The sequence below is a fragment of the Spodoptera frugiperda genome, chromosome 16 (assembly GCF_023101765.2).
Source record: "Spodoptera frugiperda isolate SF20-4 chromosome 16, AGI-APGP_CSIRO_Sfru_2.0, whole genome shotgun sequence".
NCBI classification, from domain to species: Eukaryota; Metazoa; Arthropoda; class Insecta; order Lepidoptera; family Noctuidae; genus Spodoptera; species Spodoptera frugiperda.
Genome location: NC_064227.1, coordinates 6087796 through 7211718, shown reverse-complemented (window position 1 = coordinate 7211718; position 1123923 = coordinate 6087796). Strand labels below are relative to the sequence as shown.

At 36.1% G+C, this 1123923-nt stretch overlaps 21 protein-coding genes, 2 long non-coding RNA genes, 1 other non-coding gene and 1 pseudogene across 63 annotated transcripts; 11 read left to right on the top strand and 14 right to left on the bottom strand.

Annotated features, from left to right (window-relative positions):
* Positions 1-12015: 12015 nt before the first annotated feature.
* LOC126911558 (uncharacterized) lies at positions 12016-12947 on the bottom strand. Its single transcript, XR_007706104.1, has 2 exons — positions 12700-12947; positions 12016-12436 (listed from the first exon to the last, which is right to left on the bottom strand). It is a non-coding gene; the product is annotated as an uncharacterized LOC126911558 (long non-coding RNA).
* Positions 12948-14380: 1433 nt separating this feature from the next.
* LOC118280630 (forkhead box protein P3) lies at positions 14381-82707 on the bottom strand. 10 transcript variants are annotated; one of them, XM_050699617.1, is made up of 19 exons: positions 82559-82707; positions 59908-60093; positions 49458-49484; positions 27298-27386; positions 26331-26439; positions 25630-25839; positions 25328-25439; positions 24855-24971; positions 24395-24503; positions 23755-23933; positions 23140-23217; positions 22860-22904; positions 22518-22594; positions 22174-22275; positions 19499-19671; positions 17988-18063; positions 17784-17875; positions 17314-17471; positions 14381-16783 (listed from the first exon to the last, which is right to left on the bottom strand). In XM_050699617.1, exons 2-19 carry the CDS (start codon positions 59953-59955, stop codon positions 16623-16625), a joined length of 1962 nt encoding a protein of 653 aa, XP_050555574.1. In that variant the 5' UTR covers positions 59956-60093; positions 82559-82707; the 3' UTR covers positions 14381-16622. The 10 variants fall into 10 exon arrangements, with proteins under 10 accessions (XP_050555574.1, XP_050555573.1, XP_050555577.1 ...); XM_050699616.1 differs by lacking the exon at positions 82559-82707 and adding an exon at positions 80944-81726; XM_050699620.1 differs by lacking the exon at positions 82559-82707 and adding an exon at positions 80944-81725 and having other exon boundaries at positions 17314-17459.
* A 9530-nt stretch (positions 82708-92237) lies between these two features.
* On the top strand, positions 92238-111019 carry LOC118280601 (lysine-specific demethylase RSBN1L). The gene is made up of 12 exons (XM_035600782.2): positions 92238-92653; positions 96817-97498; positions 98216-98410; positions 98843-98960; positions 99402-99590; positions 102260-102400; positions 102820-102956; positions 103395-103534; positions 104013-104163; positions 104991-105127; positions 105509-105613; positions 105898-111019. Exons 1-12 carry the CDS (start codon positions 92440-92442, stop codon positions 106794-106796), a joined length of 3108 nt encoding a protein of 1035 aa, XP_035456675.2. The 5' UTR covers positions 92238-92439; the 3' UTR covers positions 106797-111019.
* A 3013-nt stretch (positions 111020-114032) lies between these two features.
* LOC118280635 (LIM domain and actin-binding protein 1) lies at positions 114033-152107 on the bottom strand. Of its 3 annotated transcripts, none has more exons than XM_050699615.1 (17): positions 151945-152107; positions 131408-131583; positions 130724-130896; positions 128824-128924; positions 127912-127986; positions 127303-127465; positions 124495-124592; positions 123850-124025; positions 122785-122842; positions 120362-120517; positions 119543-119649; positions 119013-119168; positions 117290-117455; positions 116660-116829; positions 115771-115919; positions 115256-115337; positions 114033-114783 (listed from the first exon to the last, which is right to left on the bottom strand). In XM_050699615.1, the coding sequence occupies exons 2-17, from the start codon at positions 131570-131572 to the stop codon at positions 114781-114783; spliced, it is 1998 nt and encodes a 665-aa protein (XP_050555572.1). In that variant the 5' UTR covers positions 131573-131583; positions 151945-152107; the 3' UTR covers positions 114033-114780. The 3 variants fall into 3 exon arrangements, with proteins under 3 accessions (XP_050555572.1, XP_050555571.1, XP_050555570.1); XM_050699614.1 differs by lacking the exon at positions 151945-152107 and adding an exon at positions 134296-134452; XM_050699613.1 differs by lacking the exon at positions 151945-152107 and adding an exon at positions 134296-134449 and having other exon boundaries at positions 127912-127983.
* A 1884-nt stretch (positions 152108-153991) lies between these two features.
* On the bottom strand, positions 153992-221674 carry LOC118280637 (calcium-dependent secretion activator). Of its 16 annotated transcripts, none has more exons than XM_050699596.1 (35): positions 221393-221674; positions 190424-190503; positions 189839-189931; positions 186985-187078; positions 185450-185567; positions 184779-184946; positions 183816-183991; positions 183322-183407; positions 180856-180864; positions 179975-180132; positions 178080-178160; positions 177829-177998; positions 175162-175318; positions 174428-174549; positions 173780-173924; positions 173404-173510; positions 172914-173089; positions 172476-172520; positions 171714-171890; positions 170548-170684; positions 170090-170280; positions 168607-168799; positions 168038-168185; positions 167615-167727; positions 166929-166967; positions 165333-165489; positions 164312-164474; positions 163793-163967; positions 163185-163310; positions 160468-160598; positions 159899-160007; positions 159340-159474; positions 158901-159034; positions 157912-158020; positions 153992-156472 (listed from the first exon to the last, which is right to left on the bottom strand). In XM_050699596.1, the coding sequence occupies exons 2-35, from the start codon at positions 190491-190493 to the stop codon at positions 156401-156403; spliced, it is 4284 nt and encodes a 1427-aa protein (XP_050555553.1). In that variant the 5' UTR covers positions 190494-190503; positions 221393-221674; the 3' UTR covers positions 153992-156400. The 16 variants fall into 16 exon arrangements, with proteins under 16 accessions (XP_050555553.1, XP_050555562.1, XP_050555550.1 ...); XM_050699605.1 differs by having other exon boundaries at positions 163176-163310; positions 175162-175264; positions 177841-177998; positions 221393-221673; XM_050699593.1 differs by having other exon boundaries at positions 163176-163310; positions 221393-221672.
* An 889-nt stretch (positions 221675-222563) lies between these two features.
* Positions 222564-232666, bottom strand: LOC118280749 (uncharacterized). The gene is made up of 10 exons (XM_035601108.2): positions 232472-232666; positions 229912-230088; positions 229542-229706; positions 229096-229266; positions 228076-228202; positions 226063-226231; positions 225397-225523; positions 224395-224523; positions 223381-223929; positions 222564-222762 (listed from the first exon to the last, which is right to left on the bottom strand). Exons 1-10 carry the CDS (start codon positions 232521-232523, stop codon positions 222581-222583), a joined length of 1848 nt encoding a protein of 615 aa, XP_035457001.2. The 5' UTR covers positions 232524-232666; the 3' UTR covers positions 222564-222580.
* A 1961-nt stretch (positions 232667-234627) lies between these two features.
* On the top strand, positions 234628-248858 carry LOC118280695 (gastrula zinc finger protein XlCGF26.1-like). Its single transcript, XM_050699626.1, has 8 exons — positions 234628-234814; positions 235188-235920; positions 236322-236470; positions 236917-237041; positions 237810-237927; positions 238292-238413; positions 238778-238915; positions 248748-248858. Exons 1-8 carry the CDS (start codon positions 234710-234712, stop codon positions 248782-248784), a joined length of 1527 nt encoding a protein of 508 aa, XP_050555583.1. The 5' UTR covers positions 234628-234709; the 3' UTR covers positions 248785-248858.
* A 634-nt stretch (positions 248859-249492) lies between these two features.
* Positions 249493-251902, top strand: LOC118280704 (beta-1,3-galactosyltransferase 5-like). The gene is made up of 2 exons (XM_035601010.2): positions 249493-250390; positions 250721-251902. The coding sequence occupies exons 1-2, from the start codon at positions 249670-249672 to the stop codon at positions 250993-250995; spliced, it is 996 nt and encodes a 331-aa protein (XP_035456903.2). The 5' UTR covers positions 249493-249669; the 3' UTR covers positions 250996-251902.
* Positions 251903-252585: 683 nt separating this feature from the next.
* On the bottom strand, positions 252586-279050 carry LOC118280705 (facilitated trehalose transporter Tret1-like). 3 transcript variants are annotated; one of them, XM_035601013.2, is made up of 4 exons: positions 278775-279050; positions 258338-258388; positions 257743-257878; positions 252586-254757 (listed from the first exon to the last, which is right to left on the bottom strand). In XM_035601013.2, exons 2-4 carry the CDS (start codon positions 258356-258358, stop codon positions 253403-253405), a joined length of 1512 nt encoding a protein of 503 aa, XP_035456906.2. In that variant the 5' UTR covers positions 258359-258388; positions 278775-279050; the 3' UTR covers positions 252586-253402. The 3 variants fall into 3 exon arrangements, with proteins under 3 accessions (XP_035456906.2, XP_035456905.2, XP_050555585.1); XM_035601012.2 differs by lacking the exon at positions 278775-279050 and adding an exon at positions 271389-271502; XM_050699628.1 differs by lacking the exon at positions 278775-279050 and adding an exon at positions 271191-271224.
* Positions 279051-291578: 12528 nt separating this feature from the next.
* LOC118280722 (histone lysine demethylase PHF8) lies at positions 291579-317844 on the top strand. 2 transcript variants are annotated; one of them, XM_050699610.1, is made up of 23 exons: positions 291590-291718; positions 294591-294676; positions 295088-295270; positions 295995-296107; positions 296488-296624; positions 297097-297322; positions 297893-298134; positions 298519-298645; positions 299340-299462; positions 299888-300010; positions 300581-300754; positions 301190-301398; positions 301997-302229; positions 302644-302804; positions 304109-304228; positions 304658-304862; positions 305352-305375; positions 306117-306231; positions 306826-307010; positions 307388-307493; positions 308038-308179; positions 314437-314515; positions 315654-317844. In XM_050699610.1, the coding sequence occupies exons 1-23, from the start codon at positions 291618-291620 to the stop codon at positions 315731-315733; spliced, it is 3294 nt and encodes a 1097-aa protein (XP_050555567.1). In that variant the 5' UTR covers positions 291590-291617; the 3' UTR covers positions 315734-317844. The 2 variants fall into 2 exon arrangements, with proteins under 2 accessions (XP_050555568.1, XP_050555567.1); XM_050699611.1 differs by lacking the exon at positions 305352-305375 and having other exon boundaries at positions 291579-291718.
* Positions 304858-304972, bottom strand: LOC118280815 (U2 spliceosomal RNA; annotated as a pseudogene).
* A 4675-nt stretch (positions 317845-322519) lies between the features above and the next one.
* On the top strand, positions 322520-328744 carry LOC118280773 (procathepsin L-like). The gene is made up of 8 exons (XM_050699641.1): positions 322520-322858; positions 323349-323501; positions 324896-325018; positions 325877-326010; positions 326551-326683; positions 327408-327568; positions 327997-328131; positions 328661-328744. Exons 1-8 carry the CDS (start codon positions 322562-322564, stop codon positions 328719-328721), a joined length of 1197 nt encoding a protein of 398 aa, XP_050555598.1. The 5' UTR covers positions 322520-322561; the 3' UTR covers positions 328722-328744.
* Positions 328745-335049: 6305 nt separating this feature from the next.
* On the bottom strand, positions 335050-336488 carry LOC118280670 (acetylcholine receptor subunit beta). The gene has a single exon (XM_035600960.2). It carries the CDS (start codon positions 336270-336272, stop codon positions 335073-335075), a length of 1200 nt encoding a protein of 399 aa, XP_035456853.2. The 5' UTR covers positions 336273-336488; the 3' UTR covers positions 335050-335072.
* A 9425-nt stretch (positions 336489-345913) lies between these two features.
* On the top strand, positions 345914-348598 carry LOC118273695 (uncharacterized). The gene is made up of 3 exons (XM_035590791.2): positions 345914-346825; positions 346985-347237; positions 347329-348598. The coding sequence occupies exons 1-3, from the start codon at positions 346631-346633 to the stop codon at positions 348582-348584; spliced, it is 1704 nt and encodes a 567-aa protein (XP_035446684.2). The 5' UTR covers positions 345914-346630; the 3' UTR covers positions 348585-348598.
* LOC118273697 (uncharacterized) lies at positions 348592-350648 on the bottom strand. Its single transcript, XM_050699639.1, has 2 exons — positions 350221-350648; positions 348592-350043 (listed from the first exon to the last, which is right to left on the bottom strand). Exons 1-2 carry the CDS (start codon positions 350346-350348, stop codon positions 348885-348887), a joined length of 1287 nt encoding a protein of 428 aa, XP_050555596.1. The 5' UTR covers positions 350349-350648; the 3' UTR covers positions 348592-348884.
* A 5449-nt stretch (positions 350649-356097) lies between these two features.
* On the bottom strand, positions 356098-357278 carry LOC126911615 (uncharacterized). Its single transcript, XM_050699642.1, has one exon. The coding sequence runs from the start codon at positions 357148-357150 to the stop codon at positions 356281-356283; it is 870 nt and encodes a 289-aa protein (XP_050555599.1). The 5' UTR covers positions 357151-357278; the 3' UTR covers positions 356098-356280.
* A 2063-nt stretch (positions 357279-359341) lies between these two features.
* Positions 359342-375318, bottom strand: LOC126911602 (uncharacterized). Its single transcript, XM_050699535.1, has 2 exons — positions 375091-375318; positions 359342-362085 (listed from the first exon to the last, which is right to left on the bottom strand). The coding sequence occupies exons 1-2, from the start codon at positions 375316-375318 to the stop codon at positions 361009-361011; spliced, it is 1305 nt and encodes a 434-aa protein (XP_050555492.1). The 3' UTR covers positions 359342-361008.
* Positions 375319-379032: 3714 nt separating this feature from the next.
* On the top strand, positions 379033-380537 carry LOC126911617 (uncharacterized). Its single transcript, XR_007706137.1, has 2 exons — positions 379033-379329; positions 379471-380537. It is a non-coding gene; the product is annotated as an uncharacterized LOC126911617 (long non-coding RNA).
* A 14685-nt stretch (positions 380538-395222) lies between these two features.
* LOC118280755 (uncharacterized) lies at positions 395223-992245 on the top strand. 3 transcript variants are annotated; one of them, XM_035601126.2, is made up of 7 exons: positions 395223-395546; positions 574283-574534; positions 970309-970444; positions 985272-985420; positions 986120-986220; positions 987046-987150; positions 987487-992245. In XM_035601126.2, exons 2-7 carry the CDS (start codon positions 574318-574320, stop codon positions 990028-990030), a joined length of 3252 nt encoding a protein of 1083 aa, XP_035457019.2. In that variant the 5' UTR covers positions 395223-395546; positions 574283-574317; the 3' UTR covers positions 990031-992245. The 3 variants fall into 3 exon arrangements, with proteins under 3 accessions (XP_035457019.2, XP_050555569.1, XP_035457020.1); XM_050699612.1 differs by lacking the exon at positions 395223-395546 and adding an exon at positions 570608-570803; XM_035601127.2 differs by lacking the exons at positions 395223-395546; positions 574283-574534 and adding an exon at positions 949294-949823.
* LOC126911614 (uncharacterized) lies at positions 751619-753065 on the top strand. Its single transcript, XM_050699640.1, has one exon. It carries the CDS (start codon positions 751679-751681, stop codon positions 752957-752959), a length of 1281 nt encoding a protein of 426 aa, XP_050555597.1. The 5' UTR covers positions 751619-751678; the 3' UTR covers positions 752960-753065.
* Positions 755455-757566, top strand: LOC118280756 (uncharacterized). The gene is made up of 2 exons (XM_035601128.2): positions 755455-755503; positions 756261-757566. Exon 2 carries the CDS (start codon positions 756270-756272, stop codon positions 757551-757553), a length of 1284 nt encoding a protein of 427 aa, XP_035457021.2. The 5' UTR covers positions 755455-755503; positions 756261-756269; the 3' UTR covers positions 757554-757566.
* LOC118280757 (serine protease snake-like) lies at positions 824225-825748 on the bottom strand. The gene has a single exon (XM_035601129.2). The coding sequence runs from the start codon at positions 825541-825543 to the stop codon at positions 824626-824628; it is 918 nt and encodes a 305-aa protein (XP_035457022.2). The 5' UTR covers positions 825544-825748; the 3' UTR covers positions 824225-824625.
* A 7320-nt stretch (positions 992246-999565) lies between the features above and the next one.
* Positions 999566-1006814, bottom strand: LOC118280799 (germ cell nuclear acidic protein-like). The gene is made up of 8 exons (XM_050699625.1): positions 1006661-1006814; positions 1006436-1006566; positions 1005752-1005871; positions 1004264-1004927; positions 1003619-1003796; positions 1002921-1003112; positions 1000811-1000918; positions 999566-999830 (listed from the first exon to the last, which is right to left on the bottom strand). Exons 1-8 carry the CDS (start codon positions 1006695-1006697, stop codon positions 999593-999595), a joined length of 1668 nt encoding a protein of 555 aa, XP_050555582.1. The 5' UTR covers positions 1006698-1006814; the 3' UTR covers positions 999566-999592.
* A 3784-nt stretch (positions 1006815-1010598) lies between these two features.
* LOC118280596 (solute carrier family 41 member 1) lies at positions 1010599-1122827 on the top strand. 9 transcript variants are annotated; one of them, XM_050699630.1, is made up of 13 exons: positions 1010599-1010849; positions 1075426-1075518; positions 1096872-1096993; positions 1102221-1102325; positions 1103918-1103984; positions 1110401-1110513; positions 1112465-1112609; positions 1114053-1114199; positions 1114790-1114816; positions 1116222-1116369; positions 1117394-1117599; positions 1118057-1118205; positions 1118468-1122827. In XM_050699630.1, exons 2-13 carry the CDS (start codon positions 1075428-1075430, stop codon positions 1118651-1118653), a joined length of 1506 nt encoding a protein of 501 aa, XP_050555587.1. In that variant the 5' UTR covers positions 1010599-1010849; positions 1075426-1075427; the 3' UTR covers positions 1118654-1122827. The 9 variants fall into 9 exon arrangements, with proteins under 9 accessions (XP_050555587.1, XP_050555591.1, XP_050555588.1 ...); XM_050699631.1 differs by lacking the exon at positions 1010599-1010849 and adding an exon at positions 1050090-1050392 and having other exon boundaries at positions 1102224-1102325; XM_050699629.1 differs by lacking the exon at positions 1010599-1010849 and adding an exon at positions 1050090-1050392.
* On the bottom strand, positions 1013105-1013186 carry Trnal-aag (transfer RNA leucine (anticodon AAG)). Its single transcript has one exon. It is a non-coding gene; the product is annotated as a tRNA-Leu (tRNA).
* Positions 1122828-1123923: the final 1096 nt, after the last annotated feature.

Below are 1123923 nucleotides of genomic sequence, written 5' to 3'. Positions count from 1 at the left end.
GTAAATCACTAACTTAATCTAACTAAAATACAAAATCATCTTCGCTCATGCACCATTTAGTTCCTCTAAATCAATGTAACAACATGTGCTCTCAAAGTACCAACTTTACCTTCCATCTAATCTTTTAAAACTAATCGAGTTATATTCTTATTCCCAAAGACATAAGGTTCATTATCATTTAGTGGTAGACAGGTTCTAAGTAAACATTTAAAGTTGTGCTTTACTGTCTTTTGGCGCCAAGAATATTTTTATTGATTCAGTTGTCAATAAAAAAATATTAATTGACAAAAACTACGACCAATATTGTGTTAAGTTAATTTATTTTATTTGTTTTCAACTTTTTGGTTCACAAAATGAAATATTAATGGTAGATACGGCGGGCTTTATGTCATAATGTTATTGTCTGCCTGTAAAGATGACTGTCTCGTTGGCTGAGTGGTCGCAAGTATGACTGCCAGGCAAGGCGTCTCGGGTTCGATTCCTGAATCGGGCGAAGTATTGTTGAGCTTTATTAGATTTTTCGAAAAACTTTCAGTAGTAGCACGGAGTCTGGAAATGTGCCCAGTATATGGCATTAGGCTCACAACCTATTACATGGCACTTACAACATAAATTGTGAAAAGTGGGTGTACATTGTATTACGTGCTATAATGTGCACCTCTTCCTACCCTTTCGTAGATAAAAGGATTCTTTTTTAAAGGGGGAAAATTATCCAACGACTTCTCACGCCTTTGTAATTAAAAACCACCCCGTTCCTACTCCTGCTTTTGTTGTTTGTTGCTGCACCTGCTTAAAGTTGTCTACCATCTTCGTGGTTAAAATTGTTTTTCCCAGAAACTAAACCAAAATATGAGAACATACCACAGTCATTTTGTTTTCAAAGGTTGTGGAAAAATACGAAAGAAATTATCAGGTACTCGTAATTAAAGAAATTAGAATATACAAAGTGTTGTGAGGCTATCAGCAGAGTTTATCAAACAGACCGTAGGAGACAACAGATAAGAATACTATGTAGTATACACATACTGTCGGATAAAAGTAAACTGCCAACTTAAATGACTATTTACCAATACACGCGAATACAGTTTAAGTGTTGGAGAGCCATGCTTCGGTACGAATGTACCGGCTAAAACGAAGGGCGAAAACCGTCGTGAAAAAAATTGTGTTGTGTGAGTGAGGTTACCAGAGGCCCGATCTTCTCAATCCCCGATTCCCCAACAACACTTAAATTCCTAACCCCTAAAAGGCCGGCAACGCACTTGTAACGCCTCTAGTGTTTCAGGTGTCCATGGGCGGCGGCGATTGTTTACCATCAGGTGATCCGTCTGCTTGTTTACCAATCAGTATCGTATGTTTTAAAAAGAGCTGCATGCTTCCTATAGGGTTTGGGAAAATTAGTGCTACCCTGTCTCTTCACCAAACCAATTTAATATTAGCCTCCTAAGATGTTGATCGAGGCAAGTAGTGATAATTCATTATGTTATCAATATTATGCAAGTAGATTAAAGTACTTTTGCGGTGCCCAAAAGAGCCCATAGTTGGAACATATTACTGTATAAAATTGTAGATCACACTGTACACTATGGATGCATTAAAGTGGTTTGATTTAAACATTATTGATTATTTAGCTGCCACCCATTTCTATTTGTCATCATCAGAACTAACTACAGAAGTCCCATTTCAAAAGCCTATTGCCAAACTCCGGATATTTTCCGTAACTCGTCGTCAAAGAAAAACAAAAGAGATAACTTATTCTGTTTCTAGGCCCACAAAGTGTAACAAGATTACAGACGCAAAATTTGATAAAGCACGCTCAAATAAGTGTCCTTGGCAACAGAAACTTTGGATAATTTTGAAAAAATATATGTTTAGTAAGAGTACAATGTCAAAAAAACGTACGTATCAGGTCGAAACGATAACTCCTAGGGGTAGGTCAATCGATACGATTGGTCAACTAACGCGAGATACAGACATTTTGGTTTTTAACGAAGTAAAGGTCATATGTTACTCAAAACTGTATCGCAGAAAACGAAATAATACACAGTTAGGTGTATATAAGTACTAGTTATTTACTAACTTATCTATTTACTTACTATAAGTACTACAGTATTTACAGGAGTAGGAGAATTGGTTCTTTAGTATCCAAAAACCATTTCCTACACTAAAATCATATGACATAATAATTTAAAATATTTCACTTTAGTTGTAAATAATATTATGTTGTAGAATTGATTTACACCTTCTACCAAAATAATTAAACAACAGACAGTGAATTAATTTTGAATGAAAGTTTGTTTGTTTGGATGTTTAGATATTTTTATGAGCTGAATTGAGTGATAGGATACTTTGTATCCCATGGGAACGCGGACAAAGCCGCTGGCAAAAGCTAGTTTATAACATTTCAACCACAACTCGCTTCATTAAAATATCACAATATCTTGTCGAAATTGCTCATAAAGCCCTAAACCCTCACGTGCTTCTTAATTTTAATCCTCAACCTCGTAAAAGGCTGGGCCAGAAAAAATGAGACTCCTGTAAAATTAACACAAATGGATCGTGAAAGCTGCCGAAGACATAATGACGGCCCTCGTCAACTTTTTTTCGTGTTGTCGTATCTTGTTTGCGTTTTTACAGGTTTTTGTCATAAATACGAATGTAAGAAAAACATGTAAATATGCATTTTTCACATGGAAACAAGAGTTCTTCGTTAGTCGAGTGATAGGTTAGACAACTGTGACAGTTTTATACAAATATTTTTTCGTTTCGGTCACCTTGATATGGGTCCATTTTGTTGGAATTTTTACCTTTTAAAATTGTAAATTCTTCTTTTAAACAAACATAGCATGAAGTAATTTTTTTTACGGGTAAGATAGAGTTAGAGTAAGCTAACATTTGGCGGAAAATGTTGCATTATGTATTTTCACATCACACACACCATCAGCCCATAAGTGGCCACTGCTGACCAAAGGCTCTTCTCGCACGGTGAAGGTTTGAGCATTATTTTACCAAATAATAAAGAAATAGAGTTAAGGTACCAATTCCAAAATGATGTCATAATAATTTTAGTTGCTGTTTCATTTTCACATTATGAAAGTTACGTTCAAAATAATGTCTACTCTCTGAGCTAGCATACATAATAAATACATTTCGTTTTATTAGCCAGCATACGAGTGTATGTACAACTGTACTGAGATAAAATACGTACCTACATTATTTATATTTACTGTAATATAAACAACAACTGATTAAAATATTTCAAAATAAATATTGTTGTGAAATAATACACGGGAGGCATCTTGTTGATTTATCTCTGTGAACATACACAAAAAAAAATTAAACGGGAGTTAAACCCGTGAGGTATGGCACTTGTCTTTTTTATAGAATAGGAGGTAAACGAGCAGACTGGTCACCTGATGGTAAGCGATCAGCGCCGCCCATGAACACCCGCAACACCAGAGGAGTCACAGGTGCGTTACCCATACTCTTAAACACACATCTAAAACGTTTCTTTAAACCAGGAGCCGAATACTCAAAGCCGCCATGTCATTATCAAACCTGCATGCAACGTCCCGCCTTTCATCCCCGAAGGGGTAGGCAGAGGTGCACATTACGGCACGTAATGCCGCTATACCCACTTTCCACCATTTGTGTTATAAGTCCCATGTAATAGGCGGTGCCTGGAATACTTTGCCTGACCCAGGAATCGAACCCAAAACCCCTTATCCGGCAGTCGCACTTGCGACCACTCGACTAACGAGGCAGTCTTTAAACCTTCAAGCATAAATGAACCATCAAAGAAATAATAACCATTAGAACTTCAAAAACCGTTGACATACACAACATCAACACATAGAACCTAACTATCTTACTGTTGTCATCAAAAACCCACTCACACAGCCAAAACAACTAAAAAGTCAACAAAACTCTTCATTTCATTTGAAAAAAGTAACGGTTTTATCATCAATTCGAACACTACCGTTTAAAAAAAGAAGTGTAGCGTGTAAGTGCGTGTGCGCAGCGGTGCTTCGTTTTATTGTCGATGCAGTTGTTGCACACGTGTGCTCGACGCCATTTGTTACAATAATCACTAGCATTTCATATTTATTATATTATCTGTTGGAGAAAGACCTTTTTACAAAGTTGTTTTGTTTTTTTTAATATTATGTATGAAAATGTTTTCATGTTATTTAAACTGATTTGGATTTTTCACACTTAGATTTTTTTCCTGTACGATACAGGTTCACAAACATAACATCCAGATCCGAAACAACAATTTGTAAATCACATAAAGAATGTGCGGGAATCAAATCCGCTACACGCTCCGTGGCAGCCGGTTGCCTAGCCGCCGCGCCAACCGTGCGTAGCTCCGTAGGTTGAAGAGGTATCTGTTCTTTACCCAAAGGTTCATTGTAATTTTTTAAATAGTTCACAGTTGAAACAATGTATTGATTTTTACTTAATATGAGTTTGACACTAATATGGTAGACTCTCTTATTGTAATGTTTTCATGCGTCGTATGAAAGTATCTATGTATGGACCGCAACGCCAAAGTGCAGCGTCTATCAATTTAAAAGAATAAATCTACTATCCAGACTGAACTTAAACGCAAAATACAATATACTAACAGCACTATCGACTAACTTCTCAATACTATCTAACTTCAAGACAAGTGATACCTACTCATCATTCGTTTTCATAGTTATGCCTATGTAAATACAGATCCTTTCAGTAATTTTGCTTTAAAAAAATAAAAATAACAATTAATTAGACACACTCCCTAAATTTCAAAATTTCAAATTCCTGATTCCCCAACACATTTAAATTCCTAACTCCCAAAAGGCTGGCAATGCACTTATAACGCCTCTGGTGTTTTAGATGTCCATAGGAGGCGGCGATTGCTTACCATCAGGCGATCCGTCTACACTTTTACCAGCTTATACCATAAAACAAATTACTATATGATTCTTTTGTATTCTATAAAACTCAATTAGACACGTCATAGAAAATAAAATTTTCTACATATAAGTCCGTGACCCATATAATAAATTGGCACCACTAATTACAATGAAGTAACGACTGTAATAAGAAGTGAATACAAGCAAATGTGTGATTAATTATAATATGTTTATACAGTACCGCTACGGCCGGGCTAACTAGGACAACAGATCTACTAGAAATGCTTACACTTGTTGCAGTACTAGGGATCTCAAAGTTTTCGATGACTATTTCTATTTTTGTACATTTATATTAAAGTTAATTCATAATTTCGTTATATTATAACTTTCGTGAAATATACTAAATTAATTATTATGTTAGCGACATACACGCGTAACTGTTTGACGAGGAACTCGACTAGTTTCAAGCCATGCTATAGGCTCATACTCATGAGCAGCATATGAGCAGAATATGAGCCTTTATTAAATATAATAATTAAGTTAATAGATAATTCATGTTTAAAAATATTTTATTGTCCTTAAGGTTATTATCTTTTTCGATATCTTTGACTGAATATTGGTGTTACATTGTTCTCACATAATTGAACCAACGAAACAATGTAACCAAAAATTGTATTGTGAACCTGATTGAAAAAGAGTAGCCTATGAAATTTCTTGCTCGGTCTTCTCTGGAGGACTGACCAACAGACAGACATTATTTTTAATATTATAATATTTTCTTTGACGTTCAAAAGTGCCTTCCTAGCCTATTGGAAATAAATAATTTTGACTTTGACTTAAGCATTCTCTACCAGTCTACATGGAGTCGTTGCAAGTTGCAATCTTTAGATTTTGATGCCTTTATTCGGCAGTGGTCAATATCAGTTTATGATATTATTCGTATGTAATACATATGTATATGTATCTATAGTCTTAAGAAGATAAGGGGGCGATTGAACTCAAGACCTTGTACTCGGTAACATAATTTATTTTATTACATAACAAACGTTAAATATTTACATTATCACGACTTGGAAAAATAACTAAATTTTTGTGTTGTACCTATATGGTCTAAAAATAAAAGAGGCAATAAAATTAACCCATAAACTTATTTTAATAATAACTATCGTAAGACATACTAAATTAAGTAACTAAAAATCAGTAAGTTGCGTGATGTCGCCGCGTCTCTCTATGGATTCGAAACTAGGTAGCTTTTCTCCATTAATGTACGTGAGTAAACTGTGATTTTTAGTTTAGATTTAAGGTAAAATTTTATTGTTAATGGAAAAGGTTGATCCATGCAAAGACACGCGTACCTGAGTACCTATTTTTACATAATATCATTCAAGTTGTATTCTGTCATGTAGTTGCACATATTATTAGAAAACAATTACTTTTTAATATAAATCCTTTTTATGTTAGTTACTGGTATAAGTTATTTTTAGTGAAAGTCGAATAGATAATGTTGAGATCCATTGATCATCGCGGTGGTACACGAAATTAACACACTCGTGCGCATCTGGGGAGATCAACCGCGGGCCGCATTGCAATGTGCTTTACTTAGAAGAATATTACAAGTAATTAGTTTTTATATTTCTGTATACAAAGATACTTACATAGGTATTATGATAATGGAGATTTGGACATAGTATTTCTCTCACTGACGTAGGTAGAGGTAATGGAACGCCAAATAACTTGATTTTGGCTTAATTCTTACAACGTGATCGTCAGGTACACTTTACATCAATATTTTCTTGTGAATTAATACAGTTTTAAAGTATAAACACCGAGCAGCATTACAGAATAGCCTTAAATTAAAAACAGCAATGCCACTTTGCGTGACCCAGTAATCAGCTTGACTTTGTGCTCCAGTAGTCTCACTTGCTATCACTTCTCAGATCCTAACGAGAATTTTAGAATGAGCAAAATATAACGACTGTAGATGGCCAATACATTTTTCCTTTTATAATGCCAACAATACGCTTACTTCTCATGTGTTGCTGATAATCATGAATAACGCGGATCGCTTGCTATTAAGTAATCTTTCGATTTATGTGTCTTATAACATAACACATTTTTTATGAATAAAATATCAATGCTTGTAAAGGCTAATTGATCGAAGCGACATTAATTTTTATACATATTCGAAATCACCGATTTTATCCTTTACCCCTTAAGAGGTAGACAGAGGTGCACGATATCTGCATTTCTGCCTATCCCTTCAGGGATAAAAGGTGTGACGTTGCAATAAAATATACTACTAAGAAAATATACTTTAAATTAATTGCGACCCTTGCTTGGCTTCCCTGGAAATAGGTATAAAAGTAAGCACGCGCACATGTGGCATTACAGAAATAAACACAATACTCTTACTCTTGGTAATTGTGCCACACGCCTGTTTCGGTGTGGACAAAAAGACAACACCATATTTTTTTATATAAATAATCTCTCTTTGAAAACTCCGTAGATAAGTCCGCCTGTGTTTATTTAACTTTTGTTTTAGATAAATTATAATTAATGGTTAAAGGGTTGCGTTTACAGCGCAGGTGCTATCGATAGCTTATTGCTTTGGTTTTCATCAAATTGATAAAGATGATTTGTTTGTTGTATACGTCTTTACGAGTACCTACTTCAGTCTTCAACTGGGACCCCACACACTTTGGTGGTTATACTTTAAAACCTATGGTATTCGAAATATCACTCGGTTAATGTCACCCCTTTTTAAGAGGGTAAAATCATTCAATTACTTCTCCTGGAATTTATAACACAAATGGTGAAAAATGGGTGTACATTGTATAGCAGCATTATGTACCGTAACGTGCACCTCTGCCTACTCCTTCGGGGATAAAAGGCGTAACGTTACTTCTCCTGCCTTGGGCGAGGCGAGGCGAGAGGGAGGGTCAGACTCTGACTGACTAAAAACCACCCCGTTCCTACTCCTGCTATACGAGCCGGAGCCCTGGTAAACCCGCTAGTTTAACTTTTATTAAACCTGCATTTGACAAGTATTTAGGCTCAAAACTCAAAACTTTAGATACGTCTATTGAATTAAAAATTCGTGCGAATAGGGTAGGTTCTAAAATGCAACGCAAGCGCTTTAGACCAATTTTATTGACAGGGTTCCCCTTCTACACCTTTCTCCTGAATGAAGTTATATGTTTATGCAAATGAATTTATATGTTTAAAATAATGTTTTTAGTTTTAATGTAAATAATTCGTCATTAGACCTTAAGTTGCGTACCCGACCCACAAATTATTTAAGACCTTATACCACATTTAGAAAAGTAAATAAAGATTTTGAATTTGAATCTCTGATACATTACGTAGCAGTAGGTTACCCGGCTACTGTGCCAATCAAGATCTAGGTAAGTCAAATTACAAAAATGAATACAAAACGAAATACAACTTCTTAGAAACATATCAACAAAACGCCGCTTTAAAATAGTACAGACTCACGCTTCAAACATTTTACTCTAGGAAATCTATAAACAACAACTGACGCAACGTAAAAAAAAAATATTTCTCACGTGTTTCGTGTGACAACACCAAATCATAGCCACATGCACCATCATTACTCATCCCTTTAACGAAAAAAAAACCTCTAAATAACACTAAAACCCGAAAAATACTAAATTAACCCCTAACTTTCCATTTCGAATTGAAATGACATTTTTTTGTACCTAAATGAAATGTAAGAAAAAACGCGCCCGCTCATCATAATTTTAACCCATTCGTAGTAGACTTCGTAGACATGTGCACAAAAAAGGATTTCTTTTCGTTTAGTTTTTTTTTTTCACAAAGTTCAGTAACCAGATAGGGATTAAAAACTACAGTTATTTTCGTGTTTTTTTGTCGGTTCACTAGTTTTTAGGCGCGTACAACTCCAGTTATAATTAAGAGCCACATGTCACACTAGTGCTGCTCACGTGTCACACGTTGAATAAAAACGTCGATGTTTTTTTTTATATCGCTGTATAATTTTCTTGTACAATTATTTTGACTATGTGTTCTGAATAGTTAATTCTATATTAGTAAAGTGTTTCTTTTATTGTATTTTGGCGTTGCTCCGACTTATATATTTTTTCATATTCGTTTAAGGACCTGTTTCACAATGTCTGGATAGCTGATATGTACCGGTAAATGTTGAATTAAGCCGAATTTGTATGCACTATCTGTCACATAATAATCTTGGACTTATATGAAGGTGGTGAAACAGGCGCTAAGTTTCTTATTTACTTACAATAAATTAGTAAGTACAATATTACTCACCTAAAAATCATGACAATAATAACAAATAAATACTCCGTAAATTGTTAGAATTTCTAAAAGCTAATAAGTACGCACGCAACATATTCCACTTACCATCTTATCAACAACAAGTATAATAAATCCCAAAAATACATTTCATCGATATCTTAGCCCGAGCGACATCCCTAGTGCACTTGTTTCGTGTCATAAATCAAGCGAGCTCGCGCTTGTGACGTATCGATTATATTACACACCACATTTCAGTAATAGTTTTATTCTGTTTATCTGTTCAACCTGCACTGAATGGTTCTTTGATGTTGAAAAAAATATTGAATGCTTTCCATAAGGTACGCGTACAACAGGGAAATATTATATGGAATTCAATAAGAAAAATAATAATGTATTAGAACAACAGGTTGTTCCAGCTTGGTTGGTTCGGGGCTCCGGCTTGAAAGACAGAACTAGGAACGGGGTGGTTTTTAGTCAATAAGAGTCTGACACTCGCTCTCGCCTCGCTCAAGGCGGGAGAAGTCATTGGATGATTTTCACCATAAAAAAAGGATTCGTTGGTTTTGTTTCCTTATATAGACACCTCAGTAAGAAACTGGAATCATATTAGGCTATCAGTGTCCCATGAAATTTACAATTAAGCTACTGTGATCCTCAGGCCACCTGCCAAGCGTGGTAGTTATGGCAAACGCATATAGTGTTCGGTTCAATTCAAACTTTAGATTACACTTATAACGAACTGACGATAAGTGCTCATATACTTCGACAAAAGGCAACAGGGTGAATAACTAATTTTTATTTTGATGTCCGTTTTGGAGATTTCTTTTAAGATATTAGACACGTATTTTTATTTTGTTACTGAAACAAATATTTTCGAAGATATATTGATTTGAAATATCGCGTAACGTCACTTCTAGGTAAGTTTTTCCTAAACCTAAGTATTGTTACCTTATATGACAAAATAAAAAATACGTGTCCAATATTTTTTCATTACCTAACTGACGAACTAAATAGATCTTTCACAAATTACAACAACGATGTCACATGTAACATATTATTAAACCACTTCAGTAATTAAGTATTCCCGCCTGAAGTCCGGAACTCCAAATTTGCCATAATGATCCTGAATGGGTACATTAAAGGGTAATGACCTGAGCTAGGTAATTAACACAGTTTTTGTAACAAGATGTGCTTCAGCGAGATCTAATAGGCTGTTATACAGGCTGAACAAACAAGTCAACTTGAATATCAGTAGCCAATGTTCAGAGGTTGTATTAAAAAATATATGGTGTAATCGTTAAATGATAAATTATATTTATTTCTGTAAATAGGTTATAAAATAACACTTTTACATGTCAATATTTCAAATAACTAGATGAGGCCGGCATTTCCTATCCGACTACTCTGAGAAGAAATGCCGAAACAAATTCAGAGGTCATAGTCTCTTTTAAAGTCCAGACAATGAAATAGAGAGTAATGTGTGTTGTTATGTCCAAGCGATCTTTAAGCTTTGGGTTTATGGCATATTGATATCAATAGTACTCACCCCCTATTACATGGGACTTAAAACACAAATGGTGAAAAGAGGGTGTACATTGTATAGCGGCATTATGTGCCGTAATGTGCACCTCTGCCTACCCCTTCGGGGATAAAAGGCGTGAAGTTGAAGTTGATATCAATAGTACATATTGGAAAAAAACTTTCAAATTATCAAAACTATACCTTAGTCATTTTAATTTAAAGAATAGTTTTCATATTCCATACGACATAAATGCTGCCTGGTCTCTGTTAAATGTGACGGCACCCGTGGCGAGAATAATGGTGACAAAATAATATATCATTCTATTCTGTTTTCTGTCACCACACCGTGTAATGTCTTATTTACTACAATCTCACTAATATTATAAATGTGACAGTTTGTTGTTTGGATGTTTGTCCGTCAATCACACTGAAACTACTGCACGGATTTTGATGAAATTTGGCACAGACAAGGTATGACCTGACTTATAAATGTGATAGGATTTTTATCCTTCCACCCCGTTTGTTCTTTATGACTCTTGCCTCTTCTGTCCTTATTTATTTAATCTTTAATGTACACAATACAATTAAATAATGGTACATAAGGCGAACTTATCACCTTGAGAACGCGTGCGAAGCCGCAGGCAGAAACTATTACCTAATATTACTTTTTTGGCAGACAAAAGCGTTGTTCAGCAAAAGTAATTAATTCTTTAACAAGTTCCTCTTAGCAAGTCATCTATCAAATCCCGCTATCAAGTATCAATATATTATTACTACGGTTGAAACGACAGCGGATACGTCGGTCGACGGATATCGCCACTTCTTTATTTTTACATAATATTAATTATAGCGAGCTCTGACACGCATGCGCAGCAAATGTGATCGTTACTGACTCACGACAGGGCTAGTTACTGCTGTTATGACATAAATACATAACGATGCAATTTACTTCCAAGAATGGTTCGATAGCAAAGGGAATATGTGTGAGATAGAATAGGGATGATGACGGGGTATAAAAATTTTATATGTATTTAGTTCGTCAGTTAGGTAATGATAAAATGTTAGACTCTATTGTTTTTATTTCGTGGTATATTTAGTTTCACGAATTGGGGATTAAATGGGAAAATTGGGCCTCCAGTAACAACTAACACAAAATACAAGGTAAACCCTGTTCACGCCGGTTTTTCGGAAGGCTGTGGTATCACTTCGGACGAGCCGGTTGAAAATCATCATTTCAGAATAAAGTAAGGGAGGTAGGGGAGGGATGGGCACTTTTTCACAATTTAATGCATAAAAAGTCAGATTTTGTAGATAATCTACATTTATTGCCACTTTCTATTGCTCCATACTTTTGGCTAGATATCTTATAAAGAACTTTCTTATAATAATAATCAGTCTCCTAATTAGAAGGTAATTAAAAAATTAAGTCAAAAGTGCCCAAGGCTCCCTATGGTAGGGAGCATTGGGCACACCCGGTGGGAGGCTTGGGCATGGCCTGTAAAACACTTAACATCTATAATAGACTCCAAAAATATACGTAATAACAACAAAAAAAACATCTTAAATATATCACGACTTATCTTAAATTAGTTATAACCCATAAAGGCTTATATTTATATTTATCAGCTGTTGTTTTTATTTTTGATCCTTTTGATACCTCTTCTATGGCTCGTAATATCAAATCTTTGGGAATTTCTCGTCGTAAACCTTTCTTTTGAATCTTTCTGTAATTAAAAATATTTCAAATAGTTTAATTAAAGCAGGTAATTATAATTTTCAAAAGACCTCCTATACGTACGCAATATAAAGAAGAGAGCATTGGACATGCCCAAACCTCCCTCACATCCGAATGCCCATTGCTCCCTCTGTACACATTTTCAACACAATTATGGGCATTTTTTTTTTGTTTAGATATTGAAACGTGAATTTTAGTTTAATTTATTAGTTAGTAAATATACAATAAAAATATAATAAAAAATACACATACCTTTCGTTACTTTTCTCTGTATTACAATCCGAATCCACAACAAAATATTTACTTTTACGAGCGCATAATCTTCAAATGTGTTTGTGTTTGACAACTGACGGTAATAACAGATAGTCTATGGATGAATAGTTTTGCCAGACGGTAAAGTAAACTACCAAATTAAGAAAAAAGAAAAACCTATGACAGGATCAGAATAAAAGGGGGGTGCCCATGTCTCCCGACTGCCCATCCCTCCCCTACCTCCCCTACTTCTACACCAGTATGACTTATGCGTGTCGTGGTGGCTCTGACGTTTGAGACGCACACTCATCATGCTTGAGGGTGTAGGCTCAAAACCTACTACATAATAGCAAGTAGAAATGTGACATTTGCCGAGTTATATGTAATTTCTAAGATTTAGACAGCACTGGCAAATGGCGAAGGAAAACATCGTGATGGAACCTGGGCTTACAATTTCTGATTATAAGTTTAAATAGCCAACCTGCCAAGCGTGTTAATTGATATCACCACGCTTGCTCAATCTTTCTCCGTACGCGAAGAAGCTTTGGTCAGCAGTGACTATTTATAAGTGGCTGTAGAAATTATGATTTATCCACTCTAACGTCCATGGATAGCACGGTATCCAAAAAAAGGAGCGTCATACGTCCATGGATACTATAGTATCCAAAGTGACGAGTTCTGTTTAACTCCCTCTAGTTTAAAATACGGTCTTGTTTGGTGAGTTTTGACTGATTATCTATACAGCTGAATAAATTGTTCGACGAAAAAATAAGACATGGCGTTGTAATATGCTTTGACAAACAAAATATAAATTTTTAAAGGTTGACTCGTTTTTGAAATGTTTTTGTGAGTTCCAACAATTATGTCGTAAATACTACAGTTTTGTTTAATTTATCTTGCAAGTGTTATACATCAAAATAAACTAGAAGATTTGTGCTTTACGATGATGTATAAATATCACAGTTTTAGCTGATAAATCTAGTCTAATTTTAACTTCAAACGATTGTTGTTTCGAAAAAAATGGCCGGTCTGGTGTTGGCCACTTTTAGTTTTGTTTATACATATTTTACATACTTTGCATTACAATAGTATATAAAATATCGAAATACATTTCGTAATAAGCAAGATAATACATTTTTCAAAGAGAAATATACTAAATTCATTGAAGATTCCATAATAATGTCAATGTGTTCCTCAGGTTTTTTGATGTGTAAAATTACGAGTAGTGTTTTCTTTCATTTAATTACAATACTTAGAGTTAACCGAATATAATCATATAGCATCAAAAGTAATGAGTTAGTTTGTTGTAAAAATATTTTATTGATAAAATATGCACCACTTGCCGTATGGTCTAAAAAGGTAGAAATAATTCTGTTTTTTTTTCTGTGTTTCATGTTTAACCTGTTTTATTGTATTTTAAAGATTAACTAAAGCGTTAAGATTGATCAGTATTCTTCAATGGTATTCTTTTCTTTATTCTAGGCATTACGGTTCAGTAGCTATATAGGTTTTTTGTCGACGAATTGCGAGTCGCGCGCGGTTCGGATGTGGCTGTAGAAATTATGATTTATGCTAAAGCCTTAAAATAGTCAGGTAAAGTCACAATGAACATGTTTCTGGACTGATTTTAGGACAAAAAGGGAAACAAACATGAAAAATGAACGCAATAAAACACGTGAAATAATTGTAATGATTTCGTTTAATACAACACTAAGTAAGTATAATTTACAATGATCAATAAGTATTCGTGTTGGCTCGAGCACAGCAGGTCCACTGAACATAAGCACTCCTTCTGCCGACCATCTACTAAACGGAACGCGAACAAGAATCGAATCGCACTACACCGGTTCGAATCCACGACCCCGTACGTAAAATCACAAAGACATCGATGCGAACTTAAACAACTCTACAAATAGCAAAAATAATTAAAAAAAAAAAACAAATCCGAAAACGGTGTAGTGCGAAACTTTCTTTATTTAACCATACATACTATGTAAGTACGCGATCGCTAAACAATATAATAATAATTAATAAAAAAAATAATGTCATCATCTATCAATCAATCAATCAATAATCAATAATATAAAATAAAAATTTTCTCAATTCCAAAAATCAGAATCCTTGTTTCGTGCAACGGGAGATACGTAACTATTGTACTTAACTGTTACGGGGCTGTTCACACGTATACAATGTGCATCTATTAAAAACAAATATCAGTCAGCTAAGTAAAGGATCTTGCCAACAGCCTCACAATATGGCAGTTACTTGAAGTACGAAGAACTTGTATAATCTACCGGCTACGTGTTTGTGAAAATTCTGTTAGGCCACGGTAAAGCTAAGGTTTGGAATATAACAGGCGGCGGCGGGACTCTGCATTATAGGCGGATGGGAAACAGCTAACAATCAAATATTTTATTCTATTTCTACATTGAAAAGATTGAAAAGCGGTTTACCGTAACCCAACTGACAGCATTTGCACTTTCACATAGTATTATTTAAAAAAGTGACACACCTACATAGCTATCAATGTATACATTTTTTAATCCCAAAGTTATTGCGTATTCGAATATACATTTAACATACTCATTATACAGTTGTCTACGTTATAAGTATACATATAATGTGTGATATGGTTATTTTCACCCTTTTCGATAATTTACACCGAAAAAGTCACCAAAAAATGTATAAACCAACCGAAAAATGTATAAACTAACGCCCTTATTATTATTTTTATAGTATAAATGCAATAATCGAAAAATGCACGAAAATAATAGTAGTTTTTCTTTTTAAAACAAAACAAGAAACGATTATCAGAATACAGTGATTTTTTTACTACTAAGTATTATTTTACTTTTTCTAAGTTTTTTTTTTCTACAACATGAACGATTTTATAATATGCAATAGTTAAGTGAACGTTTACACTCGTCTAAGTATTTATCATTATTTTAATTTTATTTTTTCAAAAAAGATTTATTTTACAATCCATGATAAATATTTACAGCCTAAACTTACGCTAGAAACAATTCCTTGGAATCAATTAAGTAATAGAAAAAATAAACGGTACCAAAAATATCATGGCCGCCATTCCAAAATAAACATACTATAACTTTACATCAGATCAATAATCACAAAAATATATGTAAAAAATAAATCGGTCTCTGTATTTTTTGACAAATAAATGTATATGTTCTGAGATCTTATTTATTTCTCTGGAGCACAAATTGAAAAAACAACTGAAACGCTTGGCGTATAATTAAGCTTATGTTTATCATACCAATAGTTGCTACTTATTGTTCTTAATACTTGTATATTACAAATAATGATTAAATATTTTATTTAAATATTGATATGGACCTTTTAAGGTTATTTAATCGTTGAATTCAATGATTATTTGCGCAATCCGTCTCATCTAAAAACTTCCTAACACTTACAAGCTAAACATACTTCTAACAAGTTACACTACCTCAGCTACCAAACCTAAGGGGAAACTAAAATAATAAAAAAAAAACGTAAAACCTATAATACTTCAAAACCCCGTTAAAACCGGGTCAATTAAAAAATAAAGAAAAAAAATATTTGGTTAACTCTAACTTACAATTCCTCATTTCGAGATCGTCCATTTTGTTTATTATAAAAACTTCCAACAGTGAACACATTACACTTTCTAGTACACCATTTCTAATAACTTGAAATAGATCTACACCCGTAATTAATATAGTATTATATACTGTGATAATAAACGCCAAACACTGGAGTGTTACTGTAAACGATTTACACTTAGTTCACGTCGTGTGTACTTACACACTTGTGTACAGACACACTTTCGCTTTGGTTACACGTACACAAGCTGTGTACGAGTAAAAGCCACATAATCTTGATACTTGATCGCGCGGCACTAGCGTGCTTGCGAAGTCGTGGGTACTTTATTTGTCAGATCTCTGTTCGTTGAGGGACAAGTTTTCAGCCTCGTCCTTGATGTGAGACATGGAAGGCCGATACCGATCCTCGGCCCTCGGGTAGTCATCATAAGGACTAGTTTCGCCCGAACGGTTGCTGGATGACTCTTTGTTTGAGTTTGAATAGTCTGAAAAGAAGAAGGTTTTCGAATTAAGTAGAATATTTTGATTTCAATAAGTACGTATGTTAAAATTGTTGTCATAGTAGTAGAAGCAATATATCAATTGTCCAAAGTAGATATTCCATTCAAACCCACTAGCCGTGTGGGAGAGCTATGCTTCGGCTCGAATGGGCCGGATCGACCGGAGTGATACCACAGAAAACCGACGTGAAACAACGCTTGCGTTGTGTGAGTGAGGCTACTAGAGGCACAATTACACCCCTTCCCAATCTTCCTAATTCCCGATACCCCAAGAATCCTTAAATTCCTAACCCCAAAACCACTTGTAACGCCTCTGGTGTTTCAAGTGTCCATGGGCGGCGGCTATTGCTTACCATCAGGTGATCCGTCTATTCGTTTACCAGCTTATACCATTAAAAATGCCGTATTCCAACCTAACCACATCTAACAGAATATCAAGAATTTGACACGAAAATAGAAAGCAACATATTATCATTTATCCCAATCATCTAAGAAGAATAAGATTCAAAACGCACCTTTGTTAGAATAATCAGAAGCCTGCATCTCGTTCTTGAGTGCGTAGATGTTGGGTTTGACATCTTGAGGGTCGCTGGTCAGGTCCTCAGCCTTCACATCATGAGAAGAACTGCTGCTACCGTATCCATTTAGCATCGGGGGCCGGCTGTAGACCATACTTATTGTTAAAAGGGAAACAAAGTAGAGCAGTTTAACTATTTTAGACTTAAAAAAAAATACTGTCTTATTTTCATTTGTTTAATAGGTCTTGGCTTGGAATGATTAGACACTTACTGTCGCACTCAGAGATATTTAATGATTACTTAAACTATTCCTTAGTAACGATTTTGTTTCGAAAATAATTACTAAGGACTAGGTTAAGAAACATTAAATTAATCTGAGTACGGCGGTTAGACCTTTCCAATAGCACGACATGGAGTTCCTTTAATCAATTTGTGAACTAAGTCCTTTCATATTAAATAATATATACCTGTAATCATCATGGGAGGACGGGTAGTCTTCAGACTGCATCATGTGATCCTCACCAGACATGTACGACAGGTTGCAATCTTCCATCATTCCCTGCGAAAGACCAACAAATGTTTAGGAAATATTCTTTATTGTTACTTAATAAGGTGTTAGTAAAGATTTGTTAGTACCCATCTTTTATTAGGTCACATACATTGTACCATACCTGCAGGTTTCGTTTCAACGCTTCGCTATATCCATGAGGACTGGTCATCATTGGAGGGCTCTGAGCTCCCATGAACCTGTGGGAACATCAGCCAATTATAGAACTTGCAAACAAAAACTATACTCAGCTTTCAAAATCAAATTAAATTGCAATTTCTTTTCTCTCAAAAAACTTTAACACTAATGAATTCATAATATTTAATGGAACTGATCATTTTTAATAAAACAAAATAAATAAAAAATTCATACCCCGGCCATTTCAGACCTCTTCCAAATAAACTCATAACCATTTATACTATTTATAGTGAATTTTGTATTGTGTATATTTTGTGGAGTGTATAATTTTGAATTAAAGTCCAATTTATATGAGAAGTGTAACAGTAAGTGTGTGAATGTGTATGATAGAGAAAGATAAATAGAATATAAAATAGAAAATGGGAAAAAAGGCAAGCATATTGGAAAAAAATGTTAGAAAAACCTTAACTAACATGCGACAAAAATGCACAGGCAAAGCGTAAGAAGCGATACACTTACCTGAGGGATTACATGCAACAATTTAAAGATTGGGAATAGTAAAAGATTAAAATATAATATTTAATCTTACTTGGATATCCAACGACGATCCTTTACAATAATTTGCATTAGATGCATACATGCAAGTCTTTGTAAAAATAAACATTGTTTATAATCATCGATATAGCTCCGGAGTTTCATCGAATGTAAATTGAAAATATACCATGTAATTACATTAGCAAAATATGATATATAAGCTAATTTTAAACAAGTTATTTGTTTTAATGTGATGTTAAAAACTATTGCAAAACAATTGGCTATAGCTTCGCACTCTAGGAGTCTATAATACTTGTGTGTGTTTATATTAACCATTCAGAGGACTTAACAAATTCTCATTTTGTTGCCAACTGCAATTTATCTTCTAATTGTCTCACGTCTTTGTGAAAAGAAATATAAGCACACACAGTGTTCATAATCCGCTATTATAAACACGTGCCTAGTTACGGACTAACATGACATGTTGAATTAATCTAAGCTTACACGGTGAAACACTTTACAATAATGGTCAGAAACATCAAATCTAGTGTGTCTACCGAGGATTATCTCTCTCACACTAATACTTTGATAATTCTCGGTGTCTGTATTCACATACATTAACGCTATGTGGACGCGATCGTCCAACGACTCACGGCTTTATATAGAAAGACCTCATTCAATCACATTTCTCGTTTTAGGCAATCAAAAGTTTGAGTCGACATTTTGTCAAAATTTTGCCGAATTAAAGTATAAATCTTATGACATCTAAGTATATAGTATTCTTAGTTAGCTTTTTTGTTTTGGTGCTTATAATTTTTTCATTTCTAAATTCAGGGTCTTATTAATTTTTCAACATTTCTATGGAAGTTTGTATGGGCTTTACTGCGGTTAATTATAAACACCATGAAAAGCGTAACTAAGGTCGATCGTTGGACGGTCGCAAGTGTATCGCGGCGCCCTTACTGTGGCGGGTTGTGGCCCGGGGGCCCGGCGGCCGGCTCATACTTCCGCGGCCTGCCTCGACTCAGGTGTCGTCTCTTCACAAATTCCGCGTCGTCCACCATCCAGAAAGAGCCGAAGTCGTCCTCGTAGCGCACAAAACATTTGTGCAGTGACAGGTTCGTCCGGATAGCGTTCTATAATTGCATCGCCGTTTAATAACTATCACAGTTATTCAAAATCTCCAATCATCTTACATTAATGCTTGTGCTTTCATTGTTAATAATTTAAATAGTAAATCACGATAACTGACAATGAAAGCACAATCAGATCGTCGTGGAATGGAACACCGTACCATGCAGGATATCATAGCCCCAGAAACCCTGAAGGATGGACAGGAAAGGAGGTTAATAGGCAAGCGAGAAAACGTTATTCACCGTTGTGCCGAAACCCACGTACACACACATAAAAACCTAAATACAGAAAAATTACAAGACTTGACAAGTTGGTGACTTTATAACTGGTCAGTTATAATGCCACTCACAATAATCAAGAGCCCACTACACAAATAATTACAGATTCAAATCTGAAACGAGATGAAAACGTTTATTTACACAATAAGAGTTAGATACATCGCTAGGTTAGATAGAAAATATTTAAGAGAAGATCAAAATGTACCGAAAACTGTGTAGTGTATAAAGTGTACAGTGTTTAGTGGATTTTGTTAAAAGTACATTTAAAGAAACATTGTTGATCGAGAAATGTATTTCTATGCATTCCACGAATATCAACTGTAATTCAAAAGATATTTTGATCAAATATACCATTAATTTAATGGTTTGTTTTAAGTCGATGACACCAATTTTCTTGTAATGTACTTCAATTTTGTTGTAATCAATTTTCCAAAATGATTTAATTTGTTTTTTCAAATATTTTAGTGTCATTGTCATTGTTGACGATATTCCTGTTAATTGTTTTTCATTAGGTTCAGTAGATTTGTGATTCTTCATAAAAGAAATATGGATATTATTGTATCAGTGTACGTGTAAGTTAATATGTATAAGCGTTTTTTGGGCTTTCAAAAAATAGTATTGTATATTGTTCTTGTTCAGTGTCTATTTATGTAGATATTCGTATATAAAGTGAGTAATTAAGTAGTAAGTGTGTGTGTGTGTGTGTGTGTGTATGTAATATAATTCAGATTTTTAGAGGTTGAGTTATAAATGTGTTTTTGTGTAGATTTTGGTTTGTGTTTTTTGAACAGTATTATTTTAGTGCAGTGTAATTTGATAGTAAACAGTTTAGTGTACTTGGCATGTTTAGATTGTTAGTGTGATGCTGTATAAATGTTAGTATGTATGAGTTTAACGTGTTTTAATAAAAAGTAAAGCCAAATATTGTGTAATTAGTAAAGTATGCAGTGTAAAATTGTAAATTCTGTTTTAGTAAAAGTGTGTAATGAGTAATAATTGTTCAGAATAATAAAATTGTTTGTGTACAATGTAAAGTATAATGTGTAAAGAGTTGATTTTGTGTTTTTCTATTTAGGAGTAGGTCTGCATGGCTAGAGTAGATTGTAAAATGTAAAAAGTATTCTATGTAAAGTGTAAAGTGTCTCCTGTGTAATGTAATGTACTGCTAAATAATTAGAAGATCATCATGCTAAGTCAATACTTGTACAGTGTTAATGTTAAAGTGTAAAAAAGTGCATTGCATATTTTGTTAAAAGTCAAAGTAATTTTTGTATAAGTGTAACTGTCAAGAAATCCAGATAACAGTGTAAGAGTAAAAGTCAAAGTGAAGTGTATTTTGTGTAGTGTAATGTAATGTGATGCGAGTAGCAGTAGAACAGGTCTGCATGGCTGGAGCGAGGAGTACCCGGCGTGCATCGGCGGCGGGTGCGCGTGCGCGGCGCGCTGCGGCCGGCGCTTGTAGAACTCCACCTCGTCCACGGTCCAGACTGCACCCTTCACGTTCTCCACCCGCATGAAGCATTTGTGCAGCGACAGGTTGTGACGCACCGCGTTCTGTGTCGCCACGCAACGCGTCTTTATTCACTCCTCTACTTATAGGACGATATGCTATGTTTTGTCTTTCATTTACACTAAAAATCTCATCTATACCAGTATCTTGTTTTACATTTACATTAAAAATTCTATCTATGCCAGTTTGCTCATCTGATTGGTTATGTCTGTTTTATTTTGCTTGATCATAGCACATCGTCGTAACACATTTATGTTGTTGTCATATACACACATAGGATCTTATGTAGAGTTATAGAATACATATAAAAGCTTCTTATGGTCTTAATCATTTATTGAACAGCAATCGTCAACTAAAGTTATTTAATTTTTTTATTATCTTTTATTTTTTCATTAGCAATGAGATGCAATGTGTAATTTTAGTTGAAGATTGCTGTTACGAATAGGACTATAGGTATATAGTGATATAAAAACGTACACATAAATCAAATAACTACATTTACCTTGTCTCTTTGCATTGCAAACAGTATTTCGTTCAAAAAGAAATTATTAGTTTTCTTATCTAAAATCTAAACAGTATTTTCTTTAAAATTTCGAAATGTTTCAATATGTTCAATAACAATATTAATTTTACTTTATCATTAAAATAATATTTTAGATTTAATTTTGCCAATTGGTTTATATATCTAGCAGTATTTTTAAACTTCTAGGACATACCTTCCATGTAGCAGCGTTGCGCCTAAAATAGCAGAAGGTAGACTGGAACCAGTTGTATATCTCGTTGAGAGTCAGCTGCTTGTCTGGAGATTCTATGATAGCCTGGAAAGTACGTAAAACTTATTAATATTACACTTTTACTTCAGTGAAATAGTGGTCCCAATATCGACCCTTGAGGAACTCTTAGTATTAGTCCAGTATTTACTAAAGAAATCACTATCGTTTTTCTTTTTTTATTATAAAACGATTTATACAGACTGTGACAGTGTTTAAAACATAAAATTCAATCAGTATTTGTAAGTTACATCAGTGAATTATTTAGATAGCTTAAGAAAGATACTAACCTGTCGGATGAGTGAGGCATATGTAAATGGCGGCCGCACATCAGCCGATTTGTAAAACTCGCGGTTGCGTTGGATCTCTGAAAATATTACACATGGACTTAAGTTTAAATGCACACGATTATAAAACACCGCTTCAACAACACACAAAAACTATAGTTTAGGTAAAAATATAGCCTCCGAGACTAACTGCCGTACTCAGAGTCATTTAATGGTTACTTAACCCAGTCCTTTGTAGTGGTTTTCGATACAAAATCGTTACTAAGGAATAGTTTAAGTAATCATTAAATGTCTCTGAGTGCTCCAGTAAGATCTACTAAAAACATATTTTTTTTACATCTTTACCTTGTTGCACATCTAATCCAGCTCTTTCGAGCATATACGGAAGACCTTAAGGACAGAAATAGTATTTAAAGAAAACATATAGATATAAAATCTACATGGATACATTTTAATATAAGATTTTTTAACAGTCATGTCAAAGTCAAAGTCAAAGTCAAAATCATTTATTTCAAATAGACCAGGAAGGCACTTTTGAACGTCAAAGCATGTCGTCGGACGTAACCTATAGAGGTATAAACCTGGTAGAAGATATCTTGTTCAAAGGTGAGAATGACTGAATTACCTCCAGCTATAGCGACACCAGATTTGTCGGAGACACGGCGCCGAACTGGGCCAGGAGATGCACCTTCGGAAGCAGCACCTGCAAGTTATAGATAAATAGTTTACTATCACAGAGCAATAGCAAAGAGAGATAAAGGTAGACAGTGATTTTAAATAAACGAAAGAGCAGTTTCCAGTAATGGAAATTATAGTATCTAAATTAGCATCACGTCTTTCTTTTATCCCCGGAGGGTTAGGTAGAGGTGAGGTTATGGCACTTAATGCTACTGTACAATGTACACCTACTTTACACCACTTGTGTTACATGTCCCATGTAACAGAGGGTGAGCCTTTTGCCATATATTATTATTGGGCACAATGCCAAACTCCGAGCTACTACTGAGAAAATTTCGAAAATCCGAATAATACCCAGCAATCCTTTGCCCCGGGAATGGAATGTGAGACCCCTTGCCCGGCAGTCGACTCGCACTTGTAAACCTCTCGAACAACGAGGCAATATAGTATCTAAAGTTTACAAATTCGAAATCAAAGTAGAATAAAGTCTGTAAAAGACTTGCTTGTTTGTAAAAAACGTGATGATGTGCAACCTGTAGTCAAAAATAGTAACAGTACATACCATGTGGATGCTTAGCCTGATGGTGCGTGGTATCCCGTGCAGCGTGCAGGTGGCGCATCATGGCGGCGAGGCGGTCGCGCTCGCGCCGCAACTGCAGCTCCAGCTGCGCCACCACCTGCATCTGCACGCGCGCCTGCGCCGCTGACCGGTCGTCCAGGGTATGCGCCGCTTCCAAGTGCCTGAGACCATACGATATTGGACTTGTAATGATAAGAATCTTACATACATACTACATCACGCCTTTACCCCCGAAGGGGTGCTCATTACGACACGTAATGCCGCTATACGCCCACTTTTCACCATTTGTATATGCATATAAGTCCAATATGTAATTGGGGGTGAGCCTATTGGCATATACTAGTTCCAGACTCCGTGCTACTACTGAGAAATTTTAGAAAATCCGAAAACATCCCAGTAATACTTTGCCCGACCCGGGAATCGAACCCAAGAGTCCTTGTACGGCAGTCGCAGTTGCGACCTATAGACCAACGAAGAAGTCTCTAATCTAAGAATCTTTCGCTGGGTGTTTAAAAATGTTTGAAAGTTCCACATTTCTAATATTGACATACTCAAAGTCTAAAATTAAGTGTAAATCATTATAGTAGTCTCTATTTTAAACTCTGGTTAAAACACAGCTTACTTAAGGAAGGCCTGGTAATCTTCTGCGAGAGCATCACAGCCGGGCCACTTGCAGACGCCGCGGCCGAATAGAGGATGCTCCTCCATCTCACTGCCCCACAGCATTAAGCCTGGTGGAAATAATTAAATTGTTAGCCATGAGTAAAAATATTAACTTGTAGAGGAAAATAATGAAGGTGCCTCTTTGTTCTTTAAGTAAGGAAGGAACATAAAACTTGGTATGGTTATGAAATATAATATACAAAATACAAACGCATTAGGTTAATTAAAAAAAAAAAAAAACAAGAGATTAATTGATAAGCTAACTAGCTAGATATTTCAAATGATAGATAATTATCCTATTTCTTTTTCTCTCTAAGTGAGAAAGACAGTTGAATTTATACTTATTTGTTGTTAGCGTTTGCTACCTCTGTTTTATTCACTTACAGAAATCAACATTGAGACAAAATCAGTGAACGTACCTGGAGGAGCATTGGGTGGCACGGAGAGCGGTCCATGCATCAGGTACTGACGCTGTACTGCTTGCAGCTGTTGCACCAGCTGCTGCTGCTGGGCGCCTAGTTGCTGCTGAAGAGAACCTGAACAGAAGATCAATTATTATTGTCAGAAGAGAAAGTTGTGGAGTGCCATGTTTAAGTGTGGGAGAGCTATGCTCGACTGGAGTAATACCACGGTCTCACAGAAAACCGACGAGAAACAACGCTTGCATTGTGTGAATGAGGTTACCGGAGGCCCAATTACCTTCTATTCCACAATTCCCCAACAACCCTTAAATTTCTAACCTTCAAAAAGCCAGCAACACACTTGTAACGCCTCTAGTGATTCTGTTTTCTTTTAAACAAATGAAAAGTCACATTCGTTTGTAGGGTGTGACAAATATTTCTTTGTCTTCAGAGAATTAAGTTTCGATGGAAGTAGTGACTATTTGACTAACCTGGCGACGTGTCTGGTGGCGGCAGGTGAGATTGTGACAGCAAATTTAGATTAATCTGGTCCTGCAGCCGCGATTGTTCCAGCTGACGCTTCGCAGCCTCCGATGTCATATGCTGGTGGAAGAATACCATCATAAAATACCATATTAAATAATATTACAATATTACTTTTAAATCACACCAATTCAGGACAATTATTATCGATTCGTAGGAGCAATAAAGAATTTTATTATGATCCGTTCAGTAGCTTTTGAGCAGATATATTTTACAGAAAGAAAGAACAACTATTCTATTTCCTCTATACCTGTTTCTGCATATGATGCTGGTGGAAGAGCCGCTGCTTCATGAGCGCCTGCAGCTGGGTGTGCTGGTCAAGGAGCTGCATGGCCAGCAGATCAGGTGCTACGAGGGGCAGTGGCGAGCGAGCCCCGCCTGCAGCGCCAGCGCTCCCGGCAGGAGACACCGGTGCCGGGCTCGAATGGGCCGAGCCTTGGGGGGATGTTGGGGCTGAAGCCTGGACATGGGAGATAGAAGCTCAGAAACTATTGGTACTTTTCCTCTTTAAATATGATAAATGATTTTTATTTTGCAAATAAGTTACAATGTAACTCTTTTACACGTCAATCTCTTAAATAACTAGATGAGGCCGGCATTTCCTATCGGACTACTCTGAGAAGAAATGCCAAAACAAACTCAGAGGTTATAGTCTCTTTTAAAGTCCAGACAAAATCAATTAAAGATGTCGGAGAACCGTGCAAGTTGGTTCTGTAGTGGTCTTTTGAGGAAAGAACCACAACAGTTTAGATTACATGATTACCGTAGTGACTGGATTACTGCGTAATATTTGAGTCTGGATGTACAAGTGAGTCTTTGAAAGTAGAGAACACAAATTTTTAAATAGCCCAATTAAAAGTCATCAGAACCGAGAAACACGCAGAAATTTGGATCGATTGTTGTGTGTGAAGTAAAAACAGTGTCCCTGAGAGAAATTCCAAGTTGACTCACCCGTGCAAGTGCGAGGGGCTCATGGTCGCGAGGGGGCGAGGCGCGGCGCGGGGGCGAGCTGCGCCGGCGTCGCCGCGCCGCCTCGCCGCCCCACCTGCCGGACTCCTCCCTGGAGACAAAGGTTTCTTTAATACTTTGACTGCCAACAAAAATCTGTTGAAGGCAAATCCTCCGCTAGCGCCGGTCATTTTTGCCCCCCATGGCGTTTAATGTGTTAATCAACCGCCCAATTACCTTTACACATCTTTACTGAGCAACAACTTGAAAAAATTAGGGCGTAGGTTTTCAAGAAAATTGTACTCAGCCCATTGTTTACTGACTGAAAGTCAAAGTAAAATCAATTTTAGTGACGCTATAGAGGCCCTTTTGAACGTCAAACAATAAAAAATATATGTCAGTTAAGTGGCCTGTTTGCTTAATTCAAACAAAAAATGCCTATAAAGAAAAATAAGTATGAAACTCAATGATTTTGGCCATTTTCTTAATATCAGCTTCAAGATCAGTTGATTTAGGAACTGGTGAATAGGACCAATCTTTAAGACTTTGACTGCCAACAAAAATCTGTTGAAGGCAAATCCTCCGCTAGCGCCGGTCAGTTTTGGCTCCTATGACGTTTAATGTTTTAAATATTAGCTATTCATGTATAACTAGCACTCTGACGCACCCACGATACAGGAGAAAATCCTAGTGTGGGGCAACGTCTTTTACGTCATCAAGCCGGCCAGTTCTAATCCCCATGGCGTTTAATGTTTTAAATATTAGCCATAATGTATAACTAGCACTTTGACGCACCCACGATATAGGAGAAAATTCTAGTATGAGGCAACGTCTTTTACGTCATCAAGCCGGCCAGTTCTAATCCCCATGGCGTTTGTTTTAAATATTAGCTATAATGTATAACTAGCACTCTGACGCACCCACGCGATACAGGAGAAAATCCTTAACGACTTTAAAAAAAAACACTTACCGGTCCAAACACCGGTCCAGCTCGAATGAGTTGATGAGCGGCGGCTTCGCGGCGCCACCCGGGTTTGAGTTCAGTGCCGACTCCGGACCCTGAGGACAACAACAACACCAATTAAGAACAATATCCCATACAAGACAGTTTGATTACCTACACACACAGATGGAAATGTAATGTTGATGATGGGATGAATAAATTTGATTACAGATGAAAATGAAATGATAATGATGGGAGGAATAAAACTAACTACGATAAAAGGCTAAATAATAAAAAAAAAAAACAACTAAAATAGCTGAACCAAAGAACGCTAAAGAAGGTAATAGAAAGATAAACAAAACAATACAGTCAAATTAAGAACCTCTTTCTTTTTTAAGTCGGCCAAAAATACAAAGCAAGCGTTTACCTATCTATGGTGATACAAGTCATTATTTAGAGAGCTAAAAAGCACAATGTATGATCGGTACAATATGAACGATGACGTCATGCAATTAAAATGTTAGTGCACGTGATCATGCAGTTGTATTTAAACAATAGTAACTTCTAAGTACATAATAATTCTCCTATAAATCACGTGTTGACAGAACTGCTATACTTATGTAGATCTAAATAAGAAAAAACAAAGTATTACTGGTATTTATTGCTTTTTTAAAGGGACAAGCCCGCCACAACCTCCCATACCGCTGCTACTCCTGTAAGCCAGGATCCACAGTAGATACAACCATGAAAACACCGGAACTTTGAAGGCCGGCGCGTCCCAGGGACATGAATGACTGTCTTGAATCCCGCAACGAAATATATCAAAAGATAGAAGATGGTTTTTATTGATCAAAATGTAAAACAAAAATAAATAAGAACTGGCAAAATTAACCTTAAGTCTTAATCAATTCTGAACATGTATTCCATTGGCTATGATTGTAAAATAACACAAGAAAGTAGCAGAATACAAAATAAAACACAAGGCTTAGCTATCAAAACTAATGAAAGACAATAAGGCGATACTCTTACCACACAAAGATCTCGAGAATCCATTACAATTTCCGCTCATTATCAAAGAGATTAAACGATAAATAGTTGCTATTACAATTCACTATACATTACTACAACATAATATATAGTATAAACCGACACTGACAAAATAGTAAGACAATAGTACAGTATAATAGACTAAGGACAGTTTTCACCAAACCATCTACCGTCATACTTAGCATAATGTTATTGTTTCTAGCTGTTAGACTACCGTTGAAGAACAAACATATTTACAATATGAGGTCACCACAGCCCGTGGGGAGATTTGTTTTCATAAATAACTAACCATATTATAAACATGAAACCTCACATAGTGTAAACTAAGATACATTTTTTCATAAACATCCTCCACGTAGAAAAAAAAATAAGGTCTAGGATGGTCGCTAATTTTGCTATTGTAAATTATCGATTGAACAATGAGGGGTATCTAAATATAAAAAGTACCTAAATGAATGCCTGCCCTGGCGCTGTTCTATTAGTTTTATATACTGGTGAAAGTATTAGGTAGAATTATTGCAATCATATCATAAAGAGTAAAGTTAAGGTTTATTTTCTCCGGAGCTGCGGAAAACGTAACAGGTTACCGGGGCTCCGGCTCAAAGCAGGAGTAAGAACAGGGTGAATTTTAGTCAGTAAGAGTCTGACACTTCCTCTCGGTTCACCTAAGGCAGGAGAAGTCATTGGATGTCAAAGGAGTTTATTTTGTAAATTGTATCATTACTGTGATTTTAAATCTCAACAAAATATTGAAAATAATGTAATACGAGTATTAACAATAGACAACCTAGCACATCAAAATCAATTAATTAGTATTAACGTAGGATTTGCTTTTCCATAAATGAAAATTGGAATTCTCATTCAATGCACCAGTAACACAGAATTTTTACTCTTGAGCATAGTTCTCATCGAATTAAATCAAAGAGATCTTTAAATCCAACTTATGAGCTGATATGTCTCATCAATTTCCACTCGTAACTTCTTAATGACTGCTTGAAAGTTGGCTGGCAACTCTTGGGCTTGTAACTTATCCCTATTCTACACATACTGACAGATTTAACCGACTAATGGGGAACTATACCTTCTTTTTTTAAGGAGAAAAATCATCTTATCTATCTATCTATCTTCACCCGCCATGGGCGAGGCGAGAGGGAGTGTCAGACTCATACTGACTAAAAACCATCGCGTTCCTACTTCTTTTCGAACTGGAGCACTGGTAACCCGCTGGGCAGTCCATAGCACCGAATTATGAGTTGTATTTTTTAGCTTAATTTTGCAACAACACTTCTAATAAAATTTACTATGCCGCAAACTATATATTTAGATATAATTAGGTTTCTATTCAACCTTTCTTTGCATTCATCCTGTCTTATTCTCTGTCCTGGTCATCGTCCTTTTACTATCCAATATCCTATCTCATAGTATATGATACAGCTCGCTTTTTTATGGAATAGGGGGCAAACGAACAGACGGGTCACCTGATGGTAAGCGATCAGCGCCGCCCATGGACATGGACACAAGACCGAAGTGCACAGGTGCGTCGGCCTTCTAAGAAGCATCCTTTTACTCTCGACAAAGCAAACTGTATCATAGTTTCCATCATTCATTTTCATAACCACATAATTCAAAGCTTTTGTTTTAGTTATCATTAGTTGCGAATCATGAGGGCTTCCCATTTCTCTGACATACACAAAGTAGGTGCTGGTAGTGAGATGTACTTATACATAAGTATATGATAGTTGGTAACGAAATGTGTAAGTATGTTATGTATCTGTATGTGTGTGTGACAGACTAAATTTAATAGTCTTAGCAAATATTTGAGGTCTATGTTTCTTAATGTTTTGTTATAAAAACAGCAAAGCAAAGTAACATCCTTTTTTATTTTAGATTTCTTTATTGAGGGTGTAAAATCATCCCCTTTATTTTCCTGCCTTGGGTGAGGCGAGAGGAAGTGTGCGATTATTACTGACTAAAAACCTCCCCGTTCCTACTTCTGCCATCAGAGCCTAGTAGGGCTGATGCTTGATCCGGAGCTGCGGACTACCTAGTGGGTTTACTAGGCTCCGGCTCGATAAGCATATGTAGGTACAAGGTGCCTAATAGTCAGTAAGAGTCTGACACGCCCTCTCGCCTCGCCCAATGCGGGAGAAGTCATAGAATGATTGTCCCCACTCAAAAAATAAAGTTTATCAAAAACATAAGCATTATGCAATTCAAAATAAATGCTATATCTATCCCTCCCACCTCCATTATCAGACATAAGGTGACATTCAGGTTCTTTCACATCAGATCAAGATAGACGTGTTTATATTATTATAAAATACGTGCAATAAACAATAACAGCACTAACACAACAAAATATGCTGCGTAATATAATATTATATGTTATGTTATGTTATAAATCACGTTCTTAGTTACATACGCTGCTTATCTAAACGAATGATACAAATAGACAAACAGAACTTTAATAAAATTGTACATGATTATGTAATTACAATGTAAGCTGATAGATTTGATGAATAAACTGTTTTTATTTGCACGTGTGTTGCAGAAAATATTTTTTTTTATAATGACTCAAGTTTTATATTGCAAATAAAATGATTGTTAGAGTTTCAGTGGTTGAGCCACACCCTAATTTTGTAATGCTAATAACTATTTTTTTATGTAGGAAAAATTATGAAACAGATAGATATAACTCACATTAACATCCCATACACATCTTTCGCACTCACACTTCACATTTTTTAACTTTCTTGATTGGGTTACTACTCCCAGGCTTATAAGGAATGAGCAAGCGAGCTAAATGAAATGAGCAAACTGATCATCTGATAGTAAGCGATCAGCGCCGCACAAGGATACCCGCAACACCAAAGATGTCACAATTGCGTTCTAAATAGGTGAACATTCTTTTCTTGAAACTAACTCTTTACATTACCTACCTACTAACTACTTCCACGCAGTTTCACTGGCTCTGCTCGGCTCCTTTTCATCATATCGTGTCCAAGACAAAAAATATTTTACAAATCGGACCAATAGTTTCGGAGATAACCGCATTTGAACAAACTCTTCAGCTTTATAATAATTATAATAATAGATAAGATTCCACGATTTAAGTTTAAAACTTTCTTCATGAACAAACATACACCCGTACAGACTTCACGACATATACCTACATTTCTTCAGCTATTGAAACAATAATGATATCATGAGTAGAGATTTTACAAAACCTACCAATACATACTCGTATGTACGTCTTGTGAAAGATATTTTCAATATTGACAATTCTATTGTATTATGGCTATACTTAAGTTAGGTACTGAATAGTTTTGCTATATTCTGCCATTACGTGAGTATTAATTTATGGAAAGAGGAGACATTTCTTTTCTAGCGTACCTAAATGATAATGTTGGGTATGAAAAGACGTTTGACAAAACGGTGAATGAATTGTATGAGAAATTATATTTTTAACCGAGAAATTATATTTCGTGAAACATGTTTTCTTTTTTTGTGACACAGATTGTATAAACCTCCAAAAACTTATATTGAGGGCAGGGCATAGAACAAGAAGAGATATCCTCTTTTAAGCTAAACTTTTGAATTATAAACCGTTATAAATCAGGAGAAAGAAGTTGTAGCTGTTGTAGCTGCTGTTGCTAACGATTTTAAGACTGATTAAGAAGGTAATCTTGTGTTTTTCGGAAAGAAAGAAATGGAACTCGAAAGTAGGTTGTAAATTAGGCTGAACTCAACACAATACGAGTAACCGAAGCATACACCTAGGAACAAGAGTTAGCGATATTAGTGTTGGCGAAAATAAGTAAAAAACTAAAACATCCGGTGCTGCATAATTTCTCCTAGGCGCACGTTGCGTAGGTACATTATTTGCTTAGTTTATCAACGAACAGCGGCCATGTTATTGTTTTCCTACGGGCTCGCATTCAACCGAGTCGCACTGTGTTTTCCCTAAAAAAACAAAACAAAGTAACTCGATAAGTAAACAATCGGAGCTGAGTCAAACGTAGCGTTCATTTTAAACAAACACGTATGTGCATTTCTTTATGTGTGCGTGCGGTGTGGGGAAAGTGCTCGATCTTAACGCGCTGGTTATAATGCTCGAGATTCATTTCAATAATGTTTTTTTAAGTTGAGAATGGTTAAGAGGATTCTTTGGTTGGTTCAGCTGCAAACAGGAGTAGCTTGTAGAAGAACATGTTTTAACGAGAGGGAGTGTCAGACTCTTACTGACTAAAACCACCCCGTTCCTACATACTACTACATACTTTGAGCCTGAACCACAGAAGATACTCCACCGCTTATGAGTGATTGAAGTGATTCAACGAAAAAGCTTTCAAAATGTTTTAAAATGAATTACAGTTCTTAAGAATGGTCAATATTTTTCTTCAATATCTGCCTATTGTCAAGTAACCTGAGTTTAACAAATTAGCACATTCCCGTTGGATAAAAATCCCCTGCTTTTGGAACCGGAGTCCCAAAGTCCGCAGCTCTTACATATAGGGTAGGAGGAAAACATAGTAGCAGTATAACAGTACATCCATTTTACGAAACAAATTCATCGAAATCTATAAAGAAACTCGATTCTTAACAGTTTATCTAAATATAACATCAAACAAAAAAATATGACATTCAAAACAACGACCAAAATACCGCAAAACATTATTATAATATTATGTTGTTTCCTAATAAACACTAGAATGAAAACAAAAGTTCTACCTACTATAATAAAATCTGCATTCCACAAACAAAAAAACTAGACAAGCATCAGATTTATTATATCTACTTTTGAATAAGAAGCCAAAGATCAACTTGTATATAAAATTGCAACAAAACCCGTTTGTTTTTTATAACACAAACAAATGACTATACTACAAACTCATTTAAATAAATAAATAAACAAAAACAATTTTTTTCATTATATACGAGGTGTAAACAGAACGCTTCCGAAAACTGCGAACAGGTGTCGATCAAAAAAAAAATTCAATGTTTATTTTATGTAATTATAATTGTAATCAACTGCTTAAGGCTGATGTTGCATGAATAACACGAAAACTAAAACGATTATTTTTTATATCGTCACGCCTTTTATCCCCGAAGTGGTAGGCAGAGGTGCACATTATGACACGTAATGCCACTGTACAATGTAAACCAATTTTTCACATTTTTTGTTTTAAGTTCCATGTAATAGGTGGTGAGCCTATTGCCATATACAGGGCACATTTCCAGACTCCGTGTTGCTACTGAGAAATTTTCGAAAAACCGAAAAAGGCCCAGTAATACTTCGCCCGACCTGGGATTACAGACCGATTAAAAATTATCAAAACAAAAAAAATATAGCGTTTTTCGGAAGCGTTCCTCTATAATATATATTTTTTCAACTCACCTGACGTACAGCATACAACATATTGATTTCTTCTTCTTTTTTTTTCTTTTTTAATTCACAATTACTTTTTTTTTAATTGATTTTTATACACTTTTAGAACTACAATTCTATGATTAACGAACACGTTTTAATTATACTAACTATCAGTCATATTATTTAGCTTGTGTTTAATGTATAATTCACTATTTATTATTTTCTCTCTCATGTTATAATACGGACGCTCGTATAAGAAATATCATCTGAAAAAAATGGCGTAATTTATTTTTCGGTGTCTAGTTTAAGATTATGGTATAAAATTAAATAAAATCAAGAAAATATACCGTGAGTGAAAAGGTTTAATATTAATTTTCGTAAAATCATAAGTAATGTGTAATTTATTTTTACAAATTAATTTAAAATTGTATTCCAATATTCATTTGAAATGTTCAGAGAACGCCTACAAATATGAACGTCGATTGTCAATACAATTTGTCTGAATTACTATAAAATAACCTAGGTTTAAAGAATTTATTCTCATAAAACAATGACCTATAGATATTCCCTATCTTCCTTTAAAATCTGCTTTTAAAATAAAAACTGTCTCCTATATTTCACACATACAAAAAATAATCCCTACACAAAGCTCCTCGAGACAGCAAAGCCTACAAAAAAATATATACTCGCTAAAATTCCCGAAAATGTGACTGAAAATCTCATCGGGCATAACAATTCCGAGAAATCCTTTAATAAAACATTTGAATAAATAACATAAAGCCTTTATTGCCTGAAATTTCAGTTTTGCCTCTGAAAAGCGACCGCCCGCCCCACTGTACAGTGACGGCGGCGACTTCAAAGAGCGACCGACCAATGGGGACGCGCCACTGAAAAGAGACACGCCCACCCTCTATAAAGAGACCGCGCCGGCTTTGATGTACGCCGAAATTTATATAATACAGGCTTATATTAAGGGAACGAGAGACAATATTATAAGTACCTAATGTTTTAAACAGTCCTCGGGCGGTTTATATTTCTTGAAAATGATAGCTGAAGTCGGTAAAAAGGTCAACTTTCACATTCCTGTTCAGTAACGCCGATATATTTAGCTAGAGTTACTGAAAATGTGATTAGGAAAACAGTTTTTTTTATGTTTTTAATTATATGGGACTGTTTTTGGCACAAAATAATATAATTATGTAGTATCTTTAGTTATTTTCATTTTCTGAATATTATGTAGGCAATTAAGAATCAAATGAAATGGAATAACTTCAAAAATGAAAATTGGGCTACAATTAGCGGAGTAATCGGAAAACAAATAAAAACTAAAATCCAAACGTAATAACTCCTTTTGTTGAAGTCGGTAAAAAACAACAATATATAGAAAAGAAACGCTTTAAGAAAGTGACTATCGTATAATATGTATTTATTTTAAAATACCTCAATAATAAAATATATCAATTTCATCATAAACACACCATGACCTTTACAAAATCCTTTGTATTCCTAAAAAACTGCAATATCAATAAAAATACAACAAACATGTATTTATTTATTTATTGTATTTCCTACTTCCTAATTATTTGCGTCACAGCAAACCTTAACAGTATTTATTAAATAGAATTATAGATAGATTAGATATTTAGATTATTTTATTGACAATCATATTATGATAGGATTGTCAAATTTACATAACACCAATGAATTATTATATTTTTAGCTTTTCTCTTACGTAAATGACTGCATAGATTTGCAACTTGATATGTATGTAAAATAGAACAACAGTGGTAATGGTTTATTCATGCATCTGTCATCACGGTCATCAGCCGTTGAACAAAGCATTTTGAAGAGATGCTTCTCTTTTAGGAGTGGATTTGAATCTCTAAACGACTTTTTTTAAGGGGGAAAATCATTTCATGACTTCGAGAGGGAGTGTCAGACTCTTACCGACTAAAAACTACCCCTTTTTAGAGCCAGAGCCCTGGTAAACCCGCAAGGTAGTCCGCAGCTCCATATCAGGCTGGTAGGAGACTTAAAGTTTATTGCCATGTCTGTATTTATAGTAATTTCTCATTTTACTCATTTTCAAACTAATTCTTTGTTAATTTCATGTAAAAATTGTTAAATATACTTGCTTATACCTTTTTAATTCATCCAATTGAATAGGTTTCTTGCTCGTAACAAAATGGAAAATTTTATATAAAAAACGGACAAGAATGCCAAAAAAATATTATGTATGTTACATACGCAAGTCTGAGAATCGAATTATACCTAAGCACTAAATTCTTATCCAATTAAAACAAGAATCAAAAAATTTTGGGTATTTACCACATTTCTGATACAAAAGCAATTTAAGTAGTTCCCACGTACGGTAAAGTCCATTTTTATTATTTTGTATTAAGTAGAAATGTATTTTATGTACAACAGAACAAGATTAAGAAATTCAAATTCTTATTTTTGATCTTGCCACCGCCATGTAAAAAAATAATTTATGCGTGACTTATTAAACACGCATAGGTATCTAATTAAAAATGTTAATTAAAAAGAAAATAAAAAAATATTTTTGGCACTAGTTTTTTTGTATGTGATATGTTAAAAACAACCTTTAATTTTAAGTTTAAGTATAATTTAATAATAGATCACAGGCTGATATAAATCGTATGGCGTTTAGACGTATTTATTTATACTATTAAAATTAATTTGACGGCTTTAGATATAAGTACTGAGATATACATTATAAAAGTGTTAAATAGGCAATGTATATTCATTACATAAAATTAATCGGGATCAAATGTTACTTTTATTACCTATATGTGAAAAATTTGCAAAAATTTGGAGTTGAAATGTACTAAAAAACCTCTAATAGGCAAATAGGTTAATTATCGTTGATTTTTAAATTAAAAACAAAACTATTATAGCATGCGCAGATATATAAATAAGTCGCCGTACTCTAGCAATCGTTTCTAGTAGAGCCTCTCTCTGCTAATTTACGTGAGTAAACCGTCATTTTTAGATAATTTGTCAGGAACGTATTTGTAAACGTCTTCTTTATTATATTATGGCGACCTTTTTCGTAATAAATATAGAGTAGAATCTTGTTATACAACTTGAGAAGGACAAACACATATTAAAATTCGAAATCTAAAGATCGATTCCTTTAAAGAAGAACAAGCAAGAAACAAAGTCGTAATAAGTATTTTTAGTGTATCTACTATATACACGTGTTGTGATTTAAGTAATAAGACCACTACATAAGAATAAACTCTGCATAATTAATATTTAAAAATATACATAATCCAATTCAATAAGGCGCCAGTCGCCTGACGCAGGCAATATCAAATTGTTCTCTAAATAGACTGAATAATAAAAATAACCAAATTTTGATTACTTTATAATCAAAATACTTAGAAACCACTTAAATTATTATGAACATTAAGCCTTTGGCTGCATAAATATATGCCTGCATAAATATATCTATAAATATATTGCCTGCATAAATATATCTAAGATACTAGCTCTATACCTGTGACTTCACTTGCGTTGAATTCAAAAATATTCTTACCAAAAAGGTATGAGCCATTACTGGACTTTGAGCTTCCTCTACATACGAAGACTTTACCATATTCTCAACGCTTCGGTGGTGGGTTGGAGATCGCAGTGTAATATGTGCCTGGTCTATATCACTTGAGGATCCCATGTGTGCTTTTCCACCAGAAATGTGCTTTGCTACCTTGTTGTGGATGCGTTTGACTTCCACCAATCATATATCATTGAAACACATAGCTTAGCACTGGTGGTAAAGGACTCGGCTAAGCTATGTTTTTTATGTGGAAAACATGCTATGGATGGCTTCCCTAATATCGATACATCGCATATTCGCGATGCGCATCTTTGCACAGCTACTTAGCTTAGTATCAGTGGAAACGGTCCCATAGTTTCGCAGCTTAGCTACATAATCTTGTCTTTCATGTCTCTGGTGGAAGTCTTAGTATATTTTTAAGATATCCGCGTGAAGAGAAGAGATAAAAAAGGTTATTTTACTTCATGAAAAGTATGATACCTATGTACCTAATGACGAATGAATTTTACAAATTAATCCAGTAATTTTGAAGCCTATTCAATGCAAACAAATTATACTTATTACTTCTTTTATAAAATTATCGATGAATGAGAGAACTATTCTTATAACATATAGATTAGTCCATTCACTAAGTTAATTATGTAATAATAGCAGTTACATTGAGGTTATCTGCCTAGTCAATATTCTAGTCTACTGTCTAGCTGAAGATGAAAAAAAAATATCGCCTTGAACATAATATTGATGACAATTCTAAGCTTACTAATTTATATATTTATAATTTTTACACGCGTAAAACAATACCATTCCTACAATCAAGTAAAACATTAATAAGTAAACCTCTCGATGCATTTGCCATTTCTATAACCTAAGTTTAATTGAACTTTTGATAATAGAAAACTAAGAAAATGTAGTTGCTCTCTTCTAACTAAAATGGCAAAATTACTAATGTAGATGCAGAATCAAGGTTCAGCATTAAACTATCACGAGCTTTGGTATTTTGTTAAATAGAATATTTTGTATAATTATACGTGATAGGTAATATATACGTATTATAGGTCGGATCGGAGGTTAAATAGCCTAGAGGGCTAAGTTTCCAAGATGGTCTAAGTTGGTGTTCACTCAGAAATACATACCCCTTTAGGGCCGGTAACGAGCTATTTCTCAGCAGTTGAACAAATTCTCAGACTGAATTATCTTACTATAGGTAATTAGGTAACTCCACATATTGAATTTGTACTCTAATGACTTTGTAATCCAAGTTTCCTATCTGGAAATCATTGGGGAAGGCCTATGCTTAGCAGTGGACGTCTTTTGGCTGATATGATGTTAATGATGATGTTTTGAATGTCTGATAGATATTTAATCATCATACAAATTTTAGCTGGCATTTCAAAAGTAAAATGATACTTAAATTCCCGCTGGTTGTTTAACATATCTACAGTATGTTGACTTAGATACAAATCTGAGAATTATGCAAACTAGGCGCATCAGTTAAATGCAATAAATTTACATACTGACACCGTATTTAAATAAAAAAATCATTATTAATAAAATCGATAAGAAGTTTATCAATTTTACAAAATTTGCAAATGATAAGACTTTTTAAGGAATAATAATAAATTATTGCGTGAGAAAATTCGCGTGAGATGAAAGTTGACGTAAATTATCTAGATCCTTTTAATTTTATATTTATTTTACGGTTATTAACACCTGATTAAATCAATACAGGTGATATAAAGTGGAATACATTAGTCATTATTATTATTATTTAAAAACCTATCAAGAACCTATTTACCCTGCACAGACAGGAATGGAAGGAGGGTATGAGGCCTTTGCCCTGCCTGCCTGACTAAAAATAAAGTAAAATAAATAAATTAAAGCTATCTTCCAATATGCCATAATGTATCGTAAGATGTGACAGCAGCATTCTCTGATAAAACAGCCTACAATTAAAACTCTAAACTCCGATCTCCAATCTACGTATAAAGCGTGAAGATTATGAAAAAGCCTCTTCTATAGAGAATGCCCATGTCCAGCTGTGGACTTTCAATAATAATTGTAGTAAGCGTCCTGCTTACTACCCTTTAACCTGGAGGCCTTAGTTGAACAGTATAATTATGTCTCAGTCCCTTGGTTGATATTGATATTATACCAACTGCTTTACAAGTAAGTAAAGCCTAAATAATTAAGGTATTGTCTAACTTATTGGCTGCCTAACTAAATTATTGGGTGGTTTAAGATTTGGGCTAAAAACACGTCTCTTACTATGCTTCATAATAGACAATATTAAAACATAAAGAAGATGATGAAATAGTTTTGATTATACATGGTAAGCATCGCCAGAGAAGACGTCTATTGCTGATAAAAAGCTTTCCCTAATTTTGCATTCGTTATAATAAGGACCCAACGCCTTTTATTTAGGTTTAGCCCTAATAACATAAACCAGCCAAAATTTTAAGAATATAAGAGAAAAATAGTTATTTTCTCACTCACCGATTAGGTAATTAAATTATTCATTGTTATGTATATTTTGTAAATATAATTTAGAAATTCTTATCAGGAGAATTAACAATACGTTTCACAGTTTATCAAAACATTTATCAAATAGATTAAAAATACACAAAAAAAAATGTAAATATATTAAAATTTTCAAAACAGTAGCATTTTTTCGTATCAAACTGTTGTATTTTAATACGTAGATAATATCGTTTAAAAAATACAAAATATAGATTAAAAAATACAAAATATAGATTAACTATCTAGGAATTTAACCTTTTCTGTAGATTTTTTTATATTGTCTACCACCTACGCTTTTGTTTTGCATTATTTTAATTTGAAAATGATACGAATTCGTGTTTTGAAACCGCGTATTATAAATAATTCTAAATCAGTAATTAATTTCTGTCTGGGGCATAGAAAAATACATTTTTTTATTCTAGGTTGTACTAGTTTTTTAATCATATTTAGTAGCTAAATAATAAAAAATCATAGATACTAAACAGACGCGGTGTGGCTTTTAGCAGAAATAATAATAATTAAATATGTTTTATATGCTTTTAATCTGATTTACAACTGAAAAAGAAGTAAAGCAGTATTTTTTTAGGAATTACGACACTCAAATTAATTTTATTTAGATGAATGACCTACTTGCGAAAATTTTACGAACAAACATATTTTTTTACAAAAAACATTATTTTTATGACATACACATGTCTACACAAATATAAAATGTCATAAAAAAGTTCATAAAAATATTTTCATTACGAAAATTGTTTCGCGATTTTCCGCCCATCCCTTATCAGCTGTCAAAATGGGCGCTGAAAAGCGGGCGCTTGTGATTGGTCGAGCCGCTGATGAGCGACGCTGTGATTGGTCGCCAGCCGGCGCACATGAGCGACACACCACGTGCTTATAAGTTCCGTCGACTAAATACAAACTTTTCGCGGTATTTGAAGTTTTCTGTTCGAGTAATATGGAATTATATTTAGTTATTACTCGTTTTTTCAATGAAATATTCACTTTAAGCATGTGTATGCGTGTAAAATTTAAGGAAAATCGTTATTTGAATTTGTATAGTCGTCGCAGATTTTATTTTATTCACGTAAAAAAAAAAAATTTTTTAATAGTTACACTTTTTAAATTAAATTCCACGGAAAATAATTGTAGTTATTTTAAAATATTATTTTGGAATCTATTTATTTTTTTCTTATTTCGAAAAAATTACGAAACCGCCACAAAATGATGAAATAAAATTCGAAATTGTTAGTAAAATTATTTCAAACCGCGACACCTGCCCAGTAAACACTATTCTAATAACTTACGCGCTCTCCAGATCTTCTATAAAACTCATTTCACTCACGGCAACAACAAAAATATTAACAGAAAATAACAAACAAATAACAAACAATAAAAAACTGACACTGAACAGCGACCGAAGGTACCACTGATAAGCACCGGTGCACTGCAGCCTCGGATGCAAATTATTTACACTGCTGCAGCACAATGCATCCTACACAAAATTTCCAAAAATCAACCACTGAACACCATTTAACCAGTATTCAAACCCTACGCGCCGTCACTGTTTATATTTAAAATATATTTGCTTGGAAAAGCGCGTCTAAACAATACACAACAGCCTGCGACGCCGCAGCATCAACAATGCAAGGGCGAAATAAGCAAGAAATATTTAACTACCGAAGAGGGGTGGGGCGGGCACTGGCCCACAGTATTGGAGCTACGCCTGTGGTAGTTATAGTTTACGTGATACACAGCTCAAATACAAATAATATAAACATTACAGCGGAGCATGCGCCGTAGCAGCAGACAGGGACGAAGCGACAATCGCCGTCAAAACTAAACGCTAACTAATAACATTTTTCAACGGTTCGAGAACGTCACAAGTAAATTTATTACTTTCCAACTAACATTCGTATCATAATAGTGTTGTACAATCACATTTTTATAGATTAATTTGCATATTTTTGACAGGAACGCGCCGTTTTGAGACAGCGTCGCACGCATGCGCGCCACCGAGGCGCAAGAATGTTATTGACGATGCAAAATGTTTATTTTTTGACGCAACACCATCCTGCCTGTTCTGCGTGGAACGGAACGGGTGCAGCCATTTTGGAAAATGGCTTCCCAGCATTTCTAGAGAAAAAATTTTTGGTAGCGTAAATAAATTTGAATAAATTGTAGGTTACATTTCGTTGATGAAAGTCCAAGTAATCCTAGTAAAGTAAAAGATAAGACTGTAATCAGTTTTCAGCGAGGTACTTGAGAGTTTGAGCTGGATTTATTTCAATTATAATCCGATATGAAAGTTGGGCGCATGCGTGTGGCATAATTCACACCGAAGCGTATTTGCGACAGATTAAGAACGTGGCAAAAGTGTACAAATATTATTAAATAGGATCCTTTAACGACTATTCAAAAACTGTAATATATTTTTTATTACTTTTTTATACATTTAAAACACTATAAGGCAGTAATTTTTCTTGAATATGTTTAGCATATATTTTTGAAAATTTAGGTGCCTTCAAAAGTCTAACACGTTTCCTAAATAGAATACCTATAGTCTATGTCCATTAATAACTACAGTAATAATAATTTTGAACTCTAATTTCCATAAAAAACATGAGCCAGACAAATAAAACAAAAACTTTAAGATTATTTTTCTAGTCAAAACTTCCTGTGAATACTTAATTATAAATATGTATAGGCGTTCCATTTATCTGAGTTGAAAGTTTGTTTTGTAAAAATATTAAAACTTTTGTTTAAACAAACGATTAAAATGTTCTTAAATGTAATGTTCTGGAACTTTTATTGAACGAGTTTAATATTATGTTATGTTCTAATTGTTAAAATTGTTCAACCGGTTTTTAAATGACAAGTATTTTTCTTCTAATTATTTTAATTATTGATCATAAGCAGCGTGGGCTACTCGCCGTGTTCGCCGCGCACGCTGCTCATAATGAAGAATCCCTCTGTGACTCGAAACTAGTAGAGCTTTTCTCCATTAATGTACGAGATTATACCGTAATGTTTTTCAGTTAATTTAGTATGTCTCACCATGGTTATTATAAAAATATATTTTAATTATATTAAAACTAGACTTCTACTAAATTAATGTCAACGAAACAGTTATTTTTTAGGTGTTAACGTTTATTACCTAGGCTTTGTTAATTAATAAAACTCGTTTAACGATGCCCCATGTCCAAAAAAGTCCAAAAAAGTATTTCTAATAAATATTTTTATCACAAGAAAAGACAACGACTATTAATCATTAATTTTATTGCCCATTTTTAAGCCTAACCTTTCCATTCGAAAATTTACAAAAATAGAAAATGACAATATCAAACTCACTCTATTAATACAACACACACGTGTAACTCTTTCAGTACAAGTACCTACAGAACATGTTTCTAACTTTTTTTAAGGAGGGAAAATCATCTATTGACTTCTCTCGCCATCTCAGAAACGGCTGATCCGGTTGGATGCGGTTTTCACGAATATATTGTGGGATGCTTAAATTTACATTTAGAGGCGAGGATAGATTAGATTTAAATTATTTAGTTTAAGCTTGGTTATTATAGCATAGAGGATAGGTTGTAATATAATTTGTTTTTTAATTGTTATAAATTCGTAATTCGTAGCTTTCTTTAGTTTTAAGTTAGTTTTCATCTTAAGGAGTTATCAGACTCTTACTGACTAAAAACCACTCCCCTGTACCTACTCCTGCTTTTCGAGCCGAACCGGTAAACCCGCTAAGTAGTCCGCAGCTCCAGATCAGGTAACAGCCTTACTAGGCCCCATCTATGGTGGTCTGATGCTCTTTGAATACGCACGGGTATATTTTTAACCTATGCTCGAATAACTTGAACTTCTAGCAACTACCGACCAACATATTTTATCGCAGAAATATTTAAACCACATAGTTCCCGATCTCGCGGGATCTCTTCAAAAATGAGACGTGGAAGATATTCCAGGGAACTCTTCAAAAATCAACATAATGAGCTCTGCGTTTGAATTTAATAGATGTATACTCACTTAGGGCGTGACTATCAAAATTAGCTCAACTAGTCGTCCCAAGGCCAACAGGTTAACATTTGTATATGGTTATTATTAAACAAACAAAAGCCTCCTTTGAATGTCCTATACGTTGTACCGAAACTTGTTCCTTTATCTTTTTATTATTTGTTTACTTGTTTCATCAGAAATAAGGGAACCCCGTGCTGTACATACTAATGTTGACGTAATATTTGAGCCGATTGCGATACGATTTCATTTGGAAGTCTGACACGTTGTATTTCAAACTAAGAATAGTATTTATCACCACGCCTTTTATCCCCGAAGGGGTAGGTATAGGGGCACATTTGGCAGGTAATGCCACTGCACAATGTACAGACAGCTATTTTTCCCCGAATAGTCGGGAAATATGGTTATTATTAAACAAAAAAAGCCGAGACCTCTTGCCCGTGTAGTCGCCATTGCGATCACTCGAGCAACGAGGCAAAGAATAGTTAATCACGTTTTATCTCAGAATAGCAATATACTTTCCCCGACCGGGAAATCAATCTTGCCCGTTACTTATAAATTATAAAATAAAAGTTTTCCATCCACACGTTTTTAGTAAAGCACAAAAATACAAACAAAAGATGTTCTAAACCTGCTTTCCTACTAAAATTATTACAATCAATAACAATTTACTTATTTAATAATGTGTTTCGTCAGAATCGTCCACTTCCTGATTTATTGCCATTGCGGAATACATTACTTTATAAATAATATAACGGTCATAATATTATCAATAATAGCGTATCAGTGTTGACGTATTTATTTATTTCAATGCTGTGTGACGCATGTCGCATTATTTTTAAACTTGGGGAAATGACATAAGTTAGAAGTAGTGTCTTAAAGATTTTTAATACGATAATGATTTAACATAGATTTCCATTTACGTAGTCTTTTATTTAAATGTGTATGTGGAAGTATCTTACGTTTTTGACGTAAAAATTGTCAATGAGTTGTTATTGATACGGTGCGGTGTAAATGCGTCCGCTTTACCGATGGGCCAGTGACATTTTTATTGGCCAATGATTTAGTAGCTATCGATTGTGGCTCTACTATTCATTCGAAGGGAAAAATATTATTTAAGAACCCTTATTTATAAGGCCCTGCCAGAACCTGCTAATGACTTTAGGGAAAAATTCATAATTTCGCAGAAATTTATTTGTACAAAAAATTGGTATAAAAACTCAATACTATACTAGATGATTCAAATGAATAAAATTTGCGTCCGAAATCTGTTTATTTATTCATTCGGAAATGGAATAAATTATAAGATATAAACAAATTAACGGCTTTAGAAAAAAATATAAACATCACAAACAAGTCGGACAACAGATGTTTATTCATTATTTCGCCTAGACTTTTTTTTTGAGTTCTATTTTCGAACAAGATAATGTATTTCATAGCATAGAGTAAAAACTCATTGAAATTAAAAACAAAATTCGACGTTTAAAAATCGAACGCCAATAATAAATTAAAAAAAATCAATTAGGTACACAAAGAGACTACAATAGCCGATATTCTCGACACGCAGAACTTAAAAAAAAGGTTTCAAGTAAAAAAAAATAATTAATTAAAAGTTTTCAGCGTTGGATTTTCAGCACGGGGTCTGATGAGCGGGTGGGCGTTCGCCCCGCCTACTGAAAAGCGACGCCCAGCCGCACTGTAAAGCGACCTCCTACTCTACTAAGCCCAGGAGCTTGGTATAACAAAAAAATATTCACTTTTCTGTACAAAAATATATCTGTGTTGAGATAAAACTTTTATTATCATTTAAAGTTAGGAATTTTGTATGTTTTTTGCTTTCGAAATGTGTAAAATATGGGAAAATCGCGTTTAAGTTTTGAAAAAACACTCCCTTTTGTCATATTATTTTCCTATTGATAAATATTTTATTTTAATGTAGTATTACCAAACATTTTTCGTATTTATTTGTCTACAATATATCAAAGCTGATATTTTTTTCAGAATCGTTCTGAAAAAAATTACATTATTCTCTCTAGTCTTAAAATTCTATACTAAATTTTAATTTATTATTTTTTTAATTTAATACTAAATTTTTATAGAAATATTTTAAAACTAGAGAGAGTAGAGCTTTTATCCGTTGATTTACGAGAGTAAACCGTAATTTTTAGTTAATAAAAATATTATTATTTATTTCTTAAAAAGATTTCAAATCTATATTCTATCTTTTTGGAACGTAATGACGATATTGACTTAATAATAAGTGGTAGTGTTTAAATTTTACGACCACTTTAGAGATATGTAATCTTTGAAACTGATCCGATATCTTTTAGTTTAAAACAGTATATTAAAACTCATTGACATATTTTAATAAAATTAACAAAATATATTCTTCATATAGGCCATTAGAACCCACTGCGTAATAAATCTTTTATTAAATAATTACAGAAATATACCACGGCTTTGCATACCTATAATTACTTTTCTCATTTTACACAGTTTAGAATTAAATTTAATAGTTATTTTATTATTCATACATATCATTTGCTATTTCTATAGAAATCTGAGATATTTTAGGATGGTTATAAAAAGTAATGTTTTAAAATGTTAATTACAGGCGTTCAATCAATCTATAGATTTATTTTATACCTACCTAATATGTGTCGGTATTTTCAAAAATTAAAATGGACAACCTCCAAAACAATTGTCCTGAGAAAAAAAACTTGAGAGATTCAAAAGCCAGCCACCTCTTTAAAGTATATATAAAATTCACACTTTTGATATTTTTATTTCTCTAGCTCCATGGGAAAATCTCCCGAGTTCCCAGGCTAAATATTACTCAATGTGCTATTACAATCTATAATCTATCTCTGTACAAAATTTCGTCCAAATCCTTTCAGTAGTTTTTTCGTGTAAGAGTAAGAAACATCCATACATCATCACAAACTTTCGCATATATAATATTTTTATATTCAGTTTCCTATGGGCATTTTAAGTCAGTACCTATACAAAGGGCCCGGCTTTCACTTTTTGCCTAAACTCTTTATATAGAATAGGTTGCAAACGAGCAGACGAGTCACCTGATGGTAAGCGATTAGCGCCGCCCATGGACACCCGCAACACCAGAGGAGTCACAGGTGTATTACCGGCCTTTTTAAGTCTTTGACTGCCAATAGAAAACTGTTGAAGGCAAATCCTCCGCTAACGTCGGTCACCGGTGACCACCATGGCGTTCAATGTGTTAAAAAGGAGTAATTTCTTAAAGATTTGAAGACTAACAAAAAATAAGATGGTATCTAACTTTCCTACCCTAGCTCTCGAGCTAGCCTTTAATGGCGCAGAAATCGTGATATAACCGAGCTCCTCTGGTCCAGACAATAAACTCTATACTTACGTATTATATGAGTTCCAACTATCGCGGTATTACCTCCCCAGTGGGGGGAGCAGTTTTTGTACCTTTCAGCACGGTACTATAGTATGCTTTATCGTTCAGTTTCAGTTTTGTGGCGAGAATTGTTCAGCGGGAACTTTTATTAGAATATACGTACTGAAAATGGAATTGTTTCAGGCGTTTTTTTTTTTTTTTTTGTTGAAGGTTTAGTTAGGTTTTTGGTTTGTGTATGTTTGTTGAGCTTCAATCTGTATATGAAGTTTGAAATGTTGTTATTTTGGTTTGAATTGGTTTAAATGTCGATCTGTGTTAGGACATAGATGATGAGTGGTGTGAAATAAAAAAATGCAATACAAAGTTGAAAAGGAAACTTGAAGCTAAGCGTTTCGTGCGAGTGGGTGGGATATTTACTATTATATGATAAATTGTGTCAAAATAATTACTAAAAACTAAGTAAATTTATAAACAGGTTACTCTTAGTTAAAGTATTGCAATAAAAGACGTATAGAGCTGATCATAAGTACCAAATAATATACTTCGATTAACAAAAAAATATTGACATAGTAAGAAAAATACAAAAACAACTGACCATGCAAAAAAGCACCCTAAAACCGGTACTAAAGGGGTTAAAACAAATGCAACTAATGAAGAACGAGTTTCAACCAATAAAAGTGATTTTATTGCAATTGTTAACGGCAATGGACGATTCAGAATAGTCCTGATGGAAGCAGTTTTTTAACGATTCCGTAGATTAGATGGAAAACACGTTTATTGGACAATTAATTTTTATTCCTATTGCCTTCTCTGTTTACCTGGCTTTACTATCATAGCTGTGTCGTGGTGGTCTAGAGATTTAAGACACCCGCTTCTTATACATGAGGGAACGCCTTAAAAACCTTTTCAAGTAATATGTACTTTCTAAAATGCCTTAATCCAACGTTTGTCAGTAGTGACTGACAAACGTTGACTGAAAAACATCGTGGAAAAACCTGGGCTTATAATTTCTTATTATTAGTTGGAAATTGGCAACACGCATTGAGCAAGCGTAGTGATTAATGCTCAAACCTTCTCTGTGTGAGTAGAGGCCTTTAAAAAAAGTGATAATACAACTAATATCCTACAAAATTAGCCTTGATCTGAAAGTGGTTACACAAACTTTTACATTAAAATATTACTGTAATCTTTTAGGATCAATGACATGACTATTTTATGATTATTTTGTATATTTTATATTAATATATTACTGTAAATACATGCTAAGCCACTTGCAAAGACTGCAAAAAAATTAAACACAAATCCATAAGCTACTTTCTTACATTCACTGTGTACAAGAGAGATTACAAGAGGTTTTAAATATGGAGTGATCTGACATACAAATAAGGGCTGCTCAGCCCCCAGACGGTATTAGCGTGAAGGTTTCAATGTCAACACATCAAGGGGATCGTCTCAATTGAAACATTAACCCTTAGACTTAGGAGGTACTTTGTATCTAAGAGGTATTTTAAGTTTTTTAATCGTTACGCTTTTTATCCCTGAAGGGGTAAGCAAAGGTGCACATTACGGCAAGTAATGCCACTGTACACCCACTTTTCACCATTTGTGTTATAAGTCCCACGTAATAGGGGGTGAGCCTATTGTCATATACTGGACACAATTCCAGACCACTGAGAAATTTTCGAAACACCGAAAAAGCCCAGTAATACTTTGTCCTACCCGGGAATCGAACTCGAAACCTCTTACCTGGCATTCGCATTTGTAACCACTCGACTAGCGAGGCAGTCAGTATTTTTAATTAAGAGTTAATATTTGGTGAAATGTTTAAGCGAAGAAGATTAGTTTAAAATGCATCTACGATAATATAGAACGAATGTAGTTACAGAAAAAAATAAATAGGGTAAACGTGTTCTAGAGTGGAGACCGCGTCTAGGCAAGCGTAGTGTAGGGCGCCCTCCAGCTAGGTGGAGTGACGATATCCACAAGGTGGCTGGTAGTGGTTGGATGCGTAGAGCTGAAGATCGAGCTCAGTGGCGTGCCATTGGAGAAGCCTATGTCCAGCAGTGGATGAGAACAGGCTGATGATGATGATGATGATGATGATATTATTATGAACTTAAAACAGGATATTTATCATGTTTATTAGTTTTTGTGAGTTTCCGATATTTCGGCACTATCCCGTTTTAAATATCCCGTTTTAAGTTCTAATGATATTAGTAGTGACTGGGTGAGTTTTAAAAAAAGAATAAAGTATTTTTACTTTAACTTACCACTGGAGGTAGTTGCACCATTGGTGTCTGTAACAAATAGAAAAGTTTTGTAAAAAACAAAAATGCTAATCTTTCAGCAACATGGAGTCAGGATCTTTAATATAATGTATGTACTAGACAATTCTATTCCAATAAGATAATAAGGAAACAAATAAAATACGGTAAGTTTACTGAAATCAAAATACAATTTTATAAAAAACAAAAACAATAAAATACGTCATTATTTGAGTTATTTCGTAGCCCGTAGCCAAATCGTAGCGGGGACCGTTCGTAGCAATTCGTAGTAGTTTCGTAGCGGATAGTATTTCTAACATTAGACTGCTTACAACCTTACATAAGATATTGCCGCTATAGTTACATTGTAATTTAATTGATTATAACATAAGATCACGCCTCTTAAAGCTTGAAGGGGTAGGCAGAAGTGCACATCTGCACACACAAAAAATGTAACCATTTTTCGCCCATTGTGTTATCAAGTCTCCTCTATTAGAAAGCGTACCTATTACTTAGATTGCTAGCCAAAACTGACGATTCAGAAATTAAATTTTTCAAGCTTCTACTTGCAATTGGCGGTCCATTGTCTCTGCCTACCCCCATGGGAGACAGGCGTGAAGTTATGTGTGTGTGTATGTTCTATTGAAGAAGTAGACTTATACATTTTTATGTCTGTCCTCTAGTCCTTAGACAATTTGTAAAGCCTATAACCTAAAATCTCGAAACACATTTGTCAGTCAGATTGTACCTATACCTAGGTATAAATCTGTCAAATTCTTTATCTTCTAGGCTCAGGCAGTCTAGTTATAAGGAACGCGGAGAAAGTGACGGTGAAATAGTAATAGATTTATACTTTTACATAACATTTACGTCGAATATTTCTTCTCCGAAACGGTAATTATAGTTTTATGCAAAGGGTTATTTTTGACGATTATACAATTTTAAACCATGACATTGTCATATTACGTTCATTTTGTTATGGAATAGGTTACGAGCAGATGAGTCACCTGATGGTAAGCGCCCATGGACACCAAACACCACCATGTGCAATAGTTACATAATATCTTTTATTTCAGGTAATATTTCTGTAAACTTCTAATCTATTAATTTTATATTGTAATTATCTAACTGCATGCATGTTCAGAGCCAGTGAGGCCAGGACAGCCAGGACTAAGATGAGGCCTTTATCCAGCAGTGGATGTCTTTGGGCTGTTGATAATGGTGATGATGATGATGATGCGTGATTAATAAGCACTGTACAAATATTCAAATACATACATACTTATACGTCCCTAAATCTTTCATATACATCATATATGTGGTAATATTCCATTAAAATACCAATAAAAGGTACTTAACACCGAAGGCCGCTGAAATGTGTCACATTTGTTTACAGGAACTAAAGTTATCAACAATATTCAATAACCTACAGGCCAGATTAGATTATCTAACCTTTATCAGTGCTATTTAAAATTGACATAATATCTCGCTTGTTACCAAAAGGTACTGAGTAGAATCACTGTTGTTAGGTCATCAACAGCATATACTGGAAGTACAAGCGCTGTCTACATAAGAGGGTTTGCAAAATCATCTCAAAATCTCACAGAAAACCGACGTGAAACAACGCTTGCGTTGTATAAGTAAGGTTACCGGAGGCCCAATTCCTCTCCCAAATCTTTCCAAACCCCGATTCCCCACCAACCCTTACATTCCTAGCTCACAAAAGGCCAGCAACGCACTTGTAACGCCTCTGGTGTTTCGAGTGTCCATGGGCGGTGGCGATTGCTTACCATCAGGTGATACGTCTGCTCGTTTACCGGCTTATACCATTAAAAATCACCAAAGGAGTTACAAAAGTTTTACTGGCCCTTTTAAAAAGAATGTGTACACAATCAAAACTCAAAAATATATAAAAAATACAACTTATATAGGTCGAAATATGTTTCTAAAGCTGCAAGTTTTAGTCCACACGAACTAATAAATCCTTGACCCTACAATATATTGATAACATTAAATGCTTACATACAAACATACCTACAGTTTTTTCTCTACAAAGACCTCTTTGAGCTGGTACATTAATAAATAAATGCGTCATTAATGTACTTTGTGATAGTTAGGTTTATACTCTGGATTTACTTGGAATATACAAGAAAGTTTATTACTAGCTCACTCTTGTAACTATTCGAGCGTGCTCGATTAATTTCAATCGTGCGGAGGACTCATAATCATGGGCAGAATGCAGTTTAGAAAAATAATTTATCTTATCTTTTTCTTAAAATTAAGTTATGACTAGAATTTGAACAAATTTTTGAAAATAATGCAGTTATGCAGAAGAAAAATAGGCGCTAGGCGTTAAAATTAAGTTCAGAAAGGTTTGTATTTATAGAGAAGTTTAATAAATACCTAAAATACCTGTCAAACGTACTAAGAATGATAAAGGTTTTTTATGGGATGGGTGATAAACCAGTAGTTAGATCACCTTTGGGCAAATGAAAGAAAGAGACTAGCGCCGCCTATACATATATTAAGCATTGTTCATCAGGTGATCCGTGTGCTCGTTTAAATAAATCAATATCTTCAATCAAAGTCCATTGTCTGTAGATTATAATAATATATCAACATACACATCCATCTTAGAAGACTGGCGTTGGGTGGATGGATTAAGGGCCTGATGCAGAAGGCAGTACTCCTCGAAACGGCACGTATTGTGAGGAGGTTCCTGTCTCTGGAGCCCTAACCACCAGTAGCTTGGACCATGCTCCCGCTACTGGTCGGCTCCTATTTTTATATTTTTAAATGTTATTTTGTTTTTTATTTTTATAAGTAATGTTTAAAAATATAATTTTAGAGTATTTTAAATAAATATATGAAATAAATTGAAACGAATAATTTGTTCCATACAAGAAGACAAAATAATTAGCAAGTATATGTAGTTGTAGATAATAAATATGTAGTTTATAGATAGTTCTGTTGTTTTTGTTTGCCTGTGTTATCGCGGCCTGTGATAGGCTCTTCTGTAAATAGAGATAACCACGACTCGCAATGATAACGGTTGGAACCATGTACACTAGTACTGGCATACTGGTTTACTTGCGAATTGAAAATTAGCAAGTTTTGGAGTACTTTTTTACACAGTTTTTTTCAATAAATCACAAACACCAAAGGATTTTTTTCAGGTGGAAAAATCACCCTAATTTCAATTCTGTTCAACACACGTCACACTTTTTCACCCGCCTTAGGCGAGAGGGAGTTTCAGACTCTTACTGACTAAAAACCATCGCGGTCTTAGTTCTGCCCTTCGAGTCGGGGCCCCGGTCGAAGGGCAGAAATAAGAACTTTAGAAATAAGAACCTTAGCTCCGGATCACACATCAGCCCTACTGGGCATGCAAGTCGCACACGCCACACACACACACCGATCTCTTATAAAAGACTACGCTGTATTCTTGTTGTCTCAAAATAAATGACTTATTTTTATTAATAGTGTCCATGGGCGGCGCTGATCGCTTACCATCAGGTTTGCCTCCTATTCCATAAAAAAATTGTTTTCGTGATTATTATAGATTATAGCGATTGTCCTTTTTGTATGGTAATGTACCATCTATATTATAAAGCTGAATAGTTTGTTTGTTTGCGTGTTTGTTTGTTTGTTTAAACGCGGTAATCTCCGGAACTGCTAGTTCGAATTGAATAATTCTTCTTATGTTAGATAGTCCATTTATCCAGGAAAGCTATAATCAATAGGAGAGGGTGAAACTGCTCGGAAATAACTACGTTCTAATAACAATAAATAAAAAACATAAATAAAAGTGACTATACTATAAATAAACATCTATATACATATATGCCTACCACATTAAGGAAAAATATGCAACGTCATGCCTTTTATTCCCGAAGGGGTAGGCAGAGGTGCACATATCGACACGTAATGCCGCTATACAATGTACACCCACTTTTCACCATTTGTGTTTTAAGTCCCATGTATTAAGGGGTGACCCTATTGCCATATACTGGACACAATTCCAGACCCCGTGCTACCACTGAGAAATTTTCGAAAAACCGAAAAAAGCTCAGTCAGAATCGAGACCCCTAGTCCGGCAGTCGGACTTGCGACCACTCGACCAACGAGGCAGTCATAAGGAAAAACAGGCATTAATTTATACTTATTATTATTTTGCAATTTGGATAACAGATAAACTCGTAATAATTTTATGTATTAACCAGACACTTTTATCCTGTCAATCAAGCCAACTAAAACACTGATATTTTTAAATATATTTTGTCCCAAATAGATAAAGGAAAAGTGTACCGTGCCAAAAACCAACACATACACAAGAATACCTACTTCTCGTAATCAGTTGTTTACACACAAAATTATTACAATAAAAATATTTTGATAACCTATCTCTTCAAGCACTCAAAATATAAATAACGCTTTAACTACATGTATATTGAATAAAATTAAAATATAAAAAAAAACAAGATTAGTTTTTTATGGTATAAGCCGGTAAATAAGCAGACGGATCACCTGATGGTAAGCAATCGCCGCTGCCCATGGACACCTGAAACACCAGAGGCGTTATAAGTATCTTATCGACCTTTTGGGTGTTAGGAATTGAAGGGTTGTTAAGGAATCGGGGATTGGGAAGATTGGGAAAGGGGGAATTGGGTCTCCGGTAACCTCACTCACACAACGCAAGCGTGGTTTCACGTCAATTTTCTCTGAGGTTGTGGTATCGCTCAGTCAAATTACTAAAGTTTGTTAATAACGACTTACTCACTGAGCAATGATTCTCCTTGCTATAAGCCCCTAACATGGCTTGAAATTAGTCGGGTTACCTCGTCAAGCAGCTACGAGAGTAAGCCGTTTTAAACACATTTAATGTAATAGGTATTTAGAATGTTAATAACACAAATGGTGAAAAGTAATTGTACATTGTATAACGGCATTACGTGCTGTAATATACACATCTGCCTACCCCTTCGGGGATAATAGGCATAACGTTGCAAAAAATAATGCAAAAATTCTAGTAAAGTTTGCATATAAAACGAACATACGACCATGCCCGATGTTGATATCATTACTCTCAATTTTAAAAACAAGAAGATGCAATATAATCTCAATAAAGCGTAATGTCACGATATTTATAAAATAACATTCGCCTGTATCGATTATCGATATATGTGTATGTTACCAATCGATTTTCTTGTTTATAGTAATCGTTGAAAGCTATCGATAATCGATACGGACTCGTTTTGTTTAGATTTTTCTCTTCTCGCCTTTATCGGCGTTTACTTTCGTTAAAATTGTTTTTTATAAACACAGTGGGTGGTAGGCGGATTTTTTTTAATTGTTATTGTTAATCGATAAAATTGGTTTAGCCACGGTGGTAGGTGTTAAATTAAAAATATATTGTTTTGGTTACTATATGGAGTATGTGTTGTTTATGAGACTTAATGTCGAGATAAAGTGAACTGTTACTATACTTATGTTCCCTGTAATAGGTATATAACAGGGAACATAAGTTACATAAAGTGAAAATCTTCATTGAATTTGGCATCATTCTCTGTTCCTAATTTACGATTCCACAATAGCTGCCGCACTTAGAAACTTAAACTAATCCTTGGTAAAGATTTTGTTCCGAAAACAATTGCTAAGTGGGTTAAGTGATCATTAAATGAGTCTTAGTACGGTGGTGAGGTAGACAATTTTTACCTGATTCAAACATTTCCTTTGGGAAATAAAACTTAGAAATAAACTAACATACAACTCAAGATCTTGCGAAAAAGTACTACCTATAATAAAAGTCCCTACAAAACAGCCTTAATGATATAAATTATTTTTATATGTAGATATTATTATCAATTCATTTGTTAATATTACATATAACGTACACAACACATGTAGTTTTACATTAAGCCTTTGTTTGTAGAGACATTAAGAAACAATGGGCAAATCTCAAATTTCTTTAAAGTCAAAACATAACAATATCGAACGTACGTAGTACCTAACTACATACAATCAGATATCTGTATTTTTGATTATGCCGTATAGCGACGGCAAATCATTTCGCTAACCATGCTCTTCCCATGGGTAATTTAAGTGCCGATTAAGGGACTACACCTTTCGCAAATACGGTACAACAACTGCTCTCTGTTAGTCGTGAACTTTTATACTGTGATCTTTCAAAACAATGACAAGCCCTAAAATATCTACTTATGAATTTTAGGCGCGAGGAGACTATGAGAGTCTCATAGTCTACACGTAACAAATTCGTTGCCGACCTTCTGGGTTTTAGAAATTTAAGAGTTGTTGGGAAATCGAGGATTTGGAAGATTGGGAAGGGAGGTAATTGGACCTCACACGACGAAACACAACGCATGCGTTGTTTCACGTCGGTTTTCTGTGAGGTCGTGGTATCACTCCGGTTGAGCCGGCCCATTCGTGCCGAAGCATGATTCTCCCACACTTAAAACAAAGGGGTATGCAGATGACGACAAATACACACCCACTTTTCACCAATCATGTTATGAGTGCGATTTAACAGGGAGTGACCTTACAGCCATATATGCAATAACTATATGACATATGAGTAATTTAAATGTTTATCTATATTTTCCTTATTTGTCTAAACTGTTTTAAATAGCTCAGAGTTTGTCTGCCTACCTAAATAATCCGTTATATCCTCGGCATTATGTTTATTGATGGTAAATATTGATTTTGTATGTAATGAGCTTGTCTGGGAATCCCAGAATTCTTGTTTAATATGTTGGTCATGTGAAATTCTTTAAAACTATAAGTAAATATCACATAGAATTTTAGAGGCTGTGAAATAAAAATAAAAAAACAGTGTGAAATCTATTTTTACAACTTACAACTTATAATGTTAGGATTATAAAGGATTAAAGGATCTATAACCCAAAGAAACTGTCAGTGAAAACAATTTTGATTAAGACTGTGATTACTAGTAGATAAATGATGAAAGCAAGTTTGCTAATGATGCACAATTTCCAAATTGCGCATAAGACACTTAGGGGGGAAATCATCCAATGACTTCTCCAGCCTTGAGTGTGGAGTGTCAGACTCTTACTGACCAAAAACCACCCCGTTCTTACTCCTGCTTTTCGAGCCGAGGCTTCGGTAACCCGCTAGGTAGTCTGCAGACAACCTAGCGGGTTACCGAAGCTTCGGCTCGGGGTTAGCATCAGTCCTTTTGGGCATCATCTGTGGTGGCCAGAGGGCTCTTTGTACATAAGACACTTAAATGGTTAATTATTTTTCCTTCTTTGTAACAGCAGAGGATTTGCTCAGCAGTGGGACAGTTTATAGGCTGGATATCATCGTCATCATTCATCAGAGTAAAGTGACAATGACTGGAGAGTGGCTATAGATTACAAAAAGGGTTTTTGTACTGGTTTTTACTGGTAATTATTTTGTTTTCTTTTTCCTTTTGTTTTGGTTATTTTTGTATTTTACTGATTTTACTGGCTATGTAAAAAGATATCAGTTGTCTGTGGTGGTGGTATCTCACATTTATCTCTGAAAGGAGAGTCTGAGGCTTGATCTTAAATAATAATATATTTTCATTAATTCAGTCAAAACAAAGGTTATATTAAAAATTCTAGTCGCTCTTCTGTTTAAAAAGCTTTAAGCAGATTCAAAAAGGGGCCGGATGGATACGGTAATAAAAAAAATATTTAAAATAAAATAATGTGTCTAAAATATATTTAAATAATATGCCTATAAGACCTGTTATTCTCAAAATACTCAAAACCATTAAAACGTCACCAGTAGACCACCGATTTATCTTTCCAAAAAATCTACATTTTTAATATTGAACTCCAAATTAATAATACTTAACTTGCCCATTTATATATATGTAGTTCTTTATGTAAAAATGACCTCAAAGGTACCTACGTCAGCAACAGAGATTTTTGAATGTGTTAACAATTAATAGTTTTAAATATAAACCAATACATATGGATAATCCCGTTTGCATTGACAAAGTGATAAATGATACTATTAAATACGTATGGAGGTAGTTATTTTACTAATAAGGAGCGTAAGGGTGATTTTCCACGAGAGATGTGCTATGCTAAGTTGCTGTGAATGCGTTTGGCTTCCATATACCTTGGCACTGGTGGAAACAGACTCAACTAAACTATGTTTTTTTTATATGGAAAGATGCGTGCAATGGATGCTGTCTGTGTTTTTGTTCTGACAGGACAAAAATTTAAAAAATATATTTTGGCGTAAGTTTCGTATGCACATAGGTAATATATTATGAATATTCATATGCTTGCAAGTAGTAACTCTTAAGTTAAGATAGGTGATATTAAGCGATAGTTTCATTTTCAGTATAAGTTAGGTGACACCGCACAAACGAAATCAGACAAAAGATAAGTTTATTTGCTCTCTTACGTTACGAAACTCTTAGGAAATGCTTTAGGGGTTGATGATAATGAGCATTAGTAAACCACACTCACGATTGTATCTCATGGCTGAGGGCGCCATCTAGTGTGAATCTTACACATAATTATCTTAAAATTTTGTTGCACTTTTACTTAATATATTACAAAAAAATGTCACGCCTTTTATCCACAAAGGGGTAGGCAGTAACGCACCTAGACGTTACAGCACTTAATATCACTGTACAATGTATACCCACTTTTTGCCGTTTGTATTATAAGTCGCATGTAATAGGGCGTGAGCTTGTTGCCATATACTGGGCACAATTTCAGACTCTGTGCTACTACTGAATTTACAAAAAAAAACGATAAAAGCTCAGTAATACTTTGCCCGACACGGTAGAGCTCAAGACCCTTTGCCCGGCAAACTGACTTGCAACCACTCTGCCAGCGATACAAAAAAATCTCTACAAATATTTTACTCTCCTGTCTACTCCTGAGAAAAACAAGGGTGAAGTCATATTAGAAATGTACCCCTAAAGAGGGTAGGAACATCAAAATATGTTTTGCATCTGAAAATGCATCGTCATCTAATGAAAAGGCCTTTCAGGGAACGCTGAAAAGAGGCTATTATAAAAAGCTGAACATTAAATTATTATTTTCAAAAAATACATTTTTTATTAAAATCGACGCCTTTGTCGAAGTGAGGTAATGATTGCTTTAAAAACAAGCTTTTTTTAAATCCTCTTTTTGAATCTTTTGGTGTTTTCAAGACGCAGAACGAAACAATGTAACCAAGAATTGTATTGTGAATGTGATTGAAAAAGAGTAACCTATGTAGTTTCTTGCTCGTTCTTCTTTATAGGAATCTATCACTTTGGAACGAGCAAATAGCTTCACTAGAGGACTGACCGACAGACAGACATTTTTAATATTATTATATTTGCATTGACGTTCAAAAGTGCCTTCAAACTCAAACTCAAAATATTTATTTGCATGTTAAGGTATTACACAGGTCTTAATTTAAATATTATGTACCTTCCTGGTCTATTTGAAATAAATAATTTGGCTTTGACTTTGACAGTTAAATATTAATCTTACTACTTAATTAACACCATTTATAATTAAACTAGATTAGTTTAGAAATATTAAGATATAGATAAAGAGTACCGACAGATGAAATAATAAACTGATATAATATTGAAACGGTATTAAAGAAGAGAAAAGGATGATCGACTTTCCCTTATTCTATACTAACTTCTACCAGCGGCTTCGCCCGCGTTTCCGTGAGATAAAAAGTATCCTATCACCCAAGTCAATTTCATCAAAATCCGTTCAGTAGTTTCAGCGTGATTGACAGGCAAACTTCCAGGCATCCAAATAAACAAACTTTCTCATTTATAATATTCTAGTGTGATATTGTGATTAGTGTCACCTAAGACTATCTTAACATTGCCTTTTTATTAACAATCTTTCTTAAATGATTAGCATCAAAACTAATACACACACAATAAGTTAAAAAGATACTCTATAAATTAGAATTCAATCAATTGATTTGATTCTAAATTCTGTTAATTTTAAGTAGATAACCAAAGCTTATGACTAAAACCAAATTACACTTCAAAATTCCAGCTAATTCGAAGGTATGTTGTGAAATGGATTCTCCAAATTGTAGACAAATATGGTCACAATTTCGACTTCTTATTTAGATAAGGTCCCGTTATTTTTCAAGTCACACCCTATCGCTAACTATCAAGTTAGACAAAGGTGCCAAAATAACTAGTTACAAAGCACATACACTAAAACAGTTTCACATTTTTTATATTTATATTAGTTTTAAAGAATAAAAACTCAGGTATTTAATGTAGATTCTAATACTGTTTTATTTAATTGATATACTATTTAGAAGAGTAATAAAATATCCGCCTAAAAATATTAGTAAAATTATTTTCACTCACATATTCTAGATATTTCTACACAAAAATCTATAATCAATTACTATCACAAATAATTATGATATCTAAAAAGTAAATATAAATCTAACTCACCGCTTCATCTAAGTTGTCACCATAGTCTTCATCCCTTTGGAGACACATCCAGATAACACTAATCCAGTTCACTGCACTTCATAAAACAATTAAAGTATATTGGACCTAACACGATGCCTTGCGGCACGCCACCTCAGTACTCTCGACAAGACTGACGCACACCAGCTTCGATGTTTTGAATACAATCTGTAACAGAAAAAAAAAACAATAATAAACTTCACTTGCATACAGAAGCATGTTTGTATATTTTTGTGAGAGTATTTGTTATTGAGCACAAATCAAAGGCTTGGGACCACTTTCATATCCAACAGGACAAACTCAAACTTACACTTTCAAACAATAATACCTAGATTACTAAAATTTCCACGAAATCTGCACTTGTGCTGTGCTAAAGTCAACCTTTGTATGTCAGGTTTAGGAACCAGTTATTTCAATGAAAACTAGAATTCAATGTTTGATAGATGACGCTTTTCTAAATAATACCGGCTATCTACTCGGAACAATGGGTGTGCCTTGAGGTACTACTACGTCAACTATAACATCTTCTACAGATAGATATTGACGTCAAAATGTTTCATTTTAATTACTATATTAATAGAACACAGAAAAGCTAATCAAAGCGTGCAAAACATATATAACATTGAGATTATTTTTAAAGACAAGAAAAAATCTTTCGGCAAATTCCAGTTTCAAGTTATACGTGGTTAATAATATTTTTATCTGAAAAATTTACAGCTAATATGAATTATTAAATTGCCAAAATAATATTAAAAGAAAAAATAATACCAACAGCAACGCAGCTGTAGTTCGCCACTTCCAACATTCACCTACAATAGTTTAACACAAACAATAAGTAGTATTTTTAAATATTGCCCGGCAATCTTTGCCTATGACTAATTTCTAGACAGGCCTTAACATAACACATACAAATCTTTTGGAGCAACCGGAAATCAAGCCCTATTTAGAAGGCAATAAAGTTTAATTTGACGACGAAAGTGGTAGTGATATAGGCTGTTGTATGATTGGGGCAACAATCGGTTGTAAAATGACACCTGAAGGCGACACTAGTCTGAAAGAAAATATTTTGTTTCTATGGTCAGTCTAGCTAAGCAAAACATTTTTGTTAATATCCTATTTCATAAACATAGGGGGCCAGTAGCCGGTTATAGAAAAATTCAAACGAAACATTGAACATGAATTTATTTTAAAATATTTCTTGGTTGCCATACTCGTACTGGTAGTTATTCTATACTGAATATGAGATTTTTTATGGTGGACGCCGACAATTGAGTATACGTTTCACCTGACTATAAACTTAAGTACATGGTACCATCTTCTATGGACTATGGACACCCGCAACACCAGAGGTCTTACAAGAGTGTATGAGTTTTTTCGAATTAGACTTAGTTCTGTTTTACTTCATAAACCTTATTTGTGTATTTAGTTATTGCACTAACTGCTATCATAATATAATCAGCGTATACTATCTTTCTTAATTTATTTTGATAATCAAACCGAAAGGACTTAAAAAAGGCTCAATTGAAATATCTAAAGTTCATTAGATGACCTAATCATCTTTCATAATCAGATATCCTTATCCCTTATCTGTTATTAGTGTGAAGGTAAATCATTATTTCCTTTTTCTTCGTCTCTCCGTTCATGGAAGCCATGTTTTAAAACACACCAATATATTAAAATTTTTCCTCATCTAGTCATGCCTGCTTTACGTGAAAGTACAAAGTAAGCTCTTGAAAATCAATATACTATGAACATAGCATCAAAAAATCCAAGAATTCAAAAGAAATATTTGCAAATAATGTTCCGGATGATTGTAAATCTAATGACTGTACAATGTTCATATTTTTTGTTATTTGCCGCACACTTTGCCAATAAAAAGTAGCTCAAAGTAGATTTTGACAAATAAAGTACTGCTAGACATCAAGTGGTACTCACTCAGCGACAGGTCAAGCCTAGTTCCAGTTTTGATACATAGATGTCGCTATTATTGAATAATTTCGAAATAAATTTGAGGAAACAACTAAAATAAGTTAATCAATAAAAAAATATATTATTTACGGTTGACTTAAAAAACATTGAATTCACAAGTACTAACACACGCTGTTCCGAGAAAGTCAAGATATTCTAACTTTAATCACTTTAAAGAAAACTACGACAGCTGAAAGCACAAATACTTTATCTGTTTGCTATATGAGAAGCTAAAAAACTAAAGATAAATCTTGAAAAATATTCTCACAAGTAAAAATGGACATTGGACATCTCGTCTATTTAACCCTCAAAAGATCTTTATAATGACCATGTAAACAACTTTTATATTATATTCAACCCTACCGCAGCATCTCCATAATATCTACTTGTAGACAAGTTTTTGAATGGGTATAAAGAGACCCCTCATACGAACACAGACACGGAATTCAGGGATTGTCAATTTGATACCCACAATTGGCGAATAGGAGGGTCGATTTGACCTTGAATCTTGTAAGAATATCCCGTTTGTATTTGAAGACGTGTTTTGACGGGACTTCAAAGTTTAAGTTACCTTTTATACTGCAATTTAACCCGTTTAAATCACTACAAAGATGAATTTGTTATCGAAAAATGCATTTGTATTGCAAAAACAGTTATAGGTACTTAAAACTTAATCTGGTTGCCTACTTATTACTCATACATTGATGATATAAAGACAGAACTCACATACGCATAAGTTAAATACATATAGCTAACATTTTATTTATGTTTCATCTTTATAAACATCTCATTTATCATCAAGTTTTGATTCATTTTACATGTAAACAAGTGCCCATAAAACTTATCTAAATCTATTAATAAAACTTAACTAAACGCCATCTCGTTAACCGGTACTGAACTTAATGGCTTACTAGCCGACTAAAACAAGTTGGTAACAACGCCATCTAGAGTAGATAACCTGTAACGTTTTTTTTCGAAGCGACGTCACGCCTGTTGCATACGATCAACCAATTGTTTACACAATACAAAAGACCCCTTGTTTGTTTTTCGCTAGACGTTTCCTGGTTTGTTTTGTGTGTGAATATGTGTTTGTGTGTGTGTTCGTATGTTTTCACAGCCGGCTCTGTGTGTTCGAGGACGGTACACAAAATGTTGTTGTTTGCACGGCCCGAGTAGGTAATAAATTCTCTGTCTGACTTACGTACAGATATTTTTATGCTTTAAATATTACTATGGATGTGCTCATTGGTGTAAGATCGAGCTATAGATAGTAGTTATTAAGATTGTTAGCCGTTGTGAAAGGTAACGTGTAACAGCTACATGTCCCAACATAATGCGTTATTGTTAACTTATTTGGTCTAGTTAGTTGTTAGTACGTAGTTATAACTAAGTGCCTGTAACTGAATGCCTAGCCACATTAACTATTGGTTTGAGTAGGTAACTATGTAATTTATTCGTTTGTGAATTAATTGTGTAATTCATTGATAAATTTTGTTTTACTTGTAGTATTATGAATAGGTACCTAATTGGGTTCCTACGTGCAATTAGCAAATTCTTCTCCTACGTAAATAAATATTTACGGATAATTTCATTTCACAGTCATCAGTTGATAGATAGTTAAAATCATCATGTCCAAAAGATTTCTTTAACGGGCGCAACATCGTTTATGGAATAAAGTAAAAATTACAAAATGAAATAAAGCCTCCGAAGGAATTGACAGAGATGTTTTTGCGATAGTTACCTCTACTTTTTATGAGTTAGGATTAAGTCCAGAAAGTAAATCATAATCTCTTTGTTTGTTACGCCAAACGTATTACCGAACATAAGTTTTTAAACTGACATTGTCTAACAACATCATTAGAACTTGAAACGGGATGTTTACCATGTTTATTAATTTCTATGAGTTTCCGATATTTTGACACTGTTGTAACCGCCATGATCACGGATGAACCAGTTCAGTAACAGACAGATTAACGAACAACTTCAAAACTATCAAATAATATCTGCTTTTAGAAAGGACAAAGAGAAACTCCAAAATAAAGCACCTACCTAACTATTTACAAAATCCTAATTGTGCATATTGCATATCCCAAAACTAGCATTCAGTTTATAAACACATGCGTTCTTCTCACTCTGTATTCAAAATATTTTACATGCATTGGAAATTTTAATTTTACGATTAGACACCAATAGGGATATATACAATGGAAAATAATCTACAAGACGGGCATTATTATAAAATAAAAATTAGTCATCTTCCTAAATAATACCCACAGAGTTAATTTTTGATATAGACGCAATATAGGTCCCAAAACGAAGCCCTGAGGAACTCCAAAAGCATACATTTTCACCACATAAGTAACCACCATTCAGAATCTAAACTATTTCTCTAATTACCACCACACATCCTGAACAATAATATTCCTGACTAGATCACACAAAAACCAGTTAATATGTAACCAAGATTATGCAACTTGCAGACAGTATGTCGAGGGAAACTGCAAACAATACGTCCATGGGAACATGGCCGCCTTTCCTACATTGTTCTTGTATTTATTATGTGCATGTACTAACAAACAAACCAATTAAATTGTTTATAGCTTATTTAGTTGCGTGGGTAAACTGAACTAGCTTAAAGCAGGCTTTTATTGCCGTCTTCTCTAATTCTTCTTCCTTGGTTTATTTCTTGTTGCTAGTCTCCTTCCATTCTCCCTTCTCAATCTTTTTCACATCACACTCTCTTTTCTTTTATATCATTCCTCTCACAATCATTTCCATCTGTTTTTTAATCAACCTCTTACTTTTCATACATCCTTATACATTCTAATCGTATTAAATAATATTCTTCTACATAAGTATACTAAAGAAACACTAGAACATAAAGTTAATTTAAACTGCAATAACTAATAAAATTAATTAATTAATCAAGAAACCAAATTATAATACCGAATCTGATAAACGCTTAGAAAGATTCAAAGAAGGGATGACCACACCATTTATTTAGAAGCATTGTGTATAAGCAGATATTGTGGATGCGTTGACAGTATCGAATTTTGGAGCAACTGAAACAACAAAGGGTCCCAAAGGTACATGAACTGTAGGGGACATTTTGTACCCGTAGCGTTACACTGCATCAACGAGATTCTTTGATAACCATTCAAAAATTTTTTTTTTAACTAACTACTAAGACAGTTCTGAGATTGATAAGGGTTAGGAACTCCAGAAAAATTATCATGTGAATATGATACTAGTTAATTGTCGCTTAAAAATTGGACCATAGAGATATGAAGATGAGTGTAATAAGACTTCAATCAATCAGTCAATTCAGTTCCTCCGATTTACACATTTTGAGAGCAAAGTCGGTCTGACACGTTGTATACGTGTAAAACTCATTGAACAAAGAGATAGAAACAAAAATCTGAGAAATTATTGTATATATATATTGCTGCTTTTCTACCAGAGATGTGCTATGCTACGTTGCTGTGGATGCATTTGGCTTCCACTAATCATATTAATTGGTACATATAGCTTAGCACTGGTAGAAACGGACTCAGATATATGAAAAAATGCGTGCTATGGATTTTTATGGCTTTTCTATTATCAATACATCGTATACTCGAGCTGCGCATCTTCCTCGCACAGCTACATAGCTTACTATCACTGGAAACGGACACGGACAGGTATAATTTATAGATAGCATTTACAATTGTGCCAAAACTGATCAAAACAATAACTGATAAACAATTTTACCTTGTCCTGCAAAATCAGGCCGATAATATTCACATATTTTGAGTCCATCATAAATAAAAATAAAATAAATAACAAACGTATCTATGTACAAGTTATAAAATGTATTTAGATTTGTATCTAGCTCAGAGATAAGATAGTGAAATGCTTATACATATGAGCTAAATTGGCATAATAATGTAAAGATGTGGCTTTTTCTATTCAATTTATGTCATAGTGTATCCAGGAGAATCCTTAAATCACTAACCGCCATACTCAGAGTCATTTAATGGTTACTTAACACAGTTATTAGCAAATGTTTTCGGTACAGTATCATTACTAAGAAATAGTTTAAGTCACCGAATGCGGCAGTTAGCATTTGTAATAGACTAGCTTCTACCAGTTTCTTCGTTCGCATTCTCGTGGAATAAAAAGTCCTATCACCCAAGTTAGCTCATACCCTGTCTGTATACCAAATTTTACCAAAATCCGTTCAGTAGTTTCAGCGTGATTGACAGACGTTTGTCCATCATTGATATTTATCAATTGGGTAATTTACAGTGAATTTGAATTTGAGTATGACAATAACCTAGTCCCTTGGTGCAAAGTCCCAAACAAGTCTCAACGAAAATAACTACATTTTCAGAAGAAAACACTGCAGAGTTTTCGTATTCTCGTCATCTAAGTTCATTGGCTTTTGTCAGTGTTTTATACTTGGTCATTAGTGTCAACACCAGATTTGCTACTGATATTTTCAATCCATATCCTAAATTACTTAAATTCGGTAATATCCAAACCAAATTCATAATATCACATCACTCATCATCAGCCTATAAGAGGCCACTGCTGACCAAAAGCCTTTTCTCGCACGGAGAAGGTTTGAGCATTAAAGTAAGCGTCCACAGGCCCGCATCATACGCATCGCACGCATCGTACATTCCGTATGACGTCATCAGCATGCATCGATGATGATGATGACGCGATGCGTACGATGCGGATCAGTGGACGCAGTTGTATGAGTTTCTATACAAGACAAACTAAAATCTGTTGCGAACGGACGAACCTTTAATCACCACGCTTGCTCAATACGGGTTGGCATAATTCATAATACATATCAGTGAAAATAAAAAACAAAACAAAATCAATAATTTTTTTATCAAAGAATCAACATTTTGGGGTCTTCACAAAACGTGCACTAAATAGATAATATCAAACAACAAACAAATCTACTGACATACAAATCGATCGCTATATATATATATATATGTGGAGGTATCAACATACATAATATTAGCAAAAATATAATATTTATTTACTGACAAACCACTTACTGATAGAGATAAGGTGGAAAATGAAATAAACATTTTTACGTATCACTTTGAACGGAGATATTGAATAGACGTCATAGCTATAGAGACTATATACTCTACAATAACATAATATATCGCCTTTTATTCCCCTAAAGAGGTAGGCAGAGGCCTTTTTTGAGGGAGGAAAATCATCCAATGACTTCTCCCACCTTGGGCGAGGTGAGAGGGAGTGTCAGACTTTTACTGACTAAAAACCACCCCGTTCCTACTCCTGCTTTTCGAGCCGGATCCCCGGTAAACCCGCTAGGTAGTCTGCAGCTCTACCAGTTTCGAGTCACAGAGGGACTCTTCATCATGAGAAACATGCGCAGACGCTGCGACCATTAATTTACGTGAGTTAATCATGATTTTTAAGTAGTTAATTTAGTATGTCTCACGATAGTTATAAAAAAAATATATATTATATGATTTGTCTAACCTAAGAAGATAGAATCAGATTTTAAAACAGAGATCAACATTAGATCCTGTTTGGACCACAGTAAAAAAAGTCTTACTTAGATAATAACTTTAGGCATTGTCTTACGCTGACCTTAAATTAATATTATTTATAATTACCTATTATGAGACACTAAACTAAACATGTCCTTGATTTTTTTGCAATGTTTATAACACTAAATAATTAACTATGTATGTACTAATAAAATGCCTCGTTGGTCGAGCGGTCGCAAATAGCAAAAGACCTGGGTTGGGCTTTTGACGGTTTTTCGAAACTTTCTCAGTAGTATCACGGAGTCTGGAATTGTGTCCAGTATATGGCAATAGGCTCACCCCTATTCCATGGGACTTATAACACAAATGGTGAAAATTGGATTATACAGTGGTACAACGTACCGTAATGTGCACCTCTGCCTACCCTTTCGGGGATAAAAAGACGCGAATAAAAACTGTACAAAGTATTTATTTCTGTACGGTAAAACAAATGATATACCAATAATAAGCACTTACTATTCAATTAACATGTACCCATTTGAATATTTTTACAATGTTAATTCTAACTCTACACTATTAGGTATTACCTGTTTAGCTATTTATCAGAAAAAAACAATCCCACCCAAAACATAAATGTGAAAGGCTGCCAAGTTCGATAATATTGGAATGCTTCGCCTATAAAAGAAGTGAGATCTAAATAAGTACCAAGTTCCATACACAGACCTCAGTTAAAAATGATATAACAAATTGGCAAGTTTTCACACACTTTGTTATAATAGGTTTATTTATTTTTGTAAGGTTTATTTTCTTTTTTTCTTATTTTACTTTACTTTGACTAAATACAAACCTTCGTAACGAATTTTAGGTCGGTACGACCATTGGAAGATATAGATAATTTTTTTGTTTTAGTTCCTTAGGGGTATGAATTTACACCTTCATTATTTTTAAAACCGACTCACACTTGGCCATTTTCAGATTTTTTCCTTTACCTTGACTTAAAAACCTACCTCCATGCCAAATTTCAAGTCAATACGACCATTGGAAGTGGTCTAGGTTTTTGATGAGTGAGTCAGTCAGTGAGTGTATAGTAAAAATAGCGATTTTCTGAAGTCAATATCTCAAGACCTACAATAGGTACATTAATGAAATTTTGTATTTTAGATAAGTAAGTAGATCTCGACAGATACTAGAAATTTCATATGCGTAGATAAAATAGATTTTGAGTTATAGGTGGGTCGAACTTGGCCCGAAATGGTTCGTGTAATATAACCCACGGCCGGTGTGTCGGTTTTTTTGCTCGAACTTGGCGGACACACTGCCGTGTGTCTAGATAAAGAAAACATGTAACACAATTGGTAAATAAAAATGTCATGTGAAAGTGGTTTGATGACAATGTTTCAAAAAAATTATGTATTTGGGGACCTACTTTCAAATATACATATAATATAATTTAAGCTAAGTTTTTTCACATTTTCAATGAGTAAATACAAGAACAAATATAAATACAAGAAAACTGAAGTAAATAGGATTCTGTTTTTTTTTTTTTGAGGGATAAGTCATTCAATGACTTGAGTATGGCGAGAGAGACAGTGTCAGACTATTACTGACTAAAAACCACCCCGTTCCTACTGCTGCTCTTCGAGCCGGAACCCCGGTAACCCACTAGATAGATCCCTCCGAATAAGTAAATAGGATAAGATCGCATGTTTGATAACATCATGATATGAGATGGATCAAAATTTGATTTGCTTTGGAAACTTTAAATCATCTTTAGGGAATGTGCAGTCCGGTATAGGATAACAAATTGAAACCGTTGTTTCTTTTCTTTCGAAAATAAAAATAATATAAAAAACCGCAACCTACCTACTAAAATTTTAATATCAGAAAGTAAAACTAAATAGTTAAATAATAGAAACAGAGTATATACGTCTTATCTGTAAACAATATGGCGCCTCTGTACCATAGACAATGACTAGTGTTGTTGTGTATACACAAGTGATTGAGCGGTTCAAAAAGATCAATTTTATGAAATAAGTGAATTTATTGAACTCATTCAACGATCGTATCGAGTTATTCTGATGTAATTTTGTTTTGTTTATATATACAGAGTTGTATATTACGTATATTAAGTGATAATTTAGATAGAGGAGTAAATACGCACTATTTTCGTCTATTATGTTAATTTTGTTATGTACATAGGTACCTTGAAGCCGCATTCCCAGTAAGGCTGAAGCCTGATCCAGAGCTGCGAACTACCTAGCAGATTTACCGGGGCTCCGGCTCGAAAATCAGGAGTAGGAACGGGGTGATTTTAAGTCAGTAAGAGTCTGACACTTACTGACTAAAACTCCCTTTCGCTTCGACCAAGACGTGCATAGCGAGGCTTATGGGAGACGCACATCTCCCTAGGGATGTGCCGTAACAGGCGTTGCACCCATAGGGGCTCCGGAGCAGGTCTAATAAGAGGACTTGGTGCCCCTTATCTGTGCTGAGGGTGGCCACCGGGGTAAAAATCTCACACCTTTAGTCTTTCTCTCCAAAAAGGATTGAAGGATTCCCCCCTTTAAAACATATGTAGGTAATATTTAGGTTATCTATGTAGAATTACAAAGTAATTTTATATACTTACCTACTACGAAATATTACGAATTTTATTTCCAATTCGGCCATTGTCCTATAGTATAATGTATACAGTAGTATTTTTTTAGTGGATTAAATGTGTATTTACATAATTTTATAGTACTTACCTACCTAGGTATAATAAAAAAAATACTAAAATTCCTCCAATTATACTCGTATATCTAGTTATTTAGATAAAATCTTTAGGTATACAGATTGTAATTAGAGATTATTTTATATACATAATATAGGAAGATAATAATTACGTATTTTTACCTAACTTTAATTTGTATATAAACCCACAAGGTGGACAGACGACGAGGTGGACAGAGAATGTAGTATGAGGGTGATTCTTTAAAAAAACACATAAAAAGTAAACGGCGTCATTATCCCCGACCAAAAGTTAACAATTCTGCAGATTGAAAGTTAAAGTTTTTTGAAGAAACACCCACGAACGAATTCTCTTTTCGATTAGGGTACAGGTTGTTTCTAACCACTGGATCTAGAAAAATGATATATTGGAAACCACATCTAAATCGGTTCAGCCAAACGCGAAAAGATCGCGCACAAACGTACAGACAGGTTAAATTAGGTTCTTACCTAATTATTTTTAAGTCTGTTAAAAAATAACAAATATTTTATTACTTATTCTTTAAACAGATAAAAATTGAGTTTCGTTTTTTTTTATTAACACACAAAAACTAGGTATATGTATAAAGTGTTAATTAAAAAAATTGATATAGACAAGGCGTATATACATATATATCTACAACATTATTGTCATAAAATTCTTCTAATATTTTATCTAAATGCAAAATATTGCGAGTATCTTTGTTAGTATTTTACGCGCAAAAACGAGTCAACGGATATGAATGAAATTTTGAAAATAGGATAGGTACTTAATAGTCTAGAGTTCTATGATAACTGAAACTACTGAATGGATTTTGATGAAATTTGGTATACAGACAGGGTATGAGCTAACTTTTTTGATATGACGTTTTATCCTGCGGGAACGAAAGCGAAGCCGCTGGCAGAAGCTAGTGGCATATGTACAAAATATCAGAGAAATAGACAACATTAAAAAAAGAAACATCACAAAAACACTTCATAGTATAAAATAAAATAACCCTCCTTCTGGCGCAGTCGGGTAACAAAAACAGTCACTTCGTCTGTCCCTATGTCCCTTTGCATGCTTAAATCTTTAAAACTACGCAACGGATTTTTATGCATTTTAATAATATATCACCATTGCACCCATGCGAAGCTGGGACGTTTAGTTAACAATAATGTATGAATAAAAAAAAACTTAGTATTTAATAAATCGTGCAGTATGAAGGCACGCGCCAATTTCAGAATGTTTAGGAAGCAAAAGGAGGTCGGAAGCGTAGCTGATAGTAATTTATTTAGATTTCGAGGCCGCAACATTATTTAGGTTGTTTTTGTTTTATCAATAGGAAGGCGCATTTTGTGCTAAAATTCGCGTACATGTAAACTTTTTAGATTAAACACGTGGAACGCTATTTTAGTCTGTGGCTCGTCATACGCGGGTTTCTGATTCGAATTTTTTGAATTATTGTTGCTTCGTTGTAATTTGAATTTTGAATTCTATTTTGTCTTTTGTTATTTATTAAAATAGTGTAATAGGGTAGATGACTATTTTTATTATTTTAATGTCCTTCTTGAAGATAATTTTAAAAAATTAGACAGGTGTTTTTTATTTTTTTTACGAAAACAGATTCTTTCGAAGATTATATATCGATTTGAAATATCGGGTAACGTCACTTCTAAGTACATATTATTAATTATTAAAGTCAAAGTCAAAGCATTTATTTCAGTTAATCCTAAATTAGGCACTTTTGAAACGTCAAATTGAATTGTTCGTTAGTCTGTCATACATAGAAATTAGGTATTTCCCCCCACTCCTAAACTTTGATTAGTTTTATCTAAGTATTGTTATCTTATAAGGCAAAATAAAAAAACACGTGTCTAATATTTTTTCATTACCTAACTGACGGACTAATTAGAATTTTAATTTTCATACCCCATCATCATCCTTTTTATTGCATTCTGTTTCGTCGTTAGATATAATTTAATTGTTAGGTAATTGATAAAAATAGTGTTATAGTGTAATGAATGTCAATGAAAATAGATATAAATAGACTACGAATAAACATAAAAGGTAATTATCAGAACAAACCTAGCTTTACTGAATTTCAAACAGTAAAACAGTGTCTCATAATAGCAAAAAAACATAAATAATTCAATTTCAATTTACATCTCAATAATGAGGTCGCGTTTTGTTTTAAACATTCTTTAAATAACCCAAAATTTATTTAACCATTGTATTATAATTATTATGCAAAAAAAAATGGCAGACCACCTCCAAGTAGCCCCAATACGGAACCTGAGCAGTTATTATTTATTTTTGGCTACATAATTATCAAGAAATAAACCACACCTGTACTATATGTACATACATTACCAACATAATACATACTATATGTGTTTGTTGTATATTTTTGCAAGGCTCGGTCCGATAACACTATCGGCCCGTCACGCCTACACGCACACACGCACACAAACGTAAACAAAGCATACGTATGTGTGAGTGTGTGCGTTGAAAAAAAAAACACTTTACGATCATCGTTTGGTTGCTAAGTTGGCCAAAAAGCTTTATTTGTTTAACATACGACTGTGGCTGTATAGAAAACCATTTGTTTTAACATTTCGCATAATTTTGATTCAATTATCGTGTTCTGTGTGCTGTGGCCTGTCGGCTGACTGTACGTTGACTGAAACGCAGTAACTGATGATAATTGACCAGTCTACTATTGATTTTTTACCTTATTTACTTATTGACTGGATTTATTTTTGGAATTTATTAGTTACAATTACTTAGCAATTGCACGGAGTCTGCAATTGTGCCCAGTATATGGCAATAGCATCACCCTCTATTACATGGGACTTGTAACACAAATGGTGAAAAGTACATTGTATAGCGGCATTACGTGCCGTAATGTGCACCTCTGCCTACCCTTTCGGGGATAAAAGGCGTGATGTTGCATTCATTTATTACATATTTTCTTGTAATTGCCATGTAATTCGATCTACATAGTGTAATTGTAATTACATATCTTTGCCTTGAAAAGGTCGTTGACACTAAGTTAGTCCCATTGTCGCTCTTGTATGACCGACATGGACATTTGTCCACAAATATTTGTTTGTACATATGACGAATAGGGAATCTCTATCGAAATGTTCAGAGCTCACCCCCTATTACATGGGACTATCCTAGCGGGTTTACCGGGGCTCCGGCTCGACAAACAGGAGTAGGAACGGGGTGGTTTTTAGTCAGTAAGAGTCTGACACTCCCTCTCGCCTCACCCAGGGCAGAAGTCATTGGATGATTTTACCCAATCAATAAAAAAACCCCCTATTACATAGAACATAACATAACATAATTACCATAGCAATAAATAAAATCACATACCAACTAACTATTAAAAATAAGCAAAAATCAATTCAGGTTACTATTTTTAGAAGTTAAGGAGTCAAAAAATATCTCTTCAGTTCCTTATAAGTAGGCATTTTAGACAAATCCCTTCAAAATATTAATTTATTCATGCTATTACATATTATCCAATTAATTATGCACATTATTCATTAAAAAAATTAAGCGCCATAGAGTGCGCATGCGCAAATCTATTTTCATCCTTCCTTAAAACCTACGTAGATAGTTGTCAAAAATATTGTATAATAAGTATTTAGTACTTTATAATTAAGGTTATAAATAAACTCATTAATAAATTGGCGACGTCACGCCTTTTTATCCTTGAAGGGGTAGGCAGAGGTGCACATTACGGCACGTAATGCCGCTATAAGTACATTGTACACCAACTTCACACCATTTGTGTTATAAGTCCCATGTAATTTACTATTGCCATGTACTGGACACAATCCCAGAGTCTGTGCTACTACTGAGTAATTTTCGAAAATCCTAGTAGTACTTTGCCCGACCCGGGAATTGAACCCCTTGTCCCACAGTTGCACTGGCACAATCGACCAACGAGGCAAAATTGTGGAAATCGGTTAATGTATTCTGGAGTTATAGCTTCAGGAAGGCAAATCTGACCAATTTTTATATAATAGATAGTGATTTATAATTTCAGGTATTTTCACGTACAATTTAAAATAACTGAATCATGTGAAGATGAAATTAATTAACCGAACTCGAAACTAAAATCTTCATATCAATGATAACTAGATAAAAATAGTCTGATAACACAAATCAAATCACTTTAAATCATCCATATTGTAGTATAGTCTACAATTTTAATGAAATAATACGTTGCAACTATGGACCCTACTTACACCTCTACCTTCCCTGTTTTCCGGAGCTGCGGACAACCTAGCGGGTTTACCGGGGCTCCGGCTCGAAAGGCAGGAGTAGGAACGGGGTGGTTTTTAGTCAGTAAGAGTCTGACACTCCATCTCGCCTCGCCCGAGGCGAGAAGAGAAGTCATTGGATGATTTTCCAACCTAAAAAAAAAAAAAAAAAAAAAACCTACCCTGTTTGTGATATAAAGAGCTAAATATTTCGTTCTTCAATTAATTCGTACTATAATGCTATAGTAAAGCTAAAGGGGTAGGCGTGACTATTCGTTTTTTCTTCACTTTAAAAAATGTCGACACCTTCTAATTTGAATTTATAATTTTTATTTTGAATATTTGATTCCGATTTTGTTTTCTAGTAGCTAATAGCTATATCTCTGAGTCTGTATATTGTGTGGTGTGTGCAGCTGTCAAAAAAAAATTCAAAAATACTCATCTACTTATTACCTAACGAGTTCCAGATGTTTTTTTTTTCGATTGGGGGAAATCATCCAATGACTTCTCCCGCCTTGGGTGAGGCGGGATCCTCCCGCCTCACCCAGTGTCAGACTCTTACTGACAAATAACCACTACTCAATTTAAACGTTTAGATTGAGGAGCCACTTTTGCATTAATATATCTATGTAGTTATACATGTTGCTGCTAAGTCTAGAATTCGTGCTGCAAAATCAGCTACGTTGCTGCTAAATAATAAAATCAGATTTTAAAAATTTCATGTTGCTCCTCAATCCTTACAGACATGGTACATACATACATACAGGTTTTAGGCTAGATTTTCTGGTGGTAGCTAGATTAGTGTTCAAAGTCATTTATCATAATGCAACGTCACGCCTTTTATCCCCGAAGAAGTAGGTAGAGGTGCACATTACGGCACGTAATGCCGCTATAAAATGTACACCCACTTTTCACCATTTACGTAATAAGTCCCATGTAATAGGGGGTGAGCCTATTGCCATAAGACTCCGTGCTACTACTGCGAAATGTTCGAAAAACCGATAAAATCCCAGTATTACTTTGCCCCGATTTAACCCGGGAATCGAACGAGGCTTTTTTTGAGGGGGGAAAATCATCTAATGACTTCTCCCCCGCCTTGGGCGAGGCGAGAGAGTCAGACTCTTACTGACTAAAAACCACCCCGTTCCTACTCCTGCTTTTCAAGCCGGAGCCCCGGTAACCTGCTAAGCAGTCCGCAGCATCGAACGAGACTAGACAAGTAATTGATTAGTTTAATAATACCAGTTGTTATTTTAAACTCAAGTTTAAAAAGTACGGATTCGCAAAGTCGAGGTTATATTATTCAAATGTTATTTTTAAGTTATTTATTACGGAGTATCAATGACACCGATGACGTAGTACCAAATTAGAGATTAATGCAATATGCTAATTTAATCTAAATAGGAAATTGTTTTACATCTAGTAATATTTCACCTTGTACCCTACATACGCACATAGGTCATAATTATGCAATATAAATAAGCCATTAAGGGCCAATACTATCGCGCGTGCCTCATAGAGCCATTAGACCACCACAGATGGGGCCCAGTAGGATTGATGTCTGATCCGGAGCTGCGGACTACCTAGCGGGTTTACCGGTGCTCCGGCTCGAAAAGTAGGAGTAGGAACGGAGTGGTTTTATAGTCAGTAAGAGTCTGACACTCCCTCTCGCCTCGCCCAAAGCGGGATAAGTCATTGGATGATTTTCCACCCTTTAAAAAAAGGGCCAATACTATATAAATTACTAATGAATATAAACCTACATACCAATATATAATTTGGCCATCAATTTAATTACGTCATTAGTAGCCTTTTGTAACCATTTTATGTCCCCGCCTCTATTATGTCTGTCTGAATGTGATTTATAAACTCAGAAACTGTAGCACCAATTTTAATACGGTTTTAACGAGTGGGTAGAGTATACATAGATCGGTTCTATTAATTAGGTCGTACGGTTTACTCATGTAACGGTTCGGCATTCGCCGCGTTGGTTGTCGCGCATACTGCTTATGATTATGAGCCCCGTCGTGGCTTGAAACTAATTGAGTAACGTCTTCGAACAGTTACGTGAGTAAACCGTACGATTTAATGGATTTAATACTTATCACGATAATTATAACCTACGGGTAGATTGTTTGATAATTGTGATTTGATAAAATTGAGGTTGGGCTTTATGTAAAATACAAAAGGCGGTATTGGTTAACTATTTCTTTTTTAGACATCACATCATACATCAATAATATGCCTCACCAAGCATTGTTATAAATGCTTATTCTTCTCCGTGTAAGAAGAGACCTTTGCTGCTTAAAAAATAATGTTTTATTATCTATTCTTTTAAGGAACTTTACGTTCAAGAACATGTTAAACCCTTATTTATTTAAGGGGGAAAATCATCCAATAACTTCTCCTGCCTTGGGCGAGGCGACAGGGAGTATCAGACTCTTACTGACTAAAAACCACCCCGTTCCTTCTTCTGCTTTGAGCTGGAGCCCCGCTAACCATTTACGTTGTCCGCAGCTCCAGAAACATGTCAACACAAGCTTAGAAATCAATGAGTTTGGTCAAAATAGGTACCTAATGTTTAAACTTAAATAGGTAAAGTAAATAATGGTGGCCATTTATCCCCATTATAAAATTGTTGGTAACAGAATAAAAGCGAATGTTACATAATAATAGGTATTTGGTGTAATTCAATAATTTTCCTCACATTGTTACATATTAGGTTAATTACATAATCAAGGTGGTAAATTCATTTACCTAATTTTAAATCTTGTTGCTATTTAAATGCTTTTATTGGTTAAATATTTATTACATTGCTATTTACTGTCATGCATACAAATACCTATTTATTAAGTAGGTAGTTATTTAGTCTTATAGGTACTACATGTACTTTTATATAAAACTGAAGAGTTTGTGGTTGTTTGATCGCGCTAATCTCTGGAAGTATTGGTTAGAATTGAATAACTCTTTTTGTGTTGGATAGACTATTTACCGAGGAAGGTTATAAGCTATATATCATCATGCTACGATCAATAGGAACCGAACAGAGTGGGTGAAACACACCTGATGGTAAGTAATCGACGCCGCCCATGGACACCAGAGGCATTACAAGTGTGTTGCCGGCCGGCCTTCTGGGGAAGGTTAGGAATTTAAGGGTTGTTGGGGAATCGGGGTTTTGTAAAGGCCCAATTGTTATAATTATTTACAATCATCGTCCATCACCCGTTAACACTGCCTGTACTAACCTTTTTGGTAAAATTCGTTAACTTATTTTTTTAATCATAACTACGGTAAATGAACCATGTCAGTTACTATATATTTTTTTTGTAAGTAAACCTTCTTTTATAAGTACCTACACGGTACTTACAGGGTGAATCATGCATTGTCGGCCACTGATAGAAATTAGGTTACCGTCTTACATACGTATTACACCATATTTTGAGTAAATCGATAATAAATGGTATAAAATTATGAGTAGGTTTGTAAGTATAAAGTTTTATATAATGAAAACTATTTATTTGAGTCTTTATCTTTGAAAAAGCTTACCGTCGCACTCAGAGTCATTTAATGACAACTTAACCCAGTCCTTAGCAATTGTTTTCGGAACAAAATCGTTACTAAGGAATTGCTTGAGTAATCATTAAATGTCTCTGAGTGCAGCAGTTACTCTCAAAAAGCGCAGGTACTTAAAAAATCAAATAGATCATAATATTATTTAATTAAATTCTGATTCTTTTTTGCAAAATTATATTTTCGAGTAGTTTAGAGGAGAATCGGGATCTTTCTCTTGATCAAAATTAGTTTGAATTTAATACAGTTTATCTACATACAGGTATATAATAATGTATAAATGATACGCTTTTTATTTCAGACTTTTTAAAAATATACAGTCCTTAGTTGTGTTAGTAGAGCGGTGTTAGTAACGATATTAATTAAATGAAATGAATTTATTTTCTGTAAATATATACATATTATATTATATACTCAAGTAATATTGTTACTAAATACATATAAACCGCTATACTGATAAATAGGTATTATCTAATTTAAAACTTATTCTTATTAACCGACTTAAAAAAAGGAAGAGGTTCTCAATTCGACCGTATTTTTTTATGTATGTTAATTTTATACAATGTTAGCTAACAAACAACTAATATCTACACTGAGTAAAATAAATATATTTAGGTATTTGTTTTTGAGACTGAATTTTTTTACCTAGGTATATGCTAATTAAATTACTTAATACCTTAAAGACAAGAGATAGTTTTACAATTTAAATTACTTGATATTTTTACCGAGCCTATATTATCTGAAAAAACATGTTCAATCGGCACTTAAATAGGCATATACAGATACCTTTTTGTTTGTAACCATTTTATTTAATTCCACTGTATCGTCACGCCTTTATTCCCGAAGAGGTAGGCAGAGGTGCAGATTACGGCACGTAATGCCGCTGTACAATGTACCAACTTTTTATCATTTGTGTGATAAGTCCCATGTAAAGGGGTGAGGCTATTGCAATATACTGCGCACAATTCCAGACTCCGTGCTACTACTGAGATTTTTTAAATCCGAAAAAAGCCTTAGTAAAGTAATTCTTTGTCTGACCTGGGAATCGAACCCGAGACCCCTTGTCCGGCAGAATCCAAAACTGGCCAAGAAGGTCTAAATATTTATAGAGCTAACAGACAAAATCAAAATTAAATAAAGAGCAACACCTAATCTTATTCATATTCTAATTTTATTCGATCACATTAAGCCTACATTTTGTAAAATATTGTAACACATTCACACACACTTCAAAAATACAGTTTCAAATTTTAAAATAGGAGAAAAAAGGTCTCCAACATAAGGGTTTGCTTTCGAACCCTTGTTTTTAAATTTCGAACCCCCTTATTTGTCTTTCCCAGTCGTCGTGACGTGGCTGTTAACTACTTTTTTTTAAGAAAAAAACTTTTAATGTCTGTGATAAACTGAGTTTCTATTTGTGTGAGATCTTTTGCTAATAGTTAATGTTTACTTATAAGAAAGACAAGGAAAGAATTTATTGTTGAAAGGTTATTATTAGTATCTAGATAAATTAATAATTTAAATATTAAAATTATAAATTTAAGGGTGGAATGGGGTAACTTGTATCAAGTGGTTTTTTGATAGGTATCTCCTGAATGTTAGATGTAGAGTTAATTACTAATAATACCAGTTAGCAGTTAGTAACACTAGTTAAATATTAATGTTAACTCATTTAAATTAAAAAGCAATTAAAAAATCTATAAAAACAATATTTAACAGCTGGTTTCCTGCTAACTCAAAAATAGGAAATAGAGCAGCCTAGCAAAAAACTTAAACTCAAAAACAAAATATGTTTTTAATTTTTAACTATTGTGCTATTTTGTTAAATACAACCAGTTATTTTATCACTAGCCAATTTGTTTTCTGAGAGTTAGGTATCATTCTAACATTCCATTTTTGAATATTAAAAAAAAAACTTTTTACAAAAAAAAAATAACCGACTTTACTGAAGAAAATCGGTTAAAAAGAACACGAATTCAAAAATGGAACTAATGGAACTGGTTGGTGATAAAAAAGTCAGGCTGTATATTTTTTAGAATATATTTTTGACTATTAGGCTGTATATTTTCTAGACTATATTTTTAACTATTCAGTAAATTGAATTTAATAGTGTTTATGAATACTTTACTCATTCAAACCACTGCTGTTTAAATACTAATTATACTAAATCTGCATATTTATAGATACCATTTGATAGATTTGATCACCGGTTACCTATTCTTTGAAGTATTATTTATTGCTTAGGTTTTTGATTAAGTTTAACACTGAATAAACACATTATAAAAACAGTTATTTACTGCTTAATTTCATTGAATAAAAATCAATATTCACAATAGTCAATATATTGTATCGTGTAGTAAAATATATTATGTATTTCTGACTCGTAGTTTTTCTTTAGCCAACTGACAATAGTTATTGAAAGATAAGGAAAAATCTATGAAGAATTATTATCTGTTCTTATTTGTATTTCCATATTTGAAATACCAACAAGGAGGCCACAACACTTCCAAAGAGGACAACGCTCTTAAAGAAAATAATGTTTAATTACATTTCGCGTTTGCATAAAACTTTTGGTAGTGTGATGCCAAAAATCAATATTCAATATACCTAAATAAATGTGGAGACGTTCGATACGTGAGCAAATATAATATAATGACGCCTCTTGTCTCAACATTTTTTCCTATTGCCATAAAAGGTGCACATAAATTAAAAAGTCAACTCATCAAAGTTCGTCTTCGCCTAAATACATGACAAGTAACCTCTCCCTCCCTGTCTCCCCTCTTACACAAAGTGACAATAAGTCGCGCACGCACACATGCGTATTGTTTGTACACTCACACATGTACAGAACCGGCTAGGTATTTGGTTTCCCGCCACCGGCGCGAACACGCACACAAAACACGAAGAGCAAACAATACAAACACCAACACACAAGTAAATTTAAACTCACCTCAAAATAAATCCATTAGAAAACACACTTGTTCAAACAACTAGCGCTTAGCCTCGAAAACGCGTTGAAAAAACACTCGCCAGTATCCGATGTGTACTCAACACTTTTCCAAACTTTCTGTGCAGCGTGCCTACTTCTTCGTTAGCACTTGGACTTCCCGCCAAAAGTTCATTCAAATTGTCAAAACTTCCGAAAGCGCGCCGAACACATTTAATTCGAAAACTGTCAAAACAGGCCACCTACATCGATCATAATATACCGAAGTAGTTAATCAAAACCATATCTTGTTATCTTTATAATTGGGTCTTCATGCCAACTGTTTTCATAGCGCGCTGCAAATTCGCGAACATTATTTTCACGGCCGAAATCGCTTCCGCAATTCAATTGCGAGTTTTAATCAAACACTATGGCGAAATAAAAGAAACGGCGACAAGTGGCCCCACTTATTAACACACGTTGCGCGGTAAAAATAAACTATGATTAACTACCATTAAGATTCGCGGAGACAACCGAAGCACCGGCGAGCGTGCGAATAGGTTATGAAAAATAAATTAAATGTAAATATTGCAGAAAAAGAACCCTCGTTACAATGAGGGCCTGCCAATAAAATCGCGAATTTGTTTACCGCGTCGCTATTTCGGTCGCTAGAGACGGTTCCGATATGAATAATTATTATCGCCGGCGAGCGAACATCGACGCATAGTTGTCGTTTCATAAAACGTGCGCGTTAAAACTGAGTCGAAGGCTCGGCCCGTGTCGGAGCATAGCGCCGAATAAAATAAACAACAATATACCTAAATAAGCGGGCGACGGGCGCGGCCGAGTGTGCGTGCGCGCCGCTGTGTGCGTGTGTAAACAAGGGGCAGCGCGGCTTCAATGACATCCTCGCCGGCAGCCACCGACTCTGCTCATTAATAATATTTTGCGATATGTCTAAATTATGATTTCGTCTTATCCTACGTGCAATATCTGTTTAAGATTCAATTATACAGATTCTATTTGTACTAGTTTTTTTTTAAAGACTTTAACAATGATAGCCTAATTATTCGTCGAATAATAACAGTGAATTAACATTGTAAATTATTCTACAAACACTTTCAGGTTTATATCAGGTTGGTCCAATAAGAATAGGTATAAGAATAGTTTTTAAAAAGAAACTTATTATACAACAATACGTAATGATGAGACTTATGAACACTGTGTAAAAGTAGATATAAGTACCTGAAAACTATCTAATATGTAGTGTAAAAAACTCTGGCAGAATAGTCTACAACTTTGTATTGAAGACTCGGTTGCCATCACAAAGAAAAAAAATGTAATGTTTATTGACATTACAGTTAATAGACTAAACTAATTATTTATAGTGAAATAACTAAGATAATTTGTGTTCCTGAAAGTAGATCATAGTTTTTGGTATGCAATAGAAAACATTGAATTCTATGAATAACTTAATTTTTTCAACATCTATGCACACTTTTTCATGTTCATAACAATAATGCATTAGCACATTCAGTCTAATAAATGATCAGTGAATTAACTACAAAGCTTTACTGAAAACTTAATCATTAAAGAAAATGTACTAAAACGGTTAATCAACATAGTATGTAATACTTACTTAGAATTACTATTTCACAAAAACCAAAACACTAAACCACACCACATCACACCACATCGACAATAATTCACAACACAACACAACACGAACGAAACAAAGAATTTTTTAAATAAATAAAAAAAATAAAACTACACACGTCCGTATGCCCCCAACCTCCCCGCGAGAATAAACATATGACGTCACCGGCGGGTAAACAAACAAACAAACACATGCGCGCCGCTCATGTTTCCTTAATACAATTATTATTTCGAATGTGGAACGCGAACGAGGCGGACGCTGTTCGCGATTTATTTTTAAAACTAGAATAGCTGACCGCTTACAATTATTTAAAACCTTTATTTTTTAATAGCCATAATTTTTATAGTTTGTTTTTGACATTACATTACAAACCTCCTTTGATTTGAGAGAAAGAGAACACATGTTTCTGCTTGTTTCTTTTATCTTTTATTTCACTCTGGTTTGTATTGTGTCGTAGGTAGCCTAGGTATACCTATTTGTATGTTTTTATTTACTTTTTAAAAGGCTATTGAGTCACGGCGGTAGTTCATTCGATATTATAGAGCTATGAGCTATTCACATTGTTGTTTGAGCTATGGAATTGAATTACTCACATTTACTCCTAAATAAAGTTAGTTAGGACTTAGGTAACCTATATTATGAGCTACCTTTGTGTGTTATTCCTTCAGTAAATTGTACTGAGGATAATTAATGTCTAATTAGTGAATCAATTGTCAGTAAGCGATTGATGGTTTCCTAATGTTGTTTGGTATGAAATATCCGTAACTTCACGCCTGTTTCTCGTAGAATGGGTGCGGTAGAGCTGTACTTACAGCGCTCTCACTTATAACCAGTAATTAAGTTTACGAAGAGGAGCTTAACTGACAAATAAGTATTTGTAGTTCTACACAAATATGTCCAACAATCCCCAATCTCGAAATCGATTCCCCAGCCACCCTCAAATTCCTAACTCCCAAAAGGTCGACAATGTAACGCCTCTGGTGTTTCGGGTGTCCATGGGCGGTGGCGAAATTGCTTACCATCAGGTGATGCGTCTGCTTGTTTACCGGCTTATACCATAAAAAAGTATGGATAGTAATGATGTAAAATTATCCGTTTCTTAATTGAAACAAGTCTGCCTTCTGTGCCATTGTCATCATTAGTAGGATCTGGAGAATCGAACCCGTGACCTTGCGCTCGACTGCCGCACTTATCGTCACTCGACTAACGGAACATACAGCCAATTTATTATCATTTACACATTACAATTTACAGGTAAAATTAGTCTAAAATAAATAAACACCGTTTATCCGTAAATTGGAACTAAAATATATTAATTTTCATTTAGTTAGTCATACATTAAAATAACTTATCAATAATATTGATAAATATTAATATTATATTTATTTAATAAAGACACACATACATATAAACAGCCTATAAGTGGCCACTGCTGACTAAAGGCCTCTTCTCACGCGGAGAAGGTTTGAGCATTAATCACCACGCTTGCTCAATGCGGGTTGGCGATTTCAAACTTATAATTAGACATTTTAAGCCCAGGTTTCCGGAGCCGACCAGTAGTGGGAGCATGGTCCAAACTACCGGTGGTTAGGGCTCTACAGACATAAACCTCCACGTACCTCCTCGAAATGCGCCGTTTCCCGCAGAACTGCCTTCTGCATCAGAGTCGAGATCTGCCTATTGGGACCAGTAGAATACCAGCACAAAACCCTGTCTTGCACATGCTGAAGTAGCCCCATTTCACATTTCACAAAATGAATGCATTTTTTTATGGGACAAGCCCGCCACAACCTACCATACCGCTGCAACTCCTGTAAGCCAGGATCTACAGTAGATACAACCATGAAAACATCGGAACACTGAAGTCCGGCGCGTCCCAGGGAAATGAATGACTGTCTTGGATCCCGCAACGAAACAAATCAGAAGATGTTATTAGAGGAGAAGAAAAAGAAAACGATAGTTTCCACTTCCCTCGGTGAATTTAATGCAGGAGACAGAATGACTTAAGCCTAAAGGCACAAAAGAGACTGTACAACTGGGAGAAGCCCAGTCGCCAAGCCTTGTCAAATGCATCTATTGTCAAATTTTTGTTGTACCTACTTGTCATAGCTTTTGTTTTTTCGTATCTTTGCGTGTAAAATAAATTATTTTTCTTTCTTTCTTTGTTTCTTTGTATCACCAGATACCTTTTTATTAACTGTCTACGCATCACAGCCATTTACAATAAAGAAGGTTTACTTGCAAATAATTATGCGAAATGTCTAATATTAAACAAAAACATAAACTTGAGTACCTAAGTGGCTATATTTTTAACATTTTTGTCAAATGCTCAAGGTTGCACGTGCCTTACTTATTTAAGTTATTTATATACTTTATAATAGTTGTAGTAATTTTGGCTTACTACGTACGTCTCTAGTAGGTAGCCAAATTTAGCCATAAGTAGACAGGCCTCGATTTTATGAGTATGATAATTAATTTTGAGCCATTTTTGCGATTAATATATTGAATTAAGACACTTTAGTCGTTAGTTTGACTGTAGAGCAAGGGGGTTCGGATTAAAATGACGTTAGGGATATTTTCAATTTTTTAAAATAGGCTAGTTTCCTACTAGTCCAATTCAATACTTTTTTCGAAACGTCAAAAACGATATTTTCTATGAACTTTGTATGAAATATTCTATTATGACGTCATCAGATTTTTACGTCAAATAGCAGACTTATTTCTAGAAATTTAGCTAGAAAAAATCGAAAATTAAGTAGTTCATCAAATTTATGAATGAGAGTGTGATTATTTTTAAATATTTTATTGTATTGAAAAGTTGTAATAATTTATTTTTGACCCAGTCATCATCCCTATTACGCCATAATAGGAATCTAGAAACAAGTCAACCTATCAGAAACCACCTTCTCTTTTCAAATCATACTTTATACAATCTATCCATCTTTCCACCAATTTTTTTTTTGAGGGTGGATAATCATCCAATGTCTTCTCTCGCATTGGGCGAGGTGAGAGGAAGTGTTAGGCTCTTACTGACTAAAAACCACCCCGTTCCTACTCCTGCTTGTCGTGGCGAAGCCCCAGTAAACCCGCTAGGTAGTCCGCAGCTCCGGATACCTTTCCACACATGCCCATTTAAATTCAGCACTATTCGCCTAGTTACATAATTTTCATCTCACCACAAGTATTACTTACTATGTATGATAAATAAATAATTGATAAACAATATCCATTTTACATCAACCCGAGTAAAACCACAAGCAACAATTAGTTTTAACATAAATAACAAATTATTTCGATATGAAACTAAACGGATAATAATAAATAGGTAGGTAAGCAATATTGTTATTGTTAAAATAATTACAACGGGTAAATAAATACGTGATATTATTACAATAATTTAGTTTACGATAAACATTTTAATTACATTTACATCGGCCAGTAATAGTTGTTACCTGCTGAAAGATATTTTAATAAATCCTAAACGTTTAGGCTGAGTAATGATGGCTGCGTTGAATTATTTTTTGTCACCAACCTATCTCTTCCTGCAAGGGCCATAAGGATGTCATGATGATAAGGATGATATCGCCTCAGTAGGCAGGTATACCGGAGCTGCGGACTACCTAGCGGGTTACCGGGGCTCCGACTCAAAAAGCAGGAGTAGGAACGGGATAGTTTTAGTCAGTAGCAGTATGATACTTCCTCTCGCCTCGCCCAAGGCGGGAGAAGACATTCGATGATTTAGTCCCCTTAAAAAAGGGGTCATAAAAGACTGCACCACTGCCACATTTAATGAAGAACCGAGTAGAAGTGCTGCCTGATATAAATCTGAATCGCAGTTTATTATTGCAAACCCTCTTATAGAGGAGATCCATAGTCCACCATCCACATCAGGTAAATAAAATTTTAAGACAAATTTTAACTTTGTTGTGAATCTTACTACATTTATTCTTGGTAGCTATTAGTCGGTAGACTGACCTTTACAAACCTAACTTAACCAGAAAACTCTGATTGGCTATAAGTTAACCACAAGAGTGATGTCAAAACGTCGGGATCGGGACCTATTTAAGCAACTATACCCTGGTGAATTAGGAACACTTTTCCGGTGTTTTTTGTCAAAGTAGTTAGGAATTACCAAAGTCTTATAGAGAGTCTATAAGACCATTGATGTAAAGGTTTCTTGTGATTCTTCGGAACTAATTAAGTACGTTCAATTCTTTGTTGATTCGCCTAATGTGGAAGTTACTCGTACGCAGATAAATTGCAAAAGTTGTTTAGTAGTGGAAATTGAAGATAGAGAGGATATCGCCTAAGTAGGCACGACTTAGGCGATATCATCCTCATCATCATAATATATCACTGAAGAAAGCATACATAATTATGACTCTATGATATACTCGTATGTTTTTTTTAATGGTATAAACCGGTAAACGAGCAGACAGATCACCTGATGGTAATGCCATGCCCATGAACACCAGATGGTTGTTGGGGAATCGGGAATTGGGAAGATTGGAAAGGGAGGTAATTAGGCCTCCAGTAACCTCACTCACACAACGAAATACAACGCAAGCGTTGTTTCACGTCGGTTTTCTGTGAGACCGTAGTATCACTCCGGTTGAGCTGCTATTCGTACCGAAGCATGGCTCTCCCACACTTAGAGACATGTTCAGCACAAAGGAGAAATTGAAGATAAGAAGCTATACTTCTACCAGATTCGGGTCTGCAGATGGCGAGCAAGGATACCTTGCCGCCCGACCAGAACCAGACGCATCACCCAAAGAGCCATCAGACCACCACAGATGGGGCCCAGTAGGGTTGATGCCTGATCCGCAGCTACCTAGCGGGTAATCCGGCAAGGAGGTTCGCCGCCTCCCCGGAGATCGTGCAATATCCTCGGATCACCCGGATGGCCATGACCCTCTGAGACGTGAGCAGTGCCCGAGCTGGCCGCCGCATTAGGTTCGGCGCCCACACAGGGGCGTCATAGAGGGCTAAGAACCGCACGATCCCCACGTACAACCTCCGGCAGGAGGCATTTGGCCCCCGAGGTTTGGCAGGAGCCGCTTAAGCGCAGCCCCCGTCCATAAGAGTCTGACACTCCCTCTCGCTTCGCCCAAGGCGGGAGAAGTCACTGGATGATTTTCCCGCCTCAAAAAAAAAAAATAAAAAAAACCTAGCGGGTGGTTTTTAGTCAGTAAGAGGCTGACACTTCCTCTCGCCTCACCTAAGGCGAGAGAAGTCATTGGATGATATTTCTCCCTCAAAAAAAAAAACTTCTACCAGATCCCCCTTTTCAGGTAATCTGCTGTCCCTAACCACCATAGAAGCCGAAGGTCATAAGCCTCGTGACCAGAACCCGATAAGCCACATTATGTACAGGCAAACAATAAAGATATATTAAGGAAACCACATTATGGACCATTTCCTTATTGTTATTTGAGGTTTTATTAATTTTGCCTAATACGAGTACTACCAAATATGTATGTTACAATAAATACTTTACTAATTAACTTATATAACATATAATATGTACGCTTATATAAGATAAATAGTAAATCATCTTTTAACTTTCAAGAGTTCAGATTCCAGGGACATCGCTGCGGACTGCGTAGCGGGTTACCGGGGCTCTGGCTCGAAAAACAGGAGTAGGAACGGGGTGGTTTTTAGTCAGTAAGAGTCTTTTTTTATTCGATAGAAATTAATGCTTGACTACAATCTCACCTGATGGTAAGTAGTGATGTAATCGTTGATAGTCTGACACACCCTCTCGCCTCACCCAAGGCGGAAGAAGATATTGGATGACTTTTCCTCTTTAAAAAAATGACTAGTACAATATTTGTTAAGTTAGTCAACTGTTGCTAGGTTGATTGGACTTATAGGACCTTAAATCTCACTGGCGTCATCTCGTGACTGCAAAATTGGAAACCCTCATTAAGGTTTTATACCAAACCTGTTTGTTTGTTTGTCTTATTGGATATTACTTTAGGTGCAGAGTGCAGGTAGATGCAATTAATATTGATATGACCATAATTATTTGTGATTTATTTATCTAATTAAGCAGATATGTTTGACAAATATTTTAAAACGTTACGTTTAGTCACATTTGTTTATTTTCTTCATTGTAGCTTTACCATTTTTGCAGTTTCAAAAGAATCCAGTTCTTATTTACCGATGCCAACTACATATATTATGTATTATATAGTTTTAATGCCACACAAAATCCTCGAAAACGTTATTGAACCCGGGATTTCACCTATGTACAATATTTATATAAGCGATGCAATATTTTGTTTGACACGGCACATAAAATATATTTAATCAAAGCCAATAATGTTTTATGGAGGTAAACAGATAGACAAGTGACCATGTAGATAGCACGTATTCTAGATTTTAAAAAGAATATATTTAGGTAACCCACTACGATTGGGCATAGAACAAAGAGTGCCGCTTTGACTCTGTCTGCGCGCAATCAACTGCAAAACTACTGAATGGATTTTCATACAGTTATTTTGTAAAGAAGATTAATTATGTATGTAGGTAATCATCCATCCACAGATGGGGCCCAGTAGGGCTGACGCCCGATCGGCAGCTGCGGATAACGTAACAGGCTATCAGGGTTCCAGCTCAAAACAGGTGAAGGAACGGGGTGGTTTTTAGTCAGTGAGAGTCTGCAACCCCCTTTTGCCTCACCCAAGATGATTTTTCCCACTCAATAAAAGATAATCATCCATGGACTTATCCCGTATTGGGTGAAACGAGAGTTTTAGTCAGTATCTCACTGACTAAAACACCCCGTTTCTACTTCTAGCTGAAGCCGGAGTCGGTAACCCGCTTAAGTTATCCACAAGATGAGTTGGAGATCTCAGGTACTTTAAAAGGTTCAGCTGCTTAGTCTCTGCGTAGTCCCTTAGTCGTTGCGGGATTCACGACAGTCATTCATGTCCTTGAGACGCGACGGACTTCAGTGTTTCGGTGTTTTCATGGTTGTATCTGCTGTAAATTCTGTATTATAGGAGTTGCAGTGGTTATAGGTGGCGAAATTGTCCCATTTAAAAAAAAGTCCCTTAGTCGACTCTAACTACGCTTGTGAGAAGCGGAAGGTGAGTGCGAAATCATCCAATGACTTCTCCCGCTTTGGGCGAGGCGAGAGAGTGTCAGACTCTTACTGACTAAAAACCACCCCGTTCCTACTCCTGCTTTTCGAGCCGAAACTCCGGTAACCCGATACGTAGTCCATAGCTCCAGATATGAAGATGGCTAAGAGAACTATTATATCACTATACTTTACTTTTAAACTGTGCAAAATACTTGTATACATTATTATACAGTCCCACATTCATTCAACGTTACAAAAAAAAAACAAATTCGCGTATTGTACAATTCATGGCCATATAGCTGTGTTTACGGCATACAAATTTTAACAGGCGGGCATCGAATCTCGACCCGTCTACTGACTGCTAATGAACTCAAATTTTACGAGCAGTGTCGCTTACATAATATGACGTAACGTCTTTGTGTATGTATGTATGTACATGATAATATAGTCATCCATCCATTGGTATGTTCTGGTCGATCATAAATCTTCTGGTTTGTCTATAAATCTTAATTCGATACGTACTAATGAATATACAAAGAAATAATTTGATTGTGTGTGTTTGTTGGCATGCGTTGGAACTTCTAGACTAGACTAGACTAATTAACTAAAAAACCATGATTTACTCACGTATATTAATGGAGAAAAACTCCACTAGTTAGAAAGGACCTCTTCATAATGAGCAGCCTGCACAGACGCGCAGCCTATTCGGTGAAAAGACGTGTTTTTTTTATAAATATCATCCACCACTTTTCAGAAAGTAAGATAGATTACACAAACTACGGCTAAGAAAATATGGAAGTAGTTACCGGATTTCGGAACATGATATAAAATAACACTTTAACTAGTCGTAAGAATGGTAGTAACTTCGTAAGCAGATATTATCCTTAACCAACCATAATGAGACTATTCCCATATTAGAATGAATGGATATTCAAATAAATAATGTACGAGTGTGTATTTGTACAATGCCATAATTGTCAATAGGTAGGTACCTTAACTCATGGGCAATAAAAACGTACCTAATATAATTATTATAACATCATGTTTAACTAATTAAGTTACAATGAAATTCGTAGATTTATGACAACTACGGTCTATAATCCACTTGATTATTCTATGCCAGTAGCTGGGCACCTATCACACAATAAAATAAATTGCAAAGGCTTAAGCTCATTTCATCAAAACGCCACTACGTGTAGCTATGTACATTTGTCATGTAAAACATAGCCTCGCTCTGCTACGTCGGTTAAATAATTGTTTCTAATAAGTGTTATTTGGCAGTTCGACACGTTTGCACGTGCCTATAAGTAGATTCCCGCCAATCGCCATCTTGTTTTTAATGTCAAAATCAAATCAATGTTTCTTTTTTTTATTGTTGTTTCCATGGAAACTGTATGTGCAGCTTCTGTGAGTTTATAGTACAGACTGCTTCGCGATTTACCTGGGATATCCGTTAGGCAAAACTTGACTAGAGTTTGTGCCTAAAGGAAACTTATCTAATAAAACATTGAAAAAAAAGATCCTAAATTATGATTGTGTGGTGAAAATGGGCATAATTTTTTTTTAATCAAATATTTAAGTCAAAATTATCAACTAGACCGGGAAGGCATTTTTGAACGTCAAAGCAAATATTACAATATTAAAATAAAATAAATGACCTTAGTGGCGTGCCATCGGAGAGGGATATGTCCAGCAGCGGACGAAAACAGGCTGATGATGATGATGAAAATAAAATGTCAGTCTGTCGGTCAGTCCTCTAGTGAAGCTATTTGCTCGTTCCAAAGTGTAGATTCCTATGGAACAGAACGAGCAAACAACTCTATAGTAATCCGTATTTAACTTAACGCTAACTTGTCCACCTTAATGGAGTAGGTAATACTACTTTTCTTATAAAAGACTGAATGAAATGAATGTTTTAGGTACCTATGATTAATACATAAACAGCTAGTTACTTATAAATAGGTAGGTAGTAGGTATATTTATTTTCATTCGATTTGTCCTTGACATTACGCTTCCATACCAACTTGTTAGTAGGTAGGTAGTAATTCTAATACCTACCAATGTACCTAAATCTACTTAGGGAATTATTCAAGTTAAAATTATATGGTAAGTAAGTAGCGGTTAAAAGCGGCCGTTCACGTTTTTATGAGTTTATTGATATTTAACTCAATTCGAAAAATTGATTACTCAACATGATTAGAACATGAACAATGAATAAAATGAATCATAGTTTACTGGTAGCATGATGACTCATTATTGTGCTACTGCTGCCATCTAGCGCCGCAATGTTTAAACATTTAACCTCTTTCGTGGAGAATGTGACATGAGTCACGTTGCCAATAGTTTTGCAATAAACGACGATAGATGGTGTATGCATCGAAAATATTGTTTAATTAATAATTATAAAATAAAGATAACATAAATTTTATCTTTATTATATCTTATGATATATCAATAATATGTATTTTTTAATTAACAAAAATGTTTATAATAAAATTTTTAGTCAATTGAAACAAACTTGGCTGTTTGCAACGTTGGCCTTTGCTTGAGTTTAGGTACGAATTTCTATTGCACAAAAAATAAAAAAAAGTGCGAGGTAGCGAGAAATGGCGTCGCAAGTTGTTTTTTATTCGTAATCAATGTGTTTCTAATCATTATAGATGATTGTAAAAGCTATATGTATTGTTAAGATAATACTGATCAGTTCCGTCGATGTTTAATTGAAGAACTGTGGTTATTTTGACGTGATTACATCTTTGACCGTCGGACAATGGCGTCGTCGAACGAAGCGAGAGTTACCAATGTAAAAGTTAGTGAAAATCGCGATTTCGTTGACGATTACTGTGGCTCCAATAGCTTGGAAGATGCCGGCGAAGGTGCTAAGCGTCGTCGTACAGCATACGACTGTAAAACTGTGTCTCAACAGGGATGCGGGACAAGTGTGTCAACTGATCTAAAACATACACCATCATCTGAATCCAAAGGTACTATTTCGTTCTATATGTACTTACTAATCTAGCACACATCGATTTAGAATATTCAATAAGGTTGCTATACCAGTTTATTGTATTTCCTCTGTTAATATTTTGGTGGGAAAGATGTTAACCTCTCGTATTGTGAATTACATCATTAGCACTGAGGTCGTAGGTGTTTATAAACACAACACACGCTTTCCATACGGCATTATTATCATTTTAGCTACTCAGCATAGTTATTTTCTTTCTTCGAAGCTACTTTAAGGTGAATAGACATGGTTTTGTATGGTTGTAAGGCACTTGCATCATATCGACCTTGAGATTGTTAAACTAGTACTTTCTATTTGATAATATAACTGTACATTGCAACTACTCCATTATAAACTTAAGGTTATAGATATTGGCAGCAAACCTTGGTGGTGGTTTGTGAAAATATTGCCTATTGTGTCCAAAAATCATTTGTTACCGTTAACAATACATAGTCCATGATTTGCCAGTTATTTTGTGTTAGAACTCCATTTTTATTGTTAAATAAGTTTTTATATCAGAAAAAACATGTTACTATATCTTATTCAAATGTTTTTTCAGAGATTCTGATTAGTTTAGTACAATATTTAATTTGTTTCAAGTTTTTTATCTAACTTACAGTTTCTACTGCAGAATCTGCCGCTTATCTTGAATAAGACAGTTAATAAATTATAAATCAATCTTCTTTAAGTTAGGTACAGTCTTCTATAGCTGTAGGTGGTCTTATACAAGACATACATCAGTTTGCTGTTTTATTTTATATACCTAGTTGTGTACTAAATATCTTCAAATGCACAACTAACTACACCTGCGGTGGACTTCTCTCTGACACTCTGTCATATTTGGCAATTTTGCAGATAATTATTATTAAACTTCATTCAGGCAGGCATTTGATATAACTCACAGAAACAGTATGTTCAAATTGTAGCAATCACTGAAATTGTAAGTTAGTTCAACATTGATTGCTAATTATTTTGCTAACTTCAAAATGGTATGCATGGGCACACAGCAAAAGGGAAAAAATACTTAGGTATTGTATAGGTCTATTTGATACTTGAAATTGATAATGTTGAGTCTTTATTCTATTATTTTTCTTTAAACTAAACTTAGGTTAATTCATTCTTTCAATAGAATGTCAATAACTTACATTCGCCAAAAAATAAAACTAATGTAGGATGAAAATAATTTATTAAAAAAAAACTATTTTAAAATCCAGTTCCATCTTTTACTCTCCTTTAAAAATAGGACAATTGAATGATAAAGTTTAGTTGTTTATTGTTTACTGTTAATAGTTAAACATGGCTATTTATTGATAAAACAGCACTTCCTTATTCTTAGTGATATAAAATGGTAATCAAATACACCAATTCAGTTATTTATGCAATTCATTTGAATTGAATTAAATTCGCAAACAAATTCAGCATTTTTAGCTTTCCTTGCTATCAACACCATATTTTGTATGTAAATTAGGTATCTAAGTCACATTCACACACTAAATGACCCATATCAGACTCCTATTTTAGCTTTATTCAAAGGTTGTCTGTAAGAAATTGCCTTGTATCATGATAAGACTGCCCCTTGTACACTATGCTTATTTATATTGTCCTGTGTGTATATGTGGTGTACAATAAAGTATTAAGAAATAAATATATAATATAAAAAACATTAATTTACATGGTTGGGTTTGTCCAATTTGTCTCTGAAATGAACTAAGTAACTAATAAAACAAACAAAAAATAGTAACATGTAAACTTTTATGATTTGCATACGTATTCTGTTTACATCCTGTCATTGATTGATTATATTTATTACCAGAAAGGATAGTGTAATTTTATTAATTAATCATATTTTGTTGATAAGCAAGTATAATCTATTATACAACAACTTTTAAGAATAAACTTAAAAGAATTTCACATTTTAAGAGAAATAGTTCTATTTGCAATTTATGTGTTAACACTGTTGATCAAATCATAAAATATTATTTCATACATTATATATAGTAGGACTACATGGTTGGCGCGGTGGCTGGGTAACTGGCTGCTGTGCAAAATGTATTGGGTTAGTTTCCCGCACAGAGCAACTCTTTCTGTGATCCACAAATTGTTGTTTCGAGTCTGGGTGTCATGTACATGTGAATTTGTATGTTTGTAAGCACACCCATAGGAGAAAATCCTGGTGTAGAGCAATATTTAAAAAACACAGGATGTTTACTTATTGTACCATCATATTAATATCTATTTGCTGTTTACATTAATCAGATCAAAATAGAACATTACACATAAAAAAGTAGGAATTTTGGAATAATTTTTTCCTGCCGGAGCAGGAGTCACATGGAAAATCCCATGATTCATTAAAATTCCTTACAACTGACTTATAATTTGCAAAATCAAAAGAAAATTAAAAATAACTTGATTTCCTTCTCATTACTTTCAAAGAGGAAAACAATACAATTTTCCTTGTAAGTATTGTCAATTCAAGATTTATACTAAGTTTCTTTTATTTATAGGAATTATAAATAAAACATGATTGAATTACTAACTCATCACAAGTTTTCTATTCATACTTAAATATAAGTAGATATAAATTTACATAACCTTTTTATTTAGTTGTTGTTTATAATATAGTCTGAATATATAACAATGGATCAGCTCCCATTTGCATAATTAATAAACTACCTAATAATAGGGATGATGACAGGGTATGAAAATTAAAAATGTATTTAGTCCGTCAGTTAGATAATGTAAAAATATCAAACATATTTATTTTGCCATATAAGACAACAATACTTAGATAAAACAAATCAAAGTTAGGAGTAGGAGCTAACTACGTCATTTCGAATTCTAAAACATACACACAAAATTCAAATCATTATATCATCGAAAGTATTTGTTTCCATAACAAAATAAAAATACTTTGCTAATGTTATAATAAAATCTTCAAGACAGACATTAAAACAAAAATTTGTTATCTATTCCACCCTCCCATTTGTAGATTAGTGATAAATAACTTTTTGGATTCTTGAAGTAGAAAATATATGTTTTCTTAACTGTTTTCAGCAAAATAGATTTTACAAAAATAATAGGGAAGTAGTTTGTAGTAAATTTGAGACTACTAATATCTTTATTATCAATTAATAGTAAGTCAAAATACAGCAATACTTGTTCTACACAGAACATAAGTTTAACCTCTATAAAACTAGATTTAATAATCCCAACCATATGGTGTATTTGCAATTAATATTATTACATTACATCAATGTACCTAATTGCTCTTAGTCTGTATGTATTATAAGTCATCAAAATGCAACTCACATTCATACAACTACCATGTTGTTTGTTTTTTATATCCAGTTGTAATTAAGTCCTGTTTACAAGGCAAGTTATTGCTCATTAAATGTATACTTCGCCTATTTTGGATACTAGACTAGGATTCTTTTATAAAGACTCCATATTTTGCTGTTCTATGAATATTATTTTTATTACATACATATATACATAACCTCACGCCTGTCTCCCATAGGGCGTAGGCAGGGTAATTGGATTGCCAATTGCTACCATTCTTACATCTTTTCATGCATGTTGGTTAGTTAAGGGTACGTTTAAGTTGGCCCTTTAATATATCGCCAATCTGATCGTTTAAGGCGCCGTCTACCAACGATATTATTTTTATTTTCAAAGGCAAATCATTTATTCCAATTAAACCATAAATAGGTACTTTTTAAATGTCAAGAAATAAATAATAATCTGTCAGTCTGTCCATCAGTGAAGCTAGGTGTTTGCAAAGTGTAGCTTCGATTGGAATTTATCTTTTTGTATCCAACTTTGATGTGTGGTGAAGTACTTAAGTAAAAGATTAGTTATTTTAAGAATATAACTAGCTCTACTTTAATTTACATATCAGTAGATATGAAACCACTTAATATTGATCGAAGTAGTACTCAGTAGCTAATAAGAACGAAAAAAAAAACCAAAATGATGTAGTCTTGAATAAAGAGTGCCTTAGTCTTTGAAAAATACTTCTCTGTTTTTGGTACATTTCCTGATATAATACATGTAAATAAAACATCAATTCTTATCTCAGTTGTGTCTACAGAATATTTTCTATAACTTGAACCAATAAAACTTATCCCATTCATTATTTTACAGGCAAAAAGCGCAAGCTCAGCGAATCATCAAAGGAGCTATGTGTGTGGGGCGAAAACGCTCGACCTTCGAAGCAGAGCAAGATATGGCCAGTGTTCGACTCCGGAGGGTACGGCAACGGAGCCGTGCTGAAGCTCAATGTCCTCAAGAAGACACCCCCCATCAAGAACCCCCTGCTCTTCCACACCACTTGCAATCAGGACATTGAACTCTCAGAAATCAACCGTGACCCCTTCAAAGCAGACTGGTTCGGTGGTCTCCACGCCTGGTGGAAGCAAACCCAGATGTCCAACAAAATGGCTGATGATGACGTCACAAAGAAGATATTCTCTTCAGTCTCCCGTCAACTGAGGATCATCAACACCCATTTTCAAAGGTCCATGTTCAAATACAAGTATCCCAGGGTTACGAGACAGAATGTCCTTTTAGAGAACTCCTCGGGGATTCGGAGACCAGCTACTCATTTTAACCTGACGTTGAAAGCTATCAGGTTCCAGTGCAATCCTCGGAGGGAGTTGCCCTGCTATGGCAATCTGGAACTGCCCCTGAAGATGAAGCAAGAGAATGTGAATTCTCAAGTGTTTCCTGCGATAAGAAATGTGAAGAGTGAGACAGTGAGTGACGTGAAGGTTAAAGTAGAGAAAGAGAGGGACAGGGAGAAGGAGAAGGAGCGAGAGAGGGATAGGTGAGATATTTTATGTATTATTCTTCATTTAGATTTACCTACTTTGACTGCCTAGTTAGCCGAATGGCTGCAAGTGTTGAGAGACCTGGGTTTCGATCCCATAAACCTAACTCAGCAACACGCAACTAGGGATGAATCCACCTTATTTTACACCACACCATTATCGAATTAGGAACATCGATGGTTGTACCATTGTCGTACGAAAAAACTATACTTTTTTCATTTTGGAATCTCTCACTTAAGTGCTCTAAATACCTCGGTTCCGTGGCTGGTCGCATAGCCATGGTGTCTAATGAAATACAGCTTAAATATTAATCCTAAACAGTCAGTATAATTTTCGACCCCTCAATCTTAATCTACCAACCAAGTGTAGTGTGTGTGACATCTCCCTTATAAGTAGCGTAAGTTAGTTGCATAAGACACTTATTAAAAGCTAGCTACTTCCGCACGGTTTCACCCGCTCTGCTTGGCTCCTATTGGTCATAGCGTGATGTTTTATAGCCCATAACCTTCCTCGATAAATGCGCTATCCAACACAAAAAGAATTATTCAAATCGGACCAGGAGTTCCGGAGATTAGCGCGTTTAAACAAACAAACTCTTTAGCTTTATAATATTAAGTATAGATAGTCCTAAGAACAACACCAGCCGCCGAACAGCCAACAGCTCCCGAAGTATCCACACTGTAAAGTACTAAACCACCTCCTTGTGTCTCCAGGTCATCCCACCGTCATTCCTCGTCATCTTCATCGTCATCGTCCTCGTGCCACCACTGCCGGCGCCGCGCCCGCATCAAGCGGTGCTCCATCGGTGTCCAGTGCCGCAGGGACCGGGCGGCCGGAGCACCCCTACCCAATGATAGCTGGGGACCTCTCGCTGAGACACCCACCGTCAAGGAACTTAAATATCATCGGTGAGTGGATTTTTAAATAAGATTATAGTTTTAGTATACCCTTTACAGCATAACGTTCGATAAATCGGATGCTAGAAAATGTATCATAGTAATTAATTGAATTAAAATATAAAAACATTAAGTGCTATAATAAACTTTATGTTGTAATTGGTTGATTTGATTCAGTGATATATCAAGAGATATCTTTTATGAAATCTGCTGAAAATCACATTTTCAGTGTTGAAGCTATAGCTAAAATATTGACGATAAAAGTTTTGAACTTTACAAGTAGGTATTTATTTTGTTCTATTTTTAGTACCTTAGTTTCATACAACGTCAATAGAGGCTCTGTCATCGATTTGTATCCTTTAGATTCTTCTATTTTGTAAAACGAAACAAACATAACGGCAACATCATGAAATAATTTTTAACGAAATGGTGTTTTCCTGACAGGCTGATGCGAGTGGAGACGCACCCCAACGGCGGAGCGAGCGTGGTGTACCTGCACCAACGCGACGTGGACATGCTCAGCGCGCCGCAGCAGGAAGCACTCGCCAAGGAGTTCTTGAAGGTATGTCAAACATAAGTCCTTTTAATATGTGAGCTAAAAGCTATAAATTCAGAGTAAATAAAGTAACTATGTTAAAACTGATTTTTTTAAAGACAGAGCTCCATTAAAGTTTATCCTTGAAAAATTCTAGACTTAAACATAGTGTCTTCTATAAAAGTTTTGGATATAACTAAAAAAATGCACAACTAAATCAATGGTGTATTATTAAAAAAGAGTTACATTTGGTGGACGAGTATGACAAGAATAATTTGATTATACATATTAATGAAATCCATCTGTGTCCACAAAAAATGTGACTACCAACCAGAAATTAAATGAAGATATGTTGGGATGTTCTCTAATTACTCGTGAGAAAGACCTGTCTTTGTTAAAGGAGAAAATATAGATATAGTAACAATGCTCTTAATCGTTCTCTTGACTAAAATACAACTTGTTTCCCAGCTGGTGTTCTCGGAAGACAGTGCAGGCTGGGCGCACTTCGTGTGCGGCGTGGTCCGCGGCGCGGCCGGGGCCTTCCCCTGTCTGCTGCAGTACCTCGCCTCCGCGCATCCCACGCTCACCGTGAAGGCTGGAGTCCTCGCCCGGGCCTCCGATATCGAGACTACCACCGTCAGCCGATATTATCAACAGGTAAACTCATTTTAAGAAAGTACTGATATCATGGATGAACATAAATATACTGTAAATAAATAAAGTAAAAAAGATGAAGTAAATGTCCAGCTGTGGACGAGAACAGGCTGATGATGATGATGACTGATACCATGGCCACATAGAAAACGGGCGTGTTACAACGTTTGCGTTATTGCTCGCCGTATGAGTGAGGCTTTAAGGTTAAACACATGCCTATTTTCTTTATAAGTCTCCCAATATCTCGATTAGTATCATTAGGGTTAACTAGGACCACCCAAAACATAAATGTGAAAGGCTGCCAAGTTCGATAATATTGGAATGCTTCGCCTATAAAAGAAGTGAGATCTAAATAAGTACCAAGTTCCATACACAGACCTCAGTTAAAAATGATATAACAAGTTGGCAAGTTTTCACACACTTTGTTATAAACCTACTAAACGCAATGAGTCAAGTATATAATTTTCTATTAAAACTTGCCAAGTTATATCATTTTTAACTGAGGTCTGTGTATGGAACTTGGTACTTATTTAGATCTCACTTCTTTTATAGGCGAAGCATTCCAATATTATCGAACTTGGCAGCCTTTCACATTTATGTTTTGGGTGGGATTTCATTTATTTTTGTAAGGTTTATTTTCTTTTTTTCTTATTTTACTTTACTTTGACTAAATACAAACCTTCGTAACGAATTTTAGGTCGGTACGACCATTGGAAGATATAGATAATTTTTTTGTTTTAGTTCCTTAGGGGTATGAATTTACACCTTCATTATTTTTAAAACCGACTCACACTTGGCCATTTTCAGATTTTTTCCTTTACCTTGACCTAAAGACCTACCTCCATGCCAAATTTCAAGTCATACGACCATTGGAAGTGGTCTAGGTTTTTGATGAGTGAGTGAGTCAGTCAGTGAGTGTATAGTAAAAATAGCGATTTTCTGACGTCAATATCTCAAGACCTACAATAGGTACATTAATGAAATTTTGTATTTTAGATAAGTAAGTAGATCTCGACAGATACTAGAAATTTCATATGCGTAGATAAAATAGATTTTGAGTTATAGGTGGGTCGAACTTGGCCCGAAATGGTTCGTGTAATATAACCCACGGCCGGTGTGTCGCTTTTTTGCTCGAACTTGGCGGACACACTGCCGTGTGTCTAGATTGAGGTATTTACAATTACAAATTGTGGAGTCTATAATGATAATATGATGGCATAAATATTATGTGCTCACATTTCTCTAATAAAACGGGTTTGCTGATTTATTGTTTTGCGGCCCTATTACATTTAACGATTGATTTATGTCTAGTCCAGAGTTGACACCGCGGACACCCGTACATATACTCGCGGACCACAGGTTGGGAAACGCCTAACTAATCTAAAGGCCAAGAAAAAGAAACATATTGTATGTGCTGCTAACCTAATCCTGGCCTATGTATAACAAAAAACTTTTGTACATCCTAAATCTAATTTTTGACTGCTAATGAAATGATATCTCACCCCTTAGGTGCAACAATCGTACGCGGCGTCATGATAATCGCTCCATATTGATATTCAACTAATTTAAAGGCCAAGAAAAAGACATGTATTTAATGTGCTGCTAACATAATCCTGGCGTATTTCTAACTAAAAAAACTTGTACATTCTAAATCTACTTTTTAATTGCTAATTGTTAGTAAATAGGAACGCAACCATATTAGTATTTTGTGTCTGTGGCGCTGTCTACAGGTAATGTCATTGTCATGTTAACTTTCTTTTGTTTTGCCGCGTTTTTTTCACAATAGAAATAAACTTCCATTTAAAAGTTAAATACGTTTTAATTATTTACCACAAACACGATTCATATTCCTTTACTATACCCTTTGCGCTATAACAAGGTGCGGCTGACAGATGCTAGTATGACGTTGACGTCTCTCTTTAGGGATGGACATTAGAAAAATCTTTTTTTATCGCTATCGATACTCGCAGCATACATTTAATTCTCTTTAATTTTTTTATTAAATGTGTGTGTTATTTAGTTGTGCAGTGTAACTACGTGTATATACTTGTCAAAATAAATATTTTATGACCGAGCCCTGAGGTGTTTCAGAGTTTCAGTTTTACAGAACCGTGAAGAATATAAGTGTATATTAGTTTGTATATGTTACTAAAGCAACCACGATCTTTCAGATTAAGTACCACCACGCATTATCAAAGGCGCCGGAAATGTCTACTATATATTTGTGCTCTTATAAAGTCACTGTGGTTCGGGCAGAGAGAGCCGCGTCTACAGTAGATTTACCCACATAATTAAAGGTTTTTTAAGAGTGATAATTGAACGACGCATGATTTTCGTTTTATATTCTAAAAAAACATCGACTACCTATCCATCGTAGCAGTACATCCCATCACTAAACACGACTATGGATTTACGTTATACGCATAACACTTTACTTTATTTTTGATTTCATTAGATTTTATTTAAAGACTAGAACATTCCGGTTGGATTTAATTTAAATAACTACACTTCCGAATGATATAACATAATACGAATGTGATACAGTTAAAATACTAAGGCATAATTTTTAAATCGCAGCAACTTTCAAGAGTGGTACGAAACGTTACTGAATCTGTCAGCCGCACCTTGTTACGGCGCATAGGGTATAATGTAATGATATCTTTCGCCCGTAGGTGCAACAATCGTACGCGGCGGGCACGTTCCGGTGCGGGCCGCTGCACCAGATCTCGCTGGTGGGCACCGTGCACGAGGAGGTGGGCGGCTACTTCCCCGACATGCTCGACATGCTCGCCACCTGCCCCTTCCTCAATATGGTCAGTATTACAACAATATTCTTACACTCACTCTTCAAACTCCATAGCTTTCGTCGATCCGGAGCTGCGGACTACCTAGCGAGTTTACCGGGACTCCGGCTCGAAAAGCAGGAGTAGGACCGGGGTGGTTTTTAGTTAGTAAGAGTCTGACACTCCCTCTGTCCTTGACCAAAGCAAGAGAAGACACTGGATGATTTTCCCCCCTAACCTTCCCCCTTTGTTGATTACTATCCAACACAAAAATATTTTTTAGATTCGAGTAAATAGCTTATGTCCGAATACTCAAACGCTACTCAATTTTAAGACGCTCTCAAAACTAGTTCTGTCCCTATAATTTTTTTATAAAATGACAGAGATAGCACGTATTCGGGCGTTAGGCTGGTTTTCTCAAATACGTAACAATATATTTCCTTCCGCAGACAATGCCGTGGGGTCCAATGTCGGCAGTGGAGATGGAGCCGCAGGAGTCCAACGACGGACCCATCCTGTGGATCCGTCCCGGGGAACAACTTGTACCCACTGCTGAGCTTGGCAAGAGTCCTATTAAGAAGAGGAGGTATGTCTATTGTATATCTATAATGTAATATCAATTGATATATAATTCAAGTTGTTTAAAGGGGAAATTAGACTTTACGATTGTGCTTTTAAAGACGAATTTATGTCACACGAAAATAAATATTTATATTTGACTAGCTTACATTGACCCTAATAATGTTTTTCTCAGTTTTTAAACCTTCCCTGGACTTCTACAAATAATTCAAGTCCAAAATATGCCAAATTGGTTCAGCTGGTCTCAAGTTTTAGCAAGACATTTGATTACATTCCTTAAACAATTATCTCATATAGGTATCAGCTTCTGTACTTCGGTAGATATATTTTAATCGACTTTTTTAGGATCGCAAAAAAGAATGAAGTTCTTAAAATGTATAGACCAACAGGCTGATATTAGATTCCAATAACTAATTAACTGTAACTAACACCCTCTTCCCTCCAGGACGGGTATCAACGAGCTCCGCAACCTGCAGTACCTGCCGCGCTGGAGCGAGGCGCGGGAGTTCCTGTTCGAGGACCGAACCCGCGCACACGCGGACCACGTCGGCCACGGACTCGACAGGATCACTACTGCTGCAGTCGGTATGTATACCACATATGTCCGAAGTTTATAATTTATTTATTTAAAGATAAATCAACAACTACATTATACAAATTTAACAGAAAATATAGTTACATTAAGCCACTTACAGATTCACATGAATAGTGATCGAATAGTTGACAGCTAAGATAATAATACAAATTTTTTGCACATACAAAATAATATTTTATTAAGAACTGGCCTTTCCTAGACTTGTACATATCGATAATTATCTTGCTTGTTACTGATGTCGTTATATGTGTAATAACCCATCATATTCCAAAATCTCGGATCACACACGTTTTAAGCAGAAACTCCATTCAACTAATGTCAAAAATCTATCGTAATTCACAGGTTTCATTCTAAAATCAGTTATTAATTCCGGCCGTTACATGAGAGACATATCCGGGTATCAACACGCCCCGAGTGTTTTAGAACATGTTAACTGTATTTGTTTTAAATATTGTTTCTTGTACACAGGTGTTCTAAAAGCGATCCACTGCGGCGACGAGTCGGACCGCGGCCGCATCACGAAGGACGTGGTGGCGTTCCACGCCGCGGACTTCAACAAACTGGTGCAGCTACTGCAGCTAGACCTCTACGAGCCTCCCATCTCCCAGTGTGTCACTTGGTCAGTATTTTTTTTTTTTTAAACGTTAGGATTTTCTCCTATGTCGTGGGTGCGTTTACAAACATACAAGTTCACATACACATGACACCCAGACCCGAAACAACAATTTGTGGATCACACAAAGTGTTGCTCCTTGCGGGAATCGAACCCGCTACCCGTTGCTCGGCAGCCAGTTGCCCAGCCACCGCACCAACCGTGCAGTCAAAATACCGAAGGGAATCGATAAATAATTGATAGAATACTTTTTATTATGTGAATTAGTCATTTTTGGGGTAAATGAGCAGATGGATTTGATGTTTTTATAATAACTATTGTGTGACATACTAAATTAACTAAAAATCAATGATTGATGAAATGATTTACGCGATATCGCCGCGTCTGCTCATGATGACGAGTCCCTCTGTAACTTGAAACTAATAGAGCTTTTCTCTATTAATTTACGTGAGTAAACGGTGATTAGATAGTATATCTGTTGGTAAGCAATTGGCACATCCATCACATATGCATTACCAACATTTGCACCAGTGGTAACCTCAATCACAGCGAAAATACACACTTCCTTTGTTCTACATTCTGGCTTTCTGCAAGGCTGTGGTATCACTCCCATCGAGCTAACCATAAGAATATTTGTGTATTTTTCATCCAAATTTCCTTACAACTAATTTTTCCAGGCTAAATATGTGTCAAATTTTGCTTATTATTACACCTACTGTTGTCGGAGGATTTGTCTCTTTGCATCACCCTAAGGTTGACTGTTTAAGAATTCCGTAGCGTAAAATAAAAAATCAAAATAAAATACCTAAATTATTACCTATTACTCCCCTCAGGTTGGATAAGCGATTGAACCAGCTCCGCCGCGAGGGAGTCCGCTACTCGCGCCTCCCGCTGTGCTCCGACGACATCTACTTCCTGCCGCGGAACATCATACACCAGTTCCGGACTGTGTCCGCTGTCACCTCTGTCGGTTAGTATATTATACGGCATTATTGATGATATATGACCTGGTAGAATGAAATTAGAGGTATATTATTGTTGAGGTACTGTATGGTGCGAGTATGATTCCTCTAAGAATGAAATAAACTTTTGTTTTATATCCAGAAATAATTTTACTGAAAGACAGTCTTTGTTCCTCACTACATGAGCCAAGCATACACTAAATAAAGACCAGACCGGATTAACACATTAAAAACAGATTTTTGTTAGCGGTCAAATACTTAAGTTAAGATACATAAGAATAACAAAATTGAAAACCTATATCGATTGTGGATTAAACCAACCTCTTTTGCTTTATTTACAATATTTTACGTTATATGTAAACACACTAATCCTAACATTATTCCTTCAGCATGGCACTTACGCCTGAAGCAGTACTACCCAACATCGGAGGCTTCGTCCCCGGCCGACGAGCGACCCGCAGACCCTGTGCCCGTCACCATCAACCATACTACTGGTGAGCTAGACATACATATATCATAGAATTATCTTGAGCTATAAAACATATAAAGCAACATAAAGACTAAATATACCAAAGCCAGAGCTGTAGTACATAATATTATGTGATGTAAGTTTGAAATGTCAGGAGAAAAATTAAATTATTGCTATAAAACTTTCTACTGGTTGCCATAAATTTATGTCTTATGAAATGACAAAACGATGGTAGTTACATCTGTCCTTTAAGTACGCCATAATATAATATTACACGTTACAATAATGCCAATTATTTCTTATTTCCAGAGCCCAAAAAGTCAGCTAAACACAAAGCCGGTGTTATTGAAATGAGGGCGCTGAGCGCGAAGTTCCACCAAAAGTTAAATCAGAAGACTGCGCTGAAAGTCGCACCCAACAGGAAGAGCGTCGAGACACAAGTCAAGAGCGCAGACAAGAAGACGGAAACAAAGTCCGACAAACAAGACACAAACAAATTGGACAAAATTGAAGCCAAATCTGACAAATCAGAGCCGAAAGTCGAAAAAACAGAATCCAAAGTTGATAAATCAGAACCCAAGTCTGACAAATTAGATGGTAAGCCTGACAAAAACGATTTGAAAGCTGAAAAGACTGATTTAAAGACACCCGAGAAGGTAGAGCCCAAAGCTGAGAAAACTGAAATCAAAGAAAAATCTGACAAAGTGGATCAGAAGCCTGACAAGTTAGACAAACCAGACAAAATTGAGCAGAGGATAGAGAAATCTGAAATCAAGCATGAAACCCCAGATAAGGACAAAACTAGACCGGAGAAAACAGAAATCAAAACTGAGAAACCAGAATCAAAATCTGACAAAATCGACACAAAGTCAGATAGGACAGATAAACCTGACAAGAACCACAGGCACAAGGATTCTGACAAGCATCGTTCAGACCGTTCAGAGAGGTCAGACAAGACAGATATAAGGCACGAGCGGTCTGACAAGGACAGGTCAGACCACCACCGCCGTCGCTCATCGTCGTCCCGTCACAAATCCTCTCATCACAAGTCGGACCGACCGAGGGAACATAAGAAAGAGCACAGGAGTTCGGACGAGAGGAGAAATGAGAAACATAGAGACAGGTCTGACAGCAGTAGAGATAAGTCAGACAAGATGGCCGACAGCGGGAAGTTACCAGTGGACGTGGTCCAACGACCACCAGATTAATGGACTAGAGTGATACAGTGAAGTGAGTGTTTCGTGAAGGATTTTGATCAGTAAGTGTGTTGTTATAAGTTTCATCATAAGATCTTGATCACTTTTGAATTGGTTTCGGAGCGGATCTCATATTTTATACGTCTGATTTGTGTGACTGATCGATTTGGGAAATTATTAACTAATTTATTGTACTATCCTTTAGTATAATTGTTATTTTATTGACATTTCGCTGTCTATTCAACGCTATTCTCTTTACTACACTATAAAACGGTGGGACGCTTTGTATAATGCCGTCTTTTTGACCGGCGGAGAGACTGTTTGTCTGCGGATTTTGAATTTGGACGTTTTCAAGTACAAACTCTTTATTCCTGCCGTTCTATAGTGTAGCTAATGTTTTTGAACTGCCTGTTACATGAAACATATATTTGAAGGGGCCAAACGACACGATTTTGCGGAAAAAAATGAAATCATTGACACTGCACTTCAATATATAATTAGGTGAATGTAGAAAGTTGTTCAATAACTCGGGGTCCTTCATGAAATAACACCAACTTCTTAGCACTAGGGTACACTGTAAATAATATTTATAAGCAGCCTCTTAGAGGCTAAGCAGAAATGGTTCTTGAATGAACGCGCAGTTTTAGATTTCTTTCCGATTGTCGAATATGCGCGGTTAATTCCAGTGTTGCTATATTATAATGGTGTTGCCAACCCGTGTGTGAAATAAATACCAATGTTGGATCATTCCTTTATATGTTGAAATTCTGAAACTAATCATACATATTCTTCAATTAGATTTTTAACAATCTTCAACTGTTTTGATTTGTTTTATTATAATGACAGATTTACAGAAATAATTCTGTGTCAATTACGAAAAAGTTTGATATATTTAGGTTGTTATCAAATGGAAATTATTTATTTTATTTATCTATTATACCAAACTTCATGAATCCCAGTGATTTAAATAAGAAATCTTAAAGAGCAGCTATCCATGATGAATCAAATGATAAGTTTATTTATAATTAATACTGAAGAATTCAGTTAATCTATTTTAAAATAATTTTCTTAACAAAATCATAAAAAGTGGAATAAAATCAGTATTTCTGATCCCAGTCTTCAATTTTAGTGTAAATGTAAATTAATTAAATACATATTATTTTTTACAGCATTTCAGTCCATTTCATATTATGTAAATTTTATTTGATTCCTATAAATCAATTTCATATTACAAAATCTAAAACTGCGTCGCGTATGTGATTTGAGAGAGTTTTAAACGAAACGTAAATGAAAGAATAATATTAATAAAAAATAAATAAATTTTAAGTAAATATAAATTTATTCACACATATTTCTAAAAATTGCACTAGAAGAGTAAATTATTATATATTATTATTATTCTGAATAGATTACACTGTCTACTGTCGGTGACTAATCCATTAAAATGCGAAATAAATCTAAAAATAATCTATATTTTACCACTAAAATCATAAAATAATTATGGTAGAAATTTTTAAAACCTACTGTTCAGTTTAATTTTTTGCTCTGGCTACACTAAACAAGTGTTGCCATACAGACGCTCCGGCAGTAGACATTATATTTGAGGTTATTTCTCGAGTTTTATGGATTCATATATTTTGGTACTTACATATTGTTTTGTGACCACGCATTGTGCAAATATGGCTCCAATTTTTAGTATTCATTCCTCTCTTTCGGGGATGACCTACTTTATATTGATTTTGTAACATATTTGAAATTTCTTAATTTACCCTAATACAAAGAAATAGGTTATGAAACAAAGACGTTTATGCATGTCTAAAAAATAATCCTAATGTGGGATAACATTTGTCTTTTTTTAAAATATCAATAGTGTTATTTGGTGTGTGTAGTTTGTTTACAAACATTTTACATCGGTATTCGCCTTAAATACCTGGACAAAGACCATTAAAATATTAAACAGCTATAACACATATTATACTTATATGTATAAAATTTCGAAAACCAATGCGGTGGTCACAAAAACAATGAAAGAAAACCTTTTTAAAAGTCATTGAATGTAAAAGAAATAGTGTTGAGATTGTGTTGAAGTGTTTAGCCGCTCCATAGCTTCTTATTTTGTAATACAAATTATACAATCTAACTTTATCATAGGATCTTTGAATATGTGGTGCGAACTAAGCCATAAATTCTTTGTCTGATACATTTATGCATAAAAACTTTGTTTGTCTGTCAGTTTTTTAAATGTTTTGAGAGATCCCTAGATGGTGTTTGTGTTTGTCTAAAATGCGTATAGTTGTGAGATAATCAGTTAATTTGACGCCTGTTTCAACACCTTCATATAAGTACCGGATAAACTTATGTGACAGATAGTTCATACATATTACGTTTTTAATTCAAAGTTATCTAAACCATAGCGGTTATCCAGACATTTTGAAATAGGCCCTTAGTCCATTTTTTCGTACCTGATGTCAAAATTATACATACCTAATGTATTTATTGCAGACGGTTTTACTAATTCTTGTGTGTATGGTAATGGTAAAATGTGAAAATGTTATTTACATTAATTTTTTATTTCTTGAATGGCAACCGAGTCTCCAAAGCAGTGTTGTCGATTATACTGCCAGTGTCGAGACGGCAGATTAATACACCGTCGAACTTTAACTTTCTGATTGGGTTTTGTATGTGTGTCATCCAAACTACCAGGCAATTATTTTACCCATAATTCTGAAGATTTCCAACTAAATATACACAAAGTTAAACCATCTAGGGATCGTAAAATTGTACTGTGTATTAAATATAACTACTACAGTAATGTTAGAAATGGTATACATAAAAACTTAGCTCGCACCACCTCCCAAAATACTAAATGCAGCAATAATATAGTGACTTGTCCGTTAAATGCCCTATCTGTTACTTAGATGAAGACAGTATTATTAATGTTTATAGACAATTCTAGTGACGAACTTAGCACTCTGCTTATCCTAAGGAAAGCAACCAGCATCTTATGTGACTTATGACCTGATTTTACTATTTTATAAAAGCGACATCTGTTGGTGTCCCTTTGGAACGAAAGTTGGAAGTGTATGTCGATAGATGGCGCTGCAGTCAGCAAGCGTATTTTATTTTCTCTTGGATTACAAGTTGTCGTGATTCTTTCTCAGTGTTTAGGTAAGATTGCAGGCTTGTGTTGATGGAAAATGCATTATTGATCTCACCCTTTATCAAGGTACTTTAATGTAAAAGTTTTCAAAATGCAAGTTTTCATCAACTCGAGACTTTAAAATACCTAAGTACCAAATGTATATATAAATGTCAATCGAAACTAATCACAGATTTTTTTCAAAGAAATAATTTATATTTTGCGCAAAACATTTTTTTTCGTAGCTGTAACGTTGATTTTTTTATTTTAAAATGTAAGAAAATTTGTGAGTTTAAGTTAGCCCAGATTATTTGCGATCGAATGTACATTTTGTATATTTTATACTGCATAGGTTAAGTGTTATGGAATAATAGATGTCTAGATTTACTTATGGGACGTTCAAATTTTATTGTTAAAAATTATATAAGTCAATATTTTTGCATAATAAATAATTTTCGGGGTAGGCGCTGAGTTTGAAAAAAAAAGACTATTTTGTCTAAAAGTTTATTTATTAGAATTGGATGTGGAATTTTAATGATGCTTCCATAAGTAAACCTAATCATGTGAATGGTATGAAAACTCGAAGGGCTGGTAGGTAATCCAAAAGACATTTGAAATGTTGTAAAGTAATTGTAATTTACAATCTAGCAACATACTACGATCGCCTTGAGAGGACAATACCCTCTGAAATTGTTTTAATAATTTAAGAGTTTTCATTTATCACATAAGTATGTGTTAACTTCGATCATAAATATGAGAGAGTGAATATTTTTGAGTCAAATGTCGTCGTGCGCTAGTCAAAGCCAAAAACAAAATGAAAATCATTCAAAAACATAATTTCTTGCCTTAATTTTACTCTATAATTGAATTGATGTCAATTCTACTAACTTCGATGTCTACCACGCTAGATGGCGCTGTACTATAGTTTTGAATGTTTCGTTTGTTTTGGTACATTTGACTGGCTGACGAGTCTCAAGTCTGAAATACAGACATTTTTGTGATTGATAAATATTTAACATATTTATGTTTAGGTGGTTAATTTATTGTTTCACGTTCCCTATATTTTTTTGAAAATAATAATTAGATTATAAATAGATTTTGTTGTTTTATTTTTTATAGCTTATACCCTTTCGCAGGCCCTGATATTATATTTGATATTTAACCTTTTAAGCGCCGTGCGAAATATCAATTTCCGTACCCCTAGCGCCAAGCTACAAATCGACAAAATAATACTTACAATAAGATGGGAGGAGCAATCGTATCGACATAAAAAACGTCAAGAAGCTTTTATTCTAAATCAGCCGTATGGCTACTACGCAAACAGGCGTGAAACAAAGTCACTCATTACTTCGCGTCACATCCATCGTAACGTGTGGAGCGACGGCGACAGCGATTTGTGAGTGAAGTACTCACTGGTAAATAATGGACGAATCCACAACACTGCGTAGCGGCGACGCATTGCAAAAATCTATGCCGATGCGACGGCGCGTCGTAAGAGTATGCATGAGAGCATGTCATTATTCATAATTGTCAGAAATGGGTGCACCCAGTACTTTCTTTTCTGTTTCTTTTTCTTAATACGTCAGAAATAAGACACGCGTAGTGCGGTCCATGTCTCACTAGAAACTGAACCGATAGTTAGCGTCTTGTCGTACGATGTCGTATCCGATGAATTTTTAGCGATGCGACGCCGCAACACAATGTTGTGGATTCGCCCTTTCGTAATGGATATTGATACAGAGTTGTTTTAATTTGCAACGTCCATACCTTTTATCCCCGAAGGAGTAGGCAGAGGTGCACATTACGATACGTAATGCCGCTATATAATGTACACCCACTTTTCACCGTTTGTGTCATAAGTCCCATGTAATAGGGGGTGAGCCAGCTGTTTATTACAGAAATTTCAAAAGTACCACAGTGATAGTATCTACCTACCAAGCGAAGCTACTAACAGGTATCTATATGTAGGTATATTAGCACCTACTAAGATAAACTACTTAGGTAGATATTTCAATAATATCGATGATAAACAAGTTTATAGTTTTTTCTCTTTGTTTTCTGTACCTATGTACCTACCTACTTAATACTGACTTCTCGAAACACTTGGAAAAATGTTCCGAAGGTATGTATTAGGATAGTTAACTAGGTATCAACAAACGAAACCACGTAACGTGGCTTACGTTACGTAATGTACCTAGGTAGGTAGTAGTTTAACTCAGTAAGAACATTCGTACCGTATGTAGGTACTATCTAGGTACCTCACCTAGGTATACAACTTAGATTTTTTGATAAAGTCATTTTAGGAAACCAATTACGTTTATCGCACTCGTTCTAAAAATTGTTACTGAGTGCCTGGCATGGCCATCGCATCGTCCGCCACACCCTCACTTCGTCTAGACTGAAGTCATGAACGACGGTAATCAGATAAGTAGGTAATAGGTACAATAACAGAATTGTATCACAGTATTTAAATACTATTTCAATTCATCAAGGAGTTACTAGATCTAAGGGAAGTCTTATTTATACCAATACCCACTGAATAATAGGTAACCAACGAAGATAGTAAGTCTTCTCTCCATCACTACTAAATTCTTTTAAATATTCAAACGACTCCATATCGTCGGCGTCACCTTCTAGTATTCAAAAAAGTCTTCAGCAGTGATCATTTTTAAATATCAATAATGCACAAATACTCATTTCATTGTAACCCATCTCTATGGTCTGGGGGCACGGCAGTGCCCCCGCCAAGTCGAGCAAAAAAAAAGCGGCACGGCCGTACCATCCTTTTCTCGAAGCAATTCGGGCCTTTTTCGACCCCTATAATTCGGTTGTGGATAAAGCAAGAAACCTGAATCTTCAGTAACTAATCCGGCATTGTATAAACACGGAATATTTAAAATTTCAGTCAATTTGAACCAGTAGTTTAAGAATGACAACTTGTTAAAGTTTCTAAATTTTGTCACTCACTGACTCACCGATCATCAAAAGTCCAAGGCACTTCTAGCAGACTTAGAAGCTTCATATTTGGAATACATATAGAGTTTAGTGTCTTAAGCATGGGAAAACTTAAATATTTTGTAATTTCGGTCCAGTTTTCCAAATACACCAACTGCATCAATAACTTTGTAATCCCATATAAATATATGGGATTACAAAGTTATTTATGCAGTTGGTGGTTGGTGGTGGTTATAAATTTAATTTAACAAAATTCGTTAGAAGTAGATGGTATCAAAAAGAAAGGCTCTACAAAAAGAAGTGAGATCCCATCAAAAACATCCTGTAAAAAACCCAAGTCTCGCAGCTCAGTCTTTCTACCGTCAAAAGTTGTGAGATCCATGTAATAAAGTCGGTTAATCTATTTAGTGTCTACTTGAAGGACCTGGTCTTAAGTTATTACATAAGTTATTATCATGCCAATATTAAAAATATTTAACGTTTTAAACAAATAGATCGACTTGGACATCGCTTGATTTGATTATTAGTATGTATCACACTACACAGCACGACGGGCCAGCGACCAACAGGAACGAGATTTCAATCGCGTGAGGCGCGAGAGACTAAAGAATCTAATATAATATTGTAATATTCATTTTGTTTTCATGCGATGTCCAAGTCGATCTATTTGTTTAAAACGTTATATATTTTTAATATTGGCATGATAATAACTTATGTAATAACTTAAGACAGAAGGTCCTTCAAGTAGACACTAAATAGATTAACCGACTTGGTATTACATGGATCTCACAACTTTTGACGGTAGAAAGACTGAGCTGCGAGACTTGGGTTTTTTACAGGATGTTTTTGATGGGATCATATTTACATAATATGTGATGCGGGCGATAGACACCGAAGAAAAGATTGCCAATTATGTACTTGTGTTTAAGTTTTTTAAATGCAAAGCTATGAAACATAATTTTAAGTAATCGTTGTAGATACTAGCTCTATTTAATAATAGATTTAGCTGTACTGCGTAGGTGTCAAATAAGACGAAAAAATCGTGTGTGTTGTCTATCATAGAAATATGACACGAGCGCTAGGGACACGGAAAAGTGTGTCGTTTATATGCGACACCAGCGGTTTAAAGGAGAAGGAAAATAAAACCAAATATATAAAATTTTGTTATTTATTCATTTCTTACTCTCGAATAATATAAAAAATCGGCAAAACTTTTAAGTACAAACAGAGAATCCAATATTCAGTCACATAGTCAAAATTAACTAAAATACATTTCAAAATGTATCTATTAATAACAAACATGCGATATTACAGACAATAGTTATATTAATTATTAAATTAAATAATAAATGAGATTATTAGAACATTGAGATGGCACAGAGAGATATTTATAACTATATCGTGGCAGGACAGTGTTGCCAGTTTAAAAAATCACAAGTGAAGGGCAAGTTCGAGTTCACTTACAAATAGACTTGTGAAATAAGATAACACATAGAAATACTCATACATAAGATATATCAACATATACCTTGTCGAGTACTCTGATCATTCTCTCTTTACGTGTGACTAAGCTTAACAATATAACTATATAATTTGATTAACTATTATTATAATATAAAAACGATACATTTTTTGTAGAATTTTTCTAAAAACACTTTTCTTTGAATAAATTGCACGTTCTAAGGCACTTTTCGTTATAAAATGCAATCTCTATCAGTCGCGTTACCGAATGTAAATAAATATGTCTATCCTATATAATATTCGTCAATTGATAGGCTACAACCGTTACTTACGTGCTAAAATACAATAGTTGGCAAGTGGTATATAATATAAAAAAGACTTTACAACGAACGATAAAAGGTTAAAATTGCTTTGGTTGGTGTGGTAGGACTCGCGCGGCGGTCACTGTAACATAGAAAATATGTAAATTAATATTAGATTAATAATATTATATTTTTATATGGGATTGAGCGACCACCTGATGGTAAGCAATCAGCGTTGCCACTAGTGCCGCTTGTGAATGGACACTCACAAGCGGCACTAGTGGCACAGTAGTCATATGCTGCCGTGCAACTTGCACAGCGAGGCTTATGGGCACCGCAAGTCTCATCTCAACAGGAGTCCCAGAGCAGATCTACTAAGAGGATGTGGTGCCCCTTAACAACTGCTAAGGGTGGCCACCGGGGTGCTTTTAGTGAAGTAAAATTCTTACAATCTCTAGTCTTTTATCCAAAAACCTAGCCTTTCGAAGGTTTCCCCCGTCATAAAAATAGGCGTATTAAAAGACACACTCTTTTAGATGCCGGTCTTTTGGGGTGTTAAGTTTTCGAAAAGTATTGTTTGGAATTTCTTTTTTAATTGTTCTATATTTACTCACCACAAATCTGTTGACTTTGGGTACAAAGGTTTTTGTAACACTCGACTGCGTCACGTTCATGCTCTCGAACTTCTGACGCAAGCTGCAAACAATATTGTAAGGTTAAGTACACATATTGACACATGAGCGTAAGGGGCCATTTTCAGACTATCCATCGATTAGGAAATATCATGTTTTTAGGGAGTGTTAGGGCCTAAAGGCCGATAATTTCGTTATGTTTGGTTCGTTATATTTTGTTTAGAGGTCTAAACAAAATATCTTAGTTTGATGATGATGATGAATATAGTTTCATACGCAATGAAAAGATGACTATAGAATCATCTTGCACGGTTCTCTTAAATCATTATTTATTTGATTTGTCTGGACTTTAAAAGAAATTATGACCTATAGTTTGTATCGGCATTTCTTCTCAGAGTAGTCCGATAGAAAATAGCCGACCTCATCTAGTTATTTTAGATATTGATGTGTAAAAATGTTACATTGTAACCTATTTGTAAAAATAAATATCAAATTACCTCTTAGCGGTTTCGAGCTGGCTCTCCCCTTCCTCGTCGTTCTCGGGCTGCCGCTGTATGACGACGGCGGAGGGCGAGCGCTGCGGTTCCGACTCCGACCAGTTCTCGAAGCGGTCGCGGAAACTCTTCGTGCGGGCTAATTGCTGAGCCTGTAAGACGTGAAGATTTTATTTCAATAAAATAGGAATTCTCACATAGTTGAAGTAATCGAAACAATGTAACCAAGAATTGTATTGTGAATCTGATTGAGAAAGAGTAACCTTTGGAGATTCTTGCTCGTTCTTCTCCATAGGAATCTACACTTTGGAACGAGCAAATAGCTTCACTAGAGGACTGACCGACAGACAGACGTTATTAATATTATTATATTTGATTTGACGTTCAAAAGTGCCTTCCTGGTCTATTTGAAATAAATGATTTTGACTTTGCCTTTGAGGAAATATGCGCCAGTTTTACAGAAATAATAAGTTTTTTAAAATGTATTTCTTAATGACTGCCTCGTTGGTCGAGTGGTCGCAACTGCCGGTCAACAACAAGAGGTCTCGGATTCGATTACCGAGTCGGGCAAAGTATTGCTAGGCTTTTTTCAGTGTTTCGAAAATTTCTCAGTAGTAGCATGGAGTCTGGAATGGTACCCAATATACGGCAATAGGGTGAGTCTATACATGGCACTTACAACACAAATGGTGAAAAGTGGGTGTACATTGTACCTCTACCAACCCCTTAGGGGATAAAAGGCGTGACGTTGTTGTTGTTGTTGTATTTCTTAATTTCTCCAACCAATCACAATCGATGACGATGCACAAAGAGATTGATAAATATAATGACAGACAAACATGAATATAATATTATGAATATGGATATTTTCTGATTTATCAATTGTACTAACCTGCTTAAGAGCTTCGTCCCTCTGTCTGGCTTCAAGGTACAACCTACGACGCTCGTCCTCACTGTCCTCTTCCTCATATTCCTCAGAGGAGTACTCCTCGGAGGAGGTGTCTCCGTGGTGGTTGTTCTCGCCGGGAGGGGGAGGGGTAAACCTCTTCAGGGGTTTGGGACCTGTGGCGAGAAATAGTATCATCTTTATCGGATTTGAAATAGGTATATGGGTGAAATGTTGAATTTTGGTAAGCGCGCCATCTGTTGTGACATCAAAATAAAACTAAGTTATTTCTTCTATTACTACTTAGAAACTATCAGTAGTTACTTCATTAATATCGTGCTATATCTTGGACGCCCGTTGTTATGGTGAAGATATGGATTACGTCATTGGTATCGTGCTGTGCCTTGCATATCCGATGTTATGGCGGTGAAGACATGGATTATATGGCAAGTATCAATATAATTATTATTATTCCTATACATTCCTTCTAAGAATATGCCTAAGTTTATTTACATAAACATCGCTATGACCCTGTATTTCTATTTCACGATGAGTCTCATATTGCCAATCAGTTTTCATAACATGTGATGATTAAAACATCGATAGATGTCGCTATCAACAAAATGGAGCACATACCTTGCGCGTCATCAGGTTTGTTCTGTTGATGCTCTAACTGCCTGAAGACGGAGATCATGCGCTGCGCAGTATGCCTGGCGGCGGCGACGCCCGTGTCGGCCGCCGGCTCGTCGCTGCGGACCACGCTCGGCTCGTGGTAGATCTCGGGGGACGGGGACTTGGCGCGCTGGAAGGCATGTTTAAACATCTTTTACTATGGCGACTAGAGACAGTATCACAGAAAATCCATCGTATAAATCGAACTCGAATAAATAAGTCAAAGGTCGACCCATCAAATGAAAAAAAAAATAACTATTCACTTTTCTTTACTACTTCTTTAAAGGGAATGATATTCAACAGAAAAACCATCGTATAAATCGAACTCGAATAAATAAGTCAAACGTCGACCCATCAAATGTAAAAAAATAACTATTAAGTTTTCTTCACTATTTCTTCAAAGGGAATGATATTCAACAGAAAAACCATCGTATAAATCGAACTCGAATAAATAAGTCAAACGTCGACCCATCAAATGTAAAAAAATAACTATTAAGTTTTCTTCACTATTTCTTCAAAGGGAATGATATTCAACAGAAAAACCATCGTATAAATCGAACTCGAATAAATAAGTCAAACGTCGACCCATCAAATGTAAAAAAATAACTATTAAGTTTTCTTCACTATTTCTTCAAAGGGAATGATATTCAACAGAAAAACCATCGTATAAATCGAACTCGAATAAATAAGTCAAACGTCGACCCATCAAATGTAAAAAAATAACTATTAAGTTTTCTTCACTATTTCTTCAAAGGGAATGATATTCAACAGAAAAACCATCGTATAAATCGAACTCGAATAAATAAGTCAAACGTCGACCCATCAAATGTAAAAAAATAACTATTAAGTTTTCTTCACTATTTCTTCAAAGGGAATGATATTCAACAGAAAAACCATCGTATAAATCGAACTCGAATAAATAAGTCAAACGTCGACCCATCAAATGTAAAAAAATAACTATTAAGTTTTCTTCACTATTTCTTCAAAGGGAATGATATTCAACAGAAAAACCATCGTATAAATCGAACTCGAATAAATAAGTCAAACGTCGACCCATCAAATGTAAAAAAATAACTATTAAGTTTTCTTCACTATTTCTTCAAAGGGAATGATATTCAACAGAAAAACCATCGTATAAATCGAACTCGAATAAATAAGTCAAACGTCGACCCATCAAATGTAAAAAAATACCTATTAAGTTTTCTTCACTATTTCTTCAAAGGGAATGATATTCAACAGAAAAACCATCGTATAAATCGAACTCGAATAAATAAGTCAAACGTCGACCCATCAAATGTAAAAAAAGAACTATTCACTTTTCTTCACTATTTCTTCAAAGGGAATGACGAAACAGTATTATTTTTATTTATTTTTATGGAATAAGCCGGTAAACGAGTAAACGGATCACCTGATGGTGAAGGCAATCACCGCCACCCATGGACACTTGAAACACCAGAGGCGTTACAAATGCGTTGTCAGCATTTGGTGGTTATGAATTTAAGGGTTGTTGGGTTGAATTGGAGATCGGAAAGATTGGAAGGGGGGTAATTGGGCCTCTGGTAACCTCACTCACACAACGAAACACAACGCAAGTGTTGTTTCATGTCGATTTTCTGTAAGACCATGGTATCACTCCGGTCGAGCCGGCCCATTCGTACCCACTTATATTCCGTTTCGTAAATATTACCTGTGTCTGCCTAGGCGGCGTCATGCGGAACTCCTTGCGCTCGCTCTTGGGCTTGTATGTCTCGAAGAACTTGAACCGGTCCGAGATGTCGGACGTCTCGATCTTCACGTCCTCCATCTTGTCCGCCGCGCGCACCACGTCTTTGGGGATGAACGGCTGGAAGCGAAATTGGATAATTTTAATTACAAATTATTTTTAGACTGACCATGTGAAATAGGCATTAAATATTTTTCGGTTTGTCCCAAAACATTAATTTCTCTACTGACTCTTACTAGCTGCAAATTACCCCGGTCCTACTCCTGCTTTTCGAACTGGAGCCCCGGTAAACCCGCTAGGTAGTCCGCAGCTCCGGATCAGTGCATTTTAAACCATACTGCCGTACTCAGAGTAATTTAATGGTTACTTATCCCAATCCTTTGTGATTATTTTTAGAACAAAATCGTTACTAAGACATAGTTTAAGTAATCATTAAATGTCTCTGAGTACGGCAGTTAGAAATTTATAAAAAGACAGTAAGCTAGTATACTCACAATCTCCTTCCGCTTGGGCACCTCCCCGGGTGGTGGGGAGGTGGGGGGCATGTTCTTGGCGTTCGCGTCCAGTTCCAAGAAGATCGAGCGGGACTTCTTGCCGATACCTGTAACATACAGAAGTGATTTCATTTTAATATCGACGTAAAAATAAACAACCGCTTAAGTTAGTAAAAAATTGAATGACAACTTTTACTTCTACAGTGATTTTGTCGATGTGACCAAAAATCGTCGTCGATACGTAGTGGGGCAAATATAAAAAAAAAACTTTTTCAACCCAGAATATATTACTGATATATTACGTAGTACATAACTTATTGGCTGCCAAAGGAAACCAGTAAATAAGTTTTCTGTTTAAATACTTAACAATGTGCTCTTTATATAAAATAGATTCGAGCTGCGGGAACCGACGAGATATAGATACGTCCTGAATATACTCCGTGGAGGAGCGAAACATATGTCAAATGGTACATTGCATGTTATGTGTGGTTCTATGTTGCACCTCTGCTGCATGAGCATTTAATTGCTACACACCGCAAGCTTAAAAATACATCTGTAAGCGAAATTAAAGCTCACCAACTTTTTATTACAAGTTCGCTTTTTTAAATAGGTGAGATACGACGAGTACCTACTTGTCATCACTTATACAACCTATAGAGTAAAAGTACTAACCTTCGTTAAACAACGCTCTATCATCAATCTCCCGGTTCTTGGGCGGCTGGTTCTCATCGTTGAACACCTCTCCGTTCTCGAACCGCTGCTTGATGGCGCGCGCCTTCTCGCTTATATAACTTATAGAATATAGAATAATGTACTAACCTTCGTTAAACAACGCTCTATCATCAATCTCCCGGTTCTTGGGCGGCTGGTTCTCATCGTTGAACACCTCTCCGTTCTCGAACCGCTGCTTGATGGCGCGCGCCTTCTCCGCGTTCAGTTCCAGCTCGCGAGCTATCTTGTCTGCTGATGTCACACCTGGATGTGGAAATGATGAGGAGATTTTTTAAGAAAAAATAAATAATGTTGCGCTGCACTGGATTTTTTTGCAATTGATGACCGAAATCACGACATGATTCTATATGATTTGTTCACGATACAGGCACACCCAACTAACAATTTTGCCCTATAACCAAACCTTATATCTCAAAAAAGCTGGGTAAATGATGTATAAAGGTTTTAGTGGTGACTGATTGTTGTGTAAAAGCGTTTGACAACACAGTTTGGCTCTATAAGTTTATATAGCAAAAACGACCTATTAATAGTTGATGTAAAGGTTTACTTCACGACTTTATATAGCTGTTATAGTCAGGCGTTATAGCAACCTCCATTGTTACTAGTATACAACAATTGAACTTCATAACAGTTTTGACTGTCACCCTAATGCGCCTAATTTGCGCAATAAAGGTTCGAAACGAACTCCTATGTGTCGTTTGTTAAAGTAGAGATGACAACTCAGGAATAGGACGATATTACGATATTGAGGGTTTTACGATCATCGTTACAGTACACAGTAATATAGTGGGCACAAAAAGTCTACATCGGAGTGATTTGGTGATACAGCTGAGTTTCAAATTATATTTATATAGCTTAATTGTCTTATAAAGGGTTGTTAATGCCCATTATAGCTGTAGTGATAAACTTATATCACTAATACACTTTTTAAGAAGCAGATTGTTTTTTTATAACTATTATAGTTCCTCTATTACACAACAGTACTATAACGGAGATCTGATGTGTTTTAAAACATTATTATTGTGTATAAAGGTAGGCTAGCAATGCTTTTAAATGATAATTCCGTTTTGTAAAAGCACTTCTATCGCTCTTCTACAACAATATTGACATTTTGATTCAGTGTAATTAATGCGACAATATTTTTATCTATACTAATATTATAAAGCTGAAGAGTTTGTTTGTTTGTTTGTTTGTTTGTTTGTTTGAACGCGCTAATCTCCGGAACTACTGGTCCGATTTGAATAATTCTTTTTGAAGACCCAATTATAAAAAATGGTTCCGTACAAAATACAGTTCACGTCAGTGATGAAATGGAGAATAATTCATTTGTGGACAGCGATTCCAGGTGTGACAGTTTTTCAGATTGTTTGATTGATTCAACTGAAAAAAAAAAACCAGCAACTACGAGATAGTTTGAAGCATTGGGCTATTAATTATAATATTTCACACGAAGCAATAAAAAGTCTGCCTCGTTGGTCGTCGTCTGCCTACCCCTTCGGGGATTAAAGGTGTGACGATATGTATGTATGTAGTTATACTTCTCTGACGTCATACGTAGTACCTACACAGATTTATAAACCATAACATTTATTCATTAACAAAAGTATTCATCATATTTATGGAATAAGGACAAAAAATAAAACAAAAATAACAAACAAGCTCAAAAGGAACCCTAATTTCATGTAATGGTGGATGTAATCTATCATAATGAGTACTATAGTAGAGTTAAGGAAGCTGGAACTATGTTTATAACTTAAAATAAGAAATTATTTTAGTAAAAGCTCATTAATTCGAAGGGGGCATTCAAATATGTCGTAAATCCATACATAGTTTATCAGTAAAATTACAGTCGCACAACATTTTCCTCGTAAGAGACGAATAATTCGATTAAGTACAAAATAATATCTTAGTCACCACGATACCCCGTCACTTTTCTTATTTTTTTATTTCTCTTCTAAAACACTGAGACACTGCAGCGACGTGAACGAATGTAAAATGAATGAATGATGAATTTTAGTGATGTAATGGAATCATGAACTCTTTGACAGTACCCAAAAACACTTTAGTAGTGCTGCGGTGGCTTATATATCACAAAATTGTCATGCCTGATACCCTTATAGTTCTACTTTAACACTGAATGGAGATATAATTGCGCCACTTTCTTTGTAGATGCACCTTCTTTGGCCTTTTATTTGACCACCGTTTAGTTTTTACAAAACGTTCTATGGCCTTCTATAAAACTAACTTTTGTTGGTTGGGCAGTACCTACTGGAAGATATCATATTCATATTTTAGGGCTTGTTTTATGTTTAACGAGATAGAAACGAGAGTGCGTTCGGGGTTCTGAGTTGGTTCATTCGCACCGGGTTCACCGCAATTAGGGTGCCGTACGCACTTTCGTTTGGTTTTCGTTCAACATAAAGCAAACTCGTACTAAGGTACTAAGGAAAGAAAGTGAGTAAAGTCTGAAAATATTGACATATAATTGGTAAAGTAGCATTGTAACTTACCTTGTTCGCTCTGCAGTACGGACTGTTCATACATCTCCTTGATCTTAGCTTGCTTGCCCTGAAACAAAATATTACATAAATTATTACATTTTCAAAAAAAAAAAATTAGTTATCTGAAGTAATTATGTAGATATAGTCTTTGTTGGATGTTATCTTTCCAAAGTGAAATCAGATAGTTGCTATGGAGTGAGAGTTAAATAAGATTGGTTGCTGTTTATGACCGATTCCCAATAAGCCATATCGAGTAGAAATAGTTAGAGTTTGAATCACTGGATTAGAAAATATAAACAATATCTTAAGAACTTCCGATATTGTGTGAGACTGCGTAGAGCATTTACGAATCAATGACGTCAAGATATAAAAGTTTTTGAAAGATCCACACCATTATACGAAAGAATATAAAATTGAATTGATGTTTGTTAGACTCGTTAAAACTCGGGAACGGCTGGACCGATTTCGCGTTCGCCTTCAGCCCTCTGAATGGTTGGTTTATTCGACCCAGCCAATCAGAGCGCCGTACGCGCTCTCACAGTCCCCTCACCATAAACAGCCGGCTCCTGATGTTCTGTATCTCCTGCTTCCTCTCGCGATGTCTGTCGGACGAGGAGTGCTGCCCGGTCTCGAACTTGCCCACGTATGCCTAGGACACTATATAAACAACAGTCCCCTCACCATAAACAGCCGGCTCCTGATGTTCTGTATCTCCTGCTTCCTCTCGCGGTGTCTGTCGGACGAGGAGTGCTGCCCGGTCTCGAACTTGCCCACGTATGCCTAGGACACTATATAAACAACAGTCCCCTCACCATAAACAGCCGGCTCCTGATGTTCTGTATCTCCTGCTTCCTCTCGCGGTGTCTGTCGGACGAGGAGTGCTGCCCGGTCTCGAACTTGCCCACGTATGCCTAGGACACTATATAAACAACAGTCCCCTCACCATAAACAGCCGGCTCCTGATGTTCTGTATCTCCTGCTTCCTCTCGCGGTGTCTGTCGGACGAGGAGTGCTGCCCGGTCTCGAACTTGCCCACGTATGCCTAGGACACTATATAAACAACAGTCCCCTCACCATAAACAGCCGGCTCCTGATGTTCTGTATCTCCTGCTTCCTCTCGCGGTGTCTGTCGGACGAGGAGTGCTGCCCGGTCTCGAACTTGCCGACGATCTCGCTCATGTTGCAGAACGAGACGGGCTGCTCGCGGCTCGCAGTGTGCTTGTAGGACTTCTTTAGCACCGAGTCTTCGTCTGAAATTATTTTGTTAGGATTATTATTGGTAAGTCGTGACAAAAGGTTTCGGGTTCGATTTTCGGGTGGGGCAAAGTATTACTGGGCATTTTTCGGTTTTTCGAATAATCTCAGTAGTAGCACGGAGTCTGGAATTGTGCCCAGTAAATGGCACTAGGCTTACCCCCCATTACATGGGACATCCCCTATCATAAACGATTGGTATGGGAGCTAAGGGTAGCTGAGTGGTATGCAACCCTTTTTAACAATACTAAACACAATCACTTTAAATGAACTTAATTTTCAAATACAAAAATCATTTCAAAAGTGAAAAGAAGAACTATAAGTTTATATATTTTTTATAGTTTGACTTTATACATTTTATTTTATTTTATAAGTATCAGAAATTCCATGTTTCATTTTAGACATTCTATACATGTTCATTTCAACAAGGTATCATTAACAATGGTTACTAATGAAACAACTGACCTTCCTCATCTTCCTCGGGCTCGCTGGAGCTCTGTTCCACCGGCACGCCGTTCAGGTACTCGTCAGACACGCCGACGTCCATGCCCTTCGCTTTGAACCTGAGAACACAAAGAGAAAATATAGTTAAACCTAGGTAGCTAAAACATACATGCTTTATACATAATGTTCAAGGAAAATTAAATAACAATGTTTATTTTTATAGCAAAATATGAGAATAGAGAATCGAAAAAATATAGTCAGTTTTAACTGTAAGTAGTCCTAAAACTTAAATAAAAATGTAAAACTTACTATAATTTAAAACAAAGAATATAAGTACAAAATCCCTCAATTAGGCGTCAAAGTACGTTAGTAATAGTTTTTCTATGAATATAAATAAAACATGAATAAAAAAGATGTGATACTTAGTGGTTCAATGAAAATGAAACAATTTTATCTTTTTCGCAAAATATGAGAATAGAGGCTGAGCTAACCTTTGAGAGTATGAAATATTTCTTCTAATCCTTATTTCATAGTTAAAATAATAAATGTTATAATCTATACATATGAAAATCAATTGCTGTTCGTTAGTCTAGCTAAAACTCGAGAACGGCTGGACCGATTTGACAAATTTTGGTCTTGAATTATTTGTGGAAGTCCAGGGAAGGTTTAAAAGTTGAGAAAAAAATGTTAGAGACATTACGAAGTTTGCTGGGCCAGCTAGTCATAAATAAACAGCCGTAGTTCATAATCACAAAAACTTAACTTTTTTCATAAAAAATAATATTTCTACACCGACAACGGTAGTGTATGTGAAACTATTTTATATTATATTAAGATCTCGATGTATACCATATACTCAGAAATAAATATCTAGCCTATTCTATTCTATTCCAAACTGCAAGTCCCACAAAATATAGTGACATACAAATCCACTTGACATCATTACAAAAAAATGCACTACTAAGTACTATAAATAAACAGATAAATATTCAATTCTACACCACTTTCACTTGTAGAGAGCTTTTTATAACACCCATACATCTAAGACAACCATTTTACTAACATAACTTAAAGGAAAAACTAATAAAATACCTGTACATAGCTCGCAAAAATATAATATATTTTGAACACGAGAAAACCGCACGGGACGACACTCACTTACTAAATTCACAAGACATATATTTTAAAAAAGAAACTACACGCATCTTTCTCGAACACTACGTACGAAATGATACCCATCAGTTAATTTATAATAACCAAGTTACTGAAATCATTATAATATAGCATTTTCACCTTTATTGTTAAGAAAATAAGGGTTGTATAGAATGTATAGAGGTTTGTCGGTATAAAAAAGTATGGAACATGTTGTCTGGGTGAAAAAAATATGGCTGGAGTTTGGGTTATATTTATTTGGACGGTGTACATTGCGTGGTAAGTATGTTGAGTTGATTTAGATGCAAATGTTTTATTTGTGTTGGATTTTAATAAATATACAAAGATTTTAATTTTCTGTAAATAGGCTACAAAAGAGCACTTTTACACGTCACAAATTATAAAAATAAATCTAGATGAAACAATGTTGATTTAAGGTGCATCGTATAATTTTTAATCTCAATAAGATACGAAGTAAATTTTACTATTATCTCACTTTCAATGAGAATGTTGGAGTCTAAAATCACAATAATATTTTGCTCACATCCGACTTTATGCTCCTTAGTCATTGCTAAAGTCTCGAAACTGTGTCGTTAGTAGAATAAAACGTTTAACAAGACATCCATTATCACCACAAAAATAAAAACTTATGCGATAGTTTTGAACTAGTCAAATTCAACTAAAAGTCAACTTTGTTTAATTCAACTTTAAGTCAACAAAGTTGTTGTAGTTTGTTTTTATAAATTTTGTAGGAGATCGCTACTTATGAGGTCATAAATTTTTACGTCATATAGCGTAATCATTCCTCAAAAATTTGCTACAAAATTTTAAAAATAGGTATAATCGTCAAATTATTGAATGAAAGGACGATTATTTCGGTTTAGTTTATCGTATTGAAATGTCAAAATAATTTATTTTTGACCTAGTAAACTACCTAATTAACTAAAAGTACAATCCCATATTTGTCGACAAACAAACAGTCAAAACTTTACTCAATATTCTGATAACTCCAAAACAGCAAGCAATGTACAGCACCTTTATCCAAATCTTCACTCACTAAGTACTTGCGGCCGGCGGTTCTCATGCGTACAGAAATAGACCTGCTGAAACGATGCGCTTACGCAAGTCCCAGCACGCCGGCTGAATCATTTTGATACTTTTAATGTTTAGGAATATTGTGTACTGTACTGTGATCTTGGAAATTGATACTTTAGTATTGTAGTAGAGCTTTTTGACGTAATATTAGGGATTAAGAATTTATTTATTTGGTTTTTTTTTGGATCATTATTATTATTGTGTAATTTAATGTGATTTAATTTAATTTAATTCAATTTAATTTGATTTCAGACATTGTTATTTGTTTAAGTTGATTATTTTTCTGATATTATTTTGACTGTGATTGCATTTGTCCGATTATGTATTTTTTTGATGTACCATATTTCACATTATTTTTGTTCTATGAAAGTACTTTTCTATGTTGTATTTTTTTTAGTTTTCGATATTGTGTTTGTTTTTATACATATTTTTGCATGATTTAATTAATAATAAAATAATTAATATTGATTGTATTGTTATTCGTGTTTTCAATGTGTATTCCTTGTTGGAGACCCTTAAATAAATAATAGATGATGATTCCGAATTATGAGGAGGGTTGCACAAAGTCTTTTTCTGACTTACTTGGCAAGCTTGGAGAGTATGGCGGCGGTCTTCTCGCGCGGCACCCGGGGCTCCTGCGGCACCGGCTCCTCAGGCTGCCTGGCTTTGCGCTCGAACACCTCGAACTTGGACTTCACGTCCAGTTGGGAGAGCTCCTCCAGGCCAAGGTCTGGTTTGTCTGATGCTGCATAGGAAACAGGTGTTTGGTTTTATAATAAGCTATGACATAGGTAAATAATGATTATTGTGCTAACATTGAAAGGTGCCTAATTGAAATGAATGATTATTTGACCTTAATGTATCTTTTTAGTAGCCGGCACATAATTGATAGCATATTATTACCAATTTTCAGTAGGTATTTATTTTCGGTTTTTCAAAAATTTCTCAGTAGTAGCACGGAGTCTGAAATTGTGTCCAGTATTATGGCAATAGGTACACCTCCTATTACTGGGACTTATAAAACAATTGGTGAAAAGTGAGTGAACATTGCCTACCCTTTGAGGGTGAAAGGCGTGAGGTTGCAAAAAAAAAGTATCTAACAAAACTTATATTATTTTTATTTCTGGAACAACTCTGTTAAATTTTGTTTACAGCGCCATCTATGTATTATACATGACAACTGCTACAAACCTCTAACGACATCTGGCGGCAGCTCGACTGGATTACTCTCGCAGATTATCATCTGGTGCTTCTTTGGGGGGGCTGCTGGGGAAAATACAAATTATTTAATCAAAAATAGTTTTTAGAATTAATGAAATATGTTTTTCAGGAAATAAATAATTCTCGTGTTTTCCCTAATATTGTTGTACGTGATGAATCTCTAACTAATTGACACCACAATTCCCCAAATTATTAGTTAAGGAAAATGGATGTAATGGTATAGACAGTGTCGTTTGTTTCCTATACATCCATACATATTTTATTTTAACAAGTAGGTAACTAGATTAAAGGTGATTAATGATTAAAAATATCAAGCTATCCTCCTCCTCATTGCTATCCATAAGATTTATTGTACTTAAAAACCTATATTTATTTAGAAACTCAGAGACTCAGCGACCCCACAGTCAAACCATTACAAAGGTTTTGTGGGGCTTAGTCTATAAGAATTTTACCTGTGTGGAAGTGAAATACATAAAAAAATGGGAACTTATGCATATGGGACCCGTAAACTAAGTATGATCAAACGTAGGACTGTTCGGTTGGCACAGTGACTAGTGTAAAATTTTATGTTTAAAAAAAAAAGAAATTGACTGCCTCGTTGGCCGAATGGTTGCAAGTGCGACTGCCGAGCAAGGGATCTCGGGTTCGATAACCGGGTCGGACGAAGTATTGCTGGGCTTTTTCCGGGTTTTCGAAAAAAATCTCAGAAGTAGCACGGAGTGCCCGGTATATGGCAATAGGCTCACCATCATCATATGGGACTTACAATATAAATTGTGAAATGTGACTGTACATTGTACAGTAGCATTACGTGCCGTAACGTGCACCTATGCTTATCCCTTAGGGGATTAAAGGCTTGACAAAATAAAAAAAAATATATACCATCAGTGACGTCATCGTCGTCCACTGGTTTGGGCTCGAACAGCTGCTTGAAGTGGGGCTTGCAGTACAGCGTCGTGTGATCGCTCTGGTACGTCTCCACTCTGTAAGGGATACAGCAGACATCAATATAATACGTATTACACTTTTGTTATTGCTCCTTGATATAGATAGAGGTGTAGACATACATAATTATGTATGAGTAGTAGGATAATAAGGGAGCTTTTCCACGAGAGATGTGCTATGTAGCTATACTACGAAGATTTAATAGCTAAGCTGAGAAACTTTGTGACCGTTTCCACCGATACTTAGCTAAGTAGGTGTGCTAGGAAGATGCGCAGCTCGAGTATGCGATGTATCGATAGTAGGGAAGCCATCGATAGCACGCATCTTTTCACATAAAAAAAAAAACATAGCTTAGCTGAGTCCGTTGCCAACAGTGCTAAGCTATGTGTACCAATGAATATTATTAGTGGAAGCCATACGCATCCACAGCAACGTAGCATTTCACATCTCTGATGGAATACCACCCTAACAACACCAAATATTATGAAGAAAATTGACAATTCTAATTTTTATGCCCAACGCAAGCATCGAACTCGCAGCTCGACGCCCATAAGATCGGTGCTTGCCGGAAAGTCTTAGGTTAATTTCCCAGGTCGTTTAAAGTATTATAGGGGTTTTTCGGACATAGAGTCTGGCATTTTAGCAATGGAGTCAGTTCTATTACATGAGATCGCATAACTAGTGGAAACACTTTAGATTAGAAGAGAGTAAACATAGGACGTACGACCTTTTCTTCCCATTAGTAGTATTTATAAGACAAGCGACAGTACAACGGACAAGAACACCCTGTTCAAAGAAAAATAAACCTTAAATGAATACTAACGTGAGTTGCTTGTTGCACTGTACGCATCTGAAGCACTCCTTGTATTCAAAGAAAAATAAACCTTAAATGAATACTAACGTGAGTTGCTTGTTGCACTGTACGCATCTGAAGCACTCCTTGTATTCAAAGAAAAATAAACCTTAAATGAATACTAACGTGATTTGCTTGTTGCACTGTACGCATCTGAAGCACTCCTTGTATTCAAAGAAAAATAAACCTTAAATGAATACTAACGTGAGTTGCTTGTTGCACTGGACGCATCTGAAGCACTCCTTGTGTTCAAAGAAAAATAATCCTTATAACAATACTAACGTGAGTTGCTTGTTGCACTGTACGCATCTGAAGCACTCCTTGTGTTCAAAGAAAAATAATCCTTATAACAATACTAACGTGAGTTGCTTGTTGCACTGTACGCATCTGAAGCACTCCTTGTGTTCAAAGAAAAACAATCCTTAAACCAATACTAACGTGAGTTGCTTGTTGTACTGTACGCATCTGAAGCACTCCTTGTATTCAAAGAAAAACAATCCTTATAACAATACTAACGTGAGTTGCTTGTTGCACTGTACGCATCTGAAGCACTCCTTGTATTCAAAGAAAAACAATCCTTATAACAATACTAACGTGAGTTGCTTGTTGCACTGTACGCATCTGAAGCACTCCTTGTATTCAAAGAAAAACAACCCTTAAATGAATACTAACGTGAGTTGCTTGTTGCACTGTACGCATCTGAAGCACTCCTTGTGTTCAAAGAAAAATAACCCTTAAATTAATACTAACGTGAGTTGCTTGTTGCACTGTACGCATCTGAAGCACTCCTTGTGTTCAAAGAAAAACAATCCTTAAAACAATACTAACGTGAGTTGCTTGTTGCACTGTACGCATCTGAAGCACTCCTTGTGTTCAAAGAAAAATAAACCTTAAATGAATACTAACGTGAGTTGCTTGTTGCACTGTACGCATCTGAAGCACTCCTTGTGTTCAAAGAAAAATAAACCTTAAATTAATACTAACGTGAGTTGCTTGTTGCACTGTACGCATCTGAAGCACTCCTTGTGCCAGACCCTCTTCTCTGCCTTGATGCGCTCCATGGCATACACGGGGCGCGAGCACTTCTCGCACTGCGGTATTGCGTCCGTGTCAGTCGCCGCTTTCATCTTTTTGAACAACTTCTCTGAACTTTTCGACTGGAAATATAAAAATGTAATTTAAAGATACAAGATATTATAATGACTGCCTCGTTGGTCGAGTGGTCGAAACACAGGAATCGAACCCGAGACCCCTTGCCCGGCAGTCGCACGGTTTGATTTCTGTGTCTGGCAAAGTATTACTGGGCTTTTTCGGTTTTTTGAAAATTTCTCTGTAGTAAGCACGGAGTCTGGAAATGCGTCCGGTATATGGCAATAGGCTAACCCCCTATTACATGGGACTTATAAAACAATTGGTGGAAAGTGGGTGTACATTGTAAAGTGGCATTACGTGCCTTAATGTGCACCTCTGCCTACCCTTCGAGGATAAAAGGCGTGAAGATAATTGCCCCTGTTATTTAATGTAAAGAAGGCCCATAGTATTTACGGAATATAGTTGACAAATCATGTTTAATGTTCTATACTTAAGTCGTACAATTATTATTTGATAGCATGAAATCATATTAATCATCGAAAGATTTGCAATATAAAGCCCTCAATGTCTACTCACCACCGATATATTCCCTTCATCCTTATGCCGTCTGGACTTGGTCTTCTTCTTGATAGTCCTCTGTTCTGAGACCTGGACCTCCTGGTAACTCCTCTGGACCCTCGTCTCTGATTGGATGAGGGACTGGGAGGACTCCATCGTCGCCGATGCCGTAGCTAGAGCCATTCTTTTGTGCTCTGAAATCAATGAGAGTAGTTTGAGATTTTGTGTTGCTTTTTTTATGTTTGCCTACACAATAATATGTTTATTTTTTAAGTATTGAAATTCGTTATTTTGAAGTGACGTAGAACATACGTAATCAATTGAGTTCGGAAATGCAATAAAAAAGGTACTATGTGACGTAATATCATTGTGCTTATTCCTTGAAAAATAAATGTAATTGAAACATATTTTTAATGGATAAAACAACATAGGACGTAATCTTCAATTAAATCAAAAAACTTCGTGAATATAAAAAAAATCAGCCTGACAAAAAAGAAATACTGGATTTTGTAGCTTAACATCAAGTACCAAAGTTAAAAATCCCCAACATATTTGGTTAAAACAAAAAATAAATTACCTAAAAGTAAATGATTAATATTCAAATTGACAATGAGTAACGTGGGTAGAGAAAGCGGTGGTACTCGTACCCACTGTTTATTTTAGCGAACAAAATTAGCATTTTTAAACAATTATATTTAGGAAATAGACCTTAACTAATGGCACTTTTAACCTTAACTTTGACTAGATTCTCGTAAAGCGGACACTAGGTCTTTTTTCACGGAATAGGAGGCAAACGGAGCAGACGGATCACGGAGCATGGAGACCCGCAACACCAGAGGAGTCACAGATTAATTTAGCACAGATTTTGGACATTCTAACTGTAGGAAATAGTAGAAAAGAATATATTTTCGTCATGACTCTTTCCGATGGTATTCTAATCGTAAAAGTAGATAAGGGACTACATATTTGACATAGACCGACCAGTAAAGTTGCCTAATAAACCTAAATGTATTGGCTTTTGAGGGGGGAAAATCATCCAATGACTTCTCTCGCCTTGGGCGAGGCGAGAGGGAGTGTCAGACTCTTACTGACTAAAAACCACCTCGTTCCTTCTCCTGCTTTTTGAGCCGGAGCCCCAGTAAACCCGCTAGGAAGTCCGCAGCTCCGGATAAATGTATTGGCTGAAACTGCGATCAGTCAACCACGCGTGGAGATTATAGCATACCCTCTTATGAGGAGGGCTTTAGTGGATGATTAAAGCATTAACTGCCGAAAGAAAAAGGCTATTGATGATGATGACGATCTACACTTAACCCCTCATGAGTTTTTGGATTAGCGTGTGATCTAAAACATTTCTATGCTACAAGTGGTTTTGGAGCACCATGTGAGCCAAAACATACACGTTTAAAAATCCCACTATTTCTTATTGGAAAGTTTAACCCTTGATATGCCAGAACGCAGATCCACACAAGACACAATGTGTTTTCTCTTGTGTCTTATATACATATACGAGGGGCATACAAGGGGTTAATTGCCTATTCATACTTTCATGATGATCCAAACCTAAAACTAGTTTTAGTAGCAGTATTTTGCAATGTCAGCAAGCTGACTTTAGCGGTGTCATTCTTAAAAACTCGACTAGTAAACCACTTTAAAATGGTTGTATGAGCAGCGAAACAAGGAAATGTGTCAAGGATTCCCACACACATTGCGAACTTGGCACGTTTTGCCGAAAACACTTGACGAATGACAGATCTGACTCTGCCATGTTTGCGATGAGTCTATTGCAATGATTTGCTAGTTTTACTATTAGATAGCCATGTAAAGATATGGTTTAACTGTCCGCTGTCCTATTCATTGATGATGGTCTTATTTGAAGTTCATACCTAACTACCCAGTAACGAAAGGTGTATTTAAAACTCTTGAGTCTTCTAGAACCTTTAAAAAGCAAATTAGAATAACCTTTAAAAACAATATGAAAATGATGAATCTTTGAACTGGTATAACTTCTATATCTTGGATCCTACACCTTTAACGCCATAGTATCTATTGCTCCAAATGGCTAGTTCTATCGATACATAGCATTTTTTTGTTAGCCGGCACTTTCAGAAGTGGCCCAAAAATGTATAGAGCCGTAGTGATCTCCTTTGCTGTACTGACAAGACAAAATCCGTTACCATAAAATTAGCATATCTACATCAGCAAAACTATAACGGACATGCAAAATTCGCACGTCACTTATCGTGATCACACACGGAAATAAATACATATGAATCTAAGAATCAAATTAATTCATTAACAGGTAGGTAGAGAGGTCTGCGATGCGCAACGTACGTTTTCTAATGCCCCATCGTGTAGACACGCAAACGTCTTCTGTCCATCAACGAATAGGCAACTGAATTTATTATATACACTAGAAACTGTTGTTTGGAGGATTTTGAAACTAGTACATATAAATAAAAGAATCTTGCGTTGCAATTCGATGAGCATTGAGAAACTGATAGACACATGGTTGAAACCGCTGACTGGAGAAAGCTGAATTTCGGCATATACATTCATCATGTATTGAGCAGCATTTCTCTATATCAAAAGTCTCAAATTAAAGTTTGCTTGATAATATTTGGAGCTGCGGACAACGTAACAGGTTACCGGGCCTGCGGCTCAAAGTAGCAGAAGGATCGGGGTGGTTTTTGGTGACTAAGTCTCTCCCTCTCGCCTCACCCACGGCGGGAGAAGTTATTAAATGATTTTCCCTCCTCAAAAAAGGATTTGCTTGATAATAAAACCCGACACATCATTCAAATAAAACCAAGTCTTCTTTAACCCATTTTCTCATATTTTGAGGTCCCCCAAAAATGTCTCTTTGATAAAGGGCATTGTAAAAACACTATTAAAAGATTCATTACCAAAAGACACTGGAGCCATGATGAGCATTTTCGTTACTTTTTTAATAACAACACGTCACTAAAACACAGCACACAGTTTAAAATAATAACTGTAGAATAAGCACTAATCACTTTCAGACAGATTCCTTTCCGACTGACCGTCGCGGATGCTTTCGAGTAACTGAGAGTAATTTAGCTAAACATATGATATTTATACAGTAAGATTTTTTGACTAGACATTGATTCATTACATTAGTTATAGGAATAAAATTGGGCTATTACAAATAATGTGATGTGTTCGTGTGTCGTCACAGGACTGTGGGACGTAGAACTGATGCATCAGTGAAGGTCGAGGGTGTGGAATGACGAGGCTAATTGTGACGATGACGCGTAATATTGGGTCGACTTAAAAAGACATCATCCATCCATTTTTTTAAAGTGGGAATATGATCAGATGACTCCAGTGATATCATCCGGTGAGGCAAGAAGGAATGTCAGGCTCTTACTGACTAAAAACCACCCCGTTCCTACTCCTGGCTTTTGGGCCGGAGCCCCGGTAACCCGTTAGGTAGTCCGCATCTCCGGGTCGAGCATCAGCCCTACTGGGCTCCATCTGTGGTATTCTGATGAATCTTTGACCGGAATTCGACCAAATCAACCAATACGGACGCAACAAACAATAAGGACTAGGATAAACGGCAATGAAGACATGCATAGCAGTGTAGCGCTGCAGAATTTTATTCTAATTAGTTTCATTACATTTGATATGGCTACAAACTGTTTCAAATAAAAAAAAAAAATATTAGGTACGTCTTGAAAACTTCACAAGTCCTCATAAACATATTCCAGAAACAAGTCTGCTTACATTTACAGTAATATAGTAAAACACCCAAACAGCGACACGAATCACCGAAATTGTTTCACGTGGGTAGTCTCATAAATGTTTGTTTATGTAGGGATTTTTGGCGCCATTCCATGGACCGTTCCGTTTTTCATGTTTATTTGGTCTCCGCTGCTTATTCCGCATTATGCAAAATTTCCAACGACGAAATGCATTTTCTAGAGTATATTTGGACTGTATTTGTCACACATTTATATTTAAGTACCGAAATACTTCATTAGATCACTTTTCTGAGTCGTAATGTGATACAACATAAAGTGTGAAGTCGATTATGAGCTTCTAAAATGTATGCTACCGTGTTGTACTTCGAAAATTGATACGTGTAGTGATATTTCAAATATTTTGCAAGTCATTAAGCTGTAGATGGTATTTATAAACAGGTAAAGGTGCAAATAATATTACAGGTTGGTACAAACTTTCTAAAAACACTCAATCTTACGTATTGGTGGCATTCAAACAAGCAGTTTTATCGCCAACCAAGCCCAAAGAAACGTTTCTAAATATTTGCTCAAAAACGCCATTAAAATAAACCTTTAAATCCTGTTTCTCGTAAAAATTCCGACAGACTTCCACGCCATATATTAACGTGAAAGAAACAAGCTTACAAAACGTTCACAATATATTTCTTCTCATCGTTTATAGGTTAAAACTCCCGCGCCGGCCGGTGAATCAGAATAAGAGTATGGCAACACTAAAAAGTCAATTTTCTAAATTTGGAACACCGCCCCAATTAAACATGGCGCTTAGAAATACGACACCTGTTTTTCTTCAATTAGATTTTGGTTAAAGACAGGATAAAGGGAAATTGTTTTCAGTAGAAAATGTATCATGGATAGTTATTTATAGAAAATATGGCGACAGTGATATGTCGTAAGCTACGAGAATATATTTAGGTTCGTTTAATTGTCATTGTTTGTCTTGGGGCTAGGAATTTGCGTTTGGTAATATAATCTGAACCAGATCTAGGAAATGACTGAAACAGTTATGTTTTGAACGTGTTGTACCAAAGATGACATTTAATTTTAGTTTCTAGATTTTCTTGTTCTGTTTCTTCTCATATTTTTTGCGTAAATACAAAGTGATGACAGGCAAAAAGCCTCTGAATTATTAGTTTTTACTCAATAGTATATAATCAACAACCAGAGCCAGACACAGCTATATTTGCAAATACCTAATTTCTTGTTAAAATTCCTTTAAAATAATGTTAAAGTTTGATGTTTAACAGAGTTTCATTTTCCCGCAGACACTTTACAAATAACATTAAACCATATTAACTAAATAATAATAATAACTATGACTAAAATATTTACATACTAAAAAGAAATAAAAACAAATTTAAAGCGTCGAAAAACAATCCTCATCAGAGTCATGAGGTACCTACCCAAAAGACTGGCAACATTACCACGTTGAATGGCAAAGTTTGATTGACTAACATAAAACACAGAAAGAATTGCCATCAACAAAATATCTTCTCGTAAATACGTCGTTAAATAAAGATATGCTTGAGAAACTTCTACGGTACGAAGATTCCCTTAATAATGCTATTAAAACAATTACTATTCGCAGAAATTTTGATTGGATCTTCAAATACTTTGTGAATGAATCATAACTAGAGCAAGTTAATGAAACGATTTAAAACATAATTTGGGTATTATTAATACGTGTTTATTACTTGTGTGTCTGTTTATGATTTATAGTTACTTTAGCTGTTTGAGTAGTCGGTTTATTTAGATTTGAACAGGTGATAATGAAAGTCTGATTCAATACTGCATCCTTTATTAAAATTGAGATTTTAATAATGATTTTCAAGATTAGTTTTTAGTGAATAGACGCTGAAAAGAATTAAGAATCATTCCATCTTTTAAAATCAGTTGATAATATCTATACTTCGTTTTTGAAATTAGTTACAAATCTCCAGTCTCTAATTAACTTCTCTCAAAAACCGTTCCGTAGCGTTAGTGAAAGAGAATAAAATAATTAAAACATTAAACAAATTGTGTGGGGCAAAATGTAAGACGGCGGTTTCTGAGAACACAGAGTTCGGTTAATTCATAAAGATTACGGTTAAACAGATCTCGGTCAAACGGCTATTATGAACACCAGACGAAATTTTAACATCGCACCGTGAACGAAATCGCTTCTTTTCTTCCAGTTGCGTTGCTAAATCAATCGTTTCCGTCTATATTTTCCCGTGAAACTGCAATTTGATCAGATTGATTTTTAGCATCATTTTAGTGCCTAATTAATCATGAAGTTTCCTGTTCTTTTTGGATATTTGTCTACTTTTTATAGTACGGTACTATATCTTGTAGATGTAAAAAGCGAAATTGTACTTTTGGAAAATGCGTTCACTAACACTTATTTTTATTACAATCATTGATCGGGTCTGTGTCATTGACTTCGTATTTCGCTTTTTGCGCATTCCGGCAATCACAATACTCAATACAAGTTCAATACAATACAATAGTCTTGTTATAAACAAACAATCTTCATATTAGTAAACCTACATCTTATAGACACAAGCTTAATAAATAGAAGCATCTAGAAACAATTTAAATTGCAAATGCAAGAAAGTGTTTTGATATAAAAAACCGTAGAGTCAAGAACTTAAACTGGGCAGAAAAATCAATTTACACCATTCTGATCACTAACTGGTAAAGGAAAATTGTTTAGAAATGTGTCCATCTTAGGCTTCGTCGCCTTGACCAGGTTTGGTACTAGTTTTTCCAAGTATATTCAATCGTAGATTTCCCTGATAGATCTCAAACGTATCACTAACAGATAGAGCTCGTACAAATCAAGATTTTTCTCTTCGAAAGCTTCTAGAAAGAATAACATTTTCCCTTAAATCCTTGGGCTATCAAAGAACTTTTATTTCATTTTTTATAGTACTTATAAACCGGTAAACGAGCAGACGAATAGTTGATTGAGACGAGCAATCGCTGCAGCCCATGGACACCCGAAACATCAGGCCTTTTGGGGGTTAGGAATTTGAGCATTGTTGGGGAATGGGATTAGGAAGATTGAGGACTACAGAGGTCGTGGTATCACTCCGATCGAGCCGGCCATTCGTGTCAAAGCATGGCTCTCCCAAAATTACAACTCACTCACTGCAATTGCATCAGATACAGAAAATATTTATGATTCAATCTTAGGTTCCTAACAAATATAATGCAATATTAACTTATGTATGTTGATAATTTCATCTTCACTTCAACAGTTCCCGATTGCTTACATCAACACAAATTGGAATGGAAATGGATAAGTGTGGCACATAAAAATGTTGTTTATTTATTTTAAATAGTAAAATGCTATCTGCAGATCATCATTCAACACTTAACCCTTTTTTACTTAATCCTACAACAGTGGTTGGAAGGTACTATTACGAAGTTCAAATGACCTTTGAAACAGAGGCAAACATTTGCTATTTATATGTCTACTTCTCGATAAAACAGAAGTATCTACCGTCGAAAGACTCTAGGCGGACATATATCAACCCGATTGGAGATATATTAAAGAGGGGTCAAATTAAAAGTACCTTTAATCGACGAGCATGCTTGAAAACACTGACGACTTTTGATGAAGCAAAAGAAGTACATATATAAGAAACGTAGCTATTTGCGGTCCATAGTCTGCCTACGCTCATGGAAGACAGGCGTGAGGTTATGTATGTATGTACCCACCGAAGTAATGCAATGTTATCAATCCTTTCAATAACCAATTATAAATACTCTCTCGCCATCTCTCAGCCCACAAAATTCACAATGGCCAAGTGAAAGCACGCTGATATCTGAAATCGGTTGCAAGTCATTCCCTCCTCATACATTTTGAGCATATCTCTCCGTTTATAAGTATATTTGGATTTTGAGTGGGTGTAATGCACTGACGCGCCCGTACCAAACACTGGATTCACACGGATTTTATGTGAAACTGTCTGATACCTTCCACGCGCGAATTTATATTTGTCGAGGAATCTTGGATGAAATTGAATTGTGGCGTAAAGGATGGTTGAGCTTTAATGTGTTGTTACATGAATTTAAAGATGTTTGTTTGCTTTTTGGTATTTGTTATGAAGAAAATATGTCACTGAGAAGAGTAACGATGTATTTCATTCTCGTTCTTCTCCTTAAATTCTGGAACTAGTACTTTAGCACCAAGGTTTACTGATCAATCAACTGATGGACATAAAACTTTTGACGTTTCAAAAGTGCCTGTATATGGATGAATTAAAACAAATGCTTTGACTTTAAATAATAAAGATCGTGTACAGACAAAACAACAGAATGGTGTAACTAATAAAGAAAGGAAACAGCTAGTAACAGCAGATTTATAGGATTTTTACAACGTCTTTGTATAAGAAGAAAGAAAGGGTAATGAATCTTTAGGCTTGGTGGTTTTAGTTTTTGTTTCAAGTAATCAATCAAGATTGTATAGCTTCATTAAAATCGTTGTTCGTCTTTAATGTGCGGTACGGGAAAAAGATCCGAACAGTACCCTTAGTACGAGTTTGCTTTACGTTGAGAGATCGAAACGAGAACACATTCGGCGCTCTGATTGGTTGGTTCATTCGCACCGGCCAATCAGAATAGGGAAGTAGGTATTTGTATGATCTGTAAATATTTATCGTAGTTTTTGGTGCATAAACTCTTGGCGAAAAGTGTACCGAAAAAAAAAAAAACCATTAGCTTGTGGCACCGAAAATTCATATATTGCAAAAAGGGATAAATACCTAATCGCCAAAATTAAATCGAATGACTTTATGGGATACTTGGATATACCAATAAGTTTATTCTATTCCACTTATGGACTTAAGCCTTGAACCACCTGTCTTGTGAAGATTATTTTCAAAATATTGTAACGGCTAGAATTATAACAATGTCTATAGGTACATTTAGAATTCAATATTATGAAGTAAGTATTCAATCAGTCATGAATAGCTGCTGAGTTTAGCCCGCATTTAGACATTTTAGCGTGACTGATTCTTTTTTAAAAGTGAACAATCCAAATTTATTTTTTATAGTAACTATCGTGAGACATACTAAATTAACTAAAAAACCGAGTGGGCTGCGCGACGTCTAGTAAAACTAGTAAAGCTTTTTTCTATTAATATATGTGAGTAAACCGTGATTTCTTATGTTAATTTTATATGTCTCACGACCTTCATTCCGAAAAAATCAAATGAAACGTAATTACTATTGAATTAATTAACTCTATTTCATTACTAGATACGAGTATTAAGTACCATCAAACTATTCCTTGTATTTCTTCACTATCATACTATCTTGTATTGTTTATTTTTTCGCTTTAACTCACAGACATCGTCCATATGTCTTATGCACTAAGAATGACCGTGTTTGACTTAGCTTTCGTCCTCATAAATTATGGTTGAAATAGTGCAGTGCTCAGAACTTGGCAGTCTTAAAACATCGCTCTTGCAGCACTTTATGACATTTCATTATAATTAACGACTAAGATTTATTATATTCACAACAAATTGATTTGAATTTGCCAACTGGAGAAATTGATATTGAAATTGAAATTAATGCTAGGTCTTTTAGGTATCTGTTAATAAAAATGTAAAATAAATAGACTACTATACAACTAATTGAATAGACCTAATAAAAGTAAAAAAATACAAAATCTTTAGTAGCTTCCTTCAGTATTTGTGCAGATATATTTTTAAATAAACTTTGCCCCACTTCAGGTTTTTCTCCTGTGTCATGGGTGCGTTTACAAACACACAATTTCACATACACATGATACCCAGACCCGGAACAACAATTTGTGGGTCACACAAAAACTTGTTCCGTGCGGGAATCGAAACCGCGACACGTTGCACGGCAGCCAGTTGCCCAGCCACCGCGCCAACTGTGCAGTCATAAACAAGATATGTCCTAATTAAAAATATAACTTTTGGAGAGTGTTTCTTGAATTCTCAATCAACGTCACAGAATAAGCAAATAAAACGCTGTGTTTGGAAACAGGAAGCGCATTCGGTCAGAAGTATCATTTACCGCGACATTTACAAGGGAACGAGCATTTAAAAGCTTTCGAATATGTGACGTAATTAAAACTTGCAGCATTTCTAGAAGACGAGGTATTCGAGGCATTTCCCTCTGCGGACAGCGAACAAACGGCCATATGGAATATTTCTTCCTTTGCAGTTCATTTTATTTTTCTCTTCCAGAACTTTGTATGGCTGTTCATTTGGTTTATAAAATTCAAGTTTGCATTAGGTATTTTTTTTAATGGTTAATAATCATCTAACGACTTCTCCCGTTTTGGTTGAGGCGAGAGGGAACGTCAGACTCTTACTAACTAAAAACCACCCCGTTCCTACCCCTGCTCTTTAAGCCGGAGCACTGAAAGCCCTAGCGGGGTTAGTCTAGGGCTAGTCTGTAGCTCCAGGTACAATAGGTATTAGATTTATATGAACCCATTTGTCCGAGAGAAGATCATCGGGAAAGACAAACTGCATAGCAGTATACAGAGCGCGCCAGAAGTTTAGAACACGTATAACAATCACGCTGCGCTGGATTCTTTCATTCACTGGTACAATTTTATTCGATACTCACTAAGTTTACATACATTGCTAGTTTACTAACTACTTTGACAGACATTCACACACAATCAAAGCAATGGACGTGTAAATAACCTTGACGTACGTCTAACAGTTGCTACAATTGCAACATTGTTAAAAATAGCCCATTATACCCGTTTGATTGAATATTACAGTAATGCAAATATCTGCACGACTGTAGAAGGTACTTTTACAATGGAAACTACGTAAGGCAAGTTATAGGAATCTACAGCCCTTTTTAAGGGGGGATAATCATGCAATGACTTCTCTCGCCTTAGGCGAGGCCAGAGGGACTGTCAGACTCTTACTGACTAAGAACCACCCTGTTCCAACTCCTGCTTTTCAAGCCGGAGCCTCAGTAAACCCGCTAGGTAGTCAGCAGCTCCGGAACAGGCATCAGCCCCACTAATCTACAGCCCTAACAAGTTTCTTCCAAAAAGCAGCAAAAGTAACAAGTAACTTCCAAAAAGCAAAATAGAACTGTTGACATTTTCAACGCAAAAGCAATAATTTAAATGAAAACCAGTGCCGGAATGGTATTCAGTAATTGATAACACAGTTCGCAGTTCGCACCTGAGAGTTTGGCACTAAACCCTTGCGGGCTAAATTAAGCCGCATACCACGGTATAGTTAATTAGGAGTTCAGTAGCCTAATGCCCATCCATTCGGTAGCTGATGGCTAAGGAAGACATCATATGATACCGCTGTCACCAGAGCATTCCTAGATAATAACTACTATACTAACTCCTTAAGTAATTGCACCACTTTATGGTTGTTTTGAGCTTCCAACAAAGTTGCTTCTCAACTCTACATCCTTTGATTTGCTGTCATGTTGTAACTATGTCTAATATTGTAGTGATAAACTCTACATTACTATCTCTAGATACATTTTAGAAATGATTTGTTGAAACACTTCGATGTTACCAGTCAACGAGTTGCATTTTCGCATGCGGCAACACTGAGCGCACCTGCAGCGATGCGCGGGCGCACGCAAGATTCGATTGGCTAATTTTAGCCGCACGAAGCGGTTATGTCACAGCAGACAATGCTTCAGCACTTCATCTAGTTGTGTTAAAATATATCACAGATTCAGTTTTATACTTCCTCGTAGTCTTAAAATTTTAGAGGATAATTAGATAAATGCTGGAATGAACTACGTAATTATTTTGTTCATTTTCCTCTTTCCGTATACTTTGGTAGGTATTTATTTTGTTGTCACAGATTAATTGACTTTAAAAAACTACTTTCATTATTTTAAATTCATTCAAAGCGAAATTAATTGGCCGTTGAACGATCATCCGGGAAGCATCAATAAATTAGTTATCGGAGTCTTAAATTAAATTAGACATGCGTAGTTCAGAAAGAGCGAAGACAAATGGGCGAGTTTTATCATAAACCTATCGGTTGGCAGACGCCAGATGAGATCTCCGTCATAGTAAATGGGCACTAACTTCTTATTAAGGACGCCACGGGCCATCAATCCTTGTCTCGGGAGTCGGGCAGAGCTACTCACGTTTTGGTCTAAAATCCATCCAGACTCTAACATATATCACCGTCCGTTACGTAATATCTCGCCAACTAATTTAGGAAACACATAATTCGCTTATTTTCATTCTGCCAAAGTTAAATTTAATCCTTTTGATATTTGATCCGGACATTCTGTGAGGAAACTGCAAACGTTTTAGAGCTGTGTTCAACTGTGATATCAATGTCATTACTGAGATAATCCATTAAGAGAAAGGTAGGCAGGAAAGGAAGATATATACCAGTGTCACCTTTGTCCTATTTTCATTACTAATGCTTCAATGTCATAAGCTAGATCCGATTTCATATTGAGACACTTCCATCAGCGCAGCTAAAGACACAAAATTCACTGTCCACAATACAGTTTTGAAATCACAAATCTGTTTACTTTGTCCACCAAAAATACCACAAACACAGTTCACACACGTTTAAACAAGCCCGTGTGACTTAAATTATAAAGAAGGAGAACGGCATCGAGTATTAGTTTATTGTGTTATGTACATAGGTGCACAGTGCTATCCGACACCCGTAGCATTGTACTTAGACCACACACCGATTATAGAATGTATATAGTTCCGTTTGGACAAAGATGCAATAGTGAATCATCATAACTGTAGAAGATAGCACTGTTTGGCAGTACTTTTAGAAATTACGGAGCAAAAAATTGCCGCTGTAATTTGGGAGCAAAGAATTGTGAAGTAAAAGTTTGATATTTATTTTTGTAACGCGACAGTTGGAATAACATCATGTTGTGCTGGAATTCCATTATTTTGCCCACAGACAGGTTACGTAAGCACGGTGCTATTTCACTTTCAATGTTTCTTTTTACAATATTGTGAGCCTTGCAAAAGTTTGCAATAAATTTGGTCATGACTTTCAGCTTTTAGAAACATATTACTTTACAAATTAATTTATCAAGCCGTGTATTTTTGGATTTAAAAGCTGAACCGATACCAAAATATCTATTCTGGGAATTTATATCAAATGCCCCTGCACATTTTAACCAAAAAATAACACTAAACATATTAGGGCCATCATAAAACAGCTTTGTTTATCCGCTGTCAAACAGCTACTACTTATTTTTAAAATCGTAAATGTCAAGAAGCGGCGCCGGCACCCACAAGTGGGTCATGTAAGCGGATATTAAATTCTTCAAACCTCGAGATGAACGAAGAATGGGCATTAAGAATGGTAAAGGAAGTTCTATAGTCCTTTGTTCGTTGAACCCTTATTGATGGAATTACAAAAGACTGGTATGAAGCATCGTAACGTCGCTTCGTCAGATGCCTTAATCTCCGGAATATTGTAGGAAGAAAGGAACTGCGGTCAAATTACTGCGGTACTATGTCCATCAAACGGACTATGACGCAGATATGTCTTACCGAGGACGTTGACCGACTCCTGACGCGGCAGAATCTCAAACCTATTGACTTGTATTCCATGCCGTAAAAATGGCACGTTCCGCTGATGTTATGATTTTCAGAGCATGAAAAAGGCTGTTTCAATGACTCCTTTGTCTAAAAAGAGGACATCTCATATGACCGTTGAAGTTTATTCATACTTTTTCCGCACCTAAAGCAAATTGTTTCCTCTAACCTTTAGTGGTGATTAAGCACTTTACATTACATTACCTACCCATTATTTTGTACAAATACAATTGTTTTTCTGACCTAAATACCAAAGCTATTCGCAATGGCCATGACATTCCCAATATTGATGGATTTTTGCTAAATACTTTCAAAAAGTATGTCACCTATATTTTTTGGTACGAAATAATTAAAATTTTAGACATTTCTCTGTTGTAGACAACGAGTACTTTTCAGAAGCTGTCAACGCTAATATGAGGAGTTCCAAGTGGGTAAGAAAATACGTAGGTTATAGTAAATGTTGGCAAAGCGAATGATTTCCAGAGACACTTTAAACGAATGAAGGTGACACAGCAGACAAAATGGCAACCCAACCCAATGTTGGCTAATGTTTTCATTTTGTTCTATTTTGATAGATGATGGCTCTATCTCTACGTTGAATTGAATTTGCGATTGACGAGAGTACATTGAGATTTAATACTTTTCAAGTGGACACGTAATTTCAGTAATACTTTTCTTATAAGTATTTTAAAATCAGATTTCACTAGTCGTAAAACATTTTAATGAATTATCTTAGATGATCTAATTGATGCTGTCGATTTAAAAGAATGTGACCGTTAAAAACTTGCGTGAAGATAAGTGCAAACATATGTTACTGCGTCAACAAATTTTTTACACACGCATTTTACGAGGGAAAGTAAAGCAATTAACACACTCAACAAAAACACCTTATGTAGCCCGTATTGACATGGAAACTACACAATGTTGAAGTATTGACGTTTTTAATTTATCCATTACTTCCACTACATAAATCACTTTAAATATTTGTCACGTACCAAGCTTGTTTAGTTTTTTATAAGGTTAGTTTAGGCACAGTTCGATTAGCTTGAATCCCAAGTGATTCATTTAAGCATAGTAGCAAAAAGTGATTCATGATGGGACAAAGTAATTTATTTCTTGTTTAAAACAGAAGAATGGCTGGCAAAAGAATATCAATTGTTTGTTTATTTAAAAGCAGAGTTCTAAAGAAATACGAAAGAAAACACTACTCGTAATTTTACACATCAAAAAACCTGAGGAACACATTGACATTATTATGGAATCTTCAATGAATTTAGTATATTTCTCTTTGAAAAATGTATTATTTTGCTTATTACGAAATGTATTTCGATATTTTATATACTATTGTAATGCAAAGTATGTAAAATATGTATAAACAAAACTAAAAGTGGCCAACACCAGACCGGCCATTTTTTTCGAAACAACAATCGTTTGAAGTTAAAATTAGACTAGATTTATCAGCTAAAACTGTGATATTTGTACATCATCGTAAAGCACAAATCTTCTAGTTTATTTTGATGTATAACACTTGCAAGATAAATTAAACAAAACTGTAGTATTTACGACATAATTGTTGGAACTCACAAAATTAAAGATATTACAACGCCATGTCTTATTGCACAAGATTTTTGATTTAAAACTTACGTAACTGATTCACGGAAAATAACTTTCATTGAGCACGGAAAATAACTTTCGTTGAGTCTTTGATAACCAAAATTTATTTTAAAGAGCATAACGTTTATATGATACTAAATATAAAAGACAATAAACAGGAAACAAATTGACGCGACGGCAAAAAAGAACCGAATCAGTTAGTCTGGTAGGTAGATGGGTATAAAAAACTCCACGCGAAACCAATCACGCGAAAAATTTTCACTACAACGCCTGACCAATTGTGACAAAATGATATTGCCAGAAAAGTGGACGTTTAATGTAAATTTCGGTAAATAAATATACGTTCATTAGTTAAAAAGAATTTTGCAAATGAGACCGAAACATGAGATTTACATCATAGCATGAAATAACAAACTGTTTATCGTTTGGACTAATTTCAACTTCTTGTGTATTCAGATATAAACAGGATTTCTTAAAATAAATCAAAGAATAAACGATACAAATTGAAAGATTACATCGTTTTGTACAGACGACATCTTGCCAAAAAAAACCGTATAAAAACGTTAATGAGAAAGTGATCCACATTACCCATGAGATTTTGTCCAAAAACGGTAAAAAACTTAACAAAATTGGAACAGAATGAAAGCAACCACTTTTACAATTAAAGAGTAAATCTAATTAAACTGAATTATTCTAAAACTAATTCGATTGATAGCTATTATAGCCACACAACGAATGCTCTGTCATTTATCACATTGTTTATAGAGGGAAGAGCATACAATATTGATTATAATGAATGTTTGCAGACCTAATTTAATCACAGTTACCAATCGAGCCAATTGTGAGTCTTAAGCATGAATCGACACGACCATTAACTTAGCGTGACCTAAAAACGTTTCTCAAAACTTTGGGATAGATACAAAATATAGATGAAGAATAATCTAGTTTAAGTAATTAGTCACAGTTTCCGGAGCTGCGGACTACCTAGCGGGTTTACCGGGGCTCCGGCTCAAAAAACAGGAGTAGGAACGGGATAGTTTTTACTCATTAAGAGTCTGACACTCCCTCTCGCCTAGCCCAAGGCGAGAGAAGTCATTAGATGATAATTCCCCCTTAAAAAAAGATTAATCACAGTTCCTAAAACAGCTTCTAAAGATCCAAAAACTTTGACATATGCAAAATTGTAAGTCATATTCTTAGAACCGTCTCATCTTGATCCAAGAAGACTAGCTATAGATGCGGCTGCAACATTTTTAGGTTACTTTAACCATCTATTTCGCACCTGTGAAAATATTTGGCGTTATAATTAAACCAGGTGGCTCGGATCTAGCGTTCACTACTTTTATTTGTTTTGTTACTCTTAAAACAGGCCAGGTATACTTTACCTGGAATTATTTCAGTCTATTTCCTTGTAAACTAATATTTCATTGATCCTAGCTGCTTCGTGAGTTCTGGCTAGTAAACTCAAGAATTTGTTTTGTTAGTTTTAAAGTATAATTGTTTACCTACGCAAATTGTGTGGTTCGTTGTTCTTGCTCACTTTCTCATTATTCTTTATAGGTAGGTAAGAAGTCATTATTGAAGTGCGTACGAGTACCTAATGGGACTTTGTTCCGACGGATGCCTGGAAGCTGACGTCATCGTAACTTTAATGTTTTACTTTTGACTTGCACACAACGCAGGCCGTATGTCAATATGGGTTTATGTGAGGCAATTATTTGTAAAACATATTTGTTCTCTCTTCCAAAATGTAAATTGCGTTCCAGAATGGTGTTTACGAGAAGTTTTTGCTTCATTCAATCTCGTCCAATACATTTTGGGAGTATTATAGAAATTCTCATTAGTAAGTGTTCTTAATTTTAAATAATCATCAGTTATTTCTGTTTGTCTATCATCATCAATCATAATTACGTTTACGACTTAAAACATAACTCACAACGATCTCCACATCACAGTTGATAGCATTAATTTCTCATAATAATCTCTTTTAATGAGCACTTTTTTACGCTTGCAAATTCTTCGACATGAAGAAAAAAGCGTTGATTGACTTTAGACGCATCGAAACGACTCACGGAAAATTGAATTACGTGCTCCTTTCAAATCATAAACCCAATCTTGGTAAAATTGCCGAGAAATTCGACGAAAATATCGTTCACTTCAAAGCAAAGATCGCGCTGTTTCCTACACCTAATTTTTAAGACAATGTACATTATTTTTCTTCATTTTTGTCTGGATCCAAGACCATAATGTTTACCAATGCCACTAGCGTCAATTAAAACAATAAATCATTCTAATACTTATTGGTTGGAATGAATGAATCGATTCTCACTTCTCGTTTTCATATCGTGAGTTTCGCAAGCACGATGTCGTGCAATATCAACAACAAGGCCTTATTGTCTTTCTTCCTGTTAATCGTTTTGTTGGGTTCACACAGTATTGAAGCCGAATTATCAATTCTGATTAGTGCAGTGATGTCATTCACCTGTGATGTGAATGACTGCAAGTTATTTAGGGCAATTTCTACATCATCATTTGTGAAGCCCTTCTCAAGTTTACTAATGTGATAGTCTTCGGCTGCAATTTCTTTTTTTTAATTGACTTCAAAAATAGGAGGTTCTGTGTTTGGTTTATGTTTGACCGCGATTATCTCCGATTTTAATGGGGCTTTCAGCAAAAGTGCTATTTTTCAGATTAGGTAGGTAGGTTTTAGGCATATTATCTGCCTTAAAAACATGGGAGACAGTAAAGAAAATTAAAGGCGGTTCCCTTTTTTTAAGTTATTCATTAACTATTCATTTCCCTCAATATAATTCAAGTGTCGAGATTAGATAGTCTGTTAATCTTGTCCGTATAAGACGGTTATGTTCATTTTAAACGGAGATGGATGCTTTATTAGAATGCTAACTGCGCTTAAATGCCTAGGATATCTACTTGGCATGAGCGATAAATAGGTACGAGTACCTACTAAACGTCTTGCCAGTTAATTCGTAAGTCCGCATAAGTCCACAATATAGGTACATTTTTTTTAAGTATTCTTAGGTTGAGAGCCTGATTTGGAGAGAATTTCATCACTTATATACAAGCGGTTTTGTTCGTAGAAATTAGTTTTGAAATTGTTATTTACACAGAAGAAGTCAATATGATTTGGTTCACACATTAGTTTCTATAGGGTTACGTAAAACTAGAGATGGTCGACAGAATTAGGTTACCAAAGGGTACGCAAGTGGGTTAGGAATTTGTCGCCATGATTTAATGGGTTTTGCGTCGAAAGGCGACATGATGGCGCCTTAGATAAGACCGTCACTATTTTTAGGCAAATTCCTGGTGGAAATTTAAACAGTGCTTTACGTTTGGATTCGAAATTGTAGTACCTACGTAGGTAAGTAGTTACAGAAAGAGAGAAGCATGAAAGTCTTTGACAGCCAATAGAAAACTGTTGAAGGCAAATCCTCCGCTAACGTCGGTCACCGGTGACCCCCGTGGCGTTTAAAGTGTCAATAGCAATGGTTAATAAATTAGGCAGATCTGTGGCACATACCTAAAATACAGTATACCGTAAAACGGGGTAAGTAGAATTCGAGGGGTGAATAGATACAGAAAAGAGGTGAATAAATATTGGGAAAATATTCTAACATCTATTCACGACATTCTTATGTCTATTCACCCTTTGAATTCTATTCACCCCGTTTTACCCTTACTTATTACATGTGGATATTCAATAGTCATGGTTTTTTCAAATTTAGTGGTTATCTCTGAAAGTTTTTACTGAAAACGATAGATACAAAAATACTACTGTAAGGGAAAATAATGAACCGTAACCGTAATAATGAACCGTACTGTAAGGGAAAAATAAGATGGAACATTGACAAATTTTGTCAAGTTGGTTGGGTAAGTGCAATTTTAGTAGTTAACCAACAAATTGTTAAAGATTTTACAGTTGCAACAATATGTTTTGTAATGTGAAATTTGAATGGCAAACCTAACAATAAGTTCACAGTAGTAGGTAACTGTAGTAATACACAAATAATTATTTGCAAGTTACATTTTTGATTGACAAATAAAGGAAAAGTTTTTAATTTGACGGTAACTAACTACGGTACTGACGGTACAGGTATATTTTGTGCAGCATTTTTTTTATTATTTTTATCTTGACCTTCCTAAAATCGTTGCAACTCCTGTAAGCCAGGATCTACAGTAGATACCACCATGAAAATACCCAGAATCCTACTGGTTATAGAATTTCGGTCAAAGATACCCCAGCGGGCTATAGTAACCCAAACTTTTTGGTAACTTTTATCAGGTATAGTAACCTCAACTTTTAGGTAACTGCACGACAGGAACATGCTTGACAGAATTCTAAATTCCATGTGAACAAACCCTCAGATAGAAACCTAGTACTTTTAAAATTACAGAAAGAAGATTCAAAGATTTATTTTAATTTATTAAATTAATACTGACCTAACAAAAAAGTAAGTCAATTAGTAAGTTTAATTTTAGTTTAACCTCTTTACTTAACAATGAGACATGTATCGGTTAAGTCTGCATCTTATCAGTCACCGTAAGCCAGAGAATGCACCTATCCTAATGGCTCCGTTTATCTCTCAAATAACTACTGTTTGTCAAGTAAAATATTATTATCTATGACTGGTAGAATAGTATTATCTGTGACTGCAAGCTTAGCTATGACATATTCTGATTATGTGTTTTTAAGAGAATAGGTGGATATTTTTTCTTTGCAGATTTTTTTATTTAGTTAAAAATGCTGTTTAATCATATACCTACTTAAGTCTGTTTTGTACTATTTAGGTATTTATTTTAAGTTTATTGAATTTGATTATTTTATTAATACATATTAAATAACTTGTGGCAGTCTTTTCTTATTAGAATATTAATATTTTTATAACTAAAATCAATACTTTTTTTCTAATTTCTTATAGCCAGAAAAGGTTTTATTTAGGTATTTTTATTAAAATATATTGGATTAACCAAGTACCTACCTAAAAATAATATTCTTATTATTTTAAAGAAACATTAATTTTGTTTTAAAAGATAAATTTGTTACAATTTATTATTAAACTTGCACATTGATCACATGTATACTTACATAATGGTAACTATTAAAAAAAAAGAGTAAACAAAACAAACTAGAATGAACATCCAACAATAGAAAAAAAGTGGGACATGTACTTGAAAAAAAAAAGTATTTTAAAAGTATTGTGTAACAATCAGGGTATTTAGGCTAAGGTAGAACTAAAATATTATTTTCAGATACCTGACCATCACCTACTAACACATTTTACTATCGACTCCTGTACTTTGCCAATCATTTTGTCTATTTTAAGAATCGTAATACTCGCGCGCATATTTCACTAAAATTCAAGAGTTCGCGGGAAATGCCATCGTCCGTAGTTCCCTGACCCCGCCCCACGTAATAACATCGGAATGCACAGATGATACAACCCACAAAGGTCTTATTTTCACTTTTTTTCTTTTTTAAAAATAAAACAGTAAGGCATTTCCGGGAATATTGTGCTAGTAAGCCTTTTCATAACAGATACACCATTTACACGATCATAACTAAACTAAATAACAAAAATAATATAATGTTTAATTCAAAAACTTACGGTTTCTTTAAAATCACTACATAAAAATAAATATTTTTGTTGTAAATTTACACACACGTTCACTGCGTTCACAACTTCACTTCGAAATGTCAAACTTTTTTCTGGTCCGGTGTTGCTACTTTGCGTTTTGAATTTACCTTTAATAATTTATTTTGTATTTATTTACCACTTTAAATATTTCCTAGTAATGATTAATAAAATTATATTTCTTTAACTACACTTTATAACATAATTGTTTTCTGAATATCATGAATAAAATTAACCCGGCGGTATTATGAGCGATGTTGCCACAAGAATAAATTTAATCTCCCCGAGCGACACTCACGGAATTCTCTGCCAGCTGAGAGGTTCACGTTACCTTTTCTAATTATTATTAGCGGTGCCTAAAAATAGGTCATATATTTAAAAATGCCTGTTGGCACGCATTGCCGCTGAGAGCGGTCGTAATCGCATTCGCGAAGTGTTGTGTTGAATCAATGTTTATGTGAATTGATATAACCGACTGTGGTTAAAAATAAAAGTATGTTGTGTTTCACTAATTTTAACGACCAAAATACAAATTGACAGCAATTGTGATCACTAGTTATTGTAAATTACATTAAACCGTTCATAGTATCGATATTTCTTTCAAAACTAATAAAAAAACTTTATTATTTTGTTCGAAACAACAGATTATGTTCCCATTAACTCATTTTACAGCAATAAAGTCACTGTTGCGTTTTCATGGAACATGAACCAGGACAAAGAAATAAAATGGAGATATTTTATTACGGATAATAAGAATAACTTGATATTTATAGATGTCTCGTGCGTTTATTAGTTACTTCACACCGGTCGGCGTATTTTTACGAGCCCATGGCCCGTTCCGGGTTTTATTTGCTATAAGACAAATAATATGACGAATATCGTATGCACTTTTACTTTCAGTGAGTACTTTTAGGTAATACCTAATTAATAAATGTAACGTCATATCTTTTATCCCCGAAGGGGTAGGCAGAGGTGCACGTTATGACACGTAATGCCACTATACAATGTATTCCCACTTTTCACTATTTGTATTATAAGACCCATGTAATGGGGGATGAGCCTATTGTCATGTACTGGTCTCAATTCCATAAGTATTTAGTAATAATACGTTGACTCCCAGACATAATATATCCCTACCAAAGAGTAACAATGATGAAACTTTGTATAATAACTAGGAGCGGTTAATTTAAAGTGTGTAGAGGTACTAACGTATTTAATTATCTACATTAGTGTTAATTAAAGGGAATGGGAGTTACTATTAGAATAATGCTTGCTGGCCATACGCGTTAGTTTTTACAAGATGGTTTTGCCCTTACATGTAAAACTGTGCCTGCAAATCCTAGCGTGTATAGGGGAAAATTGTACAGTTGACAGAACAATATAAGTCGGTTATACCTGCACAGTTTTGCATGTAGGGGCAAAACCTAACGTGTGCCACTGTAATTCATACTGTTTATTTTACGTTTGTTCGAAGACAATAAAGTAACTAAAGACTAGTAAAAAAGAGGCGCCTCAAACAAACTGTTTTAAGATTTTGTCTCATATAAATTACGAAAGCGTATTGTTCAGTAGTTTATAGTTCGTACATAAGGTGCCCGTTATATAATAATATTAAAAACTGGAGTTTGTTTATTTGTCTGGATGAGCGTTCTGGTATTAGATACAGTTGGATTTAAAATAATATTTTAACATCCGGCTGCCCAGTTATTCAAAGAGATTATCTGGTTGTCGTGTGAAGAATTTCGTTAAATATTCTTGTAAGTTGAAACAGTTTTAACAAGTTTGGTATGATTAAAAGTGTTATAAGTTCAATACATTGTATAACATTAATTTTATAAGCCAATGGCAGCTTTTATAAGAGACTCAAGACGAACAATTACATTTAAAATGAATTGTACTAAGTGTGTAAATAAATAAATAATAAATTTTTAGTTTTTTTCTTCTTCTAAATTCTGAGGTTACCAAAATTGTCTCATTTTATCCACAAAAACAATTGACACAGAGGAATAAAAGAGCAAAGGAACAGTAAACATTTTTATTGTAAATATTTTTTATTGTTATCCCCTTACACACGCGATGCACTCAATGGCTTTTCAAAGCTTTTGAAAACTCGCAATGGTGTCCTTACGAAGCTATCGGCTGTTTATATGTAAGTAGGTAGTTTGAAATAGGCACGTTTTATAGTGATACACGGATTCATTGCGAGTTTCCAACATGGCAAAATAATACAAGCTTGTTACTACGCAGTTACATCTTCAGTCGGCTCTTATAATGCACTTAGACACTACAAAACTGACATTTTCATTCTATTGAGCTCTTTACCAACATAATACACAATAACTCAAAAACAGAAAGAATTTAACGTATCCAGTACACTTAAATACATTTTTAATTCATGTTTTTCATCTTTTTGGTTGTGTAAACTCGTGTAGTTTGTGGATGGTAGGTCTACAAGGTACTGGCTTTCAATTAAAAGGTATAACAAATATAGGATTGTTTTCACAAATCAATAAACTGGGATTAACAAATTAAAATACAGATGTAACATTGGTTAATATATCAATTTGATTATTCCTTACATTCGATATATGAGCACTACTATCGTTACAAGATTACTGTGCCGATATAGTTCTATTTAAAGTGTTTATATAATTTCGTGTTATGATAAAATATTGGGAATAACTACATTCACCTCTATACCAAGTCGTTCGGTGCTGGACTTTAGGATTCACAGTCAATATCTCAATATTTCATTACAGATACTGCGATTTTTATCATTCTCTAATATACTTTCAATAACTTGACGAGCCTACTAATCTGTTTAAGAACACGCATTTTGTTATTTTATCCTTATCCATATAATTTTCGAAGCTTCCAAGCTTAATTTTGAACCAACAAATGAACGATAGAAAGGACAAACCAAGTGAGAATAAATAGGTACTTAGAATAAAGTAAGACAAGTATTCTATTTTCCAAGCCGTTCCGAACAAGACATTAGTAAGGCGAATCAGCATAGCGACTAACCGCTATATTAATCATTAAACTTTCATCTAAGTACTTTAAATTTTCTCCTAGTTCAAAAATTTGTAAGGTGTTTAGCGTAGAAGAATATTATTTTGTTAACAAATATAACTATTAATAGTATTTTTTAGTAAATAGTTATGTATTATTTTGACGACTAATCAAGGTAAAGTGTCGCTAGATTTTTCATTAGATCTAGAGAGCTTTTAAAATATAGATAAATATACTATAGCGAAAAGTGGCTAACTTGTAAATTTAAAGATGCATTCTTATAAAAAACAAGTTTTACCCAAAAAGCGGGGAGGTTTATTTTTACTTGCAATATTTGAATTCGAAAAATAAATAAGCTGTATCGCGCCTATTTTGTATTTTATAAAAATGCATTGTAGATTTAATAAAGAGATCAAACCGATGTTTTAAAAAGTGGATTTGTTAATTAGAAAAATACTGTTTCTTAGGTATAGAAAGAGTTGCATTGAAAACGTTGTTTTGCTGTTAATGTTAACGTGCTTGTCACTCGTAAATAGAATGAAATATGTGAATAAAATATATAAGACTTTGCAGGAAACTATGTAGTAAAGTCACTTTGAAGATTTATAACAAGTTCTAAAAGATATATAAAACGTAACTTTGATAAATCGAGAAAGGATTCCTTACTTTCACACACTCACAACCCACCCCCCCATTCTTTTAATATTTTTTTAAGTACATATAATTTTGTAAATAATTACAATACATCGCGTTAAATATAACAGAATATAACTTTTGCCAAAGCGATATGTTTTCTTATTGTAGCATTTTGTGTATGTATGCGTTCGTAATAATTTAATATACTATTATATTTTTTTCGAATCGTGTTTATCAAATACTACTCTTAATATACACACGTACGTAATACATTTTTTATTTGCTTCCAATAAACGAATAATGATCCCCTAACTGTACATAAAGCCTTTTTTATATAAAACAAAACCTAATCCTCGTTTACACTATAATCACACTAAGCTATGATTAACTGGCCACTTATGATTAACACCTAGCGCATTAAACGCCATCTTGGAGTGATTTATATAATTCAAAATGGCGAACATTCTATTTATCGAATGCAAACGATTGTTTTATCATCATCACAGAATAGGTGAGGCTTTTTGTTAATCCATGAATCATAGAACTATTTTTAATTTAAGCAATATATTTTACTAAAATATTTTAGCTAAAAATCTTGATTGATTCTTTTTGTAAGTTACTGTTGAACCTTAGACTGTAATATGATAAAAATTATGTATTAATATTATTATAGGCACCTATTTTCTTGTATTCTAATCTCAATGCATTAACAAAAAGCTTTGTAATTTCATCTCACATCGACGTAGGCAAAGAAATGTTATTTATGACATATTTATTGTATTTAAAACCAGGACGATGCGCCGCCAAGCTTCGTTGACAGTTCTCCAATACCACGACCGAAGATGTTGCCAACCTAAAATATAAAAGAGAACAATGGGTAAATAAGCTCATCGGAATCCAGATGGTTATGGTGATAGTTTATGAAGGTCGGTTGGAGAATTATTAGTGACGTTTAGAAAAACCATACTAATAATTCAAAACTGCATTACAAAAAAAAATGATATCAATAAAGAGTTTAACATTTTGCCCAACCTAGGAATCGAACCTGCACGATATCTCTACAGACAGTCACACTAGTGGCTTAACTATGGTTGTAATTAAAGAAAATGTATTTATAACTGTGTGAAATAGTTATAAATATATATTCGAAAGGAATCCAATAGGTCTCACTCAGTCTTGCGTGAGTCAATCGTAACCTTTGTAAACTGAGGTGTAAAAGGTCGCCATAGCACTTTGACAGCAGAATTCACATGCATTCTACTCAGAATTGGAACTGTTCCAATGTACCTGATCTAGTATATAGTAAATAATTAACGTAATATAGTTTGTCTTGTCCTAACACATTCTGCTAATTAAAATAATAACGAATGAACGGATAATTTCTCGAATAGACGTTCCAAATAATGCTTGCTTTAATCAAATCTGAGAGCTATTTCGAAGTTAGAGCAAAACACTACATTGTGTTATTTTGAGTGGCAAAAGCACTAAGAATCGTATTATTGCCTTTCTCAAAGCAGCAGGCGCATACAATTTACTCAATATGAAAATGGTTTCTGACCATGTTAGTACATTAGTATAGCTATATGAATGTGGAAAGATCTAAACACGGTAAGAATAGAATTACCGAATTAAGGAGAATGTATAATAGCTTCTATTCATAGAACAAAGTGAGAAGAATTTCTCTTTCTATATTTGACCGAAAATAAATAAAATTAATGTTGACAAATATAATTATGTTTTATGTATTGGCCGAGGTGTCATACATATCTTGTCATGATTTTCATGTGACTCATATAGAAACATTTATTTATATCTTGATCAAACGTGATAGCCAACAATAAATGTCTCGTGAGAGAGGTGTAAATAATATTATTTTTACACTTTCAGGTGGCAATGAACTTTCTGGCTATAGAATCTGAAGGAGTGGGATCGTTTGTTTCAAAATCTGAATAATACTGCGAATAATAATAAGATACCTACTTTGATCTGGGGATGGAACTACGGTACCTATAATTATTATACAGTTTGATATACAGAATGATTCCAGTTGTCGCTAGTGCGACTATACGAGGCAGCTGATTTTGTCATAATGGACATAATTATTTGGTAATCGAAACTAAGACCTCATATTTAGGAGTATTACAATAGATATTGAACTCCTAGTCAGTACATGGGACTTATAACACAAATGGTGAATAGTGAGTGTACATTGTACAGTGGCATTACGTGCCGTAATGTGCACCTTTGCCTACTCATTCAGGGATGATGATACGATAGATATAATTTTTATACCTTTCCGACAACAGCGGTAACATTTCCAAGCTTGGCTTCCTCCGTGAGTGCCTCGAGTTTTGACTTGCCACTCCTGGAACCCTCCTCTGAACCTCCATCATCACCGCCCCTGTAATTGGACAGATTTTAAAGTTACAACATGAAAATATCACGAAAAATTGATATGAATTGTCATCATCATCATCACCAGTCGAAAAGCGTCCACTGTTGAACAGAGGCCAGTTGAAGAAACTCTTAGTCCTATTGATATGTATTGTAATCGCTATCAACTTATTTGTTTGCGTGAATCTATCCACAACACCCGTCTTTCTATCATCAACACTCAAATAATAGATCTTTGACCTTATTTACGACTGAAGTATTGTTGCAAGACAAACGTGGCATTTGCTGATCGCTTTGTAAGTAATAAATTTTGTTAAATGCAAAACAACATTCAGGACCATTGCCAAAATGTTAAATCATCTCTTACATTTAAGAGCATTCAAAGATTTACAACTTTGGTATTCGAGATTCTACTAGAGTATTAAATTTACAGCATATTAAAATACATTTTGACACCACCGCACCTCTTACGGATGGCGCAAGAGCAGACTATAGGATTATACTTGTAATAGAAAACAGGCAGAACTGCTCTCTGATAAACCAGAATCTTTTATACTGCGATATATAATATGATATTTGCTAAGCGTTTAGGCAAAGCATTTAGTATAGAGGCGGTTCACAAATTCACAATCCATAAGTTGACTGTCACGGACTATTAATGACGCAGTTTAAGATTTTTTCTTTTTTAAAATCGACTAGATTTTCTCCTATGTCGTGCGTGTTTTTACAAACATTCACATATACAACACACCCAAACAACAATTTGTGTATCACACAAAAAGTTGCTTTATGCACACTGCACGGCACACGCTTGCCTAGCCAACTGAGCAGTCTATTTATTACCTATAGATTACTGAGTATTATGTCACTATTAGGCTTTTTCTTACCCAGCGTCTTGTTGGGTGAGTAGCAAGCTGCATGTGGCCTCTTCCGTGTGCATCCTCGCTGCTACATTCTGGTATATCTTCGAGTTCAACTTGTCATCGATCACGCCTTGCAGTTCGAAATCGCTGTACATTTTCTAAAAATAAAACATTGACATTAATTATACATTAGTAAATAATTATTTTTTCTCGTAACAACTTTTAAAACTAAATAAACAAATAATTTACTAAAACTTTGGTGTAGATCATTCATTCTAATATTTTCCCCGATTTTGGGCAAATTTTTTATACGTGGTAACATTGACAATGAAGGGAAATTCCATTAGTGTTGCTAGGTTCTTCCCCAAAAAATGATTATTATTTAACAAAAAACTTATACCTACATAATATTTTTAGGTGCTTATTTTTATTAATGGATTTAATTACAAATAAAATTACTTACTTTCAAAATGATAGATAGGCAGGCGACCTGCTGTGGATGTAGCGCGGGCCTCTCAGCCAACCACGTGTTGATCAGCCCCACCTGAATCCCGTACCATTGCTCAAACAGCTGCAGGATCCACAACTCATCTGTGACCTGGAAACAAATGTATTAAAGGTGAAGTTAATAACCTACTTTATTAACTTTGTGCCATAGGTACATACATATTAATTATGTCGAGAGACTTGGCTACCAGATATTTATAATAACATATTTTTAACTTAATTGAGCTTACGTCAATATGCTATCTCCAGTAGAGAAATCTATCGATAGATAGATGATATAAAGGTTAAAACACGACTCTAAAACTTTTTTTTATCTGATGGTTCATAATACCGCAGATTGTTATAAAAAATACTTTTTTAGTGTCAATTGAATTGGCCTGCGTAAAATTATGTATCTGAATATTTCCAGTTACCTACCGTGGTTACCTACATACTTCTTTTTTGTTCTGCATTTATTAAAATCATCTAAAATTTTAGAAACTCATCTTAAATATAGAAACTAAGTAAAAACATACCTTCGATCTGATCTGGTCCATGGAGTTCCGCATGAAGTTGACGTAACCCTGGCCGATGTCCTTGCCCGATCCTGACACGTTGGCTATCGTCAGGATGGACCCGATCAAACTGAAAGCAATTAACAATGATGAGCTTAAGTCAGTTTTAAATAGGCATTTCTATTTCTGTTGATATGGGCAAGGGAATAATTAATTATTAACAATAGGTACACTAAAACATCACGGTTTACTCACGTACATTAATGGAAAAAAGTTCTGAAAAGGACACATTAATCCTACCAGCGGCAGCGCAGGATAATTTGATTTAAGAACGAAGACTGAAGCAAATAATCTCTTTTTCAATAGACCTTAAATCACATAAGACCCTTTAGGGGCGTGATAACCCTCAAAATATTAATGTAATTGTAAAAATTATTACAGTCATTAACACATTAAACGCCATGGGGTTTAAAAGTGACCGGCTCTAGCTCAGGATTAGCTTTCAACTGATTTTTGTTAGCAATCAGTCTTAAATTAGGATCATTGAGGGCTAATTCCAAATGTAAAAAACAATCTTTCAATCAACTCACCTTCCTTCATCGAACCTTGCGATCTTAGCGAGCGTCGCTTCCAGCACTGCAGACAACCTCGTGGTCATCCCGGACGCCATACCCTGGAGACAGGCTTCAATCTGCGCATCCATTTTGGTGTGATACTGGTACTAGAGGGGAGAGAAAGGAATATAATGAATTCTTGCATAAACAGGTCTATCAGTCCAAAACTGGACTTGATGCCTTCATGGCTTCTCTAGATAATGGTATGAACTGTTTTCTTCTCCGGAACTTCTTCCATAAAACATTAATTATTACATTGTTCCTAGAATCCGCTAGCAAGTCCAAACAAGTTGCTTAAAAGAAGATTTAGTTGGTTTCTGGTTTCAAGGACTTGCTAACGAATTCAGAATAATTCTAGTTCTCGAAAAGAGACAAAGCTGTAGTTCTGGACGTGCTTATAATGCGTGTTTTTGTTTTGGATAAAATCACAGCCAATCGGACAAGCGCACGTCGCTCCAGTCAATCCAGGGACCACAATAAGCTCATGTCTCCAAACGAGCACCGAATGACAACCAATTTCTCTGCACATGCAGTAGAAGATCACATCCAAAGAAGTTCGTAAACTTCTTTAACATTCATTCCATAACATTTAGATAAGCTGGGAGACGTACAAAAGCGTGGAATCTAATCCGCACAGCCATTTTCTTAGGACATCTTAAAATATGTCAAGTATTCGCTCCGTAAAGGTTGCTTTTCGCAGTAATTTTTAGTGCTATCGTATCGCCAATCTTGGGGTCGTCTTAGAAGATTTTAATCACATCATTGTTCCTTTTTAAACGAACAATGATGATTTTTATCCCGTACAGTTACTTCTCAAGCTCTTTGGAAGCTTTTTCAATGTTGTTTTAAAGATGACAGAGACCCCTAAATGCCAAAATTTTGAATTTTGAAAACAATTGCAATGCATTCCCTTAGGCGCGTATCGTATGGCTTATCTACTAAATTCGAGAGCATTTATGTTACAATTGCAACGTCAAACATACGGCAACATCTAATTTGCCTCGTGCTTGCAATTTTCAGCCATGACAGTGGAGGGGGGAGATGCAGCGAACTTTAGCGAATTGGGGATATGAAACTCGAGATTTATAAAAAAATCAAACCAAATAGTACAAGAGAAGACGTAAAGAAAACATTTAATTTATAATAAAAAAATAAATAATTTTATAATATCTTTTAAATTAATTTTTTAAATTAATTAAAAAAAAAATAGTATTTGAAAGCTGCTATCTCTCATTCTCATGTAATTTTTTAAAATCATTTTCTTCTGTAACTCGTAGTTCATTTATTAACATTTAAGATGCGTGCACATGCATTCATACCACTCCCTAAGGAGACAGTGTTATGGTGTGGATCCAATACGTTCGTTTGTTTAGATAATGTATCTGAAACTGCCTTTAATCTTAAAAATCCAATCCTCATATATGCTTGAACGTAGTGGAGGCATCTTTAGTAGCCATGCCAAATTCGCGGCTGGCTCAAAGGTAAGGAAAAATGGGGAAGGTTTAATACTTGTTTGAATGGGTAAATTAGATCCCAGATGAAAAGATTTGGAGGAAAGACTTCTAAGTGCAGATTGAATGGGTTTATTAGATCCCAAATGAAGAGATTTGGAATAAATATTTCCAGAAGCTTTTGGTATGATATTTAGAATTATTATTGGTTTGACAAACGTCTTCTCAAGGTCTTGGACAGGTTCTTTTTTTTCTGGACACTTAATGTTAAGAAACTTAAAACATTATTGATGTTAAGAGCCAGACTAGCGAACGTGAATTTTGATTGTACATGCAATCCAATTGTTTGAAGCTGATTTGGGAACAGCATGCAAGAACTTGTTAGTTTACATACATCAGCTGCTTCGTAATTCGGGTGGGTCCGTGGTATGGGATGTAGTTCTAGAGTGGCGATGGTAGTGGTTTCGTGGTGCGGCTGATTGTCGAAGTCAGATGTTTCGGTTAAAAATTTTCGCCCTGTCTGAGAAGCGTAGCTATTTCGTTCCTATTTTTTTATAAGCGTTGCCAAGCTTTTTTCTGGATTGTCTGTCCATTCTCCATCTCTTTGAACTCACCAGAAGAATTGTGGTTAGATCAGACATCTCGATCTTCCATGGTCTAAATGCTCCTTTGTCTAAAAAATTCTGAAGTCTAGAGTATGGTGAAGCATTTATTCAATGTTCTGCATGATACAAAAGCCGATGTTTAATCCTCAAGAGTTTCCCTTTCAAATAAATAAAGGTTTAAAAGCATTGTACCCTTATCGAGTTATATTTGAAAAGGAGTCTTGCAGGAGGCTGTTCGATGATCTGAATACTTAATGAAAGCTGAAGGCTCGCTCTGGCCGTTATGCTTGGTTTTAATTTTCCATGGTTTATGATCTAGCATGTGTTTGGCATTGGCATTCATGATTCGTGATCTTTTATGATTCTTGATCTTCATTTATTGGCTGGCTCTATTTTAAACTCCACCATGATTAATGCTATTGTATGCTCTATATCGTTTGCTGTGATCGTATCATAATTACGTCGCTTAGCTCTCAACCTATTTCTGTTTCTCATATACAGTTCTAAATCTTCTTTCTAATTGGCTGAAATGTTTAGATTCTATTTCTTTAGCATTGCCATAATCCATATAATTTTGTTCGCTATTCCCATCACCAGTACCTGTGTAAAGAGAGATGTAAGTACTCACAATATCTACCCCTTCAACTGCGCATAACTTCAGTGCCTGGTTCTTAGCGTCGAGGGCCACGTTGACCATGGCGCAGGTCTCCGCCGGCAGGATGTAGTCCGTCGACATGAAGGTGACACTCTTCTTCAGCCAGGACTAGAAGAAAGATAGTGTCGACTGTCTAATAAAAGATTTTAGCACTTCACTTTACTAAATTTAACTAGACACAAAGGTCTAAAGGAGACGCTACTTTTAAATAAGTTTAGACCATTAAGAATTTTTGCTCGTATACTAATTTTGAATTGAACAGTGCCGAAATATCGGAAACTCATAAACATTGAAAGACATGGTAAATATCCCGTTTTAAGTTCCAATTCTAGTGTTAGTGACCATGTCAGTTTGAAAACTTATAATTTTGGCTTTTTAAATTCTCTCACCATTTTTTTTTTTTTAAGGTTGGAAAATCATCCAATGACTTCTCTCGCCTTGGGCGAGGCGAGAGGGAGTGTCAGACTCTAAAAACCACCCCGTTCCTTCTCCTGCTTTTCGAGCCGGAGCCCCGGTAAACCCGCTAGGTAGTCCGCAGCTCCGGATCAGGCATCAGCCCTACTGGGCCCCATCTGTGGAAATTCTCTCACCTGGAACGACGCCTCCGTCCTTTGTATGCATGTCTCCATCATGTCACATGCCATCAGCTTCAGCCTCTGCTCCAGGTGCGAGCGGAACTCCGGCTCCGGCCAGTGCAGGTCCCTGATGAAGCACTGCAACGCATCCAGCTTCCAGAACAACTCCTCGCTCGTGGAACAGCCGTTACTATGGGAACATTTTAAAGAGATTATTATCTTAGACAAATGTGTTTGTTTGCTTGTATGCTCGTCTGTCGGTTCGTGTCTGTCAGATGTGTTAACACAAGCAACGGTTTCATATATGTATGTATTTATGCAACAAAGCTGTGATTTGTGATTCCATGCTATGGTAGTGATTTCATTCATGAGATTTCAAGTCACATTTTGATTTCGAAACAGATAAAATGGACGGTTGTGAATCTAGTTTATTAATTTCATGAATTGCAAAGGCGTTGACTTATTGAATGGTGTATTGAAAAAGGTAAAAACTTACGGTACGTGTTATAGTTATAAAAAAAGATTAATCCTTACCCTTTGATCTCCCACCTTTCCTTCTCGAAACCTTTGTGAAGGGACTGTGCTATAGAGGACTCCATCAAGTCCACATATCTCACAACAAGAGGAGCAAATGTATCCCGTAGGTGCTCATGAAACCTGCCACCTTTTAGATTTTCTGGCGATGAGACAAAAGGAGCTTTTACGGAAAATAGAAAGGAAAAGTTTGAAGTATAAAAATACATTAAAGTCCAAATTCAATATTTGAAAAAGCATCAGAAAACATCAATCTACGTTAACTTTACGATTTACACAACATTTAAAAGTATTAGAAGAAGAATAGTCTAGTCCACAAGTGCCCTTTTGCTCTACAGTTTTGATAACAGTATTGGCATTGTAAGTAAAATGTCATTCCATTCGGCATTGAAAATTTTTAGTAGAAAAAGTTTACCACCACCACGGTCCCAGTTGTCACATTGATTAAGTTTTAATATTTGGATTCCGTCTACTGAGACCGTTCCTTTAATTCTATTATATTCTGCCAGTTCTCTTCTCGTTTAATCAAAACGGTATGTTTTGGTATTTTCTTTTCCAACTACCGTTTTGGCCCGGTCGCCAGATTCTTCAGGTTTATATGCTTTGTCAGCTGAATTGTGATGATACCATTATCATTGTTAATTTATACAATTAAATTATTTATTAGTAACCTCATAAGACTTTCTTTTAAAAACCTCCTCGTCATTTCCAATCTTTTTAGATTCCAGAAATCTCGATAACTTTTTCAGATATTTTGCAAAAAACCAAGCACTGCTTTTGAAGTTTTCATTTATTGGTTAGTTTGCCGTCTTTTTCATTACTTTGCAAGTGGTGCATATTTTATACTAAACATTCAATTCAAAATCAAAAGCCACCCCACTCCACTCGATACTGCTAAGAAAATTTGAACAAAAGACCAAAAGTTGACTAGATAAGAAAGTGAAAAAGTGAAAAAAGACGTCGTTAGACGAATCAAAAATTCCAAAGATTGGATTTGGATATTGATTCTTTTGAGACTCACCATCACTTCTTAAATAATCATTAAGGATTTGGAATAAAGGAAAGGAATCCCAGGTGTCTGGGGGTTGTTCAGCTAATACTCTATCCATGTCTACTCCGAATAACGCCCAGAAGATTTCAGCATGCTCGACCAACAGCTCCGAAAACCACGCGAAGGCCTGTACACAGATGTGAATGACACTATTAGTAATAAACTTACATTATCATATGAAAAAGATTCTAAAAATATTTAACCAAAAAACAATGATGTTGATTATCAAAGAGAATTAAGTATTTACACCGTTTAATCATGATTTGTTTACCATTTAGAAATAAATCGGTATTATTTAACAATTTTTTTAACAACACAATCTCGAATCTTTGCATTTAAGAAAGACTTTACTGGCAAAAAGGTATAGTGCCATTGGCTGCCACAAATTAGAAAACCAAAATACCAAAGGCATTAGATAGCATGCCTTTTAAATGAAAAAACACGGTCATGAAGACTAAAATGTCTTCCTTGAAATGGAGAAAACCTAGCCGTACACGACTAGTAGGACTTAGGAATAATTTTACTACAAAAATATACCCTAGAGGTGGATTCAGAGGCGGATTATGCCTAGCGAGCGCCCTAGGCAAGCACGTCCTAGGAACTTCTTTTTTTTTGGCGTTAACGCCCTCTATGGCCCGTCACATGTAACCTGGTGCCCAAGACACTTGCCCAGTTTGCCTTAGGGATAATACAGCTCTGGGTGGGTTCAAAACATTTGTCAAACCGTCAAACGTATTTGACAAATATTTTGATTTTGACAACACACTACAAGACAGGGACGACATGCAAGATACAACATAAGATAGGACAAGTCTAGTTCACACACTAGAAGCTGGACAGAATAGAGTATAGAAACTAGTAGAGTATAATATGGTATGTGCAATGCCTAATGTACTGAAGTTATCTAAATGTGTAGGTACTGTAGTGGACACAGGAGAAAGTGTTCAAACGAAAATAGCTTTAAAATGTAAAGTTGTTAGAGTTTAGATTTGAAATATTAGATCTTTTGTTTTAAGCTATTTTCGATTCAAACACGAATAGCAAGCAGAATGTAAGCTTGGAAATTGTATAAATAATAATAAAATATAGCGCACTACGGAAAAGAAAATTTGTTGTATTTGTGCTCAATGTGTCGTATGTCCTAGTTTGTATGTAGAAGCATTTGTTCCTGTAACTAATGTATGTTTCGTGAGTCGAAGTTCGGAGTAGACTGTAGAAAAAAATATACAAAATTCACTTTTCATTGCAGACATATACGACTAAAAACCCTGCCAATTGGTTTTGGTAAAAATTCTAAAGAAAATAACTTTTTGATTTGAGCCCATAATGAAAAGTCCGATCTTAGTCAATTAAAATCTTTCTAAATCATTCGTAATTCATGCAATGCTTTCGACTATCGAAGTAATATTAAAGCATTTGCCCAAGCGAGTTAAACTATCGTTTATCAAGTCTACTCCTTTTATATTGTGATCAAACCAATTAATGTGAAGTATGACCAAGATCAAGTGAACAAACAATTGACAAGTGATTCGTTCAGCCGAGCAAATCAAATTCATGAGTAGTTACATTTTGTTGACCGCTAGAGTCCGGTTTTGTGTTATAAACCTGCGGAGAAATAAAATATAAGATAGAAGTGGATAATAAAAGACATAGTTTAATACTTAGCGAACATCAAATGTCGGGAAGTGAACCATTGAAACATTCACTCGACGACTAAGCGACATAAAATATATAATTTAGAAAAACAAAAATACTTTTCAATACTAATAAAGTACACGATGATGATAATTTGTTTAATATTGTTAACAATAACTTTGGTGTAAATACGAAAACATCGTGTACCGTTGATTGAAATGAAAATACAGAATTTTCTTTCCAACCTTTTTAAATAAATAATAATATACTGCCTGACATTCCCCACACTAATAGCGACAGGAGAATAGGATGCTATCCAGTCAACATTGATATTTTGGCAAAACATTTTAAAACATTCCATAATTATTCCACTTAAAATGACAAAAATATCATCAGTTTTAATCCAGTAAGACATTAACGCAATAGAGCTTGTATTAAAAAGTTTCGCCAAAACAGAAACCACGACATTCAGGATAGACATAAACATATTTAGGCAAACATTAAGGAGCATAACTTTGACATTGTTTAGCTGTTTTTCCAAAAACTCCACCGACATCAATGTTAAGCTCAAACCTGTATTTTTGTACTCGTTGAAATATACCGTGCATTCACATTACCTCTGCATAATGCTCTTCATTTTGTTGAAGCAGATCTACGCACAGTTCTGCTAAGTGTATGAGATCTTCTAGTTTCTTCGCCGGCGTAACCATTGTTTCTCCTCTTAGATCCTCTGTAAGGGAAATGTTATATCTTGACCTAAAGGACACAAATGTATCAAGAGCTATTTCTTCGTCCATATCTTCTATGTTTTCTAAAGGACTATCAAAGGAATATCCAATATAGACTCTTTTATGATTGATTAAAATTTCCTTACGCCTTATGAAAATAAATTTTTCTTCACACACCCATACAGTTGCTATCAAAAGATTAGATTCTTTATAATTCCATTCATCTAGAAACTACTCTTTATCAATTCTTGACACAAAAATTTTAATCAACAATTTCAGTTTCACCATATAAAAAGAAATTATGTCCCTTACCTTCGATGTTCGCCTTCTGACTAAGCTGTGTGTAGTTCAACAAGGCTGCGTTCTCCAAGCTGGTCTGTATCATCGCTCTGACCTCCTCTGGCGCTACCGGAGTTACCACGTCCTTCATCAATACTCTTTCCAGGAGGGACAGTGTGGCCTGCAATTTATATTGTTGCTACATCTCTTTGGTTTGGTTTCTTTATCTTCAAACTAACTACATTAATATTGTAATATGTTGTTGTTTTGAAAACTTTACATGTCCAAAAACAGTTTCTGATATTTTGTCCATATAATATACCCACTGCACTTTTCATTTTTGCTGTGTAATCTTTTCTGAACCATGATAAAAAGTTCTCTTCTTCAATCATCTTAACCATATTGACAAATAGGCAAATCATATATTATTTTGACTTTAAGATTTTGAATGCATGATAGGTTTCTCTCTCTTATTTATTTCTCTCTATCTTTATATCTTATATATCTTAGATTTTTATCTAAGATATCATATCATAAATAAAATCCCCTAAAATAAGATGGAAAAAAAGATGAGAGAGAAGAAGTTCTTCTACCCAACTCACCTTAAGCGCTCCCTCGGGCCGTCCAAATGGGAACGCATATCTAAAGTTAGTGATCTGATGCTGGAGTAACGCCTTCAATCTTTCCTTTATCTCCGCAAACTTTTCTTTCTCTTGCACAGTGATGCTGCCTACCCCGTCCGGCCTGCCAGTCAACGTCGCTGTACTGTGAACCACTTCCGGCGTAGGGCTTACTCTAGTTGGGCACAAGCGGGATATAGGGTAGGCTGTGAAATCAGCAGCTTAACTACGAACTAAATAAATCTATTTACATTAAATAATACTATTTTATCTTAAGGGAGAGTGTTGGTTTCATTTTGTTGGTCCTCTGCCTTGTTTTATGGGTTGGTTTGTATTGTTTCTTCGTTTAGTTGCTTTATTTTATCTTTGTTTGTATTTTTAGGAAGAGTGTGCTTTTGGTTTTAGTTGTTTCTCTGCCTTTTATGAAAAATGTAACATTTCTTTTTAGTTGGTTCCAGTACGATCTTTTTTAGATTTTTGAACCACGAATTCATTGAAGATTCTTACTTCAAGAAATCAACGGGCTGTAATTTTACATTTGATTTAAATATTTTGGAATCTTTTTGTCTTTCAGTTCCATCTCTAAAACCTTTTGCTTTATAGAAATTCAATATTTTCAAACCATGCATTTCAAAAATATTTCACACAACTTGTTTGCTTGTATTTGTGTTTATCTCAACTGCTGACTCCAAAAGCCCGAAAATACATTAGTAAGGTGAAGCAGGCATAGTTAGTAAGCACATTTAGTACGGTTGCATAGTCAGTTAGTAAAGGTAAGTACTAATAGAAGCGACATCACACTTAGGTGAGGCATAGGTCAGATAGGTCGTGGTTTAGAACTAATTCTGGTACACGAAGCTGTTTTTGACATGTTATATCCTATATTTATGAAGGTTGAAGCAATCGAACGCTTTACTAAAGCATATATGTTGCATGATTTGAAATTTTGAAGAAATTTTTAGTTAAAAATATTATATTATTTATGTTGATAATTTTGTTTGTTTAATAAATAAGTCAAATACAGCTTCTTTTTCTATCCATAGATCACTGCTAAATCACATTCACATCGCCTTGTGGGACACCAAATCTAACACATATACCATTCCATACCATCCTGTTATATATTTACAAATATTTAACTACGAATGCATTTTTACATCAAATATATTAAGATACTGGCTACGTTTCTCGAATTTTTACCAATTTCATTATATTATTTCGTTTACTATTTACATTAATATCCAATTTTGTTTTATTTGCACCAAATGTTTTGATTTCAGAAATTCGAATTTCATCATCGATATCGATAGTACTGTTTACAGCAGAATTTTGATGACTATTATTTACATTATGATCCAATTTCGTATTATCAGAACCAAATTTTTTTAATTTGAAATTTTGAATTCCAGTATTATTACTTTTATTAACTACTTTTACTTTTATAAAAGTCTAGCTATCTACCTACCTGTTACCATGGACATGACTGGCACAGAACGCGAAGGAGTAGTGCATTAGAGTGGGATCCACAGTTTGAGACCCACTCTCAGCCACATCAAGAAGGTCTGATAGGTAGCAAAGATGTCTGAAGCAGCCTCTCACGCCATATCTTGCGCAGTACTCGTCGAGGACAAATACTTGACCCGGGGAAAACCAGCCCTGTAAACATATTATGAAGAAAATTGTGTGAAATAACATATATTTTTTTTAATACAATATTTGGTCACAATAACTATGTCTTCAAATAACATTAAACAATTCTATGACCGATCTATAAATTATTGTTCGGTGTCTGGTTGTAAAGTGCATATGAAATTAAGTAGTAGGTTAGAAAACCATAGTATAGGGCAACGTTTATTTATATACAAAGAAATTTTTCATCAACTAATTACTGAGTTCTAACAGAGGCTTTAGTTGATTTCTTACCAGAGAACAATATGGATCTTGTAGACGATACTTCAGCGTCAAAGACTGCAGCACACAGAACAGCTGATGGTGATCGTACTGGCATGGATCAGCCTGAATGTAGTCTTCCATGCCATGTTTACGCGCTTTGTCGGCATCTGGAAGTCATAATTCAATGTTTAGTTGACAATTTTAAGTAACGATGATCTCTCCTAATCACAAGCTACAACCGGTATATAAATTCTTGATGATGAGCACTTTGAAAGTCTATTAAAGTAGGTAATGTCTACAGCAGCAGTTTCAAACTACTTTTAATTACTACTACAGTGTTTTTGGAAACAAAATACAATACCGTGTTCATAATTCAAGCTTTAGACTAAAATATTCTGAGACACGTGATAACAGTGATCGAACATAGTACAAGTATTAATTAGTGAAACTATCAAAAAGTTCCACAGATAAAAGAGATAGTAAACCTCAAATTAATTAATAACGTTTACCATAACGATGACGTCAGACACGGCAGTTATAGAGATACATACAGATAAGATATCAGATCAATTTATTAATTCAATAGATACTACTGCTGATGATAATACTGATAGTGATAAAAAGCTCAAGTAACCAGAAGTATATGTTTAGGATATAAAACGTGGGGCTCAAAGCCTTCTATTTACTGAAAAATTGGATGAATCTGTACCCACAGTAGGTATTTCCAAACACTGAGCTGTTATTGTACATGTTACTGGAGACTGAAGACTTAGTCTAACCTTCGACAAAATTCACTTACACATTACATAGAATACAAAAATATCCACCAGAAGTTAAATCTGAGTGATACCACGGCCTCACAGAAAACCGACGTGAAACAACACATGCAATGTGTTTCGTTGTGTAAGTGAGGTTACCGGAGGCCCAATTGTCCCTCCTTCCAAATCTCCGATTCCCCAATTACCCTTAAATTCCTAACCCTCAAAAGAGGGTACGGGTACCTATAGGCAGTTTCGATTGCTTAGCATCAGATGATCCGTCTGCTCGTTTGCCGGCTAAAGAAATCTGTCACTAGTCAATCTAATCCAATCCACATAACCGTTCGTCATGCCAAAACGCTCTGATTTATTAAAATATTGACTGACTCATCAACTTTTCTCTTTCATCCCCTAAATTCAAGTGACCATCGAACTAACCTCCCATAATTTTATGGTGCGTATCTGAAGTTGTAGGCGGCGTCGGTTTATGACTCTGTCCCGTAGCTCTATACAACGCCATGACCCATAGATGGCATTCATTTTCATCAGTAACTCCCATAAGAACTGACTCTCCATCCCGAACAGCATTCATGAAGTATTTAGCACCTTCCAATTCTGTAATATAATTAATGATAGTGGTCCCATCAAGTTTTCAACTAATAACGACTCTATATAGGAAAGAAAGTTGACTGAAACTGGAAATAAGGTTCTTTTTAAAGATAGGTTCTATAATTTTAATTGTTTCGAAGAAAACGAGGGACTTTTCATTGTTGTTCTATAAATAGTATGAAACATGAGTATTTAAATCTAAATTGGGTTTCGAACCCAAAACTTTATGACCTCTGTCTATAATTACAATTGAACAATTAATTAATATCTATTTTGGTTCAAGTTCATTAAGTTGTCTTTCCATTAATTGATGTTAAAATTGAATATTATTTATTTTTAGGTCGGCCTAACATTTCGTGAACTAGGCTGTTATAGAAATAATCCGATTACGTCAAATTTGTAACAAAATAACCCGATAATTTTTGTCTGATCAGGGAATCGAACCCAGATTCTCAAATCTAAGAGTCAAGATGTTTGAAACTACTAACCCAAGTGAACGTTTTCATGAAAAGACAACTTGATCATAAAGAAAAAGATAGAGAAAGGAAAATGGTAAATGGAAAGAATAATAATCACAAAAATGTTCATTACCTATTGTTTTCTTGTTTGCCTTACCTTGTCCGACGATCAGCTGAGCTGTAAAACAAACATAAACATTTTAGTACACATACAATAATATGAACCAAACAAATAAAATACCAAAAGAGTATAATGCTAATTTGAAACTAGTTGGAGCAAAGAAATTAATAACTAATAGTGTTAAAAAGGAACATGTTGAAACTAAAAATCACGGTTTACTAACATACATTAATGGAGAAAAGCTCCACTATTTTTGAGTCACAAGAGGACTCTTTATCATGAAAAGCGTGTGCATACGCGGCGACCTCGCGCAACTAAGAATCCCTTGGTGACTCGAAACTCATACGAGCTTTTCTCCATTAATGTACGCGAGTAAACTGTGATTTTTAGTAAATTTTGTATGTCCCACGATAGTAATTAAAAAACTAATGATAGAAATGAGTACTGTACCGCTTGCAAGCTCAATGTAGTCCACAGTAAATCCATCTAGCTGCATCATTTCAGCTGGCTCTGACTTCTTATCTTTGTACGAACATAAGGCAAACGTGTACTGGCTGACTTGGACGAGCACCATGTATCTTCGCTTCCATTTACGCCAAACATTTTTGCCGATAACGTGGAGGTAGCTGGAAAGGAGAGAATTGAAAATTATTAATTAATTTATTATATGTTTTGGACTTTTTTAAGGCTTTCGAACTTATAGACATTCTTCAATATTGTTAAATGACTAGAAAGTATTATAATATAATAAATGTAATTGTAAATTACTATATATTAAATCAAATTAAAATGCAATTATTTCAGACAACTTACATATATGAGTTTCATAAAAATTTAAGGTGTTCCACAAGGTAACATTCTTGGCCCTCTACAGATTTTTTATTAATATTGGTGTAACCGATTAATTATTTTATAAGACTTGTTTTGCATCTTTACTCACCCACAATGCTTCATATTGAGAGGTTTGTCCATTCTGCAAGCGATTTTGATTCTTAAGTCTTGGTCAGGTAGATTCTTTGGTACTGTCATACGATGCCATTCGGGTACCTAAAAAGTACAAAACAGTTACTGCTATAGTATTTAATTTTAATGGTATTATTGTAGTTAATCATTTAAAATACAGTAAATCATTTAGTGTGTTAACACATTAAACGCCATACGTAAAACTGACAGGCGCTAGCGGAGGATTTGCCTTCAATAGATTTTTGTTGACAGTCAGTCTTAAGGTATTTCTGATATTTGTTATCTTTTCAAAATGGCATTAGATTTCTTCATAAGCATCGTTTTTTATATTTATTTGTTAATAAATTACTCACTTTACTAGATAAAGGTGTCGGCCTCAGCACAACTTTGCCGAGCTCCTTATCTTCCAGCGCCAGAACTCCTGGGTTTTCTGTGTAAAGCTTCACTTTCACTGCAGGCAACGGCTGTGTCGTACTAAAGTCACCTTGTGTGTCCCACCTAGATCAAACAGGAATACGTTTAAAAGGGATCTATGGGAGTTTCATCGTACTTTCGTGGTAGGTTTTCGTTTTCTGTGTTCTAAAAGAAGACCAAATCCAAAGTCTAATTTGGGAATGACAAATACGAAACTGGTTTTATATCTGCTACTCTTCTGCTGATTGCAACTAAACTACTATTTATTGAAACTGAAACTGCTATCTTTCAGGATATCATGTTTGAAAAGCAGATTTGAAAATATAATTAATTTAGGAATCAAGCTAAGAAGTTTTGAAATTGAATTAGGTATATATAACACTTCTAATAAAGGAGCAAATACACGATACTTTCGAATTCAAATTTAAATTCAAGTCCTTTATTTGCAGCCTATGGGTGAGTATGAGATGTTCTTAAAATAAAACTTTGGAACTTCAAGTTCAAAATGAAAAATTAAAGAAATAAACGTCTGGCATTCCAGATCTTAATGATGGGAAATTATTAATCACATTGTCAAGTTCACTTACATTGGCTTAGAGGCTTCTGCTTGATCAGTCTGAAGTTTGTCTCCGCCTTCAACCTCCATAGTGCAATAAACTATTCTATTTGGTGCTAAAGACTTGAGACCCTTCACCTCCATCACAACCACCTAGAATTTATTTTCAATGATAACAAACGTGAGAAAAATACAGCCATTTTTATATCCCTTGGTAAAAGTGGTAATAGAACATGTGTATTATCTAATATACATACCGAATCTACTTACATAGATACACAGGGTGCTATAAGGACTTATTCCAATAAGGCAAATCATAAAGGTGCAGTATAATAGGCTGTTGTTAATAAAATAGTCGTAGAATTACTTTTGATATTACCTACTGTATTGTGCATAAATAATAATTATAGGTAAAGAGTATAAACACACATAATAACTAACTAACTGTAATTTTTATGAATACTTTTGGCTAAATTATGTTTCATCAACGAATTTTGTTTCAATAAGGAAGACATACATGCTTTAACTAAAATAGTATTCTATTTTAAGATCATATATCAATTTTTCAGGAATTTATATACATTAAAGTATAGGTACATATTTCACTATTCAATAGACAAACTAGTATAATAATCTAACATCAAATACAATACAATTTTGGACTAAAGAATTTCCATTGAGATACATAAAATATGATTGGAAGTGTAAAAGATCCATCAATATTTTACTAAATACATTTCTCTTTTCGTCATCCTTAAACGTTACCTCTATTTGAAATGTTAGGACTACATCCATTTTCGTGAGCTGAGTGTCGACGTCACCGCCATCAGCCTCGCCCGTCAACTTGTTGGCAAGCGAGCCTTGCGATCTGAAACACAGCTGCTTACTCAACCTTGGACTCGGATCTGGTCCGGCATTCGACCTAATCACCATCAACAATACATTTCAAAATACCACCACCAAAAAATTCCACCAACAATTTAATCACCCAAAATATTTACATATCAATAATCCAGTGAATGAAAAACATTTAGAAGTTAGTCATATTGTTAATAAGTTACATGAATTAGAAGTTAGTAATGATATATTCACAGTTATTAGGATAAGGGAAGCGACATTTCATTCACAAGCCCGTGGGAATGATTGGTGGCATACATTTTGTGAACCCATCACCGATACCAAGAATGATTAAGCATACAAAAGGGTAACATTACAAATACGTCGGAACACATATCATCTATATCTAAAGTACTGATAAAATGGCATATAAGTTAATGTGAAAGCGATATATGAATTAGAGAGTTCAGTGTTGTAGAAGCGAAAGAAGTCAGACAAATAAAGCTAGAGGCGAAGAAATAAATCCGATAGTGCACTTTCATGTTGACTGAATTCCACTCGATTTAACTTTGACGGTTAAAGTTTCTCTTACGAGTATAATATTGGACAAAATGGAACCGCTTGGAACGATATTATTGGTATAAAGTTTCACTGAACTCTCGTCATTGGCGTTATGAAATGGTCGGTACAAATGTAAAGAAAGCGAAGCCCTATCGAAGCTTGAAGCATTATAGTTCGAGTATAGTTTTAGACGAAAATATACAAATAAGATTAAATAATAATAAAAGGATAACCATGTGTAACAAAAATTTAAAGCAGTGGGATTAGTCAAAAGCCTACAAGTCTATTTCAATTTACATTTGGGTATTGTATCTACGTTTTAAGTATTAAGCTGACGCTTAGGTGTTACTGTAGCTATAAGGACTATAATTATAAAATCTTTATCTACTTTTTTAGTTACTATAAGCATATTAAAGACTTCTGGCGGTGTTGTGGAAGCTTTAACTCTATTGTTGTCATTTTTGATAAGTTTTGTAACATTTTGAATTGGACCACGGGTTTTGTCGTCTAATTTGTCAGTATTAGCAGTAAGCTCTACTAGTCTAGTATACTTTTACTTAGCTACAGTGGTCCCTTTGACAACATTAGGATTGCAAACTGTATCATTCATGTAGGGAATGTGTTGGGGTCCTGCTACACAAGACACGTGCTTATAATTATCAATTCTGTACTCATTACTTGTACTTCCTTTAATATTACCGTCCAGTTATGTGCCAGGGACAGAAAAAACCAAATAGAAATCAACAAGTAGAAACAATGAATCTGGATTGACGTCTAGAGAATTTGAAAGGTTAAACGAGATAGATTTGAAGATAGTTTTTAGTGTTTAAAATCACGAATAATATTGGCTGTATAATAAAGAATAATATTTAAACTATATCGGAGTTTAAACACCAAAACTAAGGGTGGAAATAAATGATTTTTATCGTATTATTAACGTGGCATCCAGATGATATAGTCAGTTAGAACCAAATATTACAAACAGCGAAGGAGATGAAGTATAACTTAGTATTAAAACAGACATTCGATTAGTATTTGAAAATGTTAGTTCACGAATGAATTTTAAATCTGCCATACATTTAGAAATAAAATTTTAGGACAATTGTTTTCATTTTTATGTAAAGACAATACGTTAAATATGGATGAATATTATAAAATGTATGACAGACAATGTTTCGATATATTAGACACATATTTTATTAGTAAACCTTCCAATTCAGGATTTGTTTTTAACCTTCCAATTGAAGATAAGATTGTGAAGTTAATAAAAAGAATTGGAACGATTACTATGTAACTTTGGTTAACAGACACATAAACTAAATACACACATAAAGTAACTATGCAAAGAAAATACATTGTTAAAACTTCACAATAAAAGAAACAAATCAATTGGGAGACAATAATAATATGATATTTTCTTTGCATCGTTTTAGCAATTTTGGATTCCATAAACCATTATGGATTTTATGAAAAGTGTCAAATTGTATAGATATTGAATTTTGGAACATCCATTCAAGACCAAATGAATTCATATGACCGAATGACTATACTCAGTAGTGAAATAATTAACTTTGTTGAAATAATAATGACTATCTAGAAATAAGACTTGACAATGTTCAGAAAATTGTAATAGATTCCCAAAAAAACTCTGAGTATAAGTCATTGGTAATTGAAAATAATTATTATAGAGCAAACATCGATCACATTCAGTACAGCATTAACTTTATATATAGACATCGATTCGACGCATGACAGACATACTAATATCAATGAAAATTTGTTTAGGATACAACAGATGTGCAAATACCCTGCCCATAAAAGTAACTATTATCACCAATCAGATATAAATTAAAAAATATTTTCGGGAAAAGATCATGTTTATTTGTCAGAAATCTTCAATTTTTTTCAAAATAAAACGCAAAGAAAATAAGACCATATAAACAAATAAACATAATCTTTTGTCCTTTAGTGTTGTAGTCTTAAATATTCCGTAATATTATGTGTCGTTCGTAATTCGTATCCTAAAACACTGACCTGTGATTATACCGCTTGATTTTATGGAGGCCATATTTGGAGTCTGCGCCGCCTTTAGAGACAGGCAACGACTCCAAGTTGGCCATCAGTAAGTTGATTGAAGACTTCAATTCTTCGATGTACAGTGATTCCATCTCTTTCAGCACGAACTTCGGCATTAGCTTGCGATTCTACAAGATTATTTACATTAGAATCATCTGCTATCTCTATTTTTGTTCTATAAAAATGTTTTTTGTCTCTTTCGTTATTACCTTTTCCATTTCGTTAACTTTTTGCATTCTTCCATCCAGTTCTCTTCTGATGGCTGCAGCCTGTTCATCAGCTGAATCCAACTGTGAAACATTAAACAATTTGAGATTTGTTAAAACCTTTTATTTAAACTACCCTTCATCTATTTAATAGTAAACAGGGGCGTAGATAGAAATTAGAAATGTCCAAATAATCAATTCCTTTCTTTATCGCGTAAAGTATACGTTCAAAAGTTGGCAGCAACTTTCGGAAAATTAATAAGGGGCCATTTGGGGGCCCGTAATACCCTTCTTTGAGGCTTGAGAGACAGGGCGGAAAAAGTCATGGAATTATTTTCCTCCCTCAAAAAAAAGGCCCAAACAATTTTTATACGTGGCCTCGCCAAGGCACGCCCCGCCACTCATAGTAAATAACCCTTTCATAAGGACAGATAACAAAAATTGTAGACGACTATAATAGGTATCATGTATTGTATAAAAACTAACACAACGTTCATCATTCAAATTGAAACGCTGAAACCTCTCAAAGGACGAGCATGTCGTATCGAACAAATTGTTCAAATTAAACTAACATTTGGTTTTAGCCAATTTAATTAACCACTCGAGGTCAGAGAAGCTTAATTAATCCAACTAATTGATTACAAAGGTAGGCTTACAACTTTGAACGGAATTTGTAAAAGAATAATAATTCCATAACAGAATAGGGCAAGGACGCGGAAGGCGTTGAACCTGTCCAAAGGGCTGATGTAGGTGAAGCATAAATAATTAATTTTGTTATAAAAATTGCCCCGTCTTTGTTCGGGGCCTGTTCTGTTGTTGACACATCTGTTGTATCATGTGGACAGCAAAAAACGATGACAAACTTTGTCTTACACTTTGTTATATTAAATTTTGTTTTTGCTTCGTTAGCTTGCTTTTTCCACCAGAGATGTGCTATGTACCTATACAAAGATGTAATGGCTAAGCTGTGAAACTATGTGACTTCCACTGATACTAAGTTATGTAGCTGTGCGAGTAAGATGTGCTATGAAGATGCGCCGCCGCAAAGTAACTGCCGTAGGTAATCTGCTCTGTACATAGCGCCACCGCAGTGGCATACACCACTCGCGACCATCCATAGCAAGCATCCATATCATGCATCTTTCAGCTATGTTTTTCATATGGAAAGATGTGTGCTATGGATGGCTTTTCTTTCTTCTATCGATGCATCGTATACTTGAACTGCGCATCTTCCTCGCACAGCTACATAACTAAGTATAAGTGGAAACAGTTACATAGTTTCACAGTTTGGCTATTACATCTTCGCAGCATAGCAGCATATTACGTCTCTGGTGGAAAGCACCTTTAGAATGGCTTTAATGTTAATGTTCTAATTTAGAATTTAATAGAGAACGAAATTGTGAATAGGATTTAGCTATAGATACTATCTAAGTGTTAATTGATATCTTTATGTCTTTCTGTAACGAGGTATCAAATTATATAATTTTACCTTGTCAAAGACAAGTTTGCTTTTGAGATTGCCAAGCCGGTTGATAAGATCTACCTTTAAATCTATAAAGGCGATTGGTCCTTGTAATTTCTGCCTTTAATTTGGTTAAGAGATCTTTAGTAATATTAATAACTCATTTGCTACAACAATATTAGCAAACCCCGCGAACTCCGTTTCGTCACCAATGATTTCCTTTTCTCTTGAATTTTTCCTGATTTTTTTTTGCCGTAAACTTCTCGGAGCCCAAGACCTGTCCAATGAATGCAATACCGTGGAAATCGGTTCGTGCGTTCTAAAGTTATCGTCAGGAAGGAAAACCCTACTTATTTTTATTTTATAGATTATTAGCATCGATGGATACAAATTTTATCTTCTAAAGACTTCTTCAGCAGAAACAGAAGATACTCACAAGAAGAGCGTTGAAAAGCAGTTGGTGTTCAAACTTCTTGACTCCAAGGATTTGCTGGAACATGTCGTAGAGCTGTTCTTTGCTGAGGATGCATTCAGCATTGAGGCTTTGCTGCTGAGCTCGAGATGGTCTTTTGGACTCATCATCTCCCGGTATGCCTGAAGGTAAACAGATCTTTCGATACTGAACAAAAATTATAGAACAAAGGAATTTCTTTTACACGATATCTGATTAAAACGAGGCTTTTGAAAATTGAGAGAAAAAGATACCCATTGTATTATTTTTGATCCTTAGTCTCAATGAGTATTGAAAATTCTTATTCTAGTTTACAAACGCTGCTTTTAACAAACAGTTATTAGTGTGAATAGTGTTAGTAACACGGAAAGCAAAAATTGTGATTTTGAACACAGAAACATGCAGTGCACTTAGTATTAAACTTACCTCAGCAATCCGTAAACCTTTATGTAATAAAACACAAGTTAAACCTACTTATTGGTGTAGGTATACATAAAGTGTTGCTGTAAAGTTTATTAGTGTTATAACTGCAGATGGTATAAACGAAATATATGACCCTGATTTTATTAAAACTGATGATACAAGTCACAGTGTTAATGACAACTTTAAAATTATTATTAATAAGTCAATTGTAGACGATACAGAAGAAATACGAAATATTAATGTTACCGTAAAAACGTCAAAATATATAAAATTTGGAAAAGAATCCAATGATAATAATAAAGAGGTAAATTTTGAAAAAGAATTTGTAAACTTTATAACCATAAAATGCCTCGGTGTATTCTAAGATCAAGCAACGGCACAAGACGTAAGCGAAAATATGGATAAAAAGGAAGGAAATAAATGAAAATCTTGTCGAGTGATACCTGTTATTCCTGTTCAGGATGTGTGAGAGAGACATGTTGTGAGAGAAAGGGAAAGAAACACAGACAGTGAGACAGACACAGGCACACACATTATCAAGTACATTTATCCTTAGGGTTGGTGTTGCAAATTCGTAATTTTATATTCAGTTTACGAATTTGGTAAGCAAACCTCTGTTCGTGGTTATTTGTAGAATTTTGATCCGTGAATTTGAAATGTGTCTTTTACATTATAAGACAGAGATTTGCTTACACCTATTTTTTTAATGTAAGACATTTACATTCTACTATACCTATTCTAAGTTTTGGTTGCATTAGTTCTAGCGAAGTTTATTTGTCGTTGATTTTGATATCACGAACATCATTATCGTCATCATTATCATGATCATCAGAATCATCATTAAATGTTACATCGAAATAATTTTTAAAGTATTTATTGAGAACAACGAATAAACTTCATAAAATTGTAGCATTTTGATCTTGACCATCTAAAAATGTATGTTCTTTACTGGAATCATTAGAGTTTAATTTAAAACCTATTATTTACAGAAAAGATAAGATAAAGATAGAAATGGTTATGATATATTGCTAAAAATGTCCAAGTTAAACAAAATGCTACAATCATTATAAATCTTAATTTAGGAATGGTTGATAAAATACATACACAGGACTCATGATTTACACAGAATCTGGATAATATGGATTTTATGGTTATCTATACAATATATTTAACATTGTTTATCAAAATAAATATACTTTTAAATCCAATCAGAAACAAAATGAAAATAATTTATTAGAAAAATGATCCCTGATCGCGCAGATTTTTTGTCAATGAAAATTAAGATACACATCCAGTTGAAAACGTTATAACTGAAATAACTAATTTAACGTAAATACTACCGCACACAAATCATTCTTGTGCCTACAGAGCCATAGAAATACAAAACCATAATTTTGAAAGTCTCTTTATAATCCTTTTAGATACAGATGTTGAAGCACTTGAAGCAAATTAGTACACAATTTACATTTACACTGTGTAAACGTATTAAAATGAAGTACTTTAATGAAATACACTCAAAGAACGTGCTGATAACGTTTTAAATAAATACAGCAAAGCATAAAGCTCTCTCGCCGGGTTTTGATGAAATAAATTGGCTAAAATTTCCACGAATTACCTCGCACACTGTAGGTTTGTTAATGTATTTATTATATTTCTGAGAATCTCCACCGTTTTTGGAATACAAAATCGTTTTCACGTCGCTTTTATTCTCTATAGCGCTTTCTTTAACACAATTGTATGGTTTATTGGTGCCAAACTTTTGTATAGAGTCAAAGGCACTCAGATGTCAACTGAACATTAATAATGTTGAAGGATCTTACAATATATATAAAGGTGATGACTTAGTTAATGTAGAACCAATTGAAGATCATGTTGATGATCTTGATTGTAAGGCTCGCGTAGACACAAGCGCTACACAAACATTCAAAGGCACATTGCAAACTCAAGCACATCAATACTGATGCGTCATACACTGCACATGCTCCTCCCTTACTCCAAACTTAGCTGCCGTCAACGAGAAGAAATTTCTTCAGTAAATTCATTAGCAACATCAATAATAATCAAAGTCAAAGCATTCATTTCAAGGCATTATTAAAATATCACCATACACAGAATAAAATTGTCAAACATAAATAGTTCAGTACGGAAAAACACGAGCAGAAAGGTCCGTAGGTAGATGAACTTAGACGTAACAAGGTAAAAATGAGAGCAATACTTATTGACAAGTGTGTGGGTGACGATAAAATTGAAGTAGTAAATATTTAATTAATTGCTATAAATAGAGAATCTGGAGAAATAATAGGAGTTGCCGAAAATGCTTAGGTAAACTACTTTGTACTTTCTTAAGTAGGCGTCATCAAAGTATCTGTTGACATTTGCATTCGCGTCTTCAATAAAATATCAAATTTCTTGGCGCCTACGTGCTCTTGCTCCATTAGCAAACCCATTTTGCCCTTAGAACGTTTTGTTGGTTACTTTTTCTATTGCTTTTTCGGGATTTGTTTTTATGTTACACTTCAATGAATAGTAAGGACTGTGATTAATATTTAGACTGAAAATCGTTTTGGTTCTCTTTTAAATAAGTTTCTATGTTGCAGTAGATAAGGTTTTTTTTTAATATATAAAAATATTTGAAGAAATTCTTTTTCGTTTTCGTCAACATCAGCTTTTGTCTTTGAGAAAAGCGAACTTCCAACATTAGTTACTTTATCTGACTATTGATCTTAAACCATTTCTTACTGTCTTATTCTAGTGAAACAAAATAATAATCTTTCAAGCATAATACATGTCTTGGCTATATCAAAGGCTATAGGGCTCATAATCGCATAAATATTATTCACCAAGGAATATTGGGTTCGCTCTTCCCAATTATTTTTATTTTAATAATTCAAATAAGTTAAGACACTTACCTGTGCCCTTCATGATACAATCAAACTTTGCCAACCATGATGATAAAACAGTTTCTTTACTTAATCCATCTATTTCTGGGAGAGACCTGTAAAAAATTTAGTTTAGAAAAAAATATTTAAAAGACGAGGAAACACAATAGTAATAGTTTTTTTCAGATTAACAGACATAATCAAATGAATGAATCATTTGTAGATCAGAATTAAATATCTTGTAATAGACCTTAAGGTAAGGTCAATCGCAATTTTGAGAATCTTCTAGATTAAGTTAGACAAGTTAGAACTTTAACTTCAATAAATGTAGTAGTGGCCACAATTCCAAACTCCGTGCTTCTACAGAGACCCCGTGTCCAGCAGTCGCACTTGCGACCACTCGACCAACGAGTCATTTTAAAAAAGACACTTGACAAAACAAGACTTAAAAGTAAAAGTAATAAAAAACATAGATATCACATGGCATGCAATGCCAAAATGAGATCCACGCTAACATTCCAAACCTGACTCTCTTCTCTATGTTGTTTCTGAAGACTTCGCGAAAATCGTGATGAGAACACGCTCCAGACTTCACCATCTGTTCCACTCTCTCTGACTTTAGGAAAACGTCGTGGTATGATTGAACTGCGTTTTGGAATGCCTCGTCTGCCAGGATCTGTGTCTCACCCTTGAGGAAGGCCTGAACGGATTTTGGAAATAGAAGGGTTAGATTCATTGATTTAACATTTCAAATTCAATTACTTACAACTAAATTTGATAATCTAATATCACAAAGTACTGTAATTCGTTTTTAAATTAAAGATTCCATTCTTTCTATATCTATGAAAATCACGATAACAATATCTATGAAGCACTTAATCTTTCAAATAAAACCTTACTTACAATAAAATGTCGGCTGAAACGTAGAATTCAAGCAAATAGATGTACGAAATCTCATATCCTATAAAGGATTCATTGCAAACGATAGCACATGAAACGTACAAACCATTTCTCTGTCGCGGCATATTACGAATGGCTATTGTCAGAGTTTTCCTCCTATTCTAAATATGTCTATTTTATGTTCCAATTTTTTACGAAAAGAATACAATTATAATTTGTATTGTAGCTTCATTATTTGTTAAGATATTCTCAGAAGGAACAACGTTTCAACAAGGTCTTTCGGCTATATTTTTTAAATAAACTCCATTATTGTTCTTGTACCCAATTACGTTTATTTCTAGAAATTAGATATGTTTTTTGGAACTACATATAATAAGCTAAGTTTAAAATGTTATACCTAATTTATTTTCAACGAGTTTGATCTAAATAATATAGACATAAATCCATTAGAGAAATGTGAAGCACAAACGACCGTAAAATTGTTAATATACGATTCTGAAACTATAGCCAAACGAGGTCAAATGTTAGTCTAGACCGAAGAAGGTAGGAAAAAAGGAAGAGAATAAAAAAGTGATTGAAATTCTTACCTGAAACCGTGCCTGAATGGTTTCCAGTTGATGAGGAGTAAGCTTCGTATGTCTTCTGGTCATATCAGTTGGCTGTTTCGCGTTAAACGGATGAGCAATACACCGAGATACAAAAACGTAAAGTTGGATACGCTTTTTTTTGTCTTCCTCTAGTTTTTCGATTTTCTCCTATGAAAGAATGAAAGATTGAAATATGTACTAAATGAGCTTGTAAGTGGTGATAAAATTACGTTAATCTAAATTTAACTCCATCAAAATTAGGATGATCTAAAATTAACACAAGTTTAATGATCCAATGATTGAACCGACGAATCAATGTTCTTCATACGCTTCAGTAGATCTCTTTGTAAAATAACAAACTTGCTTGCTTCTCCCTATACTTATTTAATGTTAAAGTCTGTTTCGATGTTTCTTCTCACAATAGTCACATACCATTTAGTTCTTGTTTAACATTGAAATAAAGGAGCTATTATAAAAAATCATGACCAACATCACTAATGCTAGCCCCTCAATTCATGATCAGTACCCTTAGTACGGCGCTCATTGGCCGGCTCGTATAAACCCACCAATCAGAGTGCCGAACGCGCTCTCGTTTCGGTCACTTTAAAGGTAAAGCAAAGTCATACTAAGGGCACTGTATTACGTAAAACAATGAAGATAGGGTACTATACCTGAGGATCCTGGTCCTTATCAGAATGACTGGCACCAGAGGGACTTGGTGAGGGAGCTGGAGCCTCCCCCGAACTTGCACTCCCAGTCGACGTCCTGCGCAAGAATGATCTACTCGATCTATAGCATTAAGTCGTCAATGTAAGTGAAATTTGTCTTTACACACCGACACTTAAGGATGAGGTTCCTGTGTCTATACTTTTTGAATTTGTTCGATTTTGATCTTTATTGCCATAATGATACAGTTCAGTGTATATAGACTTATGGTTATGCTTGACGCTACTTTTACTCTAATATCTAATAATTAGTAGCTGGTTTTAAAAATCATAAGCAAAACTTAATAACTAGAAAATTACTTAACTATCATATTAAAAATCAAATTAATGGAGAAAAGCTTTACTAGTTTCGAGTCACAGAGGGACTCTTCATCATGAGCAGCGTGCGCAGACGCGGCGACGTCGCTCTACCTATTATGTAATCTATTACATAAAAGCTCTAGCTTTTCTCCATTAATGTACGTGAATAAACCATGAATTTAGTAGATCTCACGATGGTTATCATAAACATAGAACTTTAATCTGAATATTAGGGTAAACGAAGGAGGTATTAAAGTAGGATATTCAGTATTCCATTCTCGTTCCATGTAAGAGACGAGATCTTTTTTGAGATCCTTCATTAAAAGCATTAATTTGGATCATTATTTGCCAACTTCTATCAATATCTATTCACTTGTTTTATTCTAGTTATAGGTAAGCAATATAAACTATTATAACATGCATTGTTCATACTTCCAAAATAATCTAAAGCTAAATCTATATTCTAAGGGGGTCAGGGAAAAGATCAAGGACAGACTAGTTCAAAAATAGCTTCTAGATTGATTCTAGAATGTCTCGTGAATGGAAATGGAAGTGAGTTAGAAGGTATATCGTACCCAGAGCCGTATTCATCCCTAGGGCAAAGTATACAAGTGCCTAGGACGTCAGGTGGTGCTGCGAGACACGTGTGCCCAACTGCCCATAGAGTTTTTAAACTGACATGGTCACTAACACTAGTATTAGAACTCGAAACGGGATATTTTTATTTTTTATTTTATTTTTATTTATTTTCCTATATTTATTTAAAACAATCTAAAATTATATTTTTAAACATTACTTATAAAAATAAAAAACAAAATAACATTTAAAAATATAAAAATATGAGCCGACCAGTAGCGGGAGCATGGGCCAAGTTACCGGTGGTTAGGGCTCCAGAGACAGGAACCTCCTCACAATACGTTATTTATTTTTTTATTAGTATATTTATTTTAGTACCATGTTTTTCTATTTCTATGAGTTTCCGATATTTCGGCACTGTTGCAAGCGCCATGATCACGGATGCAATATTTGAAACCCATAGAATAACATGGTTAAATATCCCGTTTCGAGTTCTAATACTAGTGCCTATAGTGTTGGTGGCGCCAAAGATAAGGGCGCCTATGAAGAGCTTGCCTAGGGTCCAATCCGTCTCTGTTCGTACTTATGATAGTAAAGATACTTACGCATGAGGAGGTGGTGCCAACGCTGCAGCTTCTCTCTGTCTGGTGGCTGGATGAAGGGGAGCTGCTAGCGGTGCTGTTGTTAGTGGACTTGGACCTTGGGTGGTAGAATTTAAAGTTAAAATTAGATTGATTTAAACTGACTGCATGATTGGCGCAGTAGCTAGGCTAGCGGTTGCCGCGAAAGATGTGGCGAACGATTCCCGCACGGAGCAACTCTTTGTGTGATCTACAAATTGTTGTTTCGTGTCTGGGTGGAATGTGTATGTGAACTTATATATTTGTAAACGTAAGAAAGACACAGGAGGAATTCTTAGTGTGGGGAAATAGCCATAGCATGGCATCTGGAAGAGTGCATAAACGAGAACCCTGGACATGAAGGAGTATGTCTTCGATTTTTTAATGGATAAAAAGTTTATCCACTACCTATTAAATGACTGTCTAATTATAAAACTTTACAGCATCATGCTCCAATAAACTGACCTAACATTTCAATAACAATTTCACCATCTTTATTAGCTTGTATGTCTGTCAGGTTTTCTAAAGGTTAAAAAAAAGAATATCTGTATTTCTTCTGCAGTGAAATCTAGGGCTTCATTCATGATAAATGATAAATGATAAATGATATTTATTTCTGTAAATAGATTATAAAATAACACTTTTACACGTCAATATTTCAAATAGCTAGATGAGGCCGGCATTTCCTATCCGACTACTCTGAGAAGAAATGCCGAAACAAACTCAGAGGTCATAGTCTCTTTTAAAGTCCAGACAAAATCAATTAAAGATGTCGGAGAACCGTGCAAGTTTATTCTGTAGTGGTCTTTTGAGGAAAGAACCACAGCAGTTTGAGCGGACCTGTTCAGATGGCAGCACGCATGTGTCAGTTTACAATGAGCTCAGCTGACGGCTGTTGCTGAATGATCCGACGAACAATACCTACCAAAAGAACATTTGGGTAGGCCACACAAATGCTCACACTGTCAGAATATAATTAACTACAAGTGAAATGACTAGGCAAACTCTCGCACGGTCCTCAAACTAACAATTTTAAAAATAATATGTGAAAACAAAAAAATATCGAATGATATTAATGTATATCATGTCAAATTGTATAAAAATGTAACTTGTGTTACAAACATGTCAACATGACCTGTGTGGACATTATAGCGGCTCACTCCCAAGCCTGACTATCATCTAAGTAGTCTTTAATTTTATAAAAAGCTTTACTATACAGTTTTTCTTTAATAACATTTTTAAATTTATTCAGGCTCAAACTTTGAATATCGCTGGGAATTTTATTGTAAAAGCGTATGCATTGACATCTGAACGAACCACTTATTTTCTTAAGTCTAGTAGTGGGAACAATATATTTGTTTTTACTTCTAGTGTTTATATTATGTATATCACAATACTTTTTGAATAAATTAATGTTTTTGTGAGCATACACTACATTTTCATAAATGTATTGAGAAGGAACAGTCAATATATTAATTTCTTTAAATAGTTCCCTAAGAGAGTGCCTCGGACTAAGATTATAAATTGATCGAATGGCTCTTTTCTGCAGCACAAAGACAGACTGAATGTCAGCAGCATTTCCCCACAGGAGGATACCATATGACATGATACTATGAAAATAACTAAAGTATACTAATCGCGCTGTATTTACATCGGTCAAATTTCTAATTTTTTTAACGGCATATGCTGCAGAGCTGAGTCTTTTCGACAACTTATCTACGTGTGGAGCCCACTGTAGCTTAGCGTCCAGAGTTATACCTAAAAAGACAGTTGAATCTACAGGGTCCAACTCCTCGCCCTTGATTAGCACGCTGGTTTTCACATGTCTAACATTTGGTGTTGTGAATTTAATGCATTTAGTTTTTGATTCATTAAGTAATAAATTATTGGCACTAAACCAGCGTACTATTTTTGAGAGAGCACTATTTACATGATCACTGACTAATTGTCCACGTTTGAGTTTAAACAATAAAGATGTATCATCAGCAAACAGTACTATCCCATGGTTATCCTTCACAAGGTAAGGTAAATCATTAATATAAATAAGAAAGAGAAACGGGCCGAGAATTGACCCCTGCGGAACACCCATCCTAACAATAGACCCGGAGGAAACTTTTCCGTTAATGTCGACTCTCTGAATCCTATCACTCAAGTATGAAATAAGAAGATCCAGAGAATTCAACAATAGATCTATCTATATAATAGGTCTTACAGTCGAAATGACTGGGAACTTTTGTGCATGAATTATTTAGTTGAATACTGAACCAGACTTCATAATGGATGCTATTTTTGACAATGAGAAGAATGCTATTCTAGTTTTGATAGATTTCCTCGTTTGTCAATTGAATGCGAGTTCCATTCTTATGATCATAATAATATAATTTTACATTACTCCGTCTAATATAATATTATTATGAGCTTTGATAACTTGCGAAAAATTAGTTTTTTTATGGTATAAGCCGGTAAACGAGCAGACGGATGACTTGATGGTAAGCAATCGGCGCTGCCCATGGACATCCGAAACACAAGAGGTGTTACATGCGCGTTGCATTCGGGGTTTGGGGAGACTGGGGAGGTAATTGCCCCTCCGGCTTTTAGCTCAGTATTTTAAACCCGGCTTGGAATCACTGTTGCTTGTATGACGCTTAAAATGAAACTAAGAAGTAAAAAGCTTTGTAATTTCTACTTACACCCATCATCATCATTATCATCATAAATTATCCACAAGACGTCCACGGTGAACATAGACGTCCTCGAATGACTTTCAAATGAACCGACTGGAAAGCAATTTACATCGATTTCGTTGTATAAAATTAATAAAAGTCAAACATGTACTCACCTTTACCTGGTAGACCGGCTGTGGACCCTCGGGGTAGTTCTGGTTTCCCTCGCACTGATGGTCTACCACCCGCCAGGGTCCCGGGTGGTAAAACTGATGTAGAGAGAAGCAGAGTTTGACAAATTAAGTAACTGCTCCAGAAGTAATAACTAGTGCTAATATTTTTTTGTTACTCAAGTGTTTTGAGAGACCTGCTCTGTAATAGATGTCTAAAAATATTGCAGTCATTATTTGATAGAAGACTTTTAGAATATAAAACTCTTGAGAAGACAACACTGCAAATTCGTATGTAAAAGACCCCATCAGTCATAGAACAGTTACCAAGAATTGTATTGTGAACCTGATTGAAAAAGGGATAATAACCTATGGAGTTTCTTGCTCGTTCTTCTCCATAGAAATCTACACTTTGGAACGATCAAATAGCTTCTCTAGAGAACTGACCGACAGACAGACGTTTTGCTTTAACGTTCAAAAGTGCCTTCCCGATCTATTTGAAATAAATAATTTTGATTCATATTATATGTTCTAAAATTTTCTTGGCTTTTATGGCATTGTAGTGTTTTTAAAGCTCCTTTAACACAGTACCTGGTAATTTAGTGGGCTGCTTCTTGTGTTCATCTTCACTGTCTTCTTCCGATGAGCTTGGGTCGATCATGTTGTTGCCTCTGTAACAAGCAAACACACTTTATCAGTCATAATGGATTTAGTTAGAGGACTGCTAAACTCTACTATTTATTCTTTCGAATTTCTTTCTTGCATCTTGTAGACTATTAAATACTTGTAGCTTTAATAGTTTACTAAAGTTTTTTTAACGCCCGGCGCGAGGCGAGAGAGATTGTCAGAATCTTACAGACTAAAAATCACCCCGTTTTTACTCCTATTTTTCGAGCCGGAGCCCCAGAAAACGCGCTAGGTAGTCCGCAGCTACGGATCAAGTTTACTAAAGATAGAAATTTGATATAAGTAAGCTCCGTAGGACATTTTTTTTAACTAGTAAGTCCAGAAAACCTTTATATGCTTCATTATTTGACACTAAACATGAAGAATCATAGCAGCATTCAAATGAGGTAGCATTTTCCTTCATAAAAATAAATCATTTGCCCACATTTGAAAACAGCTTCATTTAATTAAACAAATGCAAGCTCGTATAATGACCCTGTCTATTTATTTATTCAGGATTTTGTGGGTAAATTCAAGCGGTGGGTTATACAAAATATACCCTTCTGTAGGATCCTACACAAACATCTTTGAACTCCCGTTGAACATGGGATCCCAATTCCGTATGGGGGTAAATAACTAATAAATGCTCTCCTGTATTTATAATGAGGCATCATTCAAATGCTTGGGGTGGAAATCACGGGATTTTTCTTAAACGACCTTAAGGAGCTTTCCGCAAGAGATGTGCTATGCTACGTGGTTGTGGACGCGTTTGGCTTCTACCAATCATATTCATTGGTACACATAGCTTAACATTGGTGGAAACGTTTTCAACTAAGATATGTTTTTTATATGGAAAGATGTGTGCTATGGATCATTTCCCTACTATCGATACATCTTCATAACACATGTTACTCGCACAGCTACATAGCTTAACACATTGAACGCCGTGGTGGTCACCGGTGACCGACGTTAGCGGAGAATTTGCCTTCAACAGTTTTCTTATACTCGTAGCATTCAAAGATTTAATGTCTAATCTAATGGTCTTTATCAAATGTATCCCTTAATCGACTCACACGAATAGTAAGGTAGAAGTATTTGATACAACTCTCTCAAATGTCAATAAAAATTAAAAGTCTAACTACATTCAACCCATAACACACAAGGATTGAACACCGAAACACATCAATGCCTAACCAAGACTGTATAGAACATAAAATAAAATGGCAGAATAGGTACCAGCTACGTCATATAAGCCAGCCAGGGTTGTGATCCTCATGAATAATTCACCGAGCCTGCACTACCATTACGCCCGGGTATGCTCGAATTGCTTTCCATATCTACATATATTGGAGTTGAGAAAACACAACGAGTTTCTAGACCGTATAAAGGAACTTATTCTTGGGTGAAATAAATATTATTGGCCCACTTACTAATGTAGTTTATCTAGTAAAAAGGTTGAATTATTATGTTCCTAGAATTCTATGTCATATCCTTCATAATAATATCTAGGATTATTCTCAATTTGGTTAGTGTTACAATCGGGATTCTTTTTTTTTTTGAGGGGGAAAATCTTCTAATGACTTCTCCTTGGGCCTTGGGTGAGGTGAGAGGGAGTGTCAGACTCTTCAGTAAGAAGGAACTTCAGTACTCTTGCTTTTCGAGCCGGAGACGCGGTATACCCGCTAGGCAGTCTGCAACCTCGGGTTGGCATCAGCCCTCCTGGGCCCCATCTGTGGTGGTCTGATAGCTCTTTGAGGCGCGCGCGGAACGCAACGCGCTAGCAATCGAGACTCTACAAACAGCCAATGATTATTGGGCTTCTAGCAAATTGAAACGACCGTATTAAGACTAAATTAAAATACGTATGTAAATTCTAAACAGTTGCTGATTACTAACATTCTAAAAACATATCTCTTAGTTAAATAAAGAAAATCAAATGCCAATTCATAAACCCATGTAAATGTAAAACTATCTAGGTACAAATAAACCAGTAAAATCTATCTAGAAATTCAGTCTATTTCCTTAACGAACCGAGAAGGAATACTAATACCATTCAATTTACTTCTCTCTGGGGAACAACAATCCGATTACGACATCTGCAAAATAGGGCAAACGAACTAAAAAACAAAACAATATTGAGTACATAAGACAAAAAACAAAAACATTGGACGTAATAGAAAATATTTGTTAAAGCCTCATCCCCACTAGGAACATTTTATTCTACACTTTTCTTGGGCACTCACAAATAATTTACTTATACTTTTTTTCAATGACTTTTCGCGCCTTGGACGAGGCGAGGAGTGTCAGACTCTTACTGACTAAAAAACACCCCGTTTCTACTCCTGTTTTTCGAGCCGGAGCCCCGGTAAACCCGCTTGGCAATCCGTAGCTCCAGATCTTACTTATTTTTAATAGAACAATTTTGATTGGAACTACACACTAAAACACGTCGCACATTTTACACCAATAAGTTAACTTCAGCAATATAAAACACTAAAATATTTCTAGACCTACATTTTGGTTAGGAGCTGAATCAGATAGATAGAATAAACGACCTCCACCTAGTTGGAAGACGGCCAGGAAATCGAACAAAGATCGCTTAAGTTTAGTGGTCGTACAGTCAAGGTCCTTATTTAGGCAGACAGTTTTTTGGAGCAAATAATTTTAAAATAACTTAGTAATTACGGTATCGTTTGTAACGGGATATTTACCATGTTTATTTATTTCTATGTTTGTTTTTTTTTCAATGTTTCCGATATTTTCAAGTTCTAATATTTTATTTAAGTTCCGTTTCAAGTTCTAATATTAGTGTTAGTGACCATGTCAGTTTAAAAACTTATATCGTGTACTTAGTCATTAGACAAGAACTAATGTGTATGTATGTGATGTATTCTCTATTGACCAGTTATAAGTCAGTTTGAAATTGATAATTATGTGAGAAGAACCTATAGAAAAAACAAAGAAATAGGTATAATGTCCAATTTAACCGATGAGTCAATATATTGGGTTTATTTGTCGTTCAAATGGTCGTCCACTGAAATATCTGGTGGAACTCAGTAAGCATCATTATAATCGAAAGCCTAAACACAAGCACAGAAGTGAAAAATTTTGGGAAACCTAAAGATAACTTACACTATCGACAATCAAATGACCTTACCAGCACCTAGCTTCACTGACGGACAGACTGACAGCCTATTACTTATTTCTTTATTAGTTCACATTTCAAAAGTACCTATTTATGGTTGAATAAGAATATATGATTTGACTTTGACCAGCCTCGCTTACCCTAAATACATAATATATTCCCCTAAAATAAATTATAGAAAGAGCTTTTCAAAACACATCTCCCTAAAAGTAGGTCCTAGATATTACATTACTATTTCAATCTCACATGATCATTAATCCCCGTCCTACTTATCATACCATCCAACTACACAGGGAATGTATCGTGGCTAAATTATTCATCGTTGCGACACTCCATTAATGGGACGTTCGTACCATCTCCCCTACATAATGCATGCTACCCTTATTTCATATTCAATATCAGTTTCCAAACCTTTTACCCCAAATTGATAGGATCCTCAATTTTCCTTCTTTTCAATCATATGAGTGTGAGTTTATTTCTACCTCAATATACTTATCTATAGATAATGCCAGTTTTTTTTTTCGGAATATATTAATATATGATAGATACGTAATTATAAAAGGGTGGACTGCTAAAAAAATAAGTATCTTTTTAAGTATACCATAAAAAAGACACTTTTCTTTGCGCGAGCCATCATTCGGCACGAATGGGCCGGCTCGATCGGAGTGAAACAACGCTTGCGTTGTGTTTCGTTGAGTGAGTGAGGTTACCGTATGCCCAATTATCGTCCTTTCCAATCTTCCCCATCCTCGATTCCCCAACAACCCTTAAATTTCTAATCTCGTATTTCATGTATCCATGGGCGGCGGCGTTTCCTTACCATCAAGTGATCCGTCTGCTCATTTACACGCTTATACCATAAAAAAAACAGTAGTCAGTTTCAAACATCATGAAGTTTACTAAGAATTTTACAACTGAAGGGCTCTATCGCTCTAAATACACTTTACTACACCCAAATACCTATCTATTGAACATAAAACCCCAAATACAGAACTTGATCTGATAACTACTTTCCCGAGAACTGAATAAATAAACCTCACATTTCCTAGTCACGTGTGTAGCTCCATTTCAAAAACAAAATACGGTGAACTACCTGTATACTACAAGTATTTGACTTTGAACTCTAGTATAAAGGTATATAGAGTAATTTTGTCTTACCATGAGAGCTTATCAAATAGATAATGTTCCCATTGCTTTCAAAATCCCCACATTAAACACCCTTGTGTTCCTATCTTCTATAATATTTTACATTTTAATTAGTTATTTGGTTTAATCATATTGTTATTATACAGGGGGAACTGGTAAAGGTAGATATATGGAGAAGTGTTTTTTGCCAGTGTTTTGTTATTGGTCCCATGATATAAAGGACCCCATGTATCTATGTTGGGGTATTTTAAATAGGTTATTGCAATATTTGACACGCTTCTATTGAAGCTTTGAATTTTCACGTTAATTTTTAATGAATAAAAATGTGAAGATTTCAAGGGAAACTCAAACATATTCAATCAAAAATCAGACAGCACGGTTGACGCGTAGGCTGGCCAATCGGCTGCCACGGAGCAACTCTTTGTGTGATTCAGAAATTGCCGTTTCTGGTCTGGGTAATATATGTATGTAAACTTGTATGTTTGTAAATGCACCCAAGACAAAAATCATAGTGTGGGGCAACGCTTTTAAAACGAAAATCATTTTTTTTTACTACCAACAACCAGGTTCTTTAGTGTCAGATACAATATAATAATCAAGTCAACTCTTGGTTTATAACCAATAATCCGATACACTTTACCTAACCTGAAATTCAAAACACGACACCTAAAACCCGTAAAAAATCGCCTCTTAAAGCCTCAAAGGGGTCAATTATTTGGGAAATTTCCGATTGCTTTCCAACCCCCAGTTAGGGTGCCGAGCTTCCCTTTAATAATGCGTTGTCCATTTCCATAAAATGTCGATCCAATATCGCAGGGATTCAATAAATAGAACCCGGGACTATTGGAGTTATCCATTCAATTGCACAGAAAGAAATGCAAAATAAAATAAATTGCAGCCGTTAGCTCCCATTGAAGTGTTTACAATAAAATTTAAATAAGATATTGGGATGGGGAGTTTGTTTTAATTGGATTGTTACAAAGGTAAGTATTTTATTTCTAAGATTAATCTGTAAACCATTCTTAGTAATGTTGAAATGCTTATAAAATTGCAGGTGTGTTTTAATCAGGCTTATTTTCGCCATTTTTTGTACCATTCATCGTGTCTTTTTAAGGGGGAAAATCACCCAATGATTTCGCCCGCCTTGGGCGAGGTGAGAGGGTGTATCAGATTCATACTGACTAAAAACTACCCCGCTCCTACTCCTGCTTTTCGAGCCGGAGCTCCGATAACCCCGCTAAGTAGTCCGCAGCTCCGGATCAGACATCAGCCCTACTGGGCCCCATCTGTGGTGGTCTGATTTTGTTATATCACAAATAAAAAGTAAATTATTACTGCTACATCGAAGTAAATAAAAGTAAATTATTAATTACCTATCTTCTCTTATTTAAATCATCAACTAATTAATTATGTGTAAGCACGATAAATAAATGGAAGTATATTAAATTCATTGCTTTCAGGCTTCGTTAAATAAATAAATACGAAAGATATCAGCAGCAGCAGTGGACTCTTAAGGGGGTTGATAGAAAGGAACAAGAAGACTATTAGACACAGTCAAGTACCTAATACTCTAGAACCAAACCCGTTACCCCTTATGTCATTATTCCCAGCACTAATTACCCAACACTAATGACACAACTTGCAAACACTATTTATAGACCTCTGTCTACCCCTCAGAGAAGAACAAACGCCATGTTTAATTACACTACCCATATGAAAAGTTTACACAATGCTTTTGTACTGAGAGTCCGTTCGGACCTTAGGAGGTCATTTATAATGCACTATTTGGAAAGCTAGTTTCAATGTTTGTAATGGAAATCCACGTTGCTATTTTAGTTTTATTTCAAGACTATTTTTAGACGTTGAAATAAAAATAAGAAAGTTGATTTAGAGTATTCTACTTCCTGCTCATATAAGTGTGGGAGAGCCATGCTTCGGCACGAATGGGTCGGCTCGATCGGAGTGACACGGCCTCACAGAAAACCGACGTGAAACTACGTTGCGTTGTGTAATTGAGGTTACCGGGGTAACAATTACCTCCCTACCCAATAGCCAATTCCCCAACAACCGTTAAATTCCAAACCACCAAAATGCTGGCAACGCACTTGTAACGCCTCTGGTGTCCATGGGGGCGCATGGCATCCGTAAATTCGATTACCGGCTTAAAAATTATTATAAGTGCGAAAGTTTGGGTTTGTATGTATGGATGTTTGTTACTCTTTCGCGCAAAAACAATTGAAGGGATCGAGATGAAATTTGGAGGAGGAATACATTATGGTCTGGAAATTCAAAGGTATATTGATTTAGTTCTTAATATAAAGACATTTCTTAGGAACTCATGATTATAAATTACGAAGAGGTTCGAATTATTGAAGGTTTCATAATATAAAATATTGAGAGTCGCCTGTACAGGCCTACATCATTTTAAAAACATTACAAGAGTCTTAGCTTCAGGCCAAAAAACAACATCTTCTTTCTACATTTTCTTCCCTCTTGTTTATATATTTACTTTAAATAATAAACTTCCTTGTTTACTGTTCATTCTAATTTATTTTTTCTATGTAAATGAGGAGAAGTATTTAAGGGATGTGTGTTTTTGTTTATTTATTTCAACAATGGGCTCTTGGTGTTGCTAGTAGGGTGTTTGTTTTTGTGTCAATTATCATGTATATCGTGGTGAATGTCGTTTTTCTACGTTACTCGAAAATTAGGTTAAATGAGATAATTACTTAAGAATGACGTAACCGTGAGGTATCGTTAGAGTAGAAGACATTGTAAACTCAATTGTGTCACTACCCGAATCCTTTCGCACGAGTGTCGTAATAGCTGACTAAGACACTACACCTTTAGCTGAAACCTAAACTGCAGTCTTCAACCTACTTGCAAAGAGATTATGACAAACCCTCTTATGTCAATAACTCCAAAATCAGATTATAAAGAAACCCCATGTTATGAATATGTGTCACCAAATGTAAACTTTAGTTTTTTTTTATGAAATAGGGGGCAAACGAGCAGACAGGTCACCTGATGACAACACCAGAGGAGTAACAGGTGCGTTGTCGGCCTTTTTAAAAGGAATACGCTCTTTTCTTGAAGGTCGTATCGGTATACTTCTTATTTCCACATCCAATATGAAGTTGTATAACTACAATAGTCGGTAATATAATAAGTCAGTCACTCATAAATATATTTCCGTTGTGTCCGTAACATATATGAGGTTTCTTTCTTTATAAGCTGATATTCTTATTCTTACGAAGGCTATTTGTACTTCACCTTGACTTAACTTTCTTTTCACATTTGGTTATTTTTAGTTTCTTGTCTACTATTGGGCAGTCGACCTCCGCTACAAAAGAAAAAAACGCGACGCGTTCCGTGAGCGCCTCAAAGAGCCATCAGACCACCATAGATGGGGCCCAGTAGAGCTGATGCCTGATCCGGAGCTGCGGACTACCTAGCGGGCTTACCGGGGCTCCGGTTCGAAAAGCAAGAGTAGGAATGGGGTGGTTTTTAGTCCGTAAGTGTCTGACATTCCCTCTCGTGTCGCCCAGGGCGTGAGAAGTAATTAGATGATTTTCCCCCTTAAAAACCGTCACCACATGGCTAAATATTTTAGTTTTATGATATTTAATAAATCAGCAACCGTATTTATTTATAGACATAACAAGACAGTAACAAAGAAATACCAAAAAACCACAATATTAAGCGTTTTACTCAAAACATCCTTCTAAAAAGTATAATACGGTGTAAATTACACCTTGTAACTTTTGAAATACGGTACGTTTCTAATTAACTCAAGTAAGCTCTGTAAACAGGGTCCCGACACTGTTGTTTCAAACTTCTATAGACAGGTACACAAGTTATACAAACCAGTATAAACTGACCGTCGAATGTGTGCAAAGATCATATTATATATTATAAGAGAGATTTTTTCAACCCTTTTAGCCAATATAAAAAGGATCAAATTGACTTTGACTTCGAAAATCGGTATTTCTCATCATTATTTGTTTTTTATTTAACTCCGACCTCCGAAATAGAAGTTTATTTTCACATTTTTAGTGTTCTTTTCAACCGATTTTTCTTCGGTGAAGTCGGTTATTTCTTTATATTAAAAAGTTTTTTTATATTTATAAATTGAATGTTTGAATGATACCTAACTCTCAGAAAAAAAATAGCTGGTAATAATAAAATCAGGCTGTATGAAGCGAGACTATGATAAACTGGTTATAAGCAAACCAGCGTAAACTGACCGTCGAATATGCGGAAGGATCATACAAAGCGAGACCTGAATAAATTGGATATGTAAACACATCAAACTAAGCATAACCAGTATAAGCTGACCGTCGAATATATGAAAAGGTCATACAAAGTAAGACCAGAATAAACTGGATATTTACATATCCAGTTTATTCTTTACACATCAAGTTAAAAAACTAGCATAAACTGACCGTCGAATGTACGGAAAGGTCGAACAAAGCGGGGCCAGGATATACTGGTTACCTAACCACATCAAATTAAGCAAAACCAGCGTAAACTGACCGTCGAATATATAGAAAGGTCGTACAAAGCCAGATCAAGATAAACTGGTTATGTATAGGTCGATGAGTAACTGTGTATATAATAATACACGGACCTGACTCCCGGGAGAGGCCCTACTTTTTAACTCCGGTTGGTACTCGTGACTATCCGGAGTGGCCTCTCCTACCTCACTCTTGCCTTAATCGGCTGGTTTGAGTGGAGATTCGCAAGAGTGGAGTTGCCTTCAGCTCCACTTGGGGGAAGGACGTATCCCAGTAAGATGCTGGTAGGGGTCTTGACCGTACTTCCGGGATTGCTCTGATAGCCGTGGGATGCCCCCCCTTCCTCAAGCAGCTCAACGGATGTTGCTTCCCTTGTCGCTACATGCTAGCGGCCGTTTCCGGGGGCCTACTATTGAGTTTGCGAGTCACCCCCTGCCTGTTTATCCGTATTTTTCAATATTGGTCAGGGGCAGGGGCCATAGTCCCCATAGTTAACCGGTTAACTATTCCACAGCCACCCACACCCATATCCCTATCATTTCCTTTTTACCATATCTCGCAATAGTCCTGCATCAACCGGGGATTGTCCTTTGGTGTACTTCCATAGTGCATACAGGGATAATCGCCGGCTGATGTCCCATTACATTTAGATCAAAATTGTTCAACGGGCCTCTGCGAGTTGGCTTCGGCCCCTCGTACGCCTTCCAAAGGTCCGGGACCCTGTGGTCCCGAGATTATGTACAGAACAGACATAATAATAATAAATATTCATTTATTTTCTCATTATCATATTACAGTGCAAACAATTTGGATATAATAACTAGAGACTGGTGTCTGTTGTAGGTAGAACCTGTCTTACAGATCACCAGGCCAACCCATCGACGCAACCATTGTTTATAAAGTAAAATTATATGACAAATTCTAAGATCTTATACTAAGATATTTAATTGATATAAACATAACACTATGGCTTAGGTGAGAGACTGATGCAGCAATTTAATTGTTTCTCTGGCTGTATGACATGTGGCGCTATCTTGTTGAAACCACATGTCCTCCAAATCCATTTTTTTAATTCGAGGTACGAAACAACTGGTTATCATTTTACGATACCGAACACCATGATTGACTGTTTGCGCTTGACCTGCCTAATTTTCAATCGTGTAACGCTTTATTTTTACTAACCTCGTACCTTATACTAACAAACAATAACACTTGTTCAAATGTCAAACAATGACCCTTCGAATGCCGCCAAATTTAAATCTTGCGTTCTTGTTGGGACACCCGTTATATTGTGTTGAGTGTAGAGGGTGGATGCGTGGATGTGTGTGTTGAGTGTAGAGAGTGTATGTGTGTGTAGAGTGTTTGATGACTATGGATGCGTTATGATTAAGATAGGTGTAAATAATAATGTGTGTAAAATATAGTTGTGACCTACTTCGTTCTTCGTTTAAAGCGAACTCCTGCGTCACAAACCACAAATGGCATTGCGCAGTGACAGAGTTTCTGAAATTACTTCTCTAACAGTTGGCTAGTTATGAGTTTTGCTAGTCAACTCGGATCTTTGTTTAATTGTGTTGTTTGTTTTAACTGTTTAGTTTAACTTGTTAACCCGCTACGCTGTTTGTTAAACCACCGCTTATTGGTAGATACCTATTCCACCCACTCGCACGAAGCGGTTCGCTTCAAGCTTCCTTGTGCGAAGTGCTAAATGGAATTCCTTGCCAGAGTCTGTGTTTTATGACAGGAATAGGTTGCTTATGGACAGACGTACTCCATCGCAGGCCGTATCATCATCGTTTAGCACTTGACGAGATAGTAGCTAAAGGTCGACCCATAAAATATAAAAAAAAAACCTAAAAAGACATATCTCCAAAGCCCTTGCGGCCTTACATTTTTTATAAGATAATTTTGTGCGTGGATCTGGTTCATAGATAGATGCGAATATGCTTAACCTACATCGGTACGTTGCAATGATTCGGGAATAATCTTAATGATCACTGATGGTATAAAAAACAATCTTTGAAAGGCTTCGAGGGCGTCATTTCTAAATACATTTTTAACGTAGAAATGACATATTTGCTCTAACTCCTAAACAGTGATGCGTTTTATCTAAGTATTGTTACCTATATTTTTTCATTACCTAACTGACGGACTAAATACATTTCTAATTTTCATACCCCGTCATCATCCCTAATATGATATTTCCGTCATAAACGACAGCTCAACTTCAATTTGTGAAACAGTTTCCCCTTATAGTTCGGTTGTTCTAAGTTTAGCACTGATATCGATCGGCCTGGCATTCAGTAGCTGTGCTATATACGAAGTCTTGCACGACTTCACAGTGAACGCCTTAGAAATACTTTAAACGAAAGTTATTTTTCAAACACTCTTGATATAAATGTCTTTGAATAAAAAGAAAGGTTTTATTTTTAAGTTTGTGGAATTTTACTTTAATGATTCGTTAGTTGAGTGGCAATTAACAAACTGTGCCAAACTAAGAAAAATATTAAGTTTTCTTGTTTGGACGATAATAGCCCAGTAAAGAGGAACGTCAACGTCACACCTTTTATATCAGACAGAGGCCTTTTATCCTAGGCAGAGGTTAAGACACATTAGGGCACGTAATGCCACTGTACAATGTAGGTCTCCACCAAATAACTGTGTTATAATGCACTCATGTAAAAGAGACCCGCATCCAGCAGCTCCCTACAACCTTTACTAGATCGTCTATCCCCTTTGTGAGTGACCGTCCTTACTTTCCTACTGAATGAATTTCGTCTGTGTAAATGTTCTCGTAAATGTGTAAGCTGAGGTTTACCATAAGATCCATTATTTTTTAAGATTCCCAAGTGACTTCCCAAGGTCATTGATTGGTCACAACTCACACACTTAAATTCCTAACCCCCAAAACCTGGCAACACACTTGTAACGCTTTTGGTGTTTCGTACCGAAGTCCATGGGCCGCCGCCATCGCTCACCATTAGGTAATCCGTCTGCTCGTTTACCGACTTATACCATAATATAAAGACAATATAACCATCGCCTCAACATAACTAAAGCTAAACACGACTCGTCTAATCTTACATAAGTCCCCAAGGACCAAAGTTTCACCACAAGCATGTCACACCAGCTACGGCGAAGAAGAATACGTGTCTCCTTGCTACCCTGGGGAGAAGTAAACTTATACTCCCGGAAATATGACGGTAAATTACATTAATTTACCCTTCTGAACATTGTTATGTATTTTATTAAGTAAAGTAGTAAACAGGAATTCTAAGCATAAAGTCTCTGGACGAAAGTATATTTATACATACTAGCAGCTACCCGCGACTTCGTCCGCGTAAAATAATGTCTTGTGGCAGAAATTGGGCTTTTGAATTATTAGAATTTCCTTTACTATAAACCTCACGGAGCTCGAGACCTTTCCAACGAATGCAAAACCGTGGAAATCGGTTCATGCATTCTGGAGTTATAGCGTCAGGAAGGAAAACCCGATTTATTTTTATATTACAGAGATGAATTAATATACAAATTAATGTTAGACACTGGACGCAGATCGCTATCAATCCCTGATCTTGGGCCTTAGTACGAGCTTGCCTTACGTTTAACGAGATCGAAACGAAAGCTCGTTCAAGCGGTCTGATTGGTAGGCTCATTAGAGCCGACTAATCACAGCGCCGAACGCGCTCTTGTTTTGATCTCGTTATACGTAAAACTAATTCATACTAAACCCTCTATTCGCGATCAGGAGGTCACAAAAGTGCTCATAACATAGATAGCGAATTGTGAATTCGATTTAGGATCTATACAACTGCCGTTTTTGCCAATTAGAGAAAAATTATTTACAAAAATAATATTTTGAAGATAGAAATTCATCTCCTGCCTATCCTCATACAATAAAAGGGATGATATAACATAATAATAAATCAACAATAAACTAGAGCATGAAAGTGGCTGCTCACTCATTCCTTTTATAACCCAGTGAAGTAAATAAAAGCATAAAATAAAAATTATGTGACACATGAACATTGAACAGCGGTTGCAATAAATTTCTTACAGGCGTCTACATAAGTGGGTAACTAGAACGGGATTACGTAACAAAGCAATATGGTTTCTATGCCCTAAAGGGGAAAGTAGATATTCACTTTGCCAAATGACTGCACGGTTAGCGCGGTGGCTGGGCAATCGGCTGCCACTCAACGTATAGCGGCTTCACTCGCAGCGCAACTCTATGTGTGATCCACAAATTGTTGTTTCGGGTCTGGGTGTCATTTGTATTTGAACTTGTATGTTTGTAGACGCACACACGATACAGGAGAAAATCATAGTGTGGAGTAACATAAAAAAAAGAGCCATCTGATAACCACATATGGAGCTCAGGAGAGCTGATACCGACCCGGAGCTGCTGCTGCTGATTTTTAAGGGGGTTCGCCATTCAATGACTTCTTCCGCGTTGGACAAGACGAGAGGGTTTGTTAGACTCTTGCTGACTAAAAACTGTCCTGTCCCTACTCTTGCTTTTCGATCCGGAGCCTCGGTAAACCCGCTAGGTAGTTCGTAGCTCCGGTTCCCAATACCTTAGGCTCAACGTCAATACCAAAATTATTTATTTCAAATAGACCGGGAAGGCACTTTTGACCGTCAACCAGCCTGGCAAATATTACAATATAAAGAAAACAAAATGTCTGTCCGTCGTTCAATCCTCTAGTGAAGCTATTTGCTCGTTCCAAATTGTAGATTCCTATGGAGAAGAACGAGCAAGAAACTTCATAATCCGCTCTTATGTTTAAGTCATTGATACCACTTAAACTACGAGACAAGTTTAAAGTAGGACACCATTTTTCATAGTTAATTCCATGTGTTAACAAGTTTCCAAGTATGGTCGTTATTAATATTTTAAACTGCGGTCGGTCGATAATACGAGTGGCTACTTCTGTTGCCTTTCCAAAGAGTGTGATGTGTGAAAATATACTCTGTGAGGTCTTTGTAGAATTTAGTTTTGAATGAAGTTTCTATGGGTTTTGTGGCTATTTAAAAGTTGGTTTTAATTAATGTTATGTTATGTGAACAAAAATCAACAATTTGAATAAAAATCAAGAGAGAAAAAATATGTAACAGGACAGGAAAGAAGAGAATGATCAAAGAAAATATGAATCGATTGTGAAAAGGATAAAAACCAATTTTTATTATTATATTTTTTAATCAATTGTCCCGCACTAGGATTTTTCCTGTATCATGGGTGCGTTTACAAATATACAAGATCGCATACACATGGCGCCCAGACCCCAAGCAACAATTTGTGGATCACATAAAGAGTTGCTCTGGGCACGTTGCCCAACAGATGCAACAATCGTGCAGTCGAAATCAATGGAAAAACATCAGAAAAAAAAATGATACACAAACGGGATTTCTATATTACAAAATATTCTAAAAAAAAGCTATAAATAAATGCAACGTAAACTTTAATTACAAAACATATAAAAACACATCCCCACAATAAATTAACTGTGGAGTATGTTCCCCTCGACTCATGCGGAGTAAAAAAGTTAATTTGTGTCGCGGTTTGAAGGGATGTTCCGCTAAAAGGCTTATTTTGTTCGTCCCTTTTTTGATTATGTAATCTGTTGTTTTCCACCCATGACGCTTTTTGGCTCATGGTGCTGACAAGGTTGAATTTTCATGTGTTTTTTTTTGCTGTCATGGCGGATTGGGTGATTTCATTGGCTGTTACAGTTAGACGATGTTGTTTGTTGATTTTTTATGGTTTGGTGATGGCTAGAGACTTTTACTTTAATTAAGGTAAACGTTTTACCTAATTTATGATTATTAACTTATACGAGTATTATCTTTTAAATCTCAAAGGGTAGGTAGATGTGCTATTTAGTTATGGTACGAAGATGTACTAGCTAAGCTGTGAAGCTATGTGACCGTTTCCACTAATTACTTAACTATGTAGCGGTGCGAGTAAGATGAGTTATGATATGAATATGCGCCGCCACAAAGTAGCTGTGCGAGGAAGATTCGCAGCGCGAGTAGAGAAGCCACCCATAGCATGCATCTTTCCATATAAAAAAACATAGCTTAGTTGACACCGTTTCCACTAGTGCTAAGCTATATGTACCAATGAATATGTTTAGTATACGCCAAACGTAACCACAGCAATGTAGCATAGCACATCTCTGCTGGAAAAGTAGTAAGTAAAATCTGTACAGTTAATGTTTTGATAATTATTTAGAAAATACGATATAATACACAGGGGACAAATATCTAAGGTTTCATCGTCACATGTGAGAATCATCAACCAAAACGATAGTGAATAAAATAATCTCTTTCTCTTAAAATAGGTCACATTAAATTTCAAGTGGGAACAAAAAAATGTCCTTGATTCTAGGTCCGTCTAAAAGAAAATAATATCTCATACCCTAAAATGGCGATCATTAATTTCCCGTTTTAATATCCACGACAAGTATGAAAGCAATTAAGGGAACAAGGGTCCTGGAGTTTCAAGCGAAAATTAGCAGTTCTCCGTGCTATCGCGTGCCCTGAGGGACCCCTACAGATATCAGTTTTATTGACCCTCCAATCGTTCTGTTACTAACAATTGAATTAAAAAAAAATACCAAGACGCCTCTTCGCATTTACTTATTTTTCTTTTTTAGGAAATTAGAAGACAGAAAGTCTTTAAGCTGATATTTATTTGGAAATGGAACGTGGTTATTTAAAAATGTTGAAGAATATTTTTGTTGCTTAGCAACGCAGCATGTCTCTCATGGTGGTAGGCAGATACAATGGAACGCCAATTGCTACGAATCTTACGTACCTCTTTCGCTTCATCAAGTCTTTTCATGCATGCTCGTCGGTTAAGGGTGTTTTTAACTAGTACGTATTGAGCTGAGTGATAAATTGTAATATTATGGAAAGAATTTTTGAATCCCTACTTATGGGTATAAGTAGAAATTAAATAAGTGTGGTAGCATTTTATATGACCGCTCTCCATCTGTGACCATAAAATATTGAACGAAAAAATTATCTGAAGTCTCCCAACCTTTAGAAGTCACTGCCAAAATTGGGTCTATAAATTATCTTCTTTCTGGCCTTCTCCCAACTAGGTTAAGTCAAGGTGAAGTTACTGGTTTGGACTATTATGGCCAAAGCAAGCGGTATATAAAAAGAAGATCGACTTGGCGGGGGTACTACCGTGCCCCCAGATAATAAGTTAGTTTTTATTTTAATGTCCGTCTTGTTGATCATTTAGAAACATTAGACAAGATTTTTCTTTTCTCAGGGAAACAAATACTTTCGAAGATAAGTATACTGATTTGAATATCACGTGACATCACTTCTAGGTACATTTTACACGTAGAAAAAACGTATTTCCCGTTATGCTCCCACGCCTAAAGATTCGTTTTAAGTATTGTTATCTTATATGACAAAATAAAATACATGTCTAATATTTTTTCATTACCAAATTAACGGACTAAATATATTTTTAATTTTCGTACCCCGTCATCATCCCTATTGCAATATTGATCTCCAATATCCAATCCACTTTCCCAAACTTCGATTTTAGTAAAAAAAAGCCTTCAAAAATCACTTTGTTTATCTGGAAAGCATCAGAAATCCCGTAGAGATGGAAATACAAGATTCCATTACTGGAAAATCCTTACTAGATAATGGAAAGCCTGGATGTGCTAGCCGAGACATTTCCTTCAGACGACAATGCTATAAACTTACTTAGTTTATTGTATCTATGATTGGAAGAAAGTCCAGTCTAGTCAATATGGCGCCTATATTATTATCAGTATAGGTTATTTACTCCCTAAAGAATGAGACCTAGGTATCTAGCTGTTTGTTATTATATCACACTAATATTATAAATATTCGACGGCACGTTTGAATTAGCTGCCGTGCAATGGGTAGCGGGGTTTATTCCCGTACGGAGCAACTCTGTGTCCAATCCATGATTTATTGCTTCGGGTCTAAGTGCCATGTGTATATGTATGAATGTAAAGGCACTCACGACACAGGAGAAAATCTGTATGTCAGTTTATTTGCTGCTAATAAACTTGCATAGCTTCTAAATTCGATCTAAACCGCATGTTTTAGTAGATAACCACACATTACACACTATATCTATCTAATATAGCTAGGTATGTATGTATCTATCTATCATATAATATGAACATTATAATTTCCGCGAATCAGACAAACAGTAGGTAGCTAAGCCAACCCCACACATGAATCAATCATGAGTCAATGAATTTCGTATGAAATTTGATATCTGTTACAATTTACACATTAGCCTTATTCCGCGTAAATACATATTATTCCATTGATTAAACAAATATTTACATAAAGACCTCGTTAGTCGATTGGGTGGGAGTACGTAGTCAGAGGTTTTGAGAACGATTCCGGATTGCGCAAAGTATAACCTATTAGGCTATTGATATTTTCCTTTCATAGTGTATATTGTGAGATATAATACTAACTAACGTCACTCGTTTTAACCCCGAAGAGATAGGCAGACGTACGGTTTGTAATACCGCTGTACAATGTGCATCCACTTTTACCATTTGTGTTATAAGTCCCATGTAATAGGGGGTGAGCCTATTGCCATATACTGAGATATATAAATGAATTAAAAACTATGATAATTAAATAGGCCGCGAGACGTCGCTATGACTGCGCACGCTGTTCACGAAGAAGAGTCCCTCTGGAACTCGAAACTAGAAGAACTTAAACTCATTATTTCACGTAAACAAACCGATGCACGATGTTGCTATGGCAATAAGCTTGCCCCATTATTACAAAATATAAAAAAAACCTCCAATTTATTGAACAAACTCCAATATCCAAACAAAACACTCGATAAAATAAACCAACCAATTAAAAATACCATGCAATGCACACCATAGCTATTTAACTTCAACACTTTTACAAAATAAAAAAAAAGTATTATTCACATTTGTCGTGTTAAGGGGGAATTAATTCTCCCCTTCGTGTGCACCATAAGCCACACGTTAACGTTTCCAACTCATTAAAAAGTATTTAAAAAAAAAACGTCATTATGAAACTTCACACTTTAACTGAACAAAGCTTGTTTATTTTCATAACTATTATATTATAGAAAATAGAATTTTTTTTTTATGAAACACGTAAACGAGCAGTCGTATCACCCGATGGTAAGCAATCGCCGCCGCCCATGGACACTTGAAACACCAGAGGCGTTACAAGTGCGTTGCCGGTTTTTTGGGGGTTAGGGATTTAAGGGTTGTTGTTCGGGAATCGGGGATTGGGAAGATTGGGAAGGAGGAAATTGGACCTCCGGTAACCTCACTCACAGAACGAAACACAACGCAAGCGTTGTTTCACGTCGGCTTTCGGAGTCCGTGGTATCACTCCGGTCGAGCCGGCCCATTCGTGCCGAAGCATGGCTCTCCCACACTTAATAAAGTAATATAAATTACATGTTTACTACTTCATTTTCGTATAATTTCGGTTATTTTGTTACTTACTTACTTAAATTAAGGGTTGTTCTTAAGTGAATTGGTTAATTCATTTATAATTTGAGGTTATTTTGTTTAATCATTTCCTTGCGCACTTATGGAAGGAAAGAAAATTAACATATTATATTATTGACCTAAATTAATTTGTTTTGTTTTATATAATTGTCCCTACCTAATAATGTATTCATTATTATAGGATCCGGAGCTGCGGACTATGTAACTGGTTATCCGCTCAAAGCATTAATAGGAATGGGGTGGTTTTTGCTAAGTAAAAATCTGACACTCCCTCTCGCCTTACACAGGGTGGGAGAAGTCATTGGATGATTTTCCCTTGCAAAAAGGATGGTAAGTATTCGGCGCCACCCATAGAAACCCGAAACACCAGAGGAGTTTGCTGGGCCTTCGAGACTCCTCTCGCTTCTCCAAGCATGAATCTTCCACGTGATAAAAATCTAGAGCTGAAGTATGGTTATTATTTTTGCTTGCCAACAACTGCCGATTGTAACCTATTGATAAAATAAATTAAAAATGTACCTACAATATACCCTATTGCACTCCTCTTTACACTTTAACTGATACTACAAAAACAGTAATAAACGGACTATAACAAAAGCCTATACTTAAAAAAATGAGACACGCGACGTAAACCAATTATCTACAACCTACATAGGAACCCATCTAGCTAATTGTTTCATAGTTTGTTTTGTAATGGAACTTTAACTGTTTCTAACTGCAGTTAACGTGAAGGGCTTGCATTATTAATTGTGTTTTCCCTGTAATAAGTACTATAAAACTATTGTTAGGTAAAGGTACCTATTTATAAGCTATCGCTCTTAAAGTTCATTGGCCTTTACGTAAGGGAAACTTGTATATTTTCTTCAAGTTTTTCGCAACTGTTTTCTGACTTGAATTGTTGGTTTTTTTATTGGTTTTCGCTTGTTTTAGTTTATGTAATGTAATATAGAGTGTTTGTAGTAAAACATGACTGTCGAAAATGTTTTGTAGTTGGGTATTAAGTCGTAATGGTGGATTTTATAAACACTTTGAGATTTCTTTGAATGTTAATATACTCGTATATACGTTACAAGTCGTTTAGATATATTTTCCAACTTTTTTATGCTATAAGCCGTTAAACAATCTAACGGATCTCCTGATGGTACAAGTGCGTTGCCAGCCTTTTGGGAAATCGAGGATGGAAGATTGGGAAGGGGGTAATTAACTCTAAACTCCAGTAACCTCACTCACACAACGCAAGCGTTATTCCATGCCAGTTTTTTGTGAGGCCGTGGTATAACTCATGTCGAGCCGACCCATTTGTGCCGAAACATGGCTATCCCACACTAAGATACAATTCCTCCTATCATTTATTGTAGATTATCATATCCAATGCACAGTTTAAAGAAGTTAAATATTTGGAAGAGAACAGTTGAAAGGACCCGATCAAATCTATTACACAACATAAAAATAAACTCAGGCCATCTTTATCAATAAGATATTGATAAAACAGACAGTTTGGTCGATAGACTGAACCTAGATAGTACTTAACATAAATAATCCGTTGCTAGGCAACCGATGCTTTGAATATGTTGTTATAGGACTTGTTATGTTACAAGTTTGTATATAAAATAATAAATATGTATAGTTATGTTTGTACATAATACAATGTTTATTTTGCTTAGCGAGGCCCACTTTAGTTTAACTTAATTGGTTACGCATTTGGTATACTTAGTTTATTATTGTTATGTATTATCTTTGCCAACCCGCATTGAGCAAGCGTGGTGATTATTGCTCGAATCTTCTCCGTGTGTGAGGCCTTTGCTTAACAGTGGCCACTTACAGGCTGTTGTTGTTGTGATGTATTATCTAAAGTCAAAGTCAAAGTATTTATTAGTGTGATTTTTGATGTTACAATAGATCTTAGAGTTATTATTTATTAAAAGTAACGCGTTATTATTAATAGATGCTATTCATTAGCCATACACTATTTAAAAATGCAGGGAAATGTAGAGATCCGGAACTGCGTACAACGCAACGAAAAGAGCCTATTGCCACAAAGTAGGCTCAATTTAATCACGTATTCAAGAATTTATTAAAACTTTGACTAAAGAAAGTGTTTTTAAAAGTACACCTCTGTAACTCCTCAAAAAATAACAAGCATTATGTATCACCTGTCCTTTACAGCAAAACTCAAGAGCCATTAAACCAAGAACCCTCCGCGTCCCTCCCTTACAACGTCGCAAATCCTTCCCTCTTCCCTCTGAACATCAATTCTAATCAAAGTTACGATATAAAAGATTTTGTTCCAAAGAATGTTTCTTTTATTCAACACAAATCGAAGTTATTGCTGTTAAATGGTCGGTTTCCAAAAGTTTTTGGGAAACTTCGGGAGATATTTTTGGAATATTGGCAGGAAGGCAGGAGTTTTAAGTATCCGGACTATTATTTTCGCTGGTATCTAAATCGAGGCGAGTAATAAATGATTCTGAAACATTATTTATAATTTTGGTAGGTACTGTTCATATTTTTTACTTTAAGATACAGAATTGGTTGTAGTCGTCGTCGTATCGTCGAAGGTATAGGCAGAGTTGCACATTACGGCACGTGCCGCTGTACAATGTACACCCACTTTTTACCAGTTTGGTCCCCTGTAATAGGGCCTATTTCCATGTGCTGGACAAAATTCAAGGCTTTCCTCCCAATCTCGCCAATCTCCCCAATTACCAAATTACCTAATCCCCATTTGAAGCTACCAAAGTATATGATGACATTTCAAAAGGCCGTCAAAACACTACTAACTTCTCTGGTGTTGCGGGCATCCGTGGGCAACACCAATTGCTTCCTACCAGGCGATCTGTCTACTCATTTACCGGCTTGACCCACCCACAACACAGACAATCGAATACCGACCACAATCTATTCACAAAAGGTAAAAGAACGAAGAAATTTCAAAGAAACATTCTTTAATTCAGGACAAATCGAAGTTTGTATTGTTAAATCGGTTTCTCAAGTTTTCGAAACTCCATAAAATATTCCTCGTTACCAACTCGATCGCTTCGCAAACAATTACTTTGCCTTGGACCGGTGGAGATTGTGGAAATGTCAAATTTTGGTTCCCTTTGTTACTGTGGGCTTGTATTGAATGTATTGTAGTGATGCGTGGGAGGATACATTACATGGAACATGTATGTTGTATGTTGTATACGTTGTATACATGTTGTGTGTCTAAAGTTAAATATAGTTATGTTTTGGATGGACATTTCACCAACATTCTGTCTAATATCTATGAGCATGTTAAAGTTGAATCAATGAAAAGAAATTATTTTTCAAATAAAGGTTATATTTAAATACTTAATCATAAGGTACATTATGTTACCTACAAGACCCATGTACTTAAACAATAGTATTATATTAATTCTGTTTGGACTTCTAAAATAACTTTTATAGTCTTTTTTTGAGAAGAGAAAATTATCCAAAGACTTCATCCGCCTTGGGTGAGGCGAGAGGGAGTATCAGACACTTATTGACTAAAAACCACCCCGTTCCTACTCCTGCTTTTTCAGTCGGAGCCCCGGTAATCCGCTAGTCGCCGCCTAGTCTAGTTTAAAATCTAATTGAAATGAATATAATAGAATGTTAACAGACACCTACATCTCTGCCTTCCATAACATACATAATGAAAGTAAAACTGTATGCTAAATGAGAGAATTCAACAAACATACAGTTCATACAAACGTCAGTTTTTAATGATGGCGCCCAACTATTTTTACTTTTTATTTTGCCTCGCATTTTAAGGCATCATTTAGTTTTAAAACAATACGACTCATTTCGGTGTCGGCTGAATAAAACATAATCATTTGCGTGGTTGTTCGTAATGTAAATATAGCACTATAAAATGTTTATTTTCTGGAAAGTATGTTATGTTTAGTGATATTAATACGACATCTACTACATCACATTCTTGGATCCTCAAGAGTGTAAGTAAGGCCTACTGTGCACGGTACGTCATTTGCCAAATGGCGGATTTAATAAATTATGAGATAAATGTACGTAAAAAAGGAGGGTATATTGCCATATAGTCATAATGCCAAACTATTACTCACTTGAAAACATAGATGAGTAAACCTAAAATGGATACTTTACGCAAATCAGGAATGGTAATGAAAATCCAAGACCAGCCTTATTTAAGAACTTTGATTACACATACATACGTAACCTCACGCCTGTCTTCTGTGAAGGTAGGCAGAAACTATAGAACGCCAATAGGCTAGATTCCTACTAGTCAAATTCAATGCTTTTTTCGAAACGTCAAAAACGATATTTTCTATGAACTTTGTATGAAATAGTGCGTTATGACGTCATAAGTTTTTGACGTCAAATAGCAGACTTATTTCTAGAAATTTAGCTAGAAAAAATCAAAAATTAAATAGTTCATCAAATTTATGAATGAGAGTATGATTATTTTTTAATATTTTATTGTATTGAAAAGTTGTAATAATTTATTTTTGACCGAGGATACTACCCAATTGCTACGAAGCAACTTTGACCACAGATTTTAGATTTAGATTTCAGCCATGATCGTCCCATTGCAGGGCAAAGGCCTCCCTACCCTCATTCCACTCCTCTCTGTTGCGGTAAAAAATATAGAAGAAACCAATTACAACTGAACGTAATCTCATATCTGAATACACACTCAATTATAAACCTAATATCTAGATAATAATAAAACCTCAATTCGCTCATCAGCCTTCCATTATCACTGAGAAGATTAGTCACAATTTCTTTCATCAAACCCTTAGTCAATGATTACTTTAAATTAGTTCTCTCAGCGAGACACTATGCCAATTTAGACCTTAATTGTATGTAGTTAAATGCCTTTTATGGTTGGCTGTGACACATGAGGGATATCATATTGGAGCTTTTAGTTTAAGTAGTGTAGTAATGTTATTTATCTTGTCGTTGAGGTAAATATTCGATGCTCGGTTCGAGTAAAGTTTTATAAGGTAAAGTGATTAAGTTTGATGGTGTTACGGCAAATAATGCCACTGTATAATGTACACCTACTTTTCACCATTTGTGTTATAAGTCCCATGTAATAAATAGGTGGTTAGTCTATTGCCATATACTGGGCACAATTCCAGACTCCGTGCTACTACTGAGCAATTTTAGAAAAACCGAAAAAAGCCCACCAATACTTTGTCTGCCCGGCAGTCGAACTCGCAACCACTCGAACAACGAGACAGTCTTACATAAAATTTCATATTATAACACAAACACAAAACTCAAAAGAGCCCAATTTAGTCTTACCAAATAATCCAGATTACGTAAACAAATACCATCTTAATCATCCATATTTACAAAACAAAATATAATATTCCCTAGTACGTTTGTACATCAAAGAAATCGCTTTATTTCGACTTGATAAGATTATTATACGTACCTCGGTACCTCTCCCCTTATTATTATATTCTACTTGATCAAAATAAGGGCAAGATTCAGTCAGATAAGAATCATTATGAATTAATAGCAGTATTAAGGAATCTTTTGTGGAAGATCTCATGGAAGATTCCACTTCAAGTTATTTGAGAGAGAGTGGTCGTGGTTTCTTGCTGTCATGGAAACTTAAGTGCCTACTTAAGTACTTATATGGAGATAATGCCTTTATTTTTGAAGTCTAGTATGAAACCACGAATGTTGGGAGCTTATCCATCAAAGAGTTAGAGTTAGTCAGAGCTATGCTACGAAGATGTAGCATAGCTAAGCTGTGAAACAATGTAACCGTTTTCACTGATACGAAGCTATATAGCTGTGCAAGGAAGATGCGCAGCTCGAGTATGCGATAATCGATAGTATAGCACACATCCATAGCACACATCTTTCCATATATAAAACATAGCTTAGCTGTGTCCGTACCCACTAATGCTAAACTATGTGTACTAGTAAATATATTTGGTGGAAACCAAACGCATCCAAAGCAACGTAGCATAGCACATCTCTGGTAGAAAAGTACCCTTAGGCTCAATGTCGACTCCTACTCACTAATAATAACGGAGGCAAATCCTTTTTTCATGTTCAAAATACGTCCTGATAATAAATTTTCACTAACGAACATAATATTAACTAAAAATAATTATTACACAATGTCGCCTACTCAATCGAATAAAATCCTTTAGCCACTGGAGTTAAACACAAAAAACAATAGTATTAAGGTATTACGTACCTAATCTTTCACCATTGCGTGAAAGATTACCATCAGAAAAGCGTAACTGCCACAGAAATAACACGTATAGTTTTTTACATATTAAAAATACATTCCCCACGTTTGAAATTACATTTTTATAGCCAGGAATTTGCTGAGCATTTTGCGTGTAAAATAAACTCATGCCAAACTTTTAGAGCAAGCATTTTAATTAAAATACTAAAAAGCGTGTGAGAGCCGTTGAAAATCTGTAGCACTACGACAACTCGGGTTTGTAGTAATATTTTTATAGAAACGAATTCTACTAAAACATGTAGGTTTCATAAAGTAAAAGTTTATGATGCATATTTCATTTCTATAAAAAGCAAATCTGTGGATAGTAAAACTGAAAAAAATACACACATCCTAAGAAAGTTTAGCTTGTAAACGGAGTAAATATGTTAACAAAACGTACAATAAACGCTACGTCGGAATTACCATAAAATAAAAAACAACGAACTCATTTCCACGCCCCAACAAAACGGAATTGCTTCATTTCTTTAGCAAAATGCGAAAAACTCATAACATTAGAGAAACGTGAGCAAACAAACTAAAAATGTCAGAACAATCTGGGCGTATTCGCCCGAAATGTCGTAGTACGCGGGTCTGTGACCTTTTGGCGTTTTATCTAAAAATACGCCAGACTGAAGCTGCAGTTTCTCCGGCCGACTGCTTAGAGAAGTTACGAAGAATCGTATTTTAATGCTCTTTACTGAAGTCGGCTCTTAACCAACCACTTGAGGACCGAGACCACTACGCAGTTTCGGGTTCTCATTTCAGACAGGATTTTCTTTTCGTATAATGGAACCATGAAGCTTGAATATCAAAAATAATTATAGTATTGCGTACAAAGTTAGTTTTATTCTTTGTATTTTAATTTAAAGAAATACAATTAATTGCTTAAAAATGTTAATGTTGTCCCAATAAAAGAGCGTCTTCTTAGGAAATTAAACTACGTAAAAGCAATATTTACAAAAGGAAATTAGCCAGTATCCAGTTAACTGCGATACGAAAATTAATGAGGATGTTGTTCTTATAGTAATTACGTACTAATTGGTAACGTTTTCCCTTTATATAGGGAAGCTTTACTGTATATAAAAACATAATAAAAATCTCCTACATTTTTTCAGTTAGTTAAAAGATTTTTTGAGCGTAACATGACGTCATTCTAATGACATTCTTGTCATTCTTGTGCAAAAAAACATACATACATAACCTCACGTCTGTCTCCCATGTAGGTAGAAAGAAACAATGGAACGCCAATTGCTACGATTCTTGCATACCTCTTTCGCTTCATCAACAGTAATCAGTCTCGTCCTACGTGCTCGTCGATTAAGGGTTATTTAGAAAAAAAAACACAAGGAGAACTAATATTAAAAAGAGTCAACATTTTTTTATTTTATTTTGTCGACTATTCTTTAACAATATTAATATTCTTAGATTGTCTTATGAAAATGCTTTCTGCCTAATGAAAAATTAATTTAGTTCTATCATATCTCTGCCGCCTACCAGCCAATGAAACAGTTATTGGGAGAAGGCCTATCTTCGGCAGTGGAAGTTTTACTTGATGTGATAATAATTATAACAAATTTAGAGGGTCGTTCACGACAAAGTAGAAAATAATTATATACCAAAACGACCTGTTAATTTATATTAAATTATGACTTATGGAGTTTCTTACTCGTTCTCTTCGAACTGAATCTACATTTATAACGAGCATCTAGCCTCAACATCCACAGCCTATAAGTGGCCACTGCTAACCAAAGGCCTCTTCCAATACGGAGAAGGTTTGAGCATTAATCACCATGCTTGCTCAATGCGGGTTGTCATCTACCCTCTCTGACAGACAATTAAATATTTTGGTCGATGCAAAAGTGCTATAACCCGTGGAACGCAGGTTTACACAAGATCTGTTTTTTTTTCTATTGTGTCTAAAATACCAGCAAAGGTTAACAGAAATAAATGTTTTGACTTTGGCCATGAAAAAGTCATAATCAAGTAGGACCATAAACGAGCCACCAGCTCCTTTTACAATATGTATTATATACCTAATATACATATATGTATGTGTGTGTGTATATGTATATCATTCTTCCCAAAAAAACATATGAGATACATTACTCAGATAACAAATACGTGCTAAGCGATATGATATTCAAGATTCGTAGAGCTTGCTACGCGTGCTACGAATGCCTACGGAAATCTTTGTAATGAAATCGTAGACGTTTCGCGTAGACGATTGCTACGTCTTATTTATAAGATCGTAGCGTGATTTGAGAAAATAATGATGAAATTTTTTTTTAATAAACATTTACGGGGAAGTACTAATGTAAAAACTATCTAGTCGCCACGGTTGATTGTGTAGTTGCAAGTAAAAGTAAGAAGCAAAAAATAGGGTTCGATTTCCGAGCCGGGAATCTTGATTATTGTTGATTTTTTATGATATAAGCTGGTAGACGAGCATACGGATCACCTGATGATAAGCAATCGCCGCCGCCCATGGACACCCGAAACACCAAAGGTTTTACAAGTGCATTGCCGGCCTTTTGGGGGTTAAGAATTTAATGGTTGTTTCGGAATCGGGGATTGAGGAAGAGATAATTGGGCCTCCGAATGTACTTAGTCTTGGAATTATACATATAGTAGTTGTAACTGTATAGTAAGTACGGAACAACAAATATATTTACATATTATATAGGTATAATGTATGCCAAAAGGAAATGAGATAACATAGTTCGCATGTAAACGTCGTCACGTTGTTTCATATTGAAAACTATTTATTTACTAGCTTTTGCCCGCGACTTCGTTCGCGTGGAATAGTGACTTCCGGCAAATTTTTGGTTTTAACCACATAGTTCCCCATCTCGCGGGATCTCTTCAAAAATGAGATGTGGAAGATATTCCAGGGAACTCTTCAAAAATCAACATAATGAGCTCTGCGTTTGAATTTAATAGATGTATACTCACTTAGGGCATTGAAAAAATAGTTTAAAAACGGACTTAAACTAACTTAAAACTAAAGAAAACTACGAATTACGAATTTATAACAATTAAAAAAGAAACTATATTACAACCTATCCTCTATGCTATAATACCCAAGCTTAAACTAAATAATTTAAAAGAAACGACTTAAATCTAATCTAATTTAAAAAAAAATTAGACTTACAATTTTATTAAAAAAACTAACTACAGTAACTACTAATAATCGATATCAAACTAAACCTACGTTAAATAGTTTAACCAAAAAACCAGGAAAACCCAACAAATAAACTTATTAATTGACAAATACAACGAAACCAATTTAGAATATACGAAACAGCAGGACTACCACTACAGACAAATAATCATACGACTGATAATACACTTTTTCTACGATAGTACCGAAGCGCTCGGCCGATACCCAACCAAATGAATGTAACGAAACCATAGCGCGATCTATTTCGATCCCAACGCCATCTATCGAGGATAAAGACAACTTGGATTATTTATTTATACTCCGTTCGGGCATTTTCTTTGTACTAAAAGTTTAATTATATTGATATTATTTTTTTCATACCTTTTTACTATTTATTTACTTTTTTTCGATGAATTAAAACAATAACATGAACCGAAGTCGTGTAACGATCGACATAGAATTATCTATACTCCGTTAGAGCATTTTCTTTGTACTAAATGTTTTATTATATTGATATTATTTTTTTCATACCTTTTTACTATTTATTTACTTTTTTCGATAAATTAAAACAATAACATGAACCGAAGTCGTGTAACGATCGACATAGAATTATTTATAAATAATTTATTTCTTATTTTTATTTTTTAATTTTTGAAATAAAAATAATCTATGTCCTTTCTAAGGTTCTCAACTATATCTGTACCAAATTTCAACCAAATCCGTCAAATAGTTGCGGAGATTAATGGTATAAGCATAGAATGTTCGACGTGATTCTTTAATTTGACATAACTTTTTTATTTATGAACCGATTGACATGAAACAAACACTAAATGTAAATTTAAGCATCCCACAATATATTCGTGAAAACCGCATCCAACTCGGATCAGCCGTTTCTGAGATTAGCGCGCACAGACGAACAGACAAACAGACAAACAGACAAACAGACAAACAGACAAAAAAAAGTTAATTACATTTTTGGGTTCGACATCGACATAACAATAACCCCTGCTATTTTTTTTATTTTTATTTTCAATGTACAGACAGCACTTTTCTACGATTTTATTATATGTATAGATTATCTATGTCAGTTATAAAACCGGATTACATAAACGTGTGGGTTTGATACATAATATATTGTTAATTGATAAACAAAAATTGGGATTGAATTAGCAATAAATCCACACTCTGTATAACCTATTGAGTGTTGTTTATGGCATAAGAATCACCTGATGGTAAGCAATCGCCACCGCCCATGGACACCCAAAACACCAGAGGCGTTACAAGTGCGTTGCCGACCGATGGATAGGAATTTAAATGTTGTTGAAGAATCGGGAATTGGGAAGGGGGTAATTGGACCACCGGTTTTTCGAAAATTTCTCGGTGGTAGCACGGAGTCTGGAATTGTACCCAATACATGGCAATAAGCTAACCCCCTATAACACGGGACTTATAACACAAATAATAAAAAATAGGTGTACATTGTATAGCAGCATGCCATAATGAGCACCTCTGCTTACCCCATCGGGGATAAAAGGCGTGACGATGCATTTGTATAATTATTCTCATCACAGATATGACTGCGCGATTTTATATATTTCAAGGACAGCGCCCATACTCCGCACGAAATCGGCCTTGAGCTCGTCAGGCGGCTACCGCAATGACGCTGATGACGTTTTGTTTAAAAAAATATGAAAAACATTAGAATAAATAATATACAGACATTTAATATATTTTTTATAACGTCACGCCTTTAATTCCCGAAGGAGTAGGCAGAGGTGCACGTTATAGCACATAATGCCAATGTACACCAACATTTCACAGTTTATGTTGTAAGTCCCATGTAATAGGTGGTGAGTCTTAATAATATAGAGAGATAATTAAATATAGAGAGTTAGCTGTTAGTTTGTGAAAAAAGAGGTAGAGATAAGTGCCTAATGTAAGACAACACATTTTCAGTAATTTATAATATTACTAGCTGACCTAGAAAACCTTCCCTAGATTTCCACAAATAATGCAATACCAAAATTAGCCAAATCGGTCCAGCCATTTTCGACTTTTAACGAGACTAATGAATAGCAATACATTTTTATATATAAGTTTATGTAGATAGTTAGCTTCATTGCTGGAAAAAAAGGTTAAAAAAGAAAAAAACTGTTAATAGAAGTAGTTAGATAGTTTAAAATTCTTTCGAAACAAAAGTTGTAGTAGGTATTACATACAGCTAAATGCTAAATCAACTCGTAGATACCGAGAACTGAAGGAAAAAGTAATAAATTTTAAAATAATTTACACATTGAATACCTATTCATGTATTGTTTTAAATAAATTCACGCGAAATAAGTATCGTAAGTAATTCAAGCTATAACACATTACTTTCAATTTCAAATTCATATATCGTTCACAGTTTTCCGGAAAATCCCAAATAAAAAATGTAATTTTTCCAATAAAATGTTTTATTTAATTCCATAATGTAGGTTAGGTGTCCTGCCATAGATAATAAAACTTCCTAAGGCTGTGTAAGTAATTGCCTTGAGTACAAAGATTTCACAAAGGAAATGTAAGAAAAATATATGTCACTATACCCTATTGTTACAATAACGCGTCTTAGTCATACAAAAAACCTTCCTTCTCAAAACTTAAGAAAATCTTGAAGAAAATACGAAATAAGAGCTAGAAAAGAATTTACATAGATAAATGTTAAAGTAACAAAACTAAAATACGTATACGATACGTAGAAAATAGACGCTCATACGTTTTCTTACAGATAAGTAGGCGCCTACTTCGTTTCGTAAAAAGAAACGACACTGTCTTTGACCTAAAAATTTGGCAAGACATAAAACTACGTTACTGTACTTAGATTGTACATAAAACCTTATTAATTTTTACTGTAATCATGTATTTTTAATATTTAAGCGCTAGTATTGCTAAGAACAATGTTTTTCGGGGTTTTTATCAAAATTCACGCAACGATACGATGTACCGCACTTCCTATATACATAACTACATATATTATACACATTTATAGCACACGCTCTTACATAAAACAAAAGAAAAGACGACCTACAACGTCTTTATAACAAAACTACGCTCTAAGAAATTGAAAATCCAATTTGAACGGACGAATAATTCGATTTAAAAATAGTTTTTTATATAAGAAAAATTGAACTTACCTTCAAACAGTTGCAGCGGGAACTTTTTAAAGTTTATCCACTCACTGGCATGCCTTTAAAAGTTACGTTTTTAAATAAAAAATATCACGTTTCTTGTCTTAATTCTATTTACAATTTTATTTACAGTTATCCGTAAATTTCGGAATGATACTGGGGTTTGTTGAAACGTCAGTGGTGTCGCATATGTTTTACGCATGCGCGGCACAAGATGGCGGCCGCGAGGCGGGTCGATAGCTCGCGATAAGGCGGCCGAAGGCTGCGCCACCATTGCCGGGTGACATTGTGCTAACGGGGTAACATAAAAACGAGGTCACCGATTCGTATTAGCCCGCGCTTCCGCGGTACGGTGATACCAGGATATTTATTTTGTTGCCATACGTAATAAAAGTGTTTAATGTTTTTCAGTGTGGCTGGCTAAGTTGGTTACTTGCTTTGTAGATACCCAATTTTGGTAATATTTGGGTTATTTTAATATATTTACTGTCCTATACTAATAATTCTTAGAATATTAAAATACCTAAATAGAAAAATAAACAAAAATTTTTAGGAGTTCCTCAGGGTTCGGTCTTAGGGTCATTCACTAGTTTGAAAAGGTAAAACTGACATACTTATTCATCACATCAATTTTCAGTCTTAGAATGAGGGTGCCTATTTCATCAGTAATTTAAAATTTCTAATAAAATACGAATAGAAACAAAAAGCATAAAAATACTAGCTCGTAGACCATTATTACAGGTTGCAAGCACTGCAATGGCCAAGCAAAGGCCTCGGCGCAGTTGATTCGATGGTTGAGCGAAGAAATTATTATTCGTTTTTAACACTGTCATTTCTACAGTGTATTTTCAGAGAAATTCATAATATGAGAGGTAGAAAATTAATGTTAGGTAAGATAGACCTACATTTAATAACAGCATTATGAATCTTATCCTCCAGTAAATTGTGAACTTCATTGAAAAAGACTAACCTTTAGAGCTTCTTGCTCGTTCTTCTGCATAGGAAATTACACCTTGGTGTAAGCAAATAGCTTCACTTAAGTTTTTGGTTTGCCGTTAAAAAGTGCCTTCCTGCTCTAATTTAAGTAAATGATTTTGACTTTGACTTAGCACGAAATAGCAGTGTGACTAGTGTAAGGGATGGCCTTAAGAGATGTAGAAAAATACACAATAAAAAATATAAAAAAATAATAATTTATTCATCATCAACATCGGACTTTAGATAATGGACTTCAGGGTCGGAGGTGGCGCGTCCGCGGATGCGAGCCAGGGCTGCCATACCTCGCGATCTAGTCAGGACAATGGCGAGCCATACTAGACCGAACGTTGCTGCGATTGCTATTATAACTGTTACTGCTATTGTAGCTCCACTCAGACCTGCAATAAAGCCCAAATGTTTATATGAAATATTATAAGTAGGTAAGTCTCCTCCCCAATCCAATCTCCAAATTTCCAATTATAGTTTACAGTAGCAACGCGACGATAGCCGCATCGTGTTTCGCGGAATGCTGCTCATGAATATGAGTCTCTAGCATGGCTTGAATCTAGTCAAGTTCCTCGTCAAACAGTCATGTGAGTAAGCCAATAACATAATAAATGCTCAAATCCGCTCGCACTTCTAACTCTTTTGGTGTTGCGGGTGTCCATGGGCGGTGCAGATTGCTTACCATCAGGTGATTCAACTGCTTCCTTTCCGCCTTATCCCATTAAAAATGAACAACATAGTACTTTACTCCTAGTAAAACATTAAACAATGAAGATAATTAAATTAGAATGACATAAGTAGAACGATTTTTTACAGTAAGTCCAGTTTTTTGGTAGATTTAATCCAAAACAGAGATTGTTTATCGTTTCAATAGTAAACTAATGGTTACTATATCTGTGACGAAACGATATATTATATGATAATATGCGACCAAAGCTAAAACCAATTCAAACATTTAATTAGATTACCATAAAAAATTGGTAGATACACTTTGATCAAAAATATCTTACCTCCAGATTTCTTCGCAAGATATTCATGTGTACCTTGCTTTGTAGTCATCGAAGTGCCTTCAGTTGCTACAGACACTTCAATGGGCATTGTCAAAGGTTTGGATGATACAGTTACAGTACTAGTCGTCACTGTTGTAGGTTTACGTGAAGTTGTAGTGGGCTTAGGGGTAGTTTTAGGTGTAGGTTTAGGAGTAGGCTTAGGTGTAAGTTTAGGAGTAGGCTTAGGAGTTGAAGTAGTAGTACGTGGAGGTACGGTAGTAGTACGAGGTGATGGAGTAGTAGTAGGTTTAGTAACCGTAGTTGCTTTCGTTGTCGTAGTCGGTCTTTTGATGATAATAGGTGGTCTTTTAGTAGTGGTTGATGTTGTTGGAGGTCTGGTAGTTATCGGTCTTTTCGTAGAAGTTATTGTTGGTACGGTAACTTTAGTTGTTGCTGTGGTAGCATCGGATAATTCTGTTTCGTTTCCGTCTGGTGTCGTTGCTATTAGTTTCTGTGTTTGTGGCAATGCTGCTGTAGAACTGCCTCGTGCATCTGAATCTAATGAGATTCCTATGGAAGATAAATAAAAACGAATTATAATTATGGTTGTCAATTTTTTTTTAAGTAATTCCGGACTATTGATAAAATGTCTAATTATTAAACCAAAATGTTAGGATCAAAACTAAAGGAAGAATAAAGATAAGCGTCCATAAGCCCGCATCGTACGCATCACACGCAACGGATTTTAATTTACCTTGTATAGAAACTCATACAACAGCATCCACTGATCCGCACCGTACGGATCGCTCATCGGTTATGCCTACATGCGATGCGTGACATCATACGGAGTGCCGATGTCAAAAATTCGAGTGAAAATGGTATCGGCAATCCGATCGCTGTCGATACAGTGGACGTAGTCTGAAAAATTTATCCGTTAGATGCGATCCGTCCAATGCGTACGATGCGGGTCTGTGGATGCTTAGCTTAACACTGTATGACATTTTTAACGAAAAAAAATATTGTAGAAGAAATTACCATCCAAATCACAGACGTCCAGGAAGTCTGGACAGCAGTTCTGGGTGACGACACAGACGATGCTACAACTGCACCCTCTGTAGCCCGTCGCCTCAGCATAGAGGTCGCAGCGACCCACACATGACTCCTCTGGAAAAAATAAAACATTCTGTTACAGTAAACTGAATGCTTTCTTCAGACCCGTGCGTGCAGTGCGTCGCGTTCGAAGACCCATCAGATCACCACAGATGGGGCCCAGATGCCTAATCCGGAGCTACGGACTACCTACGATCTACTTTCACGAGTAAACAATTTGAATTTGAACCTAGCGAGTTTACCGGGGGTTATCCGGCTCAAAAAAAAAAGAGTAGGAACTGGGTTTTTTGTCGGTCTGACACACCTTCTCGCCTCGCCTAATGCGGGAGACGTGACTGAATGATTTTCCTCACCTTAAAAAAAGGTGAATGCTCCAAGATAGCTAACTAAATTTAAATTTTCTTATGTTTTTTACCTTCTGCAGTTCAATATCGGATAATATGGTGTCAAATAGACCACTTTAGCAAAATCTGGACGTTCTGGAAATTCTCTAAGTTACATATCATGATGATGATTGTTATTATTTTGTACTTATTGAACTAGTTACTCATTATCCTTTTTTAGGGAGTTTCTTATTAGTTCTCCATAGGAGAAGGTCTCTCTCTCTATCAGGCAAAGTATTAAGGGAGTTTTTTCGGTTTTTAAAATAATTTCTCTGTATTAGCACGGAGTCTGGAATTGTCCCTCACCCCCTATTATATGGGACTTATAACACAAGTGGTGAAAAGTGGATGTACATTATAGTGGAATACGTGCCGTAATGTGTACCCTTTCGTGGATAAAAGGCGTCACGATACGATATATGTAATTTTCTGCCTATCTGGAGGTCTTAGGCTTATGTTCAGCAGTGGATGTCTTGTGACTAATAAAATGATTATGATGATGAATCGGAAAATTCTTTCTCGACTCTTCGACTTTTTGACTTACGTAAAACAGCTGGTGGCGTGGTGGCTTCGAGCATGGCTTTGGTGCAGTTCTCCCCTCGTTGTATGGAAACGTCATCAATGGCAATGTCGCTCATGAAACTATTTCCTCTGATGCCTTCGATAACAATCTGTTGATTTAACACGCATTTTTTTACAAGGTGAAACAGACTGAACGTAGTATAAAATAAAGGCTATGAAACTGATTAACTTTTTGTTTTTTTTAAGTGTGGGAGAGCCATGCTTTGTTACGAATGGGCCGGTTCCATCGGAGTGATACCAAGGCCTCACAGAAAAACGACGTGATCCAACGCTTGCGTTGTGTTTGGTTGTGTAAGGTTACCGGAGCCTCATTTCTCCCCTTCCCGATCTTCCCAATCCCCGATTCCCTAACAACCCTTAAATTCCAATCTCCCAAAATACCGGCAACGCACTTGTAACGCCTCTGGTGCTTCGGGTGTCCATGAACGTTTACCGGTTTATACCATTAAAAAAAGTCACTCAGTTATTAATTTGAAAACTTTAAACCACAAATCTCAATGCCCAAAAGGTCGGTAAAGCACTTTTGGCTTCTCTGTTGTTGCACTTCCATAGACACCCATGCTTGCTTACCATCAGGTGATCCGTCTACTCGTTTGGCAGCCTATACCATAAAAATATCCACACTAACCTGGAAATTATCATCGACATCGGTCAGCATTGAGGCACTGCTGTACCACTCGTTGCCCTGATCCCCCCACTGCTCAAACAGGAGGTAATTGTTCCTCTTTGAAGAACTGAGCAGCTGATACATTGGTACTCTGTCTGGTTTCTGGTAAACCCGGAGGCCACCCATACCTCTGCGAAAACAATTAGAAGCTTAAGTGTTGCTCACGGAACTGTTCGAGAGTGCTCGACTAATCTCAAGTCACAATGAGAGCTCATAAAAAGTAATTTTGTCAGTAGAGAGAGCAAGTACTGCCTCGTTGGTAGGGTGGTCGCAAGTGCGACTGCCGAACAAGGGATCTCGGGTTCGATTCCCGGGTCGGGCAAAGCATTATTGGGATTTTTCGGTTTTTCGAAAATTTCTCATTAGTGAACGAAATCTAGAATTGAGCAATGGGCTCATCCCCTATTACATGGGACTTATATATAACACAAATGATGAAAAGTGGGTATACATTGTGTAGCGGCATTACGTGCCGTATTGTGCACCTCTGCCTACCCTTTCGGGGATAAAAGGCGTGACGTTGCTTGTTAGAGAGCAAGTACTGGATCGAGGATCTTCCTCGAAAAATCCAGTTTGGATTTTATTCATACTCTTGAGTTGCAACTCTAGCCCTGATTAATCTTGACAAATAGGTAGTTCGATGCTGTCAAAAAAATGATAAACAACAAGATTGGAAGATGTTCTCTATCAACCAAAAATATAATTAATTGCTGCATTGCGTGTGTATACCTACAATATCTCCTAGACCTAGTAAAATTACCTAAGGGTGCTTTTCCACCAAAGACGATCACATTTTGCTAGTAGCTGTAGCTAACATTAGAACTTAAGTCGGGATATTTACCATGTTTATTTATGTATGTACTATTCTACGAAGATGTAATATCTAAGCTGTGAAACTATGTAACCGTTTCCACTGAGATACTAAGTTATTTAGCTGTGCAAGGAAGATGCGCAGCTCGAGTATGCGATGTTTGGATAACAGCGAAGCCATCCATAGCACACATACATCGCACGCATCTTTCCATATAAAAAAGTTTAGCTAAGTCCGTTTCCACCAGTGCTAAGCTATGTGTACCAATAAATATGATTGGTTTGAAGCCAAACGCATCCACAGCAACATAGCATTGCACATCTCTGGCGGAAAAGCACTCAAGTAATTTACTTGATAATTGCCTTTGTTTAGAATACACAAAATAAACAATACGAAAATAGCCATTATATGTGAACTATAATACATAATTACGTGTATTGTGTTGTATTTGATTAATTTTCCTTAACTATAATAATTATCCTGTATACCTACTGGCAGTAATTTGATATGTATACAGTAGGCTACCGCATACATATCAAATTATAGTAGGCGTATAACATGATGTGTGGGAGAGTTATGCTTCGGTACGTATGGGCCGGCTCGACCGGAGTGATACCACGGTCTCACAGAAAACCGACGTGAAACAATGCTTGCGTTGTGTTTCATTGTGTGACTAAGGTTACCGGAGACCCAATTCCCCCCTTCCCAATCATCCCAATCTCCGATTCCCCAACAACCCTTAAATTCCTAACTTCCAAAAAGCTGGCAACGCACCTCTGGTATTTCAAGTGTCCATGGGCGGCGGCGATTGCTTACCATCAAGTGACACGTCTGCTCGTTTACCGGGTGTTTCATAAGAAAAAAAAGTTGGGCCTTTTAATCCCCGGAAGGGGTAAGCAGAGGTGCACATGTAATGTAACACTCAGCTTTTTTTAATGGGCCTTGAATGTTACCCGTTGTAGCGTACAAAGCCTTTTAGAGAACAGAAAGTAAACATTCCCTAAGAAAAGGAGGCGAGGTGATCGTGCCTGGCGGGCTTTCTACCCGACAGCTGAACGCGACGCGCCGTACGCACGGGCCTGGTTCTAGTCGGGCGGCGAGCTACCCTTGTCCACCGTCCGCAGGCCCGCACGTAATTAAATAGTTTGAAGTACGATCCTTACCTTCCATACATGTGGTAGTAAAAGATGAAGCATCCATTCTTCGCCAGTTCAGCATCATATACTGGAGACAGGAGACGCGCTGTCTCGTTCTCCGTTCTGCCTGTAGTTTCTATGTACATGTAGTAACCTGAGACCAAGAGATTACTAATTACCTTTTGCTTACTTTTAGTTCTGTTCTATATTCTGGCCTGCCTAAGGTGGCTATAGACAGGCCACATTATTCGAAGGATTGATGGCTGCCGGGCCAGGAAAGTGACCGAATGGCGACTGTGGAACAGAAGACGCAACGTGGGCAACCTCCCACCGTCGTCAGAGTCCCGGGGAGCCAATGGATGCAGGTGGCAGCTTGTCGTTCTACGTGGACAACTAAGAGGAAGACCTTTGTTTAACAGTGGACGTCTTTCGGGTGATGATGATGATTATAACAGTTTGAGGATTTGCGCGGCCTAGCCAAATGTTCTTTTGGTTAGTATTATTCGTCGGATCATTCAGCATCAGCCGGCAGCTGAGCTGATTGTAAACTGACATAATGCGTGCTGCCATCTGAACAGTACCCTTAGTACGAGTTTGCTTCAAGTTTAAATTAATCGAAACGAGAGCACGTTCGGCGTTCTGATTGGCCGGCTCCAATAAACAAACCAATCACAGCGCCGAACGCGCTCTCGTTGAGATTACTTTTAACGTTAAACAAACTTGAATTAAAGGTACCGGTCCGATCAATCTGTTGTGGTTATTGCCTCAAAATACCAGTTCAGAATCAACTTGCACGATTGTCTTGTCTCACATTATTTTTTTGTTACGTGAGAAAACGTAACTTTACTTCGTTGCTTCATGTGGATAAGCTATTATTTTCACCTCATTTAATAGAATCTATTAAAGTAATATACTATACTACCTTAAAATAGAACCTTATTTTGACTAATACCTCTAACATCCATCTTATACATACACTTATACGTACATAGGTACCTACAACACCGGTAGAAACTACATTCAATTCCATGCAAGTAGCTTTCTTACCTGACCCATTCTTTCCATAAGTATGATCGTAACTTGGTCCAGTTTGCAGAAAGGAACTCGGTGTCTTTTTATTTAGCCTCCTCCAATCAAAATCGTGCAATTCATCAGGTTTCCACCCGCATAAATCCGGCAGCTCGAAGTCACATTCCGTTGACACTTTTGCTGAACTATCTGTAGGTAAAATTTATTTCGATATTAACGTTGAGTATCTTCTACGGTTTAAGAATACTGGGCACTAAACAATGTTTTAGTTTTAGATAGATGTTTTACGCAAGTCCGTTAAAAAAGTTTTGAAGTTCAGAATTTGCGCCGAAAATCTTGTGTTGTCAGTGCAACAAAGATTACCCCGATTTCGGGTTAATTTTAAATTTTTACAAAACAAAAACATGCTGTCAAAAGTAAAAATATAAAAAAAGCTTGTTAGAAATATAAAATGGTTACTTTACCACGACATCCAGGCACAGTTGAGTTCCAATTGGATCCATCACAGTACACGACTGGGGAACCAATGAGCTGATGGCCGGGCAAACAGAAAAACACTACCCACGCATTATTGTGATATGTCATATTCACTGAATTCTTCACTTCTTGTAACTGTGAGCAGCCCGATTCTTAAAAAGATGATTAAAAAATAGACGTAAATCTCTTACTGCCGTACTCAGAGTAATTAAATGGTTACCTAAACCAGTCCTAAGCAATTTTTTTCGGTTACTAAGAAATAGTTCAAGTAATCATTAAAAGACTCTGAATACGATAGTAAATCTGTTATAAATAAATTGAGTAATATGTTTATTGGCGGCTTTATAAAATACTTACTGACACAAACGGGTGCTGGGACATCCCATTGGCCAAATCTGCACGTGGCATATTTGTTACCAACCAGGGTATAACGAGGAGAACACGAGAACTTAATAAAAGTCCCCCTTTGCCGTGGCCGTGCTCGACCATTTTTTATTCGACGCATCGGACATGTTGAAGCCGGGTAATAAAAATCTAAAAATAAAAGATTGCAATGAAAAACACGTTTAGTAATAAACAGATTTAAATTCCTAAATAAAACAAATCACAAATTAAGGAAAATAATAGACGTATTTAAAATGTTTATATTTTGAAATGTTGCTCTGCAATGCTATTTTACCAAATGGTAAAGGAGGATGCATATCCTGGTCTCAAATTCCAATAGCTATGTGTTACATCATTGGATAGATAATTTTAAGCTGAATAAAAGTTACTATGGCGCCAAGTTCAAAATCCGTTCAGAGTTATTCTTTATTAAACATGGTAGTTTTATCAGTAACCAAGTATTGCTATGTTTTCGCCATAATTGCATTTAAAACATTTGTGTGTTAAATTTGTGTTTTAAACGAGCTTAGTTCAAATAATTTCGAATTTTATACGAGATCATCTCAATTTCAGTTTTTCATACTTAGGGACTCAACCACCTACGCTTTTATTTCGATGAGGGCGGAAGTTTGATGTCACGCATACCACCAAGAGTATGCGTCCGGCTGATAAAATGTATAAACCATGTTTTTAATGTACAGATAAATGAATATTATTGTTTATTTATAAAATACACCTATGAATTATGCCCTAGTACAATAGAAATATTTATAGAAAAACTACAATTATTATAGCACATTGTTTGAATAACTGCCTCGTTGGTCGAGTGGTCGCAAGAGCGACTGCCGGGTAAGGAGTTTAGGGTTCAATTCCAGGGTCGGGCAAAGGCTGACTGGGCTTTTTTCTGATTTTTGAAAAAAAAAATCAGTAGTAGTGCCACTACAGAGTCTGGAATTGTGCCCAATATATAGTAATAGGCTCACCGGTGAAAAATGGGTGTCTATTGTACAGTGGCATTACATGCATACGATTGTTTGAATAATTTTGTCGAATTGTCCTTTTGTTGGCGATTTGTGGTTAGCAATGTGGTATTTATTATCATTGTTATTGCAAAGTGGAGAATAAAACATTGGAATTTTATTTCAGGGTTTTCACCGATAATTCCGCGCAAAAATGTTGTATAATTTCTGACTTATGTACAATCTAATAAAAAAAAACATGTTTATACTACAATTTGTTAATCTATTAAGCAATTATTTCCATTGAATTTCTCTTAACTGTAGATAAATTAATCAGTTTAAAATTAAAATACATGAGGAAACTGCACTGTTTATTTATTTATTACAGTTTGAACATTAATGAATTCATAGAAATCAAAAGGTGTTATCGAAAAATAAATAATTGGTTACTTTAATTAATTAGATATTCTTATTTATGATTCTAAACCTAGTTTTTTTCTATTCAGTTAAATGAGTTAAAGAGCTTGATCATAATTATTAGAATTAATACATAGTTAGTCGTATCGCTTCTAACCTGCTGATATAGATATAAGTCAATGGGAGAGGCCTATATTCAGTAAGTGTACATCTTGTGGCTAATTACGATGATGATGATTTATAAAAACTAACAGAACGATTTTTACGTCGTTTTTTGTCAAATAATCGAATGTATAAACAAAGATTGTTTATATTTAAGATTGCCTTTAAATGTACCTCAACCAATGACCAATGGGCATCAATTATAATAGATTGATAAAAAATTAAGATTTCGAGTCATCAGTTTTAGCAGTTACTTTTAAAAATCATAAAAAATTATCGAAATCCTAAACTTACTGCATTTACACCTACTACATGAGAGATAATCAGATTGTTTCGGACCTAACTCAAATTTTTTATCAAATATTTGCCCTTTTTGACACGTGATACACCCACACCACGACTGTGGACGGACATGAATGAGATAGCAACGGATGTGAACAGCTACCAAAAATCAGTCACTGTGTTATCAAATACTGAAAATGGTACTTCAGTTTTATATAATTACTTGTTATACATATTGTAAAATGCCGGTTATTATTATAAGTAGGCAAGTTTTGTATAACAGAGAAAAATTACAGTATTATCCATGGCTGTCATTATAAAATGCAGTTTGGATGTTAAAAACACCATCTTACTAGGCAATTATTTTACTACCCTTGTGAAATTTTAACAACGCGATCAGACGTGTTAAATGATCATCTGCCCTTCAATCTAATCATTAAAAAAATACGAAAATGGACTACAGTAAATACTACTATGTAAGTAAACCGAATTCAAGTTACTAATAATTAATTTAAACTTTAATTTATAAATCTATATGTAACACATACAGGAAAACGTATTAAGCCATGGTATGCTAAAATGCAGATATACGCGAGACACAATATGTTTTCTAAAGGTCTCATACACTTATATCCATAACGACAAATATCAATAATTTGATAAAAATAAATAATAAATCAAAAAAAAAAATTAAAATAAAAACTTAAACTTACCGGCTTCAATAAAACTCAGTACAAATAAAAATAATAAACACTTAATAAACATTTTGCACTTAAAAACTATTACAATACAACACAAATATAGTATTTAATTTTTTTTACTTTAAATTAATCAAAAATAAATAATTTTCATGTTACTTCATATTTCTGGACTAGACTGCATGTTATTGTGTACACATTTTAAATGTGAGTTTCATTTATATTGTTCATGTTATTCATATCGTTTCTGACAAAGATTAAAAAGTATGCGTGCTGTTTAATGCCTACCACAGTCGTTCCTAAAATATGCTTGTGCGTTGGTTGAGCAGGTGCTTAAAAAGCCAGCAAAAACCTATATAAAAAAAAAACAATAAAAAATATAAAGATTTTGTTTTGTATAGAATATAAATTTTGAACTGATTTTGGTAACAAACACAATTTAGGAATGTAAAATCTAGTACTAAGTAAATCAAATACCAATATGAAAAACACACCATACAAAAAAATAAAAATCATAAGCAAACATAAAGTAGGCACAAAACCACAACATTATTATATGACTACAACAGTTCTGTTATTTTTATAATCTTTGCTCTGCACGGGATGTACATTTATCAGGGGCGCTTCCTTTAGACTTTCCACCGATATTCCATTGAATACTATCTGACCATGGTATTTTGTAAAAACAGATTAGTTTATGCTAAAGCCATTCATGTCTTATCATATCATTCTACTGGTTTATTGACAAAACGTAGTGAATCATTTCGGTTTTTTTGGAGATTCCCGATAAATGTGTCAGTCAGTTCAGTTATAATAATACTTACAACTCCGGTAGGATTTTTACGTAGGATCTAGTGCCTATTAAATTGAAATCAATAGTTCATGAATAGCTAAATTCAAATGAGTAAAACACGCAAAAGCTTTGGTCTACTACTATTACTAGTTAGTCATGTAATCTACTAACTACCCAAAAAAATCTGAATAGTATACTAATTGTATTAATAAATTGTAATCAATTGCATATTATTATTGTCCTGTGAAGGTTAAGGTGAAATACATTACTGAAGCATGAGTCATCATTGTTAGCGGGTGAGCCGCTTGTAACTGTCCTTTCTTTTATTACAGGGGGAAACCTACAAAATCTTTTTGAGGAGAAAGACTAGGGAGTGTGGTGTTTTTACCTTACTAAAACCACCGCGGTGGCACCTATAAACGGGCACCGAGTCCTCTAATAAGACCTGCTCCGGAGCCCCCATGGTGCAACGCCTGTTACGGCATCTCTAGGGAGACAATTATGTCTTCCATGAACCTAACTGTGCAAGTTGCACGGCATCACGTGACCACTATACTACTTTCTTCCCTGAGGAACTGTCCTACAGCTAAAAAGGTATTTTCTAATACGAAGAAGAAATAAGAATTTAGTACCACGCAAGCGAATAAGCGACATAAACGTTATAATTTAAAATAAAATTAAGTTCAGGCGCTAGGCTGCTACTTTAACAACATTCACCATTCCAACCCTTTGTCCTGATATTTTTTGCTTATTTTAATGAATTAAATTAAGGTTATAAAGTAAGTTAGTGATTCATTTATTTGTAATTTCATTATGTACGATAGTTCCATTACAATACTATGTCATTTCCTTCAATGGCGTATCACTGAAAAGTTATAGTGACGCTATTATAATAGTAATTACCAAACATCAACCGATGATTCATCAATCGGTTGATTCCTGAAAATCAACAGTATTAAAATCAATATTACCAATAGGAAAATCAAAATTATTTTTATTTGTTAACACGAGTATAAAGATAAAGGTGTTAATCTCAAGTCAAAGCATTTATTTAAAATAATTCTAAATTAGACAATTTTGAAACGAATAACAGTGCGTCGTGTATGCTTGGAAGCGTACAAATATTTTGGGCATCTGAATCCCGATTAATAAAAATAATATTTTATAAAATAATGGGGTAGTTTAATTTAACTGATGGTAACATTTGTGTAATGTCAAATCCTTTGCGTTCCAGTATTCCATTTGTCCAGTATACACATTACTCTTCTTCTATCTCACCTGAACTTAGTAAGGAAAAAAGAGACAACAAATATTTCAAATGCTGAATTTTAATTTATTGAAATTCTTTAATTGGAATTACACTGTTTACGATTGTTTGAAAACAGTGTGAGATGAAACTCGATCTTTACGTTGTATTTAATTTTATTTTGTCATAAATTTATATAAAATATCTGTTAAATATGAACAATTTGTGCAGAATTTGTTTAAAAGTTTCTGATCAAAATATGCAAAACGTCCAAGAAAATGAAATACTTTTTAAAATTCGAACATTCCTAACGATTGAAGTAAGTTTGTTTTGTTAACAAGCATTTAACTTTTTTAATATATTTTTTTAATTAACTTTAGATCCCGTAAGAATACTCCTGACTGATAACTTTAATTTCTATTCTCATCATCATCATATCAAACACAAGACGTCCACTGTGCTAAGCATAAGCCGCCAATTACGTCTAGGTCGGCTGATTGGAAGCATTATATACATCCGGCGGCTCCCTACGACTTTTATAGGTCTTCCATCCGTCTTGCGAGTGGGGATCCATATTATTGTGCTGCACTTGCTAATACTTCCTATTTAAACAAGCTGAATAAAGTTTTTGGTACTAAATTATTCACTAATAAAGTTATTGAATTTCAAATGTATTGTTTCTTCTATTTCAGATATCAACAGACAGTTCTTTGCCAAAACAAATATGTAAAGAATGTTCAATTAAAACTACAGAATTGTATGAATTTTGTTTAAGTATTCAAGAAAGTGAGGCCAAATTAAAATCTTATTTAAAAAATGGATGTTTACAAGAATTTTATTCTAATTTACAAACTAATATAGATTCTAAAGATGAAAAGACTGATATTGTATTTTGTGAGAATAATTATGTTAAAACTGAGGACACTACCTATTGTGAGGTAGCGGGAACAAACATAAAAGAAATTGAAAACATAGATAAATGTGAAAATTTAAAACAAGAGGATTCCATAGATGACATTCAAGATTGCCATTACAGTTCTAACGATGAATTAACACTGGCAACTTTAAAAAAAGAAGAAGACAGTCAAGAACCCAATAAAAAAATAAAAACAAAAAAGAAGTTAAAACAAAAGACTAATGAAGAACTGTCAAATAATTCAAATAGTTCCACAGATAATATAAAACAATTTACTTGTTTATCATGTTTGAGTATTTTTGAATCCCAGAACAGCCTTATACAGCATTACCATAATGAGCATTTGAAAAAGGTTAAAAATACAGCTGTGAATTATTCTGAATGTAATTTAGATGGAAATATTACATACAGTTGTAAAACATGTGAGCATACATGTAATATTAAGAAAGATATAATAAAACATGTTGCTATTCATGTTGATGAGAGACCTTTGATTTGTAAACTTTGTGGTGAGTACAACAGTTTTATTTTAACATAGCTGGCCCCATACTAGCTATTTATCCTAAATCATAATTTGTATGACTAAAACAAAGTCTTCCACCTAGACCCAAAACCATCTGTGCATCACACAAATAATTGTTACAGACCAGAAACTAACCCATATCACATAGCGCAGCAGGCAGTACAATTTTTTATAAAAAGTCAAAATTTTATTGCTGACATTTGTCTCAAAATACGGCAACCAGCCAATGAGACAAGTAGCAAGATAGCTAAAGTATTCTATGACTCCCATAATCCCCAAATCTTCTGCCAAGTGTGGGGATTATAGCCTATCAGTACTCTTAATCTTAATAATGCTTCCTTGTAGCCATTGAAATGCAGACTAATGATAAAACTAATTATTCAACAGGTAGAACCTATAAAACGGTTCCAGAGATCATCCGACACTCCAGGGTACATAATGGTGTAAGACTTCAGTGTTCCTACAAGTGTGGGTACAGTACTGTGTACCAAGGAGCTTTGAAGGAACATGAGAATAGACATCTGAATGTCTATAAGGTATGTATTGCTGTATACAGATCAAATGCATGGTTGTGGTGGTGTCATGTATTACTGTTCAACAGGGTAAATAATGACTACATGGTTGCTACGGTGGCTGGGCAACCAGCAACTCTTTATGGGATCCACAAATTATGTTTTCGGGTCTGAGTGTGATGTGTACCAAAATGTGAGGGGTGAGGTGTTGGGAAATTTTTCATAGAGTCGCTCGACGTCTCTCTAGATTATATTCTATTACTGAGATATTTTCGAAAATACTGAAAAAAACCCAGTTGATCGTGAGGAAACCAGCAATTATAAGTGTCAAGTTGGTATCTACCTTAAGCAAGTATGGTGATTTATCCTTCTCCATGTGAGAAGAGGCCTTTTCTCAGCAGTGGGCTTACTACAGCCTAACTTTGCAGCTGATGATGAAGATTAATAATTCCCAATTTTCTAATTTCCAGTACACTTGTGACAAATGTGGCGTGGGTTTCCACGTGAAGACTTGGTATGAACAGCATCAGAACATCCACACTGGACTGAAACCCTATGTCTGTGATATTTGTGGACATGCCTTCCATATGGCCAGGTAAATAGCATGTTTTAAACTAAATAAGAGGCGAATGACATAGGGTCTCGGGAGCGATTCCCGGGTCTTGCAAAGTATTATTGGGCTTTTTTCGGTATTTCGAAAATTTCTCAGTAGTAGCACGGAGTCTGAAATTATGCCCAGTATATGGGAATAGTCTTACCCCCTATTACATGAGACTTATAACACGAATGGTGAAAAATCTCATTAAACATTGTATATTAATATGCACCTCTGCCTACCCCTTCGGGGATAAAAGGCATGATGTTACTGAGATAAATGAGCAGACGGATAACCTGATGGTAAGCGATCAACGCCACTCATCACCATGCCACACAGCAACACCAATGTAGTAGTTATAAAAGTGATTGCTGCCTTTCTATGTAGTTAGGAATTGGAAATCAGAGGGCAGCAGGGGTTATTTGGTCAGTGCCGGCGTGAGAGCCACTGACACCTCGGGCGAAAATATTGTGGCGCCCACTTGAGGGAAGCATTATCAAGTGTTAGTAGTAGTTTTTAATTTTTTTGGCGCCCCTCAGAATTTGTCGCCCTGGGCCATCGCCCCCCTTACGCCGGCACTGGATTTGGTCTCCAGTAACTTCACTCACACGACTAAACATATGCAAGCATTGTTTCACGCCAATTTTCATTGAAGGTACCACTGCAGACGAGCCAGCCTATTCGTGCCAAAACATGAGTCTCTGACACTTATAATGATTTCAACAGAATAAATAAAAAAAATATTTCTCGATATTTAAAAAATTGCAGATATCTGTCAGCCCACAAGAGTTTGAAACACCCACAGTCGTCAAGCGTGAAGCGTTATATTTGTGTACATTGTGAACACAAGTGCGATAGTGCCAACAGCCTCGCTCTGCATTTGGAGGTGATTTCATAAATCTTATTTTTCTAATAAAATATTATGGTGTTTCTGCACATAGCTACATCACTGCCGAGCGTCTCTGGGGCACATTCATAGCAACCATCCATAGGACACATCCATAGTACGCATCTATAGCACGCATCCATAGCACGCATCCAAAGTACGCATCCAAAGAACGAATCCATAGTACGCATCCATAGCACGCATCTTTGCATATAACAAACGTATCTTAGTTGAATCCGTTTCCACCAGTGCTAAGCCAAGTGTACCAATAAATATGATTGGTGGAACCCAAACGCATTTACAGTAACGTAGCATAGCACGTCTCTGGTGGAAAATCATCCTAAATAAAATTATCTTATTTCAGGAGCATGGCATAAACAAAGAAAAAGAGTTTCTGTGCGACTTCTGCGGTAAAATACTCGCTAGTGCTGATCAACTGAAGTACCACCATCGGATGCATTCTGGAGTCAAACCTTATTCTTGCAGGTAACTATGATATACGAGCTTTTCATCAAGTGTACTACTAGTACTATCGTTAGGTTAAAATTCGGCGTTGGTATATAATATGCAATGCAATTTAGTCTTTAACACCAAAATAATTTGCCTTGCGTTGAAAATGGGACCCGGCAAGATGAATAAAGTTAGTTCTGTTTGAATGCTTATTTAACGCGGCTTTAGATAGAAGCTAGTTAGAAGAATTATTAGAGGATAATTATCGAAAGAAATAAAAAAAAGTCTGTTTACTTTAAAAAGTCTGTCCTATGTTTTTTGGCTTGTTTACACGACTATGGCGGTCAAAATATACCATAATATATATTTACCTACCTATAATAATTATCTTTATCTACAGTATATGCAACAAAACGTTTGCAAAGAAGTTTAATGTAAAGATCCATATGAGTTCCCATAGCGGTGAGAAGAGCCACGCTTGTACTCGATGCGGCAAGAGATATATACAGAGAAGCACGCTGCTACGACATTTAAAAAGGTATAAATAAATAAAAAAATACTGTTTTGGTAAAAATAATTCTGAACTGGTTATAAAAACATCAAGTGAGCAGTCGCTGTGTCTGAGCGGTCGCTGAGTTTGAACAGTCACTGCGTTTGAACAGTCGCTGCGTTTGAACAGTCGCTGCGTCTGAGCGGTCGCGGCGTTTGAACAGTCGCTGCGTTTGAACAGTCACTGCGTTGAGCGGTCGCGGCGTTTGAACAGTCACTGCGTTTGAACAGTCACGGCGTTTGAACAGTCACTGCGTTTGAACAGTTGCTGCGTCTGAGCGGTCGCGGCGTTTGAACAGTCGCTGCGTTTGAACAGTCACTGCTTCTGAGCGGTCGCAGCGTTTGAACAGTCGCTGCGTTTGAACAGTCACGGCGTTTGAACAGTCACTGCGTTTGAACAGTTGCTGCGTCTGAGCGGTCGCGGCGTTTGAACAGTCGCTGCGTTTGAACAGTCGCTGCGTTTGAACAGTCACTGCTTCTGAGCGGTCGCAGCGTTTGAACAGTCGCTGCGTTTGAACAGTCACGGCGTTTGAACAGTCACTGCGTTTGAACAGTTGCTGCGTCTGAGCGGTCGCGGCGTTTGAACAGTCGCTGCGTTTGAACAGTCACTGCGTTTGAACAGTCGCTGCGTCTAAGCGGTCGCGGTGTTTGAACAGTCGCTGCGTTTGAACAGTCACTGCGTCTGAGCGGTCGCTGCGTTTGAACAGTCACTGCGTTTCAACAGTCGCTGCGTTTGAACAGTCACTGCGTCTGAGCGGTTGCTGTGTTTAAACAGTCTCTGCGTTTGAACAGTCGCTGCGTTTGTGCGGTCGCTGCGTTTGAACAGTCGCTGCATTTGAACAGTCGCTGCGTTTGAACAGTCGCTGCGTTTGAACAGTCGCTGCGTTTGAACAGTCGCTGCGTTTGAACAGTCGCTGCGTTTAAACAGTCGCTGCGTCTAAGCGGTCTCAGCGTTTAAACAATCACTGCGTTTGAACAGTCGCTGCGTTTGAACAGTCGCTGCGTTTGAGCGGTCGCTGCGTTTGAACAGTCACTGCGTTTGAGCGGTCGCCGTGTTTGAACAGGCGCTGCGTTTGAGTGGTCACTGCGTTTGAACAGTCACTGCGTTTGAACAGTCGCTGCGTCTGAGCGGTCGCTCTGTTTGAACAGTCGCTGCGTCTAAGCGGTCGCAGCGTTTGAACAGTCACTGCGTTTGAACAGTCGCTGCGTTTGAGTCGCCGTGTTTGAGCAGTCGCTGCGTCAAAGCGGTCGCAGCGTTTGAACAATCACTGCGTTTGAACAGTCTCTGCGTTTGAGCGGTCGCGGCGTGTGAACAGTCACTGCGTTTGAACAGTCACTGCGTTTGAACAGTCGCTGCGTTTGAACAGTCACTGCGTTTGAACAGTCGCTGCGTTTGAACAGTCGCTGCGTTTGAACAGTCGCTGCGTTTGAACAGTCACTGCGTTTGAACAGTCACTGCGTTTGAGCGGTCGCGGCGTGTGAACAGTCACTGCGTTTGAACAGTCACTGCGTTTGAACAGTCGCTGCGTTTGAACAGTCACTGCGTTTGAACAGTCACTGCGTTTGAACAGTCGCTGCGTTTGAACAGTCTCTGCGTTTGAACAGTCACTGCGTTTGAACAGTCGCTGCGTTTGAACAGTCGCTGCGTCTGAGCGGTCGCGGCGTTTGAACAGTCACTGCGTTTGAACAGTCGCTGCGTTTGAACAGTCTCTGCGTTTGAACAGTCGCTGCGTTTGAGCGGTCGCTGCGTTTGAACAGTCGCTGCGTTTGAACAGTCGCTGCGTTTGAACAGTCGCTGCGTTTGAACAGTCGCTGCGTTTGAACAGTCACTGCGTTTGAACAGTCGCTGCGTCTAAGCGGTCGCAGCGTTTAAGCGGTCGCAGCGTTTAAACAATCACTGCGTTTGAACAGTCGCTGCGTTTGAGCGGTCGCTGCGTTTGAGCGGTCGCTGCGTTTGAGCGGTCGCTGCGTTTGAACAGTCACTGCGTTTGAGCGGTCGCCGTGTTTGAACAGGCGCTGCGTTTGAGCGGTCGCTGCGTTTGAGCGGTCGCTGCGTTTGAACAGTCACTGCGTTTGAGCGGTCGCCGTGTTTGAACAGGCGCTGCGTTTGAGTGGTCACTGCGTTTGAACAGTCGCTGCGTTTGAACAGTCACTGCGTTTGAGCGGTCGCTGCGTTTGAACAGTCACTGCGTTTGAACAGTCGCTGCTTTTGAACAGTCACTGCGTTTGAACAGTCGCTGCGTTTGAGCGGTCGCTGCGTTTGAACAGTCGCTGCGTCTGAGCGGTCGCTGCGTTTGAACAGTCGCTGCGTTTGAACAGTCGCTGCGTTTGTGCGGTCGCTGCGTTTGAACAGTCGCTGCGTTTGAACAGTCGCTGCGTCTAAGCGGTCGCAGCGTTTAAGCGGTCGCAGCGTTTAAACAATCACTGCGTTTGAACAGTCGCTGCGTTTGAACAGTCGCTGCGTTTGAGCGGTCGCCGTGTTTGAACAGGCGCTGCGTTTGAGTGGTCACTGCGTTTGAACAGTCACTGCGTTTGAACAGTCGCTGCGTCTGAGCGGTCGCTCTGTTTGAACAGTCGCGGCGTCTGAGCGGTCGCTGCGTTTGAACAGTCACTGCGTTTGAGCGGTTGCTGCGTTTGAACAGTCGCTGCGTTTGAACAGTCGCTGCGTCTAAGCGGTCGCAGCGTTTAAGCGGTCGCAGCGTTTAAACAATCACTGCGTTTGAACAGTCGCTGCGTTTGAACAGTCGCTGCGTTTGAGCGGTCGCTGCGTTTAAGCGGTCGCAGCGTTTAAACAATCACTGCGTTTGAACAGTCGCTGCGTTTGAGCGGTCGCTGCGTTTGAGCGGTCGCTGCGTTTGAACAGTCACTGCGTTTGAGCGGTCGCCGTGTTTGAACAGGCACTGCGTTTGAGTGGTCACTGCGTTTGAACAGTCACTGCGTTTGAACAGTCGCTGCGTTTGAGCGGTCGCTGCGTTTGAACAGTCGCTGCGTTTGAACAGTCGCTGCGTTTGAACAGTCGCTGCGTTTGAACAGTCGCTGCGTCTGAGCGGTCGCAGCGTTTAAGCGGTCGCAGCGTTTAAACAATCACTGCGTTTGAACAGGCGCTGCGTTTGAGTGGTCACTGCGTTTGAACAGTCACTGCGTTTGAACAGTCGCTGCGTCTGAGCGGTCGCTCTGTTTGAACAGTCGCGGCGTCTGAGCGGTCGCTGCGTTTGAACAGTCACTGCGTTTGAGCGGTTGCTGCGTTTGAACAGTCACTGCGTCTGAGCGGTCGCTGCGTTTGAACAGTCACTGCGTTTGAACAGTCGCTGCGTTTGAGCGGTCGCTGCGTTTGAACAGTCACTGCGTTTGAACAGTCGCTGCTTTTGAACAGTCGCTGCGTTTGAACAGTCGCTGCGTCTGAGCGGTCGCTCTGTTTGAACAGTCGCGGCGTCTGAGCGGTCGCTGCGTTTGAACAGTCACTGCGTTTGAGCGGTTGCTGCGTTTGAACAGTCGCTGCGTTTGAACAGTCGCTGCGTCTAAGCGGTCGCAGCGGTCGCAGCGTTTAAACAATAACTGCGTTTGAACAGTCGCTGCGTTTGAACAGTCGCTGCGTTTGAGCGGTCGCTGCGTTTGAGCGGTCGCTGCGTTTGAACAGTCACTGCGTTTGAACAGTCGCTGCGTTTGAGCGGTCGCTGCGTTTGAACAGTCGCTGCGTTTGAGCGGTCGCTGCGTTTGAGCGGTCGCTGCGTTTGAACAGTCACTGCGTTTGAACAGTCGCTGCGTTTGAACAGTCGCTGCGTTTGAGCGGTCGCTGCGTTTGAACAGTCACTGCGTTTGAGCGGTTGCTGCGTTTGAACAGTCACTGCGTTTGAGCGGTTGCTGCGTTTGAACAGTCCCTCTGTTTAAACAGTCTCTGCGTTTGAACAGTCGCTGCGTCTGAGCGGTTGCTGCGTTTGAACAGTCGCTGCGTCTGAGCGGTTGCTGCGTTTGAACAGTCACTGCGTTTGAGCGGTCGCTGCGTCTGAACAGTCACTGCGTTTGAACAGTCACTGCGTCTGAGCGGTTGCTGCGTTTGAACAGTCGCTGCGTCTGAGCGGTTGCTGCGTTTGAACAGTCACTGCGTTTGAGCGGTCGCGGCGTTTGCACAGTCTCTGCGTTTGAACGGTTACTGTGTTTAAACAGCCTCTGCGTTTGAACGGTCGCGGCGTGTTAACAGTCGCGGCGTCTGAGCGGTCGCTGCGTTTGAACAGTCGCTGCGTCTGAGCGGTCGCTGCGTTTGAACAGTCACTGTGTTTGAGCGGTCGCTGCGTTTGAACAGTCACTGCGTTTGAGCGGTCGCTGCGTCTGAGCGGTCGCTGCGTTTGAACAGTCGCTGCGTCTGAGCGGTTGCTGCGTTTGAACAGTCGCTGCGTCTGAGCGGTCGCTGCGTTTGAACAGTCACTGCGTTTGAGCGGTTGCTGCGTCTGAGCGGTTGCTGCGTTTGAACAGTCGCCGCGTCTGAGCGGTTGCTGCGTTTGAACAGTCACTGCCTTTGAGCGGTCCCTCTGTTTAACAGTCTCTGGGTTTGAACAGTCATTGCGTCTGAGCGGTTGCTGCGTTTGAACAGTCGCTGCGTCTGAGCGGTCGCTGCGTTTGAACAGTCGCGGCGTTTGAACGGTTACTGTGTTTAAACAGCCTCTGCGTTTGAACAGTCGCGGCGTCTGAGCGGTTGCTGCGTTTGAACAGTCACTGCGTTTGAGCGGTCGCGGCGTTTGAACAGTCGCTGCGTCTGAGCGGTCGCTGCGTTTGAACAGTCACTGCGTCTGAGCGGTTGCTGCGTTTGAACAGTCACTACGTTTGAACAGTCGCTGCGTCTAAGCGGTCGCTGCGTTTGAACAGTCTCTGCGTTTGAACCGTCACTGCCTTTGAGCGGTCGCTCTGTTTGAACAGTCACGGTGTCTGAGCGGTCGCTGCGTTTGAACAGTCGCTGCATCTGAGCGGTCGCTGCCTTTGAGCGGTCCCTCTGTTTAAACAGTCTCTGCGTTTAAACGGTTACTGTGTTTAAACAGCCTCTGCGTTTGAGCGGTCGCGGCGTGTGAACAATCTCTGCGTTTGAACAGTCACTGCGTCTGAGCGGTTGCTGCGTTTGAACAGTCTCTGCGTTTGAACAGTCGCTGCGTCTGAGCGGTCGCTGCGTTTGAACAGTCACTGCGTTTGAGCGGTTGCTGCGTTTGAACAGTCCCTCTGTTTAAACAGTCTCTGCGTTTGAACAGTCGCTGCGTCTGAGCGGTTGCTGCGTTTGAACAGTCGCTGCGTCTGAGCGGTTGCTGCGTTTGAACAGTCACTGCGTCTGAGCGGTTGCTGCGTTTGAACAGTCGCTGCGTTTGAGCGGTCGCTGCGTTTGAACGGTTACTGTGTTTAAACAGCCTCTGCGTTTGAGCGGTCGCGGCGTGTGAACAGTCACTGCGTCTGAGCGGTCGCTCTGTTTAACAGTCTCTGCGTTTGAACAGTCGTTGCGTTTGACCAGTCGTTGCGTCTGAGCGGTTGCTGCGTTTGAACAGTCGCTGCGTCTGAGCGGTTGCTGCGTGTGAATAGTCGCGGCGTCTGAGCGGTCGCTGCGTTTGAACAGTCGCGGCGTTTAAACGGTTACTGTGTTTGAACAGCCTCTGCGTTTGAGCGGTCGCGGCGTGTGAACAGTCGCGGCGTCTGAGCGGTCGCTGCGTTTGAACAGTCGCTGCGTTTGAACAGTCACTGCGTTTGAGCGGTTGCTGCGTTTGAACAGTCGCGGCGTCTGAGCGGTCGCTGCGTTTGAACAGTCACTGCGTTTGAACAGTCACTGCGTCTGAGCGGTCGCAGCGTTTGAACAGTCGCTGCGTTTGAACAGTTGCTGCGTTTGAACAGTCACGGCGTTTGAACAGTCACTGCGTTTGAACAGTTGCTGCGTCTGAGCGGTCGCTGCGTTTGAACAGTCACTGCGTTTGAGCGGTCGCTGCGTTTGAACAGTCGCTGCGTTTGAACATTCACTGCGTCTGAGCGGTCGCTGCGTTTGAACAGTCCCTCTGTTTAAACAGTCTCTGCGTTTGAACAGTCGCTGCGTCTGAGCGGTCGCTGCGTTTGAACAGTCGCTGCGTCTGAGCGGTTGCTGCGTTTGAACAGTCACTGCGTTTGAACAGTCACTGCGTTTGAACAGTCGCTGCGTCTGAGCGGTCGCTGCGTTTGAACAGTCACTGCGTTTGAGCGGTCGCTGCGTTTGAACAGTCGCTGCGTTTGAACAGTCACTGCGTTGAGCGGTCGCGGCGTTTGAACAGTCCCTCTGTTTAAACAGTCTCTGCGTTTGAACAGTCGCGGCGTCTGAGCGGTCGCTGCGTTTGAACAGTCGCTGCGTCTGAGCGGTTGCTGCGTTTGAACAGTCACTGCGTCTGAGCGGTTGCTGCGTTTGAACAGTCCCTCTGTTTAAACAGTCTCTGCGTTTGAACAGTCGTTGCGTCTGAGCGGTTGCTGCGTTTGAACAGTCGCTGCGTCTGAGCGGTTGCTGCGTTTGAACAGTCACTGCGTTTGAGCGGTCGCGGCGTCTGAACAGTCACTGCGTTTGAACAGTCACTGCGTCTGAGCGGTTGCTGCGTTTGAACAGTCACTGCGTTTGAGCGGTCGCTGCGTTTGAACGGTTACTGTGTTTAAACAGCCTCTGCGTTTGAGCGGTCGCGGCGTGTGAACAGTCGCGGCGTCTGAGCGGTCGCTGCGTTTGAGCGGTCGCTCTGTTTAACAGTCTCTGCGTTTGAACAGTCGTTGCGTTTGACCAGTCGTTGCGTCTGAGCGGTTGCTGCGTTTGAACAGTCGCTGCGTCTGAGCGGTTGCTGCGTTTGAACAGTCACTGCGTTTGAGCGGTCGCGGCGTCTGAGCGGTTGCTGCGTTTGAACAGTCGCTGCGTTTGAGCGGTCGCGGCGTCTGAGCGGTTGCTGCGTTTGAACCGTCACTGCGTTTGAGCGGTCGCGGCGTCTGAGCGGTTGCTGCGTTTGAACAGTCACTGCGTTTGACCAGTCGTTGCGTCTGAGCGGTTGCTGCGTTTGAACAGTCGCTGCGTCTGAGCGGTTGCTGCGTTTGAACAGTCGCTGCGTCTGAGCGGTCGCTGCGTTTGAACAGTCGCGGCGTTTGAACGGTCGCTGCGTTTGAACAGTCTCTGCGTTTGAGCGGTCGCTGCGTTTGAACAGTCGCTGCGTTTGAACAGTCGCTGCGTCTGAGCGGTCGCTGCGTTTGAACAGTCGCTGCGTCTGAGCGGTTGCTGCGTTTGAACAGTCGCTGCGTTTGAGCGGTTGCTGCGTTTGAACAGTCTCTGCGTTTGAACAGTCGCTGCGTCTGAGCGGTCGCTGCGTTTGAACAGTCGCTGCGTCTGAGCGGTTGCTGCGTTTGAACAGTCACTGCGTTTGAGCGGTCGCGGCGTCTGAACAGTCACTGCGTTTGAACAGTCACTGCGTCTGAGCGGTTGCTGCGTTTGAACAGTCGCTGCGTCTGAGCGGTTGCTGCGTTTGAACAGTCACTGCGTTTGAGCGGTCGCTGCGTTTGAACAGTCACTGCGTTTGAGCGGTCGCTGCGTTTGAACAGTCGCTGCGTTTGAGCGGTCGCTGCGTTTGAACAGTCACTGCGTTTGAACAGTCACTGCGTTTGAGCGGTCGCTGCGTTTGAACAGTCGCTGCGTCTGAGCGGTTGCTGCGTTTGAACAGTCACTGCGTTTGAGCGGCCGCTGCGTTTGAACGGTTACTGTGTTTAAACAGCCTCTGCGTTTGAGCGGTCGCGGCGTGTGAACAGTCGCGGCGTCTGAGCGGTCGCTGCGTTTGCACAGTCACTGCGTCTGAGCGGTCGCTCTGTTTAACAGTCTCTGCGTTTGAACAGTCGTTGCGTTTGACCAGTCGTTGCGTCTGAGCGGTTGCTGCGTTTGAACAGTCGCTGCGTCTGAGCGGTTGCTGCGTTTGAACAGTCACTGCGTTTGAGCGGTCGCTGCGTTTGAACAGTCACTGCGTTTGAACAGTCGCTGCGTCTGAGCGGTTGCTGCGTTTGAACAGTCGCTGCGTCTGAGCGGTTGCTGCGTTTGAACAGTCGCTGCGTTTGAGCGGTCGCTGCGTTTGAACAGTCGCTGCGTTTGAACGGTCGCTGCGTTTGAACAGTCTCTGCGTTTGAGCGGTCGCTGCGTTTGAACAGTCGCTGCGTTTGAACAGTCGCTGCGTTTGAACAGTCGCTGCGTTTGAACAGTCACTGCGTCTGAGCGGTCGCTGCGTTTGAACAGTCACTGCGTCTGAGCGGTCGCTGCGTTTGAACAGTCGCTGCGTTTGAACAGTCGCTGCGTTTGAACAGTCGCTGCGTTTGAGCGGTCGCTGCGTTTGAACAGTCGCTGCGTCTGAGCGGTCGCTGCGTTTGAACAGTCTGCGTTTGAGCGGTCGCGGCGTGTGAACAGTCGCGGCGTCTGAGCGGTCGCTGCGTTTGAACAGTCGCTGCGTTTGAACATTCACTGCGTCTGAGCGGTCGCTGCGTTTGAACAGTCACTGCGTCTGAGCGGTCGCTGCGTTTGAACAGTCGCTGCGTTTGAACGGTTACTGTGTTTAAACAGCCTCTGCGTTTGAGCGGTCGCTGCGTTTGAACAGTCGCTGCGTCTGAGCGGTCGCTGCGTTTGAACAGTCGCTGCGTTTGAACAGTCGCTGCGTCTGAGCGGTCGCTGCGTTTGAACAGTCTCTGCGATTGAACAGTCACTGTGTTTGAGCGGTCGCTGCGATTGAACAGTCACTGTGTTTGAGCGGTCGCTGCGTCTGAACAGTCGCTGCGTCTGAGCGGTCGCTGCGTTTGAGCGGTCCCTCTGTTTAAACAGTCTCTGCGTTTAAACGGTTACTGTGTTTAAACAGCCTCTGCGTTTGAGCGGTCGCGGCGTGTAAACAGTCTCTGCGTTTGAACAGTCACTGCGTCTGAGCGGTTGCTGCGTTTGAACAGTCACTGCGTCTGAGCGGTTGCTGCGTTTGAACAGTCACTGCGTTTGAGCGGTCGCTGCGTTTGAACAGTCACTGCCTTTGAGCGGTTGCTGCGTTTGAACAGTCACTGCGTTTGAGCGGTTGCTGCGTTTGAACAGTCGCTGCGTTTGAACAGTCGCTGCGTTTGAACAGTCGCTGCGTCTGAGCGGTTGCTGCGTTTGAACAGTCGCTGCGTCTGAGCGGTTGCTGCGTTTGAACAGTCACTGCGTTTGAACAGTCACTGCGTTTGAGCGGTCGCGGCGTCTGAACAGTCACTGCGTTTGAACAGTCACTGCGTCTGAGCGGTTGCTGCGTTTGAACAGCCTCTGCGTTTGAACAGCCTCTGCGTTTGAGCGGTCGCGGCGTGTGAACAGTCGCGGCGTCTGAGCGGTTGCTGCGTTTGAACAGTCACTGCGTCTGAGCGGTTGCTGCGTTTGAACAGTCCCTCTGTTTAAACAGTCGCTGCGTTTGAACAGTCACTGCGTCTAAGCAGTCGCTGCGTCTGAACAGTCGATGCGTCTGAGCGGTCGCTGCGTTTGAACAGTCACTGCGTCTGAGCAGTCGCCATGTCTCAACAGTCGCCATGTCTCAACAGTCGCCATGTCTGAGCAGTCACTGCGTCTGCAATGATCAGACATGGCGACTGCCCTAATGTAGTCTATACTTAGGATTGTAGTTACGAGTTTACGAGAATAGGTAGGTACTGTTCGTCTTTCAATGGCTGCTCGCTTTGTATGTTCTTAAACATTCAATATTACTTTGTCTAACTTGCAGGGTTGAATCAACCCAAAACTTGGTAGCTAGTACCTAACAGAAAAAAGAGCAGATATTAAGTATGTGTATTTATATGTTTTATTTTTTTTGTTTCAGACACCATGGTGGTGCATCTCCAAAACGCTCCGAATAATGATGTTTCACCATTTCATTATAAGTACCATAAACTAAATGAAGTGTTAATATATAAATAAATTAATACCTTCCTAAGTATTGTTTTTATTTCTATTAACAGTTACTTGTTAAGTCATGTTTTTCATATTTAAATTAGAAGATTTTTTTTCTGGGCCTCCGCGCCATACCGGGACCAAGGTCTTTTCTCCTACGAAAACGGTAAAGGAATCGGCGTTTAGTATTGATGTATCAAATGGCTTCCAACTATTATAAAGCGCGCAAGCGGGTGCTTGCACGCTTTATTTTACTACCGCTTTACTTTATTACTGTCTGTCCCGGCAGCCCGAACAGTCGCGCATGCAAATTCTCCACTCGTTCGAGCATTGACGATGATCAATGTTCTCTTGACGTTTGCACCAGAGTGTGATTGTTCGCAGCGAGATGGAAGGATGTATGTATGTCGTGAATGTTTAAGGTTTTGTGAGAAGATGATGATGAAGATAAATTAGTTTTCAGTAATTAAAAATATTGTATTTCTTTTTTTTGTGTTGTCAATTTTCAACACTTTAACTATATAATATATTGGCTGTAAAGTTATGCAATTTTTGCTAATTGCAAATAAATAAAATTCGTTTCTTTGATCAATTCAAGTAACAGCATTTTGTGTCTTATATAATTATTACAAAGAAAATCCAGTTACTAAACGCAATCTGTCAAAAACTAAAACGTCAATAATCTTGAAAGTATTGTTTGTTGTTGTCTTGTTGAGTTGTTGAGTGATAATTTATTTGTTGTTTCGTTTTAGTTGGTGAAATAAAAATTATATTGTGCTAGTTTAAATGAATTGCTACTATTTATCACTTCCTACACGTTCGTATAAATCTATTAAACTTAGGTTACTAGTATGGCGGAAGGAGCTGAAACAGTAATTCTTCACAAGATATTTTTTACTTTTTGTGTTGTATCTTTAGTGTATAATATTTACACGCAATATGGATCTATAATAATAGAGATTGAAAACCCAACATTTAGACTTCTAGGGCCGTATAACACGACACAAATTGTTGCGGACGACAACTACTCCCAATTGATAGATATTAACCATTTTACCTTTAAAATAAACCCACAACCGTGTGAAAACTACACAGCGGGGTTTCTGCTAATGATTATAGTAACTTCAAACCCAAGTAATTATGAAAACCGAGAGGTTATACGTAAAACCTGGGGTAAAAACCATGACTCCACTAAAGTGGTGTTCCTAGTCGGGGAATCTGAGAATATTAGTATTTCAAACCAAATAATCAATGAAAGTAAGTCGTATGGGGATATAGTTCAAGGGAATTTCATTGATGCGTATAGAAATATGACTTATAAACATGTAATGGGCCTTAAATGGATAGTGCACCATTGTCCAAAAGTCAAATATGTTTTGAAAGCTGATGATGATATTTTGGTGAATTCACCACAAATGCTGCGGTTTCTGGCAAGGGAGTTCTCTCCGTGGGGTGCTAAGGATCTGATTGCTTGTCGAGTTCGTGAACATACCAAAGCTTTGCGACACAAGTCTAAATGGCAGGTGACTGAGAAAGAATATGCGCCGGAATATTATCCTACCTATTGTCCAGGTCTGTCAATTTATTTATGTTACAATTTTCCTCTATAATTTAGATTAATTGTGCAAAACATGATATTATCCTGTTGGTATAATACTAATTAGTAATTTGTTTTATTGTTCTATGTACATTAAAGTTGAAATAAATGTATTATGATATGGTATAAGACATTTGTTTCTCATAAACAATAATTTTATATTGGCTTGACTGAGAAATACAAAATATACATAAGTAGGTACAGACTGCGAACCAGTGCCAGAACGATGAATATGATGATGTTTCTCAATCCCTATGCTTTTGGAAATATAATGTAATATTAAAATTCAATTACTCTAATTCCAGGTTGGGCTATCATATACTCACAAGACGTAGTCCCTCGGTTGCTGAAAGTGGCTCAGACCCTACCCTACTTCTGGATTGACGATGTACACATAACGGGAGTGATCGCTGAAATAATTGGTGTACCTCGCACACAACTAGTCAGTTTTATATTATCAACTATAAGTATCCAAAAGCTGAAAACTTTAGGGCCTAAATATATCCAGCAATTTATGTTTAGTCCCCCAGATATGAGTTTAAATCAAATAACTGATCTTTGGAACTTGATCTCGGAATAATTACTTTGATATACTGTTAGAAGCTTGGGGTGATTTTAAGAGTTTAAGGGTGATTCACTCTTTATTAACATCATGCTTTAAAAGTAGGAAAAGAATGATGATGAAGACCACTTGTATGGTACTTCATAAATGCTGCATAATTACATATGCTTGTCATAACAAATTTAATATAAATATTTAGTTCGTAAGGACACAGTGATTTACGTATAGTATATTTACAAAGTATTTTAATGTTAAATAGTCACCAATAAGGGCTAATAACAAGTGATAAGGCGGTATTGCACATGATTATATGTAAGCTTGTGTTTGTTAGGTGTGGGTTGATAAAATAAAACTAATTATTTATCAGACAAGGATATATTCAAGAGCGAACATCTCCAGAGTGATGGATAGCTAACCACTTTAGGGCACTGTTTATATTATAATAGTTGCCTAAGGAACTAATTAATTTTTGCTATTCTAACACTGTTGTGCCTTGAAACTAGTTGAGCAACGACTTTGGACAATAAGTAATTATGTCCCATCTGAAATAAGTGGACGCCATAGCCTAACTACTCCTGCAATACAAGAGATATTACGATTTTTTTAATTCATATACGGGGAGAAGGTCTCTGAAAATATATGTATACAAAAATATTTAAACGAACCAAAGCTTAAAGATTGTGAAAAGTTAAATACAATTGTTATATTATTTAAGAATTAGAAAATGACTTGTTTTAAATTTCTTAGACTTATTCACACAGTATTATTAGATAATTGAAATAAAATTAATACCAAACACGTATTAAATTAAAATCAAAGATATACCGTCGTACTCAGAGTCATTTAATTACTACTCCTTCATTTAATTAAAAAAAAACGGCCACCAAAAGCTTTAAACAACAGAGAGGAATGGAAGGAGGGTGGAGGCCTTTGCCCTGCAGTGAGACGACACAAATCTAAATCTAATCCTATTTAATTATTATTACCTATACCTTAAATTGTTTGTGGAACAAAATTGTTACTAAGGAATAGTTTAAGCTATCTTAATCATGAAATGTCTCTGAGTACGGCGGTTAGGTACTTAAAATATTTTTTTATTATATGTATTATGTGGAAATAGTTTTGGTGGGAATACAATTTAGATGCTAAGTTTTAATGTGAATATTATTTTACAAAATTAAGCTAAATGTGATTCTATATTATTTTGCTATTTTTGTTAATATTTTTTTTAAACATACATAATACGCAATAAAATGTGCCTTGATTAAAAATAGTTTTTGATTTCTTATCCCTTTAAATTTAAAATATTTTTAAATTATTAAAACAAATTAATAATAGATATTATAATTATATTTTAGACTGCACGGTTGGCGTGGTGGCTGGGCAACCGGCTGCCACGTAACGTGTAGCGGGTTCGATTCCCGCACGGAGCAACGCCTTGTGTGATCCACAAATTGTTGTTTCGGTCTGGGTTCAGTTACCTATGTGTATGTGAACTTGTGTTTCTAAACGTACAGGAGAACTTCCTAGTGTGGGACGACTTTAAAAAAAATGTTAGGTATATTTGTCTGTTATAGAAGCAATTACATAAAAATAAAACTGCAAAGGTTATGTCATACGAAACTTATATTTATTTGTACAATATTTTCTTAAAATTATTTGGTCTTAGTACCTACATACATAGTAATTATTATTGCTTATTATCAAAAGTATACTGGATAGGTAAACACATAAACTTCCTATATTTAAATCTCACTAAAAAGTACCATACGTAATGTTTAGGTATACCTTAGTTATTGTATTGAGGGTGTCCATGTAGCTTATAGTCTTTTGACCATTAAAATTTTTGCGAAAGGCAAATCATTAGTCAGTCAACTTGTGATTGGACTAATATGACTCTTTTTTGAGGGGATAAAAAATATCCCCTGCATTTTTCCATGCAGCAAACGTACAAAGTTTTCTCACCCTAAGTGAGGCGAGAGATAGTGTGAGACTCTTGCTGAATAAAAACCACCCTGTTCCTACTCCTGCTTTGAGCCGGAGCCCCGGTAACCCGCTAGGTTGTCCGTAGCTCCGGAATCTTACGCCTCTAGTAGGTACGCGTTGTATCAAAAACCCTTATTACTTCGAGCAAAATTCGATTTGTCGTATTCGATTTAATCGATAATACATCAGACAAATGATTCTATCACATAATTATTCTTTTAAAATGCATAATTAAAAACCTAATTAATTGTAGTCGTGGAATTTGTCTGTCGTTCGTCACATTTTTAATTCTTTTAACAAGAAATCAGAATGCAATTGCAACATAATCATTATTATTATATTGTTTAATCCTATATTCACTTGGATACAAAATATACCCTGTATTTAAATCTATTTTAATACCTACCTATTCGTATATTTCATTTGGTACTTTCAAAGCTCAATACGTTTCAGTAGCGTCTTTACTCACTACTACTCCTTCCTCTTTTATTATTAGTTTCATTTGCGCTTCAGGATCATTACTCTTCTTACCTTTAAAACTATCCTCAATATCCTGCAACGTCCTATCTTTAGTTTCAGGCAATAAAACATACATTACACTTAGGAACACAGTCAAAATTGCAGAATAAACTAAGTATGCACCCTCTACCCCAACAGAGGAATACAAATGTGGTGCAGTTTTCATTGAAATCACAAATGAAGGAGTCAAAAATGACGTGGAAAGTGTAGAACCTAAACTTCTATAAGCTAAAGGAAATACTTCACCACATATCACCCAATTCAATGCAGCTAGTCCTAAACAGAACGATAAAGTGTACAAGACCATCAACGCCATTGGTAAAATATCCAACATCCATGGCGCAGTAAAAACACCAGCTCTTCTCATATATACGAAGGCTGAAATAGATGACATCGACAGAACGGTCATGACACCACTTGAGAACAAAATAGTTCTTCGTTTGCAGCATTTGAGTAGGAATATAGCTAAGAATGCACACACTGTCCTTAGTAAATCGATCACTGTGAACTGCCACGCTACATCTTGAGGGTCCTTCTTGTCCAAAACCACTTGAAGGATGATATTTCCGTACGCCGCTACCATATGCGCTCCCCCAAATTCGAACACAATCAGCATGCTAATAGCAATTATGGCAGGCTTATAAAACTCTTTCTTCTTAAATATCTTGACAACAGCACTGATCGACTCCACAATCTTCTTGAATATGTTGTTACAGACGTGAGTTTCTGTGTAGTCTGGCCTGTTTTCTGCTTTCTCCAATTTTTGTGCGTTTATCATCGCTTCTAATTCTTCTTGCTGAGCAGCACCTTCGCCTCTGACCCATTTGAAAGCTTTACGAGCTTCAACATACTTGGCTTTAGAAACCAACCAGCATGGTGATTCTGGAGACAGGCTTATTATAGCCATAGCAACGATTGGGAATAGGGCGCAGACAGCTGCAGTTACCTTCCAGGTTAAATGGGCTCCCCATAAATGAGAGAGGAAGATTCCCATTCCGAGAGAGATGGCAAATGTTCCCAAAAAGGCGCCTCGATACTTTGGGTCAGTGTATTCTGCGACTAAAATGGCTGCTAATGGTGTTCTAAGTCCTAAGGCAAGTCCGTGTAGGAGTCTGGCGAGTATGAAGAGTGGCACGGTGTTCCCGAAGATGAAGACAAGCCAGCCAAGAAGGGCAGGCAGTGTGGAGATGAGATGTGCGCGCTGACGTCCGAACTTGGTCATTAGGACGGGGGATATGAAGTTGCCCACAATGCCCATCGCGCCGACTGCAGACGCTGTAATGAGAAAAGAGTAGTAGGTGAGTAACTGGTTATTTGATAATCGAGTGAGTAGAATTTTTATCCGTTCACTAAAACTTAACCGTCTGTAACCAATTAAGATGATAAACAAGAGTTATCCATATAGAATTGAATCAGGCGTTACTTTTCGGAAATCCTTGCTACACTAACAATACATTAGATTTTTAGTTTTAATTTAAAAAACTTATACAGTTTGGTGTAGTTGTTCGAGACTCGTGAAGATATTACAAAGAATCATGTTATGTTTTACTTATACATAATTATCTAGAAAACAAAATAAATGTAAAGACGATTTAAAAATTAAAACTTGTCTGTACCTACGTACTACAGAATTTTTATTGCCATTCATATTCTGATTCTTCATACCTATACCTATAGGTTTATTTTACTACGACACTGACGTCAGAAACACGACTAGTGAACATCCAGATTCTTTACTTTTTAATTCTTTTTTGACATTACTGCCTACCGGCTCAACAAGCCGACAGTATAGCTTTACCGAACTCATAATATTAACGCAAAATTCCAGGTCACTTCAGTCTGTCCATTTTTATGTTCCATTTTTTACCCGACTGCCAAGGAAGGGTTATGTTTTTCGCGCGTATCTTGTATGTATGAGCCTAATATTCTTTTTACCCGACTGCCAAGGAAGGGTTATGTTTTTCGCGCGTATCTTGTATGTATGAGCCTAATATTCTTTATTACCTCATTTCTTCGAAACGGCTTGATGGATTTCGACAATCAGGGCATCGTTGGATTCGTCTTAATTACACCAAGAAGTTCGGTAGATATGTGACGTAAAACAAAAACCAACATGGCGGCTTTTGGGGCGCCCTAGATAGAATTAAAAAAAAATAAAGAAAAATATTTGCTACAATATGGGTATCAATTTAAAGAGCTCATCATGAGGATTCCAAAATGGTATATCACTGACATATAGAAAAAAATACTATGTGCAATTAGGTTCTTTATTATCCAAACTAAATACTCGTATAGGTACTACGCGACGCGATTGACTAGCGGTTTCTGAACTATCGTTTCGTGTCGCGGGTGAAATCTTGAGAAACACATAGCCGTATTATAACTAACTAAAAAGTGTTAAATAAAAATAAATAAATTAGTGTAACAGTCGGGACCCATTAAATAAACTAGACTAAAATCATTCAATATGGGTCCCGACTGTTGCACTCAATTATGTTTCGCATAAGATTATTATTTTTTGTGTATTGATTATGAAATTATTTAATTTTGTGGTAATAGCATTCAGTTTTTATTTAAAGTGTTTTTTATGCAGTCGGGTTTTTTAATTTTTTTAATTTATTATATGATATACTTAAGCCGGTAAACGAGCTAACGGATCACCTGAAGGTAAGCAATCGACGCCGCCCATGGACACCCCAAACACCAGAAGCGTTACAACTGCATTGTCGGACCTTTGGGAGTTAGGAATTTAAAGATTGTTGGGGAATAGAGGATTGGGAAGGGTTGTAATTGGGCCTCCGGTAACCTCACTTACATAATGAAACACAACACAAGCGTTGTTTCACATCGGTTTTCTGTGAGGCCGTAGTATCATTTCAGTCTAGTCAGCCTATCCGTGCCGTAACATGGCTATCCTTAAAAATCCAAATACCCAGTATCCACCCCGTTTAATGTCTCGTCAGACATGGGAATCCCCTTGTCTTATAGCTTATTTTCCACTTATTACTAATCAGACAGTGATACAATTACCTAAAAACTCGTTTTTCATTAAAACCTTGACAATCAAGGGCCTTGAATAAGTTCACGGTTAGGTATTGATTGTAAATATTGTAATCACAAGTTCTACTATACAGGTTGACTTGTACCTCAATCGACGTATTCCTCTCGGGAGGTGATAGAACAATAAACTTACAAAATTAGTTCTGAGGTCTTTGATCCGAAAGTGGCAGTTTCTGAGATATTCAAAATTTTTTGTTTTGGTCAAAAAATCCCGAACAAACTAGGACAAAAACATGTTTTTGTTTGTAAATAAAACAATGCTAGTTGATTTATGTTTTTTTAGTTTTCTACGTTTAATTACAAGTCACCTTGTATATATTGGCGCTGTCATACTGGTTTCAATCCAAATCCTACCGCATAGGTAGATAGTCATTGTTTTCTTTTTAAAAAAATTAAAACTACTTATTTAAAGTTTCTTTTTTTTCATTTGTAGCTCAGGTAGCTACTTAACCAGTGCTTATTTTAGTTTTTTTTATTGTGCAAATAAATACAAGTTCAGACCTAGGCCTATAAATATGTAGCTATGTGGTACAGTTTGCCAAGGTCTTTCAATAATTATTATCTCTTTCGTCCGTCACAAGTTTACAAGTGTCCTATCCTACCTACTTAAATTTAACTAGTACCTACCTAGATCAGGAGTTGGGTATTTTTCATTATTTAAAAACTTTTCCCCTCACTATTTTCTCCTGTGTCATGAGTATGTTTAGAAACATACCATTTCACATGCACATGACACCCACAGCCAGACAATTTGTGGATCACACAAAGAGTTGCTCTGTGCGGGAATAGAACCCGCTACACATTCCACGACAGCCAGTTGCCCAGCCATTGTGGCAACCATGCAGTCAATTTATGGAGATCTTATAGAATATAGGTTTATGGAGGCCCAAACCAAAGGCTAACAACGCACTCGTATCTCCTCTAGTGTTCATTGCAAGTGTCTAAAAGTACTCAATCATGATTGCTTACTACCAGGTGGTCCTGAGCTGCGGACTGCCTATCAGGATACCAGGGCTCCGGCTCGAAAAGCAGGAGTAGGAACAGGGCGGATTTTTAATCAGTAAGAGTCTGACACTCTCGCCCCGCTCAAGGCTAACAATGGATGAAACATTGGATGATTATCTAATAAAAAAACTAGCCGGTCCTTTTACTCATTAGCCTTCATATATCCCATTAAAAGAAGGTTTTATCAAAACCTACCAATCCATGATGTGTCATGATCTGTCAGCGTGACGGGCCCTCCGTCCCTCTTCAACTGCGCGAACAACACAGCAGGGAAACCGTGTGCGCATCCATGCCCGGCTATGTTCAACGCCGCACCGCTTACCACGAATGCCTGGAACGCAATGTATAGTAAATTAAGTCTTGGTTATTCTTAAAAAAGAGTTAGTATGAGTTAGTGATCGAAACGGGTGCGTGTTGGTCGCTCTGATTGGCCGGCTCGAATAAACCAACCAATCAATCTCGTTTCGATCACTTTAAACGTCAAGCACACTCGTACTAAGGGTACAGATACAGGAATTTTATCTGTCAGTCAACTAGAAGTTAAGACGAGGTTGAGTGGTAGATCCACTAAACCATGTCTTAACTAAGAGTTACTTAGTGTAAGCAACCCTTAATTTTGCCGTTAGGTTAGTTAAGGGACCCCTTAAAATTTAAGAGAGTTGGTCTAAACGGGCACAATGCCCATTTCGTTCTTTTTGTTATGATCATTATGTAACTAGGTATCTAAATGTCGTTAAAAAATCAAAGTAGCTAGGAATACGATTGTAAAATGATTTAAATAGGTATTTACCTGCTTTATAAAAGGCTTCATCGCACTGTGGCTTCATGCAGGAGTTAATATCTGGAAAAATATAAACGTTAAGATAAGTAAGACATTACATGTGTCTAGGGCAGTGGTTCCCAACTGGCCCGAAGGATACAAAAAATGGATAAAAAAATAATACACAAGATTGTCTCTGTCCAATAAATACTACGGTTAAAGCTCGAATTAAACTTATAGAAAAGAAGACAATTAAGAAGAGTGACTGTAACTATTTTTATTTGTCATCATGGGTGCCTCACCCATGATAATTATAAGTGAACTAGCAAACCCGGCGAACTTCGTTTCGCCACCAATGATTTTTCCTGTTTTCCTGCTTTCTCTTAAATTTTTCCTTAATTTTAAAGAGGAAGGTTTCCTTTCCAATGAATGCAAAACCGTAGAAAGCGGTTCGTGCGTTCTGGAGCTATAGCGTCATGAAAGAAAACCCGACTTATTTTTAAATTATAGATGATGTCCCTAACATAAAAATAATTATGAAGATGGTGCTTAACCAAAAAAGGTTGGGAGCCCGAGATCTAGGATATATGTAACGTCTATGCATGTACCTATTTTCTTACAGTGTATTAATAATAGCTACTTCCGCGCTGTTTCACCCGCTCTGCTCGGCTCCTATTAGTCATAGCGTGATGTTTTATAGCCTATAGCCTTCCTCGATAAATGCACTATCCAACACAAAAATAATTATTCAATTCAGACCAGTAGTTCCGGAGATTAGCGCGTTCAAACAAACAAACTCTTCAGCTTTATAATATCAGTATCAGTATAGATTTATATTTTTGTTAGTAATTATATTTTTCATTTAACTATGCTAGTGTGAGATCATAAAGCTTTTAAAAAACAGTAATTAGCTATGGAACAACAACTACGTTTAACTAAAACTACTAAAACTTAGTTTATAATAGTTGGTATTTTTAATAATATTTATTTGTAAACAACATGTTATCTTAGAGTAAATTGTAAACTATAATTTTATTATAACTTCCGTGAGACATACTAAATTAATTATTATGTTATCGGCTTACTCACGTAATGTTTTGACGAGGAACTCGACTAGTTTCAAGCCATGCTAGAGGCTCATATTCATGAGCAGCATTTCGGGATACACGACACGGCGATTGTCGCGCTGCTAGGTACTAGCCAATATGAGCCTCTAACAGAGTGAGAAAGCCGATAATATACTAATTAAATTGTAAACGACGGCTAAACCAGTAACCCTCAAGCTATTTGTCTGTCTAGACGAGAAAGACCCGGTCTCTCTTTGTCTCCAAAAATCTACAAATACTTTAAAGGCCTTGCCAATATATTTGACGACCTAACTGACGTTGCCTCACCTTATAGACTCTATCAACAGAGTCAAAACCTATTATTTAAAACCAGAGTCTGCGGTATCACCCGTGTTCTTGTTAAAAATCTACACCTGGCTGGGGACTACCTAGCCTACCGGGACTCCGGCTCGAAAAGCAGGAGTAGGAATGACGTGGTTTTTAGTCAGTAAAAGTCTGATAATCCCTCTCGCCTCACCCAAGGCGGGAGAAGTCGTAAGATGATTATCCTCCATTAAAAAAATCAACCAGATCCCTTTAGTAATTTTGACGTGATTGGATAACAAGACGTATTTCCCGTGGGATAAAAAGTATTAACCCTTCGTATGTTTGGAACGTGGATCCACGCGAGACACAATGTGTTTTCTATTGTTGTCTTATATACGGCACACGAAAGGTTAAGCTATTTCAGACCATAATCTATCCCTGTTCCAACTTCCATCCCGATCCCTTTAGCAGTTCTACCGTGATTGAGTTACAAACATACACACAAGCTTTCGAATTTATAAAACTAGCTTCTGCCAGCAATTTCGCCAGCTTTCCCGTGGGAAAAAAAGTATTTTACATGCTAATCCAGACTATAATCTATCCCTGTTCCAAATTTCATCCCGATCCCTTTAGCCATTTTGACGTGATTGAGTAACAAACGCAAACTTTCGAATTTTTTATTCTAGTTTCCGCTTGCGGCATTAGGGAAATTTGGAGTAGGGGTAGATAAATCTGGAATAGCCTATGTGCTATTCCAGATTATTTTTTTTTTTTTTTTTTTTTTTTTATTTATATTCATTTATTTCAGGCTTCATAGGCCCATATCAAATACTATAAACTAATACATTAGAATTTATAAATACTATACATAGATTACAAAAAATATTACAATTATTTAGTACAACTTAATAACTAGGTCACACGAAGAGACGGCGTCGTGTGTCGCGCAGTGTCCGGTAGCCGACCTCGGAACCGTCGGTAGACTACCCCTCGCGGCCAAAACTCCTCTTTCATTAAGGTCGATAGATGTTCAGTCGGCACCCTGACCACAAAGGACTTGAAGTCCACTCTGTGTTGAGAGTGCAGCTGCTCGACCTTCAGATGAAGTTTTGCCTTGATCTTGATGAACTCCACAATCTCCTCGACCTTTGTGGAGTCATGCAGACGGGACACGTAGAGCAGCGTCGCTGGTACAGCAGGACGCAGCAGATAATTGTGTCCTGTCAGTGCGGTACCGCACTGATTGCGGCAAGTAGGCTTCCTCTTCTTCTTTCTTTCTACAAGGGTAAAGCCTTCCTTGACATTCTGGTTCTTTTTAGGAACCTCCTGATGCAGATCCGTTTGAGGCTTTTCGCCCTGTTGAACCTGCTTACCCCCTTTTGCAGCGATGTCAGCGTAAGCACGTTTGGGGGTCGACGTACTCACACGTGTCGTAGCCTGCGCCGGAGACGCTAGCCGTTCGGCGGAGTGACTCACTGCAGCGCCCGCACGTGGCGATGCCTGCGCCTTCGCCGACTCAAAACTGCTGACCGATGCACTAGCTGCACCGCGGCATGTGTTTGCGTCGTCGGTGCACAGTGTTGGTGACCCACTTACAACGACAGCGTTGCGTAATGCCAATAATTCCGCACGGAGTTCTCCGATGGTATTTTCTGATGACATCAGCTTCGACTGTACCTCAGCCAGGCTTGTCTTCAAGGATATGATGTCCTTGAGCAGCCTGGTAACGTCGACGTGATCAAAGGTGACAGGGGGCAGCTTGTGCAGGTCCTTTGCCACGAATGCAGGCACGTCGTCGGGATCTGTCACCTTCAGCAAGGTGATAATGTCTTGCACACTTTTCTCCGTTCCGTCTCTTCGGCGAGCTGGCATCTCGTCCAGCTTTCCAAGACATTGGAATAGCAACTTTTTGCCGCTACTGATGTCTTCCTCCTTGAAGTTAGATTTGCAGATTTGCAAGATGCTAACCTCATCCATCGTGTCGATGGCATGCTGAATAAATGCCAGCAACTCATTGGCTATGAGTGGTTGGGTACTCATAGTAAGGCAGGCAGCGGCTAGTGCCGCGCGATTCGCGAGTTTTGTAAACACGACCGTATACGAGCGCGCTTCGCACTTCACAGATTAATCTACCCCTACTCCAAATTTCATCCCGATCCCTTTAGCAGTTTTGACGTTATTGAGTAACAAAACATACAACCAAAAAATAATAGTAAGCTTTAAACTATAAATAGGTTGGTTACCTACAAAAATAACAATAGGCCACGTGCAGTCTGTCTATCGTAGGTACCTAAACAACTAATTTATTGTTTCATATATCCACAGGTATTTACTATTTCTTTACCTATAACACTACTCAAGACCTTGATAGTTTCCCAGAGCATTTCCGTAGTTTTTTTCTGTGAATATATTTAATCATTTTACATGATCATGATCGTGATTTTGATTGGTCACTGGCGCTCTATTTTTTATTTCGTCGGTAAAACTTTATGTCACGTTTTCCTTTGAAACGTGTTCATTGTTTTCGTTTTTTTCCCCCTTTTTTATGTAAGATTATTGTAAACTTATAAAGTTGTAAGTTATGAGGTATCTTGACGATTCACTGTAGGTATACGACCAAAACGCTTAACGCCTATTAGGTCTGTCTTCACAAGTTATAAGCAATTAATTTGAGAAACCACCTTTGTTTACAAAAAATCACGTGCATGGCCACTATAGATGTAGTCAATGTCAAAGTCAAAGTCAAAATTATTTATTTCAAATAGACCAGGAAAGCATTTTTGAACGTCAAAGCAAATATTATAATAATATTAATAACGTCTGTCGGTCAGTCCTCTATTGAAGCTATTTGCTTGTTCCAAAGGGTAGATTCCTAAGGAGAAGAACGAGATAAGAAACTCCATAGGCTCTTTTTCAATCAGATTCGCAATACAATTCTTGGTTACATTGTTTCTATTGCTTCTACTATGTGAGAACAATGTAAAACTAATATTCAGTCAAAGCGATAGAAAAAGAAATTAACCTCGAGGACAACAAAATTAATGCAGTCTGGAGCTGACCAGTCCCAGTTAAAAGCGCAGGTTACAGAATAAACACTAGATGTATGTAGATACCTAAGTCGAAAGTCCTATTAGTATCAAGCCCTTTATCCACGGAACCCCAAACGTGACAAAGACAATAGCTAGCCAGGTAAAGAGTTAAGAATCAGTAATTATTTAATTGTTTATGTATGCGTCTGCTCAGCGGCAAAACGCAGATCGTGACAGACTAAAAATATATTCGTCGTTAAGATACCTTTACCTATGTATAGGTAGGTAGCTATGTAGGTTTCTGCCTAGGTATAACGAAGAAATCTTTGTTACTAAGCCTTTAGCTACGGACCGCCTAGCGTGTTACCGGGGTTCCGGCTCGAAAAGCGGGAGTAGGAACGGGGTGATTTTTAGTCAGTAGGTAAGACTCTGACACTCGTCTCACCCAAGGCGGGAGAAGAGATTGGATGATTATTCCCCCCCCCCCCTCCTACAAAAAAGCCATTTGTTGTTATTTAATAGTAGGTTTTTTTTCTAAAGGAGGAAAATCATCCAATAACTTCTTTCGCCAAGTCGAAGCGAGAGGGAGTGTCAAACTCTTACTGACTAAAAACTACCCTGTTCCTTCTCCTGCTTTGAGCCGGAGCCCCGGTAACCTTTTATGTTGTCCGCAGCTCCGGATCACCCATGCATGTTGCCATAGAGAGTGACTTTAATTGTACGTGCAGGTGGAAGTTTATCAGTTTTAAATACCTAATAAAGTAAAGAAAGAAAAAAGAAGAAAGAAAAACAGTTTATTTGCACCGATTATAAAAACAATAAACATAAATAATTGATAATATAAAAGGAAAAGTATTCATGGCGCAAAAGTCGGAATGGTATGTTGACACCTCTATAGGTATTAACATAATATCAGTAGGTACCTATGTACCTATCTAACTTATTTTGACGCTATTTGTAAGCATTTAGCATACATAATTAAATATACATAGATACTACAGGGGTACAAGCAATTGTCATGTTTTGCAAGTTCACTTGTATAGACAAACTATAATATCAATTATTATATCACTAAGGAACAGTCTTCCTGCTATTGATGGTGATGACGAAGAAAACAATGGGTAAACAAAGTAGAATTAATTATAGTATTACGAAATCGTAGCAATTATGTACAATTATGTTGGTTTTGTTATTGTAAGTCGAGCTATTTATGTCTAGCAGGGGATGGAAAATATTTCTAAATGATTTATACTAAATCTCAAGTGTGGGAGAGCCATGCTTCGGCACAAATTTTCCGGCTCGACCGAAATGATACCACGGCATCACAGAAAACCGGCGTGAAACAACGCTTTCGTTGTGTGAGTGAGGTTACCGGAAGCCCAATTAGACCCCTTCCCAATCCATGATTCCCCAACAACCCTTAAATTCCTTACCCCCAAAAGGGTGGCTACGCACATGTAACACCTCTGGTGTTTCGGGTGTCCATGGGCGGCGGCGATTGCTTACCATCAGGGGATCCATCTGTCCATCTATATACATATAATAAAATCGTAGAAAAGTGCTGTCTGTACATTGAAAATAAAAATAAAAAAAATAGCCGGGGTTATTGTTATATCGATGTCGAACCCAAAAATGTAATTAACTTTTTTTTTGTCTGTTTGTCTGTTTATCTGTTTGTCTGTTTGTCTATGCGCGCTAATCTCAGAAACGGCTGATCCGAGTTGGATGCGGTTTTCACGAATATATTGTGGTATGCTTTAATTTACATTTAGTGTTTGTTTCATGTCAATCGGTTCATAAATAAAAAAGTTATGTCAAATTAAAGAATCACGTCGAACACTATTCTATGCTTATACCAATAATCTCCGCAACTATTTGACGGATTTGGTTGAAATTTGGTACAGATATAGTTTAGAACCTTAGAAAGGACATAAGATTTTTATTTCAAAAATCAAAAAATAAATTTATTCCGGACATACAGCGCATGTTCAATTCCGTACTATAAGTACGAAATTGAACAATAGTGGTCCTGCTGTTTCGTATATTCTAAATTGGTTTCGTTGTATTTGTCAATTAATAATTTTATTAGTTGGGTTTTCCTGGTTTTCTGGTTAAACTATTTAACGTAGGTTTAGTTTGATATCGATTATTAGTAGTTACTGTAGTTAGTTTGTTTAATAAAATTGTAAGTCTAATTTATAAATTAATTAGATTAGATTTCGTCGTTTCTTTTAAATTATTTAGTTTAAGCTTGGTTATTATAGCATAGAGGATAGGTTGTAATATAATTTCTTTTTTAATTGTTATAAATTCGTAATTCGTAGCTTTCTTTAGTTTTAAGTTAGTTTTCATCTTAAGTTCGGAAAGATTATAATATTTCTTTAGTTTAAGTCCGTTTTTAAACTATTTTTTCAATGCCCTAAGTGAGTATACATCTATTAAATTCAAACGCAGAGCTCATTATGTTGATTTTTGAAGAGTTCCCTGGAATATCTTCCACATCTCATTTTTGAAGAGATCCCGCGAGATCGGGAACTATGTGGTTAAAACCAAAAATTTGCCGGAAGTCACTATTCCACGCGAACGAAGTCGCGGGCAAAAGCTAGTTTATTTACCATAAAAAAGAGTAGTTCGAATCTTAGAACTAGTCCCATATATCTTTAAATATGTATCGTTAACGCTCCAGCCGTCGCGAGAGACGCTCCGGGCGTCGGGGATCGCGTGACGATCTCCAGCCACCGTTGTGCGGATTACCTAGCGGGTTTACCGGGGCTCCAGCTTGATAAGCAGGAGTAAGAACGGGGTGGTTTTTAGTCAGTAAGAGTGACACTCCCTCTCACCTTTCTCTGGCGATAGAAGTCATTGGATGATTTTCCCCCTTAAAAAAATCTACTACGATAGAATAGTAAGTAGATACCTACTATAGAATTGTTAACCTTAACACTTAGCATGTATTACCTATGTACTATACTATATATGCATGTACTACCTACCAACACAATCGTGCAGCCATCCATTAGGTATTTAATTAACAAACGCATAATTATACATCTTTTGTTGTCAATTATGAATCACTGATTAGCGAGAACTCCGCTCAAGTTAATCTGAAGATTTTTCTTATAAACGTATATGTGCAACGTTTTATCCTCAAAGGGGTAGGCAGAGGTACACATTATGGCACATAATGCCGCTATACACTATACACCCATATTTCACCACATATGTTATAAGTCCAATGTAATAGGTGGTGAGCCTATTGCCATATACTGGGCACAATTCCAGACTCCGTGCTACTACTGAAAATTTTTCGAATATCCGAAAAAGCCCAGCAATACTTTGTCTGGCAGTCACAATTGCGACCACTCGACCAACGACCGACCAATAAACGCATAATAGGGTATTATTTTAACTCTCGATAGAGTCGGATAAATAAAGGTAACAATGTTTTATCCCTTTCTGGATTAATTGGGTTTATTCTCAGTAATATCAATAGGAATGATGACGGTGTATGAAAATTTAAAATCTATTTAGTCCATCAGTTGGGTAATGAAAAAATATTGGACAAGTATATTTTTATTTTTGTCATATAAGATATACAATACTTAGATAAAACGAATCAAAGTTTAGGAGTGGAAGCAAATACGTAATTTCTACTTATTTAACGTAGGTACGAAAATTTCTAGGTACTTCTAGATAGAAAAACTTCTAGGTAAAAGTGGCGTCACCGACGTTTCAAATCAATTTATCATCAAAAGTATTTGTTTCCGTAAGAAAATAAAAATACGTGATTAATGTTTTAAAAAACGAAACAAAAGGATGGATGAAAGCAGATTTACGAAAGAAATATACAAGGTGAATATGAGAGTTGGACCGTCGCGTCGGTAGAGAGCGTTTCAGACGGACATAAACTTAGCGACCAGAGTGGCGATATATTAAAAAAGGGCCAAATTAAAAGTACATTTAACCGACGAGCATGCATGAAAAGACCGATGACTGTTGATGAAGATGAAAGAGGTGTGTACGAATCGTAGCAATTGACGTTCCATTGTCTCTGCTTACCATGGGAGACAGGCGTGAGGTTATATATGTATGTATGTAATGTTTTAAATAAATGTACGAGGCCAACATTAAAATAAAAAATTGTCATCTACCCTATTGCATGGAGTCTGGTACAGTGCTTGATACACGGTACTTACATACATTAATTCAATTTAACATCGTTTAGCTTCATCAATTTATGAAACTATCCAAATTAATATTTTGAACAAAAGTCCCTTGATGTCATCCAGTTATAAAAATGAACTCGTTGTGGGTTCAAAATAGTTCAAAAAGTATGTTAAACAAGACCACTTTACATTGTGTTAATGAACTCACTATGCTTACTCAGTGCGAGTTTTTTTACGTTAACGCAATCGAAACGTTCCTGCGTTGAGCCCTCTGATTGGTTGGTTAATTAGAGCCGGCCAATCAGAGCGCCGAACGTCATAAACGTGTCAACCGCGGTAACGTAAACTAAACTCGCACTAGGCACTCTGTACCCTTAGTATGAGTTTGCTTTACGTTGAACGAAAACGAAACGAGAACACGTTCGGCACTCTAATTGGCCGGTGCGATGAAACCAACCAATCAAAGCGCTCAGGTTTTGTTTTCGTTCAACGTAAAACAAACTCGTACTAAGGGTACTGGTAGACATAGGAACGCGGTTTTGACATTCACCTTACAACGCGCAGTCAAGGTTTCCTTAAAGAAGTATAATATTTTATGAACGCGCCACAAATACAAGACAATTACAAATGTACTACAAGATTCTTTATTACAGTTTATGTTTTATTTCATTAATTAATAATTACTTCCTCGTTAAATTTTGTGGTTTATAACTGTTAAGGTATGTTGAGTCAGACTTTAAGAGCCGTTTTTACGCGATCGGGGGCAAACGAGCTGATGTATCTGATGGTAAAACTAAACAGATTTCGGCCGCCTATAGACACACAAAAGAAATTGCCTTCCCATTGGCAGCCTAAGAGCTAAAAAAGTCTAATTCGTGCGTTGCCGGCGTTTTGGGGGTTAGGAATTTAAGGGTTGTTGAGAAATCGGGAATTGGGAAGGGGGGTAATTGGATCTCTGGTAACCTGAAAAAAAATCTCTGGTACGCTCGCGTTGTTTCACGTTGGTTTTCTGTGAGGCCGTGGTATCTCGTACTCGGGTCAAGCTGGCCCATTCGTACCGAAGCATGACTCTCCCACACTTAGAGGCTATTAGAAAGGAATAATTTGAGTAGGTATTATATAAAAAAACACGGACTAGGTTGTCTAAAAGGAGGTTATAATAGGTACCTACTTCAGAGCATAATGGCGTCTCACCAATTACACCTAGTTAGCGCATCATCGAAGGTCTATTTGAATACAATTATCTTACAAGTTTTTGCATTATGTAATTTAAAGGGGAAATCGACTTACATAGTTAACAAACTATTCTGCAGACACCAAGAAAGGGGTCCCATCAGGCTTGACTTGACTTAATTTCTTACCAATCCGGAGCTGCGGACAACGTAAAAGGTTACCGGGGCTCCGGCTCAAAGTAGCAGTAGAAACGGGGTAGTTTTTAGTCAGTCAAGAGTCTGACACTCCCTCTCGCCTCACCCAAGTCATTAGATAATATTCCCCTCAAAAGTCCTATGTCCCCTAGATGGGGCAGAGGGCGTCCATAAAGGTTCTCCATCCCATTAGGACGGACGATCTAATTCGCAGGATCAAAAGGTCAGCTCAGACTGTATGCAAGTCGCTTCTAACCGGCCTATCGACATGACTTCTAGTAAGCTAGATATGTTGCTACTGGGGCTGTAGAGAACCGCAAAGATTACCTTAGGCTTCAGCTCGAAGCAGAATTTGGAATGGGGTGGTTTTTAGTCAATAAGACTTGGACACTCACGCAGGATATGGCATGTATTGAAAAAGAACTATATACTTGAAATCTGGATGAAGAACCGTGCAACCAAAAGCTAAAGATCTCTAAAAATAATGAGTAACTAATTAAGAATCTTCAATTTACATTAATTCACGTTTTAATTGGACAGAAATCGAACTTGTAACTTACTGGCGTGCCAATGGAAGCAATGATAATGACTAATTCATTGACTGTTGATTGATGTGAATGATCATTCATTCAGATAGGGGTTCCCAACCTTTTAGGGGTCAAGGACCACTTTTATAATTCTTGTTAAGTTAGGGACCACTTTTTGCGTGCGGCGCGTCATAGCCCGGTCATAGCCCGGCTGATGATAGCCGCATTGATTTGATTTGATGGCCGACCTGAAGCTACGGACTGCCTAGCGGGTTACTAGAGCTCCGGTTAGAAAAACAAGAGTAGGAACGAAATGGTTTTTAGTCAGTAAAGAAATCCTAGGTTAATTGTTTTGACCCCTCAAGAAAGAAAAGAGGGACCATTATTCTTACTACATTTTCATGTAGGTAGTGTTCCACTCTAATTTTCTCATCCACTCATATAAATAGTGTCTTTTGGATTATTGAACTCAACTTCCTCTCTCTTAGTTATTTCCTTTAGACAGAGGTGTAGTCTGGTGTATTTATTTTTTCATTACGCGGACATTTTTTTGTCTTTTGCAGACCATTAGTGATCTACGATCCACCGGTTGGAAACCACTGTAGGCACTAGTTGGTATGTATTATGCAACAGTGGTTTGATTTTATAATGGCTCAAATAACTGTTACTAATGAATGGAACGAAAAAAACCTAGATAAACTAATGAAACAGCGTGAATTACTAATTATTAATTTACTTAACCCAGAAATTAAACCCGAAGGTTCGTTTTTACCATAACTTAGGTAAGTACGGAAGCGGAAGAAACCCTTTACTCCAAGATACTTCCGACATTTTTGTCTCATAGAAAAAGTCAAATGACCAAATACCGAATCAAGGATGATGCTGCAATTTTTGGTGACAACAAAAGAAAAAAAAATGTCATTATTTATTAGGAAATGTGGTCTGTCATTATAAATCGTGGCACGTGGGAGAATGGCGCGGGCGCATGGGTAAGCATCTAATGACCGGGTTGCGTGTGACTTGGAGTTATTTCAAAAGTGCATCTGTATTACCTATGTTCCTGTTCCTATCTGCTCTTATTGTAGTCCAAAAATAAAATAAGTTTCAAAATGCCGTTCATTTTGATTTTTTTATTCTCCGGAATTACTAGTTTGAATTGAATAGTTATTTTTGTGTTGGATAGTCAATTTATCGAGGAAGGCTATAGATTATAAAATATACTACGATCAATAAGAGTCGAGCAGAGCGGGTGAAACCGCATGGGAGTGCCTAGTCCATGATATAAAGTAATACGTATGAGAATCGAGTTCATTAAAATCGGTTTATTCGTTTCCATGAATACAGATTTGTACGTAAAGTTGTATTTACGCTGCACTTCTTGTCAGAATTAGACACAGAAAACGTTTGCCTATTATTTTTTTAATTGCAACGACTACTTGAAAACTGACCTGTAAACGAACAGTGGTTCATAAATTAATGCAAATAAGTAACTATGATTCAAATCACATTCAATTAGAGACGGTCTAAGTTTTTACTCCAATTCATTATGATAGGCACCTATTGTTTTGTTTAGGTTTCTATTCACTACTGAATTAAATTGGTTAATTAAAAAAATAGTACAAGAGAAGATGGAATAACCAATAAAATGCATTAATAGTCAAATAACACTAAATGGGCATTTTTATTAACCCAACAACTTTGTAATGAAGGCTCGTTGCCATCACAAAAAAAAAAATAGAAAAGGATGGTGAAATCAGGGCTTATTTTTCAATTTCACACAATAATAATATAATGATGTCTGTGATTTCATAAGATTAAATTAACACTAAAGATCGAATTCAACTTATGTCAAAGAAGACAATATGACACAAGAAAAAAGTAACTACAATACTGATTTGAATCCGGGTCCCTAGCCCACCCAATTAGAATAAAATAAAGGCGGTCCTATACCCAGAAAAGGTTGGGAACCCCTGTCCGATTCAGAAATGATAATATATTTTCAATGTAGCACATTTGTAACACAGCTCGTTGCATAGCCCTGTAGGGCCTGTAGGGCTGATGCCTGATCCGAAACTCCGGGTTTACCGAGGCTCCGGCTCGAAAAACAGGAGTAGGAACGGGGTGGTTATAAATCAGTAAGAGTCTGACACTTCCTCTCGCCTCCCCCAAGGCGACACATTAAATGATTATCCCCCCTTAAAAAAAAACACATTTGTAACACTCACTTTTTACCAATTAAGGATTTTATGCAAACAATATTTACCTTGTCTTTGAACCATTTTACTAGCTTAATAGTCGTTTTTTTTATTGAAATGGGCTAGTTACTAATTCCATTTATGAAAAATATCTCAACGATTTTTTTAATTATCTTTCATCCAAGTTTTTCTGTCTTAATCACAAAAAAAAGAATAAATAACTTACCTATAAAGACTAGATATCACTTTTATTTATTAGTCTTTTATCCATTTATTTTAAAAGGGCTACGTATAAATACCTAACTAATTACATTTATGACAAATACCAAATTACATTTATGAAAAATATCTCAACGCTTTTTTTCAATCAACTTTCATCAATCTTTTCCATCTTAATCACAAAAAAAAAGAACAAATAACTCACCTATAAAGACTAGATATCACTTTTATTTATTAGTTTTTTATTAATTTATTATAATTTATTTATAGAACGCATCCACAGCACAGATAGCCATTGACTAAACCAATGCAGACTTGTTACCGTGCTTATAAAGATCATGAACTTTTTTTTTTAATATTGAGTGGCCGTGACATTGGCAGTCGATCACAATACTGTTGAGAAACTGAGTTTACGCATACTGCTTTTTCAGATCTCATTCAATTTCAGGTTTGATAGTAAGTTGATGCTTTTAGTGGCCTTCGGTTTTGTTTTCAGATATTGTCTTTTTTTTAAGTGGTATTTTTTTTATGGGACATGCCGGTAATCGTGCAGACGTTAATACGTCTGCACGATTAGCGGCGGCGGCGATTTATCAGGTAATTTGGTAATCCTATGGTAAATAATCGCCGCCGCCCATGGACTTACTTGAAACACCAGAGGCTTTACAAGTGCGTTACCGGCTTTTTGGGAGTTAGGAATTTAAGGGTTGTTTTTCGGGAATAAACATGGGGAAGATATCTCAAGGGGGGAATTGGGCCTCCGGTAACCTCACTCACACAACGAAGACACAACGCAAGCGTTGTTTCACGTCGGTTTTCTGTGAGGCCGTGGTATTACTTTAAAAGGTACGAGCCGGCCCAATTCCAAGCATGAAAAATCTCCCAACACTTGGTATTCCCCGAAGGGTTGAGTGGTTTATTTATTTACGGTATTATAGAGAAAACTAGCTGTTGCCCGTGACTACGTCTACGAATAATGACTTTTTTTTGGGACAAGCCTACCACAACCGATCATACGGCTGCAACTCCTGTAAGTCATGATCTACAGTAGATACAACCATGAAAACACCGGAACAATGATGTCTGCGCGATCGCGTTCCGGTCTTGGATCCCACAACGAAATAAATCAGAAGAAATAATTAGAGGAGAAGAAAAAAAAAACAATAGGTTCAACTTCTCTCGGTGAAATGTAGCGCAGGAGCATAAGAACTTAACTAACTTGAACTAACCGACAGTACTCAGATTATTTTTTCTAAAATAAAAATAGCCTAAGTTACTCCCTAGTACATCAGCTACCTGCCAATAAAAGTCCCGTCAAAATCGGTCGAGTTATTTCAGAGATAAGCCGGAACAAACAGACAGACAGAAAAACAATTGTTTTGGTGTGTGTATCGTATACTACTTACTTTTTACTACATACAAAAAAGGGGTTTTTTTTCAATATTAAAAAAGCCACACCAATTTTATTTAGTACATAGTTTATAAGATTTTTCGTCAGTTGTGTTTCGAGTTCCTTTGCAATAGGTTGAACCTATCGCCAAATGTAAGAACACTTTAACTAATCTTAAGAAATAGATAGGTAGGTCGAGAAGCATAATGATTCTTGGTCCTGAGCTACCTAATTCACCAGAGCTGGGAATCAAAATTTAAAGTATGCAGTTTCCACGGAACAAAGAATGATATTTCTCTATTCTGTAGTAGTTTCATTGTGTAAGCTGTCGACCAATAAGACAAAGACTGACAATGTCTACAAATGACACTTTGACTTTCGACAAAAACTGCTTTTTGCTACAACTCCCATAACGCAAAAGATGACTAATAGTAACTTAAAAGACCTTCAGAATGAAAAAAAAACTAATCTGGACACAACAGTACAACACCAACATAATTAGAACTGTGACAGGAAACAAAATGCAAGCAAACAGAGACCAGCATATACTGGTTACCTCGCACATGCTTGCACGTTTCGCAGCGAATAAAATTGTATAGGAAGTCTGCTACTAATTTATTGGCATAAAGAACTTTGCTATAGTTTTGTATGCAAACTTTATTAATTAAATAGGGAAACATTTAGGCACGTATCGGTGTAATTGAAAATGGAGCGGTTTTAAGAATCATTGCTTCGATAGATACCTATTTACGTATAGGTAGGTAGTTGTAGTAACTGCCGGGTTGTGATTGGGTTAGTTGAGAATAAAAACTGCTAGGTACAGTTAATTTAGGAGCAAATTGTCTTCATCATCGTCTTGTGTGGTATGGGTGCTATTGCCATAGTTGCCTTCATCAGCCCTTGACAGTCAACGGTCCAGTTTTGACGGGACTTAGGACTTGGGATTAGGAGTAACTTAGGCCACTTTTATTAGTATATTAGGCTCAAACTAGCCTCACCCAAGACGGGAGAAATCATCGGATGATTTTCCTCAGTTATTTGTACTTTCTAAGATTATTTAGATATCACTGACAAACGGTGAAGGAAAACATCGTGAGGTAACCTGGGGAGTCGTCAGGCCGTCAGCAGTGGCTACTGGTAGTAGGTATAGACAGCAAAATCCAATTCAATTTTTTTGAGGAAGGAAAATTATCCAATGACTTCTGTCGCCTTACGCGAGGCCAGAGGGAGGGTCAGATTCTTACTGACTAAAAACCACCCCGTTCCTACTCCTGCTTTTCAAGCTGGAGCCCCGGTAAACTCGCTAGGTAGTGACAACTCCGGATCAGGCATTAGCCCTACTGGGCCCCATCTGTGGTGGTCTGATGGCTCTTTGAGGCGCGCACGGAACGCGTCTGGTTCTGGTCGGGCGGCGAGCTACCCTTACTCGCCGTCCGCAGGCCCGCACTTACGGTGGCCGGAGATCGTCGCGCGATTCCCGACGCCCGGAGTGTCTCTCGCGACGGCTGGGGCGTGAGGAGGTTCGTTCCCTCATGTGTCCCGCCTCCCCCTTAGCTATAAGGAGGTCTGATGACTCTTTAAGGCTCTGGTTCTGGTTGGGCGGCAAGCTACCCTTGCTCGCCGTCCGCAGACCCACACTTACGGTGGCCGGAAATCGTCGCGCGATCTCCGACGCGAATTGTTTTTGCAATCTGCAATATTTATCTAGTGAAGTCTAGTCACTAGTCTAGTAAACAAAATATGAAATTAATGTAATTCGCAGTAAACCGTTATGTGTGTTGTTTATAACTATTTTATAATGATTTAATTTTAATATAAACCGTCATAAATGTTTATGTAATATGTCGTCATCACTCTGTTATGATTGCCAATATCACAACAAGAAATTTCTGTCGGCTTGGTTGTCGTGGTTTTACGGTACCTTTGGGACGTCAACCGAGCAGATGCATGATTTGATTGTAAGGTACAAGCGTCCATGAACACCAGGTGCGTTTATTTTTCTTGTTTTTTTTTTAATGGGGAATATCATCTAGTGATTTCTTCTGCCTTGGACGGCAAGAGGAAGTATCAAACTCTTATTGACCAAAAACCACCCCGTTCCTACTCCTGCTTTTCGAGTCGGAGCCCCGGTAACCCGCTAGGCAGTCCGCAGCTCCGAACACCAAGAGCGTTACGTATGCGTAACGCATCATTAGATGGGGGTTATTGTATGGACCTCCTCGCAAATAAATCACACACGTTGATTCACGCCGTCGGTTTACTATGAAACTGTGGTATCAATCTGATCGAGACAACCCATTCGTGCTGAAGCATGGCTCTCCCATGTTAGCATGTTACTTTCTACAGTAATAGCTTAGTCTATTTGTTTGTTTGTCTGTCTGCCTGCCTGTCTGGTCATTGGCATAGAAACACTTCCTGTTATAAATGGTAGTTAGTTATAACAAAATTTGCAAACATTACACAATACGACTACGTGTGATGACTGGGTTGAGCATACAGTTTTGTTTTGTATTGCTTTCTTTCCTTTCTCGTTGCCTTTCCTTTCCCACGTGCGTATAATATACACTCGAGAGGTAAGCAGAAGTCTATGCTATAAATATTACAACCAATTTAAGTGTGGGAGGCACGAATGGGCCGGCTCGACCGGAGTGATACCACGGCCTCACCGACGTGAAACAACGCTTGCGTTGTGGTTCGTTGTGTAAGTGAGGTTACTGGAGACCCAATTCCCCTCTTCCCAATCTTCCCAATCCCCGATTCTCCAACAACCCTTAAATTTCTAACCCTCAAAAGGCCGGCAATGCACTTGTAACGCCTCTGGTGTTTCGAGTGTCCATGGGCGGCGGCGATTGCTTACCATCAGGTGATACGTGTGTTCGTTTGCCGGCGTGTTCCATAAAAAAACCAAAACCCACTTTTCGGCAGTTACTTCAGATATTAACTAAAAATTACGGTTTACTCAAGTACATTAATAGAGAAAAGCTCTACTAGTTTCGAGTCACAGAGGGACTCTTCGTGAGCAGCGTGCGCAGACGCGGCGACGTCGCGGAACTTACTGAGTAAATCGTGATTTTTTAAAAACGTACCTAGAAGTCTAAAGTCTAAAATCTAAGAAAGTATTTGTTTCGTAAGAAAATAAAAATACGTGTCTAATGTTTTAAAATAATCTACCAGACGGACATTAAAATAAAAATTAGTCATCTACCCTATTACCTAGCTGACTGCAGCTACCGGCTCATCTTCACACGACCACACGGGTGTTTTTTTTTTTTTTATCACCAACTATTTTTTCTGAGAGTTAGGTATCATTTATACAGTTAAAAAAAGCGATTCAAAAATGTTACTCAGACGATATAAGTTTTTAAACTGACATGGTCACTAACACTATTATTAGAACTTATAACGGGATATTTACCATGTTTATTCATTTTATCGAGTTTCCGATATTTCGGCACTGTTGCAAGCGCCATGTTCACGGATTAACTGGACTTTACTCAGACGGTTAATAATAAAAGGATTAATAAAAGGATCAAAATGACTTTAATTTTGAAAGTCGGTGTTTCTCATTATTGTTTGTTTCTTATTTTAACATCGACCTCCGAAATAAAAATTAATTTTGACCATTTTAGTGTTCTTTTTAACTGAATTTCTTCAGTAAAGTCAGTTATTTATTTTTGTAAAAAGTTTTTTTTAATGATTATTTTACGGCTTACTCACATAACTGTTTGACGAGGAACTCGACTAGTTTCAGCAGCGTTCTGCGACATAAGACGCGGAATTTTTTTTTATTCCTTTGAAAATGGAATGCCTAACATTAAAAAATAATTGGAAAGCGTTAAATAAACAAGCTGTATTTTTCTTCAATACAAATTTGGTTTTGACTATAATAAACACTACCATACAATTATTAATTAATTCTGTCTTATTAAGCGCAGTCGTGAGAAAATCGTTATTTAGCAAACTAGCCAGTCATATTTTGTTGTTTCTAAGATATATTTAGCAGATGTTTTTCTATTAAAATTAAAAATTCGTTTATTTCAGTCATTAATACATGCATATACGAAATTATGTAGTAATAATTTTTAATTTAAATTCAAAATTACATAAGATAAAGATGAAACTAACTAACAAACAAAATATTAAGTAATAACTTAGTGTTACAAAGTTAGACAGTCAGGTTTAATATTAAGTAATAACTTAGTGTTACAAAGTTAGACAGTCAGGTTTTACAGATTTAGGTACGTTTTACAAACATGTAATAAAATTGTAGAAGTTTTAATTCTGTTATTATTAAGAAAATATGAGGTGCGAGTTGGGCTTTTTACAGGATATTTTTGATGGTACCTATATGTACTTTCTAAGATTATTAATTTCATGTTTCAAATATTCCACTGACTAACGGTGAAGGAAAACATTGTTAGGAAACCTAGGCCTATAATTTCTAATTATTAATTTGAAATCGCCAACCCGCATTGAGCAAGCGTGGCGATAAATGCTCAAACCTTCTCCGTTGGAGAAGAGGCCTTTGATCAGCAGTGGCCACTTATAGGCTGTTGACGTGTGTGTAAGTAATACATTCATTGAATGTCCCATAAACATAAATTGCAAAACATAATATATTATCTAACATCACGCTTGGTATCCCCCAAGGGCATAAGCAGACAGCGTAGCCATAGTGAATAGGTAGGTGTAAATCATACATAATCAAATTTTCGCTAGACGTGTCATCATCATTCATGTATATGTACCTAATTCATATTTTACTGTTAAACTTTTATTGCTGACTATAACTGAGAGATAGACCTTCTCTAAGATCGGTCGGCTGAAAGCGACTTGCATCCCGCGACAACCAATCGTTTTATAATTACCCAATTGTAAAACTATAAAACAATAGGTTAATTTTAACATAAAATTCTAAAACTGAGAACCAGATCTTTTTAAGTACCATGCCTGACTATTCCTGTCTGATGTCTATCAGTCAGTCAGATCCCAAGATCGGCCGACTGGAAGCGACGAATTGCATCGAGCGACCAGGGTAATTAAATATTATTAGACGATTGGTAATTTTAATTCCAATCCGGTTGCTATGACTCTAAGGGTAATTTTGACAAAAATTTTAGACCAATGAAAAACGAATATACCAACGCTTTATTCTACATTCCTATTGGTTATAGGTAATAGGATCTGGATCAAAGTTACTTCAGTGGATCAAAATAACCGGGAAAACCCGGTACTCAATCAAATCTATTATACTTAAGCACCGATTTTGTTAGACAACAATGTTTAATTTGAACAATAACTTACTAAGACAATGACCTTAGCCTACTAAGGTCCTAATAAGCTATCTATTGTTTTTAAAGACTAAGTACTATTCAAATCAGATCGATTCATAGCTTTTTCCTTATTTTTTTTTCTAGAAATATTATATACCTACGCAAAAAGGTACCAACTTATATAAAAGATTTTTAAAGTAACTTAATGTACAATTAACAACGTCATGCCATTTTATCCCCGGAGGGGTAAGACTTTGCCCGACCCGAGAATCAAATCCGAGACCCATTGTCCAGTAGTCGCACTTATTGCCACTCGACCAATAAGACAGTCAGTACCTTAATGTAATAAAAACATTATTCTTTATTTGATTTGTCTGGACTTTAAAAGAGACTATGACTTCTGAGTTTGTTTCGGCATTTCTTCTCAGAGTAGTCCGATAGGAAATGCCGGTCTCATCTAGTTATTTAAAAGATTGACGTGTAAAAGTGTTACATTGTAACCTATTCGCAAAAATAAATATAAATTATCATATAATAAGAACTGTAAGAGGAAAATAAAATACTAAGACACTACCTAGATAAAAGAAAAAGTGAAAGCATTTCTTACTTTCTTTTCCCAAATAGGTAAATATAAGTACCCTAGATATAATAGGTAATGTCAATTACTATCTAAAGTCAAAGCATTTATTTTAATTAATCCTTAATTAGGCATTTTTGAAACGTCAAATTAATAATAAAATATCAATATTAATTCATGACACAACCTTGACATAGAATATAAATAATATTTATGTAATGATAAAAATTAAATCGTTAATTAAAAGGCGCGGCGAAAAAAAACACAGCTAAACACCATAAAAATTAAATGGACAACCATAAAACTAAGTTGTAATAATACAATTAAATATAAAATAATCAAACGACTTACATATTATAGTCAATCAACAAATTGTTTCCACATTTTTCATTTTATAATCTTGTCACCATAGATAAATTAAAAAGTTAAAATCTTCACTTTAAAAAAAATCGAAAAGCTAATATGACAAACACATTTTTTAAAACACAATACTTATATTTTGAAAATCGAACGAAATATTTTCGCATTCGATAATAAAATTAAAATGTTCAATTGTTTTTTTTTAAACTCGCGCCAGTAGGGAAGGGAAAGCGGACGCGTCGATTTCTCCGTAGCCTTAACATCGACTGACTACACCAAGCTGTTACGAAACCCCGTCTTTCATCTAGTGATGCTAACTTGCGTATTATTATTGTTTCTACACTATACGGCATTTTTCCCTAATTACTGTTTTACTTGTGCAAGTCGTACTACGCTTTAGTACTTAATGCGCAAGAAGTACATTTTGAAAGTACTTTTACATAACTGACCCACTTCATAAGTTATTCATTAAGCAACAGCATTTATGATGGTATTCATTTGTGACACTTTTATCGAGTTATGCTGTATCGATTTAAAGATTATCGATAGTCGATAGGTTTAGTGGGATGCTTGGACATCACTAGAGTTAGTTAAACAGCTAGGATGGTTTGTTTGTCGCCGCGTCACGTAAATCGTTGTGCAAAAGTCAGGCCTCATAATTTTGCACAACAAGAGAGTTTGTGACATAACTATGAATAACGGTTTTATAAAACTTGTAGATAAGTACGGTCAGGTTAAAAGTGTCTGATTTTGGTAATGGGATTTGGTGCAAGCGCATTGCGTACAGCGATTGCTCAGTTCGACTGCGCTAGTCTACGTGACACGCATTCCGCCGCATCCGATTTATACGCGGAATTAATTCCAGTAGGTAGGTACAGCTAGACTTTTTGTAATTGTCAATTCGAAACGTTCGAAGTGAGGTCGATCGCGGTTCGTCATACCATTAATTGTGAGAATAATCTTGACGAGTACGAGAACGAGTTAGTTTTACGTTTAACGAGATCGAAACAAGAGTGCATTCGGCGCTTTGTATCCTTTGTATGAGTTTCCTTTACGTTTGAAGTAATCGAAACGAGAGCGCGTTCGGCCGGCGCTCTGATTTGCCGGCTCGAATAAACCAACCAATCAGAAAGCCGAACGCACTCTCGTTTTGATTACTTTTAAGATAAAGCAAACTCGTACTAAGGTAGTGATTGGTTGGTTAATTCGCACTGGCCAATCAGAGCGCCGAACGCGCTCTCGTTTCGTTTTCGTTCAACGTAAAGCAAACTCATCGTCCTACAGCAATGGTTAGGGTATTTTTTTATGGAATAGGAGGCAAACGAGCAAACGAGTCACCTGGTGGTATGCGATCAGCGCCGTCCATGGGCACCCGCAACACCAGAGGAGTCACAGGTGCGTTGCCGGCCTTATTAAAAAGGAGTATGCTCTTTTCTTGGAGGTTTGAAGGTCGTATCGGTTCGGTAATACCGCCTAATTAGGTAATTTAAAATAATTATTATAATATCTTTAAAGTATTCCAAAAAATGTGATAGCGAAATCTAAATAAAATTTTATACTTTTGATACATTCAAAGAAAAGAACAAAACAAATATTATCAATAAAATTATGTATCTCGTGGCTTGTAATCAATTTGTTGTAATTTATTGCAGAGCAAAGTGATTACATGTACTTTGAATTTTAAATTCTAATATAGTAGCATTAGATAGTGATAGAAAAATATAAAGTTTCTTCTACATAGGGATCAGTGAACTATAGAAGCAGTAAATTTAATGATAAGAATTTTGTATACTTAATATAATTTTATTTCGTTATCTAAAGATGGTAATTCGTTGCTTATGTTCTGAGTTTTTGTTGCCAACTGTACTTACTTTTAGGGTCTGTTCACACAGCCCGGCTCGGAAAGAGCAGATTTTTGTTGAAAACAGAGTTTAAGTGTCGGAGATCCATGCTTCGGCACGAATGGGCCGGCTCAACCGGAGTGAAACCACGGTTTCACAGAAAACTGACGTGAAACAACGCTTGCGTTGTTTTTCGTTTTGTGAGTAAAGTTACCGGTTCCCAATCTTACCAATCCTCGATTCCCCAACAACCTTAAATTCCTAACCCAATGGCAACGCAATTGTAACGCCTCTGGTGTTTCAAATGTCAATGTCATGGGCGGTGGCGATTGCTTTCCATCAGGTGATCTGTCTGCTCGTTTACTAACTTATTCCATAAAAAAGGGTTTTTAGTATCGGGTGCACTGCTATTGTCATTAAGAAAACTTAATGGCTTTTGGTATGAAATCATAACAGTTTATATGAAATAGTTGGTGACTCCGCTGCGACCGAATCCAAGCGTTTATGATACAGTATATGTGAAAAGAAAAATGCGCGCGCTCTCCGAGCCGGTCTGTGTGAACGGACCCTCAACTTGCGTTGAAGCTTCAATCACTGTCCTTAACCAAGAAAGAAACGGGTTATGGATAAATAACTAGGCAACTACTTACTAGTAACCATTCGTGATTTGTAACTTCGTAAAAACCCTTGCATAGGCTAGGTACAAGCACCTTGATGCTGCAACGGGTAAAATAAGTTCAAAAAATATACTTTTGCGTCTCAATTTCAAGTTCCGTACATACGTAGATATGTATAAAGGTAGTAGCTAGTAAAGTAGGTAATATCAGAGGGCTTAGTGCGAATACGTTTTAAGTTCAACGATATCGAAACGAGACCGCGTTCGGCGCTCTGATTGGTTGGTTAATTCGAGCCGGCCAATCAGTAGTACCCTTACTACATGTTTGCTTTTAGTTTAAAGTAATTGAAACGCTCTCACTGGTTGGTATATTTGAGCCTGCCAATCGTTGCTTCTGTTTCGATTCCGTTTAACATAAATCAAACTCGTACTAAGGGTACAAAAATTGTGATATGGACCCTGATGCAGTCCGAACAAACCAATCCTTCTGGTTGAACTGATCAATAAAAAACTAAAGTTCTTGATATCGGAACCCTAAAAACTGGATTTTAAACACTATTTTTAAGTTAAAGTACTTTGTTACCCACTGAAATGAGATCTGTGATCCGGTTTGCGTATTAAAACTACATAATTATACATACATATTTATATCTCTTTTATTTTTAGGGGGAAATTTATCCAATTACCTATTTCTCCTGCCTTGGGTTAGGCGGGAGGGAGTGTCAGACTCTTACTGACTAAAACCCACCCCGTTCCTAGCTCCGTTCCTAGCTAGCTCCTGCTTTGAGCCGGTGCCACGGTAACGTGTTACGTTGTCCGCAACTCCGGATCGGGCACCAGCCCTGCTGACACCCGCTTCCCGTGCATGAGATCGAATTGACAACATTTCATATTTTTAACATGCATGTATTATTATGTTATATAAAAGTAAATCGAAAACTAGGGCACCCATATTTTTTCATTTTTCGAAATTATGTACTTTTCATTCATGATTTCGAGTTTGAAATTCAGTGTATTCTAAAAAGACGTAAGTGCCAAATTACGGTAGAATGGCGATAATACCTTTGCCTCACTTTGATACGTAAAAAAACCTAGTAGATGTCCATTGTACTGTCACTGACAGCTTGTCCAGTGTTGCCAACTTAGTGGAATTTCCACTAGATCTGGTGGTTTAGATATGTGGTTCAGCGGGAAAATATTGGTTTTAGTGGCTAGTGGATATTTTAGTGGACTAGATTGTTTCAGTTAGTGGTAAGTTACAAATTAACCACTAACACAACTCGTAAAATGCTGTATGATTTCTAGTTAAAATACTTAATTGATACACTTGTTGAAAAGATAATATTGCCTACTTAGAAGGTAAATATTTTTACGCACAATATTAAAGATTTTATAGGTATGAAATGCTATTTGGGGTACCGATTTGAAATTCACTTAACATCTATGAAACAAAAAGTACCACCGCCTGATCAGGAAACTTGAAACTCATGAAAACCAGAGTTCAGTATTTTAATTGCCCATCATACATACAGAACCCAATTTTTGGCTTCTGCGCAGGCAATAACAGAATCAAAACTTTTTGAAGCAGTCTGTCTAAAAAGTCAGTTAATATGTATAAAGAATATTTTAAAATATATTATATGTAGATTATAAATATATTATATGCACAAAAATCTAATAATACAATTAAAATAAAACCCTTTTAAATAATGTGCGTAGTTATTGAAAGAGTAAAGGGGGCCATAAAAATATTATTCATAATCCCTTTTTTTAGATTCTGTGATGATCTTGAGGCATTCTGGTGGTTTGAGAGGCCGCTAAGATTTAGTGGTATCTGGTGGTTTTCACGGCCTCATTTGGTGGGCTGGTAAAAATAAAGTTGGCAACACTAAGCTTGTCAAACTCGTTGGTGCGCTTGTTTGTGTGATTTCAGATTTTGTTATTTGTGTTGTTATAATTATATGATTCCTAGTTGCCGATTGCAGAAACTTGCCGAAAGTTGACTATTTAATGCTATTGCAATATATGCAATAGCATTAAATAGTCATAGTAGTTTCATAGTCACGAAAATGAATGCTACAATTTTGCAGAAATACGTATTGGCAGTGTTGTTTTTGCAGGCTGGTACAAAACAATATTTTGGATCCTTCATTTGCGTATATGTTTCATTTAAATCCATTTTATTGACGAAATAATGTCAATCAACAGTTGTGAGTAATAACAATAAGCAGTGTGTCGATTCGATAGGAAAATATTGTGTAAAATCAATTTCGATTTCGAATGTAAATAAAAGTTACAGCTTCAATTGACATTTGACACTTGATGTTTTCATCTGAAACCATGATTGCTAAGGCAAAGGTAACGACTGCATTCTGCCGTACCTATGACGTCATCACATGTTTTGTGGTTTTAATTATTTTTCTCAGAAATAAAAAATAAAAAAAATATGACATAAATATATTATTTGAACTCAGGATACGAAAATAAAGAAATGGTATTTTTGTTTCCATGTCGTATCAGTTTTGAAATGTTGTCAATTCGATCGGGTTCGAAACCTACCTGCGGCTAGTATTAATGTGACTTTTACTGAGTTATCCATACTTTGTAAGACTATTTACTTACCTTTTTTTTTTTTTTTTTGAGGGGGGAAAATCATCCAATGACTTCTCCCGCCTTGGGTGAGGCGGGAGGGAGTGTCAGACTCTTACTGACTAAAAACCACCCCGTTCCTTCTCCTGCTTTGAGCCGGAGCCCCGGTAACCTTTTACGTTGTCCGCAGCTCCGGATCAGGCATCAGCCCTACTGGGCCCCATCTGTGGTGGTCTGGCTCTTTGAGGCGCGCGCGGAACGCGACGCGCCGTACGCACGGGTCTGGTTCTGGTCGGGCGGCGAGCTACCCTTGCTCGCCGTCCGCAGACCCGCACTTACGGTGGCCGGAGATCGTCACGCGATCCCCGACGCCCGGAGTGTCTTCTGCGGCGGCTGGGGCGTGAGGAGGATCGTTCCCTCACGCGCTCCGGACAATACTGACAAATGGCGAAGGAAACCATCGAGATAAGTTTGAAATCGCCGCTTCATGGTAGATATGGTAGTGTCGCTTCAGCCTTGTGCGAACTGCTAAAGAGTGAAATTCTTTGCAGGAGTCTGCTTCTTGATGGGAATAACCTGGGTGTCTTCAAAGCCCGAGTGAATAGGTTTGCTTATGGGCAGACGTACTGCATCGTAGGCCGCATCATCGCTTTTAAATATATAAAAAATATAAATACAACCAGCCTGCTACCGGATACTTAGTTTGGTACTCAAGCTAGCTAGTGTTTTTATTTATATTTTTATTACGAAACTGATTGAGGAACTTGCATTGACGTTTAAGTGATTCCGAGAACATTGGAACGTTGAAAAAAATATGAGTAAAGTACGTATCTACTTATTGTACCTATTGATTCAAGTCAGAAAAAAAAGTTTGCGTTTACGCATGGCTGCGCAAAGTGGTGCAGTTATAGAGAATACAGTTTGTATCTTGTATTGTTGTTTTATTGTTTACAAAAATGAAAAATAAACAGACATTATTTTAAAATTAAATTACTTATCGCTTTTGTTATGTATGCATAATTTTTGACGTATCTAGACGAGCCTTTCCCTTTCGAAAGAAGTAGACCGAGGTCTAGGTGTTCTTTCTTTTTAACGCGGCAACCATCATCCAATGACTTCTCCCGCCTTGGCTGAGTCGAGAGGGAGTGTCAGACTCTTACTGACTAAAAACCACCACGTTCCTACTCCTGCTTTTCGAGCCGGAGTCCGGTAAACCGCTAAGCAGTCCGCAGCTCCGAAGGTCTCTCTATTTCACTATAATGCGTGCGGAACTAGTTGTCCGCTTCTTAGTTGGCAAACAGGGGTAAGTGGATTATTGATGATCAATTTCGAGATATCGTGAATAATAACTATTGTTAAATTATTGAAACAAAAGACAAATGTGTTTTTAGAAGTTTAATGCACGCAGCCAACTAGTTCCGCATGCACTATATATAATTATGCTGCACTTAGTGTTATTAGGTCCTACTTATACTTATTAGTCCTATTATCAAACACTAAAATATAAAATAAGTACCTAAGTAAGTGATTTGACTGCATGGTTGACGCGGTGGCTGGGCATTTGGCTACCGTGCAACGTATTGCACGATCCCCGTACGGAGCAACTCTTTGTGTGATCCACAAATTGTTGCTTCGGGTCTGGGTGTCATGTGTATGTGAATTTGTATGTTTGTAAACGCAATCACGACATAGGAGAAAATCCTAGTGTGGGACTGAAAAATAGATTGTTTCACCCAGAAACTAAACCTCTTGCTTTGTAACCGGATTTGCGATTGCGATCACTCGACTAATAAGCCATATAAACGATATTTATCGGCATAATATACAACAAAAAAAGAAATAACGTTTTTAACCTATTTCATGCACGAAACAACTTAGTTTTGGAGATCTTTACAATTAGAGAATGACTCTGTACTTTGAGTCTGAGTGTTTTCAACATCGTTGTGATAAAAAATGGTCAATACTGAACTGGAAAATGTAATAGATGTTCTTTACGATGTTTATTAACCGACTTCCCAAATAAGGAGGTTCTCAATTTTGGACCGATTTGCTGATCCATAAATCTCGAAAGTTTAAATATTTCTCTAAGTTTGGAACAAGCAAAGAGCTCACTGAAGGACCGACATACATACATAGGTTCTTATTATTTTATCCGACTCCTCATTGTTGAAGAAACAAGAGACAATGACCTCTGAGTTTATTTCAGCATATCTTCTCAGAAAAAATTGTGTTTCCTAACGGACTACCCATTAGGAAACACTATTTTTTAAGAAATATCTCATCTAGATTTTTTGAAATAAATATAATAATTTTGACGTCTCAAAGTGCTCTTTTGTAGAATTGCTCATTGTTAGAAGTTTAAACAAATGTAGTTTCTAGAAAGGAGTATTAGAATTATATATTTTTTTTATTTTCATTTTTTATTCTTAAAAAAATAACTAAAAAACTATGAGACAATGAATTTATCTTTGTATCTAAATACTTAGGCTGCAAAAGGCCACATTTAGATTTAGACGTCAAAATTATTAAATAAAAGAAAAATTTAGATGAGGAATAATGATTCATGGTCCTCTACCCAACAACAATTAAGTAGACATACACTGAGGCGACAAAGAATGTCAGACTCTTACTGACTAGAAACCACCCCGTTCCTTCTCCTGTTTAGAGCCTGAGTCCCAATAATCTGTTACGGTTGTCCGCAGCTCCGAATCGGGCATCAGCCCTACTAGACCCTATCTGTGTTACCGAATACACTGCCACCCTTTTTTTGATCGGGGAAAATCATCCAATGATTCCCACCATGGGTGGGGTGATAGGGAGCATCAGACTCTTAAGTACTGACTTACAAACCTCTCCGTTCCTACTTCTGTTTCGAGCTAAAGCCCCGGTGACCCGTTAGGAAATTAGTGTCAGGCACACACTATCTCCTTTGCCCAGTTGCCCTACGTAAGCGGAAACAAGAAGGTAATACTTGTGGGTAATACCACGTAATACCTATTCTACGTAACTCGAATGCAAGGAATTCATAAAAATATTATTTTTGTTAAACGGTTTTAATGGACTTGTAGGTATGGCTATCAAGATTAAGAGTACGCACCAAATATTAAATCGACCGTTCTATGTGAGTTACATCATTGGATATAATATTTGGTTATATTGGAAGGTGGGAGCAGACCTCATAGAAACTCTGGCACCCTTCTTTGACCCAAACAAATAAACATGTCATGCTAAATAAAACTATTTAAATAAAAAGGTTTCCTCGTAGAACAATCATCATTGACCAACACAAATAAGTTCTTTGTCTATTTTATTTTATTTTTTATTTTCAGCCATGGTCGTCCCACTGCAGGGCAAAGGCCTCCCTACCCTCCTTCCACTCGTCTCTATCCAGAGCTTTCTGTGGCCAATCCTTTTCATAGGCGTCGAGTTCATCCCGCCATCTCCTTCTGGGCCTGCCGCGACGTCTATTGACGTTTAGTGGGCTCCACTCAGTGGTGAGTTTTGCCCACTGCTCGTCGGACATGCGGCAGACATGTCCAGCCCAGTTCCATTTCAAACTTGCGGCTTTCTGACCAACGTCAGCGATTTGAGTTTTGGAGCGCAGTGTAGAGTTCCTTATTCTATCCGATAATCGGACTCCTAATATACTGCGCTCCATGGCTCGCTGGCAAACCTTGAGTGTGGACTTCTGATGTTTTGTCAAAGACCAGGTCTGTGCACCATAGGTGAGGATGGGTAGAATACATACGTCCATGAGCTTCCTTTTTAATGTTAATGGGAGGTTGCCTTTCATTAGGTCTCCCATGGACCAATAGCTTTTCCAGGCGTTCTCGGTGCGTCGAGCAACCTCTTTTTCTTGTCTCGCCTGGAAAGAGACTAATTGGCCCAGGTAGATGTATTCCTGGACGTATGCAATTTCTACTCCATCTACTTCTAGCCTATGTTTTGAGCTGTTGGTCATTACCTTGGTCTTCGACATGTTCATCTTCAGTCCAACCTCAAGGCTCGCTCTGCTGAGTTCGTTGATCATACTGCCTAGTTCTGATGCTGAAGAGGAAAAGAGCACTATGTCGTCAGCGAATCGAAGGTTTGTTAATCTCTTCTCCCCGACGACCACGCCTCTCGTGCTCCAGCATGGCGCAAGCTTTTTAAATACCTCTTCCAGAGTCGCTGTGAAGAGTTTAGGAGATAGCGGGTCACCCTGTTTGACTCCCTTGTGGATAGGAAAGGATTGGCCTAACCTGTGTAGCTTGATGGCTGCGGTGCTTTTGTGATATATATTTTTTAGCAGGTCAATATATGTGAGGTCAATGTCTTGGTTCTGTAGGGCTGTGAATATGGAGGAATGAGTGAGACTGTCGAAGGCTTTGGAGTAATCAATGAACGCAATGTATAATGGAAGCTTAAATTCACAGTATTTTTCTATAATTTGGTTGAGGGTATGTAAATGGTCTGTGGTAGAGAGGCCGCGTCGGAAACCTGCTTGCTCGGCTGGCTGGTGTTGGTCCAGTTGGTCGGATATTCTGTTTTCTATTACTTTGATGAATGTTTTGTACAAATGAGATACTAGGCTAATCGGGCGATAATTTGTGAGGTTTGACTTGTCCCCTTTCTTATGCAGTATTATAATATTGGAGTGGCAGAACTTCTCGGGTAGTGTACCAGTTTTTAATATGCAGTTGAATAGATTTGTGATGTGGGGCAACAGAATTGGTTCTCCTATCTTTAGAGCTTCGGTGGTAATGCCATCCTCACCAGGTGTTTTGCTGTATTTCATACTGGTTAGCGCTCGATGGACTTCATAACCACTTATTGGTGGGATGCTTTCTGAATATGAGTATGTATTTAGATGGATTTGGAAGCTGTCATCGGTTGCGTAAAGGGATTTATAGTATTCTGTACAAATGTCTAAAATTTTTTCTTTATCGGTCTGTTTTGTTCCGTTATTATCTGTGAGGTTGCTGATTGTTATTTTTCCTTTTTCGATGCCCCTAATTGCAATTCTGAGTGACTGATTTTGTTCTAGAGTCTTTGTCTATATACAAGTTTATTCTATTTCTATTAAGTAGTCATAAAAAAGATGAAACTATCCTCATATTTTTTTTTTAAACGGAAATCCGTACCAGCCTCGCGGCTCTACAGTACCGATCAGTTTAACAGATCTACCACGGAATCCTAAACATGGATGCGTCAACGTCAATAAGAATCAATTTGTTCCGATATTAAAAAAACTGATTCAACGAAAAGGTAAAGAAATCGAAAAAAATAACGATTCTGTATCTAGGAAGTGTTTTCTGAATCGACTTACATACTTCTTTCAAGGTTACACGAGTTATTTTATTTTATAAGTAACAATAATAATTGGTTTTTGTCAAAAGAATGGGTCATTCACTCAAATTAAATTCTAGAGTTTAATTGTTTGAGCACTGTTAGTCTTTAAATAGATAAAGTTATTTTGATATTTAATATTTTTATTATTGAATGTTAGCTTTTTTATCATGTTAATATCTGTTTGTTTGGTTACGATACAGATCTTATCTAATAGGTACTATTCTATCAATACAAAAAGCGAATATGAGTGTCTGACTCTGTTATGCTTTTTGGGCAAAGTTATTTTGATGTAGGTAAGTATTTCGACGAATTTATAATACTTGGACGGTTGTCATATTAAACATTTGTTATTTGTGTCGTTAAAGATCTGACAGTGAATGAATGTGGATCAATGGCATCTCACGCCTTGGGTGAGGCGAGAGGGAGTGTCAGACCACCCCATTCCCACTCCTGCCTTTCGAGCGGGAGCCCGGGAATACGGCTCCGAGGTACACTGCAGCTCCAGGCATTATATGCCCTTGACCCTATGCAGATAAAATCTGAACTTGTAAAACACTGACAGTTAGATTTGCAGACATTTAAATCACATTGGTAGGTAGGTCGCAAAACGTAACGGATTACCGGGGCTCCGACTCTAAAAAACAGGAGTAGGAACGGGGTATTTTTAGTCAGTAAGAGTCTGACACTCCCTCACGCATCACCCAGGACGGGAAAAGTGTCATTGGATGACTTTTACTTTCAATAAAAAAAAAACCGTAGGTACTTGCCAGATTTGGGAACCCGCACCTTTTTAGTAGTCTAGTTAGAGTCTAGCTAGACTATCCAGCAGAAGTAGGAACGGGGTGGTTTTTAGTCAGTAAGAGTCTGACATGCCCTCTCGCCTCGCCCATGGCGAAAGAAGTCATAGGATGATGTTCCGCTTTAAAAAAAAATAAACTACTAGAGACCATACATATTATATTCATTACTGTGAACTAGACGTACAGATGCTTGTACCTATTATTCTGTGGTACAGACAAGACCACGCTGCGACTCGGGTGTGCTCGGGTCGCCATAATGGAATCACTGCAACCCAGTGAGCAGCGGAACTAAATAATCACGTTTATTCAAGTCAACGTAACAACCAGTTATTATTTGTAATAAATCTAAGTTATCAGTTCATAACATCGCGTTTTATTATTTATCAATTAACATGCAATTTAATTTATCACGCTTTGTTCCATTGTATACCTTTATACCTATATTTATGTTTTATTGATTTGATATTTCAATTGAATTCTGAGTAGGTAAGTACATTCAGAAGTGCCTAATTAATTACCTACTTAACTCATCTATTTATTACAGGATAATCTAAAATCGAATAAGTTATACTTAGATAAAAATTATAGGAACAATTATTCACAATGTCTTATTTACTTACGAGAAAGCTCGACCAATTTCGAGTCCAATCAGAACTCGTAGATGTCGTGTAACATTGGTAGGTAAGCTCGAAACTAGCCAGGCGACCCTATAACGCATTCATGAATACTAATAAAATTAAATTTTATTTTATTATCAATGCAATGATTTGTTGTCTTTGGTGGAATACAGACGCGACGTCATTTCTGTAGGTAGGTACTTGCGCAGGTTTTACAAATTGTATTAACAAAATTAGGTAACTCCGTTTGTAGCGTTTGGTACGTATTTTTATTTTATTGCTTCGTATTAATTCTATTGAAAAAAAAGTATCCTCTCCTTACTACATACATTTATGGCACGTATTGTGAGGAGGTTTCTGTCTCTGGAGCCCTAACCACCGGTGGCTTGGACCATGCTCCCGCTACTGGTCGGCTCCTATTTTTATATTTTTAAATATTATTTTATTTTATATGTGTAGTATTTAAAAATGTAAATCTAGAGAATGTTAAACAAATAAACGAGGTATTATCATAGGCTTGTACTCGTTAGGAGTTATAGGTATTCTGTGGTTACAACATTTAATGTAAAGTTCTATAGCAAATACATATTCAATAACCAGTTCTCTATTTTATGACAATGTGGATAATAATAACTGCTACATGTCTCAATTTTATTATAGGTACGGTCCTTCCAAACGGGATACACCTACGTTTATGCAGTTATTTGATGCTATTGTGGCAATAGAGAGTCCATTGTATAAAAATCATCGCTTTGTGCAACAATCTTCCACTTGTTGCTATTAATAAACTAACAGGCGTGACGTCATTTATTTGTCGAGGTGTCTATGGTTCACGTAAAAATATATTGTGAGATGATTTTGTTATTTAACAATTTTATAGAGTTGAAATATATTTTATTTATTACAAAAAATATATTAAAATTTTTCTGCGCATGATTCTATATAAAGCAAATCATATCATCGTAATTCATTATTTTCACATGGCCACCCTAAATCTACGTGGAGAGAAAAAAGAAGCAAATTGTCTATTCGCCATTAAAATGGCGTCATCTAAGGAAACCTATTGTTTGTGTGGTCAACCTTATAATATTGGACAATTTATGATAGAATGTGATTGCTGTCGTGAGTGGTTTCATGGCAGGTAATGTGAAAAATATATAAATTTCCCAGTGAAAGTTACGTTGTGTGTTAAAAAAAATGCATCGAAGTTTGACAGTGTATGCGCGTTCGGCCATCACTTGTATGAGAATGTTTTACTCAATATTTCGTATTATTACGTTCAATTTTGTGATTTTCAGCTTTCTGTAACTATTATGCGGTGTATATTTAATTATCTGAGCTTAATTCGGCAGTTTGAGATAGTTCTTGTTTGTTTACATCGCTGGTCGTCATGGGTTTATCAGGATGCGCTTTGCTTCCGTACATTCTTTGTGTTTATTTATATTATTTTATGCCTGATAACGTGTTGTTGAAAGCCGACGTGTGTAATTTTATATTATTTTAATTTTGTATATAATTTTGTGCTAATAAGAAAATCTTATTAGAATTCGACAATCCTTTACAACTGTTGTGAAATCTCTTTAATTTTATGCTGTTGAAGGCATGGCTCAAGAAATGTTGCTAAGAAGGATTTAACCACCTTTTCCAGTAGTCTTTAGTGTACTAAACACATAACAATCAGATTTGATGAACTTTATACAAATTAATTAACATTTTATGGCCACTTTGAACAATTATTATGAGCTGTATAGCAATCAATTTACTTTGTATTTTTATAATTATGTTCTTGCTACAAATTGTCATAAACTACATTATGTGTTACATACTTTACAACATTCTTAAAATACTAGCTATTTGTAATGTTTATCGCTAATATTATTACTTATGTTTTATTTTGTAGTGATTTGTAGGGCTTACGTCTTGACCTTGAGTATAGACATGATAATTAATTCATCAAATATCTTTAATACAAAAATATGTTGTGTATAATGAATATATCTACAAAGGGAATTTTCAAAATAGTCCAAAAACTAATATATTTCCATTTACATAATTTGTGATATAGGTACTGTGTTTGTTTTACACAAAAATCTCAATGTGACATCAGACAGTATTCCACGGATGCCACTTTATCTGTCAAGAAAAAAGTATTATGTTATAGTCTGTGAACAACTGAACATTTTTATTTTCCCGCCAAATTCTTGCAAACCAGAAGTGTTTTTAGTTATTTTTTCTATAATCAAGATATTTATTTATAGAAGTTCATATTGCCATTCAAATAAAACCAATTAACATTTATTCTATAAACTAGCTGTTGTTCACAACTTCATCCGCACACAATAATGACATCAGATAGATATTAGGATTCCAACTTTTATATAAATAAAAATATTTTGTTAAATGTAGCCTAATTTACTCCTTAGTACATCAGCTACCAATAGAAGGCCTGTCAAAATCGGTGTAACCATTTCAGAAATTAGCTGCAACAGACAAACAAAAATATTATTTTGTATGTATATATGTAGTAAAAAGTGGTTATTTCAATATTACAAACAGACTATAATTTTATTTATTAGTCTACACTAATAAGACATTCTTGTAATACTATTAAGATGTGAGCTGAGAATATTAAATTAATAAAAATGCATACACTTTGAATAACTTGTTTTGTTCAGTAATGTAAGCTTTGCATACAAAAATGACTATTAATATATTATTTCTGATGGTCATTGGTACTATTGATTGTAATATTCTAAGTTGATTCTTATGATTGCCTTATTAGTTATTTTGATTTACACAAAGTATTATTGTATTTTTTTTATACAAAATGTATTGTGGACAACATATGCTGTTGTGGACTCTACAGTAACTTAATCAGTAAAATAGATCTGTCCCATTTTATTTTATTTATTCAGATTCTATTGATTATTTTCTTTTGTTAATTGTAATACATACTTAATGTATAGTTGTGTACATTAGGTAGGACGGAGTAGGTAGGACATCGTTATACCAAGTGAAAATTAAAAAAAAGTGTGATGTTATGTAACAAAAAATAGCACAGGCTAAAAGGTTTTAAGTTACATACATTAACCAATAATATTTAGTCGAATATTAATTATTTTGGCTTTCCAAAACAATAAAATATTCAAAAAGTAATCATTCATAGAATTGGTAAACTGCAATTTTTTTAGAAATAATCTAGTCTGCTATTTGACATAAAAAACTGATGGCGTCATAAAGTAGTCATAACGCACTATTTTATCGAAAATTCATAGAAAATATAGTTTTTGATGTTTCGAAAAAAGTATTGAATTTGAATGTTTGGACTGAATGATTTTCTTTTCTTTACTAGTACGTAAGCAGACTATGATATCCCATGTATTGTATATAAAAAAAGACATAATTTCACATACACACTAGTTATCCCAAATGTTAATTCATACAATAACAATAAACCTTTGCGCAATAATATAATTTTCCAAATGACAATATGGACAGTCAAAATATTGATTGTTACCACAACAAGAGTACAAATGAGTATATTGATTATTTTATTTCTGATCAAGGTTGAATAACAACATTGTAAATAATGAAAAAGTTACCCTACTAATCTACAAATACATTAACTATGTTAAGTTAGTCAATTTATAATACAGAAAGTATTTATTCAAATCCTAATACAAGTACTTTGAAACATCAAAACAGAAGTCTGTCCTTCAGTGAAGCTAGGTGCTTATTCGAAAATGTAAATTCATATGGACAAGCTAGAATTAAAAAAAAAGCACACACAGTTTACTCACATACATTAATGGAGAAAAGCTCTACTAGTTTCGAGTCACAGAGGGACTCTTCATCATGACCAGCTTTAGCAGCAATTTAGTATATTATTATAAAAAAATATATATAAAAATAAGTAAAAATACGATAATTATTATAAAAATAGGGCTAGAAACTCCATTGTTACTGTTTTGAGAAATTGGCTGTTAACAATAATATTTATGTTTTTGTTTCAGTTGCGTTGATGTCAAAATATATCATTCGGACGACATAGACAAGTATCACTGCCCAAAATGTGCACAGACATACGGACCGTCAGTATGTAAGTAGTACACATTAAACTTATTGCCTATTTGTAGATAGTTTAGATTTAACATTTTGAATATTTATATTATTTTTACCATGGTTCTATAAGATTTAGGTTAAGGCAGGTAGACAAATTATTTTCCCCTCAAAGTATAAAGATCCCTTAACAGGTCTGATTTAATTTAAAATGTAGACTCTACATCTTACTACTATACATTGTTAGTTTATTTAATTGTATAAATACTTATTGTTCTACTAAATAGGGTCTTAACCCGCGTTTCCGTGAGATAAAAAATGGTCTAAATTATATCACGATCCATGTTGTCGTTTTGACGTGATTGAGTACCAAATTAACACATACATATTCACATTTATATTATCTAATGTGAACCCCAAACTATTTTATTAATTTTCCGTTTAATTGCAGTAAAAATACCAACAAACAATCATCGGGCGGATCGCTACGAGCTGGGAGCGGAGACTCGGCCCTCACAGGTCGGGACTCCGGCGTGGGTGCGGGCGCTGGCCGCTCGGCCTCTCCGGCCGGCCCCTGCAGCCCTACAGCGCATGAGCCCACATCAGTTCACTGAGGAGTTCATCAGAGATAATGGTAAGTCTTCAGCTGATACAAATTACCTTCTATTCTATACGCCCTGCTACGAAACATGGTACAGGTTCGAACAGTTTTTTTAATATTTTGGTAGGAACCATTTCATTCTGAGCTTTCTTAATTATAATTAATTAACTTGTGGTTTCCATAGTTGTATGGACTACGACCCATGTAAATCAAGTTCCCAAACTCACCTTTAGGGAATTAAACTGACACCAATATGAAAAATAAAATACAGACCCACCAATGGGTCGCGACCTATAGTTTGGAAAACCCTGAAATACATGTATTATGTTGTAATATTACATTTTACCAAGCCTAACTTAAAGTGCCTGCCTAGACTGCCTCGTTGGCCGAGTGGTTGCAAGTGCGACTGCCGGGCAAAGGGTCTCGGGTTAGATTCCCGGGTCGGGCGAAGTATTGCTGGGCTTTTTCCGGGTTTTCGAAAATTTCTCAGTAGTAGCACGGAGTCTGGAAATTCTGCCCAGTATACGGCAATAGACTCATCTCATATTACATGGGACTTATAACACAATTGGTAAAAAGTGGGTGTAGGTACATTGTACAGTATCATTACATGCCGTAATGTGCACCTCTACCTACCTCTTCAAGGATAAAAGGCGTAAAGATATATACTAATGTAAAGTAACAAAAATCATTCAAGTTCAAGACCAAAGTTTTACTGAAAACTTGTTCATATTTAGTATTGTATCTATTTGTACAGGTTTCACGCGACCGGTAACGTTTACCACGTCAGACGGCTTGGACATGAAGACGCCCAACCCTGGCACCTTCACAGTCAGATCCGTGCTCAGGTACTGTGGAGCACAGCTTGAGGTATGTCGTGTAAATGATACGTAAATCACACTTTCTTTAATTGATTTCACGTTATACATTCGCATTTTCGTATTATTTTTTATGGTATAACCTGATGGTAAGCAATAGTAGCACATGGACCCCGAAATACTAGAGGCGTTATAGGTGCGTTGCCGGCCTTTTGGGGATTAGGAATTTAAGGGTTGTTAGGGAATCGGGGATTGGGAAGATTTGGGGTAATTGGTATACGCAATATTTGTATTTTCCTAATAACTTTTAAGACATAAGTATGCTATTTGACGTTTGAATATTATTACGTAACACAATAGTATTCATCCATTATCCAGCCATTAATCAGTTTGTCTAGTTGGAAACTCCATATTAATGAACCTTTGTTATAGGTGGAAGTGATAGACGTACGGAAGCAGTCGACGCTTCGCATGCCGCTGGGTGACTTCGTGGACTACTTCGAGACCCCGCCTGAGCACAGAGATGAGAAGGTGCTCAATGTCCTCAGCCTGGAGTTCAGTGAGACTAAGTGAGTTGATAGTTTATTTCTATTAGTTTGAACCCTGTTAGACTTATCTATCAAGACTGGTCGCGATTGAGGGCTTCTGTGAACGCTCTCTGCCCCAACTGGGGAACATAGGAAATTAAGTCAAGTTAGTCAAGACTTGTCTATCAGTAAACTGTAGACACCTATAACATATAGACATACATAAGAAAAAAATTGTAGAAAGCCAATAGCTCCTAATTCTGCTTATAATAAGCGAAAACACCTCCTCTTTTCAAAATTTATTAGATTTTTGTCAGATGACACATTTTAACATACATTGTAGAATGAAAGTTTTTGTGTACGATGATAGTAATACCGTTTTGCGTTGTAGTCGCTACTTAGTTACAAATGACTCTGTTGTTAGATTTGCGTCATCTGGCGCCCATTGTCATGGCTGTCATTTAGCAAGATTTATTATATTGATTGCAAATGATAGCTAACACGTTGTGCGCAGCATGTCCCGCGTGGTGGAGCCGCCGGGCGTGGCGGTGTGCCTGGACTGGGCGGAGCGCGTGTGGGGCGGCGCCCGCGAGGGGCCCGCGGGTGGGCAGCCCGCCGCCGGCCCGCCCGCGCCGCACGTGCGCAAGTACTGCCTCATGTCGGCCGCCGGCGCATACACCGACTTCCACGTCGACTTCGGCGGCACCACCGTCTGGTACCACGTGCTGCACGGACGGAAGGTAAACACCATACTCGGTTTAATTACTTTTGCTCAGTAAACTTGAAAATTTTACTATACCGTTTAGTCTGGCAAACGAGCAGTTGAGTCACCTGATTATAATCAATCGGTGCCTTCTATGGACACCCGCAACACTATAGGAATTACAAGTGTGTTGCCGGCCTTTTGAAGTTAGAACGTTGAGGATTTGAAAATTAGAGATTAAAAAAGCGGGTCACCAGTAACCTCAATCATGGGACAAAACAACATAAACATTGTTTCAATCTGGTTTTCTGTGAGGCTGTGGTATCACTCCAGTGAAGTCGAGAGAAGCACGACTGCCATGCTTAAATTACTTTGCAATATTACAATGCAGTTATTAAACTTTAATACCACAATCAAATCTTGAATTAATATTGCAGTATTTTTACTTATTTAGTGGCTTATAATGATTAAATAACAATGTCAGCCCCATCGTAGCTCATATATAGAGATACAGACTATACTGAGACACCTTGTAAGCTAAGAAAGCTGCAGTTAACTAGTTATATGCATAAACATAAACTGTAATAACTCTTATATTCAATTACAGATATTCTACCTAATCCCGCCGACAGCGACCAACCTCGCGTTGTACCAGCAATGGAGTGCGGCCAACAATCAGAACGAGAGGTTCTTCGGAGACATGGTGGAATGGTACGGGACGGCTGAAGTATCTGCGGGGCAGACCCTCTTCATACCCAGCGGGTGGATCCATGCAGTGCTAACTCCGTGTGACTCTCTGGTCTTCGGAGGCAACTTCCTCCACTCCTACGCCATTGAAATGCAATTACAGTGAGTATTTTGATGTGTTTTTGGCATTGGAATCTTATTTGTGGGGGTGATACTAGAAACTTTTGAGTTGTTGACAAAATTTGCTTGCTTAACATAAAAAATCTTATTACATCTCTATAATTTTTACGCCTAGCGAGATTAGAATTCGCAACTTTTATAAGGTATAGCGAATTCTAATCTTTCTATTTTCTATAAAAAGTATTGCTGTAACCATAATTTATTGTGTAATCCATTAGTCGGTTCCTATTAAACTTGTGGCCGGAGTAGAGGCGGTTATAAATGTATTTTCTCAATCTTCCTTTACTTATTTACTACTGAACTACATATTTAATAGAAATACTCATAAAGAAGATGAACCTAACTCACAATCGTTCCACATTACAGGATCTATGAAATAGAGCGTCGCGTGGAGACGCCGACAATGTTCCGGTACCCGTTGTTCGAGGCGATGCACTGGTACGCCGGCGCACATCTACTCACCATGCTGCGCCGCCATAATGAGGAGATACAAGTAAAATAAAATATATTTACACCAAAAACTTTGTATAAATAATTACTACTTAAAATAGAATGAGGTTCAGAACTACATTTGAGAGCGTCTTAAAATTGAGTAGCGTTTGAGTATTCGGGCATAAGTGTAACACTTAGGAGCAGGTTTTAGTATACACATCTGAAAACCACAGCAAAATCGGTTCGGTCAATCGAGATATACGCAACGCGGCAACGTCGCGCCTTTTATCTCCGAAGGGCTAGACAGAGGTGTACATTACGGCACGTTATGCGGCTATACTATGAACACCCACTTTTCACCATTTGTATTATATTCACCATTTGTCAATCGAGAAATAATCGCGGAAAAACATACATACACACAGGCTAAACTGAGAACCTCCTTCTTTTTGTTAAGTCAGTTATAAAATAATGAAGTCCAAGGTTCCTTACTGCTTCTTTAGTATTAAAGTTAGATTATAGGGAACCGCTGGACGTAGGACTCCTCCAACCGGCCGATGTGGAAGTCATTGGGGGAGGCCTATGTTCAGCTGTGGACGTCTTGTGCTGATATAATGATAATGATGATGATGATGATGAAAGTATCGTATTTGACTAGTTGTTGTCAACCACCCGAAGGTTTTCTATCATTTTTAATAAGGTAGCTATGTGTATAATTAATTGAATTAATAATTTAAATGATTTTTCTTTGTTAGGATGAGGAGTTCACGCTGAGTGAGAGTAGCACCCGTCCGACGCCGGTTGCAATTCCCCCCCTCCTACTGCGCGGGATCAAAATACTCGCCAACGCGCTCAAGGAGTGGCATGCACTTAAAAGCGTAAGTTATTTATTTACTATACAGTTATACACTTTGTTGTACATTGTAAACTACATAAACACAAAAAAAAAATTAATTTTCGCTTTCATAGAGCTTCTTTACAAAAAATGATATAGCATGAAAATTGTAACTTTGTTTTTTAAACCGGTGTTTGTGTGTGGTGAGTAATCTATCTATAAAAATAGTGTAGGTATATAATGCCTAGAAAATATTAGACTGGTGATAAATTCTTTCAGTACGCTTAGTACGAATTCCCTTTACGATCGGCGATTGGCGCTGTGATTGGTTGGTTTATCCGATTCGACCAATCAAAGCGCCGAACGTGCTTTCGTTACGATTACTTTAAACGCAAAGCTAACTCGTACTAAGGGTGCTTACTGTATTGAATATGAAATTTATCTTAATTGTTTATTCTATGTTTACAGACAGACACAGCGAAACGCGACAACGTGCCTAAATGCCTCAACTCCGGCCAGCTGGTGAGGGAGCTCTGCAAGGAACTCAGGACGCTGGAGAAACGGACCACTACCACCGCCAGTAAAGATAAGGTGAATAAAACAACCCAGTATTTCATATATCTTATTACAATTTATAGAATTTTTACTTGTTTAAGGGCCTGTTTCACATTGTCTGAATAGGCGCTATTACGATCCCTTCAGCTATTTTGACGTGATAAAGTAACAAACATACAGATAAACTCACACTGTCATGTTTGTGTTTATGGAGTCTAACCATTAACACTTAGAGCGCCTCGTCCTTCACCAAGGCCTGATGCTAGTGGAGGTTTGACCTTCACAATTCTAAACTTGGCAGTTAAAGTGTTAATGGGACTTGACATATATTTTAAAAAAACGTGCTTGAGAAATCGCAATATATGGCTTTCATTGCTATGAGTTATTATTGAAGTTGGAAGTAATTTTTTATTGTTGTCCACACCTGACACCTGTCATACTACAAAATTAAATATAAAAATATAATAGACAGCCCTGCAAGATAAATGTCAAACAGATCCATACAAAATATTTACGTTGTCGCTAGCGACTATCGAGACTTCAAACTCATGGTAGAGGTAATGTTCATTGATTAAATGGGTCTAACACAAATAAACCCCTTTTCAGGACTTCAAAGTGAAGAACCACTCGTCTCCAACCAAATCTCATTCAAAGAAATCACAGAGCAGTTCGAAGAAATCTCTAAAGTTGACGTTACCAAAGCCAATAATGCACATGGGACAAAATGGAGAGTTTGTCGAGGAGAAGAATTACAATGATAAGTTTTATATTGATAATAAGGTAAGTTTGTCCGTATTTATATCTCACTTCAGGACTTTATGTCAAATGCTCCAATGCCACTCAATCTTAAAACACTTTCAAAAGTAGTTCTGTTACTATAAATCTTTTGTAAATTGACACAATGTCATCTTCCATAAAAGTTTCAGTATTCGGGCGTTAATTTAGTTTTATTATTTTATGTGGTATAAGCCGGTAAACGAGCAGACGGATCACCTGATGGTAAGCAATCGCCGCCGCCCATGGACACCCGAAACACCAGAAGTGTTACAAGTGCGTAGCCTTTTGGGGGTTAGGAATTTAAGGGTTGTTGGGCAATCGGGATTGGGAAGGGGCTTTTACCGTAATTAACGAAAAACAAAATACATGTTTACAAATATTATCCCTAGTACAGATCGAAGTATAATAATTGTTCATCATTCATATCATCTTTTTCAGGAGGTAGTATACCAAGAGCGTTACGTGACAACACAAGACGGCAAGTACGGCAACGGGGTCCCGGACACCAAGTACGTGGTGGAAGGCAAGGAGATGGTGATCGCGGACAAAGGGTACGCCTACCAGACGTACGAGGAGGTCTCATATCCAGATGGTAATGGGTACGTCGACCGGCCCGACAAGAAGACCACTTTAAAGATTAAGATGAAGTGAGTTTTATTAGTTTGAATTGTTTGAATTAGTTGTTTGTTAGTATAGAAAAGTTGTTTAGGTTTAATTATCTAATATAATTAGTTTTGATGTAGGCCTCTAGATACAGCAATTAGTCATTTTGATTATTACTTACCTGCTAAATGTGGAGAAACAATTGACAGAATCATTCAATGACAATGGTTTTTGTACCAGGCTACCTAAAAAATAATATTAAAAAAAAAACTACCTATATGTATATACCTGTCTCGTTATAGTCAAGTGGTCGCAAGTGCGATTGCCGGACAATGGGTCTCGGGTTCGATTCCCGTGTCGAGTAAAGAATAACTGGGTTTTTCGGATTTTCGAAAATTTCTCATTAGTAGCACGGAGTGTACCCATTATATTATGGTAATAGGGTCACCCCTTATTACATGGGACTTATAACACAAATGGAAAGTGGGTGTACATTGTATACCAGCATAATGTGCCGTAATGTGCCCCTCTGCCTACCTCTTTGCGGATAAAGGCGTGACGTTGCATCATATATCCCTATAATTGCTTAAATAATCAACAAAACTAAGACACATACTTATTAAATTCACAATCTCTCCACAGCAATTCGCCATCATCATCACGCGACGACGCACCACCTCCATATTCTTTACCGGAGCATTCCATTCTGAAGTCCCACCTCATCCGATCAGACCGACCCACCCTGAAGCCTATACATCAATGGACCATCTCCAAGAAGGACATCGGAGACTACCAAGAGGAACAGATCCTATTTACCAATGAAAATCTGCAAACTAACGTCAGAATTGATGGACAGGAAATGAATTATGGACCTGGTGAGTTAATTGCATTATATTTTATTAATTTTGGTGATACTTGTTTTTATATGTGACTTCGCACGCAATAATAACGTAAAACTTTCCATTGTACGTTTCTATTTATTAGAAAAAACGGTTGCCTATTTAAGGTTTGACTGCCCGGTTGGCGCGACTGCCGCGGCTGCCGCGTAACGTATAGCCGGTTCGATTACCGCACGGAGTAACTCTTTGTTTGTATGTGAACTTGTAGGTTTGTAAACGTACCCACGACACAGGAGAATAATCCTAGTGTTGAGCGACGTTTGAAAAACAAAGACTGATAAGCTAAATCTGTACTCTTCTCTTAGGGGACAAAGCGCCAAACATCATAAACGCATACTTAACTGACAAAGTTAAGTTTACTATATCTAAACCATACCTTCATCTCTCCAGGCATGTATTCAGCAGAGGACATACAGCAAGACTACCAGTACTCCGAGTCTGCGAAGCCTGGATCATATCAGCCCGTGTACAACTACCAACAACCTCAGCACATAGCGTACACTACCGTCGATAACTACCAGAGATACGAAGAAGTGCCCAGTGTTCATCAGGTATGGCAATGAAAATATTTGATTACTATACCTAATGCGCTCTAACAAGGTGCGGCTGACAGATGCCAGTATGACGTTGACGTCTCTCTTTAGGGATGGACATTAGAAAAATCTTTTTTTATCGCTATCGATACTCGCAGCATACATTTAATTATCTTGAATTTTTTTTATTAAATGTGTGTGTTATTTAGTTGTGCAGTCTAACTACGTGTATATACTTGTCAAAATAAATATTTTATGACCGAGCCCTGAGGTGTTTCAGAGTTACAGTTTTACAACCGTGAAGAAAACAAGGATATATTAGTTTGTATATGTTGGAATAGTACCACCACGCATTATCAATGGCGCCGGAAATGTCTAGAAAAATGCCTACTACATATTTCTGCTCAGATAATGTCACTGTGGTTTGGGCAGAGAGAGCCGCGTCTACAGTGGATTTACCCACATAATTAAAGGTTTTTTAAGAATGATAATTGAACGACGCACGATTTTCGTTTTTTATTCTAAAAAACATCGACTACCTATCCATCGTAGCCGTACATCCCATCACTAAACACGACTATGGATTTACGTTATACGCATAACACTTTACTTTATTTTTCATTTCATTAGATTTTAATTGAATACTAGAACATTCCGGTTGGTTTTAATTTAATTAACTACGCATCCGAATGATTTAACATAATACGAATGTGATACAGCTAAAATATTAAGGCATAATTTTTAAATCGCAGCAACTTTCAAGAGTGATACGAAACGTTACTGAATCTGTCAGCCGTACCTTGTTAGAGCGCATTAGGTATAGTTAACCCGGCAGACTTTGTGCCGTCTCTAACATTTTGTTCTTACCTTTTAAACCTTCCGGACTATCGCAAATAATTCAAGTCAATATTAGCCAAATTGGTCCAGCCGATTTCGAGTTTTAGCGGGACTAATGAACAGCAATTGATTTGTGTTAAATAGAGAGTAGCTTCTGCCAGCGTTTCTGTGAAATAAAATGTAGTCAGATCATCATCTGCTCTTGTTCTAAATGCCATCACTACAAACATACACACAAACTGTCGCATTTATAATGTTAGTAAGATTTATAAGTATTTGACTGCATGGTTGCCAAAGTGGCTGGGTAACCGGCTGCTTCCGGGTTTAGGTGTCATTGTCTATGTGGAATTGTATGCTTGTAAACGCACACACGACCCAGGAGAAAATTCTAGTGTGAGGCAGCATATTTTCAAAAATTCATTTGGATTCTTTAATATTAAATGTTTGTTTTAAACGTTTAATAACACTAAAAACATTGTTTTCAGCAAACGGCAAGTTATAACAACGTGGCGGTGGAAGAGACGGTGAATGGAGACTACCATCAGAACCAGCTCCCCTCGTACGATGCGGCCATAGCTCACCAGTATACCGCTACTACTAACTATGTAAGTTGTTTAAATATTGCATCATTTTCTATATGGTATAGGCAATAGGCCGCTAAATGGTCACACGCACTACTTGATGGCCACCAATCGGCACCGTCAATGCACATTCCACATCCACATCCAAGAGACTTATAAAATTTGTTACTGGCCTTTTGGGGATGGTGTCTCCGTGATTCATAGTTGCAGTAGTTTTTTCGAAAGAGCAATAATCATCCCTACATCTTTACAAATTGTCTCCATTATTATATTAGTATTAAGTAGAATAAACGACTGAATCTGGCAATATTTAATCATACGTCTCCATTGGAATCTGCATTTTGGAACAAACAAATAGCTTCACTAGAGGACTGACCGACAGACAGACACTTTTTATTTTGTTTGACATCCAAAAGTGCCTTGGAATATAATATTGACTTAACTTTGCCCCAGGTGGTAGAAGAATCAAAGCCAGGCGCATCGTCCGCCCGGTCCCCCCCGGCGGCGCCGGCCCCGCGGCGGTCGGAGCGTCCGGTCCGGCGGCGCGTGTCCAACACGTACGACTACGAGGACTCCGACCTGTACATCGACGACACGCCCGCGCCGCGCCCGCGCAAGACCAAGCACAACAAGCACTACCGACGCACCGAACCTAATGGTGAGGCTTCTTTTTTAATTTTTTGCACTAGTAGATGGCGCTTCGGTCGATTTAAAGGTGAAAAGAACAGATACTACACTTTGATCTTAGCCAAAAGGTCGAAAAGCGATGATTTAAAGGTAGTCTGGAGATAATTGTTGCTCATTGACTTTTGAAAAGAGACAAAATAAATAATTTCGTTTTGTGATACTAAAAGTGTCTTGCTTATAATATTAACACTTTAACCGCCACGTAGGTCACCGGTGATAGGTCACCGGTGACCTACGTTTTCTAATGGCAGTTAAAGGTTTAATTTCAACCGATTAATGTCGCTTCGTGCTGTTGAAAAAGGAATATTTTCGACATTTCCTTTAAAAAAATTGCTTTAAGTGATGCTATCGATGTATTTTCATTTAAAACTGCAAACTAGCTGTATGGATTTAGATAACTGTCTAAATTGTATTCGTGGTAACTAATTATTTCTTCTTTTAATGCTTGACGGGACAAAAGATTGTGGATCCAGTTACATTATGAGTAAGCTAATCAAACATACTATTTTTACTGTTGATTTTGTATTACACACTTAAACAGATCATGAGTTATAATATCTTATTAGTTTTTTTAACCAATATTACCAAACGCTAGGATTTTCTCCTGTGTCGTGGGTACGTTTACAAATACAGTAGAAGCTCCTTATTCGCGGTTCCTTCATTCGCGTTTTCACTATTCGCGGATTGAAAAAATGCGACCCAATTCTAAAAAAATACATTCGCTATTCTTTGTTAACGCGTCTGTAGAAGGATAAAAAAATAAAATAGACCTCATTACAACTACGTCTAGATTGTGACTTCTGCCTTAACCTAGTGTGACCTAAACCTGATGATAATAATATTATCATCAGGCAATCTGTATGTCGTGTATCAGAAAGTTCAATTAAACATTTTTTTATCTACTATTTGCTTCTTGATTTTGTCATCTAGGAACGTATCCCCTATAACCCCATACAAATCACCATTCCATATTCACGGTTTCTGTATTCGCGGCATATTTACGGAACGCATACCCCGCGAATAAAGAGCTTCTACTGTATACAAATTCACTTCACATACACATCACACTCAGACCCGAAACAACAATTTATTTGTGGGACACAGAGTTGCTCCGTGCGGGAATCGCACCCGCAACATGTTGTGCGGCAGGCATTTGCCCAGCCACCGCACCAACCGTACAGTCAGCCAAGTTATGTACATAATTATATGGGATACAATGTTCCAGCAACATCGAACGTGTCGAGCTACAAGCAGGGCTCTCGGCCGGCGCCCGCCAACGGCATCGAGTCCCTCATACAGGCCTCCGTCTTGGCCGAGGAAGAACAGCCTGCCAATGAGACGTATGTATTTTTATTTTACTTATTTCAAAACTTTATGCACATTAATACAGCGCTAGACATTATGGCGTTGGCATTTTCTGCCTGTCTGACCCTTGGGTGGTGCAGAGAACATAACAAGTGGGTGCATGGAGCATGATAGATCACCACTTGAGTTATCTGTGTAATACATATTTCAAAAAAATCGTTGTCCCAAGCTAGTATTTTCCTTTGTGTCTTATTTATTTTCAATTTTCCTATTGATTTCATAAACGATGCCACAGTGAAAAAAATAATAGCATAGATATAGATGCATTATTCGCATAGATAAACAATAGCGCTAAATATAACTTACAACAGCCCTATTGCAAGATTAGGTTATGTAAATTGGTTTCAAGAAATAGAGAAGTCTCATATCGGAAGCCAAGATCCACTTTGTTATTGTTGAGTCAATGGAATAAGTAAGTTGATATACCTTCTTGATGAAGCGAAAGAGGTGTATAAGAATCGTAGGTATTGGCGTTCCATTGCCTCTGCATATCCCCAAAGGACGTGAGGTTATGTATGTCTGTATGCATGTAAATTCTGTATGCATGTAAATTCCTTCTTGTTTCCCAGTGAGCCAGAAGACGCGGCGGTAGCAGGGATGCTGAGCATCAGCTCCAGGTTCACGGCGCCGCAGCGTACGTTCGGTCTGGCCAGTGACTCCCCCGTACCGCGCCGCGCCAGGAAACCACCGCCTGAAGAGGACCTGGCTGATGAGGAGGACGTCATCAAGGAAGTACATCGAGATGAGGAGTATGGTAAGTCCTTGACACTCAGAGTATGAGTGAGGCCGCATTGCTTCCTTTCTCAAGCCTCAAAAAGCCGGTAACGCACTTGTAACTCCTCTGATAGAGCCGGTTAAAACCGGCTAACCCGTTTGTAAAAAGACGAATCTCCTAAATGACTGTGCGATGTTGCGCTAAATGATGTGCGAGTTTGTATTACGTTAACGTGATCAAAATGTTACTGTTTAGCCAATCTACCAAGTTAAGGCTTTAATTAGATTGGTTAGTTGAACATCATAAACGTGTCGATCTTGTTAACGTAAAACAAACTTCATCTAACATCCCTGTTTTATATAGGTATGTAAGAATGTTTGTATTTGTTCTAATGTGAATGTTTGTATTTGTTTCAGTTTATCCATCGTTAGAAATGAGTTCGGATGAGGACGAGGAGTGGACGGCCTCGAAGCGACGGAGAAATGCGAGGAACAGGGTAGATTCCAGGTCCAAAGGAGAAAAGTGAGTGAATATTCAAATAAAATTTTAATATATTTTTTCCAAACTTCCCAATATGCACTCGTTGATTTAGGGGAGTTTATTAAACTTTTTTCAAAAATCCATGGATGTATTTAGACCACAGTATTGCGTTAGGGTCAGCTCACAACAAGGTACGACGTATCGCTGCGCGCACACTTTCATAGGGCGACTCAAAAATTATTTTATTTTTACACTATAAGATACACATTTCAATGATGATGCAGCGTGCCGCAGTGTGACGTCTTATGCCTCTTTTAGTATCGTCGCATTGCGTTGTGCCACGTTTCGGTGATAGTTGACCGACGTGAAAGGACTTTGCGTAGCAGTAGAAACGCGTTGTACTGTGTTAGAGGTTTTTAGTGTGTTGAGATGTAGTGTTGTAATCTAACCATTCAATAGTTTATAGAGAGATTGCTAAAACTCTTTGATGGATTATAAAGTTTTATAGTGATAGTGTTAAGCGTTTTTCAGAGTTTAGGGCCACGTGTATATTGTGATCGTGTTACCAAAGTGAGTGTCCCCCCAGAGACGAGGCGTGGTCCCCCCGCGCGCGGCTGGGCCGGCTGGTGCCGCGGCTGCGCACGGCGGCGCGCGCCGGCGTCCGCCGCGAGTGTGTGCGCGCCGCGCTGCACGCCGCCGCGCACAGGCACGACGCGCCGCACCAACAGGTACCTGACAAACCACACTCACAGGTACATCCTACACGGCGGCGCGCGCCGGCGTCCGCCGCGAGTGTGTGCGCGCCGCGCTGCACGCCGCCGCGCACAGGCACGACGCGCCGCACCAACAGGTACCTGACAAACCACACTCACAGGTACATCCTACACGGCGGCGCGCGCCGGCGTCCGCCGCGAGTGTGTGCGCGCCGCGCTGCACGCCGCCGCGCACAGGCACGACGCGCCGCACCAACAGGTACCTGACAAACCACACTCACAGGTACATCCTACACGGCGGCGCGCGCCGGCGTCCGCCGCGAGTGTGTGCGCGCCGCGCTGCACGCCGCCGCGCACAGGCACGACGCGCCGCACCAACAGGTACCTGACAAACCACACTCACAGGTACATCCTACACGGCGGCGCGCGCCGGCGTCCGCCGCGAGTGTGTGCGCGCCGCGCTGCACGCCGCCGCGCACAGGCACGACGCGCCGCACCAACAGGTACCTGACAAACCACACTCACAGGTACATCCTACACGGCGGCGCGCGCCGGCGTCCGCCGCGAGTGTGTGCGCGCCGCGCTGCACGCCGCCGCGCACAGGCACGACGCGCCGCACCAACAGGTACCTGACAAACCACACTCACAGGTACATCCTACACGGCGGCGCGCGCCGGCGTCCGCCGCGAGTGTGTGCGCGCCGCGCTGCACGCCGCCGCGCACAGGCACGACGCGCCGCACCAACAGGTACCTGACAAACCACACTCACAGGTACATCCTACACGGCGGCGCGCGCCGGCGTCCGCCGCGAGTGTGTGCGCGCCGCGCTGCACGCCGCCGCGCACAGGCACGACGCGCCGCACCAACAGGTACCTGACAAACCACACTCACAGGTACATCCTACACGGCGGCGCGCGCCGGCGTCCGCCGCGAGTGTGTGCGCGCCGCGCTGCACGCCGCCGCGCACAGGCACGACGCGCCGCACCAACAGGTACCTGACAAACCACACTCACAGGTACATCCTACACGGCGGCGCGCGCCGGCGTCCGCCGCGAGTGTGTGCGCGCCGCGCTGCACGCCGCCGCGCACAGGCACGACGCGCCGCACCAACAGGTACCTGACAAACCACACTCACAGGTACATCCTACACGGCGGCGCGCGCCGGCGTCCGCCGCGAGTGTGTGCGCGCCGCGCTGCACGCCGCCGCGCACAGGCACGACGCGCCGCACCAACAGGTACCTGACAAACCACACTCACAGGTACATCCTACACGGCGGCGCGCGCCGGCGTCCGCCGCGAGTGTGTGCGCGCCGCGCTGCACGCCGCCGCGCACAGGCACGACGCGCCGCACCAACAGGTACCTGACAAACCACACTCACAGGTACATCCTACACGGCGGCGCGCGCCGGCGTCCGCCGCGAGTGTGTGCGCGCCGCGCTGCACGCCGCCGCGCACAGGCACGACGCGCCGCACCAACAGGTACCTGACAAACCACACTCACAGGTACATCCTACACGGCGGCGCGCGCCGGCGTCCGCCGCGAGTGTGTGCGCGCCGCGCTGCACGCCGCCGCGCACAGGCACGACGCGCCGCACCAACAGGTACCTGACAAACCACACTCACAGGTACATCCTACACGGCGGCGCGCGCCGGCGTCCGCCGCGAGTGTGTGCGCGCCGCGCTGCACGCCGCCGCGCACAGGCACGACGCGCCGCACCAACAGGTACCTGACAAACCACACTCACAGGTACATCCTACACGGCGGCGCGCGCCGGCGTCCGCCGCGAGTGTGTGCGCGCCGCGCTGCACGCCGCCGCGCACAGGCACGACGCGCCGCACCAACAGGTACCTGACAAACCACACTCACAGGTACATCCTACACGGCGGCGCGCGCCGGCGTCCGCCGCGAGTGTGTGCGCGCCGCGCTGCACGCCGCCGCGCACAGGCACGACGCGCCGCACCAACAGGTACCTGACAAACCACACTCACAGGTACATCCTACACGGCGGCGCGCGCCGGCGTCCGCCGCGAGTGTGTGCGCGCCGCGCTGCACGCCGCCGCGCACAGGCACGACGCGCCGCACCAACAGGTACCTGACAAACCACACTCACAGGTACATCCTACACGGCGGCGCGCGCCGGCGTCCGCCGCGAGTGTGTGCGCGCCGCGCTGCACGCCGCCGCGCACAGGCACGACGCGCCGCACCAACAGGTACCTGACAAACCACACTCACAGGTACATCCTACACGGCGGCGCGCGCCGGCGTCCGCCGCGAGTGTGCGCGCCGCGCTGCACGCCGCCGCGCACAGGCACGACGCGCCGCACCAACAGGTACCTGACAAACCACACTCACAGGTACATCCTACACGGCGGCGCGCGCCGGCGTCCGCCGCGAGTGTGTGCGCGCCGCGCTGCACGCCGCCGCGCACAGGCACGACGCGCCGCACCAACAGGTACCTGACAAACCACACTCACAGGTACATCCTACACGGCGGCGCGCGCCGGCGTCCGCCGCGAGTGTGTGCGCGCCGCGCTGCACGCCGCCGCGCACAGGCACGACGCGCCGCACCAACAGGTACCTGACAAACCACACTCACAGGTACATCCTACACGGCGGCGCGCGCCGGCGTCCGCCGCGAGTGTGTGCGCGCCGCGCTGCACGCCGCCGCGCACAGGCACGACGCGCCGCACCAACAGGTACCTGACAAACCACACTCACAGGTACATCCTACACGGCGGCGCGCGCCGGCGTCCGCCGCGAGTGTGTGCGCGCCGCGCTGCACGCCGCCGCGCACAGGCACGACGCGCCGCACCAACAGGTACCTGACAAACCACACTCACAGGTACATCCTACACGGCGGCGCGCGCCGGCGTCCGCCGCGAGTGTGTGCGCGCCGCGCTGCACGCCGCCGCGCACAGGCACGACGCGCCGCACCAACAGGTACCTGACAAACCACACTCACAGGTACATCCTACACGGCGGCGCGCGCCGGCGTCCGCCGCGAGTGTGTGCGCGCCGCGCTGCACGCCGCCGCGCACAGGCACGACGCGCCGCACCAACAGGTACCTGACAAACCACACTCACAGGTACATCCTACACGGCGGCGCGCGCCGGCGTCCGCCGCGAGTGTGTGCGCGCCGCGCTGCACGCCGCCGCGCACAGGCACGACGCGCCGCACCAACAGGTACCTGACAAACCACACTCACAGGTACATCCTACACGGCGGCGCGCGCCGGCGTCCGCCGCGAGTGTGTGCGCGCCGCGCTGCACGCCGCCGCGCACAGGCACGACGCGCCGCACCAACAGGTACCTGACAAACCACACTCACAGGTACATCCTACACGGCGGCGCGCGCCGGCGTCCGCCGCGAGTGTGCGCGCCGCGCTGCACGCCGCCGCGCACAGGCACGACGCGCCGCACCAACAGGTACCTGACAAACCACACTCACAGGTACATCCTACACGGCGGCGCGCGCCGGCGTCCGCCGCGAGTGTGTGCGCGCCGCGCTGCACGCCGCCGCGCACAGGCACGACGCGCCGCACCAACAGGTACCTGACAAACCACACTCACAGGTACATCCTACACGGCGGCGCGCGCCGGCGTCCGCCGCGAGTGTGTGCGCGCCGCGCTGCACGCCGCCGCGCACAGGCACGACGCGCCGCACCAACAGGTACCTGACAAACCACACTCACAGGTACATCCTACACGGCGGCGCGCGCCGGCGTCCGCCGCGAGTGTGTGCGCGCCGCGCTGCACGCCGCCGCGCACAGGCACGACGCGCCGCACCAACAGGTACCTGACAAACCACACTCACAGGTACATCCTACACGGCGGCGCGCGCCGGCGTCCGCCGCGAGTGTGTGCGCGCCGCGCTGCACGCCGCCGCGCACAGGCACGACGCGCCGCACCAACAGGTACCTGACAAACCACACTCACAGGTACATCCTACACGGCGGCGCGCGCCGGCGTCCGCCGCGAGTGTGTGCGCGCCGCGCTGCACGCCGCCGCGCACAGGCACGACGCGCCGCACCAACAGGTACCTGACAAACCACACTCACAGGTACATCCTACACGGCGGCGCGCGCCGGCGTCCGCCGCGAGTGTGTGCGCGCCGCGCTGCACGCCGCCGCGCACAGGCACGACGCGCCGCACCAACAGGTACCTGACAAACCACACTCACAGGTACATCCTACACGGCGGCGCGCGCCGGCGTCCGCCGCGAGTGTGTGCGCGCCGCGCTGCACGCCGCCGCGCACAGGCACGACGCGCCGCACCAACAGGTACCTGACAAACCACACTCACAGGTACATCCTACACGGCGGCGCGCGCCGGCGTCCGCCGCGAGTGTGTGCGCGCCGCGCTGCACGCCGCCGCGCACAGGCACGACGCGCCGCACCAACAGGTACCTGACAAACCACACTCACAGGTACATCCTACACGGCGGCGCGCGCCGGCGTCCGCCGCGAGTGTGCGCGCCGCGCTGCACGCCGCCGCGCACAGGCACGACGCGCCGCACCAACAGGTACCTGACAAACCACACTCACAGGTACATCCTACACGGCGGCGCGCGCCGGCGTCCGCCGCGAGTGTGTGCGCGCCGCGCTGCACGCCGCCGCGCACAGGCACGACGCGCCGCACCAACAGGTACCTGACAAACCACACTCACAGGTACATCCTACACGGCGGCGCGCGCCGGCGTCCGCCGCGAGTGTGTGCGCGCCGCGCTGCACGCCGCCGCGCACAGGCACGACGCGCCGCACCAACAGGTACCTGACAAACCACACTCACAGGTACATCCTACACGGCGGCGCGCGCCGGCGTCCGCCGCGAGTGTGTGCGCGCCGCGCTGCACGCCGCCGCGCACAGGCACGACGCGCCGCACCAACAGGTACCTGACAAACCACACTCACAGGTACATCCTACACGGCGGCGCGCGCCGGCGTCCGCCGCGAGTGTGTGCGCGCCGCGCTGCACGCCGCCGCGCACAGGCACGACGCGCCGCACCAACAGGTACCTGACAAACCACACTCACAGGTACATCCTACACGGCGGCGCGCGCCGGCGTCCGCCGCGAGTGTGTGCGCGCCGCGCTGCACGCCGCCGCGCACAGGCACGACGCGCCGCACCAACAGGTACCTGACAAACCACACTCACAGGTACATCCTACACGGCGGCGCGCGCCGGCGTCCGCCGCGAGTGTGTGCGCGCCGCGCTGCACGCCGCCGCGCACAGGCACGACGCGCCGCACCAACAGGTACCTGACAAACCACACTCACAGGTACATCCTACACGGCGGCGCGCGCCGGCGTCCGCCGCGAGTGTGCGCGCCGCGCTGCACGCCGCCGCGCACAGGCACGACGCGCCGCACCAACAGGTACCTGACAAACCACACTCACAGGTACATCCTACACGGCGGCGCGCGCCGGCGTCCGCCGCGAGTGTGTGCGCGCCGCGCTGCACGCCGCCGCGCACAGGCACGACGCGCCGCACCAACAGGTACCTGACAAACCACACTCACAGGTACATCCTACACGGCGGCGCGCGCCGGCGTCCGCCGCGAGTGTGTGCGCGCCGCGCTGCACGCCGCCGCGCACAGGCACGACGCGCCGCACCAACAGGTACCTGACAAACCACACTCACAGGTACATCCTACACGGCGGCGCGCGCCGGCGTCCGCCGCGAGTGTGCGCGCCGCGCTGCACGCCGCCGCGCACAGGCACGACGCGCCGCACCAACAGGTACCTGACAAACCACACTCACAGGTACATCCTACACGGCGGCGCGCGCCGGCGTCCGCCGCGAGTGTGTGCGCGCCGCGCTGCACGCCGCCGCGCACCGACACGACGCGCCGCACCAACAGGTACCTGACAAACCACACTCGCAGGTACATCCTACTCCCAAACAACCTACCATTAAACATCCCAATTAAAGCTACTTGAGCGAATGCCTTTTTTTGAGGGGGGAAAATCATCCAATGACTTCTCCCGCCTTGGGCAAGGCGAGACGGAGTGTCAGACTAAAAACCACCCTGTTCCTTCTCCTGCTTTTCGACCCGGAGCTCCGGTAAACCCGCTAGGTAGTCCGCAGCTCCAGATCAGGAGCGGATTACCGCGGCTTCGGCTCAAAACAAGAACAAAGTGGTTTTTAATCAATAAATGTCTGGCAACCCGATTCAACTTCACCGATTGTGGGAGAATATAGTAAAATAAAACCCAAGTTTAACTCAATATTTAACACACAACTGTTATAATATGATGTGTTATTGTTACAGCCAAATGCAAAGCGAGCAGTGATAGCGACAAAAAGCAAACGGCCTCCCCCGCCTGTACACAATACGCCAAATAATAAGAGTGAGTACACACGTCCATTTAACCAAATAATAACAAATGATTAATAATAAATTATATTTATTTTGCAAATAGGTTACAATGTAACTCTCTTACACGTCAATCTCTTAAATAACTAGATGAGGCCGGCATTTCCTATCGGACTACTCTGAGAAGAAATGCCGAAACAAACTCAGAGGTCATAGTCTCTTTTAAAGTTCAGACAAAATCAATTAAAGATGTCAGAGAACCGTGCAAGTTGATTCTGTAGTGGTCTTTTGAGGAAAGAACCACAACGGTGTTAGCAGACCTGTTCAGATGGAATATTATCCACTTGCATAATACGTACTCGATCGCTTTTGACCCAAATTGGGACTCATAATCATGAGCCACGTCTGCAAGTCATCATGAACACTTACCTTTAACCAGGGTTGGAAAAAAAACATGTTTTTTTTATAAAGAAAAAAACATCATGTTTTAATTGAAAAACAAAAAAAACATGTTTTTTATTAATGTTTCACTGCTGTTTTAATTGACTTGTTTTAAACATGTTTTAATCTTGTTTTAAACACGTAAATATGTATAAAATGAAAAAAAGGCTGGAATTTCTATAAAGTTCCGCCAAAGCGGGTCTTTCTTCCGCCCTGTTATCATATTTTTTTCCCAAATAACACATCACACATACACGCACTGTAATAGTTTATTAATAACACGGAACAAAAACAATTACGTAAAAAAATACGTGTCCACCACATTACACATGCAAAACATGAATTGATCGATTTCGTTTGGCTTTCTTTCTATCTAACTGAACAAAAGCGAACCGGGAAATCCCCGCGTTTTATGAACATTCATTCACCGCATTACCGCTTGTCAGTCAGGGGAATCCCATCTAGTAATATCCATGTTGCCAACTCTTTAGTAAAAAAATATACCATTAGGTTTTTAATTCCTTGAGTGTAAAAGTATAGAGTTTTTTTTTGTGTTTTCAACATGTTTAAAACAAATTAGTTTTAATCATGTTTTAAACGTGATACATACTTTTGTAGTGTTTTAATCAGTGTTTTAAACGTATGTTTAAAACAAATGTTTTAAACATTGCCAACCCTGCCTTTAACCCATTTTTTAGTTCAAGTATAATAAAACAAAACAATATTTTCAGATGCAAGACTGAAGAAAGGTATGAAGACAGCGAAGCAGCGTCTCGGTAAAATCCTTAAAATACACAAAATGATATATTAATTATAACTAATTAGTTTATTAGATTACGCGTGACAGACGGACGTAAGTAGATGTATATTTTATATATGTATTGTATATAAGCACGGACCAATGCGTGTCGAGGTCGAATGATGACTATGGATCTTATTAAGCGATTTTAAAAAAGAAAAATATTGCATTATTTATATACTTATGTATTATATTTAGCTAATAAATTAATCAAAGAAAGTTTCCATTTTGTTGTCTGTGCTTTGAGAAACAAGATCTTTATTTAAAATGCATAATACAACTAATTTCAATATGTAATTGACATAATATGCAATCTACACAAAAAAGCTAGAAAATTCGTGAGACATATTAAATTAACTAAAAATCACGATTTACTCGCGTACGTTAATGGTGAAAATCTCTACTAGTTTCGATTACAGAGGGACTCTTCATCATAAGTAGTGCGCAGATGCGGCGACATCGCGCAGCCTACAGTACGCTTAGTATGAGTTTGCTTTACTAAACGAAACGAGAGCGCATTCGGCACTCTGATTGGTTGGTTCATTCGCGCCGGCCAATCAGAACGCCGAAAGCGCGTTCATTTCGTTTTTCTTGAACGTAAAGTAAACGATACTAAGGGTTCAGTAGGCTGCAGTAACCCGTGATTTTTCATAAAACTAGAAGATATATAAATGGTGCAATGTTTTTGTTAATTATTATAGTTATATACCAGGTGGAAATAAATTAAATACTTTGATTTCAACGTAGGTAGCTCTGTGCAGTTCGGTTTCTAAAACTGAACTGTTTGCCTAGAATCCTAGAATGTCCATTTTTATACCTAAGGTAATTCGATAGAGTAGTTTATTCCCATTAAAATCAAATCTAGGAACATATACCTAAGCTTTTTATTTAAAAGTGTTGAAGATACGAATAGACTACGACGCAAATTGGCATAAATGTCAGAGGGCTAAATACGAGTGTTTTACGTTTAATGAGATTGGAAAGAGAACGCGTTCGGCTCTGATTGGCCGGCACGAAACCACCCAATCAGTACCTTTAGAGTTCGAGTTACGAGTTTGCTTTAACGTTCGGCGCTCTGATTGGTTGATTTTTTCACATCGACAAATCAGAGGGCCAACGCGCTGTCGTTTCGTTTTTATTTAACGTAAAGCAAACTGGTACTAAAGGTAAGTACTGTACTATTGACACTTATACGGTAAGATGGCGGACGATTCTGCACTACTTAGTATTGTGTCCCAATAAAATTATCCAAATACAGACACGCCTGTTCACATAGAAACATTAGATTTATATATGGAATGTATAATGTCGTAGTCTATTCGTTAAATTATTAAAAAATAGGTCCCAAGAAAACTGAACGCACAAAACACATCAAAACTTTGTACTAATCATCGATTTTTATAATCGTAACTCTATTAATATGATCATTGTGTGGCTATACATACAAATGTATGGCTTACAAATTACGGTAAAGACGCTTTGGTAATCGCACCAGGCGATATGATACGAGTATTAAAAGGTGACGAATTGATTCTATTCGGCTATCACCGTGTAAAGCCTTGTATTCATGGTAAACATTTTGTTTAGCAACATGGTTGCATAAACATGTTGCGGGCAACACTTGTGTTGCGGAGTTGATCGCGCCATGCTGCAGAGTTGACGCCCGGCGAGCGAAAACATCACTTTATATATTATTAGTTTAAACAAAGTTTCCAGCAGCATTCTCGCTATTCATCAACAACGTTGATCAACTGTTGCTAAGAAAATGTTTGAGTGAATACGAGGCTTTAGGGTGAGTTCACATTTGACGGAACATACGTCGCGTAACGCCAGAACAGACAAATGTATAGAAAAACAATTGACCATTCACTCTCAATGTACTGACGTATCATCGGTCGAGTGTGAACGGTCAAGTGTTTTTTTAATCCCCGCATATCTACAGTGTTTGAAAAGTATGTAAAGCGAAAATTAAATTAGATATAATGACTTTTTTATTTTTAATTAGTATTTTTCCACCTGATATATTAACAAATATTATCTTGATTCAGAATAACCAGTGATGAGCTACTCTCATATTTGAGTCGTGAACATACTGATAAACAATTTGCTACACCATATTTGTTACTATGCAAAAAGCTATACAACCTATAGCTTCTCTCGTGCTCTGATCGTACACAATTGTAATAGCCTAAGGCCCCTGTTTAAAAAAATGTTATATTCTGTGCCTATGTAGCCATGTTGACAGACTGACTGACATTTTCTATGTTGACATTTTATAACTAAAATAATTTGACTTTTTATTTGATTATTTTCTTGTCTCACTTTATAACATATGTTTCTTTTAAAATTAAGTAGACAAATGGTGTTACATTTTTTTATTTGTGAAAGAAATAAAAATGTGTAAGTATGTAATGTTTATCAGTATGTACACGGCTCACGTGCACACAGGTTAAAAATGTGATTTTATATTTTATAACAATAGAGTTAAAGCGTATTTTTCTCAATCAATAGGCTTGGGATTGATATCACACTGTATTTTTAGATAGATGGAAAGTATCTCTTATGGTAATTTTAATACGGTTGTGTTTAGCTCGTCACGGGATTTGTAATTAGGATTATTTGACTCGAATGTTTAATTATGTAGCTATGCTTAGCTTGCTGACGACCATGACTCGTTATTCGTCGAAGAGTACTACGCCTCGGTTAATATGTGCACCTCTGCCTACCCCACACACATACGTAATGATTCGAGCAAAGAAAAACGTATTAAAATTGTCAAAAGAGGCTCCATCTATCTAACATTTGTGTAAGATCTGATTTTGAAGTTGTTTGTCTATTTCTTTTTGTCTATAAATTATTAATTATCTGACTTTTCGAAGCATTCTAGTAATTGTTTATTGTTTTCTAAAATATTCTATTAATACTCGACATTTTCGACTTTTCTTTTTAAAATAATAACACAACTTGAAAATTATCGAATTATAAAAAATGCATTAGAAAAATTTATTATTAAAAAAGACATTATTTTTCATTAAAAAATATTTATGTAAAAACAACCACCGAATATTAAATGTGTATATAAAAATGAATTGAAAAAATGAAAAAAAAAAAAATTATAAAAAAGAAAAAATATTGCTTTAGCTACTTATGGACATTTTTGTTATTGTTTTTTTAGTGATAATAGTACATAAGATCGTGTTTTCCATGTTATTTTGTTGTATCAGAAATTAATAAGGCGCAAAATTATAATTATATTTCTATTTAAAAAAAAGTGCAATAAAATTATACTGAAGTAAAACTTTCATTCATGTTATAATTTCTTGTAAACAAATGCAATATAAACTGTAATGTTTCTAAAACAAACGTAATATTTCGAATATGTTTTTTCAAAAACTATTAATATTTTTTTTATTTAGGCTAAACAAACTGATCGCATTCTTTATTATATAAGTAATTGGGTAGTTACCTCGGTCAAAAATACATTATTTTGACCTTTCAATACAGTAAAATATTAAAAAATAAACAGTTCTCATTCATAGATTTGATGATTTCTCATAAATATAATGTATTTATGAGTGAAGTTAGTGAGAAAAGTTTAATAGTAATGGTCCCTAACTTAGGTTCTTTATCAGGCAAAACTTGGAAACCCCTGTACTACATATACATAATATATGTAATGAAGCATTATTTCCAAAATTGTGTAGGATAATATTATGGATCAATAAGGACCTCTTAAATCTCTTTAGGTAACAAAGTCTCATATTATATTTTAAAAGGACACATAATTTTATTGCACACAAAAATAAATTTTGCGTCTGTATTATAAAAACGCTTCGTTCTCATTTGCAAAAAAAAAACAGGGTGTGTTTTTCATATAATATTTTATATTTCATAGAAGTGCCGCGTTTGTGTGAGACGTCCATATATTTTCAATGTGCATCGTTTTTATGTAACATATAATAATAATTATTTAAATATGTATTTACCTCTAGTTTGCTGGTATATGAAACACAAGAGCGCTCCTGGCATACTAAGGATTAACTATGATAGAATTCAAATTAAAAACGTACATTGTACTTTTTTACATACAATTGTCTCAGTAGATCTGAATGCAAGTCCCTTCCAACCGGCCTATCTGAAAGTCATTAGGGGAGGCCTATGTTCAGCAGTGGATGTCTTATGACTGATATGATGATGATAACTTGTTAACTATAAATCCTAAGTACAGTCACTTGCAGATCATCCTACTCTTAATCTGTCAATTTTATTCATTGGATTTACGATTTTATTACAATGTAATAAGGTTGCAAATGTAATAGAGAGACAGAAATGGATAGCTTGACCTGCTGTTGACCGTTAAGCAATAAAGACTCATAGCATAAATGTCGAAATGTAAGGCAGTTTGCACACATCAACACATGAACAGTCTATTAATGGCCACTGCTGACCAAAGGCCTCTTCTCACATGGAGAAGGTTTGAGCATTAATCACCATGCTTGCTCAATGCTCAAATTGGATATTTGCATTCAGTACCTAATAGTTATGTTGAAGAACATCTCTGCGGATTTAGTTTTTTTTTTTATGAATGCATTCCCATTATTTATTATATGTTACATAAAAGCTTGTTTTTCTCTCTCTCTGTACCAATGACCGGGTTTATAGGCTATGAGTGTGTAATGTCAGTGTTGCCCGGTTATTCTACTTTATAGTTCTACTCGTACACAGCACTATGGTCTTTTAAAACATACACCACGGATGACATCCATTTTTTTATGGAATATTATTTTTAAAAGGTCCAATGTGCACGTTTCTACAATTTTTTACGTATAATGCACTCTACAGTTGTGGTGATAAGGTTCATTGTAAGCAAATATCTTTTTTTGTCGCGTAAATTATCTGTTTAAGTAAATGGTTCGGTTTGGGTTGGTTCAGGAAACGATATATAAGTACCCTTAGTACGAGTTTGCTTTACATTTAATGAAATCGAAACATGCGCTCTGATTGGTTGGTTAATTCGAGCCGGCCAATCAGAGGGCTGAACGCACGCAGAGTGCTAACGTTAGACGTAAAACAAATTCGCACTAAGCCCTTAGTTCATTCATACATCATTCACCTGACTACTTATTTTTTTCATCATTCATTATTTTTTCATTATCCTGCCAATCCAATATCGTTCTTATTTGCTTTGTATTAAGTTCTTTATTTTCTTACCAAAGTTTTTAGTTAATTAGGTAAATATGTTTTTCAAAAGTCGAGTTTATTTTCATACATCACATTCAATTCGAAGTCGGTTTTTGAAAAATGTATTCTATTTTCTTGGTAATAAGATTGAATTTCAACCATCTGTATTACTATTGTTTTTAAAAAAAAGTATTTGTTTATAATGAACAAAGGTACAAGCCATTATAATTTACTATAACTTGACGTTTATTAACTTATTAAGATGTTTTTTCTGTAGGAGCACGTTAGATGTAAACAGAAGCGCCTTTACGGTTTAACATAGTGTCTATTGTATATTGGTGGATTGGAACATATAGCTTGGTTTCCTATATATCATACAAAATATAGGGTCTTATATAAAATAATAACATTATCACAGATTTGACTTATTTTCAGTAAACCAAAGTTTTAGAATAAGCAAAATATTCAAATTAAACGGTTATATTATCGTTGACCAATCACAGCATTTGGAATTCGTTGACGGTTACATTCAAATTTGTACTATGTATGTGGTGTTGTGATTGGTAAATTTATCAACCAATTGGATCGCTTCTTTCTACATGTATATTTTTTTATTAAATATTTTTGTATTTATATAGGGAACCAAGTTATGTAGCGTATGAGCGATTGATATATACATATAGTATAAAAGATATATTGTAAATTATGAATAACAGTGAATGTATATTGTTGTGGCAGAGGAAACAGTTCTCTAGACGAAACAAATTTTGTTTTGTTTTTGCTTTTTTGTGTAGTAGATATGTTGCTTTATTATTTATACCAACTGAGTCGTACTTGTTTTATTTTTATCCCATAAAAACCTATTTACTTTAGCTAATTAATAAACATTTGAATATCTCACCCCCTATTACATGGGACTTAAACACAAATGGTGATAAGTAAGTGTACATTGTACTGGGGCGTTACGTGCACCTCTGCCTACCCCTTCGGGGATAAAAGGCGTGACAAAAGGCGAGACTATAGTCTCGCCTATAGGACGATGACGATATAGTTTAGGGGTGGTTGGAAAGTGGCTAAAAGAGATTTTACGTCGACGCACTTAGCGATTTAAATTAAAACATATCAATTACAGTTTCATTAGGTATAACAAGTGCGATATAAAAATAAAACGCTTTATTAATAAATAATTAGTTGTACGAGTGAGGTTACTAGAGACCCAAATACCACCCTCCCTAATCCCCGATTCCTCAACAACCCTTAAATTCCGGCAACACCTTTCGCGTTTGGGTATCCATGGGCGGCGTTGATTGCTTACCATCTGGTGATCAGTCTGCTCATATACAGGCGGTAAACCATAAAAAAAGATTTGGGTCAAAAGTACAATATATTCTAAGTATGTACAATCGTACATTGGTACCAAATTAGCCCTAACTAATCAATTATTTTGTTGATACATACATATTTGGTAAATAAGCTAACTCAACTGTTATATAGCTATAACGTTTTGTTTGGTCAGCAATATATAATATTCAATTCATTATATTGTGTAATCTTTAGTGTAAAGAACATAAGATTACAAGTAGGTGTTATAAAGTTATTAAAAAGTGAAATATAACTGAATGAAGTGTTTCAACAAATTCAGTGAAATTTAACACGAAAATGAATTTAACTAAAATCATTTTAATACTACAACTTTATACTCTAAGTTATTGTAGAAATAACACTTTAAATAAAATAAAATTTAACAATAATGTAAGGCCAAGGTGTATAGATTTTTCTAAACAAAGTTTTTTTGAAAGAACAGTGAAGAATATTGACAATAATAGTGGTAGAATGAAAGAACTGAATGGTACTAAGTGTTCTATTAAAAAAAGTGACGAATATGTTCGAAGGCATATACTAAATGGATTAATCGTTCATCCCGATTTACCTGATTGGCATTGGCACCAGTATAAGGTAAGTGGTTTAATTTTTTATTTAATTTTCTTCCACTCCACTATTTTTTAACACGTTTTAAAAAACGCACATACGCATCATGTGCACTGAACGTGTTAAGGAATAGGTCGGAAACGGGCACACCTGATGGTAAGCAAGCGGCGCCGCTCATGGAAACCCGCAATACCAAAGGAGTTACACGTGCGTTGCCGGCCTTTTGGGGTTTAGGGAATTGGGAATTGGGGCGATTGGGGAGGGCATGAAATGGGCCTTCGATATCGATAAGAGGTTTTTTGTCATTTCTACGTGTAAAATGTACCTAGAAGTGACGTCACGCGATATTTCAAATCGATATAACTTCGAAAGTTTGTTTATGTATAAAAAAAAATAGGTGCATGTGTAATGTTTTAAAATAATAATCTTTTAGACGGACTTTAACATCTACCCTATTTTACAGCTTAAGGCCAGTTGTTGCTACCAATCTAAAATTAATTCCAAATGTAATTTTCAGTCGATTCATCAAAAGACGTATGCGACGCTTCACCATGAATTAGAGGCTCTCACAAAATGGCGTGACAATCTCTACCTAGTGGCTCAACACAACCGAGACTTCCTGTTGGGGAAACAGTCATATTCTCTGCATCTTAACTTATTTGGAGATTTGGTAATTTGCATTTTATTAGTATCTTTGATCCAAAAGGCTGAGCGGGATCGCGAGAAGGCCGATCCTGTACGTAGAAGGCGTCGAGGAGTACACTTCCCAGGGGGCACTGCCTGGGTGGACCGTTTACATCCCCCATTCTCGTGGGATTTTTTCAATTTCTTTCCCCTCTTACCATTGACGCGCCGGTTGTCAGCGCCGTGAGGCGGCAGCCAATCTACGACCTCCATAAGAGAGGCCTGCGGGAGACGGACTGACTGTGGGGGAGTCAGACGCCTGCTGTGTAGGCGTTTCCGTAGTGTTCCACACGGGCCACTCGAGGTAGGGATGCAGCCTCGCAGGGCCGCTTCCATCCTACTGCTAACGTGGCGGGACCTGTCGCAAACATAGCGGTAGGTTGAAGCTTGCCGAGTGTGGTGATCCCGTAAGGGATAACCAGGGTCACGGTTACAGGCAGTAGAGAACCACTGCGGTGGTTTTGCCAGTAAGAGGCACGCCTTACCCCCGTCGTCTCCACGACGTAGGAAGGATAATCCAAAAGGTCCATAAGGATTACTATCGCGATAAAAAAATGGGATAACGTAAAGGCGGCAAATATTGTTTTGCCCGAAGCGTCGAAACAGCCGGATCGGGCCTGGTGTCATGCAATCATGTATATATAATCCACAGAAATATAAATAATATATCTATGATTTAATCCGTTTGCAAATGAACGTGTATATACGATATATAGGTATGTACCTACCTTCATAATGTAACGATTAGTAGACTACTTCGCTTAATAATCTCGAATTTAACTGGTACATACACATCTTCAGTTAAACGCCTATTTACGTACCTACACCACAAGTAATTATAACCGTGACACTCTGTATTAATGAGGCTAATACTCACATTAAAGGGGTAATTACTATGGTATAACACTATGAATTTTATAACAGATATGTTCTCAGTTAATCAATGTTTGATGCTGTGATGGTGTATCAGAGTGTGACATACATCGCATCACATCTTCAGCCTATAAGTGGCCACTGCTAACCAAAGCGTCTTCTCACACGGAGAAGGTTTGAGCATTACGTAATCACTATGCTTGCTCAATGCGGATTTCAAACTTATAATTATAAATTATAAGCCCAGGTTTCATCACAATGAGCTGCGGACTACCTAGCGGGTTTACCGGGGCTTCGGGTCGACAAGCAGAAATAGGAACGGGTTGGTTTTTAGTCAGAAAGAGTGACACTAGAGAGTGTCACTCTTCACAGAAGGCGTGACAAGCAATTGCACGATTATCTCCATTAAAAAAAAATGGCTTAAAACTAGTCGAGTTCCTCGTCAAACAGTTACGTGAGTAAGCCGATAACATAATAAGTAGTACAAAGGTATTATCAATGTTTTAGGATGTGAAAGAGTACTTCGATAAATTCTTGAAGTTGTTTCGCACGATCCCTCTCTTCGACCCTGCAGAAGACACTCACAAGACTGCGTACCGCAACAGTTTGCATAATGCTGTACCTAAATCTGTAAGTACATACTCGGCTATTTATTCAAACTCTAGCTTGGTCAAAGCCCCATTAAATTATACACCTAAACTTTTCTCAAGGATCAAACTGTCTTGATAAAAGCTATACCTACAAAATCCGTCCAGTCATACAAGCAGACGCGAAAGGGGAGTTCTTTATTTAATATTCACACGTAAGAAGGATAATTAATCAATGTACTTATCTGGTTCCAAGTGAATGCTTTTCCACCAGATATGTGCTATGTAGCTTTGCTTTGAAGATGTGATAGCTAAGCTATCAAACTATATGACTGTTTCTACTGATACTAAGCTATGAAGCTGTGCGAGGAAGATGCGCAGCTCGAGTATGCAATGTATCGATAGTTGGGAAGCCATTCAAAGCACGAATCTTTCTATATAAAAATAGATTAGCTGAGTCCGTTTCCACCAGTGTTAAGCTATGTGTACCAATTAATATGATTAGAGGAAGCCAAACGCATCCCCAGCAACTTATCAGAGCCTTATCAGTCTTAAGGAATATTTAGATTATAAGTTTAAGTTTTTTTAATTAGGCAGTATTTTGCATGTTGTATTACTGTAGATACAAACTCACATTTCTGTGATAATTTGAAATATTTGCATGCTTATAAGTTAAGCAAAACATGTGAATCCCATTTAAATTGTAAGACCTTTATATACCATGTTTTGGAGCAAATAAATATATTTCTATTTCTATTTCACATCTCTGGTGGAAAAACACGCTCAATCTGCAAGGTATTACGAAATTTATGACGACTCTTTCCAATGACAATCTCCAATTTTTTCAATGCAGAACTCTCCGATTTCTTTTTCTAAGATCTTTAATGATTGGTGTTCACAGTTTGACTGGCGCAGTAAAGGCTTCAAGCCTAAATTGGAACAGCAGCATGACTGCGGCGCATGTTACGCGTTCGCTGTTGCGCACGCGTTGCAAGCCCAGCTGTATAGACGGCACGGTTTCTGGGGAGAACTTAGGTAAAATATAAAACACATACTTATTACTTTCGACGACGGGTCTTTTTTATGGATTAGGTGGCAAACGACCAAATGAGTCACCTGATGGTAAGCGATCAGCGCCGCCCATGGATGCCCGCAACACCAGAGGAGTCACAGGTGCGTTGCCGGCCCTTAAAAAGGAGTATGCTCTTTTCTTGAAGGTTTGAAGGGTCTATTGAATGAAGGCACATTACGTAGGGTTCCTAAGATATACATTTTAAAGCGTTCAATGAAAATATATGTTTGACTTGCGGCGGCTTGTCGTTCTACGTGGACGACTAAGGGGGAGGTCTTTGTTCAACAGTGGACGTCTATCGATGATGATGATGATGATGATGATGTTTGACTTGAAATCTGACGAAATTCGAAAGCTTGTAGCACAAAAATTGTTATAATATAATATTAACAACGATGTTAGTAATATTATTATGGTCCTGCGAAGTTGCTACTGAGTTACAAATAAATAACCCTATAAAACAAAAACACAATACACCTACTGACAATGAAACTCTTCGCCAGTCCTCAGCAGATAATAGACTGTAGCTCGAAGGATGGTAACGCCGGTTGCGACGGGGGCTCCCTGCGTGGTGCGCTGCGGTACGCCGCTAGAGAAGGTCTCATCACGGAGTCACAGTATCCGTACGTTGGTAAGGTAAGAAGCAAAACCTTACTATGACTGCCAATAGAAAACTGTTAAAAGCAAAACCTTCGCTAACATCGGTCACCGGTGACTCCCCTCCCATGGTATTTAACGTGATGAGTGGTTTCGCATAATGAGACTTGTTTCTTTTATGGAACACGGTAATCAAACAAACGTATCACCTGATGGTAAGCTATCGCCGCCGCCCATGGACACTTGGAGCACCAGAGAAAAAGCACCTTGAAGCGTTACAAGTGCGTTGCCGGCCTTTTGGGGGTTAGGAATTTAAGGTTTGTTGGGTAATCGGGGATTGGGAAGATTGATTAGTGGACGAATGATTTCTCACTAATACATTGTAGCAATGGACAATCCCAAATATTTTACAGAGACCGAGCTTTATCGCTCTGATGAATCTGAACTTTTAAAATTTCGATCTCCAAACCTCCTGCCAAGCGCTGATATTATGTCAAACCCCTCCTATATATTATGTTAATAATCCTGCAGTAGACTCACAAACATGATGGAGTTTTTTCTCGTTCTTCTCCATTCGAAGCTACACTTTGGAACAAGCGCCTAGCTTCACTGACACAGACAAACTGACGGACAATTCAATTTGAAGTTTCAAAAGTGTCTTATTTAGGATTAATTGAAATAAATGCTTTAACTTTGACTTTATATTTTACCTGATATAAAGGATTGCAGTGAAGAATAATCAAATAATTTTAATATATTTTAGGATAGTACGTGCAAATACAATAAGTTCCTCGTAAGAGTGCGTGCTCGGAGATGGGCAACACTCCCCTTTGGGGATGAGGAGGCAGTGGAACGGACCCTGGCCACTATCGGACCTGTAGCCGTGGCTGTCAACGCTGCTCCTTTCACCTTCCAACTATACAGGTTAGTAGCAGTTTTGGAGACAAAAATATGTGAACTTATTATATCTATTAAGTGCCCAGGACACAGCATAAAGCTGAGTGCTAGCCATTTTACGCTTTGGTGAACAATATTCTCTAATTTTTATGCGTATTTGCACAACTGTACAGGGAAATCAATATATATTATCATATTGCGTCACGCCTTTTATCCCCGAAGGGGTAGGCAGAGGTGCACATTACGGCACGTAATTCTAGTGCACATTAATAGAAAATTGGGTGTACATTACACCCAATTTTCACCATTTCTGTTATAAGTCCCATGTAATAGGGGGTGAGCCTATTGCCATATACTGAGCACAAATCCAGACTCCGTGCTACTACTGATAAATTTTTGTAACGCCAAAAAAAGCCCAGTAATACTTTGCAAATTAAAATACTTCCTTTATCCAGGAGTGGTATCTACGACGATCTGTTCTGCACATCCTGGCAACTGAACCATGCGATGTTGCTGGTGGGGTATACCCCGGACTACTGGATCCTGCTCAACTGGTGGGGCAAGAACTGGGGGGAGAATGGATATATGAGGTAAGAGAGAGAGGAGAGTTTTGAGAATTCTACAACTTGATTCCCCTTGAGTCCTTTCCATCATCGAACCACTAGACAATCAACAAAGTGTCACCGCTTTATGGTAGATATCTCACCCACTCGCACGAAGCGCTTAGCTTCAAGCTTTCTTGTGCAAACTGCTAGGGAGTGGAACTCTTTGCCGAAGTCTGTGTTTCCTGATGGGTATAACCTGGGTGTTTTCAAATCCTGAGTGAATAGGTTGCTTATGGGCAGACGTGCTCCACCGTAGGCCGTATCATCACTTATCATTAGGCGAGATAGCGGCCAAACGTCGACATCAAATGTAAAAAAAATGTTTTATCCTCTAATAGCTTCCAGTGACCAAAAGACCGACAACGTACTTGTGTTCTAGTGCACGTAACGCACTTCTAGCACTGAGGCTATGTTGTTCTATGAGCAAATGTACTTTGAGTTCACCTGATCTATTGAAGTTGCATTCAGATAGAGTTTATAGCCATTCATGATTTATTTAATTGTTTAATTTCAGGATCCGAAGAGGCTTAAACAGATGTGGTGTCACAAACCTGGCGACATATGTGGAGTTATGATAGTTTATGAAATAATAAACAATCTTTATAATTATAATAAACCTTTAGAAGTGTTTATTCTGTAAGATATTAGAAAAATAAATAGTACTATATAGAAAGTGTGTTGTATGTTTTTTTTCTCTTTTCAAAAATGTTGCTCCACATTAGGATTATCTCCTTTGTCGTGGGTATGTTGTCTGTGGTTACAAACATACAATTTCACATACACATGACTCCCACCTGCGAAACAACAATTTGTGGATCACACAAAGTGTTGCTCTGCGGGAATCGAACCCGCTACACGTTGCGCGACGCAGGGAAGAAGATTAAAAAGGTGAGAAAAAATGATTAAGGCGGTACGAAGTTTGCCGGGCCAGCCAGTTTTTATAATAAAAATCTAGTTCTTAGACCGTAATCAATAATTTCATTGTAGTCTACTTCCTACCTAGCATTTAAATTCATCTTTCAAAGCAAGATCCCAACAAAAACCTTTCATTATTCCGAATAATAATTTTTAACTAACAACTAAAACAGAATTTGAACGTAAACTGAATTTTAACTAAAAATAAACTATTTCGTGAGTCCGTACTGAATAAGGCTAATTCAGCTGGTCGCGGGCCGAGTTAAAATCTTAATTCATTTATACCAGTTTTCTCTTTTCGCCCGCAATGGATGGCGAACTATTTGCCGCCTTCGTTTGAGCGTGGTGTTTGGTGCAAGTCATAAGATGTAGCTTTTTTATATAAGCATCGGTACGTGGTTTTAGATTGGAATGGAGTCGTGAACAACAGCCGGCTTATTCGGTCGGGTAAAGTATTATTTAAGGTTTTCGGTCTTCAATCATTTTCGTTTAAACCCCACACCAGGATTTCCAGTGTCGTGAGTTCACATACACATCACGCCCAGACCCAGTATAACAATTTGTGGATCACACAAATAGTGGGTACATTGTACACTCTAAAAACTCGCGTGTTATTTTTGTTTATTCAATAAATTATTATTTACTCGTTTATTATTACATTTACTTTATTTATATAATAATTTAACCTAACCACGCCTATTGCATTTAACCTTAAAACTATTTCATTATCTACCTACCTAATAGCCTAATTAATAAACATTACATACTTACTACATATGTATCTATGTATGTACAATATACCTTTAAGGAAGGAGCAAATAATTTAAATCTGACTTAAGACACGCGCCACAGGCCCGCATCGTACGCACCGTACGCACCGCACGCAACGGATTTTAGTTTGTCTTGTATAGAAACTCATACAACTGCGTCCGTAGATCCGCATCGTACGGACCGCATCATCTCATCAGCAATACCTACATACGACGCGTACAGATGACGTCATACGGAATGCTTACGATGCGTGCGATGCGTATGCGTACGATGCGGGCCTGTGAACGCTTACCTTTAATATACCAGCTCTTGTTTTACCCGCTACAGCTTATGACTAAAACCGCCGTCTAACCTAATTGAGTGTAGTTGAGGAAGCGGTCAGAGAGGCACAAATGCGATTTATCTGTTCGCGAGTCACTCACTGCGGACCACTAACGTTCTCGCTGTGCATTAGATATCTTTGCATTCGCAAACAGGGTGAAACACTCTGGTTCTGTTATATTCTATGGTTTATTTTAATATATTAGGTATATAACGATAAAAAGGGGGTGAATAGGTACAAGGAAATTCTTCATAGTATTTATTCACTCTTATTCTGTCTCTATTGACCTCTCGATCCCTATTCACCCCGTTTTACCGTATTAAGAGTAATTTGCCTTTGTATTTGATGGGGTAAAATCATCCAATGCCTTCTCCCGCCTTGTGAGTGTCGAGATGGAGTGTCAGACTCTTATGTCCGATTACACAAACGCTACTCAATTTTAAGACGCCCTCAAGTCTAGTTCTGTGCCTATCAATTCTTTATAAAATGACAGAGATAGCAAGATATTTAGGTACAACTTAAAATTGAATAGCGTTTCAGTATTCAGGCGTTACTGTCATAAAACCACCCCGTTTCTACCCCTGAGAATGTTTGTCTGCTGTGTCACCATCGGGTATCGTATGTGCCGACTAAGGGCTTATGTAATTGCAGTAGGTAGATATTAGGAGTTTTGAAAAGCTGCACTATCCAACACAAAAATAATTAATCAATTGCAACCAAATTAAAAGTACCCTTAACCGACGAGCATGCATAAAAAGATGACTGTTGATGAAGCAAAACAGGTGTGTAAGATTCGTAGCAATTGACGGTCCATGGTCTCTGTTTACCTTCATGGGAGACAGGCGTGTAGTTATTAATGTATGTCAAATGGGACCAGTAGTTCCGGAAATTAGGGCACTCAAACAAACAAACTCTTCAGTGTTATACATTAGTGTAGATTTAAAATAATACATAGTTAATTTGGATTCTAGAAAACTTTTTCTATTCTCCTTTTTTTTAATATACCTAGTGGTCTAAATAACATTGACACAATTCCGTCCGTCAGATCCTGTACATTGAGTGTTGTCTAAGCGTTTTGGAGGAAAAAAGGTTATGTTTTTGAACCGGCCTGCCGCCCGCAGTCGCGGTGCAAACTGACATATTTCATACACGTACCGACGGAAAATATCCGGACATATCGAATTCTGAAGCGAAAAACCGGTCAAGCGTGAATATGTTGAAGTGATAAGGATTCTGGATAATATTGTACCTGTTTGAAGATTGGGTGGGTTAATAAAAGTACAAATATTGGTTGTCACTAGGATTTTTCTGTTGCCGGCTTAGATGTACGCTTCTGGTAATTCGTATCAGATGATCAGTCTACTTGTTTGCCCAAAATATTTTATAAAAAATATCGTACCCACACCATCTTCTGCGGTTATTTTAGAATATTTTTAAATTCTATCGGCTTTCTAAAAGCCTTTGTTTATAGGGGCAAAATCATCCAATGATTTCTCCCGCCTTGGACGAGGCGAGAACGAATGTCAAACTCTTACTTACTAAAAACCACCCCGTTCCTACTCCTGCTTTTCGAGCCGAAGCTGCAGTAACCCGCTAGGCAGCCCGCAGATCTCTAAAAGCCAACAACTACATACAAACTCCAGTTTTTAATAAAAACGTGCAACGAGAGTAAAAAGACCGCATCAAAGCTTTCAATCTGGGTACAACTTTACTATTTTTGGGGAAGAATTTCTAAAACCTTTATCTGCTTTTAAAGCCATACACTGGGCTTGTGAGGGCAGTGTGCCGCTGTTATTTTATTATCCACTCGTTTCTTCACGCCTGTACTTCTTTATATATGTAGATAAAAGATATGTAGGTATAATATAAAAAATATGCTCCTTAGTCGAATGGTCTATTCCCGGGTCGGACAAAGTATTACTAAAGATTTTTTCGGTTTATCGAAAATTTCTCAGTAATAGCACGGAGTCTGGAATTGTGCCCAGTTTATGGTAATCGGCTCACCCCCGACTACATGGGACTTATAACACTAATGGTGAAATGTAGAAGTACATTGTATAACGGCATTACGTGCCGTAATGTACACCTCTGCCTACAACTTCGGGGATAAAAGGCGTGACGTTTCATTGCGTTGCATATGCTTGTAGTGAAAAGCGGCTATATTACAAAGAAACACTCCAATTTTATTGATTAGTCTAACTTGTGGACGTATTTGCATATATCTGTATAACATAACATTTTATCTTATCATAACGGCTAAATTATCTAATGTTAAGTACTCAAGATATAATATTATGTGTATAATTGTGTTTAAGGACATCAGTACTAGATGTACTTAACATTTTAAGTGTGCAAAACCAAGCTTCGGTACGAATGGGCCGGCTCGACCGGAGTGATACCACGGCCTCAAAGTACTGTTGTGTTGTGTTTCGTTATGTGAGTGAGATTACCGGAGGCCCAATTACCCAATCCTATCCCAATCCCTGATCCTCATTCAACCCTTAAATTCCTAACCCCCAAAAGGCCGGCAACGCACTAGTAACGCCTCTAATGTTTGGGGTGTCCACGGACGGTGCGGATTGCTTACCATCGGGTGATCCGTCTGCCTGCCATGCCGTAATGCACTTGTAACTCCTCTGGGTTTTCATGGACGGTACCGATTGATTCGTGCCGATGGCCCGAACCAAGTGATTCGCCTGATGGGTTTTCTTATGGTTTGCCTCCCTTTCTCATAAAAACATATATGGTCTTATATGTTCAAAAAATATGGTAGCTTAAAGCAATTTTTCAGCCAACTAACTTCATAGAATCCTGAAATTCGTCGCTGAAATAATAAATACGTTTTCAAAACCATCAGCCGAGCAGAGAGGCTATCGAGAGCCGGTCAAAATTTTATGGCAGGAAGTTGCGTCAATTTCCCGTTGCACTTCCGGTGTCCGGGCATCGAGAACGGTTTTCAATTATTCCGTTATGCTAGCCTCCGTTTACAGGGTTCTACTGAAACGGATTCATTTAAACCACTGAAATATATAGGGTTATGATATTTATAAATAGTTTCTGCCAGTAGCTTCGCCCGCATTCCCGTGTAATACCTACCAAGTAGCCTATATTTTAATTGCTATGTTATCGGCTTTCTCACGTCACTGTTTGACGAGGAACTTGACTAGTTTCAAGCCATGCTAGAGGCTCATATTCATGAGCAGCATTCCGTGACACAGAACGCGGCGACTGTCGCGCTGCTAAACGTGAGTAAGTCGATAATATAATAATTACTTTAGTATGTCTCACGAAAGTTGTAATATAATTATAGCCTATATCTGTTATTCTATACCATAATCTACCCTTGTTCCGAATTTCATCCCGATTCCTTCAGCCATTTTGACGTGATTGGTTAACAAACACACACACAAACTAACAAACTTTCGCATTTACAATACTAGTAAGATGTAAGATATACTGATTGTTTCTAAAATAGTATATTCTTATGTGCACCTTCTGAGATTATACTACACGAAATATAAAGAAAATATTGTAAATTGTAACATTTTAAAAATAACTTAAACTCACTGACTTTGCCTGCACGGTGGGCGCAGTAGCTGGGCAACTGGCTGCCGTGCAACGTGTAACGGGTTTGATTCCTGTACGGAGCAACTCTGTGTAATCCACAAATTATTGTTTCGGGTCTGGGTGCCACGTTCATGTAAAATTGTAAATTGCTCCTATGACACAAGAAAAAATCCTAGTATGGGGCTATGTTTTTTATAAAAAAATGTGTTTGTCATTAAAACGATGATTTAGTAATTTTAAGTATGTACTACCGACTACCTAGGTAGATATTTATAAAAACGTGTTTTCTCCTCATCAAAACATCCGCGGGACCTTGCAGGTGTTTTCAAGGGGTGTCAAGCCAAACGAAGGTATAACAAATGTTATTTTTTTCCCCGTTCAGGCCATTTATCAGTGTGTCCGTATAAACGCTGACGTTTCTACGTAGGGCTGCTACACACTCATGTTTCTTGATCCATCTAAGCACTATTTTTTTTTTAATAAGAGGGGAATATCATCCAATTACTTCTCTCGCCTTGGACGAGAGGAAGTGTCAGAGTCTTACTGACTAAAAACTACTCCGTTGCTACTCCTGCTTTTCGAGCTGGAGCCCCGGTAAACCCACTAGGTTCGGATCAGAAAGACTAACGTCATGCGATATTCCCAGGCGGTCACCCATCCTAGTATAAACCTCGCACGATGTTGCTTAACTTCGGTGATCGGACTAAAACGTGCTTTCAACATGGTATGGACGTACACCTAAAACGATGAATTTGGGAATTCAGTTACTATTCATTTGCCTATGATGCCTTACATTGAAAATCAACAATGCTTAACGCTTTATCCTATTTATTTATACCTGCGTCAATCTCCAAAACGGGCGTATTCGTGTGATCACTCTAAACATCACTTAATGAACATCATTTAATGGTAATTATGTATCTCATTGAAAATAATGATATTCAAATAGTAAGTTTTTGTTTTGGAGATTGGCTCACCTACATTGTAATGGCAGCCCTACTCACATGGTGCGTAGAAAAATACCTCTCCAACGCTGACTACTTTCAGAAAATTCTTGTCCATTTTATTGGTGACACATGCTATGTGTAATGTTATACTTATTTGTCTACAAAACACTATTAAATTAATTAAAAATCATGGTTTACTCATGTAAATCAATGGAGAAAAGCTCTACTAGTGTCGAGTCACAGAGGGACTCTTCATCATATATTCATACTGTAATATTACCATTAATTTATGAGAGTTAACATTGATTTTTAGTTTAATTTACTAGGTCTTACGACAGTTATTGTAAAAAATCTTTATAACTATTAATTTAAAAAAAACACTTTAATTACAAACCAATGTGTAATCAATATGTAATAGGTATAGGTTGCGGCATCAAAATAAAATACAAACAAACATACGTGATAATTACCACTATGATAAAAGCAGTATTAATAATATTCGCAAACTTTGTCCAATCTTGACTAAACGGCTTACCATCGGAGTCACACTCGAGCTCCCATTGAGGAAATATCAAATATCTCCCAAAACTTTCGAACACAAAATTGTTGAAAGATATAATGTAATTCTGAGGAGCAGACTTGAGTCCACATATTTTGCCCAACACACACGTGAGTAGCATTGATACCAACGATAGCACCACCGAGGCGCGGTAGTACAACAGCAAATTTGGAGGTTTTGTATTCTTCGTCGGTATATTCCCTGCTAACTCACACAAGAAGTAGTGATGACACAGGAGACAGAAACTGGCCAGACCCAACCGCACAGCACGCCTCACATCCATAAAAAGAACCGTCACACTCATAACTGTCAATATCATCGCTGGATACACCACAATCGCTGCTAAACCTCGCGCCTCCCGCTCCACTACAAACGTCAACTTCAACTGTTTATTACTACTGTAGTTTGTCTCTTGCTTGTAATCTGTTATGATCCACTCAGCGCCATATTCAGCCCCCCACATGCTGAAAACACGTGAAGACGCGTTAATGTGTATCTTCATCGATCTGACATCCGCAGCCTCGAAGATGAGACTGCACTCTTGCTGATCATAAGGCCAATCTGTAAGGTTGACGTCACAGGCAGCATCGTGGGTCACCCTGCGCACACAACGCACGTCGCCATCACTATAAATGTTGCAGCGAGCAAAGTAGAACCTGTCATCGAAGTCATCAGAAGATACGGAGTTGACCAGAGTCAGCGTAGGAGCCCAAATGTTCAGCACTGTCATTTCTGTTGCATCAATCCCGTAGTATTTCTCCGGGTTCCATTGGAGGCGGGGGTCGTTCCAAGAGACAAACATTCTCGTCTGAACAGAGAAAGTGTCTTCTTCGCTGTTGAAGTTGAATCTCTTCATCACGAACTTGACGTTGACTGGGAAGCTGGAGCCGTTATGTGGTGGGGGATCGAAGATTTTGTAATTGCATTTTAGGTCTTTCCGTAGTTGTTTCTCGAATGCCATGCGTTCTGGTATGTTGTTGATGATGCAGTCCTCGGCAAGGGTTGCGTGTAGGGTTGCCAGGAGGAGATATGTAAACAGGGCCATGGTTTGTGCAGCACTGCTCGTCAGTGTTGACAATTGTTTGGCTCACAGAGTAATACGATCGGTGTCCGCCCACTGCGATAGCTTTCATTGAGGCTATGGTTATCTACGTGTGTTGTATCGTGTCAAGTGATAGTGTCTAAATGATAGTTGTTATTGTTGAGTGATGGGTTTAGTTGATTTATATGATTTCGATATTAGTTTATACCGATATATGATATGGTTGCAAATGTGACTGCCGTGCAATTGGTCTTGGGTTAAATTCCTGGGCCGGGCAAACTACAGCTGAGCTTTTTTCCGGCTTTTCGAAAAGTTCACAGTTGTAGCACGCAGTCTGGAACAGAGTCCAGTATATAGCAATAAGCTAGCCCCCTATTACATGGGACTTATCACACATATGGTGAAAAGTTGGTGTACATTGTACAGCATTACGTGCCGTAATGTGCATCTCTGCCTACCCCTTCAGGGACAAAAGGCGTGAAGATCTCACGATCTCACCTCTGGGTACGAAAGCTTAAAAATAAAAACACGTTTTTTAAATAAACAATTTATTTTCTTACACATTTACGCAATAAATGCTACAAAGAGAATATACATGTACATTATTTTAATTAATATTTTTCCTATAAATATTTATAAATATGACGCGGTATGTATAATATGTGGAGATAAATAATAGGGAATTATGTTCTTACATAATACATATCAATACTTTTTCACTATATATTTTATATACATAAAATCATAACTATGTCCGATCCATTTTGAAAGTCCATAGACTTTTTTAAAGTTTTTGATATTTCTGTAGTAAAGCTATTTGGAATCTACCTACTTTGACTTGAACTTAAATAACTTATTACGACAAACCTTAAAATTAGCACATATCGTGTCTAGATTCACCCTTAACATGATATTTATAATACTTTACCCAGACCTCACGATTTAATCTTACCACAAAGAAATAAACATCCATCGCAATGATTGGCAAATATACCAGTATACAAGTTATGAATGGTGAAAATTCAATCAATAATCTAAACGGCAATATAAGAAATAAGATACCACTCACTAAAAATATGGCAGACGCAACTCGAACACGGCGCCATCTATCGCTCGAATCCGCTGCATTATTGAATAAAGCGTACAAAACTCTCAAATATATCAAAATGTTGACTAGCAAAGGAAGAAAAAGAGTTGAATTGTACAAGATATTAGCGACGTAACCAGTTTCTTCAATATGGGGCATAACAAACGTATTGAACACAGTGATCACTATTGGCACTCCCCAAGCAAAGAGGGATATTTTAAGATATTTCTTAGACAGTTCACTAAAAACTTTCACTAGATCAATATAGAAGAGCCAGCACAAGATTGACAGCCAAAAATATGCACTCATTCTGAAATACAGGAACAAAAAAAGACCAGTCATGTTTATTTCTAAACTGTCACTTTTCCTTATAACTTGAAGCAAATCCGTCATCACAAGGTTGATGATGTTGTTGAATATGATGCTCAGGAATATGTAGTTCCTGAAGTGCCTGAACTTCTTGATTAAGGTCCAGGAGACGAGGCCAATGATGAAGGTAATGGAACAGATGGTGACCACTGCGTAGAGTATACATCTCTTTGCAGAAACTCCACTGGTACTTGTAGAGTTTGTTCCCGTAAAGTTGACAATGTGTGTGTCGTTGTCGATCATGGCGGTCCAGTCGCTAGCGCACGTATCGCGCTCCCTCCGCCGTACGCTGCGCACGAGTGATCAACTTTACGGATTTTACTCATTATATGACAATATTTTAATGTATGTAATTACCTGTTTACGTGATTAATAAATTCTTTTCAATGAATCGTTTGTTTTGCTTGAATATTTATAGTATTGTTTATAACGTTTTCTTGCCTATGTTTATGGATTTTTCCTTATTAGTTGAGGTTCGAAGTACCTATCTAGATTTGTGTTGTGAATATTAATAGTTACATACTTAATTTTGTATGTCTTAAACCTGTTTACACTACAGATCAGTACATCGGCCCACCTTGTAGGTTGGAGTCCGGTAACCTCACTCCACAATGAAATACAACACAAGCGTTGTTTCACGTCGGATTTCTGCGAGGCCGTGGTTTCACTCCGATCGAGTCGGTTCAATCCAGTGGCGTAGCGTGAGTGTCGGCCGCCCGGGGCGGAAGACAATTTTGCCGCCCCCTTATTCAGGTATTTTAATTTAATGTATACTATACATTCATCATCATCAGCCGAGAGACGTCCACTGCTGAACGAAGGCCTCCCCTTAGTCCTCCACGTAGAACGACAAGCCGCCACCTGCATCCACTGGCTCCCCGCCACTCTGACGATGTCGTCGGTCCACCTAGTGGGAGGTCTGCCCACGCTGCGTCTTCCGGTCCGCGGTCGCCACTCAGTCACCTTCCTGGCCCAGCGGCCATCAGTCCTCTGAACGACGTGGCCTGCCCATTGCCACTTCAGCCTGCATATTTTGAGAGCTATGTCTGAAACTCTTGTTCTTTGGCGAATTTCCATATTTCGGATTTTGTCGCGCAAAGATACTCCATCGCACGCTGGGCGACTCTGAGCCATTCTAAAAGTCCAGCAGTTAGGGACCATGTCTCGATACCGTACGTCATCACTGGTAACACACACTGGTTGTACATCCTGGTCTTCAGACACTGCGGGATTTTTAATGAGAAGACTTCATGTAACTTCCCAAACGCTGCCCATCCGAGTTGGATTCTTCGGGCGACTTCTTTCTCGAAGTTGGACCTACCTAGCTGGATGATCTGACCCAGGTATGTATAGTGGTCTACAACTTCGAGTATATCGTTCCCAACGATAACCGGACAGGTGTTGACATGATTTTTGTCTTGTCTATGTTCATTTTAAGGCCCACCTGTTGGGAAACGGTATTGAGGTCGCTGAGCATGGTGGTCTTCCAGCGACTCTGCCATTACGACTATGTCATCGGCGAAACGGAGATGAGTGATGTATTCGCCATTAATGTTGATGCCGCGTCCGCTCCAGTCCAAGAGCTTAAAAACGTCCTCCAGTGCGTTCGTGAACAGTTTCGGAGAGAGCAACTGGATTGGCCTCGTAGTCTCTTCCTGGAGTCGGATACGGATTCATAATAGAGACCATTTCGGCAAGAACAGTCATAAATCAGAGCACTCCCCGTGGTATAGGTGATAGAAAATGCACAACGAAGCTACAGATCTACGCATTGCCAAGGTGTTAAGTCGGTTTTAAATTTCCTGACACTCAACAATCCGATTTGCACGCCGCTGAACGCGGTCCAGAGGATGAACCTGGTACTGGGGTGCCCACGCCCACAGATAAGAGTAGTATTCCATATGGGGCCGAACCTGCGCCTTATATAGAAGCAGGCGATGGGTTGGAGTGAAATACTGCCTTGATCTGTTGAGCACACCAAGCTTTTTCGAGGCTAATTTAACCTTATCCGCTAGATGGCCACGGAACTGGACGTCGCGTCGCTCTAAATGTTGATGCCAAGTATCCCAAATATCCGGCTCGAAAAGCAGGAGTAGAAACGGGGTGGTTTTTAGTCAGTAGGTAAGAGTCTGACACTCCCTCTCGCCTCGCCAAAGGCGGGAAAAATCATAGGACGATTTCCAATACCGGCTTAGGCAGTCAGGGGGGTACTTTGAAACTGACGTGAGACGACCAACGGCAGTCTTAACGGTAAACACGCAGACCTGTTTCTTAGTAGTTTACCCCAATCTGAGATTCTCCGCAAAGAAGTCTCGATTTCAGACACAAGTCTGTTTCGGTTCTCGTTGACTTTTTCTCAAGAAATGTTAGCGCGGCCGGTATAATAGGCATCACCTGTACTGTCATCCGCATAACAATGAATGCCGCTGATTTGCAACATATCATTGATATGGAGGAGGAACAACGTAGGTGATAGCACGCAGCCTTGAGGGACACCTGCGTTTACAGACAGAGAGTCGGAGCAGTCCCCGTCGACAACGACCTAAATGCTTCTGTTTGCTAGGAAGCAGTAGACCCATTCGCACAATTTCTCGGTAAGCCCATAGGAAGAAAGCTTCGAAAGAAACGCTTTATGCCAAACCCGGGCGAAGGCTTTCGCCACGTCCAAGCTAACTACCAACGCTTCCCCCTTAGATTCGATCGCCTGTGCCCAACGGTGTGTCAGGTAAACCAGAAGATCCCCAGCCCACCGACCTTTACGAAAACCGTGTTGTTGGTCACTGAGTAGCTGGTGATCCTCTAGGTACCGCAAGAGCTGGCAGTTGATAATGGACTCCATTATTTTCGAGAAGAGGGAAGTTATGGCTATCGGATTTGTTCGATCGCCTTTTTAGGAACCAAGGCTCGACTCTGTCTAGAAGTTCTCGGGGCAGGACCACTCGTTTAAGGTTCCATCCCCACTATCACTACTTTCTCCGATCTCTAGTTGCGAAAAAAATATAAAATGGTTGAAATATTTACAAAAAAAAATATTATTTATTGTTTAATTTTGCCGCCCCTAAAAAGTGCCGCCCGGGGCGGGCCGCCCCTGCCGCCCCCACTACGCTACGCCACTGGTTCAATCGTGCCGAAACATGGCTCTCCCACACTTAAATTACTGAATAAATAGTGTGACGTTTGTCTTGTGAGGAACGTTTCAGGCTTCTAACATTCACACCAATGGTGTTGTAGGCGGAGGTGTCCATGGCTGGTGTTCATCAATGACCATTCCTTAATCTGTCGGCACGTCTATCCCTATGATATAGAAAATTATTTAAGTATTTTTATTGTAAAACGTTGCCCTACACTTGGATTTTCTCCTGTGTCGTAGGTACGTTTACAAACATACAAGTTCACGTGCACATGACACCCAGACCCGAAACAACAATTTGTGGATCACACAAAGAATTGCTCCGGGAATAGAAACTGCTACACGTCGCGCGGCAGCCAGTTGCCCAACCACCGCGCCAACCGTACAGTCAAACATACATACACAACATATATACACCTCGGTATAGTTCTCCAGGAAAGATAAAGTATAATGATGGTTCAGATATTACCTACAAATATGGACCTGTTAAAAATAATTGAAAACAACTTTCACATAACCTTGACTTTCAGAGAATCTTGGTACATTCATGGTCAAATAATGTCGGCACGGCAACAGCACGTATTGTGAGGAGGTTTCTGTCTCTGAAGCCCTAACCACCGGTAGCTTGGACCATGCTCCCGCTACCGGTCGGCTCCTATTTTTATATTTTAGAGAATTTTAAATAAATATGGGTATATGAACATACAATACAATGTAAGTGTTTGTATAGAATTATATGTTCTATTAGTTTCATTATTACATTTATAATGCAAGTATATGTTAGCTAAGTAGCTATTGGTATTTAGTTTCAATGCACTTCGAGCCTGCGTCTGCATAAACTGACTTTATTATTATTTTGTTATCAGCTTACTCATGTAACTGTTTGACGAGGAACTCAACTAGTTACAAGCCAAGCTAGAGGCTCATATTCATGAGCAGCATTCCGCGACATACGACGCAGTTACGTGAGTAAGCCGATAACATAATAATTAATTAAGTATATCTCACGATAATTATAATAAAATTATAAACTGACTCTTACGTTTTTGTAATTGACTGTACGTAGGAGGCAAAACCGGGTTTTAAATAATTATGATTGTTTATTGAATTTATCAATATGACGTCACATTTTCTTACCGCAATGACGTACTACACGTATTGTTGAGGTATACAGAGCTGCCTAGTCAATTTTCACACCATTATGACGTAGGTAGGACATTTTGATGTTCCGGGATGTGTTATGTATGTGTACCTACGTATGTAAATGTACATACATACATATCGTCACGCCTTTAATCCCCGAAGGGGTAGGCAGAGGTGCACATTATGGCACGTAATGCCACTGTGTACACCCACTTTTCACAATGTATGTTGTAAGTCCCATGTAATAGGTGGTGAGCCTATTGCCATATACCGAGCACATTTCTAGACTTCGTGCTACCACTGAGAAATTTTCGAAACCCGAAAAAAGTCCAGTAATACTTCGCCCGACCCGGGAATCGAACCCGAGACCCCTTGCCCGGCAGTCGCACTTGCAACCACTCTGCCAACGAGGCAGTCTAATATATGTAAATGTATGTTATTATTTATTTTTTATTTTAGTCATGGTCGTCCCACTGCAGGGCAAATGCCTCGCTACCCTCCTTCCATTCCTCTCTGCGCAGAACTTTCTGTTTTATTTCTTTCTTTACAATGTAGAAAATAATCGGTTAAAAAATAATCACCGAGTTGCAAGTCCATTAAACTTAACACTGCAGGAATAACAAACTGTAGACCCGTTTCGACACTGATCTACGCCGATTGAATTAATCGCATATATTTCTCTGTTCCATTTACGCTTTACTAGCCTACATTAAAATTTCTCCATCAAATCCCATTAACAAATGCCTGCAAAAACCTTCCATATATCTTACCAAGACCGGCAAACATCATATATTATACGTATTACTCATATTTGTGAGTACATATTTCTATATTCTTCATATATACATAATAATCTTAAATTAAACCTATAACTCTTTAAATACCTACAAATACCTGCACATTCATTTTATAAATAATGCAAATACAAAAGGTCTTTGACCCCAACAACTACATCTCTGTATGTGTCTGTGTGTGTGTGTTTGACCTTACTCAACAAGAATCCGGTCCTACGTAAACAGTAAATACGGAGAATGCATAAAATGCTCTTTTAAATGCAAAACCAGTATAAATAAATCACAGTGTTGTGTGGTTGCTAAATGTCTTAAAAATACAAAATTACTCATCAATGCCTTTGACCTTAACTTAAGTAACGATGACCAAATAATACACAAAATTTATTTGCGTATTCCTTTATTATACCTTTCCAAAGCCTTTGGTAGGTACTACCTCTATTCTACTAAACCCTACCTGTAGACTACCTAGCGGCTTTAACGGGATGGTTTACATTAATTAAGAGTCTGACACACCCTCCCGCTTCGCCCAAGATGGGAGAAGTCAATGGATGAGTTTAAAAAAATTAAATAAAAGATGTCCCGAGGATTCATGTTACGGTCAATATTTATTCCCTGGTTATTAGACAACGCACAAGAAAGTTCTTCAGATGGAAAACTGTATTAGCAGTCAAGAATTGCTCTCTTGTGGAGTACCACAAGGCAATGTTTTAGGACCAACGCCATTTTTATATACGCGCTGTGTCGTTGACGTTAGTTGAAGCTCCCAAAATCTGAGTCCAGTCTATTAACAGAGTTAGCGCGGTTGGCTGAGCAACTGGCTGGCGAGCAACCTGTCGCGGGTTCGATTCCCGCTCGGAACTACTCTTCAATTACAGATTGTTGTTCCGGGTCTGAGTGCCATGTGTATGCAAAATTGATGATGATGATGATGTGGCCAACGGTAGCACAAGACTAACTAAAAACAGTCTGTTCATTCAGAACTTACCCAAAAGCTACCTTTTCTTTAAGGAAGTACTCTTAGTAATGAGCTGCAAGCGTGGCAACTAATAGATGAAGAACCATTAAGTGTCAGACTTAACTGCGCGTGCAATCGATACGTGTGTCATCAATTCGTATTATATGTTATTAATAAAGTACATATATCGCAGATAAATTATTATTAATAATAAACGCAAATGAAGTTACAAATAACGTATATATTGAACATGACAGATACATTTACTTGGTATATTATTAAAAGGACATGGCTAAACCAAAGTATGGACGTCGTAACCCGTACAAATAAATATTGTATAAATATGGTACCTAGCAATAAATAAAGCCGCATAATTAAAAATTGATATTTTGTAATTAAGAAGGTCCAGAAACTTGGCATATCTGCGCAATCCTGAAAATAAAGTAGCGCTCCTACGTCAAACAACGTTACAAAAACTTCAAACTGTCACATTGCTGTGAACTTTTACCAAAGCGTTTTGATGTACCTGAGCCGAAAGTTATTTATATATGAGGTAGATAGGTAAACAATTCTGCTTATACTAGATAATGAACACAAAGTAACCAAGGACAGACACAAAATATATAGTAAGATTGTGCAATCTTATACAAAATATATCTTTTGTGTCGATCAAAACATTTACAATTATTTGGTTTCAGAAAAAAGTCATTATATTACCGTTATTAAAAATTGATGTTCGTTTAATTATTTCGATTTGATGGGATGGGAAAGGGAAACTAATGTCCTAATAATAGCTTGCAGTACCTACTTCCGTGTTGTCATGTCAAACAACAACAGAAAAAAATCAATTATGAAACTTATTTTTTGTTAATTTTTGTTCACCAAGTTATAAGAATTAGTTAAACACAAAATAATTCATAAGTGAATATTTAAATGATACGGGTTAGCGTGAAATTCGTATTCTTGTTATTATGCCTGGGTCAGTCATTTAGCCATCTCCTTTACTGATCATATAATTCTAAAAGTACGTTTAAAAATATCGACCTTAAACGCGAACTAATCGCTGATAGTACGTAAAACATGTGTTAAACTGCGAACCTCCATTTTTTAAGTCAGAATAAATAAATCCTTCTCCTAAGTCTGAAAAATACTATACAGAAAACCGCATCAAAATCGGTTCACTCAATCTTGAGATAATCGTGCAAAAACATACACAGTATGTATACACAATACACATATAAGTCAAACCTCCTATTTTCGGTTGCTGGTAAAAAATTAACATAGTACTTGTGTAGAACCACCTAAGGTGGTACTACGTTTATAATATTTTTTCCAGGTATCACGATTTATTCTTACAACGAAGAAATAAACATCCAGGGCGATGTGAGGCAAGTAAATCAGTATAGGAGTCATAAACGAACGGAATTGACCCAATAAGCTAAATGGTAGCAAAAGAAACAAATTCCCACTCACTAAAAATATGGCCGTCGCTACTCGAACACGGCGCCATCTATCGTTTGAACAGCGAACGTTAAATAAAGTGTACAACACTTTTAAATAAATCAAAAGGTTGACAAACAGAGAAAAGAAAGTAGCTGTAGAATATAAGATGATTATTGTATCACCAGGTTCATCAAGGATAGTCATGACCACAACGTTGCATACAATGATTACTATTGGCACTCCCCAAGCAAAGAGAGATATTTTAAGATACTTCTTAGACACTGCACTGTTAAAAACTTTCACTAAATCCACATAGAAGAGCCAACACAATATCGTTAACCAACAATGAGCACACATTCTGAAATACAGAAACGATAGACCACCAGTCACTCTTAATATAGCACTATCACTTTTCTTCAAAACTTTGATCAAATCTGTCATCACAAGGTTGATGATGTTGTTGAATATGATGCTCAGGAATATGTAGTTCCTGAAGTGCCTGAACTTCTTGATTAAGATCCAGGAGACGAGGCCAATGATGAAGGTGATTAAAGAGACGGTGACCACTGTGTAGAGTATACATCTTTTTGGTGAAACTCCACTGGTACTAGTGAAGTTTGTTCTCGTAAAGTTGAGAATCTGTATGCTGTCGGACATGGCAAAAGAATCGCGCACACTTCTCCGTTCCTTGGAGTCAAGTGGTCGAATTTCCTGATTTTCCTCGTTTTGTGTGTAGGTGACGTAATATTAATACGGGTAAGTTAATTGTTTATTGGATTTCAATTAGTTTTTCCAAAAATAACCTTTTTGATGACGTAATGATGATGAGTATGAAGGGGAAGGCCCAACAGTGGGTGAACTATGGTGATATGACAATTGTAACGACACATCTAAGTAATATAACCGTCTGGTGGTTTTATAAAGATATCTACAATTAATTTCTACTTTCCTAGTAACTGATGTTGAAGTAGACTAAGTCGAAGGATTAGATGTTTCAATGGAAAATGAAGAGATAAAATAATTTCAAACGGTTTGTGGTTTTGCATGAATACTAGTTCCAAAGGAAGGTAAGTAGAAGCCTTACAATATAATACAAAATTATGTGTTTTTCCAACCACAACTTTAAGGTAAAACCAAACTGCTACTTGTTGAAACAGGTTAATTCACTTCTTCGTAGGTTTACTTATCTATAATAGGCTAATTAACTAAATTTGAAAAATTGGTTTAAAATATACTTTGATGTTTATTTTACCCCAAAAACCCTATATTTTTGAAAAATAGCGTTATTCACAATAAGTATTTTGCATTTAAAAAAACCAATTCAAATTATCCTCTAAAACGCTTAAGACTGTCATGGCGTCTTGGATGACGTCACGCCTTGGCAAACAAGTGTGTTTGTATACAGAGAACGGAGAGTATCAGTGTTTTATTTATTGAAAAATGAATCCCTCGTATTACAAGAACTGTGTAGTGCCCCAGTGTACAAGCACAAGCATAAATACGCCAAACAAATTATTTATATATGTTCCAAACGATGTAAAAATACGAAGAAAGTGGCTAACTCTAGCAAGAAGGGATGATGCTCATTCTTTATCAACAAAATCGAGAATGTATTTTTGTGAAGATCATTTCGATGTAAGTATTATTCACAACATAATGTAAGCAATATAAATGTAAAAGAAAACAAATGAATTTACTCAATAGTGGTTGGGGTTAGTTCTTTTGTTTTGATTTTATGATCTAGAATCTGTTATTTATATTCATTGTTTTAACATACACGTTTTATTGTTCTAGTTGCCGAATGATATGCTTAATTATACCGAGTATCGTGTTATGGGAAGAGTATCACAAGTGCGCATGAAACCAGGTTGTACTCCAAGTAAATTTGAATGTCAAGAAGATAGAAGAAAACGAACATGTAGCAGCACAGAACGACCATACATAGTAAAAAAACAAAGAATTACGACAATAGCAGAGTGTCTTAATGAATTAGATAAAAGTTGTATTCCAAGTTCGTCTCTCGAAGATACTCCTCAAACAAGTTCAGGTGTGTATGAGTAATAAACAAAACAAATAATTTTATTCAATAAGTAAGTAGTTAATCATCATTATGAAATTAATTACTTTACTTTTTGCAGATTTCCAAACAGTTGAACAAAATGAGCCAGAAGTTACATGTGAGCATAAAGTAGAAAAATCAGTTCAAGCATGTATAACGCAGAAATTCAGAAGTAAAGCTGTCCAGATCAATATCAAAACAAAAGACCAGGCATCATCACCCTTGAAGCCATCAATAATATCTAGTTCCACATCCCCGTTTAAAGCTGAGATCATCAAAAAAACATATCCTTCTGTCTCCAATCTAAACAAAGTTACAAGAACTGTATTGAATAAAGAAGAGCACTCTGATAGTGATATATCTTTATATACACCATCTGTTGCCATCCACAGTTGTTCGTCATCTGTGCAATCATTACAAGTTCAATCATCTTCTGACTGTAGTGAATTAATTGCAGAAGACAGAAGACTAGAAGTTGATAAGACACTGTTGCACACAATTGGAAAAATTGAAAAGAAACCTCGAATATACATTGGTGTTCCGAGCAGTTGTTACTACTTAATTGACATACTAAAAGCTGAATTAAATATTCCTAAACATCATATATTGCTATGTTTAAATAAGATACGTTTGGATGTTAAATTTAATCAGCTCACAGATGATTATGGAATGACTCCAGCAGGTTTAAGCAAGATATTTTTAAAAAATATACCTCTGATAGCTAGCTTTATGCGTCCTTTTATTGTGGAGCTAGACAGGGATATAATTAAAAGGACCTTACCTATGGCATTCAGGCACAAATATTATAATGTAAGTTGCATTATCGACTGCCTTGAAATTGAGATCCAAAAGCCATCTAAGGCAATAAACCAAGCTCTGACATGGTCTGAATATAAAAAAACAAATACCATAAAATATTTAATATCATGCACACCAAATGGATTGGTTAATTATATTTCTCCTGGATTTGGAGGCAGGACAACTGACACATGTGTAGTGGAATCATGTGACTTTGTGAAATCATTAAAAAGTGGTATGGTTGTTATGGCAGACAGGGGCTTTAAGCATGTAGAGCAGTATCTCAAAAAATCAAATATTACATTAGTAAGGCCTCCAAGCGTTGAAACAGGAGTGAAAATGAGCAAAAGTCAAGCAAAGCTAACCAAACAGATAGCCAGCTTGAGAATACATGTAGAAAGAGTTATTCGGCGCTTACGTGAATTTTATATGCTTAAACCACATGCATGTGTTAATTTAAAACATGTAAAAATACTCGATGACATAGTAATCATAGCCTGTGCTTTAATTAATTTGCAAGATTCTTTAGTAAAATAAAACAAAATTTCAAAATTATTTCTTTTTTATTCAAAACATATATTATGAACCTACATACACACACTTAGTCTAAGTCTACACTATGATGAATAAAGTGTAAGATTATTTTATAAAATACTAGCGGACATACATAAAAATACAAGAAATATATTGTCGGTGATACTCATAGACTCACTCATAAATTTGAATCTTTCTGTTCAGTCTAAATTTGAATCACTGTTAGTTATGCAGTTTATGAGTATCATCAACTATATATATAACTAATTTAAAATGTAACTTTTCTTTAAAACCCAAACATACTCACTCTACACTCTGATATAATAAAGGATATATATTAATTTTCCAAAAGTTTAATAACTTATTGATAAAATTCTCAACATATTGAGGATCAAATTCTATATTTATTATATCCACTTTTTTATTTTGACTAAAGTCTGGGTCAGCTATACAAAAGCAACAGTTTTTCTTTTGTGATAAATACATCTGAAGCTGCATTTGGGCATAATATTTTTCTGTAGCCAGTGCATTTTTTATATAATTTTTATATGTTATTTTACTAATAGGACACTTAATTTCAACTATCCCATCTTCGAAAATTCCGTCTGGTGAACCAGCAATCATTGGGTACTTAGAATTTAACAAGAGGCCACACTTACTAACTTTTTTTTTTATTTTGCTCTCAACTGTTTTTCTCACTTCATTTTCTAGAACACGGCCACGTTTCATGGCCGGAGTATCAGGAATTTTACCACCTAGTATGAGGGAAATGAGTGTGCCGTCACTTGTTTTGCATCGGCTTACTTCAAATGCTTTGGAAGCAGTTATTCGACCATATCTCAGTTCAAACCACAGAGCGCTATTAGACTGTTCTCTTGTTTCCTCTTCCACTTTCTTGATTAAAGATGCTGTTATTTCAATTTTCTTCAAAAAATCTTCAACGCATCTTTCTTTAAACTTATAAGTAAGTTGATGCATTGAGATAGCCCATGTTTCACTTTCACTATAAGTAGGTTGGTATTTTAAAAGTTGACAGTCCTCAACTTTTCTCTTTCTTGCCTCTTCTAAAAAATTATTAAAAACAGATGGATTTGCTGGTAATATGGGATTTCCTTTGGACAATTCCTTCGCTGTCATATATTTAATTGTAGTACCAACTTGAGACAGTTTGGATTTCTTCCAATAGCACTCCACAGAAGTGCATGATGGTTCCTCACTTCGACGATGAACCCACATAAGGAACGCTATAGCGTGCTTACAGCCACCCTGTGATGCTACACAGTCTTGACACTGGACAGACAGAATAATGTCATCTTCTTCATCAACCACCAATGTACATCCATATAATTTGGCATGAACTTTGTGTTCTGGACATATTTTGCACTTTACAGTACAAAATTTGTTTTCTCGCTTAAGCTGCACATAGCTAACGGCGTCATCTCCGTAAGAAGCTCGTGATGACCTGAAATTAAATTATTTCACATTAATTTATCACTTGTTTACACCTCGTAATTCTAACCTCAAAATTAACAAAAATTGGTCTACTAAATAAATTTACATAATAGATATGTTAGTTTATACTGAAACTGTATATTGCTTTAATTTAAGCTTTAATATTTTTACACTTGGGTATACTTACATCGAAGTTTTGACATTGCGAAATTCCGATGAGCAAAAGTCATTGTTTGACGCGAAAAATCGGCCAAGCATAATTGCGTCGATTCTAGGCAAGTTATTACTGTCTGCTTTAACAAAACCTGGTTCCATGATAACTATCAACTTGAGAATAATGCTAAAAACGAATAAAATGTGAAGTAGTCAACGCGTCCTTTTCAATGAAAACGTCAACAACAACCATGTTTGACACGGCGTGACGTAACATTCTCTGATTGGCGTTTACTGTCACGTGACTAAATGCCTATTTTTTTCGATTTTCTTTTCTAAAAATATTATCAATCTTTATTTATTTTTCTAAATAGTTCTATTTTTTTGTAGCTATATATCATAAACATTAATTGTAAACGCTAATCCATCCGATTTATTCATAGTGGATACTAGCCTATTGATGGTTTATAAAAAAATGAGAGATTTTGGTGCCATCCCTGTACCCTTAGTATAAGTTAGCTTTAGGTTTAAAGTAATCGAAACGACAGTGCGACAAACGACATTCATCGCTCTGAATGGTTGGTTTATTCAAGCCGGCTAATTATCTCTCGTCTCGATTACTTTAAACGTAAAACAAACTCAAAAGGTACTGGTTGCGTGCGGCGCGTAAAGTCAAAGAGCCATCAGACCACCACAGATGGGGCCCAGTAGGGCTGATGCCGGAGCTGCGGACTAACAAGCGGGTTTACCGGGGCTTCGGCTCGATAAATAGGAGAAGGAACGGGGTGGTTTTTAGTCAGTAAGAGTCTGACACTCCAACTCGCTTTGACCTGGTGAGAAAAGTCATTGATTGATTTCCCCCCCTTAAAAAAAGGGTACTGGTCTAGGTAAGAATTACTATTAAGTTTTTCAATTCGTAGCTCTCATGAACAGGTCGCATAAACACCTGATTACTACTACACCAAAAAAGTGGATCATCCTAGTGCGCAATACACTAATCATTACATATTTGTGCTCATATTCTCAGAAGCAGTCTAAATTATTTCGAAGAAACTCCTTAATATAATTTTATTTTCTAACATACTTGTTTTATTTTACTCGAGCTCCTAAAGCCGGTCTAGGTAAAACTCAAACTCAAACTCGAATCATTTATTACATGCATGTGTAGGTACCTATATAGATATTACATTAGCAGATTAGTTTCAACATGAAACCCGGTTAAGGCACAGCAACATACATAATTACCAATGACACAATGAGCTTCAAGTCAGTTGGTATTAGCTTAACAAAAGTAACATAAAAGACAGAAATTACAATACAACTACTGTAAAAAATCGACCCTAATCCAAAGATTCTGGATTGAAATTGTTTTTTTATGGTATGAGGCGGTAAACGAGCCGATGATTCGGGTAAAAAAATAACAATCTATGGTCGACGAGCACAGAGTTCTTGAATATTGTATAAAATAACTAATAAAAGTCGTTGATTGGCGGTTTCAAGCGGAAAATTTCATTTTGCGATGTCATACATCGACAAGATACTATTTTTAAAGGTTTAACCTTATTTGCTCATAGACAGCGCTACGTGTATCAGATTATCGATATCTTATTATCGATAGTTTCAGTTAGCATCCCCTCTCTAGTCGAAAATAAAACATAGGTGCGCTTCGAGGAAATAAAAATTAATATTTTTAATAGTTCCTTGAAGCGCAACTAACGGGTGCGCTTCGAGGAATAAAATAGGTGCGCTTGGAGAGGTGCGCTTCAAAACAGTTGCGCTTCGAGGAATACCTCGATGATTCACCTGATGGTAAGCAATCGCCGCCGCCCATGGGATGGGGAGTAATTAGACCTCCGGTAACCTAACTCACACAACGAAACACATCGCAAACGTTGTTTTACGTCGGTTTTCTGTGAGGCCGTGGTATTACTCCGGTCGATTCGTACCGAAGCATGGCTCTCCCACACTTAGTCCTTTGTTCTTTGGTTCTTAACTTCAACCTTTAAAAATTATGTTTTTTAAAGAGAGATGACTTCATTAAGTAGGTAGTAATGCATTTCGTAGAGAGAAGATAATGATACGCGGAAACAGAACCTTTGGAGCCAAATGTCACTTGTTTACTAAGAAAACAGGTTTGTAACTTAATTATTCATTAGTTTTATGTGACGTCATTTTAACGACGACTTAATCCTGAATTAATTATATAAAATACGTATGTATTGTAGCAAGACTGGCTTACTACAATGGGAATTCCACGCTGCTTCTGAATTCAATTATGCATCATAATAACAATTATGATATCTTATACAAATACAAATCATTTATTTGTGTAAAACAGGTTCATAAGGTATAATGCAACGACGCGTCGCCTTCTAAAGCTATCAGACCACTACAGATGGGGACCAGTAGGGCTGATGCCGACCCGGAGCTGCGGACTGCCTAGCGGGTTACCGGGACTCCGGCTCGAAAAGCAGGGGTAAGAACGGGGTGGCTTTTAGTCAGTAAGAACAAAAGGTATTACAAAAAAAACATAATTACAATAACAATTGTGATAGTTTATGATGATCAAAACCGCTACCCTTTTGCCCTTATTTTATCTTCTCGTTTAACATTTAAGTTCAAGGCTATTTCAGCATCAGTTACTGACTAAGTAGAAATTAATTGTGGAAAACTTTCAAGACTAACAATGCATAACTTGAGTTGTGAGTCTGTGAGTAAAAAGGCGTCATAATATTATTATGATTGTATCATTCAGTTGAGTCAACGGCCTCATTTGACGCCTTTAGACACACCTCTTTTGAATTATCAAGAACATGTCACAACACAACAGGGCGCAAAAGTTCGTTGACATACTTAATCAGGTCTCGGTTAAGGACAATCTTCATGCCTCCATTCAATTCGTCGTTTTGAAATCAAAATATAACTCGTAAAGGTATTAAGAGAAAAATACACTTACATTTAGTAAAAATGTGTGACAAATATTTTAGTATTTGAACACACTTCTGCCATCAAGTGTACGGTACAAATAAAATATGTTAAAAATGATAAATGAGTAAACGAGTACCAATAATTTCAAAATAAATAAATGGATAAATTGAAATCTAGGGTAATCAAATTGAAATAGAAAGTTATTGCAGAATTGGCCCCAATAATGTACCTTGGGGAACTCCCTTTTCAAAAGCAATTCTTAAGATGATTGTTGTGATTTCACAATACTTTGTTGTTGTTAATATTTCTTACTACTGAGCAATGTTATGAAATTCGTACAAGATGAAGGAAAAACCTGTTTAGTTTAGGTACGACTAAAACAATCTATTTTATAAAAATAAGTTGGGTTTTCCTTCCTGACGCTATAACTCCAGAACGCACTAACCGATTTCCACGTTTTTGCATTCGTTGGAAAGGTCTTAGGCTCCGTGAGGTTTATAGCAAATAAAATTCAGGAAAAAATCTAAAGAAAAGGAATACAGTTAAAATCATTGGTGGCGAAACGGAGTTCGCCGGGGTTTGCTAGTAACATATAATTACGTGTCCAACCCTGTTGATGAAGCCAGAAAGGGTTAAGTGCAAACGTTGAGGTTAAAAAAACCATTATTGAATTAAAAGTTCATGAACATTTAACGAAATATTGACAAGCATTTTATAATACATTATTTACTTCCTATAATAATGGGACTGATTATATAAATGATGAAGTACTTAAACACTTAAGAAAACACGTCAGCCTACTACACTTTCTGTTGAAACCAAACTTTGTTATGTTAAAATCTTGGATATTTTTATTTTATTTATTTAGGATCACCAACAAAGATGCATTGAACACAAAGATATTTTTTTTTACTTGAAGTATGTAACATAATGCAACTTCAATATATATCTTCGATATTTACCACGTCCAGTTTCAATATTTCGGCATATACATATATATAAACATGGTAAATATTCCGTCTTAAGTTCTAATGTAAGTGTTGTTTTTTAAGCCAGATTTTTTAATAGGCCTACCACAGCCTACCTAGGGATACCACATCCCGCTGACTACATGTGCCGAAGTATGGCTCTCGAAGCAAGATAAGTATCATCATGCTTTTCCAAATATGACTAAATATTTCCCAAGATCAAATAAGTAAACAAACATTTTAGTTTTATTAGATGCTATGCTTCACTAAGATTATCAGATAAACCGGTTTTTCAAATGTTTTTCCTTATTAAGTAGTTTATTAGTTTCTATTTTTTCCTCAGTAACAACTAGTTTGAATGTATAGATACTGTTACGTTTAAAAACTAAAGTCAATATTTTATCTGGACTAGTCGTGAATAAAACTAATTAGGATCGGTTTATATCTGACGTAAAACACCACGTCGAGCGTATCATCGGTCGTACTGACGTATCATCGGTTGAGTGTGAACAGTCAACTGTTTTTCTATACATTTGTCTGTTCTGGCGTTACGATAAATTATACGCGACGCATGTTGCGTCAGATATGAACAGATCCTTAAGGATCTGTTAACATTGGATTAAAAAGGCTTTTTTTAAGGGAGGAAAATCATCCAATGTCTTCTCCCGTCCTGGGCGAGCGAGGCGAGAGGGAGACTCTTACTGACTAAAAATCACCCCGTTCCTACTCCTGCTTTTCGAGCCGGAGCCCCGGTAAACCCGCTAGTTAGTCCGCAGCTCCGGAAAGGATTTAAAAGGCTATACACAAACAAACTACAACGTTATAAAATTAGAGGAGATTGAATATTATTCTGCCAACGGCTTTGCCCGCGTTCTTGTGGGATAAAAAGTGGTCTATGTCTTATTGCAGACCATAATCGACCTGTTCCAAATTTCAACTCGATCCCTTCAGCCGTTTCGACGTGAAGGAGTAAAAAAGAAACAAATATACAAGCTTTTGCATTTATAATTATGTAGTAGGATTTCGCTGGCACCTAGTTGTGTACCTACTGGACAGGATTTTCAGTCCCAGTGCATTCGCATACTTCCTTAATTTAATAGCCAGACTTAATGAGTACTAGACTTAATGAATACTAGACTTGATACCTAAGTAAGGTACACTCGTACTTATGCAGTAATCGACCTGACCCCTAGTACGAGTCTGCTTTCCGTTTAACGTAATCGAAACGATAGCGCATTCGGCGCTCTGATTGGCTAGCTCGGATCAACTACTTTGAACGTAAAGTAAATTCATACTAAGGGTACTGTAATTGGTACAGCGACCAGCATCAGCAGGTCAACTTACTTAATCCTTTCCGTCTTTACTTGTATCTATTAGATTGTCAATTTTATAATTTTGCATATAAAGTCGTAAATCCAATAAACAAAATTTAACAGATTGGATTAGCCCTTTCCAACCAATTTAAAATGATTGTGAGTTTGTCTTTTTGATTATTTTTTTCTAGGACCTCTTTTTTAGTCTCGGTTGCAAAGGGTTAGACTTGTGAACATACACAGCTGCACATCGAGCTATACAAAACTACTTCATCATGATCTTGCTTTGTATGACCTTAAAGCACATTCGACGGTCAGTTTATACTGGTTTGCATAGCTTGATCTGTATCTTGTGAACCTACCTGTTTCGAATGCCAATTTCCAATCGCGGTTTTACCCGTGTTGGCTATTTTTAGATTTGATATTACCAGTACTTAGGTTGCTAGGGCTGTGAAGACGTCATTGGCTTAAGCCTTTCATTTTTATATTCATGTCTTTTATTTCCTTATTCATCACGTTTTGGGTAATATGTCTGTCCACTCCACGATCATTAATTTTTTTATCGTCAATATCATCGGTCGTCTGTTAATGTCCCACTGATTCGACCGGTATATCGAATATATTACTTTGTTGAGTTAACATTAAATCATTATTATATTCTATTTTGCCCCTTGTCTGGTACCAGACCTTGACACAGTCAAATGAAACACAAGATCAAGGTCACACAACAAACAGTTTTGCAACATTTTTAATTTCACTCTTATTTTTATATCATACACTTTCAATTCAACTCATAGTTACATTCAGATCACTTTGAATAATTTAAAATTTTGTGACAAAATCCTCTCAAGACGAATGTGGCTTCAATGTTCACTCTTAAGATTCTCAAGGTATGTTTTTATTGGACAGTTTCTTTGCAAAATACTTTTGCCACAAATCCCTGTTACTCCTTAATAACGGCAGAAATAAAGCTATCGCAAACTGCTGCAATTTTGACATAACTGCTCGCAAAACGAAAGTGACACTCATCACATCCCAAATGAACGACGACAGCACTATAACATCACTCAGGAGGAACAACAACGTGGCGATATAGAAACGACGCCAATTTTCTGTAGCTGTCGGAGCTTTCGGCTTAAAACAATGACACAGAGCAATCAACACAGCGGCGTACAACCCACAATTAATCATCAAAGGCGACACAATAATAAACACTTCAACAGAATCAGCAAAATAATCTAACGTGGAACGGCTCGCATAAAACTTGGCCTTCCTATTGACATATAGAAACACATAATAAGTTAGAAATGTCACAAACGGTATGCCCCACGCAAACAGACAACACTTCAAGTATTTTCTCTTCACATGTCCACGAAACACTTTCACAATGTCCACGTAGAATATGTAACAGATCACCAGCATCCAATAGTTCTGCACGGCGGAGAAGTAGGTGCAGATGTAGCGGCAGATGTCCAGGATGTCTTTGTCGTCGATCACAATGACTTGCATCACGCACGGTATGATGATGGACACTGTCAAGAGCCGCAACAAACTGGAAACGACAGCGTTGATGTAGACAAAGTTTCTGAAGTGCCGGAATTTCTCGATGAGACACCATGAGATGACGCCGTAGATGAACGCTGTTAGAGTCATCGCAAGGACGAGGTATTCCACCACCACTGACACGAGTGGAGGTTTGAAGGCCGTGGTGTTTGGTATGGGGATGCGACTGTAATGAACATCACTGTCAGACATTTTGATGATGATGATGAAGACGCGAATCACACGACCTCACCGTCTGAGCGATCCAGACGAATTGAGTTTTATGAATGAGCAAAATATTAAGTGTACCTATTTAGAGTCGCGGGAAAAACCACTCGTATAACTGGCTAAGCAGGAATACAACCAATGAGGGTGCGGGCTACAGAACAAGTCTCTAATATCTAAGTAACCGAACCCTAACAGGTTTGTTATACGCGTATGTAACTGTACTGGAATAGATATACTTTATCACTATAGTAAACACGATTATAAATAAAAACATTTTGTGTGTCCTTGTGCTCTCTAGAGGACGTTCACAAAATTATAGATGTTTTATTAAAACTGTCTCAGTTCGAGGTTCGATTGACCGAAGTGATAGCAGCGTGAGACAACGCTAACGTTGTTTCGTTGAGTGAGGTTGCTTATATCATATCCTAAGGACTTATTCGTCAACTCGGCCGCAATAAACTCGTCCTCGAGGTCGAGTTGGGAAGATTTATATCTACCTATTATTTCATTGTGCATCTCGACCGTAGGAACATTCACTATGCGGTCGAGTTGACCCGGCTAATTTTTGTGTTTTTTTTTATTTGTCATCTCGACCGAGTACAAAATCTACATTCGGGTAGAAAATGTTTAAGGCATAAATGTTTAAGTCATCCGAAGTGAGCAATGTACACGCTTTCAATGACACCTCATTTGCCGATTTGTAATTAAAGGCAAAAGCAGAATAAACTAGAGAGCGCCCTAGGCAAGCACCTCATAGGCGCCCCTAATTTGGGCGCCGGTGTCACTCTATGGGAAGATAGGCGAACCATTGTCACACGTGACACGTGCCATGGATGGCACGCAGCTTAATATTTTGTGCGTCATTCATTGATCACCAAATCTACGCCTGTTGTTATTTTCAGATCTGAATAAAGCTCCGTACTCACATTTGGTATTACTCGATAGTTTTACTCGAAGACGAGTAAAAATCAACGTGAATAATACTCATGGTTCGAAGGCTCGCACCGAGCCTGCTCGATGGAATTAAATGAAAGTATTTTTTTTTGTTTTTTTTTTATGAAACACGCCGGTAATCGAGCAGACGTATTACCTGATGGTAAGCAATCGCCGCCGCCCATGGGCACTTGAAACACCAGCGGCCTTACAAGTGCGTAATTAATTTAAGTTGTTGTTCGGGATGGGAAAGATTGGAAAATTGGGCCTCTCCGGTAACCTCACTCACACAACGAAACACAACGCAAGCGTTGTGACCCATTCGTGCCGAAGCATGGCTCTCCCACACTTCCAATTTCCTTCGAGCCTACTCGAAGAGCCGTCATCCTTTGGCTCAAATTGTTCGGCGAATACTGAACGGTGGAACTCACTCGATAGATCAATGCTGAATGTGTGGACGAAAGCCCAAGCCATGGGTTTTACTCGACAGCTTAGCTCCATCGAGTAATACCGTATGTGAGAACGGAGCTTAACATAGCTTAATGATACCTTATGGCTTAACGAACTACCAATAAAATTATGTTTTGATGGCACATGTAGCACCTCAAAAAATATTTCTTTAAAATAACATACATACATACATATCGTCACGCTTTTAATCCCCGAAGGGGTACGCAGAGGTGCTCATTATGGCACGTAATGCCACTGTGTACGTACTTTCACAATTTATGTTGTAAGTCCCATGTAATAGGTGGTGAGCCTATTTCCATATACCGGGCACATTTCCAGACTCCGTGCTACCACTGAGAAATTTTCTAAAAACCGAAAAAGCCTAGTAATGCTTCGCCCGACCCGGGAATCGAACCCGAGACCCCTTGCCCGGCAGTTGCACTTACAACCACTCGGCCAACGAGGCAGTTCTTTAAATAAAAATGGCGCATTAGTACGTACAGGGGCCTTAGTCTGCTATTACAATTGTGTCAGAATGGTCGACCTCAGTGCGAAAATACACCTTAGTTCTTTGCACTGCTCATAAAATGGTGACACAATTGTAATAGCAAACTAAGGCCCCAGGTTCGCCACCTCTGCTGTATGAGTGTGAGCGTCTCATGAGCATTTCATTGGAGAGGCCTTCGTCCAGTCCAGTTGTAGACAGCAGTTTGCTGGTGATGGTAATGATGATGATGATGACGATGATGATGGTGATGGTAGTGGTGTTGATGATAAATAAACAAAAACAATATTTTAGACATAACATATTTATTTTAAAATGAAACAACAAGAGTAAGAACGAGAAGACATGAAAGTATTTTTCTTTAATAAGCTTACAAAGATTTGATCTCGTTAAAAAAGTATAATAATTGGATAGTTGCCTGTGTTACAAATAAATTATTCAATACAATAAAAATCGTATTCAGAAATGGACTAAATGTTCTCATTTGTCTAGCTTATATTTGTAAGAAAAAACGTTTTGCACATTTCTATAAAAGTATTGAATTTGACTAGTTGAAATACTAACCTAGGTATTATCTGTATTAGACAAGTTGCTGTCTCTATACTGAATCAAACTTTATTACTAAGTAACTTGGTTGATTCTACATTAAATTATATCTTCTTTGCCCTCGTCTTAGATAATAATAATAATAAAAAATCTTTATTTTCTCAAGTTTTTTACCATTTAACATTTATATAGTTCTACAGCTATGAGACTGGTGTCTGTTAAAGGTTGAACCTGTGTTACAGAACACCAGGCCCGGGTGACCCCCGGAGACGTTGAACTGCGTATTATAACATCACATATAGTATGATAGATGCAGTTGGTTAAAAAGTAGTTACGTATTATTTACCTTAAGCTCAAGATCAGAGTCACAATACAGAGTTTTAATATATTATACATTTATGTAACAATTCCATGAATATTTTATACATAATATGTAAATCAGTCTCACTAAGTGTGGTCATGCTTCGCCGCGAATGGGCCGGCTCGACCGGAGTGATACCACGGCCTCACAGAAAACCGACGTGAAACAACGCTGGCGTTGTGTAAGTGAGGTTACCGAACACCCAGAAATTCCCCTTTTTCCCAAACCCCGATTCCCTAACAACCTTAAAATTCCTAACCCCCAATAAGCCGGCAACGCACTTGTAACGCCTCTGGTGTTTCGAGTGTCCATGGGCGATTGCTTACCATCAGGTGATCCGTCTGCTCGTTTACCGGCTTTTACCATAAAAAAACTATTATTCAGTCCATTAGTAAATAAATCAATGCTTAAGACTATTTGACAATACTAGTATCACAATTTACAATAAGAATTCATAATTTCAGAAAATTGAGAGACACAGAATAATACTTTTAAATAAGCTCACATTTACAATATTGCATTAATATGGATGCAGTTTTTATAATAAAATTAATTTTGACTAGTAGCCAATCACAGATGAGTTACATCAATATAATACTAAATAAGAATTTAATTCCATATAGGTAAAGTGTAGAGGTGTATTGATAAAACAAAATTGACATTCAGGCCATATAAAGATTAACACATAGATACAAACACAGATCGTATGTTTCATCACATAATGTAAATATATGTTAATTAAGTATTTTATAGGGTTTTACCTGCTAGTGATTCAGAGCTAAAGTCTATAGCTACACAGTTGTATTTATAACAATAAACAAACGTGTCTTCATATACCTACTTCCTCATTCATTCATCTTGGTTCTTAAACCCACAACACGAATAAAACCTCCCGTCAGATTCAGAATTATTGGCACAAAAATAATGGTATCATGCCAATCATTCGTTCACGGAATCAATTCATTCGTTCATTCAAAATTATACAGATTATAATTTTGAATTTTGTAACTAAATCCCTTCAAGTCGAATGAGACTTTATAGTTCACTCTCAAGGTATGTTCTTACTCGCCACTTTCTTTGCAAAATACTGTTGCCACAATTCCCGATTATTTCTTAGCAACGGAAAAAATATAGCTATAGCAACCTGCTGTAATTTAGACATTACTGCTCTTAACACAAAAGTAACACTCATTGCGTCCCAAATTAAAGAAGACAGCACTAAAACATCACTCAGGAGAAACAACAACGTGGCGATATAGAAACGACGCCAATTGTCTGTAGCTGTTGGAGCTTTCGGCTTAAAACAATGACACAGAGCAATCAACACAGCGGCGTACAACCCACAATTAATCATCAAAGGTGACACAATAATAAATACTTCAACGGAATTAGCAAAATAATCCAACGTGGAACCACTCGAGTAAAACTGGGCCTTCTCATTGAAATATAGAAACACATAATAAGTTAGAAATGTCACAAACGGTATGCCCCACGCAAACAGATAACACTTCAAGTATTTTCTCTTCACATGTCCACGAAACACTTTCACAATGTCCACGTAGAATATGTAACAGATCACCAGCATCCAATAGTTCTGCACGGCGGAGAAGTAGGTGCAGATGTAGCGGCAGATGTCCAGGATGTCTTTGTCGTCGATCACAATGACTTGCATCACGCACGGTATGATGATGGACACTGTCAAGAGCCGCAGCAAGCTGGAGACGACAGCGTTGATGTAGACAAAGTTTCTGAAGTGCCGGAATTTCTCGATGAGACACCATGAGATGACGCCGTAGATGAACGCTGTTAGAGTCATCGCAAGGACGAGGTATTCCACCACCACTGACACCAGTGTAGGTTTGAAGGCCGTGGTGTTTGGTATGGGGATGCGACTGTAATGAACATCACTGTCAGACATTGTTGTTATTAAAACGCAAGACAACAGAACAACACGACCGCATCGACTTAGCGACGCCGGCAAATGGAGGTTTGTGAATACATTTTTGTATATATATATACAAACGCAGGAAAAACCACACTCGCTTGACTTGTTAAGCAGGGGAATAACCAATGTGGGTTCAGTATGTTCTTCGCTGCCGAACCCTAACTGGTTAACATACAGCAGTTAAATAATATCGACCTAATTCGATGAGTTTAGTCACGTGTAGAAAAAGTTAGAGGCCAAATAAAAAGAGGTAAATTATAAAACAGGTATATGTGTCATGTAGCAAAAATGTAGATTTTATGTGTAAATATACGTATGTTACAGAACCAGTTTTTAAACCAGTTTTTTGAGCAGACAATTTGATATTTTATTGCGCATCCAATCTTTTTGCCTTTGCATTAAAAATGCAGTCAACTGCCTTCATTTCCCGTATAGAGCAACTCTTTGTGTGATCCACGAATTGTTATTCCGGGTATATTGTGATATGTGTTTTTTTAATGTTGTTTGTAGTAAATGCACTCACGATACAAAAGAAAATCTTCGTATGTGACAAGATAATTTTTAATATGTTTAATTATTTGCTCGACACATATATCACATAATAGATTTCTTAACCGAGAATTTACTTTATTGTGCCTATTGGCCGACACGACTAACGGCACAAAGACGAAACGAAACCCATTGACTGATCCCTAAAAGTCTTCATAACACCCATCTTATCAGGAGGCTGGCATTAGACGGATGGATCAAGAACCTGATGCAGAAGGCAGTTCTAGAAACGGCACGTATTGTGAAGAGGTTTCTGTCTCTGAAGCCCTAACCACCGGTAGCTTGAACCATGCTCCCGCTACTGGTCGGCTCCTATTTTTGTTTTTTGTGAATGTATAAGTAAAAAATATTTTTAAGTTAAAGTTTTAAGTTAAAAATTTAGATGCTTTCAAAGAAATATATGAAATAAATAAATGTGTAGTTGATTACTTACGGCAGCAGTGAATATTATAACCGCCACTAAAGTACTGGTTTCTAAATGGACAAGTTGGAACAAGTAAGGAGGTAAATGATCAAACTGCGCAATAGCGGTGCCAACAGATTTTATAACGACAGTAAAAACTTTAAAGATGCCGTATATAAATATACTTGTAAATAGTATAGATGTTATGAATATTAAGTGATTGAGAGTTATGCTTCGGCACGAATGGACCGGCTCGAACGGACTGATACAGAAAACCGACGTGAAACAAAGCTTGCGTTGTGTGAGTGAGGTTGCCAGAGGCCCAATTATTGTCTGATCTCCGACTCCCCAACAACCCTTAAATTCCTAACCCCCAAAATGCCAGCAACGCACTTGTAACACCTCTGGTGTTTCGGGTGTCTACGGTGGACATTGCTTACCATTAGGTAATCCGTCTGTTCGTTCGCTGTGAGGTTAGGAATTTAAGGGTTGTTGGGGAATCAAGAATTGGAAAGAGGAATAATTGGGCCATCAGTAACCTCACTCACAACCCAAGCGTCGTTTCAGGTCGATTTTCTGTGAGGCTGTGGTATTAACTCCGGAGTAATAATAACTCCGGTTCAGGAGTTGGATGACAGAGTGATGAGGTTGGTTGAGTTTACGGTAACGTTATGGCAGTGCGACAATGAAATTATGGAGTTGAATCATCATTCGACGAATTTGAACTACGCAACAATATAACCAAGAATTGTATTGTGAATCTGATTGAAAAAGAGTAACCTATGGAGTTTCTTGCTCGTTCTTCTCCATAGGAATCTACACTTTGGAACGAGCAAATAGAGCAACTAGAGGACTGACCGTTATTAATAACGACCGTTAATAATATTATTATATTTGCTTTGACGTTCAAAAGTGCCTTCCTGGTCTGTTTGAAATAAATAATTTTGACTTTTGCAACTATTGTCAGTATTTAGATATTAGAAGTAACTAGAGTCAATTTCAATGTGCTCCATCATTGACATATTTTTGTTTCTGCCCACGGCTTCATAGTTAGTCAGGGAGAATTTTTCAATGGAATCATCCAATGATACTTTGACCGACACAGGGATTGCACTTGACACCTCACGATCGGTACTCAACCACACGATTATGTCTCATAACAAAACCGCAAGAATAATCATTACGTTCGTGATTCATTTTAATTATTCACTAACAATCAGGCTCGGTATTTAGTTTATTTAGTTAAAATACTAGAGATGGTGATTAAAAATTCTATTTAGTCCGTCAGTTACCCCCTTTCCCAATCTTCCAAATCCCCGATTCTCCAACTACCCTTGAATTCCTAACCCCCAAAAGGCCGGCAACGCACTTGTAACGCCTCTGGTGTTTCGGTGTCCATGGGCGGCGGTGATTGCTTACCATCAGATAAACCGTCTGCTCGTTTACCGGCTTATACCATAAAAAGGTTAGATAATGAAAATCGCGCAATTGACCATTGGTGACACAGCGGAAAAAATGCACAAGTGCTGCCTACGTTGGTACGGGCACGTTTTACGGAAACCGGCAATGTATGTGCGAAGCAGAAGCCTGGCTATGCCGCTACCGACAGGCAAGACAAGAGAGGATAGCTTAAGAAGTCTTGATATCCTGGCCAATGACATTCGTATACAATGTGATAGGGGTGGGACTTCTAACCCGTTAAGGCTGAGTACTACATCTAATTTTATCGACAAAAAAAATATGGGGGTTGAACCTCCAATTGAAAATAAGTCACAAATGATTTTTTTTCTCCCCAAAACATTATTAAACATATGAAAAAAGTAATGAATTAGTTAGCCAAGGTTATTAGCAACCGTTTGTCGTTTTTTTTTTTGTTTCTACGACGCATACAACTTTTGATATCACATAAAGTAAAAAAAATATTAAAATAGACATAATTTTTAGGGGGAGGGGGTTCAGCCCCCATGTTATTTTTTTAGTCGATAAAATTAGATGTACTTAGTACTCAGCCTTAACGGGTTTAGAAGTCCCACCCCTATCACATTGTATATATGGCAGTTATGCTAATTATGTGAAAACCCGCGCATAGTAGAAAGAAAGAAGCAGGGAAGTAGACCCTGGTCCTCGAAAGGAATCAACCGGGATAGCGCTGAAATGATGATGATGATGAATTTAGATAATGAAAAAATATTAGACACGTTTAATAATAATGTGCGGGCCACCAAAATAAGGATGATGACGGGGTATGAAATTTAAAAATCTATTGAGTCCGTCAGTTAGGGTATGAAAAAATGTTACATTGTAGTATAAGAAAACAATGCTTAGATAAAACTAATGAAAGTTTAGAAGTGGCAGCAAATTTGTCGTTTCTACGTATAAAATGTACCTTTTTTTTTGAGGGGGAAAATCATCCAATGACTTCTCCCGCCTTGGGCGAGGCGAGAGGGAGTGTCAGACTCTTAGTGACTAAAAACCACCCCGTTCCTTCTCCTGTTTTTCGAGCCGGAGCCCCGGTAAACCCGCGAGGTAGTCCGCAGCTCCGGATCAGGCATCAGCCCTGCTGGGCCCCATCTGATAAAATGTACCTAGAAGTAACATCTATCTTCGAAAGTATTTGTAGCCGTAAGAAAATAAAAAATATCGTGTTTAATATTTGAAAATAATCTACAAGACGGACTATAAAATAAAAATTAGTCATCTACCCTATTATATTATGACGCGTATCATGTAAATCAATGACTAAACCTCCATAAAATTGGTGTTATCATAAGGATTATGATAAAAAAGGTAAACACCATCGATTAATGCAAAAGCCGCTATGAATACTATTTAACACCCATTAGTTGACCGATATCAATGGACCAGTGGTGTTTGATACAAAACTTTCTGATCTACTAATTACGTAGCAGAATTTTTATTTTCTTGTTTTTTAAAATATATATTGTGAACAGTTGTTTTGAATACGATATGATTAAACAATTCAATGTTTTGTTAAACTACGACTATGTCGATGTAACGGCTACCCCGTTTTATGTGATTGCTCATTATTGCCAAGTCATCCTGTGCATTTCAACCTTCATCTACGGACTAGCATCATGGTACGTCCTGAAGAAGTTCCGAACATTCAACAATTACGTTTACCTCAGTGCTATATTTGTCAACATACTCAGACTATCAGTGGTGTCAATAACTCTAATACATTGCGATGAGAGATATCTAAAAGGAACTTGTATGGACAAATATTCTCTGTATTCATTAATTTTTTTAACCACAGTTTATAACTATTGGCTGTTAATCATGACTTACATGTTTTATGTTGATATTGTAAAAGTGTTTGAGAATAATGTGGAGAGGAAGTTTCTGAAGAGTACCCTCTTCGCATGGGGTGTGCCAATCATTGTAGGAATTGTATGTTTATTGATATCCTTGATTATTAAATATTCTGTGGAAGGAGACAAAGAAAGATTGTTGCTAGTTTTCGTTGCGGCTTCAGCTGCTGTTGCTTGCAACTATTTACCTTCAGTAATTAACTTAATATTGTTTATAAAGTTAATTTACGTTTTGTTTTTTAGTAAACAATCTGATGCTTCTGTTATTTCGGATAGGGAAAGGAGAATAGATAACTTTCGGCGTTTTTTGACAGCGTCCGCCATTTTTATTTTAAGTAATGTTGTCGTTTTGACGTTTATTTTGTGGGATTTGCTGGACTTTTCGATCCTAGCTCGAGCTGTCACGTTAAGTGTTCAAATAATTGCGATCGCTGTATTTGTTCCCTTGCTGAAAATCAATAGAAATGTTTGGTACGAATATTTTCAGAAACGAAAACTGAGAACTATTTCTTGAAGTATCTTGTAACCATTGTTAAAAATATTGTAAGCATTATTTTATTAAGATATATATTATGTAAGATTCTTCATGTAATACAACTTTGTTATTACTTTAGGAATGAACATGTATATAATCATATAATCTTTTATTTATATGGGTGGGGATATCCTGATGCATACCTCTGATGTATGCAACGTCATTTATTTTATAATGCATTCTTTTCCCACAATTTTCGTCTTTTTCTTCTACAATCTAGTCTACAAGTAAGTATTGTATACATAGGTATAATGTGAAGAGGAATTGTATATTGTATTGTATATTATAATATTTTTATTTTACCTGATATTAATATAATTAAAATAACCAATTGTACTATTTTAATAAACGATTTTTAATATGTTGTTTATGTTTTTTTTTAATTGCACCACACTATGATTTTTAGGGTTTTCACCTGTGTCGTGAGTGTGTTTACAAGCATGCAATTTCACATACACATATGAATTATATGAATTTAGTTTATGTGTTTTCTAATTGTAATAGCACCACGAAACTGTCGGAAAAAGTTAAGTCTACTTACAAAACTTTAACTGTTTTTGTTTAACACATAAGAAGTAGGGACGCAGGGAAGTATTTGTACTATTGTGTATTAATGCTTCGAAAAACAATCAAAATAATAAAGGGAGTCCCAAATTAATAGAGAAATTAAGTTTATGTGTGGGAGAGCTATGCTTCGCCACGAATGAGCCGGCTCGACTGGAGTGATACCACGGCCTCATTGAAAATCGACGTGAAACTACGCTTGCGTTGTGTTTCGTTGTGTGAGTGAGGTTACCGAAGGCCTAATTCCCCCCTTCCCAGTCCCCAATTACCCAACAACCCTTAAATTCCAACCCTCAAAAGGCCGGCAACGCACTTGTAACGCCTCTGGTGTTCCAAGTGTCCATGGGCGGCGGCGATTGCTTACCATCAGGTAATACGTCTGCTCGATTACCGGCAAGTCCCATAAAAAAAAAAACAAATAACATTAGTTAAGTAAGTCGTGACGTGGAGACGAAGACGAGTGAGGAGCGAGATGACGGATGAAGTGGAGCTGAAGCGTGAAGCTTAAGACAGATCGCGATGGAGAATTTCAGTAGATGCTCTCTGCCCCACCTAGGAGACACAGGACATTAACTCACGTAAATCAACGTGGAAATGTGAACAGGCTAAACATTTGTAAAGATATTTGTAGATTTATAACGTGTGATATTTTTTTATAATAATTATCGTCAGATATACTCAATTAACTAAAAGCACGGTTTACTTATGCGCACGCTACTCATGATGCAGAGTCCCTCTGTGACTCGAAATTAGTAGAGGTTTTCTCCATTAATAATACGTGAGTAAAGCGTGATTTTTAGTTTATTGCCCTAAAATTATCTGCCACGGTTTTAATGGAAGGTAGTCTTGTGTTTGAAGATAACAATAGTGAAGAAATTTCGTACCCTGGACCAGTGTTCATAAAGAAGTCAAATAAACATTGGCCCTACTCTGCATAAAGTGGTTCACAAATACGCACGATGCACAATTGCTATCAATTATTTTAGGCGTGGCAGATATACTTTTAAAGCTCCTTATATTATTATATGGATAGATGGAAATACACTTGTAAATACACACATACACACATTAGGCCACAGGTTAGGTATCTTCGTCATTCTTTTACACACAAATTACTGAATATATTTAAACTAAACTGGTCACAAAGTACTAAGAGCTAGTTAAGTTAAAAAAATAACTATTTCAGTTAAAACATAAAGTAGTTTTACATTTTGGTTCTTGCGTTTCAATGCTTCGAATAACAATCAGGCGCTAGTATTGGAATAAATAAGAATAGGAATATTTTATTGTTAAAATCCACAGACAAAATACATTTTAAAACTAAATCACAAGTATTAATTCCAGTTTGATCTTGACTGAAAATTTTGAAAATCAAATTGGATAATCATTACCCGATCGAACCGATAATCGAACGATGTTTGCACTTGACCAAAGATATCTGATATTAGGTGCAAAGAATTAACTAATTGAATGAATAGTAATTAATAGACTGCTTCGTTGGCCGAGTGGTTGCAAGTGCAACTGTTGGGCAAGTGGTCTGGGGCCCGATTTCCAGGTCGGGTGAAGTGTTGCTGGGCTTTCTTCGGTATTTCATAAATATCTCAGTAGTAGCACGGAATCTGGAAATGTACCCGTTATATGGCAATAGGCATACCACCACCACATGGGACTTATAACACAATTGGTGAAAAGTGGGTGTACATTGTAGAGCGGCATTACGTGCCTTAATGTGTACCTCTGACTACCCCTTCGGGGATAAAAGACGTGACGATATAATAATAAAAAAATCCTAATTAATAAATAAACTTTATTTCTTAAATAGTTTAGTTTAAAACAGAATAGTCAGATTTATCGTTTTAACATACAATGTTTGGATTTTAACAAAGCGTTGGACATCGTGAATTGTTATGACTCCATTGTGTAAAGAGAAGAATATATACAAATGAGGAAATGCAATTATTATTTCCTTTACATAAGGATGTAATTAATCGTTATCTATTGCAAAAGTACATTTACTACTTCTATACAAAACATTTCCTGTTTTATTGCTATGGGTGTACCTCAAGGTAGTATATTAGGCTCACCTCAAATATTTCTGCATATCCATCAATATTTAATTTATCTTGAATTGTACTTATTTTTCTTTCTGTGTTCTTAGTACCCTTATTCAAATTCTAATTAATTTATTTGAAAGAAATACATATTCGACAAAAGAAGAACTATGTATTTTTATGAGAATAAAGTTCTTTTAACACAAGAATATTTTATAAAGTAATTTTTAACTACTAACGTACTACTAAGAACGTACCACTGATCTTTTCCAAGTGAGTAAAGACATGCCTATTGTTATGTTTCTTATATTACATCACTATTAAGCTTAGACCAGGAAAAACTCATTGAAATTAAATAATTTACTGTGTGGAAATCTAAACTGTGACAGGTATTAGTGTTTCCTGTTTTATGTTCTTAGAAGGATAAGAAAAAAACAGAGGGTTTTTTTTTTAATGTATTGGTATCACTTTATTGACAGTATAACATTTATTTCTTGTTATAATTACTTTTATTTCTTTAAGTTCTTTCAATAATTTGGACTTAAATTAATCAGTCATCTGAGTAGACTAATTGTGAGAAGATCATTTAAAATTCATTCGCCGATCTCCTACGGAAATATTCTCGCCACAATTCTCGATTAGACCGAAGTAACGGTAGGAATACGTCCAATATAATTATTTGGCTACAAGATAACAACGCGTCTACAATATATAAAGTATTCACAACTTCTGTCAATGCTATACCGAAAAATATAATCAAATCACTGAAAATAAATATCAGAGTAGCGATATAGAACCGTCGACAATTCCCAGTAGTACTAGCGTTACCTCTTGAACAACAACACAGTGAACCAATTATAAAAAAGTACAAGACAACATTTATAATCAAAGGTAAAGCTACAATGATGATGCTTAAACTGAATAAGAACACACTATCCCAGAAATAAAGCAATTGAACTGTTACATACGCGGTTGTAAATAAAGCCAAGACCCAAGTTACAATCGTACTCTTTAAAAATTTCCTTCGTATCTCCATATTAAAAACTTTCACAATTTCCATGTAAAATATGTAACATATCACGACTAGCCAGGACCACTGCACGGTCATTAAATAACCGAATATGAAGTCAAAAATAGTGTTATTGAAGGCATTTTCTTTTGAAAACTGGGAGAGTTTGTCAACGGTCGTAACCAGGATTCGCAGCCAGGCAGCCAGTATTGCGTTGATGTACGCATAGTTTTTGAAGGTCCTGAACTTCTTGATAAGGCACCAGGATGTCACTCCGTAGATGAGGATCAGAAGAGACACTACGATTAAACTCCAATTGAAGATTGAGGTTACGAGTAAATCTGTTTTGTAACTCAACATGTTGACATGCTGACGAGTGTGTTACTGAGATCGTGCAGTTTCTATTACTTAGTTATGGTATAGATACAAGGAAAATATGACAGCTGACGGCCGTTTTTATGGAAACTATTATAGTTGTATTATAAATATATGAATGTCAGTTCGTGTGGTTGTTTGTTTGTTAGTTTGAATGCTGATCCATTCCAATTTTTTCCAATGTGAATTTTGCTGATAATTTAACTATAAAAAGTTCCCAATCTTCCCAATCCCCGATTAGCCAACAACCCTTAAATTCCTAACCCCGAAAAGGCCGGCAAAGCACTTGTAAAGCCCCTGGTGTTTCAAGGGCGGCGGCGATTGCTTACCATCAGGCAATCCGTCTACTCGTTTACCGGGTTATTGCACAATAATAAAAACAAGTTTACTCCACATTTTTTTTTGGGTAATTCTACTCAAACGTTGTAAATTAATGAAAAGTCGTAATACGATTTACTTTTATGGAAGGGAAAGCAAGGGAAGGGGCTAGTTTCGGGTATCAATGGATGGGGGAGACCAGGCCAGGGGGCTTACCATCAGGTGATCCGTCTACTACTCGTATCCCAAAAAAAAAGGGAAGTTTTAACAACTTTCACTCTAGCCAGCCCACGTTTCAATGGATAAAGAACTTTTTGTAAAAGGATCAAAAGATCAATTTTCATTAACATCATTTTTATTGCCTTTACAAATGTGGTGAGAATTAATGTATTTGAAAACCATATATATATATACATCAGTCTGTTCTATTTCCCAAGGATCTTAAACATACTATTTTCTGGTTTACTGTACATATTTTTATAAAAACTATCGTGAGACATACTAAATTAACTAAAAGTCACGGTTCAGTTACGTCTACGCATACTACTTATGATGTAAAGTCCCGATGTGACTCGAAACTAGTAGAGCATTTCTCCATTAATGTAAGAGAGTAATGCCCAGTTTCTGAGTTACTTTTATCGACAGTTTATCTATTCGTTTGCACTATTGATTTGATAACCTACGAATGTGCGTTTCTGAACAACGTAATGTCAGTTAAACTCCGAATAAGGCCCATAGCACATGGCGTATTTTAAACGCGCAGGCGACGCGCGTATTAGGAACGCGCGTCTTCGGCGCCGTAGACGCCGATTCTTGCGTTTGCATTGATGATACAAGCGCGCGCATGAAGCGCGTATACGCGCAGTAGAAGCGCGTACAAATGAGCGGGGTAGAGAATAGAGAGATGATCTCATTACTGTATTTTGATGAGTTAAGTCCGATTTTACAATTAAAAGAAGTTCTTGGAATGACGAATATGACATTCGATAACATTTATAAAATTTCTTCCATCTTCTATGTATTACCAATTTTTTAAACGTTGTATGATAATGACCACTCAATCTTCTTTCACTCGTAAATGGGTCTATCCAAAAGATTCGTTTATTTTTGTGTTTTTTTCTTTTTAAAAGAAGTACTAAAGCCAGTGTACCCAGTGTTATATCAACGGACGCCATTGTACAAGTGGAGAGAGGAGTCTCTGATCAAAACGCAAAGGCTACGAGCGACTACAGCACGTATACACGCAGTAGAAGTGCGTATACGCGCAGTAGAAGCGCGTTTCACGGCCGCATTGTGTGCTTAAGATACAAGGTTGCGTTCAAATCTCGTATGAAGCGCGTATACGCGCGTCATCTGCGCGTCGCCTGTGCGTATAAAATACGCCGTGTGCTATGGGCCTAAACTTCGATTAACTTAACTGGCCAATGCTCGCCGTTTATCGGTTCCATAACTATTTGACGTTTCATTCTGTGACATAAGCTACATAAACTTTTTGTTTATACGTATTATTTAAAACTATTATCAGTGAAAACTAAATATTTTAACAATATATTAGCATCATGAATACCGGCAGTTCATCAAAATCTGATGTGGAAGTACTGGAGTTAATTTCGAATATATCAGTACCCCGAAACTTACGAAGTAGGAGAAATCCTTTCGAAATATTTTTTAATGAAGAATTTAAATTGAGATATCGTTTTGAGAAGAACACTGTAATACACCTCAGTGAAATCATCAGCCCTGCTCTAACTCTAACCCAATGATATTATATACTAGCTTCCGCCCGCGACTCCGTCCGCGCGGATGTCGGTCTCGCGTGGAAGTTTTATTTCTCCATTTTGAGTAACTCTGACAATGACATCTTATAACTATCTATTGATTGGAACCAAATACGTCGAGGCCCATAATAATTAAGGAGATCCCTCTATTAGAGGTACTGCTGTTGAGCTCGCGTTCTGTAGAATAAAACTGAAAAATAAAGATTTTTTTCTACGTATTTTTCAAGGATAAAAAGTATCCAATTTTATGCCCAAGATAGTAAGGTATATGATATAGATAGGTATACCAAGTTTCATCGAAATCGAACCGTTAGTTTTCACGTGATGCCTGAACATACAGACAGACAGACAAAAAAAAACACATATTTGGGTTTGGTATCGATCCAGTAACACCCCCTGCTATTTATTTTTTCAATATTTTCAATGTACAGAATTGACCCTTCTACAGATTTATTATATGTAAAGATAATTGGTAAAACCTCATTGCTCTAACTCCTAATGAGTTTGATAGTATATTTTTTAAAGAACTGTCAGTGATGTTGTTCATGCAGCCGCTGTATATATAATTATTGTAAATAATAAATAAAACTATTTGTGGCCACACATCTAATATTAATTAAATTATTATAAAATATTTAATAATAATGTACAACTAATTTAATTGATAAAATTAATTTTAGTTGATACTTTTTTATGAGACCCACCTAGTGGCGTAATAAGGAACTAACTATCGGTTTCATAGTTATAGAACGGCTCTTCGCGCATTCAGAAACGCAAGAATAGTTAACCGAGGTTTATCTTTTCCATAACTTTATTGAATCGATAGTTAGTGACAGTATAACTGATACCTTCAGAAACCGGGCATAAACCGTGATTTTTGGTTAATTTACTGTCCATTCTTATCATTTAGTACAATTACAATAATTAAACTAGGATACTTATTCACTAATGTATCACAGTCGGTTCAATCTTGATGCTACTGATTAACAACTTAATGAACTTGGTAAGTTAAAATTACAAAAAATACCTAATTATAATTTACCATTTACAATCTACATATACACCTCAGTTTAATAAAACTGAATGAATACATAAACACAATTTTTCCTCACTTTATACTATATTCTAAAATCTAATGTAAATAAAATAGTGGAATGAGCTGTCATCGGCGGTATTTCCGAACCGATACGACCTTCAAACCTTCAAGAAAAGAACATACTTCTTTTTAAAAGGCCGGCAACGCACCTGTGACTCCTCTGGTGTTGTGGGTGTCCATGGGCAGCGCTGATCGCTTACCATCAGGTGACTCGTTTGCTCGTTTGCCACCTATTCCATAAAAAAATGATCATCATAATGATTATGGTCAAACTTTTTCCCTCAACCATATAATAAGTTTAAATTGTATAACCTGTTTAATTTTTCTTAACCTTGACGCACATGTTTATATGATTGCCTACGTCATCATTTTAAACCACGTCATAACAAATTATATATGCTCTTATTGTTACGTCATACGCATGTTTTATAGTTCAGTAACATTAGGTATAATAGAGATAAGGAAAAAACCAGAGGATAAAATCGTAAAAACCCAAAATCTTAACTTAAATTGACTTTGCCTCAAACCCCTTTCATTCCTAAAGTATTTTTATTTCTCTTCGATCTCTTATCGAAATATTCCCTCCACAAATCACGGTTGCTCTTCACTATAATAATATAAACATTTACTGCCAACAAATTGATGTAATCTCCCATTTCTCCCATCAAACTAATATAATACAAATTTATTTCAAGCAATTGCACCAATGTCGGCAGCATCATGACACCACTCAATACAAAAATCAAAGCTGATATGTAGAATCGACGCCATTTGTTTGTTGATGTACCTGCACTGGTGTCTTTACTACGAAACAGGGAAACCAACACTAAAATATAAATAACTAAATTTGAAAAGATGGGTATCGAAAATACCATTAAGGATATAGTTAACATCATATCAAGAGTCACAACGGTTCTATCATAAAAATAATAGTAACCCGCACCATAATACAAAAGGGATACAACAATGGGTAGTCCCCACGCAAACAGACTACTCTTGAGGTAGCGTCGCCTTATCTCCGTACGGAACACTTTCACAAAATCCATATAAAATATGTAACACAGCACCAGTAACCAACAGTTAAATATTAAGGAGCAGTAAGCTACCACCGTCAGAAGGAAAGCGCGCACTGAGGTCAAATTCACCGCTATTCCATTAAACGCGATCGCCATTGATACCTCAAACAATCCCAGACGAAGTAAATTCGCGGTGATAGCACTGATAATGACGTAGTTTCTGAAGTGCCTGAACTTCTTGAGGAGGCACCAGGATATCACTCCGTAGCTGAACGCGATCATAGTTGGCACGAAGATCACCCAGCCGATGATGACCATGGCGTATAAACCCACAAAGTCCACCAGAGAACGTGGATCGTCGGTGCTGTACTCTATAGTATGGTTCCCCATGATTTTATTACTAAAGAAGATCACAAACTTGTATCCACACAATCACTCCGACAGAACTTGTAAAGGCCTTTGAAATATTATATGAGGATACCGAGATTTAAATAAAGCCTCAAGGAATGAAAGCCGTCCGTTCAGTATTATAACAAGATTGTGTGTTTCCTACGTCACTAACGATGATAAGTACTGTAGCTATAAGGATAAAACACACATTTTTATAAACTAGTTTTTCTAATACTTACGTATCTGTTCTAAATGATTTAATGTTTTTGTGAAAATTGTGGTTACGTCGCTAGAGGGGCATGAAGTGTGGGAGAGTCATGCTTCAGCACGAATGGGCCGGCTCGACCGGAGTGTTACCACGGCTTCACAGAAAACCGACGTGACACAACGGTTGCGTTGTGTTTCGTTGTGTGAGTGAGGTTACCGGAGGCCCAATTACTCCTCAATCTTCCCTATCCCCGATTTCCCAACAACCCTAACTCCCAAAAGGCCGGCAACGCACTTGTAACGCTTCTGGTGTTTCGGGTGCCCATTGCGGCGGCGATTGCTTATTGATCAAGCTATGTTTAGCTAGTAGCAACTAGTAGATATTATAGTATGATTGACGCTTCTTAAGCTTTTTATCTTTTTTTACTTTTGCAAGGGTAATACAATCTTTACTCATATGTTTGTTTTCGGTATTTTGATAGACATTATCAATTTGACCTTTTTTATATGTTGTCATAATATGCTCGAACTCACTCCCATAACGATAATAATTGCATTAGCTCACCCGTTTGTTTTGTCTAGTAATTAAAATTTAGTCCTCTTCCCGACGCTACACCTATCTTATACTCGTACACAATCATATAATCTTGATGACAATACAATATAATTTTTTTAGATTAGTTATTTCAATATTACCAATAGACATCCTCGTTGGTCGAGTAGTCGCAAATGCGACTGCCGAACAAGGGGTCTCGGGTTCGATTCCCGGGTCGGGCAAAGTATTACTGGAGTGTTTTCGGTTTTTCGAAAATTTCTCAGTAGTAGCACGGAGTCTGGAATTGTGTCCAGTATATGGCAATAGGCTCACCCTCTATTACATGGGACTTATAACACAAATGGTGAAAAGTAGGTGTACATTGTATAGCAGCATTACGTGTCGTAATGTCCACCTCTGCCTACCCCTTAGGGGATAAAAGGCGTGACGTTGCATTACAAACAGACATCCCAATATTATTTATTAGTCTAGATATTATTTTACAGAATTTATCACTACGCTTTACGTATTTCATCATATGTGTCAAAACATAATCTGTACTCAGTTTATTTGTCTTAATAAAACAGTGTATTGAGACGTACATTAACAATTTTATTGCGAGAAACAGTTAAAGTTACGTGCAACAGTTTAAAAAAAAGGATAGTAATACTAGAAGACGCAATGATGTCTCTAGCATTCATAAGTGGCATTCTACGGATAATTGCCTTGATACTAGGTTTGTTGACCTTCGTCACGTTCATATACGGCCTGGTATCATGGTGCCTCATCAAGGAGTTCCGGAGCTTCAGAAACCACGTCCTCCTCAGCGCAGTCCTGGCATCTCTTCTCCGGTTTTTGGCAATACATCTTCAGCCTTTTGCAATGGTCTACATGCAGGAGTATATGGACATGTTTGGTGTTGTCATCAGTCATGCAGCGATACTATTCTTCGCTTTAGCATTCCATTGCTGGATTGCTGTGTTCTGCTACATATTATACGTTGATTACGTCAAAGTTTTCCATCTTGATTTCAACGGGAAGTATCTTATAACAAATTTATTTGCGTGGTGTATATCGTTAGTGGAAATTTCTGGATTTGTAATAACTTATCTTCTTCTAGGTTCAGATGGATTTTTCAAACTGTCTGTTTTATATGTTTTTTTGATACCAACTCTGGTAGGTATAGTTAATTATTTAGCGGCGGTATATTCTGTGTTTTTTGGTAGAAAAACTGAGGTGTGGACGTCTGGAAAGAAGTGGGGTCACTTCGGTTTATCCACACTAATATTCTTAGTCAGTAATTTATTTGTATTAGTCCATTTATGTAAAGAAATTACTTTGGGTGAGTCTCTTATATATTTTGTGGTTGGAGTCGTCGTAGAATTCTTGATAGCGTTATTGGTATTGATATATTTTATTTGTGTAAAGAGTAACAGAACTTTGTGGAGGGAGTACCTGAATAAGAGTCCGGTAGAGAGCCCGAGAGCAATTTGAACAATCAACTGGATTGTTCAAATTGTATTGATTAATGGTGACACTATAATAAGTGTGTTTTATAGCAAATAAGAGATTGTTATAATGATCATAATAAAGTCAATCCATAATTCTGATTTGGTTTTCATTAACGTGGGTATAAACCAGAACAAGTCAATACATATAATAAGACTGTAAAAATCGAATGTCTGTACATTAAATACTTTTCGAAAAACCGATAGGAGACAACTAAAGAAGAAACCAAAAAAACATTTTTTGGAATGTTTGTCTGTCTGTCTGTCTTTCTGTCTGGCCCATTATAACTTCGAAACTACTCAACGGATTTAAACGCGGCTTTCACAGTTGGATTATATATAATTAGGAGCATTGTCTAAACTTTGTTTGTGTTTCATCAAATTCGGTTAAAGGAAAACATGGGATTGATGCTCAAATCTTATCCGCGTGAGAAGAGGCTTTTGGTCAGCAGCGGCCACTTATAGGCTATTGATATGTGTTGATGTGGTTTTACAACATAATAAACATTATCGTTATTGTGTTATTTCTTTACATAAACGGCTTGCTTTTGATTCATTGTATTTAGTATTTTATTGAAAATTATTATGTTATCTAGACAAATAGAAGCAGACAAATCATGGTGTAAAACAGCAGTGCGGATTTAAAGTAAAGGAGAAATAAATAATTCTGAGAAGCCATTCATTCATATTATAAACAAAACTGATAAAATTACAAGTTATCATTTTTGTTTTGATTAAATAATGAATGAATAATTAGCTACAAGATGCGCCCGAGGCTTCACTCGCGCAAAATCACCACATAGTATAAAACAAAGTTTATAGGCTTAAATCTTTAAAACTACAAAACGGATTTTGATGCGGTTTTTTTAATAAAAAGAGTGATTCAAGAGGAAGGTTTATGTGTGTTTTTTATTTATTTCTAGTATTGTGACCTATCAAATGTTTACCACCTAAGCCCACATTGTGGAATGCAATAAAGAATTGAGTATTGAGGAGATGTATAATACATGAATAATATATCACCATTGCATCTATGCGAACCTAGGGTGGGTCGCTAGTACAATATAAATACCTCACTTTCTATCTAAATTACTTACTACATAAAGACATCATTACAGTCTTCTGTTTCATCATCCAATGGCTTCTCTCGTCACGTCCGTTATTCCTCCTAAATTTGTTACAACTCCTATAAGCCAGGATCTACAGTAGATACAACCATGACTACACCGGAACACTAAAAAACAGCGCGTCCCAAGGACTATCTTAGATGTTATCCTGTAACAAAATAAATTAAAAGATATTATTAGAGGAGAAGAAAAAAGTTAAAATACCTAGGCGGAAAGAATCGGATGGCTTTTGGCCGCCATTTCGCCTGGTGGTAAGCGATGATATGGCAGACCATGTAGCACGCCTTTGAAACCTATAAACCTTCAAGAAAAGAGCGTACTTACTCCTTTTTAAAAGGCCGGCAACGCACCTGTAACTCCTCTGGTGTTGCAGGTGTCCATGGGCGGCGCTGATCGCTTACAATCAGGTGACACGTCTGCTCGTTTGCCACCTATTCCATAAAAAAAATATGAGCAAAATGTTCACTCTGGAATTGAAGACACCCAAGTTGCTCCATATCTTACGTCTTAATATCAACAATATGATAATATGTATCAAAAATAAAACCGAATAAACAATGCCTACACTCGCATTGGGTAAACACTCATACAAATTCGATTAATTAAATCTATCTCGCAGTTTTAGGCAATACAGGTACGTATTTAGACTTCTAGACATAGGAACAGACATAAGACATAAATTGCACATGTTATATTCTAGGAACCGTATCATTCCTAGAACACTTTATGTACATATACGAATTTATTACATATGTATTTGAATAGATGTATACAGATATCACAACATCGTCCCGACTGAGATCATTTGTGTTAATTGATCAGAACATTCAGACGTGTTTGATAATAATTATTCTACATCACAGTCGAATTTAAAGTACGAGAAGTATAAAATAAAATGGAGATGAAGATTGTTGAAGAAGATCCAACCATGTCGACAATGGATATTTGTATGTATATTTTAAAAATAACGCTGTGGGTCGGAACTGTATCATCAGTGATTACGTTCATCTACGGAGTGGTGTCATGGTGTCTCATCAAGAAGTTCAGGAACTTTAGAAACTATGTGCTTCTCGGGCCTATCTTGGCGATCACGATGTGCTGTTTGGCTGCACATGTACAAGTCTTCATACTTGCCTCGAAGCCACACCTTGCAGAAACTATTATCTTTACCGCCATATACGCCTTCCTTTTATACTTCGCCTTAGTCTTCTATTGTTTTTTGATTGTGCTTTGTTACATCTTCTATGTTGATTACGTTAAAGTTTTACATTTGAAAATCAATAACAAATATCTTATTTGTAGCCTATTTGTCTGGTGTTTCCCGTTCGTTGAAATTTTTGTATTTTTCCTAACACGTTTTTTGACAAATACTTATCTGTTTCCCCAATTGTTTTTAAGTTTTGATGTTTTATATATCTGGGTTTTACCGTTGTTATTGAGTGTGATTTGTTATTTCCTAGTTGTGTATTCTGTATTCTGTGGTCACAAATCAGAGTCGTGGACATCAATTAAAAGATTGGGCCACTTTGGTATAGCCACGTTTATATTTGCATTCAGTAATTTCTCTATAATAGTACATTTATCTAGAGTGTTGGATAGAGATGATTTTATACTTTTAATGGTTGGACAAATACAGCATTACATGGTAGCTTTATTTATATGTATTTATTTAATAGTTGTGAGGAGGAATAGAATGTTGTGGGGGGAGTTTCTGAATAAGAAACCGATACAGACCTCAACAGATATGAGTTGATTGTTTACTATTTTAGGACTGATATGTATTGTAATATTTAATATGTATACCAAATTTATATTATACGATTAATATATTTTACTCTTTGATGTTTATTTTTTATTCTCCATACCTTATTTTCGCAGACTTTCTCTTTAAACCCAAAGATTGACTTGTAGAGAATGTCATATGGCATAAAAATCGCCTTATGTACCACTTCACTATTTAATTGTATTGTGGATATTAAAAATTTAGTAAATAAATAAATAAAATACATGTTTTTATGGTATAAGCACGTAAACGAGCAGACGGATTACCTGATGATAAGCAATCGCCGCCGCCCATGGACACTTGAAACACCAGAGGTGATGCGAGTCCGTTGCCGGCCTTTTGGGGGTAAGGAATTTAAGGGTTGTTGGGGAATCGGGGATTGGGAAGATTGGGAAGGAGGGTAATTGGGCCTTCAGTAACCTCACTCACACAACGAAACACAACGCAAGCGTTGTTTCACGTCGGTTTTCTGTGAGGCAGTAGTAACACTCCGGTCGAGCCGGCCCAGCAGTGCATGCGTTGATGAACATTAAATTGATTTTTCCCCTTTTTTATTCTTAGTCTTAAATATCAATGTCGCAATAATAAGAACCTAAGTTTGTCAGAAGGTCACCACGGCTGATAAAACATAATTATTATGTATTTTAATGTATAAATACGTAGATAAGTAGTGGGAGGAACCCGTGACTAACAATTTTAACGCGAACTTATACTTGTTAATTAACATAACATAATAATACATTATAACACGACGCTGCTTAATATCCAAAGGCGTAGGCAGAAGTTTAAGGATCCTTAGGTACTGTTGGGGTTTGGATCCACGGGTGTGTAGAGTGGGCAATCTTGGTTGCTCATCTAACGGCTTACTTTTTACCGACTTCACAAAAAGGAGGAGGTACTAGGTTCGGCTGTTTGTATGTTTTTTTTTTTTGTATGTTTATTCATCGAATACTCCGTCAATTGTCGACGGATTTTCAACATTCTTATTTGGTTCAAAAGTAGATAAGCTGAGTGGTGCCATTGTCACCCGTTAGGATCTGAACAATCTTAGAGAAATCGAGGAACTTCAACTTATAGGGAACTATATAGTAATATATTACTAGAATAATACATACATAATATCAAACTCAAACTTTCATCCCCATTAAGATGATACATAATTAGGAGCATTTGAAGAGGTGGAATTGATGAAGAAGACCAGAAATGGCCAATGGAACTACATATAAAGTTAATTAAGTGACTGTGACAATACAAATAAATAAAGTAGTTATTGAGAGAATTTTAACCGACTTTTTTAGTTGCGATACTCAGTATCGCAAACGTCATCAGTATCGTGTGAAATAAAATACTTTTTACAAAAAAATAAACCGACTTCACTAAAAAAGTTAAAAATAACTGTGTAACAAACAAATAATACCGAGAAACACCGACTTCCGAAATTAAAGTAATTTTTAACTTTTTTAGTGAAGTCGGTTTATTTTTTTGTAATTACCAGCTGTATTATGAATCTCACTTAAGAGGGTAGTAAGCCAATAGGCATATACACTGCATGCTATTAAAAAGTTAAGAATTTAAGAAAAAAAAATTGTAATGATTTTTTTCGACCTACAGCAATAGTACAGTACAGATACCTACTATTAATTATGATGAGTTTCTTAGAAGGTGGATTTAGATAGAAGGGAACAAAAAACAATATACATTGGGCCAACTTTAATCTAAGTGTTTATAGGAAAGTCGCACATGGCATCGCACACTCGCGACTGCTGGAACCTCGATGGAGTTATAGAATAAGTATTTTATATTCTATAAGTAATTATTAAAATAAATAAAAAAATCTTGCCTACAAAATAGCACTCAGCCATTCAGTCTATTAGACGTAAAGGTGATACAAACCTTGTGGTATTGGGTCAAAAAAATACAAGAAAAATAATAGAAATAATTTATTTATTTATTTACATAATTATAAAAACTTTATGCACGTAAAGAACATTGTGAAACCATATTGATAAGATTTATTGTAAAAAGAAAAACAATTTGTATGACAAGGGCACGGACCAAGAGTACGTGGAGAACAAATATAAATAAACATATAAAAAAGAACAATGTGAAAGGACATAATGCCGTAGGTATTTTCTACCAGACTGACCATTGGCTGATGCAGAGAAGAGCTACCAGCGGGCGCAAGGAGCATTATGCAATGTATACTTACAACAAAAACAAATGATTGTGAACTTTATTTAACCATCTTATGATATCTCTGCAGATGGACACACAACTCTTTTATGTATATTTATAATAACTTTCGTAAGACATACTACTTAAACTAAAAAAAGTCACGGTTTACTTGCGTATATTAGTGGAGAAAAGGTCTATTAGTCTCGAGTCACAGAGGGACTCTTCATCATGAGCAGCGTGCGTCATAACATATTTGAGTACTCGTAATCCGTGTTTTTTTAGTTAATGTCTTACATGTGTTTTAATGGCATTATTTAATTAAGTGCATAGATACAGCTTAAACAAATCACATCAAATCTAGCGAGTTCTGTGCCGATCTCTTAATCACAAACTCCCCCCACAAAATCCTATTACTCTTCACAAACACAATATAAATACATACGAATACAGACAGTAAATATTCTTCCATTTCTCCCACCATATATAGTACAAAAAGATCCGCCCTGCTTGCTTTAAACAAATTCGTTATCACATACAAACTACCGACTAAAAATATTAATGTGGATACAGCAAAACGACCCCATTTCTTCTTTGATGTCCACAACTCGCTTTTCCTACCACGAAACACAGAATATACAACTATTAAATAATTAATCAAACTTATAATTAAAGGTGTCAACATGAAACACAAGATAGTTATAGTTAAAAACAAATCGGGATTAACAACAGACTTAATCAAAAAGAATGCTACCGTTTCCAATAATGGTAAACACCACCCAAACAAATTACTTTTGAGATACTTCTTACTGAAATCTAGATCGAATACTTTAACATAATCAACGTAATATATGTAAGTTAATACTATTAACCAACAATTGAATGCTAGTGAAAAGAATAACAGGAGTCCGTAAATTAAATCGAAGGCTATTGCTTCTTGAATGTGTTCAGCTAAGGCAAATGCGAAGATCTGTGTGTGTAACGCTAGGAAACGCAGCATAGATGCTGAGATCACACTGGAGAGTACATAGTTTCTCAAGTTCCTGAACTTCTTGATGAGACACCATGATATCACGGCGTAGATGAACGCGATAACTGATGTCACAGTAGCACTCCAAACGATCGTCTGTGATATTATTCTGGATATTGGCACTGTGGACATTGTTTCTTCTTTACTGCCCGCTTTATACACAACTCGTTCAGCTTTAGCTAATTTACGTACTATTAAAAGATACCGGCCGTATTAAGAATATCTTCTTTGGTAAGTCGATTAAAAACACGTCTCAACTCACTGATTAATTAGCACAAATAAATTCAGTGCAAACAATATTTTGGAATTATATAAATATGTAAGTAAATTGGTAATACAGTTATGTGCTAAACTAAAACAATAATGATAACTTACATGATAAGCTTCGGTTATATATTCTCTATGTATGTGTTCTAAGAATTATTAACTATAGTTTACTTACTGCTTTGTCCGTGACCAATCTATAAAAATAATTCGGGTTTTCCTTCCTGACGATATAACTCCAGAACGCACGAACCGATTTCCATCGCATTCGTTGGAAAGGTCTCGGGCTCCGCGAGGTTTATAGCAAAGAAAATTCAGGAAAAATTTCAGAAAAGCAGAAAAACTACAGTAATATTATCTATAAATATTACCGTGGCCTAGCGGGTTACCGGCGCTCCGGCTCAAAAAGCAGGAGTAGGAACAGACTACTTTTAGTCAGTAAGAGTCTGACACTCACTCTCGCCGCGCCCACGGCGGGAGAAGTCATTGGATTATTTTCCCCCATCAAAAAAGTGTGAAGCCAACGTATTTCAAAAACATTTAAGTCTCATATGTTCCATGCCCTGCTTTTAAAAAAACAACGAACAAACTCTTTAGGTTTCTAATTAGGTATCTAAATATATATTATCGCTAAGAGTCCGCCTATATCATGACTACGTAAAGAGGTTAAAATGTCAATTGCTTTGTTAACACAGGTTGTCCCTGAAGTCAATGTCTAAGTGGTACCAGGTCATCAGTGCGGTTCCAACTGTTATCAGAAAAATATAAAAAAAATCTAAGTCCAACAGTTTTTAAATTACAGTGACTTTTGTTACGAAACGGTTCGAATCCACGTTCCTAAGCCGTGCAGCCAGGGCATGGAACAACCACCATAGATGGGGCCCAGTAGGGCTGATGCCTGATCCGGAGCTGCGGACTACCTAATGGGTATACCGGGGCTTCGATTAGAAAAGCAGGAGTAGGAACGGGGTGGTTTTTAGTCAGTAAGAATCTGACACTCCCTCTCACCTCGTCCAGGACGAGGGACGTCATTGGATCATTTTCTCCCAAACAACAATCTGCACAATCTGCATCTAAATAGAAGATTTACCTGAGAAATACAACCCGAGTCTTTTCAATGTCAGAGTGAATAGGTACTTTCTAAATCTCCATCTTCAGCCACATCTTCGCTTCGCCGTCCTGGCAGTAAGCGGGTTGGTAGCCAAACGCAGACTTATCAATGTGAAATAAAATCCACGATAAACTACACCCCATGCCAGTCTTTTGACTCTTGTTGTTACAAATCTTTATTTTTTCGTTTGTATTTTTGCTTACGTTATCTTCAATAGTGCTTCAGTAATATGGAATAATAAATTTTGAGCCAACTGCTTTGGTTTCAAAAAAATATGTAATTTTTAGACGTACGAACGAAATAAGTAGAAAATCATCCAATGACTTCTCTCACCTTAGGCGAGGCGAAAAAGAGTGTCAGACTATTGAGTTACTGACTAAAAACCACCCCGTTCCTACTCCTGCTTTTCAAGCCGGAGCCCCGATAACCCCGCTAGGTAGGTAATTCTGCGGACTACCTAACTAGCCTAGCCTAGCCTAGATCCTCCGAACCTTCTGCGAACCTCCGGATCGCAATGTTGTGTTACAAAAATGTTACCTTTCTGTTCCCAATTTGTTGTCTTTTAGCTGTGAGTCCTCCACGTAACTTAAATAAAAAATAATTATCCACATCAGTTATCCAATAAAAAAACAAGTCTCATTATGCGAAACCACTCATCACGTTAAATACCATGGTAGGGGGGAGTCACCGGTGACCGATGTTAGCGGAGGTTTTACTCTTAACAGTTTTCTATTGGCAGTCAAAGGCTTAAGTCGAATAGCCTACTAAATGTGATTAGTACACCGCAAGACACGCGTGGAGGCTGTTGTGTTACATGCTACGGCTGTGTTCCGCGCGTGCGACGGCAATATGGCGGACAATGAGACAGAGGAAAACACAGAAAAGTTCACTTATATCGTTGGGGAAACAGCAATGGATATCATTTGTGGAATGTTATTCATATTGTCCTTGATCGCGTTCTTCTACGGCGTTACCTCGTGGTGCCTCATCAAGAAGTTCCGACACTTCAGGAACTATGTGATGCTCAGTGCTATCACTGTGAACACCTTACGCTTGTCCTGTTACTTAATCTTCAGACTAGCGTTCACTCACTTCCCCCTCCCTGTCGAAGTGTACATATTTATATTCGCAGATTTTGTGTATTTCTCTCTATCCTTCCATTGCTGGTTATTAGTGTTGTGCTACATATTTTACGTTGATTTCGTCAAAGTTTTCCGTCTCGACATTCACAGGAGATATCTCAAAAGTAGCCTCTTTGCTTGGGGTATTCCGTTCGTTACAACGTTTCTATACTTCCTCATTAAAAGCCTACTTAATCCTGATAACTACTTAGCGTTATTACGTATTGAAATTATTGAGTTCTTGTTTTTAATACCTGTTTCTATGAGTTTGGTAATTTATGTGACTGTTGTATACTACCTTTTCAATGAAGGAGATTCTGGCTCCTGGACCTCGAGGAAGAAATGGGGTCGGCTCTATGTATCAACGTTAATATTTATACTGAGTAACTTAATAGTGTTAGCTGCTATAATAGATATATTGAGTGTGAGAATTTTGATAGTTGATGTGATCGGGGAAATAGGGGAATATTTAAATACTATTGTGATAAGTATTTATATAATCATTGTGAAGAGTAATAGAACGCTTTGGAGAGAATATGTGAAGGCGAAATAGACTTCGCGTATTATAAACGTGGCAATGCGGCCAGTCTTCTGGGAACGTTCCCCAGTGACAGCGATGCGGACGAGTACTTCGACGCCTAACGAGATTTTTTTGTTCTTTATTTTAGTTTTAAGTTAGTTTTTATTCCTTTTTAGATATTTTTAAGTTGTAAATAAAGTGTAATCATGTTATAAATTGATTAATCTTGTTGAACTACAAACGGATTCTCTTAAAGTACGGTTAAATGTTACAAACCGGTTTTGTTAGAATGAATAAATATTTGTTATTATAAAAAAACCTGCTGTGGCTTTTTCTAAGCAACTATACCCCGCATTTTGATTTCCTTGTGTGTCATGGGTGCGTTTAACATAAATAACGACCTTAACACTTTAAACGCCACCCGTGCGTACGGCGCGTCGCGTTAAGGTCTCAGCACACATATGGGATCGGAAAGGGATCGTAACCGTAACACCTTTCGCCTCGCTGTCAACCAGGCGTCAACCTACCGTATGCACGTAACGAAAGCGTATCAGCAGCGCCTGTACGTCAACTCGGCTACGGCTAGGCGACACCGACTAGACTAACACGATAGTTAGTCGGTACGGCGAGACGTAAGCGCGGGGACGGAGAAACGTAAGCGCGGGGACGATGAGCCGTAAGCGCGGGAATTCAAGTTCGGAGCCTGTTCCGAGGCGAGGCGATTACGTTATTATTCCGATTAGTTTGCGTTGCAGTAGGGAGTTTAATACAAACCATTCTGAACGGCTCGAGGCGATACGGTGACGATCCCTTTCCGATCCCATATGTGTGCTGAGACCCTTACGCGTGCGCCTCAAAGTGCCAGACTACCACAGATGGGGCCTAGAAGGGCTGATGCCCGATTAGGAGCTGCGGACAACGTAAAAGGTTACCGGGGCTCCGGCTCAAAGCAGGAGAAGGAACGGGGTGGTTTTTAGTCAGTAAGAGTCTGACACTCCCTTCCGCCTCACCCAAGGCGGGAGATGTGATTGGACGATTTTCACCCCTAAAAAAAAACACTTTAAACGCAGCTGGAGTCACCGGTGACCGACATTAGTGGAGGATTTACCATCAACAGTTACCATTGGCAGTAAATGACTTGAGGGTGCATTTTCACCAGAAATGTGCTATGCTACGTTGCGTTGCTGTTCCGCTAATTATAGGTAGGTATTCATTGGTACACATAGCTTAGCACTTGTTGACACGGTCTCAGCTAAGCTGTTTTTTATATGGAAAGATGCGTGATACGGATGGCTTCCCTTCTATCGATACATCGCATACTCGATCTAAATTTTCCTCGCACAGCTACATAGCTTATCAGTGGAAACGGTCACATAATTTCACAGCTTAACTTTTATATCGCAGCATGGCTACATAGCACATCTCTGGTGGAAAAGCAAACTAAACCCGAACTTTCTGAACAAACTATTTCGAAGTCCTTCCAAATTAAATAATTGTGTATCTTTGAGAGCTCTTCATTAAAAACCTCTTAAATAATAGCTCAGAATTTCTCATTCAGTTTCATAGTAAGTATCTAGAAAATTCATTAATTAAGTGCCGAAATAATCCTAAAACTTTAAGGTCTAAGGTTTAATAGCTATTTTCTAAACGTCTGTATAGTTTTGAGTACTTTTCGAAAATGCTGTTGTACGAAACTTTACATTAAACGTAAACCGCTGTCCGTAATTTAATTTGTTAAACTAGGTTATGTAATTAATTAATTCTTGTACCCCTAGAACTAGTACTAGAAGTGTAAAGTAATAGTTTTATAACACTTTCAAAACTTGCGGTTATTTTAACGCCTAGAAACAAAGAGTCCAACATAAGTGAGTCATCAATGACATTGCTATACGTTTCTTGGCAGGCGCAAATTGAAATCCAAAAGAGATAATTATAGTCATCAGTATAACGTTCAACTGGTCATCAGTAGCCAATTATTAATACCTATAGTATTCAATAACTGTAAGATTCTAATAAACGACACTCTAATATTAATTATAAAATCTTTTTCAAGACCACTTCAACAAAGTTACTTACTTAAATGTAAATAACAACTGAAATATTTTTCTCTAAGGTACCTATAACAACAATGCAACCAGACATCACAACACATAGCAAAAGTTAACCAAATTTCCATAAAAAGCAACCCTCAGCCAATTAGGAAAGAGGAAAATATACAAAAAAAAATGGCGACAAAGTGAAATTAAATTTGGTCGCTCGCTAGAAAATTAAATCAACTGGTTGGCTGTACACTGCATTTTTCTATAGTCCTAATTTTACGTACGTTGCACGAATTTTAATTAAACGTTGAGTGTTTCGTACTGTTTCCCTTGATATACAGGTACCTTCAATTTGAGTGTGGGAGAGCCATGCTTCGGCACGAACGGGTCGGCTCGACCGGAGATGTGTCGCAGAAAACCGACGTGAAACAACGCTTGCGTTGGGTTTCGTTGTGTGGGTGAAGTTACCAGAGGCTTAATAACCCCCCCCCCTTTCCAATCCCCGAATCCTTAAATTCCTATCTCCCAAAAGGCTCTCTGGTGTTTCGGGTGTCTATGGGCGGCGGCGATTGCTTGCTAATCTTTTATTGTCTTGAACTAAACTTACCTATGTTCCTACGATGAAAACCCATAAAACAAGTTTTAAACTGACGAAAACTATTATATATTGTTGGAATAATAAAATTTAAGTATTATATATGTCAGAAGCACACTCAATAAATTTCATAAAACAAAATAAGATCATGAAATACTTTTCACTCTTATAAGTGTCCAGCTTGCCACAGATAATTGCCATAAATAATAATCATCTGCGAAAGTGTCAACCACCCCAAAACATTCAAAATCAATACACAATTTAAACAATAATAACTTCCAGCCGAGCCGTCAAAAACTCTAGAAAAAAAAGAAAAAGTCGCGACGGCCGACGCGTATTCTGTGCCGACGCGCCGCCCCGTCGGAAAAGTTAGTTCGCTAAATACAAATTTATTCAAAACGCTTTGCGTGGCTTTGCTCCGAGTCGGAACGCAGGAGTTAGTAAAAAATTCAGATCTGCCCACAGTCCCGCCGTCCCGCGACTACACAGCCTGCCGCATTCCAATTAGACACATTTTTAAACTTCCACCTTTCGATAAAACTTGACATACCTAGGTATAGGTTCCTATTAGGTTACCGTCTGCAGTCTGAATTGATTTTCGTTTTGCTATTAATTATTTTTAAGTCAATTATTAAGTACCTTTTAGTCGCTTTATTGAGGGTCTATGTTATGTCTATTTTCAACTATACTTTTCTTTATTGCGAATCAGTTCACCGATTTTTGTTGAAAATGAAGTTTTCCATTGATGAGAAATTCTTGACATTACTAAATGATTAAATGAATTATTAGAATAATCTATCCAATTAATAAAACTGCTTTACAAAAAAAAAAAAAAAATCTGCAACAGGGATTTTGTTAATGGTTTTTGTTACTACTCATATTAGACGTTCACGCTGCATGCTTATTTATTTTTGATTCACTCTGGTTATTGAGATAAACGGAACTAAGAAATAATTGAAAATTTTAAACATTATGGTTCATTGATTTGTTTTCACTTACGTTTGTTATCTTTTCACGGATTTATTTGCAACAACTTACTTTATAACTATCAGACCCTAAAGTTATCAGTTATAAATTGGTTGTTTTGTGTTATAGTGAATTTTTCGTTTCAAAAACATTCCACGTAAACCTTGTTTAAACGATCCTAACAGTTTTTGCTTTATTTGTGGCAAGTTTAGTTTACAAAAGCAAAAAAAAAATTTTTTTTTTTTAGTTTAAAAATAAGTTTTTCATGATCTTAATTTATTTTTCTAGTTAAAGGTACCCCAAACTATTATTTTTTGTGTATTTTTGTAAAGATAAACAACAAAAATAGAATTTAAATACATCTTTTGGCTCATTTATTGAAGCATTTTATGGAAAATGTTAGAAGCATTTATCTCAAAAACTGGAGTCAATTTGAACATTCTGGTATTTTTCCCGTTATCAGCACACTCGTCTTATACAAAATCGACTTCAAGTATGCCTTCCGCAAAATGACTGTATAGCAGTGTAATTTGTAAGGTATTTTTTTCCTAAGTTAACGCCAAAGCCTTCGTTTTACAACGTAATTCGTACATAAATATATAGATGTCGCTTTACCACAAATGTTCGCTGTTTTCATTACAGTATCGAGGATAAGTTTTAACAACAACTTGTTAAAAATTATTCACTTATTTTAATTTAATAACCTAATAATAATAAGCAACAACTAACTATTATTTGGTAACAAAATCACATACAATTGAATATTACCTGTATTTTATTCAGTAAACTATAATAATTATAATAGTCGCGTTATGGACATCCGGGTAGGTACAATTAACAAATTTAAATCATGACCCAATGATTATTAATTTTATACACTAGCGGACACCGCGATCTTTGTTTCGACGTGGAAATTTTACTGAGCATCATTTATTTATTTTTTTCTTATAAGTATTCTTATTTTCAATAAGTATAAAAATAATATGCGAAATCGGTAGTGTTGAGATTTGCGCTAAGCAACACATTTAATTTAATTGAATTATATGTATTTATGTAGCAGGTAACAAATCTGAGTAAATAAATTCACCCAGAACGTTAGACTATAAAATGGATCAACCCAAATTACCCTAAAAATTACCTGCTGACGTTACACATTAGTCTTGAATAAATGTTTTAAAAATACCGCAGAGTCACCTAATGGCCGATTCTGGAGGTAATCTCTTGTTTTATCCGTCGACCCTTCCGCGAAATTCATCATTTCAGCATGCCGAGGGAAAAATTACTTACAAAAAGAGTAATTCAATGTGATAAAAGTTGGTAGTTACACATTTGGTTTTTTTTATTTTTATACCTACAGTTTTTAGAAGCTTTTATTTACCCAACTTACAATTTACCTAGATAATAAGTACCTACGTGTGTGAAGTGAAAAATGGCAATCTTCAAGCGAGTAGGCACTCGCTTGCCTCGTTGGTCGAGTGGTCGCAAGTGCGACTACCGAACAAGGGGTCTCGGGTTCGATTCCCGGGTCGGGCAAAGTATTACTGGGCTTTTTTCGGATTTTCGCAAAAAAATCTCGGTAGTAGCACGGAGTCTGGAATTGTGTCCAGGATATGGCAATAAGCTCACTCCCTATTACATGGGACTCTAACACAAAATGGGTGTACATTGTATAGCGGCATTACGTGCCGTAATGTGCACCTCTGCCTACCCCTTCGGGGATAAAAGGCGTGAAGTTGTGTATATGTCAAGCGATCGAACTGAAATTGTATTTGGGTAGGTACACGTACACGTTTAGTTAGCGCAACAATAAAAGTTAGCTTTTAATTAATTTTTTGAAGTGTAACGTGGCCACTGTTCGCACCAAAATGACACAGTGTAAAAACAAAAGTGCAACTACCATACTACCGTGTGCATGGGCGGCGGCGATTGCTTACGTGAAATTTATCCTCGTTCACCGGTTTATACAATAAAAAAGGCGGTTAAGGCTTTATTACAATAAAACCCAGTCCTTCAGATATTAAAAGGCGTGACAAAATACAATGTCTTAGTACTTATCAAAAGTGTGAAACTTAATACTAACAAAGCCGAACTCTTCAGCAGGCCCCAATAACAACCCCCAAGGGGTTTAACACTCGGAAAGTGGTTTCAAAGTCCATTTCAGTTTTAATACTATTTTCCAATTGCAGTAGCCACTGGATACAACTTTAGATATTGCTTTTTAGAAGTTTAGTTTGCCAATGAGTTATGGGTGATATACTGTGATTGTACTTTTTGCTACAATAATATTTATAAGAAAAATTGTTTGATTGTAAATCTATATAAGTAACTAACTAAGTTATTTGGTATTCTGGCAAGGTAAGAAGGTGTCATTTGAAATTATGAATCAAGTATTTGAACTCTCTAGGTCTCCTCAAGGACTTGGGCAAAGAGCAGCAAATCCTTTAAAATAGCTACCTTCTAACCTCGGCAAGGCAAGTTAACGGCATATTCTCTTATGGTACTCATTATGGAACACTTAGGCCTCACGACACAGGGTATCCTAGTGTGGGACCATGTTAAAATATAGTGTGAACTTCTTGCCATTATTTTTATTCATGTGGTCTACCTAGGACTGTTGATGATGACAATAAAATTACACATACTAGTCTTATAGACCAACATACAGTCTTAAAAATCAACATGATAATTTACATGATTATTAACTGTGAATTTTTACTTAACATACATACATGACATTTAAGTTATGGTTGGCGTGTTTGATGATTATCAATTGTATTAAATCTGACTATACAAGTAACCAGTGTTGGGTAATTTGCAATCTAACTACTGATAACTAAGACTACTTTAAGTAGTTATATATTACTATATAATTATGATTACAGATTACAATAAATAATTGTAAAAAGTAGTTAAACATTTTGATTACTAACTAATAATTGTAGTTGTAGTCATAATTATGAGATTTCTTTTCAAAACTACATTTGTTGGACTCTTACTGACTGCTTTTCGAGCTGGAGCCCCGGTAACCCGCTCAGCAGTCAACAGCATAATGACCCTAGTAAACTAGTGTTTGCTTATAGTTATCACGTATAGTTATACAATTTTTTCTGTCACTATCTGTTTTTGTCAGTGTGAACCTATAGTTGGTTTTGTATTGCTATACTTGTAGTTTTATCTTATTTGAATTAGCTATAGCTTGTCCTTAATATTCGACCAATCAGAGTGCCAAATATGCTACCATTTTGATTACTTTAAACGTAAAACAAAGTCATCCTAAGGGTACAGACAGACTACAGTCAATACCTGAGCAAATGATGAAATAAATAAAGTTAAAACGTTCATTTGTTTGTTTGTTTAAATGTCCTATTCTCCAGAGCTATAGGTTTGAATAAGAAAATTATTCTATGTTGGGTAGTACAATTAATGAAGGGCTATCAAAGATGACCCTATGATAAATCGGGGCCGAGCAACGGGTAAATCCGAGGGAGAGTATTAGATTAACTAGATACAAGTGCTTGATTACAAATACGTGGTGCTCAGCAGATTCAATTAAGAAATAAAAGCTACTTTCATATAGAGAAGGCACCCAGCTATTCTTATTTTGTCACTAAACTAGTCAAAACGAACACTTTAACGTAAATGCTAAAAATAAACAAAAGAACTAAACATTTTAACGTTGCACGCTGTTTATTGCAGCTAAACAGGTCCCATATTAACCTGACTTTATGTTACTGCAAACAGGACTTACGTAGATAGTTTTCATACTATTTTTGTGTTTTCTATACAACAGAAATTATTTTAATATCTGCAAAGTACAAGAAATTGACGAAAATACGTACGAAATAAATAGTGCTTTGTTTGTTTTCAATTTGGTTGACATTGTTTATTTGGTGTTACCAGCAGTTGTTAAGAAAGCTACTATTTCTGTAAATAAATTAATACAAAATAAAAATCATATACAAACAATAATACTTTTCCTATTTGTTTTTATGAAACTTCGTTTATTTCAATTAAGATGTACGTACACTACTTAATTTTATTATTATCAGTTTCTTATAGTGGTAACTATTAAAATATAACTTCACGAATAAGTTTTATTTAATAATATCAGTGTAACGCATTGTACGTATTCATTAAATAGCCAGTACTTATTCAGCAAAATTGCATTGAAGTTTAAGTTTCAAGTCGGATTGCTGGGTAAAGTAATTTAATTTCGGATTCAATGTTGAAGTCAAAACAAATATGGTTAAATTATTATAGTTTTCGGATTTTTACATTTTCCTAGTAAGATAAAATAATATAGCTTTTTATTTAGTAGGGAAAACATGAGTAGAGTAGGTACAACCAATGTGATGGTAATAACATGATATTTAATCTAATTGGTGAAAAGATATTACATTAAATAATAACTACATTTTCATGCTCTGAGGTAATAGAATTCTAGAATAAACACTAGAAATAAAATCTATTCTATTTGTTTAAACTGTCAGTAATAAAAACTGCATAATCTTCCGAACTCGGTTTGTGCATGAAAATATCATCACCTAGATATCTATAAAAATACTCTGTTTAACTATCAACTCAGTGAAATACATTTCGTGAGCCGAAATGTACAATTTACTATAATTTTCTGATGTGACATCACCGCCGCGAACAGTGTTCAACAGTGTTGTAACAAGATAAAATCACGAAACTTGAAGCTTATTGTACTAGAATGCTAACCGGCAAAACAAAACAAAAGGTTACTCATAATACAATAATCTCAAATATTACCCATCTTAAGTTCAGGATTAAAGACTAGATTGCATAGTTTCTATTTGTAGCATTTTCTTCGTATTATTTTAATATTTTCAAACTCACAGAAGTACTGTTTAAAACTTTTTGAAGTTGATGAATCATACCTGTAGCTCCCTCTAGTGAAATTAACCTTAAACTTCGCGTTGGCGGAAGATGGCCGTCGCGTGCCGAGTGTTGCTCCGATTGTTTATTACGATTTTTTAAGTTTTTATATTACGAATACTTTCAATTGACCCTAGAATAAGTGAAAAAGTTGTATAATTGACCTTATAAGTGTTATTTAAAGTGGTTTTACAGTGTTTTATGATAAATTTCTGTTAAAAAGTGCGGCATCAGTAGTGTGAGTGAAGCAACTAGTTTTGAGCCAGTGTTTTTAGGAATGTTGTGAATCCAAGTGGATTGTGTCTATATTATTGGAGTTTGGACTTGTTACAGCCGCATTTAGCCCTAAAGGTGGGTAATGTCAAGTTTTGAAAACTTTTAGAAAGTTTAGGTTTGTTTACATCGGAAAGCGCTACCGCGCATGTTCAGTTCAATGCCAAAGTTTCTTCGGAATAGTTCACGATTTTCGAAGAACAAACTTTTTCTTGGTTTAATTCTATCACAACCTCTTATTTTATTTCTGTTAATGAAACAATCGAGCTCGTTTTGCTTGAGTTTATTAATATCTACATTGTTCATCATTTCATTTACGACCGTTGACTAAGCTTCCTTGAACTTATTATAGTTTTACCTATTAGGCATTCCAATCCGGTTTTTTGTCTCTGTACCAGACTTAATAACCTTCCTTTGTGATAAGTTTATCAAATTGAAACCCAGTTTCTAAGCGTCCTAGCTATAGAACCTTCATGCACAAGCTTAACATTTTTTCTTACTGGTCATTGAACCGATGTTCGTGTTACCGACAATAAAGCCTCTATGGTTTAGAAATACATAGGTAGTTCTTTTTATGATTTGAATCTGACCTATAGAATGCCATGCTATTTTTTTTATAACACCAAAGAGGTTGGTACTTATTAGTTATTCACTATTCTTGTTAGAAGTTTATTAGTTAGGTCTTATTTATGCGTAAGTTTGTATTATTCACTGTTGTTTCTTTTATAAGTTACCTATTTATTTAATTAATACAACTTATGATGGAAATTACAGTAATTAAGCTCGATACGGTGTAAATATTCTAGACTAGGTAACTATCTTATACTGATGTCGTAATCGTCTACAAAATCACTGTTTAAATGTGTTAAGAGCCGGATTTATGGCGAGGTTGATACATAATTAGACCATTAAAATTGTTAACTAGCTTTTACTGCACATAAACTTTACGTAGCTGCTTACCTTACTATCTATCTACCTAACTCCATACCTAAAACAGATTATGAACTTAATTATCAATACCTGCCTTCTTTCTAGTAGGTACATTATTATTTGTGTATGAGTTGATAGGTTATTTCCTAACTTCGCACATCGTTTTGTTCTTCTTTTGTTTGTTAGGTACCTAAGATAAAGATAGATTTTTATTTGTTTTAACATGAGTGATATTATACGTAAGAACTTACCTACTTATGTCTTTCTGTCTTTTCTAGCTATCGAAATTATTGCTTGCTTATTTATTTTTCTATATTGCAATAGGCTCACCCCCTATTAAATGGCACTTATGTTATAACACAAGTGGTTAAAAGTGGATGTACATTCAACATTGTATAGCGGCATTACGTGCCGTAATGTGCACCTCTGCCTACGCCATCGGGGATAAAAGGCGTGACGTTGCAGTATTTATTTTTCTTTTCAACGTAATACATATTTCACTTATCAAACATTCCCGCGTCAAATAGGTACCTACTTACCTTGGTATTTGTGTTTACGATTATGTACCTTCGGATTGATCTAACAAGAAGATTCTGTGTATATTAACCTATATAGGTGCTGATAGTGATGGCCACTGGGGTGTATTTAGTCAGTTAAGAATGCCTGGTCATTCTGTGCCATCACTCCCTAGTTTTTTTCCCCAAAAAGCTAAGCGCGTTTCTAGATGTGAGTAATCAAAACTTTTTACGTCATCATGAACCTTATTTTAAGACAAAAAGTAACCAATTTATATAAAGTATCGATTTACCAACGTTTTACATTTAAAAACATCGCCAATTAACGAATAAAACAAGATTCACGCTCAAACAGAGATAATGTTTGCGAAACCATTCATTTAAAACGACCATTTTAACTATTAAATGTTTAATTTGAACCCACTTTTATTTAAAGGATACTTTGTGTTCATTAATTAATACAATTTACGGTTGGACGATCTCCTTTATTAAAAATAACTATTAAAAAATATATGGCTATCTTTTACTCAGAAACTGACCGTTTTTACCGACCACTCCTTATCCATCTCTTAACTAAGAGATGCTTTGCCAAGCATATGTACCTACTCAAGTTACGAGAAGAATTAGTAATTTTTAATTCAATAACTAGGTACCGAATCCTGGATTTTTTTGAGATGGGCATGCAATGACTTCTCCCGTCTTGGGAGAGGCGAGAGGTAACTAGTATCAGACTCTTACTGACTAAAAACCACCCCGTTCTTACTCCTGCTTTTCGAGCCGGAGCTCCGGTAAACCCGCTAGGTAGACCGCAGCTCCGGACCGAATACTGTGCATAATATAAAAAAAGAAAATTTCGAAAGATTTAATTCGGTGTGATCGAGTCTACCATATTATATAGACCACCAAAGTAATTTATTAACATACAATAATAAACAAAGACCATAATTAAAACTAAATAATATAAAATCATCAATACATTCGTGTTATTTAATACAAAATATCGAAGTACCCACTCATGCGTGATAGTTGCGTTGGTCATCAGTATTCGTTGGCGTATTTCATAATAATTCACCATGCATGCATGCATTCATTGATTGGTTAATTTTTATGCAAAACTGCACCATGACAATTGTCTTTGTTGTGTAAAAATGGTCGTGGGACAAGAGGAGAATTTTAAATAGGCTTTTTATTGCATTTAAATTTGATTAAAAAGATATTTGCTCATTTTATTCTGTTTGTGTGTCGAATTCTAATTGTGTACGTGGTTTCGTATAACTAACTAGTTGGTTTAAATAATACATAGTTACAAAGAAAAGTCCATCTTACTTAATGATAAAATTCTTACTTTCATTAAAGATCTTTGAGATCTTTGTGGTGTTAAGATTTCTTGTTAATTTTTTTAAGAATTCTTACTGAAAGATTAATAGAACAGATAGAACACACATTTCAGACTTACTATTTCGCTAAATTAAACATAAGCTGTATCAAAATAACTAAGTAGGTATAAACTACATAACGGGTGTCCCAACAAGAACGCAAGATTTAAATTTGGCGGCATTCGGAGTGTCATTGTTTGACATTTGAACAAGTGTTATTGTGTGTTAGTATAAGGTACGAGGTTAGTAAAAATGGTGCGCTACACGATGGAAAATGAGGCAGGTCAAGCGCAAACAGTCAATCATGGTGTTCGGTATCGTAAAATGATAACCAGTTTTTTCGTACCTCGAATTGAAGAAATGAATTTTGAGGACATGTGGTTTCAACAAGATGGCGCCACATGTCATACAGCCAGAGAAACAATAGAATTGCTGCATCAGTCATGTCCCGGTCGTGTTATTTCACGTTTTGGAGGCCAGAATTGGCCGCCTAGATCATGTGATTTATCACCATTAGACTTTTTTCTTTGGGGTTTCTTAAAGTCGATGGTTTATGCGAATAAGCCGACGACGACTCAAGCCTTTAAAAGGAAATTGGACGCTGTATTAATGAAATACCGCAGCATTTATGCAAAACGGTCATTGAAAATTTCATTAAAAGATCGCGTATGTTTCAGCAAACCAGCGGCAGCCATCTGCCCGATGTATTGTTCCATAGATAACCTCATCCTCTCTACTTTACGATATTATAAAGCTTTCACGATTTTTTTTAAAATATCTGCGTTTTATTTAAAATTTAAATCTTGCGTTCTTGTTGGGACACCCTTTATTTCCGCGAATTTGGGGAAGCATTGAGCGAAAAATTGGACATTGTTTCTCGTGCCAACGACACATATGAACATCTATGGCAGTCGACACGGGTAGTTAGACGTTAGAAGCCTTTAGATCGACAATCAGCCGCTCTGGTTAGCAATATAGATAATCATAGAACTACTCACACCTCATATTAGCTAAGTTGTATACTTAACTGTCGTACTCAGACACATTGAATGATAACTTAAACTAGTCCTTAGTAACGATTTTGTTCCGACAACAATTGCTAAGGACTGGGTTAAGTATCCATTAAATGACTCTGAGAACGGCGCTTAAACATCTAATGAAAAAATTAAGCCTTGTTTGCATATTCTGAGTTGGATGTGAGTGTATGATATTAGGTAGCATATTATTACCTGTTTACCTAGAAAATGAATAGCAATGGTGATTGAAACCTTAAAAAAAACAAACTTAGGTTAATTGCAACCGTCCGTTACAGTCATTAACCACGGCTATCCTAAAGTCCACATCACGGTTCGCTTTTTGTGATCAAAGCTATCAGGATTGCGTTACTAATGGTAGTTAGGCGGCAATTAAACAATTAGTAGTAATGAATATTATGCATACCTGTTAGTGAAGTCGGTTTCTCACGCGTTACCTGTGGTTCAATGGTGAAAGCCGTAAGGGAGGGTCCTAAGTAGTTAATATTATTTAATAAACTAGCTAGTTACTGCTACTCCTATCCATCGTAGCTAGTCTGATGTTTTAGCCTATATATAGCCTTCCTCGATGAATAGACTAACATACAAATATTTTTTCAAATCAAACCTAAAATGTAGAAAAACAAAAATAAGTTTACTCAAAAGTAATTTTCGATGCCTATAACCTAATACTCCTTTCCGGATTCTTGTTTAAATGTTTATAGGTACCGAAATCATTCATTCGATCCTATAAAGGGGACAATACAAAACAGCAATAAGGATTCAAATGACGAGCTAAAACGTTTACACCCATCATCATAGCTTTATTATCCACTTGATTGCGCACTTATTTCCAATGGAAGACAAAATACCGACTGTTGACAGCGATACCAATGTTCTTCAGGAGATAATTTCTCTAAAACTAGCTATTACCGCGCGTTCACTCACTGCTCAATTCCTATGGATCGTAGTTAGCGTGTTTTTATATAGCCTTCATCGATAAATAGACAGCACTATCCAGCACAGAAATAAATGATTAGGTATTCAATACAAAAACCAGTAGTTCCGGAGATTAGCGTAACGTAACTAGTTAATATCGCCGGCGTAATCAAAAAATTACTAGTTAAATACATTTTTAACTAACTAACTACAGTGGACTTATTTTGACACATTCTACAAAATATACCAGATAGAAATAAGTGAGTTTTTGCATTTTAAGTTTAACTAGTTAAAAACGTATTGAGTGATTTTTTTGCAGTTAATGATTTCTTGCAATAAGCTGACGATATACTTATTAGGTACTAATATAAGGTAATATATATCTGGATTGTCGTTTTACATGGTTTCTGTCTGTACTTTTATGTTTGTTCGCATGTTTGTTGACTGTCTGGAGAGTGTTTAACAATATTTTCCATAAATTCTTCGATAAAGCTCCTTGTTTGCTCTCGGCTCACTTTTCCGGCGTATGCAAATGTGCGGTCTCGTAATGTCACTCACTTCTGAAGCTGGTTGGGTTCCGTATTACATGTAGATGGTGTGTTAAGTACCTCTAGTCAATATTATGTTAAACACACCACTTCCATTAATGTGACTTAGTTGGTTGGTTAACTGTTATTATGAGCCTTCAATCGCAGAATCGCGATTGCAATTAATGGATGGAAGAAAAAATAAGACCATCTGAGAATATTTACTACGTAATAACTAGTTATTAACTAATTATTAATAAATTCTACAGCTTGAAATCGTAAAAATGGAAAGAATTCCAATTTATCCATAACTACTGCCTCGCCATTTCCCTTTATATTTAAATTATATAGGTATATTTACCTCTTCCTAAAAGCCAAAAATAGATACGCTTCTTCCTATTAATGTTTATTTCTGGTAGAAATAGGATATTGGAGAATTTGATTGCTTGTCGAATTCTTAATGAAGTGTTTTCCAAACAAAATTCTGAATAAATATTAAGATCAATGTACACTTTGTAGGAAAATATTTTCAGTATCAATACTTGTCCTATTTTGAGGCGATAGTCCCAAATTGAAATACGTGCAAGTTATGAACTGAATAACTAATAAGTCGCGTTGTCTTTAGGTAACTAGTTATACCCTTTTTAAAAGCAGAATTCTTGTCACTAAGGTAACTAATAATAGTGTTGGTAAATATTTGCGTGTTAAATAAGATCTAGTTAAATATATCTCTATATAAATACTTGCAATCTTAATCTATCTCTAGTAACAGGTTACCGGGTTCCGGCTTAAAGCAGGGCAAGGAACGGGGTGGTTTTTGGTTACTAAGAGTCTGACACTCCCTCACGCCTAACCCAAGGCGGGAGGAGAAGACATTGGATAATTTTCGCCCTCGAAAAAAACCTATATGTTGCAGTAGAGTTAGAATAGAATTAAGGATTGAAAACCTACTAACTATAAATGAAGTGATCTTCCCAATAGCACGTCACTGAGCTTCATCTTTGGAACTTGTATCCAATCATTGTCAGCCACTTTTAGAGTACCTAACTATTATCACTCTGCAGCATACATAGATAGTTGGAGAGAGTCTTTTATGCTTGTTAGTTACATTCATTTTAAATTGTTTCCTTTCCACTTAAATTTATCATAGTTACTCATAACTTGAAGAAGGGATCGCTTTTACGAAACGTAAACATTAAAACCCTTTTAATGCTGACCCCATTTTTGTTTGTAAGGGTCAAGTTCAAGATTGTAAGAAGGGGTTGTATGCACTCTAGGGATGCAGGGGCGCGTTGAACTGCTGACAGATAAAACTTATGACTTTCCGGACTTTTAAATGCATTTGGTTAGAATTTTAAGGTTCATACAGTTATTGTACTACTCATATATATGTTTTTGAGTATTTCTCATGCTGATCTACATGTCTATGTATAAATAATGTTTTGTTTATATCATATGGCGTTAAGTCTTCATGATGATTTTCCCCCCACAAAAAAAGTCTATCCCAGGGCCTAAAAAAGAGATAAACCTCCTCCAGTTTTTGCTAATTTAAGAGAGAGAAAAAATGGAGTCCGTAAGCAAACACAGATAAGAACGCTAATAAAGCAAAGAAAGTGGGTAGTATAAATAATTAATTCAAGTGTCGATCCGTTCCACCTAATATTGCTTTTCCAACTCTTACCTCAGATTTACTTGTAAGTCTAAGTACCAACGATATATTAGTCTAGAATTGTTTTTGCGAATTCTCTTGCCTTTCAAGACAGTGTGGGTGGAAAAAACTAATTCAGTGACATCTGAATGTACTGAGACGAGGAATATGATCGGAATGATAATATTATACCACTTGAGAAAAGGGCAAATGTTATCGGAACTGCTTGACTATGAATGTGGGGGAACGTAGGGATAATAACTATTGAAATGTATTAAAGAGTATTTTTAGAGCGACTTGATTTCGTAAAGTAAATGCTATTTATTTTTATTTATAAATGTATGTAACTACAACACACAAACAGTATACATAACACACAAACAGTTATGCATAATACATAAACAGTATACGGGAGAACACATACCTACTACCTACTTATACAGCTAGGAGGTACATAGATACTGCATATTCTTATTATTCTCAGAATCGTACTAGGTATATTATCCATCGAAACACTGTGCTTTGAAGGCGTACTTTTGTCTATAAGACCAACGTAGATTCTATAGATTTTCATAGTTATTAACTTAATTAGTTACCTCAATTACATCTACAGTTTCAGACAATTCGTCACTAATAAAAAATGGATAAATGAGTCATTATTTGAACCTCTTACAGGTTTTTAGACTTAATACAATGAAATTAGAATAAAACAAACACCCAATTATACTTCACCAAAACATTCAAATCCAATTCCCATTCTTCGTAGCAAACGTATCAAGCTCATATTTGCAGTAACAAAGTAGCTTGAACCAGAGAACTTTAAATAAAACAGTGTAAAGACAGACTGAACTGCATTCATTCCATGTTTGCGCGCCTCGTCAACATTTACTCTGGCCAGACATTTAGTCTTGTTTGCGCAGAGTAGTTAGTAAATGGAGTGGTTATTATCATTGTTTCTACAGATTTTGCCTCAAATTTCCATAATTATTACCACACATTGCATTAATTTAGTATTGATAAGTTTATGTTAGGTAGTTATGTAAACAAGAGTAGGCAAGTCGATATTGTTTTAAAATAGCGCTCATTTATGGAGTAACGTGACGTTATAACAGTTGTTTAAGTTAAGTATTGATAGAAAGAATGTTAATCGAATTAATTATCTGTGAAAAAAGAACGATAAGATAGAAAGAAAGAAAAAACATTTATTTCAACACAAAAAATAAAAAAAATAAAAAGCGATTACAAGTAGGTACAGCAAAATTATGGCAATGTACGTATTTTGTCTGCAATACAAATACTTATCAATGAATCAAAACAATTCATTGTTTTCTGGACATCACAAAAATCTCCAAATCCCATCTCAAATGTGAATGCCAAGAGCACTCCGTTTGTTCACTCCTCTGTGTTTGCATCAGCTATGTCATTAGAACCACTCTTTATGTCCAACACACTAACATCACGTCATTTGTGTTTGAAAACTGATTTGTTACAAGATAAACTTTGCTTTGCTCGGACTTTGTACTGATTTGGTAACTAGTTAGGTTCTGTTTGTTGCTCTGTTAAAGTTGTGAGTAGGGTCATAAAATGGACTGGTGATAATGTATTCGTTAATAACAAGGTAACTTGGGAGGTAGTTGAAATGTTCTGAGGTTTTTTTTTATGTGGGTAAAATCATCGAATGACTTCTCTCGCCTTGGGCGAGGCGAGAGGGAGTGTCAGACTCGTACTGACTAAAACCTACCCGTTCCTACTCCCGCTTTTCGAGCTGGACCCACAGTGAACCCGCTAGGTAGTCCGCAGCTCCGGATCAGGCATCAGCCCTACTGGGCCCCATCTGTGGAGGTCTTATGGCTCTTTGAGGCGCGTGCGGAACACGACGCGCCGTCCGCACGGGAACTTTTAAAGTCTATGATATATTTATATAACTATTTGTCTTTAGTTTGTATAAGATATCGTGGTTTATTATCATGCTCTGCTCACTAAGTATTTCCTTTTCCCACGATTCAACTAACTATAGATAGTTAGGTAGGTACTTAGTTATTATGAATTTGTTGACTGTTATGAGATTGTTTACAGTACTACAATAGCAGTAACTATCATTGATTAAATATAAATGCTAAAATAACACTGTTATTTCCAACCTATGCTGCACTAAACCAGTTTTCATTTCACGGTAAAATCTTAATCTCCCAAAAGTTTACTACTCAACATTTCGGAAATGCCAGTAGGTACTAAAAGATCCTCAAAATCGAAACTCCAATAAATGTTTACTCTTAAACTTTTAGATAACCCATATAAAAGTCAATGGCACTATATGTAGCGTTTGTCTGGAAGTCTTGAACGGTGCCACATCATGAAAAATCCAATACAGAAGCGAATCGTGACCTGACAGTATAATGGCACTGAATAACTGAAAGTTATTCTTCTGGCGACACTCAAGACGTTTGACGACATCAAACCAAGACTTTTGATCAAAAATTGATGAGGTCTATCGGAATTGAGAGTTGGTTTTTCTTTTTGATTTTTTGACACGTTTTTATTAGGTCGACCTGGAACGAAATATGTGATAAAATCTGAGGATAGAACCTCCTTTTTGCTAGCCTTATATGTGGATCTTTCTATTGGCTACATTTTTGATAGACGAATGCTGAACTTGTATGGTCTTGGGCATGGGTTATACATTTTATATCTGCTTGCTGGAAGAATTAAGAGTTTTACCTACAGATTTATTTCATTAAAATTGTATGTAACTAATGGCACTTCTAGATTAGTTTTACACGACTACCTACGTGTTTCCTAAGCTGCACCTAACACAATTCTCTTTGACAGTGATGTTCTGCTGTCACACCGTATATCCTGCGCAAGGATTAGTAGTTACTACTCCTCCAGGTACTAGGTACGAGGTACTGTCTGCATATATCAAAGACGTGTCACTTAGTCCAGATTCCACACCGCAATTAGAGAAGCTACGGTGGTTTCCAGTAGCGGTGGCATTTAATAGCATTAATTACTTATAGTGAACCTCTTGAGGATCTAATTACTTTAACACATCGTGCAAGCTTTGCTACTAAAACGTTTTCTCTAACATAATATTCAAATGGGTCGACAAAGTGAAACTTATTGTTGATGATTTTCTTTCTTTAAGTGTGTCTACTTACTAGAATTACGTAACTATAATAAATATGCTTCCGTATACATTAAGGGAAAATCTTTAAAAAATAGGTAAGTAACTACTATTGATTCTTATGCTGCAAATCCCTAGAAAGATCCTAAGAGAAAAGATAGCACATTCTCATTGGTAAACCATATTCTAAAAAATAAAACAAAATGGGAACAATACGAACATTGTCTTTTAAACACCAATCACGATCAAAATTACATGAACAGTTTTTTCAACATAAATCAGGCCACGCAAATCACTTACGAATGATGAGTCATGTTCTAGAAAGAATACAATACACTGAGCGAATCTAACATGGCCTGGGAAAGACTAGCATGACAAGCATCAACTACTTAGGTACCTAACACTCATATTGTGATCATTAAACTCAATTGGACCATGCTTACATATAACAAGTGGATGCAATGAATCTTGTGTTTGTCTTCTAAACTCTCCCGTCAGTGTTCAATAAAAATCATCGTCACAATGATCTTTGTACTATATTTGAAGATAATTAAAAAATGTGCGTGGTAACGGTAGATCGGTATTTCTTAAACATTGAACAGAAATAGGTTAAAGATGATTAGAGTTTATCTTGGGTTGTTTTGTTACTTCTTTCAGGAAAAAACTCAAAAGCTACTGACAGTTTAGTAAACAATAAATAATGTTTTATGACTAAATAATTCGTATTCATACCTTATTTTATAAATACAATACCCTTCCTACAGTCGGGTAAAACAAGTTAAGTATAAGGATGGTTTGTGCGGGCAACCGTCTGCCGTGCAACGTGTAGCGGGTTCGATTCCCACACGATTCTCTTTGTGTGATCCACAAATTTATGTTTCGGGTCTGGGCGTCATGTGTATGTGAACTTGTATGTTTGTAAACGCACCCACGACACAGGAGAAAATCCTAGTGTGCGACAACATTTATAAAAAAAAAAAGAAATTAAGTAGTTACGATTACGATACGTTACGATTTTTTAGAGTGCCTCGCCCACTTTCTTACATTTTTTTTCCATTTATAAGTCCATCTCTATAGATAGAAGAGCACGTATTAAAAAGTTCCATCAATAACGTCTACTAAGTTCTTTGATAAGAATTCTGCAAGGTCTCCTCAGACAATAATAAATTGCAGAAGTTATAGTATTTTACCAGTCACTGTTGGAACTTGTTGAAAAATAAGTTTTGCTACATCCTTCTTATCTCCTTTGAAGTCTGGATTATTAACTTCATTAGCTGAACAAGCATGCTTGAGTTTTAATTGAGCATTATTCATGATGTTTTCCTAACTTCTTAATTACGCATGCTTTCTCCTGGGAATATATTAAAATCTTCCGAATCTGGAGGTCGAATTTGTAATCCAAAATTTATAACTCCGAATTCTGTATCCATATATCTAAAATTTTCATAATCTCCTATCCCCAATGTTCGGCGTAAGTGTGCAATAAATATTGTATGCAATGGGGCTACAACATGTTATTTGCTAACTCACAATCCCCTGCTCCTGTGCAGGGGTCGTTTCTATTCATAATATGGCCAGAAATTGCGAACAAATATATCATAGTAAAACAAACTTTACGCCACTGGTTTTTGGGCCGGGAATTGTTTCCACAATTTCTTAAGTTTCAACGTCGTAGATTTATGTTGCTTATTACATTTTACACGCGTGAAATGAACACGTATCAAATGAAAAATGCAATTTGCAACTTTATTACTATAGTCGCAGGAACTATTCGAGAAAAAAATCCAATGTGTGTAATAGTGCTTTGTTGGACCCCTGTTGAACCCTTTTGTCGTTGAGGCCGTAAATTATCTATTTGGGTTTGCATTTGGCGATAAATTGCTTTTTATTCAACGAATCGTAAAAAGAAACATGTCAACACAGTATTATTAAACCGACACGTATTCAGACAAGAGCGTCACATTCAGAACAGATGTGACTTCAATCAAAAGCGGGTCTAGGTACGGTTGTTTCTACGTTAGTTCTAAAGCAACTTTAATAACATTTTCGAACTGACATACCGATGTTATCCATAAAGTTATTAGAACACGAAGCCCTTTATCTAAGCCATCGGATGTACTGAGAGCCGTTCTGAGTACTTACCTAATCTGTACAGTTGCTATCTCGGGTCATAGGCCAGCAGATACCGTAAGTCGTACGCCAAATGCCTTCCAGCGATAGTGCGACGTAAAAGTATCAAACTAAGGTTAATTTTCCAATGAGAGGCTTGGAAATCCACGTCAGAGTTTCCAACATGCCGCATTTCGTTGAGTCGTACTTTTTAAAGAACTTCAATACAGAGTTCGACCTATTTCTGAATGTGATTGATGATTTCAACCCCTCATTTTATCAGATTGAGCAACCATTTTGAATCTTATCGCGCTTGAAATACAGCTTAACAGAATGTTTTGTATTGAGCTATTTGGTATTGTTATGTATAGCTGCAGCTGCATACTGGTAGCATATTTTGGAAGAAAATTAAATGTAGCTCTACACATTAAGACAAGAACCAGGAAATTCTCAAGAGATAAGTAAATTCTGACCTAGTTAGCTCAATTGCTAGAGTTTGCCTCTAAAACGTGGAGTTCTGGGCTTGAATAGTAAGTGGAGTAGGTATTTCCGAGCATTTCTTATCACCGTCTTAAGGATATTAACTACTAGACATGTAATCTTTTTAGCCACTAACAAAATAAATTGTGCCATCATTCACTTCAAAAGTAAGTACATACATACGTATATAAAACCTCACGACTGTCTGCCATGGGTGTAGGCAGAGACAATGGAACGCCAATTGCTACGAATCTTACATACATACCTCTTTCGTTTCATCAACAGTCATCAGTCTTTTCGCCGAAATCTCGTTCCAAACTCCTCACATATTAATCTAGTAGGTAGTCAGTTATGACGTGCTGTGACTGGCAAGCTTGATTTAGATTCAGTAATTTTAGGAAACTAATACTTGACATAACAATAGCTTCAGCTGTAACGTCGAGTATTTCCTTACCGTTTTTTTCGCCTGTCACATCCGTTTGTTCGGACAATTAGCTTGTTCCTCTCCCCCGGCTTTTGTCCTCGTTTGCATAATATCCTCAAGAACACGACTTAATTTCTTTAAAGACAAATATTGCTTTTTTTCTTCGGCCAGAAATTAAGGACGCGACGTTCCCTTTGTTGCTCAAAATCTGAACGTGAAAACGAGCACTGGGGCGCTTTACCGAGTTAAAAAATGCTTCTTAGACTGTGGAAATTAAAAATGAATTTACTCTGAAACTCGTCTAAAAGCACAATGGACAGAGATAAAAGGAGGAAACTTTGTAACCCGACTGTTCATTATACGAGCCATTAAGTCCATTTTCACTCGACTAAGACGAGGAGTTAATCTTCGTGATACAAGGTATGTTTTTGGTTTTTTAAGCCTACCATTTGACACATCCGTCTTGCATCGTTGAATAATGGCTCTCATCCATTAAAATATCTACTTTGGACGCCCCTAAGCTTCTAAATATAACGTAACTGTGTCCCTTGACAGCTAAATGTTTATTTGTGGGATTTTTTTTTGTCGTGGAATGACGTTTTTTTGTATGTAAACCGGCGTAATACGGGATTTTACTTGTTTTACTTCTGTCGTGTTGAGCTCTCGTAATGTGTTTATTTCCTTAGTTTTTACACTGTTTACATTTTATTTGTGTTTTAGACATTGAGTACGTATAAAAGGATTTCCTAGAAAGCTTTTTATATTCTTGCTCTGAAGTTTATATGTGCTGTGGATTTTATAAAACTGCTTTCTTTGAGAAATTATTTATGTTGCATAACTTTAAAATGTTTGTTTTTATACAAATTATACTAAACTTACCTTTTTATCCATAAGTATATTTTTCAGGTTAAGGGCATTAGTTACTAAGCAAAATATTGTTAAATAAAACAAGCTTTATAAACTTCTAGAGCCAAATTCTTTCGTAAATTGAAAAGCATTTGAACAAGTTTAAAATCATGTTGCTCAAAATCAAAACAAAGATTTTCTAAAAGAATTCATTTGACTTCACACAAGCCTATTCGAAACAACGATCACTTAAAACATTTTCAAAACAAAGAGTTATTTCCCAGAGTCAATACCAAACAGCATTAGTCATAAGTTTTATTGATATTTTAAATGGCTGCCGCGGTATTTTTATCTTGCCAACTTATCTTGTATTTACTTCAAGAAATTCTTCCATTCCATTGAGTAGGACATTGTTATTTGTAGTACACAAACATTCCAATATTTTAGTCTCTTTGACTTTAAAGATGGGTCTCATTTTCACTCAGTTTTATTGAATCTTTGTTTTAATATGTTTCTTCAGTTTTTTATGGGATTTCGTTTAGTTTACTTCAAGAAAGAAGATTTGCTAAGTAGATGAAAAGCTCTACAAATTAAAAAGTTAAATGTGCTTAGATATATATTTTTTTTGAGGGGGAAAATCATCCAATGACTTCCTTAGGCGAAGCGAGAGAGAGTGTCAGACTCTTACTAACTAAAAACCACCCCGTTCCTACTCCTGGGAACCCACTCTAGGCATTCAGCAGCTCCGGAAATGTACTTAGACATGCGAATACACACATTTAAAATATTTCATTTTTAATCTAGCCTTTTGCACCCCAAAAGTAATAATCTGAAAAGGATATTAATAATTCCAGGAAAGGCTACTTTAATGAAATTTCAAACTAGTTAGCTCTTATAGTAACTATTTAGTAATTATATTCAGTCTAGCTTTTGCGGTGTAACCTAGTTTAAGCTGTAAATTAATTAAGAATTTAATTTCGGGTACCTAGTTTATAAAGTGCTGTCAGGCGTGTTTACTTCTATCTGCAATTAAGTAACTACTGACGATCATATAGGGTACTTTAATAAAATATACGCCTGTTAGTCCAGTCATTTGGTAAATAAAAGGGGGTTATAACAGGTAAAACTACCAAATGACTGGACTATGTTTTTTAAACAGAGTAACAGTATAGTTATCGTGACTTCTTTCTTTTTCCGTCTTTTTCGAATAACTATTGGGCAAACGACCAGATGGGTCACCTGATGGATGGATCAGCGGCGTCCATGGATACCCGCAACACCAGATGAGTCACAGGTGCGTTTCTGACCTTTTAGGAAGGAATACTCTCCGTCGTATTGGTTTGAAAATACCGTCGCCTTCCACAGTTTTGCTGTGCGAGGCAGAAAGTTTCATGAGAAGCCCTCAGTTTTCTACAATAGTGTTCCATAGTTACAGTTCCTAAGGAATTTCAGTATTTTTCAACTGCTCCGCTAACCAGTAAATTCGGCTGTTCGTTGTCCGTTGTCATTCAGTCTCCAAAAAGTGTTTTATATGTAGATACAAAACTATTTTTATATCTTCTGACCTACAATTAGGTAACTTAAGGTCTTATCGTATCTAGGTCTAAGATTTTAAACATTCATAGGGGTGTAACAGACGAGCTTTGACGTTCATTCTAGCGTGTCAACATGTGTGTCGGACCTTTTACATTTCAAGCCTTGAACCTTGATATTCGTATCTAATATTATTTAATGTCTAAAAGATTTTGTTCTTCAATTTAAGTCGTAGGTTATTTGTTTTTATTCGTTAAGTGTATTGTTGAAAAATTTACATTCTCATTGAATGTTTCTTCCAAGTGCATGATTTTAATTGTTCTTGTTTTTTATTTTACAGAGCTCGAACTTACTACCGACGTTTAATGCATGATTTGAAGCTCAATGGACACGGAATAACTTGATTGTAGTTTTTTAGTAGTTAGTAGTTTGTACAGCAAAAATATCGATGGTAGAAAGGCTTATTGTTTTAAGCGACATTATTTTGCGATATTAATTTGTATACATATTCGGAATCACGGAATTTTTCTCCATCATTCTCCACAAAAAATGTCTCTTAACTTGATCAATTGGCCTCTCAATCGTCGATGTGTAAAATGTAGAACTTGATAGAAGTAGAAGTCAAATTCCAATGTTTTTCATAAAACAAATACCAACTTAATTGTCTCAAACTGATTCATCTTAATGCACCTAATCACCCCTTTCTGCCACAATGTCATTGTCACCTCATTGTTACATCGACATCATTTCAAAGATATTAGAATCGTTTAGTTTTATAGCCAAAGTAGTTAGACAATATTGAGATAAGAACTCCTATCTTAGGCACTAATCTCCTCATTCCTCATAAAGCTTTCCCATTATTTCTTAAGCTTCATTTTGATGGCAAACTATGTAGAATATTATAAAGTTGATGCTATAACGTTTTCACTATTTTTTGAATTATCCATAGTTATCGTCTCCGTATCACTACCCCTATCTGTTTTAGCTTTAATATCATCATCATCATCAGCCTATAAGTGGCTACTGCATAAATCAACAGCTTATAAATGGCCACTGTTGACCAAATGCCTATTCTCACACGGAGAAGGTTTGAGCATTAATCACCACGCTTGTTTAATGCGGGTTGGCGATTTCAAACTCATAATTAGAAATTATAAGCCCAGATTTTCTCACAATGTTTTCCTTCACCATTTATCAGGTGTCTAAATAATCTTAGAAAAAGTCACATTGGTACTTGCCGTTGGTAGGATTCTAACCCGCACTCCATCGGGCCACCACGACATTACCTTTAACGCTTTCTTGTATCAGTCTTCTAATGTTTTTATGACCATAAGTACCATAACGTCACCTGCTGAGCAGTGTTTTTGATAAACTAGTTTGACTACTTTCCAAAATTGTTGCTTAAGTAGTTATTGTCTTATCTACTGGCTCCAAAAATCATGCTGCCTTTATCTTTTGAACCGGAATAATTTCCTTTAATCACCTAATGCCCACTTCCTTTTGTTGTTTAAAATTCGTTGAGAATTTTTTGGTCCCTATTCGGATATTCAACAATATTTTAAGAGACTGTTGCAGTTTTAGTACTTATTTATTACTCACACTTATACTAATCATATTAATCTCTCAGTTGATATCTCTTGGAGTTGATCAGAAAGTATGAATGCCGATTTTATCCCTGACATTAAGATCGATTACGGACTTATCAGTATCGGTTTGACTAAAACCTCTGTCGTAAATCTCAAGTTTTGGGACCCTTCGTCCGATGGATTTGTTGTCAGACAAGTTTGACAGCTGTTCAGAATTTATAAACTCTTGCCCATGCATCATACTCGAGTCGTCACATTCATCATTAGTTTTCATCTCACTAGAATTTTGGATGAAATATTATTATCCTCTTTGCCTGTTAGTCTTGTTTGCAGGTTAGTGACATAGCCTTGTAGTGTTTGAAGTATCTAGTCGTTGTTTTGCTTTTCGGAAACGATTAATTACACTAGATTTGTATGAAGTAGTAGATAAATTTAGGAGTAACTAATGTTTTTTACTTCATTAGCAGAATTATCAGCGTGTGACGTAATAGTTATGTGAAATTTCATTAACATACAAAAATATATTCGTTATTCAGAATTTACTTAGCTCCAGATGTTCCAAGCACTTCAGAACTGCAAACATTCAACCGAAATCGTTCAGATTTAATAAAACTTCATTCCAAATTACGAATTCAACTCCCCAAGGTGAAATTTCAATAACTGCGGCCCAGACTGTAGAGTATTTAAACTAATTTACCAATAGAAATGTTCAAAAGACGAAGCTCATAAAGTAAGCTTATGTCTAATATTAGTTTCTGGGTACTTGAGTGACTTTATGCTATGAAACCCACTATCAACTTTATTCATTCATTGGAATAGTGTTGTGCAGTAACAGTCCCGTTTCGCGGGACGTTTAGATTTTATTGGCCGTGATAAAGTGCCACAACAACGGTATACCGCCTGATTCACGTTGCGTGTGGCGGGAACGTTCAATTTTGTGGCGAAGCGTAAACTTTTTTATGCACATTCTTGATTCTTTTCACTTAAAACTTTGAAATCGAATTAAATTACTGGCACACGAGCACATCAAACGCTAATACCATATTTGCTGTAGCAAATCGGGACAAAATAGCGTATTACTGTCTTGACCTAACCTTAAAAGAAAGTTGAGAGTCCCTAAGAATTCTTTAATATATTCAAGCCCTCGAGGTTTAACGCACCTTCATCCCAAAAATATTTATTCGTCTTCAAGTCCCGCAAAGAACAACTCCACTTCAAAAACTAAAACTAAAATCTACGGACTACACTATTCATGAAGACTTAAGCGCCCGCTGTGTGTAAGTCACGCAGTTATTACACTAAAACTACTCGCTTATTTTCATAAGTTTTGTCAAAGGAGTAATGGTTTCCTTTGAATAAGAATCATTTTAGATTTTACTATTCATAACACCTTTAGACTAGAGGTTAATTTGTTTTTCAAATATAACTTTTACAGGATTAATGGCTGCTGGATTAAGTTCTTATAGTTTCTTCTGTAGTTAGATGCTCTACTTAACATTCACATTGTTACTTACTTGATTAAAGTTGTATTGCAAAAAGAAGTAACACAATTGAAGAGGATCGCTACAAGATTTGCCGCCTACATTTACATACACATACATCAGAAAGAACCTAAATTAATAAATGCTTAACCTAAATGCTCGAACCTAAATTAATGCCGACATTAAACTGTTAATCAAAAAATTCCCTCCATGGGAACATAAAAATCTTACCACAAATAAATGTCTCAAAAGTGGTATCAATACGTGCCCCTACAAAGGCGTAAAATGAACCGAATAATGAAGAGTATCGGGCAGAAAATTACAAGGCTTGTGGAACATGTGTTTCCTAATAATAGGGAGGCGAGAAAGGTGAGGGTCTTTCAAGGTATAAGGTGCTCCTTTTTTATACAGTGAATCGCTTATCGACCGTTTTGAAGAATGGCCATCGAGAATGAAGTTTTTTCTGTGGACCAGAATGAAATGTTGGGCGCCAAATCGTTTTAAATGAGTCTCCGTTGTACTCTAAATGTACAAAAATGGTAAGTAGAGGCAATAAAGCAGTGTAACAGACGGTTTTCTGCCGAAGATTTTAACGTTAAGTGTTAAAACATTGGTATCCTATCCTCCTATTATTGATTCCTCTAGCTTTTGAAGTGAACTTTCTTCCTTGGCGTTTGTAAAAACGTCGGTCATTAAACAAGTATTTAATACCGCACACAGTATTTATAATCAAGTTAATAAAACTGTTCTGAAACTAACAACTCGATTAACATATCAAAGGCATAGTTTTTCCCCATTAAATTTATATTGGACACCACCTCATAGCTTAACATAAAACAGTCTTTAAACGTTTTAAACCCTATAATTACTCGATAACGTATTCATTACCTAGTTAAAAATGTAAGCGGAAATAAGGATTTTCCAACACGTGTATATTCCCATAGAAAAATAACTCGGTTGAGTATAAACCGACATAATATGATGTATTTTTAATGTTTCAAGAAAATTTGCATGTCAAAGCTTTGTGATATGAATATTTTACTGGTTCGTGTGGTTGCGGGTAGTCGCGTTTTTGAAGTAGATTTCGTGGCTCGACGCTCTCAGTTTCTTTTTGTAAGACAGATATCGATACATTATTTATTTTTTAAGATTTCCAGGAAGTAATGTCAAGTAGCTGGCTTATTATGGATAGGTGTCATTGATAAATTGTTTGTATTTGTTGTTACTCGTAATTTTGACTTGTTATGAATGAGTGAATGAGTGTTTTATAAAAATAGGCTCATGTTGTCATTGTCTTCGGTTTTGTAGTGAATTTAGCTATCTTGATATGAAATCATCCATACTTTTTGTACGGTTATTTTTCATTACGTGCAGTATGGGTGTCTCATATAACAGTAGAACTGTATTTTTATACTGATCCCATACCCAAAATAGAACAGTTATAATTATAAATGCTACGCAATCTGTTTTTTTTTTTATAATTCTGACGACACAGCAAATTAATTTAATTCGAGTAAGTACCTACCGCTTCATTCCTTTTATGTCATCGGACGCTCACTTCTAAGACTTGATAATGTAATTATAGCCTTACTAGAGCTATAATTAACGACGTGTTTGACATTCCACGCTCATTAATATTCGTAATTATTGGAGTGTAATTTGGAATACATAAAATATTCTACTTGAATGTTAAGTATAGCGTGATTCGATACGTATTTATTTGGAATGCAACGTTAAAAGCAGGGCTGAGAAAGGGGCAATGGATTTAATTAATTATTTACGAAAACCATTAAAAGTTATTGAATTGAAAAGACTTTTCTTTATGACAAGGATTAAAAGAATCGCAGACGGATAATAGAGGATCAAGCAGTCTGAGTCAAACACCAAATATCAATTTAGTTTTTTCTTTAATTCTTCAAAAAGATGAGTTAGCAAACTAATATTTCTGGCAATTTGATCGGTTATTCACTTTCATCAAGTGGAAATTGCCTCATCATTCTCTATCACGCAAGAGCAATGAACGTTGATAGTTTCGAATTGAAAAAATTGCAATGATAATTCAAAGTTTCGGTTTTAGAAGTCTTTTTTATGGGATAGGCCGGTATACAGACGGATTACGGACTGATGGTAAGTAATCTGCGCCGCCCATAGACACTCGCAACACCAGATAAGTTAAAAGTGCGTTGCCGTCCTTTTGGGGGTTAAATATTGGGGTTAGAGGAGGAAAAGAATTGGGCATCCGGTGACATCACGCTGTAAAACGTAAAAGCAAGCGATTTTCTGTGAGGCCGTGGTATCACTTCGATCGAGCATGGCCCTCTACAAAAATCTTCTTCACCGACAATAAAAAATAGTATAATGGTTCCTTAACTAGTATTGCAATAACTTTACATCAGTAAGTATTCTGCAGGTATTTTTTATCCTATTTACTACAGGGTCCATAAAAATAGCGATCCCCAGATAACTATTCATTCAATACACGGGACAGATCCTTTTAACGGTTATGCGTATTTTGATATTTTTTTCCAAAAGGTCGTAGATTCTTGGTAAGCTGAGAACGTAAACAAAATATTCTGGAATAAATAACTATTAAGGATTCTTGCTGGAAACTTTTAGTCTTTTGCTGATCTTGACCCGAAAAGTAACTTTAAATTTGTATAATATTTGCATCTAAAATGCTATTTGGACTTGGAAACAAATAGAGTATAAAGAGATCATAGTTTGAAAGTTTTCCGATATATGTGGTACATGATAGGTGTTAGGATTTTCGTGTGTAATTTTAGATAATACGCAGTTAATTTATAAAATATTATCTTATTTTCATATAAAGTATTTTAGGCCATAGTTAATTTGAATTTTTTGTTATTATCTTTATTACATAATTCAGGGTGTTTTGGTAACTCTTAATTTGGTTGTAGTGGTTTACTAATATTAGGTCACAACTTTATACATCATAATTAAATAAGTACGTAAAAAATACTGCTAAACATATTTAATAATAAGTTCACATTAAAAATAGATCCTCAATAAAGCGCTTAACAACGCATTTCTTCCTATTATATTCTATTATTATCATCCGTTTGCTAAAAAAAGTCGGCACTCCCCCGCTGTGTCTTACATCGCCATAATAATATACGAGTATCATTTGTCCGTTGATCCATATCAACTGCCCATCTCCTACAACAATAAACCAACGCTATAACAGTAATACTAAGAATAACTGTTATAAAGTTAAGCAATGCTGACAACTTACGTAATTATCTGATTTCAGAACCTGTTGGTTTTGTTATACGTGACTCTAAAATAAGGAAGCTACGTTTTTATTAGTTATTTTGTCACGACTAAGATGTCTGCGACCAAAAATTTTATCCAGGATTTATTACTTAAGTAGGTAGGTACTGCAAAAGTTTCGTTGTCTTAATAAAGACATTAATAAGAATAACAGACATCAACTTAGGTAAGTCAAATTCTTGCGACAACATTTCAAGCAACAATAATGGTCATGCAAAAAAATCCATCGAAGGTATCTCGTTCAAAACTTAGTTGCAAGAATTGACTCTTGCACACACACAAATACATTCATTCATACATACGTAGGTACAGTAAACAAGGTTTAAATAAGAGCCTGTTAAAAGTTAAAGGTAAGAATAGTTGCCACTAAATTTAAAATAACGTCCCATACTTACACATTTAGAACTATTTTGCAAAACGATCGATTGACAATACATGAACTGAATTCAAACTACAAAGTGCCCGCACTTTTATAGTCAGCAACTTAGTTTTACTGCTCAATAAAAGCTCACCACACTTCCTTAACTCAACGGTTAGCTGGCAGTTAAAAAATAAAACTATTTTTACTTTAAACAGACCATTTTGGACCACCGTGCTCGGTGAGTGATATTTTAGCTTAAAACTAAGTTTTGAAGTTCTGTAGAATTTACCTATATAATAATAGGTAAGCATCCGTATAAGCTAACCTAACCTAACTGCTAAATCTAATATAAAGGGTGCTGTGTTTAATCTCTTTGTTCTTTAATGACTAAACAAAACAATCATCAGCGCATACTGGTCAATTTCCTTGTGTTACCCTTTAATTACCTCTCATATTATTATGCCGTATATAAGATAACAATAAAAAACACGTTGTGTTTCGCGTGGAACCACGTTCTGGCACACGAAGGGTTAAAACTTGTAAAATTTACCTATTACACAAGTGGGAAAATGAGTTTTCCATTCCCAGCCCCCCCCCCCCCCTAAAAGCATCCCTTGAGCAAATATAACAAAGTCAAAGTCAAAATCATTTATTTCAAATAGACCAGGAAGGCACTTTTGAACGTCAAAGCAAATATAATAATATTAATAACGTCTGTCCGTCGGTCAGTCCTCTAGTGAAGCTATTTGCTCGTTCCAAAGTGTAGATTCCTATGGAGAAGAACGAGCAAGAAACTCCATAGGTTAACATTTCAACGTCTCAACAATTAAATGTTCAAGCCCTGTAGTTAACTATGACACAATTTGTTTAATTGCTCTCTTCTTATTCTGATACCTTTGCAGACAAAAGTTAATATTTTAATGAGTTCAGAAACCTTGGGACAGACTTTCAAACATTGTAACTTGAAAGTCGTGACGGTGTGAATAAAAAGGGTCCCTGTTTTGTGGCATGTGGGCGCAGGTTGAAAACCTGGTAAGTGCCAGTGAAGTGATGGTCCGAAGTTTTTATTCAAAATATCCATGTGTAGATTGGAGAGATATGGTAACATAATTGTCAGTAAGATACTAAATACCTACCTGATTATTGTTCGTATTGCAGTATTGCACATTCCTGCCGAAAAGATATTTGGCCTTTGCTCAGCAGTAACAGGAGCCAGAGACTTCTAAATTAAAAGTCATGGTTCTTTACTATATTATGTAACTTGCTTGTTTGTACTTAAAAGTTGGCATAACTAGTTAATGTGTTAACACATTAAACGCCATGGGGGCAAAAGTGACCGGCGCTAGCGGAGGATTTGCCTTCAACAGATTTTTGTTGGCAGTCAAAGTCTTAATTATGAAATAAGTGATGAGAATGTGAAAAGCCACCTACAATTATATCAGATATAACTATTTAGCTTTCCTACGGCAAAGAAAAAATATACTTGTAAGACAAAAGCAATCACAATACAAACAACAATGTTCCAATACTGTTACAATTTCATAATACCCTCACTTAGTAAGAAGACATAAACAGACATTTTAGACGATTCCACCCACGGCCTCTTCAAATATCGTCAATTTTGTTGCTGACGCGGCAAAATTGGACTGCTAACGGTACTTAAGACGGTTCTTAAAGTCGTTTTAACAAAAAACCGAAGACTCCTATACAATAAGTACTACTTACCTACGTTTAATAAGTGTTTTTCTTCATCTTTTTCTTTGTTATTTTCATATTACTAAGGTACGCCTACGCGGCACAGTTAGGCACAGATATTGCTAGATTCTTAATTAATTTTTGGCCTATATGAGTAGTCTCGAGTTTAATTAAAGACTCGGTAATTTCTTTGATAATAATTTTGTCTGCTTATGAACACTTGATGAGATCTCGTTTTAATTTAATATTTGCCTTTTAAATGTGTGTGTGATGTTATTTTTATACTTTGTGTGATGTGTGTGACGTTTTTTGGACTTGTCTATCTATTTGAGAATTAAACTACGTTCTATTTCCCAGAAATATCAACCGTAATATCTCCCACCACTAAGACCAAAGACAAACTTATTGTACTCATCAAACACAAATCCAGACCCTATGCTCTTATACCGAAGATTCCAAAATAATAATACTTCAACTACTAATAGTAGGTCGTCCTAAGTGGTATCTAATATCCCAAACGACAGATGCTGTAATAAGTACTGAGAGGAATATCGTACCTCAGAACCAATTCTCTGATGTGTTTGGATCTAATTAAGTTTATTTACGAAGTGCCCCCGAAGTAATAATGCCGCCTACGTATTTCTGCTTGTAAGTTTCATAAAGGCTTTGTTACAGAAACTTAGTTCTCCTAAATATCCGGACAAAAGGAGAATAATAATGTACAGTTTGTCTCACGGTATTAAATAAGTCTATTATTCATTATGTAATTTACTTGTTTATCTCTGTAGCTGTTACATTTCACTCGCTGCTTAGTAAGAAACTGCATGCATATTCATTTTAACTCTAAATGCAGACTTGTGACTTCGTTCGAGTATGTTATTTAGTCAGTACTTAGGTACTTAGGTAAGGTACTTGTCCCGTTGAAGTTTTCAAACGGGACAAGTACCTTACATTTATTTAAGCAAGTACATACTACCTTATGTACCTAAGTAAGTAGCCTTTGAGCTGACGATAAGTCCTATGACTTTCCAATAAATAGAGCTTAACTAACTCTAGATTTTAGTTAGACTAGTTAGATAGAATTAATTCTATAACGAACTTCCGAAGCTTGTTATTACGGTGATCCTTTTACCTTCAAACCTACAAGAAAAGGTCGGCAACGTACCTGTGACTCCTCTGGTGTTGCGGGTGTCCATGGGCGGCGCTGATCGCATGGCGTCAGGAGATCCGTCTGCTCGTTTCCCCCCTATTCCATAAAAAAGCCTGAGATCTTCTCCATAAGCACAAAAGTTCAATAAAAAGCCAACTTTCAGCTATATCGAGGAAATGTGATTTTGCTGAAGCTACTTTTTCGACATTATGCTAATGCTTCCTGCCCCACATTTCTAGGGAGTGGCCCTCTCGCATTAATATTATTATGTGTTCGACTTGAGTATGATTTCAATCCTTATTATCACTTCGGAACACATATTAAGATGAAATTTAGGGTGTTAATGAAAGGGATAAAAGTTGTTCTCTGTAGTTCTTGTCAGCGTAGTCGTAATAACCAGTTGTCTTCTTGTCTTAATTTAGTTTGCTCATCTACAGGATAGATTCTCTAAAATAGAATTTAGTTCAATATAATCTTTTTGGTATGCGTTGATTACATGCGTGGGTGCAAAACAAGACACAGAACTACAAGTAAGTCCCCAAATCAATTCTCAAGTATATAAAACCATAAACTACCGCCCTGACGTGACTTTCAAACATAACCGAATTTAGAATGTCGTGCGCCATAAACTAATTGAATTGTAGCGCAATAAAATAATTTAATTATTCGTCAAACACATTTTGAGCTGGTAATGGCCGCGCTGGCGTCTCTTAACGCAATTAAAACTGCTTTGCATAATCACGAAATATGCGTCGCGTGGATGTTAGACAGTACTTTCATCTGAATAGCCGGCAAATGAGGAAAGAGAATAAGAGGGTTTAATGTCAAGGTGTTTTAATATCGCTTTTTGTTTTCATTTTGTCTCTCTCCAAAAAGGTCACAAGGCTGTTGTAATTAGAACCAGGGGCAGCTGATTAACAGAGAAATTATATACAAACATTTATTTTCACATTTCTGTAATTACATTTTTGAATAGGAAATGTATGATTAGTTTGTATGGGAACAAGCAGAAAATGATTAGATAGCATTTATGAATAATTGGTATTTGATCACGGAATGTGTGTGGGGTGTAATAAGTAGGTGTTTCTTAAGTATTTATTCTCTTCTTGCATCAGTATCGATGTCTAAGATAAATCAATGGATAGTTAGTCCTGCTCATTAATTTAAGTCTCTAGGGACATTATACTAAACTAGCGCCGCTCACGACGTTAAAATCTTCATTCTACGCGAATGTTTAATTCCTAATTGTAAATCGCTGCGCGTGCTCCAATTCCGTTTGGCACAGAGGGGATTAAATGTTCGACTAAGAGACGCAGGTGATCGAGGGAAGCTTTGGGAATAAGAATTTAATAGCACAATTTAGAAATAATTAATGTATCTCGAAGAGCGAACTCTTTACTACGTACCTACTACAATAAAAAAGCCTGTTGGTACCCAAAGCTTGACACATTATTTAATACTAAAGATAGCTCTGCATTATTATAAGTAACAGTAAAAAGCAATCCACAGGTTATCGATTCTTAAAGGATATTAAAGTTTTAATCTAACAAAAGGTTTCTGAATGCATCAAAGCACTCATTTACATCAAATGAGGTAGGCAGCCTCCCGAACACAAGTTCCTGGTGCCGGAAATAATCCAGACGCCGCTCCTCTCCTGCAAAGCGTGTGTTGTGACAATACTTTCTTTTGTTTACGAAGCTAATCACGAATGGAATATTTAACGCGTCGGTGCTTAAGCGCGTAAGTCGAAAACGCACTCGAAACACAAACATTCTGTACAAAATTGTTTATCGTTTTGTTTGAGTTACAATTTCGATTTCCGTTTTGAAGTGTGGGTAATTTTTGAAGTTATTTTGAGTGTTTTGTTTGTTTAATTTACGAAGTGAAAAGTTGTTGGTGTTTGTTTTGACAATTTAAGGTGAAGTTTAGAGTGATGCTCATGTGTTGATGCTTCAATATTTTGTATCAAGTTATTCTTACGATGTTATTATGATAATGCGATGTTTGGGAATGTAATTTTGATTGCTTAGCGTGTGTTGGTATGTAACGTCATTGAATTCAAATGGATAAATATTACCTAGAATCTTTTAGCGCCTAACTCTGTACATTTCTACCTATAGTGTCAGCATGAATAGCCATTCCAAGAATTCAGGTTATTGAAGGAAGCAGTTCATCTGAAACGTGCCAAGTTAATGCCTGACGAAAAGTCGTATAAACTTTTTCTTTTTCCGCTCGAAAAACAGAAACCAGAAACTCCCTAAATTCTTATAAGCCAACTTTAGGTAAATTTTAGTAGCAAGCTGGGCACGTTCTGTCAACTTGTCACGACATAAGTGACTCCGGCGTGCTCCAATTATGCTGGCAGACATGTCCACAGTCCTCCAGTGGCTTGAGGGGTTTACGGGAACATAGCACGTATGATTTAGTTAGCTTTGGGACCAATTTGCGATGGTTTTGAGGTCAAGATGGTGTACCGAGTCGACTGTTTATGTTTAGTTGAAGTTTTAGCCTGATTAAATGTTACATGGTGTGTTGTTATGAGTGTCGGGCACTAGGCTAGCAGATATTGTTATGCAAAACGTGCTCGGAATTCACCTGTGTACTTCAATTTTACGATGTAATTTTAACGTGCTTTCTATGATATACATAGTTAGTTTTGATTTACAAATTGAAGCTAATGGCGAACATATCTTTTGTGAATCCTGCTTACAATTGGTAATATGTCACATCGTCAAGTCTTTAAAAAGTTTAGTAACTGTAAAGATCCTAGATATCATGCAATATCATAATTGACTCTAATATCTAACGCAATTTCTATATAAAGCGATAAGTGTATCTTCTCGCCGTAAATTTTAATTTTAATGTAGATATGTACATGCATGTATACACTACATATTACATAATATTTCCTGTTACCGAAGCTCGCTTGGCTAATTTCGTGATTCAGTCTACAAATTGAATTAATTTTCACAATTTCGTATTCGCAACACGATACGCTTTACATTCATATGTTAAGTGTTATACGATTATTTGGATCATCAAATTGCTGTGTTGAAATACAAAATATGAACGGTTTTAACACTACATGATTTCGCTTGTATCAGGAGAATTCACTTCAGGGCAATTTGCTAACAATATTGTTGAATTAAGGTAGTTACATTACATAGTTCAGATATTTTGTGGTTCGTTCGATGATACAATTAAAGACAGTTCGGTTTGATCCACTTTTCAAGTACATCACATCACTTCATCATCAGCCTATAAGTAGCCACTGCTGACCAAAGGCCTCTTCTCACACGGAGAAGGAATGAGCTTCACCGTTTGTCAACGCGGGTTGGTGATTTCAAATAATAATTGACACTATACGCTATTACTAACGATGTTTTCCTACTTTTGTCAGTGGTGTTTAAATAATCTGTTGAAAGTTTCTACTTTTTCAAAAACTTCGGTTGGAAGTTTAATTTCAGATTCGTACTGGATCTTACTATTGCAGTAGTTAATCTTGATAACATCTTAAAAATTTTTCTTCTCTTGAGATGTCGTGATGACACATACAAAAGGACATATCTTCTGCCCTACCTAGATGTCCAAAATTTCTATAAGGCCTTTTATCGCCCCAAGATCAAATAGAACCGTTAGGTAACAATTCTGAAAGCTATTTTATTTCAAATATGTCACTTGGTGTTATGAAGCGTAAGATACAGCCTCAAATAAGATGTCACGATACGACGAAGGTATGAGATACGAAATATTATATCAGACACATATCCTTATTTTTATATCTAGACGTTATTCGTATTTTTGTGAATGATGGATTGGTAGCAGTCTAGGCTGGGGGGAAAGCTAAGTATAGGAACTGTGTTTGTATGACTTAAAAGGACTAACACTAATGAATTTAGTATGGGATAAATGAGTACCTATAACTGAATCGGATATGTGTGTTATGGTTGGTCCACTTTAAGACGCCCGCTTCTTATGCCCGCACGGGTTCGACGGTTTCGAAACCAAGCAAGCAAATGGCAAGGACCAAAGTGATTATTATGATGCGTGTGGCTGATATGATGATGAAAATCATAAAAATAACATGTGTTTAAACGATTTGTCTTAAAGTTTTTCTTATGGATGAATAATTTTGCATATGGTTTGAAGTTTAAGCAATGAATTTAACAACAAAATGGCTGCAGGAGTTGTTATAGCGTGTAATGCGTTGAGCGCTCACGCACGCGCGATCGCGTGTGTGTTTCTGAAGTTACCTTTAAATATATTTCTGTGTAATGGAGACTTTAATTTTTAGAAGTCTGATTTAAGAGCTTTTGTTGTGAATTGAATGTAGGCTTTATTTGTTTTGTTTGCCTAATTGAAATTGTGAACTTCATCGGCTTTCTGCGTGTTTTATTTTCTGGTGACGAGTTTTTCATCAAATTGGGATATGTTATAGGTACTTAGTATGCAGAAAGTTCCTAACTTATGTTGTAGTTCTTATTCTTCACCTTACATTACTTATTAGCTTATTTTGTATAGGCTACTTAGTACTAATGCTGGTAGCTTCTGCAGACTTTTTTGTCCTCAAAATCGTCGAAATGGTCAATTTATCGACTAAAATTGCCACAATTGTCCCTAATAATTCATCTGACAACTGACTTACCAACTGTCAATGCAGTAACAGATACGCCGCGTGTATTTGCCCGCTCAAATAGATTCATTGGGCATGCACCTGTGACGTACGTCTGTCATGGCGCGTCCGCCGTGATCTGATACGGTTAATTAGGTATCTTTTGGCCTGTTGTCATCGGCTAAATCAGGTGGAACGTGTTATGTGGTCGAATATGTTAGTTACTGTATAGTTAGGAGATATTAGTTATTTACTTAGGTAGGTATTTGTAGAATTATTTTAAATTGGTTATTGGTTATTGATTTGAGTAGGTACCTAGGTAATTTCCGAAGCAGCGGACTACCTAGCGGGTAGCGGAGCCCTGCGGAGCCGAATCCCTAGTAGATAGGTAGTAGCTTCGGCTCAAAAAGCAGGAGTAGATTTTTGGGCACTAAGAGTCTGATACTCCCTCTCGCCTCGTCCAAGGCGGGAGAAGTCATTGGATGATTTTCCCCCTCTAAAAATCATAGGTACCTAATATATCTTTTCTCAGATAAGACATGAAAAAAAAAATCTTCGAAGATTCTTGTAAAAATAAGCTGTTTTTAAAAAAAAGTGATTGTCTTATATTCGGTACATTATCTAAACAAAACTATCTGGAAAATAGGTAATAACAAAATTTCATGTAATAATAAAAAGATTTAAAAAGTCAAAAGAATTTACCCTGTAATGAACAATATTATTTCCCTTTCCTAACCCTGAATTTAATCTTCCTTTGGACAAATCCAGCTAATCCTTAGGCGAGGATTATACATTTCAAAACTGATGAGAAACACGCCGAGTACTCTGTATGAGGCATATTATCACAGAAAATGGCGAAATAAATAATAAATTATAAGATCATACGAGTGGGTTCATTAAAAATGTAAGGTGTGGAGGAACAATCCAAAATTATGCCTTTATTATGTAATTATGTACTAGTACTGCTGATACAATTTTCCAAGAAATATTTTAGCGTGAATTTGTTGTTCTTACTTGTTTTAAAGTCGTTTTAAAGACAACTTCTGCTCTTTATCTGCAACGACATTACACTAGCAATTATATTAAAATGTGTCTATAATAGTAGATACCTAAGCTACTTACCACACACTAGATACAAATAAACACTTAAGACCTAGGTAATGAAGCCGCCATTGGACTTATTACTAAACTAGGTATGTAGTAGTTCATTAGACCTACAAAATAAGACATAAAATACTTACATTTTGTCGCCATAATTGAGATGTTCTAAAGCTCAACAATTTGCCTCTAAACTGTCCTACACAAACATGTCATTACACGGAACAATTCCAAATGATTGCCACCGTTTAAACTTCAAAAACACAAAAGTTGTATCTAAAAGCGACTGCGAGGCGATCATTAGGCGACCGCTATTCCTTCCTTTTGTATAAATATGTACTCACTAATCAAGCTACACAAAACCAGTATAAACTGACCTTCGAATATTTCAAAAGATCATACAAAGCAAGACTATGATAAACTGGTTATGTGTAGGTTAATGTACAGTCATGTATACTCACAATGTATCGCTTGGGTGCCTCAAACAAAGTGGTCAGATGCATGCTGGAGATAGGAATAATTATTATGTAATTTCCATGGTGTTTCGTTGAGAATGGCGTTTGTTGAAAGATTATTGCTATGGCTAGCTATGGATACTGGTTTTAGCTATCAGCTAATTATGTTTTGTTGATTGAGTTTCGTGGAAATTGGTTCAACGGTTTACTATTTAATCTACTCGTGTTTCATACTACCTTCTGTAGGTACTTTGAAAATTAGAAGCTTTTTTTTTGAGGGGGAAAAACAGAGGCGAGAGGGAGTGTCAGACTCTTACTGACTAAAAACCACCCCATTCCTACTCCTGCCTGTCGAGCTGGAGCCCCGGTAAACTCGCTAGGTAGTCCGCAGCTCCGGAAAATTAGCTGGTTTATAAACTTTTTTTCGGACTGGTCATCATTTGCATGTGTTTTATTTAATGTTTTTCTGAACATTATTTTGCTTATCGTGTGCCACAAACCTTAGGTACTGTTTTGACAGAATCTACTCCGCACTCCAGTGAATACGTATATTAATAAAGCCTTTGGTTCCTTCTGATAAACAAATGTCCACACTAGTTCACAGTAATCCTTATGTGCAGTCTGAAGCTTGAAATGTTGTGAATATACTGTGAGTCTAATCCTAGTTGATTTTATTACAGAATTATAGCTGCGGGTGTTTCTACCGTAGTCTTTAAATCTAGAGGTGAAGAGTTTGTTTCTTGTTTTAGGTTTATTACTTGGAAATCTTTGTATATTCCCGTTAAAATTTGCACAATAACTAAAACATTTGTTAGTCAATTCGTCACCAAATCAACTTGATTTTTGCAGAAGACTTACATAGCATAAAAAAGTAAAAATATCCGTCGGTATTTACCTCTGTCTACGTTAAGAGTGCAAAAAAATGTTCTAAAAACGTTTCAAGGATGACATTCAAGAATGAAAGGGCAATTTGGGAGGCTATTGGAACAGCTTCAGCTTTTACAATGAAGTAATCAGTTTACCTGAAAACCCTGGCTTCAAAGTGATGGAATGAAAGAAGACGCGTCTCGGAATTTATTTTAGGAATCTTCGTTTCATAACTTTGGAAATATGGTGTGAAAAATCATAGAATTTTTATTCTGTGGTTTTTGTATTTTCTCACCTTAAGATGGCGGATATTTTAACTTTCCCGCTTAAAATGCTGTCAAAAGAAAATACGTGTGTTGCACTTTTTAAGTGCAGTATTGCTACTGTTGTTTATTTAGGAAATAGATTCAACAAACATTCTGTTTTGGGCAAAATACGTTTACATAAATAAATATGTGATTATTTAAGATTTTGAGTACCTACAAGTGATTATTAGACTCTAAAGTGAACAAATGAACTAGCATTGCTTTGTTAGTCAAGTAATCTAAACCTGCTGAATAGTATGATATCTTAAGGCTTCTATCATACAGATTTTTAAAGTTTAAAAATTTATAACTTTTGCACGAAGTCAAAGATCAATTCTCTCAACTCAAAAGCCTTAAAAATTACCATAAAAAATTCAGCCCAATAAACTACGATACTTAACACGAGTTAAAGTCATCAAAAAGTACTTTGAAAGAGTTTCAACCCTAAAATGCTCACCGTCTCACCGTCGTGTCACATGTGGCGTGACCTCGTAAAACGGAACGTTTTTATGTGACTAAATGATTGCGTGACGTTGTTTGCGTTTTTCATGTGACGTCACGTTAATTTGGTGACTTGTGACTTTAAAATAAGTACTCAGGCTTAACATGTTAATTAATGTTGGGAGGTTTTAGCTGTTTGTTCTCAAAAGAGTAAATATGGGGTAGTTATTGTATGCTTTGCTGAGTAGACTGTATAGGTATGCTTTTACCAAGTATCTACATAGATATCTATCATTATGATTAGTACCGTAAGATCAGATTTCTTTGACCCAAACTTTTAGACCAATGAAAAACTAATATAGGTACGATTCGTTCTAGATTTCTCTTAAGCCGGGTCCAGACGAGTGTAACGTGTAATGTAATCCACCATGTAATGTAACACGAATTCTACGTGTGGACGGCAGTACGAGCATTACATGTAACGCTCGCGCGGCGCTCGGGGTTGATCCATCGGCTGTCGGTTTTTCGCGCGAACACAAAGACGCAACTGAGTGGCACACAGCTTTTGAAATATTTTCGCGTTCACAATTCGCTTTGAGTTCGTGTGCCGTCCACAATGTTGATGCTAAATTACACGTAATGTTACATTACACGTTACACTCGTCTGGACCCGGCTTTAGTTCTGGAATTTGGGTCAAAGTGACTCCCTAGGGTCAAAGAACCCTGTTGTTACCGATACGAGATTAATCCCAAAACTAGGTATTTCAACATCGCGTTGTACTAGGTAGGCATAGACCTAGGTACGTACGGATAATTTCTTTAATAAAAACTAATTTGTTGCCTAATTAGTGTAGTGAATGAGCTACTTACTTAGATATTTAACATAATACGGATTAAATAGAGTAACCGTCGTTTATCTTAGACAGTTCTCGGATAAAATGAAACCGTGTTAAGTAATGTTGCTATAAATTACGCACAATTACTTACTCAAGTCCGTCCATAATTGCCAGACATAAAAAAGGACAATAAACAAAAAATATAATCCACTTAATAACGTAGGAAAATAAGATGATACCTGTATTATTTCAAACTAGACAAACCTAATTATCTTTTATTTATACCTTTGTTAGAAGGAAGATTATCCTGACATCACTAAATCCTAATTTCCCGTTTGGAACAAACAACGTCGAAGTATTTTAGGCGATTTTACACCCAAAGTTTACTGTGGGTAAGTAAATTTGCACGGGACGTATTGACGTGAGCTCAGGGTTGCCAGATGAATTATTGCGAGTTCTGGCAGAAAACGTAATTTCCTCAGCTTTGTTTGTTTATTAGTAAATCATAGAAAGTGGTATTGATTTTTGTGTATTTTTCGTTTAGAGGTTAGATATAGTGTCTTAATTATCTGGTTACCTAACTTTATTTTTTTCAGTTACATGTTTTAATGCTAATCATAGGTATTTTACATACATAATCGCATGCCTGTCTCCTATGGGGGTAGGCTAAGACAATAGAACGCCAATGGCTAGGAATCTTACATACGTCTCGTCGTCGCTTTATCGATCGTTTTTATGTATGCGTCAGTTCACGAAAAAGGATCGTTTTTACATTTTTCACTAAAATAATTAAATTTGACCAGTTATCAAATACCGTATTCTCTATGCAAGTATTTATAGGTATTCATTCCAATAAAAAACATCAATCATCACTTCAGAATGAATTTCAAAACAAATATTAGCAGTGGTAACCCTGTACGCGTTAGTTTGTGATACCGTCGGTCTGTGGGTTGCCAGTGTTTATTTTACATGCTTTTTATATCAACGTTTAATTTTATTACGGTTTCGAGAGCAGTTCTATTGATTGCGTTTTGTTGAGTATTGAAGTTTTTCTTTTTGTTTTATACGATTTGTTTATTTAGACGCCATGTGTGTTATGAAAGACTTGTCTTCACTTCTTTAGCTCAATTGCCTGTTTGTGTTATTTTTTAATCTGGGTAAAAAATACCTATTCCTCACTCGTTTCGCGGTTTAAGACCGTTTTTAATAAGCCTGGGCAACTCATTTTCTTTGAAGGGTGTAAAATCACCCAATGACTTCCTCGCCAGGGCGAGGCGAGATGGAGTGTCAGACTCTTACTGACTAAAAACCCAACCCGGTCCTACTCGGTAAGCCCGCTAGGTAATCCGCAGCTCCGTGCTGGACATCAGCCCTACTGGGCCCCATCTGTGGTGATCTGATGGCTCTTTGAGGCGTACGCGGAACGCGACGCGCCACACGCATGGGCTGAGCAACACATAGGGTTTTTGTTTTGGAAATTAAGTAGAACAAAAATGTTGCCTGTAATCAATATTATACGTGACCGAAGTTGCGGTCAGAAGCTAGTACCTAGTAAATAACTAAATACTAATCAAGTCGATGCGATCGTAAATTATTTGATAGTCAATCTTCTTATACGATCTTAATTTTATTCCTTACCTTAATAAGAACAATTTTGGAATAACCATTCCGACAAAATAAATTTATTGTCCTACAAGATACTGAATGATAGATTTTTATGAGTTGTAAAATTTTTTTGACGTTATATAATTTTATGACTGCTCTCGTTAACTGTACCCTTAGTATGAGTTTGTTTTACGTTTAACGAAAGCGCGTTCGGCGTTCTGATTGGTTGGTTTATTCGAGCCGGCCAATCAGAGCGCCGAACGCGCTCCCGTTTCGATTACTTTAAACGTAAAGCAAATTCATACTAAGGGTAGTGGTTTAGCTTCGTTTATCCGAAAACTCCCCGTAGATTTGTAACAATTTTTTTATAAAGCTTTATCAACACTGGTTTCCTTCTGTTACTGTTGATATTATACCTACGCGTCTATGTATGTTTAGTGATAATCTTCGAATTCTAAATTTTCTTGATCTAACAAAGGTACCTACAACTAATTAATACTTGTCTAAATAGACTACCCCTTTTAATTTAATACGGTCATTCACTACCAAGTAGACTACATACTAAACACGAATCAATTCATTTTCCTACCTCACACATTTAACCGAGCAGTAAACTATAAAATTACATCAATAGCTTGTAAAATAACACAAATAATCGGATTAAACTTCGATTATATCAAATTACACCCCAGCGTAATAAGATACGCCATTTTGAAACGAAATCGATGCGACATACGGTTGAATCGTAAACTTGGAAACTATAAAAACTAAGAAAAACCATTTCCATATTTGCAGAAGTAGTAAAAATCACGAAAATACTGTCATTCCATTTGTTTGTGATTTTATAATAACTTAGCTGGTTAGGAATGATTACGGGGTATGAAGATTAAAAATCTATTATTTAATCCGTCAGTTAGGCAATGAAAAAATATCAGATACGTATTTTTTTATTTGACAATTGTTACTTAGACACAACCAACCAAAGTTTAGAAGCGGGAGCAAATACGTCACTACTACGTATAAAACTTACCTAGAAGTGACGTCACACGATATTTCAAATCAATATATCTTCGAAAGTATTTGTTTTTATAAGAAATTACACCAAAAATAAAACCCTTTAAATAACTTTGAGTGTGAATGAAATAGTATTATTTTCCATTAACATTGATGTCAATTAAAAACTGAACATTGACAGACATGTTTTGATAATATTTGCAAAAGCACTTTATGTTTTCTAATGAGACGAAAAAGCTTAATGTAGGTACCTAATTACTAAAATTAACTAAGACGGAAACATAACAAACGCTGCGCTAACCAAATAATATAATTACCGCCAAGACGAACAAATAGTGCGAAAATAATAATAGCTTAGTCTAAAATGAAAATGGAGGCGACTGCAGAATTTGATTTAACTAATTAGCATTATGGCTTACTCTCTGTTCCCAAAAATATCTATCTTGGACAAAGAAGAGCTATTTACTCTTACCAAATTTGCACATTAAAGAAAAACACGTTTGAAGTTTGCCATTTTAACACTCGGACGATGTTTGATGGAACGAAAATAATTGAACAAGTTTTGGTGTTAGAAATAATTGTTATTGCCATTCCTTGTAGGATTATTTGAGGAATACTTAGGCTATCAAATAAAATATGATGTTCTTCTGGTTTTCGTCTTTAATTTCGTTATTTTGAGGACAAGGAGGAGGCCCATTTCTTCCATTTCACAATCCCCAATCCCTAATCCCAAACCTTCAATCCTAAAATCCCTAAGCTCTTTTTTCAGGGCGGGGAAATCATCCAATGACTACTCCCGCCTTGGGTGAGGCGAGAGGGAAACTTAGTCTCTTTCTGACTAAAATCACCCCGTTAATACTCCTGCTCTCCGAGCCGAAGCCCGCTAGGTAGTCCGCAGCTCCGTTTAAGACTACCTAGGTATTTCTCATTAATATCACTTAGGATGATGTATTACAAAAACACGCTAGATTACCATAATACCATCCTAATGTACACTCATTAGTCTTAGATTGACTAACATTGATTTTAAACAAAAAAACTTACGTTAAATACAAATAGTTCCGTACACACCAATTAACTAAGTGCGTTCAAACACTTATCCGCTTTATGTATTAGTATAGGTCAGAAGAAATTGCAGCAATAGTTATTGTGCTTTACAATAACTTTAGCAAGGTTTAGTCACGTACATTAATGGAGAAAGGCTCTACTAGTTTGGAGTAACAGTCGGGACTCTTCATCTTGAGCAGCTTGTGCAGGCGCGATGACATCGCGCAGAAGCCTCAATAGGCTTTTCTCCATTAATGTACGTGAGTAAACCGTGATTTTTACCTAATTTAGTATGTCTCACGATAGTTATTAGCTACGTATAACCTATCGATATTTAATTTCAATTGAAACAGGATCAATGCAACAGAAATACTGAACAAAAACACGGAACTACTGAACGTAGGACCCAAATGTGAGTTCTGACATTCTATTTCAACTTTCTGACGGATTCCGGCCACCATTTGAAACTGTACGACACGAGTTTATTCGTTAGAATATCAAACCATTTCCCCTCTACTCTCACAAAGGTCCAACATTTCCTATTATTAGAACTAACTCAGTAAAATACAGTATGGAGATCACTCATATGATTTAAATGAAACTATAAGTAGTACTCGTCCACAGAAGTATAATACAACTAAATATTTCAACGAAAACCGAAAAAAAATTGAAATTTTCTAACAAAATAAATAATGAAATTAATCAATTATAACATTCTGTGAAATCAGCTTCATGTTCCTTGATCACAGAAGGGCTGTAATGTTATAGGTTGTCTAAGAATGTTACAGACATGTGGCGCGGCTATCATAATGCCGTATTTGTGAAGAGTGATCAAATGTGCTCAAAGAGACTGGGCCTATTTCGCAAATTTTTCGTATATATCGTCAGCCAAGATGACGACAAATATGTGGTTTAAATTAAGTCATAAGAGGTCTTCCTATACGGTATGTGAAGTTCATACATCTACCTAACGCAACCCTAAAAGGAAACAAAGAACCAAGCATATCTATCATTGTCATTCAAAAGATACAGTTTTTGCTCTCAAATAAACAACGTGGCAATCAAAAAGCATTCTTAACACATTGTCTCAAAACCTATTATTAAGTAAATAAAAACGTAAGTAGATATTACTTAAATAGGGTACAAATTGTGGGAAAAACACATGAGGTGTCCAAATAATAACTTGGTACGAACAAATTACTCATTCACGGTGACGGATACCGTGAAAAATGTATAAGTACGTTTTGGACGGCGTTATGCATAAGCCAGCTAGTTGCATCTTTGTTTCGAATGGGGAATAAAAATCCGACGTCCGTTATTCTGGTTGAAATGTGTCAAAAGCGGACGCTCTGCGATAGTTTTTTAGTATTTGCAGCGGCAGGGCTTTTCTTTTTTTCGAGAAAACAGCATAGAGGGTCCTTTTCTGTCTATTTAAAACTGACGCAGAAAGGACTGGACGTGTTGCAGATTTGTTTTGTTTGACAAACGCTGTTTTCTACAGTACAGTTTTTGCGTAATGATTGGTGTTTATTCATTATGATTTAGTCAACGTACGTGGGCACTAATTGTGTATTTTTTCTATTCATTTACCCATTTTTTCGCAATAGGCTCACCCCCTATTACACGGGACTTATAACACTAATGGTGAAAAGTGGGTGTACATTGTATAGCGGCATTACGTGCCTTAATGTGCACCTCTGCCTACTCCTTCGGTGTTATTTACTCGTAGTTACTATAACTTAGTTCATATTCCATAAACAGATCCCCTTAATATATTCCTTCAAATCCAAATGTACGTTAATAACTCGATGCGGTCTCCGAGACTAATTCAAAAGCCTGACGATGCCATTAGACCGGGAGCTAGCCACTTTTTTCAAACCATAATCATAATGTTTTTGTTTATCCATACATTTTGTGTAGCGGAAGTCATATGTATCTAAAATTATAATTAGTATAAAACAAAAAATCCAAATAGGTTAGTTTTCGATTAATTTTTTTTGTTCTATCTAAATAAAGATGTTAGACATGGTGGTGTAATAAAAAAATGTAATTATCTAATAACATTTTTGACCTTTGTAGCTTTAGGTATGTTGTGTGCTAATTTTGACACGTGAGATGTGGGTAGACCTAATTTTGTTGGTAGGTGTTTTTGATATTATCTGTGGTACGATCACATAAGTTGTTTTTTGTCGTTCTAGAAATTTCTTACGTTTTTTTTTCTTGAAACGATGGATTGTTGCTCTAAATATTGATAACTTATATTAACTTTAGCAGTTGGTCACTTTTATGCAAAAAAAAAAACGAATGGATGGTTAATGAAATGAAATATTGATAACAGTATTGACATCAGTAGTTTAACACTTTTATGCAAAAAAAAATATTGGTATATATTCTTTAGTGCTAGTTTTTACTGAATTTTGGTTTATCAGGGTGATTTTTTGAGGGAGGGGAAATAATCCAATGATTTCTCCCGCCTTGGGTGAGGCGAAAGGGAGTGTCAGACTCTTACTGACTAAAATCCTACTGCTGCTGGGTCTCTGTTCCTGACTTATTCAAGTCTTAAGACAATAACGGTAACCACACAGCTGACGCCATTTTAACTTTTAACCTTTTACAAATGTACGTATGTATTTCAAAACCTGTATGTTTTAATGGCTTAATGTCCCACTGGGCTTCTGGTCATCAAAGTGAGTTAATAATGGGAAACACAGCTATTACGCCATGCTCGCGTGTGGGTATTGAGCATTTTACTGTCTCTATTATGTATCCTGGTATGACAGGCAGCATAGTCTTACACAAGATTTGGGTTTTAAAGCAAAAATTTGGCTAGAAATGCAAACTATGACTGGTTCCGTAGATTAGATTTTTTGTTTATCTTGAACTTGCTTCTGTCAGCGGTTTTGCTTGCGCTCCCGTAGTGATACAAAGTAGCCTATAGGTTATTCCAGACCATAATCTACCCGTGTTAAAAGTTTCACTTCGATCCCTTAAGCCGTTTTGACGTGATTGAGTAACAAACATACAGACAAACACAAACTTTAGCATTTTTAATATTAGTAAGATGTCTCACAGGACATTTAATTAGCCATAAACAAACTGTAATTATATTCCGCATGCGACAGACGATGTACAGACAACGAAGTCCTTGTTTCCAAACAAGTGACAGTTGTTTTCAATAGCATGCGCAAAATAGAGGGTTTAGTATGAGTTTGTTTTACGTAATGCGTTCGGCGCTCTGATTGGCCTGTTCCAATGTACCAGCCAATTAAAGCGTGCTTTTCGATGTCGTTAAAACAAATTCGTACTAAGGCACCAGAGGATACTGCACTATGACGTCACTAGTTTGCGATGTAAAAAGGGACTTCTTTTATATCGATCCTTTATTTATTTTTTCAAAGTTATTGGTTTCCATTGGACAAATATAAACTTTTAAATAAAAAATAAAACAAATGTATGCCTACATGTCTTTCACCTAAATGTAGATATTGTATGGAAAAACGAGCAACATATTATATGGTTTTGAATGCCTCCTAAATTACTGAACATGTTATAATGCAATTTTGGCAGTAAACAAAATAATTATGAGTTAAATAGAGCAGTTGAATTGGGAAGCTACAAAATGGTTATTGATTAACTTAGAAAAGAAAATGTTAGTAAAATAGAAAAATAATATTCAAAACTAAATCTGTTGGAATCAGGTCATAATTCCTAACTCCCAAAAGACCGGCAGCGTACCTACCTACTTAACCATAACACCAGTGGTGTTTCAGGTGTCCATGGGCGGCGCCGATCGCTTACCGGTGATCCGTCTGCACTTTTACTGGCTTATAGTTACCTTAAAAAATGTGTTAATTTCTTGTAGTTAATCCCTTTTTTTACAAAGGTGTCAGCATTAATATCATGTTTATCTAAAGAAACAATCTTTTTGTATACAGAATAAACTTTAATCTATATATAATGGTTCACATATCTTGTAATTGCCAGGGGTAGAGTTTTTCGTTCATATTTTATGCTAGAGTAAATTCTGTTTGCCTTAAGTTGTGAGGTTTGGCGTTTAATTTCTTTGGTTGTTTGTAGGTTTTTTTTATTGGAAATGTGCATCCTGTCTAATAAAAACTAATCTTTAAAAACAGTAGGTTTTGTTTTGTGTAGGATAGGACGGTAATCGAACAGACGGATCACTTGATGGTAAGCAATCGGTTCCGCGCATTGGGCACCTTGAGGATTAGGAATTTAGGCACTTCAGGAGTTTGGGGAGGATGTAATTAGGTCATACATAACGCAAGCGTTGTTTCACGTCGTCGGTTTTATGTGAGGTCATGGTATCACTCCGGTCGAACCAGCCATTACCTAGCACGAAGCGTAGCTCCTCTACGTTCTTCATGTCTAGTTTACTATGTTATTATTTATTTAAATTAGAGACTCGTGATTCAATTTTAAAACTAGTCTATAAATAAATTACAAAATAAATTGTGAAAAGTGGGTGTACATTGTATAGTGGCATTACGTGCCATAATCTGCACCTCTGCCTACCCCTTCGGGGATTAAAGGCGTGACGATATGTATGTATATATGTCTATTATAGCACCTGTGAAAACTGACCACAGTAGCAGTTCAAAATATGACGTGTACATATTTATAAAAACGCTATCGCTTATATTTTGTGGCACAATGGGCGGGTTTTATCCCATGTCCGTTAGAGGGCGTGCCGTAATGCCAGTTTTGATTAGATTTCTACAAATTAGTTTCTTTAAATTGTGTTTTTGTTATTAAATTCCTTTTTTGTGTTACTGGCGCCGTTTTTCTTTAAGTTTTTGTCTTAGATTGAATCTAGCTATAACGATAATTGTAATGGCATGGTAATTTTATGGTATTAATTAATTTGATTTTTATTTATATTGTAATTTAGAGTTGGTAGTTTAGTAGGTTGTCGAGTTTTCTTGGTTTTTTCGATTAATTTGACTTAATTTTATGTATGGCTATTTCTTTTTATGAGACAGTTAGTTATATGTGCAATTGAGGACAATGTTTAAATAAATAAATAGAAGTAGGTAGTTTATTTATGTGAAGAAATATTTTAAGATTTTCGTATTATTTATTAGTTAAACTATTCAATATTATTATACCTACGTTCCTATTATTAATATTCCTTTTCCTTATTTCAGGTGAGAGCAGCTTCGAAACCCACGTTGTAAAGCTTACAATTAAGACTTAAGCCTTAGCTGTAGTATTACTAAGTTAGTCAGGTAAGTATTTGATCGTGGCTGATCTGGAAATAATTGGGGCAGACTTATGTTCAGCAATGGAAGTCTCGTAGTTGATAATGATGAAGAAGGATTTATTCATTATCATCCTTCAGTTTTCTTTGTCTTCATCTCTATTGAAGATAATCACATCACACACCAACTGCCTATAGGTGGCCACTGCTGACCAAAGGCCTCTTTTCGCACGGAGGTTTGAGCATTAATCACCATGCTTGCTTAATGCGGGTTGGTGATTTCAAACTTATAATTGATGTTTTCCTTCACCGTTCGTCAGTAGTGTTTTTTGACTGCATGGTTGGCGTGGTGACTGGGCTGCTGGCAGCCGCGTAACGTGTAGCGGGTTAGATTCCCGCACGATGTTTGAACTCTTCGTCCACAAATTATTGTCTCGGGTCTGGGTGTCGTGTGTATGTTTGTATTATGTTTTGTTTTGTTGTATGTTTTAAACGCACTCACGACACTGGAGAAACACTTTTTGTTTTTTGTTTTTCTAAAAAGTACATATACCCCCGAATAAGTCACATTGTACCTTTGCCGTTGCTAGGTTTCGAACCCGCTTCCTCATTACTGAGAAGCAGGCGTCTTAACCCTCCGGTAATCACATCATGTTATGCATTGGAAGCTCCCGGCAGCCACTAATTGTGATATCGCGATTACGAAACCCAACTCCGTATTAATTGCATTTCTGATTGATTGCATTGCTAATTATTATAATAATTAGTTTATTATTAGTTAATTATACCTAGTAATTAGGTATACAGTATTCTCGTATGCTAATACTATAGTGTACTTTTTAAAGATTATTTAGACAATGACGTACGGTGAATGAAAACATCGTGAGGAAGGCAACATGAACTTATAATTTCAAATTACGTAAAATAAACTTGAGAAAACTTGGACTTATAATTTCCTTGAGCAAGTGTGGTGATTAATACTCATGCCTTCTCCGTGTGAGAAGAGGCCTTTGCTCAGCAGTGGGCACTTGCATAATGATGTGTAGAATAATATTCATCATAGCATATAGTTAAGTTAAGCATATAACGAACAGCAAAAGAGAACAAATCCCACCATTTCAACCCTCAACATGAAACGAGCATTCATTTACAAATAACTAAACGAACAAAAGGTTAGGAAAACTACAAATTTTAGCACGTTCCTACCCCACATCAAGTGGTCTGGAAAACCGATAGAATTACTTGCCTAATACCGTATGTAAGCCGGTCCCGACACGGTAATAAACCGGCTGACCGCCGTCCGGCGGACAACCACGCCTATGTTATTGAGAAAAAGGGTTTGATTGCTAAGGAAAAAATAAACTGAGTGATTTGTGTGTAATCCTATGTAAAAACTTTGTTTACCGCTACTAGCATATGGTGAGAAAACTTAAACTTAAAATTACTTAGTATAGCTAAGTTTGAAATCACCCTTAGACAACAGCCTTTAATTTTATTTTAAAAAGTAATATTTGTCGTCTTATTCGACTGTGGCACTTAAAATGTAGGTATGAATATGAACTATTAGAAAATTATTATCTGTTATTTTAATTTTAGAGAACATAGAAATAATACTAGAGAATAACTAAAAACATCCAGCGCAATGTAGGGTACGGGTAAACGTTTTTATTTAGACAAAGTTTCCTTGAAATTTGAACGTTAGTTAGTTTGTAAAGTAGGGTAGTTAGGTAATTAGATCATAAAAGTTTGTCCAATATTATCATTGCTTTGTGAAATTTAATTACTGAACTCTTGCTTTTCAAATATTTTTTAAAATAGGACGCCTTTGTTCGTTATTGTATATATTCAGGATGATTAGGTATGTTCTATTAAATTCTTAATGTATGTATAATATTTTGCGTTGCCCCACACTAGGATATTCTTCGGTATCGTGGTTTACAAACATACAAGTTCACATACATGTCACACCAAGACCCGAAACAACAAATTGTGGGTTTTTTTATGGAATAGGTGGCAAATGAGCAGACGAGTCACCTGATGGTCACACTAAAGGAGTCACAGGTGCGTTGCCAGCCTTTTAAAAAGGACTATGCTCTTTTCTTGTCACACAAATAGTCTCTCTGTGCGTGAATCGAACTCGCTACACGTTGCGCGGCAGCTGGCTGCGCAGCATTTTACAATGGAGGAAACTTAAAGAACCAAGTGAGGAAACCCCATGAGAAAATAAAATTGTGCAATGAAAATGAATAACCAAAAACTCATACGTTACTTGTAGGTAGTAACATAAAATTGAAGAGACAACAGCGGCTCTTGTTATTGCGACAAAACAATATAATAGGGGGGCCCTCGTAAAAATAACATAAAAATAAATGATTTCCCTTATTCAATAGAGTTTCACCTTACGGCCTGAGAAGGATTTTATGTTAAAAATAACAGAATCCGATACTTCGATTTGTATTCCTCTTACCGTTGGGGGCTTCCGTTTTTTTTTTTTATATACCATCTCCCCCCCTTTTCTAATACAATGGCAGGTTCAGTTAAGTTAGAGGAGTAAGCGGGGATATATTTCTTGTTAGTCTTTTGATGTATGTTGGTATCAGCACTGGGAAATCTTGTCAATGTTTACACAATGTTACACATTATTTTTTGACTACTTTTTTGATGGGGAAAATCTTCAAATGACTCTTTCAGCCTTGGGTGAGGCTTCAGGAAGTGTTAGATACTTACTGCTTGAAAACCAACCCGTTCTTACTCCTGCTTCGAGTTGGAATTCCAATAATCTGCAAGGTTGTTTTTACCACATTGTATCAATTTATAATACCCATACCAAAGTATTACTGGACTTTTGATACGACGACGTAATACTCATATAATATGCAAAGACCTCTATTTTAATGCACCAATATTTTTATCAAATCCTGTGAATAGTCACGGGATTTGATAAAAATTTCCCATCACATGTAAAGTTTCTATTTTTCCCATCACACCTATGAACCTGCTTCTCGCTTGTACCTTGAACCGCACCCTACGAAGACCCGGTCAATGTTTATAGAGGAAAAACCTCCGCACAACGGCTATCCTCCCGGTAAATACACCGAACTGCTCTAGAATTGCACTTTCATGTCCAAAGAGTGGACGTCAGACGTTTTAAGACCATATAAACGTGTTTTGCATCAGAAATAATGGCTTTCTATTGATTGATTTATTTGGTTTTGTGTTTATACCGCCTTTGAGGGGGGAAAATTATCCAAAGACTTCTCCCGCCTTGGTTGAGGCGGGAGGGTGTGTCAAACTCTTACTGACTAAAAACCACCCCGTTCCTTTTCCTGCTTTGAAGCGGAGCCCCGGTAACCTTTTGTGTTGTCCGCGGCTCCGGATCGGGGTGTTTATACCGCCTATTTTTTGTATCACCTGCCATGTTTTTTTCTGAGAGTTAAGTGTCATTCAAACATTATATTTTTAAATAAAAATTACAAAAAGAAATAACTCTTTTCACTGAAGAAAATCGGTTTAAAAAACACTTAGGTAAATGTTCAAAATCATTATTATAATAAAAAATATGAGAAATACCGTCTTTCTTCAGTAAAGTCGTTTGTAACTTTGTATAGTTGTACTGGAAAAACATGAACACGGGATACGTACTATGCCGATGGGCAGCAGTATTGCCTAAAATATATCGTGACCAAACAGCGATCCCCAAGCCGCCTTCCAAGCGTGGGGATTATGGCAATACCAATAATAACAAATCGTGCTTCTAATGAACCTCTATCCATTTAGTAAGCATGATGAAGAGTCCTTCATTTAAGACAAAGTTTTAAAAGTAAGGCCTCAGAAACAAACAAATAAAATTACAACCAAGCTTAAATCTCTAGAGAATTCTTACACTTTACTTTAATCTAAGATCACACGTTTTTTTAAACTGTCAGGAGCAATTCTAATTCAGAGTGTGGCGTTGTGATGTTAGATACGGAGCGTTCTAGGTTCGTGTCCTTGTCAAGATCTTGCTATACGTGTGAGAGGTACAATTGTAGGACAATGTTGGTTTTTTAAATTGAAGTTAAAGGTGTGAGGATTTTTTTGGAGATTGGAGTTGTGTTTTTGGAAGCTGCGAATTGCATTAAAATTATTTGACATTTCGATTAACTGAGAAACATATTTGACATTTTGAGAGAAAGACTGAGATTGAAAGACATTTATTTGAAGAATTTTCCTTTGTAGATGCCTGGTCTAAATAACTTACAAAAATTTTAACCTGCCATTACACTACATGACCCAGAATCGAACAAAGACCCTCTCTAGTTTCTAGTTTCAACCCACAAACGCAACGAAGCAATCATTCGCTACATATTTTAACATACAACTTCAAAAAGCCACACAGTCAACAGAAGTAAATTACGAAACAAAACTAAAACTACCCACAGTCCGGGGTTAATTAAAATTAGTTAACTTTAAACTAAACCATGGCGGACTAAACACGTGGAAACGCAGTAACCACTTGCCGAAGATATAATGAAAATAGCTTCACAAGTGTTGCTCCAAACACCGCTGGGTTTTGGTACAAGTAACAGGATGTGGACTTGAAAAAAAAACTAACTTTCTGACTAAGACAGAACATGGGGAATAAGATAGGTTCTAGAGGAGTAAGGGGACTTAAAAAGACTAAAAGAAATGGGCCATCTGTCTAGATAAAAATTGTGAATTAGAAGAGGTTCTGCTGCATATTTTCACAACTACCTCCAATATTGGATATCTAACGATCAAAGTTTAACGGTCATTAACCGTTAAACTTTAAAAATATTTGTTATTCATTATTTGTTCTTCTTCGTTCATAAATTTCTTGGTAAAGTGGTATGCTTCGCTACGAATTAGCTAATAAAAGAGGAATGCGATTGGGTTTAACACCGAAGCCAACATAAATGCTGGCAACGCCAATGTCTTCACCCCCTGATCGTCGAAAACCAAACGATAGGCACAGAATATAATTAGACTGTGATAAAAGGTATTATAAAATAATAATTACCTATCCAAATCTACCCGCTAATTTCTCATAACCCACGCACCGCTTAGCCCGAGGGTGCACGACCGTCCTACCGTATAATTCGATTTAGATAGATGTTACAAAGACCCCCGACTAACTTAGCTACGGGTCGCAAAGGCTTCCTAACTAGTTTACTATTGCAGAAGTGAAAAATGAATACCTAAGTTTTACTCAAGCTGAAAGTGTGGATTTTGGTTCTTTTGTTCGTCGTTTTATCTTGGTCGGTGTCAGTTTTTGCATTCTGCTGCAGATGAGCTTGTGATTTGTGTGTTTTAAAGTGCTAGGGTTTTCCTGACATGTTGAAATAGGTAGATTTTGTCTCGTTTGTCCAATGGTCCTGAATGCAACTGCCGAGTAATGGTTCTCGGGTTCTATAAATAGCTGATGAAAAGCAGGTGATAGAGGCATTGCATTGGTGTACCTCTACCCTCTTAAAGGCGTTACTTTATGCAATGTTATTGAAGAAATTAACAGCTGATTCTTTATTCAGTTTGCAAGTAAGAACTCACATGATAGACCGTCTTTTGAATAGGGACTACAAAAAATTAAGAGACCTTTTAGATTTTTTTTGTTTTACTACTAAAAGGGAGGTCGTTGCCCTGCAGTGGGGCGACCACGACTAAAAAGAAAGAAATAAATAAAAATACTACTAAAAGTCTTAATATCCCTTTTTAAAGTAAGAAAATCTGCAGGTTTTTCTCAAATGGGATTGTGATGAAAGTACGGCTGCAAGTAAGTTAGACTCCATCTTAGTTTTTGCAGTCTGCAGTGGTTTTGCCGTTATGATTTGTGGTTTAGAAGTGCCAGGAATTCATGATATGCTTTCAGCATGTAAGAATAATCCTTAGGAGTAGTGTATAAAATAGTTGTATCATATTAAAGGTTTTTATTTCGAATTTGAGTGTGATTATGTTTAAAATTTTGTGTGTAGGAGTAAAGGACATGCATTGCTCCAATCTAGTAATTGAATTATCATTTCAATTTAAACTTTAATTAGTATGTCGTAAGATATATTTTATAACGATAACAAAAAACGTCTGGAACCGAGCGCCGTGCTTTTTAAGTGTGTTATGATGACCTTTTAAGGCATTTACTATTGATGGGTAAGTAATGATACCTACATAATCACACCTGTGCCTACCCCTTTCAGTAGCAAAGTTAAGTGACTTTTTTAAAAGCAAAACTCCAAAAATCTTTTACCAATTTCAATCATCGTACTCTTATAATAAAATCTAAAATCGTTTCGAACCGAAATTGATTAGATTTGTGATCTCTTTCACCGTTCTAACCCGGTTCCAGTCAAATGGATCCATTCCCGGTTGATTGATGAACTCCAAACTAACTTAGTTAGGGTCGCCAAAGTCAGTAACAGGGTTATCATTACCGCAACAGGCTATATGCGTTGGTATTGAACACGGTTCGGTTTGTGGCAGCCCTATTGATTTTGGTGTCTATTGTTGGGTTATTATAATGGGTAGGCTTTGGTTTTTAATGGATGTTGAGATTTAGTTTAAGAGTTTCGAGGTAGTTTTTACAAATAACTCCTGAATCATCTTTTAAAGAAAAGTTATTTAGTGTACTTGTACTGTTAGGTGTCACTCATAAGGTGGCGAAAACAAAAATGATGTGACCACCACCACACCCAGAAAAAACCCAGTAATACTTGTACTGTTAGGTGTCACTTGGGATATCTACCATGAAGGCCGATTGTCTTGTAAACAAAAATGGTGTTAAGTGTCACCTATTTTAGTTCAGGGGTTCTTTAAAATTAGTGGAATTTGATGAAAATGGACATATAAGACTTCTAAAGGTGTTTCGTCTTATTGCCCTTTTTAGGTTTTTGCATTTAATCGCTGAATTAAGAAAAGTTAAAGGTTGACTTAAAACAACGGTTTACTCACGTGATAAATATATTGAGAAAATCTTTACAAGTTAAGAATTACAGACGTCCTCTTCATCATGAGCAGCATGTGCAAACGCGACGATGTCGCGTACCTACTACCTATTTTTAAGGGCGGAATATCATCCAATGACTTCTCCTACATTTGGCGAGGCGAGAGGAAGTGTGAATCTGTTACTGACTAAAAACAACTTCGTTCCTACTCCTGCTTTTCGATCCGGAGCCCCGGTAAACCCGCTAGGCAAACCTAGACGATACGTTGCGACCTTATAAAAAGTTACAAGGTTTTTAAAAACTCATTATTTTATACGAGTACCCAAAAACAATTACAAATACTCGTAATACAGCCTTTTTGCCCGCTTATATGAAAGGAAGGCACCATTATTTATTCTCAAAGAATAAAGTAAAAAAAATATTGTTTTGTTTTCCAAAGCAATGTTGCTGGATTTTCCATCAAAGTGTCATTTTTGTTCAGTATCCCGTGTCTTCCCGAATTTTCTCGAAACAATCAAACTACGATCCGTCTTCAGCTGTAAACTGATATGAAACTTTCAGTTTTTTTCATATATTTTGACCTCCATTTGTTGGTGTATTCTTTTTCAAGTAAACTGGGAGTTTGGTAAAGTTTTGGAATATAATTTGTGTACGAAAAAGAAGGAAATTCCGTCAATAGATGGACAAACAGCGATACTTCTTACTAAAATTATGAATGTTTAAGTTTGTGTGTATGTTTGTCACTCAATCACGTCAAAATAAGTAAAGAATATTGACTATTTTTTATCCCACGGGGACGCGAGCAAAGCCTCTGACCGAAGCTAGTATACCATAATAACTGACATACATACCTTAACCTCACGCCTGTCTTCCATGGGGGTAGGCAGAGACATGATGACATAATATAAACGTTGTCCTAACCACATTGGTGCTCCTAACTTGAGCAGTTAAATTTAACTCTCAAATTGTCAACAGAACGTCTTTCTTAAGTAAGCGAATGTCGCATAGATACGTACTACAAGATAAAAGTTCCTTTTAAACTTTGCTTTGCGATACTTTTGCTGTTTTCACATGCCAAGCGAATAATGCTTGGATTTTCTGAGGGCTTAGTATGTATTTGTTCGTTTTCCTTCAACATAAAGCAAACCCGTACTAAGGGTACTGTTAGCGAAACTAATCAGAGCACTTACACAATAGTTGCCGTCAATTAAATTTATGATTTAATCCTCAATTTGTAATAAATCAAAAAATATTAACAATTAAGCACTCATTTTTTTTCTTCTAACAAAAATACACCAGATGCAGCATTAAAAAATGCACACAAAAGTGGGACATCTGTTAAAGCATACTTCCAAACAATTGAACAGATTTTTTATTACCATCATATTAACCCCATCAGTGCCAGCCCATGGTACATTTGACCCTAACTAGATAGAACACCACTAGCGACACCCTTTACAAACTAAATGCGATCTTAAAACGTTGAGGATTAGATTTGAAATTGTAAAATAACAGTTTAAGTACCTATTTATTAGAAGAAATTAATTATTATTCAACGCTGATGCGGTACGTTTAACGATTCTGATTAACATAAAGAGTTACAAGTTTTTAAAATTGTTTGTCATTCAAAAAAACATGTTGAAAATAATTTGTAATAATGCCTAAGTAATATATTTTGTGTGTTTCTTGAACGTGTTTTGAATATTTTAATGTGAGAGTGTAATTTGATTTTTGTGTTCATTGGTTTGTTTGTGCGTTTGTTAATGCCACTGCATACTGCCATTGCTTGTTTTTGATCAATATGTTGTTAAGATTATGGAATAAAAAATAAATGATTATGCATGTTATTAAACATTTTAAGTGCTCACACTTGTAGTTTATTAATGAAGTATAAAAATTGTGTAAGAAATGTGTAAATGTTATGTTGAATCATTAAAATTTAAATCTTAATAACTTATGTGTACTTAATACATGTAGGTAATTTCTTTTTTATTTTCATTTAAACATGTTGTTCGCTCTTTGCACCCTCGGAATATCTCTCTGCATCACGCAAAGGTCAGACTGGAAGATAATGCCAATAGCATTTAGCCTAATGTACGATTGTGCGTAAAGCTTTAATAATATAAATAAAACCTGAACCCAAATATATCATTCTCTCACAAATTTATTTATATGTTTCTAATCTGTATTATCTCTTGTTTTGTTTTTGTAATAAGAATTATTATAATTGGAAAAATGTTGATGTGACACTTATCCTCTCAGGGAATACGTAAAAGGTATTGCAATGTCATCGAAGTATTAAAAAAATTACGAAAACTATCTGCGCAACAACATTTATTTTTTAATTTCTCAGTAGAGCAACAGAAAAACTCATTCAGTTCGTTAAAATTTCTGCGAATAATTCCCTTTTCACAAATCCCCAGGAATAAAACATTCATTCCCTCTTATTTCGTTATTCTTTTGAAATATATAACTCCGTCTACCATTCCTCAGGTGACCACTTACAACCAAAAATTACTTTTGTTTACTTAAAACGTCAAGCCGTTGAATTATTTAAGTTAGCACTTTGGAATCCAATGCATTAATAATATCAAAATCCACAAAAACTCATTAAAAATAACACTTCAAAGTTATAATCGTTCAAACTCGACCGCGGGCCTATCCGACCCGCGAAGTTTAAATTAAACTTGTCACCCTACACGGCGGTTGAGGGTTACTCGGAAATTCTTTTGAAAAAAATCGAAGTGGAAAGCTGCCGTGGTCCTGCAGGTTATAGTTGGTTATTTAAAATAACTTTTGTATTCATTCTGAAGTTACTTACATTCCGTATTTTATGTTGAAAATGGTGAATAATATTTTTCATTTAACTTTACTTATGTTTTTAAATCGTTGCTCCACACTAAGATTTTCTTCTGTGTCGTGGCAAACATACAATTTGAGCATTAATCACCACGCTTGCTTATAAGCCCAGGTTTCCTCACGATATTTTCCTTCACCATTTATTAGTGGTGTCTAAATAATATTAGAAAGTACATATAACTCGGCAAAAGTCACATTGGTACTTGCCGTTGGTACATTTTAAGCATTTGAAATCAAATAAAAGGATTGTTTAAAATACTCTTGTACGATAAGATTATCTTAAGAGGTATAAGAAAACTCAGAAATTTCCTCATAATATTTTCCTGGTCTTAGTAAAGCATTACCTGTGGTTGTCTGCTAGATATCCCTGTCAGCGGTAAAACCACCTTTGTATCCATTATATGTATTTTTAGTATCTTTTCAGTTTAATTCCTTTTTCCTTTTGTGACACTAGGATTTTCTCCCTCCTGAGTGCATATAAACTTATTAATATACCTAATTTCAATTTGAAGCATCCCATCCAGGCTCGATATTTTTTTGAATTCCAAATAATTATGATCTACGTTTTCATGTTTTTTTTTTTTTTTTGAGAAGGTAAAACTATCAATGTCTTCTCTAGCCTTGGGTGAGGCGAAAGGGAATGTCAGACTCTTACTGACTAAAAACTATCACGTTAAAACTACTGCTTTTTGAGCCGGTGCCCCGGTAATCCGCTAAGCAGCCTGCAGCTCTGGGATAGTATAGGGCGGCAAATGAGCAGACGGTAAGCCAATAGTGCCGCCAATGGATACTTGAAACACCTGATCAGTTGTTGATCAGAAATGTGTTCGGCCTTCTGAAGGTTAGGGATTTCGGTATTGAGGAATGTGGAGGATGAGGCTCTTTTAGTAGACTAGATAGTACTCAAAGCAATGTTGATCAATGCGTATTGTGTTAGTGTTAGAAGTAGCCTCAATAATCTGGGTGTCTTCACGTCTGGAGTGAATAGGTTGTTTGTGATGGGTAGGCTCCTTTATAAGCCACATCATTGCTTACTACCATGCGATATAGTGATCAAACGCCTTTCAAAAATTTCTAATACAAAGATTTTTAACAATGACTGCTATTATTAATACCTCATCAACACTATTTGTGAACGACAAAAAGTGCCAAATAAAAAATTAATCCAATTTTCCCTTATTCCCTACTCAGTATTCTAAAAAGCAAAAAACACCTCATTATGTATTAAAATTTTCATTGCAAAAATAACAGGAGGATTGTCACATCTTTGGGCCAAATTTTTGCGGGACCCAATTTTTTTGGTTGAATCTTGAACGCTTGTGGTCCCTGATGCATACCAAAGTAGGAGGTACGACCCTCTAGTAATTCGTTTTTAAAATGCCGATGGGTCCTTCGGAATAAGGTTTTAATTGTAACAGGAAAATCGAGATTTGATTGATGTCGATCTCACTTTTAAATTGTCTGTAAGTTTTGTTTGTAATTTTTATAAACGTTTAGCACTGGTGGAAATGGACTCAACTAAGCTATGTTTTTATATGGAAAGATGCGTGCTATTTATCATTTCTTGATAAATATTATTTTCTGATACAAGTATTTTCTTAATTGGTAACGTATGTCGTAAGTAAGGTTCTTAAAAAGAAAAGTGGCTTAGTTTCTTTGCTCTCAAGTGCAATAGTATTATATAAGAATCCTAGGTCCCGTGCCTATTTAAATACAAAGGAATCTATGTAGTGGGATGGGATGAATACATAATTTCATTTTCAAGAATTTAGCACCAAATTTTGGCTACTACATTATTAGTCTAATTATGTTAGGAGGTGATCTCAATTCTTAACTCCAACCCAACAATTTTCTTGGAAATCTAATAAGATGGTTTCTAATCCATCATACTCAACACTTGTATTAATGACTACTAAATCATCTATTGAACCATTAAATATTAATCGAATCAATCCAATACCTTGACCGACATAGATAACAGTTCAATTTAACCCCAAAAGTACACCTTACCTCATAATTGATGAACAAATCAAATCTAAACCAAATTCTGATCGCGTTGGGCCAATTAGACCAATTCGGCGGCAGGAGTGATCGATTGGATCCGTATCCAGTATAATTAGAGCCGCATCGTGCTGATTAAATTATATGAAGTTTGAACGCGTGTGGGGGTTAAGATAAAATGGGTGGTAGTAATAGAATTGATTAATATTTGAAATGGTGGTAATTTGTCCCTAATTGTCACGTATAGGCGCGTGACGGGTTGAATTGTGGTTCCAACTAATTTTCTCGTGTAAGTTCGTATGGTTATGGGATTTGCTTTGATAATTTGGATATTAGTTTGGTGTAATTATAATTAGTTTGTTCATTTTGTTGATTAGATGTTGGTCTTGATATGGTCAGAATTTGGTTTTAATCTCATAGCCGCATTTAAGGTTCATATACATATTATACTGCCCGGTATATTGAGGACATAACTCTAAGCTCGAAAAGCAGGGGCACGAACGGGGTAGTTTTTAGTCAGTAAGAGTCTGACATTCCCTCTCGCCTCGCCCAAAGCGGGAGAAGTCATTAGATGATTTTCCCCACACAGCAAAAAAGGTCCATAATATTTGCTCCTCTAAAAATAAGACCTTTGTGTTGTACCATAGAACCATCAAGGAATGAAACATCTGCACATTTCTGTCAAGACCAAATTGTAAGACAGTTATACCAAATCCTTTGTACACACACACTATACAGAACTTCAGAGTTATCGTACATAGAAGACATCAAAACAGGAAATATGAACAATAGCACTCACCCATCCAAATATTGACCTCGATAAGTCCCTTACCGGGAATGATGAAGCAATAATGAATCTATTTTAATTACACAATGTAATAACCTCACTCCCTATTATAATGACAACATAATGGATAATAGACTTGTCCCCTATAACAATGGGAGTAAAAATATGTGAATGTGTCGTGGGTGTACACACGACACGTTTATCGTGGTACATGAAGCTATACGGAACCAGTTTATCATGGTCTCGCTTTGTATGATCTTTCCACACATTCTAAGGTCAGTTTATACTGGTTTGTGTCGCTTGATGTGTATAATACGCACCTCTGTCTATTCCTTCGAGGATATTAACCCTGTCATGCTAAAAGCTATTTATTATTAATATTTTTTTTATGGAATAGTACAAATAAGGAACAGTCGGTTCACATGATGGTAAGATAATCGGCACCTATGGACACCCGTAACACCAGAGGAGGACAAGTGCGCTACCTACTTTCCGGAGGTTGGGTATTCGAGTATAACTGATTTAGGGATCTGGAGATTAAGGAGGGCAGGCAATTGAGCCTCCAAATAATAATATTGAACAAAGTCGAAGTATGACGCTTATACTTAGGTACCACTATAAGTTGCTGTTGTGGTGACACAAGACAGAAGTTGCACATAGACAATCGATGAGCAAATCATCGGATGATATTATAAATCCTACATAGCTCATATAAAGTTTACATGTGAATAAACATAGATAGAAAATCCCAACGAACAACAGTTGGGCAGAAAGCCCGCCAGGCATCACCTCGCCTGGTCGGAGGATCCTCCTTTTCTTAGGGAACTTTACACACTGTTCCCTAAATCGTAATACTTATAATTAAAATACAATTATAACACTCTTACAGTTTAGATAACCATCTTCAATTAGAATTAACGTTATTGTTAATTAATTAACAAAACTGTTATCTTTTAATCTTAGTTATTTTAGGGGGTTACAAAAATGAGGGGTTAACGTTTTACATCGTGACGATGATAGAAATAAATCCATCTTTTTGAAATAACAGATAGGTAGAGTCTATCTTTTATCTCTGTCGTTGATTACCATTAGTTATGAAATTAAATGTAAAAGTTAGGTACTTTTAATAAAATTGCTACACATGAAATAAAATACTTTCAAGAAAATAGTGTATTTACGCATTTTACGCACCTGTGACTCACGCACTCTGGTGTTGCGGGTGTCCATTGGCGGCGCTGATCGCTTACCATCATGTGACACATACCTATCTGCTCGTTTGCCTCGTTTCTCATAAAAATTAATTACATAAGATTTTTGATGATAAATTGATAATAGATTTGATTAGACCGAAATGGTACACACTAATATTATAAAAGTGAAAGTTTGTTCGTTTGGATGTATGACCGTCAACCACACTGAAACTACTGAACGGATTTTGATGAAATTGTGTATATAGGCAGTACTTACCGATACTTTTCATCCAACGGGAACGCGGGCGAAGCCGTTGGCAGAAATTAGTGGTAAAAAATCTTACCTTCTTGGTAGGTATGCCTTCCAATTGTTATATTTTTGCCAAACGTCTCATTTTTTACTTACATTGAAATAATTGAAACCTATACTCCCCACGGCATTATCAATGGGAGTCACACGCTTTTCAAGTCCCCCCTTACACATACAAATACAATTCAGAAACAGTTGCATTAACAACAATACTTCAAAAACAACAATCATTAATTTCGCCACAAGGGTCGAGAATTTTACTACAAGAGGGGGTGATAGTACACCCCCTTATCTATTTCGTCATCTTGTTCCGATCCCCGCGAACTGATACCGTGTTATTTCTATTAATGACTTATTTCCCCTTATATGTTATATCCCCCCTTATCGTTAAGGCGATCGCATTCGCCCCCGAAAATAAAATATTTTTTTATTCTCTCGATCAAGATAAGGTGGATTGACAGTTTTTATTAGTGGCAATTGTTCGATAATGCTTAGAGTACTGTCAATTATTAATGTAATTCGTTTTTATTGAAATTTGATGCTGATTTCCAGATATATTCATAAGTTATGAAAGTAAACTTGTCTATAATGATTTGTATCAGATAAAATGTAAGATTTTTGCGTATTATTAAGTAAGTATTTATAGTAATATGTCAATAAGGATTTTTTTATTGACTGAAAAAATCAAAGCTTAATTTTTCAGTAGAAATGTAAATTGGCTTTCCTATTACTTCCAGCATTTTATATTTTATAAAGCTTCAACACACAATCAGTCAAATATCTAAACATTACTGACAAATGCCATCTCATTAAGCTACGAATCCCCATAGGTGTTACAAATGACTATCTTTTAAAAGACAAGACAACTAATTTCCATAATGAATTAATTTATCACTATTTTTACACCATAAATAACTCAAAAACCCATTGAATTGAATTCATTTGTCATTTGTATTTAACCAATTAAACGTAAAAACTTGCTCCACCCACTGGATGACAGTAAAATAATTCAATTTAAAACTTATGACATTAATAAACGCCTACAGATTAAACGAGGCATAATTTTCGATGGTGTGAATGCTACTTCAATTTCGGGAGAGCGACCATTTTGATTTCTAACTGTTTTGTGATTGGTCGAAATTGTTTTTTGATGTTGCCGCTCAAAGGGCTATTGGGTAATACAGTGGGCTGCCGTAACGGAAGTCTGTAAGTGTTTTTTTTTTTTTCAGTGCCTGAATAATGTTTTACGTCAATGAGTCTTGTTTCCTGTCGATTTAGTTTTGAGTGGTTTTACAGTGTAATCAAACGTGGTGTGTTTTTGAAGTGTGTTTTTGGTATTTTATTGCGTAAAATACATCATAGTTCCTAGTCATCAGTCTTGTTTTATGGTATAAGCCGGTAAACGAGCAGAAGGAATCACCTGATGGTTGAATCGCTACCACTTGTGAACACCCGAAACATCAGGGGCGTTACAAGTGCGTAGCCAACCTTTTTGGAGGTGAGGAATTATAGTTGTTGGGGAATCGGGGATTGGAAAGATTGGGAAGGTGAGTATTCGGGCTTCCGGCACCCTCAGTCATACAAAGTTTTCTTTGAGGCTGTGGTATTTCTACGCTCGTTCATTTGTGCCAAAGCATAGGTCTCCCACACTAAAGTCTAGGCATATATAGGTATCAATAGATCCCTAATAGACCAGTAACTCAACTTACCTATCCTTTTAATTTGAATGAGTGTGAACGACATTTTAATAAACAATTTTGATAAATTAAGCCTTCACCACTGCTTACCCATTTAGAGGCAAAAATATATTTTTTTTTAATAATACTCCCGAGGACAGACGTGGCAACGTGAGTCGTGACTGACGTGTCCCAGTTTGAAGGTAGCGGAGACGAAACTACAAAGAAATCTAGGGCTTAATGCACATGTAGGCTAGTCTGAATAGGTTACCTAACTAGGTTTCTTTAGGCTTTGTTCTTTGACTAGATTATTACGAGTTAATGTAGGTACAATACCACTCAGGTAATTCAATATTTCATAGTAAGTGACTTGAATAAGGTAAACGACGAATATGCATGAAAAGACTGATGATTGTTGATGAAGCGAAAGAAGTATGTAAGATTCGTAGGAATTGGTGTTCCATTGTCGATGCCAACCCCTTGGTAGATAGGCGTGAGGGTGAGGTTATCTATGTATGAATAAGGTAACTTGGAAAAAAATTAAAATATGTAGTTACTTTAGTTTTGTTCTGATTTTTTAAATTAATTAAGCGACCCGCCCCAGCTTCGCATGGGTGCAAGGGTGATATATTATGCATGTATTATACATATAAACCTTCCTCTTGAATCACTCTATCTATTAAAAGAAACGCATCAAAATCCGTTACATAGGGACAGATAAAGCGACCTTGCTTTATACTACGTAGTGATTATGCTTCATGCAGATACATAGTTGCACATTAGGTGGACTTTAATGTTCTAAGCATCAATATTCTTTATCAACACCAACACACCAAGGCACATACTAGTCATAGAAATATGTAAATCATATCACTTTCCCTTTTTCCAGCACTCAACATATTCAAATACTAATATTTACTCACGAATTATGTGCAAACGTCTCAACTCACGTCATATTTTAAGTGCTGGCAACTTGGCAACGGAATGCCGTTAAAAACCCTGCCTAGGCTGGCAACCCCAGGCATTAAGAGCCGATTGCCACGTGGAAACGTATGCCAACATCAAGTGAATATTTTATAAAGTATTTTTTACAGTCGAGGACACAATTATTGGCCCATCACAAGTTTTTTATGGTATCAGTGTCATTTTAGTAAAGTATCCATATATTTTTTGACGCAAAAATCTATAATATAAAAATTAGTCAGGTTTTCCTTCCTAACGCTATAACTCCAGAACGCAGGAACCGATTTTCAAGGTTTTGTATTTGTTGGAAAGGTCTTGGGCTCCGTGAGGTTTATAGCAGGAAAAAGAGCAAAAGCAAAGCAGGGAATCCGGGAAATTCATTGGTGGTGAAACGGAGTTCGCCGGGTTTGCTAGTAATTATAAAAATGGTATATTTATGTAAATAAAACAATACTGCGTACATAAGTATATAAAGGTTTGCATTGCTTTTTTATTCACTATAAAAACGCAATATTTTACTTCTTAAAACAACACAAATGGCGTATAACGTTGTTATTTTTATTAAATAAATAAAAAAAATACTCTCTCTACTGTTACAAACTACTTTAACTTTTTAGTGTTTACTTCTAAGAATACTTAATTAAGTATTTAATATTCTTTCTTTTTCAATTTACATTTAATTACTTAGCTTTAAGATCTTTCTAAAAGTATTTGAAAATGTTCAAATATTTTACGAAATAATCAAAGAAAATGAACAATGTAAATAGTTTTTGGCAGGCTTTAAGAAAAAAACATGAATTTCTTTTGAGTCCTTTCAGACTTTTAGAAAAGCCTTTATGTAATCAGCTCTAGCTTCTAGACACCAGATAATGTACCTATACATTCATATACTAGATATAATAGATTGTCAGCATTATTAGGCACATCAGTTTTTATCCGCAGCTTAGCAAACTTCCCCGTGCTCCTAATTATATTTTGTACTAAAATTCCCCTTCTCAATCCCCGATTCCCCAACAACACTTAAATTCCTAACCCCCAAAAGGCTGGCAACGCACTTGTAACAACATCTGGTGTTTCAAGTGTCCATGCGATGCGAGCGATTGCTTACCATCAGGTCATCCGACAGCTCGTTTACCGGCTTATTCCATAAAAATAAACTTATTTCCACATTAATAATATCAGTTGGATTAAAGTCAAAACCTAAACAAGGCAAATAGAATCTTAAGTTACAACTTGTACAGCAATATTATTGGATAACTGTGTTTACCCCACATTTTGGCCGCCAATGTACCCATTTACGACCCGAGGCGCTACACACCGATAAGTCGACTCGATGACGTGCCAGCTTTGGTAATCGATTACTTGATAACTCGATATCGGTATCGAGTGAACATGTTTTTATTCGCATAATGTAACAGTGTTTTACCGATCTTATCTCGGCTGTCAATGTTCGGGAAATGGAAATGTTTGGAAAGCCATCGAGTTTACGAATTAAGTATCGATTTAGGATGTTGTATTTGAATCGAGTTTATGATATATTTTTTAGCTGTATTGTTTTGGTAATTGGGTTTTCTTTTGATTGTTTTTTTTGGAAATATTTTGGTTCAAATCCTCAGCTTGATTTCAAACATAGTAAAATAGCTTAATCCGTTGTGGGATTGTGTCAATTTTTTGGGGTCCCTATGTTGCTCCAATTTTATAGGTTACATGGTACGCAAAACATTTGTCGTACCCTATATCTGGCACCATCAGGTATAGTAAGGCTACTGTGACCGCTGACAAAGTTTTGTAGCTACCAATCGTCATATAAAAAATAAATGACATTTCGAAATGACGTTATTTCAAATTGATCATAGTGAACATTACCATCCCACGTAGCGGTTGAGTGTAAAATAAAATAGTATGTAGCTGTGGACGTTACGACTTCAAATATCGTAAGCCGTAAACGTTTGATTCACTGCTTTCTTATTCATACGTAGTTTTAGTACTCGTGCTTAAATGTGGCACGTTTTGTCGTAGCTCCATACAAAATACAAACATGAATAAAACAATATATTTCGTTACAAACTAAGAGTTGTCTTATGCAAACTATTTGAGCAGTTACTCAGTTTTTCTTATGATTTTTTTTCAAAACGTTGCCCCATACTCTCCTGTATCGTGGGGGCGTTTACAAACATACAATTTCACACATACATGAGGCCCAGACACGAAACAACAATTTCGACGGCCCCTACGTAAACTATCGAAACTACAAAACCTCTACTTTACAGGAGAGCGATTCTAAGTTTCGATTTAGATTTTTGTTAAACATGAAATTCGTATATTCAATATTACCAGTATATCTAACGTGGAAAATATTAGAGTTTTATACTATCTACTGTAGTTTTTCATAATTATCATACTTTTTCTAATATTACACAATCGATACTTTTCTTGGTTACTTCAGGTTACTTTTTTATCGAATGTGCCAGTTTCGATAGTGTTCTATGACAAAAAATTTTAATCTACTATCGAATGTGCCCGTTTCGATACTTTTCCACGACAAGTATCTCTAGTAAACTATTGAATGTGGTACTTTCGATTGTATTCATTGTTACATTGCTCAAGTCAAGGTAACATAAGACTAGTTTCGATATGAGATACCTTCCAACTATTTATTTATGTCAAGCTTTTACTGCTATTTTTTTCTGGGGAATTAGTGACAAATGAAGAAAATCAATCAAATATTGTTAATCAAGCAATTTGTATTAAAAAATAAAGAACTTAAAATCGTAGTAATTGCACGGTTTTGCACTAAAGTTGAATCGAACTTCTGCCGCCCTTCACTCCCACCTCTCCTGGGGCCTAACGGGACGCTGGCACACACCGCGGTAGAGAAAACAAACCTGTTTGCTTCTCTATTTGCGGAATCTTCACGTCTTGATACTGGTGGCGCTTTGCCTCCTTCTCTCCATAGAGTTTGCGAGACGAATATGTCAAAAATTCGCATCCGATAGAAGGAGGTATATAAGACGTTGCGTAATCTTGACGTGAACAAGGCCAGTGGACCCGACGGAATCTCAGCCGTGGTTTTAAAAACCTGTGCGCCTGAGACTGGTCAAGTGCCGGTTGCATGGAAGTAGGCCAACGTGCAGCCTGTGCCCAAAAAAGGTAGTCGTGCCGACCCTAAGAATTACCGACCAATCTCAGTCACGTCGGAACGTGTACTTAACAACAGGCTCCTGGCATACCTTGAAGGGTTTCGCCGCAACCGATCCACAGAAGGTCCCCTTCTTGCGTATGCCACCCACAGTTGGAGCGAGGCCATCGAGAAGCACGGGGAGGCATTAGCGGTGTCACTCGATATATCGAAGGCTTTTGACAGGGTTTGGCACGACAGCCTTATCGGCAAGCTTCCTGCATATGGACTTCCCGCTGATCTGTGCAGATGGATTGCTGACTTCCTTAGGGGTCGGTCAATCCGAGTAGTCATTGATGGCTGCTCGTCTGACCAATTTAGCATCAACGCCGGAGTCCTCAGGGGACAGTACTTTCAGCAACGCTCTTTTTGCTGCATATCAACGATGAATTTGGGTATGCAGATGACAGCACAGTTGTTGAAAGGTATGTGTCCGATGCGCGCACTAGCGGAACACAGATCCAGTCTCTAAGAGAATCCATGGTCGAATGGTTGAACTCCTCCTTGAAGGCGGTCTCCGATCGGGGTGACGCCAACTTGGTCAAGTTCAATGCTACCAAAACCCAGGCGTGTCTATTCTCTGCCAAACGGAGCCAATTTCCGCTGACTCCTACTTTCCGAGATGTATCCGTTCCAATATCGGATCATCTTGAGCTTCTGGGCGTAACTCTATCGCCTACCCTAAACTTCGGCTCGTATACATAAAGTCGAAGGCGCATCTGGCTGGTAGGAAGTTGGGCATCCTCTGGAGGGTGAGACGGTATTTCACATCGGAACAGCTACTGAGCCTGTACCAAGCGCAGGTTCGGTCTTGTATGGAGTACTGTTCTCACCTTTGGGACGGCTCGGCTAAATACCAGCTCGATGCGCCAGAACAAATCGAAAGGCGTGCCAAGAAGCTCATCAACAATGATGCGCTTGTGGAGGCCCGGCTTCAAAGCCTCGAACACAGGCGTTAGGTTGCCAGCCTTTCCGTTTATTACCGGATACATTTCGGAGAGTGTGCGGGGGAATTGCACAACTTGATTCCCCCTAGTCCTTTTCATCATCGAACCACAAAACAATCGGCGAGGCGTCACCGCTTCATGGTAGATATCCCACCCACTCGCACGAAGCGCTTCGCTTCAAGCTTCCTTGTGCGAACTGCCAGGGAGTGGAACTCCTTGCCGGAGTCTGTGTTTCCTGATGGGTATAACCTGGGTGTCTTCAAGGCCCGAGTGAATAGGTTGCTTATGGGCAGACGTGCTCCACCGTAGGCCGCATCATCACTTACCATCAGGTGAGATAGCGGCCAAACGTCTACCCATCAAATGTAAAAAAAAAGGTTTGGTTTGTTGGACATTAAAAATCTTGGACAGATTTAGGAGATGGAACGATTTCAGAATCGTTATACAGAAAATCCCCGTCAACCGCATCAGTTTCTTTGTAAATATCATTTAAATATTTCCACTATTCGTCGGTGAATTGACATCGCACAGGAGATGCTGAAAATCCAAGACAAACATATTATATCTATCGAAATTGTAGGACAATCTATTACTTTGCCGTAGTAAAGTATCGAAAGTGGTACATTCGATGTGTTCATAGCAGAGAAAAGTATCGAATGTGTCACTTTCGATAAATTGCTCAGTACAAATACCAAGGAATACTATCGAATGTGGTAGATTCGACAGTACAAATTTGCTCTTTGTACTAGAACAGTATCGAATCTACCACTTTCGATAGTATATTATATTTACCATGTGTATACCTCTCCTATTCATTTTGAATTAAAAGTAAAAAAAAACACTAACGTAATCCTAACCTCAAAATACACGTGCGTCCTCACTCACATTTCGGGGAACACTGACGAAACAGGCAGTTTCGTGTCTCGCTCGCGCTGCGCTGACCGCGTATATCATCGAAAACGGCAGGTTCGATGTTTTAATGTGTTCATTTTATGCAGTTACGATTCTGTTGTAGGTATACAATTGGAACATAATTTATATATATAATAATAGATCTTTATCTCCACATACTATTAGTGCAATAAAATGAAAATGGCTTTTTTGTAGTTTCGATAGTTTACGTAGGGGCCGTCGATTTGTGGATCACACAAAGAGTTGTTCGGTGCAGGAATCGAACACGCTACCCAGTCACCGCACCAACCGCGCAGTCAAATATTTCGTTACAAACTAAAAGTCGTCTTACACAAACTATTTGAGCTGCTACTCAGTGATTCACATACACGGACCGCTCTTGCAGTTAAAGTCAACAGCTTCTAGCTGCCATTGATAACTGCACGAGCAGGAATTCGTAGAAGTTCGAATTCGCAGTAGCAGGTTCAATATGCAGTCGCAATTTAAAACAGATCGACGATCCTGGCTGCTTTAAGCGATCCCCGTGTGACGGCCCTAAGTGTGGGAGAGCCATGCTTCGGCATGAATAGGCCGGCTCGACCAGAGTGATACCAAGGCCTCACAGAAAACTGGAGTGAAACAACGCTTGCGTTGTGTAACTAAGGTGACCGGAGGCCCAATTTACCTCTTCCTCAATCTCCAATCATCAAATTCCTAACCCTAAAAAGACCGGCAACGCAACGCATTTGTAACTGCTCTGGTGATTCGGGTATATATGGGTGGCGTTAACTACTATAACCAAGTTAACATACAAAATATTTTTGTATGGAGTACACCTCACGTAGCAAGTATGTCTGAAGTAGAATACATTTAGCATAAAATCTTGGAACGACAGTATAAATATCAGCCGTGCTATCATTACACCGTTTAGTACAACATTTAATGTATCTACTTTTTTATTGCAGGCTCTTAGACTCAGTGGAATTTTACTACACCCTTTTCGTAACATTCATTTCTTTTTTTAACACCATGTAGGTAGGTGGGTGTTGTGAATATTTTAAACTTATTTTTGTTGCAATTGTACATGGTACTAATATTATTGATGCGAAATTTAAAATTTTTGTTGGTCTACAGAAAAACTACTAGATTGATTTGGATAAAATTTGGTACAGGTATAGATAATAATCTGGAATAACACATGGCTTTTTTTCCGTGAGTGAAAGTCATCCAATGACTTCTCCCGCCTTAGGTGAGGCTGGAGGGAGTTTCAGCCTCTTACTGACTAAATACCACCACGTTCCTTCTCCGGCTTTCCGAGTCGGAGCCCCGGTAAACCCGCTAGGTAGTAGTTATTCATGGGCTAGACGATAATTATGCTAACAAATCAGCAGCCACTGATCTGATGATCAAATTTTGAGACAAGATTTCAGTTTATTGATACTGATTGTTCACTCGGTCGAATTTAGGTCAATACGAAACTAACTTGTGAAGTCATTGATTAAAACAGGCCAATTATTTGTTTGAGAAAAGTTTTTCCAAATCAAGGATATGACTTTTTGATCAAACTTTCAGACCGAGTAGCTAAATTAATTTCTATTAAGAAGTTTTCTTGAAAAATAGAAGGATTTGAAAAGAGTTAGTAAATATTATAAATGTGATTGTTTGGATGTTTGTCCGTCAATCACGGCTACAAAATCCCAAATAGGTAAGTGTGGGAGAACCCATGCTTTGGCACGAATCCGGTTCGACCGGAGTGATACCAACGCCTCACAGAAAACCGACGTGAAACAACGCTTGCTTTGTGTAAGTGAGGTTACCGGAGGCCGGAGGCCCTATTAGCGTCAATTCTTCCCAATCTCCGATTTCCCAACAACCTTTAATGCTCAAACCTTCTTGAACCTTGTGAGAACAGGGTTGTGGTCAGCAGGGGTGATTCTTCAACTCGTCCCACATACCTACGGCCCATTTGAGACGACTTGCAGAAAATCTAAATAAATATTATTTGCAGTGGCCACTTCTAGGCTTTTGATGTGTGACGTGTGTAAAAGATTTAACCAATAAGGAAGCATGACTTAATATGTATTACAAACAGAATTACTTAAACACAAATTATTATGGTAATTTTCAATTTTCATAATAATAAAGATTATTATTAGTAATTTTCAAGATTCAGTTTGATAGAGAAAGATATATATTCTCATTGATTATAACATAACAATGTTTGAGTAGAAATGTATTGTGTTGACAATAATTGTTGTATTTCTATTGTATTGTAAATTACAATAAGGTAATTATTATGTTCCTGTTTATGTAAGATCGTAAGGTTTCGGATACATAATGTAGGAGTATAAGAGAATTGTTGGTGAGATTTCCTAATACATAATATATTATGTGTTTGAGGTAATTTTGAGTTAATGGATATACGTGTAAACACTGGTATTGTTTAGTATTTCGACGTACATAACTGTGTAGAAATGATTGACACCCTTACAAATACACTTCCTAACCCGAAAATAAACCTCAGAAACACTCATAATTACTCACTTCACTACTTTTTTAAAGTTAATATAGACATTAAACACCGCAGATATCTCGTCTGTGCCTTTTTAAAAGCAAAAAACAAATATGTAGTTACTTATGCTAAAATATCACTCAACAATTTACATGCTACATAAATCAGTACCAAACCATCACTTTACTACGGTACCTACTTAAGTAGGTACATTTTCAAATAACCTATTCAATTCACTCACCACGAAATCGACACGCGATTCCATAAACCAAAAACTACTACCAAAGGAAAAACAATATATTAAAACTTTCAACCAACATTTAATACTTGGGACGTCAAACTCAACCCTCAAACGCGCGCCCACGACGCACCATTACCCAATGGTCATTAAGACCCCCGATTTATAGCCTCATTTTTAATGGACAGTCACACTTGAGTGCGCTCTTATTGTTCTACTCGGTATTGTTTACTAGTTTTCGAAAGAAATTCGGGGGTTGAGTTTAGAAATTAGAAAGTTTATGAGTGGCTGCGAATTACTTAGAAGATAGCACTCACATTCATGTGGTGTATGCATTTTAAGATTATTGGCATAATTGACACAAGGAAAAACATCGAGTGGACTTTCTTATTAAAGGTTTGAAATCGCTTACTCGCCTTGAGCAGGCGTCCTCTTTTGAGAAGAGGCCTTTGCTTAGCAGTTGGCACTTATAGGCAGATGATGTGATGCATGCTGTGGGTTGTTTAGTACTTTGTAGTTAAAGTGGTAGATATATAATTAATTAAACTTAATATATCATAACTTAAATAATGACAACAAAATTAACGGCTTATAGGTAACAAAAGAAATTTGAATACAATAATGTAAGTATTTAAACCAGGTATATGTATGGATGTAAACTTAATGGCTGCATGTATATCACAGTATCTAAAACTTTATGTTAAGAAATAATTAGGTAAATACATTAACCAAAAGTAATTACAATATTATTTAAAAACAATGAATAGAACATCTAGAATATTCTAGTCTCGCAATAATCGTTTCTAGAATACATTTCAACGACTTAGTAAATTAATTCCTATTTTAATCAAGAAATGCTTAAATTTCTCGCTCTCGTTACGTATTCAATCCACCGTCTAAACGTTTATAATAAAATAATTAGAATCATATTAATTTTAGGTGTCTACATTCTTGACACGTGGCGTCTTGAGGGTTAATTGTTCGATGTTTGAATTTTTTTTTGTGACGCTTTTGAATCTTTTTCTTATGAATTCTTCGACAAACAGTTTACGCGAGTAACCGCCGTACGCAGTCATTTAATGGTTACTTAATCCGAACCTTAGCAATTGTGTTTGAAACAAAATCGTTACTAAGGAATAGATTCAGGTATCATGAAATGTCTCAATAGTTTAAGTAATCATTAATTAAACCGGAAAGTTCAGTGGTCGTGTCTTTTTATGGTTGAATCTATTGTAAATCTTGGCTTACAGGAGTTGCTGCGGTTAGGGAGGTAGCAGCGGGCTTTTCCCAAAAAATAACACATTAAATGTCTGTTTGTCAAGTGCGGCAGTAAGCCGATAACATATTTATTAATTGAAAGAATTCATCTAACTGCCGGACTATTTTCGATGTTATTTTATTCTGTACTCCTTATAATTAAGATAAGTTACTTGAAAAAATGTAAGAAAGCATTTACTAAATCAACGAATCGAATTTCAAACTCGAAAGTAGGCGTTTTACAGAAGAGTATAATAATATACCTATCAGAAAACTTGGAATAGAACCTATAACAATACAAGTACAGCTACAAATAATTGCCAATTATCACCAACAAGCCTTGTTATAAAAAAAAAGAAATACAGAAAAAAGAAGATAAAATGTCATTCGCTCTTTGATAGTTGGTAAAAGGACCCTATAACAGTTTTGTAACATTACTTTACATTCGTTAACGAAAAGACAGGGAATATAATAAAAGTTTACGGATCATTGAACCGTGGGGTAGGCAGAATTTACGGTAAATATAATAATATTACGTTTGCACGAAGGTATTTTCGTTAATAAGTCCTGGGGTGGCTATTGTTTCATAATAGATTTGGTTGTGGTGACAGCGGGAGCGATAAGCGATCTTTTTACTATGTTTTGGAAGTGTAATAAATTTTATTTTGTTCTAGTTACAATAAGTATTATAAAGTATCTATATATTTGTGATTGGAAACTATATTTAAATCATTGTTGCTTTCATATTTTTATGAATGGTTTGAGAAATATTTGTTTGTACGAGAATGCTGAACTAAATGAATCTAAAGAAATTTGCCTATGTAACAAAAGACGACATATAAAAATCAGATTTTTTTAGAGTACAAACAATTTTGATGTGGTTTTTCCACATCAAAATTGATTCAGCTAATGGCGAGATTATCACGGACAAAACATGCAGGTCAAACTGAGATCTATTTCCATTTTTGCAGTTGACTATTGATTTAACTAATGACGCGATAATTACGGACAAAAATACATACAAGACAAACTGAGACTACTTTCTTTTTTGAAGATGGTTAAAAAAAAGACTTCTGCAAATCGCTCTTCCGCCCTCACTGGGACCACACCCCTGATTTCGTATTTAATGTTCTAAAGACCACATTAAGGTGGGGTTCCTCCGCCAAGTCGAGAGCTTAGGCTTACCGCCGCATACATTATACCTTTATTCTTGTTAAAAACTTTTTTAACCAACCTTGTTCTGTCTTCTAACATTACGCTGTTGTCGTGTCTGTTCTGTTAAATTAAAACGGTTCATTAGCCTCTATTTTATTTTAATTAATGGAAGAAATTCAACCTTTGTTTGTTGTTAGGCTAGATGTTGACAATTGTAAGAATATTAGCCTGAAATGCCATATATAGACAAACATAAGAAAGTCATAGTTTACTATTATACATTTGAGTAGTGTATTTAAATGTTTGGATTTTGTATACTAATTATTTTTAGTTGTTGCAAAGAGTTTGGCGCTTATTAGAATCTGTATGGTGCTCTTAACGTAGTTACTGTCTTAAAGCCACTCATCACATATACTAGTATTGTATATTTTATTCTTTTATTGATATAGACCTAGTATTTTATTTATCTTCAAATACTAATAGACACTACACGTTAGTTGTTCCGTGCGGTTATCGAACCCGCTTGCCCAGCCACCGCGCCAGTGCTTGCAATCAATTCACAATACAATCCCAGAATTAGTATTTTTAACAATAGACTAGTCTTGACAAAACATAAAAAGTAAGTTCTTAATAAACGTCTAGGTACACCATCTTTGAAATAACCGTAATTATATTGTGTTCCTTTAGAAGAAAGCTTTAGAAAAAAAGACAATGTCTATCTAATATTGTAGTAAGAAGAACAGCACAACTAATATAACTTGACCCTTGTGAAGTTAGTAACAAGCATACAAACATACTGCTGTCTCTATCGCACGCTCTATTTAAACATATTGCCATCCCGCTCATGCAGTGTAACGCCTAACTTCAAAGAGGTCAAGATACGTTGGTGGACTACAATTACGAAACATTCATTGTTTTTAATGTTAATTGACAAAGTAAGTTTAATACTAATTGAATTTCTAAGCTTCGAAACGTATTGAAATTAAAGTAATGAACAAGGCGTTCAATTGTCTTATGTAGAGAGGGTCTAATAAAATTTTATTTTTCTTTGGAATTACACACTAAGTCGTGTTGGTCTGGAGGTTTCAGATGCCCACTTCTCATACATGAGAATGCGGGTTCGAAACCCACCAACGGCCAAGTACCAATGAGACTTTTTCCGGGTTATACGTACTTTCTAAAGATTATTTAGACACCACTGACAAACGGCGAAGGAAAACATCTTGAGGAATCCTGGGCTTATTATTTCTAATTATAAGTTTGAAATCGCCACTTAATAGGCTGTGTGTGATATGACGTGCTTAAAAGGCGTAGTAGACGTAACATTAACATTACATTACATTATATCATGATCAGTTTTTAAATAAGACAGTATTTAACAAAAATATACTAAGATCAGGAAAATTAAAACAAATAACATTGGTATTTTGGCGATTTGTCACGAGTTCACGCGTTCAAGTACGTAGTATTTGTCATTTGTTTTATTCCAAATGTATTCAGTTGTTTCACACCTACATACAAAACGTTGTCTCAAACTGAAATTGACTATGTATCCCAATTGCACTTTCAAAACACATCAAATATCATAGCGGAAAAACTTTTCGAACTAAACCAATTTGGTCTCATCCAACAAGCTCATCAGATACTTGGCCTTACACCAAATGCACAGAAATATTCTTTCTAATATCATTTTATTATGAGCGAGGAGAGCTTGAACCTTTTTTTTTACGTTCACTAAAAAGATAATATACTCAAGATGTCTGTTCAAAGAGCTCAAAACTTTTTAAGTGTTATATTAAAGTGAAGTGGGACAAATTTCTAGCGATTTGTTATCGTAAGAAAGTTGTTCTATGAACGGGCCTGTAGTTATTACATTATGTTCTTGAAAAGGCCAAGTTTAGAATAGGGAATTTTGGACGAAGAAATTTGTATTTGTAGTTGGAAAAATTGCTACGTGAAGTGCTGGTTTATGGTTAAGTTAGGTCATGGTTTGTATTTGCATCTGGTTTATACGACACATCTCCATTTCTATTGAGATATGCAGAGTTCATCCGTTAAAATTATTTGATCATTTTAATGTGCAGATTTGTAAATTAGAGCTTAGTGGCCAGTGCTAAGTTGCAAACGCAAAAAATATTAGTTTATTTATTGGATAGGACGAGAAATTGGGTGACGGATCACCTGATGGCAAACAGCTGCCCATGGACATCCGCAACACCAGATGAATAAAATTACAAGTGCGTTGCCGAACCTTTTGGGGTATCCTCAAATCCTTGAGGATTTGAGGATAGTGTACAAATATCTACATATGCGCTCCTAAAACTTATCAACATATGTTTTCTAAACAACTCCCTACTCAACACATTACTTCTTTTCGTGTAAAACTTTAAACTAGTACATCAATGTTATAGGAAAATCAGGTTAAACACACAAACTGAAACGCAACAAACAACATTATATACCACGACAACAGCAGAGAACACTCCAATTCAACGAAACGCCTACTCTAATTCAACGAAAAACGTAACTTCGCAGATTGCATACTACAATTCCATTTATTGCGAACAAAATGCGAACAAAAATGAAATGAAGATAAATAAATAGATTTTGATATGGAATTAAAAATAAAACGTTATTTTAAGTAATTTTATTAGTAAATCAATAAAACCTACGGCCGAAGATTAAACGAAACTTCGCATTCGAGAACCGGAGTAGGCCCCCAGGATCGGATAGTATTACATTTACAGCAGGCAGAGTCGTGACAAAACACAATTGTTACTACATTTCGCGGAGAACAATACAGCTTTGCTAATTAAGTGCCAATCACGGTTTAACACGTGCCTACATGTATTGTATTTATGTTGTTTTAACATAGGCACATAGCTGTTTATGTAACTTGATTGGTTTCGGTATCGAGTTGATCCGATCGGAGTAAATATTAGATGTTGGGATTAGTCGCGCCTTAGTTTTGGATTTGGCGGTTGATGTTTAAATAAGTTGAGGTGTGTGTTAAATGTTAAAGTGGTTCGGAGGTTTAAGACGCTCGCTTTTTTTGTATGAAGGTGCGGATTCGAAACCTACCAACGGCTAGTGCTGATGTGACTTTTTCCGAGTTGTATGTACTTTCTAAAGTTATTTAGACACCACGGACAAACGGTGAAAAAATTGTGGAAAATATTGTGAGTAAACCTGGGCTTATACTTCCTGATTATAAGTTTGAAATCGCCATTGACCCGCATTGGGCAAGAGTGGTGATTTAATATAAATAATGTTTATTACAATTGAATAGTCTTTAAAAGAATAATTACATTTTCGCCAGCCGATCACCTAACTACTGAGCCAACCCTTACCCCTCCACATATAGAGTTTACGTTAAATTAAATCATCGAAGAGTTAATTAACATCAGAACGAGTCCCAATTTTAGAATGAAACGGTTCAAAATGTTCCAAAAACAAATCTTAAACGGGAGGAGTTTGCGTGTCAATCGTCATTTAAGAGCGTTACATAAATAACGTGCGTGCTCGACGGAGGTCGGCGGGCGACTGAATGTGATTTGTTTGTTTTGACTAGCAACGCCATCTAGTGTGATCTACGGGCTTTTAGCGACATTACGTAGCTGCGTGCCGAATGACGTATAGCTATGTCTAACGTTGTAAATTGAGGGGTCGAGAATGAGTTAATTAAATTAAAATGGATTTAAAAGGTTGAGTTTAGATTTAGTGAATCGTTTTCGAGCTTACATTGGATGAAATGTTATTTTCTTGTCGTTCTTTATGTGTAGTGAAATCGGTTAAGATTTCGTCACGTTTCTGAGTATTTGGCTCGTCTCTGAGTCGATCCGGCCCATTCGTGACGAAGCATGGCTCTACCACACTTTACCATATTCGTATAAATAACACTTATTATATTAATATGGCCAGAGAGTTTGTTTGAACGCGCTAATCTCTGAAAGAATTGGATCGCTATTCTAGAACTAGTAAAGAGTGTTATTTCCCTTTAGATTTATTCTAGAACCGTGATTAGTGTCCTTAGAGGCACAGAGAATGAAGCTACAAAAAGTGCTCACTCATCCACATATTAACCTTCTGCGGACTACCTAGCGGGTTTACCGGAGCTCCGGCTCTAAAAGCAGGAGTAGGAACGGAGTGGTTTTTAGTCAGTAAGAGTCTGACACTCCCTCTCGCCTCGCTCAAGGCGAGAGAAGTCATTGGATGATTATCCCCTTTGAAAAAAAGAGCTATCCGTCTTTTCTAATGAGCAAAGTAAAGTTAAATACTAACTAATTGCTGATCTAGGTTACCTAGATAATTACTTAAGAAAAATCGATATTTACCCCACATTTAGTTGTTTAAAAATTCACGAAACTTAGTCTTGTATAACCTTGGTTATTCTCAAATATACTCAGTTGATATACAAACGTAATAATGAATTATTTTAGCCAATTAGCCGCATGTTTTAGAGTTCTAGTAATTTTGTTAATTGCCTTCTTAGATGGTGGTATTCGGGGGTAGATATTTTGACCGACTTTTGGTATAGCTTTTTTTGTGTGTAGTATTTTGATACTTAATATATTCTTGTTGGGGTCTCGCGTCCGATTGGTGGATTGGGCTATTATTACTGGAATTTGTACGGTTTGTCGTTAAGCTTCTTTAAATAGTACTCAAATTAAAACATAACTTAGGTTTTAAGTTATAGTAAGTTGTAGGTATATTACTTATTTAAGTTTTTATTTCTTGTGAATACTTAATAAACGTAACTAGTTTTGAAGATTAAAAAGACGTGATGTTACGTTTTAGTATAAAAAAGAGCATATAATAATATCAAAAACAGACCAGTTGTTTCAAAGATTAATACTCTCAAACAAACAAACAGTTTAGAGTGAAAACACTCTCATCACATTACATCATATTAATTAACAAAAACACCTTATTAACAAGTTCAATGATATTAATTACATTTTTTTTCTTTTTTCAGGTAAGATGGAGCTCTGAACAAAATTCCGAGGTCAAGAGGACTTTTAATGAGGTTTCAGGATTAAAGGGAACAGGATAATTTTCAGGAAAACTTTAATAAGTTGTCCGAGAACAGAGAAAGTCACGGAATGGTCTTACTTAACTTTTTTTTATTGTTTTATTGAATAGGGCGGTAAACGAGTAGACGGATCGCCTGATGGTAAGCAATCGGTGTCGCCCGTAGAAATCCACTATACCATAGGAGTTAGGAGCAATTGTAAGTGCGTTACCGGTCTTTAGAGGGTTAGGTATTTTGCGATTGGTAGATGTAATGTTTGGGCATGGAAACAAGAGAGGATCGGGCCTCCGGAAACCTCAATGGTATCTAATTGTTAGCTAATTCATTCGTTACTGAAACCAAAGATTTTTCGTTTGCTAATTCTTTCGATTCCACAAATCAGGGGCCTTAGTACGAGTTTGTTCTACGTTTGACGAAATTTAGCACGATCGGCGCTCAGATTGGTTCGTTCATTGAAGCCGGCCAATCAGAGCGAACGCGCTCTTGTTTCGATGTCGTTAAATGTAAAGCGAACTCGTACTAAGAGTACAGTGTAACTTCGAGTTATATATATATTTTCAAAACGTCTGAAAATTATAAGTATACATAACTCATACCCAACTAACCTGTTTTTTTCTTTTTTTTAATATTCCATATCTTACTAGAACAATGACCCTGTCCAATTGTCTATGAACTTATATGTTACATAATAATATTCTTATAATATCAATATTTTTTGCTAAGACATTTATCTTATATGTGTCTGTCATATCATATTAATTTACAAACCAATAAACACGAAACCACATACATACAAACATACATTTATTTATTTATTAAGTGGGTGAACTAATCCATATTATGTATTATAGGTATCTATTTATCTAGACTAATAAATATAAAATTGGAGTGTCTGTTTGTAATTTAGAATAACTGCTTTTTACTAGATGGTTATGAGTAGTATACACTCACCAAAACGTCTGCCTGTCTCTTTGTTCCTGATTGCTAATCTCTGAAATAGCTGGACAAATTTTGACGGGACTTTTATTGGTATTTACTAAGGAGTAAGTTAAGCTACGTTTATTTTCAAAGAGGAGACTTACTGATGCAATGACAGCGTGATTTACTGGTATAAAAGCGGTCTATATGTTCAAACTATGATTTGTTTTTATGCGCAAGTCAAATTCGTTTAATAGTTTTTGAGTGAAAGAATTCCATATGTTTACAATATAATTTTAGTCTGAAACCGATTTCTATGTGTTTGCGCATACACCACAAAAACAACTGTACCAATTTTGATAATGTTTATCATGCAGAAACCTTACAACAGACTCGCAAAGGGCAAAGGGTAGTTTTTTTTACATTTTTTTTTATTATTAAAGCTAATAGCGGGAACTAGCCCATTAAAATTTTATGGTCACTGCACCCAAATTCAAAATGGCAACTAGACATATTACAGACTATAAAAAAAAACAAAAAAAATGACACGTGTTCAAGGCTTCATAGAATGACAGTTGACAGTTTTGATAGATTAAAAAAAAAGTAACAATGACTTGTATTTTTTTGTGGTAGGATAATAATGTTAATGCGTTGTCAGTATGTATGTCATGAATGTAATTTAAATTATTTAGTTTTGTTGAGTGGGTGAAAAATTTGTGTTTGTTTCTTTCTTGTATAAGTAATGTGTCTTAAATCGTGGTATGCCGTGAGCGCAGATATACGCATTTTATCCCCGAAAAGGTGGGCAGAGGTGCACATTACGGCGCTCAGTGCCACTTTCCACCGTTTAATAAGTCCCATATAAAAGGGGGTGAGCCTATTCCCATATAATCAGCACAATACTAAATTCTGTGAAAAAAAAACCTCAGAAATCCGACAAAAGCCCATTAGGTAATACTTTGCCCGACCGAGGATACCTGAGACCCGTTACCTGGCTGTCGCATTTACAACCACTTGGCCTACGAGGCAATAACCCTTTAAACACCAACTTCAAAACAAATCAATCAAACTCATAGAATATACTGCTAGTAATTACAAGGACTGTTTTCATACAATTAAGTGTAGATACTGTGTGTAAGGGTGCTTTTCCATCAGAGACGAGCTATGGCTACGTTGCTGTGGATGCGTTTGGCTTCCACCAATCATACTCATTGGTACACATAGCTTAGCGTTAGCACTCGTGGAAACGGGTTCAACTTAGCAATTTTTTTTTTTTTATGAAAAGATAATAGCGTGCTATGAATGGTTTCCCTACTCTCGATATATCGCATTCTCGTGCTTCGCATCTTCCTAGCACAGCTACTTTGCGGTGGCGTATCTTCATTACGCATTTTTAGAGAAAACGATCGCATAGTGTTACAGCTTAGCTAGAATATCTACATAGCACATCTCTGCAGGTGGAAGAGCATCCTAAGCCTAGCAAATCGAATGTCAACACAGTCACCTTAATAGATTCGCCTGTTTGGTAGGTACTAGGTAGGTATCTAATGTCCAAGTGTCTTAGGTAAGTTGTTGAAGCCAAGCTAAATAGTACAACTAATAGTCTAATAGAGATGAAGACTAATTTATATTTTAGTTTTAAAATATTAGACATTTTTCATTACCTAACTGACGGACTAAATAGATTTTTAATTTCCATACCCTGTCATTATTCCTATTGTGTTTAGGGTATGTTCTTAATTCATTTTCATAATAAAAAAAACACGTAAAATAATATCTAATTATAAGAATTACGTCATATTTGTGCATACAATAATATCAATTTTACCAAAAGCGTTTAATGAAAATTAATCTTAAGCTGAAATAAATCCGCCCAGTGCTTCATCGTGGAATTTCTGTGGGCAAAATTGTACAAAGTCCGTTTTTCGCATTTGGTTCGGAATTTATCTTTTAAGTTTATATTAGTTAATTGCATTCGTAATGGCTTAAAAGGAATTCCCTAATTTGCATAGAATATAAATGCAAACTGAGGTAGAAATTTACATAGGGAGTTGTACTAAACTAAGACTTCTTGTTTCTCTTGTTTTTTAAATCTATTTTATAACGGGTGAGTTATCTTCAAGTTGTCTTCTGGCTTATTCTGTGTATTATATACGGTTTAAGTTTAATTTGAGAAAGTTCTTGGTAATAATAGAATGAAGGTTTTGTTATTAACAAATATGTTTTATCTGTATTTGATGAAACATGCTTAAAAAGGAATAATAAAGGTCTAATAATAATAGTCTTAAATTCTTGTCCAATAGTTGAAAGTGCGATATCTACCTTTTATATTTGTACCGGCTTCGAAGCAAATAAAAAATCCTAAACTTACCTCACTTACTGAGGTAAGTTGAGCCTTGTTTTTGAGGGGAAAAATCATTCAATGTCTATTCCCGTCTTGGGAAAGGCGAGTGTCAGACTCTTACTTACTAAAAACCACCCCGCTCCTACTCCTGTTTTTTAAGCCGGAGCCCCGGTAACCTCTCCTAAAACTTGACATTTTAATTTCGCATCTATTTTCAGTGTAAACACTTCCACAACAAAAACACAAAAGGAATGTGTTTTCTTCCCGTAATGAAATGCATCGCTAATTTGTATGCGATCACATTATTTAAATGTCAAGGGGGGAGGGATTTATGTAATAACTCAAGAGGGATTCCGAGGGCTTTAATTAACGATTATAACTCGAAAAGTTTTGAGCAACCATGTTTTTTTCCCTGTAATTTATATTTCCTCAAAAATAGGGGAAGTATGCAAATGTGCTGTTTTGTACGTCGCGTCGCATTGTTAAAGTTTTTTTTTGTTACTAATAAATTATAGAGGATCAATATTCGATTTGGTTTCGGGGAGTTTAGTGTACGGCGAATTATTGAGGAAGTTTTTAGAACGAAGTGTTTGTTAGGAAAACGGATTTTTTGACTAGAAGAGAATTTTCAGATGGAAAAACTTTTTAATTCAGGCTCATATACATGTCTGTCTCTTTCTTTTTCTTGTTCTACTTTCAATTGCAAAACATAAAAACTTAGAATCCAACATATTACTTGTAGTCATTATTCCCCCACCACCAGAAAAATAAGCTTTCAAGTACTTTTTCCTAGGTAATAAAATGTAGGAGATAGCTACATAGAAATTTAATATTTCTTCTTAATAATAACTTCAGGCGGGAATTACATCCTACCTTACCTAATTTCTATAAATCGTGCTGCACAATTTCTTGGTATTTTCATGGTAAACCTGAAATTTATTTTTATTGCCACTTGATAGTTGATATTCCTGCAAATTGCAAGTTATTGAGGAATAAACATTTAATTTTATTGTAATGTTTTGTGTCCAGTATTTATAGCTACCGTCTCACTGTGCAGTATAACTTCGTATTTAGTTTTATTAAAATAGTTTTGATAGAAAAGCATTTGACACTTGGATTTAGTTGTTTCCAATGAATTTTAATTAATAAGTTTTTACCTTCATTTGTTTTTATTATGTTTTGTTTGTCGTTAGGTAGGGTTTAGGTACGTATTATTTATATCCTCACATAATACGTACCTAAACCCTACCCTGTGGCAGGGCAACCCGCTGCCGCGCAACGTGTAGCGGGTTCGAATCACGAAGCAACTCTTTGTGTGATCTACAAATTGTTGTTACGGGTCTGGGTCTCATTTGTATGTGAACTTGTATGTTTGTATATGCACCCACGATACAGGAAAAAACACATTCGAGGTATCACGGTTACTTATACAAAAAAAAAACAATAGCTCGAAAATGACCAACAAACTCACAAGCGCCTCCCATAACTTAAGTAGCCCTTAATAATATTCTTAGAACATAATTCCCCCATATTATAAGGGAAACAAAGTGCTTATTTGGGGCTGCCCCCATCTACTTAATGGGGGATGCCCACTCCCCTAGTTGTCACATAACTTATGGTGTTAATATAAAGCTTGCTATTGAAGGTACTGGCTAGAAGTGGCTTTGATTAAATTTATTGGAAGTGGCTACAATAGGATTATTCGATGTTAAATTGTAATAATTTATTTCATTATAGGAATTTTTAACATTTTTGTAAAAAATCACTTTTTTTATTAGTTTTGGAGGCTAGCTCTAAATTCTTCTTAGTAACGATTTATTTTGTAGTGTCAGTTACATTGATTTCTTTCGCCATGTCTCGCTTTTGTGTTAATTCTCCGGATTTATTTTGTTTTATTTTCACCGAAGAGTAAAAAAAGCCCATAACACCGTTAAGTAATTACGAAGTGTTATCGTGCATATTTTGGTTTAGACGTTCCAACCAAGATAAATATTGGGTGCCACACATGTGTTGCTTCTCATGCCACAAGAATTTGACAAACTGGTTTAATGGAAAACCAACAAAGATGCCTTTTGGTCAACCTATGATTTGGCGAGAACCTAAGGATCATGTGACTGTTATTTTTGTCTCACAGAATGATGTCAAAGGATTTTCTAAGAAATCTAAGCACACAGTAAAGTACGCAGAGGTGTCTTCCGTAACAAAACCAATACCACATTCAGAAGATCTTCCAGTACCTACGTTGAATCCTCAAGTAACACTTCTAGTTCTGATGATGAATGTGAAGACTTTCAAGTGGCAAGTACATCTAAAGCACCACATTTGATCAGCCAATCTGAGCTTGACGATCTTTTTAGAGACTTAGAAGACTAAGGAAAAATGCAATGGATTTGTTCAAGTCACGGAAATTTTTTGGGAAAAAACGATCGCCTCAATATGAAAGCCTGGAAACCAATTGTTACATGCTTATAAACAACTGGGGTGCAATATGTCATAAAAATACATTTTCTGCATTCGTACCTTAATTTTTTTAAAGAAAATCTAGGCAAGTGAGTGATGAGCACGGTGAGCGCTTTCACCAAGAAATTGCCTGAATGGAAAAGCGTTATCAGGGAAAATGGACCACTTCAATGCTTGCAGACTACTGCTGGTTTTTAATTAGAGAGACACCAACCTCGTCTTATAACAGGCAGGCCAAAAGAACAAAAACTAGTTTATTTTTCAAGTCTAAATAATATTTTACTTTAAAATAATAACAAAAAATTGTTAAAACTAAAAATAAATTTCTCTTAAAAGCTATACGTGACTGAGATGTTTTATTTACTGTTCTAAGTTCTCTATACCATGGCCTTTCCGAATCACACAATCAGATCTCTGGGAAAAAAAAAATTATTTTTTTTGTTGCCTAGTGTTATTTGATGTTAAATAATTTGTTGTGTAATTGTCCTTTCTTTGTTTTAATTCAAAATTTATGTTATTATGTCTTTTGCTAGCTTTAAAATGTTTAAAAATCTAGATTTATTAAAATTATATAAAGTGTAGTTTACCAAAATGAACTGTTCGAGAAACACTCGACTAATTTCAAGCAACATCGGGACTAATAAATCTTGAGTTTCGCGGCTAATGCAGTTGAACTAACTTAGCCGAGCGAATGTCTCACAGGACGAAATAAAAAGTACATGTCTAATATTTTTTCATTATCTAACCGACGGACTAAATAGATTTATAATGATCATCCCTCTTGTTAAAAATGGGCGTCTTGTTTAAAAACTGTTCAAGATATATGTAATGTAATTGCAATATAAATATTATAAATAACTTGTCTTGCCTCTAGTTGTCTTGCAAAAAGTATTTATGATAATTGCATAACTGTCTACGCCTTCAAAGAATGATTATGATAAAGTTATAAGTTATCGCGGCTTAATCCCAACTTAAACCATCTCATTTTAAACTTGAAAACTTTCTTATTACATTACTTGTTATTATTTCGTGTCTCAGCCCAAATATATTTGTATTAAAGTTATGTTATCTTACTATAATATTATAAATGCAAAAGTTTGTGTGTTTGTAGGTATGTTTGTTACTCAATCACGTCAAAATTACTGAAGGGATTGGGATTAAATTTGAAACAGGGGTAGATTATTGTCTTGAATAATACATTGAACACATTTCATCCTAGAAGTTAGTCTATACATAGAAATAATCAGTCTGTCTGTACTTGAATAAAAAGTATTTTAAGCAAACCATCCCACGTAGCATTTTTTTCCTAGAAACACCTGGCACTTTTATCAGTTATTTTAAGAATTTCATTTAATTCTTCTGATGGAAACAGCTATAGTTTTCAATTCTGAAAACTGAAAACCTTGTAATATTTGTACTCTACTTGATCCGTGAACTCCTTTCATAGAAATTACACTTTTGGCTCACTTTAGAGGCAAAACGAAAATATTTTTTAACAAACTTCAAAGGAGGAAGGTACTTACTTAATTCGTCGAAATATTTTATTATTTTAATTTGGACTAGCTTTTGTCCGCGACTTCGCCCGCGTGTAAGTCCTTCGGTTACACAAAAATAATCTGCGCTTATTAGTACCAATTGTCCCGACATTTCCCTTCACTACTCTGCTCCTATTAATCGTAGCGTGATGAAAAGTATACTATAACCTGCCCAGGAGTATGAAGAATAATTGTACCAAGTTTCGTTAAAATCTGTCAAGTAGTTTTTGTTTCTATAAAAAACATACAGACAGACAGAAATTTTATCGATTACTTTTTTGGCATCAGTATCGATCACTAATCACGCCCTGATAGTTATTTTTTTTTTTAAATATATTTCATGTACAGAATTGAGCTCTCTATAGATTTATAAGTATAGATTTTGCCGTCCAAAGTCACGGGTAAATACTACTATATATTTTTTAATAAATATGAAGATGTCAGCGTGTATTTGACAGTGGTAAAAAAATTAGTTGCACAATGATCAAAACTTTTCCCATTTCGTGAAATGACTTGCTCCATAGAGATTCGTATTAAAGATAAAAAATTGCGTTTTTTGACCCGTAGACGAAGTTTATTCTTATTACCATTAATTAAGGTTGTTTTTAGTTTAATTAACTTTTCTCTTGTATGTTTAGTTTCTTTTTTTTTGTAATTGAATGATTATGAATAACTGTGGTTAATCGTAGAAAATATTTTTATTTCAGTAATGATTAGGTACATACACACATATCGTCACGCCTTTAATCCCCAAAGGGGTTGGCAGTGGTGCACATTATGGCACGTAATGCCACTGTGTACACCCACTTTTCACAATTTATGTTGTAAGTCCCATGTAATAGGCGGTGAGCCTATTGCCATTTACCGGGCACATTTCCAGACTCCGTTCTACCCCTGAGTAATTTTCGAAAAACGGAAAAAAACCCAGTAATACTTCGCCCCACCCGGGAATCGAACCCGAGACCCCTTGCCGCAGTCGCACTTGTAACCACTCGGCGAGGCAGTAATGATTAGGTATATTTGTTTATATTCACAAAAAAAAAATTGAATTATAACAAATCAACATGATGTCCATACATAAATCTTGTATTTCAATATAACTATTAGGTACAATTTACAATCAATTACCAAACCAAACCCTAAAACGCGATGGGTCCTAGCGACCTAATAAAACACTTTCTCCGATCAATAAATAACTTTTGTCACACTTTGCTCCCTTCTCCTATTTACCTTTCAAATAGTAGATCCTCTAACGAATTTATCGCCATAATTTTACTTGTATTTACAAGTAAATTTCTTTTTTATGAGTTTCCAAAGTCCCTATAGGGGAGAAGCCGTTGTTTATACGTTATTTTTTACACTGGCAACCCTCCCGTACTGTTGACAACAATTTTAATTTTGTGTGCTGTAAACATTTTGTTTTGTAATTGTGTGGAATATTTTTTAATTTCGCTTTGAAGATAGGACTTTGTTTATGAATATTTTTGGGGTTTTCTCGTTTCAGTCTAGATTTTGTTGGTATTTTGAGCGGGGTATTTTGTTCCGCTGTTGAATAGTTTAGGCTTTTTAAACTTTCCTCGGCAGTGTAGGGTTATCTGTTACGTGGTATTTGTGGTACAAAAGTAAGCGTATATTATCTTGTTTTATTTGCATCCGGGTAACGGCAAAGTAATGTTTTTATTTGCTAGTTATGTTGTTGTATTGTCACGCCTTTTATTCTCGCAGGAGTAGGTGCATATTATGATACAATATGACACTACTCAGTAGTGTACATAGTGCAAGTGTAGTAAGTACTTTTACACTTTGTGTTACATTTGGATGATATTTGCTAGTAAACATACCTAGTTACTTTTGTAACAACCCATCGAAAGAGGAATTTAAAGTAAATACACATATAATTATATACCTTAAAATAACGTTCACAGACTACAACTCATAATTACTAATTACCTACTCAAAAACATCTTTAAAATAAAAACTTCGTAATGAATTAACGTAACCACGCCTTCATCGCGTTAAACAATTAATAATACACATTATATACATCACATAACTAATTACCTAAGCTTGTAAACTGTTCCGAATTAATATCGAACCCGGGATTACATGTTTCTTGCTTACAAATTGATCCCTTGCGTCTGATGTACATTCTTGTACTTGTACCTACTTAGATAATTAGCTATGTTGAATTTTAGTTAGCAATTGCTACTCTCGAGCGGTTTACTAACCACTGCTTGTCTCCTATTAATTGTAGCGTGATGATTTTAGCATAAAACCTTTTTCAATAAATGAACTATCTAATTCAATAAGAGTTTTTAGAAGAGTGGTATAAGCCGGATAGTAAACAATCGCCGCGGCCCATGGACACTCAAAACACCAAAGGCGTTACAAGTGCGTTGCCGGCCTTTTGGGGGTTAGGAATTTAAGGGTTGTTGGGGAATCGGGGATTGGGAACAGGTAATTAGACCTCCTGTAACCTCATTCACACAACGAAACCCAACGCAAGCGGTCGAGCTGGCCAATTTGTGCCGAAGCATGACTCTTCCACACTTAATTTTTTTTAGTTATTATATGCGAACTAGTAATTCCAGAGATTAGTGCGTTCCAACACACTTAAGCTTTATAATATAAAAAATATAAAAGTATAAATAGTTACCTACCTAGGTGGTAAGATCACAATGAGAACTGCATCTAACACAGAGTAAACTAACATAATACATATAGTATGTATGTTTCTACCAACAGATATGTACCCGGTAACCACTAATTGTGTCTCTTACTAAACTAAGCGAACATGTAGAGATTTGCATGAACATTGAACATGTCTGACGTAGCTACCTACTACCTGGTAATACTTAGTGCAATGTGATTTGTATACATTTATACGGGAACTAGGTACCTACTTAAGTACTTGAATTAGTAGCATATTATGTTTAGTCTAGCAAAATTTACAAGTATATAACATTATGTAGCTCTCTTAGTTTAAAAGGTGTCTCAGTATAGTTAAGGATGTATGTATCTCTATGTACGAGCTACGATGGGGCTGACATTGTTATTTAATAATCATAAGCCTCTAAATAAATAAAGATATATAAAAAAATATTTACACTTTATTACTAGTTTTTGTCAACGGCGTCGCTCGCGTTCCCGGGATGAAAAGCATCCTATCACCCAAATCAACTCATACCCACCCTGTCTGTTGTTGTCAATTTTTGCACGACTTTTAATTTAAGAGCACCAATTTCACCTTTTTAAAACTACAAATAGACCTAGCATCTAGACTTAAAGCGATATAATTATTCTATCGGCGTGTGTCTGTACACACAAATGCTTTTAGCTAGCCGTGTACCTCTGGTTCGCTAGTTTAAGAAAATAGAAGCAAATACACACACTTTTAAACACTCCAAGCCGAGTGCAAAAAGGTCTAAGCTAGAGTAAAAGGCCTTATGGTAAAAAAAAAACACGTACATGACTTTTAAAATGGCCGCTTGATATGGGATGAAAAATGTTTTCTTGTGTTTTTTTTTTTTGTTTTCTGGAAAATGGTGATGTTGTTTATTTGAGTTAGTTATAAAGCCTAGTGTGGTGGAACGATTTACTTATTTAAATAAAAATATTTATTGTTTGTTTGTAGATATTGTAAAATGTGACCTGTCGAGTGGTTGCAATTTTAACTGCCGGGCAAAGGGTCTCGGCTTCGATTCGGTCGGGCAAAGTATTACTGGAATTTATTAACTTTTCAAAAATTTCTCAGTACGGAGTTTGGAATTGTGTTCAGTATATAGCAATAGATACACTCACCTCCTATTACATGAGACTAATAACATACATGGTGAAAAGTGGGTGTACATTGTACAGCGCCATTGCGTGCCGTAATATGCATATCTACCTACCCCTTCGCGGATTAAAGGCGTGACGATACGATATTCTGTTCATTCATAATTCTATTAAGTCTTTAAATCTTTTTTTATTGAAAAATATCTTCACACCAATTTCCATCGACCTATCAATCAAAGAGGCAGTATGCATAATGTCTCTGCATTCACTATAAGATTCTAACTCTGATAAGAGATATTTAAAAACTTTGCAAGCAAATTTCACCCTTAGTACACACTTTTTCATGAATCATTTTTGTAAACTACTAAAAATATTCGGACCATTAATTTTGCAAGTTCAAAAAAGTCACATTTTAAAAGTAATGTGACATTAAGCCCTTTATTCTGCAAAGGAATAGGCAGAGAAGAATCTCTTTAAGTATAATGCTAGTTTTAGCAGTTATGTTAAAAAATAAATTGTCGACTTGACTGCACGTTTAGTCCGGTGGCTAGGCAACTAGCTGTCACGCAACGTGTGGCAAGTTCGATTCCTACATGGTGCAACTCTTTGTGTGGTCCACAAATTGTTTTTGCGAGTCTAGGTGTCATGTGTATGTGTATGTTTGTAAACGCACCTACAAATACAGGTGAAGATCCCAACTTATTAAAAAACAACTAAATAAATGTCTTACAATAAGACTTTAATCTTTACTACTCTAGGCTACAACGTATTACTACAGATTTGTTTTTATTCTCAGTAGGTTCTCAAACACTTTAGTAATCCGAGTATCGAATTCGGAACTCTCAGCTCAGTAGTCACACTTGCGACCACTGTTTACTCAAGCAAGACAACTAAATTAAAACTTTAAGTTAAATTCACATTCGAATCAAATGTCAAATATTTTTTTCTTATCAACATTTCAACATCTCAAGCTGTCAGCAGGCACGCGCTTGTCAAAGAAAAAAAGAACTTAATTTTATATTCATAAACAATTTATTTGAATACCATTCCGCTCAATCAACCCTTCAACGACCGGCGGGGTCACAGCGACCAACTAAAAAACATTTTCACAATAATTAACATATCAACATTTAAATTTTAATTTCGGATACGACACCGCTCGGTGGTCAGATGTTGCTGCCACGATTTACAGATAATTTACCCTGGCCCGGTCGAAAGCGCCCAACGATGATATATTTAAAAACGTGTCGAATGCAGTTGATTGATTAATTTCGTGCGGTTTCGTTGTTTGGTTTAATTTATTATCTCGTTGGAACATGAAAGAATAGGCTGATGTTTTGTGTCGGCTATGTTAACTTCACACTGCATTATCTGATGCCATTTTGGCATCAATGAAAAGTTAATCGTTTTTGTATTGTTTGTGCACAAAGACTTAATTGTCGCTTTGAAAATTAAAATGCGGTATATGAAACCACGATTGTTTTGGTTTCTTGCTAATACTATACAAATATATGATATAAATACTATATAAATAGAGATGATGACGGTGTATCTATGTAGTCCGTTAAGTAATGAAAAAATATTAGACACGTATTTTTTTGTCATATAGACACGTATTAGTTTAGGATTGGGAGCAAATACGTCATTTCTACATATAAAACGTAAAATTAAAAATACGTTTATACTGTATTAAAAAGGTTTACAAGACGGATATTTTTGAGTCAAATTTAGTCATCTACCCTAATTCTCTTAGCATTCTATGAGTAAAACAAAATATCTCTTAAAATATTACAAGCAAAATATTCTGAGAGCGAGTGCATTAACCAAATTCGCCGGCAATATCTCGCTAAGTGGCCTATCTATCCGAATATCCGCATAGAGGCTGGCCGTACTGCGCTTATAATAACCTTTAGTTGGGATAACCGCCCGCTCCCTCTACGGTCCACGCGATGAATGAGAGTCTACGGATATTTGAAATTTCTCCTGATCATAGTACTGAATAAAGTTTACACGTTAAAAGACGTATTTTTGAAATATATATTGAGAAGTCACTGAGCTTGATGTAGGTTTGTAGGTATTTCTAATTCATACGTTTAACAAGAATCAAAACTGGTTGGAACTTTTATTGGTAACGTATGAACTACAATAAAAAAAGAAAATTGCCCAATACTTGGATTTTCATCTTTAGGTGCGTTTAGAAACATACAGGTTCACATATACATCGCACTCAGACCCGAAACATACATTTATGGATCACACAGAGTTTTTCGGCTTCGTGCTGGTATCGAACTCGCTACACGTTCCGCGGCAGCCAATTGCCTTTGCAGCACATTCCACTTTATAGCATTCACGAGAATCCATTTAATTAATGTCTCCACAAAAAACCCTATTTGCATAAAGAAATAATATTCTCAAATTCAATCTAAAGCCTCAATTTATAAACCCCTTATCCGCTCTTTTCAAGACCAAACACCTATTTTTACCGAACAGCAGTCTCGTCGGACCACCGCGGCATGTTTCACGCCCGCACGCTTTCAATTTGCATTAAGGGTTTATCAGTTTTAATGTGAACACTAAAAGTTGTGCGCCGTCACCGCTAGGGGGCCGCTTCGACCGCTGTTCGCGTTTACGGGTTGAAATTTTAAGTTGCTTTGGAAATGCCTTTTAAAGAAGATGGATTGCTCTTGGCATTAAGATTTTTATGTAAATAGTTTGTTGCTGGGAATTTGTGGTTGTGTGCCTTTAATGGCTTAGCATTTTAGTTGGAACTTTCTTAAAGCTATTTTTAGTTGAGAATTAATAATACCTATTTATGTCGGTTTCTTTGTAATCTAATTTCTTTTTTGTTGTGTGTCTTAAAAGGTTATTTTACTAAATAACCTTTTTTTTAGAATCCAAATACTTTTGGATTCTGAAGGTAAACTAAGGACCATCGGAGCTTACTTAGAGATAACATAAAATTATATTATGTCATCATCAATGCTGACCAAAGGCCTCTTCTGGCAGGGAAAAGGTTTGAGCATTAATCACCATGCTTGCTCTATGTGGCTTGGAAATATTATATGGATAATAATGATTATTAATGTGTGGTGTAGCTAATTAAACTATTTAAATGAAACAAACAAAAGCATATAAGAATCTTAACTAACTAGCACCCAGTTACCACTACACTGACCACATTGGCCACCGAAACTTTATTATCTAACATCGTAATTAAGCGCCACGAACTAAACTACAAAGCGGTAAAATATGATTATATCTTCAAAATTGTGAATAAGCAAAACTTCCACGAATTTCCAGGAAACAGCAGGCTTTCCGCGAAAATTATATTGCGTTACAATTGCATTACAGTGTTCTGTTGGCGGGCGAACCAACCAAGTGGCGCCCAACATGGGACCATTTTAATTGCACTTTTTGCCCGACCCGGGTAATTACCCACCTCGGAAACTCCGGGAAGTGTATGACGATGTTAATGTGCCGCCCGGTAACCCGACTACACTGAACAATAAACATAACACCGTTTTGTGACTTTTATACCCACAGTTGCAGTTGGTGGGTTAAGTTTAAATTCGTAAGTGCTGTTTCGAATGTGGCGTTCGTTATTTGAAAAGTTTCGAGTTATGATTGTTGCTGGCCAAATTGAAATTTTATTTTTAATTTGTGCGGTTTGATTTTCGATTTTTGTTTTTGATGTTTGTTCTTAATTTAAATTTTTGAATGCGAAAATGAATTTGTTCGTTTGTTTCGTTTTCACGTTCTTAATTTCTAGTTTATATGATAGTGACTTTCATGTATTTTAGTAAGACATTTTTAAGGGGGAAAAATAATACAGTGACTTCTCCCGTCTTGGACGAGGCGAGAGGGAGTGTCAGAATGTTACTGACTAAGTTGTAGGTCTTTACTCGTATTTAAAATGTAACTAAATACCAAAAAATCGAAAAAAATACATTTTACGTGAAAACAACCAACGAAGAATTTTCGTAAATAATCTTGTTTATTCTGAGTATTAGGTACTAACAGAAAGAACAAGTACCTAATAACTGAAACCTAAAGACTATAGGTCTAACTATTTCTGTGTTTCCAAAATAATGGCGACTAGTATTTACCAAAAAATACACGGTACATACATAATTCCAAATTATTGTACCTAATAGAGACATTCATAATATGTTTTCGGTACAAATAAATAAGTATTTCTGATAATATACGACATGTTTCATAACCAATTACTATTCGGAAGGTATCTTGTATATAATGTACCTTCTTATTTATTTTTCTCGTTAAAAAAGGAATATCGTATGTATATTATGGGCCCATTCATTGTTATTCGTTAGAAATAGGTTCCAAACGTATGTACGATGGAATTTATAGCTACTACAATACATTGTTTCGTTATTTGTTAAAAGACCATTTAAGGGTAGGTATTATTAGTTATAGATTTCTTTCATGTCTGTCTTTGAATGCCAATAGAAAATTGTTGCAGGCTTTTCCTCTAACGTCGGTCACCGAGGACCCGAAGCGATTAACGTGTTAAAATAGACAACATATTTTACATTTCTCTAGCTTCTACCACCGGCGTTCCCATGAAATAAAAAGCCTTTATCGTTTTCCAGACCATAATATACCTCTATTCAAAATTTCATCCCGTTGTCTTCAGGAGTTTTGACGTGATTGAGTAACAAACAAACACACAACAAACTCACAAAATTTCCCATTTATTATATTAGTGAGATATTTAGTTACTCCGCAAGCATAAGTAGGAACGGGGTGACACTCTCTAACAGTCTCACCCAGGGCGGGAGAAGTCATTGGATGACTTTTACCCCTTAAAAAAACCACTTCGGGGATAAAAAGGCGTGATGTTGCGTTGTTGTAAGATACACTACTTTATTTCAAAATGCCTATGAGTTAAGACAAAACAAGAGACGCATATCCAGCATCCCTAATTCCATACGAGAATGCCGGTATTAGGTTTGGGTGTTCAACGGTTTCGCGTTATTGTGAGAGCAAATCCGCCTCTGTGTCCTCCCTAAGCTTCAACGCACAGTAGATACTTTAATGCCTAAGACTCTTTGTACACTTTACGACTATACCGTGATGTGACGGAATTTTGTCGTTTATGATAGGTACATATTTGGGTTTTTTATACTAGTAGAGAAACAGTGAGTTTATTGAGGCCATAAAAACTCTGTCGGATAATATTTAAAGACTTATTATCAAATATTTCACGTCAAATAATTATTATTTACTTATCTGTGAACAAATTGGTTATACTTTCGAAGATTTTATTAAAATGTCGCGAGACGTCACTTCTAGGTACATTTTATACATATAAATGATGTATTTGCTCCCACTCCTAAACTTTGATTCATTTTATTCAAGTAGTGTTAACTTATATGACAAAACAAAAAAATACATATCTAATATTTGTTCATTACCTAACTGACGGACTAAATAGATTTGTAATTTTCTCATACCCCGTCATCATATCTATTAACCAGGCATATAAAGTATTCTAAAGTAAGTACAACTGTAACAAAAATACACATCCTTCATCGACTTTTAGTCACGATTACGATCGAATCGCAATATCGCGAATTTGCGCCCAACGTTACAGGTTGGTAAAACATGGGTTATGATTTAGGGTAGTTGAAAGCTATGTCTGTCAGGACACGGTGTTCTCCTGTTTCGGGATTCGGGATTAACTGACTGTGGTTTTACTATGTGGTTACTGGTTGTCTTTGTACTGTTAAATGGGGGGTAAATACGGGAGATTAACTTATACCTTCCTGATTTTTCTTTTGGCATTTGAATGAATGACATCGTGAGGAAACCTAAAATTATAATTTCTAATTATTAGTTTGAAATTATCAGCTTGCAGTGAGCAAGCGTGGTGATTAATGCTTAAACATTTTCCGTGTGAGAGGAGACCTTTGGCTTTGTCTAAGGCCCTATTTCAAATGGGTGACTGATAAACTTAGGTGTATATAGCTGTCACGGTTAATGTACAACCCGGTGATAGACAGATAGACGGATAGGACAGTGAAGTCTTAGTAATAGCGCTCAAATTGTTACCCTTTGGGTACGGAATCCTAAAAAAGATGAGATAGAAGTAAGAAGAGGGTTTGATAATACGAAATACTTTATATTATAAACTAGCTTCTTCCAGCGGGTTCGCTCGCGTTGCTGTAAGAATAAAAGTACACATACATTATTCCAGATCATAATCTACCCCTGTTCCGCATCTCGATGCCTACAGTCGTTTTGACGTGATTGAGTGACAAACATACACACAAACTCATACATTTTCCCATTTATTTATGAAAATATGTGTTTCAGTAACCACAACAGCAATTAACGGGTATTGTATACATAGTTAATGTGCATCAATATCGTCATTACCTCGCGCTCTTTAGCTTAACCTGGTTAAACTTGGTAAGGGTGAGGTTATAGTGCTTGAATCAGCGAGAAGCGTAGCTGTACTAATGAATGGATTTGAATGAAACGTTTTTTGTTGTATTGTTAACAAGGGGAAAAAGAACATTATAAATTGTTAAAATTGTGTGTCTCGTTTGTTTGTCCGTCTTTCACGGTAAAACAGAGCGACGAATTGACGTGATTTTTTAAGTAAAGATAGTTGAAGGAACGGAGGGGGAAGTCATGCTACGAACAATATGAGCGAGCGGATCAGCGGGTGAAACCGCGTAGGAGTAGCTAGTAGGATATAAGTTGTTTAGTAACCAAAGCAAAATAAAAAAAATGTCCCATGTTATCATTCTAAGCGGACGCGGATGAAGTTGTAGTCTAGTATATAAATAAAATCGCTACCGCCCCCGCTCAGCTTATCACCATAACCACTAATCGCCAATCCCCACGTGCTAGCAATAAATAATCCTTCGTTCGCCCATTACACACGGCTGTACATCGCTTCCCGATAATTTATACTCCTTCAGTTACCTTAATGTGGTGCCCAGGTCTCTCCTGCAGCCATATCACTGGATCAGGTACCAACACTGATAGTCCTTATTTACAAGGCATTAGAGACCATTTTCTAATGATAGTTTGTATAGAGTGTGGAAGAAGCGAAAATATTGTGTCTGGGAGTTTTATTGTTAGGTCCTATGTTACTGGGATTGAGTGTGATATGATACTACGTTGGTATTTACTAGGATAGGTTTAGACCTTGCCATTACTGAGAAATTTACTACTAAACTGATTGTAAGCAATCGCCGCCGCCTATGGACAACCGAAACACTAGGGGCATTACGATGTGCGTTACGGCCCTTTTGGGGGTTATGATTTAAGAGTTGTAGTGGAATCTGAAATTTGGACAATTGGGGAGGGGAATGATTGGACCTCCGGTAACCTCACTCACAACGAAACAAAACGCAAGCGTTGTTTCACTCCGGAACTGCGAACTACCTAGCGGGTATACCGGGGCTCCGGCTCGAAAAGCAGATGTAGGAACGGGGTGGTTTTTAGTCAGTAAGAGTCTGACACTCTCTCTCGCCTCGCCCAAGGCGGGAGAAGTCATTGGATGACTTTTCACCCTTTAACACAACGCAAGCCTTGTTTCAAGTCAGTTTTCTGTGAGGCCATGGTATCACTCCAGTCGAGCCGGCCCATTCGTGCCGAAGCATGGCTCTCCGACACTTACATGGCTATAATTGAATTGTATAATGGCATATTCTTAGTTATAAATCATGTATTGTCTTTATATATTCTATGTCTATCATATCCCAAGTTGTCTAAACAACGTCAGAGTCGTCAGATGTAGGCTATATGAGTTGCTAAGCGAGAAGTGCATTAGGAATAGATGTGGCAACTTTAGACAGCTTGCAATCATCTGTTCTGCAGTTAGATCTAAATTCTAGTTTCAACTTGTACTTGTACACTATATTTAGATGCTTTCTGTGATTAAGTAAAGACTGGGTTGCTGTTTTTAGTTAACTTACTAATATTATACATGAAAATGTTTGCGAGGATGTGTTATATGCATTTTAGAAGTCTTTCACGATAAAACTACTAGACGGATTTGGATAAAATATGCTACATAGATGGATTATTAGTCTAGATTAATGCATCGGTTATCCCATTAACAGGCGAAATATGTTTTTTTTCGCTAATAGGAGTGAGGATATTGTTAAATATTAGGCACAAATCCCTAAATGAAACTACTAAGACCTCCAATTAAGACCTTTTAACACCTAAGCGTGTCACATCATCACAAGAACAGTCTATAAGTAGCCACTGCTGATCAAAGTCGTCTTCTCGCACGAAGAAGGTTTGAGCATTAATCACCACGCTTGTTCAATAGTGGTTGGCACTTTCAAATTTACACATAATTAGAAATTATAAGCCCAGCTTTCCTCCCGATGTGTTCCTTCACCATTTGCCAGTGGTGTCTAAATAATCTTAGAAAGTACATATAACTCGGAAAAAATTAAATATTTGCACTTGCTGTTGGTTTCGAACACGCATTCTCATGCATGAGGAGCGGGTGTCTTAAACCTCCGGGTCACCACGGCATTTCACCTAAGCGTGTACATATAATATATAATACATTTATTTACCCAAACACCTGAACCCACACAATTTTGAAAAATAAAATATTCTTCTTTCGCTCTGAACCGTTTATCGTCCGTTGCCATGGTGATAAGCTGACAAGAGGATTTGTGTACTTTGTTGTTCACATTTCTATACACGTAAACTAAGAATATTTTTCCTTGTGTAACAAACAATATGATGGTTGCCATGGCAACGGTGAGAGATAGGGTTGTGGAATGTTCTCGTTTTTAAAATTGTGTATAGTGATGTCTGGTGGTTGGATGTTCAAGCATCGATGTTTAGGTTGGGGAAATTAGTATTGTGTTTTTAAATATAATTTTGTTAGGATTTGTGCGACGTATGTATTATAATTGTGATCCTGATTGAAAAAGAGTAACCTATGGAGTTTCTTGCTCGTGCTTCTCCATAGGAATCTACACTTTGGAACGAGCAAATAGCCCAACTAGAGGACTGACCGACATACTGACATTTGTTTTTTTTAAATATTTTAATGTTTTCTTTGAAGTTCAAAAGTGCCTTTATTATCTATTTGAAATAAATAATTTTGACATATCGTCACGCCTTTAATCCTCGAAGGGGTAAGCAGAGGTGCACATTATGGCAAGTAATGCCACTGTGTACAAGCCACTTTTCACAATTTATCTTGTAAGTCCCATGTAATAGGTGGTGAGCCTGTGAGATTGCTCACATACATAAAACACATTACATTGTAATAGTAATTGAAGTACAATGGGCAGTCTTATCACACACGGTGATTTCTTCCAGACAACCTTTGGATGGAATTTTTAAAATGATCTAGGAATGGGTAGTGCTTTATTTATCTTATAACGCCATTTGTTACATAAATCCTGTAAAAAATTTTGCGAAAATATCCTTTCGGAGTAAATAAGGATTACTTATCTCTACATAATCTCTAAACACCAAGACCAAATCTAGTTCTCAAAACCAGGTCACAGGTCACACACCCTCATTTATGACTTAGCGGAAATTTTCTAAAAGAGCTATTAGCCAAAATTGGGCCGGCCCTAGCGAGGCCGACTATAAAATCCGACATCAAAGCCATTAGCCGCTTTGTGCAAACTTAATATCCTGTATTTCATCCTAGATGCTTGTTTTCAGGACATCGTTTTGGGACGAAACTATTTTTAGGACAAATTTGGAGATAGGAGTTTTAGTGTGCTTTTCCACTAGAGATGTGCTATGCTACGTTGCTGTGGATGCGTTTGGCTTCTACCAATCATATTTATTAGGACACATAGCATAGCGCTGATGCAAACGGATTCACGTAAGCTATGTTTTTATATGGAAAAATGCGTGCTTTGGATGGCTTCTACTATCGATACATCGCATATTCGAGCTGAGCATTTTTCTCGCACAGCTACATAGCTTAGTATCAGTGGAAACGGTCATATAGTTTCACAGCTTAACTATTACATCTTTGTAGCGAGCTATTCATAGCACATCAATCTCGAGGATTTTACATAGCTTGTTTCTTATAGTTTGTTTTAAATCAACTGATCAAACACACACAGGGATGGTATAAAAATGTATTATACCAGAGATATTTTTAAGGGAATCATAGCTTTTACTCTTAAGTAGTTATCCAGGCAAAACTCTTGCTTATCTGTATATACATATAAAAACAAACTAAATAACTTTCCGATTTCCAAAAAACCTCAAGAAAATAAAATGTCAGAAAATTCTTCTTTTAAAACGAATCTTCAATCAGTAACGTATTAGTCGGTGCGCGCGCGCAACCTCGCCGCATTCCCGATGGCAGCGAGATTATCTGATTGTTCATATAGATATCGTAACGGTACAATAAATTGTATTATGGCGGACGGACAGACTTACAGACCATTGTGGTTACATTGTACGAAGAATTTTATATTTATTTTTAATACTTATTCATGTATGTCAGTAGCAGTGGAATAAGGATTGAAAGAGTTTCATTTCAAAGTCTAGATTGTAATCACTAGTGAACATTTTAAATATTAAGTTTAAATAATTATCTTCAGCCTATAAGTTTCCACTGCTGAGGAAATGCCTATTCTCACACGGAGAAGAAATGAGCTTTAATCACCACACCTGTTCAAAACGGATTGACGATTTAGGTTATTGGGCCCTCCGGTAACCCCATTCACACCAAGAAACACAACGCAAGCGGTTGTTTCACATCAGTTTTCTATGACGCGCCGTGGTATCACTCCTGTCAAACCGGCCCATTCGTCAAGCATGGCTCTTCCACACTCAAACCACTACTTTATCCACTACATTTGTTCTAAAAATTGTGCTTTGACTTCAATTAGAACTCTTGGAAAGTCCTAAATAAAACCTAGAAAAATGCAGTAAAAATATTTACATTTCAAAAATAACTCTCACAAACATAAAACAGAATATATTCAGATTTAATACGACACTTACCCTTGGGTGTATCAGACCTCACGACTCAGGGTTCGAGCCCCGTTTGATGCTCGAGGCGCTTTGATAATCGAGTAGCGGTATCTTGGTAAACTGGTTTGATTCTTGTGTTGGTCTGGTCTGGAAGACAATGGGTAAGAGGATTGTTTCTTAGAGGTTATTGTTATATGTTTTTAATTTTATATGGATGCCTTATAAAACTTGGTTACTTAATGAAAATGTGATAAATCCGAATGAATTTGAAATATATATACGGCTACCGACAGTCGGTAGTAATATTTCCAAGTTACGCTTTTAGGTCAATTCCCGAGTCAAGCAAAGTATTATGGCGGACAACGTAATAACGTTTTGTCGCTTGTTAATATGTGGCAATAGACTCATCTATCCCCGGAGCTGTGGATTGCCTAGCGGGTTACCGGGGCTCCGGCTCAAAAAGCAGTAGTAGGAACGGGGTGGTTTTTAGTCAGTATGAGCCTGACTACCTCTCGCCTCGCCCAAGGCAAAGGGAGAAGTCATTGGATGATTTTCCCCCCTCAAAAAGACTCATCTATCCACATAGTATACGTCTTGTTTTGCTTTACCTACTCGCACTTTTAAAATAATGACGCTATGTATAACAATATTTTCTTTAAAAGGTGGCCATATTTTATGTTATTATTTGATTTTATAACATTACAATGTTAAGTAATATAATCCATGATCTAGTAAGAGCTTGTATCTGAAGCATGGATGGACGAAGGCTGCGCGCGCGCCGTGTCACTGACACCGCCCGGCTTAAGGTACCGGGCATGCTCATAAGCGGCAGCGGGTAATTGTTATCAAAGTGATTTGATTAAGTAATATAAAAGACATTCATGCCGATTTTCACCAACCATTCATACATTTAAAGAAACCCCTAATGACGGCATTTAATGCCATTTATGTATTTTTTTCAAACTATTAGCTATAAGTGACATCTTACAGGAGAAGTAAGGGGTTAGTTTAGGCGTTATATCACGGTAAGCCACATTTTAGACAGTCCAGGAGACATCTTTTAAACGGCCGTAAGTATGTTACATTAGAAAACTGTATTATCCAGATATTTACATTCCTTAGAATTTGTCGACAGGTTCTACGTACCTACAACGTAATCAAATCATAGAATCTATACCACTACATTATGAAGCTGAATTTTTTGTTTGATTGAAATTAATTTCGGAAACGACTGGCGCGAATTGTATAATTATTTTTGTATCTAGAATAGGGTCAGACGTTAGTTTGCGGAAATCCAAGCTACTAAATACAATAGGTAAATCTTTAGTTTTTATTCCGCTTGTAGATGTATTTTCAGCAGTGTGCATGCAGTGTGCACTCGTGCAGTACATATTGTATTATTTTTTTATATCATAATGTAATTATTTTTGTGTTCGTTACTCCATTTACCGAAAAAGACTATGATGAACTATAACTCATAACGCTACAATCAATAGGAGCCACCGACATAAACCGCACGCTAGTAGCCAGTCTCACCATAAAAAAATAATATTAAAATCTCTCCGCTCATCACTTTGTCCTGAGCCTTAGTATCCCAGCAGACGTCTCCCAAGCAAGTTCCCTCAAACCGGTTCGAGCACACCTTTAGCTTATTTGTTGTGCTATGATTTATGTTAATCATCCATGTTGACTGTACTGTCATTTTATAACGTCCGTGATGATATGGATGGAAAAAATATTCTAGTTCTTTAATTGTGTATGAGTTTTGTTAGTTCGTTGTGTAAAAAAACCGTTTGTAAAGGTAATGAAAAAATATTAGACACATATCGTTATATTTTGTCGTATAAGAAAATAATACCTAAATAAAAAGAATAAACTTTCGGAATGGGAGCTAATTACGTAATTTTTACGTAACTAAAATGTACTTAGAGGTGACGTCAATATTTCAAATCAATATATTGTAGAAAGTATTTGTTTCCGTCAGAAAAAAAAAAATACGTCTCTAGTGTTTTAAAATAATAACAAGACTAACATTTTTATTTAGATTAAAATAAAAATTAGTCATCTTCCCCATTAGGCATCGAATTCTGAACCGATATTGATTGCATAATTATTATACGAGTTCGATTCCCGGCTTAAAAATAAACTCGAAACAATATCCTGTAGGTAGCTAATCCTCAACAAAAAGGGGTCTTAAGTTAATGAATGCCGGTTTAAGCATTCCCCCCTATGTTGGAGTGCCTACAACCGGTTTAGGATCGGACTTAAGTGCAGCACCTATGGCAGGGGTGGCCAACAGGTCGATCGCGATCGACCGGTCGAGCCCGAGAGCATTTTTGACCGATTGCGGACCAGAAATTAAGAAAAAACTTAAATTTTTTTTTGTACTAAAGTATGTGTAATAAATAATATTTAGTGTATATATTTAGTGTATAAATATTTTGTGTAAAAGGTCGATCGCAAGAAACTTTTAGAAAAAAGTCGATCGAGAGTACATATAAGTTGGCCACCCCTGACTTATGGTATGGCAGTGATTGTTGGGTTTGATTACGTGTGGGTGTAGATTTAGAGAATATTTTTATATTAGAGTGGTAGAGATAGGCTTTGTTTGGTACTAGTGGTTAGAAAGTATGGCAGCCGAATAATGTGGCGCGGGTTCGTTTTCCAGATGAAATAAGAAAAATTATTTGGAAATACTGAACAGAGCGTTACTCTTGAAACCAATCTCAATGTCAATGCAATTTCAATTGAATAAAATCTCAATAATTATTCAATGTCAAAACTATACAACCCCAATCGCAGCTGTTAAAATAGCATTCGAGTACGAAATACAAAACTAAACTCAATACCATTTATTTTAGTTTATTCAATATCCATGCAATACGGATGTAAACGGCGCTAGAGTAGCTACTGAAGAGTACGAAATGTTACAATGTTAATCGATCTGAATTGGATATAAGAGGATAGTTGGACAATTCGAATGTTTTTCCTTAAGTCTTTGACTGCCAATAGAAAACTGTTGGCAAATCCTCCGCTAACGTCGGTCACCGGTGACCACCACGGCGTTCAATGTATTAATATACCTTTCTTGCAAATAAGTATCTAAGAAGCTATGCGATGAAATATCAAATAAGGCCATAAAAATATGCCTCTAACCATATCTGTTTGTTTGACTTAAAAAGCTAAAACCTCCTTTTGTGTGCCTCTCATCAATTGCTTAACATATGTCAAGAGGTCACAACTGATTCAAGTCATCAATATGTATTGTGTCATTCGTCACTTTTAAACTAGTCAAGTGTGAGTTAAACTGATGTTATGTTGGGTTCTGTTGTTCAAAAACGATGTGACGTGAGATACCGCCTTTTCTACTTAGGTGTATGTCTTTATCAGTTTATAAGTGCCACTGCTGAGGAATTACCTCTTCTCCCACGGAGAAGAAATGAACAAATGAACACTAATCACCACGCTTGCTCAAGACAGATTGTCAATTCTACAAAGAAGTAATCAGTAAAAATTATAAGTTCAGGTTTTTATGGGATGGGATAGGACAGAAAATGAGCAAACGAATTACATGATAGTAATAGGTTACCACTTACATCACTTACCATCAGGTGAGATAGCGATCTATGCGCTAATTGGCGCAACGTCGCCCATGGATACTTGCAACACTAGACGACATAAGAGTGCGTTGCTGGCCTCCCTTTGGGGGTTAGGGATTTGAGAGTGGGAGGATTTAGAAGGAGATGATTTGGGCTTCCGGTAACTTCACTTACACAACGCAAGCGTTTCACGTCAGTTTTCTGTGAGGCCGTGGTCACTCCGGTCGAGCCGGCCCATTCGTCTCGCATGGCTCTCCCACACTTGAAATGTAACCTACATTAATATGTTAATGCTAATTTCCTATACAATAGAGCTTGTATGTAGTTGATGCAATGACAGGAGGCGTGGTGGTTACCATCATCGGTTGTGATGATTGACAGCTTCGAACCTTGACATTATATGTATTGGCATTGATTGGGAGATTCTGTTACTTCATGTTTAGTGGTTTTGCTAACTTTTAACTCTTGGTTAGGTCATGTATTTTGTGACTTTTTTGTGAATCAGTCCAATTAAGTCCAATAGCATCCTCTTTCTCAACCTATATTTAATTGATACCTTATTTTATTTTTCTCCATTTATTCCTCTGCATACCTATTTCGGAATTTGGAAAAATAATCTCACCTTTAACTGATAGCTTTCTAGAATAGTTTTCTTGCCGACTGCCTAACGGGTTATCAGGCCTCCGGCTCAAAAAGCAGGAGTAAGAACGAAGTTGTCTTTAGTCAGTAAGAGTCTGACACTCCTTCTCGCCTCGCCCACGGCGGTAGACAGTGGATATTATTCCCTTCTGAAAAAAGAGTGGTTTTCGCATATGTAGATATCATTCAATTTTTACGACGTTTAACTGACATCAAATAATAATGATATAGATATTACATCTAAATAAACTTTCAAATAAAATAAAACTTGACATAGGTACATTTATTAAATTGAACAAGGCACTTTAACTTAAAACAAAATGTTCAATACATATAAATGTATCAAACAGAATCATCTTTTGATATCAAACAAATGAATATCAACAGTTATACCATTGAGCAATAAATATTATTGAAATATATAAAAAGTAATAAAAATGAAACTAAGTGAGACATAAAAATGAAAATATTAGGAATAGATATTTGATGTAGGCCGTAGTTATTGAAAATAGCTTGAAAACTATGTTAAGGTATTGTTAGGCGTGCTGCATGCATTATTTGGACGCATAGAAAGGATGAATGACGAATTAAAGCAGATTTACAAAACATGATTGGAATCATCGGTAGAGGGCGTTACAGACGGACATATAGCGACTAGATTGGCGATATATTAAAGAAAGGCCAAATTAAAAGTATCCTTAATCGATGATATTGCATGAAAAGACTGATGACTGTTGATAAAGCAAAAGGTACCTATGTAAGATTCGTAGCAACTGGCGGCGCATTGTCTCTGCCTACCCCCATGGGAGACAGGTGTGAGGTTATGTACGTATGTGTATTTTTAGGCATCCTAAATACTGCTATCAGATCTGAATAAAAAAAATAAAAAGAAAGTAATTTCTATGATTATGAAACAATTAATCATCGAAATTGCACGCATAATACATACTTTACCCCTATTAAAAAGGTGACTCACTACAAATAACTCTAGACGATACATCAAAAACTACTTCAAAAAATATGATCAAACTTACAATATTTGTTTGAAACACTATTCCTAAAGCACTCCTCAGGGGTAGGAAGTTTCAACCCTCTTTATATCGGACAAACATCTTAATTTAATTGTAAAAGGCTCTCTCATAATTGACTTTTCCCCTTATATAGTTTGACTTGAATTGTTGGGTGTCACGTGTCAGTATTTTGGAATTAATGTATATTTGCGCTGTATGAGTAGTATTTGTGTGTGGGAAGGAAAGATGCATTGTGTGCAAAGTGATATAGTATCCCTAGGTAGGAGTTTCAGACTGTCTTTATAATCTATCTCTGAACTAAATTACATCCAAATCCGTCCAGTATTTTTCGTGAAAGAGTGACAAACATACGTAGTACCAAATGTCCTATCACAGACATACTTTCGCATTTATAATATTAGTAGATTTTTTCTGAAGGTAGAAAGTTATCCAATGGCTTCTCCCGCCTTGGGCGAGGCGAGAGGTAGTGTCAGACTCTTACTGGCTAAAAACCAACCCGTTCCTACTCCTGATTTTCGAGCAGGAGTCCGGGTAACCCGCTAGGCAGTCTACAACTCCAGGTCATATAATATTAGTAGGATAGGATAATGTCAACGTGGAACAATTGAGATAGATTACTATTTCCGTTAGTACGGAGACTGCTGACAAATCCATGGCGTCTACTTTGATATGGGACAAATGATCGTATATGTATAATATCATCAATAGCCTATAAGTGGCCACTGCTGACCAAAGACCTCTTTTAACACGGATAATGTTTGAGTATTAATTACCACGCTTGCTCAATGCGGGTTGGCGATTTTAAACTTATAATTTGAAATTATAAGCCCAGGTTTTCTTACGATGATTTCCTTCGCCATTTGTCGCATAGTCTTAGAAAGTAGGTACATATAATTGGCAAAAAGCCACATTAGTACTTGTCGTTGGTAGGTTTCGAACTCGCACTCTCATGCATGAGAAGTGGGGGTCTTAAACCTCCGGGCCACCACGACATTAGTATATGTATTTCTTTATTTTTATACAGATCCAGAAATAGTACACTTTATTATAAATCGCCAAAATTGCAACGTATATCGTTGAAACTGCTCATACGACATTATTCCATCGGGCTGTAGTAAGTGTTAATGGGATCCCACGGGAGTCGAACCCCGTTACATCGTTAATGACATATTCACTGGGTACGGGGATGCATAGCAATTTAGATTACGGCGGTAGAACATGCAACCGTTATGCAGGTAAATGACAGAAATACCATTCAGTTGAGGTATTTTATTTGTTGTACAAATACTTGCTGTTGCTAACCTATTTCAATCAGCCGTGTAATATTGTTTTAGGGAATAGGATGATAAACGAGCATGGGGTTTACTTATAGGTCTGCTATTGTTCAGAATGTACAGATACGAAATTAAAAATTGATTCAGTACAAACAACTTTTAATGAAGCCATCTTTTGCAACCATTGTTTCAGCAAGCCAACCAACCAACCAACCAAAATACAATTTAGCTACTTTCTCTGTACTGAGTAAATTTAAATTTTCTTACCTATATACCAAATTACTGTGCAGACTGTACCACCAGATGATATTTCTACCTACTCGTTTGCCAGCTTATTACATAAAAATAATTCTTTTCTGACAGAGAATAACTATTTCAAATTAATTTCTTTGCCTTATTGTGTAAATATAGCAATATTTGTCATTTTAAATACATTTGGCACAACTTAACCTTCTGCCTCGTCTAGCAACTGGTATTACGTGCAAGCTGAGTGATTTCACTGATGTTATTGATGCAAACGTATCGCCTGGAAGCGGCGCATTCATGTTTTAGTTATTGTGCCCAAGTGTCGAGTGGAGGGGATGTTTAGTGATTCACTCCGACATGTAATATGTAAGGGAATATAACTCGTATGACGTGTAGTTTCTAAAGATTCGACTGATTTATTCAGTTTTAATAGAATAGTGACTGATTGAGTTCTTTGTATTTTAAATCATTTGCAGTTCTTTTTTTATCAGTCATGGTCGTCCCACTGCAGGGCAAAGGCTTTCCTACCTTCCTTCCACTAGTCTCTTCATAGAGTTTTCTGTGCTTCAAGTTATTGTATTTGGATTTTTTATTCTGTAAGCAGTGATTGTTTAGGCTACTATGGAACGTGTCACAGTTTTGCATTCCAAACAGTACCATCTTTTGATGTGATTAAAAAATTGTTGTTGTCTTAGTATGTATGTGAAATTATGCTTATAAATTGCACCCACAAACACTAGAAAATTCTAGTGTGGGGTTTACTTTTTTTAAATCTCTGGGTTTTTATAATACAACTGTGTTGATGCCTCTACTGTATATGTTGTATTCAAAACTCAGATTTCAATTGATTTGACTCCTTTCTCATACCTACATCTTTAAATATCCTAACGCAAAATTTCAATAAACACACTCATTGCAACACACAAATCAAATTCAATTCAAAATACTCAGACGATAAACCCATCTATTTACGTCAGATCCCCTTTCCACCCCTCTTAATCCCCAGCTACTGGTGTTCACGATAATATAATCCCCGGGGATGCAAGGCGCCGTCCTTGATATTTGCACCTGAGTTAAAATATTTTGTTGGAAATATTTCTATGTCGTGTTGCTTTGAAATTTGATATACTTGCTGTTATTTTTGTATAGTACTAGCGATCTGCCTTCGTATGGGTGATATATTATGCATGTATTACACACATAAACCTTCCTTTTGAATCACTCTATCTATTAAAAATCGCTTCAAAATCCGTTGCGTTCTTTTAAAGATGTAAGCATACAAAGGGACGGAGAAAGCAATTTTATTTTATACTATAGTGCTTTCATGTGTTGTACTGAAACAATTATTACTTTGGTGTGCCCCTGCCCAGTGCCGAATAAATTATTTTTCTTTCTTTCTATTTTCTTGCTTTTTTACGTACAACTGGACCTTTTTACGAAGTACAAGTCGTGATATTGTTATATAAGTCCTATTTATTAAGTAAAAGTATAGAATTTAAATTATCGATGTGTATTGTACAGGTACTAATCTTTTTTTTTTATCATTACAGGTATGTATTGCGTAAAAACGTGGAGAAATTTGTAAGTTTGAAATTAAAATTTGCCCTAGTTTATGTAATTAATTAGTAGTCGTCACCTTATCAAACTGAAGATTTTATTGTCTAAATATATAAATACAGCTGTCTTTCGCAATTTAGGTAACTATAATGATTATCTGTGCACACATGGCTGTCTACAGCCAGATTTTAAAGCTATCTTGAATGTGGCCGGCCATAAAGTCGGGGTCATCACGATAAATCTAGGACAGTAGACAGGACAGGTACGGAGTTGTGTATAAACTCTTTTGGGTGCAATCTGATCCGGATAATTATGGGCCCTGTTGACAGTAGAATTAATGAATAGTTTTAATTTGTCATTACAATGATGCGAAGTCTGTTACTCGGAAAAGAAATGCATAGTAACGTTACATAGTTTACAATTTGCCATTGAACGTTTAAATGCTTTGTGAGTATTAAGAGGTTATTTATTTATGCGGACGTTAAATTCAAGAATCAATCAAATCTCTTTGACTGTTTCTTTCCTGAAAATGAAAATTTTTCTGTCATTAATGTAATAAGGTTACCAAAATAGCAATACTTTGATTAATTACTCAGGGGCCCAATTAAGGTCAACTTTGGGCCCAACGGTATCCAAGTGCGGTCCTGTGTTGAAGTGCATTTAAGTGACCTACGAGGAAGCTGTCCAATCAACACGGGGCATTAATTTTACCACCAAAACAGACCCCAAGGATTCTGTGTCATTCCATTTGTTTGTATTTTGGTTTTATCATAGAACACGGATGGTCGTGTTCTTTGATTTTAGCGAAGGCCGTGTTATTTAGAGCTGTATCAAATGGATGTAAAAATATTTAAATATTGGAGATGTTCTAAAAACTCAGCTTTGGTTTATTTTTTGGATGAATAGTTATGATTTGTATATTGGTTTAATGCCAGGTGTCAATGTAGAAAATCAATTATGAATATTTATTACGATATTGTTGCTTAACGAAAGAAATCACAAAGTCATGCCTTTTATGATCATTACAAACCCAGGGCTGCGAACAGCCTTGCGATTACAATCTCTCAGTTCAAAACTTGAAACAGGGTGGTTTTTATTCAGCAAGAGTTTGACACTCCCTCTCGCCTGATCCATTACGGGATAAGTCAATGGATGATTTTCTCTCCTAAAAAAGTGTAATAAAGGATATTATCATACAACAAACGCTTGTCGTTTCGAGGCTTAATGATATTATCAAATACTGAATACTTTCCTCACACCACCACTCATGGGGCCCAGTAGGACTGATACTTAATCAAGAGCTGTGGGCTACCTAGGGGTTACCGGGGCTCCGGCGCAAAAAGTATGAGTAGGAACTGGGTTGCTTCTCCGCCCCTTAAAAAAACCGGTTATATGTAGAACCGAGCTATTTCTTTACCCGGTAGTCGAATCGATACTTCTAATGTAGTAATGTCAAAGCTACATCTCCCGGAGCCCCGGCCCACTGACCCCGCTAGGTCACAATAGAGCATGTGTTACCATCCATCAGCATTAGTTCTGCCTACCCTCTGCAGCTAGGATTATCGACACTGACACTGATCTCCGACACTCGGGACGTCGGCACGCGATTTATGATTGTGTGTTATCAAGTGCTCTAGTATGTAAGTTTTTTAATGTGTAAGTTATTTTACATACATGCATACATATCGTCACGCCTTTAATCCCCAAAGGGGTAGGCAGAGTATGTGATGTTACTTTGAAATTCGATATACTAGCTGTTATTTTTGTATACTAGCGACCTGCCTTCGCATGGGTCCAATGGTGATATACTATGCATGTGTTTTACATTTTAACCTTCCTCTTGAATCACTCTATCTATTAAAAACCGCATCAAAATCCGTTGCGTAGTTTTAATGATTTAAGCATACAAAGTTTTACAGGGACAGAAAGCGACTTTGTTATACTATAGTGATTTCATGTGTTGTACTGTAACAATTATTACGGTACTTTGGTGTGCCCAGTGCCAAATAAATTATTTTACATTATTTCTATTTTCTTGCTTTTTATTTATGATTGTATGTTCAAGTGCTCTAGTGATTTTTAATGTGTAAGTTATTTTACATACATACATACATATCGTCACGCCTTTAATCCCCAGAGTAGGTGCACATTATGGCATGGAATGTCGCTGTACAATGTACACCCACTTTTCACATATTATATTGTAAGTCCCATGTAATAAGTGGTGAGCCTATTGCCATATACTGGACACAATTCCAGACTCCGTGCTACCACTGACTTTTACGTAAGCAAAGCAAGTTATTTTACGTAAGCAAATTATTGTGTTTAAGGTCTCCTATGAAGGTGACATGTTCACAATGTGATCAAACTCTGGGAAGATTGGGAAAGGTAAAAAGGTAAAAAAAAAAGTATTTGGGCCTCCGGTAACTTTATTTTCAGAATGATTTTATTTTGTTCTTATTAAAATTGGAATACCTAATTCTTCAACCATAAGACGTATCACGCAAAAACCACTTTCGTAAAATTATCCTTTATGACCAGTTGGGAATAGAATCTGACTCTTCAGTGTTAAAGAAAATTGTGGTGTGTTTTGACAAATATATGTAGTTTTTGCCTCATCCGGGAACGCTACAAGTATTATGTAACATCACATATCATATTTCATAAGCTTGTTTATTCCCTATAGGGTTGGTAGAAATGTGTAGTTCTACGTCTCCATAAGATTTGTTTTTTTTTTTATACGGTGATGCCATAAGGGGTTCGATTTCCGGATGGATCGGAATGTTATGGAGTTTTTTACATGCGTAGTCATGTTTGAATTGTTTTGTGTGATGACATGTGGATCACAAAAAGTTGCTCCGTTCGGGAATCGAACCCAATACACACTGAGCCAGTTGCTAAGCCACCGCGCCATCCATGCATTCATTTACACCCACTTTTGTCTAGATATATCCAGTTTGTAATAGGGAGTGAGACTATTGCCATATACATAAATATACAGGGCTGACTATTCACATACCCATCAAAACAGCATCCTTCCAAATATAAATCCAAAGAAATAACCACAAAATATCAACAACGAAAACTTAGCAATCCTTTGGAAGCTGCGTGGACCTGTCATAGCGACCTTTGTTGTGGTCTGCCCTTTACACCGCTGTATCCTTGGATTAACTGGATCAGCCGAAACTTGTGGACGACTGGACTGTGTTGGGGCACTTCTAGTTATACCTGTGTTTTAGATCTGTGGTTTGTGATAAGTACTGTTTTGATCATGAAATACAAAGAGGAGATATAAGATTAAACTAACATGGTCACTAACACTATTATTAGAACTTATGAAGGGATATTTACCATGTTTATTTATTTCGTTTTGTTTCGTAAATTATTTATGGCGCTTGCAACAGTGCCGAAATATCGGAAACTCATCGAAATAAATAAACATGGTAAATATTCGGTCATAAGTTCTAATAATAGACAAATAGGAAATGTCATAACTGGATTTCTCTTTAACATTTTACCTCTCTATTTTCCATCGAGCGGTCCCATGTGTCATATTTTGAAGTCAATGTCAAACTCAAATCATTTATTCCAATTAAACTATTTACTTAGGTATTTTTTAAACGTCAACAAAGAAATAAATAAATAATAGTCTGTTTGTCTGTCCGCTAGTGAAGCATGCTGCTTTGAGCGCCAATAACCTATCTAAGTACAGATTTTTACTTATAGTTAATTTTTTTTATCACATAATGATGGTATACTACATTGATACCTATGTATATTACAATACCATTTTCCATTGTAGAAATATCCAGTAACAAAGAATCTTTACAGCAACAGCCCTCAAAATTTCCAAATTAACATAACTGGTGACAAGTGTGGAGCAAAGCTAATATAACACGAAAATACAATTTCAACAAAATGTCGTTTGCATCAAACAATTTAAAAAAACAAACAAAAAACAGACACAAATTAGCGAAAAATATAACGAAACAAGAAAGAGATGAGATGTCGCGTAATAATTCCGAAAACTTTGCTAATTTTATGACAAAACAAATGTCATCCCGACTAATTTGATTGCATATTAAGTCTGATATATCTTGTCTGCCAAATTACATGGCTCCTTGTCTAGTGAAATAAAAATGAACAAGTGTATGATGTTAAATGCAGACAAAATTGGTCCTTAGAGGCTAGATGGGGGATTCTCATTGTTGTTGCGAGTATATTTTTAGAATGAGGTTTAGGCTTTAAAGCCTGTTTTTGTGTCTAGTATTTAGCTTGATTCTCGTTTTGAATGGATGATAAGTATAGGGAATTCATAAATAGGTAATTAATTTGATAGTTCGATTCTAAGATTTCTAAGTATCTACTTCTGATTTTTGGTCAACGCTTGTAGCTTTTCATTAGAACTTTCGGCAGACATACTAAATTAATTAATATACTATACTCACGTAACTGTTTGACGAGGAACTCGACTAGTTTCAATTGGTATTATTTGCTGATGACACATCACTAGTTTTTAAATGAACAGACGACAAATAATGTATGTGCGTAAATGATGCTCATAATAAGGTTCAGAATTGGTTTACTTTCAATAACTTAGTCTTAAACCAAAAAAGACATAATATTAGATTTGTTTTGCCAAATAAAAGTAATAAATGTGACATATTATTGAATCATGAAAAATTAGAATTTGAAAAGAGACTAATTTCCTGGGACTCACCGTAGACGACAAATTGCAATGGGGTCTCACATTACATCTCTAGCGGGACGATATCTGCAGCTTATTGTCTGGAAAATCCGACAGTTAACCGACATAGACACGGCAAGACTAGTGTACTTCACTTCCATAGCATCCGTACGTTTTACTGTGGGGACAGGCTGCTGACATTGAGTCTATTTTTATCAAAAGCGCGCCGTCAAAGGACAATCTTGGTCGTAATCTCTCAGAAAAGTTTAAGGAGAATATTATGACCGTTCGTCAATTTATCTATGAAAACATTATGTATGTTGGAAAAATCTAAACTTTTTGACAAAGTGTCCAGATACAATTATGAAACTCAACATAAGGATAGATTGAGCCAGCCATTCTTTAGATTGTCAAAAATAAGTAAGTCGTTCATGGGATTTTCATAAATGTTATAACAAAATTCAGAGGAAATAAAACACCCAAATGAAAGACATTTAAATTATGTATAAAAAAACGATGTGTGATTAATACTACAAATTGAATGATTGTATAGAGGATAAAAATGCTTGGAGGCAGGCTGGTCCAGCTCCACAGGGTAACGAAAAAATAAAGTAATTCCAATAATGTAATAATAAAACCATGTTATTTCAATTTGTTCTGTTAAATTAGATACAATCATTGTAAATGTGAGAGCCCTGTAATTAGCTAAAACTGTATTAGACTAGTAGAATGCACTTGTGTCAGCTTGGAGTTGTCATGCTCACTCAAAGGTCTCATTGGCGGTGGCACGGGCATTGGATCGCTCGATTCCCTGCAACATGGTTGAGTTGGGCGGTGCTGGTGTACGTGTCATGTTCGTGAACGGGCGCTGTCAACTGGGACTGGTCAGCTCCAGACTGCATTAAGATTGTTGTCCTCAGGGTTATTTTCTTTTTCTATCACTTTGACTAAATATTAGTTTTACATTGTTCTCACATAGTTGAAGCAATCGAAACAATGTAACCATGAATTGTATTGTGAATCTGATTGGAAAAGAGTAACCTATGGAGTTTCTTGCTCGTTCTTCTCCATAGGAATCTACACTTTAGAACGAGCAAATAGCTTCATTAGAGGACTGACCGACAGACAGACGTTATTAATATTATTATATTTGCTTTGACGTTCAAAAGTGCCTTCCTGGTCTAATTGAAATAAATAATTTTGACTTTGACTTTGACTTTGACTTTGACTTCAAGCCTTGCTAGAGGCTCATATTGATGAGCAGCATTCCGCGACATACGCCACGGCGTGTGTAGTGCTCTTCATTAACTCGGTCATTTTTTCTTTTAATATTTAATAACCCAAATCGTGCGTAAACTCCTGAACCTAGCTAAATAATGAAGCTGTTAATGTCTTAAGTGAAGAAAATACTACTTTTCATAACATTTGCAACTATTTTTACACAAAAAATATACACCAAAATCCAGTGGTCCTTACCTAATCCTAAAGGACCAACTTAATATAATCCCGAAGGCGAATATTTTCGTCAACCACGATAATCTTGGAAGATTTAAATTTGAAAGTGTCCAATATTAAAGGAATGGCTCAATAAGGAGTGGAGAGGCTCTTTATTGCGCCGGTTTTCATAAAACTTATGCAAACAACGAACTGAAATAATAAGAAGGTATAGTTGTTGAAACACTTGGATTGGAGGAGGGATGGAGGGAAAAGAGGGACAAGAGGGTAGAAATGAGCGATGGTAATTGTGTATGGTAATGTGACAGCGATGATGTGGATTGTAATTTACTTTGCTAAAGTTAGGATAAAAAAATTGCGTGTATTTTGAGTTGTAATTCTTTAGGAGTGAGTTTTTCTTTATTTTTGTAATTGGTCTGTGATTTTTTGTGTGATGAATGTGATACTTGAGGCTTGATAGGTGCAAATTGTAATTTAAAAGGTTCAGAGAGGCCGCTACAGAGCACTGCTGTTCTCGTTAAATAAAAGCAGGGATGACCCGCTCTTTATTTATTTTTTATTATTACTATTACTCTGCTGTAAATACAGGTAAACCTGTATTTTGTTAATACAGGTAAACCTATATTTACAATAGCAAAAAAGTTAAAATCTCTATCAAACACATTACTAAAATTGGTATTTAAATACTCTAAACCTAAAGAGTCTGCTTAAATAAATAAATCTGCATAATCCAACCTTCAATCTAAGAAAATAACAAAATGGCATTTTCCATTCGTCATTAACGTACTCGGAGTTAAAGACAATGGAAGCAAAGCGTTTACACTGTCGAGAGAAATTCATTTTGCAGTACAATACTGAGAATACTTGTCTTAATGAGGGTAGTTCGAGTTCCCTTTTGTCCGACCCTTTTTAGTTCTACCCTCAAATCGATTGCTTTTCAAATCGATTTTCGTTTCAAGGTTTTTGAATATATTTTTTTGTTTTGTGTATTAAAATTTTGTTGGTTGTAGTTTGGATTTTGTTGGTTTTACCCTAAATATACCTGCTTTATTTTTGGTGTTAGGTGTGTATGGTTGATATTTTCTGGTCAAATAGATTTTAATGTTTTGAAATTTGCAAAGTTCAATAGTTGGTTTATAGTCTGTGTAAATTATATGTCTTAATTTTTTTACGTTCATACCTCCAGTTGTCAATTTTTTCGGAGCTGCGGCCTACCTAGCGGGTTTATCAGGGCTCTGAAAGCAGAAGTAGGAACGGGCTGGTTTTTAGTCAGTACTAGGCTTAGGCTGACACTCCCTCTAGCCTCGCTCAGGGCGAAACAAGCCATTGGATGATTTTACTCCCTTAAAAAAAGCCGTCCATTTTTCTTATACGTTATATGTAATGTTAACCGCATTTATCGTTTTTTTTTTCAAGATTAAAGTTAACCCCTTTTATTATTGTGTTCAACCTAATAAAAAAATAAATGTTTGTAACCCCAAGTAAAACACAAATAACTTTAGAAATTCGAAACTTCACAAGCAAATGTGAAAACTAAAAAGAAATTTCGTTTTATATACCAATACTTATTGTAGTTTCACCAAAATTGAGAGGTACCCTCGTAAATGCCATTCATCCGTCGACTACTAATTTATTTTTTAGACAAAACTAAGTAAACGCCACAGATAACATATTGTTCAATTTGCTTTTGTGACGTTTACAACGTTTGACGTTAGCTGTCAAACAATTTTCTTTTTTTATTATATTTCGTTAGACTTGGCACGTAGTATTTTTGGTCGGGTAATTTTATTTTTGTTTTTGAATTTCGAATTTAGTTGGGTTTTGTTTTAAATGTGAAATTTTATTGTTTAACTTATGTTACGTAGAATCAAAAGTTTTATTTGAAAAGGTCGGGAGATAGATGGATACATATAATAATCCTTTCGTTGTTTTTGCTATCGACAGCATAAAAAAGAAAATATATTATAATCTATTGTATATTTTGTAAGATTCGTAGCAATTGGCGTTCCATTGTCTCTGCCTACCCCCATAGGAGACAGGCGTGAGGTTATGTATGTATGTGAATTTTGATGCCAATAAATTCTACCTGAATTTGCTTTCTTTTCGTTCATTTTTTTACTCTAAAACTTATTCAGTCTAACTTAAAACAAATAATGACGATAAATGATAAATCCACACAAAAATCAAAGAAAAAATTAGATTTATCGAGAAATAAAATGAAATCACGACCCAATTTCGCTGTGAACATTACAATTTGATTCTTAAGTAAACAAACATAAGCTCGTTTGTTCTGAAACAAAGGGATGAAAGCAATAGTTCTGTTTGCAGTGTTGTTGGTGTAATCAAATTGTTTGTGACGGATACTTGTAATCAAAAAGGCCAAGCGAATCAGTAACTGTTACTAAGTTGCTGTATTGGGGGTTATATTTGTTTTTTTTTTTTGTATGGTTTAAGCTATAAGAGTGACAGTATTCTTATGGGTCCAAGGGCTGATGTCTGATCCGGAGCTGCGGACTACCTAGCGGGTTTACCGGGACTCTGGCTCGAAAAGCAGGAGTAGGAACGGGGTGGTTTTTAGTCAGTAAGACTGACACTCCCTCTCGTCTCACCCAAGGCGAGAGAAGACGTTGGATGTTTTCCCCCTTAAGAAAAATGGGGTTAAGGGTTAGCTAGCTTCACTGACGGACAAAGTGACAGATTATTATTTATTTGTTGAGGTTTCAAAAATACCTACATAAGTATTTAAGACTTTGACTTTGATTAAATGAGTCCTTGCAAACAAATCGCTCAACACTCATCACTTACAAAGATCAAATTGAACATCATCTTAACCTTGTTTTCGGACACCCGTTCCGAAATTGACAACAACCCTAAAACGTATCGGAGGGGCCTTCCGGACCCACGCCCTTGTACCATGGCCATCTTTACTCCAAAATATAATTGTTACACAGTAAATATTGGATTTAAACTGTTCTATTGGATTTCGCTTATTAATATCCGTATTTATTTGATTCAGTGATTCCTTGAGTTATAAAGGAATTATTTGTGTACTTTATGAGCATTATATTTGGTAAGATTTAAGGAAGTTTACGTTTTCGTTTCGTTATTATTAATATTCGTGAATGCGTAATGTCTTCGGGAAGGTACTCGTATTTTAGAATAACTTATTTAGGTATTAAATTAGACGTTGTTTTCAGTTGTAAGTTATTTATTGTAGTTTAGTTATTTTTAGTCATGAATCTTAAAAAATTCAATATACTTTTTTTCGCTTGTTCTTTTTTTGTATGTGGGGAAAACCATCCAATGACTTCTCCTGCCTTGGGTGAGGCAAAAGGGATGACTTAGTAGCCTAGATGTCTCAAAACTCCTTACTTAATACAGCCCAGTGTATAAGATAAATACTGAAAAATTGGGAATTGTATAATTATGTCCTTCTATAATCTCCTATTCAAAAGTTAAACTAACTCAACAACTAGGCGTTCTCCATTGACGACGAAAAAATAATTTCGTCAATGAAACTAAGTCTCATCTATCAAACAATTAGTGTTTATACCTAAGTAAACGTAGTAAATGGACAAGCAAAGAAAACAAGCAAAAATCTGCCAGTAACAGGTGCCGATACGGGGTTAATCGCCGACCATCGAGCTTGTACCGAAAATAAACTCAAATAGGGTTGTAAGGATTGAAGACTATTATTTTTATTTATTAGTTTTTGTTAGTTTTTAAAAAGAGTAGTGTGCTATACTGAAATGCAACGATTGTAAATTGTACTTAATTATCGTATTATCTCTGTTATTTTACAAAGAAATTGTAGTGATAAAACTATTCTTGAGAGTGACTTAAAATTCATCGTGTAGATCGATAGTAGTAAATAATTTGTAATTGCGTAAGTACCTACTTACAAAAACGACTGCACGGTTGGCGCGGTAGCTAGGCAACTGGCTGTCGTGCAACGTATAGCGGGTTCGATTCCCGCACGGAGCTTTGTGTGATGAATTCTTGGCGTGATCCACAAATTGGTGGCCTGAGTGTCATGTGTATGTAAAGTTGTATGTTTGTAAACACACCCAGGACACTAGAGAAAATTCTAGTGTGCGGCTACGTTTTTCGAAAGAAAAAAGAAAAGATAGACTTAGGCTAGCTACTTATTTCTAATATCATATAAAAGACTAGCGACAAATATGTACTCCGTAACATGTATCCACACCTTTATAACCCTTAGGGAAATAAAAGACAATGTATGTAGTAGAGATAATATACAAGAATAGGTTAAGTATACAGTGAATATAATATACAAGATGTAACCTAGGTTACAACCCTATAAAAGGATGTCTGATGTCATCCGTAAAACAAATCCCACGTATAAAAGGCCCAGTAAAAAGGCAAAGAAGAAATAATTAAAGCCAACGCAGGCGGTCCAATGGGTACATTCGACCGACGCCGCAGCCGCGCAGGGTTAAATTTTTTTAATTAGGACTTTTAATGATTACGGCAAAATGTGAAGTAGAATTTTTGATGTGATGTTATGAAATATTTTCGACTGTGATATTAAATTTCTGTGACGTAACTCGTTATTCGTGGCGTTTTTTGAATTTGTTTTTGTTATAATTTTGTTTATGATTCACATGAACATGAACTCAGTTTTAAAGTTCAGAATTATAGATATAGCTGGTGAAAAAAATTGTCTTGTAATGTGTCTATGTACACTTCTGCCGATCACCTTGTGGACTTACGAGTAGACTTAACTGGGCTGTTAAACTATGTGACCGTTTCCACCGATACTAAGATATGTAGCCGTGAGAGGAAGATGCACGAGTATGCGATGTATCGATAGTAGTAGGAAGTCATCTATATCACACATTGATAGCACGCATCTATGACTACCTAGCGGGTTTACCGGGGTTCCGGCTCGACAAGCAGGAGTAGGAACGGGGTGGTTTTTAGTCAGTAAGAGTCTGACACTCCCTCTCGCTTTGCCCTGGCGAGAGAAGTCATTGGATGATTTTCCCCCTTAAAAAAAAAGCACGCATCTATCCATATAAGATCATAGCTCAGCTGAGTCCGTTTCCACCAGTGCTAAGCTATGTGTACCAATGATTATGGTTGGTGTAAGCCAAACGCATCCACAGCAACGTAGCATAGCACATCTCTGTTAGAAAAGCACTCTAATGCCCAAGTCATTCTCCGCCAGTCAACTTTATGATATAGCTGAGATAAAATGATGAAAATAGAAGATAAAAAACAAAATGATCCGTAAAACCTAATCAAAAACTACATCAGCAAAACGTAAATATGTGAGACAGCAATAAAAACAAATAACCAAAAACATGCACCCAAACACATTAAATCACCAAAGACTATAATTGAAACATAAAATAAATCACAACATTTTTATTGCCCCAAAGAAAATATAATTAAAAATAAAATCATCACGATTGTTTCTACACTAGATACTGTGGCCACTTATGCCATTTATATCTTTTATGAGCAATAACTTTTGTTGGTACAAGCCGTAAAGTGTAAGTAATTGACCATAATTGGTACAATCATGGCGCGGGCATGCGACCCGCTATTATTTTCACGTTAAACTAGATTCTTCTGCGTCAGTATAAGTCTAGTTGTAATCTTCTCTTGTGTCACCAGACCAGAGATGTATTAAAAGGTATCTTACGATGATTTCCTAGATTAAACTTTTCTCTTTAGTTAGTAAATAATTCAGTTGTTAGATACTCGCTTCTGTCAACGGCTTCTCTTGCGTTCCCGTGGCATAAAAATCTGTCCACTGTTAATTCAGACTATAATCTACCCTCGTTCCAAGTTTCATCCCGATTCCTTCTGCCGGTTTGACGTGATTCGCATTTATAATATTAGTAAGATTTTACGTCTTCAAGAATTTGACACTCTCGCTCCATAATCAAATAGCGATAAATTACCGCAAATTAAGACACTAAATTAGTCCTAAGACTCCCATCCGAAACTCTAAAGAACTCCAAAATCCTCTCAAAATTAATAAACTAGACAAACAGTTCATAAATCGCGAAGGTTCGAGAACATCCCACGCGCAGCACTTTGGATCCAACGTCAGTATTTCTAGTCGACAGTGATTCGAATTTATTCCAGCTTGAATTAAATTTATGAATCATTCCGAAACTGGATTGGATGCAAAAAGTCTCCGGTGAACTTTAAGCACGAATCGAAACTAGGGACGCAACAGAATAACAATTGGAGGAATTTGTTCCCGAGTTATTTCTGTAGCTGTTACTCGAATTCCATGCCCATTTGTCCCTACTATGTCAGATATTTGTTATGGTATTGGTTGGAGACAGAACTGGTATCGTCACGCCTTTATTCACGTAGGTAGAAGTGTAACATTACGGCACGTAATGCCACTACAATGTATTACAGTTCACCATTTGTGTTATAAGTCCCATTTAATACGCCTATTGTCATATATTGGGCACAGTTCCGGACTCCGTGCTACTACCGAGAAATTTTCGCTGACTTATGCACATATTTTGATAAAAGGTTTAATCAGAAATTTGAGTCATTATTTTTGCTTAATGCTCGACCTTCTATTCTATTATATTATACAGGACCAAAACACAACGTTGTTAGTTGCGTTTTTGAAGCAAAATAATGTAAGATTTTCTCCTCTATAAAACTGCAAACGCTTGCCATTTTATAACCCAATCACAGTCAACATGGAATCCTAATCAAATTCAATTGATTGTGACTGTACTTTTACCCTCCACGATTCACTGGAGACGAATGAACATTCTAGATTAGACCCAGGTTAAGTCAATATATAAAACTATAAACTTTTTCCAAAGACCCTTAGAATTACTACTCAGCGGACCGTCCTCTGAATAGGAGCATGTAACAGGTCCGTTATATGTTGTAAAATTTATCACATGTAATAAATGGTAAGGAGTCCCACTAAAAAAAGAAATTTGGGAAAGGTCGAGAGAACTGATTTATGAAGATAAGATTAAATATATGCTCGTTCATGGATGATGTTCTTACTCAAGAATATGAGCATTAGGAACTGTGTTGCGGGAATAAAAGGTTTGGTGGAAAATAAGAAATTTTGGAGTTTGAAGCAACGCTCTTTGGACTGTTAACCTTTTACCGCACTAGATTTTCAAAACTATTAAGTTGTATTTTACAATTCGCGGTGCTGGGGAGTAGCTTGGAACAGTATTTGATATTAACACCACCACCTATAGCTTTAGTAATGAAAATGGTCATCAACCATTGAGCAAGCGTGGTAGGTAATTAATTCTCAAACCTCTATGCGTGAAGCCTTTGGTCAGCCATGGCCACTTATAGGCTGTTGATGATAATGACGATGATAAAATGATGTATCAAAAAAACACATAATAATATCCAAATAAACAAACCCTTAAGTTGAGCTCTTAAATTTTACAGAGCAACATCTTATAATAAGTACATGTAAATACCACTATTTTAAAGCCCCAACAGCATTGGAAAGTGCCTGAACCTCTTACTTCGAAACGTTTGGAACATCAAAAGATAATGTTCAAATACTGAGTGCAAGCAATTTGGGCAATCGATTTCTTCAAAACTTTGAGTTTCTGATACCCTTTGCATAGTATTTGGTCGTGCTAAACGGTTGCGGTCGCTAGGTAGGGGCTGAAGCGGTTGATAATATTTTGGAAGTAATTGGTCTTGTACAAAGGCTATGAACTCCTTACTTTTAAATTTTTAAATCAGTAGGTATATTGATTTATGATCGATTTATTTTATTAAAAGTATTGTCTTACTAGCTTCTGCTAGCCTTCTGCGGCTTCGCCCGCGGTTCCATGGGACAAACAGTGTCCTATGTGTTATTCCAAACCATAATCTACCCTTGTTTTAAATTTTATCTCGATTCCTTTAGCCATTTTGACGTGAATTAGTAACAAACACACACAAACATTTATAATATTGGTAACATAGTAAGATGAGCATAGACTGGGTAAAATTCCAGATCCGTACAGTACGAAGTTTTTACCATTAAAGAAGAAAAGTATGACAAAATTGAAAAGATTTGCTAAAAAAATTATTATTATTTCTAAGGTAAACTTCGATATTCATGGATGGAAAGGTGAAAACAATGGGCTTTTAAAGTAAATAAAAAAGAAAGAAAAAGGGGAGGTTGGTTTAATCTAGAATTTTCCGCTAGAATTTAGCCGAAAAAAAAATGAAACCCCAACAGGTTAATTTCGACTCGCTGCATTTCGCCCCTCGACCCGTCCGTTCTTTCAAAAGTTCACTAAAGTGGCTTTGTGAAATGGTCGGTGCGGTACACCCTGTATATTTTTATACAGCTCCGTTTCGGTGTCTCTTGAGCACATCTTCGCAAAATGCTTTATAAAACCATTGAGATTTTATAGTGAAGACGCCATTTTTGAAACGGATCTTGAATATTAATTCTGTCCTAAGTATTATTGGGGGGTGAAAGGTCGGGAATTTATACGTTTTTGACATTTTCTTTTTGCTAAACAAAATGAATGAAGACCGTATAGTTTCTTAGGGAGTTGTCGGGATCAAATTTAAAGACGTTTTGGAGGATTTTGACCTTGAATTTTGATGTTCCTTTGGGGACTTGAAGCAGTGTGCTTGGAGATGGTAATACTAATGTTTCTGCTTCGTTGATACTGTGAAAGTGCATTTCTACGGACGATTTGGTTGTGGAGCTCGGACGAATAGTGCTTCTGATTTTGTCTTTTTCTTTGTATTTTAAGTAAAATAAATATACATAAAAAGACTTTAAAGGTTTTTTCAAACGTTGCCCCATTTAAGATTCTAGATTGTTATCTTATCGGGACACATAACTTTAATTATATTAAAAGTAATGAAGTTGGTGCAGTTAACATGTCGCACTGATCTAATTTCAATGTTGCAGAAAACTTAAACATCGTTGTATTTGTATTTTGAACCTTATGTCCTAAGTTTTCTTTTTGTTTGAACCGTTGCACCACACTAGGATTATCTCCTGTGTCGTGGCCCGTGTGTGTTTACAAACATACAAGTTCACATACACATGACATCCAGACCCAAAACAACACTTTGTGGATCACACTCTAGCTGCTCAGCAATCTTTAGGTTAACGTTACGACATAAACTAATGAAAGTAGCATATTTTTCATATAAAAGAGAACATATTTTGTATAGGTACTTTAGGCTGCTTTTCTGAGAGATATGCTATGTAGGTATGCTACGAAGATGTAATAGCTAAGCTGTGAAAGTATGTGACCGTTTCCTGCTAATGCTAAGATATTTAGCTGTGCCAGTAAAATGTGCTATGAAGATGCGCAGCTACAAAGTAGCTGTGGGAGGAAAATGCGATATATCGATAGTAGGAAAGCCATCCATAGCACGCATCTTTATATTAAATAACATATCTTAGCTGAGTCCGTTTCCACCAGTGCTAAGCTATGTGTAAGCCAAACGCATCCACAGCAACGTAGCATAGCACATCTGCTAGAAAAGCTCCCTTATACTGCATACTTTAGTTACTTAACTAAATATTTCTAGTTTTACTTTTCCAGTCTTACTTGTATCTCTATAAAAACATTTCAAAGCATGTTCCAGAACTTTAAATACATATTCTTCTTTTCTAACATTTTTATAATCCTCTTTGCAGTTTTATATTCTAAAGGACGATGATATAAGTTCCCGGTATTGCTTGCATTACTTGTTTGTACGGCTTTACTTTAAAACTTAGATTATTTACTCCAGTACGACTTTAATATGCTTCGATGTATGTTTGTTTAGATAGTTTTCTGCTTATGTTTGTAATAGTTGTATTTAATAATTTCTGTTATTTTAGTAAACACCTTTTTTGAGTTGGGTAAATCATCCTATTACTTCTCCTGCCTTGGGCGAGAGGAAGTGACTCGTACTGATTAAAAACAACCCCTGCCGTTCGAGCCGGAGCCTCGGTAACCCGCTAAATATTCCACAGTTCCGGATCAGGCATCAGCCCTACTGGGCGCCATCTGTGGTGGCCTAATCCCCAAAAGGCCGGCAACGCACTTGTAACGCCTCTGGTGTTTCGGGTGTCCATGGGCGACGACGATTGCTTACCATCAGGCGATCCGTCTGCTCGTTTACCGGCTTATAACAAAAAGAAAGTAGATTTTGCACCACTAAAAGGGTGTTATACTTAAACATGTTAGCTTTTAAACTAACAACACTATTGTCACAAAATGAGTGTTCCCAAGCTCACTTCTACCTAACCCCTCTTGAAATAAAAGGGATGAATATTAAACTGTGCACAATCTTGAGATAAACACACGAATAATAATTATGACACTATACAGGATGTTCCTGTCATATCATTCTGTTTGTAGCGCGGGATAAAGAGAATAAAGTAGGGAGCTATTAAGTCTACCCCCTGTATCTGAATGATAAACCCCTACTATTGGTGCGAGTTGGGTTTGTAGTTTTTTTCTAGAATTTTCTAGAAGTGGTGGGATTTTGTATTCATTTTTTTTGTTTTATAGAGATTCTATATTTTTGTTTTTAATGAATTGAATTCATTGATTTAGCTACGATATTGTATAATTATAATTTGCCATGACGAGTGGTAAACATTTTATCTATGTATTTTTATGATCCGTTATACATGCACCTGTGTATGTGTGTGTATATACCCATGTTTTTGCGAATAAATGTATTGATTTGATTTAAATAACTTTGCTTCACAGTCACACTAGTTTTTCTCTGTTTGTATTTTCTTTTACGGACCATTGAGTGATCGAGATTTTTTCGACACTAAGGATTTACTATATTTTTTATCGATCTTAAAAAGCAGTAAATGTTAAATCTGAGGAAGAAGATTCCATGTCAAGAAAAGTCTTCATGGGTTTTCAGTATCTACCACGTTATTTTATGTTAGTAAACTTTGTCACCATACCAATCACATTTACTTATAACAAAAGTAAATGTATGAAAAATAGTCTGTATGACAAATAATCCTCATTCATCCAATAGTAGGGGTTCAGAGTGAAATAATTATGATCTCGCTCCACAGCAAGAAGTATATACTTAATGGGATTGGCTGAATCTTACGTAACTATCTTATTTTCTGTTCAAAATACGATACTTGCTTTCTTGTTTGTCGTTGGGAACAACTTTACAATTCTTGCTATTTATTTTCTCTTATTTAGTTTCGCTTGTGCAGTGGTGTGCAGCTTGAGAGGTGGTTTGGTTAATTATTGGGGGTTTTTTGATTGGTAATTTAGGGGTTATGGAATAGTATAGGGGGTAAACGACCAGATGGATGGTAAGCGATCAGCGCCATCCATGGATGTCTGAAACATCTGAAGGTCTCTGTGGAAGAGTCTAGAGCAACAGTCCTGATTTGGGTATTACTGTTTCTTTTTCGCTGCGGACTACTTAGCTGGTTTACAGGGGCTCGAAAAAGAAACGAGTAGGAACGGGGTGGTTTTTAGTCAGTAAGAGTGACACTCCCTCTCGCCTCGCCCAAGGCGGGAGAAGTCATTGGTTGATTATACCGCTTAAAGAAACTGTTTCATTGCCGGTTAAAAGTGAACCCCTTTTTTTGAGGGCGGAAAATCATCCAATAACTTCTTCCACCCTGTTCCTTCTCCTGCTTTGAGCCGGACCGAGGCCCGGTATCCTGTTACGTTGTCCACAGCTCCGGTTCTGTCTACCCCTTCCGCGATGTTATATAATTAGAACAGAATTTGACAAACAAATAAATCTTCCGGATGACTTTATTGACAAATGCTCAGGGTGAGTCCTGTCACCCTTTCGACTGTAAATCGGTTTGATTTATTCGAGACTCAGGTGTCTGAAACATTGACAGTTTTCAGGAAATCATTTCAGTGGTAATTATAAGTTTTAATACCTTTTCAAGGTTGATTTGAAAGCAGATTTAGATTTACAGTGATTATGTTTTTGGTCTATGAAATACCAGCTTTTACTTTTGCCTTCGTTCGGGTCATGTAGGAAAAACCACGGGCTTGTAACAAAAATTTATACAAAAAGAACATGATAAAAGACGAATTCCTCTTTACATGGGATGACGCTATTTTTTTTTTAAGACGTTGCCCTACACTACTTTTCTCCTGTATCGTGGGTGCGTTTACAAACATACAAGTTCACATATTATACGTAACCCCAGACCCGAAACAACAATTTGTGGCCTACTCCAAGAGATACTCCGTGCCAGAATCTAACCTGCTACCCGTTTTTATGCATGCACTCTAAATTATATTGTTGTTCTTAATTATATTATAGATTCTAACCAAGCCACATTTTTTGTAACCATATGTCGGTTCAGTTAGCAAACTCAGGAACTGTAAGAGTCTTGACACTTCCTCTCGCCTCACGCAAAACGGGAGAAGTCATAGGATGAATTTCCCCCTCAAGAAAAAGGCACTGTCTCTGTAATGAATCAATCTTTATTTTTTTGTTTGTACATCAAATAGCTGACTGTAAACTTCTTTCCCCTCCATAGGATAAAATACTTGACATTATTTATGCCACTATATTTAACTCGATTAGCATACTAAAGCCAAGTTACCATAATATATAAGTGACATAACTTATCCCCGTTACATTACGGCTACTTTAAGTTAAACGTCAAATAAATACTAAGTTTACGCACACAATGACACATAAAGTGCACACAACCATGTTTCATAAATATATGTTATTTTGAATGAGTGCAGGGATGGAGTTTAACGTGGTACTAACCACGTTAAAAATCTATTTCTTTTAGCGGGTTGGTTAAAAGGTATTATGGGGAATCGAATTTAATCTTCCAGTTAGATTACCTACCTGGATATTGTATCAGAAGTGGAATAACAAAGTCAAACGAGTGAATACAAGAGTCACTAGGATCTACGCTGAAGACCAAAAATATGAATGTGTTTTGTTGACTGTAGTTGTGGTCCGGAGGTTTAAGACGCTTCTCATGCATGAGGGTGCGGGTTCGAAACTTACCAACAGCAAAATACCTATGTGAGATTTCCGAGTTATATGTACTTTCCAAAATTATTTAGTCACCACTGAAACACTATAATTTCTGATTATGAGTTTGAAATCGCCAACCCGCATTGAGCAAGCGTGGTGATTAATGCTGAAACCTTCTCTGTGTGAGAAGAGACCTTTGGTCAGCAGTGGCCACATACAGGCTGTTGATGTGTATGTTTTGTAAAGGCACGCACGACAAAGTAGAAAATGCAATTGCAGGTGTATTCATAAAAATACGAATAATAACAGTGAACGTTACTTTCAATTTGTAGATAGATACTTATCGCAATACAACCAAAAACCAATAAATTCAACACTTATTCCTAAATCATACACTCACCAAAAAAAGGACCCGAATACCCCCAAATCCGGCCCTTAAATACATAAGATACGCAATCGGCCGATATAAATAAAGTTAGGACGAAACAAAAGGGACACTCGATGGGATTAATGTTGCCGATTCGAGTCCGGGCTGCGTTTAAATACAATATACCGTATATTATTGTCGGTAGTTTTCGTATAAAAATATGTGCAGATTTATTTTATTGGACTGTTTTATTTCCGTGGTAGAAAATGGTACACGAAGTCTGTTTGGTATGTGTTTTCGTTAAATATAACTTTGATTTTTTATGCCGTACATACAGTAGTCTCCACCCTTACTCTTCCGGCGGGTATCCCAAGAGCCGACTAAGGGACTACACGTTAACAGACTGGGAAGCAGCACTTTCTAGTAATCCTGTACCTTTTAAACGTCGATCATCGAACCGCCTGCCAAGCGTGAATGACTCCTCTTTTATGCAGAGGGTCCAGCAATAGAGTTTTAGAGGCTGTTTCTGATTAGTCCAAAAATAAAAACCGCGACATACATAGATTTCTTATTCTTTAAGGATCAAGTAGCAGTGATTCACCAGAATGTGCAAGGAACAATAAAAAAAATAAATTATTTAAAAATCGCACTCATTAAGGTCTAAAATTCAATGACAGAGGCACTGTAACTTAACCACCATTTTCATTTAAAAACCTAACCATCTTTTATGAGAAATGCACCTTAAAGATTTTAAACTTCACGTCGTATCTTCGTAATTATAATAACCAATCACTGACGCATCGGTGTAACCAATTACGTAGATGTGATCTTACCACACAACGTATTATTAAAGGGACGGCCATTTTGTAAGAATCGATATGAATTTTGCACTGCCGTTAATCGATTCTGGATACGATGGACGGAATCGAGATTAAGAATCGAGAAAGGATGCCGTCATCGCGGGTTTTGTTACACCGTACGAGTATTGTGATTGTTGTAGTTATTTAATTAATGGTTAAATTTTTGAGCTTAATTTTTTAGCTGGACAGGAGGCAAATTATTTCGTCTTAGTAATTTTATGTACATACTACATACATAACCTTAATCCTGTATTCCATGGGGCTAGGCAGAGATAATGGAACGCCAAGTGCTACAATTCTTACATACTTCTTTCGCTTCTTCAACAGTCATCAGTCTTTTCATGCATTTATAGTTTTACCGTTATGAATAAATAATTTTATAATCCTCGCCGATTAAAGTTACTTTTAATTTGGCCCTTCTATAATATATCGCCGATCTGGTTGTAATTTTATGTCTTAACATCATATGTAAAAGTTCTTAGTTAGAATATTATAATCTACAAATCATCAATACCACAAAACAGAATTGCCTTCACGTAATTTTTGGTCCAAAACTAAAACCTTCATATTCCATAGTGCGTAGAACATATATTATATTTTACGACCGACATAGTAAAATCTAGAATTCTTAAGTTACTGCGTAATAAAACGTATTTATATAAGTTATGAGAGCTATTGTATAATTGGCATGATAATGAAAACATTTCTAGAAATAGCTGAAATTACTGACTCAATTATACGAGTAGTAGAGAGACCGTACCGTATGACTACTGAGCTCGAGACGTCTTTCTTTCCCTGGGTTAAGAAAAATAATATGTAGTGGTGTTTATGATTTCTATAATTATTTAGACGTAGCTCGGACATATAAAAAAGTAGTTATTATAGAATTGTTAAAATCGGACCTGCAAGCGATTTATGTGTCACAGTAGCACTTTGACATAACTTGGCAAAATTACACCTATTCTCTGAGAAACTCTCACTACCTTACTATTATAAAAGCAAAAGTTTGTGAGATGTGTTTGTGTGTATGTTTGTTACTCAATCACGTTAAAACGGCTGAAGGGATCGGGATGAAATTTGGAACAAGGGTAGATTATAGTCTGTAATCACACATAGGATAACTCTTATCCTACAGCAATGCGGGCAAAGCCGCTGACAGAAGCTAGTAGAATAATTAATGTAATACTATAAGGCCTACAATTATACAAAAATAACAATAACCATAAAACGTTATTACTCACAACAGAATATCACGAAATTGTCAAGATTTACGTCCAAAGTAATTGTTAATGTGAAGCGTTCCAGACAAACTTACAGCGCATTTATTTTTAATGATTATGTGCTGAGGGAATTTACTATTAATAGTCTCTGTCGAAACTTTTGTAAAACCCTTTAATTAGCTAAAGCAGTTAAGGTTTAATTTTCTATGAGAATGTTCGGTTAAAAGTTTTAAAGTGTACATTTTAATTTAGTGTTCGTGTCTACTCTTTCTTGCTACATATTGGGACTGACTATTGCTTATCGCCCCGACTTCGTTCGCATGGTTGAAGCCTAAATTGTACATCTAAACCTTACTCAAAACCCGTTTGATATGGAAGATTGGTAAAGGTAATTGGGCCTCCGGTAACTTCAGTCACACAACGCAAGCGTTGTTTCACGTAGTTTTTCTGTGAGGCCGTGGTATCACTCCGGTCGAGCCGGCCCATTCGTGCCGAAGCATGACTCTCCCACACTTAAAACTGCGTGGTTATATTTAAACTTATAGCGTTCATTGTACAGAGAGATTCTTAAGATTCTTCTTCAGAAGAGATTGGGTGTCTTCAAAGCCCGAGTGAATATGCAATGCTTATGGGCAGACATGCTCCATAGTAGGCCGCATCATCGCTTAATATCAGGCAAGATAGTGGCCAAACGTCGACCCATCTAACGTAAAAAAGTGATGCGATAGGAGAATCCTTCTTCAATAATTTCACCAGCTTCTCGCCACCTATTGGTCATAGTATAACGTTTCTCGTCTCACCTAGATAAAATAGACTATCAACAACACAAAAATATTTTTTCAATTTATTCATTCACTGTTTGTGTTTTGACCGATTTTGATTTTACCAGTCACAAAGTGGACTAGCACACACGGGAGGTATTAGGTACCTACATTGGCCAGGTTTGTGCAGAAACACAGTTGCATTGTCTATTCCCTCAGTCTAGTAATCCGATGGTACGGCAATCCAACACGAGCACAGAGAGACGTCAGGCTCAGACTAACGGCTTTACCTGTTTTTGAGGGACGGGTGTTAAAGAGCAAATGCTACCGAATTTTTAGACTACGGCTATTTATTGTTAGAAAAATTTACTTAGTGCTGTATTGGGAATCAAATCCAAGATTTTTAGTGTTAGAAAAAATTACCTAAGATTATTGTATCGCTGTTACTGCGTTAACGAAGTTAATGTGGGTCATTTCTATCTATTTCATGGAGTGTATAACTGATTTCAACAAGAAGGTTCTCAGTGTGTCCTATCCTATATGTATGTATGTTTGTACGCGATTATCTCGCGTTTGGCTGAACGTATTTTGATTCAAATCTAAATATTTAATTTATAACGGTGCGGTGTAACAGTCAGCTTATAGGTATGTAATATATAACTAAGGTAAGATATTTCACTTATTTTTTTCGCAAATTTGACTCAAAAGGCGTTTCTTTTTAATTCGCGATGGTCGTTACCGATGCAAAGTTATCGATGGAATTTCATTCGTCTCTCGATATTTTGCCAAGCTGTTTGCATATCTATCGAGTATCGATATTCGATTACTCGGTACTCTGCAATTACGGGCGATCTTGGTCTGGAATCGGTTGGAATTTTTCGGGTGAATTATCGAGATTTCGATGTGGTGATTATGTGAGTATGGGGAAAAAAATTGACCGGTTTTTTTAAGAAACCCTAAGTTGTAACTTTGTATACATAAGTTTTGATTGTTAACTTTATTTTTTTACTTTTGTTTCAGGTAATCTTCAAATCTTCAGTCAGACATCGACTCTTAGAGTAACTTTTAAACTGCGATCTCCAACCCTGTAAATGCAATGCAAAGGTTTGAGATTCTGACAAACGCTAAATTCTCTTATGTAGAAGAAGTTGAGACTGCCTCGTTGGTCGAGTGGTCGCAAGTGCGACTGCCGGGCAAAGCGTTCGATTCCCGGGTCGAGTACAGCTAGACGTTTTTCGGTTTTTGGAAAAAAATCTCAGTAGTACGAAGTCTGGAAATGTGTCCGGTATATGCCAATAGGCTAACCCTCTATTATATGGGAGATAAAAACACAAATGGTGAAAAGTGTGTGTAAGTACACTGTACAGTGGCATTAAGTGCTGTAATTCACACCTCTGCCTACCATTTCGGGGATAAAAAGGCGTGTCGATACAGAAATAGTCTACAGTCCAGCAGTGGACTATCTTATTAAATTATTGTATTGTTATAACAGTTGGTTTCAAAGCTTCCTTTGAAGTAAATGTTCAATGAATATTATCCATTAACGTATAAAGTTCTGCTTTCAAAGCGGACTGGATGTGAAAAGTACGGGAATGCAACTTAGGAATGCTTTGCAACTTGGTTTGACCGCTTCTCGTTGGAAACGTACGGATTTTTATACCTAACTTACTATTCTCGCGCGACTTCACTCGCTGCCCGGCTTGGATCGAAGCGTGATGTTTTATTGCCCATGTTTTTTAGCCTTTTTCGAAAAATGGATAATCCAACTCAAAATTAATTTGAATTCGAAACAGTAGTTCTTGAGATTAGCATGTTCTAAAAAATAAGTATAAGCATATAAAGTATAGACATAGAAGGTATGTATTAGACTAGCTTCTAGAGCCGTCTGTGTTTCCGGTGGGATAAAAAGTATCCTATCCCCAAGTCAGCTCACACCCTATCTGTATACAAAATTTCATCAAAATGACTTTGACATGACCATATTATATTTATTAGTAAGTATTACGGATTATATTTAGTAGTAAGTAAAAGTAAGTAGGTTTTAATGTGTGTAGTCACCAAGAATAAGATGTGTACCAAAAATCTAATTGATCTGTCGTCGGGAAGGGGGAGCAATTTCAATTACTAAATTAGACCCACACAAACAAACAGGTTCAAGCTAAATAAACCCGTTTAAAAATGAAATATCGTCTGAAAATGTTATCCGTATGTTTCCATTCTAGATAGAATACTAATTATGAATTTCAGTGTTTGTCGAGTAAATAATTATGCAGTGAAAAGTTTGAAGTATTCTGCTTACCGGTGGTTGGTTGCTATGGTAACTGACTGGAGTTAATTTAAACCTTGAATTTATTTGTTTTACAAAGAAGTATAGTTGGCGTTTAGGAGTTATTACTTGGAACTTTCTAGAATTTGTAGTAAGGTTGGCGCAGTGGCTGCCGTGCAACGTGTAGCGGGTTCTCGCACGGAGCAACTCTTTGTGTGATCCACAAATTGTTGTTTCGTGTCTGAGTGTCATGTGTATGTGAAATTGTATGTTTGTAAATGCACCTACGGAACAGGAGGAGAATCTTAGTATGGGGCGACGATTTAAAAAATTAAAATATAAGGGAATGGAATTACCTTATATTTTTTTATAATGTAATATCACGTTTTTTTTGAAAGATTAATTAATACGTTTATGTGTATTTAATCCACAATATTACTAAATGTCTCATTCATAGATGGGCCGCAAACGCGACTATCAAACATCAAACAAATAGTTTTGAGTTCCATTCCTGAGATGGGTAAAGTATTGTTGCGCATTTGGAATATTTTGCATGAAATCTGGAACTGTGCCCATTATGCACCAATAATCTTAACCCTTTTTCCCCCTCACACCCCTAATAACAAGGGACTCATAACATAACAAGTGGAAATTTAGGTCTACCCTTTTGAGGACTAAAAGGATACCTATATATTTTCTAGGTTCCATAAATATCTGCACTGTAGACACATAGTATATCAAGAAGAGAGCTTATATCATGTGTTTCTAGCTTAGTCCTCTAAGGAGACCTAAGTGTGTGTGGTCTAGGTTTTAAATCCATTAATGTATTATGTCATAAATCTTTAGCTTTTTCTTGGCCTGAAAAGAATTGCAGGAAGGTCCTGGTTCGATGTCTGCGTTAACCAGTCTCATTGATGTTTTACTATGAGACATTTCAGTAGTTAAATATTAAGAAAGTGTCGCATGCCTGGCAAGGTGTCTCGAGTTCGATTCCCGTGTTGGTTAAAGTATTACTGAACTTTTTTCGATATTTTCTCATTATTAGCATGGAGTAGATTTTTTGCGACAAATTCAAAAACACCAAAAAACTATTTCATATAACTACAATATTTCGCCACAGATTAAGCTATATCATAGGGGTGGGAAACGTTAAGAAAAATATCCCGGTGTCGCATAGAGAGGTCCGGCTTATCCCGGGATCACGGGACTTGATCGTGCGGGCCTCAGTTATTAAAGCTATCCCGTATACTTTTGAGTCCGGTCTGAATTTCTGATACTACTGGCCTTTGTGCCCTAGTTTTGAGTCTAGAAATTCAGGCAATATAACTAATTTAATTCAGATATGAAATTGGTAGCGGTTTCCTTTTCTTTGTATGATGTCGGGCGTGTCCTATTTTGCATGAGCGAGTGGAAGTGAATTTCTAGAGTGCAAGTTTAGAATACATTTAGGAAATGTAATTGTTATTTCGTTGCGGCCTCATTTTTAAGGAGTAATTTAGGTCAGTGTGTTTTGGATGGGCTTAAACTATGAATGGACAGGGTTATGTATCATTTTGGATCATTTTATTATCATCATTGATACATAATGTGTCTAATAATTGATGTGGCCTTAAAAACAGCTGGGGACGGTCTTGTTTCATCAAGTAAAATACAACTTGGGTATCTTCAAGTCTGATGAACAGGTTACTCATAGGTAGGCGTGCTCCATTGTCGGTCACATCATTACTGGTGAGTAATGAACGCTATCGCCTGGTGGTAGTCAACCAGGCGAGATGGTAGTCAAACGCCATACTATACATTAAAAGAGTATAGGAAATTTCGTAGAAGAGTCTCTCTGTAGAACAAAGATATGATCGTCAACCTGTCCTGTCTTAAATTAAGGTGAATTAATAACAAGATATTCTCAAAATGAGAAGAGGACTTAGATCCTCTGTAAACCGACAAAGAAATTCCGTAAACAGAGGGACACTAGCAAACTGGTATTATTATGATCATACACAAAACCCCAAAAAAACTAAATGTAATATTTATTCAAATATAATCCCGGGAATCGATAAACAAGACTTGACGCACAACCCTAAAAAGATCGAATTGAACAAAACCCGTACAACGCCAGCGAATAATAAAAATATCAATATGGTTAAATGTGTATACAAAACTCCTGTAATACTGCGATTACCATCTGTCGGACGAAAAATGCCGAAAATACCCGAAGTAACCCGAAACAATAATCCTGTCCGATTGAATTGCTCATAAGTTGGTAATACTTTATTCGGGAGATCGCGGCGGCTTACATTATGCGAATATTGGTAGTACCAACGGTTCTCGATTTTGTTTCGAGTTTTTTATGAGTTGCTATCGAGATTTTATGTTTGTTTTGTTATGGGTGTAGGTTTTGTTCGTTGAGGATTAAATAAATATCTGCGTTAGGTTAGTTGCCATTTTAGTTTTAACCTTTTAACTAGCTTAATAGCTATGTGGTGTATTAATAACCGTAACACATATATGGGATTGCTTATAAAAAAAATCTACGTCTACTGGCATCCAATATGTTAGTTTTGTGAAGCATTTTTTATCTTGTACAACAGAAAATACAATTGATTTAAACGGAATAAATCATAAATTAAAAGAATATAGAAACAGACTAGCGAAACACTAGCACTTGTTTTGTATAAAATTAGTTCGCGTCGACTTACAATTCGAGTTGCAATAGTAAGGGTCCGTAATCTAATAGTTCCATGCCTCAGTTTCGGTGAAATTTGATATTTTTACCGGAATATCGTCGCTGATCAGTTATTTTATACTTATTGTGTAAAACCACTGTGTTGTATAAGATAACAACTCTGCATTATGTACGGGGAACAAGGAAAAATACGTCAAAACCATGTTTTTGTGAGCTAAGGATAAGATTCTGAGGTATATTCAAGTGAATATCAATCTTAATATATTCATTGGTTTGTGGAAGATATGTTGACGGCAACATAACTATCCATATTGGTTTTGCTGCTTGTCGGATATAGTATTTTTTATGGAACAGATGTGTCATCTGATGGTAAGCAATTGCTGCCGCTCATGGACACTTGAAACACCAGAGGCGTTACAAGTGCGTTGCCGGCCTTTTGGGGGTTAGGAATTTAAAGGTTTTTGGGAAATCGGGGATTGGGGAGATTGGGAAGGGGGGAATTGGGCCTCCGGAATTAGAACAGTAAGACGTCGTGGACTAAACACCTCCTCTAGTGTAACTGCGGATGACATAGCGGCTAGGTCATTTGCAGCTACAGTCAATTCCAGGCCCTATTACTAAGAATTTAATGACTATAATCATATATACTAAAATCAATAATTAAAACTTAAGTTTGTAATTAATTTTAACCTACGTTCAACCGTTTGACCCTCGCAATTACTAGCCAAAAGGTACACTCACAAAGAAATTAACTTTTGTTGTAATTAAATAAAATTACTAAATTAAACTTTAAAGGTTTTGTGTTAGAAATTGTAATTATTTTTATATTTTACGTGTAATTGTTTTGTAGCAGGTAATTGAACAGGCCTTTTGGTGTGTTATTTTAAATTATAGCTGAAATAAGTGGTTATTGTTTTGTTAATTATTTCAAATCACTTAGAGCGTACTTACTTCTTTTAAAAGGCCGGCAACGCACTGTGTCTCCTCTGGTGTTGACACCCGTCCATGGGCGGCGCTGATAGCTTCCAATCAGGTGGCCTGTCTGCTCGTTTGCCCCCTATTTCATAAAAAAGAATAGATGGGTTTAGTCTCCAATGTGATTGCTTTAATGACCCGGTTCGAATCTCGGAGCGAAAAATATATTGGAAATTGGACGAATGTGCAAAGTTAATGTATAAACTAGATGGATTGAAAAAAGTTAACAAGCAAGTCCTTAATATCATCAAAGTCAAAATCAAATCATTTATTCTAATTTAACCATGAATAGACACTTTTTAAATGTCAATAAATAAAGAAATATATAAAAAGTCTGTCAGTTTGTCTGTCAGTGAAGCTAGATGCATATCAGTTTTTTGAAAACTTATTAGCAAACCAGAACTCCATTAGTTATTTAAATAACTGCATAATACAACAACTTTAGTGACCAAAGAACGATAAAACGACTTTAAGATTAAAATTAAAAACAAAAATAAATAAAATCCAATAAGAATCCCGTCAATTAGTCTCTGCCCTAAGTTTTAATGTTAATCCCGATCAAGAAACAATAAGACGAACAATGCACCCAATATTTTATCAGATTTAACGATCCTCCGTTAAATTCCTCTCATTATTTATTTGACGTGTAACATAACACCACGGCAAGCTTACAAGGCGCTTTCCAAATGAATAAAACGAAAAAAAAAAACAATAAATGAAATGGTGTACACTTTTGTGCAGGACTGTACGTACTTTATTTTATTTTATTTCTTGAAATTAAATTAATGTTGTATACTTTTGTGTGTAACTGTACATTTTTGAGATTCCTGTTGCTTTTTGTTTTACCGTTTTGTATTCCCGAGGTGGTTTTTAGTCAGTAAGAGTCTAATACTGCCTCTCGCCTCACCCAAAGCGGGAGAACTCATTAGATGATTTTTCTCCTCAAAAAAGCTTTTCGTTTTTAGTAGTTCGCCTATTAGAAAAGATGTAGTTTTTTTTAGCTGATCTTATAGTTGTAAGTTTAAATAATATTTAACCTTGGGTATTTTCGTCGTGGCATTGGCGCTTTCTATTTCGAAATTTTCAGTGATTAACACAATTTGTAGAGAGTTTTTTCTATAACCTTATAAGGCTGCTAGTGCTGAGGTATATCATCTACTATCTACTATTAAAAGTCTTAAAAAAACTCCCGATCTTAAGAAGTCCATCTTACTTAACCGACTGTCTAAATAGTGCAAGTTTGGCATCGACGCGAGATCGCTTAGTATTCCGCGCCCGTTCACCGCCCAATCCTGAGCAATCATCCGTATAGGGCCACAAATGAACAAATATTACCCAACTCTAAGGGCCGGCTGATGTATCAAGCCATAAATATCAATTTACTAAACTTTGTAGGTCCGTCTGTCTGTTTGTTTGTTTGTTTGTACTCTTGTCTTATTATGAGAAGGACGGTGTACTAGTTTTGGTAATGGGATTGGTGCTCCAATTTTATTGGTTGTTAAAAGTATCTTTAGAATAAATCTATAAGATAACCTTCTTAATGACAGGGATGAAATCATCAAATGGTTTTTCCTTTAGGTGAAGCGAGAGGGAGTATCACACTCTCATACTGACTAAAACCACCCTGTACTTAGTTTCGAGTTGGAGCAACGGTAGCCTGCAAATTTACACCGCAGCTCTTGAGATCTTCCAGAGCTGCGGACTATCTAGCTATCTGGCTTCAAAAGCGGGAGTAGGATCAGGGTGAATTTTAGTCAGCAAGAGTCTGACACTCCCTCTCGCTTTATCCAAGGCGAGAGAAGTCATTGGATGACTTTCCCTTCGTATAAAAAGCTTAAGATCTGACAACCTACGTCCTTTAAAATAAGTTCAAGTTCTTTCCCTACTTCTAAACTTAGCTAGCAGCCATTTTAAGCCTTTTGCTTTAAATAAACTGGTATTTTTGTACCATAATTTAGAATTCCCAAGTAGCAGACGTGTTCTGGCCCAGTCCCCTTGCGCTAGGGTTGTCACAAACCTCACTTGCAAATCGCGTGTGGAGTAATAAGGTTCTCGCTTAGTGGCGCGCGTGCTTCGTGTTCTAATGCGCAACGCCCTAGCTGCTGTTTAGGGTAGGATTTGGTGATGAGCGGAGCGGAGCGGAGAGGAGAGGTTTTTGGTCTAAGTAAGACTAACAACTGCTGTTGGAACGCCACTCATCATCAAATTAAAACCCAGTTTGAATGAATGAATTAATGATCTGTCAATATGATTTAGTTTTGGGTTACTACCAAACAAATTATATCGTTAATGATCAAACGATCGCGTACATTTTAAGGTTTACTGAAAAAGTGCCATAACTCACTCAAGTTGTCGATCAGAAGTTCTTAAAGTACAGCACCCTTAGTATGTAACGAGAGTGCGTTTGGCGCTCTGATTGGTTGGTTTATTGGAGCCGGTCAATCAGTTCTCTCTTTCTCTTTCTCACTCATTTCGATTAAGTACCTAAAGCGTAAAGCAAACTCGTACTAAGGACACTGACCTCAATGAAAGCAACAGTACATAGATCGATATGATGTGATGTGAAGATCTTCACTCATAAGTTTAAATCGCTGCCGCTCACACCACAATATCCTAACCCGGTCTCTAGCAAATTTACTCCACGCATTGAACGTATGTCATCACACCGCCGCTGATACCGGCTCTGCGTGGTCCTACACTCTTTATGTATGTGAAGTGTTAAACTTGCATTATGTGTACAGTCGGCGCTCAAATGTAGTTGACAACTGCTGTATAAAGATGTTAAGGAAATGTCATGTTGACTTGTAGTTAGTCCGTCTTGTAGATTATTTTAAAACTTAAGACACGTCTTTTATAATTTCTTAGGGAAACAAAAATATTTTCGAATATATATTGATTTGATATATCTTGTGATCACTTCTAGGTACGTTTTATACGTGGAAATGACGTATTTGCTCCTATTGCTCCTCGTAGAAATGAATAAATGATTTGACCGTGACTTTAATTATGTTGTTGACTGTACAAGGTGTACATGTAACTGCAATAACAACATTTGGACTAAAACTACTTAACAGTGGTTCCTGTTTGGATTTGAGCTCATGCAGTTTACGAGAACTGTGTTCTTGATCTTGAATTAACTTGGAAATAAGACTGCCTTAATGGACGACTGATTGCAAATGTTGCTGGTGAAGAAGGGGCTTCATGTTCGATATCCAGATTGGATAGTGTTGTACTCTCGATGTTCTTGCTGCCTATTGGCAGCTAACCCATCATTCAATTCGTTTTAAATTTGGCCCCATGATTTTTTTCTACCAATAGCTTCTGCCGTCTTGGGCAAGGCGAGTCGAGTGTCAGACTTAAAAGCCACCCCGTTTCGCAACTCCCATGACAAGATTTTGTCATCCGTCGTGGGTACAAACATAAAATTGCACATGTACATGACTGCTCTTCATTGCAACAACTGTGCAGTTATTAGATGGTTAGTTAGTTAATTAGTTTAATTCAGAGGTTTAAAATTCGAGTCTCCTCTTGGCTTTTTTCTACAAGCACAAACACCTATAATAGTAAAGGAAAGGGCAATGTTTGATAAAAGACTACGAAATATAAACTACTAACGTTGCAAATGGCTATAAATGTATCCAATAATCGCCTCGTATTACTCATATTGTTTTCTTGCCCAACTTTCTACGTACTTTTGTACCATACAGACTTTATACATAGGATGTTTCCTTATTGCAATTATGTATTTAGTACTCTCATCTTTGTTTTTGTGTATTGGTTTAGGAAAATGTTGTAAATAGTGTCTTTAAAAGTTAATGTCATAAAAACAAAAAAAAAAATCTGTTTGTGGGAAAATTTTTATTTATTATTTGCTAAACGTTTGGAGAGACCATCCATAGCAGAACATGTAGTGTGTTGTGGTGCTTTTCCATCAGAGATGTTCTATGCTATGTTGCTGTGGATGCGTTTGGCTTCCACCAATCATAGGTATTCTTTGGTACGTTTAGGACTGGAAAGGGACTCAGCTAAGCTATGTTTTTTTTATACAGAAAATGCGTGCTATGGATGCGTGCTTTGGATGTGTGCTATGGAAGGCTTCCCTACTATCGATACATCGCATACTCGCACAGTTACATAGCTTAGTATCAGTGAAAACGGTCACATAGTTTCACAGCTTAGCTATTCCATCTTCGTCCTTGTCCGCGGCAATTTTAAACCGCTATTCTCAATTTTGATGTTTAGAATTTTCTCACAGAAAAACACACAGCCTGTACAAATAGTATTACGTAGATGCGTGTCGATAAGCGAAACACGTGCGGCACTTATACTTCTTTCTTTCCTCACAATATCTTTTACAAAGTTAGTATAACTGGGTCACTCCAGTGTGATCTTTGTTAAGTTAGGGTTCGACTTATCTATACTTACTTAAGTTAGGTTCTTGTCTATTTGTCATCCGATTATATTAATGTGCTAATAGAGAAGTAATTTCAGGTCTGTTATTGTTTTTTTTATGGTATAAGCCGATAAATAAACAGACGGATTACCTAATGGTTAGCAATCGCAGTCGCCCATAGACAATTAGACACCCGAACCACCAGAGGCGTTAGAGGAATCGGGGATTGAGAAGATTGGGAAAGAGAGTAATTGGGCCTCCGGTAACCTCACTCACACAACGAAGGACAACGCTAGCGTTGTTTCACGTCGGTTTTCTGTAAGGTCGTGGTATCACACTGGTCGAGCCGGACCATTCGTGCCGAAGCATGGCTCTCCCACACTTATTCTTGGTCTTATTAGTTGCTATTCTGGGCGAATAGTTTTATGACCAGAAGGTTCAGGATTATCAGATTCAGAGTGCTGTTTAATATCAAATGTATTGTCCTTTAGCCGGCTTGTGACACCCCCTCGAAGAGTATGGTCTATGTATTATATTCTATATGTATTATACAATTATTATTCATAACAGTAAAACTATAATAAAAATAAAAATATCAGTAATATTATATTATTTGAAGTTCTAAGTAAATAGAAGGGCTGACGCCATTGATCGACAGTCCTCACAATAGTACAATAGGGGCCTATCGGCAAATTCTATAGGATATCATATTTTTATGATGCGCCCTTATTAATCAGGGGCGGCCCATGAGGGTTTGAAATTACCAACTTAATTATCCACAAACACAAATGAATTTCAATCTTATTTCAATAGTAATAAAGGTCATAGTAAATGCAAATATAAGTTAGTCAAAAAGTATTTGTCTAATAGCTTATTTTTGGTGATTAAACAAATGGATTTCAATCTTATGACTTAAGTTATAAAGGTTGTTATGCATGCAAAACTATGTTGGTAGTGATTTTATTTGTCTAAAAGCTCATTTTCGGTAGCTAAATACCCTTTATTAGTTTTTTGGTTTTTATCAAAAGAATTTAATGCAGATGGTTTCATTGGGAAGAGGGTCTCTGATGTGGTTCCGTTTAGTTTGCTCTACCCTGCCCCATTGTGTGGTAGCGTAATAATATCGATTATTATTTAATAATAATTTTAATGCAGGATACATGGTCGTATTTGCTTCGTTATGTTGGAAGCAAATAAAGTCAATCGACGAATATTTCAATTTCTTAATAGAATATGAGGCAAATGAGCAATCGGATCACCTGATGGTAAGCGATCACACCCGCACCACCAGAGGCGTTATAAGTGCGTTGCCATCCTTTTGGGGGTTAGGGATTTAAGGGTTATTGGGGTATTAGATTGGGACGATTGGTAATTGGGCCTCCGGTAACCTCACTCACACAACGCAAGCGTTGTTTCACGTCGGTTTTCTGTAAGGCAATGCTTCGGCACGAATGGGCCGGTGTATCACCGACCCATTTATGCCGGAGCATGGCTCTCCGACACTTAAATGGGATTCAACTCCCATTTTAACTTCATATTTGGCTTAGAAATAAAATACCAACATTACGTTAATGATAGTACCACACATTTTGTAATTAAAGTACAATTTACCAAAATTCATTTAATTAAACTAATTACTATGAGTGTCACTCCCACAAAGTCATTTGTAATATTTTTTCTAAACACGCAAATATACACACGAGCCAGTGTTCAAATGCTTGCCTTTTTAAATGACTAATTTAAAACTTGTAGGTATTGAGAATTTTACTGAGAATAGCTCCCTTGGTATTTATTTCAATTAACTTTCATTTGTTTACACAAGTACTGGTACTTTTCGCGATGTCCCTAACCCTCAAAAAGCCGGTTACTCATGTAACGTCTCTTGTGTTGCGGGTGTCCATTGGTGGCGCCAATTGCTTACCATCAGATGATCTGTCTCTCATTTGCCTGAATTTATTTGTGAGGCAAAAATCATTCAATGTCTTCTCCCGCTAGCGTAACAGTTTACCGGTGTTCCAACTCAAAGTAGAAGAAGGAACGGGATGGTTTTTAGTCAGTAAGAGTCTGACACTCCCTCTCGCCTCACCCAAAGTGGGAGAAGTCATTGGATGGTTTTCCCCCTCAAAAACAGAGATCCTTTAAACAGAAACAGTTAATTGATACTGCACCCATTCTAAACATCTGTCGTATACTCAATCTAAGTAAAGACTAGTTCACACGAAGCATGCGTGCGCAAAAGTACTAGGTCATTGACTTCATTAGTCTTGTGGAGGAAAATGCAGCTGTTCATGTTGAGGTCATTAGCCTGGTCAGGCTAAGTGGTGGTGGAGATTTCTAGACCATAGCAGAAGATATAATATGTTGTGTACGATATAAAATATGCATGTAGTAGTGTTATGTAAAACTTATTATTTTGGTATCCTTATTATGTTACGTGGTAAAATAAAAACCACTCTTTGTAAAGATACAATAAGTGGTACTCAGCCACTCACGACAGAGACAATCACGAGATTGTAATGATCGGTATCAATAACTCTATAGATTCAACTGTGTTTTGCATAAAATGCACTGTTAAATCTGGCGGCCTTTCAATAATTATTTTAAGTCATATTTGACATATGTATTATGATAGTAGTAATATCTTTTCTCTCTTACTAAAACCAGCAGTGTTCAAAATATCATGTATGAAAGATGATATCAATTCTGAACCTAATTTAGTGCCTAATAATCTAGACTTCGTTTTAATCTAGACGGAGCACGCACTAAGCACCCGGATACTCCAATTAAAAACAGTTGATCCTTTTGTCCCTAGTACCATTTGCACTAATTGTAGTGTACACACGAATGGGATATACTAAACTTTCACTGTCAGTCTTGATACTATATTCGTTTTAATAATTTGTATATTTGGCTGGAAGACATTGAAGGATTTTTAAGTGGGTTATTCGTAAGTCAATATCGTCCTCAGATTATCAGAATAATGACTGATAGAGGTTTTCAAACATATACCTCGAATTTCTGTATGACTCAGTCGATTAGTAGCGTTTTCTTTCAGTTTCAATCATACCGTTTATCCAATCTTTTTTAAAGGTGGAAAATCATCCTAAGACTTCTTCTGCTTTGGGTGAGGCGAAAGGAAGTGTCAGACCCTTCTGACTAAAAACCACTCTTTTCCTACTCTTACTTTTCGAGCCGGAGTCCCTGTAAATTCACTAGGTAGTCCGCAGCTTTGGGGTCGTTTCAACCCTAAGATGGTGATGAATACTTTTAAAGTCCAACAGAATTGAAACTAATCAGATTCCTTTTAGCTGGGGTATTCAAATTGATTCTCAATTCCGTAATATATCCAACAAAATATTGCAAGTTCTATGACTCATGATCATCATTATACAAAAATGCATTCCTTGCATGTCGCTGTACAAAAACTGAACTGACTCAAGACTTTCTAGAACTCGGAGTGTTTGAAGGAAATCTTGACATTTCTTCAACATGTCAAGTCGTATAAGTCATTGGCTGTCAACTGATTCATCATTAAGGAGAATGCCATTCATCGGCTACATATGCAGTGGTTGCATTATGTCTTATTGTTAATGTGTCTAGGTATGTTTTTGTGTGTCAATGAATCAGAGATAACTGTTCTGTGAAACTGATGGATGCATCATATATTTTTTCTTTAATAAAACGTTGCACTGCTTTAGGATTTTCTCCTGTATTGTGGGTGCGTTTACAAACATACAAGTTCCCATGTACATGACACTCAGACCCGAAACGACAGTTTGTAAACCACACAAAGAGTTGTTCCGTGCGGTAATCGAACCCGCTTCACGTTGCGTGGCAGCCGGCTGCCCTGACACCGCGCCAACCGCACGGTTGTCGAAAGAGTGAGTCAGAGTTCTGCTTTAATTTAACTACATCGACCTATCATGTTAATCATTTGAAATTCCTGAAAGGTAGCTTCATAGATCAAGTGGTTGAAGCGGGGCACAGGGTTCGAATTCCAAGTATTACTTATTGGGACTTTCTCAGTTTTTGCTACCGATAGTACTGCAAAGGTAATTAAAGTAGATTCGACAGGTTATACACCTTAGTTATTTTCCAAAAACAACAAGTGTGTTTTAATATTTTTACGAGTAACAGTAAAAGTGTATGTATGAAGAGTTGATGGGCGCACATTACAGTCGCCTGAGCTAGACACTGCCACGGATAAGCTTTGTACATGAATATTAAAGTGAGGCGTTATTGTGCGCCCGCTCACACCGAACTGTAATGCAACATACATAAATACACAACCTCACGCTTTCCATTGGGGGTAGGCAGAGACAATGTAACGCTAATTGCTACGAAACTTACATACCTCTTACGCTTTATCAACAGTCATCACAGATAGACTGTAATGCAACTATTTACTATTATCTTCTGAATATAATAACTAATCTTTCGGAAGAATGTCGTGGTGACCCGTAGGACTAAGACTCCTGCTTCTTGTACATGAGAGTGCTTGAATTGGAACTAGAAATGGGATATTTACCATATTTTTCTATTTCTACGAGTTTCCGATATTTCAGCACTGTTGCAAGCGCCATGATCACGGATAAACTGTTATCCTAGTGTTATCGACCATGTCAGTTTAAAAACTTATATGAGAGTGTTTGTTCGAAACCATCCAACATTGAGCAAGCGTGGTGATTACTACTCAAACCTTCTCCGTGTGAGAAGAGGCCTTTGATTAGCCGTGGCCACTTACAGGCTGTTGATGTGTGTGTGTGTGTGTGTGTGTGTGTGATGTGAACATACGTTTTGAAAGAAATTAATAATAATCAGAAATCTAAAGATTATCTCTGTCTACCCCTCTGGTAGACAGGCATGAGGTTATGTATGTATGTATGTCTGGTTTCTGTTCAATATAGTAGCAGTCCCTCAGTTGGCTCTTACAACACGCGATGATAAATTTGCTTTCACAATACTACACTAAAACCTAAAAAAAATATCGTATTAAAAAAAATATCTTCTCCGTTACGTTACGGTGTAATTGAGTCCGTTTTAAAGCACCACGAGCATGCATCAAATGCAGAACTGCGCTTTGCATACGCTCGCCCTATGTTTGACTAACGCGCCTTCCAAATGGACCACATACCAACATTTATTTACTTAAATATACATATATGATACACAATACAAAAATGTATAAATATATTATATTTATTTAATTCTTTTGTTCAAAGTAAATTATTACAATTACTTATACATTATTTACAACTTAAAAATACCTAAAAAAAGGAATAAAAACTAACTTAAAACTAAAATACGCGCGTTACGCGTCGAAGTACTCGTCCGCATCGCTAGGGAACGCATGTGTCACTGGGGAACGTTCCCAGAAGACTGGCCGCATTGCCACGTTGAATGACAATGCTTATCTTCTGACCGAAGAAATAGCCAGCCTTCTGGCCACGCGTAGAATCGAATAACTTAGGTGCAATCTCTTTAAAACATAATATCGCATAAGACGGGCTTAACCCCTCTTAAGTATTATGTAAAAGGTCTAGAATCCGGCAGTAGAATGTTACGACCTGCCAAAATTTACGGGTGTTTATTAAACAACTATAGTATCTGTTAATAGTGTTAACTTGAATTTGGAAATCTCATTTTTTTTTTAATTTAGAACACACGCAACGCACTTGTAACGCCTCTGGTGTTTCGTGTGTCCATGGGCGGTGGCAATTGCTTACCTTACTCGTTTACCATAAAAAAATCCAGGAAACATTCCGACGCGCAAACATTCTGAAATCATATTACATAACACACACATACGTTTCACAAAACTATTGGAACAGCAATATTAAAACAATTACATCCGATTCACATATCAAAGTAACAATAAAACAGTTGAACACAAAAACATGCTAACCAATGAATTTTACGCCCAATAATTATATTATTAACGTTGAGTATTGAATGTCGTATTTAATAGACCATTGCCCATACCGACCACTTATGGTTCAGTTCCATTAATTATTAAATTCTGCTCACCCCACTCGTATTATTGGCGTTTACCGTGATTTTCGGTTCATATTTAACAGAGGTGCATTGTTAATTAATTTAATTTGACTCTATTTATTATTTATTATGTTTTGTCTGTTATACTGCGGTGTTGGACCGCATCGGTCTCCGGTCAGACCGCTGGTAGCCACCGCAATGGTGATGTGACAAAAATTCGATTTTTCAAACAAAAGTCAAATAGCTAGATTTTTAGCAATAAAGCTTTTTAACCCTTCGTGTGCCTAAACCATGCCGCCATCACCGTGCCATAATGTGCACCTCTGTCTACCCCTACCGGGATAAAAGCCATGACGATACGATTCGACGGTTATCATAGAATTTCTTTAATGAAATTAATTAGCAGCCGAAACCTTCATTTTGTTATTAGCTTCTCTTGAGAAACGGATTGTGAAGTTAGCACCACAAAAATAAAAAATCTCTTTAGAAAATAAGTTAAAATCTAACGTAAAATGCTTGTGATAGTGAATTTATTTAAGTTTAATACCTACACAGGTTTTTGAACAGAAAACCATTTGAATACACATTGCCTAAGCTGGTGGATCGTGCTTAGTTTGCTTGCTCTAAGAAAAAGAAACAAAAATGGCTGACCGCCTGTTGCAGCTCTGTTATTCTTATTTTAGTCGTGTGCTGACGGGCTAGGGTTGGGCAGGGTAAATATCGATATCGATAAATTAATTAATAAACCTGCAGAAATATAATACAATGTAATTTTGTATGTGTGCAATATAAATAAATAGTTAAATGATACGAGTGTACCGTACTGAATACTCGGACTATACCTATAGTAGCTGGATGGCTTTAGCAGAAATGCATTACTAGTGTGCCTTAACTATAATATGCGTCTTAAGTAAATTTATGAAGGCAGGCCTTCTTATGCCAGACCCTATCAAAAGCCTTCGAATGGAGGGAAACGGCAAGCGCCTCCCCGTGCCTCTCAGGCCTCATCCAGATGTGTGTGTTATATTAATGAGGTCTTTTAATTTTTTCAGGTAAGGCGTAAAGCTCGGTGAAATTACAGAAGAAATAATAATGGATTGATAGCATAATACAATTCATAAGAGCGTGAGTTTTTTTTTACAATCATTCAGTGTATATGTCAGATAAATGATCTATCTACTTCAAAAATACACAATACATCATTATAATTGAATTTAGACCGCGACACACTTTGACAGCTTACTCATTACTAAAAAAATATATTTTAATTTCCAAAAAAGTCCCCAAAAATTTATCGATAACAGCCACATCACTAAAAAATGCATCTACCATCGTACACTACATGACACGGGGATATCGTTCAAGATTCTTCAGAGACTGCTCGCTTTGTCTACCTCCTATACCTCTATAATCGATAATTTAAATGCACGTCACTATAAAATGCGACGAGCGAGCGTGTTCCCGACGTTCGCCGATTTTATATTATCGACTATTATAGTGTAAGCTCTAATTTTACTTTGTTCGATGCTTGTATTAATAGATTATCTCAGCTTTGTATTTGTTTTTGTTGTTTTCAAGCAACTGTTGCTATTTTGATGTTGTTTATTAACATATCTGATTGTTTCGTTGGTTGGGTGATTTTGAAAGGTAATGTAGATTTAGTATAGGTTCAAAAATTGTTATGTTTTAGAGATTTACTAGTAGGTAGGTTCTATTTCATATTTTGAAACCAAAGAGTAGTTATGAAGTTGATAGCTCTTTATGTTTGTTGAGCAATTTTCCATAATACAGTGTAACGTTGTAGTAGTAGCGTATGGGCTTGAAGTTTTTTTGAAGTCTTGTTTATTTGTGGAAACATGCAGAAAGTTTTGTAGGTATTTTCATTCATATTAAAATACTATTAGACTGAAACTATGTCCAAAGTCATTTTCACTACCTGCCATGTTTCTATAAAAGTTTAATTTCATTGGAACCCACAAGACACTTGGCTTGTAAATATTTTCCATATTTATCTCTAAAATTATTAGTCAGCATTTTAAATGCCATATTCATTCCTGTATCAATTAATCATTTTATCGACATTAAACTTATCGACATTTTCACATCCCTACGTCAGCTCCGCGTGTACGCGACACTAGCAGCGTGGCACCTTATTGTTTAACTTCACTAATTAGTCGTTCGCGTGCAAACAGAACTGATAAAACAATCCTGTATTTGCTTTCTCTACTGTCAATACTATTTACTTTAGGCGTATGTGGGCATGTGTTACTTTTGGTTTTAATACCCATCCCTATTTAAAACTCTATAAATAAAATTGAATAATAGCTAACTACACGTTAGCTAAATCTACACAGTATAAATTCAGATTAGCATTTTAATATTTATCTTTTCTCGATCCTCACAACTTCTATATTTCGTGTGTTGATTTGATCAAGTTTGTATTATGATATGATGACGGAAACTGCAATAAGAACTCTCAGCAAACTTAACTACAAGAATGTAAAACTTATGTTGAAAGTTCTCTTCAACTAAGCATTGACTTAACTTACTTACAAATATCATTAAATTATGTGTGATGTGATAATCAAAAAGTTTAAATCATATTTATGCTTAGTTCATTGAGAAACAAAACCCGTTGTCAAACTTAATCTTGAAAAAACAAAATGTTACCTCAACAAAATCGATAACACCAATTTCATCGATATCTCGATCACGGTACACCACTATTCGTGTTCACGACACTACGTGTACGAAGGCGTATTGTTTGACTCCAGTAATTAGTTCGCTCGCTCACCGCTTCTGGTAAATCAATCGCATTTCCGTGAATCAAACGCAGGTACCTACTTAATATGTAGGTTACTTCTAAGCTGTGTATGTTTTAGGTAAAAGTATAAGAAGTAATATCTTTCCAGTTAGTTTCGGGTTCGGTTACACTTTCCTTTAGTCTACTAAAGGAAAGTGTTATTGGGCTTTTTTAAAGGAATCTCAATATTTTGCTAATTCTATGACACCACCATTTAAAACATAGGTGGTACTCAAAATATACAAGACTGGTGAAAAGTGTGGGAAACTCATGCTTCGGCACGAATGAGCCGGCTCGACCGGAGTGATACCACGGCCTCACAGAAAACCGGCGTGAAACAACGCTTGCGTTTTGTGACTGAGGTTACCGGAGGTAATTACTTTCCTTGCCAATCCCCGATTCCCTTAAATTCCAAACCCCCAAAAGGCCGGCAACGCACTTGTAACGCCTCTGGTGTTTCGGCATTCCATGAGCGGCGGCGATTACTTATCATCAGGTGATCCTTCTCCTCATTTAACCTTTTTTTATACTTGTATCATGTCAACATTACAAAACTAAAATTCTAAATTCAACGCCAAACGTCGTCATCGTTTTTTCGTATTTCTGTGTACATTCTGTAATGTAGGTTAATCGATATGCGTTCAGCGATAGTGTTGAAACCTAGTACATTCTAGTAGACGGATATCTGATACATTTGATGTTCACAAATTGAGCCATTTGCCTGTTCGTTTATATTGACAAAGTTCATCTTAAATTGACTGTGTCGAAGCGTGCTCTTAATAACTTTGTTGTATGATTGCTGTGATGTATGATTTGGTTCTTATGTCTTGAAACTGGATGTGGTTCGATAGGATTATGTATTGTTATTAATGAAGCTTTAAACGGTTATGTAGTAGATATTTCTTTGGGTATTGGTATCACATCTTCGTATTAATATCAGCGCCCCAATTTTTCGTACTTGTTAGCTTTGAATTGTTTTTTTTACAAATATTTGATGGGCAGACGTTTGGCCTTTATCTCGCCTGGAGCACGTCTGCCCATAAGCAACCTAATCACTTGGGCCTTGAAAACACCTATATTATACTTATCAGGAAATACAGCTCAGGTATCATAGCTCCGGAGCTGCGGACTACTTAACGGGTTTACCGGGGCTCTGGTTCGAAAAGCAAGAGTAAGAGTGGGGTGGTTTTTAGTCCCTCTCGCGTCGCCCTGGGCAGGAGAAGTCATTAATTGGATGATTTCCTTAAATAAAATGAATAAAAACAAGGAATACCATCAATTAAAAATCAAACTTAACGTTGTCATAGCTTCATAATTTAACCCAACAACACGTTCAACTATAACTATGACAAAATATATTCGAACCACGTCACAATACAACATAAATTAACCAATGAAAGACGTTTATCTACAATATATCATTATTACACGGCGTATCGGCTCGGCTGTAGCTAACGGAGCGTGTGTCATTCCGCTCAAGAGTTGAGAAGCCATGTGTCATATTTGTGGCGTGTGCGTTAAATGTCAGCTGAGATGGTGGTGGTTTTGTAATGGTCATTTGGGTTGTGATGTGGTTTTAGCTAAAGTTTTTTATGAAAGCACCCGGATCACCTGATGGTAAGCAATCATCGCCCATGGATACCCTAAACACTATAAGCGTTACAAGTGTGTTGGCTTTTTGGAGGGTTAGGAATTTGAGGATTATTTTGGATTTGAAGATTGGGGAGGGGGTAATTGAGCCTCCGGTAACCTCCAGTAGCCTACATCACGAAACACATCGCAATCGTTGTTTCACGTCGGTTTTCAGTGAGGTCGTGGTATCACTCCGGTCGAGTCAGATTCGTGCCGAATCATGACTCTACCATCGAAGTTAGCTACCTCTATACCACTTCAAATATAAGCTACCAGTTATTTTTGAGGTAGTATAGAGTTCGCTTGGCTAGCCAGTTATCAATAAAAAGATCGAAGGCAATAGAACACACTGCACAGCACTGGATCCAGCTAATGAAGTTCAAATAACAAAAACTTGCATCCATTTTGAACCAAAACATTTCAACTCAACAAACATTTATAACATACTTTAAGCAATACGCGTCCTCACGTCGCCTTATTACCCGCGATGAATGATTTATAGTAATTCAAGACTTATGGCGTATGAAATAAGGACGCACCAGTAATTTAGTTAAAAGGGTTATTTTAGCGTGTCAATTAAGTACTGAAAGTCGTGTTCTATATTTGAACGGGCGACGCCATATTGGAAATGTTCTCGAAATAAATTTAAATGTGGAATAAATAATTTTGTGGTATGTTTATTTAGTGGTATTTATGTTGTTTATTTTTTTTTATTAACTTTTTTATGTGAGTATAGGAAAGTATAGAGAGGATGTCAGCAGAGTGAAATACGTTTGTACACTTCCTCTATTCTTCCTGCGGGTGTAGTATTAGTTTTTTTAAGATAATACGCATATGGCAGAGGTCGGACAAAGCTCTTTGAGGTAACTGACTTTTACTGCGTGCTTGCCAACCGTGGTGATTAAGTATGACTATCTCTCTTGAGAGTAGGCTTCATAGACTTTAGTTCAGCCATGGACCGTCACGAGCTGTTGATGGCATCGATGCCTTTAATAAGCCATGTCATTGGTGAAATAAAAATTTCAAATGCCTACAAAAAAACTACAAACAACATGTTTGATTAATGTGTTTACACATACTGATATAGCCGTATTTTTACAATATGTATCAACTCATATAAATGCAAATTAATATGAAACAACTTGTAAGGATTTCTTAGTAAGTATTAAACTCCATGTTTATTGTTTATTTTATATTAATAAACAATAATTACTGTCTAAATAACTTACCGACCAATAAAAATAAATTTAATTACAAAATAAATGTTAAATAAACAATGATCGTGCGCTTACGCATTTCAAAGTTAATTATTTTCATTCCGAACCGGTTTGAAGCGGTTCATAAGCAGTTTGAACTGGTTATAACTAGTTTGTTTCTTATTCTTTATACGGGATGTGGTTTTTAAATAAATTTTAAAGTAAATATGACAAGAATGTATCGTGTTTTAAATGTGTGGGTTCAGTATGTTTTGCGTTAATTGGTTTTCCGTGTGTTTTGTTCGTGTTTATACATATTGATGTAAAAGCATTTGCATAGGTATTGGAGATACGCGTATGAGTGTAATGATTCATTCTGTTTTAAATAAATGCCGAAATGTATCTTTATAATTAATACTAAATACAGATTGTGATTGTTTTGTATTCCAAATGTACATATACATACAAACATTGGGATTTTTATCCCTTTCTTACAGTTTCAACTTTAATATCATTACTAAGTGAGTAATTTTACACAACTTTAAGACAAATTATATACTTTAAAGTACTTCGTAAGTTCATAGGTACCTATCATCATTTTAATTGACCCTTAACGCGAACAACCATTTCGTGTCCAATAAAAAAAGGGTTTTATTCACATCATTTTCTTAAACGGGCCCCTAAAAATTGGAATGACCACTAAACGGATGGATGTGGACGTTATGTGCCGTCGTAAAGTCCGCCCAGTCGGTCAAGCGAAGTAATGACGTTCGATTCTCGGGTATGGCTCGTCTGTATTCTCCAAAGGAGATGGTAGAGGTGCAGACGTTAAATGCTGCACCTATTTTTCACCAGTTGTGTTGTGTTATGAGTGTAATGTAATTGTGGAATGCTTTTTTACAATTTACAGAATGCGACTCTGTGTTTCGTCTGCGAATTTTCGATTTATTCTCTTTTTATGGTATTAGCCGGTAAACGAGCAGGCGGATTACCTGATAGTAAGCAATCACCGCTGCACATGGACACCCGAAACACCAGAGGCCTCGCCAGTGCGTTGCCGGCCTTTCGGGACTAGGAATGTTAGGGATGTGGTTTTTACTTAGTAATAGTCTGATACTCCCTCTCGCCTCATTCAAGGCGATGATTTAGTCTGTCCAGTGCATAGGGCTTCTGCCTCTGGATCTCTTTCCGTCCACTTTACCAGTCAACAACAGCTTTCCTAGGTTAACATCATGTTAACATAATGGATGGAAAAATAATCTTAGTTAAGGAGTCTACAACTGAATTCATTAAGTACAACAAAACGTTTGATACAAGACTAATAAGTACGAATGCAATACGTATATATACATATAATGCAATACGCAGTCGACTTGAAACTACCTAGTACCTATTTAGTTACTTAACACTTTAAACGCCACGGTGGTCACCGGTGACCGACGTTAGCGGGGGATTTGCCTTTAACAGTTTTCAAATGGCAGTCAAAGACTTAAAAAAACATCTTATACTTGTAACTGCTGTTATTGCTATCAGTTATCGATTGTTTACTTAATTACACCACCAATACCCGATGCCGGGACGACGGAAATTCATTGTGTGACGTCACAGCCGGTGCGCCATCATGGCTAATAACGTTCAACAAACAGATCGTAATGCCACTGTCTAGAAACATTAGAAAAGGTCCACTCAGTTATAGGAACTGCATTAGGTAAATTAAAAAGGTTGAAAAGGGTACATGTGATTCCTCTGGTGTTGTGGGATCCATCGAACGGGTCAGAGCCCATTCGTCCCCTAAAATTCGTCCCCCAGCATAAAAGTTGTAGATTCGGCCCCTATATAGGTGCCCATTGGTCTCCTAGTAGGGGACCAATTAATATTTTAATTAAAAATATTATTTTTAAGGTACCCATTCGTCCCCTCTAATATATATACAATATAAGTTAAAGATTCGGCTCCTATTCAGGTGCCTATTGGTACCCTGAGATAAAATTAGCTATATTTTACATAAGAAACGGTTAACATAGTACACTTGTGAACAGTTTATTAACGGAATTAATTTAATAAATCATAACAGATTATTAAAAAACATTACAGTCTCACAAAAGGAAGCCACTTCCCTCCAATTTTCTGGCTCTGCCAACATAGCCTTAACTACTGCTGACAGAGACAAATTTCGCCCGAAATAATATATAACCTGTCGATAGGCTTACGATGTAAAATTGTCTCATTATGAATGGCTTGTTAAAATAACGGGTTACGAATAGATAAGGTGTTTAAAATTGGTAAGTACTTGCTCTCCAGAAAAAATAAATATTCTTCAGGGGACGAATGGGCCCCTCAAAAGTTGCAGGGGACAAGTGGGCACAGGGTGCGAATCTTAGGGGACGAATGGGCTCTGACCCCATCGAACCACCTCATGATGATCGAATTAATAGGTTACTAGTCAACACAAATGTCGTAAGCATTAAATTACTATGTCTTGTGGCGGCACATGACAAATGACAGATGAAAAAAGTCGTACATAGACGATCGACCCCATCGAACAATAGTTGGGCAGAAATCCCGCCAGACACGATCACCTGGTCGAATCCTCCTTTGCTTAGGGGGACTTTTCTCTGTTCCCTAAATCTTAATGTCTGTTTCAGGACAGGCAGCGTTGTAGATTGTTCAATCCAAATATCATACCTAACTATATCTGCTGTTCCAAATAAAATAAAGAAAGAAAAGAGCGTACTCCTTTTTAAAAGACCGGCAACGCACCTGTGACTCCTCTGGTGTTGCGGGTGTCCATGATCGCTTACCATCAGGTGACCCGTCTGCTCGTTTGCCACCTATTCCATAAAAAAAAGAAAAACACCGCCTTCTATCTATGAGAACCTTCTGCAACATGTCTTTAATATGATAATTTAATGCTGAGCGAAAACAGGCTGTATGTTTTTATGCTCGCATGCTGATTTGGATACAATATTGAATGTATGTACTTCAGTTTTACGGGTCCCCCCAAGGCCTTCGATATTTCAGCTGAATTCAGACAGGATCAACTTGGGTATTGATTTACATAACATAACTTCATGAAAGGGTGTGTAAAATCTATCTCTCGATATGTTTGGGTGTAAAAATCTTCAGTTGCTTATGGCTGATTGATAGATAGATCGGCAGAGTAGAATAGTTTTAACGTTTTAATTTTTCCCGCGGGTGTAAGGCTGTTTAAATTAGTAGCAGTGTTTATTGATAAATCTAAACTCGCTTGTCAATAGTGGCTGGCAAGAGAGTCTCAAAATGTTCTATGACTTTTATTTTTAAGGCGGATAAATGATCTAATGGCTTCTCCCGCCTTAGGCCAGGAGAGAGTGTCAGACTCTTACTGACTAAAAACCACCCCGTTCCTACTCCTGCTTTTCAAGTCGGTAAACCCGCTAGGTAGTCCGCAGCTAAACGTTCTATGGCTATTTTTTTAATAATTTAATGTCTGTCTAATATTGCAAAAAGTGAATAACTATCCCTACTTCTGCCGATACTTTTAGCTAATTAAAACCCTTATGCTATGTCATATTCAAGGTAAATACAGTAGTAAATACATAACAAGTCAATTTGCAAGATAATGACTGATTTCAACCAGTTCGATGCCCGAGGCGAGCACGGTCGAGTCACCGAGTTACTCGCCTGCTCGTCATTTATCAATTACTGATAATCAGTGTTCAGTGGACGTGGTTTGTGGCTGACTGACTGTGTTATTATGTAGGTTAAGCTGCACTTGCTAAGGCTAGTTTTTGGATGGGTGGGTGATGATCTCTAGAATAGGCTGGTTTCTTATATTTTGATTATTATTCAATTTTTTATCTGTTTTATTCAAAAAAATGTTTTCTCTTACCAAGATTTCCTCCCAGACCCGAAACAATAATTTGTGGATCATACAAAGTGTTGCTCCGTGCGGGAATCGGACCCGCTACACGTTATACGACATCCAGTTGCCCAGCCACCGCGCCAATCGTGCCGTCTTATTATTAGTCAAAATTAATACGTACTTTTTCGAAATGTTTAATAACTATATATTTTCTACGAATTTTTGTGATTCGTGGGTTATGACGTCATCAGATTTTTACATCAAATAGCAGACTTATTTCTAGAAAATTAACCAGAAAAAATCTATGAATGAAAGTGTGATTCATTTTATATTTTATTGTATTGAAAGGTCAAAATAATTTATTTTTGACTCAGGAAACTACCCAATTGCGATAATGTTCTGTGATATTTTTATTGCCCTTTCGGTTTCTCGTGAAACGATTTGGGAGGGTCGAACATCAACAGAATCGAAGCTTCATGAAGAAGTGAGAATTAGATGCCTAGTTTTCAAGAAAATAAATGTTTCTTGGAAGTTTATCTTTTTGACTTTCCCTGTTTTCCTGCTTTTCTCCTGGTATTTTTTCTGCATGTCCTTTGCTATAAACCTCACGGAGCCCGAGACCTTTCCAGCGAATGCAAAACCGTGGAAATCGGTTCATGCGTTCTGGAGTTATAGCGTCAGGAAGGAAAACCCGACTTATTTATATATATATAATTATATATATATATATATATATATATATAATTATATAATTATATATATATATATATATTTAAACGTTGCCCCAAATTAGGATTTTCTCCTGTGTCATGGGTGACACCCAGACCCGGAACAACAATCTGTGAATCACATATAACAGTTGTTCCGTGCGGGAATCGAACCTGCGACACGTTGCACAGCAGCCAGTTGTCTAGCCACCGGGCCAACTGTGCAGTCATATTATAGATTTTGCATACATACACAACCTCACGCCTATCTCCCATGGGGGTAGGCAGAGACAATGGAATGCTACGAATCTTATATACCTCATTCGCTTCATCAATTGTCAGTCTTTTCATGCATGCTCGTCGGTTAACTCAATTTTAGTATTTTAATTTAGAATTTGAGTTCAACTCGTCTTAACACGTTCTATCTTTTTCACTCCTGCCTACCCCCTAGGGATAAGGTCGTGTTTTTATGTTTGTAAGCCATGTTTTATTCATGAGCTATAAAAAGGAGTGCCTAGGTTACAAGCCCTAAACCTATTCCTAAGGGATCAGTCACAAAAACGAAAGTCTAGAAAAATTGTATTCAAATGAAGTTTGGATTTGTGCCTGGAGTTTGGCAATAGGGGCAAGGTATAATACTATTTGAGCCGTGTGGAGATGACAGAGAAGAATACATAAGACACCAACTTTACTCTTCCAGCGGGTGTCATTAGAGCATAAAGGGACTTTATCTTTGCTTTTTATTCCACTTTGAGCTTTGGGAAGGGTTATTTCCTACTAATGTTTAGAAGTGCAAAATTTTGTATGATTATTTGTTACTCATTCATGACAAAACGTCTGAAGGGATCGCGATGATATTTAAATCAGGGATAGATTATATTATTGATAGATTATGCCGTAGTATATTTTAGAATCCCGGGAAATTGGGCGGCGGTGCGGGAAGCTTATTATATTATATTTAAAATAAATCAAGAAAATAAGAAGCAATAACTGTCGCCTTCACAACCAATAGAATAGGATTGTAGACAAAAAAAAAAACAAAATATGTACCTACGCCATCCACATTCACCACAACATGTCACCACTCGAATTGAAACTTGGTTTGGAAATTGGGTTCAACAGCGGCTGCACTCCCTCTCCCTCAAAGTGCACCTCTCTAACATCCGAGGCTTGCACTCCAATCTCAATGCGGTCCATCATCATCTGGAGACCGAGAACCCCACGCTCTTGTTTCTCTCGGAGACCCAGATCAGATGTCCGTCGGACGTATCATACCTGAACTACCCAGGCTTTTAGGAGCACAATTTCGTTCCCCGCGCAGGCGTATGCCTATACGTCCAAGACGGCATCTGTTACCGGCGTCTCCGAAACTTTGAAGACCCCAGTTTTTCAACCTTGTGGATACTGGTGGACACAGGCATGGAGAAAATTCTCTATGCCTGTGTCTATCGGTCGCACAGCGGAGATTTGGAGACGACCAGATTAGCTCAACACCTTGTGGAGACGGCGGATGCGGCTCGGCAGAGGTACCCTTCGGCCCAGTTGGTGTTACTGGGGGACTTTAACGCCCATCACCAGGAGTGGCTGTTCCCATACCAGTGCACTGACCATGCTGGGAGGGAAATGCGTAAGCTTGCGCTAACGCTTGGCCTGACCCAGCTGGTCCATGAGGCCACAAGGGTGCCTAGATGTCGACTCGCACACTGCCAACTGCTTAGACCTTCTGCTGACAACAGATCCAGACAGCTACTCGGTGTCAGTTTCAAAACCCTTGGGTAGCTCTGACCACTGTCTGGTGAAATCTTATCCACGTACTCCCCACCGGATCCTTGTCCCAGAGGATCTCGGCGGATGTGGCGGTACAAGTCAGCAGATTGGGATGGGATGCGATCTTTTTTTGCATCCTATCCTTGGCGGCCTGTCTGCTTCTCTACTGAAGACCCGTCAGCTTGTGCGGATGCCATAACGGGGGTGTTGCGTCAGGGCATGGAATACTACATTCCATTCTCGGACGCGACATCTTTCGGTGGGACTCGTCCATGGTTTCGATGCCGACTGCGACGTGCTGAGCGCGAAAGCATGCGGCATACTTGGCATGGGCGGATGCCAGGCGTCGTAGGGCTGACGACATTCTTCAGAGGAAGAGAGCCTTAACCGGGCTGCCAAGTCATGCAAAAAGGCATTGGGATGGCTCGGTTCAACCACATTGACCGAATAGGGAACAAACTGGCTTCTTACCCAGCGGGTAGTAAAGCGTTTTGGTCCCTGGCCAAGGCGGTTGAATCGAACTTCTGCCGCCCTTCACTCCCACCTCTCCTGGGGCCTAACGGGACACTGGCACACACCGCGGTAGAGAAAGCGAACCTGTTTGCTTCTCTATTTGCGGAATCTTCACGTCTAGATACTGGTGGCGCTTTGCCTCCTTCTCTCCATAGAGTTTGCGAGACGAATATGTCAAAAATTCGCATACGACAGAAGGAGGTATATAAGACGTTGCGTAATCTCGACGTGAACAAGGCCAGTGGCCCCGACGGAATCCCAGCCGTGGTTTTAAAAACCTGTGCGCCTGAGTTGTCTCCAATCCTGACACGCCTGTTTCGACTTTCTTTGGAGACTGGTCAAGTGCCGGTTGCATGGAAGCTGGCCAACGTGCAGCCTGTGCCCAAAAAAGGTAGTCGTGCCGACCCTAATAATTACCGGCCAATCTCAGTCACGTCCATACTCTGCAAGAGTATGGAACGTGTACTTAACAACAGGCTCCTGGCATACCTTGAAGGTAACGACCTCCTCAGCGATCAGCAGTATGGGTTTCGCCGCAACCGATCCACTGGGGACCTTCTTGCGTATGCCACTGTCACATTTGGAGCGAGGCCATCGAGAAGCACGGGGAGGCAATAGCGGTCTCTCTCGATATATCGAAGGCCTTTGACAGGGTAGGCACGACAGCCTTATCGGCAAGCTTCCTGCATATGGACTTCCCGCTGATCTGTGCAGATGGATTGCAGACATTCCTGAGGGATCGGTCAATTCGAGTAGTCATTGATGGCTGCTCGTCTGACCAATTTGGCATCAACGCCGGAGTCCCTCAGGGGTCAGTACTTTCAGCAACGCTCTTTTTGCTGCACATCAACGACCTGCTTAAGCCCGGTATCTTTGGGTATGCGATGACAGCACAGTTGTTGAAAGGTATGTGTCCGATGCGCGGACTAGCGGAACACAGATCCGATCTCTAAGAGAATCAATGGTCGAACGGTTGAACTCGTCCTTGAAGGCGGTCTCCGATTGGGGTGACGCCAACTTGGTCAAGTTCAACGCTACCAAAACCCAGGCGTGTCTATTCTCTGCCAAACGGAGTCAATTTCCGCTGGCTCCGACTTTCCGAAATGTGTCCGTTCCGGTAGCGGATCATCTTGAGCTTCTGGGCGTAACTCTATCGCCAACGCTTAACTTCGGCTCATATATAGAATCGAAGGCGCATCTGGCTGGTAGGAAGTTGGGTATCCTCTCGAAGGTGGGACGGTACTTCACACCGAAACAACTGCTGAGCCTGTACCAAGCGCAGGTTCGGTCATGTATGGAGTAATGTTCTCACCTTTGGGACGGCTCGGCCAAATACCAGCTGGATGCGCTCGAACACATTGAAAGCCGTGCCAAGAACTCATCAATGATGATGCGCTTGTGGAGGCCCGGCTTCAAAGCCTTGAACACAGGCGCAAGGTCGCAAGCCTTTCCGTTTTTTACCGGATACATTTCGGAGAGTGTGCAGGGGAATTGCACAACTTGATTCCCCCTAGTCCTTTTCATCATCGAACCACAAGACAATCGGCGAGGCGTCACCGTTCATGGTGGACATCCCACCCACTCGCACGAAGCGCTTCGCTTCAAGCTTCCTTGTGCGAACTGCTAGGGAGTGGAACTCCTTGCCGGAGTCTGTGTTTCCTGATGGGTATAACTTGGGTGTCTTCAAGGCCCGAGTGAATAGGTTGCTTATGGGCAGACGTGCTCCACCGTAGGCCGCATCATCACTTACCATCAGGTGAGATAGCGGCCAAACGTCGACCCATTAAATATAAAAAAAAAAAAAAAAAAAAAACATTACTAAGAAGTAATAAAGTTTATTTTTGTCTGTGTCCGCGGTTTTGCAGCACCTGCTCAGATGCGTCAGTGCTAATTTGTTCTTAAATGTAATTTCCTTCGTCAGTTTGTATCGTATCGAGTTACTAGCTTGTAAAGGGGTAGGCAGAAATACACAAGCATAGTTAAAAATAACACAAAAGCAAAGGAGATGGGTCAAAATTGCTCCACTACCTAAAACAACATGACATATCTTAAAAAAAAAATTAAGTAGAATCCTAATAAATAGCTTTTTTACACATACGAAGGGTTTCCCAATTTCATCCAAAACACCATCTACATAAACTAAAAAAAAAAACATCTTTAAACCAAAACCCACACTTTCCCTTACTCAACACAGCAAAAACAACAGAAATTTCAATACATTTGCAATTTAAAAATAAAACATTAACATATTGCCTTCGTCGGGCATTGAATAAGAGTCGAGCATTGAAATAATAAGTTGACTGTCAGTTTAATTGACAAGCTTGATGTCAGTTGACTGACAGGACACTGACTCGTCAGTCAGTCAGTTATGTATGGTCCCCATTGTGCTTAAGAATGGGGTTTGAAGATAGGCAAGATTATGTTTTGTTTTAATTAGTTATATATAATATTGAGATTAGAATTAATTTTGTCTGTCGTTTAGAAGTGCGATTTTTTCCAAGAACTTTGTCCTATATCGTGGGTGCGTTTACAAACATACAAGTTAACATACACATGACACCTAGACTCGAAACAACAATTTGTTAATCACACAAAGAGTTGCACCGTGTTGGAATCGAACCCGTCACACATTGCGCGGCAGCCGGCTGCCCAGCCACCACGCCAACTGTGCAGTCATATATTTGTACTGTGTAGTATATTATTCGGTTATTAAATCGAATAAAAAGTACAGTTAAAGAATAATAATAATTAATGTTAACATAATTTACAAAAACAAACATCATACATTAATCCCTCTCAATTTATGACTCAAAAACAACGTGTTAACTCTTTCCCTGTAATACAAATTACAGAAATAAGAAGAATATAATGTTGACTTATAAATTTTGTAGGAGGTACAGTTCGCAATGTTAATTGATGATCGTGTTTTTAATTTTGTATATTGCTTTAAAGTTTAAGGCTGCACTGAGCAACCGGCTGCCGCACAACGTGTTGCGGGTTCGATTATAGAATAACTCTTTGTGTAATGCACAAATTAATTGCTCTTTCGGGTCTGGGTGTCATGAGTATGTAAAATTGTATGTTTGTAAACACACCCATTATCCTAGTGTTGGCCATGGTTTGCTTAAAAAGACAGCTCGAACTTTGTGAACGTTCAAGGCATTCAATATAAAGACTAATGTAATTTTACCAGTAATTTAAAATCTTCATAATCATCAGTATAAATGACACCTAATGCAACCCATCATAAAAAAACAAAAACATATGACATGACAGTCTGGACAAATTAATTAAATACTTTACCAAAAAAAAAAAATGTACATCTCAAAAAACAAAATAAAAGACATGTCTAAAGGACCAGAAATAATTCAGTACCAGAATTCACTGACAAGAAACATTTGAAAACCAAATATTCATCAGCTTTTCTCATTAACTGTACACAAGGCTGCACCATAAACTACACAAACCAGTATAAACAGACCTTTGAAAGTTTACCAAGCTCATACAATGCGAGACCAAAATAAACTGGTTTTGTATAACATGATCTGTAGCTGTCCATACGTCATGTGGCTAATATGAAAAATTGCCTTGTCCGTTTGTTTGTTTTTAAACAATTTGTGAGCGTACCAAAGTATTTAATGATTATATATTATGATTTCATGTGTAAAATATATTTGTAAGAGCATAAATTATGCTGATGTAGTGAAATACTGTTACGTATGATTAGTTTTTAAGGGGAACCGTTAAATTTATTTCTTGTTTGCATTAATTGGTTAAGAATTTGTTGGGAATGGGAATGAGAGGTAATGGAAGATTTTCTGCGCTTTAGTAAATACTAAGAACGTATAAGAACCATGGCAATTGGCGTTCCATTGTCTCTGCCTACCCCCATGGGAGACAGGCGTGAGGTTATGTATGTATGTATGTAGAGTAAATACTAGGGACTCGGTCGCGGTTTCACCCGCTCTGCTCAGCACCTATTGATGTAGCGTGATGTTTTATAGCCTATAACCTTCCTCGATAAATGGACTTTACAACAACAAAAGTACTTTTTCAAATCTAACCAGTAGTTCTAGATAATAGAGCTTTCAAACTAACAAACTCTTCAGCTTTATACATATATATAAAATATAGTAAGATGTAATGATGTGGTCGCCTTTTAATCTCCTAACGAGTATAAGAGATATAACACCTACTCTTCATTTATGTAATAAGTCCTATGTTGAAAGCAACATGGCAGTCGATTAATTATGATCTAAAAGAAAGAAATTAGCCCGAAAATATGCTGGTATACATATATGTGGAGGATTGCTATTGTTCCTGAATATGATACACTGCCCTTCTATTGAATTGGCTGTAGTTGTAAATAATTATGACAACGTTATAGTAGAACTCAACAGCTATGACAAGGATTGGCCGCAAAAAGCTTTAAACAGAGAGGAGTGGAAGGAAGGTAGAGAGGCCTTTGCCCTGCCGTGGGACGATCATGGCTGAAATCTAATCTAATCTATAGTATCCTTGGGTTAATAGTTCGGTTTGGTAGCTGAAGGGGGCGTAGTTCAGCCCGTTGTGTTGACACGTTTGCTGAGATGATGTGTCATGGACATGGTGCGACGGCCGACAGCAAAAAATCGTGCATTGATTCTAATTCATAATCAAAACTTAATTCGCGTCACGACATAGTTCCATAACACAATATAATGGTTTGGTTCACAAACCAAAATTCACAAAAACCCTTTCACAAAAAAAAACAACTTTGATTTCAAGGTTTTCCTCATGTCCTCCCCTAAATATATATCCCATTGGATTCCCATCGAAATATCAGCCGCAGACTTCCTTAAACCGTTACATTAGGATCTTTCCATTTGGCTGATGTCCAGCCCAGCCTTGCAACGTCGACCTATTTAGATTTTATCGCGCCATGGATGGAATTAAAATGCTACAGATTAAATTCTATGGTGTATGTGGTTTTTGGAGGTTATGTGGAATGGAAAGCTGTCGATAATTCGTTTGAGATCTATCATTTTCATAGTGTTACCAGTACTCTTAGTACGAGTTTACTTTACGTTAAAAGTAATCGAAACGTTCGGCGCTCTGATTGGTTGGTTTTCGAGGCGGTCAATCAGCCCGCGAAATCGTTTCGGTTACTTTAAACGTAAATCAAACTATATTACACTTCATATATCATTACATATTATATAATATAAAATAATGTCGCTTTCCGCTGTCCGTCCCTACGTATGTATAGATCTTTAAAACTACGTGACGGATTTTGATCCTCGGAATTGATTATTTACTAATACAAAATCATAAGAAACCCCAGAAATTCCCTAACCCAACCCCTTTCCAAATATAACTGACCTCGAAACATCATACTCAACTACCCAAAATCATCAAAATCTTTGGTATCGAATTCCTAAATTTAGCAATAATCAATCATGATATCCCATTCACCGTCCAATGAAATCCGATAGCTAGCTGTTGAACCAACACGGAAGGTCGGCATAAATTGGTTTACCAGCCATTTCGGTGACCCCTTTACACTGGATTTTAGCTTAAAAGTTATATTAGTCATCCATCATATGTTAAGATGCTTTATGGCAAGCTTTACGAAGAGAAATCGGTTGATTTAGTTCGTTTTCTTATTGTAAGGAGTATGTGTATTAAGAATATTTTACTTTGTATTACAAATGTAATAAAACAATAATCTTAGTTCCTCAAATATAAGCCATAGTTGTATATTGATTTTAAGTTTTTTACATGAAATCACTATATCAGCGTCCTTTTTCACCAGATATGTGCTATGCTACGTTGCTGTGGATGCGTTTGGCTTCTATCAATCATATTCATTGGTACATACAGCTTAACACTGGTGGAAACGGACTCAGCTAAGTTATGTTTTTTATATGGAAAGATGCTATGGATGGCTTCCCTACTATCGATATATCGCATATTCGAACTGCGTATCTTTCTCACACAGCTTAGAATCAGTGAAAACGCAACATAATTCCACAGCTTTGCTATTACGTCTTCGTACAATAGCTACATAGCACATCTCAGGTGGAAAAGCACCTTTAATTTATTACAAACTTTGTTAGATTACTTTTAGCAAATGCAAGATGGATAAATTCACCTCTAGTAACCAAATGAATCGACAGATTAGAATAGGACCAATCGACACCCGATCATACGACCTGGTGACTCAAAGGACCAACAAATACGAGGTACCGAAGAGTATCGACTCAGAACAATAAGGGATCTGGTCACAATAGCTATAATTGTGATCTGGAGATCTGGAGATCTGGACAGTTTTGGCGGTGTTCCAGCCGTTGACAGCCACTCTTGGGTCACCCATTAAGATGTTATCGGCACCCTGTGAGCATATACAGAATACAGAAGGTTCGGTTAAGATTTCGCGTTACTGTGTTTGTTTTTTTCCTTAAAGGGGGAGAGGCATTACTTGTTATAGGTGAATGTGGTTAGGTTTATTGGTTAGTAACTGCTTCGTTCGTCTTGTGGCTGTATGTGAGATTATCATTAGAACTTGAGACGGGATAATATAATATCATTGCAACTTGAGATGAAATAATCCCGTCTCAAGTTCTAATGTTAGTGTTAGTGCCCGTGTAATTTTAAATACGTGTGTGTGATTGCCTTGAGATGGCTTTGAGTTCAATTCCTATCAAATCGAAATCGAAATTACAGCAATAAAGTACACAAATCAGGCTGTTAAACAATTGATAGTGATATCCTATTATATTTAACCTTAAACCATTACTTGACAAAGAAATATTGGATTCTTGTATAAGTTAGTTTCCAAATTGCTCAACTATTTTCGGAACAACGAGTAACGTTTACATGGAGTACACTATCTGTTGTTTTTTGTTCATTTTCTTACCATGTCAGAGTCAAAAACTATGCGGGCGAAACAAAAGTAAAAGGAAAAATGGATTCTAGAAAAAGTAAAATCAAAAACGATTTATGTTGGTAGGTATTTATATTGTTTCAGAGAGTGTTTTAAATTGGATTTTTACATAATTATGTAATATTTCACTATTATCATTCTAGCTTCGTGGTTACAGAGAATAGGTTATATTTATTGTCACCACCCTATCTCTTCCAGCGGGTGTCGTAAGACCCGACGAAAAACTATTTCACAGAGAGGGGGCAGCGGCGTTCTCTCATTAACCTGACACCTTTTAAAAGGCTGGCAACGCACTTGTGACTTCCCTGGTGTTGCAGATATGTATGAGCGGCGCAGAGGCGCGCTGCTCATTTGCCTCCTATCCCATAAAGTTACATTCATCCATCACACGTATTTTTTTATTTTTTCATATTAGGCATATTTAGTAAATCTATTTTTTTTATTATTTAAATACATACAATATACATTTACATAAAACGGAACTAAGTTTAAGAGCTACGCTACGGTAAAAATGAATACTTTCTTACTTAAATACCTTACCACCTTCACGGAAACCTTTAAAATCATGTATCCTAATTAAAAAACAAAGTGCAGTGTCGAATTTCCTCCAAAATTCTTTAGTTCATTGACTCAAGATCTTGTAGTATAGATACCATGAGTCATTCTGATCAATGGCTGGTATCAGCCCTTGCGCCTCAAAGGACCGGAACCGGTCCTTTTGAGAACATTGTTGCTGATGGAATTTTTACTTTATTTATAACGTTATAAAGTGGAAATTGTATTGATGTAATGTGACTTTTTTGGGTATCTTGATGTGATTTCGTCGGTTTATGTATGGAATTGATTTTCAATCTTATTGGTTTAGTGATAAGGTTTGTAGTTCTTTAATGCTTTGGGGGTAAGTTGATGTGCGGGTTTTGGAAGTATGTGTGTGGAATTATTTTAATTTTAATTTCATTGATCGTATAGTTATTTCAATTTCTTTGTAACAGTTCCGTTTCTTCCTTTTATAGGATTGAGTTTAAATAATGACGTTGTTAAGTTTGAGTGTAAATTGCTCGGTTTTGGGTTCGATTGCTGGGTTGTTAAATGTACTTACTGTCGGTTTCATGGTTTGATAAAAGTATGAATTTTGTAATTATCTTTTGTTGCATTCTTGTTAAGTTTTGTGTAATTACAGACGGATTAGTGTTGCTTTCTACCTCATCATCATATCAATATAAGCAGTGCCTACTGTTGGCCATAAAATAAACAATCCTGATCTACCATCACAGCTCAGGCCCACTGTTTGCCAAATGACACTTCGGAGCTGCGGACTACCTAGCGGGTTTACCGGGGCTCCGGCTCGAAAAACAGAAGTAGGAACGGGGTGGTTTTTAGTCAGTAAGAGTCTGACACTCTCTCTCACCTCGCCCAAGGTGGGAGAAGTCATTGAATAATTTTCACACCTTAAAAGAAGGCCAAATGACACCACACATGCGACCGTAATCAGAGTCATTTAATAGTTACTTAAACCAGTCCTATTGGCAGTCAATTATTTTCGATACAAAATTCATCACTGACACGAATGGTTTAAGTAATCATTAAATGTCTCACCTATTACCTATGACCGTTAACTAAACACAAAAAGTGAACTAATATCTCAATAAAATAGTTAAAATTGATCACCACATCCCACATTGCAATATCGAGCATCATACCCACATACAGCTTGATGTAAACAGTAATTTGCGTACGCCACTCCTGCCAAATGTATTTGGCTGACTGCCAACTAGGTTTCCCTGGTTGGCGTTCAAGCGGTTTCAGCTTAGCCGGACAAACGCTAATAAGCGAAAAATTTTACATTTTTTCGCTCATAATGGTTTTGTTTTTGTTTGTTGGTAAATACTGGTGACGTACTAGTAACTCTTCTGGTGTTGTGGGTGTCTATGGAGTAAGCTGATTGCTTACCATCAGCTGATCTGTCTCGATCATTTTTGCTGGCTTATGTCGTAAATTTGTAATGCTAGCTGTTTAATTAAAAAAGAACTGGCTTCCTTTCTGAATCGGACAAAGTATTATTATGAATATTTTTCCAGTTTTTAAGTTCCTTCGTTAGTTAACACGCAGTATTTCATAATGTGGACCTCTATTTACACTTTCGAGGAATAAGTCTTTGCAACACCTGAGCATCGAACCCAGTATCACTTGAGAAACAAAGCGAGCAGTACCAACTATAAAGTTAGTTTAATATAAACGCATCTTAATACAAACAATTAATAATATAAGTACGATCTAACATTTTGATCGAACGGAGAACCGAACCCGTGTGACGTTGATCGATCATCGCTTTTGACTTCGCCGTATGGCGCTGCCAAGATAAAAACGATTGAGAAAAATATTCACCGCAAAATTCAACCTTATTTTCTAAGACATAAAGATCATAATTATATCTCTTTTTAGTAGTTTTTGTTATAGGAATTTGAGTCTTATGCCACTAAAGATAAGATTCAAATAATAATTGTATGGGAATGTGGAAGAAAATAAAAGATTGTAGATATAAGTATGTGATCATTATTGTTTTTTTTTAAGTTATGCTTGTGTGAATAACTTATTAAGTTACGCTTCAATACTTAAACGTTACTTAATTTTAAGTTGAGTGTTGCTTTCTCTTTCGGTCTTAAGTGAAATGGAGAGAGATAGAGATATATACTTAGTATAAAGTTGATTGTATTTGTTGTACATAGAAATGTTCAGAACACGACTCTTCAAGAATATTGGTCAAGTAGATTAAGCTTAGAGAGATAACAAACAAATTTACTTTCGCATCTATACGACTATTAGCTTCTGCCATCGCCTTCGCCTGCGTTTCCGTGGAATAAAAACTATCCTATATGGTATTTCAGACTCCAATCTACCCCTGTTCCAAATTTTATCCGAACCCTTGAGCGGTTTTGACGTGATTGAGTAACAAACATACACAGAAACAATAACAATATCAAGGCTTTTTATGGTATAAGCCGGTAAAAGAGCAGACGGATCACCTGATGGTAAGCAATCGCCCCCGCCCATGGACACCCGAAACACCAGTGGCGTTACAAGTGCGTTGCCGGCCTTTTGGGGTTAGGAATTTAAAGGTTGTTTTCTGTGAAGATTATGAAGGTGAAGTGTTGGTTTGAACGTTATTTCTGTATAAGATACTCCTCCTGAGGAACGCTATAGGCTGTTAAACATCACGCTTCAATTAGTAGGAGTCGAACAGCGGGTGAAACAGTGTGGGAGTAGCTAACTTGTAATATTAATTTACATAATATAGGTATGTAAGTATGTATGTATGTATATAATTTTACATAACACACAAACCCGGTTAATCGAAATAACTTTTTAACAAAGTATCGAGTAATTTGTACAATCGATCACCGTACAGTTTGACCCACAGTCGATCGGGTGCACAACACTAATCATTTGATTAATTACACAAAGCGTGTTTTCGTATGGAGTTATAGATTCTAGATGTGACATTGTTTTATTAGAATTATTTTGTTCTTGAGACTCAAATTGTTTTAAATTTATAACATTTGCTATGTTGCATGGTGGTGATAGTTGTGTAAATTGTGCCCAGAAAAGTTTTTATGATTTTCTACTTAACCCTAGGTAATTCTACTTGACTGAGAGAAAATGCCATAAGGCATTAAGTTGTTCGTTGTTTGTTTACATTAAAGCAGATTGACTGTACGTTTGACGTGATGGCCGGGTGGTAATCGGCTGACGTGCAGCGTGTAGCGGGTTCAATTCTCGCACGTGTGTGATCTACAAATTGTTGTTTTAGGTCTAGGTGTCACATGTATGTAAACTTGTATGTTTGTAAACGCACCCTCGACACATGAGAAAAAAGTATAACCCTCCTTCTGGCGCAGTCGGGTAAATACTAGTGCGGAGCAAAGTTTCTTTTTTTGAATAAAAATAAAATGAAAAAATATTAAGTATTGACAGATAGGAACTTATCTTGAAAAAAGCCAGAAGAGACCAGTTACTACTCTAGTAATGATTTTCTTTTGATACATATTGCACTCTGCTAACAAAACAATCAGGTATTTATCCCTCCTCTTCCAGTCCTCTACATCCTCGTTCCACCCAAGTTGTGTGGTTAGAACTCCGGTAAGTTAATGTCGGTGAACGTGAACTTGCAACTTGCAACTTGCAACGTGCAACTAGCAACCTCCCGCTCGCCACTTTTGTTGTGCTCCGTTCAAATTAACTTCTCCCGAGTTCATTTTAAGATTAAGAAGCGTTTCCCAAGTTTTGGGCGAGTTTAAAGTATGGTAGTTGCTCTTGTTTAGACTTTTATATGAGTTTTTGGAAGTTGAATTCATCTTGAACCTGCAAAATAGGATTATATAGTTACAGATTTGTTTGTGGACGTGTAAAGATTTATAGCTGTTTTTATTATGATTTACTAGACTGTGTCTAGTTCAGATTTGAGCCTACTATATAGTTCTCTGGTTCTGCCGACTTAGCGGGTTTACTGCGGCTCCGGCTCGAAAAGCAGGAGTAGGAACGGGGTGGTTTTTAGTCAGAGTCTGACACTCCCACTCCAGAGAAGTCATGTATGCTACGACGCTACAGTCATGCTTATATATATCATATGCATACATATATAGTTCTAGCCTCAGTCCCTACCGATTTCACGACACAATTGGCAAAACCAAACACAACCACAGCAAAAAATAACAGAAACCTTGTCATATTTATGAAAACATACTCCTCAAAAATTCACCACGAAAATATACAAACATGCACGTACGGAAAAAAATGTCGCACAATCGCAGATGTCCCAACACAACACCGAAACGCTTGCGAAACAGGAAACTTGTCTAAAATTCAGTTAATATCATTTCATATACATAATGCAGGGTCTAGCCTTACCGTCACCAAATCAAAATTCGGACCGGGCCGTATCCGAACCGTATCCGATACCGGACGTGTCGCCTGAATATTTATCAGGGTGTTGGACGCAGCTGTGCACGGACAATTGAAACCGTGACGGATTTTGTTATTTTGATACTTAATATTTGGTGATAAGATGGGGGGTGATGGAATGCAAATACTTGGGAGACAAAATGAAGAAGGCTTCACGTCTCTTGTTAGAGTGATTTTCTACCAGAGTTGTGCTATGTAGCTATGCTACGAAGATGTAATAGCTAAGCTGTGAAACTGTGTAACCGTTTCCACTGATACTAAGCTATGTAGCTGTGCGAGAAGGATGCGCAGCGCGAGTATGCACACATCTTTCCATATAAAAACATAGCTAAGTTGACTCCGTTTTTACCAGCTATGTGTACCAATGAATATGATTAGTGGTAGCCTAACGCATCCACAGTAACGTAGCATAGCATATATCTGGTGGAAAAAGTTTCTTTAAATTAGGTAAGAGTCGTTTTAACCGACTTAAGGCAGTTGTCCCACCAACGGCGAGTGAACGACTAACTATCGGCTATTTTCTCGCTCAAGAAACGTACAATAGATATACTTTCCGTGTAAACAAAAGAGATGCATATACAAATTTGATCGCTGACTGTTCACACTGCCGGCGAGTGCTCGCTTCACTTGTTTGTTTTTGTTTTCACTCGTTTTCACTCGTTTCTAGTTCTAGCTCTACTCGTTACTCGTTCATCGTTGCCGGTGGGACAACTGCCTAAGTTGCCATTATAGGAACAATAGGCTACTTTCCTACTAGTCAAATTCAATACTTTTTTCGAAACGTCAAAAACGATATTTTCTATGAACTTTGTATGAAATAGTGCGTTATGACGTCATAAGTTTTTGACGTCAAATAGCAGACTTATTTCTAGAAATAGTTCATCTATGAATGAGAGTGTGATTATTTTTTAATATTTTATTGTATTGAAAAGTTGTAATAATTTATTTTTGACCGAGGATAATACCCAATTATGTTTACTTCCAATCATGTTTCACTAAATACGTCTTTAATATTTGTCTAGAACCCTAGATTTTCCTTCAAAAGTTAGCAAAAACCTCGTCCCAGCTCTTAAAATGCGCTCTGACACTGGACAAATTCTGTATTCGACTTAGCAAGTACAATCTCATTAGTACGGCTGCAGGGTATTTAGCCAAAACGATGATATTGGAATTATGGAGGTGCCCAATTAATTTAAAGTTGATACTAGGTATACTATATACTATACTATTTTTGAGCTCTAAATAATAACTAAACCATCGATAATCACGTGCAAGGTACTTTTGTCCAAAAAATATTGAAAAGTTTATTAGTCTGTCCGTCAGTGAACCTAAAGCAACCTCTTTACATAAACAATGGGTGAATATTACGTGAGTAAGCCCAAAAACACAATAAATAATTTAGCATGTCTCACAAAAGTTATAATATAAACAATATTCATATTCGTTTTTACTTTAAACCACGAAAATCTAGCCACTTCTAGCAACCATACTTCCACGCCCAACATCTAATTTTCCAGGCGCCTAGTGTACCTAGGCAACCTAAAGTTTAGGTGACAAATTAGTCATGTTTTCCGGCTTTGTGTACTAACTAATCTATAGGAGAAAATTAGTGGTTTCGTCGCCGGCTCCAGACATGGTTTAACGATATGTTCGGTTTGTCTGTTTGCGTGTTAGTGTGTTTAATCGAATTATGTTTGAAGACGAGTTTGTGTTAGATCGTGTAGGGATTAACGTTTTTAGATTAGGGATTTGTATAGTTGGTTGTGATAAAGGGTTGCGAAGGAAGGTTGAGTATGAGCACATCTCTGGTAGAAAAGCACCTAGAAAAGGTTTAGATTTGATTGGTTCAGAAGTGATATTGTCTTTTAGGAATATCTAATCATTGAGAATTATTTACACCCTATCATAATTAAATACTGCAGTACAGTGCAGTACTTGTATTGATCTCATTATCTATGTGAATATGACAAATGACTTAACTGGCTAAATAAAACACTAACTTTCCTTTCAATATTTAAGAACAAGAATTGAAGAGGAATTGGGAGCAATTGAGCCTCCGGAGTGAGGACTCACACAACGAAAGCGTTGTTTCACATCGGTTTTCTGTGTGGCCGTGGTATCACTCCGGTCGAGCCGGCCTATTCATGTCGAAGCATGGCTCTCCAACACTTACATCACACACATGTTCATTACAAATTATAAGTACTATAAACACCCGTATTTACTTAAAAAAACGGCTTCATTTTCAACTAAACGTAATGTTTTCAGTTACCTTTCGTCTGTATATATGTCAAGAGCTCGTCTATACTGCGAGCGAACATGTTAAAGTGGCCTGCCGTATTCTCACACAGCACTGTGTAGCATTTTGTTAGTGTAACGTTTTAAACGTACGTAGGTTATTTCCTGCTGGGTGCCTGTTACACCGTGGCGTAACGAAAATGAACAAAGAAGATTGTTTTCATTGAAAGATGGGATTAGCTTTTCAACAGTAGAATGTTTTATATTAGGGGTTGTTTTAGAAATAAATAGGAGAATGAAAAACAAAAGACAGTGCTAAAAACGCTTAATGTTTTATTAATTAGTAGTTAATATGTAACTTATTTTGGGGCCCTGATAATATAAAAGTCCATTTATTTAATTATTTATTGGCAGAAAAACAGCATAAGCCAATAGTTACAGTTAAAGTGATATAAAGTACTCTATATCGTTATAGTCTTCTGATATTTGTTTTGGCAGTCTTCAACTAAAAAGTATGCAAAGATTATTAAGCACATTAATCCTACTCTTTCTCAAGAACCCACATCCTGTCATGTAGGTACAAATCCTTAGACAAAGATCTAGATGTAGGACATTCACCAATGTCTATTAATTACCGAATCAAATTACCAGCGGCCACGTGAACACGAATTCAATAAATTATCATTACCATGTTCACTAAACAGCTCGCCTCGAGGGATACGGAATTACATAACAGCATATTTCCCTTAAGGGGTAGACAGAATTGTACACAGAGCGACTAATTTTCACTAGTTAGGGTAGTAAGTTTCTTAAAATTTGCCATGTTTGTGCGTCGCTGCAATGTGTGCAATTTTTGACACTTTCTACAATCAAGACACACGGCAGTGTGTCCGCCAAGTTCGAGCAAAAAACCGACACACCGGCCGTGGGTTATATTACACGAACCATTTCGGGCCAAGTTCGACCCACCTATAACTCAAAATCTATTTTATCTAATATGAAATTTCTAGTATCTGTCGAGATCTACTTACTTATCTAAAATACAAAATTTCATTAATGTACCTATTGTAGGTCTTGAGATATTGACGTCAGAAAATCGCTATTTTTACTATACACTCACTGACTGACTCACTCATCAAAAACCTAGACCACTTCCAATGGTCGTAGTGACTTGAAATTTGGCATGGAGGTAGGTCTTTAGGTCAAGGTAAAGGAAAAAATCTGAAAATGGCCAAGTGTGAGTCGGTTTTAAAAATAATGAAGGTGTAAATTCATACCCCTAAGGAACTAAAACAAAAAAAATCTATATCTTCCAATGGTCGTACCGACCTAAAATTCGTTACCAAGGTTTGTATTTAGTCAAAGTAAAGTAAAATAAGAAAAAAAGAAAATAAACCTTACAAAAATAAATGAAATCCCACCCAAAACATAAATGTGAAAGGCTGCCAAGTTCGATAATATTGGAATGCTTCGCCTATAAAAGAAGTGAGATCTAAATAAGTACCAAGTTCCATACACAGACCTCAGTTAAAAATGATATAACTTGGCAAGTTTTAATAGAAAATTATATACTTGACTCATTGCGTTTAGTAGGTTTATAACAAAATGTGTGAAAACTTGCCAACTTGTTATATCATTTTTAACTGAGGTCTGTGTATGGAACTTGGTACTTATTTAGATCTCACTTCTTTTATAGGCGCAGCATTCCAATATTATCGAACTTGGCAGCCTTTCACATTTATGTTTTGGGTGGGATCAAATTTACATCATTAACACATTGAACGCCGTGGTAGTCAACGGTGACCGACGGTAGCGGAGGATTTGCCTTCAACAGAATTCTATTGACAGTCAAAGACTTACAAAAATATATTTTCCTTACTTGAGCTTCGTTTTGTGTAAGTAAAGAAACTTGCCCTTGAGTGACGTCATATTTTTAAGTAAACATATTTTTATAACCTTTTCTTTTTAACATTCGATTTTTTTATTCAAAATTAAATTTTTATATTAGCAAATTACGATACGGTGTAACAAGCACCCTTGTTTATAGTACACAGCGTAATATAAGATTTAGAAGTAGCTTTTTCGAGGACCTAGCAAACAGGGCCACTGCCATGCAAATGTACCACGGGGCTCTGAATTTGACAGTCAAATAGGGTAAGTGCTACTTTAATGGAAATCCAGTGTATTTGCTTGTCATAAGTGGTTGATTAGATTTGAAGAGTATTGTAGTTACAAAGTTTTAATGGTCGGCTGCATTGAAGGCGTCTTGTAGAGTTGTTGAGCTCTTGTAAGTTTGTGACAGTTTTCGTCCGTCATTGGGTGTATTGAGGGGGGGGGGGGATTTCAATTTGGTTTTGTAATGCATTTTTTGCTAGTGTTCCTTTGTGTATATGTTAATGGTGTTGGGCAAAGAAGCCGGTGTTTCTAGTTCGAGATTATTGGATAAGTTATTGAGGCACTAAGTTTAGTGTTGTTTCTAAAGGAAACTTAGTTATTTAAGCTATGTACTTACTTTGCATTGTTTGTGGACTTATGAAGTAACTGCCAAAGTAGTAGAGACTATCCAAAGCCAATTCTTACGAATCTTACCTCTTTCGCTTTATCAACAGGCTTCAATCTTATTATTCATAGTAACAAGACCACATATACAAAAGTATAACAATCAGATACTACTAACTATGGACACCGATCTATCCCTTTCAGTTGATACAACCCTAATATCGTTTCAAACTGTAGTTAAGCCAGGTAACTAGGAAATTTGCAACACGTACAAAATTGCAATATTATCATGACATGGTTACCGCAGTAGAGATTACTGGTACTCTATTAAAGTTCGCCATTCGACCCCCGTGCCGATAACTTAGGGGTGGTTGCTGCCGGCGAATTTTGGAAGAGGCTTGGTTTTTTTTTGGAAAATGTGGTTTTTGAGGTTAAAATCGAGGGATGTAGTTAATTTGGATTGAATTGTATGTTGAAAGTTTTCAAATACGACTCCTGAGCAAGAGGTCTTTTTTAAGATATAAACCTTCAAAAGGCGTCTAGCATTTTTGAGGAGAAAAATCTAGGCAGTGAGTCATCCATTATGCCTTGTATATGACCATAGGCCCATTTCTTATTTCTTAGAACTCATAACATAACTGTTTTTTTACTTTTTTTACCCGTTACAACTTTAAATATTTAACCTGATTAATCCCTAGTTTTAAGTGGGGGGGGGGGGAATCCCACCACCCCGTTTCTACTCCAGTTTTTATCCCACAGGGATGCAAGCGAAGTCGCTGGTTTAAGCTAGTAGTAAAGATAATACCATTAATTCCTCGTGCCATCCCTACTAACATTACCTATACATAGTTAAACTACAATGTAACTAGTGACGTCACTTTTTGTCCAATTTCGGTTAGTTTTGAACCAACAGTTAGTTTAACTTGTACTCACATTGTGTTGGTTAACCAATCAGTTTCAATTTAGTAGGAAAAGAGTGGTTTGTCAATGGGTTGCGTGTCAAATGTTTTTGTGTGAGAATATTGTTTGATATAATATTTGATTTTGAGGATTAGTTTTTAGATTTTTGTTATTTTGTTTTTAAATCGGTGCCCCTTCAACCCAACTATGATTTTTCTCCTGTGTCGTAGGTGCGTTTAAAAACATATAAGTTCACATGCTGGTGAGCCTATTGCCATATACACGGGCACATTTCCAGGCTCCGTGCTCCGGAGCTGCAGACTACCTACCGGGTTTACCGGGACTCCGGCTCGAAAAGCAGGAGAAGGAACGGGCTGGTTTTTAGTCATTGCACGGCAGCCACTTGCCTCACCCAAGGTGGGAAAAGTCCTAGGATGATTTCCAAAAAAAGGCTCCGTGCTATTACTGAGAAATTTTCGAAAAACCGAAGAAAGCCCAACAATCCTTTTATCCGACTCGGGAATCGCACTTGCAACCACTCGGCCAACGAAGCAGTCAGTGCTGTTCCTGCAGCTATGCCAACCATTAAGATAAACAATACCCTAAAAGGCCATAAAATATAAATATATCTATAAATATACTTTTAATATCATTGTTGAAGACTTGCCAATGTCATAAACATTCGCCCCCTATGGTTTAAAGCCTTATTACAGATTTTAATCGCTGCATCGATCCAAATAAATTTGAATCTTCATTCTTTCATATAAATGTTAATTTTAATTGCAGTTGTTTATTGTTAGTAGGTTTGAGGAACAATTTTGGGAGCTGAGTTAAAAGTTTTTGGTTTCGGGTTTAATTTTTGGGATGGAAAGAAGTATTGGAGTTTGTAATTTATTTTTTTAAACTTCTTAGTAAATATCACGAAGCTATGCATGGTATATGGCAATAGGTTTGTCCCATATTACATAGGGTTTAGCAAAAACTTCAGAAAAGTCTGTAATATTTTTATTCTAGGTTATGTGCTTATATCTTTTTCTTTATGGTATAAGCCGGTAAACGAGGAGATGGTTTATCTGATGGTAAGCAATCGCCGCCGCCCAAAGACACCCGAAACACCAGAGGCGTTACAAGTGCGTTTATAGGTATTGCCTTTGGGGGGGGGATTATACTTAACGTGGTATCACTCCGGTCGAGCTGCTTCATTCGTGTCGAAGCATGGCTCTCCCACTCTCTTAACTCTGTCTACCCTTCAAAGAATGGAAGATGTTATCTTTTGTATATTATATTAATTAGTTCCCTTCAATAGCAGAACTTTTAGTCATCGATAAAGTGAATCATTGGAATTTCGCCCCCAACTGTATTTTATTGATTGATATCCTAAAAACTGCATACTGCAAGTCCTTGCAATATCATCACATAGAATTATCAACCTTAATATCATATTTTTAAAGTGCATTATAGCATTAATACTCTCATTATGAAGTTCCCACATATGGACAACAAAAAAAGGGTCTGATCGCAGGTAGAAATGAATACAAAAGATAGTCCTCCATGCTCCTTTTACAAACACTCCGTTCACAAGACATTTTAAACTATATTTTGTAAGCTATAAGGTTGGTTATTCATTGACTGTAGTTCTCTGTTTGTGTAATTGTTCCGAAGTCCGAGTTTCCTTTGAAATCGTTATTGGCGGTCAAATTTTTATGTTTCGATGAGCGAAGCGGGATTTTAGGTTAGTTCGTCGTAGTTTCGCGGGGACGCCTTGCGTTCTAGTAGCGTTATTTAATTAAAATAATAGTTTTTAAGTGTTTTTATTAACATTAAGTTATCTAATAAGTGTTTTTGTTGTGTTTTCTATGTGTTGTGTTAAGTTTTGTGTGTTTTAAAACGTGTTTGCTCACGATATTTGGATTGCTCGCTCGGATTCTGTGTTCACGTGTCGAGGTTTGTGTTCTATTTTCGAATTTGATAATTTGAATTTAGAGTTTCTTTACGGAGACGTTGATATTCTTTTTTAATGTTGTCATAGACTATATAGATATTTAGTTGTCAAACTGTAAAGAGGTTAGAATTGTAATGTTTTGTGTGTGCGTTGAAACAAATTACTCTTATATCTTTATAATTATTACTAGTGCATTATTATGCATGTATTACACATATAAACCTTCCTCTTGAATCATTATATCTACCAAAAACAACCACATCAAAATCCGTGGCATAGTTTAAAAGATTTTAAGCATATAAAGGGACATAGGGATAGAGAAAGCGAAAGAAAACTTTGTTTTATGCTATGTAGTGATGTTAAAAGTTTGTAGATTAAGTTCCCATCTTAAGTTATTAAGTTATAACCTAAAACATAATGAAAACAAGCGTTGATGTGTTCTTAGTTCCAAAATAAACTTCTTGCTAACTTCCTAAGTACCTAAGTGTTTAGGTTTAGGTTTGTGAGTTAGGTAACTAGACGCTAAGTACGGTAAAACCTAACATACGAAGTTTTAAAGTCGGTAGCTTTAATAATAACAATTAGGATGAGTAGAATTACTTGTTGAAATTATGTTATAAAGAGTAACACAAATTAAAATAGATAGATGTTATCTGTGGCTTTATTAAAGCGATTAAAGGGAAAGTAGTGGTCTATCTATATCACTCTCCAGCCTTTTAAATACATTGCAACGTCACGCCTTTATCCCCGAAGGAGTAGGCAGAGGTGCACATTACGGCAGGTAATGCCGCTATACAATGTACATCCACGAATATTGAACGTAGGCACTATTGTCAAAATGTCGATATGTTAGTATGTTTGGTTTTAATAAAATTACTTACAGACATTGTTTCGGCTAATCTCTGAAATGGCTGGACCGATTTTAACGGGACTTATATTGGCAGGTAGCTGATGTAATAAGGAGTAATTTAGGCTACTTTTATTTTTAAAACAAAAATCTAATCAAAATCTTAAATTCTGCCAGAAATCATTATTCTACGCAGACGAAGTCACAGGCAACAGCTAGTTTCCATCATAATTTATAAATTCACAACATTCTTCCACTTTCGAACTTAAAGTCGAGTTACCTACTCGGGAATTCAAAAAAGTTACAAAAAAAGTATAGCTTTAAAGAAAAACTCGATAAAGCCACAACAAACGTCTTCGCGTGAGAAGTTGGCAGAAGTTGGGACTTCGGGACTTCCGAAGTATAGAAGTCTGTGCATCCATTCGTTGGAGTTCGTACATTTATAATGCTGTTCTGTTCTTTATATCTTAAGTGTAGAGATTTTTTTTCTTGGTTATGTTGGTGTTTGGCTTCCAGAAGGTGATCCTAAAATTGGAATCCCATCTTTAAACATAATGTATCCTAAATTTAGCTAATGCAATTCAAAAAACCCACTAAAAGTTTGCCCTACCCAGGATGTAAAACTGAAATTCACGTCCAATCCATATAAAGAAATCCACGGACAGTTAGTACGCCTTTTATCCCCGAAGTGGTAGGCAGAGGCGCACCTCATACCACGTAAAGCCACTGTACAATGTACACCCACTCTTCATCATTTGTGTTATAAGTCCCATGTTATAGGGGGTGAGTCTATTGCCATATACTGGACTCAATTCCAGACTCCGTACTACTACTGAGAAATTTTCGAAAAACCGAAAATAGCCCAGTAATTCTTTGCCCGACCCGGGAATCGAACCCGAGACAGTCGCTCTTCTGACCACTCGACCAACAAGACAGTCTAGTCGAAGCATTTTAACTATAACACTAAACTAGACTTAAGTTAAACTTACACCCACTTACATAAGGCTAACACAAATTCTTCCTAAGTTACATTTGAACGAGTTAAACCTCTTATTGATATCGGTTAAAGTTGAACCTTATGCACAAGTACTCGTATCATGTTATTTAAAGTCTAGTTGAGTTACTTGAGTTTTGTAGTAACTTGAAAGTATTTACCTAGGTTCAGTTATGGGATTGTTACATAAAATTACAGTAAACTAGCTTCTACCAGCGGCTTTAACCGCGTTACCGTGGAATAAAAAATATCACCCAAGTCAGCTCATACCCTGTCTGTATACCAATTGTCATCGAAATCCGTTCTGCATTTTCAGTGTGATTGGCAGACAAATTACCAAACAAACAAATTTTCACATTTATATTTATATATGTCCTATTGAATTTTATATTGTTATCTTCTCAACATGTATCTATATTCTGTCAGTGCTCAGAAACAAAAAGTACTATAGGTATAAACATCATAAAAGTCGTGACAAAACTATTAAGAGAATAGTTTTGTTACGTTTATTAATAACTAGCTTATACTTTCGGCTTTGTTCGTATAAAGGGAAGCCTTCTCTGTACTGCTAACTACATGAATCCCAAATTTCAATAAAATTCGCCGAGTAGATAAGACCTGAAGATGTTAGAAACAAAATGTTTGCGTTTTCATAATTAGTTGGCATTCTAATTTGAGTAAGAAACCTTTTAAACTACAAAAAAATCATATAAAATGCCAAAGGACCACAAAATTCGGTCCTTTTGGTCCTACGGTTCGAAAGAAATTAAATTAGAACTGAAAATTTTGGAAACAATAATTAAATAAAGACGGAAAGCGATATGAAAGCAAAATCTGTTTACTTTAATTAGTTATGTTTAGCCGTTTGCTAAATATTTTCATATTAATTGGCTAGACTAATTAATTATTTTGCCAGGTTATTGTGATATTTTATGTGGAAATGGATATTGTTATTATATTGCGTGTTTTTGATAAAGGATTTAGAAGTAATGTAATACAGTTTTTGATAGTTGTAATTCTTATGGAGTACTTTTAGTCACTCAGCTGATTTTTTTGCGAAATATAGACATCGATCTTATTGGAACATTTCTTAATTTAAATGAACTCCAAAAGCATAATTATCTTTGTATTATAATTTGTGTTACATAAAGTTACCGGAGACTGTAGTAAGAGCTGCTGTCTACCTAGCGGGTTATCGGGCTCCAACTCGAAGAGCAGGAGTAGGAACGGGATGGTTTTTAATCAGCAAGAGTCTAACAATGTCTGATTATGAGTTTCCCCCTTAAAAATGGACATTGTTCTTAAACATTAGATCTCCAACCAATAACCGGTGCTAGCGGAGGATTCGCCTTGTAAGAGATTTTTGTTGGCAAAGTCTTAAGCAAATAATGGCAAACCGTCTTTTGCAGCGGCTCCTAATCTACCATATGGGCTGTTGATGATATTTTTTTTTATTTTATTTTATTGATTAGGGACAAAAAAAAACAGTTACATGCATATTCTCTTATTGTAATTAGTACCTTATACTAATTACAATAAGAGAATAAAGATAAATAATGGTTGATAATGAAATAATGGTTGATAATTGTTGATATTATACTTTTTCTGTATACTAAAACATACTTTTTCCATTGTTACAGATGTCTCGAAACATGTAGCAGAATCCAATCCACCGATGGGATCAATGCGCTTCGAGATGGGCAAACACGATTCCAGCTGGCGCAGAGTACAGGGGTTCAGTTCCAGTGTAGTGCGGTGTTTAGTTATAGTGACAGTGTTTGGGCAGTGTGCCGGTGGGAAGCCCATTAGTGAAACGTTGCAGAGGGCGCTGTCGGCGGTTAGGGGACCCAGCCCTGGTGCGAAGAAGCTGCTTAATATTCCTGAGGATGGAGGTGAGTGTTCTTGTTATCAGTTTTGTTCTTGATAGCTTAAAGCGACTGTAATACTATTGATAGTGTTTGTTAACATGTAGGTACATTTTTATGATAAAAAATAAGTTGTGCATCTTTCATCAGGTGTTATCTTAATTAAATTAAATTAGCAAATGTTTCGATATTGTCGCAAAGGGATAATTAATCTAAGCTAACTAAGTCTTTATTTTGAATACTCTAAGGTATGGTAGGACCAGTCTAATAAAAAAAACACAGTTATTTTTGTCCAATTTCTAAAGTCGTAATAATAGAGCACTACAATAATATATCTATCTCAATACAATTAATATAATAATTTGAATTAAAATAAACATATATCATAATACAAGTTAAATTAATTGATATGCAAGCCTGACAGGTCTGGTCTATCCATTAGCTAAAATAAACTTAACCTAACCAAATAATCATATAGGTGTTATTATAACGATATTATTACTGTTTGCTTAGGTACCAAGGTTCAATTATATAAATGGTTGTGGAATTAATTAATATTACGGTTATTATATTTCTTTGAGGTGGGCAGATGATATCTAGTCTTTATCTACCTAAAAATAGATTTTACAGCAGACTAAAACTTTCGCTTGTGTCGTGGGTGCGTTTACAAATACGTAACTATGCATACAGTTTACATCTAGACCCAAATTAATAGTTTGTGGATTACACAGTGATTGTTTCATGCTGGAATCGAATATACAAAGCGCTGTACAACAACTGGGCGCCCAACCTCTGCGCTAATAGTGCTGAATTCTTACCCATTTTTCAAATCATTATGGAGTTTCTTGCTCGTTCTTTTCCATTCGAAGCTACACTTTGGAACGAGTACCTGGCTTCACTGACTGACAGACTAACGGACAATTCAGTTTGACCTTTCAAAAGTGCCTAATTTAGGATTAATTGAAACAAGTGCTTCGACTTTGATTATTCACGCAATTTACCCAGTCTTGGTCCTTCCATCCATACACATTGAACAAGCAATTTGGAGTAAGTAGTCAACTCGGACCACATACCTACGGCCCATTTGGGACGAGTTGGGGAAAATAAAATAAAATAATATTTTTAGTGGTCAACTCGTCCCACGTCACAACCATAATGAGATAAGGTACAGTCAGTAGCAAAAGGGTTACTGTGGAAATAATAAAGTTCTATTACTTTGTTGAAAACAAAAGATTTTCTAGGAACTTCATTCTATCTATGTTATCATTTACTTCATAAGTGACCATAGTTTAAGCCACACATGTTTACTATTCTTAGTAATTTTGGTTAACACATGAATTTGTGCGATTGCTAAAAAAATTTAGGTAGTAAATTATTTAACCGACACTAAAAAAAGAGGTTCTTACTTCGTCAGGATTTTTTAATATGAAATAATCTATGAACAAAACGAAAGTAAAGAAAAAAACTATAAAAAAATATTTTTAATCTTGTGTTGCTAACTGTACCAAACATTGATTAAGTTTAAAAATCCATACAAAAAAAAATAGTGGGACGAGTTGACCACTAAAAACTTAATTTATTTTTAATTTCCCCAACTCGTCCCAAATGGGCCGTAGGCATGTGGTCCGAGTTGACTACTTACTCGCAATTTGTATAAAATTATAACTTTTTTCTATTTTCCTTAACATGGAAACAACCCTTTTTTGGACTTCATCATTGTTCCTTAAACAATAACTAGTATAATTGTCATTTCAAAATTCAAAATGGCGAATATAAAAGGATAATTACTCAAAAACTTTTGACTTGTGTCGTTACTGAGAGATTCCTTGTGTTGTACGTCCAAGGTTCTTAACTTCTTGAGAAATTAGGGATGTCAGGAAGAGATTTAAAAGAGATATTCTTATATAGAAGACATGAGATAACATAACACCTTTTCTATCCTGGATAGGTGTTTAGTTTTTCTCAACAGCCTATAAGTGGCTACTGCGCTGACCAAAGTCCACTTCACGCACGGAGAAGGTTTGACCATTAATCACCACGCTTGCTCAATGCGGGCTGGCGATTTCAAACTTGGCAGAAATTATAAGCGCAGGTTTCCTCACGATGTTTTTTCTTTTACCGTTAGTCGGTGGTGTCTAAATAATCGTAGAAAGTCCCATTCGGAAAAGGTCACGTTGGTACTTTGCCGCTGGTAGGTTTCAAACCGGCACCCTCATGCATGAGAAACGAGCGTCTTAAAGCCCCTGTTCACCACGACGTTTTAATTGAGAATTTGGATTTTTTCCGGTGCATTTCAATAAGGTCACTTTCGAAAATTGGGTGATATGAAAAGTGGGTGTTATTTTTGTATCTACATCTTACTCCTAAAAGCATTTCAAGTTAAGACACTGTTATTTTCTTTCTGTTTTATAACAAGTGACAGCCCTACACAAATCTTTGAAGTTTTAAAAAAGTATGAAGGTCCTTATTAATTAACGGACGCTGCAATTACAGTTTTCAGGTCTTTGAAAGCGCAAAGGATACAAAGTTTTCCGTCGGTCGGTGTCAAATTCTTTCCTTACGGTTTTTTGATGTATTTTCATTAAAAAGGAAAGAAAACAAAGAATTTTTGAGGGGTTTTTGTTAATGATGGGGGTATTAACTTGACCCCTTTTTGGGGTTTAATGAGAGGAGGGGGCTTAATGCGTTTTTTGTTGGTAGGAGCAGATCTTTGCTGTTATAGTGTTGAATTTTGGTGTCTCAAGATGGAGAGCAAAGTACACCAGACTCCTTATGAAAGTGTGGTCTTTTAATGCTTAAAAGAATGGTGTGGTATCCTCTTCCGATCAGTTATGTTATACAACCCATATAACTGGTGGTAAAGCAATCGCACTACACCAAGCACAATTCCAAAATTCGTGCATTTACAAAAAAATCATTCCAAAATCTCCATTAATACTTTGACTAACTCAAGAATCAAAACCGTGGCGTTGTGTTCGGTTTCAACGAGGCATCAAAAAAACCTGAACCCACTATTAATTAACTGACAGTCCATTTAAACTCTAATCTGTTCAAAGTTCAAAATTAACAGCACTGTAATAACTTTCAGTTGAACCCCTGAATTTCAGGAGCATCAATCCTTTTATCTGAAACACAAACTAATGCTGCATAGTCAATCTTTCAGGACGAGGAAGGAAAAAAACTGTCTTGAGTAATTTTCAGTAATCAGTCTTCAGGCGATAAAAACGACTTTCATGCCGACTTTCAGTAACACGTACCCTAATTAGTCCTGAAAATGGCTGAGACAAAATCAGGATGTTTCCTCGTTATTCCGAGTTAGAAGCGTTCAGTTTTGTCCGCGTTGTCAAAGAAGATTAATGACCCTTTCCACCAATCTCTCCTAGATTTTAAGGGAACCCCTAAGCTAAGATAGGTGAGCCATTTTGATTATATTATAACTTGTGCTTACACACGTAACTGTTTGACAAGGAACTCGACTACTTTCGAGCCGTGCTAGAGGCTCATATTGTAGTAGCGCGACATTCGGTTAGGTGTCGCGGAATGCTGCTCATGAGTATGAGCCTCTAGCGTGGCTCGAAACTAGTCGAGTTCTTTTACTTTTTATCTCACAAGATCGCGGGCAAAGCCACTGGCTTAAGCTAGTAGGTTCAAATTTGTTTGTAGTAAATAGTTACGTTGATTAAGCCGACAGGTCACCGTCTGAATATACCAAGACTGCATAAAATTAAGCTACATAGAAACCAGTTTATCATGACCTCGCTCTGTATTATCTTTCAACACATTCGACGGTCAAGTTTATACTGGTTTTGCTCAACTTGATGTGTTGATGTACTAGGACTGCATAACATTGCAGTTAGTTGATTTAAGGAGGGCCCGTTATGACGTTACCCGAATTTGCATATCTCGTCGAGTTCTCTCAAGCAAACTGCCTGAATATCTGACAAGACGTTACCAGTTACACGCTTTTGTCTTGTGTTCATTATTTATTGTTATTTTAGTGTGTATGTGTGTGTGTGGTACGCTTCGGTGGTTTTATGTGTATATTTGCTGGTAGTGTAAATAAGTTATAATAATATAATACCATCAAAAGATTTTTATTGTATAAGCCGGTAAACGAACTGATGGATCACCTGATGATAAGTATTTGGCGTCGCCCATGAACACCCGAAACACCAAAGCATTTCTAGTGCACTGCCAGAGTTTTGGGTGTTCGGTATTTGAGGATTGTTAGGGAATCGAGGATTGGAGAGATCGAGGAGGGCTGTAATTGGGGCTCCAATAACCTCACTCACACGACGAAACACAATACAAGTCAAACTATGACAATTTTTTGTAGAAAATGTTTAAGGAAATGAAATATAAAATATACCTTATACTTTTATACAATCACGAAACAGCCTACAAGTAAACTTCACGTGACCATTCTCAAATAACTGTAAAATAAGTGCGACATTTGCTAAGAGGTGCTTAAACAATGGCTGCCAGCGAGAAGCGCCCGCGCAGAATAATTTGCAAGTTATTTAAATGTGCGCGACGCTAACTATGCTGGGAGTTCGGCGGTGCACCGATTTTCATTGTCACATACGGGTGGGGAGGATGGTGGACATTTTGGTTACGTGTATAAAGTACATTTGAGGGGACATACTATATTAATTATTATGTTATCGGCTTACTCTCGTAACTGTTTGATGAGGAACTCGACTAGTTTCAAGCCATGCTAGTTGTGGGTTGCGAAATGCTGCTCATTAATGTGAGCCTCTAGTATAGTTTGATACCTACTAGTCGAGTTCCTCGTCAAACAGTTACGTGAGTAAGGGTAATTGGGCCTCCTGTAACCTCTCTTAAACAAGGAAACATAACGCAAACGTTGTTTCACGTCGGTTTGCTGTAAAACCATGGTATTACTCCGGTCGAGCCGGCAATTAAACTTATCTACAATTATTGTAGATAAGTTGTACATAAATGCAATTATATGAAGTAATTATTACTTACTTACTTATTTATATACAATATTACAATCCACTCAATCAATGTTATAAAATGTCACTGAAAATACCAGTTACACTTTACACATGTACCATAATGCCACAAAGCCAGGTCGCCCTAAGTCTTCAAATCTAAGACCTAAGCTCTTAGTCCTTTGTACAAACCCTAGGCATCAACCTCTTTGGACAAACGGACTGTTTGGATTATGTTTTATGATGTAGGATTTTGGTAGCACTTTGTTAACCTTTTGAACGCCAGAGCGTAAACACATCGGCGCCCCTTCTACGCCAAGCCACAAATTCAGTACAAAAACCTACAAAAAAAATAGTGATTCCAACATCTTAACGAAAAGTTATCGATAACCAATGAATCCGTGCTTTTCGTTCTATATTTTTTAAATAAATATTATTCGTTGCATTGGTCTTTTATTTAACTTGACCCTATTTGGTATCATACTATCATTAAACAGCAGTTACTAAGTTCTAAGCAACCTAAAAGCATTAGAACTACAAACGAATAAATCAATAATATAATAAGGTACATCACTAATCTGGTTCGTGACGTCATCCGCCGACGTGAAGACACGTCTACCGGCGTGGCTGGCACGACTTTGACAACTTGGCTCGCATGCGATAGGGATGTGATCATGTGATATTGTGGTACATAAAAAATAATAATATTTTATTATTTAAAACAATTTAATAATTTTACATATAATTATTAGTCGGATTCTTCGAAACTTGGCAAACTTATGTCATCCAAGTCCTTTTGCTACACTTACTTTTCTTATTACGTTCAGTATATTGACATATGTGACTGACCGTTTTTCTTCTGGCACTCGATCCAATTCAAAAGCGACCAGTCTTGCGAACACCGCATTTCGTGGGTCGCTAGGTCCTGGTCCTCGTATAGAGATATTGCTTCGGAAAATTCGTCATCCTCTTCTACATTTCCTAACACACGAAGGAGTTCTTCAGTAATCATTTGACTGTCAGCCATTTTTAATATAGCCTCGCACAATAATAATGCTTCATAATATTACCACCGATCATAATTTAATAAATGTAGTAAAGCACTAGCAGACTCCCGTAGCGCTAATGACGTCACCGCTTGACGTCTATTCCCGTCTGTGGCGTACAGGTAACTGTCTATGAGCTCTTACATAGGGATGCGCGAGAGTGGACAGTAAACTATCGATTTAAGTATATCAAATAAGTTCTTTCCCACATTTTTTTAAATATTATACATTAGGAATATTCAGATACGAATATTTGTCAGTAAAAAGTAATTGTCAAAGTAATGTAAGCTACTTTCAATAAAATATTTCATAAATTTGGAATATAAGTTACCTTACCTACCCATCACTAGCTGACGTGTCTTGAGTCTGTGGCGTGGGGAAATACACAATTTTACGGATTTCGATTAGCAATATTTGACGATTGTTTTTTCTTGTACCAAATAATGAATATATCTTTGTGTCAATTTACGAATATTTCACTAAAGTAGTTTGAAATAATAGGAAAAAGAAACACAGAAAACTTAATTTAGTGATATTTAATTTTGTATTTAAAAAATGTCGTTTTCTTGACGTCTATAGACGTCGGTGGCGTGTTTGGCACGATTTCGTTAGACGTCTATAAACGTCCGTGGCGTTCAAAAGGTTAATGAAATACCCCGGTGTTTGGGGACAGGACCCCTATTCCTATAGGACGGAATGCTATGTTGCTATTGTTTGTTAATTATTTGATGTGACGTCACTGGATATAGGTCGTTTCTAATTGGCTGTACCCTTAGTACGAGTTTTGCTTTACGTTTGATGAGAACGCGTTCGGCGCTCTGATTGACCGGCTCAAATGAACCAACCAATCAACAAAAAGCGCCATCTTTTCGATGTTGTTAAACGTAAAGCAAACTAGTACTAATGGTACTGATCTGGTAATGACTAGTGAAGGGTCAATGCTCGGCACTGGTACCTGATATGATAATGATGTTGAGATAATCCATGGATCTTTAATTCTCAATACTACTACTGTCTTGTTTCTTGTATGATTACTTCATGTACACTGTACAAGTGTACACTGTGTTATAAAATTCATTGCTTCCTATTCTTAACAACCGTATGTCATACACTTAAACTACACGAAACACCTGGATTAAACAGCGACATTTAAGCCCCTACGTTTTACATTGCGCGCTCTCTTCACCTAACCAAACCTACACCGCTAACAAAAACAGCAATGTAACGACAAATGCATGTTTAATCGAAATCCACGTACCGCTTTCAAAGTTATGTAGATTCGTAGGAAACCCATGGAAATGAAATCGTCTAAGTTACTAGGAAATGCTAGAAATATTTTCCCTGCCTGGATTGTTAGAGCGTCTGGCTAGTTTTGAGTCTAGACTGGCAAATTTATGCTGGATAGGCTTTTGTTGTGTGCCATTTAAATTATAAACTTTAGTCTGGTTGTTAGACTTTAAGTTTAAAAGTTTTAAGTTGGGATTTGGATGTGAGTTGTGTTATTATCATGCTAAGGTAGGACCTTAAGAATGGGAATTTAGTTTTTTGAGCTATGTAGAACTAATGAATATACATTGCTGATTTTTTTGTGATAATTGAAATGACCATGTTAAATTTTGGATACAAATTTAATGAAATAATACATTATTTATGATACATACACCAAACATTTGAATTTGCAATACTTTTTTCTGATCTGTTGACTTTGTTGCGGCTAATATACTACTCATCGTTCAACGTACTTTCTTCTGGGCTATTGTCAGTTACCCTATTGACATCAATGCGGTTTTTTGATGCATTGTAAATACCTAGTAAGTAATTTTTAGTTTTATTATATTTTTTTTGTTTTTAGGTTCTGTTTCCTTGTATAACTGTAAATACATATTGATTGAAGTCTTTGCCTACCAATATAAGACTGAAATGTATACTAAGCAACTATTTCATGATAAAACATCATACAATTTTCCTCATACTACAAGAGCCATCACCACTCATGAGAATAGTCAGAGAGCCAGACCACAAACAGCTACATTATCCCATCAAATGATATACACTGCATCAGTCGTCAGTCTGCATTGCGGGCGCGTAGCTGCCAAGTATTCGCCGCAATCAATCCAGGACTCTCTCGTGATGGAGGCGAGGAGTTGTCAGGAAATACTGGGTCTTTTACAACGAATGTATTTCTGTTTTTGGGAATATTGTAAATAATTTTACCATAGTGTTTTAGTAATTGTTATATGTAGAAAGTATAGATGATGTAACTAAAATCCAACCAGTATTTTTTTATTTATTGATGTTTTTGTAATCAATTCGGGATATTTTTACCAAAACCAAAAATGTTGAATATCTCAGAAACTAGCCACTTTCCGCCCAAGGACCTCAGGGCTATTTTTGTAGGAAATTAGTTGTATTATCACCTCCCGAGAGGAATACGTCGAATTCAAAGTCACCCTGTATAAGCAGAAATCCCAGAAACTCGGTGCTAAACCGAAAAAAAATACAACGATATTTTGCCTGGCTCAGTCGTTTCCTTGGTAGCAGCATTTTCGAAATCGATACAATCTAATAATACTTTGCCGGACCAGAGAATAAACTTACGACCTTTCAACCAACGACATAGTTTAAAAAAATCGAACTTCTAATTTCATACGAGTAGATAGAGATAGTAGATAGTAGATAATATCACCCCAAAAAGGTAGCCAGTACTAAAGGTAGATAAAAAATTTAATCTGGAAATCCTATCTTAACCATCCCAACGCCCTTGACTCCATAAAACCCTATAAATCATCAGCAGAACAGACAGTGATGTTATCTAAACATTTACACAAACTCACAAACAAACTCACTCACTTCACTCACTTGATGTAAGGATGTAAACACACTCGCGATTTGGACGCGTGTCCGTCACGCGGTCTGTTTACTACCTTAGTTTCCCGGGAAGTGATGTAATGCAGTATTTATAGATGGTTGAATGGTGTCAAAAGAGGAAGAGTAATCTGTAGTTAGATCTATAGCATTGTAAGTTTTTGGTGTATACAAAATTGGGAAACAGGCGCAAGTTCTTGCAGGTGTCATAACAGTAGACCCAGAGGCGGCAGACGCGATTTGGTTTAAGACCGATATTTTGACTTTAGTTTTATGGAGTCTCTGTCAAAAACTTAGATATATCCAGAGATTTTGAATTTAGATTAATTGTCGGATCTCCGACCACCTGATTATGGTAGAAGCCCGTCACAATCTTCCAAACTGTTGCAACTCCTAGAAGCCAGGATCCACAGTAGATACGACAATGAAAACACCGAAATATTGAAGTCCGGCGCGTCTCAGGAACATGAATAACTGTCTTGGATCCCGCAATAAAATAAATCAGAAGATATTATAAAAGGAGAAGAAAAGAAATGGACATTATGGAAAATCTTTCTGGTCTTTCACGGGCTGTTGCTGATGAGGATACCTACTAAATAACCAATTAAACATGATCATTTAAACCACAAAATCATTCTTCCATGTTACACATCAACAGAATCTTTCCAATTTAAAAACAAATCTTCAGATTTCAAACACTATTATCACAGCTGCGTTGTCACACACTATAAAACGATCCATCTGTCTGTCTGTATGTCATCGTGAACTAGTATCGTGCCCTACTTGTTCTAACAATAGTATTTTTATTGGTATCCCGTGATTTGGCTCAGGGTTTGATGACTGAGTTGGGTAAAAATAGATTGTGGTTATAGGGTTTTGTAATGGTGTGTTAAAAGTCCATTGATTATGTTGTTTAGTTTAGTAGTTATAATACTGACAGTTGATTGTGTGATCTTGGGTTCGATTAGTAGATGGTATTAGGTGTAGGTTTTCGATTATAACATAACCCTTAGTGTTTAAGTATCAAGTAACCTGGGGAATAGGAAACCAAGAAATCATGTACTTGATTGTTCCTTTAAAAAAAATATAGAAATGCAAGAGAAATGGTCTTCAATAATAAATATCGGGATAATAACTACCTCTTATAAATATTTTTCATTAATATTAAACTTGCTTGTTCCTCTCTTAGAGTCAACTACTATTAATAGCTCTTCAATACAAAACAAAACACTCAAATAAAAATAAAATAAATAAGCTTCTATATGAAAATTTACTGAAATATATCACGTTAGAAGTTTGCAAAGTTAAATTCATACATTACGGCTCACTTGTTCAGTGTTCAGCCCTGAAATTCATGAAAACATTGTTTTGAAACGCGGTTTATTCCAAAAATACAAACGGTCTCGCTTCTCAAGTGGAAACAAACAAGTTTTCAAAGCTAAGCTCTTTGTGTTTATGGGCGCGAGTTTGGTGATAGGCGGAGCGATGAGCGGGGCGGGGAATAGTAAAGAAAGTGGTTAATATGAAGGTCTTATTAACCTACTATGTCTAAATTCGTTTTTGAGTTTAAAAAGTGTAGTTTTGTAGCTATTGAGTGGAATATTACGTCATAGTAACATTACTGAAGTTATTTTTCTGCTTACCTTGTTCATTCGTACAATTTACGTCCATAGTATCTGTTATTCAAACCTACCAAACATTAAAGTCTACTTTAAACCTTTATCTACCTAGAGAGAATAACTCTACTACTACTTTAAACAACTACATACAAACTTACTTGTTATTAAAAACACCAAGTAGGTAACTATCTACAACATTCTTCAAAATAAATCGCAAATACCGAACTCTCCCGCTCCCGCGTCCCGCGCCCACCGTATCCTCACCCTCTCAATAAGTTGAGCACTGCCGTCATTTGTCTCATTTAAATAGGAGTTTGCGACACCTAATGTGGCACTACATCACTTCTGAAACATTTTTCAGTAGTCCGTCACGATCCCGTTTTGATGGGCCCCGAGAAATTGCTTTACTTACACCGGCTCAATGTTATTTGGACGTTTTCAGGATTATTTGCTGTAAAATGTGTGTAGAAAATTACGTAAAGTTTAAGTCGGGAATAATTTTGTATTAAGGACAGTTTTGTAGTTGTATTTCTTTAATTTCTGTGATCTTTTTTTTTTTTTTTTGAGCGTGGGAAATCATCAAATTACTTCTCCCACCTGAGCTCCAGAAATCTAGGTCTTCTCTCTCCTCTGGTGTTTATTATACTTATGAGCAATTCTTACTAGTTATGTTATTAGTTCGATGAGTTCTTGAGAGAGTCAAGCTACTTCATTCGGGCGGTGTGATGGACTGAAATAATGACGATGATTAGTGTCTGCAATATAAGTGTTGTTTTTATAAATCTATATATATATTGCAAAATATTTTATTAAAACTTGAAGATGGCTGAATAGATTCTGAATAATCCTTGAAATCCAGATTTTAACATTTAGCAGACTCAGCGGGAACTTCATAGTTCATAATACATATTTATATCATCTTCTACATACATTTCAATAGCTCCAAAATGCTGTACCATAAACTTCGCGATTGTACGATAAAATAAAATACATAAAACAAAAACCGAACAACTGCTATACTTGTTTTTTTTTTAACAAACAAAAAGATAGCACGTTTCAACTCCGTTCTAACTTGGAGAGAACATTTTAATTCGGTTTGGAACAAAAAATAATTTGAAACTACTCGAAATGCGAGAATAAACGCTTTTGGCTTGTTTCATGAGAAAGAACATACATAATAATACATACATATACATATAACATCCCACGAATTATTCACAGATGAGTTTGGGAGTATTGCAAATTGAATAAAAACTATTTAGGTACCTACTGCACACAATTACACATCTTCTTTTCGCCATACAATTCAATTCTCAAATTCAATTCTCAACTTGATTCATTAAAAACAACGATTTACTCACGTAAATATTCTAAGAAAAGCCCTACTGATTTCGAGCCACAGAGGGACTCTTCATTATGAGCAACGTGCGCAGATGTGGTGACGTCGCATAGCCTACTAGTTAGTGCTTGCGTTGTGCGCCTCTCCTGGCAAATACGCACGCTGACTTCAACTTCAATGGCGGCGGCGTTGATGTTATCACTATATTTATTATAAAAATAGTTTTCAACTGGGTAATCGAAACCTTTACACTTTCAAAAGGGACTTACAATACCAAAGTTTTTAAAATCAAAAAGGCCCAACAGTATTTTCCAGTCAGGGTCAATTAAACCCATAGTAGAATCCTCTGCCAGTCATCAGTCTATCGACGCTACACTACAAAATAAAGCATCGCGGATTAATCTATGTCGGTCTACCATTCGTCGATATATGAGGTTAGGAGGCATTTCTTTCAATACAATCGCTATTATTTTGGCAACTATTACGTGTTGGGTGTAAAATGGCAATAAGAATTGTATGTGTCATAATATTGCACTAGCCATATTGTATATGAAGGTATTTGGTTATTGTTGTACGGCAGTCCTAACCTAACCTAGGCTTTACTGTCGTCTGCGGACTACCTAGCGAGTTACCGGGGCTCCGGTTCGAAAAGCAGGAGTAGGAACGGGGTGATTTTTAGTCAGTAAGAGTCTGATATTCCCTCTCGCCTCGACCAAGATGGGAGAAGTCATTGGATGAATTTCCCCCCCTCAAAAAAGCCTTACTTTCGTTGCCAATGTGTTTTGAGCAAGCGTGGTGATTAATGCTCCTTCCTTCTCCGTTGTAGAAGATGGATTGGTGATGATTTTTCTATTTTACTCGACTCAAGAATCGATTAAATATTGAGTATATGATTTTGAAAATCTTCTGTAGTGGCACGGAGTTCATAATTGTGCCCAGAATATGGCAATATAGTAAATCTTATTTAAAACGAAAACCCTTACAATTTCTTTGCTTTTATTTTTTATTTTGTTCTTGTAAGTCTTATTTACAACTGTAATTAAGGTCGAGTTTCCCTTAAAAGTAATGCTTCAGGGTGTACCACAAATTAAGGGATAGCGAATGCTTAATTTATGCGTGGCCGGTCTTAACATCACCCCTTTTATAGGTACATAACAAGATTGATTGAAGTAAATGGTTTTCATATATTTACTTGTTCTTTGTAGTATTATTGAGCGTAGTTTATTATAGTTTGCAAAAGTAGTATGGTATGTAAGGATGAACTTTCAGCTGTTTGTAATTCCCTTCTACGAGCGGAACCTTATATAATTTTTCTTTCTCGAATCTTAAAGGTTTGGCTTACGAAATTTAACTGGGTTTTACATAAAATTTTTAATTAATAGTAATGAGACTTTTTGACCTATCGACTATAGCAAAATAAACACAAAATCTTTGGCTTATTAGTCGCGGTACCACTGTTAAAATAAGATAAGATGGTTAAAGATTGATTCTTGTTGTGAAAGCAAATTGTCAAAGTCAAAGTCAAAGCATTTATTTCAATTAGTCCTAAATAAGGCACTTTTGAAACGTCAAATTGAATTGTCCGTCAGTCTGTCTGTCAGTGAAGCTAGGCGCTCGTTCCAAAGTGTAGCTTCGAATGGAGAAGAACGAGCAAGAAACTCCATCGTTACTCTTTAAGAAGGTTTTTTACAATATCTCTAATACACTATTTATCTATTGTATATATATGTCTACTCAAAATGTCAATTCCCTTCTTCATAGCAATAGCAATGACCACACGTAATACAACCACTAGTTCTGTCCCATTTCCCCTCTTACGTGACAAGGAAGCATGGTACCGATTAATTCTTTCTGTAAGTGCACTCTGGGCTTGATTCCTGATTACCCCGATAGAACTAAGCTGCGTGATATTAATTTAGCACCGACTTCTACTTATTTCCTTTTTATAGGTTCGATATCAAAGCGGATTGGATTGGTTAGGAAAGAAAATAGAGGGTTTTAACTGGATTTATGAATGAGAGGTTATTTAGGATGCAACGTTACGCCTTTCATTCTCGAAGGGGTTTTTTTTTTTTTTTTTTTTTTTTCAGGGGGGAAAATCATCCAATGACTTCTCTCGCCAGGGCAAAGCGAGAGGGAGTGTCAGACTCTTACTGACTAAAAACCACCCCGTTCCTACTCCTGCTTGTCGAGCCGGAGCCCCGGTAAACCCGCTAGGTTGTCCGCAGCTCCGGATTAAGCATCAGCCCTACTGGGCCCCATCTGTGGTGGTCTGATGGCTCTTTGAGGCGCGCGCGGAACGCATTTGTGTTTTAAGTCGCATGTTATAGGAGGAGAGCCTATTGTCATATACTGGACACAATTACAAAGCTGCGCGAGAGGTCGCCGTGCCTAGAGGGTTACCGGGACTCCGTGTCTCCGGGCGGTCTTCGCAAAAGCATTCTCGAGTAGGAACGGGTGTTTTAGTCGCATGTTAGTATTGAGAGTCTGGCACTCCCTCTCGCATCGCCCAAGGCGGGAGAAGTCATTGGATGATTCTCTCCTCCTAAAAATGACTGCGTGGTTATTCTTTCAGGTTATTTAGGACATTGTCACAATTAGCTTGTTTCTCTCTACTGCTGGACACATGTTTATGCTTCAGTAGTACATGACTGAGCTCAATTTTCAGCTAAGATGAGTCTAAAATGTAAATCTCCACCAATTAATGTATCAAACATCAAAAAACACCAAAATTAATGAGTGTCACGCACAAACACTAATTGCGTGATACAAATCTAAAGTGCCAATTTAAAATTACAAAACAAATATCGAGTTTTTACGAGTATTATCGTAGCGATCTCGGGGCCTTTATATTACTCGTACAGTTCGCAACTTATAATGATTGGTGGGAGAACAATGGCTGCCATACGCATAGAGTTATGGGTTAAGTTATGAACCCTTTTCAATTCTTAGCTCATTTACAATTGCTAATGTTTTTTATTGGTGGCCTTTTGTTTCTTTTTTGGTTTTTTGACGTGTTTTGCTGTTGGTTCTGTATGAGTTTTTGGGATATGAGGATATGATGAATTAAAACCATATGGTTTTAATTAGTTTTAGGTTGGAGACCTATGTTTGGTAGTGGACGTCTAAAGATAGATGCATTTTGACTGCACAGTTGGCGCGGTGGCTGGGCAACTGGCTACCATGCAACGTATAGCGGGTCCGGTTGACTCATAAAACTACTCTTTGTGTGATTCACAGATGAGTATGTTAAATTGTATGTTTGTAAACGCACTCAGGAAACAGGAGAAAATCATAGTGATAGAAAATCATATTAAAAAAAGATGTTGTTTGTTTATAGTACATTGTTATAAAATTTTCAATGTAACATTTCCCTGAGTAATGATTCATCATCTAGATAACAAATATAAGATTATATGCTCTGTTTTTTTGCTCCCTCCAAAGACCAGGGAGCGGCCAGAATCAGCCTTTTGTCTGTCGGTATATGAGGCACAATAGAAAACACATTGTATCTCACGTAATGCAGATCATTCCTGCCTACAACTGTTTAAAGACATACTTACTTTAAAGATGCTCCTATTATGTAGGCTCAATAAAATACTAGTCACAGCTAATAGGATTTCAACAACGGCAGTAAAACCGCAATAATATAAGCTCAAAAATAAACAGAAACACTTAAAGGTAGCTCCATAAAATTAACTGCTAATTTAATACAAATTGATTTCAATTAACACTTTTGATTAAAACTCCAAGACTAATATTACAAATGCCGTTTCTCATTGTGAATTACCTTCCCCAAGTTTCAAAAACAACATTAAATCTTCCTCAGTAGAAATGACGGCTTATAAATTGTAAAACGGACCTCTAAAATCTAATTAAGCTCGTATTGCAAGTGTTTATTGCCGTACAATTATCGCGGGCCATAAATCCAACTCAGAGGACCAATAAAAATGGCGGAAGAAAAGAGCGCGAAACGCACGCTTCGGTCGCCATTACGAAAAACATTGGAATTGGCGCGAATTCAATTTGAAATAACTATTTGGTGTTTTTTTTTTTGTATTTTAATTAATTGTTCAAGGTGTATTTTGTTTTTTTGGCTTGTGTTGGTCGTTTAATTAAAATTATTGTCTGTTTATTTTTTATTGTATCGCTTGTGCTTGTGATTCATTAAGAGTGTCTGCCAGGAACAAGGTATTATTTATTCAATGACTTCTCCCGCCTTGGGCGAGACAAGAGCTAGTGTCAGACTCTTACTGACTAAAAGCCACCCCGTTCCTACTCTTGCTTTTCGAGCCGGAGCCCGGTAAACCCGCTAGGTAGTCCGCAGCTCCGCTCTATATCGGATATGAACATTAGTCAAATTGTTATTAGGTTTTAAATAGTTAATTTATGTATATGAGGGATTCGTCTTTAGTTTAGGTTTTATAGACTCAGTCTGAGACTGGAAACGTGACCGAACAATGGATGCTGCGAGTAATTTAGGTACTTCTTTAGAGATTAATATGCCTGAAACATACTATGTTAAACAGTTTTATTCTCGTCACTTGTATTAAGTAAAATTATTCATAAAGATGTCTCAACTAATTCATCATGTTGATGAATGAGATATCAAATGGCAGACCATGCAATTTATCAAAATATTTTAGTGCTAAGCAAATTAGTTGTTTTAGTATTTCAGCGCTTTAAGTAAATTGTTTTCTTGCTAAATACAGATATACTATTACAATGTACTGTTATGTTCCATAATTTAATTCTGGAATAATACCTCTACTGACACAAACTTTCAATTCTCTCGCAACCCAAATCGATTATTCGAACATCTGTCACGGGTAATCGATACTCGGGAAATGTGTTCCGTATCATTCATCTATTGGAAGGACTCGAGTCACGATTCTCGGGTGATTTATATCGATACATGTCGTGTGTTCCCGTCCTTATAAAATTCTCCATTTTGTATATGTAGTGGATGATTTTACGGTCCAATGCACTCGTTGCTGTCTGTCTGTCTGTTAAAAGTTGAATGCCTTTTTGGATTGTGTTTGGTGTTTTATTGTTTTTTGTGGTCGGCAAAAGTGTGATTACATACATAGTTTTAGCGTTACATCTATTGCAAGCTTCTTCCCAAGACGTCATGTTTTGCATCTTTATGGTTAGCAGTGGGTTCAATATTACAGTTTTCTCTTTTGTTCTCTTTGCTTTCTCTTATGACAACCGTAAGAGGAGAGATGGTAGACTAATGTAGATACTCTGCTTTACTGATTCCACGTGGCGTGATAAATAGAAAAATAGAATCCAAAAGGACCTTTTCTTCAACAAAAAAACAAAGTCTCCTCTAACACAAATCAACATTGACAGCACAAAAAACTTGAGTCCGAATCAAACCGCCTACCTAAATAGAGATGTCGAAAAACTCATTCCTAACTTCGGTTGACAGTGAGACCGAAGTTTAAGTGTTGGCGTACATTTAATTATCTCACGGAATTGGAAACGAGACATGTCTACCGCAGGATGCTTCAAAGTCCCTTTATAAATGACTCTAAAGGGGAGTTTTGAGGACTGACGTATATATAGTTGTTTAATTAATGCTAGATGTTAGATGTTTTCAAGGGTAACCTACTGTTTTTTTAAGAGAAATGGGGGGACATCAATAGCTTCTTCCACTCTTGATGTGACGAGAAGGAGTGTTAGATTTTTCCTGGCTAAATACCACCTCGTTCCTAATCGAATGTCTGGGATGTTAACTGTCAAAGTTGTGTGGATATACTTATTTTTTATGAATCACATGTAGTTTTTTTTAAGAGGGAAAGTCATCCAATTACTTCTCGCGCCTTGGGTGAGGCGAGAGGACTCTTACTGACTAAAAACCAACCCGTTCCTACTCCTACTTTTCGAGCCGGAGCCCCGGTAACCCGCTAGGCAGTCCGCAACACCGGATCACATGTAGTTATTATATTTTCATAAACGTACGCAGCAGCTAACTAGACATTGTGAAACGGGCTTTTAATGGGTTTAAAAATAACACCTAACCTAAGCTGGAATACGTGGAATAAGTAGAAGTAGTTGTAGAAATACTACATTATAATATTTATTGTAGTGTAATCTCTACAGCTACACCATTGTCTAATCGAAACATTGAATAGTGTCAACCCTCAACACGCCACGCTTCTAAAACTTCGACAGGAATTAATCCGACAACTCATTTTGTCGTAGTTGTCGTTTTATTTTGTCGCAGTTGTCGGATTTTCGTCGTATTGTCCCCTGTACCAAAGGGTTGACAAATTAGTCTCACTTGATTTTGATTTCGTTAAAAGTTTTTGTAGTTAGTTTAAATGTTTAATTAGTCTGTCTGTTGTTTGGTACAGAACAAAAGGATAGCTTTGAATAAAACTGTTTCTTTGTTGTAGGAAAATATTTTTTACGTTGTTTTGGAAGTTATACGGCCTTGTTAGTGAATGCTTCTGATGTCCAATCAGCCAGCAGTGCTCTCTGATAAACTTGAACCTTTAAAATTGCGATCTCTACCAGTCTGCCAAACATGATGATTATATGTTTCATGTAGAATAAAGAAACCCCATAGTCCAGCAGTGGACTGTCATGCATCATATAGTCATGCCTCAGGAACTCCTCTGGTGTTGCGAGTGTCCATGGGCGGTGCTGATTGCTTAAAATCAGGTGATTCGGCTACTCGTTTGCCCCCTATTCCATAAAAAAATAGTCATATAAGGTATCTATTTGATGGTTATGCTATTAATAAACACCCATACAAGTTAAACGATAATGGCTTTGCCGAAAATCTTAAAGGACTTAATTACAAATTTCAACTTCGTACACTTTTCAAACAATATACAAGGTTTCCTTATTGGAACAAATTCTCTAAACAAAGCTTAACCCTTACAATTTAGTATTAATTAATCATCCAATTACAAGTTACGAGATTGATACAGCCCGATTATTGGCAATAAGCGATTTTAAGTCTTTTGTCTATTGGAATAAGTATTTGAATTATTTATCAGATCTGTTGTAGTGTTATGATCTTATGAATGGAATAACTATTCTTGTAGGTTTATTGGTTGCAAGTGCGACTCGAGCGAACGAAGTATTATTAAGTGCATTATAGTTCAACAAAAAAAAAAAAAATACATTAACACTTTGAACGCCGTGGTGGTCACCGGTGACCGACGTTAGCGGAGGATTTGCCTTCAACAGTTTTCTATTGGCATTCAAAGACTTAATATCACTGAGTTTGGAATTGTCAAAGTGAATAACATTTAAAAAGCCATTATCATGTCCAGTCACAGCTGAAAATAGGCATCTCCCCCTGACAGTGGTATGGAAAAAAAATGTGTAATAACAGCTACAGAAAATCGAATGGCTTCTTGTGTTTAGTTTAAAACCTACGTATACAGTGTACACATAAAAAATCAGTTCATATACATAATATAATCAGACTAATCACTCACCTTCACACACGTCAACCACCTAATCTACCTACCCCTTTAACAAATAACAAGCGCAATTATGTCACCACGTACCCTCAGGTCAATCGGTCAAACACCGGTTTGCCGGTAAAAAAATCGACGTGCAAAATTGCCGTGAGGGGTGCAAAATGGACGCCCGGGGTGCATTTTAACCCCAGTGATTAATTAAAACGATTTATAGTCCAAATGCGTGTTAAAGAGAGGGGTCATTTTAAAAGGACATGTTGTTACCCAGTAATGGTGTATAAGGACAGGTGTGTTGAAGTAGGAATGGATTAAAATGGAAAGAGTTGTAAGTGGGTTTGGAAAATTAGCCATGTTTTGTTGGTGTGGGATTTTTGGGTGTTTTTTTTAATAGGATGTTATGGTTGTTTTGTTGTAATATTATATTAGGCTTGCTATTCAGGCAAAGGTTCTGAGTCATTTCTTAAACTATTTAAGTTGAAACTATTTAAGTTGAAACTATTTAAGTTTAAGAAATGACAAAACAATGTTATCAATGACATGTAAGTAGATTAAGTACTTTTGCGGTTCCCAAAAATAAGACCTATAGTTGGAACATATTACTTTATTAGAATTGTTGACTACACTGTACACTATGGATGCATTAAAGTAATTTGATTTGAAAAATCTACCTATCAGAGTTTTGGAAATTTTAGATTTCATTTCAAGTTACACCTCCCCTTTTCCCCTTTTCATTACACCACGCCAATTATAAATTGAATTACCAAAATTGAACCTCGGAATCCATAAACAAGCCACTTGTAAAACTCGAAAGTTAGACTAGACATAATCAAATTATGTGATTATATTATAAGAATTACCAATTACATCTTTCGAGAAACTTCCACGTTAGAAATCGGTTGAAATAGCCGAATTCCATTTTTGGAATTATTAGAATTGGATAGTTTATGGAATCGGTTTTAGAAATGGGTAAGACATTTTTAAGTCACTTGTTAAAATGACTGAAATTTACTTAGCAACTAGCTATCAACCCGGCTTTGCTTGCGTGAAAGGCCATTTCTTAAGTCTGTTCCCAATTTTTAAGAAAACGGTTTAATTCAATAATTTTTGTTTAGTTCGATAAAAGCACATTTTCGCATTATTTTCGTTTGTCTTTATACAACAATTTGTGGATCAGTAAAACCAACCCTATAAAGAAGTAAACCCGTAATATTTTGTTTATTTCATTCCCATGTACTTACAAAAACACCATTAATTATTCCGTTTTCATTATTAAAGTTGATTATATTTCTGCTGACCCCATAAATATCAGGTGTTCGTTAAAATGGTAAGCTTATATTTGGATGTTTCTTATTTTATAACTGATCTGTAATTACTGGTGCAGGTGTGTCGGTTTATAATGTAATAAAGGGTTAGAATTGCCATTTACAGGATCGAGAAGTCTCGGGTTTGGTGCTCCACTCGAACTAGGTATATTATGAAATCTTTCGTTGACTTGCGTAAAAATTGTTACGAGTCTAGATTTTTTGTATAAGCTGCTCTTTGAACTCATATGAGATAGACGTGATAGTAAAGATAATGTAGCAACTAGCAACTGTCGAGTAAGGGATTTGATATCTAGGTCTGAAAAAAGAAGTATTGTTTCGGTTTTTTCTTTTTTTAGCTATGAACACGGGGTTTGGGTTCGTGTCTAGTGTAAAAAAATTGGCTAATCGTACAAGACTAACATATCTGATATTAGCTAGCCAAATAATATTTATAACATAGCTGGTAGACATGGATATAAGATTTAATATCTTTAACACTTCGGGATTTGACAAATTATCTTTGGCAATATGGTGGAAAGCACCCTAAACCTAATACCAGCCAATAGTTTTTACAACATATTGTGCAAGTTACGAGTTAGAAACTTGTATCGCATCACAATAGCCGATAGCCGATGGCCGATGGCCGATAGCCGATAGCCTATAAGTTTGGCGACATGTGTTGTCCCAGTTTCAATTCTGAGACAGTACAGCGCACATCTGTGCCTGACTTGGCAACTTGGCCCTGTCTCTGAAAAACTTGTCGCGTCTTAAGAGTTCGCGAGTTTGCTGGAATTTGAGACTTTTCTTTCATATAGTTACTTATATATGATTTTGGGACGTTTTGTTTTTGTTTTTTTTTTACAGTGCCATGTGTTGTAAGAGTGTGTGCGCTCGGGTACATTGGAAGGTCAACCAAAGTATTACGTAAAAAGCAACAATGACAACATTTTTTTCAATAAATCTAAACCTGTATGAGTATCAGTTTTGAGTTTAGTTTAAAACTTCGTAACTAGCGTGAAAGGAGTAGATACATTAAATCAGTGCAATTATTTTCAAAGACACGTTTATTTAACCCATATTAACGTCTTTAAACTGACATGGTCACTAACACTGTCGTTAGAACTTGAGACAGGATATTTAACATTTTTTTTGATGTCTATCAATTCATACGTGATCAGTGCCGAAGTATCGGAAACTCATATACATTAATAAACATGATAAAAATCCCGTCTCAAGTTCTAATGATAACCAATAACCATATTACAAAAACCTAAACCCAAAATAATCTACAAGACATTACTACAAAAGGCTTGTATTACCACCAACAAGAAAGTAACAATACGAAGTCCCCTAATACCGGCAGGAAATAATCCGGAGATTTCGGAACACCGGCGTATTCCGAATAAATTAGACACATTTGATATATAGCGCATTGTTCCGAGTTCTGTCTCGCCATGGGTTGGAGATTACCCACAATGAGATATTATGGGATGAAGATGTGATTATGTAATTTGTGGTATATTTTTTTTTTGGAAAATTGTGAATGTTTTTTGGGGTTTTGACCTTGAGTAAAGTAAGATAGGTTGTTATGTATTAAATACAGTTAGTTTAAACTTAATTTCAACATTGTGTTTGAACTGAAATCTCAGAATCTGTGCAAATATCTAAAAATTAACCAAACATAAACCAAATAAACCTTTTTTAATCTCCGAAAGGGATGTCCATAGATATTGATGCAATGTCACCAGTTATGTTTTAAATATCGTGCAGGAGCTGAGCCTATGACAATACACCGATTGTAATCCCCGACTTCATGCTGGTATGCTATACTATTACTAATAAAATGTTTTCAAAAACCTGTAAAAACCCTGCATAATCCGCGAATAAAACCCGAGACCACCTGCTCGGTAGTCCCACACCGTCTTACTAAGCATTAAACACTAAATTACCTACCACAAGACGACATTATCAAAACATTCCCCTCATTATAACTGTAAAAGCACCCTCTATAATATATCCGAGAAAATTGTCAACACCCTATATATCACGCAGAACTCGAGCCCAATATTTCATTCGCCGACGGAATTATCTTTCGTGTAATTTACTACGAGTAAACTATGAAATTGTTTTGTTAGTGTAGATAGTGGGGGTTATACTATGTATTTTCGTGTTTTAGTAAAAAAAAAACATAGTAAGTAACTATATTTGTTACATATTCATACTAGCGACCCACCCCACTTCGCATGGGTGCAATGGTGATATACTAGTAAATACAGTTACTTAGTACAAATATTATACTAGTGATCCGCCCCAGCTTCGCATGGGTGCAATGGTGATATATTGGCATGTGTCATACATATAAAACTACCTTCCTCTTGAATCTCTATCTATTAAAAAAACGCATCAAAATCTGTTGTGTAGTATTAAAGATTTGAGCTTACAAAGGGACATAGGGACAGAGAAAGTGACTTTGTTTTGTACTATGAAGTGATGTAGGTACTATTTCTTTTCACCCACTTCTTTCTTCTGTCCACTTATCACTCACTCCTCTTAAGAATCCCATGTTAGTGATGGCCCGGAGGTTTAAAAGCGCCAGCTTCTCATGCATGAGACTGCGGGTTTGAGACTTACCAACCAATGTGATATTTTCCGAGTTATATGTACTTTAAAGATTATTTAGTCACGACTGACAAACGGCGAAGAAAATCTGGGTTTATAGTTGGAAATTATAAGTTTGAAATCGTCAACACGCATTGAGCAAGCGTGGTGATTAATGCTCAAAACTTTTCCGTGCGAGAAGAGGCCTTTGGTCAGTAATTAGTAGTTATAGATTGTTGATGTGATTTCTGAAACAAACACTTTTCTCTGCAACCCTTTACAAGTAACCTACTTGTTCTTATACAAATAGGTACAACCACCAACAAAATCGCACGCACTCAATAAAAATGACAGAACGAGTAATTTTTGAACATTCAAAGCACTTAACACTTAGCCCTTTTTACTCCGACAAAGGATCCTCGGTCCAGGGCCGAACAGAAAATTATTTCTCCAATAGAATTTTCTCGCATTCAATGGAATAAGTACTGAGCGATTCATAGCCAATGGTTTCTCTGAAAAAGCAACTCAAACGGTGGTATTCAACCCTAGACACGCTCCGGTGAACATCTTCTGTACTTATGTGACATATTTGCATTAAATTTGTAAAACGAATTTCGTATTCAAATATTTTTGACGTTTTGTGGCGGCCATATTTGTTGTGCGAATAAAGTTAAGATGGCGGCGTGCTTTTGGCGCCAATTCTTTTTGCTACTATAAATATTAGTTTCTTTTTTATTTATGTAATGTTTCGGTTATTAAGTAGCATACGATTTTGTGTGGGATCATAATAATTTTAATATTTTTTACAAATATCTTTGTTGAATCTTCTCCAACAACCCTTCAATGCCCAAAAGGCCGGTTACTCACTTGTAACGCCTCTTGTGTTTCGGAAGTCCATACGCGGCGGTTACTTACCATCAGGTGATTCATCTACTCGTTTACCGGCTTATACCAACACTAAACTCAGTTGTCAGAGAATGAACAAACCTAGTCATTCTAGTTCCTATCTTAAGTTGAAACCTAATATAAATGAATTTAACACCACTAAAATGTAGCTTTATTTTACAACCCTCTACTAAAGACGGCAATAGTTGGAATTAAGTTACTTTCCAAGAGTATTGCTTTTCCGAATCGAGTCCGTAAAGTCTAAATATACATTGTAAACTGAATATATAGTAATAATGTTGCTATGTTGCTGGAATAATTCCTTTATATACAACGTACTGAATTGTGCTTCTTCCTAGAATGAAATGTATTCGATGGACGAGAAAGAACATGTTTTGTGTTCTTTTAAAGTCTTTTTATTTCGAGAACTTCTGGATGCTCTTGTTTATAAACGATTTTATTTAGCTTGTTACCTGTTTGTTTGTTTGTGTCATATTTAGTAAGTAATTGGCATTTAACCACCTTCTTGGCGTTCGATCGATCTTAAATTTTGGTAAACACTCTTAATCTTGATAACCATACAATATTCTTCCATTAAAACCGGCGGAGGCGGTAAAGAAAATTAAAGGCGAATCCTTTTTTTTGTTCAAAAAATGTTCATTTACTATATTTTCTTTGATTGTATCAATCTTGAATTGTAAATGTTCTTTATTTTGTTGACAAACTCAGTATCTATCATCATTGTCAGTCGGAAGACGTCCACTGCTGAACAAAGACCTCCCCCTTATTACACCCACATCTAAGACAAAATTTCAATAACAATAAATGCATAACCCTCTAACGCTTGGTCGAAACGTCCTTTAAATTCACCCCTGGTCATCCTTATAACCTCTGTGTCACCAAAAAGGTTTAAGATATCCTTTTTTGTCGAAATTAGATTGCACCCCCATATCCAACCCTTCACTTTTATACCGTTTCATCCCCATTCAACCCTAAATAGTGTCACTGGAGTTATTATGAAAATAGAATTAACGAAACTGCTGAGACAATGCCGATGACAGTAATATATGTACATAACTGCCTACCTCTTTGTTAAAGAACCGTGAAGAAACAATACTATTTGTAATATACATATTCTTTATTCATTATCATGTTATCGGCTTACTCACGTAACTGTTTGACGAGGAACTCGACTAGTTTCAAGCCATGCTAGAGGCTCATATACTATACACATAAGACTGTTCGGTTGGCGCAGTGGCTGGACAACTGGCTGCCGTGGAACGTGTAACGGGTCTATAACCCGCACGGAGCAACTCTTTGTGTGATCCATAAAATGTTGTTTCGGGTCTAGGAAATGTGCATGTGAAATTGTAGATTTGTAAACGCACCAACGACAAAGGAGAAAATACAAGAAAATACAAGAGTAAGGGAAAGTTTTTATTAAAAAAAAATATGAACAGCATACCGTGACACACGACGCGTCAACAGTCCAATTGCTACTAAGTAAGCAGATAACATAATAATTAATTTAGTATGTCTCATGAAAGTTATAATAAAATTACAATATTCTTTGGTATCGCTTAAAACTCAAGTATTCCCCATAATTCGCAGAAACCCTTGTTTTCAATAACACATACTTTTTGCAACGAATATGCTGTTTCGGGGAAAATAACATAAACTCAGGAATTTAATTAATTAGAGCTTTCGTGGAAGAGTCTTTTATTTTATTAATTAACACCATTATTAACGTGATATGAGAAACAGTAAACAATATTAAAATACAACTTTTGAACTGTATTTTCTGATGATATTTATGTTTCTTTTTCTTTACCTTTGAAGGTTCAAATAAACCAAAGATTGTATGTTTGTAAACGCACCCACGACACAGGAGAAAATCCTAGTGTGTCACATTTTTGTTTATAATGTCGGAAACAGAAACAAAAGGAACCAATCACATATATTCAATCGAAGCTGCGGGCATCAATCAGCTAGTATTCTAATAATTTAGTACCTATCGCCGGAATACTGAAATGCCACTCAATTTTAAATTGCACTTAAATATCGAGCTATCTCTGTCATTTTATATAGAGTTGATAGAGACAGAACTAGTCTTGAGAACGTCCTAAAATTGAGTAGCGTTTGAGTATTTGTACCTATGTCTCACAATAGTTATTACTTATACAAAGATAGCATCAGAATCTATCCAGGACTCTCTACATCACTGTAAAGCTATGTCGTTTGTATCACAAAGGACTGCCGGAGATATGATACACCCTAAAATGATTCTTATTCACAAAACGTGCTGCAAATCCAATATATCCGGAGTTAGGTTCGCTAGACTTTGGGGGACGGAAATCAGGACAATTTTAAATTTTTATATGTATATTTTTATGTTTTACGATTTTTAGTAAAATGTGGTAGTTCTAATGTTGAAGTTTTAAGTAAAGCCAAACTTGGTAGATGAATAATTTTTATTTCAATACCCGTCATGTACATTATTTTGAAACAGATGCGTATATTTTATTTTCTTAGAGAAACAAATTCTTTTGAAGATTTATTGATTTGAAATATCACGCAATTTTCTTCTATTTTTCTGTTTTGTTTCATCTGTGCAAAATCCTCTCTCCTCACCCAAGGTGGGAGAAGACATTGGATGATTTTCCCCCTTCAAAAACAAAAACACCCTCGTACTGGTCTATATTAAAAAACCAAATTTTACCATATCTGTGCCCCCGTTTTCGAGAAACACACATTTAAACATGAATTTTCACCTAAAATCTTAACAAGCCCTATACAAACCGAGTCAATTCCCAAAAAGTCCTCAAAATAGTCTGATCCTAAGATCTTCGGGGAGGAGGCTATAGCAGTGTCAGGTTATTCATTGAAAATTCAAGTCTTATTCCGGTATAAGGGGCATCCCTTTGGGACGCCCTCTGTCGGCCCATTTCTGTGAATACTTCGCTATGTGATACTCTTGTAGTCTGTAGGTTGATCGGTTACAAGTATTGCCTGCTTCTTTAGTAAAGTGGTTGCAATTGTGTCTGTCAAGCACTAGGTATTTGTTTTCTATTCCTAGGGTAGGATAGGTGTTATTGGGATTGTCTATATTCTTAGTGTGTTGATTTGTGAAAGTGTACTTTTAATTTTTGTTCCTTTATTTGTATTACATTGAAAATAGACGAAAACTAGGCGTAACAAAAGTTTTTTGTACGTTTAACCCATTTACATTTAAAGGTAGATACTCCTCAATTTATACGTTGGTATCCTACTAATATCATAAATGTGAAATTTTATATGTTTGTAACTCCTTCACATCAAAACGGCTAAAAGGATCGAGATGAAATTGAGAAACGGGTAGATTATGGTCTGGAGTAACTGGAGGCCACTTTCTATCCCACGGGAACGCGGGCAAAGCTGCAGACAGAAGCTAGTATGGAATAAAATTGGTCAACAGTTTATTTATTTTTAAGGGATCTATCAAAATTTAATGGCATTAAAATGCAAATTTTTGTTTACTTCTACTGAATTATCTAGAGTGATCAAAAGAAACAACTTTTCTGGAGACCACTACTGTAACTACTTATTTAAAAATACTTGACCTTTACCTATATATAACAACTAATTTATTCTTTTCTTGTTCCAGGTAACAAACATACATACACATATATTTTCAACTTACCGTCTGTATGCTGGAAGTTAGTGAGTAAATATAATTATTTTATTCCTCAGTCGTTTGTAGGAATTGTGCTTCTAACTGTTTACTTTTAATAACTTTGTAACTGTATTTGTTGTTGTATTTAATTTAATTTTTCAATGGAAGTTATTAAATCTATATATTATACCATGTTATAAACTGTCGTGGTGGCCTGGAGGTTTAAGATGTCCGCTTCTCATGCAATGGGATCGAAGCTAACCAACGGCAAGTATCAATGTGACTTTTTCCGAGTTATATGTACTTTCTAAGATTATTTAGACATCACTGACAAACGGTGACGGAAAACATCGTGAGGTAACTTGGGCTTACGTCTAATATAATTTCTAATTGTAAGTTTGAAATCGCCAACCCGTAAGCGTGGTGATTAATGCTCAAATCTTCTCACCGACCAACCAATCAGAACGTCGAACGCGCTCTTATTTCGATTTTGTCAAACATAAAACTAATTCGTAGTAGGTAATATCTCTGATCGCAGTTTAAGGACATACTCAGATTCGATTCTATAACGTAATCTTCATATAAGTAATACTTCTATTTACCCCTTGGCAGTATAGCAGCCATAATGTTATGTTACTGTATACAATCGAGTCGTATATTCTAATTCTGTATAATATACAGTACCTTATACATGGTGCTCGTTGTATGCCGCGATGCGCTACATAAACTATGCAACTGCAACTACAGGATGTTGTTTTATGAAGGAATTCTGGTTATTTGAACAACTATTTCTGTGTTACTGAGATTTCGTTCAAAAAGCTCTTGTTTTGATGTTTTGGTTCGTAAACCATTTGGGTTAAACTATGAATGTTATACGGTATCTATTTATTTATATTGTAAGATATTTTATGTACCTTTATGATCTTTACGAAGATTATTGTAATTTGAAGGATACTTAGATGACGCAGTGAGACCAATAGGACAGATGCCCAACCAAACGACCTTGACGAGTTTCCTGGGTTCCAATTTGAAGCAAGAGTAGAAACATGGTGGTTTTTAGTCTGTAATTGTCTGACACTCCTTCATGTCATTAGATGATTTTTTCCCTCAACTCAAAAGGTGATCGAAAGGCTTTGGGCTCTTGGGCAAAAGATAAGCTTCTATTTTTTGCTTACATTACCTTATAGCATTTCTTTTGGCGCAAATATGAATAATATTCTTTTGAGAAATATACTAAATTAATTAAAGGTTGTTTAGTTCTGTTTTAAGCACGCTGCTCATGAGGAAGAGTCCCACTGTGATATGAAACTAGTACAGCGTTTCTCAATATTTACGTGAGTAAACCGATACTTTAAATATTGTTTACACAAGTATTTTATTACAATAAGAGTCTTACCTGCCTACATATACAGTGTAATTTGCATATTTTTATGATTCGTGGAAGTACAGAAATAATCTTAATCTATATAAAATATATCTTATCCAGAAACACATTACACGTATTTACTGAGAAAATCCGTGCTTCTTAGAATTTTGTTATGGAAATAACAACCTTAAGTGAAGTGTTTCTAGGAAAGATAATTGCTTGTACACAAATTTTTTTAGGCTAAAATTTACTAAATAAAACATGATATTTAAAATCAGGTGGATCTATCCTCCTCTGTACATAGTTTATAAATACTTACAAACCGAACTAATTCACAAAAAAATATTTTTTCATGATACACCGAACTTTCTGACCCACTTCCTAACCCTAGGGAACCATGCATCATGAAACGAAATGCATTCCATAAATCGATCTGAAAAAAAAAGGTTTATTTCAATGAAGTCTTATGTTATAACGAAGCCGCCTGAAGAACGCCTTTGGGGGTCAATAGAAGTGTGAAGAAAAGTAACATTCACTTTACTACTAGTAATTAATATAAGGCAAGACTATTATATTATATCATATACTATATCATATACCACAATTTATTCCAGGCAGATGTCCCATTTCTAAGAAAATTTCTAAAATTTCCAATAACACCATCCGACCCAGGAATCGAACCTGAGGCTTGCATCCACTCAACTACGAGATAGAGAAAGTTTTATACTTTCTGGTGAAAACCTTTCAGGAGTCCTCGATAAGGTATCAGGGTTCAATTAAACCTGTCAACGGGCCTGAAAGAGGCTTTCAGGAGGGCGATACCTCAGAGGGAATTGGGAGGAAAGTTCTGGAGTTACGTTTAAGAGTTTCGGAGGTTGGTGATAATATAAATTGGTACTCTTAATTGATTGTTTCGATATAATTAAGTTAGCTTTTTGTTTTGCTAAGTTGTTTTCGTAACTTGATTTGTGTTTTAAGTTCGGAGTTTGTGAGTGACTTAAAGATGGCTATTTATTTATAGATGTAAATGTCAAGTCTATAATTCATAGGGTAGACAGAAATGTATTTTAAAGCTACTTAAGCACATTTTTGTACAGCGAGTTCTTTATTTATTTCAGAATCTATCACATGGTAAAAATTAAAATGCATTGCACTGGCCACTTATTGACTGTCGATGTGTGTGATGAGACTAACATTTTTTATATAGGTATATGTTGTATGTATATGGGTTTATAAAAAAATCTCATCATAGTGTAAACAAGATTTTTGTAATTCAGCTTTAAAACCAAGCTGTTTAGCTCGATAGTACCTCTTACAAGTTGTTATCATCATCATCATCATATCAGCTAGTTATAAGACGTCCACTGCTGAACATAGGCCTCCAATGACTTCCAGATAGGCCGGTTGGAAGCGACCTGCATCCAGCAGCTCCCTGCGACCATAATCAGGGGCCTTAGTCTGCTATTACAATTGTGTCAGAATGGTCGATCATTGAGCAGTGCAAGAGGGACGGAGCTATACAACCTACATAGCTCCGTCCCTCCCGCACCAAACAATGGTCGACCATTCTGACACAATTGTAATAGCAGACTAAGGCCCCAGGTCGTCTGTCCACCTTGTGGGTGGATGTCCTATACTGCGCTTGCCAGTACGCGGTCTTCGCTTGCAAGTACTCAACCAAGCTAAATTACTATACCTATTAGCTGTCATCTCAGTAGCTATTGATAAGCGGAATAATGGACGCGAGCGTCATCTGATTTGCTATCTAATCTCAAGCTATGTTTGTGATTGGCTGTGTACATACTAGTAATTTGGTGCATTGGTTAATAGATTAAATTGAATAGTATGTGCTTTTGTGATCGTTCTAAGAGAGTAGATAGTAATATAGTTTTTTTTTTGTGTTATTAGGTTAATTTATCTTTAGTAGTTAGTTTCTTTTTCTCTCACAAGACGGGAGAAGTCTTTGGATGATTTTCCCCTCTCAAAAAGAAAGGTCTTCAATATAACCTATCAGAAATTCTAAAATATTTTCATTCAGAATATCCGCAAATGTTAAAACACGCCCAACCTAACCTAACCCAACAAAATGGAAACACAAAACCTCAACGATGGAACTTCACAAAAATTTCAATAAAGAATGCCTCGAAAAAATAGGCCTCGCACACACTAGTCGTCGTTTTGGTTCGACAAACCGTTCGTTGGTGCCCGGCCTTATTGCAAACAAATATAGGGATGGGACAGTTAGTTATTTCTGTACCGCAAACACAGACGGGTTGATTGCAAAACTTTTCATATGAGATAAAAAATATTCTTCGCGTTTATTGAAGATGTGTTGTGGTTCCGTATTTGTATGTATGTTTTTTTCATGTGGTATGATTTTTGTTTGATTTGTAGTTTGTTTAAACAGTTCTATGTATAGGTAGGTACTATAGGGTATAGGTACTATGTCTATTATTAAATCTATCGAAATAGGTTTGGCAGTGGTTAGGTTTAGACTTAAAAACTTTATAAATGTGCCTATGATTTTGAGACTTACGTTTCACCAGATACTAATTTATTCTTAATAGATTGTACGAAACCAAGCATTCATCAAATCTTTGCAGAAACCTAAACTTAATCAATAGATAATTTTTAAATCAAATTAAAGTCAAATCAAAAGTCAAAATTATTTATTTCAGATAGCAAATATTATACCTAATATAAGTGTTTACTTATATAAGTGTATATCCCTACGGAGAAGAACAAGCAAGAAACTCCATAAGTCACCCTTTTTCGTGCGTATTATGCGTAAACAATATAAAATCAAAACCCAGGTCTCATACATTAACTGTAACCTCAAGATCAACAAAGCAAGTACTTGGAAATGTAAAATAAAAATACATTTTGCAATCTGTTGGTCCCTAAACCGAGGCGACCACATTTTTGCCGCCAAAAGTGAGTTTCATTTGTGGTGACTACACACAACTGCGTCTTTTTAGCTCAGTCGCTTGTGTCGACTTGGGTTGTAATAAGTTAAACTTGATACCTGTTATTTCTGTTACTGTGATGGAAATATAACAGTTCTTATTCACAGCCAATAATATTCTACTATTTCTTCTGTTTTATGCTTTTAAGATGCTTTTAATTAATCGGGAGTCAAATTAGCTGTGCCCGAAATCATTTAGGGTTCAGAGTTGATTGAATATCGAGTGTTTCCAGTAACAGACAATAATATAACAGGGCTGTTATTTATGTTGTGGTTTTACCAACGAGGAGAATTCTGTTTAATTCTTGTTAATAATTATACCCGTTATGTTGGCAATGTTGATTACACAGATATGAGAATAACGGTTATCTAATATCTGTGTAATCCACATTACCAACAGCCTATAAGATACTGTTAACCAAAGGCCACTTTTCACACGGAGAAGGTTTGAGTATTAATCACCACGTTGTGTTATTTGTGTACCTAATACCTGTTATGTATTTATACCTGTTAAGATAAATACGTCTCACGTCTAGTGTAGTTTAACAAATACGAATGTGGGATCAAAATGAAGAAAATTCTTAGTGTTACCCCTCTAATTAGTCATGTGGTCTGTTTTATTACAATCTTTTGTGCGTTTCGAAGAAAATTCTGGTGTTTTTATAGAGTTTTCTTTTTTTTGTAGATTGAGCGTTTTACAATGTTTACTTATTTGTTTTTGAATATTTCTCTTTTTAATTATCTGAGATAATAAGTCAATCACATCATCAGCCTATAACTGGCCATTTCTGACCAAAGGCTTCTTCTCACACTGAGAAGGCTTGAGCATTAATCACCACACTTGCTCAATGCGTGTTGGCGATAATTAGTGTCTCATGCATGAGACGCGGGCTTCTTAAACCACCGGGTCACCACGACATTCGACGTAAGTCAATAATAATATTGATTTGTGTATTGCTACTACAAGAAATCATTGCTTTGTGTGGGAGGGGGGTTAAAACACCATCAACTTTCGATTTATGCGACACTTGATTTAAACCCCTTTAAAACAACCATAATTTCACTTCAAAAACATCTTAACAGGCTCAACTAACCCTTCCTAACTACTCAATCTCAACCCAAAGACAATCAATAAAAATAAACCAAATACTTCCTGAGATTAATCTCACAAATGTCGAGCACAGGTTTCATCTCATCCTGCGGGGTGTAGTACAACCCCTGTTTCTGACAGAAGCTTTGACTAAACTCTAACAATAGTTGTTGTGGGGGCTAATGCCACGTCAAATTCAACCCTATTTCGTCCCTGTTTCGTAGATCCTTGTTTATATAATGACAGATGTTTGTTTGGTTATCGATAGAGAGATAATTAAGTTATCAACATCAGACATTAAAATAATAATCAGGAATCTGGGTGGTTTTCCAAAAACACATAAAGTAAACGGCGTCATTATCCTCAACCAAAAGTTTACATTTCTGCCGATTAGAACACGAAATTTGGTTTCAATAAATTAAGCTGTGACACTGCTCTCAACTAATTCATTAAAAATAAGGATGATAATAAGCTACCACGATGCTGAATAACGCGGGAGAATAATGATTTGTTGAATAAAAGTTAAAAAATAATCAATCTATTGTGAAGTTACTCATAAACTCTAAAACTCTAGATAACAAAACCTCTATACTAGTTCTAAGTAGCATAATCTGATAAGCACGTAATATAAGCTTAAAACGAATACTAAAAAATGATTATTCAGAAATTTGCAAATTATATCACTATTTTTGAATGATATCAATTGATAAGTTCCACTACAAGTAATTGCTTAGCCAATATTTGCACACAACGATTACTTCCCTTGCCCAATTCAAGTCTAGCTATCTACCCATACCCTATATATACATATATATATCAAATAATATAATCATATACCAGTCCATACCCACTTATCTACACACAAACATTGACTGAACGATAACTGTCCGTCAGTCCGTCAGTCTGTCACTCTCCACCCACACCGTTCTTCGAAACGATTTTGTTAGCTATGCAAATAACGACTGCTGTCAAACATAGTTATCGAAATTGTAAATATTGATTTTTGAAAGTTACATATTACTTATCTGTCTGTGGTCTATATTTTTATCGGTTTACATGTCATGATGGGTCTTTAAGTGTGAAATTTTTGGGTCTGTATGTGTGTATTTATGAGTCATCATACTTGGTAGAGATAAAAATAAGTAGCTAAATGTGTTGCTTTGTGCAATACTCAGGAACGGCTGTGTCAATTCGGATATTTTTTACAATAAAGCCTCTATCTAATTCTTATAAGTGTTAACTCGTATAAGTGTTATGAGTATACCTATAGGTAAAGCTAACTATGCGTTATCTAGTGATTTCTTTATCAATCAAGCGTAGAATACCAACCATTTTTCTTTCTTTTAGATTCCAGTGTCTTCTGTCTCTTAATTTTTATGTTTATTGTTTTTTAAATGGTGCAAATAAACTGTTTTTCTTTCTTTCTGTTTGCTTTCTTGAGAAGCTACAGTAATTTGAGCTCACTTTATAATTAAGATACATCATATATTTATGTATAACTAGCTGTTTCCGTGCGGTTTTACCCGCACTGCTCAGCTCTTATTGGTCGTAGCGTGATGTTATATAGCCTATAGTCTTCCTAGATAAATGCTCTATCCAATAAAAAAATTTTCTGAAATCGAACCAGTAATTCCGTAGTAGTTTCAGTTTTATATTATACTAGCTGACCCGCGCAACTTCGTTTGCGTGTATCCCGCTACTTCGACAAATACAGTCAACGCACCAACACATATTGGATACTAATTTTCAATTCACAATAACTTCTCTTTCCCTTAACCGCGTTTAAAATATTAAAATGTTTTTTGGTTTCTGTGACTCTTCTTTGATCGCCCCCCCTATCAGTTTTTGGAAAAAATATTTAAGTAATGTACAGATTTTTTTTTGTCTTATATGTATAGATCAAAGTCGTAGTACCTACTTTTTAATATTATTTATAGGGACGCTGCCCCCGCCGCCGCGGCCGGCCCGTACCGTGCCGCAATACTAATATCGTGATATCTCCTAAACTATATGTCTAAATAACACACTGTAAACTGCAAAAATAATCTAAATTAAATGCTCGTGATGATGAACTTACTTATTATGATAAGGATATATGTATTATTGGTTATATCACCAGTTAAACATCACCCAACGAATTAAATTAATAACCCACAAATTACACGCAACAAAAAAGTATGAACCGAAAGTCACCATACCACTCTTCTACGAAAACGTGCAACACTTTCGCCCCCCTCCCCCCATAACGCGACGTGATCTATACATAATGAAGTCGGCCTGTCTGTCTGCTCGTCACAATAGGCCCTTCAGGGAGGGGCCCAGTCACTTCCAGGTGGAAAGATGGCTGAATACTTAAACGACCCTCACATTGAGTGGATTGTGGTACAAGTGAAGGGTTGATGGGAATTTGTGTTGTGAATTTATTTTAGTGTATGTTGGATTTAGGGGTTTTTTGGGAGGTAAGAGGTTTTGTGTAGTTATGAATTTTAATGTCAGATTAGGTTTTTAAAGCCTTTACAATTACGTCCAAGCGTGTGGTTTACCGGGGCTCCGGCTCGAAAAGCAAGAGAAGGAACGGGGTGGTTTTTAGTCAGTAAGTGTCTGACACTCCCTCTCGCCTCGCCCAAGGCAAGAGAAGTCATAGGATGATTTTCTCCCCTCAAAAAAAGCGTGTGAAACTTCACTAGTCTTAAATTAGTTTGTTTCTATATTCCATTGCAAGAACTCTATTATAATAGACGCCACATAAAAAGTTATTAGTATATGTCGTATTGAAATAATTCATGCAGAAGAGCCATGCTTTGGCGCAAAAGTACCAGCTTCTGGCCTCACAAAAAAAAAATAGTGATACCATGGTGAATCAACTTGTGCATTGTATTTCGTCGTGTGAAAATGTCGTCCTCGAAAAAATTTGCAAAATTATTGAACTCCTCTAGCGGCTAACGTTTCGGATGTCCATGAGTCGCAGTGATCACTTACCATCAGGTATTTCTACAGCTCAATAGCCACCTAACCCATAAAATACTCACCAGCCGCTCTCTGAATAATTATAATGTACGGCTTAATGCAACTTCACCAGCCATCATCCTTTCCCTTGCACCATACCCCATGCAACCCCCATCCTGGCACATGTAGGGTGAAAGGAGCTGTTGACGTCCTGAAAGATTAATCTTACATTGAAATTGTTTTCTATATTTTTTTTTCACTTACCCGACTACTGCCGGTGGCTTAAAGCAAGATTTGAATATTTAATCGGTTTTTTGTGATAACTTTGTATGCATTTTTTTACATACATATTTGAGTTTGTAACATGGTTTGTGTTTCTTGTCATTAAGGGTAAGACTAGAGATCCGAATATGTTTTAAAATGTAATATCACAATTTTACTGGTTATGTTATGAGTACTCGCTGGTCGAGTGGTCGCAAGTGCCGGGCAAGGGGTTCGATTCCCGGGTCGGGCAAAGTATTACTGTTTTTTTTTTTTGTTTTTTGATAATTTATCAGTAGTAGCACGGTGTCTAGAATTGTGCCCAGTAGGTATATGGCACTCTCTAATACATGGGATTTATAACAGATAAGCGGGTGTACAGTGGCATTACGTGCCGTAATGTGCGCCTCTGTCTACCCCTTTCAGGGATAAAAGGCGTGTCGATATTGCTGTCGGGTTTCTGTTAAATTTGTAGTTATTAGATCGACTATGATGCCCACGGAAAGACTGAAGTCAATGTATTCTAGTGTGCTTATCACAAGCATGTTAAAAATAAATAACATTGAGTGATTGAATAATGAACCAGCACCTAAACTATAAATTATAATGCTATTATGACAATTATAAACTCCATTCAACCACCATTTTAAGTGTTTCAATAATTAATTTAGACATTCTCACAAAGAGAGAGAGAGGTCTAATATTTTCAAAAATGATTAAGTGCTAATTCTTAGCTATGAATTATGTTAGTGCTTAGCACTTAGGATATTAGGACATTAATTTTGAGTCTAATATCTGTCTAGATCGCATTAAGGATGAATTTAGGTGAGGTGCACAAGTGTAGCTAATGTCATTCTGCTTTTAGGTATATGGGGGTAGGCAGATGTGCATCTATAAACGGTGTTTTCGATAGTTATGATTCTTATTAGTTTAATATAATAGAGAATGAAACTGTAGTAATTTTTAACTTCGATACTCTAAGCTTAATGCAAGTGACTGTATAGTTAAAGGGTCGGATAAAGTATTATTCACATACACATCTGATAAAAATCATAACCCTCCCTGTTGCTTCGGTCTTGTCGGTTAAAAGGGTGACGAACTTGCAGTAGGTACTAGTATAGGCACTAGTAGATGTTATCGAAAATGTTAGTTGCCTATATTATTTATGCTAAAATAGAAATTGAACCTAGAATTCTGTGAATAGTCCAACTTGTGCCGCTTAAAAATAATGCTTATTTCAAGTAAATATTGTTTATTGTATTATTTAAATTGTTTATCTTATTGGCAGCTGTCAATTTATAACGATCATTCATAATTTTATTGTTATTGAAATTTTTGTTTTCGTGTAAAAATATTTTTGTCGTCCTTTAAGGGCGATTAGTATATTTTATTTATCTTTTCAGTAGGTATTATATCTTTTGTACATAAATAAGTCGAAATGCTTGTCGTTCTTTGCGGTACGGTACTTATTTTATTAGTCCCAAAGTACCTATAATCTATATCTATTTGTATATCTCTATGTATAAACATCAATAGGTGTTCGTTAGTGTCGCTAAAACTTGTGAACAGCTGGATCGATTTGGCTAATTTTGGTGTTTAATTATTAAAAAACAAATGTCGAAGTCCAGGGCACCTAAAAGGTGTGAAAAAAATGTTTGAGGCGGTATAATGTTTGCCGGGTCTGCTAGTATTTGATTAAAAATATATTATACCTTAAATAGGTAAAAAAATACAGAAATATTTCACTCCAGCCCGACCTGCGTCTGTAACTCTATAGTATACAGCCCACTATTATTCCGCAAGGGAATATAACGGAACCGATTCAAACAATTTATTGATGGCACGGCAATTAACCTAAATACTACCGCAACTTTTGTATGTGAATGCCATATTTTTAGGGTTCTACAGTATATTTTTTGTTATGGGATAAGCAGGTAAACGAGCCGACGAATCACCTGATGGTAAGCAATTGTCGCCGCCCAAGGACACTCGAAACACCAGAGGTTACTGTGTGTCTATCTATCATAGAAGAATACAGGTATCTTCATCAGCTTCCTCAAACGATCAAACTCCTAAATTTTCTATATTTTTAAAAACGTTGCCTAGCACTAGGATTTTCTCCTGTATCGTTTGTGCGTCACACAGCTAGTTGCTCTGTGCGGGAATCAAACCTGCTACACATTGCACGGCATCCAGTTGCCCAGCCACCACTTCAACCGTGCAGTCATTAATTAAAACTGGTAATTAAATTACAAAACCAAATTAAATTAATTTTACGGAACCCTGTCTCGTATAATCAGGCTCGATACTGCCCAATGTTTTTAAAACTCAATTTTCCGCGATATTTTCGTGGCGATATCGTAAATTTTTGTTGTTACTCATCACTGGAACCGAAGCTGTATCCGACGGCCGTTTGCAACTGCCCTTATAGTTGTGAACGGATTTATTTAATGGTTTACACTTTTTATTAACACCTTTGAAGCATAATTCAGTTGTTATATAGTGGTTATTAGTTCTCGCAGGTAATAGATGTCCGGAGCTGCGGACTACCTAGCGAGTTTACCGGGACTCCGGGTTGAAAAACAGGAGTAGGAACGGTGTGGTTTTTTAGTTAGTAAGTGTGTGACAGGGAGAGTCTCGCCTCGCCCAAGGCGGGAGAAGTCATGACTTCGCTAGATTCGATAGAGCACTTAATTGATTTTTTAGGGTCATACAGAACGAATGGTCTTGTAATTTATCAAATAAAACAAACGGGAGTATTCGGGTGTTGAGTAGTCTTTCCCATTGGAAATACGAAAGATATACATTTTTACCTAACATCGAAATCAAACCTAGAATCTAAACATTACCATCTCCTCTACTATAACTGGACTAAAAAAACACCCCCTTACTTATTTGCAAAACAATGTTACGTACAGTCAGCAACTATTTAATTATACCTCCAAAACATCCCTTCAAAACTACACTTTATTTTTGGGCAGCCAAGGATCAAGATCGCTCAATCGCACTACATATCGGTGCCCAAAAGATAGGGTTGGCACGCGTCCAAATTTAGGGAGTGAGTTTTAATTGATTCTGTCTATGTTCGGAAAATATTCCAAATAGGTGCCTATTATACTGTTGGGACTATTTGAGAAAGATGTGTTGAGACTAGAAGTTGGGTACTTATTTAGTCATGTGTGTTCAATTAAAGGGTACATAGTGGTTTGCTTTTACTTAAGTCAATGGCAAAGATATGAAGATTTGTTTGTACATATGTCTGCGGGAGTTGTTTAAATTGTATTTGATTCTGTTTGATAATATATCATAACGTCATTAAAAAAATATATATAATACTTTATTATTCTTGTCCTAATGTTTACAATGGCGATGGCTTTCAAATAAATAAGACGTTTCTTGCTCATCAATCGCTTTCAAGGCAACAAAACACGAGCCAATTAATGTTCATACCACAAACTTACTTACTCCCACAAAGGAAAGATATTAGCAAAAAAACCTCTATAAATATCACAACTTCACAAGGCTAACCCACGCAAGATCAAGGCTTCCTTCGTATCCGTACAAAAGACTTTTAATTTTTCCCGAACAATGACTTATAATAAGAACAGTGATCACAATGGGTCCCATCTATAAACTCCGTTAGACCTTCGAATAGGAAATTTCCCAACAATAAAGCTAGGAAATTGCATTTTATTATGGGAAGGCCCCGTGGGCTGGTTGGTAATTCATTTAAGTGTTTTGTTGCTTGAACATTATAATATTTTGATACTGTTTGTTTTGGACTAGGACTTGTTTGTGAGGTGACATTTTGTATGTTTTGTGTTGATATTATTAATGTTAATTGAATTGGTTAGTTTGTAACAAGTAACTTGATATCACGGGAGTCGCGGGGAGCCAGTGGATGCACGTGGCGAGATATCGTTGAACATGGAGATCTTTATCCAGTCAAAGTCAAAGCATCTATTCCAATTAATCCTAAATAAGGCACTATTGAAACGTCAAATTGAATTGTCAGTCAGTCTGTCTGTCAGTGAAGCTAGGCGCTCGTTCCAAAGTGTTGCTTCGAATGGAGAAGAACGAGCAAGAAACTCCATCGTTAATTCAGTAATGGACTTCTAAGGGCTGATATTAATGATGATGATGAACTTATTAATAAATAAGTTATTGCAATAAAATACCGCAATGGCATTTAAGAAGATCAATAGTCAGTTTTATTGGGATAAAATATAGCTTTCAAATTATATCAAACCATTAATTATTATTATTGCATTAGCTTGAATTGCTCAGGAATTTACAAGAACTTGTTTAGTTGTTGTTAGCATACGGTAGCTTATATCAAGTTAGTTTTCCAAGAAAATCAGTGTTGCTTTTAGCTATAATGACTTTATTGTATTATTGCCTTGAATTAATTCTACTTGTGTAATCTAAGCTAAGCTTGACCTATTTATCATAGCTGTAGGATTCTGGAGAATTCAATTATATTTATATAGAGTAAATAGCTAAACGTTCACAAAATCTCTGAACTGAATAAACACGTCAACCCGCATTGAAGCAAGCGTGGTGATTAATGACCAATCCTTCTCCGTGTGAGAAGAGGCATTTGGTCAGTGGCCACTCATAGGCTGTTTATGATGATGATAATTATGGTGAATAAAGACGAGAGTAGAGAATCTATACAGTAATATTAACCATCAAACGTCCTTTGAGCTTTAGTATATACCATATTAAACAGATTTCTAATAGACTCGAACTGGCCACTCTAAATAACAATTCGATGTGCTCCAAACTTAGCAGGTACCTCCAACCTACCCATTACATGCAATTTTACAAACACCTTTCGCCTTGAACACCCCGCATTTAAAATTTTAAAAACATTTTTTTTCTGACACATTCTAAATATATCTAAAAAGTCCCGAATCCGCCCCTCACACCCATGTATCCTGCGGCCGTACAACGCCGGTGATGCGTGGCGGCCGGGTGCGGTCGCAAATCATTCCATGTGCACCCGCCCGATAAATTAGATACGCCTAAGTACTGAAAATGCTGGATCCGCAAAACAATATCTTGTTTTCTCTGACAGTCATTGAGTTCAGTACGCCTGTGACTAAGTTTTCACAATTTTTAGGATTGATTTTTATTTTTTAGTTGTCATAGCACGAAATGTAACTTTATTATAACTTTCGTGAGACACACTAAAAATAATTATTATGTTATCGGCTTACTCAAGTAACTGTTTAACGAGGAACTCGACTAGTTTCAAGCCATGCTCTAGGCTCATATTTATTCTGCTGCTATACAGTAGCAAGTAGTACTATTGATACCAATAGCAGCGCGTCAATCGCCGCATTGTGTATCGTGGAATGCTGCTCATGAATATGAGCCTCTAGCATGGCTTGAAACTAGTCGAGTTCCTCGTCAAACAGTTACGTGAATAAGCTGACAGTATAACATAATAATGAATTTATTTAAACTTATTCTCAAGTCTAGACAAAAAGCAAAGAAATCGCTGTTCTCGTCCATCTTTAAAAATATTACTTGTTTATAGCCAATTTACTAAGTAATTTGTTTTTATAATACCACAAAATACACAAACCCAATAAATAAATAAATCATAGTAAAAATCTTCCATCAACTTTATACGGCCTACGTTACACACGAGACCCAGTCTATAAGCCGATGATAAAAAAAGTTTCACCTGTACTTATTTATACCGCGACCTTACATTTATCACTGCTCACCCTCAATTTCTTACGGTGGCTGTAGGTGCTCAAGATATACTAGCTTTACCGACACTTTTTTTATTTGGAAAAATATTTTCGACTACTTTTTGCAAAGTGACATCCCTAGTGGTAATTTCAGAATTATAGTGCGATTTATGATTATGATCCTTGTTAATTAGTATTTAGTATAGTATAGTATTTGACTGCACGGTAGGCGCGGTGACTGGGCAACCAGCTGCCACGCAACGTGTAGCGGGTTCGATTTCCGACGTGTGATCCACAAATTTTGTTTCGGGTCTGGGTGTGCGATGTATGTGTACTTGTATGTTTGTAAGCGCACCTACGCTACAGGAGAAAATCCTAAAGGGTTTTTTAAAAAAATAAAAATAGAAAATGTATGGATACTAGATGTGATTTAATATAGATGACACGAGTAATATATACATAGATACAATTATTATCGGTTCTAACATTATCCTAAACTTAAACGACTAATACCATATAGATACAAAATCAAATAACTTACAGAAAAACATAAACACAAATTTCCAAAATGGCTGACGTGTTAACAGAACATTTCATTCAACAAAAACAATCTAAAACATCCTTTTAACATAACCAACAAACTCGAAAGAACTAGATTAATAAAAAAAAATATTAAAACTTATTTACCATGTTTATTCACTTCGATGAGTTTCCGATATTTCGGCACTGTTGCAAGCGCCATGATCACGGATAGCGCTAAGTTCCAATAATAGATTTAGTGACCACGTCAGTTTAAAAACTTTATAAAAATTACCATAAAAATAAGGGATTTGCGTCTAAAAGATCAAAATTCTGTTACAAACGCAATTGACGTTAGGATTGCCTATTAGGAATGCGTAGTAAATCAGACGAAGCTTCGACGGAACCCATCTAACCGTTTAAGGCGACGTTGCACGCAAGTCTAGTATCAAATTTTCGTTCACACGTCATAATAAAACGAATTAAGGAGGCGGTCTATTACACCGAAGCGTTGCAAATTGATTTCGAATGGTGCGGGTGGTATTTTTTGTGATTTGATTTTTTTTTGTTCGCTATTTTTCTGTGGTTTGGTGAGCGATTTTTTTTTGTTAATTTTAATGAAATTGGAATTGAGTTTTCATAGATTTTTGCACTTTTTTCTGTAATCTATTTTTATACTCATGAAATGGATTTGTGATTTCGAATAGGTATCATTACATATAGTTGGTTGGCAGGCCACTAGGCGCTTCTCACGAAACTTTCTGCCTCGCACAGCAAAACTGTGGAATGAGATGTCGTCGGCTGTATTTCTGAACCGATACGACCTTCAAACCTTCAAGAAAAGAGCGTATTCTTTCTTGAAAGGCCGGTAACGCATCTCTGTCTCCACTGGCGTTGCGGGTGTCCATGGGCGGCGCTAATCGCTTACCATCTGGTGACACGTCTGGTCGTTTGCCCTATATTCCTTAAAAAAAAAAAAACGTTCGTTTTTATGTGATCGTTTAACATGTATTTAACACACAACGGTGTGAGAGCATCCCATCTCACAAACCGCGATACACACAAATACACACACACGTATCAGTCTTTCAAAGCAATCTCTCTTCAATTTTACACGCGTTTGCACGTAATACGATCGCTTGATGGAATCTTGCGAAACCTTGCATTACAAACTTATACATTGCTCGTTTACTACTGACAATTTTACGACCGATTCACAGGTACGACGCAATGGATTAGGTGATTCGGTTAGGTGTTGAATTTCGCAAGGTAAATGTTGTTTGTTGTTGAAATTAGGGTTCGATTTCGATATTATGTTTTCTTTGGAATTGTTTACTGGGTTACTTTGGTTATCGATTACTAGTGATGGTTATTGGATTTAAATTGGGTTAGTTTTTGTATTCGTACAGTGGTTAGGAGTGTCCCTGCCCACTGAATGGTTTCTAGTTCGATTCTTAAGATTTTACGAGGAAGTCTGGAAAAAAGAATTTCCAATTTTCACTGTAAACTAAGTAAACGAGTAGACTGATCACCTGATGGTAAGCACTCGCCATGGACACCTGAAACATCGGAAGCATTACAAGTGTATTGCCGACCTTTTTAGGAGTTAGGAGTGTCAGACTCTTACTGAGTAAAAACCACCCTGTTCCTTCTTCTACTTTGAACCGGAGCCCTGGTAACCTGTAAGGTTGTCCGCAGTTACGGATAATGTCCTTTGCTTTCCATCATGAAATATAAGGTCGTAACAGTACCCATATGTTAGAGCATTTGTCTCTTTGTTTGACTAGTTTTAATTATCTAAAACCACCATTATCAGCTTCTATCATTTATCTGGTGGCCAGTCAAAATGGCACCGTTAGCACTGATGTTATCCCACAAATTATTATAATTGACTTGCGTATAATTTAATTATTGAATTCAACCGGGCATGTTATCCAGTGTTAGCTAATAGATATGTTATTTTATTCTGCTAAAAGTAGTAAAAGGATCACTGTCTGTGTTTCCTAATGGGTATAACCTGGGTGTCTTCAAGGCCGAGTGAATAGGTTGCTCATGGGCAGACGCGCTTCATCGTAGGCCGCATCGTTACTTACCATCAGGCGATGTAGTGGCCAAACGTCGACCCATCAAATGTAATGTATGATGTACGTATTTATACTTATAAGATGGCGGCTTGAAATGCGGCTACTGACGATGAGGTTTTAGGTTTGAAATCGGGTTGTTGTCACTATGAACATGTTTAATTAATTAAATCAATGCATCTTTTGAAAATATGAGTTCTAGTTTTTAGTTTAACTATGAGAAGGCTATCTTACTAATTTTATGAATACGAAAGTTTGTGAGTAGATGTGAGTATGTGTGTATCAATCATGTCAAAATGGCTACTTTTTATCCCATGGGAATGCGGGTGAAGCCCCTGGCAGAAACTAGTAAATAATAAAAGATGTAGCTTAGCTTAGACCGTATCTTAATTTTCTTTGTAGTATACCTAAAATCACAGAAAAATATGAACATACAATGTTTTTCTACGTTGTATATACATATGTATAAGCTTGCTTTAGACGATAAAATATTCAAAAGAATATGAAACCAACTGTGCTGACGGCATCGTACACAAACCGATGGACCGGATAGCTACCGGCCGGCAACGGAAACAGAAAACCCAAATACAAACAAAAAAATCATAAAAAAAATATTTTTAAATCCCTAAAAAAGTATTTCGATGAAAAATCCTAAACTATGAAAGTTATATTTTATTTATAACGAATATGTAGTGGCAGCTCCATTTCACACGTTTGTGTTTTGTGTGTGTGTGTGTGTGTGAATTGTGATAGTTTTTGGAAAAACACATATATATCTTTATGTACTTACTTTTTTTGAGGGGGGAGTGGGGAATCAGCCAATGCCTTCAGAAAATTATGACTTTGACCGTGTTCTACCTTTGAAGCTGCGGACTATCTTGCGGGGGCTCCGGCTCAAAGCAGGAGTAGGAACGCGGTGGTTTTAAGTCAGTAAGAGTCTGACACTCTCGCTCGCCTCATTCAAAACGGGACTCCTGTCATTAGATCATTTTCTCCCCTACAAAGTGCATGAACAGACACAGTTTGTAGGTACCATTACTGCAAAATTTTTGTAAAATCTTAAAATAGTGTCAGAAAAGTCTGAATCGAAACTTTAACCCCTTGAACGGCAGTCGCACTTTCAACCCCTTGGCCAACGGGACAATTTTAATATAAATAAGAATATTTTATAACATTCTTCTGTATGATAGCATTCAATACACAGCTTACCTAATCAAAACAATAATCCCAATAAATTTTAGAATGCCATCTATTCATTAATTAATTTTCGCATGATAATCATTGCATTGTTGATTAATTAAATTAGTTTGGCCATATTTTGCGGTCAATTCTATTGTTTTGGTTTTATTGAAACTTCGTTGTTGCTCATGTGAATTGAATTGAAGAATATTTTCAAACTAAGATGGATATTCCAGGCACATGAGATAATAGTTATTTAAGAAAAGGTGGCCCAGTAAGGGTGATGCCTAATCCCGAGCTGCGGACTAACGGGTTTACCGGGGTTCCGGCTCGAAAAGCAGGAGTAGGAACGGGGTGGTTTTTAGTCAATAAGAGTTTGACACTTCCTCTCGCCTCGCCAATGGCAAGAGAAGTTATTGGATGATTTTCCCCCCTCAAAAAAAGACTTCTTGATCCGGGTATCGAAATCATGTTTACATTTAGCATTGCACACAATTCTAGACATCTATTACAGAATTTTCGAAAGGACGAAAGTATAAATTAGTGCTGTGTCTTATTGGGAATCGAATTTAAAACCTCTTGCTTTGCAATTCTGCTTGAAATCACTCGACATTTGAGTGAGAAAAAAGTAAAAATAAAACAAATTCACGATTATGACCTGGTAAATTGTTAAAACGTACACTTAACACCAAAAGTGTTGTGAAACATTTGGACTAAAGTTGTGAAATAATTTAATTTTAAAGTGTACTTGTTTATGCTGACTGTACTTTACGACTGCGGTCCGCAACGAACCCCGATCGTAAAATGTGGGGTTTTTTCGTAAATCCGGCCTTTTGTCACACCGTTGAATATTGTATTTATTATATTTTTTTAAGTTAAGGTACAAGTTCTATGCTGTAGAGATCTACAGTGGTTGAAAACAGTATTGCTTATTAGGATCCTATGTTCAATTCCTGAGAAGGGCAAAAATCACTTATAAGTGTACACTAGATAACGAAATCAAAAAAATATAGAGTTGTATTTTAATTTTACTAAGTTAATTTTATTAGTCTCTACTACTACAACTCTATACATATTCAAGAAAAGGTATCATCAGCTTGACATTGAAAATGTGACAATGTGACGATATGACATAAACAATAACTATGTTTAACACCACACTTAAAACTTAAACTCAAAAATATTCCACACATCTTTCGCAAACTAACCCATACAAAAATTAACAAAAGCAAATAGCAAATGTCGACACTCATACAAATTACCATAGTGCTAACTAAGACATAAATCATAACTAACATAGAGTTGTCACGGCTCCTTGTCTATGTGACAGCTGTCAACCTGCCTAGCTGTCACGGTGACAGTTGTGACGGTTAATCAACGTACTTTCATTATCTGTAATGTTTCGGTGACGTTTCGGTATGTTATCCCAAATCATTCGCTAAGAGGTGTGTTGGATTAGGTAGGAAATAGTGGAATAGTTTTTGCTTGTATTTATATAATTTGGAATAAAATTTGTCTATTAATGGACTCTCCCTTAGATATTATAATTGATGGCACAAAATATGATATGTTATTCCACAAAAAGGAGATGGCAGAGCCACGATAGGTTCTGCCATCTCCTGTTTTGTGATGTATTTTTATTGTGATGATTATTTTTCTTCAGTCACAATAATCGCTTTCTGCCATTCGTGCAATTCGATGAAATTCAAGTTACACTTTCATTACATGTTATAAGTTTACAGAAATTATTTAAAAACGCAGATCCAATCGCATAGAATTGAAAAATTCTCGTTACGCTACGGTGTAACTAACAGTTATTTTAATCGCCATTGCAGTAATTCAAGTTTTATATTTTTATAATTAGGTTTATTAGCGCAGTTGACTCGGTTTTAAACGAAACTTTACGTGCGGTTTCTATTTTTTCTAAACGATTAACGTTTTTTTTTACGAAACGCTGTAAAAATAAATGTTTTAGCAAATGGCGTAATAAAAAACGGTCATCTGGTTTATGTTGTGTAGTAAGCGACCACCCTCAACGACGTTTGCAAGTGAAATGAGTTTTTTTTTCACACTACACTTGTTTTGACGATGACGTTCACCATTCAGCCTTGTCTTGAAAGTTTATTGTTTTGGATAGAGCCCGTATCTTATAAAGCCACAATAGTTAAGCTGTCGAATGGCGCAGGTAATATTTCTTACCGCACCTGAATGTACTGAATGTTTTATTTGTTGAAATTTATGAATGGACGCACAGCGCATATGGTTTTGGCAGATCCAAGATGGCGCCTTTTGAGTTTGAATTGAACAATTAAACTATTGCTGTCCTTGTCTGTCTTGTTGTTCCTGTTGCAAGTGTGAGTATGAGGATGTGTATTAAATCCTGGGACCAAACATATTATTACTGAGATTTTTTTTTCAATTCAATAGGTTTTTTGCATGGCGTTACGTGCCCTGTGTATGGCAAATAGTCTGTATCAAAAGTAGCCAAAAGTGGGTGTATAATAAACACTTCTTCAAAGACTGTAAGCTTCATGTTAATGGAAAAATCGGTTCTCTCAATTTTTTTTTCTGGCAAAGAAAGAGATGGACATAGATATTAGCTTTTACTTTTTTCACATCAATCTTGAATACTAGTTTGTATGTGGCCTTCTTCGTGGTTTTAGTGGACATTTTTATTGCCAGTAGCTACTGTAGCTAGCCGAAATTGTTTTAATTGACCACCTGTATGAATTTTTAGTCTCCATAACTGTTAGGTGGCTGGCTGACTGCTGTGAAACTTGTAGCGGGTCCAATTCCTGCGCGGTACTTTTGTGTGATCCATAAATTGTTGTTTCGGGTCTAGGTTGTCATGTGCATGTGAAATTGTATGTTTGTAAACACACCCATGACACCGGAGAAAATCCTAGTGTGGGGCAACGTTTATAAAAAAAAAAACAAACTGTTTTAATTTTATTTGTTCAAAACGTTACGAAAATATGCCTTTTAGATTTGTATGTTTAGTTGTCATAAGATTCTGTGATAAGCGATACGTATTTTTTTTTTTTTTTAAACGTTGCCCCACATTGGGATTTTCTCCTGTGTCGTGGGTGCGTTTACAAACATACAAGTTCACATAAATGACACCCAGACCGAAACCAATTTGTGGATCACAAAAGTTGCTGCGAAAATCGAACCCTAGATTGCGCGGCAGCCAGTTGCCCAGCCACCGCACCAACCGTGCAGTCAAAGATTAGTTCATCTGTTACTTTTACAACACATGCACAACTTTCCTTACCATCGATAAAACCGCCGTAAATAAACAACAGATGATCCAATTAAAAAACCAACAAAAAGGCCGGATGCCACTATTTCTTAACCGTCGTTTACCGCACGTTCGGCGTTTAAGCGCGACCCGTTTAATTTTTAATTCCCCCGATATTTAGTGAAGGCCGAACTGAGCTAATAAATAAAGTTTTATTACTTTGCTGACAGAATTCGTACGTTCAGCCGCCGAATGTTGACATCAGCGATGATATCGAGCCATTTCGATAATGGCGGTTTTGTTTTTCTTTTGTTGAATGGCCGTTTTATTTTATGGGTGATCTAGCGTTTGTGAAATTGTGCCCGTTAATGGTTGGTGCATTCTGACCTAATTTTTATATGGATTGTCAAGTTAGGCGAAAACTTATGTACCATTCCGATAGTTCAAGAGTTATACGGCGAAAAGCTAAGTGTGCCTCAATGACTATCGGTAGTTCAAAGATTATACAGCTATACAATGTATATCACACTAATATTATAAATAGGAAAGTTTGTTTGTTTGGATATTTATCCTTAAAACACGCTGAAGCTACGGAACGGATTTTTGTATACAGACAGGGTATGAGCTTACTTGGGTGAAACTATAATTTTGGCAGAGACTATAGTAAAACAATACACTAACCTGGATAACCTGGAATTTGTAACATGGCTGATGAAAGGTCCGTCAAAAAATACTGACCAAAAACATAATATATGTGATCTCTATAACCCTTTGTAGAGAGTAAAGTTTGAATGTGAGAAGATTTATTATAAATGTATATGTAATAGAAAAATTCTAGTTTTAGTATTTCGTGTATGACTAATATAAATTCCAATTTTTGTTACAGGTATGTTACCTAACTGGTTAAAAATCAAGACAAATCATCACGCTATGGTCGTTGCAGTGAGTAATCGAATAGATATGTATTCTCGACTGATTTTGAAGAATTCTATTGTCATCGATTTAAATTGATGATCATTATATTGATGACTCCACTGTGAGTCATTGTAATGGGGTCTATGAATGAGGTTTTTCGTGTTAAAAGGTCATGTCAAATTGTAATATTTTTTGGAATTACTGGTATACTGTTTTTCACTGAATTTGTTTTTATAGTCGTGATAAGTAGGTACGTATTTCTTTTGTAATTGTATAGTGTATTATTTGTTGTGGTATAAGCCGGTAAATGAGCTGTCGGATCACCTGATGGTAAGCAATCGCCGACACCCATGGACACCCGAAACACCAGAGGCGTTACAAGTGTGTTGTCGGCCTTTTGGGGTTAGGAATTTAAGGGTTGTTGGAGAATCAGGGATTGGAAAGATTGGGGTATAATTTTGTTACGTACTATGTATGTTTGTAACATAGAAATTCAAATCGATTATGTAATAAAAACACAGTTTCGGGTTTGATATCCTCTCTGAACAAGATATTTTATAGCTTTTATTTTCAAAATTATCATTAATCATAGATTAAAATTACGCTTGTTGTATAACACTAACCTTGACATCTGCCTATCCTTTCATAACAACCACGCGTAAAGAAAAACATCCATAGTTAAAAACATTAAAACATTTTCTTAATAAAACAATCAACGGCTCATAAATAACCCATAAATGCATCTCATTCAACGACATTATTCATAATAATAAATAATAAAGTTGAGTTAAAAATGAGTTGGCCATAAAATGCCGTGGCCTGGGGACTGTACGGTCCAGTTTTAAAAATTCCAAACTTGGCCTCAACAGCGCCGTATTGCATGTCATCATTTGTCCTGGGACATGAAATTTATTTTGTGGTGCAAGTTGTAAGGGATGGGCGGTTTGCTGTTTTGTTTTTTTGTGGTTAGGAATGTGTCTCGAAAGATCACACATAACATTAGGCATTTTATTTGCTGAAGGCTTAAATATTAAGTGTACTTATTAAATGTAACCGTAATGTTACGCCGCGTGCAATTACTGAGAATTATCAAAAGCAGTTGAAAAGCTTAATAGTATTATACCTAACACAATATTCCAACTTGTTTTCGCCTACTTGACTCACGAGGTATTTTATGGAATAAGGCGGCAAACGTGAAGTCGACGGACATTTGCAATATTAAAGGAGTTAGAAGTGCATCGCTAACGTTTTGAGGATTAGGAAATTGAGGCTTCCGACAGCCACACTCACGTATTTAAATAAAACGCAAGCGTCTGATTTTTTGTATGACGGTTGTATTACTCTGGTCGAGCACACCTATTCTTGCTCTCCACACATACAAATTTTTTTTTTCTTTTGCTTTTGCAAGAAAAGCAAAGTTTCCGTTGTTATAATTATTATTAATCACATCACACACAAAGTATAAAACAAAGTCGCTTTCTCGATCCCTATGTCCCTTTGTATGCCTAAATCTTTGAAACTACGCAACGGATTTTGATGTGGTTTCTTTTAATAGATAGAGTCATTCAAGGGAAAGATTTGTATGTATAATTCATGCATAATATATTACCGGGTCGCTAGTGATACATAATTCAGTTATAACCCGCTGTTCTCTCCTCCCTTACACCACACCCGCCGGCTAGATGTTGATTAATGAGCGCACCGGCTCTCGGTAACTCAACTAATGCGATTATCTTGTTACTAAAACAATGAATGGCAGCTTCAACGATTTTTATTCATGACACATCATGAGCGAGGTGTCAAACCTCGATTGTACAATTTTAGAAAGTTTCCTCTGTATAGGAAATGAATGGAATTATTGATATTGTTTGCTAATATAGAAACTGGAAATGAAAAATCATCATCATTAGTCTGTAAGTGGCCACTGCTGGCCGAAGGCTTCTTCTCACAAGGATAAAGTTTGCTCAATGCGGGTTAGCGATTTCACACTTATAAATTAGAAATTATAAGCCCAGGTTTCCTCTCTATGTTTTTCTTTACCATTTGTCAGCGGTGTTTAAGATTATTTATCTTAGAAAGCACATATTATTATAACGTGCAAAACATCACATTGGTACTTTGCCGTTGATAGATTTGTGGAGCCTTCGCCCTTTTGCATGAGAAGCTGGCGTCTTAAACCTCCGGACCACCACGAAATTTTTACGACGACCAGCCTATAAATTATTCATAATTTTAACTAGTTATTAGCACAGTATAGTTATATAATACATGTCATCTCTTTGAATCCTATCTCAATAGATAGTCTAAAACCTAACCTAACACATTCTAATCTCCTTGAAGCTAATTCCGATTACATGTAGTAATCAAAATTCGATCTAGTGTACATTTAATTTTAATCGATTTTCCAACACCAGTGCAATTTGGCTGTCAACATATAGACTTTTTGCTTTGCAATAGTGAACGGGAAAGCGTGACCAATGTATAAACATACTATATGTTACTTATATGTTGAAATCGGTATGTTTGTTCGTGTTACCTTTTGATGAGTTGTAGACGTATGTAGGTGATTATTATGGGTAGGTATGTTAGCTTGAAATAAATTTATGAAAAGATCTTTAACCCGATATAGATATTTAAGCTGGGCTTGCTTTGTTTCTTAATATATGTATTATTGACATACTGAGAAACTATTAATAACAGATAATGAAAATAAGACGCGTGGGACAAGAAAGAGGCCTATACCTGGTAGTGAGTGAACCTGGATCTTTGTTATCAAAAGCAAAAAACTATGGTCTTTATTTTACAGCTACTTACTAAAATAGTTTTATGGTATAAGTCGGAAAACAAGTAAACGTATCACCTGGTGGTAAGCAATTGCCGCCGCCCATGGTCACACCAGAGGCATTACAAGTGTGTTGCGTTTTGGGTGTTAGGAATTTAAAGGTTGTTGGGAAATTGGTAATTGGGCCTCCGGTAACCTCACTCCTCAACACAAACACAACGCAAGCATTGTTTCACGTCGGTTTTTCTGAGAGGCTGTGCTAAACATTAACATCATTGAGGTATTGCTTATCATCAGATCCATGACACTATCCATCAGCTTAAATCAGAACCTACTTACTTAAACCACAAACTTTATTTTTTTTAATAAATATCACAACACAAATGTCACAACACTTCGCCCCCATTATTTGTAGTCACGACACTACACAAAATTGACGTTGACGTTTCTAGCTGTCACTTTGACAGCTGAGAACCTGTTGGCCTTATCTGTCCATCTGTGTGTTGTGATCTTAGGAACGGAGTCGTTAATCAGTCGTGTTGTCTGGTCTTGTCCACGGACCATGGGACGAAAAGTCATTAGTCATATGGGTTTTGTAAGTCTATGTGATTTTTTTGAATAAGTGTTATCTTTGCCGGGTCGGTTGAGTTGCAAAGCTTGTGTTACATGGAAATTAAAGGATTCCTTTTGATTTTGCGCTTTCCTTGACGTTTGGAGTAGATTGCAGTGTTTGTGGTCGGAAGCGGGGCTTTTTTGGAATTTAGAAGATTAATTAACTTTGCTCTTTTGGTTTAGATTTCTTTGCCATGTCATCGTTTGAGTTTGGTGTAGTAGCGCACCCTATATTACATGGGACTTACATTGTTTATGTGCAATTAAATCTGCTTATCTCTTTTAGGTGAAAAGGCGCGATGTTATGCTTAGTATTTTAATGTTTAGGCATTTTTGTCACATATCAGACTGACATCTATGACACAATTAATAAAACTTTTTTCTTTACAGGGAACCGACTTCAATTTTTTTTGACCGTCTTCTAAAACCCTGAAAAAGTCTGACACAAGCAAACATGCAGGTCCAAACTAAGAACCTCCTTTTTTGAAGTCGGTTAAAAATAAGTAATCTACACTATTTTTAAAGTAACATATGACTGAGTCAAAGACTATTACACCACTTTCGATGTAAAACTATACCGATAGGTCTATCTTCCTCACACGCATATAAAACTGTTCTAAATAAAGAACATCAAATGTTTTATGATATAGTAAGTGTAGAAACTTCCTGTCAAATGTCCGATTGACATTTCACCGACAGCCGACGACTTCAAACGGTGCAGTTTTAGTGTTTGTAAATATTATTACTTGTGTCTTACATCTTAGCGTCCATCGGTCCTTTTAGTAAAGGTGCTATTAAAGTAGAAGGGGGAAGTTGTCTGTATGTTTGGTAGTGTTGTTTCTTGAGAAGTGCTGTAGTGATTTTGGTTTTTGTAGGTATCCCTACTGGTTTTTGTAGGTAGGTTTTGAAATTGGATTTTGTTATTACTATAATCAGATTCAGGGCGTTTACTGCTGAGCCTAAGCTTTATGATTTTAACTGCTTGGGTTTTTTTATGGAATAGGGGGCAAACGAGCAGCCTGTTCATCTGATGGTAAGCGATTAGTGCCGCCCATGAACAACCGCTACAGCAGAGGAGTCACATGTTCATGATCTTTAGATTTTATCAAACTAGTTATATTTATAACATTTGTATTCATTTGAATACGATTTAGGGATCTAAACCTTAAAAAATCTTTAGATAATTGTTTTTTATCAAATAATCTTGAATTGGTTGCCAATCAAAGTAAACGTAATATAAAAGGACCAAAATCACTCCTTAGGTACTGCAAAAGAATTCAAACAAGCGTCGATCGTTGATCTATACCTACGTATATTACTTACTAGTGAAAGGGGTTATTTGGGCTCCGTACACATCATCGGCAAATAACTATAAAACCTCACATGACCGCCCTTAGGTCACGTCGCGACCATTTTTTCCCTGCATAACCGACTATATGGGCCCAATTAATTAAAGTTTGAGTGTACTCCGTGCCTTATCTTTAGTACGTCCTATACATACTAGTGTTGGGACTGCAATAAAAATTTATTCATATTTTACCGGGAATTTATTACCATCCCGCAGTTTATCGATATTTCAACGCTTTATTGAATATTGTTTAATGTTTTCTATTCGATTTAAATTGCTGATTGCAATCGAATAAACAATTTTCGTGAAACGAAATCTGCATTAAGTGTCGAGATAAAATTTTCATTTCAAATATGTATAGTGGAAAGTGTCAGAGATTTTCTTTGTTTATTTTATCGATGACTGTGAATAGCACCTGTATCTTAAAATATTCATAAGGCACAATAACAATAGTTCTGTAAGAAACTCATTGCTTTTATTGCTCAGCATTTATCATTGCTATGTTTCTATTAAAATCTTTGAAACGGCACTTAAAATCTTGATTTAACGACTCTCTAGTTTCGAAATGCTAAAAATAAATAAAGTCTTCTCATTTTTTAATATTAAGTGCTTAAAGAACAATATTGAATGAAAATGTTCTGGAAAGTGAGTAAAACGGGATGGTAAAAAGTTTATTGCGTTTTCGAAGGCAAACTAAATTTGTTTCTTCATAAATACATTTGGGTAGTTTGCGAGACACGATCGCAACTCCGACGGGACGTGTGGATGCACTCTGTAGTCTAGGAGGCGGGGTACAAGGGATTTACTTCATCGAATAATTAGCTACAACTATTTTGCATTGATATTGAACTTAATTGGTCTTTATTATATAGAATGTAACATAATCACTGTATGGTTGGCGTAGTGGCTGAGCTACTGGCTGCCGCGTAACGTGTAGCGGATTCGATTCCCGCACGGAGTAACTCCTTGTGTGATCCACAAATTGTTGTTTCAGGTCTGAGTGTTTTAGGTATGTGAACTTGTACGTTTGTAAACGCACCTACGACACAGGAGAAAATCCTAGTGTAGGGCAACATTTTGTCAAAAAAAATTGATTTGTATCGAATGCTGTCGAAATACAAACAAATGTTGAAGTGTTTGTTTTTGTGTACATCATTATAAAAACACTCCTAAATGTTTTTCATTTATTATGTCTTAACAACAGTAGCTATTTAAGTTCGTAAGATCAAATCGTGCGAAATAATCCGCCTTCTGTCTACTTGTAATATTAATATTTGTTTAAATTTAAATTATCTAATTCTACATGACTAATTTTTGCTCACGACTACTTGCGCGTATTAAAAATCAGTATTTTGCTATTGCTGTAATAGTTTTTTGTATTTTGTAATTGATGGGTAGACGTTTGACTACTATCTTGCCTGGCGATAAGCAAGAATGTGGCGTAAGATGAAGCACGAATGTCTATAAGCAACCTATTCACTCTGGTGTTGAAGATATCCAGGTTATACTCATCTGGAAACACAAATTCTAGTTTTAAGATTTCCGCTGTGAATATTGCAAAATAATTATTATGTAATGTATAAAAATTATAATAAAAAACTTTACATCTCCACTGTAGTTGTTTAAAATCACTTGACCTAACAAGACATTACTAAGGGATTTAATAAAATGAAAACTTTTAAATTTTATTTCATAAACTTAAATAACACAAATTGGTCGCCGCCTCCCAGCCTATACGCTAGGGATGTTTGTCAGATTGTCAGCGCTCGTGTAAGCGCCACTTGCTCCCACCTGCAAGTTGGCGAACTTTGCTGTCGATCCGATAGTTCCCGTGACGTCATTCGACACATCTGAGACCCGGGAACAATTGTTTCGGCAGTAATGATCGCTTGTTCGTTAATTGTAGTTAGTTTCGTTATTGCTTCGTTAATGTTGCTAGTGGACGGGACTTGCAAGTTTCCGTGTTATGTTTTAGGTGTTAAGTTTGGCGTGTTGCTATTGGTTGGCTGGGTTTTCTACGTGTTAGGTAGTGATGGCGTTCTATGGCTTTGTGTTGTGTATTCTGGATGAGGATTTTTAAGACTTTGACTGTCAACAAAAATCTGTTGAAGACAAATCCTCAGCTAGTGCCGGTCATTTTGCCCCCCATAGCGTTTAATGTGTTAAAGATCACCTAGACTTTGTATACTTAGGTATTGTAGTATGAAGTTCTCAGATTTTTATTACCTACTTAGTATTTCTCTAAATACTTTTATTATCGTGACTTATATCATCGTTATAAATAGTAGAGGCAGTATTGTAGGTACTTTTGTTTAATCGTATTTTATTTAGACAAGCACTGGTTGGTACATTGAAAAATTACTTTCAAAATACCGATACAAAAATTAACAACTAGTTTCACTATTACAATAAAATTCTTCGTGTGTGTATTCTACTGTAGTGAATATAATAAAAAAATAACTATTTCAACTGTCAAATTGTCGCCTAAAAATAAACACACCATTCTACTACGATCCAACACTAGCCTAACAGTTAAATATTTTTAAACCACACTAAAAGTACTGGCAGACAATTTTAAATGCATTTTTTAACTTGCAGCTTAAAATTTATTATATTATTCAACGCGTCGGATAACTAAATTTAGTTTCGAATATTCCGGAACTTTGAATAAATCATTGCACCTCACTATTTAGAGTGACGGCACATTAGGCTGTCGACACACCGCCCTCTAGCGGGCTTTAGTGGCACTGTGATAGATTTATTTAATTAATTTTTAAATGGTGCGCCGTTTGGGCTTGTCTCGTGGGCATTATTGTCTGTCTCTTTTGGTTAGTGTTTTTTTTTTATGTATTATTGTGATGGTATTAGTTATGGTGATTTAATGTTTTCGTCTGTTTGATTATATTTCCAATTCAATGAAACGAATGATAAACGTAGAAATTTGGAGATCGTCTGCGTCAGAACTCCAATTTTTATTTTCACGATTAATTACCTCTGTTAGACCATACGATTAAGCCACTTTTGTTGTGCACTGAGGTTTCAACTTTAATGTTATTACATTTTACGACAAACTAACGGTACCTAATAAATGGTAAATGAATTTATCTAAGGCAAAACTCTTAAAAACAAACCTAAACTAGTAACTAGACATCAAAATCCCAGCTCAGAATACTTGGAAACGTCAAAACAGCGTAGCTTTCGCGTCTATTCACCATTTATAACCTCAAATGCTACAAACTAATTCAATTTAGTCACGTTTACGAAAATAGCGACATTGCGATTCATGTGCACTACCCTTTAATGCATTTTGTACTCGTGTACACTCGCGCATGAAAGCGTCAAATGCGTATTTAGCGGTAAAACGTGAAACCTTTTTGTTTTCAACTGTACACCGTAATGAGTTGTAACAGTATCGGTTTTGGTTAAATTTTACCGGAATTAATAGGAGAGGTGTAATTTTAACTCTCGGTTTACACTGGGTACAAATAACTAGGGTAATTAAATAAAATATCAGAACCTGGTATCAACAATGATGTTATTTTTTAAATTAATTAATACATTTTTAGTGTCTGTTGTCAAAAGAACTAAGTTCATTATTCTCTGTTTTCCAGTTTAGCTTTATGATAGCATCAAGCTCAAATGCAATAAGTCGTTGCTTTCAGTTCTAAACAGTTTATAGCTCTAATCTAATTAAAAACCAACTCTGGCTATATTATGATTTATTTATTTTTAGCTGTGATCGTTTCACTGCAGGGCAAAGGCCTCTCTACCCTCCTTCCACTCCTCTCTGTGCAGAGCTGTCTCAAGTTCATCCCACCATATATGTATTATATAACACAGAAAAAATCATAATGTGGTTGTTTTTTTCTTAGTTAACAATGTACCTAGTAATATATCAACTACCTATAATGAAACCGAACAAAAATTGACAAAAATAATGGTATTTTTATCCACTAACACTTTTGCACGCGATTGTACTGTATAGAATTATTTACGCGTTTTATTATGAAGTAATTTGTGAATGATTGTACTATACATGGTGTGTGATGTTTACATTATGTGGGTATCTGCACATTATTATTTACCGTATGTAATTTAATATGGCCGTCCTGTAGTATTGCAAATTTTATTAGTGTTTTGTCAATTGAATCTTTAGTGGACATTTATTATTAAACCTTGTGGTGATAGTAGAGGAAATAACACGCCCTACTCTTGACGTGGGTGTCGTGGCGCCGATCACGCCCATGACAGTCCCTTGCTGGACTTAGGAGGACCTATCTTTCTGCCAGCGGTCCCCATGGGATAAAAAGTATCTCATCACCCAAGTCAGCCATTTTTTTTTTGCTTTTATAGTATAATTTGCAATTGCATTGAGCGACGTTGGTGATTAATGCTCAAAGCTTCTCCATGTGATGAAAGGCTTTGGTCAGCAGTGGCCACTTATAGGCTGATGATATATACTCATGTATTACCTACAGACTATTTGTTTTAACACTCATTTTAGAAAGTTTTAGTGCTTCTTGCGAATTCTACATTACTCATTCTGTCAACAGTATTATTTAAGGAAAAACTATTATTTTATACCGAAACAATGATTCATAAACTCAATGTTTACTTACAATTCAAAGATTTAAAGTTTTTTTCTCTAAATACTTGAAAAGTCAGTTTTTGTAAGATCATTAGTCATTCTGTTAACACGATGAGTAGGGTGACTATGTGGTTGGGATATTTTAGGATAATGTCTGGACTTTTCAAGAAAATAAGAGTTTCACTACTTATTTTTATTATAACTTTCGTGAGGCATACTAAATTGCTATTCTAGAGGCTCATATTAATGAATATATTTTTTAAACTAATCGAGTTCCTCGTCGAACAGTTACGTGAGTAAACTGATAACAAAATAATTAATTAAGCACTCTGGTACTTAGTTTGCAACGTACTTGTTATACCTCTGTTGCTGTAGTAAACTTAATTGTTACCAACAATGTTGTAGATTTATTTATGTTTATATTTTTTGCCAACGACTGCCAACCACAGGAATCGATCCCCAGGTAACTCCAATACAAGAGCTTTACTAAAATTAAATTGACAAATACAGACAGACCATTTTATCTTCGCGGCAATAAACTTTTTATTTGACATTTAGTCTAAAAGGTACTAAACTTATATTTTATACTGCACACAATATGGACGAAACTTAATAAGACCATTCTTATGTCTTCCTTTGTTTTCCTTTTAAGCAATTCAGCTTCAGTTTATAGATTGACCAATCACTAACGATGGTAGACTGTCCAGGGTACATCAGACGTCCTCAAATACTATAAATTTAAACTCGTAACATACAATAATAAAATCTTTAACCTCTACAACTGAGTTCAATGTACTAGAGTCGTCAAAATGTCTAAGACTTCTTAGACTCTCTCTCTAAGTAGAAGTATATTAAATTATTGTTTGTGGTCTGGCGATAGCAGTGTATAATACATTATCACCACCCTTAATCTTCCGTCGGGTGATTAAAAGCCGACTAAGGAACTATGCACATTTGATAAAGACTGGACAGCAGCGTCTTCTGGTACATTTGAGAAAAATATTAGTCGACGGTTTCGTTACATAATTGTGTTTGTAATTAAAGTCGTCAAAATGTCCAAATAGAAATAAATAAAATGATTAGTAATATCTGGTGGCAGTAGAGATATTTGTTATCACCTTAATCAAACCACGCCATGCGTTTTGAAAGAGACTGAGACTCTGCACATTTGATAAAGATCAGGCAGCAACACTGATAAACCGGATAAGTTCGGGTCATTTTGACCCACTGGGGTAACTTTGATCCAAATCTTATAACCAATAAAAATCTAGAACAAAGCGCATATTAGTTTTTCGTTGGTCTCATAGTTTGGGTCCAACAAACCCGATTTTATGAAATTTATTTATAGTAGGTTTGTAAATAGTGAAAAAAATGTGTGAGTTATATACCGCGTAATTTACGTTTCAGAGAAAAAACCACACAGATTGACGCCATGTTTAACATTTGTCCCAAAAAATCCACTCAACATATCCCCCCTATTCTGCGGTCAACAGTTTACAGCAAACGTTTTACGGGGAATTATGTAAAAATATGCATTGTAGTCAATTCTTGCATAAAACATCGCTCGAATCGTACTTCATAGTAATGCTATGATATCACCAGTGAGCACTGAGATTATTCATAGTACTCAGTGGAGTACATAGTACATGGAGGACTCATTTGCAAGAACGCGTGCGCTGATTTGGAATTTTCTCTTTTGTTTCTCATTGTATCACGTTTGTTTTGCCAAATAACTTGACACAAGACATTTTTTGGAGGTCGGTAATCATCATCTGTCTTCTACCCCGTCTTTGGTAAAGTGAGAGGGGTTTTGATTCGCTCCCACTGACTGAAAACCATCTCGTTCGTACTACGCATATATACAATGTCGCACCCATCATATACCAATTATGTTGTGAGTCCCATATAGATATAGTTCCATGCCAATCCAATCCAAACGTATCTCCTATTAAGTGAGCTTATTGTAATACTCCAGGTACAATTCAATACTCTGTATTGATAATGAGGAAGCATTTGTATCAATAAGTGGTTATTCCAGCATGAAGCTTTTAAAAACCAACTAAATTGTCGACAGCTCGAAATTGAGTCCTCCATTAATTACCTAATCCCTGCCACATCGTGACCATAAATTAACATGCCTAAGTTTTGGGTTAAAACTGTTTATTTACGATGCGTAAGCGCATCATGAGTCGTGATTGAGCTGCGCGTGATTGTACCAAGACTTTCGTTTTTGTTTTATGTAATACTGAGTTTTTTGAGACAAAATTACTTTAATAATTTTATGAATGAAAATACGTGTTTTAAAGAGGCTTAAGAACTTTGTTAAAATTGTTTTTTCACTGCCGTACTCAGAGTCATTTAATGGTTACTTAACCCAGTCCTTAGCAATTGTTTTCGATACAGAATCGTTACTAAGGAATACTTTAAATTATCATTAAATGTCTCTGAGAACGGCAGTTAGAGGGCTAAGTTAAACATTTATTTAATATCCAACTTTACAATATGTTTCCCATTATCCAATCCTACCCTGTAAACAAACATTGCTAATCAACGCTCGCTTCGTTCGTGGACACGTTTACTCATTTCCAACAGCGCCAATATTTATTTAGGCATCTCCCTTAACACAATAAATACCAGCGATCACCCACAAACTGCAAACAAGACAAAATACAGAGAAACCAATTGAAAAAACCGAATCAAATCACTTCAATAATTTTTCAAATCAGGAACCATAAAATTGGATACGTCGCGCGAACTAGGGGCAAAGGCGCAACACCGTACGGCCAGATTTTTATTACGAACACAGTATTCGGAACACGTTCCGTACCCGAGTGGTTCCGAAGTCAGCCGAAGTAGTACGTCCAATGTAGGGTTGCTATTGCCGAGATTTTTGAAGCACAGATTTTTATAACCGCTCCGTAGAATTTTGATCGAAATTTGAAATGTTTGCTGCTTTTAGTTTGCTGTTAAAGTTCAGTTAGGAAAACGGTTTATTATAGTGGTTTGCGGATAATGGGTTTGTCTGTTTGAGAACTTGGAGATTAGACGTTTAAACTTAATGGTTTGTTTTGTGTGTCGGTCGTGCATCACTCCAAGGTTTCCTAGTTTCCTTTCTGTTTCTTAACGACTTACTTACATACGTTCCAACTTAAGTGCCAATTTACGTTTGTTTCTAAACGAATTTCCAGACCAAAAGTTTCAAGTCAGTGTTCAAATTACTGTTTAAAAGGATACCGTATAGACAGACAGACATATTATAATTCACTAAATCTTAATAAACTACTCATACAGTTTGCAACTTATATTCAACAAATTAATCTTAAACCTCAGGAAACAATAAAAATCACGCATCAAAAGTAACCGAACAATAAATTCAAACGTGCTAACCCTATAGTAGACGCATCACATATTTTTTTCTAAATTCAAAATTTGAACAGCGATTCCTTTCGGCCATGATTTATTCGCGGCGCTCATTTGAGCGGGAATTTTGAATCTTATTTAAAATTCGATTCGATATGTTTGTCGCCTGAAGCTTGCTGTTATGATGTTTTAAAATGTTGTCTATGTCATAAAATGGCGGATTTGTTATTTTAAAGCTGTCTTTAAGTAAGTTTGCGCCTGGGACTTCAGTGTTGCGGTGTTTTCATGGTTGTATCTACTGCAGCTTCTGGCTTACAGGAGTTGCAGCGATATGGGAGGCTGTGGCGGGCTTGTCCCATAAAAAAATGTATATTATCCAATTTATCCGAATTGTTCTTGCTGTTAAATATCCGTATTCTCGCTTGTTAAACTACACCAGTCTAGTTCACGTAGTTTTTATAGTTCTCATCTAAAAAAATGGTCTACATAGATAAGAAAAACCAGAATAGTTATAGCGGTGCATACAAAAGAAGAAGTTTTCGAGAAATTTCAACACGTACATGTACTGACGAGCATACAGTTAACTGTGCAGTATTAGATTTGTCCCACATTTTTATAAACTGGATATACTTCCCAGTTTCTTTTTTATTTCTTGATTCTGATGTTGACTATTTTTTGCTTTATAGTGAGAAAAGTTCTTTAAGAAAAGGAGAATCCTCTGACTAGGCGACGTGATCGTGCCTGGTAGGGTTTCTGACCAACTATTGTTCGTTGGTATTTTCTATCCACATTTTTTTGCATCTAAACTTCATATGTGCGATGTTGGATTTATGAAGTACAACATCCGTTGATTTGCTCGTCGATCGTCAATACATTCTTGTTTTCACTTTGGAATGAGCACATAGCTTCACTTAGGGACAAACTGACCAACGATTCTATTTGATGTTAAGTTTCAACAGTAACCTTATTATGAATTAGTTGAAATAATTTCTTTAACTATAACCACTTAAAAGCTATGGCCGCTCCTACCAACAAAACAAAAATACAATTAAAATACCAACACAACAACAAGATTATGTTTCTTAATTCTCTCCCACATAGCTGTGTCCTTAAGAAGTAATCATTGTATGAGAGATGTTATCGTGAGGCCTTAAACTATGAAGCTTAGTTGCGATATTAAAAGGTCGGGTGCATTAACAAATTGATTGCAATAAGTTTGGAGTTGGGACATTTTAAAATATTTTTGAAAGTACATTTTTTTATTGGTTTTCTGGTATTTGTTTTTTGTGTTTCTTTGGTAAAAGAGTCTCTTAGGGTTCGGTACCCAGGTTAGGTTGAAGCAAATCACGGTTGGACCGTGAAATTTTTGGGAAAACGGAAATCTGTTTTTCCAAAAAAATCATCAAATTGTTGTAATAGATAGTCTGTAATTGTGCCACATGTATACTAAAAGATTCATGTGAAACTGCTAAGAGAGAAACCTTAGTGTACCTAAAACATTATTTTTTTATAAAATATAAATAATACAAAAAAAACTATGACAAACCGACGCAAAAAAAAAAAATCAGCAGAAACTAACAAAAAACGAAGCAATTTTTACAGCGTGACAACTAAAAGAATTCCACTTTAAAATACAAGGCGGGATATGTTGAAAAACATAATAATTTACAACCTATAAGTATAATAAAAACTCCTAGAAACTAGGTCACGATTTCCGTCGCGACACCAAACGATATTTTTCAGCAGATTCCTTTGTTTTAAAATAATAGCACTACATGTATTGTTATGACCTAAATATCTATGTGTTACGTCATCGTTTTGGTACCTATAACAGTATTCTAGATGCTATAAAATTGAGAAAGGATATTGCGTTTGGTTGTCTGTGAGAGATTGACTGTTTTGAACAGTACCATTAGTACGAGAGCGCGGTCGACGCTTTGATTGGTCGGCTCGAATAAATCAGCCAATCAGAGTGCCGAATACGCTGTCGTGTCGCTTATTTTAAACGCAAAGAAAACTCGTATTTATTGTACTGATCTCCTATTTCTTCGGCTGCAGAAGGGAACCTCGTGAAGATTTTTCGCTCTATCTGTGAACAAAAAGAACACAATGTAAATTGTATTTCTGTATGACATTGATTCTATTCTAATCCACTAGGACTAGGAAGTCAGTTCAGCTGTCATAAACCAACTCTCGTTTCGATTATTTTCACAAAAAAAATATAAACATAAAAATAAATTCACCAAAATTTTACCCAACTCCAAACTTTACTGACACACCAACTAATATTCATAGTACAAAACAATGTGCGATTGATTGTGCGCAAGCGCAAGTTACTCGTACAAGGTCCACGCCCAGGTATATCTAGAGAGCTTACATCATACATGTACTCACTTTCAATAGGTTAACTGTTCACTTATCTGATGGATATGTTTAACTTGTAGTTTTGATGAGTAAGTAACTTATGTATGCAACGTTATATAAAGATACACTTGTTCATTGTTTCGATAGGTTTTGTGGAATAGTCAACTTTTAATATAATGGAAATTTATTTATCTAGTAATGAATGTTACCTGAGAAACAGGAATTACAAACATTTGGGAGCAAAGAAACGGAGCTACTGAAGATTTTTCTTTTTTATTTCTTGACAAATATTTTCTGATGCACGTATTTTACTAAGCATTTGTGGTTAGGAGAAGGGTTGTTGGGAAATCGGGGATTGGAAAGGGAGTAATTGGGCCTCCGTTAACCTCACTCACACAACAAAACACAACGCAAGCGTTGTTTCACGTCGGTTTTCTGTGAGGCCGTGGCATCACTTCGGTCCAGCCGGCCCTGCAGGGCCGAAGCATGGCTCTCCCACACTTGTATTGTTGAACATGATCTTCCCCAATGACTTCCAAATCGGTCGGTTGGAAGCGACCTGCATACAACGGCTCTCTTCATGAATTTAATTATACAGGACTAACAAGACTGCCCAATATTAATACAGTACGGTATGTCATCCTTATATAGGCAACTTGGTTTGGGTATAGGCAGTGATCAGTTACTATCGATACTATGGATATGACGAATGGCAATATGTGGATTTCATTTACAAATCTGCGTTTTATGTCGTATGGTGGTGACATATCTTCTCATTACTCCTACTCTTTTTGTCATGAGACTAAGAGACTACAAATTGGGGACAGAAATCGGATAGCACCGTCAACATCTCTGAGAAACTTAACCCTTTAACTTAACCCTTTAAAAATGCAATATTCAACTACAACTAATTTTTGTCAGTAAGAGCCTGACACTTCCTCTTGCTTCAACTTAGGCGGGAGAAGTCATTGGATGATTTATCCCTCTCAAAAAACAGTGGTAGATTGTTACGCGTTTTTAATGATGATGATGATGATCGCATAGGACTTTCGAAATCGAAAAATGATCGAAAAACTATTAATATGAACAGTTTATCCGTAATCGGCAGCGATCGGATGGCGCTTGCAACAGTACCGTAATATCGGAAACCCACAAAAACTAATAAACATGGTAAATATTCGTTTTTAAGTTCTAATGATATTACCAGCGACCAAGTCTGTTTAAAGACTTCGAAACTAACCAAAAGCTATTCAAAATCAATGCCAGATCCACACAAATCCATCACGATGCACTACCGGCGTCGTCTGCTGTCATATGCCATGCATCCTACCTTTGTTACGGCGCAGATATTAAATTTCTTACCCTACCTATTGGTAGGTATTGGCGCTCGTTTTGTGCAGCATAATGGAAGTATTATCAAATATCTCTTCACAATGATGTAAAGTGAATGAGTTTACTATAAACGCATAGGTATGTATGGTAGTCTAGGTTTTGTATGGTTTTTGAGAAGTTTGATTGAAAAGGAAACTATGTATCTTTACTTTATATAAAATTCATGAGATTTCACGCAAGGATGTGCTGAGCTACCCTTAAATATTGTTGTCCACAATGGTTGTAGTGTATCCAAGAATATCCGGAGCTGCGGACTACCTAGCGGGTTTACCGGAGCTCCGGCTCGAAAAGCAGGAGTAGGAACGGGGTGGTTTTTAGACAGTAAGAGTCTGACACACACTCTCGCCCCATCCAAGGCGGGAGAAGATATTGGATGATCCACCCTCAAAAAAATAGTGATCCAAGAATGTTTGTATCCAGAACCATTCACTTGCTGATTTTGTTCTACCTATGCTTAATTCTATGCACCGGGCTAATTTCCACCGGCCTTTAACAACTTAATAATTCTAAGAATTCATAAAAGGAAAAGCCTCAATAATCCTTTTGCCAATCAGAATTAGAGGATGCCACTCGACAGTTTGATTTGTAGCATTCAAATGAGGCTATTCTTTAGCATACAGAGAGACAAATAAATTTCAAAAGTATACACAATAACGTAATCTTTGCGGTCAGAAAACGTGAATCTGTATACATATATGTTACATGAGAACAATAACTACTCATCCCATCAAAAAAGCGTGATGTTATGTTTTGGAAAGTATAATTACAATATCAATTTGTACCTACATGAGGTGGTCGTGATGGTATTAAGAAAGTAATTCTTACTTATGGATTGTTATGTGAAAGTGTGGTATTGTGTTTATGCAATTATTTGTATATTCATATACATATACCTAGGTACTATGTAACATCATAACGCTAAAAGCCATAGCTTTTATCCTCGACTGGCGATTCGGATACAATTAGATTAATATAGCAATCATAGCACGCGCCCATAGCACGCATCTTTACATATCCATATCGTTCCATATATATAACCAATGTTTTCCAAAAAACATAGTTTAACTGAGTCCGTTTCCATCATTACTAAGCTATGTGTAGCAATGAATATGGATGGAAACCAAACGCATCCACAAAAACGTAACATAGCCCATCTCTGGTAGAAAAACACCTTTAGTTGCTTGATCCTTGAAGTTAGAAATTGCAATGCCATTAATATATTTGGCAAACAACAAATCAGGTGCAATAATAACAAAACTACATTACAGCTACCTCCAAAAAAATAAAAGCCAAGATATAAATCTCCAACGATCAGATACACAAACGGATAAGAGACTAACATTCATACTTAATTTCAATAAAACGTTCCTTTCTTTTGACTCCCAAATAAATCTATCGATCAATCTCTTTAACCTTTGATTAAAACTCTTAATACAGTTTTAAATAATTCATTCGTATAATAGTTATAAGTTAAGAACATTGTATTGCGTTATCGTTGCGTGTGCGCGTGTTGCGGTTTGAGTGGGGATTCGGAGGTTTTGTTAAGTGACTAGATAATGGCAAGTTGAGTCCATGTAACTTAGTTCACCGACAACAGTCGGTGAACTAAGTTTGTTTATTGATGTATAAGGATGCTTTCCACAAGAAATGTGCTATGCTACCTTGCTGTGGATGCGTTGGGCTTCCACTAATCATATTTATTGGTACACATAGCTTAGTACTGGGGAAAACGAACTACCAATAATAAGTATTTTTACCGATAGCTCTACAGTTGCACTAGCGATCATTCAACCAATAACGTGATCACTAGTAAATATTAACTTGTGTCTAACTGCCAGAGGCTTTTTAAAAGTTCCTATAAAAATAGCCATATTAATATCGACTATGATAATTATTTTATTAGTTACTAGCTGTTACCCGCGACTTCGTCCGCGTAGTATAGTACTTTTCTTTCACTTTTCCAAAGTGTATTAATTACCTAAGTTATATTTATTGTGTAATTAGAATACTACGTTGTTTACTTCCTAATTAAATACAGTAACATCACAATTCTCCTTAATCCCCACTTTACCAGCAACAAATCGCCAGCTTTCATTGCGAAGTATTGACCCTCTGAACCCGATGTATCGGTTTCGACACAAATCGTGAGAAGTATGACCGGCTGGCTATTGCAGACATCTTGTGAGGATATTAGTGTCATATATTATATATACTTTGTATTTATACATATATGTGATATGTCATAGTTCGTAGTTTCGTACATCCATAATTTACAATAGGGTAGATGACTAATTTTTATTTTAATGTCCGTCTTGTAGATTATTTTATTTTAAAATATAGACGCGTATTTTTTTTATTTTCTTCCAGAAATAAATACTTTCGAAAATATATTTATTTGATATTATAAATGTGAGTTTGTTTGTTCGGATCTTTGACCGTCCATCACACCAAAACTACTGAACGGATTTTAATGAAATTTAGTATACAACTAGGGTATGAGCCGACTAAAGTGTTAGGATACTTTTTTCCCACACGGGTGAAACCACTGGCAGAAACTAGTGCTATATAAACTTTTGCTATGATACTTAAGTCATAAAATATTTATTTCACAATCCACTTAGTATGTCTTCGTAGTGGTCTCAGTTAATTAAGAAAGTTATATAAAGAGTAACAGTTAAATTAAGTTTATGTGCCTAGTATCAAAAAGTAATGAGATTTAAAAAAATACATAGTATATTATTTAATTTAAAATGATAGTAACTTCATCAAAGGAGTGTCCACATTATTTCTAATAGAATTTTTGAAGTTTTCTGAAAATTATCTTTGTGAAGTGAAATTTTCGTGCAAACAAACGCGAATGAGTGAATTTCAAAGTGTGTTTGCTTTAAAAAATTGTTATGGTATTGCCTTGGTATAATATAATTTAAAATTTGTGAAATCATAATCGTATTTTTATAATGAAAACTAACTTTTTGACAGTCATGGGAGTAAATCTTTTGCGATACACTAGACACTATTTCACACTACATAATTAACTCTGATTGCTGAGAACTTTACGAAAATCGGAAAAATCTATACTAATATTATAAAGCTGAAGAGTTTGTTTTGTTTGGACGCGCTAACCTCCAGAACTACTGGTTCAAATTGAATAATTCTTTTTGTGTTGGCTAATGGCTATAGGCTATAAAACACCACACTATGACCAATAGGAGCCAAGCAGAGCGTGTGAAACCGCGCGGAAATAGCTAGTACATTATACAATTATACATACGTTGTCCGACTCTGGATTTAGGGTGCTTTTCCAGAGATGTGCTATGTAGCTATGCTATGAATACTCGAAATACTCTATTACTCGTAGTTTTGAGCCACAGAAGGACTCTTGATCATGAGCAGCGTGCGCAGACACACAGTCTACTGCAAAGGAGAAAAAAAAAACAATAATGTAACTAGAAAAACAAACTGTATGTCATGTCATACTTACAAATAAACTTAAACAATTTCACAATAACATATTCTCGTGAAATAAACCAACGGACAGACTGACATATTATTATGTATTATAACATATAGACATTGATTATACATAGTTCGGACAACCGTAAAGAATGCCCTGTCCATTATACTTACGGTATAATTATACACATTGTTCCACTAATACGCTTTGATAGACTGTTATTTTGATACATTTGTTATTAATGTAATGTTATGTTATTATTGGGTGTTATATAATGCTTTTTGTTCTTTAGTGGTGGTTTGTGATGCTGGTTTTAATGTGTATGTGTATGTCCGGAGCTGCGGACAACGTAAGAGGTTACCGGGGCTCCGGCTCAAAGTAAGAGAAGGAACGGGGTGGTTTTTAGTCAGTAAGAGTCTGACACTCCCTCCCGCCTCACCCAAGGCGGGAGAAGACGTTGGATGATTTTCCCCCCTCAAAAAAAAAATTGCTTGTTTTGTTTGATTTTGAGTGTGTTTATATTATAGGCTTTATATAATAAGTAAATAAGCTTTTATTTTATTTCCTTTTCTGCCTAGATGACGACAGCCTCGTTAGTCGAATCAGAGTCGCAAGTGCGATTGCTGGACAAGGGGTCTCGGGTTCGATATTCGGGTCAGGCAAAATATTAGTGGTATTTTCGGTTTTTCGAAAATTTCTCAGTAGTAGCATGAAGTCTGGAATTGTGCCCGGTATATGGCAATAGGCTCACCCCCTATTACATGGGACTTATAAAACAAATGGTGAAAAGTGCGTGTAGATTGTATTGCTGCATTACGTGCCATAATGTGCAACTCTGCCTACCCTTATTTCCTTTTTTCAAACAATCTTTTAACATTTAAAATGCAATTGTTCTTTCGCGTTCATATTTTTATCTATATCGATAAGATAAATGCAAATTGAACAATGCAAACTAAATTAGAATTACTTAGTACTTTCGTTGTTTCGAAGAACGAACCTTGGATACTCAGATACCCTTGTAGTCATTTTGTTAAAAGCAGCAACCAAGGTTAAATTCACTTCTTGAATGCTTAAAGAAATTTATACTTATTTTTTTATATATACCTATACTAGCTACTTCCGCGCGGTTTCACCCGCTCTGCTTGGTTCCTATTGTCATATATCATAGCGTGATGATTTATAGCCTATAACCTTCCTCGATAAATGCGCTATCCAACACAAAAAGAATGGTAAATCGGACTAGTAGTTCCGGAGATTAACGCGTTCAAACCAACAAACAATCAAACAAACTCTTCAGCTTTATAATATTAGTATAGATTTAATGGGTCACCGTCACCGTACGGCCACTGTCTCTGTTGGAGGTAAGTGATGATGCGACCTACAATGGACCTTGAAGACTCCCAGTTTATACCCATCAGGAAACACAGACTCTGGCAAAGAATTCCACTCCTTAGAAGTGGAATGAGCTGTCGTCGGTGGTATTTCCGAACCGATACGACCTTCAAACCTTCAAGAAAAGAGCGTATTCCTTTTTAAAATGCCGGCAACGCACCTGTGACTCCTCTGGTGTTGCGGGTGTCCATGGGCGGCGTTGATCGTTTACCATCAGGTGATGCGTCTGCTCGTTTGCCACCTATACCATAAAGAAAAATGTTCACATGAGGAACCTTTTTTACTTAGAATGTGAAATAAATATCTAGTCAATAATATTATGTATAAGTACTTGTTTGAACTTAAAGTCAACTTTCACTTGAGGCGGCGCAGGCGCAAGTCTTTCTATTACATTATTGCATTATGAAGATAGATCGCCCATGATCATAAAACAATGGGATCGAATGTAAATCATTTTAGAAATTCTCACTAGTAGCAAGTGAGTTTGGAATTATGTTGATTTTTTTAACTAATATCAGTTGGAAAATGTTTGAAAACCGACGCTCGTTGCGTCGGTTGTCGCGCAATGCTACTCACAATCGTAAGCCCCTAACGTAGCTTGAAGTTAGTCGAGTTACCTTGTAAAGGAGTAACAAGGGTGAGTTTGAAAAATAATGAATTTAATGTACCATCTCATGATAGTTATAATACAAAAATAAATTAACAAGCATAATTTATATAGATCTGCGACATAATTCTTTGTTTAGTAACCACATGTACCTATCAACTGCCTATTGAATTTGACAGTAGATAAAATATTTATATTTTTTGTTAGACTACTATAATATTAAATACCAATACATAACCACATACAAAGTTATTACAAATCAACCATCGCCACATCCATTCTTCTCGAATCTGTAAGTGTTGAGTACCGAGTGATGAAGTGCGCGGGGTCGCGGGGTCGAGTCCCGACCCGTTCCTTTCACTTCTTATGTAATGCTGCCCATGTTACAATGGCAATGTTGTATGTTTGTTTGTAAGGAGTTTGTTAATAAGTAGCTTCTGCTGTTAAAACTATATAAAGACGCCTTCATTCCTCGATAGGGTAGCCAAAAATTATGAAATTCAGGAAAAAAGAAAAAATGTAAAATAGACTAAGGCACAACAGTTTCATTGTGGATTATGCATAACAGGTGTGTAGTTAGCGTGACTGGGCAACTCACTGCTGTGCAACGTGTCGTGGTTCAGTTTTGGCACTAATCACCGCATTTAGAGTCATTTAATGCTTACTTAATTCCATCCTTTTTTTTAGGGGGAAAATCATCCAGTTACTTCTATCGCCTTGGGCTATGCGAGGGCTATGGAGTGTCAGACTTTTACTGACTAAAAACCTCCCTGTTCCTACTCCTGCTATTCGAGTCGGAACCCCGGTAAAATGCTAGACAGTCTCCAGCTACTTAACTCCAACCTAAGTAATCGTTTTCATCATTATCACACGAGAAAATTGAAGTACCAAATCCCATGCAAGCAAAGCTTACCTTTCCTTGCACAGGTATGCAGTTATCACACTTGGAAGTCCACAGAAGGCTAGTTCAATATGTCCACAGACTACTAATGCAATGTGTTTCGCAATCGACTCGTACTTTAATGCAGATTTACTCTGCAAGTTAAATATTAAGGAAGCCGCTCCTACTGATGTCATTGAGGTGAATAATCGCTATTTATGGTAAACTCGCTTTTCTATGCGTTTAATGATACCTGACTTACATACATACAATACTTAGTTATAACTTTGCTTTAACCTTAGTAAGAAACGTTTGCTTTAATTGACGTAGAGTCAACCAATTATGAAACATGAGCGTGGTCGGTGTTCTAATTGGTCGGTGCGAATGAACCAGGCAATCAGAGCGCCGAATGCGCTCTCGTTTCGATCTAGTTAAACATGAAATAAACTCGCAGTAAGCCCTCAGAGTTAGCCAAAGTAATATTTTTTGGAAACTCGAAAATTTAACCGATATGTATTTGCTTGACACCAACCACGTGTTAAAAAGCGAGCGGAAAAGTTTTAGTATTAGGCTTCGGAGCAAGTCAATCAGAGGACTCGGTGCACCTTATCGGTGCTGAAGGTGGCCACCGGAGTCGTTTTTGTGAGGTAAAAATCCACACTCTCTTGTTTTTCTTTCCAAAAAGCTAGGCGACTTTTGAAGGTATACCCGTCACCAAAATAAAAAAACATATGTATTAGACTTTACTGCACATGCGATAAGCATAGTCAACTCAACTATAATTTGTATCTAAAGACTTCTAGCTCGATAGGTGTACTAAAAAGTACTACTACATCAGTCAGAGACACTCTTTCGCTAATGTCGGTACCTAATAGGTAAACAAGTTTTGCAATACGAAATACCTTATTGCACATAAAACCGTGTCTAATATATAACCACTCTAAACACATAAATAAATATAATACATAATATATTTCTCACGATATCTGTGAGTACGAACATCATTATACAGAACCAATTTATCATGGCCTCGCTTTGTAAGATCTGTCCGCACATTCCACGGTCTGTTTATACTGGTTTTGTATAGTTTGATGTGTCATCGTACTTTAATATAAAGTAACTTAACTTGCCACGCCCTATGGGCTCGGTTTGACCATCTGCCATTTAATTGTAGTTGCATAATAAGAATATTATTATTTATTCATAAACACTTCTTTATCTCTTCTTCAGTTTTGTTTTGTAAGTCTATTTGGCTTGTTTTTGGATAATCCTAAATAGGCATAATACAAAAGTAATCCTATATTTTAACATGAACATGTGCATTTGAATGCAGCATGCATAATTCATTAATTTTGGGAGGATGGTGCTGCACATCACATGCTGAAAATACATCAAACTTAAAAAAATGTGTATTGTTAGTGTAGCATGAATTTCTGGAAAATGACTGAAAAACGACCATTGCTATATTTTAATAATAATTCTGAAAACTGGGAATACTATTACGAAATACTCCTTTGACCTGAAACCTGTAACCCTATACCTATAAAAATGTCATTTTTCAGTTCTTTTTATATTTGCTTTGTAAAATACACACACTGAAAATATTTCGATGTGATGAAAACGAGTTTTCATATGAAAACTTCCTGAAAAAGGCTTTAAAGGAATAATTTTAATGGAATCAAGTAATATTTATATAAGTTTTATTATTACAAAGTCAAAATAATCGACGGTTCCAAAAATATTTTGCTGAGTAAAAATATTCTAGGCAGCAATATCGGTAGAATTAATCCAGAGTGAAAATGATAAGTATCTTAATATTAACATATTTCGATAAAAGTACATAATGTGTTTGGTTATTTTAAAAATACCTCTTTTTCTTATTATATGCAATTGTTTGGAAAATGAGTAGACCCATCACCTGATGGTAAGCAACCAGTGCCGCCTAGGAGTTACAATAGAAGTGCGTTGCTGACCTTTTGGGGAGTTAAGAATTTGAGGATTTTTGGGGAATGCGAATCCAGTATTAGGAAGATTGGAGAAGGGGGAATTGGGCCTCCGGTAACATCACTCACACAAAGCAAGCGTTGTTTCACGTCGGTTTTCTGTGAGGCCGTAGTATAACTCCGGTCGAGCCGGCCCATTCGTGCTGAAACATGGCTCTCCTGCATTTGAATGTTTTTTATACTAATACAAATCTTTTAACATTTCTCTCATAGTCCTAAATACTAGAATTTGCTTTCCTTGTTAAGTAATTTACACTGATTTCGTTAATGCAAAAGGATATTGACTTTGTTTCTATTAATTTAAAGTGTATTTTGCTTTGTATTTAACGAATCCCCATTGATGGATTCTTGGCCCCATCTGTGTCGTGCAATTAACAATGCTAAGTCGCTGGGTGTTATTCTGGTGATCGGTAGACATTTTCATATTTTTCCAATAAAAACCTACTCGATTTTAACGAAAGACTGTTAAAATATTTCAGGAAGGTTTATTGAATTATTATTTCTTTTGATGATTTTTGTCTATAAACTTTTATAGATATAATTTATTATTTTTCATATTGTATGATACAGTCTTTTACGATAGCATATGTTAAGGTTTTTAATTTTCTGTCAATAGATCTCGAATTCCTTTCAGATAATAACGAATTATAGGTATTATTACTTCTCGATGCCTTCTCATACATATTGCACAAGTAAATTAATAGTTTAAAGTTAAAAATACTCTTACCACTTGAAACAAAATCGATTATAATATCACAGGAAACATTATCGACTGCCTTTAATAATAAGTCCCCTTGAGAAGTCGCGCCTGTACAATAGTGTGTAATTTTTCGAGCCATTTGCTTTGCTATCCATTGTTGTTTCGAACTGCAATTAGTAAGGCGAGGGGAAGAGAACACGCCTTCGATCAAATATTAATAATTATTGTCGTTATTACTTACGGCTTACGGTTTGTTACTGGGCCTTTGTGTCTTGTGAAAGCAATGGCTTTTTTGTGGGGTGAATATCATCTCGTCTTTGGCGAGGCGAGAAGAAGTATCAGACTCTTACTGACTTAAAGTCACCCCTTTGAGAGGGGAATTATATCATTCAATGACTTCTCCCGCCTTGGGTGAGGCGAGAGTGTTAGGCTTTAACTGACTAAAAACTACCCAGTTCCTACTCCTGTTTTTCGAGCGGGAACCCCGGTAAACCCATTAGGTAGTCAGTAGTTCCAGATCAGGCGTCAGCTCTACTGATGGCTATATGAGGCTCGCATGGAACGCGACGCGGCATAAGCACGAGGAACAGACATAAGTATATGTTGGTCCACGACCTTTTAATAGTCTTCCAAAAAAAGCAATCACTTAGGCATTGGTGTGGCCTCTTCCAGATGTTATGTGAACCTATTTTACCTTGCACAGAAGAAAATCATAGTATAGGGCAAGTAAAAAAAGGAAGTGTCTGAATTACCAATGTAGTAAATGAACAGTTTATATTTTAAAACATCAGGTAAAATAATTCACGACACTGTAAAGATGAGGCGATTACTGTTTTTCAGAAAATCAAAAGCCCTAAAAGTACTCTTTGCTCCCCCCAGCTCCGAAGAACTTTAGCTAGAAACTGTTATTACTACCATTGAACCTAAAAGGCTTGTCTAAAGCAATTATAAAATCACATCTAATGTTACATCTAATATTTATGCTCTGTGCTAATGTTCTACGCCTAATGAACTCAAACAATTTCACGGTACATCAAATTGTCGAGTGGTTCTCAGAATCGGATCAGTTATTTTTGAAGCAATAATGGGTTCGTGTTTGTTAGTATTTTTTTAGGAAAGGGTTTCCAAAATATAGCTATTTATTTTTTAAGTGAAAGTTAAGTGCTACTTAGAACGGAAAGGAAAATGGTCAAAAAAGCTGTCAAAAGTATTTGTCCGAAAGCTTTTCGGTGTTGTCAACTTAATGTGAACTTGTGATAAAGTGTTTGAGAATTTTAATTTCTACAAGATTTTTTTCGGAAAATAGGTGAAGTTTTTTCTTCCTCAAAAGTAGTTGTTGATTAGCGTGTTTCAAATAATCGTGGAAAATGGAAAGATTTTGATAATGTTTCATTTAATAAAATAAAAGAAACATGGTTACATAACAGTATGAGAAACTATACATAAACTTATACCTCAGATGGTTGCAAGAACCATTTTTTTATTGTTTTATGTCAACCCCATTTTGCCTTATACTCTATTTTCACAAAATTAGAAAATAATTATTAGTACTTTATATGAGAAAAAAATACTACGACGTTAAGAACCTACGAGTAATTAAGTACCTAATACACTACACATAAAAAAAAACAAATACCTACATAAAACACAATCCCTCCTCTTACATGCGTAATTACACAAATCCTACGCTGAAACATATTTCCAAAATACTTTAAAAACTTTCATAAAGTCTATAAAACAAATTCTGACAAATATTACGACCGATCCGATGCGGTACCTCGGTATGAATAAAGATAGACCCCATATCTCATTCCTTAAGACGTTTTACTTATGAGGGTAGTTGTAAATTTGCTATTCAACGACCATGCTTTCGCAACACGATTTTAAACTTTATACCCTTATGTTTAAAGTTCATTTTTGAGTGCTATGTTTGAGTAATAAATTGGAATTAGTACGTAAGGGTATATCGGTAATATCTGAGGTTTTGAAAAGTGGTTTAATGATTTCCAATGTTTTAGTGTGATTGTGGAACCTGTTGAGACCTGATAAGGAATTATTGTTGCGTTCAGATTTATTGTTATGACTTAGAGTTCTAATTTATTGGATTTTGTGATAACTTTGCATAGTTTTGGTCTTGTCGATGGAAATGGCTTACAATGAGCTGATCCCACGGCGGTCCATAGGGATAAAAAGGGTTTTTGAATAAAAAACACGTACCAGCAACCGCAGTATAGTACATCTCAGTATAGGACCCGGAGCTGCGGTCTACTTAGAATACCGGGGCACCTACTCTAATAGCAAGAGTAGGAACAGGATGTTCAGTCAGTAAGAGTCTGACACTCCCTCTTACCGTTGCCCAAGCAGGGATGGGTTGCTTCTAATCACCTTCTTATGTTCAGCAGTGGACGTTTTGTGGCTGACATGATGATGAAGAGGAACTGGAAGCCACTCAAATACATATACACTCATACGATCATAAATACGGATATCTTTATAAGTTTTTAAACTGACATGGTCACTAACACTAGAATTGAAACTTAAACCGGGATATTTACCATGTTTATCCGTGATCATGGCGCTTGCAACAGTGCCGAAATATCGGAAACTCATAAATATTAAAAAACATGGTAAATATCCCGGTTTAAGTCTCAATTCTACGGATATCTTTATTCACGAGATTCGCTAAAGAAACAAGAAACATTCCATTAACCTGCTTATCTATACCAATTAATTAAGATTATATCGATTAACGTTTTAATCGAGATTAATGACTTACTGAAGGTGTAACAACAATACGCTTTTAAATCCCCAAAAGGGTAGGCAGAGGTGCATAAATTAAAATCTAAGGGTGCTTCCACAGTGTTGTGCCTTTTCTTTGAATAAAGTCATTTTGTTCGTTAATATTTTTAACCGACTAAAAAGTAAGGAGGTTCTCAATTCGCTTGTATATATGTTTTTTAACAATACGAAACAGCATAATTTCAATTTAAAATAGGCGTCATCAATAAGTATGGTGCGTTTTATGAATTAGACATTCGGATACATCTCCAGTCTCTGGGATTTTATTGAGAATTTGAGATATGGCAAACCTAACCTAATTTAAATATAATATGTCTACGATCTATATGTAAACGGCCATTTTTTTTTTTTTTGAGGAGTAAAATCATCCAATTATTTCTCCCGCCTTACTGACTAAAAACCACCACAATTCCTACTTTTCCAGCCAGAGCTCTGGTAACCCACTAGGCAGTCCGTAGCTCCGGGCATCAGTTACTGGGCCCCATCTGTGGTGCTGTGTATAGCTTGCTCTTAGTTTATGCTAAGACCAATGGGAGCCGAATAGCATGTCTAAATATAAATATTGCTTACAAAAGTTAATATAAAATAAGAAATATTAATACATTTGTAAGACAAACAAAATAAAGTTAATTATCCTTCATATCGAATCATCAAGTTCGGCCCTAGTTGTCTATTTGTGTTGTAATTCCGTTCGGATCCCGGATGATGTTGGTTCCTTTATTAAATCAGTAATATGATCTATCATAGGCCTCTATTTGTTTGTTTTGGCTTAAATTGTAGTTTTGTTGTGTCTGTTTGCTGTTATTTTGGACTATCCGAAAGAAGTTTAACTAGTTTTGGCTACTACTAGACGTAGCGACGTCATACAGCCTACTCCGACGTCGCCGCGTTTGCGTATGCTGCTCGTGATGGAGAGTCCCTCTGTGACTCGAAACTAGTAGAGCTTTTCTCTATTAATGTATGTGAGTAAATCGTTATTTTTAGTTAATCTAGTATGTCTCACGATAGTTATTATACTTCTGTAGTTGTTATTATGCTCGCTATCACACCTTATGATTAACTGTGCAGTTTTACCTGTACAGTCGAACAGCACAGGTTAAATCGTAAGGTGTGTAGAACAAACAGTTGAACTGTAGTTATAACTGAAGATGTATATGCTGTACCTACTGTGTGTAGCCTGCATTAGGTATATTTTATTTAACTCCACCCGAGCTGCGGACTGCATAGCGGGTTACCGGGGCTCCGGCTCGAAAAGCAGGAGTAGGAACGGGGTGGTTTTTAGTCAGTAAGTGTCTGACACTTCCTCTCGCCTCGCCCAAGGCTAAAGCAGACACTAGCTGATTATAAAAAAATCCAGTTTGGAAAACGGAGCACAAGGGTCTACGTGTAAACAAAAAACTTGTATCAAAACCACAGAAATAAATAACAAACGAGGAACCTAATCAAATATAAGAAAAGTTGTTTTGAGAAAACAAATAAAAAATCCTCACCTTTCGAATATACTATCTAATATATTATTCGCAACTTCATAACGTTAGGTACAGAAGTAGGAAAAACTGTTTCGAAAAAAAAAATTGAGGAATTCGTATGCGGACTTCGTACGCATTCGGGAACGCTCGGCTCTTGGGAACGGAGGGAGTAGGGGGGAAGGGTGTTGTCTAGCAATAATATTGTTTCTTACTTTTCTTATCAGATAGGCATTGAATGCGTGATGTTTAAAATTGTATGAAGGTTATAGCGCTTTACTTATCAAGCAATTTTTTTTTGAGGCGGGAGAATGTCAGACTTTTCTGACTTGGGCGAGGCACCCCGTTCTGACTTTACTTTCTTCGAGCCGGATCCCGGTAACTCGCTAGGTATTTCGCAACCCTGGATCGGCATCAGCCCTGCTGAGCCCCATCTGTGGTGTTCTGATGGCTGTTTGAGGAACTTCTCAAACAAGGGTTTGCGAGACTTGGCTAGTTGGTACCAATATGACTATCATCATGAGGTATACTATACAATACGGTGAATATCGGGAGGAAATCTGGATTTATAATTTCATCTCATTCCTTTTGCGTATCAGAAGAAGTGTTTGCTCGGCACTGGGACATTCACATACTGATGCTGACTTATGAATGTCCTCCTACATTAACATAACAAGATTGTGACTTTTTAAAACAACCCAAACTAATTGTAAGCAACTATTCTAATCAGACATATCCAGTCAACGTGGGCGTACCTTGAAGTTTAAAGCGCAAGACAACAGCAGGTAAACCTACACCATTCAACCAGATTCAGATTTTCAACTCTATCGTTCAGATAGAAAGTCCAATATCAATTGGCGGATTGGGAGTACTTTTAAACATGGTTCAAGTTTTCTCCCGATCTTGATTTCCCTAAGACTAAAACTGGATGTCAACACGTCGCCTAGTTATCGCTAGCTCGCACAAATTGTACAGAATGTTGCTTGTAATTGTAAGTAACTTATCTTTCCGAGTTTCTTAACGAGTTATTTGACGGTAATCGGGTGGATTTATTTGTTTGTAAGCAGTTTTAGTTTTAAATGTTTTAATAGTTTTTGGTGCAGTTATTGATTCCTATTTTTGATAGCAAATACTAAATAGTCCTCTTTTGTGTTTATAATAATCATTGTGATGTATAAGTTAAATTATTTTGGATATATTTCTGTCGTAACTGCTCGACCAGTTTGCAAGACACGACAAGGCCCTCAACTAATTATTAAAGTCACGCTGAGATATTAAAATAATCGATACAGCAAATGCGCTAGATCATTAATTAGAATTCCCATTTCCGATTTCACAATCCTTCATCAAAAAAGGCCGACAACACACTTAATCGGCCCTGTCGAATCAGAAAATGAATCCATGGATACCAGCAAATACGCTAATCATAACCGATCAAATTCGCAAATTTTACAAAATAAGTATGTTGATAAAATACCGATTTTAATACGTATTAGAGTACCGATTATAACCGATAAATAGGCAACGCCTAATATCGGCTTATACGGGGAGTTTGTGATAATAACGTAATTAAAATATCGATATTAAGCCCATGGCTATCGACTGTTTTTGCCAATATATTATATCGATGATTTAATTATTAAAATCACGCCAAAATCCGCGGTAATAGGTAGGTGGGGATTAATTAGAAACCGTGTGTTAATGATTATAGGGTTTATTTTGGCAAGCTATTAAATTACGGTTAAAAATGAAGACTCTAGAAAGTTATTTTTAGTCAATTTAATATTATTATGATAATACCAAATGTGTGTATACCATAGTCTAACTCACTTTTTATTTTATGAGTCCTTTGTAATCCTCGATAGTGAAAAATCCCCATGAATCGACCCTCTGTTCTTATTATTGTACTTAAGATTTCCTAAATAATCCGGAGCTGTGGACAACGTAACAGGTTACCAGGGCACCGTGCACCGGCTCAAAGTAGTAAGAGTCTGACACTCCCTCCCGCCTCATCCAAGGTTTTTAAGGAAGGACAATCATCCAATGACTTTTCCCAGTTATTTGATGATTGTCCTTCCGTAAAAAATAGTTCATAAATATATGCTTACTGCATAGTATGATACCTATTTCTACCTACGTTTTATTTCTTTGACAAAAATAATATGATAGGTGCGCTGTTACGCTTCGTTCAATCAAACATTTACACCACATACCTACATACATATATCTATACACTATATATGTATGAATCCAATTTAATATATCCGATCTTTTACTCTTCCCACCTTGACCTTAAACGCATTTACCCAAAAATCTACCTTATTTCTTCAGTTACAAGGGTAATTTTAGATTGGATTGAAAAAGATCGAGGTTCGAATACCAAAAAGTTATTGAAGAACTGACATGTATTCGATTCAATTTGATTTTTTTTTTTCATCAATACGCAAAGGAAATGTGGTATAATTCCTTGGAGATTATTTTTGTATAAATGTACGTAAATTCGAACCTAGTACCTACCGATATGCTATAATTGAACAGAATTTATTTTTAAGTATGTTGTATTGCCTTTCTTGAGTCTGGTATTTTTTTTTTAATTATGTTCATCGGCTTACTCACGTAACTGTTCGAGATGAACTGACTAGTTTCAAGCTTCGCTCGGGGCTCATATTCATGACCATGAGCAGCAATATGTGACACACGACGTGTGAACGTCGCACAGCTGACTTTTTTCGCATACTCGAGCTGCGCATCTTCCTCGCACAGCTAGTTTGCGGCGGCGCATCTTCATAGCACGACTATGTACATAACTTCATAACAGAGGAAACGGTCACATGGTTTCACAGCTTAGCTTTAATAATTACCTACATCTTCGTAGTATAGTTACGTAGCCCATCTCTGGTGGAAAAGCACCCTAAATCTGCCATATTTACTTAAGAAAAAGACAAAAAGTAAAATAAATAACAAGAATCATAAAACTTATTACTCTTTTTCACGAACCTTGTATTTAGTTTAAAAAAATAACTTAATTATCGCCTTATAACTCGCACTTTTTATAGCCACTCTTTAACCTTCCCACGCGATGTCTGCCATTTTATTACTCGTTCTCATTCACACCAATCTGCTCACTCATTCGTTCCAAATAGTTCACTCATTCGGTCTCTATCATGAGACGAATGGTTTAGTACACACGATTGCAAATGAAGGTATACAAAACCAGTATAAACTGACCGTTCTATGTGTGGAAAGGTCATTAAAGCGAGACCATGGTAAACTGGTTTTGTGTAGGTTGATGTGTAACCTTGTGTAGGTTGATATATTTTTTTGGTTCTTGGAAAGTATTTAGACTTTAATAGAATACTTAATTAATGATAGTAGGTGTAACTAGTCTAGAATTTAAAGATAGGTATATCTTATTTTATGTGATATACGTAGTTCATAGGAGTATGCAACTATCGGATGACCTGTGCCTTCGCTTGCATGGATTTTGACTTTGTGGCTAATAAAAGTAGCCTAAGTTACTCCTTAGTACGTCAGCTACCTGCCATCAAAATCGGTCCAGCCATTTCATAGATTTTACAGTACAAACAGACAGTCAGACAAAAAAAAATAAAACATTTTACAGTAAACTTAGAGCAACTTAAACTTTAATTACCGCATAATAAAGCAACAAATCGCTAATTTACTAGCCACAACTAACCCTCGCACGCCGGGGGCAGTTCATTCTTCCCCGTTGCTCACTTTCTTGCCCCATATAACTGTTTGCTGAACACACATGGGAGTTTTTGCACCTTTTTTGTCAAGTTCACTGGCGACACCAGTTTTTGTCCCTTAGAGCTGTGATACGGGTAAATTGAGACGGTGGCGTTTGAGGGTTAATGCTGTAATAAGGGTTATTGTGGATTTGTTATGTGTTTGTTTTTTTGTAAATTGGGAATTGTGTTTCTGTGGTCAAGTGGATGGGAGGATTGTTTCTTGGTTTTTTTTTATGATGAAGAATATTTTTTTATAATTGTTACGAATACAATTTCTAGTTCTGTATTGTTAAAATCAAAACAATTAAATTACTTATCGAAAAATTATATGTAAATCGTTCTAGAGGAAGAAGGGCGTTTTTAGCACACACCCATAACGTCTTAACTGTATATGAGAAAAATATTTGTGCAACTCTTTGGAATTTGGAGTCATAACTGAAAACCAAGGGCAGCATCAAATAAAATATTCCCATCAAATTTTTTTATGGAATAGTGGGCAGTCGAGTATACTTGCGGATCACATGCATGATGGTAAGCGATCAGCCCCAATAACCAACTGATTCATTTAACGCAACCCAGAAATCGAACTCAAGAACCCAAGCTTGGCAAAACGAGTAGACGGATCACATGCATGATGGTGAGCAATCAGCGCCAATAATCAACTGATTCATTTAACGCGACCCGGGATTCAAACTTGAGACTCCCAGCTTGGCACTCTCAACAATAGACCAACGAAGCAATCAAAATTAATAACTACTAAACAAAACCAACTTAACTCCAGTTTAAACACTTAACAAAGACAGCATAAACCAAATGTTAAAAGTTAACTGAAAACTTAGTTCTAAGTTAGCGTGGACTAACCACGTTAACTTAACATAGTTAACTTAAACTTGGATTTTACTTTTATTGTTTTGTTGTATGAACATTGAACATCTTGCTTGCAAGTTAAAGTTTTGCACTTGGGAATATACTGGTTTGGTATTTTACCTTGAAAAATGTAAATTGTTATATTAAGTTTTCACTTTATTTATGGAGTAATTATTAGGATAATTAATAACTATTATTCGATTATGGTAAAGAGGATGGTTGACACTTCAGGTGATATTTTAGTCTTAGTTATTATTATTATTTAGTTTATATAACTTAAGAATCGAACCCACACAGTAATTGCTATTGCTACTCTATTTACCTAAATGTGTATTTTTTTTATGTTTATGATACTAATTTACTTTTTTCTATTTGTTTCAGGTAAATAAAGTTATTGATTCCCGTTTATATTTCGTGTTCCTACTGCGTTATTCATAATTTTGGTATGTATTGCATGTTAATTTAATATAATTTGTTGGTAATATCTTATAGACCACTGTCAAACGTTGGAGGAAAACAACTCCCTTGGTAGGTTTTGAATCCGCACCTTCGTGCATGAGAAACGGGCGTCTTAAACCTCCGGACCACCACGACGAATTTATCATTATTTATCTTAATTATTATAAGGACCTATGACACCATGCCATCATATCGTAGTCAAACTACATATGAAGTGTAACAACTTAATGGAAACAACTCTATATTATATCAAAATGTATTCTCAAAGTACACTTTACTACTCTCGGTCACACATAAAACTACAATAAACAAAAAAAAAAAAATAGAAAGAAAAACGGTAGCATTCATACATACATCACTAAACAAAATTTAGGGGAAACTGGGCCAATATAGGACACACTGCTCTCTCGGATACAGTAATAAATCAATAATACGATATTAAATAAAATTCTCTGCCGTATATCATAGGGCGTTCGCATTGTATACAAAAACGACCATTTCCCTGAGACACCTCAATTCTGATTAGGCTGCAACATTTCCAACCAATTCTTATAGGCCTTAGAGCTCTACGTTTATTGGTCGGACGATCTGTCAAAGACTAACGCTTATTTCATGCGGGAACTTATTGGTCTTATTAGGCGTCGATTGTAAACGATTTAGCACGGTTATTTATTGGTTCGATAGTTAATTTTATGTTTTATTATTATGGGGTACTATTGCTTGAGTTTGAAATATGTTTTCGTGCTTTGCTTATGTTAGGAAGGATAGTTTAATATGGTTTAATTCAGAACGATGTATGTTTCCTGAGAAATACAACCCGGATCTTTTCAAGGTCAGAGTGAATAGGTTTTTTCTTAGTCTGTGTGCTCCATCTTCGGCCACATCTTCGCTTCGCCGTCCTGGCAGTAAGCGGGTTGGTAGCCAAACGCAGACTTATCAACGTAAATTTAAAAAAATTAAGTACAATTGGTTTATTTTTATATTTCAATTTTTAGCTATAAGCGTGAAGCCTGCTATTGTGAAAATCCCGCGTCTTATATGGGATTTATAACAACGTTACGTTTAATATAATTATGTTCACCTCCCCATCACGCACATACATCAAAGACGTGATATTAAATCATGATGAAAACGTTTTATACCTCTTTACCGTGCACTTTATTAGCAATACACATACTGTTTAAAAGAAAGTAAACATTTTACGAACGAAATGCTAAAATATTTTAACATTACCTCAGCAATATCGCAGACGACATGAGCAAACAGTTTGACGAATCGACAAACGCTCGCCAACCATTTTGAGTCAACAAACAAAATTGGCTCCCGATTTTAAGTAATAGAAGCAATATATGTAATCTCGATCTTTCGAGAAAAGGTGAGAAAATTTAGCTCTATTGAGAACTTCCCGCCCTAATACGGCGACAAAGGGTCGCGTTTGTAACCCAATATTGTTGTAAAGGCGTGCTATTTATCAAGTGTCCCGTTTTGACCCAACCTCCCCTATATATTTGTAAGATATACAACTCTCATTTGGCTTATTGGTAGTTCTTTTCACTATTTTTATGGCGTGTCCTATTTTTAGAAAAGTCGTGAGTCCCGGAAATTTGTTTTCGAATTGGGTTCTTTGGGGTTTTGTATTGATTCGTTTGGCATTAATTTTGAAGTTAAATTGTAAAAGGTTTCATAGAAATTATCGACTTTCTTGTAGCTACACTTATTTTGGAACAATACTCATTTATTTTGGGGATCCCAAAGACAAAATATAGTAACAACGTCACGCCTTTTATCCCCGAAGGGATAGGCAGAGGTGCACATTACGGCACGTAATGCCGCTATACTATGTTCACCCACTTTTCACCATTTGTGTTATAAGTCCATTACCATATACTGATCATACATAGACAAAATATCTGCAACCCTTATTCATTATATCTCCTAAGAAAGTGTAGATCCCAGTCGTGCAAACAAGAACGGCTGATTAGGGCCTATGTATCTTAAAACAACGCCCTTGACCCAACGAAGCGCAATGAATGGCAAAAGGAGACGCCCAACTGTGCTATGAATGACCGATATTAGGGAGATATGATATTAGGTCGATATTTTATGTTGTTGGCCGGGCTTATGTGCTGTGCTTGGTGAAACATTTTGTTTTAGGAATTTGGAAGCATCTTGAGTGATCTTCCCTTTATTTTTCTATGTTGATATGTGCAAGATGATGATGGAAAAGGCTTAACTTGGTTTAATAATATATGTGAAAGCAAGTATTTTTTTATGGTATAAGCCGGTAAACGAGCACATGGATCACCTGATGGTAAGCGATCGCCGCCACCCATGAACACCCGAAACACCAGAGGCGTTACAAGTGCGTTGCCGGCCTTTTGGGAGTTAGGAAGTTATTGGGAATTTGGGATTAGGAAGGGGAGTAATTGGGCCTCCGGTAACCTCACTCACACAACGCAAGCGTTGTTTCACGTCGGTATTCTGTGAGGCCGTGGTATCATTCCGGTCGAGCCAGCCCATTCGTGCCGAAGCATGGCTCTCCCACACTCATAGTATAGTAGCTAGCTCTAATAGTTTTACCCATTAATATTCTCACAACACAATTTTAAAACCAAGACAACGCCCTATCTGGAAAGCCTATTCTACAACAATGAAACCTAATCATTATTTTTAATGACTAACTCACAGATGCAACACTTTAGTGCCAACTTTTCTCATTCCAGTCTTTCTTTTCCATTAATCTGGAGTTTCCCTGGACGGGTGCCAGGTCCGCATTCTCCAAGAAGTTGTCATGTCATCCTTTGGCAAGATCAGATAGAAATATCTTGTGTACCAGTAATTATACTTGGTATTTAAACTTTTTAATGGATTCTTTTGTGAATGTCTAGTTTTTTTTTTATAGAGATGAATATGTTTTTTTTTATGTTATTATGTAATAGGTATAATATGATGTCGCTCTTGTTTGTTTCTCAGGCAGTAGGCAGAGAGGTAGCAGCTATTAGTTATTAGTTTGACTATTTTTATAGTTGATCAGCCCGGCCATTAAAGTTCCGTCAAAATCGGTTCAGCCATTTCGGGGATTAGCCAGAACAAATATACAGATAAAAATTGTACCGAAGTCACATCTTTTTATCCTCGATGTTATAGGCAGAGGTGCACATTACGGAACACAGAAAAATAAATCCAGCACGCCTAGAAATACTTTAACCAACCCGGGAATCGAACCCGAGACCCCTTTCCCGTCAGTCGCACTTGCGACCACTCGACGAACGAGGCAGTATTTATTTCATCTTCTTAATTAAAACAACCATTATCATCTGCATAAACCATAAAAATAAACTAACACTTAATAAAATTATTTTTTCTCAACATCATTTCGCTTTAACAGTTAGTTGATTATCCTTAATCCCCATTTCTCCCCCAAAGGGACCCGTAATCACCAATTAAAGCAATTAATTTAACAATTACTCAATTATACAGACAATTCTCATTGTATTTAGAATTGTAAATGGTCTATAATTTTTCGTCTTCACTTTGCTACAGACGGGAGACTGCAAGGCGATTAGTCGCAACGACTTTCTATTAGTCGACATTTGTACATGTACCACCTATGTGATATGTTAATTTTAGCTCTAAATGAGTGCAAAAGTGTATAATTTTATTGGTAAAGAGTTAAATGAATTCGTCGATCGATATTATCAATATTATATACTGAATTTCATCATTCACCAACGCAACGATCTGATCCGGAGCTGCGGACTACCTAGCGGGTTTACCGGGGCTCCGGCTCGAAAAGCAGGCGTAGGAACGGGGTGGTTTTTATTCAGTAAGAGTCTGACACTCCCACTCGCCTCGCCCAAGGTGGGAGAAGTCATTGGATGAGTTTACCCCATTAAAAAAAACAATGCAACGATGTAACACGTAATTTTGAGAAATAATATTAATCTACGCTACCAGTCGCTCGTCTACACACCCCTTTAGCAGCGAAGGTCTAAATTAAATTTACAAACCCAATGGAAACCTGAAAGTCTATTAAAATAAAACGTCAACAGGCTATATAGGCCAGCAGTGGGACCGTGGGCCTGTGGACAGTGGGACCGCTATGTCAGAGATAGCCCAATTATATTTAGTGAACTAAATTCTCAAATAAATTGGGTTTCTTTTCCTTTTCTTTCGAATTATTTACGGGAAAAGGGAACAAGTTTTAATGGGTCTGTGTTTTGTGTTATTAAAGTAGGACTTGTTAGGTGTTTTATTGGTGTAACAGTATGGTTACTATTGCTTAACTTAGAGAGACATACAGGATGTAAACGGAACGGTCCTAAACTCGTAAACAGGCAATGGCAAAAAAAAACGAGATTTATTTTTAAATAATTAAGGAATTTAATGTTTCTTTTATTATGTAATAATATTTGTTAGCAGCTGCTTAAATCACGCCTATACTTTACGAAGACAATCACAGAATTTTTATTTATTCTGAAGGCGATCGTCTTAACTCTAATTTCTATATCATACAACAAGTTATCGCTGATAATGTCCTGTAACTGAAAATTACAATAGCGCTTTACCTAATCCGGGAATACGGACTTTTTACTCAAATACATTTCATCATCAACAGCCTATAAGTGGCTACTGCTGACCAAAGGCCTCTTCTCGCTCGGAGAAGATTTAAGCATTAATCGCCTCTCTTGCTTAATGCGAGGTGCCGATTTCAAACTTATAACATGAAATTATAAGCCCAGGTTTCCTCAAAATATTTTCCTTTAGCGTTTGTCAGTGGTCTCTAAATAATTCAGTCTATAGCAATTGCAAACAAAGGAACTAGTACTCAACTACATATCTAACTCCAATTATACACACATACACAGTGTGTACGATAGTACACAGATAATACACAGACACAATAAAAGAACTGTCTTGCAAAGATGTAAGACACCCGCTGGTCTGTTACAAGATTTATTAGAAATTCTGTTACAATGTGAACTGTGAAGTGTAGAGCTGGGAAATCAGCGATTTTCTCTCTTTAGATTAGTTGCTTTTTTTTATGGAACGGGTAGATAGATCACCTGATGGTAAGTAATCTCCGCCGCCCATGGACACCCGAAACACCAAAACCGTTACAAGTGCGTAGCCGGTCTTTTGGGAGTTAATAATTTAAAGGTTGTTGGGATATCAGGGATTAGGAAGATTTGGAAGGGAGGTAATATGACACACTTATATGACCAAAAAAAATACGAATCTTGTACCTTTTCATTACCTAGAAAGCGGACTAAAAAGATTTTTTATTTTCATACCCCGTCTTCGTCCCTATTGGAGTTTCATTGTCTCTGCCTTCCCCCATGGGAAACAGGCGTGAGGATAGGTATATAAGTAGAAAGCCATGACAAACTCGGCGACAGAACAGTGAGACAGATATTCTCATATAATTCTTAGGATGCAAGTGATTTATTACTTGTTACAAATGCGTCTAAACTACTGAACCGATTTTGATAAAAGTCAGAGATGCAGATAGGGCTTTCTTTTCAAATAAATTGATCGTTATAATTATTAGTAATTACTGGGATTTAGTTAAGTCTGGAATTGTGACAAGTATACGCCAATAGGCACACCCCCTCCCTGTTACATGGGACTTATAACACAAATGGTGAAAAGTGAGTGCATCCCTGCCTACCCCTTCGGGGATAAAAAGGCGTGACGTTGACGTTGATCGTAATATACTAAAGTAAAGCTACAAGGAAATACCGATACAAACATAAATACAAACCTCCCGGTGAAGTATTTAAGCTTGTAATAACTCAGCAGTGTCGATGTAGGAAACATTTAGTAATTTAATGTCATTCGAATTTATGTTCACTTCGTTCATTCGTTCTCGTTCATTCATTCATCAGTCGGTCTTTGCTTAGTTCATTTATCCTTGTGTGGTCTTGGTAGGTAAAGGTTTTGGATGGATTTAATGTTATAATAGTTATAGGTATAATAAATACGTTTATATGGTATTTAAGTGTGGGAGAGCCATGCTTCGGCACGAATGGGCCGGCTCGACCGGAGTGATACCACGTTTGCTTGCGTTGTCCTTCGTTGTGTATGTTAGGTTACCGGAGGCCCAATTTTCCCCTTCCGAACCCCCAATTCCCCAATAACCCTTAAATTCCTAATTCCCAAAAGACCGACAACGTCTCTGGTGTTTTAGGTTTACATGGGCAGCGACATAGCTTACCATCAGGTGATCCGTCTGCTAGTTTACCGGCTTATACCATAAAACGGTCATTAATGATTAGATTTGATTTTGCGAAGAAATTTACTCAATTTAGCCTACCTACCCCTCAACCAAACAACACACGGTAACATTTATAAACTCAATTTCCCCCCACACATGTATATTCATAGATTCACGTCACTTTCACAAACATAACTAATTGTAAGCCAATTATAATTAATTCTACGATTTATACGGTTCAAAGGGACCTGCTATTGTTGGGCCTGGAATACCATTTTGGGGCCTTAAGATCCATTTTGGGGGCTTGTGCCTGAAGGTTGGCCTGAAAACAATTGGAACCGTTTACGTATGGAAGTGAGGTGTAATGTTTGTGTTCAAAGTAATTAAGTATTTCATAGATAGTTGTGTATTAATTAATTAGGTTAATTTTGAGTGTTTTATGTAAAGGATAAAAAGCATTTATAATCTATACTCGCATATCTACACAGTGGCCACTGCTGATCAAAGGCCTCTTCTCGCACGGAAAAAGGTTTGAGCATTAATCACGACGCCTGCTCAATTCGCGTTGGAGATTTCAAACTGTAATTGGAAATTACAATGTGGGTGTCTTCAAGTCTAGAGTGAATAGGCTCTTAAGAAACTAGTGCGCCTCACCATCAACGATTACATCACTACTTACCATCAGGTGGGATTGTAGTCAAGCATTAGTTTTTATCGAATTAAAAAAAAAATAAAAAAAAATATAAACATAGGTTTCCTCACGATGTTTTCGTTGGCCGTTTGTCAGTGGTGTCTAAATAATCTTAGAAAGTACATATACATATAACTCGGAAAAAGTCACATTGATACTTGCCGTTGGTAGGTTTGCGTACCCATACCCTCATGCATGAGAAGCGGGCGGCTTAAACCGGGCCACCACTACAATTAGTTAATACCTAATATTTAAAACCTAAATAGAACTCAAAACCTTAAAGATCACAAAGCTTTAGCATCAAAATAAATAAATAAATGCAAGTAAAGTAAGTACCATATACTTGATCAATTTAATGCTAAAATCTTGTTTCCCATCTGAACCGATAAGATACTGATAACACCCTCTTAAAACCCTGTAAATCGTTTGCGATTATCTCAATATATTGTTCTCTTATCTCAAAAGAAAATAAACTTAAATAATAACGCTTATCTTTGAGATCAAAAGAAAAAAACATAGTATAAGTAATGAGGTTTCTTTGTTTGAGCTAAATATAGCTCGTAAATTGTTCTGAGAATCTTAAACATACGAGTTGTACATAACCAGTTTATCTTGGTCTTGCTTTGTTTAATCTTTTCGCACGTTCATAGGTCAGTTTATACTGGATTTGTGTAGGTTGATGTGGAGCTGTGTGTTCTATGTTTATTTTTTTATGTTGTAGGAAAGATTTTTCGTTTAAATGTATTTTTAGTTTTATGTTTAAGGCTATTGTTTGTAGAAATTGGAAATTAAGTGGTACTCAAAAATAGACGTTTGAAGCGTGATTGTTTAACGTTCGGTTCTAAATCCATAAAAATCCCAATTTGCGCAAAGTATTATTAAGTATGTTATAGGTTATCTCGTTGCTGATTGCCTCGTTGGTCGAATGGTCTAAAAGCAACTGTTAAGCAAATTAAATTCCTCGGTCGTATCTATCATTAGATCTATCAAACCTATCTATCGTATACGTTTTAAATAATAATAAGAAACTGAAATGTGAAATGGCTCAGTTACATACTCAACACACTGAAGCCATTGAGGCTCGGGATAGGCTCCAATTTGTTGTGGACGGATTCAGCCAGTGTAGCGTTGAGTACGAACAAACATTACATAGTAAAGCTCTTCTAGAACATCAGCTACATGAGGCCAATAATCAAATTAGCCACCTTGAAATGATTAACCACAACATCACGGCCAGTCTGAATAACAGTCTCTTCAGCGAATTGGTGTCAGCCCGTGCTTCTCAATCACAACAAATAGACTTGAATCCATTGACTATAGATTTAACAGGTGAAAGTGATTCATGTCATTCTAAAAAAATCCTTGTTTTAGTAATAATAAACTAAAAAAATATATTAAGATCAATAAATTTATAACAAAAACCAACAGATTGATCAAAAGACAAAAGTTTTTTATAAAAAATGTTAAACTAAATAAAGAACGTTTCCGGCTTCTAAACCAACTAAATATTTACTCTTCAAGATTAAATAAAAATAACAGGAAGTATGAAACTGACACCAACAACCTACAGTTAGAACTAGACCATTTAACTGCAAAGTTGCACACCATGACCAACAAATATAGTGCATCTGAAAAACAAATGAGAGAATACATGTTGGCGATGGATGAGTTAGTGCGGTCACAATCACAGGAGAACCAATGTGAGAAATGTGATTCCAGCAATGTACTGCCTGCTTGTACTTTGCCACCATGTGATACCACCTTGTCTCATGGTGCCAGTTTATTACTTCCTAGCCAATGTAATAATAATTTTAGCTGTAATAACAATAATGTTGTGATCTTCAGTGATGAGATTGGTAAAAACTTAGGTTCCTTATTGACAAGTAAATACCCTGGACAATCAATAATAAATCACTGTATGCCCGGCTGTACTTTTGGTAATATTTTGGAGAGAATTATTAATTATAATTTTAATCATGATGCTACCCTCATAATTATTTGTGCAAATAGAGGTAGTTTGAATAAAAATAATTTTCTTAAATATCATAATTCACTTGTAGCACTTAAACTAAAGCAAATAATTTTGTTTACATTACCTTACAGCAATAGCTTGCCACAGGAAGAAAATAACCATAGATATAAATTAAATGTTGCAATGTGTAATTGCATAAATTATAATTTATGCAATTACACAAATGTACATATTATTGACACCAACAATTATGTTGGTAAACATGTATATTTGACGAAAGATAGGTACTATCTTTCCAGGTATTATTTAAGACAGATAGCTGTGTCGCTATCATATTTTATTAATATAACAGCCAAAAACTTGGCTAAACAGGTTGCTCCTATTGAGCAACATTCAAATATTGACATAGCTCAAAATAATTCTATTAGTATTGACATTCCCCATAATTTAAATTAAAAAATAAGACAAGAGAGTCCACCTCTTGCAAATATAACAGTAATGTTATCAATCTGGTTCACCAAAACATTCAAGGTTTTTTGAGTAAGGAATTAGAAATAGAACTATTTTTAAATTGTAATAGTATTGATATTCTGTGCATTACTGAGCATTGGTTGAAATCTCATCAACTAATGTTCAACTTTGGTAATCATCAGATTGGTAGCTCGTTCAGCAGGGAGAACGCTATACATGGTGGTTCACTAATTCTACTAAATAACAAACTTAAATTTAAAGAACGCAAGGATATAGTTAGTTACTCTGTTGAACGTACTGTTGAAATAGCCTGTGTGGAATTAGAGCGGTTTATTGTTTTAAGTGTGTATAGACCACCTACTGGTTTGTATGACTGTTTTGAAACAGTATTAGATGAAGTACTAAATAAACTCAGTAGTTCAAATAAATTCATCATTACTTGTGGCGATTTTAATGTAAATTTGTTAGAAAATTCTAGTTTAAGTACAAAAATTGTAAGTTTATTTGCCTCATTTAACCTCACGAACCTGTTTCTGGAGCCCACTAGGATAACTCCTACTAGTGCCACTTGCCTAGATAATATTTATACTGACATTGTACCAACTAATAAACAAATAATATCATTGCTTGATTCAGATCATTGTGGACAATTAATTTCAATAACAAATAAAGTAAATAAAGTGTCGAAACCACATATTATTGTTAACCCAAAGACTGAAAGACGCATTGAAACTTTCAAATCTAAACTCACTGACAAAATACCTTTATTATTAAGGAATAAAAATTCTAATAACTTGTGTGATGAATTTTTTAACATTTACCATACTGAGTTTAAGTCCACCTTCACACCTAAAACCATACCAGCTCATGGCAATACGTCTTTCAATCAATGGGCAACTACTGGCATCTATAAGAGTAGGAAACGCCTATATGAACTTTATAACGAGAGAACATATATTAATACAACTGAATTTAGTGAATATGTAAAGAAATATTCTAAATTATTTAAAAAAGTTTGCTCAATTGCAAAATCGTTATACTTGAGCTCTAAAATAAAAAATAGTGACAATGTAATTAAAGCGACCTGGAGTATTATTAACAGTGAAACAGGGAGGTCTAAAGAGAAGAGTAGTGAATTTAGTCTTATAATTGATAATAATGTAATTAAATCGGATGCAGAAGTCGCAGCTGCATTTGAAAACTTCTTTTCGGACGTTCCTGTATCCACTACTAAGTCTTTGAACTCATCTCCCACAGTTGCAGAATCTTTACTAAAAGAAAATGTTGCAGCTTGCAATTTAGGCTTCTCTTTCGAACACATAGATTATACAGATATTGTCAAAACGTTCCATACCTTGAACAAGAAAAAGACTGCAGATCTGTGGGGTAATTCTGTGTACATTACCGGCTCTGTAATAGATATTGTAGCACCCGTATTAGCTCTAATCTTTAATAACTGTGTCGATCGTGGTGTGTTTCCTGATCTCATGAAGAATAGTAAAATAACTCCGTTATTTAAATCGGGTAGTACTTCTGACCCCACTAACTTTAGACCTATTTCAGTACTACCTACATTCAGTAAAATTTTTGAAAAAATTATTCTATATCAGTTGCAAAGATTCTTTAATAGAAATAAATTATTACATGGAAACCAGTTTGGTTTTACAAGGGGTCGTTCAACAACTGATGCCGGTGTTGAACTTCTTAATAACATTTATGATGCATGGGAGGACTCGGCCGACGCATTGGGTATTTTTTGTGACTTATCCAAGGCGTTCGATTGTGTCTCTCATGAAACACTGATCAGGAAGCTATCCCATTATGGAATGCGGGGCAGCTCTCTGGATCTTCTTATTTCATACTTGAGTGATAGGATTCAGAGAGTCGACATTAACGGAAAAGTTTCCTCCGGGTCTATTGTTAGGATGGGTGTTCCGCAGGGGTCAATTCTCGGCCCGTTTCTCTTTCTTATTTATATTAATGATTTACCTTACCTTGTGAAGGATAACCATGGGATAGTACTGTTTGCTGATGATACATCTTTATTGTTTAAACTCAAACGTGGACAATTAGTCAGTGATCATGTAAATAGTGCTCTCTCAAAAATAGTACGCTGGTTTAGTGCCAATAATTTATTACTTAATGAATCAAAAACTAAATGCATTAAATTCACAACACCAAATGTTAGACATGTGAAAACCAGCGTGCTAATCAAGGGCGAGGAGTTGGACCCTGTAGATTCAACTGTCTTTTTAGGTATAACTCTGGACGCTAAGCTACAGTGGGCTCCACACGTAGATAAGTTGTCGAAAAGACTCAGCTCTGCAGCATATGCCGTTAAAAAAATTAGAAATTTGACCGATGTAAATACAGCGCGATTAGTATACTTTAGTTATTTTCATAGTATCATGTCATATGGTATCCTCCTGTGGGGAAATGCTGCTGACATTCAGTCTGTCTTTGTGCTGCAGAAAAGAGCCATTCGATCAATTTATAATCTTAGTCCGAGGCACTCTCTTAGGGAACTATTTAAAGAAATTAATATATTGACTGTTCCTTCTCAATACATTTATGAAAATGTAGTGTATGCTCACAAAAACATTAATTTATTCAAAAAGTATTGTGATATACATAATATAAACACTAGAAGTAAAAACAAATATATTGTTCCCACTACTAGACTTAAGAAAATAAGTGGTTCGTTCAGATGTCAATGCATACGCTTTTACAATAAAATTCCCAGCGATATTCAAAGTTTGAGCCTGAATAAATTTAAAAATGTTATTAAAGAAAAACTGTATAGTAAAGCTTTTTATAAAATTAAAGACTACTTAGATGATAGTCAGGCTTGGGAGTGAGCCGCTATAATGTCCACACAGGTCATGTTGACATGTTTGTAACACAAGTTACATTTTTATACAATTTGACATGATATACATTAATATCATTCGATATTTTTTTGTTTTCACATATTATTTTTAAAATTGTTAGTTTGAGGACCGTGCGAGAGTTTGCCTAGTCATTTCACTTTTAGTTAATTATATTCTGACAGTGTGAGCATTTGTGTGGCCTACCCAAATGTTCTTTTGGTAGGTATTGTTCGTCGGATCATTCAGCAACAGCCGTCAGCTGAGCTCATTGTAAACTGACACATGCGTGCTGCCATCTGAACAGGTCCGCTCAAACTGCTGTGGTTCTTTCCTCAAAAGACCACTACAGAATAAACTTGCACGGTTCTCCGACATCTTTAATTGATTTTGTCTGGACTTTAAAAGAGACTATGACCTCTGAGTTTGTTTCGGCATTTCTTCTCAGAGTAGTCGGATAGGAAATGCCGGCCCCATCTAGCTATTTGAAATTTTGACGTGTAAAAGTGTTATTTTATAATCTATTTACAGAAATAAATATCATTTATCATTTATCATTTATCATTAGATTTTCTCAGTTATTCATAAATCAGAAGTAGCATTAAGTTTTAAATCCTCAATCCTTAACGCTGCACTCTTTGGTGGTCTTTGTAACTTCTTTGGTGTTTCGAGAGTTCATGAACGACGCGGATTGCTTACAATTATTGGTACCTTTAGTATGAGTTTGCATTACGTTAAACGAAAACCAAACGAGAGCGCGATCGGCGATCTGACACAGGTGATCCATCTGCTCGTGTACCGCCCTATGCCACAAAAAATGTCAAGTCTCATTTAATTCTACCAAGTAATAAAAACCGTGATGTCATTATGTATTAAAAAATTACATTTAAATGACAAATCCTTAGAGCGGGGACCTCACGCGAAGTGATTTATTTTAATTAATGTACAATAACAATAATTGGCTGACAGTAGATTTGTTTCATGCAAATCAATCGGTTCTGATTAGCATAGCCTCTCGGGGCTAGTGTTGGGACGATGTCGATAGTTTACATATCGATAAAATATATTTATAATTATAGAATATGTAAGGTATGAATGCGTTAAATATTATAATTGTGTATGTTAAATGGTAAAGAAATTCTATTCGAGCGATTTTTTTACCCTTTGGTGGTATTAATTTTTTTTTAGTTTCACAATTTTTTTTATTTTAAATTTTTAAGTCGGTTATCGGATTACTAAGATTTTTTCAGGCGTTTCAAAAATTTCTCAGTTTTATATAACTATATTCTTATTAAGATATATTGAAAAATATGCATGTCAAGAGAACCATTTCATGAATAGCTATATACTATGTATTAATGAAGCTATCTCACTGCAATATCAATTAGCTACATCGATATAATTAATTAACAATACCCCAATTAAATCAACCGTGGCCAGTTGATACGTGTAATTAACTAAATTAATTTGTTATTAAAATTAATATATCTTATCATATTAATTGAGTGTGTCATATTCATAATAAGGGTCGCGATGACCTTGCAATTTTGAGTAGTTAGTAGACAGATATTCCCTTTTGTGCTGATTTGCAGTTTTCGTCAGTAGCCTCTTTAGTTCAGATAAAATTCTAGACTCAGTTGGAAAAATGGAGCATAGGTCCTTTGGCAAATAGATTGTTACTCGTATAGATGCGATACTATCGGTTTTTCTAAAATTTACGGTTATCTGGTTTTCTGATTCATTTTAAATTGGTAACATTTGAAATTAAATAAAAATAAGCACGTAAACTTAGCACTGAATTGATATAGATACATAACATACACCACATAAGTGAGCTATGGGGTTAGGCAGAGACAATGAAACACCATTTGCTACGACTTACTTCTTACGCTTCATCAACAGTCATATCAGTCTTTTAATTCATACTGGATAGAATTTCTCTTAAAATTAAATATCATTACAAATTCTAACAGAAAAACTTTAAATTCCATTTTGTTATCCTATTTTCAGACAAAACGTATAAAAGGAGAGTATCACCCAACATTGAAAAAACGAAAAAAGTTTCTTCCAACCTTTTTAGTACTAAATTTTTAATTTCACTTTTGAATAGACGAATAATAATGTTTACGGGACCCAAAACCGTTCGCATGTTGACACTCCACTTAAATTTGAATGTCAAATTTTCGTATAATTTTAAAAACTGCTTGAAACATAATTTTTTTGCATATTTTCGTATGCGTAACGTGTATCCCGAAACTGATTTTTTTTTGTTCCGCATTCGCAAAACCTTTTCGGTTTTAATTGAATAAAATATACAGGACCTCTCGACTTAACATGCTTTCCCACTTTGTTTTTTTTTTATTTTATTTTCGTAGGTACCTACAATTTTAATTAAAAAGTGCTTGTAAGCGGTTTGAAATATGGGAGGTATAATGGAGACCCAGATTTTGAATTAATTTCTTTGGGGTCAAGCTGAACAGCTGATTAGTCAAAAACGAATGGAAAACATTTTACATAGGTTTTCTAGCTGTATAAAATTTTGCTTGCACATTAAGTTTTGAATTAAACCTATTTTCGATTGTAAATATTGAAAAAAAAACCAATTAGTATTTTTTTTTATTTATGAATTTTATGTGAAAATTCATACTTAAAAATATCAAACAAATTCTGTGTGTATTTTGTACGAATATTATTATAGGTTTTCGTATAAAAATAAAATATCGATATCGATAAAACATGTCTTGTGAGGTTATAAAAAAACATGCAAATTTTTATCGATTTTCTCGAAGACATATTATTTATTTATTTATCAATTTACATTATACATAAGCATTTAAATAATCGATAATATGCGTGAATCCCAACTCTTTTAAAAAGTAGCCTTCAAAACTATCATATTTCATCGCCTTTTTTATTTTATTAGAAAATTGTTTTTTGAAGCGAAAAAATATGGTATTTTCGTTATATTGTGATATTCTTGAATATAATTAGATGTCTGTTATAAAACATATTTTTAATTTTAGACTGATCGAAAATTGTATTTTCTATAAATTGAATTAAAGACGTCAACGTCACGCTTTTTACGCCCGAAAGAGTAGGCAGAGGTGCCACATTACGGCACGTAATGCCGCTATACAATGTACACCCACTTTTTTTTGTTTTATAAATCCCATGTGTGGTGGTGAGCCTATTGCCATATACTGTGCACAAATCCAGACTTCATGATACTATTGAGAAAATTTCGAAAAGCCGAAAATTAAGCCCAGTAATACTTTTGCCCGACCCGGGAATCAAACCCCTTGGTCGGCAGTTGCGATCGCTCTACAAAATATGAGGCAGTCAAATCAAAACTAAAACATCACAATTCCCTTCCAAAACAATCTATTGTCATAAAAAAACAATAAAGTAAATATTTCAAGAAAAATACATTAACAAAGGCGAAATAGTGAGCGCCTTTATTAGTGTGCTGTAATGGCGGCAAGGTCACTGACCTGCTCCTACGCGTAGAAAGCTATAGACTCTTAATATCCCATAAAGTATGTCTTTTATTAATTATAGTACTCCGAATTAATGGTATGTCATTAGGTAAATAACAATGTTTATTTTTTTTGTTCTTATATGGTTAATTGACATGGCTTTCTAAGTGGTTCCGATTTTTTAAAACTTGGTCAAGCTTATTGATATATGAGGTGGCCTGGAAGTTAAAGTGCTGCTGCTGCATAAGGATATGTATTCGAAATCTGGCGTCTACTAATGTGACTTTCTCTGATATATAGTGAAAGAAAACATCGTTAGGAAACCTGAACTTTCTTACGTATTTTGCAATTATAAGTTTGAAGATGTTAACCTCCCTTGATGATTAATGCTCACTCTTTCTCTGTGCGAGAACAAGTGGGCTTAGTATCATTATAAGGTGGGTCTACACTAAATAAGTACTTTGTAAATATTAACACATAAAGAAATAAATAATAGTCTGTTAGTCAGTGAAGCTAGGTGCTCAATTGGCTCGTGCTCCGCTTGTGTAGACCCACCTTTACGCTATAGACCGTCGCGACAGTTGATTCTTTAATAATAATGGGTTTTAAATCACATTCTTACTACCCATAGGAGGCCTTAAAACAGAACTAGTTTCTTTTTTATTATGTAATCTGTTTTTAAATCATAGTTCTTAGACTAGTTTGCGCCCACATCTTATGGATATTGAAACATTTTTTATTGAAGAAACAATGGCTTCTACCATATACGATTTAGGAAAGTGACTCAATATATCACTTGGCATTCCCCGAATAGATAGGCAGAGGTTTTATTTTAAGAAACTAAACTCTTCTACTTCACATATATATGTCTATAATGAATATGGCAAATTAAATATATTTCTTTTTTCCGAGGATTTAATGCAAAATCTTTATATACAATCCGCGCCTAGCTTCACTGACAGACAGACTGACGGACAATTCAATTTGATGTTTTAAAAGTGCCTAATTTAGGATTAATTGAAATAAATGCTTTGACTTTGACAATCCACCCTGGTTTTATTAAAACTAATATAAACTACATATTATGTATGTCAAAACACCGCTAATTAAAATACATTCATTGTAATTACATCTAAACATGTGTTTTTATGAATGTAATATTAGTACCACATGTCACAAACCGCAAATGCAAATACAATACCATATTTCTAACATAAATCATATTTATATTTGGTATTTTGTTTTACATCATATAAGTATAAAAAATACACGTATACGACAATAATTGCTAAGGTTTTGGTTTATTTTTTTGTATGCCGAACATTCAGATCCGTTCAGTAGTTTTTGCGTGAATAAGTAGATTTATAATCTTAAATGGACAGGCTTACCTACTCTGCTTTCCATTTGGACAAGGAACAACTATGAGGTTACCGGAGGCCCAATTACATTTACATTATTACACAATTCTAACCAATATTTTCAACAGTTATTTCTTATACTACAATAAGTTAACAAGCAATAATAGCTTGCACCTTCGAGTATGAATAAAATGTATAACTACACCTATGACATACAATATAAATAAGTGTCTATATGAGCAGCATCCACAAAAGGCAGAAGATGTTGTCGATTAGTTGTGACGGGACGACGTCTCGTCAATTTTGTTCAATCACGACGTTTATACGTTTGAGGTCTCGACTGTGGTGCTCAAACATTTCAAATAAAAATGATAAACAGAAAAATATTTTGTTTATGAAAAGTACTTTAATGAAGTGAAGGGTTTAACTTTTGATATTTAAGTGTAATGGATAGTTCTGTGATTAGGAATATAGAAGGAAGTACACATACTAAAAGTTAGTACCTTTTTGACAGCCATGTGGTGTGATCAATATTATCAATATACAGTTCCTAACTCCTGCTCAGGTAGTCGTATTTCAATTTCTCAAAAGTACTGTACACTTAAAACGAGATTGGTTTTACGCTTAACGAAACCGAATCGTTTAGTGATTTCATTGGCCGGCTCGAATGAACCAACCAATCAGAGCGCCGAACGCACTCTCGTTTCAATCTCGTTAAACGTAAAACAAACTCATACTAAGTCCTCGGTATTATAAAAGTTTGAGAACCAACGATAGACAATCAATTGTGAGTCGCATTGTCGCATCAGTCCAACAATTGTCACTTACATCTCTCATTGGCTGCTCGTTCTCTTATCAACTGCCGATTGATCTGAATCGATGTTGGTATTCTTGGGTAGTCTAACTTGATTGATGCATGTTCATTTTTAAATTATGATGTTGTATATTTTATCTGGTCCTTACTATGAATTTGTTTCAATTTAAATGTATTGTGAAATGTGAAACGGTTCTAAACTAGCTGAGAATTGGCTGATAGCTTTGACTGGAAAAATGCATTTTGCAAATTACAGACGAAAATAATCTTTATGTTGAAAATTATTGACTACTAAAAATATTTATACTGACTGCCTCGTTGGACGAGTGGTTGCAAGAGTGACTGCCGGGCGAAGGTTCTCGGATTCGATCCTCGGGTTGGGCAAAGAATTGCTGAGCTTTTTTTATAGTTTTTCGAAAATTTTGCAAAAAATTGTGCCCTGTATAATATGGCAATAGGCTCAACCTCTATGACATTGGACTTATTACACAAGTGGGTGTAGGTACATTATAATAATAAGTCACCGAAATGTAATATCATAATAATACTTAATCAGCAGATCAATATTTGACTTCAAAATTTTCAGAAAATATTCAGATTTTAGCTCTTCAAAGATTATTCTTTTAAAAAATCTAAGTTCCTTCATAACTTTAAACTATAGCTACTTAGACATAACTTGTCTCTTACTTCAAACTTAAAACACTTAACCTAAAGTTTTCTTCAACTTAAAGTGTCAACATCCTTAGAAGGGTTTTAACCGTTAAGTTATTAACTTAAACTTAGTGTAAGTAATAACTTAACCTAAGTTAGTGTTATCGAGAGTTGTCAGAACCGATTATTTTATGGTTAAGCTTTTAACTCACGGTTTAGGGGTTAGGTTATAAAGATGGGATTAGGCATTTGTGATTACTTGGTCTATAAAGTATCTGTGAATCTTAACATGTAAGGGGCAATCCGATTATTAATCACTGGGCATAATTTTAGATAGGTTTCTATCTAGTGAAAATTGGTTAAATACACAATTTAGTGTAGGGGTAGGTTACTGGTTGCTGCGTGTGATCACAGGTTCGATTGCCATATGGGACAATGCTTTGTTTGATCCACATTTTTTTCAAGGTGGTGAAAATCGTCTATTGTCTTTTCTCGCCTTGGGCGAGGCGAGAGTCAGTATCAGACTCTTATTGACTAAAAACCACCCCGTTCCTTCTCCTGCTTTACGAGCCGGAGCCCCGGTAAACCCGCTAGGTAGTCCGCAGCTCTAGTTGAAATACCCATAGCTTGAATATCCCTCTCACGATTACTAGACCGATAAAGCAGACGCATTATCAATTCATTGAACACAATTTCAGTTACCAATGAATTTAACATACTACTGTAATTAACAATTAATAATTATTGTTATTAACTCGACCAGAATGAAACAAATATTATATTGACGGTGTACAAATTAAAAATTCCTTTCATTTAAACATTAAAACAATATGATTTTCATATGAATGTTGAATGGGTGCAATGTGTTTGTGACATTTATTACTATGCTAGCTACTTCCATGCGGTTTCACCCGCTCTGCTTAGCTCCTATTGATCGTAAGGTGATGATTTACAGCCTTCCATCTTCCTCGATAAATGGTCTATTCAACACAAAAATATTTTTTCAAATCGGACCGTAAGTTCCGGAGATAAGCGCGTTCAAACAAACAAATTAAATCTTCGGCTTTAAGTTATAAGTATTAGAAGTGTAAGATTAAATTAAAAGTAATATTAAAATTGTTTTTGAAAATTGCATTTAGTTTTGCCTATTACAAAGATTGGATTAGCGATCAGACCCAAAATCATACCATAAATTCCCTTAGTTTCATCATGGAATAAGGACAAACAAACACTCTTTTGCATTCTTATTATTAATAAAGATTATAAATTATTGCAGAATACCGTATCAATACCGTTTATGAATTGGTTTTAATCGCGGTTTTATTTATTAAGTAATTCAATTGTTTTTATCCTACTTACGAGTCCATCAACACCTCAATATCAAAACTTTAATCATGACGTTTAAATGCTACAATTCAAAAGTCAAGTTACTTTGGCCCTAGCTCGGAACTCAAGAAATCCATTAATAAGTTTCGTTGAAAAACGAACGGAACCGGGGCGTAACCCTAGCCAGAATAAGGGGGTCAGTCAGGCCCCGGGACCTTCAAACAAAGTTCTGAAGCAAATTTACGAGTCTACCAACTCCGTAGATAAATTGGATTATTGTCTACTAAATGTAGAATGTCGCTAAGTTTTTGTTGTCCAATGCTTAAGCGGTAGCGGTGTCTAGTTAACAATCGTGATATTTTATTTATTTATTTTATTTTATTTATTATTTATTAAAGATAAATACACCAACAGTACAACCACCTAATAATATACACACCAGAAAAACAAATAGATTTTTAGTCTCATGAGAAGCAAACCATTATTAATTATCCAATATGAGTAATTAGCAATAAGCAGTATGCTTAGGTACAGACAAGAGGTGATCTGACTTAGGCTTTTTCTCCCACGGGAACGCGGACGAAGCCTGGCAGAAGCTAGTATACCTTAAAAGGACTACCCCTTCAATTTAATAAGCAGCCCTTGCCCCACTTAAAAGTTGTTTGGTTGATATCGCTTTTAATATACTGCACGGTTGGTGCAGTGGCTGGGTAACTGGCTGCCGCGCAACGTGTAGCGGGTTCAATACCCGCACGGAGCAAACGCACTCAGCCCTTAGAGAAATGTGTATGGGGCATTTGTTAAAAAAATGATACAGATTTTTCATTGTTCTTATATTACTAAAGTAAATATAAAACTACTTATTCTATTCAATAAAGCTTAGAATCTATGTACTCTTCGTCAATCTATTGACTATAGCATCCTTATTATTAAACCCGCCACTCTCATCACTTAGACCAAATCAACAAGGGATTTTGATCCGTAGCCATCTCAAGCAATCTTTATAGGGTTTGGGGCTAATCTCCTTTAGATGTACCTACCGTTACCGACTCCACGATCAACTGTTATTGTCTATGTGTGATTGTTTAAATTTAACCACGACTTAACCATGGTTCCACTTGACGGAGTTTCCTGGTTAAATTAACTGGTGATTTTGGTTGTGAAGGGATTATAACTGTTTTGAATATTATGGTAGTATGGGTTATTTATTAGTTGTAGGATAGTTTGCTTCTCATGCCTAAGGGTGCGGGTTTGAAACCTACCAACGACAAATACCAATCATTTTCCGTGTGATATGTACTTCCTAAGATAATTTAGACACCACTGATTTTATTTTATATGATATTTTTGTTGTACTTATACATATGTGACTGCTAATAATTATGAAGCCATTCCGAACTCAAAACCTTAAAACATTCAAACAACGAAACAACAATAAAAATCAGATAAAACTAATAACCCTCTAGCGAGTTTTGGGTATAAAATAACCCTACTGTCCAATTCTTCCGTGTCTCATTAATCAAATAATTTCAAAAGAAAATAAATCATAATTTAACATTCCACAATTAAACTAATACAATGTATAAAAAAATACAAAGAAAAGCATAAAAAAAACGTATAAAATGCAAATCATTCCATGTTCATTCGTTTAAAGCTCGCACTCAGTAATTAGATTAAGTGAGTGAGTGAATGAAAGAACGGATCGAAGCGGCAAGTCATTCATTTGTTGGAACGACTTATTAATAAAAACGACTCTTTGTTCCCATTTTTTTATAGTTGCGTGATTTTATAGGGTTCCCAGAGGAAAGGTTAAGTTTTTCTTTTTATTATACCTGACTTGATATATTATATTTATTCAAAGTCAAAGTCAAAATTATTTATTTCAAATAGACCGGGAAGGCACTTTTGAACGTCAAAGCAAATATTACAATATAAAGAAAATAAAATGTCTGTCTGTCGGTCAGTCCTCTAATGAAGCTATTTGCTCGTTCCAAAGTGTAGATTCCTATGGAGAAGAACGAGCAAGAAACTCCATAGGTTAGTCTTTTTCAATCAGGTTCACAATACAATTCTTGGTTACATTGTTTATTATAGACCTTATGCCAGTTGCAATAAGAAATAGAAATTCTTAAATCCGTAAACAATTCTAGAATCTTCTTGTCAATATGTTGACTTTGATTTGAAAACAGAACCAAAAAGGTTTAATGAAAACAAACAGGAATTCGTGCCTAAAAATACTGGCATCCAATAAAATTCCTCTCGCAACGTTTTTAAAAAATTCAAATAAATCGAACCGATTTTAGAATTTCGAACGCAATCAAATTCACGCTTCTAACCCTTTAACTGCTATCGGTCGTCATCAACATTCCGTAGCACATTACTGCAAGCCACAATCGGCCACATTTTGGGACTATTTAGATATCATAATAACATTCATTTTGCTTCATTTCCACGCGTATACTTTAAAAAAGCTTAGTCATACCATGATACGAGGTTCTGGAAACGAAGTTTTGAACAGAAATTGTACGCAGCCGCGTATAGCTGAGTTTTTAAAGCTATATGTATATTAATTAGGTTATAATTACAAAACTCGTTGTGTTTTGCTTTCAACGATGATATTGATACGTTTTAATTACATTTCTGATCAATTTACGCAATGATTTTGGTGTAATTTGTCGGTGTGTTGCTTCATTTGACAGACTAATTAACGAATGTGGCGGAAGATTAGTCGTTACATCCATATTAGTGTGGATTTTGGCACTAATCATATACATTTTAATGTGAGGTGACAGAAATAGTGTTGTAAGATCTGTTTTCTCATTTATACTTCTCACATCATTGTGTCCCTTCCCTAAATTGGTTATCTGAGAACTACAAGTAACTCCCAACTAACTCCGATTTACTACCAACAAATTCCAAAAGAAAAAGTCCTTACATTTTGATTCCCAAAAGAATTAATGCTAGGCAACCTTATTTGTGTACTCTAGAACAATGTGTGAGAAACAAGACCTTGGACTCATGTAAATAAGGTCTATTTATAAAAATAATTTTATTATTAAGATCTTTAAAGGTATCACCAAATTTCTTTGTTGGACAAAAAGTATTATATAAGGCTTCATGCCTCAAAACCTATTGTATTTTATTTGCGATTGTGTAAAAGGTATTCTGAGGTCTATTTTATTTCAATAGACTGGGTCCATTTGTTGGGTAAGGTATGAAATATGTCTAGACTCGCCGAGGATGTCTGGTTACCCGTCATTGTCCGGTCCACTGATGGTCTAGTCCACAAAGAGAACAAAAGATTTTACTAGAATAGACATGAAATATCTGTTGTAACGAAACACCGAAAATGATGCCTCAAATTTGCTCAAAATTCGGTCAAGGCCTCCGTCGAATTTGTATATCAAAAGTTTCCTATTTAAATAAATCTGCCAGTGGGACTTAATGAGCCAACAGTCATTAATGTTGTTGGCAAAAAGCAACAAGAAAACAGAGCAATACGTAAACTCGGAACTCGAAAACTTAATTAAACCGTTATCGTTACTCAAGTTTCGGTACTGAAGACCCCCGGTGGGGTTAAAAGCCGGATGGCCGAAATAACCGGGCTATTTAACACTGTCTCCTACAGTCGCAATCTTCAGTGAAAAAGCTTCAGTTTAATTTGTGCTAATATTGTATGTCAGTGTAAATGACGGGGTCGGTAGTACCCCGGTTTGTGTTTCGATGTGATTTATTTTTTGCGTAGCGTTTTGGGGTTGTGTGTTTATGCTGAGTAAGCCACGTTGTGTTTAGATTTTTTAAATAACTGGATTCGATATTTTTTGAGTAAAATTGAGCTAAAATATGATTCAAAGTAACAGTTTAACTTTTTCTCCACTTAAGAATATGTTTGAAAATACTAACTTTACTAAATCGTGCCACGTATTAATTTATCATGATCAATAATGGTTAGATTTTTTAAGTAGGTCTACTACAAAAATAATAGTTAGACCCATCGTCATACTTAAAAATACATACCTAATTTAAGTACAAAACCAACTCAGATATCTTTCCAAAACAAACAATTAAAACACCTCTGCTTATCCCTAAAAAGTCTCAATCGGAAAAGCATACTTGAAATAATTATGAACTTTAAACAATTTTACTGCGAGTGCTTTGGTAAATAAAGCAAAGTTAGCGCTGCGTAACACAAAGCGAAACTGGAATGCCATTGAAATCATTTGAAGCACTCAGGTGAGTACGCTTCAAGCGGCTTTTTGCGCTTTAGTACAAATTACACAAACCAACAAACGGGGTTTTTATAAAAGTAAGATTTTTTTGAAAGAAGGTTTTTTTATTATTAGATTTCCAATTAGAGTAAAAAACTAGAGCCAGAAAGAGCCATCAGACCACAGTTGGGACCCAGTAGGGCTGATGCCTGAAGCTGCGGCCTACCTAGCGGGTTATCGGGGCTCCGGCTTGAAGAGCAGGAGTAGGAACGAGGTGGTTTTTAGTCAGTAGAGTCCGACACTCCCTGTTGTCTCACCCAAGATGGGAGAAACCTTTGAATGTATACGCCCCTCAAAAAAAATTCAAGTAAAAAATACTTAAAGAAAGAAGGTTGTAACTCAAAATTGTCCTTCTTTAACAAGGGCATGGACTCAAGTCCGTGGAAAACAAACTATACTAATATAGAAATAAGTCAAAATTGTCTTGGTCGATATCTGGCTATAAGCTCCATCCATACCCAATTAAATCGAACTTACTAACAAGACAACTATCAAAATAATCGTATTCTATTACCTATATATAGCTTTCTTCTATTTATTTATAGATACTTACACTGATTCTCCTAAATATATACAGCGTGTAACAAAATACCCATATACATCAAGAAGAATACAGGTTGAATAGAATCTCTACACAAAGTTTCAGCTTAAAATACGATAAAAAAAATGTTACCAAATACATAGTGTCGCATGGTTCTTGATTTTAAATCATACAAATGTGTTACAACATTACAGGGGTCACTCGCTAATTACGAAACATTTCTTCTGTAAATCTGATCGCCTAGTCTACCTAATTTTAATTCGCATGAAAAATTAAAAAAATATACATTGGAAAAACTCATAACTTGGTACCATGAAAACATGAGTTTAAAAAACCGTTCCCGTATCGTTTGTTATGTTATCTAGAAACCGTGCACTTGATATGTATACCCCGTTTTTGTTACACCGTGTACAAGTAAATCTTCAAAACAGTTCACCAAAATATCAAGCTTACTTCTCTACATTTGAAGTGGGTATCGATCCCCAAATAATTATCTCCAAAACTTAACCTCTGGCAACATTCTCAAATATTCCCCTAAGTACCCCAATTCCCCCAGTGGGGGGTGTGCTCCCCCAAATTTCAGATAATTCGTCTAATGAAGTAATTCTAGCTTCGTTTCTGAGAAATCTTATAATTGTGTTGGTATTTGCTACCTATGTATGTGTGGAGTAATTTACCGATGATTTATACATATGTATAATAATATCACTACTTATTATGTATCAATATTAATTGGTAGTATTACAATATATAAAATGATGGTTGTCTTATCTAGATATAGTTTTCGTTCATGGACTGAGAGAAAGACTACTATTTCTATTTGTCTATGAAATACTACCTGATTGGCTTTTAAACGTGTTATTACTTTCGGGTTCCGAATAACCGCAAGAGTTATCGGCTTACTGGAGATCCAGCTTGAAGCAGGAGTTTAAACGAGGTAATTTAAAAAATGTCTCAAAATGAAAATGTACTTGTACTTTTACTTTTGATTTTGAAAACTATAGCAGTAGTGCTTTTAATCAGCGTTCCTCATCAAAGTAGATAGCTAACCAAGAGTTGATATAGATAAAATATTAGATCCATCGTATCAAATAGAATTTGAGTAAATAAATATTTTATGCACAAAGTTTAACAAAATTTTAACCTATGACAAATTCTAAGCAAGAGAAAATTAGCTCATGAAACTTAACATTTAACACAAAAAATAAACGTCATGTAAATTCCAGTGCCTTTGTTAAACCATTCCATCTTGGTAAGTATAATTTTTTCGCACATTTGCGTGGCCCTAATTTGATACAATCTGTAGCTTCTTACCGTAATGATTATTGTGAAAACGGCTGAAAACTTGGAACATGACTCCTGTTTTCTGGAGAATAAGGTTCAGAATTGATAAATGGTGATGTAAGATATGTTATTTCTTAGTTTGCTAGCTCATTGTGATATGAGGAGATATGGAATCATTAGTCGTTGTCATAATGTTAACAAACATTAGAACAGTGGCGTTTGTCGAGTTACATTTGGGCTGCCTGCTCCGGTAACCTCACCTACACAACGAAACACAACGCATGCGTTGTTTCACGTCAGTTTTCTGTGAGGCCGTGGTATCACTTCGGTCAAGCCGGGCCCATTCGTGCCGAAGCATGGCTCTCCCACACTTACGCTTATGAACAATCTATAGATGAGGCATTCTTGTATTTTAAAGCAAATAATCATTGTACTTTTTTGTTAGGAGCTACCAAAATTTTTCCAGGGACATTTTTACGGAACAAAACAACGATTTTTCCTCATCATCCCTTTTATATATTTAAGTGTACCAAATCGAGATATCGTCAACCTTTTAAAGAACTTCGGGACCGGATAAAAGACTAATCAGTTCTTTTAGACCACTTCTGTCGTGGTCCCAAGGATATAAAGTGGCTTGAAGTGCCATTTACGTGGACGTAAGTAAAGGCGTTTTTCACGGAAATTATTTTTTATGGGTCCCTATTGTTTGACCGTTTTTGTGTTATTTTGCTTTTGGTATTTTTAGAAGGTCATTAGATGACATTTTTGTGTTTTGAAAAAAATATTGATTTTAATCTGCTTTTCTGAATTGGATAACTATGAATTATGAACTTTATCTCATCTCCTAATGCTAATTTCAGATAAATATTCAGTCACTCCTTTGAAAGACTTGCGTATTTAGGTTTTTAGGTGCCTTCTCCACCACACTACCATTATACACTATTATATTTTTACTCTCAAACACCTTAAGAATACATAGATAAATATCATCTAGCCTTGGCACATCCAGTATCACCTAAATCCTGGCATCTTTAAACCAGGGGTTAGCAGACGGGCCACATAAAAATCTTTGCAAAAAATCCTCCGCAAATAAATCACGTTGCCTTCCCAAGTTGTGATGAGGGAAAGAGAGGGAAGATTAATGATGTTTTGTCTCAAGCTTTTTAGATTTTTCTCGTAATTAATTTTAGATATCGTCCGTGTAAGGTCAATGGCCGACTAAGTAGTTTTCTGAGGGATTTCCTTACTTAAGTGTTTTCTTTTTGTTGATCATTTGTTATAGTTTTTTTTTTTGAGTGATCGTCTGACTTTTCTCAGTTTTAGGACGTAATGTGTTATGTAAAAGTTTTGTGTAATGTCTGTGTAGTAAAGCTGATATTAAAGAGATGTTATTTACGTGTTAAGATAGACTATGTATATTTCTGTCTAATGTTTTTATTAATAAGTGTCTCTGCTTTGTTTAAAATTAATATTAATAATTAATATCAAATATTGTCTGGTCTTGAAAAGAGACAATGACCTCTTAATTTGTTTCAGCCTGCCGACCTCGTCTATATTTTTTTTATACCAATTTTGACGTGTAACAGTGCTATTGTAGTTTATTTGCAAAATAAATTAAATTCATTTCAGTTCATTTCATTGCAATAGAAAGATTGAATCACCATCCCCAGTTACAATGTCAAACAAATATAATTTTAAAACTTTAAACAAACATTCTAGATAGACTATTTCAAAATGCTACATCTGCTCTAGGATCGATTTCCATCTTGGTAGATGTTGAGAATAAACACTAAAAATGTACTGCACGGTTGTTGCGGTGGGTGGGCAACGGGCTGCCGTGCATCATGTTGCGGGTTCGATTCCCGCACAAAGCAACTCTTTGTGTGATTCACAAATTGTCGTTTTCGAAATTGTATGTTTGTCAACGATACAGGAGAAAATCCTAATGTGGTGCAACGTTGTAAAAAAAAACTTATAAATTACCCATAAATTATAACGTTACATAGTATGCAGGTAGGTTACTTACCAAAAATAAAAATTGTCAATTTTACATTTCCACCGAAAAAAAAACATCGCAAGTTATTTCCTTTAATAAAAAACGCGAGTTCCACAATTTCCGACGACTTCCTGGCTGAAAAGTTTCCTGTGAAGAAAAAAAAATATAAATTAATATGTTCAGATTGGACTGTCAAGGAGTTTTGGTACTCTGGCTTCTAATTTCGAGAAGTTTTTTTCATGAGCTTGTTATTAATAAAATAGAAATTTACATTAATTTAATATACATTTGTTTTGATGAAGTTAAAATTAAAATTATATTATGCTTTATCATTTTTTCTTTTCGAGGTGAAGTTAATTAGGTTTTGTTTTCAGAAAATGTATTATTAATTAATACATACTACTGGCTACTATTGCATTGTCACGCCTTTTATCGTCGAAGGGGTAGGCAGAGGTGCACATTATGACACGTAATGCCGCTGTATAATGTACATACATTTGCACCATTTATGTTATAAGTCCCATGTAATAGGGGTGAGCCTATTGCCATATACCAAGCACAATTTTATTCTAGACTCCGTGCTACTACGATGGCAACCCTTTGGAAAGCTGAAAAATGCCCAGTAACTCTGCCCGATCCGGGAATTGAACCCGAAACTGCTTGTCCAGCCGTCGCACTAGACCAACGAAGCAGTTAAAGATGTATGTTAAAGATGTGTTAATAATAAATGTTATTATAACTGATTATTATATATCACATTATAATGCTGCTCTCCTAACCCTTTACAAATTGAAAATCACAATGTTTATGAAACCATGCAACTTTTCAAAAACGCTGACATACAAACTAAACAAAACCCAAAAACCTTAGTTACTCCATACAACTAGCATCGCTTGCTAAACCCGAAACCAAAATGGAGGTCCAATTCTACCGATAGGTAACCCTAAATTACGGTACAAAATCTATTATCATGTTCCATTTGTACCACCGATTGATATTGAAGGGTTAAGGGCATTTTGTGTTCACTAACATGCCTAGTAAAGTGTGTTTATGGTAAATTTGGGTCTGGTTTGTCCAGATAGAAGTTACACCTCCTAAAGGGGGTGAAAAGGGTTGATTTAAGATGCTATGGGGTTGTTGCCCTTTGTGTTTTAGTGTTTTACTTAAATAGTGTTGAATTCTGTACTCTGTTTTGGCTTAAGAGACCCTTTATAAGCAATATATAAGTTGAAGATACCGGCAATATTGAGAACCTCCTCTTTTCTGGAATGTCGGTTAAAAATAGATCCTATCATCAGTTATACATGTTTATGGGTATTTTAAATTATAAAAGGAAATTCAGTAAAATATTAACCAACAAGTTCCTAAATTAAGAACCTGGGCATACAAAGGAACATAGGGACAGAGAAAGCCACTTTTATACTATGTAGTGGTAATATGAAAATATAATAAACATACGGATATATCAACATATACTATCTATTTACATATAATTTACTAGCAACTGACTAACATAGAACATAGCATGTAAAAACTTATATCATAATAATATTTTATTGCTTATATATTATACCTTATATATTTTGTTACTTAATTGCTTTTATTCTTTTGTTTCAGGTATGTACTCAAGTTTAATTGCTGTCAACATGTCAATCGTGACCGCTCATGAGTAAAATCTAAATGTAAGTTTATTTTTCGAGACATGTATATTGTATATCTATTGACCTTTAATATAGATATATTCAACCATCACGCCTGTTACCCACAATGAGGTCAACAGAAATATTATAAGTATGCAACTTCACGCCTTTTTATCCCCGAAGGGGTAGGCAGAGGTGCACATTACGGCACGTAATACCGTCAAACAATGTACACCCACTTTTCACCATTTGTGTTATGAGTCCCATGTAATAGGGTAAGCTTATTGCCATATACTGGGCACAATTCCAGACTCCGTGCTACTAATGAGATTTTTTTAAAAACCGAAAAAAGCGTTGACGTGTACAAGTGTTATCTTATAAACAATTGCACAAAAATAAATATGATTTCTCATTTATTTATTTATCATGCTTTCACCCCAAAGTTTGAATTTTACCCGAGCTAGGATATAAACCTCACATATTTCGCAGCCTTAATAAACTATTAATCTAATTATCTCCACTACACTTAAACTATCCTTGAGATTTACTAACAAGCATACATATATATAAATCATAAATGATTTGTCTGTCTGACCCTACAGTGCTGCTCGTTAATTAATAATACTCAGACCATTTATCATCGAATGTATTTAATTACATTATTCTCAATTAATAACACATTGAGATATGAGACAATACTGATCTTATCATTTAATCAATAACTATGTATGTATGTAATTGTAGATATATGCTATTGTTACATACAATTATGTAGATAATACATACAATCAATATTATTCCATTATACCAATGTTTTACTCGTTTAGGGATGATGACGGGGTATGTAAATTAAAAATCTATTTAGTCCGTCATTTGGGTAATGAAAGAATATTAGACACGTATTTTCTCATTCTGTCGTATAGGAACACAATGCTTAGATTTAAAGTTTAGGAGTGAGAGCTAATTACGTCATTTCTACCTATAAAACATACCTAAAGGTGATATCACGTAATATTTCAAATTAATTTATCGTCGAATGTTCTTGTTTCTGTATGAAAATAAAAAAATACGGGTCTAATGTTTTAAAGTAATCTAACAGTGGTAGTTTTTAGCCAGTAAGAGTCTGACAGTCCGTTTCAGCCACCCGAGGCAGGCGAAATCGACGATGTCCCCTTCTTAAAAAAACATTGCCCACTAAATTAATTTTATATGCATAATGTCCTTAACATTCAACGAGGTAGGTAGAGATGTTCGCTTTTAAACAGACAGTTCCAACAATACGAACGGATAGTTGTTTTTTTTTTCTATAGACGTTTTTTTCGAAACGCAACACAAGATACAGGTACAGTAAGTAGGGCCCGTCAAAGCCTTTCAAATCATGCTACGGTACCGTACGTGGCCCTTACGCACGAATTGCTCAAGAGCCTCCAGCTAGGGATGTGCACTGTCCCGGGATTTCACTCCGGACTCCGGACTCCGGACTTAATGGGTTAATTTGGGAAAAAGATGACGCAGGAATAGCTTTGGTCAGATTGTTATGCTTATTTGTGTTGAATTAATGTAATTGGATGTGAAAAGGTTTGTTAGGATCATAGCGTATTCATTCTTGGATGTTTATTGCGATAGGTTCTATTTTTAGCTGTATTAAGACGTTAACAGTTTCATTAACACGTTAACCGCCACACAGTGTTCTTTTGGCAGTTAATGCTTTTAACCTACATCATTACATCCACTTTTGTCAAAGATAGACAGGTCAGAAATGTTTTTGCGTTTCTTGGTCATACAAGTTTAGTTTTTTATGCAAAAAATGATTTCAAATACGCATTTTATGTACACTCACACCATCCTCATTTACGTAAGTTTAACATTATGTTTAAGAATTAGTGCATCATTTTTCTTTCAAAAAATCCCGGACACCTCCCATCACTAGCCCACCTTTCCCCATCGAATATAGCAGCACTATTCCTCTGATCGGGAGGGTCTGGAGGACCCTCAGCACGTCTGAGGAGGGGTCGTATTGTGTCAAATGAAACACATGTAACATCTCCAGGGGCAAATGGGCACTTTTGGCTATATTGTTCACGACTGACGGATTTTTGGGGGTTTTTTTCTTGATAATAGTAACGTGTGTTGCTGATTTCTTGTTTTGGGTAGTGTCAGTAAGTTGTTTGTATGTATAGGCGCCTCTATGTACAAATAACATTTCTTTATAGTACCGTAGTCAGCAGGTATTGTTTTCTGTATACGGGACACAGTTCTCACAGGTCCCAATTTACGCATAGCTATTTCTATGGCAATCCAACAAAAAACAAAAACATAATCGAAGCTACTTATAAGTCGGTAAACGAGCAGACTGATCACCTGATGGTAAGCAATCACCGCCGCCCATGGACACCCGAAACACTAGAGGCGCTACAAGTGCGTTGCCGACCTTTTGGAGATTAGGCATTTAAGGTTTATTAGGGAATTGGGAAGGGGAGTAATAATGTCTCCAGTAACCTAACTTACGCCACGAAACACAACGAAAGCGTTGTTGTTTCACTTCGGTTTTCTGTGAGGCCGTAATATCACTCCGATCGAGTCGGCTCATTCGTGCCAAAGCATGGCTCTCCCACACTTAATTTAATCAATTCAATCAAAACTCATGGAAATTTTTTAACATCATTGATTCTACGATTGACAGGTCGGTGTTGCCATCCGAGAAATGGTGCCAGTTATCCGCCCTCGTCAATTTCCTCATTATATTGTGTTGCCATGTTGATTTGTTGATTTCCTTATTAAAAACATTTTTATTTTGAAGGTTACTGACTTTTTTGTTAAAGGAAAATTACAATGTAATGTCACGTGTATGTCTTTTTGTTTCGTAAATATATTGTCACGCTTTTTAGTACGTGAAATGGGTAAGCAGAGAAGCACATATCCAATATAACACTCCATTTCTACCAGTGGTATTTGAGTCCTGTTTAACAAAGGGTGACCCTATTGCGCAGTTTGCAATTGTACAAGTCTAACGGTTCCGACTCAAAAAATAAAAGGCACATATCATATCTTTAAGTCCGGAGCTGCGGATTACCTAGTGGGTTTACCGGGGCTCCGGCTCGATAAGCAGGAGAAGGAACGGGGTGGTTTTTAGTCAGTAAGCGTCTGCCACTGCCTCTTGCCTCGCCCAAGGCAGGAGATGTCATTGAATGAGTTTCCTCTTTAAAAAAATCTTCAAGTACCTTCCCATATTACTGTTATCTTCAAATTGTGTATACTATATAGTGTTTACCTATCTATATCTGCTCTATATAAAACACTACATCCTACATATATATATGTCTCTCTCTCTCTCTCTAAAACATCATCCCAATCAAAACAAATCTCGTGAGTCCTGAGTCACACGAAACAAAACTTGACGATCACTATTTGCCACTATTCCAAGTGCTCGAACATTGTCTATTAACACTATATAAATCACCCTGCCCCGCCTATTCTAACGACCATTAAACTTAACTAAACTATTGGATTAAATTCTAGTTTTACAAAGAAGCCATTTTGAGAAAGACGCACGCGATCCTAGCATTACTCTGGGCTATAGATTAGCTTAAAGATTGTGTTCGGAGAATCTTTGTGTTTTTCTAGAAGTTGGTTATTGTTGGTTTTTGGAAGAATATTAGGAGTTAATCTGTTGTTTTTTGTTCTTAATTGATAAGAAGAAGTTGTAGGTCTACTTTTTATCTCGAAGATGTAAAAACAATAGCGTGCCTATTAGGTATCTTCAAACACTTTTGGCTCTCCCAAAAAGACCTCCAGGCACAAACTACTCGTTTATCGGCTTATACCTTAAACAAATGATGGTTGTCAAGTTAACCAGATTAAATTTTAGTTCGTGGATTGAGAAAAAGACACAACTTTGAAATGGATGCACTGCGAATAACAAAAAAAAAATACTTTATAGGCAAAAAATAATACTTTGTAAATCTAGACCCGGAACAATAATCTGTTAATCGACACAATCATAGACTAACAAAACAAACTCATCTAAACCGTCTCCAGAAATCTATCACAATGCTTACTCTATGCTCGGGGTATGTTCGACCGAAATAGGCGGTTGACGTGTTGCGACCGCGACATTTGCGACTATAAATCGCAGTCGCGCTCCGTCGTTCATTATTTATACGATTCTGTCGTTTTATTTATCGCCTGGTCGTGTTGTTTTATTTCTAAGATCGGTTTATGTATTAGTAATCATTTAGTGATAGATTTCTTACAAGACTCGTTGTTCTGTTGGTGGCATGGTTACTGAGACTGTCTGAGTTCGATTCCGAAGTCAAGGAAGTCGATTAAAATGGGGTGAATTAATTTCAACGTTATTTAGTAAATATATTATTATATATTGGTGAAGCGAAAGAGGTATGTAAGATTCGTAGCAATTGGCGTTCCAATGTCTCTGTCCCTATCCTGATGGGAGTCAGGCTTATGAGGAGGTTATGTATGTATGTACATTATAAAATCACCCAAATATCATTCATTTGACGATAGATACACTTTTGCTATGTAACACCTAATTTTACCTGTTATGTTATGAGACCCAAGTGATAGGGAGTTAACCTGTTGCCAAATGTCTAGGCAAATCTTTAAAACTTCATGCTGTTACGAATATCTTTATATCGCTCTACCTAGAATAAATACTCTGGGACTCGGAAATTGAACCGAAGACCTCTTGCTCGGTGGTCTTGCGACGATGCAATCAACCCGTTGTCAGACTGTTAATTGAACCCAGAACTGTCTGTCTAGTCACTGTTCTATCACCACTTAGACATACGATCCTGAATCACACCAATTGAACCCTACTTGTCTTAAACGAACCACGATCTATCTACTACACGGAACTCTGTTCGCACTCCATTGGGTTCCGTACACTTCAAATTAATAGTATCTAATTATATTTAGTCTTGGTTTCTAAGATATGTGTGTGTTGATGTACCTATTGTGTTGATTCGTGTATGGAGCTTGCATAAAGAAAGACATTAAGATATAGAGGTAAGTTTATATAAGGACTGCCTCGTTGGCCGAGTGGTTGCAAGTGCGACTGCCGGGCAAGGGGTCTCGGGTCGGGCGAAGTATTACTGCGCTTCTTTCGGTTTTTCGAAAATTTCTCAGTAGTAGCACGGAGTCTGGAAATGTGTCCAGTATATGGCAATAGGCTCACCACCTATTACATGGGACTTACAACGTAAATTGTGAAAAGTGGGTGTACATTGTACAATGGCATTACGTGCCATAATGTGCACCTCTGACCCAACCTACCCCTTCGGGGATAAAAAGGCTTGACGATATAAGAAAAATGTATAAGTAAATTATGATTAGACTTGTTACAATAAATCGTCAGACAAATGGCTGCAAGCTTGTCTACTGAGCTACATGTTCTGTGAATTTTAATAGATTATCGAAAATTCTCAGTGGATTTGAATGACGAAACCTCCTGGGTTCACCCCGAGCAGAGAAATTATATTTATATTCTAGTTTTAGTGTTAATTTTCATTATATTAGGCACAAGACGTCTATTGCAGAACATAGGCATCTCCCAATGGTGTCCAGATCAGACTCTTGAAAGCCTAGATATTACTTAGGTCGTCTGTCCACCTTATTTTGATTTTAAATTATTAATCTCTTATGCCGTCTTAAACGTAAACACAAAAACACTGCAAGCGTAAAATATATTATGTAAAACCATTAGTATCAATAAATTTATTTTTATATATTTTCACAGCTGTAAAGCTGGTGTTTTCGTAACAAATGTTCTCTATAAGTTAAATCGCAATAACAAGTGGAGTTTACTTCTTTATTTACGAGGAAACCCGCGCGTGATACATAGTATGTAGTGTACGGATATTTTTATTTATTTTAAACAAGTGAATAATGCGCTCTGTATCAGCACGTGGAGTGGTTTAGGGATGGGGAAACGTCGATGGTTTTGGAATTAAATGTCGATATCTAAATTAACTAAAAATTACGGTTTACTCACGTAAATTATAATGGAGAAAATAATTAAAATAAAATAAAAAATTACAATTAAATTATTACTATTATATTAAGAGAAAATCTCTACTAGTTACTAGCTCACGATAGTTATTATAAAAATGTCGATATCTAATTGGGTTAGTAAAACGGTGATATGCAGTGTATTAGTTAAAGCAGTTGTTAGATACGAACGTATGTTTTTTTATTGCGCTCTTAATTTTTTCTTTTGTAGGATTTTCTCTTTACCCGCAACGAAGTAAATGCGAATGCTTTGAGAAAAATGCTAGTTTGCATAATCTCAATTACCTTATTTAGTCTCGATCATATTTATGCGTCTTGTGAGCAAAAGTTTGTTTTTACCTAAACTAAGAGTACTTTACACAAGGCAAAAAAAAAATCAAACGAATAAGAAAATTAAATCGTTTCTTAAAACATCGATACTATCACATCTCTAGTTGTAAATTGCTTACCGATGTTCCGCAATGTACCGATATTTGTTACGACTGTTGAAACGCTCCTCAGGTCTGCGGCGGTGTCGCGGGTTTCAGGCTGAAGCCTTCATAATTAGAGGTTATTTAACAAAGTGTCGTTTGTATTACAGACTACAGTCAGCTGAAGATGTTTTGTCGAGTTTTAAAGAAGATTATATATTTAGTTTTTGACGAAAATTACGTTGGGTGTTATATTTAATATTCATTTGTCTGCTTAGTTATAACACAGTGATATCTCTATCTCTATCACAACCTCGAGTATGCGATGTATCGCTAGTAGGGATGCCATCCATAGCTGACATCCATCGCACACATCTTTCCATATAACAAAACATAGCTTAGCTGAGTCCGTTTCCACCAGTACCTACTAAACTATGTGTACCAATGAATATGATTGGTGAAGTCCAAACGCATTCACAGCAACGTAGAAAAAGCACTCTAAGACTATTGAGGTAAACGTCTAAGAATCGATAGGTACCTCGGGATGGCAAAGTATTATTTTGCTTTTTTAATTTTAGTAGATAGGAAAGGAGGTACACGACGGCCTTTGAAATTGTCCTGTACAAGTGACAACTGAAAAGCGAGAGTTATATACTCCTTACTTTTATTCCATTGGGTCATTGACCCAAAATGAAAATCGGCCTCTGACCTCTGAGAATAGATCTCACAATTTAGAACTTATCTAGGTAGCCTCCATTCAAAACTAGGGATGCGCAAACAACTTAAAAGTAGCCAATTTAAACAAATTACCTTGTTGTAAGAATCTCAAAGAATTTCTATCGAAACTATTTCACTAGTTATTGACAGAGCGAACGATAAAGCTTGCTATACACGCTGCCAACTTTCCAAAGTGGAATTGTCGCATCACGCTCTTGTTTATGGTATCATTGTCGTGTGAATTATTGTTATGTTGCCTCGTTAATGTTGGTATTACTGGGGAATTGATGGGAGCGTGCAGATTTTGAAATGTGTTCGATTTTTAATGGTTTTGACTTTTGTTTGTAGGTATGTATTTTCGATGGTGTTGTTGTCGTTTTACTTGGTGTTGTTGTTTTTACTTAAAGAAAAGTCCTCAGGGATGTGGTTTTTAGTCAGTAAGAGTCTGATAGTCCCTGTCGTCTCGGCCAAGGCGGGGAAGACATTTAATGATTTACCCCCTCAAAAAAAAGTACATAGTGACGTACTTCCTAAAGATTATCAGTATTAATAGTTATTATTGTAAAGATCGAGTTTTTAATTATCTGTTATATGTATATTGGCAACCCAAAAACAAAATATCTCAATAAGTAACTTAAATATTTTCTTTCATCTCGATACAAACTCACCAATTACAAAAGTACGACTAATCGCAACCAAAAACAACAAAATCGCAGCGACTAATCGTCTCTTAACAGGAAGCCTTACTTGAAAAGTCTTCTAAGTTTCAGGTAGATACTCCAGAGTAAGTCTTCAGCTATAATCCGATCTTTGAAGCACACACCCACTGGACCGTGTAAGTTTCAGGCACTGAAATACTGAAATACTCGATACTATAGTTCTTTGTCTATTTTCAGTAACGATTGCGAGTTGATTTTTAATGAAGATGTAGTGTTCTTTGTTGTGTAATGTGCTGAAGTTTTTATGTTTTTTTTTTTTGTAAAGTCGTGTAATGTGTGTGGGGCACTAAGGGGGAGGCCTTTGTTCAGCAGTGGACATCTCTCGGCTGATGATGATGATGTGTGCTGAAAGGATTTGTGGTGCTTTGTTTTTTTTTTAATTTCTATCAAATAGTAAACATTTACTGATTGTCTCGTTACTCGAGTGGTCACAAGCATCCTATAAGGTTTCTGGTACAATTACGGGTTTGGCAAAATGCTATTTTCAGTGTTTCGAAAAATCTTCTCAGAAGTAGCACGTCGCCTGAAAATGTCCGTGTATACTTCGAAAAGATATCTGCAGAATATTCCGTTTATGGGTGTCATATTGAGTAAATATGTGATTATATTTCATATATTATATTTTTAAATTCTCAAATAATACTTAATTTGCCCGAGTAGATCCATGCAGTCTTTAAATTGAACAAACAAAACCATTCTAAAACATAACGATAGCTTGTCTAAAATACTAAATTCTAGTATTCTAACCTAACCCTAAACTCATTCCAGTATAAAATAATTAACAATTTCAACAATACAGTAGCATTTTCATTTACCTTACAATGCACATTTTATGAAAAGACTAGTTATTTACAAAGGTGAACGAACACAGTTAAATACTTTAACTAACCGTAGTTACTTGCATAATTCACGGTTAAATACACATTTTATAATAGACGATAACTTCTAACTACTCCAGGGAAAAGTTAGATAAGAATTTATAGTTAGTAGCGGATTTTACAGACGTTCGCAATCGCAGTGTGCTGTAAACCGATTGTAGTGCCATCTACTGGGTCCAATTGTAAGCGTGAGTTGTTTAGAAATTCTTCAGGCAATGAAAGTTTCATAAATATGGGTATTTTTTTAAGGGGGAAAATCATCTAATCACTTTTCCCGCTTTGGGCGAGGCGACAGTGAGTCTCAGATCTCTTATTCCTGCTTTTTGAGCCAGAGCCCCGGTAAACCCGCTAGGTAGTCCGTAGTTTCGGTGTTGGCATCGTCGGCATAAGTTTGAAATTGCCAAACCACAGTAAGTAAGCGTGGTGATTACTGCTCAAACCTTCTCTGTGTGAGAAGAAGCCTTTGGTCAGTAGTGGCAACTTATAGGCTGTTGATGTGTGTAGGTATGTTGATGACCGATGATATAAAAATAAACTCATAAATTCCTATTTTCTATGACCTGATACTCATTCCTTCGAGAAAAAGCAACCGTAATACCGCTTTCTAGGACACTGAATTAATAAACACCGTCTCAGAACCATACTCACAAACTCTTCTTTTAAGAACAAGCCAAAATGCAGCTCTTATGACGTCACAGCTATGCAAATACCTGCTTAGCTAAGTACCTACGTAGATATAGGTGCAGACTTATATGAACACTAGCTGGAGACTGTTCCAAGAAGACTTGCAAGCAATTGTCGAATTTTATGCCTAATTTAACACGAACCATACTTCACACGGAGGCTGGTTTGAAAAATGTCTGCTGCATTCGAGAGTAAGGATACCACATTATAGAAAAGAGGATAAAAGGTTCATAAATTCATATTTATTCGTCTGTTGGTATACACTAGATTTTTCTATCACGTGTTTCAAAACTACCTCTGAATTGAAGCTACCTGTAAATGAGTCCAGGTTAGCATGAGTGCATTCAGCTCGTGAAAGTCCTCTGCTGGACTATGTCCTTCTGCATAAGAGGAGTTTGTTAGTCTCCTCATCGATCTCAATTTAAAAGGTTCAAGTTTAACTTTTTAAAAGAAAGAAAGAAAAATAAATTATTCGACACCGGGCACGATGCTCCAAAAATACAGACAAACAAAAGTAATAATTGTTTCAGTATAAACAAATATAAATAGCAAAAGCAAGGTGGCAACATGCCCATGCCGAAAGGGTTGTCACCTCAGTATGAGCTGGCCACAAACAGTACCCAGCACTGGTTTTCAGAGGATAGAAGAGGATGATGCTCCACGCCTGTTGGCTAAAGCTAAGCATCTAATAGTTTTTATAAAAGTACAAAATTCACACTTTAATCTCTTAAGTTTTGTGCACAGTGATCCTTCTTTCTCCTCTACATTGTGACAAAGATACACTTGTCTTACTGGGAGGTGAGTTTTGAATATTTTACGTCCATAAACTGGTGTTTGTTAGAACGTCCTGTCTGCATACATAACATGCAAATATTATACAAAAAAAGAAGTAGTAAGAATAAAACTTTAAGACCAAACTAGAGAGGAATATTTTCAAGTCTCTCGTATTCATTGCTGTCGTTATAAGTTGCATACTCTCTAGCCAGGATCGGAATGAATACCACCTATAGTCCAGATAAGTTATGAGTCCCATGTAGTGGAGGAAACCATACACTGATAATCAAAAGAACACTCACCGATAACCGCATTTTTGTAGAGGGAAAATCATCTAATGTCTTCTTCCGCCTTGGCTGAGGCGAGAGGGAGTGCCAGACTGTTACTGCCAAAAACCACCCCATTCCTACTCTTGATTTCGAGTAAACCCGCTAAGGTAGACTTGCATCAAAAGATTTTCGTGACTGATTAACACTAACCCATTGATGACCGCAGTTAGACGTTAGTTTAACAGTTTTCTATGTCAGTTAAAGCCTTAACTGATGTCTGTCAGTCCGCAGAGCTTTACCACAGTTCCTAAAGTAATCTAAAATCCGTGCTATCACTTTTAACCAAAAATCCCGACATCTCTTCCTGGGGCATTGTACCAACGAAGCAATCAACGTCACCGTACTAAATAACTTATTATGGGGGGAACAACATAACATAATTTCGCCGGCAAACGCTCGAAACATTTCGCTTAGCCAACGATTTCAATTCAGCCGGCCATAATTTATGTATGCACACGCTCAAGTCAAACACTTGGACGGAAACTAGGAAATTCCATGTCTCTAAGTCCCTTCCTCAAATATTCATGGAATTTCACTCACCACTGTCTCTGTTTTACCACGTTTCCTCACTGTTTCACGTTTATTAAAGTTAATAGTGCTTTTGTTATTAATTTTCTGTGGGTTTGAAAAGGTAGTGATACTCTAACTTATAAAATTAAACTATTTTAAGTGTGGGAGCCATGCTTCGGCACCGGACCGGCTCGACCGGAGTGATACCACGGCCTCAGAGAAAACCGACGTGAAACAACGCTTGTTTTATTGTGTGAGTGGTTACCGGAGGCCTAATTACCCCGCTTCTCAATCTTACCAATCCCCAATTCCCTAACAACACTTAAATCCCTAACCCCCAAAAGGCCGGCAACGCAGTTGTAACGCCTCTGGTGTTTAGGTAATCTGTTAAATAAGTTATCTTATCGATTGACTGACTCCATAAATCAGCACAAATAGAAATAAAACTTTCAAAACCCTAACTATACAAAAGGATAACACAGAACTGTGCAAAGGACGAACAATAGGAAATTTTGTAAATGTATGGGAAATCAGTGCCAAGTTGAATTGCTATTATTTGCCTAACCGCACCAGTCGATCGGTGGGCAAAATATGAATGGCAAATTGTTATCGGTAGTTTAAGCGTAGGCAGAATACCTACAGGTTCTTTTTAAAGTTAATGCATAATGCATTTCTTTATTCTTTCGTCTCAATGTAGTCGTTTGTTACCATATATTTTTTTATAAGGCGTAATGGTTGACTGACCGATTCAATCGTTTGTCCAATAACGATTGGATTATTTCTTGATTGCGCCTACATATATTTACGATCCCGCAGATGGGGCCCAGTAAGGTTCATGCCGACCCGGAGCTGCGAACTCCCTAGTGTGTTACCGGAGCTCCGGCTCGAAAAGCAGGAGTAGGAACGGGGTGGTTTTTAGTCATTAAGAGCCTGACACTCTCTCTCGCCTCGCCCAAGGCTAGAGAAGTCATTGGATGATTTTCCCCCTCAAAAAGAAAAGTGTAGGACAAAACTTTAAAAACACTCCAGAGAGCTTGTCAGTTGTTTATTCACCGTGGTCAATGTTCTCATAAGTCCTTGAATCGTACTTTCCCCTTTACCTCATAATAACTCGAAAATTCTTACAAAACCTCACCTAACCATAAACCATAGTATCAAATATCTTACAAATACAATTCTTTTATAAAATCGCCATTGTACGGGCGTATAATGTGCGTCGATCTCAGTTGTTATCTTTTGAAATCTAATGAGTAATCCACAATGAACTTGTATAGTGTTGCAACGTCCATTACTGATCGTGTCGAATTCCACTTCTTAGGCCATGAGCTATGAAGCTGTGTGGAGAAGGCGGTTTGGGCTTTGAGATGCAATTTTTGTGTGTCATGAACCTTCGTAGGGTCATCATACTAAGGTATTGTTTGAGTTGTTCTTATATTGGAGTCTGCATTATTTGCTTATCAAATTATAGAAAAGACAATCATATTTTATTGTACCTGTTTTCTTATTTCTTTTTTCATTTATTTTGTTTAATGTTTAATTGAATAGAACGGTACAAACCAATTACAAGACTCAAATATCGTTACTTTGTAATTTTTCGGTCGGTAAAAGGTCTTTAAAATAATATTATTAGGCTATAACTGTCCACTGCACTGGTAGATAACGACGGCTTTAATGGCACCCCTTGCTTTGCAATCTTGGAATAATCGATTTCGAGCAATCGCATAAGCTAAAACAAAACAAAACGCTTGTTATCTATTGCTTCATATACAATCATCATGACTTCTTTCATAGCAACTTAGAAGTTTATGAATGCACTGATAGATCTCTAAATATTCTAAAAAAAATCTGCACAATTTAATGCCATATCCAACCCACCTATATCTTTCTTAACTCCGCAACAATACCCATTAAGGTGCACCTATTGATATACTTAAGCCATTGAATGAGATCATGATAAGCAGAGATTGGACACGATACAATACATTGTTCTTTTAAATAATTAGTTTTTGTATCAATGGGAAAAAATATATTAAATTATAGAAGCTACGTAACGCTATAGATTTTGTAGCTAAAAGAGGTAAAAGTAAGATAAATCTTTTTGCCATAACTTTTGCTCAATAAAAGCTTTTTTCATATACACCAGGTACAAATTCATTCTAGCCAAGCCAATCATCGAACTTGGTACTTAGTGCTTCACAGCTACGTTTATGACTATTTTAATTCATAATTTCGTTGTAGTTTATTACATGGATCGTTCGCAGATGATGTTCTATGCTATAGTGTCTGCCTACCATCATGAGAGAAAGGCGTGATTTTATCTAGATTGATGTTCATACCTAGTCTCGATCTTAATTTTTATCTGATTAAGCCTTCAATCAATCAAAAATCTTCATTCTCGCCTAGGAATCACGCTAAAACCATACTTTTTTTTTAAATAAAAACGTTGCCCCACATTAGGATTTTCTCCTGTTTTGTGGGTACGTTTACAAACATACAAGTTCAAATGCACATGACACCCAGATCCGAAACAACAATTTGTGGATCACACAAAGAATTGTTCGGTGCGGGAATCGAACCCGTTACATGTTGCACAGCAGCCAGTAATTACTAAAGACAAATCAATACTAAAAGACAGTCAACTAAATCCAGATTCCAGACCAAACAACTGACACTAAAACCTAGATTTTCCAATACGCAAATAGCCTAACAATTGTAGTCTAATTATATTTTATATGATGGACTGAATCCCAGCGGCTCGTCACAGTATACTCTATTTTCTGATAGTTATTACCTAGTGGGGAGCGGGAGATTGGACCGGCCAATTGCCTGTGTAGGTTGGCTATGAGTTTGCATGTGTTTGCGGGATATACGGTTTAAAATTTGCTGGGTTTTTGTGTAAGGAAAGTATAGGAGTCGGAATGTAAATGTATGATGTTTAGACCTTAGAAGACACATAGGTATTACTTATTTAGTTCTCAATAAAGTGATTAGAATTATCTGACACTATTTTCAAACTAAATCCCTAGTACTCTTACGAGAAAAAATGGCTTTTATGTTGTTATTAATAATTTTGAAAGATACAACAATACTTTCTTTAACCTACCAGGAAATTGCCCTTTCAGTTTGTTTGGAAGTTGAACTTTTGACCATTACCACCCCAGATTATGGAAACCTAGTCGGTATTCAGTTATTGAATTATAATAGATACCCTTTAAAAGCTTAAACTAATAATAAATATTATTTAGCTGGCTATCTAATACCTTTCAAGATATTGATGATCGCTATCTGTCTTCGAATAATAATTACGATTTTAATCATATTAGAACTTAAAGCGGGATATTTACCATGTTTATTAGTTTCTGTATGGTTAAAAAGTAATATTTTCAACAATTTCCTCTCCCAAAAAATCCCTAGAAGGAAATATCCCATTGAAACCCCTCAACCGATAGTCACCGTCGCGTACAGTCACGCGCGGCGCGGTCACGGCTTCGCTTCATTACCGCGGTGTTATTTTCAATCATAACTATAAACAGGTATTGTTCACCTAACTGTACTTCGAGTTCGGACGCACTTGCGACTGCGATCCTTTGTCGGGTCTATTTTAATGCATGGTTTAGTTTTGAAACTACTCGTATGTAGTTTATTTGATGCGTCGTGGTACCGAGTAAGGGGTTTCGAGTTTGGTGTGTGGTGGGTCTACAATATCAACACGAACACTTATGACAGTCCAGTGCATTCTATGCGTTTTCTTTGATTTTCCCATAATATCTATGCTTTTCCATAGATCAAAACATCAAAAGGTAAAGATGAGGTGTTCGTTTAGATGATCTCTTTTTTTAAGGAATGAAAATCATCCAATTACTTCTCCTGCGTTTGACGAGGCGAGAGGGAGTGTCAGACTCTTACTGCCTAAAAACTACCCCGTTCCTTCTTCTGCTTTTTGAGCCAGAGTCCCGGTAAACCCGCTAGGTAGTCCGAGTTGCAACGGCATAGGAGGATGCGCCGGTCTTGTCCCTAAAAACTTGCAATAAGACCTACAGACATAAAGCATGATACTATAGATATATTTTTTCAATACGACTACTCTTCACGCACCAACCGCGGTCGAACAAAAAGTCGTGAGTGTACGCCATGCCTAGTAATGGTAGCAAATAACGGTGTTTTTTGATTAGACATACTGACATTGATCTATTTTGCCGACCGTACGCAAAATGAACATGATTCGATAGTCGCGGTCGTATTTCTTGTGGATTGTATTGTAATGTAATATTGAATCATATAAAATTGTGTTACGGTATTTTTTTGTTTGAAAATTTGTGACGGTATGTCGGTTTTGTTGTATGTAAGTATAGAGTGAGGAAAAAATATCGGACTCTGTGCTGCTACTGTTTTCATTCTACTAAGGCATTGGTTGAAACGTTTTCCTTATATCGACATCAAACTTAGGACCTATTTCGTGTTCTACTAGTAATACTAGACCCATCGAAAATAATGCATAAGAAATCATGGGAGCTGTGGACTACCTAGCGGGTTTACCGGGGCTCCGGCTCGAGAAGCAAGAGTAGGAACAGGGTGGTTTTTAGTCAGTAAGAGTCTGACAGTCCCTGTCGCCTCGCCTAAGGAGAAGCCATTGGATCATATTCCCACCCTAAAAAAAAAAAACAAAAAAACATCAAAGTCCCACCTATCTCTCTACCTAAATCACATCAAAATCGCCCCAGTAGTTAAGAGACATTTTATCATAAACAAAACCAAACAATTTTAAAAACAAACATCCAACACTACAACCCAGTATTTTCACTTCATTTCTTTAAAACCTTTAAAAAAGAAAACGCTAAGGAGTTGTAGAACAAGGAATACTACAATTTATTCTGTAAAACGTAATTCAACGTGTTTTATGGCTAAATACCTGAGACCTAGGAATTGTAGAGCTCTGAGCTTAGCTCGGAAGAAATCACAATTTACCTACGTGCTTTACCGGTGTTCCAGTTGAACGTGGTGCTTAGTGATAGGCGGAGCGGGAAACTGTGTATTGAAATTAATATCGTGTGTTGTAAAGTGGTCAAAAATTGAGATATTTAATCAATTAATTATCATTTTGTTTTTAGAATAAGGTTACAATATGATTAAGAGTTTATTTAGTTTTTAGTTTTACTTACTTATTACCAACCGTTTTAATTTTGTTGTAACCGGTTTAAGTTTGTGATATCAAAATCACAAACTATTTGAAATCTTCTTAGTTTATGAATAGTTTCTTGAAACTGGATTCTACACGATGCACGACCGAATTCAAACATCGTGAATTACTGATTGGCAAATGTTGTGTGTTAGTCACTATTTTTAGGACTAATATCAGAAATCTTCTAAAGCTTTTAATAAACTATTACAAGTAAAACACACTCTTAAAGTTATTTTTTATTTGATACATACTGAACACCTAATTCTATCTACTAGAAACTTGTCGCTAATCCGCTCCTCCCCTCCAAGCGCGTCCCACCACAATATCTTGCAAACTTAAAGTTCAGTTTGTTTGTTTGTCTGTTACAAACAACTCAACGTTGCTCTAGTTTTAACTCAAAACCTAATTTTGACATTCACTGTCTTGTTATCTAACTTGTACCTAAGTTTAGGTCTTAAAATTTTCGGAAGACTCAAGGAAATGGGGTCGGTAGAGCTGTTTAAAAGTAAAGCTATGTTTTACCAAATATTTGTTGTGTCTCAGTTAAGTGGTAGAGAATGAAAGTAATGGGTCTCGGTTTCAATCCCAAGTTGAGCAAAGTATTGTTCGGATTATCAAAATAACTAGTGTAAGATAAATAATAGGTATTATAATTTAATATATCTTGTTAAGTTTTTTAAGGAATTAAATAAGAAGTAAACTTGCATCCACTTATACAATTTCGAAATCTCTTAAAAAATACTGACTTGGGTATTAAACCACTTTTAAACTAAAATCACCCCGTTTCTCCTCTTACTTTTGGAGCTAGAGCTCCGGTAAACCAGCTAGGTAGTCCGCTTGAATCAAGCATCTGCTCTATTGAGCCCCATCTGTAGGAATGATATTTATTTTTGCAAGTAGGTTACAATGTAACTCTTAATTAAAATTTCGAATACTCTTCAAATACTGTCTCGTAGACTTCAGGCCTAACACGTGGTTATCCAATCCTACCTTCCACATTCCAATCCAAACCTACTGATATTATTCGGTATAGTCATAATTACAATTGTATTAAATTATCTAATTAGTTTATGGACACCGACAATTTCTTCGCCATTTTCTTTAAAAAAATATATTCGTCTAACGAGACTATGGCGTTCAATTAAGTTATATTTTAATGAACAAAGACCTGAGGCTAGTTTAGTTTTGTGGGAGGAAAAAAATGCTTTGATATTTTTAGATTTATTAGAATAGTAACCATGGAAGTTTCTTGTGTTCATTTCTCTGGTTAGTACGACGAACTTAAATACTTCCACTGCATACTTCCACTACACTAAGTTCTAATGATAACACGAGATTTACTAGAGTTTTAAATTTATTAAACTTCTGATTTTTTGTATCTGTGAAACTACTGTGACCATTTCCACTGACACTAGTGCGAGGAAGATGCACAACTCGACTATGCGATGTATCCATAGTAGGGAAGCCATCCGCATCCGAAGGCAAGCTTGCGTCTTTTCATATAAAAAACATAGTTTAGCTGAGTCCGTTTCCACTAGCGCTAAGCTATGTATACCAATGAATATGATTGGTGGAATCCAAACGCATCACCAGGGACGTAGCATAGCACATATCTAGTGGAAAAACACCATTTTAATTGAATAACCAAAAACTAGGTAACTATTATTATCTAGAATCTTATATCATCCTGGGACTTATCAGTTCCTAGGAATACAAACGCAGTTAAAACCATGGTATACCATGGCATGGTATACCTACTAACACAACAAACAAAATGACCCTCAAACATCCGCTCTCACATAAAAAAAAAAAACAATATTTCATATCACCAGGAAAGTTGTAGAAAACAAACAAAAAGTTGGTAATCTCCAGCCAACACGTTTGACGCGGGGCGTGGTTATAACTCAGCTGCCCCCGCCTCGGACACGTGCTTGAAGATATATGACACAATATGGTATAAATATCTAAGTTGCAAAGAATATGACAGGATTATGACTCGGTTATAGTATGTGGTAGGTGGGGGTTATTTGTAGTGACTCGTTAGTGGGGTAAGTGGGATCTTTGGGTATTTTTTTAAACAATGAATTTATTTTTGTTAATAGGTTACAAAAGAGCACTTTTACTTTTATTATATAAATAAAATCTAGATGAGATCGGTGCTATTGGTCGGTCGGTATTGATTCGATGTTTTATGTCTGGTAAAGTTTTGTCAACTCTAAAATTAGTTAACAGATTTTCATAGGACTTTAACAGAAAATGAAATTTCCAGAGTGCTATATAATACATGTAGATTTTGTTTACAATTTCTACGAATTGACACTTAAAAGGAACCTGATTAGTATGAATATGGTTAAAAATACTAAACTGCTTTTGATATTGTACACCTACCCCTTCAAGCATAAAAAGCGTGACGTTGCATTGCACGTTGTATTACTTTCGATATTGTATTTTGCCAATTTCACATAAAAAAAGTATAATATACCCCTGTCCAGCTATAAATACTTCCTTACTCCCATTTAAAACCCCTCGAAAACGTAATTAGTTGGAAACGAACTATTCTTTCGACAAAATCCACCCCCCCTTGAGTGCAGAGTGTGATAAACGCGGCAGAATGGGGGTGAAAAATTTTTCTATCCTCCTTTTTTTATTTTCTTCATAAATATTGGTTTGGTTGGGGATTTTTTAAAAGTATAACAGTAAAGTATTGCTTGCAGCCGGCTGGGCAGCGAGATTGGGAGTATTTGGGGGTGCCCGTGTAGTATTAGAAAGTATAATGTCAGTTTGAAAGGATTTTTGGTGGTAAAATTCTCTTTTTGGCGCCTTTGTTTCATGTTTTGGGAAATATTTTTGTGTTAAAAGCGTATTTTATTCTATTTTTGGTGTTTATTAAATTGATAAAAATTAATTTTGCAATTCGGAAGTGGAGGGAAATTAGGACATTACTAAGAATAGTGTAATTTTAGACAATAACAAGTTTGATTAATTTGAAAGACAAAACAACTTAATGATACTTGTGCATCGCATATACTTATATTCTGTAATTGATCCCTGAGCTCTTTTGTTTAGTAATGGCATCCTCCTATTTTGCCAGACTTAAAATAGTATACTAAAATTTTCACACGGCTTCACGCCTGTCTCCCATGGCTTGGCAGACACAATTGCTAGGAATTTAAAATACCTTTTTCGCTTCATCAACAGTCATCAGTCTTTTCATGCATGCTTGTCGGTTAAGGGTACTTTTAATTTGGGCCTTCTTTAATATATCGCCAATCTGGTCTATATAATTATGTCCGTCTAGGGCGCAACTTTAATTTTAATAACAAATTTTCACACATTGCAACACTAAGCACCAACTAATACGTACTACCAACATTCAAGAAATAAAATATTGAACTACCAACTTGACGACACACATTCATCACAGGAGACGGCGAACATTTTTCATTACATACAAGTTTGCCGCCCGGATTCATTCGTTTCGTTATTGCAAAAGTAGTGGAAACGTGATCGCTGTACTTTTGTGTTCGTGTAATAAAATGGGGGGAGGGGGGAGTGCTTTTGTAAGTTTGTGTGTGTTTTGAGCTGTCAAATAGGCAATATTCGTCTTTGGTATTGAATGGTGTTAAAGGTGATATTTGCTTGGAAGTTATTGCTACATATAAGTATCTACTAGTTTTTTTTATGGAATAAGTCGGTAAACGAGCAGACGGATCACCGGATGGTAAGCAATCGCCACCGCCCATGGACACTTGAAACACCAGAGGCGTTACAAGTGCATTGCCGGCCTTTTGGGGTTAGGAATTTAAGGGTTGTTGGGGAATCGGGGATTGTGAAGATTGAGAAGGGGAGTAATTGGGCCTCCGGTAACCTCACTCACGCAAGCGTTGTTTCACGTCGATTTTCTGTGAGGCCGTGGTATCACTCCGGTCGAGCTGGCCCATTCGTGCCGAAGCATGGCTCTCCCACACTTAAATTTAGTGGTACCAATCAATTCACCTGTGTTACTAGGATAAAAAATTGCCTATTTTTATAAAATAAAGCATTATAAATATTTTGTAAACCAGTGTTACATACATTTCTTTTTTCAATTTCAACCTTTGCGTAGTATTGGAAAATAAATGCAATAGTCATGAAAATAGAGTTTAAAATTGAATGGTAAACTATTCATGTAGACTTCCTGATGTTCAATCATAGTGACACTATCTGATGCTGTGATCTGACACTGTGACATTAGTGTCGTGTGTGTTGACACAGGGTGCATGAGATCAGTCATTTATTGTATGACTTGGACAGTCCCCTAAGGGGTAGGCAGAGATTTACTTGATATACAACTGCGTAATATTTTTAACACACTATACAGAACATTTGGGCAAATAAATAGCACATTACCAAAATTCAAGACTCAGATCCGAGATTTTTATAGGTACAAAAAAATATTTTTTAATAAATGGATTCGGCTTTAATTTGCTTTTTCTCCACCTCCATTTTTTTTTAAGACAGGTAATATCCCTAAACTCTTTTTCTAAGTCCAAAAACTAATATTTTGAAAACCGCAACAAAATCGCGAGATAATCGTGCACACAAACATACATTCATACATATCTACTGGCCAAACTGAGAACCTTTCTTGAAGTCAGTTAACTGAGAACTGCTTCCTTTTTGAAGTCAGTTAAAAAAAGCCAACAGCATTTTATCCAACCCAAATACTACATAGTTTGCCATCAGACAAAACAACACCAATAATATCATAGCTTGTACAAACTTAACTATCTTAAAAAAAACTTCTTCAACAACATTTTACATTTCAATTTGCATATCTAATAAACGATGGAGGCATCTTGTTATATCATCACGCTTCGACGAACAGGGGTAGGTAGGTTCCAATAACATAGTGTAGTATGAGTAACATTTCTCAATATATTTGCTAGTTTATTTTTAAAGATGCCAGGTATCTTGTGTAGTGTAGTGTGAATTTTTCAAAAATGAAGTGATAAAAATGTGATTTTTGATGTAGTTTTTTTAGGTTGAATGATTTAGAAGCAAAATTATGTATTTTTTGGGTTGTGATAGCAATGTCGTAATGGTTTATGACGCCCGCTTCTCATGTATGAGAATGCGAGTTCGAAACCTACCAACGGCAAGTACCAATGTGACTTTTTCCGAGCTATATGTACTTTCTAAGATTATTTAAATACCACTGACTAACGGTGAAGGAAAACATCGTGAGGAAACCTGAGCTTATAATTTCTAATTACAAGTTTGAAATCGCCAACCAGCGTGCTAATTAAAGCTTAAACCATCTCCATGTGAGAAGAGGCTTTTGGTCAGCAGTGGCCACTTATAGGCTATTGATGTGATGTGACTGTCTGTATCCTTAAAAACAAAAGCCGTAAAGTTACAAAATTCAAGTTGTTAGCATTAACCGTTTGTTACTTAAGCAAACAATTGGATGCTCTGCAAATAATTCGCTTTTAAATTACGATCGTGAGGGAATTCTAACAGTTACTTCATTTTAATGGAATGCCGAGTCTTGTTTGAATACAAACTAAATAACATCACGCCTTTACTTTACAAGGGGAGGCGTATGGACTGTGTTCTTCGATACATAAATAATAAAAGCAAAAGAAAAAGAGTGATCAAAGTATAGTAGGTATGTATATTTAGAAAATTCCATTAAGGTAATTAAAATGAATCAATCTGGCACTGTGAAAATGCTAAAGTCTTAATACCCTTTTTGAGGAGGGAAAATCATCCATAGAATTCTCTCCCGCCCCGTAAAAACCACCCCGTACCTTCTCCTGATTTTCAAGGTGGAGCACCGGTAACCCGCTAGGCAGTCTATAGCTCCGAGTCGAAAGTTTTAAACCTCCCCAATTGCATAAGTCTTAACTTAATGGAAAGTCCTTTTGAGAAACGAACTTGCGACTTATCAACACTGCAAACAAAAAAACTCCGTCAAAACACCAAATTGTAAAAACAAAAGCAAAAAAAAATGTTTTATGAAAATTTCCACTCTCTCCAAAACAGAGTACTGCTTACCCCAAAACAGCTAAAGCCGTGAACATAAAGCAGTAATATTAACCGTTGAAATCAGTGAGTGTGTACGTCTGTTGCTCGCGTTATCTCGTAACAAATGATTATGGAATTTATGGAAGATGAACGACTGAGGTGCGGCTTAGCACGGGGAGCGGGGAGCGGGTAGCGGGTAGCGGGTACGGATGGGAAAATAAATGCGAGGGTGTACTTTGTGTTCTTAGTTGTGTAGAGTTTTGGAATGGAAATGAGTGGAAAATTTGACAAATACGTAAAATTAATTTGTATAAGTTCTTCTGTTTTTATTTTAATTTATTTATTTTTAGATTTGATCGTCCCACTGCAGAGCAAAGGCCTATACTTCTCCTTCTACTATTCTTTTTGCAAAGCTTTCTGCGACCAATCCTTAACGTAGGTGTCAATTTTGTACCCCGTCAATTATGTGGATATACAATCAAATATTTTCTGTTTTCGCTTTCTGGAAATGTTTTTAATTGCTTTCCTATACTCTTTTAAGATGCTTATTTATTAAGTTTCAGTACTATATGTTAGTAGCTCTAACTGTGCATCATTTGTTAATCACTCAACCATTAACTTTGACACCAATAATTTTTTTTTCTTATTTATAAACTAATCTATTTATCCGAATGTCCGAAACATCTCTAGCAATTTTTCTACTAACCCTCCGACTAGCATAGCACGCGGAAATCCGTTGAAAACCCGGCTTGAACTCGCCGCGTCTGATACTGAAAGAAAAAAAGATATTTTTATGCGACGCCTCTTCCCTTCGCCTTTGAAATGGCTTTAAACCTATTTATCATTAGTCATCACAACCTTTCCTTCGTGGGGGTAAAAAATTGACTGAATGATACCCGCAAGTCGGAATAATTTTGAAATTTTTCCTACTTTTTTCGCGTCGCGTTCATAGGGTTAAGTTGTTTGGGCATTTTTGGGAAGGTACTTTGTTTTTTTTTAGGTTAAGAATCTGATAACAGTAGTTTTGATTAAGTTAGGTTTATTCGGGTTTTAGGGCTAGATAAATGATGTAAATATATAATGTATTTCTTGGGTTCTATTTTTTTATACCTGTTTTATTTTTTAATTATTTATTTACGTAGATACTAAGTTATACTAATATGTGTAAAAAATTGTATTCTTTTTCTGAGATTTATTGTTCAATTTGAAGTATTTTTTGTTATGATTTCATTTGTAATAATTATTTTTTTATTTTGTTTCAGGTAAGGCATTTGGCAGACAAAATATGAGATGAATTGAGTTGAAACCTTCAAGAAAAGAGCGTATTCTCTTTTAAAAGACCGGCAACGCACCTGTGTCTGGTGTCCATGGGCGGCGGTGATTGCCTACCATCAGTTGACCCGTCTGCTCGTTTGCTCCCCTATTCCAACGTGCATCGAACGAGTAGGTTCTGAAATAATTAGCCAATTTAAACAAGTATACAAACTTCATATGTCTGGTAAAACAGCAAAGGTACAAAGTTTTGAGCTCCGTTTAAAATAAAACATAGTTCACATATCTTTGAACGAAACCGAATCAAAACAATTTTCGAACAGTAAGCAGCAATTTTAACGACCCTAATTAAAAACATTATTTTATTCCACAAATTAGTAACACCACAAACTTAACAATGCGTTTCTTCAAAACTCTAATACCTCTTATAACAACTGCAATAAGATTGAAAATTCATTAATTTTACCATTTATAAAGTGTACAAAATAATATTGTCATCTCTTTAATGTCAAACACAACGTGCTCCACGACAATATCTGGTTTTGATGTCTTAATATAACCCTTAGAATGCTATCGGGGGTATAAAATACCCCAAATGGTTTCAACTCGGTTGCGTAAGGGTTAATTAGTGGTATTGTCGGTCATATTCAATGAATCGGATTAGACTGAACCCATAGAGATTAAAATTACTTGATGATAGTTAACAAGACGGTTATTTTGGGAATTGGTCAAAGGTTTCCTTAGAAATTGGGAGGTAGAAATGGGGATTTTGATCTTAAAGGTCATTGAATCTTCATTAATTTTAAGTCCACTAGTTATAAAAGTCACTAGGAGAGGACTATGTCCAGCAGTGGACATAGTGGCTTACATGATAAGGATGATGATGAGACAAAAAGAAAGAGAAAAGGAAAGAGCGTACTCCTTTTTAAAAGACCGGCAACGCACCTGTGACTCCTCTGGTGTTGCGGGTGTCCATGAGCGGCGTTGATCGCTAACCCGTGAGTGTGCCAGTCTTTTTACTCTTGGTGTTACAAATCACTGTATATTACCGTCAAATGTTAAACTTAAAATTAAGTTTTTAAAGAACGCTTCCACTGTGTTCGTTTACAAAGCATTCTAACATTTACCACAAGAAAACCAATACATTTCTCTACCACAAAATACACTTTGTATATTATGTACACAGAAATGTATTATGTGTAAAATATAATTCAATCTAAAAGCGATTTTTGGACAAAAAGCGTTCCCCTTCTCACTCAGTGTGTTAGACAGATATTATCGGCGACAATGATAAGAGTTTTCTCTGGATTGTTTATTTGTCGGCATTGGGAAATAGAACTAGGAGGCGGTGTCACACCGTAGCGAGCGGTTTCGAGAATAAACTTGCGGGGGATGACATTTTATTTTTGTAAACGGTTTAGTGAGATATTCTTAATTTCTTATAATATTGATTAATTTATTTATTTTTGAGTATAATAATTATGACTCGTAGTTTTCATTAGTAACAATTCCACTTTTACATATACTGTTAGTAAGATAATGAAATATAAACGAGACAGATGGATGCTGATATAAATGAGACAAACATGAATATAATAAAGTTAGTCGAACTATCTATTTGTAATGTGAAATCATTACCATTACCGCATACTCAGAAAGAATATAAACTAAAAAACAATGACACATACCGGTCGAATTGAGAACCTCTCCTTTTTGGGAAGTCGATTAAAAAACAAAAATCATTCTCAAATAGGTACAAAATTATGGTATAAATTGGCATTAACTAAGTTTTAAACCAATACAAAGCTTATCATCAAGTCAAGTTACCACTTATATGGTGTATCTTGAACTAAAGTTTACCGCATCGGTGTGATACGCGGTCGAGATGAATCGGACAGAAGTGGCCATGACAAAAGGGAATAAAAACTTTGTTTTTCCACAAACGAATATCTAGGAGTCTATTGATTTATTTTTCAAGCATTTCGCCCTACATTTCTATCTGAAGATTCTACTTTATACACCGGACTGGGAATGTTTTTGTCATAAAAGTAGTTACACTGTTTTACGAGGATTTTCTTAAGGAAGTTTGAAATTATCATGTCTTCTGATTTTATACTTTAATGCTATGAGATGTGGGTTTAATTTCCTTTTAAGCACTGGATACAGACCGTTTTCAAATAGTTTGTTTGATACATACCTATTAAAGATGATAGAAAGATATATGTAAAACTGTCAGGGTTCCAAAAAAAGCCTTACTATCTATCCAAATCGGGTGAGGAGAGCTGGTGATAATGAATCATGTATTTGGGCATAAATTGACGCATTTCATTCACGTAGAAGAAGGGGTACCTAATCTGAGAATAGTTAAGTTGAAATTTTTACCTAATTTAGTAGTCTTTTTTTATGAGGGGTAAAATTATACAATGACTTCTCTCCCCTGAGGTGAGGCGAGAGGTGTCAGACTCTTACTGACTAAAAAGTCACCCCGTTCCTACTGCTTTTCGAACCGGACCTTCAGTAAACCCGCTAGGTAATATAGTACTCTGACTGACCATTAAAGTCCTCAAAGTGATTTTGGAAAATTTTAAATTGAATTATCAGTTCTGATGGGTACCAACTTCATTGAAATATTCCTTCTCTGTCTACTCTCCCAAATTAGATAGGCGTGAATCAAACAAGGTGCACAATGGGTCCATTATCGCAGCATCCCTTTGAATTCTCTGTAATTACTAATCCGACATTTTTTTGTCTTTAATTTCGGGGTCCGAAAGGCCCCCATTCAGTGTCCGGTGTCCCGTGAAATTCAGATTTCAGTTTCGCTCAGTTACCTTCGCGTGTGAAGGGTTAAAAACCGGCAGCTTAGCTGAATATTACACAACGTCACGCTTTTTAAGCCCCGAAGGGGTAGGCAGACTTGTATACATTCGATATAACACACAGTTTTTACCAGTTTCGAGTGCTATATCATAATATCAGCAAGTTTCTGTTAATTTTGGAAAAATTTAACACAAGACACCCTGATTTACTGTTGCGGTTGACCACTAAACTAACAAGGCAGTCTGAAAATTAATTAATATTTTTTATGATGGCCTAAATGACCCCCAGCGTTGAAAGGGTTAATGATATAGCCATTACACTAAAAGCACTTTTGAGATTTAAAAATCGTTTTTTAAACTGTACGTGAGGGATAGGGGTTGAATTTTTAAAATTATGTGTTAAGTTGCTGTGGTTTTGCTAAAATGCTAGATTGTATGAAAATCATGTATTTATTTTTTAATTTTAACATCGTAATGCTGTTAAGTTGGCTGTACATTAATGCATTCACGATACAAGAGAAAATTTCAGTTAAGGCCCACGTTTATAAAGTATGAATTCTAGAATTATTTCAGCTCTCATATTAACGTAATGATATGTATGATTCTAATAATTCGACTGCACGGTTGACGCAGTGGCTTGGCAACCGGCTGCCACGTAACGTGTAGCGGGTTCGATTCCCGCACGGAGCAACTCTTTATGTGATTCACAAATTGTTGTTTCGGGTCTGAGTGTCATATGTATGTGAACTTGTATGTTTGTAAACACACCCACGATATGGGAGAAAATCTAGTGTAACGTAAAAAAAACAATGCTTAAACTATCTATTATAATTTGTTACATGCCCATCAAACATTGGCTGAACCGGAGCTACGACTACATACTTATCAACCAGTTATAAAATAATTTGTTCTATTATACTGCTATGAAAACAAACAGTATAAGCAGTTAATTCTTACCGCTACGCTACCGTATACGAACTAAAACTATTTTAAAGATACCTCATTGGGGAATATTCTACAATTTATCACCCCGATATAAATTACTATTAAGTACTGTAAAAACCGGGTTTTCCGTTGAGTTTTTAACGCGTTCAAACAAAACGATTCTACGTTCGAGCGAAAAACGGGTTTCTCGGTGTATTCTCGGGAATTCTCGGGATTTTCTCGGCAGATTAACTATGTCTTTCTTGGTAGTTGAATGTGTATTAGTGTTTTGATGTTTTGTTTTTGTTTAGTTTGTACTGAACTACATAGTATTAGGTATAGTGGTTGGAAGTAAGACTTTTGAGAGTGCGGTCCAGAGTTTCATTTTGGGGAAACTTTTTTTAATTGTGAAACCTTTTGTAAACTAAACCTTCAAGAAAAGAGCGTATCCCTTTTTAAAAGGCCGGCAACGCACCTGTGACTCCTTTGGTGTTGCGGGTGTCTATGGGCGGCGCTGATCACTTACCATCAAGTGACCCGTCTTATGGTTTGCTTATTCCATAAGTCCATTTCGATAGACCAAGTTTGTTTTCTATTCTGAAGCCATTATCCTCCTTTATTATGTCTCCCCGTGGTAGGCAGTAGTAGGTATACGTGTAAACTCACTTTTTGCCAGTTTTTTTTTTATTAGTCCCACAGTAGTCTAACCTTTTTGAAGTTTTCTTACAATAATCTAAGCCATTCATATTTTCAATTTACCATTATAAATAAATTGTTGCAGTCGTGCATCGTGACTATAACGAAATGGTTTTAGAAATCGATTTTCGTGACCATTGGTTTTATTGGTTCAGTTTAAATTGACGGTTCAATTTTGAACACATATTTATGATCTCATTTCAATATAGGAATACTAAATAAAAAAATGTTCTTGTTAACCTAAAAATGTAGCTTTAAGTAGGTAAGGATGCTTTTCCACCAGAATAGCTATGTATGCTACGAAGATATAATAGGTAAGCTGTGAAACTATGTGACGTTTCCTCTGATACTAAGCTATGTAGCTGTGCGAGTAAGATGTGCTATGAAGATGCGTCGCCGCAAAGTAGCTGTGCGAGGAAGATGCGCAGCTCGAGTATGCGATGTATCGATAGTAGGAAAGCTATTATAGCACACATCCATAGCACGCATCTTGCCATATAAAAAATATAGCTTAATTGAACCCATTTCCACCAGTGTTAAGATATCCAATGAATATGATTGGTGGAGTCCAAACGCATCCACAGCAACGTAGCATAGCACATCTCTGGTGTATAAACAGCCTAGTATCAATAATTTTTCAAGTACATACCCACATCAATCTTTTTAAAAGATGTGTCTGTTTTGCGTCTTAAAAATAATTCGACCTCATCACGATAAGAAATCTTCATTTTTTAGTTTTATGTCTATTTATTTTTAGTGTTAAATAAAAATATTTTCGTAAATAATGAGAAATGTTTACATATTTGTTTGGCTCTAAAGAAAGATAAAGTGGATCGTTTTGTTAGATAAAATGTATACCTACTTAAGAAAAACATAAACATTATGTATATAAACTATAATTTAGATCTGAGATTATCAGAGGTGCGTGAGGTTCAATCCTTGGCCCTTCTTTTCTTTTTAAGGGGGAAAGTCTTTTAATGACTTCTCACGCTTTTGTCGAGGTGTCAGACACTTTCTGACTAAAAACCACCCCGTTCCTACTCCTGCTTATCGAGCTGGATCCCCGGTAAACCCGCTCGGTAGTCCACAGCTCCGGATCAGGCATCAGCCCTACTGGGCCTCATCTGTGGTGGTCTGATGGCTCTTTGAGTCGCGCGCGGAATCCTTGGTCCTATTGACATATTATTGGACTTTTCAATTTGGAATTCGATATTGTTATATACTTGTTCTATAATTGTTCAAAGTTTTTTCGATGTTTCTAGTTCCTAATGACTTTTACAATACGTAGAACTAAATAGTACTTAACTCTAATGTACCATTCCATTCAATCAAGCGATTTAAAGCGCAAATACAAAAGTACGTATGGTTTTGATTTATGTGAACCGAACTTACGATGAAAAACAGCGTTAGCAGCAACAGCACCAGCTAAATCGTTATTGCTTTTTGCTGAATTAGCGGAAAAGCGCTTTCCGCTGGTCGGTTTCACATTTCACATGGCCCCATTTTCGTACACAAATACAAACCGGCGATGTGTTTAAACCTTTTACAAACTTTAACGCGATTGTTTTAAAGATGACAATCGCTTGTTTCTAGTATTATTTAGGCTTCAATAAATCTCGTTTTGAGACAATTTCGGATCGGAAACTTGGACATATTTGGGAAGTGCTAAGTGTTAGTCACGGAGCCTGTTATCGATGCTGACGGAATAACCAATAATATTGGTTATTCGGGAATTGACAACGCTATTTGGATTTGCGAATAACTGTATCATTTTCGCATTGGAAGAGCTTGTTGCTTAGTATCTATTCTGTTTGAGAGTATTAGTGTCTGTGGTTGTTTAGGTTGGATTGTATTCTAAATGGTTTTGAGGAGTGTTGTTGTGTGTCAATTCGTTATTTAGACTCTTTATGCGATTTGATATATTTATCACAGAATATAGTGAGGAAGTGTAAAGTTAATAAGCTGTTAATAAGATGAATGCGTACGTTTAGTGCTTAAACATGAGTCAACATGAACCATGTCTATATTAAAAGAAACAATAATTAAAGTGCCTAATATGGCACCATAGGCCCAATTACCCCCCTTCCCAATCTTCTCAATCCCTGATTCCCCAACAACCCTTAAAAGGCCGGCAATACATTTTTAACGTGTTTGGTGTTTCGAGTATCCATGGGCGGCGACGATTGTTTCCAATCAGGTGATCCGTCTGATCGATTACCGGCTTATACCATAAAAAACCAAGATAACAGTTTGAAAGTTCATTTGACGATTGATTTTGTTAAGTGCTAAATATGAAATGTATCTATACATCTACAACAAAGAACGAATCAATTCAAAATCTCAGCAACCGTACACTTGCAATATCGCCTCTAGCAACAACAAAAAAATAAATAAAATAAAAAGAATCTCCTTAACCAAAACAACACAATAACACCTAAAAATAAAGCCTAGAACACAAGTGACGTACAAATATTGTTTGGAAGATAGATTGGCGATACAATAAGAGGTGGATTTCCCCTGGGAGACCGCGATACTGTATCGCAGCTCGAAATAAATGAATTTCACCGATCGTGTGAACGTGGCCTTTTATTTATAAAACCTCGCGTCAGGTGCGATGGTTGTGACAGTTTTTTTTAATACGAAATTGAAGTATTTTTCAATATAATGTCAATTTTAGCTCAAGACAGTGAGGAACTGTGAGTCTTCTCTGCAAAAGAGGGTTTGCTATAATTTCTATGCTTTGCAGGGAGACTCCAAGTTTAAAAGGTTAAGGTTTATCAGAGAGCTTTACTGTCCGGTCTTTATCAATTGTCTCTAAGTCAGTTCTTATATAATCATCATCTATCTATAATCATAATCTTCTGACGGGTATACCGTCAGAAGATTATAGGTAGTGATATAATTTATTCTTCTCTGCCGTATGATCGCACGGAAGCTTTTCGAAAGAATTTCTGGTTCTGTACTAAGCCGTTCAGCTCCTATAAAACTTTACCCGACTGAGAAGTCTAATACAAAAACCCTTTGCTTAGCAATCGTAAAGACGGTGACGCGCACCGCAGCGACAAGCGAAGCGACATTAAACCGCGCATCGCTGCGTCGTGCGACAAAAACAGGTAAACGACCTCAAGTACTGTATCTTCTAACAAATCCAAGTTATTCACGGTTCGATAGTACACAATAGTACATTTATACACAAGTATGTGTTGTGTATCAAGTAAGTGTGCTTGTAAAACCTTTTCCTCAACGAATTTCATGGTTGACAGCTCACAAATTAACTTTGATGTAAGTAGCAGTTTGGTGTGTACTGAGTGTAGTCTCAGGATTTTTATATGCATTCTGTTTTTTGATAAAGCTGTTATGATAGAGATTTTTGGGGAGTCGAATACGTTTGTCACCATTAGCATCTCTACTATTACAGTGGGTGTCATAGGTGCTGACTAAGAAACTCTTACTCTCGGATATCTCTGTATCTTTTAATCTGCAGTGTTGAGATTATGGCAGTTCCTCTTAGAGGACTTAGAAGAGGTTTATAGTCTAGCTGTGAACACTCTCCAAATGTTGTTTTTGTACCAGTGTTTGGTTGGTTCATTTGCGCCGGCAAATTAAAGCGCCGAATGCGCTCTCGTTTCGATCTCGTTTACACGTAAAAACCTTTTTCGTTAAAACGTGTATTATTGAAAATAGTAAGTTTTTATTACTCTCTAAACACATTACTATCCCTCCCAATTACTCCATTTCAAAAAATAACACCACAGTAAAACATCCCTAAACACTGCCAAAAACGCAAAACTCCTCAAACAAACTTTCAAAATTTGACCTCATAAAATCGTTAAGGCCCTATTACTGAGCAATTCCCCCCCCCATCTTCTATATCGAGTCCAATCAGAGATATGTCAAAATGTCGCAATAATATGTCAAATTGACACGGAATTGGGCGCTTCGTTCGAAATGTCGGCGATGTACGGTATAAGGACGTCCCCTCAAAGGGCTGGGGAAATGGAAGGATATCCGTCAGTATGCTTTTATGATGGTTATGGGATGAAAAGTGGGTTTCGGGTGTGAAAATTCGCGCATTTTTACTTGGAGCAGGATCGTGGAGGTGTTATTTTCTAGATTCCTAAGATATTGTACGAGGTTAAAGAAAAAGTGTGTTGTTTTGTAAATAATCTTTAACCAGTTGTGGTTTGGTCTCATATTAGTATAGTATTTAAATCAAATGTCGACTGCCGCAATCGGAGATTGGGAAAAGGGGATAATTAGGGCTTCCGGTAACCTCACTCTCACAACGAAACAAAACGTAAGCGTTGTTTCACGTCGGTTTTCTGTGAGGCCTTGGTATCATGTGGCATGGCTCTCCCACACTTAGAATAAAATTCAATATAGAAAAACCCCCAAAAAATCATTGTACAACCCAAGTATCGAACCTTGCAACCCAACAAAGCCACCAGTAACCCAATATCGCAAGGTGACACCAACCCAATTGATTCCCATTTTCTTTGATTACGGTATTCAAGTCAATGTATCCCCTTTATTGCCGTCTCGTTGGTCCAATGCGCGACCGCAGAGCAAGGGGTTTTGGGTTATATTCCCGAGCTAAGCTCAATAACTGAGTCAATTCGGCTTTTTAGTATTCGAAAATGTTTAGCTTTTTGTTTTTTTAAGGGGTGAAAATTATCCAATGACTTCTCCCGCCTTGAGCGAGGCGAGAGAGGGAATCGGACTCTTACTGACTAAAAACCACCCCGTTCCTTCTCCCGCTTTTCAAGTCGAAGCCCCGGTAAACCCGCTAGCATAAATCCGCAGCTAAAATGTTCAGCTAGCTTGGAGTTTATAATAGTGCCTAGTGTTTGTTTACAAATTCTTTTGCAACACTACCGATAAAAAGTAAGTGCCATACTCGGAGACATTTAATGATTACTTAAAGTATTCCTTGAGTTAAGTAACCATTAAATGACTGAGTACGGCGCTAAGTGTTACAAATATTATTTGCATCTCTGCCTACCCCTTCTTGCATGTCATAGTCACGCGTATCCCTTTCCATAATACCTACGGAACTACGGTACAGTCGGCAGAGATATCACACGCCTAACTCAGGTACAGTCGTAGAGTCGTGCTCGTAACCCACTTAGCTGAGAGCGGCCTATTTCGCGTCGTACAGTCGCGTGCATAAATGTGTATGCTACGTTAAGTTCAGCTTTAAAGAGATTTGGCCTGAATTGTTTGTTTTGGTTAAGGGGGATATGTTTGTTTGTACTATGTATGTTATGGGTTGTAATGCGTTGTTTTTGCCTAAAGAAGTAATAAAGTAGCTAGTGTTTTTGTTTCTGTGTATTAAAATTTGTTGTAAATCTAAAAATGAAAGTAGCATTCATTTGTCTAGTGTGTAGCACTGCAAGATGTTTCGGATTTAAGTTGAGAAAAATAAATAATTAATTGTAAAAAATTGTTTTGTAATGTTGAATGACTACCTCGTTGGTCAAGTGGTCGCAAGTGTGACTGCTTAACAAGGGGTCTCGGGTTCGATTCGAGGGTCGGGCAAAGTGTTACTGGATTTTTTTCGGTTTTTGGAAAATTTTATCAGTAAAATTTGAAATTTTGACCTGTATATGGCAGCATGGTAAACGCTCACCCCCTATTACATGGGACTTGTAAGACAAATGGTGAAGAGTAGGTGTATATTACCGGTGGCATTTCGTGCTGTAATGACCTATGTCTGTTGAGATTTTTATAGTTATGTAAATATAAAAAAAAACAAATGACCACATCTTTATGCCACTAACTGTACCAGCCACTGACACTATCGTACGCTTCCACAGATAAGTTATTGTGTAGGATTTTTTTTTTTTATAAAAATAAAGCGGCCATGTTTTTTTTCTAGTCGGAATGTTGACTGTCCAGATTTTTATCCTTTCGCGAATTTTGGCCTAGTTTTTTGGGTGCTGTGAAAATGTTTGATAGCACCTTTGGCTTTGTTGTCCAATTTTCACTTTTTGATAGCTATGTGTGGTATTCACGTGATTGGTTCATCTGTTTTTGGCGTTTATGTCATGTATGAGGTAAGACTTTTTTGGTAGATTTACTACGTATTCTATATAATTTATTTTTTAGTTTTCCAAAAAGAAAAAATCTGTTTTGTTAAAGTCAAAGTAAAAAAAATATTTCAAATAGACCAGAAAGGCACTATTGGACGTCAAAGCAAATATAATAATATTAATAACGTCTGTCTGTCGGTCAGTCTTCTAGTGAAGCTATTTGCTCGTTGCAAAGTGTAGATTCCTATGGAGAAGAACAAGCAGAAACTCCATAGGTTACTCTTTTTCAATTAGATTCACAATACAATTCTTGGTTACATTGTTTCGATTATATTTTTTTTTGTAGAGTAAACATTTTAAAGGCTTTTTCTAAACGGATAGTTTATGTGAACTTTTTAAACATTAGACGATATAACAAAAACTTTTAGCCCATAAGAAAACCCAGATATATTCACGGCGTAACCGTTGGAAACATGTCCAGTAACAGCATAATACTTATCCAAAAACCCGGTTTGCATGCCAGGAACTCGAGTTTGAAACGTACTCGTTCACGACACTAGTTTCTGGCAAAATGCCAGACTTTCTGAGATATGACCACACGTACAAAATTTTGTGGGAATTGTCGCCCGCCGCACTATTCTCTTTTTTTTCCCGACTAACCTGGATTTATCTTCACGCTTCACGTTTAAATGGATGTCCGAAATGGGACGCTGTAAATTGACCTGCTTTTTAAATTCCTTTTTTGGAATTAGTGGTTTAATTTTTTTTAAATGGTTGATTGAATGTGTAGTTGTGGTTGTCCAGAGGTTTAAGACGCCCGCTTCTCATGTGTGAGGGCGCGGGTTTGAAACTTACCAATGTAAATTTTAAGACTCGACAAACGGTTCGTCATCGTTTTTATGGTTTCTCAGAAAAAAAGAAAGTTCATAATAAAGGCAATATTTCAGCTATGCTAGCTAGTTTAGGTATATTTTAAAGTTTTAATATCAAAACAAGACTAGAACACAGCGTAGGTGCCTACATATTCTGAATCTGAACAATTTCGAAAAAAAATTACTAAACCCGTTACTCTGGAGAAATCAAATATTTTTAAGAGAATTCGGGTCAGAAAATGAAATATTTTTCGCACACTTCTTTGTAAATCAACCCATATACAACCAGCACATCAATGTATACTGAACTGACAGATTTCCTCAATCAGTTTTAGACTCTATGTCCAGTACGTTAAAGTTGATTTTCTATTGAAGAATTTTGAAATGTTGGTGTAACTTCATGTGCGGTTCTGTAGCAAAAGTTTCGAACAATGTGAAAACAAATATCTATGCATACTGAAAACAATGTTTTATGTATTAAAGACAAACAAAATCAAACAAACTAGAAGTATTGAGGAATTTATTGAATAAACTTCAATTGATTGAATATTGAAATGTAACTTTTGAATAAAGGGTTTGGTAGCTGTCATTGATTTGTTTTGATTAAATTTTGATATCGAAAGCCGCAAATTGGAGAGATTTAAGTTTTTTATTTGATTCCCGAATGGGTAGGCAGATTTAGACATCTACAATGTACCTAATATATTCTTTTACGGTATAAGCCAGTAAACGAGCGGACGAATCATCGGATGATAAGCAATCGCCGCCGCCCATGGACACCTGAATCACCACAGACGTGTTACAAGTGCATTGCCGGCCTTTAGGTTAGGAATTTAAGACCGAAAATACTAGTCTCCTTTCTACTACAGAGATTTGTTTGTAAACAAAAATGCAGAAAAAATATTACGTATCCAAAAATAACCATCGTTGCAAAAATATGATCATCCCTTACAAATCTTTATCAAAACGAAGGTAATTAAAAACAAACAAACAGGCAATTTATAGCAGATTTATTTACAAGCAAAACGTGTAAGCAAATCATTAATATAAGCAAGTGAAGGATTAATTCTCAAATATATTACATACATAACATAGAAAATGAACCTTAGAATTCGTAATCCAACATGACTTGCATAAATGACAATAAACATGAACACTTCTGCCCACCCTCTCAACGCAAAACATCCACAATATTACGATTTTATGAGAAAAAGAAAAAATGTAGCACCATGTGTAACCGGCATTCTCATACGGATCTTTTTTAACCCGCGCGCCGCCACCGGGTGTTTTTGACAAGCACACGAGCCGAACGTACCCGCTAACCTATATTTGTCATAGCCCATGTAGCTATTGCGTTCTTTTTTTAAATTTTTCGTCCGGCTTAGCGGTCAAAGAGACCGATTCGTCCGATCGCGTTTCGCGTTTTTGTTCAACGTAATTGGACAATTTTGGCGCGTTATATAAGGTTTTTTGTCGGAATTCCGATTTGAATTTTGTCGTGTCGTTTTTGGTGTTTAAATGATATAATATATGTTATTTTGAATACGCTTATCGTTATTTGATAGGAAAATCAATTAGGGTTTTGTTTTACTAACGAAAAAGCTTGGGAACCTGTTGATAAATGTTAAGCGTTTATTTAATACATTGGTTACAAAGTAGCAATGTCACATGTCAAAAAAGAAACATGGAATCGGCATTTTCCTTATTTTTTGTGGGTGAAAAGCCATCAAATGACTTCTCCCGCCTTTGCGGAAGAGTGTCAGACTCTTACTGACTAAAAATTACCCTGTTTCTTCTCCTGCTTTAAGCTGGAGCCACGGTAACCCGCTACCTTGTCTGCAGCACTGGATTATTAACCTCGTTATCAACAGCCTATAAGTCCTCTTCTCACATGGAGAAGATTTGAACACTAATCACCACGCAAAGTATCTATCTATTTATGGTTTAATTGGAATAAATGGTTTGACTTTAACTTTACCTACACAGTTCAGTATTTCACAAAGAAAAAATTCGTTATTCTGTCTGTTTATTTTACGATCCCTGTTATTATCTGCCATATTTTATATTCACGTTGATGATGCATAAAAATTTCAACAAAAAAACATAATAACATTTTTAATGTGTGCTTTAATTAAACCGACGTCGACTGTGAAGTTTCATACCATAATTTATTAATTATGCAAACATACCGTTATAAAAAAAATTACGACCAAGGCAAATATGTAAATAAATATATTAACCCCTAAACGCCTGGTGGGAATTTTTGTGACAGTTTTATTTTTTAGATTTTTTTTTTGTATATTTTTAGCAGCTCTATTTATTTTGCTTTTCGCAAATAAAAAGAGTAATAAAGAATCAATTTTGCTTCATCCCCGAGTACGCGGACGCGTGTTATATTTTTAATAGTCCGTGTAATGTTCGAGATAGAAGTCATGAGGTTTTAGCGGGTGAAATGGTATTATTTTATAGAACATTCGGGATAAAAAATTAAAGAATTAGAGAATATGCTAATGTATTTACTAATAAACAGAGAGTCTAATTGTAAAGTTACTAACCAAGTAGAAAAAATAATTTGAAATGTTATTTTTATTAGTCAGAACGCAGATCTAAGTTAATTCTAAAACAATTAATGCACATCTAGTTTATCATGGTACAAGAAAAAATACCATTGGTGTATTCTATTCGTAAGATACTACACAATGAAAGAAAGGTGACACCAAAAGCAATCTTAAGAACGTAATAAATAAAATGTTTGCCATATGTAAACGTCATAGAAATATTTATAGTTATATCTATGGTAATCAACATACAACTCACTGATGCTTACCTATCTCTTCATAACCTCAAATTCTCATCACCAACTGACATTTGACAAATTCACAATAAACCACAAAATACCAACTTTTACTTTTGAAATAAAGTAACCTTAATAAAAAAATCCCATCAAACAAATAGCTTGTCAAGGGAAAATACGCTATATTCTTATGACTTGTACGGTTTTTAATAGCGTATAAAATAAATCGGTCTATTTGTCTCGCTCGGACAATCTGTGTCGGCTTATTAATACAGCTTCTGGCTCCAGGCTATGCCTGTTATACTGGTACATTGTATCGTTATAAATTTCTTTAAGAGTTGTATTGAGGATTTGTAGCTGATAGCTTTCGTTTGAGGGTTAAAATTGCAACTGTTTGGTAAAGGGTGTTGTTAAATGGTTAAAGTTGGAAATGACGAACTCAACATCTTCTATGACAATGATTGGCCGCAAAAAGTATAACAACAAGAATGGAAAGGCTTTGTCCTGCAATGGAACGATCATGGCTGAAATCTAATCTAGTCTAATAACAACCACCCATCATCTTTTCATTAATCCCATAGTCAAATTATTATGTTTCTGGATTTATAGGGATGGACCTTGATAATTATGATTAAGCAATTTCAAATTCAACACTATTAATATTTCGAATATGTATATTGTAAATGTTTTGTCAAGGTTTGGAATTACCGAAGCTGCGGAATACCTAGTAGGTACCGGGACTTCGGCGCGAAAAGCATGAGTAGGAACGGGGTGGTTTCTAGTCAATATAATCTGACACTCTCTGTTTCGCCTCGCCCAAGGCGGGAGAACGCATTGGATGATTTTTCCCGAATAGGTTCACGAACGAATAGGTTCACGAGACCCTGTATCATTTAGTACAAGTTCTCACCTAAGTCAAGACGAACGCGGCACTTAACTGGCGAAACACATTCCTGCTTTAACCAGCACCTTTGCAAATCTCTTCAGTATGTTAATGACGCATTTTTATGTTAGTTTTTCTTAAAAGTATTAAAAGCAAATACGTATTGTTGGTACAATTAAACTAGTAGGTAAGTACTTATTTCTACCAAATTACTTTTTTCTTTTGCGGACAAAGAGTTATGGCTGCGTTTGATTGGGATAGTTACTGGCGCTAGTAAAAGTCGGTTGAGTACTTACCAGGTTTTATTAGCGGTCACTTGTGAATTGAAGATCAGATTTTTTCTTGTAATCAGTTGTTCGTGTGTTTTTATTATACTGGGAAAGTTTTGTTATTTATTTGATTACAGATGTGTGAGATGATGTTAAGATTTGTAATAAGAAAGATCTTTGATTACACTAAAATCTTCAATTTATATCCCCTGATTTAATCAAACGCGTAAAACTGTCGTATCGTATAAGCTAAAACTCTTTACATAATACCTTACACACATTTTACAACACACACACAAAATAAACACAAAACTACGCATATCCCTTCCCTTTTTAAAGAGAAAATTAGTCTCATTCCGTAATAAATCAACACACAAACCCGACTTTCGTTATCAGAGACGAATTGGCACGTACCGCCACAATTTAGCGCCAACAACAATCACCATCTATTACTCGTGAGCCATATATTACAGTCGAAGTAGCGGCCGGGCGAGTAGCTGGCGCGAGTACACACGTCCGCCTGAACGAAGCTTATGTTTTGTTCTCTATTTAAATTAGTGAAGGATAATGAAGAATGTGTTTATTAAGTAGTTTATCCTGCAGTCATATAAGAAATATTTGATTTGTAGAAAATGACAATAAAATTATAAATTATATGAGAAGATTTTTTATGTTAGAAGCCGGTAAACGAGCAGCCCGATCACCTGATGGTAAGCAATCACCACCGCCCATGAACACCCGAAACACCAGAGGCGTTACACATTGCCGGTCTTTGGAGGATTAGGAATTTAAGGATTGTTGGGGAATCGGGGATTGGGAAGGGAGGTTAATTGGGCCTCCGGTAACCTCACTCACACAATGAAACACAACGCAAGCGTTATTTCACGTCGGTTTTCTATGAGGCCGTGGTATCATTTCGGTCGAATTTCCTAGTCGACGCGACCAAGAGAAAAGTTAAGGTGTTCACAAATGTAATTCAGTCTACCACCATTGATACCCTTCTCTAACAAGCTACATTCATACAGTTTCCTTTTTAAATCACTCATGTAAACACTGCAACGCTGAAACAAAACCGGCCCTGCCAAAAACCTGCCTCCTAATTTCATCTAACTCCAGCTAGCCTATTTAACGCCAACAATGCCCATTCATCGCTTCCCCATTAGCTCTAAACCACTGTCGGGCGAGTCACTGGCGCGAGTACGTCAGTCCAGTGAGACTGCACGCTCCGTTGTCTACTAAAATTACTATGTTATGCTCGACTCGACCGTAAATACTGGTTGCAAGTAACTGGCTTTACCAGTGATTCTTTTTATGCATCATGCAAGCTTTGGGCATAGAAATTAGGGCTCACTGTAATAGCGTAAACGGTGCATAGTCGTAATTAGCCATAATTAGTTATGGTATTTTGCTAAAGAATGTGGGGATTAATTTTAGCTCTGAGGCTTTTAGAAGTAATTTTTATGTTTTCTAGGTTATTTTTTTTATTATTTTTTTGAGCCGCAGTCGTGGTTAGTTGTTTTACAGTGTTTATGGTTATAATTGTGGTATATTACCTCTGGAATGTCTGTAAAAGAAGTGTGAGCTTCACCTATTTATATGCACAAATTAATCAGAATGTGTTCAGCTGTTTCTGAGATAAACGTTATTAAAGCATCTTACATTATTTTATTAACTTGCCTGATTAGTTTAACGGTGTGGATTCATAGTTTGCGATTCTGAGTTCAATCCCTACGTCAAGTATTAGTTGGGCGAGGTGAGAGGGAGTGTCAGACTCTTACTGACTAAAAACCACCCCGTTCCTACTTCTGCTTTTCGAGCCGGAGCCCCGGTAACTCGCTAGACAGTCCGCAGCAAACTACCTGGATAAATATATAGAATAGTATCAGGCGTTACTTTGCGGATATCCATGCTACGTGTGTATTGTTAGTATACCTGGATATATCCAAATTTGCTGAAAGCCCAACTTTTATAAAAATTCATTCAATTCATTCAATAAAAGACATTCCTTTATAAAAATCTCCTGCGGGTAGAATGACATACCAAATATATTCGTACTTAGACAGTTTTTATCGGTCATTGACCTTTCCATAATGTAACCCGCATTGGACTCGCACTGATTGATTGAAACGTCCTTCAAGTTAGCAGAATGAAGAATCATATGTTAGGTTATTCTTAATCGGAATAGGGATGATGACGGGGTATGAAAATTAAAATTCTGTCAGCTTGTCAGTTTGTCAAGACAAGTCAATTAGGTACGGTAATGGAAAAATATGAACACGTATTTTTATTTTGTCATATAAGATAACAATACATAGACATAACAGATCAAAGTTTAGAAGTGGAAGCAGATACGTCATTTCTACCTATAAAATGTCCTAGAAATGACGTCACGCGATATTTCAAATAGATATATCTTTGAAAGTATTAATTTCCGTTTCCTCACGATGTTTTCCTTCACCGTTTGTCAGTGGTGTCTAAATATTCTTAGAAAGTACATATAACTCGGAAAAAGTCACATTGGTACTTGCCGTTTGTAGGTTTCGAACCCGCACCCTCATGCATGAGAAGCGGTCTTAAGCCTCCGGGCCACACCGACCTCGCACATTAAACAATATCACTTAGAAAAAACATACAAAAGTACTTTCAGCTACAAATACATCTTGCAAAGAATAATTTCTCCGCGCAACCAGCTAAGGCTAATTTATGTTTATGACATGTTCAGAAAATAAAAATAACCTAAGCAATTTGTTTTACCAAGTAAAATTACTTCTCCTATATAAACATGCATTGAAATCCTATTGTATTATAAATCTAATTACTATACGAAATTGAGTTTCATTTCCTTTGTGTTGTGTTCTTAGATTTTTGGATGGTAAGTGGTTGAATGTATTAAGTATGTTTTTGTTGTATGTTTATCTCATTTTGTAGTAATAGAGTTCTTTTGCAAAGGGTTAGGTTTAACCTGTGGTCAGGAAAAGTGTTATTATGTTTTTTTGTATCAGCTATTGTATATTCGTTAACATAAAGTCTTTATAACTTTCGTGACATATACTATATTAACCACGTCGTCGTGTATCGCGGAATGCTGCATATGAATATGAGCCTTTTTCTTATTCAAGTATAGTTTGTAAACTAGTCGAGTTCTTCGTTAAACAGTTACGTAACTGTTTTACGTTTAAGTTTTTGTGTTGACGGATAGTGTTACTCACGTTAGTAAGCTGATAAGGTAATAATTAACAAAGTGCGTGTGAGTTGATATACACAGTACCTATTAATGGTTAATTTAAACAAACAAGACTTTATTCCTTCATGACAGTTTATGCCTAGTCTATTCTGATTTACAATTATAAAATTGTCTAAAACTAAACCGAGATTATCAATAAACTAAATAAAACAATACAAAACTAACTTATCCTCAGTTACAAACCTTGAAACTATCACCTAAAGTTAACATCACAAACTCCTAGGTTAAAAATAAAACCTAACAGTTACCGCGGAACGAAATTATTAGCTGTCCGGCTTTTCATCCGGCAATATTGCCGTTCTAGTGTTACTAGTACACCCGGGCCGGTCATTTTAGCTCAGCTTACGGCTCGTAACTTAGCCGTAATTCACCGGTTGTACGCCTTCGGTACATTGTACCCCCATCGGCGTTGTGAAGGTTGATTGTTTAGTGTGTGTATGTCTTATGTTTGATTTTTGTGTTGGTGGATAGTTATTTGGTAAGTATTATTAATCGTATTTTGTAAAACAAGGAATTTTAAATAGGGTAAATGACTAATGTTAATTTTAATGTCTGTCTTGTAAATTAAATTAAAATATTATATTCTGTTTAATCGTACGCGTTGTCAGTATCTTACATTAAAGGCGATCCGTAAAATTGACGCGCACTGGTAGGTGGACGAAAACAGGCGCACTTACCTGGATAAAACATTACATATTTGTTGAAGAATAAGTATCTCATAAAGACCTCTGCCTACCCCTTTTTATCATAACTTTTCATAGTTACAAGAGACACGTACAGACAATATTCTAATACATAAAAAGACAGACATGCATACACATAGTATCATTAAGGTATATGTCTTAGGGGATGGGTAGTAAAAGATGCACAGCGACCAACGATATAAGAGACAGCATTTTTATCCTTGCTAGTACAATTTGTTGTAGGATAGTGATGTCATGGGTTAAAGGTTTGGAAAATGACTGAGTAAAAGGTTTGGAAAATGATGGGTCAAGGTTAATTTGGTGCCCGCTTCTAAAGCATAGGGGTGCGGGTTGCAAACCATTGGGATTCATCAGAAATAATGTTATAATTTAAAATTATTTATTTAATATAGCCAATTTATGCATAATACTTATCTTAACATGAGAAGACGTCTTTGGCCAGCAATGGGACACTTACCTGATGATTATTGGTTTATGAAGAATGATTACACGGTAAATAGTAATACGCTTGTAACAATAGCTATAACTAATTGTAATATTCCATTATCTATTCACGTAATTATTTAACAGAATTTTCTTCAGGAACCATTAACTTAATGTTTCATTTTAAGTATTTAACCTTCGCTTTAACTAATCAGGGATAGCGCAATAACTTGTAAAGTTTATTGCAATCTTATTGTGTAAACTTACCGGTAAAGGTTCGTTCGTATTGGATCTATATTTTGTTACTTTAAGCCTATTGTTTTATGCGGGTCTAAGAGTACATCGCCGCCCGACCTGAACGTATGCATACGGCGCGTTCCGCGTAGTTCAAAGTGTCACCAGACTACCACAGATGAGGCCCAAAAGGGGTGATGTCCGTCCTGGTGCTGCAGACTACCTAGTGGGCTACCGGAGTTCTGGCTCGAAGAGTGTAGTACGGATAGGAACGGGATGATTTTTAGTCAGTAAGAGTCTGATTCTCTCTGAAGCTCTCGTTTCACCCAAGGCTAGAGAAGTTATTGGGTGATTTCCCCTTTCAAACAGAAGGCTATTGTTATCTTTTCATCCAGGCAAAAGAATAGATGACTATAGCCTCTTCTACATATTTTAACTAACATCAATTTACGTGAGTAAACCAAAAACTTTAGTTAACTTGACCATCGTTGACAATTAGCTATAATACCTATACCTACACAACACAATCCCAGATTTGCCTATCTATACAAATTTTGTCATAACTGAGACCACAGAAGGACAGTCCGGTAGACAACATCGAAACCACAGATGACCACACTAGGACAGTACTATACTACCACAAGCTGCAGACAATGCCATTCTATGTGGTTAGTCGTATGCAACTAGGTTTTGACGTCGGTTTAGCTTGTGTTGGTAAATATTTTGTGTTTAATCAACTGCCATTTGTCGATATCGTAGGAATGGAAATGGACCGGTCGATTGTGACTGAAAAGCTTTGGGGAAGGCCTATGTTTAGCAGTGGACGTCTTGTGGCTGAAATGATTATAAAATGTAACTACATTTTAAAATCAATTTAGTAGTTTTTGAGTTTATAAGTGTGTTGCCGGCCTTTTGTAGGTTAGGAATTTAAGGATTGTTAGGGAAGATTGGGAAGGAAGGTTATTGGACCTCCAGTAACCTAACTCACACAACATAAGCGTTGTTTCACGTCAGTTTTCTGTGACGCCGTGGTATCACTCCGGTCGAGCCGCCCCATTCGTGCCGAAGCATGGCTCTCCCATAATCTCCCTCGTAAGATTAATTTAAATTTCGTGAAATTAAAACGTAATACTTTCTGAACAAAGCCTTACCTTGTTTCAGTACATTTTCAGGCAATCTCTTACAGCAAGACTGTAGTATCAAAATTTCAGAGCCCCTGCACTGAAAGCACGCTGCAGTAATTTCCCAACTGACTTTCGTTTTCAGTAAATTTTAATATTTTAATGATTAAATAATGTTCTTTGAATATATTTTTTTTATATCTATGTTCTGTATTAATGTTTGTTAGTAAGATTGTTTGTTGAGTTTGTAAATGATTTTGTTTTATGCTAAAACCTTATTCTTAACTACAATGTGATGTTTTTTTTTTGAGTGGGTATGTCATCCAATGACTTCTCCCGCCTTGGGCAAAGCGAGAGGGAGTATCAGACTCTTACTGACTAAAAACCACCCCGTTCCTACTCCTGCTTTTCGAGCCGGAGCCCCGGTAAACCTGCTAGGTAGTCCGCAGCTCCGGATCAGGCATCAGCCCTACTGGGCCCCATCTGTGGTGGTCTGATGGCTCTAATTGAGGCGCGCGGAACGCAACGCGCCGCAATCTGGTTCTGGTAGGGCGGCGAGCTACAAGTATGGAATAATGATGATGATATGTATTGATACGGGTAAGTTACCCGACGACATAAAATATTGTGATAATATAAACACATTTAATTGGAAACTTAAAAATTATGTTTACAAATTATACATATTATGTATTGATGTATTGATAGGTATTCATAACAAGAATGTTAGCAACAACAGCGTAACATTTAATTTTATGTACTTCAACAGCGCACTAGATATGACTTATTTACTTAGATATAAGCAATTCTGTGTATCTCATTATAAGTGAACTTATGTTATGTATGAGATTGAAATTATTTAACCTATATGTATGGAATCTATAATTACATTCAGTGTTTCATAACAGGTTTGTCCTTTTTTACCTACGTCTAAATGTAAGGACATTATGTAAAGTTTTTTGTTTATTATAACTCATTATCATTTGTTAAGTTCAATTAGGCTCCATATATTCATGAGAGCTCTCGATCCAATTTATCAATGAATCTTATTTTTTGTCCAATCGCTAAGGTTTAACGAACAATGAAACAATAGTAATTAATATTAATTAATTACTGATTATCGCGTCTGTTGTATCTATTATTGGTTTATACGACATTTTGGGAACATTTTGTTGAAGATATTGTTCGTCACTTTAGCTGTGTGTAATTCATTTTTCAAAGTAGGTATAGAGCAGTGGTGTTCTGTAGTTTTTGCTTTCGCGTATGATACAAAATGTATCTCTATTTTTTATAATAACTATCGTGAGACATACTAAATTAACTAAAAATCACGGTTTACTCACGTAAATTAATGAAGAAAAGCTCTACAAGTTTCGAGTCACAGAGGGACTCTTCATCATGAGCAGCCTGCGCAGCCTACTGAAACTACTTAGTTAAAAATTATCTCTGTATTCTATCTATTTATTATTTTCCCAACACTTTGTTAAAAGAAACCACAAATTTATAATGTTGCTAGCCATTAAAGAATTCGGTGACGGTTAACCAGACGATCTGTTAGCTTAAACTGAAAATAAACTGTTCACCAAATACTTATTCACCTTAGTTTTATAACATTTGTTTTAAAAGAGACAATATATCGTTTTATGCCTCTCGGTATCCAATCGACTATTTTGGGAAGCTCAAATGTTAGTCTAGGTTCACAAAAAAAACAGGATCGGTAATGTGTGCGTCGTGATGGCTGGAACAAGTGTAGAAATATGTAGGAGCGTTTCTCTTTTATTTCGAATAAAAGAGAGGTCTATTGTCGTAAATATTTTAAATAGCAAATTGTTTATAGTTCCAATTTCCTAATGAAACCTATACTAATCTTTATTTTTTGCAATTGAAAAAATCTACATTATTTGATTAACACTAAGGGTGGTTGGTGGGTGATTCTAGCTTGGATATCAGTGAATTTAACTCGATATTTATGCAATTATAATACCTGTCTAATTAGATTGTATAAATAGAACTATTGTACGATATTTATTTTTGTAAATTGCAAATTTAGAAATAGAGAGTTATTAAGACTGTCTAAATCTATCTTCTAACTGATTAATACCGTAGTTTTGTTTTTATTCTCTAGATTAGCGTAATCTTAACGCTATCATTATTTATCGTATATAAAAAAAACTCCTACCAAAAAAATATATACAAGCCTATACCCGCCATCCTAACACACAAAACAGAAGTCTGCTCAGAAAAACGTTTGGATCACAGTCTGAATTATTCATCATGAGCTCAAGAGGCGATGAGGGGGACGAAAGAAATGGTAATAAAGACTTACTACCTCTGCCCAAGGTTCAGTCCTACAAAACAACTTAAGAGGGAATCTCCAAGGTGTTTATACTTCCTTTATGAGGTATCTTATGAATATATTTGCCTGGATTTTCGCTTCAGATGGCCTTTTGAAGCGGTGTAATTGGAATGTTGAGTTCGGCTTGTCCGAAGCTTGAGATGAGATTAATTTTTTGCGTCTTTTTAGGAATTGTTGAGTTTTTTTTTATGCACAATTGTTAAAGCATTTTCGATTAATCAGGAGTAAGAATTGGGTGCTTGTGAACTCAAAAAATGCTGAGAAGGATGGTTTTTTTTTGTGGACATTTCTTAGCATTGATACTTATATGCTCCTTCTACCTTAGTGTCCAGTTTTGTCCTAAATAAATTCGTTACGAATTAGTCTGGAGTATCAATATTTTGAAGGACCACCAATTCAAACTTTATAATCGTTTATTTTTGACACGACTGCTTTAATATGATAAGAACTAGAGACTGGATATTTACCATGTTTGCAACAGTGCCGAAATATCGGAAAGGTATTTATTGAAATTAATAAACATGGTAATGATCCCGTCTCAAGTTCTAATAACATTGTTAGTGCCCATGCCAGTTTAAAAATGCTTGCTTTCTACAAGTAAATGAAGAGGTTGGATTAATTGTGATCATTTGTCCAGAAAATACCAAGATAATCCACAGCAAATTTCCATTTCATTAACCCAGTAAAGCGGAAAGCTTACTAGGTTATTACAGATACCCTAACAATCTATTCCACTGACCATAAACAGGCTAACCTAACAAATTAAATCACGCACTTCACTGGAAGCCAATTCTAGAAGTGCCCAATCATTCCTTATTTATATAATATTGACCAAGATTACTAAAATGGGTACTCATAGGGCTGTAGATTAGTATTTCCGATTATTTTCCTAAGTCACACATTTTGTCGAAATCATTTTTTCTTTTTTATGGAATAAGCCGGTAAACGAGATGGATCACCTGATGGTAAGCATTCGCCGTTGCCCGGCCTTTTGGAGGTTAGAAATTTAAGAGTTGTTGGTGAATCGGGTTAGGTAGCTTGGCAAGCGGGGTAATAGTCTGTTATCCTCGAAAGGGTAGACAGAGGTGCACATTATGGCACGTAATGCCACTGTACAGTGTACACCTACTTTTCACAATTTATAAGTCTCATGTAGTAGGTTAGCCTGTTGCCATATACCAGACCAGTCTCAGTAAAAGTACTGATTTTATTTTTGAAAACCGAAAAACAACCTACTAATACTTTATCAACGAGACAGTCACAGGCAATCAGAGGCTGAAAGAATCTTGTAGTGTAAATCTTATTTAGACATCATTAACATAGCTCACTGTATTACCAGTTATCATTAGATAAATAAACATACTTTTTCATAACCCTAATGAACATCATAGTCAACCACCCCTTCTAAATAGCTCCTAGATATCTACCCAAGTCTTAAGGAGCAATATTGTGTCTATTTCTCAATCGCTTTGATATTCTCGCGATTCATTGATCAAGTAATCGGTAAAGGGAAGAAAATTGGATACCTGTAGCTCGCGTCAAATGTATTTGTTTGTTTTTCAATACACTCAAAGGTATCTGATATTAAGTGCAAATAGATTTTTGTGTTGAGGTTTCTGTTAGTGAAATCTTTACTTTTGTAATGTTACATACATACATAACCTCACGTCTGTCTCTCATGGGGGTAGGCAGAGACAATGGAACGTCAATTGCTACGAATCTTACATACCTCTTTCGTTTCATCAACAGTCATCTTTTCATGGATGTTTTGTAATGTTGTTATCTAATAATTCAAGGCTACAAGGAAAAAATGTTTACTAATGGACATAGGGTTTTGTCCTATAGACTTCCAGATAGGCATATTGAAAAATCTACCAAAATAAATCAAAATTGGGTCAGTGGTTTTAGGTGTCGCAGCAACACAAATGTACATACCCTTTTTAGCATTTTTGTGAGAACTGGCTCGTTTATCAAGTAAAGCAGGCGTGAATTCCAAAAGATCAAAATAAATTAAAATATTAAACAAAATGACCGATGTTAGAAGTGCCTACAATACTAGGCGTAATTATACCAGACCAAACACCATAATCATCCCCTAAAAATATCCACCTCCATACATCAACATACATCGTTATCTGACATTTAAATACCCAAAATGGCGGCTGTCAGATCCGTTACCTAACAGATAAAGCTAGATGCACACAGCAAGACAAGTTATAACAATCCAGTATAAGCTGACCTTTGAATCTATGGAAACATCATTAAAGGTGAGACCAAGATAAACTGGTTCTGTTAGGCTTGATTTGTTACTCCTGTTGTGAATGTAGGTGTGTATAGAGGGTGTTCCGAAATGGCGCGCCGACCTATTAGGCACCTTGCGCCCCTGACACGGGGATATTAAAAAAGGGTAGTAATGCTATGGAAGTGGCAAATGTTTGGATTGATTTTGATGTGGTATTGTTTGTTTTTGGTGGTATTAATATATAGGTATGTGTGTTATTTGTTGAATGAGATTGGTTTCGTGTATCAATGGAATTTATTGTGAGTTCTTATTGTACTTCAAATGAAACTTAATCTATTTTATCTAGGAAAAATACTTCGAAGATTTATTTATTTACTTATTTATTTAATCCTTAATGTACACAATACAATAAAATAGTGGTTCTTAAGGCGAACTTAATGCCATATGGCATTATCTACCAATCAACCTTAGAACATTCGATTAGGGAAATATATGGGCAAAAGTAAAACATTGATTTCCAAAAATACGTCAGTTTCCACAACTGGCTCAAAATACTAATAAACCACGTCCATATAATACGGCATAATGCATATTACCTTACCTACATTACAAATATATAAACTAAAAATTATAAAATTTTCAGCAAAAATTATGAATGAAAAGCCACATCCATATTTTCATAAATCCCCGTTCCAAAAAGCACCCTACCCTAGTCGCGAGTATTAAACCGTTGTGACGTTAAAAAAACAAACTTAACTATCAAACATTCAAACCTCCCCCTTTTAGGCACTCCCCAAAAATTCCCCCGAAATGAGCGAAAAGCGGAAATTTTCTCATTTTCCCACTAGCGTTTGTCTCATTTCAGACGATAGAGTAATCCATCTATTTTAAATTTTTTGCTTTGTTCGGCGAGTGATCTCAAATCTATGTACTAATATATAAAGCTGAAGAGTCTCTTATGTAAGAAGCTCTTATGTATATAAGACCCATCGTCCAGTGTAGGTTGTTTAGTTTCCATATAACACTTTTTTTCATAAAAAAACGTTGCCCCACTTTAGGAGTTTCTCCTGTGTCGTGAGTGAGTTTACAAACGTACAAGTTCACATACACATGACACCCAGATCCGAAACAACAATTTGTGGATCACACAAAGACTTACTCCGTGCGGGAATCGAACACGCTACACGTTGCGCGGCAGCCGGTTACCCAACCACCGCGCCAACCGTGCAGTCGTTGCACAACACTGACATTGCCCATCAAAAAACTCATAGTCCGACCCAAAAATCGAATCCAAGACGCATGGTTACCGGGGCTCCGGCAGCAGGAGAAGGAACGGGGTGGTTTTTAGTCAGTAAGTCTGACACTCCCTCTCGCCTCACCCAAGGCGGGAGAAGTCATTGGATGATTTCCCCCTCAAAAAAAGACGCATAGTCCGACTGCCAATGGCCAAAACCTCATTCACAGGACATTAATTGAAGATATCTCTCCCCCACTAAATGTTGGACGCGTAAATTGAAAGAAAAACGTTTCCGACATTAACGGGCGAAGCGCAAGCACGTGTGATGTATGATATGGGTAGGTAGTTGTGTAGATGTAGGATTTTTATTGTTGTTCTCTTGTTTGTTTTGGGGAGGTATGGGATAGATATCAGCTGTTGTGGAGTCATAGGTTGGATTTTTAAATTGGCCATTTGGTCATTTGGTAAAAGTGTTTTAAGTTAGTAGTGTAAGTGTAATGTAAATTAAAAAAAAACGCATTATGCCATATAATGTATGTGTGATTTTAGTTGTAAGAGTTAAAATTTATAAATAATATTTCTTTTATTATTCAGAGTAACAATTCTCATTTATAGGAGCTGTGTCTGGTGATGATGCTTCAGAATGTCAACTTGATTTAAAATCACGACGTTTGTTTTTACTCTGACATATGCCTTTACCTACGTCTTAAAAACTGCCTAGCCTTTAGCATAACCAAATTCTCCTAACACCCAGTCTTCTCATGCCAACGACCCCAAACAGCCCCATTACCTGTTTCCTGCGTATAAATTAATGACTAAAGACCCCCTAAATATAATATTGAAATAAACAATCCGTAAAACGTTTCCGCAATTTAGAGGACAATACTGGGCTAATCCTCCACTTCATTTGTCAAAAGACTTATTATGTACAGGTGCAACTCATAACCTAAGGAGGAACCCTCAAGATCCTTAGAAACGAGGTTTATTAACGGACATTATCTCCCATCTCTTTCACACCTTCAATAAAAATGTTCGTCGCACTCTAGCTGTCTCTTTTACACTGTGAAGGGTACGGTGTCATTAGACACTAAGCTCTCAATATGGTACTTAAGCACCCCCTCCTAATTGGGGGTGCATTAAACGCTTATGCTCATATAAAATGATTTATGGGTAGTCCGGTGTCGACTTGTAATGAGAACCCCTGGGTTTTTGATGTGGAAATAGATATCTCGTGTCTTAGGGTTTATGATTTGGTACGGGTTTTAAAGTTAAGGCACTGCTTTAAGATAATATCACAAAACCCCTGGAGTACTGAATTTGTGTCCTAATGATAGATAAAGATCGTATTCTATCTTCTACGATAATGACTAAATAAAGACTACCTTGTTTTATACTATAACTTTCTTGTACGTTTAACTTACTAAATTAATTTTATGTTTTTCGGCTTACTCACGTATCACGCATGTAACAACGCGACTGTCGCTACGATGTGTGTCGCGGACTACTCATATTATGAGCCTCTAGCACGGCTTGAAACTAGTAGTACTAATAACTACAAAACCATACATAAAAATAACAAATATTAGCCCAAACAAATATAAGAGTTCAGGTTTTCTAAAAATAAATCTTAACTCAATCTTTCACAACCTTTAAACAATCAAGAAGCCCTAGAAAAACAATAGACAATAGGCCCCTAAAACACTTCACCAAAAATGTACTAAACATCTAAATTAATCAACAGAAGTGAAAAAAGGTTCTTATGACTAACGACCCCCAATAAAGACCGGTGTCTAGTGACCCCTAGTTATTTTTAGACCCCTAATAGCTTATAATGATGTTAATTAATCGTTTTAAACGTCGCGTGACGTTTACTAATACGAACAGGTTTTAGAAATGAGAGTGAAAAATGAAGCTGTTTTTTTTCGGGATATTTTTTCTTTTTTTGGGATAAGAGGAAATGAGTGCGATTATCAGTTGTGGGGTGTTGTGTCAGGGAAATCAATTTAGTTTGTGGAAGTTTTTGATGTGCCCGGTATATGGCAATAGGCTCACCCCCTATTACATGGGACTTACAACATAAACTGTGAAAAGTGGGTGTACGTCGTACAGTGGTGTTACGTGCCAAAATGTGTACTTCTGCCTACGCCATCGGGGATAAAAGGCGAGACGTCATTTATTTCTTTAATTTGTTTAGGATTATTATAAAATTAGTTATTTTGTATGTAGGCAGATTTGATTTTATGCTACTAATAGGCTTATTCTCTAAAAAAAACAAAATTTATGTTACATTTTATTTTGTGATGTTTAGACTTTTTAAGCTATTCTTTGTGCTATCAGAAAACTAATACAATTTCTGTTTCTTTTGTTTCAGGTAAGCGAACGTTAAACTTAAACTTAAAAGTCACCAAAAATAAAACCAAATTAGGTAATATACACTTCAGTGCAAAAGAAATGGCGCAGCAAAAAAATACTCAAAAAAATAAAATAAAAAATAGGTATCTTTAATCAGTATGGAAATTAAAGTACATTTTTGTACATACATACGAGCGGCGAGGCTTATCTAAGATCGACGTTGTACGCCCCGCGGCTTCGCTCGCTGTATTCCTGTTAAACGGTGTCATTTGACTCAACACCTTGGCTTGAATTTTTATTGGTTACATTGTTGCTTTGAACCAGAATTTTTTTTGGATGAGGTATTTTTAAAGGTAAGTACATTTTTTTTACTACAGTCAGCAGTTTTATTGCAAATTTAATAATGTCCTTAAGAAAGGGAGAGCTATAGTGATTGTAGGTTTGGGCATAATTCATTAGGGTTTTGACGCTCATTAGCAAAATATCATGAGATGATTTTGGAAAATTCTACCTACAGTAATGTCTTTTTATTATTATAGGCTTATAAGACTATTATAATATTAATTGGAGTGGCATAACCAATCGCCCTTGCTTTCTAAGAAAACTCCCAATAAGTCCTAAGGCTATAACCATTTAACACCCACTTATTTTACATCTACCATCGCAACACCAAAAAAACAAAAAGTCACCTTCAAACCCACAGGTAACGTAGCACATCCAGGCACAATACTAACGCCTCCCACAAGAAGGGGGTGTGTGCGCAATTTAACCGATAAGATCAACCTCGTACGAGACGATGCCTCTTAAATTATTCAAATAAAATCCCACTACGATATCTGTGATTGTAAATTTTCGTGTGCAGATGTGTACGTACATTTCTGGCAAAGAAAAGTGTACTATATTATTCTGGTTAAGGTGTAAATGGAGCAGGCTTTTGAATTTTCGCTTTTCGGAACGTTCGTTCGTTGTTGGTTACGTAAGGCCCTTGTTATTGAACATGAAAAAGCAAATTTGTACCCGCTAGGTGCTTTAATATCTTGGGAGATTTAGCTGAAATGTTGTTGTTGACACAAATAATATAATGGTTAAATTTCCTAGAGGTGGGTCTTGCGTAATGGAGGGCTAGGCTAATCTCTGTGATCTGGACACATTTAGATTTTAGGGCTGTTGTTAAATTCTAAATTATTATATCTGAACAAAGGAACAGCTCTGAAGCTTTTGTTTGATGCTGTATGTGTAATAAAACTATTGATATCTGCCTCAATATTTAAGGTGTTTAGGAAAACTTTAACTTTAACATTTCCATCAAAACAATATCCTTTCTAAGAAAGGATGGATGAAAACAGATAGATTTACGAAAGAAATATATAAGGCGGATATGAATGGGGTCGTCAGTAGAGTCGCCCTAGACGAACATATAGCGACCAAATTGGCGATAAATTAAAAGGGTTCACATTAAAAGTACCTTTAACCGACGAGTATGCATGAAAAGACTGATGAGTCAGTGATGACTATTGATGAAGCGAAAGACGTGTATAAGAATCGTAGCAATTGGCGTTCCATTGTCTCTGCCTACCCCTATGGGAGACAGGCGTGAGGCTATGTATGTCAAAACAACATTTGCAAATCATTTCATAAATGACTCTAGATCAAAATAAACGTGCCAACAATTAATCGAAAGCCTATCTCCAAATATATAAAATTAAAACATAAAATTGGATTCGCGGAACGACCACTTAAAAACATATTTATTTTCACCGAAATTTTTTCAAGCGAAAATACGAACAAGTTTATTCTTGTGATAGCAATATAGCTGAATAAATTTTCATTAATGACCCATCACTTCGATTTCCGTATGGAGCAATGTTATTGAGTTTTTCGGTTCCAAAATTCTCAACTACGTAAACTGAAAATATGGGCTGGAATTTGGCTTAAGGCTCGGTCTGTATAACAATATTGAACTTAATTATATAATCGGAATTTACAGGAATACCCATTTTTTTATGAGATAAGGAGCAAACGAGCAATCGTATCACCTCACGGCAAGCGATTAGCGTCGCTTGTGGAGGTCCATAACACCAGGAGAGTTACAAAACTGCGTATATAACTTACGCCATATTACAAATATTGGATGCATGATGCAACGTCACGCTTTTTTATTCCCAAAGGGGAGGCAGAGGTGCATATTACGGCACATAATGTCTCTACACAATTTAAACTAACTTTTCACCATTTGTGTTATCAAGTCTCATGTAATAGGTGGTGAGCCAATGCCATTTAATATACTGGGCACAATTCCAGACTCCGCGCTACTACTGAGATTTTTTTTTTTTTGATAAATCTGAAAAAAGCCCGGTATTTGACTTATAACTGGCGAAAAGCACTCCAAACACACTTCTACTTACCCCTCCGCGGAATAAAAGTCTCGAAGTCATGTTATACTGAATAAATTATCATTAAATGAGCCTTCCAAGCGGAACGATAGTTACAAGACCAAAGTTGCTTTATTCGAGCTTTATACTAATGTCGTAAAATACGCATTTTTATGTTCGTGTATCTTTACACAGTTTTCTACGGAACATGAGCTGATGTTAAAGCAACGATGAATATTTTATGCGGTGCTGAGATTGCGTATCTGATAAGTATCTGTTTGTAGGCATGTTTTATTTTACTATGCTTATGGTGGTAGATTTTAATTGAAGGTCGTTATTGGACACTGGTATCTGGCGTGGTAATCAATGTTAGAGTGCTAAGTAAGTAATGGTTTAGATAGGAAAGTGAGTTTGGTTGTTTCTTAAGGTTTTAAGCCTAAACTGTTTGACCGATTTTTTATAATAAGTATCGTGAGACATATTACATTAACTCAAAATTACGGGTTACTCACGTAAATGTAATGAAGAAAAGGTCTACTAGTTTCGAGTCACAGCGGGACTCTTCATTATGAGCAGCGTGCGCAAACGCGGTGACGTTGCACAGCATACTACAGTTTCAGGTCTGGCTGCAATTTGTTCAGTATTAACGCCGATTTTGATGAAATTTGGTCCTATTGATGGAACACCGAATCTTTCAGGATAAACATACGATCCCTAAAAGTTCAATAATACTCTTAAATTATTTCTTGATAAAGTATTGATTAATAGTTGAAGGAGGCTGGTGAGTTCACTAACTCAAATTAGGCTTAAAAACAATACTAATGAAATCATAAATACGCAAATCCAAATATTTACAAATAGCAAACAAAAACGACCATCGTATAAATTCATAAACCACACAAATTCCATCATAAACATGACGGAACAAAATGTGGATATTTTTTTAACATAAATTACATTTTTAACATAATATGTAGGTGCGTTCGTTTTTATGTCCACCAGTGTAAGTGGGGTTGCAAGACAATGTATGCGCTTGACATCGCCAGCTTTTTTGTGCCTACAGTGTAAAGTTATAACGGAGTGTGGGTACTTTGTTACTTAGGTTGTGTAGCTCTATGCATATTATGCATTCATCTTGTAATATTATAAAAATGTGAATGTTTGAGAGCATGATGAAAATGACTGATAGTGATGACTGTTGATGCAGCGAAAGAGGTATTGGTCGAAGCAATTGGCGGTCCATTGTCTCTGCCATGGGAGAGGCGTGTAGTTATGTATGTACATATGTGAATGTTTGTTGGTTTATCCTTTTGTTTCTAGTTATTGTGAAGTAATAGATGCCTCAGTTTTTGTTTGACGATATTTTCATTTAACTTAAGTCGTGGTAAATGAAATAAATATTATTTTGATCGCGAAGAAATTATTTAGTTATTACCAAAATGCAAAACATTTCTTTAATTTAATTGATTAACAATCTTATCTCCGTTCGGTTGAGAATCTTTTAAAGAGACTAGCATTTTTTTAAATGGCATCAGTATCTATCTATTATTCCTTTAGTTCCCCATAACGATAACAGATGGCACTATTACATATAAAACGTCTTGCATATCTATGTCCTTGCCCAACGGGCGAAACCACGTGTAACAACTACCTACCTATATGTAAATATAGTTATTTTCCCCCCACAAGCGAAACCGCGAGCAAATAGCTAGGCTCTACTACCTATATCACTTTGAAGAACCTCAGGTAAAAATGTGTTCGTATTTTTTCAGGTAAAATTATGCGCATGTAGTGGTGTAGTAATGGTGTTCAATTTTTTTTTTGTTTACTTGTATGTGTGCGGTTGCTTGTCGAGTTATACATGACCAGTTTATTAAGGTCTCGCTTTGTTAGACCTTTCTACGTAGTCAACGGTCAGTTTATACTGGTTTTTATAACTTGAAGTGTATGTTCATGTAGGTAGGTATGTATAGTTGTGTAGGTAGGGTTGTTTTTTTCCTGTTAGAGGTATATAAGTATAATGTTATGGTGAAAGAATTCCTTTGATCAGGTAAATACACAGTTTGTCTTGAATGTGGTATTCTAGGAAATAATTAGATATGTAATCTGATCTAAGTAGTAAACTCTGTTAGTTGCCATGTAATGAGAGGTAAATAAGATTGGTTGCTGTTTGTAACCGATTCCTAAGTCATATATCGAGGAAATATAATTAGATTTTGTAATCATTGAATTAGAAAATATAATATCTCAAGAACTTCCGAAATAGTGTGAGGCTGTGTAATGCATTGACAAATCAAATGACATCAAGACAAAAAGGTTTTTGAAATGAACTAAGTATGTGGTGGTTCAATCCGTCGCGAGTCTGACAGGTTTTAGGTTCGATTTACTGGCTTGCCAAATCAGATTGTTGAATTTTTCGGTACCTATTGAAAACCTCAATTTTATTTTTGACTGCACGAGTGGTATGGTGTCTGGAGTCCCTCTAGCCTCAGACAAGGCGCGAGAAGTCATTTAAAAAAAATGTGACTATTTCAAAAAAATGGTATGTCAAACTTCTAAAATCGTAATCTAACTCTTATAGGTCATACATCATAGGGACATTCACCCTTACCTAGGTACTAGCAGTAGCCGTCTATGATTTATTACCCTAACTTCAGATTTCTATTTCAGGCAAACATCGGACGTAGGTTAGGATTTGTATTTACCTAGGCATTTCACTCGAGATCCGCATCCGACACTTCGGTGAGAACCTGTCCAAACAAGTCTATTTTGAGACTAGCCTCCGTCACTTAGTGTAGTAGGTACCTACTCAATAACGGAGAGATTTGAGTCTGATAGGTATTGGGATATTTATTGATCATCAACATCAACAGATTATAAACCTTGGTTTTCTTACGATGTTTTCCTTCACCGTTTGTCAGTGGTGTCTAAATATGCTTAGAAAGTACATATGTATAAGTCGAAAAAAAAACATAGATTTAATTTAAATCATACATGGACATAAGCAAGAGGTCAGAAATACATTAGTTTTGGTCAAAACAATAATCGATTCTAGGTTTATGCTCTTTACATTTTGAGCATTGTCCTTTTCACAATTGAATCTAGAAATGCGAAAAGTACTTTGTACTTATAACCCCATGATTTCAGCATAAGCAAGCTTTGTAAAGTTGTAATCGAATATCGAAATTTTCGACAAAAAATACCAAATACATAAGTTCGACCACGTGTTAATGTCAAACGCCTAACGACCAGTTCTCACTAGGGACCGAGGCTGATGTTAGGGCTCTAATTTGTAACTTAATCACGGCCGGAGATAGGCTTCGGGGACCGTGTGTTGACTGGCCGTATCTTCAAGTTAGAGTATAACTTATTTATTTGCACATTAATTACGTTACGTGTAAGATCTGGGAATATGGTTTTTGGTTGGTTTTCTGAGATTTTCTTTACTTTTTGATATAGAATTAACAACTTATTGTGTAGTATGTTTTACTGACGGTACTCATTTATGCGGCTTTGCCCAAGTTATCGAAATAAAAACTGACTTATTAAAGATTATTTAATACTAGCTTCTGCAAGCGGCTTTGCCCGCATTCCCGTGGGATAAAAAGATATCCTATCACCCAAGTCAGCTTATGAGCTGAGCTGTGCTAAGCTAGCTGTGCCCTGTCTGTATACCCGATTTCATCAAAATCCGTTCAATATTTTCAGCGTGATTGACGGACAAACATCCAAACATACAAACTTTAACATTTATAATATTAGTGTCGTTATAATCTATCATTGTACTTAGGTTATTTAATTTAGATTTTTTCATAATATTGTTATACTAATGCTTAGTACCATTGACCGTCTATTACCAAAAACTTTACGCCGAAAAAAATTTTTGCGCCATAGAAATTCCACCCTACACCCCATCACTCGTTAAGTTGTAGAAACCAAGGCATTTTTATCCACATAAAACTTTTTCTCCCATTTTTTATCAAACTTTTTAACCCTTAACCCTTAACCATACTTTTTAACGACATCACTGTACCACGTAAAACCCAGTTACCTTTAACGATGTCATTTCACTAAGATAATCTCAGTTCCTGAACTCCAGACATTGACACATCCAATTGTGGTGGGTGACGTCACGGGCCAGTCTTCTCCAAGTTACAGGGAGTTTACTAAATGTGTTAGACGCAGTTAGAAAAGTTAGACTTTCAGGTTTGTTGACAGGATGCTGGTAATGGGATTGTGAAGGGTTTCGGATGGTTATAGAACTGGTTTCTTCATCATAGACTGTGATAGTCCACTGGTGAATTAGGAACCTCCTCTATAAAAGAGTAAGAGGGAGGGTTTACCTCATAGATAGGTTAAAATCGCAATCGTTTGAGTTTATCATAAAGCGCTGCGATTGGTTTGGAACTTACCAACGAAAATTACTCGTACCAATGTGACTTTTTCCAACTTATATGTACTTTCTATGATTATTTAGACACCACTGATTAACGGTTAAAGTAAAGCTGGGCTTATAATTTCAAATTACTTATAAGTTTGAAATCGCCAACCCGCATTGAGCAAGCGTGGTGATTAATGCTCAAACCTCCGTGCGAGAATAGGTCTTTGGTCAGCAGTGGCCACTTATAGGCTGTTGATGTGATATGAACTGAATTTATCCGTATTATTCAAAATGGCGTCTAATGGTTACTTCTCATTTAATGGTTACTTAACCCAGTCCTAAGCAATTGTTTCCAATACAAAATCGTTACTAAGGAATAGTTTAAGTAATCATTAAATGTCTGTGAGTGCGGCAGTAAGTCATGTGGAATGGTTTTATCATGGTAATATTAAGTCAAATCCACATTCGTAAAGCAAATGAGACCAGTCTCCCCCTTGCAAAAATATCCTTATGACTATTGTGACCATGGATTCGTCAATTGGTCGGATAATTTGATCGGATTTAGGATAAATGATAAATGGTTTCGTTTCGTAAATTAAACATGAATATGTTTTTATTATTCTCTATGCTATAGTTGGAAGATGTGTCTTATTATGTACCAGCGAAATATTTTAAAAATGTTTATTATACTTATAGTATTAACCCTAACTTGACTGTCGCTCACTGAGAACCTGGCATCACTGACGTACAGACTGACATACTATTATTTATTTCCTTATTTATGGACATTTCAAAAGTAACTAAGTATATGGTTTAATAGTAATAAATGATTTCAGGTGACATTACACTTATTAAACCTAACAAACCAACAATAGTTTCAATATTTCTTAATCATAGTTCAATGAACTTCAAATCACACTCTATACAAACATTATCCAATCGTGAACTTCGACAAAAATTAACCTAATCAGGAACATCCACAGTACTCCCAAATATTTGGTCACAGTATTCATAACCCACCCTCACCATTTAATAACGGCTGGCTAACCGAGATTTATTTAGTCAAATATAACCAATGTGGCATATTTAATGTAATATTGACACGTGCCACGATATAATATATCTACTTAAGGTTTTTTTATCATATATTATTTACAATTGTAATGTAGGAAGGAAAAATATGGGAAATGGAACCGACTTCCCAAATTCTCATTTTTGTTAGTTAACTTGTTGTTCTAAGTTAAAAATTGAAAACTTTAATGAACTTTTCTGTTATTTACTCGGGGAAGAATAAATAATATTACCGTTTTTTATGGTATAAGTTGGTAAACGAGCGGACGGATCACCTGATGGTAAGCAATCGCCGCCGCGCCGTCCATGGACACTTGAAACACCAAAGGCGTTACAAGTGCGTTACCAGCCTTTTGGGGGTAGGCCGTAGGGGTAAACGGAACCCTAATATTGACTTAGTAGGTACAGCTTTTTTTCAATTCGAAAATTGAACTTGAAACCTTTCTTACTATCCATTGCAGGCATGCAATGTGCCTAAATGCTTAATACCTATCTAGTACTAATGCTACTTACTGCTTACCTATTATAAAGCAAGGATGCGCATACGCAAATCGTAAAATCTCATCCTTAGAAACATTATTCCATTATTCCAGTACTAATTAAAACAACGCAACGTTAGTACGATCGATTGTGCTTTACATTACTCGGGAATCGAACCGATATACAATCTCCTGCCGTCCGGTTAATTAAAAACTACGAACTGCGAGTCTGGACCGCAATCAAGGTACATTCATCAGATTTTTTGTAACAAAGGAAATTGGACTTTATGTTTGAGTGTTAAGGTTCAAAATTCTATGGCCATGTTAATGTTTCGTTTCGGTATTCCATTGGTTAATTTTAAGCTTAAAATAAAATTGTTTTGTGTCCGATTCTAGTACTGATATTTGAGGTTAGAAAGGAAATGCATTGTTCTGTTAATTATTTTTACTATTTACCTATTTACTTACCTAAAAACAAGTAAATACCTAATAAAATTATATAATAGGTAAATAAAAAACATACTTTATTAGAAATTACGAATTTATGATCAAGCGCATTCTTCAACCCGTTTCGTTTCGACGCTAATCGCTCGGACGGGCCGAAGTTTGCCGAGCGCTCCCGATGATTCACGAAGCTACCCGAACGAACTAAAGCCCCGCCCCTCTGCTCGTCGGGTCATGGCCATTCTCTATACGCAAAATTATTGTACAATATTTAGTAGATAAGATGACAAAATGTGTTAACATATTGTAATAGAACGATTTTTATTAACTTCGTCGTTTGTCGATTTGTTAGTGTGGCTGCCTAGTAAAGGGTCTCGGGTTCGATTCCCGTGTCAAGGAAGGGAAGTGAATACGTCATTTCTACGTATAGAATGTACTTAGAAGTGACGCGATAGTTCAAATCAATATATCTTCGAAAGTATTTGTTTCCGTAAGGAAATAAAAAATCTACAAGATATTTTAAGATATTCGGACATTAAATTAACAATTTGTCGTATTTTTTTAAATAACTAAACTCGCGTCAAAACATTTAGGTATTTATAAATCAATCTAAAACGAAACAATTTCATTAACCACAGATAATAAATGGCAGTTTTTTACGAACTGCCAAATAATAATGACTTATGTAGGTATTTATAGTAAAAAAAAGTATTATATATTTATTATACGAATAATAGATGAGTAGTAAATTAAATATTTTATCAGTAAGTAAGTAATAAATATAGATCTTAATCGAAATCAGTTTGTAAACAGTAACTTTAATAATTACTATGATTAGGTATCTTCCTTATTTTTACTTCACTGAATCTCGCTTCAAGGCACTGCAATTATTAATTGAAGTAATCTATAATCTATTATCCGAGGGCCCTTATTACATTTAACAAATGCGAACCATTTGCTCGTTGCCCCAAGCGGAGTCAGTTAGAACAATATTACAACAAAACAAACAGGAAATCGTTATTTTGTGTAGGCTTAGTCAAATTTGTATTGGTATTTATTACTTTATAATATAGGTACTTACTACTTATTTAATTTCATTGGGGTTCAACGTATTATTATACTTACAGGTGCAAAATAAAATCGCACACTAATTTGTTCATGTTCATTTAACGAAATATCGCGCATCGTTCTGTCTCTTTCACTCGCGCATCGCTCTGTCTCTTTCACCCGCGCACGACGCCGCGTCGTTCGCTCGGCTCGGGTCGGCTTCGACTCGACCAGTTGCGCCGCGCATACAGTTGTTGCTACACGTGTGTTATTGTCTGTGCTCCCGTGAACAAAATGGCGGACAACCCTACACCTGGCTCAAGCAAGCACACTTCGAATAAACAAGAAATAATACCAAGAAGTGCTCCAGAAAAGCTACGTATTATAAGACGTCTCGCCAAACAAATAAGACACAAGCCGAAAAAGTTTACATTTACGAAAAATACTATCTATGAAGTTACTGGTTTACACCCAGAAAACTTACGTCAATTATATTTGTTTGATTCCGATTTAATAGAACCAATTTCATTAGATCGATCAATAGTTTACAAAACCTGGGCTGAAAATTGCATAAAATTCAAATTACTTACAACTGAGCAACTGTTTTGGGCGTTAAACGCGAAGAATATACCTGTTTATATGGACATAGGTGATTTTAGAAAATGGTTATATAAGAATGATTTTATGTGGATACCAGGTTTCGGTGGCGATTTGGTGGTTATAGAATGTACTGAAGCACGTTTTGAGAGGTACTTGTACCTGCAGAATATGGCGCGTTACAGGGCAGAAAATAAACAAATATTCTTCATAGATCACGCTACTTTTAATTCTAAGGGAAGACTAGTAACTTTAAAAGAAAGCAACGCAGTATTGAAGAATGACGAACGTTTGGAAACTTATCAACGAATTCTTTTTGCTGTCTCCGAGGCTGGTTCTGACTGTTTGCAGTATGTTGAAGGTTTCACAGAGAAAGTGTTCCTCGATTGGATAAACCAAGTATTTCTGATTGCTGTAGGGAGACCCAGCGTTGTTGTACTGAGCTACGATAAGCATCATAGTGAAGAGATTATAAAAGTACCAACTTCGGAGAGCACGAAACGAGATTTGTGCAAATGGCTTGATTATTTCAACGTGCCTTACGATGCAGAGATGACCAAATTGACGCTGCATGAGCTGATTCAAAAGTATACTGATTTAACAGAGAAGATGTATGCAGTAGATGCTGTACTCAAGGCGAATGGTCACACTGTATTGAGGATACCGAATTGTATTAGAAAATTGACTCCAGCAACGTATTATTCAGATATGGTGGATTTGAATATGAAAGTCAATTTTGTTAATGAAACGAGTTTGGACAAAGAGGTTGTAATAGAAAACATTGGTAATATATTTGAGACTTGTTCTCCACATGAAGCTTGGGCAGCCATAATTAAAGAAGAACAATCTATTTTGGCAATGGATTCATCAGTCGATGAATTCATAAATGAAATTAAAGGTGCACGGATTAAATCTATATTAACTCCAGAACGAATAGCGAATATTGATTCTCCGTCGGATGACTCTGATTCGGAATAGTTGTTATTTAGTATTATTTTATTAAGTATCTTGATTTTGTCTTCCTCAATTCCTTGTTTGTTAACTACCTACTTATATTGTCAATAAAAGTTATTTTTTTAATGGATTTCGTTTGTTTTTATGCTTACATATAATCCCTGGATTTACTTAGTATGAATCAGTAAGTTCTGCACATAATTTAATTATAACTTTCGTGAGACATACTAAATTAATGATTATGCTATCGGCTTACTCATGTAACTGTTTGACGAGGAACTCGACTAGTTTCAAGTCATGCTAGAGGCTCATATTCATGAGTAGCATTCCGACAGAACGCGGCGATTGTGAGAGCGCTGACTAGTCGAGTTCCTCGTCAAACAGTTAGGTAGTAGTACGCCGATAACATAATAATATTAGTTCTGCACATGTTTACATTGTTATAAACAGTTGTCTCTGTTATAGGCGGGTCATTTTGATACTTAGCTATCCAGAAAAATATATTTAATTACTTACTAGAACTAAATAATTAGTGGTCTCTTCCTAAAAGTTACCTGCCAAGGGTTTCAATTAGCCACTAACTTAGTTCGCTCGAAATTTCCTGCCCACTCTATATTTGATGAGGGTCTACCGATTCGGTCCTCCAGGACTACCCTTGACCTCTTTAACCTCTATGATTAAAGAGAAAAATAAATGGACAATGTGCCTCTTTAATAAGGAATGGGATCGGTAATGGTTTTTGGATTAAACGTCTATTTTTGGGTAGTTTTTTTTTCGTGTTAAGCAAAGAGGGTTATTGTCATAATAATAGGATATTAGGGTGCTTATGCAGCTATGCTACGAAGATGTAATAGCTAAGCTGTGAAACCGTGTGGCTGTTTCAACTGAAACTAAGCTGTGAATTAAGTATGCGATGTATCGATAGTCGGAAAGCCATCGCACGATAAAGATCAATTTTAGATTAAGTATGTTGGACTGTAGGTATTATTATAAACTATGTAGATGCAAAAGTTAGAATAGAAGACCGGTTATGCACCCTTCTTAAGAAAAACAACTTATTAACTGAATAGAAACAAATATTTTTTTAACCTTTTCGCCGCCAACAACTTCTATAGAAGTTCAGGATTTTCGTGCCGTCCACGCCACTACTTCTATAGAAGTTCATTGTATCTACCTACTATAAGAAATACATTTACGATACATAAAACATTTGTTTCTTTGTAATTTTGTAATATGGACACGACGAACTATTTTTTCTCATGCAAAACAGACTATTTTCTGTTTTAAAAAGGTAAAACAAAAAAGGTTTCAAATAATTTTATGTCCCGCACGCCAACGACTTCATATCAAGTAGGCCAGTGATGTGACGCGAAAGTTGCATTCATTAGAATCTTTATTTACTATAATATTTGTTTTCTTTTCCATCGAATCGTTTTTTGAATTCTATGAATAAAAAGAAATTCCGGTCAGTATAAATAACGTATTACAATGCGTTTCAAAATTAATGTACATCTACCTATCAAATCATTTCATTGAAATTAATTATTATGTACTGAGGGTTTTCGATATTGCTAGACCCATCTCTACGTAATGGCATGATGTCGAGTGACACTAGCGCCGTCAACTTCAATAGAAGTAAACCTGTGACGTCGTAAGCGCATAGGCGTCAAGGTCATTGTGTCATAGTGCCGGGCGACGCGTGCACGCACATTTTTCTTTCCCAGTGCAGTGCAAAATGACCGAATATGATTCGGATGAGTTGTTGCGGCTGTTAGAAGGTGTGGAACCTGATTCTGACCTTGATGTTGAATAGGAAAGCACATCAGAAGAGGACGATAATATATTAAAATAGTTACCATCCATTTCCAAAACTACACATATGTTGCCACTTTTAATCACTACAAACAATGTTCCTAATTTTAAATGTAAACTAAAACCAAAAGCAAACCAAACTCTATAGAAAGAAAGAAAAGCATAGACAACTCTATTCCTTACGAAATTTATCGTGCTATGAACGCCAATGACTTGATATGAAGTAAACAGACTACGTTATGAAATGAATAGTGAAGTGGCTAATGTTACGAATTATTATTATTATCTCTAGCAACTCTATGCATGTATCTTCATCTCCGATAACGCATACCCATTTTTCTTAGTATAAATTTTCATAAAATAAAACAAATTACCATTATAATTTAACAGTTTGTATTTTTAATAGTAAATTTGAGTACCAATTTAAATTTACACATATTTTTTTTCATTATCGACATGATGTTACCGCCATCCCTACTTTCGTACTATACATTTGTTATACATTTATACGTTGGCGTACGGCGACACATCGTGTTTAGTATAGCTGGGCGGCGAAAAGGTTAAATAAAACAAAACTAAATAATAATTTAAAAATGCATGCACGATCCCTCTCTTCCCGCTCTTTGCAACCGTCAACCGTGCGAACACAGTACACCCCTCCCCGCACCCCGCACCGCAAGCGCTCGCGTCGCGTCTTCATTCAGTACGCAAAGTGATCAGGATTGGACCGCACGTCGATGTACCAAAGAATATTAGGTAATTATTCACTAATTTAACATGAATTTCATTACAATTTCATCCGTTTATTCACTTTAAGTTGCAGTATTGTCGATATTAACAGTTTTATAATGTTATTTTAGCTGCTAAAGCAATATCTTAGTTTGTGTGTTTTTTCCGCTTTGAAACCGGTTTTATCCGGCTTGCACTAGTTCATTGTTGTCGGATTATGTTGAACGAATGGAGTTTTCTAGTGAAATAAAGTGTTTCTGGACAATACTAGACTTAAAGGAATACAACCCTCCTCTTTCTCGTGCATTTGTCCCCCCTTTTTCTATATATGTATGTACTTAGTAGTTCATGATGACGTACTTTATACATGTAGATACCTACTCATGTTGAGAAAGCCCACAATTCCAGTTATTGGTACCTATAGTAGTCGTATGCGCGATAGGTAAACTTTAGGTTTCGGTTTCGATTCCTGAGTCACTCATATTTTATTTTTGGAATTTGTTTTTGTTTTAAATCAGATTCATTCATGTACTCTATGTATGGGAATAGTAATAATGGGAAAGTGAGTGTCATAATATTATTAAATGCTTGCATTATACAACTTATAGGTACTTAAATAATTATATCGTATGTATCCAATTGAATTGAATTGAATATCTTATTATGTATATATCAGTTACTTACAGTAAAGTACAGTATTAGTAGTATTTTACTTTAAAATAACTAGATTTTCTCTGGATTGTACATACTTAACTCGTGGTAATCAGTACTCCCTCTTTTGCAGAACTTGAAAATGAATAAGAAGATTAGTCAAAAGCGTCACGATGAAATATGCGACCGATTGGCAATAACCAAGCATTTGGTTGATAAAGTAAAATCATACGGCAATGTCACCGTGTCGGGTACACATAGACTGAAAAGTATTATTAGCCAATACACAGGCGTGAAAGAAGATATAGTAGAAGAAGCTTTAAACTATAAGAAAAAGAAGACATTCAGTGATTTGTACTTATTATCAGATCAAGTTTCATCTCATAAATATGACCCATCGGCATTTTCTCTGCGCTTCGAAGATGTAAGACGAATCATCTTTGATCTTTATGTAAACGAACTACAAATACCTAACAAGCATTCCATAATACAAGCCTTACTAAAGTTACCACGGTACAAAGACTACTCTGTATCGAATCTAGAAACCGACCTGTACTACATCGGGTTCATATGGAAACGACTTCCAAACTCTAAGAAATATATCGTAGTAGAAAAATCTGAACAATTCATGGAAAGGATGAAGTATTTGCAACGTATGCTGCAATATAGGAGTGATAATCGAGTGCTCATCCATGTTGAAAGAACTATAATCAAATACCAAGCGCCCCTTGAAATCACTATGGCAGCGTGCCCTCAAACAGGCCTTATCGACATCTCCTTACCTTTCCAAACACTATCCATGGAAAATTGGCTCCAAACTATAATTCATGGGATACCTTCGAACTCAGTGTTTGTCGTGCAACTCCCATCGAATACAGAAGAAAAAATGAACTGGATTCCGAACATTCATAGTGGAAAAGATGAAATGATTAAGTGGTTGGAAGCACATGGAATACCTCACGATCCCAAACAACATAGTGCTGAACTGTATACCTTAGTACAGAAATACAAATGCCACTACCCGTCTACTTATAAATTTGTTGCGTCTTTGGAAGCTGCTGGTCATGAGGTGATTATACGTCCTCCTGTACTGAATGGGTACTTCGATCTGTCCTTTCTCTCAGACAAGTTAAGCAGTTCATCCAGCATACATGCTAAACCTTTAATTACAAAGACCACTTTTCAAGAAATGATTTATGAGAAGTTCTCTGGGTATAGTTTATTGAAATGGTTAATGGACGATAGAAAGATGGCAGACAGAGAAATGCAGATGTTTGATGAGGATCAGAAACTGGAATTGGTTCTGGATAATCTTTTGGACAAAATAAATGATGGGTGTATTAGTGAGGCTGATTTAGATGCATGCGATGGAAAAGAGTGTGATCTTAAATTTTGTGATCGTATTTTAGTGCCACAGAACAAATGAGTAACTGTGAATATCTTTATCATATTTGATTGTACCATTTGATTCTGATTACTTAAAATAAAAGTTTTTTTTTACATCTATCACTGTTTTATTTATTTGTTAACATTGCTGTCTGATTATATTATAAATGGTAATGAATTTCAGTTTTTATGGATTTTGGAATCCATTAATAATGGTTGATATACCTACTAGGCTCACGAAAATGTATAAATTAGATTTTCTTCCTACTATGCATTGGCGGCGCTGATCGCTTATTATCAGGTGATCCGTCTGCCCATTTGACCTGTATTCTAAAACAAAATAAATAACATGTAGCTAGGAAAATGGTGATGGACTTAAACCATCTTCTACTAGTCAACAATTAACTGAAAATCCTAGCACACTATAAAACTGATAGCTCCAACAATTGTTTTACTGAAGCGAGACAGTGATACACATAATATAGCTCGGTCTCTTTCACACTTCGATACGTGGAAACCCAGGTGTCTGACTGGGTCCAAACGAGCGGAACTGTCGTTATGGTTGAGATGGCCTATCTACTGATGTAGCTTGCAATTTTCTTGAAAATAGGGGAAGTGGCATAATAATCTAAGTTCCTGCAACGTATTGCAACGTTACACCTTTTATCCCCGAAGGGGTAGATAGAAGTGCACATTACGGCAAGCCGCTGTACAATGTACACCCACTTTTCACCATTTGTGTTATGAGTCCCATGTAATAGAGGATGAGCCTACTGCCATATACTGGGCACAATTCTAGACCCCGTGCCACCACTGAGAAATTTTCGAAATACCGAAAAAAAAACCAGTAATTCTTTTCTCGATGCGGGAATCGAACCCGAGTTGCCTTGTCCTGAAGCCGCACTTGCGGCCAACAAGGTGTCTCAGGTTCTAATCCCTAGTCGAGCAAAGTGGTATTGAGTAGCTATTTTTTTATTTTCTTTTTGGATAAGTACATGAAGTCAAAATATAGTTGATGGATAAGTTCGTGTTAACATTCATTGTTTATTATGCACTGCTAATCTTTAAAAAAATAAATGGCTTAATGTTAAGTTTAGTCAAAAATCTTTTCATAAAGTAACTGAAATCTGAAATTGAATACGACAACACGTCGGCTCGTGTAAATTTATGAAAAGTTATGTAACCGGGATACGAACAGGCGTGTCACATGCAAATACCCTCATGTTATACGGTATTAACATCAGGGGTTTTTTAAAACACAACACTGAGTTGGTATTACGTTAAGTGAATTCGATTTCTGGGTGTTATAATGGCTCCATGTAATTTTGAAGCTAAAAAACCATAATAAGAGTTACTATTTAGGTACTGGTCAGATTTTTTTTCGATTAGAATTGCGTTGTGTGGGAATTGAACCCGCTTCAGATTGCACGGCAACCAGTTGCCCAGCCAGTGCGCCGGCCGTGCAGTCAATTTGAGGCTCGCAAGATCGAAAAATATCAACGGTGGGTATTTTGCTTAACTCGGAAATAGATCCTGAGACTACTTGCTCGGAAGATGTAGGTAGTTACAAATACTAGACCTATGACACTTTTACGTATTAAACGAAAAGAAAATATTTTGAAAACTATTCATTGCATTATCTATCCTTTAGTAGGTACTAGGTACCCATGCAAAAGTGTTTAGTTTATAAAATAACAAGAACTTACTTTAATATACTTACCCCTGTACTCAGTCATTTAATGGTTACTTACCCAAGTCCTTAGCAATTGTTTTCAGAACAAAATCTCTGAGTGCGGCAGTTAGAAATGTTTGCTTTTAATTATAATAATATGTTTTAAATTCCTTTTTTTTTTTGTTTACAGGTAAGAACTATTTCTATGGAAGCCATCACTAACTCAAGTTTTGTAAGTAGGTACATGAATAATGCTATGGTAAAGAAGACAACTAAAACTATACTCTATTCTTGCCGTGGTTGCAATAAGAGCCAAAGAAAGGCTTACATATTTTGACTGAGAAACTATCAGCAGTGCTTTTAGACCAGACCCAATCTTCCCAATCCCCGATTCCCCAACAACCCTTAAATTCTTAACCCCCAAAAGGCCGGCAACGCACTTAACGCCTCTGGTGTTTCAGGTGTCCATGGGCGGCGGCGATTGCTTACCATCATGCGATTCGTATACCATAAATGAACTATCTTTTGCATAAACAATACTGCACGGTTGGCGCGGTGGCTGGGTAACCGGCTGCCGCGTAACGTGTAACGGGTTCGATTCCCGCATGGAGCAACTCTGTGTGATCCACAAATTGTTGTTTCGGGTCTGGGTGTCATGTGTATGTGAACTTGTATGTTTGTAAACGCATCCATGACACAGGAGAAAATCCTAGTGCGTGCGTAACATTTTAATTAATTTTTTTTATTAAAAATGCTATTTTAATAACAGAACCAACAAAAAACTAGTCTTCCAATAAACGGTTCGTAGCTTTTATTGTTTTATAGAAACAGAGAAATGAACAAATAACTACACTTTTATTGCTAGAGATCGGACGACAAACAGACAAACACTCTTATTTGGTTTTTAATACATTTTTAATTGGAAAACGTGGTTCTATGGAAGTCAGTGGAAATTGCTGTTGTTATTGCGATACTACTAGTTATGTTTTGAATTGATTCGATTATGAGATGCTCGAAGTTAGACTCGTAGATGATTGAAACAGTTAAGCTGTAGTTACCGAGGTTGTTTTCTTGATGGGTGATCATTTTAAACTTTGTATAACGTCTCTGTGACTAAAATAACTTAGTAAATAACTTTGTACTTTATTTTCGTGGTTGTAAATTCTATTTTCCTCTGTAGTAGGCACTTTAGTATAAAAGGTGAACTAAATCATAGATACTCTATTTTGGTAGGTAGCTTTTTTGTGTATTAGGAGGCAAACGAGCTGACGGTTCACCTGATGGTAAGCGATCAGTGCCGCCATGGATACTCACAACACCAGAAGAGCCACAGCCTTTTAAAATGGAATATGTTTTCTTCTTGTTTGAATGTCGTATCAGTTCAAGTTAAAACCTGCTATGAGGTAATTAAATAAATGTTGATAAAGTGAGAGAGGTAGATGTATATAAGGACAAAATTAAAAGGAAATTGTTTGAAAACACGACATGTCACATCAGAATTTCTTACTACATAAAAAGCACTGCTTCAGCAAAAACATATTCAGAAATCAAACTAAGAAATTAGAGTTCCTTAAGCAACCAAAACAAATCCGTACAACGATCAATCACGTAAGGAACAAAAATGGCGGCGCTGCAAAAAACTTTCGGACACGATTACACATGTAACTATACAAATCCAGTTTACCTTGATCTCTCTTCATAACACCTTTCTAGGCAGTCAGGGGTCAGTGTATACTGGTATCGCACAGCCGTCAAAAGTTCGAATATCGAACGCACACACCGAACCGACCAATCCCGTGGGATCATTTCATTAGTGGAATATTTAAATATCAAAAGAATACATTTCGGCTTGATTCACCTCCGCATTCATTATGTATGTATACTGGTTTTTATTATTTTTTTTATTACTATCTCTTTCAATGGTTCTGTATATTTTTTGTTTTTTAGTGTCTTTTTTTGTCTTATCTTAGTTGTGTCATTTTTGTTTACGGATTCTTCGAAGGGGTAGGCAGAGGTACACATTACGACACTGCATTTGTGTTATAAGTCCTATGTAATAGGGGGTGAGCTTACTGCTATATACCTACTGCGCACAATTCTAGGCTCCGTACTACTACTGAGAAATTTTCAAAAAACCGAAAAAAGCCCAGTAATACTTTGCCCGACCCGGGAATCGAACCCAAGCCTCCTTGTCCGGCAATCGCACTTGCGACCACTCGACCAACGAGAATTGTTGTGTTGTACTGATTACTTGGTTAAATGCGAAGTAATTGGCATCAATTACATCAAAGCTGACAGCTGATTTGTAACGATCGTAGAACGCAAAGGGTTAGCAACCCTGCCCATACCTACGAATACGAATGTAACCGTCTTTGTTTTGAAAAATAACACGATTTAAAGATTTTTTGGATACCATCATATCAAAATTTTCGAGCCGGAGCTCCGGTAACTCGCTAGGTAGTCCGCAGAAATGATTCTTAACTAAGGTTTAATTTATTTCGTGAAGATTTAACTACCTACCAATGTTGCTAGATATAATTATGAATAGTATTTTAGTCTCAGTGTTGCCAGTAAATAATAAACATTCCATAGCAATAGTGTTAGACAATCCCACGATCATTATTACTTCGTGATTTGACTACGCAACATATCCTATTAATCCATACAAAGTTATAACAACATAAAACACTTGAAATTCAACCTTATTACCTTAACATAAGAGCTATAACGACGGCAAACTAACTTTGTATTTAGTTGAAGGATATCCTGGAATATTGTAAAGGATTTTCAATCGTATGGCTTTAAGGATAGGGTTGAGGTTGAAATGTGTATGTGAAAGCTACAAAAGTTTTTATGAGACGCTGTAAATATGGTTGGTTTAAGTGTAATTCTGATTGTGTTTGTAATAATTGTAATATGTAGTGTGACGTCACTGATAGGAGTTGTCTTAATGGTGGTGTGGTCGTCAGTGCGGTTGTTAAACTAAGAAAGATCGATTCCGTCGATGCAATGACAAATTTTAATTTAATATGGATTCTTGGTTGAAACAAAATTCGCTGAGTAAAGTCCTCTATTGCAATAGAATTGATGAAGATCAGCTGACCTAGGGCTCACGAGTTCGATTCTTGTGGTAGACAAAAATATAAAAATGTTTAAACGATTCATGTCCAGTGTTGAGGAATAGGCGAGGAAATAATCATAAAAGCACAGACGTGAGTGGGAGGCAAAGCATTTGTAACGCCTTTGGTGTTTCGGGTGTCCATGGGCGACGGCGATTGCTTACCATCACCTCGTTTACCGGCTTTTACCATAAAAAAACATAATAAAAACCGTAACATTATTTATTAAACTCCCGAGTAAATAACAGAAAAGTTCATTAAAGTTTTCAATTTTTAACTTAGAACAACAAGTTAAGTAACTTCGTCCAAGCCAGCGGAAGGGTTAAACTTTAACTTAAACTTACTTCTTTGGGTTTTGTTAACATATACATTATTAAGGTATGTACGTAAAAATGTGGGTTTAAGGTTTGAAGATAATGAGTGTGGTCTGAAAGTTCCGTAGTGTGATACACTACGCAACTTTCAAATTATGAGACAAACTGCCACCCTCACAGACATTTAATGATTATTGAAACTATTCTTTAGTAACAATTTGGTTCTGAAAACAATTGCTAAGGACTGGGTTAAGTATCGATTAAACGAATCTGAGTACGTCTATTAACTAGGTTTCTGAAAGATTGATCAACGCAAAAGTTAGTGTCTTGAATAAGTCCCATGTAATGGGGAATGAGCCTATTGCAATATACTGGGCAAAATTCCAGAAAAAATTGAAAAACCGAATAATGCCCAGCTGTGCTTTGCTCGACCCGGGAATCGAACCCGAGACTCCTTGTCCGGCAGTTGCACTTACGAATACTCGACCTACGAGGCAGTTCTACCCTATACCTAATATAGTACTTTTTCTAATTACCATTTCTGCCTTCAAAATTCGGAATATGAGCTCCACACATTATGTCAATATCACAAACTCCTATAGGCGAGAGAAAATCATTTACATGCACATTGGAGTTTAGAACGTATTAACGTTACTTAGGATGTATATTAGAACGACAATTAACACCCTTACACGATGCCTTTGTTCTGCCAAAGGAAATTAACACTAATTAACACATTTCATTCGCAATCTTCACAAGTTTAGATATCTTGCCTTAAAATCTGACCTAGTTTTTAAGAAAATTTGCCATTTAGACCTAAATTAGGTAATTAAGTGGTATTTTCTCTTTTAATTTAATTTTCTAGCTGCGGTTTTGCTTCTGAAAAATCAGCCTTATGTTCATATTGCCATTGTATCTAAATTCTTTGAAATCAGATCTGTTTTAAGGCCTAAAATCTAAAACATCATCATCATTATCCTCCTTATCAATGACATTCAAATGAATGACTTTATTTAAACAACTGAAGATTTTATAAGCAAAATATCTGTGGTGGCTTTGATTGCTTGTCATCAGGAGATCCGTCTTCTCGTGACGGCCTGTAAAAATATAAAAACAGAAGATTAGCGTTTAAAATGCCAGGCAAACTAATATCTTGATATGTTACAAGTATACAAAAGTCCATAATAGGAAACCTATTAGTACTTTTTGTGCCTTTACATACTCCTATGTACCTTTTAAAACCGGTCACGTCTACCGTCCCCTTCGATACACGTCCATTAGTGAGTGACTGTGCTAAACGCTTTTGCCAAATCAACTGGAAAGAGGGGTACCCCAAGGAAGTATCTTGGGTCCTGAGGCTATAAGGTCCATGATTTTTATGGTGTCACATGTCTTTGAAATGTTGTGCGATATATGTAGGGGGTCTCTTAATGGAGTGAATGTGTGTATGTGTTCACTGGGCACGATAGACAGCTGAAGTAAATTTGTAGCGAGATATAAACGTATTTGGTATTGTGATGGGCGTTTGTGTTATAGCCATGTTGAATTGCTTTGCTTGGGTGCTATTCTCTGACTTCTTGGATGAATTTGACATTGGTTATTTTGCATAAACCTTGGTCCTTTCAATCATAGATAGAAATAAAAACTGTTATTTTTGTCAGTCTTTCGAGAATTAGGTACCTATCCAATTCACACGAAACACATTTTAAAATAAAGCGTATTATTCCAAAATATTTTTGCAAAATAAATAATACTAAAGTGACAAGATTATCAGCTTAATAGACGGGGCCGGGAGGCGAGTAATTATCTTATAGGACCCTTAAAACATCTTGCTTGGATCCTCATTAAGTGAGAAATCAGAATGCTAGGTGTCAAGGTCTGATGGACAGGGTACGAAATGAGGTGGTGGAAACATACGGGTTTGGGTTTTGAGTGTACACGTTAATGAAGAATATCAGCTAGTCTTTTGGAAATATTTGGTGTTTCTGTAAGCTTGGTTATCATTAAAATATTAGCCCTTTTTTTGAAGAGGGAAAATTATCCAATGGCTTCTCCCCGCCTTTGCTGAGGTAAGAGGGAGTGTCAGACTCTTGATAAACTAAAAACCATCCCGTTCCTACTCCTGCTCGTTGAGCGGGAGCTCCGGTAGACCCAGTAGGTAGACCGCAGCTCCGGGTCGGGCATCAGCTGTAGGTATTGAGACTAATACTTTGCTCGATTTATCTATTCAACGAAGAAGGGAGGAAGTAATCTTTTAACTGTTAAAAAATACATGTTTTACGTAAAAAGTTACGGGCTGCATAGAAAATTACTTTTTGATGTATTTGTTTTTGATTACCCATCACACCGTACGTGATTTAAAACGGTATATTTAATGCAGTGTTTTGATACTCTCGACTACATTATATAAGTTAAATACTTACATAAAGTAAGTACGACTGTCAAGCGCGAGGTTGCAGATTCGAATTCCTGGTCGGATAAAGCTCTCACTAGTATAGATAATCCTTCAACAAAATGCAATTGTTATCATATCAAAAGCGAATAAAACTAACACAATAATAATTAAGAGAATAAAACTGTTTTCTGTGATATTTAACAAATGTGTTGATAGAATAATTTCGGTATTGAAATAATAATGAAAAGCAGCCTTAGTAAAATATGAATGTAATTAGATCCTGTGGGAATCCTTTTAACTGATGCTGGCCAGGATGTTTTGTAAACTGATATTTGGATGTAGAAGCGAAATTTTGATCAGTATCAAGTGTAGGCAAACTCGTGTTAAGGTCAGGCTTGTTATTGTGTAAGGGGTGGGTAGAGTGAAACTATCTGCCGCACTCAGAGATATTTAATGATTACTTAAACTATTCCTTAGTAGCGATTTTGTATCGAAAACAATTGCTAAGGACTAGGTTAAGTAACCATTAAATGACTAAGTACGGTAGTTAGTGACCATTTCCACTGATACTAACCTATGTAGCTGTATGAGGAAGATGCGCAGCTCGAGTGTGCGATGTATCTATAGTAGGTACGCCATTCTCAGCACGCATCTTCCATACCAAAAAAAAATAACATAGATTTCCACTAGTGTTAAGCTATGTGTACCAATGAATATAATAGATGGAAGCCAAACGCATTTACAGCAACGAAATATAGCACATCTCTGATGGAAAAGTATCCTAAGACAATAAAACAGTCGCAAATGCCCAAGAAATCAATTCAACACAAAATCACGTTTCAATAGCTCAAGACCACCATCAAACTGAAGTATCAGTTCCACAAAGAAATGTTCTAGATTTATTCTAGAATTTATGCCGTAACAGCGATATCGTGGCCACGAGCTGTCGATGAAACGTTTCATCCACACGATTTTAGTGCAAGTTAAATTATGTGGTCGTGTCGGTCTGTTGTTGTGCTCAAAGTGCAATTAATCGTTTTATTTTGAAATTATTTTGGTGTTTGTTGTCGTTTTGTTCTAAATTTTCTGTGTTATTGTGTGTTTTTAATATTGATTTATTTGAATTATACTTTCAATCAAGTGATTTATGTATGTTGTACTTAATTCTTAAAATCAAGCGAGACTTACTCGTATTTCTAATGCCCGAATACTCGAACGTCAGTCAAATATAGCCGTTAGTTAAGTCTAACTTAAAGATAAGCATTGCTCAAATATAACTGGAATACTGAAACGCCAGTTAATTCAAATTAAGTTGTAGTTAGCTGAGCAGCCGTTAAATGTTTGCTTTATGGCAACATTCTGTACAATAAGCATGTTCTCGATTACAGAATAAATTATATATTCGTTTCACGCAGCGTGATTTGATCAAAAAACTAATTCGATAATAATTGATGTACTAAAATTGAAATAATTTGGCCGTAATAAATTTTATTACATTCATGTACATATTTTACTAATATATATCATAATAAAAATTATATTTTTAAGTACCTACACCCAATTATAATATTAAGTTAAAACATAAATTATTACGACTAGATTATCGTGTGGTGAAACGTAAAAGTCAATTGACTTTGACATAATTGAATGACACGATGCGCGCATTGGATGCGCGAAATTGTCTCCTGCTTAAAATTGTTCATTATTATAATTCGATTTATGTTATGGAAGAATAAAAGAAGCGTGGCCAATTATACAATCGCTGAAAATGATATCCTTTTAGAGCTGATCAAGAAGTAATTATGCAATCAAACAAACTTAATACTTGTAGGTATAACTGTAATCTGATTTATTGCAAAATAATGTGCTTTTTGCTATAATTATAGTATAGGGAGCACGGTGACCAACGATACAAGACACTGCCATCCCATCGCCGCCTATAGTGTTATAGTTATAATAATAAAACTATTTTAATATGATTGAATATGTGTATTTATTGCCATAACCAGTTGTATCTACCAGATTTTGATTGCTATCCAGACTGGGTTGAGCAATTTGGGTCTCCTCCACCTCAGTATAGGAAAGAAAGCATCTTAAATAAGATCGTCTTGCCTTGATCATCATCATCATCACTATGCCAGTACGGTATTGAACAATGGCACGCTATTGTGCTCGATCTTCATCTCTCCATCACTACCAGCCACCTTGCGGATATCGTCAATCCACCTAGCTGGATGGCGCCATACACAACGTTTGCCTGAACGCGGTCTCCACTCCAGAACAACGGTCATCAGTTCTTCGACAAAAGTAACCGACCCACCGCTAATCCTTTGGGCTACATCAATAGCTTTGGTTCTCTGCCGGATCATCTCGTTACCTTCAAAAAGACTCCGAGCATAGCACAACAAACATAAAAGCGTGCACGAAATTCCACATCATTATATTGTTTGAATGCATTTCAATTTCACTTCATAGTGTCATGGTGGACAACTTTCATCGTCCGAAATATAAGAAAACCACGATAGAAACATTTTAAACAGGAATTCACACGTAATTTATAATTTTTCAAAGCTAGATGATAGGATGACAAGCCGTCAAAGCGTTTAGGAGGAGGTCAGACCACCCTTACATTTGAGTGGACTTTGACATAAGTTTGAGACATGCTCAACTTTAATAATCGTTTCAGTATTCCGTTTTTTCATTTAACTGGGGTTTGAGCAATGCTTAACTTTAAGTAGATCTTAAATAGTTAACTGACGTTTGAGCATACCAAACTAGAATTTAACGGCGTGCTCAATGATTTGAGCAGCCGTTAAATATTTGAGAGACGATTGAGTATTCGGGCATAAGTCTTTCAATTGTTATAATTTTTATAAACGTTACCCTATACTAGAATTTTCTATACAACACAGATGTGCATTACATTCCTATTTCAGTAATTAAAGTTAGCAAGGCAAACTGATATGTATTGCAGTGTTATTCTGTTGTGTTTATTTTCATTCCGAACACATAGAAATATTTTTAAGGAGTGGTGTAAACTGTGTCAAGTAGATGCGATAATAGATTTGATATCTTTTCCTTAAAAACACAAAAAAAACCATTCAAATTAATCACCACCAAAACCAAAGCCTTTCCACGTCTTCAAACGAAGCTCATCATCGTGTATTTTCACCAAGAGCATGAACCTCAATCCATACACGCGCCCAATGTATCTAGACCCCTCTCATCACTCTCTCCCAGTCTTTAAACACGAGTGTCTAAGCTCTGCCAGGTCATGTTACACTGGTTCTGAAATCTCCTGAAAGATATTACCTGGATGCTGGGAAAACGCCCTTAATGTCCTCCTAATGTAAGCGAACATGCTCAAGGACTGTTATGTACACAGGGTGCTCTACTTGATTATTTGTTGTGTGAATTATTGATGGCTAATCCTGGCTATTTGTTTTTTTATGATTATGACTTAGCCTGTGTAGAGTTACTTTCGTGTAGTTTTCTTTAGACTTTTTTTGGTAGGTTTTTCTTTATTATATGCTCATTTCTGTCAGTATCATGATTTTTTCTTTGTTTTATTACGATTTTGTCAATCAATTTGAGTTACTACAGATGTTTATCTATATATTAATACGTGATGCAAAAACTTTGGACCGCTTTTTACGAAAATTGCGCGGACGTAGGAGCATAAAATTTGGTACACTTATAGTTTATGTGTAGGAGAAGTACAGAACGCTAATATTTTTCAAAAATAATGCTTATAAAGTACATTAAATCAATAAATAAAACATTACACACACATGCATAGTATCTGATCGTATTTGACAAAACGTCAAAATCAATAGACATTGCGATGATATTCTGACGTCTCATATGAATAGAGTTTTATAAAAGAGTTTGTTTGAGTTTGAGTTAAATAAAAATTATCCTTGAAGGTATGTTAAGTGGTATTGTAAATTAAATCGTATATGGTCGAATTTCGACCACTAGGCGACCACTAGTTTATAATATTATATTGACTATAATAATAAATATCGATCAGTTTTTTAGGCTATCTAATAATCTAGGTTTCCCAATAGGATACAATATGGGGTTCTTCAAGAAGGAAGTAGATAGGTTTCTTAAGGGTCAGCAAAGCGCATCTAATGCCCCAAGTGTTGCAAGCGTTCATAGGCCACGGTAACCACGGAATTGTTATAACATCGCCGTCTTCTATAGATCTTACAAGCTTTTATTAAGTTTTTTTTCAGCATTGTCTTTGAAAACAGTTTCGCATTTCTGGGCTAGGCAATATTAAATTCTGTACTATGTTAAGGAATGTATATTGATATTTATGAACATATCTTAGTGTAATTCTGCGATAGACGAATATTGAAAATATCAAATATCTAGATATGTGGCTAATATCAAAACTTGTAGACGTACTTCTAAGAATTATGTAGTTGATGAAACATTTTCATTTTGATAGTATTTCCCAGAATACTAAGAAATCAACACCTGCTTGAAATGAAATCAAAAACCACATTCATTGGCAATTCAGCTCGCAAGTTTGATTAAATGAAGAGACATTACAAGGAGACATATCTAGGGTAATATTAATCAATCCTTCTGAATTTAAAATGATATTAATGTCTAAGATAGACAATTACCAAATACTTTGGATCAATTTCGACCCTAAAATAACATACGTACATAACTTCACATCGTAGGCAGAGACAATGGAACGCTAATTGCTACGAATCTTACATACCTCTTTCGCTTCATCAACAGTCATCAGTCTTTTCATACATGCTCGTCGGTTAAGGGTACTTTTAAATGAGATGAGGTTAAACGTTGTCACGTAAATCGTTAGCAAAACGTAAAGGTCAAAAATCCTGTCTAAGAACTACTACTTACTGAAATAAATAATTAGTGCCTCACTAACGCATTGAATATATAATATATCTGTAATTTTAGTTTTAATAGTTGAAATAAATAAAGAAATGCAGTCGTTTTGCACATCAACCTGTATATTTGAGAATGTGATATAAACAGTCGTAGGGTTGGCAATGCAACGTTATCTTAACGTTAGTATGTTGTTATTGTTATATTGCAGCCCTATATTGTCAGCGTTGAACATAATTTTAGACGATTTCTTGCTCTTATAAAAGTAGGTCAAACGATTTATTTGTCTTGTCGTAGTTAGAGTTATTTTGTGATTGAGTTTTTAAAATAAAATAAGACTTATGTACATTATATTTTATAAGACGCATGTAAATTGTAAATTCATGTTATAATAATGATTTTTCGGTGAGAATACAATTTCTTTTCTTTTTCTTTTAAAAAGCATTGGGTGTGATTACAAACATTTGTTGAAGGAACATGAACTTGTACACATACATATGATACCCAGACCTGAATCAACAATTTGTGGATCATACAAAGAGTTACTTAGTGCGGGAACCGAATTCGCAACACGTTGAGTGGCAGCAGGTTATCCAGTCACCCTACCAACCGCGTAGTCAAACAATAAAAAATATTATAACATTTTCACAAATCCTATGCAATTTTATCTAAATCATCGCAGTAAAATGTACATCGCTATGTTTTTCTAACATAAAATCCGCACACACAATTTAAACGCCACAACAATCTTTTCTACATTAATTTTCGATGCAAAATCAAAACAGAACGTTGTTATATAGCCCGATATACATAGTACAAACAGACCGGCTGTCGGTGAACAACAGGGCAATGGTTTAGCAATTTTTAACTGTGTTGCCAACGGTAACTTGTTGGTAGCTATCGGAGTGACGTGTCGCGAAATGTAAACAAGGGACCGTGCGCGAGGAATTTTTTTTTTTGGCAACCCTATTTGTTTTTCGTGGCTTCATGCTGTATACAGGTTGGTTTAGCTTTTTGTTTTGTGAGTTTTAAATGCCTGTAGGTACTTTAATTGAAATTGATTATTTTATTTCTTAATTATTCTTTATATGATGCAAAGGCACGCCTTTTATCCCCAACGGGGTAGACATAGGTGCATATTATGGCACGGTATGCCGCTACACAATGTACACCCACTTTTCACCATTTGTGTTATAAGTTTCATGTAATAGGGGGTGAGCCTATTCCCATATACTGGGCACAATTTCAGAACCCTACTGAGAAATTTTCGAAAAACAGAAAAATAGCTCAGTAATGTTTGCCCCACCCGGGAATCGAAACCGAGACCCGACCAACGAGGCAGTCTAATTAATTCTTATATGATCTTTATATTATTATCTTTTCGATAGCGACAGCAATCTCGCATTACACATCGAACTAATAAACATAAAATTACGAAAAACAGATAAACAAAAACCTTAAGAAAAAACTAACATAGGAAACCTAACAAAAACTGAAAGTGCCTATCATCCGACACGAAACCCATTTCTCCATTGATAACAGAAACAACAAAACTGTACTCTAGACAATAAATGACCGACATATGTACAGTCGAAACTAAAATATAATAACTGATACAAAAGTGCTAAACAAGAAAGGCTGTCTATAGGCACTCGTGGGCAATAAAGGGCACGATGGGCCGCGGCGCTGTTATTATGAAATTCTGTCTCCTGGAAGCGTTCTGAGCGTAGTCGCTTTTTAACCGACTTCTCAAAAAGGGTACTTATGGCTTCTAAACTAGCAGTGAGTAGACACAGACAGTACAATGAATAATAGTTATTAAAAATCTATTCCCGTCACTTAAGGAAATGAAAAATTATATTAGACACATAAGATAACATCAAAATTTGGGAGTGGCGGTCAAATGCGTCATTTTTTAAATGTACTTATAAGCGACAAGACGGTCATTAAAATTAAAATTAGTCATCTGCCCCATTAGACAAGTTGTAGGAGCAGAATTATTAAAAAAATAGTGACATATAGATAAACACTTTTTAACGGTACGTACGCCTCATACAATTTTCGTCTGAGAAAAACCGAGTCACGGCAAACGCAAACAAAACACGATCGCAGTACCACATCCAGCAACATAGTTCCTCGCCTCTCAGAGCGCGGTTGTTATTAAAAAAGCCCAGAACAATCAGTGAGTGGCCCAGTACGCTCATTTTATCCACGTATCCAATTATGTGGCGCGAACTGTACAGTATACTGTACACTGTACTGTACATATAGCGCCCTCTAGTGTTTGTGTTCGGTAAGCAGGTGCACGTTTGTATGTGGATTGAGTAAGAAAATGGCGGTTTTGTTTAAAGAAATGTGTTTTAATTTAAAGGTTTGAGGATTGGGTTTTTTGTGTTTGCGCATTTGAAGTAGGTTTGTGTTTTAGGTATTCAGAGAGCGTAAGAGTGTATTTCTTTTTAAAAGGCCGGTAACGAACCTGTGACTTCTCTGGTGTGCCGGGTGTCATTACGCGGCGCTGATCGGTTACTATCAGGTGATCCGTCAACTCGTATGCCCCTATTTCATAAAAAACCTATGTATTTTTATCACGGTTGAAGTTGTCAGCTTTGTAACTAATTTAAAATGTACCCTGAAGTTTTGGATGTCCATGAACGGCACCGATTGCTTACCATCAACTGTTCCATGTCCACCATTGAAAAAAAAAGCTATTCCTCGTTCCAATCCCACAAATTACTTGCACGATATACATACCTACACTAAAAACTCTCATCATATTTGAAATACCACCGTCTAAAATAAAATCCTATCCAATTCGAATTCCATATAAAGATATTCTTTCAGCAATCAACAGAATATGTTTCTCACAAAATTCAGATCAAATCACATTGGTATACAAGATAAACCTGCGTAAATAAACTAAATAAATAGGCACATCTTAGTTACATAGGCTTCGTATCAAATATCTTATATTTTAGCTCCAAGTACAGTTAGACGCAAAATAATTAGGAACTGTGTGTGTAACTTTATCATATTATTTTAAAATGGTTTCCTTCTTTCATTGAACAATAGCTTCTGTCACCGGTTGCGTTTATGTTCCCGTGTGATAAAAAACAGCTTATGTGTTATTCCAGATTAGAATCTATTCCTGTTCTAAATTTCATCCGGATCCCTTGATCAGATTTTGCGTGAAGCAGTAACAAACCAACATACAATCTTTCGAATTTTTATTAGTAGGATTTGTAAAGGAAAACGGTTCGGTATAAATGTTTTTTGTTCAGAAAAAAGAAACGTTTTAAAACTTATATGTAGGTCTTCGGTTTCTATTGACAATTTCAAAAAGCTCTGCGATGTTCTTGATCATAATACAAAAAAAAATATATTAACATAGTAACAGTGAAGCCAATAAAAGTGTATCTCCATTTAATGATGCTGACTGTACAAGAATACACATCTCCAGAGATATCAAATCCAAAGTAAAAGAAATATACTATCGCAAATATCTTAATTTACGATCTATTTAGTTCTTATAAGATAATATTATTATATTATGAAACCTATCCATGTTAACTTACACACGAAATGAGAGCCATTTTGATTTTCATATAGGTAGATACATAATTTTGGTATATAATTTTCTGATTTCTCATATCATTATTTATCAACCCACTCGTTCGATATACATAGGAAAAATAAAATGGAGTTTCTGTACATCAGGTTAATTCTTTTTGACTTCAAAGTGGAATATCTCCTCTCATAGTTTTCTCTCTCATAGTTAGTAAATAGTTTAATAGTTAGTAACGATGGAGTTTCTTGCTCATTCTTCTCCATTCGAAGCTACACTTTGGAACGAGCACCTAGGTTCACTAATGTATGTATGTATGTATGTATGATTACTACAATTTGAGGTTTCAAAAGTGCCTAATTTACGATTAATTAAAATAAATGCTGTAACTTTCGTGAGACATACTAAATTAATTATTATGTTATCGGCTTACTCACGTATCTGTTTGACGAGGAACTCGACTAGTTTCACACGACGCGGCGATTGTCGCGGAATGCTGCTCATGAATATGAGCCTCTAGCATGGCTTGAAACTAGTCGAGTTCCTCGTCAAACAAATACGTGAGTAAGCCGATAACATAATAATTAAAATAAATGCTTTGACTTTTACTTTGACTTCTACGTATTTTTAATAAGCGAAGTTGGGCGAAAAACTAGTTATTCAGTTATACGAATCGATTTTATTTGCAACCAGATCGTTATTATCTGATAACGTTCGATGTCTGTTGTTTATTATAATGACGCCACAGTTTTGTGTTCCAAGTAAACTGATGCCATTACACGAGTTTTTTATTGCCATGTTTAGTTTTATTTGTTTTATTGGAAGGTTGTAAGGATATCACAGGATGTTGAGGTTGTTTGTCCACAAAGACATGCGTAGAGGTGTGTGGACAATACTTACTTGTAGCTAAGGCAGTAATGTAGTCACTAGAATGTTTCGTTGGTCGTCGCGTATAGAACTCATGTTTATGAGTCCCGGTGTGACTTGAAAGTGGTTGAAGCGGTGTGGAATAACACTGAAGCTATTTTTGCTATACCTGGACATGGTATGGTGGTATTGATACCACCATACCATGTCCTGTAGGGATAGTGCCTGATCCGGAGTTGCGACCTACCTAGCGGGTTTACCGTTACCGTTTAATGGCTAGGTTTTTATTCAGTAAGAGAAGTAATTGGATGATGATGATTTCCTCTCAAAAAACGCGTCACCCAACATACTAATCACACTTAACCAACTCTAAACAAATTAATGTCTATAAATATCTTCGTTAACTTAAACTAACAGTGTAATACTTAACTAAGTTAACGCGGGAGTACATCAAAAACGGTTAAAATGATTGGACAATTACTGAGCAGTAAATAACTTGGGTTCCTACACTGTGGTGTACTCGTATTAAGATGAAGTTTACATGGATTTAGGATGAGGCGGAAGCTGTGTGGATGTGTTGTATGATTATGTTGAACAGTTGAGATAAGTTATTATTGGGTTCGGTAGGTAGGTTAAGTTCACTTTTGTAGTAATGCGTCACGTAAAAACGTCACGCTTTTTGTCACCAGGGGTAGGCAAAGGTGCACATTATGGCACGTAATGCCGTTATAGAAAGTACACCCACTTTTTACCATTTACTTATGTTGTAATTCCCTTATAGTAAGGAGTGAGCCTATTGCCATATACTGCTGAGACATTTTCCAAAAACCGAACAAAAAGCGTAGTAATACTTTGCCGGGCCCGGGAATAGAACCTTGTCCGGTAGATTGGGACATTGATACGATATTGACGAGACGAAATATTTTTTGTGGTTTAAGCGATAGTTATTTAGACAAGCTATTTCATACATATGGAGCAGGCAGAAACATAAAACACACAAACTTATTTCAAACCTTAAAGTGGTTTCAACCATTTTCCAAAAATGTCACCTATCCACCTTCGAACCTCCGAACCCGCTGTATTTAATTAAATCCTCGTATAGTTTACAAGAGACCCTATAAAACTATATAGCTTCCCCCTAAAGGTGTTCACGAATACCTTGTACCCGCAAGTAGTGGGAATAGAACCCCGGGCCATTTTCGAACATTAAGATTTTGACACCCTTCCCTATAGGTGTTTTTGGTACCTAGATATAGCTGAGTGTAATTATGTAGCTTATGAAAAAGAGGATAAGGTATATTTTGTAATGAATTTTGAGAATTTTATATAAAATTGTTTTTCTGTGTTTATCTTAAAAATAAGAAAATCTTTGTAACTAGTACCTATGTTATTAATAAGGGTTACGTTTTGGATCTTTAATCTAAATTAGGGAAGCCGAAAAATATTAAAGATTATTGCCCATTTGATTACAATGTAGTTAAGAAGATGCAATAGCTAAGGTGTGAAACTATGTGACCGTGTCCACTAATACTAAACTATGTAGCTGTGCGAGAAAGATGCGTACCTCGAATATGCGATGTATCGATAGTAGCGAAGCCATTCATAGCACGCATCTTAAGTTAAGCTATTAGTACACATAGCATAAATATGATTGGTGGAAGCCAAACGCATCCACAGCAACGTAGTATAGCACATCTCTGATGGAAAAGCTCTCTTAATCGTTAAGTTTTCGTGTCTACACTAAGACGTAAGCCACTATCTACCCTTTTAGCATATACGCGGTATTATAAGGTACACGCCACATTACCTAAACTCCTAAATCTCCCGCCTAATGATTGTGCTCATATATTTCACACGAGAATAATTAATGTTTACGACACAAGAATGCATGGGCACAGCGAAATTCCACTCTATTCCATTCCAGGGATTCCATTCTTTGTACCCAGAGTCACGTAGAATGGGTGAAATAATTTAAGAAAAAAATCTCAGTAACAAGACGTGCTTTTAATGGTGCATTGTTCTTAATGTTAGTTCTGTAGTAAAACATCATGTTTATTTTCACTGTTCTCTGCGTCATTTACCATGGAACGTTGTCATGTAAATAAGAATTTGATTTGACTAATATTTTTTTATTTGATTGCCTTGTTGGTCGAGTTGTCGCAAGTGCGACTGCCGAATAAGCGGTCTCGAGTTCGATTCCCGAGTCGGGAAAACGAAGTTTTCTCAGTAATAGCACGAAGTCTGGAATTGTGTCCAGTATATGGCAATAAACTCAGGTGAAAAGTAGGTTTATACTGTATAACTGCATTTATACGTGCCGTAATGTGCACCTCTGCCTACCCCTTCGGGGAGAAAAGGCGTGACGTTGCGTTGCGTTTTTTTTATTTCTCATTATCTACCGAATTAAATCGAAACTCCGTTAATATATATTTTATATCAAAAATAATTTTTATTTTATGTGATAAACACTAGCCTTAACTTGACATGACAATTCACCAAAGCACTCCATTCAAAAATCTATCCTATTTTGTTCTCTGCACAGTCTAAAATCAATGCACACTACTTCACATTCTATCAATTAGGTATACTATCACATAATAGTTCTATATATCGTTATCAAGCAGGCATCTGCGCTGGTATTTGAGGAATTAAGCATATTGCGCCATGAGGGGAAGCGTTCGAAGTGATTGCTTATAGCGCATGGCTTAGAGAAGTTAAATATCATACTGATTGAGTTTCTTGCTCGTTCTTCTCCATTAGAAGCTGCACTTTGGAACGAGGATCTAGCTTCACTGACGGATAATACAGTTTGACGTTTCAAAAGTGCCTAATTAAGGATTAATTGAAATAAATTCTTCGTCCCTTTTTACCTTTTAGTTAAAACAGGAGGTATAGAATAGATATAGGTCTTGCCAGTTATTGTTATCAGTCCATTTAAAAAACGTTTATCAAGTCATATCAGTAGCCTATAAGTGGCTATTGCTGATCAAAGACCTCTTTTCGCATGAAAACGGCTTGAGCATTATTCACCTCGCTTGCTCAATGCGGGTTAGCGATTTCAGACTCATAATTAGAAATTTATAAGCCTAGGTTTCCTCACGATGTTTTTCTTCACCGTTTCTCAAGTTCCTAGGTAGGTAGTATTTCTAATTGTTTTTTCAAGAAATTCAATATTACTTTTCCCTATCTGGATTCTGCGTATTGACTAATGGTTCATTGGTAAACAAAAAAATATCAACTTTTTTGAAATTCTTCGGAATACCTGTAGTCTTTCTAGATTCAACTATTTCTGAGAAATATAATATCGAAAGAAATTGATGGTACTTCCATTATTCAATGGCCGAATTCAACTACAAAGGCTTTTGCAATCATAGTCATAAACTACATAGGTACCTATATATTTAGTTATAGTACATAAACTAAATTAAGGTGTCACAGTGACAACATTACAAATTTTCAGCTTGGGGAAAGGTCTTGTAATTTTATAGGATATTTTACTTAACTACCTGAGGGAAATTAACATGGAATTTCAGGCTGTTGGCTGGTGTTTAGGATTGATAATGGTTTCATCGTCTATTGAAGGTGATGTGAGATTGGAAAGAGGAACTTGCTCCAGTGTTTGGTAATAGCTTCGTTCCTAATTACTATACTCTGTCAATAGTCTGTTGTAAATGCTCTATACATAGTGGAAAGTGGTTTTACCTAAGTTTATCCCCCCCCTTTATCTCTTCTTCTTCTTTTACTCTATAAATAGATAGATAGATGTGCTCCATTTCACCTTTAATGTCTCCACGTATTAAAAATATACATCGCCGACAAATCCAAAGCACCTTTACTCAGAAAACCAACATGTCCCGTAGTTACAAATCTCAAAATTTACAAAACTCTGACAATTTCCTCCTTAAATACCGTCACATATCTCACATTAACAAGGTCAAATTAACAAATCCATGGCGTGCCGTTACCAAGGGCCCTGTGAAACAAAGCGACGCCATATAAAGGGGGTGTAAACATACACGGACGCCTTAATTCCTTCACAGGTTAATGGGAAAACGTTTTAATGTGGCCGTCTCTTACACTGTTGTATAACTTTAATTTTATACGTAATGCTACGAGCTCCCTTGAGTCGTTGACTTTTTTTTTAAACGTTGCCCCACATTAGGATTTCCTCCTGTGTCATGGGTGCGTTTACAAACATACAAGTTCACATACACATTACACCCAGACCCGAAACAACAATTTGTGGATCACACAAATAGTTGCTCCGTGCGGGAATCGAACCTGCTACACGTTGCACGGCAGCCCAGCCACCGCGCCAACCGTGCAGTCGCATTGGCAGTCGTTGACTGCCAATAGAAAACTGTTAAAAGGCAAATCCTCTGCTAACGTCGACCACCACGGCGTTCAATGTGTAAAGGGATGTCATTTGGTACATCATCTTTTGTCCAGGTGTGTTTCTGGAGAATTGAATACGAGAATTTGAAGTTTTGTGTAATCGATTCTTTATACCTGTTTTACCGTTCAAGTGTATCTAGTAAAACTCACTAGTACCTACTTCTAAAAGAAGAACGATTTCTTCCTCTAAAAACTGTAGATAGCAGCGTATTTAAAAGCGGAATCAAAAAATCTAAACTGTGATCAGAAATGAAAATTCAATCTGTTTAAGTATTAAATAGAAGATTCACTATCATCAACAGAGTCCCTCTATTTTTGAAAAACACTCGATAAAATTTCATATTCGCTTCTTTTCTAAACTTTTTTCGTATAATAACTATTAAACACAAAATATTAGCACGACAAATGAAATCCCCAACATGTAATTACTAACACCTTTTTTTACATTAAATGCCACACTACGGTGTAACATCCACCTTCATAGAATCGTTTCACCTAGTGTTTTATTCGGTGTCCATTAAATACCTCTTAATAGCCGAACGATCCCTGGCCGGTTTAAACATAGGTGGGCGATATAGCCTGTATATACAATATACATATATTCTAGTGGTCTGTATACAATGTGATAGGGGTGGGACTTCTAACCCGTTAAGGCTGAATACTACATCTAATTTTATCGACAAAAAAAATAATATGGGGCCTTGAATCCCCTCCCCCCCTAAAAATTATGGCTATTTTAATATTTTTTTTACTTTATGTGATATCAAAGGTTGTATGCTTCGTAGAAACAAAAAAAATACAAACGGTAGCTAATAACCTTGGCTAACTAATTCATTACTTTTTTCATATGTTTGATAATGTTTTGGTGAGAAAAAAAATCATTTGTGAATTATTTTTACCGAAAAAATCGCTATTTTTCAATATTTTCAATTGGGGGTTTAACCCCCCATATTATTTTTTTTGTCGATAAAATTAGATGTAGTACTCAGCCTTAACGGGTTAGAAGTCTCACCCCTATCACATTGTATACCGCCCATATCGGAAAATTGATTTTTAATTTCCAACAATTGTGGCTATTTGCCGTTTTGTGATGGTTATAGCTTAGATAGAGTTTATGCTTTGGAAGTTAGAAGCTTTTAGCCGAGTTTATAATCCTCTTTATTTAAAGTTTAATGTATGGATCAGCTTAGGTAAATAGATGTTGTGGAGTTGGTAATGTGTGGATTAAAACATATCTATAAGTATGTTTTTAATTTATTACTTATGAAAATAATTTGCTCAAACTGTTGTGGTTGTTTTCTGAAAAGACCACTACAGAATCAGCCTGCACGATTATCTGGAAAAAAGACTCACATTATTCTTTTCGCGGCACGCACTTGCAACCACTTGACCAACGAGAGTCATAATTTATCATTTAGCTATAGTTCAAAAAGTGATACAAAGGTTTTTTATTAATATATAAATAGCAACACTAATCGCCCCTTTGAATAAAAAACAAACAAATACATCTGTATACAGTAACAAACCCCTTATTTTTCAGTTAACAATTTTTCAGTTTCCACTCAATGCTTTTTACGGGTGTTAGTTCGAAGCACTCGATAGTTTTTCATGAAAGTCATTTATTATATTGGAAAGGGAAAAATATCTCATTAAAACTGAAGCTGAAAGGAATGGGATGAAAACACTAAGCTAAGTGAGATTTCCTGATGCGAATGGAAAACTTAAGTTGGTGCATTAAGGCGTTTTAGTGTTGTACGATTTGTCTGTGCGATTATTTTGTCGTAGTTTTAAGAGTGATATATCTACCCGGTGCTGCGGACTACCTAGTGTGTTACCGGGGCTCCGGCTCGAAAAGCAGGAGAAGGAATTGGGTGGTTTTTAGTCAGTTAGAATCTGTTACTCCCTTCGTCTGACTCACGGCGGGAGAAGCGATGATTTATTCCCTCAAAAAAAAGCCATCCAGTTCTTTGGAAGCCTTGACCATTCCCCACTTTGGGTTTAAAAGTAGTATCACACCTTGGATTTTTAGCTAAACACAATCTGTTACTCAAATACAAATCTGAAAATAAAACTATAATCTTTTTGTCGTGTCTTATCATCATTAGGTAACTGAGGCTCTGCGTACTATTAGTACACACACACACACACAAACAAACCAACAAAAACCTTAATATATTGATCCAGTACTTAAGAAAAGATTAACAGTGTATCACACACATACATGACTTCAAAACCGACCCTAACTCGAAACGTCCCTTTACCCATTCTGACTAAGTTAGGCCGAAAACTAGGCACAAACGCAGGCTTATTTCTGATTGATTGATGAATGTGGTTTGCTGTTGACACGTTAAACATTTACCGGCTTTGTCATAAATCATGTTCTAGTTTCGAGCCGAATGAAAAATGGATAGTTTTGCATACATTAAGGTGAGAAATATGTTAGTTGTAGTTTACTCTAGTGGATTTGTCTTGAGGGCTTATTAAAAGGTGATTTTGTTGAAAGTAGGTACTTGTAGGGTTGTAGTATCGTTACGGCCAATAGTGCGACGATCTCCGGCCACCGTAAGTGCTGGTCTGCGGACGGTGAGCAAGGGTAGCTCGCTAGAACATGACTCGAGCGTACGGAGCGTCGAGTTTCGCACGTGCCTAAAAGAGCCACCAGATAGGGGTCTGTAGGGCTGATCCGGAGCTGCGGGCTATCTAGCGATTACCCATTATTTAACTGGGGCTCTAGCTCGAAAAGCAGGAGTAGGAACGGGGTGGTTTTTAGTCAGTGAGAGGCTGACACTCCCTATTGCCTTGCTCATGGCGAGAGAAATCATTGGATGATTTCTTCCCACAAAAAAAGGTTGGTAGTATCGAAGGACTTAGTGGTAAAGCACTGACATTTTGGATTCAATCATCTGTCTTTAGACCAATGCTATTTAGCGCTTGTCTACAAAAAGAGTAGAAAATTAAAATATTATACGGGATTGACATAAGTTTTATTTTATCATTTGTCAGTGACTCAATTGAGTTTTCTACTTTCTCTGTAGACAATCGCTAAAATTCCATTTGGCTAGAGGTAAATTATGTGTTATTAAGGTGTCAATTCGAATTGAAGTATTTTACCAATTCACAAGCTTATTGGAAAATACATTTTTAAAATGCTCATTGGAAAACCGACAAATAATTGTAATTTTATTTTTAATTCCAACCCTTTTATTAAATGAATTTTGAGTACGTACAATGATAGACATTTTAATGTCTGCCTGTCATAAAAATAGGATTATGATTGTCAAACTCAACCTTGTTTTTGTTAAAGGAAAAATATGTTTTTATTTTAAAAAAGGGTTAATATTTTACGACTGATTTCCTGCTTCAAAGGTACATTGTGAAATTATTATAATGAATTCATAGGTTCGATTGAGTTCAAGATAATCATGAGTATCATTTTAGCTAGCTAGGAAACTAAATAATCATTTAGAATCAACTAACACACATCGAACTCAACTCCAAAATACACAACCGACAATAGAAAAGGAAATCTCACTATAAAATAAAGAAAATCCGTACCAAAGGACCACACCTTTCAATTCCGTGGTCCTTTATATCGCCGCCGGTGTCCTAAAATCCAATGGAGAAGCAGCGAGCTTGCAAGCCGCTTTATAGTTCTATAATGGTATTATGTTGCTACAATATCATTTGTTGCACTCAAACTGTGCCGGATAATAATGTCTGATACACGGATATAAGGATAGTGGAAGGGATTATTGGATAAATGAAATAAAAGAACGTCATTATATACCTTTTATTTTCCGTTCTTGGTATGTTTTAGAGATAGTAGAACGATTGAGCGTGATCAGTATTAGTATTTGTGATGAAATGGTCAGTAGCAGGAGTATTTATTACGGTGTCATCATAATCATTATCAATCTGTTTGCATTCACTATGTAGCTATGATAGTTATGAATCTTTTCATTAATACATGACGATCTTTTAACATTACGTATCCAACCTTTGCCAACCGGCAAAGGTATACCTATTACATACGTTTATACAACCTTTGCCATCTACACTGTTTCGTAAATTGGCAGAATTTGCAATTAAATAAATTTATCTTCTCCTTTTGAAATAAACAAGCGCTGTTACATTTAGTGTTAATATTTATGAAGAGGAATTTCCAGAGTCCCAACAAGTGAGAATAACACAAAAGCAATACGAACCGAAAGACTCCGCAAATCTTTCAATTATAAAATCTATTGTTATTTTCATTCAAGCTTAAAAAGTATTCACTCGTAAAAGGCTATTTTAATGTCTCGTTGAAAAAACGAAATCCGAATCTCGGTTTTAAGTTCGTCTTAAGTAATCCTTAATGGAATGAATTCTTTTATAAACTTTTCGAAAATCTTTAGCGAAATTTGATCTATATTGGCGTTCTTTACAAATTTGGATTATGGGTTTTACTGTTTAATAAGTTGAAGGTCAAGTTGTTATAGGAACTGGTTTTAATGCGGTTTTAAGGTTTCGACTTTACCACATGGCAGGAAGGAATTACACGCTTATGCTTGTATTAGTTCGTTATGAATGGGTTCGACAAAATATGTATGGAGTATGTATGTATGTATGTTTATTTAAAGAACTAAGTGATGTTGTTAAGGTAAGAATTTTATCATTGCCATTAATTATGATTAAATAAAATTTATTCGCGGGTTCGTCTTCTGCTCTGTTTTTAAGTATCAAAGGACCATAATATACTTAACAAATTATCTCAATAAAATATCAAATGCAAAAATAGGATTTCTAATCAGATTGATGGATCTAAAGCCGGAATTTTCAATATACAATCATATTAAGGGTTATCATTACATTTCATTAAAGTTAACCCAAGGGGTTTCAACCCACGCTTGTTCCCCAAAGGCCCACGACTTTAATCTCTGCTATGTTCTTCCTATGTTATTTCTTATAGAATAACATCAACATTAAGTTTATTTTATAGGCAAAATAAAGAAATATTTACTGTTTTTTCAAGCTTTTAGTTTAAGCCTCTGTATTCCCAAATGTACCAATTATGAACCCATTAGTAAATCGGCTTAACGTTGTTAATCGAACAGCAAGCCAGTCGCTTCATTAATTTCAAGGACTATCATTTTACTTGGGTATCTCTAATATACTCAGGAGTACTAGTAATTTAGTGTTCCATTGTTATTGGGAAATAAGAAATTGAAGGCGACGAGACAGTTGAACTTAGAAATATTTAGCAACGTTGTACAATTTTTGCTAGTAACTTTGTCTGAAGTTGGTAAAAACCTTCTACATTACTCGATACGTTTTGAAGACAGCCAGGCAGCGTAGTGTAAGACGCCCTTCAAGGAGGTGGAGTGATGATATGTACAAGGATACGTAGAGCTGAAGATCGTAGCTCGATCTTCAGCTAAGTGGCGTGCCATTGGAGAGGTCTATGTCCATCAGTGGACGAGAACAGGCTGATGATGATGATGATTGATGTAGTCAGCCAACGGGTTAATGCATGATCTTGTCTAAAGCAAAACGAGAAGAAAATGTCATTGCAATAAGTCTTGCTTTGACTCGTAATATTTTGGAAAGACTTAAATCTTTAAATTCGGGATTTGGGTTTCAGGACCTGGCGTATAGTTGCGCATACGATCATTTACTAAACGAGACAGTTCAATCATTTATGTTAACAGTAATATCGTCAAACATTACTGCAGTGTTATTATGCACTGGCACAATGCCGAACGGTCTGCCATTTTGTGTCGCATTTCCATATTCCATTTAAACTGTTTTCTGTTCTGTTAATAGATAATTACTTTTTAAAAAGCAGCCAAAAATCTTTAGGTAAATCGCCTTATAAATAATGGCTGTTGCCATGTTTTTTTTCATTTTTGAGAAGCAGGTAACAGTAAACCATATTTCTAGACTGCATTTATTTATTAAAGTTGTTCTAAAAAGTGTCCAGCAAAGCACATTGTGATACTTTTGGAAAATCTAGTAAAAACAAGAAAAACTTCCTAGTTTTTGCTATGCTAGTCACTTTTACAAAGTATACATTTCAGATATACCGTTCAGAATTTGTCCTCGTTTTTTACTGTATTAAAATAGTTCTTGCAAGAGAAAGTAAACACTGTGAACGTTTCATTCTATCTCTAAAACAGTGACCGTCCGCTGTCGCTTCCAGTCAAACAAAGTTTTACATCCCTACACTTTGTTGTTTTTAGAGAAACCAGCTCAGGGTTCCGTATTCGCTTCTTATACAATCCAGTCTCACTGTTCCATTGCAAAATTTTGAATGAAAATTAAGATATTTTGCCTGGCAACATTTATCATAGAGCTTATCTGTTGTAGTTTTTGTTCCGAGGGCTATGGTAGCAATTTATATCTTTTCTAGGGCTGTCAGTGTTGTTAGTTTTTGTATGAGGTGCGGCAGGGGCGGGTGCGAGGGGCGTGACGTCAGCTATGAACTTTGAGGCTCGGATTTCCGTGTCCTACTTTTTGGCATTTGTGTCACCTGTCGTGTTTGATGCGACTTTGTTTTTAAGTTTCCACCGCGACAAAGATTTTCGCGTCGCCCGCTTAGCTCAGCTCGACGAATAACCTGAAATCTCCTTCTAGTTTTTATTAAAAATCTTCCTGCTGTTTGCTCAAGTGATTTATTGTAGTGAAAATGTAATTTCCCGCTTGCTCGCATCCGGTGTACATGCATGAAAATATGCATGAATAATATGCTGCGAAACGATTGTAGTGTCTACAGACTACAGAATAGTGTTTTCAGGGAAAATTGAATAATTTAATTTCTAAAATGTTTTCGTGTATGGATTTTACGTGACACTGTGGGTCCGGGAACGAGCAAGAAATTCGTAATGAGTTTATGATCCTACTAATAAAATCAGTGCCTCAACACGAGAACAATTCGACTAACTAACTTAGTGTGGGAGCTCATATAAGTAAATTAATCTTACGCGCTGGCGAGCCGAAAACCAATTTTTGGGGCACATCCTGGGCCTTGCGGTCTTCGGCTGACACGTGACGAGGGGTGAACGTTACTTAGTTTAGTTTCGAGACATAAGGACCAAAAGTTCAGCCGATGTTCTCTACAAGTTTCTTAAGGATGTCTTCTAAAGTTCATCCGCAATTTGCATTTAAATTAATAAGACTCCACGACCGTTATTCAATTTCTTATCGAACTTAGTTGAGTTAGTTTCAACTTGTACACAGTTTACTGCTAAATACTTCTTTGATTTAGTTTGAAGAAATTTGTAAATAGGGACTTTATCTTTGTATTTAGATTAAGTTGTGTTCATGCTTATTTTTAGTCCCTTTTAGTTTCAAGTTTGCGGAACAAAAGACCAAGGATATTTACTAGTACTATTTATTATTAAAGGATAGAAAATTAAAGGAAAGAAAAGTTAGATAGTAGTACATTGACTGTACAGTGTACAACTGTACTTCGATTTGTCAAATTAATTGTCTTAGTGAGCTAGGTTTGCTTTTCCATACATTTCCTTCCTCACCATTGCTGGTCACTCCTTCGTCCGTATGTCAGCGTGTTAGTTGAACTCCTAACCGCAGCTCCCAGTTTTTGCGAGCGATATAATAAATTATGTGAGGTTGTTATTGTCCTGCGATGGTATCTTAACTTCGTGGTTCCATTTGCTCAAGTTGGTCCTTGTATTCTTATTTATAAATGGTCCTTTGGCTTTGGTCCTTTTGTTCCGAGTGTCAGTTCTGCCCTAATAGCGTGAATTACACCACCGTTTAGATGTTTTAATTACTTGTCTGGTGGAGTTAATGAAAATTTCCCTTTGTTTGATCTTGTTCAAGTGGATTTTGTTGTTGTTTAAGATGTTTTTTGATAAGATCACGGAGTGGATGTATAATGGTAGTCCATATTTTACAAGGAAATGTAGTGAAACAATCCTAAATTATAACATAGTTGTTAAATACAGATATATTAAGATTCATCATCTCTTTTGACTTAGTGACTCACAATAAACTATACCCTTCGCTTTTCGTCCTTGAAATTTACTGCTAATTTTGACAATGTATTACCTATCTGTTCTTTGATAGAAACATTTCGCATTACTATGTTGCTATCTATGGGAAAACTATCACTAAGTAGTTGTATGAGATTCCATTGTAACTCGAGTACAAACGGAATGCGACACTAACTTTTCGATTCAACTTTTCCCATTGTCACTCCTTTGAGTTGGTATACCTTCAATCTATTATCCTTTTGTCACGATACCAAGGTATTTCATACTTTCTCTCATACTTCATGTTCTTTTTTGAACATTAATTGATAAGAACTTTTGTTTACACAAGGGATATTGTTGTAGAGTGTATTGGGTTTTAAAAAGTTTTAGGTTACAAAACATTTCATAGGTGCTCTTTCATATTGTTTTCTGCAATACACACATTTGTTGAGAGTTTCATTAAACTGGACGCTATTGTTGGGACTAAACATAATTGTTACTTAAATACTTAGTCCTCTGTTCAAAATTGAACTCTAACTATTCTTTCTACTACCAGAATAGTAGTCTAGCCTATATTTTCAATAAAAACAAAGAGCCTGTAGAACCTTATGTGACTTCCTTCATTTCGTACCTAAGGACCAAAGAAACTTTAAACACTTGGAATTCGTAACGTGATGCGTGAATGTGTATTATGTTGAGGAACTCGTCTGGAATCAACTTCATTGTAGTGCGCTCAACTGAAATGAAGAGGATCTCAGCAATACGAGGCTTTATCATACAGTCTTTGATGTTCAGAGTGGGAAATGTATACCTCTTCGATGCACGTGACGTTTCTCTGAATACGTACTATGTTGATATTAAATTCACAGTCTTATTTGTAAGCATTGAAAATTTCGTGCTTTGCATGGTAATTTGTTTTAGAGTTCGTATAATGATATTGCGTTTGTTTTTCCCTGTAGGCCCCTGCTTGCTCTGACATAAAGTGAGTGAACGTCACTATACATACATATGTATATACATACAGTTAGTTCACTTGCTTTTTGTATGTTGGTCCATTAGTCATTTGTCTTGCTAGTCCCATGTGATATAGAAGGACATTTCACACACTTGTATTTCGGGTATAAGTTCTATATTGAAAAAGCTAATAGTATTTTATTTCATTTCCTAAATTGCGGTTGGAACTTACAGTTTGGCATAGTAAAACACATTTCGTTTTGGATATCATATCAGTCGTGTACCGATTTATTTATTTTTTAATAGGTTGGTTAAAAGTTACAGTGCGTTAAAATACAGTAAAGTATTTTATTTAACAGCGTTTTTATGGTAGTTATTTCAAGTTTATTGGTGACTCTACATATGTACTTGGAAATCCAGTCAGACGGCAATAACTTAGGTCTCTGTTCACTTTATTTACATAGTCTCAAATTATCACATGGGACAGGAAACTGTGTTCTCGGTTGGGGCAATTATCAGTACAATTTAGGGCTATACGACGCATAGTCGACCCGTCCTACCCGGGCGCATAAACCGGCGACTTTATCGCATCTTACGACTTTACGATTATTCGCTGCTCTAAAAATAACGACAGTCGCGCGATCCACGCAGAATTTTAATTATTTCGAGTGTCAGGTATTGCCTGTCGCTTATTCAGTTATGCGGATTTTTTTCGTATTTTCATTTCCATATACGTTTTTGCGTTTTATTGAGCCCGTTGTGGGCTTTGATTTTATTTATGGAGTGTTCGGTTTGTTATTGTGAATTGAAATCTTTTTGCGCGATTAGAATGTAGATTGGTTCGATGAAGTCTTTGGTGTAAAAACTATGTTTATTTGTACCTATAGTTGTACTGTACTAGTACTATTTTACAAAATTCTGTTGCATTTTTTTCGTTCTACTGACCAGGAATTCAGTATTCTTTAAAAGTACACCGATTTTCATGAAGTTTCTCTTCAATTGCTGGAACATTCCGCGTCTATTTCAACGCCTCTGGAGAATCTTCGTAACAAGCAGTTCAGAAACATTCTCGAGAATTTCGTTCATTTCAGAAACATTTTATTGCCTTTTGAAACTTTTATTAAAGTTTTTGATGCAGTTGGTTAAAAAAGTCGTTCGTCTGGTCGTCAGAAGTGCGATAACGAGTCGGAGACGCTTCGTCATCTGCGGCTACTCGCGGCTTGGAGCCACGCCAGGGCACGAAGTGCTCCGATTTTAAAGTCCAGTCTCACTAATGCGATCAAGCGATTCTTTTTCTCTAGACTCGATTTTTAAAATCTTGAGATGTTCCGACGTGATATGTGGGCTTTAGAGGCGGGTTTTAGAGCGGCGATTTTTAAGACTTTTTTTAAAGGAAAGAATAAGTGCACACATTCGTTCTGCTATATTTTTTTGTAAATAAAAGTGACATTGCTTTCCTAAAAATGTTTGCAAGTATTGCATTGGAATAGGATTGTATGCTTTAGCAGATATACAATAGAATAGTTTAAAACTTAAGACAATTTCAAAACAAAAAGAATCTCACTTGTTCTGAAACAAAGCCAAAATTATACTCAAAATGCTCATTTCAATTAAACCACATAAAACCACAAACACAAACATTGTATCGCCAAAATTCGCAGCAGCAGAACCACCCTTTAACCAGTGTCAACGTGTAATGGATACATTTAACAGGAACTTGCAATTTATGCAAGAGTTTCAGCATAAATTTCAGTGAACGCCACTGAATACGGACTCGGCAGCCGTTTCTCTAATTTTAATGTCCAACAGATTTTCTTGATGCGCCAATTTTTAAATGAACGGTATAGATTCGATTTTGCGAATAACAGTTTTAGTTTTTGTCTGGTTGCGATTTTTTAATTGGTGCTGTAGTTTTTTGGATGTGTTTTATAGTAACTATCGTGAGACATGCTATACTGTGCTGCATTTTTATCTGGCGCTGCTCACGATGAAGAACTGCCTGTATCTCGAAACTAGTAGATATTTTCTTCAAGTCGATAATAACTAGTTTAGTGTTTACATACTAAATTGAATAAAAACGTTGCCCTACAGTAGGATTTTCTCACGTACTTTAACGGACAAAAGCTCTACACTTTTTAGCTAATGTATGTGTTCCGTAATGTTATTATAATATTGTCAGTCATTATTATTCGTGGATGAAATAAGGTTGTGAAAATATTGTCTACATCTTTTGTTTCATATTCCAGTTGTAGCTTGGATTATTGTCTATGTTGCGGCAAAAGATGACGTTAAAATAAAAAAGCAGGAATGTTTCATACGTAGTAGAACAAACAGTAAAAAATATTATTATAGAACTTAGAATTGACGTTCCCAGAATAACTGTGAGTAACAAGCTATCTAATTAAAACTAATAAAACATGACTCCTAAGATTGAATATCACAAAGTTTTAACCCTAAAAATAAACACTTACAAGTTTAAGATCCTTCACTAAGGAATGCTGTTAAAAATGTACACTGCAGTTTGGTCTCCAAGTTTTTAATTAGCTCCAAAGTTCGCACATTCCCGAGGTTTCAACTTAACTTGCTTGGAAGAAATGGTGGTGACGGTACCATCTTTATTGTAGTTTTTACCCTTTAAAAATACAGAGAAGAATGGCTAAGTTTTATCTAATTATTCTAGCTTAATGAAGTCTTTATGGTCAGAGAAAAACACTTGTTAGAAAAGTTAGTGCTAAGATCTTAGGACCAAATTGAATTGGTCCTTTGTTCCGCGGATCTTATTAGGTAAGTGGGAGATGGTTGTTACACGTTTTTTGGCTTAGAAAATTATTTGGTTTGTGCTTCCGAATTTTCATTTGTACCACTCGTCAATTTTTGATAAGTACCTTTACGTACCCAGTTTTGAACCTCAAAAGCAATACTTGATTAAAACTTTCTCAAGCATTGAACTGGATATTTGCTACTTTTATTCATCTTTGAGTCTAGTCTCCTTATACTCAACATAAGATGTTATCAAGAACACTAAAAAAAGAACTTTTACAACGGCCCATATACGTATAAATTTTTCCAACATTTTTCCTTTCTGATAACACAAATATAATATAAAGAGATTGACCAATGCCGTGGAAAATTAAATGATGTCCATTCGCAAATAGCCAGAAAGATATCGTGATAGGGTAACGTAGGGTCATCACGGTTAAGAGCGTTTTCTATGGAATTTCTTAGAAATTTATCATCTCTATCGGATTATGTATCGCCGGGTATATGTTGTCGAATGTCGGAATGGTTTTGGTACCCGTTTGAGGATTTAGCTTTGTAGTTTTCGGGATCATAGGATTGCGGTTATGTTTCGAGATCATTTCTGGATCGTTTAATAGTGATCGTTGCTATGCTATGATATGGCTGGTGGGTATAAATAAGCGCGAATTAGATTTTTGTTCTTTTGTGTCAGAAATGTGGTTACTATAAATGATATTAACAACAGATGAATGATTATGAATTCTAATAAAGGTAGTTCCTTTTTCCTATGATTGTTCAAAATTTCTTTCTCAAAAGACTCACTACTACAAAACAAAGTCGGAATTTGAACCAAAAACGAAGCAGAAAATGCATACACAGCTTTCCGTGTTAAATTTTACAGTCCGTAATTTACCCTCATCGAAATATCGTAGCATTAAATTCGCTCCCATCGTAAATCGTCCTAAAAAGGGCCTAGCAAGACCAGAAAATAATAAAAACAGTTTAACTTAAAAAACGTAAGCCCAGTAGGGCGTGAAAAAGGGAAAAAAGATATGTACAGTCAAAGACAATACTATGCAAATTTTCGCTCCCGATTGGTCGACCGGGCCGAGTTTTGCAAAGTATTATGCTTGTATTGGTCCTAAGGGCTTATTTACACGAAACCTTTGATACTAAGATCATAAATACCAATGCTTGGCTACTACTAAATCCATGTATTGAATTCGAAAGTTCAAGTTCGACAGTTAATCTCGTAACAATCAGACCATGAAGACATTTCAATTTTCTCTTAACATTTTGGGAAGAACCAACAAAGACAACTTTTGGAGTTTGAGTTGGTTGGTTGGTTTAACATACAATAACATGTCTGGAAAACATAACGGAGAAAATACTACTTAACTCTTTAATAAAAGTATTAAGAAAGATGTAACTCTAGTTCATTCATAACACGAAACAATTTTAGGTACATAGTAACCGAAAAACTCCCATTTTCGGTACAAAACTTTAAAACAAAATAAGTTATTTGTGCGTGTGAACAAATCCTAGTAGCGTGAACCCGAAACATTTTACAAGTGCGAGATATAAACAGCGCGCAATTGATCGGCGTCGACAAAACGACTTATTTATGCACCATACCACGCCCGTAAAGTATCGGCCCGTTTTGTCGCTACGTTTTGCGATTTTAAAGTATTATTGGAAGTTTTTTTCTTTGTAGTTTTCTTGCTAGTTGGGTGTGACAAGTTTTAAACACGCTAAATTTTATACAACTTATGTTACTAATCTTGATGCCTGAGTTAGATAGTGGACGGCTTGTGGTTGGTATCGTGATGATGATAAATGATATTTATTTCTGCAAGTTGGTTAGAAAATTACATGACGTGTAATCTTTGAAATAACTAGATGAGGCCATTTACTATCAGACTAATCTGAGAAGAAATGCCGAAACAAACTCAGAGATGATACTAAGAACCTACTGATTACTGACACTCATCATTGGTTTCATCAATAGTTCTAAATTATAAACGCGGATACTAGTAGTTTAAAAAATATGATGTTTACTCAAAGACAACATAAACAAGCTAAAAATATGACAACTTCCACGAAACCTTATGTTCGAGGAAAATCTCTTTTCTCAAACACTTCGAATAAAAATCCCCTCAATATGAGCGAAGAACATAATTCTATTTTAAGATACAGGCTGATCCAGAAAATAAATAACCTGGCCATGCGTGTGGGCAGTATTTATTGTCGGCACTTCGTCCTGAGACGAGCTATGAATCATCCTGTGTAAGGCACGCGATGCCTTGCGTTTGGCTGTTGATGGATCTCTTGCTACCGTCGAACTGAGATACTTGGTTTTGATTTATATAAGATAAAGTGTATTTAAAGCTACATTCATTTAATACTGTATAGCTGATCTCCCCAGCTTCAGTACAATGTTTCCGTTGATTAATTTTTTCATATGAACCATGTCGAAATTATCCAATTTGGTGGATTTGTCCTTATGACCAAGGAAATAATAATAAAATAAGGGTCATCGTTCCCTGAAGTGTAGGCAAAGGGCAGTGATCTTAGATATCTAATACGCTTTAGATATATTTCTTCATTCTGTCTTCGGTTTCGAGCTAGAGACCTCCTGCATGTTAAGACAGTCATATTCCAGACAATGAAATAGCATGAAACACACTTTTGCCTGACCGAGCAACTGTAGCAGAGGTCTCCTTGCAACTGCTGCACCGACCAAACCAATCTATACCAAAAACAAAATATCAGATCCATTTCATTCCCAATCAGTGACACGTAGGTACTTGTTTGAGCCAGTGAAGCATAATTTTTTCCGTCCCAACAGTGACAGTTTCATTAAAGTCAGCCAACCATACTCAACATTTACAAGTAAAATACGTCTGAAACTCTGCCAGGGACCAGATCTATGTTTCACGAAAATGTAGTAGAAAACTGTTGTTTTTTGGCTTGTTTAGTCTTGAGGTGGTTGATCTTCGTGGCAGGTACAATTTCATGACTTAAGCAAGTGATTGTCGATGTTTTGTATTGGGATTTGTTTATGTATGGTGTCATTTTATTTTGTTTTAAGTCTAAAATTGTATCTGGTGTTTATAGGCTCAGCTTTAAGTACTTAAGAATTATTGTAACCTTTTCAATATTTCTGACTGCAGTTTTATATTTTCAATTGACATCCGTAAATTTTTGAGTCTCCAAAAATGTTTGTGATAGTGGACAGCGTACTCTGTACATTATTTATGGGGAAAACAACTGCAGTTGAGTCAACTGGACTATATTCCAGCCATTTTAAACATTCAACAAACTGTTGCATGTGATAGTAATGGACTTATATCCATTTCGTAGTTTTGTGACTGTATTTTTTGGTCCTTTGATCCATCTGTCTTTTGGTCCTATCACTTTTTTAATGGACTGATTTACATATGAGGAGAAATGTTATATTTTTTTTGTTTTTGTAAATAAGCATCTCTTTAATAAAATAATGAGATCGTTTTCGATTCAGTGTAAAACGTTTTCTAATCTTGTGCAATTAGGCAATGGAAACATGTCTACCTACATATTCAGGTAAAGGTTGATTATAGGCTTTCATAAAAGACAAATTTCTATAAAAATAATTATGCTGTTTGTCGCAAAATAATAGGTCTATACTTAGCCCAATGTCAGTTGCGGTTGAATGAACTGAAACTATGAATAAAAAGTACATTAACTTTTTCTTAGAAAGCGTAGGATGTTTTTGGTGCGCACTTTTCGTCAATTATCTTGATAGTTCCACGTAGTTTAGTTTGAAAGCTGTTAAATTTAAAATCTTTGCTATTAATAGAATAACTAACAAAATTAACCGATTGTCTTCAATAACTTGACGATTATTCTTCATAGTTTCATGCCTCAAAGTTAGCCAAAGTAAAATAGGATTAGAATATTCTAAAAAATTCAGGTCATTCTAACTTTTTTCTAACAAACAAGTTTTATATTCAGTACCTATTTGCCTTTTAGAATATCAAAGAAAAACTACTTTATTTACCCACCTAAGAATAGAGGAACTCTTTTATATAAAAACAACTCCAAGAAGAAAAAAGATCTGTGGAATTTTTGGTATCCTTAACGAAAGTTGTTTTGAAATTCTGAATAATTGTGTATAAAAAATAAGAAAGAGAATATTTTGACTTGGTTTAGGTCGTTCTTGTTTTAGCTTTTTGTTTTTGATATAAAATTTAATATGATTAGGAGCTTGAGGTATTTTTAATGATATCACTATATACAAATATATCACATCATATCAGCCACAAGACGTCCACTGCTGATCATCGGCGTGGCCCAATCACTTCCTAGATTAATTTATGTTTTAATCGTCGTATCGTATCACGCCTTATATCCCCAAAGAAGTAGGCAGACGTGCGAGTTACGTCACCGAATGCCCCTGTACAATGTAAAGCCGCTTTAGGTAATAAGGGGTGATTCCAGATTCTAAGGGTCAGTAATACTTTACCCCACCCGGGAATTGAACTTGAGACTCCATGCCTTTGCAGTCTCACTTGCGACCACTCGACCAACAAGGCAGTTGCATGTTTTAAATTAAGATTATTTTACTAACTGATTTCTTTCTTTTGTTTCAGGTGAGTTCGGCTTTTGATGTGATTGGGAAATAGCTGGCGTTTGTCATTTAACTCGTAAGTATATTATAATCTTAAACAAGTATTTCGGAAACTCTATATTTGATATCATCTTATTACTAACTTAACAAGTAACTTTGAACGAACTCTAGAATCATTCTCTCATACTCTTTTGCGTCATAAAAAGACAGATATTCGTCCCAAAAATCTACATACCAACCTAAAGATTCCTTTATCTTTCTTACATTATATGAGCCTTAAATGATACCATATTTTTAACACATACTAAACCATATCTTTATCAACCTACTAAAACATAATTTGCACTCTATATTACTTACATTTCGGTCCAAATTCGTATGCCAAAGAGCGCTCAATAAAACGCTCATAAGGACCACTATTACGTATTCAAGTTTCGTCATGAGAACAATAATATTCCATAAACATAACATTTTTATTATATACTACATGTTCTTATGTGAAATAAGCTATCGTTTGTGTAAGGAAAAGTCTTTATTTATATACTTTTTATATACACAATATTGTTTTATGGACTGTTTGTTTTTATATTGGTCCTAAAGGTCATAGGCGCGGTAAAGGACCAGTTTGGGATTCGGATTTGTGCTTGGTATATGGTGAAATATTCATCATATAGGTTCGAATTCCGGTTAAATTATTATTTGGTTTTATACTTGTTACTAGGAATAGTTCATTACATTTGATGACCAAAAATAAATACTGAGAAAAACATATTATTATTTACATATTATTTGTTGACTTTAACAGAGATAAACAAGGGGTATATTATTTGTTACATTTATACATTAAAACAGTAACTGGTTCCAATAACTTTCCCGTATACACTACAAGTAATCAATTAAGCTACATTATTCCCAACTTGTTCGTCAAAACTCTGAACTTTCTCGCGATATAATCTTTTCCTTGTTCTGTTAGTTTCTTTTGTAATATTTGATTGAGTTTATTAATAGGAGTACACGGCTCACAAACTATGGAATATCGGAAACATAATTATTAAAAGACTTGTTAGCTGGTAAACCAAAAAACTCTTCAATGAAACACCGTTTATGTCTGGTCCTTACACCCGCAAAAGGACCAATTCTGCTAAATTGGTATAAACATACTACCGTTAACACTACTTTATTTCTTTAGGAAATAAGCAGTAAATTCAGCAGTAAATAGAAGTCAAACATACCTGAACACAGTCTAAAAGCGCGGACCAAACAATTCGGTGCTGAAGCAAGAATTCAAGAAAGCCAATCACGTTCCATTTATCATGTTACTTCACATCGCAGTTCGCTTTAAAACTGCGAACGACACTGCACCGACACTTAGAATTCTCACACATTGCCCCCACCTTCACTTATCAAAGGCATTCTTTATCGAACTACATTTTCTCCACCCTAACGTCGACGTACATTGCCGGTTTTGTTCGGATCTTGAGAAGAGTTTTCGTTGTCATCGCGCAATGTATAGTGAGTTACCGGTCTAGGGTTGTCCGTTGTTAGGAAGTTTGGTATTCTGGTACGTGGGCATCCTTCCTCCGTTGATTGTATTTGCACAGTACAGTCAATAGGACTTAATTTTCTCGGAGCTACGTTCTTCTGACATTTTATTTGTAGTTTGTCGCAGTATTGAATCGTATAGGGATGTATTGCGATTCCTATGTACGGTTTTAGTGTCTATTTGTCTTGGTCGGATTGTGTTTTAGTTGCTTGTGAAATTTTGCTTTTAGTTTTGTTTGATGTGATGTGATGTAGTGATATCGTTTTGGGAGTTTGTAGTTCTAAGAAATGGGTGGTTTGGGTAAGTTTATTTCTAATGTTCTGTGCCTAAGGGAGCGAGAACGGAACTACAGTTGTAATTATCCTTAAATGAAGTAAAGACATGATATTTTAGTTATTCTGACCTGAAGTACCATGAACACTAATTAATGCGAAGGACTGAACACGGATACGATACCCTTTTAATTAAACCAATACAATCTACCATTCAAATCCATTTTGTCACTTAGTACGCACGAACGTCAATAAAATGCACTGAATAAAATAAAAATGGCGGCCATTCCACATCAATTCCGGTTGCCGTCGCACACTGACAGCAGAAAACAACGTCAATACATCAACCTTTAAACGTAAACTCTTGATGTATTTATAGTCCAAACAAAAGCCAATTGATACCAGCCAGAGACGATCCCAAGAAATCCCCGATACGGCAAAGCCTGAATCTTGGACGCACGTCTAGTTTCACAAAACCAATACACCAAGACCCCCAAAACCATTCAATTCTTACCAACAACAAGATCAACACACACTAGACCATTCACGTGTCTTGTTGCTTTAACCGACCCAACTTGATCCCTTTGTACTTTCCAAAGCATGGTCCTTACAGGTCAATCGATCCTGGTCATCAATAGGGTTGGTCCAACTAGATTCCCAACAACATTCGAAGGTAATTGTGATCATGAATCAATCCTATCTCGAAATCCTTTCAAGGCGCACTATTCAAACGACATCTCCTTACTGTTCGGTATACATTGCTGGTTATGTTGTGCATTATTTTCTTTGAACGAATACGGGAGACGTAATGGATGTCAGAATTTTAGATTTTTCATGAATTGTTCATGGTTTTGGAGAGGGGAATAAAGTCGAATGTATGTGCATGGGAAAATGGTAGTTTAAGGCCTTTAAGGGAGCTAATATGGGGGTGTTTCTGTGATATTGTTAGAGCTTTTATTGGTTGCAAATGGGTTTGATGGAAGGCTGGGATTTATAGCTAGGCCTAACTCGGTGACGGCCCGTTATCACGTAACTGAAATTTATTAAGGGTTCATAACCAAGCTACGTGGTAGGTCGACTAATTAAAACAGATTTTTCGTGATTCCCTCCCAGTTTAGGCTACAGCTTTTATTTTGAGATGAGTTATAACCTTGTAATACGTGAGTTATTGCAATATGCTCATAGCGTTCAGATGGTAAAATGTCTGATCTTTTTATCAGCATCAGCTGAATGATTTAGTAGTTATAATGAGATAATTGTGAATGCAGAAATTAACTAAGATTATTTTGTTTTGTGTAATATCACTACTGAATTTTTCTGTTTGTCTACCAATTTGTTTATTTTATCGTCCTTACAAAATGCTAATTGTGCTCGAAACCTACCTATGAATGCAATATATTTTGGACCCCAAACATAACAATAATATTGGGGTGTCCTCACCAAATAAAATAAGAAGAAAGCAAACAAATATAGGAAAGAGAATGCGACAGGAACGGAACAGAATGACGATAAGTATTTTTAGTATAATTTTCCTGGTAGTATACCGACCGACCAATGATATAATATTTCCTTATAGCGACATCAGTTTTTTGATGTAATAAAATTATATTTGGGCAAATGTTAGAGGACAACAATTGATTAGGGAATGTTTCAGAGTCGTATTATAAATTCATACGTAAAGATTAATTTTTAATGCAAGAAGCATTCCAGAATAACTGAACAGTAAATATTATGGACTACTGCTAATAGAATACTGTTGAAGGCATATTCTCCGCTGATGTTGGTCACTGGTGACTCCCATGGCATTCAGCATGGTAAAACATTAGACAAATTAAAGTGAATAAATGATTGGTCTTAGGGACTGATACTGACATATGAGAAATATGTCAAAGCTTCTGTCAATTTTATCAATTTCATTTACTTCGAAACTTTTAGCGTTTATGGTTTTTGGCTCTAGGTCTGTATGAAATTCTGCATAGAAGCTTATAGCCTGGAATAACATAGGTTACCTTTATTTTCAATATTTCATTCTGTATGTATGTACAAAATAGAAATGCGATATTCAGTTTGTTACGTATTTCAGAGTTGTTGAACGAAATTGTGATACACAGAGTGTAGGAGAATATGGTAACGGTTTTATATTTTATAAACATAAATTGACAAGCGTGAACATTTTTACAAACGAGAACGAAACTAGTTGTTTTTAATTATTTTAGTTAACAAACGTTAAATCTAATTTAACTCGAGTACACACACTAAACGTTGTTAACAAAAGACAGCGATAGTTTTAATTAACAAGTTCTACTATAAACAACATACAAGAGCACTCACTATTGTCCCCAACAACATATTACCGTCACTCAAAAAGGACCAAGTTCAACAAAGGTCATAATTGAGTGCAACTCCCCTTCGTGGCGGCGAGAAAATTGCAAAACATAGCACCGTTGATTGCCAGAGGATTTTAGCTCTCAACCCAACCCGAACTTTAGTTTTGAAACTGACCGCTGAAAAAACATTTCGCCTTTCATTTTATTTAGTCCCAACCCGGAGTTTTTTAGTCATTAACACAATATATAGGTATTTTCGACTGGTCAGCCTTTCACTGAAAATATCCGAACGAAAATAGCTCGATATAAAATTTAAAATTGCGTGGGGTCGGCCATATTTTTCGTTCCTTAGACAACGCGCTCGAAATTCAAATCTCCTGTGGCGCGTAATTTTGCGAAGCGAAGGACCAAAAACCGTTAGCGTTGCTACTATAGATTATAAAAGGTGATTTTCTTTTTTTATCGGAAATACGATACGATAGCAATTACCGTGAAACGTTGTCTTGAAAATGGACGTCAAATTGTTGAAAAGCGTTCGTGATTAACATGCATAGCGTCCTCCATATTTTCGGAGTCAAACAATGCATCCTTTCGTGTGAAATGCGAATTTCGAATCCCGTTTGGCGCTTTTTTGTTTTTTTCTTTTCGCACGAAGGCAGAGGCAGAGATAACACAATAAAGTGTTCTCGGGAAGGTTCTTTTTAGTGCACAGTTGCGAGTTCAAACATTCGGTACATTCGTTACAAGTTGGTGGGCGTAAATCTAATTTCGTCTGATGCACTGCGGACAGGCAGAGTTCTGTTTTACTGCTTTCTTTGTTATTAGTTTGGTGAAATTCTAGTGTCTATTGTGCATTATTTCTATGGGAAAATTTATGGATAGATAGATAGAAAATTGATTTTATGAATCGTTAGTAAAGTAGCCTATGATGCAACGACCAAACTGTTCTATTCACGATTCAAACAAAGTATTATTAAGTTTTTCGGCTAGTGATACACTTAGTACGTAGTTTGTACTGGATTCTGATTTCAGGCTAATTGGTAACTGGCAGGCCCTTTATGACAAATATTAAGTAATTAAAATTATTGTACTTTTTTAAAATAGGTAATTACATAATGTGAAGTATTTTATATCATTTTAACTGTATAATGTATTGGCTTAAGCTGTAAAATTATGTATGTTTTTCTACTAATAGATAAATAAGTAAATTACTCTCATACATAACTGGTGAAAAATGAAACTTAGTTCTTTAGAGAGAGCTTGTTAATATTTCTACGTTTATAGTTCTTCATTTTAATTTTCTTTTTAACATCCAATCAAATGGAAATAAGTACTACAACTTGATACACTTACTTACACTGTTCTCAGAACAATCTTTCTTGTCTTTCCAACTTTGGACTTTATTTAACAACCACTAAGTTATGTATTTGTTTACACAAACACTTCAAGTTTAACTATAACTTAAGTTGAAGAACTAAGTGAAGTGTTCAAGTGTTCTAAGTACGTTTTAAGTTATAGATATGAAATGTTGAGTTTAAAATCGATGGGGTTTTTGAAGTGTTTATTTTGATGGTGATTGGAACATTAGAGATGGTTTATTTAAGTATGGGCAGTATGAACTGTTATAATTGTTATTGAGTCAAAATTCTCGGTAAAATTTCGCCATTGTTTTACTCCACGAATCAGATTGGAAACATAATTAGTTTAAAAACATTGTATCAGCGTAGACAAGCGCAGCGTTAGACGCCCACCGACAAGGTGGACAAACGACCTCATGAAGGTCTCAGGGTGGATGCAGGTCGAACCGGCCTATCTAGAAGACATTGGGGAGGATTATGTTCAGCAGTGGACGTCTTATGGCTGGTGATGATCGTAGTCACAAAAGGCTTATTGCTAAAAATAAGCCTCGCCCATTTACTTAAAAATATAATTATTATGTAAACCTGATTCAACATTATTTGAATACGTCCCTAAACTTCTGCAATTTAAACATATCAACGACAAACTAGAATATTTTACTTACAATTTTTGTTTCACAAAGTGACCCACATCTCTGTCGCCCCCAAAAACCGCATTCACCGTAAAGATACGGCAACAAACACGTCATTATTCTTCGCAAACTGTCAGGGTGGCGTTCGGAAACTTACAAAGATGCATGGTTAGCTGAATTCTTATGTTTACCTCTAGTTTACTCGAACAGGTGTGAGTTTCTGAACGAACCTAATATGGGCTATTTTGAGAAACATGTTACTTTTTAGAAATACGGAGATGGCTTACTTATACTTATAGCGCACTTTAATGATGGTTTAGACTAATCAAACTAATATTATAAATGTGTTTAGATGTTTGCTCGATAATCACGCTGAAACTACTGAATGGATTTTGATGAAACTTGGTGTATAGACAGGGTATGAGCAGATTTAGGTGACAGGATACTTTTTATCCCTCGAGAATGCGGACGAAGCGGCTGGCAGAAGGTAGTTTAGAAAATTTTCAAGACTATCATAATAACTGGATGAGTTACAAGTGCGTTGCCGGCCTTTTGAGGGATAGGTTTTTAGGTATTGTTGAGGAATCGGGGATTGCAAGATTAGAACAGGGGGTAATAGGGCCTCTGGTAACCTCACTCACACAACAAAACACAACGCAAGCATTGTTTCACGTCGGTTTGTGTGAGACCGTAGTATCACTGGTCGACCCGGCCCTTTCGTGTAGAAATATGGTTCTCCCACACTTAAACTAATATTAATTGTATAAGATAAGAATGTCCCTGGTTAAAACTAGTGGTCTTTCGAAAGTTTGTAAAACCTGCAGGTGTTATAATTACTCAAAGTCTTTGTGCAATTAATCTCAAAATCTGATCTACAATAGGGAAAGTTTTTCTTTAAAAATTGTCAACCGGGGCCCCTTTTTTACACTCTAGTATTTTGTTTGATCAAGACAACTTTTTGTTTCTTGATACTTTACTTACAAAAATTTAATTTACTTAGGAAAATGAGTATGATTTTTTGTTCCTTTACCTTTAATTTTTTATTAATAAATACATACATAAGTTTAGGTATTTATAGTAGGTAATGACCAATTGTAAGTATTTTGGGGGCAAAGAAAAGTAGCCACATTTTCATTTAAAAGAACCCTTTATATCTTAAAAAAAATGATTCGTTTTACAACTAAATACTCTCATTTTAAAGATAATTAAATTACCTTTCATACGACATACGTAACCAATTTAGAAAATACTCGTATCAAAAAATATTAACAAGAGATGAAAAAGAAAAATTGGCTCCGTTACTTTGCTCCCAAGTGTATTTAGGCCGATTTGACGAACGAACCCAATACCGCGTGATCTACAGCCGTATCATCAAATCACTAGACCCATAAGCTATTCGAAACTTGATATATTACATAAGTTATCAGAACCTTAGTTGGTCGGGGATCAAATATTTTTTCTATTATCAGACCTTCTGACCAATTTTTTATAGTAATTTCGTTTCAGATACCGATCTTTTTGACAAAAATGTATGTAATTCTCTTTTACGGTTAGGCTCAAGTATTTTTGTGACCTTTCGAAGAAGGGCTCTTTGCCAACTTTTAAAGGTAGGGTCCAAGATTAAATTAGGATTTATATGTATTGATAAAAAGTAATAGTTATAGGTACCCAGATGTTTGGTTGTCTCCTATTTGGTTCGATAGATAATGGTATGACCTATACTTTGATCTTGGTATGGATTTTGGTATGAGGGTGTTCGTTAAAGTAAAATAAAGTGAGTGCATTTGGTACCCAGTTGCTTAGCATAATTGGAGGGTCGAATTCGTTTTAGGCAACGTCTCAGAATTTCTTAATTTTGGGGATTCTCGATAATAGCAGACACAGTGCAATATGCATATTGTGGTGTTTGGCATAAAGCTCAGTCATAATTGCAAAGGGGTTAAACTACCAAAAACCTTTATGCAAGCACCTATAGTCAGAAAATAATTGGCGTTCCGTGCAACACGTTGTTAGTGAGAATTTTGAAATTAAATCCTAATATTTATGAACAATAAAGGCCAAAATTAAACAAATCAATCCACATGTTAGCTTGTTACCGATGTTTGTGTGGGTTCGATTCGGAATTGCAATTCAGTTAGTTAATAAATTCCGCGAGTGACGAGTGTACGATTTTATTCCTCGTATTACACCGTAGCGTAATTAATTATCGGGTTTACCGAGGCTCCGGCTCGAAAAGCAGGAGTAGGAACGGGGTGGTTTTTAGTCAGTAAGAATATGACACTTCCTCTAGCCTCGCTCAAGGCAGGAGAAGTCATTGGATGACTTTCCACGCTCAAAAAAAAGCATAATAAAACCTAATTTAAAGTGTAAAAATGTGAAATTGTTGTCCAAGACAAGGATATTTTTTTTTACTGCAAAAGTTCTTGCTAAGTGATAATGGAAAGTATAAAAAAAGATCCGAAATTCAGTCATGGCGATGTAATGAGGTTTAATACTATTATAATAATAGAATAATCGTTATTCCTCTGATCCGGAATATTTCATATTGAATAAATACATGGAAATCACATAAATAAGCGAGTTAAGTGATTTACCAAATAGGTATAATTCCATAACAACCACTAAATTGAAATAAAACCTTGTTCGAGCACGAAACTAAATCTCATGAACAATTTTCCCCACAATTTCTTTCTACAAAAACATGATCGCGATAAAAATTCAGAACCATATTACACAGTACGGTGTAAATAAAACCTAATACGTCGATTTGGTATTAGTCCCATTTGCCTAATTTCGATTTCGGTTAATCCATGCCGCGGCAATTTGTTAGTCCATACCTAAATTCTATGGGAAGTATATTCAATGCGATCAACGGACTGTTTGAGCGTGAAATAAATTGTTTTGGACAGAAAATTTTATTTTGTAACACGCTTTTAATCGTTTGATACTGATTTTGATATCGTGTAATGGATCTCTGGGTTTATAATTGATTTATAATTAGCAAAAGCGTGTACTTCTGTCTTGAACAAGAATTATGTGTGTTCAATCGGTGTCAGTCTCAGTCTCAGCATTGGTTTGCCCTGTTTAGGAATGGAACCTGTGACTCCTCTGGTGTTGCGGGTATCCATGGACGGCGCTGATCGCTTACCATCAGGTAACCCGCCTGTCGTCTGACTCCTATTCCATAAAAAAGCCCAGAACCTCGTGCTCGATATAGTTGCTTTTAAAAACATAGCTAGCGAAATAAATCCATTGGGAAATACTAGGTTTCATCACACACTACACGAATATATTTGCAACTAACCCATTTCGCGTTTTACGCTTCTCAATTCGCAAGCTGCGAAAATCTCCTACTAAAATAAATGTTCCTTAGAAAATTTACGCAGATACACTGAATTTAAAACAAACATAGTGACAGGTTCGCCGACTGTAAAACTTGGGTTGTACTGTATTGTAAATAAAAACGGTATGTGTAAGTATCTAGCTAGCCTCTGGGACGGTCCCGGGGTTTGCTTGAAAAACTGCTAACTCGAAGAAATACTGGAATAGGGATGTTACATGTTAGTTATTTTACAAAGACTAGCTGACCCGGCAAACTTCGTACCGCCTCAATAATATTTTTCTCGCCTTTTAAACCTTCCCTGGACTTTCACAAATAATTCAAGACCAAAATTAGCCAAATTGGTCCAGCCGTTTTCGAGTTTTTGCAAGACTAACGAACAGAAATTCATTTTTATATTATACATATAAGAAGATACTATAGGGTGGAAACAGAACGCTCAAAAAAGGCCGCAATCAGATGATGGTAAAACGAGCTTTATTTTCCAAAAATTGCTTTATGTAGCTGAAAAACTATATTGAAAAGATCATACTGCGTGGTCTCTGTCAATTATACGCTCATTAGATATAGTCGTGAAATTATACATGTGCATGTATACCTTTTGCCTTTTCGTATGTCACACATAGCCCCATGCTGGTTAAACCCCATCAATATGATGTCATTTGATTAATATCGCCGTGTTCAATGCTAGAGGCGCTCTTCTATGTTCACGTCGAAACGCTTTAGGCTGAATAGTTACAGCGCTGTCCCGGTTTGTCACAATAGATCCTGGCTTGTAGTGGCTGTAAATGTGTAGTTTCTAGAATGGGTTTATTTTAACCGACTTCCCAAAAAGGAGGAGGTTCTCAATTCGGCTGGTATGTTTTTTTTATATTATATGTAAAGTGGGTCGTGCATTGTAAGGTGAGTATTTGGTATGGCTGCTAAAACTGGTAAAAACTGAAGAGGCTTGTGGATCAGAGGCGAAACCTTATGTCTAGTATTAATTTTCAAAGTAATTTGATCATTGAAGCACTAAAAACTAGTCAAAGTCTAGACCAAAATCACATAAATCAACCACATTAACAATACTTAGCAAAAATCTTTTGTTGAATTTAAACTTTATAAACTATATGTCTGCTCCCTGTTTCATTGTTAAGTTCTTAATATATTTTGCAAAAGACGAAACTCCAAGTCGGCATGGTTCCAAGAAGAAAACTTCAATTTTCAATTGTTTGTCCAGGGCAGATGAAAGTCGTTCTGTGATTAACCTTTTCAACTGGAAATTTGATGTATTGAAGCACTAAGAACAAGAGAAAATTACATTATGAAGCTTATTATGAAGTCTAGTTATTTTTCAAAGGGTAGACTGGACTTTGCTTACTTAGCACTGAGCTGAGCACCCATTTTCTGTTTGGTTATGGGAACTACCAAAGAGAACTAATCAGATCAATGGTAGATAGTAAAACCCAAGCGCGCCTCAGAGAGCTATCATACTACCACAGATGGTGCCCAGTAGGGCTGATTCCGAGCTGACTGGACTGAGGATCGGAGTGGTCTTTAGTCAGTAAAAGTCTGACATTTCCTCCCGCCTCGCCCAAAGCGGGAGAAATCATTAGATGATTTTGCTCTCCATAAAAATCAGGGTAAGCTTATTGTTTTAATATCTGACTCACAAATTGAATGACTGATTTGCGATGATATACTGCCAGATCTAAATATAAAACTTAGGTACAGAGAGTACCTATACATAAATCGTTTCAAAAGCATACCAGAATGAACAAAAACATCACAGTTGTGAATTTTAACGACCATATTTTTAAGTTATCAAACGCGCCCACATAGCAGACAGCCCTAACAAAATACAAATACGAATGTGTGGTGACTGTCAGTATTTGCAATGGTCGTATGTATTTCATCGTACGACAAATCCGACAACGGGGGCAACCCTAGTTTTTAATATCAAATAGATGGTAGCTAGAGGCGATCCGCGTTTCCGTGCAGGCTAAATAAAAACTATTCAAATGATCGTGCTCTATGCAAGTATGTTTTGGAAACTATTCCAGAATATTCTGGTTGGAAACGCTGTTAAAGTTATTGTATTTGAAGTATTTATTTTGGGAATCGGGTCGCTGGGCTTTTGTGTGATGTAGTTTTTGGTCGTCCATTACTAAGTTTAAAATTATTGTATCCTGCTTATGCATATAAGCAAAGCATTTTAAAGATTTTCGATTTTAGAAATTATCAGAATAACTGGCATACCTACCTGATAAAAATTTACTCGTACCGGGGTCTGAGCCAAAACATCACGCACAGCAGTCTTCTTGCTTCAATAACTGAAATAAATCAACCAGCCAAAAAGGACAAATCCAGCACCCCTTAAAATCAATCCAAAGAATCACAGCGCACACAAAAATTCAATAATTTTCTCCTATAACAAAAATATATTTTTAAAATCTTCCATTTTCCTTACTCAAAAGCAGTTCACTTTAACTTTATATTCCCATTTACTTCATAAACAAAAATATAACGAAGTGAAGCCACGTTTGTGTCGTAACAAAAGCTGGGGAAACGATAAAAATCAACGAAGCTAAAACAGCCAAATTATATTTTGGCAAACGTTCGACTCTGCTTCTCAAATAGAAGAAGATTCAATAAGAATTGGCAAAAGCATTGGAAGTACTGTCCGTAGCATATATTGGGGCCAAGTGTTAGCTCGAGAAATTGTTTGGGGCTTTTTTCCTTACAATAGCGACTTAAATTGATATCTATTGGGGGATACATAAGGAAGAAAATGCATTGATTTGATGTAAACTATCAGATAATTTTGGGTCCCTTTTTGTGTTGACTGCTGGCTTAATTTAAGCAAGCAATATAAAAATCCCGGATGATTTACAATATTAATAGTTTTTAGCTATAATATATTAGTTCCTTTAAGATTTAAAAGTAATTCAACCTTCGTCCATGCTGATAAGCAATGTAAGTGTAATAAGTAAGGCTCGACTTGAGTGATACCACGGCCTTACAGAAAACCGACGTGAAACAATGCTTGCAATATGTTTCGTTGTGTGAGTGAGGTTACCAGAGGCTAATTACCCCTTCCCAATCCCCGATTCCTCAACAACCCTTAAATTCCTAACTCCAAAAAGCCGGCAACGCACTTGTAACGCCTCTAGTGTTTCGGGTGTCGATGGGCGGCGGCGATTGCTTACTATCAGGTGATCTGTCTGCTCGTTTACTGGCTTATACCATAAAAATGGTGATGTAATGTTACTTATGAGACGACACAATTTATTAACAACCTGACACTTCCGTTATTTGATACGTCTTCCATAGAAATTTCTTCTTATCTTCAGAGTACCAGGAAATTCCCTTTATAAACAACAATTCAGCAATTTCTTGGAAATTAGAATGTGATATATCTATCAAGGACTGTATATAGAACCACGTGCATGATAGCTTCCAAATATTGATGCTATTAGCATCGTTATCAAGGAATTTACACATAATGTATTACTTATAATACTTCGACTGCCTCGTTGGTCGAGTGGTCGCGAATACGACGTCTTGCAAAGTATTACTGGGCATGTTTTGGTGTTTCGAAAATTTCTACTGAAAAAAATTCTCTAACTTATTGTCTTAAAGGTATTGTTCATTCACCTTAAAACATTTTTTTTATAAATGAACATGATCGTCATCAACTGCCCATAAGTGGCTATTGCTGACCATAGGCCTCTTTTCATACGGAACTTAATGAATAATCTTACTTATTGATTGCTAAAAACTGAATGACCGAATAGAGGTATACTATTTATTTATAATAAAATATTTGTATGTAAAACTTAAAAATTACCAAAGAAAATAAATTAAAAGAAGACTAAAATTACTATTTACGTAGCAAAGCTTATTCAGCTTGTTAAGTACGAGTAACTTGTTATCACAAGATGTATATCGTATTGTACAGACGTGCGTTAGCCAATTTTATCCCCAATTTTTTCTAACGGTTCCTACATCGATAGTTTCCAATTTTTTTGCTCCCATTTCCAATCGAATACTGGAAACGATAGGGGCTCAATCAATACTTGAAATTGGAGAAGGTGCTTCTAGTTTTTTTTCTTTATGCATTCTGGGTAGCGAGAATATTTTATGGGTAGTTGGTACCTACTTGGATTTAAATATTTTATGTGTTTAAGTCTTTCAAAATAGGGCAATAATCGTCATTGGTCTCTTTAAGCTCCTAAAACCAAAAGACTAAGTAATAGTTTTAGTACGTCGTCAATAAAATCGCTGATATCACTATTGGACTTTCATTTATTATAACTGCAGCTGTCCAGTCGAGGTTATTGCAAATATCGAACCCATAAAAGATGGATATGTGTTAAATTCAGCACTATTTCAGACATTAATGGCATTCCGTATTTTGATGGTGTATTCCAGAAATTTCTGCAATTGCAAACATTGGATTTCAATTTGGAGGAGACGTCTTGTTGAAGTCTGTTGGGGATTACCTAGTCAGACTATTTAGATTGGTGGAAGACTAAATAGTAGTGTTCTATTTAAGGATGGAGACGTCTTGAACTACCCAATTACTGATTTGATTTCGTGTTGAAATTGAAGTAAGTCCGCCGTCCTGGCGGTAAGCGGGTTTGTGGCCAAAGGCAGACTAATCAAAAAAAAAATTGGAAGAAAGATAATCATCATCATATTAGTTATAGGCCACGCTACTGAACATAGGTCTTTTTCCCCCAAGGTGGGAAGACGAAAGAGACTGTCAGACTCTTACTGACTAAAACCCACCCCGGTTTTCCCGTCTCACACTAACCAAAAATAACAAGTACCTAATACATACAAATATATGTTTAGTTACACGGTTTTAATGGGTTTTTATTGTATAGTCATCAAAATTAAGAGTGTGTACCAAATGTTATGGAGGACGCCAGGAAGGTGGTTAAATACCAATTACAAAATTTCACCCAAACAAACAAACAAGTCAAGCTAAATAAAACCATTTAATAAAAATCCTAACATTCAGACAGAACTGCTTGAAACTCAACACTTGTTTCAGTCATATCAATAAAACTACATTTTCCAAGCACGTTTCAAATAAAAAGAAACATTACTTTTACTAAAAAACTACGTAAATTACCAACTACCCACATTTTCCTTGGAATTCAAATCGGCATGTACTCTTGACTTCAAATCAAGCTATACAAACCAGTATAAACTGACCTTCGGTTATACAAAAGGGTCATATAAAGCGAGACCATGATAAACTGGTTTTGTGTATATCTATGTGTGTACTCGCGCTCCGTGCCTACGATAAATCAAACACACGTGTGACTGATGACCGAGGTTCGTTCCCGATCGATGTAACTCCCATCTGTATTATGACTCTGATAATCTAAATACGCCTTATTTTGTGGGTAGTTTTAGAATAAGTTGTTGTAGATTTGTTTGTTCAAGTACCGTCATAAAGTGTGTAAAATGACTTTGTGTTTGTTTATGTTTTATGGTCATTAAGATTGTTATCATAATTGTGATTGGTAAGTTCAAGGTTTTGTTTTCTATTCATGATTAGGGTATGGTAGTCGTATGCTCTTTTAAGGCTTAGAGTGGAATCTCCAGGGGAAAAGGATCCTCGGCAAACCTGGAGACGTACTGTAGAGCGAGGTGAAGCGGAAAGCTCAAGACCGATCGAAATGGAGGACTTCTGTGGACGCTCTCTGCCCCATCGGTGACAGGACCTTAAATCTGTGCTTAAGTCAAGTCAAATTACTGGTATGCTCTTTAAACATGGTCCCATACTGCAGAGAAAACCTTATAAATATGTATAATAAAATGTGTCATTTTAGATGCAGTATTTTTGAAGATTTTTATTATTTTGTATACATAACTAACTAGCTAACCTCGCACTCAACAGTAACACAACCGGTAGATCATTCAGCAATTTTGTTGCAAACTCACAAGCACGATAAATTGCATACAACAATATAAAACACAGAAGTTTGTCCCAGCACATGGTCTCGCTGTAGGTGAATAAAACAGTGTGACGAGTTGATCACCCGTCGAGTGCAAGCATAACTTCTAACACAATATACCACAGCATTAAAATTCAACGTCATTCATTTTAAAACTGTTCTCAAAGAGAAATTCAAACGGTGTTGCCGGGATCCCGGGGTAATTTCCCGGGATCCCGGTAAAAATAACATCGAACCAAAAAATACCAAAGTGTTTTTCTTCAATCTGTTCTGATCGTTCAATTTTCGTTGGATTCAGTTTCGAATGGGAACTAATATGAAGCATTACTACCGTCTAAATCCCGGGATCCGGGATTTGTCGAGCATTTTTATTTTTATAACCTCAAAATGCATTCTGGTTCGTGCTTTCGTAATAAAATTTTCGTGTTCGAACGTTTTTGATTCGATTGCAGTTCGATGCAATCCTGTTTCTGATATTTATCCTAAATATCTCGATATTCGTTTTTATGTTATTTTTAATCGAAGCGTTGTTTAAAAAGAAAATGGGTTACTCTACGAAATTTTTAAACGTACATGAATGTAATGTCCACATCTGGGGAAGGCGACGTTCATGTAAATGATAAATGCAGGTCGCAAGATGGCCACGGGCTTGAGAGTTGAAGGAAGGATCAGAGTGGGTAGTGTTGTGTATTTAGGACATATGCGTTTATGTATGAACATATAACTGAGCAAATAAGTATTTACCAAACTTAAACAGTGTCACAATTATAACTTTCGTGAGACATACTAAATTCATCATTATGTTCTCGGCTTACTCAATAGCAGCGACAATCACCGCGTCGTGTGTCGCGGAATGCTGCTCATTAATATGAGCCTCTAGCATGGCTTGAAACTAGTCGCGTTCCTCGTCAAACAGTTACGTGTGCAATTAGTGCAATTTATTTTACTTCTGCTTCGTTCCAAAAAAAACATAAAAATAAGTAATTCATCCACATCAATAAAACAATTTTTCAAGAGTGAGAGTAAAGCGATACCTCACATTATCAGAGTGTAGTAAGAGTATAAAACAAAAAAATCATGGCTGTCGCCCTCTTGACGCGTTGGTAATCGTTTGAGTAGCTTTCGTTGTATCCTTAACATGAATAAATCGGTCGGCAGGGACTAAGGCAGTGTTTACACACACTTCGCTTTTTATATTTATGCCATTTTACCCCTATTGGCCTATAGTTTGTATTTTATCTTGTGTAGTTTGCAATTTTGGGCTGCTTTTTCTAGCATCTTTTGCGTTATTTTATTTATTGTCTTCTCTGTCTTGTCTTTTGGTATTCTATATCTCTCTCTCTTCTTAATTTGATCTGGTCTTGGATTTAATATCTGAATTCACTGTGATCCATTTATCTTATTTTTTGGATTCCGTCTCCCCTTCAATCTATCAACATTTAAGTTATTTATTGTCTTATGCACGTCACCTTCATCCCTTCTTATTAAAGGGTCCCTTCTGAAAATGTTAAGGTCGAGAATCGCGCCAGGTATATTGGAAATCGAAAGCCTGCTCTCATCTGACTCCCGCAGATGCAGTTAAAAGCGTTCATTATTTATTTCATTAACATACACATCAATTAAAGTTTTAAGTGTCTATAGGCGGCGCTGATCGCTTACCATCAGGTGATCCGTCTGCTCGCTTGCCTACCCCATAAAAAGGCCTTGTTTTGTCCACAATAAAACAATACTTACGATGAAAAATATAATTATGATTTTAATTAAATAGTGACTTTTACTACCATTTAATCCGCCTGTAAAAACCGAAAGATAATTCTTCATATAAAATTCTCGTGTCTCTGTCCTTTGGTAACATTTGTGATGACTATAAATGGAATTGAAAGAGCTATTTTTATTGAAAAAGCAATATGAAAGCCAAGTATTAATCCCCTTATTGATTGGTGGATTACGGCTAGTTAGTTTTAATGCTACGGCGTCGCTTGCAAACTCGAATTCTTTTTGAAATTTTCATCTGATTGTTTTGGACGTTTTTGGCGTCTATGTTAAAAACTGTGTTAGAAGGAAGATTCTAATATTTGGATTGAGAATTCGAATGTTGGGATTCTTAGTATTTACTCTATGTTTTTTCGATGTAAGTAATATTGTTTTGTTTATAGCCTAAGGGCGTTGACTAAATTCTAAGTTCTTGGGAACAGTTAGTAGATAGTGAGTGGTCCATTAGCCAATGTAGGTGTTTTATTTATGTTTTTTTCCGAAGAATAAGAGACAGACAAATTGACAAACAAATTTTTTTCACATTATACCATTACATAGGATTATTAAAGGCCCCTTAAGCCTGATAATTGAATCTTTTTAGTGATATAATAAAACCGTGTGTTGGTAAAAATTAAAATGCTAATACAGTTTTGAACCTATTCACCTAGTTATTTCGGTTTCTTTTCAATTTACGAGTATTTACTCCTTTCTATCGAGTCAGCTGAATGACGCTTTTTGTAGGATTTGAAAAGGTCCTTTTCAAAGTATAGATTAAAATGTTTTTTCATATATTTTTTTTTTATAAATGATTGAATACTAAACTAGACTCCGAAGTAGGTTTTTTAATTATTGTTAGGATGAGGTGATCAGAAGGTTACAGTAGGTATAGGTTATCAAACTTCATAATATGGCCATTGCCAAATAGAGCACTAAGCCTAAAGAGGCTGTCTAGGGTTTGTTTACTCGGATCGTTTACGGCGCACTGAAAACCGCCCAATAATACTTATACTGGGTTGTTTTAGTATTGCAAATTTCTCACTAGTAGTCTGAAAATGTGTTTGTTATATGGCAATAGGCTCACCCTCTATTACATTTGACTTAAAAACAATTGATGAAACGTAACTTGTACACCGTTAATCTAGTCTAGAATCATATATCTAAAATCCAGTATACTGCCTATCTACGCAATAGAAGAGCTCCTATTACCATACAACCTACACTATCCAAATCCATTTCCCAGCAATTTACATAAAATCCTGCAGCTTAAATATAGGTATCGGTATCACGGAATATTTCAATGAAAGTGTTAAAATAAAAATATAATGTATGCGCGTACGCCTCTCGGTATAAATTGAGTCGATTGTTATCCGAACGATCGGTTCGTTTCGTGCTATTATCGACATATGCGTTTTGCGTGAGGTTAGGGTTGTGCTGTATAAGGAATAATTTTTTGATTTTATTGTACCTTTCGTGAGACATACTAAATTAATTATTATGATCGGCTTACTCACGTAAATGTTTGATGAGGAACTCGACTAGTTTCAAGCCATGCTAGAGGCTCATATTCATGAGCAGCATTTCGCGACACACGACGCGGCGATTGTCGCGCTGCTACTGAAATTAGTTTTTGTTTGAGTTTTTTATAGAAGTATTATAATATAGGCGCCACCTATGGATATGTGAAACTAGAGAATGTATATATATTGTCGTGAACTACTAGACTATCCACCAAGATTAATAATCTATTTGTACAAAAGACTGATAACACATCCGTGAATACTTTAGTGTTGCGAGTTTCCTTCTGCGTTTTTGCTATTCTCATTTGCCATTAAATAATTCTAAAGAATTTTGATTAACATTAACATTTTTGTCATATTATTATATAGTTTTGATTTTTAATCATTGGATTAGAACCGACTTTACTGATTTTGACTGATAATTTATTATTACCTACTTTTTTTTACACTTATCACAACCCTAACCCAGGCTTACAGTTACGCTGCATTTGAATGCACTGGAAGAGCGCCACGTTTGATAGACATTAAACATTTTCACATATACAACACGTATACTGCGCGTATACAACATACAACTCGTATACTGAGCTTATACTGTGCATCCGCGAATATCCATTTACGTTAAGCGTTAAGCACGGTTCATGGTAATTATTTCAACCATAAATTCTGATGTTAGTGCTTCGTTTGTGGTCATTTTGAGAATATAGGCCATTGGGCTGATTGGTTTTAGGTCAAGTGCTCGTTGATGAGGTCTGTGAATTGATGGGTGGCTTTTCGCTGTCGATATTATTAATTTTGGTTTGGTTTTTCAGTGAGACTCATGTTAGATCTATTATTGTCGTTGTCTAATCTAATTAAGGTATTACGTGATTTAGCTTAATTATTCTATGAGTCAAAGATTAAGTATACTAGATGAGCCTCTATAATATCTTAGCCTTTACTTTAGAGATTTGGCATTTCCTTTAGTTGGTCCTTTGGTACGGATAAAATACAGTATCATTTCTACTTCAAAATTGATTTTGTAATATTATAAGTACTGATATTAGAGCTTTTGGATAGTTGACAACCCATAGGATAACTTATTCATTAGTTCGCCCAGTTCAAAAATTAAGATTAGGATATATAAAAAAATATTTTCAAAAGTACTAGAAATTACCACGACCAATTAAAAAATTAAAGGACAAACTTTCCAGATTCATTCAATATAATATAATATAAAGAAAGTAAAGATAGTTAACTAAATAAAATAGTAACAGCTCCACAAACTAACTCGATCTATGGACAAAATCACTAACCGTGTTTCAGTATTTAGTCGAATTTGCATATTTTACCCGACTCCCGCTGTTGTCTTAGGGTTGTTGACCTTTTGACAGTTAAGCCACTGGGGTGATAGTCAAGTTCTGTTGGACTTGCCGTGTTTGTTTAGTAAATCACTAAGTATAAGTGGATTTGGTTAGGAATCTAGTTACTCTTGTCTTCTTAGTTTAGTTATTTTTGCATTTGTTAGTAAGTTTGTCATTGAGTTTATAATACTTATCCTTGGTCTTTTTGATTAGGGAAAATTTTGGCAATCAGTGATCATAACTGTTCTGTCTGACCAATGATAGAAGGACTATAAGAAACTAACTTGATACCTTCTGGATTCAAAGCATTATCGGCCCTTGCACAATTAGCAGTAGTCTAAACTGCGGACTAGTGGGTTTACCGGGCTCTGGCTCGAAAAGCAAACTGTAGGAACGGGTGGTTTTTAGTCAGTAAGAATCTGACACTCCCTCTCGCCTCGCCCAAGGCGAGAGAAGTCATTGGATGATTTTCCCCCTTCAAAAAAAAAAAGCAGTAGTATAATAGTCATATCAATATGATTGCACCTTATGAAACAGAGTTGTTGAAATATGTACCATATATCTTTGTATCATAAGGTACATATCTCATCATCATCTCTACCAATCTCTTCAAGAAATACCTTCAACATTGCTCCTGCAGATTTTATCTCTACATCCTTTTGTTACACCCACCTAAAATATACAGAGAAGTTAAAACTTAACCGTTTACAGTCATATTACCAACTTGTTAAGTCCACCCACGAGAAACTCAGTCAAGCGGCAAAGATTTTGGTTTTGTAAAAAAAAAGTTGAAATATTTTCTTTTTGTTTCCTCTGTTTTGTTGTTTCACTTTTGAATAATGTCTTTAGTTGTATTTGGGTTTTGAAAAAATGAGCCAAATTATTTACTCACCCTTTTAATATGATCATCAGGCAGACTACGGCTACTGGCTTAATCTATAAGCCAGTGCCTTTATCAGTTCTCTATGAAAAATTAAGATATTTAATTGTTTTTAAGACACTGTTTCCAATATCAGTAGGATTAGAAAAATACTGTTTAGTTCTAAAGACTCTCATTTAACAGACAGATATATATACCAAACCCCTTATAAAACCCTGTCCGCACTCAAAAAATAACATAAAAGTATTCAAAGTCCATAAAATAATGGAGTTTCGAAGCAAAATGTCTGGCGCATAGCAAAATGCGGGGGATGATTGAAAAAGTTTAATTTGACACCTTAATATATTTCATTTGATGAGTAAATTGTATGGCGCCTCTAAAAGTACTTGGGAACGCTAAAATTGCGGGCCTGAGGACCAATTGTCGTTTCAAACTTGACAGACAGACGATTTATATGTACTTGTCAGTTTCTCGCTGAATTTTGTGGTGGGTAATGTGGATAGATAGTTGTACCTGGGAATTTGGGTCGTTATTCTATTAGTGTGGATATGCTTGGGTGTTTCTGGGTTTGGTAGTTTGGTTAAACTAAGATTATTCTTACATTTTAAGCCTAATCAAAGAAGATTTCTGTCCTGAAGTGAATCTAGAAATACGATTGACATTGACGAACATTTTATCTTTATCAAAAATTAGTGTCATTGTAAAAGTCAAACATTACATATACCCAAAAAAAAACTTTCTTTCAATCCAAATTCGTAATAGAAAACAATATAAAAAACCAATAAGCATTATTCCAGAGAAAATTTCGAAGAATGGACAAAGTTTGCGATTCGAGCCATCTTCAATTAATTTTGTTGTGTCCAAGAGACTCATATGGTTGGCCAAAGTTGTGGGCAACAGCTTGGGTCCTTGGGTACGATGTAACTTTGACCCATGACCTTAAAGAAACAATGATAGTAAAGACAAAATGGCCAGTTACGTGAATTGAAACGCAGATGTTAGAAAAAGAATATGTTTTAAGTAAACGAATGCTAATTTTTTAGATGTTTAATGCGAATCACAATTATCAGCACTGAATTATCACTTTGGAGTTTTAAACGTTTCTTTTTTTGTATTATGTAATGCGTAATATGCTTGTAGTTTAAAGATTTCTATATTGTTTAAGTAGTATTCCTTGCCTTGTTCATAAATCTCTTCCTACCTCTTAAGAAAGATAAATAAACTAGGTAGTTAACCACAACACAACTCGTTAAATACAGCACCGAAAGTAAAAGAATGGGAAGAACAACCCCAAATTAAAAGACAGATTCCCCAACCGTTGGGCCTAAATCGTCGGTGAAACGGACAATAGCGCGTCGATTAAACCCAGTTATTTCATTAGCACTCGATCTACGGAATTCTATTAGGCCCGAGGTGTCACCGCGAAATTTAGGATCCCATATTTATACATTATTTCAACCTTTTACCTAAAAACCAACCCTATAACCCAAAACATAGAGTATAATGTCGATTAGCAGTTGAATATTTTTATTACCTTCTCTATTAAATGGGTTGTTCTAAAATAAACTTAATTTGCTCAGTGTTACTGTTGGTATTTGCTTGATAGTAATATATGCAGTGGACATAGATTTGGTGTTGGATTAACGAAATGTTTTTGTTTAGTTAAAAGTTAATTAACTTGGCTTATTAAATGAGTTTATTGTTATTTTAATAAAGTGTCCTAAAGTCCGAATTTAAGGTCTCTAAATTTGGTCCTTTCTACAACCGTAGGACCAAGTAAGTTGTTCTGGAAAGGCTGTAAAGGCTCCTCTCAAATAGGTCGTAAAGGTTTCATTTGATGTCCTGTAAAATTGGTCCTTGGAGCTGTAATCAAATAGGAATATAAACTTGTATTTATTAATATGATGTCTCGATGTTATGACATTATAAGCAAACACTATAATGTAGAACTTTTACGTCTAGGCAGGTGATGTTTCTTGCTTTATTAAAGTATCGGTTGCTTTATACTATAATTTTATCTTCTATTATTGTTGTTAATACAAATACAAATAATCACATAGGCATTACTTCCAGAGTATAGACTACTTACCTATATTTAACATTAATTTTGGGCGATCTCAGAAATCGATAACTTGTTGTGTTTATTCCAAGCGAGAATAGAGCTCGTGAAATGTTGCGTATCAGTCAATCCCACAGCCATTGCGCTATCTACTGACTCTTCAGCTGATATAATAACTTATTTTTGTACATAATCTTATACAAAAACCAATTTTTACGTTACTATACTTATTATTTAGTCCTCTAAAGCCAACACATGGCTTTTACAAAGACGCCTATGAGATGCAATTTCAAAGAGACCACTTAGGTAATCCTCAAAGCTCCTCAAAGCAAAATCTGTCTTCATGATCATAATTATAATAAAGATACTCCAGCCATCTCATAACCATTTTCCTTGTACAGTTAAAAAAAGGGTAGTCAGCTTACGTTGTGAGTACTTTTATAAGTCCCTCTTATCAGATGATGTTCAGTGCTTAAGACTAAAGTTAATTGATAAGGAACTCACTGAGTGTACCCGTTACAGCAAAAAGAATTTGTTTACCACAAAAGATAAGCTTTGAGTTGAATTCTTTGAGTTGAAATATCTTTTTGAGTTGAAGAAAAGTATTATTTTTAAGTTGGAGGTTTTTGAATTTCTGACTGGTTTTTTTAAGGAAAATATCGTCCAGTTACTTCTCCCGCCTGGGTGAGGCGAGAGGGAGTGTTAGACTCTTCGTTGCTAAAGACTACCTACTTCCTACTCCTGCTTTTTGAGCCGAAACTCCGGTAAACTACCAGGTAGACCGCTCCGGCTCATCTTAATGGGCCCCATCTGTGGTGGTCTTGAATTTCTGACTGTAATAAAATTCTTAAAAAAATATATTAAGTGCCTCACATAACAAGAACATAACCAACATACCGAAACCCTTAAAAAGAAAACTTTTTAAACAAAAATAATTGAATTCTCTAAATTCTTAATCGTTTCATTTCAAACCTTGGAATTTCTAAAGATATCGTTCGAGCAAGATTGGCAATTATAAAAAATGGTCTCGAAATTGGGGGCCGATAAAAGGGGACGGGTGTCCCTAAGGACCATGCACGTTCACCTTAGGCAAACTTTCGTGTGAAAGCAGCATGAAATTGACAATGTTTCAGTTCACATGAGTTAGATTAAACTTTTTGTCATTTTGTCGCTGAAATTAACTTGTTTTGGTAGTTAATTTGTTTTGTAAGGTTTAAGGAAAGATTTTTGTATAAAGTAAACAGCTGTTTTGTCGTCGATTGTTTTAAGCTAAATACAATGATTTTCTGTTCAGTCACAGAAGGAAAGATCGATCGATAACTTATGTTAGTGCCGTTTATCGGTACCAGAGCTAATCGTTAGGTCATTGACCAGCTGTCTATTGTTTTGCATGAATAACCATTTTCTTATTGTTCTTGTTGACATGTTATTGTCTTCATAAGTTAGGAAGATACTATAGATTTTGGAAGTTTAGTTCGTTTCAATTTAATGTAAAATATTGCGACTCTAAGGACCACATATTGAATTATATAGTGAAACAGGAAAATAAAGCTAGTATTTCAAAGTAATAAGTATATAGGTGAAATAAGGAAACAAAGCGAGTATTTTAAAAGTAACTTGGACTGTACAAGCACCCTACGCAAAGAAAATCCGTCTCCCAAGCGGGCCAATGTAAAAGTTTAAATGAATATTAGACATTTTCATGTAAGTTGTAGATTGTGTTCCTGTTTAAAAAGATGACTTTTAAACCTAATTCCAACTTTAATAGGGTACATTTTTAAATGTTAATGCGACAAGGGGAATGTGGTTTTGGCAGGATGATTTTTGAGGAACTTTCTCTACTTTTGTTGGTCTTGTGAAAAAAAAATTTTTCGTGCGGTCTTTGAAATGAGTTTTATAGTTGTGGTTCTTTATAAAACGAGTTTCTAAGTTTTTTTATAGAAGTACTAACTACAGTATTGTAGTAAATAGTAAGTACAGCTATTACTAACAAAACGTTTATTATTTTATTAAAGTTTGGTCCTTCGGTCATCAAAAGGACCAAATACCAAATCGTCATTTCATAACAATGATAGTATTATTGAGCTTTATAAGTAATAGCACTAAACCTGTATCGAATACAACAAAAATAAAACATTTAGTCTTTGTGAGAAGACTAGATTAGCAACTAATGACACAAAGAATATCTAGTTCCTAACAATACACTATCCTCTGTAATCAACGCCTGTGATGTTTTCCGCAAAACAATTAAAAAATATTTACTATCTACAAAAAACAAGCAAAAATAACCTCTAATGCCTTAGTAAAAATTCACCAATTTGTCGTCCAATAGGTCTTAAGTCAATCTAGACCCCAATCAGTATTAAAAACAAAAAACAACCATGAAATTGTAACCATGGGAATGTACTGTCACCAGCTAATCAACCTACTTCAGTCTATCAATTGTTTTATCGAATTTCCAACTTAATATCAAAACAATAGAGTTGAAAATCTGATAAAGGATTTAGACAGAAAGGTGTAGCTTGACCAGCTGTTTTATACCATAAAACTATTATTGTCCTGTAACGACCAAAGATAACTGTTTTTAATTTAACTTAACAGTTAGGAAATAACTATAGAATGCTGCCAAATTTAATTTCATCGTATTTAACGTTAATTTGTTCTGGTATTGTTAACTTTAGTTTTTTACAAAATAGTTACGGATGGTCGACCGCCATATGGTTAGTCGACCGTGATGTTATTTTATATAGGAATGGTACTCAGTACTCAGTGTGTAATAAAGTTGATTGTAATATTTAAATAAAAAACGTTTAAAAGAAACTAGATTGCTTTATCTGTTGATAGTATTAAGACGTGGTTGGTAAATTGAGAAGTTTTTACGTTAAAGTATATTACATAGTACCTGCTAGACATTTTGTAAAGGAATAAAGAAATCACATTTAGCACCAACCGTGATGCAGCATAAAGACAAAAATTGGCATAAATAAGCAGCAAATCATGCTAATAACATACCTACGCTAAACGGTACACAAGTTACCTTTATTTAGGGCTGAAAATCATCCAATCCATGGGCGAGGCGAGAGGGAGTGACAGACTTTTACTAAATAAAAACCACCCCGTTCCTACTCCTGCTTTTTGAAACAGAGCCTCGATAACCCGCTTGGTAGTCCACAGCTCCGGGTTGGTATCATAGCCCTACTGGGCCCATCTGATGATACATACTTTAATGCGCGTCGCCGTCTACAGGCCTGTGTATCAATTGACGCCTAGGATTAAAGTTTAGTTTTACTCAAGATCCATACTCTGAACCTTACACTTACTAAGAAATTAATCTCAATTCCAAAAATACATTTAACAGAACGAATTTAGGAATATTATTTTCAGTTTCAAAACAATAACATCGTCGAAACACGATACTAATAGAACAAAATTGGCAGCCATGTTTAATCTAAAAATAAATATCAAAACTCGAAAATATTTCCCAATTTAAAAGGCAGGAGGTACAATAAAAATCTATTGGCAAATGGAAATGCTATGTCTGTCAGTTTTAATTCCAACTTTCTATATTGAAAATCGATATTTTTGCACGTTCAGGAATAGTTGCTAACTAATATGAAAATGGAAAAGCATTATAGTGCGTTTTGATTCTCAGAATTTTTAATGGAGTTTCGTGATGAACACCATATTCACTTGAATCGCTTCCTGGACTATAGGCCTCCTCTACATAATAGAGGTTTGCTGAAGTCCCCACGCTTGACAGGCGGGCTGGAGACGGCAATCAATAACTTAACATTACCTGCCCAGTTTCTCGTAGATCGACCCGGAGCTGCGGACTGCCTAGCGGGTTACTGGGGCTCCGGCTCGAAAAGCAGGAGTAGGAACGGGGTGGTTTTTAGTCAGTAAGAGTCTGACACTCCCTTTCACCACGCTCAAGGTGGGACAAATCATTGGATGATCTGCCCCCTTAAAAAAGGTCTCTGGTAAACGCATACTAAAGCTGGAATGCAACAGGATTTTCGAACATTGAAAGGCCTAATAATATTATTTTTTGTATACCCGAGAATCGAATTCGAGATCTAGCGTGCACATGCAACCATGTAATGAAAATACTATATTGACTTGTCAATACTAATTCTAATATTGTCAATATATACATATATAGAAAATCGATATTTCTATCCGTTCATAAATACTACCGGTAGTAATAACGAATAATGAACAGTAACAATAACTCACAACGGATACCGATCGATAGGTCGCGGGTTCAAATCTGACTGCGGTAAATTATTGCTGAGAAATGTATTTATAATTTGTGTTTATTGCTGACTGGATACGGAAGGCGGAACCTGACTGTAATTAGGCAGGTTCCTATGGCCAGCATTTAAGTGAAGCATGATTAATGCTGTGGTTGAAAAATGTATTTTGTGCTGTGTAGGGGATTTGAAAAAAAAAACATTGTTTGTTGTTTAATTACTTTGATGGTTTCGTGTGTGTTTGATAGATTACTGAGTAAAAATTCTCTAATTTGAATAACATTTTTGTTTAATTAACAAAACTAGTGGTCGCCTAGTGGTTGAAATTCAACCATATACAATTCCACTTAACATACGTTCAAGGAAATTTTTATTTAACTCAAACTCAGACAAACTCTTTTATAAAACTCTAATTCATATGATACGTCAATATCACCGCAATCGTCTATCGTTTTGACGTTTTGTCAAATACGATCAAATACTATGCATGTGTGTGTAATGTTTTATTTACTGATTAAATGTACTTTATAAGCATTATTTTTGAAAAATATTAGCGTTCCGCTCTTCTCCTACACATAAACTATAAGTGTACCAAATTTTATGCTCCTACGTCCGCGCAATTTTCGTAAAAAGCGGTCCAAAGTTTTTGCATCACGTATTAATATATAGATATAAAAAAACCGATGAATTTTATCTGTAATGTATCGGTGGACAGGAATAGGTAGTGCTTATTCAAAAAATATAGTACTACTAGGCTAATGATTTACTACCTATGTCCTATCTCTGGTAATTATAAAAAATAACCCTGTTTACAATATGTCAATCTAAAAATGCGCATCACACCTCAGAAACCATTTTGCGAAGTTCACTTTTTGACACTAATTTCCACCAAGAAATCGAACACCAAACGTTATTATCCAAAGCGTTCACACAACAACTTAACTAGCAAACTTCTCGATGAAAAAATAACTTCAAACAGCTGTGTGTTGTTCCAAAAAACAATACTTTTCAAATTCACATCAGACCCGTAAAGTTTCGGAATACCTCGAAACGTGCAATTTACATATTTTCCTTACAAAACAAAATGACTGTACACTGTATAGGCAAAAATGTGACACATGTGTTTTTCAGACTGAGAGCCCTGAACAAATTGTTATGTAGGACAGAGAATGTGTTTCAAATTGTTCTTAATTTTGCACCGGTTTGGTCGCACACGTATAAGGATCATTATTTTTGGTGTGGTAACATTTTTCATATTATCTTCTTCTGTTACGGCAGTAGAGCACGTTTTCACTAGATTAAATCTATGTTTTTTTAAATACCCGGTAAGCGCAACATATTAGCAAGGTGCCGCGCTCGCTGAGGGCCGAAGCTGCTGGATGCAGGTCGCTTCCAACCGCCTATCTGGAAGTCATTGGGGGAGGCTCATCTTCAGCAGTGGACGTCTTATAGTTGATATGATGATGATGATGATGAATAATTTTTCTGTCTTAGAAGCGTTCGACCGTAAAAAATGTTTTGCATTGGATATCTTTCATCGGTCATAACTTGAGATTTTTGTACTGAACGTAACAAAAACGACTTTTCTAGAACATCATATTAAAATTTTGCCACACCTAAAAAATATTTTCCTATATATTCTAGTACTAGCTTCTGCCAGCAGCTTTATTGCGTTCCCGTGGGATAAAAAAGTAGCTTATTTGTTATTCCACACCATATTCTACCGTGACGACGTAACGTCAGTTTTGACGTGATGTAGTAACAAACATACCTACAAACACAAATTCACAAAGTAAAATATCTATACAAAATCAAATCGAAGTGGTCGTTTCACTCCATTAAAATTAATAAATAATCCACACACATACACATTACACTAAAACTCGGAAAAACAAAACGAAAAAGATATGTTTTTAATCACACCGCTATCAACTAGCTTATCATTCCAAAAGATTTCTTGTACACATTATTAATGAAAAAAATGTATTTTTTTGTTTCAGGTATGTTCGTGTTCAGTAAATAATATAGTGGTAAGGTTTCTGTCGTGAGCAGAAGAAGATGATTTGAAGTTTTTTATGGCACTGGATCAGTTTTTGTAAGATGCGGTTGACTGACTATCGGGTCGTGAGTTCAAAGTTTTGTATCGAATGTGCATTGTATTTTATTCCATCTCTTGTCTTGCATCACTAAGTTGAAAATATTTTATAAAATAGAAAATGTTACTTTCTTAAACCAGATAATCTCGGTCTTATATTTTTATACGATATAAATTCTTACTGTAAAATCAGATTATGTTAGGAGAAATAAAAGCAAATAGAACGATATTTAACATAAATAGTGTAATAAATTCTACAGATAACATCAAATACGTATACCTGAATTTTCTCAAACAGCACACATCACTAACCAGGCCACACAATGCCTTCAATCCATTCCAAATACTTTGAAACCCTGGTATACACGCCAGGGCTCATCTTCCTCCCACAATCCCTCCCAAACGAGGTCACTCCCACAATAGTATGCAAAGGAAAGTTATTGAAACAGTCCACCCTTTCTTCCATCACTTGCATGGGGCCTCCGGAGTCTCCTTGACACGTATCTCTTCCTCCGTGGGTATAATCACCAGCACAAATCTGATCCTCAGTTATCCCTTCAGCCAAGATCTTCTTCTTGATCAGAAACTTCATTGAACGGTTGCAAACTTCCCTGTCTATGAGATCAACGTCGACTTTCATCAATGTTTGACTGCCATAGGTAGCACTGGATGCGGTCTTCCCAAATCCTATGACGGTTAGATTCAATTTGCTTATGTCTTCCCCTCGGTGTAGACAAGCAATCCTTATGTCCCGATTAAGAGTAAATGGAGGCCCAGCTCTCATCAATGCTATGTCATGGTACTTAGAAGGAGGTTTGTATTCTGGATGGGATACTATCTCCGTCACATTTCTTTCTTGAACTAGGTCATCGACTTCGTCAAATTCGAAGGTTGCTGTTCCAATTCTCATGGTGCTAGCTGGTCCTGCGTCTCTGTCTTCGGTGCAGTGGGCTGCTGTTAGCACCCATTGATCGCTGATCAAACTTCCACCGCACTTCCATGCTGGTGGCTCTGACGGTGATTGGCGAAAGCCTATTAAAACCATGTGAGGGTATAATAGGTAGTCTACTGGGACTCTTACTCTTAACGTTGGGAAGAGTACGTTGTGGCACTCCAGCATATATTGTCCGTAGCCTCTGCAGGCATTGTACGCTTTCTCACCGACTCCAGAACATTCGAGAAATACTTCAAGAAGAATTACTACCATAATTTGGTACCGGAACATTTTCACCTACGTAAAGTCTACCTAGTTTCTTCTTGTAATAGCACATATCTTAATGCGTTTCATACTAGTTTTATTCACTTACGTATTTAGTTTTTCGACTCAAAAGACCAGATATGCAATTTTGGTCCTTCTATTCCTCTACTTTTTAACAAATTTATGTCCTCTTTTACTAAGCGCGTGCGCACGACCGTTATCAATGATTTACCACGGCGACTGAATGGTGCCGCTTAAGGCCGTAATTGTAATCTAGCCGTGGTTAATCGATATTCATTCTTAATTGCAATAAAAGTGTGCTAAGTTCTGTATTTTTTGCGGTAATTTCAGTTTTTGTAGATGTATCTAGCAAATTATTTTAGGGGTTTTTTCTCAAGAGTATCTATTGGAGGTATTTTACTAAAAGTTTTTTAAAATAAGTGATAGACATTCAATTACGTGGAGTGAATACCTATTTTTTTTATTTATTGCTTATAAAATGGTCGGTTACATAGCTGATTTTTTATGGTTATAATCTATATATTAATACGTGATGCAAAAAATTTGGACCGCTTTTTACGAAAATTGCGCGGACGTTGGAGCATAAAATTTGGTACACTTATAGTTTATGTGTAGGAGAATTGCGGAACGTTAATATTTTTCAAAAATAATGCTTATAAAGTACATTAAATCAATAAATAAAACATTACACACACATGCATAGTATCTGATCGTACTTGACAAAACGTCAAAATCGATAGACATTGCGATGATATTCTCACGTGTCATATGAATAGAGTTTAAATAAAAGAGTATGTTTGAGTTTGAGTTAAATAAAAATTATCCTTGCACGTATGTTAAGTTGTATTGTAAATTAAATCGTATATGGTCGAATTTCGACCACTAGGCGACCACTAGTAAAATAAATGAGATGTAGTACAGGTACAAATAATATTTTGCAGTAAAATTATAAGAAATAGTTTAAAATGTCTAAGTGTAGTTTGTGTACTTTAGAAAACACTTAAAGCCTTTGTTTTGAAATTATCAGGACCCTGAAATTCTGATTGTAGTATAGAGGCCATTTTTCTCACAAAAGGATCAAAGTTCTTTGAGTAAAAGAGAAAGAATTTGACCTTAATTTGAAACCAAGTTTAATTTTGTTTCTAAAATAATATAATTTACCTTTCCTAGAATCAGAATTGTATAAAGTACGCAAGATATCACAAAGAGAATAATATAAAAGAAAATAAATTGTTTTTAGTTACACACATACATACAGCATTCCTGAAATTTAACCAGCATCGGTTTTGTACTGAAAATCGGTTTTTTAATAAGTCATTTACTTTTTCTTTCGAAGATCGTTTGCTTGTTTTTATGTTTTTGATCGAAAAAATATTAAGATAATGTTTTTGGCTGTAATTTTGTTTTTGTTTTTTCGTCGGTCTAAAATGCGTCTGTTGCCAAAATTATAACAGAGTCGATAGATTTTTGACATTACTTTTATTGAGTTTCTGTCAAAAACTAACATCGATTCGGAGACTTTCGATTGAAGATCAGTTATTCATTTCGGCTGTTACAACCACTATGGAAAATTAAGCCTACTCTGCCGACACCAAACGACTTATAAGCTAATGAGTTACAATAATTAAATACTACACAAACATAGCACAATAGTCATGCTTTTACACCAGAACCAACTGATTTATTATTATTGAATGTACGTTTCAACAAATATTATATTTATGATATTTATGCCCTTGACCAATTCTGAAGTAAAATCCATGCATTTCAGCCTCACGTGTTTACACTATTTTAATCTTTAGTCGAACAAAATTATCTGTAACTAGCGACTCGCATGGGTGCAATGGTGATATATTATGCATGTATTATACATATAAATCTTCCCCTTGAATCAGTCTATTTATTAAAAAAACTGCATTGAAATCAGTTCGTAGTTTTAAAGATTTACATATGTGTGCATTCAAAGGGATGTTATGGGACATGTTGATGGGACAGAAAAAGTGGCTTTGTTTTGTAGTGATTTGTTACTTTTCTATGATTGTTCCAGGACTTTCTCTGAGTCGAATGTTTTCGATATGTAGTTTCTTAGCTGTAGTACTTTTTCTAGTTTCCTTGTTGTTATTGATAATATTATTAAATACTTGAATTCCCTCTCAAACTCCGCTAACTTTGTAACTATGGTGTCTTAAATTACACTTCTCAGTTCCTTTTGAGTTTTGAGTGTATCTTAACAATTTGTAGCCCTTCTCTTGTTCCTTCAATTAACTAAAACTAAACAAAATTTCAAAAGCGAACAAATTGAATTAATTCTTAGAACTTGTAATAATCGTTAATTGTTTAAACCAGACAGAATTTATTCAAAGTAGCGTAAATAAATTTTAATGCTCAACTAATATTCGATGTCAGTTATCTATAAGCACCAGACTTTTACCTAAATTCCAGGTTGAAAATCGTTTTCTTAGTCAATTTTGCCCATTTTGTCTAGACTAAAATACTGGTGTTACCATCGTTATTAGAAGCAAATTATAAATCTTCGATGTTAAGGGAAATTGATGCTGATACCGATTCAATTCTGGCCCAATTTAATATTCAATTAGTCCTGAATATATTTGTGGGTCGATAACATTGAATACGTTAGTTAAATCAAATTGAATACTCACACAAACTGTTAGTTTAGTTAGATGGGTAATTTGAATTTTCTAAGTCGTACCTTTGTATGTGCATTGAAGTATTTTTAGGAAGTTATGAGTTTAAAGTGTTTGGTCCTTAGGTACGTACACAATGGCCATAAAGAAACAATATTGTATCTGTACAATATTCTTTTGGTACTTTTTTTATAGTATTAGCAAAGGAGCTGATGGATGACCTGATAAGGCAATTTTGACATTGGACATTAAACAACAGAGGCATTACAAGAGGAACACGACGAAATTGTGTGACATGTCAGCGATTTTATATTTTAATTAAACGACGTTTTATAACGAAATTAAGATTACATGTCTTGAAAACTTCAAATGCTTATAAAAATCATCAATCCAATTTTTAATCCATAACATAAACTATATAGTTTATACAACCTAAACTTTACCCGAAGATCCCAAGCAAGACAATTATGAATAATCTTATTTAGAACCTATTCAAATTCGAGACACTAAATTGAGATTTCAATTACGATTAAACTGTACCTGGGACGTTGGTTTAGATGGTCGTTAATATATAGTGTATACAAGACAAGATATGAACTATTAGGCTTTGGAACCATACTTGTTTGGAACAGTCTGTAGACCCACATGTGTCTTGATTGCTCTCTGCACTACGCTTTGTGGCGTGGATGTTCGAAGATTATGTTATATGCCTATGAATTTGTCACCAGTTTCTGTGTTATGGGTAGTATTAGTACTGTTTTGTTTTGACAAGATTAGAAAGGGTTTGGTTTGGGATTGCAAGTGAAAATAGATGAAAAAGTAGAGAGAAATGGGGTGAGTTACTTTGATAAAGAATGAAATGACTTTGTCAAACACTTTTTTGCAGTTCAAAAGAGAGTTAAAGGTATATTTTTGGTACCGTGTAAGATATCTCCTCACTTTGTAGTTCGTCCTATAAAAAGAACTTAAGAGGAGGTATTGAACAAAATATCGTTTCCTCAGGTTCAAACGATTCAAATCTTCAATCAAAGACATAGAAAGCTGAATCAGCAAGTTCACTTCAATCCGAAGCGGTCCTTAGGAATCTTTAAAAACATTCCTCCACAAAAGCCACTTTAAAAGGCGCTTCTATAGAGCCGTGTCCAATCTTTTCATCCATTCGCGTGGCACTGAATTCTTTCTTTTGGATGTTTGCCGCATTGTACTGGCGGATGGCAAATACTGCTTTGGAATGGGAAAAAGTAGTGCGTTGGAGTTCACGGCGATCTAAAGGGGTGAATTAAAAGTGGAGTATGGGTATTCGGTGTTTCCTTCCATTGTTAGGAGCCACGCCGGAGCCAAGAGGTGGGTTTTGATGTCTGAATTCACTTCTTTGTGCCGAATACTCGCATGTGAGGGCGTTTTGATTTGTCGGATGGAAGGACCGATTTTTGGTCGGAAAATCCTTTGTTTGCTACCAAGTCTATCATAAAGGTAGACAAGATAAGCGTTCGATTTTACCTCCACTACGTATTGTTCGGTAGAATGTGAAGAGTTGAACGATTTTCGGAAAATCGCATCTCCCAAAATAATTTCGTTCGGGAGACCAATCAAAATGATGAACAATGGGTATTCGACGAATTTAATCATCAATTGAGCCTTTCTAAAATCCCCATTTGACCCGAAATATTTCGTTAGGAGCGACCCAATAAATCATAAGCTACCGTACTTCATTAAGGTAAAAATCCGATGAAAATTGGACTGCACATAATGAAAACCAATCGATTGTGAACAGCTAAGGTTATTGAAGTAATTGGGATTAAAATTTAATCAGTATAGATGTGGAAGTATCTAGAAGATATCTTGGTATTATTAAAATTAATGATTATGCTCGATATTGTTCCTTACGAACTGTTTAATTAATTAGTGAAGCGATCATAAATCTTGCTGTTATTGGAATGCTCTCTTAGTTAATTATTGCTGATATAAGATTACTCGAATCGTATGTAACTGTGATACGGGAAACGTAGGGGTAATTATAATAGCTACGCTTCAATGCAACAATCTGAGTTGTTGTAATTAGCACTTGGAATTGAAAATGAGAATTGAATATTGCTTTTGCATATGCATGTTCGATTTTGAGATAATGTCGACTTTTGTTTTTGAAAGTAGGGTAATCAGACTTTACTGTATACTACATTCAGTTCAGATTCTGCAGTTTAATACTCTTTCTACCTGATTCGGGGAACCCTTCCAAGGTTAAACCAATACCCGTTTCACTAATGATAAATGATATTTATTTCTGTAAATAGGTTATAAAATAACACTTTTACACGTCAATATTTCAAATAGCTAGATGAGGCCAGCATTTCCTATCCGATTACTAGAAGAAATGCCAAAACAAACTCAGAGGTCATAGTCTCTTTTACCATTTCATCACATCACATCATAAGACTATAAGTGGTCACTGCTGACCAAAAGCGTTGTCTCATACTAATCACCACGCTTTCTTCAATGCGGGTTGGCGATTTCAAACTTATAATTTGAACCTGGGCTTAAGGTTTCCTCACGATATTTTCTTTCACCGTTTGTCAGTGGTGTCTAAATAATCTTAGAAAGTACATATAACTCAAAAAAGTCACATTGGTACTTGCTGTTGGTAGGTTTCGAACCCGCACTCATGCATGAGAAGCGGACGTCTTAAAACACCGGGCCATCACGACATAATGCTTCACTATTTAGCAACTAAACAATGTGTTAGCTAAAGCTAGAATTCACGTTGATGTATACGTCCACAGTCACAGTCGACATAATTTCGTCGCTGACAAACAACAGACAGATGGTCCAGAAATGTGCTCCTATCTTTCACCCGCTCCAAATATTTCCTCAACACCAGTAAAAGCGTGCCCAACTCAGTAACTCACGTCCCTCCTTATTTGTCAAGTAATTCCATCAAGAGCTAGTATTTACACAGACCTTTTTCAAACAAATAGGTTCCAGAAAATTCTTGGTCCTTCATACATCTTGGTCCTATGTGCAGTGTTGTCTACCATAGTTTTAGAAAATTAGTAGAATATATGACGGAAATCGGTAGAAGTTGGTAGAATTATAGATTAAAAATAGGTAGGTAGACCACCTTAATTTAATTTTTAGTTAAAAATACATAAATACTATTATTTTATTTATTTTTTGTGTTTAAGCATATACTTATTAAAAAGTTTTGAATGATTACAACACCAAATTCAACTCAATATTTTGATGTAATGCTAACAAACAGCTTAACTGCTTCAAATTATATACATTTATGTGTCAATAATTATGAAAATAAGAAAAATGACACATTAGAAAATTTTGAAAAAATAGGTAGAAAATAGGTAAAGTTGGTAGACAGGTAGACTGAGAACAAAGTTGGTAGATCTACCTAAAAGTTGGTAGATGTGGCAACACTGCCTATGTGTACGTATCAAGTAGCCTAGTTATTTGGGTCCGCATAAGCATGCCGCTGTATTAGGCTCAAAGCCAACGTTGCACAATTATGGACCTAATGGCTTCAGTGTAGCGTCAGCAGATAAGCCCAATGGCGCCCAAATGGGCCTCAAGATAAGTTATTAAGTTTTGAAGTATACTCCGAACCGTGTGAAGACCGTTAGTCTTTACAAGGTAAATGGCGTGATGGTGTACTTAGGCTTGTAGGCAGATAATTAGGTTTAGTTTATGTGCAGAGGTTCTGTGTTGAGGAAATTAATCTTTGGTGTTTTGATTTTGACTTTCTCTGCGTTGTTTTAGAAGTTAAACTAAATTAGGGCAAGAATTATCTCTGTTACATGACTGCACAGTTGGTATAGTGTCTGGATAACTAGCTGCTGTACTAAGTGTCGCTGTTCGATTCCCGCACGGAACAAAACTTTTTGTGATACACAAATTGTTGTTAAGCATGTGGGCGTGATGTGAAAGTGAATTTTAAATTTAAATGCACCCACGACACTTCCTAAGTAAAGTAACATTAAAAAAATAATGTACGTAAAATATTCATGTTTCTCCAAAATATTCCTTAAAGAATAATAAACAGCCGTGGTATAATACCAAAATTAGCAGTATAATTATAAATTTACAATGAACGACTTCCTTATTTGCTCTCAAAGTTCCGAATCCACTTGCCGATCAGTCTGCCAGCATTACAAATCCCACTTTAATTATTGACGAAAGTAAATGTAAATTAAACGAGACTTCTCACTTTACTTGGAAACTTTACGTCTTGTACCGCGTTGATAGGAAAGTCCTTGATTGGTTTGACACCAAAGACTTGGTAGAAGTCAGGAAAACGAACCTTAACATCCAAAGGTTAAGTTACTTTTTCGTTCAAGAGTAAAATGTCAGGGAAAAAATTCTCAGAATATTATGTAAAGGAAGAAAGATCCCATCAAACAAATCTCGCGTCAATTTTCCAACAATTTTGAAGTGTCTACCGTTTTATAATTTAATTTTTTCACTCCTACGGGCAGGAGGCCATGTTTTCCTCTTTAAATCTAATAACTCGCGCGAACGGGTCGTAAGAATGAATCGGCTGTCTATGAACTTGTCAAATATTCAGTAAAGTGGGGTCGAAGAGGTTTGGGAGGGAGGGGGTGTTGAAAACGAAAGTAGGCCAAGATCAAAGTAAACTGTGATCTGTTGGTGCTGCTCTAGAAGTTGTAATTTATGACTTTATTTTTTGGAGACCATTCCAGGTTTCGGTTTGACGTGACAGTTTTTACTCCATAATGTTCGTTTCTTTTTAATATTCTGTGTCAAATTCTAATCTTATATTTTTTGAGCTGTTTGTGATTGGCAGTTTGTTTTTCATTTGAGAAGCCTCTCTCTGCTTTTTTATCCTTTTTTGTTGACCTTACTCCAGTAGAACCAGTTAAACGGACTGTTTGTTTTGTAGACGATACATGGAGTCCGTGAATCTGAGGACATTTAGCCATGGTAAAATTTTTGGACCATTTGTTATACTGATTTCTTATTGGTCGAGTGAGTCGAATTTTATTGGGTGTACCGATTCTGATGCGGTTATCAGCAATCAGCATAGGTTTTTTCAGACTTAGGTATATTTCTTGACTTAAAAAATGGAGGTTCGCACTTTAACTATTGAAGTCTTTAAGTATTGTTCCCTTTTTTAAAGTACCTATTAACACTAGAAGTACTCTCACTATAATAGAAAAAATAATCGTCAACGAGCATCGAACCTGTGGCCTCATAAATATCACTAGCGCATGTAATTTACCAACCACAAGCTCGATGAAACAGTTAGCTGTCACTGTCAAATGTAACTGGCCGCCATTTTGCCTAATCGTAAATTATTGTTGACAATAAATGTCAAAACAATTGTCAGTTAGCAGCATCGATGACATTTCTGACAACTAATTAGTTTCGTTGTCATTTGTTTAATATAATTTGTTATTGTTTATGAATAGAAAAAACATGTGATTTCGGAAACGGTTACTGTAATACTTTTAATCATATGTTTCCTATGTCAATCTTTCTTTCTTTCTTTATCTTTCTAATTAAACTAAGTTTACTACGGTAACCGGGACGTATATACTTACAGACAGTTTTCTTCAAAGTAACGATTTCAAAGAGCCTGATCTTGATACATCATTTAAGTGTGGGAGAGCCATGCTTCGGCACGGATGGGACCGGCTCAACCGGAGTGATACCAGGGCGTCATAGAAAACCGACGTGAAACAACGCTTGCGTTGCATTTCGTTGTGTGAATGAGGTTACCGGAGGCCAAATTACAAACAACATACAAAATAGTCTGAAAAACTGTGATCGAATTCGCACAAAACAATTCCATCACATTGCACTTGCAATTGCAAATCACAGGCGTCATTTAACTCCTGATAACGATGACGTATCTATTTAGTTAAATGCTCATGATTAATTCAGCAGTTGAGCGAACCCGACGGCTACACTATGTATTATTGAACGGACGGACGGATTGTCAAACGTTATGTAATATTCATATATTGTGATTCGATGCTTAATAATGCTATTGGAGTTTTGTTTAATAGGGGTGGTTGCTTTTTTTTTTTGAGATGTGAGATGAACGTTTGTCTGAGTTTTATTTTAGTTGTTGTTTTTCATTAGTCACATCGTTGCTTCTATTATATTATCAATATGTAATTGTACACTTAATTTCAGTACCTACTATTTAACACTATACAGATATAAGATATTATTATACCTACACAAGAGCTATTTTCCTATGTTATTAATGAAAATTTGGTAAAACCGCGATAGGTATTGGTCGGTGTAAAAAAAAAATCATAGTACGAGTTTTGAACTAACTCTTCTTAAGGCAGAATTTGAAAGTGAGTTTCTATGTAGAAGTATAGAATCAACTGCCATTGGTTTCACAATTAAAGAAAAAAAAATGAACTCAAACGTTTTGACGAGCAGCAGCATTACGCAACACAGTAGCAGTGCGACAATCGCCGCGTCGTGTGTTGCGCAATAGATACTAATTTACCCCTGTCCTCTATTACCAATACAAGACAAAAAAAGCCTAAAAATACACAACAAAATGACATAAAATCTACACCTAAACTAAAAAAGTCATTGTCTACCGTCCAACGCTGTTATTATTAAAATTCCCAATAACTGCCTTATGGTATAATTTCAACGGTACACTCTTATTCAACACTTATAAGTTGTTACAGTAATGACACCCCTATACATAGTGGGACAAAAAAGGTTGACAAGTTTAAGTTAGACTCATGGACTGATGGTTCAGTATCTTTAGTACGATGTTTGCTTTACGTTAAACGAAAATGAAGTTGAAACTGAAATGATAAGTACGGTTGGCACGGTGGATGGATAATGTGTCGGTTCGATTCCCGCATCTTTATGTGATCTACAAATTGTTGTTTCGGGTGTGGATGTCATGTGTATGTGGACTTTTACGTTTGTAAATGCACCCATGACATAGTAGAAATGTCATAGTGATAATCATAATGTGGGGCACCGTTAAAAAAAATAAGGACTGCATTATCATTTTGTTTTGTTTATTTAATTGTTTGATTTTTTGTACTTTATTACTTTTTCTGTTCTTGCTCTAAGTTACTAGGAATCGGAGAAGTATCTCATTATTTCCTATCAAACGGCATTACATACAGCATAACGTCTCATTTTTACCAACACTCGTTACCTATACGATTTCCTTAGATAAACAATTCTCTCAGCCAAAAATAAAAACATAGAAACAATCCTATAAGAGCTCAAATCTCCCTTTCATACTACGGAACCCTAAAACCCAGGTATTTCCAGTTCCGCCCACAATGGCGCCCCACCCTAGACTAGTCACAAGGGGACAGTGGACTGGTTATTTCCAACGTGCGAATAACTACAGATGTCACTACTTTAAGGCTTTTATTAAACAATTAATTGATAGGTATTTATTTATTTAAACTGACTTTGATATTTGGACTGTGAGGAACGAAGTTCGTTAGGGGTTATTTTTAGCTTAGGAAAGTAATAATGCTTCAATTCATAATTATTTAAAATTATTTGTTTCAATTAGATTAGTAAGGCTCTTTTGCAGTTAATACTGGGCACAATTCCAGTCTCCGTGCTACTACTGAGAAATTTTCGAAAAACTGAAAAAAAGCCCAGTAATGCTTTGCCCGACCCGGGAATCGAAACGGCTGTCGTTCTTGCGACCACCCAACCAACTAGGCAGTCATAATTGTTTGTACTATGTTCTATAATAAAATTCATTGGAATCCAAATTTTTCTCCTTAGCTTACGTTTACTAAAACAAAATATGAAGACTGGAAAATGACAAAAAAATAACAAAGAAACAAGAATTGATAAAGTCACTTCAAGAGGCACTCAAAACAATTAGTGTTCTAACGGATCACAGAACCCGTGACCTTTCGTTCCGTGCTAAGTGGTAGTCACTTCGAATTACTCAACCACTGTTACTCTTTTAAACCTTTTGTAAAAAAAAACTTTTATTCTATTTTGTTTTATTTTAACATTTTTTGGAAGTAAGACAAGGTTTAATAACCTCTTATTAAACCCTGTCTTACTTTTTTTTAACTTTTCCTAAGTAGTTTTGGCTTGTCCTAAGTAGTAAGTGTTTTAAGTTTTAGAGCTGCGGACTACCTAGTGGGTTAACCGGGGCTCCGGCTCGAAAAGCAGGAGTAGGAACGGGATGGTTTTTAGTCAGTAAGAGTCTGACACTCCGTCTCGCCTCGTCTAAGCCTAGAGAAGTGATTGGATTATATTCCTCCATTAAAAAAAGTTTATTCGTGCCTTCGTGCCGCAGCATGGCTCTCCCACACTTAACTATAGGTGCTATACTTAATCTCAAGATTATGTAGTACTTATAAAAGTAATATTATACGTATGTAAAATATGAAATGTATTTAGTAAACTGGACAGTCAATAGTCTCTTTACAAGTAACGTTGACCTTTTGTTGAGACGAATCCAATCTATTCGGATAAATGGGAGATCCATTTGTCGAAATCGGATCAAGTGTTTAGTCTGTCCAAGTGTTTTGTTCTCAACTTGGAATAAAACGGTCCTTTATGTACAATTTTACGGCTTTTTTCTTTCACTGATACAGCTCTTTTTTGGATTTGTATCGGTTTTTTTAGATTAGACATTGGACGTTTTTTGTTGAAGACCTATTTGTTAGATTTAGTCGGTTTGATTGGTTTCATATGATCTGGTTTTACTCGTATGTGTACGGGTTTATTAAAGTACGATTTACAGGAGTTTAAGTGTAAATTTAAATAGTAGTTTAGAGTTTCTTGAAGCTACACTTTGGAAGGAGCACCTAGCTTCACTGACAGACAGACTGACGGACAATTCAGTTTGACGTTTGAAAAGTGCCTAATTTAGAGAGAATAGTGTGAGTTTTAGCAAGGAACTTAGCTTTTACTAACTAAGAAATGTTGCTAGTTTTGAGCAAGGGACTTGGCTCATATTACCATATATGGAATTAATAACAGACAAAAAATACGTGTGATATCATCGTTTTACCAAATCATGACAGTTAAAGAACAAAATACTGCGATACCTACTTAATGTGTGTATCTCTTATGTGGGTATTAGGATTTGTTAATCTGTTGCTACCAAAAAATAAGTATTAGGTATTGTAAATAGAGGTCACCTTACATATACGAATGCAATTCCAAGAAACATCTAAACACTAACCTAATACAACTTCTATCATACCATTTAACTCTCCCACGCCATTTTGTTTCAAACACGCATTCAACAAAAAACAAAAAGAAAACGGTCCTTTTTTCCGTAAGAAACGATCCGGGTCGACCTTCAAACATCGTTCTAACCACAAATCGAGTTTTTTTAACTAAGGTTAGTTCTTCTTAACTATCAGTTGGGGCACCCACCGTGACGTCGCCAGCTGCTTCTGACCTCAACAAATAATGTCAAATTTAAACACACGTTAGCTTAAACCGTCGTTTTTTTTTATGTTAAATTGGCCGACGTTTGGCCGCTATCTCGCCTGATGGTAAGTGATGAAGCGGCCTACAATGGAGCACGTCGGCCCATAAGCAACCTATTCACTCGGGCTTTGAAGACACCCAGGTTATACCCATCAGGAAACACAGACTCCGGCAAGGAGTTCCACTCCCTAGCAGTTCGCACTAGGAAGCTTGAAGCGAAGCGCTTCGTGCGAGTGGGTGGGATATCCACCATGAAACATTGTTTAAAATTGTTGCTTGTTTGTTTTATCGGACATGGTGCTATTGGGCGCTCTGATTTTGTTTTGTTTTCCGATTGTCAATTATTTGTTTATTGGTGTTGTGTCGTGATTCCGATGCAGTGTGTTTTAAGTGTTAATTAATGTTATGTTGATCAGTCAAGTCTCATTTGACAATAGCTAGTCAACAAAATCATTCATGGGGCCATTTTTAGAGGAAAGTAGCAGCAAACAGCTTTCATATTTCAAATATCATTAGTCAAACACTAAATATTATTTGTTACCTAAAATTTCTCAAACGGTTCGATTCCCGCGTCGGGTAAAGTATTACTGGGCTTTTTTTGATAATTTCGCAGTAGTAGCACGGAGTCTGGAATTGTGCCCAGTATATAAGAATAGACGCACCCCCTATTACATGGGACTTGAAACACAAATGGTGAAAAGTGGGTATATACGTGCCGTAATGTGCACCTCTGCATACCGCTTCGGGGATAAAAGGCGTGACATTGCATGAATCTAAAACTAAAAACTCAACAATACATTATACAAAACACGTATTTTTTTCCTAACCTTTACACACTACAATATAAGTACTAAAACCATCGAGTAAAAAACAACAGATTACCTACAAAAACAAGATACAAACGACGCAATTCTCATAAAACCAAAAATCTCTACTCACATCTCGTTGAATATCCACTACATTAACTAACTATATAACACTAGAGGTCCAAAATATAAAGAACAACTACTGGGTCTATTCAATATGGCGTCATCCCGCTATAAAAATAATATTTTATATCAACTTATCGCTTAACTTCAACGTTAAGTAAACTAAGTAGGGATGATGATATTGGGATTCAGTTTAACAGATACAAAAACATGATACAAACGACGCAATTCTCATAAAACCAAAAATCTCCACTCATAATCTCGTTGAAGAGTTCACTACATTAACTAACTACTGGTAGACAGCTGAAATAATGTAGGTTCCTTGGGATATGTAGGGGAGCACTCCAAAAAAGGGGTAAAGAACAACTATTCCTTGGGTTTATAAACTTGAAACTTGGCATGAACACGTCTATTCAATATGGCGTCATCCCGCTATAAAAATAATATTTTATATCAACGAAATGTGTTATCGCTTACGCACTTCACTGTGCAGTCGTTACAGTAAACTAAGTAGGGATGATGATATTGGGGTAGTCAGTTTAACAGATATTATCGTATTATAACATAGCGTTATGTTATGTCCTATATTTCCTTTCAACTCCTAACCGTTGAGGAGTTGTACCTTCCATCATCAGCTCATTCACATGGGATGATGACTATCAGACGATGATTTTGTCTCGCTTTACTTTTTCTTTGTATGTATACTAACATTATAAAGAGGCACAATCTATTTTTTATATGTTTGTTTGTTTACACATGTAATCGATAAACTCCGAAACTACTGAATCGATTTCAAACATTCACCATTAGAAAGCTACATCATCCCTGAGTAACACAGGCTATATTTAATTCCAGTTGTAACAAGATTTCAGCCTGTGGAAGAAAAAGCCCTGTCGAGGTCATTAAAAAACGCTATATATAACCGAATTACACGTGGGCGAAGCCGCGGGCGGAAAGCTAGTTAGGCAATATACTTAATATAGGTTTGACAAGGTATTTGTTTTTAGACTTCTTTTTTGAGGGGCATCTAATGACTTCTCCTTAAAAGGCCCAGAGTGAGGTGAGAGAGAGCGTCAGATTCTTACTGAGTAAAAACCTCCCCATTTTTATTCCTGCTATGAGCTGGAGTCCCAGTAACCCTTTAGGTTGTATGCAACTCCGGTAGTTTCTAGACTTGCGGTTACGTTTGGGAGTATTTTTAACAAGATCAAGTTTTGAAATATCATTTAGTAGCGGTAAAACCTAATTAACTGTTTAGATCTACATCTTACACGTTGGAATTAAAGTCCAAATTATACAAAGCCACGTAACACTTCAACAAACACACATACATTTTAAACATGTTAACCATTTAACCTACAGAAATCAGGTAAACTCCTCCTACAAATCTGTAAACTAAATGAATGATCTTAAACCGTCCAACTACAATACATTGGCAACCATTGCCAGTTACGTATGGCAGTGGCAACGCCAACTATAACTTCTGCCAGCAATTTGTACAGCAGTGTGGGAATTCGCGTGGAAAATGAAAACTATATAAAAGTACTGGGCCGTCGTCAAATATTGGTAGAGAGGCATCTGCTATCAAAACTTTACTCCATCCTCTGGGACCAAGACAAAAGAAAAACTGGATAAGAACTATTATTCCAATCTTAATAAGCTCCAAAATTGAATAACACGATCAGAATGGAATCGGCCATTTTAAGTGGTCGGAAACAGAGATCTTTGTTTTGACAATTTCCTTTTTCGAAATTTTTGGTGGTTTATGCTTTTAACTTTTACCCTGTTGGTTCGTAATTTGGTTACCAATATTGGTTCAGTGAAAAGGCATTGTGGAATTGGAATTTATAAAAGATGAAACAGTGATAAGCTTAATGGATTCGGTTTTTGTAGCAGTACGTGAAATGATTAATTATCAATTTCACAATGCGAAAATGTTTTTGTGACTTACTTGTTCTTGTAACATGAATGTGTTTATTAATACACTTGTGACTATTGAATTAATGGTGTACCAAGCTAAAAGGCACTTTACGCTAAAGATGACTGCGACGAATATGCACAATACAACATAAGATTACAGTATTACTCAACAATCCGGACCTGCGGACAACGTAACAGGCTACCGGGGCTCCGGCTCCAAAATCAAGAGTAGAAACGTTTAGTCAGTAAGAATCTGACACTCCCTCTCCCCACGCTCGTCAGTAAAAGTCTGACACTCGTCTCATCCAAGGCGCAAGAAGAAAAAATCATTGAATAATTTCCCCCCTTTATATAAAGTCTCTGGTAAATACGTAGACTAATACTGGAATGCAACAGGATTTTCGAAAATCGAAAGGCCTACTAATATTTTTTGTTTGTCAAAATCATTGGTGATTTACCCCCGTCAAAAACAAAACTCAAGAATGCAATTTCCAGACCATATCCAGTAGTTTAGTTAGTCAAAGTAACCGGTACACGTGGGTCCCGTTCAACCAGTTATTGCTTTCAGTATCGCGACAATTTTTTGTAACTTTTTCCTTTATAACGCGCGAACATATCGTATAAGTATAAGCAACTGTTTTACTTTTGCTGTTACCGTTCCTATGTGGGGTTATTGGGTGATTCTAGTTCTCTATGCGGTTTGTGATTGTGTTTTAGTTTTTATTTAAAGTTTTTGGTGGGAGTTGGTTCAAGGTGTATTTCATTTTATAAAGCTTACTAGCTTCTGCCCGTATGTCATAAAAAGTAGCAAAACCAAAGTCAAAAGTTAAATCATTTATTCCAATTAAACCATAGATCAGTCAGATCAGTCTGGCCATTAATGAAGCTAGGTGCTCGTTCCAAAGATCACAATCACAATTCTAGATCACAATCTATCCCTGTTAAAAAAATCGTCCCGATCCAATATAAAATTAAAAAACAACAACTGAGTAAATAAAGCCCCTCATCTATTATAAGTAAATATTAAAAAAAAAAACACATACAAAATCAATATTTATTTACCACACATTTCCATTCAACGTTCAACCCCAACCAATACGGCTCATTGCCAAGATAATTCCCAGTAAGTCATCAGCCATAGAACATAGTTATAATAATTCCATTCATAGCAACTCGATCCCCTTGTTTTCTCATCCACAATATTTTATTACCAAAATAGATATCAATTTTGTCAAATTTGATTACACTATGCCCGAATAATCCCGCCAAAACTGGTAATCCAATAACTGCCGGCGCCATTTTGATTGCGTTTGACAGATAGATGGAGCCACTAGTGGGATGTTTATGTAGTTATGAGTTTGTGCTTGAAGAGGTTACGAGTAGTAATTATTTGTGAATACCGTATGTAATGGGTACAATTTTGTGCCGATTTTATTTTAATATTGTATTCATATTTACTTAATCGTTGAAATATGATAAAGTTTACGTATTAAATGGAATTGTAGATAAAAAGATTTAGATGTTACAATATGTTGTAAGTATTTGTTTAAAACCAACTTGTAACATTTCCCTGCACCACCCTGCAGTTGGGTGGTAGAGAATACCATCCGTACCAAAAAAATTGTAATCGAATATAAATATAAATAAAATAAAATTATTAGAATTTTATTATAACTTTCATGAGACATAGTAAATTAATTATTGTCATCGGCTTACTCACGTAACTGTTTGACGAGGAACTCGACTAGTTTCAAGCGATGCTAGAGGCTCATATTCTTGTGCAGCATTACTGCGATACAGACGCAGCGATTGTCGCGCTGCTACTGTTAAATATGATGAATCTATTACTACATTATTTTTTCTTCTAAATAACACCAATATGAATAGCATGGAAAAACATTCATCAATTAGGTATATCCACTACACCATTTATTATATTAATGTCCTTCCACTGTACAGTACAACATCCTCTAAATTAATTTTCTTAACGTTATTCAAAAACGTCAATCAAAAAAGGTTGATAGGATAAGTTCGTTTCGAGTTTGGGGGCCGATAAAAGGTTGGCCTGAAGTGGCCTGTAGTCTGTAACATAATAAATCATATCAACCACGTTTGCCCCTGTCAGCAAGTATAGACGAAAATTGGGCTATGTTTGTATATACTACGAGGTAATATGTTAAGTGTTTTTTGTGTGTTTTGAGGGTGAATAGCTACGTGGTTTCTTAAAATGGTTTGTTTTATAGCAGGTCTAGGTGTTGAGTGATGTTGTTCTGATGTTTGTTAAGTTACCGCTTTTTTAGGGTACTCATGGTAGCAATGAAGTTTATGACGGTATCTGGTGAGAAACAGTCAACATAGGCTATGTACCTGGAAGGTTGAAAGGTCTATGGGCAGCGCTGATCGCTTACCATCAGGTGACTCGTTTGCTCGTTTGCCTCCTATTCCATAAAATAAAAGAAATCTTCTGATTCTGACTGTTCCAAATTAATTAGAATAAAATCTGCTACTTTTGGCAACATGTAGAAAAGGGCGGCAAGTATGAAGAAGAACATGATTTTAAGACCTCTGCAAAAGTGAAGTAAAAGAACAGTCCCTACAATTTAAATTAAAACCAATTCTAACAAAATAGATCTACACAAACGTAGAAACATTTACAAACGAGACGTTTAGATTAAACACCCACCAAACCAAACAACGTCAGCACATCTCACCAAGGGATCAGGTGCTCTAACTTTGAACGGGCGTCACCGCACATTTACAAAACACCACACATATAACTCAAAAACTAAATTAAACACCCCTAGTTTTTTTACAATCAATTTCAAAAATGCCCAGAAGTGCTCAAAGCACAATTATCAAACATCTGAAGGCTTAGTGTGAGTTTGTTTTACGATAACGCGATCGACATGTTTATGACGTTCGGCGCTCTGATTGGCCAGCTCCAATCAACCAACCAATTGGAGCAGCTTGCGGCGTTTAACGTAAAAAAAAAACTCTTACGAGGCCCTCAGACCGCAATATTACCAACATCTGAGACCCACCCACGACTTCCAAAATCCAAATATGGCCTCACAATACAAATTTAATGCAACATCCATACATGTCGTAATGAAATACAAACATAGCTCGGTTGATTTAGGTTCAGAGCAAACATATAATAGTGAGTGGCTGCTACCCTTAGATTAGAAGAGGGTTCCTTTTGTTGACCTTGCGTTGAGGGGGATTTAACTGCATTTATTATTGCATCAAGTTCTTCGTACGGGTGCATTGGTTTTCTGCGATTGTTTTCATTTAAGGGAGAGGAGATATTTTGATTTTCTTTTGCCGTTTTCTGCTTATTTTTTAAATATTTAATGGGTCGACCCATATCGCCTGATGGTAAGTGATGATGCCGCCTACGATGGAGCACGTCTGCCCATAAGCAACCTATTCACTCGGGCTTTGAAGACACCCAGGTTATACCCATCAGGCAACACAGACTCCGGTAAGGTGATCCACTCCCTAACAGTTCGCACAAGGAAGCTTGAAGCGAAGCGCTTTTGCTTCGCTTTGAAGACCGATTTCTTTTCTAATATGTTTCGAATAAATGATTTGCTATTCCTGGTCTAATATTGTTACGTCTTTTGTTAGACCCTTTATCGTTGAAGCTACTTATTGAGTTTCTGACTAGGTTCTCAATAATTCTCTTAGACTTTAGCAAGGGTTTAATTCATTTCGATGATCTTCAGTAGTAAGGATAAAAGGAAACTAAACCTACCTACAATAGATATTAACCTACCTAGCTACAACCTACCTAGCTACAACCTATCTACAATAGACATTAAATAAAATTTAGTCATTTAGCGATGACAAATTTTTACACTTAAACAACGCTTGCGATGTGTGAGTGAGGTTACCAGAAGCGCAATTACCGCCCCCCAATTCACAATTCCCGATTCCCCAACAACTCTTAAATTCCTAACCCAAAAAGGCCGGCAACGCACTTGTAACGCCTCTAGTATTTTGGGTGTCCATGGGCGGTTGCTTACCATCAGGTGATCCATCTGCTCGTTTACCGACTTATACCATAAAAAAGGCCTTCGAAACTCAAATAACACTTCAACCAAGAATGGAAGTCTTCCTCTACCATCAAAACTTAACCATCTACTACCCAAGTTAGATAGTACCTCTAAATGTTTAATTTAACATCATATAATATTCAAAACTTGCCTAACTTTCGAAATTAGTGTTAGACAAGTTTGAAGTACTAACGGTTGATGCTTTCCAAATATTCTATAAGTACTTCGATAAGTTTCCACCTGGTTTCGGAGACCAGACCAAGTATTTACTGGAGACCGACAAACCGCATATCAAAATATCCCTATATCTTCAAATCTTCATTGGAATATAACCTTTATTATTAGACTCTGAAAGTTGAGATTCTTTTAAAGTGTTTTGTGTATCTTAATGTGCGTTTTAAGAGAAATACTAGGAAGTCTTAGTTTTGTTTTGGTTTACTTAATATTTAGAGCAAGTATTTTGTGGTTTATTGAAGTATTCCTTTGAGCTGCTTTATTGGAGACAGTTTTCCAGGATACCTAGGGTTAGGTTTCAAAGGTATCGAATATAGTTGGTAAGAGGACTTTGATTTGAGGAGTATATTTATTTTTAACCGACTTCAAAAAAGGAGGTTCTCAGTTTGACCTGTATGTATAAAAATGTATGTATGTTTGTGCGCGATTATCTCGTGTTAGGCCGAACCGATTTTGATTTAGTTTTCGGCATAGTTTCTCAGACATGGGAGAATTTATTAGACATCTTTTTTTAACCTTGTCAACTCGTCACCTCGCCGGCCTAGCAGTAATTTATAAAGCTTGTTGTTGATCAGTACATGAGTTTTTTTTGGGGAAAAATCAGCCAATGACTTCACTCGCCGTGGTCGAGGCGGAAGGTAGTGTTAAACTCTTACTGACTAAAAACCACCCTGTTCCTATTCCTACTTTTCGAGCCGGAGCCCCGGTAACCCGCTATCAGTACATAATACGATCATATACATAATACATAAGTAACGAATACGCCACGGGTATCTAATTAACTATATACTTCTCCCTATCCTCTGGGAAAAATACACGAGACCACTTAATTAAATAAAGTGATCAGGTGTTTACGAAAACACAAAATTAGTTTGGTTTTCCAAATAAAGTAATTTAGCCTAAAACAGGTCTGAAGTCTAGACTGAAACGAATGTAAAGTTTCCTTGTACAGCGACCCAAATTTCACGAGACCAATTTTAATTAAACCAATTAAAAAGCACTTTATTTGGCTAAATAATAGAATTGGTGCTTGTAATACAATTTTCAAGGTTTCGTCTGAAAATGGTGAGTTTTATTATCATACTAGCTACTTCGCGCGGTTTTACCCGCTTTGCTTGGCTCCTATTGATCGTAGCGTAATGTTACATAGCCTTATACTATAAATTTCCTTGATAAATAGACTATCCAACACAAAAATAATTCATTATTCAAATCGGTACAGTAGTTAAAGCGTAAAGAAGAAATTGAGGCGTGAGTTATTATCGCATTTATATAATTTTGAACCCACTGCTCGGCTTCTATTAGTCGTAGTATGATGTTGTATAGCCTATAGCTTTCCTCGATAAATGCACTATGCAACACACAAAAAGAATTATTGTAATCGGATTCAGGAATTCCAGAATTAGTGCGCTCAAACAAACTTTCCAGTTTTGTATATTAATAATAGACTAGTTTTTTGACCGCGGTTTCAGCTGTGTGAATAAAAAAACCATATATAGGCAACTCTTCAACCTTTTAAAGTACACTATGGATGCATTAAAGAGATTTGATTTGATTTGATATCCTAACTATACACACAAAAATTATACAAACTATTTTTATATATATAATTATAAAATTATTAAAACACTCCGATAGATGGCGTGACAACGACAAACAAACCAAAGTTTCTTACTTACTCACACCTAAATAGCTGAACGAATATTGATGAGATTTGACTCATACGACATTGAGATAGAATATAATTTGAAATAGCACACAGAGTTACTTTTTTCCCAGAAACCTACAATCCCTTTGGGATACAAATACAGCGTGTTGTTATTTCACACGTAAATGTTGACTCAAAGAAGTTGCTAGCGAAAGCAACTCTTATATAAAAATGTAGGCACATATTGCCACGCCTACCTCCCAGGGGGGTAGGCAGTGATAATAATTAACTAGTCAATGTAATAACATCACGCGTGTATCCCCAATGGGGTATGTAGCACGTATGCTTACGAATTCTGAAAAATATATTACGTTTGAACGTGTTAATTAGTTGGACATGAAAAATATTAATGAAACATGTTTATTTTCGACTCTTAAGTCCTAATTAATTGACAAATCTAATAGTATGAGTAACTTACACGTATAGAAGCATCCTTATTATTGGGGCTGGCGATTTGAAACTTCTGTTTAGAAATTATAAAAGCTCAGGTTTCCTCACGATGTTTTCCTTCACCGTTCGTCATTGGTGTCCAAATAATCTTAGAAAGTACATAAAACTAACTCACATTGATACTACCCGTTCGTAGTTTTCGAACCCGCATCCTCATGCATGAGGAGCGAGCGTTTTAAACCTCCGGGCCACCACGACATTGCAGTATCCTCACTACACCTATACTTACATTAAAGATGCCATACATACCGTTGGAATACATATTAATTAACAATTTCGTAGAAATAGCAACTCAGTCTACATAAATCCCGCATCCCGATCAGTCAAATTAGCGCTGAACTAAATTCAGCCGCAACATGCAACAATTACTGAACACTGAACACACCCAGAATATTATATTACAAAGAGACATAGTAGCTGCGATTTACGCGACATATTTGAAGCTGCGTTGTCGTTGCGTTGACGCTGCGTGGACGTTGCGTGGACAGTGCGTTAGTATTTCCTATGACAATGAGTACATTTGATGATGGGTGAGCGTTTTGTCTAGTTAGTTACTAGACTAGCTTTGTGGAAGATTTCTAGTCACTTGTTTGTTTCGATTTTGTGATAACGTTTCATTTTGACAATAAATACAAACTAATACGTATTAATGAAGTATCCTGATTAATTATGTAAGTCTTTTATATTGTAAAATTATCATAATGGACTTATTCTAATTGGCAAGCAATTCTTATTAGTCTTCATATAAGAATAATTCAAACTTTCGTGATACCACTATATTAATTATCTATCATGTTTTTCGGCTTACACACGTAGGTAACTGCTCGACGAAGAGCTCGACTAGTTTCAAGCTATGCTAGAGGCTCATATCCATGAGCAGCATTCCTTAGCATTGCGACTGTCGCGAAACTAGTCAATTTCCTCGTCAAACCATTACGTAAGTAAGCTGAAAAACATTATAATTAAATTACAGGATGTAATCTCCTCCTTTTACATTTTCCCAATGATTCCGTACCCTACTCTAGGAATCAGCAATTTTTTTTAAGTCAACTTTAAACGCTTAAACTAACCATTCCAGTCACTATCCCCAGTAACTAGCTCGACGTAAACGCTCCACGAGCTAGAATCGGATCTGATTTGGGACTCGAAACTAGTTCATTGTAATTTTGTATGTCCACTGTCAGATTGTCTATTGTTTGTGCGGTAATGAGATTCCTGCTATTGTATTATGATGTACTGCTTTACTCACGTACCTATCTAGTATAGGAGTAGGTAAAGGGTTGGATGAAAGGGAGATGGTGGTAGTTTTTGGCTAAATAGAGACCAGTAAAGACCATTAAGGCGTATAACATATGGGGAAAATTTTAATGACTTAATGTAAACCACATATTTGCTATCATCTTGGCTGACAATATAGGAAAAATAAGCGAAATAGGCCCAGTAGGTAAACCAAAAAGCATTATGTTTTTTTTATCATACTTGTAGTTTCATTTAAGTCATGTGAGTGATCTTCATACCATATGACGTTAATTAAGTCGTCGAAGTTATATTGTTTAACTGGACAGTTGGCTTGGTAGCTGGTCAACTGACTGCCGTGGAACGTGTAGCAGGTTCGATTCTCTCACAGAGCAACTCTTTGTGTCATCCATAAATTGTTGTATCGAGTTTGAGCGTCAAACGCATGTAAACGCACCCTCGACGCACTTTCTACTCACCCAACAAAGTGTAGTGAGGAGATAAAAGTCAGAAATAAATGCGTTTTAACAAAACTTTACGTTATTACGAAGCGCCCAACAGTAATTCGTCACGATTGCACCTTCGATGCGGTTTTTGGATGCTCAGAGCAGGGCTGTCAGTTTTCCTGATGATGTTTATTGTGTGTTAACAGTAACAAGGTAATGTGAATAAAACAGGCTCTCTCTCTCTCTCTCTCTCTCTCTCTCTCTCTCTTGCTCTCTTTGATATTGCTCCTGTCTATTCATTTACAAGACAGACAGTAGGTTTAATTTAGTAAAGTTTATGATTGAAATAAGAATAATTGAAGATACATTTGCCCACTCCTTCGAGGTTACCAATCATGTGCGGAATGTAACAATGAAGTCAGTTACGCTAACGCATATGGTGCAAAACAAACTACAAATTATAATAATTTTGTATTTGAAATCTTAAAGACCTAATCTACACTCACTACGACCTACAAAGTTCTCAAGCTCACTAAATTAAAATTCCACTCTTATACTAAAGCTGAAATTCAGCAATGTTTAGATAAGGTCTAGGAATGTCTAGGAATGTCTAGGTCAATAAGCTACGCGTAATATTATTATGAATAAATTCTCCTGAAATTCAGGGCGTGATCATATTCCAAAAAGGCTAGAAGTATAATTTTTTAAACCGGGTTGGGGGTGGGTTTTCGTACTGAACATATTATTTTTAAAATAATATAATATCACGCTTTTTAATCTCGGAGGATAGCAAAACTATGGAATGAGCTGTCGTCGGCTGTATTTCCGAACCGATACGCCCTTCAAATCTTCAAAAGAGCGTTTTACGTTTCAAAAGGCCGGTAACGCACCTATGACTCCTTTGGTGTTGCGGGTGTCCATGGGCGGCGCTGATTGCTTACTATCAGGTGACATGTCTACTCGTTTGCCACTTATTATATAAATAAAAAGGACTTACAGAGGAGCTCATAAAATATACATTATTACAAGTCCTAAAGTGTCTATAGACGTCTAATCGGATTTTGCTGGAAGACCAAAATTTTGGATCACTTCTATGAAAAGTGTCATGTTATAAAGCATGAACCTATTGCTTTATACCAGCCACGGTTCCAATGATTTTTTCTGTTAACTTTTTAATTTCACAAATCTACGTTTCTATCCATGGGCAGCCCTGACCCCCCATCGGCTCTGTGGTTTCAATGTAGGCAAGTAATCGATGCGAAATGTACGTAATGAGGCGAGTAATTTGCACTTTTATTGCAACCAGCGCAGCGCATGGTTATCGTAACCAAAATTACAAGTTATTTCAATAACTTACCCACTGTAAAGGGTGAAGGTTGTGGGTTTTTTAATCTATTCCAGTTAGAGAACAACGTAACAGGTTACCGGGGCTCCGGCACAAAACATGAGAAGGAACGGGATGGATATTAGTCAGTAAGAATCCAACACTCCCGTGTAAGAAGAGTATTACACGGGAGTGTTAGACTCTTACTCGCCTCACCCAAGGTGGGAGAAGTACTTGGATGACAATGACTTTCCCCTCAAAAAAAAAACATCTCTTCTTAATACATGAAAGAGATTTCAGCCATTTCGAGTTCCGTTAATCTACTGCAGTAGATTACTACTGCAACTCTACTACTACTAATCTTTAAATTATACACCCGGCTTTTGTATAGGTAATGTTCAAATCCTACAAAAGGTCCTTTCTTGACTCCTCGTCCTTGAACAAGGACATGCAACAAATATGGCCTGCCTACCTATTTAAGGAAACTAGTCTCAACTGTCCACTTTAACTGAATTGTAAAAGGATATAATTGACGGTAATCCCATATTAAGGACTTATTGTATGGTAAATAACAGCAAGACGTGTGATGGTAGAGTAGTATGCATTTTTGTCACCACTCCTGCTCATCCCGGGTGCTTTTCTACCAGATATGTGCTATGCTACGTTGCTTTGGATGCGTTTGGCATCCACCAATCATATTTATTGCTACACATACATTAGTACTGGTGAAAACGAAGTCAGCTAAGCTATGTTTTTTTATATGGAAAGAAAAGTCCTATGGATGTGTACTATGAATGGCATCTTCATAGTATCGGTGGAAACAGTCACATAGTTTCACAGTTGTTCTTGCGTGTCAGTTGCGTTGTCAGCGTGTTCCATAAAAAAACAGATTAGCTATTACATCTTCGTAGCATAGTTACATAGCAAATTTCTGGTAGAAAAGCACCCTAAGATTAACAAGTTAGCTTTGGATGATAATGCAGAGAAAAAAAAAGTAACACAAAGAAAATGTCCATAATATTAAAACATCGTAAATTTATACCAGAATCACCACTTTCCCGTTATCTCTGGTGCTGGTAAAATGCTCAGAAGGCGTTTCAGATGTGCCGAGTATAAAGAGAATCGTGTAATTCATTCCAGCCTACCCGTTTCACTGTCAGGCCCCTTAAAACGTGGGCGTGAATATTACAGCTCGCGAAATATTTCGGTACATTGACTTTTTATTGTTTTATGTTTTATCTGTGCTATTTTTTTAGTCTGTGGCCTTTTGGCGCCATTTGCAGGCGGCCATTTTGTGTTTTTTTTTTATTATGTAATGGCGGTTACGACTTTTGTTGTTGTTCGTCATTTTACACCTTAAAGTTAACTTTATTATCTTGTCCTTTAGGTTTATCCTATTTTTAACGAGAAAGTTTATGAAGAAAGATGGATACGAGTACGTGCTCTTAAAGAAACTGCTTTAAATATAATTTGTTTATCTAAACAGTTCACGAAATAAGAATTGGGCTTGGAATTATGATTACTTGTCTTAAATTTCAAGAGGTTTGTGAACTCGTGTACAGATTCACTGACGGAGTGTACACTATAAATAGAAACTAGACTACTTTACAAGGCGTAACCTTAAACTAATTTTAATAGAAATTCCATCAAAACTCATACACCCAAGAGTCCACCAGACTCACTTAAAACCACTTAATCTAACAATTAATAATCCACAACCACAGGTAACTTAATACACAATTAATTTCAATTAATTAGCTTGTTTTAACCGAAACCCTATTTAAGTATCTATCGGCCCAATTCCAAGCGAATGTAGATCAAGTGTAATTGAATCAAAATACGGATAAATAGCTACTCTGTTTGGAGACAGTCTGATTGGTTGTTGCGGAGAGCTTATTACGTAATTGCGATTCTTATTGGTCGCCAGTGGTTGCTCACACAAATTGCATCGCAATCCCGGCTTAAGTGTTTTTCTATCTGTTCTGGAACTAGAGGTGTGTGTTTGTTGTTAAGGTTTTTTTAAAAACCACGTTGATTTTATACATGATTTGATATAACCAAGCTATTGAGAATTTTGAAAACGATTCAATATTTGCTATTAACAATTAATAATGTGACAGGAAACTTATAAGAATTTTGTTTCTAATTAGATTGAATAAATTAATAGTTTTATATTGAAGCGGCAATTGCGATTGAGCATATTTTGGTCGCACATCGTTCAAAGTAAATCAATTTGTAGGAATTTTAATTAAATTGAGTTTTTACTTTCAACTAGCTTCTGCCAGCAGCTTCGCCCGCATTCCCATGGGATAAAAAATAACCCGTGTTATTCCAGACCATAATATATCCTTATTCCAAATTTCATTCAGATCCCTTTAGTAGTTTTTTCGTAAAAGAATAACAATCATCCATATTATAATATTAGTACGACAATCGTCACACCAATTACTAACAACAATGCTACTTATTAACACTTGTCCAACCAAAACTTGTTACCCATCAACTTACCTGCAATCTACTTACCGCTTATGAAACCGAACTTCACCGATCCAGCAACCGATAGCAGTTGCAAATTGTATGGTAATCTGGGAGTAATACTCGTATCGGATGATTCAAACTTAGTTACCACAAGGAGGGCCAAAAGGCCTCAGAGGAGAGGGCCTTTAATCTTCAAGCTATCGAATTACAAGAGTACCTATACTCAGAAGGTTTTTATTGATTGCCTACATTTTTTTGGTTTTCATATCTCTGATTTGAGTTTTGGGTTGGAAATGTGTATTGATTTGTAATTTTGTTATTTGGTTTTGAGTTTTTGGGTCAGTGGGTTAAAATATGTATTGAGCTTATTATAATGATTTGTTTTTTTTGGGAAATAGGCGTGAATGGTTAATTACCTCTTATTAGTATTTTGTTTTATATAAAACATGGTACTGCAAATACTTTTTTTTTACACATTTTGGACTATAACTTTACAAGTCCTGTTACTCACTATAACAGAAATAATACTGAATATATTATGAGAATAAAAATTTTAACATCCATTTTACCGACTCAAACATCAAACCCAACTTCGTACTCGCACTTGCTCATTAACAAGAATCAAACACGTCATTAATCAGCTATTAACAGAACCCCTTTCTAAAAACCTTTGAATATTATAAAAAGCATTCCTTTGTGTTAATTTAACACCTCACATTATGAGAAACTCGACACCCTATGAGAGTTCGCCAAACTTTTCATATGGCATAATAGCTTATTATGAACACATCCAGTTTTATATTTCAATGCTTAATATTTTCAAAATTAACAATATAATTGGGCAGTCAGTCGAGTTTTGCGCACAATGGACGGTGCTTTTACACATCTGGCGTTGAAAAAAGAACGGATATACGAAACAGGGACTCTATAGAAACGTATCCTAAAGGCCCTGGAATGCTACCAAAAATACACCTTAAATCCACGCTAAACTACAACAGAAAATCTACTTTATTTACCACCGAATTAGGTCGGTAATCGATTTGCGTACATCTCCACTTAATCCCTTTCGTCTCAAGGGACAAAGTTGCATCTGAACATCCCTTAGAACACATTCGTTCTGATTTTTTGTCGAACAAATCCAAGTTTGTTTGTTAAACGATTTCATGGTGTATTTAGTTGGTGTTATGGTTGGATTTAGATTGTTTGGCCTTGAAGAATAAGTCGACACCCTTTGTAGAAATTAGGTGTAGCGTGTAATTAGCGATTTTGTGAAAATTGTTAGGTAAACGCACCTACGTAATTGGAGGGCCTGGCCCTGACACAACTGTGTTGCCAATTGTTATTGAAATATTATTTTTTTGTTGTTAATGAATTACTTTTCATTGTGTCAGGGGTCAAGGTTGATATAATATCGACTGTTTTTGTTTAATAACTAATGCTTTTGTTCGCGTTGTTTGCTTAGTGTAAATAAAAAAATAATCTACATTTCGTTTATTCATTTATTCGTATCGTGTTGAACACCTAAAGAAAGTTTTGAATAAAATAAAATAGCAATTAATTATGTTATTATAATTTGCAATTACCAAATTATACCCCCTTCCTAATCTTCCCAATGCCCGATTCCCTTAACCACACTTAAATTCCTAACCCCTAAAAGGCCTGCAACGCACTTGTAACGCCTTTGGTGCTTCCAGTGTCCGAGGGCGATTGCGTTTCATCAGGTGATCCGTCTGCTCGTTTACTGGCTTATACCATTAAATAATACGCAGGTTTATGAAATTGCAATACGAGTTTTCATTATTTTTTAAGGATATATTCGCCTTTACCTTAGTACCTAGTTGCTACACTCATCCTATTGACATTTACAACCGACAGACAGTCTCTATTCAAATACATAGATCTATATACCTAGTCCCTTATATTCAGTGAATCGTATCAACATCTGTCACTTTACAAAAATTCTATAGATCGGGACCCGTAAACGACACTGGTCAAGCAAGAAGGTCCCAAAAAATCCTTTTCAAAGAATACAGGAGAGCGTTAAAAATAGCCGCTGGGTTATTGAAATTAATGTGTTATAATGTAAGGAAAGTTTAGCTGTTTTTCAAGTGTTTGTTCAGTAAAAAATATGGGTTTTTAATTGGTTTTTGTTGTGCGTTAGTGTGACTGCTAAGCACTTTTATGTTGTGGAATAGATTTGTCAGTATTGTAAGACTAATGTGTCCTAAAACTTAGCTGTATTTTTTTCCGAGTGTTGATATAGTTTTGGTAATCTACAGAAACGGAAAGCTAAGATACGTTTTTTATGTGGAAAGATGCGTACTATACATGCGTGCTATAGATTTATTCTACGAATAGCCCTACTATCAATAAATCGTATACTCAGGCTGCGCATTTTCCTCGCACAGCTACTTTGCGGCGGCGCATCATTATAGCATAGCTACATAGCTTAGTATCAGTGGAAACAGTCACAGCTTAGCTATTACATCTTCGTAGCATAGCTACATAACACATCTCTGGTAGCAAAGCACACTAACCAAGGATGCACCGACATTTGTTATTTTATGTACAACCCGTTGACTGACCAATCAAAACCATCTTTCATTCTATACAAAAAGATCTAAGTGACAGCAATTTTTCAATCAATTATGAGCCTTATTACATAACATGACAGTTCTCTTTCATGTTACACGATATGACAGAGCTAAGTATGTTATTTATATTTGCCTTTGATCGAGTCAACTTGTTATATTTAGCTGGTTGCATCTTAAATCAAAGGTGGAGAGTTGAAAATAAAACTGGTTATGTTTACAATGTTCTTTTGATGTTAGTTTTTTAGAGATCTGATGTAAAAATGGATCTTTTTTGTTAGTTAGTTACTGAAGATAGTATCGTTACGCCTTTTATCCCCGAAGGGGTAGCATTACGGCATGTAATGCCACTGTACAACGTACACACACATTTCACCATTAATGTAATAAGTCCCATGTAATAGGGCATGAGTCTATTGTCATATATACTGGGCACAATTCCACAATCCGAAAGAATAAGATATTTTCTAAATGCCAAAAAAATCCCAACAATACATTTCCCGACCTAGGAATCGAACACGAGTGTCCTTGTCCGGCAGTCGCACTTGCAACCACACGACCAACGAGACAGTCATTGATTAAATGAAGATAGGTAATATCAATGAAAATTCAGATCATAAGCTTTTGTATAATTTTGAAATTGATTTCAAGACGATATCTTGAGTACTAAATCTTAACATATATTAATCTAAGTACTATTTCTGATACATGTTTACTAGACTATATCTAGTCTATATCTCAAGCTATTTTCTTTGTCCCTTAGTAATATAACAGACTATTTGTCGGAGTACAAGTAAATAATACATATTAGATCTAAATATGGATATTTGGATCAAAATTCCAAACAAAATATGTATAAGACCCCGAAACTTAAACAAGACTAAATCAATGTAACATGAAACTAATTTTTTATGGTATAAGCCGGTGAACAAGCAGACGTTCAACTGATGGTAAGCAATCGCTGCCGCCCATGGACATCCAAAACACAAGAAGGGTTACAAGTGCGTTGCCGGCCTTTTGGGGGTTAGGAATTTAAGGGTTGGAATCGTGGATTGGGAAGCGCAAGCATTGTTTCTCGTCACTTTCAGTGGGGCCGGGGTATTCGTGCCGAAGCATGGCTCTTACACTTAGTTACATTACGTAGTCTCGTAAATTTACACACACAAATGTAATATTTGTATGCTACGGAACCTACTAAGCAGCAAAACACACATGCATATATAAAACTGCCATACTACTATCAAAGTACACATAACTTAAACTACAATAAAAATAAATAAAGTTATTGTCCATTTAACAAAATTCAAAGATATTTGCAATTATAAAATATGTATTCGCAACACGACGAATCATCGAAGGCGTTTTAAATTTATGACAATAGTATGTTAAGGCGCTGTGCATAGTCAAAATAGGATTGATTCAACAGTGTTTTTGCCCAATGTTTACATGTTAGAGCAACAAAAAATATATATGTTAATTTTGATCATTTTTATGAATGGACCACCGTCTTCAAAACACCTTTTCTATAAATTTTCTCGATAGAAAAAAATCATAAACTAACCATTTAAATTGAAATTCTAGCCATTGTAACTATATTATTTATGAACATATCTTAATAAAATTAATAACAGTGACGTAATTTAAAATAATAAAGGGAACTGCCTTATTTATTTGTCGATTGAAATGAGATATTTGTAAGAATTAATATAATTCATGATAAATAACTCAGAACGAATCGAACAAAACGTCGTCCGATCATGACATCTATTCGTTTCTCTTTCATTCCTACGCGGACCGGCAGTGACCGCTGAGGCGCGCTGCTTGGTGGACCTATGTCAGTTTGTGTCAATCGCCGCTCAGAAAATAATCATTCACTAACATATCTTTTTGCTGTTTGTAATATTTTATTTTGTAATTAGCTTTTTCTAAGTTGGGTTGTCAGTATATTTTTTTGTACGAAATCGATTTGAATTATAAGTTGTGTATATTATTTTTTCATATACTATTACCGCGTAGCATGGTGCAGATGACACATTCAGTAACGTTCCGTACCATTCTTGAAAGGAGAAGGGGACTTTTGGGCCCAGCAGTTAACTAGTTGAAATGTATATTAAAAAAACCGTCATACTTTTCTAAGGGAAATCACAAAATATGGTACCTTATTTCTATCTGGGAAGCGAGAAAACTTAAATTAAGTTATAAAACATTAATGATTATTTAATCATTTATGCGTATACGTACTCTGTGATTTAAACTTCTTAAAACACTTCTGTCTGACATCAGTCAGTCACCGATTGACAGATGACACTCGTTCGTTGTGTTTCGTTCTGAGTGCGCACGTATTTTCCATGTTTTATTGTTAAACCCCACGACCTCGGCTTTATAAAGGACTTTTGACGGATCTTGCATCTCTAAATTACCTGACTCTCTATTTTGGACAACTGTTTAAGCCTATCAATCGGATATTGACGACATGGATCGCTGTGTAGATTGTACGATTGCGACTGGTCGCAATAACTCTATTGGCAGAAGAGTCTTGGAAGATGTGGCGATTTTATCAGTTATTCGTCAGTGGCGTGCATCTCAGCCTGTATAATATGGTATCTCAGTTGGGAAAGATACCAAGAAAATATACGTACCCCGCCCCCTACACAATTCTTAGATGACATTCTCCTAATTATTGAAGATGAATAATACATATTTTATACTAATATTGGTGTTTTATTTATATATCCTCCTGTCCGTTTTTAAAAGATTAGTGCCTACTGATTCTAAGGGCCTATGCACACCACGTTTTTTAAACGCGCCGTCGACGCGCGTTTGTAGCGATACAATACAGACACGCGTGTGTAGCGATGCGGAAGCGATGCAAACGCGCGTGTTATTGATACACACGTGCTGGTGCCGCGCGTTTGTATCGATACAAACGACAACAAACTGCACTGTAGGAGAAAAACATGGTGTGCATAGGCCCTAAGTGCAGAATATTGAATGTAGAAACTTGTCTTCGACTGTTGCGACTGTTCGGGGTGCTGGAGAGCCAAACGTGTCAGATCTTCGACACGTCACACACGCTCCTAGCTTAAAACCATAACACAACCAAAACTAATCAAAAGTATTTCGTAAAAAACACAAAAAAACTGCAATGTTATATATAATATAACCTCACTTTTACTACTTTATGTACATATAACTTGATTCCTGGATAGCCAAATTTCACCAAATTTTCAGTGAGGCCTTGTTATTATATCCTCTAACAAATAAGGCTAGTTTGATTCAGTTAACACCTGGGCCCAGAAATGTATGGAGAAGTCCCCTTCTCCTTTGCTGCGATTTAAAAATTATGCCTTAGCATTTTAGTTGTACCACATTCATATTATGTTACATCATTCGTAAATATAGTAAATTAAATTAAAACCAACCAGAATGTTCTAGTCTTCAAATAAAATCTAATGGAATAAAAATAATGTATGCTGCGAGTATCGATAGCGATAAAAAAAGATCTTTCTAATGTCCATCCCTAATCATGTGGTACTGAGAGACGTCAACGTCATACAGGCAACTGTCACTAGCGCAAAAACTATAGTAGTATTTAGTAAGTTTGTGTAAATTATTGTTCGATTTCGGTTTTAGTCATAAAAAAACTATTAAAAAAATAAATAAAAATAAAATAAAAATGTATACAACATAATATTGAAAAAATAAGAAAACAAAAACTAATAAGAGTAATGCGATTCGATCTTAAGGATCACAGAACGCGAATCTAGACAGCAACGCACTGGGCCACTCGTCCATGTAACTGTAGTAGCGAAATTACGCACCTAAATAAAATGGAATACGCGTATCAATGACATTTGCACGGTGCCCCCCTCAGTCCATGAGACCCACTTCACCTGCTTCACCCCCTCAAATACATAAAAGTTGTCTATTCACCGCGCCTTAATGTATTCGGTGTGATTGCCACGCAGGGATCAAGTGACGGAGCCTGAAACTTCATGAATGTTTAGACAATAAACTTCTTAAAGATCGACGAACGATGGAAATATGAATTTGATTTAAATCTCATTGACTTTTACTTGAGTAGTCTTTTCTAAGGTTCTGTAGCCTTTTTTTTTAAGGGGGAAAATCGTCCAATGCCTTCTGATTAAAACCACCCCGTTCCTATTCCTGCTTATCGAGCCGGAGCTCCGGTAAACCCGCTAGGTAGTCCGCAGCTTCGGTGCTAGGTAGTCCGCTCCGGAAGGTTCTATACCCTTAGTTCGAGGAAAACATCATAAGGATACCTGGGCTTATAATTTCTGATTATCTATATATTAATACGTGATGCAAAAACTTTGTACCTATTTTTACGAAAATTGCGCGAACGTAGGAGCATAAAATTTGGTACACTTATAGTTTATGTGTAGGAGAAGTGCAAAACGCCAATATTTTTCAAAAATAATGCTTATAAAATACATTAAATCAATAAATAAAACATTACATTATTATTATTACACACACATGCATAGTATCTGATCGTATTTGACAAAACGTCAAAATCGATAGACATTGCGATGATATTCTCACGTCTCATATGAAAAGAGTTTTATAAAAGAGTTTGTTTGAGTTTGAGTTAAATAAAAATTATCCTTGAACGTATGTTAAGTGGTATTGTAAATTAAATCGTATATGGTTGAATTTCGACCACTAGGCGACCACTAGTAAGTTTGAAATCGCCAACCCGCATTGAGCAAGCGTGGTGATTAATGCTTAATCGTTCTCCGTGTGAGAAAGTCAGTAGTGGCCACTTATAGGCTGTTTATGTGATATGATGTTAAAAAAAAAAATCGCTTACTTCTAAATTTTCTCAGTGGATCTCCAAAAACTTGATGTTGAAACAATACAATTTGTATTATACTGAAGAATATTACATTTTGTAGACCCTACAATATTATTTCTCATCCCCAGGTGTTTTCAGCTATTGTTGTCATTGTTTACGAAAACACTTGAAATATAACTAACCGCACATCAAAGTATACCAAACTGACAAATTTCTTCAAAGGATCTTCGACCTTTTCTCTATATGAATAGAGATGAATATTGTTTAAAGTCTTGTCGGTATGGGATAGTTTGATCAGCTTGTTGTCTATATCTCTCAATGTAAGAAAAGGTATATAAAGATAATATTTACTTTATTAATGTAAAACAAATACTTCATAATAGTTGTTGGCAACTATTGTTCTGATAAAATTGGAAAATAATAACGTTACGCCTCTTTTTCGTTTAGGGGTAGACAGATGTGTGTTATTTATTTTTCTATTCATTTGGGGCTAGTTGATTGCAATACAATCACAATCAAGAATTTGTGACCAAATAAAATGACCCAAATATCGATAATTGGATCATTTTTAAACAATTTGTATACTACAGGATAAAAAATCCTATGTGTTATTTTAAACCATAACCTACCCCTGTTCCAAATTTCATTCCGATCCCTTCAGCCGTTTTGGCGTGATTGAGTAACAAACATACACACAAACATTCCCATTTATAATATTAGTAAGATAAATTTGGGACGAGTTCATCACAATACAATCACAATCAAGAATTTGCGACTAAGAATATCAATATTTTTTAAGTAATTTATTGTTAACTATTACTAGATAACTAAAAATGTCATGCTATTAAACTACTAAACTAACTTTGAATAACCATTAACAGTAAACCTCAAATTATCCAAATGAATGCATTTTATTGAAATTCTTCCAAAAACCAATCCAAGTTTTATCAAATTAATAATTAAACTAGAAGCAAATTGGTTATAAAACCGTTTTAACCGCTCACCGAGACTTAACGTTTAATGGGACGATCAGTACCCCAACCGTTAATTTCGTTTCTTACGTAAAAACACCAAATTCCTATAGAAGAAAAGAAGAATAAACTTTTTATGTCATTCACATAACTATACAGATATAAACACGACCATATATCTATACATAAATTGATCATAAAAATACTATTTCTATAATAATGTCAACGGCCATAACCCTGCGATGACGGGAGAAACAAACAGACGAAAATTTTATAAAATTTCTTCTTCGAAAAAAACCCAATAACTTTTGTGACCCGACAAATGGTAATAAAATGGTAACGGATGGTAATGGGATAGATAGTGGGCCGAATCGACCGCCCCCCATCGCTCGCTACGGGTTAATAGCAGAACCCATCAAGCTCACGTGTATCTCAGCATGATAAAGTATTTGTTTATGAATAATTCTCTTAATGTTACTTGCTTAAACTGGTAGTTAGTAACGGGTCGATATTGATTAAAATTTTAAATGCATCGAAGATTTGTTCGGGAACCATATAACTGTCAGTTTTATGCTGATCTCTCGAAAAAATGTCGGACGCGTCAGCTGTTTAAGTTTAAGGGAATAAGCGAACATGATCGTATCGTAATCGAATGGATATCGATTACTATCTAACCGAAGAATCGATAAAATAAATCGTTACAACCTACTTTTAGTTTGAAAGGTAAACAAATAGGGTATAAAAATTAAAAATCTTTTTAGTTTGTCAGTTAGGTACAGAAAAAATATTAGATACGTTATTTTCTATTTTACATAATAATATTACAAAACAATACTTAGATAAAATGAATCAAAGTTTAGGAGTGGAAGCAAAAACGTCATTTCTACGTATAAAACGTATCTAGAAATGACGTCACGCGATATTTCAAATCGATATATCTCCAAAAGTATTTGTTTCCGTAAGAAAATAAAAAATACGTGTCTAATATTTTAAAATAATCTACAAAACGGACATTACAATAAAAATAAAAACTAGTCATCTACCCCATTTACGCCGTCTACCCGAAAAGTCTTAAACAAAATCTATGTCAAGTGAAAATTTAGTCCCGTATTCAATATTGCGAAGTGCTATACGGATTTCGTTGCATCGATATGTAAGTGCGAGGTACCCCTACAGTTGGGAAGATGGAATTTTGCACGCAACACTGGATCGTACAGAAAACATGCATGGGTGGTCGTAACGACCGGACACGGCGCTTGAGGGTTAGTTAAGGTTAGTTTCCATAATAACGAACGTTTAACCGAAATAGAGGTTTCTGAATTCCCTAGTGCCTTTGTTAGGTAAATAATTGTTTTGTTTAGAATGAGTGAGGAATATGAAAGAGTATTTGTAGGATTCTATTTACGTCTCTGTTACCTAATACATTATATAAGTAAACCATACATAAACTCGAAATATTTTCACAGTTCATGATTTTAATTTAAAATACGTTCTGAAAATTCTTCTCCTAATATCAACAAACCCAACCAAAGAGAATTTGCGAAATTGGTTCAGCTGTTCTCGACATTTGCGCTTAGCAACACAGTTAGCGATTCATTTTCATATAACAGAATAAAAACAGGGTTATTGATAATAAATACCACGAATACTAACAATCTCCATGGATATCAAAAACTACACGAACGACGGGTTTTGTTATACATATAAACTTTTCAATATACAAATCAAATCACTTTAATGCATCCAGAGAGTGTTGTATTTATACAGTAACATGTTCCAACTATTTTAAATTAGGTTTCAAACCATAGTCATACAAAAATTTTTACTAATTTAAACTATACTTTGCAAAAATCCATGAATTACTCAAGCAGTCTTATACTTACTTATGTTATAATTTTTATTTAGCCATGTATGAACTTACTAAACAGTTTATTTTTCTTTATTTACAGGTAAGAATGCTGCGTGACCGATAGAAACCAGAAAATGAAAAATAATAAAATATATATAATATAAGCGATACAAGATAAACTTGGTAATTATACATTTTATTACTAGTTTTATGGAAGTTAAACTCCCATTTTTATTGATTTTTAATTATTATTGAAAGACATTCATATGTAAGTGGTTTAGCATATATGTGTGGAATATGTTTAACCTTATTTTATTTTTAACTTGTCTTTGCTTGCAGTATTAAAAAGATTATTAGCATTAACTTTCCAGAAGTCTATATTTTTACGTACGTTCGTTCATCAAAATCTAATCAGCTTTTTAGGCGTAAAACTCTAACTAACAATCTGTTTCCTTTATTGTTTTACAATATTGTTAAGTTATTTAGTGAGGTTACTTGAACTGTAAAATATTTGTATTTAAAAGGAAACATAAATACGTTAAAAGGTTATATATTTTTATTTTTTACTATAGGTTCGCCCAGGGATTGAGCTTACAAATAAATGTGACATGAGTCACATACATCGTAAAAACTACTTGGAAAGATACAATGCAATATTACTTTACCCAATCCATTAACATTATGATTCTGGTTCTTATTTCTCATATAGTTGTTCATATTCAAATTGTTGTGTAGGCAAATGTATTTGTCTCAGACTCAAAAATGTATTATAAGAATTAGTAAGTTTATATTTACGATCCACACAATAAAAATTTGGACACTTTATAACAAATATTTAAGGCATTCACATTATCTAGGTAGGACTATAAAACATAAACAAAATAAAATGCTAATGAAACCAAGCTGTTCACACCTTATTGGAGAGATCAAATTACAAATTGATGCCTAATAAACGTATATAAATGGCGAAATTAGTTTACAAACTAGATTCTTTGATGGGCTTTTGTCTTTGAATATTTTGTTCGCTTTTTTTTTGGGCGAGGCGAGAGGGAGTGTCAGGCTCTTACTGACTAAAAACCACCCTGTTCCTACTCCTGCTTTTCGAGATGGAGCCCCGGTAAACCCGGTAGGTAGTCCGCAGCTCTGGATCAGGCATCAGCTCTACTGGTCCCTATCTGTGGTCGCCAGATGGTTCTTTAACGGACGGGATACTTAGCACACTGGATATATCTTGAGGAAATCATCATCATCATCAACAATAGCACGTGACAATCTTCTTCTGGACCTGATACTGATAGGCCTTCTCTCCAAAAAAGCCATTCATAATCTTTACAGTATACAGTATAGGTATACCTCAAGTCTAACTGATTTCACTCAAAACCAAAGAGTAGTAAAATAGTCAGAAGGTCAACTGTCATTTATCTCCGTATCTGGCACTTTGCTGCGTTCATTCTCGTAATCACTAATAAAATTTGATTACTAATTAACAGAGAAAATCACAATAATGTAACAGAACATTATGTGATTTTTGTTTTGTTTAAATACGTTGCTCCACACTAGGATTTTCTCCTATGTTGTGGATGCGTTTACAAACATACAAATTCACATACACATGACACCCAGACTCGAAACAACAATTTGTGGATCACACAAAGAATCCTTAACCCGCTACACGTTGCACGGCAGCCAGTTGCCCAGTCACCGCGCCAATCGTGCAGTCAATGCAACTGCTTTTGCCCTAAACTGCAGAAAAGGTACCTGTCAGTCATATCTGTGTCTGGCATACTCTGTGTCGAATGTCTGTCGTCCCAGCAAGTTCGATAGTTCACACTTCGCCGCGTTCGGTCTATGCCGGTATGCCGGTACTCCAGCACGAAGCATTCTCGTGGTTTCTGCTAAGACTCGATTAGCACGGTGTTGTGTACATTAAAGTATGTTGCCATACTTGCGACATAGCTCGTTGAATTTTAGGTTAGTTTTATAATATTTTGTTGTTGGTAAGATGGCGGTTGTTGATGTTAGAAATGGTAACGTACCTGTCATCATATTACACAAGATTTTTTCTTTTATTTAAAAAAAACGTTGACAAATAGTGTCGTGGATGCATTTACAAACATACAAGTTCACATACGCATGACATCCAGACCCGAAACAACAATTTGTGGGACACACAGAGTGGCTCCGTGCGAGAATCGAACCCACTACACGTTGCGTGGCAGCCGGTTGCTTATAATGTTTTTTTTAATAATAATTTCTGAGAAAACAATCAATAAAATAAAAAAGAAAAATATTGTTTCTACGCATAATCAATTTACCCACGGACGGAACCGCTGTTCCAATTACTCACAATAATTTTAAATGCTGCTAAAATTGATCAAACTATACCAGACATATGTAAACATAGTCCAGATACAAAGACAAAGAATTTTATATCACCACTCAATCATCACTAAGATTAAGAAAAATAATCTTACTCAAGCACTAATATGTTTTTGTCCAAAGGTTTTGTCAAAACAAAGCGATAAATGTCAGCAGGATACAGGTATATATTTCTTTCGACCTGTCTAGGTGAATTCTCAATTCTTCTAGTTAGGTAACCTAGTTTAAGATTCACATAAAGTTATCCTTACTATCCCCTAAAGGGCAAATGCAAAGAGAAGTTAGAATTTAAAATTAACATGTGTATTATCAAACACTGTTTTAATTTCCATACTGTAATAAATAGAACTGGCATCTATTTCACACATTTATTACCCAATACTACCCTCCCTTATCCCCTATTTCCAATCTTTCAATACTCATAGTCCATGAGCGGTGTCGATTGCTTATACCATCGTGTGATCCGTCTGCCCGTTTACCGACTTATTCCATTAAAAACTCAGGTTCACTTCTAAGGAGATTTAAGGATGACAAACAGGTATCCAAAGTGGAAGTGCCATAGCAGGCGTTGCACTATCTGGACTTCAGGGTTGGTCTATACTAAGAGGACCTGGTACCTTCTTTAGGTGCAGATGTTGATCACTGGGAAGGTTTTCGTGAGGTAAAAATCCCACACTCCCTAGTTTTTTTCACTATTAATTTTCCCCTGTCGACAAAAAAAGAGGTGTATTTCTAGCCTACCCCTTTTAATCAATACCCACAATTATCTCCACAAACACACCTATATAACCAAGGTATATCAGTATCTCAGTATCCAGATAACACTTACTTATCACAAAGGGAATCGTCACACAGCATCAATCTTACTCCGAGTGCGAATTGATCACGTGAGTGCGTATCCGTCAAATAACTCGGCCGATGGTTGAGTGGTTGACAATGAGGAACGAGGTCGCGGGATCGATCACCTGGCCGTTTGTTTGCTTAGGAAAACTACTGGTCTTGTGCTTAGAAAATTCTAAGTAATATTGAAAAATGTGATGTAATGTTTGTCTTTTGCGGTTTTATGTGGTTGATCAGTTCTTTGGATATTTTGCGTATATTTTTTGGCAATCCGGAGAGTCCAAAGGACAGACAGAGATAAAAATATAGGTAAGGAAAGGTTCTTATTTTTACTTGTAAGGAAGTTTAGACTTGTTAAAAGGTACAATTTTCCTAATCTAACTGCCGCTCTCAGTCATTTAATTATTTTTAAACCCAGTCCAAAGCAATTGTTTTCGAAACAAAATCGTTACTAAGTAATAGTTTAAGTAATCATTAAATGTCTCTAAGTGCGGCAGTAAGAGTCAAACTCAGATCTCCTTTCTCGGTAATAAGTAATAACTGTAAAGATGACTAGACAAAAAGCAATCAAAACGGAACATGAACAATTTACAAAACTTCCAATTGAACAATTCTCTTTCACTCCCGAGTTGTAAACAATTTCTCATAAAAATTGTCCCAATTAACAGCGGGTAAGCAAGACATTGCAGAGTGTCTGGCGAAACGAATTGCAGACTAAAGGTCGCTTCACAATGGACGACGCGACGAAATGCTACAGAATGCGCCACATTTTTGATTGATTTATTTGAAAATTTAAATCGATTGGTATTAAATTACTCCATCCACGCAATGCGTTTTTATGGAAATAATGCATATTCTATTAGTTTAAAATAAAGACGCCTTTTAATTGTTTTTGTTGTTTTTTTTTTTCAATCAAATGACAGAAAGGAGGTAGCGACGTGTCGTTCTACGTGGAGGACATTGTTAAGCAGTGGACCTCTCTCGGCTGATGATGATAATGATACGACAGAAAAAAATATTTTGTAAATAAATCCCTAAATTAGTAGTAGCTAAATCACAGTTTCAAGACTATGTCTTCATTTAAATAAGATAATATTTTTGCTGCGTCAAAAAGTCGCGTAGCAACGACGTTACCAGTGTGGACAGTCCTTAAGTGCATGCTATGCAAGAGCAGTGGAGGGCAAAATCGTTTGTTGTTGAAATTTTCGAAACGGCATTTTTCAACAGCCCTGTATCGTTTCATTTTAGTTATGAAAATCTATCTTTCAATTATCTCTGCTGGGATTTTATTTTGCTTTTTTGATAAAGCAATCTTTTTTGGCGTGGCCGGGGCTATTAGTGAATTTTGCTTTGCGATTTTCGACTCTATTGCGTGATGTTTTAAAGGCAGATTAACACTTTTGGCGATTAATGCTGTTAGTCATGATTGGTTTATCAAAATTTGTGTTGGAAATTCAATTTGTATGAATTTGTTTCATCGAAGCAAACTTTGCTTATAGGTACCGTACCGTATGGTGAGACCTCCTATGACTTAATTTAAACCACATATTTGTTATCATCTTGACTGATGATGTACGAAAAATGAGCGAAATAGGCCCAGCTTGCTGAGCCAAAAAGTCATCATTCACTTTGTGCTAATTACACACTCTTCACAAATACGGTATTATAACAGCCGCGCCATATATCAACATTCCTAGACAACCTCCAACATTACAGCTCTTCTATGATCAAGGTACATGGAGCTGTTCACACAGAATTGAATAGGTATTTGATTTATTTTGTTTGATAATTTCATTTTTAAAATTTTCTGATTTCGTTGAAATATTTAATTGTATTATACTTCTATGGACGAGTACTACTTGTAGTTTCATTTAAATCATATGAGTAATCTCCATATAGTATTTATCAAAAGTTACAGTCGTACTGAGAACATGGACTTGTAAGACTTTGAACATCAAACTCCACAAAACAAAAAAAAAAGAAAGCAACAGCAACAATGATGTAGAACAAATTCCATGCAAGATGGTGCAATCTCGACATCGTACCGCGAACCACGCCACTACACATCTAGGTCTGATGCATTGTGACACTTGCCTACATAACACGCATGCACTTGCCTAGATACGTCACATGACGTCATACTAAGATAACATGCGTGATTAGCGAAGTGGATTATTATCGTGGTTGTATGTAGAAGCCGTTGTCACTAACGGTATTCAAGTGAAATGTGAAATGCTTGAGATGACACTTCTAGGTTGAGTGGGGATTTGTATCTTTGTAGCGTAATTGTGTTGGTATTTGCTGTCGAATTGGAGTTGCAATGAACCTTATGTTGTGAGAGTAGAGCTTGCTTTATAGTGCTATGCAAAGTCTTTTATTAGGTACCTTGACTAGCCAATCCGGAAAAACGGAGTTAAAAATAGAACCTGACTGTAAGAAATGTTTCTCACTCAGGAAATAACATTAATTCTTGCTTTGGGTGGTTTTCCATCAGCGATGTGCTGTGGATGTGTTTGGCTTCCACCAATCATATTGATTCGTACACATAGCTTAATACTGGTGGAAGCGGACTCAGTTAAGCAATGTTTTTCATATAGAAAGATGCCTGCTATGGAAATTCCTGCTCATTCTTCACTCGATAAAGCTATAACGTAATAATCTAACATTTAAACATAATAAATTATACACCCATATACAAAAGACTAGTCAACATCAACGCAAACTCATCCACAACACCCCTAACCCTACACCTAAACATAGAACAGAACAAAATCCAACTACAGCCAACCTTACCTAACAAACTTAACCCTATAAATGCCAGGTAACGGTCTAAACGTCCGTCTGCCACCGCAGACGGCCGCGAAAACCGTCAAGTGCGATCCTGTAACCCTATACTGAAGCCGTAGGGGACATGTGTTACCCTCACTCACGGTTGACAGGTACGTTACCCCTTTTGCGACAACGAGCTGTCATTGCGCACATGGTAGGGTTAAATTGTGTGGTAGATAGATGGACGGTAGAATTTAATTCGATAAAAGTACTACATTTTGTTCGTATGTAGATTTTGGTTATGCAATTTTGTACTCTGTTTCTTTGTCTGTAGGATATCTTTTTGAGTTAAGATAGGAAGTTTTGCTAAATTGTGTCTGATTAATGTTATTGAGTTGATTAAACACAGCAACATATCAGGGAATATATGTTTTAAAACAAACATCTCTACCTCCTTCAGTACAGATAATGCTATACCAGTACAGGAGGTACAATTTTATTATAACTTTCGTGAGACATACTAAATTAATTATTATGTTATCGACTTACTCACGTAACTGTTTTACGAGGAACTCGACTAGTTTCAGTAACAGCGCGACTGACGCCGCGTCGTGAGTGGCCGAATGCTGCTCATGAATGTGAGCCTCTAGCATGACTTGAAACATAATAATTCATATGAGGTACAATTTCTGACTACTACCAAAAAATTTTTTAATATCTCAAAACTGATCTATGTCATAAATCCCATAGAATAAATCTTGCTTAACTTTAAGCCAACCTGTCTGCAAACAAAATACATACTAGTAAACACTACAAAATAAAAAACGATACCCCTTCCATTCTTCCAATCAGGATCCTCATTCCAACACGTGAACATTAAAAAAAAGTAAAAATAACTCTACTATCATTTAATTCAAAAATCAAAAAGTGTAACAAAAACCTAGTGATTTCACGGTATCCTTGCCTAAATCAACACGTTTTACCAAAGATGGGTGTTAGTTTACAAAAAAGAGGTGCCTTAAATAGGCTTATAGTGTCCCATGGAGTGAAACATGGTTTTATTTAGTGTAGGTTATGTAGTACATACTTCATATATACAATGTGATAGGCGTGGGACTTCTAACCCGTTAAGGCTGAGTACTACATCTAATTTTATGTACAAAAAAAATAATATGGGGGGTTGAACCCCTAATTGAAAATATTGGAAAATAGTGATTTTTTCGGTAAAAATAATTCACAAATGATTTTTTTTCTCACCAAAACATTATCAAACATATGAAAAAAGTAATGAATTAGTTAGCCAAGGTTATTAGCTACCATTTGTCGTTTTTTTTTTGTTTCTACGACGCATACAACCTTTGATATCAAAAAAAATATTAAAATAGCCATAACTTTTAGGGGAGGGGATTTGACCCCTTCGACCCCCGACTTTTGTGGATAAAATTAGATGTAGTACTCAGCCTTAACGGGTTAGAAGTCTCACCCCTATCACATTGTATATAAATTATTATTCCTCACTTCTTCTTCTCTAAACTCGTGTCGTCACGCCTTGTATCCCCGAAGGGGTAGGCAGAGGTGTATATTACAGCAAGTAATGGCACTGAACAATGTACATCCAAAAATTTTTTCTTAAGGGAAGCTAATATAGAATGTTCCTTTTACCTCAGTTTTATTATTTAGTCCCATGTAGTAGCTTTGTAAAGATATTTAGGTAAGAAATACTTATTTTTATAAGTCTATTCTATTTCAATGTAGACACTTTACCACACTATATCTCTAACACGAAAATCAAACCCGAGACCACATCCTCCATCCTCATCTCTAACTACACAACCAAGCTAACAAAGCCATAGCCCCCACACACTCTAAATCTAGCTATTTACTTAGGTTTCAGTCTACAATTTTCAGTTCGTTAGCACTATAATAACAAAATTAAACGCGATAAGAGCTAACCCTATAAACGGCTAAGTTGGTTACATAGACCCCTGGAGACCTGAACTGAAATGGACGTCATTCGGATTTAACGTTATCACAGTCAAGGTCTGGTTAAATTAATTTAAACTAAACTCTAACTAGAACCTAAGTTTCGCGGATATAATTCCAAGTGCTTTGGAAACGGGTTCTTAGTTTATGAAGTGCGTGAGTGTGATTTTAATTAGTTGATAATGTTTTTGATCTAGGGTTTGGAAAGTTAGGCTTAATGTATAGAATAGAATCAGGCGTTACTTTGCGGAAATCCATGTTACTTACACTAACATTCGATTTTTAGTTTCAATTTCACTTATAGATAAAGTTAGGTTTATTGTTTAAACCGCACGTCATAGGTACGCTTTTATCAATTGACGAATTACGTAGAAGCAATTAAACAAACAGTGCGGACGACGCGTCATTTGGCGAATGCATGCAGCCTGTGCGGGAGTGAGTGACGCAACATTGCCTCTACGTGGACTCTGTTTTGATTGTGTCTACGCAAGATGCAAGTATAATCTTTCAACGGTCATGGAACCTTCAATTGACGAAAGCGTGCGTTTGGCATTCGGTTACGTGGACGGTAGGCCAATTTTGAGGAGGTGCTAAATTTCATTTCCGAGTCGAGTAGAAACTTGTTATTAGGTACTCATGCTATAATCTTTTTCAAGCGAATCGAAATAAAACACACGATCTTAACTTAAACTTGCAACCATTCAACTAACGAGGTAACCAATGTCTACTCAGGATTGTCAAAGTCACAATACCACTTTGACCAACCCTAATGAACCTAGTATCTCAAGACACTAGACTCGGCACTTCATTTCTCATTCAGAATTGGTGACGTGTTCTCAAGCCCTTTTAATCTTGCCCTACTTCCCTTCCCAGCTGAGAACCTACCACTTGATCCCCACACAGATGACAGCACAACAACCTATACTATCCAGTTAAAAAGGTTCAAACCATTGGCTATTTTATTGCCAGGAGTTACGGTTCAAAATGTATTGGAGACTTGAGTTCGTTTGGGGTAGCTCGATCTGTTGTTGTCAAAATATTTAAAATGTAAATAACATCTCCCCCAGTCTCAAAGGGCTTATTAACTTGTCGAAAAGACAAATATTTTTAAAAACTTCGCTCTCTTTGCCAAGTTTTGGGCAAAAAGTCGGATATCCAAATTCGAAAACAAAATATAAGTGGGGTTCCGTTCTCGCGAGAGGAAATGACCTTATTACCTAATTTGAATTTAGGTCTTTTGATTTTTGTCTGTCTCGTTTGTGAAGTGTTTGTAAACGTGAATAGGTACTGGAATTTAATCCTAGGGACAAAAAATGTATTCATAATACCTATCGTGAGACATACTAGAAATCACAATTTACTCACTTATTATTAATGGAGAAAAACTCTGCTAGCTTCGAGAGTTACTCTTGCTTAATATATAAGATAATATGATAAAAAATAATACATGATTTTTAGCAAAAAAAGTGTGTTAAGCAGTTATTGGTTTTCTGTTTTATATGGTATAACTTTACGGTAGTCTAGTAATACGACCTATCGTGGACCATCATTTTACATAACTATTGTTGAATGCATAGAAGTGGCTTTTCATTGAACTCAACTGCAGTCCTCAGTACGAGAAGCTTCTACCGTCTATTCCCTTCTAAAACTGCATTGAAATCTTTTTACAATAAGTGTCAGAAACAGTCTCTGACACAGCATAGTACGGAACCATTTGGCTGCGAGTCCAACGCACATTTGGTTCAGTTTTTTTGACAGCAAAAAGTCTGTCGACTCGCTCATAAATTCATGTTTCGTCAAAATGTGCTTCTGACTTGTACAAACAGATGTTTGTTTCGTCCCATAGTTTTTGTTCTGCAATAAGATCCATATTTGCTTGTAGGTTGTGCTTTAAAGACGGAAGTTGCTAATATTTTTGGTGAAGGGAATCTGTTTATCTAAGGATCATAGGAGATCAATATTTGTAGTAAATATTGGGGTTTTGGTCCAATGAACTAAGGTTCTAGGTTCGCTTTCAACACCTTTACTACTCAGCCTAATTTTGAAGATTTTGGTTGCTTCACACTCTGAAATTATCAGTTTTATTCGAAAAAGTCTTTTTGTGTTAAATAATATCCAGATTTTTTAGCTAATTACCTAATATATCACGACCGACGACATCGTTAGAGTGGCGGGGAGCCAGTGGATGCAGGTGGCGGCTTGACATTCTACGTGGAGGACTAAGAGGAATGCCTTTATTCAATAGTGGACGTCTCTCGGCTGATGATGATGATGACCTAATATATCAATCCACAATTTTTGAAACTATCATTTTTCATACAATATACAAAAAATAGTAGGTGATATTACACAGTGATATCTCATACCTCCTACATTTCTAATATACAGATTATAATAACCAAGATGTCACGTCACTACCACGCTACCAGCAACTCACTGATCACTGGGCGGCCACTCGCGTAGCAGAACTTGTTTCTAAAACATGTATTTTAATTTATTTTCACGCGACGCTGCACATGAATGAACTACTAGATACAAGTTACTTGCAAACAGTAAAATAATAAGGATGACGGCGTACGCGACATGTGCTCGTAAACTTGTTGGGTGTGGCCCCAGTGTTAGCGATTCGGAGAAACTGTTAACTTAACGTAAAGGGGTAAATAGCCTGTGGATAACCTTGAGGAGTATCGGGGCTCCAGTTCGAAGCAGGAGTAGGAACGGGGTGGTTTTTAGTCAGTAAGAGTCTAACACTCTCTCTAGCTTCTCGCAAGGCGGGAGAAGACATTTTGATGAATTTCCTCCGTAAAACAAAAGAAGTAACCACCAGCAGCCGGTTGCCAGAAACTATGCATTCAGATATGGGCCAGGTCTATTGACATGCATCGATAATATTAGATAATGCTCACCCATATCCATCATAATCACATCACATCACGCTTTGCTGAAGGCGGATTGGCGATTTCGGACTTACGGAAATTTTAAAGTCCAGGTTTCATTACGATATCTCTCTTATCAGTGGTGTCATAAACCTCCGGGCCACCACGATATTTATTTATAACAAAACTCTAAAAACTTAAATACACCTTTTACCTCAGATCTCAGACCTTGTGGTTCTAGTCTAGTAGACTTGCTACCATACCAACGAAGCAGTATACGTTATTGAAAAAATAAAAAAAAAACCTAATTTCATTCAATATTCCGTCCACACGAGCCGTAAAGCTTCGCGTGTGGTACCAGTTTGTTTGTCGTTATTTTAATGGCAACATTATCATCGTATTTTATGTCCCTTTCCACATAAACCTTGTGGTTTCCGATTATGAATATGGCCACCCTATTGTTTCCTGTTCACCTCGTAAAATGTTCTATAAGCTACATGTTATGTGCCGTGGTTTATTGAAGACGTTTATGTCTTAGTTTCGTAGTGTGGTAGGCTGACTGGCGTGCTTGTAATCGGGAGTTCGATGCTATTTGGTTCGAAAACTTTAGTTCTTAGTAGGAGTAAAATAAGGAGTCTAACAGGATATCCCAAAGTAGGTTTTCTTTCTACAACAATGGAACTGTAGTTAGCAACTTAGGAGCCACAAGACATTTTATCTATAGATTTACCTATACACATAACTTCACGTCTATCTCCTATGGGGGTAGGCAACGACAGTGGACCACCAATTGCTCCGAATCTTACACACTTCTTTTGCTTCATCAACAGTCATCAGTCTTTTCATGCATGCTTCTCGGTTAAGGGTACTTTTTATTTGGCCCTTCTTTAATATATCGCCAATCTGGACGATTATTACAATTGAAAACGTGTTGAAGAGTAGATCTTAGGTTAGGATAATTATGTTGTTATACAGACTTAGTCTTCATGGCTTTTTCATTGGCCTATGTAATGGTAATTATTAATGACTAAACTTATCACTAAGTAGATCTGTCCATTGAAGACAGCCCTTTTATTAGTTACATTTCTCATTATTAACCCAAATTCTGGAACTATTTCCCAATACATTAGCAATACGATCATCTACTATGTACTTTTCATTAGATCGGTTGTTTCTAATTGCCCTAGAATACATAATTAGACTGAATACATGAATCAAGATCGAATGACTAGATTAACATATAACTGCTAGTTGTCTGTCATTAATTTTCATCATGGAAAAGTAATAGAGGGAATTTTGTGGCATACTTTTTTGAAAGACTTAATTATTTTTACATTTATTACATATGTGCTAATGTCTGTCTAATCAACAACTTTAGACGAGACGAGAGCGCGTTCGGCTCTGTCAACGGTTAGTTCATTCGCACTACCACTATGTATGTCATCATATATTTTAATACCTACCTATGTTTGCAATAAATAGATGAAAATGAATTCACGCCAATCAGAGCGCCGAACGCGCTTCATTTCGTTTTGTAAAGCAAAATCGTACTAAGGGTACAGAAGGCCTCTGCTTTTGTTCCTGGGAAGTAATGTGTATTAAAAACTTTGGTTTAGCTTACGTCCATTTGATCGCTTGCCGTCATGTGAACCGTTTGCTAATTTGCCTTAAAAAAACGTCTGTCTTTTGCCTCTTGGATGTCTAAGATCGTCAGCACTACCACCCCACCCCATCGCCATATTCATTTTCTTTGAAACGCGTACGTTTCCAACTCTGTAAAGTTTAATAAAAGTGTTGCTTATAAATACGTTCTGTAGTCCGGCTGGGAAGTTGGGAAGCAACGCGTTTTCGCAGTTGACGCGAAAAAAATCCCACTAATTAGATTCAGTGGGACGCGAGCCGTTTTTTGTCAAAATTAGGTCAGTATGTAATGAATGTTCGTGTGTAGAGGTTGTTAGCGTTTCACGGTTATAACTGGAAATATGAATATATGGGCGCTTTGTACCTATCCTAGTTTCGAAGAGGGTTAATTTTTGAGGCGTATTTTTAGTTTATAATGAATGTTCAGTGAGTTGTTTGTGTTTTAATTGCTTTCACGAATTAAAGAAAAGAGAGTAGTGATAGCTTGAATGCCTTGAATAATACTTTGGTAGATATTTATATACCTCTTGTTCAAATAAAAATGTAAGATAATAATTTGCAGTATCTATAACTTTAAAACCGTCTAAGGCAGTATGTCGTCCTACAATATTTATTGGACAGCCTGTATATCCTGATAGTTTTAATATTTAAGAAAATGTATCCTACAGGCAGCCCCAAAACAAGTACCTGGAGCTACGGACTACCTAGCGAGTTTACGGGGGCTCCGGCTCGAAGAGCAGGAGTAGGAACGGAGTGGTTTATAGTCAGTAAGAGTCTGACACTCTCTCTTGCCTCACCCAGTGCTAGAGAAGTCATTGGATGATTTTCCCCCCTCAAATAAAAGAGTTTCAGTATTGTAAGACTTCGTCGTAAAGCACTGACATTTTGTCAAGGCTGGAGAAGTCATTGGATGAGTTTCCCCCTTTATAAAAAGCCCAGAATAAGTAGACTATACTATAGTAACATTATTCTACAATGCTTAACGAAGAAAACGCTAAGGAAATAAAAGATAAATTCCTATTAGTATTCAAAAGCAAGAATATCTTAATCAGTGTTAAAGAGTTCTTTTTAATAAGATTTCCACTCAAGTGTTCGAGCACAGAAAGTTGTTATCACGTGGATTGTCTGTGCATTCTGTTCTGTGCAAGTCTGTGCTCTGTGCAACTGCTTTATGTTGAAGACGGGTGAATAGGTAGGGTAGGGCTGACGGTATAATATTTAAAAATTAACTAGGTCGGTAAATGTCTGTTTTTTTTTTCTTAACTTTGCCCCCCACTAAAGCTCGTTTTCTCCTGTGTCGTGGATGTGTTAACAAACATACAATTACATACACAGGAATTCCAGAACCCAAAATAACAATTTGTTGATCACACGAATAGTTTCTCCGTGCGGGATTCGAACCCAATACACGATTTGCAGCAACCGTGCAATCGAAAACGTAAATAGTACATAAATGATATAATTGCGCCTCACTGTAAGCTTCCTTGTGCAAACTGCTAGGGAATTGAATTCTTTGGCGGTGTCTGTGTTTCCTGATGGTTATAACCTGGGCAGTCTTCAAGACGCGAGTGCATAGGTTGCCTATGGGCAGACGTTCTCCATCGTAAGCCGCATCATCGCTTACCACCAGGCGAGATAGTGGGCAAAGGTCGATTTAAAATAATGACTCATCTGCTTTTATTTAAGGAGCATTATAAAAATATCTAAAAATTCACCAATAAAGAATATTGGAAAAGCTTATGTTAATTTAATGGTTATGCCTAAAGTCGTGCTAATCTCAGGTATAATCTCCTTATAATGAGGATGCTGTAGCCGGCAACCCTGCGAACACACAAAGCGTATTAGCATAATGTTTATTAAAAAAACATAAACGGTACTCATTAAAAACTCTTATCCTAGAGTGCCGGGTATCGTCACAAAGAGAAGTGTTCTTGTATTAATTAATTAATTTAATTAAAAACAGTATTTTTCTTTTACTTGATTAAAAAATAGAACAATATTATCAAGATATTATTTTTGAGATTATATGTTATTTTTTTTACCATGCCCCAGCTTAGATTGTTTTCCTGTGTAGTAGGTGCATTTACAAACATACGATTTCACATACACACAAATTGTTGTTTCGGGTTTGGGCAGATCATGATACCAAATAAAAATACCACGGTCACAGCCGAGTGGACTAAATGCTTACCTTCAACAGTTTTCTATTGGCAGTCAAAGACTTAATAATCAAAAAGTCTCTATTTTTATGTGAAATAATCTCGTGATATTGGAGAAAATCTTAGGACCACATGAAAAAAAATATATGTAGGTTAGCCAAACAAAAATGTAAATAAATTGATCCTTGATAACAAAAAAGTTTGGGAACCCCTGCTTTAGGGAATAACGAATACCGAATTATTCAATTAAAATATCAAATAGCAAAACACTCAATAAATTACATATTAATGAATATTTTAGTCGTGTTTTAATATACATATATATGTTACATATGCTGTCAATATGGTGTATATTGGGCACTTAATATGTCTATTATATTTAATGTTATTGGTTAATGCGAAACATGCGGATTTTATGTTCAATCGGTTTTTAATTTTCTTGTTCGCATATGAATAACATTTACTTGTTCACATTTTTTTCTGTAATTTATGAACAAAGGCGTTTGGAATTTAGATTCGAATAATAATATATAAGTTTAAAGGTGACACACTCTTGTAACTTATCTGATGTTACTGATATTAAAAAAAAAAACTAGCATTATCTCCTGTTTCATGGGTGCGTTTACAAACTTAGCAGTTCACATGCACATGACACACAGACCCGAAACAACAATTTGTAGAACATCATACAAAAAGTTGCTTTGGGCGGGAATCGAACTTGCTATACGTTGCATGGGAGCCAGATGCCCAGCTACCGCGTCAACTATGCAGTCAATGCATGTCCATGAAGGACGCTGATCATCCTTAAATGATCCATTGGCTCGTTTACGGTTTCCTATCAAAAACTCAAGTTTTTCGTAGTCTGGTAATGCAACAAACACAATGCTTTTCTAATTAGTTCGTAGATCGTGTCTAAATTTCACCCAGAAAATACCTAGCAAAGTACAGTTGCACGCAAAAGTGAAAAAAAAGTGAATATTTTGATACATATGATTTATGATTTGGTGTGCTGTAAAATGCAGCCAAATATATCATCATGAGCAAAAATTCGCCACCCAGCCCGTCTCACGGATACGCTTATTTCCTTCCTTCCACTTCAATAGCAAAATGGATGCCTCAAATGATATTTACTGGGGAAATATTTACACCAAGCATCTGGATGCCATTTTTAATAATCTGTGATAAAAGTGGCGTTTTATTGATGCAATGTTTATTTGTATTGCATGTGTTTGATGGAATAGGAGGCAAACGAGCAGGATCACATGATAACAAGCAATTAACGGATACCTGCAACACCAGATGAGTCACCCAAAACACCAGAGGAACAGATGTATTACCGTTGTTCGTTCTTGGGCTTTAGAAAAAACACATTTTTAGATTATAATACATAAATAAATACGAAATGTGTGAACAAAAAGTAAATACCTAATTGTAATTTATTACTTAGTATAAAAGCACTATTCCATTTTATGTCATCCTAGCTTTGTCACGATAGTATAATATGTTGAACAGAAAGTCTATCTCCAATACGATTAAAACATTACAGTTAAAAGAAATCACCAGATCGTATCAGTCAGTCAAATCGTTATTTATTATAATTAATTTTGTATTATTATCTCATATCGTGTTACGCGTTAACATAAAATTAATTACATACATAAATTAGTAGCAACCGTTCGCAGCGATGACATGGTTATGTTTCCTTTTGACACATTTTAAAACAAAAATACTTTTTTTTTATGAAACGAGCAGACGTATCGCCTGATTGTAAGCAATCGCCGTCGTCCATGGACACTTGAAACACCAGAGGCGTTACAAGTGCATTGCCAGCTTTTGGGAGTTAGGAATTTAAGGGTTACTGTTCGGGAATCGGGGATTGGGAAGATTGGGAAGATTGGGAAGGGGGGAATTGGATCTACTTTTGGCTTTTAAGGTAAGCGTCCACATGCCCGCATCGTACGCATTCCGTATGACGTCATCAGTACGCATCGCATATAGGCATTGCTGATGATGCGGTCCGTACGATGCGGATCAGTGGACGCAGTTGTATGAGTTAGTATAGGTACAAGACAAACGAAAATTCGTTGCGTGTGATGTGGACGCCTACCTTTATAGTGGCCAAAAATAGACAAATATGCGAGCCGTCCGTTTCGTGGCCACAAAGGAGATTTTATGGCGTTGTGGTTAAATGTCCGGGTCAGGAAAAGGAAGTATACGTTTTCAAAATGGTCATTAGTATCATGGTGTCTGGAATTGAGCCGTAGTGTGTGACAAATTAATTATAATATCTCTCGCTTCCTAGTCGAGTTTCATCGATTTTCTGGTAGGTAAAATGGTATATCGGAATTTTTATAAGACAAAGGTGTTGCCCGGAACAGATCTTATGGCATCACTGGACTTATAATCTTTTAAATACCTTATAGAAGGCTGTGATATATAGTTTATCTGAAGAATAATAATTATAAATATTTGACAATTGTTCCATACTAAAAACTGTATAATGACAATTTTTTTCTACAGTTAAGAATTATCTGTTTATTGAAAAATCGGTCCTCGTGCCGATTTTTGTGACGTCAATAATAGCATAATTAGCAAAAGCCTAGTCTACAACATCTACATTAACTTCACCATTATCTTCTAAGAAAACATAAATAAAACAAAACGACCAAGTCGGAGCCCTGACGACAATATTACGTTCCGCCGATTAAAAAATAACAAAAACATAAATCAGCGAACGCATCGCATAAAAGACGTTCGATTTTCAAAATAAAGCAATAAATCTGTCCCCTTTGTCAGTCAGTGACGAAAGGACAGCGCACATTTTAAAAGCTAATAATTATTAGACAATGGAACCTTTTTGTTCGCGACAGTACCTTCTTAGAATATGATGTTTAGTGCCCAACAATAGTGTTTTGTTCTTGCGGTCTTACTGTTTTGGTGATACTGGTATGAATGAGCGTGTCGTCACGTCTTTTATTCGCCGAAGGGGTAGGCAGAGATGCAGATGTGACATTTCGCACTTTTTCACTATTTCGGCAGTTATAGTATGAGTCTCTTTTGGTTCTGTTGTCATGATTTCCAAATTCTGTGTTTTTATGTTTTAGAGAATGAAGATTGTAATGTCATAATAATGTATTTTTGAACACAGTAGGGTAAAATTTCCATGTAAATATTAGATTATTTATTTTTTCCTTTCGTTGACCGTGTGAAATTAAGTTAAATATTTGCAGCCCACTCAACCTTTATCGAGTTTGTATTGAATTAAGTTTTTGCTCTTTGCTTTTAGGGTTCTCTAGGTAAATTTTATACGAGTTTACAGAAACCTTATTTTTTCGCGTCTGGAAATATGTCTGATGATTGGCTTGTTTTTTGACATGCCAAATAATGAGGTAGGAAGCACTGTAATAACTTTATTATAGTGCCTAGTGCCTCCTACCTATTGCAACCCCTAACTGTGCGATGAAAACTGTTGAATGAGTAGACGGTATTTCTGAATCGATACGAACTTCAAACTTTCAAGAAAAGAGTGTACTTCTTTTTTAAAAGCTAGCATGACAGCAGTGACCCATTTGGTACTGCGGGTGTCCATGGGCGGCGATGATCGCTTACCATCAGGTGACCAGTCTGCTCGTTTGCCCCCTATTCCATAAAAAACATCCTAATGACACCTAACTTAAACGAAAATACTCGGGAACCGAACTCAACTCATTCTAAACCTCTTTACAAAGACAAAAAGCTAATCTTTATCATAATAAAACTATGATAAAAATGTCTCTCACTATCTCTACAGTGGGGGGAAGGAGTGGGCGTGTCCATTTCACACTCGGCCAACTTTACAGCAACCGCAGCATTTTTCATTTTACTTTCAGTCATGTTTGAGTCACAATTTTTCTCAAGAGCTCTTTGCACTTCACATTGAACGGGCGCTACTCTATTAATCTGAAGCGAAAGTGCATTTTCTGTTATGCATGTATTATTTTTTTTAGATTTCGAAGAACATAATGGTTTAATGTTTAGTTGTTTAAGTAAAACCGCTGTTATAGCAGCGGTAAGTCCCCTCTTTGAGGAGTGGCTAGAGAGGCGTCACGGCGTCCTCACCTACCGCCTGACGCAGGTGCTTACCGGACACGGAAGTTTCGGTAGGTACCTGTTTCGGATTCGGCGGGAGGAAACGCCCGGGTGTCGGCATTGCGTGGATCACCCGGAGGACACGGTGGAGCATACAGTAGCGGTGTGCCCTGCATGGGCTGAGCACCGCCGTGTCCTCAGGGATGTGATCAGCGACGGTGACCTCTCGCGTCCGGCTTTGGTTCAGGCCATGGTGCGGAGCGAGGGGGAATGGGACGCCGTCTCCTCCTTCTGCGAAGCAGTCATGCTAGCTAAGGAGGAGGCGGAGCGCGTGAGGGAACGATCCTCCTCACGCCCCAGCCGCCGCAGAAGACACTCCGGGCGTCGGGGATCGCGTGACGATCTCCGGCCACCGTAAGTGCGGGTCTGCGGACGGCGAGCAAGGGTAGCTCGCCGCCCGACCACAACCAGACCCGTGCGTACGGCGCGTCGCGTTCCGCGCGCGCCTCAAAGAGCCAGACCACCACAGATGGGGCCCAGTTGGGCTGATGCCTGATCCGGAGCTGCGGACAACGTAAAAGGTTACCGGGGCTCCGGCTCAAAGCAGGAGAAGGAACGGGGTGGTTTTTAGTCAGTAAGAGTCTGACACTCCCTCCCGCCTCACCCAAGGCGGGAGAAGTCATTGGATGATTTTCCCCCCTCAAAAAAAAAAAAAAAAAAAAAGGTAAAACACGCATAGTCTTTGAACTTATCTAGTCCTTACATAATAAAAAATATAATTATTATTACGTACGAAATCGAAATTGACAAGACTTGCTCCTTTATGTGTTATCGAATTAATATAATCTTATATATAAATATGAATTGCTGTTCGTTAGTCTCGCTAAAACTCGAAAACGGCTGGTCCGATTTGGCTAATTTTGGTCTTGAATTATTTGTAGCAGTCAAAGTTTAAAAGGTAAGAGAAAAAATATTGAGGCGGTAAGTTTGCCGGGCCATCTAGTTTAAAATAATTCTTATGTGACGTTAAGAATCGTTTCATAGTTTTTTCATAAACTGTTGCTCTGATCACTTATATTCAAGTAATCAATCTGCCCAACCATTCAATTAAAATACCATTAAAAAAAGCTACAGAACCCTCAACCCCTCTACTCCTTCCCCCGACATCGCAGCCAATTTTTTTTTACATTTTCCATCTTATTCAAAATTTAATTCTAAAGTGGAATACAATTCAATGTTACTTAAAATCGTGAATATTCTCTGTGTATTTTGTACAATCGTGATATAAAGTGATTCGGCTTGAAGGCCCTTTGTGCCTATGCAAATACGTTTATTAAAACCGGACCTCTCTGTCCCTTTAGATTTGAGAATTGAAATCTTATTAATTGGGACTTATTCCGCTATTGTTGTTCCGTGAATCACTGTACCCGAATGATTTTGAGAGTCTTTCATGCCAGTGTGTTCGAATACCTTTATGTGATGTTTTTGGAGTCGAGTGTAATTATGGCTCACACTTTATTATAAAGGAATTTAAATGTGATCATATTGATGGAATTGTGGTTGGTCTCATATCTTTTATCCCTGAAGTGGTAGGCAAAGGTGCACATTACGGCACGTAATGCCGCTGTACGATGTATACCCACTTTTTACACAATACATATATGTTGTAAGTCCCATGTAATAGGGGGTGAGCCTATCGGCATATACTGGGCTCAGTTCCAGACTCCGTGCCCGGTAATACTTTGCCCGACCCGGGAAACGAACTCGAGACCTCTTGTCCGGCAGTCGTACTTACGACTACTCGATCAACAAAGTAGTCAAAGGAATTGAAATGTAATCATATTAATGGAATTGTATGGGTGCATTACGTTAGAATGCATAATTTCATGTACATATATAATGTTTCCTATTCCAGAACAAAAATCAGTACCTACATCTAACCAGAATTTAGAACAAAATACGCACACAAAACGGATACGATTTTCCAGAATAAACATTTTTATTTCAATTAAAACGTATTGATATGTATTAGAAAATGAAATTGATATTCCACCAAAATATTTTAAATTTAAATACCTGTAAGTTTTAAATAAATAAAAATCCCAATTCATTTATTCTAAAAACCATATTAAAAAGTATTCAACGATAAAAACTAGAGAACTAAAATTCAAAATCAAACATGGCTGCTGGCGGCCCATTCGTCGCTGCAAATGTTAATCAACCAATCAGCGTGTGACATTCCTTAATCCAGTTACAAGCGGAATATTTGATGGGAGATTCTATGCGGCCAGTATTATCTATGCACCCCTCACGAATTATGGTGATGCCATGGTTTGTCAGACATGTTACCTCTTACATGGTGTTTTGCTGTTGAATTTAAACCATGTGATTTATACGCCATGTTTTTCCTGTAGGTAAAAAGGGAGGTGTTATTTTGAGTCATTTGTAAAAGTGTTTAGTCAAGAGTTGCTTTTGTGAATTTATAAAATCATAAATTCCTATTATTTGGGTCGATTTGAGAACTTTTACCATGACACTTGAATAAAAAAGGTAGATATGATTATAATATTTGAGTACATCTCATCGAGAAGGTTACAAAATAACTCACTTATTGCCCACACAATAAAAATATTTAAGTAGGATTATTTATGGTATAAGCCGGTATACGATCAGACGTATCAACTGATGGTAAGTAATATCCGCTGCCCATGGATACCCGAAACGTTATAAGTGCGTTGCCGTCCTTTTGGAAGTTAGGAATTTAAGGACTGTTGGGGAATCGTGGAGTGGGAAGTTTTAAATCTTTCACACAATGCAAGCGTTGTTTCACGTCAGTTTTCTATGAGGCCGTTGTATCACTCCGGTTGAGCCGGCCCGTTCATGCCGAAGCATGACTCTCCCACACTTAAAGGAATCTTACGTTCACCTACTTTGTGTCTCACTTTATGACATATTAAACAATCATTAAAAAAAAATTGATCTCAACCCATTCACTTCCAAAAACCTTAAAATTCCCACACACTAAGAAAGGACTATTTTATAATGATTGATTACCATACACACATACACACACACACTACGACACATACACTGGAGGCACAAAAACTAGTCTCTATAATTACACAACTCCCTTACTCAGTAGTGAGAAGCGTACATTTTAGTTGTTCATTATTTATGCAACGCAGTGCTTTTGAATAAATAATTGTGACGTCATATTTGTGCACCCCCTTATGTTGGGAATAGGGTGACATTAGAGTGCTTGCTTTGCACAGATAATCAAGAAATTAAGCTTGTTTTTTTTTTTCTTGTTTAGTGTTGACTGTTGGTTGCGTTTTAGTCATTAGAACAAGTATGTAAGGTAATATTAGTAGTGTGTTTTGTGTTTGTGAAAATGCACTGTGTATCTTGCCTTACTGTATACAAAGCCAGGGAACTGTGTATAAAATTTTGACCGATGTTTAGCATATCCCATTGGGGTATGCAGAGGTACATACCAAGACACATAATGCCACTGAGACATTTTTCGAAAAGCCAAAAATATAGCCCAGCGAAACATTGCCCGACCCGGAGAATCGAACCCAAGACCCCTTACCTGACCACTCGACCAACGACGCAGACCAGTTTATACATTTATGAAAACGAATAAAACAGAAACATATTGATAAGTATAATAATATTTCTACACCCACAATAAATATCAAAATGCTGTTCATCTCCCAATAACAAGTAACAACTCCAAATAAAGTATAAACAGAAATTCTTCCAAATTAACTTCGGAATATAATAGCAAAATTATCTTTTATAAGGGTCTAACTAAGCCCTTCACATTTAGGGTCCCGTGATGTAATACGAAATCAGGGGACCTTTTCGCGCTTGGAAATGAATTTGGGTGAAATATAAGTCGGTATATGTAAAATACTAATGCCCGAATACTCAAACGCTACTCAATTTTAAGACGCTCTCAAATGTAGTTCTTTCACTATCAATTCTTTATAAAATGACAGAGATAGCACGATATTTAAGTACAACTTAAAATTGAGTAGCGTTTGAGTATTCGGGCGAAAGATGCTTTCTTAAACACCTCAGGTGATTTCGAAAACTTTAAAAAGTGATTTCATATGCGGGTCCTTCAGCAAACTAATCAAACACAATTTGTATAATTTTAAAAACACGAGTGAGAGGGTCGATTGAATGTCTCTAGTCACTGCAAATGACTCGCTACGTGGCCAATTATGTCCCCTCCGGTGTGCACCAGGAGCATGGAACGGTGGGTCGCGAACAGATGCGATTTTTTTGTCGCAATGTGAGGGAGTTTGCTTAGAAAAAATGTTGGATTTTAATGTGTGCGTTGGGTGGTGTTGAAAGAAAGCTTGTATGGAAATAAGCGATTACAAATATTCTTGTGAAGCTGTTTATTATAATCTTATTAACCTTTTTCATTTCAAGATCATTTTTAAGACATATTTATGGTATCAGACAATATCGCTCTTTATTATAAGTAATGCCATGTCTTGAGTAAACTTATCACCATGTTTTCTACAATACGATAATTATCAGAAACAATAAATTACCAACAAATGTTAGGAACCATTTGTAATTTAATTCTTTGTTTACAGCGTAAACCGTATAACTTTAAATAATAATACTAACCCAGTCTCAAGTTACGTTAAAATCCGTCAACTATCGCAACACGATACGTCGACAACCAAAAAAAAATATTACCTGCGACTGCGACAGCGACTAAAAGTCGCACAATGCGCGCAGGACAACGGGATCGTCGATCCATCGCCTAATTATGTTCGACCGGGATTTTGAATTCACATCCCTAGCACACGGTCATTTAGGGATGTCGGGATAAAGACGCGTTTAGACGATACGTTTTATCTGCGTTAGTACTTACATTGGACCTACTTTGTTGAAACTTGTTACACAATAATATGAGTCTTAAGATATACGAATAGGTCTCAAATTGCATTTTTGGAAGTCCATGCCTTGTGAGACTAGCTTAACGCAAACGCAACGTGTTTTGTTTTGTTTATGAAATTGAGGGCAAACGAGCTGACGTATCACCTGATGACAAGCATTCGGCATCCATAACACCAGAAAATACACAATTGTGTTGTTGGCTTTTTAAGAAAAAGTAAGCGATGTCGATGCAATTCGAGATCTATTCCCTTGACATAAGACTCAAATTACATCCAATATTACTACCATTGCGTAGTGTACGCGTGTTGCCAGCGTTTTATCTGAACTTGCCCTTAGGAATGCCCGGGTAATCGAAGCGCCCGGAGTGAATGCGTAATAAGGTTATTAATTAAATTCATTATGACTCGCCGTATCAGTTTTGACGTACTATTCAATGATGCACATCATTTTCCTGGTCTTTCATTGGCTAATTTTGGTTTACCAGTGAGCCATGCTTCGGCACGAATGGGCCGGCTCGACCGGAGTGATACCACGGTCTCACAGAAAACTGACGTGAAATAACGCTTGCGTTATGCGTGTGAGGTTAACCGGAGGCCCAATTACTACTCTCGACAATCTTCTCAATTGCTGATTCCCCAACAACCCTTAAATTCCTTACCCCCAAAAGGCCGGCAACGCACTTGTAACGCCTCTGGTGCTTTGGGTGTTCATAGGCGGCGGCGATTGCTTACCATCAGGTGATTAAGTTCGACAGAATAGTCCACTGTATTTTATGTAGAATTAGAACGACTGGTATCTCCCACTCATAACTAGGGGTGATACTTATAGTAGCGTTAGTAATAAATAATGCATGGAATAATTGCTATTCTACCTAATTATACATAACATTCCACTTGTTATTTTCCGAAGGGGGCCACTAAGCTACCGAACAACCCTTGTAATTATACTTTTTACTGGTTTCATTGCATTAGGGACGGTAATATAATATGATACATCTACAGCGAACTATTAAAGGAAAGACAAATAGACATACATATTTTTAACTAATCTATAAAAAATGCCATTTTGATCTAATGACATTACTTTTTTTATAATAATTATCGTGAGACATACTAAATTAACTAAAAATCACGGTTTTGCTCACGTAAATGAATGGAGAAAAGCTCTACTAGTTTCGAGTCACAGAGTGACTCTTCATCATGAGTAGCGTGCGCAGACGCGAGACGAAAACCGTGATTTTTCAGTTAATTTAATGAAATAACTTCAAAATTTTAAGCCGAAAATCGACCAGTAACTTGAAAACTCGAGACCACGTCTTCAGCAGTAGTACCCCTAACCACTACACCACGGAGGTATGAAAGAATACCTAACTAAGTACGTGTACCATAAAGTTGTTTTGGAATTTTTGTTTTGCGGTTCCGGAACTGAAAAGTTTCTGGGCAAAACTGGAAACTTTTCCAGAAGTTGTTGGGAAACTGGGCGGAGTGTGGATACTTATTTAAATTAATAATTTCGTTGTACCCAATCTTCTTTGAACAATGAGTGAAAGGTTAATTCTATGTCTTATTAATGTGCTTCGCGAATTATGGTGGAATTTTGAAACTGGTGTGAATAAAAAATTCTTAGAGAGGTACCATGGTTTCTATATACCCCTTTAGGGAACAGAGAGTAAAGTTCCTTAAGAAAAGGAGGATCCTCCGACCAGGCGAGGTGATCGTGCCTGGCGGGCTTTCTGTCCAACTCTAGTTCGTTAGGATATTCTATTCGTGTTTAAAGGTTACCGGGGCTGCGACTCAGAGCAGGAGAAGGAACGGGGTGGTTTTTAGTCAGTAAGAGTCTGACACTCCCTCCCGCCTCACCCAAGGCGGGAGAAGTCATTGGATGATTTTCCCCCTCAAAAAAAAGACCTAAATTTCTAGGAAATAAGACTCAAAATGTCCGTTTGTCGTAGATTAGAACAAAGACCACCAAACAAGCTCAATTAAAACTTTAATACCTAATAAAAATTATAAAAAACAATTTCTCCCAACATATAATCACGTATCACATCCACACTAAGACATAAAACTGACATAATTGAATCTGATATAATTTGACTTCATATAATTTTTAACAATGGCCACCGCATACCTCAATATCATAAGAACAATATTTAGAAATGTTATCGGGATCAAAATGTCTACCTCCTCGTATTAATTAATTAATTCTTCCATATTTTATGAGGTATACATTAAACCAGACCTTTTCCCTTCAAGGGCTCATAAAAGGACATCTTGGAATCTACTATCCTGTGTAAGCTAAGCTATAAATTATATTATCGCTTCATAATTTATTTTTTTGTCAAGATCTTATAAATGGTCAACTTGTGTGGTAAAAAATTCAGAGGATTAAAGTAAATATTACTTTTTTTAAATATTAAATTATATAAATTTATGTGGAAACGCGTCAAATATTAAAAACTACTAAACAAATTCTCATATGATTGGAACTGAAGTATAGAGAGATAGTTGACGAAGATTTTATATAAATTCTGTGTAAATTTTCAAGAAAAACTGTTACGTGTAATTACTTTTACATTATAAGAAAAAACTAGTCATATAATTAGTCTTAAATAATTTAAAACCTTATAAAGAAGTTATTTCAAATTTAATGCACTACATTTCAATGTTAAAATATTCACAACCACAGCTAGTTACGAGCACAAGATTTTTCTCATTTGAATATTAAATTGTGAAGAAAAATTAACACAAGTTTTAACTTTAATTATTTTAACGGTGACTTTAGTTCGTTCGCAGTTAGTTGTTATAATGATGTTGTATTTTTAACTAAATGATCGATGTGGTTTCAACACTTTATTTTATTTTATTTTAAAATACTTTATTTTATTATTAACGTGGAATGATGTATTGTTTTCTAGAGTTTTGTTGCAATATTTAAATTGGGAATTTTTTGACATGTGTCAAGTTTAATTTAACTTTTCTTAGTAGTATTTTCTCCTGTATCATGGTTGCATTAATATTATTTTGGAACCCATGAAACGTTATACGGTAGTCTAACCTAAGCCTAGCCACTACTTTTACCACTCGTGCAATAAATACTGTTAGCTTATAATAGGCTAAAATTTATCTAGCTCTCAAAATTTGCGGAGCTGCAGACTACCTAGCAGGCTACCGAGGCTCCGCATTGAAGAGCAGTAGTAGCAACGGAGTGGTTTTTAGCCAGTAAGAATCTGATACTCCCTCTCACCTCACCCAAAGCGGGAGAAGTATTTAGATGATTTTTGTCCCAAAAAAAGCTCTCAAAATTATATCTTCCCACCCAACACTGGAACACATACCCAAAAAATATAATATCTAACAGTTTTTTTCTCTTTCAAATGAAATCCTCGGAGAATTCCCATCAAGATCCCTCAGCCCTTTGTCTGTGACTAACCTTTGCTTTATTTGGCATAAGTAGGAAATTTTAATGGCCAGAAAAAAGTCAGTGGCCACTCTTAAGTTTCATCTTTTCACCGACATAGACATTATGACTAATATTTATGGACTTATTTAATATGGCCGCTGTGGTTTTGTCTCTAGTCGGCTTCTTAAACAAATATTGGTTTGTGATATGAATTAAAAATGGCGGTGTTTTGGATGAGTGAATTGGCTTCGAAGAGTTTCCCTGTATGTTGAAGGTAGATATTAAATAATTAATAAAGTACGGTGTTAAGTTTGTTTTAGTTGTTATACTATCTGGGGTTGTAAAATTCATAATGTTTTCATTAATTTATTTATACGTGTGTGACTTTTTTTAAGGGGAGATAATTATTAAATGATATCTCCCTCCCGCCTTGGGCGAGGCGAGAGGGAGTGTCAGACTCTTACTGACGAAAAACCACCCCGTTCCTAGCCCTGCTTTTCATTAGTCATACTTGTGTGATTACCTTGTTTTGTAGTTGCCATGTATGATCAGGGAAAGGTTTAAGATTTCGGTTTATCAGCGGATGGACGAACATTATTATAGAAATAATGCGTTTTTACAAAGCAACCAGGTTAGAATAACAGCAGGTTTAACAACAAAATAATGCGTACAATTACTTCGAAAAAAAAACCATACTTAACAATAAAAGACAAATCCATATTTCAATTTAAAAATCGCAAGTGGGTTAACTTAAGTGCTAAAACATTTCTACAACCAAAATCTAAACTTAAAACTAAAAACAAAATAAGTAAAATAAAAATAAAAAGAATTTCTTAATTTCAGAATACAGGGCAACATGATCAATCAACAACGAGTAGAGAAATTAAATTAAATTTCAACTTATAATAATATCAAGAAGAGTAAACATTAATTTTCTTCCAAATCTCGTCTGTTTCTGACAGATTGATATTAATCTCATGTTATTTTGATAATAAAGGGCTTAGCTCGAAATATTTATTCATTGTGATATTGCTTTTTAAAGTGTTCGATTATTTCTCTCGACTCAAGATTTTTTTTTTGTTTATTAAACCTTTTTTGTTTCTTATTGTGAGGCTGTGTGATGTTAAAATAAACAGCCAAGATCGACGAAATGTTCTAGACGCAAAGGTATATAGGTCCCAACCATGCTTCGGTACGAATGGGCCGGCTTTACCGGAGTGATACCACGGCCTCACAGAAAACCGACGTGAAACAACGCTTGCGTTGTGTGAATGAGGTTACCGGAGGACCAATTTCCTCCTTCCCAATCTTTCCAATACTCGATTCTCCAAACAACCCTTAAATTCCTAACCCCCGAAAGGCCGGCAACGATCGTAACGCATCTGGTGTTTTGGGTGTCCATGGTCGGCGGCGATTGCTTACCATCAGGTGATCCGTCTGCTCGTTTACAATTTAGACATAATGCCTTAGGCATTCTCACTTGTCAACCTTTAAGTGGTGCACAGTATACAAGTAGGAGGTAGATACAGTTTTATGACCTAGGCATAATGTGTATCTAGATAGGTATAAATGCTTTATAATACGTCAAGTTTATACCTACCTAATACCTAAAGCCGCTTATACTGTCCTCAAAGGACTGAAACGCAGACAGTGCAGTAACTAAAATAGAATGCATTAACAATGACAATCCTAATATTCGAACCTCAACTGCCTTGTACAGATCGCACATGAAAGTATACCAAGTTATGACATTTATTTAAAGGATTATCAACTTTATGTCTTAAGTATAAGGTTGATTATAGATTGGAGAAATTTGACAATATTAGGGTACTTTGATGTGCTTGTGTCTGTACATAAATGATCGCTCAGACGCCGTCTCTCAGCAAATTATTCAGATCGAACCTATACCTTTCATTAATCGATTTCCTATGAGACTCTCTCGATTGTTAATCGATTTCAGATTGGTTAGTTTATGCGTTCATTTCATTCGATGCGAACTCGATATTTAAGTTAATCGATATGCAAAATTGTTTGTGTTCGCGGCTATAGAAAAACTATTTTGTGATTTTTTAAATAAAATGTTCATTATTATTTGTTGCATTTATTTGTCACACATTGATCAAGCAAGCAGTCACAAGTACGATTGATGAGATAAAGAGGCTTTATCCATTTTTTCGGAGTCTGTCAGTATATATCAATAAGCTCACTACCTTATAAATGGTGAAAAGTAGGTATACATAGTACAGCGGCATTATGTGCCGCAATTTTCTGCCTACCCATTTGGGGATAAAAAGGCGTGACATTGTGTGGTGTTTCTTACATCAAGATCCACCAAAACTTTGATCTCAGAACCGAACGCACTGCAACCGTAATCCCCGTCATTGCACTATTATTGAACACAGTACCACATAACAATATTAATTTAAGTTTAATTAGCCAATAACACAGTACTACGTACTAGTTAATTCGATACTACTCCCGATAACATTGATTGGTAACTACACTTTCATAATTAGATCGGCGAAAATTAATTGACTTGAATTTCTACCGGACTTTGCAACAGATATATTGTGGTTGGAAGTTGTTTTTAAATAGATTTCTATTGAATTCTATCCACAAGACAATCGGCGAAGCCACACCGCTTCATGGTAGATCTCTCACCCACTCGCACGAAGCGCTTCGCTTCAAGCTTCCTTTTGCGAACTGCTAAGGAGTGGAACCTAATGGGTATAACCTGGGTGTCTTCAAAGCCCTAGTGAATAGGTTGTTTAAGGGCAGACGTGCTTCATCGTAGGCCGCAACATCACATGCCGCTAGGCGAGATAGTGGCCAAACGTAGACCCATTAAAAATAAAAAATCATGCTTAGTATACATGTGAACAGGAGCAGTGTTGTGGACTAACCGCATCCAATCAAGATATAATTATAACTTAGAATAAGAATGCAGTGGCAGTGACTACACCCTCTTTTCGCCAATAATTTTGATGATTAACAAATAAACATGAATTTGACATGTACGCTAAGTTCTTTGTGGCGTATATACACAAAAAAAATGTGCCAAAACGTCTACAGGAGAGAATAATCTGGTCAAAGTCACGTGCAAATTCTAGTTTCATTTTAATAGAGATGAGAGGTATCTTCCGAGTATTTTAATGAACCACGATAATTGTAACACAGTTTAAAGGACAATCTACACTATAATCACGACCAGTCTCAGTTTTAATTAAAAAACGAACGACTTTAATTACGCTTCAAGATATTCTCAATCGAACTCTGTCATGCATATTCTCATTTTAAATCGCCCCCGTTTTCAATGGAACGCCGCCCAGACGTCTGCTCGGCGTCTCGGTCGACACAATAGTGATAATGAAACATGCATTACATCGCCTTTTGTGTTTCCCCCACCACTTTCCGTACAGCCAATCACGTCGCCTTTGAAGTGGATTCAGGGGTTAATAAATTTAAAATACCCTCAACGTTGAATTTCTTGGCTGCCATGATGAATTATAAAAATGTTCTTTTGATCCCACATTTTGTTTACTTTTCGCTTTATTAATGTATGCTGTATTACTTTCGGCTAATGTTTTCCTGTGGTTAATAAATTATTAGGTTTTATTAAAGGAATTAATTTTCCTTGAATTTTCTGGTACAGTTCAGAACATACTAACAGAAGTATAAGGATACATCATGAGATTTATTTGCATTTAATTTTGAAACTATGAAACCTTTTTGTTTTTATTGCTGCAAGGTCACAGTCCACACCTGGGTAAGCATAGCCTTCTGTATAGGTACGTCAGGGATTAAAAAGGTAGCTTCTTAATCCCCGACACAAACAGAGGAGCATCGTAATTTTAATGTGACTTCATATTTTCAAACTTCCTTCAAACCTTCAAGAAAAGAGTGTATTCCATCAAAAACATCCTGTAAAAAACCCAAGTTTCGCAGCTCAGTCTTTCTACCGTCAAAAGTTGTGAGATCCATGTAATACCAAGTCGGTTAATCTATTTAGTGTCTACTTGAAGGACCTTCTGTCTTAAGTTATTACATAAGTTATTATCATGCCAATATTAAAAATATTTAACGTTTTAAACAAATAGATCGACTTGGACATCGCTTGATTTGATTATTAGTATGTATCACACTACACAGCACGACGGGCCAGCGACCAACAGGAACGAGAGTTTCAATCGCGTAAGGCGCGAGAGACTAAAGAATCTAATATAATATTGTAATATTCATTTTGTTTTCATGCGATGTCCAAGTCGATCTATTTGTTTAAAACGTTAAATATTTTTAATATTGGCATGATAATAACTTATGTAATAACTTAAGACAGAAGGTCCTTCAAGTAGACACTAAATAGATTAACCGACTTGGTATTACATGGATCTCACAACTTTTGACGGTAGAAAGACTGAGCTGCGAGACTTGGGTTTTTTACAGGATGTTTTTGATGGGATCTCACTTCTTTTTGTAGAGCCTTTCTTTTTGATACCATCTACTTCTAACGAATTTTGTTAAAGGTCTTATGATATTTTCTTATTTTTATATGTAGTCTTCCTCTTTTTCTTTTCCGGTACTACTTCTTGAGCTTCAGCCACAGTTTTTCTCAAAGCCCACTCCCTGTCTCTATGGGCTTTTCTCGGAGGCTTTGATGTCTCAATTTTTGACAAGTCTGGACGGTAAATACTTCTTAATCTGTTGTATTCACAAATTGATGATTCCTGCGCTTTAATACTTCCAAAGTCGACATTAATGAGATGTAAACCGCCCAGACTTGTAACTCTCGAAAGTGCCACGTAAGCTTGACCGGATGTGAACACTGCAGAACCTATATCCATCAGCGCATTACTTAGGCTTAGGCCCTGACTTTTATGTATAGTTATAGCATAGGCTATACATATGGGAAATTGTTCGCGATGAACATAAGCTCTATTAATAATTTCAAATTTAGTTTTGACCGGACCAAGCTCGTATGCATTAGGTTCATTATTAAATGTGATATATATTCTCTTAATTATTTTTGAATTTTCAGGATCAACCTTTACTTTTCGCACTATACCGATAGATCCATTAACTAAACCGAGACTCACGTCAATGTTTCGCCTTAACATGACTTTTGCGCCTATTTTTATAATTATGTTCTTTTCTAGACCTGCAGTAGGTACCTATCTACACCTATTAAATTTATAACCACCACCAACCACCAACTGCATAAATAACTTTGTAATCCCATATATTTATATGGGATTACAAAGTTATTGATGCAGTTGGTGTATTTGGAAAACTGGACCGAAATTACAAAATATTTAAGTTTTACCATGATTAAGACACTAAACTCTATATGTATTCCAAATATGAAGCTTCTAAGTCTGCTAGAAGTGCCTTGGACTTTTGATGATCGGTGAGTCAGTGAGTGACAAAATTTAGAAACTTTAACAAGTTGTCATTCTTAAACTACTGGTTCAAATTGACTGAAATTTTAAATATTCCGTGTTTATACAATGCCGGATTAGTTACTGAAGATTCAGGTTTCTTGCTTTATCCACAACCGAATTATAGGGGGTCGAAAAAGGCCCGAATTGCTTCGAGAAAAGGATGGTACGGCCGTGCCGCTTTTTTTTTGCTCGACTTGGCGGGGGCACTGCCGTGCCCCCAGATTCCTTTTTAAACAGCAACCGCACCTGTGACTGCTCTAGTGTTGCGGGTGTTCATGGGCAGCGCTGAGCACTTACCATCAGGTGGACCGCATGCTCGTTTGTCCCAAATTTTATATAAAAAAACTTTTATCTCAAACAGATGTAAGTATCAAAACATCAATCCTAGAAGCTCATACTCAACTCTCACAAATCTGTATACCAATGATACTCAAATAACATTAAAACTAGAAACCAATAACATGAATTGCTTCAACGATACAATATTATACACATCCCTATATCAAAAGCTATCCAATGTACGAGTATTGACTATTGACAGCAACAAACATAAACACAATGAGCACTAAAAGATAAACCGATGTTAAACCCTCCTAATACACATTTGTACATGATTAAACCCGACCATAAAATATAATATCGAATCCAATCCACACATATTCCCGGGAAATTTCACCCTATCCCGGGCATCCCAACACTAGTCGCGCCGGGAATTACAAATGTAGTTATTGGGAGTCACATTTGATATTGAGATACCATATTTTATGCGACGATATTACGTCAAAATTGAATTCTTGCTTGAAGTCATTGGAAATGGATATAAGAAATGGTATATGAATATGGATCATATTTTTTGAGTGCTAGAATATTTTTAGTTGCTGCGGATTTTTTCTTGGAAGATAGGTGATTTTGGTTTAACTTCATTTTTGATGTCAAATCCCTCATTAGGCTTGTTATACTAAAATGTGACTTCTTCTATGATTTATAAAAGAGTGAAAACACAGTACACAATAATTTGAAGTCGCTTTTTTCAAGGTAAGCTTGCACAATCAGGTATTCATTAAAGGAGTTGTAGATGAATTAGTTACAAAACAATGGACGTCCCTCCGTGGCCCGAAATCCAATAAGTTTTCAATCATAGTTCCAAAACCAAGCCAAATAGATTCATGTCTTTGGAAACAGAACCTACATTCAATATGCCCCTAGACAGCGCGCCGTTAGATCATTTGCGGTGGGTCACAAATAGTGATGTCTCCACACAGTTCCCGGACAATCCCGGGATTACGGACTTCCCGGGAAATCTCGGTAATAGTAAAAAGTGTGGATGGCAACTGGCATCTTTGTAAAATGGGGTTTTAGTGTGAAATATGATTTTTGTTTGAAAACTTTTGCTTTATGCTTGTAAAGTTGGTTAGTGTTGCTTTGAAAAGCTGTTTTCTTGGTATTTGTTATCAATTTTAGTGTCAACAACCACATAATCTTTACTATGAAATAGCTTTAACTTTAAACAACTTTGTGATATACTTAGAATCTGTCTAAAAATAGTCACTTTAAGGAATAGTATTTTACGTTTATTACAATAGTTACACATCCCTTTAATAAAAATACATTTTTAAAATTCGTACGCTACCAATTTGTATAATATGTACACACTAAACACGCTTAAATGACGTAAGAACTTTAATGAACAGAAAACTACCAATCCCGGAATCACAAAATAAAATTCCGGGCATCCAAAATCCCGGTAAAACCACCCCATCCCTAGCTGTGGTAGCTACTACCCAGACATTACCGATAGAGAGACCGCAAGCGACGCCAGAAGACAGGGCTCGTTACAAATTGGTAGCCACAATTATATGACCGTTCAGGACACGATTGTATAACCTCTATTGACTTCTTTTATTAGGTAAAAATATTGTAACTTTCGTGAGACATACTTAATTGACCGCGACATACGACGCGGCTATTGTCGCGGAATGCTGCTCATGAATATGAGTCTCTAGCATGGCTTGAAACTAGTCGAGTTCCTCGTCAAACAGTTACGTGAGTAAGCCGATAACATATAATAATTAGGTAAAAATACGGCATTGATATAGAAGTATAGTTTATAAGCTTGTTTTGAATTCAAATCCAATTTAAGTGTGGGAGAGCCATGCTACGGCACGAATGGGCAGGCTCGATCGGAGTGATACTACGGTGTCACAGAAAACCGACGTGAAGCAATGCTTGCGTTGTGTGAGCAAGGTAACTGGAGGTCCAATTACCCCCTTACAATCTTTCCAATTCTCGATTCCCCAAACAACCCTTAAATTCCTAACCCCCAAAAGGCCGGCAACGCATATATAACGCCTCTGATGTTTCGGGTATCCATGGGTGGCCATTTGATCAAGAAAGGAAAAATAAAAACCGGCCAAGTGCGAGTCGGACTCGCCCATGAAGGGTTCCGTAGCAGCAAGTAGATGACATAATATCAAAGTTATAAAATAACTTGGTTTTGCATAGTGTTTGTATGAACGACAAAGTTATATTTGCGGTTTTTGAAAATGTTTTATTTCTTAAAAACTAATAATGATATCTCGTTCAAACCAATTTTCGTTGAAAGTTTCCATTAAAATCTACAGCATATATTTTTTTTAGATTCCTCACTCTCTTATTTTAAAAGTTAGAGGGGGGGGGACACACATTTTTCCACTTTGGAAGCGTCTAACTTTCAAACGATTGATTTTGACGAAAAGTGGTTTTAGGAACCTTAATGTCTTTTTTAAAGACCTATCCATAGACACCCATCACGGATATGTAAGCTGAAAAAAAATTTTTTTTGAATCAGTTCCATGTATGGTGTGCCCCCTTTAATTTTTAAATTTATTAATTTTTATTCAAAATTCTAATAGCGGTTACCGAAATACACCATCTTACAAAGTTTCAACTATGTAGGCCCAACAGTTTCGGAAATAAATGGCTGTGACATACGGACGGACGGACAGACGGACAGACGGACAGACGGACAGACGGACAGACAGACAGACAGACATGACGAATCTATAAGGGTTCCGTTTTTTGCCATTTGGCTACGGAACCCTAAAAACGCTAGTGGCTCCCTTTCTTTGCTCCTAAGTGTATATTGTGCTGCTACTGTTAGTTTTGGAATAAAACGCATAAACATAGTAATAATTTGCTTGGATAGGGAATTAAATAGATAGTCACACTTTCATGATTTTATGAAATCAAATTAATAAAAATGAAACAAATATTTAATTTTATGTTTATTCATAACATCATAGAATGTATCTATTCCACTAAAATACATGGAGAATTCTTATCAATAATGGCCTCGTAAAAATATCCAACATTTTATAGTCTTTGACCAGCGGACCATAGAGATCGACACTCTATGATAGACGTAAAATTGTTTATCACACTACATAATATTATAAATGTGAACGTTTGTTTGTTTGGATGTTTTAATGTTTGTCCGTCAATCACGCTGAAACTACTGAACGGATTTTGATGAAATTTGGTATACATACAGACAGGGTATGAGCTGACTTAGGTGATAAGAGTATAGGTAGATATAGTATAAACATAGCATAGGATAGGATTTTATCCCACGGGAAACGTGGGCGAAGCCGCTGGCAAAGTCAAGTCAAGTGAAGTCGATTTCGAAAATTCTTCTATTTATCGAGGAAGGCTATAAAACATCACGCTATGATCAAAAGAACCCGAGCAGAGCGAGTGAAACCACACGGTAGTAGCTAGTTTTATTGTATTTTAGACAGTTTATATATCTCTTTTCCCTACAACATAATTCTGTTATATACATATATACTTCACAACATAATAAAAACGCACACAACAACAACAAAAATATACATAAAAAAATCACAATACCCAATCTCAATATCTTAACCAAACAATATGGCTACTCACAGTCGGATCGTACTCTTCATTCAAAATCCCAAGACTACAGTATCCAGAGTATTCTAGCACCATTAAGTGATTGCCAGTTCATCCGTGTTGACTTAGATTTCTAGATAAGGCTAGGTCGCCTAGGGTAGGCTAGGAATTGAATGCAGTATGCCTGTTGAGTGGCATATAGGTTTGTTTTAAGAAATGTGTTGTATTTTGTTGTGTTGTGGGTACAGGACTTTTGTTTCTGTGTGATTAAAACTTGAAGTATTTAATGGATTAAAGTTGCAGTAACGTACTATTGTAGTTCTTCTTAGGGATCCTAGATCTTTTTTATTAATGGTTATTCAAGAACAAATATCAGTAATCACACACGAAGTGTGGTTTATAACAGTAAGCTTAACGACAATCACATGAGACTCAACTGGTGAAAACTGGGTATTACATCTTTGCCTACCCCTCAGGATTTTTATTATAGAATAGGGGGCAAACGAGCACACAGTTCAGCTGATGGTAAGCGATCAGCATCGCCCATGGACACGCGCAAAACCAAAGGAGTCACAGCACCGGCCTTTACCAACGTACGCTCCTGTCTTAAAGGTTGGAAAGAGGGTTACGAAGCCTACCATTATGTTACGTCTATATTCTAAAACTACGAATATTTAGTTAAATCATATAATAAAAACAGTGGAAACTAGTCTACAAGTAGTGTCAAAGAACGTTATACAAAAGAAAAACAAAACTCGAATCGAGAACATTGATCCACGCCCTCTCGGCACGTGCTAGCTCTTCTAGATTCTATTTTATACAATCTTTTGTTTTTTTTTCAAGTATAAGGAAAAAAGATTAGCTCTTTATTGTAGGTAAAAGTTGTTTGTTTTCGTTTTAAATAATAAGTTGTTTGTGATGGAAATTATTAGTTAGTTTTCCACGAGTTTAAGGTTTAGGTTAATCAGAGAGCGCTGCTAGTCGGTCTATAAGGATTATCGCACACATAAACGGCACTGAAACGCCACGGCGTTTTTGCTTTGAAAAAAAACAAAAAGTTGTAAGCGCGCTGTCTGCACGCTGGCAGCGCGCTGTTTGTCTATTAACGTTACAAAATATATCATATGACATAAGATTTAATGTTAAATTTTAAATGACAAGTTTATCGCTAGGTTGGAGCAGTGCCGCTAAAGTGTGATATGTTCTAAATGTATGATATTTGAGTTGGTACTATAGACATCCACGATGGTTGCCCGATTGGTAATCTCAAGTACTAATAAATAATTTTACTCATTCACAAATGACGTCAAAACTTTTACAAAATATGGAGTGAAATTCATATTTCTCATTCCTTTGACGAACAGTGCACCTTGTATATAATAGGGCGACAAAATTATGTAACAAAGGTACATATTACATATGTACAGAGGTATGTAAGCTTTCCCATTGTGTCGGATTCTGAACGGCTTTCATACGTGGTACCTAAGTAGTTTTCAAAAGAAAACTTAACCTACTTACTATGTCAAGTATGAATATTTTTATAATAACTATCGTGAGACATACTGAATTAACTTAAAACAACGGTTGACTCACGTAAAGCGGCGTCTGCGAACGCTGCTCATAATGAAGAGTCCCTCTGTGACTCAAAACTAGTTGAGCTTTTCTCAATATGTGTATTTACGTGACTATACTCTTGTTTTTAGTTAATTGTTATATATAACCTTTCTCAATAAATGGACTATGCAACACAAAAAATATTTCTCAAATCTGACCAGTAATTCCAGAGATAAGCGCGTTCAAACAAACTAACAGACTCTTCAGCTTCATATAATAAAAAAGTATATAGTATAATACAAGCTAAAATGAACCTAGAAACCGCAGCAATAAATTATATTATTCTAGTATTCACACGATATCCCTCACAATCACTCTTGGAATATTCCCTCAGTCCACTCCTTCCCTCATTACCAATGCAATTGCAAAACAAAATCCATGCAATGATTACCACACTATTTCATATTCAAATAGGTACGGAACCCACACGATGACGTCACTTTGTCTCATAACTACACTGTTTTGAGAAACTAATGTATTACTGTTTATCCAGGTATATAATGAGATAGGTTATGTTTGAATAAATACATGCTTAATGTGTCATTAACATTGTTGTTTCTTTGAGAGAAGAAGTGCAGGAAATATGAAATCTAATACTTACTTTAAGTTATCTAGATTGTGTGGCCTTCTAGCAATAATTTAATATATTAGGTTCCTAAATTAACTAAAAATCACGGTTTACTCACGTACATTCATGGAGAAACGTCTGCGCACGCTGCTCATGATAAAGAGTCCCTCTGTGACTCGAAACTAGTAGAGCTTTTCTCAATTAATGTACGTGAGTAAACTGTGATTTTTACTTAATTTAAATTTTGTTTTTATCAATCTTGGTATGACTTGAAACTGGTAGAGCATTTCTCAAATATTTACGTGAGTTAGTTTGAGTGAGTGGAATCACATAACATTTCTCTCTGACTCGAGAATCGAATCCAAAGTCCCTCTCCTCAGCAGTAGCTCACAATCACTCAACAACAGACACGGCTAATGTATTGCTGTTTATCCGTACTTGTAAAAATACCTGTTTAAATCAGTATTTTTCTACCATAAGCCCGTATGGTAATGCGATTGGATTGGACATGGCATTGTGGTAACCATGATATTAATGTTGCTAAGTACTTTCCGTAATTGATTTAAGGATTATTTTCTTTAGTTTGTCATTAATTTTTATTTTAATGTAATAAAATTATCTATCTGATATTGTTTTGTAAAAAAATCTATTATGAAATTACAGTAAATGACTAGTGACTAGCTAGGGCAGAGAGCTGGTACAGGTCGCTTTCAATGATTTTTGAGTCGCATTTTTTAAGGGGAGAAAATCATACTATGTCTTCTACCGCATTGGGTGAGTGGAGGGGTAGTGTCAGGCTTTTGCTGACTAAAAACCACCCCGTTCCTACTGCTGCTTTTCGAGCCGGAGCCCCGGTAAAACCGTTAGGTAGTCCGCAGCTCCGGAATCTTTAAGTCGCTCGGAGACGTAAGCAGTGGACGTTTTGGGGCTGATATAATCATTAAATTAATTGGGTCAATGGCAGTACGGTAGTACTTTTGAGCCTTATTATAGCTATGTATACCTAATAAAGTCATATTTTCAGACTGTCTAATGGATATGAACTCACGTAAATAACGTAATAAGATGATGCTCTTTTCCCTGAGTGATGTAGGCGGATATGTGAGGTACTTAGACACCTATATAGGTATGTTATATATTCATAATATAATGGGGTAGGTAAATCTTGTCCTACTTTTGTTATCTATGTCATTGGCGTTTACTACAATGGTACACGAGCGAAGATTTACAGTGAAACAATATAGTTAATATTTCTTTAAAATAAGAATTTTAACAACTCAATGTCCTGTTAAAATAACGTAAGTACTTTAATTTTCTCCAACATTCATCAAGAGTGGAAGGAGGGTACAGAGACTTCGCCCTACCTACAGTAGGACGATCATGGCCAAATATAAATAAATAATCATAGTTTATTCTGCTTCTTTAAGACTATAAAATAAATATCATATTTAACAAAGAAATAGCTAACGAAACTTTTAATTCAAACATTTTACAAAAGCAACAATTCAATTATAATAAAAACATAATCTATAAAACCGATTACAAAAAAAAATCAAGAGTGTATAAAACTGTCCTAAGCTCCCCACAATGATGGCAACACTACTCCATTCCCGCCAGAATATGGTAACATTAATACTATTGTTGGATTTGTTCGATTTAATCTGGCATTTTCGCGGCAATGCTTTTGAATTATTTATTATTATATCGATATGTCCTAGCTTGTTGGATATCGTGGGCTGTGTTTGCAATTAGCCAATTGCATAGCAGGTTTTATTGACCACAGTTTAAAGGGTAGGCCACACCACCGGCTCGTGAATGAGTAGGCAAAACGAGCATGCTTTGTGTTCTTGGCTTTATAGTTATGGAGGATGGTCGAGGTATTAGATTTTAATAATAGCACTTCCTTTTTTTAAGGGGAAAATCGTCCAATGACTTCTCCCGCCTTGAGCAAGACGAGAGGGAGTGTCAGACTCTTACTGACTAAAAACCACCGCGTTCCTACTCCTGCTTTTCGAGCCGGAGCCCCGGTAAACCCTCTAGGTAGTTCACAGTTCCGGTTTAGGACTCCCTAGTTTCCTGATACTTCAGGAATTAGCACAGTACTAGGACACATTTTTATTGTTTTTTTTTTTATATTTAGAAAATCGTTGCCCCATTGTCAGTGTTAAAGTGGTAATAAGTCTGTAGGTAAGGAAAATCGTAAGAAAACCCCTTAAATGCACTTATTTCATTTATAACGTAATTCAGATAATTTTCTTCATATCATATTAAAGTACACGTCACGAAATACAGATATAAACCATGTCACAGATACAAAAAGCAATGGAAAGCAATGAAACAATGGACGCTCGACTCGTTGCTCGCTCGATTCGTTGCTCGCTCAACTCGTTGCTCGCTCGAATCGTTGCTCGCTCAATCGCCATCAGTGTGACCTCTACTTAAGCCGATGGCACAATAATCCGCTGATTAAATTGATCGTCGATTCTTTGCCGAGGTATGATTATGTTGGTCGCTGACACTGATCGGAAATGAAAATGAATTAGTTATTTAATTTAATTAGTCTTGATTATGAGGATAATCCTTATGCTTTTCACTCTTCTTTATGAAGAGCAAATAAAGTGTTTGAACTATATAATTCTAAGTAGTCATTAACTTCGCAATAATCCCCGTAGGGGTAGGCAGAGGTACACATTACGGCCCTTAATGTACACCCACTTTTCACCATTTGTGTTATAAGTCCCGTATAATAGGAGGTGAGCCTATTGCCATATACTGGGCAAAATTCCAGACTCCGTGCTACAACTGAAAAATCTCCAAATTGGGGATTCCGTCCACGGTACAATATAAGAAGGAAATACTTTTCTGTTTATCATTAAAACAAAACAAAATATCGGTAAATCACAACTGCTACACATAATTAAACTTCCTAAAAAAGGTATATTCTTCACCCAAAATTTACTAAATCAATTACTTAACATTATACTCAATTAAAAACAACATCGATATATTTAATCTCTTTAACAAGCTTTTAAAGTGAAAGAAAACCATTTCGATTTAGGCTCCACCTCACCTAAGGCTTCCTATCTATAAACCGACCTTAAAGGTTATCCGTTTAATTATAATCCGGTTAAGTAGACTGCCATTACACTTAAGAAGTAAACGAGTAATTGGTAAACGCGTTTAACGATACTGCAGATTATTATTGAACTTAGGTTAAACTAAGTAATAGGATTTAACTCCGATTATGTTCCTTGTTTGGTTGACCGTTAAAGTTTAATTTTTTAACACAACGTCACGCCTTTTATCCCCGAAGGGGTAGGCAGAGGTGCACTTTACGGCACGTAATGTCGCTATACAATGTACACTTTTCACCATTTGTGTTATAAGTCCCATGTAATAAGGGGTGAGCCTATTGCCACATACTGGACACAATTCCAAGCTCCGTGCTAATACTGAGAAATTTTCGAAAATTCGAAAAAAAGCCCAGTAATACTTTGCCCAACCCGGGAATCGAACCCGAGACCCCTTGTCCGGCACTCGACCAACGAGGCAGTTCAATTTTAAATGTGGATTGTTAAACAAAATGGTGGTTGTAAATTTGTCTTTTCTTCTGTTTTGAAGGTAATGGGAATTAGAGAAGTCATCTGAAGAAGTTTATAGTTATTTGTAATTAGATGCTATTATTTGACTCGAGTGAAGTTTCCAGTGAATTCTATTGGAACTCTCTGGTTGATTAATGGGTTAGCAAATATACTGCGTTTAGTGATGTATGAGCGGCAGTGACTCCTAGTAAAACACTGATGCCAATCTTTGACATTGATCGAATGGGAAGAGATCATGTATTTACTTGAAGTAAGCCGATTTTTTTAGTTATAACGTTTGTCATTTTCTTGATTAATACAAGTTTAATGACGGCTTATAGGCTCTTGTCATGCACACGTCACGATTCTAGCCTCCTCACTATTAACTCAACGCACCTGTGACTCCTCTGGTGTTGCGGGTGTCAATGGGCGGCGCTGATCGCTTACCCGTCTGCTTGTTTGCCCCCTATACCATAAAAAAACCTGTAAACTTCGACTTCCTTATAAGCGTATCTTCAGTAGATTACATCCTACCAAATAATAGTTCAATTACATTAATCATAAGTGTAAAACCCACCCAAGAAGTTAATCTAACTCACACCCAAATCACTATAATTTCCATACATCTATTACCACAGTCAAATTGCTTCAATAGATTCATGTTTCCTTGAAACCACAACAATAGGTCTCTATCGAGCAAAAACTGGACAATTTAGGTGTGAACATTGATTTCGAAGCGAATGATTCATACTTGACTTGTGACTGCCTCGTTGGCCGAGTGGTTGCAAGTGCGACTGCCAGGCAAAGGGTCTCGGGTTCGATTCCCAGGTCGAGCGAAGTACTGCTGGGATTTTTTTTTTTCATTTTTTCGAAAATTTCTCAGTAGTAGCATGAAATCTGGAAACGTGCCCGATATAATATGACAATAGGTTTATCACAGACCGAATTGTGTCCAGTATACGGCAATAGGGTCACCACCTATTACATGGGACTTCCAACATAAATTGTGAAAAGTGTACATTGTACAATGACATTCTGTGCTATATGTAATGTGCAGTGTGCACCTCTGCCTACTCCTTCGGGGATAAAAGGCGTGAAGATATATATATAGGTATAAAAATGATTCATACTTCTGAATAAGCAATACTAGAAATTCGGTTTGCGGTTGTATTAGCATCATTAGTTAAGATTACTGACCACGATATTTCGTTGTCAGAATTTTAAGTAGTGACTAGTGACGATCTTAGAATTCACATATGCATCTGATTTGTCATCGCACAGTCAGCTTGTGAGTTTTTTTTGATGACCCAAATAATCATGCTGTATATGATAATGAGGCTTTCTTTACCTACTCCGGAAACAAAGGTATTCAATTTTTCTGTATAGTTTTGTAGGTGTGTTAGTTGTATGACTTTTTCTTGTAATTTTATTAGGATACATAGCGATAGTGGTATTTTCTAGTTTCAGACTACACCAGGGACACTTAACTATGAGTAGAAGTAGTATCGAGTAACCAGTTGCTTGCGCGGTGCCCACTCGTCTGTTTTTTGCGCACACTGCTAACGATTATGAGTCCTCAACATGACTTGAAACTAGTAGAGTATCCACTATAGTTAAAATTATAGTTTCTAAACCAAAGATCAAGTCCAATACCCCATCTATACAAAACACTAATCGCCTACATATTGCTTTTCTTAATCTAAGTAGTTCTCTTACGGTACAGCTCGAGTGGAATACAAAATTGATTCAATTAATTCACTTCATTCTCACTTAGCTGTGGGTAGGGGTTGCAGTGAGAAACAGCTTCACAACCACCCCTATTTATTAACCCTGTCTAAATACGTTCCATTGTTCATTAGTGGGTAGACCCCGTGGCTTTTCTTTATCATTTTTAAGGGGTTCATCATGTCACACCTTTTTGTAAATCCTATGGAACGGGCACCAAAGTTTTGCCGAGTTTTGCCTTTGATGGTTGGTATGTCATTTCTAGTTAATAGTTTAAGTCTTGTGTAATTGGGGACTTGCCTATAGGCATGTATTGGACGCTAAAGTCCAGACTCTGCGCTATTACTGTTATTGAAAACATTAACAATTTGAATAATACTTTTCTTAATCCAGTCAAGGAGGATATAGGAGATTTCTCCTATAACATGAGACGGACTAGTCTCGATAGCCTTACATTACAAATCTAGATTTCTTGCTACAGTCACGTCAACGCCACGCCTTTTATCCCCGAAGGGGTAGGCAGAGGATACACATTACGACACGTAATGCCGCTGTACAATGTACACCCACTTTTCACCATTTGTGTGATAAGTCCCATCTAATAGGTGGTGACCCTATTGCCATAATATATTGGACACAATTCCGAGAAAATTTACAAAAAGACCTCAGTAATACTTTGCCAGACCCGGGAATCGAACCCAGGACCTCTTGTCGGGCAGTCGCACTTACGACCACTTGACCAACGAGGCAGTCATACTACAGTCTTTTAACTAAATACGAGACACTACGCAACAAAGAAATTTTAGAAAAATTTAAACACTTAACAACACTTTTCCTGATCCGGGAACCAAGTCCCTAGAGACGCAAGCAAGCGAAACAGTTAATTTATTAACCCCCATCTTATCTTCCATTGTTCATTAGAGGGCAGTCTCGGTTTCCTCATCATTTTTAAGAGGTTATCTAATGGATATTATCTCTCAGATAATCGAACTCCCCACTGAACTTATTATCCTGCGATGAATAGGAGAATTTTGGTTGGTTTAACATTGTTTTGTTTAAAGTTTGCTGTTTGGAACAGTTGCTGTGAACTTTGGTAATTAGGTGTGTTTTGATTTTTGAGGTTAAGATGGATATTGTGAAGTGGTTTGGTAATGAAATCGCCATTGGAATGTAAATCAACATCAGTAGTACGTAATGTACTTTGTTATATAGTTGTGGTGTGTCCGGAAGTTTAAGATGCCCGCTTCTCATGTACGAGTATGCGCGCTCGAAACCTACCAACAGCCGGTACTAATGAGACATTTTCCAAGTTATATGTACTCTCTAAGATTATTTAGATACCACTAATAAACGGTGAAGGAAAATATGGAAAGCCCTTTGGTCAGCAGTGACCACTTAGAAGCTTAATGCGAAATTAATGTAATTTCAGCAATATGCAAAAACAACAGTTTCTTTCATATTATTAGATAGGTACTTTATTAATTACCTATCTAATAGAAGTACCACCTAATATGGTTAGCGATCCCGCTTTGGACATTCGTAACACTAGAAGAGTCGCAGGCTTTAGACAGACTGGTGGAAGGATCGAGTTGGACAATCTAACCTATCCTACCACTTTTAAACAGACCTTAGATATGGAATATTTTGGAACTTTAATTTCAACCAATCATTGAACAGTTTGTGGACTACCTCGATAAGCTGCTATCGTAACTAAAGTACCTACACAGAAAAGTAAAGAAATCAAATAGTAAACAATATTGTGGGAACGACACTATCTACTGACCCCGTTTCGATATGAGTCATGCAAATACGAGCTTATCGGCCCCGTACCCAGGTACCTATGATTCATTGCTTCTACATACAATTATTAACACATTACCTTTCTTTTTTAAACGTCGGTTATTTTCGAAGAAATCCATTGTTTTTAATAGTGTTGTTAGTTGTAATGGCTTTATCGGTGTCCGATTGCGTTTTGTTACTTAGAATTGCTGCTGCAGTAGGTATACCTATGTTTTTAGATTCTTTAGAAATTAATCAGTTCTTAGGACTACTGATCATGGTGCTTCGAAAGACTTTTTTAACCGACTTTCATTTCTTTTCTATCTATCTATCTTTCTTTTCTTTCTTTCGTTGATGAGGCAAGAAGTATCAGATTCGTACTGACTAAATACCACCCTGTTTCTACTCCTGCTTTGATCTGTAGCCCCGAAAGATTGGAATCAATTATTATTTCTTATAGCACTTTAAAAGTTTAACTAATGACTTTTTATTATTCGAAAATATCTATTTTATATCTTTATCTCGAAAGCAATTCTGTATTCTCTCACAGTTGACTTCTTTATAAAATAAAAGGCGTGATGTTACACAGCAATCTCACTTTCTACAAAACAATTTATATTGCCGCCATCTTGTTCCGCGTAAACATTAATTAATTTCATCATGGTTGTTATTGACTGTGTACCTTTGTATCTATTTCTATACCTAATTGTTTATCTTTACTAGTAATACTAAAGCAAAAGATTTAATTGTTGATTTGTGTATTTAATAGGCTATGAAACTACTGAACCGCTTTGAGAAATTCGTTCACCATTGGGTAGCTTACCCATATGGGCATACATAACCTCACGCCTGTCTCCCATGGAGGGAGGCAGAGACAATGGGACGCCAGTTGCTACGAATACGTATTTTTTTGTCTCCTCTAATAATATCTTCTGATTTATTTCGTTGCGAGATCGAAGAGAGTCATTCATGTCCTAGCGACACGCTGGACTTCAGTGTTCCTGTGTTTTCATGGTTGCATCTACTGCAGATCCTGGCTTACAGGAGTTGCAGTGGTATGGGAGGTTGTGGCCAGCTTGTCCCATAAAAGAATCTTCTTTTGTTTCATAAACAACCGATGCCCCTTGACCTTGAACTTGAACATTCATCTAGATTCTAGGCGAATGAAACCACGGGCTGTTAGCAGCTTATATTTCTCAAAATAAACGCAAGTTCTGTAACTACCTAGTGTTATTATGTTATGTATTATAATTAGAAGCCTGTGAAATATTTTGGGAAGGCTGGAGTGTGGAAGTATTCTTGAGTAGTACATATAGTAAGTAGCTTTAATGTGTGAGGAAATTCAGAAGACCAATTGTTTGATTATTAAGGTAATATGTTGTTAATACTTATTTTATTTTGAATGAACCTGAGACTTCGCCCAACATTATAAATGATAAAAAAAATCTAACTAATATTATAAATGACAAAGTTTGGAAGTTTCTGAGTTTATGTTTGTTACTCATTATCGTCAAAACGACTGAAGAGAACGGGATGCAATTTGAGATAGAAGTAGATTACGGTCTAAAATAATACACAAATGACACCTAGACCCGATACACCAATTCGAATCGAAGCCGCTACACGTTGCACAGCAGCCAGTTGCCCAGCCACCGCACCAACCGTACAGTTAAAGTATTTGACACGTATAGTCTTGTAGATTGTGTAAAATAAGTTTTCTGAGAGTACATTTAATGTGTAATTTCTAGAATATTGTAGAATTAACCGCCGGTGCGGCGTAGGCGTCTGTTTAAGCGAGGATACTAACTACCTACTAATAAATACCTGAGTGTTTTAGATCCATTGTTGTATACGTTTCAAAGTAAACTGTTGCCTTGTTATGTAAGACTTATTGTAGAACAAATAAAATTATGTAAAACAGATGTTTTTTAGTGTTATTGTTTACTTATTTCTATATTAAATGGCGTTTTACAAATGACTAGGCTGTAATATACTGTACATGCTTTGTAAAATAAACTATGTATACAGTATGGAGATCACTCATATGATTTAAATGAAACTACAAGTAGTACACGTCCACAGAAGTACAATACAACTAAATAATATTTCAACATAAAACAGAATATTACAAAATTGAAATTTTCAAACAAAATAAATAAATCAACTATTCAAATCTGTGTGAACACCTCCATGTTCAAGAATCTAACATTCTCTCTCGCCTCGCCCAAAGCAAGAGAAGTCACTGAATGATTTTACTAACTTATAAAAAAGGGTTCTGTGATATATGTGATTGTATTAAAGCACCTTGCCTTAAATGTAAGCCAGTACGAATTGAAGTCTGATATATTTAACTTTAGTTTTTAAACGACCACTAATATAATGTTCATACATTTTACATTAATATGAACAGAAAAGTTATAATGAGGTCTTTGAAACAAATTCTCTTTTTATGTAGTTTTTAAGTTTCATAAGTTAAACAATTTATAGTTAATATTCTTTAGTTAATGTTATATAATTGACTTGCTTTTGTGTTATAATAATGTCATTATTTGCATTCAAAGTTAAAGCTTTTATTTTAATTAGACTAATTGCTTTTTTGTATCTAATGACCTAGACACCTAGTATTAAAATGGCACTTGACATTAATTTAACAATTAATGAAAAAGTTACAATTATAATTAATAGCATTTTTTAAACAATATTCATTAATTATCATGTTATTGATTACATATTACATAACTATTTGACGAGGAACTCGACTAGTTTCAAGCCATGCTAGATTGCTCATATTCGGCTCATATTCATGAGCAGCATTCCGCGACACACTATTTCCGAGATATTTTTTATTTAGTATGTCTTACGAAAGTTATAATAAACAATAGTCAACGAATCAAATTTAACAAACTATATCAATAAAAACAAGTGAAAGTTACAACTATGCTTTTCTATATAAATATGTGAATTCTATAAATATTAGTTTCGGTTGTAAAATTAAGAAATAATGGCTCAATTCCAATTTGTTTGTTACTTTCCTCACAGATTTAAGCTAAATGAACAATTTCTATATGTCTACACAATAATATAGATACTTTTTTATTATAACTTTCGTAAGACATACTAAATTAATTATTATGTTATCGGCTTACTCACGTAACTGTTTGACGAGGAACTCGACTAGTTTCAAGCCGAGCTAGAGGCTCATATTCATGAGCAGCATTCCGCGACACACGACGCGGCGATTGTCGCGCTGCTACTGGCCATGGATATGTGCCTCTAGCTCTAGCATGGCTTGAAACTAGTCGAGATCTTCTCGTCAAACAGTTACGTGAGTTGGCCAATAACATAATAAAATTAATATACTTTAAAAAAAAATTGTTTGGCATATATTTTCTTACCAACTGTCTTTGATACAAAGTTTACCAAGCCATACTTAAAACACAAAATTATTTAGCACTTTACCACTAAATAAATTATCAACCTTAAGATCTAGTACATAGATATTAATTTCCAGAATAATGACTTGAAGACAATAGAGTTTGAACTTTCGTCCCCGCCTACCCGTTGACCGAATCAGACGTATCAATCTTAGTCCTGAACAATATCGGCGTACTACACTACATTAAGGACAAAAATGAAATTGGCAAAGCGTAGAAAAATATGCAGTAGGTTCGGTTGGATTTTGTAATAGAAATCTTTTGTTTATTCTACGCCTAGTTAAAGAAATAATTCTATACTAGCTCACCTGGCAAAGTATGTACCGCCTCAAACATTTTGTTCCTACTTCTTAAATCTTCTCTGGACTTCCACAAATCATTTAAGACCGGTAAGAGAATCAGTCGAATCGGTCCAGCCAATCTCGAGTTTTAGCGAGACTAACAATCAATCGAATATTAAATTTATAGTATTTTACGTCTTACGTTTCAAGCTACACTTGGGGTCCATAGCCATGATAATGCGCAGTAACACGTGTTGTATTTTTAATTTAATTGGAGTATATGCGAACTTAAGTTTAATTCATGTATAATTGCCAAGTTTGTATTTGAAATATGAAATGACATCTAGTTACAGAGTTATCTACTCTATACTTATATTTTCTGTGTATATTTCTACTCTATGACAAAAGTATGATTTACTAAAAGCATTATTTATATTGTTGCAGGTAATTTGTGGTGGCTGCCGCTGATGTGTCCCGGGGTTTAATTGCAGACCAACAGCGTTGTATTGTCTATACTTCAATTGTATTAGGCTGGGTGTAGATTTATGGATTTTATTTTTAGGGTTACGTCAAGTTAGGTTGGTTAGGGTTTTTGAAAACAGAAATAGATTTGGCCATATTTGTTTTTATTTTTTTGTAAATAAGTGGTAGTTTTGGTTTAGTACGTATGATATAATGAAGTTTCATAGATTTTTCGAAAAAAACTTTGTAGAAGTTGTTGAATTAATGTTAGCTAATTTTAATAAAATACGTGGATGATTGTAATAAACACAGAATGTAAAAATAGTTTTTTCCTAGTCAGTACTTTCAAGCTTATATAACTATAAGCTTGAAAGTATTTCCTACAGGTCTGTAGTAAAATTTACTTAATATTGATAAACTTTCAAGAGACTTTAGAGTCACTTTTGCTTCCATAGTTTCTATTTTTTTGTCAATAATAAAACTATCACAAGTCACACACAAACAATAAAAAATCCTTGGCATCGAAAACGGAATCGTATCCCAAAAATGTCCTTTATACCGAAACGCCATATTAATTCGAATGAATCTCCAACAAATTCGGAATTCCGTAAATTTTGAGGTTAGGGTCGGACCCACAAATATTTGGGCAACATGCCCTCGAGTTTCATATCCTTCTCACTTAAAATTCTCTTTTAAAACGCAGAAATTTTAATCACACGGGACGCGAACCCTGTACTCCGTGGGAGTCTTTGATGTCTCTCTCTGTAGTACTAATTTATGTTTCATAATTAGTATGTTTTTGTAGCCTATGATGTTGTTCTGCGGTTTTTCTTTGGGTTATGGTGAAATTGATATGGTTTGAAGTAAGAGAAAATATGCGTAGATACGTTTTTATAGCGTCTTCATATATGAATAGAAACCTCACATTTTAAATATGGGAACTTTTAACAAGATCAGGGCCCTTAGTATGAGTTTGTTTCATGAACGAAATCGAAACGAGACCGCGTTCGGTGCTCTGATTGGTTAATCCTTCCCTACGGCCAATTAGAGCGCTGAATACGGTCTCGTTTCGTTTTCGCACAACGTATAGCAAACTCGAACTAAGGGTACATTGCAGTACATTATAATGTACTTGTCAATATTCTTCAGCTAAAAAACAGCCATAATAATATAATACGAACAATAATTATTTTACCCACAAAACACGTTTCACGGGTGCTTTCTTAAAACAAAAATCCAGTTTAACAAGACCCCTGTTCAAATGCGGAACTAACACAAACGAGTACAAAATTCGTAAACAATTGAAGATTCCCTTGACATGCAGCGCCATTATTAAAGGTCAAGTTATTCTGGTGTTGAATGGACCTTCCCTATGAAACCTTTTAAGGTTTTTTCGGTTTTTCCTGGTCTCTATATGTAAATATGTATGTATTGTCTGTATGTATGAATGGATTTGTTCGCCTCAGGGAACCATAGGTGCTTACATGAATTGGGAGGGTTCGGGAAGAATTTGTGAGGAAATTCCAGCACCCTATATATATTTTAAAAGGTTCCGTATAGTAAGGAAGGTAGCGGTACCCTATTTGGGTTTGCTGTCTGTCTGTCATGAAGATTCGTTTTGGTTTTGCCCTATTAATATTTTATAAGTATCCATTTATATGTAACTGCCTTGTGGGTCGAATGATCGCAAGTTAAAGCAACCAGCTATTGGTGTCAAGCTCATATTCGATTCCTAATCATGCATAGGATGATAAAAAAATTATATAAGGTGTTCTAAAATAATCTGCCACGACTTTAATAGGATATAGTGTTGTGTTTGAAGATTACAATAGTGAAAACAATTCGTGCCTCGGGCCAATAAATGCTATTTTAGAGCATAAAGAAGTTAAATAAACATTAACTCTACTCTGCATAAAGTGGTTCACAAATACACAATACATCCCATTAAAGCCGTGGCAGATACTTATAGAACACCTTACATGTTCAAATTGTTTTACATATTAAAGAAATTTGAATCTCTGACCGGTATATACAATTGCTGATTTGCACTTTATAATACGAGAAACCATTACTAGCGAAAACTGAGTATTACATTCCACAATATACACCTCGCCCTGTCCTTTTCCAAATAAAAGGCCGAGATATTTCCTTGCCCTTCGTCCCTTCGAAGAAAAGAGTCATGATACATTATATGTATGTTTATATGTTTATACGTACTCATTATCAGATATCCAACCTTCCGAGAAGTCGGTACAGGACATAATTAAACACAATAGGCGTAACGGTAGCTTGTGGTGTCGGTTGCTTGCTCCAGGGGGTAGGAACTGATCCGGAGCTGCGGACTACCTAGCGGGTTTACCGGGGCTTCGGGTCGAAAAGCAGGAGAAGGAACGGGGTGGTTTTTAGTCAGTAAGAGTCTGACACTCCCTTTCGCCTTGCCCAAGGCGGGAGAAGTCATTGGATGATTTTCCCCCTCAAAAAAAAAAAAAAAAAAGGGGGTAGGCAGAGGTCATAGGTGTATACATACGTTGACATCACCACTCTTTTTCTTATTAATGCTATGAGTTTTGTTTATGAGTCCTATGTATCCGGGAGTCTGCTTAAAAGAAAATGTCAGGGATTCTGTTTTCCTTTGCAGAAAAATAGTATAAATAATAGAACGTTTTGTATTTTTCCCCCCTAACCTTTTTCTAAACTAATTTTGAGACCTGCACTGAGTCTTAACCAGATTTTTCTAAATGCTATGTCATTTTGCTCTGTATCTGTACTTACCCTTTTTTGAGGGTGAAAATCATCTAATGACTTCTCCCGCCTTGGGCGAGGTGAGAAGGAGTGTCAGACTCTTACTGACTAAAAACCACCCCGTTCCTACTCCTGCTTTTCGAGCCGGAGTCCTGGTAACCCGTTAGGCAGTCTATCTGCACTCTTGCCCAGGGTGATATCAAGTTCTTAGTTAGACCCTTAACACATTGAACGCCGTGGTGATCAGTGGTGACCGACGTTAGCGGAGGATTTGCCTTCAACAGTTCTCTATTTGCAGTCAAAGACTTAACTATGGTCACAGAACATTTACTAGTCTATAGATAATAAATTCAATCCCCTTTCATGCTACTTTAAAACCTTACTCCCTCGCTTTGAAACTTACTACCGTGGATAATTTTAATGGTCTTTAGCATTAGGATTAAACTAAGCACGTACATCGTGTGGGTAGTTTGTAGACGAGTCTCCCTACAATATTCTAAGCCGATTTATAAGTTTTTTTGTTTCATACGACGCATTATTATTAACCCTGTTTTTTATTGGTCATGATCCTATGTTGGAATCGGATTCATTCGTGTGTTCTCCGTTTTTGAGTTTTTTATAACATTTTGTGGAGGTTCACGTTGGGCCTTGAGTTGAAAAAAGTGTGTGTATGTTTGTTACTCAATAACGTCAAAACGGCTGAAGGGATCGGGATGAAATTTGGAACAGAAGTAGATTATGGTCTGGAATAACACATAGGATACTTTTTATCGCGGAACGCGGGCGAAGCCGCTGACAGAAGCTAGTTTACAATAAATAAATCCTTATTTCCACCTGAAAGAGTGTTTATATACTCAATACATGTGTGGGTTCAACTACTCTCGTGTTTCGAGTAATATTAAGCCTGAATGTCATTGGATACTTGACTTATATTAAAGGGAAAATATTTAAGTAATAATATACGGTGACTTTATTGATATCATATCGGCTTATTGACAAATATTGGGTGGGCACTGGAGTATGTTACTTTATTGTCTCTTATTGTTGCTTTGTTTGTTTATTAAATTGTTTTCTGATATGTTTGTAGCGCTTGTTGTGATTCTAAGAAGTACGCAGAATTTTGTCTATATAGGTCATTCAGAATCAAAGTGAAATCATTTATTCCAAATCTGCTTCGTAATATACTTTCTAGATTTACTCTTTTGTAATTCTTGGAAATAAATAGTATGGTAGTAGATATACATTATACAGGGTGTAAACGGAACGCTGCCAAACGCTGTAAATAGGTGATGTTAAAATGATTTTAATTTAAAAAAATATATTAAATGTTTATTTTTATATAATAATGATTTTAATCAACTGGTTAAAGCTGATGTTACATGAATAACACGAAAACAAAAAGATTAAAATTATAAAAACCAAAAATGTTTGTAGAGTTTTTCTATTGAAAATGAATCAAAATCGATACCTACTAACTAATCGTCGTACTACAACAATATTTTATTATATTCTAATGTTTATAAACAATAGTAGTTTGTACTAGATGTTAGTATACAAACAACATTACTTTCTATTAGTCACTGGTCAACCATTTCGAGACAAAGGGATCATAAAATGCAATGATTCAATCCTACAGCGATAGTATTTTGTTTCATCGAGTGTAGACAGTTCGGTGTTTGTCTTAATCCAAAGTTTAGCTGCGACAATTTGTTTCGGGAGATTGGAAATTGATACTTAGCTTTCGGAATATTTTGTTGAAGCTACGGACTACTAGCGGGTTACCAGGGATCCGGCTCGAAAGCAGGAATAGGAACGGGGCAGTTTTTAGTCAGTTAGAGCCTGACATTTCCTCTCGCCTTGCCCAAGGCGGGAAAAGATATTGGATGATTTTCGAACCTTAAAAATTGGTAAGAACAGTAAGATTTTGCTTGACTTAGATGTCGAATCATACACCTTGGTTGCATACGTCTCAGTAAGATGTCAGACCCTATTTTTTTTATATTACATTTGTTTATTTACATTTACCGGTAAACGAGCACACGTATAATCCTGACTGGTAAGCAATCGCCATCGTCCATGGACACTCGAAACATCTAGAAAATAATTGAAAAAAAATGTTTTCAGCTATGGGTATTTTCTGTTTTAGATATTTCATAACATTTTTATAAACTAAACATTTTGCGTAATCTATTGTGAGTAAAAAATATCCATTACTTTACCCAATATTTTCAACACAAAATGAAAAAAAAAAATGTGGAACTGCAAAAACAATAAAAAAAAACGAATGAATTCTCTCGACAGCTAAACCCATACCTATGTAACAAAAACATAACAAAATAATCTAAATAAATAATTAACATTTCGATACGAAACACAACAACAATAATTTACCGAAAAATTCGATACTTCATCGAGAATTTCGGTCGAAACTTTGCGAAATTCCCCAAATAACTTGGATTAAAACCATGGGGTGGATTCGCGAAATTTTCGCGTTGAAATAATTTAAATTGAAGGGGAGTCCTGACTGACTCCCATTCTTCAGTCAATGTGGTCCGTCTTAGGCATTTTATGAACATTTACATGGTATGGGTTTTCATACAAACTATCCAAAAACATGAACTTTTGACTTTGATTATATTAATACTCGAATAGTTGTTTGATGAGGAACTCAACTAGTTTCAAGCCGGACTAGGGACTCATAATCATTGGGCACTCATGGGACACTCGAAATTAGTTGAGTTTTTGTTTTTGAGAGAAAGTCGAAAAACATAATAATTAAGATCAAAAAAGTTTAAAACTTTAACATTTTCGAAAAATGATTCAGACAGTCAGAAAAATTAATTTGGAATGATAGAGAGAAATAAAGTATCTATGCACTCTTAAACTACTTACTTACGAAAATATTCCAAATTTTTAAACTTTTTGAGTTCAAAGTTCCATTAAAATCAGTTCAGTAGTTTCCACAATTCTTCACTCCAAATTCTGTATGAAAACCCATGCCGCGTTTACGGTCTTAAGTCAAATATTTGAATGAACTAAGTCACTGGACCTCTTGAAGTTTATGTTCTTATGCCTCGTTCACACCTCGGCGAGTTGCTTTACGACTCAACTCTCCGACAGTGAGACATAAAATTTGATTACTGTAATTGTTTTATAGTTATTCTGTGTTAGTTTGACAGTGACGGTTTGTATTCCCTGATGGGTCAATCTGTATCCTTAGTATGAGTTTGCTTTACGTTTAAAGTAATCGAGAGGAGAGCGCATTCGGTTTTGATTGGCCGGCTGGAATAAACTAACCAATTAACCAAAAGATTTTTATTCATGAGCCAGATCAAAATAGGAATTTTAACCTTATTCCTAATAACTAAGGATTAAATTCCATTTTAATATTACTTAATATTAACAAAAAACTAAAAGTTTTATAATACCAAACCGCTTTCGAAATTACTCATGAAAGTCAAACATTTACAAAAAAATATGCACATAACAAAACATCGTTCGCAAAAAACATAAAAATGAATGTTCATATTTGGGTTTAATCTTAAAAACTGCTGAGCTTATTTGAATATTTTTACCTTTTTAAGTAATTAAGCCTGCCTTTGAGTTGAATTTTAAATTAAATATTAGTATACAATTTTTCACATTTTTTGTGTTCTAAAAAACTGAAGCTCTTTTATGTATCCACAAAAAGATTAAATTATTGTTTGTTTGTTTAATTAATTTCTTTTTTTGCTGCTTAACAGCATCATTAACATAAGCTTGACAGTTGTCGCTTTTTTATCTTCTGACTCAAGCAAAATTGTATTAGATTTTTCGATTTTAAGTCTTTCGGTAGCAGTAAGTACTTGTTTATTTTCGTTTATATAATCAAGGCCTTATTTTTGAGTTTACCTCATACTCGTATATTTTTTTTATATAACTGTGGGAGAACCAAGCTTCGGCAAAAATTGGCGGGCTCAATCGGATTAATACCACGGCCTCACAGAAAACAAACGTGAAACAATGCTTGCGTTGGATTTCGTTGTGTGAGTAAGGTTACCAGAGGCCCCCTGTCCCAATCCTCAATTCCCCAACAACCCTCAACAGGCCGACAACGCTCCTCTAACGCCTCTGGTGTTTCGGATGTGCACCACTGTCTTCGGTAATTCAAAAGGGCATCGTGTGACTAATCGATACATAAGACCTCTACCTAACCCCTTAAGGAAATCTAGACGTGATGTTTTCCACAGTACTTATTTATTTAGATTCCTGAGTTAATCATCAAGAATGTAATTACAGCCGTGACTAGATAATGTAAGCGCCACTCCTTTTTAGCTCAACTGAAGGTCGAGGCATTATAGCAGGCGCTCGCATCCATGTTAGTCGTTGGATGAGTATTATACATTATACAAGGCTCAGTATTGTTATTTAAAATGGGATTAGCTGTTATGTAGGTTTTGGTAGAATAACAACTGATGTTTTGCAATTTTTGTACTGAGATATATGGGGCAATTGGGCCTCCGGTAACATCACTCACAGAACGCAAGCGTTGTTTCACGTTGGTTTTCTGTGAAGCCGTGGTATCACTGGTCCATTCGTGGCGGAGCATGGCCCTCTTAAAAACCTAGGATAATATCGTGTGACTATCAAGTTCCTAATTGAATTTCGGTCCCGGTTTAAACCATATTGGATAAAACAATCATCACCTTCCAAGGACACTTTATATGATGAATATTAACATAAATTGCTTGATCACATTTATCACCAAGACACCAATGATGATAAAACTTCATCCAAATACCAAGAAACTAGTTCCTAAAAAGTCAACTACCCAATTAAACTATTAAAGTAATATCTAATTTGCATCTCTTACTAAACGATTGCATCCTCACTTTCACCACACACAAGTGAAGTAACACTTAAAATTACTTAATTATTTTAACATTTAACACTGAAGAATTGGGTCTACATGTTTGTGGCGAGTTTGAAGGTCGACCAGTCTCAACTAGGTGTCTGATAAATTAACCTGTACCGTAAACTAAGCAATAATTATGTATTGAATCTCTGTTATTAGAAGCTACCTAGATAAATATCTACTTGCCTTTGTTTACAATAGAGTAATGCTACGGTATACTTTAGTGTTCTGGAGCTGCGGACTGCCTAACGGGTTTACCGGGGTCCCGGCTCGAAAAGCAGGAGTAGAACGCGGTTGTTTTTAGGCACTTAATTTGTATGCACTATCTCGTCACATAAGAAGTCAGGCACTTATATGAAGGTGGTGAAACAGTGATTCTCTGAATGATTTTAATATTGATAATCTAGAATTTAAAAAAAATAGGGTTGCAATCAAATCGATCAACCGATTTTTTATCCGATTCGGGGTGAACCCTAAACGACTCGTTCTTAAAACCATCCCCAAATAGACTTACGGTTAAAATCTTTTAGCACCTAATAAACGTATTTTTGAAGCAACGTTCAACTGCATTCATTAGAAACTGAGCCTTCAACCAATGGAGCTAGTAACTCTACTATCCCGTTCAAACGAAGCATCCAGGTTAAATAACCAAATGTCCCGTGATAGAGGGTAGTTTGGGCAAATTTGAACTTTGGCCGGTAATAGCTGAGGACTATCTTTAGCTATTTCCTCTTAAGGAGTTTTCAGAGGGGGGAGACGTTGATGAAAATTGTTAAGACAGCGGTTCTCAACCAGAAGACATTAATATAAAAAAACACAAGACAACACCTCTGTCCATTAAATACTACGGTTTAAGCTGGAATTAAACTTATCCCAAAGGAGACAATTGATAGAAGCAACTGATTTCAATAATCTAAAAGTCACTATTATTATGAGAACGAACCCTAAGACTTACTCAATTAACCTGCTTCCCAATCCCTCAAACACCCTTAAATTCCTAATCCCCCAAAAGGCCGGCAACGCGCATTTGGTGTTTCGGGCGTCCATAGGCGGCGGCGATTGCTTACCATCAGGTGATCCGTTTGCTCGTTTATTGGCTTATACTATAAAGACTCAGGAGAAAATCTTAGTATCTCACATGCAAAAAGTAATAATAATACTGCTATCTAACTTAACAAGTATAAATTTAAAAGTGGCCCTTGACCAAGAAAAGATTGGGAAGCCCTGTGTTAAGGGGTAGTCCCGACCATTCGCCGCGAATGCTTTAAGAAATATGCGCCACTTATTTTATTTAAGTGAATTTAAGTTTTGTACCGTCATTAAAGGATTTGAGTGACGTTCTCTGGTTTTAAGTTTATTTGGATTTTAATTGTAGGCTGAATTGTCAAGCTTACCGCCGTACTCAGAGTCATTTAATGATTACTTAACCCAGTCCTTAGCAATTGTTTTTGATACAAAATCGTTACTAAGGAATAGTTTAAGTAATCATTAAATGTCTCCAAGTGCGGTAGTTTAAGCCTTAGGTTCGAAGTAGGGTTAAGGTAAAGTGGACGGTGTATTAGGTAAGGAAAAGTACTTAAAAGTAGAGCTTTATATTTCAAAAATGATATACTATGTATTGTCTGAAACTTTGTAAAATATTACGTTATAAATTATTCCATAATCGCGTTTTTGTTTAACTTAAAATTATGTAAAATTCTGAACATACTTTTAATCATAATCTCGAAAGATTAAACTTCTAATTTAGTGCAAGCATAAAAATAAAACATGTTTTAAAAAAGCATTTATTCTTCATAATTTATTTTTCGTTTTTATACCTAGATAACGCCATATAAACTGTTTTTCTTTTAGAAAAAAATATAACTATGCAAATAATTTAAAATTATCACTAACCCAAATTAAATTTAAATTAATTTAGTAAGGTTTCGAAAGTGTGTAGCCTAATTAATTTTAAAAATAAATTTAAAATATGTTTATATTTATTATTTTACATATTTTTAAATAAACATTTTGTTTTTATTTTCATGTCTTTCAAAAAGGATTGAAAGGTAAGTTGTGATGTATTTTTCAAAAATTGTACGATCATTGTATTTTTAATAGTTTTTTCACTGCATGCATAGATTCAGAATTAGATTTCAATAGAATATAGAATCAGAACGCATGATTTGAAATCTGATTGTAGCGTGATAGATTTAGATACAAAAAAATAAAATAAAAAACATCAAAAATGTTAAAAATTAATAAAATATATCGATGCCTTCCGGCCAAAAGAACCCTCTTTTTGAAAGTGACATTTTTTGCAATTTTGTTTCAATATTTTGCAATGCAATACCTATCGTAAAAATAATGTCACTCACCATCTTTTGGCTGGAAGGCAACAATATGTATGTTATCTCATAAAAGCAAAACAAATTCGTAACGAATTTACATTATAAGTTCCCTGTAATCAGAAGAGATACGCCTTTAGCCTAGTCGCTACCTCAAGGAACTACCTTTTAGGAAAAACCCAAAACATTACAGAGAGAAAAAAAAAACCTCAATCAAGGCGTTCCTTTAAACATCTCCTCAAGAAATCTTAGATATAATAACCCAAACGTTTACCGGTGAGCCACTCAACCCTATCCCAATATTAGTCTACCCTTCATCAAAGAAAAATCAGAGAATCTTGACTTCCAACCCCCCCTTCCCCCACTATAAGTGTTTTAACAGAAATTCCAACAGACTCTTGAGAAAATTCCGTAATTGACCCTTGTGTGAGTTGAGGTTTAGGTATTTTGATATGGTTATCATTTTTATAGGGTATTGTTCCATGAATCTTTGAACATTGTTATGCTACTCTTCTCTGAGATGGACTCATGACATCATCGTCTTCATCAACATCCTCAGTAACCTCTGCTGCTCCTCATAGGCAGTTGATTCTCTTCCCTAATACGCGAGCATCATAGACCTTTCTAATAGTATGCAATTTCATTTCTCTTTATTTTCTTCCAAGGGACTTCCTCGCAGTTTTACCTGTTCTTCTTGGTTTCTGTTGATGGTAGCGTGATGTTTTATAGCCTATAACCTTCCGATTCCTCGATAGATGAACTATCTAACACAAAAATAATTATTTAAATAGGTACAGTAGTTTAGGCGTAAGAAAAGACAGATACGTTAGTTACTTTCGTATGTATGTATATAATTTTTCACTCATGTGCTCGACTCCTGTTAGTCATAGTGTGATGTTTTATAGCCTATAACCTTTTTCAATAAACGCAATATCAAACACAAAAATCATTATTCAAATCGGACTACTAGTAGTTCTGAAAATTAGTGCGTTCAAACCAACATACTAACTCTTCAGCTTTATACGAGTACAGATGTGACTGCACGTTTAAGGCAGTAACTGGGCCACAAATAACTAACAAAATGTTGGTTGTACCATAAGTATGTGAACTTCTACATTATCTTCTTTAAAGTAATAAACCTGTGATGTAACGAGCATTCATTAAACACACTGCCCCCGCTGCTCAAGTAATTGCAAATACAACTGCGAGCATTTAAACTACAAAATACACACGCCCTGTAAGTAGAACAGTAGCAACAAAACAATTACATCTCACCCCTCTCGTTTTGAATTAAAAAGGGTTGTAAAACGCCCCCTTTTTGTTTTTAAACAGCAACATGGCTGGAAGGGCGGATAGGGCTTTTTCGTGCACTCTTTATAAATTGTAATCCATTTTATGAATTCACTGTAATTGGGTGTTGCCCTCCAGCTGAGAGTGACGATATTCGCTAAGTAGCTGGCAATGGGTGGATGCGAAGAGCTGAACATTGAACTCCACGGCGTGTTTTAGAGAGGCCTACGACCATTACTGGAGAGAAACCGATTGACAATGATGTACCTAGAAGAAGGTTAGCCACCAAACTGAGACACGAATAGACAATCAAATTTCGAATTATTTACTTAACCATTCGATTTCGAATGGTTAAGTAAATACTTAACCATTCGAAATCCAACAATAAAGCGGGTTACACTGTAGGTAGGTTTCAAAGTAAAGGAACCTGAAAACTGCAGCTCTTTGTTCCTTCCCAAAGAAAACACTGCTTCAATATCACCACCATCCAGTAACAGTTCAAAAGTGAACTGTTTATAATAAATAATAAAGTCTACAACGAAGGTGCGCGAGAGCGATGGTTGTCTATTGAACCTAAAATCTCAAGTATTAAAGTCCCTCCCTTAATTTCAAAGGTTGAAGTAAATACAAACAGTGCTACATAAGAAAGTGTGTCACATTAGTTCCTTAAGCAAATTAAAATCTGTCTAGAAGTGACATCTTGAAGAAGATTAAGCAAATAACATCAAGTTTGTTTCTTCTTTACCAACACGTTGACGTGACATACTCGTTCCTAAGTTGGTTGTTACAAAACAGTTTACAAACTGTCTTGTATTATATTTGTTTTATTTTCATTTATAAGGATAATTTTAAATGAGAAAATATATTAATTAAATGTACTTGTGAGACGCAATCAAGAATGTTTGGTGGTCCGTTTTTGTATCGAAGGACCAAAAGTGTGTCTTAATAAGCTGGTCCTATGTCACACAAGGCTTGTATATAAAGACATATGAACTGTATGAATGTGAGTCTATTATTTCGGAATAAATAGAGTATATTTTGTACATGAAATCATACACTGATTGACAGCAAACTCTCAACAATAATTACCAACAACATTGGCCACAGAACAAAAACTTTAACAGCTACCATTGAGTCCGACGAATTTATTTTTAAACCTTAATAAAAATCCTGATTGACGTTCAAGTATCCGCCAAACAATGGGACCCATTGAATAGCACACAAACGGTCGCCCACCCGATTAGAATCAACAGCCCACTCGACCTCTGAACATTTTGTATGAGGAATTGAGGACCAAATTCAACCCCTACTTAGACCCTTACATCTCTATTACTGACTATACATATTGATACCGACTTGTGGCTGTAATCATCAAGCATTGATTGATAGACCCACGATGACTAGATCCGCGAAAACAATAAAATCACCGAATCATTAATGGTTTTACATTTCACCCCTCGTTTGGGGTTCAACTTCAAATAACATTTGGTTTTCAACCCGCGGTTTGCGTTGCCCATATGTCGGTATTTTTGTGTTTAAACAATAGTTTTAAGCTGGTTTCGGAAACGGGACGTGAATTTATTGGACGTGATTATGTAGGTTTTAATTCGGTGTTGTCACGCTACCGGTACTAATTGAATTGTTGTGTTTGTTGTTTATTGCAGTGCACACTGAATAAATTCATTTTTTGTTATGTTATGTTATGTTAAAAAGTCGTAAAAGCTAAATAATTTTTGTAGCACTTTTTATGAAATGAAATGTTATTTTTGTGAATAGATTTATTTGACTAAATATTTTTTACCAAATAAAATTCTCAGTAAGCAACTATTTGATTTTTTTTAAGTAACGAACTTAAAAAATCATGTTAAATTGATCGCTCGCAATCGTTACAGAATACACTGAAAATCGACAAAGTATCAGAATGCGCGGGAATTTAAAAATACTTGGCATAAAGCCGGTCATTCGTTCGTTTCGTTCATTCGTTGCTATGTATCGAGTTTAGGGCTGTCAGACTTCACAATGAAAGAAAAAAAAATAAAAAAATCCTTTACTTTTTTGACGTTTTCTCAGAAATATGTTAGACAAACTTAATTAGAGATTTAATAATCCCATCTTCTCCTAAATCCCACACGTATAAGATTAGTTTGCTCAAGTCATTAATTAGTATCATTAAACACTACTAAAGTACATAATAAGCCATGTTTAAAGTTCATCTTGAGGGTAGTCTTAATAAATTACTGCCATAAAATAAATTTCGGTGCTAAAAGTAAATTTAATAACGTAAATGTAATTGAAATACTCAGACGTCTTCTCGACAAAATTATAAGAATACAAGCTGAAATCAGTATAAAAAGAATTTGAATGGTATTCGACAAAATGAACCTGGATTTTTTCCATTCCGTTGTCGTACGAAATTTACCTAGAAATTTTGTGGGAAAATTTCTAAGGTCTCATGTGATATTATGTTGATTGTTTGTTTTATTGTGTTGGTATACTTACTCGTATTACGTCAGAGAAACAAAATTAAGATAATTATTTTGGATATTCTCTTTCAAACTTTCTAAATTACACAGTAAAAAATATTCAGCCATAATAAAAAAAAATGTCATATCTTTTTAATGGGAAGCAAACGAGGAGACGATCGCCCAATCATAAAAGAAAACCACCCATGGACACTCAGAACAACAGAGAAAACTCAATGACGTTGCAAACCTTTTACCAAACTATACTTAAAAACGTCCTAACGTGAAAAAATCTACAATTCCACTACAATTTCCTTACCAATCTAAACTACAAAGACAATCAACTAACCAACCAAACTAAAAAAACCTCCTTCGACAACCCTAACAGCATCGAATCGGCCTGAATGAAATGAAATGCAAGGATTGTTTGCTTTCAATCGGATATTAAGGTGGATCCAATGCTTTGTGTCTGTATCCGAATGAAAACTATCCGAACGTCCCGCTTCGTCCAGCACTATCCCACACAATAATTGTACAATTTAAACCCCACTTTTATTACTTTGCCCCAATTTTGGGTGGATTTAAAAGTAGTGTCGTGAATAAAGTTGATAGATTTATGGATTGTTGTTTACTTGCCGCTGTTTGTGTGGGTTCCGATAACGTCATCGGGTATGGAATCGCTTGTCTTGTATTCTTGGAAGGGGTTCGTAGGGTTTTAGTACAGACCTTTATACGCGCTGTGTGGGAGTAAATTCTGTAGAGACATATTTTGCAAGTTATTTTGTTAGTCTATATAATAATATGTATTACAATTTAGCAAACAGCAGTTACCATTTTTTTGTACATCATCCAATGATTTCTCCCGCCTTGGGCGAGGCGAGAGGGAGGGTCAGACTCTTACTGACTAAAAACTATCCCGTTCCTACTCCTGTTTTTCGAGCCGGAGTCCCGGTTACAACCCGCCTGATGGAAAGCATCCTATATCGGATATCCTATCCGTATCCTATGGAACATCTGCATCACCAGAGCAAACTAGACTGTATTGCTAGAAAAATATTTAAAACTATTCTATACCTATCATATTTATCAATCCCAAATAGCTGCCATACTCTGCTATTACATAATAACCCTAGTACATTTAACCTATAACCGATTCTGACGGATTAATTGCTCAAAATGTAAACTTCCTGCTTTACTACTTTGCTCCAGTTTTGGTCAATGATGTGTAAGCGATGTAATGAAGACTGTTTAGTTCAGTCTTTGTTTGTAAAGTATAATACTTGTGTGGTTTTGTTTACTTACTGTTTTGAGAATAGAACTGGTTTCGGTAATGGTTATACGTTTGGTTTTTTGGCCAGCCTTAAACTTATTTCTTGAAAACCTAACGGTGCTTTTCCACCAGAAATGTGCTATGTCGTTTTGCTACGAAGATGTAATAGCTAAACTGTAAAACTATGTGACCGTTTCCACCGATACTAAGCTATGTAGCTATGTGAGGAAGAAGATGCGCAGCTGGAGAATGCGATGTATCGATAGTAGGGAAGCTATCCATAGCACGCATCTTTCCATATAAAAAACATAGCTTAGCTGAGTCCACCAGGGCAGTGCTAAGCTATGTGTACTAATGAATATAATTGGTGGAAGCCAAACGCATGCACAGCAACGTAGCATAGCACATCTCTGGTGGAAAATCAACCTAACAGTCACATTTGCAAAAAACTATCACAAAGCTTATCTATCTATGCAATCATAAAGACAAGACAAGAAAACACACAACCTCTTAAACATAAACCTACGCCAAAGATACTCTTAAAAAACCGATTAAAAATTCGAATCACACAATTTTCTCAGTAGTTCAGTTCCTAGTAAACTGCCTGTCATACTAATGCTTTTGATTCGAGCAATTTGATTGTTAATCGTGGGATTGGCAGAGTCTGATGTCATTGATCACAATAGTTCGTATAATGCCTATTATTAGGATAATAGGTCTGATTTTGTAGGTTTCTGCCAGGCCTTCTGGTCCCAATTGTAATTGTCGTAGTATCTATGGGTCTTCCTAGGGAATTTGGATTAAATGACATGTCGTATTTCATCTCAGTATTTAAAAAATATGTATCTTGCTTTTTCTGTTTGAAGAAAGTCAAAACTCAGAGATGAAACACCATAAATATGACCACTAAACTTTGGAACAAGCACCTAGCTTCACTGACAAACAGACTAACGGACAATTAAATTTGACGTTTGAAAAGTGCCTAATTTTGAATTAATTTCAATAAATGCTTTGAAATGCTTTGACTTTGACTTTGAAATATAAGTACTACAAGTATTACTTTTTGTCAGATTACTCTGCGTTCGGACACCCTTTAGGAATGATATAGACGCCACGTCATTTTGATTTACACCTTTTGACATTATTATAAGTAGGTACTTAATCAAACAATATCAGTAAAAGGCAGCACTTTCACATTTAAAAAAATCCTAATTTGACTTTCTGAAAAAAATAATCGACAAACAATTTTACTATCTATAACGAATGACAAAGTACACCGCGAAGTAACCTAAACATCAATAGACTCAATAGAGGCAATATTTATGCATCCCCCAACAATATATATCAACGCCACCCAGTAGTTTGGTCTACAATACTTCAAGACGACGACTGCGATTTTTTTGTCGCATGATAAAGCGATTTTGCGGCTAAACCTTAAATCTTCCCGCCTGTGTAAACACGATAACGGATTGGTTAATGAAGACCGGTACAGCAAGTCAAACTACTCTAATTTGTCAATCTTTTTCAATGAAATTTCGACTTTATTATAAAATGATAGAGTTGAGAATTAAATAAAGGAGTTTGACTGATGTGTGTAGGTTGACTTGCTGTTTGTACAGTGGAGTATATAAATACCGGTTCTTTGATCTTAACCTGCTTGTTAGTTAAGGCTCGAGGTGAATTTTAAGTGGGCTTGAAGATAGTACAAGTAGGGTTTTGTTGAACGAAGATTTTTAAAGTAAGGGCTCTAGTTTGGGTCGTCTTTTTGTTTGGATAATGAGGCTTTATGCTTTAAAATCGGTCATTAGTGCGTATTGCTCCTCCTCAAAGGTCTTCTCCAAAGAGGTAATTGGTAAAAGGTATTCTCACACCAACAGAACGTTCTTTAGTGGACATGGACTTACAAAAAAATGGGAAAAAATAAATTGCATTGGTACCAAAGAATTTTTTTCCGTGTTACGTGCTGGGTTTGGAACCCGCACCCTTATTTATGAGGCGTCGGTTTCTTAAATGACGATGACGACGAAATATTATTTTCGTAGTCTGAAACTGGGGCATAATTGCAAACTCCGTACTATTAATGATATTTTGATTCTTTGTCAGACAAGTAAATTAAGAATTAACTTCACAAACACACTTAGTTCTTAGAGTTACTAGATCAAAGTTTCTCAAAGAACTAGGTACCAAAAAGTAGGTCGTAATAAATTGAAACTTATAACAGTTTTCAAGATTTATCGTAGATTATTCAAAGTATTAGTGGCCACTTATCCTAGGTTTCCGCCATTTTGGACCTAACTATTAATCATGGCTAGTTTTCAGACTAAAGTAATGGTCTGGATTTCATCCTGCACCTGCGTCTCCTGACGATTTTAAACGACTTTTTAAAATAACTGTGCTGTTATTACGGTATTTTTCTAGATATAGGTAAGATAAAAAAAATATATCATAACTTTCATGAGACATACTAAACAAAGAACTGTTTTTCAACTAACGAATTTGCTGATACTCATATCTACTGTTTCTACAGCTTTAGAAAAAAATATTAAATATTTCGTGAAAACAAAATACAGATTCCGATCTGGGTCAACGTTTGATTGTTTTTTTTAATGATTATATTTTTCGGTTTACTCACGTAATTATAGTACGAGTACTTTTCAAAAGTAAGTCAATCTTTCTCATAGAAAATACACAAGGATCAACTACAGCGCTCCTTTACCTTTACCGACTTAAATAAAAATTACAATACCATTGTCCATTATACTTAACCAGCTAAGTACATCAGAGAAACATGAAAAAATCTTTTTAAAATGTCCAATCTTGACGTAAATATTAACCCGCCGTCGCCGCGTCCTTACTAAAGCATCCATTAAGATAGTCCATGGTACAATGTTCCCACAAAATTAGCGCTTATTACGTTAAATATAAAAATATCGCCATTACAATGTCTTGAGACCATATGTCAGGTTTTATATTTTTTTCTGGCTATTAAATAATGTGAAAACAGTACTTACAAGTGTAGTATGGTTTTTAATACATTTTGCGTGATTTTTTTAATAGCGTTTATTATTTCTCGCGTCTGAAATCCTTTTATAGTTATACAAAGCTGTTTTTGTATGTGAATAATTTGTGGTTGAAAAGAGTGTGACTGTGTGGGATTGTGGTTCATAGTGTGGGGAACATAATTTGTTTTTTTTTCTTGCATGATGTTATTGTTTACTTACATTATCCGGAGATGAGTACCTAGCGGGTTTACCGGGGCTCCGGCTCGAAAATCAGGAGTAGAAACGGGGTGGTTTTTAGTCAGGAAGAGTCTGACACTCCCTATTGCATCGTCCAGGGCGGCAGAAGATATAGTATGATTTTCCCCCCTTAAAAATGGTTTACCTACATTAAAGTTTTACTGAGCAACAGTTAAAACCACTTAATTGTTTTCTCATTATCAAAAAAAGGCTTATAATGCATCTAATACATCATCGTTTATTAAAAAGTTAAAAAAGAAACCGTCACCTCAATAGGCTTCATGACACACAACCTGACGTTTTCTAACAGAAAAATTGTTTTTGAGGAAAATCTGAGTGAAACGTCCTATCTGAAGATCGTTTCCGCATACCGCTGTCAAAGTCAGTTTTCCGCTTTGCAAGCCTTCTTTGAAAATATATCGCGTCGCAGAATCTCTTATAGGTACGCAATCGCACCTTTTTGCGGGATTCTGAGCGTAATTATGGATTTTACGCAAGTTTTTTTCTTATGTGAGCCGTGTTTTTGAAGCTTTTTTTTGATATTATTGAAGATAATATATGTAATGTCTATAATCAGTCTTTATATTAGAAAATGCCTTTGATAATCTAGCATATAATCATCACTCTATCAATGAGAAGTCCAAGTCTTAAGCCTTCTAACTTGAGGTATCAAAGAGATAGTAAAATTCTTTTTTTTTTAAGAGTAACTATAATTTCTTGCTCCTTCCTCTCTATTTAAAGCTAACTTTCGAACGAGCATCTAGCTACACTGACAGACAGACTGATGGGCAATTCAATTTAACATTTGAAAAGTGCCTAATTTTGGATTATTTGAAATATATACTTTGACTTTGAGGAAGAAACATGGAAGACTCTCCACGATTAGCTGATATTCATCTCAATTTCATCAAGGCTTATATCATAAAATCAAATCAGTACCAAAAGAAAGAAAACGTGTAGATGAAGTTTAATTTACATGTAAATAAAAACGTTTCTTTTGAGGTTAAAAGCGAGTTAGAAACCTTTATACGTATTTGAGTAACTCAATACTTAATTTTGTTTCTTAAATTTCATTTCAAGTATAAACGTATGTATGGTATAACGTTATTGAATAAAAAACCATTTTACATTATCATACATTTTTACTTAAATTTTGGGGTATTTTCGAGGTTGTTTTTTTTTTATGGAGCACGCCGGTAATCCAGCAGACATATCACCCGATAGTAAACAATTCAGAGACGTTACAAGTGCGTTGCCGGTTTTTGGGGCTAGGAATTTAATTGGGAAGATTGGAAAGGGAATTGGGCCTCCGGTAACCTCACTCACACAAAGAAACACAATGCAAGCGTTGTTTCACGGCCGTGGTATCACTCCGGTCGAGCCGGCCCATTCGTGCCGAAGCATGGCTCTCCCACACTTAAATAAATAAATTACTTAGATTAAGAAATATTTAAAGGAAAAATCTCGGTAAAGATTTATTTAAGTAGCAACTGGTTGTAAGTACACATGTATGGGTAGTAATCTCTGTAACGTCACTGCTCCCAGCTTGGCTAATGTTTTTTTAATCTCAAAAGCGGCGTGGGCGCAGGTGCAACTCAACCCACCACATGCCGCGTCGCGTGTATAATCGAACACGCCATGTTGAACGCAAATTGCGTTGCGATTTTAGGGTTAATATTTTTTTTAGATATACACTCTGTGGTCAAGCTTTTTTGTTACTTCGTGAGCAATTTTATGGGATTTTATTTAATTAATGTATTGCTATGGGCGGGTGCGATGGATTTTGGATTTAAGCGTAGATATAATTAAAGTTTTAATTTGAAAATTTGTATCATCACCTTTGTAATGATTATACTTAACATTATTTATGTACTTTAATCACAATTTCATTATCACAAATAAATATTACAAGCTAATAATATGCATTATAAGGTACCTTTACGATTGCCAAGACCTGTTCCAATCAAAATGTAATAAATGAAACTCGTTTTTTCTTCAACCTCATTATTCGTTCCTCAGCTATCCTGCGAATCGCCATCCAATTTACACTGTATTTTATTGTACTTCTTATAAAACATTAACTTCACGTGATTATTTTATTGCAGTCCGTAAAAGAAATCTAGTACTTAAGATTATTGCTCTGTAAAAAGTTGGGCTTGATGTAAGTCTTGAAATTTTTCATACATTTGAGTTTGATTCTCTAGTTAGTTTATTTTACATATCGGGTAGAGTTGAGACTGCACGGTTAGCAGAGTGGCTGGGTAAGTAGTTACCGTGCAATGTGTAGCGAGTTCTGTTCCCGCACGGAACAACTCTATGTGCAATCCAGAAATTGTTGTTCCGGGTCTGGGGGTCTTGTGCAAACTTTTATTTTCTAACACAGGAGAAAATACTAATGTGGGTCAACGTTTTTTTAAAAAAACAAAAGAATATTGATTGATTGATGATTATTTGAGGAACTTCTTATTCTTCTCGGAAAATAGTAATTAAAGAGTAACCACCAAATGGCTCATAACTGGCAAAAAGTATGCTTTAGCATATATCAGCCACAAGACGTCCACCGCTGTACTTAAACCTTGACAAAAATTGTCCAAATCAAGTAAATAATAAGAAACCCATAATATTTATATTTACCAACAACAAATACCAAACTAAAACATTTCATTTACCCAAACAAATGACAATATAACTTCTAATTCTGGGAAGCAGTCGATTCGCTCCAAAACGTTTCTTTAGAGACAAAACATTCTAGAAATAGGTCCGAAGCAAATAGTTTTTAGGGTCCCCCGCGCCTAACATAATTATGTTGGACGTAAATTCTTAAACGTATTTACACACGATTACTCGGTATGTTGAATAATGACAGCCCTAGTCTGAGACCGTTTTTTTCGAGCGATTTTTTGAGGTTAGGTTTTTTTTGTTGTCCGTTTTTTTTTTCTTTGCAGCCAGCTGTTTTTAGTTAGATTGGAGAGTGACAGGTGACCTAGTAAGCTTCTATTCTATTCTGTGCACTAATTAGGTTTTCAGTTACGTGGGATATTTTAAATACATATTCTTTTGTCTTTTGTTTTTTATAGAACACGCCGGTAAACTAGCTGACGTATCACCTGATGGTAAGCATTCGCCGTCGCCCATGGACACTTGAAACACCAGAGGCGTTACAAGTGCGTTGCCAGTATTTTGGGGGTTAGGAATTTAAGGGCTGTTGGGGAATCGGGGATTGGGAAGATTGGGAAGGCGGGAATTGGGACTCTCACAAGATATTTTTTACCCATGAGTAATTTAAAAATATCTGTCTTAGCTAGTTTTTATTTTAACGTAATTTTTTGTGCAAATTTTCATGCTTATCCATGCATATCATCTGTTGTTAGACAAAATAAAAACATCACTAATTAATCCAGCACCTAGCTTCACTGAGGGACAGACTGACAGGCTATTATTTATTTCTTTATTTATTGACATTTCAAAAGAACCTAATTATGGTTAAATTGAAATAAAAAGATTCGACCTTGACTTTGAATCTTTCTAAGAATACACATTATCATATGTATGGCAGACTGTAAAAAGCCAATAAAAAAAACATGACATTGAATTTCTTTTTTCTGAAACCTATGCATTTTTTCCTATATCCCAATTTTCATTATGGTCAAAACTGCACACTTCAGCGATTTAACGGTTAAAATATAATCAATTACTTTCATCACAACAATTACATTGCAAGCCAATAAACGGAACGAAATCTTTAATACAATTAGTGTTAGTTTTTGCACACAAACCTAGATTAAGTGACCCACTTTACAAAATGCCACAGTTTTTATGTTCCAATGACATTGTTGCGTTTTTATTGACAGATAAAATAATTATTTTGCAACTTTTAATCAAATTTGTTGTTGGGTACAAAACTGTTTTTCTGTTGTGTTTTTTATTTTGGTTTGATATTATAATACGGTAGTTTTCAACTATTCAAATGCAATAATTTAATAGAAATGTAAAAAACAATACTTTTCCATGAATTTTGTAGAAGATTGCTACTTATGACGTCATCAAAGTTTTGATTCAAATAGCATAATATTTATTTCTCAAAAATTAGCGTCGCGACAGATGAAGTCATAAATCCTACATCGCACATATTATGAAGTTTACATTCGCTAGAAAAAAAAAACAGTATTTAAGTATAATATATCGTTAAATGAATGAATTAAGTAAAGTATGATTATTTTGGGTAGTTTTATTGTATTGAAAAGACAAAATAATTTATTATTTACTTAGGAAACTACCCAATTACTTACTTACTTAATTATACTTAGATTTTAGTTATAATTTGTTAAATTACAACATAATGTCAATTGAATATACACACAGTAGTTGATAAATATCGAAATTCTTGAAATTTATATAAGTATAAACTTATTGGTTTGTTTTCTCCATTGTTCAGTATTGACAAATGGGTGTACCTATTTAATATCAACCCAAAATCACGAATCTAAAATAAAATCAACAAATGCTTATTCATTTTTTTTTACTTCTACCGAAAATCGTAACATTTTACTAGACTACTTAAAAATTACATAATCACATTTCAACACAAACATCTAATCTTAACATTATCTCAAAAATCTATATTTACAGACGTTGGTAATTCAGTTCGATTCCCGACTTGATAAAATAATACAATGGCCTTTTTTGCGTCAAAATTTTGGGGATTTTAAAGCGGATTATGAGTAGTCCGGTTTTCAGATAAGCTCTCCCCTAATGCTATGGGAGTTAATCCCCTTATCGATAGCAATATAGGACGATAAAACACTAAAATGGATGGACAATTGTTGTTTAAAATAAACCAATCAATTTTATACCCTAGTACGGTTTAGGTTTAGTTTCAATTTATAATACCTGATCTGGAAATCATACAGTTAATGTTTATTTATTAATCAAAAATTAAAGCATAAATCACTAATTGCAGTACGGTACTCAAAGACATTTGATGATTACTTAAACTGTTACTACTACTGCTTAGTAACGATTTTGTATCGAAAACAATAGCTAAGGACTGGGTTAAGTAATCATTGCAAGTGGGAGACAAACCAGACTCAGCAAGAAAAAACGACATTTAAATACTTAATTTTGACATCAAGTTCCATAATTGTACCCTTAGTACAAGTTCGTTTTCGTTGAATGTAAACTAAACGAGAGCGCGTTCGGCGCTCTGATTGGCCAGTGAATTCGAATGAACCAACCAATCACAGCGCCGACCGCGCTCTATTTTCGATCTCGTTTAACATAAAACAAACTTGTACTAAGCCCTCTGTTCTCGGCTTTCATACTTAGGAAGTTATTGTCTAGCATTTACTATTGTAAAGTTTAAATACGAAAGTAAAACTAATTTTAGACGCCCAAAAATAGCTTGATACCCGGTATACCTTAACCCCATTTCCTTCCCAACTTAACCAACACTTTATCTTAACTTTGACAAGTTAAACTATCAGTTAAAAACGTTATAATAACACCGTGTTCGGGTTCATTTATCTTCGTTAACTGGCAACACCGTTAACATTATGATTTACAGTTTACGGCTAAAAAAAAAATAGATTATTACGTTTTTTTTCCGTAATCCGGGGTTTAAGTAAATGCCGGATTTACCGTGTTGCTGTATTCTAAATCGGTAAATGCGCAGAATTTGTTTTCGCGTAGGTATTTTGTTTTTTATTATTGTACACCCACATGTATGAGGTATCAGCTCTCTGGATTTGCTGCTGGCGGTACGTGGAATGTGTTGGTTATGAGGTTCTAGGTTTGAATGGAGGAGGTAGTAAATTTAGAAAAGCTTTGTGGATTAGTTTCTGTAATTTACATTCGTTTTTATTATGTATGCATTGTTTTAAAAAGGTAATAGAGTTCCTATCAGGAAATCTCGAGTAGTCAACTTGTCTGCTAAATCTAAACTGTCCTTTCCTCCAGGTTGAAAAACCATTTCATTAAACACGCAACACAACGTTACGCCTTTTATCCCCGAAGGGGTAGGCAAGGGTGCACCTGCACATTACGGCACTTAATCCCACTGTACAATGTAGTCAATGTGCCTCCAATTTTCACCGTGTTATAAGTTCCATGTAATAGGGGATGAACCTATAGCCTGAGCACAAATTCCAGACTCCGTGACTTACTACTGAGATAATTTTCGAAAAACCGAAAACAGAACCCGAGACCCATTACCGGCAGTCGTACTTGCGATCACTAGACAAACGAGGCAGTCGGTATTAATGTCTCGAAAATATTTTTAGAGGATTCAGGATATTTCTCTGCCTACTCTATAACCTCCATGTTATTTATTGCTATATTCTTTATATTGTGACTCTATTTGTCTCATAGCATCCTACATTATCTTCTCACCAGTCTATTGTTTATAATTAGTCTAACAATGGTTTCCAGCACATCAACATATCACAATGTGTAAACGATTTTCACCTGTAGCACTTTGTGATAAAGTTGAAAATGTATTATAAAAGTGTAGGGTAACTTGACGTGCTATTGTTTTCAGTCGAACAATCACACGCATTTGTTTACAATAGATAAATCAATATTGTTAATTACTAAACTCAAAGAGTTGTTAATTGACATGTCTTATTGTTTATTTTGTGATACTGTCTTCGCTTAATAAAGCAAGATTGCATATACGTGTTTAAGTGTGGGAGAGCTATACTTCTGCACGAATGGGCCGGCTCAACCGGAGTGATACCACGACCTCACAGAAATCCGACGTGAAACAACGCTGACGTTGTGGAAGTGAGGTTACCGGAGAGCCAATTACCCCCCTTCCCAATCTTCCCAAAAGGCCAGCAACACACTTGTGACGCCTTTAGTGTTTCAAGTATCCATGGGCGGCGGTGATTGCTTACTATCAGGTGACCCGTCTGCTCGTCTATCGGCTTATTCGATAAATAAAAATTCGGAATTGTGACTTCGTTCGAAATCCAATAAATGGAAAGTAAATTAATTATAACTTCTCTGCTTACTCCCTTTAGGCGAACACTGTTGTCAAAATAGATTCCCTATTATTTTCCGTGTGACAATGGTTTTGATGCAGGTCGCCGAAGGGTTTACAATTGCGTGCACAAATATGTGCACATGCGTACCTAATCCAGTAGTTCTTGTGGTGAGAATAGCATAGGTAAGGTAATCTTGTTATATGTATTATTGTATAATATGACACTTTTTTTTTTTAGGGTGGAAAATCATCCAATGACTTCTCCCGCCTTGGGCGAGGCGAGAGGGAGTGTCAGACTCTTACTGACTAAAAACCACCCCGTTCCTACTCCTGCCCGTCGAGCCGGATTTATTGTAAACCCGTTGGTTGTCCGCAGCTCCGGATTAGGCATCAGCCCTACTGGGCCCCATCTGTGCTGGTCTGATGGCTCTTTGAGGCGCGCGCAGAACGCGACGCGCCGCACGCACGGGTTGGTTCTGGTCGGGCGGCGTGCTACCCTTGCTTCGTCCGCAACCCGCATTACGGTGGCCGGAGATCAATCGCGCGATTATCCGACGCCCGGAGTGTCTCTCGCGACGGCTGGGGCGTGAAGAGGTTCGTTCTCTCACGCTCCCCGCCTCCTCCTTAGCTAGCATGACTGCTTCGCAGAAGGAGGAGACGGCATCCCAGTCCCCCTCGCTCCGCACCATGGCTTGTATCAGTGCCGGACGCGAGAGGGTGCCGTCGCCGACCACATCCCTGAGGATACGGCGGTGCTCAGCCCACGCAGGGCAGACCGCAAGCGTATGTTCCACCGTGTCCTCCGGGCGGTCTTCGCAGTGATGACACCCGGGCGTTTCCTCCCGCCCAATCAGAAACAGGAACCTACCGAAGCTTCCATGTCCGGTAAGCACCTGCGTCAGGCGGTAGGTGAGGACGCCGTGGCGCCTCTCTAGCCACTCCTCAAAGAGGGGACTTACCGCTGCAATGACAGCGAGCCCAGCCCTCGGTTGCGACAGTCGCTGTTGCCATTCCGCCATGAATAATATGTCACTTAATTTTTAAATATAAAAACAACGTCACGCCTTTTATCGCCGAAGGGGTAGGTAGAGGTGCTCATTACGACACGTAATTCTGCTATACACCCACTTTTCACCATTTGTGTTATAAGTCCCATGTAATAGGGGGTGAGCCTATTGCCATATACTGGACACAATTCCAGACTCCGTGCTACTACTGAGAAATTTTCGAAAACACCACAGTAGTACTTTGCCCGACCCGGGAATCGGCCGGTCGGGCAAAGTACTACTGAGAAATTTTCGAAAACACCACAGTAGTACTTTGCCCGACCCGGGAATCGAACCCGAGACCCCTTGTTCGGCAATCGCACTTGCGACCACTCGACCAACGAGGCAGTCAATGGAATTATTGGAATGGAATTTTTAAATATAATGATTTTGTTATCTTAGTGTAATCACTACATAGAACAAAGCCGCTTTTCTTGTCCCTATGTCCCTTTGTACGCTGAAATCTTTAAAACTACTCAACGAATATTGATACGCAATTTGGATATTTTAGATAGAGTGATTCAAGAGGAAGGTTAATATGTAAAATACATGTATAATATATCATAATTGCACCCATGCGAAGTTGGGGCGGGTTGCTAGTATCCTATATGTAATATCAGACATATTATACAGTTTCGATTCCAGGAAAGGATTAATTTATAAGCCTTTGTAGTTTCTTAGTACAATATTAGATGCTGACCACCATCTTCAGATGTGAAGAACCGATTATAGAGAGAATTATAGTGTAGGAAATATTTATTTCTTAGTACATTAAACTAAAAAAATCTCTCATACAATTATTAATCACACTTATATTAAAAATGTGAATATTCGTTTCTTTGTGTGGATGTTTGTCCGCCAACCACGCTGAAACTACTGAACGGATTTTGATGAAATTTGGTAAACAGATAGGGTATGAGATGACCCAACTGATTTTTATTCCACGGGAATGTGGGCAAAGCCGCTGGCAGAAGCTAGTATTTTATAACAGTGCCTCCATATTTATGCAATACACTGTAAAGTTGAATTGTATTAGTTCGTACAAGCTGAACTACCCGTGTTTGCCTGTAGGTCGCAGACAATTATAATGTTCAGATTTGTATTGTTTTGTTTGGGATCCAATTCAATGTCGAAACAGGACAGACATTCAATGTTTTGTCCCTATAATTATGTAAAGACTAACAAATTCATAGACAGTGGAAGAATATTATTATCAGAAATATATTATATAATTATTTATAATTTACATGTTTAATTACTGCCTCGTTGGTCTAGTGTTCGCAAATACGACTACCAGGCAAAGGATCTCGGGTTCGATTCCCGGGTAGGGCAAAGTACAGCTAGAACTTTATCGGTTTTTAGAAAATAAATTGTCAGTTGCACGGAGTCTGGAATTCTGCCCAATATATGGCAATAGGTTCACCCGCTATTACATGGGACTTACAACACAAATTGTGAAAAGTGAGTGTACGTTATACAGTGGCATTACGTGCCGTAATGTGCCTACTATGAAAAGCGTGACGGTACTTATTTTATTACCGAAATTTTCGAAAAATATTTCTTGAACAACAGGTGTAAGTATAATAAATTTAATTGATTTGAGGAAAAATTGCTTGCTTGTTTAAGCTTACCTACCTACAAAGGTAAAACTTTCCTTCCATGTTTTCCTGTTCCTCATTATAAAATTAAAATAAGACGCCGACCACTTTATACCTCCCACCAAGGTAACAAAATAATAAATAATCTAGGTTAAAAGAAAAAGAAAACGCACCTTGCCGTACCTATCAATAAAAACAGCGCAAATTAGAGCATAAACGAAAATGGTATTAATCGGATGACGAATCATTCAACAGTTTTAACCGCGTCCAATCATAATTTTATACACCGAAATTATTTCGACTCTTAATATTCAATTACTGATATTCCAAGTCTCCTTACCTGCTCCTGTTCCTTACCTCTCTTTCCATCGTTCGACGAACCTTTGTTGGACAAAAAAGAGACAAAAAATTGGGTCTCATTGTTAGGCCGTGTTTCGTTTGAAATCGCTCGAAGATCCGTGAAATTTTTCGAAAGATATTTCTCGTTCGTAATGTTGATAGTTTGTAACAAAGCCCTTTGCTTGGAGCTTGCACTTTGGCCATCTTTGGAGTGAGATACGTTCATGAGTATGTTCGTTTCATTTGTATTTTTGATTTGTTAGCCAAGTGTGATCTTTGCTTTTTTTATTGGGACAAGCTCGCCACAATCTCCCACCCTGCTGTAACTCCTATAAGCCAGGATATACAGTAGATACAACCACGAAAACACTGGAACATTAAAGTCCGGCTCTCAGGGACATGAATGACTATCTTGGATCCCGCAACAAAAAAAGAAGAATCTTTGCTTGTTAGTTTGGGTTATAAAGTAGATAGATCATCAAAATTTCCTTTTAAAATAAATGAATCAGTAATATCTTTGAGTTAAATTACCACCGCTCCAAACCAAAGCCATTCAAAGTCAATTATTTCGGAAAAAATCCTCAAACCATTCCTTGTACAAATAAGGTCTCCTTGATTAAAATATAAAAGCCATTCTGATGTACATTGTCACTTAAAGAAACCTTTACAGTTCCTGTTTTGGAAAAAAATCTGAATTGTTTATTGTTCTCAATATAGATCTCTTTCTGTATCTTATTGTCTCTCTAGACTATTGTATGTGGCTTCAGAACGTTTTAAATACTAGCTATAATACTGACTTTGATCGTCGAATTTAGATTCACCCCTTCTGGTTTAACTGTTATTATTCCAATGAAGCCTTAAGCCGAATATCCGAATAGGGCGCGCTCTAAGCTCGGCTTTATACATGGTTTTAACATAAACTTATCTCGCAACTTAAAGAATACTTTGTTTCATTTTAAATCGCAATCCAAATTTATCGATACTTAATCTGCAGTACGTACAACCCTTTCGTGTGACTCACGGTAACCTTAGCTGATGAATTAATCACTGTCAGATGTCGCATTGAAAATATATCACGCATTTAAAACGTGCAAAATCTCAGTTTATTCAAGCCCAAAATTTTCGAACACATGTAACTCACAAGGTGTTTCAATTGCGAATTCTTCTTTTGGATCTCAGATAGGCGTTTGATAGCGTCAATCATGTTAAAATAAGCGTTTTCTTTTTAAAGTATTTTTCGATTGGAGACTTTGATTCGTTGCGAGGTCATAACATTAATTTGGGGTACGATCGTACCCCAATCCTGATTTATGGCTTTAATATGTTATGGTCATTTCGGTGGGGTGGGCAGAGCTCGTGGTAACAGATGAGTTAGTTACGCATGTTAGAAATGGGGAAGCAGTTGGTGAAAGGAGTTTTATAGAACGTGAAGTTGGAATAGGAAGTGTTGTTGTTACATTTCGAAAATTGATAAAAAATGCTAACGCGACAGAGTATTGTGTGCTGGGGTGACTCAGTGAAATTGGGAATGACGATGACGGTATGTCTATTGTTACGTAAATTCTTTGGAAATAAAAGAGATGGCATGATGATGAACGAGCAAACATACTTCTAGTCACAAAACTTAACAAATTGTCATTTTGATTTATTCTTCTATCCTTAAATACCAAAGGTGACTATGCTGATTAGATTTTGCCTAAGTGCAGCCATCTTAGGATATCTACCCAGTAAATTCTCTCTGACAGTTAAGATATCTTGCCCTAAAACATTAAGATCTATCCCAACCATTTCGAAATCAGATAGACATATTACTGCTTCGATATCTTCGAAATGTTTGACAAAACTATCAGTTTTCTTTAGCCCATTTTTAAATATCACACCAACGTATTCTATTACACTCGAGCTTGATTCTATTAAGCGATAATGATCCTTCTGTCTTTCAAATAAAGGTTTATAATTAGTGCATTGTCGTTTTCTTGGGTCCTGTTTTTTTTTTTTTAGTTTCCAAATTTTGGTCGAAATCGTTGTAGGTTCCGAGGGGTTCATTATAGTGTTTTTTTTTTTCTATTCTCTCTTGGGGGTGGTTTTTAGATCCATCAGATAATGGCTTTTCAAAAACTCCTGTTTGTTACGAATTATCTTTACCCTACATGTTGACATCTTAGCGGTTAGTAGTGTCGTTTCCATTTTGAATTTCGTTTTTGAAAAAACGTTCATGCTGCGAATGGATTCTTTCTTTCTCTACTGAGTTGGGGGTCGGTACTGAGTCATAAACAGATCCGGTTGTTTTGTTTATATTACGCCTGTCTCTGCCTACTTTCTGCTCTTTACAACTTTCTTTGTTTAGGATAATAATTATCTGAATGGATGCCAGATTTTCGGAATCCTTACTACTAGTAACTTTCAAGCACATGGCACGAGCATGAGAGGTAACATTTTCAAATCGGGTAAAATCAGACAAAGATTATTATGATCGAATTCAAATTCACGTAGATTCCAACCCAATCGCGATGATTTTTACTTATTTAAAACTTGTAATACTTCGACATACCATGCATTAAAATAAAAAGCTTCATTATAACTCAAGTAAAAAAGACAATACAATTGTTAATGATTAAAAAAATACCGTAGTGAGGTTAAATGCATACAGTACTGCTGATGACAGAAACGGTACATTGTTGCAATGGTAACTGACGGCATAATATATGGAAAGATTTATGCGAATACCGAATGAGTTGAGCTGGAAAAATGGAATTTTTAATACATTGGAGAGTTTCAACTCTGCATGGTATATATATGACTAGCATACGTATGAATATACAGACAAAAATACAATACAACTTATGCTTATATTAATGTGAAAACTGATATACATGTCAATTTTTTATATTGTTACTACGTGGATTATATTCAGTGTAGTATTTGTCTGTTTTTAAATTATTTCCTTTTTTGCTTGCGTGAATGAACTGTTTTTCTCTCTTTTATTCTATTTTAATAGGGCCCAAGATAATGGATGAACAAAAGTCAGTTTATGCAGCCATTGAGAACTTTGCATATTCAATTTTAACCTAGTCCTATGTAGTCCTATTGATACTAGGTCGAGATTTGGAATTGTGCTTCACATCAACAGCTTATAAGTGGCCACTGCTGACCAAATGCCTCTTCTCACACAGATAATATTTGAGTATTAATCACCACGCTTGCTCAATATGAGTTTGCGATTGATTCAAACTTAAAATCAGAAGTTTTTTTTATGGTATAAGCCGGTAAACGAGTAGACGGATCACCTGATGGTAAGCCTTCTCCGTCACCCATGGACACCCGAAACACCAGAGGCGTTACAAGTGCGTTGAAAAGTTAGTCATATCCCAAAAATTTCTCCAATGCATCCTCTTTTAAGAAACTGTGTAGATGTTCAAAAAACATGCAAGTTTCAAATATCTTAATATCAAATTGAATAGTTCAAAGGAGTTAGTCCGGTAAATAGTTGTCCGACAATCGCCGTAGCGTTAGGGCTGATACCTCTCAGTTTAAGAGAAAATGTTTTCAAATCACCATTTTGTCGATTCCGTCCTATAATTTTGGGAACCTTTGATGTGGTTTTAAATTGTGTCCTTTTATAAATTCTTGGTGGTATTCGATTTGATGTTAAGTGTGAGATGCGTTTTAATATTTTCTTTTGTAAGTTTGGTATCTTATTTTTCGTCAATTATGAAGTTTTTTCTACTATGGTCACTTGGTCTACTTTGATCCATTTTAAACTAAACTTCTGAATGAATGCTGACTGTTGATCGAATGGTCGCAAGTGCGACTGCTGGACTGACTGGCTGGCTGGGGGTCTGGGGTTTAATTCCTGAATCGGGTAAAGTTTTACATGACTTTTTTCGGTTTTTTGTAAATTTGCACGGAGTTTAGACAACGTCTATTACATGGGACTTATAACACAAATGGTGAACAGTGGGTGCACATTATACAAAGGCATTACATGCCGCCATTTTGCACCTCTGCCTTAGGGGGTACTCCTTTCGGGGATCGGCGCAGGCATGACGATGAGTTCATCTTAACTAATATCAATACTTCTTTTAAGAGGAGAAAATCATCCAATGACTTCTCCCGCCTTGGGCGAGGCAAGAGGAAGTGTCAGACTCTTACTGACTAAAAACCACCCCGTTCCTACTCCTGCTTTTTGAGCCGGAGCCCCGGTAAACCCTTTAGTAGTCCGCAGCTCCGGAATATCAACACTAGTAACATAGTACATAGGTGCTGGCAATAGTGGCAGCCCTGTAGCCGTAGAAGTTCAACAACGGAGTTAGGGAAGTGTAATCTTTCCGCTTTGATTTAGTACAACACAATTATTTCTGAGATAGCAGCGACGAGAGAACTTTACTGATTGTCACGTTACACTATCATACGTCCGTGAGGAATAATATCTTGCTTGGTATTTTGTTAAGGGGTAAGCCAGTGTCTGAAGGCTTGGTACGAGTTCTTTTAAAGTTGAGCGAGATCAAAAAGAGCATCACCGCTCTGATTGGCCGGCACCAATGAAGCAACCAACCAGAGCGCCAGACACGGTCTTGTTTTGATCTTGTTAAACGTCTACGGTATTTCCGAACCGATAGGACCTTCAAACCTTCAAAAAAATAGCGTATTCCTAATTAAAAGGCCGGCAATGCACCTGTTCCTCCTTTGGTATTGCGGGTGTCCATGGGCGGCGCTGAATGCTTACCATCAGTTCGGTGACCCGTCTGCTCGTTTGCCATATACTTATTTAGTTTTTATCAATTTTTACTTTCTTTCATCACTGTGACTGTGATTTCTGTTCAACTATTTAGTAGTTATGATTCAACTACATAGGTGACTAATCACACTCCAGTAGATATTTACTCATATTGTATTTACCGACTTCAATACAAAGGAGGTTAGTTATTCATTAGCAGTCGTGACTTTGGGTTTTCCAACCTGATGAGTATTATTTCTAGAAAGTGAACATGTTTCATTACACGTAGGTACGTATTGGCCTTTTGAAAAGGCTTTTTCAAAACGACACTGTCTTTTCTAGTCTGAATTCGAACCCATGTGATTACACGTTACTACAGAGTTTTCTATTTTATTCATGAGTAGACAAAGTAATACCAAAATTACGCACAGTGGTAGCACGGAGTTCACATAAATACACTCATATACAACGGATACGATACGATACAAAACGACCTTCAAAGCTCCAAGTAAAGAGCGCATTATTTTTAAAAAGCCGGCAACGCGCTTGTGACTCCTCTGGTGTTGCGGGTGTCCATCAGTTGACCTGGCTTCTCATTTGCGGGAGTATTACATAAAAAAAATTGGAACGCCAATTGCTACAAATCTAACATACTTCTTTCGCTTCATCAACAGTCTTGTCTTTTCATGCATCCTCATCAGTTAACGGTACTTTTAAAGTTTACATTAATTGTACCTGAATTTTAGCAATACCTAACTCATTACACCAACTATAGGTAGAGAAAATCCCACATTTCAGAAATTCAGCAAAGGATCCTCAATTTACAAGCCCTATTTTCCAAAAGACCAAAAGTAAAAAGACCATATATACATTCACAAACTTTGCTCAAACATTGAATGGACAAGCCTCTAATGAGTGCCCCACGACTAATTTGAGAAGCAAAACGGACACAAACGAATAGAAAGAGATAGTGTTGCTTGTAATGCTGTCTCGCTCTCTCAGGTTCCAGTGCTTAGGGTCAATATACGAAGCTAGGTTTCCTTGTTTAGACTAACTATAGTATAGGTAGGATTGATTGACAATGTTAGGTTGTTTGGTGTAATTTCTTAAAAAAGTATGGGATATTCATGTAGTAGTTATTTTAGTATACAATGTAATATTGTTTAAAAAAATATGCAATTTTACAACTAAGCCAAAATACACTAAAATAATCATACTTCTTTACCACTGAAAGATTAACCGACGAACTCAGAACACCGTACTCATTTACTGCCGATTTCAATAACTGATCTCAATTAGATTAACATGATTTTTGACATTACTTCTATAGAGTTTTTGTCAAAAATGAAGATCTATCCGAAGATTTAGCATTAAGATCATGAAATGTCTCTGAGTATGATAGTAATAAAGCATAGTTTGTAGCACTGGCAATGTTGATAATCCCATTGTATTGAAAAGAACAATGTTACTAAACACTGCACACAATTGTGATGTCTATTGAGAGATCAAACTGACTTTGTATACAGCAGTTTTGATCATATGGACAATATAAATATCACATTCCTGATTAAATGAATGAAGGAAGAAATAAAACCTACTTTTCATTAAGGAATTGTGGCTATATAAAAGACTTGGCCCCTTAACACACACAAAACGAGACTCATAGCAAAACTAGCGAATATGGGACTAATATGTGCACCCTTTACTTACTATTTCGTTTAATAATACACATGATATTATGCTATGCCATGAAAAAGTACAATTTCACTCAAAGCCGTATCCGATCTTCATCAAACATTAACTTCACATCACGTCACATATACAGCCTATAAATGGCCACCCCTGATAAAAGGCCTTTTCTCGCACGGATAAGTTTTGAGAATTAATCACCACGCTTGCTCAATGCGTGAATTCACACTTACAACCAAAATTATAGCCCAGGTGTCTAAATAATCTTAGAAAGTACAATATAACTCGGAAAAAGTCACATTGGCACTTTACCATTGGTAGGTTTTGTACCCGCACCAATGAATGCGTCCTAAACCTCCGAGCCACTACGACATTCATCTCAATTTCTCCTTAAACTCCGCTAAAAGTTTGACCCTAAAAGAGTTTGCAGTTAAAAGTTACACGCAAAAAGATCGTGCGTCACTGGCTCTGGTTAACAATGGGCTTACAAAAGATCGGGGAAGGGTTATACGGTTACTTTTGACCCCTCCGTTTAATGCACAGGTATAAATATAGGTACAAACTAAGTACGAAGGGTTAACAATTGGATGTAGAATGAAAGATCCAAAATGAAATGCGCTGTACTTCACTTGAAATAGTGTTAAAAGTTTTAAGCTTGAGTTTAATGTTTTATTTATTTATTATATTAAGGCATATCAACAATGGAAACACGAATATTGAAAGTAAAATATTGACAGAGATACAGACTAGTGTTTCTATCAATTAAAGATATGCACAGCATTCAGTTTTATTAGAAAAGTTTTAGTATTTATTTGTAGTTATGTTATTTTGGATTATTTCGCTTTCTTCTGAACCCTTTCCTAAATAGATTGTAGTAAGCATTTAGTTTCAAATTGATTCAAATAATCCACAAACATGTACTTTTGCAACGTCGTAATAAAACTTCAATCAGTCGTTTCTAGATCGCTAAACTAGATTTTAAAAACTGCACAATAGAGAGTTAATTTCATAAAGAAAACAGAAAGCTAATCAACAACATCATTCTAAAATCACATCAAAAACTCATTGATGTACAGCCACAAGCCATTAACTATTAAAAACAACAGAAACGCATGCTTTGTTTAGCTTCACTCGGAAACTAATACAAAAAGTGATCAAGCAGAGTTCTCAATTATGACTCGACCCAATTTCACTTCAAAGGTAACTGAGGCTCAAACAATAACTGTAATTGAAGAAAACCGGCTTAAAAATGTTCCGCTTTGCATTGAAGATTCATCAGTTAAGAAGTTTTAAAGTAATGCTGTTGCACGTTTTGTACGACTACAGCGCATTTTTTCCCCTTTATTTTGAAAAGGGAATATCATCCAATAACTTCTCCCATTTTAAGCGAGGCGAGAGGGAGTGTCAGACTCTTACTGACTTAAAACTACCACGTTCCTACTCCTGCTTTTAGAGCCGGAGCCCCGGTAACTCGCTAGGTAATTCGCAGCTCATCTTTCGTCCCTTGGATTAAAGAATAACTTTAAAATAAGTAGTTTGTGTTGAACAATGTCTTATAAAGGAAGAATTGAAAAGCAAACTTAGACGAAATTGAGAAAAAAGAAATAGAAAGACGGCGAAGAAAATTTAGGAGAATGATATGCATCTAAAGGATATTAAGGACGATTGACAGTTAATTTTATTTCTGGGAAAACTTTTATCGTTCAACTTTATTGAATATAAAATCACTCCTATTAGGAAGCCATTTGACCATTGTCCTATAAATTACTCCGAAGCCTTAACAGACAATGCCGTAAACAAAAAACCTCATCGTAAAACACTAACAGACCAATTATGTCGAGCAATTAATTCAATCGAAACTACCATACACGAAATCGATTAATGTCATTCGATAGAAAAAAAATATAGACTCGTATGATACAGAAAATATCACAGCTGTCGTTTAATTTGCATGCATATTAAAATGCGTTAAATTTTGTAACACGACGATTTATAAAATTGGATGTTTCGTAATCTCCACTGCACACCGTTGTTGGCCCCAAGCGTTTACCTGTTTTTCATTCGAAAGCTCGTGCGAGGGAGATAGCATACGTATTCCAAAAGCGTATGAAGAATTCGTGGCAACAAGCGGCCAAGATCGGGGCCGACGCCACTGACAATGCACGACTCTGTGTCTGGTTATATTAAGCGACCGCTTTGAAAATACACGGGATTATTGTAAATTGGGTGTTCGAGTGCGCCTCTCCATTTCGGCCGGCGTTCAAGTGAAGCGTGGCCGGTGTGGCAACCATGCGCGGCGCATTCTTCACCAATGAGAGCCAACTTCACGCAGTTACGTTCAGACCGCCGACAGGGACGGACCCTTGCCGCTCGCGTCCCCAAAACTATCGTACAATAAACATTTAAACAATTCACAAGTGTTCCAAGTCGATTGAAATTTTGTATAATATACTGTTTTAGTGATGGGAAGTGCGAGATACAGTGTGGACATCGATTACGTACGATGACCGAAACTTTTAAGTTGGCCAGAACGGAAAAAAGTTGTGATGCCGAATGCAGTCCGGTATACAAAAAGTGTGTGCTTGTAATGTGATGGCCTGATGGGAGCGCAGTGTGGCCAATACAGTGTAGTTAGTGATGTGTACTGTGATATAAAATTTCGGCAATCGCGTAGATGATTGCCGTTCTTGTGTGTGATATTATTAGTTTATTAGTTACCAAAGATTCCTGATGATCTTGTACATTAGTTTGTGTTTCATATTGGTAGTTTTAGGTAAGTACAGTTGTCTGAACAGTTGCTTTATTGTGGTCGTTACGTTATCTCGAATATTTATTACTATTACTACCATTAATTTGCATTCTGAGTAATTATGACAGTCCCAAGATAAATTGTGCGGTCATAATTTGTTCTAACAAAATGAACTGTAGGGTTTGTTTGAGCTGGACATTTGTAATCATAACGGTGTACTTGAGAATGCGGCTGCATAAAAATATTTTGATAATTTTGAACTTGACACAGAACTCATGATCATTAGTCTATGTCGGTTCCAAATTCGAAACAGAAAAAAAAATGTAACGGCACCTTCGTCAATCATTCTAAATTTAAAAACGTTCTAACTTTGAAAACGGGACGCCCGCATAGAGTATCACTTACGCGGTGATAAATTAAATAGTTATAAATTCCCAATTCTAGAGGCAATGGATGTAGGCGCCCACAAATTCAGTTAGCTTGACATTATTACTCGTGCCTACTCGACCGCGTCAATTAGTACGTAGTTCATTAAAACCAAAACTATTACGGGGACACTGGACCACACAGAGGAAAATAAAACAGAGATTTAAAAGCCATTCAACGTTGATTCCGATAAAGAATTTTATTTAGAACACGACAAAATTTGTAGTTTCGAAACTGGAATCAGTTTTGAAATGAGAATGAGTTTGTTTGTAACGGCCAGTGATGATGCCAATAAAAGAAAAAATATACAAGATATATTAGACTTTAACAGTAACAAATTCGCGTTCTTTTTTCAAAACGCAAACAACAAAATTAATGTTCAGAACATCAGTAAAGAAAGTAGAAAAAAAGCAAAGCGGTGTCTGAAACAGGTTTATTTAGGATCTCAAGCAGTCTGGAGATAAGAATCTTGAAATTGTTATGAGGCTCAGCGAGTTCTAACATAAATACGGCAAATAAACTTACACTTGTAGCTGAACAAAATTTCCCAATACATTAATATTTCATATCCAATTACAATTGGTGAAAACAGATAAGCCTATAGCATTAGAAATGGAAAACGGTACAAACCCAAGGGACGTCTTAATCGCTCATTTCAACTGCAAATCCAAACTAATTGAAACGAAATTTGTGTTCACGCAAAATTGTTTTGTATTAATAAACATTTTCAACCGAAATTATTCCAGGAATAACGAAATGAATGCACATTCGTAGAGCTTACTACAGATTAATTGATAAATACGTGGAATTAACGCTCCAAATATTTTCGAAATTCAATCCAATAAATCATTGAATTTGGCGGAAATTTCAAAACCTATAATACAATTTTGTTATAACAATAAAGTACCGTAAATCTCATTGTACAAAATTCAAAGATGTTAGTGATAAAAAATGTGATACTTCATAAAATTGTTTTAATATCGAAGCGTGGTCCAAAATTGAAACCAACCAACGCCCCCACTATTCCGTTTATGACTGGCTATTAATCATAAAACTCTGAATATACTCCATGTTGTTCGATTAACTTGTTTGGCTAGTTTTTCTGGTGTAAGAAAATTGTTATAGCCTAAATTAGAGTCATAAATTGTCGTATATATAGCCAATAGCTGTGAGAACAATATCTTCTTCTATGCTTACGACTACATCTGTATAAACATCTAATGTGATATGTATAATCTTATTTATGTGTATATCAACATGATCCTATTCATATAAATCAACTACAGTTTCACATGGGTGCAATGGTGATAATTATATTATGCATGTACATAGTACATATAAAACTTCCTCTTGAATCACTCTATCTATTAAAAAAACCGCATCAAAATCTGTTGCGTAGTTTTAAAGATTTAAGCGTACAAAGGGACATAGGGTCAGAGAAAGTGACTTTGTTTTATACTATGTAGTGATATCATCATCTCACTCTTGAAGTTTGTCATAATTTTTATCCCTGGAAACTAATTTTCAATCGATGTCTCTGCTATAAAATGTATCTGGAGCTGCGGACTACGTAGAGGGTTACCGACTCAAAAAGCAGGAGTAGGAACGGAGTGGTTTTTAGTCAATAAGAATCTGACACTCCCTCTCGTCTCGCCCAGGGCAGGAGAAGTCATTGAATGATTTTCCCTCCTTAAAAAAAAATGTAACAGCCACATTGCACAAGTAAATAAATATTAAAATTCAATACGTACACTCGATCTTTCGCCATATTTTCTTCGAATGGAATCAAAGGATAAAAATAAAAATTTAAAATGTTATTTTTTAGAAAGTGGCCTCAGCTAACCGTGGCAAACTGAATTAAGGAAACGTGACTGCCGAACACGATTTCAGTGTCTCTGGACTTTTTATTTTATTCCTTTTATATATCTTTTTATGTTATATAAGCCTCAGTGTATTTTTGTTCGGCATCTCTCCGCTATCTATGTTTTATTTTCTACTTTCATTGTTTCTATCCATATTGTTCTGTTTCTTGGACTTGAGAAAATTGTTGGTTCGATCTCGTCTTAGAAGATTTTGACTTTAAATTTAAGAAGAGTCATATGTGAAAGTGATGTTCTATTTATTATGATGATGTTGTTAGGAAAATCTTAGTTTTTTTTTCACAAGATACTTTGATAAGAGATTTATCTCGTGCTCTTACTTTAATCGGCTATAGTCTTCTTCTAGCTTTTGTAGACGACTAATTAAAAAGTCTCATAAACCCTGTGTACCGTAGTTTCGTACTTCGTAGTAAATTAACACAAACACATTCGAAGGAAAATTAATTTCTCTATTGTGTAATCGAAATTAGATTCTCGCTGAAACCAAATCCTCCGATATTGCCAGACTCATTTTGTTTTCACAAAGCATTTATTAAACAAAAACTTATTGTTCTTAAAATTAAATTTGACACCGCTTATTAAACGTTATTTGAATAAACAGTACCTACTTTCATGTTTCTGCGAGGCGTTGGGCCGCTCGCGGACGCGCAGCGCCATCTAGCGTCGAGTAGCGGAACTAAATCTCCTTTGCCGTACAGCATTCATAAGTCGCTTTAAGTTCTCATTGTTTATTTTGCGCTAGTGATACAATAGAAACATAAATTATGAGCAACTTCGTAATGCTTTGTGTTCGAGGAAATGTGCTTGAGTATTCATTAAGTGTAACAACATGAATAACATTGGTAAAATACAGCAAACGGTCCCCGAGTATGCAAATGTTACAATAATGTTTGAGAAAGAGCTTCGACATTATTTTACAAGTATGTCTTTAGACTTAATTTGTCTGTTCCTCCAGTCTTCCTGTTTCGTTACTTAAAACCGTAATTCTACCATGAACAAATATATTCATCACACGAACACATTTAATAATAATTGTACATAATATTGTAACTCTATTTATAAAATACGGCAAAAAATATTTCATTAAGTCGAACGAACACGTGTAAACCGAATAACAATTTTATTATTACAATTCAAACATAAATAAACAGTACTTATTTACCTAGCCGTAGATTCTATTTTTGGTAATTAACATTTACCTACCTAAGTAGCTAAGTAAATTAAATGTTCAACTATATTATAACGTAGGTTAAAAATAAATGCGTCATTCTAATACCTATACCTTTGTCAAAAGTCCGTATACACGTTCCATTCTCCGTAAACATTCCCGCCGTCCTATAGCACCCACGGGAATCTTACTACCTGCTTTTCTTTGATAAGTAATTGGCCTCTATTCTTCTCCTTTTCTTTTCTTCTGCCTAAGTTTTTAACCTTTTCTACATTTCTTTTTTGTACCTACAAATCATTATGAGTGTATTGTTCACTTTTTCCTTTTGTTTCGTTCAAATATTCTCCTTGATTATTGACGTAATTGTCTTGTCTTGTCTTCATTTCAATAAAATTCTAGATGCCATGTTTGAATTTTCATTAATAGAACTGTCACTTGTCATTGGCATGTCATTGTCAAATGCGTTTAGTTTATTCGTCGGAATAAAAAAGAAAAATATTCATTCTGCCACAACTGTCAGATAAGTAATAAGATCGAGTTAGATTAAAAAAATGTGAGTAGCTATAAAAAAACAACAAGCAATATATCAAACATTAGCGACAAAATGTTACAAAAAGAAAAAAATGGAAAAATAAACAATATTCACCCACACGAAACAATTTCTCATTCGAGCCCATACATCAAAGGCACGTCAGAAAGAATAGAGTTATGCCTCTTCCGTTGCCTTTTGTTTGTGTCGATGAAAAAAAACCTAATAATAGTGTTTATGATCCATTGGTACAAATTTGCTAGAGGACAAAATAATTTTATGAGTTGTTTTGGCGACAACATTTTAAAAGGTCGATTTCAAACGACTGGTAACTTTGGTCTTGACACCTACATAATAACCGTTTAATTTAGACTAATGGCTTAGATTTTGAATAGAGCAATATTATAAAAAACTGTACTATTATAATCCACTTCTTATAAACAGCATTGAGCAAGAAAGTTGGCCACGAATCCAAAGAAAAATTTAAAAATCGTAAAACATACCAGTTTTTTCTATCATATGAACTCAAAACCATATGCTCTGTAACCCTGCCAACACACATCACATTTGCTAACACTAATTTATTATTAAAAGTCATGCCAAAACTGTAACACCGACGTTCATTCACAAATAAACATTATGATCATCAATTTCGTTCAACCATTTTTCAACAGACCATCTGGATAAGTTTTATCGCGACCTAAATATTTTCGGTGTCACGTCTGCAAGCCTAAATTTCTTGGAATTCAGTCTAGTATTTAATTACGTCTGGAGTGGATTGAGGGAAGTAGTGTTTGGTCTAGGATTTAGATTTATTTTCAGTTGTAGTTTACCTTAGGATTGCGATTAGATTGCCTTGGAAGACACGTACCTAATCTAACCTAAATTCTGATTACTTAACTGTATACCTATCTCTAATTAACGAGGCTTTAAAGAGACTTCTACAAGATTGAAGACATATGTTTTAGATAGTTCACTCAATAATAACAAAATAGTTACAACTTCATCATTTAACAGTTCAACTACAATCCGACCTCAACCTACTTGGAACAATTTTTAATTAATAAATTCCTTGTCATTGTCTCTCCAAATAACTGTCACTAACGTCAGCTGTCAGTTTTGACATAAAATGTTACGGGAAAATATCGAATTGGAGATGAAAATAAAATACATGTTATTTTATTATGTCGTGAATCAACTCAGTCGTGTGTTTTTATATCAAGTTAGTGTTCAGTTAGTTAGTACCTATTATTTATAAAGGAAAATTATCCTCGTAAATTTACTTTTCTCCTTCAATGTTAGAGTTAACAGCTAATGGATTTCGTAAAGTTACTCTCACATTTAGTTAGTTCAACTTTTGTTTTATGAAATATCGCGAACCTTTTGTTTGTAAATTGTGTTAAGTGAAAGATCTTTCGCTGGAAGCTGCTGTAATCTTCCCTCGTTTTAAATAGCTGAAAGGAAATAACGTTATATAAGACGGTGACTTTAAAACTGACAGTCGTGTCCTCGATTTTCATGTACGAAGTTCTAGACTTTGTGTTGTTTGAGTACTTGTTTCATTTTGCAAAACTCAACACACAGAGCTTGGATAATGATTACACAAGTACATAAAACTCGGAATATTTTCTGGGAAGTTACACTGTTTACAGACAAGTAAATCAGTGGTAATGCGAGCACTACTGAGTGTCATAAACCAAGATCCAATTAAATAGATACAGTAGACAATTAATCACAGAAATAAAAAAACGGACCAAACAAACCGAGTAACAACAGTTTGACTTCCCCAGATTCCCATTAACGCGCCGATAAATCCCGAAATTCCGAGTTACGCCAGTTACGCCAACAATACGTAACGTTTACAAGAAACAATAAAAATCTCTAACAACTACCCATAACATACGCCATGTGGTAATACACCCGCTACTCTGCGTAAACAGGATAAACTAAACGCGGGTTTAAGAAAAAAAAAATACAACGTGTCAGTGACGAAACCCATGTTCGGATTTCGAAATGCTACCGTTTGTTTTTTTTTAAGGAAAGTCACATTTTATTTTCAAACGTGAATTCTAAATTCAAAATATTATCCTTTTTTTATTTATTTAAAGGGCTTTGTCTCTTAGACCACATCGCCCAAAATTCAAAATATTTATAGCCATTTTTAATTCCATTTTCATCGACAAAATCTCGTTCGAATATGTTAGGTATTAGGTACTGATTAATCGTCAAATTTTCAAACATTTACGAATATTTTATTGTACAAGATATTTTGTTCATAACTATTTTATTATTTAATATTTATCTACAAAGTAAGGTTACTTTTTACAATAACAACTTTACTGTTAAAAAATTATATACTAAACTTTTATGACTTTCACTCTTTTTAAAAACTTATAAAGATAACCGTTCCATAAACCCGCCATGTTTATATTAATTTCTAGTTAAACCTGAGTTATAGGTATAGTGTGGTTAGTATTAACTATCGGCTTACCTCCTCCGAGATAGTTAAACAATATTAGTTATTCTTTTAACTCATAAAAACTAACTTTATAACGTGTTAGTGATTTTTCCTATGTTAAACAAACTTTTACGACGATATTTTCAACAGATCAAAAACTTTTAGCCCACGGTTTTTATATGAAAACTTTTTGGTTGAATTTGTACTTTTTTATTTTTATGAGAAGCAAAAGTAGCTATAGTATAGTTTGTTTGATTTATTTTTAATCTGTTTTACGAGTGTTTTATGGTAATCTGTGGACATTTTTGCAGAGAAATGTCAGCTTTTTACTTGTAAAATAAACAAGAATGTAGAGAGTAATTTTGTAGGAAGTTTTCAATTGAAAAGACAGCTCGTTTCATTCTATATAGCTTATAAAATATAGCAATAAAATCCTTCACTTTCGCTTCATGATATTTTGTACCGTATTTTGTTGTTTTTAGGTTATAATTTACGCTGACATTTGAACTCTCTCACAGTGAACGAAGTCGAGTAGTCGAGGCGTGGTCTATCATAACAATTATTGTACGAAACATAACATAACATGATGCTTGCTTTCCCACGGGGTAGGCAGATGTGTACAGAATAGGTAGTACGATCGTGTTTGAAGTAAAAGAGTAAAGTGACAATATTATTATCATAAAATTTAGATTCGATTTTATATTTCAGCCAATATCACAAAATCTTCAAAATAAACAATATCACAAAAATTCCTTACACTTTAATCACATTAGTTAACATTCACCATGAATCTATTGTTTCTAAAAGTACAAATATAAAAAGACTTAAAACCATCCGTTCCCAAATAAATTGCCTCTTCTAACTTAATACCCAATAAATAACGAAAGTTTAAAAACGTAAATAAAAATATTATTCACAACAAAAAACCAACAACCCTTCCTTTAACAAAAACTAAAACTAAAAATAGTTGAAACTAAAAGTTGATCCCTTTTATAAAGTGAGCGTGGAAGTTCTACCGCAGATGTTTTAAAACAAAACAGGAGTTCTTTAGTTCTTGGGAGGAACGGAGTCCGTAATCGTTGTTGCAAGAATTAAGGAGATTATATATATTTTTTTCTGAGATAAAGTTTTCTTTGAGAGATGTACTTACAGATGAGTAAATAAAGATGCCTGTATCGTTGGTCCAGTGGTTGCAAGTGCGACTGCCGGACAAGGAGTCTCGGGCGAAGTATTATTACTGGGCTTTTTTTCGAAAATTTCTCAGTAGTAGCACGGAGTAAGAATTGTGCCTAGTATTTGGCAATAGTATCACTCCCTTTTACATGAGACTTAAACACAAATGGTGAAAAGTGGGTGTACATTCTACAGTGGCATTACGTGCCATAATGTGCACCTCTGCCTACCCCTTCGGGGATTAGAGATACGTGTAATAAAAAATGCTTGTGAATCTTACACTGCAAATATCACAAAAATATTCTAAAAATAAATTCTTACTTAACCAAAACAAATCAAAACTAAAAGTATTAATTAAGAACTGATACCCAACTCGATAATTGGAACTGAGATTCAAAACTAAATTGTTTTGTCTCGATGTATATTTTAAACTAAACGTAATTAGGTCTTAACAAAATATAGACTTAACAATGAACACTAAGTAGAGTCTAGACTATCATTAACTTGTAATAACAAAAAAGTCTGAATAATTTTGAAAATAACTACATCTAATTTTATAGGGTTATTGAGGAATCGGGCATTGGGAAGATTGGGAAGGAGAATAATTGGGCCTCACTCAACACAATGAAACACAACGCAAGCGTTGTTTCACGTCGGTTTTCTGTGAGGCCGTGGTATCACTTCGGTCAAGCCGGCCGGCCCATCTCGAAAAGTTGATAAAGGTATCAACCTTTATCAACTTTTCATAACACAAATTTTAGTGAAATATTTACCTTATGATTTCAACGAAATAATTACAACTATGTATGTACCTAACTGTTTACTATTATAATTAAAAAGAAAAATACAAGCGCCTTAATAAATATTTGTTTTCATTAAAAAGTTTTGATTGTCTTTTGTTCAAATCATAAATATCTATCAATTTAATTATTATTGATAAATAGATTTAAAGTAAGTAAATTAAAACTTTTCATGAAAATAAATATTTGAGAATAAGCTTAATGAATGAATTGGTAACAGAAAAAAAAACTATCGGTCTGATTTCGTTCGCGGTATAATGTAATAAAATATTGTACGTGAAAATATATGTAGGTCGCCATTTTTATATCATATCCAATCCAAGCCAATTTCGTTTCAATGTAGTTTGTCTGTAAATCAGTTTTTGCATGAAACGATCATGCAGACTACGCAATTTTAATACAAATAGGTTTTAATATTTTTACTTTAGATGTACATCTAGGGTAAAAAAGCTCCACCGGGGTGGTGTTAGTGGGATAAAAAACCCACACTCACTAGTCTTTCATCCCCAAAAGCTAGGCAAAGCAGGAGTAGGGACGGAGTGGTTTTTAGTCAGTAAGAGTCTGACACTCCCTTTCGCCTCGTCCAAAGCGGGAGAAGTCATTGGATGATTTTCTCCTCTTAAAAGAAGTCTTGATATTAGTTAAGATGTACGTAAGGAGTAACAAACATCGTATTTAAGGATTGCACGGTAAAACGGCATATTATATATTATACAGTAAGTACCTATCTACTTATACACAGTTCTAGAGAGAATATATTTTATAGTAATGACCTATCTTTTCCTGAGTGTACAATCACAATAAACCAAGTATAATCACTTTACATTCTCCGATGTTGGTAATTTTCGAGCGAAAAAATGCATCCGTAATAACCATTGCGCTTTATAAGTTTGCTCGGTCTTGCATACAATCACTATTTATTTTGAATATATGTATTGCAGCATCTGCTGCAATCCATTGCAACGAAGTTTTTAAAATACGTATTGGGTACTTGTGTGTTCTTTATGGTATAAGCCAGTAAACGAGCAGACGGATCACCTGGTGGTAAGCAATCGTCGCCGCTCATGGACACCTCTGAGACATTACATGGGTGTTACATGTGCGTTGCCGTGCCTTTTGGGGGTTAGTTAATCGGGGATTGAGAAGATTGGGAACTAATTGGGCCTCCAGTAACCGCACTCACACAACGCAAGCGTTGTTTCACGTCGGTATTCTGTGAGGTCGTGTTATCACTCCGGTCGAGCCGGCCCATTCGTGCCGAAGCAATGTTCTCCCACACTAACTTTTGTAAGGGTTTTTATCTTACTCAAAAATATATCTTGTCTTGTTATTTATAAGTATGATGACAATAAAACGAATTCCCAAAGAAACACGAACATGAAAACCCCTTTTTCTTAAAAGACAAAGCCATTTATAATCCACGTATGTTTTCCTTATATTTCACGGAAGTTTTACGCACTATTTACTTATTTATTATAAGCTTATTCTTTAACAAAAATCATAATAGATAGATGTTAGTCCCTTAGGACGTCAAAAACACGTCTTTCCTTATCCTGTTTCCCATCAGGATGGGGAAACAAATTGCTATTAACCCTTGAATAACATATAATGCGGTGTCAAAGTAGATAATACTTCATGTGATTGATACGAACCTCGTTATAAGCTATTATTTGGCAAAATATCGTCCATCATTAATAAAGTCTCGTATAAATAAGGAAATAGACCAAAGTATTCGTTTTATTCGATATTGGACGTCTTATAAATACTTATAATGTTTGTTTGGCGTGTCTTTTCTCTTTTATTTTGGTCAAAATCGTTGTTGGTTTTCTGTTCTATTGTGTGAGCGGCCATTGAACGCGCGCGTGGCGCCATCTGTTAGCGAGTAGCGGTAATTGAAACTTTTACGCTGCGTGCTCAGAATGTAAACGGTTTGAAGTTTCGTTTAGGATTAACAGTTGTTTATTATATTGTTTTGTAATGTCTTCTATTTGAATGTAACTGCACACAGAATGTTATTAAAACTATTATCGCAGCTGCAAATTACTCGTTTTATTCGAATTTCGTCCATGTTTCAGATTTATCTATGCCATTTCCAAAGTTTTATCAGAATATACGCAAGACATTGGTACAATAAAATTTAAACAATGCAAGTTCGAGGCTTGTAATATCGCCCGATGTTAATTACGTAACTTTAAGGTCCACATACAAAATTTTAGGCAATTTTAAGACTCGGCAACTCGAAATTCCGAGTTATCAGTCCGGGTTATTATTCTACGTAGGGGATGAATGGAACGGGGTTGGATGATATGAGAAACTTGTTTTAAAAAAGGGGATTGTATTGTATTATTTTTTATTACAATACAATACAAGCAGCCAGATGTTAATTACACTTCAATCTATATTAACATGTAATAACAGACAGTTTGTCGGCTATTGATGGAGTATTATATTCTGATGGACATTGAAATTTTAGAAATGATTATAATGTTCATTTTAAACCACAAAGCTTGTCATAATGTTTTGAAATAATTACATTTAGGGAAATTGAATTAGGTATGTTTTATTGAATAAATAGGTAATTCATGTTTTAGGTTTCTATAGGTTTTAAAATAGAATTGAATAGCTATGTTCTAGTTGTTCCGTTATTTTATTTTTTATATTCAATGGAATTGTAGCAACTGACATTCCATCGTCTCTGCCTACCCCTAAGGGAGACAGGTGATAGGTTATGTAGGTACGTATTCAATAGCTACTTTATTTTTTTAAGAAGGGAAAATCGTTAAATTATTTAAGCAGGAGCCTTGAGATTCAATTACGTTGAAACTACTGAACAGATTTTGTAGAACAGATTTGGTAAACAGGCAGGGTATAATACTCTTAATACCATGGGAACGCGGCCGAAGCTAAAAAAAGCTAGGTATCACAACAATTGTCGTATTTTTGTCTCTTAGCAACAACAGAATAACTAATATCAAGAGAATAATAAAAATAAACAGACCGCCGAACGCACTTTCGTTCTTAAAACAAACTAGTACTAAACTACTAAAGGTCTGCTGAAATCCAACAGTTACATTAACAAACACCAAACCAAGATTAAAAGACATTTAACCCAACTTAATATTAAAAATAAATAAAGGATTAACAACTTAACCAGTTATAATTAAATCCCTTAATCCAAGTCTAACTTAGTCCGAAATAACTAAGTACAAAGTACATTATTAAGTTCAGAATCTAAAGTTTCTTTAGACAAAAAACTAGGCTGAAATATAGACGTTAATAAATCAGTCTGGATGTTTCTTAGACATTTATTTATTTGGTTGTAGGTACGTTCGTTTAATATGGGTGAAAGGGATGGATGAAATTGGTTTTTGGGGTTTTTTATATGGTTTTCCATTAATACTATTAAAAAGAATTTAATTAAATTTGAGGTCTTTGCGGGATCCAAGACAATCATTCATGTCCCTGGGACAACCGGACTTCAGTGTTCCGGTGTTTTCTTGTTTGTATCTACTGTAGATCCTAACTTACATGGTTGCAGCGGGTTTAGAAGGTTGTGGCAGCTTTGTCCCATAAAAACTTTGTAATTTGTAAAAATCTTAAAAAAGAAACTCTCTTTGCTTAACAACATTTGATCCCCCATTTTATTCCCAATACGCGATCAAAATGATTTGCCCTACAATCAAAAGGCAACATGTCCTGTTCTACACAGCAAACCACACACAAAATAGTCAAGATAAACTCATGCATTAATAAATAAAGAAGGTCTGCGATCTAAAAATGTCTGTTTTGGTCCCACGAAGGCCTGAGCCATAAAATATTCTGTTACCATTCGCCAGAAAAGGGTTTAACGTACCTACAATTATTTGAGTCGTGTTTTGTTAAATATTTTTGGCTTAGAAAATGTTTAATGGATAAGGATAATATATTATATATTTTTAGTAGAAAATGTAATGCGGTAGGCCTTTTTTTGTGTGGGTTTAAATGTGTCAAGGTTTTATTTTTATCCGTTTTAATTTTGTAAAATAAAGATGGAGGATTTGGGACAGAGTTTCGCTTGGATATCGAACTAACTGCCGCACTCAGAGACATTAAATGATTGCTTAAACTATTCCTTAGTAACGATTTTGTATCGAAAACAATTGCTAAGGACTGGTTTAAGTAACCATTAAATAAGTGAATACGGCGGTAAGTAGGACATTATGGTTATGTATGCAGGTAAATGCAGGTGCGTCTACCATTACAATAGTAATCTTATCGCCAAAAGCAAGTTTCAACCTTTGAATACGATTGTGTAACTACAGAAACTGATAATCCATTAATCACAAAGAGTAACTCATAATTTTAATATGACAACATTTCATTAGTTATTCAACCAATTTTTTCAAAGTTGCAACACACGAAACATCCTTTAACACATTGAACGCCGTAGTGGTCACCGGTGACCGATGTTAGCAGAGGATTTGCCTTCAACAGTTTTCTATTGGCAGTCAGACTTAATTTTACTATTACTAAAGCAATTGAAACAGAAAACGTATGTTTTAATTAGAACTCTAACCAATGACAGAACGAGAGAGAGGAAAAATAATAGCAGGGTACTAAGACGGTAATATCTCAACGTTAACTAAGGTTGTACCATAACTTATCTCATGTCACATATATGTAGCAAATAGACGGTTTTCCCACCCCTACACATGATTCATTGCAAGGACAACTGTATCTGTTTCATGAGCCAGTGAATCGTAACCATTTGTTTTCGATTAATGTTGGGACAATTGCGAGACGGCCCAATATTAATTTAAGTGTTCCGGTTTTTTGCCCCGCACTAGTATTGTGGTTTTACATTTTTTTTTTTTTCGTGTAACCAATGTATGCTGGCCATTGATTAATGGTCGTTTGTGTTCCTTTTTCGAATTAAAGTCGGCGATTGGTTGGAATTATGATGCTGTGTGCGAACCGTTATTTAAAATTTTGAAATCTTTAAATTAATGTAGGTTTTCGGTACGTTTCTTTGAATTGTTAAGAATCTTACGTTTTTCATTTTAATTATCTTTGTAAAACATGAAATGAAATTAAATATTTAATAGAACAAATGAACAGCTCTCATAATCAGATCGTGTTGTAGTAATCAAGTAAATCTTAATTAAATTCTTCCTTTCTTAGTAAAAAGACGGTTTCCAATCTAATGAAAATTAATAATTTATAACGTAAATGAATGACAAGGCAGGCTTTTAACACACTCGAATTAAATTTGACTGAGCAACAGGCTTAGTATTTCGCTTATTTTAGGAAAGAAAACATCAAGGAATAATAAATAGGAAAAAGAAAAATGTTGCTTGAATGATTACTATTCCGTACTGACATGATTCAATTTGCAAATGGCGTCAGAGCCATAGAGAAAATAGTATAGGAAGCATAGACAATACATGACGTGACATTAAAAATGGCGGGAGAAAAAACAAAATGGTGGAATCTTGTCAAACTTTTTATTTCCTTTCATCACTTCTTTTTATTAATAAAATGACCAATAATTATTGGTTCTTCTTATTCATTATCTTTCCTTGGTTAACGGTACTTCTACAATTCTTTATTCAATAAAAAATGGCGTCTAAAGAAAATGCTCAACTCTCGTTCAATTCTATTTAAAACTCGTACGAACAAAAGATCCTTGTAATAATAAAATCATCAACGGAAATGTACAATAGGTGCCTGAAATAATATTAACTTTTGAGTATTTCCTTTCTTTTTTCCAGGGTTGGAACTTTCTTGGTAATTTATTAAGAATTACATTATATTTTAGGTAGATAATAAGTAGAATCTTAGAAGATCTAAGCTAGTTTTGGAAACCCTGAGATGCGGGTTACCGAGGCTCGAAAAGCAGAAGTAGGAATTGGATGGTTCTTAGTCAGTAACCATCATACTCAGGGTCATTTAAAGATTACTTATACTTAACACAGTCCTTAGCAGTAATCATTAATTTATTGTCTCTGAGTGCCGCAGTAAGTCTTACATCCCCCGACATGTCACCCCTAAAAAAGCTTAATTTAGTTTTCTTTTTCATTTTTGATAAAAACAATCGACTATTAGAAAATTGTAGATTACTTTAAAGAAACGCAAAATACTTTCACGCATTTTAATATTCTTGAAACTGGGACTAATTAACAAAATCCCCCATCTTTTAAGTATCTAGGTTACCCTAAAGGAAATCAACGAATTCCTAACACTTCTAGTCTTTTGTCCAATTTAATTAAAAGTACATTAGATTATTCCCCGTCCTAGCTCGGCATCCCTACCAATAAACAGAAACTTGGCACCCGGCATTCACTTGAATTTATTAATGCCGAATTTGTAATCGTGTTAAACTTTAATTTCGGAGGGCCACTTTTTCGCCTATTATGCTAAAGGGAATTATGTGTACGTGTTCCGAAAACGTTATTTTTTTTCCTAACGTTATTTAGGTTATAAAAATTAGGATGGTAATGTTTTTCGGTTGAGCTGTTTAATTTTACGGTTATAGCATTTTTGTGCTAATGCCGCCTAATTGCTAATGTCAAGCTTTTTTTTTAAATTTCGTTCTGTTTTTCGGTGTTGTCAGATACAAATATCGACCATAGATGAGTTTGTTTTTTCGTTTTTCGTTGAAGCACGGGAAATCGATGACATTCCTACTTATATTGTAGAGTATTAAATATCCTTAGATCCTACAAAAATTGGTTCTTCGAAGAACCTTACCAATATAAGGAAAAAAATTGCATTGATAATTGAATCATCACGCTTGCCACCTTTTTGGCGTGAGTCAGCACAGAAAACCGCACTTGTAGTGAATCACCTATAATTATGAACATTTTTATTGCCGTCCTAACTGATTTCGTATCGGCAATTTGCTTGAGTTAGTGTTCCCTTGCAAAGTTTTTATGCGTTTTTTTTTGTACTCACGAAATTGATGGATTATTTTTATTGAATAAATTAATTTTTGTACCACAATTCACTGGCTGGTGATTTAAACGAAATGCCACGGCCGTGTCATATAACATTTTTGTATTTATAAAAAAAAAAGATTCGTGCAAAAAAAATACATATTTTTTATGAATTTCGATGAATATTTTAACCCTTAAATTGGCACTGTACTCCACTAATACCATAAACTTAAAAAAAATCTAATGACCCAAATATTTAAAATACCTAAATTTTTTATATTAAATAAGTAGTAATAATTGTCAATCTTGGTACAAATTTATTGTAAATTGTGATAAAATCGAAAATAATTTGTCAAATTCAAAATTTTTTCGAAACGGTCTGGTGCGACCCGGGTAAGGTTTTTATTGTTTTCTTTACTTTTTCATTTAGGAGTTCTGGGTTTTTGGCTTTGAGGCACAAGGGGGCCTAACAAGTAACATAAAATATTCGATATTATTGCTCTAATTTACGTAATAACAATTTTATAAGCTAGAATCAAAGTATGTACTCCGTGAATACCGTTGCCAGATCAGTACGAAATAGACTTTGGTATACACGAAGTACATTGCCAAATGCATAGTGTTAATCAATATGTATTTTATTTCTATATTTTATATATTATAATAACAAAAGTTGAGTTTTTTTTTACGTTTGATGGGTCGACGTTTGGCCACTATCTCGCCTGATACGATGGAGCACGTCTGCCCATAAGCAACCTATTCACTCGGGCTTTGAAGATACCCAGGTTATACCCATCAGGAAACACAGATTCCGGCAAAGAATTTCACTCTCTAGCAGTTCGCATAAGGAAGCTTGAAACAAAGCGCTTGGTGCGAGTGGGTGGGATATCTACCATGAAGCGGTGACGCCTCGCCGATTGTCTTGTGAGATGATTTAAAGGACTACAAATTGTGCAATTCCACCTCGCACTCTCCGAAATAATCTTGCAGAGTATGAACGTGAATGACGTCAATTTCATACTAAATAATTTTTGTTTGTGATGATTTTTTTATAAATAAAGTAATAAATTAACATGAGTATTAGTGATATATTGGCAGTGTGCTACACGTAGTACAAACGTAGTTTACACTATAATTGGCAATGTACTCTCTGAAGTACACAGGTTTTCGCGAAAACTGTAATATATAGATTTTTTCTATAATTTTTTTTACTCCTCTGGGATCATAATAAATACAAAAATAACATTAAAATGACAAATTTAAGAAATAAAAGTGCTTGCCAGTTTAAGGGTTAAACAATACATACAGTTTTACACGAACAAAAATTCAAATGAACGCATTCATGGAATTCATATAAAAAAAACGTTGATTCGAAATTCGAAAACAAAAAAGGAACGGGATAAAAAACAAAGCTGGCGATTACGAAGCGATTCTCGCTTGACCGTCTTCTGTATTCACACATTTTTATAATAATGCCTTACCAAATAATAATAGGTGGTCGTGAATAAAATGGCATTGGCTTTTTATATTTTTTGTTTGTTAAAAAAAAAGTTAATTTGAGCTATTCTGAATGGTCATTTCCTGTTTGGTATTGCCTACTGTAATTTTTCTGTGGTCTATTGCGTGAGGTGGCTTTGGCTTTTGATATATGTTCACAATGTTGCCATTATTGACTCTCACAGACCTAAATGTTCGATATTGGTTTCTTACCTAGACTTCTTTTGTCGGAAAATAGCCCCTATTTGCAATGTAAGTATAATAATGTCGGAATGCTAGCTAATTTAGCCATTTATTTTTGGGTCACTGTATTTTCTCGAACGTAAATGGGTAGCCATTCATTGACTATCCGATTACATATCTTCAGTGATTGCCAGGTCAAAGATCGCATAGTGAATAATTAATGTTCGGTTACTAGGCCAACGAACATGAGAAGCAATGACTCACGCATCTAACCAAGTTTCTATACTCAATCATTTCGAAACAACAAAAATTAGGCAGAGTATTAAAAAACACACTAGCGCCATTGTCAACACTAGTAGCGTTTTAACGCAACCTCATTACCCCGGTCATAAACAAAACACTAACAATACATTTTTCAAATTTAAAAATGGAATGCGTCGTTCGAAAGAACTACTTTCTCTATTCTATTTAAAAAGCTACGCTTGGCTTTAAAAGCATTATTGAGGCCACGAATAAAGAGTTTTTACTTTGTTGTTAAATGGAGTAACGGTGAAATATTTTTAGATAAATATAGATTGAAAGAAAAACACACTATGTCAACTGCTTGTCAAATCGCGCTGCTAGTAATGGATTGTGCCACCAACAGACTGACTTATTGTTCAGTTCGGAGCGTCAGTACATTATTTTCTTTCCACGAAAATGTCTTATTACCATTGCCCCTGGGCTTTGTATTTATTTTTTTCAGTTAAACAGATAATTGGTGAGCTTGTAACCTAATCTTCTAACTTGTTTGGCCGGAGGGCACAGCAGAAGTGTGTACCGTGCCTTCATTTGATTATATTAACATTATGAAAGCTATAAATCAATCATTAGTCACAGTACGTACGTAATATGCCAAACAAAGACTTACGCAGAAATGGCACGACCACCATTTACAGACCACGGCACATGTAGCTACCCTAATCTGTCAAAGCTTTTTAATCGATTTGCGACTTTATTACAATAACATTAAAGTTAAAAATCAATTTGACTTTAAGTGTAGCTTAATGTGCTTGACGTCTAGTACTTTCTAGGATAAATATTCCTTATTTCTCTAATAAATAAATACCTAATTACTTGTTTGATTAATAATGTCTACAGAATTTTATGACGCATACTTATGATATCATTTTTCCTCGTATGAAAGAGCCCTTCAATCCGTTCCCGCCAAATCATTACGTCAATATTTATATAATCTGTCATCGATTTGCCATACAGCCTACGATGGGTCACACTGCCACAGATAATAAATATTATGAAAAATGTTTGCACATTTAGAATTGTTTGTTTTATTCTGTTAGCTTGCTGATTCATATTGACTGGAGCGGGATATTTTAATAATAGCTATATTTTTGTAATACTGGGTATTTTTAAGTATTTCGAAAATTACTCAGTAGTAGCACGGAGTCTGGAACTGTGCCCAGTATGGCAATAGGCTCACCCACTACTACATGGGACTTATAACATAAATGGTGAAAAGAAGGTGTATATTGTTCAGTGTACCAGGTTATATGTGCACCTCTGCCTACCCCTCCGGGAATAAGAGGCCTGACGATATATAAAAAAAACAATTTAATAAAAATATATTTTGGCACACCCAATCATACACAAGCTCACTTCACCGAAACTAATTTGCAATTAACTACAAGGAAAAAATAAAAGAATGTTCTCTTTAACCATATTTAGCTTTCTAAGCGAGTGAACGTAGAATCTCGCTCGCATTAAAAAGTTGTTCTACAAAATGTTAAACTAATCAACTAGGTCAAAGAACAAAGAGTTCACTTCATAAACAGTAAACATTGTAATAGAACTGTATTGGCCTGACCGTTAAACAATGGCTTTTATCTCATTCCACTGAACTCTAAATTTGATAACCTGTGAGAACAGCAAATATTTCTAATTTGATATGTTACGCGATACTGGCTGAATATGGCTGTGTAGGCTCGTTCCTTTGTCTCTAAGAATGAAGCGTTCGAAATTTGATTGAGCAACTGTTTTCAAAATGGCGCGCGTACGTACCTATTGTTTGATAAATCTTTTTTAATTTTAATTTACATAAATGTTGTTAAGTCACCGTTTTAATCGAACAATGTTTTGTTCATCTAGGTATGTATGTATAAATAATAATATAGTACCTACAATCAATCAATCACTCTCTTTCTTCAACTTTACTTATAAATGTAAACAAAATTGCCCTAGATTTCAATTCCAGAAGGAAATAAATTTGTTTCTTGATAAAGAGGAGTGACGTCAAAGCACACTTATGTCACTTGAATTTCTCTGTATTCTGTACGTTTAATTTAAACATGGCAATGCGTGTTCGAATACAACGAAAGCCATATAATACATTCCACATTTAAATATCAAACATTCTTTATTCAAATGTGACGTTTGATTGATAATTTCCGCGCCAAATTATTATTTATTAAGCGCCATTACGAAATAATATTTGTGATTATTATTCAAAGTTTTTGCGATAGTTTTTATTTTAATTGTATTAATCAAAATGTACATTTAATTTATTAATGGTAAATTGTTCAACGGTATTCGTATTTCTCATTTTTATCCTCTACGAGTTACTTTTATGTTGAAATGTTAATAAAATATATGGCGAACTGGGAGCTTTTTAATAAATTGATATTTACCTTGCGAAGATATTTAATATTCGAATATTAAATACACGGTTGTATCTAATTACTGTTGAGAAATTTCACTTAATAAACGATGGTAGCCTACTCGAATACGTTTCGTAATTATTATTTTAAAAGAGCCGCCACAAGACTCATTCTCATTACTATTCACAGGAATATAATTCTTTATTCATTATTTAAGTAGCATAAATCATGTAGGCGTTTTAACTTATTAAGTATTTTAAGAAAATCAATCATATTACTATTCTACAAGAGTCTATTTTACGAGATTTAAATTTCAATGAAGATGATTTTGTAATCAATGAACTTGTATTAAATCAGTTACGTAATTATGTAGTCTTAGTACCTACAATACTCGATGTACAAACCTCGGCTCGATCTATCACAGAATTCAACCCTCTGACGGGCCAAACTCAACCCCCTGACGCGACCAATTCAACCCCACGTGGTTGGACCGACGTAGGTCCATGTTGACATGGGGTGACATCGCTGTTGGCTAGCAATTTGCCCGAATATCCTGCGACTATTTAACAGCTTAAATTACTACTATTGTGAGACAAAATATCGCAGTAATTTTGCTATACAAAAGCTGTTTGGCGAATTTTGCGTTGTCTATTTTATACACGAGATTCCCTATTCAGATATTTTACTAAAGTTAGAGCAGTAGTATTAAGTTTTCTAATTTAGAATTTCTCAGTAAAAATGTTATTGCGAACGACTAATACAGAAGCGTTCATAGTTTGTCCTGTTTCAAAAAGCAATACTAAGTTTGTGATTTTGTTTTTTTACAGCTGATCCGTTGCCAGGCAAGCACGTACCGCTAGAGAGCTATGAGAGTGAATTGGAGAGGGAGCACGCGTTGCCGACGTCCGTCCCCAACGCCGACATACTCAAGACTAATAGCAATCCAACGTACCATAAGCCGAGGTAAGCTATGATTGATTACTTTTTAATGTTTTTCTTTTTTCATAAAAATTCTCTTCTTAGTTTGAAAGTTCTGCGGATCATTGTGGCCAGTGTTGATTTTTTTGAAATTGTTAGTTCTAGAAAAAAAAAGTATGGTTTAAGTCTTGTCTCCATTAGGAACACTTTTTGTCGAGCGACATGTGTTCTCGACGACATCGAGCAATGTCGGACGACGTCGGGCGACATTGCCACGACATTGTTGACTGTGCGACAAGGAACAGTTTCAACATTGTCGTCCGATGTCTCCGGGGACACAAGGCTTTAGTCTCTCATTACCTGTGTGTATAGTCTAGGTGCGTCCATTATTTTTCTCTAAACCCCTTTTAGTAAACAACTTGTTACAATTTAATATATCACCAACAAAAAATTGGCCAAAAGCCGATAAACCGGCCGTATATTTACTTTTATCACAGCAACTTTTTTACTTGTAGTCGTAAAACTTTGGATACACGCTCCGAATGTACGGCAATTAAAATACTTGACGTACCTACACAAACAAACAAACATCTAGATCGTAATTAAAAACAGTAATTATCGTTAAATTTCAAAAACGGGACAACTAATCGTGATCGTACGCGATGCGTAAAACGTAAAACGGGACGATTCTTTACGCGGCCCGCGTAAAAAGGTAAATTTCTCACGGAACGTTTATTTCGTCCAAATCGTAAAATTGGCATAACCTCGCAGTATCATTTACGAACGATTAGTTTTATTCTAGGGTTGGCAAGAGAGTAAAAAAAGAAAGTAATTTACCTATAATCAAAGTTTTCAACAACTAACTAAAACACTAAAAATGATATATGACTGCACGGTTGGCGTGGTGGCTGGGCAATCGGCTGCCGCATATCGTATAGCGGGTTCAATTCCCGCACGAAACAACTCTTTGCGTGATGTTTTTTTTTTCGGGTCTGGGTGTCGTGTGTATGTGAACTTCTATGTTTGTTAAAGCACCCACGACACAGGAGAAAATCCTTGCGCACCGTTTTATACAAAAAGACGCACTTTTGAATTAGACTAATGTCAATAAAATCTATTTGTTCACTTCAAAGTGCTAATCCAATCAACTCTAAAGAAAAAACAATACAATATACATTACTTCAAAAAAGATTCTTCTACAGACAAAAATAATCAACACGGAAATCCAAAGAGCATTATGGTTTAAAGAAAAAAAGGGAGGGATTATATACACAAAAGAAGAGGGGCGCGTTAAATAAATGAATTAAACAAAGCTAAAATAACATTCGTTTTACTTCGCCATTTCTGTTTAAACATAGATTATGAAAATAATAAAGCTATGTTAGCTTATTTTCGCGGGCTTGTTTAACTTTTATTTCTTAGTCTTACAATATTTTTGCTTAGCAATAGTATTTGGGAAAGTGTAGAGGCTTTGTCAGTGATAATTGGTGCTAATTTATTAATTTACTAAAGCGAATATCTAAAGTTACGTCCAATATACAAGTACTGTCGTATCGACAGGCCTTTCATCCTCGAAGGGGTAGGCAGAGATCACATTACGGCACGTAGAGCCACTGTACAATGTACACCCATTTTTCACCATTTGTGTTATAAGTTCCATGTAACATTGTATAGCGGCATTACGTGCCATAATGTGCACCTTTACCTACCCCTTCGGGGATAAAAGGCGTGACATTATTGACTGAATTAAAAGTAAGTTTATTTTGCAAAATCTCTCAGGGACAGCCCTAATCCCACACACACACACATACACTATCACCCACAAAATATAATTGGTAATTTTCTCGCTAAACCAGTTCTAACTTTATAGAGATCTCCTAATTCTCATTTCCCCTGTTTTTATTGATGTGACAACATTAATTTGACGTTTTATAATCTCAGTTTTATTACAAGACTTTTCGCTTATCTGATTATAAATGAAAACATTGAATAAATTGGTGATCACGATTAAAATTCGATATTAAAAATTATTAATATGCAATGAGGTAGCTGTTTCGTGTTCTAAAGTTTAAATTAATTAATTAAATTAATAAAAAAACTGAGGTTTTTAATTATAAATGATGATGATGATGAGCATTTGCTGTTAAACTCTGTGAGTGTCGATTTTGATCCGCCATTTTTTTTTTAGCTCTATGGTTTAATGATACGTTCACATCGTTCTCACGTAATTAAATTTTGCTAATAGTTACTAATCAATGTGATATTGTAAAAGGAAATAGTTCGGTCTAATAAAAAACTTGTTTAAAATAAATTCTAGGTAGGTAACACTTAACCAAAACATCCTCCTTTTTGCATTAATCCAAATGTATGTACCTACAGTAATTCATATCCTGGGACGCGCCGGACTTCAATGTTCCGGTGTATTAATGGTTGTCTCTACTGTAGGTTCTGGCTTACACAAGTTGCAGCGGTATGGGATGCAAAGGCGGGCTTGTCCCAAAAAAATTTCCAAATATAGTATATCTCTTTCCGTCACATTTCAATAAAAGCCATAGGAAATAACTTACCCATAGTTACAATATTATGTACACTACATAAATTACTGTATTAGTATCCTCAAGTGACAATATACTAAAAATTCACCCCAATAACACGATAAGAATCCTAATAAATGATATTCTACCATTTTAGGACCAATAAAAAAAGAATTGTCGGCATAAACTATTCGGTGAAAAAGCATTTGGCCAACCAAAGAATAATTTTGCGAAGGGAATAATTTAAGTTGGAAGGCATTATGTACTTTAATGTACCTTTTTACGACTTAACTTTTGGAAATGTAACCTCAATTCCAAACATTCTCCTTTTTTTAATCTCATAGAATAAGTATTAAGTAGTCGAGAATTTTGTTCAATTTGATTTTTTTAGTAATGTTATTTCTTTGAGATTGTTCGGGGTATGTAATAAGGGATTAGTATTTCTTTTTTAGGCTTGATTTTATATACGTTTTATTGGTTATTATCTTAATCATTTGCGGACATCGTCCAAGTGTTTCTCTGCCGAAATGAAAGGCCATATCGTTTACACACTTTTGGCAGACAGTGGGCAGTTTAAAGTTGCGAGTAACCATGCCGGAACAAACAAACAGACAAATATTGTAATACATATTAATTGTTACTAGATGACCCAGCAAACTACGTACCGTCTCTAACAATTTTTATTTTCTCACCTCTTATATCATTTCCCAAATCGGTCCAGCCGTTCTCGAGTTTTAGCGAGACAAATGAACACCAAAATTTTAATATATGCAACGTCACGCCTTTTATCCCCAAAGGGGTAGGCAGAGGTGCACATTACTGCACGTAATGCCGCTATACAATGTACAAAATTTTAATATACATAGATAAATAGGTAATATATAAGTCTAGATCCAGATAGTGTTATGCATATTTAGTAAGACCTTACCCTAGTTTCTTGATAGTTAAGATATTAATATTAATCACGATATTACTCGATTGGAAGATTCTCTACAAGGGGGTATAATTACTTAGTACAGCTTCTCAGACGAAATGCGATCCCCTGAGATTAGAGGCTCTCACTAATTAGAATTGCTACGCTGTCCAGCTATATATTATATACGTATATAAAGATGTATATATAATATAAATTAATAATATTAATCCTGTAATCCCTGTGAGACAACTATGATACATAATTGTCAGGTTTAATAAAAGTAATGTATTAAATACATATTTTATATGTAATGGTCTGCCTCGTTGGTCAAGGGGTCTCGGGTTCGATTCCCGGGTCGGGCAAAGTATTACTGGGGTGTTTTCGGTTTTTCGAAAATTTCTCAGTAGTAGCACGGAGTCTGGAATTGTGTCCAGTATGTGGCAATAGGCTCACCCCCTATTACATGGGACTTATAACACAAATGGTGAAAAGTGGGTGTACAGCGGCATTACGTGTCGTAATGAGCACCTCTGCCTACCCCTTCGGGGATAAAAGGCGTGACGTTGCTTTTATATGTATACAGAAATTGTACATAATGTATTATTTTGTTTATGAGTTTTGGCAGCGTAACTGTTGCGTATTTTGTATTTGGTTTTGGTTATGTTATTATTTCATTTTATTGGTAAAATAGTGGTTTTAATTATCACCGCAATATTATATGTAAAGGGAATAGAGCCAAAATGATTTTAAGTTTGAAAAGGATTGACAATAATTTAACTATGAATTCCTGAGCTGCGGTTTACCTAATGGGTTACCCGGGCTCTGGCTCGAAGAGCAGGAGTAGGGACGGGGTGGCGTTTAATCAGTAAAAGTCTGATACTCCATCTCGTCTCTCCCAAGGCGGTTGAAGTCATTGGATAATTTTCCCCCTAAAAAAAAACTATAAATTCCTTCATCAACAACAGAAAAATACTCCCAAAAAACAACATAAAACTTCCATTTACAACAATACAAAACTATGACGGTTAAAAGAAAAGTATTTTATTTCTTTCCCCCACACAATTTTTTTCTTTCTTTCACTCGATCAATCAACTCATCGATCGTAAGTTCTCCAAGTTAGTTTGAACAGCGATTCTCAAAGTTTCGCTTGAAACTCTAGCCTTGTTCAAATCATGTCTGGATTGAGCGGTTGATGCATCGCTCATAGTTTTTCCCTAGTGTAAGGTTTAATGTTAAACGAGATAGCTGGTAGCTTCTAAAGTGCAGTTTATCGTGTAGTCCGTTGCATTTTAAAAGGGTATTTATTGATTGAAGATTTTTAACTGAGTTTAAGAAGGAGGTTTTATGGGTGTTTTTATTTTAATGCAGAGTTATTAAGTATCAGTATGGAGCTGCGGACTACCTAGCGGGTTTACCAAGGGTCTGGCTCGAGAAGCAGGAATAGGAAAAGGGTGGTTTTTAGCCAGTAAGAGTCTTGTCACTCCTCCTCGCCTCGGGAGAAGTCATTAGACGATTTTTTAAAAGCTGGACACATTACACACTACAATATTTACGCAGTATTATTGACTTTTTTAAAGGTGTTTCTGATCTAACTACCTATACATATACAATCATACGACAGCCTAATTTCTAATTCAATTTCTCGTTCCATACTTACTATACAAATTGGTTAAAAGAAAAACTTTGAAAACCACTGCGATTGACTAGTAAAAGCAACATCGGACTTCATTATTGCGGAGAGGGGAATTCATTTGAATAAAAACAAAGTTTTTGACTAACTTCGCGTTATTCAATATTCCCTGGCTTCAAGTTTTTCAATTGTATTGATTTCAAAATGTTCTGCTTACAATAGAAGCTGTTTCGACTTTTATATTAGGGGCTTTTAGCAGTTAATATCAAATTAAATTTTATGTTGTATGCCTAACTCTGCTCTTACCACTGGTGTCGTAAGAGCCGAATAACCTAAGGGGGTTTTAAGAATGGGAGACTTCGGCTCGAATAAGCCGACCGAAATGATACCACGGCCTCACAGAAAACCGACGTGAAACAACGAATGAAACTTTAGGCGTAAAGAAGAGACAGAGAAGTTAGTTACATTCGTATTTATATAATTCTTCACTCACTGCTCGGCTGCTGTTGGTGATAGCGTGATGTTTTATAGCCCATAGTCTTCCTCGATAAAAATCGGACCAGTAGTTCCGGAGATTAGCGCGTATAAACAAACAGACAAACTCTTCAGCTTTATATATTAGTATAGTGATAGATATAGATATATAATATGTATTAATTAATTAGCTTTTAGCGAATAGAAGTAGTCAATTAAAGTTTTAATGTTGAACATTTATAGTTTTTATCGTATTAGACTTCCTGTTATCACGGTGGTACCAGGATATGTACTAGTTTTAGAAAATTTCCAATTTATTTCGCACCAAAAATTATTACTATAACGCTATATAATATCTTAGGTTGTGGGTTATATAAAATCCTTTAAAACTAAAGCAGTAAACACAGAAATATAATGGTTTATTATACTCCATAATGCAATACATAGGTTCTTAAAATTCTTTTATTATTCCGTTTTATTAATTCTATTTAACCGACTTCTAAAAAAGGAGGTTCTCAGTTTGACCTGTATGTATTTTTGTATGTGTGTGCGTGTTTATCTCGCGTTTGGCTGATTAGGAGCAGGATTTAGGTATATTACCCGACTTAAAAAACTTAGGGTCCAGTAGGGCTGATGCCTGATCCGGAGCTGCTAACTACCTAGCGGGTTTACCGGCGCTCTAGCACGAAAAGCAGGAGTAGGAACGGGTGGTTTTATGTCAGTAAGAGTGTGACACTCCCTTTCGCCTCGCCCAAGGCGGGAGAAGACATAGGATGATTTTCCCCCCTCAAAAAAAATCTGTCAGAAATCATTACTCTACGCGGACGAAATCGCGGGCTAATCTAAAGTAAAACGTAACTTCAAGAAAGTATTTAAAATGCTGTAGGTAAGTAGTTAAGAGTTCCAAAGTTAACTTTAACCCAAGCCTTAATTCATTGTCGCCTTTCGTTTCGTATTCTTCGAGTTTAATAATAAAATACGTGACAATAAAAGTTTGACAAGAGTTTCTTGTGGGGCCGTCAAAATGGCGGATGAATTTTGAGGTAATCTTTTAATGGATTAAAGTAACTTTGTTTGTTGTATAAGCCGGTAAACGAGCAGACGGATCATCTGATGGTAAGCAATCGCACCATTTTTATATTGTGTCGGTTATCGATTTAAAAATCTATTTACCTTATAATGTAGGTTATAACAAGTAAAGGGTCTAAAACACCAAATTAACACATGTTTTATTCATAAGAACAAAAGTTTTCGAGTTAAAACTTCCATATATTGTACGTTCTAGAATTTAAACAAGACCTAGACTAGACTTGCTAACTTAAACACTAGTTTCGAGTTTCTTTTGTTTTTACTGTAAAGTAGAACACGGGATTTTTAAGTAGGAACTAAAGTTATTTGAAAATACGTAAGAGAATGTACATATTACATTGATAATGTGTGTAAGAAAAATAAAATGCTTTTTGGGCGACAGATATTGATCTCAATTATTGCCTACTACTGAGCTCTGTGTTCTTAATTCGGTGTAGGCTCAGCTCGCCCCTTGGATCTCGCCCCTGATTGCCTAAGTGCATCAACTCGCCCCTTAAATTATTAGATACTCCAACTCGCCCCCGATTGTTGGTTAGTTAAAAGTACTGTCAGCACTCTAAGTTTATAAAATATTTAAATGAATATTTTTTCTTAAAACTTCAATAATGCTTCTTATAAAACTCATTCTTCTTCAATAAAACTTCAAAAATTTCAAAGGGATTTTTTTTTATGAAACAAGCCGATAACCGAGCAGACGTATTACCTGATGGTAAGCAATCGCCCCCGCCCATGGACACTTGAAACACCAGAGGCGTTACAAGTGCGTTGCCGGCTTTTTGGGAGTTAGGAATTTAAGGTTGTTGTTCGGGAATCGGGGATGGGGAAGATTGGGAAGGGGGACCTCCGGTAACCTCACTCACACAACGAAACACAACGCAAGCGTTGTTTCACGTCGGTTTTCTGTGAGGCCGTGTTATCACTCCGGTCGAGCCGGCCCATTCGTGCTGAAGCATGGCTCTCCCACACTTAAATGCCGCAAGGGGCGAGTCGATGCATCAAAATAATTATTTAATTGTTAAATTTTTCACTCGCCCCGTAAGGGTTTTCGTAAGGGGCGAACCACAACTCCAAATTAATAAAAACGGGGCGAGTGGAACATTTTAATCGGAAGGGGTAAGATCCAGGGGGCGAGCTGATACTACACCCTTAATTCTACTCCCGGTTTTTATGTAAAAATCGGATAATAAGTAAAAGAAACTACAGTACCCTTAGTATGAGTTTTTATACGATCAGTGCTCTGATTCGCCGGCTCGAATCAACCAACCAATCAAAGCGTCGAACGCGCTGTCGTTTGAATTACTATTACAGTAAATGAAGAGTCAAGTAAAATAACTCAATTTTGGACAGGTCCCTCATTCCGCTGTTCTCATGGCCCCAAATTACGACTTATAAGTTGCCAGCAAAGCCTCGTTAGTGTAATTATGCAAATCTCAAACAGTCACAAAAGACACGACTCACGACTAATCGTGTTTATAATCAGTTAAGCGATTTAAAGTTGCGAATAGTCGCAAACATAAACACGGGGTTCTAAAGGATTGAATGAAAAAAATCTACCTTCTTTGTTAAGGCTTTTTTCTGAATACTTGATTAGGATTAAGATAAATGTTATTTTAGGCCGGGGCTATTTTTAAATCAGAGCTTTCTTTAGTATCTAATCATTCAACAAAGGATAAGAAGATAATCAGTTAAGGCAGCCATTTTTTCTGACTTTGAGCTAACTACAACATTATTTTTTTATTTGACTCATTAGGTATTAGCATTCCTAATTCCATATTACCAGAATGCAACAGACTTTTTTTAAGGGGGGAAATCAGCCAATGACTTCTCCCGCCTTGGACGAGGCGAGAGGGAGTGTCTCTTACTGACTAAAAACCACCCCGTTCTTACTCCTACTTTTCGAGCCAAAACCCAGGTACACCCGCTAGATTATCCGCAGCTTCGAATGCAACAGACAACGAAACGAAATTGACAGTTCAAATTGGCGCGTAACGTAACGAATGTTTAAAAAATCAAACTGTCAAAAGCAATAATCCGCAGCGTTCTAAAATTAAATCCGATTAAAATAATATTTTTGCAAAGGGATTCATTCGATGAGGAATTAAAATCGTCCGATTTCCTTTGGTCTATTTAAATGCCCGTTCTAAGCATGATTGAGAAATTAATGCCGCGCTGTCAAAACGAATAAATCCGATATAAATGTGATCTAACTAAAGCAAAGGAAGATATTTTGTTTTGTTTTCCTTTAGTAAATATAGATGGCGTTAGTGTTTTAGTGCCCCTTTTCAACGTTAAAGTGTTTTCTTTTTTTTTTCGTTGCGTTGTGTTTGAAAGAAATGTCTTGTATTCGGTTACTCAATTCTGAGTTCAAAGTAAGAATTCAGAGTTTGTACCTATACAAACTCTAGAATTGAGTAACGGAGTTTGCGATAATCTCAAAAAATGCTAAACAATATCTTATGCAGTTTTCACCCCGGAGCTGCGGACTACCTAGCGGGTTACCGGGGCTCCGGCTCAAAAAGCAGGACTAGGAACGGGGTGGTTTTTAGTCAATAAGAGTCTGACACTACCTCTCGCCTCGCTTAAGGCGAGAGAAGCCATTGGATGATTTTCCTCACTCAAAATGCAGTTTTCATGAATGCACATAGAGATATAAATAATGTTTTAAAAGTAATATCTAAATCTTTATTAGAAGTGACTAACTAGTATCATAATCATTAATATTGCAATCCCAAGAATATTATGTTAAATACTTATGTCACTTGAACCGTAATCCATGAATAGATGGAAAATGGAATAATAAAGTGCAGGCTTGCAACATACTATCGCTATGGGTAATTATGGTCATTCACCCCATGTTGACGCAATGGGTGACAGTAATGTATGTAGGTATGAGGTCAATTCTATGTAATTCGGACTGTAGTTTGTTATTGAGCAATCGTTTTCGTAAAGTTTTGGGTTAGACTAATTTAGGTACGGATAGGGTGTGAACTGAGATTTTTGGGAGACGAAACAAGTAAGGAGTTCGAAAAAAATTTTGCAATGACATGCCTTTTATCCTTGATTGGGGTAGGCAGAGAGAGAGAGAGAGAGGTACCCACTTTTCACTCCACTTTTTTATGGGAGGTGAGCCTATTGCCGTAAACTGGGCACAATTCCAGACTCCGTGCTACTACTGAGAATTTTTCGAAAATCCGAAAAATACTTTGCCCGGCCCGGGAATCGAACCCTTTGTTATCCTTACTGGCTCATAACATGGCTATAGGCCGCATAGATAGCAAAAAGTGAATGATGATGTATGTGAGATCAATTTACTTAAGACATATTTTTGTATTTTGTATCTTTGAATCATGAATAATAAAGATTTTATTTATTTATTTATGTATGTAACGTTATTTAAAAGATATATTTATTCTTGTCGTATACATAACAGTATTGTTAACTCCACGTTAACTATAAGGGTCAAGCCTATTGCCCTGCACCGGCCAGGAATCCATATTCATTCGATCCACGTTGGCACCAGACCAACACTAGTCGTTAGGCTATACAAGTTGATTTATATTTCTACTTCAAATCTTTTACAATCTATCCGAGAATCCATTTTTGTTTATAATTGGGATGTTTTAGGTACAGACTAAAATGGTGGCGATTTTAATGAATTATTTGTTTTATCAACACGTTGCTTACTTAAAATATGTATAATGAATAAGGGGATAATTTGATATTTTATGAGACACATTTTTTAAATAATAAAGTTTTTATTACTATGTTAGGTACAGGTTCTATAAATATTAGATTTTTACGTTAAATAACAGGCTTCTTTCTAGAAAATTTGCTAGAAAAAATCGAAAATTAAGTAGATCATCAAATCTATAAATGAAAGTGTAGTTATTTTTGAATAAGTATTTTATGGTATTGAAAAATTAAAAAAATACATTCTTAATAAAATTATATCTTCCATACTCTTATTATGACAGTTACAATTACATTACGTAACTACAATACAACAGATAAAAAATAACGTGACCAGTATTTTCTTTCCTAGACTAGTTTTAATCTATGGTCGGTCTGTCTGCAGGCAACCATCCGTTGTTCACATTTGTATTTGCATAGCTCTGTAGTTTGCTTTATTGCGAAAACAATATATCTTTATGCAAATACCTAACTAGTTGATGTTCTTAAATATCCGTTTTCTCTAGTCTAAAATTTCATAGAAAAACGTTATAAAATTATTCCTACAAGGCACTTAAAATGCTTCTAAAATGGAAGTTGAAAAATTGTAACATAAATATGGATGTCCATTAAACAAAAATAATATAGATCCAGTCTAATTTATGTGACAAAAAGATAATTGTTGCAAAAACTCGTAATAAATGTATTATTAATATTAATAAAGTCTCTCTCTATCTATGAACAGGCTTTCAAATTACAATATTTATCTTAATAGTCATCTTGTAGGAGATGTAAACGCCTACAACTTTGTAATTTGAATATCATAATATTATTATGCCAACATCGTTTGTTTAAAATCTAATAAAGCCGAACGAAAGATAACGAATTTATCTAACCAGCTTCCAACACCATCTAGCGGCGAGTAGTAAAACTAACATTTGCTAATGTTTTATTTAACTGCCATCAACTAAAATTTATCTCTTTTTAATCTTATTGTGTTTTGGTATAACTATTTTTATTGTACTCGAAAATGTTTCATTTGAGATAGTAAAAACAATAGCCATTAAATTGTGGTTGAGTTTTAATCTGATTACAATCTGCATTGTTTCAGTAACGCCATCTATTAGCGAATCGCGCAAAGTAACAAAAGGGAATTATGAACGAAATGTTTTGTTTATTTACGTAATGTTATTTATCCATTGTTTTAGTTTAGTCATTGTGATTGCTATAATTTATGAATATAAAATTATGAATATGATTTCGGTAGGTTCCATATTACGTCTACACGCCCGCTTCTATTTTTCTCGATTTAAAATTCGCGCGCGTTGCCTCAACAGGTACCTACTTACTTATTTTTAAGCTAAAAACCTAGACTTTTTATACGATCCTCATTAAAATGCGGTTTGAGTACCGAAAATAAAATGAAGTGAATGGCTTAGCTATGGCACATTGCCAGTATTTGTCATTTCTATAGCAGTATGTGATACGAATGTTGATCCCTTATCCAGTACAATTATTTCTCATACGGAGGTCAAATTAAGCTGGATACTACACAAACACTAAGGTCAACGACATTTGGAAAAATATTCGCTTATACGGTATTGCCATTATGAAATTTACGCTCCAATTTCGCGGTATTAAAATTGCCTTTTAAAAAACAACAAAATTGCTTCGTTTTGTTTGTATTTTTTAACTCCGTCGAGTATTTAATACTAACGAACTACTTTTGTGTGAAATTGAGAATCAAGTTTTGGTTATGTTTACGTTTTTCGTACCTGTTATTTCTTATTATAAACACATGTTCTTGTTTATTGTGAACTACTTAACATGCATTCATCATCGTATAAGCCGTTAAATGAGCAGGCGGGTCACCTGATGGAAAGCAATCGCTGACGCAAATTGCAAATGTGTTGCCGGCCTTTTTAGGGATTGGGAATGGGGGTAATTGGGCATCCGGTAACTTCACTTGCACAACGCAAGCGTTGTTTCACGTCGGTTTTCTATGAAGCATGAAGGTATCGCTCCGGTCGAGACGAAGTATGGCTCGCCCACACTTAAAATTTCCAGATCAACCCCAGTTTGAAAGCTTACTACCCACTCAATAATCAAATAAATGAAAATACTAAGTACTGAGACTCATATTCTAAGTAATATACCATATAAATAACCTTACTACTATTAATGATGACTACACAAACAAAATAAGCTACCACACAACATACCGAGAAATACAAACACAAACAACACATTTCTATGAAATCAGAAGATACATTAAAGGTGGAATTTCTATTGCAACATAGAATCAAGACAATAGCGTTTCCAATGTGTGGTCTTCTGGCTTTGATATGGAAATATGATACTTATGGGAAAATTAAGATGCTACGGTGGCCAGGAAGTGTGTTACTGACTAGCTACTTAAGTTACTGATTATATTTAGTAGGAATTCTTGGTATTAATGGTTGTAAATAGTATATTAAAGCGATTTATGGAGTCTGGTGTGTAGCGCCTACTGTAATTTTAATGGCAATCAGATGGAATGTGTATGTGCTATGCTGCTTGATAAATACTTATTTCTTTTCAAAGTCAAAGCATTTATTTCAATTAATCCTTAATTAGGCACTTTTGAAACGTTAAATTTAATTGTCTGTCAGTCTGTCTATCAGTAAAGCTAGATTTTCTCTTCAGTCAACGAACTTTACTTTTATTTTTCTAATCTTTCTTGCAGCCACATTGTTGTTTGTGCATTCCAAGATGATTTTAGTACATTACACTTCATTTTACAGCAGTTTTTAGACTTTTTACGTCAAATACTCAGACATTTACCCGTTACAAACGTTTTATATTCACACCACAATACCTACTTAACATTATTCACCATCCCAGCCATTTCTGCTAAAGTATAAAAGCATAATCATATGATTTGTAGGACTTGAAGTCACAATACACACGATTTGTATTGTGTTTGCGTTAGATCCAAGGAATCTCGTTTTATATGCATCGCGTAGAAATTTCTAAAGGAATTGGCAAGCTCTTGTACGGTATTCTAAGAACGATTTTATAAGATTCGCTCTTTCATCTCTCATGCATAGGTGCAGTAGTAGTCAATATTTAAATGGTGAATTCTTTAGGTATAGAACTTAAATGTAGATGAATATATTGATCCGTGGAATGACGACAAAGGAAAATACCGGGGTCAACTCCTAAACGGATCCTTAATATAGATATCTAAAATAATCTTAAAATATATCTATATCTTTGTAATCCTTAATATATCTAAAAAATCAAAGTAAAAATACCCTGTATATATGCACAGGCTGCTTGATTCTTATTTCGACTAAAGCGAAAGATATTTGGCAAAGAATGGAGAGTTGTTTAGCGTTTTTATTTAAGTTTCGATTTGCCAGCCAAGAAAATAAAATAAGAATGGAATCTCGTTTCATTCAAGCGATTACTGGCTTGTATGTGCAATTTGCTAAATATTTACAATATGTAGATATCTAATGCGTTTATTGATAACTGTACCCTTAGTACGAGTTTAGTTTACGTTAAACGAAAACGAAACGAGAGCGTCGATCGAAGCGTTCGGCGCTCTGATTGGTTGGTTCATTTACACCGGCCAATCAGAGCGCCATGTGTATGTGAACTTGCAACGGCGACCTATCGCTGATTCAGATGATTTCCCCCTCAAAAAAATAAAAATGTGTATGTGAACTTGTATGTTTGTTAACGCAACCACGACACAGAAGATTATCTTACTGAGGGATAAAGTTTTTTTAACCTAACTTAACCAATGGCCTTATTGCCACTTTGTCATTGAGGTAAACTATAAACTATCATTATCAATACACAATTATCTATGCTCATCAAGAGAACATCATTACCTAAGATGAAAATATTCATAGTTGAACTAAGTTGAGTAATTTATTAATCACGGTTTTAGCCCGGCCCGGAGCTAAAACAAATATTGTTCGAAGGAAACCGCAAAGATATCAGATAGGACCTCTTTATTTACTCTGCTATAATTAAAATCTTTATCAACAGGATTGTTAGTTATTAAAAGCTTAATAAGTGATTTCATTTCTCTTTGTACTTTTAGGTCTCAGGTACCTATAATATTAGGTATAATAATAATATTTGAAGCCTATTTCGATTGTATCCGCGTGATTTCTTAGTACCTAAGATCTTTCATTATACCTTTTACTTATAAAGAATTACCAGATAAAGATACCAATTACAGAAACCTAGATTTCAAACTATGTCGTCCTTTGGGTTTTTCGTTGGTAAATAAAGAATAAAATGTTGTTACCAAAAACAGGTTTATTGAGTAGACTAAGTAGATGATAGTTCTAACAAGTAGACTGAGTAGACAGGTCTGCTGATTAGACGGAGTAGAAAAGTCTATTGAGTAGACAGGTATTGTCTTTGTATTGGTAACCAAGAACTCATCAGATCAGGACACACACTCATAATGGTCCTCTCAACAGAACTTACTGCGACCTCCTCACATACCTATTACTACTATCTTATCACCAGTTCCTAACGACATTTGTATTCTTGCAGGCCACCACAACACCACGGCGCGGCTCTGCTTGCCGGGGTGGGGGGAGGGGGTGCCGTCCCCTCGTACGCACCCCCTGGCCGAGCTTTCTTCACTCCCCCTCTGCCGCCTGAGTACAGAAACCCCTTCGCTGACAAGCCAACACTTCGAGGTGAGTGGAGGATGTTTGTTTTTAATGTCTTTTGGGAATCGAGTGAATAGTAGTAGTTTATTAGATTGGTTTTTGGCATTTCGATTTAGATCATGTGATGGATACCTAATACTCGTGGATGGATACCTAATACTTTGGGAGTAGGTACTTGGTGAGTTCAAATGATTTTCAGCTCTCGAAACTAAGATGCATGGGACTCATCCAAGTTCTTTACCAGTCCTTTTGCAAACCTCAATTTGAACTGGCTATAGAGCCAGTTAAGCTAGACTATAGAGCTAGGCAGTCCGCAGCTCTAGAACACTAGCCTATAGCTATAGCCTACCGGGGCTCCGGCTCGAAAAGCAGGAGTAGGAATGGAGTGTTTTTTAGTCAGTAAGAGTCTGACACTCCCTCTCGCCTCGCCGAAGGCGGGAAACGCCATTGGATGAAATGCCCCTTAAAAATAATCTAGCTCTATTAGAACTAATTGACGATCAAAATGTGTATTCTACCTAGCTTTTACCTAAGTATATTATCTTTCTAACAATAAGTACTCTTGAAAACATCTTAACACAACTATTTCAACCATTTACTGAGAAATACGTACCTACAACATTCTCAAAATATACTAACAATCCAAACATGTCTTAATTGACCCAGATAGTTCACCAATTAAGGTTGTAATTGTACTTAATTAAATATATTGTATTGATTTTGCAGGCACAAACACAGATGGAAACAACTATCTCAATAGGCGGCCCATCCCCCCTCCGTCGTTGGGGCCGGGACATGACAGGATACCCATCAGACCTCCTGGACAGGTAAGCTATCATGGTTGTCAATCTAAAAAAGTAAAACGTTTCCCCGCACTAGAATTTTCTCCTGTCTTGTGTTACATACATAGAATTTCAAATACGTATGACACTCCCAGACCGAGATTAACAATTTGTGGATCACATAAAGAGTTGCTACGTATGGTAAAACCTATTTGGGACATTCACTTTTCGTCAGTTACGTTATGGTTCTGTATCGTCGTAATTTGAATTTGTGTTATGGAATACCTGATAGAAAGCACCACCACAAGAACTACAAAATGCGTTGCCTGCCTTTCAGTGATTAGGTCGACACACAATGCAACCGTTGTGTCTCGTTTTCTGTAAGGCCGTGCTATTCATTCTGAAAACATACTTCTACCACGTTATAACGCCTATTGCCGTATGACTGGGATCAAAAGAAATCATAATACATTATACAATGTACCAAGAACAGAACCCACGATCCCTCAGCCAGCAGTTCTGCTTAAAACGAGATAATAATGTATAAAATGTGGTCATAGTCCACAAGTTTCCATCAGTAAGCATTTTGTATTGAACACTCATTACGGCTATTGTCCAAATCTACTTCGGAATTAATTATCGAAACGTTAACGTAAACGCAACGTGTTATTTGTGGTTACGGTTAATGACTTAAACGTTACGTGGTCTGGGCACAATTATTTGTAGTTCTCGTGCAGTTTTGGATAAAGGTTTAGGTATTTTAATATGAATGAGAAGCTTTAGTCGAAAAATAGTACCTATGAATTTTATTCACCTACTTTTAATTGGTTCCAAGCAAGAGTATTAATCAGACATTTTGAAAATTTTCAGGAAACTTCATCGCCCCAGGTGCCAGCGCCGCCACCAGCACCGCCACTGCCACCGGCGGGAATCGAACCCCAGAAGAAGAAGCCTCTTAATACGCCTAGCCATAAGGTGAGAATTCATTGAGAAAATATTTTTATAATAACCTATCGTGAGACATACTAAATTAACTAAAAATCATGGTTCACAAGCACGTCGCCGCGTCTGAGCACGCTGCTAATGATGAAGAGTCCCTATGTGACTCGAAACTAGTAGAGCTTTACTCCATTAGTTAATCATTGAATAAAGTCTCATAATCTCCCTTGACGACTTTAATCACAATAATAAAATTTACTGTATCTTTCTTCAATTAAGGATGAAACGGACGAAAGTTTTCGTAATACATCAAATCCCCTTTAAACTGAATACGGTCTACCATATCCTAATCATAACTTTTCTTATTTCCAGCCGGACGAACTAGACAGCGACATAAAACAACCGGGAACTGACCAAGCGAACTTCACAGACTTCGTGCCGAACTCCCTAAACATCCCGACCATATCAAGAATACTCTCAGGATCCAATGGACGCAAGGAAGACATACCCGACGTCCTTCTACGCACCGTCACCGCAAAACCCCAACATAACCAAGAAAAGACCTCCAAGAGTGACATCTACGTCACCAAGGAGGTCGGAGTCACCTTAAGTGACTCCAGTAGGGATTCCTCAACAGAAGGATCCGTTTTAGCAGTCCTAGACCCAGAAATGAACAATCTAGATAGACCTTTAATTGTAGACCAAAATGGAGAGACCAATACGAGAAGGAATCTCCAATATGCTACCAATAAACAGACAGATAGGAATGAGAGTAGAAAAGACGAGTATACCCCAGCCACTACTATAGGTTTTGAGCTCAAAGACCCTGAAATGTCTACTGAAAGGTATCATAATCTAGCGAATGTAAATTCTGATAAAAAGATCTTGAAACAAGATTCAAAGAACTCAGGACCAGTTCAAAGGACGGGTGCTGCCTGGCCGTTCGCGTGGAACCTCCACATCTACCTCGCGACAGTCATGTTCACCATCCTAGCAGTCTACTCCATCTTCAAAATAGTCTGCTACAACAAATACACCCATTTGTTCACTCAGTACTACTTCATCATCCTTCATTTGATCCTGGTCCTCGTCTGTCTTCTAAGAATCTTCTACATGTGCTACGATCCGTACAACATAAACAATTCCCTCCCTAAATTCATAAGTGAAATCCTCCTCCACATCCCAGAAATATTCCTTAGCATAGCATTCGCTTGTATCATACTCTTCCTCCTAACAAATAGCATTAATTTTAAGAATACCTGCTGTTCATTCCTCCTTCGTCCTAGAATTATTATAATAGGCGGCAGTTTGCACATACTGTCCTGTTTAATGTTGCATATCTTTGAGAGTAATAATACAATTAATAGAAGTACGCACGGCGGCGAAAAGAGGGTATTAGGTCTTACTTGTCAAATAATATTTATAATAGCATGCCTTACTCTAGGTCTTTGCTACCTATATGTATATAAAATGCTCAAAACTGTACTTCAGAAAAAGAGTCACACTTATATTAATGGTTTCCAAAATCTGCAACATGCTATCCAGATAAAATTGGCGACGGCATTGCTATTTATTCTGATGGCTGGTCTGCAGATCTTTGGCATCTTCGGTATAAACCAACATAATATGACCAAGTTCGACTGGCTTCAATGGGGCTACCAGTTCTCTCTGAGGCTTCTAGAAGTCAGTATAGTTGCTCTTATCTCCTGGGTCATAAGTCTGAAAGTTGGAATAGCTCTTCAACACGAAAAGGCCGATGGTCACAAAATATCTGGCCTCGGTCTTTTCGCTTGTGGAGCTGGTTCCAGCAACGAACAGTTCGAATCAGACTACCCAGCGATATGCAACACGAACACCAATCTTCATACGTACACGATGAGGACTGGTAAGCCTATATACGAGACGACTGGCCACCACCCAGCCATGCAAGACCCTTGCTGCGGGCCAGTGTTGGACCACCAGAGGTTCCAACTAAACACTCTCACTGGTAACTGCGACAATAATTCTGGAACTGAGAACTATTCTGGACACAGTTCCATAGCGAACGCAGGCCACAGTAGTTCCACGGAGTCCAGTAACGCGACTTCCAGTCAGGGTGTTACAAACCACTTGATTAAACACCATCCCAACATGGCAGGGTACAATGGCATTGAGTCTGCCTCAGATGACCATTACTCGAACTGCGATCCTGCCATACAGTCCCTTCAAGGCGACGATCCCTTAGACCATGAGTACAATGTCATCCAATACGGAAGCAACAGTGACTTCATCAGGGATATCAAGAACCAAAACTACAACGCTGGTTCCAATCGCAGTTCACACAACTTCAAACACATGTCCTATGACAGGGTGTCTTCAAGGACCAATAGTAATCCTCGAAAAAAGCATCGAGCGAAGAACAAAAATGTCCAGAATTGTATGACGATGGGATACGACTCCTCGATCGGACACCACTACCACCAGCCACATTCGCCCGATGAATATGGTAACTATAATGCGGAAAACGCTTCTTACCACGCTTCTGGCATCCAGACTTTAAACCCCAATAGGAGTTATAGCAACGACCCTTGCCAACAGATCAGAAGCTCACAGCGTAGAAATTCGCCGTCGACTTCAATGGTGAACTCCAGCGGGAGTCAGAAGCGTGGTAAAGGCAATGGGTTTCCAGATAGGCCAAAGTCTACGGACTTGTACGGGTTCTCAGAGGACCCTAATGAGAGGGGATATCCTTGCGCGTTAGGAGGGACCCCTCAACCAGCTCCTAGGAACTGCAGTTACGAGGCCTCGTACTCCCAACCGCAGGATGAAATCCCAGCGGAGGCCGAGGGGAACAGTATGCTAGTTGCTCAAGACGGGTTCCTCAGGATCCGCTCCATGAAGGACTCGTCTCCGAACCCTCAGCCTTCGCATACCTGATTTACCATAAATCTGTCGTATACGACAGAACTCAGTTTTTGATAAAATATTTTCTGTCTGGCTGTGCTATCAAGTTTGTATTGATATTCTCCAGTCAGTGTACACTTAGATATGATGCATTGATGATGCGCTCATCTAAATATGATGACAATCCTCAGTGCGGAAGAATAAATGATAAAATATGCCTTAAAAGAGGCGAAATAAAGCATTTTAAAGCTATTTTATTTAAGTAACTTAATTATACTTACAACTGTACAGTTCATACTGATTTCTTTTTAATTTCTTGACTTAATTACGGCCTCTAAGCGAAGAGTATTACGTAAAGATACGTATGATTAAGAAATTCATTTTTACGCCATGTCCCATTTGACGTCGATACAAAATTATGTAAAATTGTAAATGTTAGATATAAAACGACCTAATTTAAGTATAATATTCGTAACGGCCTTTTGTAAATAGCTTATTTTTTAGTTTATACGTTCTCTGTACAATATATCTTATGACATTTTCATTTGAAACAAGCCTGGCTATCTTTTAGAAACGAAAACATGTCTCATTTAGCAGGGTTTTAGCCAAAATCTGCGTTTTTTCGGTTTGCAAATCAAAATTCTAATATGATTTCTCACTTAGATTGTAAGACACACATAATTACAATATCCTAATCAGTTTGTTTAGTAATAAATAAAGATTTTAATGTATGTGATATCAATATAAAACATTTTATTTGAAACAATCTGTCCATATTTAATGTTAAGATATTATCAAAATAATTCTAAGTATTAAGTGTTTACAACATTTTAATAAATGCTGGTCACACTTTATTCGTTTAGAGAAAATTTTAATAGTATCACGGAGAAATTACTAGAATATACAGTTTTCGAGGTTGCTCGATCAGTTTCAAGCACCATGATTGTAAACCCCAATCATGGCTTGAATCTAGTTGAGAATCCTTCAAAAATGGCGTCAGTGCGGCTTATGTTCTATTGAATTAAATGTGGTGTTATTAAAATTATCCCTAATATCTATATGTAACTGAGTTAACAACATATACGTATATATTTCTGTGACTATTTAAAAACATATTTATGTCAGTTGATTTTCTGATTTAAATGTTATAAATTATGTCTTCATCATATCCATTAAAATATATCAAGCACTATTAGAATGATTGATTCATATTATTTGGCTATTTACTTGTAAGAACATGTTGAAATCTAAATGTTCTAAATGTTACCATATTATTAGATATTTACGAAAATAATGATAATATGGTATTTGGTAATTAACAATACTCTACAGTTTTGACTAGTCAACAAAAGGAACATGGAAGGGGGAAGTTAGACAGTAAAATATAAAAAATAACGTTATGTCCTTCCTGAAGTACATTTCATTATCATCTTAATATTAGTCGAAAGACGACCACTGTTAAAGGACATTAAAGTAAATGCCTTTATAAAGGACATTAAAGTAAATGCCTTTTTAAAGGACACTAAAATATTATATTTTACTGTGAAATTTTTCTTACTATAGCTAAAACACCTGCCATTTTATAAATATAGGGAACTCATTTTTGTATCTGTTATCACAATAAAATCATAAAAAATGTCTATATACATATTATATAGATGTGTTGAAATTGTACAACATAAAATAATGTTGATTAATTATCTGGTAATTGAGACAGTAATATTGAAAAAATATTAATAATTTTCATTTTTAAGCGAGGCAACTATTTTGACATTACAGTTTTTTAATATTACTGTCTTGCCACTAATAATAAATAGTTAAAAATAATGAATGTTGCCACTACAATAGATAGATAAAAATAAATGTATAAATTAGACAGAAACAAAAATAATTAAAGAATATTTATTGATAAAATAAATAAAAAAGGTACCATCATAACTTGGAATAATGTTATTTTGAAAAATGGAAATGAATGAATGATAATGTTGCATTAGTAAAAAATGCTCATTTAATTAATTCCTATGTAAATAAATGTAATGTTTAAGAACTATGGTCTATAGCCGTGACCATACACGCCACTTTTTTAATTTTATTTTTTTACTTGTAAGTGTATATATTTTGGGTACCTTGGTACTTCAATGGAAATAACATTCAATTCGTTGTAAATTATAGCGTTTTTTTTATATTCCCAAGACTGTACGTATTAATCATCTAATATGTAAAAATAAATTCGAAAAACGGTATTGAATACGTTGTTTCATTTACTTTAAACCCTTTTTTAAGATTCTGACTGCAAAAAATGATGTTATGCATCGTCACGCCTTTCATCCCGAAGGGGTAGGCAGAGGTGCACATTACGGCAATCGCAACACAATGTACTTGTACACCCACTTTTCACCATTTGTGTTATAAGTCCCATGTAATACGGAGTGAGCCTATTGCCATATACCGGCCACAATTCTAGACTCCGTGCTACTACTAATTTCGAAAAACCCAGTAATATTTTGCCCGATCCGGGAATCGAACCCGAGATCTACAGCAGTCGCACTGGCGACCACTCGACCAATGAGGCAGTCTAACTGCAAAAAATTGAGTGGGGATGTTAAGTATTTAGTATACAAGTATAACAGTTATTTTTCTTTTCATTGAGGGGGGAAAATCATCCAATGGCTTCTCCCGCCTTGAGCGAGGCGATAGGGAGTGTTAGACTCTTACTGACTAAAAACCACCTCGTTCCTACTCCTGCTTTTCGAGCCGGATCCCCGGTAAACCCGCTTAATAGTCCGCAGCTCCGGATAACAGTTATGTTATTTTCATTTCATTGCATAGACACCTGTTTGAAGAAGAAATCTAAAAATGTTGAAAATCGAAAATACCAAAAACCGCAAAGGTGCTCATGAAGAGTTACCTCACCAAACAGTTACGTGTATTCCTTAGAAATATTAGAAAAGTAATGAACGTCTAATTATTACTATGTCTACAAATAATCCGAGAATGAAGGTTTTGAATTTTTTTTATAGTAAGTGCACATTATGGCACATAATGCCAATGTACACCCACATTTCACAATTTATGTTGTAAGTCCCATGTAATAGGTGGTGAGCCTATTGCCATATACCGGGCACATTTCCAGACTCCGTGCTACCACTGAAAAAAGCCCAGTAATACTTTGCCCGACCCGGGAATCGAACCCTTGCCCTTGCCCGGTCGCACTTATCGCACTTGCAACCAACGAGGCCAACGAGGCAATCAGTCTTGAAATAAATCTTAGGCTAGCCGCACACACTCAATAATATTGTCAATGCAAGATTGTCAATATCTTCATCAATAAAATGATCCCCGCACACTACACAATATTATTGTCAATTTTTCATGGTACAATCTGACTCAGTCGATCCGCAGCTAGATTCATGTGCGCACGTTGAACATAATGGAAAGAAAGAAATAAGTCGTTGCATTGAGTATTGCATTAATTTTAGTAACTAAAAAAAGCAAACAAGAAAGAAACGATGGATTAAGGACTGGATGAGAAAAAAAGCTGAGTTAAATCACTTTAATCTAATAAATGAACTACGAGTGAATTTGTGATTTTTTTTATTTTATTTATTTCGATTTGTGAATCTTCTTTAATTCTTTAATTCCATGAGAGAAAGCATGGAAGCAGTCATCAGGGCTAAGGGAGGGTAACACTAGGTTTTAAGTTGTTTAAAGGACTTATTTGCTGATAAAATAAAATGTAACTTTTTAATCATTTGCATTTGCTTGCTTTTTTTATTCCCTGCTAAACAAAAAACCAAATCCATTGATTTATTCTTAAACTTATATGAATTGCCTTTCCAATGATACCTTACAGTCATATGTCTGCCATTGATTAATAGGGTTAAAATGACTATGAAGGGAACTTTTAAAGAGGTGCGATTTTTGTGACGCCGAGTGTATTATCAACAGTATCAACACTATTTTCGCTTTGGAAACTGTTTTCGTCTTCCATTTTGAACAAATAACACGAACGTCCGCCTGCCTTGAAATCTTTTCCTCAACTAAAATATTGCCGCGCGCCCGCACACGTCAATATTATTGACAATACCCCTGCCTCCCCCGATATTGACGTGACAAAATCAGAATTTCTGGATAATCTACAATATTATTGAACAATACCGCAATACAGGTCGCACACACACAATATTATTGACAATACGTACTTTATTGACAATATTATTGAGTGTGTGCGGCTAGCCTTAGATATACAAAGCTTTATTGAATGTATACCATTAATAAAGAAACAATATTTAAAATAATACGCACACAGACGATCTTATCATTTATCACTGATCGTGATTTCTACCAGACGACCTTTGGGGTGGACATAATGCAGAAGAAATGATTAAAGGTGATGCGTATTCCGAAATAAAAATATACAAACTTAGTAATATACATTTTATTTACATACATACCTATATTTAAATATATCATAATTATATGCAAATGCATCGCATATTAAAAATACATACATACATCGCATATGTAGGCAAGTAGGTATAGAGGCAAGAAACAAGCTGATGACGACGTTATAAAGAAGACAGATATTTCCCCTTAAATACTTGTATGTCGGTATATGAGACACAATAGAAAACACGTTGTGTCTTGCGTAGATCTGCGCTCACGGCACACTATGGCTCATTAAATACTAACCTAACCTAACCTAACCTAACCTAACCTAACCTAACCTAACCTAAACCTAACCTAAACCTAACCTAAACCTAACCTAAACCTAACCTAAACCTAACCTAAACCTAACCTAAACCTAACCTAAACCTAACCTAAACCTAACCTAAACCTAACCTAAACCTAACCTAAACCTAACCTAAACCTAACCTAAACCTAACCTAAACCTAACCTAAACCTAACCTAAACCTAACCTAAACCTAACCTAAACCTAACCTAAACCTAACCTAAACCTAACCTAAACCTAACCTAAACCTAACCTAAACCTAACCTAAACCTAACCTAAACCTAACCTAAACCTAACCTAAACCTAACCTAAACCTAACCTAAACCTAACCTAAACCTAACCTAAACCTAACCTAAACCTAACCTAAACCTAACCTAAACCTAACCTAAACCTAACCTAAACCTAACCTAAACCTAACCTAAACCGATTTCCCCCTCGATCTTCGAGTGCGTGAAGCTGCTTCACTGTACGAAGCAAAGAGGGGGTTGCCCCATTCAGCATTAAGGGATCGGGACATAGAAACAATGACAAGTGCGATGGACTTCCCCCACCCAGCCGAACAGATAACTGTAGAGCTCGGTAGCCTGGTAGACGAGGAACAATATAACAACCACGCCTTTAATTACGACGTGAGAAACTTCACGGACGGCAGCAAGATCGAGGGCAAAGTCGGCGCGGCGTTATCTTTGTGGGATAGTGCCACCGAAATTAAGTCGAATAAACTTGTACTGCCGTCCTACTGCACCGTCTACCAGGCAGAACTGTTGGCACTACAGAGAGCAGCCGGGGAGGCGCTCAACAGCGAAAAAACCACGTTCGGCATTTTCAGTGACTCGATGGCGGCGCTGCAAACTGTCGCCAACCCCACCTCCCCCCATCCTCTGGCAGTGGAAACAAGAAATGCTCTCCGCCACTGCGCCTCCCAGAATAAGAGAGTTTCCTTGTTCTGGATAAAAGCCCACGCAGGTTTGGAGGGAAATGAAAGGGCCGATTACCTGGCGAAGGAAGCAGCGCTGCGATCGAAGAGGAGGCCGGATTATGACCGATACCCCGTCTCATTCGTCAGAGGGAGAATCCGTATGGACACGATCAGCGAGTGGGACGCGAGGTATAAATCCGGTGACACCGCCTCAATCACCAAGATATTCTTCCCCAGTGCAGCCGCGGCGTATAGCACTGTAAGGAAAATTGAAACCAGCAGCATCACCACCCAGCTGTTCACCGGGCACGGTGGATTCTCCGAATACTTGTATCGTTTCAAGCTTCGGGGGAATCCATCGTGTCTCTGCGACTCCGCCGTGGAGGAGACTGTCCCGCACGTGATATTCGCATGTCCAGTGTACGCGCGTGCCAGACATGTGGTCGAACAGCGCCTGGAAGGAGAAAAGTTTAGTCCACAAGACATTCACAGGCATATTAAGAAGGCCAAGACAAGAAATGTAGTACTTGATTTCTGTAAACATGTAATCAGTCAAGTAATAGCAAAAAACAAAACATAGCTAAACATGTAACTTACATATTATGGTAACGTATATTGTAAGTGTATTGTACTTTGTTAAGAAAGATGCGTTACAAATAAAAATCTATGTAAACACTGACCTTGACCACGTCAGGGGTTTCGGAAACAGCAGGAGGGTTTTTAGCCGGTAAGAGTCCGGCAGTACTCACACCTCTCTACTCGTGGAAAGGTGTGAGTCTCCATGAGGATTTTCCCTCCTGCTGTATAAAAAAAAAAAAAAAAAACCTAAACCGATTACCAGGAGTAACGAAATTAAGAAGGGCGGCGCGGCGCGTCGTCACCTAAAATTTTAAAGTTGGTTAAACAAATACTGATTGGCTGCACGGTTGGCGCGGTGGCTAGGTGGCTAGGCAACTGGCTACCGTGCAACGTATAGCGGGTTCGATTCCCGCACGGAGTAACTCTTTGTGTGATCCACAAATTGTTGTTTCTGGGTGTCAAAAGTGGTTAGAACAAAATTTTATCACTATTGACATGACTGAAATTTCACATCATATTTTAGTAGATTACAAAAATAAAATGTGGTCCCACTGCGTTCCAGTTGTGTATGTTTTGCACGATGGTGCACACAGCACGATCCGTACGCGGTTTGGACGCGGATCGACAGCAAGATGGATAATATGCGAATAGGTCTTTAGTTTCGTGTGGTTTGCATCACTGGTTGCACGCATTGCGTTTAAGTTTGGGAGAGCCATGCTTCGGCACGAATGGGCCGGCTCGACCGGAGTGATACCACAGCCGCACAGAAACCTGACGTGAAACAACGCTTGCGTTGTGTGAATGAGGTTACCAGAGACCTAAAATTACCCCCCTTCCGAATCTTCGCGAGCCCAATTCCCCAACAACCCTTAAATTCCCAACTCCCAAAAGGCCGGCAACGATCTTTGAACGCCTGGCTGTGGTGTTCAGGATGTCCATGAGCGACGGCGATTACAAGAACGTTGCCGGTCTTTTGGGGGTAAGGGTTGTTGGGGAATTGGAAATTGGGCCTCCGGTAACCCCACTTACACAACCAAGCGTTGTTTCACGTCGGTTTTCTGGTATTTCCGATAATCCGTGGTATTTCCGATTATATCTGATAATCCGTGGTGATACTCCGGTCGAGCCGCTCCATTTGTGCCTAAGCATGGCTCTCTCACATCTCAAGCCTGCATTAATATGTCGCCCCACACCAGGATTTTCTCCTGTATCGTGGGTGCATTTACAAACATATATAAGTTCACATACACGTAGGGTTGCCAGATGGCCGGGATTTCCGGGATTGTCCCGGAATGTTGTGTGCTGTCCCGTGTCCAGTAATTTTACTTTGCTGTCCCGGAATGTAAACATACTAGTTTTTTTTTCAATACTATGGCTGCAAAAGTCAAACCAAACGTTGCAACGTGCTCGCAAGTCCCGAGTTGAGGGGTGAGAAGGATGAGCTGCTCGCTTCACTTCGCTTTTTTCATCAACCGATAGTTCTAGGTACTTACTTAATTACTAATTTTACAGTTCTGTCTCGGATGGGACAACAAAACTTAGATTCCGTTCGTGGCCCTAGAAATGTCCAGGAAATGATCAGTCTGGATCTAGCAGCCTTACATACGCATGACACGAAGACTCAAAACAACAATTTGTGGATCGCACAAACAAAGAGTTACACCGTGTAGGAATCGAACCCGCTACACGTTACGCAGCAGCCCGTTGCCCAGCCAACGTGCCAACCGTGCAGTCACCCTGTTTGTACCTTTGGACTCTACTGACCATGTCTATTTATTAGAACTTGTATTTGTAATGGATACAACATTATTCCGGGTTAATTGGTGTTTTAGTGCCATCACTGATGAATGAAGTGTATCACCGATCTGTCAGTATGTCACTACTTATGTAATAAAACAAAGTACAGTCGGGTAATAAAACAAAGTCACTTTCTCGGTCCCTATGTCTCTTTGTATGCTTAAATATTTCCACGCAACGGATTCTTGATGGGGTTTTTAATAAATACAGTGATTAAAGAAGTTTTAAATTATGTATAATACATGCATAATATATCACCATTGCGCCCATGCGAAGCTGGGGCGGCTCGTAAGATAAATAAAACACAAAAATAAATAAATCGGTCTATATTAACATCCTTACAAATCTTACAAAACGTATTCAGTCCAAAATAAACACATAATTACTCATTTCTGGGCAGTCGTGTAAATTCATTGTAGCCGGTACAATTAGTCTAAATTAATTAAATTATACAATGTAACATATTATTTATATTAAACATAAATAAACAATTAAATAACACTATATACTTACCTAACAAACTCGTGTACATATATTATATAAAATTTTCTATTACAATTAATATGTAACAAAAGTATCAATGTACAAACTGAATTGGTATTAAAATTGTCACTAGTTAAGTTAATAGGTAAAAACGTACCAAGTATAATTTATTATATCTTTTGTGAGACATACTAAATTAATTATTATGCAACTATCGGCTTACTCACGTAACTGTTTGACGAGGAACTCGACTAGTTTTAAGCTGCTACTGGTAGTAACGCGACGATCGCCGCGTGGAGTCGCGGAATGCTGCTCATAAATATGAGCCTCTAGCATGGCTTGAAACTAGTCGAGTTCCTCGTTAAACAGTTACGTGAGTAAGCCGATAACATAATAATTAATTTATTACCAAATTGTTAGCAAAATGTATACTCAACGGCGATAAAAAAAAAAACTATTTGTTATGCATACCTCGGCGATTGAATTCGAGACATCTGCGACAATTTAACTTATATCTGTCTGCCTCAATATAAGACCCTGTACTTGCACTAACTGACTATGTTTATTTCAAAATGTGTTTTATAAAAAATAATCAGATTTACACAATTTAAAAACAGGCAAGGTAACAATATTTCTAGTTCTAAAATTAACATTTTCATACAAATATATTAAAACATCTAGGTAATGATTAACTTACAAATTGTCTAAGGTAAACTACTCAATAATTCTGTACTCTTAGTACGAGTTTGCTTTACGTTGAACGAAACAGAGCGCGGCGCTCTGATTGGCCTGCACGATTGAACCAACCAATCAGAACGCCGAACACTCTCTCGTTTCGATCTTTTTAAACGTAAAACAAAATCGTGCTAAGCCCTCTAAGAAATTAGTGAATATAAGTTATAATCAAAGCCGTTTTATCCGTAGGGCAAACCAGACAAGTGTCTAAGACGCCGAGAGATGCGCGTGCCAAAGAGTGGCAGCGGTGCTAAAGAAAATAGGGACTCCTATGGGCTTACCTAGTACACTCTCTAGGTTTATATACCTATAACTATAGACTATAGATACATAATATCAAATTCTTACTTTCATAAGAACGGTTCAGCTAAAATCTTCATGACTTCGCCGTAAGTCCGTGTACCATCATTGAGCTTAGAATAATTTTCTTTAACGTGCATAGAAAAATCTTGATAGTTTGGTTTTTTAGCCTTCGTTGAGACTACGACACCATCTTTATTCTTCTTGTTTAGAACCAGCTCGAACTTGCCGTGGCAGTAGCCGCAGCATTTCTTCGTTATATCTATCGATTTTGAATGGCGATTTACACTGGAAAATATAAGAAAAGGGGTCAGTTTAAGGACTTGTTTCACAAGATGTGACCGCTATGTATCAGATACAAAAAAACTTTGTAACTTTGAATTACAAATGTAATTTGTATGAACTATTTGTCACAAGTTTATCGTTTGGTTGTTTAGGTTCTGTATACCACCATTAGGGTGGTTAACTACCAGAGATGTTCTATGTAGCTATGTTATGAAGATGTAGTTAAGCTATAACACCGTATCCACTGATACTAAGCTACATATGTAGCTGTATGAGGAAGATGCACGCATCTTTCCATATAAAAAAAAAACATAGCTTAGCTGAGTCCGTTTCCACCAGTGCTAAGCTGTATGCCAATGAATATGATTGGTGAAAGCCAAACGCATTCACAGCAACGTAGCATAGCACATCTCTGGTAGAAAAGTACCCTAAGACAGATACAAATAGACCCAAGTTACGTCAAATCATTGACAAACATAAATATTATATCTTAATACGCAACGCAACGTCACGCCTTTTATCCCCGAAGGGGTATTCAGAGGTGCACATTACGGCTAATGCCGCTATACAATGTACACTCACTTTTCATCATTTGTAGTATAAGTCCCATGTCATAGGGGGTGAGCCTATTATTATATTATTATTAATATCTTACCTATACTCCACACTTGCTACCACTGAGAAATTTTCGAAAAACCGAAAAAAGCCCAGTAATACTTCACCCGACCTGGGAATCGAACCCTTGCCCGGCAGCCGCACTAGCAACCACTCGGCTAACGAAGGCAGTCTATATTAAATCTTTATAAATATAATTCTTCTGTACGTGTATGTCACTGAACTTCTCTTAAACGACTGGATCGATTTTGATGATTTTTTTTGTGTGTGTTCAAGGGGATCTGAGAATGGTTTACATTCACAATTTTGTCCGCTTGACAATGTTTTTTTAATTAAATATTATATATATTATTATTTTAATATCTCACCTATATCCACACTTGGTACATTTGTAGGAGTATTTGTAATGTATCTGCATGTCGTGGCATCTCGATATCTCGCCTAGTTCCGGGTACACTTTGAGAGCGCGCTTAGCCCTGGAAAAACAACATTAATTTAATATTAGTCAATGGCTTGGATATCTGTTATATAAAAATAAGTTGGGTTTTCCTTCCTGACGCTATAACTCCAGAACGCACGAACCGATTTCTACAGTTTTGCATTTGTTAGAATGGTCTCAGGCTCCGTGAGGTTTATAACAAAGAAAATTCAGGAAAAATTCAAGAGAAGAGCAGGAAAATAGGGAAAGGTAGCGAAACGGAGTTCGCCGGGTTTGCTAGTTATTATATAAAAATAAGTTGGGTTTTCCTTCCTGACGCTATAACTCCAGAACGCACGAACCGATTTTCACAGTTTTGCATTTGTTGGAAAGGTCTCGGGCTCTGTGAGGTTTATAGCAAAAAATATCAGAATAAATGAAGAGAAAAGCCCACCTGGTGACGAAGCGGAGTTCGCCGTGGTTTGCTAGTTTTTTTTTTTATAAATATTGGGAGAAGCTCTACTAGTTTCTAGTCATACCAGGTATGAAACGTTTTATCAGCAGAGTGTGGGGCAGCGATTGTAAGCGATATATTTCTATTATACCTTACTGTAACAAGGTGCGGCTGACAGATTCAGTAACGTTTCGTATCACTCTTGAAAGTTGCTGCGATTTAAAAATTATGCCTTAATATTTTAGCTGTATCACATTCGTATTATGTTAAATCATTCGGAAGCGTAGTTAATTAAATTAAAACCAACCGGAATGTTCTAGTATTTAATTAAAATCTAATGAAATGAAAAATAAAGTAAAGTGTTATGCGTATAACGTAAAGCCATAGTCGTGTTTAGTGATGGGATGTACGGCTACGATGGATAGGTAGTCGATGTTTTTTTAGAATAAAAAACGGAAATCGTGTGTCGTTCAATTATCATTCTTAAAAAAGCTTTAATTATGTGGGTAAATCTACTATAGACGCGGCTCTCTCTGCCCAAACCACAGTAACATTATCTGAGCAGAAATATGTAGTAGGCATTTTTCTAGACATTTCCGGCGCCATTGATAATGCGTGGTGGTACAGTATTCTCAACGGATCTTGGCATGTCTGAACTACGTACAGAAGGCTGCGCAATAAGTATTTTTTAAAACCAAATGAGGCGAGGTGCAGGGGGCGGCGATCTAGGCTAGAGATTGACCATTTCTAAATACAATTGACCCTTTACACTTATTGCGCAATTTCGAGCCATTTTGAGCCATTTTTAGCCATTTTGCAATTTCGAGCCATTTTGCCAATTCGATCCATTTTGGCATTTTAGCCATTTTGCAATTTCGAGCCATTTTGCCAATTCGAGCCATTTTGGCATTTTAGCCATTTTGCAATTTCGAGCCATTTTGCCATTTTGAGCCATTTTGCAATTTCGAGCCATTTTGCAATTTCGAGCCATTTTGCCATTTCGAGCCATTTTGCAATTTCGAGCCATATTGCAATTTCGCGCCATTTTGTAATTTTAGCCATTTTGCAATTTCGAGCTATTTTGCAATTTCGAGCCATTTTGCCAATTCGAGCCATTTTGCAATTTTGAGCCATTTTACCATTTTCAACCATTTTAGCCATTTTGCCATTTCGAGCCATTTTGCCATTTCGAGCCATTTTGACATTTTGCGATAATTTATGTGCTAATTGATTGTGGTGATTTGTGCTATGTAAGGTTGTTTTAGTAATCGTTATTTTGTTCCTTAAATAAGACGCATATTCAAATCCAAGCGATGTTCGTCGTATGAGATATATTATCACTTTGAACTAAATTTTGCAAATTAAGATGTTTTTGAAATTGCCCTTTTCTCTTTACACTCTACTTATTATCAATTAATTCATTTGTTTTTGAGAATTTTGTAAATAATTTAACGATTCTGGGTAGCTAATTTAAAAATTTAGTTTGGTTGTCATGTATGTGAACTTGTATGTTTGTAAACGCACAAACGACACAGGCGAAGACCGTAGTATGGGGCAATTTTTTAATTAATATCTTAAGTTAATTATTATAGAAAGACACTGTTACCATTTATTCCACAAGGGTCCATGTCCAGCTTTCAGCTCGAAGTCAATCAGCCAGGTGGCAGCGTGGCACAGCTCGTGTATGAGAGTGTCTCTCAGCCTCTGAGGCCTGTCCAGCACCTTGGTAGATAGCTTTATGGTGGAGGTCCTAATTCGTTCGCCTTTAGCATTCTTTATCATGCGATTTGTTGTCGTACTGGAAAATAGTAAATGTAAGCATTAATATTTTTATTTCAATAAGTAAAATAGTAAAAGTATCAAAGTATTACCGGGCTTTTTTCGGTTTTTGGAAAATTTCTCAGCAGTAGCACGGAGTCTAGAATTGTGCCCAGTATATGTCAAAAGGCTTACCCCCTATTACATGGGACTTATAACAAAAATGGTGAAAAGTGTACGTGCATTGTATAGCAGTATTACGTGCCGTAATGTGCACCTCTGCCTACTTCTTCACGGATAAAAGGCGTAACGTTGCGGGCTTAACGGGTTAACGGGCTAACCCGTAACACGTTGTCCCTTACAACTTTACAAGATATGGACGAAAAAAGACTGATGACAGTTGATAAACTGAAAGAGGTGTGTAAGAATCGTCGTAATTGGCGTTCCATTGTCTCTGCTTAACCCCATGGGAGACAGGCGTGACGTTATATATGTATGTATCATATGGCCGAAGAAGCTGGTACTTTAGTTAAACAAATGACTTACCCAGCAGTCGTCCTAAACCTAGGATCCCACAGTATAGGCAGGTCAGCCTCCATAGCGTTGTCAAAGACATTCTTATTGAATTCCACAAACAGCCTCCGAGCTAACTGTTCCTTGAGGTTCTTGTAATTGTCGTGGTATTGTAGCGCTTCTACGTGGCAACGGTAGGACGGTGTGTTATCTGTGAAGACAAGATATTATTTGTTAAAAAAAGTCTTATATAGTTATTTTTGTTTTGGAATTGAACATATGTCATATATTGTGTGATGGGTGAACTGGTAATTAGTGAACGATATTTAAACACGTGTTTGTACTCATGATTACAAACAACTTTCTCAAATAACCTTTTTCTTATACTCGTTAGTTTTATTTTTATCGCAATAACAAAACTTTAAAGCATCTAATTTAAACTTTAAACTTTTCATCATCTAGGTACTAAGTTTAAATTTAAAACATTGATGAACTAGAATCGAACTTGAACTAGATTTTAAGGTCTAACGCTCAGTAGTTTCACTTGCTAAATCCAAGTAGGCACTAGATTTTATTCCATCTCAATAATAAAGTTAATATCTATCCTACTTGACATGTCAGTAATTGTTTTGTGTGTAGCAATTTTAAATAATTATTAACAATATAAAAATAAATTACCATCCAAAGAGCCAATAAAGCTAAGTCTCGTATCATCTTTAACGACAGGTGCAACACAAACATTCTGAACTTTCTTCGTTAACACATCAACATCGTTATTCATAACCTCCACCATCTCCGTTACACTCATAGCCTTAGTCACTTTAGTTTTCTTCGTTGTACTGGCTACATTCCTCGGTTTAATCTTCCCAACTTCTGGAGTACTTGGTACTTTTTCTGTGTATAATTTTTTCTTAGATTTCCTTTCAGCATCCGTAGTCATATCAACTCTGCGTTTAGCCTCAGAATCCGTTAAATACAACATCTTATTCTGTTTCAAATCGTGTCTTATATTCTCTTTGTCACTTTCATCTTCGTCAAACTGTAATTTCTTTGATATAGTGTCATAGTTTTCACAATTTGCTTTAATAGCCTTAAATAATTTTGGTATTGACTTCCATTGGTCTCCGTACAAATCGTTCAGTATTTTCTTTTGTGATAAATGTATTTTCTTTAATGTACATTGTTCGTGTGATTCGTTGGCTACGTCTCGGGGGGATGATGGTGTGGGTTCGTGCCTGGGGGTGGCACATATGATGTTCTGTGCTGGTGACCATCCTCCGATGCTTGGTCGTGATCCCTTTTTTGTTTGTGATGTTTCTTCTCTTGAACAGTTGAAGGAGATCTGGAATTTGTAATGTTTTTTTTAAACATAGGTACTTAAGACTAATGAAAAAAGTATTATTACTAAGTTACCTTACTGAAAGAGTAGGCAAAACTAATATTAATAAACCTGCCGTTTAGCACCCTGGATTAGGCTTTGAAAGCTATGCATGTTTCAGCAACTATGCATAAGGTGCTGATTAGGAATAGAAGCATGTAGTAATCAAAAACTATGATTTTGATGAATTAAAATTAGAATTAAGTAACTTCTGCCAGCGGCTTTGCGCGCATTAATGTGGGATACAAATAGCCTGTGTTATTCCAGACCAAAATGTAACCCTTTCCCAAAGTTCAACCCTTTCTACTCCTGCTTTTCGAGCCGGACCTCCGGTAAACCCGCTAGGTAGTCCGCAGCTCCGGATCGTTTTTAAGGGATAGGACACGTCGCAAACGATCTGATGGATATGTTATTGAGCAATCGATGCCGCTCATGGACACCTACTACTCCAGACGTTGCCGGCTTTTTGAGGATTAAGGATTTGGAGACAGGGAGTAAGCATTGCTTCACACCGATTTTCTATGAGGCTGTTGTATCACTCCAGTCGAGTCAACCCATTCGCGTCGAAGTATGTTTCTCTCACATGATAATTATTTCAGTAATCCATTAATGTGGGATACAAAAATAATACGATCTCTTTAGTGTTTTGGAGTGAAAGAGTAACAAACATCCATATTCAGAAACTTTCGCAATTATAATATTGGTAGGATTAGCAGTAGAAATTAGTAGCAGCATGATAGTTTCCATGTTGTGTCAACATAATAATTAGAACTTAAAAATATACTTACATTTCCATTCTTGCTAGGTTCATGGTCATTGAAATTGATTTTAGGTAATTCATCATTGAATGACATTTCACAGGAATCATTTATTGTTATTGGAGAATATATTTTTTGGCTAGATTTCGCCTGGAAAAGAAAAATTAATTATATTTTATTAGTCAGTGTAAATTTACATGGAAAACATAATAAATGGAAAAGAGATAGTAAACATGTATTTTTTTAAAAGAGTTTGCTCAATAAGTAGTGTTTGCTCGTTCTTCTCCATTCGAAACTACACTTTGAAATGAGCACCTAGCTTCACTGATGGACAGACTGAAAGACTACCTATTATTTATTTCTTGACATTTCAAAAGTACCTATTTAAGGTTTAATTGGAATAAATGATTTGACTTTGACTTTGACTATAAATACTTAGGTACTAAAAAGACTACACTTCATGCATAAAGCATAGTTTTAATCTTATTTACTTTTCAAAGACTACAAAATGACTATAAATAGAACATTAGAAAACTTCTATCATTTGGCCTAAATAACAGTTTAAGATAAGTTGTATTTGGTCACTATTATTACAGTAATGTATACTTTATCGTTATTTTATAGTATTTAAACACTCATTAAAATAATTAATAGCTTATTTATCACTATTGTTTCTGTTTTAAGACATTCATAATCATGTATTCTTGTACTTACTGTGGTAAGGAAATCATTTCGTAATCTATCAAAAGATTCGTCAAGTACTATAATATCTGGATTCTTGTCTTCTTTATTTATATCTTGAGTCGGTTTTGGTCTAGATTTCTTCAGAGAAAGCTTCAAAAATCCTAAAATCACACGTGTAAAGTTGAAATTCATATATTGATCACAAAATTGTTTGTTTGCAAGTTTTTGTTAAGTAATTTTGTTTATACTACTTACGGTTGCTTTGCTTGTTGTGTGTAGTGTTAGTTTCCATTTTTTATTAAAAGTAAGAAATACCAATGGAATTAATAAAACTGAAAATATCCATGAAAATGATGAGAATGTTTGAAAAAAATATCAGCCGTTGAGTAATGACAATTTAAGAGTGGTGTTACCAGCCTTCTAAGAATTGAAAGTTAACAAAGAAATAATTTCATTTGTGAACTTTTATGTATTTTTGATACTTTAAAATTATTTATAATAAAGTGTATCAAACAATTACAGTATATTAATAATTTATTAATTAACCGAAATGTTCATGAAGTATGAATACACCGTAAATGTTAATGCCATCTAGCGTTGAGAAGAACTAAGCTTTTGCAACTTTGTGTGATATCGTAGTATTTCTACTTACCGCAAGAGGGCATTAATATTGATTCAGTTTCTAATTATAGATGGCGCTGTCTTTCTAGTATACTTTCACGCATCGAAACTAGATGTCGCTTTACACCTATTTAGATACAATTTCCTTTTTATTATTTTAGTTTTACTGACGATATTACGTAATATTTGTTTTAGTAATTAGCAATTGCTTTACAAATAAAGCCCTTATCTCCGTAAATAGTGTAATTTACTAGTTTTCACACAATAATACTTATGTTTTTGTTAAAATAGTTAAGCAACGTTGCTATGTGCAATTACTTTATTTAAACAGAAAAAACCGCTTGCTCAGCTTTTATTTGTTGTCATGAGTTTTTAAAACCTTCACAGCATAATTTGCTATGCCTTTCATTTACATTTACGCAAACTGCTCATTGCACAGACAACTAGGTCAAGTGGTTTTGTACTTTACTTTTATTATGAAACAGTTTTCGGCAGATTCTCATCTTAGCATTATCATAACGCTTCATGTTCAAATTACGAAATAACATTTTAGATTATTATCGCGCCATTAAAAAACAAAACTTTATTATGGTCCATTTCCGTTCTAATTTTAAATAATATTTTTGTTAGATTCTTGTGTTCTTATGTTCTTTTTTTTAAATACGGAATACAAATTCTAGATTTGAATGAAGGCTGTTTAAGTAATTTTAGCGTAGACTTAATTTATATTAGAACACATTATTAAGCTTGTGCTTACCGGTGTGAATAATGCAAACATCATCATTATCATCATTGCTGAACAAGTCTCAATTAAGCTGTACAGTGGGCAGTATAATATAACTTGGTTATGCCTGTACTTACAGTTTTGCATGTAGGGGGCAAAACCTAACGTGTACAGTCACCATTTTCTTTTTAAGGGGGGAAAATTATCCAATTACTTTGACCGCCTTGGGCGAGCCGAGATGGACTGTCAGACTGCAAGCATAAGCTTGTTATACATGTTAAGCGCCCTAAGTAAACGTATTTAGAGCTTCACTAATTCGATTCGGTCGATAAAACGGACGAGTCCAGTTTTCCGGAGCAGAAAAGTTATGGTTGACTTACCGGCTCGAGTAGGTAATCTTCGAATTGCTGAACATGTTAGTAAAAGGGAATCCCGCTCTTACCACCGTACTCAGGGTCGTTTAATGGTTATTTAACCCAGTCCTTAGCAATTGATTTTGGAACAAAATTTTGAGTAAGTAGTCAACTCGGACCACATACCTACGGCCCATTTGGGACGAGTTGGGGAAAATAAAATAAAATAATATTTTTAGTGGTCAACTCGTCCCACGTCACTACCATAATGAGATAAGGTACAGTCAGTAGCAAAAGGGTTACTGTGGAAATAATAAAGTTCTATTACTTTGTTGAAAACAAAAGATTTTCTAGGAACTTCATTCTATCTATGTTATCATTTACTTCATAAGTGACCATAGTTTAAGCCACACATGTTTACTATTCTTAGTAATTTTGGTTAACACATGAATTTGTGCGATTGCTAAAAAAGGCGAGGTAGTAAATTATTTAACCGACACTAAAAAAAGAGGTTCTTACTTCGTCAGGATTTTTTAATATGAAATAATCTATGAACAAAACGAAAGTAAAGAAAAAAACTATTTTTAATCTTGTGTTGCTAACTGTACCAAACATTGATTAAGTTTAAAAATCCATACAAAAAAAATAGTGGGACGAGTTGACCACTAAAAACTTAATTTATTTTTAATTTCCCCAACTCGTCCCAAATGGGCCGTAGGCATGTGGTCCGAGTTGACTACTTACTCAAAATTTTTACTAAGGTATACTTTAAGTAATCATTAAATGTCTCTGAGTGCGGCAGTTAGTAACGCATCCAACTTATAACCGCACTCAAATTTATTGTTAGTCACGCATTCTATTACTACTACTACTACTACTACTAATGTGAAAGTTTGCATGTACCTATGTCCGCTTGTTTGTTATTTCTTCAAGATGGCGGAAAGGATCGAGATGTTTGAAACAAGGGTACTTAGATTATTTTTTATTTATTTAATTATTCATTTTCATTTTTCTATTTATGGTCTAGAATAACACATAGGTCATTTTTATGCCGCAAAATCCTGGGCGAAGCCGTTGGCAGAAGCTAATAACGCTACAATTGCTGAAGAGATAGAAATTAGTGCACATTCCTTGTATTTTTCACTCACTTTGCACCAGGAGGACTGACCTAGGAAATGAACCCGAACCCTTACTCCGCTTACTCCCTTGCGACCATTTGACCGCAATGAAGTAGAATATTAGTATAATTTAGTGAAGGGAAAATATCGATAAAATCCTATCGATAGTTTTACATATTTTTTATTATATTTAGAATTATTATTGTTTATTGTTACCAACAAACATTATCCTGTTCCGAAATTAATCTCTACATACATAATCTTAAGATATAAATTCGATTGCACTAATCTTCTCAGATATTACGTAAATCGTTATAAAGAAAATGGTATAACAGCGGATTACAATGCACTTTGACCAAAAACTTATAATATTATAATCTGTATAAAAAAGTACCTGCTGGTGACATAATGCTATGGAATTTAAAAATCTTTGTCCAAGTATTAACAGAAGATAAGTTTTCTCTACATTATGATTATTATTGTCACAATTAGTACGAACGACGTAACGAGCAGACGGATCAACTGATGGTAAGGAATCGCTGTCGCCCATGGACAGCGGAAACACCAGAGACGTTACAAGTGCCTTGCCGGCCTTATAGACGTTAGGAATTTAAAGGTTATTATGGAATCGAGAATTGGGAAGATTGGGAAGGGGGTAATTGGGCCTCAGGTAACCTCACTTACACAACGAAATACAAAACAAGCAAGCAAGCGTGTTTGCACGTCGATTTTCTGTGAAACCGTAGTATCACTTCAGTCGAGCGCAACATTCGTGCCGAAGCGTGGCACATTTAAAGCCTATGGGTTTATTTCAGTGTGGTCACTGTGGTGTCTGTACGGTGTCTAGTTTAGTAGCTTACAAGGTTACCGGGGCTCCGACTCAATGCAGGAATATGAACGGGGTGGTTTTTAGTCAGTAAGAGTCTGACACTCCCTCTGGAGAAGTCATTGGATGATTTTTCCACCTCAAAAAAGCCCTAATAAACGAATTAAAACAAAAAAACTAAAACAACAGCCTTACAATGTAAAACACGGTTCATGTTATTCGTTTGTTTTTAAATAATGTATTACAAAGGTAACTACAGTAAACATGGGTAACTTTTGTCCTGTTAAAACGGCTGTACAAACATAAATACATGCGAATAAAGTGTGACGTATGTGTGTAGTTGCCACGAGACGTCTACAGAGTTGAAATTGTAATTTGAAATAAAGTTATGTCCGTTCTACCCTTGCCCTTAAAGTCACGCATGCGCGGTCTTCCCGCGCAAAATGGCGTCTCAATTTTCTATTAATAACAGCTAAACTTGGCAAAATACCATAAAAAGAGAGTATTTTATCAACAATACATTATTGTAAAATGCGTTTTGATTAGTTGTTAATAATTATTGTGATCCTAAAGTTTAATAAAAAGGGAATTTATAAACGTGACAGTGACCTTTGACGTAAAAATGTCCGGTATAACTAGAGACGCGACGGAGTAACGATTGTAGGCGCGCACGGGTCAATATAGTCTGGAAACAGCTGTTTTCGAAAATCGAATGCTAGAGACCTAAGAAATTGTGAAATTTCGCCAGTCTGACGTCAGATTTCGTTGAGTGCGGGTGGATTTTTGCACCGAAAATGTAATGGTGAGTCGATTACCGGCGGAATTACGAAATAGTGACTAGTGTAGTGTAGAACTGTGATAATTATGTGGAATGCGTAAAAATGCGTGCTTTCTTAGTTGATACAGTGTTAGTGGATGTTGTGTGTAGATTTTATTGTTTTTTTTACTAGAAAATCACTTGATTTTGTAATGTTTTGATCTGATTCTGTTCGTGGTATAAATAAATATAGGTATACTTATATGAAAATCGATAGTTTCCACGACGTCGGCCACGTGGTGTCTCGCACAGTTCTACTGATGTTGCATGAAATAGCACCTTATAATTTATAGTGGACAACTCAATTTTCTTCGGCAATATTGATTTGACGTTTTAGAAGCGACAGACGGTTGGACAAGTGGGGTTTTCTTTTCTAAGAAATTATAGATTTTTCACTTTGGTTTAGTGCACTTGATGTTTTTTTTTATATGTCACGTAGCTGAATGTCTATCGAAATTAATCTACATGTTGTTCTAACACTTAAATACTAAAACACATCGGTAATACACTTAAATAGAAAAACACATCGGTAAATATTCTTAAGTACCTAATAATACACCTGTACATTTTGAAAATTCAACACTATTATCAAGACTTAAGATTTTTTTTCGAAAAACATCGATATTTTAATGCAATCTCTACCCACCGGTCTTGTTAAAAAATATTTTGACTTGAATAAAACGTGCAATTTTTTTGTGTAGAGCAGTTTTTAAACCTTATTAAATTAGTTTTATAAAAAAATAATTTAATAAGATATAGAGAAACTAAAATAAAATTTAAATATCTTGGGATTATGGTTGTAATTTGTTTTTGTTATGGAACTGTATAGAGTACATACTAGTTACTACTAGACTAATGAATCTGTATAGAGTGGTTACCACCGCTACTGTAAACCATGTTTTACCTCGTTTTATAAATAACTTAAGTAATTAACTTACGATATAAAATTAATGTAACTAAAAACGTAGTGTAACTTTTCCTTAATTTGCATTCCTGAAGGATGTGTATCGGCATTGTAGCGATCTTTATTTCTTCTAAGTTAGGTTTAAAAAAAACTTTATACTGGAATCCTTAGCTATCCGGATTTTTTAAATATCAAATCCGCGGGGCTTTACTCTTTTCAAAGATTTATGAATTATTTGATCTTTAAAAAAACAAATAAGTTCGGAATTTTCACTAAACCTTAGATTTTTTTATCTGGCAATCCTATTCCTACCTAACTTTATAAAAGTAGGAAGTTATGATACTAAACCATATTTTTTTTGGTCTAGCAACCCTATTCCTACCTAACTTTATAAAACTATAAAGTTAAAACAAAATTTCTGTTGGCCTGATCGACAAATTAAATATTTATATTTGTAATACGAAATGACGTGTCAAAATGATATTTATAGTGTCAGTTAATAAACTAAAACCAACATTTAATCAGATTTCTGCTTACCACCACCGTAGACAAAAGGCGTGAAGTTCCAATATCCCTTCAAAATAAATGTAGGGCATAGTGAATCACACATATCATTACACACATTCGAATCAACGGACACACAAAAATAAACCTTATTTCAACTACATAAAAACGATGTATTTTTATATAAACGACACACAAAAATAAACCTTATTTCCACTACATAAGAGCGATGTAATTTTTTCTCTAATGGGTACTTTACATCAAATAAAATTGAACTCTAAATTCTAAGGTACAAGGTGCATATTACAAAATAATGAGATTTATCGTTACTTTACATCAAATAAAATTGGACTCTAATTCTAAGGTACAAAGTTGATATTACAAAATAACGAGTTTTAATTCGTATGCCTTTATTTGAATTTAGAATTAGAATTTAATTCCGATTGAATAGGTTATTTGTTAGAGATTTTTTTTTATTATGTTAGAATAGAAGCTACGGTATTTAGCACCAAAGCCTGTTGTTAAATCTACGTGTCATTAGTACTATATGTGACAAAAATGTTAATTGGGATGAAGATAAAATTACTATGCATGCAAAATATTCCATTCTTTTATTTTTCTCATAGCATTCTTGTAATGTTATTAAAATCTAATTATTTTTGTGTTAGGTATTTTTTTATTATTGTTTTGTTGACAATTAATTCTACGCAGTTACATAATTACAAACATTATAAACTTAAAATAAATACGATTTTCTTAATTTTTATTCGAAAATCAATAGCAAAAGTGTAAAAAAATTACTAAAATAATTATATCAATGACCAAAAAGATTTGGCAGCGGTGGGATTCGAACCCACGCCTCCGAAGAGACTGGTGCCTTAAACCAGCGCCTTAGACCGCTCGGCCACGCTACCACTTGCTGGGAGTGTCGAAATTGTAAACTACACTCTTAACATGTATTTAATATGGTGACCTTGCCAGTTTTGGCTAAAAATAGTACATGCCTATTGTTTATTCAATTTATTTTTGTAAACATCATGTAGGTATAATAATAGTTATTAATGAATTCAAAGCTTGAAACATAAAACTAAAAAAAAAAAAATACTAATAAAATAAATCTATAGTAACCTAACCAAATAAGGCGTATGCCCCAATAAAGCCTATTTTGAAAATTTCCCTCTTCCCGATGTCAAATGGTCGCCAAAGTTTGTAGAAGTGTGCATGCACATTACTTAACTAATTTGAGCACAGCAAGCAACCCGTGCCGCGATTATGTTGGAACCTACAGATGAAAACAATCACGACGTGGAGCGCACTTTAGTTTTTATAAAATTCGAGTAGCGTAAACTGTTAGTATTTTTATATTTATCAGTATACGACGTGCCGTGTTTTGTCTGTATGACAATTATACATTTAGCCATCTCCTCACATTAGTGAAATAGCTATAATATCGGTGTATTTCATATAATCGTTGTTTTGTTTACCTATGTGCCATGTCCTAATAAAGCCTACAAAAAAAACGTGTAGGCCTTATTACGACATAGTTGTTTTTCAGTAATTTTATAGAAAACGGATCACCAGCTTCTGTCAAAAAGAAAGCCAATGGATTTTGCAAAAGATGGAAAACGCTGTTAAAATGGTAGCAAGGGGTAAACGGGGTGAATAGATACAGAAAAGGGGTGAATGGATATCGAGAAATTCTTCATAGTATCCATTCACCCTTCGAATTTTATGCACCCTGTTTTACCCGGTAGGCTGCTGCAGATATAACTTCCAAAGAAGTACGCATCATCTAAAGAGTGGTTTCCACTACACGAAAGCTAGGTCGGTCGCTAAATTGGCTACAGAACAAGAAGTTATTCTCATTCGTTTGACTGATGCTGGGGTACCGATGACTTCAAAGATGTTACTTGGGTATTACATGATGAGAAACTCGTTTAGCCTGATGTATAATGACCAAAATTAATTAATAAGATCTCATTACATTTATTATAAGCATTGACAAAGTTTTGTTATAATTAAGAAGTTGAATACTTACTAGTTTTTATTGAGGCCTTATTAAGACATAGGGTTCCCAATAAGGCCAAAGTGACACTTTAGTTATTTGTGTTTACAAAATTGTAATTTTTGTTTCTAAAGCCATTTTGATTCCATTTTTACAAAGTTTAATAAATAAATATAAGATTTTGAAATTATCAGCCCATTGTCATTTTAAACCTACAAGCTAGGCGGTAATAAAAATAAGGTAGGCCTTATTTGGTTAGGTTACCTTACATGAAATAAAAACTTAAATAAGTAATAAATAAATAATAATGTATAACTCACAATAATTTAAAACATAAACAAAGAAAAATAATTTAAAAAAATATATCTGTCTCGTGTCTGAGGTCAAAATCAATGAGGGACTGTCTTTGAGTTATCAGTACAATATACATAGGTATAGCAAATTTTTGTCCCACAGGTAACCGGTAGAGGCGTTGTATAATTTGTCATACAAAAAATTTACGTCGTCGCTAGCGACTATCGACAAATACTATTGCTTCAAACTCATGGTAGAGGTACTGAGTTGTTATGTACCTATGTACCTTAGCAATAAATTAAAAAGAAACAGTTATTTTTTTCATTTGCATTCAGAATACGTAGTTACTTTTTAATTTTTACATTTATTTATTATCTACACGAACTGGGGTCTGTGCCCTTGTCACACTTCCATTTCTGCATTATACAATCCAATATATTAAAGTACTGTAATAAAATACGTATTTAAGTAATTATTTACAGGTTGATAATTATCGCAGGTACTTAGATAAAAAGCAACAATAAAATTAAGAAAAAATGAGGTAAACTGAAACTAACTAACACATGCAGCTATGAACAAAATTAAAAAAGTATTCTAGCTTTACTTACCTATAGATATTTTGTGATAGCTATGCTGTTTTTGTTTCATCATTCATTTCATGTTTAATTTAATCATCACGAACACGAGCAGACGGATCACCTGATGGTAAGCAATCACCGCCGCCCATGGACACCCGACACACCAGAGGCGTTACAAGTTTTTTAGGGGTTTGGAATTTATGCGTCGTTGGGGAATGCTTACAATCAGGTGATGCCGTCTGCTCGTGTACCGGCTTATATAATATAAAAATCATTATGATAACTATTCGTAATGTAATTAAAATGTCAATGTCGAAGGTTTTTTATTGATTGTTATCTAATCATAATGAATAATATTTTGTCAAAATAAAAATGATCGGGGGCCTCAAAACTAGTTGTTATACGGGATGTCTACCTTTGTCATAATAATTTTTTGGTATAATTTTTATAGCTATAATTATTTTTTGCGTATAGATAGAGTTTAGGTTAAAAAAAATTGTATATTTATGTAGTTTATGCATTTTCATAATATTTAAGGAATTTTAGGTACTTTTATTTCGCCATTACCTATTGACATATTTAAAATAGAACCTAAATCTAACGAAGAATAGAAGTTTTAGACTTCAGAGTGCGAAGTTCAACTTGGCTTTTTAAGAAAATTAGACGACCGACATCTGTGCATAAAATTATTACTTTGATTTGATATGACTCCTTTATAGGCCCTTATAGGATATAAGGGGCCCGATATCTAGGTAATGTAAGGTACTTTTCTTAAGGGGGAAAATCATGCAATGCCTTCTCCCGCTTTGGGCGAGGTGAGAGGGAGGGAGGCTTTTACTGACTAATACCAACCCTTTTCTACCCCTACCCATCGAGTCGGAGCCCCGGTAAACCCGCTAGGTAGTCCACAGCACCGGGCTCTGAGTAAAATGCATTCACTAGGTACTAAACTTGGAATTTCCAGAAGATACCTACCCTTCATACTTCTGCCTACACCTACAGTCGTTACATAGCGTGTGACATCATGTCTAGACGAACTGCGTCGTGTCTGCCTTGTCCGTAATCAGTTAATCAGCAATCTGTTATAAAAGTGCGAGGTTATTTGATTATGATACGAAAATTAGCTGTTTGTGGTCACTTGATGGTCGAATTTCGATTGTATTTCTTATGCAAAGATCTCCTTTGCGACCATGATGAAGACCTGGGTAGGATTGCTATAGAATCAATGATTGGGATGCGGCTTTCTTAATGAGGGGTCAATCATCCAATGACGTCTCTCGCTTTGGTCGAGGCGAGAGGGAGTATCAGACTCTTACTGAATAAAAACCACCCCGTTCCTACTCTTGCTTTTCGACCTGGAGCCCCAGTAGACCCGCTAGGTAGTCAGCAGCTCCGGTTGGGAAGTGGCTAGGAATAGGAGATCAAAGTTAGGTTAGGTGGTCCGTGTTAAAAATAGCAGCGCCTTGGTAGCTTGTAGCAGTTTTACTCTTTAGGACATGTAGATATACATACCCGGGTAAGTACTAGATACACCAAGGAAATTAAATGAAAATAATATTATCACCGACCAAAAAAAATCTCCTCATGTAAAACCTTTTAACTTATCAGTCGATAATCCGATTAATTCTTATTTTCATTGAGATTATGTAAGTCCTCAACTTGTTTTATTTGTCGCCGTTTGGCTTCCATCAATCATATTCATTGGTACACACAGCTTAGCACTGGTGGAAACGGGTTCAACTAAGATACTTAGGTTTTTTTATACCTTTGGAAAGATGTGTGCAATGGATGTGTGCTATAGATATGTGCTATGTATGCGTGCTATAGATGCGTGCTATGGATGTGTGCTATGGATGTGTGCTATGTATGTGTGCTATGGATGTGTGCTATGGATGTGTGCTATGTATGCGTGCTATAGACAAGTGCTATGGATGGCTCCCCTACTATCGATACATCATATACTCGAGCTGCGCATCTTCCTCGTGCGGCGGCACATCTTCATCGCACTGCTACATAGCTTAGTATCAGTGGACGCGGTCACATAATTTCATAGCTTACCTATTACATCTTCGCAGCATAGCATACTTAATAAATTGATAGCATTAAGCTATTTTCGTCCTAATATCTCCTTTGCCCAAAGGTCAAGATGCCACGGCCACGTTATCGACCCAGTGCAGACCCAAAATACTTCTAGACCTAAATGATAAAGCTAGAGAATGGTACTATAAAAGTAAATAAGTAAGTAATGGGCGCTCTTGATAGCAAACTTGGGCTAGTATTAGACTTAATGTCTCACAAGTGACATCTATTGAGCGCAAAATTTAAAGATGTCTCCCAAATCACAAATATTTGTAAAATATATGTTGACTGACGAGTTGTCGCATGTACGACTGCCGGACTCGTCTTGCGTTCGATTCTCGGGTCGGGTGAAGTATTACTTTTTTCGGGTTTTCGACTTGCTCGATTCGATTGTGCCCAGTATATGGCAATAAGCTCACAAATAGGGAAAAGTGGGCGTACATTGTATAGCGGCATTACGTGCCGTAATGCGCACCTTTGCCTACTTCTTCGAGGATAAAAGGCGTGACGTTGCATCTATTTATGTTGAATATTTTATTTAATTAAAAAGGCTTGTCTGCCTGGCCTTTTTTGCCATTTAGGAGTATGTGTGTTGTGTAGTAATGTTTGGAACGGATCCAACTTGTTGCCCACCCACAGAGACGCCCTAGGCGGGCCTAGATTGAAAGTGTTCCATTAGAGAATATTCAAAGCACTAGGTATCACTTATACATATATGATATAATATGTCGTGGTGGCCCAGAGGTTTAAGAAGTCTGCTTCTCAACCATGAGGCTGCTGATTCGAAAACTGTCAACGGCCAAACCAATGTGATTTTTTCCGAGTTATACGTGCTTTCTAAGATTATTTAGACAGATCTCAAGTTTATTAGGATATTTATATATTTATATAAAAACAAACGGCGAAGAAAAACATCGTGAGAAAACCTGGTCCTATAATTTCTAAGGGTAAGTTTGAAATCGCCAACCCGCACTGAACAAGCGTTGTGATTAATCCTCAAACCTTTTCCGTGTGAAAAGAGACATGGTCAGCAGTGGTCACTTATAGGCTGTTGATGTGATGATTTAAGATTGTGTTATCCTTATATACATAACCAAAAAGTTATTATACAAAGAAGTGCCCTTTCGCCATCCATCTGTATATTTAATTGCGATAAACTTAGAAACCACAAAACGGATTTTTATACGATTTTCAACTATAAATAGATAGTGTTTTTTTTTGTGAGGGATAATCATCCAATGACTTCCCCCGCCTCTCTCTCTCTGGGCAAGGCGAGAGGGAGTGTCAGACTTTTACTGACTAAAAACCACCCAGTCCCTTCTCCTGCTATAAGCCGGAGCCCCGGTCTAACCTTTTACTTTGTCCGCAGCCTCGGATAAATAAATAGTGTAACTCCTGAGAAAGGTATAAACACGTGTTACTTATTCTGGTGTTGATCACGAAAACTCTTATATAACTGTTATTATGTATTTCTCACTGGCTTCCTGACCTTTGAAACTTAGTTTCAACACATAACTTTAACTTACTTCTCACGTGGAAATCGTTCGCCATTAATTTACCCCCTACTAAAGTAATTATACGGACACGTGCGCGACCTACATTGTAGATGGCAGCACTATGAACTGATAGGAGAGCCATCTGCCGATTAAATTAATTTTCCACTGTTCTCTATCATTGATGGAAATGATTGTGTTTGACCTGTTTGCAATTAATCGAATTAAGTTTATAAAGTGATAATTGACGATGCTAAAGCCAGAGTGATCTAGGGCACAAAAATATGTTTCTGAGAAAATTGAGGAAATGCGTTAAGCGTTATTGTTGGAAACGTATGAGCTGTATATTCATTTTTTTCAATTTAATATACTTAGATCACTCTGGTTTTAGCGTCGTCAATTATGATTTTAATTATTATGTTATCGGCTTACTCACGTAACTGTTTGATGTAGAACTCGACTAGTTTCGAGTCATGCTAGAGGCTCATATTCATGCAGCAGCATTCCGCGACACAAGACGCGGCGATTGTCGCGCTGCTACAACAGTTACGTGAATAAGCCGATAATATAATATCATCAAGAATCGTCTGTAAAAAAATCCCAGTCTCGCACCTCATCAGTTTTCGTTACGTACGTTTAAACGTTGTGAGATCCATGTCGGTCATGGGTAGTTCTTCGAAATTTGATTCTTCGACTGATTCATATGGCCAAAATTTAATTCCACTTTAGGATCTGTAACACGTGTTCATATGAAAATAGGTATACCAAATAACATATATTCGAATGAGGGACTCGTTTTTAAAAAATAGTTTTCGAGATATCGACGTTCGAATATTTTTTGCCCAGATGAATCAGAAATTGTTACAAATGAATCTGTTGAACAATTGAAAATTGTATGTAAATGAGCTCTGTATTTATTTTAATTTCACATTCTTTTAATTTCTTTTTAGAATACCATTTTCGAGTACTTTCGCACAGAGAAATCACGAGCTTTCATCATCACGCTTGCTCAGGGCGGATTAGCAATTTCAGACACATATTAATTACATTCCTCAAAAAAAAAGTTTTTAAATTATAGCTGTAACCTTTATAGCTAAGTTAATTTAAAAATAAGACTAGTAAAAAAATGGACAACGCAACTTTTATGATTCATATGCGGTTTTGACCATACGAATTAGGCACAGATAAATCAGGATTTTGCTTACAATCATGCATAACTCATCGTATATACAGACTTCATTCTTGTCATTTTTCTACACGAATGTGTAACCAAAAAGCTTCAAACAAAACATAGATTAAAGTTTTAAAACTGTAAAGTAAATTTTATAAAATAGGCATTGTAATCAAGATGCCATGTAAACCAAACACAGATGAATCAGATATTTACCTTAGTAACACCTGGATCTAGGCCAACCAGCCGCACGTCTGCCTCCTAGCTTGTCCGTTGCACGCCTGGTTTCCCTCCGCACAGGAAGCCAGACTCTCATTATTAATACCCGACCAAGTATGGTCATGCGCAGCTTACGCCACATGAATCAGTATTATACGCCGGACACTTCTTATTTATTTATTTATAATCATACGAACATAGTTATAACGAATGCATATTTTTTTTTGAAGAGGACAATTCATCTCCTTTCGGTGTAATTATAATTTATATTGAAGTATCAAAGGGAAAATGCGAAATCGACTACTTTGTTCCGGAAAATGGCAAACGGACACGCCATATGAATCAGAAGAACAAGCTTTTAAAAAAAATATTTCGTACCTAGACTGCAATTATTTAAAAAAAATTATTTGTCCTAGTAACTGACATAGCTAAACTATACTAAAAAAAATATTACATGCCTTTTTGTTAGTTGGCTTCAAAAATATTCTCATAGACATCGAAAATTTTGTCTCTGAAGAACTACCCTCATCCAAGTCGTTTATTTCGTTTAGTCCCTACTTAAGAGACCTTCAGTCTTAAGTTTTTATGTAAATTGTTATCATATAACATATTACAATATTACACATTGTTAAACATATACATATACATAAATTGTTAAAATATTACATTTATTTTACGTTCAAAAGAAAATCGTTTGAAAAAAGGCGGTGGTTTTTTTTGAGGGGGGAAAATCACATTGGAAAATCATCCAATGACTTCTCTTGCCTTAGGCGAGGCGAGAAGGAGTGTCAGACTCTTAATACTGACTTATAACCACCCCGTTCCTTCTCCTGCTTTTCGAGCCGGAGCCCCGGTAAACCCGCTAGATAGTCCGCAGCTCCGGAAAGGCGATGGCCTAATCTTAAGATTAGGACAGGAAGAAGGCCTACTAAACAGGTAGGCAAAAACAATGACTAATTACAAATCAGATGGCCTCATTTTAATACAAATAAAACACTAGATATAGATCAATAAATCCGGTAATATGAAGTCATTGTGACGTCCATAGCTATCGGACGGAAAAATCATAATTGATGATGTTTTGAGGAAAATAAGTTTTTGATTAAGCTGTGGATTATTATCTGAGAAAAGTTTTCCTGTTAAACCTTCGCGTTTTTGTATTATGATTGCTTTTCCACTAGATGTGCTATGTGGCTATGCGAGGATGTAATAGCTAAGCTGTGAAACTATGTGACCGTTCCACTGATACTAAGCTATGTAACTATGCGAGGAAGATGCGCGGCTCGAGTATGCGATGTATCGATGGCGGACTGCCTAGCGGGTTACCGGGGCTCCGGCTCGAAAAGCAGAATAAGGAACGGGGTGTTTTTAGTCAGTAAGAGTCTGATACTCATCCTCACCTCGCCCAAGGCGGGAGAAGACATTGGATGACTCTCCACAATAAACTCCACTAAACAATATTATAAACTTGCGGTACAGAGCAGAGTTCTATATATATAAATACTAGTTAATATGCAGACTCCGTTTCGTACTGGTTTCTAAAATAATATATTTTGTTTTCTTTGTCACATACATGTTTGGAATCCTGAATTTGAGTTAGGTAGATACTCAGATAGTAATACTATGAAAAACACGTCTGAAAATAGTTCTTACTACCACACCATAGAGTTGTTTTTGCGTTAAATGTATCTTTAATTTTCTCTGCATTTTTTATATTGTAGGATATAATACAGATTGGTTTAATCTAGACACACGGCAGTGTGTCCGCCAAGTTCGAGCAAAAAAACCGACACACCGGCCGTGGGTTATATTACACGAACCATTTCGGGCCAAGTTCGATCCACCTATAACTCAAAATCTATTTTATCTACGCATATGAAATTTCTAGTATCTGTCGAGATCTACTTATTTATCTAAAATACAAAATTTCATTAATGTACCTATTGTAGGTCATGAGATATTGACGTCAGAAAATCGCTATTTTTACTATACACTCACTGACTGACTCACTCACTCACTCATCAAAAACCTAGACCACTTCCAATGGTCGTATTGACTTGAAATTTGGCATGGAGTTAGGTCTTTAGGTCAAGGTAAAGGAAAAAATCTGAAAATGGCCAAGTGTGAGTCGGTTTTAAAAATAATGAAGGTGTAAATTCATACCCCTAAGGAACTAAAACAAAAAAAATATCTATATCTTCCAATGGTCGTACCGACCTAAAATTCGTTACGAAGGTTTGTATTTAGTCAAAGTAAAGTAAAAACCTTACAAAAATAAATGAAATCCCACCCAAAACATAAATGTGAAAGGCTGCCAAGTTCGATAATATTGGAATGCTTCGCCTATAAAAGAAGTGAGATCTAAATAAGTACCAAGTTCCATACACAGACCTCAGTTAAAAATGATATAACTTGGCAAGTTTTAATAGAAAATTATATACTTGACTCATTGCGTTTAGTAGGTGTGTGACACAATACAAAGTGTGTGAAAACTTGCCAAGTTTGTTTAACTTTCTATGTACAAGTTTTCACACACTTTGTCAAGTATATAATTTCCTATTAAAACTTGCCAAGTTATATCATTTTTAACTGAGGTCTGTGTATGGAACTTGGTACTTATTTAGATCTCACTTCTTTTATAGGCGAAGCATTCCAATATTATCGAACTTGGCAGCCTTTCACATTTATGTTTTGGGTGGGATAAATAACTTACATAATGTTTCAAGTTTTTAAATTTTATGGTAGTTTAAAGTTAGTTTAGCTAAACAATTTGAAGGCTTTATGTAGAAAAAGCTTCTATCAGAGGCATCGCCCCCTGATCTCGTGGGATAAAAAGTTAAAGCCAAGTCAGCTCATATCCTGCCTGTATAGGTACCATGTTGCATCGAAATCCGTAGTTTCAGCAGGATTGACGGACAAACATCCAAACAAACAAACTTTCAAATTTATAATATTAGTGTGATCAGTGATAGTGTGATTAGTAGACCCAAACATGGGTGGGTTTTTAAATGAAAGTCCAACTCAAAAGTCTAAATCAAAATTATTTATTTCAAATAGACCAGGAAGGCACTTTTAAACGTCAAACTCAATATGATAATATTGAAAACGTCTGAAGCATGTTGCTCGTTCCAAAGTATTCCTATGGAGAAGAGCAAGAAACTCCACAGAAAGTAAAATTGCTTTGGGTTGTAAACCTGCGCACCTATTTATTTATTTTCTATTCTTGACTCAGCTAGATACCTAGTACCTACATACCTGCATGAATATAATTATCACCAGAGGAGTATCTGCAATGGTTTTCGGAAATAATAAGTAGGTATAATAACTTCCTCATAAAAGTACTTCCTCAATTCTCTTCCGTAGGACTTCAATGTCTTTGGTCTATAATTGTGTGTACACTGTAGTTTCTGAATGAGTGGAGAACCTGGAAATGTGGCCAATATTAAATATAACCATCTAATTATTTCCAAACTGGCTTCTCTATCAGCAGTTTCGCCCAAATCAGCTCATACCCTATCTGTATACGAAATTTCATCAAAATCCGTTCAGTGGTTTCAGCGTTATTGACAGATAAATATCTAAACTTTTACATTTATAATATTAGTGTGATAAACAGTTAGTATTTGTAGCAAGGTCTTTTTAAAATTGGTAGGTGATCTTTTTAAATTACTATAATTCCTAAAACTAAGTCCTACTTAAAAAAAAAAACACTTTCCAAGAAGAACACATTGTGAGGAAACCTGGACTTAAAATTTAGAAGTTAGAAATCGCCAACCGGCATTGAGTAAGCGTGGTGATTAATGCTCAAACCTTCTCCATGCGAGAAAAGGTCTTTGGTCGGCAATGACCACTTATATGTGATATATGGGATCCGTATGCACTTAGCTTCTGCGGGGAAGAACTAATAAAAGGCCTAATGCAATATCAAGATGCATTTATAGCTGACCTTTCAAATAATTCTCCTTCAATGAAAATAATGCTACTCTTTACACATTGCATACATCTGTGCCAGTTACATATTCAATTAGTAGCGTGATGACTCTATAGAAGGAAATTTGAACAAGTGCCAAGTACGTTAGCTACTTGGGATTTCCCTAACAGGATATCTAATATAGTACTTTTAGGTTTAAAGATTATAGTTTCCCAAAAGTATCTACAGTAAACGGCATTAAATATAGCACATTGAAATTATAAGAAAAATGACAATCGGCAAAGTCGACGCGTATAATACTGATGGTCGTTATGCGTCGCTAAAACTAGTCGATCAATTCACTTTTGAAACACCTATACTTAAATATAAAGCTGAAGAGTTTATTTGTTTGAACACGCTAATCTCCGAAACTACTGGTCCGATTTGGATAAGTCGTTTTGTGTTGGATAGTGCATTTATCGCAAAAACCCAAAGGCTATAAAAAATCATACTATGACCAATAGTAACAGAGCAGACGGGGTAAAACTGCGCGGTAGTAGCTATTATATAAATAAAATGATTATCAATATCATACAAAACTGTCTCTTCTCCAAAAGTCGATGTGCAATATTTATCGCCAGATGCTGTACCTCTTGAGATGTCATGATAGACATAGTCTTAAAGTACGTGACTAAATAGAGGTATATAGAACTGTCATACATATCCTTCAGTCTGTCAAATTAAAGATTCGTTTACATAAGAATAAGATTAGATAAGGGATATCCAAAATTCTTCAGCTACTGGTGTGATTGCGTGACTGACTGACAGACAATATACCTACAGATGTCCTTTAAACCTATAAAGAACAACCTAGGGCAGGTTGTCGCCAAGGCCGGCAAGGATAACCTATCCTAGGTTGTGCACAATTCCAGACACCGTGCTGCTACTGAGACATTTTCGAAAAACCGAAAAAAAATAAGCAATACTTTGCTAGACCCGGGAATCGAACCCGAAACCCCTTGCCCAGGAGTAGCACTTGCGACCACTCGACCAACGAGGCAGTCATCCTTGCCGTTAGTCGTGATCATCGTCAAGCTTTATAATATGTCTCCACTCCTCACACACTGCAGCCCTTTCTGTGGCTCATCTTCTTCTCTGTCGTTTCGCTTTTGGCAGAGCGGTCGCGTTCACGTTAATGCAGCCGTATTTGTATTGGAGGTGGATACTGCTTTCCTCACGACCTCCCGCCATCTCTCCCTGTTTGTTGACTGTCTGGCACAGTCTGACACAGGGTTTCCTGTAACCGATTTCACTTGATCAGTCTGTCGCATAGGTGATATGCCTCGTGATCTGGTTCCGTCTACTTTTTGCCATACGACTTTCGACCACATTGCTCATCACCAATCCATAAATCCCATTCCACAAAAGGCTGGCAACGCACTTGAAACTCCTCTGGTGTTACGGGTGCCCAGTCCATGGGTGCCGCCGATTGCAAGTGCATTGTGCACCTTTCCTTGCACTACAAGATAAGATACCAATCTAGAATGTAAAAAATTAAACGTGAATGGTTACCAGGTGCGTCCAAATTTGATAAGAGTAGATAAGATAGAGATCAAAAACACGTGTTTAAGGATATAAACGATTAACTTGATTTATTTTGTGGGCTGTGGTCATTGTCAAGGTATGACTATTTAGTGGATAGTTGCAAATTGTTTTCTAATTGTTGTAAATTGTCTGTTAATTAAATTTAAATCCACTTCAGGATTTATAAAAACGTGATTTAGGATTTCGCCTTGAACATACAACCCAATTTTATAGGCACAAAAATAAGACAAACGATTTAAAAATATCTCGACCTAGGAGTCATTCCCGAGATCTCGTGATTTACAGTTATGCTCGCCGTATCATCAATATCGTAGCATATACATATATAGATGTCAATGTAAAGTAATTCAATTGAAATGACGATGCCAGCTTTTCAAAACGGAGCTCCAACTCGAAGTGCATTAGTAGGAACGGGGTGGTTTTTAGTCAGTAAGAGTCTGACACTCCCTCTTGCCTCGCCTAAGGCGGGAGAAGACGTTGGATGATATTGCTCCCTCAAAACCTTTTCAAAATGTCAGTATTTCATTTCAGCATATCAGCATTAAATATTTCATTATGTAATCTTATTTCGTATTAATTTTTATATCATAAAGGCTTATCTTTAATGGTAATTTCGATTCACGTGTATAAATAAAGTAGGTACCTACACTTTAATTATTAATATCAAGATAATTATTATTTTGGTAATGCTTTGTAATAAAGCTGAAAAGGCTGTTTGTTTATTTTAATTTTAAATTAATCTATTATATAAAAATAAGTCGGGTTTTCCTTCCTGACGCTATAACTCCAGAACGCACGAACCGATTTCCACGGTTTTGCATTCGTTGGAAAGGTCTCAGGCTCCGTGAGGTTTATGTCAAATGAAATTCAGGAAAAAAATAACATGGTGGCGAAACGGAGTTCGCCGGGTTTGCTAGGTTTCTATAATTTTTTTAAACGTTGCCCCACATGATTATTTTATCATGTGATAATTATGCAGTAGGCTGAAACCTTTTAAACTGCGATCACCAACCGCTTTTAGTGAACACTCTTCTATATAGGTTTATAGTCTAGCAGTAGACTCTCTGGAGCAGTTGATGATGATGAGATAAACTCAACTTCACCATCTATGAGAAGTCATAGATGGTGGATGTTAAACGATTTATCAGAAATTGTATATACAATTGCGAACAGTATGGTAGATCGCATGTAGAATAATTTTATGTGTCATTTACTATTGTTTAATGCCAGTCAAACAACTTTATTATCTTTTGTTATAAACTTATTTCATAGTTCATTATTTTTATTGCAAATTTGATCTTTATTGCCCTTTGTTAGGTTTTTATTTTGTTCTATACATGTGTAAGATGAAAGTATGTCGTTTTAATATGGGTCGGTAAGATTCATTTAATTCTTTTTCTTCTTTCTATCCTTATTCCAAGTTACTTGGAGTCCGGAACTCTGCGGACTACCTAGCGGGTTTACCGGGGCTCCGGCTCAAAGAGCAGGAATAGGAACGGGGTGGTTTTTAGTCAGTAAGAGTCTGATACTCATTCCCACCTCGCTCAAGGCGAGAGAAGCCATTGAATAATTGTTCGCCCTTAAAAAATAATGCATTTTGGTGCAGTCAATTGTCCTTTTGCTTAGCATTTTAAAAGAAATGAGGGTCATGTTACAATGTTATATAAAAGTTAAGTTTATTATATAAAATGAAAGTTACGTTAGTCCTTTCTCCTTCAGCGGCCATCTTTAAAAAGTTAACCGCTATAAAGCCTTGGTGTCGGTTTACAAGGCGAAACTTTCTTTTTTCTTTGAAATTTAAAGTAAAAAGATAAACTTGATAAGTTTTTATAGCTAAGTTACTAAGCTAAGTGGAATTTTTGGATGAAGAAGCTTGAAAGGGTTTCCGTCACATTTCTTAGTACATATTATTTTAAGTAAAAGTGTTGGCATTTAAAACATCAACCAACTGTCCAATGAAAACTGTATGTATTGGGAAGATTGGGGAGGGGGTAATTGGTCATACGGTAACTTCACTCACACAACGAGACACATAGCAAGCGTTGTTTCACGTTGGTTTTCTGTGAGGTCGAACTAACGAAAATTAAGTACTTCGACGTTATAACTCTGCCTACCGTCTTTATCAAGAACAGACGTGATATTATTACGTAATATGTATATTATTGTGACGTGAAACACGATTTTCCTTTGCACCCTTTCAAGCAATTTACCCTAAAAACTAACATCGATATCCTTGACTGGATTTTCAAATTCTAAGTGGTTTTGATACTTCAGTAGCCCGGAGACTCGATTAATGTTCCCAAAGATCAAATACTTTTAGTCCTTGTTTTATCTAGGTAACCGATTTGACCTTAATTTTGGAAAGTAGAAATAGAGTGCTTTTCAGATTACTTAATCTCAATTTGTAGAGACCTTACTGTTTTAGTAATAGAGTTTCGTTTTCAATAGCAATAAGTAACTTCTGCTGGTAAAATATTGTTCCGATTGGAGGCTTTATATTGTTGAGTTTGTAAGTTAACTGTTACAGTTTGGAAACTGAATTTGTTGTCGGATTTTAATACTGGAACAATATTTTATTAGGTCTTCTACTACAGCTTAATAACTTTATTATAACTTTCGTGAGACATAAGTACTAAATTAATTTGTATGTTATCGGCTTACTCACATTACTGTTTGGCGAAGAACTCGACTAGTTTTAAGCCATGCTAGAGTAACAGCGCGACAATCGCCGCGTCGTGTGTCGCGAAATGCTGCTCATGAATATGAGCATTATCGGCATGTTATCCTTCACCGTTTGTCAATGGTGTATAAATAATCTTAGAAATTACATATAACTCGGAAAAAGTCACATTGGTACTTGCCGTTGGAAGTTTTCGAACACGCGCCCTGATGTATGAGAAGCTGGCGTCTTAAACTACCGGGCCACTATGAAATTCAATCAATGAAAGCATTTTATCATATGTATACCCTGGCTAAAATATTGACAAATAGCAGTACTTGTTGTTTTAAAATTATTTCACAGCATGCTTTAATAATAGTTTTTTTAACACTAATTGGTAGCACTTATTGTTTAGTACCTAGTTGTAATTTGGCAATGCTGGTTCAAAATTTTAGATCTAGGTAAATTGGAAGAGACAGCTAAAGAGGCCAGCAGCGAGGGTAACAAGTAAGTGAGATCTAGAACATTTATATCTAGGATACATGAACAAAATTGTGAGAAGAGTATCAAGTTATAACTATGTTGCATACATGAAGCATAATACAATTCAACATTTCAGCGAAAACCGAAAACTAAAAAAAAATTCAAGTTTCAAACAAAATGAATAATTAAATTAATCAAGTATTAAATTTTGTGTGAACAGCTCCTTGATCACAGCTGTAATGTAGGCTGTCTATGTCTAGGAATGTTACTGACATGTGGTGCGGCTGTTGTAATGCCGTAATTGTACAAAGTATGCTAATTAGCTCAAAGAGAAAACTGCACATTTTGGCTTACCTACAGGGGCCTATTACGCTCATTTTTCGTATATTGATGAAGATTGTAACAAATATGAGGTTTAAATTAAATCAAGAGATGTCCCCATACTGTATACATTTCCGACACACGAATAAAATTGTGAGAAGAGTATCTGTCATAACTACCTATATTTCCAAGTAAGAAATAATAAGAAAGTTCACAATGAGCTAAAGGTAGATGACTAGTTTTTATTTTAATGTCCATCTTGTAGATTATTTTAAAATACTAGACACGTACTTATTTTTTATTTTCTTACCGAAATAAATACTTTTGAAGATATTTCGATTTGAAATATCGCGCCACTTCTATGTACCTATAGGTAAAATACGTGTCTAATATATTTTTATTACCTAAATGACGTACTAAATAAATTTTTAATTTTCATATCCCATCATCATTCCTATTACCCCAACTACGAAAAAATCTTGCTAAGTAGTAAGCTACGAGCAGGCTATTACAGCTACCCACAGACCTCAATACGTAGTGCGTACGTCTTTGTAATAAATAACCAAGTATTTTCCCAGCCACAAGTCATTGATCAAGGAAAGTACCTACTCAGGGACAGTAGGAAGGAACCTGATACCTTTTGTAAACATTCGTCAAGGAAAGTAGGCATAGTAAGAAGAAAGCCTGTACTTTGTCAACGATGACGTCACTCTGTAGTGGTTGGTTAAACGTGACTATGATACGCCTTTTATTTCCGAAGGGGTAAGCAGAGATGCACTTGCACACTATGGCACATAGTGCCGCCGCTGTACAAAGTACACCCACTTTCCACCATTTGTGTTATAAGTCTAAAAAACTCAGTTTGCGATGCCAGATTGCACTTCCATTCTTGCCATATTTTTTAAAACGTTTTACCACGCTAGGATTTTCACATACACATGATACCCATGACACGCGGACATATAGAGACCAGATTGGCGATATATTAAAGAAGGACCAAATTAAAAGTAGCGAAAGAATAGGTATGTAAGATTCGTAGCAACTGGCGCTCCATTGTCTCTGCCTACCCCCAGGAGGCAGACGTGAAGTTATGTATGGACATGACACCCAGACCTGAAACAACAATCTGTGGATCACACAAAGAGTTGATCCGTACGGGAATCCGTGCGTTGCGTAGCAGCCGATTCCCTAACTATAAGTTAGGAAACCTAAGTACCTACATCATCATCATCATCAGCCGATAAACGTCTACTATTGAACAAAGGCCTCCCCCTTAGTCCTGTTTTTTTCATGACGGGGTAACCTTCAAAAGGCGCCTTTTTGGGATAAAAGACTAGGGAGTGTGGGATTTTTACTTCACTAAAACCATCCCGGTGGTAATCCTCTAAACCTGTACGGAACACCGAGACCTCTTAGTAGACCTGCTCCGGAACCCTCACGGTGCAATGCCTGTTACGGCACATCCCTACTCCCCTTTAGTGATAAGCCCTTAGTTATTTTTCTTTTTTTTAAAACGTTGTCCCACACTAGGATTTTCTCCTGTGTCGTGGGTGCGTTTACAAACATACAAGTTCACATACACATGACACCCAGGCCCGAAACAACAATTTGTGGATCACACAAAGAGTTGCTCCGTGCGGGAATCGAACCCGCTACCCGTTGCGCGGCAGCCAGCCAGCCACCGCACCAACCGTGCAATCTTTAAAATACCTACATAGGTAACGTGAAACATTTAAAACCAGACCTAGGAAGGAACACAATAAAATTGACTGTGGGTTTTTGGATCATTGCTTACGTACTTGATGTCATTACATTGTCACTAGAGGAATCCCAGAGACGTGACTTAAATCAATTGATCAAGTGATTCATATATTTTTTAAGGGCTAAGTAGAGTTTAATATCCCTTTTATATAAAAAAAATCTTTTTCTTATTGGGTATAGGGTTTTTTTTTGACGGGGAAGTTCATGCAATGACTTTTCCCGCCATAGGCGAGACGAGAGGAAGTGTTAGACTAAAAAAACACCCGTTCCTACTCCTGCTTTTCGGTCAGAAGTCGGCATCAGCCATACTGGGTCTCATCTGTGATGATCTGATGGCTCTTTGAACCGCGCGCGAGTCGCGATGCGCCGTACGCTCACACCTACTGGTTTACTATATAATGAGGTCCACCAAGCTAGCTGTTTAATTTTTTATCTTACTTAATCGAATTCGAATTGTGCAATATTTATACTATCTTTTATAGTGATAGGCAAATGTATAGATGGATCATTTGCAGGTAAGCGCACCATTCAGATTTTCAGTAATAAAATATACGTAAACTTCATTGTCCTCATTAGACGTATGTAGTTATATACCTATTAGTAATTCAGAAATGATACAGAGCTAAGCGGGAAATAGAATATTAAATAAGTCTAAGCCTAAAAGGTACACAATAAACAAACTGCGGTTTATGATCATAGCTGACTCGACATCGGAACATTGACTCTCCATTGAGGAAATCCACAGACGAAACTGCAGTTACTCGGTTGACTCATAAAACTTTCTTTATTATGATTTGTGTGTTTCTTTTTATGCTATAAGCCGGTAAACGAGCGTACGGATCACATGATGGTAAGTAATCACCGTTGCCCATGGACACCCGAAACACCAGAGGCGTTACGAGTGCACGAGGTCTTTTAGGGGATTTCAAAGTTCATCACATTTATACCTACTTAAATTAATCAATCGTCAACAGCCTATAAGTGCCCACTGATGACCAAAGGCCTCTTCTCGCATTAAGAGTATTAATTACCACGCTTGCTCAATCCGGGTTGACGATTTCAAACATATAATTAGAAACTATAAACCTAGGTTTCCTCACGGCGACCTTCACCATTTGTCGCAGTGGTGTCTAAATAATCTTAGAAAGTACATATAACTTGGAAGAAATCACTTTGTTACTTTCCGTTGGTAGGTTTCGAGCACGCACCCTCATGCACGAGAAGCGTCTTAAATATCCGATAACCACGACAAGACACTTTTTTAAGAGGGTATATCATTCAATGACTTCTCCCGCCCTGGGCGTGGCGAGAGGGAGTGCCAAACTCTTACTGACTAAAAACCACCCCGTTCCTAATCCTGCTTTTCAAGCCAGAGCCCCGTTAAACCCGGACCCCGGACACGCCGGTAAACGCTCCTACGTATCACCTGATGGTAAGCAATCGCCGCCGCTCATGGACACTTGAAACGCCAGAGGCGTTACAAGTGCGTTGCCGGCCTTTTAGGGTTTAGGAATTTAAGGGTTGTTGGGGAATCGGGGATTGGGAAGGTTGGGGAGGGGGGAATTGGGCCTCCGGTAACCTCACTCACACAACGAAACTCAACGCAAGCGTTGTTTCACGGTGGTTTTCGGTGAGGCCGTGGTATCACTCCGGTTGAGCCGGCCCATTCGTGCCGAAGCATGGCTCTCCCACACTTAAAAAGGATATGTTAATCTGAGGTTTTCGGTCCATTGCTGACTCAAAGTAATTTCTTTAACACCAGAGGAATCCCACAGACGTGACAATAGTTAATCGATTGTGCATCATTTGTTTTACAAAAGGATAATGCCATTGTTATGGACGGTTCTTACCCGGTTCCGTATATGTGACCGTCAATACGACAGACAGATAATTAGGGAACTAATACAATAGAAATATGGATCATAATTGCATACTAGAGGTTGTTGTCGAAGGTCGATTGGCGATTTGGGCTGGTATCTTGGGTCGAGTTAGGTTTGCTGTGCATGTCGATTTAGAAATTTCAGAAAGAGTGGTGTGTATGGTGTTTGGAATAGGAAATCCTCTATATTTTTTTTCCTATATATTTTTGAAAGAAAGAAAGAAAGAAAGAAAAATCATTTATTCGGCACCGGGCACGATGCACCAAAACAAAACACAAAATAGAAAATAAAAAAATAAAAAAAATGTTACAATTAATTAAAACATTAAAAAAAAAACATTAAAAACACAAAAAAAACTATTTAAATTTATAAAAGTAAAAAAAAATAATAATACAACACAAACAGGTAAAAACGCGGTGGCAACGTGCCCAAGCCAAAAGGGCTGCCACCTCAGTATGAGCTGGGCACCGAAAGTACCCAGCACTGATTTTCAGTTGGCACCCTTTGCAGTGACCCACGGACGGAGACAACGCACAAAACAAAACACAAAAGTAATACAATAAAGTAAAAATAAACAGAATAAATAAACATAAAAAGGAGAATATTAAAATAAACATACATACATATATTTTAAAATACATCTATAAATAAATAAAAATAAATGGTAACAATTAAAAAGAACACGGTAAAAGAAAAACATAATATTGTGGGTAGGTGTGTGATCGTAGGGTCACCCCGCAGCACGACACTCATTTGACTCCTACCTGTAAAAGTAGTCGCTTTGTCGGCATTACCCCATGGAAAATAATAAATTATCTAGACTAAGTACATGTCTAGATAACAGTGCGCGGAAGAGCGAGCGTGGAAGGTATAAGAAAATTAAGGGTGGCACAGGACGGCAATCCACCAACAACTACCGCAGACAACATGGGACTCGAAGGTAAGTTTACCAGACTTATTGTATCCCGCATTGCTGCTACATGCACTCATACTTTAGATTTTAATTGTATTTAGATTTTAATAATAAGTAAATGTCAGTAAATGTCAGATTATAAATATAATAAGATAAAAAAAAAAAAAAAATATGTCATACACATGTGAACCTACAAAAACTAAATAAATAAAATAAAATAAAAGTCAATTTAAATAAAGGACAGATCAATATTTATTGATTCATTGTCGATTTGTGAGCTTCTTAAAAAGTCCTTTAGCTTTCTTCTAAAACTATAAATGCTTTGCAGGTTCCTAATTGGCGGAGGAATGTTGTTCCAACACTTGGATGCCGCATACCGGAAACCACCTCGAAAAGCAGCCGATCTGTGTTGCGGTATGGCGAGCTGCTGCGCGCACCGTCTACCCTCCCGCTGCCGATGAGCATTCACCCACGACAACTTCGAGTAGAGGTACGCCGGACACTTATATTTAATCACACCAAAGAGGAGACATGCCAGGTGGTGTTTACGTCGCGACTTCATCTTTAAGAGACCGTTTTTATTTAGATAAGGTGTTATGTGTGTCCTTGGTGGAATTTTAAAACAAAAACGTGCGCAAGCATTTTGAACCCTCTGTATCAGTCGCTCAGTCCGTGAAAGCAGTCTAGGCCCAATGACCACGTCCGCGTAGTTTAGTCTGGACAACACCAATGACTCAACCAACTGCACACGCAACTCCTCACTTAGATACGGCCGCATTCTATAGAGTACCTTCAAACGATAAAAACAGTTTCTAACACAATTAGAGATGTGGGACTCGAACCTAAGACCTTCATCCATCAGTAGTCCCAAATTCCGCGCCTCGCTTACACGCTCAATGATTTGGCCTCTCAGGAGAACGTCGGCACTGCTAGACGGAATCTTGTTAAGTTGCGTTTTTGTTCCGAACAGCAAGAATTTAGTTTTAGACGGATTCAAAATGAGGCAATTACTGCTTGACCAGTCCACTATCCTGTCCAGGTCTTCATTTATAAAATTCACGGCATTCGCGTACTCCTCAGGCCTAAAGGACAAGTAAATCTGAATGTCGTCTGCGTAAATATGATACCTGCACTTTTTTATTACTTTGACGATGTCAGCACAATATAATAAGAATAGGGTAGGCCCTAATATAGATCCCTGGGGCACCCCCTTCGTCACAGGTTTCACTTCTGAAGCTAAGACAGAGCCATCGGTATCGCGAATCTCAACTAGTTGGGTACGGTTCCTGAGATAGCTATCAAACCATTTTATTGTTGGTATGTCAAATCCGTAGTACGCCATTTTAGAGATTAAAAGGGATAAGTTAATTGAGTCAAATGCCCTGGAAAAGTCCAATAGGACTAGTATAGTGCACATGCCCTCATCCTGCGCGCCCAGTATATTGTCGGTGACATCCAACAATGCTGTTGCCGTACTACGCCCCCTCCGAAAACCAGACTGTACATCCGGCAGAACGCCGCTGTCCTCGATGTATTTGGACATCTGCTCACCCACCACCCTTTCCAAGACCTTGGACATCAAGGGTAAAATACTTATAGGTCTCAAATCCTTAAAATCACCGGGATTGTTTACCTTTGGTAGAGGACGCACTTTTGCTAATTTCCAGGCGTCTGGAAAATTAGCGGTAACGATAGACGTATTTATAATACGCGTCAGTACAGTCAGGGTTTGTGGTATCGTTAATAAAAACATATTTAGTGCTATCTGATCGCTACCTTCGGCATTTGATTTTAGGCTGGTTATTACTTTTAGAACTTTAGTCTCATCCATTGTTTTGAGAGTGAAAACACAATCGGAAAACCTATGAAATTCATAGTAGGTGCAAGTCGACAAGGAAGTAATTGTATCGCCGGGTACGTTTAAAAAATGACTATTTATTCTGTCTGGGTCTTTAAGATGTGTGGGTAGCTCTGCACAACATTTTTGAGGAAGCAAGGTAGATTTTAAATTCTTCCAAAGCAATTTAGGATGCGAGATATTATTATTAATATTAGATTTGAAATAAGCTACTTTTTCAAAATAAATTGATTTATTTACTAAATTCTTTAAGTCGACATAATACTGCTTTTTGTGGACTAATGTGTTTTTGTTGCGGAATTCCTTATGGGCTTTGTCTCTGAGTTTCATCATAAGTTTAATGTTGTCCGTGATCCACGGATAAGATCTATCCTTTATCCTAACCGTCTTACGAGGTGCAAATGTGTCAAACAAACAAAGCAATTCGTTCGTCAAACAGTACACCATGTAATCCACGTCATCGGAAGAAATCACGCCACGCCAGTTGATTGCTTCTAGGGCGTCCTTGAAATTTTCAAAGTTAATGCTCTTTAGTCCCCTATATGTTATCACTCGAGGCTGAATTTTTTCCCTTTTAATACGGAACGTAGAAGTTATGAATGCATGAGCACCGAGCGCTTCTATTGGGTATACTTTGACGTCGGTAACTTTTGCGTCTGTACACACTAAGTCTATAAGACTCGAGTTGTTGGTCGAGAAGTGTGTAGGGGATGTCACTAACTGATTGAAGTTAAAGTGGTTTAAAAATGTATGTAGTTTATTTAAGTTGCAGTCACGCGGCGAGGCACTTGCATAATTTATATTAAAATCACCCAGCAACACAGTGTAGTCGCAAAACGGCAGCGAATTTATAGACACGGTCAAAGAGTCGAGAAACGTGTCGACATCTAACCACGGCGGTCGATAGGCTGTACCAATGGCAACCTTAGTACCGTTTACACCCAGCACGAGCCACATCTTTTCCTGCATCGCAGGTCGCATCATCGCTTACGGTAGTAACTTAGGCGGACAGTAGTTAAACGTTTACCCATTAGCGAAAAACCAAACATATAAAAAGAAGAATGACTGCCTCGTTTATCGAGTGGTCGCAAGTGCGACTACCGGGTAAGGTCTCGGTATTCGATTCCCGGGGTCGGGCAAAGTATTACTGGGCCTCATTTGGTTTTTCGAAAATTTCTCAGTAGTAACACGGAGTCTGGAATTGTGCCCAGTTTACTTGACTTGAAGAAAAAATAGGTAACGTCACGCCTTTTATCCCCGAAGGGGTAGGCAGAGGTGCATGTAACTTGAACGTGACTTTACATCTACTATTCCGATATTTTACATCTACTATAAAATTCACGCTTTCCATTGAAATAATTGCCATAGATATTTTCCATGATAAAATTATCATTAGACATAATTATAAGTTCAAGGTGTATTCCATGATAATTTCGATTCTATACAGGTATAAGTAATAGAGGAAATATATCTGTATTATTGGGATTAACCGATCTCCTCACGACATGTGGTTAAGCCTTGAGTTGTCTGTCATAGTCTCAAGTTGTGGTGTAGAAATTATTATCCAAAGCACGTAAGAATGGTTTATGGGACTGTCTCTTTGTTGGAATCATCTCAGGTTTAGTGGGTTACCAGGGCTCCGGCTCGAAAAGCAGGAGTCGGAACGGAGTGGTTTTTAGTCAGAATGAGTCTGACACTCTCTCTCATTTCAAATGGATGATTTTGCCCCCTTAAAAATATGTATAACAATACAAAAGTATTACAAACTGGTATACAACGTATAACAAAAAATAAGAAAAGGATTTTTATATAGGTAAGAGGGATATTAAACACTATATAACCCTTAAAAAAGTATGAATCACTTGATCAATGGATTTAAGTCACGTCCCTGGGATTCAGTGCCAAAGTAATGAAATCGATTACGTTAGCAATGAGCCAAAAACCCACAGTCAAAGTGTGTGTATTAAATTAATAATTTTCTTTGTGGGGTTGACTTTCTTTGTTTTGCTCTTTATTTTAGTCATAAATAAGGATATCCTTAAGAGTTTTAACCACAGAATAGAGAAATACTAACTGTTCTGTGGTTTCAAACAATTAGTAAAGTCATAGTACTGCAGTAGTAGTAGTAGGCTATTTACTGTAACTGTCAATTTGAACATTCGATCTCGAGAAGTGAGCTCAGTCGGATTCTCGTCCGTCATTGGTTGAGATTATTCTCACAACCAATCCAATGGCATACCGCAATCGAGTTCACTACGATCTTTCAAACCGGAAGTTACAGAGCCTAGCTGTATTTATTTTAATTTCAATATGTTAGGCAAGGAATATCATGAATCATTTCATTTTTACAATTTTAAACCTTTTTAAAGCTAAGCGCAAGGATGACACGCAAAATCGTGAAGCGTTCCACATGTATACAACGTATGACGTCACCAACATCAGATGCGAATGTTTACAGTATTTATAAGTACCTACTTTGTATCTCATTTTAAGTGAACTGTAATATTGTTCTTATGAGAATAAATTCTTTAAACCTAAGTTATTATTCAAATGAATACTAAATATAAGATATTTATTGAAATAGGTACTGAACATAACACTAAGATCTAATCTGTTCCGGACCTTTTTATCAAAGAACGTATTAATAAATCGCTTTGCATCATGATTTTGAGATAAGTATCGAAACTGGTGCTTACAGTGCTAAGTCGGGTGAGATCAATAAAAATTAAGATATGTAATATTACATCGATAATGTTTACGGTATAAAGTAGGTAGGTACTTACAGATTGGTTATGGAACTTTGAATTCTGAAAACATGTAGAAACAAATCCTCCGCTTACGTCGGTCACCGGTGACCACCGCGGCGGCGCAGATTTTTGATGGCGAGTATAAACCGTCGAAATGCGCATAGCTTTTTAGGGAGAAAGAGAAAAAATAACCTTCAACAGTCCCCAGTGTAGAAGTTATGTACACACAAACAGTTTACAGAAGGACACATTTATAAAATTTAAAGTACATAGGCTACATATTCCAGTTTTTTTTAAGGGGGAAAATCATCTCCCGCCTTGGGCTAGGCGAGAGGGAGTGTCAGACTCTTACTGACTAAAAACCACCCCGTTCCTACTCCTGCTCTTCAAACCGGAACCCCGGTAAACCCGCTATGTAGTCCGCAGCTCCGGATCTGACATATTCCTGTTGGATGAAAGTTTCACTAATAGACCGAGAGCCAGTAATTTTTCTTATTCACCATTAAAAGTGCTTTAATTTGCTTTTGACTTTGATCTTGATTAAGCTATTAGACCAATAAAAGTCTCGTGACTGAGTTTGATCCTAAATTATTTCTAGCTTATCAATTACGTACATGAGAGGAAAAACCGAAATATCGATAAATAATTCAATAATAATAATAACCGATCGTTCTAATATTTATCGAAATTAATTGTATGATTGATTATATGTTGTTTTATTTATGATTATGATCGAGTCACGTAAGTCATTCAGGGGCAATATAGATTTTGGGATAAAAAATTGGCCGGGGAAATTATATCAGTAGTTGTGTAATGAAACCTACATAGGGTTGACAATTTGCAAATTGTAGTATGTATTAATCTGATACTTAAATGTTGACTTTCAGACAGTGTGTGTGTGTGTCAGTACACATCTACATATTATGTATATAGGGTTGACAATTTGCAAATGATGCAAATTAGTTTTGGTACGTATAATCCGATACTTAAATGTTGACTTTGAGGCAGGTTCAGACTTGGAAAATTTGGTAGGGCTGACAAAACTGAACGTAAGTTTAAAGTTTCAAACGTACGACCCTGATTGCCACTTTTGGGCTCCTTTCTATAAGTTTTATTATTATGGGGACAAGCCAGTAAATGAGCAGACGAATCACCTGATGGTAAGCAATCACCGCCGCCCAGGGATACCCGAAACACCAGGGGTACAAGTCAGTGCGTTACCGGTACCTTTTGGGCTTTAGGAATTTAAGGATTGTTGGGAATTCGTGGATCGGGGAGGGGAATAATTGGGCTTCTGGTAGTCTAACTTACACGACGAAACATATTGTAAGTGTTGTTTTCTGTAAGACCGTGGTAGTGGTATCACTCAAAAATAATGCGTATAATCCTTCAGACTCCACGATCTTCCTTTTCGCACCTCTGTCTTCTGTAAAAGCTGGATTCTGCAGAAACAGCGGTTAGATATCAAATTATCTTTTATAAAAATTATGACTTTTGTAAAAAACTATCTCTTTCAAAATCATTGAAGCGTAGATTTGCTATTTAAACATCCACTATCATCATATTTGAATGGCTCCATAGATCAATTACTAACTTTCTAATCTGCCTAAGTGTACAAAAAAATGTAATCCATAACCCTATTCACAATTTTCATTTTATTTATAGACACTGGCGATATCAAAGTCAGACCAATCAATCAGAATAACGCTTTTTATCATCATTTCAGACTAAATAATTCGTTTCTGATATCGTTAGTCTGAGGTCAGGCGTGTCGTTATATTGATTTTGCGTCACAAAAGCTGATCCAGATGGATCCGGATCCAGCCAGGGTTTTTTATGGTGTGAGCCGGTAAAAGAGCAGACGAATCGTCTGATGGTAAGCAATCGCCGCCGCCCATGGACACGCAAAACACCTGGGGTATTTACAAGTGCGTTGTCGGCCTTTTGGGAGTTAGGAATTTAAGAGTTGTTGGGGAATCAGGGTTGGAAAGATTGGGAAGGGGGGTAATTAAGCCTCAGAACAACGCAAGCGTTGCGTTGGACCATTTCCAATGAAATACAAAATACAACGCAAGCGTTGTTTCAAGTCAGTTTTCTGTGAGACCGTAGTATGACTACGGTAGAGCTGACCTATTCGTGCAGAAGCATGGCTCCCCCTCATTTAAAACCAGGTACTTAACATAAGATGTCTTTACCATAATTTCGATGAGTATTTTTCATATTTTCTTAGCTGCATTTTAACTCGTTGCAGACTTCCAAAACTATTAAAAGATGTGGTGAGCCACGTGCTCTTGCCCAAATATATTTTATTTGGAATGCACTAATGTATCTTAATATACTTGTAATGTCTTTGTAGATTATTTAAATAGGTTTGTTTGTAACAATCAAATTAGTGCTAATGTTTTTATTTCAAACCTCACTGGTCGTCACCAGATTTCCCAATAATATTGACGATTATGTGATGTGCAGGAATTTCTGATTGGCAATATTTCATTGACACAGCGGACAAAATTAGATGGCAACTTTAAGATCGCTGTCGGGTCACCGAAAATGAAAGAATGTTGCCGTTCATCCCTTGGTGGTCGATCGTAGTTCTAAGACATACCTGGTCTCAAGTTATATGGTTATTAAATACGTAACTACTTATATAACTGCTTGTTTATTAAACTGGGTCCAAATTAAAGGGGGTCTAATAGTCATTAGACCTCCAGAAGATTCCTTTAATTTGATGACAATCCTAATGATGACGAATGCGTCTTACGGTTTTTCTTCAGTCTTTTTTTTTGAGGGGGGAAAATCATCCAATGTCTTCTCCCGCCCTGGGCGAGGCGAGAGGGAGTGTTAAACTCTTCATCATCATCATCATCATCATCAGCCGAGAGACACAAAACACAAACTCTTACTGACTAAAAACCACTTTTTCGTTCCTACTCTCCTGCTTGTCGAGCCGTAGCCCCGGTAAACCCGCTAGGTAGTCAGCAGCCAGACTAGACTAGACGAATTCACAATCGGTAGTCACTTAGTAACCATTTTTTTTTATAATTTATTGCTATTTGGGTTTACACATTACTTTAAATAAAGATTACAACAATCTCATTTACAGTTTTAGGGCATTTTATGACATTTTACAACAATTAGGTTGTTTAGTATCTAAATTGTTATTGCCTGTAATATTTCTAAGATATGAGGTTTAATCAGGAAATTAATCAATATATTAAGACCATAATATATATGTTCTAAAACAGTTCTAAGATTATTAACTATAGATTTTATTCGATAAGCCATATATTTGAGATTATATCGAGAAATAAAATAAATACTTACTAAGATGGATTGGGAATAAAAATGTATTTTTCTTTATCTTACTACGTCATTGTTTGATAAATATTAATTAACATTACAATTATGAAATTGGAGATCAGTGATAGATTAGGTACGACTTCCTGTTTACCTTTTTCACAAGTCATTATAGGTTTTCTAGTAAAAGTGAAATCGTATCTTAGCTCGCAGACTATAATAAAATTTAGCTTTAAAAAATCCTCAAAAATCACAGTTGGTAAAACCGAAAATCGCAAAACATTTCCTTACATCTATTTGTCCTTTGTTGTTTGTTATAACGTTAGGGACTAAGTCTTAATAAGGTAGCCTAGAGAGGCAGTAATATGAGCCAAAGCCATGTTAATAATCCCACAGATTTTTTTAATTTCTTCTTCGTCTGCGTAGACATAATGATCATACCTATTTTGTTTATTCATTTTCCCATGTCCTACATCATTCTATAATGAACTACATTAGACAAAATTGGATAATGAAAGAATAGACTCGCACAGTGGAGTCTACGGTTTGCACGCCTACGAGTTTAATAGCGGGAAAACGCTGCTACGCACTACGAACTACAAGCTACGTACGGCGCACTACGCGTTACGAACTACGTGCTACGTACGGCGCACTACGCGTTACGAACTACGCGTTACGTACGGCGCACTACGCGTTATGAACTACGTATGACGCACTACATGTTACGAACTACGCGTTACGAGTTACGAGTCACGGCTCTAATATTTTCTTATATGTATTATACGTGATCATAATAATAAACGAATTCCAATTTATTAAGTAAATATTCTACAACTGACTTAATCTGGAATTTTCATGAGAAGTAGTATTTTTAGATATTACGTCAATCACGTAATGTGTTATTATTACCTGAGATTAGTTAATTAGTTACATAACCTGCTGATGTTGTAAGCTTTTGATTGTAATTGATAGATCTGAATCAAGAAGGGATTATAAGATTTCAGTTTATAATTAGGTTCGGCATTTTTGTGTACAGTTGAGATCAAATATGAACTATACTATTTAATTAAAATGCTCTGGTCTAATTTTAAACATTATTTTAATTTTCTTCATACTTATTACATTTTCTACTATTTTTATTTTTTTTCCCATAATGTACAACCATGCTTACATAGTTGCCCCGTAACTATAAAGTTTTAGTTTTTTAGATCTACTACTGAGAAAAATCCAATTATACAAACCGAACAATGAAGACTCGAGTCCATGAGGATGATTTTAGTAAGAAATTAAGGACTTCTTTGTGTAAATAAAGACAAAGAGAGAAAAATACATATTATAATTATCTTTGTCATCTGTGATATGCTTATATGGCATTATTTATAATAGCTTAGTTCTTCAGAATAGTTAATGAGCAGTATCTTTTTAAATAAATCTTTCTCTTTTAATAAAACTTTTATGACGTATATAAATCATATTCTTACATAGAAATAATCAAAAGGATATATTTTCGCAGCCAACAGCTTTCATAAAACGAAATTTTATTTTATCTGTATCTTTTCAAGATGGCGGACTAAGCTCCGTGGGAGGGCTAAATATAATTTTAACTCAGGCACCTAATTTGAGAATTTATGAACTCACCCTGACTTCTAAGTCGGATGGTTTTACTTTATCTTGGATCTAATATACAAGTTAAAGTAGGGTCTGAAATATATTGCTATTAATGTTGTGGCGACACTCTGACAAGTGACAGATGACAGAAAGTCGCACATAGACTATCGACGAGCAAATCAATGGATGACGTCATAAATATCCTGCATCACACATATGAAGTTTACATGCGAATTAACACGGATAGAAAATCCCAACGAACAACAGTTGGGCAGAAAGCCCGCCAGGCTGATCACCTCGCCTGGTCGGAGGATCCTACTTTTCTTAGGGAACTTTACTCGCTGTTCCCTAAAGTGGTGACCCCGACGTGATTGAAAGCAACCTTCACGGAGCAGATCAGCACCGTCATCCTCATCGCCACCTCCCTCACCCATCACTTCTCCGCTGAGCGGTAATCAAGTCGCAGCCAACCAGCATCCTCGGCCTCATCAGGGACCACCACACGCTACATCGAAGATATGCAGCCTGGTTCTTCCCTACGGCCTCATCAGCGTCTAGGCACAGCACTCTGCACACGGTCTGAGGACGTCTTCCTCCCGTCAACGCAGACGCCAGCCCCTACGCACCTACCCTCGCAGCTTCTATTCCCCGACTCACCGTGGGACACTGCGAGCTTCACTACTCCGACTCACTGGAGTATCACCCTGCACCGCTCACCCGACTTACTGGGCATTCAGCGGCACAGTTCCGACTCACTGGAACTAGGGATATTCTTCACTGGCTCTGGCACCGCTCATCTCAAGCATCGACAGCCGTCTCAACAGGATCGACCTCCGGTCTTGGGGGGGAGTGATGTGGCGACACTCTGACAAGTGACAGATGACAGAAAGTCGCACATAGACTATCGACGAGCAAATCAATGGATGACGTCATAAATATCCTGCATCACACATATGAAGTTTACATGCGAATTAACACGGATAGAAAATCCCAACGAACAACAGTTGGGCAGAAAGCCCGCCAGGCTGATCACCTCGCCTGGTCGGAGGATCCTACTTTTCTTAGGGAACTTTACTCGCTGTTCCCTAAAATGTCTTTCTGAGCTATGTTGAGTAGAGGTCAAGGTCCTTTTTCACTAAGGTCATTTGTTAGACCCTAGAGATCAACTTAAAACCTATTCATCATCATTATCATCATCAGCCGAGTGACGTCCACTGCTGAACAAAGGCCTCCCCCTTTAGTCGTCCACGTAGAACGACAAGCCGCCACCTGCATCCACTGGCTCCCCGCCACTCTGACGATGTCGTCGGTCCACCTAGTGCGAGGTTTGCCCACGCTACGTCGGTCACCTTCCTGGCCCAGCGGCCATCAGTCCTTCTCCTACAGCCTATTACCAAAAGATTTTGTTGCTAATGATGATTTAGATTTAGATTTCAGCCATGATCGTCCCACTGCAGGGCAAAGGCCTCCCTAACCTCCTTCCACTCCTCTCTGTTTAAAGCTTTCCGCGACCAATCCTTGTCATAGATGTCGAGTTCGTCCTGCCATCTCCTTTTGGGCCTGCTGCAACGTCGGTGGACGTTGAGCGGGCTCCACTCAGTAGTGAGTGCTAATGATTATGTTTTATTTGTCATACCTCTATAATGGTGTCCTAGTTGTGTACTATAGCGGTACATTATAATATACTTTTGAATTTGGGCATCTTTGGGGGATAGATGATAGATAGATACCACGCGCCACCAATTTTCTGGTAAGAAGCGAGTTCATTATTTTAGGATGTCATGATAACTGATGACGCCTAAACTTATTTATAAGATTTATGAACACAACCCAAAAGAAGGACTTTTACTTCTATGGCTGGAGTGCACAAGAGTTAGGAAAACAGAAAACTGAGTTATTCTGTAACTGTCAATTTGAATTTTCGAAGTGAGCACAATCGCATGCGGGGCGCAAGAGTTCACTTTAATCTTTCGAATAAAGAATAGCCTAGCTGCTTTCAATACATACGTTGGACACGAAGATCACTCTCCGGTCTGATATGTGTCGACATCTCTGACATTTCAAAAGAACTACATAGATTATTATCAGTATCAGATAAGGAACAGATGATATTGACGTGACATCAACCATATAATGATAAATCTTAATGTCTCTTATAGAAACAAATCTTTGACAATTATATACAAAATATTGATACATTTTTTATTTTGTCGTATAAGAAAACAATGAAACTATTCAAAGTTTAGAAGTGGGAGCTAAGTACGTAATTTCTACGTCTAAATCGTATCTAGAAGTGACGTCACGAGACATTTCAATACATCATCAAAAGTATTTGTGTCCGTAAGAAAATAAAAAATACGTGTCTAATATTTTAAAATAATCTACAAAACGGACATTAAAATAAAAAATAGTTATCTATCCTATTCTATGTTCTAAGTTAAGCTGAACTAAGCTATGAAGCGTGTTCTATCCGCCTTTAAATTTCTTTTCTCCAATCAATCAATGTAACAAATCCTTCAGAATCTGTTCAGTCATTTAGGCATAAAAGTAGTAACATAAATTAATGCATATTGTAATTATGTACGTTTAATTTAAATGACACATAGGAATTAACGCAAATGTTTACCGTAATTAGTAATTACAAATTGAATTTAATTATTGTCATCCATAGTCGACTGTTGGACTATGATCTTCTTTTACATTTTAAATGTGTAATAAAGTAATTTTAAGTGTGAGAGAACCATGCTACGTCATGAATGGGCCGGCTCCACCGGAGTGATACCACGGTCTCACAGAAAACCGACGTGATACAACACTTTCGTTGTATAACTGAGGTTACCTAGACCCAATCAAAAAGCCTTCTAACGCACTAGTAAGGCCTCTAATGTTTCGGGTCTTCATGGGCGACGGCGATTGCTTAATATCAGGCGATACTTCTGCTCGTTTACTGGCTTATACCAAAAAAAAAACATAAAATAGTTGGTATTGGCCATAATCTCTACGCTTGGATTATCTAAGTTTTCATCAAATTTGTAGACCCTTAGCTATGTACCAGTATATAGGAACCCACGGGAAGAATGAAGATGGTGATCTAAGCTTCAAAGTCATCGCGTGACGATTCTGGGCGAGCAAGGGTAGCTCGCCGCCCGACCAGAACCAGACCCGTGCGTACAGCGCGTCGCGTTCCGCGCGCTCCTCAAAGAGCTAGCTTATATGATTTTCCCCCCTCAAAAAGGTCGAAAGTCATCACGTGGCTTGCGGTACACTGAGTAAAAGCATATCAATTTGCATATTAAGGAACTAGGTTTTAATATAGATGACACATAGGAATTAACGTAGACTTTTACCGTAGGTAATTAGTAATTTTGTAATTACCAATTTAAATTACGCACACCTTTCATATCAAGTTATTAAAGACCAGTGTAAGCTGGCCTTTGAATGTGCGCAAAGATCATACAAAGCAAGACTATGATAAACTGGTTTTGTATAGGTTGATGTGTAGCGGTCTATCACGTAAATGTAAGCAATATGAAGTCAGGATTGACGAAAACGTCATAAGACCAGGATATAGAGATGTACGTTTTAATCACACTAATATTATAAATGTGAAAGTTTGTTGGTTTGTTTGTATGTTTGTCGGTCAATCATGCTGAAATAACAGAACCGATTTTTATAAAATTTGGTATACAGACAGACCTTACGATTAGTAGTATTAGTCACTCACCCAATAAAACAATCAATCTGTAGGTTAATAATTATAACAAACGCGAGCTAAATGGTAGTCAAAGCTAGTTTTCTATTTATCCCAAGGGAATGCGGGCGAAGCCGCTGGGAGAAGTTAGGAAATTAAGAAATTGTGGTCACAAACAGATTATGCAGGGATTAGTAATGAGAAGGGGAAGGCAAAATCTATAATGAATTAGTTGTGAATTAACAACAGGTAATTTTCTTTTGTGAGTGATGTGATGACGTCAATGTAGAATGTATTCGTCACTATTGATACTTTCCCGTAATAGATCAGGTAGCGACGATCTCAGATAAACTTTCAACTTTTAACTTACCAAAAATGTGCTATGTAGCTAGGCTACGAAGATGTAATAGCTAAGCTGTGAAACTATGTGACCGTTTCCACCGATACTAAGCTATGTACCTAGCTGTGCGAGTAAGATGTGCTATGAAGATGCGTCGCCGTAAAGTAGCTGTGCGAGGAAGATGCACAGCTCGAGTATGCGATGTATCAATAGTAGGGAAGCCATCCATAACTGAGTTCGTTTCCATCATTACTAAGTTATGTGTACCAATGAATATGATTGGTGGAAGCCACTTTTCAGTAAATAAATTGATTTTATTTGACTTCTCCCGCCGTGGCTGAGGCTACAGAGAGTGTCAGACTCTTACTGACTTAAAACCAACCCGATCCTACTCCTGCTTTTCGTGTCGGAGCTCCGGTAACCTGCTAGGTAGTCCGCAGTTCCTGGTTTGTAGAGGAGGCTGTGGAGGCCCATAGTCCAGCATATTTTTGCTACTTAATCACGTCAAAATGGCTTAAGGGATCAACATGAAATTTGGAACAACAGTACATATTGTTCTCACATAGTTGAAGCAATCGAAACAATGTGACCAAGAATTTATTGTATTGTGAATCTGATTGAAATAGAGTAACCTATGGAGTTTCTTGCTCGTTCTTCTCCATAGGAATCTACACTTTGGAACGAGCAAATAGAGCAACAAGAGGACTGACCGACAGACAGACGTTATTAATATTATTATATTTGCTTTGACGTTCAAAAGTGCCTTCCTGGTCTATTTGAAATATATAATTTTTGACTTTTACTTTGATTATTTTCTAGAATAATGATACAATGGCAAAAAACACTTTTTACCACGGGGCCGCTGGCAGACGCTACTTTATAATAATACCCATTATAAAGTAACCCAGTTTAGTAGTGAATGGCTATGATCAAATCAATTTAAAGGCAATGGATTTTTCCATGTCCACCTTTCATTAATTTCATTGACGATCAAACTCCTGACCTTAGTCTTTTAAACTTTCACTCTCATAACTAAAGCAAACAAACACTACAACTAAATTAATTCTAAACTTTAAATAAAACGTTTATATGCAAATTTAATAACGACATTTTGTTAGAATTTAAATTTAAAGTTACATAATATTAAAAAAGCATTCTAGTCTATTAAAAACATTGATTTTATTCAAATAAAAATGTTAATTTTTACTCTAGAATTGTATAAAATTAAAGTTTTTTATTGAATAAAACACCTGGCAAACTTCAAAATTTTATTTTTCTCAGTTTTTAAACCTTCCTTAAACTCTTAAAAAAATATTCAAGACCAAAATTAACAAAATCGATCCAGCCGTTCTCGGGTTTTAGCGAGACATTTAATTTTTACATATAAAATCCCTCCAGTTTCTACTCAAGGATGAATCTAATGGTAAACAACGGACATTATAATACAATCCTGGGTATAAAGAAAGTTGTAACTAAAGGAACTACTGATCAAGAAGTTTCTAGTTTTCTAGTAAGAATTCCTAGATCAGGAAACGTTATTATTAGACCCTAATCTATAACATAACCACCCGGAGCTGCGGACAACGTAACAGGTTACCGGGGCTCCGGCTCAAAGCAGGAGAAGGAACGGGTTGTTTTTAGTCAGTAAGAGTCTGAAACTCCCTCTCCCTCACTCGAGGCGGGAGAAGTCATCGGATGAGTTTCCTCCGAAATGGATATCACATGTGTATCAGTTTGCATTGTATAGCGATATTACGTGCCGTAATGTGCACCTCTGCCTACGCCTTCGGGGATAAAAGGCGTGACGTTGAGAGTTGAGAGAGTACCAGTATGCGTTTCTGCTTAACTCATTAATGCAAGAAGTCTTGTTATGTATTTTACGAATGCAAGACTAATTGTTAGCATTTTATTCAGGTCTCGTATTGTCAAAACAAATATTGCACGCAATTTTGGGTTTGTAGAGGTCCAACGACCTTTAAATGGAGCTGGAAAACAGGTACAGGTCCCAAAATAGACCTCAAAGTTGTTTTATTATGACACACATTTGTCCACTTGTGCATTATGAGTGTACATTTAAATTAATAGTTCTTGTTATTCTATTATTTTGTTAAATAAAATTCACATGAAATATTTTTTGTTAACGAATGGAGTTTCTTGCTCGTTCTTCTCTATTTGAAGCTACATTTTGGAACGAGCGTCTAGCTTCACTGACGGACAGACTGACAGACTATTATTTATTTCTTTATTTGTTGACAAACCAAAAATACCTATTTATGGTTTAATTGGAATAAATGATTTGACTTTTTATTTTTGAATATAACAGTTTTTATTTATAATTGTACCTAAATTATTGATTTGTTTAAGAATGATGAATTATGTATTAATTAGGTAAATACAAATACCGGTTTTTGATTTGATAAGATTATGTAATTTCATTATAATACCATAATGGATCACTTTTTACGCATAAATTATTATCAAATTTAAAATAGTGACATAATAAAAAATATTCGCAGACATTTAATTTAAATCTGAAATAATATTTAACCAACCGAAATGAATGAGACATCTATTTATTGTAATAGGTATATTTTTAGTAGGAATTTATGAATTTAAATCCGTCTGACATAACCCGTAACCCCCGAACCGGTTTCGAACCGACTTTTGAATACCGAACGCGACACAACACAGACGGAATTTGAAAAAAAAATACGCGTTCGGATTCTCGCCCCAAAAATTGTACACATTGCAACGATCGTTGACCGAAAGAACCGGTCGAATGCCGAATGCCGGCAATGTTCGCGATCGACGTCTGTTGCTGACTAGCCATTGTATTGTTATCATTATCACTGATTGAGTTGCCCACTTCATATTAAAGCTAAAGGTGTCTTTACCTGTTGAACAGTTCGCTCTCGGACGCGCTTACGAACGCACCTCCTTGTCGCCCGCTCGACCCGTCCCGCTAACACGTGAAATAAAAATGTAATTATTTTAAACTTCGAACATTCGAACAATTCAAATGTATATCACATTATTACGAGTGTAAATGTAAATATTTTAAACAGTGTGTAAATAATAATTAATTTTAAAAAGTGAGTGTAAATATTTTAAAAAATTTGTTGATTTTTTTTTTTATTATTAAATATATTGTAAAATAAAATCCTGTGATATTAGTATATTAAGGTGCCCAGTACAGGAAAAGGCGGCAGTAAGTACTTTTACTATATTTCTGCATTTTGTTATTATTATAAACTTATAAGTGCTTGCTTGAATTTTAATTTCGTAAACGTAAACGAGGACTTGGTGACACTTTTACATTGTATGCGCAGGTAAATGCCTTTTTGCATAGAGAAAAAAAAATATACTACTTATATTGTCCCCCTATTGTAATACTCAAAACTGCAATTTACCATTTTCAAAAGACGAGTAGACATTCTTATTGATAATAAATAGTTTAAGCATTCGTAGTTTGTGTTGTGTTTGGTGCATCGTGGCCGGTGCAAATAAATTATTTTTCTTTCTTTCTTTCATTTTATTTTAACAGTACTATAAACCACGTGTTTTGCAAATTACTTAGATAAGTACACAAATATAAAGATAGTTTTAATTATTTAAATGAATACGAAAAAACGATACTATCCCATTATGTATTTATTTCAAGGACTTTAATTAGAAATATGCAAAGAAAATGTTGTCATTGTTTATTTCTTTAAATTCTTAATTAAGTTAATCAATAAAAAATGCACGTATAATGTAAATTTATAATTGAGTAGTTAATCGATATTAGTTCCAAATAAAACGGAATAATAAGATTAATTATCATTTTTCACAGTGATATTTAACCGTAAATAATATTAATATCACGTTGAAAAAATTATTAAATTCTTAAGTCAAAGTCAATATTCAATAAAATAAAAAATAAAAGCCATTTACAATTTTGAATTAAATAAAAGCTATTTTTATTAAAAAAAAAATGTTTATATTAATTTATTTAACTATGCAAAAAATAACTTTAAAGACAGCAAATTATTGACAATAAATAAAAAAGTTGTCTGTCTTTGTAAACTTCGATTTTAAAAATGGAACAATATGGCGACAACAGCACTTACTTCAACACACCAGTATCGTCGTTATGTTAGTAAACAAAGTGACATCTGTCAATCATTGGCAGTTGAAACAATAATGAAAAGAATGTATGATTATTACTAGCTTTAGTCCGCGGATTCGCTTACAATTTTTAAAGGGGTTAGGGTCTAATTAACGAAATATATTTTTTTTATTAGTCACAAATTAGCATACCATTTTTGTCCATGTGTGGAAGGGTATTGTTCACAAATTTAACTTGAAAATTGTTGGATGCTGAATACAAATTTCTATCCCCTATTTTAGGGATGACAAGGGGGTAAAAAGAGACAAAATGTAGTCTATAGGAATCTACACTTTGGAACGAGCAAATAGCTTCACTAGAGGACTGACCAACAGACAGACGTTATCAATATTATATTTGCTTTGACGTTCAAAAGTGCCTTCATGGTCTATTTGAAATAAATAATTTTGACTTTGACTTTATGTCATTCTTCATCCCTTAAGCTATCTTCACTAAAAGGATTACCTTAATTCGTCGCTCTTGTTCGTTTTGCCGTGACAGACGGACAAACAGACACACATCCTTCACATTAATAATGTTAGTATATCTTCGATGTTGTTTACATTTTAATTGTTTCACCAACATTATTGCAATCTGACACTTGTGACAATTGACGTACGTACGTCATTGTACTTATTGACAATTTCAAAGTGACTGTTGATTGCTTTTCTAGGTAGAGTACCTACGAGTACGTGTGGTGTTTTGTTGACGATTGTACTTTAGTTGTTGTACTTAGGAATTGGGACATGTTTATGATTGTGATTTATAAGTTAATTTAATATATTTTTTATAAGTATTATAAGATTGCAATAGTGATTAGGGATGTTAGAACAATGTCTCACGTGTGCCTGAAAAGAAACACATATATCGCTTCAATACGTCATATTTATATAAATAAAACTACTTATAGCTAAAGTTGAAAGAAAGAAATAATTTATTTAGTAATAATGTAGTTATACGTATAAGTAGGAATAGTAATACATTGACCATTTAAAAAATAGTAAGTCATAAAAAATTCAAATACTATGATTTCAATATTTCTAAAATGTTACCAGTGACAATAAACTGTCAATGATTACTGTGCGATATCTATGCAATTTAATATGTTATTTTTAAGTTAGCTGTCAGTAAACTGACAGACAGAATGACGGACAATTCAATTTGATGTTTCAAAAGTGTCTAATTTAGGATTAATTGAAATAAATGCTTTGACTTTGACTTTGAAGAGCGATATTTTAACTCTTCACTTTGTTCTATAAGAATAATCACCAAGACTACCTAATAAGTTCTAACCCAAACAACATAATCTTTTCGCAACCATTCTTGTATTGTACACTTAATCCCAAATCACACAAATAATTACAGATGCCTATTCTCATAAAACGTTTTACAAAGACACTTTATAAACAAAAAAATCACCGTGTTTTGATGTGACAAACAATAATATAATAGTTTACGATTTAGACGCGTTTTTAACGAGTTTCTAATCGTAGCGCTTAGAACTAAATTACGGACGACATAAATGTGAGAATTTCCATTGTGTAAATAAGTAAATATATATACAAGATATATAAGAAGACAGTTTACTATAATTTTTCGTAAATTATGTATTATTTTTTTCATTATATGTGATGTAAATTGTGATTCGTTGGCCTTGGTCAGCTTGATCTAATAGCCTGAGGGTGCTTGCAAAGATGTGCTATGGTGCTATGCTGAGAGGATGTAACAGCTAAGCTGTGAAACTTTGTAACCGTTTTCACTGATACTAAGCTATGTAGCTGTAAGAGGAAGATGCGAAGTTCGCGTATACAATGTATTGATAGTAGAGAAGACAGCCATACCATCATTTCATATAAAAAAATAGCTTAACCAAACGCATCCACAACGAAAAGCATCCTTAAGATTGAAATATGATTCTCTGTACGAAGTAAAATTTTTCGAATTTGGAATTTGATTAACTTTCTTTTTAATACGATAATGTAAAATTACATCCTTTGAGTTGAATTCTGAGTGATGTTTTTTAAAAAAAACAACGTTCCAAGATGAATGTATACAACGATCGATTCTTTTTTTGAAAACGCTTGCACAATATGGCCGTCGCGTTCCTTTTTAAAAACCTATTCTCAATTGGTAAATAACGGTTATCGGTTCTACGATAATACATGTTACGGTAAAATTACGTTTTGATTTGAAAACATTTACTGTTACACATCGGCTCGGTAAATTGCATCTGGGAATTTATCAGTAGCTAATAGCTGCTGTACTTTTCAATAGGCATGTTTGTTTCCTACTGGTCAAATTCAATACTTTTTTCGAAACGTCAAAAACGGTATTTTCTATATACTTTGTATGAAATACTCATATGTCATAAGTTTTCGACGTCAAATAGCAGGCTTATTTCTAGAAATTTAGCTAGAAAAATTCGAAAATTAAGTAGTTATTTAAATTTATGCATGAGAGTGTGATAATTTTTGAATATTTTATTGTATTGAAAAGTTGAAAAACCCATACCCTCCCTATTATGCAGTTTTTTTACGTTTAATGGGTCGACGTTTGGCCACTATCTCGCCTGATGGTGAGTGATGATGCGGCCTACGATGAAGCACGTCTGCCCATAAGCAACCTATTAACCCGGGCTTTGAAGACACCGACTAAACACGGACTCCGGCAAAGAATTCCACTCCCTAGCAGTTCGCATAAGGAAACTGTTTTTACATAAGAGCTTGATTGATAGGTTATTTAGTCGATACTAAGTTTAATTTTATTATGCAGTATTATCTAAACATATGAATAATAGATTCTGAGAACTTATTAATAATGTAACATAAATTAATTGGAAAGAAACCGCATTTTAACATTTCTGCGTATTTTAATCTAATACGTATCTGTTGGGTGTTTCTTCAAATTTAATTTTTATTTAACAAATCATTATTCTCCCGCGTTATTAAGGATCCCTTATTATTATCATCCTTATTTTTATTGGATTGGTTGAGAGCAGTGTCACAGCTTAATTTATTGAAACCAAATTTTGTGTTACAATCGGCAGAATTGTTAACTTTTGGTTGAGGATAATGACGCTGTTAACATTTTGTGTTTTTGTTTTTTGAAGAATCACTCAGTTACAGTTTATTTCTTTTTTAATTTTTTATCGTTGTTCTTTCGTAATCTCATATATAAAATTCTCGTGTCACAGTTTTCGTTGTCATACTCCTCCGAAACGGCTTGACCGATTTTGATGATTTTTTTGTGCTTATCCGGTATCTATGAGAATCGGCCAACATCTATTTTTCATCCCCCTAAATGTTAGGGGTAGTACAACCCAAATTTTTTTAATTTTCCGCGGACGAAGTCGCGGGCGGAAGCTAGTTTTATATAAAAATCTATCGTGTTTCCGATAACCGTGTTACGAGGCACTGCGGTACAAACTTACCGACTAACCAACTTTACTTCTCTATTATAAACTACTAAAGAAAACTTGCAAAGTTCTTTAGAAATCCGTAATTGCTAAACTTTCATATTGCAGTGACATTCTAGCTTATTGATTACAGGGTTATTTTGCTTATGAATTTTTAGCCCTAAATTCTGGTTTGACGTTTAGAGGAAAAGTTTCCATTTAAGTGTGATACTACGGCCTCACAAAAAACTGATGTGAAACAACGTTAGCGTTGTGTTTCGTTGTGTGGCCCAAATACCCCCTTCCCAATCTTTCTAATCTTCGATTCCCCAATAACCCCCAAAAGGCCGGCAACGCACTTCTAACGCTGGTGTTTCGGGTGTTCATGGGCAGCGGCGATTGCTTACCATCAGGCGATCGATCTGTTCGTTTACCGGCTTATTCCATAAAAAGACCAATATTTTTATCCTCATCATACCACTTTTTGTTAAATTATATTCGATACTAAACCTAGATCATTCAATACTTAGGTATCTTTATTTAAACCTATGTGCCTTGACCTATGTTTTTTAAGACATTTCAGCTATTTTAGTAATAGAAATTAGTCTTTAAAAATAGCCTTTATATTGTTAAATCGATAATATATTTTGCTATAATAGACTTCAATCGTTCAATTGATTTTTCTAGTCTATTTATATTCTTCTCAGTAAAATATTTATAGACACGGTACTAAATACCTAATACCAAAACAAAAAAATAAAATTGACCGGTCGGCGTTCAAGGCAAAATTAATTAATTTTCGAACTTCTAAATTACTTTTAAAGTCATTGCGCCATTTTTTCTACAATTTCTATCCAGCCAGTCACCGAATCAATTTGACGTTTCCAGAATTCGAATTTAAAAAACGAATTTCGTATGACGTCATCGTGTCAATAAATTGGGAAGACAATGATTCCGCAAAAGGCGGGACAGTCTCGCATAATAAATCTCTGACGTACTGAATTTGGTACGGAAACATAAATCCTGTGACCTTACTATTTACTTACTTGCAGTTGTTTTTACGACTTTTCTTCTTGTATCATAATTAAGTTATGTAGTAAACTTAGCAACTGGTGCTTAATTTATTTGAATTGTTTTTGTTTGTATCAAAAATCGGAACTTTAGGAGTTGAATTAATTAATATTTGTTTTGATATTTTGACGCATATTCTACGCAATATTGTTTTCCATCTTTTTGTTTTATTTTGACATAAAACAAGGATATATTTAGCCTTTAAAAGATAAGGTGAATAGCGTTTTACCTGTGCGTTAAAACATCACATACCTATTTTATCAGTTTTATGCTTTAAATTAATACTTTAGCTAATAAACTTTACAAGAATTCAAACGATTTTATCATTACCACGCAGATTAAAAGGCCATGTTTAATTGTATTTTGACCAACCAGATTGCTTTTTTCTTCTGTTTTGTATTCAAGAAAGAACAACTATAAATTCCAACGGCTGTTTACGATAAGATGATTGTAAGCAAACAAAAATATTAATTTTGTTTACATGTTTCAAATGGGAGGTGTTTAATATGCGTGCGACATCTTATTCTTTTTGTGTTAATGGTATCTTATGCAGTTGTTGATGGAACGTGCCGTGTTTAAGTCTTTTATTTAAATTGTGAAAGATAACACTGATTTATTAATGCATAATTCATGGATTTTTTGTAAATATTCGTTATGCTAATGAAGTTCCTGGAATTGTTTTCTCTGCTGGTCTATTAAAAATGTGTCATCGATGTAAGTATAAGACATTTTATTGCCTTTTTTTCGAGCAATAATATTATTAGGTAACAGCCCACACACCAGTTGCTCGAAACCATTAAAAATTAATCTATTAGATTCGATCATTTCAATTATACGATTAATTGACTTGACCAGATAAATAAACTAAATTATGATAAATTTGAATAAATATGTTGATAGTGTTTAATAATCTTTTGGTAAATTCCGAGATTCGTGTGATAAAGGTACTTATTTTCATAATTGGACGAATAACAAGTACTATGGATTATTTTACTATCGCTAACAAATTAAAATCGCGTGTAGAAAATTAAAACTAAATCGAAGTATCTGTCTGACGTCATATGTATTTGTAAATTCTATGTTGTCAGACTTCCTTGTTTTTTTTTCTTTTGGACAAGCCCCCTAGAGCTTACCAAAACCGTTGCAACTCCTGTAAGCCGGGATCTAAAGTAGATACAACTATGAAAACACAAACTATTACGTAATATGTTACAAGTATGATTTCCGGCCTCAAACATAGTAGTAAGAGTAAAATGTTTGCAAAACGTGGTAGTATTGTTTGTAAATCTGCCTACAACACTGGGAGAAATCCAAGCTTAACACGATAGTTGTTTAATAAAAGAGACGAATATCATTGTCATAGTCTATACTCGCTACTTTATTGCGGTTCCACCCGATGTTTAGCTCTTATTGATTGCGATCAATTCCATTTCTCGAAAACAGAAATCTATACAACGTGTAACAAAATACCCATATACATTAAGAAGCCCTGATGAATACAGGTTGAATAGAACCTCCAAACAAACTTTCAGCATACATTAAAAAAAAAAATTGTACCAAATACTTGGTATCGCATAGTTTTTGATTTCCAATCATACAAACGTGTCACAACACTACAGGGACCACTCGCTAATATTACGAAACATTTCTTCTGTCAATCTGATCGCGTAGTACCTGTCTACCACAAATTTTGATTCGCGCGCCGGCGCGATTTGCAATTGCAAGTACATACTTATATTTGTTGGTTATGAATGTAGTACTAATTCATAACTTAGTACCTTGAAAACATTAGTTTAAAAACCCTTCCCGTATCGTTTGTTATGTCATCTAGAAACCGTGCAATTGATATGTATACCCCCTTTTTGTTACACGTTGTATAGGCCGTAGTCATAGTTTACGAAAAAAATACTATCGAACACAGCAAGAATTTTTAAAAACGAACCAGTAGAACCTGAGATTGACGTGGTCAAACAAAAAAACTCTACAAGTCTATTATATTATACTGCAGATATAGGAACCGTAACAAATGGCACGTTTTCGAAAATGCACTTATACGTATATCATGATCACTTGCACACGTGTTATCAATACACCAATTGAGTCCAAGTTTACTATACTTTATTATTTCAAAGGCAGATAACAATTTTTATCTTATTTCGCAACAATTATAATCTAAGTTGATAAAATATTGGAAACGTTCGGTCTGATGTCGTAAACTTAAAGATCGTTGATTGTGCATTTGTTCATTCTTGTGTATCGAAAGCCGTGTCGTCGTAAGAGTGATTGAAATGATTGCAAGAACATACTTATATTTGTTGGTTTATAAACGTTGTATTGAGTATAGACAAAGACATAGTCAAAATATTTTATTTCAGATAAACCAAAAAGGCAATTTTGAACGTCAAATAAAATATAAAGTGTCCAGTCTCTATTAATATAAAAAAATGTATTTATTTAAAATATACTTAGTTATTGGCGAAATTCGACGACACTGCATCGCATTGCTTGGGCTGAGAACTATAAACTTTAGACGATCGAGCAATCAAACCTGTGTTCTTTCACTAGACAATATAGTCCAGTAGCCTTGAATATTATCATGGAAAATAAAAACTAAAATCATAAGCACCGTTAAACCCACATGGCACAAAGAGAAACGCAGAAGTAGGTATTTAAAGCATGTAAAAAATATAACAGAATAAAAACAAGTTTGTATTTGAAAAACTGATCCCAACTAGTCTCAACTGGATTTGTTCTAGAAATAGTATTTCATACTACTTTGTTGGGGTATTAAAATATTTAGGTATTTAATTATATTATACGGAATTCTAAAACAAGTTTCAACGGAATTTTTACTTCTTAGAATGTAGCATTTGGCAATGAACTTCATTTAAAAAATGAATGAATGATGCACGGATTTATTTTATTCTAAGAACACATATGTACCTATACATAAGTAATATATTATTCTGACCATACTGCAATGTTCTATAAATAATTATTACAGCAATCAAAATTAAATACAACCCATTGTTATTTTATAGAAAAGTCCTAGAGTATCCGATACCATGGTCACTATCATTTCTCTTTTTATACCACTAAACTATTCCAAATTCAAAATTTAAAAACAAAGCGAGATTTTTGAAAACTGTGTCTTGTTTAAAAAATAACGGTCAAGAACTAATTTCAATCGGAAAAAAAGAGGAGAATGAATAGAATGCAAATTAGATACAAAATTAAAACCTAAGCTTCGTTCAATTAAGCATTTTCCCGGAATTCTTCAATAAACAGACACGTATGAATAAATAAACGATTGATCCAGTTTCTTTTATGACATTATATGTATAATTTTATTAGTTTCTCAGTAACAATGAATAAAAGGCAGATAGATAGCTAATATTTAATTTATTAACAGTCATTTAAAACAAAATTCTTACAAAAAAAGATATTATGTAGTCAAAATTAAAATGTATAATATCGCGAACCGAACGACAACGTTCATACTATCTAGCGGGTTACCGTGGCTCCGGCTCGAAGAGCAGGAGTAGGAACGGGGTGGTTTTAGTCAGTAAGAGTCTGACACTCCCTCTAGCCTCAACCAGGATGGGAGAAGTCGTTGGATGATTTTTCCCTCCTCAAAAAAAAGGTAGATACTTATGTACATATTATAAAGAAACATATAAATAGAATGAAAATGTCGTATATGTATATCTAGACTTATCAATAACAAATTACCTTAGCAAAAGAGGGATTTGTAAATCTATGTTTAGGAGTTTTGATAAAATAATATATCGAAGTATGTACTTGATATTTGATAATAGGATCAAAAGTATTATCATAGACGAAGTACGTAGTACTTAGTATATATCTGTGTGATAAACATTGTAAAAATATTTCAGATTACGATTCCAACTCGTGTTGGCTTGTTGACCCTTTTGATTTTTTAAACTTAACGGTTATTAAAACATTTGAAAAAGCGAGCAAACATTTTAAAATTGTTCTTTTAATCAATTCTTCTTCTTCTAATTCTTCCTAAAAAAACGTTGCCGCTCTATAGGATTTTTCTCTCTAGGAAGTGTTGCTCCGTGTAGGAATCGAACCCATTTCACGTTGCGTGGCAGCCAGTTGCCTACTCACCGCGCCGCGCCAACCGTGCAGTTAAAATTTATTTTGGTTAAAAGCATATCTAATGTGTAATAAACAGATGACGTAGACAGCCCACAGACAGACAGACAGGTGGATATTCTGGCAATAATTAAAAGGGTATCATTGTACACCTTTTGTGTATACCCCTAAATAGTAATAAAATATAAACTTGGGGGTCTCGCCAGGGGTTTTAATTTCAGCAATTTCCAATAATAGCATTTAGTGACAACAGAATTAAATCTAAGTTGTAGATACAACCGATTCCGATTAATGTTGTATGACAATGATAAACCTATTTTCACATTACCATTTACGCATAAAAATGGTACCTTGATCCGTTTTCGAATAAAAATGGTACCATTGTCCGTTTTCGCATACATTTAGTAGGTACCTTGGTCCGTTTTCGCATACATTTAGTAGGTACCTTGGTCCATTTTCGCATACATTTAGTAGGTACCTTGGTCCATTTTCGCATACATTTAGTAGGTACCTTGGTCCGTTTTCGAAAAAAATTGTACCTTTGTCCGCTATCGCATAATCTTGTTATATACCTAAATGAATGCAAATTCATTAACAACTAGCAAAGAGTTCATTTATTGCACACTTCTTTCAACCCGTTCAAGGAAATATAGCACAATTCAAGGTGTATACAATTTTACCCTGAATCCAAATATATCTAATGTTATCGTAATAATCTTATAGATAGGATTATAACGAGTACCTAATCTAGTGGGTAAGTTATTATCTAAGACGATGTAGGTAATTAGCAGATAATTATGTATATATGCGTATTGTTAATATTGGCATTGACAGTGAGATGGAGGAAACGTCACGTTCATGGCAAATTGTTACTTTGTTACATACTTACTTATACAGTATATAGGTATGTATGTAAAAGTATGTAATGTGAGTGAGTATTTCTGCATATCAAGGGATTTTAATAGGGATGATGACGGGGATAAGAATCTAATTAGGCTGTCAGATAGGTAGTGATAAAATATTAGACATGTACTTTTTTTATTTTGTCATATTATAAGATGAAAACGAGTCTAAGTTTAGGAGTAGCAGTAATTATGTCAGTTCTACGTATAAAATGTACCTAGAGTGAAGTGATATATCTCCAAAAGTATTTGTTTCCGTAAGAAAATAAAAAATACGTGACTAAAATTTTAAAATAATCTATAAGACGGATATGAAAATAAATTAGTCATCTACCCTATTGAATAGTGGTCTATTTGACTTTTACGTGGTGCATAAAATTATTATGTTTATTGCTGTAGCTAAGCTGCGGACTTCTTAGCGGGTTTACCGGGGCTCCGGCTCGAAAAGCAGGAGTAGGAACTGGGTGGTTTACACTCCCTCTCGCCTCGCCCAAGGCGAGAGAAGTCGTTGGATCATTTCCCCCCACAAAAAAAGTTGCAACCGTGCGTTGCGAAGCGTGGAGATGGTAAACTGGATTGTTGGTTTGTTGATAATACTGATAATAGATCTGTTTTAATAACATTTCTGGCATTATCATTGCCAAAATAACCTACTTCAAACGGTAGTGGCATTGTAGGTACCTGAAATATTTCTCTATGACTCATGAGTTCAAAAGAAATACAACTCAAAGGTCATCCACTATTACACTACTAAACATTTATAGGTCAATTTATTTTTATCGATGAAGAATGCCTAACCAACTAGGAAAACGTTCACAAATAAAAACCTTATTTAAATGACAAAAATTAGATCCTGCCAGCGGCTTCGCCCGTGTTTCCAGATAATAAAAAGCCATCCTATCACAAATTTCATCAAAATCCGTTCAGTAGTTTCCGCGTTATTGATAGATAAATATCCAAGCAAATGAAATTTCACATTTATAATATTATAGTACGATAATCAACCAGAAGATTCCTTCTCCTTGTAAAAAGAACCCTTTACCTAGTACCAGGACAGATATTGATGATGAGTGAATCAGAATTCTCCTAAACTTATCACCGTACTCAGACTCATTTAATGGTTACTTAACCCAGTCCTTCTCAATAGTATTTGATACAAAATCGTTACTAAGGAATAGTTTAAGCAATCATTAAATGTCTCTGAACGCGGCAGCTAGTGACATTTGTCGGTGACTTTTTAATCGAACCATATCCTGTATGTATATATACGGTGTAACAAAAAGGGGGTATACATATCAAGTGCACGGTTTCTAGACAACATAACAAACGACACGAGAAGGGCTTTTTAATCTCATAATTTCATGGAACGAAGTTAAGAATTTTTCCAATACATAAAATTCCAGAAACCGAACATCAAAATTAGATAGATACAGGTACTAGGCGATCAGATCAGATCAGATTTACAGAAGAAATGTTTTGTAATTAGCGAGTGACCCCTGTAGTGTTGTGATACGTTTGTATGATGATTTAAAATCAAAAACCATGCGACACCGACACGTATTTTAAGCTGAAATTTTGTATAGAGATTCTATTCAACCTGTATTCTTCAGTGCTTTTTTATGTATATGGCTATTTTGTTACACGCTGTATATGTGTGTAATCATTTATTAAACACGATTAACAATGACTGATCGACGGGAAGACCAAAATAGTTTATTCAAGTGTGATAAATCACTTATATCACATTGTAATAATATAATATTGGAATCATAATGAGTCATAAAATGACTGCTTTGCTGGTTGAGTGATTGCAAGTATGTAGGTACAACCGTGACATATTTTTAGAAAACGCAATACAAATAAACATTGGCTTAGCTCCGGGTTGAGATATAATATACCTATTATGCTGCGGATTGCCTAGCGGGTTACCGGGGCTCCGGCTTGAAAAGCAGGAGTAGAAACGGGGTGGTTTTTAGTCAGTAAGTGTCTGACACTTCCTCTTGCCTGGCCTAAAGCGGGAGAAGTCATTGGATGATTTTCCCCTCTCATAAAAACTTATTATATCTATAGTATGATAATTGATAATATACATACTTACATAACCTTACGCCTGTCTCTCATAGGGGTGTTCAGAGACAATGGAACTGGAACCCCAATTACTTAATAGTAATTAATTAATATCTCTTAACTAGGTATGTATATACCTACTTCTTCACTTCATCAATAGTCATCAGTCTTTTCAAGCATCGTCGGTTAAGAGATATTATTTATACAATCGCTAAATAAATTCGACAGTATTATAATAATATACTAGTTCAAAATTAATTTTACATTCAAATTGACATGAGTCAATTAATTACATAAGCAAGTTTTAATCAATTCATTGTCTATCACTTTACGAGTAGACTAGTTTGAAAACACTTGATAACAAAGTAACATTTTAATATAATAACGAAATAATATTTGATTGACAAATCAGAATGCAATCTTTTTAATCGAATAGACTTATTGCATCGGAATAGTCAATATTCTGCAATCGAACACAATAATCTTTTGTTATATTTTTTTATGATCATCGAAACAAAAGAATAAAGTCGTAGTTCGGACAGTCTCTGTTAATGTTGAAATTGGGGTCATCCTAGTGGGATATTTTAATAACATTGCTGTACTTTTTCTGGATATTCCATGTTAATATTGGTAACATGTGTTTTTAAATTTTTGCCTTGAATTGTATGACATTATTAGATGAAACCTACTATTTTCAAATGGGTCATTAGAATCAAAGGATCAAATAAGGTATCAGAGAGATTGTAAAAAAAAACATTTTTTTTAGGAAAAGAGTAACGATGGAGTTTCTTCTCCATTCGAAATTATACTTTGGAACGAGCACTTAGCATCACTGACAGACAGACAGACTGACGGACAATTAAATTTGACGTTTTAAAAGTGCCTAATTAAGGATTAATTGTATAGAACTTTTATTTACTAGTTATCTTAGGCAATTGTGAAAAAATCCAATTCATGTTTACACTACTACTTTTGACAATATACATTGTTTAACCGCAGAACTATTAGTAGACATACTCTAGCGACCTCTATCTAGATCGACGGTAAACCAAACATCAATTACCTATTTACCATACATAGTTAGTAGGTTACAGGTATAATAACTTCTTTCCATTACACAAACTTGCGAATACTGGCTACCGGCGGGTTATTCTTAGAATTTGTTTTGTTTTTATTAGTGGTACCATTTTAGATATACGGTACCGGTATTGTGTAGGCCAATGAACCGAGACCGGTCTCATTTAATTCGCTTTGCATCAAAAGTTCCTCTTTGAGTGAAATTGAGACTTCCGTATTGATATTATTATTAAATTTATTGATAAATGGCTGTGTTTTATATTAAATATATTTTTATATTGTGGTGTGTGTAAAACAAGTTTTTTTTATTACAAGTGACTAGTCTAAAAAGTCAAATCATTTATTCCAATTAAACCATAAATAGGTACTTTTGAAATGTCAAGATATAAATAATTCAGTCTGTCCATCAGTGAAGCTAGGTGCTCGTTCCAAAGTGTAGTTTCGAATAGAGAAGAACGAGCAAGAAACTCTTTTAAAAAATGCATGTTTTCAATTTCTTTGATATTTTTTTCCAATCAATTTTATTATTGTACTGTATATCTACATATTGTATTGTGTTGTCCGGTCTAGCCAAGAATTAAATGTTAACTCTGAAGATATGTCTCAATAACAGGAAAACGCAGTCGTACTCCATAAAGACACTCATTTCCCTGATAATAAAATAAAAATTCCATGAGGACACAATACCTTTTATCTCTATTTTAACCACATTTCGCAAATAGATGCTATGATTAAGTTTATTTTTTTATTATAACTTTCGTGAGACATACTAAATTAATTATTATGTTATCGGTTTACTCACTTAAGCAATTGTTACTAGTTCGCGAATGTAACAGCGTCGTGTGTCGCGGAATGCTTCTCATGAATATGAGCCTCTAGCAAGGCTTGAAATTAGTCAAATCCTCGTCAAACAGTCACGTGAGTAAGCCGATAATATAAAAATTAATCACATAGTATAAAACAAAGTCGCTTTCTCTGTCCCTATATCCCTTTATATGCTTAAATCTTTAAAACTACGCAGTTCGCAGCGCATTTTGATGCAGTTTTTATAATAGATAGAGTGATTCAAGTGGAGAGCTTATATGTAATATGTATAATACATGCATAATATATCACCATTGCACCCATGCGAAGCTGGGACCGCTAGTTAAGTATATTGTACAACTGTGTGACAAACAAACTTTTCTTAGTAGTAATTTCGATGTCATTGACCATGAATTTTGCTAAAGAAAGACAAGTATTTCAAAGGCTGTCATTATGCGTGTGAAGACCCACTTTACATACGCGGGTTCCGCATTATGAGACATAAGGAAGTGCCATAAAAAGGAAAGATGTCGTCCAATACCAATACGTATTGTTTCTCAGTTCAATGACAATAATTTACCCGTACGGAATGACAATTTATTCATTACACGAAGTACATTTTAATTTTGTGATTTATTTCCTCAGTGCCCAAAAAGACTGTTGCGTTGGGCAATCTTCTAAATCGGTAGTGTTTTTTGTAGTTATTTCTCAAGTACTAAGTAGGTCGGTACTAGGTTTTAACTTCGTCTTTTACTATTTATTTACTATTACAAAATGAGCCTAGACGTAAAACAAATATCCTTGGTTAGATCCGATATCGTTTGCAACGGCAAACGTGTGGCTGCTAGCCAAATTTTCTGATCAAGTAAAGGGTTAGGTATTGATATTTTTCGTTTTAAAATTCTTAAAACACAACTTGTAAATATACCTTGATGTGGATTAACAGGTTGACTCACTGTTTTGGTTCAAAAACAGGAAAATGTTTTCGTGCCCAAATATTATCTACACCTTGCAGTTTTTTAAGTCTTTGACAGACAATAGAAAATTGTTGAAGGCAAATCCTCGGCTAATATCGGTCACCGGTGACCTCCGTGGCGTTTAAAGTGTTAATGGGGAAAATCATTCAATGACTTCTCCCGCTCCCTTCTCTTTGGTGAGACGAGAGGAAGTGTCAAACATTCACTGACTAAAAACCACCCCGTTCCTACTCCTGCTCTTCGAGCCGGAGCCCCGGTAAACCCGCTAGGTAGTCCGCAGCTTAACAGTGGAGCACAGACGTGACCTTTTGCATTCAAATAACTCCATAGTATGTATTTAAGAAATAAATTATGATAAAATCAAGTAAGCCTAAGTAATTCTCGATTAAAGTAAACAAAAAACATGTCACCGCCGTTTTGCAAGTCCGCGGTCGGGTGCCCATTGCGACAACCGACTTTCACAATAAAAACGAATGCCATTCTAGAAGTTTAAGGGCCAATATTAATACTTGAACTTCGTATCGAAAGGAAAAGGTGAGAAATTGATTAGATTTGCTCATGCAACGTTCTTGAGCAATTTGCACGCCGTTACCAGTTTTTTTAATTTAAACTCTTGATCATTTTTGATTGACATTCCGAACGTGGTGGTAACAAAAATAGTCTGACTCGTCGAAACGTGTCGAATGACATGAAAAATTGAGTTTATGTTGCAAAGAAGATTACAGTTCAATTTGTTATTAAACTGTTTAGTGTAAGATGCATTGATAAGATGTGTTATGATGCATTTACCATCATACCTGCTTCTCGAAATTTAGAAACTGCAATTTCTTTTTGGGTCATGACATCAACTGACTTGTCGATTGTAAATTGTCTTTCTATTATAGTGCATCCATTTTACCAATCTGCCGGCTTCTATTTTTCCTGAGAAATATAACCCGGGTCTTTTCAAGGTCAGAGTAAATAGGTACTTTCTAAGTCTGTGTGCTCCATCTTCGGCTACATCTTCGCTTTGCCGTTCTGTCAATAAACGCAGACATAACAACGCTTAAAAAATGATGGGATCTACGAACAAACTACAAAAACACCATGATACTATTAAAATAACTGTAAATCTTAAATTTCTCTTAGAAATTACGTATCAATAGTGATCAAACGCCACACTATAACGTATTTATGTCATTTAATTTCGTGGACCGTGACGAACCTCAGTACCGTGCAACGTAACAGTAAATATTGCGTTTAAGGAACATAACTACGGTTACCGTAACCATTTAAAGTATAACACGGTTGATACGTCATACTGTAAACAATACTTATACCGTATGGGGAGATCTCTTAGGTATGACTTAATGTAAACCACATATTTGTTATCATTCTGACTGACATTATACGAAAAATGAGAGAATAAGGCCCTATGCATAATTCTCTTTGAGCTAATTTGATTTCACCCTCGATTACACTGGTCAACAAAAAAAACAGTTTTTGTGTGTAACATGAAAACTTTTGTCTAGTTATATTTCGTACAAGGATAAGGATATTTAATAGAAATAAAATCAAAATGTTCCAAATCGGATTTCTTTTTTGTCATTCGATTTTTAAATATTTTCGAAAATTTCAATATTTATTGACCAAGTAATCTATTCTTGATTCTCGATTTTATAATTATAAAATCTCACTGAGAATAGAATCTAGATAATCTAATTTTTTAATCGCTTATTCAGGAGATTTTTATCAAACAACAATTTTATACGACTATTTATTATGCCAGTAGCACAAAGCCTTCATAACTCTCATAACTGTATAAATAACTCATAAGTAGTAGATAATATAAAATACCTACATTTCAAGATAATAAAAATTAAACAGCTGAAACTAAATCAATTATGGCGGACGCGAATTGATTGGATGAGGCCTCGCGACAAACGCCATTGACGCGCGCGCTCACGTTTTCAGTCAATTTCAATATTAGTACAGGTTTTCAAAGCTTGGAAAAATATATGTGTGTTTATACATAATGTGTGTTATATGTGAAAATCTGGCGTGAACTTGGAAGGTCAATTTGTTATTGACACTAAAATCAAAACATATTATTTCTATGTGATATCCAATTTTGATGACTGCCGACCTTAATTAGAAACAAAGTATAGGAGTAGGAGTAAATACGTCACTTCTATATATAAAATGTACCTAGAAGTGACGTCACGTGATATTTGAAATCGATATATCTTCGAAAGTATTTGTTTCCGTAACAAAATAAAAAATACGTGTCTAATATTTTAAAATAATCTACAAGACGGGCATTAAAATAAAAATTTGTCATCTACCCTATTGACTAAACACGGAACGGACCTTAACTGATTACATTTACACCTAAATCTTCCTTAGACTATTAAACGATTAAAATGATTAAAACGGTACAAAAATCCGTCAAGCAATATTTTACCTTATCGCGTCCATACAAATAGGATAGACACAAAAGGGTACTTCTATTTTCATATGTAAGGAAGAAGGATTAACACAGTGCTCAACCCAGGTAATCTACATAACAACATTAAAGTCTAGATGCTAGACGCGTCACAATTATCTAGACAGCTCTTCCTCGACATACAACGGATATAACGTTTAAGACAATCTCGTGTACTTTGTCACTGTTGCGCATGCGTGCTGAGTCGCCGCCGCCTGCAGTGTGCGCAGACGCGCCCACGCTGTTACCTACTTACTTTATTAGGGTTCTGTATGCAAAAGGGTCTTATGTCCGAATACTGAAATGCTAATCAAATTTAAGTTGTACTTAAATATTGTGGTATCTCTGTCTTTTTATGAAGAATTAATAGTGACAGAACTAGTTTTGAGAGTGTCTTAAATTTGAGTAGCGTTTGAGTATTTGGACATTATTGTATTTTTAGAGCCGAATAAAAGATTTTTATCAACAGTTAAAGGGTTGTTTTAAAATGCTTTTTCAAGGTTGTTTTTTTGAGAGGGAAAAATCATCTAATGACTTCTCCCGCCTTGGGTAAGGCCAGAGGGAGTGTCAGACTCTTACTGACTAAAAACCGGAGCCCCGGTAAACTGTTACGTTGTCTGCAGGTTAAGTTAAAGGAATCTGGAGTAGGAATTGTGAAAGATATTTGGTGATAGGTTTGCCCTATAGTATTATTTTACCTTATTATTAACCGTGCATAAGACATTACAGTTATTTTATATTTGTTAAGTTGCATTACTGGCAAAATGATAAGTTAATAAGGGACCACTGATGTACCAAATTCATTTCGTTCTTGACACCTTTTAATGTTTATTTATTTTTATCTGGTTGCTTAGCAACGAAATTACGTATTAACAGCACTGGTCCGATTAAAATACAATTGAGAATTAAATTATTTACATTATGGTAATTGACTGTATCTTAAAACGCGTTGAAACTTAAAATATTTTAAAAACGACTTAAAAAAATTGAGGTTATCGGTTCCACAAGTACCTATGAATGTGTAATTTTGGCAATGCTGCATTTTATTTATGTAATTAAAATACTGTTTTAGAGTTTAAAAAAGTCAGTGTATTTCTTTTATTCATGTATGGAGCTAGCAGCTACTTTTCTGCACAACTATAGCAAGATACTTTTCTGCACAGCCTCATTACTCTGCAACCTCATAGTTATCTCCAGACTTTAAAAGCATACCGTTGCGATGTAAAAGACAGACAAACAAACACACTACTTTAAAATATTATACAAATAGGTCTGGATTCCCGCACGGAGCAACTCTTAGTGAGATCCACAAATTGTTGTTTCTGGTCCGGGTGTGAGGTTGTAAGTGACTAACTAGTACCTATATTTGTAAACGAACGACACATGAGAAACTGAAGATGTGAGGCAACGGTTGAGAAAATTGATGAAATAATTGAGAAAAAGGTTAATATTAAACGAATGAAAAGTAGAAAAACCTATTACCAATTGCCTAGGTATACAGGAAAAAATCACGTAAAATAACTTGAATCACTGTATTATCTTGAATTATATTTTCAGTATAACTGAAGTGTGTATTTCACAGTAAGTAGGTACAGTTAAACACTTGAGAACTGATAACAATGGGCAGCCTGCGCACACGCAGCCATTGATCCGTAGATAATAGACGTTATACTAAGACAATAATAAAAACAACTACTATTGACACACATCGATAAGCTGAGTTATTTATTATTACTCATAAGTAAACCTTATCCAATTTGTAGTTAAAAACGTCTTCTTAAGTACCTGTACATAATACAATACATATATTATACGAGTATACATATACAATATACATATAGATACAATAGAGAGAGACTGCCTCGTTGGTCCAGTGGTCGCAAGTGCGACTGCTGGATAAGGGGGTTCGGGTGCGATTCCCGGTTCGGTCTATCATCACTTTTACTTCTCCTCTAATAATATCACACAGTCATTCATGTCCCTGGGACGCACTGGACTTCAGTATTCCAATGTTTTCATGGTTATATCTACTGTAGATCCTGGCTTACAGGAGTTGCAGTTTTGGGAGGTTATAACGGGCTTGTCCCCTAAAAACAAAAAAAAATCTATCATAACATAACAATGTTATAATAAACCTTTTATTGAACCAATCAACAGAGTTTTATCTCAACGCCCATTAATGTTATATCTCGGTTTATTCTAGTTAATAGACAATGATGGTGATTAGTGAACAGGTTTTCCGGATGCGAACCAATTAATATCGTTTTATTAATCAGGTTATCATTGTGACAATAACACTTCTGCAAAGTATTGTTGTTGTATAGGAAATTTCCCTGCCATATAAACATTGTTTTTATTGTATAAAGCTGGTAAAAGAGCTGACGAATCACCTGTTGGTAAGCACTTGCCGCTGCTAATGGACAACCGAAACATCAGAGGCGTTACAAGTGCGTTGTCGGTCTTTTGAGGTGAGGAATTTAAGGATAGCTGGAGAATCGGGGATTGGGAAGATTGGGAAGGGGGGTAATTGGGCATCCGGTACGATAATCTCACTTATACAGCGAAACACAACGCAAGCGTTTTTCTGTTTACTTAACCCAGTCCTTAGCAATTGTTTTTAAAACAAAATCGTTAAGAAATAGTTTAAGAAATCATTAAATGACTCTGCAGTAAATGATTTTTTATTTATTATTTATCCCGTACCGGAAATCGAACCTCTTACTCAGCAGTCTCACATAATATTATCATTGAAACAATAATACGTGTAGAAGTTATTGTTTTATTGGAAATTTCCCTATACACGCTCTCATAAGACAATGACTGTTGATAGTTTCCCAGGAGTGGATGACATAGATGTCATTGACTCTCGATTTCAATGTTTTCGATTGGTTCTGATGTCATGTCATTATACGGGAACCTCATTATGATTTGTTAACATATACCTAAACGATACAATATACCGATACAAGCTTTAAACCTTTAAGCAAAGAAAGAAAGACAATGCAGTTTTAATGCCTCTGATGTTGAAAGAAAGAAAGAAAAATCATTTATTTAGCACCGGGTACGATGCACCAAAAAACAAAACACAAAAAAGGAAAGAAAAAAAGGGAACATAGTACAAACAGATACATTTATCTATTATATAAAAATAAGTCGGGTTTTCCTTCCTGACGCTATAACTCCAGATCGCACGAACCGATTTCCACGGTTTTGCATTCGATGGAAAGGTAACGGGTTCCGTGATGTTTATAGCAAAGAAAATCAAAAAAAAAAAAACAAGAAAAGAGCAGGTGGCGAAACGAAGTTCGCTGGATTTGCTAGTTTGTTATAAAAATCGATGTTGTTTCTTCTACCGATTATTTTTAATACGTACGTACGTACGTACGTAAACGGAACGCTCCCAAAAAGCACTACAATTTTGTTTTGTTTTTTATAATTTTAATCGTTTTTGTTTTCATCTTATTCATACAACATCAGCCTTAAGTAGGTGATTACAACTATTATTATATAAAAAAAAAACATTAAATTCCTTAATTTTTAAAATAAATCTCTTGGTTGTTTAGTAGCGTTCCATTTACACTCAGTATAGGTATCCCTTCGTAACAAATTGCTCGATTGTTTTTAAACTTATTTTCCTCAAAAACTGCAACACCAAAAAACCCATCATGAATTTAAAATTCAACTTTTTTAAATCCCCGAAGGTAGAGATGCACATATACCTATCTTATATTACTTATTTATTCCGTTCATGTAAATAAATGACTGACGATATATAATAACACAATGGTGTTATTCTTCAAAATCCAAAATCGTAGCGTATCCCATGACCCTTTGCTTCACATCACATTATCAGCCTATAAGTGGCCACTGCTGACCAAAGCCCTCTTCTCACACGGAGAATGTTTGAGGATTATTCACCTCGCTTGCTCAAAGCAGGTTGACGATTTCAAACATATTATTAGAAATTATAAGCCCAGATTTCCTCTCGATGTTTCCCTTCACAATTTAAATAATCTTAGAAATTACATATAACTCGAAAAAAGTCACATTGGTACTTGCTGTTGGTAGGTTTGGAACCCGCACTTTCTTGCGTGAGAAGTAGGCATAAGTTTTGAAACTGTCATGGTCACTAACAAGCAAGCGATGATCATTGCCGAAATATCGGAAACTTATAGACATTAATAAACATCCGGAGCTGCGGACTACCTAGCGGGTTTACCGGGGTTCAGGCTTGAAAAGCAGGAGTAGGAACGGGGTGGGTTTTCGTCAGTAAAAGTCTGACATTCCCTCTCGCCTCGCCCAAGAGAAGACATTGGATGATTTCCCCCCCAAAAAAAAGACATTAATAAACATGGTAAATATCCCGTCTTAAATTCTAATGTTAGTGAGAAGTGGGCGTCTTAAACCTGGCCACCACGACATTCCTTTGCCTGCAAAGTGCATTTATCTATTTGTACCTATTTAACAGTTTATTTTGGCCAAAGTACCTCATCCTCATATTCTCGGATATGTAATTTACGAGTATCTATAACCAAAACGGCTATGATTAGGAGTGACCTTTTGAGGTGATTACGTTAACTCCTTGTTGTAACCTGATCCAGCAGCCGGCTTGAGGAACGGAGGACATCTCATGTAACGCTATTTATGAGGCTACATTATGAAATTCCTTGACTTTGAGCTTGAATCTATTTTCAGCTTGTGGGACTAGTTGTAGGTGAAATACCTTTTTTCTTTTGTTTATGAAATAGGGGGCATTGGTATCGAAAACAAATTCTAAGGCAGCCCATAGCATTTCTCAGAATTCACGCGGAAGTACTTAGAATCATTTAACCCGGTGGTTAAGTATATTACCATTAAATGATTCTGAATGTGGCAGTTAATCGATCAAAAATTGTGCTGTGTCATGACGGAGGGATACAATACATTAATTGTTTTTCAGATATTATGAACTCTTATTACCTATCTCTTCCATTCGTAAAAGAGATACAAGATACCTACTCAGAGTTATTTAATAGTTACTTAGCCCAGTTCTTAGCAATTGTTTTCGCTACAAAATCGTTACCAAGAAAAACATTAAGTAATCATTAAAGTACAGCGATTATCACCATTCATGTAAGTGAGAGAACTTCGGGTATTCATCACTACACATACACACCTACTCTCAGTCACACATACACATCTACTACGCAAATATACAAGAATATGGACACGTGAACATTGCGTAGACATTACCGGACAATAGCTAATATTACGGTCATATTGCGCTGTAGGAGTACATAGACATTGATTACGATTAGTTAGATCATAAAATTTTACCTAATCATAATATAGATACTACTGAAAACTATATTGTTTAGACGTTGAAAATCATTTATTACGATTACTTACACATTGTTTACAACTTAAAAATACCTAAATAAAGGAATAAAAACTAACTTAAAACTAAAATAAAGAAAAGATAAAATAAAAATTCTACTGAAAACTGCAAATCACATCACAAATCAAAGGATTTTCAAGTCTATTACAAATATTTAAGGTTTAAAATCTACTGAAGATATTTTTACAGAATTTTGTGGTAATTTGTCAGTGCATACCTACTTATATATTATTATATGTATCGGCGTGTTGTATACATATATAATGTACCGGAAAAGCGACGGATGTGATTATGGCACTTTGAAAATTATTATATTGTGAAAATGGTTGGAATTTGCTATACCTATTTTAGCATAAACTATTATGTATAAGTACCTACTGTAATCAATGTATTTCCCACATAAAAACCACAGAAATCTGTATATAACAAAAATAAATTGTCTCGCTAAAACTCGAGAATGGCTGGACCGATTTGGTTAATTTTGGTCTTTAATTATTTTTAGAAGTCCAGGGCAGTTCTAAAATACAAGAAAAATATATTTGAGTTGGTATGAAGTTTGCCAGGTCAGCTAGTATTCTAGATTACACAGTTTTCTAGAAAAATGGAAATCAAGTATTACACAATAGACAATACTGTGATAATAATATATTAAGTCATCGACAGCATTAACATCATCTTTTTAGCGGCTGTATTGTGACTAAAATTATCTAGGAACAGTTTTTTTTTTCAATTAAGTACAATTTACTCATTCACTACTGATTTTTTCTATTGTATTCAGTTTTACTATGAAGTCTAGTTATTAATTGTTGATTAATTTGATTATATTTGAATACATTTTACATTAATTAACCATACAATAGTTTAGGTATTTTTAGGTTTAGGTATTTTACAATATAAAAAAATCAGTCACTTTTCTATTAAAAGGGGGTTTGCCATAATCTGCATGCTTGGTAAAAATCACATGAGGATCAAAACAGGTTTAGGAAATTGTCATCGTTTCAAAATTTAAATGCGATAATCTCCGGAACTTTTGTATCAAATTAGATAATTATTTTTGTGTTCAATTATCGAGACTATCTTAGCCAAGCAGAGTGGGTGTAGCCGGTATAGTTGATACTGTCAAAAATAAATTTCCCATCTAAACAAAAGTTAAAGAAACCTGAAACCTCTATAAATAGACATGGTGTTACCGAAACTCTAGTATTTGGGTCAGACCGATCTATTGCATGAATGCGTCACTTAAAAGGCTTCAGTTCCTCGTTCGATTCCCAAAACCTTCACATACTGTGAATAGTCACGTGCTTCTTGTCATGTAAATGTAAATTCTGAATTAATCATTTGATAATAGGTAATATGTAGTTACTAGTTCTGTTGTTTACTTCTAAGTAAAATACAATAAAATTGATGATAAAGTTTTGACGGTCATGACTGTATTTATTTGTATTTTTTATTACAAGGAAAGTTTCGCGTTTGTTTACAATTTTTGGCTAATTTTGTATCGCATTTTAGAATGTTGTAGCTAGTCTTGCTTCCTATGTTAGTCCAAAAGTGCATGTATAGACTGATTTGATATTTGGTTATTCGACCGTTGAAAGGCTACTTGGTCGAAGGCACACAGTTATACAGCATTCGATAGAGAAAAATTAGCTGATACTGAATACGTGTAATTGTGTATAACTCAATAATGTTGGTTATAAAAAAATTTCGGTTAGATCAATTAGCCTTTCTTTTTCATTTTTTTAATAAAGTTGTTTTTTCTATAAATTGTGATGATTTTGATGATGTTTATGTGTGATATATAACATTAATTAATGTTATTATGTTTCTGCCTTGCTCCAGGCATGGTCGGAGCCCCGGATGTTGTCAAACCATCAGAAAAGGTTGAAGATCAGTCGCCATACGTCAACGGGAACCCAGTTTTTACTATCAGCGGTAAGTACTACACATACTACCATAATATTATGTACATTTAATGAAATAAACAAACATTACAATTACAAAAAAGAAAGAAACTAAGACGTCAGATTTAGGTGTTAAAGAATCTTATAAACAGTACCCTTAGTGCGAGTTTGTTTTACATTGAACGACAACGAAACGAAAGCGAGGCCCTTTGATTGGCCGGCGCGAATGAACTAACCAATCAGAGCGCACTCTCGTTAAACGTAAAGCAAACTCATACTAAGGGTACAGTTAGTTAGTTAGTTAGTTCGGTTTAGTAAACCTTTTCAATGCACTAAAAATCATTATATGTTTCATATCTATTTGATAGAACAAATTACCTACTAATAATTTAAAAAGTCTAATAAACACATATTGCGTGCGAATGGAAAACTATGACATAATTTAGTGAATTTTCGAGAATATACTTTAAACACAGTAAATAAAATACCGTTTTAAGATAATTGGTTTAAAATTAAACCTATAAAGTTAAATCGATGGAGTTCGAACCTTGTATTCGTTTACTTATCACATCAAGTGTTTGCTTTCTTATTTCTTATCGTTTACGCCTTTTTAGCGCACCTTTACGCGATTGGTATTACGTACCTACCTATTAACTAATATTAAGAGAGTAACTAACTGCAAAATCATTGTGTATAGTTATAGGTGTAATGAAAATGTTCAGATTTGTCTAAAAACTGACAATCTCGCCTCGAGCATGCTGAAGAAGTAATTCGATAAATTTCAGCCCTTAGAAAAATAATCTTTGAATTTCAGTATATCACTGTCGATTTAAATAACCGTTGTCAATGCAAAATCTTTAGATTTAGATTGACTTTTGATATTACTTCTATAGAGTATCTGCCAAAAATGAAGACCGATCCGGAGATTTTGGATTAAGGTCGTATTATATTTCGGCAATTATTCGACAAGATGGTATGATAATGTACTTAAGTACCTACATACATAACTGTATCTTCACGCCTCTCTCACATGAGGGCAGACGAAAACAAAAGAACGCTCTATTATATAACCACCCTCAATTGGCGAGCATGCGTGGAGAGATGAAATCTGTTAACTCCATTAAATTCAGCCGAGTCATGATAATTTTATACGGAAATACTTCCACATACATAACGTAATTGTTTTTATAAGAACGGCAACTAACCTCTGCCAGCGGCTACGCCCACGTTCCAGTGTGATAAAAAGTATCCTATCATCCAAGTCAGTTCATACCCTGTCTGTATACCAAATTCCAACAAAATCCGTTCAGTAATTTTAGCGTGATTGACGCAAATAGCATCCAAAAAATTAATTTTCATATTTAAAATATTGGTGTGAAACCAAATACATAATTTGTTGTTAAATATAGTAAGATCAAGAAACTAGTATTTAAATAATACACGAGCTATTTTAGAGAATATAATTAACACATTGAACGCCGTGGTGGTCACCGGTGACCGACGTTAGCGGAGGATTTGCCTTCAACAGAAAACTGTTGAAGGCAAATCCAATAGAAAACTATTGGCAGACAAAGACTTAAATAAATATTATTTTAAAAGATATGATTTCGAGGACGTATAGGTACTTGTAGTAATGACAAAGGGTCTGACATTCAGCTGAATTGCTGAATTCGATAAAGACAGCCCTGGCCTAAAAGTAAATAGGGCCAAAATAAAGGAAACACGACATTGCCCTTTATTTCAAACGTCAAACTCTATCTAATTAATATGTTTATACAATTCACATTTCGACAAAATCTTGTACCTACTACTGTAACTTATATACTTCGACTAATTTAAACTAAACTAAATCTATGTTTTTCCTTACTTACCACTTTCTCAGCATGTCAAGACATAGATCTTTATCAGTTAGTAGTTAAAATTCGATTATCGTTAAATCAATGCGATTAACAACGATCGATTAATGATTAATCGAAACCAAGCGAGTACGAACGTTGACCGTTGACCTGAATTACGAACAATAACAAATAATTTCATCATCGTTTCACCATTTCCTGAAAACTAATCACCAAACAATCTTCATAATGAATTAAAATAGGTGCTCTTTAGATACTTAATATAGTAAGATTTTGTAGTAAGGTTTTTAATTCATTTACCTAACATAGAAAGAAAGAAAAATAAACTTTGAATCATATTATTATACAGTCGTGCCTAAGGACATAGAAAATAACTGTTAAACCTTCGGAATCATATTTACCTTTCCTTTTTACCTTAAAGAGAAATATCTTGTAAATTAGGAACTGACTCGTAAATTCCTCTAGTGTTTCATTGAAGATTTTGATAATTTATCATCAAATGACCTGTATGTTTGTTTGCAAATCGGTTAAAAAATGTTACAGGACTGAAAAATAGTTGATTTTACGTAAAACTTAAACGTTATTTGCTATTTAAATTATTACTATTATATAAAAAACTAGCGACTCGCCCCAGCTTCTCATGGGTGCAATGATATTTCGCATGTATTATACATAAAAACCAGGAAGGTTTTTATGTATAATACATTGAATCACTTTATTATAAAAAACCGCATCAAAATTCTTTGCGTACATAGTTAAAAAGATTTAAGCATACAAAGGGACATAGGAACAGAGAAAGCGACTTTGTTATATACTATGTAGTCATATAATCCTCTTCAATTTATAAATAGAATTAGTTACTCCTTATACCCTTCGGGGAATACCTATTCACTGCAGGCAAGGCGACACTCATATAGATAATGCAACTCGCCTTGGCTTACTGATAGGCACAGGTTTGTCAATACATAGTTGTATCAGCCACCAGTAGTACATTGACCGATTAGTCCTAAGTTCTAAGACAAATAACTCGTCAGTTAGTTTACGCTATTAAAGGATTTGATAGTTATCAATAAGTTATTTATAGGTACCGTAGTTATTTGATCAAATCTTTATTTATTTTCTGGTATCTAGTAAACATCAAGATCCCCTCTTCTTATTTACTTTATCCCCTTATTCGGAATACGAACGCATCTATAATTATGTTAAACCTCCTATTTTTGTCTTTCTACTAAATCCATCTTTAGGATGCTTTTCAGAAATGTGCTATGTAGCTATGCTACGAAGATGTAATTGCTAAGCTGTGAAACTATATGACCGTTTCCATTGATACTAAGCTATGTAGCAGTGCGACGAAGATCGATTATGCGATATATCGATAGTAAGGAAGTCATCCATAGCACGCATCTTTCTATATAAAAACTCTAGCTTAGTTGAGTCCGTTTCCATTAGTACTGTGCTATGTGTACCAATGAATACGTTTGGTAGAAGCCAAACCCATCCACAGCAACGTAGCATAGCATATCTCTGGTGCAAAATCAGCCTTATTTCCTCGTCCGCTTACTAAACTCATGTTCTAACTGTCCAAAGAGAATTTAATCAACTTACAATACTATAAAGTGGTGTGACAATTGCCAAACAAAACATCATTAAAAAAAATCACCGAATAAACACTACTATGCAAAAATTAACAATACCTAACCGTGTGAGAAGAAACAGTGTATCAGATGGTTTTACGACCGATATTATGCGGAGAAATTAAGGAAAATCCCCTGTATATGGTCTAATAAAACAATTTAGTTTATATATCTGTGTACACTGTACATAACATTCATGTGAATGTCAATGATTTAGTAGTAATGTACCTACAAGTGTATATGTCGTGATTGTTACATTGTAGTATGATGTGCAGAAGTTCAAGTTCAAATAATTCTTTTACATACTATGTACATTTGTAATAAAAGGTCTGATCTATCGGTTGCGAAGAAGAGGATCTTTTCTTTAAGGGGGATCCAATCATCCAATGATTCCATTCCTTTTTCCGCCGCCTTAGGAGGGACTGTCAGACTCTTACTGACTATAAACCACCCCGTTCCTACTCCTGCTTTTCGAGCCGGAGCCTCTGTAAACCCACTAGGTAGTCCGCAGCTCCGGAATCACCACTAGCTTAGAAGTCACATTCTAACACTTAATGACATTAAATAAAAAGTCCCTAACGCTTAAAATGTAGAAACCTGTTGACTAAATATTTTATAACACACGTGGTTCATAGTATATTAATATAGTAATATTACATGATTACAATTGTATATTTTGCTAAAGAAAAAAGTATTCTTAATACTTGGTGACAAGAAAAGCAATTTATTTATTTTGCAATATATTATTAAGTACAAGAAATAATTTATGTTATACGTATTGCACCGTTATGTAATATATTACGTGTGAGTTTTATGTAGTAGCATAAATAACTTCTAGTAAACAATATAAGATATAATATAGGGTTCCACCTTCGATAAAGTAAATAATATGAAAAAACTGTTGAAAATACTTTCACATAGGTATTCAAGATTCGGAGCCAAAGACTTACCGGGTTGCCGGGGATCTGGCTCGAAGCAGGAGTAGAAACGGGGTGGTTTTTAGTCAGTAAGAGTTTGACACTCCCTCTCGCCTTACACAACGGTGGGAGGAGTCATTTCTTCTATTTATTCCATTCCAATCATGATTTTACCGAGTGAAAGGAGATGCTAGAATGTGATTGTGCACTGTGACAAAACAAATCGGCCCTGCCCAATGATATTATAAGTTAAAAAGGTGTAGATAGGTTATAAGTGCCCAGAAAGTCACATTAAAATGTGGACAATTGGCAACGTTTTCTTTGGGGCTACATGGTGGAAAATAGAAAGGGGCGTGGTTTTTAACGTCTCCCGCTCCCCGTAATGAGTCACGCATTATGTTAAAAGGAAATCCAGTTATGACATCTCTTTGTGTTTGCTTCATGGTTGTAATATTTATGTTACATTATTTATGACGTATTATAAATGATATAAAAGTCACTCATATGTGTGATTGTTATTTATTGCACATATTACGATATCGAAAAACAATTTATTATGCACGTAAAGTTGCATAATTCTATAATTGCGTATTTATTATTACCGTACCTATATTGATATTGTGTGACGTAATTTTTCATGCAACGATTATAGGTGTCATAATAAAGGTTCAGGTTTAAAGTTTCTATTGAAATTACAGTAGAACTCCAATTATCCGAACTCCGACTATCCGAATCGCCGATTATCCGAATCACAAAAATTGTCAAAAAAAGTCTAAGTGCGCTATTATTCTCCCCCCCCCGCGAAGCCAGTGTTTGTCAAGTCTTGACTTGACTTGTCTTAACTTGCCGTTGTCCCTACGCTGACTTCCCCCGCAATTTAATTCAATAAAAAAATAGTGCAATATCAAAACGTAGCTTTTATTCTCTTCAATGGCAATTTTTTTGAAAAAATCCGATTATCCGAATATTTGATTATCCGAATGGGTCCCGGTCCCCATTAATTCGGATAATTGGAGTTCTACTGTAGTTAATTCTAAAGATGTTTTTTATGTTATAAGCTGGTAAGCGAGCATATGGATCACCTGATAGTAAGCGATCGCCGCCGCCCATAGACACCCGAAACATTAGAGGTGTTACAAGTGTGTTGCCGGCCTTTTGTAGGTTAGGAATTTAACTTTTGTTAGGGAATCGGGGTTAGGAAGATTGGGAAGGGGAGTGATTTAGCCTCCGGTAACCTCACTCACATAACGCAAGTTGTTTCACGTCAGTTTTCTGTGAGGCCGTGGTATCACTTCGGTCGAGCGGGCCCATTCGTGCCGAAGCATGGCTCTCCCACACTTGTTATCTCATGACTATAACACATGCTCATTTTACTCTCATCCTACATAAACTACCTATGTTAACCTTCTGTCTTTTAACTGTATAGTGACTCCTCCATTTCAGTAATCTCATGTCGACACCGGCAGACATGTTTACAAACATTTGCTTAGCGTTCGCACTAGACGTGGGGACAGACGGACAGATTTGAAGATTATTGTTATTAGTTATTTGAAGAGGTATAGTAGCCTGGTTAGTGGATTATGTGGTTGTGGGATAGTAGGTTTGTTTTGATATTGAATGTTAGTGTTTCTAGTGACGATTATTATTCGGAGGTGGTTATATTATAGCAGTAGCCTAAGTACGAGTTTGTAGTTAGGCTACTGGTATGGCGAGAAATAGAGCGCGTTCGGTGTTCGGATTGGTTGGATTATTCGAGCCGGCTAATTAGCAAACTCATACTAAGGGTACACTGTACAGAGGTAGGCATTGATCGAGTACGATAATTAGTTATATCAAATAATCCAAACATGGAATTGCCGAGCAAGGGGTCTTAGTTTCACTTCGTCTTTTAATCCCCAAACGGGTAGGCAGAGGTGCATATAATACAATGGTACACTAGGACCGCTTATGTTACTAAGTTACTAGTCCCATAGGTAGATTCTATACTGTAAATGAGAATCTTTTTAATTACCTAAAAATCTCCAATAACATTTGTTGACTTTTTGTCAACACGCTGATAAAAAACTCGCGTGAATACGTGCGTTGTGTCCCTTCCTGTTTCACCAAATTATGTTGTCGTCAGCTCGGTCGAACATGAAACTGACGTATTTATACGCTCAGTAGGAGCATGATAGGTACATGTTATATGTATTTACTTAAGTCCATCATCCGACTAACTGATTTCATTATCTGTGTTTATACAAATTAACGTTTTACTCCTTCACAGAAAGTTCAGTAAACCAAAACAAATAATTGTCTAGATTTTGTTAGTTTGTCACACATTTTCCATACATTTTCCTTATTTAAAATGTAATAAAGATTCGAGAAAATTAATCTCCCTTTATATTTTTTTATTGGTCTACTAATATTATAAAAGTGAAGTGTTTCCTGTGTGTATGTTTGTTTGTATGTATGCGTTTATCTGAAACGCAGACTGCAAATATATTTAAAAAAAATCTTGGATTGTTTAAATCTAATTTTTCTGCATTGCAGAACTCAGATGTAGGACAATAATATTTACACGTGGTTTTTTATATTCTAAATCTATCACATAATACCTCACGTTCCTGTGGGATAAAAAATAATCTATGGGCTTGGTAGACCATAATCTACCCCTGTTCCAAACTTCATTCTGTTCCCTTCACCCGTTTTGCCGTGATTGAGTAACAAACATATAGGTACACAAACTTACTCACAATATTTTGCATTTATAAAATTATAGAAAATTAGTTAACCACAAGTAACCATCCGAAATAGTGTCTGAAAACTACAGGTCAAATTACAATATTTAATTTTATCAATCTATGGTCCACTGTCTTATCATACAATTAAGACTTTAAGATATTATGCCCTTTACCGATTAGTTTTTATCTACACTAGTCCACAATTTATCGAGTAAAAACTATAAATAACTTAGTTAAACTATAAGGAAAACATGAAATCTATCGATAATCGTAGTCAAATAATCAATAATCCAATCATATTTTACTCACCTAGTTTACGATCTTTTATCAGCTAAAAATACCCAAGGAATATTCATTGATAAAGAATTTGGACATTGCCTAAATTTTTCCACTGTTATGTAAGATAATAGCCCAATGAAAATGTATTTAATTTCATTTTTACCGAGGTAGGCTGCTTTTCCACCAGAGATGTGCTATGCTACGTTGCTGTGGATGCTTTTGACTTCCACAAATCATATTCATTGGTACACATAGCTTAGCACTGGTGGAAACGAACTCAGCTAAGCTATGTTTTTATTTTTATGTAGAAAGATATATTTTTATATGGGAAGATGCGTGCTATGGATGACTTCCCTGCTATCAATATATCGCACCCTAGTATCAGTGGAAACGGTCACATAATTTCATAGGTTAGCTATTACATCTACCTAACACAGCTACATAGCACATCCCTGGTGGAAAAGCACCCTTATAATTTTGTGAGTTATAACTAATCTAAAGTAGAACCTGGAGCACGTCAAGCAACTACTTAGTGTCCAGCTAATACCCACCATGTAATCAATTTCTATGTATTTTCCACGCCCTGCTGATTTTGCAACTTTTATCATTACTTCATACTGATATTTGCGATGACAAAATACTAAACAATATAAGGACATCTGCACCGAATTCACGTTTCAGTAAAATCACATGAAATTACAAAAATTTGAAATTACAAAATGTAAAACATAACTAAACATTAACATTTAACATAACATAAAACGTTTTATAACATTTGCACAATTCTTTATTCTATTTGACTGACAGTTAATTAAATATGTTTTTTTATTATGTTATATATCTAGTTATTTGTTTATGTTGATGGTTTTATGGCACAAGTTATTAGCTTTAGCGGTTATCTCGTGAATACGGTAGGAGTTAAAAGAAGAGTAGATTACTAGACAAACGTATTTAACTGACACTCGCCAGTTAGTAACTAACTAACTGGTAGGCGAGAATAATTGTTAAAATTGTTATAATTGACTTTGAAGTATTGAAGAGTCTTTGACTTTTTTGTGTTTGATTAAGAAAGTTTAAGTGAAAATCATGACGATATGTGATGTGTACATCGTGGGCGAAGCAGCAGGAACTACAGGCGTTTTAAAACTATGTAAGCTTTTTTTAAATCATTAATTTATATGTTTAGGATCATTGTTATTTAGCCCAATCACGACTGTTTATAATTGGTACACTGTGGCCACCACGGAATACAGAAAGCAGGGTGCCACTAAAAGACATTTATCGATTCACAACACAGTGTACAAATAGGTATTATGTGTCATTCGTCAGGGTTATTTTTTAATTAAATAGATACTCGTATATCTTACTTGTTTCTACCACTATTTTGTCTGTGCATTTTTCAATGGTTTGACTAGTAGTGAATATTATACCCATAGTGGGATATATTTTTAAAGGGGGAAGATCATCCAATGACTTCTCCCGCCTTGGGCAAGGTGAGAGGAAGTGTCAGCCTCTTACTGACTAAAAACCACCCCGTTCCTACTCCTGCTTCGAGCTGGAGCCCCGGTATACCTGCTAGGCCGTCCGCAACTCCAAACCTAAATATGAAGCTTTTTTTAAGGTGGGAAAATCAACCAATGACTTCTCCCACCGTGTCCTCCGGGCGGTCCTCGCAGTAAACCTAAATATGAATATAGTATAGTTAATTAGTTACATAACATATAATCAATACATTACCACATACATTGTCGTAAATAATTCAAGTAGCCATAGATAAAAGTCTGAAGTGAGAGCATCTACTATTTATTTACTTGTAAAAGTCCTTCATAACTCAAGTGTCACTTATTTGACTGTGAGCTACCTATGTGAGTAAATAATGGGTGGTTTGTCATACATGCTTAAAACGGCTGTGTTTATTCTGAAAATAATAATAGGAAGCACCATATTGCGTCCCTAAGGGTAGGGAATTAGGAACCGATTATCGAGTTAGGTAAAGTTTATTAGCTTTTTCAGTGTAATAAATACTAAAATACTTCGCAGCACAGGTTAGTGGATTTAAGAATTTGAGCCGGATTTGTACCCAATACCCATAGGATGTATTAGAAACTAGGCTCTTTTATTGGGAGTGACACAACAGTGGAAAAATTACATACGTCAAAGTCGAAGTTTTTATTCCAAATAGACTGGGAAGGCACTTTTGGATGTCAAAACAAATATTATAATATAAAAAATGTCCATCAGTCCTCTAGTGAAGCCATTTGCTCGTTCTAAAGTGTAGATTCCTGTGGAGAACAACGAGCAATGAACTCCATAGTTTACTCTTTTTCAATCAGGTAATGAAACATTATTATAGACAAATAGGCTTACGTATTTCTATGTAATTATGAAACATACATTAATAATGACGCATATTGACACTCAATCATTTACTTATACACCTGTAACTATTTATTATAATTAGAACATATTGTTATAACAAAATTCCGCGGAAAAATACGTCTTGTTGGAAATTGAACATCGAAAATATCTTTTGTTTTTATATTAATTAAATAAGTAGAGTAAATATGTATGTAGAACACGCGTTTTGATTTATAATATGAATCATTAATATAATTATTCTTAATTATGACATAATTATAAAGGAATTTGATAATGTAAAGCCAGTGTTAAGTTACCTAGTCCCTATTGAATCATTTTTATTCGTTACTTAACATGTAGGTAATGTAAAAAATATTATCTACATTTAAAACAGAAATAACTGATACACGTGGGATGTAAGGTAAATAACATGACATTTAAATTATAAATAATTGACTGAACATATAACATAACTTTTATAATTAACGATCACTTTTCACCGTACTATATGTAGGTAATATAAGATTTTTTCAACCTAATCCCAATATATTTGAACCAGGAATCAACTAGAAACGACTTGCAATCGCACTCACTTGCCCAAAAAAGTTTAATATTTTCGAAAAATCTTAAAATGAAAAAAGAATGTAGGTCCTTTTTAAATGGCCAGCTACGCACCTGTGATATCTCTGGTGTTGCGGGTATCCATGGGCGGCGCTGATCACTTACCAGGTGATCCGTCTATAGTATAGACGGATCGTACGTATCGATCGAAACGTAAAGCAAACTCGTACTAAGGGTATAGACTCTATACCCTTAGTACGAGTTTGCTTTTGCCTCCTACGTTTAAAGTAATCGAAATGGTTGATTTATTCGAGCCGGCCAATTAGAACGCTGAACGCGCTTTCATTTCGATTACTTTAAACGTAAAACGAACTTATAATAAGGGTACTGATATTTTACCTCTTATTCCATAAAAGACAAAGTCAAAGTCAAAATTATTTATTTCAAATAGACAAGGAAGGCACTTTTGAACGTTAAAGCAAATATAATAATATTAATAACGTCTGTCGGTCAGTCGATCCTCTTTAGTGAAGCTATAAAACTAGAAAAAACTAGAAAAGGCTGGCTTTCTTCACAGCAGTTTTGCGCTAGTTTTGAGTAGGTACATAGTCTGAACATAGGGTCATATGAAAGTGGGTTACTAGGGTACAACACTCTAGCTCGACTTACGACTGTTGTGGGTGTTTGAAGTCTTAAAAAAAGCATTAAAGCGGTTACTTTTTTAAATGGAATTTACAAAAAAAAAGTTATGAGGTTTGGTTATTGAATGACTTGCACGAAATTGACTCGTAAGAAACGTGCAAATTGAAGGTGCGTATCTTAATAATGTTAAAAGTGAAATTACACCTTCGGTATACATATAGTATCAACTTAGTTTTTTAACTGATTTTAAACTTGCCAATAAGGGAAAGACGATGTTCACATTTTTATATGACACATGGGTACATTTTCAGAGCATTCAGTTAAAAAAGGTTCAACTTAAATTCCCTGAAAATGTCTGACGTGTAATAGGTATAACAACGGTTTTTAAAAAACATACACAGGTCACCCTTCTTTTCTTCTTCTTAATTTTTTAAGTCGGATCATATACCTAAAACCTTATTAGTCTGGAAAATACTATACTGAAAACAGCATCAAAGAAGTTCGGCCAAACGCAAGATAATCACACACAAACATACACAGGTCAAACTGACACACTCCTTTTTTTAGTCGGTTAATAAAAAAAAACCTATCAACCAAATAAATCTTGCTTATCTTAATACCTACTTACATTATTTTAAACATATACTCTATACAGAAAGGTACGTAGGCATATATGGGGAAAACCATACAATTGATTAATGGCCCCTGAAAGATTAAATAAATGGATACCCAATTAAAATTACTTGTACCTACCACTTATTTTATCAATGGCGATACTTTTCGTCATAGTATTATTATATTATGACCAAAGTGTCGAGATAAAATATAAATTGATTGATTATTTCCTCTTTCAAAAAATTGGGTTAGATATATTTTCGTGCGATTGTAGAAAAGAAAATTGGAAATACCCACAAATAAGCCAAAAAGGAAAATACTAGATCTCAACCTATTATAGAGAAATTATTAAAACCAGTAATACATTAAACCTATTTTTTATTGAAAGAAAAAACAGTTAAACGGTTTTAATAAGGTTATTATGGGTATGGTCAAGATTAAGTGTGTGTACTAAATATCAAATCGATTGGACGTCAGGAAGGGGGTTAAATGCCGTTTACTTTTAACCCCATCAAAGAAATAGGTCAAGATAAAAAAAAAACCGTTTAATAAACGGGAAAAAAATCCAGTAACACTTTACCCGACTCGAGACCAAGTATTCTAAGATTAATATTTAAAAGAATTTCTCAATTGAAAAAAGAACATGGAATCACACGGTTCTTTATAAAGACGATGAATAGAAAAGTCAGGAAGTATTACAAAATTATGTTGTATGAAAGGAAAAACAATAGTTTTCCTCGAGAATGTGGGTGAATTAATTAATTGCTTTGTATCTAATAATAATAATATTCTTGTTTAATCAATAGATTTCACATTTACCTTATTCATAACTTTTTATGGCTACATAATTAAACTGTAATAATTAATCTAAAAAAATACTGTTTATTTTAAATTGAAACGGTAAAACTCTAAAATTAATGTCTATTTCAAATTAAAACTGTAATGGGAAATATATTTCCATTATTTACTTGTTTCTTTGTTTTGTCATTTAATTACTTTAACTAGCAATTGCTAACGCCATCTAGTGGTGTGGTTAAGTAATTTCGGTGATTCATCTTAAGTTCCATAGTTTGTCGCATTCCTTAATACTTAGTAATGTAATTTGGGTATAATTTTTGACGACAGTGACAATTTTAATTTATACATCACACATCAATAGCCTATAAATGACCACTTCTGACCAAAGGCCTCTTATAACACCTTCTTACTTTTTATTATTTGTTATATTGTGTTAGTCTCATTCAGCGAAAAAAATATAATAACATTGCCCAATTTTTAAGACCCAATCTTAACCCAAAACATAAATAAGTAGCTACCTCAGTAATGTATATTTAATTTGAGCGGTATAGGTCATAAATGTCATTATAACAATAAATTGAATTAGAAATCTTATAACCTTGAGTGCAACGCTTACAAAATAGAAATTCAAAATGGCCTCCAATGCTGTTACAACAAAACCTTTCAACAAATAATTTGACGTCTCTTGTAAATATTAGTTTCTTATAATAATGTTGTTAATACTATAATAAATTAGTGTTATCTGACCGGTATTTATATTAGTAACAAAAGTGTTCCTACCCCAGTATTTAATACGTTTATCTCTAACGGCCAGTTAACAAAGTAAATAACTTTACCCTCATTATGAAATATTCATACATTATAATTGTTATGATATCTGTGCCGACCGTTTGTGCATTAAGTAACACCAGTATAAACTAAAATGTGAAAGGAATATGCTGTGCAAACGTGAGCTAGAAACACAAAAGAGTTTTTGTTCGAATTAAAAAAAAAATGCACCATAAATCCGCGAGTGTCATCGTATTTTAGCATTTGTTGTTTTTTTTTTTTCGTCGAACGCGTTCCGAATTTGAATTGTGACATTTAGTTTGGTTTTTGTTTCGTTTAGCGCCAAAAAAGTGTATTTTTACGAAAATGTGACTGTATTATAAAGTTTTGTCGCGTTTTTTAACTAGAAATATTATCGCGCGGCAAAAAACAAATGTGAATTTTATCAGTTTAATTAATAAATCATTTAATCTCGTCGCGATAGTTGAGTAAACACAGAAATTACGTTTGTAAGGAGATTTTTTCTTGGATTCGTTTTTTTGATAAGGAAATGCTCGTTCCGTGTTGGGAGTGTGAATTTCGTAGTTTTCTTAGTCACTGTTCGGCTACCAAACGTACTGTTTGGTTGGCAATTAAATAAAAGTTTTAATTATTTGTGAAAACTCTAAGATTATTGATTGATTCCACCGTCAAGATGTCGATTTTAAACATGGGTGCGAGGCTGGAGCTGGCCTTTAGCAAAGTCTTCAGAAAAATGGATGGTTACACGATTATCGGTAAGATTTTGATATTAAACGGATATTTTAAGCCAATTATAGCATTCATATAACATCAATCATTTTCGTTCATTCCCTATTTACTATTTTAAAACGATAATTTAAATCTTTCACTAAGCATTCATTGCGTCATAGTTTTGTGGTTTAAGCCACGACCTTACTTAGATGTAGGTTTGATTCCAAGGTTAAGTAAATTGCATTTCTTTGTTACATTACGTTATGGTTAGAATTGTGTTCAGTAAATGCCGACTGATTCTAATTACGTAAGATAATAAATGTGTCATTTCATTACCTAGGTATTTTAGTACAATGAACTGTCCAAATCTATTTAATTTAGAAATATGTATTCGTACTTAGTAGGAATATAAAAAAATCCCTTATCATGATCATCATCAGCTTAAAGACGTCCACTGCTGAACAAAGGCCTCCCCTTAATCCTCCACGTTGAACAACAACTCCCCACCTGCATCCACTGGCTCCCTGGTAAAGAAATTGCAATAGTAATATTATGGAAGCTTTTGTCAGCGACTTCGCCCGCATTCGCTCGACTGTCTGTATACAAAATTTCATCAAAATCCATTCAGTAGTTTCAGCGTGGATGACCAACAAACATCCAAACAAACAAACTTTCATCATTTTCATCGTCATTAGCCAGAAAACGTTCACTTACTGATCAAATGCCTTCCCTTAGTTCATTTTACCAAGTAATTTTTTTTAGACTTGGCCCCTAGACTAGGGTTTTCTCCAGTGTCATGAGCACGTTTACAAACAAACAAATAAAGTACTTAATTACTGATTAACAGAGTTGTTTATCACGCGGAAAGGGAACCAGTGCATTGGACAATGGACAGTGACCCTTTGCGTCTGATAACGGGTCCATAATTAGGTACATAGTATTGGTCTTTTATATGTATAGATAGTATATAGTAGATATAGATAGCATTGGTCTTTTAGCCTGGTATATGGTGATAGGTTTACCCCCGGTTTACCGGTACATAGGAAGCATAACTTGACGGACTTAAAATAGTTGTTACATTGTATACTCATACACCTTTTTTTTGAGGCGAGAAAATCATCCTATGTCTTCTCCCGCCTTAGGCGAGGCAAAAGAGAGTGTCAGACTCTTACTGACTAAAAACCACCCCGTTCCTACTCCTGCTTTTCGAGCTGAAGCCCCGGTAAACCCGCTAGGTAGTCCGCAGCTCCGATTCTCATACACCTATGCCTCAGTTTTATGATTGAGCCTGACTCTGTATGAGCCCCTGCATAGTTGGAAACTAGTCGAGCTACCTCGTCATATATTCAAGCAAGTTAGCAGTTCAACTGCTCACTAAATAATTAAATTTAAAAACATAAAGAAACGATGTACAAAATTCTTCAACATACGTAAATAATGTCATCTTTATTTACTTAGGAATCACTTACATACATATATACAAAGTAAAAGTCGGTCGCCGGTGGACAAAGTAATGAGTAAACAAGAATATTTTATATACTAACTAATATTATGAACGATAAGAATGCTTTTATCAAAACTAAACTAAGGTTACCTACTTAATTACATTGAAAAAAGACATATACAGTAATTTCCTTTAATACTTGTATGTTTTTTTTACAAACTAAGAGAATTGAGCATATATTATTAGCTATGTGAACCCGGAGCTGCAAACTACCTACAGGGTTACTAGGGCTCCAGCTTGTAGATCAGGAGTAGGAACGGGTCTCGCCTCACCCTAGACGGGAGAACCTATTGGATGATTTCCCCCTTAAAAAATAGTCTGTGTTAAGAAGTTGTTAATATGTTTGTGTTATGTGTTTCGTAACACTATTTTGTAGTATTTGATTACATACCTCTGTAATCTACCTACCTAGTACTTTTACTTTATTACTATTAATGGTTTCCTGATTAAAAGAAGTACGCGTAGAATTTTTGCTATATTTTCGCGAAATTCTTTACGTGAATCTAAATCGTGACAATGCTGATAGTAGCAGTTCATAATTGGTACTTAATTATAAGTCTATTGTCACTCATAATTAAGTCTCAAATGAGTCTGCGTCAAGTTAAAAATATAAAATAAAAGCGTTAGTCCCGGTATAACAATATAAACCCTAATCGTGGTATTTGACCGTAGCGTAGCTAACAAACTTAAATATCTTTAACAAACCTTCTTCGATACGTATCTAGGTAACTGTTCTAAAATACCATGACTTTAGATTATTTATTTATGGGTATTTTATTAAAATTTGGTTTAAGTAAATGTAATGAAACAAAATATCTATTAACTGAATTAAACACGTAATGTTATTTTTCGAAATAATGACTAGGTGGCGAGACTTCTATTGACTGTATTTCTATGGGTATTCTATCCTTTACAATTTATAACAATCAATAAATTGTAAAAAAAACCTCTGAAAGTTATAATAATATTAACCTACACTTTGGAACGGGCACTTAGCTTCACTGACAGACTATTATTTATTTGTTACCATTTCAAAAGTAACCTATTTATGGTTTAACCGAATTAACTCAATGTTAACTGAACATTTTAAAAGTGACAAAACCCAATACATCTTTAACCACCCATCAAAGTACATGTTCACAAAAAAAAACGCAACATTTTTCGGAACCAACGTTTTGGAAAATTGCACTTGTCTTGTCAAATTCGTCTATTGTATTACTCAAAGTATATAATTTACTCAAGATTTCTGTGTTGAGTTGAGTAATAAAAAAGAAACATGGACATTACAAGTGCTTATGTCATGTCAGATAAGTTAGTCAGCGTGTATGAATGATTGCTTGGGCTCACGCATACGTACATTAGACTCAAATTGAGCGACCACTGTCATTTAACGTTTTACTGTAATTTCAGAGTGATAATATTACATTTTGAGTTCTTTATTAGTCTGTAAAAACTGACAATATTGTCAGTTTTGAAATTACTTACTTGCAATTTAGAAAAAAAATAATATAAGTAAAGTACTTTTGCGATGCCCGAAAAGGCCTATAGTTAGAACATACATAGATAGACATCTACGATTGCCTTACACTTTACAGGGAGCGTGGGACGTAAGAAACCACGCCTGTCTCTTATTTTTCATCTAGCAGTCCTAAACTACAAAAACGTTGCCAATGGTCCACATTTTAATGTGCCACTTTCTGAGCGCTTATAACCATTTTACTTACATAATTATATTATTTTTGTATCACAGTGCACAACAACATTATGGCATCTCCTCTTTATACCTACTTCATGGGTTGGCCTGTAGGTACAATTTGAGAAAGGAAATATGTCTGTTTCTTATTTCCTTAGTATTTTTCTTTGAAATTGACGCCCTGTTTTGTTTGTTTTGAATAACAATAGACAGGGTTCCTTCACCGCATGTTTGTCGAGTTACTTTGTTTGTGTCAGTCATTTCTTTTGATGCCATGTTATTTTTTTGGCTTTGATGTAGTGAAAGTATAGCTATCTTATAGGTAGTAATATGGTACCTAACTTCTGATCTATGTATGTCATCTCATAGGTAACTCATATCATCTTTCTGGCCCCTATACCAACATACTTTTCATCAGGCAATGTGTCATCTTCCATTCTTCCTTATCAAACAGCATTCTATTACCAATTCCATTTTTTATCGTCTATTTTTAGATAGTCTTTAATTTAGCAAAATTAATTTAAATCTTGTACAAAGTTAGGTTGATACTAAAGCCGTTTTGCATCCACTGCATCTACCTGCATGGTACCACTCTAGTAAAACAAGGTTGCATAATCAATTAATTCTAATTTCGCCAAGGAAGCCTTCATCATACCTCCATACATTCGACCTTCAATGTAAATTTTCTCGGGCGCCTTAGCATGCAACAAAACAAATTGTTCCAACATTAAACTAAAAGTATAATAAGACTGATATTAAGGTTTTGTCATTATGTTACATCACAATCGATTTTCTAATCACAACAAAATTTTTAGTTAGTCAAGTTCCTACTTAACAGAGGTAGTCTTTGCACTGTAGTATTGTCTCACATTGTCGATAGATCTAGAAACCAAACCTAATACAGAAATGTGATACACAATCATCTTACATACATACACTCTTATACAGGATGACTTGTATATTTATATATTGTATAATATTCGACGTATTCCTCTCGGGAGGTGATAATACAACTAATTTCCTACAAAATTAGCCCTGAGATCCCTGGTTCGAAAATAGCTAGTTTCTGAGATATTCAACGTTATGTATTGAATGCGCTTATCTCTGGATTCACTGGTTTGAATGGAATAATTATTTTAGTGTTGGATAGTACATTAATTTATCAATGAAGGTTATATAGGCTATATAACATTACGCTACGATCAATAGGTGTCGAGCAGAACGAGTGAAACCGCGCGAAAGTAGCAAATACTTTAATATAGACCAATGGGATAATTTTATACAGTCCATGGAACTCATGTGAAGTCATAAACCGAAGGTTTATCAACATATTCCTCTATAATAAATAATATAGCAAGATTTTATGGGAGAAAGTACGATGGGGTGGGTTTTATAGTCTTTTTCTGCCCTTGATGTATAATGAAACGGATTAATGGTTTGTTCTTGGCATATCTAACAATAACTATATGAAATCAAAGAAGAACTTCATACAAAAATATAGTCGTATCATGCAAAAAAAAATAGAAATAGTATTGAAACTTTGTTAGATAGGAATGTCATAATCTACGTTATTTTCTCAGCTGTATGTAATCTGAATCTATTCAATAGTTTTAGATAAAACGAGTAACAAATATACCCACTTTAATTCTCACAATCTCTGGTTTATTAGTGTATTCATTAAAATGGTTACGCTTATCGATTTCAGTGTAAATGATCTGTAATATTTCTCACAAGATTATTGTAAGGTATACATTTCAGGGTGGATTTTAGTCAGTAAGAGTCTGACAGTCTCTCTCGCCCTGTTCAAGATGGGAGAAGTCATTGGATGATATTCCCCCCTAAAAAAGGCTAGACAAAAAGCGTAGGTAGTATTGCTAAATAATCAAGTACCTGCTATGGAAACTAGGTTACAGTTACAGGAAATAATATAATCTGCTTCTGATACAGCTATCATGACTAAAACTACATAATTATGTTGTATTTAAATATATCCGCCTTAATTAAATAAATTCATATAATAAACGGGTCTATAAAACTAATCAGTTTCATGTAAATGCACAATGCACATTGGACTAGAGTAAGTTAAAACATTTTGTGTCAACTCTGCGTAAGATAACTTCACTGATACTAAGATGTTCCTATGAGATAAAAAGTTCCTATGTATTATTCCAGACCATAATCTACCCCTGTTCCAAATTTCATCCCAATCCCTTCAGCCGTTTTGACGTGATTGAGTAACAAACATACACACAAACACATAAACTCACAAACTTTCGCATTTATAATATTAGTAAGATTATAAACGTTATTATGTATAATCATTTCTACCTATGGAAACATCGTTTAATTGTTCCTGCAAGAAAATCATTCATTATACATTGTTAACGTACAGATTAATAATAGTCTGTTAACAATACTAAGAAAATATCGATTCCAAACAAAGTTGCTTCACCTTGTCAAAGGCCTTCGTTAGGTCCCACGGGAGTTCCCCAAGGCACAAAGGTTATTTTCGAAATGAAACACAAATCTTTTCTAATCTTATAAACAATGAAGTCATGCATGTTCATTTATTATTGTGCTTTACTATTGTTTTATAAACGTGACTTAGAGTATTGTAGTATTATTTAGATTTTGTAATTAAAACCGTTGTTTAATTTCACAGGTAGACAGGGTACTTACCTATGTATTGTATATTCATAATGGTTCTCTTTATTAATGCGATGGCAGCTGTATGTGTTTATGTTTATAAACAGTAGATAGTTAAATACCCATACTACTAAGTATATGGTTATTATTATACCTGCAAATGTAGTTACAGTAGCACAAATCGAAGTTGCAAAGAGAAAGGAATTGAAAGATCTTAGAACATGCAGGGGTCAATTATGTCATTTTTAGGCAAATTCAAATTACGGACCTATATTTGGATAAATTTCAGCTTTAAAGTCCCTAAAGTTTTAACCATTGTCGACTGTATATAATATTTAAAACTCAGTTACTTCGAAATGGTTAAAAAAATACGGATGAAATTTGCCACTGGGGTAACTACTACAATATGTATAGCCTGAAAACCACCAAACTTTTAACCAAGAGAAAATGTAAGAACAACGTGACTTGTGTTTAATAGTTTCGTCACGAGTGGAGTTGAGAGAAAAAGTTAGTTATTTCGGAAACTCGTTAACGGAAACCTTTAGAAATCCTACTATTGTTAACAGGAAAGTTTATTTGAAAATGTATTTCGTCCATAATACTAAAATACTTAAATATAAGGTATACTACTAAACTTATGACACTAATTTACATAAAGGACAGAATAGGCGATACCTATTAGATTCAGCAATTTAATGTCTTTAATAATTCTTATATTGGATACCTAAACAGGCAATTTTCCCACACATTCATACAAATAATCATATTATGTTATCACTACCATCAGTAACCAGTATTAACATTTCTCTATCTTTAACGTCATCATTGACGAATTAAAACTTTTCAGCTGTCTATCAGGCCACAATCGTCTTTAAAGATATCAGACTTGAAGATATATTGTCGCTTAAAGCTGATCAAATATTTTTATTCTTTTTCCATATTGCACACAATTTCCTTAAAGATTTGTATTACAGCTGTGCATTGTGATTGAATGATAACAATCCAACTGCCGTCTTTTCCTGTTACTGTAGTATTATCTACAATGTACCACTAAGCACTTAGGTAATTTCTATAATTCCACGAACATCTGAAAGTTTTTCTTATCTAAAAATACATAATTAACAATTGCGTCGTTCAATTTGATAACGTATCTTAAGATTAGGAATCTATTGATAAAGCAAATCGGTCATTTAATATTTTATGACATTGGTTGTGATCAATATAGAGATAAGTATAGATTACTGTGTCCAAATTCACTACTGAAGTATTCAGATTTAAGTCTTACTGTAGGTAAGACGTTTAGGATTTGGATCAATTTAGAATTTTTAATATGAAATCAAATCCAGGTAAATTTCGTAGTGATTTTTGGTACAGTGGTAAAGTTTTCTGAAATGAATAATAGTGAAGTGCAAGTGGCTTTTGATCGGATCCAATTAATCTTCTATTAAATAATGTTTTAAAATTATACGATTAAATTAATAAAGACGAAAACAACTTTAAACTTAAAAGTGAAATATACAAAGTTAATATTGTTACATTCGATGGAATAAACGCAAACGAAAAAGAAAAAACTAATTAATTTGAGAACCCAAACGGACTTAAATCACGTCAAAAATGTATTCTTAACTTTGTATCTCATAAACCTCAATTTGTTGCAGATGAAATTGGTGGACAAGACAACTACACCATGGCGTCGATAAATTCAAATGAAAAAAGTCCGGGTGATCCACCGGATAAAAAACTAGCAGAAGCGGACGCAGAAAAACAACCACTATCAGGAGTAAGTATTAATAAACAATATAAAAGCATTAACAAAGCAATAGATAGAACTGAATCAAGTGAAGATCGGAATGATTTAATTTTAAAATTACGTAGTTAAGGTAATGGTTGTCTTGGTTTTAACGCTACCCAACTTTGAAATTATAACATAGTTACCAAGGCCTGAATGGGGCACGCCGTAAGAAACAAGGCTCTTTCCTTCAGAAGGATAGCTATGCACAATAATACCGATTTATTTTTATTTAAAAATTCGTCAAACATGTAAAGAATTCATTCATAAAGATTAGAAGGAAATAACTACCAAATCTATTACCAATCAGATCGAATTTACGATAAGTTTAAAACCAAAATCGTACGATGATAAGCCTAATACGTTTTAATTAATATTTATTAAATGTATAACTTAAGGGAAAACCATTATAGTGAATGTAGATTGGTCAGTTTTTGAATTTTGTTTCATTGGCCCATCAATTTCATCTAATTGTATTTTTTTCTTGTTTATCCCTCTGCTTACCCTATTGGAAGAATCCTGTGATTGTAGGTATTACTCTTTGTTACGTATCTTGTCATGATCATCGTTGCTTGTCATAAATCATTGACAATCATCATGTTCTGTGTCAGTAACATTAATTTTGACAGCTTTATCGTCTCTCAAATCATTATCTATTGCATGATTTACAGTATCTTTAATTGGATGTGCTTCGCTTGCTTTGTAATTATCATGAGTTTTGGCTAGTTTATACTTTATTTAGCAAGTCCGATTGATATATCAGTAAGTTTGCCGTTAGTTACTGGACTTGTGTAAAAACCTATGTTTGATATTGGGAGTGAGTGATTGTGAAAAAACACGTTGCCGAAGATCTCAAATTCAAATAAAGTATTTACATTGTAATTTTTAAAACACAAACCGTAACATTTTCCCATATTCTTACACAATAAACCACAATTCACCAACACAACGAAAGGAATCTTAATTCTTCGCAACCGAAGCCACAGGTGGAATGCTATTCTCGAATAAATTAAAACAAAATTATCGAAAATAAATAAATCGTAGTCGAAATCGATCAATCATGGAGCGATTGTCAATGACAATGTAATCTGTGACAAATATTATACTTACGATAAATATATTAATCGATTCGCCCACGCACGATAGCTACCACATGTTTCACAGTTCAATATCAAGTTTTAGGTTAATTACCAAGTTCATTAGGTTCATTTTTGTATATCATCTTTGGGTTAATTGTCTTGCGACGTTTTCTCTTGCATTCCTTCTATTCATCATTATTTGACGGAGTGTTGCCACTTAGTTGCTCTGTTTCATCTGATAAGAGAGTTTCAGACGCTTGATCCTTGATTGCACTGTCATTTTCGAGGAGCCTGTCTATCAGAAAACAATGTTATACATGTTTTGTAAAGCATGTGTGAATCTCTTGCTTAGTTATATTGCAAGTGTACTTAAAGGCTATGAATACAACGTGAGCGTCTTGTTTAAAACCGGTTTTTTTTTAAACCTACACTAAGACTTTCTTCTCTGTCGTAGATGCGTTTAAAAATACATAATATGAGTATAGTCGCGCGAAAATAACATCACATTACCGTCTATGTTTATTTTTCCTACTATCTGATTATTTCACCTTGTCCAGTGCCATAAAAAGCATGTAATAGTAATTAGTATTAGCATTGGTACTTATTTACCTAATTATCGAGTGGTTAGCAATGATTACAACTAATTAATGAATGCGTCATTAAGATGCGCTATCAACACTTTAGATTCTAAAGATTATAACACAACATATGAGATAAGCGGTGAGAAAAGGATAAATGTTTACGTTTTCATAACCTAGACCTAGTGTTTTAAACTATAAATAACTGTAATAGGCAGACTTATACATTGCACATCTATTTTCTACAGTTATGTTTTGGGTCCCAATATATCACCCAGGGGAAACCCTTTGATATTACTAAGAATTTTTTGAGAATTCCAAATAAAACTTTAATATGAAACTAATTGGAGTATAATTTTAATTGTTTAGAAAACAAATCTCTGGTAATAATCCGTAAACAATTAGAATGTCAATTGCAATAAATAGGCTCATACTAATCCCTTTGCTATCTCTATTATATGATATGAATGTGCGTACTTGTATATCTTATGTATTACGTGTTATATCGGATTTAGATACTAGCAAATCGCTCCGGCTTGGCACGGGTGCAATTTATTGATAAATATTTACTTACGAACTATTCTTTCGTTAACCACATCACCACTAACGGTAAACGGTGAATAGGGATCCAGATATGAATAGAGACAGCAAAAGAGTGAATAGATACTATGAAGATTTTCCCAATACCTATTCACTCCTCTTATGGGGTGAATAGGGATCGAGATGTGAATAGCGACAGAAAAGTGAATAGATACTATGTATACACTTTCACCCCTCGATCTCTCTTCATCCCATTTTACGGTAGCACCAGGCGAGTGGTTGCTATGTTAAACACTGACCTATTAAGTATAAATGAAGGATAGTGAAGGTTAAATTTCTATCTAAACTGTGAATGCGTTTCTGGTTACATATATTTAAGAAAACCGAAGAGGAGAAAGGGTACGACACAGGGTCTTAATGATATTAAAAACTTAATTAAAATAAGTTACCATGAGAGAAACAATCGGAGAAAAGTAATTTCGTGCCGTAACTACTATAAATAATCGTAAAGAATAAAAATTTTTATTTAACTTGCTAACTAACAAGAAACAATTACTTACTATTACTCTAAATGAATATACTATAAGTGGAGTAATAGACATAACACATTGTACCCACTTTCATAATATAAATCATCATACGGGCCTCTCCGTACCAATATAAATTAATAATAATTACGACCCTGTGCTAAAAAAAAGTAATAACACAATTGACATTGCAATCGACTAGCGTACTCGAGATAATAGTGTCCATTTATTGTGAAAGATATTGATATTTATATGTATAAGTAGCTGTTGATTGAATTGAAGAAAAAATGTTTAATAATGTTTAAGCATATACTTATTTCTGTTTGGTGTACGATGCAAAAAATCTGTCGAGAGATCTGACCCCAACAACAGATGACAGACATTTCTTCGTAAAATAGACACCTAGCCGAATCTTATTATAATAGGTAGGTGTTAATGAAGTCCCGATGTCTTAAAAATCCATCCCGGTTCGACCCTACTGGCCTGTACAATACAATAGGAATGTAAACTTGATCAGCCCAAAAATGTAAAGTGGAGGCGTGGAGGCCGCAAGAGCGATGTCCTTTAAAATATTTAGGGGTTAAGCCTACATCCCGATAATAATAAAAAAAGGAAAAGCCCAATAAAAAGAAAGATAGAGGAAAAGCCTTTTAGAAATCAAGATTAATGGTTTGTAGGAATGGAAGTGAACATAACACGAAGTGGCTGACTTTAATTAATTGGGTAAAACTGAAAATTGTCCCAATTCTTTTAATCAGCACATTTATCTAAACACTAGTTACTCTCGCGAAGTTTCGCCCGCTCTGCTCGGCTCTTAAATTTCACGATATTTAATAACCTTCCTCGATAATTACACTATCCAAAACAAAAAGAATTATTCAAATCGGAGTTAGACTTCGGACTTAACTAAGTAGTTCCGGAGGTTATGATCCTTTTTTGTTGAGGGGGAATCATCCAACGACTTCTCCCGCCTTGGGCGAGGCGAGAGGGACTGTCAGACTCTTACTGACTGAAAGTTTTCTTTCTGCTATTCGAGCCCGAGCCCCGATAAACCCGCTAGGTAGTCTGTAGCACAGACTCTCTCGGAATCTTTGGATCCTGGGATGATGAGATACCTTATATTGTTTTTGGAAAACAATCATGAACTTCATACTTGCCATCTCTACCCATAGCGGTTTTTAATCCAACTTGACACCCGTCCATTTGACAGCCATTCTGTCATTTTTGTAAACATCTTCTATCATTTTGATAACCTATTTTTTGTAGAAAATGTAGTGTTTATATTTTTAGCAATTTTACTAGTACACCGTTACATCAGGCCCGCCTGGGCCTCTCAGAGGCGTGTACCTCTTGAGAGGCTCGAACCAGAATCGAAAAAGCCTTTTTGGGTAATAGTATCATTTCTTTTAATAACGCTTAAGTAATCAACGATTGCAGTGATTATCATACATAAACTGATTCTAAAAACTTAAGCTTACATTAAAATGAGATTACTGAAACTTCCTTATAGCATTTTATCGGTTTTAAACCATCTGTAGCAATTTTATAAAGTAAATTGATTGTTATATCTGCAATTTCGTGTAATTTTGTCTTTATAGGAGCTAATTTCACATTTAATATCACTTGTGGTACATTATCATCAGTATCTAAAGCGGTATAAGCCATGATGCCCTGAATATAACTGACCGAATTGGAACCAAGGTCAAAAGGGATATTTACTATGCAAAAATGTAATATAGTATTCGTCTGCATTAGAGTAATCTAAACTATTGACCTGTTTATGCCCTTTTGAAAGTGGATCATAGCGTTCATGTTAAGGGCCCGTAGCTTAACTTCGAGAGAAGTAAATGATTATTCGAATATATATTTTGAAATATTCCTTTATCACTAAACGCTACTTCGATTGAATGATTCATTGAGTACATAATCCATGTGCAGAAGACTTAATTCGATTTTGTTTTGCGTTTAATGAGTTCGAAACGAGACTGCTTTCGGCGCTCTGATTGGCCAGCTCCAATGAACCAACCAATCGGAGCCCCGAGTGAGGTCTCGTTTCCTCGAATGCGATCTCAAAATATATATTTTTAAGGCTTGCTTCTACTAATATTCTGCTGCTGCATAAAACTTCTATCTTCTATTTGCACTCTGCTTTTCTAGAACATGCTATCACATTAATTTAGTCTATCACCTATAAGGTTTGGAAGTTCTGTAAGGTGCTTTACTGAAACACTTAGTTAGAAAGATTTTAGCACTATAGTAAATGAGAAATATCATCAACAGACCCTTGGTGCTATACGGGTATAGCACCAAGGGTCTGTTGATGTAGAAGACCCGTCTTTTCTACATAAGATTTGCTATAATCGTCACAGCTAACAAGGCACTTCAAAAGAGTTGACATAACCAAATTACATGACCCTCACTTATTGCAATATTTAATACAGGGTTTGGTCAGAAAAGTCTTAACCCAAATCTAACTAGAGTACCTTTGTTTCAGAAGAAAGAGGAACGATGGTGGACAACGTTGATGCAAGTGGCTGTGCCATTCTTCATAGCTGGATGTGGTACGATCGGAGCTGGATTAGTTTTGGGCCATGTCAAGGTGAGTTGGACCTTCTTTTGTTGTTGCTAAGAATTGAAATTCTATATCACTTTTATTGATGTAACTTTGCAAATCTTTACTTGTAGAACTGCTTCGTAGGTATGTCAGATGAAAGAAAGATAAAAAAAATATGAATGCCTACCACAATATAGATGAAGATGACACATAGGAAATATTTTTAAAGTATTACAAATCGGTATTACGTGAGCGGCCATTGTCAATAGATACGATGCGATCGTACCTGATACTGATGTCAAAATGACAAGATCAAATCAGTAACATTATCAGTAAATCACAGTGCCTATCTTTGAAGTGTAGCCTAAAAACATAGTTTAGGCAATTGAAATAAAATAGCTATCTATAGTATGTATATCTATCAGTTAGGTATTTTTTTATACTGTTAGGTAGTTATCATTGACTTTGTCTACACGTTTTCCATTCACGTGTAGCTACTCTACAAACACCCTTTTTCAATTTATCTTTGATAAATTTTATTTTTGGTACTGCACGTGTGTTTTCATGCTAATTTATTATCAGTCTAATTAGTAGAATTGCGTCTAATAATTACGTGTGCCCACTTGGCAACATTTAAAACGCAATTTTTATTTGTCTTTGAATGCCATTCATATTTATCAGAGATCGCAACTGCTCAAGCTCTGTCAAATGTGTAGATTGTATAGGCCTTTAGGTTATCAGTTCCTTTGACACCCATAGTAAGAGTCCTAACTCCTGTGGTGACATTGTATTTTCGGTACTCTGTCGTCTCCACAAGGTTTATTTTTTAGGTCTAGTCCAACTAATATTGCACACATGATTTTTTACCATACGACCATTATTTCATACTGTTTTTTTATATGTCATTTAGCTGTCGTTGTCACCGTAAATTAAGCCAAAATAACGTCTATTAGCTTAGTCTGAGAACCGAAAAAAGCTAAATACCGATTACAGTGTATTGCACAGATTTTTTGCATAGTTTTTTTAGGCTGAATACTTTAGTTACTTTTCCGTTTCTGGTGGTCAATTCCAGGGTCATTGTTTTGTAAGGTTTTAAGGTCAAATTGTTTTAAAGTTTTCAATGCAAAGAGACATTGTTTCGGTGCGAATTTGCCTTTTACTTACACATCGCAGCATCGCCGGCTGTGAGATAAAAGGAAGGTTAAATACTATCTGAGAGTGTCCTTTGAAATTAAGCAAGATATTTTAATTTAATAAAATTTTCGTAATGCTTTTGTAAACTGTACTGAAAAAAGTAATTCCATCAAGGTTTATTAACGAAATACTAAGTATAATTACTACTGAAAGTCCAAAAATTGGATGAGGTATAAAATAAACTAACGTAAGTGAGATGTGAATATCAAATTTTCAAACTTTAATGAAGGAGACTGCATCATATTAACCACATCATCAACAAACGTTCACTGCTAAATATAGACTTCCAAGATTGGATTCCAGATCTAATTGTAATAAACGGGATGGTATTTAGTCAGTTTAATACTCCCTCTGCCAAGGCGGGAGAAGTTATTAGATGATTTTCCCCTTCAAGAAATATTAAAAAGACCGAATTATATTAAAAAATTAACTCTTTGTTTCAGGAATGGGATGTGTTCGTTAACGTGTCAGCCATATTTGTTTTGGTGCCGTCTCTCTCTGGTCTTAAAGGTGAGTTTTGTATACTTTTACCCTTTTTAGTGTACTGGACAAATTGTGTGTTAATGCTGATACACTGCTGATAAAGAGACTGACACAAGTTCTGCCAATGTCAATTTACCTCTTCGTACTATTGAGCCATTAACATCCATTTCATATCGATCCAATTGCTTGATAAATGAGTCAATTTCACCGTATTCCTCGTGTCGCAAGTTAAACAATGCAATTACTTTATGATTAATCAATTCTTTTAAACCTTATCTATCTACTTCCCTCTTTATTGTGAATTATATGTTAATTCCATATAAATCTATAATTTTAAGTCAACACAAATGTGACTCACGAATTTTACGCAAATAAATATGGATGTCTTAGATAAAGGGGTAAAACTAATACATCATCGGACTGAATGACCACTTATCTTGATTAGATCGCTCTTTTATACGTTCATGATTAGATTAGAGCATTTCAGATGCTATCAGTCCATGTATTTGTAGGAAAATAGTGAAATTTTAGTTTTTATCGTATTTGATCTAATCTAAGACCTTCCTTCCTAAAAAGCCTTCTGCCTATTGAGATTGCATCAATCAAAATATACATTTGCAAATGTCTTTATCTTAGTAATGAGTCATTTTCATTTTACGTCAATGTTAGGAAAGAATATGGCTGTTTCCTGCCTCTTTATTTTAACTAATCTTACCCTTTCTCAATTCCAATCAAATTAATGATTAAGAATTCTATGTACACCTACTTTCCAATACATTCATTCAATACTTATAAAATAAAACGTAAATGAAATTGAATTCCATTTTATCATGATTCTTTATTAAATTTCCATTACTTTTCTTCGACATTTCAATTAAATGTAAAAATATTTAGTAGATACATGCTCTATTTTAAAAATATATCATCATCATCATCATCTTAAGCCTTTTTCAACCAATTTGGTGTAGGCCTTCTTCATTTCTTTCCATTTCGTCCTATTTTGGGCTGAAAGCATCCAATATTATTCGTCCACCTCTTTGATTTTATCTTTCCATCTCATCTCATCATCCTAAGTATATTAAAATATATACCTAGCAAAAAAATATTTGCTAAATAAGATTTTAAACGTCTTCTCAAACAAAAACAGTTTTAATAAAATGATTTTCAAAACAATCTAACGTTGCCGTTGACATGGCATGATTCATGGCCTCTTAATGCTACTTAATTCTGTGTCCGCAGAAGTTTCCGTGCTTCAGAATAACATAGTTTAGAGAGATAAAAATATGTCATTTACTTGAATACGAGGTAGATTGTAGTGTAATTACAGAAATAATTGCCGTGTTATCTCTGGGACAAAAGAAAATTGATGCGAACGTATTATTTTTGTCCTACAGTTTATGTGTGTTTAGATGTTTCGTTTAAGACGTAGGTACCTGTAGTGATTTATTGTGAATAGGCTACGATACACCATTTTTAGGGTGCTTTTAACTATGCTCCACCACCAGAGATGTGCTATATAGCTATGCTACGAAGATATAATAGCTAAGCTGTGAAACTATGTGACCGTTTCCACTGACACTAAGCTGTAGTAGGAGATGTGCGAGGAAGGAAGGAAGGAAGGAAGAGGAATGAATCGATAGTAGGGAAGCTATCCATAGTACGCATCTTTCTATAGATATAAAAAATATAGCTTAGCTGAGTCCATTTCCACCAGTGCTATACTATGAGTACCGAATATGATTGGTGGAAGCCAAACGCATTCACAGCAACGTAACATAGCACATCTCTGGTGGAAAATCACCATTACACTTCATAATTATAAAATTTCTAGATGAGGCATTTCTTATCGGATTATGCTGTGGAGAAATGCCAAAACAAACTCAAGGCAGGTCCTATACATATGTAGGGTAATGCATGTATATTTATATACAATGACTCGTTTGCGTAAAAAATCGCAACGTAAAAAAATTAGGTATATAAGTCATTCAATATTGATAAATTAAACATTGGTTTTCTTTATGTAATTTCCTTAAGGGGGAAAAAATTGTTCTGTATAGGCATGGCGTTAACCAAAACCCATTTATGTAAGTAAATATTGTTAATTATTGTTTTAAGAAGCTAAAGTACTCCAATCGGTTATATTTGTTCAAACGAATCTTCGCGTTATTCTTAAGTACGGCATTATTTGTGTCAAATCAAGTAAGAATTTTCATTAAGCATGGCTCTCCCACGCTTTAGCAGGAATGGGCCGGTTTCATCGGAGTGATACCACTGCCACACAAAAAACCGACGTGAAACCACGCTTGCGTTGTGTGCCGGGTTACCAGAAATCCAATTACCACCACCCCAACCTTCAAACCTTAACCCCCAAAAGGCCGGCAACGCTATTGTAACATCTCTGGTAGTTCGGGTGTCCATGGGCAGCTTCGATTGCTTACTATAAGGTGACCGTGATCTGGTTAATCTCATAAAACATATGTCTTTTGTCTCTAGAAGGAGCTGAAAGAAGATATTTAAATTGTAATAATAATATTCAATTCTTCCTCGATGCCATAGAGTTCATTGAACCAAGAATTATAAAGAAAATTATAAACCTACATATATCATTTCCTATGTTGTATGACTGTATGTATTATGTAAATAGTGAGGAAAAACCGATCAATGCATTTAATACAAAATGAAAAAACCTTTGCGTGCAAATAATGGTTACTTATACTCAGTAATGGCTGTCGCAAAGAAAAATATTTGCAAATGGAGCTATTATAGTAAACACAGGTGTTTTCTATTGTATAAGTAGATTAAACGGTGGAACGTGTAAAATTTTATAAGTACTAGTTATTTATTTATCATCTGACTTTTAGTTTATAGTTTTTACTAAAAAACATCACCCTATAGTGAATTGTTAGTCGCATTCCGTGCGCCCCTCAAAGAGCCATCAGATCACCACAGATAGGGCCCAGTAGGGCTGATGTCTGATCCGAAGCTGCGGACTACCCAGTGGGTTTACCGGGGCTCCGGCTCTAAACGGGGGAGTAGGAACGGGGTGGTTTATAGCCAGTAAAAGTCTAACACTTCCTCTCGCTCCCAAGGCGGGAGAAGTCGTTGGATGATTTTCACCCCTTAACAAAGAAATAAAAAAAATGTTTGACTGTTAGAGAATGCCATCACGCATTAGGTCCACTAACGTATGCTTTTCAACTTTTCTATCTATTAAATAAAAACGCATTAAAATCCGTTGCGTAGTTTTAAAAGTTTAAGCATACAAAGGAACATAGGGACAGAGAATACGACTTTGTTTTATACTATGTAGTGAAGATAATTATAGAATATTTTAGTAAGTTGCAGTTGACATACAATGTTTCTATATAAGTGGCTCTTGTTAGGGGGAAGTCCAGACAAGCTCCCATTGAAATTAGTGTTTAGTCATACGAAAATTATTTCAGTTGTGCAATTTTACATGTTACAAAGATTTATTCGTAAACACATACGTGTAACAAAAAGGGGGTATACATATCAAGTGCACGGTTTCTAGATAACATAACAAACGACACGGGAAGGGTTTTTTAAACTCATGTTTTCATGGTACCAAATTACGAATTATTCCAATCGCGCGATCAGATTGACAGAAGAAATGTTTCGTAATACTAGCGAGTGACCCCTGTAGTGTTGTGACACGTTTGTATGATTTGAAATCAAGAACCATGCGATACCAAGTATTTGGTACTATTTTTTTAAACGTATTTTAAGCTGAAACTTTGTGTAGAGATTCTATTCAACCTGTATACATCAGGGCTTCTTGATGTATATGGGTATTTTGTTACACGTGTATAGTTTTAATAATAGTATTTAAAAAAACCATTTTGTTTTTATCCCCCAAGGGGTAGGCAGAGGTGCACCTGTACATGTCTTTTTACAAAATTCGTAAATAAATCAACACGAATTAAAAACATAATGTACCTACCTACCATATATTTGAATTTAATAGTTCTAACTCGTTGGAATCAGTTATCGATCACATTACCTATTGACCTATTCCAATCATTAGTGTCTAAATTGACAAAGTCATTTACTAATTTGAACCGAATTCAATACGTCCCCCACGGACCAACTCTTTGTGTGATCCACAAACTTGTATATTTACGATACAGTAGAAACAGAAGAAAATCCTAGTATGAAGCAATGTTGTTTAAAAAAAACATCTGACTAAAGCCTGCTCAAAATATTTATTCTTCTTTTATAATATATAAATAAGTCGGGTTTTCCTTCCTGACGCTATAACTCCAGAACACACGAACCGATTTCCAAGGTATTGCATTCGCTGGAAAACTCTCGGGCTTCGAGAGATTTATAGCAAAGAAAATTCAGGAAAAATTCAATAGAAAAGTAGGAAAGCAGGGGAAGTCATTGGTGTCGAAACGGAGTTCGCAGGGTTTGCTAGTTGTTTATAGAAAAGAACGACTAATAAATACTATCTTTTAAAACTACTATGTAACTTTTTTTGTTACACGTTCTACTTTACCTATCCTATCAGACAACAAAGGTATGATACCTGCCTTAATTACAAACTTAACATTGCGACTGTAGACGAGGTCAGTGCCATTGTTTTGAAACATTACCCCTCTTTTATCACTCGACTTAACAGTGTTTATATTAATCAAACGTGCGTCGCGACGTCGCAGCTTCAAAGGATTCGAAATACATCAGTAACATGGGTTTTGTTACTTACTTTTAAAAGTAAACAATGCTTTAGACTAGACTGTGCTTAAATAGGATCCCTAATATAAATAATTGATAAGATTTGTGTGCAGTCGGCGGTCATAAATCTATTTTATTTAATGTGTCTAACTGGTATGCTGACCTTTGTACATATACCTATATCTTACAAATGTTGCTAATAATATAAAAATACTTTATAAATAAAACGTTGCCCCACACTAAGATTTCCTCCTGTATCGTGGTTGCGTTTAGAAACATACAAGTTCACATACATATCACACCCAGGCCAGAAACAATAATTTGTGGATCACAAAAATAGTTGTTCCGTGTGGGAATCGAACCCGCTACTTGTTACGCGGTAGCTGGCTGTTCCAATCGTCGCGCTTACCGTGCAGTCATGTAAATAGATTTACAGATTAGTCTTTAGGATTTTTAAACTTTCAAGGTTGTTATTCAAAAATAAGCCTTGTAATTTTATGATGTATTGACTAGTAAGTGCAATCTTCGAATGATAACTTGATAAGCATTTTTATGGCAGACCATAAATTAAACACATGTTATCAAATAGGGTCACTTTTTTAAATAAATACTAAGATAAAACTACCTTGAAACTAAGCAATTTTAGAACTCCTATCACCTTTCCATTCCGACGTGACAAGATGAGACTGATGTAAGTTGAGGTAGTAACTAAAGTGAATTAATATTTAATTGACAAATGTCCATCAATAAAAAAACCTCCATCTTAGTGAAAATCGTTCAATAATAGTGAAAGACCACCACTCGTGCCCAAAACGTAACCTGAATAATTTTTTTTTTTTTTTCAAAAACGTTACCCTACTCTAGGATTTTCTCTTGTATTGTGAGTGCGCATACAAATAAACAAGTTCACATGCACATGACATCCATACCCGAAACATCAATTTGTAGATCCATGCGGGAATCGACCCCCCTACACATTGCATGGCAGCCAGTTGCCTAGCTACCACGCCAACAAATTTTATCTACGAAATTACTTAGTTACAAAAACAATGCATTTTTAATCAGTACGTCTCTATCAAATAATGAAGGCCATACCTATTGGTAAATACTTGATAGTGACCTAGGTATTTATTGATTAAAATACTAGATTAAGCATTAAAAAAGATATAAGATTAGGAGCGTTAACATTGTAGACAAAGTGCATCCGTACCTGTTATCTATACTAATGTCAATGTCGAAATTAAGTCCGTCATTCCGTCTGAAACAAGGATTACTATTGCGTTAACAGCATTCAGCATGTTCAGTCCCTTGATTTTTTTGTCATGGTAAAGGAGCAGACGCATCACCTGATGGCAAGCAATCGCTACCGGACACCCGAAACACTAAAGGCGTTACAAGTGTATTGTCGGCCTTTTGGGGGTTTTCAATTTAAAGGTTGTAGGGAACCAGGGATTGTCCAGACTAGAAAGGGGGGTAATTGGGCCTTCTGTAACCTCACTCACATAACGCAAGCGTTGTCGTTGCACTCCGGTCGAGCCGGCCGTTTGTGCCGAAGCATGGCTATCTCACACTTACTTGATAATGTATTAATTTCTAGTACCACCAGTATTTTGACAAACAACACCATGTAGAAATTAATAGACGACTGTCACCCTGTCACTCTTATGTAACTAAAGACGAGAAGCATATAGGTTGTACTATGTTTGGTATAAAATGTTTGACTAAATTGTATTTACTTTTGTCTCCAGGTAATCTGGACATGTGTCTAGCATCCAGACTGTCCACTCAGGCGAACCTGGGCAACATGTCGTCGACACGGGAAGTTATATCCATGGTCGTCGGGAACATATCACTAGTTCAGGTAAATATACAGGTCTTTTCAATTCATAGAATCTTAGGATCCTGGTCTTTTAGAAGACCTTACTGAATCTATTTTCTAATTTTACAGCTGTTTTCGCCAACCACGCCTAAACCATCTCTGCACTAAAACTTAGCGTAATGTAGCACCTAAACTAACCACTTACTTACTCAGTTACCCTTATACCTTGTTCGCATTACGTTAGTATTTTAGTCGAGTAGCGAGTATTTAGTAGCTCTCTCTCGCTTCGATTTTGGGATAGAGGCATTAGTACGAGTTTGCTTTACGTTGAACGAAAACGAAAGCGTGTTCGGCTCTCTGATTGGCCGGCACGAATGAACCAATAATATGCAGGTCCCTTGATGTCTGACTTAACAAGGTTTCACAGTTTCCCTGCATTAAAATTTGATACCAAAAGTATGTGATAGGTAATGAGCCTATTCCATATAATAGAGAGAGTGTAATGTACACTCATGATCACATCGGAAATCAAAGATGTGATAAGATCGAGATTAACAATACGTGACAAAATCCAGTCATTGAAGAAATGTATCTTTTACAGAATGATTGACACGATTATCTAAAAACCTTAGAATTGGCAAAACCCAACAATACGACAGATTAGCTTTTGTGACGTAAATCTAAGTTTAATCGTACCCAAATTATTTCGCACACTTCCTTGTTAGAAAAACCTTAGAGTAAATAAATATACTATAACTATTTAAACAATTGTAAAGTCCTTAAAAGTACTGTATGTAATTTAGTTTTACTGGTTCAATTTATTTGTATTTACATAAGGTATTACGTCAATTCGAGTGACCACTTATATACAAACAATCTTGAGTTAAATTACTGGTTAAATTAGACTAGAATAAATGTTTGTTCCTACGTAAGAAAATAGCACAGTTTTTGCTTTAATACCGCATTTATTTGTGTTGCGGTTTACAAGTCTATATGTTTAGATGAGTTGATCTTTTAAAGGTCTTAAAAAAATCTTTATGGGACTATATTTAAATACATATTGCACAATACAAGAAAGTGTCTTGTGTTGAAATGGATCCCTTTTGCTACTTAACACTTTAATACAGATCCACACACTATGGTTTATCAATTAATTATCAAATAACAATTTTTAAGTTTCTATTCTATTGCTTTCACTTAAAACCGAGACTAAATAAAGTAAAACAGAAAAAAGTATGAACGTACCCAGTGGCGTAATGTGTACTATACCAATGGATTTATTTACCCACACATTTCGCCAATCCGCCTTGAGTAAGCGTGGCGCTTAATGATCATTGCTCCTCCTTGTGAGAAGAGACCTTTTATAAGCAGAGGGACAAACACATGTTAAAGATGATTAATAATACTCCACGTTTAACATCAATAATGGCCTAAATAGGGTAATACATGCCCTGTACATCTACCATGAGTTTGAAGCAATAGTATTTGTCGATAGTCGCTAGCGACGACGTAAAGTTATTGTATGGCAAATTTTAATTCCATGTGTGACCAGTAGAGCATTGGCTTTGAGTCCACCTTTGTACAATGTATAATGTACATAAAGTGTAAAATAAATAATAAATAATAGAGGCATTGAAAATTCGACGTACAAAAAAATTACGTATTCGCTACCGATTATTGACAAATACTATCCCTTCCATCTCACCTTCTTACCATCTTAAAGAATTATTATGAAATCAACTACCAAATGCTTAATTCTATTTTATTCCGCGCGGTTTTACCCGCTCTACTCGGCTCCTATTGGTCATAGCGTGATGTTTTATAGCCTATAGCCTTCCTCGATAAATGCACTATCCAACACAAAAAGAATTATTCAATTCGGACCAGTAGTTCCGGAGATTAGCGCGTTCAAACAAACAAACAAACTTTAATATTAGTATAGATTTATTTTCAAATCAACTACCAAGTGCTTAATGATATTTAATTCGAACAGGTACAAGCGATAGTAGCAGCGACGGTGGTGTCGATATTCGCGATCATCGTGAACATCATCACGGACCGGGCCATCAACGGCTCCTACGTGCTCCTGCTGATCGCCTCCGCAGTCTTCACGGCTACCACCACCTGCTTCGTTTTGGGTGAGCTTCTTTTTACTTTTAGTACATAGGAATATAAAGATTTTCCTTTATGATGGACTGAGAAACGTGTAGACGGTATTATAGACCTTGGAACAGGACTTCTGGAGCTGTCTACTGTGAAGAAATCAAAGGATTTGATTTAATTACGTAGCCTCTGATAGTACTCGGAACTGAAAACAGATTTTATGTTGTAACCACATCAAAGTCAACGTAGACTGTGGTGGTGCGGTAGCTGGGCAACCGCTCAACATGTAGCGGGTACGCTTCCCGCACGGAACAACTCTATGTATGATCCACAAATTGTTGTTTCGAGTCTGGGTGTCATGTTATATGATCTTTTTTGTTTGTAAACCCATAACACAGGAGAAAATCTTAACGTAAAAAACAGATATAATCAAGAGCACGTTCTCAAAAATAAAACTAACACCGTTTAAACCCGGAAAAATCAGCATCATTAAAGTATTATTGTTTCTTAGAAAATACAATAAAACATACATACGTACATACGTGACCGCACCTAAGCGACCCGCGGTCAGATGTTAATAGCATATAATGATTTGTGAGCACGTATATAAATTAACAGTAACATTACCTACGTCGGGATTAGCGCGTGAAATGTTATTTATTATTGTACCTTAATTTTATGGCGTTTCAGTCCATTATTCTTTGTTTTCTATCCGCATATAAATCTTCATTATTTTTTTTATTTAGGTATGGAGTGTCTCGTTCCCTTCGTGTGGATTATTTGATAATATGATTTCATGGGACAAGTTAGATGCACCCATATTCCTAGCAAATAAATTATTTGAATCTGAGTAAAATGGGGGTTAAATATTAGGATATTATTTTGATGGGTGAAAGTCATCTATTGACTTTTCCCATCTTGGGCGAGGCGAGAGGGAGTGTCAGACTCGTACTGACTGACCTATTAGGATTGAGTTTATTTTTCTACAATGTAATTCAGTGGTGATGCTGATCGCTTCCCATCGGGTGATCTGTCCGCTCGCTTGCACCCGATTCCATAATGAACACCGTCCCCCTATTAAAAAGAGACTTACAACATAACTAATGCAGTTTGGGTGCACTATTAAACACTGGCTAATTGTAGTGATTCATATTTTTATTCTCTTCAAGAACATGAAGCATACATTTTTGCAGTCGAATCTAATTGTAGTCAAATAATTCGCAATCACACCGCAGTTCTGCATTTTAGACCCTAAATACTTCTGATCCGGAGCTGCGGACTACCTAGCGGGTTTACCGGGGCTCCGGGTCGAAAAGCAGGAGAAGGAACGGGGTGGTTTTTAGTCAGTAAGAGTCTGACACTCCATCTCACCTTGCCCAAGGCGGGAGAAGTCATTGGATGATTTTCCACCCTCAAAAAAAAAAGACCCTAAATACTTACGTAACTAAATTCATAATCCTTTACCTCATCTTTTGCAGACTTCGTGATGGTGATGGTGATCTACGGTTCGCACAAGTTCAAGGTGAACCCTGACAACGTGGCGACACCGCTAGCGGCATCTATCGGCGACATCGTGAGCAACACCGTGCTTGCCGTCACCGCCGAGTACATGTATGAACAAATACGTAAGTTATTTTGTATAGTTTTGTATTATAGAACTTTGATGGTGTCAATACCAATATTGATGGGGGGAATGACCTAGAAAAAGACTATAGGTATTGGGAAATGGATTAAGTAGTATGTTTTTTAACCAAACATGACGAAAAGTACATAATACTTTAGGAGAAGAACGGTTTACTTGGGATGTAAAGCGGATGAAATCGTGGGTACAGCTATTTAGTTTATAAAAATGATGATGTTACCTAAGGTAGGTTACTTGCTTCCTAAAAATCCTCTCTCCTCCCTTTATTTATAGCATATTACTTATATAGTACCCTCCACCAATCGAAATTCAAGACTACTTTCGGAAATCACTGTAAGTGACAACTTATAATAATATGAAAAATGAATTCCTATATGTATGTGTTGCTAAGCGCAAATCTTGCGAACTGCTAAACCGATTTCGCTTAGAAGAAGGTTCTTATGTAAGAAAAAAAGATACCCAGGATTTTTTTTTTAATAAAAAATTTAGACAAATAGATGACATACATTTTAATAACTATATATTGATACGTAAATTACCAATAATAAATCCGTTAATTTTCAAAAATAAAAGGTACTGATAGTGGAAGGAGTGAGAGAGGTGAGTCCAAATTGAAATCAAACTTGGAGCATGCTTTTTCGATAGAAAATTCTAGAAAACAGATTTTTCACATCCCATCAAGCATTCTATAAAGATAAAACAAATCATAAGAACCGAAAATATGTTTTGTAGTAAATGTGATGACACCTACTCGTTTGCATGCAATGTCAATTCCATTTTTCTAAAAGTTACATTTCAATCAAGCGTCAAAAGTCAAAACTATTTATTTCAAATAGATAATGAAGGCACTTTTGACTTGCGGACGGCGAACTTAACGAGTTGCCAGGGTCAACTCAAAGAGCAGGAGTAGGAACACGCTCTCGCCTCACCCAAAGTGGGAGAAGTCACTGAACTATTTTCCCCCTTCTAGAAAAAAAGGGTTAATAAATAAAATAGCATTTATCTGTAAGCATCTCATTTCCTGCAATTCAAGATATTTTTAATAATCGTGTAAAAAGTATAGATATCCCGACCACACTGAACATAATAATTTAAAAACAATCTCAATGCGTCACCTAATTGGAATAGATTCTAATCTACCAATTAATTTACTAATCAAAGAATAATTTTATCTAAAACAAATAAAATAATTCATTCGCATTGATTGAGACTGACGTCAAAGAAAATCTAATCCTGTAATCATTGGAAAGTATTTTTGCGATACCTAGTATAAACTATCCTTGTCACTCTTAACATGTTAGAGAAAGATAGAAAAATATAGATCGCACAAGGAAATGTATAGAAGATAGAAAGACTAGGTTCAGCACAGAAAAGCATTTCAGAAGATAGCCAAATACTGTCTTCGATTCAAAGTAAGAAGACTACGTAACAAATAGATAATTATTAGTATCAATTCATTAACTCCGTACATTGTAATGTGTGTTGCTTTCAAAATCGTTCTTTTCTACTTCATACTCCAAAAAAACTGCAACTCAATACAGGATGCAGTAATTTTAGTAACATTTTAGAGTCATTCTAGATTGTAGTTAGCATTACTCTTCTTAGTTCATGATCATTAGGAGTCACTTAGTCAAAGGTTCTAAGTTCGCAATTCTATGAGGGCTATCGTTTTTGCACCTAGTAGATGGCGCTAGTAGAGATTTTGGTCTTGTTTGCTTAGTAACTATCAAAAACATTATTTGTTCCTGTCCTTTAGGTTTTAGAAATTCTCTCTATAGCACAGAGTCTGGGATTAAAACACACTTGACCCCTGAGTTGATAAAAAGTCTGTTGAAAGTCTTTGCATCTCTCTCTATTCCGTTGGAACAAGACATATGTGTATTTCCCCTAAAGATTCTTCTTTCTAAGATAAACCTGTAGCGCCACTAGTATTAAAAAAAAGTCTACGATAGCCCTCGCTCAATTTCTATATATACCCAACTAATTATTGCCCTTTCTTTTCCAGAAATATCGTTATGGCAGCCAATTGCTTTAATGTGCGTCTACTACAGTCTACTGCCCCTTTGGGTCTTCATCGTATGGCGCAACAAGTACACCAAAAAGGTTCTCACCAGTGGATGGACTCCAGTTATCTCTGCGCTCTTCATCAGTGGGTATGTATTCTTCGTCATTCCTTCTCTTTTATTTCATTGTTCTTGTATTTTTTTTATGCAATAAACCTGTAAAGAAGCATACGGATCACCTGATGGTAAGCAATCATCGCCGCCCATGGACTATTGAAACACCAGAGGCGTTATAAGTGCGTTGCCAGCCTTTTGGGTGTTAGGAATTTACGAGCTGCGGGGATTGGGAATGGGGGTAAATGGGTCTTTGTCTTTGTGTCTATAAAACTGGGACTAGCGACTCTTTCCGAGATAAAACATGTGTTTACATTATTTATTCGGCGTTAACTAAAAGGTATGATCGGAGAATTCTTGAAAACAATACAATATAATAGTAATTGGAAAAACATTCATAAGCGTAGTTCTTTATTGAAAATCTTCTAGATCATTCATATCTACTATTCAAAGAAAGCTATCATTGCTTGTCTTATTAATCAGATTACTATTAATGCTCGCTTACTTTTATCTATCCGTATTAGTATTGACGCTTTATCGAACTGACTAGACAACATAAATGAAATTCCCAATTTGGTTGTAATCTTATTTATTAAATCCTCATAATTATCTCTTTATCAACATGACATGTATGACAATGTAAAACGACCAATTTGTTTATTACTATCTCGAATTCTCCATTAAAAACCTGTCTCTATGTAGGATAAATATTATACTACTCTCGATGAACCAATAGTATATGGTTATATCCCGAAGAATGTTTCATATCACACAAAGCCCTTCTCTCAAGTGCTTACGTTGCAATGACTATCGATTAGTCAACCTTTTTTTGAGGGGGAAAATCATCCAGTGTCTTCTCCCGCCTTGGGCGAGGCGAGAGGGAGTGTCAGACTCTTACTGACTAAAAACCACCCCGTTCCTAAGCCCCGGTAAACCCGCTAGGTAGTCCGCAGCTCCTAAGTTTTATAATACTAGTGCACGTCTCGCTGTTCGTTGCAGTTTTAGAACAAAAAGGGTTCATAACAAAGTAACCTAACTAAAACTTCAATTTTCCCCCCAGTATCGGAGGTATCGTTTTGGACAAAGCAGTGGACAGCTACCCCGGCTACGAAGTCTTCCAGCCTATCGTCAACGGCATCGGTGGAAACCTGGTCTGCGTGCAGTCTTCCAGATTGGCCACCCATCTCCATCAGACGGCCATTCCTGGAGAGCTGCCTGAGAACACCAGGCTCATTGAGTGGCCTTGGAGGACGCTGTTCTATGGAAGTAAGTTGATCTTTATTGCTGATACTAGCTACTTCCGCGCGGTTTCACCCACTCTGCTTGGCTCCTATTAGTCATAGCGTAATGTTTTAGTCTATAGCCTTCCACCATTAAACACAAAAAGAATTATTCATAACATAAAAAGTAGTTCCGGAGATTTGCGTGTTCAAACAAACAAACAAACAAACAATCAAACAAACAAACTCTTTAGCTTTATATATTAGTATATAGATATAGATTTTTATGATTTTCCTTAGCCCTTTGTAGTATAATAATAAATTGTATTACTTTATTTTTGTTTTTATTATTGTCTCTAGGCTCTTCAACTTTATTTTGAAATCTTGTATTTTATACTATAAACCATTCGTATTATAAATATTTCCTTTCAACGATTACTTCCTAGTTCTTTCTTTATCCAATTTTAAACCGGAGTATTAATAGTGCTATTTTCCTTTTCCAGCTAAAGCGGCTAAGGTGGCTCGTATGCTGTTGGTCCTCGCGCTGTTCGGCCAGATTATCTTCATGGTGGTCGCTGACTTTGTCTACCAGGGCGCGGTGACCCTACAAGTGCCCTTCGGAATCACTTACCTCTTGTGCTCATTGTTGCAAGTAAGTATTCTTTATTTTTAACTTTAAGTCTTTTGGGAAGGGTCCATAATTGCACAACTTGATTCCCCCTAGTCCTTTCCATCATCGAACCATGAAACAATCGGCGAAGCGCCACCGCTTCATGGTAGATATCCCACCCAAACGTGTGCGAACTGCGGGAGTGGAATTCTGAGTCTTTGGAAAAAAAAATTAAAAGGAGAAATTTGGTATTATTTAAATATTAAGTCGAATGGATCCTAACAGCAGATTATCTTGCTTCCAGGTCATGGTATTGTTGTACCTAGCTTACATGCTAGTCCACCTGATGTGGAAGAAGAAGAAGGATCCCGACAACGCAGCCATCCCCTACCTGACCGCTCTGGGAGACCTCCTGGGCTCAGTGTTCCTAGGACTCACGTTCGTGATCCTCTCCATCTTCGGCATGCAATACGGTAACAATGTCCTGTGAATAGGTACGATACACCTTCAGGTACTACAGGAAGAAGAAGTAATGGATCTTAGGACCTAACAGTCTCATCTAACGTCAACAATTGTGATCCCCTTCACAGTTTTTGATGTTAGTACTATTTAAACAGTCTTGTATTTTTAAACAGGTGATCGGTAAGACTTGTTGCAAGACTTGGATTGTGGATGGAGACGTTCCTTTTAGGATCAGTACTGAAACGTTATCTTGATGTTCCTTCTAGCTGTGCTACGTTTAGCATAGCTAGCCAATACGAAGTAATACCAAAGGCAATGGAAACACTCATCGGGGTTTCACAAGCTTTTTATATTTCACCAATTTGCTTTAAGATGGTTTTATTTAAATTTGATCAGATTAAGATAATAGGGATAGCTATCCTGTCAGTATTGGTAATATATTCGTTAAAATTGTATCGAACGTCATGTCAATTGGTGTGCCAATGATGCCATGTCGGTGACATCATAACTATTTAAACGCGACAGTATTGAAATTTTTCAAAGATTTATCGTTTTTTGAACATTATTTATTGATATTTTGAAGGATTCTTGTTGAGGTATCGCTCTGTGTTAGAGTTGACATCCTGAGAGTCAAACTGTGATATAGGTAATGAAATGTAAAAATGTGATCAACGCAATTATTTTAAATGTTTTGACATCAATTTATAATGAGAATGGAGGACAATAAATTGAATGGAAATCGATGAAATTCAAACAGTTTAGCAGGAAACAGTTACCATAATAATTGACTCTCTTGGTTTTGAAGTTTTACGTTTTTAAATATTTCTTATCATCAAATACTGCTATAGAATTGAAATATTTTTGATTGACTTTGTTGGTTGTTTTTTTTTTATAGTTAATGTTTTAACAGACTTCGTTAGCGAAGTTATTTAAATCATTTGTAATGTAACGGTCGGCAGTGAGGCTCCGGAACTTCAGCCAGGATACAAAATGTTCCTACACACGTATTCTCTCGTTCGATCTAACTGTTATAGGTGTCATATCCAAATATAGGTAAATGGCGATACTTAGTTCTAGATACATTCTGTAGATATGTGTGTAAATATTAACTTATAAATTGTCACCTCGTTGTGATCGTGTACCGTCATTTTGTTAGTACTTATGTGATATAGACCTATTTTGTACGCTTGGTTTTTCAAAACAGCTTACGTCAGACCTAAAATCTGGTAAAAAATAGCCTTTAGATTTTTTACACCATTCACTCCGGTCTAAATTTTCGGTGATTGAAATAAAATTTACTGGTCAGGTACCATTTTATAGTATATCTAAGGTCATTAGGTGTATCGAGTATTCCATTGAGCAATCACTTGCCAATCTCAAGGCGTCGCACGTAAAACCATTTTGTTGACAATGAGGTTCATTGCCTTATGGAATAAAAAAAAAAACAAAAATTCTAAATTTGAAATACATCGGGGCCGTTATTTTTTTTTATACATATTTGAAATTCGAAAACATTTTTTTTTCTAAATTCATTTTTGTTGTTCATTTTTTTCTTTTGTTAGTAAAAATGTCGACTAAAACCAAGCGTTAGTGTGTAATTTAGTGTTTAGTTTAGGAAAGTGAGTACAATAAAGCAATTACGTAGTATTTAAGTTAAGAGGCCTAAATTAATTTATTAAACTGACGTGTATAGTGTATAGAAACAGATTGGTAATCAATTGTAAGATAAATATCACCAATTTGGTAGCATTAGACGAACATTATGAAGAACTGGAAAATAGAATAAACTAAGTGTAATGCTCGTTTGTTTGTGTGAGATCTCACTCTGGAGAAAAGTAATATTTGGACCTGTTTATTTCTACCTCTGCTGAAAAACACGATACATGTTGTGTATAAAAATGTATGTGTGATACAGAAATAGAAAATTATTTTTGTTAGTAAAGTTTTAACGAAAATAAGAAAAAAAAATGCCAAATTGTGGAGGTACAGTCGACAGCATGAGATTGTTGATAAAGGACGTTGTTGATGCGACGTAACTATAAAAGTTGTTGACTGTACATTAATTGCAGTGCTTCATTGTATATTAATAGTACCATTTAACCAAATATGTAATTTACAATACCATTTCATTGGCGTTCAGTATCACGACACTATATTTTAGCTTATTTTTTTAATATAAAAAAAAAATCGAGGTCCCGAACGCCAATCAAATAGAATGTGACCATAATTCAGTAACGTTAAGATATATTTTTGAATGAATGATGTGATATAAATGAGATTTTAAATTGTATATAGGAAATTGTTATGTAGTATGTAAATCACTGAGTAAAGCTGTTGTTAGTTTGTTAGAGACGCTTACCTTTCGTAAAAGGCTGCACTAGACATCAATTATTAGTGAAAATTAATAAAATATCAATGATTGGTTGCACGATTTTCTTCTATTTTCTTTTTTAACCCATGGTAATCGGATCCACGCGAGACACAATGTATTTTCTATTGTTGTCTTATATACCATACAATGAGTTAACTATCTTCTTTTTCTACCTTCAACCTCAGAGGCTGATTTAAACCTAGAGAGCTTCCTAGGCAAGCACCTCATTCGCGCCCCTAATTCTTTTGGCCCCATTGTCACTCTAGGGGCAGTTGGGCACGTCTCTATACCCTGGTGCCTTAGGTACTTGCCTAGTCCATCCAAGGGACAATACGGCTCCACACAACCTCATTTCCGTCCTATACTAAAAATAAAACATTTTCATCACAAAAACAATTCTTCTGAACAACGAAAATGCTTTATTTTACTTTTCCAGACTTCTATTTCTTTCATTTCACCTATAATCTATTTTTTTTATCTAAATCTTTATATAGTCCCTTTCCTTTTCGTATTTATTAAGTAAAAATGACTGAAGACGTGAATTGATGCTACTTGTTCCATAATGATTATTAATATAAGTATATTATTAATATTGGTGACTAATAATATGATATTTGCCTATTATTATTATTATATTTGACGGGAGAATAAAGTGCAACCATTTGTTAATAAGATATAGTTATTGATTAAATATTTTGGTCCGAAAGTGCCATTACTTATGTATCAATGTTATGTAGATAATGTTTTTCATATTTGTAACACTGTTTACTGTAATTCAAAATATTGAGCAAGTCTTATTATTTCGTCTTTTAACTAGCTTGTGGTCATAAACAAATCAATGAAAAAGAAAGTAATTTTATACAGAAAACATTTATTTTTAAATTAAGTATCAATTTCATGATAATAATAATGTTATCGGCTTACTCACGTAACTGTTTGACGAGGAACTCGATTAGTTTCAAGCCATGCTAGAGGCTCATGTTCAGAGTAGCAGCAGAACTATCGCCGTGTCGTGTCGCGGAATACTGCTCATGAATTTGAGTCTCTAATGTGGCTTGAAACTAGTCGAGTTCCTCGTCAAACAGTTACGTGTGTAAGCCGATAACACAATAATTAATTTGGTATGTCTCACGAAAGTTATGATAAAATTTCTTGTTATTTAAATTGGTGACTTTATGATAAAAATGTAAATGAATTTGTTAATTCTTGATACTTATTTTCAAGTATTTGCATGATACAAATTAACAAATTATTCATTGCTTTACATGTTAAATTACAATGCCTAACAAAAAATTGATACTTTTTATTTTACATGTGAATATATTGTCTTATAAATATATATGTAATATTTTTATATGCCCACCGATCATTAGACACCTGTATTCCTGTATCTGTCTTTAATATTCATATATTTTCTTTTATCCTAATTTCTTGTAAACCTATCACTATTTTTTTCACCTGACTGTACATTTTTATAAAGCTAAATATAGCTTAATTTTTTAATATACAATTTGTATGTATGTTTTGTAAAGATTATACATTTCAAGCCATTCTGTCACTATAAAAAGGGTATATAATTTTCCTATATGTATATATTCAGTATATTTCACATGTAAACAGTAAATATAGTAAATAGTGTTATAAATAAGTAAATAATAAACACATTGATATTACTTACATTCCATTTACACAGCTTTTAACGACAACCGACATATTGTGATTTATGAGATGTAATATTTTAAGTTTTATACCATCAATGTATTCCTATTGTGATGTCCAAATAGTGTATTATTGTAATTTTTATTTCAAAATAAAATGAATTAACTGAAAATTGGTTTGTTTTTTTTGTATTATCGACCCTAATCAAGCAAAATTATTGAGGTACCTAATAACGCCTTATCACCCTGTAATGAAATGTGTGAGTGCTGGCAAATGCGACTGTTGAGCACAGGGTACTGGGTTCGATTCCTGGATCAGTAAGTGTTATTAGGATTTTTTGAAACTGTCTCTGTTGTGGCACGACATCAATAATTGTGCCCTGTATATGGTTACATCTGACTCCCTTCGGGGACGGTGCGAAACCAATAAAAAGATTACAAGTATAAACCTAACTCGATATAGGTAACTCGAAGTCAACAGGAAAGTAACCTGCTTATAGCACTATCCAGTATGTCTCCTAAACATTCAAACATAAAATCATATCTACATAGTACATGCAATAAATAAGTACATCAAATAATAAAATATGTTGGTGAAATAGTATGACTGTGACTGTTTACAAGAAAAAGGTAACAACTAAAAAACAAGAAATAACTCATAATCATCATCATCATCATCATCATCAGACCGTTCTCGTCCACTGCTGAACATAGTCCTCTCCTGTGAAAAGTGCATATCGTGCCATAATATGCACCTCTGCCTACCCCTTCGGGGATTAAAGGCGTAACGATATGTATGTATGAATGTATTTACAACTCCATCTATAGCATTATCTCAAAGACTCTTATTTGAAGGAAAGTCCGCTAGATGGCGGGACCTGTCACCGCGGTCAAAACATTTGATGATTTTCTCGATGACGTCACTATATTAGTTTTGGCTCATTAACTATAGATGGCACTACCTCACCCTTATTAATAAGAAGTGATAAATGGTTCCAGAAAGACTACAAATATGTTTCAAATTTTTTTGAAGTACATGTAAGTTGTATGAAGTAAGTAGAGTGTAACTGCATTCAGATAATAAAACTATGTCATCCGGACTTCTTGAATAGATTAACTTAAACCCTATACTTATGACTACAAAATATATTTTTATTTTGAAATAATAAACTATATCTACTCAAATATTTTGTCCACATATAAACCCGTCGTCTTTCCTAAACAATGTGAAAGTAATATCATTTGCCTCTCATATCTTTTGTTCACTAT

Excerpts from the sequence above, each read along its gene's own strand:
- LOC118280695 (XM_050699626.1), top strand. The coding sequence starts at position 234,710 with ATGAACAATTTGTGCAGAATTTGTTTAAAAGTTTCTGATCAAAATATG. Across the intron at positions 235,921-236,321 it reads TTTGATTTGTAAACTTTGTG|GTAGAACCTATAAAACGGTT; the intron begins GTGAGTACAACA and ends ATTATTCAACAG. Across the intron at positions 238,916-248,747 it reads CTGCTACGACATTTAAAAAG|ACACCATGGTGGTGCATCTC; the intron begins GTATAAATAAAT and ends TTTTTGTTTCAG.
- LOC118280635 (XM_050699614.1), bottom strand. The coding sequence starts at position 134,323 with ATGCTCATCATGGCTCCAGTGTCTTTTG. Across the intron at positions 130,897-131,407 it reads ATGAAGGGAATATATCGGTG|TCGAAAAGTTCAGAGAAGTT; the intron begins GTGAGTAGACAT and ends TTATATTTCCAG. Across the intron at positions 128,925-130,723 it reads CAGTGCAACAAGCAACTCAC|AGTGGAGACGTACCAGAGCG; the intron begins GTTAGTATTAAT and ends TATCCCTTACAG.
- LOC118280596 (XM_050699630.1), top strand. The coding sequence starts at position 1,075,428 with ATGGTCGGAGCCCCGGATGTTGTCAAACCATCAGAAAAGGTTGAAGAT. Across the intron at positions 1,110,514-1,112,464 it reads GGAACATATCACTAGTTCAG|GTACAAGCGATAGTAGCAGC; the intron begins GTAAATATACAG and ends TAATTCGAACAG. Across the intron at positions 1,118,206-1,118,467 it reads TCTTGTGCTCATTGTTGCAA|GTCATGGTATTGTTGTACCT; the intron begins GTAAGTATTCTT and ends TCTTGCTTCCAG.
- LOC118280630 (XM_050699617.1), bottom strand. The coding sequence starts at position 59,955 with ATGTGTCTCCAAAGGGATGAAGACTATGGTGACAACTTAGATGAAGCG. Across the intron at positions 22,276-22,517 it reads ATGCCTCACTCATCCGACAG|GCTATCATAGAATCTCCAGA; the intron begins GTTAGTATCTTT and ends CGTACTTTCCAG. Across the intron at positions 18,064-19,498 it reads CCGGGCCACAACCCGCCACA|GTTCATGGGAGCTCAGAGCC; the intron begins GTAAGGGCGCCG and ends ATGTTCCCACAG.
- LOC118280637 (XM_050699593.1), bottom strand. The coding sequence starts at position 190,493 with ATGATCGACCCAAGCTCATCGGAAGAAGACAGTGAAGATGAACACAAG. Across the intron at positions 172,521-172,913 it reads CTACATTGAGCTTGCAAGCG|CTCAGCTGATCGTCGGACAA; the intron begins GTACAGTACTCA and ends TTTGTTTTACAG. Across the intron at positions 159,035-159,339 it reads GCCTATCTATCATTTTGAAA|AAAATGTACAGCGATTTCGA; the intron begins GTAAGTAATTTT and ends TTTTATTTTTAG.
- LOC126911602 (XM_050699535.1), bottom strand. The coding sequence starts at position 375,318 with ATGGGGAACCATACTATAGAGTACAGCACCGACGATCCACGTTCTCTG. Across the intron at positions 362,086-375,090 it reads TTCGTCTGGGATTGTTTGAG|CTGCTGTATGTTAACCAGTT; the intron begins GTATCAATGGCG and ends GATATTATTTAA.
- LOC118280704 (XM_035601010.2), top strand. The coding sequence starts at position 249,670 with ATGGCGGAAGGAGCTGAAACAGTAATTCTTCACAAGATATTTTTTACT. Across the intron at positions 250,391-250,720 it reads TTATCCTACCTATTGTCCAG|GTTGGGCTATCATATACTCA; the intron begins GTCTGTCAATTT and ends CTCTAATTCCAG.
- LOC118273697 (XM_050699639.1), bottom strand. The coding sequence starts at position 350,348 with ATGGAACCAGGTTTTGTTAAAGCAGACAGTAATAACTTGCCTAGAATC. Across the intron at positions 350,044-350,220 it reads CGCAATGTCAAAACTTCGAT|GTCATCACGAGCTTCTTACG; the intron begins GTAAGTATACCC and ends ATTTAATTTCAG.
- LOC126911615 (XM_050699642.1), bottom strand. The coding sequence starts at position 357,150 with ATGTCTGACAGTGATGTTCATTACAGTCGCATCCCCATACCAAACACC.
- LOC118280773 (XM_050699641.1), top strand. The coding sequence starts at position 322,562 with ATGAATTTAACTAAAATCATTTTAATACTACAACTTTATACTCTAAGT. Across the intron at positions 327,569-327,996 it reads TTCACCTTCCAACTATACAG|GAGTGGTATCTACGACGATC; the intron begins GTTAGTAGCAGT and ends TCCTTTATCCAG. Across the intron at positions 328,132-328,660 it reads GGGGAGAATGGATATATGAG|GATCCGAAGAGGCTTAAACA; the intron begins GTAAGAGAGAGA and ends GTTTAATTTCAG.
- LOC118280757 (XM_035601129.2), bottom strand. The coding sequence starts at position 825,543 with ATGTTCCGGTACCAAATTATGGTAGTAATTCTTCTTGAAGTATTTCTC.
- LOC118280749 (XM_035601108.2), bottom strand. The coding sequence starts at position 232,523 with ATGTTTATTAAGTGTTTATTATTTTTATTTGTACTGAGTTTTATTGAA. Across the intron at positions 228,203-229,095 it reads TTATGGAAAGAATGGGTCAG|GTTACTACATGTACATAGAA; the intron begins GTAAGAAAGCTA and ends TCTTGGTCTCAG. Across the intron at positions 224,524-225,396 it reads CACGCCACCAGCTGTTTTAC|AGGAGTCATGTGTGGGTCGC; the intron begins GTAAGTCAAAAA and ends TATTTTTTCCAG.
- LOC118280722 (XM_050699610.1), top strand. The coding sequence starts at position 291,618 with ATGGCGTCATCTAAGGAAACCTATTGTTTGTGTGGTCAACCTTATAAT. Across the intron at positions 297,323-297,892 it reads ACGTGCTGCACGGACGGAAG|ATATTCTACCTAATCCCGCC; the intron begins GTAAACACCATA and ends ATTCAATTACAG. Across the intron at positions 307,011-307,387 it reads ACATCGAGATGAGGAGTATG|TTTATCCATCGTTAGAAATG; the intron begins GTAAGTCCTTGA and ends TATTTGTTTCAG.
- LOC118280705 (XM_035601013.2), bottom strand. The coding sequence starts at position 258,358 with ATGAAGCCTTTTATAAAGCAG. Across the intron at positions 257,879-258,337 it reads TGAAGCCTTTTATAAAGCAG|GCATTCGTGGTAAGCGGTGC; the intron begins GTAAATACCTAT and ends ATTGCGTTCCAG. Across the intron at positions 254,758-257,742 it reads TCATGACACATCATGGATTG|CGTCTGCAGTCGGCGCGATG; the intron begins GTAGGTTTTGAT and ends TTCTCATTACAG.
- LOC118273695 (XM_035590791.2), top strand. The coding sequence starts at position 346,631 with ATGAATCCCTCGTATTACAAGAACTGTGTAGTGCCCCAGTGTACAAGC. Across the intron at positions 346,826-346,984 it reads TTTGTGAAGATCATTTCGAT|TTGCCGAATGATATGCTTAA; the intron begins GTAAGTATTATT and ends TTATTGTTCTAG. Across the intron at positions 347,238-347,328 it reads TACTCCTCAAACAAGTTCAG|ATTTCCAAACAGTTGAACAA; the intron begins GTGTGTATGAGT and ends TACTTTTTGCAG.
- LOC118280670 (XM_035600960.2), bottom strand. The coding sequence starts at position 336,272 with ATGGCCCTGTTTACATATCTCCTCCTGGCAACCCTACACGCAACCCTT.
- LOC118280756 (XM_035601128.2), top strand. The coding sequence starts at position 756,270 with ATGAATAAGAAGATTAGTCAAAAGCGTCACGATGAAATATGCGACCGA.
- LOC118280799 (XM_050699625.1), bottom strand. The coding sequence starts at position 1,006,697 with ATGGAAACTAACACTACACACAACAAGCAAAGCAACC. Across the intron at positions 1,004,928-1,005,751 it reads AACCTAGCAAGAATGGAAAT|ATCTCCTTCAACTGTTCAAG; the intron begins GTAAGTATATTT and ends TACAAATTCCAG. Across the intron at positions 1,000,919-1,002,920 it reads GGACCCTTGTGGAATAAATG|GGCTAAGCGCGCTCTCAAAG; the intron begins GTAACAGTGTCT and ends TTGTTTTTCCAG.
- LOC126911614 (XM_050699640.1), top strand. The coding sequence starts at position 751,679 with ATGGCGGACAACCCTACACCTGGCTCAAGCAAGCACACTTCGAATAAA.
- LOC118280601 (XM_035600782.2), top strand. The coding sequence starts at position 92,440 with ATGGCGTCGTCGAACGAAGCGAGAGTTACCAATGTAAAAGTTAGTGAA. Across the intron at positions 102,957-103,394 it reads AGTCCTATTAAGAAGAGGAG|GACGGGTATCAACGAGCTCC; the intron begins GTATGTCTATTG and ends TCTTCCCTCCAG. Across the intron at positions 105,128-105,508 it reads GTCCGCTGTCACCTCTGTCG|CATGGCACTTACGCCTGAAG; the intron begins GTTAGTATATTA and ends TTATTCCTTCAG.
- LOC118280755 (XM_035601126.2), top strand. The coding sequence starts at position 574,318 with ATGGGATCAATGCGCTTCGAGATGGGCAAACACGATTCCAGCTGGCGC. Across the intron at positions 970,445-985,271 it reads CCAACGTACCATAAGCCGAG|GCCACCACAACACCACGGCG; the intron begins GTAAGCTATGAT and ends GTATTCTTGCAG. Across the intron at positions 986,221-987,045 it reads CCATCAGACCTCCTGGACAG|GAAACTTCATCGCCCCAGGT; the intron begins GTAAGCTATCAT and ends GAAAATTTTCAG.